This window comes from Lingula anatina, chromosome 1 (genome assembly GCF_051362555.1).
Source record: "Lingula anatina isolate TDL-2025a chromosome 1, LinAna3.0, whole genome shotgun sequence".
Taxonomy (NCBI): Eukaryota; Metazoa; Brachiopoda; class Lingulata; order Lingulida; family Lingulidae; genus Lingula; species Lingula anatina.
In genome coordinates this window covers 39,714,788-40,564,787 of record NC_141767.1, presented here as the reverse complement: position 1 = coordinate 40,564,787, position 850,000 = coordinate 39,714,788, and the positions used below count along the sequence as shown (strand labels likewise).

Below are 850,000 nucleotides of genomic sequence, written 5' to 3'. Positions count from 1 at the left end.
GGCTGATTTCGTTTTATCACTTTTTTGTTAAAGTTGATATATATGTGGTGTGCGTTTGACACACTAAAATTCGTAAACTATTCTATTACATATATATGTGCTTGCAGTGGCCGGTGTATGGGACACGTGGGGCAAGTGGGCATCGTGTAGTGTATCTTGTGGAGGTGGACAGCAAGGCCGGACCCGTGTGTGCTATGGTCCGTTCTATGGTGGAGAAGATTGTCCAGGTTCTCCAACCGACACCCGGGCTTGCAACGAACACAATTGTCCAAGTAAGTCCACACGTGCAATACGGCGTGATTTCTTAATATGGACAGAATGCGATCTAGCGCCCCGATGGTGGTCCAGGACGTTCACTTTAGGATAGGGTTGCATACCTGTTGCTACAGTGAATATCGTTTAAGTTCATAATTACATGTATTTTAACCGTATTTGGATAATAATTTGGATTATAAAGGAGCGACTTAGTCGTATCACATTTTACTCAAAGATAGAGTAAAAGAGAGAAACTCTTGATACTACATAAGCCTGCCAGTACTGATTGATACATGGTACGGTAATAACTGAGCAAGCGTACTCATTTCAGGCGTGAACTGTCCGCACACAATTCAACTTCAACTGAACGTGTTATCTCTTGATTGTTTTTGCTGCTATCAGGTTCATTTCGTGCGGCGATTTCAAGGTAAAATGCTTTTCTGTTTCAGTCGATGGCGTATGGCAAGCATGGAGCGAGTGGTTTGAGTGCACTGTGTCTTGCGGTAATGGTACCCAAATGCGTAACAGATCGTGTTACGGGCCTTTCTACAATGGCACTGACTGCATTGGTGACCCAACAGACGTTCAAGAATGCAATACTCATCAATGCCCCGGTAATTTCTGGATATTTTGTATTATTTATCTCCATTGCATTTATCACGTTGCAGCGAAAAAGAAGAAACAGACTGTAAAGATCAATAGTAAAAGACTTTATAAGATAAGTTTTTTTTGTGTGTATGCTCATAAATTAAGCTTGCCACTGAACGAAACGGCGTCAAGTGCTCGCGCTTAGTTCATGCTTTTCACTACTGATTTGTGCGTCGCCGGCGCGTTTTCACTGTTTCTGTGTTTCGAATTATAGATGTAATTTAGCATTGCTAAGCTTTTTCTGTTAATTTCTAAACTAAGACTATCTATGCTTTTCATTGTTGCGAACTGGTTATCAAAACATAACATCTTGCATCTCAAAACAGTGGTGGACTAATTTCCGAGTGGCCTTGGTCATAACCTTACTTGGCCTTCAAGGACAGAACCTTGAACAGTATCCCCCCCTTGTTTTGGATATTACCGTATGTTCCCCACCCCTGTAAGTCCACCACTGTGAAGTTAAGGGATGAAGTGACATGTGGGACACTCTTGGATCGTTTTTTATTACGGCCCTTACCATTAAGTAACTGGTCCATATTCTTAAATTACAATTTCCAGTGGACGGTGTCTGGAAGGCCTGGTCAGAGTGGGAGACGTGTTCTCTCTCGTGTGGCGGCGGCACCCAGGGCCGTTCTCGTGAATGCGATGGCCCATTCTATCACGGGCAAAATTGCTCCGGTCCCTTCACTGAGTCAAGAGCCTGCAATACACATAATTGTCCAAGTAAGTTGAATGGAATTCCTAGAAATCGTGATGATGAAATATTAATGAAATCGATCGAGGTTCGAAACGCTTAGGGCGGTACCAGATTGAAGGTTTATCTTATTTAAGCAATACATGTATATAAGACATTGAAAATGTGTATTTGGAAATAGATTTAACTTTAGTGACCCTGACACCTAAAGATGTATGACCTGTTTTCAAGATAGCGTAATTGACACACAGACACCTTGGAGACCAAGGGACATAATTGACCATCTCGTGTGGACGAAGTCCTCCAGTCTTGTTACTCTAGCTTAAGCTTTCATTTTAATTCATTTCTTATGCGCTTTGTATGGTATGTTTAAGTTGACGGCGTTTGGGTCACGTGGTCCGCATGGGGTACGTGCAATACGACCTGTGGCGGTGGAATTCAAAGCAGGTGGAGGGTCTGCGACGGACCGTTCTTCGGTGGTGCCAACTGCTCTGGTCCAACAGAGGATTTTCAGGCATGCAATACTCATCACTGTCCAGGTATTGCTAGGGTAGTGCTAAGTTGGTCTTGTGTTCTTTTGAATCATCTATATATCCTCACCGATGTGATTTATGTACAAATGAACTTTGCCGCTGCGCGTGGTTCCTATGTAAATGTTTGATTAACGTTATTTTAACTTCCCAGCGAACCAAATTGCGTTAAAGTGCATTCATGTTCCAGTGATAAGGTCTGTCCATTTATTACGCATTACTGTATAAATGTCGTACTCGCAGCTTTCTTATTAACTCAGATCACTTTTGATGCCATTCTTGATGTTTGTTCTCAGCTTTGTCACCAACTCAATCAATTCACTTTCAAAACTAGCCTTTCATATGGAATATATTTTGCTCTTACGTTTTTGCCAAAACTTAAAGCCGCTGTGTTCAGCTTACAGTTTGCTGCTAAACGTCATTGTGAATTCTTGTGCTCTTACTTTTTATGTGGCCTTTAAGATTACTCATTGAAGCAGTTTTAGTGTCCCTATTTATAAGACTGCTACGCTTTATGGTGCAGTAAAGGCGACATATGTAAAGTAAGTGGACTTTATTGAAGGCTTGGTGCATAAGTCACTTTGCTCATTTTCAGTTGACGGTGTCTGGACCAACTGGACCTCCTGGGACACCTGCAATGTCACCTGCGGGGGTGGTATGCAACACCGCTACAGAACTTGTACCGGGCCGTTTTATGGCGGTCTGAATTGCTCGGGACCAGATATCGATTCCAAGATATGCAATGACTTCTATTGTCCAGGTAACGGTGATGTGTGGAGTCGAAGATGGTGATATGTATTTAAAAAAACATTTTACTTTTGGCCATTGTCCCTATGAAAATGCGAAACTGAATTTTTGTTTTTGGAAACTGAGAAACAATTCATTTGATATGTTATCATCCGGCCGCTTTTAAGATTTGAGCTTTTCTTTCGTTTTTGAAGTTTCATTTAAAACACTTTCTCTGAGGTAAAATCATTTTTGTATTTTTTATGTGCTCACGCTGCTGCTTGCATATAATCTGATATCGGTGTTGGTTTTAAAGCTACGTGTATATGTTAATTTATTATTTATGAAAACCCATTTTAGCTTTTGGTGAAGGGGTCGGAGCTAAACTGTAAAAAGTTAAAATCCCTTAAAATCCCTTATTTTTTTCAATTCCTTGTAATTTTTCACGATTATTTTCTTTTTTAACAGTTGACGGAATCTGGGAAGCTTGGACCGAATGGAACAGCTGCAACGTTAGCTGTGGCGGTGGAATTCAGTCTCGGCAGCGTTCGTGTGACGGTCCGTTTTATGGCGGGGCTAACTGTTCAGGGCCCGCTGTCGAGTATCAAGATTGTCACACCCATCCGTGTCCAAGTAAGACACATCTGGGAGTAGAAATGTATAGGGCAGGAGATGTCTATAGAGTTTGTTTGACACGCGCGATTTGGAAATTTTTGCGTGGTTATAATACAAGATTGTGCCATCAGAACTGTAGTGTCCTGCTAGTATCTTATTATATGTTTTCGTCCCTTACGTTTAGTCTTTAGTGCTTCAGTGTTGCTTAGATGGACGTTGTTAATTTATGTCGCATAGATTGTACAGTGAAGTAGATGTTTATGTTAATTCTTTTGTGAAACAGTGCGCTCTCTTTTTGCTACAGGTGAAAATCAAATGGCAAGAAATTTCCAGATATTTTTTTCAGAGAATGTCTCAGATTGGGTCGTCCAATATGGGCGTTGGCAGATCCAATATAGCAGCAAGTTCCGCTTGGCTTCCACCGCATGCTCGCACTTTTTTGTTCTCCTAATTCTCTTGCGTAATTTTCTCTCACAAGTTCATGGCTACTGGGGCGTGTGGTCTGAGTGGTCAACCTGTAATGTCAGTTGTGGTGGTGGACAGCAGTCACGTGTCCGGGACTGCATAGCGGGTCTCCATGGCGGCAGCAACTGCACCGGGAGCAACATCGAGTACCAGGACTGCAACCCGCACCATTGTCCAAGTAAGTTACTGTGAAAGGAAAACAGTGTGGTTTCTTTGTGGTTTGCATGTGAACCCTTTTCAAAGCAGATGTATGCAAAACAACTTATTTTGAAAGCAATTAAACCAAGACCTACACTTGAGTAATTACATGTATAAATACTAAGTGCAACCTGACTGATTATTGCTAGATTAATACCAGTATTGTTATACATTCGATGAACATAAGTGGTTTTACAGAAGTGTCATCCACTTTATATATTTTTCATATTTTTCATCTTCAGTCGATGGGAAATGGCGAGCGTGGTCAGCATGGACCAACTGCAGTGGATCATGCGGAACTGGGCAACGGTCAAGGTTCCGGACATGTGCCGGACCTTATTACGGTGGTCGAAATTGTACTGGAGATGCCAGTCAAGTAGAGGCATGCAACGTGCACGAGTGTCCAGGTATTGCGTGGTATCCACTATTGCTTAGCTGCGCACATTGTATTGTAATATATTGGTGTGTATGTAGAGTATATATAGAATAACCTTGATGTCATAGCTCATTAGACAGCATTTTCTAGTTTATTTTTGGTAGAGCACAAGCTTGAATGCATGGGCAAGGCAAGTTAGTCAAGCGATAACGCCGGCGAGTGACAGTGAACGAGTTTTGAACATGATGGCATCGCGTTTTATAAATCACATAAATGGGTTCACTGCCCACTTATTTCCATGTAGTTGATGGGATCTGGAAAGCTTGGAGTAACTGGACTAATTGCGATGTGTCGTGTGGCGGAGGAACACAAAATAGGACCCGAGAGTGCGACGGTCCGTATTTCCTAGGTGAAGACTGTCACGGACCTACGGAGGAAGTTAGAAATTGCAACACTCACGAATGTGCAGGTACATATATTGGGTCTCCTCACGGAAAGAAAACGTGTCAAATTAATAAATGTTAAATGAATCAAGGCAAAAAGAAAGTCTGAAAGAAGCAATGTCAGTTAAGGCATTTTTAACATTTATCGTGGTGTGGATTATACATATATTCTTTTGCCATTTAAATTAATATGATACTTGCCCTATGTTACAGTGGGAAATCAATTTTAAAATCGTGGCAATGGTATTTTGAAATAATTGCCTTGGCCAATATCTATATGTTATGTTTAGTCAACAAAGAAACGTAGGTACCGCTAAACACAATAGCGGTCTGTCAGATGGCATGATAGGCTACCAGAATATAAATATTAGTTATAGAATCCTAATAAATGTGCCCCCTTACTTAATTAGAAACCATAATAGCAGATAAATTCACATCTGCTAGTCACTTCACCACAAATATTTGTATGCTCACTATAGATTAAATGTAACAGAACTGTCATGAAACGTTTTATATTGACAGTATGCAAGATACAAACATCAGCCCGAAAAATTAATGATTAAATTATGAGAAAAGACGAGCATATAGAACAATACTAAAAAGCCAGTCTTATGAATTCAAGAAATTAGTATGTTTCTGATGAGATTTCGATACCATATATGCATAATCTTATTGTTATGTCTTTAGTGGACGGAGTATGGGGTAACTGGACGGCCTGGGACACCTGTAGTACCAGCTGTGGGAACGGCACACAGTGGCGCTACAGGGGCTGTATTGGGCCGTTTTTCGGTGGAAAGGAATGCCAGGGAAACTGGAACGAATCTCAGGCCTGTAACACTCACCACTGCCCAGGTAATGGTTTACAGATATTTACAGATATTTATTTTCTTGTTATTGATGATTTATTTGAATTTGTGTAATATAAGGGTAAACATTGTTAAAATGGCATTTACTAGTATCTTGTCATTTGCACCCGTCTTCGTTTAACCACTGGTAGGTAACTGTCATCACGTGCATATTGGTTTAAACTAAAATATTTACTTAAATTTTGGTAACATAAATCATCATATCACATTTTCTATTGTCCTATAAATAAAGGCAATTTTGTACTGGTACCAGCCGGGTTGTTGTTACTGTTATTCGTTGTTAACTTAATTGATTATTTGAAGTAACCATGCATCTTGTGCTCTCCTCTGAGCTTAAAACATCCATCCCCGTACCTTGCCAGCTGTAGTTTTTCTGTTGTTCATTCCTACTTGTATATGTTCCTCCTTGCTTCTTTGTCAAGTGTTACCAGTCTGCGTCTATTCGCCCCTCCTTCTTCCGCACGCTTAATGGCGATATTAAAATAATAGTCTGGCTCTATTATTTCTTATTTCAGTAAATGGTTCTCTAATACATCAGATATGACTGAAATTAAGTGTTGGTATTTCAGTTGACGGCGTATTCACCAGCTGGAGCGAGTGGTCGAACTGCACAGTCCAGTGCGGGGGCGGGACCAGGTGGAAGGACAGAACGTGTGACGGCCCATATCACGGCGGAAAAAATTGCGAGGGAGCATGGAGCGAATCTGAGACTTGCAACACACATAAGTGTCCAAGTAGGTTAAAACTAGCTAATCGTAATTCACAGTCCACCAACTCAATGTACCAAAACAAGGTGCACTTTTCTTGGGTTTGATGGTCCAATCTTTGGAGAAGCTTCGCAGAGTTGGATCAGTCTAAGCGGAAAGACACGTTATTTGCTTTTCTGCGTGCTACACTTCATTCTTTGCATGTACTGATATATTTAGTGGTACATCTAGATACATATATATATAAATGCACCCTACTCTGGGAACTCCCCTATTTTGCGTTTAAATCCTCTTGGCATCACTTCCATTTTCATTTAAGTAGTAACTTAATGCTTATGGTAGCAGTAGTATCCATTTTACTTTTGCTATTTACGGTGTTCTAGCAGCTTCATTCCTACCCTCCTGCAAGAGGGGCAAGGCTTTCTTTGTCGTGTACAGCAAATTCTCCCTCTCGGTTCTCTAGTTGATGGTGTTTGGGGAAATTGGACAGAATGGACGGTTTGCACAGTGACGTGTGGCGGAGGTATACAGAATCGTTCACGTGACTGTGACGGGCCGTACTACGGTGGGGCAAACTGCTCGGGCGCAGCGCGTGAGCAACAGGAATGCAACACTCATCCGTGTCCCAGTAAGTTTCATTTTTTAATGTTGATTTTCGCGCCTAAGTAGTTTTTTCTTGCTAACATTTTAACATGTGCTTCTAAAACACTCATAACAACCACTGGCATAGGCTTATCATAGTAATTTGGTTACACACAGGCAAGCTAATATGTTTTACCTTGTTTTCCTTGATGTTTTATAAAGTCAATTACAGATGACCTAACAAGTTGTACGTGTTTGAAACTATAATAAATTGATATTTAGAAACCTTCTGAAAGATTCAGAACCGTCAAAAACTTTGCGCAATAAAAATTAGGTGTGCACAATTCTATCTAGGTGTAATTAAATACATAATCGTTCTACTCCAGTCGACGGTCAATGGAACGAGTGGTCAGAGTGGGGTCAGTGCTCTGTCTCTTGTGGAGGAGGGGAGCAGGACAGGACGCGCACGTGCTCCGAGGTGTTATATGGAGGTCAGAATTGCACTGGGAATACAACTGATGTCAGGCAGTGCAACACTCATGAATGCCCCGGTAAGTTCTTCAGCAAAGGCTTTAAAAGACTGAAGGTTGTTTACTGTCATAAATTTTTATTTGGAAATATTTTTATTGATGTTGTAAAAAAGAAAACAAGGCGAATATTTTGACGTAACATTTTGGTTCTCGAATTTACTCTTGTCATTAAGAAATTAGCAGTACCTTTTGATGGTATATATTACTCCCAAATGCAAATTATGAAAAATTTTCTCAAAATTTTTAAAATCAAATTTCAAAACCAAATCATGTAGTCATGAAGAAAATGTATGTATCTCACCGCTTTCATGTTTCAGTTGATGGCATTTGGAGCAATTGGACGGAATGGAGCGAGTGCTCACATCTATGTGGGGGAGGGGAACAGTGGCATTCCAGAGAATGTATCGGTCCCTTTTTCGGCGGTGCTGACTGTGACGGGCCGGCAAATGAAACCAGAGCTTGTAACGAGCACAACTGTCCTGGTAAACTGATCCGCTGCGACGGATTCGCTCTATTAGCACGCGTGGAGTGGAGATTGTCACCGTGTTGTTCCTTGTTCCATGGAGTGGTACTAACCTGTTGCATGCTTGGTGTGCAACCCTTGCTTTCTCTCTGTAACTCTTAACACTACGGCAGGATTCAGTTCGGTTCTTCACGAATTAATCTAAATACTAATGTTGAAACTCTGAATCTTTTCCTGGTACCAATGATATTTTCCTTCTCTCGCTGGACGCATTCCAGCGCTTTCCAAGCGTTTCTGCACGTGTGAAGAAGATATTGCCAGAACTCGAATTTTCAGCATTTTGCACTTGTGATTGATTCTGTCCAAAATAAGCAACTTTATCCAATCATTTTTCGGATATTCGATAGTTGTGGAAAAATTCAAAAAGTGAACAGCTTTCATAATACTTGGTTTTCTCATTTACAGTGTGACAAAAAAAAAAAACACTAATCAAAATTTGGCAAGCTTAAGTTTCTCATGGCACTTGTGCTGCTAACAAAAACGTCAACTTGACCATCTAAGTGTACATTTACAGTGGATGGACAATGGCTAAGTTGGTCAACCTGGGCAATTTGTACTGCCAGCTGCGGAGGGGGGACACAGCGGCGCTCGCGCATGTGCATGCTGCCACGCTACGGCGGCCAAATGTGCGAAGGAGAGTCGACCCAGACAGGCTTTTGCAACGACAACCCATGTCCAGGTAAAAGTTGTATATACAAATCGAAATTTGTTTTTATTAATTAGTTCTACTTAAGCTCTGTTTAAAACATTCTAATGTGTTAGTAAATGTATGACAGTTAATGTATGACATACCTGACGATTCTAACTAGCCTAGCTGGCAAAGTTTGGTCTGAACATTAGAGGATGCAATCCGAAAAATAACTATTCAATTACCCTTTTATCTTAAATACGAGCATTTTCACTTGAACACATTTTCGACCTTGGACAAAATATATACAGCCATTCAATCTTGCAGTATTTCTGTGTTAAATTTGAAAAAATCAAAATGATACGAAAACACCGTCACGGACCATTCTGAATCATAAATCTGAATCGTAAACCAATGTCCACTGCCTTACTTCCAGTGGATGGAGCATGGAGTTTGTGGACGAGGTGGTTCACATGTAATGTCACATGTGGCGGTGGTATTCAAAGGCGCTACAGGAGTTGCGCTGCCGCCCAACATGGCGGCAAAAGTTGTGAGGGCGACAGCGAGGAATTCATGCAATGCAATACCCATAATTGTCCCGGTACGTTGTAAAAGCGTTTTCAGTCAATTGACCTGACACCTTATTGTGAAATATATCGAACGATCGTAAACATTTATAAAAATTTCATTTAAGTGGTTAACATTTATCATTAATGTTTTTCTAATTTAACTGTGTTTCTCTTTTAAGGGCCAGTTTGGAGTTCGCCACCACAGCACTAAGAGTGAACACACCGCACGTGTGATTCAAAGAGACAGTGTTAATTTTGTTAAAGTATATAATAGATAAATAAAAGATAATCGCGCTATACACGTTATTTTTTGTGTGAATTAATATAAACACTTATACTGGCATCGTGTGAGTATTTGTCATCAGCAATACCAGATATAAAGGTATAGCGCTTATACCTTTCACTCACATTTGCATCGACAGTATTTGAGCATCGTGTGCAATCCGTGCAATCTTTGAATAAGGCATAACGATTGTCTTTCACTTTCGTTTGGCATTACACAGGCGTGTTTGTGCATCGTTTGGGGGCAATCTCAGATCAATCAAATTAGGGCGTAGCGTTACTACCCTTCACGCTCGCATACCAGTCTTCAGTAACAACTGTCACTCGGGCATACAAACGAATCTATAGCCTGAAACCTTGCCCTTTATGCACTCCACATGTTTCAACACGCATGTTGTTGTGACTGTAGTAATATCACAGGCCCTGTTAAAGAATAAATATGTATCTATATGGAAACTATCGTATCGGCACCTATTTATTTACTTATTATGTAAATCAGTGGATGGAGTATGGCAAGAATGGACAGCATGGGAAGCATGCTCTCGTGAATGTGGAGGTGGCATGCAGTCGCGAAATAGAGTATGCGATGGCCCTTACTACGGGGGCCTGGCTTGCCAGGGTCCTAAAAATGACTCACGCGCTTGCAATGAGCACGCATGCCCAGGTATGTCCAACTGCTAAATAGTATGAACACACACGTTGTTTCTTTGAATTAAAGTATTTGGAACTGGTGAAACGTGAACAAATTTAACTCGACTTTGCTTACTTTTAAGGTGCAAATAATGCTTTGCTAATAGGGACCATCCGAGATAGGCTAAAAAGAGGCTGTCGGCACTTTTTGGGAATATCGCTTCATTTTTCGCCAAGCCTCGAATCTTTGTTCTACCTTGGATGATCCCCACTTTCTGCTGCAATTTTAGTCAACACTTTTTTGCTAGACTTTTTTGACATCAAGTAGTGCAGCTTAAACTTGCTTAACTATATCTCATCTTTTACAACTCTTTTAATTACATCTATTGCTGCGAACGCTGCTTAATGCTACACAGGTGTCAACAGTACCACAACAGGCGCATTCTGTTTACACATGGTATAGCTTATCGCCTTTGCTGTTAAAATTTTAGTGGATGGCTCATTCAGTCTCTGGTCAGACTGGGGGCAGTGTTCGGTCAGCTGTAACGGCGGGATACAGTGGCGTAGCAGGGAGTGCTGGGGCGTGGCACACGGCGGGGCGGATTGTGTTGGAGCGAGGAATCAGTCTCAGGAGTGTAACGTTCACCCATGTCCCGGTATGTTTTGTAATACGTGTGTGTATCTGCTTGTGCATTTACTTGTGTATAAATACAAATAAATATACAGTGAATTGTTACTAGTGCAGGGCAAACGGCTGTAGCTGGAAAAATAGTATAGTATTGGTTGAGCAAGCTTGAGTCAGATTTAATTTTGGTTTATTAGAGTGATCTGAAATAATACCATATTTAATAGCTATGGCTTTACAATGTTCTTTGTAATTGATGGCATGTAAACGGTTGTGTAAACAAATATTAGATATTATTTAATGGCATGGAAACGCGTACTTTTTTGGCATGCAGTAGAGATAATATTTACGGCTTTCCCCTTAGTAATACCCTGGTAGTGTATTAGCCTTAGTATTACCCATAGTAAAATGTAGGAAACCATATTTTGTTATGTAATCTTTGTTAACACGCCCGAGTGGGAAAAGAGTTTTATTTTGGACATAGTCTTGATGCAATGTTTTGCAAGAATTTAGACTTTGAAATGCCTACTTCTTAGTCGACGGAGTTTTCACTCAATGGTCTGAATGGGAAACGTGCAACGTCACTTGCGGAGGGGGAACGCAGAACCGAGAGCGGACTTGTGACGGACCTTTCCACGGTGGTCAAGACTGTATCGGAGCTCTTGTGGACACCAGAGATTGCAATACTCACCACTGTCCCGGTATTTTGTATAGAAACTTAGATGTGGAGTGTTGTCAACTTTGTTTATTAGAGACTTGAACGTCGTTTTGAATATGCTCTCTAGTTCCTTTAACCGACTTAATACGGTCAATGGGCAAAATATTAGTGTAGTTGGATTAATATTTGATGCTGCATTGCAGTTGGTCACGATGAAACTGTTAAATAATTATGTATGTGTTGTCAGAAAATGTCTCACTCCGTATTGAAATTCGTCAGATACATAACATTATGTTACTCACAATGTCTCCAAATTATGCGCAATAGTATACTATGAACATACTCTGCATCATCTCAAAATGTATGTAGACATGGAATGGAAAAACGTTCAGAGATGGTCTCTCCATTAATGTTTAAACCTGTTTAATCAAGTTGACGGCGTCTTTGAGGAGTGGTCCGAATGGGACGCCTGCGATTTATCCTGTGGCGGAGGTATACAGTGGAGATACCGGCAGTGCACAGGCCCCTTTTACGGAGGAGAGGACTGCGTAGGAAGCTGGAACAGCTCACAACCGTGCAATACACATCCGTGCCCAGGTCTGAATTACGTGTCATTTGAATGTATCACGTGTCATCTGAATGTATCACGTGTGTGAGTCCACATTTATAACAATCATTATGAAATTACATCGTTTTACGTGTGGCCTCACGTTCAAAAACCTTGTCATCAGTGGTGCAACTGTGTGATTCATATGCATGTGATCTTTTGGACCCCTGTCCGAGGAACCTAGGATTGTACTCGGCTGAACAGAACTACAGCGCTTGTCAAGCAGAGCTATGAAATGCACTTCAGATCCGGCAGGGCGTTGAATCTGCAATTGGTGATCAAGAATTCAGGAGATAGAGTTGCTGAGATGCTGACTGAATGAGCCACTCGCGTCTGTCTACTTTTACTCGTAGATCTTTTCTGTGTTTCTACACCTGACTCCTCTTCATAGTGTACTTTCTCTTGGTGTTTAGGGGTGATAGTTTTTTATCTTGACACTTTTAACTATTTACTAGAACCATATGGATATCCATTGATTTCCACAAAGCATACATAAGGGGGGGGCTTGGTGAATTCAGTCCCTGTACCGTACCAATGCGAAAAACAAGTCTCGCATAATGCTCCAAAATTCACACTTTTACAGATCGCCTCAGCCAGGGACGGGCGAAGTGTTACGTCACCCTCTTAAAATTTTGGTTTCTCTGCTTCTTTGTATTGAGATGTTAACAGATTGGTACTTATGCGCAGTCTCAATGGATATCTATTTGGTCTTTGCGCTTTATGCATAGTTTACTGGATTTTAATGGTACATTTTGTTTTGTTGTTTAAATGGTGTCTACACATATCCAAATGAGATTATATATCAGTGAAGCTATATAGTTTTTAAAATCATATGTGTGATTTATAATATTTTTAATATGTTGGTTTATACATGCACATTTCTTGCTTAATTGTTAGATATATATTGGTGTTTCTTGTTTTATGTGGCAGTTGAAGAACAGTTGCTTTTCGTTCTCTTTTGAAAATAATAGAAGATAACACGTTTGTTACATATTTAATGTTTATAACATGTTGTGACATGCTTAGTGTCTTTATAAAGCAAACTATAAAAGTAAGATGGAAAAGTGCACGCAACAGCTGAATCAAAATTTAAACGTAAAATACAGTTACTCGTTCCACGTCCGTGATAAGTATTTTTGTCACCCTGTTCCTCGCATCAATTCAAACCCTCCTTCCCTATTCCAGTTGACGGTGTCTGGAGGCAATGGTCGAACTGGGATAACTGCAGCGTGTCTTGTGGCGGAGGGATACAGTGGAGATACCGTGACTGTGACGGGCCGTACCACAAGGGGAGGGACTGCGAGGGCAGCTGGAATGAGTCCCAGGCCTGCAATTCTCACCCTTGTCCAAGTAAGAATATACACTTCTGTTTCGAGTTTTATGAATGGTTAATGTTTGTTAGATGACAGTTTAAATTTAGTTTATGGATTTTGTTAACTAAATGCATTGACCGTGATTTTCAAATTATTATTAGTAGTATCCATATCCTCAGTTGTAAAAACAAAAAATGCGGTATGTTTAGTTCTGTTTTCTTCAGTTTTTTTAATTGATTCATATCCTGTGATATCAAAATTCTTTTTCAGATAACACTTCGTGGAAAGATATATTTCAAATAACTTGTATTAACTATTTCTTATGTACACCTCTAAAACATCCATTGCTTTTTTACAATTCCGCGTGTTTTGTATTTTTGGTCTCTCGTGGATTTCTTAAATCCGCCCGATATTTGTCGAGAAAATTAAGATGATGTGTCGTTCCAGTCGACGGCGAATTCTCGGATTGGTCGTCTTGGGGAGGCTGCAGTGTTTCTTGCGGTGGGGGAACCCAGGGCAGACACAGAGTCTGTGTGGGTCCTTTCTTCCACGGACGCGAATGTGAAGGCGATTTTAATGAAACTCAGGCGTGTAATGTTCACGAATGTCCGGGTATGAGGTTTTTGGGTGGTGATTGCTCTTGGTGTATAGTTTCTTTTCGTTTTTGCTTGTCTGTGGTATATTACTAGAGTGTATTGTGAAAAACGTGTCAATCTGTGGACTTCTGTCTTTGTACATATTTGAGCTTTGAGTGTGAAATACATATGACAATCTTTTAACTTTGTTTAGTTTTGCATCTCATGAATGTGGGTATTGTTAAATGAAATGTCTGCATTTTTGTGTTTGTTCAATTGATCTGATTTAGAGTGCATTACTTTTTTGTATCTTTGTCATGAGTCTTTTTTCGAAATAAAATTGGTTTTTGAATGAAAGGGTTTGGTCATTATTCTTGGTTATGTGTTTTTATTCTACTTGTATTTTAATGAGCAATAGTTTTCTGTGTTTGCATTCTGTGCGTTTGATTTGAAAGCGCGTATTGAAGACGTCTACTTTAAAATATGTATGCCACCAAATTTTAAGGGTCATGCCTGTGTAGTATTTTTATTTTTAATTCTTTCAGGAGACTATATTGACGTGTTGTTTTCCTGTTTGTGTGCAGTCTGGTGTTCTTGCCTCGTTAGTTGATGTTTGTTTAGTACATTGTTTGAGGTAAATTATAAATGAATCAGTTTACGTAGAACTCGATAAGTTAAGTTCATTGATTCCACCCGTGTTTCAAATCTTACAAACATTTTAAAAATTATTGTTTTCTAAGATATAAGATGGTTTTTAGAATACTTATTCTTGACAACGCTTTGGAGCAAGTATTCAGAGGCTCGAAAATGGACAGCAATAAACCAAATCAGAGCATTTTACGTAAAAACTAACAAAACAAGCACATGGCGTCTTTTTGTCAAATACATAAGCAAGATTTAACCACCCTTGTGCCTGATTTCCATGTTAAATTTTTCGACCTGTTACTGGTTATTTTACAAGTCGACGGAGTGTTCGTACAATGGTCAGAATGGTATTCATGCAGCCTGTCTTGCGGGGGAGGACAGCAGCATCGCAACAGGACGTGTACAGGGCCATTTTATGGCGGCAAAGATTGCGAAGGGCCCTGGAACCAAACCCAGCCATGTAATACGCATCACTGCCCAGGCAAGTTTCAGGAAATATGGTCTACTTAACATAAGTCAGGAAAAGAACATGTGAGAAATTGAAGGCATTTTTCTTCTTTTTGGTATGCTTGTTTTTGATTGGTTGGCTGTTTGGTTAGTTGGTGCAAAAAGAAAACCACGTACATGTAAATCTGAATCTCTTTTTCGTCCATGTGTTAGCCGATGTGTGTGTGTGTGTGTCTGCGAATTCTTTATTTCAAATACAAGTTGTGGTTTGCAGTGGACGGAGTCTTCGACCAATGGCTGGACTGGGGACCTTGCAGCGTCTCGTGTGGCGGTGGTAATCAAAACCGGAGCAGAGTCTGTATCGGTCCCTTTTACGGTGGAGCAGATTGCCAAGGACCAAGTGATGAATCCCGAGCTTGTAATGAGCACAACTGCCCAGGCATGTTCCCTTATACTTGTATTGGACGTTTCCATGATTCAAGAGGCAAAACAACTTTGGTACTAAGGCCACAGTCAATGTCGAGGCCACGTAAAATGTTTATTTGTACATATGGCATCGTTTTTCTTTTTATTTGTGAATATTGGAATGGTTTTCGTTAGAACGTTTGGCAGATATTTTACCAGAGCTCAGATATCAGTATTTGTGCGTTATTTGTCTAAGCAATACATGTCTTCCAGTCGATGGTGTGTTTGACCCATGGGCAGCTTGGGGAGAATGCACCGTTTCTTGTGGCGGAGGAACACAAATGCGAGAAAGGGTGTGCAACGGTCCGTTTTTCGGAGGCGCTGAATGTGACGGTCCATTACAGGATTCGCGCGACTGCAATACGCATCATTGTCCCGGTATAGTTTGCGAGTACTGCATTTCGTAGACGTGAAAATTACACTGGATATATAGAAGGACCACTTCAACTTTTTAATTTTACAATTTTTATTGCGTTTTTTTTTTTTTTTTTTGCGTTTGTTTCTTACTGCACCGTTTTGTACAGAAAATTTTTCTACCTGTGCCATGTGCTTTGGGCAGACATGTGCTTTCTCATTTTCATACTGTTCATCAACCAGAATTACTATTTTTCAGATCATCCAATTTTTGCACTTTTGATCTTTATTGACAATATCCAGTCCTACTGATGATAGTTTCATGATTTCATCCTGTAATTCACTTGTATAAGCTCGCACATCTCTTACTTTTGTTATATTTTTGCGCGTTTTTGAGTCCGCATTTTTTCTTTCGTTTAATACCTTTTCACGCCAGAATCTTTGAAAATGCAACGCACCTTGTCTATAATAAGTGATCTATGATACCTCTTTATTTTATGAGAGAGAGAGAGAGAGAGAGAGAGAGAGACCTATGCTTTTAAGCTTATACATTTGCAAAGACCCTTCTTTTATTGTGAAAAGCTTGCTTATTCATTTTTCTTGACAATTTGTCGACTTTCAGCTTTGCAAAAGACTACGTTAATGTGTCTTATCATACGTGTAGTATCTCATTTGATCTTTAATGATTGAATTCTGCACATTTTTCTTGCTTTTAATGGGCGTGCGTGCATGTGTGTGTGTGTGTGTGTGTGTGTGTGTGTGTGTGTGAGAGAGAGAGAGAGAGAGAGAGAGAGAGAGAGGGCAAAATCCTCAGATTTATATGCGTTTGCGTGCACCTCTGCAAAATGCTTTCTAATGCTGTAAAAGGTTTGCCTATTCACGCTTATAAGCTTTTTCTCCAGTCGACGGCATATGGAAAGCATGGGGCGAATGGGGCACTTGCACGCTTACTTGCGGAGGTGGGCAACGAAGTAGAACTCGTCAGTGTGATGGGCCGTATTATGGAGGGAAAGATTGCGTAGGGCCAGTGGGAGATACCGGTGTATGTAATCCCCAGGGTTGCCCAAGTGAGTAAACGCCTTGGGCCACACGCCTGCTTCAACACCTAGATATACTATCAACACGCTCCTAATGCTTTTCTCTCAATTTTTCCAATTGCTTACTGCCATAACTGAACCTTTCCAATTTTTTTCTTAAAAGGAATGCTTTCATGCATACTGCACGCACCCAGAACAGATACTGTGCGAACCTTGCGCCGATATCATATGGCTGCTGTGAAGCGCGCATACAGGATATTTTATAAACTTTGTCTTTTAGAAAGTGAACGGACATTTCAAACAGGATGGAGAAAAATTATTAGATTTTTAGAAACATTTCGTCGAATTTCCATATGTTCACTTTTCAATTTTTTTTTCATATTTCCAGTTTGCATTTCTAACCCAGCTTTGCATTCTAAACCATATTTCGCTCACATAACTAACCCTTACGCCAAACAGTTTCTTGGATTCTATTGTGATGTCATCCATTTTAGTCCCTGGCGATTGGATGGAGTGGTCCCCTTGGGGCGAATGCAGCGCCACCTGTGGAGGTGGTATTCGGTACAGCACGCGCGTCTGTGACATGGAATCTTATGGTAATCTCACCATAGACTGTATTGGGAACAACACGAAGACTGGCCCTTGTCACGTGTTCTCATGTGATCCAGGTAGTTTGGTCTTAAAATGTCTCGTTTACTCCTCAACCATTCGATAAATGTTACAACTTTATTGTTCCTTGTTTTTACCAATATGGTCCTTCTTTTCACTGTTGAGAAAATATAACCGTTGGGTTGCTTTCCGTTATTTATTTAATCATTTTTTAAGTGGGCGTTTTGTCGTAACTCTTCAATTTTGTGGCAGAAATATGTTTTCCTATATGCAGTTTTTATCATTGAATAAAATGTTTATTAGCTCATCTACCATGAGTATGCAATTTTCATTTTCTTTCGTCTCCTCAGCTCTGAACTGCGAGGACTGGGTGAGGCGTGGACTGACAGTTAGCACTTATGGCCCCATTGATCCTGACGGCCCAGACGGTTTTGTACAGCCGTTTACAGTCTTCTGTAACATTACTGAAGAGAGAGCCTACACTGTTGTCGGTAAGAGTAACAATTTCACAGTTCAGTTATGTGCTGCACCACGAGTTTCCAGCATTAGAGATAACTGAGAACAACCATGGTGTGAACACAACAGGTGTAAGGCCTATTAAACTAACCTGACAAGACATGTCAACCTGAAAAGATTTTTAGGTGAACTGGATGTCAATAATAAAAACAAAATTATGATATAATTTACAGTTAAGTAATACATGCTATTCTTATGTTTCTATAAGGACACAACAATGAAGAACCCGTTCAAGTTATTGGCTACGAAGGCGCTGGTGAATACCAGTTGGCGCTCATATACGGCTCTCCCGGTTTCCCTCCCGTCTCCGCTTTGCAGTTGGCATTTTTGGTAGACACCTCGACGGAATGCAAGCAGTTCATCTCCTGGAAATGTTATTCGGCTACTATCCACCATCCCACCAGCCGAGAAATCGTCACGACCTTCTGGGCGAACCGTGACGGAGAGTTCCGGTACTACTGGGGCGGGGCACCGCCCGGTAGCGACATGTGCGCATGCGGGGTGAACGGCACGTGCCATAAACCGGGCACTGTTTGCAATTGTGACGCCAATGACGCCACTTGGCGCGAAGATGCTGGTTGGATAACGTACAAACCAGATCTTCCTGTGACGGACTTTTACGCCGGTGACACAGGTAAGGCCAGGGTTGCCTCAGTACCACGCTAAATATATGAATTTACGTAAACACCCACCTGGTCGAATGAAGCAAATAATCATAATATCTCATAATAACCATTGATTAAAATGTTTTTCTTACGGTAACTCTATTTGAAACTAACAACGTATGGAGTTTTTTAATATGCTTAGAAAAATTATATTCATTTTAATCTTCAAAGTATAATTTCGAATTATATCTCATTTGAGAAACCCTTTTTAGATTTATACTTTAAAAACTGATTGATAACTTTTGATTGCACTTTGCATGCTCTGCTTAATATACAACCAGATCCCATGAATATCTGTGCATCTGCTTCTCTCCCTTACTCCATAATGTGGCTGACAAACGAGTTCAACAAAACCGATTTCACGAGCAAGACGGCCCGTTGGCATGACATTCATATTTTTACAGTAATAAGGTGTACATTTTCAACATTTGGATCTTGGAAATTAGAGAAAGTCATTCATAAATATATGGCATAACTAAAATGACGCATTAAAACGCCTTCATGCTAAAATATTTTTGTCTTTGGACACATGAATTATAGCTTTAAGGTTTATAAGAACTTGTAGTAATGCACAAACTACAGATTACTGTTTACGAAAAAAAGACCGCTTATACATGCCATATGAAAGAAATTTCGTCTTTTAGAAAAAAATTGAACAACATTTTTTTGTAAAAAGGAAAATAAAACTAATAAAAAGAATGTTTAGTATCTTCAAAAGACGTCATACGCACAAATTACTCTTGGTTGGTTTAAATATGATGTACACTGTATAAGAGAAGCATGATTGTTGGGGTCTGTATTTGAATCCGTGCACCTGCATAGTGTTAGTTTGCATGTGAAATGTTACGCCTTCTACAGCTCCCCGCTATCAGGGGACACCTGTGTTTGGCGTTTCTTTTCATTCTTGCTTATGCTATATTGAAATGATTTTCTCCCCATTTTATCTTATATACAGGATTAAATTTTTATCATCACTCATGTCACCTTTATTAACTTCATCTTAAACAAAAGTAAAACATTTTATAGATCCACCTGATTTTTTGTTCAAAATCAAAACAGGGCGCTCTATACAAATTAACATTGTCAAAGTAGACGGAAGCATTTTTTCAGTTAAGGTGAATTGAAAGTATCTCCACTCCAAGGTTTGGCACAGTGCCTGTGGAACTTTCATGTTTTGACCTGTGAATGCTTTGATCCACGTGTACTCATTTCTTCATAGAGAGATGTTAGCTCTGCATGAGAGCGCTCGTCCGTCCATTTGCATGGTACTTATCGAGGAACTTTGTCATCTCCACAGGCATTGTTCAAATGTAGCCACATCATGCATGTGAGCATGAGTCCATTATATAACCACAGAGTTAGATAGACAACGCATGTGAGCCTGGATCCACATCATGGTCTTGAAGGTATACTAGTAGATAACGCCATGTTCCAAAAAGTTCGTAGATTTATATTGCATGTAGAATAACATACCCCGAGAGAAGGTACTCGCATGTATTTGTGCAGTGTAGGGCATGGCATGTGTACTATGATATTCCCATCATCTACGGAAAATAAATGCTGCAATCAATTGGCATTTATTGAAACTCTCAACAAAGGCCAAGACGTATCTTCATAGTAAGACATTTTCAATGTTTTGTTAGGAGCGATTTGACTTCCTCAGATTATTACGATTGTTTTTAATCTAGTGATATGCATCACCGAACCCGCCAACGACTGAGTACCTTCCTCGGTTTGCAATCTTATAATTATTAGATTTGCTGAATTATAATGATAATGATAGGCATGGGAATGCAATTCCACAATTTGACTGACTTGCATGGAGGAGAGTAACGTTTGTTGTGATTGAAACTGAGAATGCTTTAACAAATTATCAAAACAAAAACAGCATGGAAAACGCATGAACTAAAATTTCATATTTTTTACCGACACGATCGTCAGAATAAAAAAAGATGTGTTGTTTCCATGCATCTCAGGTAACGATGGAGAGCAAGGTTACCACTACTTCGGACCGTTGGTATGCCACTTCGGACAAGAAACCGATTAAGAAAGGATGGATCCACTTAAGATTACCCGGCCATTGACTTAACTGATCAACCTCTAGATCAGTGTATCTTGCTAGGTTCTTAGTAAAGCGCCGTCATATACTTACCCCAAATAATGCAGCGAGCCTTTTCTTATTTTTTTTTAAGCACGCGCAAAATTATTTTCGGGCGTAGAAAATAAGCATAATGGTATTTCTTTTAACTACTTTTCTTTCAATATCTTAACTATCATTTTATAAGTTTTGGGTGGTGGTGGTATGCTATATACTTTAATTCTCGAAAACATTATTACATATGGGTTTAACAAACGCATGGCAGTCGCATGTAGATCGTTCGATTCTCTGCATGTAGAGCGTTTGATTCTTGTAAAAAAAATGCGCGCCAAAGCTACTACCGCTGCATGTCATTCTCGCGTCGAGCTGGAATTGTTTCCCCAAGGCTTTTTATTCCACTAATCTCACGGTTCCTTTCAACGTATCTCCTATTTACCTATATAGTCTTGTAGGCCCCGCCAACTGAGTGCATGATCCACTAGTGCATGAAATTTAGCTTGAATTGCTAAATACAAGTAGCTTTATTTCGGAATGACAAAGGATTGATCTTAACCTGAATTTTGTCCTGATTTAAGGTGTACAAGGCGTGGAGGAAGGGTACCACTATTTGGGACCATTGGTTTGTAGTGAAAAGGATTATGATACCGATAACTAAACGGCTAATTAGCTCAATACTAATTAGTTAAACTCTAACAGGCGTTAGATACAGTGCAGAACTAGCTAGCTTCTCTCAGACTTTATTTCAGCGTCACCCTTCATTCTCTTTCATTGAATCAGACTCTTATCGCATTCAGTATTTTTTCAATCCACTCACCGTAAAATTTTAGGTTGTGGCGTTGAGAGCACGATGGTGTATCCAGACGTCTTTTATACCCTTGGTAGTGGCAGTTCTTTTTCCGCTGATTACAGATATGTTTTTCCATTCGCTTGTTTTAATTTCATGCTCAGCTTAAGCTTATAGATGTTATTTGTTTTTGTTTCATCAGATAGACCCGATAGGCGTGGAATACGCACACTAGGACCAGTAATATGCAGCGGCACTGTTCCCTGGCTTCAATAGTTTCCTTATGGAGCAAAGCGACTATGGCTTGTAGACAGTATTATTTATTCATTCATCACTACTTATAATTTATATATCCAAAAGCAATTGTAGCATTTGCATATCTTCAGTTTTATCCCTGTTGGTGTGGTTTAAATGAACTGTGTAATATCGGTAAAATAACTGTCCCTCTTTGCGTTTTCAAAATTAGAGGACAATGTCATTGGCGATGACAGCGCAAGATTTAATTTACATTTCACATGGGCAGCTATTTTGCTGAACTTCGTCTACAACTGATATTAAATGTTCAGTAGCTTGGTTTACAAAACGCTTGCTCTGTCTTACATGTACACCGTAAAATACTTTGAATAATACTGCTTGTGATTCATAAATGTGGCTTTACCCCCTCTGCTTTTAGGCACGTAATGTTTGGGAATGAACTCATACTTACTGTATATTTTGTTCTTATTTTCGCTTGGCAGGACAAGACAAAATTGAAATAGGCGTATTTCAAGCTGGCGCGCTCTTTTGCTCCGGGACTGCTTCATAGACACGAAATGTCTCAGCGTTTTCCTGCATGTACTGAACTGCAGTTACTATGTAATGTTGTTCATTTGTTTAAAAGGAAGAAAAGATTTCTTGAAAGACCGTTACATCACGTAACTTACAAATCCCAATAGCATAAGTCTTTACTACAATTACATTTTGGCAAAATTTGGTAACGTTCTATCATACTGTCTTCAAATATCAGCGAAATTCCATCTAAATTTGACTGCTCTGAAGTGGTGTTCTTTTATTCCTTTTAAAACAACAGTTATAACCCAATGTAAAGCTTTGAAAAACTGTACCCTCGTTGTCTGACGTTTTGCGATTAAGAGACGTGGACAAGTGGAAAAAATCTGATTTAACTTGACTCTTGGAAATGACAGTTTGATTGACAGTCTAACAAAATATTTGTCCTCTCTCTTTAATGTGAAATGTAGAGCAAGTACAATATCTTCAGCTAGACTGGTACTGTTACTGAATAGATTCTAAAGGAACGCCTACATGGGTGTAGGCAGTTTCTATACACTGTTATGGCATTAGTATCTATGAGTTAAATCTTTTGCTTAATTCTCTTGTATGGCTTGACAGCATGTAACAAAGCGAAGACAACAGGACCGTCTGCTCACTTACGTTCAATAAACCACTATGCATATAGATGAAACGCATACACCGTGTTTGTTACTTTAATTAGAGTGAAATTAGTTCCAAGATCTAAATAAAATGCAGGAATTGTTATAATATAATTATTTTTTTACGGTGTAGCATACATACACGAACGCAGATGTTGGGATCGCGTTAAAAAGGATGTTTTCAAATTTAATGAATTGTGGTAATTCTATTTATTTTAGTTATGTGACAGCGAAATTTAGAAGGAAACTGTGCCATGGTAAAACAACTGGGTTATAGCTGCTGCATTGCTCCAATTCAGAATCGAAAGATGTGCATACTTATTAAAACAATGTCCAAACGGCGTGTTTTTAAAGACCCTTTATTATCCTATGACGATGTTGGACTGCGCACTGCACGATCTCGAAGCAACGTTGTAGGTTTTTGGTGAATTGTTTTCAAGGAATTCGCCCTTCGAGCAAAAGCTGTATCTAAATAATACAAAAGAAAAGGATCATGAATTTTATGCTTACAACAAAGTATTTTATCATTTCCTTGCAGTGAGTGTTTGGAAACATTTAGGCTACACCATGCATTGTAACTATTTTATGGTTTCATAGTATAGATTTTGAAGACAATGTAAGCAGAAAAAAAACAGTCAATGGAACATTTTCGTGATAATATCAATCAAATACCTCAGTCAAATTGCTTATGGATATATAACTTACTCACGCACATTACCGTTTAGAAAAACAGAGCTTTTTCAGCTTAAAAAACAAAAGTCATAGAATAAGGAATTACCTTTGATTCATAGCTGGAGCGAACACTTCAATTTGCCAGACAGATATCTTTGGATTTCGCATACCAAACAGATTCCACTCCCACGGTTTGAGTAGATTGGCACTGTGTACCCAGCTAACTGCAATACTTTGAAGTGTGCCGATATCTCGACTAGTGGAATACTTAGACACAAGAACGTCCCCGGGACTGATGTCGACATTTCTAGTTTAAAATGAAAAAAATATGCAGTAGTGAAGCCACGTAAATGTTAGCGCATTATAACCAAAAACCCATCCACCTTTGAAAAAGTACCCTGACAACCTTCATTACACGTTGTATTTTGATATAAATGGTGTTTAGAAATTCCGTGAAGTTTTTGTTACGTCTTATCCTTTATCACAGTACCCTCTTAAATTTACGGCACACGCACGCGCGCGTGCGTGCTCGATTATTCACTGAAATTATTCTGCTTAAACAATGCAGATAAACTGCATAAACGTACGATTCCGTTAAAGGTATTTTTTCCGACGTTCCCTTGGTGCCTTTCAGGACAAGTGAAATTGTTCCTCTCTCAGAAGCAGCTCCCATATTTTGACTCACTTGAACCTTAACCTCATAATGATAACCTGCATGTATATTAATAACGTTTGTTTTAATTGGCTAAATTGAATAAATGGTAATGATTGAAAAAATACAGATATTGTTAATTTGGTATACTATTAATAGTTAATATAACGAAAAATATAAATAAGTAAAAACACAAGATGAAAGTATGCTCCCATTGAAGATTTCAATCAAGTTTTAGAGAATTAACTGTTTCGAAAGTAATGACACCAAGTTACGAACGCAATTGATTTAAACTACAGCGAAACCAAAATCAACATATCGACTTGAGTTACATGTAATACCAGAATTGATTAATTTGATCTTATAATCGCTCTTACTACAGAATGGACTTGCTCCGTTCGTGTCTAAATAAAACCTATTATTCATTCCCGTTAACTGCGCCAGCGGGAATTTATCTGCATTGAGTCCCATTTGAGGACAGCCCCCTGCTCCGCAACTAGAGCATTTTCCATCCTGAAAACGGAAAAGGAATTTTAAAAAGACCTGTACATTGCATGTTGCACAACGGAAAATGTTTTTTTGTCTTAAAAAGTTATTTGGACAAATACAAGACTTGTTGAACATGATTATAACGATCTATGCAAAAAAGTAAAGATATTGCGCATGAGTTTTTCGTCTACTGTCATAGAATACCGAGTGGATACAAAAACAAGAAAAAAAAATTATAAAAGCATCGAACTTCACATTTCAAAATATTAATGTCTGCTGTTTATTTTTAATTAATAAATATTTAAACATGAAAATATCTTATTTTACTTGCCTTATAGTCATCGTAGCTATTACATTTGAAACCAATGAACGGACAGGTGGACGTAACTGAGTCTGTAAACAGCTCATGGGCGCGGGTGTGATCGCAGACAAAGAATTTCTTCCCTCCTAGAAATAAATGGAATAAGAAACATAACCTAAATCTTAGAGATATATTTACTTATATGTAGTAGGATATCTGTAGACTATGTTATTACAGTATATTTGTTATAACCCTAAACCTTATAACACAGAGGTTTTGTTAGCCGCCCACTGCTGTTTTATCTTTCGTTACCAGTCGTATGAGCATGAGTTTCCACTGGGGATATCCTATAATTACAGTTCCTACTACCAAGCATTTCAATAAAGGTCAACGGACAAAGAGTGGGCACAGATATTGTTCATGAGTGTACACCCCTATTGTGGGTTCTGATAAAAGGTGACAAGAACACGCACATTTCAAAATTGAACTGGAAGACACGCCAACTAGTTTACATGTTCATTCCAATTTAAAAGTCAAGATTGGAAACGTAAGCCATTTTTGTGATGAATTGAGCAGGAAGCAGATTCGAGGACCCCGGATGATATTTTCAGAACTTTTATTGAAAATTTCTGCCATATTTTGAATGCTTTTGTAGATTTGGTCTATCGGAAAACGCACTGAGCACTACGTCTAATTCTACTTTCGAAAATTGATTACTTATTTTAATACGTCAATGGATAAAACTAACAGTGAAAAGGTTATTGCTTCAAAACCAAACAATACATAGGCAACAAAAACTTATTTTACAGCAATAGTATGTAATCGTAACAGTTAAAATAATGATGCTAGATTATGGAATTCAGCATCTAGTTATAGCTTGTGAAAATGTCCTGATTTATAGTTCTTAACGTTAAAACTTACCATTATACAAACCGGCTGTGAACACTTCCGACATCATGCTCAGAGTATGCTCACAACCGGGCTGCTGGCTTCCGCCATTTGGATAAAAGTCCAAATGACCGACTGGCTGTTCAATCCCAAAACCTAAAAAATTTAAAACCATATAAAACTTCAATATTGCGCAAAATATTCTAATGTTTTTCAGACATTAGTAAGAGTTAAACCATTGAGAAACAAAATTTAATTTAAATGATTCATTCAGATAGTGGAAATGACCAGTGTTCCGCCACATTATATCGCTGAATATTGCGTACTAGCGAGTCCATACACATCTACAAAGCGTAATTCTGATGAATCGTTTTCTTTGAAAGTACATCCATCATGCGTTGTTATTATGAAGTAGTCATTTATAGTACTTCGACGCGACTTCTAGTAATAAACAGAAGGGCATTCAAAAGTAAAACGGCTGTCATATATTGAAATATGTTATCACCTCCACTGGCTTTCAGAGTGGATAAGATATGGTCAGCATCAGTGTGAATAACGTCCACCAACTTGGCATCCGTTGGGTCAAGACGAACTACCTTATCCGTGTAGGAGAAATACGGATCTGCCGGATCCATGCCTGAAACAGGTGGTGGTAATTTCAATAAAATTATTAAAATACACATCGAAACAACGTGTAATTCCTACATATTTGTTATTGCACTTTGCTTATAGGATATTGAGGGGGAATTTGCCTTTCAAAAATCGGTGTAAATGCAACCGTGGTTCACGTGTATATTGTATTGTGATATAACCTCACGTTATTACATACAATGCGATCAATGAAATGAAAGTAACATTATCTCTCCCAGCAAACTGGATGAATAATAACCTGTAATTCTCCCCAGAGACTTGAGTCTTTCTCCGGCATATCCCGCTAAATGGGCTCCAAGGCTATGTCCTATGATATGAAAAGATTCCTGGCGGGCGCCAGTTACATTCTGAAAATATAGATGGTCAAAAATGTTCGAAACTGAAAATGAAACATGGTGGCATGCTTTTGTGAAAACGATAATGCTTTACACCAAGATATAGCACCAAAAAAAGTGCTTTTTAATTAAAATCATGAGGTTGATGTCGTAAAATTAAAAAAATAATAACATGCTCTGTACTACCGGTAGTACAATGCACTGGAGATTCACAGAGGAGACAGACCATGGGCTGTGTTGGTTGGTATATGCTGTGGCACACTACCAGTGCTTAACACAACGACAACAATAAATTGGACGGAATCATCATCATCATTAACAAATAGGTTATAAAAACCACACATTTTTAAGAAGTTGTGGCAGTTTTCTTCAAGAAAGGCTGCTGCTTAATGAAATAAATGTCTCACACCGTGCCAGGTGCATTTCATTAACAGCTTATTAACAGCTCCTGATTAACAGCGCGCTGCGTTATTATAATTATCACGACGCTAAAAAGTGTATAACACAAAAACTTACGCATATTGTTTGAATCAACAAGGCGGTCTCGGCTCCAACTAAACGTGTGTTACCAGTGGCCTGTGTGTAAGGGAGGAAGGAACCGCCACCCCAGTCAATGATAATCACGTTATAATCGCCAGCCAGTAGCAGCTTGTCTTTCATATCCTGAAAGGGGCATGATTTGATAACTTTGAGACCCATTGCCCTTATATTGATCGCACTGGCCTGGTTATTTAGTGAAGCTAGTTAATTTTCATTAGATGGTAAATTTTCTGGTCTGAAATAACTAATAAAAGATGCTTTTTAAAAGTTGACAAATTAGTCTTCAAATCAGTGGTTAAAATCGGGTATCAAAAACTCCTAATCATCAAACAGTAATTAGTAGTAAATTCATTTTCGTCTAATACGTATACATTTAGATGCATACATGTAGCCATTTCTCTTTTCCCGTTTCAATGAAGCCATGGACAATCATTTTGGTTTCTTTAACAGCACTGAAGAGTGATTTTGAAACAGTAGAGGCATCGTCGGCCACGAGACTATCAGCGTGTATTTTACTTCGGCGCGTGAAAAGGGAAAATTTAGTTCCAATACTCTTGCGCGTGGCCGGAAGTAGGTTAAGCGGTCGATATGGAATATTTCGGAAAGGCCCTTCCGTGCTGAAGCATCCCAGAACGCCATAACATGCTACGCGGCGTTTCACGATAGCTGAAATAGAAGGATTCGTGTGTTAAGATATCTCGTTCAACATAAATGCTAACCAATGCCTAGTGATATCTTGGCAACTTTATTTTTGGTTTGTTCTCTGAATCCAATCTATTTGGTCTTGTTTAAAAATAGAATATACAATATGTTAAAAGAAGGATAAATGAAATAAAAAATATCATCTGACATTTTATTACGACTGCGTGTGTTGCGTTCGGTTGACATTTGGTTGTATCAGATTTTATCCGCCCATTTCCACTTATATTCAATACTGTACTGATGCGCACTCAGACAAAAAAAAACATTTGTTGATGTAATTTATAGTTCTTTCAGCTAAAGCCCAAGATGCAGATATTTGTATTAGATGTACATATTACGTGGTTTTGAAATGATTTTCACGCTAAAAAACAAACACTAACTTGTTGAATTGACCAGTCATCTCTTATTAAAAAACGCAAATCTAATTGCTTAATTCTTTTGGCGTCTTAGTTCAAATCTGATCGCTTACTCATACTCATGATCGTGTGATGTTTATACAGTGTAAAATGCGTTACTTACTGTGGCGTCGGACTTGATAGACCTTTGTATGAACGACGGATGGCTCATGGACCAAAGTCCAAAGGCCAAAAACAAACAGAAATGTCCATCGCATGGTTAAACGTGGCCTGATCGTCTCTTGAAAGCAAGCGCACACAAGTGACGATAACGTGATCTGCTGAGGGCTTGTTAAAAGGGAGGCACCCGATAAGTCTTAACATGGTGTTGTGACATTGCGACGTGTCTTAGCGTGTTGATCGATCGTTGATTTATGTTTCTGGTATAACTTTTTTTGTCTTAATCAGACAATGTCCTCCATAATGGATGTGTCCTCCTTATCTGTCTAAAACTGTCTAATGTTTTCTTTGAATAACAAAAAAAATCATTAGTTCTATTCCATCAGATTTACGGGACAAGAAGAGTTACCTGATAAGCAGGGTGTATGGGTGTAGGCACAGCATTTGATGCATGACCCGGCGTGATGCTAGGTCTGGCTTTACGCACGTTTCCTTGAGAAAATGACCAGATGGGTCCTTTAAGTAAGACGGCAGATCTAGTTATAAATACTGGGTGACCCAGTGCATGTATTGCTTGAAAATTCCCGTCGGCCCTATTAATCCAATGTTTCTACAAGTCAGTGTGTGATGGTATTAGTATACTAGTATGTGAACCTCACAAATAGTAAAGGCTCTATTGGACAGTTGTTGGTAAACATATTAAAAAAAATATCCCTGTGTTTAATCGGGAATTTCCCCTACTGGTTCCGAAGATTTTCAGTTCCCCATAGTCAACTACCCACGTGGTGGTGCACGTGTCTTGTACTACTGTGCACGTTGCTACATGTACAGTAGCAGAAATGTCAAGAGTATTACGTGCATTTGTGAAAATTGTGCAATTTCATTGTAAGACGCAGCATCGATTTTGCTATTGCGAATTATGGATCCTTGATAGTTTGGTTAAGAGTAAAGCTATACTGGTGCTTTAAAAAGACGTACTATAGTTCACACTTACTTATATAAGGATACATTAAAATATGACATGATATATTTTCTCCTCTCTTTATTTTTATTAGGACCAGTCCCAAGTATCTGTACCCAGTCTCAAGTATCTGTAGGTTATAATCTACCAGTATAGTATTTTAGTACGTTAGAGACTTGTTTTTACAATGATCGATATATTCATCTCCATTGCCTGCCCCTGATAAGGTTAATTCTCTTATGGTTATTGGCATAAAGCATAGAGAAGAAGGTTAATGTTGTAAGACTGAACACTTAACTCGAAGGTTTATCTAGTCTGCGTAATGAAGTATAGGGCGATACTATTCAATTTCGTTTATATTGATTTATCAAAAGAAAAAAAAACGAATGGAAAATATTTTCAGTGAACTGGAGAAAAATAAAATATATAGAAAGACAAATGAGTAAATGACATAACTCAAATTTCATATGAAGCTCATCCAACATCTTTCTCAGCGAGCTCTTCGAAATAATCATCGTCTTATGTTACACAATTTAACTGACTTTCCTTATAGCCAATTTTCTGCATTATAAACTTGATCTAGGTTACCGTTCACGAGATACCACAGGTCTTCAACTGTGTACTGATGCCCACGAAGTGGTGACAGTGAGAACACGTTATCTGGACTATTTCGACAGTCAGTTTTTTTTAAATTAGATGTTAGTTCGACAATTAAAGTTGGCAGCTTTATGCTTGGTTCACAATTTAATGCGTGAGTTTCAGTAAAAAGCAGGTTGGCAATTCCACTTCAAAATATGTATTAAATGTCTTGAACTGCCAGACACGACAGGTAATTTCTTGTTTTATCTTCGGCTATAATAATTAATTAGATAATTCATTATTTCGCTTTAACCTGGTGAGTTGTAAACATATGAGTGCTTGATTACTGGTTGTTATAACATAAATGGTGTATAAACCATAGAACAGAGGTCATGTTGAACATTATCATACTCATTTTATTAAATGCGATGTCTTTAATGCTATCTGACTTTTACAAGGGAATGATACCAAAAGGTCCGCCCAAAAGAAGAGGGTACATGTACTAGTTGGAGACTGGGGACTGGTCTATAGAGAAAGTTCTGGTATCTCCTAAAACTGACTTAAAATTAGTCGACCTCACCGGGTATTTTAGAGCGTACTTGTATGAGTATTTAAAAACCTGTATGCATTGGATCAATCATTCCTACCAATGCCTATCGACTGAGCGTGATCTACAGAGATATCATTAATGATGTGGTGTTTTTAGATCTGTCAAATCGTCTTGACTCTTAATAAACCTGCTGGGTGCCTATAACGCCTAAAATAAGACAGAGGGGCTGTTATGGGATAAAATTATAATTTTGTTTTTGGTGGGTGCCAGTCGTGAATATTCATGGCTGGACTGAGCACTGCTCGGGCTACTAGTACATTATGTCAAGCAGTCATGTGTAACACTTACATTCAATATACTCACTCTCAGTCTCAAGTGTCCAGACTTGTGGTGTGGCTTTACCAGAATATTGTAACCTATATGACCCAACACTTACGTAAGTGTATTTCTATTTCTACATTACCAGACAATTTTTTGTTTGTAAGATAGGGCTATATTTGCATTTTTATTGTACAACATTTTATTCATTTCTTTTTTTTTTTTTTTAGTTGACCAGTGTTTAATAATAAAATATACTGGTAAAACCTGAGTTCAAATTGAGTACTCTAAAGAACTGAGTTGATTCTCAAGTACAAGCAGTTGAATCCTGATACAGAGGCTACCATGTATGCAGACAAAGAAGAAAGTAATGAAGACTCAATGTAGGTGAGATACCTGTAAATGTTTATGACATTAATTTTCCTTGACAATTTCAGCAATTTTCGTCAACACTAAGGAAAGTTAAAGGTAAATGTAGAAATATCCATTAGCGAGTTACCTGTTTTATGATGTATTTGAAAATGTATGGCTACTTAGATTTGAAGATTGTCCTTGAATATACGGTGTTCAACATGCTGATGGCTTCAGCGCCCGCGGCAGTACATGCAAAACATACGTACCTAAGCAAGCACATTACTGTTGTATGAAAAAATTGTCCTTGTTCATGACAGAGCTACTGGTATTTGCGAAATGTCAAAGCGGGTTAAAATTGCCTTCTTGAGAAGCTTCATGTAGCTACAAAGGAAATGTGCTTAACAGCTTTTCCTGGCCACCACTTGTTTATCCCCAAAATGCAATATGATGCATTGTATCTAAATATAAAATAACATTTAAAGCTCCTTAATGCTTCTTTGTTTTTATTATAAGCCTGCACTGTTTCTGTAGGCATCCATCATCATTTAATTGAGATACATGCACGATATTTTATGCCTGAGTGTCATTTTCCCCGTTATAAACTAATCCAATCGAGGTCTTATTGCTAAGAAATAACGAAAGTTGACGAGCTTTACCCGTTCAATCTTAATCTGAAAGAATATGATGTAACTGTTTCTCGTCCTTACGATTTCAGATAAAGCTACACAGTGATAAAAAGAATGTTACACTGTGGGGTCGTCTAGGCGTCTTTTATCCACCTAAAAGGCGCATTTTACCTGTTTGATAAAAAAATATACGTGAAAAATCAAGCGCTCAGTGTATTCCAATAAATTTACTAGTAATAGAGAGCTATTGTTTTTATATTTGTTGATGTACAGTAGTCCAGTAGACTAATATACATGTATATTTAAAAAGAAGGCGATTTTGGCTACTAGGAAAGCCATCTTGATAATAACATATAGGATACCCTCAACCACAGCGCGTCGTAAGCTTTAGTTTCAAGCCGTTCTCATATATACTGCATATCCCTGGCGGCATGTTCGGCTGAACGCGATATTGGCATATTCTTCCATCTTTACATAGGCCATAACTAAGCAATAAAGCAAACCTCATTTAACAAAACATGATAACGCCTTGTCACTGCCTGTACGTGCCATAAGAAAAGAAGGGACCGTCTGTTTAATTTTCTGAATTTCATGGCATAAAGCAGATTTGAAGTCAGGTGTGTGGCTGCGATGTGATGAAAGGTTAACGTTTACTCTTAAAATGATACTGAGTCATCGAATAGTAAGGAGACGACGTTTTATGGACCATCTGCCTCATAAGTGTCTTCGTTGTAGTTAATTTTCCTTCTTTTCTTGAGGGCTTCTTTAATATGCCAGGCGGGTCTCACTACAGCGACCACTGTAGAATTGTTTATCGTCACATGCGTGTTTGTAATTGTGAGTGTGAGTGTGTAAAAACCGCAGATATACATGTATAGATCCGAAGGAAAAGAGCGTGTGGATTTTTTTTTTTTTTTTTTTTTTTTTTTTGGAGGTGGGGGGGGGAGAAGAAAGATTATTGATTATTTGTGGATATCGCATTTGGACATGACATGTATAATGGCTCGTGGTCAGACGATGCTTCAGTAAAGAACGTAAAACACATTCCAAGGGGAAGATATTAGTTCCATCGATCCCACAATTAGGTCGTAAGGTTGAATAATGCAAAACCTTAATTCCTAATTGCCAATAGAAAATGATCGTAAGAGCCATGGCAAGGCAGACAGCCTCTATATCTCTCCGCATTTCAGTACGGGTTAATAATATGGTATCATGAATAATTTGACGTCATTAAATTCCCTTTCCTGAGAATTGCTAACACGTGAGCTAAAACTGCGGGCAACCGTGTTTTTTTGTTCTCTGTGTTATGCATACAGGTAAGCGGAAATACAGAGGGCATTTTAACGGAGTCGCAACGCTTTGTGTCGCAGCTATTCATCATTTTGATCTCTGTGTGTGTGTGTTAGGTGCTACTAGAAGAACATGATGATGTCGGACAATAAATATGACACCGAAATCCCAATGGAGCCCTTAGAAGAAACGGGCGAAGCTGGAGAAGAAGCCGCGGCAGCAGAAGCCTTGCTCGTCGGCAGTGACAAACATCAGAACGATGTCACGGCAGAAAACGGCGCTGAGACCAGCACGGCCTCGCAGCAGAGACGAGCCAAGAAAAAGACCAAAGCTGACTCCTCTTATGCGGATTCCGATTCACAAGATATGTCTGAGTTGTTCACGAAAAAAGAAGTCCTGTTCTGTATTCTGGGCGGTATAACTTTAGTTGTGGGGCTTATCATGATCATTGTCAGCACGTGGCAATTACGAGCTGGATGCCACTGTACTTGTAATGTCGAGGTAAGTAGTATCTTATTACACGTAATTGCAGATTGATTCATAAATCTCATCATGCTTAAATATATTATGCATACCTCCAAGGTCATGTTAATATCCTTGCTTGATCACCAACTCTTATCATTATTCACTGCTTATTTTGTTTCATATTGTTTTGCAGAGAAACATTTTTATTGCCACATACTGTATGTCATATGCATGTTAAAATACATCATGTTAATCAACGAGTTCTTGCATCAACATTTATTAAACAATATCTTATATATATATATATATATATATATATATATATATATATATATATATATATATAGGCTTACATACACTAAAATGCAGAATAGCTAATATTCTAAAGCAGTAATCTGAATTTCATTTCACACCTGCTCTTACCCTTTTTTCTACTCTGCCATTGTCTTTATATACATGCGCTTATTAAAACATTACTAATAACATGACATCCTTGGTGGATGTAAAGCTGCCATATATATTATATGATGCCAATGGTTATTGTTTTCTCAATATCTAACGCTACGTACATATCTAACAGGGAATTTTTGCTTTGTTCTGACACCATCTTAGTTACATGATTCCTCTCAGTGCAAGTCTTTGATAGGGTTAATTTAGGTAGTATATAATTAACTTCATATGTTACTTGACACAGATAATCTTATATTTGAAGGGCTCATTCGATTACATGGATAGTCTTTCATTCAATTATCGCAACAGCAAGATGTTGAACAGCGAAAAGTTGATCATTCCCTCTTTGCATACAGTTGCACGACACATCAGGCTGGTCACTGCCTTATTATATCGAATCTTTCTTGACACCCCGGGGCACGCAGTTGCTGTACATGAAGCGCTATTTGACTAAGCATTCACACAATGCCTTAACATGGATAAGGATAGCATTTTTCATCATAAGCTCATTAACGGGTCTAGCAAAGGTAGCATCCTGACAAATCGATAAATGATAGAAAAAATGTAAAATACACTCGATTCCCCTTCCATCAAAACGCAATTTGATCATAAACTCCACTTTTAGTAGTCAGCTAACGGCTAGACTCGAAGTAAAAGACAACGCCAAATGGTAACAGATAAATGTTTAGACTTTGTACGATGCTGCGTGTAGATGAAATATACATCCATAATGTCGTCTGTCTATATCATACTGGTATTTTGGCAAATTGAGATCATTGCAATATGCGCCAGACTAGCAGTCACCTATAAAAATTAATCAAAAACTTCCCTAAAATCCTATTTTTTTAACCTGAAGGAAAGGATGTTCATAAGATTATGGTAACAGTACATTTGAAAGTGAACTTTTTATTTTTTGATTTTCAATCGTAGTATTTTTACAAAGATCTACTCTTAACGCACATTGCCTTTTTATGATCCCACAAAGTCATAAAAACACAGTGGTCTGTTTGAACAGCATTATATATATATATATATATATATATATATATATATATATATATATATATATATATATATCCCCTTCATAAGAAAACATAAAGACTTAAAAAAACTAATTTATCTATACCAATATTCGAAGAGACAGTATAATAAAACATAATGATATGCTGACTGCAAGCTAGGGTCATTTTCTTGCCAAGAAGACGTCAAATGAAAAAAATGTACAAGTACTTATACGGAGCCTTAAGGTCACAGCTGCCCGTAATAGATGACTTACATACAAATAACGCGCTAGCATATAATAAGAACAATATCACTAACAAAATATTTGACACGTTTTAACAAATGCAGTTGGTGCAGATTAAATTATGATTGATAATGCCATATAAAACAGTATAGCTTTGACCGTAAACATGTAACACAATATCATTGTACATGTTAACATATTCTTTATATATATATACATTCCTGAATATATTCAAAAACTGATGATATACGGTAAAATCGGTGAATTTTGTTAAGTCTTTGGAAAAATAGTTTAGTACAGCAAGAACTACAAAATCTCAAATAAAGCCCGTAAACACAATGAGTTCAAGAACGTTTGTTCTGTTGGATGTTGCATGTGTATTGAAGTCTTCCCTAATCTGATAATGAAACCCTTTAATGAAGAATAGGATCTTTTAACATCGCTTCACTTCTTAACAAAAAACGCACACATGAAAAATATATACTCATCTACCGCGTAAGTCTGTTTCAAGGCTTGTGTGTTCTGCCACAACACCAATAACTTTCACATATCTGGGGCGGATCCAGAATTTTTTGAAGGGGGGTCTGGTTTTTGAGGGATTGACAGGCCTCGGATTGCGAGTCCGGCCCTCACCCTCTTGGCGTCATGTTCGGGGCACGCTCTAGGGTCCCCCCAAAAATTTGTGTTTTGGAGGGGAAATGGCGCCTTTTGGTACGGTTTAGAACTATGATTCAGCTAGATGTTTTTTGGGTTTTTTTAATCAGAAATCGAAGGGGAGTCAGGACCCTCCCGACATCCCCACTAAATATCAACACTGCACTTTATACTATAATCATAATACATTGTCATCCGTACTTGCAGACTGAAATTAGAAATATACCCTGGCATAGATAACAAAACGACAAGATCAGCAACACATCAATGCCGACGCCTCTATCTGACCTTATGCCATGTGTGATTAAGACTTAGAAGCTTAAAAGCCAAAGTTGGTGAAGGCATTTGACCTTTACAGGCTTAAGCAATGATTTAATCATACCAGACTGCGTAAAACACAGGGATATTGATCTTCCAATTGGTATCAATAAGTAATACCTTCTAAATGTCTCTGCTCGCTGTGTCACGTAGGAAATCAACAAGTTGTGATTAATCGTCGGCAATCAGAACCGTGAAGGCTAACAGTTTTCCGGAAATGCGAAGATAGATCAGAAGTGTATCGAGTTAATTAATTGGCAAGAAGTAAGCTCTTCCATACACTAACACTTGAACCACTTATAGAGTCGTAATACTGACAAATCTTCACAAATTACTTCACAAATGATGGCATCGCCAAAATAAGCGCTACGCTTTGTATGCTATCAAAAGCCAACCAACCGATTTATTTGCCAACTTTCAGATAAATGAACAAAATTTCCAGAATATTGTGAAACAAGTGAAAGGAGAACTAAATTGTGGAGCATCAGATTCCCGTGTGAGAGCCTTAAGGAACATTTTTACGGCTTGTGGAATGTGTGATAGGAATACGAACAGCTACTAGTATTATGTCAAAGTCTTAACCCCACGGCAATTTGCAACCTTCGTAATCACGCTGTATTTAATAGTTCCCTGTTTTTATAATAAGTGAGTAGTTTGACACCAAAGTAAAGGACGATTTATACTAGCAGATGACTACCTGTTGCTGTATTTATCATTTCTTGCACCAGCATTCATCAAACAGAATATTGGCGCTTGTTAATGACTATAATTTTTAGATATTCAAGGTTTTAAGGACAGCGATGCTGTTCGTGCTGCCGTTTTGAACGACGATAATCCATATTATATGCTTTTATTGTGAAAAAAAGCACACACGGGCACTTACACATATTCACATACATTTTTGATGTTGACAAGCCATTCTTTTAAGCATCAGTTCTTGACGTTGACGTTTAGGCGTTGGCTTTCAGAACCGGTTTATGAGTGTGTTGTGCCTGTCGTCTGCTGCCTCTTTATTGCCAAACTTTGTTCCACGCCTATGACGAATTATTGAATAACGCACCCACCTTAGCTGTTTGGCAGCTGTCTCAGTTATAGGCATACTGTATGCAAAATTTCGTAAGGTAAATAGAGGTTGTAATAATACAGTACATGATCAAACTGAAAACGGTAAAATGCCAGTCTTTAATGAATTGACTCGATGCAAAGGTACGTACGTCAGCTACTGAATCTTTATTCAATATGTTTTATTTCGTCCAAATCTGTACAAAGTTATTGCGTCATCAACAGCTTCTGTGAAGAAGTGCCAAAACTGGTAACTCTTTACTAGTATATCACATAGAGGAACATGTAGGCCTTTTGCCAACAATTGTGCAGTCAGTCAAAGGCACTATTTCATTGCTTCCCACAATATTTCCAGATTGTTTGCTCTTGAAATTAATGATTCAAATCATCCTGTAATTAAATCTAAAAGCAGCATCGTTTGACAAAGTGATGGATGGGTTGTTACTGGCTATGGTACAGTGAATGGGAGAAGCGCCAAGTAAATTGTGCACCAAATATATAGCTTTACATTTACATAACATACCTTAAAGGTCACATTCCTATTTAAGTGCATCCTTCGAGTTTTGTTTTACAGCTGCATAAAAGGAAAGGGTTCAAAATGAGTAGGTTAGGTTGTATATTCTCATAGAACATCATGGTACGTCTTGAATTCAAACCATTGCTCATTTCACACGACGTGACATCCTGCTCCCTCCTTCTCTCTCTCTCTTTCTCTCTCTCTCTCTCTCTCCTTTTCTCTCTCAACTTTTTATTTCTTTTGACAATAAAGTATGATCCATATTTCAACTAACTGCACATATTTTGCTTTAGGATCCGTTCCAAGAAGAGCACGCTCTGCTACATGCCCAGAACACCAAACAATCGAATGCCAGTCAATCAAACACTGCGCCGTCGACGATCAAACCAAATTACAGCCGTTTAGCTGGAGATCAAATACAAACTACTAACCAACCAGTGACTAACGAATCAAAGACTACAACGATCATACCTATTGACAATAAAAACGAAAAGACCAAGACAGATGATATAGTGAGCACGACTACAACGCCACTCATCGTGACAAAAGCAAATCAAACAGATGTGGAAACGGAAGAAACATCAAGCGGGGATGAACAAGATCAGCCAGTCACCGAAATACCAAGTGAAAATACTACGAACCAAATACTAGATGAAAGCACATCATGAATAGATCATAAATTCATTCAGATCAGTGTATGCGTTTGCGGTATGAAGTAGGAGTTTAGGAAACACACCTTTCTACACGTACTATATACTTATACTTTTAGTGGCACTCCACTGTATCTTCAATTCAATAAGGTCTTTTCACAATGTATATTTATCAACCTCTGTAGCTCCTGAAAAGCTATGTTGAACGGCTAGAATGATTTCCTTCTTTCTTTTGTTTTTACTCTTTTAAATACATTATTACTGAGGAATGGCTCTGCAGTCTCAGTATATCAACTTTAGCGCCACCTAAAAAATGTGACTTTTATTTGCTACAGTATCTACCAACAATTTAAGCTCAATGGTAACGAATATGTTCCCATGAAATTAACAGGTACCAGTAATCGTATTTTGCCGGTGAGAGGTGGGGCATAGATGTGCATGTAATTTATTTATTTGTTTATTTATTTATGTTTTTTATCATTTTGCCTCGCTTGTTCGGCATTTGAACACATTTAGAGAAGCTAAGGGGTGGACGCATTCCTCTCTGCCAAGCCTCCTGCCTCCTTCATTACATGATAGTATACGTTGCTATTCCATTTACCCTTCAAGTGTATTATATAAACCAGGTATACAAACAATACCTGCCCCATTGAGTCGGTTGTTGCAATCAGCCAGTATTGACTTAATGATACAATATTTGCATATACAATATTCCTTTATGAATATCTGATGGATGCATCTGTTGTTCTTAATCTAATTGTATTCTTTTTACATTGTTGTCGCTTCATATACAAGTATATGTATTAATATTGTATTGTCTCCAAACAAATGTCGCAGAGGCGTTACTGTCTTGTCACCACTGTGCGAGCAAAATATTCAGTAGCCTGAATGTCGATTATTTCATGGTTCTATCGGCGTTTTGTATCATTTATAGTTGTATTAATATCATTAGCATGCTTTGCTATCATGAGTATTGATTTGCCCTGTGCAAACTCAAAAAATATAAGATGCTCAGAAAAAACCTGAGATTGTAAACCAATAAGTAAACGGTGTCGTGTGCGAGAGCATTTAAGTTCACTTCACATGGTAATTGTGAGACATACGTCTGATAAGTTTCATAAAAGATAGAAGAATATTGGAATACTCAATGTTACATGTGCTTCTCAGAGTGCTTCTTAGATTCATCTTGTATAAGGAGATTTAGGTGAAATACATATTTTGGGGGAACGTTCCGAGCTCGACATTCCTGGAAACGGCAAGTCTGCGCCAAGTACTTTGATAAAAATGGCATTACAAGAATTGAAAATGTTAGTGAATAATATAAGAACTATACGTTTTTTCTTAAGAATATGCTTATGTGATATGCATTAGTATTATATTTGTTACAATATTTGTAGGGGTTTTATGTATCTTTAAAATAACTTTTGATACAGCTTAATAAATTATCAAAATGTTAAACAACTTGACAGTGGGTTTTCGTACATGTATGCATACTTGCTTCTGTCATTAAGTTTTGTCCATATTTAACCGTATATCTAACACATTTCAGAAGTCACAGCTAACACAATCACAGTTCAGTACTCCTGGTGCATTCTACTATTGTGCATATTCCCTTGAAAGATATATTCCCTATAAACCTTGTGAGATCGCTTCGGAGAAAGTGAAGGATGATATGACATTTATATATAGCAAATATTTCCAGTTTCTATAGTATTTTGGAGATGATAAGCTATTGGATTTACATGGATGTTTAATTGCCATACAAAATTTATTTCTGCTTTTTAAGGGACAATTACTTATTTTCACCAGTGTTTAGGCCCTTTATGTAACTTAAACTAGAAAAAAATCAGCGACGAATTTTCAAGTTTTTTTTCTTCTTTTTTTGAGAAGTATAGCTCTCAGTTATATCAAGCTACTGTCTTGTCTTCCATTGTTTGCCCAGAGTGATAAACTTAATAAGAGATAACAAAACCATTAGTTTCGATTCATTTTCGTTTTCAACGGAAGTGCCATTTCGCTCTATCTGTAATAACTAGAGCTGCTAGGAAGACGCTAATCTTACCTTACTGGTGACCTGTACGGCAATGTTTCGAGATTCTAGTTGTTCTGGGACTGTGGGAATGCTTAGTCCTTAACAAAGCAGTCTCACAAGGAAACAGGAATAAGATAAAGCATCATTTGTATCTCTTCACAGTTTCTGGTGGTATGTCACTAATTGGGTGCAACACCCTTGACTTGGGGTAATTGATTGATTTCTCAGTATAAATACATACTCAATTTCCTACAGCGGAATTCACCTTTTCATTGAGTCATCTAATTCTAGAATCTTCATAGAGTTAAACTCAGTTTACTCTCACTTAAGGCGGAGCACAATTACATCGAGTTAGCATTATTCTTTTAAAGGTACCACTCTCAGAGAGGACGCAGAAACCATGTTATTTAACACAATGGGACAAAAGTCAAACCATATACTCACACCATTGTCTGTTATTCCATGCCATTGTAGGAATCTAAAAATCAATTTCTTTTTCAAATTGAACGGATTCTAGGTGGGGGTGATGGTGCCTTGTAGGTTTTTACTTCAAAAGTGCACTGTTATTGTTTAACTACAAGTTGTCAATTAAAACCAGTGCGTTGGAGTTCTCCCGCATTACAGGGGCAAGAGCGAAATCGATACCAGCACTTCGTGTTTGAGGACACGCACAGCGTCACACGACCGTTGGATAGTTATAGACGCGAATCCATTGTCTAGATCATCCTGTAGAAAAGATCTAGAGCAATGATTTACTGTCCTTAAATTCAATAGAGAATACTCGATTTTAAAACATTGTAATTCCGAGTAGGCGATCGGACTTTTCCCTCTAGAGCATTAACGTAGAGCCGTACCTGACGAAGACAATGACTAAATCTGCAGTGTTACCAGTACAGATACCCGTTTTTTTCTTGTTTGCTGACCAAGTAACGCCGGATACTCACCGAACAATGTTTTCAATGCGAGTGCATTTACTTTTCATATCTATTTGGACAACCCGACTTGTGACTGACTGAGTCCTGCAATTAATCTATTAAAATAAGTGGATGGAAAATAACAATAATAATAGTCTTGTCAATGTAATATTAGAAGAATACAGGCAATCCTATCAATTGCCGATGCAAGATTTGTTCTGTAAAGGCCACGCCCAAATTTTGGCGTTTGTTCATTGCGCTTTCACAGAAAGCGTGTACTTGCCGTTAAATGTCTTTAGCGTGGGTCAGGGAGATGATTTCGTGATGTTTTCTATCACTGTGTGGTTAAGTGCCACTTAAACGGCACTTAATCGCATGGCCTTCGACTTGGAATAGATTTTATTGAACCATGCATGTAACCACAGCGGTGTGAAGTACGCGTTTGGGGGTGTATTTCGTCAGAAGTTACTCATTCGATGTATATATATATATATATATAGTTAATAGTTAACCTTATACAACCAAGTTAATATTATACAACCTAGAAAACGTCAATGATGCAGCAATAGTGTGTCCTTGACTAATGGGTACCAAATATACGCTGAGTCTGAGTAATCGCTCAGCCGGGGTTTGAGTAATAAATAGTTTTGAAGCAATCTGGTTGTTGTGGGGTTCCGAAAGTAATGCCATGGTGTTTGCTGTCCACTGCCGGTTTAAAGAAGGACGGAGTGGCCAATGCATTTGGAATAACCGACATTTAGCAATTTTTGTACCCACGCTTGTATGAAAGTAGATACAAATTAAAACATCGGGACATTTGCCTTGTTTTATTGTAGACAAATACGCATGGAGTGTGTGTGTGGGGGGTTAATGAAAAGCATTTTAGTATATTATGGTAAGGTTGTACAGCCAAAAAAAGTTCCATGGCACATTGGGTGTTTGATCAAATTAGTTTCTTCAGAAACTATCCCAAATACAGTGTACAGTAAAAGTGCTACGAATGAGCATTATTCGACCTGAACATATTTATTCATGTGCACAGTATATATGAGAGATAATTGGTGTTTTCATCTCAGTAGGGCAATTTTCATTGATGCTAACAAATTATGCACTAATAATAGTTAATCAATCCTATCATGCAATATGCAGAAGGAATTATCGTTATAAATCATTCAATTCTAATCAGTTTCACAAAATTTGGGAATGGCTTATGTTTTGTACATGCATTTATCCACCGTACAGTTGGCCTTTTAAGGTTTTCTAGGACGAAATATGCATCTATCAAATCCCGCATGACCAGTGCGAAATTGGTGAAACCTTCAGTTGTTGATAATAATAATAATTACAAAAATGATGATAATAATAAAAATCACGTGAGTCAATTTGTAAATATTCTTAATATTTCTAATACATTTATCAAAATTTGAACATATAGTTTTTCTTTTAGAAAAGACTTGTCGACAGGTAGAAAAATACTGTAGTGTGGGGATACGGTTCCGTCTTCTTTTTTTTTTTTTACATTGAAAATGGTGCGAAACGATCTTTTAATAGTTTCCAGGCCGTTGAGTTACTGTGTTACATGTAAACAGGCGGTTACCGCGGTCTGGTTTCTTTAGACGCTCCCAGCGACATTGATGCAAAACACACTAACATAACACAATCTGATACAGCATATCCGCCCAAAGGACACGGCAATCCCGATGAGCAACCGTATCGAGCATTGAAAGTATTGATTTTGCCTTTCAGGACATCTGTGTCCCCTCAAACAGGACGCGAGACCAATTTCTTTGGTGTTAAACACTGCACTCAGATTCGCAAAATATGGTATAGAATGTGTCCAGATTTGAGAGACGGGCTTGTCATGCGGTTAGTTGAGAGAATCTAATAAACCTTAACTGCTTTCTAAAAATGAAATTGACTCAGCTGTGATTCACACCGGAAAAAAATACTTACATAAATGTTCCAAACCTAAATCAAATTGGTAAACAAATAAACCAACATAGCGAGCTAAAAACTCTTAAAGGAAAACTCGTCAATGTTTTTATGAGATCGTAAGATGGCAAGCATTACAAAAAAAACCTTTCTGTCAATCTCAGTAGACTCATTTCGTAATAAAATACCCTAGAATTTCTGTGCATGATTGGACTCCCTTTGGATTAACAAGCAAACGAATTTTTCGTCATGCATGATTGTCTCTGCCTCTTTGTGGGAGGCCCGGAAAAATGTTCTAATGGGATTTGTTAATTCGATAATCTGGTCCGTTTTGAGTGCTCCACCTACTTTTGCTAACCAAAAAAATGGACCGACTTGACAACTATTGTTATACTTTTATATATTCATGAATTCACACAAATGCGTTTCAAGACAAAGAAAAAATTAATAAATAACTGACCAATATCGACTTTATAAAACTTGACGTCATTGTTCAGTAGACAACGATTGTTTTTTAAGAGTATGATGGCCTTTTACACCTTTTGTATAAAATGCGTTGTAGGCCGCCTGCGTTGCGAGACGAAAATGCGCCTCAAAACGGTTGCTAGGCAACAGTCAACTTTATTGGGCAGTATTTAAAGTGATGCAGTTGATGCTCTCTAACAGGGAAAGCAGAAGAGAGCGCCCAGAGCACACAGTTTGAAAGGTTGCCAAAAGTCAAGAAACTGATATCTTTCCCAGAAAAACAAAAAATAGAAGATAAAAAAATAAAAAGGCTCTGAAAGGAACTACATGTGGAGATTACTACAGCAATTTCAAGTAAAACAACTTTCAAAGATTTGGATTGAATTATCAAATGATTGGCAGTAAAAGAACGAAACAGGTAAGTGAATCATCATACTAAATTTCAAATTGTTAAATAAACTTTAGTTTCAGTTATTTAGTTTGAAAAAATACACTGTAGGAGGAGACCAAAATAAAGCATTCCATGACAAAAGATGATCTAGAGATAGTCTAGAGTTAAGCGCCCAGTGCGATGAAAATAAGCAATGTGATCCATTTTGGATATACTGTACAGAAAATCGTGACAGTGCTAGGCGGGGCAGGACGCAATAACATTCTGCTGCATAGGGCCTACGTGTTTATAGAGTGACGGAGGAGGGGTGGAGAAAGGGAGGTTTAGACAGAGATAAATTCTTTACGGATATTTCATGTGTGTGTGTGTGTGTGTGTGTGTGTGTGTGTGAGAGAGAGAGAGAGAGAGAGAGAGATTATGTCAGTGGTTCTTCCCAAGTGGGGGCGCGATTCATTCGTCAATTCAAATTATAAACGAGATATCACAAACACGGGGAACCCACTGTGGGTCTTGATAAGCCATGACTAAATGCTATGTATCAGATTTTAAGTCAATCATTGCCCAATATCGGATATTTTAAGAAAAGATAAATCCTGATTTAATTGATAAATACAAGATACAAATTGAATCATTTCTTGATTGTGGGAGAAAGGGAGACAGATTGGTGGATGATAAGTGATAAAACTAAGATACGAGAAAATGAACTAGGCGGTAGACAGGAAACCGATTTGCCTGAAATGTAATCTGACAATTAAGGGATGACAACCAGCAGAAACATAATTGACTGGAAAACTTGCTGTGAACCCAACAAATTAGAAAGCAATCAACATCTCACCCCGAGTAAATCCTTTAAGTCATTCTAGACATTTTTCATAACTGGTCTAAATTATGCACTAGAATGTGGTCTAGAATAGAACGCATGTAACATACCCTACACCATTTGAATGCATAGACAGACGTGAACTTGCTTGAAACATTTTTAGATAATGAAGTAACTGAGCTAACTTACCTTGGGGTCGGCTGACAAGAGAGCAATTAACGCCCGACATCTCCAAAACGCATTATAGTCACTATTAACAGCTACAGAGCCGATCCAAATTAATTTGGTTAATTCACTTTAGGGTCGGCAAAAAGTATACAATCACTATTCCTCAGGCGTGTTAAACCGCCTCTAAAAGATTCAGAACCATTTTTATATGTCTCTAGTGCATGAATGTCGGGCTTGCAGAATCAAATATCAGGAAAATCAGACTTTGCATAAGTTTGGCGGTAATAGTTTCAGCAGAGCTTAAGAAATAAGACAGTTTTACCCCCTTACAATGTGTACTTTTACTGGCTGTTCTAGTACTTGGCAGAGTAGTCTAATTTTTATAACATGTCTGAGGTGAACCTTTCCGAATTGTTTAATGACAATGTGTTATTCCCCATACAAATTTACCACAAAACTCGATTATATTTCATTTTCAGGGAATAAGGCTGATGGATCTACCATTATCTGTGGTGCATGTTATAGTGATCACAGTTGCAACACTGATGTTCATTCAAGGTATGTACTTACGTGCAACATTATTAACATTATTCTAATAAAACCACAGTGGCTCAGGATTAGAGCAAGGGGCAATGCCATATCGCTTATTGGTACCTTCGTTAAAAATTACTCAGTCCAATTAAAATAACTCCTTTTATGGAGACGAGTACACACAACTGCATACTGAGAATCCTGTTATGATTTTAAGTCGTCTACCCTTTTGAGCTGAATCTAGGGCCAACAAAGAGCTAAAATCTTAGCCAATATAGAACATGTTTCACAAAGAATCTAACATACCCCTTACCCCTTTTTTTCTGTCTTACCTAAGCTCATAGAGCAAATTGTGATTGTGCTGACAATGATTTTTATTATCAGTTATGACAACAGCCCACTTAGATATATCCAACCCATCTATTTAAGGCTAATGATTCTTAAAAGCTCTTAGACCTAGCTTGGAAGCGTCGGCTCTACGATTGTGGCTGTCTGAGAATATCAAAAGTTCTTTAGACTTAGACCCCATTCAGAATAGGGGACTAACTAGTCCGAGGTTCAAATATGGCCGACCCACTTGAATACTTCCCCATGGGATATCTATTCAGTGTCTATTAGCGGTATTAGCGGATTACACGGCAAGCTTTGTAGTGGGTCGCCATATTTGACCCTCGGACTAGTTAGTCCCCTATTCTGAATGGAGCCTTAGTGGAAAAGGCTCCTTGGCTCGGGTATTTGCAGAAGAATGACACAGGACGTTACTCGTGGTCTGCAGGGGTGGCGATCCCGGCTAGACCAGTGTCAACACGAGGAGATAGTTGATTTGTATGGAACTGGCCGTGCGACACTTTAAGTAGTTCAGTTTGGCTCTTGAAAAGGCCCTGATTATTACTGTAACCTCAGAGGATCATGCAAAGTCTTTGAATAAAATATGTTTTAAATTGTATCAAAATAAACTAAAGACTAGACAATTAAAAATATTCCATCTGTCTCATAAAGTAGTTACAAAAAGTTCTTACTTAATTTGCCCCACAACAAGAAGAAAATACACCGTATAACAATTTTGTGTCGCTTGCGAAAATAACCGTGAAAGGTTGTTCTTTTCAAATTAAAAAAAAAGTTGTGATTAACCATGATTGATTTCTATGCCACAGAAACAAGTTCATTTGCCCATTCATCATCTTTTATAAATGTCTTTGTGCACATCTAACTGTTTTAACACCTGCAATTCTTGTTCTTATGTGGGGCTCAAGACGTGTTTTACCGGCGGCACATTTACACTACATCAATTGGATACGACCAAGCGCGCTTCCGACCCGTGCTTTGTTAACGTCGTGTTTCATGTTTAGAAATCAGTGAAACAGCTGAAATCTAATTCATTTAACCATTGATTTTTGCGCTTAAATAAAACACAATAACTGCAAATGCACAGGAATAAGGCGCCTACCATGAACAAAAATGTTTTATCACTAGAAAAGCTTCTTAAAAGCACACCAATTACCTACTCATAAGGAAGAAACATGAAGTTTACGTATGAAATTTGGCAAGGGAAAGGCTCCATTCCACTGCAAAATGTGTATTAAAATAGATCCATGACGTTATCTGATATAAAATGGAAGTATGTTTTGTTGGAATTTTGTTAAAATTGAGACTTGGCATATAACATAAACCATTAGTCTTAATATCAGAACGCTATGCTCGGATTTCCACGGTGAATATTAGACAAACGTATTTGCTCTTTTTCTTGAGTAATTTTGTGGATCACACGACGCGCATAAAACTCTTTGTCAATAACGCGGTCGCCAGTTAAATGGTGAGAGCATTGGTGATTGGGGATAAATTTATGCATCAACCGACTTATATATTTTTTGCAATTTTAAATGCTTTGGATAAAATGTGTTCGGTTGTTCTGAGCAACCATCTATGCGTATGTAGAAAACACATGGGTCTTAAAAAGGGGCGTGGGCTTCCTATGGGCGTGAGTGTACGATGCGGTGAACACGCTTTCTGTAAACTGGACCAACGATTTTAAAATACTTAAACCACAGCACTAGCCCAACCATTGTAAAATCCGTGCAACGATCGCCATGGCATGTATCGCAGCAAGTTCAAACCAAATATCTTCTGGCATCCGTCCTTGAATAATTTTCACAAACATTGCATTATTCTGATCTACCAGCAATCCAGCAACAAATTCAATACCTTTATGCACGAGTTAAAACGGAAAGATGGATACGAATAATGGTGATAGCACGATAGCTGATACATGCGCTCGCCAAACTGCTGCAATTTATGTAAAGACGTGAAACGTATTGTCGATAGGTGAATCCGAACATTTACGTGCAAATTTTAAAGATTACCCTATATTCACTGCATATTATGCTATATTTGCTAACATTCATATCATATTGTGTTTATCAAACATAAAAGTTTTATACTATGCTTTATTACAAGAAATGAAAACAATTACAATTAAAATATCAACACGACATTTAAAGACAATGATTTCTTTATTGTGCCTTATTTCAGCAGTCTGCTTGTGTAAGTGAATAGTTTGTATTAGGGCAATAGCGCTAATTGATATCAGAACGATCGATGGCCCATTAGACATGGTGTTTCTTCACTGATGTTGCTTTATTTAAAAACAGCATTTGTAAACAAATGTAAAATTGAACGCGATTTGATACATCTCACTTAATTGTACTTAATGATATTTGCGATGTTCGTTAGTAGGATTCTTTTAAACTGTATAACATACATCTCCAAGTGCTGACATTATGGGCAATATAATGGGATTTCAAAGCAAGAACCTTGCCACTGTTTCACGGTATTCAGTATTCCGCGTTCACAGACGGTGTTCGTGTATTGAGGTGATTAGCGACAACATGATACCTCGAGTGCCACATAATTGTGCCATCTTAATTCTTCTTTAACAATGAAACCGGTCATCGAATCTAAAACGCATCATTTTGCCTATCCGAACCTTAATGACGCGATCCCCTTGACACCAATAGTCAATTGAAAACACAATAAACAAAGGGGAATCCCTTTGTTCGGCGTGAAATTGAAAAGTTTCAGTTCGGAAAAACGGTGTATTTTATGCTACGTATTAGGCTACGCACCACTGCCGTCAATTTCTAAAAATTCTACTATAAAAATACGAGTAGGCAATAATTCTGCCCATGCAGTGTTGAAGATGTTACGGCTCACTTCATAGCTTAAGAGCAAATAGCATAATGCAATTTTAGACAATATATCTACTTTGGTTCCATTACATTTTAAAAGGGAACACTTGTAAGAAAATACATTAGGCTAGACAAAATTGATGAGTTGGTTAACAAGTGCGACCGATTTTTATTTTGAGGAAATCAAATTTTATTTTCGCGTCTATTTATCGAATGAAAAATGCATTTATTATGGGTTTGGTAAGAAATTTACAAGTGAGCCCTGGAAAACCTTACTGTTGTTGTTTTCATACTATAGAATGTCCGCATGGGATAAGGCATTTCCACAAAAAGCTGCTATGCTCGTTAGAATACAAAGATAGTAATGTTATTTGTCGCTCTACTCTGTTTTCTCGTTAATCAACTCATCAGTTTTGTCTTGCCTACTTTTTCATAAAAAATTCTCTTTTATTCAGGTGCATATGGAAAGGCGCTTCCTGGATATTTTGAATCATTACAAATATTATCCAATGACGAAGCTCCTCAGTCAGAAATCCAAATGAAATCTAAAAGATGGCCGTCAAACGAATATGCAAAAGGCAACGGTAAGTGCAAGAGAAACATTTTGCGTCACTGCGTCTTACTATATGTAATTTTATGACGCTTTTTATAAAACAATTTAACGCTTCACATTTTGCTGAATATATCATCAATGTAAAAGGCAACCTCATATCTGATAGCATATTTTTAAAAACGTAACGACAATATATATATATATATATATATAGAGAGAGAGAGAGAGAGAGAGAGAGCGATATAAGTTGAGATCATGGCGTGTATTCACTTAATTTGTATTTCCATTAAAGCTAGGTCGTCCTCACTTGGCACGATTCATCTCAGCGGTCGCTTTAATACTTAACAGACTTAACACTTCTTTTTCTAGCTTGGTGGACCAAAAAATCTGTCACGACACACCTACAGACTGAGGCAAATGAGGCGACCCTAGAGAATACCGGTATGGAAGGTACTGTATCCACGTTACACTGAATCATAAGAATCTTCATTAAACATGGTGCCAGGACATAGAAAACAACTGAATTTCAAATCGGCCCACGTACATGGTCGAAAAGTGCCTGTGCGTAATCGTAATTAGCCTGCAAAGTAAAATGAATGAAACAAAATCAATTGCCAACTTGTTTTTAACCTGGTTCTTATTTCTGATTGTCAGACGCATGGGTTTAACCTCTCCTCGAGAACTGATTAAGGAGGTTATGTATTCCTTTATTACCCACAATCCAGTTGTTTTAATAACACCCAGCACAGATGTACGAGTCTTTGCACTTGACTTTTCTGACTACGGATACTTGTTGTTTTTTTTTTTTTCTTTAATTAAATCTTCATAAACTGTACCACTTTTTTAACCTTAACGTAAAACAAGCATACGTTTCAACTTGATATTAAATTTGTTTACTTTTAAGTATTGTCTAAATGGTATTCTATTCTTATTGTTCAACCCCTGTGTCAAGGGCACACACTTTAACTTGTATCCTACTTTGAATAATTTAACAAAAATATTCGATGAGTATCTTTTCCATATCTTTCATTCAGAATGCCTGCAGAAAGTGTGCAACCCTCTCTTCGTCTACTGCGTCAAGAGTGCCAGCACCTATGTACGTGAATGTTTAGTGCTACACAAGACGTGTATCGACAGATGCACATATATTAAGGAAGCGCCTCTGGAACTGAATGCGACTTATTAGTGCCACCATTGGTTTTTTCATCACTAACCATCAGTATTGGATAACCGTTTTGGCTAACCGCCTACTTGGCTACTTGGGATTGGTGTCAACGACGAAAAGCTTTGGGTGTTTTGAAAGGAAAGACCTCACCTTTTTAAGTCATGGACTTGTATTCATTGGGATATCAAATTGCTATTTCGGATAAGCCGGAATTACTTCAAAAATTCTTTACCTAAATGCACTGTCATTTAAACGTGTACTGTATCGATGATCAAATTTATGAAGGAACTTTTTAACGTTCTATACTGGAGATGCGCTTTATAAGTAAAACGTCTCCTAAGTATCGGGGGCACCTGGTCTTTTTATCGCTTTCAAAGGAGATGATTATAACTTTGTCTCTTTTTCAAAATGTTTGTACAAGATTTTTTTAAAAAATAGGCGAAAACGATTTCTTTTTGGTTTTCCTCTTACAACTGTATGTTTGATGGCAACTCATTTAAATTGTGTTACTAGTGCGTCACTTTTTGCGTAATTTGTATTAAAAATACACATTTTATCTGTTAAAAGTTCCCAATGTCTATTAGTGCAACCATTTTGGGCACCTTTTCATCATACTAGCACAAAATCTTTTATAGGATCTGTGCCTAGCAGACATGGAATTCCAAAAATTCGATTTAAATGGAAAAGAATGAAGGTCAACTCCACCAAAATGTTAAATAAAAGAACGAAAAAAGCTGTCATTGTGATCTCATATCATGATATTCCACGTTGTACCGAAGTCCACGAACTAAAAAATGAATGTCTATGTTCTAATAGTATACATTCATAAAAAAGATTAAAAGCCTTATTTTCAAAATGCTTATTAAGTCATGTTTTATCTTGATTGTTTGGATTATATTTTTTATTTCATTTTGCGCGTTTTATTATTAAGACAAACAACAACAGATTCAAAATCAGTGATTGAATGGTGGATATTCTATGCGATGATTTTTTCACTCGATAATAGTCCATGTTTATCATATTTACCTAAATGTAATCTTAGACGGTTAGGTACAAATCTAATCCTTCCATAATTTTATACTGCTCAGGTCCGTACATGTAGCCCACTTCTTTCCTTTTTCCCTCCCCACATAACATTTTCGCGAGCTAGCCGTGGCAATACTAGGCCTAATTACTTTTTTCATCGTTAAATTGTCCTCGTCTACTTAGTAATATTATTTGTTTTTCATCCTTGTGCTTCATCTTGCAAAATCCTAATCTGCTACTGTCCTCATGTTATCTTTTTTTTTCTTTTTTGCTTCGTAATAGCATTTAGTTTTAGTTCCGTGTGGTCTCATCCGTATGTAATGTTTATCCCCACAATGATACAGAATGTTTATGGTGTTGGTAAATAAAATAAAAGAGCTAGCAAAATATAATTAAAAATTATGAAGCACAAAAAAGTAATATATCATCTTTGAAAATTGATCTTTTTGCTATCACATACAACTTGTATTTCCGCTGCAGTAACAGCGTGCGTCGGATATATGTCGTTTCCGAAATATTTTTCTAAACTGCGTATTAAAAGTAATTTTTTCTGACACTTCCATTTTGCACTGTTCAAACTCTATTCGTGCATTCCTCTGGTTGTGCACTTAATCTCTAACCTCGTCACCCATTAGCACACAAAATGTATTAGTGATAAATTCAATAGAGGTGAAGGGCTGCGCAAAGTTTTAGTTCGGTAAAAAGTAGGTGGGGCAACCAAGCGATGGGATAGTTAACCAAGCGTCCACTATCATCCTTGGATATCTTAAAGCTTTATACATCTGATCAAATACATAATTTAATCAAATCATCAGAGATTCAGTTAAAAAATTATGTTACTATGGCTAAATCTCTTTTATTTTGTACGCGATAAGGATTATTCAGATAAAATACCGATACACATTAGAATATATATTTTTTACTTTGTTAAAAAATATAGTTTTATAATGCAAATGAATATTGAATGTAACGATAACCCTCTAACCCATTACTTTCATTATTCATTCTAATCCCACACTTCAACCGGCGGATAGAAAACCTAAGTGCCAGCACCCCTGCATGAACGAATCATATTTGTCATAACTACAGTGTAATAAAACGATAATCTAGGAGACAAAACAGTCATGAGGCTAGGTTTGACAAGATTATCTCAGGAGATGAGGCTGATCTGTTGGTGAAGACCCGTTTTTTCAACAGCGGATATTCCTCACGTCTTATATCATTGATATAGGTGACACTTCATCAATCTAATAGACCTCTCTCGGCTGGTTGCCTTTTTGTATTATGCCACTACTTTATGGAGTGGTTTATTGGAATACCACAGGCGGATTCGCGATCAAAATGAGGGGGAGGTGCTTATTGCTTATCAGAATCAGGCATTTTTCTTCTGAAGAAAATAAAAATTCTCTTTGTCAGTAGAACCACGTTGTAAAGTTGAAGAGAATATACGTGTAATAGAATCTATCTATTGCAAACAACAACTACATGTATGACCCCCTCCCCCCCCCAAAAAAAAAAAATAAAAAAAAAATCGGAAGTCGTTTTTTTTATCAATATGGGACTGAAAGAACAAAACTGATAAATCAAGAGAAAACATATAACCTCTAGCTTTTGAGCCAGAACAATGTTTTTCCAGAACAAAACAAATAATACTGAATATTTCTAAAACTGCACTTTTCAATTTAGACTACATACATTAACCTGTGGATTCACGCACCTAGCTAAGTGTGAGCAAAGTTCCCACAAAACAATCAATGGCGGTGTCATTTCCATTGGAAATGGGTGTGAAAAATGTGAACACGTCACACAATCCGCTCTTAGAAAATGAAGCAACAAGAGAGTATAATCATGACAGTTTTAATTTTGCGACGAAGTTGCCAGTGTAACGCAAACATCACAGAGTAGCAATTAAAAGAATCGCTGTCACAAATTTTGTCCCTTACATTGTTCTGTCAATTCTTGGCAACACGCGTTTGAAGTTAGTGTACATGGATGTTAAACAGTTTTTAGCGAACCAAGAGTGGTGAAACTTGGAAAGTATATGCAAATCTCCCGTTTTTGATAATTGTACAATGCATCTCAAGGGGTATTTTTCGTCAGTTTTGTCCATCTGTGGATACAGTAGTAGTCGTCCTTCGTAATTATAGAGCTCATTTCCAGTGAAATTATCGTTCTACGTATATCGATTCTGATATGAGGCAATGGTACTGTACATATAGAACAAAACAAATTGCATGCGTTATGCACTTTTCTTTAACATTATTGTGTCATGCGATAGACATTGGGAAACTAGATAAAATTAGTTCCTTTGGCCATAATAAAATTCACCGGGAATTCGATAAAGAAATAGCTCCGTAGCGCATTTCATTTATGGGCTAATTTCGTTTATATTTTATTTCTCCAATCGATATATCTGTCACTTAAATCTTTTAAATAAATTGAAAAACACAAAAACTTTTTGCCAAATAACAATACATAAGAAAAAACAGAATGTGCCACATTATCCATCTGTTTCCACTAAAATTAAGATTTACAGAACTTATACAAAAATAATTCGCTCTCGCTCAGTCAAAATTAGTTACAATGTAAGGACTGAACATATTTGTTTTCATTATATTTATTTTCATAACGTCATTATAAACAAACTTGTGAAAACGATAGTACAAAGCCATAACTGAGCATTCAACAAATGAAGGCAATGCTCTATCAATCGTTATTTCAAGTACTTCTCGCCTAGTTCCGAAGCGTGTCTGCTTTGGGAAGGTTATATTTAATCACCCACGTTAAGTTCCATGTGACAGAGATGGTAAACATGTTATGTCAATTAGGCTAGCTGAAGTAATTTTCTTTGTCCAAAAGTCATTACAGCTCCTGAAAAGAGGATGTACATGTAACTTACATACTCTCACACACGCACGCACACGCACACACACACACACACACACACACACACACAGAGAGAGAGATTCCTTCTCAGACAACGATCTTTTCACAAACCAATTCTGGAGTTCAACCACTTTAAAGATTCAGCAGCGCTTCCTGCATTTTGTTCTACGTCCAATCACGTAAAAGGTTTGGCCGCCTTCCCAGTCAACATTTCTCTACGCTCAATCAAGTAAAAGGCTTGGCAGTTTTCCCAGTCAACATTTCTTGCACAGTCCTTCGCGTCCCATCTTCCATTTGTGCTTTAGTGAGATCGTAGCAGGTACGAGCCAGACGTTCCAATCTTTTTGAACCCGAAATGATGCATTCTCCATACAAGTACACTCCCATTGCCTGAAAACAAATACAACACTACAATACCAGCAACTGCCATTCAAGTTAAGCTCAGAATGATTAAATAGAAAATTAACCCAAAATAGAAGGTCTTAACTATTTTGGTTAGTTGTCTCTGAAAGGGGAAATGAAAGAATAGGCATCTAATTTTGTCTGTAAGTCATTGGTTATTAAGTGCATTTTAATTTTCACTTGAAGTTAAAGAGAAAATGTCTTCAAAGTGTGTACAGATGAAGTAAAAAATTGCATCTAAAGAGCAATCGCTTAGCAAATCAAGTTACTATAATTGTTCTTTTTCCACAGCCTACCTGATTAAAATGCATGTTACAAAACGTCTATAAACCCTAGGTTCCTTTTAAAAAGTAAATAAATCAAGTCCAACAAACGTAATAAAACACCCGATTTTACTTTCACAAACTTATCTAAAATGTGTCACCATAAAACTTGCATGTTCCTTATTGAAAAAAGCGCAATAATAACACTGAAACCAGTCATTATTTCTTCAAATTAATAAACATACTATAAGGATTCCACTGAAGAGACCAGTCTACTAGTTCAGCTTTTACAGTCCATACTTCCGTGCTTAGCGAGCGGTAAAGCCAATTACATGGAGTATAATGAACATATTACTTTGTCATTGCTATGCCATTAATGTTCAACATGCATATGCAGGAACAATGGTTGAAAACGTATAGCCTTTTGCCTTGACGAATCCCCATTTGTATTGGATGTAGCTTTACAAAGATCAAAGTCAATCAGATCAATATCTAAAGCAATGAATATGATTAATACTGGTTAAACTAGTCAACCTGAAAGTTAGAATCAGCCTTAGCAGGAGTTTACGCAGGGAAACAAATATAATGCTACATGAAAACAGTGGGCCGTCACACGCCATCCAGACTGTGGTTTTGACAGCCACTTTTAGGAACCGTTCAATTGTACAAAGTTGCAATTTGCAGATCTGGGATGGATTCCGGTTTAGATACCAGATAAGCTTAATTGGACAATTTTTTATATTTCCCCACTTACATTAGTCTATATGTTATCAGATACATGTGACTTCCTTATCACTGCATGCAAGTGGTGATAAACTAAGCAAGTAGTCTTTGTCATGAAAGAAGATATTGATTTAAGTAACAAGGGTCTACCCACTTGGAATGTATTTTTCTGGAAAAAAAGACCTGGTTTCTCAATCAGAATCATTGTTGTGGCATCCCTAGCTGAATGAGCAAACGTACATGTAATTAGTCACCATTCTAAAGCACTTAGGTATTTTCCAGTCTATACTTGAAGACTTCAGCAACCATCTGTTCTTAAATAAGTCATACGAATCATCAAAAAGCAACAACATTACAGTAATATTTAGTATTATGTGTTATTAACTATATCAATAAAAACTCTGCTTCCTGAATTGTTGACATTACTTATCGTTTCCCAATATATACATTCTTACAAACTACTTTTTAATTCAAGAACATGCTTGTTAAGCAGCAGGAAAATAATCTTCCATGTTATCGTCAAGAAACACAGTAAAAATGCACAATTATCATAAGATGGCTGTAGACACTGAGATAGAAGAAAATCCATAATGTTGCTCCTTGTTTTGCCATTAATCAGTTCTAGAGATGATAAATGACCTCATTACTTGTCAAAATCTCCATAGGCACCTTGGTTGTTGTTTTATATTTGCAATAACTTATGATTCAGCTGCAATAAAATGAACAAAATGAACATATTCTCTTCAATACCTGATGATTAGTTAAGAAGTCCTGAAGATGGCTATACCCAGCCACATGCTTGTGTTTCACTATTAGTTCACACCAGCGGTGTTTTACCTGAAAAATAAAGAAAGCATGAGCACAAAATTAAAACTGACACCTGTAATATCTTTAAACCATCAATTTTACTTTCTCATTATATAAAAGTGATTGCAACTGCCACTCTCTTAATCTAGTCACTTCTAACATGTAAGGGGAAGACAGAATAGAATTTTAAGTGTTAAGAAAAGTGAATATTAGCAAACTCGGGGTCTTCAAAAACCGCTTGACATTTTATGCAGTAATAATGCCTTGTAAATCATATGCATGAGCAATATTGATAACCACTGCTGATACCTATTGTTATTTTGATACCTTGTTATCATGGCATCAAAACAAAAATGTCACATGGTAAAACTACAAGTGATAAATGTGCCCCCAAGTTCTACTGTCATTTTTGTTAATTTTTCCAAATTTCAGCCAAGTCAACTGAGAAACAAACCTATAAGTCTCACACAGGTATTAGCCACTTTATTCCTTAAGTAAATTCCCCACTAGAAAGATGAATGTAATTAATATAAATGCACAATAGTACAAGCATAGTGTCTTGCTGTGTATTGATAGACAAAAGATTAGTTTTTAACATTCCGTTAAATGCCACTGTTTTCTTAATTACATCTGCATTTTGGCTTTGAAGACAATAGTGCTCCTGCAGTTTCTCCAAGGTTTCAGCTGGCATTTTATCCAATTCAAGCAGTAGTTCTAATATCAGTACAATCTGGTCTGCAATCAGCTGGAAAAAATGAGGCTTTTGAGAGCATTGACATTGTTATTAGCAAAACAAGATTTTTTTACTCTACACTATAATATTTTTATATGGAACAAAATGCTACAGCTTTCACTTAAAAAAAAAAGAAAAAAAAGCACCCACATGTGTTTCAAGTTTTTCTTCTTCTAATGTCACTTCTTCACATTTCCTTGACTTCTTGGCTTTTCTCTTTATCTTTGACCTCATGATCTTTGCAGTTAAATCTCTCCATTTCTCTACCTAAAATTAAATCATTAACAAACATACAGTATACTAAATTGGAATTGATATTCTATCTAAAGTAACACAATTAAACCTGTGCCGAGAAAAGTCTCTAATGTAAAAATTCAATTTTTAAGGAGGAAATACAATAGTTCAGAAGGTCTCCCAGTGATGCATACCTATTATGTGTATAATTAAGAACTATTATTACTGCACAACAATCTTCATTAAATTTCGTGTTTCTCTTAAATCTCTCTCTATTTTTTCTACCCTTGGGTATTGCAGAATTACCTCTTGAAGTAGTGTGAATAACCTAGGTGCACCAGACAACAACTGTTGCATTTGGGTAATTTTTCTATACATCTGAGTTGACCTTTTCAAATTCATAAAACCCCCTATGCATTATATATCTCAGGATTTTTAAAGTTAAACACATACTACCCACACTATGATTTACATATATATATATTAATTACATATTAACTTTTTTGTAATTATCACTAGGTTTTCTCAATAGTTACGTATAAATCTGAAGAAAATACTACCCCTTAAGTTTTGGTCCACTATGTGGTTAAACTTGACCAAAAAATGGCAATTAAATTATCATATAACTTATTAGGGAAGACATGAGAATATAATTAAAACCAAATAAAAATTATCACCTATCAACCTCCATTTTATTAATGACACTGCAGTCAAGAATAAATAATTATGTGGTGCGGAAATAAAAAAGTCAGTAATGTGAAATACAAAGCAGTCTGCAATGATTTTAATACATTTTATAAGGAAAAAAACAGACATCATGTTTATAACAATTTAAAGGTATCTGGAGACCCCCCTCCCTTGCTTCCTGTCTATGAACTTTCCCATCAATTCAACATGGCTAATCTGGTCAAAATTTGCTAAGATATCTTTAGAGACTTGTGCTAATGGAGATGTCCAATCATTAATGTAATAAATATTTGAACTGGATTCATTTCAACTTTACAGTGCATTACACAGTCCCACTAGAATGAGAATAATCTAGAGCCTATGACCAAAAAAAAAAAAAAAAAAAAAAAAAAAAAAAAAAAAAAAAAAAAAAAAAAACCTCTTAAAATCTTAAGCCCAAATGTCACAAAGTTATTAATAGATACTAAACTATTTTCAAATGTTTTTATAAACTGAAGCTGGTCAATTTTGTACCCCATTTTCATTTGGTTTTCACTGTATAATGAATATAGTGACTGCATGTTGTGAAATCCAAAAAATTTAATTTGAAAATAACAACTTCCTGTATCTACAAGGATCTCAATAAAGAAAAAATTGTAGTGACATATAACTTCAAATGCTGAATGACTGTGTGATACATTTATTAACCAAGAATTATGCTAGAAAAAAAGTGAAATACTTGAACAGTAAAATATTCTAAAAAGATCTACCTCAGCTAGTGATGTGGAGTACAGTGTGTTCAATTCTCTGGGCTGGTATCCTGTTAGCTGCTAAAGGTCAAAAAATTCCATAGTGAAGGTAATTCACACACGCACGCACGCACGCACGCACACACACACACACACACACACACAGTTGTATCAAAGTCAACATAAGAGTCAGGCCCATAGCTGGGGGGGGGGGGGGGTTCGGGGAAAGGAAAAGGTCCATTTTGGGTAAAGTTTCATCTAGATACACATAAGTTTCATTGTAAAAGGTCCACTTTTTCAGAAAAAAAAAAACCTTTTGGATTTGCTGGCTACAGGCCTGAGAGTGCTCTTTACAAGCTCAAACAGCATAGCATAAATAAATTAATAAATAAAATACATGTAGTCAAAGAGGGAGTAATGGCAAGATACTTATTACTGTCATTATTTGCCCTAGAAAAAATTACTTGAAATTAGTCAAGGATTGTGAATACAAAAACTGATACCTTTGGCATTCCTGGGTGATCCAGCCATTCCTTGTATATAGATTCAATAGTTAATCCCTTATTATTAAGTTCAGGGAAAGTTGTAAATACATACTCTAGAAAGTCCTGGGAAAAGAAACAGATCTCATTCAATAATCACCTTCCGTGATTTCCAAAATTGTGTAAAACTTGGATTAGTTCATTAACTAATCTTTCATGAACATTAAATTTCCCACAGTAGCCTACCCTAGTGGATGATTGATAAACAATAACAATAATTGAATTACACACCCCATTCCCATACCTAGATCAATCTAGCAGGATCGACCCATATATGAAGGGGTTTCTTGCTAAATTGCATTTCGCTTAAGTGTCTTAGAATCTGACAAGCCTACTTGAGCTGCTCAATGACAGTTAATTACCCCCTAACAGCTTCAGTAGGTGTGCCAGACATCAGACCTGCTTAAGCTGAATGTAACTTTGCGAGAAACCCCTCAGAGATGGGTCGATCCTGCTAGATTGATCAAGGTATGGGAACGGGGTCACAGACTCTCATAAAAACAAAACTTTGTGATTTTCTTGGAAAAGGTTTGATGCCTAGCCAACTTGAGACCATGAAAAATTTCAGTGGAACTGCAATTTCTCACCTGAGAGGAAACAAGCTGCCCATGAAACTTCATAACATACAACTTTAACATATTGTTGAATTTGGCAGTTCCAACTAGACTGGCCAAATGACGCAGAAGAAAATATCCCTGAAAAATAAGTTATTTTGTTTAGCTCAAGGTTACACAGAAAAATTGCATCATGCCATTCTTTTCTTCAAAGAATTAGGATTGAAATTAAGGAATAAATTGCTTAGTGAAAATTGTCTTCGGAAATGCCACCATTATTCTTGATTTTTTTTAAAGAAAACAATCACATGCATTTATTTGCATGCAATGTCTCATTTTCATTTTGGCTATCAAAGTGAAATCTGAGACAGCAGAACATAATAAATTTTAGATAAAAATGCATTACCTTCAAATAGTGCACCTGTGTAAAGCCCTTGTCAAAATTTAGCCCATTTTTCACAAAAGAAACATCTGTAACAGGATCCTTCACTTCAATTCCATGTGCTGGCCTGGAGAACAAAAAATACATTTAATACATCAGTGTGTACCACTAAATATGTAAAAAGTATCAGGCATTTTTGGGTTGACCATTAAAAATTACTGGTTACCAATTAGTGAAGGAAACCCCACAACAACCAAGATAAAAAGCCTTTGGTAGTAGTAGTTGTGGTGATATTGGTGCTGGAAGAGAGGGAGCTTGGGATATCTGTACTCACCTGTACTTAGTTTTCTACGTACTCAGTAATAACCCTTGCATATTATTTTATATGAGACTAGATTAAGCCTACTAAAATTGCCAGTTGATTCTTGCAATGGATAAGATTGTTTTCTAACAAAAAAGTATTAATTTTTAAAGGCACATGTAACTGCATATCCAACAAGTAGACCTATCCACAGTGAATCTTGGCCTGAACTTCTACAACATAATTAACAGTCTTGAGAACAATAAAACGGACAGAATTGATAAGTCACTTGGTTTTGCTATTGTCATATCTGGATAGGTTTATGCTTAACAAGGCTGTTTATACTAAAACAAAGAGAGAGTTTTTAGAGTTAAATATCATAGCTTTATTAACAAAGGCATTATTCTTGTATTATTCAACAGTGGCATAGCAGTAATCTTGACCACAATGATGGAAGAATATGTATGGATTTTATTTGACTGAAGAACAAAGCTGATGAAATGCCTGCATAACAGCATGTAAGTATTGGACTTTACCTCAGAGTTTGCAACTCATCTTCAGTGATTTCCATCTCTGCTGAAAGTGTTCTGTATCTTAACAATGCTCTCAGCTCTGAATAATCTCTCTGTAATTCTTCTGTCCACTGAAAATAAACATCATGGATAAGAAAAATCTTTAAGTCACAAAAAATCAACAAACTAAAATTAAATAAATAGAAAACAAGTTAACATATAATAGATTTCCAATCTAGCACTTTAAACTTTATGGTTTAAATGAGACAAGTTGGAATAGTGATAAGCACGTGAGACAAGTCATGGTCTGCCTTGTTAATGACATGAGCCCTGCATGGTTTCTCAGCCTTTAAAAATTTAGCACAAGTTAAAACAGAACTTAAAAACAGATCTCTGTCCTTTTATAACTGGAATGATGAAAGCTTCAAATTTATGTTTTAAATTATTTATTGTTATAAATTTTAAAATCATTTATAAAAATTAAATAAAGGCATAATTATCACATGAACTTTCAACTTCAAATTATTCATTCATTCCAGACACTGTACTCAAACTCCTTTTCCAGATAATCTCTTAAACTATGTTTGAGATGAACATAATTGATAACCATCTCTCTGAAACATGAGATCCATTATGAAATCTGAAATTTCTATGCATTTAAAATGAAACAGGTTTCAAGTGTTTTAAACTTGTTTAATTTGTCTCATTCAGTGCCCTTAACAGAAACTGATCATGAACTATCACTTATCACCGAGTTATATACTTGACACAATTAAGTAAATCATTAAGTCCTAAGATTTCATTCACAACTGAGAAACCCATATTTATATCCAGTATAAGTTAGGTTGTAAACACAATCTTAAACATGCACTGCACCTCTATTGCAAGTCCATGAATAAAATCCTCCATATAAGTTGCAAATCCTTCACTGAGCCATTCCTCAGTCCAGTCTTTGGCTCCTATCACCAGTCCAAACCAGGAGTGACTTACTTCATGGGCAAATCTGATGTTCATGCTTCCATCTGAAGACAACATAGACTGGGACAAGAACATCAGGTTTGGACTGAATATAAAATGACAAATGTTTTCTCATAATAATGTGGATATAGCAAATACAGAAAATAGTACATGATCTCTTTAAATATTTTATCTGATCCACAAAAGAATTACCTTGCCATCCCGAGACTAGCAAACCCTGGTGGTACAATCAGTATGTCCAGTTTCCTAAAAGGATGTGGCCCTAGCAATTCTGAAGCTGCCTCAAGACACTTAGGAATGTATTGTTTGAACTGAGCCTGAGCCTGGCTGAGAAGTGATGGTGGTGCATAGAGACTGCAGGGCAGGATAGGGCTGGGTGAGAAGTGAACTGTGCAAGACTCTCCATTATCATGGCTGCAGAAGTCAGGAACATATGTACTTCTGGAGAGAATAAAACAAGATAAATTAATGTGTTAATTTTTGCTTCATCTGATTATTGTATTTAGATAGATGTGGAAATTTTGAATAGCTTAAATATAAAATTTCTAGAGAAAGTGATTGCATAATTATTATATTTCTCAAGGTTGCCATTTTCTTCTTATTTGAGAAATGTGAATTGTAGCAGTGGATTTTCAGATGTTAAGAAAGGAATGTAATTCCAATGGTTTTTACAGGTACTACTAGCTGTTATTCATAGATACTGGTAAATCATTGGTTAAATGACTTGGGCCCTGTTTTATCAAGGCAGCTGGATAGCCCTATATATCCAGCACAGATGAAACCGGGCCCAGAAGGAGTGTCTAGACACTGGACCTCATGAACTTACTTGATATACAATGAGCAAAGGGACCCTGTACGTATAATGACCACTAGTGCCACTATTAGCATTACTTGCCTCACAGTGTCTTCCATAGCATTTGATATCAGTACACATTCCCAGTGTCCCACAGAAATGGCAAGTGTGGAGCTGGGAAGTACCATACTAGACTGGAAGTAGTACACCATCTGACCTATGGACAGAAAAAACACCAAGTATTATAAGCAAAGAAAAAATGAGAAAAGGCTGAAATAATTAGAATATTCTTTAATGTTAAACACAGAATTTCGTGGCTCAAATTCAAATGTGAACTCTCACAAAAATGGAAAACACCAATTACGATAATCTGACTAGATTAAAATGAGACACATCAAAAGTGTGAAATGCAACTGTGTACATAAACTTTAATTTGCATGTAAATTAATCCTAGCAAGTGCACATAATTATTTATTCATACATATGTGTATCAGTCTGTGCAAAAAAATCTTAAATTTTCTGGTCCTTTGACCCACCAGACTCTGAGAAACTAAACTAAACTATCTTGAGGCAGAACAACGGCCAGTAATTGAATAATTTAACATTATTTACTGGCATGGCTTCAATTTTGATGGCAATTAGCATGAGGCCACAGTTTACAATTGCACAATGCACAATGTATTTCTTCATACCATTTTGACCTTGTGTGACCACACCATCTTCCTCCCCAGTCATCAGGACCACCATGGGCTCAGACACATGGATCATTGCCTGCCATGTTGACATGGCACCAGGGACATCTTGGCATGGGAAGAATGATCTGAAATAAGCTGTTGCATTCTATGAATTGTCAAACATCCCCTTTCCTTGAAATCTGTAATAATGATTTGGAACATGGAGTCACCTTCTTACTTATAGATTAGATGTTAAAAATCTGCACTGAACACTGCAAATCAAAAATTATTTGAAACATGGAGTCAGTCTTATTTGTTATAATATGCCAAATCTGCATGCTTTCCAGTATATTACTTAATATGCGTGTATGTTGACTAATTTTATTATGGTCTGAAAAAATTTAATCTGTAAATTTAGGTTTATTTTCATTCATCAAATTCAATGGTACAAAGCTACTTCTTAATCATTTTTTACCTGTTGTTTACCCAAGTGCCAGGGGTAAATACACAAGGCAGTGGTTGGCATGCTGAACATGGTGTTTTCTTCCAACTAGAGTCAGCTGAGTGCTGGGAGCTGCTGGAAGGAAGTTCATTATATAATGATGTGAATGTAGTGAAGCAGTATACATGTACATATTTACATAATTTAAAATTTATAACATTTTTAATAATTTTTGAAATAAAATCATTGTTACATGTTTATGACCAATAGAGCACTACACACAACATATGTCATGAATTACATGAGCTTTAATTTACCGCTTATGATTAGTCTACATGTCTACTAAACGTAAAAAGAGTTATATCTAGTTAAACATTGTACTTACATGGATGAGCTCAAGTTTTTATAGGGGAAGATATCATAAGTCCATTTTAAAGACAAACCAGCTGGAGAAGTTGCGTAGTTAATCTTCACAACCCTAGGAAAATCACCACAAGACGTGACACCATCTTTCCAAATTCTAACACACCATTTTTCAACAGAGAAGTGAAGGGGGCTCGTAGTGTTATTCCCATGACAATGCCGACATAGTTCACTGTACTCTGTATAGTTCTTGTGTGTGTTCTCGGCATTACAGATCAGGTGGTGATACTGAGATCGAGTGAGGTGGATCTCAGAAACACTCACAATGCTGATGTCACAACAGTCCAGAACTAACTGGAAGGGCTGTATATTAGTAACATCTGTCTGGCTAAGCCTGTGTTGCATTTGTGGAGCTCTATGACACATATTTGCATAAGGATCTGTGGAAGTGTTGCCAAAACCCTGTGTGTCACCCAGTGCTCTGTCCTCTACAACTACCTGACTGGTTTTTCCCTGTAGAACTGTGTTCATAATATCGACCTGAGGTTCACAAGAGGTATATGTATGCCCTGAGTTATCATAATGGCTAACATCTTGTTTATTGGAATCAAAATCCTTTGTGCAGCATGGTAATATACCAGTACATGAAGAACACATACTGGGGGTGCTGGTAGACTCCTGAGTTGTAGTATCCACACTTGAAGTGCCAACTATATCTTCTTCTGCAGGCTTCAAGTGTGTAGATCCTAAAGCATTTACTCCATGACTCATGTATCTTTTACAGGAATCACCTTGTTTCAGTGGAGTCAAAAACAATGTGATTGAGCCCCTGAATGTCTTAGCAGGCATATCACATGTTAAATCCAAGATGTAGTGTTTAACATGGATGTCTTTGGCATTAGAAAATAGAGGTAGATCTTTCTCATGGTTGTCCTGCATGGTTATACAAGTACTCCTGAAATGTATTCTAAAAGTCAGAAACATGAACTGAATATGCAGAGTAACAGAGACAATATTTAAGCAATCATACCAGAATAAGAATATATATATATGGGTCAAAACACGGTATTTGAAATGTCTCTGACGGGACATTTTAGAGACAATTTTAAAAATTACAGTTGGTAAACGATCCACATGGTTACTTTTAAATACATTTTTATTTAGCTGGACCATAAAGGATTATGTAAAACAAGCAGCTAATTTGTATTGAAATTAATGTGGGAATGACAATCACTTAAAGGTCTGTCTCTGACGGGACATTTTTGACCCCTGTATTTTTTTACTAAAACTCCAATGCAAAATTCTCTTTGAAATTTCATTTAATCAAGACTTTTGTGATTCATATTGCAAGGTACAAGTCTTGGGAAGCAATTAATGCACAAACAGGCCAGTTTTGTTTACTTTCCTTGGCAGCATGGGCTGTTAAGTGTAAAAAGTCACTGTCTCTGACGGGACGTCTCTGACGGGACACTTTTGGGCACTATTGAAAAATCTTAGAAAAAAGGTTTAAAAAGTCACACATTTGTATCTAATGAATCTTACTTGATGGTTATTGCAAAATAGCATTTCTGTACATTAGAAAAATCACCAGATGCAATATGTTTAGAATATTAATTAATTATCATGACACAGCGATAAGGCACAGTATAATTTTCACATAATCCACTGTCCATTACTCCTATTTCTCAATATCAATCAATATTTTCCATGATAGTTCACATGATAAATCCTGTTTTTCAATTAGTCTTAGAACACATATCTTTTCTGCACTTTAGAGATTTTTTCAACCAGTCACATTAACAGGTGATGGAAACAAGTAAAGTCCACGAGTGTCTATGCTAGGCATGCTTTGTTTTCTGTGGCAGGGTACACAAAGTTTCTTTTGCCAGAACCTTCAGTACGTAAGAAACTGACTTCCACTTCGCCATCTTCAGTGTCATGGGTGACCTAACCTAAGAATTGTTTTACTCCTTTCCTGGCAGCAAACTCCGCAATGACAAAATCTCCCTGGTGAGACTGAGCTGTGCCTTGACCGACATTGTCATAGTGTGGATGTGCAGGCAAATCAAAGTCCCCAGTCATATGAATAAGTTTAGCATATTAAGAGGGTTGCTGGTACAAAGAATTGGTTGACACAAGAACATGTCCATGGGGCTAGGGCTGGGGCTGAAGCTGTTGGAAGTGTTGAATTCCTGGAACAGATGGACAGTTTTCCCAGCAACTGCTGATGGGTGCGGTAGCTGCTACAATATCTGCTGCAGACAGGTGCATTACGTTGACATTGGGGCATAATTCTTTGCCAGCCAAATAGAATTGATAAGGTGTATCTACAACCATTTTTCTCTGGAGTACTGCTTTCCAAACCTGATGTTTCATTTCCCCTACGATCCCATCCACTGGTTCTTTGTCATGGGCAGTGGTATAAAAAGAACCACTGCGCTTCCATACCAAAATCAGTTTCATGATAGTACCATGTATAGACAGTAAAAACCAACTTTTGAATTTACTGGGGGCTGGGCTCCATCTGACCAGTAATGGACTTTGCTGAATGATTGCTGGTGTTAGAGGTCTTCGAGAATGGCCTTATTACAAGTGAAGACAGACTGTTTGTTATGGTGCAGATCATCAGATACCACAACATATGGTTGGAGCTGGAGGTCTCCTTCAGACTCTGTTCTAAATCATGCACATGCAGTGAACAGAATGACCTGCTCACAGTTCTAGTGCTCTGACATGATCTCTGACGGCACATGTCAACACCTAATCATTGACAGTCAACCTAGCTAATAATCACTAATGGTTAATGAATAATGGTTAATGAATTAAATGAGTTAATCAGTTGCAAAGAAAAACAAGAAATGTAACACACCAGAACACTTGAAAATGATTCAATTGAAGATGTAAAACCTTGTGTTTCACATCTGTCAGAAAATGTCCCGTCAGAGACAGAAAATGTCCCTTCAGAGACAATGATAAAATGTGGCAATAAATTCACTGTAAATTGTTTTAATTTTATAATTTTTAGCTATAATCATTACTTATCATTATTTAAAAGAGGATTTTAAGTTTCATTTATGCAACCTACCAGATGTGGAAAATATGAAAACTTTTCGAAGTCAAATGTCTCTGACGGGACACACCACTCCTAGTGCTAAATAATTTTTTACTCAAAATAAGTGATATGTGGCAGTTTTCTATGTTAAACTATTACTTCTGATTAGTTTAACATATTTGGTTGATAAAAACTTGAAAAAACAACCTAATATCTGACTCAGGCCAATATGACCATGTGTCCCGTCAGAGACAATTTTTTTTTTCATTTTTGTTTCCCAGTGGCTCACAGAAAAAGTACTGGGAGTATATCAATGAAACTTACATTATCTGAAAATTTGATTTGTTTTCTACAAAAATGTAAAAATTTTAAATTTCAATGAAACAAAAAAAAATTTGACACCCATGGCACCGTTACCGTGTTTTGACCCATATACAGTATATATAAATACAGCTACCAGTACATACCAGCATTAGCATACGCAGCTGATGGACTGTTTATCTAATTTTCCTTAATATGTTAGGAAACATTTTTATCAAAAATTCAGATGGCATTAATGCCATATATTTACCTACATATCAGTGTTATTTTATGCCTTTTTAGTGGTTAATTTTGTCAATTTCATGTGCTAGTATGATAGTATCTTTAAATAGTAATTTTAAATATAAAAATTTTAAGCTAGCAAACAGTCCTTGCTGTCATAGTGTAAAGCAATTATGAAACTCTACCTTTTTTAGGATTTAAAAAGAAATAAGCCACATGTACATGTAGCAAACAAAGACTTCATTTCAGTCACGTTAAAGCTGAATGTGTGTACAAGATCAGTGTCTTGATTTCTCATTTTCAAACCAAGTCTGGTTATTTTTCTCTATGTAGGCTGTTTTATCAAGTGCATCTTGCAATAAATGTATCTTCATAAATGACAACTTCATTTGCATTGTTCTCAAGATCGAAAAATAAATAACTGCCCAGGATTCCCACCTCGCTTGAAGTCTTGTTTACACCGGAAATAATGCAACGCGCATGCCCAGTTTAAGTAGATCGTTTCCGCTTTGGCTTGACAACGAAGTACACAATCTTTGAAGAGAGCCACACGTGCCTTGTATACTCCCTTTTAAGTCCACGGTATTACTTTTATACAGAGTCATCATGGCGAGCGACGAAGTGTTCATGAAAGGAGACATCGCTGTCTTTGCTGCAGAGATGAAGAAGTTAATAAATAACAAGGAAACTGGGTACGTTTATCTAATCTATTGCACCACCATTAAAACAAGTGCTGGGCACATGTACCAGTAGTTGTACAGTGTACGGTACTTGTACCCTGAATATGTACTGTTAACTGAATTTGATTTTTAAACATCTCTCTCAAATGAGTGGTTATAATCTAGATTTGTTAATAAATTTAGGAACTTTTTAGCACCTCCCCAAAGAATAACTTAGAAGTGACCTTATGACTTTTGTGTCTAATGAAATCTCTTTGCCTGCATATACCGGTACATGTAAATTATGAGATACTGGACACAAATTTTAAAAGTGACCACATGTTAGTACCCATGTATAGGCAAGTACCATAACTGTTAGTGATGGACACACAGATAGAGATCATTGGCTAGTATACATGAAGCTTTGAAACATTAAGTATTCAAATGGATCTTGGGATAATTGATATTTCTGTCAGGTATTGCTGTTAAATTTTGAACCAAGATGAGTGTATCTTCTGTATTTATTTTAAAATGTTATTCATAATAAAGACATACATGCTAGTATCTTTACTTTCCAGTGATATTCGGTTTTTAATTGGCCCAAATCGCAAGCCGATATTTGCCCACAGATGTATCCTGGCAGCTCGCTGTGATGTGTTCAGAGCCATGTTTGCTGATCAGGCCCAGAAAAATACAACCCAGGATGCAGAGATACCATTTGTCTTATCAGACATCACACCAGACATATTCCTGGCACTTATGGAGTTTCTGTATACAAATTGTGTTACTCTCAATGGGAAAATTGTAAGTGTATCTTTACTTGAATAACTGTTCATTTTGTTTTAGCCATATACAATTAGATTCCAAAAAATAAATAAATAAGAATTTAATAATAAAAACAGAAAAAATACCAGGCCTTTCTCTCAACCCATGATCTCTTAATTTCCAACACAATTGGCATAAAGCATAATAAATTGAAAAAAAAAATACATTGAAATACAATGAGAATACATTTTATGAAGGCCTTGTCTTATAAGGCAGGACAGTGGTACTTGAAAAAAAAGAAGAGAAAAATTTATATTTGTGATAAACCAAATTAATAAAAAAAAATTGATAAAAAAGCATGTAGTAACAATTACTACTTTCTAGTAAAAAAAATAAATATGCATTTGTTATACAGAAAGGAACATCATACTGAGATGAAAAACCACTACACCTCTTCTTCCTGAATGTGCTCACTGCATTGTAATGTTATTACCATTTGGCATTGTTTAGTAATGGTGAAGTAAGAGAGGTGTAATCTTACTACATTGTTATGTTAATAGCATTTTCAATTACGCATATTTTTTGTTATCAAACAAATGAATCTTTATATCATTCTTTTCTGCTTATTCAATCTATGGATTTTTTCAATATCTGAGCAACCATGTCCTATGCATTTTGACTCTCCACTGCAGAGGCAATTTCAATGGATAGAGGATTGTAATATTAGAAGGTGCCTGACCTGCAAATCACCTGTTCTTTATATCTACCACAAATATATAAGCCTCATTAATGTGATAAATGATCCATTTATCTCCAATAATGCTGTGAACCTGTATTCTACTGGTACATGTATGCTATACATATCAGCTATTGTAATTGATAAACATGTTTGGATATTTTCAGGCAATTGATGTGTTGGGCAGTTCTATTGAGTATGGTCTGGAGGAGTTAAGGAAGGTGCGTTCATTAATTATTTTTATTTGTTTCTAATGAGTTATAGAATGGTACATGTATATTACAGGATATTTTTTTCACATACTCATGTTCATAAAATTATAATTGTCTGTTTACCTAAATTAATGTCATATTTCCAACTTTTCAATGCAAAAATTGGAAAGAACTGTATGTCATGTAAAGTGAATAGTTTAGTTGTATCAGTTGCTTTGGAGCATCCTGGCACAATCATGGTATCTTCTCTAATGCAATCACATTTTTTAACATCTTAAATTTTGCTTAGGAATGTTTTGTGTTAGATCATTTGTTTTTCTCTTGCTATGTCAGCTTTGGTCAGAAATTGGGTGTTAACATCCATTTGCCACTGTGCAACTATATCTAAATGTCTATGTTTTGTGACTAAAAAAACACCATAATTTCTGAATTGTACACAGTACATTTGCTTTCAACTATGTGTAGAGTGTTTGATAGACAACAATAGTGTTTTGTTATTTAACAAACAAGACAATTTCTGAATTGTATATGGTTCATTTGCTTTACAGCTATGTGTAGAGTATTTGATAGACAACCTTAGTGTCAATAATGCTGCAGAAACTATGCAAGCCTCGGTGACATATGGCCAGGATGAGCTGAGGGACAAAACCATGGACTACATTGAGCAGAACACAGAGGTATGACACAAAATTAACACTACAGGCCTGTGGCCAACAATTTCAAAAAAAATTTTTTTTTTTGAAAAAGTGGACCTTATTCGATGAAACCTTTGTGTACCTAGATTAAATTGTACCCAGAATGGACCTTTTCCCAGCAAAAAGGGCAGTTCTTTCGACCCCCCCCCCCCCATGAATCCCCACTGACTACGGGCCTACACTAATATATTAGAAGATCACAACATATTTGCCTGATCCAAGATAGAAATCAAATAAACTGCATTACATCATGCAGCTAGTTGGCATATAAACAAAGATTTAGAAATCCTTTTAAACAGTACTCATTTTCTCCTTTTTTTTCTCTTGTTCTTTACTAAAACTTTCTCCTTAAGGTTAACAGGCCATAAGATATTTTAGAACACTGGCTCAGCATATCAAACCCAATGGCATTCAACTTGAGTCTCTTTAACTGTAGCAGAACTGACCAGGCTGAAGGATAAGCATGGTCATTTTATAAGGAGACCACTGAGACTAAGTCTTTAACGTTTCCCCAGTTACACTTAACTGTCCCTAGCTTATTGATTCTGATAGCTTACAGATCACTGGGCAGCTAATTCTGTCTTGGACATATAATAACCTCAGGCTGAATATTAACTGTCTGAGTGGCTTTAAGTGTTGTTCAGCTGGTGAAAAGGGTGATTATATAAGACCTGAGGGAGATATAGAGGGAAAAGAGGGTGGTTTGCAACTTTTTTTCCACTACTGTTTTCTAACTGGTGAAATAAAGTGAAGATGTAACTCAGAAAATTAATTTGAAACATCTTTCTTTACCTGCTATCTTTTCACAAAAATTCATGTTTTACCACATGTTTTTTTTTCATGTTTTTTTCCACAACTGTTTTCTAACTGGTGAAATAGAGTGAAGATGTAACTCAGAAAATTAATTTGAAACATCTTTCTTTACCTGCTATCTTTTCACAAAAATTCATGTTTTACCACATGTTTTTTTTCATGTTTTTTTCCACAACTGTTTTCTAACTGGTGAAATAGAGTGAAGATGTAACTCAGAAAACTAATTTGAAACATCTTTCTTTACCTGCTATCTTTTCACAAAAATTCATGTTTTACCACTAAATGTTCAGTGGTTCGTGATAATACTGGTACATAAAATTTGCTGTAGTTTTCCTGGGGCATCTCGATAGTTCATTGGTCTGACGGTTCATTGGTCCGAAAAATGGTAACATTTTCATCGGTTTTCTAATCAAGGGATCATTGGTCCAAAGGTTCTGTAGTGAACATTAGGACCAAAGAACCTTTGGACTATTGCTACAGCCCCGTTTTCCTTTATTGGTGCATTTAATTCTAACATGGTGACCTCAAATGTTAATCCCACCAATTTACAGGAGGAGTTCCATTTTTTTAATGTCAAAACATTAAAGTAGATAACATTAAGTGAAGTGATTTTATCATACATTTCACATTTGTGATTCATGTTTTGTACTAGTATAAATGTACTTACTGTACGTTATGATGAACTTACACATAGAGAAGAATTGTTTGTATTTCTGTTTCAGAATATTTTCAAAACAAAAGGTTTCCATGAGATGTCTGAGGAGGCCATATCCTATGTTATGACCAGTGACAAGTTGGACATTGATGAAGTTGATGTCATATCTGCGGTCAGGGAGTGGGCAACTGTCAATTCCGTAAGTTCCCTATATGTAGCACGGGTGTAGACCATATACTCCCCTAATGTATGTAAACAATACAACATTCATAGTGACATATGATGTTGTCATTATTTAATGCAACCACATATTCACACCCTTGATAAATAGATTGATTTATCACACTGTCTCAAGCAGAAGAAAGCATGACTTGCCACCCTGGCACACCCAACACAATGTCTGATCTAAAACAGTATCTCACCTAACACAACCACACTTAACCACATGCATGATACAACATCTAGCAAACTAACAATGACACCACCACATAAATTTTTTACATTAGAGTTTGCAGTACTTGTATCCCTTTTAAAATTTAAAATTTCCACACTAAAAATTGCATTGAAATTTCTTGTTAAAAAGAAAATGCAGATGTTGAAAGCATTCTGTTCTACACAGGGCTGTATGCAGCAATTGCTAAGGGGGTTCTTTTTACCCCCTTGATCCATCTTGAGAAATAGGAGAACCTAGAATAAATTTTGTTTTACAGTGAAGCAGTTCTTTCAAACCCCCTCTTCCTATGGACCTGCCAGACAATATTAATTCTCTCTTTTGAAAAGCTGCCATATCCCCCATAATGCATCATGACTGGATCGGCAGATTCCATTAAAAGCCTTGGTATATAAATAAACAATGTGCATTTCAACTATCTCTGAAATTCCTCTCTTAATATATGGTCCAGAATTGTACAAACTTTATACATGTATTTAGTGCTCTTGTTGATATAATGATATACATGTAGAAGCATTTATTAAAACACAGAAAGAATTGTGTGTATTGAACAGATCTGTTATTATTGATCATCTCACTTCAGGCAGATAATTAATGGCTCACCATATTGCCAGCGACAATTAATTGGTTGCTATGGTATCCACATAAAATGAAGTTAGGAAGTGAGATACTTGATATGTACATATTGTTGTTCTCTCTTCTGAAACCTTTTCCCTTATACAATAACTTCTCTTTTTTTCTCCTTTGGAGAAACATAAAACTAATTACATCAGCAACAAAAATGATTTCATTGATTCAACTCTTACTGCAAAATCACAGTGTGGCTTTGCATTGCATATACATAGGGAAGAACCCCTCTCATAAGTTGAGGCAGAAATTAAAAGAGGTTCCATAGATTACCTAACTGCTACTTGTTTAACTCATTTAAAATGAAGACCATAAACTTAAACCAGAATCAACAATTGGGTTATTAAGTGGTCTGTTTTAGAAATCAATAATATGGTGGACAGGAGATGATGTGTTGGAGAATATGTGTATGGATAATTTGTGGGTCTCATTTCCTCCTGTTCCATGTCCTTCCTTCCTACTCTTAGTATCTCTTTACATATTTAATTCAAGAAAGGGAACTTCAAAGGTTAAGAAAGTATTCTTAAATTGTAATCTTTTTAATATTAAATTTTTTAAACTGTTGATAATAAAATATTTGAGAATGATGTTAAATTTCAAAATGATAAAAATTGCATGTCAAATCTGTATCACCTACTAATTGAGAGTTGCTATTGTTTAAAATTATAATTGAATTAAGATTATATATTAACATCACATACTCTGTACTTCTAAGAATTTGTTCTATAACCTTTCATCAGTCTCGCTGGAGAATTTGTTGACAGGACCACTTGAGCATATTTTACTCACTCAAACTCCAGTTTTTGTAGTAGGGAGATTCAGGTTATTTAATATTTTAATACACATATACCACTGGCAACCACAGACTGCCACAGCAATGCAAGTGCCAAGCAACAAATTCATTACAAGGGTATACATGACTCTTAGTGATCATGATTGAAGGGAAGACCCATCAAATGGTGGTCTAATTAGTTCACAAATCAATGGCTCTGGAAATCCCTTATTGTATACTGCTTACAGCTGATATCCATCAAAAACCTCAGAAGGAGAGAATCTTTAAGAACTCATTAAAAACATCCATGGAAGATCTGTGTGCATTGGGAAAGCATGAGAGAAAAGCAACCTGACGAGTGGCCTCTATATACATTTAATCTCCTAGCAGATAATCGGATCAGAAAATAGTATTAAAGATGCTACATGTATGTAGTTCACAATGGTTAGCATTGTTTGATTGCATTTATTATCTTAAGATGTGTTTAATTAAAGGATTGCCTATAAAAATGTTCCTATTGGTTTGATACTCTTTTCTCTTCCTTTTCAATCAATGTCAATTACAGCACAGTTAAGACCCCAATAAAAAGATTGGCCTCTGGTATAATTTGTATGACTTGCCTGGGAAATAAGCAGATCATTATGGATAAACTGGTGTTCTGCTACATTATTAGATAAATTCACAAAATTATATGGGTATTTCACAAATATATTAATCAATATAAGATGGTTGGTCAAGGAGAGGATGTAGTACCACTTTTCCACAGTTTTCCACAAAGCATATTCTTAAAATGTCCATGTAAGAGTAGATACAGTTGATGCAGCTTCATGTGTGCAAATATATATAGAAAAATATACAGTGGGGAAAGTACATGTACTGGTAGATGTATTAACAATTAAGATTTTGTAGATTAAACAAACAGTTTTTTTAGTATAAGCAGTAAATCAATAAAAATTGTATTCTAGTACAGTACAAATGGTGGAAACTTTGAATAGCATTTATATCATATATTTGCTAATGGTGAAAGTAATCAATAAGTAAGACAAATATATTGATATGTACACTGATTGTATTTTTTTTCTCCAGGTTGTCATAGGCAAGCCCATTACAGAGGTTTCTAAAAGCGTAGCCCAACACATCAGACTTCCTCTTCTGTCTCCTGATGAACTGACAGAAGTTGAGAAGGAAAACAAAAAAGATAATCTCATACCTGTAAGATATCTATATATCTTTTAATCTATGTCTCTTTGTCTACCTTTTTTTAGCTAGTACTTTTAAAAAATTGACCATTCTTGTTAGAAAGTATAAGCTGTAGGTTATAAGATTGCCATCTTTTTTGTGTTTATATGGCACTATATAATTGGATGTCTTCAAAATTAAATTGCATTTAATTAATGATGGAAACATGCATGTATCCTCTTTCTTTACTTGATTTTGTTTACCTTTTTAAAAATTCTTTAATCTAAATAAGTTTTCCTGGTACCCTTTAAAAGATGCATAAATGAAGTGGGAATCTGGTCACAATCTTATTATTTGAACAGTATAATGAAGTATTCAGCTCTCTCGTTCAGACATAGAAATTGAACTTTGTGAAATTGCCTTTTTTAGGTTGAATGTGTATCGTTTGCATGGAAATTCCATGTATTCAAGAAGGGGGAAAAGGGCAATGCACTGACTACAAAAAGAAAAGGAACAAAGCCCAGAGAATCACACAAAGGACTAGATGCACTTTAAGACACATAAACATTCAGTATATATGCTGGTTCCAATATAATTCCTGTTGTAACCACACACTAGAATTTGAGTAATAGTTTTTCAGCTCGTGCTGACATGAGCATTTCCTTTTGACAAATTTCATAGACAGAATATTTTTTTCTTTTTTAATGTTAAACAATCTGCCAATATACTACAAATTTATGAGTAGTGTTGAAATGATTTGGGGAATATATCTTTACTATTTGTTGAAAACCCACATTATGTTTGCATGACTCAGTATGGGCACATATTCCTGTTTTCTATTATACACACTTACCATTTGACCTAACAGTATTATTGCAGTGTTTCATCTAGGTGCCATTCAAATTTGTTGTAAAAATAGGACCATTTACACTTGCAACTTGGTTCAAATCTCAGCTGTGTCAGTTGGTGTTGGTAAAGTGGTACATGTAGCCAAACTAAAATTGACATTAAGGCAGAACTTTTTTGTAGTTTAGGATAACAGTTCATTGCAGATACAGATATATTCCACATGCATAAGGAGCATCATTACAATCACCTGTCATCCACTTGCACATTGTTACCTGTAGTTGTTAGTGCCTTACATTGTGTTATATAAAGAAATCATACCGTGACATAAGAATGCATATGCATATTTGATTATTTTCAACAGTATCTCTGCTACAATATTTCCAATTGGAGAAAAAATTGGCAGGAAGTCAAAGTCTGTCAGTTGACTGATAATTATTATTTATCATATTTTTATAAGACCTGAAGACTTAATAGTTTTTACATGTAGCTATCTTGTGCAATTCCTTGTTAATGTGTGTAAATTTGTGACCGTCTTTCATGTAGTTGTTTTATTTTACATGCTGTTTTGCATACTTGTAAATACACTTTTTGAAAATAAATGCACTTTTTGAAAATAAAGTACTTTCATTTAAAAGTGAATGATTGATGTAATCGCATGGTACATAAACCACCATGTACTTTTAATGCAAGTTCAAAATTAGCTTTCCCAATTAATACATTAAATGGGGAAAGTTAATTATTAAGTGGGCTAAAAAGCATGCACTAATCATATTATTATTATTATTATTATTATTATTATTGAGAAACCTCATTGATGCAATTAATCTTGGCAAACTGTTTTTCTACAAATGGCTATTAGCAGGACATTTCACTAGGTCTATGACCATGTACTTATACATCAGGAATGTTTAACCATTGAACAACACAAGGCAGCATTGTCAGGTTTTAATCAACATCCTTTCAAAAACTTGACAAGTTAGTGCAGCTTCTCAATGCAGCTATGGTACAGGTAAATGAAACTGTTTTAGAAAAAGGTTTCTATGATGGGAAGAGGAGGGGTGCATCCATGATGGCGGATAACGTGCAGAATGATATAGTCGGAATGTGATCATTACTTTTTTCTAAATACGTGGACAGGATACGAGGCAAAAGAATTTGATTCAAGATCACTTTTTGATCGGTTTCATTCTATTTAATAGAAGCAGTGCCCACCACTTTTCGATCCTGTCTGCCCGTTGGGTGATGAAAATGTTTAACCTGGATTAGCCTGCTTCAAAATGAATTATTCATTTATATACTGGAGTACAGTATATGTGATTTTATCTATTTATGTCCGTTCACAAAGTGAAAATAAACTTCACCGACCTTAATAATTTCCTAACATGAGCACAAGAAAACAATTCTTCACGATACTTATTTTAGCCTGAGGTATATGTGCAACGTGTATGTCAGTTTTTTTTCTGTAAGATGGACAGCCGTAATTCTCTCCGTAATTCATTTTCAATATAATCTTGCCATCAGATGCACTCACGCATCCCTCGAGCGTAATCCTGGGGATTAGGCGCTGAACATATCTAGACTTTGTCCTTGGTTTCGATTTACATTGCTACATCAGATGCAAAATGGACCATTTTTGAAAGCCAGGATAACGTTTTAAGTAGTTGATCAATTAAAATAACAAGGCAAGATAAAATGATAAATAGAAAGATGAATGGGAATGAAAAAAATGGGAAATAAAAGTAGGTGTACAATATATGTGTGGCTCAATCATGCTGAAAAGGAATTGTGTTTAATTGCGAACAATTACAATTGCGTTCTACCAATACCTCTCAGACAGAAGGCTAACGTATTCGAATCATTACCGGTATTTATCAATATGTTTATCTCCCGCTTGTTCTCGGAGCCTAGGGTGAAAGGTTGTGAAGACTTCGGCCCAGAAAATAATAGATTTCACTGCTTACAAGTAGCATATAGATTTTGAAGAGCACAGCGGAAAATCAATGAAGCATAACCGACCTTTGGTGGAATTATAGGCCGCCTTTGGAGGGTTGAAATCGGTTCGGGCCTCTGGGAACATGTGTTAGCCTGACAAATGTCGCATAATCTCTTCCTGATTACGGAGACCAGTTCAATACCGCTCGCCTTGCTTCTAATATGATCGCATCGAACCATAAGTGCTTCAATCACTTAGAGGTAGAGGCTGCCACTGATTGAATGGTGGACGTACTCTGGCAAGAACCATCAATTCTCCAACTATGACAGCTCATATCATGGTATCGGAATGCATCTTAATACTACAAGAGAAACCAGGATTTTGAACGATGGGACAGTCCCTTATTATATTCAAACGCTGTACAACTGATGGAAACGTTTCATTGATGTTTTGTTTCGATGCGTTTAATCAAGCTTATGTTCCTAATAGATTGCAAATGGTAGAGATAAGGGTAAATTGGGGTAAATTTATTCAATTTTTGGGATCATTTAACCTGTGGATTCTTAGAAAAGCACATTTCTATGACACTTTTAACAATGTTACACGCAAATGTCAGTGAAATGTGGTAGAAAGGTTCTTTGCTGTAGGAAATCATTTTGACGCAACTCCAAGAATCTCGGGGTTTCTTGGTATTATCACATTCCCTCAACAGTCACCACATATTAATTTTTTCTGTTATTGCAAAGTGAATGATACATAGCATTGTTGTTTTGATACCTAGGTATTATATCGATGCTCATTCAATTGCAGTCCTGGCTTTATGCAGTTGATTAGGTTGACACAGAGAGTGGAATCATGCTAATGTCATATCAGACGTAAAGTGAAACTCGATCCAAACACGTGCTTCATCTATCCTTTCAATAACAACCCATTACACTTATTCTTCAGGTGAGGAAATATTGACCCACTGGTTGTGTCTACGAGGCCGGTTTCACCGGTGGATGGAACATATTTCAAAAGAAATGTGCACGTGCGCAATGTTTATGTATTCAGATTGAAAAACATCTGTAATGCATCCTTTCAAGAGATAGGTCAATTCTAACTCTATTTTGAGAGATTCACGATCTTCCTGGGAACAAAATGTAAACGTGAAACCTCTGAAATTAGTTTACCATGGAAAATATTGAGCATCTCCTCTGGGAGAGATATGGGATTTCAGGTAAAGTGAAAAAGAGACATCTTAATAACTTCATTATCTGCTCGTGTTAATTGATATTTTGGTGGTTTATTTATACGTTATCAACATAAACTGTATTGAGCGAGGCGGCAGTGGTGGACTTGCAGTAGTGGCATACTGTATATGTATATATTATGTGCATTTAGTATTGAGACTGCTGGATTACAAGATCTGACAGATGCAGGCAGAGGATTTGCATCTTTGGAGTTTTGATTGGCATCTTGAAAGAATATATGCCACGGACAACAGGAGAACATAAGGATTGAACAAGTGTTAGTTGCCGCTGGATACCGGGTGGTTTACAAATTGGTTTCCGCCAAAGGTCGCAACGAGAGTACAATCCGTCTCTAAGAAGCCCCTCTCTCTCTCTTTTTCTCTGCTCATTTCCTTGGGGAAATACTATGACTTCTACCGCTAGTGATAAACAGTATCTACAGCGCAACAACCTTGGGTGCCAATTCCCAATGCCATAATATGCCACATTACCCAACGCCGGTAGGTCTACTAAAGCACCCCACGCACTTGGAAAACATCATGCTACTCTGCTGCGTCAAAAAGAACAAGAAAAATAAGGTAAGCTTCAGTTCTTTCTTTTTAAATTTCATTCGGTTTGGCTCATATGAAAAAAAAAGGGCTCGAATAACTAAAACTGTATATAGGGCCTACTCTCCACATAGAACGTTGAAAAGAAAGTAGAGTTATTCGATTTGCTTGCTCTGAAAAATTCCTTCGGGAACAATGCGTTGTTGCAGCCGAAGTAGTCACTAATTTCAGTCTAAAGAATTCTTGAGAAATTAACCCAAATAGTCGGCACCTTTGATCTTGTACGAAGCCATCACTCTAAAAAATCAACGGTACTTAATGGATAAAAGGATTATATGATAAAGAGCCAAAACATTTATACTTAATTACTTGTCAAAAGGGCAATGGGACATTGTGATAATAAAAGCGGATCAAACATTAAATGTTCCAAGGCATAAGCCGTGACTTAAAAAATAAAAGAGTAAAAACAACACTTCTGGTTGGTGCCGTCCGTTTGCAGAGAAATTGTGAGAGCCGATATTCATTAGATAATTGGATTACACAATACGTTGCACTCTGTGATTAATAATTGACCAAAAAAAAAGTAAGTGGTGGACGTTTTGGGAGACATAAGGGAATCGATACATGAAGCATCCTATAACAACTCTGAATTATTAACCACCTGTCTGGAAACACAGTATCTTATTTGTGAAAACATGGTTCAATAATGGACGGGGAATCCATACGCACGGCTGCACGCCTTCACATGAAGTGGGTGCCCTGCAAGACAGTACTAGCTGAGCATGTATTAACGTTCCATGTACCAATCATCGAAGCTGGCGTAAAACTCAGAGTGGGCACAAGCAACACAAGTTTCTTCGATCTCTTTTCTTAATTACTTTCATTTAATTTTTTTTTTTTTTGCATGCAGATATCACAAGTGATACGAGACAAAACAGTGTTGGGATACTCGTCAGTGACGCACACTAGTACATGTATATCGCTTTTTCATTACTTTTGATATTTCTTTCCATATTGAGGGGTTCTGTAATAAACAATAGTGCAAACAATGGGACAATTTAAAGTTATCCATATATTACACAAAATGCGTGCGTCTCTGACGTGATTGACAATACCTTTTCGGGGAGGGGGATGACCCGGTTTCTATCTCTGTGAATCTAATATGGCTATCATGTGTCTCTTGTATCATACCGCTTTGTTCCTTGGAGCAGAGGCGGATTTTGGGGGGTGTCTGTGGGGTCCTGACCCCCCCCCCTTTCGGTTTCTGAAAAAGATCACACCAATATTCCCCTCTTGATATTAGAGTTTTGAAGAGCTGAATCATAGTTCTAAACTGCTCCAAATGGCACCGTTTGCCCTCCAAAACACCCAACCCCACACAAGGGGGCAAGGGTCAGCTTCCCATCCGAGGCCTGTCATTCTTTGAAAAATTGGACCCCCCCTTCAAATAATCCTGGATCTGCTCCTTTTGGAGTATACCTTGGGGTGTGTCCCACATGGTCAAACCCTGGAAACTCCAATAGAAAATTAATGTTATGATTCCAAATTTCAAGTTTTACAGCAATAATTATTATTATGACAACATCGTATCCATACAACATTGTATGTGTATTATATACCGAGAATATTTAATAAAGGAGCAGAATTAAAAAAATAACTTTATACTAGAAATTTGAAGATGGGGAGAGTAATGAATACATTCTCCTCTAGCTCCAATAATAACAGTCGGTTACAGCATCTTATCACCATTGGAACAGCACGGTCGCTTTCGATATTTTAACGTAAGACCGATTTAAATCAATCGCACCTGATGACAGGCTGCAGCAGTGTCTGACCATCTGATAACCGTTTCGCCTGACCTGCGCCCAGTCTCAGTCGTGACCCGCTGACAAGATAAATGATGGTCTATTAGAATATTGATTGGCTCACTGATTCATTTCTTAAGGACGCCCTCTCATATTTCAGATTTCATATTTCTGCCCTAGCGATTTTGATTAAAATTGTAAGACAAAATCTTCTTACCATATGAGTAAAAAATATGAAAAAAAAATTGGGGGTCACCACGCTCGTTTTCGAGAGGTGGCGTCCCGAAAAACGCTACGTTTATTACATTGCGTTATATGGGGATTTTGCCAAAATGCCCTTAATTTTGCTGAAAAATGCAAAAATAAAAAATTCTGCCCTAGCGATTTTAATTTTATGTGGATATGTTATAGATCTTGGTAGACCTCAAAGAAATTTACAAAAAAATCTGTACCACACCACGCTTGTTTTTGAGCCAGGGCTGCTTGAACATCGATTATTTATTAATTTTACATAGGAATCAATGGAAATTTCCTAGCAAATTAAGATAAAGATATTTGTATCATTAGGTTTTTAACTCATACACTTATTATGCTTCCATGAAAATTGTATTTATACTTCTCTGCATCAGTTAACCAAATTTCATAAAATTTGCATATCCCATTCATAATAAATAGATAATCAAAAGTTGAAACTATCAGTTGGATTTCAGTATGCCTCATGGAATGCCGCCATATTGGGTTTTTTCATAGGCTAGGCAGATTGACCAAAAGCATATTATATCAATCTCATGTGACTTATTTTCATATTCTTTTTTATTTTTATTTCTTTTATTTTGTTTCTTTATTTTTGTTACTCAGCACTAAAATATGCACTTTATGGTGAAATAGCTGGATAAATTGTTTCCTTTGTATATTAACAATGTATCAATTTCTTACTATGGTAAGTTAGTCATATTTCTTCTCTATATATGGAAGATGGTGAAAAAAGTATTCATCTACAGACATCTTTGATTATCAGTTTATTTCTGTTTCATATTATGTTTACAACATGCAATCAAATACATATCAATAGCATATAAATATGCATATTAATTTCAAAATAAAAAAAATCATACAATTTTTTATTACTTTTATGCATTTTGTTACTCTTTTTTTTTTTTTTTTTTTTTTTTTTTTTGTGTTTGAATTGATTTCACTGAGAAGAAAATAAAGACCATCTAGACTTTCTCTTTGAAGAGCAATTACTAATTCTGATATGTTAACCCTGACAGCCTTATTTTTTTCCCCTACACATGGAGAAATTATTTTTTTACAAACAAGGTTTTCTACAGAATTTGGTAAAGGTTTCACACAGGATCTAGTCAATTGACTGGGATAAAATAAAAAATCAGGAAAAAAGGATTTTCTTCACATTCATCATTGCAAAAATTAACTAAATTTTGTAACTCAAGACTATCTTCTAATGCATTATGGGCTGAATAATTTCTGTGAAGTAATAAATTTACAAACTAAAGTCGATCTCTTGTTTATGATTAGGTAAATTAGGATAACGTTGGAATAAAGTACACTTTATCTTCTAAAATATACTGTTTATTTTCCTAGCACCAAAAAAGTACTACATGTATCTGCATAAAAACCCTTGGTCCTCTGTTGTGTGTTTTATGGTTTTGTCCATTTGCACTTTAACAAAACCATTACAAGAATGCATGACGTCGCAACACGCCAGGCGGGTGCACACCTGTTGCATCTTTCCTGGAGAGCTGAAAATCGCACTGTTTGCAGGTCAAATTGTTCAATAACATACTTAAATTAACAACAAAACGCCATGAGTCTAATTATTTTAACTTATTGTGAAAGAAGAGAATTGTTTTCAGCATACAAATCACGGTAACTTGGCCCTGGGTGATCGGAAACCAATGCTGAAGAAGACAATGTCTTGTTGCACACATCGTAACCATGTGACAAATCACCACAATACACTTTGTGGTCAAAATGCAAACCATTGTGATTACTTTCCGTGAGATAAGATCTTGTCACTGCTATACAAGCCTTACTAAAACGCTCTTTTCCATCCCGTCTTCACGTAATTTCTTACATTGCGGCATTTGTAAACAAAGTCGCAAGTGGGTACTTTACGTCGTAAAAGACCAAGCGTTCACAGATACACAACGCATTGTTGACATAGGGCCTATTCCCTAGTATTCGTAGCGCTTCGACCAAAATAACATGATCAAAGATTTCATACTGATTTCTTAAAAGGGTGAATTACGTATTTTATTGCATGTTATACTGTATGTTTATCATTAGCCGCTATCGCAAAAAACTACTCATGCGCGAAATCTGCGCAGATCGCAAAAAAAGCTAATATGAGAGGACGTCCTTAAATGATTAATACTACGTCTTGGCCTTGCACGGCAATAAAAACTGACAGACTATCCGTCTTCACGCTCGTCTGTCTATCGACCCCTGTCTTCTACTCTTTCGTCAAACATCTAACTGGATAACCTGACTGATAGGAATAATCAAATGGTAAAAAATGATGTCTTTGATGGTGTGACGGTTTGTAGTACTGAGAATGAAGTGGAAGTGAGAGAGACAGAGAGAGAGAGAGAGACAGAGAGAGAGGGAGAAAGAGAGAGAGAAAACGAAGGCAAGCGCACCTGGTTGTATTAATTCAAAGATCGGTAATAAAAATCACAGGTATTAACATAATAATTGCTATAAACTGTGATAGCTGGTAATTTCAATTGACTGAACAACAACATATGCATGTTTCCATATGCATGTTAGATTGTGATCTACAGGTGCACTGAGGCTGATGTCTGTCACTGCATGAAATCAGAAAGGAATTTCAGTACAAGAGAGCACGAAATTACTACGAAATAATTGTATAAATCCAAAGCTTGGTGGTGTAGAAGTGGGTATTATTTTAAAGAAAAGGGTGCACCGATGATTTATAGCAAAAATGAATTATCAATTTTGTCGATTTTTTGTCCGTTGCGGTTCAACATGAGGCAGCAGAGAAGCGGATAGATTTTCAAAAATGTCACAATCCTGACATCCTGAAAAGTAGACTGACTAATCTTCTCTCCTATTTTGTTGTCTGTTTCATGGTTTTCCATGAAGGTTGTTCAGAGTCTGTGGTACAGCGTTAACAAAAAAATATATGGTTACTAAATAACCATAGAGCTATTTTTCTGACAAAACCGCGTGATATGCGCATCTTGAAGTGAACGTCACGCACCACATCTTACCATCACCTGCTTTCCATAACCACCTTCAAATGAATAACTTCCGTGGAATTTGTGTTCGCAATCAATTTAACTATATTTCTGTTTGAAAAAATTTTAAATCGTTTAGAAAGAGACAGAATTAACGTGCTTTACTTATGAAGCATGAAGTTGCCATCTTTCATCAGAGTCTTGATCACGACTGACCATTTTCTGTGGTCTTATGTGGTCTTTTTGTTTCATGGTGGGAAGAGAAGATCAGTGCGCAGAAGGACAGTTATCCAAAACACATGCAGCTTTTTGTGTCTGGACTCGGAACTCTAAAATATATAACTGGGGCTACGTGCAATCTTTAACCAGTTTTGACAAACTGCCCTTGGCTATAACGTTTCTCAGCCAAAAGACGGCGAATCGTCAATCGACTCAGACAGACATGACTTCAAATAAAGTGATATATGAGAACTTGAAGTGACTCAATTCATTAAAATTGATATACATCCGGATACTTTACTGAACACGGAGACACTCCTTGAAACAAAGACCACATTGTATGGGATGGAATTTGTTAAATTGATTATTTTAACAATAGAAATTCAGCAGTAAAAATGCTTTGAGCACCTATCAATATCATATCTTATATCTCAGAAAATGTACTTCCTGTTGAGAACAAATATGAAGCCTTTCTATATTTGTCTAAAAACAACAATAATGTTACATGTATGATAATAATAATAATAGTAATAATAATAAAACAGAAATAGATCATTGCACAAAAGAGCCGATGATGATATTGGTGTATAAATAAAATCTTGATGGTCAGTTGCATAAACGCTGTTGTGTCAACGCAAATTCTTTAATTTTTTTCTCATTTGAGATGTCTGTCCTAACAGTTTCCGTCATCTGTCAATAGTTGAGATAAAAGTTGCAGATGACACTACAGCAGTAACCATTTTCTTGATGTAATATTGTTAGTAAATACAATTAAAAAGTGTGATTTTGTTTCTGCCTTTGTTCAAAGTGTTGTGATTGCAGATTCAGATTTTTATCCTTATCTTGCAATCCATAAATTAAGTGTTAGACCTGTAATCAGATTACCACTTTTATGATTTAAGGTTACCAATGGGCCAATAGATTTCTTAAAAACGACATTTAAACAATTATTTTTTACATAAAATTTTCCTTGAGTATTTATTGGCTACATGTAATTTCTTTTCCTGTCTTTTTTTAATGAGACAGGTGATATAATCTACACCTTTCGATCGATAAAACCACCTTGTGTAAACATGCAAATATGTCTATTTATAAAAGCGGAACACGAAACTTGCATTCGTGACAAACAACGAGTGTTTCTCTATAAGTGGCCAGTTCTTGTACACGAATAGTTGTCTAATCACAGTGAAACCAGGTTATCGACCTTTTTGATAAGACGACAGTGGATACTAGACATGTATATCAAGAAATATATATAACGGGAAAAGCGAGCATCATTTATGTAGTAGTTTATAATAACTGTCTAAACTGTCTAAACCTTGTGTATAGTAGGTCCAAGTCTAAACTACTGTATGTCTTAAAGGACTATGTTTAAAGCAGCATTATGATGTTGTTACTGTAACATGAACACGTTTTTACAAGGAAGTCAAGACACATCATATTGCATTATTGTTTCACAACAGATGACAAATAATGCTTGTGTTATGATTATTCAATTGTAACAAATTGAACGATATCAGTGTTTCTGTTGCTTGATCTTTGAAATTTTCGGCGTTCCTGTTTAAGTTTATTCACTGGTAAATACTGGTATTATGTTTTTTTAATAATTCACAATTAACACAAAACTCTAAGGTTGACTCTGAAACTTTTTAAAAGACAGTCCCACAAAATATTGACAAGTGTCAAAAAATTATCAAACAACCCTTAAGTCACTTAAAATCAGTCAAATAATAATAATAATAATGAAAACTAAGTCCTGGTACATGTACAGTTTTCGCAGTAACACTTTCCCGAAAATATTCCTAATATGCATAAACTGTCTTAATGTTTATTTATGATACCTTTACAGGCTTGCAGAAGGTAAAATTTAAAGTGATCATTTAAAAAAAAAATAGTGACGGGGCGAGGAGCCTTTTAGAAGAACCAAAGGGAAACCATAAGGAAACCCTTATAAGGAAACCCCCTTAACCCCTGCTTCCTCCGCTTACAACTGACGTGGTTATAACAGTAGGAAATCTACCCCCACCCACTCCGGTTTCTAAGCATATGCATTGGTACATGTATTTTATAACGAAAACGCATTAAGAGCCGTGCAGAAAGGAGAGAGGGTGCGCTTTATCCATATTGCTCGGACTATGCTGAGTCTCATGGGGCATTAATGATGAATATAATGGCTTCAGATGGACTACCAGACACTTATTCTGTTATATAGATGATGATATGCACCACCAGAAATTCTGATGATATGGAACATATAGTCTTTTGGTTATTCATCTTCTCCTGCACTAAACAGATTTAAATCCACTTAGTACCAGTAATATAAGTACCGTTTCCCATATGACTTCGAACTCGCTTTTATTTATTTCCTTTGTTAGTTTTTTATCCTCCCAATAGTTTAACATGGCCGAGCTGGGTTTTAAAATACGCCTTCAAGGACTGTTCAGGTTCAATCTATTTATCTATGAGCACAGTATAGACGGTAGTTGGTCCTTTAAGAATAGTAAACGGGCACAAGAGGATTGCGGTTGCGTTTTAAATGGTTTGTTATGAGGTATAAAATGCTTGTACTCAATTAAGATCTTGCTGTGGTATATATCTCTACATACATATAGTTTGATAGAAATGTGATTTGCAAAAAAAAAAAAAAAAAAAAAAAAAAGAAAACTAAATAAAAATGAAAAATAAATTAATAAATAAACGGTCCTATTGTTATATTTGTAATTACTCAACCAAAACTTCTGAACTTGTAAAAGAGGAAAAGGGAAACACAGTACATGTACCTTCAATATGATTAAGATATCAAATGCGAGTTGCCAAGTTGACGTGTTATACGTCCATATATTCGCTTTATGCAACACGTTGGTGAAAAACTTGAGAGTTAGAGTTTTCATTATCCGTTTTTTTCACCCTTAACAGTTTTCGTGATCCTAATCAGCAGACAGTCATCTCGTGAAAACGTGGGGCTTTTAGTATAACTCAATCATTTTAACAACATCACATTTTAACAATGTAAAACAGTGAAAGCCAATAAGATTGCACCAAGAGAATGACTATTTAGACAGAGCTTTGTTTTTACTTGTGCGACTGCAAAACTGCGATAAACACAATTGCCTCTTTACAATCAATAGTCCATAATAGGAACACAAAATGAAATGATAGTGCGTTTTTGTTCTTTGCATCTTCATTTCTGGTATTAATTTATCCCATTGTGTTTGGTTGTCTAGATTAAAAGATGTGACGAAGGAATGCAAATATCCACGGAAATTCGCTTTATTTATTACTGAGTGTTATGTTACTTGTATTTTTTATTCCCCCTCCCCCCTATTATCCGAGTAAAGGGGATATGTTTCTTCTCAGCAGCATTTCTTAAATGGCAGATTCTTATATTTTTGCATTTGTAAGTAAGGTCCCATAATACAGACAAGCCAATCTGTTGGAATTAAGCCACAAATAAGCATTGCGGTGTATAAAACAGTTTATACTCTGTTGTAGTTAATACAGTATGTAGCCATTTTTTACAACTTGTTCTTGAACTAACTAGAAATACAGATACATTGTCAATCAAAAAGGCTAAAGATAATGATAATAAAAAAACGCCCCCCCCCCCCCATAAATACACATGAAATTGCGCCTTGCTACACATTTAACCCCTTTAATTTAATTCTCAACTAGTCCGGTTCATATTAAAATATGAAGGATATTTGAGTTATGGGGTTATTGAATTTAATTCCCGACATCTGCGTTACACTTTTTCTTTTATTTCCGTCATCCAAATCGCTGGTTTATCTAGTAAATTCGGATATACGTGTAATGAAGTTGATGAAAGAGGTTAATACAGAAAGACTTGGCGTATAGTACACTGTACACAGTTGACTTGATAATGAAATAAATCAAATATCTTTCTATCTTGTTACTTTTCAGCCATTATGTTAATTGATTTGTCGCGTTAGAAGTCTTTTTTTTTTTTTTTGTTGTTGTTGTTGTCTTTAGGCTCCTGTATTTCTTCCAGATTTATTTTTTACAAGGGCTCTTGCAGTTCACTGCATCGTTCCAAATACAACAAAGTTTCCCTGACAAAAAGTATCGTCAGGATAATTCTATGGTTTCTCCTCGTCTCTTGGTGCGTTCTGACCTTGATGTTGTGCGCAGTCAAAACTTTTTTCTTTCATTTGTTTTATCACCTTTTTAAAAAAGATTATACATATGTATACTTATCAGATGTGCAAACAGTATGAAAATGCATATTTCTCTATAATTCGAAATCAAATACGTATGACATCCAGCTGACAGACAGAAACAAAGCGGTTGCGAAATAATCCAATGGTTGTATATTTCTACACGCAATATTCTGAATTTTCAGTTCGACAAAAATTGGTGAGGCATTTTTTGTCAGCACTGGTCATATATAAAAAAAATTCTGCATCAAGTTAAGAAAGTAAAACCCCAGACAGCGAGGTATCAATTTCAAGTTGAGCCTCGGGAAACATGCACGCGCCACTGGCACTCATCCTTGTGTGGTCGGTATGGTCTGAGCGCCAAAGTTTGTTTTTTGCCCAAATCTACCATCAGACGCTCGTTTTGCACAAGAGACACAGTAAATTTTTCCTAGAAATGGTAAGCAGATCTAGGGTTTCCATCTGGGGTAGGCATTATGAAATTGGCAGGGAAGTGAACCAAAAACGCCAGAATAAATTGCAACGTTTTCCCTCCAAAAGATGTCTATCTTTTCTTGAAGATATAAAGATCTACGCTATTTTGATATTTGAAGATCATGCATCTCAAGTGTGTTTTATGATTACTGTAATTATTATTTTTTGAAAGGCAGTGGGCGGCATATGAATTACATTAGGTTATTGACTAAACTAGGTCTGTGCAGTAATACAACCTGGTTTGAAACCCAAGCTTATTCTTCCACTGCCGCTAATCAATATTTCTTTGTATTCAAACTCTTTTATTGTATCAAAGAAAGCCATATCTACTATTATGGACTAAGGAAACATTTCTCCATCTATGAAGACAGACATGGCATGATCGAATGTTCAAGCAACATCACTCCATTCTTTGGTATCACGTACACAGAGTAAAATGACACTTATGTTGTATCGATAATAGACTACCACTTAGCACCCGGCGCTAAAAAAATCATTATCGATATTTATATGTAATTTTTTTATAAATATACACTTGTTTTTATTTTAAGTCTGTGAGTTTAATGTGTTCTAGGAGATGATCATGCCAAACAGGAGATTGGAGAGCCAGTTTTGTCAAAAAAAAAAAAAAAAAAAATCAAATTGATCGGCATTTTCAAAATTTGTCATGTTATTTATATAGAGTCAAACTTTTACCTGCGTTAAAAAAATTAAACATTTCTTAATTGCGGAATATGACAGTGAAAACTTATAGGGCTGAGTGACTGATCTAGAAGCATCTTTTTGATCAGTGTGTACGTCTTGAACGGATGGAAAGTGGATATGAAGGAGAAAGTGTCGAAAACACGTTCAAAATCCGTATTTGTGGACCATTCCCAGTCAACAATGTGCATTTGCCTACTTGATGATTCGAAAATTAGACCTACCTTTTGTTGCCTCTAGTATTTATTAGAAAGTTTTTGAGGAAAAAAAAGAATTGTGATACGTTTGCTAAAAACATACTACTATTTAAAAAAATGATATCTAGTCACTGGAAAAAATGCTCTATATAGGCATCCCTTTGAAATAGAGAGAGACAACATTCAAAAACCATATACTGGTAACAGATTCAACACACTCGCGTTTGTGCTCACACAGGCTGTCATTCCCACCGTACTCGTCATGAATATTTGAATGATTAACTATGATCCATTTTTCTTTATTTTCACTTTTCCCTCTTTTGAGTATCTTACCTGGGGGTTAAAGACATAGGCGTATTGCTAATTCTACCCTGGGCAGGTAAGGGTCGAGTAAATAGAAATAATTTTAAATTCGCTTCGATTGACAAGTTTGCATTGGACAAAACAGTTCAGGAATCTAAAGGGGGTGTGGCTGGCAAAATTTCACTTCTGTCTGAAATGCCTACTACCTCGATATAAAAGAATAGGCCTACCCAGTAGGCGTACTTTTGAACAAAATGGTTGTATTGCTGACCTAACCTTTCGATAACTGATAAACGTCCACAGAATTCTGATAAATATTTTTAAGAATGCATCCATTTTAATGGGATCAGTCAATTAATATGACCTTGAGCACTGTACCCTGAAAATTGAAAGGTCAGCCAATTTGTTTAAGCATGTCACCTCCAGTTTCAGCTGTTTTCTTACAAGCCTTTTCCTCGGGCTGGTATTGATAAAGGGCAGTGGACTTCCTATAGCATATGTTTATTGCATATTCTAAACAAAAATGTTAGAGGCAATAGTTCAGAACTGACAACTTGCCCAACGATTGCCACAGGCAAGATGAAAACTATTTCTATTTGTAGTAGGCTGGCTTATTTAATCCGTTTTGTCTAATTTTATTAAGGAAACAATTAGGTTACATGGTCAGTTTAGGCCCTGTGAGCATACAAGTTTATTTGAGGCTATATCTGTAAAGAAGATTAGTCACGTTGCATTTCAACGATGAATTCTGAAAATTAATAATACCAGTATAATAAATAACATAATGAGTTGAGTACAAAGAGGTAAATGAAAAAAAAACATTATTCTGATTTGAAAATAAATTATCCTTTTGTGCAATATTTTGTTTAACTCAAAAGTTTAAAAGTTGACGTCTAAAATGTATTTTCTTCGCTGTCGCAGCAGATAACCGCACTAGTGTCAGTTTGAGATAAAAGATGGCGCTACTTAGTGGTCACTAGAGGAAACAATATTTTTATCCCAAGTCTATCAAATAGCAAAGCAACAACAGTAAAAGATGTGTGGTTGTTTGGTAAATATGTATTATCAATAACCTGCCCATAATTATGTTTGCCTTCTCTGATCCAATACCTAAGCTTTCCTATCTTGGGACACCTGTAGCACTCTCGCTGGTTGAAAAACCTATTCCTTCGTTTCTCCGACCTTGACCTAAAACCTTCAAAGGCTGACCGCGATTTTATTATTGATTGGAAGCGCACCACTGAACTGAGAGACATGTGCCTGAAACTGCTGGCGCTTTTTCAGTTTTTACTGTACCATTAATTTTTCTCTTTTGAACAGGAAGGCTCTGGGAGGATGGCAGAGACCTCCGCAAAAGGAAAGAACAAGAAGGACAAACGGTCACGATCGAAGAGCAAAGAGAGACAGAGTAGCCGCGATCGCGAAAGTGACAGCCCTCGCCGGGAAACATGCGAAAAACCACTACTCCAGCAGAGCCCGAAAGCGTCGCCACTTTCTCCAAGACATAGAAAAGGCAAGAAACATGACTCGAGTGCATTAGATATGGGAATAAAAAACATGGAAATCACTGGAGACGACGTCGTTATTCAAACTGTGGAGATTTTAAAACGCCCAGGACAAAGTCTTGGGTTTTATATACGGGAAGGCAATGGCATAGACCGAACTGGGGGAGTTTTTATTTCTCGAATTGCACCTGGTAGCATAGTAGAAAAGAATGGGCTTTTACGCATGGGAGACGAAATTGTAACAGTGAACACAGTCAATGTAACGAGCATGAACCTAGATGACGTCGTCGTATTAATGTCAATACCAAAGAAATTAACTTTAACAATTAGGACTAGATCATATTCAAGGCAAGGGAATACTGGAACTACAATAGCAACAATAGAGCCTCAGAAACCTGTTGTGGTACTGAAACAAGGTTCAGTTTCTTTTGAATCCAGATCGGAACATGAGCAGGATGATTCTTGCCCAGATGAATTTATACTGGCAGGGAGGGAGGCAAGGGAGGCTTACTCAAGGCAGATGGCACAGGGGCTGGGGTTACCAGAGGGACTTCGTCACTCGCGGTCCAAGGCCCTCCAACATCAGATTGCTGCCATGGAACAAGTGGAGAAAGAAGACTCCAATGACAGTGGGCTATCCAGTGAAACTTCTGCATCTTATAAAGGTGCGGAGGGAGGACCAAAGGTAAATGGAATGGATGATGTTGACCCAAAATTTTGTGATACTACAGATGCCAAACTGAAGGAAGACTATGAAAGAATTAGAAAACAGTTGCAGAGTAAGTCTGACCACAGTACGTTAAGTCGAAAAGCCTCTGGCAAAGAACCAGTGTTGAGCAGTCCCCAAGCCTCGGCGGCTGCTTACTATCGTACACAGAAACAGCAAAGTTTAGAATACATGTCTCCTAGGAAATCCAATAAGGAGTCGCCAGATTATAACTCGGACTCAGAAATCTGGGGCTATCATCATGATTATCATGGGCTTGGTGATGACACTAGAAGCAACTCACTTCCTAAAATAAATGTGGAGAATGCGGAGGAGATGCAGGACTTGGTGCACAAGTTCAACACCCTGTCCCATGACTTGCAGGAGTATGATGATCAGCAGGCTGGCATGGCTGCAGGTATGTATACCTCAGATGTTACATTTTTAAAGGAAAAATTGGGGGAGAGGGCTATAGATGTTGAAAGAAAGCTGATATGGGTGATACGTATGTGCATTAGGGTGGGGGAAGGGAGGGGAGGGGCCCTTAGAAATATTTCCTTAATTTGTTTTTAATTTTGGATGTGTGGCTGTAATAAATATGTTCAGTATTGGTTCAGATCTGATGCGCATGCATATATCTACTAGTACCTACTTACGCTATACAGGAGCATCTAATATTCCCATTTTGTTCATGCTGTAAAAAACAAATACCCCCATAACAAGTCCGTGTGTATATGAGTAAATGGTGTTAAGGAACCCTGCTACATGTGAACATCTGCAAATTTGCATTGGGGAGCAAGGACAGCCACACGGGCAGAAAGAAAAGGTTAGGGGACAATTAGTCTAATCATTAGACCCTAGGAGTAAATTTAGACTATTAGACTTGTTGGTGGGTGGAATGCCAAATGAGAATGCATAATGGAAGTTGTTTTACCATCAATAAACATGCATATTCAACAAAAGTAGCTTCCTTCTACAGCTAGAATGCATTTAACTCTTTTCTGTTAAAAGCTTACATTTTCAGGAAAAATGCCCTCTTTTACTTTGATACCATATTGTGAAAGAGGAGAGAAAAAACTTTTTAAAGAAATGTTAAAACAGTATGCTCTCAGATATTCATGGCCTTGATCTTGATTCTTGATTTAACACAGCCATTCCAGAAATGCTTTTAATGTTGATTTTTGACCTCAAGCTCTCATTAGAGATGATTTAATTCGAGGTCCACAGTGAGCTTTTTTTAAGGCCTCTGCGTCAGACCTGCTGTTTAGCATTGTGCTATTGGACTTTGACTTGAAAACAATTTGAAAACCAGCACTTGAAATATTTGCCAAATTCTTTAATACTGTTAAAATCACTAAATTTATTATGGAATTATTCCTTTTTAAAGAGCTTTCTCACTGTTTAGGTCCCATATAATTTAAAATTGTCCTACATATTCAGGTGTATTTGGCCAAAAAAAAGGCATTCAACAAAGGACATTCCACAGGATTATACTGATAATACCAATAACATAAAAATTAGTCCCAAGGCACTCCACAAGCAAACATCTAAGTGATGGAGTAAATGGTCCACATTCTCTTACATTTTTTATTTGTTGAAAAGAGAAGAAAATGCACATAGATTTGGACTTAAGACCCCACAGTGGTAAATAGTGGTATAAGTAGATTTGAATGGTAAAATAAAAGCTGCTTAGGCACGGTCTACCAATCTCAATCTGTAGATGGCAGACGGCCATTAAACAACTGTTTACTGCAATGCATTGTAGGTCTATTACTTAAGTTGACTTCCTTTGATTTTGGATCAATATTATCCTTTATACCTGAGTGTGTATAGGCAGTCCTTGCCTTTACCTATACCAGGCCATCCCTACCACAGCTGAGAGAAACCGTTTAAGTCCATTTTTACTCGTAATCACATCCACAAGCACCTTTCATTTCAAAGGATGAAATCTTGTATTTGATGATGCAATGTTATATGTATTTGTGTGCAGATGTTTTATTGTACAACTGGTTTAGTGGGTTTAACCTCCTTGGCAGTGTGAGATTAGTATATAACATGTTGGATCATTATAGAATTGAATGTAGTTATTGATTTGGGCTTCTTATAGGGTAAGTACCAAGACAAGTAAAATATGGGAGATTCACAGCTAGGCTGTGCGTAATTGAATAGGGGTCAAGAGGTGCATTATGTAATCCATTGGACTTGGCAGGCTATGGAATATTGGGGTAGGTGTGAAATTGTGGTAGAGGTGACATACAGTAGACTGTATTTGGGCTGTATTTAAAGGGTCACCTGTTTAGACTTCAGGATATTTATGTTTTATGTTTTTTTCTCTTTGCTTTTTCTCCTGCTAGTTTAAAATTCCTCTGCTGTGACAGTATAATGACATTTATGCTTCTTATTATTTCAACTGTAATGCATTTTGATTATCTGTCATGAAAATCTATCATTTCTGGTTAATGATACTGAGCTCGAATGGAAAATACTTGTGAAGTCAGGTGTTTATCCCAATTGTTCTTTATTCCTGTTCAAGTTGGATAGTCCTGGGGGCATTTTTCTCTCTCATGTATCAAATTTCATTGAGGTTAGAGACACAAGTTGTCCCTGGAGCCTTCCTTATCAAAACAGTGTTTTATTATTTCAAGAAATCTCATTATTTTTCTTATTGGCAATTATCCAAAAAGCATTGTTTCAGCAGCTCCAACGAAAATCAATGGCAGACTAACACCTCAAGGTTGGCAAACATTTCGACCTGTGCACAAAGGTGGAAGGTGGATAGAGCTGTACTCCATCCAGGTCACTTCGGCTCTAACTTAGCATCATAAATTTTTGATAATGTTCAGTCAGCTTTTTTGCACCCTCATGACTAATAATAGCTTAACGTATTTGCCTGATTTCTCTCCCTCTCTCTCTCTCTCTCTCTCTCTCTCTCTTTTCCATGAGTCAGACATTACATTTAGATTGAAAAAGGATTTCTTGTCTTTGAGAATCTAAGAAATCATTGTTTAAGTTGACTTTGTGAATTAATTATCCGAGAGCGTGATGCTCCCCAGGGGATTGCTCAAATTAGCTGATAGAAGCACCCTCCCCATTTCCTACAGAGTGATATTACAGCTCTCGGAAAAACTAACCAATCCTAACTAAATTATTGCAACTGAGTTCTTCTGTGATCAATTGCTGTGACAAGATTCCAGAGGGTTTCTGTCTGTAATTTGTGTGTGAAGATGCTGCTGTCTCTACAGTCTGTGATGTGTTTGGTTGTTTTTGTGCCTCTGTGCTTGTCTTTGAAATAGAAGGACAACTTGTATACTCACGGATGTCCTGGTATTACTCCCTTGCTCTTGGATTAGTGACATAAGATATTAATTATATTTTCAATTACAGGGTATTTTTGTACACATTCAAGTGGAATCAGACAAGAAAAAGAAAAAAAAAAGACATTTGCAGAATACGTCTTATAAGTCCTTGTGGTTACTTAACATATACAGCACATGTATTGTTTCAAGATTTTATGCAGTATATCATCTCTGAGTATTATGTTAAGCTCTAACATATAAGTTTCATATTGGAAACTAAACTTTTGTTGCTTCAGTTACAACACAAAGCACTTTTTCTTTGGTAGTTTAAATTCCAGTTTTATAAATTCAGACAGGTGCTCATTTCTCAAAAGAAAGAAAAGAACATTTTTACCTGACCAGCAAAGGCAAAACATCACAGGCATGAAACCTGAGGCATACAGCAAAAAATTCATTATAGTTGAAAGAGAATCGATGTATTCTTTACAATGATGAAAATATATTTGTTTTATTAAAGGGTGGTGTTGACATTTATTGGATTAGGACAATTACACACAGAAGCATATGTATACAAAGCGGCCTGAGTTTTAGAGGACATTGGAAACTGCTTGTTTCTGTCATGATACTGGATATGTGGATAGTGGAGGAGTGAGTCTTCAATGTCCTTTAAAATTCAGTAAAAAATTCGCGTACATGGATGCACGTACATTTGCACACACGCACACACATGCTTTGTCAGGTGAAGTTAAAATAAGATGTTTTGTACTGTATAAAGTCAAAATCAAAATGTTCAATTAGGAAATTGTGGTTTGATTGAGTGAATATGTATTCTATGTCAGCTCTTTTCTCAGTCATTTATTGTGAAGTTGACCCTTCAGTTTGAAACCATTAATGTACTTAGGCAATGTTACATGCTGCAGTCATTTGTTGCACAGAAACGCAGCAGAAATCCATAACTCTTCAAGCACAGAATTCTGTATACTGGAGCTATCGTACAGGATTGCCTTTTGTCATTTTAATATAAATGACCCTCAGAATGATGTATTCTGAGTTCTCTATTGTGAAGTTGTAGGCTGGAGAAGCCATTGACTTATGAAGCATGAAAGCAATCCTAATATTTAGATTTGTTATAGCGTTTTTAAACAAATCCACTTGCCAAGACCAAAAGGCTTGATTAAACATGTATACATACAGTCAGTATGAATTTTTTTTATCTTTTTATCATTTTGTTGCACATTGAAGATTATTGTGTAGAAATTTAATTGTTTACTCTATACATCTTTTGACCAAAGTAAGTGGCATGAGCTTTCATAATTTATGAATTTGTTCTCAGGATTAATGGCAAATATAATATGTAGGCCTACCTACAGGTTTAGGCCCACATGACATTCCCCATCATCCTTAGCAGGTGACCAGTCATTTTTTTTTTTTTTTCATAATTTAGACTGCTTAAATGGGTTGGCAGACTTCATAAAGTGGACTTTGCAAAGTCTATTATAGGCATTTTTTATGAATTCCTGGTCCAAAATAGAGATAGTTGTCATATGTAATTGGGCTATTGTGTTGAGATAATCATTGTTTGCTCTAGTATGCAATGTAAGCCACAGATTCTAGATTAAAATTCTTAGACTGATCTGGATATGGATCCCAGGTCAGATGCTTACCAGGTTTTTTTTTTTTATTTTAAGTTTTTGGGCCAATTTTTTTAAAACAAGTTCTATTCAAGTTCTGAAAACATTTGAAGATGAAGGCATCACGTTTATTAGCTTTGGGTAAAAATTGTCTCCATTATTGTGGATTCATATTTTTGTAAACATAAAAACATGATAGTCTGAGACACATGAATATTTAAAAAAAACATGAAACTTTCATATTGGCAAAATTATAATAGAAAAAAGAGAGAAAAATATCTAGAATTCACCATGTAAATCAGGTATGTAAACTTTATTCAAACCAGCTCACTAAGGCAGGGATACAACTTGAATGCATTTATTTTATTTTCATTTTTTTATTATTGTTATTATTATTATTATTTTTTTTTTTTTGGGGGGGGGGGGGTTACTTTGGCAGATACATGTCCATAATAACAGAAGGTGTTCCTAATAATAGAATGCATTAAGAAGGCAAAACCTATGATTTTTGGCATGGATCAATTATTGAATGTTTTACTTATCATCGGTAATGATACATCCCTTGGCAGCTTTTATGGTAGCAAGAATCAAGGGAAACTGAATGACATGCTGACCTGCCTTTGACTGAGTATATACAGTATGTATTCAATTTCACATAAGAATGAACTTTTTAATCTTCTTGTGTACATATTATCTCAATACAAAATGATGTTTTGTTTTGCACCTTAACACCAAAGCTACAACCCTTCTTATGGTCAATTTAACACAGTGAATAGTTAATACAATTTTTTTTGTCATAAATCCTCTCCATTTAGAGTTTCATTGACTGCATGGAGTTCAGGTGTTTATCCAGTTTTATGGAGTATTTGGCTTCATGGTTTTATTGTCTCTGTGTTATTGTCAGAGTATTTTTACAAGGCTAATGTACCACTGTTTCTATCAAATAGTATGGTAGAGATCAATGAGGCTTTCTACAAACTACAAAGAAAGCCAATGTATTAGATGTTTAAGTCGGTGCAGTGATAAAAAACAGACCTATTGCTTTTAAGAGCTTATTGAATGATAGCTATTGTTGAATTTGTATTTGGGCTTTTTGATGATAACATTGGTTTACAAAGCTATGAAAAATTCTCTTTCATCCTAAAGGTTTCTTTCTGTTTGGTGCTATCTTTCAGTTGTTTACAGTGCTTGGTACTTATAATTAAAGAAAAAAAAACCTAATCACCTGAAAAAACATTACTCTTTTATTAACTCAGAGTAAGGTAACAAAGGGACTGACAGGGACCTTTCTATTCCCTTTCCTGATAAATGCGTCCTCCTGTGTACAATCAACTGGATTATTAGTTAATCTTTTAAATGAAGATTCAGTGTGAAATGAGAGCCAGGAAACGCAGAATTCATGTTTGCATATTTGGCTTTGAACTTGAAGCGAATATTTTAGTATATTTCTGGGGACATGCACACACTGTGGATTCTGTGGGGACAACAAGTAATAATATTGAGAAACATTTAGTTGTTGTTTGATGCACTGTGTGTAACTAACTGCCTAGCTGTCTCTGGCAGGCCTTTGATCATTCCAGGTCATTGTTCTTCAGAGAAAGTAATTACCGTTTACTGTGAAAGCTCTCTTTTTTTTAAACTTGACACGATTAATATTCTGTCTTGCGTATTCTTCACAGGTCACTGGGTACAATTAAGTTGAATTGTGGAAAGCAGGAAAGCGGCTGCGAGTAAAGGGAAATGGCTGCTTTATATTGACCACAATAATTGTATCAGTTTGGCAGTGGGTGTATACTGGCTCTGTTATACAGCATGCAGAAAGAACTCGTGGAAAATACACATGAAAATGCTCAGAAAATGCTCTCAGCAAAATCTATATCATGTCTTGAAAACTCTTACAATTCACACCCCGAGTGATGTTTTCAGCATACATTCTTGTTCCTGTTGGCACTTCTAATGTAATTAATATATTTACATATGTCTCTGCTGTTAGAAGAGTGATGTATTCGGTCAACAATGCCTTGGGTTTTTAGCAATGCCACATTAATACAGTTGTGATAGTTTGTCTGAGTTATTGATGACCAAGAGTAGTTATGAAAGACTTAGTATTGATACACCAAAGGCAGTTGCTATTTTTATTTTATATATTTAGAAAATTGCTAGGAAAAAGAATAAAAGGATGCACTATGGATGGGATATATGCATAAATTAGCATTTCTCATGGTCTGTCTACAATTTATAACAGTACACCAGTTTTTTTTGACAGGTCTATTGCTCAGATCTGTCAATTTAATTCAGAAATTGAATATGACACCTGGAAATGTGCTGATAATAATTATAAAAAAGAAAATCATCTAGAAAGCAAATCTTTTTGCAAATCTTAATTGGCATTTTATTTTGAAATCAAAAGTACTTAGCTTGCGTGGTTCTTTTGCAGACACAAGCCAATGAATATCATTTGTAAAAACCAAATAAAAAGTCATTACAGTTGTTTTTTTTTTAATGCTGTGATTTGCCATACATGGAATTTTTTGGGGGAATTAAACAGATATTCCTGTAACCACTATTAATGAGGATTTTGCTAAATCTTCGACATCCATTTTAGTGATTTGCATTACCATATCTTATTTCGTATCAAAAGCTTGGTAAAAAAAAAAAGAATCCCTAAAGCAAAGGTTTTGCAATTTAACTATTTAATCAACCCTTCCATCAACAGATAAAAGAGCTCTTGGCAGATCCAGAGGTCTGATTTTTATTACTTTGTTGTTCAATCTGGAATTCATATTTCAGCCAGCATTTCAGAATTTTAAGTGCACTTAATGAGTGTGGTACATTTGATAGTGTTAAAAGATAACTAAAGGCATTACTGGACTTCCAGGAATTGTGTAATGAACTATTCATATTTGATTGCCTCTGCAAGATTATTAAGAATCAGAGATGCATTGGAGTAAGGCATGGGGGGTTAGGAGGGGGGGGGGGGGAACGGGGGAAGAGGTAGCAAATGTCCATCTAAAATGTCCAGTACCATCCAAAATGTTAACTGCAGGTAAAGATAAAGCGTGAATGTCCGAATGTCTGTATATATATATATATATATATATAATGTATTTTGTAAATGGATGTTTTTTTTATTAAGATGTATTTTTATACTGTATATTATAGTGTACAAAGAAAAAAATGCTTAAGTCAAAAGGTATGGCACTTTAGGAGGAGAATCCTAATTGAATAAGAGCTGTGTATAAAAAGAAAGCAAAACTGTCCAGTAATAATCTAAAACAATTATTATGGACAATAGATGCACATGTATATGATAGTGACTAGTCTAGGACATGGAGCCATAATAATGGAGCAACCCACGTCTCTCAGACTATAGAAACCCCTGTTAGGATTCTCTCTCTGGCATTGATGTATGTTTTCAATAATACAGCAGATAAAAGGTCTCCTAAATGTCAATGCAATTTTATCAAGGTCAGAAGCCATTCTAATTTCTCAAACTTCCACTGTGAAGTATGCCCAGAGAATCTTTCATGATAATAATGCAGTTTTTTGTCACTGTAATTAGGCTATCAGTTTTAAGAACAAAAAATGGATCTGTCATTATTATTTATGCGCCATTGTTATCCAGATCTAAAAGAAGTTTCAGCTGAGAGGCCTGGGAGCTACAGCTGAGATTTATTAGTTATGCCTTTTATTCAACTTTATTGATTCAATTTTAATCTCAAAAGCTGTAGGATATAGGCTAAAATTGCCATTCTTCATTGTCTTGTAAAGGAGAACATCACTGTCATGTACAAGGAAACTCGGCAGGTTTAATTTGGAAGGATTTGGCAGTTGGAGAATAGTTGGAGAATGACAGGTGGAAGTCAGTGAAGCAGGGAGCATTAGAGGGGGTGGAACGTGCCAGGAACATGTCAGCTTGGAACGAAGTTGTTTGAATCAGCAAATGGTGCCAGAGCTCAGATGCACAAAATGAATTGTAATAGACAGTCACTGCGAAGACTTCTAATACTCTTAATTGAACAAGTTGCATTTTACATAGAATCTGAAAGGTTGCCTACTGTACCTCATTTTTATGGAATTGTTTTGATACCAAGTTTACTCAGTGTTTCCCATAACCACCTTTGATAAGTCAAAAACACTCAAGTTCTCTTATCTCCTATTAAAAGTTCTTTGAAAGCTTTTGCTAGTTGTAATCAGCTACTTCAGTTAAGCAGGCTTAACAAACCGTGCTGATTTTTTTTTATTTTGTGAAATTGGTGTTAGACATTACCCATTCCACCCAGTTGGACATGCATGGCATAGGTTGGTGAACCGTGTCATCTGTGAGTAAGTAGTGGATGCCAAGTTTGATAGGTTGGGCATGCCAGGTTTGAGTTAGTAAGGCATGCCTTGTGTTAGTCTGCAAAGCATGCCATGTTAGTATCAGTAGGACATGCGATGTATAAATTGGTTGACTCTAGTCAGTATATAATGCCAAAGTAGAAACATTTAAAAAGGGAATTACTAAATATAATAGCCAATAGCGATTGGGATTTTCATTGAATTTATGAATAGAACATGCCATTGCTCACTCCTGGTATTATTATATTCTATGAATGTATTGAAGGCTGGTGATGTGTTATATCTGATTGTTTTTTGAGTTGTTTCTAATGAGATAATTTATAGTAGAACCACCAGGGTTTATTAGTATTAGGAAAACATGACAAATAACTTAGGGACAATTAGGAGCCAAGTATGACTGCATCTTGAAAATGTCAAGATCTTTCAGCGAAAGGAAGGCGGACGGGTCTCTGGTATGAAATGATAGGCAGTCCCATAAGGGACAATGCAATTTTCCTGGAGCATGCTGTAAATAAATGAATTGAAAATTTTCCTATCACCAAAAGCAAGAAAACAGCTATTGATTGCTAGGAAAGCCAGGTTTTTGCTCCTGCAGTGTATTAATGCAGCAAATTGGTCGGTTTGGTCTATCTTGAAAATCCGCCCCAAGTGAGAAGCTGGGTTTTGCGATAGCACATAATTACACATAAAACAACACATAGATATTAATGGGATCAGACGAGGGGGATAATCTACCCCAGCTTTGTAGCCTGACTTTAATCTAAGCCTGGTAAAGAGCATTTCATTTGGGCTTTGATTACATGTATTGTTATTAAGATAGGGTGAACAGATCAATACGGTAGCATTGATACTGGTGAGGTTGAGAAAAACAATTAATGGAAAACCAGCTGTGTATGGTTATGTAAGACTCCTAACCCTCTTGAAACCATAAGCTCTTTGATTTATATTGAGTAAGAGATATATTTAAATGTGATTATTTCATCAGGCTGCAACATTATAAGATTATGAAGGGCAGAGTTGCTTCATTAAATTATTGTCACTTATCAGTATATTTATTTGATGTGGGTTGGGCACCACTTTGGGGGAAAGAGGGGAGGGGTGAGGACTGATATTGATAATCATTCATTATTTTTATTAAGCATAATAGTTAACCTAATGAGAATAACCTTGGCAGGTTGGCAAAGCATTTAACGCATGTGTTTTGTTTGACACCTTGGGCAGCAATTATTAGGGGTTTCAGGCCCGTAGCCTGGGGGGGGGGGGGGGGTTCGAAAGAACCACCCTTTTTCCTGGGAAAAGGTCCACTCTGGATAATATTTGATCTAGGTACATGAAGGTTTTATGGTAAAAGGTCCACTTTTTCAGAAAATGAACCCCCCATTTCAAATCGCTGGCTACAGGCCTGGCATTAGGATAAACCAAGTATTAATTGTTAAGCTGTTTTGCAAAACTTAAAGTACATGATTGTTTCTTTTGGACGTTAGATCCAAATTTTCATCATCATGCATACTGGCAACTAATCAATGCAGTTTTAATTGATTATGCAAGTTTTAATTGGTTTCATCAGTTTAGTGTTGACCAGTTGCCAAATAAGCTGAGTATTCAATATAATAAATGTAATCTGTTGTTAATAATCAATTATCAGATTGGAGAGAGGTAGTTATGGACTGCATTAATTTATATGTGAACTGATGTTTGACTTGATGTAGTCTTTTCTCTATAAATTACCTGCTTTATGTTGTAGAATACTGTATTTCGACTGTGATTTCCATCTAATAAGCATCCCTTAGTATTTTTATCTGATACCAAGTAATATGTACATGTTGTGTTTTCTTTCAGGTCCACCATACCCCACTGCCACAAGTGCCAAACACAAAGAGAGACACGACTCGTATTCGTCCAGTGAATACATGTCATGGACTGCCACACTGTCGCCCATGTTGTATCGTAAATTTACTCAACAACCTCACATCATCCTACGAAAACCGCCTGCCGATGTTCTGATTTCGCCTCACCAGATTCCAAATCTGGACAATTCCTTTGACCTCAAGCAGGAGCAGAAGTATTCCACAATATACCACACAGTGTCACAACATGGCGGTCCAAAAATGGCTGAACAAAATTTCAGCCCCGACTCTGTTGTAAGTGATACTATGGACAGAGCTAGAGCCATGCACTTATCTTCAAGACTACATGATTTACAGCTTTCTAGAAAGCCGTTAAGAATCAGGATTGAGGATTTTTTGATGTATAGACCAGAGGTTGAAAGAAAACAAATGAGACTTTCGCCACGGACTTGTGTGGGCTTGGATGGCTTATTAAGTATACACATATACTGCGGGCATGGTTTAAAGTCTTCAAAGGCCGCCCTAAGAGACTTGTACTGTGTTTTAGAAATCGACAGGATGAATAAAGCCCGCACAATGATTAGAACAGGTGCTATCAATTTTGACTGGGACGAGATGTTTGAAATTGACCTAGAAGATGCCTGGGAATTGTCGTGCCTTGTGTACAATTGGGATCCCATGTCCCGCCACAAATTGTGCTTCACCGGCACCATTAATCTAGTCAATCTTTTGCACAAAATACGAGCCCCAACTTGCAAACTTGCCCTGAAAATGGAACCCAAAGGTTTGATTTATTTAGAATTGTCGTACAAAGAAGCAGCGGTCACCCTGCAGCGCACGCCTTCCATACACAGAAATGCTTTATTTGGTGCTACATTAGAGTCTGTGATCCGTAGAGAGAAGTCGGGACTCAGGGTGCCCATTATTGTACATAAATGTATCGAGGAGATTGACCGCAGGGGCCTGGAGACTGTTGGGACCTACAGGGTGTGTGGGTCTGCTAGGCGGAAAGGAGAGCTTCGGGAGGAGTTTGAGAAAAATCCCTTTTTGGTAGATTTGTCACCTGATAATGTGATGGATGTTCATGTAGTTACAGGTACGTGTGTTGAATTTCTTTTAGATGGGGGTTAATGGTATCAGGCCCATAGCAGGGGCGGATCCAGAGATATTTTCTGACAGTCTTCCAAATTATCTTTGTTAGTCCATCCTCCATTTTTGACCGTCTTCCAACAGAAAAAATTATATACCTGTCAATGTAAACTTTAAAACCTGACCCTCTTCCGGAAGACCCAGAAGACGGCCTCAATCCGCCCCTGCATACCTAGGGAGATTCAAGGGTTTTTTACCAGTAAAAGGTCTGCTCTGGGCAAAATTTGATCTAAGCAGTTTCATGGTAAAAGGTCCTCTTTCAGAAAAAGACCCTCCCCCCCCCTCCCCCCCCCCCCTCCCCCCCCCTCCCCCCCCCCCCCCCCCTCTTTTTTTAAATCTCTGGCTATGGGTATGGGTATAGACATTAGATATATACTTTTTACAGCGGAATGTGATGTTTGAAAGGTCAGGCATACAAGACACAGAATTTGCCTTCTGTATTACACAACATAAGAGCCAATAAAGTAAATAATTTTTCATACTGAATGATACAGTCTAACACATGAAGTCTCTTGTGGCAGACAAATTTTGGAAAAACTAACGAAAAAGTGCAAAAGCTATTTATATGTGCCATTGTATTCCGTGTTACAACTGTCACACAGTGATAATATGCATTTTAACAAGTGCACATTTGTTCAAGATATCACATTGTACTAAAATAAAAAAAAAATGCTCATAGTTTCTTTGTATTCATTGTCACACCTTGTAAACAAGCCCTGTATTGTAGTGCAGGGAACAGAAAACGTAAAGCAAATGGTGTAGACAGTGACTCCTATAGGCAAATTCAAAAATATTCCAAATGACAGTTTTCAACTTTTACCTGGATCATGCTTATTTTAACCTACCCCAGTTAGTCACAATGAAAAGACCCAAATAAAAGTTGCCATAAATTCACCTGGACAAATTTATGAAAATGGCTAGCAACACTTGTTGGTCATTGGCGATGAATTGGAAACAGTGGTTACTGTGAAGAAATGTTGACCAGTACATGTATTATTTTTGGTATAACATATCATACAACTTGATTATCTGCCTGTTAAACCTGCAATGTTCTCATCTCCTGTCTGCCATCCAGTTTGCCATGGTCCATATGTAGCCATCCTACATGTAAAAAAGCCATTACAAGATTAATTGAAAGCCAAAAAGAGAAATCAGACAATTTGCAACCAGTCTCCAAGAAATTGTTTTCCAGAAAACCTGGCTGCACGGACCATGAATCAAATGCCCTCCATTTTGCTCCACCATCAGATGTATTTTTAGAGAGCAATAAGTGATTTCTAAATTTGATTTTCTGACGAGAGCATTTGGCTATAACCGTACATTGGTGTGAGAAACAAGGACTACAACATCATATGTCTTGCGGCTTAATTTCTAAGCCTAGTGAAATTACTTGTTTCCAATTTCTGTTCCAATAACCTTAATGTTAATGACAATGCTTAAGCACATTAGAAAAGCTGCTGTACAATGCATCTGTACTGCCTGTTTTACATGTTGGTGCAGCTAAATGTTGGTTATAAGTTACATATTAGAATTACATATACAGAAATTATAGAAATAAAGTAATTCTGATATTGATAAATGAACAAATACTGTCAAGTTTCAATAAAATATATTTCAAAAAGTGCAACAATAATGATAAGTTATTAAGCACAAGAATGTTTTTTTTACATTTTTAGGCTTTCTAACTACTCTAAGAAGAACAAACATAATGGTATACTACATATGTCATATAAAACATAGATAATTAAAAATTCTTAGATGTATATATTCTACAATTTGTTTTCTATAGGTCTTCTAAAGGACTACCTCCGAGAGCTCCCAGAGCCTTTGTTCACCAATGCTTTGTACAATATGCTGGTGGATGCCCTGTGTGTCCAGATGCCAGGAGATCCAGAGGGCAATGCCAAACTCATGCTCAGTATATTAGAATGTCTTCCAAAACCAAATCAGGTAATAGTAGTAACGATGGTGAATATTGTATGTACATTGGAGAACAGTTCTTGCCAATGATATAAAAGCATTAGGGTGATTTTTATGATTTAAGATCCTGCTCCTGTATTGTGCCAGCAAATAGCATTGTCTTCATAACTTATAATTGTGAGCATTAGTGAATGTGCTCAATCATCCCGTAACAAGAAATGAGGACTGTGGCCAGCTAATCAGGGTCAGTTTCTTGTGAAAGATTTCTTGTCAAGGTCACGGCGTTTGATCAATGTTAATTACAAAGCAAGTTCCAGTGTTTGGTGAATGCATATTTGTAATTTTGAATATCTGAGGGCATGTTCTCAGAAGTTAAGAGAACCAGGGTGTTTCAAACCATGCTAATGATCTGAACCATAAATTCATAATTTAAAGATGTCTTCCAAACATGATTAAGTAAAGCATGCAATAAACCTTAATATTTAAGCTGATCTGTATTTCCTGAAATGGCCAACATCTTTTTCATATATACCACACATTGTAATAATGCAGCCAGCCCGCTGCCAATATAACAATGTCAAGGACCAACCTTAGAGTATTGGAGCATCATTCATAATCAAATCAATTAGGTTGAATAATCTTTTATACATAGTGTTATAAACAAAGCCTTTTTGTTATTGTACACTGTATAAAACACTTGAGACCATTTTCCAGTATAAAAAAGCATGTGCCTTGATTCAGGATGGACTTTTTCCAAGATGAAGAAAAATATTTGCTGTGTGTCATTGTATTTTTGAACAGATTTCTTAGTGAACATGTTTCTATGTTATGTAGACTGGGATGCCTTTAAAATGTCTGTAGGTCTCTAAGGTCAAATTCTGTGACAGAGTTTGTCAAAGAAACTTTTAATGTAATATCTTCAGTGTCCTTAAGCTTGCTCATGTCCAAAAAGTACTATAAGCCTTAAAAATTGGAACAATGCAATCAACTCAAAAACTACTGGGAAAGATGTGAAATACAGATGGTTAAGCCCATTGCCATTGGGTTAAATGTAATGGCCATGTTTATCAGGCATAAGCTGCTGAGTTCAATTGAGTCTCTAGTGGTCAGAGCACAAACCCCAGGGGAAAATTCCACTTTGATTCATTTGCTTGTTCCTAAAATAATCATTTGGAAGAATGGCTGTTTTTGATGCTTTTTGTACCTTTGCCTGAATTTGCTTGTTTATTTTTGCACTATCACAATCTAACAGGTATGGTGGAGGTGTTTTTGAAATGAAAATTGCAATGAAACATTTAAGAAAAACTCTATGGAAATTAATTTACTAAAAGAAAACCTTGCCATGTAAATAAGTAGATATTCGTGCAGGGAAATATTGAAGATTGTAACAATTTTTTAAGAGGTCATTATCATGATAAGTGTGTGCACTTTTTTATTTTATTATTATTACAATATTTTGTTGAGTGGGGGATATTCCGTCAAAATTAATAGTTAAATAGTTAAATTAAATTACCCAATGATATGCACAAGTACTGAGCATACATTTTTCATTAGAAAAATTAACTCAGTTTAAAGGCTATATTATTAAAGTGCAAGCTGTCAGTACTTTTCTTTCAGGGCAGTAACCAATAAACTGTGCACTGATCTAGGCTGATGATTTTCAAGAAATTAATTTAGCTTGCAAGAAATGAAATCCACTATACCAGTGGGCTATTAGGCTAAAGCAAACCTGATCTTTTAGTTCAGTGATTTAAGATTGGGTGAAAAATCACAGAACCATGAACTTTTTACCATCACCCTGAGTTTCCATTGTTCAGTTGAATAAAGGATAACATGCAACCTGACCTTGATTACAAGTTGCCGCCATTCTCATTTACACTTGTTATATTTTTATCCAACAGTTCAATTGCTGAAAACTAATGATCATAAGATTTTTGAGCTGCAACAACATTAAGTGCTATTAACATGCTATTTGGATTGATTCATGATAAGAAGATAATGGTAACATTCTTTTTAGATGACATTGATTAGAATATAGTTTTTTCCTGAATGAATATTTTACCAACATTGCATTGTATTGAGAAAAAGCAGTAACATGTCACTCCAAGACCACACTTCTTATTGTTGATAAATAGACAATTCAATACAGCCTTCAATGATATTATATAAATCATAATTTTTTTATCAAACTCAGTCATGCTGATGGGTTTGATTTTTATGAGAATGAGATTTTATTCTCAGAATTTCAAATTCATTTTGCCAGGATACCATGGTGATGCTTCTTGACCATCTGAACAGAGTGGCCAAACGGAGTGACATCAACAAGATGACCACCCACAACCTTGCTGTGTGTTTTGGACCTGTCCTGCTTTGTCCATCTCCGGGCAGCATCCTCAACGTCAGTGCAGCAATGGACTTCAAGAAGCACATCCAGGTGGTCCAGTATTTACTGGACATTTGGCCACAGGAAAGAGGTAATTGGTTTACACAGGTTGGGGTGGTTTGAAGCAGGTTTGTACTATGGACGACCCTTTTAACAGTTTTCAACTTGCAATTGCAATTTTATTGCTAACTATCTATCATTGATTCGTTGCATGACGACTTAATCACAAGAAATGCATAAAAAGTTTGAAAATTAGAAAAGATTTGTGTGGTGTTAGGGCAGCAGAAATGAATCAATAAATCACCTGGAATACCTCTCGAAATGAAATCTCATTTCTTGAAATGATAAAAGTCAATATTGCGTGCTTTGCCGTGGACAGAGGTTTGATTTTATGAAAATGAGCACACCAGTGGGCAGATTACTGGTGGGTGTGCTCTGCATGTAATACTATATTACCTGTAGCTGCACCTGATCCCATAATAGTGTGTGGTCTCATAAACAAAAGGTCATCTCTGTCTTCACATCTTGTCTTAACTGTTCTTAGAAACTGTTCAGTTTATTTATCAATGCCTTTGAACACTTTTCAGTATATTTGGTTTTAAGATAATTTCAAATTGTCTCAAATTAAAACACATATCCTCACCATTCATGTAAGCTATATGAAATGAATGTAAGTAAAAATCCTTCATTCAAAACAAAAACAAAAATATTTAAATTTGATTTTGGAATAAGTCTTCTGTGGGTTGTATATTATTATTATTATTATTATTATTATTATTATTATTATTATTATTATTATTATTATATTTAATTGTACACTGGGTTTTTATCTGGTGTCTTGACACAGGAAGTAATGGATTCAATGCAATGCCACCAAAGTGAAGCCAGAACATGATAAGAAAATAGAATAATCTTAAATAACCTTGTCTCATTGATTTCTTCATAACTCCATCACTCAGGGCTGTTTTTATTCATTGATTGTCCATTATCTGACCTTCCTTTCTTTTTCCACATAGACATATTGCTTCTATATTGTCTTCTTCTTTGCTATAGGATAGTTGAATCAATGTGTATCTGCATGATATCACACTCTACGGAGGTGACCACATGAGACTTATTTTAGTTGGGTTAACGTTCTGGATCTTTGTAAGGCCAGATTAGTACATAAGCACTTTTATAGGAAATTTCACATATCAAGATTAAATACTTATGTTCTGATGATATGTACATGTTAAGCAATTTTCTTAACTTCTCAAACAAGCACTTTCACCAATTTTAATCATCTTTCTACATGCAACTAAAGTCAAAACTGACTACAGACTCTGAGCCTTGTAAATTACATTGAAAACAGTTAATACTTTTGGCCTATAGTTAATGGGCATAGCTAATAGGCAAAATAGGTGTGTTGATCATTTGTTTATCGTATAATTACCAACAGAATAACAACTGAAATGAAAATCCATCAAAAAAATGTCTACACGCATAAAGAGCTGGCAGCTTTGCAATTTCTAATACGACGACACGGAACCACTTCTTAATTGAATCAGAACTGATGTAAATAAGTCTTTTGTGAAAAACGTCCTAAGACTAATGGTGAGGCATTAAGCCAGTCCCTAGGGAGGTGTGGCCTGGTAGTGCTGGGAGAAGTGTCATCTGTCACTTTCCACCTGTCATCCTTAGAGTGCAGAACAAGGCATTGTCATAATCCTGAAAAAAGTTAGTGTTGACTCTCTTCCGTGATGGAAATTACAGATATGAATCATAGATGATGTTCAGATCTTTGCCTTGAACAAGTAATAGAAATAGATAAATGGATAAACCAGAAATAGAATAATCCATGAACAGTGCTGATATTTTTTGCATCTCTTTGTAAAAAAATTTGTGTATGAGTGCTTCCTGTAGTAACATTTAAAAATACATGTATTTCCAAGTGAGTGGATCCTCTTTCAAAAACTACTAATGAGGTACTTAATCATAAATTTATAGTTTATTGACTGAAAATCAAGTACCAGCTTTAAATGATGTAGACTGTTTGACATATAGTTTTTAACCATTTCTGTTTCAAAATTGTTGATGTACTTTCTTTTGCCAGTTGATGTAATAACACTAAGAATTTAATTATTCTCGCATTCAATTGTCTGCTTAAAAAGGAAGTACTTTAATATATGGCCAGTAGTTTGTTGGCTCAATTGCATGTTGTCTGCCCCTAACAGTGTTTGAAATTTGTGGTAGGTGCTATATGGCTTGCCAGCCTGCCATATGTATTAGTACTTTATGCTTCATCTGTTAGATTGTATTATTAATATTTGATGTCTTATCTGTCTGTGTATGTGTGTGTGTGTGGAAAATAGGGACTGTGTGGTGTGGATGGCAAAGTATCTAACTGGTACTAGCTTACATGTACAACTCAGGGCCTGATTACATAAAAACCATGGTGAACAAACAGCTACTGTAAGTTGCCTTTACAGTGCTGTGTATTTGGAATGGAGATTTAGCCGAAAAAAAGCCTGTAAATTTAAGGTTATGAAGTTGCCTTGAGACACATGTAGAATATGGAATCCTATGTTATGCAATCTGATGACTTGTTGAGAACATTTTGAATTATTCCAGTCGGTTTTTTTGGCTGTAAAAAAGGACACTTTACTTAGAATTCTATGCTGTGTGTGAAAGGTTAATTAATCATTTCTTCAGGATTTCATAGAAATCATTCATCAAAGAGAGTTGACACTTGAACACAGGTGAACTCTTTTTCACTCATATTGCCTACTTCTGGACTGACTGCCATCTTTGCTTTACAATCTTTGACCATTTTCTTTAGATAAGGAGCTTCAATCTTTTTCAGAGTTTTACTTTGCCTGAGTTAACACATCTCTTAAGAACTTAAAAGCCCAGCTAGTTAGGTGTTTGTATTCTGCTATGAATATTCCCATCCCCAGTTTTGATGTTACCCTGAATATGACATTACTGAAGGTCATAGTTAATTAATAGGGGAAGAGTGATTTCATGGGTATTGAATGGGAATATAAATAGGTTTGTCACTAGGTGTGGGGGGGGGTTGAAGAGATGTGACATAGTACGGAATAGGCACATAAACCCTTTATGGTTGAACAAGATTACATAATATTGATCGAGTATTTACCTGGATATAAGACTTTGTAATTTAAACAGGCCATTAATCCTTTGGTAATTAAGACAATGGATTAACATCCATGCAATTAACTTCAAGGTAGCAAGTGACTTATAAGCCCAAAGAATACTAAATAAGGGTAAAATAGAGCAAAAAAAATAAATAAACAAATAAAAATAAAATGCTCTAATTATTTTTATTTAGAGAAAAACCTGTGACTGATATAAATGGGTATTGTGTTTGATGGGTCAGGGTTTCCTTTCCCCATTACCTTATAGATTTTGTTACGAAGGTAACCATAATAAATGTTCTATGTTAAGATAATAAATACTTGTAAGTCAAAATATCCTTTGATGCCATCAATTATAGCTTCAATATTTTATGGCCGATAACTTCCATGCTACTGTACATGGACCAAAAAAACTTACGTATTAAAGGTACATACGAACCGAGCATCGGTGGAGTGTGGATTCCCAGTAACACATGTAAACCACTTCTACTAGATTCTTATATGACTCAAATAAATTCGACATGCCAAGGGATAAACTGAATAGATCACTCGATCGGCCATAAAAGACCTTCTGACTGCTCCTTTCTTTAAATTTATGGTTGTAAATTTAACCTACTTCCGTGACCTACTTTCCTGCCCCATTGACATACAGCTTAGAATGCCAGCAGAAAAATCTGTTCAAACAACACTTTGGGGTGAAATTAAACAATGCCTTTTGGTAATTCTCTTAGTTATATGACTTGAAACTATATGCTGGCATTTGGTTGGTTTTTGTGACAAAAAATAGACTTTGTATGCATCTTTAACTTTTAATGTGCACAGAAACCCTTCAAAGTAAAAAGACATGTTGACATTTATAAAAGGTGTAGCCTTGTCACATTTTTCTCCACTTCCTTTTACTTGTCAGTCATAATTACATGAAGTTGTTCCTAATCAATGTTTTGCCTTCACTTGATAAAATATAAACTGATGTTTGTTTGATTGCTCTAAGTATATCTTAAGGAGTATCCAATGTGGTATCCAATGTGTGGTGTTAGTCTACACTAATTCTGCACTCCCAAGTTTCACTTCCAATATTTACTGGACTTTATAAGCTAATGGCTTTTTGATGAAACTCTAGGGAAATAGACCTGGACAGATTAACCTTGAGTTGAATGATTTAGTTAAATATAGCTCAGAAGACAACCTCCAAACATATGGTGAACACTGGTGGGTAGATGTCATAGACCTTTTGCATTGCTGGCTTTGTTTGACAAATCATGGACAGTTAATTGTTAAGTTTTCTATATATACCAGCCAACAGCTAGAAAATAAATACTTTGTGTGCAAGTGCACGTGTTTGTGTGTGTTCGTGCACATGCATACATGCATGCAATAAGACCATTGTATTTAAATACTATTCATCAGAACAGATTTCAGCGTTAATTAAAAATTAGACCATCAAGGTTAATGCTTCCATTATATCTGATATAACTGTTGATAATGTGTCTCGTACAGTGTATGGATTTCTTGTTAGGTGTTATAATAGGATTTGTCTGCTGTTCTGTTATCTGTTTCATTGCATCGTCTTGACTGTATTTGATAGTTTGTTTCCTTTTTTTTACGGCATAAACTTGGTAACCTAATAATACATAAGTTTGAGGCACTTCTGTATTAAAAAAATATGTTCTGTAGGTATATAAAGGTTCATGTGCAAATGCCCATTTACTAAGTATATGTGCATCTGTCAGACCAGTAAACATGCACATATTGGAGACTTAAGATAGAAGAAGCTGGGAGACCCTAGATCTGAAGCCCAGGGTAATATGTTATATATATTTAATTGTCTGCGGTTATGTGTGAGATAATACTCTGTCACCCGAGCAAAATAGGCCAGAACACCTCGAGTGCCAGCTAAAGGTTTTCAAGGCATATATCTTGTGAGGGTCCCAGTGCATTATTTGAGTAATTTAACTTACACACTTCAAATAAGTATTGGCATTTCAACCCCTCCCCCCCCCCCCCCCCCCAAACAAAACAAAACAAAACAAAAAAAAAATTAGAAAAAATTAAGTAAGTAAATAAATAAATAAAAATAAAATAAATAAAGTGCATATTGCCAGGGTCAGATAACCTCTCTAGGTATGTATATATTTAAATGTTAAGGTAATGCACCCCCTTACTAAGGTAATGAAATGTCATTTATGAATTATTTGTACCCATGAGGCTAGGGAAATGTCATTGATTCTGTATTAGAGACTACTCATTATGGTGATAATTCTTCAAAAGTCAAAGATGATGTCAGTAACCTTTGTTTGGGCCTTAATTGCCATATTTTATTGACTTCCTTGTGGTATTACAGTGTATCAAGTTTTTTCACAATGTCTTGTTTTTTAAAACCGCAGACTCGAGCCCATACCTAATGATAATTATTGGGTGTGTCTTGCTGTGTAATTTGTAGGTTAATTAGGCTGAAGGTCCATTAGCACAGAATGTACTGGTTCATTGGTCTGAAGGCTCTTTGGTATTTAGATTTTCATGTCAGTTCAGAGTTTTTTGAGGTCAGAAAATTCAATAACAATTGCCAGCAGGAAAATAGAGGGTATAAGAACCGTTCTCACCCCCAAGATTGTTAAAACAAAACTTCTTTTAAAATTACTGTTGCACTAAAGGGCAGGCAGATCATAGTCAGGAAACTGAGCCTCAGACCATGGAATGTCAAATCAGTGAAGCTTCTGAACAATTTAATTTTTTTTTTTTTTAATTTCAAGTTTGAAAATTCAGAAAAAAAAAATTTTTTATCATTTTCTTATAATTAATGTTTGAACTACTGGACCTTCCTACCAAAATGGCACCCATGCTTATAAACAAAAATACTTTTAATGGTTACAACAAATTTATGCCAAAGAAAATGTTTTTTGATAATACATAAAATTTTCTGAAAATTTTATTTAGGATTTATTGGCAATTATCATTTTTCAGCTGACTTTTATCTTATTCAGCAATTAATGTTTTAAGCTTGTTTCTTCATAATTGGATTTTCTCCAAATGTTATTTTTGTCTGGTAATTAGTTGGCTCACCATTTGTCCCTTGAGAACAGTGTCTAGTCAGTTCAACCCAAAGATTAACTAATTGAACCTCTTGCAAAGTATTCTTTTACTTTTCCATAAACCACTCACCCTTTATTGATTACTTCATTTATTATTATTATTAATTGATAAATTATAATTATTATTATTATTATCGTATAAAATTGTCCCAGAGTAAGATTTGAACAACTTAATTGATTGAGATACAGAAAGGACTGTATGTAATTATCTTTTGATTACATATTAGTTTTATTAGCTATTGTACATTATTGCTCTGTATGTCAAAACAGAAGGTGCACTTTTCAGAATATTAATGTACATTGAACCGTATTAGATGAGATATTATAATCCAAACCCATTGTTTGAATTGTGATCCTGTGATTTTCATTATCTATCTCTGCCATATGAAACAACATTAACACATGCAGTTAATTTGTTTGGAAACAAGAATCAGTAAAATATATTAGATCTACTACGGCTGATAAGATGCTCCAGTAAGTGCCTCCATCATTACATATCTACATTGTCATGGAAGCTGCATATGAGTCAGGTGCATTATTGCATTCAATAACAGTGTGAAGTCCAATATCTGCACTCAGCACTGATTGTGTCTGAATCATCAGAAATGGCATTTTCGCAGAGAAAATTTCTTTCGATGTCATGGTGATTTCTGAGAATAAATGCCACTGAATGATGGGCATTTTTTCTTAGAGTTAATTCTGCTGAATCATTTGAAATGGCAATTTAAAGGATAATTTTTAAGAGTACCTTCACAAAACCACTTTTACCTGACACAAATGACTAAACAGTACAATGATGCATATTTCATAAATGCATTGTTACTGTAAGTCCTGTTTTTGCCAATCCTTAGATTATGTCATAGACATGTTTTGGGGATACAAAACTCATTTCCTGTTTCAAGGATTCCCTCATAGTCCGGTTGCTTAGGGCAAAAAAATTGCCAAATCGTGACACGGCGGATAAAAGCAACAAATTTTGCATGTGGGTACCTTTTGACAAACTAAATCAAATTAGAGCCGTAGCCCACGGAAAAAAATTACCGTTTGGCCAAAAAAGCCAAAATGGCCGCCAATTTGTGAAATTCTGTAGAAATATATACATACCTATGTTTATTTTTATCATATTAAGTATTTTCTCAATGATTTCCACATCCTTATTACCCATATTATGCATATGTGTCAGATAACAAACAAGTGTCCTTGGACTTTTTGAAAAATCCAAGATGGCCGCCATATGGCATAGGAATACTACTGTAGATCATGTACACGGGTTTTCAACTAACTAATGCCAACTAGGAAGATGCATTGCCCACTATCTAATTGTTTCTTATTACACAAATAATATATTTATGGTGAGTAACTAACCTTTATTCTCAGGCATTTCGAGAAAAATCCAAGATGGCCGCCATATCAAAGGAATACTAGTATACACATAGAGCTTCTTCTGCCATGGAGATATAATATTAATTGATAAGTTAGGTTTGTTTCTGAGTATTTTCCACATCTTTTTAATTCACATAAGATACATATATATGATGAGAATGTTATGTGTATCCTTTTTGAAAAGAAAATAAAGCAAAATGGCTGCCATATTAGCCATAGAAGGTGGGGTTCAGTTAATACCTGCGGTAGATAGGCTTACATATAAAATGAAGCGGAATTCAGTTGTCATTCTGTTTTTTTTAGTATTATTATCCCATGATACATATCTGTTAGGTTATTACTGTCCATATTTTATCATTTTGGGGAAGTCCAAGATGGCCTTCTTTTCCCCATAGGAAAACTGGTGCATTAGATTTTATACGTACTTCTAAGGCAAATGAGGGTAATCATGATATTTTGTCAAAATACTTAAGGGTACACACTTGTTACCCACCAGATAGATATCTCAAAGTCCAAAAAGAATGTGGGAAATACCGAGAAATAAAATTAATGTCACATTGAACCCAATGTCTCTCTGGCAATAGTTAAATGTACTATTCCTATTGTGAATTGCAGCAATCTTGAATTTTCTCAAATGCGCAAGACACACTTGCTACACACCAGATTTATATAGAGTAAGGTTAATAAGGATGTCAACATGTTTGAACATCAAACGGCTTTATTTCATGTTGGAATCAATGTCTGAACTGTTCCATTGATTGACACCTATTTGCATTTGAATGATATATTCCTATGATAACTTGCAGCTATCTTGGGTTTTCTCCGAATAATACTCATGGATACATACACTTTTTACACACACAGAGACCTTCTTAAGGATAAATAGGATATGAAAAACATTTAAAAACGATCTAAAGTTAACTGCATTTAAATTGTACTCAGTGTCTCTGGCACTATTCTCTGGCACTATTTGATTATATGTTCGAATATTCTAATGACAAAAGGCAGACATCTTGAATTTTTTCCAGAATACTCAAAGATACACACATGCTACAGACCAGGTATACATCAAAGGAATAATAATAATAAATGGAATGAAAAACATAAATTAGTTTTAAAACAAACCCATGGTAATGTAATTGTATAATAAACCATATGCCTCTCTAGCAGTAATTGAAACCCACCCATTTGTATTCCTATGTCAAATTGTAGCTATCATGGATTTTCTCAGAATATCCAAGGATGTACACTGTTTACCCACCAGATATATATCATAGGACTAATAAGGATGGACAAAACTTGATAAGCAAACACAATTTCACCCTGGTAGTAGATGAAAGGCCATGGATGTGCAGTTGTAATTACCGTGGTATTCCTATGGCCAATGACGGCCATCTTGGATTTTCTCAAAAAGATCAAATATGCACATTTATTACCTGCTAGATATGTATCACAGAGTAATAATTATGTGTAAAACACTAAAATAATAAACTAAATTTGATAGTGAATTAGCTGGCATTAGTTCCAACCCTTTGTAATACTAGAAGTATTCCTAAGACATATGGCGGCCATCTTGGATTTTCTCAAAATGCCCAGGAATACATGTTAGTTACTCACCACATGCATATTGTGTGGGTGGAAAGGATGTGGAAAACACCCAGAAACAAACTTAATTTGATAGTGGAAAATTAATCTTTCCAGTTGCCATTAGTTGAATCCCCCGCATACTAGAATTCCTGTGGCACATGGCAGCCATCTTGGATTTTCCAAAATGCCCAAGAACACTTAGTAGTTACTCACCACAAACATATTATGTGGGTAACAAAAATCTGAGAAACAGACTTAATTTGATAGTGGATAACGTATCTTTCTAGCTGATATTAGTTGTGCACTAGTATTCCTATGGCTGTTTCTAATGGCATATGACCGCCATCTTGGATTTTTTCAAAAATTCCAAGGGAACTTGTTTGCTATCTGCCATATATGAATAAAATGGGTAATAAGGGCGTGAGAAACTCTGAGAAAATAAACTATTTGATAAAAATCAACATAGGTAGGTACACATTTCTATAGAATTCCATAAATTGGCGGCCATTTTGGATTTTTTGGCCAAACGGTAATTCTTTTCCGTGGGCTACGGCTTTTATTTGATTTAGTATGGCAAAAGGTACCCACATGCAAAATTTAGTGCTTTTATCCGCCGTGTCACGATTTTTTCCTTAAGCCACCGGACTATCAGTCCCCAGAGGAGCTATACATGTACTATTACACTTCACGTGGCATAGTACAGCTATTGAAAAGGGCTACACAACTGAATTTTACTTTGAATGTGTCTTGGATATTCTATCTGCAAATTTTTAAAATTGACTCTTTCTTCCATGGTTTTCTGTTTTTGGAGGGTGGGAGGGGAGGGGGTCATTTCTCTGTAATAAAAGTCTTGATTCAAAAGGTAGACACTGTTTTTGTATACTCTAATTGTTCCTTCCCAATTTCCAGACTTTATCTAAGACGGCACCAAATTACGCTTGAAACCAATTGTTATCCCTTTCCAAATTTCAACCATTTGCAACAGATGTTATATTCTGCCATTAATCATCCATTGGATTATTTTATAAGTTGGATTAAAAATATTCTAAGTTGTATGGCGTTCCTTTTACAGATGTTAGACAAATATATAAGCTGAAAGAATTAGTAGAAAAAAAAAAGAGATCACAACCTTAAGTAAGAAAGGCTATCATCTTGGTGATTTATACAGTTGTCATTTTTTTCTACAGATGGTAAAGTCTATTCCATCATTTTAATAGCCCCTGAGTAATTTTGTTTGAATAATTTAAAATGTCTGATTTCTGCTACAGTGGGCGGCTGGATCATTTTGAATTATTTAGAAAATTTGAGTAAGTTCTATTGAATCATAGAAGTGTGCAGTCCTTGAAGTTCTGATGAATCATTTGAAAATGGGGTTTCTGTGCGACAGAAGAATATGGTTTGTTCAATGTGGTCTGGAACTCTGTGTGCGACTGGCATTAATTCTTCCACGGGTGGTTGATACAATGTAGATTGTACATAGAAAACTTCACAGGAAAATCCGGTGTGTGTGAGGTGAAAAGTTCATAATAAAGTGTGACTGTGTCTGTTGGATTATTTTGTAAAAAGATTTAATTCCTGTGATTTTTTCTTCACAAATATTACAGTTTTTGATAGAACCTGTTGTTTATTATTTCACCATTGGGGAATCAAAATAAATACTGTAATTAGAAAAAATATGATTAAAATGTTAAAAACTTGGTCAAAAAAATAGATTTTTGCCAGGTTTATTGGATATATGTTCTTGCAGGCAGTGCAGTCCTATGCGTGACACATCTGCTTACAGAGAAGTGGTACAAATATGTTGTGGACTATTACACATCACATTAATGATTTGAGGTTAACATGTAGTAGTGGATTTCATATGACATTTGCCATAAACCATGTTAAGGATCAATAGAAAAAAATTCACCTCCGCTGATTATCGTGATATATGCCCTCTAGACATCATTCATTTATCAGCCGCAGAAAACTACATGACATTGTGTAACTTAACACTGGTGATAGTGTATGCTATCAGTGTAATTTTCTGTATATCTGTGTGCGCCTGCATTATGTTTGACATGACATGATATTATGCCACGTATACCATGGCATTATTTGTACTCGTGTTATCACCAGTAGATTCTTCCTATACTAATATTAGGATAAAGCACAGAACAGTGCTCTATCTTTCTGTATGTTGTGTCCGATATAAGATATGTGTTAAAATCATTCTGTCTTTGTATTTAAGGACTTCCCATGGGTTTGTCTGAGAGTGATCACAGTACATCATCATCAGCTGAGCAAAAGAAATCTCCATCCACCCCGAGCAGAAGTGTCCAAGGCGATGAGAAATGAAACAAAGGCTCGATCATTCCTGTAGATGTGGCTTACATTATATCAAACTAATGTCTCCCTCTACTTAGAGTAAAACTTCCTCCAGGTTTGCTTCACAGCAGATTTTCAGAAAATTGAGATCAGTCTGTGTTGAGGTGGCTGTAAGCATTGCCAAGATGGTACTTACAGTGCATTTTGAATGAAAGTCATCTTTTTAAATGCATACTACAGTATGTCATACAGTGTAACAGCACCAACATCAGACTATCTGTGTGTGGGACATCATGACTGGAAGTCTTTAAGCTGAAGTCACAGGTTGCAAAGATGATATAATTGCCATCCAGTTTGCAAATACATTTAGGTTGAGTTTTATACCAGGTTATTGGATCGCAATCGAAGGATACTCTCTCTATATATAAATTGTATATACAGAAGCATTGTTTTTCATTGTTTTACCTGCAGTTGGGGCACAGTGGATGTCGATTCCAGATACTGGCATATTCATATTGACTGAAGATACTCCCTGAAAAACAGCTGAAATAACCATTTTGTACTCATTAGGCAGTTGAGGCCAATTTTGTTTGATGATATATTCAACCTCATATTGTCCGACAGACACATTGTAAGCATCTGTGGATATTATGAAAAAATACTAGAGACATAAATGATATGAAGAAAAAAATAGGCTATGTTTTTTTTTTATCTGCCCCCCCCTCCTCCTTCACCAACCTCCAAACTATACTCAGTACATGAGCCCCCTGCCCAGTTGTTGCTGATCTACTTGGATTAAAAAAGTATCAAAAGCTGACAAATTTGCCTTTGAACAATATTTTCAGTTGGCCTACCTCTAATCAATCTTTTTTAAGATAAGTAGCTGGGTAATGTGCAGTAAATAAGAAGCTCTTTTTTGTTTTATGCAAAATGATGAGTGCATGGTCCCCAGTCCAAGTGAGCAAACCAGTACTCAGTAGATGGGGTCGATGTACAAGAAAGGACACATTTGGAGATGACTGCACCATGATGACTCGTCCCACTATCTGATTATAAAAGCTAAACTGTTGCATTGATCCCACCACAGATTTCTTCATGTCATGTCTCTGTTTGTAGTATTTTTGAGAGATGTCCATCGTATAATTTTTCCAATATTTGGACCATTAGGGTAGAATGCCTTTGTTTGTAGCCTGCCAGTTCCTAAAAGTTTATACATGTACTTCTAGTTCAAATTTTGGTTATGACCCTTACATGTGGTATTATCTTATTTTTTTATACAAGCTAGGTTAAATTTTGACTTAAATGACACTAATTATCTACATAAACCATAGACAAGAAATCTGCCATTGGTGTTGAAAGTGGGTGCAATATAGTGATCATTATCAAGCCGTCTCTGAAAATTTTAAGTTACCTCACATATTTAGCTGAGCAAAAAGTAGTATGGACTTTGAAGATGTATGTTGAGTATAAGTTTGATCAGGATTCCAAAACAAATCAAAGAGATCTGTTTATCTTGTATATAGTATGTAATGTGCATGGTTCAGGAGGAGCATCTTTCTAGTCAACACTATTTTGTTATACACACATTTGTTAAAGTGGTCACAGTATATGACAGTCACATATGGTTCTGTAGCTTTATATGTAACTATTAAAATGATGATTCTTTTATTAAGTATTGAGTGACAGATTTGTTCATTCAAAAATGGAATGTTTGACAAATATAAGATGTGAGTACATAATACAACATTTGAAAATAATGTAACCCATGATGAGAAAAATTTTAACACAGGACACGTACACTTACAAAATAAAGAGTGCTTTTGCACATAATGTTTATGTTTGCCATTATCTAATAGCTATTTTTGTATTAGTTTTATTAGTTTTTGTTTTAGTACTCATTTGAATATAAAGAGAGCATTATTCATGACTGTGTGATCTTTGATTTATTTTCTGTATCACAAACATTCAAATACATTAGAAAATTCAGAAAATCTGCTTGTCATTTAGGCATTCATGAAAAAAACCTGGGTCACCAACTGAATACTTAAAGGTACATTCCTTTTCCATCTGTTCCATTTATTTTAAGATACAGTTCTATAAATATTGCTGATATCAGGCTCAGAAAAAGATCTACCCATTTTAGAACTACAGGAAACAAAATAATGGCTGATTTATGTATCTTTCTCTTTACAAAAATTTTGAAGTCAAGACAGTAGATGTAATAGATATATTTTTAAGTCAAGATCCAGAGGGATGTGATTTCATTATCAGCAATAATTTCAGATTTTAAATGGGTTACCATTAAAAGCACATTCTATATCTTAAGCTCGTTGTTGATGTCTGTGATGTAGTGCACGTCCTTCAATACTCTGTAAAAAACTTTCTGCCGAAATAATTCAACCGGGAGAATATAAGTGCCATTGTTTGTTCCTTATTCGTTTTTTAATTAATTCATCTGCAGGCAAAGCACCATTGTTACGGAGAGATTAATTTACTGTCCAAGGTTTGCCAGATAGAATGTTCATTTGGCATTGATGCATTGCCATGCTGTAAGCCATTGAGGCAGTAATCAAAGTGCTTTTGTGCTAACTCTTTATGTTGGGTTTGTAAAAAAAGCTCTAACCCAGTTGCCAAGTTCTAATTACCACATCTTAGAATGTCTGCAGCAGTGATGCACATATTCTGACTAGATGAATGTCTTGTAACCATCTCAAACACGCAGTTCAATCAGGTAAACCTGTGCTTGGTTGGTTAAATTTTATGAAAATTGGAATATAGAGCTTGCATTATTTTCAGAAAGACCGTCTTTTGTAGTTAATGGAGTTAAGTTTTATAGTTTCTGGGAAAAATTTGAAAGTAATTAAAAATGACATTTGCTAGAAGTAGTTTGATCAAATTTTGTAAAATCAGAAAAGTTGCTAAGTGGATGAGATTTAACTTGCATACTTCTTCAAAATTTGGTAAAAAATTCTCCTCTCAGCCTAAATATAGAAGAGAAAAGAGAATAATAATTTTAAAAAATGGACAATCCTTTGGGCGTCTCCTTTCAGATTCCATAAAAATTGTGGTTTTTAGAGAGAGTTTTAAGATCATATAAAAATTGCCAATTGCTTTTAAAATAACAGTAGCCAAATAATTGCCATCAAGTTATTAATGGTCCTAATCAACAATTTCCAACTTTTTGTTTTGATGAGTTGGTTAATATTGCAAACGCTTCAATATATAAGCACACAAACATGCATGCACTTGCTTCTAACGATTTCAAACATTCATGTCATTATTTAAAACTTGTACACTTACATTATGAAAATAAAGTCTGTCAAGGTTGGTTGAATTTATTGATGCCATTTTGCAAATTAAAAATATGCCTCAATAATCAACCAAGGACTACAAGTAGATAGTGTTTTGCTTTATGGACATGAACCCATATTATTCATTGCTATGGTAGCCATGGGGAAAATTTGGATAACGTATTAATGTTGCAGCCACTCGTATATGATGGGCAAAGCAAGAAGTCATAGATCACTGCCCCAGCTAGCTGATAAGGCAATAAAAGGTCGAGTTGTTTGGATATAAATTTTGTATTCATTTTCAACTAAACTGAAACTTATGGCAGTAAAACTCGAGCTGTTTTTTTTTTCTGTAAGTGAAATGCTTCTTTAACAGCAGCTTGCCAAAGTCTAGTAAAATTATTTCATGCCTTATTCATGCCACTTATCAACAAAGGTCAGCATGGAAATAATTTTCTTCTGCATTTATTACAAACCATAAGAATATTTGCTTCACAAAATAGCAATATTTATTTTAAAAATCATTTTGCTGAAAATATAATAGGGTTATAAAATAATCTCTCCCCTAACCCACCTTGATGGAAGCAGCTATGGACCACACCAGTATGTACCATGCTTAGTTTACATACAATGGCTTCAATACAGCAAAATACTACTACAGGTTATGATGGCAGATAGTTTATGATAGAATATTCTATGCAAAATCAATAACTATTATTTGTGGGTATATAAATAAAACTGCTTTTTGAAGCTATGTATGGTACTATGGCAACTGGAGAAGCCAACTTTCTTATCACAGCTAGTTATAAGATTCACAAGTTATTTTTCATTCACTTAAGGAAAAATTAACATTTTCTGATCAATATAAATCATTTAAATGTATTGCCTGACAGCATGTAAGATGAAACTTTTCTCACACAATGTGTGAACAACCCTTAAATGACTAAATGGCAACTGGTTGATTTTTAAATGTTGAAACAGTTAAAACAGGTCTACAAAATGTAGATCTCTTTCCAAGAATTTGCCACCAGACTAAAAAAATTGTTATAACAGATGGACACCTCCATTCCCAATTACAAAATTTAATTAAAAAAAAAAAACATTTTACAAATAATCACTTGAAGGTCATAATCTACAGCTAAAACTGGACGGATGGCCATTTTATAGAAAAATCTTTGCAATTATGATTTTTGCAAGAGCCCATGTTTACAAATGTGTAATGATATATATATAAATTTCAAGCAAGTGAAACGTAACCTAACAAATATATTTATATATACAGATATCCCGCATGAAGCCAATTAAGAAAAGTCTACTAAAACATTACTTCTTAGTTTGATCATTACAGACTGAAAATATGGAATAATAATTACATGACTTTAAAGAGAATATGAAAAAAAAAAAAACATTTTGATTTTTTCAAAGACTAAGTATCACAACCCTTCTATGAGAGCTTTACTTACAGGCACATTGGTAGAGGGGGGGGGGGGGGGGTCGGTGGGTTGAAAGAACTGCATGTCCTTTAGGCCAGAAGAGATCTGCTCTGAATCAAGAGTTTATCTTATTTTTATGCCAGTTTTTGAATTAGGTCAACTAAGGGGGTTAAAAGGTCCACTGAAAAGTTCACTTTTCCATAAAGTATAACCAAAAAAGAGTGGGGAAAAATAAGCCCCTCTCCCTCATACAATTAAATTGCCAATCAAAAGGATTATGTTCTGTGCTTAAGATGCACATCATGCATTGCTACAAAATAAATAAATAAATAAATAATTAATAAAAAAATAACAATAATAATAATATGCTTGCATATGAAACACATCAGTTTCATTCTGTCAGCTGATAAATAGTTGGTACAGTACATGTACCAGAAGTCAATCTTGCAAGATGGGTTAAAAAAGTGATCGTGTATACAAACATCACAGATGCTGATCTAACTGTCTAGGAATGATACCACTTGCTAGTATGAATACTAATTAATTAATAAATATAACAGAACAAACAGTTTTCATCACATGATTGTATGATATTGTTCTGAACACATCTCTCTTCTGTTTTGCAATTGACTAGGCCTTGGATGACCAGTAAATGTATTTACAGTGATTGTGGTCAAGATTGCGTGGAGTCCATCCTGTGAGGGTAAAGTCTGGACACCCTCTGACTGACCGTCTGGTTTGGGGACCACGTTTGTGTCCTTTTCTCTAGGCTTGATAAAGCTCTTGGGCTGAAATAGAAGGAATAGATGTAAAATGTTAACAAATGATTTCTGAGACACTTGAAACTATCATACAACTATCTTATATCTATAGGTCAAATTTCTTTTTCTGAACAATGAAAGAGAATGGAAAGTTTAGCCCAATACTGAATACGTCAATGTAATTTTTTTATGGAAATCAAGTTGATAATTTTAGAGTACTTTTTCAGTTTAAAAAAAGACTGAAGCACCGTTTGTATGGCATAAATAGACATACAGTAATTGACAGCCAAGAGCTGCAATGTTTGTGTTGATGCCACATGAGATTGCCCATGCTTAGCACTTTATTAGATTATATTAATAGAAATACACAAGACACCGTTTATTGGCAAATTTGATAGTGGAATATATTAGAAATGGCTGTTTATATGAGTTGCAAAAACAGCAGATTTCACGTGCAACTACATAAAACTGAAGTCAATCCAAGTCATATGTTGAAGCAGGGGAAAGGACTTGAGCATGTATAGATATGAACAATGAGGGAAATTTCTGAATTTATTGATTTTTTAAAATTCATGAAGTGATTATTTTTTCAAATCTATACAGCAGTCAATCCAAATCAGCCTCCGTATAGTGAATACTGTGGTGGTGGTGGTGGTGGTGTGTGTGTGTGTGAGGGGGGGGGGGGGGGGGGGTTACCACCATTAGAATTACCTTGCTTTGGTGCTCCCAGTTTCTTCATTCAATGAAGACGACTGCTGTGCCAAGTTCTTGGCATCGGATGCAAACTGGTACACGATGAGCAAACAGTCTCGGCATAGCTGTACAATTCTCCTGCAACAGTTCATCTCTGTGCTGCTGATGCTGTCACTGCTTTTGCTGAAGATTGTCTCCCAGGAATTCCTATTGGGACAAAATGAGGGTTCTTATTACAAGTTATGATAATTTACCAAAAAATTCCTGCTGAGTCTTTATCACCTGTACCTTTTGCAGATTGGTGTATTTTTTTGGTCCCTCACATTTTTGATCACAGTTAAAAATGTCTTATCTTTTAGTCCTAGAAATAAATTATCAAGTCCTACTGATCAGTTTTTCTAACATTTCCATCTTTTACAATGCTACAAACGCTAAATAAGAAATTGGTCCATCTACAATTCATCTACACTATCAGTTTACATAAAAAAAAATTACAAATAATTGTAATCCTACCCTGATTGTCCAAAACAGTTCCACAGCCCCTGCCCATGGCTCCATAATAATCTGTTGAATACTCTATTGAATATACGATATAGTCGTAGACTCTCTACATCAGGACACTTCCACGTCCTCTGTAGTACAGCTCTCACATTGGAACGCACAATGTCTATAACCTGGAGCAGAGGGTGACAGAATTTTAAACAGATGAACAGGTGTATTGGTTGAGTTCAGAACTTGTTTTAGTTAAAAATAAAACCCACCCCAAACTTAAATACATATTACCTTACCTTTTGCTTCGTCAGTTTATCAGAATTAACAAAAAATAATAATAATAATAAAACAAAATGGAAAAATGAAAATAAAAAAGGTCATGATAAACTTACCTTTCTTCTTTTAATTGAATCCAACTTTACCAGCCAATACGAAGCTATCCGGGGCTTGTGAAACTTCCAATTTTCTTGGATCTGCAAACAAAAGATAAACTAGTTATCACAATGAAGCTTAAATAATCATAGAGACAGTTTTCATAATGATCATGAAAGGTGGTTTTAGAACAAATGTTTTATTCTTAGTTATTGTGGTACACTATGAGTAACGAAAATAAAAGTGCATATGCATTCATATGAAACTACTGTGGAAACAAGAAAAAAGCTAGCAAAAAGTATATTAATTATGCATCAAACTCAACACACAAACCTTGTCAAGAATCCACTCTGCTTCTTCGTCAGTTTTTCCAGGAAATTTTATTTTCATGTCGTTGAGCAGTGACAAAGATTTTCTAGTGAGGTCCTCCTCCATGTCTCTAGCAGCTGTTGAATACACACTTTCTTCCTAGAATGTTGAAACAGACACAGAAATAGAGAATGTTTACTAATGACACTAGCTGACAAGCTTTTGTTCATTCCGGAAAAAAATGCAATCTTACAATATGAAAAGTACACCCCCAAAGATTTGATCTAATATGGAACAATCAAAGTTGTGTGACTTGTGCCATACTAATTGATTATGACTTCTTATATAATAGATTGAATGATTATTCTGTCTTGCGCAAGAGATCAATTGACTTAGATTTAAAATAATTAATCACAAGGGATTGGCCTAGATAAGTCGAATTACAAACCTTCTTTATCTGGTGCCTGTCTTGTGATTTTGTATGCAAAGTGATTTGTGTTGTGTGGAAGGATGGAGAAGACATAAAATTTATTCTCATAAAAAGAGAGTACAGTGCTGCACTGTACCTGCATCCAAAAACACTTTATATTAACACAATCTTTTCATTGTTGACCTCCTCATGTCAGATAAATAATTCTTTGTAGATACAACTGTACCTGGTCAGACTTCCCTAGCTGAGCTTCAAATACATTATGCCAATTTTTCCATTTCCAAATCTTAATCTTTGGAAATTTAAAAATGAACAAGCAAACTGACCAACTGTGGGGTTGAAACTTAGGCTAAGGGGTGAAAAAAAAAAAAAAAACGACAAACGTATAAAAATACACCTACCAAGACAGGTATCCCATTGGGTAGCCTATTGCTGGCGCTCTGTGGACGGGACAAGGAGCGTGCCCTGGTGGCAGTCCCAGGTGACTTCTGCTGTGTTGGAGGGCGGGACTGATGACCAGATGTTGGGCGGCCTGGAAAGTGCAGCTTGGTGTTACATTTGATGTGTTGTTGTATATTTAATTAAGATGTGAAATATGAAAAAAAGACCACGATTCACATTTGTACTGACAGTAAGATTTATGTTTTATCCTAAGTTCTACAGAGAGTTGTTGTTTATACAGAAATAGTTAATCATATTCTTTGTGTTTTTGTTAACTGATCCTTTTTTATGTGTCAAGTTCTTCATTAAACTTAATCAACATAATACATTCAAGTTAAACAATCCAACCCATAACATGCGCCACCAACATGAAAGCAAATCTATATTCCCCGCACTGCATGACAGAAGTCTCTCACCTGAGACAGGCCTACTGCCAGTTCTTCCATTCTGCAATGCCCCTGACACAGGCCTTGACCTTCCCTGGAGGTGTGTCCCAGAGTCTGTGTCCTCCCCCTCCTCATCTTCCTCAGACTCGTGTGTATCTGTGCCCTCTGTCTCCTCCACTGGCACTGAGTATGGCATACCCATCAAGGGCTGGAAAATGGAATTTTAAAGTAATGTCAGGAAAATTATACAAATAGGAGTTCTTTATATACAAGCAGAGAAAAAAATTATCTATTGTGAAACACAGCTTGTAGCCTTTACAGTTGATGACCCTCCCCAAACTGATGTTTAGATGACTGACCACCAGGTGATGTTTCTGTCCAGACCCTGTTTAAGAGCATGCATACGTATGGGTAATTCAACTCCTTCTGTTTACTCTGCTTTGTGCTTTCCCAATAAGGATGGCAGTCTTATCATTGTGTTTGGGAAGGTCACCAATTCAAGCAAATGTTGTAAACTTTTTTCACTGCTTGTGCTAAGAGAACTATTTCACACTTAATATTATGTATTAAATTAGCCACAAATCTAAGCTGAATTACTACACACTAGCTTAGCTAAATACATATTTTAAAAATCATTTTAAGGCAAAGAAATTAAGGTTATCATATTCACACTATGTAAAGAATAGTTGGTTTAATATGTGCATAAAAAACAAAAAACAATAGGAGTACTAATTAATCATTGCTCTATTCATGTAAATCCATCTAACATATCTAAAATATGAACAATAATAACAGTTAATAATAATAATAATAATAATACTCCATGCATTTTTTTTAAATAAGGCACGTCTGACAAAAATACAGTCATAAAGCAAATATGATTTCTGTGACACAAAGATTTACAAGCAATAACATGATAGCAGTGAATTGGTGACAAATTAAGCACCTCTCAAGGTGACAATTATGCTGTTATACTGTAAACAATGCATTCAATGTGATATTCTGAGATGATATTGAATGTCTCACAGAAGCAGATTGACTCTCAAGCTGCCCTACTGACCATAAACTGCCAAACTGACCACACCAGAGGACATGTATTCTTAACACTACCAGTAGGTTTAAAAAAGGGTGTAGCCACTATGAACTTTGGTAATCTGGTAAAATAAGTCATGCTTTTAAAATTTTAATAAGTTTAACTAAGTGAAGTCCTAATTGAGCCTCCTCCTCCCCCACTCATATTACAAATTTACTAATGCTCAAGTGAAGCACACGTGAAGACATTTCATGAGTGACTTCTAAAAATGGAAAATGAATGTGAATGTGCCTGGTGATTGATATTGTAGCTGCGCTTCCAAATAATTTAAAATAAAAGGTGAAATTTTGTTGATTTTTGGTTCTTAAATCAGAATGCTTATATATATTTCATATCCATGAGTATAAAAACACAGTAAAATTAGTGAATTTATTCCATGCAGACAAAACATATCAGGGGAATGTTAATATTTGTGAATTTGTGAAAAAGCTGGCATTTCAACGGCCACAGCAAATAAATATAAAATAAAATATGCTTGCCAAGCTTCCTGTGCGATAACACAATGTTCCAATTATCTATAATATATGAGTAATATAAAAGATTTAATCTACATATTTCACTAAAGGTTACCAATAATAAACCATATAAATACTGTTAAGTCATTACCAGTTACTTTTTAGACAAAATTATTGTAAGTCAACTTTGAGTTCTACTCTAAACTACGTCATCAATTATTGTTATTTGCGCTAGATCTATTCTACTAACACAGGATGTAATGTAATATCTAATAAAAAGACAAAACATTACTTTGTTCTGATATATTCATTACTATTGCCAAATGGTTTTGTAGTTGAAATAATATGTTGTACACATTTTTTCTTACACTAAAGCAATTTACTTGTTAAAAATTAAAAACATTTTGGACTGGACAACTTGTTTCCTAAACTTTGTATTTCTGAATTTTTTCAAAACCTTCACAAAAGCAGGTTTAAGATTTTGTACTAGTACAATATATTTCTCCACATATTCACAAAAAAAAGACATCAATTCTTATTAAAGAACTTAAGAGTCTGAATAATTACAAAGTGAAACAACTTACCGCCGGTCCCCTCTGTCTGCTTTGTGGCATTATTCTTCCTTCCTTCTCATCTGCCTCACACTGAGCCAACATGTCCAAAATATCTGCCTCCTGGAAATGTATGGATATGAAATGGTTCACACACGGTTGTAATAGTTATATTCATACTATTTCTCTATACATGAACCTCAATTCATCAACATAACACCTGAGCACTATTTGTCTGGACAACATTTATAATGACTGATATTGGTGGTAGGCCTATTATTTCTTTTTTTTATCTTTCTTTATTTCTTTCTCTTTCTGGCAGCATACAGATATTGATAAATTAATTTACACATCTATTTCTGTTAGAAAAACAAATAATAAGATTGAAAAGAATGCATGAATACACTATATGAAAAAAGTGTTACAAACATTTGAATAATGCTGAGAATAAGTTTTACTCATCAGTTATGTGCTGTGTAGCAGGTAAGCATATCTGCCATGTTAATACTGATAAGTTTTACATTTATATTCCAAATATTTTAGCTGATGTCTTTTACATGCAGGCTGTTCATATCATGCACTTACAAACAAACATTTGAACCTTGGTCATGACACAATGGGAAATATATATTCGCACAACATTACGAAATATAAATTCTAGAAGTGAAGACATTTGTATGCACCTATAAATTTCATGTGTAATACACTGTATGTAAATAGACACATGCACTTAAAGGTAGAGCAAATATATAAGTCAATTCTATATAAATTAAATTGCATGCATCCTCATAATCACACAAAAATAAATAAATAAATAAATCTGATACCAGCATGCTGGAATAAAAGAATAAGCAAATAAACAAGAAATTCAGTGTGCAAGCAACTAACCGTCAAGTCCGTACCGACTAATGATGGAATCTAAAATTTGCAAATAAAAAATCTACTACAACATCTGCAAAAGCTACTTAGTACAAATGAATCAAATGTGCAAAAATGAAAGATATAATTGGGAAAAAATTGTACTCTGGCTATGATTATTAACTTTATATTAATTTTTCTTTTTTTTTTTTTTTTTGGTTTACGCTGCCACTTACAACAGTGACAGCTACCTGGTATAATGTTATACTCAACATTACAGGCACAAAACTCCCAAAGAGAGTTATCTTTCACCTACCTATATTTATACACATACATATACAGATCAAACCAGCTTCACATGTACTTCTATATACCTTTAGCTTGTTGTTATATGTCCTCTCGATCTCCTTAGTCAGCGTAGTAGCTTTCCCTGACAGGAAGGTACTGAATGCACTGGTAAGGAGATTAGTGAACTTGTCAGCATGGAATTTGTCATCAGGAGGAAATATTCTTCGAAAACGTCCACAGTTTCTGTTCTCGAAATCTTCCCTTGTTGCATCCTTCCTGATTCTGCTGAGAAGTCCTTTCTGGAAGAGGCAAGGTTGTCGTTGTGAATGTGTATATCTATGTGATATTTAACTTCAGTTATGCCAGCTTTTAATTTTCTCAAAATTTGGCTTCTCTTCACTCAAGACTACAGCAAATATATTACTATCTCCCCTGTATGCTACGGCCTGAGAGTCTACCTTTAATGGTAAATTGTATTTTTACATAAATTCAAGGTACATTATGGTATGAAAAACATTTTTATATACAGTATTTGGAGGCTTATTCTCTATTATCTAATAGTGTCATTACTAACCAATTCTTCTTTTCTTCTCTCTGTTGATAATTTTTTCTTTTCCAGATCACTCAAATCCATGATATCAGACTTTCTGCTGGGCTGTTGGAAGAGTCTCTTCTGGGATTCTGCTTTCTGAGCTGCCAGGTTCTTACGTTTATCACTAGCCCTAAATGGAAGAATATAATTTTTCTTGCCTTTAAAAAGTTAATAGAAAATACCTAAAATAATGATTCAATAAAACTTTTTGGTTAAGTTTTGGAGCCTATGTGTGCTTAAAATACATTAAACATATATGTATGATCACATGTAATATGAGCATCAAAGTTATTTTCATAAAGGTCTCCTGTGAACTAATTTAATAGGAATATAATAATCAGATTGCAAAGATAAATAAAATAATATGTGAATTGATCAACGGGTTAAGTGAAATACATGCAGCACCCTCCCTTACTTGACATTGAGCAGTCTCAGTGTGTCCTCCAGTAGGCCAGACTTGATCCTGTAATCCAGAGCCTCATCTGTACCAAAGCTGGGAGAACGGTTGATCTGCAAAGTACAAAGACAGTGAAATGTAAATTGTGAAAATTCCTTTTTTATTGTTATTGTTGTTAATTTCACTTTTTACTGATGAATATTAAGTATGCACTAACAGTGTAGGAATAATTGTTCTTTAAATTACAAAAACAAGGTAAAAATGTTAACTCTGTCTTTTTTAATTAATGAATTATTTTATTTATTTATTTACTGAAAAAAAAAACAAACAGAAAGTTTTGATCATAGCCATATTTTACCAATTCCACCTAAACTGTAAACTGAACTTTTGCAAAAATTGCAGGGTATCAGTCTTGCCTTCTAATGCTAACCATTATAAAATACTGTATCATTGTTAAAAATAAAATCATCTTAATCTAATTTGACAAAAAATGTGACATGTAATCAAAACTATGATACAAAGATATTGTTTATTAATTAGTCCTGTTGAGCATTAATAATGACCCTAGCCAGTGCACTTACTTCTAAAAGCCAAGGCTTTAGTTTCCTGTCCAGGAAAATGTCAAACCCTAAAATCTCAAAGCACACACTGTCAGATCCTGCCTGTTGCCCGGGTCTACACATTCTATAGGCATGAAGAATATGAGGCTCTGCCACAATAAGTGTCTTTATAATCACATCAGAAATATTCTTCCATAGCCAGGCCACATCTTTGTCCTCTTTCCGTAGATATTCATTGAGATATCTAATTGTTCTCTTGCTTCCTGTATCCTCATTCTGATCTTTTTCGTAATTCTCACTGTGCTTGTTCAAAGAGTAGTTGGTCAAATGCATGAATAATGAATCCTGCAAAAAGAAAAAAAAAGTTTAGAACATTTTTCCCTGAACAAAAAATAGTTTGTAACAGATTTTCATCACAATTTATTGTAAATGACAATACATTAAAGATGCAATAAATCACCATGTTTAACCATTTTCACATTGAGTGTCAAAATTTACTTCTATAAATTACATATTATATATACAAATTGCTTTTCTTTATTATTATTTTTACATATTGATCATGCAGTTTGAGTGTGTAATATTCTTTGAAATCTCTAATGTGATAAAATCTAAGCTTTAATATTAAAATATCAATACTTACTATGTTTGAATCATGAGGAGGAATGTATTTCTCTGTGCTAAGCCTGACCAGACCATCATTAAACAAGAAGATTCTTAGTGGATCACAGGAGGTCATCAGCACATAAATCCGGAGATCAAATTTATACCCATCCAGGAGGTAGGGCTTGTCAAGATACTCTTGTACAATGAAATGTTCACTCTGAGGAATCTTCTCTGCATTTTTATACAGTGAAATCCTGGAAATAGTTATATCAAATTGATGATGTGATATGGTAACTGTTTACTGGGTCTCTCATTGAATTAATGAGCTCAAACTTAAAGTTATTATGCACTTGAATCAAATTACCAAGAATGTACAGGAAACATGCAGGGTAATATCTATTTCATTATCGTAGGAAAAAATGGTAGGTTCAAATAAAAGGTCTTTAATATTGGGAGTCTGCAAAACTGTAAAATGAAGGGGTAAACTCTGTGCTTTAGTTTATCAACCACTTACCCATGACCCTGGGCCCCAGTTGATGGCTTCACAATAAATGTCCGATGTTTTTTCTTGGCTTTAAGATCTTTGGCGTAATTTTGCAGAACTGAATAATCTGCCGGTAGGATCCATGTCTTTGGCACAAAATTATATTCATCAGGATGAAGCTTGCACATTCTGAAAACAAATTTACCCAAATTATGTTTTTTTTTTTATTTTTACTTTATCATTCACATAAAAGGAATGAAATTAAGAAAAAAATCATAACTTAAAAAAAAATCTCATTTAAAACCATTTGAATTCTTCAACTAAGTAAAACATTTTTGAAAAAGCTTATGAAAAGATCAAAAAGAAAAACTATCTCCCTTTCTACACAGTCCCACATTTATACTTGATATTGCTAAAAGATGAAATAACTTGCAATACCAAGGTAAAAAATTTCCACTTGCCAAATCTTATCAATTCATTAAAAAAAATTTACATTAACAATTAGTATATAATTGTTATTGTAGTTTAACAGCTGAATTTAAAAATATACTCGTCACAATATACCAAATTGTCTACTGCAAATTTCTTATTCCGTAATCCAGTAATTTTGATATCACTTTTGTTTTTCATCTTAATACATCTTATCTCAACCAACAACTTACTTTGCCATGTTCCTGGCCAAGCTGTCTTTCCTGGTAATTTCTCCCATTCCAGGGAAATGGTTTATCCTTTGGAAAACCTTCAATTCCGAAATTTTCTCTGTGGATACAAAACTATCAAACCATAAAAGAAAGCTGGAAATAAAAACAGAAAGGAATGTTTTACAGTAGCTGGCTAATTTTTATTTTAATCAATTATCATAATAGTATCACAAGAGTATGACAGAGAGCATTTACAAGTTGTTGTACACTGTTGATTTCAGTTAATATCACCACAGTGGAAATAATTATGTGTACCTGTTAGGGTCATCATCTCTGCTAACATGAAAACCATTCTTCTCAACCATTTCCCTCACTATAAACAAAAAAGAAAATAATTCATTGTTTTTCACATAATGATGGAAAAGGGAATAACACTGTTTTTATGACTTTGCATTTTTCGGTCCATTCAGTCAGTTGGTATTATATAGCATTTTTCCTTTTCTTTCTTTCCTATTTTTTTTCCTTTTCTATTTTTTTTATTTCATTTTGTCAGTATGTATTGCATTACGTTTTCTCTTCTTTCTTTCTTTCTTTCTTTCTTTCTCTACCTTTTTTCTCACAACTATCAATAACATTCTTTTATGGAAAAAAAGCGTGGCTATACTTCAAACAGTAGCCCATAAACTGACCGACTTCATATCTGGTTCCAGCTAAATTAGCTGTCACAGGGTTTCTCTTTTTCCTTCTCTTCTTGTTTTTTCCTGTATCTCCACTCCTGCCTGACATACGGCTTTCACTCAACTGGTGTGCATAGGGCACCATTGACATGTGCTTCATCAGGGTATGACTTCCAGAAGTGTCTATAATAATACAAATTCAAACACTAAGTCAGACATTCTTTTAAAAATATATTCTTCATGACTTTGTTTAAAGAATATAACCTTTGCAAGTTATACATGTAATACCTGTTAGCCTCTGCAAACACTGGCCAGTTATTTAGTCTTAGGTGCCAAGGATTGTAATACAAATGAATGGGGACATGTAAACTTTTGACAATTGATTTAAAGCAATAATAACTCTTCGTTTCGGCCAAAAAATGAATTTTCCTGGAGTAAACAACAATTTTCCCATACTTATCAATGGTTAATGAATCCATTTTTACATTCAAAGTTAGTCCCTGGTTTTTTTCTAAAAAGTTTGGTTTTTTGTTAAAATCTCTTAAGAGATTTTAACAGAGTATAGACATCAATGGAGGTCACGTGGTCTAAAGACAAGTTCAAATATCAGAATAAAAGCTATAACTGCTGTTTTTGTGGTAAAACAGAATATATTATATTTCTATGAGTTATTCACAAGGTTTTTATTGTGAAATATAGGTCTCATACAAAGAGTTATTATGCCTTTAACTTACAATAACACTGATGATGATGTTCAGAAAAGCAGATAGAAAAGTTATAACTGCTGTAGCTAAGACAGGTTGTGCTAGTTTAGCATTGTAAACACCTATGACAGCCTGACAGGGAATAAAACTAATAATTGTCATTTCTTTCACCCCTACTCATTTACAGTATTATTGAATAAATATTTGTAGAAAAAAAGGAAATTAGCTTATAATACATGTAAGAGGAAAAATGGCCACCCTGACATATAGTAGTCTGCCTACCTCCACTTCTATCAAGGAGTGAGCCAAGACTGGTCTGCAGTCTGGGGTTCCCACCTTGATCTGTTACAGGCATCTTGATCACTTCAGTTGAGTCCTAATTACCTGTGACTATCATGTCCCCTTGAAATTAAAATAATACATTCAATGGAATAATTATTTTTTATAAAATGGTTGTGCGTATCACTACTGTACAATATAAATATGCATTTTAAGTCCTTCCTCTGCTATTTAACATTTGTAAGTTCTGGTTGCAGAGTACATGTAACTTCAGCAAGATAAATATATGAAAAATGAATTAAACTTAAGTGTACTTTACATGTTTATGTTTTACTCTGTACGTACCAGTAAAATTAGTCATTTGGCTTATAAATATGATACACTCATTGTCAAAATAGCAGATAATTATTGTATTTGGTCACTGACACTGTCAGGTTGACTTTGTTTAAAATTAAAGTAATGGAATGACTTACAGCATTCAAGTGAAAAACCTCAATGAAACTTTAGTAAAAATCATTCGTTTTACCACATTTATTAAACTGGATGCATATCCATATGCTATATTTTGCACCCATGTCACAAGCTTAGTTTAGTAAATAATATAACAGGGTAATGTTACTAGTACGTGTATATTAGTATTAAACGATCACGAATATACAATCCGAGTCTGATTAGCTTCAAAATCGATGTAAAACGTGATCAAAACGTTCCTTTGTGATAGCATTTCTGCACCTCAAAGGATATAAAAGCCAATATTTAAAATACCTACTTACATCATATTTACTGAACTGTGCAGTAATACAGCACAACAGCTTTTAATTAAACATTTATAAGCCGAGTGTTTATGGATTATACAGCAACCGCCATGTTTAATTTATATCACGTGACTATACGTCATTCCTTGACAACGGTAACTCCACCGTTGTCAAGGTCAGGTCAAGGAAAGGAAGGCGCGCGGGTTATGAAATTTAACTCTGTGTAAAATCTAGGCCTAACCAAGATCTATCTTCCGTGTGATTATCATTACATGATTCTTTGCTTCTGGATATTAGACTAGTCCTTTGAATTCTTTCATTTACTTTTCATTTGTGTGTTTGAAATGTGCACCCAAATCTTAGGCCTACAAAAAAAAAAAAAAAAAAAAAAAAAAGCTTGCAAATCGCGCTTAGCTTCATAGACCTAGCTAGGCCTATATAGAGGACACTAACATCATACAAAAATAATATTTCTGGGTAGAATAGGCCTATCTCATACCAGAGAAAAGCTACATGTAGGTCTTATAGGTCTTATATAAGTAAGTCCCGTTTCATATTTTCAAAACATTTAAATAAGTAGGTCCAGGCCTACATGTAGGCCTACAAGAATCCTGTCTGGGATTTTCCCAACAAATCGAATTTTCCTCGAATAAAAACCAATTCTTCCTACTCAGGAATCATTGATAGTTATGTTCCTGGCCAGATATAAACCGACTGGAGATATCGTCGCTGTGAAGAGGTAGGCCTACTGGATTCGATGTTTTATAGGCCCTACCATTTCTAACAATTAATTTTACGATTTGACGTTTTATACCATTTCTTATTAAACGATTTCGTCTTAAATGCATGGCCAGTCATTTCACGGTATGCGGGTAGTCAAATGATGCCGCCATTTCTTCTTAGCTGTAAAGGCTACTTCACAAGAAAATGCGTATTGTAGGCCTAGGCCTACGTCATCGGGTAGGCCTACTTTTTTTTGAGAGGTTTTTATCGTTTTTCAAGGGAGAGTATCTTTGTGGAATATGTGGATATAGAAATTATGACTCTGGCATGGGATATTTTCAACGCGGATAATTAACTTTTAGGCCTAAATCTTCTGGGGAAAACATATCAACACTAGGCAAAATTCTAATTTGGATATTTTATAATATTCAACTTGGTCTCTCCCGTCATTTCCTACTTGCATGTCTTATCTTTACAGAGGTATTTTAGACAAGCAATTTAGCAAAGAAAAAAGTATATTTCATTAACTTGTACAAGATACCAATGATTTACAGATGAAACACTGGAAAAAACATTAAGTTTAGATTACTGAATATAATTTCGTAGGGGCCTATCTGTTGTCAAAACAAATTGAAAGTTGCTGTTGATTACAACCAAAAAGATTAAGTATGATTTTACCAGATAACAGTTATTTATAGTATATATACATTTTGTAAAATATCTATAGAAGTGTGGAGAGAGTTAAAATTTTTGAATCCAGCTGTAGTGAACCTCAGCCGGCCCTCTATATGTGAAGGCCTATGTCATTGTATTATTTGTTATGAAAAACAGTAAGTAGCTTTCTTGGAGTGTTTGCCTGGTTATTAATGCAAAATAATAATAATAATAATAATAATAATAATAATAATAATAAATAAAATAAAATTTACAATCATTGAACATCGGTCTCCTGCTCCATACACACACTGATTATGATGATGATGACGATAAAGATGGTAGGTCTAGTGTTCTTATCTTACGCAAAGCAAGGACGTATATTATTCAATATACGTCCTTCCGCAAAGGAAGGATCGCTGGTCGTACACCAGAGGGCGAGCTCCTTCCGGAACACCGGTTTGGCTCCACACACCTGTCTCTGATCGTGATGTTTTTATCTTAATGTCAAAGTTTAACCGCAAGCTCACCCAACTCTTTCACAATAACAGCCAACGTTGGACGCAGGGAAGGATCGCTAGTCGTACACCACAGGGCGAGCTCCGTCAAATCGCACATCATCTCTCGTTTTCCGAGATCTTCAAAGATACATCCAAGACTAAAAATGTCTATCTGTGCAGTAGGTTTACTGGATTTAAATAACTCAGGGGCCAGACTAGGTCGCTTTTTGTTGAAAATATTCAACTTCCTCTCTGTGAATGTCTGCGGTGGCACGATAGGGTTGTCGTCGTCCAATAACACGACGCCGCCAAGGTCTACCAGTCGTGGGTGAATGGCGCCCTCGCTGTCCCTTGACACCATTACATTTTCATCCTTCAGGTTTAGGATGCAAATGCCACGCTGAAAGGAAAAATTATCGAATTATCACCAACAACATAGTAGGTGAAATATTCGTTTTCGTATTAACTGCAAAATATCCCTTGGTGTAAAACATTTGATAAATGTATTTTTCAAACTCCACCTTACCTCGTGGACTTCCATGAGACCTTGCGCCAGCTCTATATTGAAGTTAAACCAGTCTTTGGTCGTCAAGCCACCACGAGCAAACTGGGTCTGCACGAAACTCTTCAAGTTAAAACACTGTTTTGTGTTTTCCTTGAGTCGCACCAGCTCCATAACAATAGATAGGTTGGCAAACTTGCTGGTGCTTTGACGCTTCTCTTCAAGTATGCCGTAGAACTTTGGGCACAATTTGGTTTCTTGTAGGATGTCGAGAAAGGCTGCTTCTCTGCGAATGTGTATCTCAGATGACTTGTTTCTTTTGAATCTCTTCACAGCGACATAATCTCCAGTCGGTTTATATCTAGCCAGAAACACAGTTCCATAACGACCACTGCCTATTTGAACCAACTCTCCACGCTTGTCTCTTTCTAGGACTATGTGGTCTGCTGGGCATATGTTCTCATATGCCTGGAATAATAATAATAATAATAATAATAATAATATCTGCTGTTTTTCAAGTTGATAAGAGATGTCAACGGTTTTTACAAAAAGAAAAGAAGATGACTTAGAAAAGGTGTCGTAATTTTTTCGCGCGCGCGTGCCTGTGAGAGAGAGGAGGTGAATGAGAGCGGGGAGAAGTATTTTTTGTGTTGTACTTACTGCTTGATAAAGGCGCTGCTTGTTATTCTGATATCTTTGGTTTTGCTCCAGCGGCAACCAGTCTGGATACATTTTAGGAACATAGACTTCATTAAGGTCAGTAAAATCTGGCTCAAGACGGTTGTTGTTTGCACCACAACAAAACAGATATCTCATACGTCGCCTAAACTCTTTCCAAAAACTTGGCTGCGCCTGAAAGAAAAGGGAGTAAGCACATTTCGATATTGGTCAAATCAAGGAGTTATATCTGTTATAACTCCTTGGTCAAATTTTATTGAATTTCATTCAAAATTTACATAACACTGTACGGTTCAGTTTTTATATTTTTGTATGATGACGTTTTGTGATGAAATTCCGCTATCGAATGCCGAACAGTTTAACATGAATGCTTTTATAAAGCATACATCCTCATACGCCAGGGCAACTTTAAAAATCGTAACATACACAGCGGTTAATTGATATTATGAAAAAGAAAACACTAACCGGGGCTGGCGTAGCTGCCCTGTCATCCAACTCAGTTTGAAGTCTAGATAAGGTAAGCATTGTAAACAATCTCTGAATTTTTTTCTCACTGCTGCACTGCAATACGCGTGAATATACTGCGGGTTTGAACAGTGTTATGGTAACGCAAGCCGCGGCTTAGTGACGCAACAGCTTTCTTGTGTCGTAGAAAGCGTTTAGTTTGACGTCACAAATAAAAAGAAATGTTGTTATTATTTTTTAAAGGGTACAAAAATAAAAATAAAAATGAAATTAAGTAAATGAAGAGCTAAATCATAATGATAAAAACTTTCTCTTTTATCCTCTAGTCAATAAGCCCATTAATATTAGAATTTCGACTGATAGTAGTATTTATCATCTCATTGAGACATTTTAGATTTCAAATGCTATTTTATTTACGGAGATAAAGAGTAAGGATTTAACCACGTGTTAACCACTATTGTCAACCTGGTCTGTGGACAAATAATATTATTTGAACATTTTAACAGATAGTATTCTTTGAATTTTAATTCATTATAATGTCATCAAAATTTTTAAATTCTAAAATCACCTCCTGACGAATGTCGCCACCTGTCACACAACCCGGACGTCAGTTTTCAAAGTTATTTCGGAATTTTTGAAAAAATGAAGGATCTAATTAGGTTACGTGGAAGAAAATCACTGATTGCCCCAGGAAAATACGTTAAGTATGAATTCTCTAGAGGGAAAACCACACTCCGTGCATCTTTAATTTCGAGTTTGGGTTTTATTTTATATCTAGATTATAAAACAACTGCGATTGAGTCTCACTTTTCTTTTATTTTGTACCATGTGCTTAGTGCTGTAAAATAGATAAATAGATAGATTAGAGACAGAGAGAACCGACTAAACTACACTCAATGTGCACTCAGACGCAAAATAATCCCGCTGAAATAATAATGTGAATATAAATTCTTTTAAAAAGACACGCAGCTAAGCCTCAGACTTTGGACTTCGTATAACATAGAACCAATATTTAATAAGATAGAGAGCAATAATGTCATTTCTTTTGTGCATAAACGGAATAGGAACATCCAAATTGGTCATTTCTGGTTAGCCTCATACCGAAGAAATGCGGACTGAGTGTTATTATTATTATGCAAAGCAGGTCGGACAGGTGACCATTACGTGAGCGGTACTCAGTAGGTACTAAAGCTGCACCCACTGCAGGCGGCGAAGAAGATTCTTGTTGGATAGCATGGCTTCCCCTTCCATATGGGCGCTTATTTTACCAAAGAGTGTTATTTGTACTACCGAAAGTATGTTGTAAGTAATACTGTCTGTTTCATACTTATGACATGAAAGTACAATAATCCTGGTAATGATAATGTTTGTATCTCGAGTAATAACATGTGATGTAGACCCAATTGTACATGTAAGACATTCATTCTTGCCTCAGTTTTAGGCCTTTCATGCTGTTCACTAGTTTTACTCTCCTTTTGTTCCATATAATAAGCTATTGTAACGAATAGAACACATATTCTGGGCATTATGTCAAAATAGTCTATTATCGTACATTTTTACACCAGTCGGAAATAAGACCAAGAGTAACGATCAGCAAAACGTTTCCAAACAATTTCTGGACATATTTCGTAAATAATTCGTGCAAAGGACAGATGACGCTTTCAGCCAAAACTTATTTTAAGATCAATTTTGAAACCTCGTTTTCCTCAATGCATCTCCCGCCATTGTAAAGCTCTTTGGCAGATTTTACATTACTGTTTCCTTTACAAATTTTAAATTTGAAAATATTTAAGTCTAAAGACTTAAATATTGACGTCGTGTCGTGCTTACCAATGGTAAAATTTATTTTCTTTTTACTGAAAAGTCGACACCTTTATCTTGTAGAATTTCTCTTCGAATTCAAATGTGTTCATGGTCAAAGCATATGATTACATCCATTTACTTGGTTAGAGCACATGGTTAATGTCTACTAAAGGACCTAATAAAATCTTGTTGGATCCAAGATGTCTTTTATTTTGTGTTTTAATCATAAAACAAGCTGAGCTTCACGGGCTTCAAGGGGATACTGCGCAAGGGCTATAATAACGAAGAAATAAAGACAAGTAGTTCACTGGATCTGTTTATTGCTGACATTTATGCCTTTTTCTTACAATTTGTGAAAGTGCAATATTCACGTGTGGACCACATAAAGGCCATATAATCCGCCAAAATATATAATTGAAAACCTCTGCTTTTCATAAACAGGTCTTTTTAATAAAAAGTCGATTAGTAGAGTGACCAAGTCAGGGGTGTAGTCCAGAATAATCCTTCAACGACTTATCAGACTTATTTTTTAATTTTTAATTTTTTAAAAATATTGCAGTAAATGTGTCACTTGTACATCTATCACAACTACTCATTTGAAACTTAAAGGATTATTTTAATCATTTTGGTAGTTTTTTTATTTTGTTTTTACTATTTCTTTTTTTTTCAGCCACTTTTTGATGCGTGGAGGAAAACTACAATGAGGACAGTCTGGACAGTGTTATTTGCATATGGAATCCTATGTATACAACCGGCATGAGCACCACTTGTGAGTACCCTAGTTTGTGTTTACACCGACGTTAACACGTAAAGTTAACAAAACTAGATTAAAAAGACATAAATGGACTTTAAAAGCCATTTTTAAATTTAATCATAATCATTAAAAAAACATTTTGGTAATTTCTTATTAGTTTAAGCAGGCAGATTTTTAAATTTTAATTCACTTCTTACCTTAACCATTGCTTTACATACCATTCGATTGCAACTTATGTACTTCTCTCTCTTTTTTTAACTGATTATTCCATGTTTCTTTGCAGATACTGAATATAAGTCACTCATTGAGGGATCCGTTTCCACTGAAGACATGTTTGGTCTCTTGGTCTTTTTCCTTGCTATTGATGAATCTCTCTATTTCCTGTGTCAACATTTTACATAGGGTATATTATTTGCGTTTGGTTTTAGATTATGTTCCAACACTTCTCTGAAATAGGAAAAGAAAATAAAATAAAATTTATCTGAATTTTATCGAATTTTGCAGGAAAAGTCAGAAATAGAAATGTACTTCAGCACAATCATATGAAATGGAAATGAGCCCCAGCATCACCTTGGCATTGCATAACCACTAATTATGACTTGCGTCGAACAGTGCTCTCTATATTTGTACAGGGCAAGGTGAAAGGCCTCGCTTAAGAAATCAAATAAATTTGAGCATCATTCACGGGTGATAAAATTACTGAAATGATGATTTATTATCTTTACCACGTTTTGTCACAAATTGAAGTATATTGAAAATTTGGTTAAGAAATGGCCTCTCTCTAACAATCAAAAATATTTGATGCTTCCCTATTGTCGGTAGAATTTTGGTCATTGCACTTCAGACGAACAATGTTAAATGAATTTAAAGTGAAATGCATAAAATTTGTACAAACAATGTAAGGCAAAGTGTAGAACCAGAGGAAGTGATTTTACCCATGACACTTAAATTGGTGGTATGTCGAATTAATTTTTCAAAGTGTAGGTAAACCTACTTCTCATTTATAATATGAAATATATTTATAACATTTTCCAACTAATTCCTTAGCCTTGTTGGGCAGTTCTTTATTTAACTTTGAAAAAATGACTAAGCTATGGACATGAGCTAATGTGATGCGTTTGTATTCTTGGAATTTTTATAGTATATTGTAATTTGACACTTGACATTGAATATAGTTTTCAAAGTTATTATTCTGTAAATAATAAAAAATAAATTTACATAGTACTTGAATTTTGAGCTTTCTTTTTAAATGTACTTCTTTGTGAAATTTCTTTAAATAAACTAAATACAAACATACTACTTTTGTTTTGACATATACCCACCAATGCAAATGAAACCCTTCTCAATCATTGAATATAATGTACTTCCCCCACCTGTCACCCCTCGTATTGAATGGAGCCTCCCCACCTGTCACCCCTCAAATGGAATGAATTCTTCCAACCTGACACCCCTCAAACTGAATGGACTCGTCCCACCTGACACCCCTCAAATGGAATGAACTCGCCCCACCTGTCACCCCTCAGATGGAATGGACTTGCCCCACCTGACACCCCTCAAATGGAATGAACTCGTCCCACCTGACACCCCTCAGATGGAATGGACTCTTCCCACCTGTCACCCCTTAAGTGGAATGAACTCGCCCCACCAGACACCCCTCAAATGGAATGAACTCGTCCCACCTGACACCCCTCAAATGGAATGGACTCGCCGCACCTGACACCCCTCAGAGGGAATGAACTCGCCCCACCTGACACCCCTCAAACGGAATGGACTCGTCCCACCTGACACCCCTCAAATGGAATGAACTTGCCCCACCTGTCACCCCTCAGATAGAATGGACGCGCCCCACCTGACACCCCTTGAATATTTTGGACTCGTCCCGATTATCAACCATAAAATGTAGTTAACTTGCAACAACTTTTACCCTCGAACTTAATGGAACCTCACCCCCAGTTATTTTCAAGATAATGCGATTACACTGCGCACATTTATAAATAAAACAAAGCTTTTTTAAAGTATAGTTTATTGAAGAACATATTACAACAGGAGGGAAAATCATTGTAAAAAAGCAATTTTTTCAGATGATTATGTGAAAATCATTCTTAAATGCACCTTTTTGAATGTTTATTAATTACTTGTACTGTGTGAACGAAAAATTGAATGCAACATCTATTTCCATTAATGATTTGAAAAGTATGCAGATATGTACACTTTTCAGTATAAAAAATCCAGCATTTATATTTCCAAAGACTCTGAACAGGTACATTTATAAATTTTACAAAACTACATTCATCTTGTATTGTGCAATAATAGCAAAGGTATTGCATTTCCATTTATCATCAATTTCGTTCTAAAGTACAACATCACTTTTCAAGTAATATTGGAGTAACATATTCATACGACGGTTTGTGGTCGAAATTTATAATAAAAGATCTTTATAACCTTATATTTGAGCACGTTTTTCAGGAAATGTGGCTTCTATCCTGAAGATTACTAGATGGACATCGAAATTCAAGATGCTTATAAAATCTTGCATACAAGCTGGTGATTGAAGAAAAATCGGTGCGTCATTCTTTGTGCATAAGGCAGTTGAATTTTCTGCTCCAAGGCAAATAATAAAGAAAGAAAAAAATTAGATAAATATTATTTTTCTTTCCGATTTGTTAAATTCAGTTTCGGGTAAATCTAAAATGTTGACTTATAAAGCCAAATTTCGTGTTGGAATCCGTCCACTTTCAATTTATATTTGAATTAAAGTATCTACCAGTACTGGGGTCAACTTTTTATTTGAAAGGGGAAAATGTCTAAAAAAATTTGTGCCGAACTTCAATCAAACTTGGTTAAAGAAAAATAGTCTTTTCTGGGATGTTTAGTAATATTATCTACCACGGATAAAGTAATCGAGGATCATTATGCACTTTTAGAGGTAAAATAATTTAAAGGAAATCGTATATAAAAATGAACAGTTCCACAATTCACTGAAGTTCACATTTCGTGGCATAATACCTTGGATAAGTTTCGATCTTTTAATTTATACAAGGCGTGTTTTTCAGCAAGCACTGAAAATGACCAAAGAATAAAAGTCACTTGCATATGAATATCATTTTTTTCTTCAGTACCTATACCTCGCGTAGATCAAATCAAAAACTTACATTTTATTCAGAGTAGGTGAAATTAAAGTCGCTTGACCTTTGCAAGTTTATATAACAATATTGAATTGCGATGGACGCATCTGAATTGAATTCCACAGTGTAAACGACAAGTAATCTAGCAGTTGCTCGACTTGAATAATTTTTCTCGAAATTTGACCAGCAATATGGTATAAATGCACTTTTACCTTTAAATTAAAAAAAACTTACGTAGCTACTGTTTGGAAAAGATCATGATCAATCTCATTGTACCACTTGCATATATGAAAATACTTAGGCCTAATGTGTACAGGCTTAATTTTTTCAAAACTCATAGACATACCACGCATCATGTTTACTATATTGCTGATCAATACTTAATAAGTGTATGCATAGTGCACGTTTGTAGATGTATATGCAGGTGCATGTCCGGTTCCTAAATACAGCATGAGGCTTGGCAAGCTTCTGTCAGGCGAATGCCCATTAAAATACAGTTGGCGAAGGAAACTGCAGTCCTGAAATATGAAAATATAACGTTAATAACGCAACCCACTATTTCATGTTGATTAAATATAAACTAAAACAAAATAAACTGTAATTGAAATGGTTCATTATTGTTGAAAGAATTTTTATTGACACTGGCTGAACAATAGTATTTAAATTAATCAAATTAAAAGGGCTTTGCAAAAGGGGGGTTATCTCTTACACTTTGAAAAGAACGGACAGGAAAAATACAATGAAGAACGCAAAATACCCCATAGATATCAAGTCATTTTTGTGTCATTATGACAGTTAATAAAAAGTAAGAACCCCACCCTCACTTCGCTAATTTAATTTTAAATTTCCAAATGTTAAGATTTTAAAATCCAGTTGATGTGCCCAAATGCTCACAGGCTCGCCGAAGCTTCGTTTTTGTTCGAAATTGTCATATATCGAAATGGCAAAATTTGATGTTATGATCATGAATGTAAACAAGATATGATGGGGTGGGGGGGGATACTAACTACAATATTGGGGAGCAAAAAGATGGCACTCAGTGAAAATAAAAGGCCATTTGACGCAGACCAGTTACTAAAGTGGATTACTGACAAGCTTCAAATAGAATCATGAGCAACATGATGAAATGTCTCTATATACAGGTGAAAGTTTCTGCGCACTACAATGCGACACCTATGAAAACAGATTCCTATGTGCGTCTAACAGCTCGTCATCAAGTAGGCCTATTTGAAGGACGGTCACCGTACAGCTTTTTCCAAATCTAAAGAACCACCCGGCGACATGATATTTAAAACACGCGGAAATGTAAGGATACCCCATGGTAACTTGAATTTCATAAACATGAACAAAAGTTGTAAAGGTGTTGATGTAAGAAACGTTCCACAAAAATGCGAATACAAAACAAGGTTTCCTAGCCATACAGGTTACACACCGAACTATCGAATTGAGCACCTTAGACGTAACTACGTTTCACTGACAAACGCTTTCAACATTTGGTTGCATAAGAAATGTATTACTTACGAGAGACATTTGCTTCAATGAAAGTTTGGCCTTGCGACTTCGCCACACGTATCCTGCGTCTTCTTCTTACAGGGTCCAGCTGTCAAAGTGGCAATCTAGGATGAGAACTCGCATTACGCTGAGCGTCTTATTGTTATGTAAATTGCATCAGGGTTGGTGCATTTGGATTGAATGGTTTCTGCCGTAATTATTTTCAAAAGAAAGGCGAGCCTAAATGATCTGATAGAAGAATTAATTAAATTGGATATTTTGGCTAGCGTCTGATTGACATATGTTTTTATTGATCACTCACAAGTGCTATAAAACCCCTAGTCAAAGAAAACGCCAAGACCTGATACTGTGTCCTCTCAGCGATGTCATTGGTTTAGACAGGTAGTTCGCTCACCTGTCTATTGTTATGTTAATGCAGAGGTTTGGCTCCTTTGGAGTAAGGGGGATATACGGAGGGATATACAGTTTCCTCCACTACATTTGCACAGACTAATTGGACATTACTTATTAGAGTATTAGAGTTTCTGCTTTTTGTCTAATTAAATATCGCATCCGATGTTTAAAGGTTCATCATTCCAATTTGTCCGAATAGTCATGTATTGGACAATTCTAAATGCAAAGGTCTGAGAGGAAAAGGTATACCAAAATAACTATTTGATCTAATAAAATATTAAATATAATATGTATTTTAAATAAAATAGATACAAAGGAAAGAATACATTTTACCTTAAAGATACATTTACCGTTTTTTTAAAAAGACCACTCTTAATCAGTTGGAATCTGGTAAGGATCTACCAGAGTTTAAGCTAAAATAAACAAAATTTTGATTGTGCTTTTATTGTCCCCAAACTTTATTAATTCATTCGTAACACTAACACTAACGAGTATTTTAGGCCATGCTTGTTCAGTGATTTTATATTACAAATGTACTTTTGTTTTTTTTAATATTTGTCAGACAATCGTTAAACTCATCTTATTTTGATACAGAGGTCTTGTCCATTTAACTTTCCCTGTAGGACTACTAAAAACTTTCAGTTTGCAGTTATTCGTATGTGTATATCTTTTACTCAACTAAGAATTCATTCAATTTGATGACAAATAAACACCTAAAACAAGTTTAATTTATTGGTGGATTATACAATCACAAAATACACAACAACATAACTGACATTTAACTTAATGCAAATTATGCTTCCAAATAATGTGTGTGAATCAAAATGGTTACATGGTACAATCTTGTTTTAGTAAATTATCTAACATCAAGAGCTTTGACCCTTTACGAACAACACATTTCTTTTGTAAGAAATTTTCTATTCGTCCTATTTCTGAACTGAATGCCATACTGTAAACTATAACAGTAAAACAACATGTAAACTCAGAATAATTGCCACTCAAATATTTCATTGACTACTAAGACAGCTTCATAATTTGTATCTTCATCAGAGATTGAGGCTACAGGACTTCAAGTAATCTTTACCTGGGAATTGAATACAGCAATGAAGAAATGCTGTTAATTATTCATGAATTGGCACACACCATACCGTCAATATCAAACATACCACAAGAAACAAAACTTGAGATACAATTTTAACAGTCTACATACCACAGGTTATCAGAGAAATCTTTTTCTTGAGACTTTCAGCTCTGAACCCACTTAAGATACAAACTACCATGCAAGGTCCTGAATCATTTTAGAGGAGAAAACAAACACACGACAAAGAGAGCATTTACAAAAAGGCCTATTCTTTGTATGGACTAACTGTTCATTTTAAATAAAGATACAGATTACGACACCCACCTAAAAGATTTTTTTTTTAATTCGTTTACAAGGTAGCACATGCTTGACACATTTAACAGGCTAAATAAAACATAAACAGAATTGGTTTCCTACATTTTGTTTTGATTACAACTGACAACTAGAGGATCAGAGAGGCGATACCGCCTCCGGATATTGTACCACCAGCTGGAGTAAGCGCATTCGTATGCACCCCCCCCTCCAAAAAGGGACACCATCACCAGTCTTGTGCTTGACAAGCTCTATAAAATGCAATCAACAGGAGTTCTCAAAATATACAAAAAAATATAATTAAAAATGGTCAGTATATGACTTTCTATTCAACTTCAATAGTAACTATGGACCTATCTCTGCCAGTTTTGGAGATATAAGGGACTAAATGTTATAATTTTGCAGTTACCATAATGTGCCATAAATTTCCTACAGAAAAAATTAATTAAAATAAAGAAAAGGTCATTTTGGTCAAAATTCTTGAAATGGGAGGTGCTCTGAAGTTCCAGATGTTCTAATTTGATGAAATGATGTCATTTTTGACCACAAGTTGCCTGCTTTGCCAAGCCTTATGTTTTGTTTTTCTGGAGTTCAAAATTAATTATCCATTACCGTACTGCACATTTTGCTTTCACCACCAATATGTACTTTTTGATACAGCGTAAATTTGGAGATAAAAGGGAAGCAAAATTTGCAAAGTTCAGTTCATGGTGAAAAGTAGGTCAAAGGTCAATTTCAAGGTCACATTCAGATTGCCAGTATGACTTCCTATTCAATACAACAGTAACTATGGACCTATCTCTGCCAGTTTTGGAGATAAAAGGGAAGCAAAATTTGCAAAGTTCAGTTCATGGTGAAAAGTAGGTCAAAGGTCAATTTCAAGGTCACAGTAAGATTGCCAGTATATGACTTCCTATTCAACCTCAATAGTAACTATGGACCTATCTCTGCCAGTTTTGGAGATAAAAGGGAAGCAAAATTTGCAAAGTTCATGTGATGAAAAGTAGGTCAAAGGTCAATTTCAAGGTCACAGTAAGATTGCCAGTATATGACTTCCCATTCAAGTTCAATAGTAATTATGGACCTATCTCTGCCAGTTTTGGAGATAAAAGGGAAGCAAAATTTGCAAAGTTCAGTTCATGGTGAAAAGTAGGTCAAAGGTCAATTTCAAGGTCACAGTAAGATTGCCAGTATATGACTTCCTATTCAACTTCAATAGTAACTATGGACCTATCTCTGCCAGTTTTGGAGATATAAGGGACTAAATGTTATAATTTTGGAGTTACCATAATGTGCCATAAATTTCCTACAGAAAAAATTAGTCAAAATAAAGAAAAGGTCATTTTGGTCAAAATTCTTGAAATGGGAGGTGCTCTGAGGTTCCAGATGTTCTAATTTGATGAAACAATGTCATTTTTGACCACAAGTTGCCTGCTTTGCCAAGCCTTATGTTTTGTTTTTCTGGAGTTCAAAATTAATTATCCATTACCGTACTGCACATTTTGCTTTCACCACCAATATGTACTTTTTGATACAGCGTAAATTTGGAGATAAAAAGGAAGCAAAATTTACAAAGTTCAGTTCATGGTGAAAAGTAGGTCAAAGGTCAATTTCAAGGTCACATTTAGATTGCCAGTATATGACTTCCTATTCAACTTCAATAGTAACTATGGACCTATCTCTGCCAGTTTTGGAGATAAAAGGGAAGAAAAATTTGCAAAGTTCAATTCATGGTGAAAAGTAGGTCAAAGGTCAATTTCAAGGTCACATTCAGATTGCCAGTATGACTTCCTATTCAATACAACAGTAACTATGGACCTATCTCTGCCAGTTTTGGAGATAAAAGGGAAGCAAAATTTGCAAAGTTCAGTTCATGGTGAAAAGTAGGTCAAAGGTCAATTTTAAGGTCACATTTAGATTGCCAGTATATGACTTCCTATTCAACTTCAATAGTAACTATGGACCTATCTCTGCCAGTTTTGGAGATAAAAGGGAAGCAAAATTTGCAAAGTTCAATTCATGGTGAAAAGTAGGTTAAAGGTCAATTTGAAGGTCACAGTAAGATTGCCGGTATATGACTTCCTATTCAACTTCAATAGTAACTATGGACCTATCTCTGCCAGTTTTGGAGATAAAAGGGAAGCAAAATTTGCAAAGTTCAGTTCATGGTGAAAAGTAGGTCAAAGGTCAATTTCAAGGTCACAGTAAGATTGCCAGTATATGACTTCCTATTCAACTTCAATAGTAACTATGGACCTATCTCTGCCAGTTTTGGAGATATAAGGGACTAAATGTTATAATTTTGGAATTACCTTAATGTGCCATAAATTTCCTACAGCAAAAATTAATTAAAATAAAGAAAAGGTCATTTTGGTCAAAATTCTTGAAATGGGAGGTGCTCTGAAGTTCCAGAAGTTCAAATTTGATGAAATAATGTCATTTTTGACCACAAGTTGTCTGCTTTGCCAAGCCTTGTGTTTTATTTTTCCAGAGTTCAAAATTTATTATCCATTACCGTACTGCACATTTTGCTTTCACCACCAATATGTACTTTCTGATACAGCATAACTTGAAAACCGTACGGAATACAAAAAAACGGAGACCACCTCCAGTGTTGGGCTTTACATGCTCTACAAAATGCAAAAAAGAATGGGTCTCTAGCATTAACGGTTCCCGAATTAGAGACAGTTTTCAGTTTCGCCATCTTATGGCCGCTACTCCAGTGAAAATGCACTGATTGACCCCAAATTCACGGAGATGAAGGATGACCTGAAGGGTAACACTTTCCAATAATATTATTGGTTAAGTCTGTGTGGTGTCTGAATAACAGGGCAAAAAAATTTTTTTTCGTAAAAAATTTAATTTTTTTGAAAATTTTGGCCCGTTTGACCTTGAAGTAAAGGTCAAAGGTCAAATCCAAGGGCATATTTGAAATCTACACATATGACTTTTGGAAAGCCGTCTGTAGAAATTTTTCCCATAACCCCTTCCGTAGGGTAGATAATTAGCATTTAATTTTGCCATTTTTGGACAAGGGTGCATTTCAATGAGTGCCACACCCAGACCCCAATACCGACAAAGCCCAAATTTTACGTGGAACGAGTTGAGATTATAGGTGACCTAAATCCAAGAGATGGGTACGGGGGGCCTTACCGCCTAGGAGGAGAAGCGGTAATGGTAGCCGTCCGGCGGAGCCGGCGGAGCCAACGGAGCCGGCGGAACGATCCGGACGGGACCGAAACCATGTGTACCGCCAGCGCTAACGCTGGTGGTACAATTACCCATGCTATTTGTTAAAATAAAATATTCATCCTGTTCTAACATCTTCTGTTCCCAGGCAGAAACTGTTGGTGTCAACTCGACTCTAAAATATATGGATGATCTTTCCAGAAAGTGTCCCTGATAATGTCAACATTCAAAGCTACTAGCTTTGGTCGTTTTTTTGTAAATGTCTTTTCTTCCGTTCCACTTCCATCTGTCTTTGGAATTTCTCTTTGTACTGATGTCACCTCCTGGAAAATAACAACACTGTTAATACTGAATTTTGAATTTTTTTTTACAAGTTGAGAAAAAATGGACTTAAGAACGCCATTTTATTTTTCAACAAATGACCCATATGAGCCTGACTAAATCTATTACAGTACTTATCTAACAACGGATTCAGTTGGCAAAAGATACAAATTATCAATTCTAATTAGTTTTTATTCCCAGTATGAAAGTCTGAAATGTAGTCAATAGAAAAAAAACCTCAAATTATGTCATGTCATGATGTTGGATCAATAAATGTCACATACAGATACTTTAAAACTACCTGTTCTTTTATAACAACTGTTCCCTTTTTGTACAGTTCAGGCAAGTTATTGTAGTTAATGTTGAATTCTGAGAATAATAACTCATTTTTATCTGAAGCAAGAGTTCCCTGGAAATAGAATAAAAAATCTTAAGTGACCATCTTTAAGAGTAAAATGAAAAACTGGTCAAGGTATAATATATAAGCCACAAATTGTCATTTGGCAGCCCTTGTAAACTTTCATAAAAACAGATTCAACTAAAATTAATGTATTTAGCAAACACATCAAATTTTGAATCAAAGGTGAGAGAGAGAGAGAGAGAGAGAGAGAGAGAGAGGGGGATGGGTGGGTTAGGCTATTGTTTTACAACTGCCAGATAAAAGCTTTACAGGCAATATTTCAGTTCATTGATTCTTTTTTTACCTTCAGTCTGCCATGAGCCTCAGCTGGACTCAGTGCTGAAACTTGAACCAAGTTCCAATAGCAGGTGTTGTACTGGTTATTAATATGACCTGAAACAGATACAATAATCACATGCAGAATTATTAATTTTCATAAACTTTCTCTTCTATTTTAAAACTAAAACTAGAGGATCAGAGAGGCGATACCGCCTCCGAATATTGTACCACCAGCTGGAGCAAGCGCATTCGTATAGACCCCCACATACACAAAATAAGGGACACAGCCACCAGTCTTATGCTTGAATCATTATGCAATCAACAAGAATTTTCAAAATACGCAAAAATATATATATAACTTAAAATGGTACAATCAAAGTTAAGTTCATCGTAAGGTAGGTCAAAGGTCAATTTCAAGGTCACAGTAAATTGCCAGTATATGACTTGCTATTCAACTTCAATAGTAACTATGGACCTATCTCTGCCAGGTTTGGAGTTAAAAGAGAAAGAAATTAGCAGAGTTCAGTTCATGATTATAAGTAGGTCAAAGGTCAATTTCAAGGTCACACTTAGATTGCCAGTATATGACTTCCTATTCAAGTTCAATAGTAACTATGGACCTATCTCGCTAGTTTTGGAAATAAAAGGGAACCAAAATTTGCAAAGTTCAATTCATGATAAAAAGTAGGTCAAAGGTCAATTTCAAGGTCACATTTAGATTACCAGTATATGACTTCCTATTCAAGTTCAAAAGTAACTATGGACCTATCTCTGCCAGTTTTGGAGATAAAAGGGAAGCAAAATTTCCAAAGTTCAGTTCATGGTGAAAGGTAGGTCAAAGGTCAATTTCAAGGTCACATTTAGATTGCCAGTATATGACTTCATATTCAAGTTCAATAAAAACTATGGACCTATCTCTGCCATTTTTGGAGATAAAAGGGAGGCAAAACTTGCAAAGTTCAGTTCATGGTGAAAAGTAGGTCAAAGGTCAATTTCAAGGTCTCAGTAAGATTGCCAGTACATGACTTCCTATTCAACTTCAATAGTAACTATGGACTTATCTCTGCCAGTTTTGGAGATATAAGGGACTAAATGTTATAAATTTGGAGTTACCATAATGTGCCATAAATTTCCTACGGAAAAAATTAATTAAAATAAAGAAAAGGTCATTTTGGTAAAAATTCTTGAAATGGGAGGTGCTCTGAAGTTCCAGATGTTCAAATTTGATGAAATAATGTCATTTTCGACCACAAGTTGCCTGCTTTGACAAGCCTTATGTTTTATTTTTCCGGAGTTCAAAATTTATTATCCATTACCGTACTGCACATTTTGCTTTAACCACCAAAATGTACTTTTTGATACAGCGTAACTTTGGAGATAAAAGGGAAGCAAAACTTGCAAAGTTCAGTTCATGATGAAAAGTAGGTCAAAGGTCAATTTCAAGGTCACAGTAAGATTGCCAGTATATGACTTCCTATTCAACTTCAATAGTAACTATGGACCTATCTCTGCCAGTTTTGGAGATATAAGGGACTAAATGTTATAATTTCGGAGTTACCTTAATGTGCCATAAATTTCCTACAGAAAAAATTAATTAAAATAAAGAAAAGGTCATTTTGGTCAAAATTCTTGAAATGGGAGGTGCTCTGAAGTTCCAGAAGTTCAAATTTGATGAAATAATGTCATTTTTGACCACAAGTTGTCTGCTTTGCCAAGCCTTATGTTTTATTTTTCCAGAGTTCAAAATTTATTATCCATTACCGTACTGCACATTTTGCTTTCACCACCAATATGTACTTTTTGATACAGCGTAACTCGAAAACCGTATGGAATACAAAAAAACGGAGACCACCTCCAGTGTTGGGCTTTACATGCTCTACAAAATGCAAAAAAGAATGGGTCTCTAGCATTAACGGTTCCCGAATTAGAGACAGTTTTCAGTTTCGGTATCTTATGGCCGCTTCACCCGTGAAAATGCACCGATTGACCCCAAATTCACACAGATGAAAGATGACCTGAAGGGTAACATTTTCCAATAATATTATTGGTTAAGTCTGTGTGGTGTCTGAATAACAGCGCAAATAAATTTTTTTTCGTAAAAAAATTCATTTTTTTGAAAATTTTTGCCCGTTTGACCTTGATTTAAAGGTCAAAGGTCAAATCCAAGGGCATATTTGAAATCTACACATATGACTTTTGGAAAGCCGTCTGTAGAAATTTTTCCCATAACTCCTTCTGTAGGGTAGATAATTAGCATTTAATTTTGCCATTTTTGGACAAGGGTGCATTGCAATGAGTGCCACACCTAGACCCCAATACCGACAAAGCCCAAATTTTACGTGGAACGAGTTGAGATTATAGGTGACCTAAATCCAAGAGATGGGTATGGGGGCCCTTACCGTCTAGGAGGAGAAGCGGTAACGGTAACATGGCGGCGGAGCCGGCGGAGCCGCAGGAGCCGGCGGAACGGACCAGACGGGACTAAAACCATGTGTACCGCCAGCGCTAACGCTGGTGGTACAATTATCCCAAAGTACCATACCTTTTTTGTCATTATTTTCAGCATATTCATAAAAATCAACATAATGAAAGAATATAATAAAATAATTTGATCTATGCAATTTTTAAACATTTGTCAACTAAAAGGTTAAAGAGGTCCATTTTGTTAAATAAAAAGAACCCCTTTTTGAAATTGTTGTCTATAGGCCAAACAATACTCACAATCTACCTGCCTCCAGCTAAGGTAGTCTCTGAGATTTTGATCACTAGGATAAAGTACCACCCTGGCATCAAATGAAGGTGGATACTGCAATTTAGTGTCTGGAAAGAAGTCTGCCCAGTAGAATACATAGGAGGCAGCAAACAGACTTGATATATTGGTCATCAGCTTACTGGAACAGAAAATGAAAGAAAGAAAGAGACGTCTAGTGTTCTTTTCACAGATGAAACAAAAGCACTGAAACCTACTTATTTAATATCTTAAAATCAAAATGCCTTTCTTTTACTTTTATCTAAAATAATTTTCAGAATTCTTGGGCATGAACAAGAGATATCAGTTGGGTCATTCCTGTGACATATCTCTCCAATATTGGGTCATAATCCTTAATAAATATTTTTAAATATCACCATAAATACACAAAACTGTGAAAACTGTGATTTAAAAAAAAAAGAAAAAAAAAAAAACCTGCTGCATTCTTCAACACCACAACTTATACAACGCCAGTTTTCTTGCCTTTACATAACTCAGAGAGTTTAAGCACTGCAATGTAACACATCTTAAATTAATAATATAACCTGATCACATCTCACCTTTGTCTCCTGTTGTATGTTTTTGTGTTTTTTTTAAAAACAAAACTGTATTCATCACTTTGTCCATAAGCCAGAACAATGTCATCAAATTCTTGTAAAATAGTCTCTGCTGCCTTTGTCATCAGATTCAAAGAGCGATCGTCATTAGGCTTGACAAACTTGTGAAGATCTGAAAACCTGAAAAAAAATAATAGAAATAAATGCACACAACCATGCCAAGATTATAAATACTTTTATGTTATTTCCTTGACAGGAGCACATCCAAAGATTTCTACAACTTTCACATACAACTTAATGATACACATGCATCTCATTCTCAAGAAATAAATGTAATATGTAACACACTACTCAAATAAAAGATATTACATAATTTTCAGTTTTACTCAATTTAATATTTCAATTTTAGTCTCCACTTATAACTGAAATCTTACTTATGAAAAGCTTTTCCATCCACTCTCACTATTATCCAGCAATTTGGCAAGCACCTGTCTTCTGTCTCAAACTTGCGGACATATTCAAACTTACTGTTGGCCATTTGCTGGATTTGCTCTACCTGAAGCAATAAAAATAGTAATAAAACATTACAAAGATCAAGTTCCATCATTATAGCCCCATTTTTCTAGTAAAAAGCCTGACAAAAAGGAATAAACAACTTTAATGAAAATGAAGCGAGCATGTGCAAACTGGTTGTCATTTCACACATTTGAGGATTTTGCTATCAGGTGTTTGCACCGAGTACTGCGCTAATATCAAAGTGCTTTCTCATGCCCTCAAATCAATTTTCGTTATCTCGGGTATTCCCACTAAAAACTGTTGACTTCCAAATTTAATTATTGTTCAGGTTACGTAAGTGTAAAGAATGTTTTTCCTCATAATCAGTGTTTGACCTTCGTTTGAAATAGCACAGGCCAATTTGGCCAGTGAGTTTTGAAAGTTACCGGCCAAACTGAAAATGTACAAGCCAGACTTTCGCCTGTTTTATTAAGAAGTTACCAGCCAAATATTCAAGTGCAGGTCATGTGGTAATGACTGAGGATTGAGATGTTATCAGGTACCAATGCTGCATAGTTAGTTATACGTCATATGCAAATAAAGATAAAATTAAAAACTGTTTTGATCAATCGTTTTACTCATTTTAGGCTCTAGAAGTACTTGTTTCAAGATAAATATTAAAATGAGCTTTAATTAAATATTATTAATATTACTGAACTCTGTAGGTCCCTCTGGCTGAGATGAAATCGGTGATTAGCTGTAAAGCTAACGAGATTGTTAAAATTTAAAGTGTATCCGAGGTGAAATAAAATTCGTTATATTGCTTTATTTGAATGGTATTGTATTGTATTGTATTAGCTCAAGGTAGGCAATTCAAGTTCTCTTACCCTAAACACATTGCTAATCTTCACGCTTTTGAAAAAACTTTTTTTTTTGCTCTGCTCAGAAAAAGATTTTTAGAGAACGTCAAAAACATGCTTTGGGTCAGAGAGCTCAGACAGTTAGCTTGCATCAGTTCATTTCTGCTTTGATTTTGTTTACTCATCACTTGATGCCGATTCTGAGACGTTCTCAGTCCCTTCTACAGGACGTTCGTAATCTTCAAATCTGCTCCATGATCCACTTGCACGCTTTCTCCCGGAAGTATCGACTGCGCATAATCCCAAGACGTACTTTGTCAAACTCCGTTGTGCAATCAAAGGCTAGGGTTTTCAAAAGAGACTGTGAATACGTCACTACAGAATTCCTCAACATCAACCAATCACGATTATTACTTATGAAAGTAAAAACGAGGTTAGCAGTTAGGGGAATTCCCTGAACATCCCCGTAAATATTGGCATGTCAATCGGACTTTTATTGAATCTAAATTTTGCCGATACACTTAATATAGAAAGTTGACATAAATATACTCGCCGAAATGGTGACTTGCATCATAAATTTCACACGCCAGATTTAATTTTTACTCGCATTGTGCTGGCATGCTGGCGAGTGCGAGTGTCAAACGCTGCATAATGTGACCCAATAATTAATATATATTACATTTACTTACAATCACAATGTGCAACAGGATTTAATATTCCCTTGACTGTCAACAAATAATGCTTCGAACGTTTTTTCACTCGAGTTCATTTTATGTAACAAAAACTTAAATTTTTTTCTCACCACGATAGGGTTATGCCTGAAGACTATTGATCTAGGCCTAATATAAGGACACAACCACTGGGTCTGAAGAACACTTTGCAGGGCCAAGCACCTTGCAAATATCTTGGTCATCACTTCATTGTCGAGTACTGTAATTCCTGCTCTAACGTAACACCTTGTTATCTTTAGTCTCAATAATGTCCGATATATCCCAGAAATCTCAATAAGAGCTGCAGTTGTGACCAACGAATCTGTGGCTATTCACGTCCTGGGCGAGAAGATAACCAAAGCATGCAACGAAGCATGTTTTTCTTCCACGCAACATGCGACCGGAAACTTGCTACGGTTTACTTGCCAGCAAGAATCCTACAGTTCTTGAAAAAATCTGAACAAAAGCATTTTATAAAATAATCAAGGATTCATGTCAAAACATTTTCATAATAAAGTATTCAAAGTTATTTTCCAAGAGGCAATTGTGTCAATTTTGATTTCATTTGCAAGGAAAGAACGCAACTTACGTTTCCCAATCCTTGACATTTATATAGCCAAGTGCCTCCCTTGCTTCCTCTTCCGGTCTGATAAATTTTGTCGACTGCAGAGTGGAGACAGTATGTAAACATCTGTTTTTGAAAGTCTAATTTATGCCCAGTTTAACATACAGGCAGTTATAAGCTCAATTTATCAAATAAGCAGTTATTTAATAACGTTTTCAGAGATAAGAGGATCACGCACCTTCTAAACTTTTAGAGATGGTTGTCGTGTTTTGAAATCAGCGTTAATGCACAAATAGGAGTTGGGTTTCTATTTTTGAGTCATCGCTCACAACATAAGTTGTGGTTATTGTGGAACAACACACATGTTTTTCTGACAAAAATTGTCTCAGATGCCTAGAGGTAACCAAATAAACAGAAATACAGCCAGATAACTGAGATGTGCGAACTTCGATCGGGCTGAACATCGCGCCTGGCAGAGGACCATAGCACGTCACTAGACTACAGTACCGGTACATTAAGTTTCCGATCTGCTCCCACTACGTACGTCATACACTTACACTGGACCTAAAGATAAGACGAGTGAAAAATATTGACAATGAGTGGAAGCCGAGTTGATATGAAAATAGTCCTCCTGGGCAAGGAGTTTGGAGGTAAAACCAGTCTGGTGGAGAGATTCCTACATGACCGTTTTCATGGAGAAGCCCCATACCAGGCTGTGAGTAAACCTAGCTAAAATCTGTAAAAATATTTATCAAAATCATTATGGTAAAATGTCTTCAGTGCAAATACCTATATTTAGACTATCCTGTTTTTCATTTTAAAGTGTCTTTGCCACAATCAGTAATCTTTAAACGTTAATGAGTCACATAGACGATATATTAATTGAGTGTTTGAATATTTTGATTTTTATTTTATATTGTCAAATAGCATAAAAGAAATTCGTGGTTTCATTCCAGACCATTGGGGCTGCTTTTGGTGCCAAAAGAATTGAAGTTGTAGGGAAAAGTTTAATATTGGGAATATGGGTGAGATGCCCTTAAATATTATTACATGTAGTTATTTCGAATAAAAATAGAATCATGCTAGAAATACAAGTGAAATTGTACATTGCAAATGCAAAATGTCATAATGTAGAAAGAGTACGTCATTAACTATTGATCACAATAAAAACTTTATTTTATATATGGGTAACAAGATAGATCTTGGTAGTAAAGTCTAACTGTATAAATTTTGAATTATGTACACACTTTCTATCAATATTGTTCAAATCAGTGATGCATATTTTCTATTTGTAGGACACTGCCGGTAGTGAGCGCTATGAAGCAATGAGTAGGATATATTATAGAGGGGCCAAAGCTGCCATAGTGTGCTATGACATGACAGACTCAGAAAGTTTTGCCAGAGTTTGTTTTTGGGTGAAGGAATTGAGAAATAATGAAGAGGTAACAAATTGCACTTTTTATGTACAGATATGAAAAGTGTCTGTAAGTTTTGTTTTTGCCTTTGTCTGGCCATGTTGATAGAGCAGAAATTGTGCACATTTCTTGTTATGTTTTAGTAATGATTATCAGATAAATACTTAAAGTATCTTAAATTTATTGTAATAGTTATGAATACATATGGACAGTTTTCAATCACAAACATTTCTTTTAATATTTAGGATTACAAAGTGAGGGCTAACATGAACATGCTGGATTGAGTATTTAAATAACTAGTATGTCACCAAAGATTTCAATAAATCGTTTACAGAACTGCAAGATTTACCTTTGTGGAACAAAGAAGGACCTTGTTGATGAAAATAAGAATAATAGAAAAGTAGATTATCACATGGTCACAGACTATGCTGATGGTGAGCTCTCCATTGAATCAATATTATATTTTGTTTGTATCTTTTTTTTAAATGTGAAAATTTTATGAGAATATTTTTCTATTTATTTTTGTTTTAAATGTTTGATTGGAGCATTGATGATAGTGATTGGTGCATTGATAATGGTGACCAAATAGAAAATATATAGTGGTAACTGATAATTGATACTTCTGTAAGAGAGGCCCCAAACATTTACTGTATAGATATATATGACCAGTTATGTGCATTCTTGACAAAATCTGTTTTGTGCTTTTCAGAAATACGAGCCAAAGTATTTGAAACATCTGCCAAAACAGGTGAAAACATAAGTAAGTGGAGCTAGTTTTTTTTTACTGACACAGTGCAGAATAAATGAAAAAGTGACATTGAAAGAATGTATTTTGCTGAGAATCCTGCTGTTTGGTATAGAAAAAATTAACTTTTTTTTACCATACTGATATAAAGGAAACATTCCAAGTGAATTGTTGCTCTAGAGTCAGATCTTCTGTACAGATAATTTGAAAAACAAATTATGATATATCTTTCCTTTTTTTCCCTTTCTTAGGAAACTTATTTTTAAAAATAGCTGAAGATTATATGATGGATCCAGTAAATAAGCAACAACAGGAAAGTGAGTAATGATTTATGCCATCAAGTATTACTGTGATGATAGAACATTTTTATAAACAACATGAAAAAAGGTTAGATATTGCCTCTTGAAGGCAAAAACATTTAGTCTTTTTATAAAACAATTAACTTTTTTACAATCTTAACATAAGAGAAAGAATAACCTGTTACACTGAGCAAGAAAAATTTTAATCTGTTTCGTGGCAGCAACATCATTTTCACATGGGAATTACAACTTCCCTTTTCATCGTTTCAGAGGACACACTTAACTTACAAGAGCCAACAAAGAAAAAGAGATGTTGTTAGTAGCCAGCTGGACCATTACAGTATATTAAATATACATATTAGTTTTCTTCCTATGCATTTATATTGAAGAATGGGGGTGATTTTAAGGACTGACACAAGTTTTTGTGACTTTGATTTATTGAAGAATTTTGGCAGTGGCTGCTACAAAGCAGAAATCAGAGTTGAATGAATGAAACCATCCATATGTCATTACCATCTAGTGTCCAGTTAAATTTTTAACTAAGACTCCTGACAGGGAGCAAGATAAGAAAATGGGTATGTAAATACACTAGCTTTACTCATTTTTGCACCATTTTTAAGCCTGCAGTTTATACTGCAGCTGTACCTGTACTTCTTAGTGATTCAAATTAATTATGTTAAATAATATTAAATGTGCCATGCAAATTTAGAGCTAGACATGGAAATGAATCAAAACAATATAAATGTAGACATTCTGCTACCTGCAACCTATACACTTGTGCAATTTTTGTATGATAAAATGTTTTTTTTTGAGGATGAAAATAGAAATTTAGTCCTCGACTAAGGAATGGGGGGGGGGGGGGGGCGGTGAGTATTGGCAAAACCTGTGATACAAGCTTTCATTGTCATTTAAAATCCAAGTTATTTTTTCAATATTTTACCAATCTGTTTATGGTCATATTTAGATAATTTTTCATAAATGTCTTGTTAAGGATTTATTCTTAATTTAAAATGAATGTTAATTCATGGTGCAGAATTAAAGCACAGTGCCCAAACTCCAGGCAAGTTCCAAGAAAAAGAATAGAGAGAAGTTAGGGCCCAAACTCCACATCTTTTAGGCATATTAAATCCTTTTTAATCAGGTATTCATTATTTAGTTTAGGCTATTATCTTTGATTACTGTAAATTTCTTAATAATTTGAATTTGGGTGCAGTCAGAGGACATGTCTGTTTTTCTAATAAAACAGGTGCTACATAGGGTATATTATTTATGTTAATAACATTTGTATAAATGTCACTCCTAGGGAATAAATAACATGCTTCACATTTGAGAAATAAAACAATATTGACAAACTACACCATATCCAGTTTTGCAGTTCAGTTGGAAGTGCTTTTAAAAATCCTCTACATTAAAACTTTCATCTATAAACAAGGCAGCAAAGCTGTCAAATGTACAGACAAAAAACAGAAAATAAAGATGCAAAAAAGGTCATTTTGTCAATTTTGATGCAATAATAAATAATGCTTATAATAGCACTGTCAGTCAACACTGAATTTTAATCTTGCACAACAGGTAACATGGTCAATAACAGGAGCGGACCCAGAGATATTTTCTGACAGTATTACAAAGTATCTATATTGATCCATCCTCCATTTTGATGGTCTTCCAACAGAAAAAAATAGATACCAGTCAATATAAACTTAATAACCTGACTGTCTTCAGGAAGACCCAGAAGATGGTCCACCCCTTCAATAAAATTAGTTTCAGGACCATGAGAGTTCAAATTCACATTATGAAACTCTCAATATTTGAAAAATGATGACAGTGCATAAAATAATATTACATAATGTTTAAAGACATAAAAAACAATACAACTGCTTATGTGGAAATACAGAAAATGTGCAGAGCCCCAGGCAGATGAGAGTTAAAAGTCACAAATGCAAGTGTTTGAGAAAAAATGATAAAGGAAAACATAACAAAGCTAGAAAAGCACTTTGAGAGTGCAGACCTCTGCCAAGGCAGCAATTGTTGATTATTATTGATAATTGATTGATTATTGTTCCAGACCACCACCAAAAATTAATCATTGTCCTCTTTGGCCCACTTCCGACAGTTCCTGAAAATTTCTGCAAAATCAGTCCATAACTTTTTGTGTTATGTGGATGACAGACAAACGGGGGTGAAAATATGACCTCCTTGGCAGAGCTTGAGGTAAATATAATTCCAATGAAGATGCTATTCAAACTTTTAATCTTCCAGTTTGATATATATATATATATATATATATATATATATATATATATATATATATATATATATATATTATTTAAAACTTATTTGCAATATTAAACAAAATTTACCTGCATAATTATCACTGCTTCCTTATTATTAATCTAGCAGAGAGCTTTACCTTTGGGAGTTTACAGGGAAATATCAACAAGTGTGTTTTATGTAATCTCATTTAATGGCCTATTAAGGCAAATGACTTTATAACTCTGAAATTAATCTAGTGATACCCAAGGGTAATTTACAGACTGACCCACTCAAAGGTCTTTAGGCCCATAAGTCGCACTTAAAGAAAAGCACAAAACCATAATGCCCAAAATAGGAGACTACCAATCCTGATGCAATAATACATTATGTTTAACTGCACAGTCAACATCAACTTATGCACAACAGGTAACACAGACGAAATTAAAAGCATAAGGCTTCAGGCCCATCGGAGTTCAAGTTTATACTTAGAAAGTGCCAGAATGAGAAAAATGAAAATTTCACAAAAAATGCATAAATTCAATAAAAATGATAATCCAATAGAGCTGGTTTTCTCATATGAGCTGAAGGCCAATCCTAAAAATCGTACTTGTAAGTTAAAAATGATAATAAGTAGCACAGTTTTCTTTTCATAATGTTTGCAGTAGCAGTGCAAAAAGATTGTTGTCAATTTTGATGTAACATTACATAATAAATTAGAGAATAATTATCACCAATTTTTGTTTATTGACTATAAATAGGATGGACATGTAGAAAATATGATTACCATTCGGCTTCATGTTCATGGGAGCTCTGAGTCCCACAATGAATATGCCAAAAAGATAATGAATATTACACTAAAATGTATAGCTTCCAGAAAAAGAAGCCAATTAGACTGCTTTTCCAACTCAGGCTGCATTTTAGTCCTGTGTTTCTTTTTTGAAAGTTTGACAGTCATAAGTAACACAGTTTTCCCATAATGGTCATCAAGGCAGCAGCACCCAAAATTGTGTTTTCTTCTATTTTGATGCAATATTACATAATGCTTAACAACATAATGACCATCGATTTTTAATAATAAAATATAAGTGTCATGAATTTTCAGAAAATGTGACTAGCATGGGTCTTCAAGCCCGTGGAGGTTCTAAGTCACACCTTGGAAATGCCAATATGTGAAAAATTACATTTTCACAAAAAACTGTTTAATTGCCAGAAAAATTTACCAAACAGACTGCATTGCCTACTGAAGCTGTATTTTAGACCCATGTTTCTTTCCTGTAAGTTTGAGAACAGTAATTGACACGATTTTCCTTAAATGGTCATCATGGGAGCAGTGCCCAAAACAGGGGTTTCTTCAAATTTTGATGCAACATTATATAATGTTTAACAGCATAATGACCATCAATTTTTAATTATAAAATATTAGTATAACGCATATTCAGAAAATGTGACAAGCAAAGGTCTTCAGGATCATGGAACTTCAAAGTCATACATTGAAAATGCCAATATGTGAAAAATTAAATTTTCACAAAAAAACTGCTTAACTACCAGAAAAATTTACCAAACAGACTGCATTGCCTACTGAAGCTGTATTTTAGTCCCATGTTTCTTTCCTGTAAGTTTGAGAACAGTAAGTGACATGACTTTCCTTAAATGGTCATCATGGGAGCAGTGTCCAAAATAGGGGTTTCTTCAAATTTTGATGCAATATTACATAATGTTTTACAGCATAATGACCATCAATTTTTAATCATAAAATATTAGTATCATGGATATTCAGAAAATGTGACTAGCAAAGATCTGCAGGCTCATGGAACTTCAAAGTCACATCTTAAAAATGCCAAACTGTAAAAAAGACAGCACTGTTCTGAAATGGGTTTATTTCCATTTTAACACTTTTTAAACAAAACAAAATAAACAGTATACTTCCATTTTTATATGACCAACTAAGAAAATTGATGAGATGGGAAAAATATCAATAGAACAGTGTTAAATGTCCAATTTCCTCCATTCTGAGATTCTGAACATAGTTGATGATTGAATCTAACAAACTGCAATATGATATGATATGAGTTTATTTCCATTTTTGACACTTTATTACACAATACACGATATCAAGTTTACCATCATTTTTACATAATCAACTAACAATGTTGTAAAGATGCAGGAAATATCAAACAAACACTTTTACGTATCTTATTAGTTAAATAATGAGACTGTTAACATGCTTAAGAATTGAATCTGAGGAAATGTGAAAAAACAGCATAACTTCTAAAATAATGGCCAGATTATGCTGATTTTCCAACTCAACCTGCATTTTAGTAAGATTGACCACTCCTGTAAGTATAATGACAATTGGCCTATCTGTTTTTCTTATATAGTGTTATCAGTGTTGCATATATGTTGAAAAAAGTGAAAAAATAGCATAACTCCCCTAAAAATGGCTTGATCATGCTGATTTTTGAACTTGATCTGCGGATTATGAATCTTCATCAGTTTTGTAAGTTTGAAGCCAAAAAGTAAAGCTGTTTTCCACTTATCGTGTTATCGGTGCTGCATATATGCTGAAAAAAGTAAAAAAAAAACAGCATAACTTCCCTACAAGTCACCCGATCATGCTGATTTTCGAACTTGACCTGCGTATTATAAATATTTATCAGTTCTCTAAGTTTCAAGCCAAAAGCCAAAACGGTTTTCCAGTTATCGTGTTATCGGTGCTGTATATATATGCTGAAAAAAGAGAAAATATAGCCTAAATTCACTAAAAAATGACCCAATCATGCCGATTTTCGAACTTGACCTGCGTATTATGAATATTTATCAGTTCTGTAAGTTTCAAGCCAAAAAGTAAAATGGTTTTCCACTTATCATGTTATCGGTGCTGCATTTATGCTGAAAAAAGAGAAAAAATAGCCTAAATTCATTAAAAATGACCCAATCACCCTGATTTTCGAACTTGACCTGCGTATTATGAATATTCATCAGTTCTGTAAGTTTCAAGCCAAAAAGTAAAACAGTTTTCCACTTATCGTGTTATCGGTGCTTCATTTATGCTGAAAAAAGTGAAAAAACAGCATAAATTCCCTATAAGTGACCCGATCATGCTGATTTTCGAACTTGACCTGCGTATTATGAATATTCATTAGTTCTGTAAGTTTCAAGCCAAAAGAAAAAACAGTTTTCCACTTATCGTGTTATCGGTAAAAGAGCATGGCGACGGCGACGACGGCGACGACAGACGCAGATGATGGCTATATGTACAGACACATCTGTGTCTGTACATAAAAATAATAACACAAGGAACCCACTGGATGGTTATCCACATTTTTATTGACACAGCATGATGAACTTAGAAGCTTTTTAGTCAACATTTACAATGTCAAACCAGGCAAGTCGGAAGCATTGTTACTGCATTGGAGCACAGAGCAGAATAGACTCCTTTTTTTTTTGTTTTATTAAAGTACATACAAAACTGCTATCATGAGTAGCAATAGAGTTACGAGGATATATTCTCTCCTGCTGTGTGCTTCATTGTAAAATTAAGCAATGTTTATTATTTCTCCACTGTAATGACCTTGTTGGTAATTTATCTTACACTTTTCTTGCTTTGCTGGCAGTGAACTAAAGGGTCTAAGTGTGAAAGGTGTCATTTCTGAGGGGACATCTTTACAACACTACATGTAGTAAAAAAATTGTAGGGGTAAAATATAAAATCTAAAATTGTTATTTCTTAAATGGTACGCTGCTTTAGATACAGCAGATTGATTCAGTAATAAAATTCATTTACATGTAATTATTCTAAAAACACTGATGTGATCTGTAATTTTTCCCTTTCATCAGCATTCAACATAAGCATTTGCTATTTAAGCAGTCATTAAAAATAACAGTGAAAAAGACCTAAAATCTACTAAAGCAAGCTTAAAGTATCTTAAACCCCATTATCTGTAATAAGATCTTGGATCTCCTACCATAAAAACATTTTCTTCTGGAAAGAAGTGCACTGAGAATTCAAGGAAAAACAAAGACAAAGCAGTAAGTTGGCACATTCCACAACCATGACATCAATGTTGCCACAGCTACAAACTCCTACATAAAAACACTTTTCCAAATACAAAATATTAACAATTAACCATAGTGGTAGTTCATCTTAAGGGAGCTAAGATCTACCATACTACACTAATATATATATATGCATCTCCACTAATCTGCAAAGCAGCCTATAAGTGTAAGAAGAGCAAAACTACTGTACACATTTACAATGCATGCACAATACAAACAATTATCAGAAATTTTCTATAATAAAAAACAGAAAAAAAAAAAAAAAATTATAGGCATTTTTTCCAATGCTTTGTGATTATCCAATATACAGTGGCTGATATTGTTCAGACCTGCAGTACACAAAAAACTGATATCATAGAATTATAACATTGTTGCCATCAATATGTAAAAATAAGCGCGCAGTTTCCTTGCAAACTTGTCAATCTTGCCAATGCACAGGGCCCTGCTGGAATTGCACACGCACACACACAGGGTAGATATGGAAAGAAAAAATGTACGAAACAAACCAGGGTGACTGTGGGTGACGGCTTTTCAGACAACAATAGCGAAACGATAATTCTTCCATCTTTCCTGATAGTGAATGAGCCCTCCTAACTGTAGTAATACACTGATGGAATCTGAGTTTTACTGTTAACAAAAGCAAGGTATTTTCACATACACAAATATATATATCCTCCCCTGGTTATAAAAGCTGCATATAGGAAATCTCTTGCTTTTTTTTCTTTCTTCGATCCCCTCAATTTGTATTCATGGTCATCACTAGAGAAAAGGGAAGAAAAACAAGCCACACTGCTCTAGCTTCATATATGTTGCAATATGTTCATCATCAAATATTAATGTAATCCGGGGAGGTTGGTTTTAAAATGCTTTGAGCAAAAATCCACTGGACAAAGCTTATTGGAAGTCCTTTATAATCCTGCGCTTGTGTATCTAAGAAAGTAGGCCCCGGAAATACATCAATATTTTAGGATCCATTTCTCCGTTCCCACAGAAAAAAACTGAACTGACCATACTGTCCCCACATTGAAGCTAGCCATAGCACTGACCATCTATATCAATCACCTTTTCTTTTCATCCGCTGCCAAAACTTTACATGTATATATATGTACTGGACATTGATCATAAATTGATATTAATAAGGCTTCAGCATAGTTTCAATGTACAACAATATTACACATGCGAGAAGTCAGTTGTAGAAATGTGCCCTATAAATGGCTGCTGAGGAGAAGCTCACACTGCCGACTGTGTTGCTGTTTGAGCAGTTGGTTTCTCTTTATCTGCCTTTTCGTGCTTTTCCTTCTCTTTCTTTTCCTTCTTCTTCTTGGAGAAGGATGGCAGTCGGAGCTTCTTTTTCTTCTTCTTCTCCTTGGTAGGAGATTCTGTTGGTTCCTTGGTTGGTGACCCCTACAATGAAAGATTTCAAGAGCCTTCAAGTTCAGGTCTACCACACAATAAGAAAATAAAAATATATCACCTTTAACCTGAGATACCAAAATAACAATTTTCAAACCAGAACTTTTTTCAAATAAAACTTTTTTTAACAGAATTGCTTCATGGATGTAAGGAATATAATACTGCAATTACCAGAACCATGGAAGATTGCAGTGAAGAAGAGAAGCACTTTAAAACTATGCACCTCTCAAAATCAATGCATTCAAATGTACAGCTGATTTTTTCTACATTAATCTACACTTGAAAAGAGATTAATTTGATCAATCATTGGGTCCTCACCTCTTTGCTGCTGCGTTCATCCAGTGTGTCTCCAGCACTATCTGTGGAGCGCATGGTGTCAGACTTGGCAGGGGAGCCAGCTTCCACTTCACCTACAATTAGCAATATTTTTTTTTTACTTTTTAAAATTGATTTTAATTTTTCCCCCTTTATCTTTGCACATCTGATTCTTTCCATATGCACCACAGCCCAAACATAGAACTACAATCCTTATGACAGCTTTCCACACCAAGAACTTGCACACACATGAATAAAGAATGTTTCGGGAAGCCGTACGTCTCTGCACAATTTCTTATCTTCCCATTAACATCAGCACATGTACTTCCCCAAACTGCAAACCTTATGAACCCAATAAGTCACTGCAACCAACAAATGGCACCACTACAAGTAAACACGTTGTTTTGCCAAACCCTATCCAAACACTTCATCATTCTCAGGTACTTATCACTTGCTTATACTAGGTATGGTAAACCCGCGATGTTAAGGGCATTTGAGAACTCACAGCCCACAAACCTGTGTGCTATTACAAGGTGTGTGTTTTAACAAACTGTTCTAACTCTATGATGCACAGTCATGGCAACCACATGTTCAGGTCACATGCTATACAATTCAAGGTAGAATACAAACTAAATGAAATATCAGACTAGTAAATGAAACTAAAACCAAAATGCAGAAACTCACTACTAGAAAGTGCTCTATTCATAAATAGTGCAGTTCTATAATACACTGTACTAAGTACTTGTGCAAGTTGCTCTTCTTTTCAAGTTTCAAATAATCTCTTACCTCTTCCTTTTTTCTTTGGCATGCGTTCAGACTTTGATCGCTCAAAGTTTTGCTTTAAATCTTCTACCACTATAGCACAATGCAAAAATCATGCAATCAGCAAAAAGATTTGAAAGTGGCAAGCACTTCTTTTCAAATAAACTGTCTATTACAAAAATAAATCACTGTGAACAATCCATTATCACTTTACATCAAGGCCCATTACCATGCATACAAAAGAAACAGACTAATTATTACCATTACACAACTTTAGGACTAATGCAATGTAAGGGGTAGATAAAACCTAAATTAAAAACAAAACTTTATAAAGTTAAGAGTATTTCAAAAGAAAACAAATCATTATTCTAAATTAGACCTAAATGTAATAAATATTAATGCCAAAGGAAAATCTGCCAAAATAATAATATAAAACCATAATAAGCTTTTCTTGTTAAATGTTGCCCTGTCAAGCCAAGAAAGCCTCAACTGCAAAACTAGGTTATATATATATATATATATATATATATATATATATATATATATATATATATATATATATATATATATATATATATATATATATATGCAAATGTACTATATTAACTGCTGAACACTGTGAGAAGTGAATCAAAGTGAGTAAGAAAACACCAGCATGCTTTGTCATCAATCCAGAATATGATCAAAAGCATTTTACCCTAGTGTGTAATATAGTTAATGTACATAGTCCCCAATCACCTTGTTATAGGGAGTATAATAGGCTATACAGTCAAATACTAGTACACAGCTAGCTGAAGGTACTATACCAGACTGCCTTAGCCTGTACCTATTGTGATACAGAAGAAATACTGCTGAAGCCCTAAGCCATCTTTATCACTGTACCACACTAATCATGGTTTTCTTAGTATAGCATACATTCATTTTTTATAACTAGTAGTAGCAACAGCATCTGATAATACTAAATTGCACTATGTAGGTCTATATAGGTGACTTGTTTTCAAATCAGAGGAAACATTAAAGGAAATACTGTTATATTATTAATGTTATACATCAGTTTTGCTTTTGGTGTGCTTTTAATATGTGAGAGTGATTAGTTGATCATTAATATGAACCCATGCAATCCATGAAAGTTAATAAAACTATGTAAACAAAAGAAAGACGGTGGGCTGCTACAACATTAATTATCTACTATCCATGTAAGCAGTAATGTTTCACGCACAACTGCCAACAAAAAAACACATCAGAGGGTTAGTAAGTCAAACAGGAATAGATCTAAGTTCAGTCTAGGTTAGAACAGGAAGCAACAGAAAGAAGTATATAGCACTGGTGATTTCTCTCTTCATTTTCTCTTTCTTTTCACTTATGTTAAACTAAAGTTATCTTTTTTCATCAGAGCCCCTGAAAACTGATATCATAGCATTAAATGAGTTCTCCCCCAAAACAGACAACAGTTTAATCCCACAATAACAGTTACTGTTGCAGAAAAGGAAGAGACCACCATATCAGTAACAGTGCTTTTAGTAAGTATTAGAAGGTTATTAGAGAAGGGAAAAACAGTGGTGGAGGTGAACACTTACACTCTGGACTTCTGGGTGGATATCTGGCAGAGCTAGTCCTCTGGAAGTCAGCTGGGGGTTCTGATACATGCAATACAACAACAAAAGTCACATGCCAATACATCTACATGCTATGGTGAAATTATATAGGTGATACTATGAGTTCAACATACAGGTGTATTATACATCAATTACTTAAAGAAAAGTTTACTGCTTATAATATGAAGAGATACTGCTTATAATATAAAAAGAGATACTACCAGTCAAATCATTACTGAAATCCAAGCAAAGGATCAACATACAGGCAAACACAATATCACAAGCACATTATATGTATAAATGATAATAATCAAAACAAATAAAATATGCCAACATAAAACATAATGCAAATGTAACACAATGCATGTTCAATGCAAACATAAAACAAATGTTCATAAAGAAGCTACACTGGATTATGTTTCTTAACATGTCAATAGCCTCTCCCTCATAATTATAACAGTAGTAGTAATTACCTATCACCATTCCAGAAATGACAAAAACAAACCCTTAAGTATTATTTTTCAATGCCATGTTACTTGAATTAATGTTAATTGTCTTATCAATATCTTGTTACTAATTAGTCAAGTTACTGTATTAAATATTTAATTTAATTTTTTATTATTAGATATCCTTTGTTAATATTTTGACAATTATTTTTTTTGTAGATCTAGGGCATAAGTTACTGACTAGTCAATTAACTTCTTATTTTAAAGCTAAATTAGACCTAACATAATTAATCACATTATCATTAAATACTGATTAAATGCATATTTCAAATACACATCTGAGTAATAGTTGATATATCACCAATCACAGAGAGGAAAACAAGTCCTGTAAATAAATGTGTTGGATTAAAACAAAGTAGATTATATACATAATATATTTCCCCCTAGCCGCCACCGCACATGCATTGCAATATTACCAGCAGCTCTCCGCGGAGTGCTGACAGCCTTAGGTTTTGGCGGAGAATCTAAAACATCATCAATGTTGGTTTCACGCGCGGACCTGGGAGTGGATGGGGCTCTTTCATCAAAGACGTCATCAATGTTCGTTTCAAACGAGTGCCCCCTGGGTCGGTGGTGACGATTCGGGGTGGTTGGTGTCCCCGTTGAAGGAGTCGACGGAGTGCGAACTATAGCAGCAGACACTTCACATCAGCAACAAATATTCACAACAGCACAACATAAAAGCAACTACTGTGCGCATACTGCAATCTAATCTATGAGATGGAAAAATGTGGTAAAACCCAATTAGGAAACCATGACCCTTCCCAGAAAACCAACTTTCTATCATCAATATCAACTAATTTCAATCATTCTTTGTTCTATCCATGATATCTCTTCTACTCCTTTTCTCTATCCCTATCACGTTCCTCCCCCATCCCCTGTTCTTAACAAAATATCTCTGCATGAATCAGCCATGCACTTTCATCACAAATACAGCTACCTTTTGGTGTTGATGCTGCCACAGGGGCAGATTCCTTCTTCTCTGGTGTGGGTGGTGGTGTTGGTTCTCTATGGCCTTTCAACAGAGAAGAACAGTTCTATATAGATGTGTCCTTCATTTGTTTTAAGTATTTACTTTGCAAGCAAGGGAGCCAAGATGCCAGGATATTGGTACAAGCACAGGAAAGCTTTGAATATGTACTGCAAAGCACAGCCCCAATACACCATGAGAATCACATCTCAACATTTTGGATTAGTGTCCCACTTGTCAAAATCTTTCGGCATAATGCTAATTTTGATTGCCAGGTTATAATAATATATAAAACTAACAGTCTTGCTGTTATATGCAAAACTGGAAAATTAATATTGAACCCATGCATATATCCCTTTCCCCTCTAAAAAACCCAATTATCAGAAGCAACACTTCCCTGTAACTTGGAGAAGGAAATTTGAGAATGCAATATAAAGCAGCACATATTAGTGCATGAAGTCTTGAATTATGCCGTGCAAATAGAAGACCACAAGATCCCATAGTAGCCATGTAGTCAGAAACTGCAGAACATCACTGCCCAGGGTATGTCAGAACCAGCTTCTTAGAATCTCTAGCACAACCACTACTTCAAATATCACTAAACGCAGCTTAGAAAGCGCTATCTTTATCATCATCATCATGCTCTCATACAATTCAATACAATTTATTATTTCCCTAAATTTTAACCATAAAAGCAAATGGCCCAGGTTAGTATGAATACACCATTTCTCCCCCATTGCAATTTTTTTCTGCCCTGCCACAATTTTTTCAAACTTGTAAAAAAAAAAAAAAAAAAAAAAAAAATCAGATTGAATCAAGGCATTAAATCACCCCACTTCTCATTCTCATTTAACAACATGCCTCAGTGGTGGGTAATATGGTTAGACTAACTGCACATGTAGAAACAGGGTTGCTAACTTGTCACATTGACAGTTACTCTCACTTTAGAGGATTGGTTTCTTTAATTAGCAGATATTTTTTCCTATTATCAATATATTATAGAAGTGCAAAGTCAGCAACCCTGGGATTATAGAATCGTTTACATTGATAGGAGTAAGCATGAGGAAATTAATATAATATATATGTATATCTGACCCAAGATCAATAATAATGAACCCTAAATATGCACAAATAAATGTATCTCATAAAAAGAAATTTGAAATGGAATACTGTTTGTATAAATAATGTGTAACACAATGGCACATGGCAATCAATCATGTCTTATCTGTGGAACCTTTAGAAAGTAATGACTCATAAATCTAGCTCGGGTTACATAATAAAATAGCTTTCAGCTGTTCAAATGTTTTTTTTTTTGTTTAGATCTTAGTATATGGAACAAATATTAATGAAAACCACATTGTGAACCATCTTAAAAACCCTGTACTTAACAGAATAATTTCTTTAAAACAGTCTCTCTGGAGACATTTATGATTCAAAACCATCCCATGATCAGAAAATTCCCACTGGAAAATCTTACTAAGAAAACTTGGGTAATCTATCACTCCAAAATATTTGTGCTGTGGAAGGGACAGCAGAGATTTTACCACAGAGTACTCTATCAATCCTTACCTTCGTCTGTGTCAACTGTATCAGCACCTGGTTCTCCATCTCCATCACCTTAAAGATAAAGAAATGTTTTTTTTTTCTTTAAAATTCTGTTTACTTTGTGAAAATGATTTCTGTCTACATCAATTGTATCACCAGTCATTTATTTATATTGAATATTTTGCCTTGGCATATTCTGTCAGTAGCAACTGGTATTCAGTCCTTTATAAATCCTGTTGTGTATCGCATGTTAGCTAATGAAAAGAAGAGAAACCTAAAATCGATTGGGGGCAAAAGCCAAATGCTTGGTATTTTATGAAATGTGGTGACTCACACATTAACAATGACAGTGATTCATTCAAGCCTTTTAACAAACAGCAGAAACCAATAAATTGGGAAATTAGTTGAAGAAAATCTCCAAAACCTACTGTTCTTCTACAATTATGATTGTCAAATAATTGGAATTTTTAATTTCTGTTTTCGAAAATATATATCCACATCTATAGTCTGTTGCATTTACAAATTTGGATAAATTTGACATTTTGGACTTGTACATTATAATACTAAAAAATAACTCAGTATGAACCTGAAAAAATCTTTTAATCTTGAATATATATTAATCTACTGTAAAAGAAAAAATGTCTCCTGGGTCAAACTGACACAAGAACATGTTAAATACTTAACAATACCTATTTTTGCTGGGCAAATTTTATTTGAGCTAAAGAAAAACATTTCATCAGTTCAAGCAAATATACTAACAAAATTTGGTGAAAATTATTAAGTTAATTGAGCAAATGCTTTTGGACAGACTGATCACCTAAAAAAAAAATCGATATCTAAATTCTCACCCTTCTGTTTCTTCTCCACCTCCTTCTTGTAGGCTTCAATTTCCTCTGGGCTCATGTTGTCAAAGGGGTTGGGTGTGTAGGGTGTCCTGTACACCACAGCGTTGTGCTGCTGATCCCTCTTGATGATACCCTTGGAGGCAGCCCCAACAATGATCACTTTGTCTTGAGTGCCACTCTGATCTGCATCCTAGCATGGGAAAATAACAGGGGATATAATATTGGGAGTTTCTGCTAGGGAAAATATGTCACTGTTGGATATTACATATTAGCTTTATAGAATCTGATAAAAAAACCCCCCGAAATTTGCTAATAACATATCAACTTAAAAATTGTACTAAACAGCAATACTTTTAACCCAAAACTTAAGAACTGTGAGCGGTGTGCTAAATATAATATGAGCTGTTTTTTAGCATTCCATACGTGACATAATTGCCAAAACATTTAGTGGCTAAAATAATTCAAGCAGACTTGGAAATGGTTTAAAAACACAATGATATTATTTGTAATTTGAAACAGCTGTTAAACTGTACAAGTAACTGGAAGGTTCTTCAAACAATATAATGTGTTTTACCTTCATCCTCTCTGCCTCTTCCCAGCTCACACCTTCAAGAATCCTGGACTGGGGGCCTGGGGTGATCTTCTCATCATAGTAACCTTTCCTTATCTAGAGAATGAAGATGCTATTATTAATAGATATAAAGTATACCAATATTCAAGTATAGGAAAATTTATTTTTTAAAACTTGTGCCAGAATTTGAACCAAGTGGTCTTGTATAGCAAGCTTGCTTGTTTTGTAGAATATAGATGCTTTCTGCAAATAAAATAGAAATTTCATTTCATTATTGGCGAAATATGTAGTAAAATTGATTAAGGCATTATATGTAAAAATTGATCTGAAACGTATCATTTCTCCAACAAATATACTGGATAGATTGGTTTTAAATCCATGAAATAATGAAATTCCACATACATTCTTTTGTTTTTGCTTAAACTCCTTGGGATCTTGTCCTTGAGGTGCAAACTGGTTTGGGTTTTCTACCTTGATGTAACTGCCCCTTTGTGGTGAACTGGAATCTTCTACCCACTAGATTGTCAAATAAAGATCCATATAGACTCGAATGTTTCAAGTAAATAACCAAATACTACGAATGCTAACTAATCAAAAATGACCCAAGCTAAAATGTCTAAAATAGATCATTACAAATTGTGAATTTCAGTCTCAAATAGCAAGTTTTCTGTACAAGCACGAAATATTTCTAAAATCTTTATGAGGGTGTTTTTTTTAACTGTTCAATCTAACAGACTGGAAAAGAGTCCTTGGTTGGTGATACTTCTTGATAAAAATATATACCTTGATAATTTTCTTTGGGTTTGGGGTGCCAATCTCCTCAATTTCTTGTTTGTGATATATATTGGGAGTGTTCAGCCATTCTGTCTTCTGAGCCTTCTTTTTTGATTCAATGATCTGCTTAATTGGTGTACTAAAAAAAAAAAAAAAAAAAAAGTAAATTTATTGAGAAGAATAATTTTAAATAGCAAAACTACAAATTTATTGGTGAAAGTTGATAAATAATTCAGAAAAAGACTCATAACCCTACAATCACTCTATTCTATGATATATCCAATTCAAAGTTTATTCTGGTAAGTGCTGATACAAGCTATCAAGAATACAGTACATCAGAATCTTGTTACCTTTATCATCAACACTTACCCATGTTCATCATAGATGTAGGAGATGTTAGTTGAAGAGGGTGGCTCCTCTACATCACTGTTGATACGGCCCTTCTTAGGTTGCCTAACAATGGGCTGCTTATACATGTAGCCAGTTCTAAATCCCTGAATATTATATAGAGATTAAAAATCAAACTTGATATATTTTTTTTCCCAGAATTAACTAACATTAACAAACAAGTGACATATGTCTGCACTCATCTCTATCAATTTCAATTTATTTCATGCTACAGACCAACAATTACCTGCCCATTTGTAATGTACCTTAAATAAAAACTAGCAATACTGGACTCTAATATGGACAAATATGTATTTTTTTTTCATTAAATTGTCACTCAACACATTTTAGACCTTAATTGTGGAAACAAAAAATACTAACAGCGCTATCTAAATGCCTCATTAAAGCCTCAAATTCCAGGTCTCCGGTCCTCCATTTGACTCCAGCATCCTTTGAGTTCACGCCACCCCCACCACGACTGGCCACCTCAAAGGTCCTCTGTTGTACATCTTCACTCAGCTGAATAAGGTTGTCAATGCCCAGGCTGGCAGCATTCACCTAAAACACAGAGGATATATACAGGCAAAAGCTCTAACAAATATATTTAATACATAAATTACTGCATTTCAAACAAATATTGTCAAGATTCAGTGATATTTTTAAACTAACATACTGGGCCTACAGTTCAAGAATCAGAACAGAAAAACTCAAAATTCCTGTTTATGCTGTACACTCCAACCAAAATGTGGAAATCTTTCAGAGATACAGCTCCATATATTTGCAAATGTTGAAGCAACAAATTACTTGTAATGAGAAGAACTATTTTCTAATTTTTTAATGACATTGCACCATTTAAGCTTCACCTTATCAATAAACTAGGCTCAAAAGAAACAGATGATGGAATATCACAATCTTTGGCTTCAGAAATTAAAGGTTTTTACCTGTACTTGACATGCATGTATCAGGTTCCATGCATAGTGGAAAGCCTCCTCAACTGTAGCACCACAAGCAACGGCACCATGGTTGCGCAAAAACAACACCTACAAATACACAATAAGTATGAAAATGTGAAAACAAGTACATACCATTAGAGGTGATGGTTTCACACATGAAACACTCACTGCTGAAAACATTTAGATTTACTGGGTTGATAGTATATGTAATGAAATGATATATTAAATGAATTTTTCTCATAGCCAACAACATGATTTTTTCTTACATTAAAAAATATATTAACACTTATTTTGTTGACTAAAAAGAATGTATGATACAATAGTTAAACCACTTATTTTTGTCTCAGTGGGATATATGATTTGTCATACTCTCATACTCTCTAATATTAAGAACTTTCAGAGGATGCACATTCTATGACTCAATTTCCATCACCCAGATGGAAATTTAAACCAGCCACTACTCATGGCCTAATATGTTGAATCTTCCCTACAAGCTCAAACAACCTCTGGTGCAAATCAATATAGGGATACAGTTAACAAATGTAATGAGATTAATTTTCAGATCCACTAAAGATTGGCAAAGCTTTGGATATCGACCCGCAGACTACTTTAACATGCTCTTGTCTTACTCTTTTTTTCCCCTAAAAGGTGCTAATGAATGGGTTACTTGAGAGAGTTGAGAAATGCCTGCATTGCATATATATTTGCCTCTGTCTGTCACTGGTAGGCATAACTCTAGTGTCTGACCTAGTGCTTCAAAAATCAATATTTTACATTTGTGCTATATATAATGCACAACTGGCCCCGGACAGTTGAATAAACTTATAATGTCTGGTGTATTTGTCATAATCATTATGCCATGTTTGAATTGTCATGTCTATGAAAACAGACATATCTCCCAAGTGCATTCCATTTACACTAGGAATCTCTCTTTGGCAACATTAAGATAACAAATGTATCACTGAAACTCTTTGAAATCATCTTCCAATGAACTGATATATGGAAAGATCCCAACTCTCAAACATGCTCTGTCAAAACAAATGTTTTATTTGTCAAATATTGGTGGTCCATTTTGTATAACATGGGTCAAAGGGTTCTAAAATGACATCTGTTTTGTCTTTGCAAAATGAAGTCAACAACTTTAAGAAACGATATATAGCTGCAAATAGGACAAAATTGACTTTCTTTTTTGAAAGCAACCTCACCTTGCTGTTGGGTCCCAGATTCCTAACAATCAACTCCTGAGCTTCATTATCAATTACGATGCCATTGTAATCGTGATAGGCAATCTCCCCACAGATCAGAGCCTCTTGGGAGATGGGAAGAAGACCCTGTTTCATCATGGATACCTGAAAAAATGTCAAGAAATCCTTTACTTATTCTATTTTCTTTTGGTTTATTTATCTTTGTTTGCCATCACAACCTTTAAATCTACTGAGGACTTGATATTTGTATTGGTAGATTTTCAATTCTGATAAAAAAACAAAAATTATTCAACTGACTTGTTTGCTTTCTATTCATTTGTTTTACAAAACATGCATTCTCAGAATCTGTTGTCAGAAATATTATACATGATTCAAAATACACAATTCAAAGACCTGGTTGAATATGGACACAAAAGATGCCTGATTACACCAAACGGAATCTTTTGTGGTTTCCAAGAAAGAAGAACCCTGTTTAACAAAAAAAAAAAAAAAAAAAAAAAAAAAAAAAAAAAAAAAAAAAAAAAAGATATATCCTTGACTTTACTTTCTTTTCTGAAAGAGAATTCACTGCAAAATTCTATGAACTTGGTGAACCACATTTACTTGTCAAAGAAATTTACAAGAAACCATCTTCAAGCAACTAAATGTCACATTTTTGTCAAAACCTAAAATCAAAGGTCACTTTCAAATTAGTTTTGTCTTGAAATTAATATATCGCCACTTACTGAACTACAGAGCTTTCAAACATATTTTAATATATCTGAACTCTAGTCTCAACTTTTAATTTGGCCAGCAGGTCAGACTAGCCTATAGAGGTCAGAGAGAGCCTATAGTTCACAGATGCTAAAACTATTTATACGGTTATATATAATTTGTTACAGTGGAACCTGGTGGGAGCACAGTTGGTGCTTACACTGACCTATTTTTATTTATTTTTTTGTTCCCATAGCAATACTACTAAAGGGCTGTAAAGTCATGATTCAACTGTATTTTATCCGAATGGCCCAGTATGACAAATTGTTTTAAATTGTATAGAATTGCTTTTTAACAAAGTCAACTGAAATCAGGCATGAAAAGACATCATCTCATGGCTATGCTAGGGGTTTGGGAAAATGGCTACTTGGCTGCCACACCTACAAGGTCAGAGGTCTGCAAACAATATATAGACTTGGCTCCTGGTGACAAGACCACCATACTTGCAACCTGATCTCACCAGGATATGAAGGCAGTGGTCAGTTTAGATTTCCTTTCAAGTGTCCCCAGTAGAAATCTCTTTGCGTAATGTGTTGGTGACCTTGGATATGACAGGCAAAATGCATGCGGGTTGCTTACAGTTTGATGTCAGGGGGCTATTACAAGCCTACATTTCTGACTGATAGATGGCAGTGCAGTCAGTCCTCTGTCACAGACAATAAAGATTTTCAGTCCAAGCCCACACCCTAACCATAGGTAAAATATTCAGCCTTCTTATTTGGTCAAATGGAGCTTGTATCAATAAGGTAATTCTACCATCATTATTACAAAATAAGGTAGGCCAGCAGTGACATTATTTATCTGTCTGCAAGCCATATGTTATCTTTAATGCTTGGTGTATGTGTAAATGACAATATCTTGTATTGATTGATGCATTCATAACCAGATTGCATGAGACTATTTAGACAGTCTGAAAGTTATCCAATACATCTATTCACTGTATCTTCCATGGAAAATGGTTCTTTGGCTGCAACTGATATAGTTTAATGGTCATCTACTTAACCTAGTCGATTCTCCTTTATGAAATTCCAAGCAACTTGACTTCCTTAGGCAAAAGTAAGACACTATCTTCCACATCAATATTTTTTTTCTATGCAACACAGTGAAGTTATCTATCTCCAATCTTTAAGTTCCAAAATAAATCTTGTCAATGTTGTCACACATGGCACAAGCATATGGATTAGACAAAAAAAAAAAAAAAAAAAAAAAACTGACTTACCGCTGCGACACATGGCACATGCAGATGGATGATGCACCTGATATCTGGGCGTGCAGCATGAATGGCAGAGTGGATAGTGAAACCAGCTTTGTTGACTCCCAGGGTGGTGTTCCCCTGGTCCATCACCTCCCCCTGGAGGTTCACCTTGACTAGACTTCCTGCTGTCACCTCACTGTACAGGAGGCCAAAAGGATTGATGAGGAAGTGCTCCTGTTCTTGGTTGATACGTGCCTGAGAATAAACCCAAGTAAAAGCATTATATTCTGAAATGGTGTCCTAGTTTTTACTTAAACATGTCAGGGAAACAAAAATCAACCCAAGTATATATTGGGAGGGGTGGGTGGGTGTAAATTTACAATATTGTTTTGTAAAAATATTAAAAAGTACCATGTATGGGATTACCATGTGGTGAACCATGATCATATCTATATACACGAAGAAAAATGAATGTCAACAGCATAGAAACAATTTTTTGTTAAACATGAGTAAATCAAAACTTATTCGTTCAGAATCCCTTTCCATTTCTAGTTCATATATAATGCTTTCAAACTAAAAGATAGCAGAAATTCCCACTTGTATCAACACTAAAACAGTGACCTGAAATGTATATGTGTTCTGCGCACACTGCCCTACATCAAATAGTTTGTCAGACCATATGGACCTTATCACAAAACACTGAGTAGAAACCTCAGTAGAAACTTTAAAGTACTAGTGCATTACAAACCAACATGTTAGATTAATACTGGTCAAGTACAAAGCATGCTGTGAATCGCTTACTTTCACAATGCAATGTACTAATGTTCCACCGAAAAATGTCAGAAATGTTAGAGTCATTTTGGCAATTAAAACAGGTGCAAAAAGAGGCAATTTGTCATGGAGTGATGAATTGCATATTCATGTATGCTGACCCCAGTCACTGTATTCATAATTTTGGTCATAAAAACAAGAGAGGTGCAAAACAGAAACAATTTGTCACTGGAGGCAAAGAATGGAAATTTCAAAAGACTCTGGTCTGTATTTTCAATTCAAAACGACACAAGCATGACAGCTATGTTGTGTTTTCTAAGGTTTAGTGGTTGTGATACAAACCAAATGTGGCTTTTGAATGGAATTTTTATGTGCTCCATCCTTGCCACCAGCAATTTAGCATTATGGAACATGACATGGAGATGGAAGTCAAGTTGGCAAAACCACAAAAAGAGAAAGAAAAAAAATTGTCGAAGGTAAAGCCATAGATGGAAAGCCAATGGGTTCCAAATGAATACAAAGCCCACTCCTTTTCCAAAACTGAAAACTGTTGTACGAGTTTCAATAACATAGTGTACCATCTTACAGTTAAATGAAATGAACAGTCGTTGACAAAGATCTCCATGCTTCGATGAACCCAGAACAGGCAATAACATATTATAGTGCCAGAATACTTGACTTTGTTCTAAATATATATAAATTACATCGCCTATGTTTACAGCTATCAACTGTCAACATAACCCAGTGGATTTTCAACTCTCCATAGGAGGCGCACTGTTCCTAGCCTTCTTCACCACCTTATATAAAATTGACAAGAATCTCAACTTTAAGGTGTGAAACACTTCCAAGTCAGCATGTATTACCTATGTATTACATCATCAATATTTACACCTTATCCAGGCAAGTGCTTCAAGTACCCTAACCTTTCTATAGGTTGCGATATTTTCCCAAGATCTAGTGTGATGTATGTGTGAGCATTATGTCTGCTGGCATGTCTGTTGGCTCAGTTCCACACCTGAGACCTCTTGTTATAATCACCTTCAGACCACCTGGGCTATTCTTCAACATGCTCGGCCATACTTGAGATATATATACATACATATATAAACGGAAAATACCAAGGACTAGACCTAGGATCTCTTAGCTTATATCATCTAGACATCCCCATGGTATAATGGGGACAGGCTTTTTGAAATACATGCTGATTTTGACAATTTAATTTAGCACTAAAATGTGTACAGTTACCATCATTCAACTTAGGGGGAAAAACTTACTGCTTGGCTAATAGAAGAAAAATGCCAGTGAAACCCTAGTGTATACAGAATTAGAGAGTGAGTGATGGTTGAGAAAAATCCAAATGACTGTAGTCTGCAAGGGAAACTATAACAAACCTTAGACCACCTAGTCTTAGTCATAATAAAACATAGCATGAGCCCCTATTTGTTGCAAACCAGAACAGTAACAAAATTTATGGCAAGTCCACTTCAATTGGTATTGATAGAATCTTGGGCTCTGCTTTCTCCACATTATGATAGAAAAGGTTAGTGCTAATGTTGCAAAGAAAAAAAACCCCTCATCATTATTCCTGGAAATGCGTCAGAGATTGATTCCTGGAATATCCATAATACCATCAACAATAACGCTGAAATGTGCCCAAAGTACTTCAAGTAACACAAGCAAATAAAGAAGTTTATTTTATCACAAAGTTGCCACATGCCTTCAAGTTCACAAGAAACTTAACTTGACATGAAAATTAAAAATAAGTTTTGCTTTCTGATTTTAAATAAAAGAGTCACTTTTTTTATGCTCTTTACAATTCTCCTTTACAATTCTTCTTTTACAAAATAAGGAAAGGTGTGGCTACGCTTTTCTGACCTTGAGCAGGAAATGCATTTTGCAGACACCTAACCTACCAGTGACCCAGCTATCTTGCAGGGCTCCATGTATATTTACAGTAGGAAACAGGCCATGAGTATAAATAGTATCTTTGATACTCTGATACAGCAACAGATTAATTTCAAATGTCTAATTCTGTTCTAGATTTAGGTGACAATGATCCCCAATCCAGCCAAAGGTGCAAGTTAAAATTTGCATCCACTTGACCCCATTTTAAGTCCCTGTGGCTGGTTCCTATTCAAATATACTGGAAAACTGCTTTTGACTTTTTTTCAAGTGTTCCAAGAGTACTTGAGCTTTTCTGAACCTGAAGGCATTCTAACGGGCTAACAATGGAAAAAAATTTTGACAAGAAGCTGACACTCCCACACAAATGACATTTGCTTAAAAAAATGTTGTTCTTTCTGCAGAAAACGGTTGGATCCAAACAAACCACAGTGGGTTGAAGTGCCTCATGGTGCAGTGATTACAACTTGGCACATCAAATCACTTGATTTTTCAATCAGTCTGATGAAAGAAATCCACAGTGCCTTTTTATGCTGTAATTCATTTTTCACATTTTGGTGGTAATGTAAGTTGCACAAAGTTATTTTTACCCACAAAGGACCTTGAGCATATTCAATAGCTTATATTACATTATACATAGACTATACCCTAAACACAAAGCTTTTTGTCCAATGTTTATAGTTTAGCCAAATTTGTAAGACACAGGGCTTGGAGTTTTCAAAAAATGAAAACATGTCAACTCTACAATAAAAGTTGCAAACCTTGAGTTGATTACAATTCATATAACACAGGTAAAATACCCATTCAAATTTTATGGGAAAGAAACTTCTTTCTTTCTGGTTAATCAGTTTAAATTCTTGGTAAAACTGGGCCAAGATATATGCTGCCCTTAACTCACCAAATGTGGTCAAGGAGGTCATGGGTCCAACGAAATAAATATTGGTAGAAATCAATTTACATCCCTTTGTTCATATGTAGCCCAAATTTTTTTACAAAAAACTCACCGAAATGTGGTTATAGATGCCATGGGTCCAACCAAATAAGTCAATCAGTCTGTAACAAGATGCCACTTTACACCGTAGTACCCTCTCCTGTTTGCTGTAGTTGGCTGCATCAACTCCTCTCAGGTCGTTTATCAAAATCAAGGGAGTTGCGACTGAAAAAACACAAGTTAAAATTATTGAAGACCTACACACAAACAATTTTGGGAACAACCAAGACTTGTATTGTTTTTGGATGGAGTTTTTGGCACTCAATTCAGAAAACATGTCATTGGTAATCATTCTGTAGGATTCAATGGGATGCACAAAGCCATTTGCCTTTTTCTCCCCCAATAACATTTTATGCATTGTGGTTTTATATGTGATGTCATAATGTCTGCCTTGTTGAATTAACTAACCAAACATGCATTTATTTCATTATGACAGAAAAAAAGATACCAGATGTAGATATATGTATAACACACTAATACAAATGTAAATACTTACGTCCACTTTTATTTATCCCAGACACAGGCTTATTCTGTTGTGGTATGAGAACATCTGCAATCTGCTGCAATGCTAAAAGACTGGAAGAACTTGGGACATTCTGTAGTGTGTCGTCGACTATCTCTTCCAACTCTTCTCTGAAGGCTTCACTGTTCAGGACAAGAGAAACACGCTGCCTTAGCTTCAGTCCCCTGACGTCTTCTTTGATATCTGGAGGCCTCTGCAACTCACGCCTGTATTCTGGATCTTCTGTGTCTGGACAGGAATAATGATGGTTTTTTAAGAATCACACATCTTAATTGATATTATTTAAAAGATAAGTGGTTGGATAACAATTATAAAAGCATTTAACATGAAGATGCGCTACAATAAATGAAAACAATTCACAGAAGGGTTCATTTAAACTCTCGCTCTCTCTCACACACACACACACATACACACGCACAAATATATATCTTTCACAAACTATGCTCGCAAAATATGCATCATTACAAATATTGTAATATTTTTGTGAATTCAATGACAATCCATCATAGAACCTCATACACAACTGGGATCAGGAAGGTACTTATAATTCACAAAGAAAACCATAAAATTAGCCAGAAAGTAAATCCAGCACTATGATATGTCCCCCTCTTTGATACCAAGCAGATCAGCTCCTCTCCATATCAGAGCAGAACAAATATTAAAAGGGATGACTTTATTAAACTAATCTGATCCCCTGGGTTATCAAAAGGAATTATGTAATTCAGAATAGGGGCACAGACTATTGTGATTCTATCTTTACTGCAATGCCCTCCACCAGGCCTTCGATTTCACTTCAAAGGAATGTCCTTCCCAAAATATCACCTATACCCCTACTTACCAGTAATGAATAATTTAATGAGGTATCATGTGTATCCTTTGGTACAGTGGTGACCTTCTGGTCATGATACAGGAGTATCTAGTATCCCCAGGAGCTAGCATACTTTTAGCTTAGAACAACATTCTATCTTGGCTAAGCATTCCAGCTTCCAGATAATGTTTATATCAGAGGCCTGGGAGGTCATATCAGAATGACAGAACAGTTGTTCAGACTTTTAATTCTTTTTAATGATGGGAAGTTTGTTGCAACTTGTTTGTGCTAAAATTTGAACATTTGTCTAAAAATACTCTTAGAAAACATCCCCAAAAATGTGTTTTCCACTATTCTAATACATAAACAACCACTGACCCCCTTCCTCAGCCACACACTAGATTTACAAAATCATTTGTAATAGTGAATCAACTGTCACAGTCCCAAGTAAGCTCTCCAGAGTTAATGAAAAATCCATACATTCCATTAACAGCATTGATGGTTTCTCTTTTCCATTACACAACTGCTGTGACAGGAGATAGCACTTTCAAGAATGAACCAATCAGTTCACCCTGAGGATCACAGCACTGGTTAGACAGTGTCTTTATCATTCAGAACATTGGTATATGGTTGGCATAACCAGATGAGAATCCCCAGGGTAATTGATGGAAAGAGTATGGGGATACCGAGACAACTCCAACTGTCCATACTCCATGATGTAGGTGAAAACAAATTTACACTGACAGCACAAAAAGGAATTGGCCTGAATATTTTTTTCTGACTATGTGATATGGGAAAATGAAAATCTTACATCAATTTGAAATAGAGTGTCAGTTGAGGTTAGTGTAATTGGCAGGCCTCAATGACTACCCACGTATATAATAGGCAAATGGCACTGAGGCTCACTTTTTAAAATTAATGTAACCAAAGGTAGAATTAGGGAGGCATGAAAAAAGTATATCAGGTTGTTGTAAAAATGTCCAGTTTGGTGTTCCAATGTCTTTTCTTACCTATGCTGTCTATGTATTTTCCAGATGGGCCATTCATCTGCGCTGTTTCAGTCTCCGCCTCCATGCTAGCTAAGCTGCTGCTGCAAGCCGCTTGGATGACTCAACCCAGACTGCAAATAAAAAACACATAACTGAGTGAGCCAATTACCCAAAATCTAGGTCATCAGAGAGCAAAAATACATTAAAGTTGAATCAAAGATGCCTACAGCTGATAGTCACTTTATATAACATTACTGGCCTGTTATCTTTTAAGATTGCTGTTGTCAGCACTGCAGGAAATGCCTGCTTGGCTCCTCCATCGCAATCTGGGCCATAATTCCTCTGCGGCTGTGCTCCACTGACTATAAATCATCCCACGCCCAGAGAGAGCTGTCATCCACTTCATATTTACTCAGGGAAACCCATACAGCAAGGCACAGACCGACTGACTCAATGTTTACCTATCAAAACAGGCGCGAACTAGTCCGTCAAGTTCTGAGGCTCAACATGCACTAACCTACACCTGAGGCATTAAATAAGAGTTGGTGGATTCACAAAGCCAACCAGAAAAAAAATCAATACAAACAGTCTGAGTATTCAATGTATACTCTTTGCATGAACTGGATTTAGTAATTTCATCATTACAATAAATTTACAAAGCCTTTTTACAGGCAAGCCTCCAACCATTAAGTGTGACTGCATGCAAGGCTAATGTGAAAATTTTGTACATTCCATGCTTGAGATGAAGACAAAAAACACGTGTGCATAAAGTAAATTACCAGGTGTTGACAGGGAAACAATTATATCATGTTAAAACTATGCTTGGGGATTAGACCAGATGGACAGCCATTGAATATCACACAAAGATCAGTAATGAAATTATAACTCCATATCTAACATGCTGTTTTTATTCCCCCCCCCTCCCCCCCAACATCTTTTGCCAATGACTTCTGGCATATTTTGGATAAGGTTAAATGAACCAAAAATTTAAATATTCAACTATTTTCAGACCAATTATCATATTTTTGGTTTCTATTTGATATTATTGCAACAATGCCATATATATCCCCAAAAGCTAAATTCATGAAATATCTAGTTAATATTCCCTTTTTCATTTCCTAACAATATGGAAGTCACAGATGGATACAACACAATGCATTATTAGTGTCTACTACTCAGATTATTGATTCTTCTCCTGAAAGCATATGGAGTATGATTTCCCATACCTGTATAAGTGTATTATAATGTGGTTGGATAATTGAGTCACAACTGGCAAGTGACAGCCAGGGTTGAATGCAAGTTTGTAGCACGCAACAATGATATATATATTACTTAAATCTATGTTCACAGTAGCTCTTACTAAAAAGACCTCCAGCTAAGATTTAAAAATGCTGGTATTCTAAGTTATAGTATACCTTTCATGAAGATGAAAATATAAAGAAATGTTACAAGGAACAAAAATGCTTCTTTCCATGTCTATTGCTTCAAGTTATGTTCTTTTCTCAAGTTTTTGTTGTTGGGAACTCAAGCAAGAACAAAATAAATTACAAAACAACTTTAGTATTTTATTTCATAACTTCAGCCAAGGTGCAAATACAAAAAGACACTATTTGAAAAGCATGGGAATTATATTTTGACTTCTCGGGCAATAAAAATATTTCAACTAAACAAATGACTCAAAATTTCAACATGCGACCTCAAATAACACTACTCAGCTGCTGAAGGCATTACTATTAAATGCAAATACAACTCATACAGATTATACAAAGATACCCATAAACTTTAAAGGCTCATAAACACGTTTACCTGGCATCCATGTCCTTGTTAGACCTACTTGTCTACCTGTATTAAGCACATAGCTCTCTAGGTATTTATATCCCTCCCAAGTGACTGTTATTAATTTCCCTGTTCAACTGTTTGTTAATTCTTGGCAGTGTTTGCACAGAGTGAACTGGATCAGAAATATTAAGGGAATTTTCTATAGTGAGGCAGCAGCATGAAGTAATGCACCCAGAAGATAGGACTGCTCAAAATAAGAGACTACCCATAATCAGCAAAACCATGTTTAGCTTTGTTTCCCATTTACCTCATTCAACAAACTTTTTAAAACATTAGTCTTATTTGATTCATACAATCTTCTGTCATTCTGTCAATTGTTCTGTCAACAGCAACCAACTCTTTCTGAGCAACCATATACCTAAACCTCTCCCTCACTGCCCATACCAGCCAACAATTTATTGACAAGACACAGCCCTGTGTAGTCTAACTTGCTATTGATCTAGCCCTCCTAGTCCAATATATTCTCAGGATCTGTAAACAGCAAATAGGCCTGTCACAGAATGCTTTCAGTATTTGAAGTCAAATATGTTGGGAATATGCAAATAAATAGGACTGCTGTACATTTTAACATCCATCTTTAGAGCTGACTAGTAATTAATTGGCCCTGATTTAATAATCCCATTGAATAGGTATTGTTCAACTCATTAAAGATGTTCACAACATTTCCTACATAGGGATTTATTTAGTGACTTCCTCCTGTTGATATGATCTGTGGATTGTTAAGAGTAGGTGAAAACACTAAACGAATATGACAAAAACCCATTGACAAGTCAACAGAAATGCTGTTTTCCTGTTTGGCAACATTATACCTGCATTGCCTGCTTTTTTCTCTTGGTTATATGCACAGGCTTGACTATTTAACCCCTTGTTGACTGCTGCAATAACACTGCAGCAGGATTATTGAACAAGCACCTGCTTTCAAACATTATAATCCCATATAATGTAGTCTGTGGAGGATTAACTTTGGTGAAAAGCATAAGAGGCACAGGTAATGAATTCTTACTATTCCCCCCTCCCCCTCAACAAACACACTTCCCTTTTTACTGGATGGTGATGGTTGTAGGAAACTCAAAAAGAAACCACAAGAGTTAATATTTTTCAATAGACTGATGCAGATATCTCACCTTAATTTGTCTATATGTGAATGATATCAGCAAAATCTATGCGTGAAGCTAAACCACCAAATAGCAAAATGCAAGGTATAAATTTTTCTATTGCTTTGTACTAAAATCAAATACTAGTACAGTGTTGCTTCTGGTGCAAGACAGCCTTCGCTGTTTCTCTGAAATATCTGTTGATTGATGACATAATCTGCATCACAGGTGTTAATTTTATAGTCAGTGTCCATCTACATCTTTCCACCTAAGAATATTGACCATCTTGACTAAGTTCTCATCCATTTCTTTTGAGAAAATTTTAGTTTCATTCCTCCATCTCCATATTGAAAATCTTCACAAGGAAGTGAAACTTTTTTCTGCAAAGAATTACCTCTGCAAACTTGAAAGACCTATGTGGGTATCCCTGCTAGGAAGGTTACAGTCTTGGTAATGGGTGCAATATGTGCTCAATCTTCCTCAGACCTACCTCCCACAACACTGTAAGTGACCAGCAGCCAGATTCAAACCTATTATTTGACTGTAGGTCTAGATACTGTTTCCCATCAATTCAGACATCAAGACTCCACTTTCTGCCTAAAATCCACTTCTGTGGTTCCAGATTTTATTTTCCAAAACTATAAAAATCATAGGTTAGACAATATTGATAACTTTATTGGTATTAAAGCGCCCTCTTAACCCACTGATACATTATTCAAGAAGCTTGCATTACAATAACTGATAAGAAGAATTTGTCGTATTGAGTAATTGCTAATACTACTGTCTACTGACCTAAGTGAAAGTAAAAGTTCAGACTTATCACTTGCAGCAAGGAGAGAACTTGGAGGCAGCTCATCTCACAACTATATTGAATAATCAATACAATCACCCTCTAGGTATATCATTTAACAGAATTTGCATCATCTGTCAGAGAGAGCTTTAACCTTTGCTGTCCTTTTAGACACAGTCTCAATCATAATGCAAGTCTTGAGAGGCAATATTAACATACCTGAACTTAGCTCTTTGCTAGCTGTGTCTAGATATCAAGCTTTGTCTTTCAAAATGTACATTTGACGTTTCAGTTGATTTAAGATCAGTCATGCAATTTGAATGGAAACAAGTTATCTGTAGAGTGAAAATACTAATGATAGGGAAAACACTTATCTAAAGATAGAGATAATGATACTCAGTCTATCAGAAAGCAGCTCAAGATACTAAACATTTAATCAATATATTATATACTCAATATTTGAAGAATTTATCTAAAACCGGGTTAGGCCTATAATTCAAAGGAGATAAAATCTAGTTTCCTTCATTCTATTGCATTATTTCAACTTGGCTTTTCACTTTCTCCACATTATATTTTAACAGTCTCTTCCATTCTACCAGAACACCATATTCAGCTTTTTCAAAGGAATATATATTCATAAAGCATAATAAGCTATTATTAAGCTGTAACTCAAAAAAACCTTTCCTTAGTGATGTCAGTGACAGTCATTAAGAATGTACCCCGACAAAATTACTATGTGACAAATATTCAAACATGTAGAATACCTGTAAATCAACATACCTGTCACGTACCACCTTGTTAACTGACGTGGTGTGGGTGTTAAATGCATAAAAAACTTAGCAAGTAAAAAATGAATGGAACAGCAAAGAAAGAAGTCTGCACTAGTGAAGTAAGTATGACCTGACCTTGAGAAAGAGACACAAGACTACAGAGAAAAAACCTCTATTCTTTCACAAATGGTTCCTAAAACATTTGCACAAGATCAGAAGAAAGAAAGAAAAGTTAGCAATTTGATGCCCTTATGCCTTAAACTAGCCATATACAGATCTTTTGTTACCTTGTTCCTGACAAAGAAGAGTGTTATGAATGGTAACACTTCACGTTTACACTTATTATAACAATCTACTCACTGTAGACGTAAACAGTTCTGAATTCACAATGCACGGTCTGTAACATTTCAATATTAATCATAACACATAAACAATGGTGACTCAACTTGCGATTCGGAACCGGTTCAGTTTGGAATGGGAGAACCTAATGCACTTATATTCTGCATATATGGCAGACTATAAGAGCACCCATATCATGTTCAACAAGTATAAGACAAATCTGATGTGAACCAACCTGAAGCTTAGTGGATATAGGCAGTGGATTTTACCTCTCATTAAAATGGTAATACTATACATTTACTAGTACACACAATGACAGTTCAGCCAGTGCCCTGTAACATGGAGAGAACTCTGACAGAAATAACACTTCAGTAGGCTGTAACACTTCTAGAAAAGCTATATGTTTATTGTAAGGCTTGACATACATGATTTTTTTAAATACTGATTGCCATTGCATATATTCAAGTCATAGGGACCATTCTCTATCGAACTAGCAGGGTCGATCTATCTCTGAGGGGATTCTCACTAAATTGCATTCAGTTTATGTATGCAATTTAGGGAGAATCCCCTTGGAGTTAGATCGATCCTGCCAGTATGATAGGTTTATGAGAACCCAGTCATATTTAACTATGAGAGGCCAATTTTTAGTAGTTCTATCAGTATTATTCTCATGTTCTACATCAATGGTGACATTCATGCAAAAGATCTATGACGAAGCTATAATCCGAAGTTGACTTCATCCAGGGCTAACCTGTCTCATGCCAAACTCGCATCCAAATTACAAGCTACGCAACTAAATCAACAATATCCAGACCACCTGTACAATCTGTGCAAGAAGTAATGAAGTCAACTCTGTGCTTTTTGACCACAGTGTTAGGAGTGCACTTATTTTAAGTGCGTGCAAGACACCACAAAAAAACAGAACCATTTGTGGCTCCTTTGAAGGTTAAGTGATGTAAGTTGTTAAGCTGAATGCAATGGGCCAATTTTCTCTGATATATTTCACATGTACACCTTGTGCCCTTTGATGTGTCTGCTGTAGTTGGCAGACAGTTTTAAAAAAGGGTAAAAAGACTGCTAGTCTTTTATATAGTAAATCTGAGAGAAATGCGTATAGGAAGAGATGACGGGAGAGAGAAAAATGAATGGGAGGAAAAAAGGGGGGAGAGAAAATGATCGGTTTAAGATTACTATATTGAGGGATTTTTTTCTTTACATTGGAGAACTTGAGGAAATAGTGTCCACTCATTTCTAGCATTCCTCAATCTGTCACCGTGTGTAGCTACTCCGTGTGTAGCTACTCCCTCGTTAATGTCTCCCTATCATTCATGTCTCTGACCATTTCATGCTTGAGCTCTTATCTTGCAACATGAAAGGTTTCATTGGGGCACTAGTCCTTTGAAGACGGTCATTGTGTGTTTAATCCACCCTTTACTTTTGAATTTTAGGGTATCCAGATAAATAACAAGACTGTTAAACCGTGACCTTGGGTGGAAAAGAGAAGGGAAAGACAGCACTCCACCCACCATTACTTCAGTAAACAAACCTCTTTTAAACAAGCTAGGTTGGTTAACTATTAGACAATCCAAACATCTTTGTTGTATAAGTGACAACAAAGCCTCCAGTGCAAATATAAGGTCACATCAGTTTATATATTATGACACCTTAAAGTAAATCATTGCAAAAGAGAAAAAAATTCTTGCTAGACATGAAAATCTGACCAACCTCAGGCCTACCCAACTACCAGACTCGGCACTGAATGATCCAGAATTCACCGGTAAATCGGACCACACTACCCGTTTTCAAGGTGTGTATCAGATCGCATAGCTGTAAGTCTGGTAGTCTGGTAGTCTGGTAGTTGGGTAGGCCTGAACCTGATCAATGATTTTTTTAAAATCAATTTTGCTGCTTGTAAATGGACCTTACCTAACACCATCCACCCTAACTTATCTTGGCAGTTTTATCATTAAAATATGTTATGAGAAAAAAAAAATGAATGAAATAAATTAATACTAGTATGATAATTTACGTATAACACATGGATTTTATTTTTGAAATTTGCTTGTAAATGAGTAAGCATTTATATCAAAACTGCTATCTTCTTTGAATAAAACAGGATAACAGTGCTAACTGCTCAGCATGAGATATAGAGGACTACACAGTGTTTGTGCACTGAGATAAAAGTGAAATATTAAGCAAAGATAAAGTTCAACAGAATGACAGTTAGGAATTCCGGGCTCCATTCAAAGACCACTGATAGTTAGGCTAAAAATAGGTAATATTTAAACCAAATGAAGTTTAATAAATTGATACTGAAGAAAAGGTACATTAAAAAGACATTTTTGGAAGTGAGGATCAAAAGTAAAAAAATAAAGTTGGCGTACAAAATGTTTTGTCAAACAAATGTTTTAGTAATCTTACAAGTTTATTGAACCACTGAACAGATCTGAAAAAAAAAAAAAATGCACAATAATGCATACATCAGTTGATTTATTCTTCTGCCAAAAAAGTTATCTAGACAATATCCTGGACTTCTTTTAAGTATATCCAGGCAATGGTGCAAACTGCCAATTTTAACCTGCTCTCTAACCAGTCAAAACCTCAGCAAAAAAAAGTCCCAAGCCCTTGAACAAATTCCTCATACAAAAGGAATTTTGCAGCTTTCCCATCACCAGCCAGCATGCACACAAATGACCTAGCACATGGTTTGGCTTGCTTATTTAGACACTGGCATTGACTAAACAACAAAACTATCATCCTTGACCATAAACTTTACCTGTATAACACACCAATGACCTAGTTCATCTTTTATGCACACACTTCGCAGACGCCTAAACACTAGAATGCGCGACTGTAATGAGACTGTAATAACACATCTTGTATGTTGTCATTTGATAACAGTTCTAAGGGGGGTAAATTTACTAGATGACTACATGACATTAAGCACTAATTCAATCTGAATATGACACCAGTAATATTTTTCACACCTGACTTAAGACCTTAGTGGTTTGGTATACACCTGGCCATCCTTACCTGGTAAATCACATGGTTTATTCTAACACATTCCAATTTTTATTTCAATTGTTTCAGAAAAGTCAACATATAGATCAAATCAATGATAAAAGAGGGAAAGCCATTTTTCCTACCTTCTTAGCTGATGTTTTATTTTCTAACTGTTCACTGGGGTGACTCGTCTAAACTGGCTTTTCTTCCATTCTTTATACATATGGATTCCCTTCAAGTATTTTCTATCATAAGTGTTATAGATCCATTACTGTTTACAAATACAATGCACCTATTTTTTGGAATCAATCAAATGACTCATGAAAATGCTTACACTGTACATAAATAGTCAGAAACATTGGTTATTTTCAAACCCTCGACTCTAATGCTCATTAAAACCAGACATATTGGTGGATGTAGTTAACTGTAAATAGCAGGTGTTAATACCCCATTTTCTCTCTCTTGAGCAGGATGCAGAAAATGTGATTATCAAGAAACACAATACCAACTTGTGCACACTACAACTTAACATTACCTTCAACATACAAGTAATCCAGCTGGCCATTTGAATAGATCATTATAATTAGTCAGGCAGAGGCTAAATCCAACTCTGCCCAGCAGCTTATAATATATAATTTCAAAAGTAACCTGACCAATACATATTGACCCTATAGACATATATATATATATATATATATATATATATATATATATATATATATATATATATATTAAAGAGTGTAAAGAATGTTTATCAAAATCTATTGTCATTTCTCTGCAAACAAACTGAATCTGAACATGCTTTAAAACCTAGCAGACATAAAATCCAACAAGACAGATGACATTTACAAGTTGTAATTATATAAATTGCTTATAGAAATTGCCTGTCACTATGACAGACAACAAAGGTGATTCTATAATTTCATTGCTGAAAGGGCAATTTTTCAGAAAAAGGTACTAAAAGAGACATTATTTAACACCCCATTCAAAAAAGTACCTTTTCATATTTCAGTACATAGACATTATTAAAAACCTTTCCTGTCTCCAACATATAAATCACCAGTATAATCCATGAGGTAATGACATAAACAGACAGACACAACAAGCTGGCGTGTGTAAAATGACCCTTAATAGTACCTCTAGTGTGACATGGGTGCATCATTGTCTGCAAATTACTGGCTGGTCAATTTGTCAGGCACAGTTACATGGTCAGTAGACCAATTCAAAGGGATGACCAGTGGCTAGTGGGTTATCTATATTTCCTACTATAAATAACAGTCTTGTAAACAAGTAACTAATTCAGTTAGCCGTGAGAAACTAAACAAAAATATGTTGTTGTTTTAGAAAGGGCAGATATCATCAACATGGTAAACAGTTATGGTATCTTCGCTGTGAATAACGCATCATGTTAAACTGGATGCTGGTCTACTAACTGTAATACTGATAACATTGTAGTTTAAAATCAGTTTTTCTAACAATGTATCTATACTTCTAACAGTATATACTGCATTGAGATTTCTTCCCAAGCACCCCACCCACTTTGCTAAAAATAAAATTAATGGGATTTTCACGCTGTTTTACGGACAATGTTGCCACTATAAAACTAAGGATTTATTAAGCTAACAAACGGACGCTGGTATATGTCAGTTATATCTGAATTTTGCAATAAACTTTCCTGAACAAACAGATATTTTAAATATGAACCAGACGCCGTTTCTAGACTGATAAAGAGGGTAATCTAAGGCCGAGCTTCCTCGTACATAGAATCCAAACTATTCAAGATGGCGGATGCAGGATCGGTGCGATTCACAGAGAATATTTAACTCTAATTTGGATAAATTTAGACGAATTTGATATTGAATCCACAACGAAAGTATCAGGCGATAGTTGTAGAACGCACAAACGCCAGGGGACAGCGTGACCCGTTTCACAGTCTCTCCAAGCCCCGATGACTCATTCATGCCGACATGCTGGGGGAATGAGCAGCGAGCAAGAAGCCGGCGCCTCGCCGATCGCGTTGTAATTTTTCAGCATTCTACGCATGCAATTAAAATATAAATGTAAACGATTGTAGTTATTGTTCTTACTCACCTTCACACTGTGTCAGTGATTTAGGTACTATCCCCCAAACCCGCCAATAGTCCACTCTACAAGGACCTCCAATCTATGCAAATCAGGCGGAGCACCGGCTGTTGGCTGTTCGATGATCAATAGACACGCCCTCTGCTGTTGGTGGAGAAAACGCAATTAGCGCAGCAACTGCATTTACCTGTTAAGACACAATCACGCCCACTTTGCCTTTGGGCGTGAGAAAATGCAATAAAAAAACTAAAGGGCTTAATTCCAATGAAACCATCCTTCTACCTAGATCGATCCAACTTCACTAGGGCTCTTGCAAAATGCAGTTAGTTTATCAGATTTTAAACACACCTCCTCTAGGCACTGAATAGCATACAGAAAAGTTGGTGACTTAAACAAGTATGAAAGTATGTTGGACATAAGAATAGGCAAACTTAACAGTTTGATTGGGAATGAGTCCTAACATGGCAGAAAAAATCCACTATGTCTGTTTTAGGAGCCTTTGTGTGTGATTCCAAATTTCAAATGTACATATGTACTTGGGCACTTGTAGAGCTTATGCTTTAGACAGAAAATAAAATTAATGTCAAAATACTTGCTCCCTACATTTGGACATGGCATGAAGAATGAATTATGTCAAAAACATTTTTTTTAAATTTTTAAACAAAATAAAGGGCCCATCAATAAAATGAGAATGACATATTTTGTTAACTAAGTATTTATTTCCTCTTCCTTCAGATAGTACATTTATAATTTTGACATGTCTGAACTGCTTCTAATAATAGCCAAGTAAATGCAATCAAATATTTAATATGTGGTGCTAATCAAATCACAGACATTGGTTTCAAATTATTATTAAATAATTTCTTAAAATGCTACCAGCGCATTACAAAATTGTACTTGTAAACAGTGCATAATTACTTTGTGATCCATATAAATCAGAATAATATACATGTAAGTACTTTTAATGGACGGATCCAGCTATGTACACAAATATATCTTATCAAACTGACTTAGTTAAAGCTAGCACTAGTAGAGATTGCAGTGTAAAGCTGAATATATAAAAATCTGGATTATATATATATATAAATATTGATAAATGCTTGAAATAAACATATGGACAGATTATGTTATGGACAGCATGGAAAATGAGGCATGTTTATGCTCTCAATTTGATTTCCATTTTCTCTTAAGCAATTTCTCAAAAAATATATTTTTTCATAATTTCATGGTATTTGTGAAACAATTTGCAGTTCTACTACAATGCTTGAAAAACATTTTTGGTCTTGGTCTCAAAATAACATCATTTGGACGGTATTCATAATATATACACGTAGGATATAGAACAGTTGACATTTGTGGACTAGTCTCTTTTCATAAATGTTCCCATAAATATTGGACGTCAAGAAACTCAGCTACAATGTGCTATGTAAATATCTGAGGTAACTCAAATGCTGAGCAGTTTCTCAGAACAATATTTTGTGTCAAAAAATAACCTAAGCTGGACGGCATGCGTAATATACATGTACAGCTAACTAAATAATAGAAAATTTAACATTTATAGACTGTAGTCTCTCTTCAAATGCTAAATATTTGACAGGTGTATGTTGCATGTCAGTAAAGCATTCCATAAGGCGCTTAATTTCTGCGTAGTCAAAAAATGTTTGTGAATGGAATGGCTTATTTCTTTTTCAATGCAGATTTAGGTGGTGGCTTGGCAGGAGCTCCGCCACTAGACCCAGCGTTATCTTGCTTAATTGTGCTGTCCAGTTTGGAGTTGAGACTAGCCTTCTTTTCTTGTAGCTCCTTCTTGCAAACATCCAGTTTCTCCGACACTGCCTTGTGCTGCATCTCCAATTTTGTAAGATGAGATCGAGCTGCAGACAACTGTGACCTCAAAGCATTCAGCGTCTGCATGCGCTGATCATGTTCTCGAGAGTCTGGATGTGTCTTACTGGCCAGGTCTGTCTCCTGGGTCATTTCGCCTTCCAGTTTGTTAATGACTTCTCTCTGGTGTACTACCTGGCTTGAGGCATCGGAGAAGTCTGCATACAGGCAGTCTACTTTCTCCTCCAGGCCCTTTACTTGTTCCTAGAAAAGTAACAAATTAAAATATTTTACAGTCAGTTTAATTTTGTCACAACATTCATGTTGAGACGACTGTGCTTGCTGCAGTAAAACTAGCTGCAATGACCACTTAAGACAAAGACAATCAGAATTATCATGCATTTATTATATATTTTCAGAACTATAGTTTACCATTTTGAAAATCAGGTAATTTGTGAATTTTAAAGAATCCTTACATAAAACATTTAGGTTTGAGTTGGCAATGGGGTAATTGTCTTTAAGTATTGAAATAATAATTAATAATTAATAATTGATTCTACTGCAATATCTATGAACCTCAATGAACCGTCTTTGTCAATAAAAGCTCAGAATTCCAATATGGTTGAACCTACCATGAGCTGTGAGGTTGAATCCATGGGTGACTGTCTGATTGCCATGTCAGGGGAGGGCTCTAATTTGTTGACAAATGTCCTGTAGAGGGCAGTACCAGTCATATTGGCTGTCATCACACTGGCCATTGAGGGTTTGTCCACAGACTTCAGACCATCACCTGAATACGATTTTGGGAAAATGTAATAAAGTTTAGGGCCCATAACCATCAATTATAAACACTAAAACAAATAACAAATAACAAATAACTGACAAAATCTGAAATATCATGGCAAGCTAAAATATAGTTTTCCCTTTGATATATATAAAAATGACATAAAAACAGATAACACCGATACATAAATAAATGAAAGTCACCTTAAACACAACATAAGAAAATGTCTGATTGTGAGAATATTTCATTGTTTTCTACATAAAAGCAAATGCCTTGCAGTAAAAAATGTAAACAGATAAAGTAAGACAAACAACACCCATAAGTCTGCATTACCTGTGCTTTCTCTGTGTTTAGCTGCCAGTTCCTCAGTCACTTGGGCAGCAGAGCCATGAATTTTAGCAGACTTTATCTTGTCTTCTACTGAACCCAACTGGGACTGCAGTTTGTTGCTCAAAGTAAACCGGGAATATTTGTTAAGCCTAGAATAAAAAATGAGAAAATTAAAGTTTGGTTAGTTACACATTTTTTTCACAAACTGAAGCATGTCAGCTATTAACGAGTACTGACAGATTATTTTGTATTTTGATTATACTAATATTAGACCTAAAACAAATGCAAATAAATAAATAAACTAGAAAATTTTATTTTAATAATACACCATTACATCAACAACTTAATTATTAAAATAAATGACTTCAAGAAACTACGTGCACATCCCCTTTCCTGACACTTTTAAAATCATGATAAACTCTACCTTTCTTGTAATCTCTCCTTGTTGAAATGAACTCCTTCGATGTTGGTAGCAGGCAGGAGAGCCACATCCAACAATTCCTCAACCATATGGTGTTTTTCTTCTTCATTATGATGATCTCCAAATACAGCTTCCAGTAGCTGACTGGCTTGTTCTTTGCTGCTGGGCACTTCTGCAATAGGTGTAGTAATGGCGGAAGAACGACGGAATCGAGCGAAGAAGAGATCGTTGCAGACAACTGCGAGTGCACGGTGGAATTCTTTGGTGAAGAATGGGCTAGTGTCGTCTCTGAGATCACCTGTGAAAGAATAATATGGTTTTCACATTTGTTTTACAATCACGTTGCATTTACCAATTTACTGTTTTGTGTTTTAAACTGTGCAAAACAAACACGATTTGAACTTTTAAGTCTAGAACTCATCAGAATGCATGAAATTCAATCTGAATATCTCTGATTTATTTTTCTAATATGAATCATTATTCACATAAGAAAAAAATCATGTTTTGAGATATTTCATATAAAAAACCCATCCAACCCAATACATTGACCAAATAAATTAATGGCAACTCACCTGCTTTGATATGTGACAAAGTATGCACCAGCACCAGCACAAACTCTCCAACATTATCCACGCGGGCTTTGCGGATGTACAAAATCCTGTTGTTAGCATCGTAATAGAAGGAATTCCTGTATGCATTATGGGCCAGTGGCTTATTTGGAGGGATCTTATCAGCCAGAAGCAGAGTCACTGGTAAATGTTGACAATGGGCTGCTACAAGGTCCACAATGAAGCAGGCAAACTTGTAAACAACAAATTTCCTTGCACCAATCTTGTTCAGGTCGACTGGTTCTAACTCTGTGTCCTCTGTCCATTCTGCATCCAGTGGATCAATGTAGCCTTCTCCTGAATGATAAAAATAATTTTAGAGTAACCTTGATTTTTTTTAACAGACTGATAAATTATTTAACAAAAGCAATAAGTTATAAAAATTAAATGAGAAAAAAAATTCAGTAAAAAGTAGGTTTATGCAATAAACCAATAATATTTTATTCAGATACAATTTGTATACACTACCAAAAATGGTTCCCTTCTACATATAAGCCCTATACAATAATGAAAGTATCCCATCAAAATGGATTTATTCCTATGAACTGCTCATTTTACCTGGAGCCATCTTATGGCCAGTCTTCACTCCACCATTGGCAAGTACTTTCTTCATCTGTTCCAGTTTCTGATACAGTGGAGATGCCATCAGCAAGGCTGTCACTTCATTTTCATTCAGTGGAGCTGCCATGGTGAATCCCGGGGGCATTGGTGGAGCCACCCCTGGGGCCCCAGTCAGAGGGTTGGTTTGGGGTGTGCCAGGCACCCCACTCACATATGTCTGGCTACCCATGGGGGTGATACCCTCCAGACCTTGTGGTTGAGGAACACCCAAGTCTTTGTTGAGTGTCTCTTTAAGTTTCATAGCCTGGACATTGAAAAAAATTGATCTGCTGAAGTATGTCTGTACAAGGTATATGTTCAAATTGAACAAAAGATAAATTAAAACACAGGGATTTATGAACCAACAAAAGCCTTTTTTTAAAAGATCATCTGGGGAATTATCTAAAGAATTACTCATTCCAAATATATTCATTTGTGAATTTGTCAAATTTTAACAAATTAAAACAGAAATGCTTGAAAGTATGCAATATGCTCCAACTTACCTCCTCTGCTCTGTGCCTGTCTTGCTCACTCTTTTGCTTCTCAGCAAACTCCATCATCTGGTCTTTCATATTCTCTTCTACATCTTCTTTCTTTGTCTTCATCTTTTCTTCACGACGCTTCTTAAGCCTGTCTTGCAAACTAGCCTGCATTCTCATCTTGTCTGCATCCATTTTGTTGACCAGACGCTGAACGTCCTTGTTATGTTCTTCCAGAAGTTTCTCCTGATCCTCTTTACTGCTGCCTTGTTTGGACATTCTTTCAATCTCCTCCTGTGAAAACAAATTATGGTTTGCATCTGAGAAACATATAAATGTATATATCGAACTTGTTATTAATCCTATTTTGCACTCCAGTATAATGTATGATATCAAAACAAATAATAAAGTAAAACTTTTAAGTAAAAGAAACTGCAAACATTTGAGTTAATCTGAATGGATGACATAATGCTATCTTAGGTTTTTTTCAAAGTAGATGAAATTCTGAACCTTTGGAAGCAAAAACATACCCTGACTTTCTTTTTCTTTGCCTCCAGCATTTCTTCTTTACGTCTGTTAAGGGCTTCAACATTCTTGTCAAACCTTTCCTTCTCATGTTGCATTTCTTCATCCAAATGCTGATTGAATGAATCCAACTCGTCACTCAGATTTTTCTTTCTCTCTGCTTCAAATTCTAGTGAAAAAAGCAGAACAACTCTGTCAAATGGAAATTTTCATGTCCCCCTTTTGTTTTCAACATACAAGGGATGTGGGACTGTCAAAAACAGTTCAGTTTGGACTATGTATATAGACTTTCACCGCAACTATGATATTCGTTTAAAAAAAAATGTGTGCGTGTGTGTGTGTGTGTGTGTGTGTGTGTGTGTGTGTGTGTGTGTGTGTGTGTGTGTGTGTGTGTGTGTCATGAAATATGTTGTATAGCATGTGTCACAAAGGTCATATCACAAACTGCTTACCTTTTCTTTCCTTCCTCAATCTTTCTTCCATTTCTTTCCGTTGTTGCTCCAGGTTTCTCTTCACCTCATTCAGTTCCTCTACAGCTAGTTCAGCCTGCTGGATACCCTCATTGTCTGGGTCAAATTCTCGTAGGGCCTCAGCAAATTCCTGACAAATATGATCAATACATTATAATATGGAAGTTCACAGACATCTTGGTCTGTAAATTAAATTTAATTTTTATTATATATTTGGTACGTCTTTCTCGAAATTATAATTTTTTTAATATAAAAAAAGTCACTCACAGCAGCTTATTATTATTGTTAAAAATGTGTTACAGTAAACAAGTCATTGTTTTTACAGTCAGTTTTCAAATGCTTTGTAACAGTTTTCACAAAATGCAGGCCTACAATCTAGCATTATTTTTCACCCTGGCTGTAAGCTGCAAACTCTGCACATACCTTGTAGTGCCTCTCCTTCAAATTCAGTTTAGCCTGGGCATAAGCAACCTCCCAGTTGGCTAAGGCACTCCTCTCAATTTCTTTCTGTTCTTCCAGGAGTTTCTTGTCCAGTGCTGCCAGCTCCAGCTGTTGCCTGTTCAACAATTCTGCTCTCTTTTGTTGGAGCTCTTCTGGGGTCAGATCTTCTTCCTGGAAAGAATGGCACATGTAATTACATATCAACTGTCTAGACATTTGAATACTTGTTGAAACTGTATCAAAAGCATCTGCCTGACTTGCATATATCATATACAGTGATCATAATAAAACATTCTTCAGCTTTTAGATCACATTTAAGATCAACATTTTTTTTTTTGCTATTATGGTTCTAACATGTCAAATGTGTATTTTTAAATAAATCAAAACATAATTTCATAACAGTAAACTAAAAACAAATGTTAATCAATTTATTTTATTTTACCAGTAATGCTTGTAGTTCAGAATCATGTCTCTTCATTATCTCCTCACGTTTCTTCTCATACTTGTCCTGAAGCTGACTGATGGCGGAATCCACCATCAGATGTTTCTTTGCAGCAAACTCTTTGTCCAAGTCTTGTACCTCCTGAAAAATTTTGAATGAGAAAGATTCATAGTATGGATGAACCACTACAGCATTAAGATGGTGGGAATAATTAAGGTTCTTTTTTTCATCCTTTGTTCTAGAAAAATTTAAAGCAGGAAGAGATTAAAGCTATTGACATTAAAAAATGAGCAGAGCAAACTGGATTTGAGTTGTTATTTGATACTAGTACAGACAAATAGATATAATGTGACAGGCTGAATGAATATCACTTAAACCAACCTGTTGATGTCTCTTAGCCAGTACAGCTCTCACAACTTTATCACTGTCATCTATTCCATTCTCCTGGACTCCTTCCATCATGGCCTGCTGTTCTATTTCCTTGGCCTGGAATTTCAAAGATATATCTAACTTAATGTTATCTTTAGTGAAAGTCAATTTACTACACTGTTATGGCTTACAAACATGATTATCAAATATTATGTCATATCTCAAGCTATTGTGAGCAAATTAATCATATGTATGGCACTTGAGCAAAGCAAAATTCATTAAATATTTCACATTGTGGACAGCAGGACACTTTAATCTGCATCAATGCAACAAATTTAACATGTAAACCTTGGAAGAACACACATTAAGGAATTTTTTTTGTAAAACTTTAACCTAGAATATGTATTACTGCACCACTGGAAACATTCAGTTGCAAACCTTTTGTGTTTTCACTTCGTCTAATTCCTTCTTCTGTTCCAGCATCTCTTTGGTCAGCTGCAGCTCCTGCTTCCTTCTCTGTTCTGCCAATTTACGAGCCTTTCTCTCAGCAAGTTTATCTCTCATGTTCAACTGCTGGCGTGCCCTGTCTGCATCCAGCTTCTCTGCCAGTTCTTCCAACTCATGTTCATGTGAGGCAATAAGCTGCAATAGAAAATGAAAAAATGGAACCATGAAACTTATGGTTATAAATGTGGATTCACCAATATGATAATCCAAAAAGGTGTGAATACCCCTTTATAATATGTGTTACATATTACATTTTAAAGAATTTGCATTTTTGTGCACCCAAAAGTTTACAGGTTGTCCAAGAAGAAAATGGAATATTCTTGTTCCAAGATTCACATGACTGTTCCCTTCATGTGTTTCTTAAGATTCTCCAAATTATTTGCTGGCTAATAAAGCATGTTATAAAGGGTACTCACAGCAGCTACTTGTTCTTCTGTGAGATCAGTTCTGGCAGCCAGTTCAGCAGCTTGTTTGTTCTTCTTCTCTTTCAATATCCTTTCTCTGTCTGCTTCAGCAGTCTTGTTCAGTTTTTTCTCTGCCTCCCTTGCTTCTTTGTCCAGTTCTTCTCGTAACTTTTCACGCTCATCTGCGTGTCTCTTCTTCATTTCTTCCTGGGCTCTTTGCTAAAATTGTTTATAAAATTTGTCAAAACCCTCATTTAAATTTTAATTTAATTAAACTTGGCTCAAGCCTTACAGTAAAAGTATTAAATATTTATTTGCTGGAATTTTGCTGCTAAAACTAATAGAAATATTTTTAAAAAATTGGACACAACTACAAAATAGGAAATATGATTAAAATGAAAAATTTCTTTTTAACATTAACTATACTTATCTCATTATTGAATGTTCAACTTTGATCCCAAGTGACTTAACAATATACAGTTAACATAAAACTCATAACTTTTTCTTCTAACCTGTTCTTTCTTCAATGCCTGCTCCTCCACAGATTCCTGGTAATTAACCTGAGGTGGTTTAAGAAGTCCAGCACCCTCTGTGGGCCTCACTACTTGCTTCATCTGGGCCTCCTGCTCCTCCAAGAACCTCTGGGCTGCCTTCTCTTCTGCCTGCCTCTTAGACTCCAGCAACTTACGAGCCTTACGGGAGGCTAACTTGGCCTAGAATACAACACATTTAACTTTGATTATTGTAATTTTGAAATTTTGTGAGTGTGGTGTTTTTACATGCAGGGTTAAATCATTGTCACGTGCTATATGTATCTATCTATTATGTTCTTGGTGGCTGTTTATATTCAATTCCAATAATAAAATAACTAGGAAAGAGAGAAAGAGAGGATAATGAAAAGAAATGGTCTTAAACTGTTGAAGCATGTGATAAAGAAGCCGTGATAAAAAATTCTAAGCCTTTAAACAACAAGATAAATGTTTCTGGATAACTATTGGATAGTTAGAGGACCATTTACCTGCAACTCCTGTGCTTGTCTGCCCTTCTGGTACTGCAGTTCTTGATCTAAGGTCTCGGAGTCTTTGCGGTACTGGTCAAGTATCTTCTGTTGCATTATGGCATCTATCTGAGGGTTGGATTCCGGCAACTAAAAGAGTCATTCAAACCTCATTCATTTAGTGACTGCTATGAAAATTTAGGGCGCCTGCTTATAAAATTAATTTTTCTGTGGCAAAACCAAAAAGAAAAATTAATTTATCATTATAAAAGGTTAACAAACAAGGTTAAAACAATGCAGTTGTGTAAGAAAATGTCCAATGATAATATCATCAGTGATTATCAAAGCAAAAAAGATTTCAGTATTTTTTTTAAATATAACTCTTAAGGAAATCCATTATATTTACCCTCTTAATCAGCTCTCTCTGAGCATCTTTCACAGTGTTCATGTACTCTTCATTGGTGGCTTCTGTGGCTCTCTTAATGTGTTCTGCTTCCTCAGACTCTAGCTGAGCCTCCAGTGCTTCCCTCTCATAGCTGTGCTGTGTTGACATGTCTTGTAGCACCTTTTCCAGCTCCTCGTGCTTGCCTTCCTGCATCATCTTGGTGGAAATCTGGGCATAGATATATTTATATAGATACATTTAAATGTTTATATTAATCTTTTGTATGTAGGTCTAGTTATTAAGATCTGCTTCTCTGTGAGCTGAATGTATAAAGTTATACACTGTATAAGGATATGCTGTGGTTGCCAGCACCCGAATGTTTGTTACTTTTGTAAGTGCCTAGTAACTTAATACAAATTGTTCATCCACCATTAACTTTGTCAATAAATGTCATGGTTCTTTCTACAAATTAACCATAAAAACACAATTTGCAAATTCATACCTCCATCCTTTCCTGTTCCTGTTTATCTTTCAGTTTGTTCATCTTTTTTCTTCTTCTGGCACCCATATTGCTACGAATCTGTGACACCTGCATGGCACGACGCTTCTCCATGTTGGCTTTAATGGCAGCCTCCACATCAAGTTGGTTTCTGACAATTGCTTGTTTTTCTTCTTCGCTCATGGAACCATTGTTGACCAAGTCCTCCTAAATAAGCAAATGGAGATATGTAGATATTGTCATTTTTTTCTTAAATATTTATAGTATGCATTGCAACATCTCAATATACCACAGTAAACAGTCAAATAACAACAACAGTAATACAGCTAAATTTTCATTTAGCGAATTATATTTTTTAATCAAATATGAACCGAAGGCAGTCTTTCTCTCAAGAAAATACTGGTTATCTACTAGACACTGAACTTGAATCGTAACATCTTTCTTTTACACAATACATCATTTCTTGCTTTAAGACTGAAAAAAAGGGACTTCTCAACTTTATCATTCCTCATTGGATAATTCAGAACCATACAAGTAATTTTCACTAATATATCAAAATTTTAAAAAAAGGTTATACCAGCTGCTCTTGTAGACTCTCAGACATCTTGTTGTTAAATTCATTGGTGGTCTTGTTGCTGATATCAGCCTGTGCCTTGGCTAACTCAGCACTCTCCTCGGCATTCTGGGCATCATGGAGGGCCTCATTGGCCAGGACCTTGCTGCCTATTGTGTCTACTGGGTCTGAAGGTGGCGGGAGGCCAGCAGCTGCAGCCTAAAAGGGGAGGGATAAAATATTATAAATAAAGAGAGATATCTACAGAATGATATTAATCCATCTATTTAGGCAGATTTATCTGTAAGTTTGTTAAACTTCTTAAACTCTGTAATAATTTACAAAGTTTCGCTTTTTAATTTAGAAAAATATTACATGAACATAAATGTATTAAATATGCCAAAGTACATATTTCCCACACCTCTTGTGCATGTTTCTCCCTGAGTGCGGCCTCTTTCTGGCGTCTCTTCTCAGCCAATCTGCTACGTATTTCTTTCAACTGTTTCTCCTTGGCTGAGTTGAACTGCTCCATAGCTGTCTGAAGCTCGCGCTCATGATTGGCGATGATGTCTCGCATTTCTTCCTCTGTCAGATCACCTGAATAATACAACATATAAATGAAGTAATTCGTGGAAATTACAAAAAGCAGTCTCCTCATTACACTAGTGATGTAACAGGTGAGTAATAAGTATTTCAGACTGAATATGACAAAAAAATTTTATGTAATGATGAATTCATTTGGGATATAATTTGTATTTGTTACCATAAAAACAGATTTGATTGTATTTTGACACCTCATGAAATAACAAAAACATTACATTCTATATCATAAAAAAGGTTCTTGATAAACTATAAAGGACACTGTGAAAGGAGATTGTTGTTCATATGGTCTGCATTGTAATTTACCTTGCAGTTTGAAAGCCAGTTTATCAGCCATTTTGTCCAGAAGCTGTTGGCGTTTCTTCTCCTGGTCATCTAGAGCATCAGTCAAGGTCTGGGCTTCTTCCTCTTGTAAGTCTCTCTCCAGTTGTACACGTTCTGCCAGCTGCCTCCTCAACAGATCATCCTGACCCTGAGGTTATAAAAAATGATTATTCATAATATTCACATCCGTTAATGGCTATTGTATTATTATTATTATGAACAGAAGAGATCATCTAGAGTAAAAATGCACATTTTGTATTTTGTTTATATATCACTTTTTTAAAGATTTGATATTTTTGAAAATATCATTGAAATTCCTGTCAATCCTTAAATACAATCCTTAATAAATAAAGTGAAAACTGCCTTATCAATACCAGATGTAAAATATACAAAGATACATATCAGTTAATTCTAACCCAAACTACAAAATATACTTATTACAAAATATACTCTTTCACATCAGTTTGTATCTATCATATACACATTTATTTTTCTTTAAATATTTCTTATTGAATTTCTGTAACTTACAGCCACAGGTGCTCCAGCACCACCTTGTGTGTTGATGTTCAGAACTCCACCTTTCTGTGCGTTCCTGATCATCTCCTCTGTGATGGGAATATTGCCAGAGTTCAGCCGTTCCACCAGGAGTTGTAATGCATGCATCAGTTCTGCTTCCTTGCTGCTACCTCCTGGTGTATTAAAAGAACACATATATATTTTAAGGAAAAAATGGCAGAGAAACAAGAAAACTTTACCTCGATAAAGTACACAAATAAAAATATATACTTTTAGTATTGCTTGCTAATTTCAGGGAAAAAAATCAAGAATCAATGGGTGAATCTATGATTCAACATTGAATATTCTATGATGTTGTCTGTCCTGTAAAGTAACAGTTCTTTATCCTTTTCATGCAGGAACCACACTACAATGTTCTGCAAAAGCCAGCATTCTCTTACTAACAGGCTGAGACCACGTCACTTTTGGGGAGAAAATATATATCACTAGCTCTCCAGGCCAGTGAAGTTTAAATTTTACCAATCAACTGAAAAAAATGCTGGTCCAGTCACAGCAAAGCAAACATATTTATAATGCAAATACCTGATGTACCTACAAGTGCCTTTTTTACTCACCTGCAAATTTATACTTAGACTGACCAGTGCCACCTAGTGTTATGTTGGTGTTCAACACATTGGGTCCCTCTGCAGCTGCACCCTGAAGTCCTTCATGGACAACTTGACCATCGCCCTCACGCTGTCTCTGTTTCTCTATTTCTGCAAGCTTGGACACATCCAGGTTATTGAGCAGTTTTTTGAGTTCCTCATTCTGCCCACTCATACGCTCATAGAAGTTCCGCAGGTCATCCTGATGTTTGGCCAGCTGGGATGCAAGATGGAGATTTTGGTCCTCAAGCTTGTCGTACAGGACACGGACATTGAAATCCTCAAGGACTGGTTCTCCAGAATCACCTAATGAATAATGATGTAAAATTAGTGATTCATCTTCTAAAAAGAGAAATTCATGAGGCAGTATCCTCGCCATTAACATATTAATCTTCCTAATTTTAGCAACACATATGAAAAGCACCCCTCACTCTGCCTGGGTCATAAAAATTCTAACAAGAAATATTGCCTACCAATCTCAAAGTCACACCCAAAGAAACAAAGAAGTTGTCAATTACCAATGGTAACATCAGCTTCTGCCCCATCTCCAAGATGTCTTACAGGGAATGCCCCATGTTTATGTAAATCATCCCAGTGATCACTGTCATACATCAGGTAATGGGGTACAGCAGGTGGCGCCCCCAAGCTGCGATATTTGGGCTTCCAGTGCTTCATGGGATATATGCCAGCATCACGTGGTCGCCAGATGATAACACCCACTACCATTAGGATAACACAGGCACCCAGGAATGCCAACATGCCTAAATAGTGAAAAACAGGTCATTGCTATAATAATAATAATAATAATAATAATAATAATAATAATAATAATAATAATAATAATAATAATAATAGTAACACATTTTTTAATATTTAAAAAAGTCAAAAGTATACAAACATTTTACCTAATCTTGGAGAAAAAAATAATGAACAAAATCAATGTATGTTATCTTACAAATTGAAATCATAACTGAAGGTAAAAGTAGTCACTAAACAAATATCCATAGAGGAGAAAATATTAGAATATAATTAACACATGCACACAAGCTACACCAATATAATCTACCTACCATATATGAGTCCCCAGTCAGGTGCTTCATTGGTCGACTGACTCTTCTGTACCCCAAGGTTCACCAAGTTCGCTGTAGAGGAAGGCTGGATACGACTCTTGTCAGTGCTACAGGCGCTTCCAGCTGGTTTGACTGTCACAATTAACTGCCTGTAAGATGGATATTTATGTTTCAGTAAGTCAAATGTGATGTCAGTTTTGAACTGAAGGTGACATGGTGCCTTTTTTGCTAATTTTTGCTAGACACAATTGATTCATCTGTTTATCTATCAATCAAAAATTTTGTTTACCTTGCATTTGACTGTGCATCCACAAACACATAGGTTCCCTCAGTGGTAAACACATGAGCAAATGAGTTGACAGTTACGTTGGTCTGTTCCACATAGTACGCCAACTCCGTGAAGGCCCCATAGTCAAACAACGGGTTGGAATTGTACAAATGATTCTTCAAGTATACTGGGTAGTGACTCAAGGTACGGTCAGTATCATTGACCCATATCCGGAAGACCATCATCTCGTCCAGTTCAAGACAGATGATAGGGTTGGGTACTGATAATCCAGAACTGTTGGTGATGGTGGTTGTGGTGTTCACCACTTGGAGCAGACGTCTGGCACCGGTGGTGACAACTGAGCCAGTTGTGGTGACTGTAAGATCTTTTAGTGATGCTGGAAAAATAATTGAGATCATTGAAGTAAACCTGATTGCAAAACCTACACAACTTTCTATATCTATATTACCTATAAGCTACACACAAAGTTTGAAGTTTTTTCCTTTCAGGGCATTTTAAGTACACATCTTTGAGCTATCATGATTATTTTTATGAACATAAGGACATTCATCAGGATCAATCACTATTTTAATTTGTTACTAACAGTAATGGTAGATTTTGACCACCCTTCTGTTCTTGTTGAAAGAAGTCCCTTTTTAAAACATGTTACTTTAAAACATGTTATAAGTGTCTTATTTGCTTTATCTTAAGCTGTCAAACAAAGTGTAAAAATGTCATCCAAACAGGATTGATCTAAGCCTTGAGTGATGAATTTCACACAAAGGCCAATTCACCCTTTAAAAGAAATATAAAAAACTCACTAAAAGCTGCATCCGTCTGGTCTGCATCATACAAAAAGTCCCCAGTCATTCTGTCTGGCCAGCAGCTGACAATATAAGTATTCTTGCTGCCAGATGTTTTACTGTTAGGCCCTATAACACCATCCAGTGTCTGAAATAGAAAGAATATTTGGATCTATGTAATAACAAATATTAACAGAAAAGTACTGCTTTCACTGTGACATGTTATTTGTTTGAACCCCAACCAAAAGGTTCTGGATGGACCAAACCATGATTTGGAGCAAATTATAATGCTTTAAAAAAATTTCCTTATATGGCATACTGTCTTTATCATTTGGCAGTTTGTGTGTCATCTTGGTTAAGTATGAATCATTTTAAAATTTATACAAAGTCATGTTTCATAAATGTATCCACAGACATCCTCAACAATAAATAATGGGTCTAGGAACGAAAAAAAAAGATATCTTTTTCTTTTTGTGACAAAAGATGAACAACCATTGCCCTGTGGGAGGCCACATCAAATGCTTAACACCTCTTATCTTACCTGACTTTGGTATATCCCAGTGACAGGATCATAAAAGGTGCTGACCACAGTTCCGTCAGCCTTCCTTTCTACAGTGATGGTTGGTGCAGTGCTGAGGCAGGCTGAGTTACAATACTCACTGGGTTCCACATAACTGTCACACTCACAGCTGTAATACGCAGAGTAAAGGTGAATACAGGTTTACAAAATGAAATATGAGTGAGGGTGCAAAAACTGAAGTATTTCAAATAATAATGAAATATTTCAAACATTTAGGAAAAAGCTGCAAATATATATGCACACCCTAAAAGATATAAATTACATAGATTGAAACCAGTAACATTTTGACATTAACATGGCAATACTCCCTTAAAAATAAGCACAGCAATGTATGATTAAATTTAATTAACCCTCAATGTCTGCATGAAGTTATCTACATTTTATCTTAAAGAAAAATATCCACATGTAAAAATCCTTACCTGCCAAGATCGCTATTCAGTTGTCCACTCTTTCCATCACACTTTTCTGTGCAATCGTAACTGTCAGGGTAGACGCATGTCCTTTCATCAGCCAGACGGACCTGCCCCAGGGAGCAGCGAGTATCCACAATCAACTGACAGTCTCCGTCTCCATTCCCAGTTTCCTCCTTCTGGTCAGCTTCATTGTAGTAGATATACCCTGATTCACACTCACAAGAACCTATGGAGCTCTGGAAAGCTCTGTTCTTCCCAGTACACGTACAGACGATACTTCCCAAAGTGGATGTTGAAGTGCTTCCACATCCTTTACAGGCTGTCTGTCCTGACAGATCATTGAACAAACCTGCAGCACACTGGGCACATTCACTAAATGACTTTGCCTTTTCTCTGTTTCCGTATCGTCCTGGCGGACATGGCTCAGGAATGTGTGACCCCTCTGGACAGTAGTATCCCCTTGGACACGGGAAGTCCATGTAATAACCTGCAGGAGCGTAGCAGTAGTAGCCAGCTGGGCAGATAGTGCAGTTATAGTAGTTTGTATTATTGCTGTATGTGCCGTTTGGACAGATAGTGCAGGACTCTGCCTCGCTGACCCTCAGCTGGTTGTGATCCACAGCAATGTACCCTAGAGGGCACTGGAGTGGCTTGTCACTTCCAGCAGGACAGTAAGTAGTGTAGTTACATATGTATGGCACCTCAGTAGCATTTGGGCAATAATATCCTGCTGGACACAGCAAGGGATCCCCAGTGACTGCTGGACAGTAGTATCCACCCATGCAGTCAGTTTCCAAAGCCGATCCCTCTGGACACTGGAATGTTGCTCTGCATGGTATTCCACCAGTGTTTTCCGTGTTGTTTGGACAGTAGTAGCCTGGCCTACACAGTGGACAGTCAGTCCAACTGGCTGCACCAGTGGTGTTTCTCAGACGTCCTGCTGGACACAGCTCTGGTTCTGAGGCCTCTAAGCAGAAGTGGGCAGCTGGACATGGGATGTTCGTGTAGCTGGCCATACCTGAGGATTGATAAATAAAAAAAAATGTTCAATATTATAAAACTCATGTAGAATGCAAAATATATCTTTTGACATCTTCATCATTTTTGTTACATAACATCTACTAAAAAAGACCTGAGTTATTGTTTTTAACTTCTTCTCAAAATATATCCAATCTAGAGTAATTAGTATGAGATCAAAAAATAATGTGTGGCAAATTAAAATTTCCGACTTATTTATTTTACTTAATTTCTAAATTATCATGCACATAAGACTTACCAGTGTAGTTACACCAGTAACCAGGTGTGCAGGGGTGGCAGTCAGTGATATTGGCAGCACCCACAGTATCCCTGTATGTAAGCCTAGGACACTCTGCCCGTCCCTGCCCTGCCAGACAGTAGTGACCTTCTGTACAGCTGTGCTTTATTGGGTCCCCTGATGAAGTAAAATGATAATGTTCTTCATTACATTCCAATGTTATTAATTTTAGCTAAAAACCACATCCAATATGTAGAAACTATATCTGATAACACAATAAATCCAAAACACAGACTACATGGAAATTTCTCTATACTACCAATTCCAGAAACAGGGTTTTTGGCTAACAACTGAACAATACTTGATGCAGTCCATCTGGTTAGTCACATTAACTTTTCATTCTCCATCCCAATATAAATTTTCCTGTTCATTCACCTTCCAAGCAGTAATAGCCAGCAGGGCACTCCATACAGTCAGACAACTGGCTGGCTCCCTTTACCTCCCTCAGTGTGTGTTCTGGACAGGGGATAGGGTCCTGTGCCCCCTCTGGACAGTAAAACCCTTCTGGACAAGGTCCAGCACACACAGTGCCTGCCTCACAGAAGTCCTGGTCAGGGTTATAGGTGTCATTGTACTTAAGAGTGTCCTCTGGAGTAGGGTCGTATGCTCCTGATAGACAGAAATACCCGGCAGAACAGTTGTACTGCAACTCTCCGCTCCTGAAGAAAGTAGAATTATAAATTATTAATAGAAAAGTATATAGAAAGGGTTCTCAAGCAGATGAGTTGTTATCAATTCTTTTTATGTATGATGAGCAGATAGTTTTCTATGATTTATTGGTGACATGATACTGCATGAATGGGAACATAACCAAACTATATGATAAAACTTTAGTAGCTTGTTTGGCATACCTGCAGAATAATCCTGTTGGACATGGCAGACACTCAGTGGAATCCCGCAGGCCTGTAGTGGTGTTATCTGTATATGTACCATTGGGGCAGATATAGGGGTTAAAGGTTCCTGAAAATAACAGTAACACTTTTATGAACATTTAGCATCTTGCTTTGGATTTTTCTTCACACATAAATCATTGCAATAAATTCCCAATATGCCAAATGTAACAAAAGTGTAGTAAACAACTAGACAGCACATATTTGTGAGATACCTGTTAAAATTTCAAAATACAAAGCCCCAAAAATCTAAGAATCAAATATTCAAGTGAAACAATAATATTGTTATGTAGTCATGCAGCTAACGATAAGTATATTTTCTCTTTTCTGATACTAATCCAATTATTCTTATATTTAAAAAGGATTTTAAAACATTTTTCAGAATACATACAGATACATTAAGAGTAACTGAGAGAAAAAAAAGGGTACAACAAAACAAAAATCTTACCTTCAGGACAATAATGGTGAGGTGGACAGATGAACTCATTGACACCCTGGCAGTAATACCCAGCTCGACATTTTTCACATGAAGCCTGGCGGACATTGGGCTGACTCTGGGCTCGAGGACATGGGATGGGGTCAGGAGACCCAATTGGGCAGTAGTTATTAATTGGGCACCCTGTTTCTGTGGGCGAGGCTGAGGTGGTGGTTTGATTTGGTGGGCAGTAGTACCCTGCAGCACACTGTCCTGTTGGAGAACTCAACCCTGGGTTTGCACAATAGTAGCCTGCGGTGCACGGGGCACAGTCAGCTTCTGATCTACCTCCTAATAAAAAAGAAAATGTTGAACAATGCCCCATATCAAAAGAAACTTATTTTGTTAATGGCTTACTTATGCTACAACACTAATTAAGTGGAATATTCATATAGCCAATACCAATATGATTTCCCGCAAAACACCATTGCCACATTGTTCATTATTTCATCAAGTGATCTAAGCCACTACATTGATTCCCTGTCATAGCATATCATTCAAAAGTCAGTAGTTTTACCTGTGACATTCCTGAGTGTTCCAGATGGACACTCCACTGGTGCTCCTGTTCCTTCAGGACAGTAATAGCCAGGTGGACACAGGTCATTCATGGGGAACAGGACAGATGGTGAGGGTGTGCTGGTACTGGCACCTCCCTGACAGTAGTAACCTTCTTGACATAGACCTGCAACAAATCAAATGAAGTCGTAACACTGTATTGAGTTCATTAAACCTACTTCACTTAATAAATCTGGTCAATAAATAAATAAAATAATAAATAAATAAATTTAGTAATAAAAGTGTATTACCTTCATTACACCTAATACAGTAACTGTGAACTCTGTTGAATAAATAAATAAATAAACAAACAAAATAAATAAATAAATAATCTACTTCACAGTGTCCCATACCTGTTGGGAAAGAGTTACCATATCCCATACAGTGCATGCCAGGTGGACAGTAGGGGCAGTCACTGGCACTGCTCAGGCCAGTGCCATTGTTGTAAGTCCCTGGTGGACATGGCTGGGAAGTATTGCCCTCTGGACAGTAGTGACCTGAACAGATAAAATATACTCTCCTGTGGAAAAAGTTTCATAACACACACTGAAGGCCTATATTATTGTGGTTGACTACAACCAGGGACAGAAATTTCCAATGGTTTAATACCAATTTTGTATAAGGAACTGAATTAACCTAAATATGAATCAAAACCCTTATTATATGCAAAAAATGGCACTACACATAGTGTTCTCATAACAATGACTACAAAATTGACAGTCAAGAATTTTAAGCATCCACACAAGCTGACTTTTATGAACACAACCAGTTAAATACTGAAAAACAATAATCACAATTATCTATTATCTCAATTGAATGTCTGATAATCCCCAAATACAAGATGCTATTCATCACACACAAGCTCACCAGACTTGCAGGGTTCGGGTGTGGTCATATTGTGTTTGTCACACATCCAGCCAGCAGGACATATGGTGCAGTTAGCCTGGCCAGAGTTAGGCTGGTATGTACCCACACCACAGCCCAGCTCTACACTAGAGCCCTCTGGACAGTAGAACCCTGGTGGACAGACGTAGCCGACTACACCATCTAGGGGAGTAGGGGTGGAACTGCCTCGTAAGCATACGTAGCTGGAAGTTGAATTATAATATATAACGTTATTTAGGTCATTTCCTTTTAGTCACTAACAGGTATTTTTCTTTGTTTTCTCTTTCTTTTTTTTTCTTTTGATCACAAGTCTTTGTTTTCTTTTACTGATCAAATTATATGTGTTTTATAATTTCTAAAATGTCTCTATCTGTGGCATGATCCTCAATGAATAGTCACTTATTTTCTGGTCTATAGAAAAGGAATTATCGTAAGGAATCAAAACTGAAAAATCAATAAAACAATACTAAAACAACAATGAAAAATATCTAAAAGCAAAGAAAGCGGTATCAAACTTTTCATAAAAAATGTGCTCTTTTTTTTACCCAGGATCACACATAGGAGCATTATTTCCAGCGGTGTAAGCCATCTCACTACAGTAGCGCCCTGCAGGACACAGCTCACATTCTGTTGCATTGGTCAACCCCTGCACTGTAGAGGAGGTTCCTAGAGGACAAGCCACAGGGTACACAGTGCCATTAGGGCAGTAGTAACCAGCTGGGCATATGTCATTGCCTGTAAAGTTGGCACTGCTGATATCCACCTGTTAAACAAATAGATTGAAAATTAGAATATTACGAAAATTCAAGATAAGAATTATGAAATCATTCACCTAAATTAGTAATGTCATAATTTATTATCTTGGGTATAAATTCAAGTTGATTATCATTAGACAGTTTAAGACTCTTAAGCCGTAACCATAAAAAGGATTAACTAATATAAATATTTCAAATTAAAAGGCAACAAATATTTTTTGACCCAAAATTGACCTCAGAAGTAAATTTTCAACTAAATTAATCACGATAGGTGGAAAAGTAAAAGTAAAATGTATTCCAAAGCAAGTGAAGCATTTCCTGAAAAAATTAATAATTAGCAAAACAAAATGAGAGTAATGAGTCCCCTCATGAGTCCTTGCCAACTGACCAAGTGATTGATGGGTGCTGCACTATCTGCTCCTCCAGTACAGTAATATCCTGCATGACAAAGTCCAGATGGCGCTGATAGTCCCTCAATCTCACAATACGAGCCAGCATCACAAGCTGTACAGTTCTCTACACCAATGGACTGGGTGACGGTCACATAGGTGCCAGCTGGACATGGGTTACTTCTGGCCAAAGTGGTGCCCAGTGGACAGTAATGACCAGTTGGACATTCTGTTGGGTTCACAACTGGGTGACCTGGAAAGAGTGAAATGTTGGATGAAAAAAATGTGGTAGTGCGACAAAAATTAAAGCAAATGGCTATCAAACTCAGAAATGATTTGACATGGTAACCATGCAATGGGCAGCAATGATTGCATGTAATCAAAGGTTTACTAGTTCTAATAAATAAAATTCATGCACTGGTAATGATTTCATTAATTGTTTGATCAATCTATGCAGGTGAAAATAGTTTTTTCTTAAAAATCAACCAGACAAGTGGTCATAGCATTCTGAAATCTGACTGACTATATATAAAATGGACTGGCATACACAATTTAACTAAAAAATGAGACATGCGTAAGGAAATGTGAATGTAGCAAAACTTTTCAGGTTTGTGCATGCTGAACTCAAGAATAAATTAAATATTAAGCAACCATTATATACTGTACACAGATTCGTCTTTATGCATGCAGTGAATGAAAAAAAAAGTAAAAAGAATGCAACTCTTGGATTATACACGGTGCAGAGAAACCATAGGATATTCACTCTAAGAAAATTGGTGCAAAAGGTTTTCACTATTCAAAAGTTGCACACAGAATTTGTTTGGTGCTGTGCAGTATTGGGGTGTGCAGTATTGGTAAAGAAGACAAAGTTTGCTTGGTGCAGTGCTGCAATGTACATCATAACCTAACAGTGGGGAGAAACAAGAAGTGGGAGGGAGACAGCAAAAATTATAAGCTAGATCTGGTTATAACTTAAATCCACATCATAAATCAGTCATAAATGCACTGTTGTATCCTGCCATTTTTTTGTATCGAAAATATATTTCCAATTACAATTATTAGACCAGGAACAATTTGTGTAGTTATGGCAGACTAACAGGATCAAAACAAACACACACACACACACACACACACACACACACACACACACACACACACACACACACACACACACACACACACACACACACACACACACACACACACACACACACACTAAACACTCAAGATATACTGTGGGTTTCAAGCAATTTAGGAGAAAAGAAGATCAAGCAATACATGCAGTGAAATTGCATGCAATATCAAGAAACAACAAATGGACCACTTAACAAATTGCATTCCAAGTGCCCTGTACACATAATCAATGTGTCCACTTGGGATGCAATAGTCAGTGTTCAATAAAGGTGCAAAAATAACCCATCAACTGTGGATAGAACACTTAAATTACCATCAATAACTGTGTTATTGCCTGAAATTTTTAACAGAATTATATGAGGATAATATATTAACAAGGACTGTACATCCTGCAGCTGTTACAATAAAAATGTCATCATGATGATTAAAATAAAATTTTATCACATTAAAAAGCATTAGGCAAGACTTGATCCATACCTTTTATTAAAAAATATACAGTAACATTTTAGCTCCTTTTAAGTCAGACTATACGTTAAAGGTAGTAGGTCATTATCAACATTGTGACTGTGACACAACTATGTAAAAATTCCTTTAAAAATACCATGGTTAAAGTAAAATATGAAAATGAATTACTTTTCAATAAAATAACTGTTTCAAAACTCATACTTATCCAAATCAAATCAAGTCAAAACCATTAATAAAAAAATCTTCCTCTCACCTCCATTTGGATCACAATAGTATCCCTCAGGACATACAATACAGTCATCTCTGCCCTCATTGTGCTGGTATGTGCCATTAGGACAGAGCACTGGCCATTGTGACCCCACTGGACAGTAGCTGCCCATCCAACAGAGCCGGTCAGTGGGACTGGATGTGTCTTGACCACCTGGACAGTAGTATCCTGGGTCACACTGGCCATCAGGGAAGGAGTTGCCATCACCTGGGAAAACCACATTTTTGTCATTTGAATTTTTTCTTCATTCAAGTTGCAAAGGTAAATGTTTTATTGTTGTTAAATACAAATGCCTTTACACAATTAATTTGAAATTATAATAAATGCATCCTTTGACATTACCATTTAAGATGAACAATTAAAAATCATTCAATATAGAAACCCAATTTGATCGATATCTATAAACCAGTCTGTTGTTACCTACATTGTTCACTGAGATTTAACTAAATTCAACATGCCTCACAAATCAAATTTTGCAGAATGAATACCACTCCAGCATTAAGGGCATATTTCCTATATCTAATCATGTTAAATGTTTATCAACATTAATCAACTAAATCCCACCTTGACAAAACATCCCAGCAGTACAGTTGGTGCAGTCGGTCAGTTCATCGCCATTGGTGGCATTATTGTACGTTCCAGATGGACAGGGCTCTGGGACAGCAGTGCCCACTGTGCAGTAGTGACCAGATGGACAGATATGCTGGTCAGGTACTGAACTAGTGTGGTTACAATACCAGCCAGCACTGCAGTTACCTGAACATGGGAACAGTATAGTGATATGAATTTTTTTTTCTTTTAAATTACATTAAAAGTTTACTGTTGACTTTCAAAATAAGAAAGCAAGAACTAGCAAGAAAATAATAATTATAAAGAATTATTTGAAGTTGAAACTAAATTTAATAACTTGTGTATTTCTTTACTCAAATATATGTAAGACTGTGTATTTATCTTACCTTGTCTATGCAGGTAGAACAATAAAGCAAGAAAAGTCTGCTTCATACACAGACAATAAGGTAGTCCATTAGGAAGTAGTTAAAATCTCACCTGTAGGTTCGGCTAGTCCTGGACTCTCACAGTATTTCCCGCCATCACAAGGCAGTGGGTTGGCTGAGCCCCGTGGACAGTAGTAGCCAATTGGACACACACCACCAGTGGTCATTAGGAAAGATGGACAGACACAGTCCCAGGTTGGTGTACAGGTGTCATTGGAGAAGAGACTCCTAAAATGAGACATTAATTACATTCAGGTCACAATAGTACTACTAATTGGCAACCAATCTTTCAATATTTTACATTTTCTTGCACTCTCTACTTTTGTATATAATCACAATATTCATTCAAAAAAAAAAAATAAAAATAAATAAAATAAAAATAATAATAATTAACCCGTCTAAAAGAAACAGTCAATGTATGTTAAGTTTTTCTACATTGTTATTGGTAATTGTTGTTGTTGTTAATTACCCTAACACTCTTTATAAAGGTATTGTACGTAGCACATCATATAATTTATAGGCATTTTACTAAATTAACCTAAACCTAATTCTGTTATTTTAACATTCCAACTTCTATTGATATAGGTTCCATTATTATTTCAATATAAAATTTCTGAAGATTTATCAATGACATATTATGTAACTAGCACTTACTGTAGAGATCCTGAAACATTGACCAGTACTCCAGAGTCGAATGGTCTTTGCTGGTATGACCCTCCTGGACAGTAAAAGCCAGCATCACACTGACCAGTGGGCACTACATTCCCTGTGCCATGACAGTACCACCCTGGGGAACACTGGACACAGTTGGTCAAGTTACTGGCCCCTAGAAGATAACAAGAATGTGAGTCATGGTGTTTGTTTTGGGCAGATGTTGAAAAGATGCCCAAATGCTTTACAGTAGACATAAACCTTGTCTTTGATAAATGAAGTGACAGTTATACTTCATGAAAGGGACTTGCACCAAACAACATCTTAATATTCTTCATTTATAAATATAACCCTACTTTCTCAGCAATACACCATTCATCGAAAAGTATTTAAAGAAATTCTTGCCTCCTTAGACCTGTATTTTTGTAAAAATCATATCACTCTATAATTGCTACTAATATTTCTCAAAATAAATTCAAATTCACTGACCTGTGTCATTGTTGAAAGTGCCAGCAGGACATGGGTACTGGACATCAAACTCTGTGCCTGCTGGACAGTAGTGACCAGCTGGACACATCTCTGGGTTGATAGTCTCATTCACACAGAAGAAACCTAGATAAATATAAATGAAAAAAGGTATCACTTTTGCCAGTTCTTAAATAGTAAAACAGGTGATTTATCCTACAAAATCCATAGTGTCTTGTTCTAAATATCCATATTTGGCATCTTCACACACAAACCACAGAGTGCACATTTACCCCTTGCAATGTGCAATCCATCACTCAAAATATATAATATATATATTTCAAATTACTTGAATTATTTTGAGAAGTGCTGTAGGAAACTTCAAGGCATAAATTGTCTCTGCCAAATTGATTCTATATAAAATTCCATTCTTATTCTTAGACTAATAAAACTATTTTACCTTCAGGACAGGTATCACAAGCAGCTGTCCCAGTCTGGTTGGTGTATGTCCCAGCCCTACAGATGGTGGGATAGGCAGAGCCACCGGGACAGTCAGATCCCATGGGACAGAGTCCACCCTGTCCCGTGTAAGGGACACCATCTTGAGGAGCAGAGATGTTCACTCCTGGGATGATAAAAAGAGGTGAGTCTTTAAGATGGTGCAATACAATATCCTGATTACAACTGTGTCATGGCAAAATATTAAGTGTAGTAATTGTATTACGGACTTGTTTTTTGTTACTGTTTATGTCAAAAGCATATGATCCAACAGCTTTTGTTTCATCAAATACAGTGCACTCTATAGGCATTTTAAATCATTTTCAGCTACCTGCAACAAACCCGTATAAATCTAAAAGGATGCTTTGATTGCTTCAAACTTTTTTAAATAATCGATTTGCATTATATCAAAAATATCTTCAATATTGATCTACCCTACCTGAAGTACAGTAAAACCCAGCATCACAGGCAGCAGTGGGTGCAGGGAGACCTGGAGTGGCACAGTAGAAACCACCAGTGCAAGGGTTGCAGTCTGTTTCATTTGCAAGCATGATGGTGGCACCGTATGTTCCTAATATAAGACAAGAATATGTTTATTTGCACTTCAGAATAAAAATATTTATAGATGTTCACAAGAACATCCCATACATAATTTTAGAATACACTTAAATACTACATACATTCTGACATAAACTTTTGTGATTTCTTCAAAAATCTACCTCAACTTCTTTCGAGGTTAATCAATGCATAACGTGTGAACATTTTTTCCTACACAGCAACAACTAACAGCTGCTTCAAGTTTTGAAAAGAATAACTAACACACAAACAAATCAGCAAAATTTCATTGGCTTCTTTAACAAGAATAAAACTCACCAACTGGACATGGCTGTATATCAGCACCAGTGCTGGGTGGACAGTAGAACCCTTGTGGACAGGGGTCAGCTCTGTCTCTATTAACACAGTAGTGACCAGCTGGACATGGGTAGCATTCTGATGCCCCAGTATGGTTCATGTAAGTGGCATTGGCACAGGGGGTTGGTGAGCCTGACCCTAGAGGGCAGTAGTGTCCTGCTGGACAGATGTCTCCAGTCACACCATCTGGTGGGGGAAGAAAAGAAACAAGGCCCTTGAAGATGCATATGTAATATCAAAGACCATTTAGTTTTATTATTTTTTTATGAATTGTAAGTCTCCTAATTTAATTTGCCAATGATGGTAACACTATCAGATTCTAATCTAATTATCTCAAAAGCTTGTAAATATTTGTAAGTAAATTTACCTGTGGGAGTGGAGACGCTGGCGCCGCCCTGGCAGTAATAACCTGGACTACACTGATTGGTGACATTTTCACTTCCAGACACTTGGCAGTAGTAACCTGCATCACAGGCTAGGCAGTCAGTCACATTGGCTTTACCTAAAATATATTAAATAGGATAGTCAAAATGATTATTTCATAATACACTTATAAAAATACATCATTTCTGGTGTGTGTTTGTCAGAATATTTAACATCCAGAAAGTCTAAATGAATTAATCGACAAATAAAATTTTATTCTAGAAGCATGATAATAATTCTAACATGATATAAAAAATACTGTAAGATCATCAATAATTCAAAAGTCAAAGTATAAAAATAAACTTTTTGTCAGCATAATTATATCCCAATAACTTCAAAAATGAATTTTAAATAGTTATGAGAAAAAAAGAAATGTGCAGTGAACAGTATTGTCCAAGCACAGCCCTTACCATCAGGAGAAGGTTGGTATGTCCCTTGTGGGCATGGGGTTGGTGTAGGTATACCCTGTGGACAGTAGTGACCCACAGGACACAGGTAGCCCCAGGTTGCATTCCTTGGGCTGGCTGCTGTGGCCCCCAGCTCACAATAGTGCCCTGCAGTACACTCTCCCCAGGAGGCAGTGAGGCCAGGTGTAGGACAGTACCAGCCCGGGTCACACAGGGTACATTCTGTAGATGTAGTTAGACCTGTCTGGTTGCCATAGCGACCTATTGGGCAGTTGACACCTGAGGAACAGATCATGACAGCTTTAGTAAATGTCAAGTTTAGGTTACAAACGAGGACTTTCATTTGGACAATAGGTATTTCAGTCTTCTTTTTTTAAATAAGTCACTTTAATTTAAGAATTTACCAGGAAACACCTAGTGACTGATCTTCAAACAGAGTGCTAGCAAATCAATACAATTTTTTTCATTTCTTTCTCTTATTCACTGAGCTAATACATTGAACAGTATAAATATGAGCCACTGTAGTCAACTCACCCACACTAGATCCCTGAGGACAATACAATCCCTGAGGACAGATGTCACCTGTGGCGCCATCTGTAGGTGTGGCAGTACTGGCCCGGCCACTACAGAAATAGCCAGCCTGGCACTGTGCAGTGGGCTCTGTGAGGCCTGCTGTACCACAGTACATCCCAGGTGTGCAGTCACTGCAGTCAGCTGTGGAGAGAAATAAATTATAAATTCCAGACAAATATTGCTATTTTTTAAGGAAATATTTATATCATAATAATTAAAGTTAATATAATTGTTGATAATGTTCATAATAATTAAAGGTTATATTGTTGTTCATCAGACCTACATATATTGAGAAATGTTCTGATGGCAATACACTTATCAGTATATTCAACAAAATAGTGTCACACTACAGATCAGGTTGTAGTCCATGTGGGGGCAGGGGGTAGGTTGTAAGTTTTATCAATACTTCAGCTGCAGTAAGAAAGCCTACAGCACTGAAAGTATTACTTTTCCAGGCTTTACAACAGTTACTATCCACTTTGTCATCTATCATCATTGTTATCACTCACCCTGTGCGGCCAGCCCAGTGTTGTTACTAAAAGATCCAGGGGCACAAGGATTCTGGGTGGCATACTGAGTGTTGTTGGGGCAGAAGTAGCCAGCTGGACACACAACAGGGGTCACCACGCCGGTCACATTGCCCAGTTCATGGGGGTCACAATACATGCCGGATGGACACACATCACAGGATGGTTGGGCTTCATTGCTTTGGAAGAATCCTGGGGAAATATGCTCATTAGATAAATTTGTTGCATATCTAAAACTATATTTCCACTATTTATTTATTTATTTATTTATTTACATATTTACACATTTGTTTATCTTATTTTTGATACAATGGATAAATTGAATGGAAAGACATTCTCCTAATAAAATACATAGAACATAGGACAGTTTTCCTTAAACACAAAGAAAACAACAGAAATTGTACTGATTGTGTATACAAGTTCAGTGTAATAAGACAAAATTTTACCTCTCTGACAAATAACTGGTGATGGGCTGCCAGATGGACATTCTGATCCTTGTGGACATCTGAACTCATCTGGTGTGGCTGTACTTTGGCCACCTGGACAGTAGAAACCATCGGCACAAGGTCCAGACACGCTGGTCAGTCCTACACCATTACAGTAGTATCCTGGGGAAAGAGGATAAATATGATGAAAATTATAAATATAATTTACATAACATTAGAAGCTAATTTTTTTGATGACAGAAACTCATTTTTTTTTAGATATCATTTCTAAAACATCCTGGTGAGATAATTATTAATTACAGGAGACTTTATAGGATGTCATGTGAAACCATTTAGCTTATGATATAGTGCCCTTTCACATTTTTTCATTCATTTTTATATTGTTGTATATCAATATTAAATATTCCCATGTACTGATACAATTACAATGTTAAAAAGGCATATAGTCTACATCAACCTTGTAATAAACTCTATCTCTATCACAATTTACCTGGAGTACAATTCAGACAATTGGCCAGTTCCACATTCCCAGTGGTGTTGGAGAAAGTCCCGTTTGGACAAGGTGTTGGCAGAGGTGATCCTTGTTCACAGTATGCGCCCTCGGTACACAAATATTGTGTTGGATTCTGTACCTTGTTACCACCAGGACAGTAGTAACCAGCTGAACAGAGACCTGAAATAAATAAATGATTTAACTGATTAATTAATGACTGATAAGGATTCTTACATCTATGACAGAGAAATTTGACTCTGATAATACATTTTTACTCCCAGTCGTGGCAATAACAAACTCAGGTGTTTCAACTGCATTTATGCGGACTACTTGCATTGCTGGGTATCCAGGTTTGGCCAGTCTAAGCCAAACCCAAAAACACGAGCCATTTTGTGAAGCAGGTCATTCTCTCATGGGATAATTATGAGTCTACTTACCTGTGGGAGTTGGCAGCTCATAGTTGTCACAGTAGGACCCGGAAGTACATTGTACAGGAGCTGAAGAACCACTGGGGCAGTATGTGCCTGGCTGACATCTTCCTCCTGTGTAGTTATACTCTGGGCAGGAACACACATTGATGTCTGTGAAATTACCTGGAAAAAATTATAATGTTTAACCAGTGGCTGCCACTGGTTTGCTGTGGGTATATTTAATAACCATTTAAAGTTCAGAAGGATTCTAACATATCATTTTAGCAGGACAGCTATGAATAATAGGTATTAATGAATACTTCACTAAAAAACATATACGTTGTACATCAATACATAAAGATCAAAGAAAGAAAGTGTGTGTTTGCTTGTGCATAAAACAGAACAAGTAAAATAATAAGCAGAATTCCAAATGCAATTATTTCTTTAATATCTTACCCAGAACTATAGGCTGTGATGCTATAGCTCCTCCAGTACAGAACCAGCCAGCACTACAGTTCCCAGTGGGGGCACTCTGTCCAGCACTCTGGCAGTACTGACCAGGTGGACACGAGTCACAGGACGAAGAATTGGTCTGCATGGTGTTTGGATTGTATGTCCCAGCTGGACAGGGATTCTCGGTGTCATAGGCTGTCCCAGCTGGACAGTAGTGACCAACTGGACATGGGCTGATGAAGGGATCACTGGTGTTGCTGAGGCAGAAGTAGCCAGCTGGACAGGTCAGGCAAGTGGCACGTCCTGTGAAGAACAGAAGGTAAAACCATTGTAAAGCAAATACCAATACATCGTATGAGTAAATAACTAATCATTCAGTTCAAAAATATGAGAGAGAATAAATGTTCAAAGGTAATAATTTTTGACCAGGTCAAAAAAGAAAGATAATACCTTTAGTGCACTGACAGTAATGATATAATTTGAGCACATACTTTGTTCAAACAAGCACATAAATAAAAATACAAACAATTCACCTTCATCAGAATTATATGTTCCTGGAGCACATGGTGTAGGTACAGCAGATCCTCTTGGACAATGATGACCAACTGGACAAAGGTCACCTGTGCCTGTATGTGTTCCATTAGTGGGCGTGGCAGTGTCCACACCTGACTCACAATAATACCCTGGGTCACACTGACCGTCTGGGTCAGGTGACCCTGGAGTTCCACAGTAGTACCCTCCGGTACACGGGGTACACTGATCCACACTTCCTAACCCTGTAGTGTTCCCAAAGGTCCCCAGGGGGCAGGGCTGTAGGTCAGCTCCAGTCCCCTCAGGACAGAAGTAGCCCTGTGTGCATGGGTCTGCCCTGTCCCTGTTCACACAGTAGTGGCCCTGTGGGCAGATGGCACACACAGAGGCCCCAGTGTGGTTCGTATAGGTACCGTTTGGACAGTGAGAGTAAATGGCAGACCCTAGCTCACAGTAAGCTCCAGCTGGGCAGATGTCACCTGGATAAAAGAAAACATTGTTATCAGTAAAACAAAATACGTCAATGTCAAAACAATGCAGAATTTTTTACAATCTTACTTTTTTCCAAATCTTTATCAATTATGGTCAATAAAGAATACTGAGTAATCAAACAGGTAACTTAAAGATCCTGGTTGCATTTCCTTAAATTTCCCTCCATCTATTACATAGCATTTTCCCCATATTTTATCACTTTGATAATATTTTCTGTTTTATAAATTTATATCCAGCCGGTTTATGCACCTGCTTATTTTCTTTTTGTGTCATATGAACACTTTGAAAATAGTTCAAATCTTTGGAGTTGTTACAAAGCTAGGTCAAAAAGAACAAAATGAGTCACAGATGAATCTATTTTCGAGGTACATCATTCTCAAGTCAATCAAGATATCTATCAGTTGGATTTTATAGTAAAAATATCAATTTATTTTACCAGTAGTTCCATCCATTGGGGCAGAGTTGTTAGCCCCACGCATGCAGTAGAAGCCAGCAGAGCACGGTGCTGTCACGTTTGTCATACCCCAACTCTCACAGTAGTAACCTGGGAGAAAAAAACATCTCAGTATAATTTATTTCAAATAACACATTGTTCCTTCTTTAGGTTGTGATATTCACACATCAACGATCATTTTTTTCTTAATGTTAAATATCATGTCATTTGTTCAGCTTTCTCAAAATATGCAAACACAATTTCACATATGCACTTGTGTATATTGATTTTAACACATACATTTTCACATGTATATAATATGCATACATATGACTATATTCCATTCACATACCTGCACTACAAGGCACACAGTCTGTGATGTCCTGCATATTGCCAATGTCCAGCATGGTTCCAGGTGGACACCTGTTGGGAGTGTATGTTCCATTAGGACAGTAGTTACCAGCAGGACATCCGTCTCCATAACTCTGTCCTACTGGGTCTGGTTCAATGGAGCCACCAGTGCAATAGAAACCTAGAATCACAGGTTTAACCAGTGTTAACCAATGTTAATCAAATGTGTCATGTCCTTTTATAATGCAGAATGTCATGTTTTACAAAATATTAGCAGAGAATAAATAGAAATGCATCACTTTTATTTTTGAAAATATAAAATACAAATTGGAATTAGCTTACATTTTATCTTGGTTTAATTCCCTTTTAAAGCATAAATCTATTTAAAAACTCATTCTTTGTATGTCTTTAAATACTTTTCAACGATTACCAAAATGATTCCTAAAAACCCAAAGTGACAACACAAAGCTTGCACACACCTGCCCAGCATGTCCCTGATTCCTCAGTCAGTCCTGTACGTCCGCAGTAATATCCGGGTGTGCATGCTTGGCACTCACTACTATTAGCCAAGCCAGTCACGTTACTGAAGGTCCCCACTGGACAACCATCACCTGTGATACTGCCTTCTAAGCAGTAGCGTCCTGCAGGGCATGTGTCACCAGTAACGCCATCTGTTGGTGTCGAGGTGGAAGCACCCAAGGTACAGTAGTGGCGTGGTGAACAAGGGCCTGTGGGAGCTGTGTTACCTAGAAAAAAAGTCAAACAAAAGACTGAGATTTGGTTCATTGGTCAAAGACTGGTTTACACAAACTTATACATCTATTTCATCATCTCATCATATAAATTGATACCAGGTTCTTGTGAGGCAAAGTGTTCCATATGTCAAAAAGCATTAATTCTTAAAATTTACAAAGTTTACATATCATCCTTATTTACAAATTTAAAATATTATCTTTTCTTACCAATTACACCAAGATTTGATAACCAATGATTTATCAGCAATTCATACACTTTTTAATTTTTCTAAAAATCACATCCATCATACCTTCTCCCAGGCAGAACATGCCAGCATCACAAGGTGTACACTGGGTGCTGTTGGACAGTCCAGTCTTGTTGCTATAGGTACCAGCTGGACACAGGTACTCTACGTCATGCTTAGTGCCCAGTGGGCAGTAGGATCCAGCTGGACAGATGGTGGGGACAGACACGCCCCTGTAGCTACGGTAACGGCTGCTGAAGTTGCCATATGAGGTACTGTTGTCTGTGTCTAGAACCTCATAGTCACCTAAAATGGTAACAACAATGACTACAATACACTGAATAATTATGCTATTAGGTTTCAAATTCAGCACTGTAAATTAACATTTTCTACAGAGAAATGGGTTTATGCTTAATATTTCTACAAGAACTGCAACTTTTCTATACATGCCTGTCAATTGAGTTTTAGCAAATTAGATGAATGAAATTCACTCAAAAGCAGTTTTCAGTACAGTAGAATCCTGTAAAATAATTAATGTAGCCCACACTTACCAATAGCCCTGCAGTAGTATCCCTTTGGACATATATCACAGTCAGAGCTCTGCCAGTTGGCCTGGTAGTAGCCAGATGGACAGCCAGTCTGGTTCCAGCTGCCTTGGAGACAGAAGTGACCGGGACTACAGACCAAGTCCATGGGTCGGATGGTGTCTTGACCACCTGGACAGTAGAAGCCTGGGTCACACAGTCCAGTGGGTAGGTCAGCCCCGTATGTTTCACAATAATAGCCTGGTGTGCACTGCTCACAGTCAGTGATGTTGATGCCACCCGTACGATCTGGAAGCAAACATGGAAAAATGTTAATTTTTCTGAATGGAGAAGACTGAACCAAATGCCTCAACTGAGGTGTTGGAACTTAACAAAAAGAGTAAAATACTTCTTCAATCTTCATACACTGTCGCAAATGAATGAATATGCATATTAGTGATGTGCAATATATGCAATAAGTAAAATGAATTTGTTTAACATTTCACGTTTTTAAGGTATATGGCACTACCAAAAATTGGTCGCAACAGATTGTTTACACATAAATATAACATAACAATATCAACAATGACATACTTGCAAATGTCCCAGCTGGACAGGCCCGCTGGATAGTGGTCCCAGTTGGACAGTAGTGACCTTTAGCACACTCCACTGGGTTCTCTACCACAGAGCTGCCATTACAGAAGTAGCCCTCTCTACAGTCTCCAGCTGGACTGGCCAGAGCATACACATCACAGTACTGGCCTGGAGGACATGGGATTGCTTGGGAAGACCCGTTGGGACAGTAATTGCCTGGAATTGGTGAATGAGATCAATAAATGCTTCTTATGATTAATCATCCAATGGCACATACATGGTTACACCTATACACTCTTCTTTCATACAAAAAAATTATTATTTGCACTTCTGGGCATATTATTTATAGTTGATCAAGTTTTTACATACAATTCTGAAATAGTTGTGGATTCCTTCATTATCCACTTTAGATCTATAGCAATGCCGTTTTATAATCCTGCAAGATTTTTATCTAGTACAAAGGTTGCTGCAAAAAACATCAACTCCATTTTATATGCTTGTCTCCAAATGCAAATATTTCATTCACATACACAATTCCATACATGTTACAAAATTCTAACCATTATAAAACAGCATGTCTGCTCAAAATTTTGTTCATTCAACAACAGTCAAAAACAATGAACCAAGCCCCACCTGGTGTACATATTCCTCCAGTCTCGTTGAGAGAGTAGATAGGGCAGGACCCATTCACACTGTAGTCATCAGTGGTGTTCACATATGGTGTAGGTTTGGAGGAGAAGGCACCACGACTGCAGAACCAGCCTGGGGCACATTCACCACTTGGTTCAGCCAGACCATCACCAGCACAATACAGACCAGCTAGAAAAGTTATTTAGATAATTATATCACATACCAACTGTAAAATAAAATTAGGGGTATTTTGTATACAAAATACATTGTAACAAGAGAAATGTGTCATATGAATGACTAATTGTCCAGGCATTATCATTATCCAAAATAGTGAATTTAAAACAATTCTTTCTTCTACCTCTTTTTTTTTTGGATGGGGGAAGGCAGATTGAAATAAAATTATGTACATCATATTCCCTTCTGATCCTTTTAAATAACTCTCGAGTTTTTTTCAGACAGTTTACCTGGACAAGGCAGACAGTCGAAGGCATCGTCTGCCATTGTTCTGTTGTTGTAGGTGCCTGCTGGACACTCATACTGATACGGAGACCCTGTGCCCTGTGGACAGTAGGCTCCTGAAAATAAAAAATTACAAAAACATAAATGATAGCCTAAAAAGCAGCAATCAGAGCAAGCTATATATTACAACAGTCTCAGGTATAATGTCCCAGCTTAATCATAGATATTAAAATCAATACACTTCATCCTATGCCAACTTCTTGGCATTTATCCAATTTTTGTAATTATTACATTTCAGCAGCAAAATTAGCTAGCATGTGTATTCCAGCTATTATATTTTCTTAGAATACATAGAATGATACAATGGCCCTCAGGTGTATTCTCCACCCAACAAACAGACATTTTCAATGCTGTTTTCCCCCAAATATCCCCTCTACAAACCTGTAGGACAAGGCAGATCCAGGTATGTGGTAGAGCTGGCAGTGCAGTAGTAGCCAGGTTCACATGGCAGACATGTTGCCTGGTGGGTCATGTTGGTATACGTCCCTGCTGCACAGCCAATAGCATCACTAGAGCCTTCTGGACAGTAGTGACCAGCTGGACAGCCATCTGGAATTGTAATTTCACAATGGGCATTGGCCAAGTCTAGTTAATGTCTAAGTCTGGCTCAATGAGCATAAAGCTGGGAAATAACTTTAATAACAACTCAAAGAATTCTGACTCCTAGTTTACCAATTTACAAGGCAATCAGTGGTGGGTATCATAAGTTTCTAAGAGAATTACACACACAAACAATCAAAGAGTATAAAATTATCTATACAGAGCTAGGTCACTGAAGGTACATAAAAAGATTCTAAAGTTCCAATTTACAATGTATATATATGGGGCATATGTACATAGTATATATAATTATGTGTTAAAATGCTCACCTCCATAGCCAGTGTTATTATTATTTGGTGCAGGCGTGTTCACACCATGCTGGCAGAAATAACCCGGATAACAGGGCCCAGTCACGTTGACAGCTCCAGTCTCACTACAGTAGTACCCTCCATCACACTGTGTACACTCTGTGGCATTCTCCAGCATCTCCACTGGACCGTAAGTTCCCTGTGGACACAGTCCCCAGTCAAAGCCAGTGTTGCCAGGACAGTACTTGCCCCTAGGACAGGGGTCAACTCTGTCCTTGTTGACGCAGTAGTAACGTGGTGGACATACGTCACAGAGAGCAGCTTGGGTGTGGTTCATGTAGGTGCCTGGATGAGAATGTTTTTGTGATTATTCTACAGCATTCTCAATATATTTGCAAACACAATGTGTTTGAACTTACTTAAATCTAATAAAAAGTATTGATGATATTCATTAATATCCAGTAAAGGTAAATACCCAAAATTACCCGTTAGATGTGTTACCCTTAATCAATGTATACACTTACAAAGCACGTTTATTTATCATAATGTAATGTGTAGAATGTTCTGACATATTTCATTTTTTAAAAGAGCTGTTTATACACAATGCCAGAAATTTCATGCTAAAAAATACAGTTTCCTTCCTAAATCTCCACAGAAAAACAGATCAATAATTTTAGTGAAAAAAATCTAAAATTAAAATTTCCTCAACATCAAACCTACCATCATCACAGGGTATGGGGGCAGGAGATCCAGTGGGGCAGTAATAACCAGCTGGACATTCTTGACCAGTGATACCATCAGTGGGTGTGGCACTGCTGGACTTGCTGCTGCAGTAGTAACCAGCAGTGCAGTCACCTGAAAGGGAAAACCCAATGTGAATGTGAAGTAATTCAACAGAGAAACATGTACACTGGTGAAAATAGCAATAACGTTTGAATAATTTTCATTGTATTTCATAGATTAATAATTTGCTACCATACATGATCTACATTATATTGCATGTCATTGATATATAATTCCCCTCCAAAATCAAATTATTCACATACTTGTTTTGAACTATATCACGGATGAATATACATATATGCAATTTAAAAAGTTCCAACAACAAGAAAAAATGAATGCAAAAAATTAGGGGTCAACAAAAATAGAAGACACTCTTCTGTCAGTATACTGACCAGTGACATTTGTCTGTCCAGTGGTGTCACAGTATTTCCCTCCAGTACAGTTCAGGCAGTTGTCCACTGCACTTCTTCCCTCGTCAGGTAGGAATGTCCCCTGTGGGCAGGGGATGGGGTCACCAGTGCCCTCTGGACAGTAGTGACCAGCCCAGCACATCCCTCCATATGTCTCGTTACTACCAGGGTTGGGCAGAATGGCTCCAGAAACACAGTAGTGTCCTGCTGTGCAGTTTCCAGTGGGAGAGGTCAGACCTATAATAAAATACATTATACCAATAATGTCTAATAGTGATATCTGATTAAAAAATCTGTACATTTCATTGAAGGATCAATGAAATTTAACATTTACTATTTCTTCATTTTAGACATTTTTTTTTTGGTAAATAGTGCATTCTATCCCATGAAAAATTTAATCAGTACTCAAGTTTGCAATTTTATTTGATCCAAAGTATTCTCTAGAAAATTAGCTTTAATATTTACTTTGGAAAACAATGGGCATTTTTGTAAAAAGAATTCAGCATATAGATACACATGTAACGTGTATGTCTTTACACATACATACCCTCTGTGGCACAATACATGCCAAGTGTACAAGACTGGCACCCTGTTACATTCTCCTGTCCAAACTGGTTACTGAAGGTCCCAAGTGGACACAGTATCCCCTGGTCTGACCCTCCTGGGCAGTAGTAGCCAGGCAGACACTCATATCCAGTGCTGCCATCTGTTGGGCGAGAGTTGTTGGCTCCAGAGACACAGACATAGCCTGCATCACAGGTGTCACGTGGGGCTGCTTGGCCTGCAAATTAAATTGTCACTATCAATCAACAGCAATATCCACTCAGAAAAAAATTATCCTTATACCAATGAACTTCACTGTCTTGTTTAAAGCATCACTTTAAAATTGCACATTGCATCAATTAATAGTTGTTCAGATGAAAAAAGAATCAAATTCAAATCAATTTAAGGAATAGGACAAAGTTGGTTCTCTTTACCCCCTTAGTTGACCCATTTTGAGAAATGGCATGAAACCTACAACAAATTTTGATTTAGAGTAGACTATTTTCAGTCAAATACCAAAGGCATTTTAAGCCCCCCCCTTAACTCCATGCCTATGGACCACTACAGTGTAGGGGTACAAGCTTACCCAGAGCATCACAATAGTATCCTCCACTGCAGGGCAGACACTGGGACTCAGAGTGCAAATTTGTTGTGTTGCCAAAGGTGCCCACTGGACATGGGTACTGGTTTTGTGCCTGGGTGTTGTTGGGGCAGTAGTGACCGACTGGACAGTCAACAGGAGTGACAACACCATGACTGGACACATTGTACAAGGCTGCTGCTTCCACTGGGTTGCAGTAACTAAATTAGCAAAGATGTACAGTTACTTAAAAAAATGTGCAAACATTCGAAAAGTAAAACACATTTAAAGTTAACATTTGTTATTAGGTAAACTTAGACCCCATTCCCAGAGATTAGATCGATCTACTTTAGATCGACCTAACTCCCTGGGGGGTTCACGCTAAATAGCTGTCAGCCGAGCGGGCACGAAAGTTAATTACCCCCTTACAGCTTGTAGTAGGCGGGACGGACATTTAAGCCGGATTATCTGACAGTAATCTAGTGAGACTCCCCACGGGGATAGATCGATCTAAAATCTCTGGTAATTCACCCTAAGCCTTATCACCACTATCTAAAGCAATCATAAACCAGGCATTCAACAAGCATCTCAATTTAAATAAATAACAAATCAAAGAAAGATTACATTAAGATGTACACACAATTCAAAAGAAACATGTTCAGACATACAATATATCTTACCTTCCAGCTGGGCAGTCCTTACAGCTACTCATTCCCTCTTCATCCTGATAGAATCCAGCTTGACATGCTAATGGCTGTCCATTAGCTCCAGGACAATAGTGACCAATGGTACAGTTATACTCAGCAGGCGATGCAGTGGACTGACCAGCAGGACAGTAGTAGCCAGCTGAACAAGGCCCAGTGATATTTGTATTGGCATTTCCAGAGCAGTAGTAGCCAGGGGTGCAAACCAAGCAGTCCGTGATGTTCACATTTCCCCATGTGTCCGACATGGTCCCAGCTGGACATGGAGTGGGTGTCCCTGACCCCTGTTCACAGTAATGTCCAGGCAGACACACGGCATAAGGTGGGTCAGGCTGAGAGGCATTGGCGTTACAGTAATACCCTGCGTTACACAGGCCTGCAGGCACAGCTAGGCCATAGTTATGACAGTAGTACCCAGCATCACAGGGCACAGGGTACCAGCTGCCACTGGGGCAGTATGTCCCTGGCCAGCAGCGTCCACCTGTGTAGTTGACCAGTGGGCAGGTACATTCAGACAGGCTAGTGGCATTGCCATATTCATTGGGTTCGGCCATGTAGGAGCCTCCGGAGCAGTAGTATCCCTCTGTACAGTTACCACTGGGAGCTGACATTCCATCAACTGCAAAAAAAATTGGATGTTCAATTATGCAATTTTTTAAACAAACTTTATGCAGACATCATTCTTTGTGATCCAGGGGTGATTTCCTTTTTTTTCAGTAAAGTGAACAGTATTTTCTTAAAGCTTGTTCATCAATCTTTTGTTTGAATCTGTACAAACTATTCTACTTTTTGAATCATGCAGTTTAGAATGTAAGTGAAAATATATATATTCTAAGTTCAGAGTCAATTCTTCATTATAAAAATGAATCGCAAAATTACTGATAACATTGTACAGAATCTATTTCAAATATTTTAAAAGCATTTTATGTCATTTCAAAGAATTCAAATAAACTTTCCCTTCACTCACATTGACAGTACTGTCCTGGAGGACAAGACAAGCAATCCTCTGGGCCATTGCTTCCATTCACAGGGTTATATGACCCCTTGGGGCAAGGGTAGTCATAGGGGGCACCTGTTCCTGCTGGACAGTAATAGCCAGATGGACACAGTTCTGTGTAGGTTGTGGAGTTCTCTAGGCAGTAGTAGCCACCTGGGCAGACGGTGCAGTTGGCCTGACCCTCACTGTCACTAGATATGGAATGAAATGTTATAATTATAAATAAGAAACTGGGGGAAACATGCAGCAATGCATTTAATTAGACAATTTATCACTTTTTACTATATTCTTTCAATTCTGAAAAGAATTTAAAAGACTTAATATAATAAAATAATAAATAAAAGTGATAAAGTTCTTTGCTTTTTTTCAAAAACACCATTTCGACTCTTATTTTTAGGCTTGCCAGCAATTATTCTTATTGAAAAAAAATATGTGGTTAAATACCTGTAGGATCCTGCCTCACATGGTATAGGGTCAGCAGTAGAAAGTGGACAGTAGTTACCAACTGGACATATACCTCCATCACCAGTATGGTTGCCAGATGGGGTGGCAGTGTCCACACCTAATAAAATTGACCACATAGTATTGATACATGCATCAATAAAAGTAGTTTTTTCTTTTAAAACTTTACCCAGGTCCTTATCACAAAAAGCACCAGGTGGTACATTATATCATTCCTGTAATCTTTTACTAGTATCAGATTTTAATGGACATCTACATCTTTATCAAGCCATTTGCTGATAGTTCATATTGTGAACCAGGTGACAGCTCATCACTCACCTGTCCTACAGTAATAACCCTCAGAGCAGTTCCCACTCACAGCTGCAGCAGCAGGGTGCTGACAATACTTCCCACCATCACACTGAGTACACTCATTCTCTGCTGTCAGTCCATACCCAGGGTTATATGTCCCAGCTGGACACAGCTGCAGGTTAGCCCCAGTGCCCACGGGGCAGTAGTAGCCTGGTGGACACTGGTCAGCTCGGTCACGATTAACACAGAGGAAGCCCTCGGGACAGATGGTGCACTCTGAGGCACCGGTGTAGTTGGTAAAGGTGCCGTTAAGACAGTGGAAGTGCTGAGGGGACCCCACTGGGCAGTAAGACCCAGCTGGGCAGATGTCTCCTGTGAGTCCATCTCTTGGGGCTGGGTTGCTTGCTCCGAGTGTACAGTAAAAGCCTGCATAGCAATCCCCTGTTACATTAGCTGCTCCCGAGTAGTTGCAGAACTTTCCTGGATCACACTGTAAACATGATGTGACATTGGTGCTCTGGACAACAGGATTGTATGTTCCAGCTGTGCATGGTGTTGGCATATAGCTGTGTGTTGGACAGTAGTGACCCACTGGACACTCATCTCCATATGCCTGACCCAAGGGGTTGGCCTCTGATGACCTGTTTGTACAGTAAAACCCAGCCAGGCAGGATCCATTTGGTGCTATCATGCCCGACACGGCACAGAACTCCCCTGGTGGACATATAGCACAATCGGCCTCGGATGGCAGTCTGTCTCTGTCACCATAAGTACCCTGGGGACATGGTGTTGGCCAGGAGCTGCCTTCTGTGCAGTAAGTACCCTGTGGGCAGGGGCCTCCTCGGTCTGTAACATTAGGTGGACTTGGTGTTATTTCACCCAGGACACAGTAGAAACCCGGGGTACAAAGGCCAGTGGGGCTGGTGATGTTCTCTGCCTCGCAATAGAATCCAACAGGACAGTCTCTACATTCTGTAACATTCTCCAGCTGTGTAGTGTTACTGTACGTTCCAACAGGACAAGGGAATTGCCGGGCAGTCTGGGTGCCATTAGGACAGTAGAAACCAGCTGGGCAGTCCTTCGGAGTAACCACTCCATGTGATGTTGCATTCTCTCCACTCTGCAGTTCTGCTATGGCTTCATTGCGGTCACAGTATTTGCCAGCTGGACACATCAGGCATTCTCCCTGGCCTACATTTGGTTGGTATGTGCCAGATGAACAAGCAGTCTGGTCAGGACTGCCCACTGGACAAGCATGTCCAGCTAAGCACTGTTGTCCTAGAGGTTGAGGAACAGTCATGCCTTCTGGACAATACCAACCAATGTCACAGTCACCATCTGGGAGGTCACGGCCATAACCTGTGCAGTACTGGCCTGCTGTACATGGCTGACAGTTAGTGATATTTTGATTGCCAAAGTTGTTGGAGAATTCTCCAGGCTGGCAGGCTATTGGGTAAGCACTGGCCTCTGGGCAGTAGTGACCCTTCGGACATATATCCCCAGTGGTTTCATTCACAGGTTGTTGAAGGATTGTACTGCCATTGCAATAGAACCCTGCAGCACAGGGTCCTGATACAGCTGGTAGTTCATCTGTGAGACAGTAGTACCCTGGGGTGCAGGGGGTCGGCTGAGATGACCCCTGGGGGCAGAAGGTCCCTGCTTTACACATGCCTCCAATACTCTGGGCTGGGCAGTTACAGTCTGAGCCTGTATCATTACCCAGGACACTAGGCTGGTTGGACCATGATCCCAGGGTGCAGTACCACCCCTGGTCACACTGGCCCTCTGGCTCTGGCATGGCTTCTCTGGGGCAGTAATACCCTGGGGTACACAGGGTGCAGGCATTTTGGTCTGTGGATCCAGTGTTGTTGTTGAAGGTGCCATTGTCACATGGGTACTGGTAGGCAAATTCTGTCAACTCCAGGCAGTAGTATCCTGAAAGATGTGGACTCAAATATAAATATCTTATAGCAAGGATAACCCAGTGTCTCTTATTGACTTGCATTTCTTCAGAATTAATATGGGGTTTATCTTAAACATTATTGAAAACAAACTTAGGTTGCCTTTGATAAAATACACAGGAACTTTTATCTCAGCAAAGCTATGGAAAAACTTTTTTTATAATTTTTCTAACAACAATTTATAACTCTCTTACCCTTTGGACAAATTGTGATGTTAAAGCTGCCAGTTTCACAGTAATACCCAGCTGGACAGTTAGTGCAGTTAGATGATATTTCAGTCGGACTGTATGTCCCTGCAGGACACTGGATGGGCAGAGGTGATCCAAGTGGACAGTAACTTCCAGCTGGACAGGGACCACCAGAGGCAGTGACCACAGGGGGACTGGAGCTGTTTGAGGCCAGGGTGCAGTAGTAGCCAGGTTCACATTGACCCACAGGGTACTCCAGCCCTGGGGTATCACAATACCACCCTGGGAGACAGTCTTGGCAATGACCCAAATCACTTCGACCAGTCTCGTTGTTAAAAGTCCCAGCTGGACATGCCACAGGGTCCTGGGTCTGCGCTGGACAGTAGTGACCAACTGGGCATATCCCAGCATCTCCTTTGCCTGATCCCGAAGGTGTCATATCGTCTGAGCCACTTCTGCAGAAGTACCCTGCAGAACAAGGTCCACTTTCAGCTGTGAGGTTTGTTGTGTCACAGTAGAAGCCTCCAGTACACTGGGTACATTGGGTCTCATTTGATAACCCAGTTGCACTACTGAATGTCCCCGATGGACAAGGCTGCCATACATAACCTGTCATTTCTGGACAATAAAACCCACTTGGACAAGCCTGAGGATGTGAGCCATTAATACAGTAGTGACCAGCTGGACATGACTGACACACCTCAGTAAGCACATTATCCGTATAGGTCCCAGGCTCACACAGGATTGGTGCCGAGGTTCCAGATGGACAGTAGTGACCAACTGGACACTGGTCACCAGTGGTGCCATCAGTTGGTTGGTCAGTTGAGGCATTACCAGTACAGTAGTATCGAGCAGAACAGTTGCCTGCAGTGTCAGTACGGCCATAACCAGGGCAGTGTTTGCCTGGGTCACATGGTGTACACTGACCAACTGCTTCCAGACCTAGAATACAAGATAAACCAATACTGAATATTTTTGATTCATTCTTAGATTAAATTTTGAATGCTGCATAAAATCAAAGAATGCTTCAAACATACTTTTGGGTTGTTTTAATGTGACATAATAAGTGTTAATGGGACTGATAAAAATGATGTACAACAAATGCTAATTATATAATTATAAGAACTAAATCTTGAACAATTTTTTAAGAATCAAAAGTGTTAAATGTCACTCAAAAGTATCTTCAGAAAGATAATAAATGCATGCTAGCTCTAAGGTGTTAATATGGCATGAAGAGAAAATCTTCCAAAATTTTTTTACTTTCAATTTGAGACAACATATGTCCATTTCAAAAAATCATTAGCTCATAGACCAAAACAGCACAACATGAGCCTGTGAGTCACAGGGTAGTTACCTTCAGTTGGATTGTACGTCCCCGGTGGACACAGGGTTGGAGATGGAGATCCCTGAGGACAATATGCTCCTGGTGGACAAATAGCCCCTGTGATGTTATCAGTGGGCTCAGGGTGGACAGCCTCCAGAGTGCAATAAAACCCAGCATGGCACTCTCCCTGGGGAGCAGACAACCCTTCCCTGTCACAGTAATACCCTGGGGTGCACGGGGTGCAGTCGCCAGCAGTCTGGAGGTTGGTGAGATTGCTGTATGTTCCATTAGGGCAGCCGTATTCTGTGGCATATCTGGTGTTGTTTGGACAGTAGTGACCGGTTGGACATGAGGTGGGGTTCTGGACACCGTGGCTACAGTGGGTATCATTCTGGATTGTTCCATCACAGTAGTAGCCAGATGGACAGCCTTTGCAGTCACTCTGAAAATGGGAGGCAGAGTATCAAAAACCATTGAAAACTTGTACTGCCCCTGGGAATTCAATAAAGAGATATGTAACTGGACACTAATATCTTAAAAAACAATACAAACTAATCAAAATGACATTTTTAAATACACAAGTATTATCTCATTAATGATCTCAAAAATCTTACATTACAATATGTCTGTTAAATATGTGGTAACATCAATTAACTATAGAAAACAAAGTGTTTAACCAAACAAACATGTTTAATGTGCACACAAAACCTTTTCTAAACTATAAATGCTATCTAAACCAAAAAATGTTAGAATCCATGGACATTTTCAATGAACAAATGACAATGACAGAACACAGAAAACCTATTATACTTATAACATGAAATTGACAAATAAGTCACTCAACATTAATAGAAGAATAAAACTACTAAAAAAGTTTACGAATTTGACAGAAATTCATAACATAGAGATTCAGTCTAATACTTTTGACTGAAAATGATATCAAAGTTGTATATCAAAAAAAGTTTTCCATAAAGACATACTATGAATTCTCTATAATTATTGGTAATGTACATGTAAATAATACAGCAATGTCACAGAAACATACACAATGAAATTATTTTAGAAACTATTTAAAACAATGGAGTTGATTATCCTAGAAAATAACAAGCTCTTCCACACCTACACAAAACCAGACAGGAGAGGGTAAAAAAAGTAAAACAAATGGCCATGGGACACAGTAAATTAACAGAATAGCTTGTGCCAACCCTGGAATTACTTACCACTGAACTCTGCAGCAAACAAAGCAAGCGTGAAGTTAGTATTATAGCATTCTAGTGCAAATACAGATTCTGGGTGTGCAAATGAGATTTTCAACTGTGCTTTTTATGCCTCTTTCTGTGATATACTATGGTACATATAATCTGCTTGCTAGTCATTCAAACTGTATAAGCCATCCAAACAAAGAAATCACATCTGTCCGATTTCAAACTACCTGATTAATCCAACACTTTTAAAGGAAATTTTAACAGTTGGTAGTCTTAGAAAAGTCTAATTTGGCATTTGTTAACATGATGGTTATATTTATGATATTTATGCAAGCAACCATTTTGAAAGCATTGTGAATGAGCCTATCTATTTGCATTACAAGCACAGATTCCTAATCATATCGATTTGATAAACAAAATGTTGCAGGGTTCTGGTATAAATCATCCAATATAAAAATTCATCACAATCATTGCATTATGTCAAATATGCTTAAGTATCCACGCAGCATCTTTCACACAGTGAGTTTCAAAACAGTAACCATTTAACTAGGGTGCTTTGTGCTTCAATGCCATGTAAATCAATCCAATTAATTTTCAAGTACAAAAGCAGACTTTTTCACTTACTCCTCCAAATTCATCTTGATATGTTCCTGAAGGACACGCCTGTGGCAGTGCACTGCCCACCACACAGAAGTGACCAGGTGTACATATGTAGTCAGAGGGCATGCTGTTGTTTTGACCTTCTGGACAATAGAAGCCAGCAGAACACTGGGCAGTGGGGGCTTGCATTCCACTGTCTTCACAATAGTAGCCTAAAAACAAGAAAATAAAACTCAATCAGTTAGTACTCAAAAAAATCATATCGCTTATCAATTTAATCAAGATATAAATCTCACTGTTTACCACATAGGAACTGACCATAAAAACTGCCACAGTCTGATTCCAAATAGGAAATTATTTTTAACATTCATTTTCATTAGGTTACAACAGTATTTTGTAAGAAGATAATACAAATTCACATCTCCAGTCATTACCTGCAGTACAAAGCCTACAGCCAGTGAAATCCTCATTCCCTGTACTGTTAGTATAGTATCCTGGTGGACAGGGCACAGGGGTTCCAGTGCCCTCTGGACAGTAGTGACCACCTGGACACTGACCACCTGTAGCATCATCCTGAGGGTCAGGGCGTGATGCCCCCAGGGTGCAGTAGAAGCCTGCAGCACAGGGACCGGTCACATTGGCCAGGCCAGAAACATTGCAGAAGTAACCTGTAAATAAGATTCAATTTTGAAGATCAGTCAATCACCACAAGGATTATCAGAGGAAATAATTTTTCACAGGAATAATTTTCCAGTGTGCAGAGATAAACCGATTCCTTTTTCCTTAAAAATATTTCATAAGTGTGAAAAAATTAAACAAAGATGTAAATGAATATGTAAAAGAATTATAGGTTTATAAAGTTCATTGTAGTCAGTAAATAATCTTATGTCACAAACACACTTTTAAAAAATCTAATTTTAAAATGTTAGGCCTTACCTGCAGAACAGGGTACTGGCTGGTTAGAACCAGTAGGACAGAACTCTCCAGGCTGACACTGGCCTCCAGTGGAGTTGGTCTCAAAGAAACAGTTACTAGTAATAGTAACATTCCCCTCATTGGTAGGCTGTGCATCCCAAGCTCCTCTCACACAATACCACCCCTCAGCACAGGCTCCAGTGGGCTCACTGTTCCCCTGTGCCTCACAGTACATGCCTGGGTCACACGGGGTACAGTCATCAATGCTACCTGAGCCTGTCTGGTTGTTATAGTAACCTCTTGGGCACGGGAACTGGTCTTGGTAAGCTGTGCCATTGGGGCAGTAGTGACCGACTATACAATCATTGCCCGTGTATATAGTGGAGTTCTCTGGACAGAAATAGCCAGCTGGGCAGGTGATACATTCAGTCAGACCAGTTGTTGGGTTATAAGTGCCTGCTGGACATCCAAGTGGATACGCAGTGCCATTGGGGCAGTAGTGACCTGCTGGACAGGGTCCACCCGTGGAATCAAGGACAGGATTGTTGGGGACCTGAGCTCCAAGGAGACAGTAAAATCCTCCCCAACAGTCCCCAGTTGGCTCTGCTAATCCTTCAGTACCACAGTACTTTCCATATGAACATAGCTGACAAGCCGAGTCATTAGTCAAATGGGTCTGGTTACTGTACCTTCCTATTGGGCAGCCTTGTGGAGTGACTGTCCTAGCTGGACAGTAGTGACCTCCTGGACATGGTCCAGCCACACCGGTGTTACCACCATTAGGTGTAGGTGTATCTGATCCTTCTGTGCAGTAGTATCCAGCATCACACTCTGCAGTGACTGTGGTGGCATTGGGCTCACTGCAGTAGTAGCCACCTGTACACTGGGTACACTGGGTGGTGTTGGCCAGGCCAGGAGCTGTGCTAAATGTACCTGTGGGGATAATGCAAAAAGAATTAATTTAATATGGAATGGAGAAAACCACAGACTCTTTTTTGTTTGATATATAATAAGTGTTTGAGAGAGACAGAGAGACAGACAGAGACATAGAGAGAGTTAGATAATAAATGAATTAGTATTCACATTAAAAATTATATCTTTTCTGTAATCAGAAAGAGGTTTCGCATACTTCCCATGAATATCTACCCTTTGCAAATTTGAAGGTTATTTTCTATGGTAAAGTTACCTGCAGGACAAGACTGCCACACATGTCCAGTGCCCTCAGGACAATAGAACCCTGGTGGACAGGTCTCTGGGGTCAGTCCAGTAATACAGTAATGACCAGCTGGACATGGGTCACAGGCTTCAGCTTGGGTCTGTGTCATATACGTCCCTGGACTACAAGGCACTGGCACAGCTGTCCCCTCTGGACAATAGTGCCCCAGAGTGCAGGGATCTCCCGTGGTACCACCATCGTTAGGAGTTGGTGTCGTAGAATTGGACGTGCAGTAAAACCCAGCAGCACATGGACCTGATGGTGTCATAAGACCAGTCTGGTTACAGTAATACCCTCCAGCACAGGGGAGACATTCCTCGGCCAAGGCAAGGCCAGTGTTGTTAGACCAAGTTCCCATGGGGCAGGGGACAGGACTGGGGGTTCCCCTGGGGCAGTAGTTCCCTTCAGGACAGGACTGACCACTAACGCCATCTGTTGGTGTTGGAGTGCTAGAGCCATTGATACACCAGTACCCAGCAGTACAGTCACCTAAAAAGGATCAACATTTATACTGATGTAAAGAGCATAACCTTTTTAATAAATCGCAAACAATGAACAATACATAATAAGCATGAAAGCAGGTTGCTGTCAAAATAATGAAAGCATTATACCAACAACCAAAGGCTGCATGTAGAAAAAGCCTCAAACTTGTCTAAATTCTAATCTCTCAAGGAAACAGTTTTAAATGAATATTCAAGATATAATAATGATGGTACACATCACATACCTTGAGTAACATTGCTCCCAACAGTACCACAGTACTTCCCAGCATCACAGGGAGTACACTGGTCTCCTCTCTCCAGCATGGTGTATGGGTTATAGGTGCCAGTAGGGCAGCCATACTGTGTGCTCCACTCTGTGCCATTGAGACAGTAGTGGCCCACAGGACACGGGTACACTGTGTAGTTTGTAATAGGAGCATTGGCGTTGTCACAGTAAAAACCTGAAAAACGATTGAGAAAGAATAATATTGAGTCTGGATTAAAATAGTCAGGAGTACAATGTATAGTAGATGCTTGAGCATCTGGGTTGTCAGTCAAATCTGACTAATTATCAAGAAAAAATGAAAATGAGTTTAGATTTAAATTGGGACAATGACAAAATGTATTGTATTTAACCACCCTTGAAAGGCCATCAAACATATCATGGGCTTGAGTTTGAAAAATACTCTTTATACTTTGCTTTGATAATATATGGTGAAATAGTCACCACCAAAAGAACTTCATGATATATCTCAACAGTGTCAAATTGACAGCCTTAACCATCCAGACACAGACAAGTCACTTAAACATTCACCAATCTCTGAATAATTCCCTATTGATTAAGACATTCTTTTATAACATTCCTGACCTGAGGAGCAGAACTTGCACCTCCCCTGTGCACTCTGGTCCTGGTACTGCCCTGATGGACATGCCACCTCCTGTGTACTGCCCTGGACACAGTAGTAGCCAGGACTGCAGGGGAAAGGATTGCTGGTGTTCTGGCCTGGTGGGCAGTAGTAACCTGAATAATAATAATAATAATAATAATAATAATAATAATAATAATAATAATAATAATAATAATAATAATCGTTATTAAAATTTAGTCTTTACAGTTGTACCCCAAAATTGACATTGGGATGAGGTATTACACTCCAAATAGTCAATTACTGTGTGTTGTCGACTTGTCATGTTAATTTTTTACTTAGTCAAAGAAAGAATATTCTTATAGCACATACTACTGTAAAGTTACTTAATAACCAGGTTGTTCTTACCCTCATCACAAGGTCCAGTAGGTTCAGTGAGGCCAGTATTATCACAGTAATACCCAGCCTTGCACTGGGTACACTCATCTACACGTCTAAGCCCTGTAGTATTGGAGAATGTCCCCTCAGGACACTTGGGCTGATTGGTGGTGGTTCCATTGGGACAGAACCTCCCAGCGGGACAGACATCTCCAGTGGTGCCATCTGTAGGATCCATTTGTGTGGCACCCACACTGCAGTAGTAGCCTTCCAGACAAGGGCCTGTGACATCTGGTAGAGCTGTAAGAAGAAAAGCAGTGTTTTTTTGATGAAATATTTTGTCTGATTTGTCTGTAAAAGCTAAAGATTAATTTATAACCTGATCCTCTGTGACATTTGCAAGCTTCTAATATGTCATAAACCTGAGGTTTTCTGTGGCACAAGCATGTAAAAGGACTCAAATAACAGACCATTAAAACAAAACAAAAATATTTACAGGACAGGTGCTTTGTATGATTTTTTACAAGATGATATAAAAATCAATCAAAACATAACTTTTTGACAAAGAAATGTTGAGAAAATTTTTTTTCTCAGCCATAGACAACAAGGCTACAGACATACCTGGTGTGGCACAGTAGCTCCCCTCCCTGCAAATAGTCGGCTCCTCTGATCCTGTAGGACAATAATATCCAGGCTGGCACTCCCCTCCAGTGGAGTTGGTAGGGCAGAGACAGTCCCCATCAGTGTAGTTATATTCATATGGCTGGGCAGACCAGGCAGCATTCACACAGAAGAAACCTGAAAATTTAAATTTGGTACTGAAACATGTACTCTTTGACTTTCGAATATATCTGCCACCTTTAATGTATAAGTGGCTCACCAAAAATACCCATGTACAAAATTGAATTTGATGTGAGATTATGTATGTTGAAAAAGTAATGTTCCAAAATTCTCTAGCCATCAACTTGCCAGATTTCTCCTTAAGTAAATGTGCATCTATTCATTGTACCACAGTATCTGGAATGTACAGATAGCCCTACCCCCTAAGCCCCCATCTCAAACAAATCCATGTATAAAACATGAAAATATTTTACGAAGGGCCAATGGCTACTTACCTGCATCACATTGACCAGTTGGCCAGTCAAGCCCTTCTCCACCACAGTAATAGCCACCAGGACAGGGGAAGCAATCTGCCAGCTCCTCACCCATGGTCAAGTTCCTGAAGTACCCTCTTGGACACTTATACTGGACAGCGTGTTGAGTACCATTTGGACAGTAATGGCCAACTGGACATGGGAATGGCTCATAACTTGTGATGTTTTCTGGACAAAAGAAGCCAGCTGGACAACTGAAACAGGTGGCTTGACCGGTGAGGTTGTTATATGTGCCTGCATTACAGCCTAGTGGGTAGGAGGTGCCAGTTGGACAGTAGTGACCAATGGGGCAGGGTCCGCCTTGGGCTGGGTTGTTGCCTAAAAAAATTACATAAAAATTACATAAATATAAATTTTTCATTGAAATAACTATGAAAATCAATGTGATAATGAATTCTGTTCAAAGTAAATTATCAATTTATTAAAATTTTTATTCATTAAAACACCCACAACTGAAAAAGAATTTTCGTAATTATTCTCAAATAATATTAAGATGACAACTTTTTAAGAGTACCTTTAATAATTCAGAAGCATAACCTCACCCACATATATCATGACATTGATCAAATATATCAAATATAAATTAAATAACGAAATATTTCCTAAGCTGTGGTTAAAAAATGTTTAATCCAGTTAATAACATTATCTTAGAACACATACCAGTAGGATTGGGTTCAGCATTTCCTCTCAGACAGTAAAACCCAGGGTCACAGGGCCCTTCTCCATCTGTCAAGTTGGTTGTGCCACAGTAATAGCCTAGTTTACAGTCTATACAGTCTCCTACAGTCATCCCCATAATAGTGTCTCTGTAGGTACCATTGGGACAAGGGTAGGGGTCTTCAGTGGTCTCCAGACAGTAGAAGCCAGCTGGACACGGTCCACCTATACCTGTCGTGGTGTCATTGGTTGGGGTGCTGGTATTGGTACCTAAGAAATAGTAAAAAAGTTACAATATTTATAAATAAAATAAGTAAAGAACTTCATACCAAATTAGCACAATTAGTACTTTTGAACAGCACAGGTAGGGACCAAGTTCTCTGATCTCTCCCTTTACAACATCCCTTAAAGGGGAACATTAATTTTTGGGGCAGAAAAATGAAGAAAATGATGATTCCTAGCCATTTGCAGTTATTTCCTGTGGATTTTGATCACTTTGCAGGTTAACGAGAGAAGTAGGCTAGGGCTTCTCAACCAAATATTGACATCTCCATGAGTTGACACTGTGAACAAGACTGCAGTTGCAGTAGGTAGCCTAAAATACTTTTTCTCCTTTAATCCATAATCTACAAAGCTTTACTCTGTTATCTGTGGTTTCTTACCTGACTTGCAGTAGTATCCAGGCTCACATTTGCCCACACCAGAACTGGTGACATTCACAGAGGGGTCATACCCTGTGGCTCCCCACAGACAGTAGTAGCCTCCCTCACATGGGGCACACTGGTCCTCACTTTGCAGACCTAAGATAATCAGGGCATCAGAAGCTTCCCATCAGTAAACTCAATGTACAACTTTAAAAAAACTTTCTTTGAAATTTACTTTGTTTTGATTTTCTTTAAAAAATTCCCTGTATAATATTCAGATTACAAAAAGCTTATTTTTGATAAAGTAATGAAGACAACAAAGTAAAAAAAGTTGAGGTGATTATAACAACTACAGTGTAAACAATAATTATAATAACAATATAACATTTTGTATAAAATATCCTATTTAGAATACATGTAAGACAAAGTTATACATTTTATGTGATATCATGTATAAAATATGTACTGTATAAATTCCTAGTCTCAATTTGTGACAGAAGTATAAATAATCAAATAATGACATAGTATGACAGTAATAGTAAGAACAGTTCTATTACAAAACACAGCCTTACCATACACATTGCTAAAAGTCCCAGGTGGACATTTTGGCATCGCAATGGAGGTATTTCCGGGGCAGTAACGTCCCTTCCAACAAGCACGAGGAACTACGTAAGCATCATTGTTAGTGTCCAGTTCACAGTAGTAGCCAGCTGGACAACTAAAACAGGTGGCCAGTCCAGTGACATTGGAGAAGGAGCCTGGTGGACACTGTTGATATATAGCTGAAAAATGCATATTAAAGATATGTAGAAATATGGTTATAAAAAGTATCAGACAAAGCACAGGTCTGGACAAAATCAGTAAGAAGATGTCATAATCATAATTGTTTTTGATTGGGCACTGAAATCTTCTATAAGGTCAAAGTTTTATACAATTCTAGAGTAGGGAAAATAAAATGGCATATACAGTACAATAATTCTCAAAAAAACATTTTTTTTTACCTGATCCTTGAGGGCAATGATATCCAGTGGGACATATATCTCCAGTGGCCCCTCCATCATTGGGTTTTGGACTCTTGGCTCCACCCACACAATAGTACCCTGGGTCACACAGTCCAGTAGGTTCAGTCAGTGCTTCCCCATTACACACCATGCCAGGCTCACATGCAGTACAATTCTCAACTGCCTGGTTGCCTGTGTAATTACTATAGGTCCCATTTTGACATGGGTTATGGGCATAGGATGCTGTTCCCTCTGGGCAGTAGTAACCAGCAGGACAGAGGTCACCCCCATCTGGTGCGTCATTGACCGGCGTAGTGGTGTTGGTCCCCTGAGGACAATAGTGACCTGCATGGCAGGGGAGGACTGGAGTAGGCAGGCCAGAGACTGTACAGGCAAAGCCTTCTGTGCATGGGTTACAGTTGCTCAGCTCAGCACTGCCTTCACCATCAAGGAAGTACCCCAAAGGACACTCTGTGGGTATGGTGCTTCCTTGTGGGCAGTAAGCACCTCTGGGACAAATGATCTTGTCTGCATCAGTGGCAGCAGTGCTGTTGCAATAATAACCTTGTGGACATAACAGACAGGATGCGGACCTGACGGCTGGCTGGTAAGATCCTCGGGGACATGGTTCTGGTTTGAAGGCACCTGCCTCTGTGTAGTACCCAGCAGGCGTTTCATGCTGTGTTGCTGTCCCAGCGCCACCTATGCAATAGTAACCAGCAGCACAGGGGGCAGTGGCAGCACTACTTTGGGAACCAGCGCAGAAATATCCAGGGTCACAAGGTATGCAGTCGTATAGTGTTTTTGCACCTGGTGATTTACTATATTTTCCAACTTCACAGGATGAAGCAATGGCCGACCCCTCGGGACAGTAGCCTCCTGCTGGGCAGACACCACCAGTGGGTCCATCAGGTGGCGCTGATGTATATGCCTTTTCTCTACAATAGAAACCAGGATCACACAAACCTGTAGGTTCTGTCCGACCTATTCCATCACAGTACTTGCCACCAGGGCAAGGAGTACACTCAGAGCTAGTTCTCAAAGTGGTGGAGTTTCCGTAGGTTCCCAGGGAGCATGGCTGTGGATAAGTACTGCCCGTCACACAGAAAAACCCCCGTGGACATTCCTTAGGTTCAGCCAACCCTTCTACATCACAGTAATACCCAGATATACACTCTGTGCAGTCTTGGAATGACTCCCTGGCTGATCCATTTCTGTAGAATCCAATGGGGCATGGGAATGTGAACCGGTCACCTGTGCCTAGTGGACAATAGTAGCCACCTGGACAGGTGTCATTTGGTGCCACAAGTCCTTCTGTGTCACAGTAATATCCTGCAGTACAATCCTGGCACTCTGACACCTGTTTCAGGCCATATAAAGCATTGAAGGTTCCGATGGGACAGGGGACGGGATATGGGTTGACATCACCTCGAGGACAATAATGTCCCTGGCGACATTTATTGGACACCAAATCGGGTGACCGGTACATTCCTGGTGGACACTCCAACCCAGCTGGACATACCCTGTCAGATAACATGAAACTGTAGCTAGTGGTATTGCTGTCACAGTAGTATCCAGCAGAACAAATAGAGCATGCCACGGCTCCACTGTCTGACATGTTGCCTTTACCACAGACTGGTGGGTCATATACGCCATCTTCTGGACAGTAGTAACCTGCCAGACAATCCAAACAAGCTGAAATGTTCTCCCCTTTGTAGTCTGGGTTGTAAAAGCCACTGAAATAGACAAAACATACATGCATAGAAATAAGGATAAAATATTAGAACTATATTTCTATGGGAAATTATTGTTTTCATATAATGAGAAATTACTGGTCAACTGAAATGTAATTCATCCTTATGCAACATCTTTCATTTACCACTTCTATTTTTTCCAATTTAGTTCAGAAAATTTAAAACAAAACAATGAGTTATCATACACTTCTTCTCATAAAATATCTAAAACACCAAACAAAGGTTCACAGAGAGAAAGAGAGTGGAAAATAGATGCAATGAGGAGGTGAAATACAGTAAAATGACCCAAAACTAGCACTCACGCGCTGCATGCTGTGGGCAGTATGGAGGCCTGGGGACAGTAGCTTCCAGGAGGACAATCTAGACAGGACTCCCACTTTGAAATACCAGTCAGGTTGTTATAAGAACCAGCATGACATGGGTTGCTGTTGCCAGCAGGGGTGCCTGGAGGTTAGATAAAAGAAATGTGCAATATGCCAGTTCATTTAATGCACCAGAATTTTACATCAATGCTTTTCATCTGTAGTTTCCACTTTGATTTGTCTTGTCCATGTGCAGCATATAACCAGGTATATGTTTTCAAGATGACATATTAACACAACAATAATATAATATTTCATGTATGCCTATTTCAAAGATGGAATATTTTACTCAATTTTTAATTTATTTTTCTGCATTGTAAAACATGCTCACATGCTCACATCACCTACGTTGAACTTAATCAGAAAACTTACCATCAGGACACCAATGCCCTTGGAAACAGAGCCCAGTTGGTGCAGGAGACCCTTCCAAACAGTAATATCTTCTAGGGCACACATAACATTCCTCAACCTGTTTCAGGTTTGTCTGATTGGTCCATGTTCCTGCTGGGCATGGGTGTTGAGTTGGGTAAGCAGTTCCATTAGGGCAGAAATGGCCCTTGGCACAAGCGACAGCAGGTTTCTGGACGCCACCCGTCCCTATGAGACAAGCCACTGTTTCTGGACATATATCACACTGGTCAATGGTGGTCAGGTTGTTGTAGTCTGTGTAGGTACCAGCTGGACAGGCATACTCTGTCTGGTTAGGCAAAAAGTTCCCTCCTGGGCAGTAGTACCCTGGGGAACACCTGTAGTTTGGTTCAGACAACCCAGACATGGTGCAGGCCCACCCTGAAGTACAAGGGGCACAGGATGTCACATTCTCTTGTTCTCTCAGGGGATTCATAGTCCCAGCAACGCAGGCTATTGGGGTGTCACAGCCACTTGGACAGTAGTGCCCTACTGGGCATGACTTGCAGAACTCCAGACCAGTGCTGCCCTCTTCTTCTGTGTATTTCCCGCCAGGACATGGGATGGGAACTCCAGTTCCCACGGGACAGTAGCTGCCTCTGGGACAAGCCAAGTTGTCAGAGTCTTGAGTAGGGGTTCCATCTGGGCAGTATATACCTTGAGTACATGGGATACAGTTTGACACATTGGCCATGCCTTGACGGTCATTAAAAGTTCCAGCTGGACACTGAGGTTTGGTGTTGCCTGTTCCCTCTGGACAATAGTGACCAACTGGACACCAGAGGCTTTTACTAGGGAAGCCAGCAGTGGCTGGTGGACAGTAGTAGCTAGATGGGCATGGTGGGCAGCCCTCTTCCTGTGAGGTGGCCCCTGTTCTGTTTCCATATGTGCCATCTGGACATTCAGTGGCTACCTGACCATCAAGGCAGAAATATCCTAAAAATTCAGAATATTATGAGTAAGGTAATACTTAATACAGTCAAGTTAAAAAACCTTTTGTTAGACGGTGAATATTGCTTAAATTTAAGAAATTATGCATTAATCATTATAGACTTATGACAATAATTTCTAATTACAAAATTATTCAAAAATTTCCATGAATCATTGATTGAGGTTGTTTTGCTAATATGATATCTCACTTAGGCCTTTGAGTTGAATTTCATATTATGTATATAAATGAGCTTCCATATGGCTCTAGTTACATCTGATACCAGATACCTACCCATTGGACAAGCATCCTGTGCTGGCATGTTACTTGTGCTACCTTCTCTACAAGTATACCCAGGCAGACAACTTTCACATGCCATAGAAGACTGATTACTGTATGTCCCAGCCTGACAAGGCAGAGGTGCAATGTTCTTCTGAGCACAGTAGTAGCCAGCTGGACATGGTGTACAAGCTGACTGACCACCCAGGCTGTAGTAGCCATCTGCACAAGCAACTCCAGTTTGGTTAGTAAGAGGACACTCTTCCCCAGCTGGACAAACTGTGCATTCCTCAGCAGCTGCATCGGAATATGTGCCAAATACGCAATAAAATTCAATGTCTATGTATTTACTGGGGCAGAATTTTCCTGCCGGGCACTCAACACATGCTGCTCTGTTGCCGCCGCTGTAGTGTCCAGCAGCACAATCCGCATTGCCAGAGTCTGAGCTTGTACTAGGGCATTCTTGTCCTGGTGGACATCCTGTGCAAGAGGTGGCTCCCCCTAGGGAGTAGTAGCCTGCTGGGCAGGTGTATGTCTGATTTGAACTTCTGCTTGGACAGGCATAACCTGCTGGGCATTCTGTGCACTGTGTTTGATTGCCTGCAATATAATTTCAGAAGTTACACAAGGATGCTTTACAATTTGCTTAAGTAAATAGTTTTCAAACCTGTTCTTTCTATAAAAATCAAGGTTCAAAGCACAAAATCTTAAATTTTAATATCCTATGTGGTTGCAGATATACCCCAATGAAACTGAATTCATTCTTTTATTTCAAAGCTCTAAGTGCATATGAAACATTTCTACCATTTCACAAAGAAGTTAAAGTAATTCATACCTAAAGAGAAGAATCCATTGATACACTGTGCATTCTGTGAGCCGTCCACAGCAGCACACTGCCAGCCAGCAGGACATGGTGTACATGAAGCCTGCTTCACCACAGCATAGCTGCCAGCTGTACAGTCCAGTTCTGTGTCCACTGTAGTAGAAGGACAATACTTCCCAGCTGGACATGATGTGCAAGAAGACTGGTTGCCAAGAGAGTAGGTACCTGAGGAACAAATCATTTTTAACAAAAGATATTACTAAAAGTTCCACACAAAGAGACACAGTTCCCATTCCCATAAGAATCAGTGTGAAAACATTTAAGGTATTTTTTATAACATGGTCCATATAATTTTCACTTCTGCTTTGTTTTGCTGATTGCACACCTATATTATCTCAATAAAATCTCTATCCTCTGTTTCAGTTTTCTGTGTGATTTTAAGACAGGCAACCTTAAAAGTACAAAGGAAGACATCAAAATTGAGAAGCACAAAATCTGAAATCTTCTTCAAATAATAATAATACACAACAAAAATAAACATGACTTACCACTTGGACAGGGATATTTATCAGTGTCTGTCCTAATTGAGGGACAAGCATAGCCGGCTGGACATTCAGTACAGCTGGTCTGACCCCCTGGGGAGAAGGTCCCTGGGGTACAGGTCACTGGCCAGGAGGCCACATCTGGACACGCTGCCCCAGATGGACAGGTCAAGCAGTTCACAGACTTGTTCAGGCTGTACTCTCCAGCATTACAGGTCACTGGGGACACACTGATCAATAATAATAATAATAATAATAATAATAATAATAATAATAATAATAATTCATTCAGCTACAATATAAAACATTAATCAGAAATTTATATGTCACAAGCTAGTTCAAGTGTTCAGTGTCCACATACTTTTGCACCAAAAACAGTATGAATGATTGACACAAAGACAAAAAATCAAAGAGGGCACAATATAAACTTTACAAAGACAGTTCCATGATATTGATTTTTAATGAATACATAACAATAATAAACAGATAAAAATGAAAAAATAACCTGATATAACATATATACATGTTAATACCGTGGGTACAATGAGTATAACTGATAAATTGGAAACCCAAGCTTGCCAAATCCCCAAAAAACTTACAGTGTGCTTGGGCAGCTGGTACCGGCAAGGCAATCAGTACAAGTGACCTGTCCACCCACTCCGTTTGTATGTTGACCATTCCGACATGCAATGGGTGCAAAGCTAGTGAATGGACACATGTAGCCAACTGGACATTCGGTGCAGTTAAGTTCCCCTTTTAAGCTATATTCCCCAGATACACATGCCACAACACCAGTATCATTACATGCTGAACCTGCTGGACACTGCTTGCATTTGCCTTCGCCCTGGGTAAATATGACATGCATGGGTTATATATATATACTATCACATACACACACACACACATACACACACACTTTGACCAAACATGCATCCAGGTTTGGATTTCTCATATGCATGCATATATTGTCATGATACAAATACAAAAAGGCAAAACAGGTTTCTGCATCTGCCTTCTTCCTCTATATACAACACAACATGCAATGTTTTATATCCAAAACTTGTCAGCAATAGTATTAAGCAGTATTCCCAATGCTGTTGGGGATAAAATAAGTACTAATAAAATAAGTACTAATAAAATAATTTTAGTACTTAAGCAGCTGGTATATGGAAATGCAAATAGATTATACTGTCTTAAATACATTTTATTATGTCACATGCACAATAACATCATTAATATAAAATGCCATGTGTGAACATGCAAGTTGAGCATCTTCCTAGAATACATACAGTGAGGTTACTTTATAAATAAGCTGCTTGCACAAACCCTCTTCATCCCTGTTTAAAAATTAATCTCACGGCTGTCTTGCTCCTGAAGTCATAAGCCATTAGATTGACTTCCTTATCATAATCAGACAATCTGCTAAAATGGGTTGTACTGAGTAATGTCAACCCACCTGAATGGAAACATGACTTTTTCCACACACACACACACACACACACACACACACACACACACACACACACACACACACACACACACACACACACACACACACACACACACACACACCTTACCTCCAAGCTGTAGTAGCCCTCTGCACAGGCCACAGGGGTACTCCCTGGATTAAGACAGGAGAACCCCATAGGACACATGCTACAGGATGTGGAGTTTACGGTGGAATAGTTGCCAAAGCCACAGGGCTGGGGGTTGTCTGTGGTCACACTGCACTCATAGCCAGCTGGACAGGCTGTACACTCCAGGATCTGAAGTAGATATATTGATGAAATGTGCAATAAAACTGATCTGACATTGCTTTTTAACTGATGAAAAAAATCCTACTAATAGGAAAGGTATCATGCTTTGCTAAAAGATTATATTGCATTTCAATTTTTGTCAAAGTTTTTGTTTTAAACTTAAAGCAACCATTCCAATTCAAAAACATTTACATGGTATCACGATAAGTTTGGAAATGCCTATAATTGGGGTTAGGTTTCTATTATTATTGAATCAACATAAATATTGTAAATATTAAATTTAGGGTCTCTTTATCTCTTTAACATTCAGTAAAACAGTAAACAAAATAATTCTTACAGTTCCTCCCACACTGTAGGTACCAGCTCCACATGGCTGAGGATTGGCCGGGTCAAGACAGGAGTAGCCAGCTGGACACAGGGAGCAGGCTGCTGCCCCACTGATACTGTATAGGCCTGAAATAATGGAATTATGTATAAATTATATTTCATGGAGGTGGGTCAAAACAACAAATAATAGTTAAAGAGTTATGTACGAATATATATATATATATATATATATATATATATATATATATATATATATATATATTAAATATATATATTAAATATAATGTAAGTGGATCAAAACATTGGACACAGGGAACATAATGCTATTATATCTAGCTGCTCAGACAAAATGCAGCATGACTTTACTGAACTAAATACAATGAATTCTGCTCTTTTGTTTTTTAAAAAAAATCATCATATGTACAATATTTCCTCCCCTCCATTACCTGCAGTACACGGTTCACAGACAGACTTCCCCTGGGGGCTGTAGGTACCATTCTGGCAGTCGACTGGGCTGGTGTAGTTGGCTCCATCATAACAGTACTGTCCCCCTGGGCACACCAGGCAACTGGAGGCTGCAGAATCACTGTAGAAACCGGACTCACAAGACTGGAAATAAAATATAGGCATACATATCGGTGCTTCTCTCTCTCTCTACACATATGTATGCGTTATAACACACCCATATATAACTTTTATTTACCCCTCTAGGCCATGAAATATCTACCAAAAGTAATTATATTAATTACACCTGTTTTTTTCAGGCTAATCATGATCATTTAAATATGACAATGAATTTGGGATTTTTCTAGGTAAACAAGTTAACAACAATCTACATTTTTCAAATTAAAGCTGAGAGACACAATCTAATGTTTCCAAGTATACCGTCCCCTTACCCTGCAAGCAGACTCCCCACTCTGGCTATAATAACCAGGATTACAGTCAACTGGGGTCCCAGCCACATCTGGACATGACTGACCAGCTGGACATGCCTTACAGGAAGATTGACCAGTCACGTCTTGGTATGTCCCTTCCTGGCAGCTCTGAGGTCCACTCAGTGGAGATGGACAGTAGTAGCCAACTGGACAGGGGATACAAGCGGTTCCATTGGAGTATTCTCCAGTCTGAAAGAAGTAATATGTTATGAATAGGACTGTTAGTCTATTCCTCTCAACAAACTAAATAATCAACCTTACAAATTTTTTTACATTCGTACACTCAAGTTCAAAATTGTATTTTTTATATTTTTTTTTTTAACAGTCAATATATCGTGATTTATAAACAAAGTCTTCTAAATGAATACATCCCACAATCAATTGCTAGCTTAATTAATACTTGTGAAACAGTTATTTTTGGAAAAAAGTCAATTTTCTTGCTACATGTTGAATAAACTGTAAATGAAAGAGGTTTAGAACTCACAGAGCATGTGGCAGGAGCAGATCCATCTCCCGTGCATGTGGTACCAGCAGGACACACCTGACACCCTGTGGCTCCTGCATCTGAGAACTGAAATATAAAACATAAGTTGTGAGAACACAGAATAGCAAAGTACTTGATATTAATTATTTGTATTATTCATGTACTTTTTATAATTACAATACCATTTGCTCACAGTAATATATACATGTATCTGTAAACTCCCTATTAATCACCAATGTGTAAAAAAAAATGCAAAATGTCAACTAAAAATATTTTTTCAAATGCCTTATATGTAGTACTCATTTAAACTTGGAATTTGAAGCCAAAAATGCCCAAGTATATGAACTCTATACTGATCAGCAACATTTTACTCATTTCCACTTATTGGTAAAAGAAATAGAGGGAAATGTATTGAAAAAGACTAAGGCTTAAGTTAACTAAACACTTACCTCTCCAGCAGAGCAAGCCACAGGTGAGGCAGCAGGGTCTGGACATTTACTGCCTGCTGGACACTGGGTACAGGTCACTGTGCCAGTCCCAGTAGTATAGTAGCCATCAGGACACTAAAATAGAACAACAGCATGCAATAACTGATTCTATGTTCTTCTTAATATGTTAAATTTAAGTCTGATTCAATAACACAGGCAACTTAAAGACATGTCATAAAATTACTTCCAAAAAATGTTGCATCTTATGAGTACATTCATTATCTCTTTGAAGATAACTATTTTTATTCATACTACAACTACTATTACTTCTATGCATGGTCTAGTTATACCCACCTGTTTACAACTGGTCATTCCATACTGGTCTTGATATTGTCCAGCCAAACAGGCCACAGCAGCAGAGTCAGGGCTGGCACACTGGTGACCTAGAACATTAATTTATGTTTCAAATTATAAAAAAATATTTTGTAGCATTATACAGTAGGCTAAATTCAGTTTCTGAAAGGGAAAAGTTATTTTGGTGTACACTTTTAAGTATAAATCCTTCAAAGAATAACAAAGGTTCCTCACATCAGTGTTTTAACCAAATATAAATCAAAACTAACAAATGATAATTTAAAAAATGTACACTAATCATTATTCAACATTTCAACATAAACCACTTACCAAACACCAGTAACACTGAAGCCAAGCCAAAAATATTTATAAATCTGTTTAATCACTGGTCCCTGTTTCTACTCTGGACAAGTAGATCCTTAGACCTAAGCATCCTGAAGTGCCAGCAGGTGAAAAATTTTTTGCATACACTGTCTTCATAACAAACAAAAAATCACACAGGGGACACCTACCCTGTGGGCACTGTGTACAATTAGATCCTCCGGTAGCAGTCTGGTAATACCCAGTTGGACAGTGCAGTGGCTCAATCATTCCATTATCTGGACAGTACTGACCAGCTGGACACGGGGTACATGAACCACTAGCGTTGGAAGCATAGTTCCCTGCTGTACATTCCACTGGGGCAACACTGGGGTCTGAACAGCTGTACCCCCCTGGACAGGGAACACAGGCACTAAGTCCACCAAGGGAGTAGTAGCCGCTGGAGCATGCTTGTTCTGAAATGGGGAAGATAGAATAAACTTTTAATTCATATCATGTTAAATTTAGCCTTGAAATAGCGCAAGATGTAAAGTACTTTCAGTTCAATGATTTTAGGGGATTCTTCAAATATAATGGTGAGACAGCATAATGAGATAATGTTACAGTCACAATATGGAATTAAAAACACATTATCTGTGAAATAATAATGTATATTTAGTAAATGAAAGAAAACAAATACTAAAATAGTAATTTAAATATGTATATTCATCTCATAACACATAAACAATATGAAAAATATAAAAAAAAAAGTACAATATGAAAGCTCACAAACACTTACTTGATGTAACACTAGGGCATTCATAGCCAGCAGGGCAGTCGGTACAGGTGCCAGGCCCTGAGGCCTCCTTCACCTGCCCTGGGACACAGTCAGTACAATATTTACTGCTCCCATTACTGTATGTTCCAGCAGCACATATCACAGGGGCAATAGTCTTGTCTTCACAGCTGTAACCCTCAGGACACAGGGTGCACGAGGCAGATCCTGTATCATTTGCATAGTCTCCGTCTTCACATGTCAGGCATATGGTCCAGCCTTCAGGGCTAAAGGTACCCTGAAGACACGGGACTGGAGTGCCAGTTGTGGAAGTGCATTTCCTGCCTGGAAATTGATTAAAGAGAATACAGAGTTCAACCTATGATTTATATCTACAACATCCAACATCAATTTGTCAAAATATGACTATTATGGCAAATATACTAAGAAAAAGAGTGTCTATAACACAAAGGGTTTTCATGCCATAAACATGATGCTCTTCTAAAAGACCACCCTGTGGAATATTTAATTTCAATCCAATACTTGTTCTTCATACAATATAAATTTAGTTTTTATCAGTCATTTCATAAAAGCCATAATAATTTAAGTTTCAGTTAACAGTGACTGTCATCATGAGCCATAGCCTGTGCTTTCCTAAAAAGCACTATCTCATCTTCGCCTATATTAATATTGTAAAAACTCCTACCTGCAGGACAAGCACTGCAAGATGTAGAACCTTGACTGTCAGCATAGGTCCCATTCTGACAAGGTGACGGAGATGTCATCCTAGTCACTGGACACTCATTCCCAACTGGGCATATTGTGCAGTTGGCAGCTGCAGCTGCAGAGAAGTACCCCGCGGAACACTCCTCAGGAAACTCCACAGTAGAGTTGGGACAGAAATAACCTGCAGTACAACTGCTGCAGACTGTTGCCCCTGCACTGCTGTATTTCCCTATGCCACAGGGTGTCTGTGTGGCTGCAGTGCAATAATAACCCGCTTCACATGGAGAGCAGCTTCCAGCTCCACCACTGCTGTATTCTCCTGAAAAATGATTAGACTGAGCAATGCTTAAAATGTGTTTTCATTTTAAAAGTCATATTAACTTAAGTTTTATTTCTTTTCATGTGTTGAAGGCAATGGTTTTTCTTTTTTTTTTTATCATTGTAAAGTGACATTTTGCTTGGACTGTTAATCATGTTCTAGATGATTTCGAATGAGTTTGTCAGTAGCTCATTCATGGCCAATACCAAGCTAACACAATTAACTTTGATTATATTTTTAATAAGAACTTAATAAATTGAAGCAATTATCTGCTGAAATATATACTGAGCATTTATAACAAGGCATGATTTGTAGTATCAATGCCAATATTATTAACACACAACGGCAGAACTTACAATCATATCTGGATATCCTCTAGGGAGAAAGACGGCACAGGTTTTAACAAAAAACATAGGTTAACAAACACTGACATTCCATCCAAAAGACTCCTTCCACACACAGAAACATTCCCTCTCAATACACATATGTTATTTATATATTTTCCACCAATGCTATTAAACAGGTCCAATATCATACCTGTACCACAAGGTAAACAATTAGTCTCCCCAGCAGGACTATAAAACCCAGCAAAACAATCAGATGGGGTAGCAGATGTATCATTACAGTCTTTCCCAGAAGGGCATTGCAAACATGTGCCCGCCCCTGGGGTGTCTTGATATGTACCCAGGGGGCAATTTGTACATCCAGTGCTCCCTTCTAGGCTGAAGGACCCTGCTGAGCAGTTAGGGGGTGGTGCCACCCCTGGGTTAATGCAGTTCTTTCCAGTGGGGCATATTGTACAGTTTTCAGCTCCAGATGCGCTATAGTAGCCTGGGCATGAGTTAGAGAGAATACACAGCAAATATTAAGCAACATAAAAAACATCAATAAATTATCAAGCAATGTTAAAACTTGTCAGTAATATTAAGCAAAATATTGAAAAATAATCTAAATTAATGTTAAGCAATATAATTCGACACACTGTACAAAGTTAATAAGCTATAAAAAAAAAAAAAAAAAAAAAAAAACAGTATGGCAAATGGTTAGAAATGTTACAATGTATCTATATTATGAATAAATAAATGGATGCGGTACCCAACCAAGTAATCACATTAATATATGCATCATGGCAGCTCCATTTATGTCTCATAGTAATTTCACTGCAGGCTAAAAATTTTATGAGTCAATATGAATTCTATCCAATAAATTAGTTCTCCAAGTATATGTCGCAGGGTTGGTGAATTTGAATTATATGATTATGCATGTCTAACCAAATCCCATAACACTGCAAATCAAAGCTTTTAATTTAATTAAAATTATTTTGTTGCCATGTCAACATATCAGACTTTTAAATCAGCATATAATAAATCTTTGCTGTAATAGACCTGGCATAGTAAATTACATCGTTATTCAATCAGATAATGGAAAGGCAACCTCCGTTTTTTTAGGAAACTGCATGAGGCAGTGGTGGTAAAAAGCATATCAAGCAATAGCAGGGGCAGATTGAGGCTATGTGTGTTTTTTTCATGCATTCTCTTAGTGCCTTCAGATTTTGTAAACGAAGAGCACATCAGACAACGGTCCAGAATAAAGCTCATGATGATAAGCCACATTCATATATTTCGTAGCAAACAGGTGAAATACTACCATACAAATTTATATAAAAATAGAACATAATGATTACAGCAATATCAGCCATAGGTGGTAGTTGCTTAAAATGCCTTTCATACCACAACCTCTAAAACAGTTTAATAAAGGGTGGCCATTGTGTATACCTGAAGCACATGTTCTGCACCCTGGTTCCCCCAGTGGGCTATATGTACCAGCTGTACAGTTAATAGGGCTAATGGAAGAATTAGTACACTCCTGACCAGCTGGACAGGGGTCACAACTACTGGCACCACCGAGGCTATAATATCCTGTAAGCAGGGAGTTAAAACTTAATTTGATGAATTTTCACAATTCTGCTGAAAATCTATCACTGATGGGTAAAACCAAAAGAACATTTTTTTGTTTTTTTTTTATTTTGAACAATGAAAGTGTGGGTTTCTACCATTATTGCTCTGGCAAACATGATTGTAACTTCATTGAGAGACAACCAAATTCCCATAATACTTAAAATATTGACAGCAAGGTCTTTATGATTTGAAACAGGGAAAATTCAATGGAAACCACCACCACCACATTTAATTTACCTGATGGACAACTGATGCACCCTGCCTCCCCAAGGCCACTGTATTGGCCTGCAGGACAGTCTGAGGGTGTGACTGAGGGGTAAGTGCAGCCCTTGCCTGCAGGACACAGGGCGCAAGACCCTGATCCTTCCATAACATAATACCCTGATACACCAAGGTGAAGAGAGAGATAAAAATAATTTTGTTAAGCAAAAAATAACCTTAAAGGAATGAATTAACCTGTTAAGTACAGAGCTTTCATATGTTAAGAACATTTTAAAAAAGCTTACTAATTGCCAAATCAAGTTAGTCAATTGAAACCAAAAAGGTTAGCAAAACAACATGATGAAGCATTATAAAATACAATACTGAAATTTGCAGAAAAAATTCAACAATTAAAGCCATTATTTAAACACACAAAATGTTAAGCAAGCCAAAACCAAGTGAACTAACAGTTAACTAAAATGCAAAATGTTATTAATTAAAACCAATAATTTCATCTGCCTTCACCCCATTTTTGGAGGGATCACTCTCACACTGAAACTGTTTTTTTCAAACTTCCAAAGTGAATTGCTTACCCACATTCATCTCCTCTATCCATCATTCTGCCATACAACATACCATCAAGCTCATTCAAACTCCAAAATATCTGCAATCAATGCACAAATATACACACACTTTCAAATTCACCTCATACACACTACCCTGTAAGATAAAACATATATTACAGTTATCCTGAAATGCTTCTTAGCTCTGGTCATTCTTCATTGACCACTTACCTGTACCACAACTAGAGCAGTTTGTTGACCCTGCTACAGCATACTGTCCAGCTAAGCAGGCAGTGGCCGCAGTAGGGTCCGAGCATTCATGACCAGCTGGACATATTTCACACGCAGATTGACCGGTCACATTCTGATAATACCCTGTTGGACATTCTATTGGAGCAGAGAGTCCCCCAGTAGGACACTTGTATCCTAAAATGAAAAAATGGCCATAAACAGATCAATTTTTTGATTTTTCAGTATTCCAACATGAAAATAAATGTAGTTGTATTTGTAATTGAAATAACAGACAAAAATTCATAAATTTCTGTTTCCAATAGGAAGAGGATGCATAAAAATATTTACAATTTGATAACTCAAACATACCAAAAGTTATTTAATATCTATGAATTAATATTTTCCAAATAAGTTTGAAAAATAAACTTGTCAAATTGTCCACTTTTTAGAGAATCAATTTTTTCACAAATGCGGTGTGCAAAAATATGCCAGAAAACAACTGTTAGTTAAAACCAATGACCACATGCATTACCTAGTAGGCAGTCTTGACATGCTGGGTCAGATGACCGTCTGTACTGACCAGCAGCACAGTTCTCACAGGCACTCTGGTTAGAGTTAGGCACCTGACCGGCAGGACACTCCTATAGGATAAACAACAAAGTGCTAGTAAGACACCATCCAGTAAAACATTCAAACTGATATCTGTACACATTTCACATAAATTGCCGAAAATAAATAGATAGGAAATATTTTTTTAAACATGAAGAGATTCATCAAATATTAGGGCCAGGAAAACTAAAAAGAAATGTACAAAATTTTCTTTACTATGTTGAGAAACAAGTCCTGAGAGACTCTAATACAGACAGTGATTGAATCCTTGGCCATTCACGATTGCCTGCATGTGCTTAAACATCAAACAGAAAGAGGTTTTTAAAAGAAAAATCTAACTGACAGTTTGCATGCTTCCTATTGGTCTCTTACCTGAGGTGCTCCAGTAGTTGTTGCACATATGCTGGTGTTGGGGCATGTATTACACACTGTCTCTCCTATTTGTGAATACTGAGGCAGAACACAGGCTGTGGTGCTAGTTGACCCTGTGCAGCTATACCCTGCTGGACACAGGTCACACACAGCTGCCCCTCCACTGCTCACTTCATTAGCTGCACATGCTATACAGGCACTGCTATCTGAGGAGCCTGTGGCATTGTTCATAGTACCTGCACTGCAGGGGATGCGGGATGAATTTGACCCTGGACAACTAGAGAGAAAAAAAAACTGCTATTATTTGATGTTCTCTCTTTTAAACTTTATTTTCATTCATTTGTCTTTATATTTTTATTTGTTTTTTTTTTTATCTATCTATTCCTTTGTTTGTTTTTTTTTCATTTCAATTCATTTTTCAATTTATTCATTTTTTTTGTTAAATCTATTTATCAAGATCTCTGTTTGTGTAATGTGAATCTGGCAATAATCTTTTTATTTAAAAAATATGTGAAATGTTTTGAACACCAAACATTACTTTCATTTTTTGACAGAAAAGGTGTTTGCTTGCAATAATTCTGTAACCTGTCTTGGGTAGGTTTTATTTTATTTTTCTGAAATTCTGAAATTCCTTCATTTTTTTAAGGTGAATAAGAAGCTTTTGTTAAAATTCAACTCTACTATAACCAAAAATCAAATTAAAAAAAAAGACAGAAATCTGATAACATAAATGAAAAAAAAAGAAGTAAAAATCTTTTAAGACTTTTTAAATCTAGGTTTATTTCTTATAGAAAACAACTTTATTTCAAGGGACCTTCTTCAAGTGGAAAAGAACACACAACAAGAGACTCATATTCAATTAATGGTAATTTAACTTTTAAGCACCCAAGAAGGTCAAACAGAAATATCAAACAAGGAGTCTTAGTCACTAATTCACTGGTACATAAAAGACCCAAGGTTGTGCCCTTTCTAAAATACATAGCACACTTTTTGGATTGTGTATTCATGCAACCTTTCAGCTCTCTAGTACCCCTCCCCAGAACCAAATAAAGCATGTCTCTTATTAAATCCAAAGTGTTTCACAGGTTTCAATAGGGCAATGTGTTTGCTTATTCTATTTGGGCAGCTCTATTCTGGCACAGTAATCTGGATTGTCTACAGTTATGACAACAATGAATGTGAAGCCAAAGCAAACCTTTACATCAGTACGACAAACAGAGCCTGCACCTATTCAAAAGGCTGCGACTAAAATGCATGGTTTAACATCCTTGTAGCGTTAATTTATCGTCTGGAGGAAGGAAAGGGCTGTTAATTTCTATTTATCACTTTCATCAATGTGTTTCAATTCGTCCTAATCAAAAACTGTTTCAACAGAATTTTGCTGCAGCACTAGGCTTAGCATGAGCTTACACAAACATGCACAATCGCACATATCCAAATGCAATTCAGGTTGTAATGGTTTTATGCCCATCAAGTGTTTGTTTTGCCTGTTTTCATGATATTGATGATGTTTGAATTTTGATAAGGGGTCTAACACAGGCACAAAACACACTCGAATGCTAAGATAAAGGCTGTAATTTAACATAGCATGACTTTGCTGCTAGATTCGCTGAAAATGTAGACTGTGATCTTTTTGTTGTTGTTTATTCAACACGGATTAACTGTAACTTTATTAGTGTAAATACATCCACTCAGAAAGTGAGCCAAAATTGTTAGTGCAGCAATAATCAACTTTTGCATGATAATCTTTTAAATAGTTCAACATCTAAACAGCACAAACCTTTAATTTATAAGGGTGATTCATATATGGAGCTGATCATAACTATATATGCAAGATAATCAACTTTCAACAATGATTATTTTCAAACCCTAGACTGCTTTCTATAATGTAAGCTACAAAGTAACTAGAAAGCTAGATACTAGAAAATGGATCCTTATTATCACTCTTAAAAATCTCTTTAACCCCAAAACTGTAAAGTTCTTTTGGAAAGCACCCTCCCACCCCAAGAATTAACATATTCAGTCGCATGTACATTGTATTAAAATTTCAACACAAAATAATGAAAAGTCAACAGTTATCTTCAAAAATATTTGCGTATATTAATACTCAATTAGATTAAGATTCTCTTTGATTTTCAAAAGCCTGATCTTTAAAAAATATATCAAATATTTAAAAAAAAATGTACAGGATCAAGAATTAGAAATAAATTAATACAATTCTTCTTCTTCAATATTCTATCTAACTTGATATATTTCTTGAACTGAAATATGTCAACAGGAGAGACAGATTTTTTTGAAAAGAAAAAGATGTTACTCTAGCAGTTTGCACCATAGCCACTAGTCTGATATCAGATGATATTTTATGAAAATCTGACTTATATTAAGTTTATGAAATTTGGTATTTTCTTGGCCCAGCTGCAAGAAGTTTTTTAAGGAAAATATACATACACTAATAACTGTGCTCAAAATTCATCATTTTCCCAGTGAACACTTTGCTGGGATTACAGAAAAAAAAAAAGATCTATGATAGATATTTCCTGAATCTATGCCCAATGTCTTTGGAGTCATAAATTTCTATGTTACACACTAATTCAGAAGGGAAGTCAATATTACATCAATTGATTTTCACTTACTAATATCCAGTGTCACATGTCTGACAGCTGCTGGAGGCAGCAGACCAGTATGTCCCCGCAGTGCAGTTACCCGCACAGTCTATATCACAGTCACATACTGCTGAAGTGGTATCTGAAATGTAAAAATGTGGGGAAAATTGTAACCAAAATATCATAAAATGTGAAATATATTTTCAAATTCAAAACTGAAAAGTTTTCATTTTTTTCTGCATGACAGCAGAATATTTAAGAAAATATTGGTTTCAACAAAATAGATGCTAGAGAAGACCTTATGAAAGATAATTACTAGTATCCCCCTAGCCAAAAAATATGATTGAATGATAAATTATATCAATCCATCAAAAAAGGGGTGTAATCATGGTCCTCAGTGGTCAATTTTTCTTGGCTGAAAAAAGTTAGCCTTATATTAAATTTATGTTTGCTTAAGTAAATTGCTAAATAGAAATATGCAACTGTTATCCAGCTGAAAAGCAGTGTCAAAAATGTGCAACAAATTCCATAATTAGACTTTTGAAGTTTCATGGCCATTTCAATAGCAGTTATTTTCACAACAGTTTGTGATAGCGAAATAAACCCATTCCCTGAGAAAGTCTGATTGCAAGCAGATAAAATACTGGCCAGTTCAGTAAGCAGTTAATTCTCAACTTATTTACATAAGTTTTAGATGCTTTATGATTATCAATTAATTAATAAACTTCATGGACACTGGGTAGATGATTACATATCAATTTGAAGTATGGAATTATTTGAAGAAACAACTTTATTTCCCAATTTGCTTATTTGAAAATCAAAACTCTCATAAATAACAATTTTCAATGCAAGGATATAAAACAAAACAATGACCAATTCCAATACTTGTAAACTGCAGGTATGCTAAAAGCTATAGTCTTGGTTGCATGGGGATCTACTACTGCTTCAGATTAACTTATTTGCAAATCAAAACTTTCATAAATAATTTTCAATGCAAGTTTACTTATTTGCAAATCAAAAACTGTCATAAATAATTTTCAAGGTAAGTTTACATATTTGCAAATCAAAACTTTCATAAATAATAATTTTCAAAGCAAGGGTTTAAAACAAAACACAGACCAATTTCAATATTTGTAAACTGCAGGTATGCTAAATACTAGCCTTGGTTGCATGGGGATCTACTACTGCTTCAGATTAACTTATTTGCAAAACAAAACTTTCATAAATAATCATTTTCAAGACGAGGGTATAATACAAAACACTGACGAATTCCAATGCTTATTTAAAAATTGCAGGTAGTCTAAAAGCTAGCCTTGGTTGCATTGGGATCTACTACTACTACTTCTGGTACAATTTGCATCTACAGTACTACTGTATATATACTAGTACATGTACGTATGTTGTTCTCTTCGTTACTCTGTGTGAAGTGAATCAACTTTTGTACTGAATATGGCTAACCATAAGTGCATTTTTTCTCAGGGTACTACCTGTACATATACTTTTTGAATGAAGCCATTCTGCTTGAGAGGCACAGCTAGCATGACGTAACCTTTGCAAGTTACAAGTTACGGTGGCTTTATTTCTGGACAACACATAACAGTTGACCAAAAGGTTATATAAAAACTAGCCCTGGTACTCAAAGGACATATAAATGACAGCAGACAATCATATAAAGTCGTTGAAGTTGAAACTCACCTATTTGTAAACAGATGAACAGTATCGCTGTCCAACAACACCATTTCCAAAATACCGCTACCATTCTACAATGTATCTTATGACAGGAGCATCTTTCATCTCTTCCTTGCGCCGTCTTGATTATATCCTGATCTTCGTGTATATAGCTCCTGTGTCAAATGTTTCAGTTTCTGTTTTACCGTAGTAGAAGCGAAGAATAACAGAGTATCGTGATAAAAATCTATAATTTTGCACCCATAGGGTGTTAAACAGGAACAAGATGGCGGCGCGCACCTGTAGATAAATAGGTCAAATCTGTGACGTGCGGTAAATATATTGCTTGGCAACGGTAAACTAAATATTTTGCACACAACAAAGAAAATGTAATGCTCTGTAAATATGAGGTACATAATGTGTTTGTTTAAGGTATAAAAGAAAGAGCTTCCAAAGTATCATATGTACATGTTTTTTAATCTTTAATTGCATGTTAATGCATCAGTGGAAATTCAATAAGGTTATTTTCAACGGGGATAGCTAATATGATATATAGCATTAATACTCTCATGCGGACATGGGTATTGATTTGATTGATTCTACAAAGCGATTCAGCCTAGCTGAATGCCAGTCTTTTTGAATTATTTAACACCATAGCAAGATGACATATGAGATACATTATGTATAGTTACAGTGTTTGATTATGGCACGGGGAAAGCAAATTAAACCTGTGCGATGCCCTAAATATTTTTCTTTCAATCGTTTTTTTTTTTTTTCATACTCATATAAAGGGATCTATTTCATTATATCAGTTTTTATGTTTATTTACATTTTTATTTTCATCACAATTTTTCACCGGCATTGGTTTTTCTAAAATCAAATTAAAAAAATCAAACATAAATTTTTTTTCGTACACTTGTCCAGATTTCAGCTTTGCCAACGTGGCATGCTGCAGTGATATTTCCAATTAAGCTTAATAAAATATTTTGGTTTTGGTCTCTTAATTAATCTACAGAATAATGATAATGATTTATAACAATAACTCAGGGTGAGTCACGCCCATTATAGGCCTCTGTCAAGTGAAGGCAAGAAACATATCAACAAACGTGGCCATACCGGTACTGACTGATTCTCAAGATATATATAGGTATATTTGATTTATTTTTTCATTTTTTAAAAATAAGCGAGCCAAAACTTGTTTGGCCAAGTGGAGCTTTAATAACATAAGTCTAGCAACTAAGTGTCGAATCCCTAGCATCACCATCTCACATTCTCCAGTCGATCTAGTTTATTTTTTACTAAAGTAGAAACTTCGCAACTTAATTGTCAGGGAGCGAATATATGTTGTCTAACATCTCAGAAAATAGTTAAAATATTAATTTAAAACAATGCAATATATATATATAGCTTGCTGCTATTTTTGCAGCGTCGCCAGCCTTTAAAAATTGAAAAAAAAAAAAAAAAAAAAAACTTCGTGACATCTTTTGCTTTTGCGGCGGGTCATTATTTTTAGTCATTATTATTATTATTATTATTATTATTATTATTATTATTATTATTATTTATTTATTTATTTATTTATTTATTTAAACTTTTAATTAATAAACATCCATGATAAGCTAGACAATATGGCGACAGGGCACAGTCAAAATGTTTTACACGAAACACAATAAAACTGCATTCTCTGTAAAAGGAATTTGAAAAACCTTCGTTACCAGTCATTGTGAAAAATATATCTTAGGTTGAGGACAAAATGTGTCTGTTGCAACTCCTTGGTAAAATAAACAGGCATTTCGAAATACGTATGTAGCGCAGTTTATTTTTTGTTAGTACTGTATTAATAAGGTGTGAACATTATTCCAAAGGGTTGTTATTTTCAAATAAAATAAAACCATGGAATTATGCTAAAACCTTCGTTACTGAATACGAATATTTCGGGTATTAACAAAGTATGCATTTTAAAATTTCCATGATTTACACATTTGCAAAAAGGTAAGAAACTTATTTCTTTCTTGGCTTATCATTCCTTAAAATAATTCAATACCATTTAGAAATATAACAGATAAAAGCGAAAAAAAAAAAGAAAAAGAAAAGAAAAGAAATAAATGTCTGTCATGTGGGAGATGCGTGGGTAGGCACGTCACGAAGACTTCTAAGGTAGGAATACATCCGCTGCTGACACCTGTACTGACACGACCTTCACCTTTCCCTGAGGTCGCCACACACAACATGGCGTCGAGCGGAACACCGAGAGGAGGAATGAGGCCTTCTGGAAGATCTCCGCCTTTTGTCATAATTGGACTGTTTGTAGTGATTGCAATTTTAGCATTCAACTACTGGAGTGTCTCTTCACGCAACAGTGAACTTTTGAGAGAAGTTTCTGATCTCTCTATGAAATTAAGACTAGCGACTCAGAACAAGTTGAGCATTGAAAAACGGGCGGAGGCCTTATTGAGCCGAATGAAAGAAAATGAAGACAATCTCAAAGTAGTTCAGAAAGAATCGAGCCAGAAACTTGTAGAGAACAACGATCTGAGTACGCAGATTAGTCATTTAAAGGATGAAATTGATAAACACAAGCAAGAAACGGGTACATGTAGAGATGAAGTGGTAAGTGCGCTGTTCTGTGTCCATGGCAATCCATTAAATTATAATGACATTTATCTTTCCTATCACAATAATTATTCAGTAGAATCAAGAAACTGCACCTTTGTTTTTATATGTTTTTTTATCAATAGGGCATCGAGCCATGCATTACCGGTTTATGTATTTAACAGAACCTCTTTATCGGTTGTAACTTTTTGAAAAAAATATTAAATTTATTATTTGTCACATTGATCATGTGAATTTGAACAGTTCACACAGTATGTGAACACAAAGTATGTGTCATTAATAATTCTTCCGGTTCATTATTTTTCAGTCAGTGTCAAAGATATGATGAAAATGTCATTTAAGATTTCAGTTGGAAAATCCTCTCTATAAAAAGCAGATAGCTTCTTTGAAATGGTTTTATACAGTGGTGCAATTGCAATTTATTTGATGACAATTAACATTCAATATCATACAGTGATGAATTATTTTCAGTGTTGCAATATTTATTGAAAAACTTTTTAACTTCGCAGTAAAATGTCTTCATGGATGATAGTGAATCATCATCAGACCTACATTACAGCTGAATTATTGATCATTTTTACATGTTCCAGATTAGTTGACTAAACATACTCTGTGCTGAAAAATATGAAAAGGCTGCAGCAGCTGTGCATGTGAAATAGCAGTCTTTAGTATTAATATATGAATATACAGGCATAGACTTCTGCGTAGATAATAGATTAAGTATTTATAACCTCATGCCTATCTTGAAATGGCAAGGTTTTATGCAGGTTATTGTCGAAATGCTTTCACTGTTCCATTAGATATTGTGAATGAATGATTCTTTTGTTTGTAAAAGTACTTGTTCTATAGATCTGTAATGCAACTTTAGCTGAACTTTAAAGTAGAATATCATAGAGTGCCCTACAACATACACCAAGAATGTGCAACCATCTACTATATATGACATCATATTCTTGCATTTACTTATATGGCAAATCATGCTAAAAGTTAACACATACAGCTGTATGACCTAAAGGTATGCTTAATTTGCTCATTTCCCAAGGCGTATCATGGGGAAAATATACACCTTGAAGTCATAAAGGGCTGCATACACATGATATATTGGAGGAAGTTGTAAAAGTCATCAGTCTTCTGAATTTACCAAGATATAAAATTATTGAGTCTGTTTGATGTGAACCCAGAATCCTAAACTTGTTAGCTGACAGGTTTTATCCAAGTGGATAGTCATATATATATATATATGTCATATATCATTGGATCTAGGCTTAAATCATAGTCACGCTGGATTCCATTCAGCTATGTTATAGCATATTATATAACTGACTTTCCTGTGGAGTTGAAATGAATGAAATCTGACCATACTAAGTGTTTGGCTTCAGGAAATATTTGGTTGCTTGTATTCCTTTCATACTAATGAGGCTTTCACAGAGTTACATAAACTTAGTTTAACTAGAGTCATTTAACTTTTTTTCTGTCCATACTAATAAAGCTTTCATAGAGGTACACAAACTGGAGTCATTTTGTGATTGGCTAAATTTTAATACAATTTTAAACAAACTTATTGTTTTAGAGGCATTAAAAAGCAACTCTGTGAGATTTTCCCACCAAAATGTATTTTCCCAGAATCCCAGGAAAATAAGCAATATTCTCATACTCATGAATCATTTATCTATCCCTCTCTGCACTTGGATTTGACCCTTAATTAAATTTTTAAAGGTTGATTTAGTTGAAAATGACTGGCCACTCATTATAACAAGCGACCATTTCCCTACAGTATATGTTCCTTTGTAAATATAACATCAAGTACGCTGCAGAAAAAAAAATATATAAGGAGTTAAAATGTATGTCAGGTGTATGTAAGGTTTTTATAAGAAGCTGTGGATGGCAAAAGTAAGCTTTTGGGGAAGTTTCAAACCCATGGAGAGTACCTTTAATATTTAACCAATTTGGTAAAATTTTTACAGAAGCAATGTTAAAATGAATGAGAGCTCACTGCTATGTGAACATGTTTTCCTCAAACTGTGCATAGAATTTATTGTCCCTTGGAGGCAACAGCTCATTCGAAAAATAATACCATTTGATCTATACCAAAATTATATTCTTGTCTTTGATTTAGCTTACCTGATTTTATGGTGAAGCCAAAAAGGATTTGACAATGCTGTAGTACACCTAAATCAGATATTTAAGGCAAAATTTTGAACAGTTTTAAAAAATGTTTTCAGACTGCAAAAAATAAGGACTAATATTAGTAAGCAGCAAAGGTGGGGTTTTTATGCCTTGTTAATCTTTCATATAATAGGAATGTGTTTTACCCCCCACCACCCAACCCTTCCACCTTTGTGTTTTGTGTGGTCATGCCATCTGAACACAGTCATTACAGGTAGCATGGTATTGTGCTGTAAGAACATTATTTACAACAGTGGAAATGAAAAGAAGCAGCACTTACTGAATATAAATGTGCTTTCATCTTATAACAAAAGATTTTTGATATATTATCCATGCTAAAAAGAAATATGGACCCCGTAACTAGAAAGCATCGCACTTTGCTTATAGCGATATCAGAAAGAGGCTACAATGTATTATTATATGTGACCAGTATGGGCGAGTTATGGAATCGAGACGTTTGTGCTCGGTCGCAACGTGTGATGCTTTCGAGTTACGGGGCCATGTTTTTTTTTTGTTGTGAGATTCATGTATATCAGGAGAAATAGAATAAATGGAATCATGGAAGCATGGAAGTACACAATTATAGAGTTAAAGAGAAGGGAAAGTGTTGTGGAACTAAAATAATTTTTTGACTAAGTTTTTTTGTTCTAGTAGTGTCATTTGAATACAGGGAGGGTGATGTATAAGCGATTTTTTCATTTCTTTTTTAGTCAGTATGCAGAAGCAATTTGACCACCGTTGCAAATGCTATGGAAAAACTACTTGGTGAGTATTCTTTTTTTTTTTTGGATGGTACACTATCTCACTTGTTACCTTTTATGCCATTATGTACAATGGTATTAAAACAGGCAAGCCATTTTATATTCCACTGAGACAGAAAAAATGACCTGGATATATGCTTTTTTTCAACTGAATACATTAAATGCTTTTATGTATATATACGTATGTGAAATTAATTTGAGAATATATAAGAATACTTAAATCCACAGCAGTTTCTTTCAGTCTTCATTACTTCCCAGCGATTTAAGATATTGATTCTATGCATGAAACATTCTGATACTGAATAGCTGATCTATCTATATTTAGCATAAGGCAAATAAGAAATCACAGATGAATACAATCAGTTTGATATCAAAATGTGTCCTAATTAAAATTCCAGGTGACTATAAGCAGACATTAGGTGAACTGGAGCAAGCAAAAGATAAGGCGAGAACAGCTGTATCACAAAGGTACTCTAAATTATTAATACTCTCTGTCTTTCTTTCTTTCTTTCTTTTTTTCTTTCTCTCTATCTGTCTCCCTCTCCACAAACACATTCTACTCTAGTTCTATCTCTTGGTCACTGTAACTCATGTGAAACTTTGAGTATAAACAGTGAAGTAAAGTAACCTGTGTGGCAATTCTGTATTATGATCTCTACCTCATAACCTGCTTCGTAGTTCTGATTGTGATAAACTGTGATGTGTATATGAAATCAGTTTATATTTAAAAAACATAAGAGCATGATGAAGTTTACTGGTCAAATGTAATGAGTAAAAACAGAAAATTGTTAAGAATATTATATAAATATGTCAACTACTATTTCTACAAATGCAATGATGATTTATAATGTACTGGATATTAGTCATCAACAGTTAGCTGATTAAACTTTGATTTGATAATACCAGCATGTTTTTGATCAAATTGATATGATAGCTTCTGTATGCACCATACATGAGCTCCCTCCACCAAAGTGCTGAACTCCGCATTTTTAAATTCAGTTCTGATGGTTCGGCTGGTTAGGTGTTGGGTCCCATGGTAAATGTTTAGAGATTTTTTTTTTAAACCTAGGCTCATCTCTAATACACAAAATTGCGTTTGGATGCTTAATTAATTCTTCATTCATGAAGGGCAAATTTGAAATTCACCATCAAACTTTTCATTATGTATGCAAACATAAAGTTTAATGTTTCAGTCATGAGCATGGATTGCTATGCCACTTAATGGTTGCATTGTCCATTCTCTTGAAAATAAATTATTCTAGGACACTCGATGTTACAGTGAAATTCTAGAATATTTCAGTCTTGAATAATGATTTCAAAGTAATATTATTTCAGTTTTCCTCTATTAAGGTCAGTGATCTGGATGAAGAAGTTTGACTGAAAGCTTGCATATCTTCTCTTCAGTTGTCTTGATTCTCATCTTTTTTTGTACATACCATACTTAAATCTCTTGGAACGTTTTCAGCACTAACTGTGAAGAGCCTCTACAGCGACAGAGGAAAAAGTTCCAGGATGTAATCACCAGGGACTATGGTTCCCCAATCTGGCAGAGAATTGAAAGTTTGCTCCAAGGACAGCAATTGCCTGATCCACAAAAGTAAGACCAAAGTATCCAGAGTGTGATATATTGTGTATTATAGTCGTTTCAGCATGGAAGAGGCACTATGACCTTTTTAAGACCTATAACAGATTGTTTAAGAAAGTTTCAAGAAGGTGGTTTATAACATATATGAGGATTAAAATCAATAGTTTGGATGCTGCATATTACAGACATGAGCCCTTTCCACAGAATTCTGCATTTTTAATTCAATTGTGATGGTCTCTAAGATTCGTCAAGGTCTGCAATAAAATGATAAATGTCCAGATTTTTTTTTTTTTGGAAACCTGGGTTCATGTCTGACATTAGGTGACATGTGACTTCATAACATTTCATCAAATTTAATATTCTTTATCATTTCTATCCTTGGGGCATGTAAGTATATGTTAGATAAAAATGTAAACTTTTTTATACCTATGTATAATTTTCATAAAACAATTTCGTTCAATGTCCAGTCTCCCCAATGCTCAGCAAGGCCAACCACAGCAGCAATCTGCTGGTCAGTTTGATAACCAGCAACAAGGGAACAATCCAGCAGCACAGCAGCAAGGTGGCCAGTTTCCACAGCAAGGTGGACAGGTTGGCCAGTTTCAGCCACTTGAACAACAGCAGGGGAATGGACAGCAGCCAGCTCAGGATCTGTCTGGTCAGAATGTGCAGGTGGAGTATACATCAGATTATCATAATTTATAATTATAGAATTGTACTAGCTATAGGCCTCTGATTGGCCAGTCACCATGGGCTTTTTCTAATAGTTCTTTTGTGTTTTGCACAAAGGTAGTATTTGTCAACACTGGTCAAACATGGTCATCTTTTAATAATTGTTTTATCTTTTTTACTGTTTCTCTTTTGATTATCATCTATTTTCAATGTATGTGGCAAATGTCACTTTTTTTCTGTGTACAAATGTTGTTCATCATTTGTAGTACTATTTTAGTACAATCATTATTAGATTTTCACTTAATAGCAAGTATTAGTTATAACACAAAACATTTTATATAAAATTCATCAGGGACAGTTCCAGCAAAACCAAGGCCAATTGACACAGCAACCTCAACAACAGCAACAACAACAACAACAACAGCAGCAAGGTTTTAATGGGAATTTACCATCTCAGCAAGGTACAGACCAATGAAAACACATTGTTGAAAGTTATAATTAAGTTGTGTAGTGTAATTAAGACATTTGGTATCAAATTTATTTTGTTTCTAACATGTTTAAATTGTCTTATCCACCATGTTTAGATTGGCTTTCACTGGATGCCATTTTCATTGCTAACTTTTACTTCCTCTTGTTTTGCTTATAAAGTATTGCTTAAAAGAGATACTGATCTGCTTAATGTGAGTTATTTGAAGCCATTTAGGAAAAACAGATTCATGTTTTACAATCAGTTATGAGACTTATGATCATCAAGTAAAGGACAAGGGAAGGGTTGTCTGCAATTTCAACTCTAAAATAACAAGTTCTGAATATATGTAAAAATACGTCCATGTTCTTTTCTTTTGGGGACCAAAGATTTGCAAGTGTATCTGTTACTTGGTTTGGATGGTCATTTACCAATTTGATCTTGCTTTGGGATATCAATCCATGTTTAAGATTTAGGAAAGTGAAAAAAGGATTTTGTCGAGGTTATACTGTTCTATTACTGTATTACTTCATCGCCTTTTACGTGGAGACTTCATTTGTGAATGGAAGAAAGTTTATGAAGTTTTAGCTTGTTCTTTGGATGGGCCTTCTTTTTAGATGTACATGAGAATTCATATAATATTGGTTTAAATCTAAGATCAGCTATGTGGAGAATGGGACTGCAGTCAGAGTTGTTGGTTCCAAGTGCTACGTTGGCTTTTTCTATTGCTCCAGTGAAAATGGTGGTTGAAATGAAGTTGCATGTTCAAGTCTGAAACCACAGAATATATTTTAGGCTATCAGGATGGTGAAACTGGTCTGGAATTACCTTGGGAAGTTAGTGGAACATATAACAGTAATAGTCAGGGAATTCGTCATGGTGGTAATAATCTTGGTGGTCAGGAGTCATCTGGGTCTTATTTGGCTGCTAATACTTCCCCTTTCAAACATTTTGTTGTACCTGGTCAGCATTCTCCACCTCAAAACCATCTCAATTCTCCACCAGGAGCAGGACAGCCCTATGTTTATCAGAATCCCCAAGGTGGTTATGAGTCACCAGGTGCAAATGCAAACTACGTCGTTAACCCAATGGGAAGACAGCAGCCAGGAACTGTGGGGCTTCCAGCAGAATTTGGCCAACCTGTTGAAACTGCTTATCAGGCTGTTCCCAGGACTGGTGACATTGACAGTGCCCAGGGTCTGGCCCCCATTTTACAGCAGCCTGTTGAATCTAATGCCATTCCTCCAAACACTGTCCACTCAGCACTAGAGTTCAATGCTGCCAATGGTAACATGGCGTCCCCTATAATTGAGAACAACCCACCTGGATCTGAAGGTGTTTTGCCATACCCTCAGAGTGGAGATGCCAACCCCCCTGGGAGTTCTTTCAGCAATGAAATCAACGCACCTTTGGAATCTGCCCTGAAACCTCCAGCTGTTGGTCAACCAGACGAAGAAAGCACTAGCAGTCACACAGACCAGCCTCAAGAATTTGATACATCTTCCGACGACAGTGGTATTCAAACAACAACAGGTACACAAGCTGTGGTTGAGAATGTGGTCTTAGACAGTGGGGCATTCACCTTGGCTGCTTCAACCATTTACCCCACGGGTAGTGGGAGCAATTTTTCAATTATCCCTGTGTCTACTACTACTGATACTAATAGCGACGGTGGGACAGAAGCCCCGTCATTTCTTAACTGGTTGCTGAATTTAGGTTCTAACTCAAGAGGTGAGTTTTTGTTGGTGATTTGCTTGTCTCTGACCTGGATTGGGAAGTAAATGTCTGTGGTGGATGGACTCTGGAAAATGGTATCTATATGTGTGTATATTTACATATTGGTTTGGTGGGTAAAGGCTAAGGAATGCCCTCTTCAGGGTTGGACTAGCTTAAAAAATAGCTGTCGAGTGAATGGACTAATGCAGGTCTTTCTTTTAAGTGTCTTATGGTGAGTTGAAGAAAATTCATGTACACTTGGTCAGTTGCTTGAGAGATCCATGTCTGCTGGAGAATGAGGTGTAGACTTTCAGTTACATATATTTTGATGATGCAGAAGATATGTTTTTCTTATAGCCTTGTTCTTTATAAGGAGTTGATTTATTTGGCTTTTCTGTAGTTGTTATGAGGTATATGCTCCTCATGTATTGATTTCAAATGCTTATTATCACTGTGGATCCATTGCTTGTGGTACCTTAACAGACTGGCATATCTTTCTTTACGAAAACTTCTTCAAATTGGCTTCTTAGGAATAAATAATAGGCTGGTAATGCATTATGTAATTTCAAGTATTTGATAACATGTGGCAATGATGTCACATATTTTATATCCTTTCCTTTAAAACTGAAATTGACAAATGTAAATTATGAAGTTCTTCTCAAGTATTCAGATTTTTAAAGCATTTTACAACAAATTATCTTTTTGAGACGATAAAACAGTACCTCAAATAGAACATCACTGTATGGTCTTTATAATCTTCCCCCCTCTTTCTCTCTCCCCATGCTATTCTCTGCTTTTCTTGTCATCCTGTCAACCTTGGTTTTAGGTAGTTCCATATCTGTGTCCCAAGGTGGTGGTCCTAAAGATATATCAAACGGCAACAGGACTGACAATAACAATAGGACTTCCAGTGTAGATAATCAGAATTCCCATGTGGGTGAAGGGAAAAATGATACATATACAGGCAACTCTCCACACTCTCAGAATGTGTCTGTACAGACAGGGGGAGCCAGAAATAAGACAAAAAGTGTAAACACTCCAGGTGAGACTAGGGTATAGTTCTTGGAAGTATTTGATTATTTTCTATTTGTGTTTTTCCATGGGTTTGTAAAAAATTGTTCTTGTCACTTTTTTTGTTAGAATTTTTTGTTTTTTTCCCACGTTTTGAAATATACAAATATTCAAGTATAAATAATTAGTGAATATGAGAAGTATACTATATGGTTTTGCAGCCCTATATCTGGTCAACTGCAACATGTAATGCAATACATATAATAAACCTGATCCGTGTTGTGACACTGCTTTTAGACTGCTTAGCAGAGTGTACACAAATCTGTGGTAATTACTCAGAATTTTCAAATACCTCACTTACTCTGTTATAATATTACTTTTTGAAGATTTACCATTTTAGTTACAAATGTGCTTTTCAAAATAGTTCCAACCTTCTATTAAAAACTTACAAATCAGTATTTTGAAGCATTACTAACAAAGCATTTTTAATGAAATTCATTGATTCTTTTTGTTGAAAATGTTGAGTAATCACCATAGAGGCTTTTTGTATTGAATATATAACCCATTTACCCTTATTTTGTCCTGCCTTCTTTAAATATTTTGTTTCATAGATAAAGTACAAGGCATGGAGCTTCATGTGGAATAGAGGATGCTCTATTATACTATTGAATTCTATATTGCATAAAGCTTTACGAGAAGTGGCTTAAACCACAGTTTGAGCAGAAAGCAAAAGGCTAGGTTATGCTCTATGCTGCATTTGTGCATGTTGTCACTTTCTTTGGAATATGACACCACATAGCCTTTTGTTTTCTGCTCAAACCATGTTTTAAGACATGATGTAGTATGTGATTTGTGTTTCTCCCTTTTTATTTCCTCATTTTTTATTTTGAATATATTAAGTATTTAAAGTGTGATTTTTACTGTGGTTCACTTTGCCAGGACTGTCACTAAAGGAACTTGATTTTTTTTAAATCATTTTTTTAATAAGTTTGTTACATAAATATGGTCTACATCAGTTTTTAGTAGCATTTTATTAGTTGAATTCAAAACAATTTTTCTGTGTAACATTTGAGGCTCATATTTATTTACCTTTGAACTATCAACTACTGAATCAAAGCATTTTATTTTTATTAAGGACCATTTATCGTTGTTCACCATAGTTCCATCATTTGTTGTAGAAATTTCATACTCAACAATGTCTAAATTAATGAAGTTTTCAAAAACATTTACAGAAGAGAGTAAAGCAGATGGTGAACAGGCACCAGGCGTAACAGAAAGTGTTGGTCAGGGACAAGCACCAGCTGGTTCCCAGGGACAGGTTGAAGCTGGCAATAGAATACAAACTTTAGATGGTACTATAGGGCAAGCTACAGCTGGCGGTATGGGACAGGCACCAGATGGCAGTAAGGAACAGGCACCAGATGGCAATATGGGACAGGCACCAGGAGGCAATATGGGACAGGCACCAGGTGGCAGTGTGGGACAGGCACCAGGAGGCAATGTGGGTCAGGCACCAGGGGGCAATGTGGGACCAGCACCAGGTGGCAGTGTGGGACAGGCTCAAGGTGGTAACATGAAACAAGCACCAGTTGGCAATGTGGGACAGCCACCAGCAGGTCATGAAAAGGATAAGTTTGAAGAAGAAATTGATAACCATTCAAAAGAAGATGAAAATCAAGATTTGAAATTCAAACAGGTAAGGTCCAGAGTAATAACACCAGTGAAATACATGTTACCTTTCTTTCTGTTTTGAAAAAGTAACCTAAATACGTCCTTATTTGTTGAATGCATAAGAAAATATTTCAGATTTAATTAACAACTTCCTAACAAATTACTCTTTCAGAACCCCAATGATATTCCACCAGGAGTAGATATTAAAGCTGCTGAGGACAGTATAGACGAGATGAAGAGAAACATGGAGGGAGGACCTGCACAGTAGAATTCAGAATGCATTCATCTCACATTTTTTTAAGGCTTTAGGGCAAAAATTTGACTGCTTTTTTTTATTCTCCAAAAATTAAACATGTGGCAGATACATTTGTCATAAACTCAATGGATGTTTATACAGTACCAAATTGGCAATCATATTTTTCCTAATGATTTAGCTAATTTAACTTCAGCTTGAGAATATAATGTTATATATATTGTTATATACATATATATTGCTCAAGCTCAAATTACGTTGGCATTCTTGAAAACCTAAGCCATATGGTTTCAGTCTTTGGTTGCGCATTTCAAATTTTCAGTGTAGCCATTTGAACTGATAATAGTGCAAATTTTTTTCTCTTGAAATTTAAGTATTGTAAATAAATTGGGGGGGTTTAAAGGAGTTTATTTTTGTATCACTGTCAGATACTTTTGTTATGCTTTAGTTGTATGAAATATGTTCGTACTTTATCTCGAGGCAATAGGTAGTTGATAGCAGCACATATTGTACTTAGCATATATGGGGATACTGAATTCTTTTTTGTTTTGACAGGGAAAAAATGCTGTATTGGGCCTTTTCATTTTACCTGTTATAGGTGGTAAAATGTGAATAGCGGTAATATGGTCTTTGCTTTAACATTCCATTATATTGTGGTGCAGTTGTGATAAATATCATGATCCAGACTACATAGTAATTTGGGATAACATGTTCTGTGATATTTGCACAATCATCAAAAATGATATTTTACATTAAATATTTACTATGATGAGGGAGTTAAAGGTATTCGGTAGTTGCAGCCAATGGCTCAAATATAAAGAGAATAGCTGTGTAAAAAGGTCCTTTTTGTTTATGGATGGAAATGTTGGGGTTTTAAGTGAATGGACACTTATTTGATTCATTTAAAGGTTGTTTCTTTTGCTTTTATTTTATTTTTGTCCTAGGTTATTGAAAAAAGACAAGGAGAAAGGTCATTATTTTCATTTAGTTTATTATGATCTTCTTGTCACTTTCTTCTCTCCCTTGCTCTCCACAAATCTTGCAGAAATATCTTTTCAAGTTGCCATAATGTATATTTTACTGTTTAATGCTAATCGGCTTAGTGTGTTTTTGTTTTTGTGCAGTTGCTTTGGAAGTCTTTGTCAGCTTTTTATGAGCATTTAGACGTCTCTGTCGTTAAAGTTGGAATAGTTTTAAAGAGCATTTATGTATGATTACACTGGTAGCATTCAACTCAGAGTTTTTAATTGCAAACCAATGCATTCCCTGGTGTTTGCATTTGTTTTCAGTGAACATTTTATAAATCAAAGCAAAGGAAATAGGCTCACATCTCTTCAAGCTAGTATTGGATATGTTCTTTTTGCAAATTTTCTTGTCTTTTAAATGAATATACTTGTATATTATAATTTTTTTTTGGTAGATCAGACAACCATAGCTTCAAAATGATTATTTTTGAAGAGGGAGTGGTATCTTTTTGTATAAAAACTGCCTTCAAATAAAAATATGGGAAGAATATGAGCGTTTTCTTTTCTTTTTTTGTTCAATTGTCCGTCTTCTGATTAGTAATAATATGAACTCTCATTTGATAAAATATTTCTCATTACACATCAGGAAATTATGCTAACTAGAAGATAACTGTATGGCACTTACACCACTGTTTTTGCAAAAAAGAAAAGAAAAAAAAATTCACATTTAAATGCACAAATAACTAAAATTATCAAATTGATAAAACAAAAAGACTATTTGCCAATACAAAAATCTCTGAATATTACATCTAAAATTGCCTCTGATGAAACTGCACCAGTAATCTTCCCAATTTGCCTAATGGCAGATCGTAGAGCCCTTGCTGCCAGGACAAGGTCTCTGTTCTGCAAGTCCTGATATTTTTCCAAGGCTTCAACACAATTCTTGAGGTGTGTACGATATCTTGCATGGGTTAAACTTGGGTTTCCTGCCAAGGGGTTGCCACATCTTGAAGAAAAGTAATTCATTATTTAAAACTACTCACAAGTTGACTATTTGTAAGTCCCGAGCCTGAATCTCCCCTCAAATTGGATATTTACATCATATAAAAAATTATCAAATTGATTCTGTGAAAAGATTAAAATGACAGCTTGACAAATATTTTCAATAATTGAATATTTTTAACTTATTAAAATATAACATTAAGTTGGACTCAAGTTTGTCTAATAACTACATATGAGGATAATTGAAATATTTGATTATTTAAAGTTTATTTTGGGACGGGGCAAACACAAGATCCCCCTAAAAACCGAACTCACATTTGTTTCATACTCGATGAAATCCTCTCTACTAGTTCCTCCATCCCTTCCCCTGTTGTACAAGACAAGGGACAAACTGTCAATCTTTCCAAGTCCAGTCTCCTTACATCAAGTGGTTGGGTGAGAAGGTCCATTTTATTCACAACAATTATTTTCTCAGCAAATGGTTCCTCTTCTTCATGTAGGTTGTGGCATGTCTCATGGGTGTCAGAAACAGCATTTAAACCAATACACTGATGATCCAAGTTTTGAAATGGTTGACCATCTTGGGTTAGACTAGTTGACTGATTCTGTGTATTCTGAGATTGTCTGGTAGTGTCATTTTCATTTGTCCCATAAATATCAGTTAACTGTTCCTTCAGTAAAGTTATCATTGAAAAGTCTTCACCTTCCATTTGTTTCCATAATGATGGAGCATCCAAGACAACAATGGTCAGATCTGCCTGTTTGGCCCTGTTTGAAATCAAACAAATAATATTTCTTAAATGAAGGGTAAGTTTTCAAAAAAAAAAAAAATAAATAAAACCTGATATTAGGAAAATGGTACAGTTAAAATCAGGACTGCCTATACAACAAATTCAATTAAAATTGGGCCAAATTCTAACTGCCTTAACATTTTATAGATATGTTAAACATGTCTGAGGTACAGTTTGCCACACCTGTTCAGTGCTCTTAAAATCCCCTCTCTCTCCACCACATCCTCAGTTTCCCTGAGTCCTGCAGTGTCACTCAGCAGCACAGGAAAGCCACCTATATTCAGAGCTGTTTCCACCACGTCTCTGGTGGTGCCTGCTGTAGGGGATATGATTGCTGCTGGGCGCTGACCTGAGCAAGTAAAACATGTCACACCTCAAATGAGACGAGCCACATATCATATTGTATTAAGTTTAAGCATGAATAAATTGCAGTAAATAATAATTAGAGATTGGTTTTGTTAATAATTATAATAAACTATGCAAGAAAATTGGATGGAGTGGTAATAACAATTCTTATTTAATATTTCAGGAAATGTTTTTTGAGATATTACTCCAAAGTTACCTAATTATTTTCTTTAACCGACCTTTGGTTCTTTGTCCAAGAATAATCTTATTTACAAAACAAGCTTCAAAACCAGCAGGCATTTATTGTTTAAATTATGTAACCAATGACAATGAATAAAATACCAGTGCGCTTACATAAATGATTTAGCAGACTACTCTTTCCAACATTGGGAGGTCCTACAATGACAACGTGCGCACCAGTACGTAACCGCTCCCCTCTGCGGTTATCTGACAGATGATTCACAATTTCTTTCTTAAGTTTTTGGACATTAACTTGTACTGCAAAAAGGTGTTCAATTAAATCAATAACTAAGTTGACATCTGCCTTAATTCCCTAAAAAAATGTCCCCAATGGAAAAAGTTCAGAAATTTCTATACAAAATAAGAGAGACATAAAAGCACACATTTAACATCATTAATTAGTGAGCAATATTTCAATTTGCCATAATTATTCATACACTGAATACAACAGTAACATAAATTGGTATGATTCTATAAAATATTCAAAAGACTTTTGCTGAAATTTTATTATACCAACCCTCATCCAAGACTCCTTCTTCTATGTTATCATCTTCACTGAAGTCAATATAGGCCTCAACATTTGCAACACACTAAAAGAATTAAAAAATATAAACCAAAAAAGTTCTTTTTAGCAGACACATTTTGATGTTAACCTTGATTGGCATAAACCTTTTCCAAAGCAATTATTCTCATATTTTAGTGTCAATTGACATGATAATGCAAAGCAGAAGAACAAAACTAAAGTCAGACAAGAGGGAGTTCACGTAATTCAAAAAAGTTGGTTCAAGGTGGTGGTGGTGGTGGTGGGGGGGGGGGGGATGATTTGAATTGACATTATTTTTAGCACTATGTTCTCCCCCGTATGGTGTACCAAACTTAAACTTTTAGCATGGCACCTTTAAAAGTCTTAGTCTCCAGTCATTGTAGAGCCTACTGAGATCCCCCTCCATCTGTCTGACTGCCTGTTGCCTCTGAGCTTCTGTTTCAGCATGAATTAATGCACCCAGTCCTTCCACCTCAGTGAGGTCCAACTTACCATTGTGGAATGATCTAAAATAAATTAAGGCTTATGCCAACTTCATATAGAAGTGATTACTGAGGTTTTTATTTTTGTTGTCTATTTTTGCACTGTCACACATGTAAGATTTTTTCAAAGTGCAAAGAGCTTTAGACTTTCTCCTACTAAAGAAAAAATGCACGAAAAAACAATGGATGGACAGAAAGAAAGAATGCCTATGTTATGCCTGAAGAATAGCAAGAATAGCAGACCTAGAAGTATAGCAATCCAAAATAAAACATCCTCACCTCCAGTAGATTTTGACCCTTAAGACATTATGAACGATAAAATTCAGGCATCTGAAACAAATCTGAATGAAGTTGTAGTACCTTTTGGTAAACTCCCCTGGTGCCGCTGGCTCCAGGCCCTGAATGTTTCCCAATGCATGTAACACAGCACTGATAACAGCACTTCCACCATGGACATGGAATTCACAGACATCTTCACCTGTGAAACTGTGAGGACCTGGATGTAATCAAAGAGAATTTAGTCGGCTACATATTTAGTCCATTGGACAAAACCAAATTAAGATAATCACAACTACTTTACTATTCTAAATTTTAAATGAACTGAGAATATTTCTTTTTCTCTTTGAAATTGATAATTTTTCTACCTCAAGATAAAAATAGAGCATTACAATACTAAAATAAAAACAGTAATAAAAATTATAATACTGAAGTGCCATTTAATATAACAGAGCAGCAAAGGCACAAAATGACAGCACTAGCAATTCTAAGCTGAGTAAGAGGAACTTACTTGGGAACCATAATACCAAGCCCCTGTCAATCAACTCTGAAGACTCGGGATCAAACAGTTTCTTCAATACAACTGTTCTTGGCTTTGGTATATCAGATTTACAAAGTGATTTTAATGCAGTTGAAGTCTGTGGGCCTGATACTCTAATGACAGCTACTCCAGCCTTGCCAAAACCAGAGGAGAGAGAATAAATTGTTCCATGGTGCCTGAACTGTTGAAGCAAGAGTAACACTGATGTCCTGGACGATTTTCTTCTGCATAGAGTATGCATTATCTAAAATAGGATTTTGGTTTGTGGGATGCAAAATTTTACAAAAAAATCATTACTTGTATATTAATCTTAAACATGTAATATCAAGTTATCAGACAGATACATGGATATGACATTTCAATACCTCAGCCAACCATGTGCTTCAGTTTACCATTATGAAATCAACAAAAACTATTCACCGATACTAAACCTTATCTAGATTCAAGAGAGGCGTATATGCTGGCCTACATGTTGAATCTGAGATTCCCCCCCCCCCCCCTTTCTGGAATTTAACCACTAAACTAAATTTTCCTTAAAAAAAAGAAAAAGCAATTTTCTCCTACTCACAAATCATTCTTCAACCTGTCTCTGCACTTGGACCCCATTCCCATAGATTTTAGATCAATCTATCTGTGTGGGGATTCTCACTAGATTACTGTCAGCTTAGACAGCTTAAGCATCTGCCCCACCTACTAAAAGCTGTAAGGGGGTAATTAACTATGGTGTGCGCTCGGCTGACTGCAATTTAGCTTGAACCCCCAAGGAGTTAGGTCGATCTTAATCTAAATCTCTGGATCGATCTAAATCTCTGGGAATGCACCCTTGGACTCCACATTTCATACTATTACTTATTATGCATATTAGTTTTAAATGACTGGCCTGTCACTAAGGCCCTATTCAGAATGGATGATCCGAGTACTTACTGATCCGCCGACTAAATATGGCCAACCCCTCATCAAAGGAAGCTGCTTAATCCCTTGATGCTCTCACCCCCTTCACTTGCGCCTTCAAATGGATTAAATCTCTACTCCTGGGTTTAATTGCTAGGCCCCTGCAGCAACGGTGCGCGTGGAGGCGAGACCATCAGGAATCAGCGGCATTGCTTTTTGGTCTGTGGTCGGACATATTTAGTCAACAGAGCAGTAAGTACTCCGAACATCCTTTCTGAATGGGGCCTAAGACTGGCATGTGTGTGTTTCAAAAGTTATAATTCTACATCAGGTACATTTGAGGGGTTTGATAGTTTTTAAGGTCTGAATTGGATAAGACCACCATCTTTGCAGGATACATACAAATGAAAATTATGACTTTGGGGCATTTTCAAACACGGATGGTATACCTTATTACACATAAAAGAATATTCTTTTTAATTAATTTTTGTTAAACATTATTAGCAAAAATAGCAATAAAATTATTATTATGAAATAAAGTCGGAGACCAAATCGCTTTGTTATCAACAAGAAATATATGCATCATTTTAACAATTTATTCGGCACAATATATCACAAAAATTTACACCACTGACAAAAGAGAAATGGAAAATTGAATAAACCACAAGATATCAACTATTCATCCACACATATCACATCCAGTTGAACAGAAAATTGATACTACAATTCAATTGTTGTATGAGAAAAATTGTGTTTGCAATGATACAGAATTTAGTCTCTATGTTCAAGTTGCAACTGAAGAGATTTACACACACCTGCATGCAGCTTGTAATGGCCAACTACACTAACTAAATGGAAATACACTGGTCTTCTCACACTAAACATACTAAAATGTTTGTTTCTTTTTAACATTAACCTTCCCAGAAAAAAATTCTTAAGAAAAATCCAAGTCAGATATGAACCATCTACATTACTATTGGTTGGGATTAAAAATGAAATTACGGTACTATTGTTACAATATCTAGCTAACAATAAATATAAAGAAAGCACTTTAAAAAGAAAAGTAACATAATGATGACTAAGCCAAGTGTTCTCTGAAATTGCAATCAAAACATATGAAAAAAAATTAATTCTGAATACCATGCATGAAATTGAAGCCACACAAACTACATCTGACTATAGCAAACTGCCACTCTTGTGTTTTTCTAAGAAGCTCCTACGCATCCTTATACCTGAGTGTATTCTATGCCTGTGACAGTATTTCAATCATTAACTTTCTATTACCCTCAGGTTCTGTATCACATATATTGTAATTATTGCTTAAAAGGCGGTAACAGCTAATCATCACAATTGTCTAGTGCAGCCCAGCCATGCAGCTGTATCTCCACAACACACACAGAGGGTGGAAAACAACACTTGGAATACAGTTTTTTTCGGGTTCAAAGTGGGATTATTCACAAGAAAATATACAACAATTAAATTTTTTTCTTTGAAGGAATATTCACCAACACAACAAATCTGAGGAGTTAAACGTGGAATTCTTTGTACATGTTATCACCTAGACTGAGGTATACCAGTGTTATATGCATATCTAGTTAAATAATTACTGCCCTTGACAACTTGGCTTTATAAATCTTTCAAGATCTCACTTGAATCACCCATTCAACCATACAATATTTACTGAAAAAAACTGTTCTTCAGTATATGTATACATATATATATATATATCTCATAATAAAATAACCTTTGAAAGTAATATATGACAAAAAGATTCCAGTTGAATCTTCTTTAGCAAACAATAGAATGTTATCATTGACTTCCTACTGGAAAAAATTTTTCTCCAGAAGTGAAGAACATGATAAATCAATTCTGTGCCACAAATATATTCATTCCCTGCTTGTTGTGCAATTCTTCTCGAAATTGGAACATTTCTGAGGAGAGTACATTGCATGGTGTCTCCTTACTTTCAATCAAAACACACCAATATATATTGCAACTTTTCAAAATAAGGGAAAATATGAATGGGAAATAAAATTTCTAATCCCTAGTAGTATCTTGTGCATCTGTTCTAACCAACAGTGCCATGGTGGTGTATTTACAAGATCCATTCATTTCTGTCTCCTGTCTCTATTCTGCTCCCACATTTACTTCATGCTTGGATATATTGAAATACCCATACACAAATTAAGTGCATTGTTCAAGCCAAACCTCTTGGTCTTGGGAGCAATGCAACTGATACTAGTATGTATAAATGTATATGGTCCCTTCCAATTCCACCATCCTTAAACTTATATGCTCAGAGAGCACCAATGCTTATCATTTCACTGAAACAACTAATCTGGAATCTTTACAAACCAATGTATAAATGTACAAGTGCCTACTGCATTCAATAATTGGAAAAGTAGAAGGAAATGAAAAAATGTGGATTTGATGCCACACAAACATACCTGTAAACATTCAAGAATTGAAATGAATTTCATTCATGAAGGCAGTCACTCTTATTTAAGCTGCACACTTACTGTTCAATAATTTATAAAGATATATGTATATAATTGATAAAGAGTGATGTTATGTACAATGTGGGGGAGTGGTATCAATTTCACAATAATTACAGCTGATGAGGTGTATCAGTAATATGCTTATATGCCACAGCACTAAGCTTGAAAAAGTCAAGGGATCTAATTCAGTCTTCTTCTTTCTTGTAGACATGATTGTCACTTTCTTCCTGCAGTGCTGATTTGATAGTCCTAAATAGCAAATGTGAACAGCAACAAAGGTAAAATTTTGACCCATTTACACATTTTTTTACTCTTTTTTGAATGCCTGTGGTTGTGGCATAAAAGCATATACATTCCTGAGATGTAACACAAATAGTAAAAGAAAGTGACATGTTAAGAAACCTGTATTATTTCTACACTACCATGCAGCGAGTTATGACTGCTGCTGGAGGAGATGCTACTATTTGATTGGTGGTGGGGGTCTGACGCCCCCCTGCACCTGCATTGCACATGCTCGAGTCCCATTGTCTGGGGAAATAGATCAGCAACCATTGCACTTTTAAGAAGAGAGCTTTTGCTCATTTTTTTCTTTATACAACCGCATGATGCGTGCTTCCTCTCATCCTCTGGCGAGCTGAGAATGTCATCCAAGCTGCGCGACTTGCGGCAGTGCTCAAAGAGCCTGCTTTTTCCCAACACTGTCTCCAGGGCCACATTAGATGCAAAAGTCTGCATTGTACTGGCACCATTAGTGTATTTCTTGCTTTCTAATAATAGTTTCTTTTTGCATGTTTCCATGTCCATATTACTACTTTTTGGTGCCTTCGTATCGGGGCTGTTTGAAGTTGAGGAATCGCTTCCATTACAGCCTAAATCAAAACTAGGGTATGTGGAGAAAGCAATGCTGTTAGGCCTGACTAGCTGTCTCTTTGCACGATTCTCAGGTGATCTCAGTTTCACCTGGGAGTCCCCTGTGTTTATTAAAGAAGGGGACATAGGAGTAGGAGCAGTGGGACTCTTGGTGCCACTGACATGTGTGCTTTCCAGAGGTTTCCCAAAATCTAGAGGTCGCTTGGTGCCTGTAGTTTTGAGGCCTGGACTTGTATTATTTGAATTTGATCTGGATGGATTAGCTGCTATTGTCGTTCTGTCTGTCCCTGAAGCATGTGACACTGACTCCTTTGGTGTAGTACTTTCTGTCATTCCCACACCCCAGGATCTTTTACCTGTTACACTTCCTGATTCAGACTTTGATTCTACGGTCTGTAATTGTGAGATCCCAGTATTTGTGCTATGAGGTCTCTTGATTCCTGAGGTCTTGGACTTGCTTTCATCCAGAGCAAAACAGGGAGTAAAGTTCAGTTGATCTAAAGATGTTGTGGGAAAAGAGGATATCATGTCTGAGCTAGGGACATGTCCAATCGACAGATCATCTGCAGTTTTAGAACCAAATGACGTTGAGGCAGGCGATGAGGACCTCTTCTGTACCCGCGTTAAGCTGAGACGCTCCCTGAGACTACATCCGATCGATGCAGGTAGAGTTGCACTTTTGAAAGCGGGTATCTTTGGACTTGGCAACTGAGTCCTTGTTGGAGGAAAAAATGGCGATACAGAGGTCTCCGATGATTTAGAAGGAGCAGCCTCTGGAGTAAGCGGCTGATCAAAGTTCAGTTTTGCCAAAGCAGTTGTTGGAGATTGGGCATTCAAAGAACTAGACTCTTGTATGGTGCTGAAGGGGGATGTCTTAGGGTTTGGCCAGCTGAGCGGACTATCCTGGTTGGTAGGGGTAGGCGTGGCAGTGGGTGGAAAGGGTAATGGTGTCACCAGAGGGGAACAGTATCTTTTCATCTGCTTCTCATATTCCAACAGCTGACCGAGAAAATTGAAATTTGGTGAGATGGTTGGTCTCTTGTCCTTCACATACCTGAAGATTTAAATAAATGAAATGTTTAAAAGAAGTTAACAAGAGGTATCCATATTTCTTTCTTTCTTTCTTTTAAATCAAGTTTACTACACTCCATTCACAGCCCATGCTTCACAATAAATCACTGGGATAAAATGATAAATATATCTCCACGTGCTTGTCCCCTCTACATATGGACTTCAAACTACTCAAACACTTTCTGATGAAAAAAACTGATAAAGAAAAGTACCATAATGTTTTTGCTGCATACATATTTGGTATGTAAAGTGCATTGCTAAAAATTAATACAAGTTGGCAAACATTTTTGGTAGTTAAAGTGCACTACAAAAAAATTAACAAATTTTAAAACAATCAAAAATTACGATAAACATTTTCTTTTTATTTCAAATTTTGTCCGTTTTTACTAATCAGACCAATAGAAAAACACAGGCAACGATAAACTGACCTGTAAGCTTCTTCTGATGTCATAGAATAGTGCTGCATAATGTAGGCTATTGCTAGAGTAGGTGATCGCGATATGCCAGCCAGACAGTGGACCAGAACACAGCCATTGGCCTCACGCACCTTATCTGAAATAAACCATTGGGATTTGAGCATCATTTCTCATCCTAATCTGCTTCATAAAATTCAACCCAATACCGAAGGTTTTGTTACTCATAATGGCAGACTTGCATGTTTAAATTTCTTTCTTCTTTACTTCTTGTTTAATCCTGTAGTCATGATACATAAACAATATTCTAGTACAGAAAATGCCAGAAGAGTTGGAAAGAAAGTGCAAGCATCTTGGAAGTGACTAATCACAGCCATCTGGTTTGTGAACAAAAAAAACCCCAGAGTGATAGGTGATAGGTTGACGGATGTGACAGATTTCATGAATGGATTTTTGATAACTTTCTCATCAAACACAAAAAAATCCATCCATCATTGGGTAATGATTCAAAATTACAGCATTCAACGCAATTAGCTGATATGACCCATGCCCAGGTATGTATTCAGCATTATTTCCTTGTCATTTCACTACATCCTGTGCTTTGACAAGAAATGACACAAACTGGAGCTCATCATCAATATGCTTTAGACTTCATTACAGCAACGGTTTCAAGTGACACAATGCAATATCCTAGAAAACACTTCAAGGAAAGCGTTTTGCCTATCATTTTATGAGACCACAAAAGGCTTTTCTTTATGAAAGATGTGCAGGAAATGACCAGAGCATGAGGCCCAGAAACTCATACCTTTAGCTTTACAGTCAATAAAACCCACTGTAATAGGATAAGTCGCAGCACCTAGGCTATCTTTTATTCAGGAAATCGAGTAAATACATGGTCATTGTGAAGATAGTACAAAGCCAAAGTCAACTTTGAAAATAATCCTGTTTTGTCCAAGGATTATCTTTATGGATAGCCTAGATAGTTGTTTCTTTCTTCCTTTATCCCTGAATAAAATTCCTCTATATGGAAAAAATCCATCGTCCACGTAGGAAATCATGACTCAATTTACTCCTGAACTTCATAACATTGAACACGAATGGCATACAATCTCGAAAAATACTTTTCAGACTTTCAATTTCTAAGCTAGTATTTGGTGGTCTAAAAGACATGAAATACCCTCCAATGGTACTACTATCACCCTCCAAGAAGAAGAAACACATTTGATTCAGCAATCAGAAGGTAAAACCTGGCAGTTACAAGTGACTTAAACATAATTTCTAAATGTTAAGAGTCAGGAAAATGTGCATACCTCTTAAATGAAGTGAAAGTAAAAATTGCATTAATCACTCTACAGACCAACTACTTGAAAAGCAGTTGTCTCTTTTCAAAATGTCCAGCTTCTAATGATTCTTTTCAAAGTGATCCAATAAGCTTTCCACTTAATTTCACAGAGTTGACTTCATTCAAATCAATTTTCCGTGAATAATTTTTCAGACGCCAGTCAATTCCGTGCTTAAACACCCATCAAAGCCAGATAAAAGTTTTAGCAAACAGAAATTCTAAAACACAGATTCCCTATTCTCTGAAGTCCATTTCACCAGAGTATTACCAAGAGACCGATTGTGTTTATCCCAGGACTCCAGCGAGAGAGAAATGCACGGATTTCACCATTTATCTAGAATTTCTTTGTAGCCACCCTTAATTGATACGACTTTCTGGCGTCATTACCTAAATTGAGATGTACATGAACTTGTTGTTAAAATGTTAGCATAGGCAGGCCTGGCTGGATTTTCTAAAGTCTGCAGAATATGACTGGCGTGTGAATGAGACTACGGAACTACATCTCATTACACAAGAAAAAGAGTAGAAACAAAAGCAAACAATGCTTGAAAGGGTTTCTAGTGGGGAAACGGACAATTAATCAATACAGTATTCAAAATATTTGAGTAACCAATCAATGTCACATTGATGCTGGAGTTTTTAAGCATGCAACTTCATTGATTGAGAGACTCTAATAGTAACTTAAGCAGCTCACTTAATGAGCAACAGTTTGCAAGGAAATAAGAATTAGTTTTGGATCTGCATTTTTCCTGAAGAGCCCCAGGATTTCTCAAAAATTAAAACATCCAATTTCGTTTTCTTCATAATTATAATAAAAATTCAGTTAGAATGATCACAGACACACCATAAGTGCCCCAACAAAACCACAAACATATTAACAAGCAACTCTAAAGATAATTGGTACCTTTGACAATATCCGCATGTTTTTTAAACTGTAAAAACTGTTTGCTTGTTTTTCTAAACTTACCTAGATATTGGAATGCTTTATGAAAATGTGGTAACAGCTTAGCACTGTAGTTATCATTGACTGGAATGCGTATGAAATGTCCCTCTTGGATGAAGGGTGGTTTTGGACAGTTCAAGCTAACGTTCAGGACATAGTTTATCCCATTTTTCTAAAAGGAAAAAAAGATAAAGTTAGACAAAATGACATTTTGTGATCTGAGGCTTTTTGCTTCATCATTAGTATCCAAATGTCAAGGATTAATGAACTATGCCAAAAGATAAAAAAATCAAGTACCTGAAAGTAATATTACAACATCAATATATTTTGCCTGATATTTTTCTTAAATATCCCATTTTTGTTTTCTACAAAGCATGTTGCACATCTATCACAGCAGCAATCCTTTAAGCACCATATCCCCATGTTAACCTTTCACATACCTCCCCCCCCATCCCCAAATATCAAACCCCCATTATCCACTTACCTGCATTGTTTCCTGGCTTAGTGCGTCATTCTGGGAGCCAAGGTAGAGGAAGGGCAGGATTCTGGTCGGTCCTACGTTGCTGACCGGTAAGCAGGGCTGCGACATGGAGGTCAGTGAGGCATGAATTCCCTTGTGGTCCACCGATTTGCTCTCACATAGTGCAGGGAACGTGGCCTGGAATTCCAGAAAGCCGCCTAAAAAAAGATAAAAATAAAAATAAAGAAAAAAATGTTTGATATATATTATATTGATGCATAATGGTTTCAAGACTCACAAATATTGATTTCTGTATCCTTGTCTCACTATTACCACCTCAGATGACCAGGCACCTGTGGCCGATGCTGCTTGAAGCATCTGATTCCACAGCCTAGCTGCCAGAGAGACAACATACCTTGTAAGATCTCTATTAGCACCTCCAATACAAGTTCTTATTATTCCCATTAATATAATCAATACTGACACCTTGAAGAAAAAGCATTGTTCATTAAATTTACGAAAGCTGCTGACAACAAATAAATAAATGAGTAAAGTGATGCAATGATATTCACAATGCACGTTTTTTTTTTATCGGCCAGTTTGTCCTATATCCCATCATCAGTGATCTGACCTTATGTAAGTGCCACTCAAAATAACTGATCTGACAGAATATTTCAAAACTGTGACATTTATTTGAGAGCAGTTCTCTAATTACATCAACAGGTCTACTGCAAGGCTGTTTGTCCGACAATCCCTAGTACGCACCCTGTAGTACTTCATACACAATCCCCTGTATCCGACTACTCTATTTCTCTTGGCAGGGGGCATTATGATTCATCTTTTCTAAGAGAAACTCTACACTTCTTTAAAGCTAATTTTTATAAAAGGTCATAAACAGGACATTATACCACTTCAAAGAGTATTATATATACATAAAGACTTCTTAAGCACTTTGTGAAAGTGCAATTCGAGCTATAGTCACTTTCTCTATTTTATTATTTTTTTTATCTAGCAATCGTCATGGAATTAAAAAACAAAGAAAATATTCTTATTTCAAGAGAAAGCAAATTGATGGTCATAAATCATCATGACAATATGAATTCAAAAATTTTCTTGAAATCATTTCTAAAACCGTTATAATTCTCCACTCTAACATTTTTGTTTCATGGCACACAAAGGGATGAAACAATAAATGTTATATAATAAGGGTGGAATAATCCCTTCTCCTCCCCTAAATTGCTCATTTTCAAACATTTCACATAAAAATTTAGCAACTGTCTTACCCCACTTTCACACACAAAAAGGAAAAAATATATCCAACCCTGTAAACAACATCCAATGTCTACACCTGTATTGTGAAAAGCAAAATTCCTATGTTCTGAATAATCCATCCCCAAGTCCGGGAGAGTACTATGTAACATCAACTATGGGTGATTTAGAGGATATGGTGAGAAAGGTTCTGGATACAAAGAATGGGGAAGGAAAAATGCCCATTATTCATCACTAATTTGGGCTATTCTAATCATCTTCGCCCATCAAATTCACAGCATAACCACAACTATTACTACGAATGCAGCAATGGGGGTACGCTCCAATCATGCCACATACGAGTACACCACATTTCGGATTCCCTATCATTTTCATATTGCAAATAAGTCACAACAGATGGACACAGTCATAAAGGCATACCACACATGTGATTCACTATCAAAATTCACAAGCAGTTATTGGTACAATAGCTATTTGATTCATCCTGTGGTTAAGCGTTCTAGGGAAACTAAGATGGTCAAGGGACTGACAAAGATCTCCTGATGTTCATATGACTCTCCTGTGGTCCGCCCCTAAACATCAGCAGGTACCTCCCATGACTTTTTTCAGTGATGATGGCCTGTAATCCTCTATGACCAATAATAACCCTGGGGCCATTTTTGCGTAAGTGTCAACCTCGCATGACACTGAAGACTTCATAAACTTCAGGTAAATACCTACAAGTCACGGCAAATGTCACAGAGAGCATGCTGCTTTGAAAGGTTGGCTTCCAATCTTTACTACAGCGAATAGTAGTGATAAGCCGGGAAGTAGGCATGCTCACCTTTACTGCTCTCAGTCAATGCTCTTAATGCCTGCAGAGTTTCTCACCTGGAAATCCCAACTCTTCCTTATCATGATCATTTTATGTTGACTTTCACCCACCTGCATTGAAACTAGTCAACTATGTCTGTTTGTCTCTGGTGTAGATTTCCATAGTGTCCAGTCCCCTGTTATCATCATGTGAACTTGAGTCACCCTCTCATGGAGTAGACAAACACAAAATATATATATATGTATCTGGACTTATGCCCGTGTCGCAAACACCACGTCTGAACAGAGACAAAGTACCTACAACAGCCTGCGTGGGCTTAAGACACACAGTGCAGTATTATAGGCTTTACAACAACCAGACCCCTATTCAGATTGGAATCTACACACAATATCTTTAAAGCTTTGAGCTATGTGAACGCTAGCTGGTGACTCACATGCTGTACTTACAAATGGCGTACACAAATCCCATTTATACACTGACCTTGCATCAGAGGTGACCCAAATACCACTTGGCAAAAGAAATTCCCCTATTAAGACAACACCAACACTACCCAAAGGAATTCTGAATTAATTTATCAAGGAAAAAAAAGTATGAAGTACTTTATAATCATTTCCAATGCAATTTTCATGTGGCAGATGTATTTGGTCTATAACTGAATTTTACATGACAGATGCACCAAAGGGATGTCCAAGTTTGGCCATGAAGTTCTGAAAGGACTTCGTTAACACAATGAAATTATTGTGACAGACCTAGGAACCTAGGATAACTACTTATATAAATGGCTTTTTTTTTCTTGATTGTTAAATGTATATATATATATGGGGGCATATCAACTACAAACAGAATTTTTCTTTCTCTTTATGAATTTTTTTACTCCCCAAAAAACATTTAATGCACTTTGAAAACTGTTTGAAAACTGCAAAGAGGAAGCATAGTAACTTTTGTTTGATTCAAATTTTATTTTACCATTGTGAATATTGGAACTTGTAAATATTTTTAAAGCCCTATCTAAATTTTATCAATTGCAGACAATTTTATCAACCTCGTATTTAAGGGCACATGCACTTAAATATAATCAGCTATCTTACCACCCATGGCTGTCCTCCTTTCCTAGAGTTTTTTCTTTCAGACTTGCTTCCTCAACAGTCACAAAATGTTACTTCCACAATGCTGCATTACTTTTATTATAAGTTATGATTCAACTGTCTTGCTGTTCTGCCAGCTGTCTCCTCCCCCTTTTAAAATCACTGGCTTCTGCTTTAACAAAATCTTTTCTCACTTTAACATAAACTATGATTCAACTTTGTCTTGAAACATTCCGACTTCAAATTTCGCTCCCCTTCGCATCACGCAAGTTGCAGCAAGGATTGTTGTCCTTTCCTAAAAATTCTTCATTAGATGTGTTTAAGTTATGATTCAACCGTCTCCGTAAGCAGGTAATCACTGTGTTGACTGTGTCCAATGGAAGGTTCTGCCCCAATATGAGTAACAGTGAGGTCATGCCTGTCATCTCACAAGATCATGTTACAGGACATCCCCCCTAGGCCTGTGTCAGGAAATTTAACAATTTAAACATCTCCAGCCTTGTTTACCATCTTTGTTCATGGTGTTTTTTCAGACCCATATGTGGCTGATGAAAATGATTTATTTTTCCTATTAAAATCTACAAAAAGAGAAAAAAAATATTTAGAGAGTGGAAAATTTTTCCACTTTTCCACTGGCTTGGGCCCAACCTTTTACTTCTTTCCTGTCAGTTACTCAGAATTAAAAATAACTGCTAATTAACTGGAGTGAAACAGTTTTAGAGCTAGCATTATGCCACTTAATGACAATATCAGCTTCCCATCAGGATAAGAGCTGACAATCATCAAGAACACCAAGTGCATGAAAACTTTTGGCTGGCTTCAGTCAGTACAGGTAGAGGATATCTTCTTTTCATTTCTGCACAATGCGAATGAATGAATGAGTTGGGGGGGGGGGGGGGGGAAGAGAGAGAGAGAAAATGAACTCCTCCAATCTAACTAGTGTTGCAGTCTATTCGAAGTTAAAACAATCATCACCTAATTAGATAGTACTTTTAATTATACCAATTTAATGCATAAACAATGCACTTTGATGACCCTTGACCCCAGGGCAGAATATTGATCAGGCACCCAATCAAGCGAGTTTCTTTACCCAACATCTAAAATAATTCCAGAGATTTACCAAATTCATCCATTCGTAATCACATCAGCTTTGGACTTCCTTTGACAATGAATGACAGGGGTAATCCAACTCGATAATGCAGCTATGCAGATCTTATTAAAAACTAAAGCTCTTGAGAAAACTATCCAAACTTAATCACCAGCTCGCTGGACTGACAAATTAATCTAATTGGTGGATTTCAATAACTGATACAGCCATAGATTTTTTTAAAGGGGCAGTGAAGGGGAGGGCTGTGTTGTCAGCTGATAATGTATTATAGTGAAGCCTGTCAAGTTGAATTGGTGGTATAGAATAGTTTTATTTATTTGCCAGTCAGCGGAGGATCATCTGAGGCTTAGTGTGGTTGGCAGGGGCTTTGGAAATGCTATCTCCAATGAAGCCATTGTTCTATGTTAAATAAACTTGTGAGTCATACCATATTACATACATTTGATAAGCTAAGGACAGTTAACCCTTGAATCCAACTAGTAGTAGAAGTAGGATTATCATTATCTTATACAATCTCAGAGAGAAAATGTGATGAAAAGACTTAAAATGCAAAGCTGCTTTTATTCATTTTCCAAAGGCTTGGAGGGAAAACGAATCATAAACTGCATTTCATTTATCAGACCTTTTTTATTGCAGAAAATGGTCAGTGGTGATAGTGATATAGTAAGTAAGCTTTTGAAGTTCCCGGGAGCAGATCACTAGAGGGCCATAATTTCCGTGGGAAAACTTTAATTCGTGCTGAGCATGCTTATTTCGCATTATTGAATTAGTCCATCGAATTCTGGGCCTATTTTGGTCTAATTTAGTGTAAATTAACCAGTAGTTTAGCAGATCACACTTACACACACACACTCATACACCAAAAACAGAACCAAAAGCTCTTTGCTTTCAATGAGAGTTTGACCAATGATTCATCGTCAGTCAGTCAATGAAGAGCCCGGATTACCTTCTATTATCTATGGCATAACGAGTCGAACTAATTGCATATGGCAAATCTCAAGTCCATGCTCATAAATCATTACAGTGATGGGCATAATTTTGCCTAATTCTTCATTACCTGGAGAGAACAGATCAATAGGGATCTAAAACTCTGGTCACTTCAAAAGGAAATCACTGTGAGCTGGAGAATTGATTGGAACAGCCCCGCACAGGTAGTGTAATGCAGAACCTGGCTACGACAGGATGGAAATCAAAGATATCAAAGAACACAGCAAGAAACTGGCTTTTCTCTGTCCCTCAACATCAGTGCTTTTTATTCTCGCTGACTCATACAAGATCAAAGCAAACAAAAGCTTGATTAGCAATAAACTTTACTAAACATCCTGAAAGCTTGAACTTTTGCGCATTTATTTCACTATCACTTTGATTAATCTGATTAATCGTTTCAGTCAAAAATAGTCAACTTTAATACTTTAATGTAGAAATTGTTACCTTTTTTTTCACTTTCACTTTGAGAGAATCATTTTGGAATAATGTAAACTATTTAATTACATCAGCAGCATATTATTTGTCAATGACGCTATAAACCATGTTGTAAAAAAAGAGTAATCAGTTAAATTTATCCCATTTTATACAGTGAACAACTTGCACCGAGTCACATTCTGATATATTCTGCATCAGCAATCTAAATAATAATCAAAGCTGTAAATGATATGACATCATATTCAAACTAGAGCCTAGACTTTGGACCTTCGAGTGTGGCTTCTTTGCTGAACTGTTTGTTGACACATTTACTCATTTATTTGTTTATTTCAAGTGTTCGACTCTGGGGCTTAAATTTCTGTGAAGTAACTGGCAGCCAGTGCACTTTATGATCCTGATCTAAGGAGTCTAATAGGGCGTTTATGACAAAAACATATTTTTAAAGTATTTTCAATATTTAGAAAACCATGACCAGGTTTGGCCAAAGAAACAACTCAGTTGCTATGTTTCTTTAATACCACTGTTTTATAATTTGAACTTAATTAGAAGGTAATAAGACCCAAAGTCAAATCAAGTGGCTTGAAAGTGTTCTAGAGCTGAAAAAAATCCAGTTTAGTGTATATTGACACTGAGAAAAATTACTTGCATAAAAATTTTCTATACTGTCAACTTTTTTTAATGCATTCTTCCAACAATATTTTATACTTAATAAACTTTTTGCACAGTTTAAGTTCTTGCATGTTGATGATTAATTCCACTTACATAAACCATTCCTCGAATTATACCAAAAATACAGTAAAATTCAACAACCAGGATAAACAACAGCCAAGCCCCTGAAACTGGTAACAATTTCCCATAAATTGCTTTTGACTGAGGTCAGTCTCAAAGTTGGGCAAGGATGAGTCAATATATAATGAGACAGGCATATGGTGGCAAAATTGCTTAAATCCTTTCATCTCTATTATCATTATGACCATAATAAAGGATTTAATCTCATATTCAGTATGTGCTGCAGAGGTTTTCATTGCGCTCATGATATAAATGTGCAAAGAAAAAATGCTACAATTAATTTTCCCAGATAGCAAATTTTTTTTAAATATACAGTGTTTCAGTGGTTCCATTTGAATATCAAAAATATCCATTATAATGTAAAATTGCAGATAACAGAAATATCATTACATTTCCTTTTATCATAAAAAATCTGTTGCTGCATCAAAATGAGAAAATCTTCCCTTCCATTACTGCATAATAATTATTAGAAACTAAACTTATGTTTCAATTAAGCACCTGAGAACAGACTGCAAAGTGCTTCATTATTGTTCAAATCTCTTTTCGTCACCTTATCAACCAGATAAGAAAATTACAGATTGCATACAACCACTTATTATACGTACATCTAAGCAGCTAAGTTCTGCGTCAGAGAGATAAAAACAGTCCCACTTACCTTTCAACATTTTTACGCTGTTAAATGCAGCGGACAATTTCTTGAGCAGCACCACCAGAAAGCAGTCCTCCGTGAGGGTCTCTGGGTTCTCCGTGCACTGGTCGTACACTATAATCTGGTAGTCTTGGTCCAAGTCGAACTCACATGCTTGTGACAGCAGCTCTCGCACAGTGACCTGCATGGAAAGCAAATAACAAGGTAGCTTGAAAGGATGACTCACCAATGCTGATGAATATTAATCATCCCCTGCAACAATTATTATTAAGATTACCCACCAGATGATGATATTATTTTGAAGTGATTTACACTCTAGTTGCGAGGCAGGCCATGTAGGGGCACCTGTCTGTGACAAAAACCCAACTAAATGTGCGGCCTCAATCAAGGGGAGGAAAAAACAAACTATTTTCTAGAAAGCAACATGTTTGCCGTAGGTAGGTTAATCAATACTGTTGACGCCGAGGTTGTTTTCTATAGAACAAGCTCACGAATAAGACCCCTGCAATTCACACCTAGGACAATAAGGGCTGGTGAAAGCAGATCGGTTGCATAAGTTACACTTGATTAGTCACAATGCATATAAAACCTAATTAATTGCAATGCAGTTCAGCTATACAGTTACCTTTCAATGAATTGAAAAACATAATTTCATTGCAAATTCTTTCACCTCATTTCCATGCATAATTACATCATGCAGTGAAATTTTAAAATTATATAATTAAACAAACTTGAAAATAATGCATCCTTACAAAACTTCTAAAAACTTTTATCTAATTTTTTTTCATTTCCTAATATTTTAAATATTTCCCTTTTTTCTTTTCTTTTTTTTTTTTAATTTTTTGTGCAACTTTTATTGTATGTCATTATTTTTTCTTTGTACCACATTGTGAACATTTCTTACATTTCTTTCTTCTTTATATTTATCTATTTATCCATTATATTTTATTTTTGGCCCAATCATTTTTACCAAGCAATTCAAAACCTAATCAAAAATTTTGGGAAATGAACACTGCACACAAAAGACGACTGTCCAGCCAGACACCCTTGTCCACAGACAACAAAGAGGTAAAAAAGTAAACCTTTCCAGCATCAAACTTCAATTTTCTTTACCACCAATGAATTTCCCACAATTACCACAACAGGTTTTGTTTCCTTCGCAATATACTTGCCTAAATGATAGATGAGTCACACACATACAGAGCTATATAGACACAACATGAAAAGGGAAATGTCACCGTTATCCTGGAAAATTTTCGCTTCACCAGTGTGTGTGTGTGTGTATATCTACCCCCAGTGAGTGAGTGCCTTCGGGGTGTGGACTAAAAAGACAGGGAGACGCCAGCACACCAGCAGGTCATTGGGATAATTGCAACACTGGGATAAGTAACAAAACTATGGCAAACATAATTCCTGGGTGATCGAAAGTGTAGGCAAACACTTTTTCTGTTTCAGTTGGTTTTGTGTTCCAGAGTGCAACTATCGGGGTTCACCTCAAGACATGCTTGTTTTAGTTCACACGCAATCTTTTTGCGCTTTCTGCGAGGCCCTGGTTATGTCTGTGCACACACAATCGGCAATGTCATTGAATTATTGATGTAAACTAAGAAAAACATCCCTGCACAACTGAAAGTAATACAAGGAGTTTCTTTTCAACAAAACAAATGTTCTTTAGTTACTCCTCTAATGGAAGTCCGTTTTGTTCCAAAAACATACACAGTGTTTGCAATATCGATATCTCAAACTATCAAAGAACACATATCCTGGAAGCAAGCCCTCTTGATGTAAAGAAGGCAGATAATGAAACATTACTGTAATAATAAGCATGCAGCGAGAGAGACTGCACATCTTTCAAATAACATTGCAACATGTGTGGATACGGAATCTTTTGTTTTCATTTCTCTGAGTACACTAGGTATCATATCTGTGGCGTTTGCTGGTGGTTGTGTGTGAGTGCACTAGAGGAATATCATGTTATTTAAGTGGCTTGTGGTCAGGCAAGTCAAAACATTACTCACACAAATAGACATACAGAAAGCAGCAGGGGAGATCTGCCGCACACATTCTTCTGCAGGGCCAACACACAAACAGCAAAAGCAATAAGGACACAATCAGTGTACAGGGAAGTGCACACGCAAGCATGAGTACACACATCCACGTGAATGGTCAAGACACACACAGAGAGTAACAGAGCAAAAAGAAATTCAAAAATCAAAGTATAAAGAATTGCAGTAAACCTCATCTATCCAACAAACACAACCACACACATAAGAAAAGAAACACAAGCACATGTAGAACCAAGGATAAGTTTGATAGTGACATGCGTGCGCGCGCACACACACACACACACACACACACACACACACACACACACACACACACACACACAAGATGCTATACTCCATTCTTTTCACCACATGTCTGACCAGAAGAGGGTGTGACTAATGAAGGGGTAAATGAATTGGGACACTCCAATGAAGTGCTGTGTGTGACAGGGCAGTTGTATGTTGATGGATGGCTGGGATGCTGTGAATTGCTGCCATGGTACTAGGTTTCTGGGTATCATGCGGTTAAATGACATGACAAGAGGGGTCAGGCACACACAATCACTCTCAGGTCAATTCCTATGTCATGAGTCAAGTAGAACCCAATCACTCTAAAACTTATGCATGAATTTTCAAGAAGTCAAATATCACTTTTAAAAATCTCTTTTTAGGCATATTTTTATGATTCATCATGTTAAATCTTATGTGGCTAACTTTTCCCCTCAGGGCACATGCACCCTTCTAAGTGAAATCAAAAAACAAAATGACTCAAAAACCCTGAAATCAGTCTAGGCCGAAGTGCTACTACTTCAAAAAGCTCCCTCTATCCAGGCTTCTAGGAATCTGCTGTATCTATATCTTATCTAAATCATGGAATTAGTGCCTGGGGCCACCTACAGAATTGGTTTTCCAGGTGTCCTGCAGCTGAGCTGACCAGCAGGGTTGGAGCCAGGTGGACAGTCCACCTGCCCTCCAGTTCATTTTTCACCAGTGACTCACTTCGCACTGCCCCTCAGAGACTAATTAGAATTTATGTATCCGGTATCTAGAAGTGCATCCCTACATCTCTTAATCTAATTTGATTAATCTCATTCATACTTATATTCTATACACGGGTTTTGCTGCTTCAGGTGAAAAAAATGCAAGTTATATCTCATCACTTACATTTTTAACTCCGGTTTAAGTTTTAAGCTGTTGAATATCATTTCCTTTAACATCATGTTACTGAATGATTTGAATTTTTCAGAACACATTCTATCTTTCATTTCATCTCAAAAAAATATCAAGGGATGATGGGATTATCTCTTCTGATAATCAAAACCACTAATAAACATTTCCATTTATGATGTAGGAAATAACTCTATCCCAAGTCAGATACACGATTTGCCTTTTAAACAGATATGCTTGAAGAGCAACAAAAAAAAAATGCATTAACATGTGCAAGATGCTTGTAATTTCAGCTAAAGCCTGGAGAACACACCATGTTTTATAACAAGATGGCCTGATGGTAGATGCGCCTTTGGTAACTTACCACAAAACACACCTTGAAGCTAACAAGATGTCATTTAATTGAGAAAGGCACAATTATCATGCAAGGAGTTCTAAGAAACTGACATGGAATCCTTTACAAAGTCAAATGTCATTTCTGAATCTTTCAAGGGAGTGTGATAGAAAAGTCAAACCAGCTGACAATGTAATACAGACTGAAAATGTCAGATACACAATCTGTAGATTTTAGTATGAAATGAATGAACAACAGCAATTCATGCGCCAAAATCACATTAAAGGCAGATAGCAAATCATTCAAGATAAACAGAGTGCAACTTCTTAAATGTTCAGTACAACTTTTGGAACCAACCATCCTGAGAACAGGGAATCCTGGGAATTTAAACAACAGAAATAATTTTATCAACATTCGTAGGTTTTCTCTGTAACAACTCCTTTCTCTTTTCTCTTAACAAAGTAAAAAAATTAATCTAACAACACCTCAGTAAAAAAAGGTTTCTTGACAGTTTTTTTTTAACTATGAAGTGTGATGTTTCAACCCTTCATCAAACTACCTTAATCACATATTCTTTAATCACATGTTCCACATATCAATTTTTCTACCATCATTACGCTAGAGACGATGAAAAAACCAATTTCTTCACACTAACACCTTGCTACACTCTCTCAGTGGGCAGGTATGACGTGTTGTGTTTATATTTGTAAGAATGATTATGAAGCAGAAGTTTTACGACTGCTTTGACATTGCTGTAGCACTGACTCACTGTACGAGGTAGTTTTCAACACCACTCACAATGAAGGAGGGTCCTTGTTGATCTTCACAACAGCAATGGGAAAGATAAGTTACTTGAAACAAGAGCGAGCAGCACACCAAATTGTAGTTGCTCCTCACTCAAGATAGTGAGAGGCCAAACAGACACAACTGCTTCCTATTGCAAAATCCAGACCTATCTTCATCCTTTTAATATTGCATTGTCTAATTTTTCTTCTTATCGATAAAGACAAGCAATTGGTATGGGGAGTCACTTAGAGTGCCACGTATGCCTCTATATGTCAGATGGAAATATCAAGATCAGAAACTATTATTGAAGGGCTTTACTGTTTTAAGGGCTGAATTGCGAAAGATAAATAGCTATGCAGGATATTTAGGCAAAGAAAATGCAACATTTTCAAAGGTGGAGAGTACAAATTTGACAGGTCTCCATCATTTTCGTGACATCAACCCCAGTTGATGTGTGTGGAAGGCTTCACATCTATGTCAATAATGTAATCGTTACTGACCTTATCTTGCTGTAGTCTTCTCTTCACCAACTTGGAGCAGCAGACATTCACTGCATTGATTATGTTACAAGTATTGTACTCCAGGAACGAGCGGCTATCAATGATCAGGAGCTGAAAGAAACAAAATTGAAAGGATATGACACTAGATAATTTTTTCTCCTTTTTCAATGGTCACTTAATTTGGTCACTACAGCTGTGCAATTGAATGGCAAACTTAATTGTGTGCAGAGGTCACTCGGTTCAAAACAAGGACATTTAGTTGCATAGATTTTTCCCCTGGATTCAAGTATTCTCAACCTTATAGGGCTGCACTTTCTTTCTCTTGCTCTCTGTGCATCAATGTTTCTTCTTTCTTCCCAGGCATTCTATTTCTATCCCGAGTGTTTGCTATGCTACACACTCCCCCTTCTCACGTATCAAGTGTTTGTCTACGGCATCCATACTTCACATCCTCAGCAACAATCACACTGTCTCTAAGAATTGATTTCAAATTCTGAGAGGGAGCACGCTTTGTTAAACCCACAATTCAATGTTGAAAGCATTTTTCCACTAGACTTAATCCAATATGATTGGCAAATTTCACTTCAATGTCAATTAGCACAGTATCCCAAGTACAATTAGCCCCTGTGTGTGGTGATAGTTATCTCTGCTTACAGACTTGCTGGGAGTGATGTAATATGCGGTTTCTTTCTGGCAGTTGGTGGTTTCTGAGGTGAAGAGTTCTCTATTGGAATCTCCCACTGTAACTGATGCTACGGTCAACAGGAAAGGGAGATTATTGCGCCAGAGGCCTGCTGAGGATTGAAGATTTTTTTCCTATCCATCGGTGTTATCTATATGATTGCACAGGGTTACAAAAACATCAGATTATCCGCTCCATCACCTACCAAATCTGCTGGTTTCCTGGCAAATAAGCTTTTTTTCTCAGCAATTCCAAGAATATTTCAGCATGCATCTCCTCCATTCCACGCATTTAATGTCTACCTGTAGACGCTAATTATAACCTTCTTGAACCTGTTGCTAGCGGGATGCATCACTTCAGCTTATTAACTGGGCTTTCCTGGGGTTGTTTCTACTGTGCACGGATTGGACAGTGTGATCCCAATATTTCTGAATGAGTCTTAGCAAGTTCACTTGTGATAAATGCAGAAGATATTAAAGTAAAAAGTTCAAGTCATACTATTTCGAACAGAAAGGCTTAAAGCTGGTAACATTTCCCTGCAAAAAGTGATTTTTCCATTTACAAAAAACTCATCAACACCAATTCACCAAATGAGACAAATAAACAAACAAAAAGACTAAGCACGGAAAAACATTTTGTTAAATGAAGGGCAACAATAACAGAAAGATGCCACTATCTGTCCAATCTTTTCACTCTGGGATCAAAACACAGTATCTAGAACTATTTCTACAATTACTGGTCAATAGCTGTTCTATTCTTTCCTACCACAATGGTCAGATAATGACCCTTGTGATATATGGCTGCCATGGATAGTTCTTCCATTAATTACTCACCCACCCTACCAAGATACCAACGATGATCATCATTTTCCCTGATACTTCATTTGTATTGATTACTGTAGGGCATTCTGTAATATTATTGGGGCAATTCTAAACCATAAATCATAATGAAATAATGATTGAGTGTTTTTTTATTCTTCCGCTTATAGAATAGTGCCCCCGAAAGGGAGAAAAGCCCTGCGTAAATGTATAGTATGTTCATAAATAACTGCACTATAACATCAATATTGAATTGGTTTTAGTTACAGGTTTTCCAATTGGGACTGTTTGTTTTACAAAGAGTGCAAGCATCTACAGATGCTCTGTTTATTTGGTTACTTATCACTTTTTCTGGAGTCTTCCACCAATGCAAATAAAGGTAGTTCAATAGAGAATAAAGAACTGGCCTTCTGGAAAAACCTAAAAGTGACGTTGTTATAGTATCTATGAAAACCTGGTCTTCAGAATTGCCAGGCCAACTCATAGGAAATCCATAAGATCTGTTTTCCCTAATACTTTCCCTAAGTTTTCTTTAACAACATTACATGAAATGTCTAGTAATATTCTAGAAATGACAGGTAATTTTTTATTCGTCTGGTGAATCCGAAAACTACGTACTGACAAAAAACCATTCAAACTGGGATATGTGAAATCCTGCTTAACTCTCAGCTCATATGGTAAATCGAAGAACAACATACATTTTGAATGAACAAGGTATTCAAAGCCAGGGTGAAATATTTCCCCGAATTTTTCAGATCCAGTCTTCTTGTAGGAATATTTAGTCCCTTGCTTAGACAGTACCTTGTTTTCAATTTACTTTTTGCCCAGTTATTTGTTCATATTCCGAATGTGGCTTTAGTTTCTGTGATATAATCCCCTCTGCCCTTGATTAAAAAGAGATTCCTAAAATTGATCAAACTGCGTGGCAAGTCTTTTTATATTACTGATCCTGCACTGCCATCTCTGTTTTGGCCAGTAGGAAACAATGTCATTTTTACTGCATATATACCTTTTTTCATCTTTCTATTTCTATTCCACTTATGCTTGTAGATAATAGTGGAAAATGTGTCTCAGTTAGTGATTATGACAACTGTGTTATGTGAAAACTAAACAATGGTTCATACCCCAAAAATTTACACTCTCTAAAACATTTCTACTATAATATCAGGCTGTCTATGTAAACTTGCATAGAAAAATGCAAATTTATACAAAGCTAATCACATTTTTCACTGCCCTAAGAATTTTACAGATTTGTAAAGACAGTTTGGAGGTTTTTCACAGGCCTGGTGTAAATTAAGACATTCTTTCCAACTGATCCTCCATTATCTATTGTCCTAGGCTTCGGCCATGTACAGTTCAATCTGAATGAGTAAAACTGTGAGAAAACCCAAATTCTGGTACTCCTTACCTTTTCCATGTCACTGTGTATAAGCTGCACCAGTTCCTGAACTGTAGCCATCTCCCATATGTGTTTTTTCTGTGGGACACTCATTATTATGTAGTGGTTTCTCTCTCTTTCTATCAGCCTGGAAGATGGAAGAACAGAAGGCTACTGTACTATTATTTCCTTACAAAATATATATATCAAATTTGAAAAAATTCGAGTGTTTGGCAGAATTTTATTCTTCCTTCCCCTCTTACAGTGATAAATTAGCTTGTCTGTAATTTCCAGTGTCACTGTAAGTGGTTCAAGAAATACATGTTATTCATTAAATTCATACTTATGTATCAAAGTGCAAAAATAAAACTGTCATTTATAAGCATTCCAACACTGTTCATGTCAATTGTTGACAGCTATAAATTTTGGTTCTAATACTTACTTTTGTAAAATAAGCTTCACATTTACAAATACATATTGGCAAGTGAAAAGAAAGTACACAATGCAATACAACAACAATTCACAACTTTTAAATGATATAGTACACAGACTTGGGAGGTGGGTGAACCACAGCCCTAGGGACAATTTCTAGCCAAGCGCAGTTTTCAACATGCACGTAAACGACACATTAATATCAGTAAAGGAGAAGAGAGATAATTTTGTGTTTTAATCAATAACGGTTTTACTTAGTCAATACATGTAAGGTCTAGGTGTGCAATCATTAAAGGTATTGATCCAAGTTTAATGATCACATGGAGTATAAGAAATGAAAGTTAGTACCAGAGACTAATTTAAGAGAGTAATGGAGTGAGCTGAAACTGAGCACTTTTACTTCTGCATTAAAAGATAACAGATATTGAAGCCAACATGATATGTCATTGGGTATAACAGTAAAACAAGAATACCATCACCAAGCAAAATATGCGTACTTTTTTGACAAAAAAAAAAATCTAAAAAAAAAAATAAGCATAAAACCACTATACACACAGATCTGCTATGGCAGGCACAAGTATACTTTGTCACTTTTTAAATAAAATGGCAATTATTATAAACCTTTGGTAAATGTTTTTCAGAGTAAACTACAAATACCACACTGAACAACCAGTGATTCAGACATTTGCTTAAGGTAGGCTTATTTACTCATTTACTTAGTATTAAAAAAACCAAGATAACACAGAATGACAGCAGTGGTAACCCAAACTTACTATTCAAAACCCAGTCTAATCCCTCACTCTTCCAGTCCCCATTGTGGTAGGTGGCATGCCCCATCTTGTGTCATTTCATTCGTTTCAGTAAGGTTGAAGGTGGCTGTTATTTCTCTCGGTGTCTTTCTATGGCACTGGGCTATTTCTGTTGCTGACTTGAACAACCTGTGTCTTTACAAGAAGTTGTGAAACCTAGTTCATCACTGGGATAGGTGGATGTGTTTCCTTTTCCTCAAAACATCATGGGAGACTTGGCTTCTGGGATCACTGCCACTATATTCAACCAAAAAATAAATGCTAATTAGTAAATACTGGTAATAATAATAATTATTATTATAACAATGAATTTTCATTAGATTAGTTACAAAATGGGAGAATCTTGTGCTTGTGTCACAGGACAATTTAAAGCTGGGGATACACTTTTTTCAACAAATTCCATCAATTACTAGCATAACCCTTTCAGCAAGCAGTTAGTTAACAACACTTCAAAAGAAGGACAGAGTTGAGTTTACCTTTTGGTTAACCTAAGGTCTAACAAAGTGCACAGATTGTAAATAGACAAATGGGGAGAGTTTGCATGTGTAGTTGGTTTGCTTTATTCTTAATTCCATTCATTCCAAAATACACACTGATTTCCCTTCTTTATTTTTCATTCTTTTAGAATAGAAGGGTCTAAATTTGCAAAACTTAAAAACTCAAATTTGTATAAATTTTCTAATGCACATCAGTATAAAAATGCAAAAATAATGACCAAAAAAAGAAACAAATATATCAAATAACATAAGAAAAAAGACAGATATATCTAACCATCACTTTGGCCATTTTGTTTTCATTTAACTTTAAGTCAAAATGCCATTGAAAAACTGTGGCACCGATTTGTGCAAAACCACTGCTAAAATGCTGTAATTCAGACATCTCCAGTTGAAACTGCTTTAATTCACAATTGCATTTTAAAACCATTTGCACATGTAAGTAACATTCGTTCGAATTTGACATTTTATTACAATACACCCACATAAATTAAATACAAATACTGGTCTCTTCTCCTAAAAAAGGCCCTTCCCTGTTGCAAGGAGAAAAAAAAACCAAGCTTTATGCAACCAACTGACATTAACTTTACCAGTGCTGACGCTGGTATACACACTAACTGCGAAGATGAGTCATCCAGGAAACCTCATGTCTATAATTTATTTAACATTCTTGGCAAATTATTGATATACAGAACATATCAAATATGCTACATTCATGGGGTAAAACAATATTATTTCAATTGGTTATGACATATGAAAAAAGCATTATCTTCATCACAAGTGTAGTAAGTTATGTAGAAAATGTTCCTCTTGACCCATGGGTAACTGAGACACTGTTCTTTTGCTGAGTGCTCCTTCAAATCTGAGGAACTTTCAGCACTGTGACCCAACTGCTGAATTATAATATTTGACCAAACTTGACTTAAACAAGAAATGCATCATTAGGGGTAAAGACAAATTAAACGCTTAAGACTAAAGGCAGAAAATAATAACATAACAGCAAATTTGGAACCATTTTTGTGATGGTGGTAACACTGTTACAGAATCGTTCCACTGGAACCTATTGATGGGTTCAGAAAATTTTTAATGAGGTATCTGAAGTATATGACAATTCTATGAGGCACCGTGGAGTAAATTAGTCTTTGAGAAGTAGTCTTTGTCATATCTGCAACATGATCAAATGGTATAATCAGAAGATGTCAGAAAAAATGTGATTTCTTAAAAAGGCAACAGTTATTGTAAACTGTCACAATTTATCAAAGGTTTGATGCTGACAAATAGCTGTCAAAATATGAATCCTCAAAGGGAATTCCATGAAAACGGGCTATTGATTTCCCAGAGGCTAAGCAAAATTTAATGAAACTAAGCTGCTGCATATTTCCTGGGCTTTCTCTTGCCTTGAACAATCTGCTTAAATCTATGGAAATGTCAATTTTGAAAAGGAAAAGCAACATTTGTGTTTAAAATATATTCTTTTGTTATGATATTTACAGAAAGCACCGTTGTATAATATACAATTTTAACTCCTTTCATCTAAAACAATTCAAAATTAAGCACAGTATGTTTCTGTTAACAATCCATATTTATAATCAAAACATTTTGCCATTATCATGATTTTAGACTTATCACATAACATTACATCATTATCAACGTTACATAAAATGATGATAATAATAATAATAAACATTTTAATCTGCCTCATCCAAATGGGAGCAGCATCATGCTGGTATGGAATTATCTCGATTTTCTTTTTTTTTTTCTGATTACAATTTGAAAATACATCAAATTTGTGAGGCTAATAAAAAAATAATAATAAAACAAAATAAATAAAAATAAATTTGTGTAAAAGAGTAATGATACAAAAAATTGCACAAAGTGTTTTAACGCATATTTGGGGATATATAAAATTTGAATTCAAAATTCACATAAAATTTACAGATGGCTCTGGTAAAACATTCTGTATAAATGTAATTATAGCTTTATAATAAAGCATGAAAGAACTAATTTATATATCTCATTTGTAAATTTACCTGAAGACATCAGTGCGAGTATTATTCCCCTAGAAAACTTAATTATCCCTCTTTTAACACCAAGTGCAGTACACTGGGTTCAACTCTTTAAATATAGAACACACACATGGGTCAACCGACTGAAGTATTTCTGCTTTCGAATATAACACACCTATTGCAAACATCCAATAGCAAACTGCCTGTATTCATACCATAAAGGTAAGATAAATGAATCATCAGGCTTTTTTGCCAAGCTGCCCAGTATCCATCTACTTCACTACATACACACATGCATGAATACATTAGGGGTCAAGCAGAAAAATAGTTTGGTCCACTTTGCTGTGTTGGTAAAGGTGTCATTTGTGATAAACTAATACTGTTTGACAATTTTGTCATTGCAACAAATTAAAAATCTTACTGGTAACTGAATTGTTTGTTCTAGATAACAAATTAAAGACAAACAAAAAACAATCTTTCAAAAAATGAAGATCCCAGGATTCCTAATAATTACATTGTCATATTATTTTTTTATATAAGGACATAATTTTTTAAGTTCAAAAATATGCAAACATGAGTTTTTCAATATCTTATATGCTGTAACTTTTATTGGAAAAAAAATTAAATTTCATGAAAATAATCTTTGCATCTTAGAGCATTCATCTACATTACCAAAATATAAAAACTGCTTGCCAAATTAAGAAAATGGCCAGAGCTCTGTCAGCCACAATGCCTCGCATATATATTGTTATAAAGCATCAGCATTGAATTTAAATCTAGCCTCATTTAACCAGTCTCCTTGACTAATATGGGTGCACCTTATCATCTTTATCAATCTGTGATTCTTTCCTAATAATTTGACACATTGCATTCCTTTCTGTTTAGGTGTTCATCCCTTTATGAAATCACTTCACTGAAGCTCTTAACACTGGCGTCCAGTGGACACTGTCTATGTACCAAGGATATATGACTAACTTGCAGCAAATAATGACAAGGCATTTAATAGCCACCTTCATCTTGTGCAATTGGGAGAGATAATTATATAAGCTAAAACAAACTAACTTGAGATTTAGGGTCTATTCCCACAACTTTAGATCGATCTATCACCGCGGGGAGTCTCACCAGACTACCGTCAGATAATCCCCCTTAAGTGTCCGTCCCCGCCCACTACAAGCCGTAAGGGGCAATTAACTTTCGTGTCCGCCCGGATGACAGCTATTCAGCGCGAACCCCCAGGGAGTTAGGTCGATCCAAAGTAGGTCGATCTAATCTATGGAAATGGGGTGTTAGGATTTAGAGAGCTTGTTTAATGGAAGTATTTTGGAGGTCTTGGGTTGAAGGTCAGATTTAAGTAAGTTTTTAGTCTAGTTTTTAGTTATTGCATAATTTTACAGCTTTTACAACTACGTTCACAGCTATTCTTTTGCTGATGATATGATTTTCTATATTTTAACCCTTGTTAAACGACACACAGTACCATGGCTTTATCTTCTGCCAATGTGCATGCAGTTTTAACAAACTAATCTGCACTGTACATATCAAAGTCTTCATTATCGTTGCTACCCTGGGATCTATACCACATGGCACAATAGCACAGTGAACACATAACAGATGACATCACATCTAAAAATATAAAAGTAACATAATCTTTTCATTGTTTAATTTTGCTGAAATTTTTGTACAACTTTCGGGAAGGTCTTATAATGAGCAAAACCTTCATTTTACCCATCATTTCTGCTGTTTAAAACCCAACATATAGGTGTTATCAGGTCTGTAAAATAAACGTTTGTCCATACAATGTATATCGGATAGAATTTAAACTAAATTTCATTTCAAAAACTTTGTTCACGCAAACGGCCCTGGTGTCAATTACTGCTAGGAAATAAACTTAAATGGACACAAAACACTGATCCTTCACAATAATGTTTCAAATCTGCTGCAACAGATGGACTGTACACGTATTAGATATTTTTCATGATATTATTACATACATGTACTCCGCCATTCAACTTGGCCTCAAGCTTGAGGAAGTGGGCAATCAGAAATTACCAAAGCGTGTGTAGAGCCATAAGATAACGTTGTTAATAAGTGAAGTATTACATTAGTAAACTTTAGTACAAATAAATATAATTTAATAGTACTATAATGGGGTGAAGAATTAATTCTCTTAGAAATTACGCAATATCCAGCCTCTGAATTTACTTCCAAAGTTGACTATGTAGACAGTTTCCCCGGTTGCAGTTCAACAAGTGATTTCAAACAGCTGGCATTCAATCGATAAAACCGCAGATATTCACCCTAATATATGAAAAATCCTACCTTATAGAACAGCGTAATTCTCTCTCCGTCGAACCTCTTTTTTGAAAATGTCTTCCACTCGGCCCCTGTAATCTGACACCAGTTGATAGGGGGTAAATTTAGCTAGGAAAAACCCTCTTGACACAAATCTGCTCAGATTAGGTCATTCACCATTCAAGGACGATGAGGTCATTCTCGACCAATGAATGGACGACAAATTGCAACGTCATTCACGACTGCCTCTGTCACAGCAAGCACAATCATGCGTCATAGCGGCACAACGTGTTTTTAGTAAGACGTACACACATACTAGCTGACCTCCTAGCTGTTAACTTGTATCTGGTTATATTTTACTTTTCTTTAGACTCTAGATTTAACCAACTTAGTTTCATAAAATCAGTTAAAATAAAAATCTGCAAAACCCTCAAGTTAGTGCTGACGAAAGATCTAACTTGGTGGCTTTGAAAATTTTCTCATGAAAAATACATTGACGCTGTGAATGGAACATTCAACTGGGTCATAGATGACATTTCTTCTTAAGTAATTCCTAAAGTATGCAGAATTAATGGAAGTATTCACAACTTTGTCATCTATACATCTTCATTAAAAAGATGCCCTCTAAATGAAAGTTTGAAACACTTAAACTTGTAACTTTTTGTAACTTTATTGTGCAATATCAACATAAATTACATTACCAATGGTAACTTTATCATGCAATTTGCAATGCTGTTTTACACTTGTCTCTTCTTTTGAAGTTTTTTCCTCCATATTTGGACTTTTTCATTACATTATGTACTTTATCATACATCTTGGTATTTACAGGAAATCTGATGTTTCCAAATTTAAAAGTCTCTGAAGTTTACCATAACTATTTTGATATTGATTTTACCCAGTTATATCCAAGCAAGAAAATGATAACCAATGGAGCAGTTAAATATATCCATAAAAATAAGGTATGAGTCTATCTATTGCATGTCCCAATTTTGCATCAGAAGGCTCCCTATATGCACACTAAAATAGGGCATTTAATAGCTCAGCACCTAGGACATATTTTATGGGCACGCTTAGGACAAGGAAACCAAGATATGTACTTCTTGTTTTTACATACAAAAAAAAAGATGTCAGGACTCACCAGTCCCCTGAACATACTTTAGGTTTGGGAGTCCACACCCCACCCCTTGAAAACTGACTTTATCTTTTACTATGTAATACATGTAAGTGGCCTAAAAACAACCAAGCCTACTGGTATCTTGATTTGAGATTGATTCATAACAATGAACAAATCAGAAATGAAAACAACAAAATGTAACAAAAAGATTTAACACAGAACCTGACATGAAATAATAATTTCCTCAGTCCTAACCTGTTGCCAATATAAGCAATCCTCTCTCCCTCTCTAAAAAAAACATCTTGACCCTAAACTTTTATTATCACCATGCTGCAACACATTGCATTTTGATAAGTTTCTTCCCATCTGTGACTTTGTCAACAGACTGAGTAATTGAGAATAAAATTCCACTCACTTGCACATGGCTATCTGGAATTCAGACTGAATATGTAGTCATCCAATTTCTAATCATCTACCTAAGAGATCAAATTGGAAAAATGGCTCTCAAATTGTTTTTAAATAATTCATGTACATTTAGCAAGCTTAAATGAGATTACAGTTAGGGTCATTTCATGACCATGCAGCTTCAATATACAAATATACTCAAAAGCATAACTGGCATACCTATATGTAACCAGAAGCATCACAAAAAAACAAATTGCCCATCTACAGATTATGCCACTTGTACGTTTTAAATGTATTGCATTTGGTAAATAAAAAGTCAATAATTAATTCAAACTAATATCACACATAATTTTTAGTGAATTTACACCAACTACATAAAATACAGAAGGAGTTGCACTCCTTTTGAATGAAACCATACAACTTGATCTTAATTTATACTACCATAAAATTCGTTTGATGCAATTGTGCAGTACACTGCACATGCGTGTAAAGCACAGCATTATAAAAAGGCATCTTGCAATGCTGAAATTTACAACAGTTAGTGTCTTTACAAACAACATGTAATTTTAAAATTGCCCTGAAAATCAAATTTTCAATGTTTTGTAAACATGATGAGATTTAGGTATTGCATGAAGCAAAAGCTGGCCCAGTTCTTAAAGCATGTCCTTTTCCACTTCCTCTCTTATAACATTGTCAGACTGCATCATCTTAGTTTCATTCAACTTTTTAAGCAGTTCCTGATCCATGACAAAGATCTGCTTTGCAGATTTGAATGGAGCAACTGCTATTTCAACTGCCTCACAAAAGTCTGAAATCGGAACAAGCTCACAGAAAGGTGGACGCAGTTTCTTCTGGACTGACAAGTCAACAAGTTCGTCGTACATCTGACGCTTTTGCTTGGAGTCTGCATAATGCTTCTGATTCCAATCCATCATCCAGATTCCATGAAAGTGGAGATCTTTGAAAATAAGCTTGCCAGAGGGTATGATAACTGGCTGAGTGGACATACCCCCATATGTGACAACATTTGAACCAGGTGCCAAGTAGCGTAACATCTCTGTAGCTGAGGGCCCTCCCACACCATTTAGAGCGAGTGAAGGTGTTGGCCTTCCAAGGCTGGTCATGAATTCCTTCATCTGACCAGATCGCAAGAACTCCTCAGTGAGGACGTGAGTTCCACCAATATCCTGGAGGTATTTTATCCTGCGATCATCAGCTGGCATATGCCTTACAATGTTAATCGTCCTAATACCACGAGAAGCAGCAATCTGTATCACTGCTTGGCCTACGGAGCTGTTAGCACCATTTTGAATGATGTAATCACCTTCTTTGAGGTCTGCAAAATCAGTAAGCATGCGGTAAGCCACACATGGGCTCATGGCAAGTGTAGCTGCACTAAGAAGTGGGATTTTCCTGGAAACCGACGTGAGATCCTCTGCCGCACATATACTGTGAGTACACCATGTCCCTAGCCCGCCTTTGGCAGGGATGACCCAATCCCCTTTCTTTAATGCTGATACACCTTCACCGACTTCAATCACTTCAGCCACACCCTCAATACCAGCAGTGTGTGGTAATTCTGTTTTAAGTGGATACGTACCGCGTATCATGTATATATCTATTGGGTTTATTGGAGCGGCTAACATTTTGATCATCACCTCTCCTTGTTCGGGTTTCCGCAATTGAACTTCAGACCAAAACAGCACTTTAACTGGGTCTCCATGCTGCCTGTATTGGATGGCAACGGCTTCTTTGGGAAAACTACTATATCTCCTGGGGGTCTGTTTCAGATATTTCCCCCTTATAATTGCCAAATTTGCGAAAATTCTCCCGGTGCTTTTCAAAGCTTTGTGCGTGATAGCTGCCATGTTGTTGTTGTGATGTTATTTAGGGTTAAGGTCATCTGCATGGTCTGTCACAGGCATTGCCAGCATGTGTATTATTTTATTAGTACACAAAACGAATAAATGACATTCAATACATCAAAAATGCGCACATCTTTTACTTTAAATTTGAAAATATATTGCTTTTTGTAAAATAAGCTGCTTAAAGCCAAACATTATGGACACAAATACCACACGCCGGTGTAACCAGTGGTGGGTTTTATCCTGCCATTGTGCTAGGTGGGAAATAGCAAGCAATTGCTAGATATTGTAGGTGTTCGTGCTTAAGCAAATCTCTAAATATAAATTTTGTTGTGACATTTTCATTGAAAGTTTACGGTTTTATTATTTTTTTTTCACAGTAATCAAAGGATTTTCAAGATTTTTCTTAAAAAAATTATTTATGGGGGGGGGGGGAGTGCTTACAGCCATCATCAGTATTTTTGCAAAATGGTGGGAAGGTCTTCTGCAAGTCCACATACAGAACGACATACATGTAGATTGCTTTTACTAGCATAGACTGATTTTACATCACAAAGTCAAAAACAAGAAGTCGCATTTTCAATAACAGCTCTGCAGTATTTAATTAAGTTTTAAAAGGTAATACACTTTCAAATACACAGCAAACAGTGCTATCTTATTAAAGACACTACTGGTAACAAAGGGAGTTTCTTTTAATAACAAGGTACAGTACCAATTACATTAAATTCTGAAATTTGTGGAAATAGTTTGTTGGTTTCTTCACTGGATGCAACTTAACACCAGATAACAAACTGAGAATTCAATTTTCATCAGACATGTCCAAAAGAGGTTACTTTTCACAACCATTATTTTCACACTCATTCAACACAAGTACATGCTGATGTATACACAACAGAGGCTTAAAATCTAACAATACAACAATTCTCTTCCTTGATTATAATGCAAATTGATCAGTACAAGGGTGCATCCAATATATTTATCCAATCCCTTCTATAAATAATAAACACTGTACATGATCTCATTGCATATACATGTTAAATAAAGATAATACTGATTTATTAAAATCTATCTTCACACCCACGGAAGTACCACAATATATAAGTGAACTTTTTCCACAGAAATTTACATACCACTTATTAATAAGTCCTTTTTTAATGCAAACCATGATATATTGGTTTCTTCTTTTTGACACAAAAAGAATACGATTAAGTATAATAATGGATTGGGCAGTAGAGTCTTATCCTTAGGTAGAACCAAACTCGTTCATCCAATCCTCGTACTTTTTAAGATCATCTTTAGAAACTGACTTGGAGACTTTTCTTAAGGCCTCTTCAAAGTCGGCCATGGTGCAAGGCTGGTTGAGTTGATCCTTAGGCAAGTTCCTGATCTGCTCTGGTGTCAGGCCGCGATTTCTCAAGCGCCTCATGGACATAAATGATGCATCCCTAAAAGGAAGGTAAAAAACGTGAATTGAGATATAAACAGAGCAAAAATACAATACCTTTTTTTTACCCTTTGCTCAGAAATAAAATTATTGTAGTATATCAGATTGCCCTTTTAAATTCTTAGCCCACTGGTTACTTTGAGCAACAGGACCTTGGAAAAGTTCGGATCAAAATTTATTAATCTGGGGAGGAGGTTTTACACAATTATGATAACTTAACCTTTAAATTTCCTAAAAACTGATCAGTTATTCTGAAAAATCTAACTTTTTTCACTATTTTGATACCAAATCTACAAACTGAAGACATCGCATTCAATTTCACACAGTCCTAAATCTTACCTGCAAACATTTGTTATATCAGCTCCTGAGTAGCCTTCTAACTTCTCTGTAATGACATCTAAGTCAACATCAGGAGCCAGATCCATTTCTTTGAGATTGATGTTCAACAGCTGTCTCCTACCTTCAGCTATACCAAGAAATACAATGAAAACCTTTAATATGGAAGAATGGTTTTGATCAAGAATAAATTGCTTAAAACAAAATAAAACAAAAAGGCAACACTTTAGGATAGTGTTTAGATTCATGTTTGGTACATTCCTTAACTTAAACATCCCCCCCCCTTATATGCCTAATCAGAACAAAAATTATTATTATTATTATCATTATACTTTCCACCACTTTTCTTCAAGTCATAACTTACTCTCTGGAAGAGGAATGTAAATTCTTTTCTCCAATCTTCTCCTCAAGGCTTCATCAATATCCCAAGGAAAGTTGGTGGCTCCAAGGACAATAACACTTTTGCCAGCTTCCTCTGAGCCAAGTGCTCCAGTCACACCTAGAAGTGGATATTTTATCAATATGTATGATGGCAGTGATGTATTATTAATATATTAATTAATATTAATATATGGCTGAGAATTGCTTTTCACACACTGAAGTTCATGAACACTAATATTATGAGTATTAAAAAAAGCCACAGTCTGGAAAACTTGTCAACTGTATAGAGCCCATGCTAAAATTTATCATTCTCCAACCCTTATGGCTGCATATCATAAATGACATATGTTTCACATAGTTTTCTCAATTTTCAAATTAAAAATTGGTATCAAAGCATTAAGATATTTCCTTCTCCCGAAGGTAATTTCCAATTCTGGATAAACATATCAACCTACCATCCATTTGGACTAGCAACTCTGACTTGACACGTCTACTGGCTTCATGTTCAGAATCACTACCACGCTTTGAGCAAAGTGAATCAATTTCATCAATGAAGACCGTGCTTGGTGCATAGAAACGAGCCTGAAAAAAAAGTAAAATGTGCATGCAAGGTATTAATACCGTTTTCATAATATTTTGAACCAAACTTATTATCCCAATTAGATGACAATAAAAAGTTTCTTTAAGATTAAATACCTCACAAAGGACCATTCATAATATTTAAATACATACCATCTCAAAGAGAAGACGAACCAGCTTTTCAGATTCCCCATGATATTTTGAGCCAAGAGTGGACGTTGATACATTGAAGAAAGTTGTCCCACATTCTGTGGCCACTGCTTTAGCCAACAGTGTTTTTCCCGTCCCTGGCGGCCCAACCATGCAAACACCCTAATAGTCCAAAATACAAGACTTTCGTATAAAACTACTGCACTTGCATAGAGTGTAAGGCACTCACCATTTCAAATAGTAGGCGAACAAGTTTCTCAGACTCTCCGCGGTATTTGGAACCTAGAGTTGAGGTGGACACATTGAAGAAAGTTGTGCCACACTCAGTAGCAACAGCCTTGGCCAGCAAGGTCTTGCCTGTGCCAGGAGGACCAACCATGAGGACGCCCTAAAATACAGAGCCCTGGCTTAGTCATTCAAGATGAGGCAAAACGATATCACATTATGCATTGCAACTGCCCTTAAATCTTTTCTATAGGCCTAAAGTAACTAATGCAATCAGTTCAATTGCAAAGGAATGGGTCTGGTAAAAATTTAAAAAAAAAAATCAATTACTAAGCAGTTAAGCAGAAGTTGGGAACACCAAGCTCTTGGTGGTTGCAGTCCCATTTAAAAGTTTAGAAAAAAAGATTTGGAAAGAAGTGTACTTGGCATTAAGTATGGATAAAAGTCAACAGCTAAAAGGGAAAAAAGGAAGACGGGTAATGAAGTATAGGAGTCCAAACTTAATGAAATCCAAATATTCCAAAAATACCAAAGGTATTAATTACAACACCCAAGAAAAAGGGGAAAAAAGAGAAAAAGCAAAAAAAAAAAAAAAAGTCACCTTCACCTTAGTTCCAATACCAGACTATAACAGCAAACATAAAACAACTTCTAATGTGCACAATAGAAATTTCAGAGGGGTATCAACCTTTATATCTTAAAAAAATTGAAAAGAAATTCAAATTTGGCTCATGGATACAAACGTTTACACAGACAGATTTTTTCTATAAATAAATAATTATTAACAACAAGAAGACCTTGCAACCCAATTGTGCAATTATCAGTAGAATCTTCAGAAGTTTCAGTAAAAATATCACTACATGCAATGTAAAATATGAATATATACTGTACTGATAAAGTTAGCAGAACACTAACATCCCAAATAAATTAAAACCATTTACTGTGCATGTAATAATCACCTTCCATGGCCTTCGTATGCCTTTAAAATAGTCTGGCATGTACAAAGGCAGTATCACAGCTTCTTCTAAAAGTGCCTTAGCCTCTGTCAATCCAGCTATGTCATCCCTGCAAAAATTAATTCAATTATGGACCAATTATTGCTTAGTTACAATCAAATATTGTTAAATAGAAATTCAAAAAGTTCTACTATGCACAATCTGTACTTAACACTGAAATACTGTCATTGGTATTAACTGAGATGAACAAAAATTATTCTCACCAGTGCACATTAGGACTTCTCTGCACCACATCTCTCTCCAACCCTTCCACCAGGTCTTTGTCAATACCTGCAGCATCAAACTTTTTCTCCTCTTCCTCTTCTCCTTCCTGAAATATACATTTTTTTCTTATCAAAACCCCTTGTCATTAAAATGATTCTGTAACACAGTTTGTCATCCTTATTTAAAGTTGATCTATTGACATCACTGAAATTGTAATAGATTAACAAAATGCATGTACACAAGTCAAACTAATATTAAGTGTACACAGATATATACGTAGAAACACATGCAATGTTTACATACATTCAACATTTCATAAAAAAATCAGTTTTTGAAACTTTGCATTCAACATGACAATAAAACCATAGTTAAATTTATCAAATTGATAAGAAAGATTAACAGTAAAGGGATAGGGACAAGGGGCGTAAGAATGTTCAGATCAGTATTAGAAATCCTGAAAATAAAATTAGGTAGGCACAAAGCAGCACGGGAAAAGTCACCTTTGTTAAACAGAAATTACAAATACATTGTAGCACCTTATCATGCTAAATATGATAATACACCCATCAAAATGCATTCTCCATAAAATTAGTAATATTCACGTTATAACAATTATCATTCCCATAGCCAACTGATAAATGTTCAATCAACCACCATGATAACAAACCACTTCTCATAAAAAAATTATTTTATGGGGAGGAAGGAGGGAAGAGGGAGGAGGGGGGGGGTATTAAGGGAAAAACAAGCAGAACATCCCAACATCCTTGAGACAGTGATTTCAATTGAGCTCCAATCATCCCATGCTTAATTGTGCTTCACAATACCTCAGTCCTGGATTGGTCATCAATTGGACTATCAGCTGCCCCTCTATTATTACTAACTCTCTTTTCAACTTTGGATCTTTCCTGCAAGCAGGTTTTCATAAAGAATAACCACAAAAGAATGTGCACTAGCAGTTTCAGTATCTAGCTTGTCCGATTCATCATTATTAATTTTTACATACTAACTTGCAATGCCACAACTTTAAAAAATGGTGTTTATTCTACTTTCTGGGAAATCCTGGGAAACTACAACATTGACTCACCTTTTTCTTGTCTTTTCCTCTCTCTCCACCTCTGCCACGACGATCAGCAGAGGCCCTGTCACCCCCAGCTGGTGGGCCCCTTCTTGGGGCAGGGCCTGGAGCAGGCCTGTTGCTGACACCTCGAGATGGAGCTGCCTTTGGAGCTTCTCTTCTAGGTGCTGGCCTATTTCCACGTATATTAGGGGAAGGTCTGCACAAAAGAAAAAAGTAAAATAAAGGCAAATATATATATATTAAATAAACATCAATCCCTCTGTTTTTAGTCTGCAACAATAAGGTTTTTAAACTCTGAATTCACCAAAATGATATCTCAACTGAGAAACAAAACTTGTAACCCAATAGCATTGCTTTTTCTATGTCACTTACCTATGCTCTACAGGTGTTGGTGGTGGCCACACATCAGGGTCTCTAGTTGGCTCCTCATTTTCATGAAAACCTCCAAGAGGAGACCTGTATTCACTGCGTGCATTATCTGCTTTGAAACTGGCAAGAGTGCTACTTATATCCTTCACATGTTCATATTCTGTTGCAATCTCCTGACGCACCTAAAAATGTACAAAAGTGCAACAAGATGATAAATCATAGGTTAATTATCAATAAATCCATCTTGTTTGTACTGGTGTAGGGAAAAGTTTATGCTAAAAAAGGGGCAATGACAGTTATCTTTTTAATATCAAAGGCCTGAATGAAGAAGTGTTCAATCATTACTGCTTCACAACTGCATAAATTATGTTAAAGACATGCATTATATCCTTATTTACCTGTTGCCACTTCTGCTTTCTTGTAGGATCTTTGATTGATGTTAGCAGCTTTTGTATTTGCTGTATTACACCTTGATAATAGACCAGGGAAGTGTCGTAATTTCCCAGAAGGGCATACTCCCTTCCCATCTTGGTGTTCTCACATATTTCTGCAACGTTTGCACTCATTTTGGGTTCTGTCACAAAGAGAAATTGTGGGTTAATTCTTACTACCAGGGTTTTATCAAAAATACATTTTCATCATGCATTTATTAGTAATCTTACTATAAAATTATCCAATGTTAAATTTCATTCCAAAGACAATGCAGAAGGAATATCAGATGTTTAACGTTGATTGCCTTGCAACTTATGCATGACCAAATAAACTAATTAATTCCCTTCACAATCGGCTTCCTCATTCAGTTCAATAATCTGACATCTTTGAAGAGAAGCAACGTTTAATGTAACTGAAATAAGTTTGTCTTATAAAATATAATTCAGTAGTGAAAATATTATTTCGTGACTCCAGCAGCACATCAAACCCAGTCGCTGAAAGCGAATATTGTTGGAATATTAATGTAGTTTTTACACATACCGATTTGTTTGCCCGACCCTCAGTTTGAATTTTCGTTATGTCAAGGGCTGCACTTAAAACCAACTGCCAGTACTTTTTGATATGAAAATAACTTTCGAACAATCACTTGTCTTTAATTGCAGAAAACATAATAAAATGCAATACAGACTGCTGTTTCAAAGGTTTTTAAAAGGCAAAAATACAATGTTAACTTTTGATTTTCAAATTGAAACGATCACGTGACTGTTTATGCGGAGTTCCAGTGTAACCGGAAATGGACCAGACGACGTTGTTGTTGAACAAAGTTAGTTCACTAATTTGTCAGCAAAACGTTCCATTTCATCGTGATACACACGTAATTGTGAAGTATCTTATGTTTTTACATATTCTTTATGACGATTTATATTTAGTCTAATGTATCTGTACTGTGTATTGATGAATTGTAATAGCACACTGGGGTCTCTTTTGGCCGGTTTCTTTTATTTTTATAGTTCAGTCAAGTTACACGTTTTGTAATTTGTAGGTGCTTCCTTGCAATTGAATTGCAATCTCCATCAGATATACACTTAACTGACCATTAAAGCACTGACAAGTCAACAGAATTTCGAAAAGAAATATCTGGTGGGTACAAGTGTGCATGTAAGTTGTAACATATGAAATAACTCCTGACTTACTTTCAAATATTTTGCTTTGAAATGTGCACCACAATATTATTTTGACTAATTATATCTCAGTATTAGTTAGCCAATCATCTTTGTATAGTAAACAGATTATTATTCAGATGAATAATTTAATATCTCTGTATTAGTTAGCCAATCATCTTTGAACTGGTATAGTAAACAGATTATTATTCAGATTAATCTTTTAACATCTAGTCATTAAAAGAACATACACATTGCACCTTAGATCTGTATAATAATATTTTTCTTTTTCTTTTAAGATTTGTATATATGTGCCAAATGCATAGATCAAAAATGGGTAGCCGTTCTTTCATATATGAGGGTATTCTCATCTGCCTCTGTCTACATGTACTTATAATGAGCCCTTGTGAATGTGAAGAGCAAATCCCATTGAGGATAAAGGTGAATAACATGCAACAAGAAACATTGTACATTAAACCATCTTTTTTTTCAAATGTTGTAGATTATTGAAAACATACATATGTTTATATATTTTCATTTTAATTCAGCATTGTTATTGAGAATCTGCAAGAATGGTAGTTCACTGATGAAAGTTAATGGTATATCCTAAAATAAGACAAAATTTGATTGCCAATTTTCAGAGTTGATTTAAATATATTTACTTAACAGCATACCTATTACCACGACTACACTGTACATGATTATGGCAGTAAACCAGTTGGTAAACATCTGGTACATAAATTCTAATGTAACAATTTTTGCTTTAGGATTCTGGGATTAAACCTTTTGGCAGAGAGGATACTGGCCTTATATTTTGTAAGTGCTTGTACTGTCATTTTACATCTTAAAATGTAATTATAAATTCCAAATTTTCTAAAAAAGAATAATTAAAAGAATAATTAAAAAAGAGAGATAAAAACATTTATCAGTTACCATTAAATTTTGAGTATTTGTAAAAGTATAGTCAGACTTGTTTTTCTTAGATGTAACAGCTCAGAATCAGGGAAAGGAACCACTGAATTTAAAAGCAGCGATGCACAAATGTTGCCTTCTAGAATCACCAGAGGATTGTGAGGTATGTGATTGTTTCACTTTTGTGAAACCAATTCAGGAACTGTAGCTAATGAGTGATGTATATGATAAAAACAGGTTTATTTAAATTTGGTACTTTAAAATTTAATACTAAAATGTTTTTAATTTGAATTTTCAGAAACATTTTATTTTTTTTTAGCATATCAAAACTGCAATATTTTCTTTCTAGTCCATGCATCTAATAGGTGGAAAGAAAGTCATTTTGTCCCCATATGATTCTTGCAATATAACCCTTATGTTTGTGAACCTGGTAAGTTTTGATTGAACAGTAGCATTAACAGTTTTCTGCTCATTTTTCTCATTTCTGTCATGAGCAATGTACCTTTTAATTTTTCTTGGCATTGGTATTCCATTGCTCATTTTTCTTAGCCACAAACTAAGGTTTGTCATTTTCAAACTTAAACAATTTTTTCTTGCTGTTTTTGTAATGAAAACATACTCTGCAATGTGGATTAAAAAGTTGTATTATAAAAGATTTTAAAAAAAATGTAAATTGATTATTTTTTATCTTTCACATTGTAATTTGCCTCTGTTTTTTTCTTTCATATAGTACTTAATAGATCGCATAGGATATTGTCAAGTTGATGCCATCTACAACAAAAGTCAAGCAATAAGGCATCAGATTAATTTTAATACAACTGCTTCATATAACAGTTGGTTTGCATCAGATTTACAAGGTAAAACAGGTTTGCATTATTTCCATGAATAACTGAGACAAACATGAATTGAAGAGAATATAAGCTGTTACGAATGAATATTTTACTTTAATAATTTAGACAAAATATTACCAGATTTTGTCATTATGTTTTAAGTTATTTGTCAAACAAAGATTGTAACTAAGTGGTAAAAAGAATTAATTTAAAGATAATTCCATGCAATGTTCAGCTATTATTTATTAGTATTATTATTCAATATTTACAACAAGATGTATGTATGGCCAAATATATTTTTTCTGCCTGGCTCATCTAGGGTATCCTGACTGTGGAAGTCCTGATGAAGATAGACTGAATCGTTGTACTCCTGTGGACTGTGTAGTCAAATACAATGGCTTTAGAAATGTCTTCAATGATAAAACTAGAAGGTGTGAAGAGGTGCCTCCGTGTATTTCTGGTGCAGCAGCAGGAAACACACCCACCAAGGTAAAGTTGGTAAAATACCCTACAGAACCACATCTAGTTTTGATACAGCAATAAATATATTGTGAATCTTTAACCCATGTAAGGTCAAGTTTTTTATATAATTTCATTTTTTTCTTTCTTTATTTTCACAAGTCGGTAGAATGTGAGGTGATGATAAACTTGTTGGCGATGAGAATGCCGGGAGGGGGGACAGGGAGGCTTATTTCAAATAAAAAAAAACTCTTTTCCTAAAAATTTGAAAAAATTATTATAAAATGCGTATTCTATTGTAAATACCTAGGTTTATTTGAAGGAGTTCAATCAGTGCAGAGATTTTGACCTAGCTTTGGAAGAAGAAGATTTGAATTACATGGCTGGTAGCAAAGCATCATCAGATCTAGAAATATTGGATGTAATGCAAATTGTAAGTTTTCTTTTGTCACGCAACGTTTCTTTGAAATGCATTAGATAATCTCATTTGAACAGTTTGATACATTCCAGTTACCATTTGTTTTTTAGTGCAAATAGTTTTATCTTTTCTTTTAATTCCAACTCATCACTCCCATTGGCATGATGAGTGCTGATAATTCACATTCATTTACCATATAATAAATGCATTCAGAATTAACTCTAATTTTTTTACTGTCATATGGTATCTAAGTTGAAAATTAAGAATACAAATGAAATATTTATATACATATAGAATGAAAAATGCAATGTTTCAGAAGCACTATAAGTGTCACCATGGCCACCAAAATGACAAAGGAAAAGGGTGCATATGTGACACAGGCTGGTCAAGTGAGGGGAGTGATGAGAGCCAATATGAACCACTCACAGGAACATATCATATGTGCAACTTGGAAATAGCATATCATGAACCACTTAAAACCATTGACATACACGTTTTGATTGTATCCCTTTAAAATGTGTGTGTGTGTGTGTGTGTGTGTGCGCGCGTGCACGCACAAATGTCCTTCTTGGATTGAATTTTCAATTTGATCTTAGGTGTTTTTGTAAAACACTTTTTCTTGATTTTGGTAGGAATTTAATAGTAAATTAGAATAATTTCATGATTGAACTTGACAATGCAAGTGAACCTGGTCACTTTACCAATGAAGTGACAATGCAGACTGACACTGTTATTTTGTAATAAAACATCCACTTTAAAATGACAGTGACCTTTCCTTAACTGACCTACAGGCAGTGATATGTCTTTTTATTGGTGGGTTTTCCCTAGTGATCCTCATAGTACTGATGTGCTACCTAATATGTACCAGGGACAACTTGCCTGACAAACCACCAGACTACTCAGAATCAGACCTGTCTCTCGGCTTGGTGAAGGAAAACAAGAGAAATGAGTCTTTGGTAAAAGTGCATGATCACATGAAGAATGCCATGAGAACAAGTCAACTCAGTAAGTATTTGTTTGTCACAAGAAAGGGTTCAGGAACTTTGGAAAGATACTGTATAAATGTTTTGACCAGTGAGTGTCAGTGGAATATGTAACTTGATGTTGCCTACTCATTGGCCCTGAAAATAAAGGCATGTTGATTGGCAGAGAATTATAGATATGTCACAGATAAGGAGTGATGTCTTTAATGTAATTGAAATAGTATACTTAATAATTTGAAACAATGTACAAGTACACTTATAGAGGCACACATTGTTTTACTCACAAAATCCAAATACATTTTAAATCATGAAAAGCTAATTAAATTTAGTAGGAAGAGACTGCTTGGTAACAAGTATCCACAGTTCCAGTATTTTCTTGATAATAATACTTGGCACCATTACCTGTATGAGCAATATTTGTATAAATTTATCTGTTAAACATCCATCCATTGATTTCTAGAGTAAATGGTCTCATTTTCACTCAGAAAAGAAGCATTTTTTATCTATATGACATTATCAATTTTAGTTATTATATATCTTTTATTTTGTTAGCTGCCATATATTTTTATCAATTCTTTAAGATCTGTGTTTATACAATGTTTTTCTCATGTAAGCAGTCTGTAAAATATTTACTTTTTTTCAATTTAAGTCAACTACTTTTGCTTTTACAGGAGATCATATCATGCCTAGACAAGTTTCTTTTAGTTTGCCTGTATGAAATGCTGTAATAATAAATGTATAGTAAGCTTCTGTTGAAAAAATGAATTTTCAGAGTTTTCTGGGAGTGAATTCCGATGTGCCAAAGTACTCAGCACTCATCATGCCAATGGGAGTGATGAGTTGGAATTAATCCCGGGGAATATCATAACAAATCTCAGAAGAACCAATGTCTCTGGCTTGTGGGAGGTAAAAACTATGATATTTCTGCTGTCATATATATTTTGAAATATACCTCCTAATAATGGTATAAGAATAAAAAAAGTTTGATTCATATTTGTATTTTGCAAATGTGAAATTATAAAGGATGGAATTTTGAGGTGTGTGTGCATGCTTGCATGCATATGTATAAATGTATATACCATATATTGCAATCACACAGGTAACTTATTTTAAATCAGCTATTGTTTTATGATCATATCCCAAAATGTGTAGATGGGATATAACCCTTTTTTTTTATTTTATATAGGGCCTATGCAACCACAGAAGAGGTTTGTTTCCAATGGGCTGTGTGCAATTTTATAGGTCAGAACATGAACTACAGAAAGAGTTGTCAAAGGCAAAGTCAGAAGGCAGACTTTCTTAAAGTGCTAAAGGTAAATCTTCTTTTGTTTGCATGAAGTTATCTTTTGCAAACAAGTTTTCTTTTTAGCTGTTTGTATCATATGTTAATTAATAATTAGTGGTTATTGAGACAAAATTATTGAAGCCCTGAGAAATCTATTTTTTATCATGCAACAGTGCATATAGGTCTGTGCTGGACAGATTTCCCTTCTGTACATCATCAATTCTTAAATGCCCTCAGTCCATTAAAAGAAGCCTTTTCATGTCAGTCATCCAGTGGTCAAGAACTTAATTGTCTGCTTCTAGGTTTACCAGCCCATTGCAAAAACTTATTCAATTAAATAGAGATTCCAGGCTCCCATATATGGATTCAAGCTAAACCGACCAATTGCAAAATAATTTGATAAAAAATTGTGTAAACAAAATTTTAAGATTCTTCCTTAAAGTTAAAATAATGAAGTTCAGATGTGAGAAAAATTGCATTTCAATGAATATTTTAAGCTTCCTTCAACCTGAAAGCAACATCATGTGATTGAATCATTCTGAGGATTGGTGTATTTCATGTTTGCAGGTTGTGCTGGAAGAAAAGAATAGCACAATTCAGCTGTAACATGAAGCCTGACGGATTTGTAAAGAATAAGATTATGTTTCCGTGAACTTAATTTGTAGTGGAATATTAGAGGTGGTTGAACAAACTTGCATTGGAGCATACATTGAAACTGGTATTGGGAGTGAAGCCCATATTTGTAATTTGATTAGTTTATTCTGTGATACATAATTAGTTTGTACAACATGCAGGTAATTTGTGTAGGCTTACACTTACTGACTTCAATAAGAGATCAATATGTTGCCTTTTTTTTTTTTTCGAGTTTAGTACAAAGCTGTTCCTTTGCCTTTGTAAACTCATATAAAAGAACTTAGTGACTCTCAATGCAACGGTTTTATGCATCACACTTTTTTAAAATGTGGCCATCTATGTACATATTTGAATTTGTAGTTTTTTCTTTGGGACTGTTTAAGACTTCAAATTGATATAATCAGACTTACCAACAAAAGTTAACTGGCTAGGCTTAATGATGGATGTCCGTAAATGAGATATCGGGATTACTGGGGTTAAACCTGTACTTCTAGTTTCTGAACTCCTTGTAGCAATTAACAGTTTGCACTGAAAGAAGAATGGTAAATATACTTTGAACATCATTGCTTTTCCTTTCTGTGTAATGTCTTCTTAATCTGTTTATTAATTTACACTCATGTACTGAAGAAAAATTTTTGATGTGCATTGCGTTCTTTAAGAAGTCAGATGTCATTTGAATAGAAATTCAGTGATCAGTTTTTAATATTTGTTACATTTGCAGGCAGTATGTTCAGTTTTCATACTCTCAGTATTTTTAAACTTTATTTGACCACACGAATACATTACGTCAGGATGTTTGTGTGTACGTAGTTAATGTTGCAACTCATGGAATTAATCATTGAACATTTAGTCATACAGTTTAGAAATAAATGTTTAAACAAATTGTTTTAATTCTTGAGCTTGATATGTATATGCAGATGGATGAAGATGCATTGTACATATAGGTAATTTTAATCTTGCCTCTCTTCAAAAAAAAAAAAAAGGGAAACCATGTCATTGTAAAATATGTCGACTACAATTTTCAACCTGGGCCCGCTCCCCTCCCCCCACCTTGAGTCTGCCATTGTATGTAAGGGCTTTGGATATGATTAAACTTTAATTTTGATTCCATTTTCTGTTCAACTCCTGTTAGTGGTTATGGATTTGTTTATTCCATGCTTAATTAGATCATGATATTACAATTTGATGGTCAATTATTAACAGAAAATGACATTGACCACCAGCCGCTGAAGCTATCATCTTTATTATAAGACTGATTGATTACTTTTAAATGATACTGTATTGTAAAAATGACACTATTTATTGTGAAAATAATACTTTTACTGTGGGAATGAATCACGTGTTGAGGACTGATACATCGGGGAATTCCCACTGTGCCATTGTGCAGAAGATTTCTAGGTTCTGGGTTATTGAAGGAGTAGGACAGGTTACATTACTTCATCTGGTTTTGACACTGATTTAATGAATGAAAGACAGTTCTTCTTACAACTTCATTATACCAGATTGATTTGTGCTGTCCCAAGAGATGCTGTCTTATCAAAAAAGTTCTACATAAATTTCAGATACTGCCAGAGGGATATCTGATATCACTTTATTGCAGTGTGGACTAAGTGTAGTGGTATCTCACAGTGTAACATACAATTTAGGGGTTTCTAGCTAAAATAAGGAGGGTACAGGGCAAAATAAGACTGAAATCCTTAAACCTGGCTTTGTGAAATGCTACTTATTTCATTGGTTGTGACACTGCATCTCAACTAACACATTACCTTGACAAAGAGACTCCTTTGATTTTTGGTGTTCATGGACCTAAGAATGATTATGTAACAGTTGTTTGTTCTTTAAAAAAATGCACTGTTGACAAGTTATATTATGTGATATTAAATATTTCCTTAGCAAATATATGTTTGTATGAATTACAACCCACACCAGCAATATTTGAAAAGGATGCGTCCAGAGACACATTTCACTCAATATATTCCTCTTGATAGTCTGTTATTGAGAGCCTATACATGTAGTACTGATGGGAAATATGAGACACAATCTTTGATGTTTGAGTTGAAAACCTAGAAATGATAGCATGCCAAACAATTAGCCCATGGTAAATTGCTTTTAGAGCCTTCCATGAAAATTACATAGTATACAGCACACAGAGCTCTTATAAGGAACAGAAATGAATGAGAGTTCAAACATAGGACTAGATTGAAGCATTTTGTCCCTTTGGCCCAGAGCAGGTAGCAGAATTGCGACAGTTAGTAATCTTGTGCTGCCATCTACAGAACATTTTTCTATCGGTCATTTATTAGGAAAAAATCCCAAGAGCACAACTCATTGTTTAAATGCCCTTTGATGTGAACAGTGCCACTTACATTGAGAATTTTTTTTAATCCATGAATTTTTAACCCAAAGAAGAAATAAACATATAATATTAATTATTGCTATGTAGAGGATTACATTATTAAAACCTCACCAGTCAGGCCTTTGACAGGTTTCAGAAGTCTCAAAACTGGAATTGGGGTGTTCAGCAATTCATAAATGGAACACTGACAGGTTATGTGAACTTAATTATAGGTGTGAAAATAATAAAGAAACAAATAATTCCCCTAGAGTGTTCTATACTCCGTATTGAAAAATTGGTTGTGAAAATATTTGTGGTTAGTCTGATTTTTCTCCTTCATGAAATCTGATGTGACTTTGACTTCACAAAAGACCATCAATTAAAGATATAAGGTAAGTCTGTAGTATGTTCAGGTCTGTAGTTGGAGGGATTTCTGTAGAGCGGGGGTTGAAAGACAGGCCTGTACCAGCAATTTCAAAAGAGGGGTTCTTTTTCCAAAAAAGTGGACCTTTTAAAATGAAAACCTTTGTGTACCTAGCTCAGATTTTACCCAGAATGGACATTTTCCTGACAAAAAGGGTGGTTCTTTCGAACACCCCCCCCCCCCCCCCCCCCCCTGGCTACAGGCCTGAAAGAACTGCCTTTTTGTTGGTGAAAGTCTAGGCTCCACTTTTTTTCTTAAAGAATAAATCAGAGTGAAATGACACTCATGTGCTGTGTTGGCAACATATATTGTTTCAATCCGCATGTTAAAATGCACTGAACTACCTTGTAAAATATTTTTTGATCTGAAAACTTTGTCATTATCTGACACCAGGCAGGTGTACAGTTATGACTTCGTCTCAAGCATAAAGGCATCAAGAATGCATATCATTGGTTGAGTTAAAATCCAATAAAATTTACTATCATTATATAAATTGGTTGAGTTAAAAACCAATAAAATTTACTTTCATTATATAAGTTCTAAATCAGATTTTCAGTATTTGGTCATTTTACCTTTGAATTATAAATGTGTTAATACTGAAAGAAGATACAGCCTTGATTTGAATTTGATTTTCTCGGGTTGGCTAAAAAATATGCATTTGAACAGTTAAGAAGATCCTTTAGATAAAATTTACAGGTATTTGTCATCACATTAGATCATTTGTTGTATGCATGGTCCAATTTATTAAATAATTTTGACTTATTAATAAATTTGATTTTTGCAATTTTTTGGAGAGGGGCTTTCTGTACACATCAACGCAAACAGACATTCAGTAGGAATCGATATATAATGTTCAAAATCATTACTTAGTACTAGTAATTTGTCTTTACAAAATTAAATTGGATTTAGTCTAATTATCATGATGGTTTTCAGTTCATTTACGTTATTCATAGTAAGGCTAGTACCAACAAACGAAATGCACTCAGGTGTCACAAGCTGTGCTGTCCTTGATTGACTGGTCATTAATTGCATTTTCCCACCAGCAGTTTTAAAATCCTAGGTCAATTAGGTACAAAATCCTAAAATTTTTATTTGAAAAATTTGGATTTTTTTTAAAATTAAGCTTTGTAGTCATGTGTAATTTCAAAGCAAAAAAAAAGTGACAGTTTGAACTCTGATGCAACAACTTGCTTTATTACGATAAAAAATCAAACATTTAACAATTTCAGATAGGAAGTAATTTTGCATATCAATAACAAATATTTAGACCATGATTTCCATCTTTTTATTTCATGTTTTATATTTATCTTTACAACCATTCCCCCAGTAAGCACAAGGAGCATGCTACATCACAATCATATTTCCAGCTGATCCAAAGCTGCCCATGTACTTATCTACCCCTATAAATATTCATAACTTGTGCCAACTGGTGGTTCTTTTTTAACTGTCTATATATATGTAACCCTTTTTTGCACTAGACAGATGGGCCTTGACTTTGGGTACTTTCACCTTACCAGGAAACCATTTTAATCAGGTTTATTAATAACATGGGCAGGGCAGACAGTGTGCATGGACAGTTTAGACACTGTAGCCCATGTGACAGAATGGCTTGCCCTTTTCATTACCCAGGTTGACAAAATAAAAACCCTTTTTGCCCTTCAAATTCACATATCTGAATAATTTGTAAAAATGCCCCCATAACATTTTTTGACAATGATGTTGCTTTGGCATCCTACATATACGTGTATTCAAACATCTTAAAGTGATGAATTTTTCTTGAGGAAAAGTCCCAATTACGGTATGTACAACATTTCCCTTGGAAAACATGCTTTTCTAGAGTTATTGTAAAGTTTTATAAAAATGAAGTTATCATGATTAAATTGTATTGATCAGGAGTGGTACAAAATATGCATTTGCTATAGTTTTGCATATCATTGGCTGAAGAATATTGAACTGCATAACTTGTACAATGATATGGAAAACAAGAGGGATATTGGAATTCGCACCAGGGCATTAAGAGTATTGGAGCAGTGAGTGCAGCTTAGTGCATATATATATATATGTATTTGATATTTGAAATGGTTGTATTAATCTCTGAAAATAGCACTGTCCTTATGTAAAGAGACCAATTTTTTGTCACTCTAGTCCCATTACCTGCTCTAAAAATTGACTTGAAGCGATAAGAACACAACAGAAAGAAAGTCAAAAGTCTCACAAGTGAAACGGTGTTGCGAGTTTACCTCCAGCTCCAGCTCTGGTATCGCACAGGTTTTTTGGTGTAAAGACATTTTGTATAGGTTGTCCAAAGCTTTGACAGTCACTACTGCCCCTGGGTGACCTAAGACTTTATAACAGTCAAGTGTATTTCCCATCCATCATAACACGACAGGGGAGGGGTGAAGCAGTACGGAGTCTACTAAAACCTAATGTTCAATTCTTAAGCGGTGTAAGTGCAAACTTTTCATATTGTATAATAGTTGAGTACATTGTTATTAGAGGTTGTATTTTAAATCATTTGAGAACTGGTTGGGAGTAGTGAGTGAGTGCAAGTCTGAAGACACCCATGCCAAGACGGGTAATCATGCATGAAGAATGTAGTTGTATTAGGGTACATAGTTCTGAAATGATGTACTAGTAGGTTCTCCAGATTTTTAACTTATTTGTGTTGAAATTTTTTATTGAAAAGTTCACTTGCTAATTAATTTAAGAAGCATATTTATTGAGCTTTCTTTTATTAGTTTCTTTTTTATTATCAAAAGTTTAATTTGGCAAACTTCTATTAAATTATCCCTGCAGATTTTAAAACATTTTATAGTGTTGTTCTACAAGACAGGAAATTCTAATAAACTTCAGTTTTCTGTGGGATATTTTAATATACTGCGAAAGAAACAAGGGCTGATGGTTTTTATATAAATGCACAGATTCAAAAAGTGGATGGAATACTTTCATGACATGTATTTACATTAGTTAAGTTGTTACTTGATTCTCAAGCTGATAAAAAATTATATTTCCATGCTCCAGTTTCTAAACTGTACTTATATTACTTTCTTTCAATTTTCACCTAAGTTTTGCAGTTAGTACTATCTTTTCAGTAGTATTCTTTACATTCACATCTGCAAATACAAAGAGTTGGATATTTTTCTTTTTTTATCTTTATTTATTTATTTATAATTATCATTTAGGTACTTTAACAATCATTTCAATTAAGAGTGGTGTCAAGGTTTGGCAATCACATGACAAGATCTGCCATGCTCCAATTGTCAAGGGTATGATTTTTTTTGGTCATGAAATCTGTGTTATTACTATTGTCTCCTCTGGTTTGAGTGCAAAGTGCTATTGTCTGGGTCCAAAGTGGCAGTAATGACTACCGGACATGCCAGGTGTAATAGGACCCTGGCTTCAATCGATTTCTATATATCCATTTTATATTTGATGAACTTTTTGTCAGTTTATTTGTAACAAGTTATGAAAATATTTGGCACTTATTTTGAAAAAAAAATTGGAATAAAGTTGTTGATTTAGGTTTAAGGGGTGATTGAAATTTCTCAAAATGATGAATAAACAAACTTTTTCATCTTTTACAGCAAGAAAGGAATAAGATTCAAGAAATTTTATTGAAGTTGAAATAGAAGAGATTTTAGAGGATAAGTTATCAGCTGGGGGAGATATATTTCATAACAGTGATAGCAATATACTTCACATTTTTAAAAGTAGTTTTAATTTAAAAAAATCAATTATCTTAAACAAATGTAGGATTACTGTTTTTATAAGCTGGAAATGAATGGAGAGGCAAATGTACTGGTGGCAGTTTTTTGAATATATTTAAATCAAATACTGATGAAAAGATGCTTGTTAGCTGATAGCTTCTGACTGCAAATTGATCCTGACTTCAGTGAAAAAAGATAGTGGACATACTAGTACACATGAATAGTTGATGAGTACCTAGATATAAGATTCAATGCAGTGTAGTTTGCTTGCAATGTAGAATTCCCAAGTGTTAAAAAGAATCTTACTGTTAAGAAAAAATGCAGTGAAATAGGTTTTTTATTTTTATTATTTTTATTTATTTTTTTTCTTTTGTGTACTGAATATCTTTAAAGGGGTTAATTGTTACTTAAACTTTACAAGTCAGTAACATAATTAAGGGGCCTTTAATAAGGAGTCCAAACTGTATGCCAGAATGATAGAACATGTATAGTTTCTTCAAAAACATGTTACTTTTTTATCAGAAAAAGTGATCTGCTGTAATATGAATTGCATTTTTTAAAGATGCTCTATGCACTTATATAACTTCCAGTATCTCTTTCGTACCGTTATGTATTTTTTAAATTTTATTACCTGTCATGTTTTCCATGATCTGCATCAAAAGTGTGGCATGCCAACACTCACTCATGTTTCTGTAAACTAACTCTGAATATGAAAACTTATGTCAGTTAGATACAATTTAATGTATTTATCATTTTGAGAGATTTTAATGTGAAACGTTCTCCATCATAATGGCATTTTTCAACTAAACCATTTCAGTTTTGTTTGCTTTGATGTTAGTTATATCAATAGTTTGATGAATGGCTAAGTTTAGACATCACTGATCACAGCCCAACTCATTAGTTTTAACTTTCCTTGGTATTTTTTTCCTCAAATACACAATAGTTTCTCTGAATTTCATTTTATCACAGAGTAATGTTGCATAAGTGGGGAAAACTTAAAACTATATGATGAATGACCTGATTTGTTATTGTAGTGCTGCAAAAAACTTAACAGGATGAATATAATATATATGGTAAATGGGTTGGTAATTTTCCTGGGATGAACATGATACTTTTAACCAAAGATATTAGTAAATTACATTAAACTGTGGTGAAGATTTTTCAGTTCTGCATATTTCAGTTTTGTAACCTTTCATTTAGTCAGAATGTTGTTTCCTTAATTTAAAGGCATAGAGGGGTATTGTGTATTAAAAAGCAAATTAAATTTCCCTAAATTTCAAGAAGGAAACGTAATTTTTAAAAATTCTTACTCAGCATCTTTTTATGTTTTTAGTGGTGACATTTGCAAATGCATACACTTGGCACAACTGACATTTTCTTCTTAAAAAGATATTTGTACATGTTCTTTAATCCTATTTAAATGATTAATATAAAAAGATTCTTAAAGAACTTCCATTGGTCAACATTTGCATAGTATTCTAGACACATTTTTCACTCTATTGCAAGAATTTGCATAAAAAAACAGAGAACACCAATGTGTAGATTTTTGTGTTCACAACTCCAGTACTTTAGAGTAGCATGCGAGTTGGTGTGGGTGAAGAATGGCATGTAATGGTTTGTGTCAGATCATAGTTAGTTACAGCCATAACTCACTTGACCAGGGTCAGTGTATCAGTGGCCAAAACCTGGACAGAGGTCGGCTCCCGATTGCAAGTTCTTCTGCAAGACTGGTTTTTTCTCACCCAGGGCTTTGAGTCCATTTCAAGGTAGACAGTTTTTTTTCTGTTTTAGATTTTTCATGGCGTCTATTTTTTTTTCCTTCAGTTGCATTGTTCAAAAATACCTGACTATAATTCTTGAGTTTGGTCATCAGGAATGAAATTGGAAAGGTACTTGATGATAAAAAAGTCACCCAAGATTAACTTTGAAGTGCAAGTTGACATTATACTTGGATATGGTGATTAGTGGCCTTTTGGAATTTTTAATTTTTCTTTACTGGGATGTTATGACCTGTCTGTTGTCCTTGTTTGGGACCTTTTCTTTTTTTTTTTACCCTAAACTAGACAAAAAAGTTTTTATTTATTTATTTGAAGTAAGACTATGCTATCAAGTCACTTATCTCAGAATTTGCTGCAAAACATCATACTATGTGCACATCTGGCATCTTGATTTCATAACTTTGTCTAAATTTTCAATATTTGCAATTTTATGATTACTAAGAATTGCTTGATAAAAAAACATATAGTTTTTTCTTTACATGAAATTTAATCGTTTATGGTAACTTAACTGTAGAAAATGTAATTGCTCTTTCACTTAGAGTCAGACACAGACATGTACCAGTAACTGAAGAACTTAACAGGGTGGTCAAAGTACAGTAGGAATATGAATACTATCTCCACATAAACCAGTTTGATTTTTTTCTGGTTTTCCCTAGCTGTTTTATTTCATACCGACATTCTGATCATTTGCCATAAGGTTATCAAGTTTCACAAAATCTTTACAATATGTAAAAATACCCGCGTGGTTTGTGTTTACTTTTAAGGGACCCAAAAATTGTTTGATACTAATACAGTCGAGCAATGTAGACCCTAGGAGCTTGTAGCATTTCATAAACAATACATTACAACATGTCCTTGTCTCATTTATATAAATTAAAAATGATAACTTCTGAAAGAGTTAGATTAATTTATATCTTGTTTCTAACCACAGCAGTAATCATGTTAAGTGTAATTGTCAACTGAGTGGTTGAAGTCAACCTGTTTGGCATGCAAAGAGTGCGTGGTATGATAAGGTGTGGTTTGATGCTTTAAGGTGTTCTTCGGTATTTATGTTATACATTTGCCAGAGTGATAGAGATGGCCAGATGCAATGTGTTTATATTTAATAGAGTAAGAGTTTTAGTTGCTAAATGTTACTGATTTTGAAATGGGTAATTTTTAAATGCTGCATTTTGTTAGGTGCAATGAGAAAAGTAAAATCTAGTTTTCAATAAAAGAAAGAAAAGAAAAAAAAGAAAGAAAGATTGAAGTACAGTTAATTTTTTCTGTTGACCTCAGCTATTTGAGTACATTTTGAGTTGGCATACAGGTACAATTTTGAGCAGATGTATCAATTTCATTATTTAAGGTATATCTATTACTTGCCCTTGAGATTTAAGCACAGGATCTTTCAGAAAGAATAAGTAAATTTAAGGAACAAAAACTGATAAATAGGACAAATTCTATTGATAGGGATTTAAATTCAGAAACATACGATAACTTAATGTTACACCATCTTAGCACCAAGATGCTTTATTGTATATATATATATTTATATGCTTGGATTGTTACCAGGATATTTGAAAAATCAAATATGCATCACCAGGTGACTGATGTTATTTATGATTATCAAAAAAAATTTAGTAACCCATTGAAAAGTTTAAAAATACATTTTTATCAATGAAAAGTTTTGGAACCAAGTAATTTTACATGAATGGTGAATGTGCCTAGTCAAGTGAATTATGAGCAACATAAGTTGTAAACAGCATACAAATATTAGAGCATGTGGCTTTAAATGAACATTCAGTGTGCGCCATATAAAATTCAATCATTTAATGCACTGGTTTGTACATTGTTTATTTAATGGTTGAAAATGTAAAATGCACATAAGTCTTCCAAAAACATCATCAATGGTTTTAATGGATTTTCCAACTAACATTTTACCTACTTTACCCTCACAAATGACAAAACTTTCACTCTATTTTCAACTGTTTAGACTTTTAATTTATGAAAAAACAACATTTTTATTTAATTAAGCCTGTTAATTTGTATTATCTGATAGCGAGTCTTTACAAATAGGTAAAAATGCAAATAACAATGAGCTTTCAAAGACAATGCAATAAATGTAGTCCGCTCCTGTTGTATGCTTGAAAATCAAGGTGTTAAAAAAAAAGGATGCACACTCAGAAGCAATTGCCAGCGGCATGCTGTCCTCTGTCATGTGAAATAATAGTGTGATAATTTTGCATGACTAAAACCTATGACAGTTAAGTCGACTCGGATCTAAACATGTCTACACATTGTGGTAAGTGCTGCATGCAGTGGTATTCATGAATTAGCCACAATTAACATGGCTTTAGTGTGACTGCCTCGCATGTCTGCAAATCTGAACTTTTTTACTGACTGTAACTTGTTTACTTGCTATATTTGTGTAAAAAATCTGTCTACTTTCTATGTTGAATAATTAACTAAAATGTACAGGAAAATGACTGAACTTTATTCATGAAACAGATGTGTTACTTTTATGCATGAATTTTTCAACACCCTTACAACCACTGCTTTGCAGCATCCAAGTCTTGCTGCATATATTCTACAGAAAAAAAGGTTGTTTTTCTCAGTTCACAAACTTCAGGTAACCTTTGATAATAAAATCTTCAACACTTGTGGGCTGCCAGTAAATAGATTTTGTCTCAGCGTCTGTCACATTTATTGTATCATTTTATTAAATGCATCAAATTTAGTGATTTCATCAACAGTGTGTAATTGCAAGAAAAAGACAGCAAACACAAGCCGTCTCATTGTACATGAAAAGCATTTAGAAGATATGCAATTATCCTGTCCTTAATTACTTTGGCTACACTGATCTAGATTTAGATTTGTGGGGAGACATAACTGATAGCCCTTGCACCTAACAAAGGTGCCTCTTTTTTAAGTCCACTGACAGATAACAGAGACCAGTCATTTATCTTGTCTTTGAGCATTTATAATTTTAGGCACCTGGGCAGTCGGTCTCAGATAAAGTATGTACGCTAGGTGGACCTCAGTGGCCATCTATTAATCTACTCATCACATTTAAAAACAATTTGCATGAAAAGTTGTTTTGTTAATTTAATTGACTTTATGTACTTATTGGTAATCTCCATCCCATTGGGAGAGGAGGGGCAGGATTTCAATGGAATTTTTTGATTTTTCAATTAGTTGTCAGGAAATTTTCAAATTTTATGCTAAAAAATCACATTTATAGACATAACAAAACTCAAGTAGAATGCTACATATTTTGCACTTTAAGGGTTACTATGTAAAGTGCAGAAGGACAAAACAGTGACCGAACATTTGGAAGTAGGAGGGGTTACAGCTCAGTGAAAGAAAAAGTTTTGTTACTGTATGTTATCAGTGAAAAGTTGAAATACTCAATTAGGTGACACTTTAATGCTCATTTATTGAATTTATGGTTTAAGATGGTCATTTTGCAGCCACTGCCCAAAATTTATTTGTACATGATGACCCTTGATAAATTGAAAAGACACTCACTTAGTCTATTTTATGTTCCGTGCCAAGCATCAATATAATTTTTTTGAAAATGAGTGGAGGTTTTTCCGAGTCCTGTATCCTCTGATTACTCATAACTCCCAATTTCTGAAGCTGGTATCTGCTCTCTGAAAAGACATTTGTGTCACTCACCAGCATTTCGTCCCTGTAAAATGCAATTTGAATTTATAATTAAAGAGCCGCGACCGGTTTGATTCAGTGATATGGTACCGAAGGTGAAGGGGTTAGCTGCTAAGTATGCACACTGGCAGGCTCTGTCTCTTTGTTTATACTGAGGAGGGCATAATTAGATGAACTGATAAAACCCAGGAGGACAATGACGGTCCTGAAACTGACTGATTTTTTATGACAAAGCTAACTCACTGTGAAGATGGAAAGATGACAAATTTCAATAATCATTTTTCTGCCTGTCAGTACACTCGGTGCAGTATGTTGGCCCTCCATGTCAAGTAGTTGTAAACTTCTTGAAGGCTTCAAACTTTTCCAAACTTATCCAAGTCTATGTAACTGAGAAAGTTGTGATATTATTTGTGTTAATTACATGCAGACTTTGATTATAAGTTAACGTGTGCCAAGGCAGTACACTGCAGTCCTGTGCAGAGCAAATTACATTTTACCTGCTCTTTTGCATGCTTTCCATCATCACGAACTAGTTTTCCTTAATAGTTCTAAATAAACAGCTTCAAATCATAAGTTGGCCTTCGGAACTTTAGTAAACCAATGGGTTACAAATCACCTAACCCTTCTTCACTCCAAGAACAAGAACCAATTTCTGCTAGACATGACAACTTCCCTGGTAAACCCCATTTTTGTCAGTCGCCCTCATCAGGTGACAGTATAATCGTTCTTAATAGAACACGTAGTTTGGTATTTTTAGATTAAAATATTTTTAGACACTTTCAGATACATTCTTGGTATTATCGGGTTAATTGTTTAATTATTTCTATATTATGATTGTGAAAAAAAATCTGCTTTGTTTATGTTATTATGAGTGAAAAGATAGATGAAGAAGCACGGAATTTATATGAGAGAAAGCAAAGCTTTTAAATAATTATTCAGTTGTAAACTTATTTTCTAGGGACAATAAAAAGAGTTATTGTGCCTCTTATTTTAAATATTTTGTAAACAGAAATGTGGCAGTTTTCATTTTCTTCTTTATCATATTATTATTATTATTATTATTTTAGTTTGAATATAACTTTGGACTAACTTTTAAAAATTAAGGTTAACCCATGGTGAAAGTTTTCCAGATTATGCTGGATTTCTGGATTTTTTTCTTCATTCTTTGCCCTGGAACTGACAAGGACCTTGTGCCCCCTGATCCCATTTAAATTTTCAGGATTATCAGTTTTTACAACTTTTGCCCATGTAAACCTCTTTTTACAATAAGATTTAATCAAAACATTTCTGGAAAGTGTGTTTGCTTTCTCTGTGCTCCCTAAAAGTATTCAAATGAAAAAAATTATTGGTTGATTACTGTATGTAGATTAGATTTTTTAAAACTAAGAGTGAATTGTTTGTTGTATAATAATGACTGAATTTTAGAAGATGAAAACTATTTTACATTTCAGTGATTAATTCATTGTCAGAAAGTAATCTATGTTGAATTAAAATTATTGTCAAAAATGGAAAAAAAAAACAGTGTTGAATTAAAAAAAATTGTTAAGTAAAAAACTCCTTTCGATTGTCCTCCCAGTTCCATCATATTCTTAAAAAGTCTCTTCATCCTTTACAGGATTTATAGCTTTAAAATTATCAAAATGGAAAATTCTAGGGGATAGTTTTTTTCCATTTTAATGATTTTCCCTATTCTCACCTATCAAAAAAAAAAATCCAGATTTGCCTTTAATTTAAGAATATTCCCTCAACCTTTACAAAATATGTATTATTACTATATTATTTAGATAGAAATTAGATTACTTAGAAATTCTGGCAGAAAGTTTTTCCTTTTGATAGTCTCCCCATTCTCATTATTTTGAAAACAGCTTTTTATTTAAACTTAAGAATGTTACATATTTTAACCTTCACAAAATATCTTAATGTTTGAACATAAAATGAAAATTCTGGAGGAAAGTTTTGCACCCAATTCCACTTCCTGTCTCTGGTTCTTGTGGGATTGCGTGATATCTTTATATTGATTGCAATCCCTTGAGGTAATTTTCAGGTATTAAAATTGAAGTCTGATTGAATTTGCACTGCAAATAAATTTCCACAATGCACTAAAAGAACTGGGGCAAATTTGCACAATCTTACATGGGTGTGTGTAAAACGAAGCGAAAAAAACTAGATGAGAATTATTTGTATATAAAGATACATTTATAATATATGTGTATTGTTACTGTAAAAACATGTATTATAAAAACAGCTTGTAAAGTTGTATTTTTCTGGTATTTTCTATTTAAAAGCAATAAACTGATCCATTAGGTTATGACTTATAAGCTAAAATTTCTTTAAATGTAAGTTCGATTAATGCCTTTATATGTTTAGTAACCTGAAGGTTGTTTACACATATATTTACATATCAATTTCAAATTAACTATCAAACATAAATTATGATTTGCCTTTTATTAAGATTAATCACACAGTGTTTGAGTTAAGGATTTTTGAACTTTTCTGTTTGAAAACCATTGTAATAAATTTTGCTGAAATAGAAATTTATTAAATCTATTTCTGGGATATTTAGTCTCTTAAATTTATTGAACATGTTCCAATTTGATTTTATTTTAATAAAAGTGCAGAATAACTACCGGTTGTTTTTTCTTTTAAAAAATTAAGGAGTATTAGATAAAGGAAATGAAACCACATTTTCTGACTAGTTTATGACAAAATGTCAGATTTCATTACACTTGGACATGGCAGTGAGCTCCAAGAGGCGTAAGTCAAATGCTAGCAAACTAGGTTAAAAATTAGTTTATACTGTTTAATGTACTTTATTCCAGTTATCTATTACTTGCATACATGTTTATTTATTTATAAATGTCTATATGATAACAGTGCAGATGATCATTATTGATAATATTACATGTTTTGTGAATGACTAATTGAACTGTGACTAAAGCTGGTCCCAAAACCTGAAAACAACTTGTGAGTAAAACATTTATGTCGCTGACAATGGTAACCTTTGATTCACATACTTTTTAAAAAAATAGGGGAATTACGATTAAAGTCATGTATTGAACAAATCGATGAACAAACACGAACGTTTCATAATTTATTACTAACATTGCTTATATGGAATTGTTGGATTTGTTTTATATTTTTTTCAAACCCATACTCATTGGTACCATGTTGAATAAATAGCAAAAGAGAACATCAGAGCAGAACACACAAGACCTTTGTTGCCCTGCTGAAACAATTTGTATTCCACTTAAGCAATGCAGAGTATGATCTGCTGTAACATACTGCACTATTGTTACATTCAGCTGTGCTTGATATGATGCAGTGTAGCTGTTCATATTTAATGCTAAAAATCTAGATTATATATTTATATGTGCAGTGTTTTGATTTCCAAAACAATGATGGTTCATTTTTTTTTTCTTTCTGTTTCTTTTTTTTTTTTTTTTTTATAAAGAATATTACTACATATGGGTCATGATAAAAATTAAGAGAGACAACTGTTTGATGATTGTACTTCGTAAAGCAATCCATTGAAGTTTATAAGTTCTCTCTCTCATTCTCTCTCTCTCTCTTTCTCTTTCTCAAAATCAAGAGAAACAACTGTTTGATGATTGTACTTCATAAAGCAATCCATTGAAGTTTATAAGATCTCTCTCTCTCTCTCTCTCTCTCTCTCTCTCTCTCTCTCTCTCAGTTTGTCAACTATGAACATGTGCTGCTGAAATATACTAAGTTACACATTTTACAAGTGATTTTAAATATTTTTCTATTATTAAGATACATTACATTTATAAGTTCCCTCCTTTTATTTATTCATTGATATATTGCCCAGAACTTTCTATATTCCTCAACAAGTGACCGTATGTTATCAGCACTAAATGAAGGTTTTGTTACCTGCTATGAAGATTTAATACTCCAGGAGCACCTGTCAGTAGAAACCCCAACCCCTTCTATTGATAGAATTGTTCCCTGTAGTAGTGACTTATAATTATGTCAGACCACCTACCAAACAAGAAGCCGAATGCGCCAGATGACCTTCTTTCAAAACTTGACACAATTAGATTCGGGCATATTAATTTGCCTCTCATTTTCAGAACCCATATTGTGAAGGAGATGATGCAAAAGTGAGAAATACTGCGATATCGCTTTAGTTGTGTAAGCGAAAGTGGGACTGCACATTACTAGTTCTTCCATGCCTTTGTTCATGTCTCCCTGATTGTGTTCTTCCCAAGCAACTATTGATTTGCATGCACTTTCTTTAACCAATCTTAGTTCCATTGTCCTCTTTTTTGCTCTAAAGGATGCTAATTTTTCCTACAAGGATCCTGGAGAACTCGCATTCATTTGCCATCTTCGTTGTTGTTAGTTTTAAAAAATCAATATTGAAATTTGAGACAAGAATAGCAGGGCCAGGAAGAAAATGTTTTGGGAGCATTGACAAAACTATGGTACTGTTATAAAAAAGATGGAAAAATAATTGCTATCAATGCAATTAATTCTTTTTTTCCCTTTCCAGAGAAAGGATCAGAGTTGAGAAATAATTGTCAGAGTATGAAAAAGAGAACAGATGCCTCGGTGAATTTACTGGCTTGTTGGGTTGTTTAATTACCAATGTGTAGTTTTGACTTGAGGGCTTAATCACCTTAGCAATCAGACTTACCTACAATTTCTGAACCTCTTGCTGAGTTAAAGCCTGTGTTTTCTCCTAATTAATAATTTCCTTTGAATCACCTGTAGAAGTGCAGTTGGCGACCTATTCTCCTTGATTGTTATGGTGGATTACCTCCAAAAAATGAACCTATTATAAACAGCATGGATGGCAGCATTTTCAAGATGCCTATCCTTATCTTAAGATAAATAAGTGGAGTTCTAGGTTGAATCCTTTGAATGGAGATAAAAGAAAAAAACATACAGCAACCTATGTGATGAAGCTGATATATTAGATTTCACTGCAATAGCACAAGAAAATTGGAAGCACATATGGAATAGATCATTATAGCATTAATTTGCAGAAAAATTCTATAATACTTAAAAGGAAAGAAATAAAAAGAGTCAGTGGTGTGTTTTGCAATAACGATGAAAATGATGACAGCATGGGCATTTTCAAAAATATAAGTTCCTCCATCAAAAATTTACAAAAATTATTTTCAGTGTAGACATCTTTTCTTTTCTGACCCATTTGCTAAAGTCTGTATGATAAAGTGATCCAGGACTCCATGCTTTGATATCTTCAGACAGATCTTGCATAAACATGTGCATTCACCGCATAATGCTCCCTCCACCTATTTCTAATGCTAATAGACTGCTATCAGGGACTAATAACACAGGGTTTGGTGTAGAAACAAGTAATTTTATATCACCTTATAATATTGGATTTTCTTTAATGAAATTATCCCACTCTTGTGCTTATCATGTTGTGATGTTGGCACTATTTTTCTCTGAAAGTGTACCCTTTTTTAGCCCTTTTTACCCACCCAGTCAGATCTACAAGGTTGTGATCTTAAACGAGGAAAGATGAGTACACTATGAGTATCTCTATCCAGTCAATTGGGGATTAAGTGTAAATCAAATAAATTCAAACACTCCAGTGTTTATTCAGTGCTCTAATAGCAGTTATGGGACATTAGCCATGTAAATAAAACAACAATGCTGGTGTAACAGATAGTGTAACCAGCAGATTGCAGACAATACATTATGTTTGCTTGTGATCAGAGGATAATCAGTAGATAATAATAGGACATGAAACACAGGTATAAAGCCAGTAGCCAGAGGCTAGCATAACACCACAATACTATCAAGAATCAAACATTATGGACCTGACATGTTAATATGCTGAGCTCTGCCCTGTGATTGGTTGAGAAAAAGAGGGGGAGGAGCTTAACTGTTCATACTGTCACTAGAGAAGTCAAAGCTGCTGTGTTGATGATTGTTAAAACTGGCCAGTGTTGTAGATGTGGTGTGAGAGAGTGCAGTCCAACAAGTGGACATCACTGTTGACCGGTTAAAACCGTGATAAGACTGTATCCGCATGGCTCACTAGTAGCATGAGACTTACTTGTTAAAGAGTTCCTTACTCAAAGACTCGCTGTACTTACTGTGACCTCTCCCACAGTCTTCAGCTGAGTTCTATAAGTATCTAGGGTAAACTCCCGTTCGTCGTCCTTGACGGGAGATTTTGCGCATTGATTTGCATACTTCTTTACAACTTAGGCCAAACCTGGAGTATTGAACTGGGCGCAGAACAGAGGACAAGCACTGCAACCATTTCGATTGCATGGTCGAGAACGGTTGGGTACATCAGACCATGTATGCTACCAAACGCAGGAGGCGAACGGTAAAGAGGTGAGTGTTGAGGCTGCTTTTAAGACCTCGAGGCAGCTTTAGGGGACCATAGGGACCATTTCAATTTTTCTGCAATATTAGAGTATTTTTGATTTTTTCAATATTCAGATCTGTGATAAACATTATATTCAAGGAATCCCTTGAATTTTTTATGCATCATTGTGATACAGGAATATGTGTATGCTATATATATATACAGTATATATAGTATATATAGTATGTATCAGCGGATCAGCATCGTACATGTGACAGATTACAATTTTACAATTTAGGAGCAAGATTTAAGGTTAGGCATGTGAGCATTGGCTAGGCACCTTGATTATTTGATCTACTAGTAGAAATGTATTTGTATGTGTAGCATGTTACATCATAGTTGCAGCATCTTTAGATTCCTATCTATGCAAAATTCCTGAATTATTTCAAGTCAGATATGATCAATATACAATGCATGATACAATCTCCTCAGTGAACAAATGCACTGATATCTTTTAAAGACCCTGATAGTAGTGAATTCTGACATTACATGAATAGATACACTTAAAATCCCCTTAACCAAGATAATAACAATTATGCAACAGGCTTCACTTTTAAGTGAGGTTATCATGAAAACAGTGGGTCTCCAGCAGAGAGACTGTCTGTGATAACTTTGACCCTCGAGATCAGAAGATACCTTTTCAGGATTCCCCCATCACAGATTCTGACTTTGCTAGGACTTCTGGTGATAGTATAACCTGAAGCAGAAAAGCCAGGGATCTCAAGATCAACTGCATAGTGATTATTTAATGTTTAAGTATTGAAGAGGGAAATGAATGGGAAGCCTGGCAGGTGCAATATTGAAAGAAAAAAAAAAGTGGAATATCTCAGAGAAATGACTTAGTTAGGCTTTGGGTTTGCTATTACTTCCTACCTCAGGAAAGGGTTCTTCTAATTTCCTTTTTTAACCCTGTTTTTTTTTCTATTTGTACACTTGGAATAGCTCGATGGGTCTTTATGAAGTGTACTAAATGAGGATGTATCTTTATAGTTGGAGTTGACCCTATATTTAAACAACCATACAAAATGTCATTGAAAAAACATTTTTTTTCTTCTCATGTTTGTAATAGGGTCAACTAAGTTGTTTTTAAATGGTCTCAACCATTTTTCTTCTTATGAATTTGGCATCAGACGTATATGTATTTTTTTTTTCATTTGTGGTAAAGCATTTTTTACAGATTGCATTGTAGCTGGATGTGTCATCTACTATGAAGGTAGTTGTACGAAAAGATAAAAAATACTACTCCTGTAAATGTAAGTTATGACAAATGATAGATTGGTTTGTAAGGTAAAAGGATTGACAAAATATTTCTAAAATTTATATTATTTTGCAGCTATTTTCAGCTTTTTGTGTTTGTATTTACAATATGTTCAATTTTGTTATGTATGGATATTTACTGTCAGTTGGCCTTTTGAAATACAACATAAATATGTCGCAAAGGGAGTGAATCAGAAAAGACAAGAAAATAAGTATGATTTCTAGAAAATGAGAGACCAAAATTGAAAATAGATTTGATTAAGTGAATCTCATTGTCATGCTGACAGATGTCATGCTTGTAGGCAACTCAGATTTCTCTCTCTTAGTCAGCTTTTTGCTTTATGAATTATTCAGCAGTTTTCCTTTCTAATGATACCAGGAGAAATTTGCATTGTGATTTTGAAATATAATTTTCTGAGATACAAGTTAAATATCAAGCAGGTAAACTAAAGAGAGAAATGATTATAAATATGTCACTTGGTAATACTCTGATTATATCAGGAAAACTGGAGATGTGAAATAGACAGCTAGCCTCCATGTTTGATGTCTGTCCAGACTTGTTTTGACACTAAGATATGCTCAGGTGTGTGCTAGAACACTAGCGTTTTGTACCTAGTAAACAAATTAATTTCACCCGAGCTTAAGAAAGAATGCTTTGTTGTTATTTTTTGAAAAAAAATTTTGAAAAATAATTTTTCCAGCTTTTGACTTAGAAGCTGGGTCATCTGCAATGATGGATTTACTCCATTCTCATCGTCACTTGTGATGAATTGCACTACAAAAGCTTTTGAATATACTTATATGCGGATCTCAACTCTCATTTAAAACCAGACACATTGCTCAAAATGCTAAAAGGTGACAGTCACAAGTAATTTGTGCAAGGTGTTTGGTGTTCCAAAGAAGTGGTGTACAAGGAGTGTTATGTTCCTGTGTACTGGAGGTAGGAAAGCTGGACTCACTGGAGTCGGGGAGATTATTAAATTTATTTACATAATGATAGGGTCCTGCTTCATTGCTATTCACATCTCATTACTAAAATATTTCACTAAGTGAAAACTTTTGCAAGTCATTACCCCTGAAAGATAAACTGTACCCCTTTTGTTCTTTGTTTCATTGCTCCATCTTTTATTGTATCACTGTTGCCGTTATTGTTTGAACTGTACGGAGTTTTAAAACTGAGCACTTTTTAAGTTCAGCAACATTTTCCCAGTTAACAATCAGCATTTAATAATTGATTATGTGTTCCTGGCAACAATATGTGTGGACCTTTTTCTGCATAAAGGCCGTTACCCTGTGGAATCCAGAGTGAAACCAATTTGGTCTTACTTATTAGCTTACTTATTGTTTTGGGAGAAAGAACAATGATTAACAGAGGGGATTTCATTAGTTTTCACCTGTTGAGAATTTTATACCTTTCTGCTAAGCTTATAATCCTGAGGAAATATGAATGGAAAAGTGTGAACAGCAGAATCGATGTTTGTTGCAACAATTTTACAATTACACTATTAAGTTTATGCTCTCCACTGTGCTGTTTTTGAAATAAGCCAACTTATCAGATTTTTGGTGCACATGTTTATTTACATAAGAGATATTAACATTTTAAATTACTTTTGAGAAATTGAAATTGAAGTTATGAGAATTGAGATATTTTTGTTCATTTGAAATATGACTACTTGGTTTATTGATTAATAGAAATGAATTTTTATTAAATTTTTTTTTCTTATCAAATGACAACCATATCATTATTGTGTCATTTGGTGATGGAAGCAAAAAAAAAAAGAAGCATTGGTTATTTAACAAGAATACCACAATATTTAAGGGTACATTTGTAAAACATAAGTGATTTTTATCAACTTATTTTTTAAAAAATCATTACTTCACTTAAATGATAACATAAAAATCAGCTTTAAACTGAATTTGAATTCACAGAGTTCATTCTAAATTTGCTGTTAAATGTATTTGTGGGTGTACATCTAAAATGAAATTCCCACCACCACACTGAGAAAGTTGAAACATTATTAATTATTTAAACAGCTCTATTGTGTGGAAGGCTCCAAAGATATTTTCAGTTTTGCAAACAGGTCTGGCCTATGTGGAAAAACACATTAAGGAGGTGTATTTTTATTCGAAGTCATGAAAAACAAGATTCCTTAGAGATGTTGTCTGAAAAACCTTTCCTAATGGTGAGCATTTTGCATAGGCTATTTATCAAGTAAGCTATTACAGGCAAGTATCCTCTCATCCTTTGGATTTCTTGCATAAGCAGATTGAATAATCAGACTTCTCTCTGCAGATTTGAAAAACTTATCTTCATTATACAAAAACAATAGAACTCTTTGTTTGTGGAGACTGAAGAAACACTTTAATTGTCATGATTTAGTTTTTATTGTTGTGAACTGCCAAAATTGGGCTTTTCTTTTCTAAATTGAGTTGCATTGGAATGTGATGAGTTTTTTTTCTTTTACCTTTCTTTTTCTTTTAATTACCTATAAACTAAGTTTTGTAGAAACGCATAAATAAACTAAATGGATTTTATGAAAACAATCGTCATTTAAAAGGTTTGTGTTAGTGGTATTTTACCGAACCAAAGATCTTGAATATTAATATCTTTGCACAGGGTGTTTATTCTAAATTGTTAATAACCAGCAACTGAGATTCTAGCAAAAATTATACCAGCAGATTTTTTTGCATGTACGTTGCTTGTTGCGCCTGGTTGTTTGATATTGTGAGCAAAATGAAGGTCAGTCAAAATGGAGACCAGTATATTACACTTGCAGAAATGTCTGTGCACAGTTAAGAATGTTGGCGACGGAAGGGTGAAAAGAAAACGTCTTTAAGATTTAGTATATGTAGTGATTTAATATATCAGATCTTTCCCCAATAGTTATGGCAACATGTTTACAAATCTACGATGTTTTTAATTAAAGTTTATGTCAAAAAGATCTGGACAAAAAATTGTTATAGAAAGATGATTTATTGTTCGAAATAGCTCGGTTATGCCAGGATCAGTTTATGTTAACCGTTACTGAATTGGAAGATAGGAGTCGTGAGCTGACCGTGCCTAAGCGTTTGTTTTTTGGTTTTAACATATACATCTGAAGTAACTGAATAAACTGATAATTAGCATGGCATAAGGTGGGTTCTGCCAAAAAAATTTATTATACAAGCATAATAATGATTTTTCAATACAATGAAATTTTATTTTTTATCGCTTTTCAAATGAACTGAAGATGATTTGCAAAGGATTTTAAATAATTCTGAATAACTTGCAATTTTGATGGTATCATTATGCAACTTCTCAGTTGAGAGGGTGCCTAGTTTTTCAACTCTTTCTGTGTTACTTGTAATCTACTGCCTTATTTCAGTTTTCACTATTTATTATGGATGAAATTGCTAGTTTACAGAGAGAGATTAGAATTATACATTCCTTGCTCATTGTTCCATAGATGCACAACCTGTGCTTTATGGAGATCTCTATTTAATCATGAAGATGTGAAAATGTAAAGAAAGAAAATAATGGGCTTGAAAGTATTTTAAAGTACTACAGTTTATTGAAGTTAACTTTTTGTTTTCATCTTGTTTATAATTTATTAATTTATATTTTAAGATTTTTCTTCTTGAAAGACATTTATTGCATGCTGTGTTGTGTAGACATAAAGGGAAGCTTGTAACTTACTGTGAACAGAAGTCGTCACCCGTTGTTGTTTATGTAATTGAAGTGTGTCATGGAAAGTCAAAGTTGCGTGCAAGGACCATAGCATCGACATGCAAAACTAAGTAGGACTTTTATATGGTGTCTAAGTTTTGCCTCGGGCTGTAAGTCATGCTGAGAAAAATTAAGAGAGGCACACGCTTATTTTGAATTTATCTGACCAATCTCAAGTCCAGACTGTCAGGACAGTGATGGGTCAAATTAAGATTATCCTCATCACAACATGTGGTTTGTTGGAAATATTTGGTTAGTGCAAAACCTTGGTAGGTTCAAATATTAATGTTATCCAGTAGGAGTTCACTGTTGTATCTTTGCTTTGAATTTAAGTAGGAGGAGTTTTGTTCATTTTTTTTTTTTTTTTCAAATCTGGCATAAGCAAAAATGAGACATTTAACAGCTTTAAATTCCCAGCACGGGTAGATTTTAGAAAATATTTCAAAAAGTGAAGCAAGCTTGAATTACTTCACCTTTAAAATGTTTTGTTTATTCTCAAAGGTTAAAAAATGTTTTATGTATTCTCAAAAGGCGCAAAAAATACTTAGAAATATGGTGATTGATTTTTTTCTTTGCTATAGCAAAACTAATGGAGCTAAGTATTTAGTTTTTTTTTCTTCTTTATATTGTTAAGACATTTGCAATGTTAAAATAATGAAGTTAAGGTTTTTAAGTAAGAAGTTAAAGAAGGTAACATTGTGGGAACAGTTTTCAAATATTTTTTAAAGATTTTGTCTTCCCTCAGCTGATGATGATTTCATTCTAAAATAATTTACAAGTGGTTGTGCACAATAGTTGACTGATTTTCCACCCCTAAAATGTACCTAAAATGAGGTAATTTTTGGCTTTGAATGACCTAGACAGGTAGTGTTTTAGTTTTTGTGACTCATTTGTATCCCTGAGTTAAAAAAGCACTGTGCAACATAATATTTTATGTAGTATTAGACAAATAACAACTGAGGGAAATCATTAAGTTTTGATGGCTAATGTATGCCACTTAAGAGAATTACACCAAATCTTTTCACAATCTTTTATCCTAAATTGAAAATAAGTCAGTTGGTCACAGATGAAAAGATAGGGTAACCAAGAATTTTTTATGTGACATCATAAGCAGACATTATAAAAAGGGAAGGCAAAATAAATCAGAAGAAGAAATTGTTAGTGTTTTTAATGCCCTTGGGAAATAAGGAAGCAAGATTAGCAACTTGGCATTATTTATCCAGTTGTAAAAATCAATAACTGGAGGAACTGAGGGTAAAGTTTCAGATGTTTATTCTTTTTATTTTAATGACATGAAATATGTATAAGGAATTTTAAAATATTAATATTTATTATCATTAATTGCTAATAAGTAAATATTTGTAAGTAAATGTCCAGAGGCTCATTACTTAGTGCAAACTTCCCAGTCATACAATTTAAATAAGCCCAGATTTTTAAATACTCCTTTTTTGAGATTCCATTTACTTAATTAGACATGATAATTGTCAGCTATTTTGTGAACATGCCATACATATTTTAGGGAAAAAAGCATGCACACTTCTCCATCTCTGTGTATTGTCTTTTCAATTCAGTGTATGTGACTGATCTGTCAAGAAAGTCTAACGTCATTATGAAACTGATTTTTACGTTTTATGTCAAAGTATTTTATCATCTGTATGTAATTGTGGTAATCCAGACCTAAAATGCATGATGTACTGAGAAGACTTGTTTCTTTGAGTGGTACTGTATGATTAACATGTAGGTTTTAGTAGCAGAAGTGTCTTTTCATCTTAGATGATTTTTTTTCTGTAGATAATTTTCATCTTGAAATACATCATGTAGAAGGTCAAAGGATTTTGTCCATAATAAATACTGTGAAAGGTAATTTAGTTATCTTGAACATAAAAGTTAGTCTTTTATTTGACATGTAAATGTTTTACCTAGTAATCTTCAAATGGATTCATAATTTTTGGGGGGAATAACTTTGTATGCATAAAAGCACTAATAGACAGCTCGTCTATAAGTAATACAAAGTAGCTCTCAAAAGCGTTGACTTTTCTTGAAGTTTTAAGTATTGAAGGAAATACTCCAATAAAATGGGAATGCAGTAACTTACCACTGTTGTACAAAAATTCACACAAAGAGTCAGAACATAAGCCATAGGTATACCTGTTTCAATGCAGGGTCTTGCTCTTAAAAAACATTCTTTAGCCCGCAATGACCTAGCCTAGTTACCATGGGAGACACATTCCCAGAACTTTATTAGATTTAAGGAAACAAAATAGAAAAGGTAAGCTATTGGGGTTTAAAGTAAATGAAACAGAATTACTCCTCTTGCTCTTTGGGCTGACCCTTTGATCTGTGCTGCGCTGCCAGGGCAGACCTATTTATTTGGTGACTTCCCTTGTGATTCTTGGAGAATGAGAATTGCGGCATCCTTTCTGATGAAGAACAAGTACATAGGCACCAAGCTAATCCCCGCTGATAGAAAAAGGTGCCACCCTGATCTGTTGCAATTGGAAAGTGGAATGACTTATTAACTTCAGAGCATCAAAGCAATCAGCTGCAGGAGAAAGTCTTCAGCAGAAATCGGTGTCATTTTGGCATGGCACATGTAAGGAAGGGCTCACCAATGCAGAATTTTTGCATTATTTAGCTAGTTTTGGCTTCCGTCTGGCCAGATAATGTAAGTTTGTTCAGCTTTTTTTGGTTAAAGGAGAAGCTATTTTCTGTCATTTAAGTGGACTTTGAAGTGAAAGACAAGGCAATTATTTTCTTTTAAAGAATGCAAGGACCAGACAGATAAGTTATTTTCATTGTACTCTGTTTGAGGAAACAAAAATTTCAAAACCCACAAAACAGGTCATGACATTTTTTTTCCTGCATGTCATGACATTTCTTTTTCTTCACATGTATATTTCCATTTTCCTCAAAAGAATGAGAGGCGAACATGGGGAAAACGGTACACAAACAGGTTTTTCTCTTCAGTGTTTGTTTCTTACTGGAACACTGTCATTTGACAGAAGTACGGAGACAGAATGACTGCTTGAAGTGTCCTTATTTGTTCTTGTCCTGGTAGAAGCAGTCTCTCAGTGCTATTCCATCCGTCATTGGATTTCATCTATGTTTGCTCTGAGAATGATCGCTCTCTATACATAACAGATTGTGCACCAGACAGGTAGAAGATCAGGTCGGACTTCTTGGTGCAGTTCCATTTTGTTATTGCTAAGATGTAGTATTATTAAATTTTCAATCTGACAGAGGCAAAAAGTGCAAGATGATGTGTATTATTTGAAGAACGGATATCACTGTTGATCACTATGGCAATCAGTTCAGAGTCATCTATCATTATAGGGATGCTTCTGTGTGAGGGGATCTTTATTTAATTTCTGAAGGTGCATATGAATAGAAAAATCATGGAATTTTCTTAAGATTTTAACAGATTACCTGCACCTCCAGATATAAATTATTCGGAACAAGACTTTGCTTTTTTTAGTTGCATTTATTATCAAAATGGGGAAATTTTTTAATTTCAGCAAGGGAAAATAATAGAATGTACAGGTATAAACATCTGTCGAAAAAATCTTTATGTATGAATATACTGTGAGAAACCAAGTGCTTTTTATAATATTGATAAGTATTTGTGAGCGCAACATTATGATTTTGAGTGCAATGCTAATATATGACTGGATGGCATAATGTTATTGAATTTTTTTCAAATTTCAGTGTTAAAGTTCCAATGAAAGACCCACCGAAGAGCAACCCTAGCAAGCGTCACCGAGAGCGTCTCAATGCAGAATTGGACCACCTGGCCAGCCTACTACCGTTTGAACAAAGTGTCATCTCCAAGTTAGATAAACTGTCCATCCTTCGACTCAGCGTCAGTTACCTGCGTACCAAGAGCTACTTTCAAGGTAAAAAACTTACTGGTGTTGATAACTGAGAAAAATGTGCTGAGGAGAAGTGATTTTGAAAGAAGACTGGTCTAACTTTGATTATCTTTGAATTTCTTGTCTAGTAACAAAACAAAACAAAACAAAAACACCAATCACTTTTAAAATATTCTAACTTAAAGGTAAAAGAAAGCTTCTCCTGAGTACATGTTAACCTTTCCCTATTTTTTCCTCCTTTCCCTCTTGCTATCTCAAGCAACCTCTCAAGTCGGGTCCATTTTACTTTCTAGTGCAATATTAATCAGCCATTCTACAGTTGGAAAATATTAAATCAATAGCAAGAGATGTAGTTTATATCAATAGTGAATTGCATTCCCATCAAGACTTGTTATTTGTTAATGATATAGTCATTATGGCCCTCCATTATGGGAAGTTGTATTCAGACCACCGCTGAACTGGGCACTTCCTCGGGCTTTGTTCTCAAGCCTCAATGTGATGTATGCCAAGGAAGTGTCACAGCATCTGACAAGTGCAAATGCTGAGCGCAGTCGCCCTCAATTGTTTGTGCCCAGAATTCTTCCACTGCAAATCTGCATTGTGCACAGGAAATTACACATTGTTTAACAAAATGCTGTATAGTGGGAATGAATGGAGTAATAATGTTACAATATGAATCAACGAGTCTTGGTCCATTTAACATTAAAGGCATTTTCCGTGCCCCTGCTGTTCCTTTGGTCATAATAGTGAGAACGTAAATGGTTGCTAGTTTATTGCAATAAAATGAGGTTAGGAGACTCCTAGTAAAGTACATCATACTCATTTAGCCAACAACACATCAGTTTTTACACCCTCACGCACTCGCTTCTCTTCAGAGAAATTGCGATGCATTATACAGTACAATGTAGCTTTGGAAGACTAACAATAATTGGACTTAGAATAGACAAGGTAGCATTCTCTTTCAGTAATTACTTTCAGGAAACTAATTTTGTTTCAAATAAGTCTAAATCATTGTTTTTAAAATGTAGAGTGAGTAACTGCAGTGTCAAGACGTAAACCAGCCCACAGTTGCTCCACTATCATTACTTGTCCACCTCCTATGGAGACAGGGAAGTTGTTACAGGTAGACAGCTGATGAGGAAACCATGACCAGACCAGTCTTATTTATTTCCTCAATGTTTATAAATTAAACGTGTGCATTGTTGCCATTTTAGTTTGGAAGTCATTAATAATGCTACCCACACTATCTTTGAGGTTAAATTGTAAAAGAAGTCCATTGTACACGTACCCAACTTGAATTAGTATATTAATCTTGTAAAAAGGTATAAAAGACTCTTGAGAATAAGTTTTCTTTGGGAAGGTAGCAAAAAATAGCCATGTTATTTCCTTTTCTTAAGACAGCACTGTCTGTTTGTCGTTAAGCACTGGAATGCCCAAGTGAAGTTTGTCACATTGCCCCCAAGTAGTGACAATGTACTGTCACCCAACTATTTGGCAACAATTTAAACCATTTTAGTGAGTGTGTTATTTGAACTGACAGTGTTAATGTATCTGGACTGAAGTTGTGAATTGAACTTTTAGCTTCCCAGTACAAAACTGTGCATTTGTATGCCATCAAGTGGAACGTCTCTCTTGGTCACTCAGGGCTTGGCCCTTACAGCGGTGCTGCACCTACTTGACTCCCGCCTCACGATTAGTAGCGTTCCATTACCAAAGGTGTTTTTCAAGGACTATCACTGTCTCCTAGTTTGCCGACACAATAGCTACGCATTCTTTGGAGTAATAAGCCCAGCTGTATGGTGGTGGTTGATGATGTAGTTGGACGATCTGTATGCATTGTTGTTGTTGACTTTATTTGCAATGACCCGCCCATGTTTGATAACCAAGCTGAAGTTTGACGGAGGAAAAATGCACTCAGTTGCCTGTGCAGCAGACTGCTCACTCCCTATGCCGCAGGCTGATGAATTGCTGCCCGATTTTTTATTCAAATTATAACTAGTCTAAAGAAAGTTAATTCTTTTTTTAATGGTAACTTAACTATTTTCATTGTCAATGGCATTTACAGCTTTTTAAAATCTTCAGGGTTTCCTCAAATTTGGCTTTATATTATAGCTTTTCCTTGCTCAGAGAGGTCATAACAAATTATTACTTTCTCCTGTAAAGCAGTGTTCATTTTTTCTGTCCTTTTTGTCCTTACTAGAGTATTGTATGAATGATCACAACTGATGTTAGATTTAAGTGATTAAAAGCATACAAATGCTGAAATTTCACACCAGGAAAATTGACACTGTATAAGTGCAATCAGTGGAAGTAATTTTCTTGGCAGTTTTACAATGGATAATGAAGCACCAGCAAAAAGGAACACATACATGTACATGTGTTGAAAATGAAAAATACAGAAATGAATAACATCTTGTGCATTAATAATAACACAATAAAAGTCACCTTAGTATTTTAATAACTACTTTTTACGTCATCCTATAGATTGCCGGTGATGAGTCTTCAGGATGTGAATGTTGGAAATAGATTTAAAAATCAAATTGAAATGAATGGTTCTTATGGAAACATGCCCTGTGTCATGTAGAACAAAGTTAATTAAATCTAGATTGATCGTTCTACCTTCACCTGCATCTTCCTTTCAACTTTGTTCAATAAATTTGTTATCCACCAAATTATTTGTTTAGCAACTTCATTCTTTACATACTTTTGGTGCATTTTCTTTTGTGGCAACATTTCACCTTTTAATATGATATTTCCACCTGCTTAATAATATAGCATATCTAAAATCCAATGATGGAATGAGTGTGTCTTCTTACAAGGTAAACAGGTGCTCTAGCTGTCATATATGTTGAGTATCATATTGATTTAAAGGGAGATATTCAAACTTATATTGTATAGATACAAAATAAGATGAAAAAACTGGATTAGTTGAGGAATTATCACATTTGGCCCCTTTGTGTATTTTTGAATAGTTTGGTTAACAAATTTTTGCAACAAAGTTTACAAAAATATACCAATATTCCCCACTGAATCTTATAGTGGTATCTGAATAATTTTTTATTCCATTAGATTTTGAATCTTGGTGGCTGTCAGCAAACATGATAGTTCTAGTGCATATGTATGTATGATTTTCTAGGCCCTATCTTTTCAATTTGAAATCTGTCAACTATATTTAGTACCTTTTCTGCAACAAAATTGCCAGTGGCATTTTTTTCTGTATTCCAAACTGAAATAAGTAATTTATCCCCCTCAATTTCATCATGAAATACTGACTTGTTTCATGTGAATAAATCCATTTAATAAAATCCCTTTTAAAACATATATACAGTTAAAGACTCAGACACATTAGTGAAAATTACCCTACAGTCTTATAGAAAAAAACATGTATTTCAAGTTGGAATATAAAGAAAAAAAAGGGATAATAGAAAAGCAATGGAGTCTTGATGAAGCTGTGATAAGGCACCTTAACCCACTTACAATATAATACTCACTTGTGCACATTATTAAGGCTCGGCAGAAAGTGATTCTGTAAACATTACACGAGCCCTGTGCCAAGGTAATCTTTTCTTCTGCATTGTGGCTTTGTCTAGAGTTTAGAATAGAAAGATTGTCTGGCATTAAAAAACAAGGGGTAATTTAGAATAATGTGAAAGCAAAAATAACATATTAAAGGCAAAAGAAGGAAGGAATGTGACCTTTTGTTGATGTTGTTTTTTAAAACTTGATATATATCCCAATGTGGTTATTAGCCTGTATGTGGGGCATTGTTTGTGGTAATCAGACTTTAATCTGAAACAATTACATCTTCCCATACCTACTTGTACCAGGGACAATGGCAGACCTTCAAACTAGCTTTGTCCATGACGTCACATAACTTAAACTATTGATTTGTGGCTTTTATTTTTGCTTGAATGTGGTACGACAACCCAAGTTAATTGTCTCTCCCCATATCTTTGGGTGCAGCATTATCTTTGAAATTAATTTAAACTGAATTTAAAAATTCGCTTTCTTCATACTATGCTGACATGAAAAGCATTTGGGTCAATTTAAGAACTATACCTATTGTTCATCACACAGCTCTGTTTGACTTGCATTTTACTAAATGCCCCCACTTTTATGTTTAAATATGGATGCTGTGATATTCTGTTCAGGGATGCCAATTATTAACTATGCACAGCCAATTTTTGGGTCATCAATATCTTATTACTGGCTGATTATTTAATATTTCCCAAGGTTGTTTCAATCCTCATGAAGGTTATTAACTTTTGTCTAATGTAATCTATAGTGCACATCAATTAATTATCAAATTCTTGGAACTTGATTAATTAAATACTAGTGCCAGTTAGATACTAAACCCTAGAGTCAGGCGTACTCATTAGAAAGTTTGCAATAAAATAATGAAAGATACTTTTCTGCCTTTATATTGGCATGTGGTGTAATTGTGTACTAGCTCCAAAGATGGTAGAAATCTGCCGAAATGTTTGATATATGCAGACAGAAATAATGACAGCATCACAAAAATATATTTTTGAATTAATGATTAAATTTTTTTTCGTAATGGTGGATATTAATTTTCCTAAAGTGGACCTTGTAAAACAAAGACTTTTCTTTTTTGGTCATTGTTAATACAGTCTGGATTGGTAATGTTCACTGGAAGACATATTAAATAATTCATCATTGTTTTGATTGTAATGATGTTCACCTTTAATTATGTGAACTGATGGACTGCTAGCAGGTAATTTTATGTTAAGTGTTTCTTAAACGCTTATCCATTGAATTCAAAGTACCCTATGTCTGAAGGTTCAAGGGATACCTATACATATTTCATGTATTTGATCTTTGATTTTGTCTCTCTTTAATTATTAGAGTTGACCTGATAAAAAATGTGGATAATAAAAGTTATAGCAGCATGGTTTGAGTGAGCTTTGTATGAAACTGCTTATTTTATGACTTAACAAAATAGCAAGATAGAATGAGGCAGAAAAAGCAGCATGGATAATATTTGAGAAATGGTGTCTGTATACTCCTCACCCCGCTCCCTCCATGCGTCTTTGATATTGTTATGGGATGCGCTCAGTTGTGCCAGGGTTGCTTCAATATGTTCATTAAATGAAGCTTAAAAGACATACTACCGTTTAAAGCCACATGAGCATGATATTGTATCATTTATAAGCCTTATATAGAGAGTACAACTGTTTATTTGCCCTAAGGCAATAATTGACAGCCAAAATTTACTTAAAGTGTGACTTTGATTTATTTTCAAATTTCATTTCCTATAGTGTTAGCTACCTGTGTAACACATAGCACGCACTGAGCAACGGATGAAAGCCCCATTTTCACTGCATGCAAGTGACAAAAACATGCAAAGGTCTTTTTGTTAAGTTGCTTAATTATCCTTTGAGTTCATGTTGAATCTAGGGGGAGATGCCATAGATTCGTGTGTTGGTTGTGTGTCTCAATACATCTTAGTCGTCAGGTATTTACAACTAGCTCGCATGTTGCATGCAACACAAAGCTTGATCAGAACAAGACTTATTTAAAGCTCGACATTTTTTCTCATATTTATTTTCACCCGCTTCAGCTCACTGCAGCATTGTTTTGTTGTCTATGGCTTGTTTGAAGTTCTGTTATAGCAGACGGAATGAAGATTCAGTTACATATCTATACACGGACAAGAAGCAGGGAGATGTACTCAAGGGAATAACTTTTTCTAAGAGTTTCGACCACTTTAGTATCTCATAGGACAGTTGGAACCATGTTCTATATGTTAAGACATGTGCGAGATGGCGAAATTTGCCACGTGGGGCAAAGGCTTCCAAGTTAAGTAGCGCGGCAGCCATTTTTTCCTTTGCCTAAATATGACAACCATGCTCAGTTACATCAAATGTTTGCTCCAGACTCACTACTAACTGCCTGGTTGAAAACAATGCAGCTCTTAGTACACTTTGCATGCATCTTGCCATTAAGAAGATAGCTTCCTGTGCGAACAGCTGAGTACAAACAGGGAACAAGTTCAAACTCTCCAGGTAAGATGTGCAGGAATATAAATCCGTAACTTCAAGGTCATGAGGTACATTTTTTAAATACTGCGTCGTCAGTAGACACCCTTTGATGGATGCCCGTTGACAAGAAAAAAAAGAGCGAGGATAGGATATGATATATTTATATGAATAAATGTAATGCCAACATTTATTATATTTTATAATCTTGTCACAAGTTACGTGTGCAAATTAGATTGGTTTTATTTCACACCTAAAAATTTTTTTTAACATTACAAACATTTGTTATCATTTTATTTCATGACTGAAATAAATTTTAAAAATGTAATTCTGGTGCCATGTGCAAAATATTTTCCATTTCCCTGTTTATGTAATTTAATTTCTCATTTCTTCGGAAATGTGATGCAGAATTTGTCAGTTGAATTTCATCATTTTGTAAAACCTCAAAATATCCTTTTTTCCTTGTGTTCATATTTTGAATAATGATAATAACTTCTATGCAATGTTAATGTACAGGGACAAACTGTCTGTACATACAAACTTTGACATGCTGGGAACCATCACTCCTGACTTGTATATTAAGTAGTTTACTGAAAATACCTGCCGAGATGAAATGTCCCTGATAAAGTCCACCTGATTGATACGTCTGGAAGAATATTTTTTTTGAATCAGAGAAAGTAGAAAGCCATTATCGGTCTTTTCTGCACTAATGGCTACACCCTTTTCATGTCATATGTTGAGTGGCTGAGAAATAGCTTATTCATGGTTGATAATTTAGTATTAGGTTCAGAATACGCCTGAGATTCCATTTGTTTCTCTCTGAAATGACAGGCCAAGAGAGTTATTTTATTGTTCAGAAAAGTATTTAAGGACTGAGCAAGAACAGTCAGCTGTTTTCCACTTGTTCTTACATGTAATTCAATGTGAAGTGAATTTTAAGTAGGATAATTTAGTGTTTTGGGCCAATTTAAGTAGTTAATTGTAAATTGCCAAATCCATTTTTTTTGCCCAATTTCTGTGTTGTGCATGTGAGCAATTTTCTTTTATATGCTGTTGTACAATATACACTGGTTTCAGTGAAAATAGTGGGTTTATGAGTTGTTGCACAGAATGCGGTGGTCTTTGATACAAATTGTTTTTCATGTTAAAGAACCATTTCGTATGTTGTCGTTTTCAAGCTTGAACCCTGTAGCCATGCAGAGATTTTGGTGAATTGAAATGTTTTTCTTAAAAAGGTGTTTATTAAAAAGTAAATAAAATTAATTTTGATTTTTGTGGATTAATTTTCTAGATTTTTTTTTCGTTACATATGTTTTTTTAAGATTTTGAATAAATTTGAAACTTTTTGCAGCATACCTTTACATTTTAAGATTTTAGAAGTTTAAAAGCCATTTTAGGTTATTAAAATGAACTTTCTATTTAAACATCATTCAGATAAGTTTTTTTCATTTATTTACGTATTTAAGAAAACTGTTACAGGGAATTTTATATTGAGACATTTACCAAAACATTACTTGGTTGAATGCTAAATTAAAGAGACCCCTCCAGGTATACTTATTTTACAATATAGCATTAATAAAAAAATAAAGATAAAGTAGTTGTGATGAAGAAAAAAAGAAACTTAGTGTTCCCTTAAGAGCATTTAATATTTTTTGTTTAAATAAAATAGGATTTAAGCATCCTTTTTGCAGTTATTGTTAATAACCAAATATTGGGAGAGACCATTTTAATGCAAAGACCATAGTATTTGTAACTTAACCAAGTTTGTAAATTTTCTTCAATAAATCTTCAAAATCTTTCAACTGTCTGTAATTTTTTTGTTTGTTTGTGACAAACTGAAAAATATATAGAGTGGCTGATTTACATATGGGACTTAAATAATTCAGTAAATTGTTATCAGTTGCAAATGATTGCTCAGCCAAATAATCTGTAATACAGGACTGGAGTCATATATTTTAAAACGGAGGTTCTTTTTCTGAAAAGTTGCTCTTTTCATCCCTTTAATTGACCCAACTTGTGAAGTGGCATGGAATCTAATCACATATTATTAAGAGTGTACTTTTATGGCCAAAAGGGAGGTTCTTTCTATTCCTCCCCCTCCTCTGCCTGTTGGCATGGTAATATACTGGGGTATATTAATCTTACAGAGCTACTTTGACAAATATTCATGATCAGCACTTTTTACTTTAACAATGTGTTACTTGTCTTGAATATATTCAGTAACACCTTTCATCCATAGATAACTGACAAAGGAATAGCTTCTTAAAAATTTTTTTTTCAGTTTTGTTGCTGAAATTTCATGATTAAAAAACATAAGAAAAAAGGCTTAATTATTTTCCCTTCAGATAGATTTCATTCCCATATTTCAGTCAAGCAGTGACTTGCTGTAATGTTTGAACATTGTTTTGCTCTATCAGATCTTAATGTGTTTTCAACAATTTGGAATTGTGTCACTTCAAAGGGATGTCATGTCTGAAAACTATCAGCAAAAGGTGCAAGTCACTAGACCAAGTCAAGTTGATTGATTTACTAATGCCAAATATGTTTTATGCCTTTTGGAAAGCCCATTTATATTAATTACATTCACATTGTCAGAGTTTGAAAAAATGTACATACTCCCATTCTTTATTAAACTAATTTGTAAAGAAGTTGAAATATCAAGATTGTGTCAATTTTTTTCCATTGATGTATCTACTTGTATGAAAAAATACAGATTTTTAAACTATGTCACATATTAGGAATATCTAGTTTTTGAACATAAATGTTGACAATCTAAAAAAAGTAAACCCAAATGTTTCAAATACATATTTAAACAAATGATTAAAGTTAAAACGTAAATTTTAAATAACCAAATAAAGCCTGAAAAAATGTCTGAAAGTAATATTTTTATTATTGGGATTGTTTTAGAGGGTTTTCTGGGCGGGCATTTAAATCATGACCCTACTCCATATTTGGTTACTTCTCTTTTTATCAACTTTTCTTATTTCTGAACATATACTGCCCTAAACTTGTAAACATGTACTGGTACATGCCATCAACTCCACTTACCTGTATTTTGGCCACAGCTGCCAATAGCCACCAGGAGCTACTTCCAGCTTTATTAGAGAGGCAGTGGCTCTGATAACATCAAGGCTAATAGGGGTTTGTTGGTAACTTGATTAACTGCTCAATTTCTGCTTCCCATTCAGAGGCATCAAGTGTCAGTTCCGATAAAGATAAAACTTCAAGTAGGTGGTACAGAAGTTCTGGATTGGCAAAAAGTCTTGTTGATTTGTTTAGAGAAGATGAACTGGATGGATTGTCTTTAAAATTTTTAATGCTCTCCATCACCCCCTCCTCCCTCTCTGTCTCCCCCAAAGGATAAATTGTTTTGTGAGGTACTTCAATTAGTTTTCCTGCCAGGAAATAATGCTCCTTATATAGGATTGCTCTTTTTTCTTTCTTTAATTAAACTTTTATTTGGATTCTTTTTATTTTTCATATTTTAATTGAATATTTTAAACATTATAGATTAAAGATACTGGGAGAGAAAAAAAACAGAAGTTTTATCTTGGCTGCTGCCTTTCTAAAAACCGCAAATTTGCTGGTTGCCTAGATACAAAGGAAGACTGCTTGATGAGGTTACACTGCAAGTTGTTGTCTTATGTCAAAGAACATCAGGAGTTCTCCCTTAAAGCTATTCTTTGTTATGAAATAGTCTCCTGTGTTTAATTAATTGCACAACATCTCAATCTTGTTTAATATTTGGGAATTATGTATTGCGTGTAAAACCTAGGTTGAGAGTTCAGGTTTGTATTATACATGTACAGGGTTAAAGCCGGCACTTCAAAAAATTGAGTCCAGTTCAACCAGTACAGCAATAACATGACATACACTGACACCGGTTGTGCAGATTTTTATTTGTGCCCCCTTCGGCAAACTAGCATTGTGCCATGTTACAGAGATGAATATGAAAAACTTTGGTGGCAGTCTTGTAATCCCTTTACACAGGATATTGATTTCTGGCTAAATTTTGATGCGTTGATATTTTTAATGTATCATTTTTTTTATTATTATTTAATTAAAAACATTGCCTTTGTCTTTGATCTGGCTGCAGACGGAGAGTGTGGGTACATGTATCTGAACAGCTTGTCTTGTCCCAAACATGACAGTTATGTCTATGGTGACCTGACCAATCAGTGCATCCTTTGAAATTACAAAATCTTAGTGCTGTACTTCATTGTTCTGAATTTTAAAACGTGGTGAACTCGATAACCCTATCTGGTATTTTTCGGTCACTGTAACAGCTGGTGCTAAACGACTGCGTGGCAGTTCTAAGCTTAGGTACAAGTTGCCTTACATTACAGAAAAGCATGTATTATCTCCCACTCACTTTGATTATTTTATTCAATTTATTTTTCGTGTTATTTCTTATGTTTTTTTTTTATATAACACATTGTCATCTGCTCTTGCAGATGTACAAAATATGAAAATAAAATCTGGAAAAAAATGTTATATCTTTTCTTATGCCAAACAGTCTGGCTTGTCTTGTCATATGTTTCCTGAAGGAAAAGGGGTTTTAGCTGAAGAGGTGTGAATTCAGCACTCGTATCCCTCATGCTTTTTATAGATGTGCATATATTTCTAAATAACAAGTTTTTTTTTCTTTTTTGTTGAATTGAGTATGGTCTTATTTGACAAATTAAATTTTTTTAATGGCAATTTAATTGTTTCCGGTATATAATGTGAGCTGTAGGAGCTGAATTATATGACTTTTAAAAATCAATTGATGCAACACATGAAAATCTCATTAAGGTTAATAAGCAAATAAATAGTAATCAGACTGGTATATTTTTGGTAATTACAGATTCTTTGAATTCAGTGCATTTCCACTAGTGGAAGGGAATTTAATTTTTTTACATCAAATGTCACTTGTTTTGGAAATATCTTAGATTAGATAAGTTAATTCAATGTCTCTTTCCTGCAAAAGAAAAACATGGTTCCCCCCTGTCTTACTCTCACACTCTTAACACATCTCTGTAAACTATTGTATTTCTGATTACAATTTTATTGTCATAATTATGTTCGAAGTCACCTCCTATATGTATGATTTATGTTCCCTGTGTGTATTAGTTTTTCCTTATCTGAGCAAAGTAGCCTGCATATAGTAGAGTATTGGCTCTGTTTAGATTCTTATGGGACAGTTCTAGTAGACAGGAAGCTTTGAGTATACCCCTACAGACTGTGGTGATTATTCCACTCAAACAGGGACTCATCAGGGGCTGGGTTTTTCAATGAAGCAGGCATATAGCACCTCTTCTAATGGCAATTTCTCTACTGTGTAATCAAGTTGTAATCACACCGTCATCAATAATTCAGGAATTGCCAGCCTGTGCAATACAAGCCAGGATGCCTGCTGCCAAAGCAATTAGGATTATTTTTTTTCTTCAGAAGGTGAATATGAGGCAAACTTTGGAAGATTGCCACAATGAAAGTTATATTTTTGAAGATAGGGGTTGTTCAGTTCACAGGGGGTTGGTGTGATCCATTATTTAAAACACTGATAAAAACAAACTTTCTTTTACTTGGTATTATTTTTGACCAAGTATCATTTCTTAAAGGCACTTTCTTATAATTTGCCCAAAAAGCTTCCAACTTGAGTATCTGTTTGGTCTTTTATATTTGAATAAATTATGTACAGTGGCTCTGACCCCTAAGTACTGTGGTGGTTATGCAAAGTTGACATACTATTGCCATCGCTATAGTAACCAGGTTGATGGATTACTGCACTGCTACATCTTGACCAATCAGATACTTACCTGCAAGGCAAAAGATTGGAAGAGTGAGGTTTTATCTGTCTTCAATACCTGTATAAGTATGAATTTTATTTTGAAACTTGCATTGCCTTTTCAGCAAATTCCCTAGCAGATTTTTTAAAAATTCTCAAAAACTCTCAAATTATAATTGTTCAAGGAGTATCTAATCAAGTGTAGTATTTTAGGGGGGCAAACAACTTTTCTCGGTTGAAGCATTTTTCATTTCCAATCACTCCTTGATCTTTCTTATTTCTTTTATTTCCATATAAACTCAGTAGCAAGTTCTTGAGAGCTCAGGGAGTTCTTTATCTGAGAAAACAGTTTTTCTCAATATAATATCGAAAGGCAATGAGCTGGAACATAAGTACCTTTGATACAGTGTGTGTTGGAGAGCAGCTCACTTGAGAGCAATTGAAGTGAAAGGGAAGGCATTGAGGAGAGGCAGGTGGTGGGACTGATCAATACTTGATGAAGCTTTACCATTTCCACTCTCCTCTTGTTCACTGGTAAATGAAGAATCCAAGAGAATAGCAGCTGGGAATGATGGATTAATGGGGCTTCAGTATTGCCTTAATTAGACCCCAGGTAGTAGTGACTGTGACTGCAGCAGTGGGGGGGCACTGTGGCAGGGCTGGCCATTACCTGGGCATACGCTAGCACAGTGCTATAGTAATTGTTTCAAAACAATGTCAAGATTGTATGATATTGAAATAAATACAATGGATGGTTTTGTTGGTGACAACACATCACAAGGGGCGGGTGGCTGGCACTGGGTCCACACACATATAAGGCAGATGGATATTTCACTGTTTTAAAATTTGAAAAAAAAAATTAAAAAAAGAAGGATATTCAGGTTGATTTATTGAAAAAAAAATGAAAGAAATGAAAAAAGTTTTTTTTTCTCTTTTTGCTTTCTGCTGCCAGCTAATGAGTTGCAGGTAGTCCTGTGTGTTCTTCTTATCATTATTTTTGTGCTTGTTACTTGTTACCTGGTGCTTGGCATGGAACCATGCCTTATTCGCTTTATGATGCCAACTGAGGCTTCAGGAAAAATTGCTGCTCCATCACTGGACACCAGCATATGTACGTTACACCTTCTAATAGCGTTAATTAAATAGAATTGAGAGTTATAATGGGAACTATATAAAATGTTATCACTGTTAAGTTTTTCAGAAATTCAGCAAATTACGCTGTGGTTATGCACTTCCATTAACCCTGATTAATTGAAATTGGAAGATGTTATGGAAATTATAATAACCATTAAAAGTTAATGTTTCAAATTATTCAGCCTTTATTTGGTCCATCATATTCTTTTAATTTTCACGCTTAAGGAAAAAAAGGGAAAATGTATGTACTAATTTCACCAATGAGGGATCATCTGTGCAAAGATGTACTTAAATTGGCAAACATGTCCTTCTGCTTCTAGGAATTTGTCTTGGCGCATCGCATCTGCGTTACAACAGACGCATGTGAGGTCAGATGAACTGCTTTTTATGTGTATGAATCATGTTCTACGATTGTAACTTGCTGTCTTTCGCAGCAGATATGTCTAAAACCAACCAACAGCCAGTTTGTAGTGATTAAAAAATATCAAACTTTATTATTTTCTCATCATCCATCATCACAAAATAGTTGGTGAAACACTCCAAATTAAAATCCTTTTAAGTTTTACACATTTGTTCTCTGCCTGGTTGCATTTTTAGAGGTTGAACATAGATAAAGTATGTCGTAAAACATTTATCGACTCCTGAAGGTTTCATCGGTACTGTTTTTGACATTTATGATAGTGTCTGGGTTCACTTTTCATGCGCATTGAATATCAAAAAGATTTGCACTGAAATGGCCTTTTCTTGTATGACAAAAGTACCATTACTTATTTGCCAATATTGTACATTCAAATGTGAAAAATAAATCCAACATCAGTCCATTTAGAATAATTCCACTTTTTACACATTTTCCGATCCAGCATTTAGACTATTTAGAGTTTTAATTTTTTTGAGTATGTGACATATTGGTGCATGCTCATGGAATTTAATGTGCATGGAGGAACCTGGATAAGAGCTCCATATCAATAATGACCAGTTGTGCCCCAATTCACAGGCTGTTGACTTAAACATTGTACCTAGTGACTTTGGGGTCAGCTCACCTTGCCAATAGTTCCAAGGGGACGCAAAGAAAAAAGAAGCGCATCTGTTTATGTGGGCGATTTGTTCACTTTTTACAATTTTCATGTGATAACTATTTTTTTTTTAATTTTGACTTTTTGATTAACAAAATTTAACTTCATTATTATTATTTCATATTTGTTTATTTACTTACCACCATGTTGGGTAGTTAGAATAATTGAAATTGACTGCAAAATCTCGGATGGCACAAAAGTGAAAGATTGTCATATTCCATGACGATTTCTGCATAAAATGGACGAAATCATCCAAATTTGTCATATCCGGATGAGAACAAAAACAAAGGAATTGTCACTGAAGAGCTAAAAGATTAACAGGAGTGTCATTCTCATTAAATTAATGACGCAGTCAGTGAAATGAATCTCTCATGCAGTGAGGCTAAGTGAAGCAGAAATGAGCAATGAACAGTGTGATTTGACTATGTGTGTTATGCCTCATTATACCAGAAAATTTGTGATTAGAAACAAAGCCTTAGCATCTGTGGCCTTGCACAATGCAGATAAAACAACTCTTCATTATAACTGACAGTGGGACTCTTGTCATCCAAAACTTTAAAATGTAGACAGGTTAAAGATATGGTACAAATTATCAGAAAAATGTTTTTAACATTTTATAACATTTAATAAAACTAAAAATTTAGATGAATTGTGATTTAATTTATTTTTAGAAAAGTGTACATAAAAGCTTTGATAATTTTACATTTTTAACATTTTTGAAAAATATTTTAAAAACTAATGCACAAGCATTTGAATGTTCTTAATTCAGACAAAAAATAATTCTCATTTTGCTCATTTAAAATTTGGCATTTTTGAAGTTTGAATAGGATACCTTTGTGAATCAGTTTTCTAAGGAAATTGGTGGAAATTGAAACCGGCTAAGTTCAGGTGTAATGGAGTCCCTCCATGTTCCCTGTCTACCCACTTTTCAAGTGTTGACGTTTTAATGAGGAGTAGTAAAATGCAGGTGTCCAATTTGATAAATGGTACAAATTGGCAGTCTGTAACCAAATTTATGTTCAGATAATGTGTACAAAATGGAATGTCATTACCAGAGAGGGACTTATATACTAATCAGGTAGATGCTGAATTTATTGATTATAAATAAATTTTAGGATAATGAAATCACTTTTTTAATTTCTTTTTAGAGTGGCAAATTCAATTCGTGAAAATTGAATATGAAAAAGACCATCACATTTTATTTAAGTAGAGTTACTGATTAAATTCACCTAACTGGCAAATTTTCACGATGCCTTTTGGAGTTGTGTTCTGGAGTACATATAATAAGAATGTCATCAAATGATATATGACTCTAGCAGTCTTTAGTATACTCAGATTAGAAAATTTGCACTTAGTTGTCTTCCCCTAGGCCCAGTTGTCATAAATATCTTTGGGTTCTGTCTGTAAAATTTGTCATTTGGAAAAGGGGGTCATTTTGGGCAAGTTTTTTTTAACAAAAATATTAAGAGAAATAGATCAAGCAGGAAGAAAATTATAAAATAATGTATTTGGTTAATGTATTTATCCAAACCAGATCATTTAAGAGAACAAGTGGTCTTCTGTTGGATAGTTTGGCAGCTGACAAGGATTTAATGAAATTGAGAACCATATCTAACCGACCACAGAAATGAGGAGTTTCATTAAGTTTAATTATTTGTCTGTTTTGTTGGTACCCTGTACAGGGAGGTAGTATTTCTCGCTGAATCCACCCCTGTTTTTCCCCTCCCTTTGTGCCTTTGTCTGGGCTGGGATTGTTCCGTGGGTACCCATGCAGAGGAGTCTGTCAAGTTTTGTGCTGATGTCATAGTAAAATCAATGTTGTCAACACAGATCAGCTCAGAGAGCACTGCGCTGTATCAATAGCACGGCAGCTTTGAACGCATTGACTTTGAATACAGCATAGAACCCTTCTTCATGATAGACTGACTGTCAACAAAACAGAGAGTAATCAAAGCTGTGCAGAGGCGCTAATATTATCTGACAGGGAAATTGTCCATGACGACTGGAGTTGATTTATGTGGATGTTCTTTTCCAGTAAAGCTTGTGGATTGAGTTGCGCTATTGACACATGTGGGGTTCTTAAGTGCTTGTTCCCGCCCCCTTTGAGTGTCCTTACACCATTTGGGAGTTATGGGGGAGATCTCTTTCTGCTTACAAGCTTCTTTTCTATTAAGGGACATAATCTAGTTTTAGGTTTTGAATAGTTTTACGGCTTATACAAAATGCATGTTTTAAGAGTGTCAAGCTATGTTTGCCTGTGATGAAACTAAAAAAATTTTTTTTACTTCTGTGAAAAGCATGGAAGCACCCTTGTTGCATTCCTTTTAAATTGGAATGAATAGATTACATGACGGCATTAAAGCAAATAAAATTAAGTTCTATGTGAGAATGATATTTCTCTCTTCTTAAATACTAGACCTAGTTGCACATTGTTAAGTATGTCAGGAAAGATTTAAAATCAACTTAAATTGGAAAATTACTTACAACTGTTAACCTAGTCGGTCATAATCATCTGGTAAAGCAATATGGTACATATACAGAACTAGCCATGCATCAGTGCTCATGCAAAACCAGGTTGTTTAGTGCTCTTAACTTCAGGGACACAATTGGAATCCTTGTCCAACTTATCTTGCAGCCTAAAACTGCCTGTCAGATGTTAGTCAGTATAGAAGTACATTTTTTTTCTTTTGAAAAGCCAAATAATAACTCATGAAAATCCCTTTAGAAAATTGTCAGAAAATAATTCTTTGAACAGTTTTTAAGGACTTTGTATGATAAAACACCTGTGATTTTTTTTTCATGTTTTGAGATCAATATTAACACCTTTATTTTCTTTGTAATCCCAAAGTCTTATTCTGTTTTTATTTCAAATTCCAGCTGTGTTACAAAATAAGCACTATGGTTTAGAGCACCACATAGGAAGCCATCATGGGCATCTCTTCACAGATCCTGATATCAACTCAGAGGGGGAATGCAATCTTCAGGTAAGACATTTTTCTGAATACATGGAATAGTTTCTTCAATTTGCAGCGTTGTTCTTCTAATCTTCATCTGCGATTCTAAGATGTGGATGATGATTTTATTTTGTTTTATTTAAAGGTTTGTATTTTCTTTTTTCTTTGATAGATACTAAAAAAAAAACAGATGGATTTTGTTTATTAAAGTCAATCATTAAGTTAGTGACTTACGGGTAACAAATGTATTTATTCTTTTTTATGGCAGACATAAAAGTTAAATTTGATTTAAAAAAACTTTATGAGAAAATGCTAACTTTTTTTAGCAATTCAAATTGATTGATTTACAAACTGTCTGATATTAACTTACACAGACAGGTGAAATAATCACCTGGGGACCTGCTGTTAGCAAGGCAAACGGAAACATTCAGCAAGCTCATCAGCATTGTGTCTGGAGATGTCTGCAAAACTGCTTTTTTTTGTCCTCAATATTTTCTCATGAACCCGCTTTTCCTTTCTGCCTTTCTGGGTGTGTATGCAGCCAGTCAGCTGGAACAAACCAATTATCAGTGAAAGATATGTGCTACAACCTACCCATTCCAGGCACTGACAATATTTTTACCCAAAAATGTCATTATTGATTTTTTTAAAATTGTTATGTAGTTACACTTAATTTGTAATTGAGTACCCTCTCTCAGTCGTTCTCCTTTTCCTTCCATTTTCCTCCTTCAGAAAAAAAATGTAGACATATTTGGGAATTTAAATACACAGTTTATTGGAGAGAAATAATTGACATTTTTGCCTAATTTGTAAGATGTGACTGCTATTTGAAAATCAGACATTGAAAGTCAAGGCTGCAGACAGAATTAGAAAATTCAATTTTGGAGCACTGACGATGACTTTTGGTACATATTCTTAAGATGATTTTTAAAAACTCTAAAGTGACTTGTAAACATGTTTGATTGATAAAATGTGTATACTTCTCTAAGTGTTTGTATATATTCTGATTACTTATCTCTGTTCATGTCATTGCCGTCATTGTCTTCTGTTGCTCAGATATGTGGGTGTAAATGCTGGTTAAATAATGTAAAATAGTCTAGGGTAGAATTGCTAAGGATGTTTTAACGCTTTCACCTCAGACAACAAGGTAAACTGCATATGATTCATCCACCATTTTGATATTTGGTGAGCAATCGTCATTTTCATGCACTGAATAAATCATGTTAGTTATCCCTGGCTACTGGAAATGCAAATTTGTTTCTTTTTTATCATGATAGGCCAATCCAGATATTAAGGGGACAATTGATGAATTTCATTTTAAGCGCTCTAACCATCCATCTTGCCTAGAGGACATTGAATTTATATTTTTTTTATTTCTTTGATCTCTGTATATGTATGCCATATTTGATGTCTAGTTTTTTAAAATTTTATTTCAGGCTCTAAATGGGTTTCTTATGGTGATATCATGTGATACAGAGGTTTTCTATGCCTCCAGAACAGTGGAACAGTACCTGGGATTCCATCAGGTAAGAAAAAGTATATCTTGAATAAATTTTGACTAAATATAATTTTCCAAACAAAATAAAAGAACAACAGATTAAAAAAAAATGATCCAATTTATTTAAAGATTTTAAAAGTGGATGGCATTGTGAAATATGATTTCGTTGATACCTTGTTTGTGTTCTTGGTACATTTAGCTGATCTGTTGGTGGAAGTGAGCATGTTAGCAACAAGTGTGGCATGAAACATTAAATCAAGACATCTTGGCATGTGTACATGCAATATACTCCTCCTCCGAGCAGGTATCCATCGCTTGTGATCCCCTTAATTTTCCAGATCAGTACATCATTTTTGTAATTGCTCCTAAATGTAATGGCTTTTTGGGTGCTGACCACTGGTGTTTGTGACACGATTGAGACTGTTATTCAGAGTCTAGCGGTAGCTGATTCGCATATGAAATATACGCTATTTTGGCAAACAGAGGTTTACCACACAACATCAGAGTTGCAGTCATGCACATAATGATGAATAATTGAATTTATAGGTTGAAATTTGTTACTACCGTGATTGTAGGCGTGTTGTACAACATTTCATTATTCTTCATGCAAGGCAACATTTTCAAGCAAGAAAACAATTCGGTCAGTGACAAAAACAAAAACCGATCTACTTTTAGTGCATCACAGAGCTATGTGCGAATAAACTGGTTGCCATGGTTACTGTAGATATTGTTTCAATTGAATGGCAGATCAATAGAGAATGTAGGTAAATCTGAAGCATTTAATTAGATGCTCAGCAGGATTACAAGAAGTTCTGAAAAAAATGATGGGAGTTTTGCATGCATCTTGCACACTATCTCTTTTGTTGCTGACCTTGTGCTTTCTGTCTTATCAATTAAAGTGCGTATTAACAGGAATTAAGGAAAAAATGAAACCTTAAAGACCTGAGTCAGAAGTCTTGAAATGTGTAGAAAAAAAAAGAACTTGAATGTTCATGAGGATATTTCACCTGTCATCATTAGCACCATTATTTCCAAATATGCTTGTTGAAAGTTATTTCAGTTGATTGGTAATATCCGAAAAGAATCTTTAGAGCATGAAGGTGAAAACAATACATCAAACTTACCTTACAGCATTCATGAAAGGTCCTGGAAAATATTTCCTTCTGTTACAGCCATTATTTGACAGCATGCAATCAATTAAGAAAAAAAAAAGAAGAATGGTGCTGATATTTGTTTTAAAAAACTGTTTTTGAATATTATTTTATAAAATTAACAAAAGTGATATGATTTTTTAATATCATAATTATATGTAATATTTTGAAGATGCAGTTGTGTTATTTTTTTTTTCTTTTGCCCTTGTTTGTCTGTGCATGTTGCACTTGCCGAGTAGTGAGCGTAGTGTGTAATTGTCCGCCACCCCTTCATTTAGAAGTGTGTCAGATAAGTAGGAACACTAGAAAGCATATATTTTCAACATTAAGATAAAAGAGAATTTTGTAAAAGTATCCATTAAGACGACTGATATGCATAAAACTTCCCTGCCTGGTACTTGAGCCAGATAGTGGCACTGATAAAGAGGAATTAAGGGGTGGCGGGTGCACCAAGGGTCATTCCTCAAAGCACCTGTTTGAATTAGCATGGAGAAATAGCACTTGGAGAGGAAATGGAACATATAATGGGAATTTTGTGACTTGTATACAAATTCTTTTTTGTAGTTTTTTTATGTTAAAAATGGATTTTGATATGCTCTCATGTAGGCGTGTACTTGTAAACCTGTGATTATTGAGAAATTTAAATTGATATGTATTCCTCCTCAGCTTTGTGCGGATTGGAGCTCTCTGTACCATTTTGTGTACATTTTAAAAGAGAAAATTTTGATATAAGCAAATATGAAAAAATTCTCCAAATGCAAGTGACTTTATATGAGACATTTCTTGTGTTTTAGCAGTGATAATCAAGTTATCGTATTATCTCTTTATGAAACTGAACCTTTGGGAGTTAACTTCATATTTTTTAAAATCAGCATTTTCAGTTTCTGTTTTTGGTTTAGTTTTTTTTTTTTTTTTTTTCTTGAGAAGCAAGTTGAAGCAAAGAATGTGATTATGGCGCAAAGAAACAACACCAATAAACAGCTTTTGTAAACGTGTTGACAATAAGTAGATGGACACTTTAGAAAATATTTCAGAATCCTTTCAAGACATGAAATTAAAGTTGAGCTAAATTGAATAACATGTTGGCAATATAGCTAGGGCTTTGTTGACACTAGAACCAGATGGAGATGGATTACTGGGATTGAAATAGAGGCAAAAGGCGAGGTCCATTTTAATTAAGTGAAAGACAGCAATGAAAAGTGTGATTAAACAGTGATAAGTGGTTGTAATTGAATTCTAATCACCCCTTGGGGAGGCCAGGTTACCAGTTTTCACCAGCGCTAAAATAGACTGCAGTTTTTACCCGTCATTGCGAAGGCATCAAGTCCGCCAAAGATGACCAGACTGAAGATCAATGTCAAAATATGAGAAATCATGGCAGTGTGCACAATCTGCTAATTTCCACACTGGAATTGTTCCACTGACATCATCAATCTAAACCAATTCCCCTGTGGGATGGTTAGAAACAAGTTTTCTCCCTGTCATGTTTCTAATTATTTCTCATGCAAACTCATTACTTTTTATACCAAACAAAAATGACAAAAAAAGTAATTTTGCAGCTTCTTTCATTGATTTTATTTTAAATGTTTTTCATTTTGATGATAATGTTGGAAACAATTATTATTTTTACTTGCTTCATGAGAAATCAACATTTTTGGCATTGACAGTGAATAGTTCTGAATGTTCATATGTGGAAAAAATATTGTAATTGAAATGTCACCAAAATAAATGTCTAGATTGTAATACTATAATTGAAATATCACCAAAATTAATGTGGCAACAAAAAAAAAACATGATACCTTGTAAGTTGATTTTGTCATAGAATTGTGAAGGGATAGGATTTCTGAAGTCAGTAATTCTGTTGTTCTTATCTGATGAAGGTCAACATTCAATATTTAGTATGAAAAGGTTATTAAAATTTCCAGAAGTAAGTTGAATTGCAAGATTTGTTGACCGGTTTGTAATTGAAGTGAAACTTTTTCACAATGAAAGTGCTATTTTTTAGAATGTTGATTGAGGTGAAAAAATTTAGCTAGAGTTGAATTGAAATATAGCAAGGAAGATAAAGTAGGGGCATTTTTGAAAATTCAATTTAGATAAGTATAGTGAAAAACGTGAGGTTAAGATGCTCTGTCTGATACAGTGGTGCCAAAAAATGAGAGTGTTTTACCTCACTCGGTGGCATTTTGGACAGTTATTATCACACACATTAAAAAAGAAAACTTAAAAACTCCCCATTTATTAAAGAAAGTGGTGCTAGGTATGTGTTGTCTCCAATGAGCCATCACCAGTAAGGCTGCTCCTCCATTAATAGGGATGTGTGGATGCATTTAGATGACTTCATTTCTGTGAAAATTGGCAGATTGAAACACAGGCAGTAATGTTGTCTTAATTTCTTTTTTAATTGAGCTAATAAGGTGCTGTTGACAGATCCTTTGTGCAGAGATCATAATGCCTTTTATAAATAATGAAGTGATTAAAGGAATTTGTCACCCAGACCATATTTTTGTGACAGGTTACAAGCATTCTGGCTGAAGATAGTCTATTTCTTTGTCAGCTAATATTCTCTTGGGTGAGAAAGGAGGACATTATATCATAGTGTTTAGAATATACTTTTCATCAACAAATGTCAGCATATTTTTCACGTACAGTAAAAGGTGATTTAGGAATCCATGAAAGGAGCAGATTGGATTAGGTATTAATTAGATTTCTTATGGCAATTGAATGTCCTATCTTATATCACTTAAAGGAAAAAAAGAGGGACAGAGAAAAAATTTACAACTTTTAATATTCACTTCTAATTCAGTCAGATATTTAAAGAAAAAAATGTTAGTGAACACAAGTTTTCAGAACACATGGACATAAAAAAAGGAAAAAGGGGGAAAACATAGCTGCAATCTCTAATCATGCCCGCCTTGTAAGGTTGCTACTGGAGGCAACTAATCAAGGTAATGAAAAGAGTTTAATTTCAGAAATAGGTCCCCAGTGGGGAAAACCTCCGGTCTCTGTGGATCACTTCCAGAGAAGGCACATGATGACCTAGAGTTGTTCTAAGAATTGAAAAATATCCCTTCATAAAAGAACCTCAATAGTCGCTTCATGCTTTCCTGAAAACTTAGAATATATATGGCTTGTAATTTGTTTCTTTAAAGTATTACACTTCTATTATGCTTAACATCACAATGCTGTTTTTATGTATATTCATATATTTTGTGTCTGTTTTGTATTCCAAACAGAGGTGGCATTGAGGGCATTTTGTCTTGCTTTCTTATTTCTAAAGTACTGTAAATAGATGCTGAGGAAATGGGACTTACCATTAATACATGTACCTTGTGGCGATGGTAATATTATAATTCCATCTTGTCTCTTATTTGTGATATGCATTCCTTTTGCTAGATTTAGTACTTTGGTTATTTGCCTGACTTAATGTGTTCCTTGCCTTTATTCTTTATCTGAATTCTTTTTTTTTTTTTTTTCCAGTCGGACATCATTCACCAGAGTGTGTTAGAACTGATTCACTCAGAAGATCGAGAAGAATTCAAGAGGCAGCTTTCATGGACGTCCATGTTACCACCAGAGAAGTCTAGTATGACATTGCAGGAACTTATGTTGGCAGGTAAAGCAAAAAAAGGCAATCAACCAAATAACTTGCCAATCAGGCTAGGGGGCATGTTGATCCTTGTTCATAATAATAGTAATAATAGTACGTAGTAGAAAGAGATTTAACTTGGTTTCAGGTGCCTTCAAAGCATTCTTGTCCAACATACCTTCCAGGACCTTCTTGGCAGTCTCTGAGTATTTTAAAATGGTATCAGTTGTCAGAACTTAAATGATCCATAGGAAATTCTTTGGATTACAAATTTTGAGGTGTGGTGTTTTTTATCCTGAGTGTTCTTTGAAATGATGAAAAGGAAGGAGGGATAAACTGACCTGTAGATAGAAGTAAGGACAGAAGAAAAAGAAAGAGAGAAACCTTATTCATCTAAACTTTTTGTGTTGGTAGAGATGTGCTAACTGCAACTGATCTAACATTGAAAAGAAAAACAATACATTCATATAGCAGAGACACAAGATACTTCCATTCTCTTGATTGTCTATTTGATACTGTCAGATTAGGTAGATCTAATTATAAAGCAGCTTGTATGGATTTTGTATACAATTATGCTAAGTAAAAACACCTTGTTAACATGGCCGTACATGAGATACACTCTTGCTTAGTGATAATGGCCTTTCTAACTGACAGGTAGATGCAATAAGGGAAACTGTGAGATTGTCACTTTATTGGCAACATTTCAGCTGGGTAATACACATAGATCTCAAATTATTGGTTGAACCAAAAAAAGGAAAGCAGAATATGGTGATTTGGAATCCATCACAATTAGAAATTAGGAGGGTACTTTAGCAGAATACCCAAGTGTGCCGTGGCATTGAGGATTAATTGACTTAATTTTTTTCTCATTTTGGAATTTCTTTTAAATGTTTTTTCAATTGAGTGTCTGTCTGTTAAACTGTAAAAATGTGGTTTCATAAATCAGCTTAATGGTTGCAAAGTGAGAAAGGTGAGAACTCAGGTATTTATAGGAAAAACCACTTGAAAAATAAGTGTACAGCAACCTCAGGCATGAGAAAGAAACCTCCATGATGTGTTTTTGTAAATGGAAAAATACACTTCAAAATATACAAAGAGTGTGGTGGTTTTGTATAAAATTATAAAATAAAAAAAAGAGTTACATATCTCTTTGTGTCTATTCTTTTACACAGAATGGGTTTCAACCTTTTCTTTCTGTTTCATACTTTTTAGAAATGAATCTAATAAAAACTGTAGTTGTTGTTTAAATTTGTCACACAAATATTTCTAAGTCACTGGGACAGTCTGTGATTGTGCGGACTTTCTAGCAAGTCTGACAATTATTTTGGCGTCAGACTATTTATCAGCAAGTCCCAGCTAACCTGTCTACTGAGACAATGTGGATATTGATTCTGTACAGAAAATTACACTGTTTCTCAAACCCTGTTATTGTTCTCCTCTGAACAATTATACTTCTCTACAAAGACTATTATCTTTAACTAATGAGTGAGATTAATGAGGTGCCTATTTACCCCTCTGTGGGTCAACTTAACCAACCTCTTGATCATAGACTGAATTATGCATTGTTACTGTTCTGCCATGTCATTCGAAAGATTGGCAAATCTATGCCATGATAATCAATTAAATGAAATGATATCTTATTTTTTCTCTTTATGACTTGTGGGAAATAAAAAACTGTCAATAGCATAGTTTTCAACATTTAATAAATTGAAAAAATCTTAAAATATGCAAACTTTTTAATTAATTTTGTTTTATTTTCATAGTTTAATTAAACTATGTATTTATATTTTTTCCAGAAAATGTTCATCTCCTGCACCGCTCTTTCACTGTACGGTTCCGTTGTTTGTTGGACAATACATCTGGTTTTATTGTAAGTAGATTTGTGTGTTCACAAATGGTATATTTTTGCACATATTGCTTTCAAAGATCATTACATTAACAAGATTTTCTACAGATATTAAATTGGTTAAGCATCTGTAATGGATTTCACTTGCTGCTTTCAATGTATCCGCAAGTTGTTTTTTGATACACTTTGTTAGCAATCCAATGTACTGACTTCTCTCTTTCTTTTTTCACTTTTGTTTGTTATTGAAAAACACCTGCCAGCTGATGCCAATTTGATATTTTTTCCTCCCTTTTATTCACAGACCCTGGAGATCACAGGCTGGCTGAAATACCTTCATGGACAGAATGTGAAGTCAGAGGAACCTCTGTTGGCTTTATTTGCCACTTGCTGTCCATTTGGTCCACTCCCAGTGCTGGACATGCAGCAAAGGGACTACACGTTTAAGAGCAAACACAAAATGGACTTGTCTCCGGTTTCCATTGACCACAGGTGGCTCATTGAATTACTTATCTTTATCGAATTATCACTTGTGATAATATGTTAATATATCACATTATCACTACAAGATACATGTACTAGTATATATTCTAATTCTCTATTCTTATCAGCAAGGTGTCACATGTGTACAAACTTATCAGTTGATGGTCGTGATACTATTTTCACAATTATGCAAACTTAGACAAGAAATGGTCTTAATGAGGCCACAAGATGACCAGATGACCACATGAGATTTGCAATTATAGATGGTGTCCCTATGTATCTGGTCACCTAGTGAAAGAAACTGTCCATTTTCCAGTCAAAGATTATTTCTATATTAATACAACTCAATTTCAACATTTAAATTGAAGAAGAGTATAGTTTTGGTCTTTGTTATTCTATCAATATTTTTTTTATGTATTAGGGGAAAAGTACTGTTTGGATACACAGACCCAGAGTTAGCAACGCGAGGCGGCTATGATCTCATACATCCAGATGATCTGAACTATTACTCTGCGGCACATCAGGAATGTGAGTACATATATTTATACATATGTATGTATAAGAACATGTGCACAGTTTTTGCCATTTCATGTAACACACTATTGCAACTAACACACTGAGTTACAAGATACATTGCTCTGGGAATAAGGTGTGTGAGCAGATGGTGAAACTAAATGTCCTTGAACAGGGTTTTTAAGCAGAACTACAGTATCACCTGACATTCTTTGTTTTCCTGAAAGGGAGTACTTGAAGCATTATACTTTTGTGTAGCATAACATGTATTCGATGAATAGAACGGCAGCAGCAGACTAATTAACGATATTCACAGTGGGAATGTGTGTGTGAAGCACCACATGTTTATCAACTGATTTCTTTCATCGCAGTTTCTGAAATATATAACGTTCTAGACAGCATGAACACCTTGACGGAGAGACAGAATGAAACCTGATAGAAATCATCTGTGTAGGCATCATTAGATAATTGTTTAAACACTATAAACAATAGATGTAAAGGTATATGGGTGTTTTGATTCTTTTAATAAAGCTCAAAAAACCAGTTAGTCAGGTTGATGTGCGTTTGAAAGTATATTGGTCTGAAATAACTGTAACATTATGCCAGTATTTATTTATTTATTTTATTTTTTTAGTAATGAAAACTGGTAACTCAGGTTTGATAGCCTACAGACTGATGACAAAAGACTGTAGGTGGCTGTGGTTGCAGAGTAGCTGTAAGATTATTTACAAGAACAGCAAGCCAGATTTTGTTCTTGTCACACACAGACACCTCACGTAAGTTTTTTAAAAAATTTATTTATCAATTACATTAATCCTTCCAACTCATGCTATTTTGGAAATTAAATTTCATCATACAAAAGTATATGCTGAATTTGCACATTCTTTAGAGAATTTGTACTTTTCAGTGTTCTATAAAGCTACAGCATTTATTCAGTTCTATGCAAGCAATTTTGCACAGGTATTTCATATCTCCAAGAAAGTTTTAACTTATCAACATTCAATTTACAGGGATGATGAGGGTAAGGATTTAGTTAGAAAACGTGGTACAGAGTTCAAGCTCCCATATCCCATAATAGACTGTGGTGACACTCTCAGTGAACTGGGCTCTCCAATAGAAGAATCTCCCTACAGTCCCAAGTTTAAGTCACAGAAGAAGCAGAAACCCAACAAGCCTCAGCTCAAGGACTACCTGCAGACAGGAAGGAAAAGAAAGCAACCATACAGGGAAGGAGTGAATGGACTGAATGGATACTCCCCATACAGTCCCATCAGTGGTTTCACAGCGGCCCAAAATGGTGACCTCAAGACGGCGGCACCCACAGAGTTGATGTACCCATATGCAAGCAATAACTTTGGTCTGGAGGCAGATTTGTATCGCTCTCATAGTTATCACACCGCGTTTGCCACAGCGGGCTTGTATCCTAGTGCAGCAGATAGTTACAGAATAGCAGAGGCAGACAAACACACATATCCCAATGGTTACTACTTGGAGCCAAGGCAGTACCAGCATACTCTACATTACAATAGCAATACCTATCCGGACTTGATGGCTACCACAAGTAAATATGGTTACGATGTAGCCAAATATGGCTATGATGTGAGTGCCTACGGGCACGATAAATATGGGTCTGATTATCGAAAATATGATTTCTCAAACGAGCGACTGAGCCATCAAATGAATGGTAGCTTCATGGACTCCATGTGTTTGAAATCCAGAATCTCATCCAGTTCCTCTCTTTTGAACACTGATGGTTTGGTCTCTACGAACATTTCTAGCAATCCATGTTCAGCATTTCGGTCAGATATAGCTACAGATCGCTATGACCAGCATGTTTCTGAACTATTACCAAGGGAGAATGGTAAAAAGAATTCCTCTACAGTGGAGGGCTCCACTAGCCCCAAGAATGTACTCCCAAACGGCCATGGCTCAGTGATCATCAACCCCAAACCCAAATCTGTAAGTCGTCAAAACAGCATTGAAGCCCTGGCGTCCACATCCACCTCGGTGATTCAGGCCACCAGCTCGTCCATGCCTCTGTCTCAGTCTTCTGTGTGGTCACCATGTAACCGCTTGACCAGCCCAGAGGATAAGGAACACCCCGACCTCTCCCGGTCATCCTCCCATGACCAGTCCAATGGGTCAAGTCCTATGGCCAGCAGGGACGACCTCAGTCCAGTTGCCCTAAATTCTACCAATCACAACAATTCTTCTAGTCCTGTATCTGCTACCATGGCAACCTCAGTGATCCAGCCAACAGACAGAAGGACCATGGCTCTGTAAGTTCTATTGTTAGTGCTTTTGCGTGGATTAAATTTTTAATTTGCAATTTGAGGATGTTGTTGTTGTTGTTGATTTTTATTTTTAGTCTTTCTCTTGTCACATTTTGAAGTAAATCTGTTTTTTCATTTTAGGCCAGTATCCCAACATAAGCAGCCTTCCTCTATCTCTGGTGGTATAGCTGTCCCGGTGGTGAAGTCCACTCCATGGATACATCACATGGGGCTCCCCCTTGAGCACAGGCCATGGACAGGTAGCGACACCTATGGTTGTCCTACCACACTAAGAGGGGGTGACACTTACCAATCTTCCTTCCACGACGCAAGGGTCAGTAGTTACAGGTGATGGGAATTTTTGTATTTTTACTTATAATGTATCTGCATTTGCATGTCATGATAACAGAAAATTATTTCATTTAGTTTAACATAACTTAATTACTAATTGTGGGTTAGAGTTAGGGTTTAACATTGTCATCCAAAGTTGTACTGATGAAATAAAAGGGATGGTTCAGGAAACAACGTGGTCAGGAGGCAAATGTTTACTTTAACTATTGCGTTGAATTTTTGAAGATACTCATCTTGTTCAGCTATTTTTGATTATACTAATTAGACTGAGGGTATAAGAATTCCCTCTTGAACAGTTAGAAGGGCCTCCTGTTGAGAGTAGTTAAGGGAATATGTACATGTACACAATTCTAACCAACTGAATTTGCCATTCCCTTTTCTTGTTCTTTTCTATAATTGTTATTATTGATTGTGCCATACCTGAGTCACAGTGCTGAGTAATCAATTTTAAGGCATGGTCAGATAACATGGATTTTGTTATTTATAGTGGAAATAAACTTATCTGTCACACAATGGTTGCCATTTGACATTTATGATGAGGTTTCTTTACCTTTTTTCCCACAAAATCTTCATGTCTTCTTTGGGCCTAGATCAAATTTTGGTTCAGAGAAGACCTTTTCCCAATGAAAAGTGTTGATCTTTCGAACCTTTCCAACACCCCCTCTGCCTACGTTGCTATTTTAAAAACATGAATGCATCTGAAAAATGCACTAAATAAGATTACATACAAGTCAGTGCTTAGAATGCTAACACACTTTTTTCTGTTTACTTCCAGTTGTCTTTGAAGATAGATGATAGAAGTGGAGGACCCAATCCCATAAGCCCTCTTCTCTCTTTCTCTGAAGTAACTCACACCCTGCTGAGCAGTGACCAGTGACCAAGAAATAGCACTGTTGACCATGAATCATTGAATGAACTATTGAGGGAAGGACTACTTAATGAATTGACCATCAGGGTGGCCATTCTTGACTACTGAATAATCAGGGGACTGCTTTCTTAGATGACAAGTAATCAAGAAGTAATGACTGAAAAATGCATTTAGTGGCAATTTTAAGAAAATGACAAATTTTATGGCAATGAAATTTGTTTGAGGAAGAACAGTCTGAGAAATAATGTTCACAAGATTGACACCATTAGAAGTAAATATCTTAAAGGATAGTTAAATGTAGAGTCATTTGAAACAATTCAAGTTGATAATAAAGTTCACATCATGGTGCTAACAGCTGTTTTTTTTTTTTTTTTTTTTTTTTTTTTTTTTTTTTTTTTTTAAATACAGCTTGCCAAAATATATGTACATTTGTTTATCTAAAGATGGTTAAAGGATGACTTAAATAGACATAGCATTTAATATCATGTACGTGTATGTACTGTAGTTGTAGATATCCTTTTAAAGAAAAAAATATTTCTTGAATACCCAACTCAATATGTTCCCAAGATCCACCATAATTTGTAACCACAAATTACATTTGAAGAAGGTTGTGGACATATTTTTTTAAGTGGAAGTACACTCAGAACAATCTATGCGAGTTAAATGCTACAATCAGGTAAAATAGATAAGAACAGTTTAAAAGAAAAGTTTATGTAATGTATTTTGAGTACATTGTTCATTCTTAATCTTTTTAATACAAAAAATACCATGAATTTTATTGTATGTGTGCACATATTGGCATCTTTTTTTTTTCAGTATAGACATTGATATTTCAGCTATTAGTACTCACAGATGAAAATTATAAAATTATCTGGTTTATTTGAGAAAAAACCGACATAGCTCCATATAAACCAGTTTTCTTTAGTTCTTAGAACTGCTTTTTTATGACATGCCCTATTCATCAGAAAATTCCGCTCACCATCATGCAGGTGTGTAAGTAATTTGTGTGATGTGTGCAACATCTCATAATGAATTTTAGAGGTCTTCGTGGCTGAAACAAAGCCAATTAAAACATAAGGTCCCAATACCTCTGAAAGCCTACTAAAAAAAATGAAGCAATTTTATGAACCACCAACCAGCCTCTTTTTAAAAGGAGTTACCATTGAATTTTGCTGCATCAATAGTGATTCCAATCCTGGTATTTCATTGTATTCAACTGCCAAACCCATTATACTCATTCTTAAAGAGGGATTAATTTTTTGAAATAAAAATGTGAAAACATAGACAAGTTCATTTTAGAATGACTTGCAGGAATATTTTGTGTTCGATTCGGGTAATTTTTATTGTTTGTAACATTAGTTCCAATATTGTCACCTCCATATGTGTAGGCGTCACATGTACTTGCACATGTATTTTTATGGTCATTTTGTTGAATGAAGTTTTAAGTCTTTATTTATTTACAGTGACTTGGAAACTTCAAAATTGAGCAGTTATGTTGTTAAATATTTTAACAAAATAAGAAAAAAAATATATCATATGCCAAACAAATGTAAGTTTACATTAGTTTTTCATGTTATTGACATCTAAGTCTACATGCAAATATAATTCAAATATTGTAAAAAAAAATGTGGGGTTATTGGTTCTGTAAAATGAATACAGGTTTTTAAATGTAGTATAGATTTATGTGTGTACACTCTTTTCATGGAACGTACTGTTTTGCTGATGTGGTTCCAGTCTGCTTTGACAAAGGGGTAAGCTTAATTTGACAAGAAAGGTGGGTGAAACACCTACAATTATGAGAGAGTGTATATATATATATATAATCATCACCTGGAGGCTGGTTTAAAAGACTTTCCACATCAAGCTGTATACTTTTGTGATTTGGTCTGTATTGGTGCAGTTTAAGAGATTGACAACTTAAGAGGCTGGCTGTTACAGTAGACATGGCCAATTAATAGCCCCCCCCCCCCTCCCCCAAACAGTAGGAAGCGAAATTATTAGAATGAGCAAAAACCCTGTTAGTACAATTGCATAAACCTCTTAATATAGTGTATTGGTCCAGACTGTAATGCCAAAATATACCGCTTGATTTGAAAAGAGCCTTGTTTTCAGCTATTTGATTGGCTGATCTAGCAGGACATATTTATGCATATCTCCCAAGGAAATATTGGTAATTATTGCAAACAAATTCTGCTCAAAATAGTTGTTGCCAAGAAACGCATCCCTTTAGTCTTGACACAATCTATTTAATACTCCAATCTATTATAGTGATATTATCATTGATTACAGCATCTTGTAACATCGATAAAGTTTCAGAACAAACAGCATCTTTGTTGAAATGCTTCAGCCATTCTCCTTCCTCATGAAAATGATCCTCATACCACACTTTCCAGTAGTTTATATTTGTATACAAAGCTCACTTGGATGTGGGTTAATAATGTACTCATATTGCAATGTAACAGTATCTTTTTAATGCTCTAAGCACTTATTTATGTTTATAAAAATTAATGCATAATATTAACAGGTATATACAGTAGTTGGAAGAAGCTGTACATGTATGACAGAAGTGATAAAGTGGTAAAATTGCAAGATTGCTCAACAGTGTACATATATTATATGCTGTATATATACTTATGTGATGTCTAAATGGAAGAAAATTATAATAAATGTTGTGTTCAGTGTTGAGGCAAAAATTGTTTATCGTTGCTGGTTTGCATTTCTGTAAGATGTAATGCAGTCAGCTTGCAGAGAAATTAAAATTGTTGGTGTCTTATACTGGATCAAATGTTTACAGACAGCCAATACACATGGTATGTTCATTCTTTATTTGGAGCACAATAATAGAATTTAGTTCTACCATTTCTATCAGCAAAATTGAAAATGTTCCCTCTTTTGAATAATATTACTGTTTGTTTTTCAAAAAGAATAATATACTGAAAATGTCTTCTATCTCTTCATTTTACTAATTTGAAATTATATCAGTTATTTCACCAAAAATTAGAAAAAAAGATTTTTATTATGTTTTGATGAAACATGAGGAACATAAAATTGAAACCATTTTTTACATTTATTGGCTAGTTATGTTACACATCATGCAAAGACATTCATAAAATGTTATTATATTGTATCCTGCATAAAAAATTTCCTGTGTTCACAATTCTATCACAGTTAAAGTTCACAGAGAATTATATACATATCAAAAAGTCAATTCAATACATACTCTGCCAAAATAATTAAAAGAACTTTTTTACCAAAAAAAATTAAATAGATATAAACAGATACATAAAAATATTAAATCAGCATGGACGGAGTGTTCAGTTGTTTCGAGAAAGTGCTTTCTCAATTTACAATTCTTTTTTTAATTTTAAATTTACAATGTCTTCTTCCCTAGTTTACAAAACCTATGTAAACTGTCCAGTGGTATTCTATATCCTCTCCTTTGCTTTTATCTTGGGCTTTCTACAAATAAAATTCAAAATGTCAGTATTGAAATATGGTCTTCCATATTTTTACCTACTGCAATATATACATTCAATTTAAATACTTGAGTGTCCTGTGTTCAATGCAAAATCTAACCAGATTTATTTTCTCTCATAATTATTTTTTATTCCAAATCTCTATATTTGTATTTTATTCCAAATCTCTATATTTGTATTTTTTTTTCATTTATATTTTATTTATGTATTTATTTTCATTCCTCCTCTGTGAGGCAAATGCAATGACAGTTAAAACCTACTGATTACTTAAATAATGAAGAAAATCTTCGCTAGAAAAAAAATCTAGGCAGAGAGATGTTGACCCACATGTTTACCTACCCACTATATGGTCCCTTCTAGGCCTGATAATGCCTTGCCCTGCAGGGGGGTGAGTAGCAACTAACAGCACACCAGGTCCAGTGGTTTTAGATAATCCTCTTTGGTCATAATCATAGCCAGTCATCACAGGTGAGATTGGTTAAGGAAAAATGTGGACAGTTTGACACAAATTCCTAATAAATCATGATTGAGCAATTATTTTTGCATTTATTTAATAGGGTTCAATACTATTACTAAGACCACATGCCATGCCCCCCCCCTCAAGAAAGCAACTGCCTCTTTACTTGTCAAAGTTAACAAAAAAAAAATTGTACTCATGCCTTTGTATATATAATGAAAATCAAAAGCACCACCAACCTGTGTTCATGCAAAGAAAATATATTTCACAAACTCTGAAACATAAACAAGTTGGCTTTTTTTTGACAAACATTACCATAATCCTGCTTATAAAAATTGCACTACAGACTTGCTAATCAAGTTTGAAGTGTCATTATTCATCGAGATCCCAAACAACTCGAATCTCACTTTCATCACCAATGACTGATCTCATGTTATATCACTGCCTTTCCGTAACCTGCTGAACTCCTGGCAGGAGCACAATGCTCCTCACGATCACTGCTACTTTAACCTGTCAAATCACGGTCACAATTCACTTACAACACATGGCTGTTACCAATTCATCAAAACAATGCATTAAAATGGCAGTGTAGACACCTGTTTTCATCTTGACTGTCTGTGTATGGGTAATTAAATAATCCGATAAACAGCCATTACTTGTGCTGGGAACACATCTCTTAATGCAACTAATGGACAAGCTGTGTCAGATAGCTCTTTCCATTAACTTGCTGCCTTTAAGTAATACAGTGGATTTCAAGTGATGCCTTGACGCTGCACTGCTCTGCCTGCAGTTATTTGATTAATTTGACATATCCTGGAAATGGACTTATTTTCCTCTTTTTCTTTCAAAAAGATAATGTGGAAAATGCACTTTTTATTCAAATTTGTGATCATAAATCAACTATGATATTTAAAAAAGAGAGAAATAAAAAAGAGAAGAGACAAAGAGAGAGAGAAATAGAGAGGGAACAGTTTAAATTTCCTTTTTATATTGATGCCATCACAAAATTGCCATTTTTAGAAAGGATATTTGCAGCAACTGGTAAGAAGAGCTGATCAGTTTCTGTAATTATTTCCAGGTTGTGTGCCACTGTTCCTATGCCACTCTCTCCTTCCACACCCACAGCAATGGCATACAGCTCCAACCGCAACTCTGCCTTCATTCCTGCAGCAATCTAAACATAAATCAAAGTATTACAAAATAATAAACTGATAAAAAATTAATAACAACAAAAATAATCAAAGTAATAATGATCAGAATTTTGTGATACAATGAAATATGCCTATTATTTCTATTTCCATTTTATTCATAAATATTTCAATTGAGAGCAAATTTTAAAAACCATAAGAACAATTGCAACAGCTACATAACTGAAATGTCTAATAAAATGTTTATGAATACATCTAACAAATTCTACAAAATTTAATACACCAATATGTTTATTCACCAGTAAGCATTTGTTGTCAATGTTTATTTTCACTTTTTTAAATACAGAAACGTTTGCTTGCATCAGATATTGATTTCTGTGCACTGCAGTCAGCACTTTCACACATACGCAAGTGCCTTTTACCCAGGGACTGCGATGATGTCTCATTATAATGTTTGTGATCACAGTCATCCACATACTTGGTAGTAAATTAGCACCTAATCAAGCACTATCTTTGGACATAAATATTGTTCACAAGGAAATGAGAGGAGAACTTGTTAAAACAACAGGAAAAAAATTAAGCACTTAAGACTTCTAATAGGTCTGATTATCACCCAATATCAAGTGTTAATACCAGTCAAAAACCTTGGCACAGAGAACCAATTATAGGTATTTTGCTGCTACCTTTGCACTATATCATGTGAGACAGCCCTGACAATGTACGTCTACTGGTTCAATAATGCCTGCACTCTTATAAAGGTTAAAAAGAACATGTAATATCACACTCAGATCAAACTCCTAGTAAAAAAACAATTAAGTTTCTCTGAAACCCCAAGCTCCGTGCACTCAATCTATTGGGTCAAGTCAATAAGAAACTCCAATCTGAACTTAAATTCGAGTGTCAGTAAGTATACCTTTACAGAGAAGCATGCTATCTACCAATCTTGCCCATATATATCATGACATTTTTTAGTGCAAAGAAAAAGTCACAAAACATTCAACAGATAATTGAAACATGAACCTTACCAATCCTGGCATATACAAGACCTTCAATCCAGTTGAAGGCGGAGGTTGGCGAACTTTGTACCTGCAGGAGTCCACGCCCGTGTTCTTGAGGAAGACGGTGAAGGAATAAGTGTAACCCTCCCTTAGCATACCAAAATCTACTTTATCTGGGAGGAGCTCAAATCCTCGTAGGCTTTCTAGTTGGGATTTCCCTTTCAGGGTGGCCCCCGCAACAGATGATGTGTGCACTCTCCTTCTTACAGGGTCTTCAATAGCACGGAACTAAAATAGAGAAATAAATAATTTACAAAACTAACAACTGATCCAAAGCAATGTCTGTTTCATTTACATTTTATTTTCATAAACAGGAGAAAACTGTTAATTTACAAATGAGAACAATGCAAATCATCCCAGGATATTTTACCAGCTTCATAAACAATAACATCTTTCAAACCAATTTATATTTTCTTCTCAAAACAAAACTGAAGTAAGGCAATTTTGAAGGCTGGTTTTACTTACATAAGCATTCACTAGTGGTAATTATTTTTTAAAAGTTGATATTCTGCTTAGGAAACTATTTCAAAAGCAGTGTGAAGAATTGGACAAAGATACTCTAAAAGATTTCAGGCCAAATACAGTATGTGTAATAGGATTTATAAAAATATATATATGGACACTTCCACACTCATACCCACCCAATCACCCAAATATGTAATTTGGAATGAAAAATTCCCAAGTCATACTTTCTGGGGAGACTATTCCCAGTCTGATCAATAGGTTTTGATTACAGCTGCCATGATCTCTCACCTTCTGGTTGCTTAATCCCCCTGGTCTCCCACCTCTGATGTAGGCAGGGACATGGACTGGCTCCTTCCTTGTCTCCCCTATCACGTCTACCTGCAGGCTGCGGGTCAACACAATCTGGCTCTCAGCCGATGGGGCACCAATTTCATCATATGCTGAAAATTTGGAACCATGACATCAAAGATGGGGGGACATCATCTAATTTGTTTGGTGTTAAAATCGTACTGAGACTTAAAAATGGATCACATAATTAAGCAAGTTTGCTATTACATGTACCAAGTGCAAAATGTGTCTAATTAGATCTTGAACAAGGAAACTGTTGAGTCCAAAATTGAAAAAAAAAAAACTCAGATAATCATTTTACTAACACAAAATTTTTGCATTTAGACCACATTCTTACTGAAAATGTCTAAATATATATTAGTATCACTTTCCATGTACTCTCCTCAGCCAATACATTAAACTAAAAAGATATGTAGTTTTTGTTTTAAAGATTCGATTTCAAGAAGCAGTCAGACAGACTTTATCAATTTTCTTAAAATATTACTCAAGAAGTGTAAGCATGCATATCTATTTGATATCTTAGACACATATTGATCACCCTTTTGGTAACTGGTGTGTTTTATCAATACACCCACATGATTCCTTGATGTTGTGACAAACGTGGCTAAAACACAATCATGAGCACAACCACAATCACATCCAAACACAATGACACATCAACTCATCATTTTCTCTATTCACAGTTAGATTTTAAACTTCCTGATGCCTGCATTATATTCAATACCACCAAAAACTGTTCTCCTAGAAACTGTTCAGAAAACAGCTCAGCAAGAAACAGTGAAAATACAGTCAGTAAATATCTACCTTCAACTGTTCCCTAAGGCCTTTTTTCTCTCGAAGCCTTAAGAATACACCCTGGGCTTCAGAGATAACTGAAACTTTACTTCATTCTGCAGAGGTAGGCTGATAATACCAGTGAGTTAGTACCAAACTCTGAAACTCAAGGTGTAAGGCCTCTACTATAAACCTGTACATACCTTCCTCCGGAATGGGCTGCTCTGGAATGCTGGGATGACAGGTGGGTGACCAGTAGCTGGACGGCGTCTCTGAGGGCATGGGCTGGGCATCACCAGTTTGTTTAGGAGTGGGGTTGCCTACATAATTTAAAGGGTCATGACTTAATGCTTATAACTGAATTAACTGCAAAAACCATGCTTTATTTTTCATTATTGATTATATGCTTTTTGAATAATATTTTATAATCTAACTTTCTATCTGTGAGGTGAATTGCAGTCTTAATCAACTGATCTTTTGAAATCATTATTATTTTAAAATATAAACCATATAAGGTTATATAAACAGTTCCACTTTATGTCAAAACTTTTCACAATATTTATGACATGTGGTAATGCAAGTTCACATGTACCTGGCTTGTCATAATAAGCCTACATGTACTACTGAAGCATACTTGTTAAATTCCACCTGTTCTTTTTGCATTCAGTTTGATTCCAAGACAGTATTTTCTCAACATTGCCAACATGTTTTGCTACAGGATGGCTTATTAGTTTGGACCCTTCTTTCACTGTCAGCTGTTAATATCTGCACTTTGAAATCTGACACTTTCACATTAGTTTCTTTGTCTACTTCCTGCTCAATTTTTGCTGATGTCAATCTCACGCTAGTCTATCAATTGCCATCACATAAGTACATCATTTGGTATATGAAAAAAAATGCACTTAATGCCTCGTGCCAAAATCGCGACAACATAATGAATCTTAATTTTCCAAATCAGCTGCTTGTCAGTGCACCATTTGGTCAAGTACACTGCATGTCAGTACCAGGTTTTGAAGTACAGAAGGAACTGTTACTCTGTCATTCTTAGTGCATGAGGCACAACAGCTGGCCAGTTTGTGCAAGATTCCATCAACTTAATCACAGCATTAACTCTGCTATTTCACCTCCGTCAGCCATAAAACTCTGACCTTTGCATCGATAAAATTCATATTTGACAATGAACTTATTTGCCTGTCTTGTCTTATTAAAAATAGAAAATGGTTTTGAGACAGTGAAAACTCTTACCTGGTCTGTCGGGGAAAGTTTGGGTGGAGTGCAACGGGGTGGGATTCTTGGGTCTCAGTGGTGAAGGTGACCCCTGACCTGTGGCGTGTGCTGGCGTAGGGTTGCCTGGGCGGAGATTGGACTGCATCGAGTCTGTTGCAATAAATGCTGGAATCGACAGCGAGTAAATGACTTTATGATCTTTGTACTGAATTTAAAAGGGGTAATATTTTCATATGGCATTAATTATTCATAATGGATGACACCCACTTAAAACCAAACAGCACAGTCAAATGTTTTAAATTAATGCATTTGTACTGCTTGACAGTGCAGCTTTCGGTAAGAGATGGAGACTTGAGTGGACTTATTTCAACAATTGAATTTTAGTGCAGAAAAACATGTTGCAACTTGCTGCTGCATTTATACTACTGCCAGGACGTTCTCAGTACATTATATAATATGTACTGTCATGGGAGTAATTTGAAATTTCTTCAATTGTCAACCTAAAAACACATTCCTTGCATATAAAGCCCTATCAAAGACAAATCATTACAGAACATACTGGGCTGTCAAGTTGTAAAGAAATATAGAAAACTGTACATTTTATCACTGATTTCAAACAACTAAGCAAACATGCATAAATATGAAAGAAATATTTTTTTAAAAATTAAAAACTCCAAAAAAATGTTTTAGGATAAGAGGATAATACATTTATTTACCAGTATTTAGAGGAGGAGAGGGGGAGAGGGTCACTGGGCACATACCTGGTCCAGCAGGTGAAGGAGAGTCATAAGCTGCAGCAGTTCTTTGCTGTGTGTTCTGCATACCTGGAGAAGAGGAGCTCTGAGAACCATCACTCTGCTTGTCTGAAATTACAAAAATTTGGATATTTTTGATAATTTTTATATCCAAATAAGGCAACCCACAAAGGGTTATCTAGGCTGGTTTTGCTTTTTCTGCCCACAACAATCCCTTCCTCTTACTGCACCCAACCCCTTGATAAAATACTATATTCTACTACAAAGTACCTCCCAGCATATACTAAGTGTTATGTTGATGCCTACTTACACAGCTGCGTAAGGAATGATTATGTGAACTGAATGCAAAATTAATACAGATTGCTTACAATATGTCTTCTCAAGTACAAGTGACCGTAAATCTGTTAAGAAAGTTGAATATTTACAAGGAGGTGGAGCACTGCTTCTTTCTTCCACAGCGGAAGTGCTGCTTGCACTGCGTACAGCCTGGTGGCCATCTTGTCTGGGGTCTTCAGACAGCTGTCTTGTCATGGCTTCCATGTCTGGAGCCTACAGGGAACAAAAGTATGGCACTATGTGACAGATAACACTTATTTAGTTAAATAAATCATTCTAATATACCAGTATCAAAACTGATATCAAAATTTACAACTTTGTCAATTTTGATTGATCAATAATTACTCATACTCATACCTGAGACAGTAAAAACGCCTTCCCAAATTCACTCTGGAAATATGGTGGGATGGACCTCTTTCTCAGTGCATTTCGTCCATCTATTTCTTCTGCCAGTTCTCTGCGGTCCCTCTCCCAGTCTGCAGCTGTTCTTTTAGGGCGTGGTGTAGGAGGGGGGCTGGGAACTGGGGGCGCTGTAGCATCTTGGTATAGCTTCTCTACATTGGCTGGAATGAAAGGTAGATAAAGTTAACATGTTTTTATACATAGTCTAGCAATACTAGAAGAGGCCTATATATGTATCGGGAAAAAATTATTCAAAAAAGACATTTTAAAAAAAGATAATACTTCAAAAGACATAAAGCATACAGAGAATATCCTTATTAAAAGTGAAAAATTCTTTAAAAAGTGATAAACAGAACACTTCAAAAAAAAATAATTCATGGAGGAAATAAACAAGGAGGTTATATAATGATACACTAAAAAATACACTTACCTTCAATTTCTTTAATCTGCATCTTTTGCAGTCTAGGAGAAACAATGGCAGACAGCTCTGCTGCCTGGTTTTGCTCTGTAGTTGTCCGGGGATCCTTGACCAACAGGTCTGCTGTGTGGAGGTTCCTCTCTCGAACAAACTCTGCATACTCTCTCAGGCCATCCCCAAGCCTGTAAGGTTGAAAGGGTAATATCATGTTTTTGCTTTAAATATCATGGCATAGTTGAGTGACATTATTAGATTAAAAGAAAATCAAAACTCTAACTGCTGAATCAATTATTTAAAATTCACTCTTACCTAATAGCAAATTCTTCATTCTGGAAGACACAGTGCAAAAATACTACCAGGAATAGTGTAAGATGGTCTTTTGTCATTGAAATGTTGACTAAGACATCTAAAGGCAGAGTATTTTGCCATATGTCAATCCTCTGCAGAAATAGAAACAGAGACCTATGAAAGCAGTCTAAAACCCTTGCTTTACATATACAAATCAAAAACAACAACATGCAAACTTACTTTTCTCTCAGTTGTGCACTGACAGGCTTATACTGTACAAACTGCCTCAGTTCCAAGACGGAGGGGCACTTGAGCAATTCATACTTGGGTTTGGGTGGCACTGCACTACCTATGGCCAAACCCTGTCCTACGTTGGTACCAAATTTGGGCCCAGGTTTCTTAAACTCCTTGGGTGGCAAGGTCTTCAAGTCTCTTGATCTCAACCCACTTGGAATGATGTTGTTTTCCTCATAGTTCTTAAACCACCTGTCAGACGGTCCCCCTTTGTAAGGTCTGAGGATGGTGATTCCTGTCACCCCAGGGTAGTCTGGTAGAGGTTCCTTGATGATTGCAGTGGATTTGTCAGTCTCAGCTCCTGCAATGTAATCAGCAATGTCCTGATATCGGAGGAGTTCAGTGCCACTGCCATTGCCATGAATGATGAAAAACCTGGGTGCATGCTGTTTGTAGAGTATGATTTCTTTTTTCTCCACGAATGCATTCTCCACCTCCTTGTCCTCCACCTCCAGTTCACTGCCAGAAGGGCTCATCACGATGGTGTCACCATTGTGCTTCACACTGAAGATATTTCCTTCATTGTCCACAGTCTCACAGATGACATCTGCATGGTGGCGCATTGCATACACCAGTTTCTGATTGGCAGAGGCAAACTCGATGTTATTGTTAGGCTTGGGGTTGTACACTGCACTTCCCTCCTCATCCACAACCAGGTTGCCACCATCTTGGTGTGAGATGGTATAGCAGCCATCAGGAGTGGTGTGGATAATGGAGCCAGTGCCAAACTCAGTCTTCCAGCAGCCAGTGGTAGTGTTGTAGTCCAGGGTGGCGTAGCCAGGACACTCCACCTTGAACATCTGAACAAGTGGAGTCTCCATCTTCACATCCTCGCCTATAATAAGACAATACATATGACTTGATGTGACATTTATGTCATCAAAAATTAATTTGAGTGTTAAAACATTATTGGATCTTAAGCAAAGATAGTTAGAGATTGTTATGATATACTGTGAACAGTCAAATTAATAAAAAAACATTTTTTAAAATGTTCTTGCCTGTAATGTAACAAAAATCAACATTTTAGATAATATCTAATATCTTGAAAATTGAAAACATAATTGAAGATGGTGAGAGAAAGGTATGAGTACCTTTGGGCAATGGAAATAAACTGAGATATTGAAACTGCAAAGAAGTAAAAGCACATTTTTAGTACAACACAACCTGTATCAGCACTGTAGGCAATTATATGTATTTTATTCAGTAGAATGAATAAATTAATGAAGGTGTACCTGTGTCAGCACTGTGTTGGTACATCTCTTCCTGTACATAGTAAGTGGTTATCCTGGTTCCATCACTATGCTGGACTATTCTCTTGCCATCTGGGTGCTGCACTATCATTACATGGTCTTCTCTGGTGGTCAGCATCTATACATTAAAATTTCATAATAAAAATGAGTGGAAGTGTTTAGTCATCCAGTAGAATTAGAACTAATTAGAATTTATATATTTAATACTAATGATTACAGTTGCATTTAAAGCTGCTATTTGTAGTACAAATGCAAAACTTGATATGATATTGCATGCATGCTGTTGTAAATACAAAGATTAAATTTATACAGAACTATACATGCAATCTTAAAGTTTCATTATATGGATACTAACTTACTGCATACTAATATCATATTCATATCATATTCATGGTATCATATTCAAATTTTGTAACCAATGTGTACAAACTGGAGTTTTCTTTAACTGTAGACATCTTGGTTTTCATATTGACCATGAAATGTCTTGTAATGAGTTTGCAACATTTTTATGTATCATTTTTATAATGCTTGAAATACATTTGCTGCATTTTGATTTTATTGTAAAAAAGTTGAAGAAGTATTAAAAAGCACCTGTTTGCTCTCTGGGTCTGTGGCATATGTAAACAGAGCAGCTGGCAGAGGAGTTGATTTTCCATCTGGTTTCACAGAAATTCTCTCACCAGATGGCATGGTAGTGATGCATTCACCTTTTGGCTCTGTTTCCTCGACAGCCAGATTATCTGGCTGCTTTTCTGCAAGCTGTGCACTCTTTCTTTGTTTGCCACCTAGAAATAAAAAGTAAAAATTTTAACACATTATACATGATTTTAAGTTTCATCACCTGATATGACCATACACGCTCACATCAATGAATTCCACTTATATCTTTTACAAAACTTTGTTGATGCATTTTTATTTTAATATTTCACTTTCATCCCTTTTTTTCAATCCAAACAACATTCAGGCATAGAAAGAGATAATATATCACTTGTATTTATCATAATTTTACCTTTCTTAGGTGAGCTTGGTTTCTCTTTCTCTTTCTCTTTTTCATCTTTGTCTGCCTGACTCTTAGCACTGTTGATTCTACTAGGAGAACTCATTCTGCTTGGAGGTAGTGGCACAAAATTCCCAGTGATGTTACTCACAGTGCCATCTGCATACAAAATCTATGAAAAAGAGAAAAATATTAGCATATTTTTATGGTGAAGTTACTTTTTGAAAAACAGGGATATCAAACAATTTCACACACAGGATCCTATTATTTGGGTTTTGAAATTAAAATATTAGCAAAGTGCAAGTACTGTATTTGTTTCTAAAAACAGAAATTACTATGCATAAACACTACATATAATATAGTTTAATAATTTTTACTTTTGCAAACTCTACATTTTTATCTTGATAATTTTCACTCAACTTTACTCAAAATCAATAAATCATTGGCCATTTATTTTTGCAACAAACCTACCTGTAGAGAATCATCTTGGAAAAACCTGATAATGTTTCCCTCACAGGTCACCAAACGAGAAGCTTCCTGCATGGCTGGCACTTTACGCTTGGCTTCACAGTCTTGTTTACCATTGGTCTTGAAGGGGTAGCTCTGCTTCACTATCACTTTCCTATCATTTTCATCTGCGGGTATCACACCTATATAAAACAATTAATAAATTGTTGTGAAATTGAAATTTAATTTTTACTTTTTAGTTAGTACCCCTGAATTGACATATTATTATATTTTTGAGTTTGACAAAATAAGAATAAGAAATGGACAAAATTTAATATCAGTAGTTACTTTATTTTTTGCAAATGGTTACAAATTCATCCTAAATAAAAGCAGGCCCTAAATCCTCTCTTCTCTTTAAATTTATACAGCTTTTCAGATTGAAGTGATTTTGTGAAACTGGCCTAGAGCACTGCACTCACCACAATGGCTCTCCAGCATATACTGAATGGTCAGACCATCAGGACAGGAGACAAACAGTTCCTGAAATGGTTGCTCAGGTACCAACTCTTCTTCTATCTTTATGTCATCTTTAGGTTCCTCATCCTTGTAAGAGAAATGTATTTTTATATGACAAGCATTTAGCCCATATTTTTATGGTGAAGTTACTTTTTTGAAAAACAGGGATACGTTCTTCAGATGCACCCACCCCTGCAACCCATATCTAGTAGGTCTGTATTTCATATTTATCAATGTTTTTATTACCTGGATTGTGGGCTCTGGGGTTGCTGCAGCTTTGTCCTGTGCTCCTTTGCCTTTATCTTTGCCCTTTCCTTTAGCAGGGCTGGCCTGGGCAGGACTGGGACTCCTGGGAGGGGGCGCCACATAGGGCTCTGGTTGTGGCTTCTGGCCTAGAAATCATAACATGTGTTGTGAGGTATGATCTGTATGTCTTTGGATTACTAGTATGTACATGTTGCTAGAGGAACCTCTGCTGTATATATGCTCTAAATTTAGTTGTTTTGGTACAAAGGCAAATAGCAGGTTGTTCTAAAACTATTTGTGCATTGAAATGATAAAAAAACTAACATATATGCTATTTTAAGATTTAATGACATAAAACATACAACATACTACTAAAATCCTGAAAAAAACAATAAACCTCAAATCCTACCCAGACAGCCTCAGTGATCTGGCCCATGTCTGGCCCAGATCTGGCAACGTCTGGCAATGTCTGGCAAAAGGTATGGCTTGCCACATGTGGGCCAGATGTGGCAATGTTTGGGCCAGATCTGGCCCAGACATTGCCACATCTGGCCCAGTCCACATTTGCTCATATGGCCAGATGTCGGCCCAGATCTGGCAATATCTGGCAAATGTATGGCATGCCAGATGTGGGCCAGATGTGGGCCAGATCATATTCAAATGGGCCAGATTAGGGCCAGACATGGACCACATATGGCCCAGAATGTTTTTTTTTTTTTAATTATTTTTAATTATTCAATAAGATTACTATAAAAAAGACATACAAGATTCAAGATTCAAGTATTTATTCTGTGCTAAAACCCTAAACAAAATTATTACACATTATATAACCTTGCTGGCAACTAACATGTAACAAATTAAGGGTCACTCCTTGTCTTTTTGTACAAAACAATGTATATTTGAAAAAAAAAAAAAACTACACTGCAAAAAGGTAAATATACAGACACTTAACAGGAGGAAATGTCACTTACATACATGTAAAGAAAACAGTTATAAGAACAATTTTTTTTTTCAACACAAAGCTGCTCATCGAATCTGAATTAACACAAATTACAAAAATTGTAATTAATTATGCATGTACATGGGGGAGGGGTTTGAGATATTTTTGCACACATTGTCATTTTTAAACTAATTCAAACATATCATTAATAATAATAATCACTAATGAATGTAGTTTTGTAATGAATAAATCTTGAATAATGAATGAAAAAACATTGTTTTTTTAGATGATGGTGAGTTATAACAAAATTATAAATAACCATGCAGTAACTGTAATTCAACTTGCATGCTGGCTACAGTACTGTACATACATGTAAATTCTGAAAAAAAAAATATGTATACTCCAGCACAGATATAGATGTACAATTCAAAGAGAATTACATGTGCACAAAAACAAACCCCAGTATCAATGCTTTTGAATTAAATCACATCATGAATCAAATCACTCAATGAATTGAACCAGTTTGCAATGTTTGCGCTTTTTTCAAATCCATAACACTAAGAAATGATACATCCGGCTCCTTGACAAGCTTATAATTATTAATGGAATCAACAATATGGAACAAGTAACTCTACCAAGTTAACAACAGTTCATTCAAATGTCAAGTCAAAACACAACATCCCTTCCTTTCTTGGACAGAAACGGTCCTTTCAAAACATGTTTATTGACAGTTCAGTCTTTAAAATGTCCTTTCAAACATTTGCAGAATAGCATATGAACTCCAACTTTTATTCCTTAAACCACACTGAAAATTCTCAAAACTTATCAACTCATATCAAATCCCATGTCCTTTCACTACTACTGGTCTCTTCCTTTATGTCACATTCAAATGTTCCCTTCACTTTTAAAGGTTTCTCAGACGTGTATGAATAATACTGTTTGTTTTCTAGTCCTCCACAAGAGCCACATTTATTTTTCTTGGATTTCAGCATTCTCCATGTATTTTCATCAATGATATTACAATATGCACCTGAATCTGGTAATACACAGATTAACACCGCCTCTATTTCCTCCATGTCTTCTGTGTATATTGCATTGGTTCCCACACCAAATGTATATGCACTCCTGGATTATCATGTTCAAAGCTGTCATTTACATGAATAATAGTTTCAGTTTTGCAGACTTTTGCAAAGTGATCCAACGTTCCATGTTTTCTCAGTCAGGGCGTTTCTACTTCGTTTTTCATGTCTAAACTCGTAATGTTTAGACTGGCTTGGTTTGTCAAATGACTTCGGTTTCATCATACTCACAGTTTCTGGTGTTCCAATTTCATTCAAAGCGTTAACTGTCTAATGTATATTCATGTTTCTAACCTGTGTTTGGGAGAGTCCTGAAAATATCTTGTACATCTGTTATGTTGAATGCAACATAAGCGCGCGTCTCCTCTGTCATGTATTTTTAATTTTCTATCTTTGTTCATTATTCATGCCGTCCGTTGGTTTTGAAAAGATCAATCTTTTCCGTCAGCGAAGAGGTTAAAACTGTCTAGCCATCGCGTCGAGCGTGACCCTAATGTCTCCGGACTTCTGTACGGTTCGAATTCCGTAATTTCACATTTTTCCTCCATTTTTTCAAAGAAAGTTGGCTCACAGTTTTGCACTAGTGTTAATCCTCGTCGCCAGTGTTGATGCCTTCGAAATAAATCGCATCACGAATCAAATCACTCAACGAATTGTATCAGTTTGATACGCTTGTGCTTTTTTCATATCCATAACTCTAAGAAACGCTACATCCGGGTCCTTGACCGGCTTAGCATAAAAAGCGGAATCTCACAACAGCGGAACGAGTAGTTCAAAAAAGTTTTAGAACAGTGAATTCATTCAAATGTCAAGTCAAATTAAACAAATAGCACACTTATGAGGGGACTTTGAAGAAAAGAGAGAGAGATAAATTAAATCAAAATTTATCAAATGACGTCAGTTCAATGCATTCAGCTCACTGGTCAATAAAAAATAAATAAATAGAAAATAAAAATTGAAAATGAAAGTACCATATCTGGCCCAAGTCTGGGCAGCATCTGGCAAAATGTGGCATAAATGCCAGACTTTGCCAGACTTGGCCCAGATCTGGCAAGTGTCTGGCAAAATGTGGCATAAATGCCAGACTTTGCCAGACTTGGCCCAGATCTGGCAAGTGTCTGGCAAAATCTGGCCCAGATATTGCCAGACGTTGCCAGATCTGGGCCAGACGTGGGCCAGATTACTGAGGCTGTCTGGGTAGGCTTTAAAAGAAAAAATGGAAAAAAAAAAACATGCTCACCATCTGGTCCAGCTGGCACACCATTGCCACCATATACACTAAAGGACAGGTACATCCCGTCCTGCATCTCAGCACTAAAAGAGCCAAAGTAGGCTACAGACGGTTTCTTGGGTGGTTCTTCTGCTCTGGGTGATGAAGCCTCCTCTTTTCCAACCTCATCTCCTGCCATTTCACCGGAATGAGACCCAGTTTCTGATTTCAAACAAATTCAACACAAATTATTAAACAAGGTTGAATGGCAAGGATAAATGGTGCCATTTACAGTTTTTAATTCTGGCTATAAAGTTCAATAATTTATCAAAGCAAGGGGCCATGTGTACATAGCAATAACACAAAAGACTTAATTGCTCCCATATGTTTAAAAAAATGAAAAGCACCTTCTTTCTCTGATTTTTCAAATTCTGCCTTTTCTCGACCATCCTTGCTCTCTTCCAAGTCATCTATCTCTGCCTCCTTCTCCTTGGGGTCCAGCAGATGGATAGTGAACAAATGTCCATCCTTCACCACACTGGTCTTCACACTTGTTTGACCTGGTCAAAAACAACATAAAGGTTATATATGGCATTTTGATAAGATTTTGTTCAATTTTTTTTTTACTTTTATAAGCACTCAATGACCAATAGTATCCTCAGTTATATCAATTCAGTTAGGATTCAAATTTAATTACAACTAACTTTTACAATTAGTAAGTAGGGATAGAAAAATAAAAAGTGTGGATTAGTATATATTTGTATCCCTCTCGTACCTTGCACATAATCGACTCTCTCTGTCCTGATGAGTCCTCCATCAGCAGGGAACAGGTTGGAAACAGTGCCAGTGGCATGGATCAAATCATTACACACATCATAGCCAGTAAACTGGAATAAAATCATCACAGGTTTTTGGGTACTGAGCTTGCTTGTATATTAGCATAACTCTTACAATAATAATAATAATAATGAAAGTAGTGGTGTTAGTCTTTCACTGGTTTTCAAATGTAGGGCATATGTTTTTGCAATTTCACACATTTGATGAAATAACAAAAATTCTAGAACTACCAGACATGATTCATCTAATTTCTCCCCGTCTGCACCTTCAGCTGAGGAATACATATTATTTGTAAAATTTTGAAGTATCCCTACATTGGTCCTTGTTTAAATATATGTCTTAAATGTGTCAGAACATCCATCACAAACAGTTTCCTGTTGGTCAGTTGTTAGCATGTCAAAGTCAAATATTGATCTAAAAACTACTCTAGCTATATATATCTAAAAATGGCAACTTGACAGACAGACTCACCGGCCAATGCTTCCCAGCATCTTTCAGTTCATCCTCAGGAGGTGCAGGAGACACAACGTCCTCCTTGGACTTCCTGGACCTGGCACTCCCCCTGGAGCCTGACCTCGGCCGCTTTTTCTTTTCTGCCTCCTTCTCTTTCTCCTTGGCTGCAGCAGCATCAGCCTGAAATAGTAATGATATGCAAATTATAATGACTTGTACTAGTAGAAATGTTTTGTTTGCTATGTTGTAAAAAGTGGTTATGGAGATCAAACCTGAAATGAACAAACAATATATTGTACAGTGTCATATATTTTGAAAAAATATATAATGACAAGTGAAAATAGCATGTGGATACTTGTTCATTCTCTCTCTCTCTCTCTCTCTCTCTCTCTCTCTCTCTCTCTCTCTCTCTCTCTCTCTCTCTCTCTCTCTCTCTCTCTCTCTCTCTCTCTCTCTCTCATACAAATACTATCACCACCACCACCAGCAATTGTCCTTGTTACATGTACTAATACATATTTTGGATTTTCATTTCAATGTGAAATACATGTATTTGCTTAAAAATCAAATACATTTCTTACTCAACAACACACTTGTTACAAACATTTATAGCAGTCAAACAAATGAAAATGACAAACAGAGATAATTTCTCTTTCCAAAAAAAAAGCACTCAAAGATTTCACAGAACATGCATAAGAGTGTTTACTGAAAAATAAATGAAGAAATGCATTTTCTATCAAGCTCTGACATTTTGCCTGTCCTAATTATATCCTATTAAAGCAGTCTAATAATATTTGTTCTTTTTTGTTCTGATTCTATTAATCAGTAACTGGCTATACTAGACGATATTTTTCATTTGGCAAATACACATTTGCATGAATCACAATGAAAATAGCTTGTCTGTAAAGATTCCCACCACCATCTTAACACACTAGCCATATCACATATCTTAATATGTGACAAAAATAAACACCCCATGCAAGTAAAAAGCCTTTAAAACACACATCTGGTACTGAAGCCTAAAGTTTGAAAAGAGCTGCAGCTCCACTAAAAAGAATATAACAGATGGCTGAAAATCAGAAAAACAAAAAATCTAAGTTATAAAATATCAAAATCAAATTTACCCATTCCACATGCTGGTTGCCAGGCTGTAAGCACAAAATTAGCCATTTCATCCATTATGCAATTCCATCCATAATAACTGTAGAAATCTATACAGTCTAATACACATCTATTTGAAAATTGTCATATATTATAACTGATACCAGATGTTAGTAAATCAATATAAAGAATGGAGTTATATAAACATCACTTTAAAATCCTTCAAGAACACCAAATATTTGATTTGTCATGCTGATGAATACAAAACAAATTTCTGAATACTTTAATTCCAACCTTTTTCTGTGCAGATTTGATCCTCTTCTCATTCTTCTGTCTTTCTAACTCCTCTGCCTCCTGCCTCAGTCTGTCCATCTCCTCCTTCTGTGCCTTCAGGGAGCCTGCTCTGATGAATGGATTGCTCTGTGCTGAGTCTGGTCTCTCAGTGCTGCTGCCACGAGATCCTTTGGGACTCTTTGATCTGGCCCCTAAAATTTAAATCGGCACACATGCCAACAGAATTGTTTGTTTGACAAGAAATTACGGATCAATAATCAATTATCAGTGTTATTTACAAACATCTACAGTCAAGTTCCGGGTTAAATTTTATCAGCACACTTATATTAGTTTATGTGCACATCCACACACACCCAGTGACATTAACAATAGCATATATGCACACACACAGATTTTTATTTAAAATTTGCTATGTTCTTACAACAAATCTAACTTTAATAAACAATTTCAATTGTGAAAACAAATGCGAATCCCAGTCTAATGACACACTTACTTGGCGATTTAGCTCGTGGTGATTTGGCTCTCCCTTTCTTTGTGCTGGAGGGTGTGGCTGCCGCAGCATCTTGCAGCCTCAACTTTTCCACCTCATTGGCCAGAAGATTGGCTTGGTATGCCGCCTCCTCCTCCTTCAGCCAGTCCTCTATGTCTGGTGCAACATGCTCCAAGTAATTTCTTTGTAAAGAATGAGAATAAATTAAGAATTATGTTTAAAAAGCTTTAGGTTATAACTATTAAAATAATAATAATTCATTTCTCAATGATATCATGAGAGAATATGACTAATTTCATAATAAAAGAAATTATTACACCTACATTGTATAATGCTATCATCCCTCCTGAAGTGAGGTCAAAAAGTCTTTTTTTTTGTCTGACCACTTAGAAAAAAGCTACAGAGAGACTAGTGATGGCATTATGACATGGATGGCATATTTACCTAAAGCCTACATTGGCATGAAGTTTAACAGACCAGGTGGTGTGGTTCTGCATCTCCCTGTTTTGTGGGTTGTGCAGCACCACCATCAGGGAGTGGTCCCTCTTGTGATAATAAGTGTCCACATAGGGCAGGCTGTAGGACGCCTCCTGCAGGACCTGGAGAAGAACGTGGGGCTCAAAGTGCTCTGCAAAACACCAGCTGTCCAACTGTCTCTTCTGTGCATCCACCACTTCATCCATGCTCTCTTCTGGGGTCTTTGTGGGTTCTTCCTTCGATATCTGCTCTTCTATTTCATCCTTTAGAGCTATGGGTCTGGAGGGGATGGGGTTCCCACTCTCATCTCTTTCAAAGTGGACAGAATGTGCTGAAAATATAAGTTGACCATATATATTAGTATTTAATGAATCATCAGTCCCTAACAGAGGTCAGCAAGGTGATGACATCATTTCCATGCAAACATTTCTGCTGAATGCTAACATCTGTGTTTATGAAATGTAAGACGAAAAGTGTACACCAACATTACAGTAGCAATGCTGCATTTTGTCTTAAAACACAATTTTCAACAAATTTCATTAACAGTACTACTTCTGTGCTGCAGGGCATTCGTTTAACAAACTGTAAACAAGAGTCTATTTTTGTCAATCACAACAGACCAAACAATCCAAGTCAGAACAATTAATTGTCTTGATTGCTATCAGAAAGAACATTAACAGACACAGCTTGGGTGGTTATGTAATACTGACCAACCCTTTATTATATTAATTACATGAAACAAGACAACAACTTACCACTCCTTGCAGAAGTAGCTGATCCTGGTTTATCAGACTTCTTCAGAATCCCCGGGGTGGTGGGTCTTGACCCCTGTCCACTGCCAGCCTGAGAGGAAGAGGCAGACTGGGGCCTTGAGTTAGTCTGGTTTACTTTCTGTTGACTGGTGACTCGAGCTTTCCAAAAGAATTGATTTGCCATAATTAACAATTGGTAAAAAAAATACAAATTTGATATATTTGATAAAATGTGTTCTTAATACAATCTATTACTGTTTCAAAATATGTTCCATGTTATTCAGAAGTCAGTAAAAAACAAATGATGAGTTTTAATAAAAAAAAACATTTTTAAGTTCCCATCAGAAGTCAAATGAAGAGAATTTACCCCCCCTGCCCCCAAAACATAACAAATAAAAATAAAAAAGAGAAATAAGCGAGTATTTTCATGTATGTCTCTATAAATAACTGCATTGCAGTGAAGAGTGAACAAAGCAGAATTCCATATCAGAAGGTGAGGGTGACTTACTAAAGTCTAAGTCAAGAGTGCTAGGTGTTGGTGAGAGAGGACGGGGATAGGGGCTGAGAATTCCATCCACATCATAAGAAGAAGGCAAAAGCTCTGGTTCTAACACATCTACATAGGAGAGAGGTAATGAGGAGAAAAGAATGCAATAAAGCAAAGTGCAGAACACACAAGACTCATTAAAACTGATGATGAAAGTTGTCCGTGCACCAAGAAAGAAAATGCAAGAAAAAATGTCAAATTCATTAAATTGTATCATTATAAGAAAACAACAGTTTAAGGATATATCAGCTGTTAAGCATTTAAGAAAAAAACTGCAGAAAACTCCCAGTGGTACAATAAAAAGCAGGCTAGAAGTGATACATATGCCAAAAGAGCTAGTATTATTCACAATCTAATACCACACTAGACATTTTCTACCTGCAGAAAGTGTGCAAACCTATCCCTAAGCCACTCGCACATAACAGCATGCCAACCACCTCTGTACCTGAGTTGATTTCATCCTCCAGAGAATTCTCAGACAAAGCTTCTTTCAGAGCTTCAATTTTTTCCTCCACTTTCTCCCCCATAGGAATCATTCCCTTAAAGAATGGGTAAGGGTCGTCCCATGGTACAGCAGTGTGGAACAGTGGGATAGCCCCTACCATCCCAGTCTCCTCTGTCTCTATCAAGTCCATACACTCAAACACGAACTGCTTGAAAGCACGGTCAATTTCTAAAAAAATGATATACATGTATGTTTTACTAAAGTAAGTCACAGTGTTACCATTGGAACTTAAAACAATTTTTAAATGGTGACACAAAGGATTGAAAATGTTTGATGGCATCAAAAAAAAAATTGGTAGTACAGAATAGTATTTATTGATTATAAAAAAGGTATGATATTTTGTTTTTGTTGCAGATTTAAAAAATATTTTTTCTTTTATTCAATATATACATTTGAGTTCTTGCTTAAAGTAATACTGTATTTTAAACGACTATCTGTATTTTTTATATGGAATACAGCTCTTTTTAAGCACTTTTTTCTATATACATTTTTGAGCTCCAGCAATAGTGCACTTGTAAGGCTAAACAGCAGACTTTTACCTGAAGGTGTCAGTCCTTCAGTTGCACAAAAATGGATCAACTCCTGAAGCCGCGCTGCTCTTTCCTTTGCTACTTTATTGGAGGGCTGTTCAAAATTTGCCAGCTTGGCAAATGGCAAATACTGCAGCATGTCGAGCTCAGCTTCCTTGGGGTTGAACCCATTGATGGAGCGCAGGTGGTGTGTGCGCTCAGACAGATGATCACTGTGGTTTAGGAGTAGGGGACCTTTAAAGACTTCGGGTTTCTTCTCAGGCTCATCAAACTCATCAGCCAAAAGCTTGAATTAAAATGAAACGAATATCTATGTTAAGTACTTAGTTTAAAAATAAATGGAAGGTTAGAGGAGAGATTTCCCCCAATTCCATGTAAAGTGCCAACAAAAATAGAATCCTTCAAAACTGATTTGTAGCGATGCACTGCAGTACACACAGTCAAATCACAGTTCTATTTTACCTCACCATGACAAACAAAATTAGACATCTTAAACTAAATAATATGAAACCATTACCTGTTGTTCCTCTTTAGACAAAGACAATTTAAAGGCAATTCCACTGATGTGAGCAGCCAGCTGGTTGTCCAGGCCATCAGGTCTTGTGGGGAGAGGGGTTTCACTGGGAGGTTCTTTCTCCGTCTCTGTGGCCTGGATCTGCTCCAGCATGCAGTGCATTATCAGTGGCACGCTGACACTTTCCTGGGGGACAGAATTCATCAGGTCATTGTAGTACCTCATGTCCACCTCTTGAGGAACTGGAGCTCCACTGGGTGCTCCCTCTGGTGGCTGGGCTGCAGGAGCTCCACCTTGGGGTGTAGGAGTTGGGGCCGCTGGGGGTGCACCACCCTCTATTATACAATTGAATAAATTAAAAATGTTTTTATGACTTGTTGTGAATTGTTAACTGATTTTACAAAAAGTCAATCTTTTGTCTTTTCTGTCTTTCTCTTATACATTTATCTATCTTGATTATTTATCTTCTTTTATTTATTTTTTTTTTTGAAAGTTGGCGTTACTTGAACAAAAATAAACACACTAAAAAACCATTTACAATCGAATCTGATTAATATTGCAATTTAACACAATCAAGAGTAAACATTCAATTGTACCATCTGAAAAGATATATGGCAAGTTATGACATCTAAGCAAGCTACCTATCAGAAGTTTTATAAAATATGTAACTCTGTTAAAGATATATATAGAACTATGCAATTTACCTGGCGGTGGCTGTGCAGGTGGAGCCTCACCATAGACAGGTATACGTAACAAGTTCATGTTGGTTAGGTATGTCTGATAAAGCCTTTTGGCATCAAGTAGGTCATAAGCCATGCAGGCAAGATCCTCAAATAAGAGTGTACCAAAATTGGTCTGAAACATAAAAATGAAGAACAGTTTGGAAATAGCATTGAATGATATATAACAAACTGTCTATCAAACTGTTTATCAAAAAAATTAACAAATTTAGATTATAATCACAGACTCAAGTAACATAAGTGAGCAATTGTTAAAAAAGAAAAGAAAAAACATTTTAACAGTAACAGTTATAATAATTTAAGGTAATAACTCTCCAACTGTTTAATGTATGTTATATATGGAATTTTTGTACTTAACGTTGAATGTGAGGAAATGTGATAAAATGGGCGTGTTACATTTTTATATGAATAAGAATTATAAAAGACCTAATCAGATCATTTCATACCTTTTTCTCATTATCCTCTAGGTTATCAGGTATAATGGCTTCTTTCACAGTGTATTCAAGTCTTGCTACATCATGGAGCTTGGAGTTGTGGGGTTGGTTTTGCATGATAGGAAGAATATCTCTCCAGAATTTTTTGAGCTCTTTCTGCTTTTTCAGTTTCTTTTGCAGAGCTTCTTCTTCAAGAGCTAAGACATGAAGACAAAACCTTCAATTTTTTTAAATTGGACCTAAATGTGTTAGATCTAAATTATCAATTTTTAAAGATCAGTTTTCATTACTTGTTTTCAGGCATAGCAAGCATTAGCCATGCGTGACCTATTCACTTAGTTGATTGCAATCAAATTGTATCTAGTGACTTTCACATCCAGGAACCACTAAAATGACTGCTGCTACTCATACATTTTTGAAAATCATTTACATTTTTTAAAAATTTCTACATACCAAGTGTTTTCTCATCTTTCTCTGGTGGTACCTCCCCCTCAGGAAGTGGTGCCGGAGGGGGCGTGGCATATCTGCTGTAGTCTTCTGATTGGATCTTAACAATGGCATCTATGTTAAGGCCCAGGTCAGACATAAAGACTGGCAGGTGAGGGTGGTTAAAACCATACACAAAGATGTAGTGTTGGGGACCATCATCAGGCTCATCGTCTGAAGTGAAAGAGTGTAATTGAAGGTCTGACACCAAGACAAACTACAGATGGGAGTTAACATGCAAGTAATTTTGTCTGGTAGAAGGTCGACATTCTGTAAAAAGCGTGCACATAATTAAAGTAAGCTTCATGGCATTTGATTGGCATTTGTGGTCAATAGTTATAATTAGGGTGTCGGGTGAGAAGGCCTGAACCAAAGATGGTCTTTAGACCTTCTTTGGTTGCACCCCATGAGAAACAGCTTTTTATATTTAAGTCTTTTACCCTTATAAGCAGAACAAATGTTGTACAAACTGGGCTCTTCTCAAACCACAACGAATGTCAAATTAACCAGAAAAATGGGACAGGTGAATAAGCTCTAATATCTGAACTCTTTGGTTGATTAAAATCTTAGAAGAGAAAACCTGCATGTATCTGATGACCCCATACGACATAAAATTATAGGTGGGAAACCCATTAAGAATTAGGAACTCAAGATCAGACCCGATAACAGAGGCATCTTAGCTTACATCTTGCCATTAAAGTGAATATAAAACATATTACCATGGTCAAGTGAATGGTGTCTACTTTGAGAGGGAGTTAGCAGCTATTTGCCCAAAGGAGATAAATTTATTCAGAGAGAGATCATATACAGTTACTGTAAATTTCACAACTAAAAAATACACAAGGAGCTGCTTTAAAGATTGCAATGGGGCAATTAACAGTATATCTAACCAATATATTTGCTATCCAGGTCTTCTTCTCCCCTCTTCCTCAATTTGCTCCCTACTTTGGCCGAGGGAGGCTCAGGGGTCTTCTTTCCACCTTTTCCTTTGGCAGGCGACTTGCTTCTCTCTTTACCACCACCCTTTGCAGCTTTTTCTCTGTCTGCAGCATTCTGAGAATAACAAAATAAACACATATACAACATGTATAATGATATTGTGATAATATATTCCTGTTTTTTTTAAAGTCAAATATCATGCCAGTGAACAGTATTCATTTATATGTAATTCATTAAATTAAAAGTCTTTAGATTTATGAGTCTGATTGATTTAAGAAAGTGATAATAAAAATATAAATAATAAAAATGCATTATTAACAGAGACATCTAGTGATCCCTATTATGTTCCATGTTTATATAGCACAATGTTTTCTTACTGCATAAAAGATCATATTTGGGTTAATCAGTGTTATGGCATTTAAGAGCAACTAGTCCATAGACAATTTATACACTTACAAATGCTATGGGTATTTATTTATTTATTCTTTTAATACCCCAGTCCTTGTTACCTCAATGATGGCAAATCAATTTCATTCAAAAATACATGCATATATGTTTGACAAACCAGTATCAATGAAATTCAATAAGACAAATAAATGTAAAGTCATATTAGAAATTGGATATAATGAACTTACTCTTTACTCAGTGTTAAATTGACTTGATACAGTATCTAGAGATCAGCAAATTATATCATAAAGCACAGCCATAGTAATATATAAAAGCATGCTTAGATACGTAAATACCAGTATGCACACTATAACCTAAAAATGTTTATTGCCAAAAACATATTTTCCATGCATTTTTTTTATCCAAGTAAGTGTTTTCTTCTTTTAAATTTATGTTAATTTTTTCTTATCTATAACAAAAGCATAATGAAACTAGAAATAAAAAATACTATAATGAAAATAAAACAATGGGAAATCACATACAGTATACATGTACTATCTAGAATAAAAAGAGACCCATGCACCTTAATCATAACTAACATCTAGCATCCTACCTACTGCACATATAACCTTACCCTTTTCCCTTTGCCTGGTTTTATTCCCTTAGAATCACAAAACAAGTGAGATGTAAGATGAATCAAACTACATACGGTATATACTAAAACTAGTGCAATTTAAAAATTTTGGAAAACCAATGTGCTTTACAAATAAAATACACAATCTACGTGAAAAGTGTTCTATTAACACATGTGCAATAAAAACATGTTGAAACTTACATTACGACAAATAAATTCTTTCACAATACCTTTTTTTCTGTTTCCCTTCTTTTTAAGTCATTACTTTTCACCCACAGCAGCTTAAATTTCATCAGTTTGGCCAACAGTGGAAGTGGAATTTCTTCATCATTGTCTATGTATGATTTCACACTTTCGCAGATCTCCATGTGAGCAGGAGTCTCCTTTGTTTTCTTTCCTCCTCCTTTTCCACCAAGATCTCTGACCTGTTTAAGCAAAAAAAATCTGCACTAATGCATGTATTGTGTAAGATGAGAAACTTAACAATGTGTGTTATATGGTAAATGAAAAAAATTACTGATGAATTACATATAAAGTACCATATAATTAGGATATATATACAATTTTTTATAAATAACTAAAATTGCTTTTAATCATACCTTTTTTTCAGAATTGTGCACATATAAAGATACAAGGACAAAGACACTGATAAGATAATAAAATCAGTTATTATACAATGCTTAAATTACTCACCTCTTCAAAAAGTTCATCTTTTGATATAACACTGAATAACCTTCTTATCCCACTCTGCACAACTCCAGCAAGAACATCAAGATGTGAATAATCATGAAGTTTGTCTCCAACTAAAAATATAATACTTGCATTCCATGTTTCCTAAAAAGAAAAAAGGTAAATAGTTTATTGTTGGGTACAAAGTGAATCATATTTTTTATTATTAACCTATATCTAATACAAGAAGCTTTTAATATAAATACTTACTCTTAGGAGTTCACTGAAAAAACTGACTCTTTTAAGAGAGATTTATTTCAAATAAGAGTAACAAAAACAACAAGCTGCTAGCAGGTCATCTGACGGATGTATCCAATCAACACACTGTATATAGCTGAGACTTTATTTGAAAAAGGCAGTATTACCACGGTGCTCACTGTCAAACCAAAACTTTTTAAATAATTATCTTATAATTATTTTAAATAACTAAAAACTTCATTGTAAGTGTTTATTACTGCAAAGTATAAATAATAATAATAATACTTAAATTATTTCATACATTCAATTTTTGCACATGACAGAAAGTACTGGAACATTTAAATATCCCTAATGTAAACAGGCAGTGTTGTGAAAAATAAGGGCTGTTTTTAAACATTTTAACCCGTTATCAATGAATAAAAACAAATCCGTATTAGCATTTTATCAGTGAGCACAAATTTGACTCTCAAATTCAAACATCATTTGTTCTTGTTATTTTTACTTAATAAACACAACGCAAACATAACGTCGATAATTTAAAATTTCAACTAACGTCAATTTTTGTTTTGATGTTGATCGCAATCAGGAATAGAAGTCTAAAAAGCATAGTTCTAACCTCAATAAACTGTGCTTGCATTAATGCCTGTTCCCATCTTGCCATACCCGCCGAACCGGCACCACTTTTAGCTCGTTTTTTAGACATCGTTATGTATTCTCCCCGTTAATCAGCCAGGATAAATATATATTTCAGATAATCGTGGAGGCCGCCATTTTGTTGTCAGATGTATCCAGGAAGTACAGGCACTAATACAAATAGGAATTTTACCGAACACTGGAAAATAAATTGTGGCAGAAAAGCCAAAATTCATGGTTTACATATATTTTACTTTTCCACTTTCTGATTCTGATTATTTGTTACTATTATAAATCTCTTTGAGCAATATTACTCAAGTTTTTATTCGATCTTTGTTTTCGTTTATAAATTGACCCAGTTTAACTGTAACCTTGACCTACAATGGCCATGCGAATTTCCTGGGTTGTAAGTTCTTTTAAAAACATTGGGGTTCCCACCGTGCGGCGTCTCAGTTCGGCACCAGGAATAGTTTCAAAAATAACATACAACGAGTATGGAGATCCTTCAAAAGTTTTACGCCTCAGTAAAGGTGATATCCTGCAAATTCAGAGGGGAGAAGTGCTTGTGAAAGTCCTTGCATCTCCTGTCAACCCTGCAGATATCAATACAATACAGGGTGTGTACCCGATCAGGCCACCGCTACCTGCCGTAGGAGGGAATGAAGGCGTGGGTGAAATAATTGAAGTAGGGGCTGAGGTACAAAACTTAAAGCCTGGAGACTGGGTTCTCCCGTCACGTGCCGGCTCCGTTGGTACTTGGTCTACCCACTATGTTTGTTCCCCACGTGACATCAGGACAGTTCCGAACGATATTCCTGTTTTACATGCAGCAACACTCGCAGTGAATCCATGCACAGCTTACCGCATGCTGAAGGATTTTGCAGACTTAAAAGAGGGTGATTACGTTATTCAGAATGGAAGTAATACTGCAGTGGGTCAAGCTGTTACTCAAATTGGCAAGGAATTAAAAATCAATCTGATCAACGTTGTGAGGAACCATGCCATGCCTGAATGTGTTCAACACCATGAATCACTCGGTGCAGCTAAAGTAGTCAGTGAGGACTTTTTGCGCTCCAGTAATATGAAGGATTACATCAACAGTTTGCCATCGAAGCCAAAGTTAGCATTGAATTGTGTGGGTGGTGACGTAGCCACAAACATGATAAGGCATCTAGCAAAGGGCTCAGTTATGGTCACTTATGGTGGGTTGTCAAGAAAACCAGTGACTATAGGCACAGGATCTCTAATATTCAGTGACATAAGAATACTTGGCTTTTGGATGTCAGAATGGAATGCCCACCATGTCAACTCAGCAGAGAGTGTTGAAATGATCAACTTTCTGTGTCAAATGATCAGACAAAAGAAATTCAAAGCCCCAAAGGCTTGTGCAGTACCTTTAGAGAACTTCAGAGATGCTGTGATTAATTCCATGTCATTTGGGAATAGAGCTAAGAATATTTTAGCCATGAATGAAAAGGTGCTGGCTGAAATAAATTCTGGAGAGGAAGCTTAACAACTTTTTTAAAATTGTTTTTTTTTTATATGTAAAAAAGGGGAATCCCAACATGTATGATAATCTCATTTATAAACATTGTAGTTTTAAAGGAGTGTCAATTAGTGATAATATTTATTCATCATGGTTGAGAAAAATAGTAATTTTTTGTTACATGCTTAAAAGATTTACTGTGAACAAAAAAGAATATAGTAATTTACTTTGGTATAAGCACTTCACTTTATAACTGTCAACTTTGAAATATATATTAGATTCTTTACTCGGTGTAAAACTCTGTTACTTGCAATATGTTGTTGATGCATTTATTCATGCAGTTAAAATGGTGTTTTCAAAAATGCATAATGTAGAGAGGTGACCAGTCTTTTACTATGAATTTGTCATGTAATCGTAAGTATCTGTAAGAATAAATTACCATCAGGTTTTTCAAACCTGTTTCTTAAACTTTAATTCAGATTTGCTTTGCCCATAACAAAAACTGTAGAAATATAGTGTGCGTTAGATTTTAAAACTAAAAAAAACTGGAATATTTAATTTTTTCTATATCACCAGTGTACCTGGCCAGAAACCATTTACTAGTTTAAAATACCTATTTTTGCTGTCATTGCAATTCAACTTTCTGTCTCTTCATAAAGAGTGACTCAATAAGAGTGGCTGAAGTGATTCAATAATTATAAAGATAAAACTCAAAATCGGTTTATACCCCTTGTAGGTTAATTTTGTTAACGGTTTTGGATGTTATATGCCTTGGCTATAAATGGAAAAGTATTAATATTTCCCAGGGTTTTTATAGGAATATCTAATGCCCATTGCGTGCCTTCAAAATAATGGTGTGGCAAAGAAATTCTGTTAATTTAGGTTTTTCTAAGTAAACTAGGCAACGGGTGCTTTTGTTGTCCTTTTTCTTCGTCGTATTTGAACAGATCAGATTAAAAAGCAGCAAGAAGAAACTTTATCAATTCGATATAAGACATTTTAATCAATTTAGAAAAATATGCAAATAATCAAAACTTGTGATAATGAATAATTATTATACTGTAATTGTGGCTTTCGCAAAAAGTGGGTTTGTCCACGTTTCCGTCATAAAGAAGGGTTGCATAAGTTTTTATCTCTTTTTTTCTTCCTTTAACGACATAATAATACGGTCTCAGCATTATTATAATAACATAAATTTTATTTGATAAGAGGTTTATAAAATTCCAGTCGCCAAATTTAATAGCATTTTTACATGTAATATTTCCTAGACTGAATTTCTAGTCAGATATATATATATATATATAAAATCATTATTCCCGTACACTGGGATGTGAAATCAAGTTCACAGTAATCTGGATCAAAGAATACGGGAGAAATGCAAAGCATGTGATTCCCATTTGAAACTATGCGTAGATGTTCGATGTGTTCTCAGATTGAATGAATGTTTTTAACGCAAATGTCATTTTCTTACGCTTGGTTATTTCAGTATGTATGGTGGAAATTCTATTCTTTCTCTCTCTCCCTCTTTTGTGTATCCCGTTTTAGCCCTTGTTTGGGACGCGGACGAGTCCAGTTTTAACGTTCGCATATCCTCCATGCTTTTTGGCTGGCGACTTACGTTCAACTGGTAGGAAGTGTGATTTTCCTGAAATTGGAAACAAACGTTGCAGCCTCTGCTTCTTAAATAAGTTATTGTTTAATTCATTTTTTCAGGTAAGTGAATTTTAGCGGTCAGATGATAAAGATGACACAAGAGAAAATGACATGGAACAGCGGTATGGTTTTCAAGATTTAAAAAAGTGACTCCTTTCACACCTCGCTGTTTACATTAACGATACGGTCTGTACCGGTGTGACAAGAATGGTAGTCCTAGGAATGGAAGTCCGGCGTTTCAATATGATTAGTACAGGTTGTGTTTTAGTAGATGGGACAAATGTGCAAAGAGATGGAGAACGGACTACGGTTCCTTGCGGACTTCCATTCCTGTTACACCGGCACATTTTCCGAGATTAAAACCCCGAAAGCGTTATTACTTTACCTGTGCCTGGGCTGATGCCAGTCTGAATTAATTCAATAGCTGCACCTTTTGCACATTTTCATTCTAACGTTATCACATATGATGAACCTTATACCTAGACTGATGTCAATCTGGTTTAACGCAGTGCCAACAATTTTTGCATTAGGCCCTATTTTATCTAACGAAGAAAATCATATAAAGTTTGTGTGGGGTTTTGAAAAAGAAATAGTGCAAGCATAGCAGGCAAACCTTAATTACAAACGTGAAGACGAACGCATGACATATTCACACAAACAAATACACAATTAAAATTGCTTAAACAGATAAAAAAATACGTTTTAAAACCTACGAGGAGCACAGGACTGAGGACATCCGCACACGTCAGTTTCTCCCTTTTCACACACTGTCGTCTCAACAGCATCGCCTTTACACTCGGGGGAGTTGACAGGAATGGGATTGGTGCAGGTACGGTGGCGGATCTTAACGCCGGAGCAGCATGGGGTAGCCACTGACCAAGCCGCCCAATGACCTTCGACTGAAATGAAAAGATAATTGAATATGTACAGAGGAAGTTTGTTTTATTGTTTTTCCGCCCAATTGAGACCGCAAACCACAATTGTGGCGATGATGGCGAATTTTTTGATGACAGTTTTTTCGAACAATCTAAATTTCCTTATTTCTGCTAAAAATGTTCATGCTTGACATAAGCGATAGGTTTAAGCGCTTCATGTTTTCCCCTAATAGTTTCAATTTAATGTAAGTGGCTGGCGTTGTCACCTTATCATAAATCTAAGGAGCAAAAAAATCTAAATAGTTTTATATGAAGTCGAATAATGTTATAGAGTCATGTATGATGATTAGCACTTTCCTTTTTTCGTTTCTTCTGTTACTTACTTTTGCATTGGTGTGTGTTACACAAGGCAATATCAACGGAGGAGCCAGCACAGACGGAAAGACCGGGAGCATAGGTCTTGCTGTACACCTGGCGAACCAGACATTCTCTCCTGCGCAACTTAATTCCACCGCCGCAAGAAGCGGTACAGATGGAGAACTCACTCCACAGACTCCAGTTTGCGACTTGTACCACTGTCTTTTTAACGACTGGCCTCACGGCTGGCGTCAGGAAACTGAAAGGACCTAGCCTCCCTGAAAGGTGGGATAAATTGCACTGAAAGGGTGTAAAGTGTTTTAAAGAAAACTCGCAGAACAAATTATTGACAGATAAAATGTTTTAAACAATCAATCAATACTAGTACTACTTCTAATTAATTTATACAGATAAATATTGTAAATCACAGAATAAAAAATCGAAAAAAAGAAAAAAAAAACATAGTGCACGTTAAAAAGTTTCGAGTCAAACGTCAAGTAAATTGGCGCTTTTTATAACTAGCTTTTTTCTAACTAGTAACTTGCGCTTGGGCAATGGTAGCGTTCGTAAATAGACATATAGATGAAAATATATTGTATTCTCTAGTTCATATTTGGGGGTTGAAATTCACATACCTGCAGTGAGAGCCACCACCAAAGTGAAAACGAGCGCACGTAAATACATGGTCGACGCGGTCGGTGAAACTGACACTCCTCTTTCGGTTTGGGCAGCCTTTTAAACTGGTCGATGATAGCGCGCCAATTATAATCAAATGGATTAAGCTGACCCATCGTGTACGTTTAAAGTGCAGCATTGTTTTGGAATACCATTAGGTGTATAATTAGGTTGGCTTTGACGATGTTTAGCATTTTATTAACCTCGTGCTTGAACCCATTAGTTCAAAAATGAAAAAAAAAAAAAGATGTATGTGCGAACGGACCAAATGCCATTTACCTGGGTTTGAAAGTATTTTGATTATGATTGACGAATAAACAAATATTGATTAAACGTAGATTAACTTTTTATCAAAGGAAACCTTAATATATTCATCTTTATAGTATAGAGCTATGCAATAAGAACATTAGAATGGCTCCCACTAATCAGAAACAAAATGCAATATTTTCATTACCGAGACAGATGTCCTGGATAGAAAAGACTCATGCCATCTGACACTTAAACGTTTTGAATTTCATTTATGAGACGCTATAAACTGATAATAACGGAGAACAAACAAACAATGACAGGTTTTGAGTTTGTAGCTAATCAAGATTTTAAAAAAGCAGTTATGCTACCAAATATGTGTTTGAGTGGGTAGCAGTGATCTTTCAATCTATTGTGAAATAAGATGAAATGTGAAACCGTGTTTCGTTTTTCAAGTTTGTAGAGCAACACCAAAGAGACAGAGGGACAGGATTGTGCTAGATGTGCAGTGCTTTTATTACCCAGTTGTGCTCTGTCTTTAAGGAATGGCTACATAGGGGTTGTGTTTTAGCAGATTTAAAATGTTCATTGCTTGCTGCAGCTGTGCCCAGTTTTTATAGAAAAATCGCATTAGTAATTGGCCAACGTGGAGTCGTTTGGCCTAGGATGGGATCTGTATAATGTTTGCTCTAGCACAAGATAGTGGGGTGTTGGTTCTATAAGTTATTCAATGATTGGTTTCAGAAGTGTATGTTTCGACATTGGTCTGCCTTTTTTTATACTGACAATTCAATGTTTCTCGGTTTTTACAACTGGCGGACATCATCATAAAGACTATCGTGTGTGTGCGTTTTGTGAAAAAGGACCGAATATGATATGTAGTGGAGATTAATTCCAAAAACTGAGAAGATGACCTTGTGGCAGCATAAGTGGGATGGTTTCCAAAATATGTGATGGAACTTTGGAACAATGTCTTACATGGAGAAGGATTGGAAACGCAAGCGGAAGTTTTTGTTTGAGCCGTATTCAGGCTCTTAGTACAGATTCACCGGTGAGGCAGAGAAAGTTATTGCACCAGGTACAGCCAGATGCGCTCAGTGTAAAGCACTAACAATTCAGAAAGTAATTCTTTAAGCTTTTTATTGCATGTCACAAAAAGAAAATTAGAAAAAATGTTTCAAGATTTCAAAAACACTGACATTTAATTAATTTCGTAGGTGAGATTCTTTCAACTTTCCCTAAAATATTTATTTTCCTTTTTATTAATACATAACTTACAATTTAATGTAATAAATCATAAGTATAAATACATTTTCACGAACTCAAATCCCAAACTAGAAAAGCATTCAGAGGGCGCAGATTTCCGCCAAGTCAAATTATTAACTGATAATTAATCATTAATTAATTAATGGATCATCACCAAAGTACAATGTATATTCACTTCTGAGTTAGCCCATTTGTGACCTATCATGAACATTTCATTAAAATACACCCATGATTTTATGAGTTAGGCTGGTGACAATGAGACAAACTAACACACAAACGGAGGTACATGTAATAATCACAATCTTCTTATTCCTCTTTTCTTGTCAACTGTCACTGTTATGATAAGGGCCTTGTCTTCAATTTGTCTTGATTCGCTTCTTGTCTTCATTCGCCCTTTTATTTAATGCTTCTGGTAGAAGGGCTTATACGCTGAAATTAAATAAAATCTCATTACACGCGGAAATTATCATCATTTGAATTTTGATAAAGTAAGTCATATGTAATTTGTTCAAACCTGTATTTAATATTATATATCTTTTAAGTGCAAGATGGGCATAATCTATATGCACTCAGTGACTGGTACTGGTACTCACTGGCATTCAATTCGGTCTATGACACGCCCACGCACAGACCGCCGAACTCGCATATTCTCAAAGATTTTCCGACATTAACACTGTTTCTAGGGAAGAAAACTTTATTTCAGAATTAAAATATGTTGCTTGTTTTCGTTTTGAGAATCTAAAAAATGACAATCGCAAAAAATTATGGGTTTGTTCAAGAAAAACTAAATGACGAAGTTGCAGGAATGGGAGCCATCCAAAATAACCCAAAGTCTCGCGACTGAGCATCAAATCATGCGAGATTTCCTTAATTTTGGGGGAGAAGGGGTAAGAAATAAAGGCTGGCTAGCGAATGCGATGTGAAAACTATTTAAAGATGACAGAATTTATTCACGTACATTTTTAGTAGTTTTCTGTCGAAATAGAGCCTATTGCACAACAGTACGAATTTTTCACGTTTTTGTGTCACTTTTGTATTGCTTTGAGTTTTACCCTTACTTACATTAAGAATTTAACCCTCCTCACCCGGATTATCGTACATTTTCTAGTCTTGCATGTCGTCATGCAATGCATTAGGTTTCGTTTTAGACTAGATTCACTTTGTCGTGGCAAAAAGGTTTATCGAAGAGCTTGCTCTCCAGTAAACAGAAGAATGCTGGAGTGCAAGCTGTCAAGCAAGCAAACGAAAAAGATTTTAACTTACGTTTGGGACATGCCGATGGGCAGCCGCCACAAGTTTCCTTTGCGCCTTTAGAACAAAGAGTCACCTCAACGGCGTCCCCTTTACACTCGGGAGCATTGACGGGGACCGGGGCGGAGCAGCTGCGGTGGCGGATTTGCGAACCATGACAGCATCCGCTGAAGATCGACCAGGGAGCCCATCCGCCGTAAACTGTAAAAGTATAATAAAAGAAATATATAAGGAGAAAAAGAGATAAATAAAAAGATAAAGAGAAAAATTATACCAAATAGTGATGCTTTTAATATAATGAATACAATTTGAAAATGTGTAACATAGGATGTTCAAGGCCAATTATGCTAGTCAACCACAGATTAACTTTGATACAGAAACAAAATCCTGATGGGATTCATGAAGAAATTGACAAAAACTCTCGGTGATCTACTTACTGACACACTTCTTGGTGTTACATGGAAGAACTTCGACAGAAACTCCAGGACAAGTGGTGCTGTCATATCCGTTGTCCTTAGCTGAAGTGTAGTAGACATCGCAAGACCTTGTCCTCACTTTAATTCCACCGCCACACGAGGCAGTGCACTGGGTAAAAACCGACCACGGACCCCACTGAGCAACCATCCTGTGTTTTGGGCTATAGCTGCCTGAAGTAATAATAGATATTTACTGGTAGACTTAAATGAGCTTTAGAAAAATTGCGTTTTCATGCCAAATGGCATCTTCAGCGTATTTCAATTAAAATGATGTATCCAGATAATTCTTTTTTCTTTAAAAGTGAAACAAAAAAAATTTAAACGAAATAAAAGACAGTTTTATGAAGTGAAATAAAATGATTTAGATGAATTTGTACGATATAGAATACAGTAAAAAAAATAATATAAAAAAAAAATAAATGACAGCTTGGTTTGCATAATAGGAAAACAAAACATCGTGCACAAAATTTATAGTACCTGCTCCATACACCACTAACAGGAGGACCAGCCCCAGTGAGAGCTCTACCATGCCCATTGTTTCGAAGCTTGCAGGACACGAAATGCCCAAAACCCAAAAATGGTCTGTTTTTAAAGAAAACTATTGATTTCATTTATGTATTCACTTAATATTTATTTTCTTATTAGTATTTCCAACCAAAGTCTAAAGTGACCCGAGGTCTCGATGTAGACGACGATGTTACACTAACAGCGGTAAGCGGGGCGGGGTAATGTTGCCAAAATATTTTCATTTGATATAAAATGCGTTTAATGTTTAGAAGAACTCCAGTTTAAGCAGTTACGGGCATATTTGTAGTTTGTTATTATTTCATATTAAAATATCTTGGTCGCCAATCTGGCTTGGTTTATGCAGCAAAACAAGTTATATCAATGTTATTACCTCGTTCTTATTGTAACTAAATGCGACACGAAAAGATTGAAGTCAATTATACAATAAAAAGTGTTGCCAGCATACAAATGTAGGTATAAAAATGCTGTCGGACTATTAATTTATACTTAAATGAAAAAATAAACTTTCTTTTTTTTTTCGAGAAAATGTAGCTTGCATGTTGCACAAAGTTCTTATCACCAACAATTATAAAAGTAGTTTATGTAAAAGCACGTTTGTGCTTCAAGTTTGTAATCATTCTTGAGTTGGGGCATATGAGGCATAATGCCAGTTGAATTTATGTGAAAGAAAGCGGGATCATTATATCAAAACATGCAGGTTAGGTCACTGATAAATACTTTTTAAATTTGCATTTTTTTCTTTTAATAAGTGTGTGGGGGGGGGGGGGTGAGGGGGGAGGAGGATTAGACGAAACAATATGATAAAACCTATATCACGCAGGTAGATTGGCATTCTCTTGAATTGCTAAGAATTTCGGATAAAAATCAAACTATACATGTAAAGTTCGTTTAATGGATAGATGTAGGTTGACATTAAACACCATAGGAACAGTATCGCAAAGGGCATTTAAATCGATTTTGATGGAATACCTTAAGAATTTCTCCTGTGACCTTATGGACCAAATCTCTTTAATAGCGTGTTTTACGTCGATGAAGAGTCACAAATACTTTAAATGATGCCAAGATTTGTGAAAATACAGTTTCACACGCATTCTAAGATAAAGCAAATGTTGAAAAAAGATAATACTTTCCCATTTGCCTTTTATGCCATAAGAAAAGTTTTCATCAATCTTCACACGCAACATTAGGCGGATGGTTATATCGTGCCAAAGACCACATGTGTGTGTCGATGTCTAGAATGTATTTTTTTCTCTACTTAAATTGTTTTTTTAGAAAAACGTTTGACAGATTCAGCTCTAAGAATATCCTGAGTTTTATTGACTTTATTTTATGGTTCATGAATTACGGGTGTGTAAGAGAGTCACGTTTATATTGAAACATCCTTTACTATCACCATTAAGACTGAAATAAAGATAAAGAATCGACCAGAAACCCGGATTACCTTGTCAACAGGACCTTTTTTTTAACTTGCGGAGACGTCAGTGCCTTTTTATTTTTTTAAAGAGTTTCTACAGAGTTTCAGGACTCTCACGTGATAGAGTAGTCACCTTTTATCCCCTGATAGCAAGGTGTCACACATGGGTGGCAGGTGTGTGTGCTGTGTTACCGGTTAACAGTTTGCTCTGAATATCAGAGGGTAACATTTTTTAAAAGTAGTTTGTGTGGGGTCCTACATGCCATGTAAACCCATTGGGTGTGCTTTGAAATTTCTATTGTCTATTTCATTGAAATAAGTGGTTATACTCAGAGTTGGGCTATTTAAGTTAAAGGGATAATAACTATTCGTATGAGATCTATATTTCACAATAAAAACATTGTGAATAATTCATAGAAATATAACATAATCTGTTTTTCCACAAAAACGGCAGTTATAGCTATTATTCTGATATCTGAGCTTGTCTTTAGACCACGTGACCTCCACTGACAGCTATATTTTTAGAAAAAAAACAGGGACTAACTTTGAATGTAAAAATGGATTCATTAACCATTTGTAAGTATGGAAAAATTGTTGTTTACTCCAGGAAAATTCATTTTTTGGCCAAAACGAAGAGTTATTATCCCTTTAATTTCATAACGTGCTGATTGGGTACAAATGTAATTCGTGTTGATCTTACGAACAAATTGACTCACGAATCCCTGAGGACGCACGTTGCTCAAGGCCCTGGTAGTACTGCTTAGTACAAAAAACGAATTGTAGAATTGCTTTGCGATAAAATATTTATTGAGTATATTAATAGGGGACATTTGGGCCATTTGAAAACAATAAATAGAGTTTGTAGAATTTTACTCCACCAGTTCTACAATGCACCTTGTTTCAGTTTTGGAAATCATCAACATGGAATTTTAAATCCAGAACTGAACTGAATGGTCGAAAAGTCTAATAGGAAATTTTGTTTCTGAAAGAAAATACAATAATGTTAGTGCCAGTTATCCATTTGAAAACAGACATTAAGACTGTTTGAGGTAAATTTTAAATGTGCACAAAAGAAACACTATATTCCAAACTAATTTTAAAAAAACTTTAAAAATTAAAGAAAATGTCGTGATTTTAACATTCACAAGGAAATAAGTACACACCCTATTGTTTAGCCTTATGGAAATAATAACAGGCAAAACAGCAGAAACCGGGGGCCTTGAATTCACTATGCGAGCACCAAGTGTCACCATCACGATTGATAACGTCTTGGCAGGTCTCGAAACCTGCACCAAGATTGACCATAGGGGTGTCAGATTCTGGGCAAACGTCACTCGGCCAGCCTAGAAATCAATCAATCAATCAAAATAAATTAACTACGCCTTTGGTTTTGAACTGCTTAATCCGGTAGGTGTTGGTAAGCTGAATGCCGTGCATTTGCCATGCATTGTCGTGTTAAGGGTATAACGATCAGACGATCGCCGTTTCCGTAGTTTCCAGCATACCCTCTTCAAAATGGCTAGTTGCGTCTACTGATCCTTTTTTATTATTAATGATGACATTATGTATAAAAACTGTTTTCTTTTAATGGGCGTTACGGGGTTTTGGGAACAAAAATCATTGGTGTCCCAGATTTTTGACCTCGCATCTGAAGTTTCCATTGTAACAACACAGTTTTTTTTTATCTATGTGCATGTAAATGGTAGTAAAACATGCGAAATTTCCCACTAAAAGATAAAATGTCAAGAGATACTTACAAGTAGGCCCCTATATGTTTTGATATGACATACAAAACTGCGCAAATCAAACATTGTTTTTGGACAACACACTGGTCTGAATGAGACATCAATTTGCGTAACCCTCATAAGTAAAGACGTACTGCGAGCTGAAAAAAATATACTGACCATAAGGGCACCAGGAAGTCTTAACTCCACTGTGCCCTTTTCCTGAAGGCGGAGTTTTCCCTTTTGTGACACATGCGCCCTCTATACACCATTTATTTTCGTCGCATTCAGTGCCATCTGCTGGTGGTTTGTATTTATGTATACACGCATTGCCAACGGTAGAGCACAACAGATACTTGCAGTACTCGCTATCTCCAAGTGGCTGAAATAAAACGTTAATTATATAATCTATGAAAATTCATTTAAAATCACTTGACCCATAAGTGAAATTTAATTACGTGCTGTTCAGTATTTTCAGTTTACCATAAGGTGTCCTTATATTAATCATCATACTACAAAATGCAAAAAAAAAAAAAGCTTCTAAAAAGTATCTTTAGCTAAACGGGAAAAAATAGCTATTAAACCAATAACGGTACATTTGGAGATATCACATACCCTGCACATTTTGGAATCAACTCCATACAACATCTGGCATTGCTCATCAGCGTTGTATAGCTGTCCTGGAAGATGTTTTGTGTGCGCCGCATATTGTTCAGGATCTTCGTATTGTCCTTTATTAGCAAGACAGCAAGCGTGTCTTAAAACAAACGATCGCCCATGTTAGATTTTATAGATCATTCACAATTCCGACTCATATTGATGTTACAAACGATAAAAAACGTGACAATTAAGGAATTTTATACAGACGGTTTCATTTACATGTCATGTTTGTACGTTTAAGTGAAGGAGAGAGAGAGAGAGAGAGCATTTTTTTAGATTTACGTACTGTAATCCTTTTTTGAATTCCTGCACTGAGCAGGAGGAGAAGTAATAACCACTCTTTGGGTTTGAACTTCCCGATTCCGCTGCCATCACGTTACCTGCATCGCCAGCACATGCCGCGTTATTGTACATTTCACTGCTTGCGCCATCATGGTGGGCTCCAAGACTGAAACACACTCAGTCAAAAAAATTATATATCCACTGCAGAAAAAAATGTGAAAAAGTCAAAAAGGCAGCCGGAACTGAAACACACGATACAATTAATGAACACCCGGCTATACCTTTATCTGAGGTCTTTGTATAGTTTAGTAATCAATGCCTAAAACGCTTCCTCTGAAAACCACATATGCATGTCTATATGAATTTATATTTACTTACTTGTGGCCAAGTTCATGTGTCGCAGCAATGAATGAACCAAATCCGCCGTGAGACTCTACAATAGAGCAGGCTTGCGACTTGGAGCATATACCCCCAACATATGCTGCGCCAGCAACACCAGTGCTTCCTCGCGATGAAGCCAGTTCACGACTGAAATTGTAATATACTTATGGAAGGAAATGAATGAAAATGCAAATACGTTAATAAAATAGGCAAATATACAATACAAGGTAATATTCATGACGTAAAAGTTATATATTTTAATTTTAACACATTACCATCAGTAAATGCAATTACATAATATTATAGATTTAGTTAATATAAATTATCAATTGCAACAAATTCTATAAATTGCATAATATGTTAAAAACCTTATCTTTCATTTTGCTTTTTTTTTAGTTATGAATAAAACCTTCGAATGACTGATAATATGACTGATTTGCAAATTATGAGATTGATGAGGACAAAAATGCCATTTATTAGCTTCGTGAGTTACACTTACGCAGTGAATACCATTCCGTGATCATGCTCGCTGAAATCATCGTAGTTCTTTTCACGGTACTCGCACCAGCCATAGAGGGCTTTCGTTTTATCCACCAGTTCTCTTCCGTCCTTCTCGCCTCCAAGCAGGCTGCTGCTGATCCATGGGGCTCCGCCAATTCCCTGAACCTTATATGAAATGTGTTATATCTAATAAAACGTAAAATCGTCCATAGTACGTTTTAATATTTCCCTGCACCTGCACCTCCCAATGCATTATCATAACATTTTATTGTTTATCTTATACAGTCTTGGGTAGATTTAAGATATACATACAAACAATTTACCTTGATAATAACGTATGATGCTAACACAACGTAGATGTTCAGATCTGGGTCCTTGATATTTTGGAATCGAAGGTCGATCTGATGATAAAAAAAAAACATACCACGCACATATAACATTGTTCAGTTTAGAAAAAAAAATACTTCTAGTAACTAGCCAGAAAGAAGTTGAACATAAGTATGTCTATAGCAAAACGTCAGTTCATTTATGGAGATAATGGACAGGGTTGAATGATAGAATTCAAGGTACACACTGTTTATCTTTTTAACTTTGAGTAGATAAATAATTTCTTTAAATGCACTTGATTCAATGTCAGTGTGTGTGTGTGTGTGTGCGCGCGCGCGCCTGTATGTGTCTGCGTGTGTGTGTGTGTACAACTTATAAAGTATTCTTCACATTAATAGAACTTCTTTATGCTACTCTACACCAGTGGACCAGATAAGTGGTGAAATTAATTCCATGCAGAGTTTCGCAGTAGACAAAATCGTCAAGAATTAGCCGGAGATATATCTGTGAAAATCTAGTGAAAAATCAATATTTTGCCCTGATAGAGAATAAATATATTAGGCCTGTAAACATACCCCATTTACTATCAGAGCGTAGTATCTTTTTAACTCCTTTTCCGCCGCAGCAGCCTTTTGGTTGTTGCGCTGCATAAAGGTGTCCCATATGGAATCGTCAGTGCAAATCATGAGCTCAACGCCAGCGTTAATGTGGGTTGCACTGAATCCCCTCTTCTTTTTCTTAAGTTCTATGGCTTTATCTGTTTTCTTCTTGCTAAGGGTGCCCAGCACATCCTGCATGGTACGGAGCAGAGTGGACTTTTCGGATAACCGGTTGATATGGCGACGTGTTGGGATCTCTGAAATAATAATAATAATAATAATAATAATAATAACGTTTCTGTATCCTGTATTTGTGCTCTAAGTAGAGGAAGCTGGCTATGTTTTGGCTTCTCAAGTAATTTGCAGTAAGTTTCGGTGAATCTAAATTGATTCACAAAGACTTATAATAGCCTACCAGATGATAAGATTAACCAGATTTCCGATGTGAAAGTATCTGATGGTTATACATATAAAAACCCAATCTCCTGTCTAAAACAAACCAAACATTACAGGCAATGGACGGGGGAAAACGCTTATTTAATTAAAACATATCAGTGCTATTTGTCTTATTTATTTTACCTTCCATGTCATCCTCTCCAGCAGACATATCACCAAGGTCTTGTTTTATCACGGCATACTTGTCATCTTCTACATGGCGGAGTTCATACATCATGTCGTGGTCCATAACAAAACCTTCCTGTGAAATGAATGGAATTTATTTTCTTTAGCTGAATGCCATTTTTCAAATTTCGTCAGGCATTATCTTAGTAACTTAAACTGATTTTCATAAACTGATTTTCACATACAAACAACACACTGAAACGTGGAGAGAGAGAGAGAGAGAGAGAGAGAGAGAGAGGGGAGATAGAGAGAGAGACTTAGCTCACCATCTTCTTCTGATATTTGCCGTCTCTTTTATCAGTGTACACTGCAACAGCAGCGTTGCGGATTAGGTCTTGATAAAGAGTAAAATCCTGAAATAAATGCTAGAGCATGAGAAATTAAACCCAGGATATTCCTGCAGTAATACGTCCAATGCTTAAATATTACCGACTTCGTTATGCTTAAATATTACCGACTTCGTTATATATATATATATATATATAAGTATATAGTGGGCAGAACAATGTCAACTTTGTCTTTTTACGGAAGGCGCAGGGGATGTGTCCTTGAACAAAACATGCAATTTCACACCTTTGAACCATTGTTCATACATACGTGCATTTTCGGTGAAGGAACTTATGAAGAGGGGCAATTATACCCAACTATTTTGGTTTATGATTTTAATTATGCTTTTGTTACTTCAAGATACTTAATATTGTTGGCCTTACATCATTCCTTCCTAACTCGATCGGTTTTTGAAAAAGACGTCCAGTCTCATCCGACTCGTAAACGGGGATATTGTTTACATTGATACGATCATTTCTCTTAAGTCGAAGATCAAATTCTCTTCCGTGAGCTTTGAATATGTACCGTGCGTCTGGTGTGTAGGCGCCCAGCTCTCGTGCCATCGGACCCGTCACCTCAGTGATGGTCACCAGTTCTATTTCTAGGTTGTTAAAGAAAATAAAAAAGTTTTGATAAAGTTCAATGAATCCCATTGTTCGACACTTCTTTTGGGCGGCATTTTGCAAATCGAATGCATTTTGCAACCAAAGAAAAAATACGTGAGATATTTATCTTTTAAAACCATTCACTACAAAGACATGCATTTTCTTAAATTTGAAAAATTTGGAGATGTACTTTAAACCAACAAAAGAGTTAGAAAATAAAATCATGACTTGAAGACGGATATGATCACCTCAGTTATCAAAATAATGACACACCTATTGTAAGCATCAATATTTAAAACATCATGTGTTTAGGACTGTACCTTCATTTTTAATGTGTGCTGCTTGCGAAAGCATGAACCACGTAGCCAAAAGTACAATCCGAGAGAAAATCCAACCCTTCATTTAGCTTTAGCTATGTAACTTTTCACAACTCTTGAAAATGACATTAACTTTGATATCTCATATTTATATAGTTGATCATGGTTTTGCTGATTGTCCGTAAGCTAGGTAATAACACAGATGAATCCAATTTTGGGGTTGTTGTAGAGATTTACGATCAGAAATTAAATAAGATTGCGGGTATCAACAGTAATTTCTTGTGTTACTTATTAAGGCGTTAAATGTCCAAACATGAAGATTTAACAGAATGTATTCCAAGACTTGTTGTCAATATTAGATACCAGTATACAGTGATTTTGCACCATATCTTGTCATAATGGTTACAATTGCTGTAATTAGTAAATACAAATCATGCCGAATTAGTTTTTCATGGGCATGGTGCAAGCAGTCCAATTTTACTGAACCTGACAATGTCAGTCAGTTGATAGAGACAAGGGTCTCGTCTTAGTACATGTAATCCGCTGTCACATCCATTTGGTTTTTCATTTGATCTGCTGTTTTCTTTAGTCTAGATCATTGAGTTTTTAAAGTAAAATATAGAAAATGGACGATATTTGATTTCCCGAAATACGTCCTTTTTGTTTCACCAAGGAGAAGACACTTCTTGCTTTAAATTTATCACAACACACATATTTCGGTTTTCAGCAAGTTAAGAAGCTGACAATAAAATGTTACTCTTCAGCAAATCTGCAGCTAGGAAATTTGATTATTATTTGTTTTTTTTTTTTTTTGTTTTTTTTTGGGGGGGGAGGGGGGAATAACATTAACCAACAGGAAAAGTTGTTCAGTTATAATGACAGCCCCTTCACAGCAGCCACCATAGTCACAAAATTTATTGTCATAATCGAGTTATTAGTTACAATAAAAATGGAATTATCCTGCAAACAGGTGACAATGATTATCTCTCATCATCTCCTTACCTAACATTTACCTTGTATTCCCCTGCAAAATCCAAGTACATGTATTCACACTTCCCTGTGAATTATGAAAATATTATCCCATTTACGTTGCTTTTTATTAAGAAACCATGTTACATTCTTAGAAATATATTTTTCTTCCTCATTTTCCAAAACAACACATGGGGTACATGCATCATCTAACGTTAAGAAAACATATTTGTAGAATTATTTTAATATAATCACGCGTGATTTATGTCAAAACGTGGCTCATCATCGATTAACATTTATTTCAACACCTAAAACACGCGGGATATACCGCAAGTTACTGCGTTAATCCATGTAACACTCTTGACCTTTTCCTGTCAAGGAAGGGGATTCCGAGCCTCGTTTTGAAAGTGACACATCACAACGAGACACCAGGGCACAAGGGAGGAAGATCAGACAGAGAGAAAAAAAACAAGGTAAGATGACAACGTGATAAGCCACTTACAAAATTGTTTTAAAATGAGCAAATAGCAACATAACTTTTGCTGATGCCTGATCACCACGCCCATCAAGAGCTATATCAATTATTCCCTCATCTGGGCCTTATGGTGATCGGCGTATGGGGACAGGTGAATTCAGGTTACATAAACGTCAGCACAAGATTTTTTACCTTTGATGACCGAACTCGGGTACCACTAGAACAGAAATGCATGCGTTACCCGTCCTATTAACGTATTTTATATGTACAATACTCATGAATATTAAACATATCATTTAAATGTATATCATACCGTATATGTACAGTATTGCAACAGTGCTAAGGAATTTTCGTGCTAAGACTTAGATTTCTTCAACACGCTATGCATATACTACCTATAGTCATAGTCTTCCATAACGAAACACACACACACACACACACACACACACACACACACACACGATCAAACCCCGTTTCAGTGCTGATCAAACCCCCGTTTCAGTGCTTTCAGGTATAACAGAATATGTGAATCCTATTTATGTCAGTGACACAGCTCATTATTCATTAAATGTTTGAGCCCTATAGTTATCAGCCTCTAGACTTACATTTAAGCATTTTATGTTCACTGGAGTGCTGTAATGAATTTAAAAGGAATGCAAAGGAGAGTGGTGAAGAATGATTATTTTGCAATGGTCCAAAACAGTGTTATTTTTGCACAGAACACACATGCACACTAAATGTAAATGTATATGATAAGATAAATATAAGTAAATAAGTAGATAGATTGTTTGGATAAATATTAATAAACTTTGGTAAGATAAAAGTTCTTTTTCCTTGATGATTGTATGGCTGTTTCTTGTCGCAATCACAGTCAACACACAAAAATAAATTTATTCAACTTGAGATTCTTCTTCTGATTTTAGTAGATAATATTATAACTTTTATTCCTCTTTTATAGTGCAAGTACAATCCAACTTTAACTTGCAAACATAAATATATAAAAATTATTATTATTATTATTATTATTATTATTATTATTATTATTATTATTATTAAAGGTTTTTCATTGAATATCGATTTATATCAATGTTTTTAAGTTGTGCTTAGTTGACCTTTAATACAGATGGTCTTGATTAGTTTTCAAGCATGCAGGGGTCATGTAAGGTTTAACAGGTAATGTGATGTTTATTTAAATATCACATACATCATTATGCCATACTAGGTGCATGAGCATGGCTCTAAACTGTGCTACACTATTATCTGCACCAGTAGATTTCAATTATAATGTGACAATAATTTTGAAGCACTATATCTGACAAACTTTGTACCTGTACTAAAGAATCCATAGATTATAATATTTTGTTTGTTTTAATGTCCAAAGTTTTCTTAACCTAGGCCTTGCCAGCCTGGTCTTCTAAGGTGTGGGTAGTTTACCATGAAGTATTTCACAGGTGGATGCAACGAGGGGGGCTTATTCCATTTTCCAAAATGTCTGTCCTACGAGGAGGAGACAAAATACTACGCAGAGGCATTCAGAAGAAAGACAAAGACCCTCTAAACTGTACTTTTTTTTACAGACTAGGATAATGTATTAAATGCCCTTTCAAGGTAAATTTTTGGGACTGGCATTGGTATAAGGAAAAAAAAGGAGACTGTAGACTATCTATTTTGGCATAAAGATATTTTTGGAATTGTGTGATGATATTTTGAGAATGCTTATGACAGAATACAAAGGTAGTTTTGGTAAAGATGTATAAAATTGTTGGCTTTTAATTACTAAGGGCACCTTTTATGTAGATCGATCCAATGCGGCAGGGATTCTCGCTGAATGCAACTAGATTAACTGAATGGCACTCCTCCTTGAGCAGCTAGGGATTGATTATCTCTTGTGTGCATTACACCCCATTTCCATAGATTTTTAGATCGATCTATCCCTGTGGGGAGTCTCACTAGATTACTGTCAGCTTGGCCGGCTTAAGCGTCTGTCCCGCCTACTTAAAGCTCTAAGGGGGTAATTAACTATGGTGTCCGCTCGGCTGACTGCAATTAAGCCTGAACCCCCAGGGATTTAGGTCGATCTAAAACTTAATCTTTAAATCAATCTAAATCTCTAGGAAAGCACCCTTAGATCACATTCAATATGAAGTGAAAAAACTTCCAGAAACTGAGCAATATTATTATTGGGAACATCCCCTAAGTGCCTCAGGCCTACCCAACTACCAGACTCGGCACCAAATGATCCTGAATTATTCACCGGTAGATTGTACCACACTACCTGTTTTCAAGGTGTGTATCAGTACACACTTCAAAGGAACAGACGCAACAACGCTCTTGCCTAGTGCACGATGTGATAGTGATGATTCTCAGTGGGGTTGGAAAGTAGTACATCTCATCTCAAAATTTGCTCCGGTGTATGATACTATGAAATGCGTACTGACGCACACCTTGAAAAAGGGTAGTTTGGTCTGATCTTCTGGTGAATTCGGTGCCGAGTCAGGTAGTTAGGTAGGCCTGTGCCTACTGGATGTATTATAGTGTAGTTAATTGAGTTCATATACAACTACTGACTGATGTTTGTCCATAGTACATATACTAACTTGCAATAGGCCCAAATAAGTCATCATTAATATACTCTGCTGGTATAACTAGTCTGTATTTAAATTATTTACTAGGTGGTGTTGCAGTAATTATACTTGGAAGTATGCAAATACCAGAACTGGAGCTGTGACTGCATGGATTAAGGGAAAGTTGGACAGCCAAAAGGCAGTGTTTAGACTTACATCAGACAAGACAAAATGGAGCTGCAACCTGTAGGATCCTCTTATAAACGCATGAAAGAAGGTACTGGAGGGTCTTTAAGGTCATCCTAATTGCAGACTTGAATTATAGACTCTCTCTAATTATTTGTATACATTATCAAATGTACCCTATCACTGCTACTTTCTCTCTCTCTCTCATGTGTTCAGTTGTTTGATGAATATTTGTCCATTTGTAAATAAAATAGGGGGTTGATAGATTACTGATCAGAGGTTCGATTAGGCCTTTGGGGAGAAGGTGCACCATTCATCTTTGAATAGAAGTACTGAGTACATTGTACTACAACATCAAAGTGTTTTGAATGGCACTTTATCTCATTTCATCCTTTTCAGTTCATTGTATTTTGTGTACTGTTTAGATTAACATTTTTTTCACTGTTTTTAAATCAGTTTCACTGACTATTTCAGATCATGGCACTTTCAGTGATGCTCCAGTTATCTCTACTACTGAGAGCTCAGTGGACCATGCTAACTTCACAGTGGAAGATGCAGTGGAGACCATTGGGTTTGGAAAGTTCCAGCTGAAACTATTTGTACTCTGTGGCATTTTTACAGTGAGTGCTGTACATAACAAGGCTCAACTGATACATGTATATTATGTTTACTCTTACATACTCTTAAGGCACTATGACGTGTTTGTTATTTCAGCTAAAATTTCACAAATGGATGATCAAATCAAGTTAAAAATTTGAATTTGAATTGACAATTCCATGTACTGAAGGAATGCTTTTAAGGTGTTATTAGCTTAGATGCTGGTAACACAAATATTCAAACATGATTATAATATATAAATGCAAATTTATATAAGACTTGATTATGCCCATGCCATTGCGTATGTTCATAGCTTGCATGCATATTTATACAGTTGTGTCACTTGAGGGTTTAATACTGAATGCAAAGATGACATAATTCAGGTGTTCTTTGAATAACATTTGCTGGATTATATATCTCGGAGCAAATAGCTCTAGACAATGTTGTGGTTTCCCTGTCTGTTTTATAAGCAGACAAGTATTTTAGACAAAAATCTTCATGCTTTATATTTGCTGACATGTCAAAATTTAGGTCGTCAATGATGAATAAGTTGCTATGACTAACAGCATGATGCAGTGCTTTGGTCAATTTTCATAATTATTGTTTGCCATATTCATTGTTTAAAATACAGGTACACTGTATCTCTAAAACTATGTTGCCTATAATGGGGTACCATCCATATAAATTTAGATATTTTACCACTGCTTGTCTAAAAGGTCTCTCTCTATTGCATGCATTAGAAAAAAGATATTTAATAATTGTCTAGACAGATGAGTTGTGATAGGGGCATTATATAGCATGGCATTAATTTTATATCCTGTTTTAGAGTTATTGTTGCTTCAGTACATTAACTTCCCCACTGTAAAACCACATTAAAATTTTCACCTTGAATCTACAGTTTACGAATCCTCTTTCCTGAGACAAGACAAGAATTTATGACCAACAGTTAGTGGCTATATGGTTAGAAAAAAAGATATTATCTGGTCTTAGATGTTTGTGGGGTTGTGGGTCACATTTTTGGTTGGGGGGGGTGGGTGGTGAGGGGTGGACTTCTGGCATGAACAACAGATATTTTGTCTACGTATGAGTTACAAAAATAACTTTATTAATACAAGAAAATTGTCCACACCAAACTTATAAACAATGCTCTGTTCTGCATACATTTTAATTTTTTTATATTATATTTCATTTAGGCTTCAGATGCCATGGAGATGTTACTACTGGCAGTGCTGGGTCCTGTGTTGAGATGTGAGTGGTTACTGGAGGAAGTACAAGTTGCCTTTATCACAACGGTAATTTAAGGGCTCGTTCCCAATAAAACTATCCTTCTACTTAGATCTATTTAACTCCCTGGGGACTCTTACCGAATGTAGTTAAGCAGATTAATAAGCCTCTTGATGTTGAGTAGAATACAGACAGAAAAGCTCAGGCCCGTAGCCAGGGGGGGTTCGGGGGGTTCGAAAGAACCGCCCCTTTTGCTGGGAAAAGGTCCACTCTGGGTAAAATTTGATCTATGTACATGAAGTTATTATGGGAAAAGGTCCACTTTTTCAGAAAAAGAACCCCCCTTTTGAAATTGCTGGCTACGGGCCTGAAGCTAGTGATTGTACTAGCAAGTGCGCTTGAACCAAGAAGAGGCTTGTTAAGCAACTAAACTGATTTCATTCAGCAAGGGTCCCTGTAGAGTTGTATTGATCTATGAAGACTGAAGAACAATAATTTCATTGGGAATGAGCCTTAGCAATCTATTATACATGTATGTATGCATTTGTGTCCATTGTATTTATTTTTTTTAGTTTAATAAGTTGCTTATTTTATATATTTAATGGGAGTATATCTTGATTACAAATTTTATATATGTTCATTATTGATGTGATTATGTTTTTGTTTAAATGTCTAGATGAATCATTTGCATTTTGAGCTGTTTCAAAATACTTATTATGTTTGATATTATGTCCAGGCTTTTACATTGTTTATATATTTTATGAATGGGGCAAATTATATGCTATAAACTTTTATGCTTAATCTTTCTAGGCAGTGTTTATTGGCATGTTTGTGGGTGCTCCAGGCTGGGGAAAATGTGGAGATACATATGGAAGATGGCCTGTGAGTATATTATGTAGATATTCATTATCCAATGTCCAGTTTAATACACCACTGCTTTGGTAACTGTGTACAAATGGACCATGCAATTGCTGGGGTATAATTACAAGCTCACTTTAATATATATTTGAAAAATACCATCATTTCTGTTCTGGTAAGATACAATTGTAATTCTTTGTCATTCTTTAAACAAAATGATAAAAATGTAATGAGACTGCATTGCTAACTCTTTTTTTCTCTGTATACATAAACACACATGAATGCACTCATAAAATCAACTCTCTATACTTTCCTTTTTTTCCAACCAATAACCAGTATATATATTCATTAAATTACCTGCAAGTTATGATGGTTCTAATTTGTGAAAAAAATCTCACATGCATTTATTTGCTGACGTTTTATTTAATGATGGTGGTGTAATGTGATACATTCTATAAATAGCTTGTGAGTTCACTGTCACATATATGCTTCACAAAAACAACCCTCATTCTCATATGAGCTTTGTTTTTATGCTTAGCTAGCTTCATCCAACTTTAGTTATATTGATCTATCAGTGATGTGTTATAAGATTTTCCAAAAATGTGAAAATTGAATTGATAAAAATTATATTTATGCTCATATTAGAAAATTCCCACATGTCACACATTCCAACTTTAACTTGCAACAGGACTGTTAGAGCAGAACTGTTAGGGAGCTATTTCGGACCTTTGGGGGCCACTGTTTGAGCCAGCCCTAGGTGGGATGCCCATACTGTACACAAATTTTGGTCTTGGCCCCATCTACTTGATAGCCCAACTACACCACATGTGGGTCACAAAAGTGGTGGCAGGTGGGCTGTAATAGGCCAACCTTAGTGTTTTTTGTTTTATCTTTTTCATTCCAAGTTAAAACCCTACAATATCAACATTAATTTCAGATCTGAACCAAAAGCAGTTAATAAAGCGATTATGTGATTGTGGTATTCAGAGCCAGGGGAATGCAGCAATAATGCCACATTCAGTTAAGGCCTTAACTCATATTGATAATGTCTGCAGGTAGTTTCTCAGCCAATCAAGTACATTTTATTGCCCAACTAAAGCTTCACATTTCAACATTTTGTGCTTAGATGCTGCTTCTTGTTGGCCTGTGGATCAGTTTCTTTGGCTTCCTGAGTTCCTTCAGCCCAGTGTATGGCTGGATATTGGTGCTGAGAGCGCTGGTGGGTTTTGGAATAGGAGGGGCATCCCAGGCGTAAGTAAAAAAAGTGCACTTAAGACAGTGGAGGTTCTTTTTTTATACACCCAACTTTCTAGCATAGTGTTCTTCCTTGCTGGACAGTGTAGTGACCATACAGTCATTTATGACCGAGTGCTAACTGGATTTTGCTAATTAATTTTGAAAGGTACCCTGTACTTCACTGCATGGTAAATTGTAGGGAAAAATACCCTGTACATGGCAAGTTTATATTTTGATATTACCATGTAAATAAGAAAGGAAACTATTCTATTTCTTTCTGAAATATCAAACATATGTTGCAGTACAAGAAAATGAAGTGCTCTTTTTACTGGTCACTCAATTTTTATCTTTTAAAAGACATATTTTAATAAACATTGTTGAGCTCAAAATTTGCATCAGAATGTCACATTTTTTATTCCAAATAGCTTAAAACTGATTTGATTTTTCTTAAAGATATTTTTTACTTTTATTCTTAAGGTTTACAATTCTGGCAGAATATCTCCCTAGAAAGCACAGAGCCAAGACACTTATTATATATCATGTGAGTATGAGTATATATAGTTCAGCAAAAAAGCAAAAAAGATCAAATCTTGTGTAAAAAGGTGCCAGGAACCTGTTTTTTTTATGTACAGACTCAGATGTGTCTGTACATATTGCCATCACCTGCGTCTGTCGTCGCCGTCGCCAATGCTGATGCCGATGCCGATGCCATCGCCGGCGCTGTGCACTTTCCTTGTAAACAGTGGAGGGCAGTTTTACTTTTTGGCTTTATATTTACAGAGCTGATGAATATTCATAAAACGCAGGTCAAGTTCGAAAATCAGCATGATCGGGCCATTATTGTAGAAGTTATGCTGTTTTTTCACTTTTCAGCATATGTGCAACCCTGTAAACACATTTTAAGGAAAACCATTAAGCCTGTTGTCATGAAACTCACAGGAGTAATCAATCTTATTAAAACGCAGGTCAAGTTCGAAAATCGGCATGATCGGGCCACTATTTTAGTAGTTATGCTGTTTTTTCATTTTTCAGCATATATGCAACACTGTAAACACAATATAAGAAAAATAGATAGGCCAATTGTCATTTAACTCACAGGAGTGATCAATCTTACTAAAACGCAGATTGAGTTCGAAAATCAGCATAATCGGGGCATTATTTTAGAAGTTATGCTGTTTTTTCACATTTCCTCAAATTCAACTCTTAGGCATGTTAACAGTCTCGTTATTGAACTAATAAAATATGTAAAAGTGTTTGTTTGACATATACTGCACCTTTACAACATTGTTAGTTGATTATGTAAAAATGATGGTAAACTTGTTATCGTGTATTGTGTAATAAAGTGTCAAAAATGGAAATAAACTCATATCATTGCAGTTTGTCGGATTCAATCATTCACTATGTTCAGAATCTCAGAATGGAGGAAATTGGACATTTAACACTGTTGTATTGATATTTTTCCCATCTCATCAATTTTCTTAGTTGATCATATAAAAATTGCAGTAAACTGTTTATTTTGTTTTATGTTAAAAAAAGTGTTAAAAATGGAAATAAACCCATGTCAGAACAGTGCTGTCTTGTTTCACATTTCCTCAGATTCAACTCTTAGGCATGTTAACAGTCTTGTTATTGAACTAATAAGATATGTAAAAGTGTTTGTTTGACATATACTGCATCTTTACAACATTGTTAGTTGATTATGTAAAAATGATGGTAAACTTGTTATCGTGTATTGTGTAATAAAGTTTCAAAAATGGAAATAAACTCATATCATTGCAGTTTGTCAGATTCAATCATTCACTATGTTCAGAATCTCAGAATGGAGGAAATTGGACATTTAACACTGTTGTATTGATAGTTTTCCCATCTCATCAATTTTCTTAGTTGATCGTATATAAATGGCAGTAACCGGTAAATTTTGTTTTATGTTAAAAAATTTGTTAAAAATGGAAAAAAAAACCATTTCAGAACAGTGCTGTCTTGTTTACATTCTGGCATTTTCAAGTTGTGACTTGGAAGTTCCATGGGCCTGAAGACCTTTGCTAGTCACATTTTCTGAATATCCATGATATTAATATTTTATTATTAAAAATTGATTGTCATTATGCTGTTAACCATTATGTAATATTGCATCAGAATAGAAGAAAACACAATTTAGGGTGCTGCTGCCATGATGACCATTATGGGAAAACCATGTTACTTATGATTGCCAAACTTTTAAAAAAGAAATACAGGACTAAAATGCAGCCCGAGTTGGAAAAGCAGTCTAATTGACTTCTTTTTCTGGAAGTTATACATTTTCAAAGTCTGAACTTGAACTCACATGGGCCTGAAGCCTTATGTTTGTTACACATTTTACTTACATTGGTATTACCTGTTGAACAAATTTGATGTTGAATTTGCAGTTTAACATAATGTACTTTTGCATCAGAATTGACAGTAGCCTTTTTTGTTATTTCCTGTTTTTTGTCTGTACATTTGACAGCTTTGCTGCCTTGTTTCTTTTTTCTTTTCAAATAGTACCAAAGCATGTATATATTGAACACTTTTATTTGCATTATCTTTTACTATGAAAAACCATATATAATTTAATATTTATGCAGATTTTCTGGGCCACGGGTAGCTGTTTTGAGATCATTCTTGCCATGGCTGTAGTTCCTACCAAAGGCTGGAGGTGGCTGGCTGCTCTGTCTGCCATACCACTGGGGGTCAGCTGCTTCTTCTTTTATGTGAGTTTTATTGAATAATTATAAGAATACTTATTATATTAATAATAATGATAATAATAATGTTAACCAAGCCAATTAAATATATTTAAAATACATCAATTTTGAAATTATTTTGCTGTCCCAAGAAAAGAATAAATAGAGGTATTTTACTAAGAGATATGTTACTTTCTAGGGCTAAAAATGAGTAACGGTATTAACTTCTAGTCATTTGCAGTCATTTTCTGAACACTTCAGGAGTTATTAAAGGGAAGCAGTGGTTATGAACCAGGTATTGGCATCACTGGTGCAAGTGTAGATAGCACCCCTTGGTAATAATGCCTGATAAAACAGAGGCATCATTGGTGTTTAGCACACTCTGCTGTGGTACCCTCTACCAAGGCGACTGATAGATTTTTACGGATATTCACAGATATGTCTCTAGTTAGATAGATTGTTATTTTCAACTGAAGTCACTCTGTACAGAAATCCCATGTGGGAGCAATTATCTTTGCCCGTGCGCAGAGGGCTTTATTCTCGCTCTGCATGAGCTTTGCTTCGCGACGATGTGCTAACTGCACGTTACCCAACCTGTCTAGGCTCTGCTGTCTGCAAAAACCAGTCACGTGGTTGGAAGGGGTTTCCCGAAGTAAGCCGTATCCCACAATTCCATACCGCAGCTTTAAAAAATTGGCTGTATGACTATCGGAGGCGGCTTAGGTGCGATATATCTGGGTCTTCGGACCCTGACGATTATTAAATTTAACTCCTGGCAAAATTTTTTATTTTTTGAAAATAAATTAGATATCCTGTTTTTAAGATAAATAAATTATAATACTGAGTGAATTTTACCTGGTGAAAGTTTTTTTTTAACACTGATAAATAGCTAGTTTTTTTTCTTTCTCTTCTTTATTTTTATTTATTTCATTTTTTTTTTGGGGGGGGGGGGAGGGGGAGTGGTGTGAAGGTTTTTTCCGGACAGTACTTTTATTCCATCCAGTACTTTTATTAAATTTCGAGATTTTTTTCCACCCAGTACTTTTATTCCATCAGTACTTTTATTAAATGTTGAGATTTTTTCCACCCAGTACCTTTTATACCATCAGTACTTTTATTAAATTTCGAGATTTTTTCCACCCAGTACCTTTTATTCCATCAGTACTTTTATTAAATTTTGAGATTTTTTCCACCCAGTACCTTTTATTCCATCAGTACTTTTATTCGATACTTCAGAGTATGCTCTTCCCACCTCCTGTAGGAATGCCAACATACACGTCCTTCCCACTGACTGCAGCACTCACCGCTTCAAATTGATGTTCTGTCAGCCCTTCGAAATTCCAAAATTTGCTTACTATCCGATCTGCTTCTTCACGCTCCATACCGTAATAACGCTTTCAGGCTGCTACTGCACCAGTATTTATACCTCTGCAAGTTGCAACTACTTCAGGGGATTCCACAGTTAGCCTCACTCTGAAGTAATAAGCTATTCACTGGGGGCTATTTTTATCTGTGTCAGAAGAGCAAGTGATTAAGGTCAGAGCAATTAACTGTCTTGATTGCTGTCACGCAGACTTAGACTGGACCTGCTAAGTGGCAGTGCCTGTGCAGTTATGCAAACAATTACCAGCCATGTAATCAACCTTGGGATTTCTGTACAGGGTGACTTCAGTTGAAAATGACAATCTATCTAGCTAGAGACATATCTGTGAATATCCGTAAAAATCTATCAGTCGCCCTGGTAGAGGGTACTGCTGTGGGAGGAAATCTTTACTTGCGCCAGTGACTTCAGAAAAACCCATTGTGCTTTTCCAAGTTCTCCTCTGATGTGTAAAAGTCATTTTCATTTTACTTTCCCAGTTCATCCCAGAATCGGCAAGATATTTGATGGCTGCTGGGGATCGCGAGAAAGCCATGAAGATTCTTAGGGAAGCAGCAAAGTTAAACAATGCAGAGCTGCCATCAGGAGAGTTACAGAAGTCACCAGTGGTAGGGCCACTTGCTTTTAGATTATAATAGGTTAAATACCACATGCTTTGAGTTTTGAAAACCGTACCTTTTCATCTTACGGTACTGGTTTTATTTTAAACTTGGAAAGACATCTCTATTATGTGCTCTGGTATTCAATTCATCAAAAAGACTTGCTAATGAAATTGTGCTATGACTTCATTAAATTTGAAATACATGTTATTTGGATCAATTGTCATGTTCCACCTAGGGAGGAATTGGATTTTTATATGATTATCATTTTTCTTTTTTGCTAGCTGGCCAGAGGCAAATTTGCAGATATATTTTCTGCTGAATATAGAAGAACAACATTTCAGATTTGGCCCATATGGTTTGGTATTGCTTTCAGTTATTATGGCATTATATTAGCAAGCTCTGAAATCTTAGAATTTCACAAGTCATGTACAGGTAAGAATTACAAATTTTATGGAAAGCATTACAAATATTATGGATCTGATTGAAGAGAGTATTCAGAACATTTAAACTACATCAGTGGGCAGAAACTTTCACATCCAAAGAGGGCAGAACTGAGTTAATCATAAAATTTTGTCTCAGCCTGATAGAATATTTAAATGATCTTGTAAACATGTTTTAAATATGGTATGAAAGTGGTATGAAAGTAGGAAATACATGGAAGTGCCAGAAAATAAAATTACTACAATTTTGTTCTGCTCAAAAATACCTGCTTCATGTTAAAGCTTAAAATGCTTTTTTATACACATTAGAAACCACTGCTTTCTGCTGACTTAGAACTATTATTGCTAAAGGATGTTTTTAATGCTACTTTAAACCATGTTTCACTGTTATCAAATTCTCATTATGTTAACTTCTCTCCTGTCAAGGGTCAGGTACAGAAGTGATTCAGACAGAGCAAGGTTGCCATTGTAATCCACTAGGTCATGCTGACTATATCACCATGATATGGTCATCTTTAGGGGAATTTTTAGGTAAGGGTCATTTGTTAGTGTATCAATCATTTGAACACAGTATAAAATTGTATGTGAAGGTTGGTAAATGGGTTTTTCATTGTCTCTTGTGTGATGATGGTAATCAAAAATAAATTGTTTCTATTAAGAGATTAGACACGTGATGCGAGTCAGTCAGGTAATCCAGACCTTTTGATGAAAGTCAAAGGTCATGCCACACAGTTAAAAAAATTATTGTTAAGAAACTATTTATTATTATTTTATTTATTTATTTATTTATTTATTTATTTATTTATTTATTTATTTATTTATTTATTTTCATCAACCTGAAGAATCAAAAAAAATAGTTTACCCTATCTCTTTCAAGAAAGATGAAATATGTATCATGCTATTTATAACTCACTGAGTAGATTTTAAGACACTTGAGTTTTTTTTCTGTGCCATATGCTCTAGATATTTGAAAATGGATAAGGTTTTTTTCAAGAAGTTACAGTATAAAGTTGTACTATAAATTATTTCCTTGAAAGTGAAATGTAAGTTTCCAGGGAAAAAATCCACACTTTGCGTATGAAGAAATTCTTGAAATAGTTGCTTTTCAACATGTTGCTCTTGCTTTTTTATAGGTTTGCCAATTAACTTATTTCTGATGGATCTCATCGGACGACAGAAAACCCTTGCAGTGAGTCTGGTCGGCACTGGAGTCTTCTTCCTCCTCATACAGCTGTGTGTCTCCCGTGGTGTTCTGACCTTCTTCTTGTTTGGTGCTAGAGCCTTGTCTTCTGCTGTGTTCAACACGGTTTATATCTATACAACAGAGGTAAGATTTTTTAATTTGATTGTTTATTTTAATTGTATACTAATTCAATCATTCTTTTATCCACTGGATTATATATTTATTATTTATTGTCAGTTCAGAATGACATAAAAGATATTGAAGATTTATATACTTAATTATTTCAGCTAGCATATTATTGCCAGAATAATGAATATGAATAATGATCAAGGGCAACTTTCCTAGAATCATTTTAGCATAGTGTTTATTATTAATTTTATTTTTAATTTTAATTTTTCCATGATATTTAGGTCTATCCCACAACTGTTCGAGCATTAGGATTGGGTTCCAGTAGTGCCATGGCCAGGTTAGGTGCCATGAGCACTCCTTTTATATCACAGGTAATGATTTATGTTTGCCTTGACTCGGGCGGATTTAAGCCGTCTTCTGGGTCTTCCCATTGAACATGGGTGTCCCAATTTTTAACCTCTTGAGGATCAGCCTGTCATCTGATTGTAACATCTCAAGTGTGAATTAAATGTTAGCTGAAGCTTTGATGACTTTTGCTTCCTTAATAAACAGATAATGATTTCTGTTAAGTATTGAGGTACTGAAAATGTTATCAGGATATGAGTGCATTGTGTTTAAATGTGATATGGTGTTTTTTTAGTGACTAAAGGAAAATTTTCATAAAAAGGAAATTAATAAAATTAATCCTCACATAACAAACATATATCCAGCAATATATATTTTTTTATGTTAACTTAATTGTTAAATTATGTTAACTAAACAACATATTGGTGTTGGAGTCTACTTAAATTTTGAATCTTGTTTTTTCTAGGTATTACTAAATGCCTCCCTAGTATCTGCCTTGTGGGTGTATGGTGCCATTGCTTTCCTATGTGCAATAGATGCCCTGCTACTTCCAATAGAGACCAGGGGAAGAGCAATGGCTGTAAGTAATGAGGGAGATTTTCATTTTTTATTTCAAGTTTTATTATAATTTTCCTAGCTAATTGTTTCATATTGTATAGTGTGCTAATTATTGATATTGCACTGTGAAAGAGAATTCCAGTGCTTGATGGAGAAACATCAAATATTTCTGTCATAAATTTAAGAGATATTGAAACATTGTGAGTGAATGATAATGAAGGTGGTGAAAATGATAACCATGCATGAACATTTATAGATATTAGTATATAATATTATGCCTTATGTATAATTGACTTAGTCTTAGACTTAAATCTTTAAAGGTGAAATGGCCCTAGAATCTACAGTTGCATGAACTTCAAACAAATTCTTTTAGTAGTACAATAAGTTTGAAACGTAAAATAGCCGTCCACATACTAGTAAATACGTCTTTACTGATGAACCATTTTAGTGTATTTTTTTATTCATCTGCTGCCAGGAAACTGTTCATTTTGCCAAATCTGGTGGTAATTATGAAAGTCAAATAGAAGTGCCCCTTCTTCTCTCTGATGAAAACTAAAATCTTTTTTTTGTCATTTTGTAGTAAATGTATCATTTTATATGTTGTAAATTGGAATTTTTCAATAAACTGCTGTGGACGCACTGTATTCTTGTTATGTGTAGCAAACATGTTAGATGAGTAGAAACCATGTGATTGTATTTCCTGTGTTTGATTGTCTCCCAACCTGGTGTTTATCAATAATATATATTAATAACTATTTAAATTATTTATTAGACTATCAAAAACTAAAATAACAGATTTTGTATCATAATTTTATTTAGTTTTGAATGTTTCTGGCTGTGTGTCATGCATGCACGTATTTGCATGAGAAATGAATCTGCACCGTCAACAGATGATTTCATGGCTTCTAAATGTGCACAACAAATTATTTCATATTTTCAAAATCTGAGCTGTTAATAATTCATTCATAGTTTCCCATTGCTGTTGAAATAAAACAGTGATGCAATCTGTGATGTCCTTATTGTTTTCTCTTCTAGCAATCAACATAAATACTCCATCCACCAGCCAAGAGATTACAAGTCGTTCCCCTAGCGTGTTCTCGGGTGAGCCCCAAGTGAATATTTCCTGGGTTTCTAAAGACCAAAGAGAACCTGTGGATTCTAGATTTTAAACATTAGATATCATGTCACTTATTATTTAGGTCACATGTTTGTAAAACTGTTCAGAACATAATACACACTGGTACCTTATGAAATATTTAAGCGTCAGGGTGGTAAAAGTCTATTCAGAGATCCCAATAATTACATTTTAGACATTGTTTTTCTGTTTTTCGTGTGTAAGATAAAGATTGATATATTTTTCACCTTATTCATACCTTTTTGCTTTTTAAGAAATGATGAGATAAACGTGTGGTACATTTTACAATCTTGGTTTTAAAGGAACAACAATTATAAGAATAAAAATGTGACAAAAGGCCTTAGACATTATACTCATATATTCTTTGTCTTTTCCTTCTCGTTCCATTGTTCTGTATAAATTCTCAGATTTCTTTGATAACTTACACCCCATTCCCATAGACACCATCCGTCTTCAAGGATCAACCCAAATCTGCAGGGACACTCACTAAGTGCAATCAGCTAACTGAATGACACACCTCCACTTGTTTCCAACATATTCTTATAATCACAAGCTTTTCTTTATTCTACTTAACACCAAGAGGGGGCGTGTTAATCTGTTAAGCTGATTGCACTTAGCGGTTGTCCCTTGGTTGTTCCACATAGACCAATGGTGTCTATTGGAAGTGGGTCTTAAAGTCAAACCCTGCCATAGGATATGTCACTAGTAGTAACATTACCTCAAACAAATATAGTTTTTAAAAATAATTCATGAATATATTATAGTGTTTTGATATGATAGGGGCTCTGATATTAAATTTAATGATATTTTTTAATGTGGTTGACATGGTAGCTAGCCTGGTTTATTCCTTAAATGACCAGTTCTATAAAGATACATACTGTGCTTTTAGGCTATGTGATTTTGTATGTTTTCAGTCACAGTTTATCACGTGTAACACATGCAGTGTGAGTAAAGGAGTTATCCTGTTTCAGATATGAGATGTGACATTGTCAGTTTGTGGTGGCCAGACAGTTCATTTACCAGCTCTCATATCATATATGAAATAATTCGGCATTTTATGCAACAAGTTCTGTGGTAAATGACAAGGTAAATGAACCTAAGGGACCATGTATCCTTATTTATTTCTCTCTGTTATGCATAATACCTGAGATAAGATATAGATGGATGTTATTTGTAGTCACTTATTTGTTAGTTCTGTATTCAGTGCAGTAGATCATTAAGTAAATTATTCACGAATTAGTGATTGTTTTCTCAGCCCCTTGATTTTGCCGTATTTGTGATTACAAAGTGCTTGCAATAGTTAAAAAATTGATTCTTACTGTGCATATGTATAGTCTCAGTAGGTTTATCGCTTGCTTTTGTCAACATACAAAATGGGAAAGAGACGAAACTGTATTTTTGCCTGAGTTACTGTAAATGTAAGCATAATATAAGTCCATTTTTAAAAAACGGTATGTAACCAGTAACTTTTAACACATATATTAATATAACATCTTTATTTACTCTGATTTTGTTTGTTCCCTAATCTAGTTTTTAGGGACTTCACTTTGCATTCCCTGTGAACTCAGTGAAAGACATATGAGTATAATTAAAAATATGTGATATTATTTCAATGTGCTGCTACATGTGTCTATGTTTATCTCTTCTAAACACCTTATATTTTGATGACAAATGTAATATTTCAGTTTATGGGACCAAGTATCTCATGTATGCAAGAATAAAGATTATTTCATTTTATTGCTCTGTTTTTTATATTTACTCAATAATAAAGTGAGTCTACAAATGTAATATAAGTAAAGGCTGTTGATATACTTGAAGCTCTTTTTTTTTGTAATAAATGGCGAGATTATCTTTGCTGTTTTGTGGAGAATTATAGTCTTTTCGCCAAGAAAAATGACTCAAGTCTACAAATGTAATATAAGTAAAGGCTATAAATATAATGCACTAAAGATTCTAAGCATATCTATAAAAGTGAAGTAAATATTCTGCATTGGGTTGTGAAGGAATATAAAAAAATAAGTTCAGGCATTCAGATTATAAGGCTGATTTCTCTAAAATGTAATGCAGAAATGGTACATGAGAGCATCTTGCTCCTTTTTTAAATACACAGAGAAAAGGGTTCACTCCTCTCCCCTAGTGCCATCATGGTGCTTAACATGAAGGCAAATATCACGCCACTTATCTCAGAATGCCTCTTTTTTTATTACTCTTAGTTTTATACATTTTGTTTTGAAATTGCTCCTAGGTCGTTGCTGTGTTCTTTCTTCACCTAGCAGCAGCCCTACTGAGGAAGGGTCTGCAGCGCTGAGTGCTTGATGGTACTGTGGAAAAAAAGTAAAAAGACTGCAACCAGCAACCTGGACAGTAGTACATGTGTAGTACTTGAAATGCGTTCCAGTAAATGTTTGAAGATATGGTGCAGTTTTGAAAATGCCCTTGTATATGGAACTTGGTGGTAAAAAAAGATTGAATTAAAATAGACTAAACACTGAAATTATGAAAAAAAAAGACGAATAAAAACTGCAATCTGGCAAGGGGTCAACTTGCTGCAGACCACTTATGACCACAGTAGATTTTTAACTACAATCTCTGCCCACTAAAGATGTTATGTTGGCAGTCATGTTTGAAATCAATATGGTTTTGCATTTTTGCTTAGATTAGGCCTACTGTATTTCTTAAAAATATGTGATATAAATGATTGCATAAGGTATTAATATAATATCAAGCCTGTAGACAGCAATTTCAAAGGGGAAAGGAGAACTGTAGGGAGGGAGGTATTTTTCTAAAACTGGACCTTCACTCCCCAGAGAAATAGCTAGCATATAGGACCCAATTTAAATTTGGACTCAGATTCATTTCAAACTAAAAGGGTGGTTCTTTTGAACCCTCCCATGTAAGACGTGCAATTATAACAATAAGAATAAACAATATCTGGAAACTATATAATCATAAAATATTTTGATCCCTTCTGCAATGGTCTAAAAAATCTATTTTATGAGGCTTAATATTACACTTGCACTTAGTTCCTCCACCTAGTTTATATCAGTCAAATGCAAGAAAATAAAAAAAAATCGAAAGAGTATTCTTGTTGTCAAGTAAATATAAATTTGTCTAAAGTAAAAGACACACCAACAAAACCCATTTTAACCTTCACATTTATCAGGTTCCAAATTTTGTGGTTCACATCCTCTGTTAACTGCTCCTAGCATCATTATGTCAACGTAATGGACATTGTGTTCCCACCACACCACATTGACCACAGTGGCAAAGTCCACCCTGGTCAGTTTCATTCCAGTCTCTTCTTGAACTTCTCTTCTGGCACATTCTTCTCTGAAGGAAATAGAATATTAGTAATTATAATGAAATAAGTAAAAAAAGAGACAAAAAAAAAAAAAAAAAAAAAGAAGAAGAAGAAGAAGAAGAACCTCCAATGCACAGAAAATGATCAAGTTAAGTATAGATAAATAAATACATAAAAAAAAAATAAAGAAAGTGAAATAATTATAAAATTAAATTGTGAGAATTTATTTAGGTCGATCATCGGATGTGGCATTGGAGAGTTCTAATCCTCCTTAAGTAGCAACTCAATCCTCCTTAACTAGCAACCAAACTGATACGCCTCTCCCTTATCTATAGAACAAAGGACTGCTTTAACAAATATCTGAAAAGTTCTGAGTAGTAAACTTTGATAAGTTTGCAGTATTGATAAATATTATGTAAGGGGTGGCAATTCGATATCAAACAAAATCAAATAAATATGTTTTCGAGTGGAGGTTAATCAAAACTAGCGAGCAGTTAAGTGAGGAGTGGAGCTGTTATAATCGTAGGTAACATATTTATCTGGCTTTGACCTGTTAATGTTTTTTCCCTATATTTGTGTGTGTGTGCGATACTGCTCCCCATGCCGTGTTATATAACTGATACATGTCCGTCATCTACGGCAGTCTTTGACACGCAACTCGTTGTCAAGAGGTTACACCTATACAAATACAACTGCTTTAAATGTTATTTTTGTGCTGTAATAAAGCTTAATAATGATCAATTATGATGGATTATATTAATCTATTGCAAATAAATTGAATGAATAATGAATTTCCAGAGACGAAACGCTTATTGCGACTGCCTGTTAACGTTTAAAGGTATACTATCCGCGTTTGAAAATGTCCCAAAGATATATTTTTCTATGTTTACATATCCTTCAAAGCTGCTTATCTCTCCCAATTCAAAACTTAAAAACTATATAACCCCTAGAATAAAACTTAAGTACCTGGTGCCAAATAATGCGAAACAGTGAGTAATCCCATTTACTCTTTTACCAGAAAGAAAAATAAGAAATGGCAAGTCTGGCGGTTCAATATATTTATTATTATATTTGAACTTGAAGTACAGTATGATCAAACGACATCTCACCCTCAGAACTAAACGCACACGTTTATGTACAAAACCCAAAACATGTAGAATTTATAGGCCCCTATACGAAAGCCCCCAATTTCTTTCTTTCTACACGAGGACATGGCGGAGTAAGTGACTTGCCAATCATTGCGAACTTGATTATCTAATAAAAATTGATGTAAACCATCGAATCCAAATGCTGGGACGGGTCGAGCAATGATTGGTGACCTGGAGAATTTCTTCGGGAAAATTTCGATATGACAGGAAAACCACGTATAGGATACTTAAAATATCGGACTAGTAGAATATGTTAACTTCCACACAGAACTGTTGGAGATGACGGTGTTTGGCGATTCTACCATTTCACTCTCTGTTGGTCAGCCTAAATAGAACCCTAGGGCCATATGCAGGTACTTGGCAGACAAAAATTATATGTGCGGATGGTTGATGTCTTTTTTCTGCAGTGTAGGGCGTGGTCTTAGTCTTATGGAGCGGTTATAGTGTGTGAATTTAATTTTTTCATGTATGTTAACTGGGGTAATGTTTCTTGACAGGAGTTTCTATGCAAGATGAATATTGAAATCCATTTTTGAGTGTATTATAAAACAATCTAAAGTATTCAAATTAATATTTAAGTTTAAATTGTGAGGACTGGTAGATATTCAGCAGAGACAATATATGAATTATTTTGATTATTTTTCTTGACCAACGTTATTTTGACTTCTCAAGGACTTCAGCTAGTCAGTGATGGAGCTCCAATTTAATCACATGAGCGATGACGTTACCAAACTCTCAAAATTGAGGCATTGATTTAAATATATATTTGACAAGTTTTAGTTCATGTCTTTCACAGTCACAAACACGTGCGATATACAAACATATATCACATCCCTTATGACTGCAGCTCTTTAAATAACTTTTAACAAAATCATATCTTTAAATCTCCGTCACTATACTGCAAGTCCTTACATGATAAATTAATCAAAACACGCGTATCTTTATTATAATATTAGCATAGCTTTCACATACGATTTGCTGTGAAGTGTATTGTGAAATTACTCAACGCGCGATTTGTCACTGCCAAAGTACTCGACAAGCTCCGACAAAAAGCTGCCAATTATTAGATCATACAGTGGGGACTGAATAATCATAATAGGCCGGAGGCTTCTGTCCATGTCTGTCTTGGCGTAGAAATCTAGTACTACACAGGACTTACTGGACGCGTGACGTATACAGGGCACCGCACAGGAAGGGTCTACTCGTTTATTCCTACTCAAATAGTGAGGGCTTTTAAGTCGCAGGTGTACACAACAGTGGACTACTTTGATAAGGTGCTGTCGTCGATGAAGGATATATAGACTCCGCGTGGTAAACACGATATTAACAGATTTGAACGCGTAGAAAGGCTCAAGTTGAAGTTCGCTGTTCGAGTATACATTTGAACGGGGAAATTTGAGGGAAAATATTGTTCCATTGATTTTTTTCATTTGGAAAAAGTGACATAAAAGAGGACTGTTTTACAAAGGGATTGGCTTTAATATTAATTGCTCACGTAAAGAAAGTGAACACTTAAACACAGAGAACAAAATGGCTAGTTCCAAAGCGAAGAAATGTTGGGCTGTCTTCCGTCCTCACTTGCTGGTGATCTTGCTCATTGCTGGAATGGGCATCGGCATAGGCATGGGAGCCGCCCTAAGGATGAAGCAACCTCCTTTCACCGCCAGAGAAGTTTTCTACCTTAATTTCCCCGGCGAGATCCTTCTTCGTATGCTGAAAATGCTCATCCTACCACTTGTGGTATCCAGCCTCATCTCCGGATTGGCAGCTTTACCGGCAAAAGCAGCAGGGAAGATGGGGCTGAGGGCGGTGGTCTACTACATGGTCACCACCCTCTTGGCAGTTATTCTTGGGATTGTCCTCGTGGTGTCCATTCAACCCGGGAATCGTGGGCAGACAAGCAAGGTGGCAGAACAAAGTGTTGAAGTGAATACGGCTGATGCTTTCCTTGATCTTGTAAGGTAAGACTACTCAATTGTTTTTTTTCAATACTAATTAAATGCTGTACATTATTGTAGAGCACGACGCATGTAAATGATATGCTGCGCGACAGCTGTTGTTTCTGATATTCTTCTTTAATATATCCATTGCCATTACTTATCTATTCGTATTTAAAAATAAAACAAAGTTAAATTAAGTTTTAAAAAGAAATGAAGATCTCAAAAATTTTCTGTTAGCTGGTGTACCTTTTACACCCCTTCCCCCAGTAAAAATTAATTGAGTAACAATTTTTATTTGGGGAAAATAATGTTGGGGGGGGGGGCACGATTTTCGCTTGGAATGCTTGCATGTAAACAAACCATTAACCTTTCGGGGGGTACGTGGCACAAAACCCTGTAGTGCCCCCCCCCCCCCCCCCCCACACACACACACACATACACACACGTCATCGAGTACGTTTTATTTATGCTGCACTGTCACAATTTGTGTGACTGCGCAAATTACTACTCTTAAATTATACAGTACTTGCATGCAGCAAACCTGCGTGAATGTAAACGACACACCTTTGCAAGGCTGGCGCGACACGTTCTGTAATGCTGTTTCGTTTATCTTGTGACTGTCTTTGATTACTGTTATTGTATTATATTAACAAAACAAGTGGACCATTCCCTGTCACCGACCCAGATTTATTATTCTTCCGGACCAGTCCCAAGTATATCAAGAACAAAAAAGTTTAATATCTCAGGAAATATGTTGAAGTGATTAATCTGTGTGGAATACTTTAAACTGGCTCTTCAAAAGACGCAAAATACTCTTTAAAGTGAAAAAATACACTTCTATGATAGCAAACAATTAAGTGTTAACACAGTTTCAACCGCACCGGGCGTCTTTAAAGTGTCAACCTTGTGATTGCCAAGGTCGATTAAAGGTGATATCGTTAACTTAACCCGTGGCTCTTCCTATATAGATTTAACGTCCCTGACTGATATTGTTGACGACAAACAGACAAGCACGGCGCTGCTAAATAAGATTACATTGTTTGCTCTCGATGTTTGTTATGAACAAATCTCAGGACACCCGCCATGCCACTCCCCGTTCACTCCGTGGCCCTTCTTATTGTGTATTGAGTTAACTTTTTGTTTCCTTCGATCATTTTATTGTCAAACTTGAAAAAGTAATTTATGATACTACAATTTTTCCTTCTTCAGAATTAAAAATGTAATATCTCCTCCGTCCCAATAAAACTCAATCATGGCTGAATATAACAGTACAGTGTTGTGGTTAATATTTAGACTGGAACAGTCCGCTTTATTGGTTAGTTTAGCTCTATTGATTACAGAGTTAAAAGCAAGCACTGTATGCACGTAAAAATTATATCACTCTACAATAACGTTTAAGTTATTAAAACAACCGTTAGACTCTATGGGGTTAAAAAAGTGATTTTTTATTTCCAAAAAAAAAAAAAAAAAAAAAAAAAATATCACGCCAAGGACGAAACTGGGTGGCACGCTTGACAAGTAGTCATCAACAGATAAGGGGAGATGTCACCTAGAGTAGTTTGAAATGGACTACCCATCTTTCCCTAAGCTCTTGCAGCCAGTACCGTCAGACGCTTTTTATTGTTTATTCAATTGATTAGCAATTAGTTTTGCATGCGAGAGATAATGCCTTTTTCAAATTGTTTAAAATGTGTCAATAATTTTTGATTGATGTTGAATCTTATGTAAGAATTTTACTACCGAGTATACCGTAATGAAACGAGAACGTTTTCAGGGGCTGATAAGCGACCCCGTATAGTGCCAATAAACACATTTTCACCGTAGTTTCCGCCATATCTGGTTTAGGTCAACACAAGATAAGACGAAAACAATACTATTGCCAGGCAACGCATTGGGTAGGAGGGGGGGGGGGGGGGCGGAGGAGAGGGGAGGTACAAAATTGATCCGGGCTTTTACTTCCTTCCATCCCGCCCATTCTAGATATTCGACATGAATTTATCGTCAGCCAAGTGTCCTCTCCTGCTTATTTCAATTCCTTTGTGTGCACATTTTTTCTAACACTCGGTGCTTGGCGTTCGAGTGGTACATGTTTTCATTGAAATGCGTCCCAGTATATGTTTGAAGATATGGTGCAGTTTTGAAAATATCCATGTGCTGTATATGGGACTTGTTGGTAATCATTATGTCAATTTCAGCCTTGGTGAAAAATAAACCCGTGTCTAAAGAAATATATATATAAAAAGACTGAAAACTATTTATTTATTTTACCATCCCAGGCAATGACAGTTAAATACCTATTTCACTGTATATGGCACTTCTTTTCTTTATCAGAGCCCATGTAGTTGAGCTATAGGAGCTTGTCGTTTTTATGAAGCAAGGGAGAGGGAGGATGTTTTAGTTGGAAAAAGATGGGGTAATTTTCCTTCGAAGTGATGGACCAACTTTAAGTATATGAATTTTGGAAAAAAAGTGGGTGTATCCTACGGGATATGTTTGATTTTTCGTTTTAGAAGAATACCCACCCCGTGTACACCACTGCTTTGTGTAAACATCAAGTTGATAAACCGAGATGCTTTATTTCACCATAAACTTTATGTTGTCTGCAAAAAACAATCAGTTATTTTGTTAAAAACTAAGTTATCAACTGGTATCAATGTTTGCAAGAGTCACAGTGTCTTCATGCAGCTTAGAAAAACATTTTTGTCCATATAATTTGATCGATTATCGCTTTAATTAAATCAAGAGTTTTCAATGCCAATCATTATTTTAATTTAAGTTTTATATATAATCACTGTGTATATAGTAGGCCTATTCAGACTTGACGGTGAATCACTTTTCAATTTCGCAGAACTTGTTGAAAAATTCAATATGTACCTTAATACATTTCAAAATACTGGATTATGTTGCGACCACTAAATAAACGTGGAGTTTACGTTGTTTTATATTCTCTGTGACGTGCCATTCTTTAAAATAAAACACTCTTCACACTTCATGAATGAAATACTTAACATCTACACCTTTGATCATTTCTCCATTCCAGAAACATGCTCCCGGATAATCTGGTGGAGTCTTGCTTTAGGCAGGTCAGTCAATTAATAATTTATTTTATCTAAAACAATTTAAATATTGTAGGAGAATATCTTTGGATAAGGCAAATATTTGTATAATCAAATTGTGAAAAAAAAAGTCAGCTTCATATTTTGTCTTTGGAGAAGACGAGAAAATTCAAAGGAAATTGCAACAAGGTTATTATTATTATTATTATTATTATTATTATTTAATAAAAAAAATGTTGTTAAAATGTACTCTACTAAAAAGCTGAATCACTGCCGTTTGATTTCAAGACGAAAACAGCGTCTGGCGTCGACAGCCTTACGTGGTCAGAAGTGACCATCAACATGACTACTGACCAGTCACAGTACACCTCACTGACCACTGCCATGGATAAGATGGACAAGGAATCCGCAGAGCTCGGTATGAACATCACCGGTGTCATGAACAGGACTGATCCAGCTGACGTCAACAATACAAGTAAGTACTATTTTTCCCAAAACACAAGATCGTTTACCTGCAGCAGAGTAGGTCGATTAATAGAGATTTCATCTTCTTCTGCTGACTTTTTTGCAAATGAGCAATTTCCGCAGCAGGATATTTGAGGTCCAGACCTCGTGCTTGCTCTGTCTGTGGACAGAGATCTTGTCCACAGACAGATCAAGTATGTCCAATAGCAAATACACTAAAGATATCTCTATTATCAGACTAAAGCAGAAGTGGAACCAAGGTTTACAGAAGTCCAAAGGAGGCATTTTGAAGGGGGGGGGGGGGGGTGCAGTCAAGTGAAACGGTTTTGGGTAGCCAAATTTTTAATTTTTTTGACGACCATTTAAAAGAAAAAGAGTGAGACATGCCGACCTGACTTTCTTTTAAACAAATCTTTTTTTCGAAGAGCAAAACACAGAGCTTACCGGTAGGTAATAACATTATGTTAATATCAAGGTAGCAATAGGTAAACAGACGTGTGAAGACTAATGGGTAACTCTATAGTCTGGTTTTAATGTCTTATGAATAATTGATGAGTTCGCATAAGTTTTCAACGTTTGAATAGTTTACCCCGTGGATTAAAACTAAAGTGGCCACTGGGCCCATGCAGCTGGGAAAAACGGAATTCTTTCGTATGTCCTAGCTGGGCCATACATACACTGAGTGTCGCATACAGTTACCTCCTTGCTTTGATGTTAGTCAAAGAGGAAGAGAAGATTAAATAGGCTGGCAATATGCAACCCAGCAGCCACTCAGCGGTGGTTAATTTTAGTATTTTAGTCGAAATTTGGTTTCAACGTTAATTAAAAGATATTCAATAGTGGTTGGTTAAACATGAACCTGAGTATATACATGTAAGTGCATCAAGTACTTCACAAATAAAAAAGGAACAGTAAAACAAGGTATAAGGTGACTGAGCAAAAATGTTCCTTTGCTTGGTGGTTGGATCATATATGAGAATTATCAAACGCAAGCCGAAATCCATTCAAACATTTAGCTTACGACCAAACTGATCATTATCATATATGATATAAGGTGATAATTTAACATTTAGGCTACAAGTATGAATTGTCACTTAATTAGTAATTTAAAAAAACATGCATGTAAATCATTGTGTAAAAACATACAACACGCGTTATTCACTCCTCATGTACATACACAAGTTTATAAAATTTTAATAATTGTATTTAAATTAATCTGCGTGTGTGATTTCTTTTCCAGTATTTTACGTCAGGGTGCCGACAGTGAAACCAAAACTGGTGAAAAACGACGGCATGAACGTATTGGGGTTGGTGGTGTTTTCCGTGGCTTTTGGCATCGTTATTAGCCGCTTGGGGCCACAGGGGAGGATACTGATGGAATTTTTCAATTCCGTGAATGATGCTGTCATGATGTTGATTACCGTTGTTATATGGTATGTGTTGTGTTGGTTTATGTAAGAGGCGAAGCTCGTATCGCCTGTTTATTTGTAATGGCGGCACTTCGTTCGTCAGTGATAACAGCCATGTTTTCTTTTTATCTGGAGAGTGGAAAGTTTGTCATGATTTGTTATGTAGGTGTCAAGGAAGCCGACTTCATGGGCAGAGTTTGATAAAGTCTCTCTCAACATTTTACTGTATAGTGCACTTTTAAAATATTTACGAATATTGATTGCTCCTCAGCAACTGTTTCATTTCTTTTATCTAAGTCATGAAAACTCTCACTGATGGAATTTTAGATATCTGAGACAAAAACACCAATTGCTTGGTTTTAATGGATATTAAGTGAAGTTATTACTATGTTATATGATGGTTAGGTTTTAAATTAACTTCTTGGAAACTTAACAGTATGGTAGACGAAACGGCTTCTCTGATCAGGATAACCAGATCATACATGTACTGTACACTGTACTGAACATTACATATTACATTTTAATAGGATGTTTTACAACGTTAAAAGTTGCGGTTTTAACTCTTAAAAGAGTACAAATCTGAAGCAAACCATTGATCATTAAAAAAAAACTTAATCTGTGAATTTTGAATAGTAGCATATTAAAATCAAAGTCTGATATGTCGGTGTCGACCAAGAGATCAAAAACACCCTCAGTAACATAAAATAGCACTTACCGGTGTAATATAGGATTTATGTTATCTCCTTGTGTGTTATCAGACTTACTCTGTATCACTTCACAGTGGCATTGCTAATTCGTATTATTGCAGTTATTATGTAATAGAGAATATAATTCAATGGCACGGATAACTGTGTTACTTTGGAATTTGCACCCGTACAAAGAAGTTTTTTAATATTACTGTTTTGCAATATCTTATAATAAAGATGTGATATCTAAGAATATACTATAGTCAGGCCCGTAGCCAGAAATTTCAGAGGGGGGGGGGGGGTTCGTTATCTGAAAAAGTGGACCTTTTACCATAAAATCCTCAAGTACATAGATCAATTTTTACCCAGAGTGGACCTTTTCCCAGCAAAAAGGGTGGTTCCTTCGAACCCCCCGAACCCCCCTGGCTACGGGCCTGATATTTTTATCTAGACATAAAACAATTGGTCATTTTACGCTGTCCTGGACAGGGTTGTGACCAAGTTGCACAAGCTTCACGTCTTGCTTAGGCCTCGTTTAACTTTGCTATTGATTATTTGTTTGAAACCGTTTTTATACCATTATCATGGTCTCTTTCGTTGTAATTATGTCATAAATCACCTCTATACAAAACGTGTTGTAATTGGCAAGTGTCGCAGTGTCAATTTCTATGCATTTAGTTTTCTTACTTGATTAATAAGGTAGGAAACTTATGTTCACCCAGAGAAATTGGGAGATATTCTGAAGTTGGCATAATCGGTATGCAACAATGGATACATGTAGAGGCCCGTTTTAAAAAATCTTTAAAAAATCTTTAAAAAATCTATCTATATATTTAAAAAATCTATTGAGCACCTCAAAAGTGTTAGAATTAATGAAAATATTAAGAAAGTGTTGAAACAAGTAGGAGTATAATACTGCTTTGTTTTTTTTTTTTGTTTTTTTTTTGTCATGCATTAGGTACTCTCCCATTGGTATTATGTTCTTGATCGCCTCAAAGGTGGTAGAAATGGAGGACATTGGCCAGGTTTTGGAACAAGTGGGGTTCTACACGATAACGGTTCTGTCCGGTTTAGCCATTCACGCCATTGTGGTTCTGCCGCTGATATACTTTATAATGACCAGGAAAAATCCTTTCAAGTTTATCTATGGCGTGATGCAGGCAATGGTAACTGCTCTTGGAACGTCATCAAGGTTTGTGGTGGTACTTCATGTTAATCCATTCATATAATCAGTCTGCCGATATCAGTGGTTGAGTTTCTATCACTGGAAGCCCTTAAACAAACACTGAACATGTGAACTTGTTTAAAAGGGGTTTTTATAGACAATTGCAAGGCATTAGACAATCTTTGATATCAAAATATTAAAAAGTGTCAGTTATTGAGTGCAAGTCTAAATTCAGAGTTTTTGTAAAACATGGACTTTATGCAGCATTGTAAAATTCCTTGTATTAATGTCAGAGATAATTTTATATATATAGTAAGCGTACATTTCATTTTCTTATTTTCTTTTAACCCAGCTCAGCTACAATGCCCGTCACCATGACTTGTCTGGAAGAAAACAACAAGGTCAACCCGCATGCAGTTGGTTTCGTCATCCCCGTAGGTGCAACAATTAACATGGACGGTACTGCTCTGTACGAAGCCGTAGCTGCTATATTTATCGCTCAAGTCAATAACATTCCGCTTAACATCGGACAGATTATTACAATAAGGTAAACAATGCCATTAAACTTAGATGTGGTAGTCGTGAAAACACATCTGGATCACATGCCGCAATGCATTGCACGTCAAATGTATAGAAGTGATTTGTCATAGGAATTACTGGATTACGAAGTTCCATGAAAATGATTTCAATTGCGATTTTATTTTTTCACATTTTTATCCATTCAAAAACTGTACAAACTCTGTTAAAATACTTCTGAATTTGGTTTTGGCTATCATTTCTCTATTTTCCCCAACTGATTTGTTTTAATTTTTTTTCACTTCGTATTTCTTAGTAAATTTTTTTATCAGGTATAACGCGTCGTGTGTTGCAATCTAATTCTTCAGCATCACAGCCACAGCAGCTTCCATTGGGGCAGCAGGAGTGCCGCAAGCCGGTCTGGTTACCATGGCAATCGTGCTTACTGCAGTGGGGCTACCGCTAGGAGACATTCAGTTGATTGTTGCCATAGACTGGTTCCTGTAAGTGCATTATGTATGTCGTTCTTGATGACATCTCAGATAGATTAAAATTTACAGTGGGGTTTTCATCAAAACCCTTTGTGTGTGTTCTCCCAATCGCGCATTTTCGGCATTACTTTTATGCATAGACTTGCTGACGTATCAAATGTAATTTTTTCGATCCAAAATAGTTGTACATGTATAGTACCAAGAATGCTTAATAGCACATATGAATATTTTCCCCATTGTATTTCCGGAGTGTTGAGGACAACTTCAGTACGTAATTAACGCGTATAACCCTCTTTTCATTGGTTTTAAAATAATATGTACTGTCGGTCACAAGTAATTTTCAATTATTTTATTTTTCAGAGATCGCTTCCGAACTATGGTGAACGTCATGGGAGACAGCATTGGTGCTGGCATCGTTGCTCACCTCTCGCGCAAGGAACTGGAAGAAGTCGCTCTGGAAGAGCAACAAAACGCTGATCGGGTGGCCGTTGAGATGAAACCAGCCATTGATATGGAAACAAGCAAACCTACCCAAAACGGTGTCACCAATATGGCCTATGTACCTGCTGATCCGACAGAAAATGGTCGAGTGGCATCAACTAATATGTAACTGATTGGATATGTTTACAAAACTGAACATCAGGATCTATTGATCCGAAAGCAATTAAATTAGGCACAATGTTAGTGCGTGTCATATTAAGTCTGTCCTCGTACCTGTATCAAAGGCTGTAAGCCAACGGAGCATATTCAGTCAAACCACCGTTATTTTGTGAACTTAATGTATTATCTCTTGCAAAAGTATTAATTTGTAATCGTTCCTGTCACTTCTATTAGACCTTGGTATCTTTCACTGCAATATAATAATCACTTCACCAAGTAAAACATCCTTCTGTAGCCCCCAGTCCAGTTAACCATATACATGTAATGTGGCCATAAAGACCAAGAAGTGTTACACCCCATTTCCATAGATTTTTAGATCGATCTATCCCTGTGGGGAGTCTCACTAGATTACTGTCAGCTTGGCCGGCTTAGGCGTCTGTCCCGCCTACTAAAAGCTGTAAGGGGGTAATTAACTGTGGTGCCCGCTCGGCTGACTGCAATTTAGCGTGAACCCCCAGGGAGTTAGGTCGTTCTAAAACTTAATCTTTAGATCGATCTAAATCTCTGGGAAAGCACCCTTAAATGAATGGAACGTCGCCGTGTCGTCTTCGAGACGTCTTCGAGATGTGCCCAACATCTGCATCTCAGACCTTTTTTCACTTCATCCGAACCTTACCTTTACTCTACCTGAAACAATAATGATGTCAGAAACGGGTTCAGAAATCGTGCCGAGACGTCTTGCATGCGTTTCCAAGAACTACAACAGCCAAAGGACTGAAATACAGTTTTAGATCGCACGGTTGTTATCTGCACCCACAATTATTAACTGCGACTAAGACAATGCTTTGCATATGTAAGTTCCAATGATACATTGGCATTTAAAAGCCGCGAGCACTATCCCCAAATAACTGTGTAAAACTTTCTTAATTGTTATGAGAACTGTGGGAAGTTCTTTCCAAAATAAGTAGATGCATCTAATCACACCTGTTGTCAACTGATCATACGGATGAAAAAATGGAAAATTGAAAAAAATGAAAAAAAAATTAATTAATTAAATGAAATAAAAACAGGTTAGGGTGTTTAAATGTTTTAACATTAAGGCGAAAACAAAATAATTCACTGGTAACTCAAAACGTATTTAGAATTTTTTTTATAGAGCTTGTTATAATACAATGTAGCTCTCTGTGCCACAAATACTGTATATAGAAATAAACCACACATATCCAATTTAATGACTTTTATTGATACTCTTATTCAATAACAGGTCTGCAGCCAGCAATTTCAGGGTAGGGGGTCTTTTTTCTGGAAAAGTGGACCTTTTTGCTGCGGAACTTACGTGTGCTTTAGTACCGCTTTTTTATAAAAGAAAAAAGGCAAGTACCGTGTACCAAATTCATAAGTTTTATTAGTCGTGTCAGCCATTTTGAGCAACAGTGTATTATTACTGCCTCTATTCAGTTGTTCATGAAAGTAATTTTTTGTCTGTTGCTTACATATGTAAGCTATCGCCGTGTGCCCTTTGGTAGAGTTATTTTCTTTATGTGATGTAATGTAAGGCATTTCCGTATCTGAAGACTCTTTGTTGGAATTCTTTAAGCATAGAATGATTTGTATGAAGGTTATTCATACAAGGCATCACCAGTTTTTTAAATAGAATATGGCGTAGTGGCATCAGATAAACTTTATATAATATCCCCTAGCATGATTTCTTTACACGTCCGTTACGGCTTGCTGCAACATTTAAGGTGGGATAGTTTTAGAAGAGAGCCATATGTCCTAAGGATCTAAAACTATAACATAAATATATTATATTTACATATCTGTGGAGGACATGATGAAGGATTTTACTGCCTTTAAATTGTATTTAATTGAATTAGTTGCAAAATAGCAATATATTTTTGTATAGTTGATAGAAACTTAGTGTTGTCTTAAGTGTAGCGCATGCCACATCGAATAGTCTTTTTTGTAGTAATGACCTCGTCTCTCTATGTTTTATACAATGGAAACATAAGAGTCTTCTGTACCCGCGAACCCAGGCAGATGAATAAAGACCGTTTTATTCCTCACACGGTGGAATCTTAGAATTCAAAAAGTTAACGAGGTGATTTGGGACATTTGAAACAGGAGAAAGAAGAAGAATTACGACAGGAAACAGGCAGTTCTTAAAGACGAAAATGAGTAAAAATCAGCTTGGCAAACACCGGTCGAAGGCGAGAAGATGTTGGGAAGCTTTTCGCCCACATCTGATGGTTATAAGTATCATCTTAGGCGTGACTTCAGGGATCGTCCTAGGGGCCGGGCTACGCACGCTGGACCCGCCCTTGACCGCGCAGCAGGCAAAGTACCTGAAACTTCCTGGGAATCTCTTACTGCGTATGCTGAAGATGTTGATCCTGCCATGGTCGTTTCGAGTCTTATCTCAGGAATAGCCTCCTCACTCTCGTCCTCCACGGGAAAAATGGGCGTTAGGGCGATCGCCTATTTTTTGTGGACCACCCTGTTTGATGTGGTCTTTGGCATAGTTCTGGTCGTGACCATACAGCCAGGAAATAGAGGGGAGGCTGAATGCCCCGAACCCCCTTGTGTTAACAGAGCTGACAAGGTCGTGAGAGATGTCGAGGCCTTGGATTCTCTACTGGATTTAGTGTTGTTAGTTTAGGACACACGGGAAGAAACTATGTAGGCCTATGATTTAAAAAATAATAATAACAATAATAATATTAAAATAAATAAATAAATAAATAAATAAATGAATAAATTATAAAAAGATTGTGCTCTTCCGTCAATTTTATATGTTCTTTAAATTTTCAAAAGCAAGATTTTGCGAAACAAGTTTTTGCATACATGTTCAATCTACTGGTAATCTTTAATTTACGCCATTTGGGAATGTCTTGCTTTTCTTATCTTAGGAATTGTTTTCCAAGTAACTTGATTGAAGCTGCATTCCGCCAAGTAAGTTATTTTTCAACTTTGGAAACTGATAAGCTAGATAAAACAACACACATTCGGGCTTAAGACACCTTTATTCCTACACCTCTAATACTACTGTAAACTACTGAACAAAGGCATAAGATGGTTGTGCCTTGTAATACATTTAAAAAGCCCAGTGTCTTTTGCACGATAACTTCAAAAACAAACAAAAAAATCAGTAGCCTACAGATAATACATTGCACTGTTCATGTACTATTAATCTGACGGTGAACTCTGCATGACTTGCTGCTGCCGCTGTGCAGTTTAAAGCTGTGAATGGCCGTTGGGTAGTTACATGTGACCAAATTGAAACGAGGCAGCTGGTTCTGATTGGACTGGCCGCTGGTCAGTTACACGTGACCAGCTGAATTGCTATAACAAAGAGGGTGCGGGGATAAAGTTCCCTAGGCAACCCTCCTGTGTGAGTTTAAAATACCATTTAGTTTAAATGGGCACATTTAATAAAATCTTGCGTTATTTCCACTACTGTTGGATGAAGCTAATTTTTCGCGCTATAGTTTTACATGTAGCAAAATAAACGGGTGAGATTTATTGTGAAATATCAGCAAACGAATTATGTTTTTAGGATAAAAGACAGCTGAAAAAGCATTCATGATAATGCAGTTGAACAAGTCACTCCGGAATTATTTCCTAATTTCAGAATAATGAAATTACACGTTTAAATACAAATAGTTCTGCATCAACTGCCGCATTCAGTATGTTATATTATTTCATCTGTGATTAGTAACTATATCAGAGGAATCATTTGAAAATGCTTTGAATGCATTTATTTTAGACGGCAACTGATATCAAGAAGTCGGTGGGTTATAATGAACATGCCGTTGACATGTCCCAACTCAACGACTCGTTGCACAATTTGATAGCATCAATAGATACCCAGAAGTGTACCATCAAAAAGCTAATATTTCCGAAGTGATGCAGAGAAATGTGACAAATACAGATAACGTTACCGGTGAGCTTGTTGTGTTTTTATGTCTTTTGAGCAAAGATCTGTAAAAGAAGGGTTACAATAATCAATAGAGATTAATTAATATATGTATACGTATATGTATACGTCCCTCGCACGTAGTCCGACTTGCAGTGCGCTCATCCACCCGCACATTACAAATAGTCTTCATATTGTTATTACTGATATACAAAAATTAACTCTTATACAGAGAGTGACTCTACACCTTTATAGATGCTCTGTGCTAGTGGAATGAATCCCATGAAGTCGCAGGGAATATCTTATTTGGAGATGAAATCGCATTTTATCCCATGAAGAAATTTGTAGTTGATGTACTATGAAATACCTTAACACCCGTGCGTTAACATATATGCGTGGATGTATGCAGTGCTATGTCTTCAATCTTTGGGACCGTAAATATGCGCATTGCTTAGAATCTCTCACATAAACATATACTGGGCTAGTCTTTTGTTTCCGGTAAAGCTCACTTAATTGGCATTATTTTATTTAGGCAGTGTGAGAGCCAACCACCTCTAAGCACCATTGTTCTTATTTCAGAAACACAGTTCTATGTAAATGTCTCATATATCGTGAAGTCCACTTCTACTGGTAGCAAAGACGGGATGAATGTGCTAGGGTTGATCGTCTTCTCTGTCGCACTCGGTATTGTGATCAGTAAATTGGGTGAACGCGGAGTTCCCCTCAAAAATTTCTTTACTTCGTTATGCGATGCTGTGCTTGTTTTAATTCATGCCGTTTTATGGTAAGTGGAATCATTTTATGTCATTTTATCTGTTTTTTCAACTATCATCTTTTCCTATCAGCTTTTTTCTCGTCAACAACTTTTACATTGTAAATTCTGAAATGTGGCAGTTGATTTTTTCTTTCATTTTTATGGTGTTGTATGAATGTAGCCCTGAATTGTTGATTCGTTTGTTTGCTGGATTTATTCCATATTAACCCGACTGTTTAAGAGATACATACGTTTCGAAAATGTTCATTTTTATGCCATTTATTATTAAAAAAAATAAACCAATGAACAATATATTGGCGCAGAAGTCGATGATTCCTATTAAAGAATAATTATAGCGCGTCATGCCTATATGCCCCACCGTAGCGTGCGCACAATAATACCTTGAATTTATGCGCCATTTTTCATTTCAGGTACGTCCCGATCGGCCTGTTCTTTCTGATTGCAGAAAGAGTGGTTTCCATGGACGACCCTGCTCGTGTGCTGCAGCAGCTTGGTTACTATATGCTGACGGTCATAATCGGTCTTGTTCTTCACGGTTATGTTCTCCTACCGATTACTTACCTGATCTTTGTTCGGAAGAACCCGTACAAGTACATTTACGGGGTTCTCAAGGCGATTTTCACGGCTCTAGGAACGGCCTCTAGGTCAGCTATATTCTTGGCATAAAGTGCAATTATTATATGGGGAAATATTTTAGGTCGATATCTCTCAACACAATAAGAAGAATTAATATTTGTATATGTATTTAAAATCTCTTATAGGGCCCTTTTTATATTGACTTTAATTATTATACTTTATGATCATATTACTTGTAATAAATAAATAAATACAACTGTATTTGCATTGGAATAATATGCTGATTTTAAGTACTCGTGGGCAATTTTGACATTATTCATTATATATACCTTAAAAGCATTGGTAAAGACAGGAATGTTGGCAAATGTACAGCCATTTGCAATGCACCTTTATAAAAACTCGAAATTGAAATTTATAAGTTTATGTTTTTAGTGCTGCGACTATGCCTGTCACAATGCAGTGCTGTGAAGAAAACAACGGTGTTCATGAAAAGGCTGTGGACTTCGTAATTCCGATCGGTACAACAATCAACATGGACGGTACCGCTCTGTATGAAGCTGTGACATCCATCTACATTGCCCAAGTCAATAATATCCCACTGAATTTTGGTCAGATCGTTACTGTCAGGTACAGTTATGGTTGTCGTTGTATTACTTTTCAGAAATTGGAAAAACTTACATGTACATGTACAATATTTAATCCGAGTATTTAATAATACAAGCATACATAACCATCGAAAGGGTAGACAAAAAATACCCCGCCCCTTAATTTGCCACTGATAATTCAGCTACTGGTATGACAGGCCAACGTTCATGTATCAGTAGGCCAAACATCTATAAAATCATATTTTCTTATATTCATTCGTCATAAATATTAATGTTATTCGAGTGTTCATTTTGGTTAACTCTCTTAGGTTGAGATAAATGTGGTTTCACGTTAAACACGTAAAATAGACTGCATTATTAAATTTTAGCATCACTTCAATTGCGGCGTCCGTAGGAACAAGCGCACCACAAGCTCCCCTTATCACCTTGGCAATTGTGCTCACTGCTGTAGGCTTGCCACTGAATGATATTCAGCTCGTCCTTACCGTGGATTGGTTCTTGTGAGTAAAGTTTAACTCTTTAATGAAAACAAAACTGATTAGTTAAGCAGATAATATAGTGCACAGTTAATTCATGTAGTTAACTTGCAAAATGAACAATGTATTGTTCTTTTCCAGGGATCGATTGCTAACAAGCGTGAATGTGTTGGGTAGTGTTGGGTAGCATCTATCCCGTCATGACTTGAACAAAATGGACGCAATTGAAGAGGCGGTGGCAGTTGAAGCTGGGAATGCATCCGATAGCAGAGTCGATTTGACCAGTGAAAATGGTTACATGGACGAGTGATATATACATGCTGTTATCATATTGGGATTTAATATAATAACAATTAATACATATAATTATATAATTACATAATTATTGATGCTTTGCAATAATTAGATTTTTTATAGCCTAGAATTGTATCAGTAAAATATAACTAAATGATATCAACTATAATTATATAATTCCCATTATTCTGAAGTAGCCATGATTGACAGCTCATTTGGTGAAGACACAATTCAGACAATTGAAGAATTAATTAACGAATTACTGTATTTATGGAATAGGAAGAAATACTGAAACTTAACACATGCTACCGCGGTATAAGACACCCGTAATTAAATATGTTATTTTCCATTTGCATATATGATGCCTTACTGGATTGTAGGGCCTACTACTGATGGAAACCATTTAATAAGGATAGTTCATAGAAAATCAAAAGAAACCAAAAAGCCTTTTATCTGCCCATACACATCATAGAAGTAGGGATCTTAGACATTTCTACATGTATAGAAAAACGCAAAATAAATTTCTAAATTATACTGATACTTTCTTCAAGAATTTTCTTACAAGACCCCTGGTAGTTATAGTGATCCCAGTTAACAAATGTGTTTCAGTTTTCTATTAGTTTGATAAACCCTTATCTGAAACGAGGTAGGTCAATATCGGACCTGAATCTATGGATATATAAATAATAATGATAATAATAAATTTTCCTGTGAGTGGTTATGCACGAATAATGTGTATGCTTTTGAAGACTCGAACCCCGTGCATTTTACCTGAACCGTGTCTTTTTTTTTAAATACTTATGGGTTGATATATCACATCTTTTAATAACCTTTCTCACTAAGTTAAATGTGGGCGCTATTTAACTGTGATTACATCGCGGAAGATCAAGAATGCCTTATCACGGCTCAGAACGTCTTGTCATGACTTGAAAATCGAGAGGGGCAGACATCAAAATATAGATCCTAAATTAAGTTATTGTGATTTTGCTGCAATGCTTATAAAGAAGCATACAAAGAGGACGAGTACCATTGCGTGCTTGTACCGGGGAGGGGGAGGGGGTGTCCACGGTACAGTATAAATCTAACGAAAAAGTCCTATAGAATCCTATAAGATCCTATAGGATCCTATAGGAAATTGGGTCAATTTCCTACAGAATCCTATAGGATCTTATAGGATCCTATAGGACTTTTTTGTAAGGGAATGGCTTCAGAGCCAAATATATCCCCGGCATTCAGGCAAACGTATTCAACTTAAATAAGCTCATGAAATCGGTAGATGCAACTCTCCTTATACACATGTCAGTGTATATTTATGAATGCTTCAAGGTTAGGAATATATAGAAGGCATGAATTTGACTCCTCATGCTCCTGTTCCTATAATGTACAGTGTAAAATACTTACGAAATAAACATTATGTGTGTAACCTTTCTCATAAATAGGTACATGTATTTGAGAAAACAGTTTCCTATAATCTGATATCAGGATCCTATAAAATAATATACAAAATCAACTTAAAGCATATGCAATACAATTATTTTGTAACTGACTACTAGCGCACCCTGTGGTCAGAGAGTAGCATTTGCCATCGTCCCTATCACTGCCATCGCGTTCACCACACTGCCAACAAATGCACTGTAGTCGACATCTACCCTCCACCAGGGCGACAGATTGATTTTCATAAGGTATTCACATTAATGTCTTCAGATACATAGACAGTCCTTTGATTCTCTGGCTTTTTAAGAACGTGCTTATAATAACTGCCTCCCTGGTAGACGGTGGTCCACATCCGTGAAGGAAAATGGTACCAGCTACCGGCATACCTGTACCTATATATATATGGGACATTTTTTTCCCCTGTAATTTTATCTTCGCCTGAAGATACGCGCAGTTTTACACCTGACAAAAAGAGTCAGCAACTTTATTAATTAACATTCCGTGGGATAATCGAGCAGTTGCATGCCGTAAGGCAATGACAGTTTACAGACAGATTCACACAATAGCGAACCACTCAAGATACATCTAACACAGTTACTGTACATGTTGTATAGGCAGACGCAAGTAAGAGAATAACAGTCCTTGCATTGATGGAACAACCAGGTATGTGGCCACTACCTATTAAGATGATTATACTGTTACAACCCCGAAACTAGCCGACTAGCGACAAAAGACACCAGTAAATACACAGGTATATATACCGGCGTATGTAATGTGACTTTCCCCCGGACCTACATTCATAATTATTACCCTGTTGTTCGACTGATGTTGTAATTTATAAGCTTGGTTTGGTTGTTGCAGCATGGTTGTTCTGACGGACATTGACCATCATGCGCGGATGCCATATGACCATCATCCGTAGTTTATATACATTATTTCATACTAAAGTTATTTGTACAATTAAGACACATATACATTTGGATATTGATAATGGTTTTCATGTCAGTTACGACAATCTCCAGGGATAATCACGCGGAATTGAGTAACAACAGTTTGGTATTTTAAAACATTTGCAAGTAATACTTACATGCATGGATTTGTATTCAATTCCCAAGCTATAGATATAGCCACGAATCTATCTTTAGGACGATTGTAATGATACCACAGCACACGGCCTGTGGTACGAAGTAAACACCCGGGAGTGTACAACTGATGTCATAAGGAAATCCTGGTCCAGGGAAAGTAGGGTTCCAAGTATTATAAATACAGGACACGGATTTTGTAGTATTCTTCTCGGACACATTCATGACTTTGTTGTTTAAACAGAAGGAGATTCTGCTGGCAGATTTTTAAACGTAAGTACCGTATAGCTAAAAAAAACAAGACTATTGGTACGCGTATGATCGATAACTGATTTAATTCTCGTAAGATTACCATCCGCCCCCTTCCTTATGAATAGGTATTACTTTATTAATACAATGCAACCGTCGTGTAGCCGCATGTTAGAAGACAATGTTTGATTACGCACAGCAGTAGGAGGCCGCTACCCCTTCCCAGCAAGGAGTCAACACAGCAGCGCGTAACCCGGGGTTAATTAGGGGTTATTAGCTGTCCACTTATGATCGGTATTGTTCGTCTTGATTGCAGCACACTTCCTACTCACTATTGGTTCGACCGCCTCTTCTTTAAATGCTCTCTCAAACCTTTCCTCAGTCAGCCGAGAATGGAAACACGTTTATCTGCCGATAAACTAGGTCGTTGATGTATTATTCGGCATCATTCTACAGTGGGTCATAAGGCTCTATCTATCATTTTTTTCGTCTCGCATTTTAACAGATTAAGCTGACGCTCGAAAACTAAATTTAATGAATAATTTTCTCACGTGCACCTTATCCAGCTAATTTTACGACAATAACTACCACGGCACCTCCGCCATTTGCAATTGTAGACGAACCACGTGTTTCCAACTGATAGGCCAATACAACTATACCAGACCCATTGTACGAGAAAAGACCGTTTATATTTAATGAATTAAAAAACATTTGAGGATTGCGATTTTCTATTGATATACTATCGATGGTATCCCTGTATTAAATCATCCACTGCTTCCCCCTCTTTTGTAGTGTAGCATGACTCGTATCACAAGATGGCCTTAGAAATGAAGTAAGACAGGCCTACACTCTGATAGTTTTTAGTCTGTTATTAACCCTAATGTCGTTGATTGTCATTCATTCTAGAACTCTCTGAGCCATCGCAAAATTATTTGCCAGGACATTTAAAGGCTACTTCTTAACGGATTTTTTTTTATTTGCACTGAGTCCAAAATGTTCGAGGACGTCTCTGTCGTTATCGCCGTTTCTCGGACGCAGTCCAAGACAAAGGATCGGAAAGTTTCTAAATAAAAGAACTTATAAATGCTGCCACTAGCCATCCTTATTGTTCCTAAGTAAAGAGAGGCGATAATGATCTTTTCTTTCTTCTAGCTTAGTCTGTCGACTAAAATGAACAAGGTTAGGCCTACAATGCAACCACCTATACGACCATTAATGAGGTTCTTTGCTACACTCCCTTTCTTCATGATCGCGAAACCAGTGGGGTGCTGTGTTTTAAATATATAAAAAAGGGTCTCGCGAGGTGAAGCTATAATATTGAAATAAAAAAATCCAATGAATAGGCCTATCTAATAAACCATGAAGCACGTAGTCTAGGCCTCATCTTTGACCGACATCACATTTTTACATTCTTTGTTTTAATAAGAGGACGAACGTGGTCTAATTTGTCTTTTGGTGGTGTGTGATTTTGCTCGAAGTAGCGGAGTCAAGTAAATCGGTGATTTACCGTTGGTAAGAGTAGCGATCATCGCTCCTGCGTCCTCATAGATTAGGCCTACTTTCTAATCACCCGTAATTAACGCAGTCAGGAATAAGCGCTCAAATAGGGGTCTTTGTATCAGGGAAAATTTTAGTATTAATCTTATGTTATTATGTATCTGTATTATGTAATCATGTAACTCATTTTCCCAAGGCAACCACCAATTATGACGACCATTAATGAAGTTCTCTGCTACACTCTCTCCTCATGATCACTTGCTCGATCGTGAAACCCTGGAGGTGTTGTATATATATTTGGGGTAGTTTACTATAGCATGCTACACTCTCCTCATGATCAGCTGCTCGATCGTGAAATCTGGAGTGAAACCCATGGTTTATCTAACAATGGTTTAAATAAATAAAAAGGGTGTCACGGAGGTGAAGCTGCTTAACTCATAAGAATAACGAACGAAAAAATACGATGAACATTTAATAAACCACGAAGCACGTATGTTTTGACCGTTATCGCCTTTTTTACATAAGATGTCTCAACAAGAAGGCAGATGTAGTCCAATTTGTCTTTTGTTGGTGATTCTGCTTCAGGTGGCTGAGATTAGTTGATCGGTGATGCACCGTTGGTAAGAGTAGCAATCATCACTCCTGCGTTCTAACGGATTACTTTCCAACCCCCCATAATTAACGCAGCCAGGAATAGGCGCTGAAATAGGGGGTATTAAATCAGGAATTAATTTTTGTAATTATGTATCCGTAAAATAAGAATCGTAACATTATCACGTATTTTTCCTGATGGAAAATATCATAATTTATGCACACTGATCGAATTATAAAGAAAATCTCCAGATGTAAACAAAGGTCAGTCAAGTATCACTCATCCCAGGCTGCAGGGCAGATATAGAGAATTGAATGAAGCGCCAGTGATCTGGCAACCCTACAAATTTGTCATAATGATTCATGGGCAAACAATAGAAGCATGAAATTAACACCTTTTACAGTGTGAATGACGACACCTTATGAGGCTTTTGTTTCTTCCCCTGGGTTGGTATTACAAAGTAAGTATGTTGACGTAAGTGTGTTGACTTTTGCATGTTCAAAGGAACAATGGAAATGTCATTTCAAAACAAAGAGCCACATTTCCCTACTTAGGTGGCCAAAATATTGTCAATGAAACGCAAAAAAGACAAAATCACCAGCTGTTACTGACTGAGTCTAACTCAAATGCAAAAAGGTACGCACAGCGACAAAGCGCTATTGTAAACAATGACCCGACGATGAGATCAATAAGATGTATAAAATGACTATTTGTACTATAAAACTGTACCCCTGCCCCTACTTGTATATTATTACACACACAAGGCCACCCTATACCAGAGTTACAGATTGATTTTTCATTACAGTCTCTTGCACTGAAGAAAAATACTCATAATTAATTTGCAGCCCTAGTAGAGGGTCTTCTCTCGCTTTCTCTCAAATCAAAATAAACATGAAAATTGGCAAAATGTATTAGAATGTAAAGTGTTGCGAACCCTTTAAACAAGGTGAATGGTAATTTGCACGTTTAGACAAATTTTAATTTTAATTTCAATTAAATTTAATTTTAATTAAAATTGATATTACCAAAATTAGTAAATGTCGTTTGCGTCATGTATCAATATTTTTGCGCATAATAGTACCTACGTTATAAACATTCAGCAAAGATATTTGGAAGGCCGCTCTTTTGTTGTTTATATCAAAGGAAAACTATTTGATACCCATCGTATCAATCATTATACCATGATAAGAGATTAGCATACTAATTTATGTCCCCAGTAAAAATAACTTTTAACAATAACAACCAACCTTCCTACTGTGCTTTCCGTTGCAAAAATAATTAGCCACGACTGTTTTATATATTAATAGATATTTATAATAATGACACTTTCAAAATCTTCAGAAGTACCGGCAGGGACACGAACTCCCGTCGGATAAGTTGCAGACGACTCAACGACGTTCACCGTTGTTCCACCAATTCTTTTGTACACGTTTACAGATATCGACAGCTCTGTATTGCCGCGCATGCCGAAGCTTTGCGGAAATTGCCGAAGGCTAGGAAAATTCTTCAAAATATACTTTTATTACATTTAATCAAATCCAGACTATCTCCCACTGCCCTGAGGTATGGCTAAAGGCTTTCAGTTGTCATCAGACTTTGTAATTTGGGAGAAAAAAGTGAAACAGTAACTTCTGGTGATGAATAATAGGTAATAGTGCTGCAAGGTGTTGTTTTTTATCCCTGATGTACGAGTAGCTTTTTCTACAGTTTCTATAATTCTCTTAACGTATGAAAATATGCAGGTTTTCTGATATAATAAGACTTTGATAAAATCAAAACCAATAATACTTTTAAAGTCGAGAGTCGGGATAAATATCGGCAAGGTGGAGATATGTCCCGCCGGCGCTTCCGCAACAGCAAGACTGAAGGACGCAAGTTACAAAGCAAAACATGTTTAGTCAAGTTAAAGACTTAATTACCGGTTTAACTTCGGCGGCAGTGCCTACTGCTGTGAGCAACATGCGCTGTCCATCGTAATCCCCCTATCATTAACACTGTCGGGGACGTGGGCATTAACGCGTCTGATGTAGACAGCGTGTGCTATTAAAGTGACCGGGGACTTATTAGCTATAGTGTATAAGTATATAATTTTCTTTTTAAAACCCACCTGTTTTCTGTATGCTGCTATAGGTACCTGTACATGTATAACGATGATCACTGCGCAGGTATGTACAATAGTTTTTTTCGCTGCTTAAGGAATACAATGACCCTCTCATCATTTATGTTTCTGCCATTTAAAGATAACGGGCAGCTTTGGACGGTTACTTAATCAACGTAGACTGAAGTTTTCTTACACCTGTACGGTATGTAGGCCTATGTGCCATATGTGCCCATGGATTTTTCTTTTGAAATATCATTGTGGCGCTATACCGGAAAAACTTAACATTTAATTTACGTTGACACATTACGACCACAATACGGCGTGCTGTAGGCCTATATTTTAAGACAAATTCTGTCACCTGAAAGGTACACAATTACCGGTAACTCACCTTTTACGTAAAGATGAGGCCTTGGATACAGTAGTACGTTATTCCTGCAGGCAAAAGATACACAGTGAAACAGTATGAATTTGCCTTCACTTCAACGCAATGGACCTACAGACGTAAAGATTTCATAACATATTAGCTAACAGTTTCATTGTTATCGAAGAGGCTGAAAATAGACAAGGTATTTCCTTTAAGGTAAGCACAGTATGTTTTATCTCCATGTGACACGAATGTTTAAAAAGCCAAATACAATTTGTAGTTCTTTAGACGAAGCAGAGATTGACGCTCTGTTAATACTGGTTTTCGATGAACAGATACATTGTTAAAATGATTAGGATAGTGGGGTTGTATAATAAAAGCGGCCCTGCTTGGCCAAATCTCGAACAACCAATATTCTTCGTTGCCTTCTTTCTCGTTGAGAATGGGACTATGAAAGTTTGTGGTACACTGGGATGAAGGAGACATGAATTCATGTTTCTTTATTGTTTGATGTCAGCTGCTTCACTTAAATTTCAAACAACATAGACGTCTTCTCCGGGACGCCAAATAAATGCACTGGTGTTATTTAACTATTCAACTATTCGTCTAGCATAGCCAGTGCAGTGGTGATATTGTAACGATAAAACACACGCGAGAGGACAAATAACCTGTCAAACCTCATGGGGCGGGCTTGTTGACAACTTTTTTGCCTTAAGCCAGTAGCTGAAAACAAGATAAATAAAATAACTGCATAGCAATTTATATTGCAAGCATTTACACAAAGTAGCAGCTTATGGCGACCCTGATACGCACCAATTTTAGAACAAAGCATAATGATAGTCATTAATTGTAATAATAACAATTACGTCTCTATAACTTTCTTTTTTGTCAAATTAACAACTTCTTGCTTAAGGAAGTGAAGTCAGACCGTCCCTTTCCTGTCAAAATACACCGCACCGATTATGGTTCGAAAACGGATTTCACCAGTTAGATCAATGTAAACAGACCGCAAACACCTTGCATGCTTACATGAAAAATAACCTTGCCCTATTTGTGCTCTGTGACAACACTACAGTATCGGGAGCCACTTTTGAAAACAATATCCTATGATGGACGTTCTCTACATTTCCACACCGGGTCAACAAAGTAATAATAATAATAATAATAATAATAATAATAATAATAACGCTAATAATAATGATAATAATAACACACGGACTATATCAGTTACATAAATCTGCCAATTATACTTCTGCGACTTACTAATGCTTATAACTACAGCTCATCAATCATACATGTACATATACATTCCTATGTGGAAGGGACATCAAATGAGAGGCTGATGCTTTTAGCTACTACATACTGGTAGTATTGTCACTGCCTCACTTCGGTTATTTATAATACACGTGAAGTTAGGCCTAACGCTGACACTTACCTATTTAAAATGCGAGTTTCCACATTTGGAATACGGTGTAGAATGGGCATGTAGAGTGGAATGACACACGTCTGTAGAATTTTTGATAAAATTATTTAAGGTTTCTTTGTGTGCAGGCTTCCATACCAAACACGGCCTATTCACCTTTTTTTCTCCTTTTTGTGATAGAATATTGACATAACAGCTTCAGTTATTCTTTGCATATGACCCCTGCATGATTTCTTTACAGATCATATTTCTTATGGCAACATCCAAAGTTTGAAAACTTTAAAAGAAATTGAAAGGTACATCTAAAGCCGAAGAAGAATTAAAAAATTGTATGATTGATATTTTAATCGCTTTTAGATTTTATCACAATAATCATAAATTAAATCAAATTAGCAATATATTCATACAGTTAACACAAAAAGAGTGTTGTTCTCAGATGGAGACGCCATTTGCGGCCCATTTGACATCGGATAGACTTGTTTGTATATTTGACATTGTCACTGGGTGTAGGCCTATAATATACTGAAAACATACGGGTATCTACTTTACCTTTGGGTACTCCCCGTGAACTCAGGTAGATAAATAAAAGTGCTTTTCTTCCTCAGACTGTTGAGCCCAAGAATTCAACAGAGTAAACACGGTCATTTGGGGCATTTACCAACCAAGGCGAAGAAGATTACGAATAGGCCTACGACAAGAAACGGGCAGTTCTTTTCAAAGAATATTGAAGAAAATGGGTAAATATCAAACTGGCAGATCAAGGTCAAAGGCGAGAAGATGTTGGGAAGCTTTTCGCCCACATCTGATGGTTATAAGTATCATCTTAGGCGTGGCTTTAGGGATCGCCCTAGGGGCCGGGCTACGCACGCTGGACCCGCCCTTGACCGCGCAGCAGGCAAAGTACCTGAAATTTCCTGGGGAAATCTTACTACGTATGCTGAAGATGTTGATTCTTCCATTGGTCGTTTCAAGCCTTATCTCTGGAATAGCCTCCTTACCCTCGTCCTCCACTGGAAAACTTGGGGCCAGGGCTATCGCCTATTACATGTGCACCACCCTGGTCGCTGTGATCTTAGGCATAGTTCTGGTCGTGACCATACAGCCAGGAAATAGAGGGGAGGCTGAATGCCCCGAACCCCCTTGCGTTGACAGAGCTGACAAGGTCGTGAGAGATGTCGAGGCCCTGGATTCTCTACTGGATTTAGTGTTGTAAGTATGAAAGAAAAAAGAGTATTAATGGAGAAAAAGGTGAATTGTTTTCAATAACTGTTGTGCTTTTCCTCCAAATTGCCCTGGATTTTTTTTCAAATAAAACATTTACGAAAAAGTTTTGCTCAGGATGATTGTGTATTATTTACAATATACTCATCAATGAAATCGTTCTGATATCTTATGTTCAATCTGCTAGTAATATTTGATTCATTTAGAAATGTGATATTTAAGTTTTGCTTATCTCTGTTTAGAAATTGCTTTCCAAGTAACCTGATTGAAGCTGCATTTCGCCAGGTAAGTTTTTTTTTTGTTCAATACAGATAATAAGTCATGATAAGACAGGATTATAAGTCATTTTCAGTAAGTTTGAATGGGGCTGGATTTTAGCGTGACAGATTAAGCAAGATTAAGCCAAGCTTTACAATGTATGTTTTCTTTTTTAAGTAAATGGATTTTGATGATAACTAGTCTGCCGGGTATGAAAAGAAAATAAATTTTAAGTCATGAATACTTTAACATTTCTTTAACAATGCGGTAATACACCAGCATACACTGTCTGGCCTTTGGTGTCAGCTAGCGAGTCAGTTCAGGTCCCGTACACCTGACACTCGTGTGTTTTTCTTATTTAGAGTGTTCACGGGGCAACATTCTTACCATAGAATTTTCTTCACTTTAGACTACAGTTAAGGTGTTTTTGTATATGTTTGTATATTTTTGTATATGTCTGACTTGTTTGCAAAGAAAAGAGCGACCTCACCTCTATGTATGCATTTGAGTTACTTAGAGTCAAAAATACCGCTGAACCACATGTACATGTAGAAAATTAAAAATCCCCTTTATTGTAAGAAGGTTGTTATTGGTTATTCAACGTGTAAGACATATATTAACAGGCAGGTTTCACCAAGGAACAACGCCCTGAACTCGAGAAAAAGATCACGACGTTGTCAAATAACCGCGCACATACACATTACATGCATTTGACTTTCGGATTATTTTTAACTTTCAATATTGCCAATCAAGCCGTATTTCAGGATCGCATTTAATGATTTACTTCTTCAGTGTAGAATCAGATACCATTTACGATTGCCAAGCATTCGATTTCATTGCATAATTTTTGAAGGATGATATTGTATTGGAATAATTGTAAGTTTTTATTAGAGTGCTCTTTTTAGCGCGTATGCAATAAATCTGCTGTGCTTCTCTGGTAATTTTATGCGCTATTAGAGCAAAAGCGTCACCCAACCTACTCCTCACTCCACATAATATCCAAACCTCAACTGTAAATCAAATGGTTCATTTTTATATAGTTTCCGTAATTACATTTTATCATGCTACCTGTGTACCTCTGTAATGGTTTCAAATATCCCTATTTTTTTTTTTTTGCGAAATTTTATATTCAGTCAAACATTTAATATATTAAACCATTAAACCTATACCATACGTATATTTATACCGTATGGTATTTTTGAAGGCGAGCTCACGATAACTATGATGGAGTACTTTGATCGTACTATAATTATAACTACATTTTTTAGACATCGACTGATATCAAGAAGACGGTGGAGTACAATGCACATACCGTTGACATGAGTCGACTCAACGACTCTCTGTACAACTTAATAGCGTCGATGGACCCAGAAGTTTACAAACAAAACGCTAACATTTCCGAAGTGATGCAGAGAAACGTGACAAACAAGGATAATGTTACAGGTGAGTTTGTTATGTCTTTAAAATATATGTATTTTTAAAATATTTTATACAATACTTTTAAAAAAAATTGTTCAAAGCACCAAATTCCTATGCAAGACAGAGGAGAGGTATAGAGTTGATTTCTTGTTAAAATGGCCACACAGGCGCGCTGTGTATTTAGTTTAACTGTTTAAATACGTATACACCTGCCAAATGGAAGAAACCTGATTTGTTCACTTATGCAATGTTTACGTTCCGTTGATATTGTGCAAATTTAAGCCTACCAAATTCCACTTGCCCCATTACTTCATACATTCGAATCTTCTCGAAAACACGTTCGGATCACTTGAATACGATTTTTTCTAAAAGAATAAGTCAATTTGCAAAGAGATTTTAGAAATAAGGAGTTGGATACACAAATAGCTGTGGAAAGGCTTAAAGCCTGATTTATATATAGACATGTGTACAACAAACTTTCATAAAAATATGTGTACAGTATGGTATTACGAGGTACATGCATGTTACGCAGAGTGTGAGAGTTACTTACCTCGTAATATCACCTTAAAAGATAGGTTAGGTTTATTCACTGACCACAGGGCGCGCTAGTAGCCTGTTACGAACTGTGGTATCGCTCATACTTGAATTCTGTATATTATTTTAGAAATCCTAATATCAGAGGGTAGGTTAGGTTAGGTCAGGCTTGGGCGAATAATATTATTCGTCGTATGGTTATGTGATTTTGGACCATGACAACAAGATACAAGCAGTGATGCGTGTACTGTTAGTCGTAATGGGAGTGTTAATTTTTTTCGGAAAAGACACTAAAATCAACAGCACAGCATACAGACTAAGGATGCTCTGGACTTGATCAACTCGGGTCAATCCCAAATGCATTTTGGTGTCACAGCTGAGTGACCGGGATGTCTTCACGAACTGAACACAGTCAGCGGCAAAAATTTGCACGGCCCGCAGTTTCAAAAAGGGGGGGGAGTATTTTTCTGAAAAAGTGGACCTTTTACCATGGAACTTTTGTGTACCTAGATAAAATTTTACCCAGTGGGGACCTTTTCCTAGCAAAAAGGTGGTTCTTTCGAACCCCTCGACCCCCATCTTTGGCTATGGACCTACCAGCTACTGTACTTTTAATTTAGGAGGTTTACCGTTAATAAGGCCTTAACTGGAAAAGATGAAAAGCTCCGCAGGGTATAAACTATATGACTTTGAGGCATTTAGCTGTACAAACGCAGACACCTTTAATTTCGACAGACCGTCAGCCTTAACGGCTGACCTTTAACATAGGGGAGACCGGGGCTAGTTGGACCCCGGGGTAAGTTGCCCCCCCCCCCCATCAATTTATGACAAAGTTACTATGGGGTAAAGTATTGATCACATCATTTTGTAAAGTGACCGTATCCAATATTGCTAAGAAAGTGTCGGCAGTGAGTCCAAATGAAATAATTTAGCATCTTAAAGTAACTTTATTAAAGAGACTTGATGGGGGGGGGGGGGGGGGGGGGGCAACTTACCCCGGGGTCCAACTAGCCCCGGTCTCCCCTAACGAGCTGCGTATCTCCTAAGTAACCTGTCAATTTAAGTTTAATCCCATCGCTTTTATTTCAGAAACTCAGTACTATGTAAATGTCCCATATATTGTGAAGTCCACTTCTACTGGTACCAAAGACGGGATGAATGTGCTAGGGCTGATCGTCTTCTCTGTCGCACTCGGTATTGTGATCAGTAAATTGGGTGCACGTGGAGTACCTCTCAAGAATTTCTTCGCTTCGTTGTGCGATGCTGTACTTGTTTTAATTCATGCCGTTTTATGGTAAGTGGAACACATTTTATTCCTATTGCTTTCTTTGTTTTTCAACAGTCGAATTTTTCTTTGATTTCTCCTCATCAACGATTTTTCACGTCCTTAACAGGCCTGTGTTCTAGTTGCAACTCTTTACATTTTTGTGATGTGCTTTGTATAAAAATGTAGCCCCGTAGTTGTTGGTGCATATGTTTGATGGGTTTATTTCATATCAATCTAAATATTTAAACGGTACAAACTTTTCAAAATCCCATTGTATTATCACTGCACTCGTTGAAGTTAATGCAAAAGCAAAGCTCAACAAACAAACAAACAAACATTTTAAGCAAGTCGACGTGCGTCACGCGACGTATTGGGTATCGGTCCCTCGTAATGTGTTGTAATGCCTTAAAGGGTTTGCTTCATGTCGTCAGAATGGCCTGAACGGAACATATTCTTCAGAAAACATGCCCAACTAACGATATCTTTATCCAAATACACAAATTAAAAGCTCATTTTGTAAATTTTTGGCTTTAAAAAACGTCCTATTTGCTCGGCCTGAAAGCCCACCAAGACGAGTTTCATACCTGTTATTACCTGGCTTGGGAATTGCAGCGGTGCATAATTAACAGGTTTGTTGTAAACGAGCTTTTGGTCAACTACAATGCATTTAAAATGCATCAGCAATCAGTAAGTTTGCCAACTGATGACAGTTAATCTGAAAGACTACCAGCTCTTGATATGATCTAAACCACCTGAGGTGACCATGATCTAGAGCATCGCAACTATTGTCACCAAAGTTAATAAGTAAGTCACAGAAGACCGTCAACGAGAGCTGCAATTTTGGTGAATCCCACGGCAACACACCGAGGCATAACGCAAATTCCTCAACTCCGTTCAACACAACTTTCCTTAACTTCTCCGTCTGTAAGCACCATGCAGCTCAGTTGGGTCTCATAGACCTTTATCGTGATTGTCGTCACAGTACCACGTGACCCAGATCTGTTGCTTCATTTTTGCATATTGAGGTGAGGTTTACTAAAACACTTTTTTTTCTACTAATAGATTGTTTTTATAATTTTTAAATGGCGGGGATCGATTAAAACATACCTCTAGTGTATAGATTGAGTGCTGTATCTTCAAAATTCGAGAAATGGATTTTTACATGAACATTGTCCTTTAAATGTATGCTTCAATTTTATTTCAGGTACGTCCCGATCGGCCTGTTCTTTCTGGTAGCAGAGAGAGTGGTTTCTATGGACGATCCTGCTCGTGTGCTGGAGCAGCTCGGTTACTATATGCTGACGGTCATAATCGGTCTTGTTGTCCATGGCTATATTCTGCTACCAATTATCTACCTGATCTTTGTTCGGAGGAACCCGTACAAGTACATTTACGGGGTTCTCAAGGCGATTTTCACGGCTCTAGGAACGGCTTCGAGGTCAGCTTTTTTCCTTGACGTAAAGTGAAATAATTATGTGAAAACTAAATGTTCAACACAATGAGATGAGTTTGATTTATATAAAAACCACTAAGAAGGTCCGTTTTACATGAATTTAAATACTTCTTAATGTTTTTCCTCATTTTACTAGTCATAATTTTATTAGCAAAAGTGTATTTACAGTAGTAAATATATACTGGTATTGTCTGTATTTTCGACATTATTCATATCACGTTAAAGGCTGCTAGGCCTATATTGTAAAATTGTTAGCATAGACAGGAATGCTGGTAAACGTGCAGTCACCTACAAAAACGCTTTCATACTGACGGTAGATCAAGAATGAAATTCAATATCCTTTTTAGTTCTGCGACTATGCCTGTCACAATGCAATGCTGTAAAGAAAACAATGGCGTCCACGAGAAGGCTGTGGATTTCGTAATTCCGATCGGTGCAACAATTAACATGGACGGCACCGCTCTGTATGAAGCCGTGGCATCCATCTTTATTGCCCAAGTCAATAATATCCCACTGAATTTTGGTCAGATCGTTACTGTCAGGTACAGTAATCGTTTACTTTTACAATTCACAACATTATCTTACAATATTTTACCCCAAAGGTTTTGTCATACAAACAAATTGAGCCTGAGAAGACTTATTGCTTTGCAGATTCGGAGATAAAAAATACTCCCGCTCCTAAATCAGCTATTGATACTTCATCTATGATAGGCCCACCATGTACGTCATTCGTCAAAAACTGTCCATTTTGAACGATATTTTTATTAAGTTTGATTTATATTGGTTGAACAATATTTGGTCTCATATAAATTTACTAGTACTCTATTTTATATGTTAGTATCACTTCAACTGCGGCGTCCATAGGAGCAGCAGGCGTGCCGGAAGCTGGTCTCATCACCATGGCAATTGTGCTCACTGCTGTAGGCTTGCCATTGGATGACATACAGCTCATATTTGCCGTGGATTGGTTCCTGTGAGTATAGTTTAATACATTATTGGGTCATGCCACAGAAAAGTAAACAACTTAGACACGTGAGTGACGCAGACATTTTGTCTAATATTTGCACAGTCTTGCCTTGTCCCATTCTTTTTCCCATTTTATGCTGCAATGTCCTTCAAAATGGAAAAAAAATTAAAAAGTGATTGAAATAGTTAAATGTTCCACTGACGGCACGCGCCCAAAAAGTCCACATATATACTGACAGTCAATGAAAACACATCAGAAAACTTTCTTGTACTTTTGTACTCTTGTACTTTTACCGAGAATCGATTCCAACCATATAAACGAGTACAAATGCACTTTTTTGGTCATAAGAGAGTGGGCTGACCACTCGGATGTTTTTTAATAATTTCCGCTTCAGTGATTTTGTGATCAGCTGATTTTATGATCAGCTGTGACAAAAGTATGTGTTTTTCCTGATTGGTGTGAATTAATCGGGTTCAATATATGGTGATTAATTAAGCCTATTTATGGTAGTCACCAAATCCAGTATGACACATGAGAAAAAAGGTTCTGTGATGCCACGTCTGACACTGGAAGAACCACTGCGGGTCCTGGGGATGCTGGCGGCTGGGCAAAACCAAAGAGATTTGATCACGTGACCTTGCATTTTAATGATCTTTTTTTAATTATCTTTTCTGACCTTTATTTCACCTTGTGTGACTGAATAATGGGTCATATTTCATAAGAAAACTGTTATTTTCTTAATGTGCCAAAGGAACTTAAAATATTATTTGATAAATAAATGATGCGTTTTCATTGACTGTCAGTATATGTGGAATATGACAACCTGCAGCACATTATAGGCTGTAATTCTTTCATACCGCCTATAAATAGCTGACTTGCCAAACGAAAATGCACTGGCAATGCTTTTTCCAAGCAGTGTTTTTACAGAGACTTTGTCAAATGTCGACTCCCATGAAATGTGCAGGGCATTCGCCTAGAATTGTATGCAGAAGATAAATTACACAGATTAGACACGGCACTTCATGTAGCAATAAATCATGCGCAGAAGGCTTTCCACTGTCTAGACGGCAGTTTGTCTTTCTAATGTATAGGCTTTGTTTTTAATGTAAGGATAAAATAAATGTGGTATATACACTGTACTAGTACGTAATTAACAGATGCATGAACAGTACCATTTTCGTTATCCGTTCTATGCTTGGAATTGCCCTCCGATACTTGAACAAATAGAAGCAGATATACCTGTAAATACAGATACGACTTGATTAAAAAATTTTAACAATAAGTTTTGAAGTTTTAAAAACATATATTTTCTTTTGGAAGGGGAAGGGGGCAATTGCAATCCTAAGAAATGGCCATTAAAACACTTTAAGCTTTATGTCCCGTTGAAAGTGTACGAGACATTGAAATATCGGAGAAGTGCCGTGATTATTCTGATTTTCAGCTGTTATTTGATGTACCCGCTAGTATAATTGAAACTTTGAGTGCATAACACAACCGATGAAATACATGTACTTAGCTGGAGGATATGATTTTTTCTCTGTAAACCTGTGTTGTGTACTACGTTTTTCCTAATGTTTTCTCTTATTAAGCTTTAATTTGGTAATTGTTTTCAAGGGATCGACTGCGAACAAGCGTTAATGTGTTGGGAGACGCCTTTGGCGCTGGAATAGTAGGACATCTATCCCGTCATGACTTGAACAAAATGGACGCAATTGAAGAGGCGGAGGCTGCTGAAGCGGGGAATGCGACTGATACCGGATTTGGGTTGCCCACTAAAAATGGTTACATTAACGATTCATATGAACCCGACGGTTCGACAGTAGACACACGCATGTGATAAGATAGACACCCGCAAGCAAATATGGTCTTTTCTGTTTCAAAACTATATTACACGTAGACCCCCCCCCCCCCCCCCCACACACACACACACACACAAAACATCAAAGTGTTAGAGGGATATCCAAAATTCTGAGAATACACATGTTCATTTGTAAGGAATCGAGATGTTAAAAAAAATATAAACGTCTTATACACTTATCTCCCCCACCCCAATTCCCCCGCATAGGCCTACATCAGAGAATGGAGGATTACCAGACACATCCTGAGGATCAAATCATTCTTTTAAGAATTATTTGTAATTACTTAAAAGTCCCATGGGCGAGGCAGGAGGTTATCGGGAATTACATGTACATATTTCATAACTAAGTACGTGTACATATAAGCATTTTGGCCACTGAGTGTAAAAACATTAAGGGAACTGTAATATAACGTCCCATACATGTATAATCAAGAGTCTCATCTATATTCGGAGAAGATACAAGTATCAGCTCGTATGCCTACAACACGCAAGATAAAACAGGAAGAACGTTCACATCCCTGATGAAAACTTATTTTTACTACGTTCTTTCGGTGATGCTATACAATTCAACTCACAAACACATATGTCAGAAAAAGTTTATTTTCTGTACTTTAAATACACATGCATTTAACACGTGCGCGCACGCGCGCAGAGAGATTGCAGATGGTTTCAGATTGCTACCACATCTATATGCAGTCTCTAATGTCTGTATTTATGCGTGTTTACCTCTAGATCCAAAGATCATCGACATCAGGTATATGACTAATATCCAATTGTGTGCCTCTCAAATGTACTATACTTGTATATAGCTTACACAAGTTAAATGTCTGAAGGCAGTTGACGCACATACTGTTTATCTATAGACGACATTAAATGGTAACCAATGGGAAAAAAGTGGGAATTCATTCGTTGGTTGCAAAACTGCCAGTGACAAGGTGATACCGATAAGAGTAAAATCGCCACAATCTTATTTTGAACACATTCAGACTGCCAAGAAAGCACTGCGAGGCTTAAAAAGACGAATGCTCGCCCCGTACATTCAAATGCCATAGACTGTGATACTTACACTGTATTGGAATAGTATCCAGAAATATGTATGAGAAAAAGAGACGGAGTATATTTTTTTGTGATTATTTTGTACTATATACATCTACCCAGTATCTATATATGCATATATGTGTGCTTGTGTATCGACTTAGCTAAGACTAATAATGATGCATATAATAGTTTTACTAATAAATTAATTATATACATATGCACTTGTTTTTAACATAACAACCCACCTCCGTGATTAATGCATCCTTGACAAGGAATACTCAATAAAACTGGGTAATTGTCATGAAGTGTTAAAGACATGAAAAAACTGAAAGACATTCTACATAGGGTACTGGCCATGGGAAAAAACAAAAACAAAAAGCCGCCATTAAACACAATAGGAGCGCTATAGATTTTAATACAAGCGAAACTTAAAAATCACTTTAAGAGAGACATAGACTGAAACATTACTTAAACAGAAATATGTTGGTAGAAACGAATGTGCTCTGGTGTGATAGTGCCTCTCTGTGGTTTCTTAACAACGGACTTTATCAATTAAGTATTCCACTTAAACTATTTGACAAATACCGACACCCAACTGCGGAATGTTAGTTTAGTTGAGAGGAAATTGTTGGTATCATAGAAATATTTTATTCATGGCAGATATTAAGTTTCAGTGGGTTAAATCATCTGATTTCTGTGTCCAGGGTATAGGTTCTATATCTCAAATGACTTTGTCAAATCTGACGTATTGCCTAGCTTATATTAGAAAAGTAGCCTAACTAACAAACCTGAGCGCCATTACTAGCATGCTGTTGATGAGTCACTAATTCCTAGTAAGAACGGGTGATTTTTGCAGTATAGACCAGAACTCAGAGATTGCTATGGATTAAGACTTATAATGTCATTTGCCAGGGTATCAGGCTTATATCTTGTCCCTAGATGTCAAATATGAAAGATTGGCTGCTTTATTATATATGAGCGACTGACAAATTGGACGTCTGTATAAAGGTATTGGATTTCTGCGATGAGCCACAGATTACGAGTTACAGCGAGTGTAACAGTGTCATATAAGCCAGGTCCACTGCATCGAGAGAAGCCACCTCGCCTGTGATAAAGTCGCCCCCGATAGACATATATGCAGGTATTCTTTAAGACATGTTACATTGGTTTCATTTCTGATCGCATGAAATTAAAAAAAAAAGGCTCCTTTTCAATTCGATATTGCGTTGTAAGTTTATGCATATTTTAAAAATAAGCCAAACGGCGCCACTTTTAAGTGCCTTCTTTAGTCGGTTGTAACGTCCAGGGCGATTTAAACTTAATTGAGATTTTAAATTTATTTAGCTTCAGAAAATATTCAACTCCCTGTTACGTAATTGCCTAAGTTAATTAAGTGAAAAAACAGTGGTCTGCTAAATATGAAAGATTGCACAGACTACCAAGCATGGTTGATAGCCGTTTCACTGCCTATAGGTCCTCAATCAAAATGTAAGTAGTAGTAAGTGGTAAAACACATGTCTGAAGGCAGCAATTTCATAGGGTGATCTTTGCTGAAAAATAGACCTTTTTACTATGAAACCTACGTGCTTATTTTATTTGCTTATTTAAAAAGGCATGGAACCTACCGGTAAATCAATTTTCTTTGTATTCAGGGTGGACCTTTCCCATCCAAAAGAGCGGTTCTTTCGAAGCCCCTGTCGAAGGGACTGAAGTAGCATTTGATAGCATATCGTCTTACGATTGACCTCAAAATGATATATACACGATATTTACGACGGACATGACGTAATCTATCCTTGTTACTGATGTAAGATGGCGGAGAAGTGATAAGTTTCAGGTTTGTTCCTCCACACGGATAAAATGTAACTTTTAGCATGTCTAGGCTTTATCGAAGTTTAATGATCTGTGTGTACACCACTGTATATAGTATAGCACCCCCTCGCAGCTACATGTAGTTCGATGTATTTCAAAATCCGTTGTCGCCATCTAGAAAGGTCGTTTGTAAACAGCTTCCCAGACAGCCTCAGTAATCTGGCCCACGTCTGGCCCAGATCTGGCAACGTCTGGCAATATCTGGGCCAGATTTTGCCAGACACTTGCCAGATCTGGGCCAAGTCTGGCAAAGTCTGGCATTTATGCCACATTTTGCCAGACACTTGCCAGATCTGGGCCAAGTCTGGCAAAGTCTGGCATTTATGCCACATTTTGCCAGATGCTGCCCAGACTTGGGCCAGATATGGTACTTTCATTTTCAATTTTTATTTTCTATTTATTTATTTTTTATTGACCAGTGAGCTGAATGCATTGAACTGACGTCATTTGATAAATTTTGATTTAATTTATCTCTCTCTCTTTTCTTCAAAGTCCCCTCATAAGTGTGCTATTTGTTTAATTTGACTTGACATTTGAATGAATTCACTGTTCTAAAACTTTTTTGAACTACTCGTTCCGCTGTTGTGAGATTCCGCTTTTTATGCTAAGCCGGTCAAGGACCCGGATGTAGCGTTTCTTAGAGTTATGGATATGAAAAAAGCACAAGCGTATCAAACTGATACAATTCGTTGAGTGATTTGATTCGTGATGCGATTTATTTCGAAGGCATCAACACTGGCGACGAGGATTAACACTAGTGCAAAACTGTGAGCCAACTTTCTTTGAAAAAATGGAGGAAAAATGTGAAATTACGGAATTCGAACCGTACAGAAGTCCGGAGACATTAGGGTCACGCTCGACGCGATGGCTAGACAGTTTTAACCTCTTCGCTGACGGAAAAGATTGATCTTTTCAAAACCAACGGACGGCATGAATAATGAACAAAGATAGAAAATTAAAAATACATGACAGAGGAGACGCGCGCTTATGTTGCATTCAACATAACAGATGTACAAGATATTTTCAGGACTCTCCCAAACACAGGTTAGAAACATGAATATACATTAGACAGTTAACGCTTTGAATGAAATTGGAACACCAGAAACTGTGAGTATGATGAAACCGAAGTCATTTGACAAACCAAGCCAGTCTAAACATTACGAGTTTAGACATGAAAAACGAAGTAGAAACGCCCTGACTGAGAAAACATGGAACGTTGGATCACTTTGCAAAAGTCTGCAAAACTGAAACTATTATTCATGTAAATGACAGCTTTGAACATGATAATCCAGGAGTGCATATACATTTGGTGTGGGAACCAATGCAATATACACAGAAGACATGGAGGAAATAGAGGCGGTGTTAATCTGTGTATTACCAGATTCAGGTGCATATTGTAATATCATTGATGAAAATACATGGAGAATGCTGAAATCCAAGAAAAATAAATGTGGCTCTTGTGGAGGACTAGAAAACAAACAGTATTATTCATACACGTCTGAGAAACCTTTAAAAGTGAAGGGAACATTTGAATGTGACATAAAGGAAGAGACCAGTAGTAGTGAAAGGACATGGGATTTGATATGAGTTGATAAGTTTTGAGAATTTTCAGTGTGGTTTAAGGAATAAAAGTTGGAGTTCATATGCTATTCTGCAAATGTTTGAAAGGACATTTTAAAGACTGAACTGTCAATAAACATGTTTTGAAAGGACCGTTTCTGTCCAAGAAAGGAAGGGATGTTGTGTTTTGACTTGACATTTGAATGAACTGTTGTTAACTTGGTAGAGTTACTTGTTCCATATTGTTGATTCCATTAATAATTATAAGCTTGTCAAGGAGCCGGATGTATCATTTCTTAGTGTTATGGATTTGAAAAAAGCGCAAACATTGCAAACTGGTTCAATTCATTGAGTGATTTGATTCATGATGTGATTTAATTCAAAAGCATTGATACTGGGGTTTGTTTTTGTGCACATGTAATTCTCTTTGAATTGTACATCTATATCTGTGCTGGAGTATACATATTTTTTTTTTCAGAATTTACATGTATGTACAGTACTGTAGCCAGCATGCAAGTTGAATTACAGTTACTGCATGGTTATTTATAATTTTGTTATAACTCACCATCATCTAAAAAAACAATGTTTTTTCATTCATTATTCAAGATTTATTCATTACAAAACTACATTCATTAGTGATTATTATTATTAATGATATGTTTGAATTAGTTTAAAAATGACAATGTGTGCAAAAATATCTCAAACCCCTCCCCCATGTACATGCATAATTAATTACAATTTTTGTAATTTGTGTTAATTCAGATTCGATGAGCAGCTTTGTGTTGAAAAAAAAAATTGTTCTTATAACTGTTTTCTTTACATGTATGTAAGTGACATTTCCTCCTGTTAAGTGTCTGTATATTTACCTTTTTGCAGTGTAGTTTTTTTTTTTTTTCAAATATACATTGTTTTGTACAAAAAGACAAGGAGTGACCCTTAATTTGTTACATGTTAGTTGCCAGCAAGGTTATATAATGTGTAATAATTTTGTTTAGGGTTTTAGCACAGAATAAATACTTGAATCTTGAATCTTGTATGTCTTTTTTATAGTAATCTTATTGAATAATTAAAAATAATTAAAAAAAAAAAAACATTCTGGGCCATATGTGGTCCATGTCTGGCCCTAATCTGGCCCATTTGAATATGATCTGGCCCACATCTGGCCCACATCTGGCATGCCATACATTTGCCAGATATTGCCAGATCTGGGCCGACATCTGGCCATATGAGCAAATGTGGACTGGGCCAGATGTGGCAATGTCTGGGCCAGATCTGGCCCAAACATTGCCACATCTGGCCCACATGTGGCAAGCCATACCTTTTGCCAGACATTGCCAGACGTTGCCAGATCTGGGCCAGACATGGGCCAGATCACTGAGGCTGTCTGGGTTGCTATTTTGTTCTGGGACACAGTGCTAATGCATATAGCTTAAGGTTTATATCACGCACAATTATATCATGAGAACAAAACAGAGTTCATTATCTCAACCACATATAACGAGCGCGTGGGAAAGTAATTCAGATTTAATTTCCAACGGATGCGGTCGTCGACCTATTAGCTGGGTATTCATGTAATGTTTTCCACGTGAACAACCAGTCCGAAGTCAACATTTGTGCATAAAGACTATACACTGATCGACAACAAAAACATGTGTAACTTTTATTTATTGAAACTCAAATCTTCTTTAAGAATAATTTTTAAAATAATGTTCAAAAGAAATCAACATGATATACACGAAAACGACTGAAACAAAACAGATATTGGTGGAATGTTCTTGTGGGAAAATGTGATTTTTCTCAAGATATTTTCATCAATATCCATTTTGCAGTGCCTGGAAAGGTTGATATCTGCTTGATTCTTTAGACTATATGCCTAATACAGATCTCCGCATATTACTGAAGGTCAACCATTTTAAATTAAAGTTTGTCGGACGATGTTCAATTGTAATTTACTTTTGGTTGAACCTTGCAGCAACTCCGACTAGACGTGCTTAATGAATCTAAAAAAGTTAAATCTAGATAATACTGCCACTTGACATTTTATTAATATTTTAAATAAAGATAAATGTAACTTTATATGCAAATATACTTCTTACATAGTTCGTCTACCGATTCCTTTTATTAAAAGTTTCGAGGTACAAACTGTATAGGCCTTCCAAAATTGCTGCACTCAGTACCGATACAATGATGATACGAAAGTAAGGTTCCAAGTCATTAATTTGGCGATCGAAACATCGATATAAGGTTATGACACCTGAGACAGAAGGCTGGAATTTTTACCAGAAAGGAGCGCTCACAATCTAGATTGCGTATCTCACAACGTAGGTCGATCTCTCTGCAGTTGGAGTTAAATTAATATACCCAGTACATGTAAATGGTGAATGTCAGAAAGCATAGTTTTATCGACGTTCAGGCCAGTTTTCAGGATATTGAAAGCAAATAACAACATATTTACATTTTTATTGCAATATATTTGACAAAATGTATGTGTACTAGTAGGCTGTGAACATTATTGATAGGTTTATTTTTGTTATGTACTATGAAGTGTGCTGTTATGCATCCTATTCTTTGCACAAGAACATTGGCTACTTAGATAACATATACAGCGAAGCGCATTGATATTAAACAGACACACTCAACGTTCTTGACCCATTATCACTTCTTACGTCACTGTCTATTGACAGCGATAATTATTTTCTCGCGTGAGATGACGAGAGTTCCAAATGCATGTATACTACATGTATATTGACGATACTTTCACTAATTTCGATTGTTTCCATAACCTCGGCTAGACACCAAGTGTTTTATTCCCCACACTTGTCAATTCCTAGAAACGTTCGCACGTATCCCCAACGTAATATTTTGAGGAGTTGCATCCGAATTCCTTCCCTACATGTAGGTACATGTATATGCAAGTACTCAATCGCACCGGCTCCACATTATTTTGAAGCAATCAAGTATTGTACTTTTGATTCCAATTAATTTTCAAACACATACTGCATACCCACTGCTTATTCATTATCTTCATGATAAGAATGAATAAAATGTTTTTCGGGATATATGTCAATGTCTACGATTCATTGCCGCGATCAGAAAAGTTGAGCGTCCAGAAAACAGTATGGTCATTTCTACATGCAGCTCTAGTACACAGAAAGTGGACCTTTGAATGATATAGTGACGCACGCATAAACTTTAATTAATTCCATTATTTTTATGCCTTATACTAAAGAAACCTTCCAATATAGGACTGAATCAGCACTTATTGAAAAGTTATATAAAAGGCTTGTGGAAATATTACACATAATGTGTGCGAAACTAAAAATGTGTGCGTGACTATAATATTCACTTTTTGTGGTATGGTCCAATGCTAGGTTGGTATGGAATATATACGCTGATGTTTTTATTGTTGTAATGTTTTATCAAGGGACCGAGCACATTACTGCATGATATACCGGTATATTACTGCTTGTTAAAGCCGATAATGGAGCGTCGATCTATACAAAACCATCCGGTAGGCATATCGATGGTTTACATGCGATTGGCACATGGTACCTAAAAGAAAGAGAAGCGAAATGAACGTAAAGTGTGTCTGTATACATACTCGTTGGCATGTGTGCGCGCGTGTTTATGTTTTTCTTGATTCACGAATAACGTCCCATCAGAGTGACATTTGAAAGATCGGTTTGGCGGGGATAGTTGGTTTAGGTTTTGACGTATGTTATACATGGTATGAATAGCTATCGAAGTAACGGAATATCTGCGGAATTTAACCTAAAGGTAAGGTATATTCTTGGTTGCTAATAAGGTTCTCATTGTGATGGCCTTTGCTTATTGTGTTTGTCCCAGTTCTGGTTTTACTTATGATGAAGAAAATAACATATGATATGGCAATTCCGTCATCCTCATACGGCATTTAGAAGCCAGATTTCAACATGGGTTATTTTGCAGCTATGCAATAGGTGTTGGAAGTCATGCCAGTACGTCAAGGTAAAATGTGGCGAGCATCGAGACCAGATATTTCAAAATCATAATGACGAAAAATTTAACCTCTAGATAACTTGTCAACTTCAAAAAAAAAAAAAAAAAAAAAAAAAAAAAAAAAAAAAAAAAAAAAAAAAAAAAAAAACGCGTATATGCGCGGCGGTTAATGTCACAAAAAGTACACAATACAACTAATACAACGTAATAAGGCAGTATAATTTGATACCTAATCTGAGTTTATTACTGCAGTGGGAAACATTAGGCTAACAGATTGACAGTCGGCGTCGAGATTAGAATATGCAACACGTGTAACAATGGCATACGTTATATCAAACCATAAATTGCTGCAATAACTTATAGTTAAACACGCTCTTCTACACACTCAAATATCAAACATTCTCAATGTACTGTGTTTTTCTGAACCAAAAGTACACAACTCAACCGTAGCAGTCTACACTGGTCTCAACCTTAGGTTTACAGGGCCAATTGCATCGAATTCATTCATTAATCAATCAGTCCTATCCAAGAAGTCTTCCATAACTCCTGATGGCTTAACTGCCAATGGCTTTTAAGCGTGCCAATAATTCCGAGCAGATGTCCAACGAAATTTGTACTTTCTGAAAGATGGGTTGTAACGGTAATATAGCAATGGGCATGAGTACAAAATGTGGATTGCCATGGTTAGCGTGAATTTAAGATGCAGCATATATTTCTACTTGGTACTGTTATGAAACTTTTAATTCTGATATAAACATTTTTGTTTCTTTTTCGGATGAGAAAACGCGACGACCGAAGATTTTACTTTATTTTCTCTTAATAGGCATTTAGTTTTGTGCCTATATTAAATTATTGCTTTGAGAAGATCGTCAGTCTTTTTCGCTAGAAGTATTCGTGAAAACAATGAAAGAAAAACTTTAGTTGAGAGGGTATTTATTCATTTTAGGCTTTAAGCTTGTATAATATTCAAAATCAAATACCAAGTCAACAGAAATACACTTGCACAAGTAAATGAAGAATAGCCCTAAAATTAAAGCTACTGGTATATAAACACACACAGAGAAACAGACTGGCAAATCTTTGAATGTTATCAGATAGACATTGGTGATCTTGAAAATCAAGTAAAAGGTGCCTGGACAACTTTTTGCCTACATAACTCCTTCTTAGGCGGAGCTAACCCGATTAAATCTATGGCAATACCTTTCCACGCATGAAACGACCAAAGTTAATTCTAACACCTGCTGTCCATATCACATTTGGGAAAATGCACTCGAAGATTAAGTATTAACATTCTCTGGGTGCACGCAAACTTCAATGTACGGCATGCAAGGTTGATTACTAAAGCACTGAAACTCTTGGGACATACGACTGGCTTTTAAAATGGCAGTTATTACATGCATTTCGCGATTCGTCTCGCCGCCACTATCTAATCACGTTACGAAAAGACCATGGCAAGATGAGCCAAAATTAGAATTAGAAATGATACCGAACCAGGGCCGGAAACAAATAGAACATATAGACTATTTGATAGACACGGGACATAGTGCTTGATTGTAATTTGGACTGAAAATCGCAATATAATGATTTCCCAAGCGCATCTCCGAAAGCAAAATCGACACCTCCAGGACACCAACAAACGACCTATTTGGCAACGGAATGCTTCATGGCAACAATACTATTAGAATAAAGAAATTTAGTCTATCATGGTAATGGCATGAAAATTGTATTTTCCCTTTGTACATTCACTGTAGCGGTTACTTGATTACTGATACGTCTGAAAATATAAAGTGAAAGTTAGTTATTATATTGATTAGACCGGGCGACAGTGTTCATTACGGTGCATCACGTCGTGTCCTGGCCGTATTTTTTCCTAAATGTTATTTGCAAAAGAAGTTAATGTTAGACTGCTTACTTATTGTAAATTCAATCAAATCAGCAAGAAATTCAAATCAACTTTCTTAAATGAGAAACGCAGTCTGTTTGAATAAGCAAAAGCACATACATAATTCACGTAAACAACTGAAATACAATAGGGAGAGAAAAAACAATTAGATACGAAACTGCAGGACTGACTTTGAAGGTGCATGTACCCCCTGCAGAGTATCTGTAATAACTGATGAACTATATCCAGGGTTCTTAATATCTGTTAGTAATCCAACAGATTGTGCAGTCCAGAGTTATAGGCTGAGAAAAATGCTTGGAGAGGGCTATTGAAGGCCTTCAATTCATGCCATTTGCATTTTTGTACCAATGTGGAACTCCTCTCCACGCTGACTGGGGGTAAAGGAAGGGATTTCTACATGATGGAAAAAAGAAAAAGTCTGACTGTCAATAACAATCCCACCCCTAATCCCACCCCACAAATAAAAGGTAGGTTCCGGTAATTCATTCTAATAACGTATTCAAAATGAATGCTACCACCGGGCGTTCATACAGTTCCCATGTGAAAATAGAAGTTATAGTTTAAGAGATGAAAGTCAAGTGTTTAAGAAGAAGGTGAGTAAATGTCGTCTCGCAAAATAACCTGCTGTTCATTTTATTTCTATAAAATCACAAAATAATTCACTTATTTATGGTATTCTATCCGGGATTTGCATCTGAAGAAAAAAGCAAATTCTTCCTATTCACGAACCATTAGTCGATGCAATTGGATTCGATGGCTTATACCATTTCTAAAATTGAACAATTTAGTTCTACATGTAAATGACTGGTTAGGCACTTGGACAGCCATGTCTTCCTATACATTTCAGAAAGAAATATCGACATCAGGTACTTTCATTTGAGGGGGTTTATTGTATTTAAAGGTCTGAACTGAGGAAGATAAGTAGCTCTGGAGGATTTGTAGAAATAGGAAATAGACTTTGGCGCATTTTCAAACACGGATAGCTTACCTTGAAATTGATGGTTCATTTGTTAGTCGACTCGTTCTTTTAATCATGCACTCACCTTGTGATAATTAATTCATTATTTATTTATTCATACTTTGATTTATCTGTTTAATGTCAATAGCCATTCATCTAGCTGAAAACCTTGAATATATTTCCCTGACGTTCACTCCAAGCTTATTTATACCATCGGTCAAGCAACATCCGTCCAATTGCTAAGCCTATACATACACGCAAAAATCCGATCAATGTTAGTTTTGAGAAAGAGCGTCATGTAAATATATATTTTTAAGTGTTTGTTTTACACCCGGTGATGAAAAACGATTTTGAATCAATGTTTCTTTTTTAGACGCTTAGTTACGGCACGTAAAGTAAAGGCACCAAGGGACTTTGTTGCTACCAACCTAATTAGTAGCCATATTGACGAATTGCTCATCTTTCCCTTACTTCTGTTTGCTTATTAGAATATTTTCAAGTTCTATTGATTTGAGGCCAACAAACACGGCAAGTTTGCATTGGAAGAACTGATCGACAAAATTTCTTTTTGCTCATTTAGATTCCGATCAATTTATTTCGTAAATATTTAGCTGACACATCTTAACCTTTTAACAGCGCGTTTTATTAACACTTGTTAAGTTACATGCACATATACACAGGTTATAGCAAAATGTTATATCTGTTTAAGTTTTTCGTCAAACATTACCTTAACGGCTTTTGGAAATGAAATATACCCAAGAAAATGGACTGCTATACAAGTATAACCGATGTCTCCATGGTGTAGCTATTATTATGGACTACTTGCGTTAGAGTTGTACAGGCACACATGAGCCCAGGTATATGTATAACTCTAATAATATATGGCCTTAGATCACACACACACACACACACACACACACACACACACAAAGAGAGAGAGAGAGAGAGAGAGAGAGAGAGGGAGAGAGAGAGCGAAAGAGAGAGAGAGAGAAATCATCAAAAAATGATGTATGTTTTATGTTCAGTTCAAATATGCTTAAATTTAATGACGAACTGACTAACGTGGAATCATCCTCAGATATCCGTGTATGTTAAATAAATTGCAATCTTTCCCAGACTTCCCAAGACTTGAATGGAAGAATTTCGGAAGTACATTTTGACTCTTTTACTTGTGTAGTTTTTTGTGTAGGTACTAAAGGCGTACTATACAGGCATATAGTCCAAGAAATTGGTGCAGAAAAAAGGGTGAATTGTGCGTTTTTTACCTACAAGCATGAAATTTGCCGCAGTTGTAGATAATGGAATTCTAAGCTTTTTTGGATATATGGGCATGTCTGAAAATTCCAGTATGGCCGCCAAATCCAATATGGCCGCCACAAATACTCTTTTAAATTAAAACATCTAATATATAGTCCTAAAATGGTTAAGAATATCATTTTATAGCTGGAAAATATAATGCTATGAATGAATTATCAATATCCGCTTCTACAGGTGTATAGAATTCCAAAATGGCCTCCAAAAGTAAAATAAGCAGTTTACTTACACAAAATATGCAGCAATTTTGTAAAATCATCAAGCACTTACAATTACAAGCATAAAAATTGGCACAGTTATGTAGAACATGATTCTAAGCAACATTGGATATAGGGGCATGTCTGAAAATTCCAATATGGCAGCCAATTTCAATATTGCCCCCAAAATACCCTATCAAGGTGAAAGTTATTTGTATAGTCTTTTATAAAAATATCATTTAATGGTTAGAAAATACCATTGTATGTATGAAGTATCAATATCTGCCACTTAAGGTTTTAAAATTCCAAAATGGCCTCCAAAAGTCAGCAGACCACAACTATTGAATTGTAATCACTCGGGAATAGGCATGTGGGCTTTGCAAACTACCTGTATAATCAGCATATTCCTACCTGTGCAGGAGCTATTCTACAGAGTTTTTAAAAAACCAACAAGCATGATTCATTTATTATGTACTGAAAAAAGTCCTTCTTTTGATAAACCAACATAAGTAGTTTGACTTTTTGCTCTGGATTCTCATTAAGATCAATTCCCAGTTAGCAATCTTCTTATATGGCACTCATGAGTGACTCCCCCTTTCTAAGAAAAAAAGTATCGTGCAAAATCCATAAAATGTGAAAGAAACACCAGAATAACTTAGCCTTTAAGAGGCAAATATAAAAAACTTGGGGTGTACCAATTTTGTCTGTTGGTTATGATTCTTCAGTTAGATCAGTGCATGGCGCTTCATCAAATGCTCATAAATATAACAAAAATGACAGCTAATCAAACATACAGGTCTCAACAATTTGGTGTTTTTCATTGGTAAAGTACTAAAAGTGGGGCACATTTGCACTCGATAATGTTATGATGTTATCTTGTGCTTCAAAAGTAAATTAGAAAAGCTTCTTATTTTAAAAATTGGCTTTAGTACATTCGCAGTAATGGCTACCGAGAATTTAGTGAAAATTTATGAGCAAAGAAATACCTGTACCCCAAACAGAGGGCAGGTGTTGATACGTGCTGTATCCAAGAGTTGCATTGCAGACTTCACACTTCGTGCACTAAAAAAGAAGCACTGATCTATAGGCGCCAAACGTTGGTTTTCATTTGATCATTTGGCAACTTGTTTAGTTACAAACTTATACTTTCAAAAAACTGAACATGAAAATAAAAGAATTAAAATCCTCCAGACAGTTAATACATACAAAACTTCAAAAAACGATGTATTCTGAGGATTTTACAAGAAATTAGTGCAATATGGACTTTGAAAGGTAAAAATTCATGAGATTTCCGGCATCATTGTCTCTGTGGGACAATCCAGAATGAAGCCATGAGGAGTATTCACTTACCCAGCTTACAAAATCTACCAGGTAGCTCCTACCACATCTGTTTGTAGTTATGTGTGCAGTTGCTAACTGTGGTGAGGGGAGTCAGAAGCATTGGAAGACTGGTGCTATAAGGGTTCACACTAGTAACCTACATCTACTAATATGCCCTTCCACACTTTCATGTTCCTATGGACCGTCATGCATGTAAACTGAGTCAGAAGCATTGGAAGACTGGTCCTATAAGGGTTCACACTAGTAACCTACATCTACTACTATGCCCTACCACACTTTCATATTCCTATTGACCCTCATGCATGTAAACTGATGCTTTCTGGTGTTAAAAACGACCAATGCCTCTTGGTATTTTTGTTGGAAAGTGGATTACATGTAGAAGCTTTAGCTTTAAGGAAATACTGGGAAAGCTGAGGGAAACACAACTACTAGTAAAGCTAGGCACACATTAATGAATGAAAATTATTTAACCAAATAAGTAGAAATTTCGGTGTAGCTAGCTGTTATCCTCTGTTGAGATATTGTCCATTTACTAAAGTAAAAGGTTGACCGCCCATAAAATGTGCAACACTTACTTGATAAAATAACTTTCGTTAATTTGAAACTTATTTGTGAAAATACCTTGACATTTTCATATCCTTCACATTTATAGAATTGCGGCATGTGGTGTCACAACTAGACCAAAAGGAGTCCTGTTCCATTTTTTATGGTCATTTGGGTCTAAATGTAACTAAAGGAGCGAAAAACCAAAAAAGAGTAAAGACTGTTGTCAGTCAGATTATATAGTAGTCCTTTTTTTACTTTAAAAGGGTTTTAGTGGCCATATTAGAATATTCAGACATGTCCCTATATAACAAATTGCTTAGAATCCTGTTCTGTACAATTGACCCAATTTTCATGCTTGCAGTTTTAAGTGCATGATAAATTCACCATACTGCTGCTGTGAGTGGCCTGTTTTTCTTATTTTTGGAGGCTATTTTGGATTTCTATACACTTAAAGAATCAAATATTGATACTTCATGTATACCATAGTCTTGTCTAACCATAAAATGTTATCTTAAGTTATGATAGGATTATATATACTTGAAGTTTTAATTTGAACGGGTATTTGTGTCGGCTATATTGGATTTGGGGGCCATATATTGAAATTTTTAGACATGCTCATACATCTAAAAGTGCTTGGAATACTGTTTTACAACTGTACCAAATGCCATGCTTGTAGTTTTTGATGAATTAACCACTCTGCTGGATATCTTGGATTAGTAGAGTGCTTTTTACTATTGGCGGCCATTTTGGATTTAATACACCTAAAAAAGCAAATATTGATTCTGAATTCATACCGTGGTGTTTTTTAACCTTTATATGATATTTACGCCCTTAAAAGACTATATACTTGAAGTTTTAATTAGAAGCCGTATTTTTGGAGACCATCTTGGATTTGAAGGCCATTTTTAAATTTTCGGATATGCCCATACATCCAAACTTGCTCAGAATTTCATTTTCCACAAACCTGCCAAATTTTATGCTTGTAGTTTTAAGTGCTTGATGAATTCCCCATTCAAATGGATATCTTGAATAAATGGTCTGCTTTTTTTACTTTTGGCGGCCATTTTGGATTTAATACACCTGAAGGATTCATACCATGGTGTTTTCTAACCTTTATATGATATTTTAAGTCATTAGAAGACTATGTACTTGAAGTTTTAATTTGAAAAGGTATTTTGGTGGCCATATTGGATTTGACGGCCATTTTGGAATTTTCAGACATGCCCATATATCCAAATTTGCTTAGAATTTTATTGTCCATAAGTGTGCCAAATTTCATGCTTGTAGGTAAAAAATGCACAATTTTTCACCAATTTCCTGGACATTACCTAAAACGTCCAGCAGTGTGTTCTGTGTGCCTGCTAATTGATTCCATCTACAGTTAGAAAATGCTGATGCAAAAATGTAATAAATATTTAATTTATTTGAATATTATCTATTGATTATCTTTGCATAAAAACTAGACTTATAGCATTAAGATTCTCATACCAAACATAAAAACCTCCTCATGTTGCAAGGCGATAGACATGTACGTTTTTAATTTAAAGTACCTTCAAGGCAAGTTGTGTAGGCGTTGCTTCCTGGCCATTTGACCACGGTCAAGGCGAGTGCAGATGTTTTTTATCAACTTGATAATGATGCTCACGTATCCTGCAGGGACGTGGTTCCCAATCTGATTAAACATGCAACCTCATCCCTGCTTTAGATCTGGTGACATCAAGGGACCCTTTATCTGAAGGTGCATGCAAACACAGAACCTTAGGGTGAAGGCTGTGTTGTGTAAATCACGACAGTATTGTTGATAATAAATATACATGAATAAGTACACCGTTACAGTGTTACTTAGGAATTAAACGTTTCTGTACAATGTGTATTACACACATCTTTCTAGTAACAAGCCTGTAGTACTCCAAATGTGACAGTTGTGTAGAAAGAGACACCGTTGGTTTCATGGAAACTATCCTTGGAAGCTTAACTGGTGGTCTCAAGGGCTTATGGTCTGACAATGCATTAATAAGAAAAAAATTAAAAGCAGGTTTCCCACGAACAATCTGTTCCGCCCACCATGTTATTATGGTTTGCAGCTGAGTCCCGATTCCTCTAACATTTGTGTCAATGGCAGAGCTAGACAGTGTATGTGACTGAGGTAAGGCTTGTATTTTGACTTACAAGATATGCAACCAGGGTGGCACCAAGAAACAATCATTAGTTATTCAATGCAAACCGGCTTTCGTCATCTTCAAATATAGCTGTTATGAGGTTGAAACTTCAGAGGGAACGTTTCTTTCGCATTTTTTAGTCTGATGACGAAACTGTGAGGCAGTTCTAGCCTAATTTTCACATAGAAAAATGTCAATCCGATTTCGTACGTCCCTTTGATTATATTATTCTGATATGTTGGTCTTCATAAGTGCAGATGTAATTTGAACCGACTTAATTGCTTCAAAACAGACCGTTTATTCACAACATGGCTACTTAATCGTTGTTTCACATGCTTTTCATTTTAACCATGGTATGATATGCAGAGAATTCTCGTCTGTATTTCTTAAAGGTATTTTCTATTACTATCCTAATTTAAAAAAATAGCCTTCATGTAGAAATGACGCACCATCAACAGACAGAGTACATGTACCAGGGTGTTCGATAGCTTAGAATTCAGTATCAAACAAACAAACAAACAAACAAACACTATAAGAATGATTATTCCATAAACAAATACAAAGTGGAATCCCGTTCATTTTACAACCGGCTTAAGAGGCATTCTTGCCAATGCCAAAAATCATTGCTCTGTTATTGCCTCTTTATTGCTCAATTGGATCTGTTGCAATTTGTAAGCATTAGATAAATTGACCATTGTTATGTGAAAGCAACCATCATGTGTGACGATGAGAGCTGTAAATGCATATCGTGATTATAAATGGATCATTCGAATGCCGGATATGATGCCATTAGAAAATGTCAAGTAGTATAGTTGTTGATCGTTTTGTATATTGTCTTTGGGCTTTTTATTGGAACAAAGTTTCCTGGTAATCCAGTAAGCATGTCTCTATAGGTGGCTGAGCGTTCGTCATTTTCAATGTACATTGGTCTCGCCATATTTGCTCTTGGAATGTTTCCCTTTTTATTGGACCAAAGGCTTTCTAATTAGCCCTCGTCGAATCGCTTTTGCACGTTGAGGTTTTATTGGCAATATGTAATCTGGTGATCCACTAGGCCTATGACCCCCTGGCGTCGTCCATAGCCATTGGCTTGTTGAAAACGAACCATTAGATTTCCCAGAAAAGCAATCACAACAAAATTTGTTTTGTTGCAAATCCTCAGCACGTACACAGGTTTGATGGTTTAAACTGACACAGAGATCCGTCGAGGCACGTAGTGTCTAAATGTTAAACTTTGCATGTTTGTTGTTGTTGTTGTTGCCCCTGAATTACGTGCTTATATGCTCTCCCAAGTTAAAATTGAATGTCATCGAAATTTGAATTTGGAGAGTTGTGTAATTTCACTTACCACAAATACCGTACATGTCAAAGCATTGATTTTTAGCCGATATATTGTTAAGCAGCACCTACGGGCGGCCCACGGTTTTAATCGTATTTCAAAAACTGAAGGTCAAAGTAAAAACAAGTTATTTCACTATCAGCATATACAGGTAGAACGTTTTCAAATTACTTCTGAATCAAACAACAATCTTGTGCGTTTTGTTGTACAGCTTTGCAAGATGTTTGGTAACGCCAGGAAAAAATGAAACCCTAACGTGGATTCATCAACTTATACATGTGCATGAAACACAAACGTTTGAATTATGTTTTAAATGAAGGAATGTGTCAGATATTGTATTGCCAATTTTAACAAGGAAAAATTGGGACCCTATCGATTTTGATCCCTTTCACCGCTATTTACTCTCAACAACTGTGTTTTTACATCAGTTCAACATTTGAAGGTACACCGTTCATTCCATTGTCCTTTTATCACAGGTATATTCCAATCAATAATTTCCATCTTTGCCTTACGATTTCTTTAGGCAATCCACCCCCTTTCACAATGCAACGACACAACGTCAAGTTAGTTAACCTTTGACCCGACAATCTTATTAAAACTTCAAACATTCGTTTCAGAGATCTGGCAGCGTGAGAACTCTTCTGAGACTCAATATCGGTTGACGTGAGACAGCGCAGCTGAGTGATTTTACTCCGCACATAAATGAGCCATTCTCCATGAGGTGGATATTGAAATACAGCCATCGAGTTATTTCACAAGCGATTGGCTACTTAAAGAGATTGATGCATGGGCAAATAACCAGATGGTAGATTCGATCTTTCTCTCTCTTTCTCTGTCTCTCTGTGGTATCCTATTGGAGCACGTTACCGCGCTGCGCGCGGTGCATTGACATGTAGAAATATACAGAAACGTAGGAAGCCCTAGCAAGGAGTGGATCATTTAGAAGTTTTTTCCCATAATACGCTCTGTATGCATGCCAATAACATGGGTACCACAGAGGAAAATTACATTTCCTGCATTGCACATTAAGATTTCATAGGAATTGCATCACGACGGACGCCAGTGGATACCTTAATTAAGTGCATACTAATTTGCAGTCAAGAAAACAATACACGACTGGACTAGAAATAGACAGCGATCAGTTGGTTTAAGCAGTAATCATCCCTATTGTGACTGTGGTATACTTTACGCCATCATTGTTCTTCGTTGCCATAGAAAGAAACACTCGCTCATTATGGCAGCGTCTGGACGAGCAGGACGTTCACATTCGAAGGCTACTCCTAATTTTGCTTCCCCCGGAGTGCAGGGGGACGTCTGGCAACACAAAGATAAGGTAGGTACTTTTGTGTTCTGTAGAAATAGAGGTATATATATATATATATATATATATATATATATATATATATATATATATATATATATATATATATATATATATATGTATGTATGTACGCTTCGTGATACTACTTAAAATGTGCACCACAGGGAATGCAATTATTTTCACATTTTCTGTAAACGGCGATTCTATTCTGTAGACACGGCACCATGGATCGGGACGTGTAGTGTAGTGTTGTTAGAAGCCATGGTAACCGGAGGTGTTTTGATGTCTTAACTATTAGAAGATGCTACCTGGCAAATTAACATTGCTAAATTGCTTCAATAATGGGCATACAGTATGACACTAAGTTTTGTTCGTTATTTCACGTCCGCTTTAATAGCCATGTATGTGTATTGTCACTGCCAGATCGCGGATCAATAATGCCTATTAGAGCAGTCAGAAATGTGACCTATTTGAGTGAAACCAACAACTTTATCATAATGCGTTTCTTAATCCGGGGTTCTCTCATACTTGAGGACAAATCATTCCATTTCCCTATTGACAATGACAGGATAAATTCTTAGATCCTTTCTCTTTCTTACTTTTAATACATGCATATTGGTACATACCGCTGGTAAACTGAAGATAAGTTGGGCTAAACATGGCGTTATACGATATGATATTACTATCCCCGACCCAATATCTCCATGGCTGATTCCTCATCTCTCCATTATCCTATTGAAAATTAAATAAATCTCAAAATCTCTCTTCCCCTTACCTCCAGTAGTGTGCAGCCGTTGAGTGGTTTATGCATGTGTATAAATTATTAGTAATGGATGGATAGTTTAACGATGAGAAATCGATGACAAATCCCGAGGTGAAGTATCTATCGGCGGTGCTTTGAAGTAGGTTTATTGTAAACATTTGAAAAGCCAATAGGGTCTATCGTATTAGCATCAAGAGAAAAGTCCAATGGACGATAACTGGATGGAGTGCCCGTTAATTGGGAAAATAAACTCGAGACCAACTCCCCAATACCGACGGTAATACATGAGTAGGTGCCCAAAACAGTGCTAAATTATCCATTTTGCCATAGGAGTCTTACTTAACTTTGTAGTGTAGGTGTAATTTGCAATGGATTAAGACAGATCGCTTTGATTATCCACAGCGGGATTTACATCAAACATTTACTCGGGTATATAAGCTACATCTGAGTAATAATTCTGAGGGGAAAAAAAGCTTTGTCTTGAGAATAATTAGGGTGGTGAATTTGTGTTGTGGGCGAAAAATCTCGTAGGTTGCACTTACGTGATGTTTTAGGAGTATCATATCAAAGTTAACATATAAATGTTTTCTGAATAATGTGATTTTTATTCAAGCCATGTTTTGTGTACGTTTCTTATCATTGCTGTGTGTACAGAGAGATATTAAGACAAATGGAATGACCAACAGCATAAACATTGACAAAATACCCTCTTTTAGAATTTATCTGCAAAGCAGTTGTGAAAAACTGTAATAGGGGTACACGTAACATTTGTTTTGTAACTACTGTTACGGCGTAAATAACAAATTAATTATGGATGTTAAAATGAGATCGAAAGGATCATTTTTAGAGTATTTTTTTTAAACACGTGTTTTTTGGGTGGCTGATTTAATTTTGAGCGTCAATGAATGTCCAATAAGTTCCATACACTGCAAAAAACAGTGTTTAGCTCCTAAACACATTCTTAAGCGCCTGATTTGTCTCATTTTTTCAACTGTTTTAGCTGCTAAACAAGATTAGCTCCTAATCGTAAAACATGCGTTAAACCTTTATGTGTTTGGCAATATAACCCGTTTCGGGTAGATATGAAATTTATTGAGTCAGGCCAATACATATCATTAATACACATCATTAATACAGTATAATAAATAAAAAGGGAGAGTTCACTTCTTATATACCGCACTACTGATGCGTCTCCGCGCAGTTTACGGACGCCTGGTCAGTTTTGGCCCTGGTACAATCTGGATGTTGACGCCACCGCCTCCCTGGGGAGGTTATAGCCCAGCATGCCGTACGAAGCGCTGAAAGCTAGCAAACGAAAATTTATTTCTCTGCCAGACCAGGAACTTTATCCCTGCTTCAACCCCTAAGTGCTGGGTGCCAAGCACAGCAGGTATCGTTTATGATAACAAAAATGATAATCTTTATAAGCTCTAGCACATTTTAACAAAAGTTTATGACCAAACAAATACATAAGTAGCGTAATATGTAAAGTGGATATACTTTAATATTAATTATAATATACATGCAGTAATACGTGATAACTTTACACAGGTTAAAACTGAGCTACATGTACATGACACATTGGCTTTGGTATAATATTGATACCTGAATTATTACACATTACTGTCATTTAGAAGGTAATTATGTCGTTATTATTTGGCCAAACCGCCAGAAATTGTATTATTGTGTCATACTGTGTTATTTTGTCGTGTTCTTGAAAGACTGGTATAGATACACAGACGGAGTCGAACTCATGTTCTCCAGCTTCGTATGCGGGAACTCTAACCACTAAGCCATCCGATACAGTTACAGATAGATGCTGACGGTCACAACTTCAGAAATGAATGGCTTCTCGAGTTTATCCAACTCCATCGAGTATCCGTGCTGGCTGCGTTTAGCAGTTCCACACGTTTGGCAGCTCCGCACATTTAGCAGATGTACGCGCTTAGCTGGGGAAGTACTTAGCCAATCTATTTAGCCTTGCGATAAACTTAGTACAGATTCATATACCGGTGAAGCTAAACACAGCTAAGCCTGTAACAGTGCTAAGCACGTCTGGCATTGTCCTCTGTGAGAAGCTTGACATGTTTAGCTTTTACAAATTTTCTAAATGCGTTCAGGTGCTAAACGTGTGTTATAGGCCTATGAGTTTAAAAACTAAACACTGTTTTGACAGTGTGCATTAGTGGCATAACTTTCCCCTTTCTAATGATTCAATTTTCAAAGTGTGGGTTTCAAATGTAATTTAGGGCGTAAAAGAATGACCAAAAGATCAATTTGTTAACTACAAGAAGTAGCCCCTTAAAAAGATTTCTTTTATACTCGTGGGAAGCCGATCTGATTTAGGGCGTCAAAAATGGGCTAAAAATCCATCACTTAGCAGCAAAAAACCACCCTTTGTAGGGAATTACTTTTTGTAAGTGTGGGAAATTTGATTTTTGATGCCAAAGAATGACCACTGGATATATCTCTTGACAGCAAAAACTAACCCCGATCAATTTGTGGGTAGGTTTCCGAAAAACAAAGTTATCCATAAGTGCTCGAAAACCTATTAATAACACTAAGACCTTTCCAATTTTGATATATCGTGCCATCAATTTCACACGTTATTCAAGGTGTAGATAGACAATTAGAATAACCCTATCGAATTATCGCTAATCTTTATCCTCAATCGATAATATTTATTATATTGTATTGCGCCCACCTAATAAATAATAGGATTAACTTTATCTTATCCATAGAACATAAATCCAAAACACCCAGCATGGTTTTGTAAACCTTCCTAGAAATATGATAAGAGACATAAGCTTTATCGAGAATCGAAGCAGATTTTTTTTTCAATAGAACACCCTCAAAGGTACTTTACCAAAGATATTTCCCCGTGGAAACAGAACGAAGGGCTACATTATGCGTCTTTATTTGTGCAATCCCACCCCCTGCCCCCTATTTCATGAATGGTGTCTCGAGCATTTCTCCCTTTGTCGCTCTCCCTGTTATTCCCCTTCCGACATCTCATCTCTGTCCATCCCCGAAGTATCTATCTATTTAACTATTGTAGAGCTGGGGGGGTGGGGGGGGGGGGGGTGGGGGGGGGGTGGGGGGGGGTCGCCAGGATCGTACTGTATCTGATCAATTAATTTGTTTATTGACTGATAATAATATCAAAATGAACATATAACAGTTGGAAGATCCTTTTACATTTCAAATCGCAGGTTTATATTCAGGGATTTATTTTGGCCATTTTCTAAATCTGTCAGTATTTGCAGCCTAAATGCCTTGGTAATGTCTCAGAATATCTTACACTCATGTATTGAAAAAGCGTGGTGGTCATATCTGACTGTGCCTGATGTAATATTTACACCAAAACCATAAAGGCTTAATGTAAAAAATACAAAATGCACAAAACCGTAATTAAACTGAATTGTGAAAATACACGCACAGCCTAAAATGAGTGGCTGCAAGACTTCATAAGATGAAATACATTTCATGCCATCGATGTCGTAGAAAGAAAGTACTATGCGTGAATACAGAGAATTGACAAATACACATTTTACTTAACAGCTGATTTATTACTATCTAAGATGCCAATATTTGGCAGACTGTGGTACAATTAAGCAAATGTTTAAGTGTGGTACTACTGTCATAGAAAGGAAATTTGATGACTCTTAAATATATTTAGTATTATGTATAAAAGACAGTGGATTTGCCTGGGAAGTTTCCACTGCGTGCACCGTATGATCGATTCGGTTTAGCTGATACAGCGTCTGTCACCGCAAAAATGCCATTACTGTGTGTGTGTGTGTGTGTGTGTGTGCGTGTGTGTGTGTGTGTGTGTGAATATACTAGTGGTAAAAACCGTAAAAATGGTAATGGTAAAAACAATGATTAAAATAAGTATGTGTATGGAGAGAGAGAGAGAGAGAGAGAGAAAAGGAGAGCCAGTGTCTTCTTCAGTTAGCCTTTCACAAGTCAATCCTAACAAATATCCATTAGGTAGTGATCTATCAAAACAGTTTTGGTCATCCTGGTTTGAAGTGAAAGAGCTATTGGTATCATACTATCAGTAATTTTCTTCACCAAGTTGCATCTTCTCTTTCAATAGCGATAAATTGCCTTCCATCGTGATGTTATTAGGGTTAGTATAACGTCTTTTAGATGTTATTGGTACCAACTTTTCCAGTAAACGATTGCCTTCCCTCGAACTGTGGCAACCACAAACCTAATCTTAACGGGTTTGAAAGCCAAGTACAGAATGCTGCCAAGGATGTTGTTGAAAGGACGGCAATTGTTGCCTTTATGCCCGCCTGGAAATTGATTCATTATCACATTCACATTGTATGAAAAACCATCTATAATGCGTGTATATAAGTGCCGGTGATCCGTTAAGAACTTAACTAACGAGTGGAAGTGGTTTAAGAATGTGGTAATCAGCTGGAGAATATACGTTATAATGACCAGAATGGATGAAACCTTCTCCAACACTATGTGTCATACCGTACGTACATTGTAGCAGTATTGACTTTAGTTGTAGGCCACTGAATAGATTCGCCGCCAATCACATTCTCTGTAAGGCCGCCTTCTCTCCCCCAAGCCCGCGATATACGTATTTAAGTGCAGCTGCGTTTCAGTTTCATTCTGAAACTGAATGATAACGGACAAACTGGGGAAAAATATGACATCACAGTGTCCCTTTTCTGCGGCTACCAACACACTAAGATATGTAGAGATATCCTGGATAGTGCTTCTGTCATATAGTGCAAATAAACTCGGCGCCCTCAAAACAATCAGTGTGTGTGTGCGTGTGTGTGTGTGTGTGTGTTACAATTACTGCCCACGTTTGGTAATTACAACCAATGTCAGACCTGTTGACATTAGATATTGGCACAAAACGGAATCAGGAAGTATTTTGTGTATATTGTCACATTAAACCTATTTGAAAGAGAATAGGCAAAACCAGGTGGTACAATCCTATGATGTGGGTGGATTCAGCAAGGCTTTTACAAAACGCGTGTAAGCATTCACTTCTTGCAAATCCTTAAAACGCAGCATTGATGGTTATCTTGTGTCGAATCCTCCTCTTGATTTTCTATTTATTTTAAAATATGTAATATACTTTACAACACAATATCAAATTAGTGTTAGGCTCAAAAATAGTTTAGATATTACACTTAGGATTATGAGTTTGCCAAACTTGCGTGAAAAGTCGAGTATTGAAGGTCATTTTTCGTGTATTTTTTCATTTATTTATTTTCGTGTATTGATTTACTATTTCCCAAAGTTACAATAACAACTGAAACCTAAATGCTGCAGGTGAAAATGATAGCATAAGTGCTATACCTATCAGTAAGTGCATACGCCGCCTACACGGAGTCATGATTTTGCGTGCTTGCTTCTATTTCTGTGAGGCTCACGTTACTTTTGACGTTGTCTGGGATATTTCACTGACTGATGAGAGCTAAATCTAACATGAAAATAAACCTTCAGTGACCTTTTTGATTATATTCATTTATGAAATTAATTTCCTGACACCTTGCTTATAATTACATACTTGGGGAGAAGCGTTGTAAAACATGTCCCGCCATGGCTAACAAAGTTGGCGTTGTAAACAAATACTTATCAGATGGGAAGGCCAAGGGATTGAAATATTTTAAAAGGTAACAAGTTTGGTATGGGCAGGCCTATAATCATATTTACATTTCATATTTTCTAGAAAATCACCCAGTGAGCGTAGACCTCCAGCAAGACAAATAATTAACTAATAATCAGTCATTAATTAATGAATGGATTGTCACCAAAATCTAATCACTTTTAAGTTAGGCAATTTTTGGCCTATCCAAATATTTCATCAAAATCCACCCTTAACCTTTTGCATAATGTTGCTAACAGAGAGACAAGCTAACAAACTAACGGAATCAAAGACCTTGGCGGAGGCTAAAATGTTAAGAGACATATACGGGAGACACTCAAGCCTTATATGCTGGAAGCCAGTCCAATAATGCTAGATTTTTATTCTGTCAATCAAAAAATCTACGAAACTGCTGACCTAAAGTTCAAGATTTTTTGCTTGTTGCCTTTGAAAGATATTTTTACATAAGATTGTGCTGGCCAAATACAGCGAAGGATAGTGATGTCCAGCAGTTTTCCAAGTGTGGTAGTAGAGACAGGCGACCAGCTGTAGCAGTCGCCATTTCTTGCGTCAAAGGTGTCGAGTTTGCTTTCTGAAAGAAAGTGATTTTGTTTGTTAAGCTTTTCACTCGCAGCGAGTTCACTGAACAAAAGCGGTGCTTCGTTTACAAACTCATGTAGCCATCTTAGTGACTTTGGCAAAAAATAAAAATGACATCATATCCCTTCAGGTACAAATTGATCATGTTTGAATTAATTTTGTAGGCCTACTTGAGTTTTTTCAATTTGATATTTGAGAGCTCGTAAAAGCAATAATATCGTATAGTGATAAAAGAGGACCATTCCCATTGTGTTAACAACAAGGCTATACGACAGAAGATATACGTTGTTCTAGTGTAAATGTACTTAAAAAACATCGCATGCATCAAAGTAAGAGTTATTTCAATTACGTCAGCAGAATCAAGAAAAGCTCAAGTCACAAGTCTATTGTTTACAGTTACTTTTCCATATTTTGTCCCCTTCTCATGTACCAATAGAATACTTACAATGATCAAAACAACTTTCCAAAGACAACGTGTGCCTGCATGTTAAGAAATTGTTGTCGTTGTTTTGATGTCATAGATGGCAAGGAAAACCACATGTTCATATGATACGTGATTCGACAGAAAAAAATTGTGACAATAATAATTAAGTGTGGCCGAAAGGTGATAGTTACACCCACGTTTGAACCACCGACACAGCACTGTGTGTGATGAAGCAAAGGCGATTTCACAGACGACAGAGTTCCGAGGATCCTATTTCCGCCTATTCTATTCGAACAAACACAATATACCATGCAATGTTTATTTGGGCTATTTTCACATACATGTATCTTGCTTTATACTTATCTGCATTGCAAAGTTTTGACTGGCCCTAGCATATGATTGTGCTACAGGTGAGGGGAGTGCGCTTCCTTTGCACAAGTTCACTCCAAACTGTTTTGCCTAATCAAAAGTCATCCGGTTTACGGAGTTTCCCTTACTATCTCTTAGAAAGGGCGATTTATCGATCTTCTATGCATTTGCATTCTCTCTCTTTTTTTTTTCCTTTTTTGATACATGCCTCAACTTTTCTGGAGATATAGCTTTCCAATTTTCCGAAATACTGTTCGTTCACTCACCATCATTGCAGTCTGATCACTACACACTTTCTATGCTTTGCAGGGCGCAATGCGATACACTGGATTTCAGTCCGGGCATTATGATTTCGGTCCTTAATAGATTCATTTTTTAATAAAACACCCGTGCAGTCAAGTGTCAAAGACAGCTGAAATGTCACAATACAGTATCATTGCAGTCACTGGTGCTGCCTTAAACATAAAGACGTCAATGATGTCAAGAAAAAGTTCACTCCGGAGAAGAGTGTCACCTGGGAAGAAACAGACGACAAAACCTTTTCGTGTTTTGTGCTTAGTCTCATTACCCACGTATGGGGAAATGCGTAAGTAAGCGAAGATCGTTTTCGCACCGGTAAATACTCTCAGAAAGTCAAATAAAACATTTACATAGCCTTGACATAAAACTTCTGTGATTCTTTTGTCGCGACTGTATGGTTAAAACTCATTAATTCCGTGGAAAAAAATGAAGCAAAAAAAAGTTGAGTTGATAACGATAAAAAACTGATCAATACGCTGCAGCTATAAGCACTCAAAGAGCTCAAAGAGCATACTGCGCTACTTTCCGTTACAATGGGAAAAAACCAGGACTTGATATTTGACTTCACTTTGATTGAATATTCCATCCATATCAAATTAACGTATTTACATGTCATTTGCTTTCACTTCCTGAAATTACCAGTGCTTCTTTATCAAATGTAAATGAACCACGTTTTTGATTCAAAACGTACATTTACTTTGTAATGAAATATGAAAGTACATGTAGACCCAGAAATGATTTTTATATAAAAACGCCAAGACCACAAAAAGATCGTTTTTTCCTCTCGCGGCTGCATTTCAAAGTATATAAACCTAACACCAGACAGCTGCTTGTGTCATTTTGTTGGTTTTATACTGGTATTTCGGATTGGAAAGGGTGGTTATAATGTGGAAAACCATAGACGACGTTGCTTTTTAAGGTACGTGGACGCTTAAGTATTCTTCCAATAGATTTTTTCAGATAGAAATCGGTGCAGTTCTTTCCATCAAATTAAAGTAATGGCAGTTTAGGGTAAGATGCTTCTGCATGACTACTTGGTTTAAATCCTTTATTATAGCACCTATACTAAAACATGATAAATGATCATTATCCTATACTGTAAATAGATATATAATATACCAAAGTATATATGCCACGAAAATGCCCCTTGTATACATGCAAATCACTCTATTGCAAAATGCCAATGAAGGCTTGTCTAAAACTGTTCTTTTTACATACCATAAACGGCAAACGATGTCCCATTGTGTAACGTTAGAGGAGTATTTATTTCTATTTAAACTTCAACCTAGAAAAAAAAGAATAAAAACGCCTAGACGTTTGTCTGAATCCAGATTTTCACATAGAATTGCCAGTAAGACGCACTTACCCTCGCTGTTACGTCATCACGAAACCGTCTGCACACTCGGATCAGTGAACAATAAGACTGTTGAGGAACAAATGCCCTGATGAATTAAGTTGTTTTTGTCGGTACTTGTACACTTTAAATGATTAAGACTTATCAAATATATAATTTAATCCTTTCTTTTCTTTTCTTTTAAATAATTTTAAGATGAGCCTTATGTACCCTTGCACCATGTAATTCAAGAAAACCTGTTCAGATATAAAATCAGTTTTACAAATAGCCGCTCCTCTGCACGGTAAAAAAACGTTTCAACAGTGCTTTGAATTTATACTGGAACCAAGTATCTCACAAAAGCTAGCTGAATCGTGTCCAAAAACTTCATAACAACTGAAGTAGTTTAGGATGAGATTTAGATGAAACAGCCAATAGGATTCTAAAAAGGGCGGATTTAATATTCAGGAGTATTTTTAAAATAACTCTTTACACATCCAGCTAAACTTTTTTCAGATATAATGGCACTGACCCAAAGAGAACACCATAACTTCTTTTAACACAACTGTTGCGGTGTGTGTTGATACAAACACAAACAGCCTTCTATACTTGCCATCTTAACGTCATCGGTCTTTAAACGAACTGAGTGAAAACGTAATTGAAGATTTTTGAAACATTGGTGAATTTGCTTTATAAAAGAAACCAAGGACACAAAGAGATTCGACAACACCGCGGCAAGACACCCAGAAAGAGTAATCTGCTGAACGAAAATGCACTGTTAAGTCAGTAATATCTAATATTGATGTTTGTTTGTGGCTAACTGGTCATATTAAGAGGGGAAAAGCGTACAGGAAGAGGTTATATGGGCTAGTTTGACATTTATCAAATTGCAATCAATAGGATTCCATTCTGTGACGTCTATGGACAATAAGTCTATATTGATCACATCTAGCTTCAACGAAAGCCAAATAAATTATGGAAATGCCAGATATTTTGCTACGGTCGCTCGCAAACAGATAGGCCGAAAAATATTTTTGTAAAATTGTTACTGAAGTACCAAAAAATGTAACAGTTTGTAAACGTGAACGCAGTGCGAAATAACTCTTTTTTTCTTCAAAGATCTGACATCCAGTGCGTTCCAAACACAGTGCCCAACTTTTTCAATCCAGCCCGATTGATGGGTTAGATCCATATTTGCATAGCACGATGTGACGTCATCCGTAATCGGTCGGAAAATTCTAGGAAAGGCACACTTCATACATGCCGCGGCTTGCAATGGTTCCAGAGTGTCATGCGAGTCGTTAGGGACCTATATGAGATTTGCTAATAAGTTCGTGACATTTACACAGTAAATACCAAGTGTGCTCGGGTGTGCATATACTTGAGACACACCATGGGTATGAACAGCGAGAGCACTGCTTGATCAAGAGGCTGGAAACACTAATAAGGTCTGTATATAGAAATGTAATGATTAAAAGTTGAATGGCAAAATTTGGTAAAGAATATTAGGTCGAATATATCCAGTTTTAAGAAAGTAAGAGTTGGCACCGTGCCAAATCTAAGCTTGGAAAAGTGCTAATTCTCTTGTTAGTCAAGGGTATCCTTTGATAAATTAAGAATTACTGTCAATTGTTATATCACTAATGAAAAAAAATTACATTTTTATGAATTCGCTAGTTGTAAGTTAAGAGATACAGTAGGCCTATATGAAAGGTAGCCTTGGACGGGAAATCAGTTCAGTATTCATTTGGGTATCCCTCTTCCCAAGTGACTCATCCAATAACTAGGTTCACATTGCTCACAAGTAATTACATATTGATTGTAACATCTTGTATTTTTAATGCACCTGCGCTGTATTTGGACTAGGGTTGTCAGTGCAAATTTATTGAACAGGATACAGAAACCTGATTGATAAAGAAGAAATATCGATAATTTTCCGAGAACAGATGCAGAGGGACAATCTGTTATGCAAGATCAAAAGTTGAATTCCGATGATTTTTGTTTGAGTTTCTTGCTAGTATGGCTATCAACTAACATGTAGCACAATGGTCATTGGACGACATACTTATTCAAAAGTTCTCATTAGTCGAATCTTACTGTAGCCGGGCCAAATTTAGCAAGTTCTGGGGCTGTAAAACAAACTTCAAAGGCGCCACTGCAACACGTGCTCTGAGGAGCTAAGGCTATCGCAGAGCCAATACCAAATGCAGTTTTTCTTGCTTAAACACTTTTACTTTTTATGTACAATTTCATCTTTTTACGAAACAAGAAGATATCCTTCTTTTCAGAAAGGTTTTAGTTTTAACCAAAGCATCCAGTAACCTCTTCAAATCCCTACTGCCTTTTACTTGAATCTTTACAGAACGTTCATTCATCCAGGAGTAGGGAAATGGGTGAGATATTAAAGTCTATATGGCTTAAATTCGTTTTAGATATTGGGAAGGATCTATATTTTGCAATAACTGTTGTCAGATTGATGCTTACGTGTATAAAGGAGGGCAATGGTTCCCAGACAAAGTTCTAGGCAGATGTTCTTAAAACTTAAATCAAATATTTCTCAATCTCTCCTTTGAATGCCAGTTTCATTGTGCTTATTGATAAATCAGAGTCTACAAAGGGAGTGGAGGTATATCTGTTTTTATTTGCTCAAGTCGATTTTTCCTATCAAACGTTCTCGTAATGTCAAACCAAATGCGGTGATGCCAGACATCAGCGCACAGTTATTGCTATATGACATGACAGATTCATCAGGATTCTTAGTCAAACATAGTAATTACTTTGGCCTCAGCCGATGACTACAGTGTTCTTATAATTAATTGTAGTCTGTCTGTTAAGGTTTGCTTTGCATGCTTTCTCGCCGTAAAATGAAGACACAATAGATAACATAACGTCTCGTTAAACAGTTTGGGTTTCGAAGATAAGTAGGCCTAAGTCATTTTAACAACTTTGACATTATTACAATATAAAGTTTCTGAAATGTAATTTGGCCTTGAAATCACCGCTACGATACATCCCTGGTCACCTTCAAATATTTCCTCATATTAACTATGAAATCACCACCATGATATAGAGATGTAAAGACGGAAACATTATTATTAGTTATTATATCCTAGATTCATGAGAAAGACTGAAAACCGCATACTACATGTATGACAGTTGGTTACGTAGGACGCCTTATTATCACCCGTGAATTGGACGTGCGTTTGCTAAACTTATCTGAAGTGTACTTGATGACCGATTTGCGTCACTTCATCATGGCTATTTTCCGCAGCAATTACTCTTGAATTTCTCGATAGATTTCGGGTCACGGAAACAACCGATTTTTCCATTGACTAAACAAGGAAAAAACCTGTAAAGAAATGATATCTTTGGCTTAGAGACTGAATAAAAACAGTCATACACTACGTTCACCATCAATGAATCTTGATCACGTGAATTGGCGATTCCGTTGCTGAATGTGACACCTAGAAAATGTGGACTTAGATGGTGGCTCGAAACGTAGTGTAGGGCCTATGACTCTCGTTATTTAGTCTCTAGCAGGGGCGGATTTAGGCCGTCTTCTGGGTCTTCCAGAAGACGGTCAGATTTTCAAGTTTATATTGACGGGTATCTATCTTTTTCTGTCGGAAGACGGTCAAAAATGGAGGATGGATCCACAAAGATAATTTGGAAGACTGTCAGAAAATATCTCTGGATCCGCCCCTGTCTAGGTCAATCATATCTAGAGACAGCGGAAAACCTTTTTCATAATTAAGTAATTCGGTTTTTTTAAAGAGACCTACGTGTAATACCATAACTAGACCTCGCATCAGTTTATACGTCAAGGGTGACATTAATCCATATGCTGGTAGTCACCATTGCTCATGGAGAGACTAAAAAACCAACAGTAGCTACTGGAAGATGATCTGTAAAAATTGTATAAAAATAATAATATAATAATAAAAACAATGATCTGCTTTAAAAATCTTGATTTATACATTTTTACTTTGGTGCACATTTGCAAATAAAAAAAATAGAATCAAAGCACAATGGCACAATGGCTGTGGTACCATTTTGCATGTTAACATTAATGCGGTGGCATACAGTACATACATACATACTTAACACACCATTCAAAGTTACAGGAATAGAATTATTAGTGCCCAGAACTCCACGAAAAAGATTTTGAAATCAACTTTATTATTTCTCAATGCCATATAATTTATTCAATCATGCAAAACATCGCGTTTTCCAGTTCGTTTCTTTCTTTTTTCTGTAATTTCCGAGGTCCCGCAATAATTTACTATCATCTACCGCCACCAAAGGCCTCCAAGTGTAATTTCGATTTCACAATAAATGAATTGAATTTGGTTCAGTTGAAGTTAACCTTGAAACCGTGGGAGACGGTAGAGATATGAATGAAGTTCCGTGTTTTAACGTAGGCCTACCTTAAAACACGGAACTTCATCCATAAAGTGGTTAGCGATAAAATACGTGATTTATTTGTCTTAATAAAGATTGCCCCCCAACCCAAACCCTACCTTCTAATGAATTATAACATAGCTCTTGCAAAGAAAGGTTTGGCTGCTTGGATTAAGACTTAATTTCAGCATTTCTTTTTTCATCTTCCTGCAGTTTATATTGACACAAATACTTTAGTGATTGACATCGCAAAGACAAAATCTGTGACATGGTACATGTAGGTATAAATTACGAAACGAGTCTGTGTCTGTAAAGAAATGGGCGTGATACATGAAAGACCCATAAATCTTTGTAAATAAACACATGGTATCTTTCATCGCAAAGATGAAATGTAGGATATACGTCTATATAACCCAGAGTAACGGTGTAACGGTGTATCGTCTGCTGAGATGGTAATAGAGAACAAAAATTCGACTGTGACACAGTTGGTCCGATGCAGCAGCTGTAGGAAGGGTCGAAGATACATGCCTACATGCAGTAGACGCTGTTATATATACGGGGGTGCGTACATGTATGTATATGTGTGTGTGTGTGTGTGTGTGTGTGTGTTAGAAAATTTAAGTTTTTCTGTCATTATAATTATAACGTATTAGCATATCAACGTAATATCAAACAGAAAATACACCAACACGAACACTTTCTAACCAAATTACTTACTTACTTACTGATATTGAATTCTATGAAACTATTCCAAAAGTATAGTCTACCTCAAACGAGAAAAATAAGAGTGTATTGAATCAAAGACATTGAAATCAGGTAACACGATTAAGTTGGTCATAGCATGGGAAAAGCAGAAATAAGTAGAAATGATGGCACAAATTGAACACGTTTTCATGCCTTGGCATTAAAGAGAGTAAGTTTGATAAAACAATGTGACAAATAGATCGATGAAGAAGAAAAATTGATGTCTCGTACTTGTACACGTACAATGTACTCTATAAATGGAGCATCATTGTAAGAACGTTAACAAGGTTCATTATAGGCAAGGAGATATTTGATACCAATTCCTTGGTATGGGCAACAGTTTTTTTATTTATTCAAAGACATATCACGCGCAATCTTCCTCCCACGCACACCCACATACGTGTCAGAGGGAGCAAAGACATCTCTCTGTCACGAAACCTTGTACGCTCAGCCGTACTGACAGGTAAACGGCACATTGTGATCATTTTCTCTTATTAACGAGAAGAAGCATCAATGGAGTATTTACGTAGAAAACAAATATATTACCTTAGAAATCCCTGTGGACCTGTGACATTAATAGCTCCTTTTTATTATTTTGGGTAGCTTATCAACTAGACGTCTACGCCAATATATATTTATATGCAAAAGAGTCATTTTTTGCGCTGATACATAATCTACTACATGAAAAAATTTACCCAGGTCTCTAACTACCCCCACTTATTTGAACTAGTACCAGCAATCGTATTGGCTTATAATGAGCTTGGACCTTAGGATCATGATATTTTATTTATTAAATTTTCGTCTTCTAGACATGCATGTTTACATCTGTTTTCCCATTAAACAAGGTGAAACGGGCTGTAAAACTGTACATAAAATGCAAAGTATCTGGCATAATGTATAGGACGACATGCTTGGCTATAAGGTGATACATGTAAGGCTGGGTTCACATATATCATCGGCTTGAAGTCGATCTTGATGAGTCCTTAAACCAAATGGTGTGAACCAAGCTTCCCCCAGGCCCATGCTAGTGTAACGGTGGAGGTAATTAAAAAAACACGTCCAAGTATTTTACGGTAAAGTTATTTATTTGCAAGATCTTCACAAATGGCGCTGTCAAGTAACATGACACAGTAAGTAGTAATCTGTAAAGCAGCGAACATTTTACATGAGTGTCGAACGGCAGAATGCGCTCGATTTATGTGATATTCCTATTTATATGTAAGAAAAAAACTGTAAAAATGGGAAACGAGGGCAGGCAGTGATGCATAAAGTATTTGACGGAGTAGCAATTAGAGTTCCTGAAGAATTAAGTCCCTATGGAAAGAAATTTGATTTATTTTATCTTAATCATAAATACAAGCTTAAATGTGAAAAACGATATACAGTGTGTTTGTACGTCCGATGTGTTCTAGCTCATACTATCTGTACTACGGCCTGTGTTCACTGTGTTCACGTTAATAGTGTGCAGAATCAGAGGCACGTCGCCTATAAACAATTAGCTGTAAATTGATTGTGGGGCTAGGGAGAGCTGCCCGTCATTGCAATCACCACTGTCAAGCCAAGCCCTCCATATCTGAACTCAAGCATTCAAGTTTACATGGTTATAGTCCCAAACGTAAACCGGGCTTTAACGCGGTTCTACGTCGAATCAGATCCAATAGGTGTAGAGTAATGTGAACATGGCTTAATAACAGTTATTTAGAACCATCTGCTTACCATTGTCGCTGTCATAAATGATGTTACTTCATCTACTCACAGCATCCTCCCACTCTCGTCAGTTTCCCTGATGGAAATTGGTCCTTCGATATTTGAGATATTCACAATCAAATTGACGTAAGTGAAAGAGACTTCAAATCTAAAATATGTTAGTATATGCGTATAGGCAAGCAGATGACGTTAGTGTGTAATTTTGAGACAATGGGTATACACGTACTCTTGAATTGAAGGACATGAGTATTTTGTTGCTGATATTTAATGTGCTAACAAGGTTTAGGGTATAAGAGCGTGAGTTGACCGAGACGGCAGGTAAGTCTTATTAATACTGGAGATAGGCCTGGCATACAAAGTAGGTCAAAACGGGGGTGGGGGTGAGCGGGTAGAAATGTAAAGGTAGACTCACTATCTCCCTCCCTCCATCTCTCTTTCTCAAACACACACACACACACACACAGCACGCGCGCAGACAAACACTCACGCGCAAGCTTACACTGTATATGTCAACATGGTAACTGCTAAGAAGAGAGAGAGAGAGAGAGAGAGAGAGAGAGAGAGAGACTATTCCCACAGATAATTGGATCGATCTATCCCCCTGGGGAGTCTCACTAAATTGCTATCAACTTACCCGGCTTTAATGTATGTCACGCCTAGAAAAACTGTTAGTAATTATATCTTTACCCTAGCTGATTTGGTACGCGTGACAGACATTTAAGCCGGTTAAGTTGATAATAATTTAGTGAGACTCCCCAGGGAGTTAGATCTAGAGTTAGATCCAGCTAGGCATGGGAACCCAGTCAGAGAGAGAGAGAGAGAGAGAGAGAGTGGAGAGAGAGAGAGAGAGAGAGAGAGTGGAGAGAGAGAGGTACTCCCACGAATTTAATATTTACCTTACTTTATCACCACGCTCGAGGAGACACCATGGTCGTAGAGATCACGAAATACGGCCACACTATTGTCACAATAATATGAGTGGGAGACGAGGAAGGTATGGATGTGTGGGATATGGGTATCACTGAATCTAATTTGATAATCTTACAACAAAAATCAAGAGGTATTCAAGTATATAGTAAATGAAACTAATACCAGACGCTGAAAGAAAATTAATTAGTGCGTGCGTGCTTGTTTTCCTGTTTCCGTACGTCCGTGCGTGTGGGCTAAAGAGCACGACTATGTTAGAATTGCACGCTATATTTTTGAGCATGGAAATTCATCTGACGTTGGTTATTAATACGGGAGGTACATAAATACAAACCACAAATGAAAAGAACGAAGAAACAGCAAAATAAGAAAGGCAATACAACTCGAGGTGCAGTAAGTGTCTCTCATGCTGTGTGACAGTGCTTTCCATTCACTGCATCTTTTTTTCCGATGATACAGAGCGAAATGCAGTTTGAAAGATATGTGTAAATGACTCAAATAGACGTAAGTAGCTACATGCAATATAGCAAAATAGCCCTGCCATGAGTATCCCATTCTTCAAGGTAAACTTGAACAAATCAGGGGTCTAGCTAGTAACCATTATCGCTGTAGAGATGAAAAGTGTAAGCTTATACTAAGAGAAAAGATACGTCGCGCCACAATCGGTGAATGTGTAGATCTTAAGCAGTCCATGGGTCGGAGCTATTAGTGAAAGCTTTTAGCTTTGCGCATCCGTAACTATTGTCAGGCACAGGGCTCTGTTAAAATATTCATGGAAATTCGATTTTTGACTTTTGCGGTGTGTCAGCAAGAGCAGCTCAAGTGAAACAAAACAAACAGAGCGTTCGATATGTTTCATCTGGAAACGCATGATCATCGGCGAAGCCCATAGGTCCAGTAAATGGGACGCGAAATGGGGTCATTCATTGAAACTGCAAGAAATTGATTTTTGCTAAAGTTAACACACAATCAATCCGCCTTCCGGCAGCGAGTATGACTCCTGGTTGATTTGTAGCTCTAGTCTTTTTTACAGCAAGTCTTCCTCCCACTGTGCACTGTACTGCATTGTACCAGTCTTCGTTTAAAAAGCACGGATATGGGCAACAGATCTTAGTCCTCAACATGAGTGTTCGTAAGGTAAGTAAATCAGTTTACTTGATATATCAAGTTCAGCCAATTGACTGGACCCAGAGCTCTTATATTCTAGTGGGAATGTACGTAGGCAAGGTAAGTGCCATTATTTAAACATTGTTCCGTAAGTTTGTCTCATATTGCGATTTTACAAAGATATTCTGACACCGCTGCGTAAATGACTATAGATTTCATTGCATCTGCCAAGGCTTTACCAAGTATAGAACCTAAGTGTGGGTTTACTAGTTATTTTCACCCCTAAAAGCACCAAATGAAGGCCATCAGATCCGACCAGTTTGCTCCTTTTATCCCAGGCTTTGCGACTTCAAACGGGAAATATTTAGCACAGGTACTAGTACATGTACGAGAACATGAAGGGATGTTCTTTAATCTACCTCAGTTTTACACTAAAATTGCCTTGGTCTTGTTCACAACACTTAACAGTAAAACATTATGAACTGCCCCATTGTACGACAAAATAGTTGGTTTTGAGAGCTCTGTAAGTGAAAGATTGCATTGCTGACATGAAATGTCGAGATTTACGACCCTCTTAAACCATGTGAAAAGCTGCGTAACTATCGGTAATTGCTGGAGGACGTGTTCCGAATGCATATTTCTTTTCATGTGTATGTAAATTGGAGATTCCATGACCTAGGTCGGATCTTTAAGTTGTGTGATATTTTTCACGTAATAGTACGTTTTATTCTGCTGTCAACTTCATGACAGCTCTAGCGGGAAGCCAAATCGAATTGTGTTTAAAGCTATTGGTATACCGGTATAACTATGTGCAACGATATGTATTCAGGGCCGTAGCCTGAGCAAAATCCCAGGGGGGGGGGGGGGGGCAGTAAGTGGACACGAGGGGGCGAAGCCCCCAAGGGGGGAGGGTGTTGGAGGGGGTTTCCCCCTCCCATGGTGTGGAAAAATTTTTAAAAACTGTATGTATAATACTGCATTCTGGTGCATTTTAACTGTTATTTATTGCTCAATCAGAAGTAAAAAATTGTGGGTTCATTTTGCCATAAGTACAGTCATTTTTTCAACACAACACGCCCATTGGACTTCATTTCGTAGATTGTCTCAGGATCAGGAATAACGTTTCTTCCTCTGTGGACAAGCAAGAGAGCCAATCCGCTAAGGCGTTCCTCTGCCATGCTACAAGTACGTGTCCACAGTTTCAAACGACGGAGGGCTGAAAATGATCTCTCGCATGCAACACTGCCAACTGGTGTTGCAAGGAAGATTGTAAAGATCCTACAAAGTGCAGGGAAATAAACAATAACCTGATAACAGCTTGGGGGATAGCTCCCTAAGGGAGGGTGAGCTTTCTGGCATGAACTGAGTTGGCTAAAAACAGTACACCTTTGTAAACAGATTGTTGAATGATTGTCTAGTGGCCATGAGTGCATTTTCTAACAGAATTGATACCAACTTTTTTTTTTACCTTTGCGATTGTTTTTTTTTTTTTTTTTTTTTTTTTTTTTTGGACCTCAAATCCCAGGGGGGGGGGGGGGGGGGGGCAGCTGCCCCCCGGAGGCTACGGCCCTGGTATTAATGTTTTATCTTCTCAATATGTCATGTTGGGAAATAATGATTATTAACCACACATTTCAATAACAAAATCGACATCCCTTGCATCTTTGTTCCCCGAATTGATTGAAACACGGAATAACATGTAATGTTGTGTGGATACATTTATTTGCAATTTTGTGCATACAGATCGGACAACGGGTCCTAACTGAATTAATTGTCCTTACTAAAAATAACCAAATGCAGGAAATAAATCGTCAGAGCGACCAATTTCCTCGTCCAGTTCAAGGTTTAATAACGTCAATGGGAACTTGAAATGTTTACTCTTCGGTCTAACACGGCAAAAAGTATTCCTGGTGTGTTGTAAGTTTTCAGGTGATTTTGTGCTTATATCTCTTTGCCCCCCCCCTCCCCCATAATTTTTAGCAATGCAACCTTCTATTAATCAGTTCTCAACACATGTTTACATTAAAGCAAATTTTTCTTGAAAATAACCAAATCAAGGAAATCAATCAGCGAATGCACCGCTTTGCACGTTCAATCGTTTAGAAGAGGATGTCCGATTGCGTTATTATACCAGTCTTTCGTGCTTAGCACCTCAGTCTCTTAATAGAGTATCATTGTTTTCGTTCGATCTGGTGTAAATTAATTCTTTTCACTTGTTTGAATTAAAGTAACTATACTAAGGGAAAAAAGCCAAATCAAGGCAATATCAATGCCAATCAGTGGATCTATCAATTAACCTTCAAACAGCCGTTAATCTCTAACGACGTGTAAATTATTTTTTTACACTTGTTTGAAATAAAGTAAGCTTTCTTAGGAAAAAAGCTATATTAAGGAAATCAATCAGTGGCTGTAGTAATTTATCTTCACACTTTCGCTAACCACTCGTGGCGCTTTTTAACGGCATTGTGCTATGTTATGCGGCCTGACTTTATAAAAACCTATAAATGCTTACGTTATGCCTAACTCATCCCAACTTCACATCAGGGTGGAATTGGAGAGAAATATTCATTTGCAAGGTGAAGTCTTTCCTGACTTGAAGCGAGACAGTGCTACCTTGATTCCCAGAGCACTTTTTGGGACTTTCACCCATCTGCTATTCGCTATCTGCCCCCGTTTCATTGTTGATAAAGGTGAGTTACTTATGGACTCTGAAAACTCAGGCTGGGAGGTTTATTAATCCTACGCTTTACATGTTTCATTTTCATTTTTTTGTCGGAGTTTTAAGTTGAATTTTTGATAGAATGCGCAGTCGTGTTGGACAAGACTCACAAATATCTGATTTGAAGCTTGGTCATTGCCTCGTTGACCAAGATTTTGGTCTATTTCAAATCAAGATGAATCGCCAGAAGTCTGAAGCAGTATAGCATTTTATTTTTGTTTATAAAGAGGTTCGCTATGTTATTGAACTGTACATGTACCATTACTTATTCAGCTGAGGCCCAAGTAGACTAAAATTTTGGTCTTAGAATTAAGACAGGCTTTTGATCTCTTGTGTCTTTGTGAAACCAGACCCAGGCTTGTCAAGCTGTCCCAGTTGGTAGATAGCACCGCTTACGTTATTTTTCCCTAAAATAGTGATACTTTATATGGTCTTCACTGTAAAGTAACCATAACTGTTTGGTGACTGTCAACGAGTATATTCAACACATAAAGATAATGGCATACCTTCCACGCTCTGCGACACACGGTGTTCTCCCATTAGCACGCTGCGCTTTAAAGAGCATGCGATTGTCAACATACTTTGTCAACAAAATTTGCCTCTTTCTAATTTACTCCGCTTGTTCATTTTTCAGAGGGTTGTTGTTTCGCCTCTCTTAACTGTCTCTTTTGTTAAGAGCACGATGGTGTAGAAAAACCCTGCATTTACTTAGAATGTATTTACTAGAAAGCGAACCTTTATTCAAATTAATTAATGCAGCTTGGCATTTTTGTTTCTTTCTATAGATATTAGTGACGTAGGGTTATTAATACTGTTTTAGTGACTATCAGCTCGTAGGTAGAAAACAATCCTACAACACCATGGGATGAATGTTAATTTCGTTTGGTTGATGGTACAAACTGAGATCATTATCTTTTATCCTTTTAATCCATGCCTGTTCTTAATTGGCACAAAATGTAAATGTCGTAGTGCCGTGCTTCCGCGAAAAATATTAATTTTGATACACAAAGAGACAAAAAATACGTCACTTATTATAAATGACGTTTGTAGAGCAGCACTGGGTATCAGCCCTTTTCTTTTGAGACTTAAGCTTTGCCGATGCGTCTTGTGATAAATGCAAAGAGATCTTAAACTGACTGGCAGCTGTGTAGTTAGAAACAAAGGCTTAGCTCACGTGCTTGTAAGGTAAGTAAAACAGTTTACCCTGTACATTTACATTAAATCTAGCCAATTGACCAAACTCATAGCACTTAAGCTCCAGTAGGAATTCACGTACGCAAGGTAAGTGCCCTTTCTTACGCAATGTTACATTGGGATTTTACAAAGATCTTGAGGCACCGCTGTGCGTAACTGGGCTATTGATATCACTACATCTGCCAATGCTGATTCCAAGTAAACTTGTTGTGGAACTTAAGTGTGGGCTTACGGGGTCTGCATTGCCCTTCTCCTAATCACGTGAATGGGCTGATTTGTGGGTGAAAATATAGTGAGGTTTATGATTGATGGGAAATATGTATTATTACACATTGTTTCTGTGTGTGCATACCAAGTGCGCAGATGACAGTGATCTTCGTTTAAAAAAAGTTTCGAAAGGTATCGAAAATATCAACGGACACTGTTTTGGTGAATTCATTTGTGCCAACACTTCCCCGAGACACACTTTGTGCCAACACTTTATCTGGAAGTGTTTCCGTTTGCCCAACACACTTGTATTACACCCTTGTATTCAGCAGGAGATTTTAAACGAAGATTAAGTCCTCGTGCCATTTTGAACATACGCTTGACAACGGTCGTCTTCCCCAGTAAGTTTCGTCATATACACATATAAATGTAGATGATATGTTGTCTGGCACAGTGAAATGTTTCAGTTGATTTTTAAAGTCGGTGGATTCAATAATATTTTGTATTTGGGTGTAATTTTAATGGAGCTAGGTCCTTGCGTGTAAATATGCACTGCATACATCGTGTAAAGCCGCAAAGACCTAGGACATTTCCAGGTAATTGTGAAGTATTGCCAGAGAAAGAGAAGGGGGTGTAAGCATGTAGCCATTTTATATGAATAATCGATCGAAACCCTCGCATTTTTGCAATATTTTCCGTGTGAAAGAATTTATATCCTTTATTTCGTGCAGCGTTTTAGGTAATGTGCTTCGACTCGGCACCACATTAGTAATGGCATATTCTCGTCGCTTTTTTTAATTGGAATTTGTGGTTTTTTACTTAGCCTAACAAGAGCTCATTTTAGGTCACGCGTGTTCTGACGTGAAAATCGTCAAGGTGTTTCTTTCTCCTTGTCTTCATCCAGTTTGTGTTCATTTAACTGATACCGGGTTGTTAGTGCAAGAGCACGAAGCATTAATTTGAACTATATAGTTCTATCAATATATCATTTCACTGGTAACAATGCTAATGCTATTGAACCCGCCGCGTGCCGAAGCATATAGTTAGTAAAAAGACAAAATTAATTGGCCATAGCGTTACGGATGTGGAATGAAATTGATGCAGTTTGCTTTTATCTGTGAAAATAGGACTCTAGTTCATGGACTATAAAGTGAATTATTCATTTGCTGTTGAACAATTATTGTTCTTCAAACCTGTCCAATTGGATCACCGTAGCATTAGTGCGCAGTCCTCGAGTTTTTTTTTTTTTTATGAAGAAAGTTCCTATTCAGCAAGCATTATCAGTTAGATTTGTTCAAGATCTAGTGCAGCGTAGAATTATTTTGAAATATCGAATAAATTTCATGGAGTAAAGCATCAATGCAACAAACCAGATTGCTTTGATCATCACATGAGAATGATAGGTATTCCATAAAGTATGTAAAACCTTTTGTTCTCATAAAAATCCAAGCTCCTTAAGCGCATTGGATCTGTTGTTATTCTAGTCACACGTGTTATTTCCTGAAGTCGATGGACAGGACTTAAATTGTGACAATTTCTCAAGCACATAAAAGTGCCTACGTGGTACTGTTGATAAGAAATATGTGATACATCCAACAAACAATGGCACCAGTGTAAGCAATCGCTTAACTCCCGCGGCTGAACATACTTTCCTTTTAAGAGAACGATTGAAACAATAAAGAATAATGCAAAACGCCATAGGATGCCTTTGATTCTCTTTCCCACTTCTAGGTCAAATCTATCATTCAAAACTCACGCTTTTTTTTCAAAGGCAATGTTCCAAGAAACTTCCCAGTAAAGAGAATCATTATTTTGTACACGAAAACAAACGCTTAATAAATACAACTGTTAATGTCATGAAAACCCCAGTTTTAATACACGAAGAATGGCAGCTGCCTTTCCCCTTGGGAGGGCAGGGCATTGATTAAATAACACCTTGATACTGAATGCCCAGTATGATATCGTCACCTTATAAATCATATACAGTTCTATAGCACGGTAAGGCGACCAGTATACGGGTATTTTCCAACCTCTTGATTGGCTTCATGCGTGGGCAACTTAACTCGACAAGGGCGGAGGACGATTTCTATTATTCTGCTATAGATGCTCGGAGTCCGTTGGCTTGCATTTCTGCGTTGAAAAAATTCTTGCAAACATGGTAAGTTATGGCTTGCTTGAGAAGAGGCATTGGTTTAAGATAAATTTAGGATAATGAGTTGCATCATAATAGTGTGAAGATACGGCAGTGCTTGGTATCATTTGGCCTTTTTATGTTTTTGCAGCATTTCATTTAAAATGTCACGGGTTTGACAGGCATACTCCGTCCAGAAGGAGTTGCATGTAACTATTTTGATAACACTCGGAGACGGTAGTCCTGCGGAATTTGAGGGTTCGATTTGGGGGGTTCGATTGAAACGCCTTTTTGGTCGGAAAAAGGTTCACTCTGAATAAAAATTGGATTCATAATCTCTGCTATTTTCAGTGATAATTGAGTCATTTATGAGGATAAAGGGATCCACTTTTTTTAGGAAAAGAACCCCCTTTGGAATTGCGGTCTAAAGGCCAGTACACGTATGATTAATTCACAACCTCAAACTAGTTCTAGAGTCTAAAAAGCTATTTTCAGTAGTAATCTTCACTATGCTGTGCTGATTAACCCAGTGGCAATATTCTAAATGTTACAATCAATTTATTGCAAGTTAATCTTATAAATTCTAAAATTATTAGATTAGACGAAGTAGTAGAATGATGGACCAGGTGGGTGCATTCATGCAGTCGAACATTCCAGCAAGCAAATTGATCAACCGAATACGTAAGCGCAAAGGTTTTTTTGGACTGTTTAGATGAAAAAAATATTTGTTTAGGGCATCTGTATCTATTAGATAATTATTTGACATATATTTCGATGGGGGGCCAACACTTAGAGTAATGAGTACTCCAGTTTCGACTATTCTGAATCTGTGTAGTAGTACATGTAATAGGCAATTGCAAGAGCACCGTGTATAGTTTTCGTAGAGCAGCCACACACACACACACACACACACACACACACACAGAGAGAGAGAGAGAGAGAGAGAGAGAGATGAGTTTTTGGCCTGTTTTTTTTCTTGTGTGAATAATAAGTGAACTTAATTGTCCCTGGATTCTGCCAAATATACAGTATGTCACCAAGTCTGCTTAGTAACAAAACTTCCGTGTATGATGATTAACCCTGGTTACTTCCAGGTGCTAATTACCTTCCTACTGGTAAATTAATTTCAGCCCATAGGAATACAGCTAACTTCGTCAATATGCTGCACCCTTAATAAACGAATTTAAGTCGATAATGGAGGAAGGAATTTTAATTTATCTGTTGACAATTGCTCACCGTTACCTATAAATATGCTCGCTGGTGCATGCTTAAGGCAAAGATATTTCAACGCAGTTTCCACTTGCAGACAGTTAAGACTGTAAAATAACGGTTAAAAGGATAGGAAAAAAAGATCAACTTAAATTAAGTTAAAAAGAAATCAGCTGTGCAGTACCGCTAGCTCAGGCATTGGAAAATATATTCATACCAGGTGAGCGTTTCCTCATGTATTTGTTCTATATGCTGCCAAAATATGTCTGTAAAATATATATATATTGTGATTACTAATGTTTGCCAAGACGCCAGAGTCAAAGATTGACTGTTAGTCGGTTTTCAACGGACGTTTTGCAATAAAGACGCTGCGTGCGTACTTCAATCATTTCGATTCTGCACGATGTTCGAGGTGATTTATTGCGCAGCTATTTATGGCATACAACGGCACAAGTAAGCGTAGAACTACTAAAATGTTTTAATTTTGTTTTCCTGTCTAGACATTGTAGTCTATAGTGATGAAAAATCAATGGGAGTCTCACTGGAATTGTTCAGGCAGAGTAATTTTGCACTTCACGTCAATTGTTTTTTTATATTTTCCTGATCAAAATATTCCAAGTTTGGTTATGGGCTGCAGAGACGTATTTTAGAGCCATCCATTCCTTGGAGCCTGCTGGTTCCTGTGCTTTGACAAATAACCTTCTACTTGTCAGTTACGCCATCATAGAATAGTTGATAACAGATAACGAAAAAATAAGTAGCCTAGACCCTTCAAGTTGTTGGTGTTCCTTGTGAGATACTGATATTTGCATTTGTATCTGGGGTCTCTTTCTCTTTAGGCTAACCTAATATACACTTACACATACACAAAAGAGGAAGGGGCTAACACGTAAAAATTGTTGTTTAAACAATTACATGTAACAGGTAATTCTAAGTTTATGAAGTCAGTGGTCTTTCACATTCGTAGTGAAACATAGCTGTAACTGTAACTACAACTTAAACCAATTTTTGTCGGCGGAACGGACTAGACAGCCAAGAGGAGCACGCACACGTGCTTTATGACGCACAGTGGTAAATGTCTATGAAGTAGAACAATCGTGTGAGGAACACGTCAGTGGTTACAGTCACGATGTTTGGATATATGCTGTGAAGAGGAAAATGTCACACTGTACATTGCTCACAAACGTCTCAGTGGGTCGGTAATTCCCTTACAACGTCACGAATCGTTGGCATTAGAAACTCCCCGAAACGTATTTTGCTTTTCATTAATGTCCAATGCAATCTTAATTTTATTCATGATAAGATGCTCTTTCCAAACGGATTTTCCTGTTATTTGTCTTCATCCATGCCCATCTCTTACAATGTATCATTATAAACCTACGTGCTTGATGGAGAGTTTTGGTTAATTTCTAATATAACATGATGGTTATTTGAAAAGCCCAAACTCGCTTAACGGTTGACTGAGTATAGTTAAAGGGCAAAACCGGTCATCTTGTGGCTGGTATATGATTTATATTGGTTTTTAAATTATAGTGGTACATGTATATGGGTTTATACTGTATATAACACAGAATCATGCAATTCTTGGTCATTGTGTGTAATCAATCAAATGGAGTAGGCTGAGTCGACTTAGTAACCTAGTTAGACGCGTCGAGGGTATTGATTGTCCAAAGTACATGTACGATGTATTCTCAGATTTTGTGAACTGTGGTAAAAACTACTGAATAACCATACCTAAATCGAACTAGCAGGGTCGACCCACCTCCAAGGGGATTCTTGCTAAATTGCATTTAGCTTAAGGGGCTTAGATGTCTGGCACACCTACTGAAGCTGTTAAATATCTGCGATAATTACCCCCTAACAGCTTCAGTGGGCGTACCAGACATCAGAGCCGCTTAAATTGAATGCAATTTAGCGAGACACCCCTCGGAGATGGGTCAGCCCTGCTTGATCAATATAGGTATGAGAACGGGGTCTAATAAATGATAGGCAATTTTTGTTATTCGTAATCTTACTTTTCCTAAACCGGCGGAGAGTCACATGTACAGTGCTCTGCATAAAAAATGGGAACAAGATTTTAGTCTGTTAACTTAAATTTCCTAAGAATCACGTGTGCATCAAGTAATATGAAGATACCCATTTTTGTAAATTTCGAATAGGAGAAATGATTTACACTTACAGTTTCACAAATCGAATCCAAAAATGGGTGGAACCTGCTAGAAAAGGTTTTGGATACTTCTGATACATTGTATTGCCGCGGTTTCTCAGAGTGTTGTACAAATTTCTTAAATATATGTTCTGATAACGAAGCTGTTAAATTGCCGTTGGTTTTTAGCCTGTATGTGTTGCGTATATATGTGTTTGCGTGTGTGAAAAAGGTAGAATGATGACAATGGCGCTTTCACACAGAAACGCAGAATAAACCGAAAACGGGGATTGCTTTGAAAATTCCATTAAACTGAGCGCGAATTGTCATGGTCTTTTGATTCAGACACTATCCGTATTAGTCCATATTATCTACAAGTCATTAATCTTCTATCGTCTATAAAGCGCCCGTTCTGCGTGATATGATACAAAACTGGATCCAAAATCAATAAACACAACTGCATTATTTTACCAAAAATGCCGTCATTGTTTTGTGCTGTTTGAAAAACCCACTCATGTCTTTTGTGTATAAGTCCCTGTGAAATATCGTTTCTCCCAAAACAATTGACAATTGATATATACTACATGTATGCAATATTGGCCACAACCATTTCACTTATTTGTCGAAATACAATATTTGAGGAAAAAATATGAATTGTATAAACTAGTGGTATTCCATTTGGGGACATATACTGATACGGCATTTTGGTGTGATGTATGCCACATCACAGAAGTTTTGGCTCTCGAAATAATAAAGACTCTACCAAGCCAGAAAGTCATCCTGTGCGTTGAAAATGTCTTTTTGTTTTTAATTTTTTACGATGTCGCCAATTGCATTGTTTTTCGTTTTCTCTTTTTAGAGTGACCCGGATACATCCCTCCGTCTTCGAGTAATGCCGGAACAAAGCAATGACTACCGTGTGGCCGTCTTCGGCGCAGGCGGCGTGGGCAAGAGCTCCTTAGTCTTACGATTCGTACGGGGTACATTCCGGGAGAGTTACATTCCAACTATTGAGGACACATACCGCGAAGTGATCAGTTGCAATAAGCAAGTCTGTACATTACAGATTACAGATACAACGGGCAGCCATCAATTCCCGGCCATGCAGAGACTTAATATTAACAAGGGACACGCTTTTATATTGGTCTTCTCAATAACGAGTAGGCAAAGCCTGGAAGAACTTAAACCGATTTACAACGAAATCAGGGAAATTAAAGGAGATCTTGAAAACGTCCCAATAATGCTAGTTGGCAACAAATGTGATGAGTCTTACAGAGAGCTACCTCAGGCAGAGGGGCAGACTCTCGCTAGGGCCTGGAATTGCCATTACATGGAGACATCTGCCAAAACGAACCACAACGTGAAAGAACTGTTCCAGGAGTTGCTTCAAATGGAGACCAGGCGAGCAATGAGCCTCACGCCGCTCGACACAAAGAAAACAAAATCACAGAAACGAAAGGAAAAACTGAAGGGGAAATGTACGATAATGTGATAAGCGGTTGTGTGATAGCTGTGACTTAGATAATGCAGATTCGAACTGTTTTTGTGAGCTGTGGAGCCATGAAGCGGACAGAGTGCCGTTTCGAACGACCAAACGAAAATGGTGTGAATTTGCATCAATATTTGGTGCTGATAGAAAATGGAACATGTCCCGATTGTCATCAATGATTTTCAGATCGGTCTTTACAAAGAAATCCATCCATTTTTAGGCACCACAGACTCTGAGCACCCTTTTTTCCTTTTTGTATTATGGTCAGCAACCATCGATCATCGCCGTATAATTTGTAGCATTCCCAGGCTTAGGGTTTTCCTATAACCGAAGGCCTCTTGGCAATAAGTACGTCAGGCTCAGTCCTATTTTGTAGCACTCCAATTCAGTTATCGATCGCCGGTTACCCAAAGCTGGTTGGTTTTGTTAACGTTCCCAAGGTCGCTCTTCAAAACCGTGGGCTGCATGCACATGTGCGTTAAGCTGCATACCATCCAACGCTCGTGGGAAAAATTTTAGAGGGAATGAAACACTTATACAATTAGAAGTATAAAATACAGGTTTTTATGTAGTTTTTTTACAACTGTGCACATTTCATACAGCGATCTTTAAATTATTTCCAGTTAGGTTTCCTTTGTAAATCCGTTTCCATATTATTCACAAACCAACGTCGAATTTGTTTTTCATGGTAGGCATATACTCAACTTCATCGTGCCTATTACCAAAGTTGAATATACATAATATGTAGCTTATAATGTAGATACACGTAACATCACTAAGGCAGTTACAGAAAAACATAAAACATGTCTATTTCGAACACACATCTTTTAAATGCAAAGGGCAGAAGTCTAAAACAGCGGTAAAACAAGCTCCTTGAAAATCCCTATAAAAGAGAGGCTAGTATCATTTGTACATATCAATGATTTATAAAAAACTGTTGCTCGTCATATACCGAATCAACGAGATCAAATTTCTCTCTGAATTTAATTGACATTGATGTGACTCGAAGTCTATACATCAAACTCCTACGTGAATCTCTTTATTCGGGGAAAGCCTCGGATTACGAGGGTATCGCAAGCAACGAGCGAGCAAAAACCTCAAATCAATGCGACAGCTTGTCTTACCACGGGCAATGTGAACAAGCTGCAATATGCTTGATTGTAGTATTTGCTTTGAACATACTCCTTTTGCTTATGGCTATGATAAAACAAAGGAATTTTTGTGTTATTAATGATAAAACAGGTATTTGCGTGTCTGTGTGTGCAGAAAAGGAGGTATATTTACAAGTCGACATTGCTTGAGAAAGCCAATAGATAACTATATCCGGTCTATTTTTAAATATTGAAATACGATGTTTTGTTATCTAGACAGTTATAACTAAATGTTGTTCACAGTGTAGACACTGGATTATTAAAAGCGGTTCTTGTTAAATAATTTCACATGTAATCCACTACAAATGTTGGAGGTAGGACATTTAATCACAATATCTTGACGTTATTGCTATGGTTTCAACATTAACATTGGATTGCAAAAAGTGCAATTAATCAAGATATTTAATTTGTCGCCAAGTGCAGGTCGCTTGGGCCTTAAAATACAAATAAGCATAATGTTATTGTAAGGAGTAAATGTTAATACATATTATGTGCTGTGTATGTATGTATGTATGTGGAAGTCACAGTCGTCTTTGTAATCTGTCCCACATGATTTAACTCCAAACGTATTACAGCAGAGATAATTGCTACAAAAACTGAAAATGCCATCTAAGAGATGGATGGGTTTAAAGCCGTTTTAAGCTAGGCCAGATTATCTATGCACCGATTCTACTATTATCATATGACTATATTCTAATAGTAACATATTTGATGTATCATTCAATAGCGATTGAGTTATATGCTTGTCTTATATAAAGAAACTGAAATCGCGTGTAACAAAGTTTTTTCCCCGAAAACCCTTAGTTCAAGTGTTACTGTCAGCCTTATTGTCGTGTAAAGATTGTTTTGAAAACTACCAGAAATCAATTAAGTAAAAAAAGAACGATATTATTATTGTCATGTCTTAAATGCCAAACCATTTCCTATTTTCATTGTAGTATGTTTTTAAGCACGAATCTGAAATGCCGTGCATTTTTTCTTTGTTTTGCGTTATCCATGTTGTATTTTTTGTCAAAAATTATCGTACATGGCGAATTTTGTATGTTAAGTACAGAAATAAATTGATATTCGATTTACAAAGCGTCAAGTTTTAGTCATTGTTTAAGTTGTTTTGACTATCACAATTAGCAATATATCATTCTCTTGGAAGTAGCACTTCATTAAAGGGCTCTAATGAGAGATTTGATCTATTATTTCTGACGCAAAATGAAAACAAATTCTGGTGAGGTAATACAATATCTTTAGCCACCATTATTGCATTAACATGTTGTTTCATGAACAAATCGTTACCAGAGATTGATCGGAACGGCCCATTGCGTTGGCTCTCAATAGTTTATCGCCTCTACTGCAATCGTGTCAACCTACCTCGCAAGTTTTTTAAGACGCGCAAATAATGTAAACAAACAGTAGCAAAATCCATTTTTCCTGGAAATTTCAACTCTTCCCATTAATCACCATGGCACATCTTATCCAAAACAGTTCACAGAATTGCGATCAACAACCGGTTCCTTAATTATAGGTTTATAGTTTTTTGAGCCACTTTCGTAGTGAGGATTAAAGACTGATTAATTTTAATCTTGACGGTAAAATTCAGAACATGAGAACTTAAAAAAAATGTCTGTGGAAATTTTATCGGAAAATACCATTATATGTCAATGACAGAAGACGTGGCGGCTGTCTTATCTATCAAGACGTGGAAAAGGAAACTATGGCGATGATGACGACTTCGACGATGGGAGATCATGACAAAAAGGCAGACCTTGTTAAATCTTATTCTTACCACTTTTATTACTGTATATTTCTCATACAAAAATAGTTGGTTTGTGCGTGGGCACGATAAGCATGATTCGCGATACCAATGAGAAATAATCAGAGGAAAATTGGTACCGATGACGTACATAGAATATCCTTTTTGAAGAGCTTGTTTACCTCCAATTAAACACAATTTCCTTTTCGTACAATAATGCTGAAATAATGATGTCTCCACATCTCCATTATGTCACACGAAAGCGTCCTGTTTTGATCTGTTCTCGAGATCATAACAGGATATATCAAGATATTAAAAGCTTTGCGGAACTCTTGACTTTCATCAAGATCATAACAGGAAATAAAACATTAAATTAAACATAACAAGGGCCTAAACGTTAAAAATCAAAATGAACAGAGTATAGAGCAAGCAATGCCAGACATACATGTAGCATACAAAAATACAGACCGGTGTGACAGGAATGGTAGACGGCTAGGATTTGTAGTCTCTTCCCCATTACTTTGTACAGGTGACATTCGTCCAACATACTAACCCCAATATTCCAACGTACCTTTACCTGTACTAATCATATGGGACCCTGGACTTACATTCCTACATGTAGGACTACCATTCCTGTGAAACTGGTACATTACAATCAGGTTAAGTTACACCAGTAAATCAAAAAATATTAAAAATAAACAACAACATATAAACAACAAGTGACTAAGCTACACTCACTACAGATGACAACACTTCAGGAAAAAAAAACAAAGCTGGGATATGAATACAGCATTACAATTACTGCAATAACTCATTTGAATAGAAAAAGACATTGTACAAGACTCATATATGTACTGGTTAGTGTTAATTTCAATTTCTGTCAGGTCACTTCAACAACGATGGGCTAGACAGTAAATATATCACAATTTATTCAATGGATAATACTGCCACTGATATTAGGAATCTCAGACACATAAAACCATTAAAAAAAAGTCACTGGAATCAGTCTCACAAAATAAGTTTGGACTGCGCTATTGTCTTAACTTTTAGACCAAAAATTTGGCTAAGTAATCTAAATACTCCAGTTAGACTGCTCATGGTTTAAGTTTGCATAGTTCTGAACTCCACTTTTGAGACAAGTCTGATACAAAAATAATATGGTCTACTCTTTAAAAAGCAGTTTGTTATTTGTTATCAACTCTAGCTAGATATAAAATGGCATAGTTACATTACAATAAACACATATAAAATAAAACTTTTTTATCAATGCTAAAGTACATTGACTGTTACAGGTATAGTCTAATTGTAGAGTATCAATAAAGCTAAAGTATAAAAAGGGATTGGTGTTGCTGTAGCTTGCATTCTACCCATTCGATATATATATATATATATATATATATATATATATATATATTTCCATTATACTAAACAGATGTACTGGTTCATGTATCACATTTTATCTTAAATCAAAATTGCATAGAAATGCTGGCTAAGGAAAAAAAATGAAATACCATATATAACATATGCATATCACTTCTCATGCTTTAGATATAAATCTTGTATATCTCTCTGTGCATCTTGCTGTACCACCTGCAAGTCACTTTTAATTTGCTCCCTCAGTGATTTCAACTCTTCAGCAGGGGGCACAGGCTCTGGGGGGACTGGCTTTGTTGCCTTGGCAATAATCTCTGTCACTTCAGGTGGGTTTTCTATGGGATCTCTGGTAACTTCTTTTATAAGTTCTTTGGTTTTTAGAGACACTGCTGTCACTTTTGGCATTTCTTCTTCTGTTAATGAGACAGAGTCCTCTTCGTCTGATTGCATATTGCTTCCATTTTCAAGATGGCTAGAACTGTCGTCTGCTCTATCATTTGCAGCAGGTGACTCCAATCCAGCATCATCCAACATGGAGGCAGCACTATCCATTTCGGGATCCAGGGTAACTTCATCATGAAAATGTTTATGAAAACTATCATCAATGTCACTTTGCATTCCATCATCAAAATCCCTTTCAGTATTTTGCCCACTACCTTCTTCAGATATAGGCTCCTGTATTGTAACATGTAGACCCCTATCACCGAAGTCATCAGAAATTGAGTTAATGTCGGACATCGATCCGCTGTCGCCAGAGGGGATGTTGACATCATATTTATGGTGACTACCCATATCAGATGAGGCAGGAGTGTTGACAGGGGAGAACCCTTCATTCAATAGTCTATAATTCCTGATATGTGCATACTCATCATACTGACTTGTGTGTTCCTTAACAGGGGTGACCCCAGTTTGCAGGCTGCGGAGGGTGGTAGGGTCTGATGGCTTACTACCAGACACATTAATCTGTTGTGTAATTTGAATATATTCTGGGTCACCTCTCTGACCATGGGAACTGATACTCGCTCCGGCTGCTGCTCCTGATTTGTGCAAGGGCTGCCCAGGGCGAGGTCTGATGGACTGAGGTGTCCTTACCCGGCTGTTACTTGCAGGAGTGGACAGTCGAGATTTAGCCCTAGTTTCAGCTCTCTTCTCAGCAGCTGGGGTGAATATCCTGAGATTTGGATCTGGCGGTCCACTGAATGCAGACATGGCTGTGCTGGGTCGTATTGCACGTGCATCACTCCACGATGAATCTGCCATGCTAAGTTTGCTTGGGCTTCGGAAATCTCGCCCATAGGGGCTTGGGCTTCTATTTCCATGAGTAGGACTAGGGCTTCTCCCTGCAGTTCTGTAATTAGGGGGACTTGGACTCCTGCCTGCACCTCTACGACTCTGTGGACTTCCATTTCTAGCTCCATGTGATTTTGGAGAGTGCTCTCCATCGTCCTGCCTTTCTCCATCCTCTTCTCCACCTTCATCTGATTCTGCACCATTATTTCTTGACTCCAAATGAATTTGAAAAGGCAAGTTCCTAGGTGTTCTAGGTGATCTTTGAGTTTTAATCTTTATGATGTCATCTAACACAAGACCCTTGATCCGTTCCTCCTCCTCCTTCTTTCTACTGTCTATTGCAATGTCTGTGATGTTCTCTCTCTCTGCACCATCCATGCCTGTTCTGCTCTTGCTGCGACGCTGCACTTGGAATCCATGTTTTCTTACAACTGGTGGTTTCCGCAGTGGTTCATCAGACAGCAACTTTTGGAACACGACTGGATGGTTTTCACACAGGCTCTGAAATAGTCAGTAAAAAAATTTTTTTTGAATCTATCTGTGATCCAGCATAATTTTGGGTGTATTTTTGTTTCTTTTTTGAGCATATCATCTTATGTCACGATTAACAATGAAAAACCTACTAATTATAAGATGAGTACTGAATCAAACATTTTAAAAAATCCTATTTATAAATGCTAAACATATTCACAGGTACAATTTTTCTGACATTCACAACATGTTTTAACCTCTAGAAAAATAATAAGTAAGACACATATTACACCTAATATCAAAATATGTGACCATTTACAATAAAACAGTACTCACAGGTTTTGGTCCCTCATTCTTAGGTTTCCTGGGCTCAATGACCTTGGTCCCTGGGTACTGTATCTGACCATCCCAGGACAGAGGGGGTGGACCAAGCTGCTGTGTGGTGACCAGGGCATCTTGAGCTTCAGCCATAAGATTTCTAAATGATTCAAATGTGTTTCTCATTAGGGCAGGACACCTTACAGTATAGTGATGTTATATAACCATTCAATTTGTCTAAGAGATACTGCTGCAAGGAATACATTTTAAACTTAAACTTTACTTATAATTATTTTCTTAAATTCACCATTATTTCATCATGAAATCTATTCTTAATATAGTATCGATATCTTTTTGTTTAAATCACCAAACAATGGAAAAAAACAGAATTTAAAATAATAATAATAATAATAAATGCACAATTACTTTTTCTCATCCATTTGTACTTTATTTTTGGAAATCTTTAAGTTGTAGGAGAGTATTTCTCCATTCCTTCCAACTCTTATTTTCTCCCCTTTCTTGAGCTGCATTGCCACCCTGTTGCCTGTGTCTCCCTCTATATTGTAGTAATCGTCTTTTTTCTTCATAGCTAAAAAGAAATAAAAGACACAATAATCCATTTCTTATACAACTCCATGTACTAAGAATATGTACTACTAGTATAAAGTTTACATAATGCATATTTGTGTGCATTTTCAAAAACATATTTAATAAACATAAATTAATCATAGTGATGATTGTTTAACCCCACCCACCCAAGCTTCTAAACTCAAAATTTTTTAATAAAGGTAAATGAAGATTTTTAAAATGACTGTCACCTAAAATATAAATGACTTTTAATTCAAAAGTTTAATACAAAAATTTCATCTTCAAATTTCATTTCTAGTGGTAGGTAATCATGGCTGTGTAGGGGGTGGGGGGGGGGGGGAGGGGAGAGTGTTGCTTGTATATAGCCGCATATCAAAATATGCCTGTCTCACCTGTAAATGCGTCTACCACACCAGAGGACGTGACATCATCTGTAGCTCCTCCCCCAAATGTCAGCCACTGGGATGGTGGTTCTAAACGTGCACTAGCATCACCACGTGCGTATACCCCACCTGCCAAACTATGCTTCTCAGGTAAAAACTGTTCATGAATCTGGCTGGTTTTCTTCTTGTAGCTTTTTGTTTTTTCTAAAAGTTCTGGGTCAACTTTTATTGTCATATAAGGCTCAGATAAACTTTTTTGTTTGTGGGAATGCAACCCTGAAATAATGATTAATTTTTTCCTTAAATTTTCATTCAGTGAAAATAGGTCAAGGTTTCAAAAAGTTAATTCAGTAATAATATCAAAATGTATTACTAAGAAATCTATCAAATAAAAAATGTTTTTACTAGTATTATTACTGATTAGTTTTTAGTTAGAATTAGAACATCTAATCAACTGGGTTCAAATTTGCTTATTCACATTCCTTTGATATTATACTTCATCTCTTATCTTATTTCCTTTGATATACCCTTTTTATAAAACAGATGCGTGATTATCACTACTGGCAATTGAGTAAACATTTGAGGGCCCTTAATAATGGTAAATAAATGTTAGATTTGTTGGATGTACAATACTATTCCTGATTTAGAAGTGGAACTACAAAATACTAGCACTCTTCTCAATTGCAATCAACATATAATATAAATATCACGTGTGAAAGCTCCACCTCTTTACATGACCAAACAATACAGGTATTTCAGCTGTAAGTAATAAGGTGCTTAGGGACAATAAGGTTCTGAAATGGTTTTCAATAACAAACCATCAAAAAACACTGTTGTTCTCAAATCAGATATACATGTACATTTGATTATGTAAAGTAGCAAGCAATTCATGATGGACACTTGGGGTGTGATTGAGAGTATAAACATTTCTTTATGTAATAATATTCTTGCATAAATTTCACAATCGTCTACTCTTATCTAAAATTAACCATAAGATATAAGATAGTCAAGTCCAGTGCTTTTTAACTTCCAACCATGCAAACTAAGAAACTTGACTGATTTCACTCTATGACACATGATTCTTTCTGCACAAAATCATGTGTACATTTATGGATAGTTTTTAAAAAAATCCTTTTGAAGTTTTCTAGAAAAATCAAATATTGACACATACATGTACTAGCATTTCAAGTTTAATAACAAATTTTTATTTGAATTACAACTGTCACACTGGTATCTACATATATCTCTCTGAGTTACACCTAACTTCATTTTTTATTTGGAATCTCATTAATCAAAATGTCAGTTTTTGAAGACCTTTTTTAATAAATAAAAGATTAAAATCTTGAAACTCACAACCAACCCTTTCTCTTCCTAAGTTCCAAGATTTTAATTGCCAAAATATTGTAGTCCCTGCTAATCTGACATGAAAAAGATGCCCTTGTCTTTTCTCAACATGACTATGAAAAAGCACTGGGGAAATAAAATTATTTCTTGATACTAGTATGTTCTTCTTACCTGTGGTGTGCGGCCTCTTTGCTCCTAACCCAGATTTCAGCTTCTGCGATTTATCTGGCGATGAAGCAGGGCGGAGTGCAGGGCCTGTAAACAACAGGTTCAAAGCCATCTATACTGAATAACAATCAGTTCAAACTTAATTAACACTTGTTATCCAGAGTTTCACAACATCTGGTCTGTCATATATACTGTGGCGGTTCTAGTTGCACAGGTTATATACAACAAACTTACTTATTGAAAGTAAACCACAGAACTATTGTATGGAAGAAAAGAAGTGTTGGGGAAACCGTGAAAAGAGTTCAGATGTTATGAGAGTCCGAACAATGGGATTTATTGTGGAGGTTTGCTACTGTTCTGATGAATGCACACAAAAGTTTCAAACAAACTGTAGCGGTTTTGTAATGCCTGTCCCCACAAGAAAACCAGAAATTATCCGAATTCTTTGAAGCAAATAATGCAAAGTAGAATTAAAATCTTTATCATCAAAACAAATATCATACAAAGGTACAATAGATAAACACATGTATACAAAAACAATTCTACTAATCCAACCTTTTCTTTTCTTGAGTTTAAGGGGTCAAACTTTACAACTATCAAAACATAATAATTAAAAAAATTACAATCATATATGCTATCAGGATAAATCACTCCTGAAGCAATCCCTTGTAAAATTGTAATTTTCTCTATTTACCAAATTCAAAATAAAGATATATTCTATCTGAACTTAGGTGCAGATGAAAATCAAATATATTCAAGTAAGTGAAAGCCGCTGCGCTTTTCTCTCAACTTTGGAACAAATTGACTAATAAATGATGAGCAATAATATTTCACAAGCTATGCATTTCATTTACTAAATAAAACGTTTTAAAAAGCCATTAGAAATGTTGGCAGAATTTGGGGGTGGACTCCAGATGAAAATTTCAACTATATTTGTTAAGAGCCTTAAACCAGCAAACAAATTAATGTTCTCCAGTAAACATTTACCAGGTGTGCAAAATGTTACTTACTATAAGAAACCGATTAAATTCATCTGTTTTTAACAAGCTTCTGAACCATGGAAAACATGTTAAGAACTGATTTCTTATTAATACTTAAGGAATCGAGTTACTTGCCGACACAGCAAAAACAAATACTTCACCAACATAAAAACAACACATTCCAAGTGAAATGTCACTTTTTGTGCTGATTTAAAAAAAAAAGAAAGAAATAGTTAGACCAGCAACTAGAAACAGCAAACCTCTAAAAATGCTTCTCAGTTTCAAAAAAGAAGCTTCTAAGCTACTTGCATAATTCTCCTTACCTTTGTTAATAAACAATCATTCAAATTCACCAACGAAACTGGCAGTATTTCACACAACATCTACAACAGTTTTACTGTGGTCTCCTTCCGAAAATGATTTAAGAGCACATGAGAAACAAATCATACTGTACTTCTGCTGGACATATGCATATATACAAGAAATGTAAGTAATTTGAAATACTTAAACACGACCGTTGTCATAACCTTCCTTTATTACATACATGACATACTGCTTATGGACCTTTATTCATAAACACACTATCTGAACAGTTGACTTATATTAAAAACAAATAATCAAACATAGCAAGCGTGCGGTTTTGACCATCCATTATAACCCAAAGTTACTGGCAGCGTTTTCGGACACTGAGTTTCTTTTCATTAAAACAAATCTTCAGAGGAAATATCATATTTCTCAATCATATAAAGAATCATGCTTGGATAATATTCTATTTAAAGTAAACATAACATTAAGCAACTGAATAGAGAAGGTCAAAAGAGGTAGCAACAATGGTGGATAGGACCAAGCATCACTTAAATTGTTCAATTTTCACGTAGCTAAACAGCTGTTTTAAAACAGAAAAGAAACCAAGAAATATCAATTACTGCACTGATAATTACGACCATATCAATTTGTGACAAAGTTCTGAAAAGAGAAAATTCATTTTAACATCAAAGTATTGGTCGTATTCTTATGTGGTCATTCTATATTCAACTACATGTACAGGTCAAATATGCCCTCCAGCAATATTTATGTTGCCCAAAGCAATGACCACCACTTGTAAATTAAACAAGCATGATTTTCAATCATTAGAAAAACAACATAACTGTAGACTTGAAGAGCACATCAAAACTATGAATAAAATGTAAATAAGACTGAATTTATATCTTACAGTAAGTACTATTCAAAATATCATTTTCAGTGCACCTTTATACTGTATATTGAAAGTTTATACCTGTAGAAGATCCTAGCAACTTCAGTCTACTGTTATTATGTTAAGTCTTTAAGATCACAGCAGCAAATCTTCACAGTTACAGAAAAGTTATTTTATTTATCTTTAAAAAGTTATATAAATTGCTGTAAATGATCATGGCTCATGGTGTAAAAATCTTTTTAGTCTCTTTAAAAATGATTTACTTATTTGTCACCACTATATCTCTTCACTACTTACCTAATTTTAACTTTCACCCTGACCAAACCAAAAATTCAATTAAGTTGTAAAACTCTTTTCATTCCCTTAATTTTTTATTTTACTTTTTGGATCATTTATAAAAAAAGGAGTTTACCTGTTCCAGATATATGTAAATTTGCACTGCCCCCTTCTTCTTCATGAAATTCTCCCTGCCTCGAATTTCGATGTTTTCCTGGTGGAGCAGAAGCTGCAGATCTGCATCAAAAAAAAAAAAAAAAAAGGAAAACCATAAGTCTTACATAAAAAAGTCTTTCATTATTTTCCTATTAAAGTACAACATAAAACAAAGTTAACAACTAGTTTTTTTGCTTAAACAATTAAAATAAGTCTCTTCATCCCAATTAAAACTTTACACCAACACACTGCCAAAAAATACTTAATATTTCTACAATTTCTGCAAATGGTCGTACCACAACACAAACAGTAACCCCAGTAACTTACTTCTCCACAAAAACCTTCAGCCAAAGGCCAACAAAGGTGTAATGTCAAAAATATAAAACTCATTCTAATATAAACTTACAAATCAAGCAAACATTTTTAACACTTCCCAAAATATGCAAATAATCCATATAAATCAACGCTTTTGTGAACATGTAAGGACAAAGCAAAGTGCACAAAATGAAGAGGTAAACATTATTTTTAAAGCCATTGTTCAGAAATGTTTGCTTAACAAACTGATATTATAATGGTTCAAGCAACAGTTTTACAATCAATTTCAAAACCAGAGCATGCACCATGCAAACATAAAATGTATTGGCAAACATTTGAACTCTATGATATTTTCAAATTCACCACCTGACTCTGTATTGACGGTCCAGAAGCCGACTGATAAAACAATGGAATTGTTAAAAAACCTAAAAATTTTGGTTCAAGTTTTGGGTTTTTAAGACAAAGATAAATAGGGAGTGGGAGGTGTAAGGCACTGTTTTTACTAAGAATCTTCACAGTTGCTTTGAAATTCTTAAAACAGCCAAACTTTACTGAAACCCGACCCTCAAATGGTGAGAGACTCTAAACCACTTTATCATCTGTAAAAACTTTCTTTTTAAATGACAGGTGTATACAACATCTCTGCTAAAATTTATCTCTTTGGGTGCATTCAGATTCACATATCACACCAGCTGGATTGGGCCAACTCTACAGGGGATTCTTCATAAAGTGCAATCAGTGGAATCAGCTTAATCAGCACACAGTAGTTATTTACCTCCAGCTGCTCGAAGACTGTTAGACAATTAAGCAGATTCCACTGATTGCACTTTAGCAAAAATACCCTGCAAAGTTGGGACAACCAAGCTAGTACACTGAATGTGGCCTTTGTTTCTGAAACTTAAGGATTAGTACTGTAAAACAAAGGGTTTGCTTTTGATTGTACTGGATGTTCCCCAGTGCTGGCATTTCTTGTGCATGTACAGAAACAGTAAATGCATTAGTTGTGATTGAACACAATGCACTGTGCCAAGGTGTTCTTTGTAACATGGAAATGTGTTGTATTTTATAAAAGTATACAATCAGGGCGTCTGTGATAAAAATTATATGAAGGACTGTGCATTTTGAAATTTTGGCATACGTACAATACTGGTATATCTTTTCAGCATGATGTTTCAAAAACAAAGACTATTTCAGTGATATTATTCTGACAATTGTTTCTAACAAAACTACATGCATTTATTAAAACACAGGAATATCTAGTATTTTATCAATTTCAATTCTAATAAATTTAAAACAACACTTCACAGCTTCATAGAAATATGTTGTATTTTCAGGTAAATATTTCAATTATCTGAATTTTCAACTTTCTTATGTTATTATACAATAGCTGCTGTAATAATTGTTGTTGAAATATGTTGATTTCAAGATATTTGTATACTATGATAATTTCTTTAATGGGAAATCTTTTTACCTTTTGTATGCATTATGTATCAGTTTTTCTTGTTCATCCAGTATCTCCAGTGTAGACCTAGGCCTGTAGGTATCGTAAGTACGTGAACCAGCCACATCCAGTTCTACAGTATCATATGACAGCACAGGCTGAAGGGGACTTATCTTGTATTTGCTCTCCAAATCACCCAAAGGTCTTTTCTGAAACCGAATATTACACTGATACAAAGCACTTAATGTAACACTTTGTCAAAACAACTTACCAGTATTATAATGATTATTTTAAAAACTCAGCTATTCTTAACTTCAAAGCACAAAAATATATCATTTTTTTAAACTTTAAATTATGAAAAAATTACAGAAAACATTCTCATTTATAAGAAGTTGAGTAACATTTTCCTCAGGGACTGTTGGTTCTATATTTCTAAAATTCATATTATCCATGTTTAATTCCTCAGTTCCCTTCTCCATTAATCAGTGATCCAACTTTGACTAGTAAATACATCATAATACAGTTCAAATGAGAAGCACACTTACTTTGTGATATTTTCTGAAGACTCTCCTGGCATGGTCATCAGACCCCTCTATCATGGCAATATGTCTCTGGGCCATGTCTGGTTAGTTATTGGTTAAAAGACCTAAAATATATACATAACAAAAAACAACTCCTGATAAAATTTCCCATGAAATTTTCACATTAAAAAAATTTTTTTATCACAGCTGAAAAAAATTATATGTGTGACTATGTTGTTTACTTAAATTATATGCAAAGTACACGGATCATTTATGCTTTCACAAAATTTTTGTTTTCTACAAAATACAAATGTAAACTTTGACTTACCTTTGATATGGTAAAAACATTAACAGTTGGAAAGAATTTCTCTTTAGGATGCATGTTTAGACATCCTAGAAAGTTGCTTTGGCTTGCATACCCTGTAGGAGAAATGGAAAAAAGTGTCACTTTTTTCTACTAAATAAATAACCAAAAGATACATGTATGATGTATGTATAGTCAGTCGGGGTATCACTGCTTTTAGCTTATTTTTTCTTATGAATGTTAACATATATCTCATTTTCTTATATGCACTAGACAATTGCATTCTAATTGGATAAATATATTAAAAGAAAAATTCTACAGTAAAAAATTACGACTTCTTCAGACCAGCAAGTAGGAAGTGAAATTTCACTCAAGACTTGCTATATGTGACTGAAATGTCTCACAGTCCTGAGATTTAATTATCCCAAAAACTAGACCAGTCCTTTTGTTGTATTTATGTTTGTTGTTTTGACACTGTTTACACGGAAAACAAGTATTGCCTTGTTGTATTTACAAAGGTAGTGCCTGTTTACATAGTCTACCTTTTATACTATACTTTATCATTGGTTTATATTCGCTTATGATCAGAACTGCTTCTCTCCCATGCCTTTGTACTACAGTTATCAATATTAAGCCCATTCCACAATATTTCTCCTCCTTAACATTTTCTTGTTTCCAGAGCAAACCTATCGGGTATTTCACCCATTCACATCCTAAGAAAGGGAAAAATGACATTGCCCTTTTTATCAAAAAGTCTATTAAACAACAATGTTGGTGAGAAAAGATATGCCTGGGCAGAATTATTTGGGAAGGATACTTGAGGAGAATGGAGAAAATGCTCTAAATGCACTAAACACCCTTCTCCTGAGGAATTATGAATTTGCTGAAGCTAAACCCATATATTATATGAATAAAGGAAATGTTCTTTAATACTCATCAATTCTGTTGCATACATGTAATTCAGCACACAGTCAGATAATAATATATTTCTAAGAACATTCTTATTTCATAATTCAAACTTTAAACACCACAAGCTTGGATTTCAAACTCTGCAGGCCCGTAGCCAGAAATTTCAAAAGGGGGGTTATTTTTCTGAAAAAGTGGACCTTTTAACATGAAACTTTCATGTACCTTAATTAAATTTCACCCAGAGGGGACCTTTTCCCTGCATAAAGGGGGGTTCTTTTGAACCCCCCGAATCCCCCCCTGGCTACGGGCCTGCTCTGCCAGTAATTCTTGAAAAGTAATGTTTAATACACTTTTCCAAATATGAAGGTACTGCCCAGTTGACTATGTGCTCACTGTGGTGTCCTTAATTTTTTTGCTGTTTTTATGCATGTATAAAAAATTGAAATTAAATTATGATAATCTGACAAAAGTCCATTTAAATATGCATTTTAAGTTGAATTTTTGTGACAAAACCCGTCTTAATGCCACCACATAGTTTGAAATAATACAACTTATAATACAAATACCAAAGGACATCATTTCATATTTGCAGAAAAATGGAAATCCACATTTGCTTCACATGTAACTTTAAAATATACTGTTTCTATTGCCAAGGCTAAGTACTATTGGCCTTCTGTAATTATGTATTTAAAGTTACATGTAACTGTTCAGCTTACTAATGCCAAATAATTATTCTTTACATTATTGATTGAAAAGTGACATCCTGTACTCACATCCATTTACACATGAAACTCATCATTGAATCCAATCAAAATATTTGTGCTTTAGGCAAACTCTCAAGAGATCCAAATGTGTTCAGCTTTTGTGTGTGGCCACACAGACCTGAAGCATGTAAACCCACCATATTTCCTGTCACCATGCTTGAGAAACATAAACATTGTGAAAACATGGCAAAAATTGATTTTTTTTAAATTACGGATCAATAAATTATATGTTACAAAAAGTGCACAAAGAGATAAAAGCCAATACCATATAAGTAAACAAGCCACTGTTTATTCAAAAAAGTTTTTAGTCATTATTCTAGTAATCATCTGTAATGGTGAAGAGTTAACTGTCATTCATCATTGCTACATTTTGCCACTACCCTACTGCTCATATAGGTACTGTACTGTACGATGACAACTAACACTCTGTGGCACATCACTAAGTATGCCATCAACTTCTGTTAATGCGTATCCTTCTTTGTACTTTCACTTGAGAATTATTAATAACGTAATATGTAGGCACGTTACGCACTACACGTGGTAATCAGTTTTACTGTACTGCTAGTGCTAGCCGAGTGCTAGCTAGTAATATCATTAAGAGTGAGGAAGATACTGACACAGTGCGTATTATGTTTCTGCGTGAACTATACATTATCTTCTCACAAGTAAAGTACCGATCTATTATTCAGTAATGGGTATTCACACATTACTCCACTCTATATGTCAGTTCAAGCTTTAGAACCCATTTATCATAACATTATTTTGATAGATTACTCGAGTTTAAGTCAGCGCACGTACGTTGCTTTCATTTAGTAACACTTCATAGAGTACATTAAATTTAAAACCTGGGACTTTTCACATTTCAAAATTTCACTTACTTTCAATTAGGACTGGTGTTTTACTCCGTTGACATATTTATCGTAAAGAAACTAGATAATTAAAAGACAGCAGCAGTGCTCCATTTAATGCGGTTGGTAACAACAACCTCGTTTTGAAAATTGAACGACATCCAGTACCCACCAACGAGCAAGCCAAAAATAGAATTTTGACACATATTTGTAAGTTGTAGATGGAGGAAGAGTTTTCCCGGGGGAAACGAGCAATTTTAAGGTCAAAGGTAACTTAATGTGCTAGTGAAACAGTTTGCTATTAAGCCTGCAGTGGCGGAAGTATCTTCCTTGCCAAGTCGCTTCCCGTCAACGGCAGAAATATGGCATCGAACATCATGTGCTTTGTGTTTTGTTTTCAGAGAAGGCTTGGAAGATGGCCACCCCTGGGCCAGAGGGGGCCGATGTAGGTGATCCATCTTCAACAGACAGCGTTGTTACCAGCGCAGAAAACGGCCACGCACAGAGCAAAGAAAATCTGCAAGGTCCATACTGGAAAGTGAGGTTAAAACCAGTGAAACATACAAAGATCAAAGTAGAGGGTGATAGCTGTGGTAACGTGGTTTCGACAGGAAGCAGTAAGGAAGATACACTGGACATGGAAGGCAGCCAGAGACCCCGGCGTTATTCTGACGGAGATCGTGCTGGTGCTCGTGATCAAACGCACACAGAAGGAGACGGGGAGCACCAGGAGCATATGGAGAGGTGCGTATCTATATGACCTAAATAAACCATGTTTTGGCGGGAATGATATTATTAGAATGCTGATGTCACCTTGTAGATAAAGTTTCTGTATCACCAGTATCAGTCAGTGTTTGAGCTACAATCCATATCAGATTATATTGAAAATGTAAGTATGTAAATAAGCAAACCTTATGCATTTCATCAGTGGCAAGTACAACAAACCTGTTTATTAATAAATTTATATATTTTATTATACTTTTAAATCAGAATTGTTTCAACTTAGTTAAGACTTTTATAAACTAAGAATGCATTCTAATTAAATTTTATTAAATTTAAAATTTAAAATCTGTTTAAGATGTGTGAATACAATAAAAATGTCTGCCCCTCACCTGTAATTCTGAAGCGTTTACTTACGAATAAGGATTTTATTGCCCTCTGGCAATTGCCAGTAAAACTCCTCACCCTGGATGATCAGATAAAGCAGCAGCATTGTTTTCTAAGCCTTATTAATGCAGTCTCATGTTCTGGTATTGTTCATTCTGTACCTTTTGCCTCCCTCTGGCATGTAATTTTAAAACTTTTTTACATGTAATTTTGTTCCAAGTTCTGGTGCCAAAACTGACAGTTATTTGATTGATTGATCTTTTCTGTAATACTGTTGTTGATTCAAGCAAGCAACAGAGTGACATATTCATATCTAGTCTTATAGATTGTCATTTACCCAATGCAATTTCCCCAATCTTGGCGATAGTTAGGTTCAGACAAATGTGATAATCAATATTTATGCAATTTCATAGATCTGCAGGATTTACTGTCAGTTAGCTACTCAGTTTTGGTGAAAGTTAAGAAGTATAAAACAAGTTAATCTTTGCAAACAACGGTACAGGAGGTTGCATTTTAATAATTGACCCTTGTGTCACATTTTGGTATCCATTATGTCTTTCTGAGATTGAGAATTGATGTTGTGATACTGGTAACACTTTGTCTCGTATGTGTCATGTGTAAAGTGAGTCCAATGAAGAGGTAGTATGGGTGAAGAGATTGGATTAAATTTGTCAAATTGTCAAGTATTTTTATATTTGAACAGTTAAAAAACTATGAGTTTAAATGTGCTTGGACAATTGAAGAAATATTGCCTATAAAGAGCACTATACATAGCTATAGGGCACTCAAAAATGAAATGTTACTCATCTTCTCTCCTTCCAAAATGATGGTGACTGTGTTGCATTGACTTGTTGAGATATAACAGTTAACATTCATCAAATTATTGAGACGTTGACACAATTTTACTTCATACTTTTGGCAGTGTATTTTTCCATCTCTTTCTTCAGTTAGTAAGAGTGCATCTGAGCCAGCAAACAACACATGTTACCAACTTCGTGCATTAACAAAATATAAACTTGCCCGTCAAAAATTGATGGCCACATTTCTCAAAGGATTGAACTAATTGCATTCCAGTATTGATGGACTGTGGGTTAGATCTGATTTTAAAGCTCTCGGGCTTAAAGGCAACGATGTCCATGATATCTCAGAGGACAGAAAGATCCACCACAAAAAAATGACCCTTAAAGCAGTGAATTTAACTGCATACATGTGAGTGGCCCATCTTAATTTGGTGTTGTGCCCAGGATTGTGTATACCGAGTTATACTGTAATGTCTGTATATTCTAAGCAAAAGCACAGTGAAATAGGGAGAGGTGATAGACTTAAGTTGATGCTGTTTTTACTTGTGGGATTTGGCTTTGGTGCCTTAAAAAAGATCAATGCCATTTTCTAGCTGTAGATTTGGATTATATTTATCTTGAAGAACGCATCTGCAGGATTAGAAATTCAAGCTTTCTTTCATTAACTTTATCTGACCAGGCATCTATAAAGTTCTATATGGACATGGTGACAAGCTACTAGAATTTGATAGGTTTCCAGGCAGGGTATTTGTATGCCCCTTACTACTACTGTAGGATAAAATTATGCCCTTGCAGTAATATGTACAAGTACCCTTGGAGTTAAAGATATTAATGTAACACCAGTGCCATGGGAAAGAAACCAACACTAAAAAACACACATCCTGTTCCTGATAGGAAAAATTCACTTTATTTCTAACCATAGAAAATAAAACCTTGATTATGACCCATATGTTTACACAGTGGGCTGTTTAAAATTCTGTCCACTGTTTAAGTACATGTGTATTGTGTCCATGGTGCAATACAAGTGATCATTTCCTGACTTTAGGCCTTTATATAATTTTAAGGAAATTAACCTCAGATACCCTGATGTAGTTTTCAATGTAGTTCTGACTACTAGTAATGTAAGCTAGGTTGATTCTTAATCTGTTAAATATTAAAGTGTTGGAGTGCTGTGCACTGGGCATGTGACTTGTTTTTCTCATGTAAATTTAAACATGTTTGAACAAAAGCTTTAGTATGCTGAAATGAAGTGTTAATATCCTAAGGGTCAAGAGTAACATATAGAGTGATTTCTTTATGAACAGTCATGTATTGTCCTAAATTCCAACTGCAGGTAAATGGATTTAACTGAACTCCCCTCTTTTTGCTGTTTCTAGTTATATGAGGAATGTCTGTTGATTATTATACTTAAAAATATTTTTCCTATTTATTTTACACCTTACTTGTATAGATGCTACAGACAGTAAGAGCACACGTGAATTCAAAACATTTTGCAAATGATTCAAATTTTAGAATTAAATTGAATGAACAAACTATCATTGCTTATCTGTCACACTTTCATTTTCTACTTCCATTTTGGCCATGTTTCTCTGAATGAAGAATTCTTATATCATACAATACTTTACTTAATGTCTCAATTAACTTAAATCTTTTATCATAGGCCAGCATTTGATGGTAAACGCTTCCAGAGAGATGACCGGCTGGAAGAACAAAAGATTCGTGAGCGCCTCAAGGCCATGCCCATGTGGAAGAAGGAGTTGGTGGACAGGAAGAAAACTGGACCACTGGTGAGGAGACACCTTCACTAGCCTCTCAAATCTCTCAGTGTTTATTTTTTAGTTTTCTCCTATCATTGACTTTGGCTTCTTTTAAATTATCTGTATTATCAGAAATGAGATTTTTCTAATTTTTTGGCAGCCAAAAATATCATTTTTGAGATTGATGCATGATATGCACACCATATTTTCAGCCTTTCATTTTTCATCCCTGATTATCTCTGTATTAGGAATAAGAATTACTATTGATAGCTAATTGCATTGTAATTCTCTCATTTATTTTTTGTTAGGTTGCCAAAGCAAGTGTCATGGCGTCCAACAATTCAGCCTTTACTACAACGGCAGCAACAGTAGGTGTATTTATGAAAAAGATTTTAATATTTCAAGAAAATATCGTAGGTTAAAAATTATTAAATAAATATAAATGAAGCCTAGGTTAAATCATTTGTGAGAAAAGTAGCATGATGGTCAGAGTTAAAGAGAAATGAATTTAATATTTAAAGCCATCATTCACACATTTCATGGAAAATAAGGCACAAAAGATACACATAGGAATCTGGGTGGTTCTGAACTGTTAGATCAGAAATATGTCGGAAGCATTCCCAGATTTTTTTAGACATCTTAATTTGCCTTGAAAGGGTCACAGAAGTTCATCTCAGAAACTAGATTAACCTGGTAAAGTTAAATTAGTGTGCTGTGGGAGAAGGTTGAAGGGCAGAGTGTGAATGCTTCTTGTTTGGTCTGCAACCCTAGATGATATTATCATGGTAGCTATAGGTCAGAAAAGGTGGTTTCTTCTCAGGTGGGGCTATTGGCTTCAGATGCAGGTTTTTTTCTTTTCTTTTTTTCTCTTCCTTTTACACCAGGAAATTGTTTGGAGATTGGAAAGAGCAGAAGCACTGTATCAAATTGGATTTAGTTTTATCAAAACAGAGCTGGTGTCAAGTGCTCTCCTCTTTTCGATTTTTTAAAAATCTAAAACATTTACCGTTGATTGAATTCTGGCTTACATTGTGGATTTGCTTATATCCTCATTAGTCAACACATTAAACTGTTCATATTTCCCCAGGCAGTACATTACTGTGCTTTCATCTGAAATTATCTGGCAGTTGCTGCTGCATGCAGTAGCATTTAGAGTGAATGTGGACTGCAAGAGCCTCCTATTGATTTTAGCATCCTTTCTCTAAATATTGCATTTAATGAAAGAGGTTGAAGAAAGATGAACTTATTTCAGCATAAAAAACACCCATTTAATCGTTAAATTGTCCATATTTACCATGGAAATTATCAGAAGAGTGAACTGTCAAATTGAAAAAAAAAACAAAAACAAAAAACAATTAGTTTTAAACAAATGAGTAGGTGACTGTGAGGTCTTTGAAACGTAATATATAAATTACCGTGACTACAGTCCAAAACTAACTATTTCACTAGACTAAAATGGCATCATGGTCATAAAGTTCCAAGCCAACCTGTTGAATATAGAAGGACATCTGGGAAATGCAAGCTTATTGCTTAATTATAATTAGTTATTATAAGTTGGATTTTTGGCAGTTTTGCATTTGAACTTTAGGGTCCGTTCATGAAGGTTGTTATTATAAGTAAGTGAACAAATGCAACTTTATAAAAATTACAGTACTTATAAGTGATACAGATGCAACTTTATTTATTTTTTTACAACCTTGTAAGTCCAGTATAAGAATAAACAAAAATACCATGTTATATGTGTATGCACACCCACGCACTCACTGATGATCTTTGGAAACTTCTTGTTAAGCTAAATTGCACCAACCTCTTCTTTGCAATTACTGACTATTGATTTCAGCATTTTTCTCTGCTTTCTAGAATAGTACGAAAGATGCTCCTGCTAATTCCAAAGGCAGCAGCATCCCCTTGCCTGCCCAGTCTGAGTCTGCCTTCACCAGGCAAGTGGTCAACAGCAAACAAGGCTCACCTGGCGTCCCCAGGAAACGGGTGTCACCTAGTAATTCGGTATGTTTGTTTATTGATCAACACTTGGAATTTTTTAATCAAGTTAATTGAGATGTATCAATCAAAAAATTTTGACTTGTGTAAGATTTTTAATTGTGGTGTGTGCATATTTGAAACTTATTCTGTTTGTTATATGACATTTTTAGAAAGTATATTTATCCTTTGTTTGGCATTTGTAAGCTTTATTGAATAAATTACTTTGTGAGCTATTTGTTTTATTTCCATGTCAGAAGAAGGTGGTTAATTAAAATGCTTACTGAGTTTTTTAGTCTCAAATCCTTATTTTAATAAGTTAAAACAGTTTTCTCTCTCTTTATGTATTCAGTTTAAGTCCAGTGGAGGGAGACGTACCCCCTCCCCCCATAGTGTGATAGAGGGTCTGAGTCAAGAGGGTATGCGTAAGAGGGTAGAGAGGGTGAGAAAAGCCAGGTTGTACCTTCTGCAACAGACGGGTCCAAACTCATTCCTCATTGGTGGAGACTCTCCAGAACATAAATTCAGGGTTATTATTGGGACACAGGTAATCAATTGTCTTTCTTTTAGACACTATTTTGAAATGATCAAATTTTTATTAACTTTAGCCCAAACAAAATTGGTCAGATGGATTATCAGCATACTGAACTATTGTTTAACAAAGGGAGTTTCAAATTTTGATGGCCACTTGTAAGATGTTGACAAAATATCTGTTCAAATTTGATTGGTCAAATATTGCTGAGTTAAACTATGTCTATATTTGGTAAAGAAAAATGGTTGAGATTTTAAATTTTGATGTCAGATTGTCGTTTCAGAGCTGAAGTGCTCTTATCATTTTTATGTACTATTTCTAAGGTCTGTGCCTCTAGTTATTTTTGTTATGTTTTTATTTCATATTAAAGACTTGCAGTTGTGGCAAGGGCCCACATTGCCTTCATTTGCTGTTTGTAATGCTGAGAGTATTCCAAGTGGGTGAGAATGACCCCTGTCTCTGGAGGCGGGAACTGAAGAATTATGAGGTTGGTTTGAAATACAAGCTGTTTTATTAAGTGAATGGAATACTGCTGTAGTTTATTGAAGATGAAGAAATTGTAACAAGGAAACTGCTGTGTCAAAACTTACTTGATTAGTAAGATCAGTTGACTGTTGTGAATGTAGCAACAAGTTAGATAAGTACGTTATTATTTTCCACATTGAAAGTTGTCTATTTTGTAAATTATCTTTAAAAAAAACAGTGAAGAAAAAAATGGAATTCATTAATTTTCAGTCAAAACACCTTGTATAATACAGAAGAATTTGCTCCACTGTTTTTATATGTCTGCATGTTTTCTCTTAAGCTATACATCATTTTTATGTTCAAAGGTGGAGACACTGTTCAGGGCCTATCTTGACAGAAGAAATCAGCGCATGAAGCAGACAACTCCTAAAAATGAAGAAAAGAAGGGACAGGAAGCTGGTGGAGACTCTACTTCCCCTGATACATCCTCCACTGACAGTGAATCAAGGTATGCTTGTGACAAATGATATATAACACTTTCCTGAATATCATAAGTTCTTGTTTGAAATGGACTGCTGTGTTTTATGAAAAATTACAATGGGAGGAGGGCGAGAGATTTTGCAAATCGTAATGACATATTGTTGGGTTAAAACCAAGAGTTTGTATGTATTTGATTAAATGTTTAAGAATTTTTTACAAGAACATTGAAAGTGCATGTTATTTGCTCAAAAAGAATTTAATGCACAAGTAGAAAAATTTTGTGAGTTTGAAATGGCAAAATGAAAATATAACCTTCCAAAATATTTTCATGCTCTGTGAAATAGTTTCCATACTACATGGTTAACCAAGATCTTCATTAAGGAATTAGCAATAATACCATCATTACACAATATACAATGAAAAGCCAATTTATATGTTGTATTAGCACCAAGGACATTGAAGAAACCTGTCCAATCTGTCTGCTGGAGATGTGTGAGGGGGAGAGTATTGTGGAGTGTGAGAAGGGATGCCACAACAAATTACATCACCACTGCATTTCTATCTGTGAGCATTTTCATATGAGTAATTCAGTGAGGTTAAGCTTTACTTTTAAAAGGATTATTGAGCTGAGATTATTATTTGGCTTGACATCTGAAATACTGATTTGGTGGAAAGTGTTTTCTTTAGGTGTAAGAAATAATATTTTGAACAAAGGTTTTGGTTAATTAATATGAATTTTCATATGACATTGCATGGGGTATAAAGGACATTAAATACATCTAAGCAGTTTAGTATTATTGAGAAATTATCAAAATATAATTTCCTCCAGGGTTTAACTTGTGTCAAAAACAAAAGGAACCCCTGATGTGTCCACTGTGTAGAGCCAAATGGAAAGTGTCCCCAGAGGAGGGTGTCACAGTGCCATCTGGTAGCCCTGCCGTCAGCCTGCCCCACCCACCCCCACCTGCTCAACCCCATGAAGAGGTTGTATTACCCCATGCAGATCCTTTGCCTCAGGAACACAGGGACATGGCAGCTCCTTGGATAGAGGTAGTGATGTCAAAACTCATAAACTTATGCAATATAATAAGCATAAAAGAGTACTATAAAAAGGAATTGCCATTTTCATCATCAAATATCAGTACCAATTTATAGCATGATGTATGGTCTTTAAATGAGAAACAAGGTTTTGTATGTCTTGTGCTTTTTGGCAATGGGTAAGAAAAGAAATGCTTCCAAATACAGTAGTTTGATTAGGTCTATATGTATTTTCAAACTATATGAAATATCAGAACTTGTAACCAAACATATCAAATGTTGCTGTTGCTTTTTCAGATTTTAGGTGAGGACCTCATCTCTTGCCTCTTCTCAAAGAACTGGACAGTGCGGGAGACAGGTCTGAGAAGGGTTTCTCAGGAAGCGGTGGCCGTATTCCTGCCAGCGTCTGGGGAGGGCCGCACTGGGGCCAGGGTGTCCTCAGACAGACACGAGGCCAAAACACAGATGCTATCTACCTGCTTCAGCATCCTGGCACTAATGTGTGGAGACCCTGTGTATAGAGTGTTTGTGGCTGCATTGGTAGGTGTATTTGGCAGTAGGTAAAGTCAGCTAAGAGATTGAAGATTTTTTGTTTGGGTCTGAGGGGGGCCAAAGTTTAAGTATGCTTGACTTGACTTCGTCCCTCATGTCTTTATTGAAATATTTATTGATAAGAAACTGAAGGGGGGAGGTGTCTGCTCTGCCAAATGTCACAGATTTGTCTTAAAGACCTCTTTTTTAGTTTTTGAGAATTTACATGGGGTTGAACTGATATATTTTTGAAAAGTTTCATAAGCTTATGGCCAACAAGAAAAATAAGATTTAAACAGGAAAATATTTGAAAGCTTCAGTTCTGATTGATAAAACCTTTTCAGTGTGAAAGAATACAGAAGGTGTTAAATAATGTTTTTTTTTTATACCTACACCTTTGCCTCTTACAAAATACCTTGTTTATTACAGAAAACTTTGAGAACAGTGCTGGCATATGTACCCTGCCGAGATGACACTCAGAGGAAAGAGCTGCAGGATTTGTTGGTCCCTGTGCTGAATACAATACTGATTAAATGTGCAGATGGGAACAGGTGACTTTATTATGACAAATCTTTTAATTTTGCATTAATTTTTGCCTCTGAATTAAATTTTCTTAGAAACTTACTGAAAGTTTAATTAAGGGGGGCATAAAATAATAAAGGTTTTTATGATGGAGCATAGGATTTGCCTATTTTCAGGAAACTGACAGAAAGGTTTTAAAAGTTTAAACTGTCTGTCACAATTTTCTTTCTATTTTTCGTTTTTTCAGACGCACAAGCTTGCTGTCCATCTCTACCATAGTAGAACTGGGCAAAGGGCAATCTGGGGAGCTTGCCATTGGAAGAGAGATATTCAATTCAGGTAGTAGATCAGGTCCAATCTTAGTGTATGTCTTAACAGTCATATCTTGAATGTCTTTAAAATGCAGTTGTTTTGTCCTTGATTCATGTACTTGGAGTAGGGATGGAGGCAATCCTGATTACAGTTACACAGAAAGAAGGTGTTATAACTCTATCTAAATACCTTCATCCAAAACTTTTGTTTATCACACATTTTCTATCATTTTCTATCATATATATATTCAATTCCAGGTCAGGGTGGTATTGGAGGCGTGTCATTCATTCTGACATGTATGTTGGAGGAGTATACACTGGAGGAGGTACAGTGGCAGTGGTTGTTGGGACGCCTGTGTGCCTTGGACCGTCTCATGGAGGAATTCCCCCTAGAGTTCACAGTGGAGGCTGCCAGAGGAGAGCACATCTCCGACCACCCGAGACTCCATGCTGTTCTGAACTTCGTCTTCAAAGCCTTGAAACACAGTCACCAGAGGATAGCCAAGCTTGCCAGGAGGACGTTCATATTTGCAGTCAGACCCACGGCCCACATTCCAGGAATTTTCTCCGAAGTCAAGGAAATGTTGAACCATTTAGACTCCAGCTTGCACATTCGGATGCTGCGGCATCTGGCTCATATTTTCACAGAACCTGCATTGCTAGTGCCTTACCATAATATCACATATCAGAATGGCCCAGTGGTTGATTTTGAGATCCCTGGGGATATGGGAGAAGGCTCTGATACCCCAAGGTCTCTCTCCCCTGATATGCCTCTCCCATCAAGTCAGGGTTCCAGTCCAATGCCCCAGACTCCTACAGAGGATGGAGACTGTAATGATGGCATTGGTGAGGATAACAGAAGACTTGATAACATGACTCCCAATAATAATGAGTTGGGTTCTGATTTACAGAATAACAATGTGCCAAATGACAATGATGTTGAGGAGCAAACTCACCAAGATGAATTCTTAGGGGAAAACGGACTTGAGGCTTCAGTACAACCAGATGAAGCAGCTGCAGGTTCAAAGAGTGCAATTGCACAGGACAATCATGTTGATGGTGATACAAAGAAGTTGGAAGAAACCACAGACAAAAGTAATGTGAATGGAGAATTGCCTGGTAATGCAGAGAACCATGTTTCTGGTACAAAAACTGCCAAAGATGCCAACAGGAATCTTAAGCAAACAAATCCAGTCCTATTGACTCCACCCAACACTCCATTGCAGCAATCACTGGACAAGGAGGAGGTATCTCTTTCTGCAAAGAAGGTTCCACAATCAGAGTCTACCTCGTCACCTTTGGCTGGGGCTCAGCCAAAAGATTGGGGAGATATTACAACAAAGCAACTGGAATGTGACTGTATAGAGCCCCCACAGCCACATGGGGTCCACATGCATCATAAATCACAGGGTAATATGGACCAAGAGGAGATACAGCCTTCACTGCCATCTTGTGGTGAAAATGCACATCACAAAGCACAGGGATATGGAAACTGTGATGACAGACAGGACGAGGCACAGGCAGCACCACTGAACTGTAACTGTCTTATAAAACCTTGTCCCTGTGAGGATAAATTTCGGTTGCCACAGGAGCCATGTTCACCCAAGAAAACTTACTTGTGTTCTGCTTGCAGAAGGTATTCCATTTTATCAACAGAGGACTCCACTGAGTTGACACTGTCTCCAGCAGGACTGGATGAGAAGCCGGTGTCTTTCAAGACTGAAGTGGCGTCCTCGCCCAGGGTGTCGCCGGACGCAAGCCAGGATGATGGTTTGTGATGTTCACATTGTTACTCTTATTGTTTTCCCTTAGAAATTTTGACGGATGTGGAATGAAATTTTAGCAATTATTTATTGTTTTATAAATTCTTTTTAATTTAATGCATTTGTTGTACATTCATTCCTTCATTCCTTCATTCATGATTTGTTCTATCAGTCTAGACCTGAGGGTACCCAGGTATTAGCATAGCACTACTGCATATTATGCATACTTTTGTATTACAAGTATTACTCCTCTTGTTAAATCTTGCTAATTATTACTGTCCAGGTGCCTCGTCTGATCCCTGTTACTGTAAGGAGGAGGTGGAGATCGAGGAGGCCCAGGCCCTGGCAGCTGCCATGGAGGCTTCCACTAAACAGGAAGATTTACCTATCATTCCACAGCTGGGCAGCAGGGAGAAAGACGAGATTACCATCCATATTCAGGATGAGGTGAGAGCAAATTAATGAAAGTTGTATGTATGTATTTATTTGGTGGTTTTGGTAGAAGAGAATATAGTGTGTTGGAGGAAAGAGTCCTTGAGTTTGATGATGGAACATCATATATTTTGTGTAAATAGACTAATAGGTAAAATATTTATATTATAACAATTGTTTTGCCTATCTAACTTATTCCAGAGAATTTTAAGGGTCCCAATGCATCAAACCAATATTTCAAATATTACAAAACTTTAATTTAAAGCATCGTGGTTTCAACATTTTGGAAACAGAGATGATAAAACAGACAACACACATTTCCATATTACAGGGAGGTGGAGAAAATGATGAGCCACAGCCCAAGGCCTACTTGGATGGCATACACTGGCAGCGTGGCCCTCTGATTGGCACTGGTGCCTACAGTACCTGCTATCAGGCCAGGGACGTCAAGACTGGGACCATTATGGCAGTAAAACAGGTCAGCCATTTGTGAATAACTTGAAATTGGGTCTTTTGGTAGATTTTGTGCGTTTTTGGTATTTCTGAGGGCATGAATTAGTCAAACTAATTACAAGCCCCATAAATATATGCAGTTCAGTATGACAAGTTAGAAATAGAAATCAGTCGTGATGATCCTTTCATATTTATCTATTTTTTTCAGTGAAAGGTGTTGCCCCATTCAAGTTTTTTTTGTTTTATGCAATTCTGAATTATTTTAATGCTCAGAAAAGGGCAATCTCTGGTTACTGGAAGGACTAGAATCTAACCATTTACTTCTTGATGTAAAAATGGAAAGTTATTGCAAGGTAAATGTTTTCTATTTATTTCCATTCCAGATCTCGTTCTGTAGAAACACAGCTGTAGAGCAAGCTCAGGTGGTGGAGGCAATAGAAGATGAGATTCGTATGATGGCCAAGCTGAACCATGTCAATGTAGTCAGAATACTTGGAGCCACCAGACAGGGTTGCCATTTTAACATGTTTGTGGAGTGGATGCCAGGTGAGCTATTAGCAAAGACGAGAACTTCTCTCCTTTTGGCAGGTTGATGGCCATAGAAAATCTCTGTATTTTGGGTGAAATTATTGAAAAAGTTTTGTCCCATCTCTAAATTATTTTATGCTTTATGCTAAATTATTCTGAATGTATGTGTTTTTAAAAATATGCTGAAAAATTTGAATAAACCAGAAATTGTGGTTCTGATGATTTTCCATTTTCTTCTTTTTGCATGGTTCTCCTTCAGAGGTGTTTTTTATGAATCTTTTTGTGCAGTGAGATGGATTTTATGAGATGTGAGAAGTCCAAAGCAGCAATGTGGCTATTTTTTCACAGTTTCCACTTCAACTATAAATTTTAAATGTATGTTTACTCACCAGGTGGTGCTGTGGCCTGTCTCCTGGCCACTTATGGACCATTCAGTGAGGTAGTGATCACCAGTTACACTCAGCAAGTGCTCAGGGGGCTGGCATACCTGCATGATAACCAGATATTACACAGGGACATGAAAGGTAGGGCAGCCAGCAGTATTTATAAGACCTGTTCGTACCTTTAATCATTGGCAGATTTTTTTTTTTTTTTTTTGGGGGGGGGGGGGGGGGATGTTTAAAGTTATTTTATTAAAACAACAATTTTCTTTGCAGATAGTCTTTCAATTTTTAAAATCTTACAAGTTATGTACCAAACAACTTGCTCTGGTTACCATTTTGGCTGTGGTTCCAGCACTGTCAACAGACAGTGATGGTAATATGACTGTGCATATGCATCATAAGTTGTTAAACACTTCAGGAGCCAACATCCTTGTGGACAGTACGGGAAAGCGTGTGAGGATAGCAGACTTTGGTGCCAGTGCCAGGCTGGCTACAAGGTCCACAGGAGCAGGAGAGTTCCAGGGACAGCTACTGGGCACCATTGCTTTCATGGCCCCAGAGGTAGGGTGTGAAACAAAAGTTGTGTTTGTACAGCCAGTAAAATTGATGTTGTGTGGATAATATTTTGTAAATTCATTAAGTTTCTGGGCACTGTTTTTGCCTTGGCCCAGTAGATTCCTAGTCTCTGATTGGCCAGAAGTCTTTTAGAAGTAGATTGGCCAGAAGTCTTTTAGAAGTAGGCCAGAAGTAGCATTAGAAGTGAAAAGGCTTGTGTTTACAGTTATAGTAAAGATGACGATGATTTTGGTAGTGGTATTTAGGACAGAAGTCTAACGTGGCTGATCCTCACCACCCTGGCATCAAAGAGGAGAAATATGGCAGTAAATGTGAGATAAACCAATTCTAATATATACACGTTACTCACCCTATGTATATAAATATTTCAGGTGTTACGTGGTGAAAGCTATGGCCGGAGCTGTGATGTCTGGAGTGTGGGCTGCTGCATGGTAGAAATGTGCACTGGCCAGCCACCCTGGGGATCCAAGGCTGTGTCCAATCACCTGGCTCTCATATTTAAGGTCAGTGATGTTGAATAGAATACTCCAACTTTACAATCCCATTAACAATTTCTGCAGTGAAACATTAAGTAATAAGAGTACTTTTATGCCAGTTATGTGCATGTATCCTGCAGTAACTGGGGAGAAACATTCAGCATTTCCATTATAGATTGAGGTTTATCCAAATCCAAATTCTTGACAAACCTCATTCTAACTGTGCCAGTCTTACTTTACTGCCACATGCAGAAGTCCTTTGGCATTGCATGTTTTATTCAACTTTGTATAATTAAAGTGCATTTATTCCTAGCTCCAAACCAAAGTTGGTATTTTGTATTGAATCTAGACTGGATAAAATTACCCAGCTGCTCTGGAGTAGGTTTGTCAATTAAACAAACATACAAACAATAAAATAACTGAAATTCAAATTAATGTTGTAAAAGGAGATAATTCAACCGTACCAAAATAGGTTTTTTGTTAAACTGTTATAATGACCTAAGCTGTTGATTTTATTTCAGATTGCAACATCGACAGAACCCCCACCCATTCCAGAAAACCTTTCGCCAGGAGTGCGAGATCTCATGCTACGCTGTCTTGAACAAAAATCAGAGGACAGACCATCGGCCAAAGAACTTTTGCAACATCCCCTTTTCATCCACTATCACAACTTCAAAAGTTCCGTTCCAAGGATGTAAAGCTTTCCAATTCAAATATGTAAACAGTCGGCTACATCATTCCATGAAACTAATTGCCTTTAATCAAATTTATGAGTATTTGTAGTCTGACAGATGAAGAAAATGAAATATTTTCATGACATGATTTTTTAAATTGTTCCTTTTTAATGGAACAGGTCACAAGAAAATATTTATAATTGTAATGATCATCTTGATGATGATAGAGTGAAAGTAATTTTTAAAACTTGTTGCACAAGGTATCTTATGGTATAATATGACTGCTGTGGTCAATTTTTGTTCCTTTTTTAAACATTTTTCCAAAAATTTAGAAGATTTTAGTAGTGATTAAGAAGTTTTAGTGATGTTATTACTATATATCCCATCAAAAAGAAATTTTTAATGTTAGAACTTACAAGTCACAAGAACATTGTTTTTTTCTTTTGGTTTTATTGACTATCATTTTGTATTGTATACTTTCTCTGTTGGAGACGGTTATATTGAACCAGTGGCATCAGGTAATATTATTACCTATTACTTAAATGTTTGATTGGCATCAGTCATTTTAACAGACATTTTGTTTGTACATTTAAGGATTATTGTCTGTTACCTTTTTCTTTTTTATTGAAGTCACAAAATAACATGAACTCTCTCCTCTTAAATTATTCAGATATTCTGCAGAAATATTGTTTTTAGTTGTACAGGTGTTGTTATAATAATTATAATGCTGGCGAGCTGTATGGATACATAACTTTTTCAAAAAAAGTGCCTTGTTTATTATTTGATATCTTTTAAATTTATTCAAGAGTTAAAGTGAAATCTGGTGCCAAAATTTACTGTCATTTACAAACTGTGTTCATCTGCATTCTTAATACAGAAAACAGAAAATACTTTGTAAGTAATGAGCTTTGAACATAAACCACAGTCTTGAGTTAAAGGAATTAAAATACATATTTAAGTTCTCTCATGTACAGGGTAGATGTGCCAGTAAGTCTATCGATAATTGTATACTGAACTATTCAACTTCATTTAGCATAATAAGCAAAATGAGCGAGAAACATACAGTATAAATTGCATTTAATTAAAATGATATTCAACCAGTCTGTATTATCAGAATATTTTTCTATGGTAGCTAGTTCAACTGAACCCTTATGTATGAAGTAAGATGTATAGTATGGCAATAAAAATAGGCCAAAGTTGGAACACAGGTCAAACACAATAAAATTATTAATTGTACCACCAGCGTAGGCGCTGGCGGTACACATGGTTTTAGTCCCGACCCGTATGTTCCGCCGGCTCCTGCGGCTCTGCCGGCTCCGCCGGCTCCTGCGGCTCCGCCGCCAAGTCACCGTTACCGCTTCTCCTCCTAGACGGTAAGGGCCTCCATACCCATCTCTTGGATTTAGGTCACCTATAATCTCAACTCGTTCCACGTAAAATTTGGGCTTTGTCGGTATTGGGGTCTAGGTGTGGCACTCATTGCAATGCACCCTTGTCCAAAAATGGCAAAATTAAATGCTAATTATCTCCCCTACAGAAGGAATTATGGGAAAAATTTCTACAGACAGCTTTCCAAAAGTCATATGTGTAGATTTCAAATATGCCCTTGGATTTGACCTTTGACCTTTATTTTAAGGTCAAACGGGCCAAAATTTTCAAAAAAACAAAATTTTTGCCGAAAAAAAAATTATTTGCGGTCTTATTCAGACACCACACAGACTTAACTAATAATATTAATGGAAAGTGTTACCCTTCAGGTCATCTTTCATCTCCGTGAATTTGGGGTCAATCGGTGCATTTTCACGGGAGTAGAGGCCATAAGATATCGAAACTGAAAACTGTCTCTAATTCGGGAACCGTTAATGCTAGACACCCATTCTTTTTTGCATTTTGTAGAGCATGTAAAGCCCAACACTGGAGGTGGTCTCCGTTTTTTTGTATTCCATACGGTTTTCGAGTTACACTGTATCAAAAAGTACATATTGGTGGTGAAAGCAAAATGTGCAGTACGGTAATGGATAATAAATTTTGAACTCCGGAAAAATAAAACATAAGGCTTGGCAAAGCAGACAACTTGTGGTCAAAAATGACATTATTTCATCAAATTTGAACATCTGGAACTTCAGAGCACCTCCCATTTCAAGAATTTTGACCAAAATGACCTTTTCTTTATTTTAATTAATTTTTTTTGTAGGAAATTTATGGCACATTATGGTAACTCCAAAATTATAACATTTAGTCCCTTATATCTCCAAAACTGGCAGAGATAGGTCCATAGTTACTATTGAACTTGAATAGGAAGTCATACACTGGCAATCTAAATGTGACCTTAAAATTGACCTTTGACCTACTTTTCACCATGAACTGAACTTTGCAAATTTTGCTTCCTTTTTATCTCCAAAACTGGCAGAGATAGGTCCATAGTTTCTATTGAACTTGAATAGGAAGTCATATACTGGCAATCTAAATGTGACCTTAAAATTGACCTTTGACCTACTTTTCACCATGAACTGAACTTTGCAAATTTTGCTTCCCTTTTATCTCCAAAACTGGCAGAGATAGGTCCATAGTTACTATTGAAGTTGAATAGGAAGTCATATACTGGCAATCTAAATGTGACCTTAAAATTGACCTTTGACCTACTTTTCACCATGAACTGAACTTTGCAAATTTTGCTTCCTTTTATCTCCAAAACTGGCAGAGATAGGTCCATAGTTTCTATTGAACTTGAATAGGAAGTCATATACTGGCAATCTAAATGTGAACTTAAAATTGACCTTTGACCTACTTTTCACCATGAACTGAACTTTGCAAATTTTGCTTCCCTTTTATCTCCAAAACTGGCAGAGATAGGTCCATAGTTACTATTGAAGTTGAATAGGAAGTCATATACTGGCAATCTAAATGTGACCTTAAAATTGACCTTTGACCTACTTTTCACCATGAACTGAACTTTGCATATTTTGCTTCCCCTTTATCTCTAAAACTGGCAGAGATAGGTCCATAGTTACTATTGAACGTGAATAGGAAGTCATATACTGGCAATCTAAGTGTGACCTTGAAATTGACCTTTGACCTACTTATTATCATGAACTGAACTCTGCTAATTTCTTTCTCTTTTAACTCCAAACCTGGCAGAGATCGGCCCATAGTTACTATTGAAGTTGAATAGGAAGTCATATACTGGCAATTTACTGTGACCTTGGAATTGACCTTTGACCTACCTTGCGATGAACTTAACTTTGATTGTACCATTTTTAGTAATATATATATTTTTTGCATATTTTGAAAATTCTTGTTGATTGCATTTTTACAGCTTGTCAAGCACAAGACTGGTGGCTGTGTTCCTTATTTTGTATATGTGGGGGTCTATATGAATGCGCTTGCTCCAGCTGGTGGTACAATATTCGGAGGCGGTATCGCCTCTCTGATCCTCTAGTTGAAAGTGATGTGTTCACTTATTAACGATCGTTTTGAATTTATAATTACATTCACAAAATAAATAAATAAACAAACACTTGCAGTCAATTGAAATATTGTTTATTTATGGAACCTACATGTATATATATATAGGACATTGTACACATTGTGTAATGATAAAAAGTAAAATAAGAACCTTCTAATTTATTTACCAGGGGCTATTAATTAAGCTAGATGTTTTACACCAACATGGTATTTAAATATGTAGTAAAAACAAGAGTTACAAACAACAGGCTTTAATATTTAAACATAAATACTAAAACATCTTAAACGGAGGTAAACTTCACTGACCAAGAGGATAACATAGCAAAGATGTTAATGGGTCTGGTTCTCTACAACTAAGACATACTAAGATCATGTTAAAAACTAATCTAAAACACTACAACAAGTCACAAACACATTGCTTAGCAAAAAATGGGGGCATTTTTTTCTCAGATGCAAAGTAATGAATTATACATCAAATGGAAAACCCAATCCCTCTCACTTAGACCAATTTCCAACATTATCAAGAGTTCATTGTTCGATACGAAGGGGTGCCAAATTTTACCTTCCAAAGAATGTCCTACAGTTAACAAGAATTGTTCAAGTGTAAATATGAAATGCCAGCAGAGGATCACTTGTTGGTCTTTTCAAAGTAAGTCTGGCTTCCTTTAGGATCTGGCTTCATGGTGTCTGCACCTGGTCTCCAACCAGCAGGGCACACTGAAATGAATTACAACAGGTTAAAATTGCATTTAAATATTGTGTAAAAATAAAATACATATAAATTTTAAAAACTTCGAAATAATAATAATATAAGGCTTTTTTCTTTTTGTAATCTTATGAAGTTTCAGATATTATACAAATAAGGGGCATTTTGGGAAATTATGAACTGAGGTCTGGCTGACACAATCTGATACCAATTAATAAGTGTCACCTTCATAAGGGGCTATTTTATACTATAAATTTAACAGCCGAAAGTAATTTTACTTGAAAAGAAACTGTTGAACATGAAAAGTAGAAAGCATGAAGTTGCTACATGAAAAATAAATATTGAAATATTACCTTCTCCATGCTTGTCTGTGAACTGGAAAGCCTGAACAAGCCTGAGTGTCTCATCCACTGAACGTCCAACAGGGAGGTCATTGACTGTGACTTGACGCAATATTCCTTGACCATCGATTATAAATAGACCCCTAGATTCAGAAACAAAAAAGTGTAAGGAATGCACATCACTGCTTTCAGGTCTTTCAATACGTGTACAATATATACACCCATGCATTCTCTTCTTAAGCACACATTTTTATACATGCTTGCTTTTGGCCTCTGAACACTAGCAGCACACAACTTATTGAAACAAACAGAACCAATCATGTGTGCTATTTCACATGAAATTTTATGTAACCATAAAATTAGGCAGATTGGAAGCCTGTTTGTGATTGGTACAATAAACTTCAATAATTCTAGTCTAGCTGTAGAGGGTATACTACACTCATCTTATAATCCCTCCCACTATATTATTTTCTCAGAAAAAACTGTTAAACACCGAATCTTTAACTGCATGGCTGGGTTGAGCAATGATTCTTGAATAATATGAAATTGCTTTTCTCTCCATGAAAATTAAGACTTGCCACCAAAATCCCAATCAGGATACCTTTTACTGTTGCAGTCCAATAAATGTGCACATATGAAGATAACAAAAATGAAAAAGCTGGCACAAAACTGATCAGAAACTCAGTATAATGTTCTCCCAGAGCACAAACAACATAGCCACAGGTGAAAGTGTATGACTGCTTCATTAATTGATGGGAAAGTTCACACTTTAATGATAAAATCACTTCAAGAAATTGCTAGTTCATACCTAAAGGTTACACCATCCTCTTCTTTAAGAACACCATAAGCTTTGGCAATTTCCATGGTCTTGTCTGCAAGCAGTGGGATTTTCATCTGACCAAGTCCACCCTTTTTCCTGGGGGTGTTGACCCTGTTAATTAGAAGATGTTATTATGCTTATAATTATCATGATTAAAAAATTGTGGTAATACTTTATATAGGCTGTACAATTCTAAGTGGGGATTTACTCATATATAAATAGTAGGATTTTCTAGATCTTACTACAAAATTAAACTAACCTTTTCAAAGTAAAACATTGTCTCCAATATAAAATCTCTTATCAAAAGATCAGGTCATGTGGTCACGATATGATAAATAATCAAAAGTTAAGTCATGTTGCATTTTATAAAATAATATATAAGTAATTACAATAATGACATTATTGTTTTCATGCTGTATTTTTTGGATTTTTTGAAAATGTTTCCCTTTAAAATATTTGTAAAACAGAACTTAATTTTTCAAAGTGTATACTTGCCACATGCCAGAGTATTGTTGACACAATTTTAAAAAAGTAATGTAAGGCTCCCATTATATCCGTGTTGAGTGGAATGATATCTAAGTTCAACAGTGTTGGGGCATGGGGCATAGAATATCTGTATGTTAAATACCAGGTAACCTGTAACATTAGCTATTTTGTTGACATTCAATTTTTTTCAATTTGTTCCCAGCATAAATGTCACTGAGCTGGGGAGGGGATTTTGAAAGAAATTATTGACATCAGAACAGTTTACACAACAATCTGTGACTTCTAATACATCACTGCTTGAATACCAACACCTGAGGCTTCAAATCCTGTTTTGTCAGATTTCTTGTCTAAATGTCAATCACATAAAAAAAGTAATGGATGGACAACATCTTAGAAATGTCCTATTTCTTAAAAACATGCACTTTGTAATGTGATTTATTGAATGTTTAATATATATTTTTAACTTTTACATTATATCATTTTTTTTTTTGCTGGAAATCACTTCTAATTCCAACTTATCACACTGTCCATGTAGTCCTACTCAGAATCCTATCAGCTCAAGTGAACATCTTGGGTTTGCAGAGAAGGTTAATACCAGAGTTCTTCCCAAACTACTGATCCATTTTAGCTAGATGAAGAAGGGGGCAGCCCCCTCCAAACCTTTTACTGTTAATTGATCAAACCTGTATATAATTTGCATCGCTTTGCCCTTTTATATAATATGTGTGGGAATAAAACCACCAAGCCACTAGGCAGCATAGACACAACCCCTGACATAAACTTTTGTGACCTGATTGTTGGAGCCCTGACCTTGTCCAATGTCAAACACCTTGTGGAAATGCTAACCACCAAAGAGGTACCTGCTATTTTCCCAAATTGTTTTATGCCTAAAGAGAAAATGCTTAGTAAAACAAAAAAGATCTATCCTATTCAAGTCGAAGGTGACCCTGAACATACCAAATGGGGGAAAAATGCTTTAAAAAATCCATTCAATGGTTGAAGATCAAGACAGGACATGCCATTGCATAAACAAGTACATAAAAACAATTATCTTGAACAACCCAAAGAGTCGTCTCCTTAAAGTACTTACCAGGCAAGATGACTAAAATGGCTATCTGTAGAGCAAGCGACCACCTCACAGCCAATTGATCGAAACTCTTCTGAACGATCGCTGAAGGCAATGATTTCTGTTGGACACACAAATGTGCTAAAAAAAAATGAAAGAATCACAATTAAAAGAATCACAATTACACTTTGAAATCTAGATCCACATTCAGTGTAAATGCTGTTTTCTTTTTATTTCATCTTTGATAATTTTGTCACATAAAATCAAATGGGTAATTTTCCTCCACAAATGACACATCTGCTTTTTTTATTATCCTACACTGATGTGATTTACCTGCATTATGGAAAAAATATACAGGCAGACAAATAAAAGAGCCATCTCATCAAGGCATGGAAGGCTGCTCAGTTTCATAAGGTAATCTTCAACAGGAGGATGTTACATACACCAAGCAAACAATTTATTCTCACATCTCCTCAGATATATATTCAATATTATTAATTAATAATATCACTTCTAAGTCATGACATCCTGTCCAGTTTGTATCATATGAAGAAACATTATGAAGATAATGTCCATACGGGGGCATTGAGAACTGAATGATAATCAGATTGGTAAACCTTCTTCTAGGTTATCAAACTGCCTGTCATGATTAGACTCAATTCCTGGAAGATCCATTATTAGACCAAAAGGACAGGAAATGAATGGACCACTTAATTCTGTAGATCTCAATACAAAGAGAAAGAATCTGTATGGACAAAGAATCTGTAGAATCTGAACAAATTAAAGAAAACACTTTTTCTAGCCAAATGGTAACATTACAGAGGTTGAACTGGTAATGTTACAGAGGTTGAACAAAAGTCTGGAAAATGTATCTATTTAATCACTCATTGGTTCCTATCTAAAATCAATTTCTAATGAATACAGAAAATATCTAAGACTTGTTCTACTTTTTATCATACTCTAATCACAACAATTCACACATAAATTCACAGACTTACAAATCCAGGGGATAGAAAAAGAAGACTAGGTATTTTCCTCTGTAGTCATCCAGCTTCACGGTCTTGAAGTCTCCATCGATCACAGCCGTACCAGAGAAGTTTGGTGCTGGCTTGCCGATCCTCAGTCCTTCTTTGGTTGACGTCATATTGGCACTTTGGCTGGAACTTGGTGTCCTCTAAAAGATAGAAATCAATTATGACAATTACAAATCGTGTCAAATATATAGATAAAGTGGTCTCAAATGCTTGCATGACAAATTTCACCAATGATGTACTCATGTTGGATAAGACTAACAGTGAAAAATAAACCCGTTTCTTTAAGAAAAACAGGACTTGTTTGGAAAAAAAAAATTATCATAACACAAAAAACACAAAATGCCAGAACAAAATCCCAAAACATTATTCCTTAGCTTACCCTGCTCAAATGGCACGACTATATTATATAGCACAGTTCATTTAGAAGACACAACACACACTATAATTGTAGTAATTACAATAGCATACAACAGGTGTTACCATAAAGCATAACTACCAGTATAGATCTAAATAATACAAAAACAATTAAGAGCTCACACAAAGTCATTTGGATACTGATCATCAATTTGTGAGAAATACACAACCTTGACCCAACTGTTATCTTGCCGTTCCCATGCCATTTTGCTGCCCTTGTATATCACCAGGAAAAATTTTTAAAAAATTCTTTCACGAGATGACTGTCAAACAAATTGTCCCGTGTGCCATGAATATTTAAAGACAGACCGGCTTTATAAGCTCTAGTTGATAATCAACCCATCATGACAGTTTTATAGATATATCGGATATAGAGACATGTCTGCAAATATTGACATTTCAAAACGTCCACCTGGTATTACAACGTAAAGCAATGTATTTCAAATACCAACCTTATCTTGAAGACATACGTAGCTGTAATGTCTTCTTTATTTGCACCTATATAATGCATAACACAACACAATCTGCCCAGTACAATACAGAATCATAGCTGCATGCAAGGCTATTCTGAGATATTGCCTACGTGAACACCACTTAGCTGAGCTATCTTATTAAACAATACAACATCTAGCAAAACCATTGTATAGAGCACCAAGACATCTTTTCAATAACTGTATACCTCCAATGATAAATGACCCAAGAGCTCGGTCATTTTGACTGCCAACTCCGAGGCACAATTACATGTACAAGGAGCAGCAGGCGTGGCAGGGGAATGATTTTCATGCCTGCTGCCGACACTACCGCTCTTCTCAGCAGCTTTCTTGGTGTTCATTGTCTCGTTCTTCCTGCCGCGACTTTTGCTGCTTGCCGATGCCGATGAAGATGCTGATGACACCTGTGCACTCTTGTTCGTTCGTAGTTTCAATCCTGCCTTTTGCATCTGGACTGACATAAAATGTCACTGGACTATATAACAAATTTATGCACTGCTGTTGCCCAGTGTTGTCTACAACTCCCCAATTTCTTGTCAACAGATTGTGATAATTGCTGTTTCCCACCTTATTTAGCAAAGACTCGGCAAACCTTACCTATGACACTGCTGCCTACAGATCAACTAATTAAGCTAGCAGCAATGGCAGAGGCTTAACTGAGAAAAGTCAGTCACATGGCACGCTCTCCACCTGCTATTGCTTTCTGCTGTTTTCCCATCAATGGAATTGTCAATAATTGGGAAAGGGTAGTCTTACCTAGGGTTTTCTCAAGTAGTTATCTTGTGATTTGATGTGCTTCAATTAGGCAGTATGGTACAAGTGAATGACTTGATTACAATAAAGTGGCTTGCCTGTAGTGAATTGGCAGCTGATACAAAAAAATCTTTCGGACAAAATTTCTTATTCCAATGACATAAATTTTTCCATTCTGTTCACTATCATGGATATGCCAAGAAAACCAATTGATCAAATTACCGCTAAAAGAGAAGTAGTGTATTTTACTTCCACCATGATTGTGCCTATCAAATTCTAATATTTTTCAAGGAAATGAGTCAATAAAAGAGTGAAATGTCACAGAATATCAGGTGTTTTGTGCATACCACCTACAGTTTTTTCATCTTGTTTCTTGTACAAGAGTGGGGTAGAGTGGGGATTATCTTAAAACTACACAGTAAAGCTGGAAAATATACAGACACTGAACAAAATTAAAAAGAAATGTAAAAAAGAATCCCATCATGCTGATATTCAAAGGAACCTGCAGTTTTACCAAACAAAGCCACTCAGCAAATAAAAAGTAAATCAAAAATAGAATCGCTGTCCACATTTAAATCTAGGGCTTTGCTCTCTCAGCTACTCAATAAGACTGAAACAAAGATCTTGAATAAATTGCCACTGGATGCGTAAATGGCACAACAGTGCCCAACAGTGCACTGTCAGAATGATAGTGGACAAGGTGTAAGTATGCCATCACAGTAAAGGTAGTCCTTTCTCTTTTGAAATATGAATATCATTCCTTATATTCAATCTTTTGTCATCAAACAAACAAACAAAAGAAAGAACTCAAGCTTCGGTTCATTTTAGGAATTTCCAATTGCTTCTTTAGAATATTTTACAATTCTTTCAGCCACCTTACAAAGAAAAGCACCAGACCAAGACAAATAATTCGAGAATGCACATTAGCCGTACCATGACAATTTAGAATTTGATGCAGTGTAAGCCCAAGCACAAACCACTGGAGTGGAAAATAAGTGAACATACCTGATAAGGGCAATCATCGATACAGATAAGATATACTCATGATAAAATATAGATATTTCACCAAATGCTGATTGCTACTGGACATATCATATATGCATAATCAAATATTTGAATTCTATTTATTTATTTAATTAAATTTAAGTATTGAATCCATAAGTTATTTTATTTGAAATTAAGTTATATCACAAAAAATAAATAAATAAATAAATAAATAAATAAATAAATAAATAAATAAACATGCTGCAGCCATCATGAGAGCAGATCTGAAATATGAATACACTAAAGCAGCTTTGAAAGTCAATCATAGCTATAACACACAGACAGGCATTAGTGTTTCATTACGTGCATCCAATACCAATATCCTACTAGTATACAGCTGATACAAACTACTATAGATTGTTCAAGAAGTAAAATACCAGGTGTGCCTATCCAATATCAAGCCAGTTGAAATCCCATGTTAAGAAATACATTATTTGTAATTCAGATTTTGAAAGTTTCTAAAATTGTAAGTAATTTATCATTAATTGGTATCAACTTTTTCACCTGACAGATATCTAATGGAAACTGGCATTTCTAAGCACGAAATTCAATCCAGTAGGGCTCCCATAAAAATGTTAAAACAGTTATCCAACAAATCATCAAAATGATCGATTGCAAAAATCCAGCTTATCCCAACTCACTTCTACAACCTCATGAGTTACAGCAACCTTAGGCTCTGGTTCCTTCCCATCCAGAGTTTTCCCCACGGTCATGTATCCTCCCCTTCTAACCTCCACAAAGATTGCCTCCGACATCCTCTCTAACCTAGACTAAAGACTGTGCGACTCTTCAACCTCTGAATCCCATAACCTTCAACGTTACAGAGTCTTGAGGGAAAGTATCATAATTCTTTTTCTTAAATAATTTACATTGCTTCATTACTTTTTTATTTAGAAATATTCAATGCTCACTTTGTGAAGATAGCAGATTGTGTAACTTATGAAATATATATAAGTTCAAATTTGTTCACTGTTCACCCAAATTTCACTACTTGATTATAATAAATCATTGAAATTTTATCAAGGCCCCCTATACCTTTATAAATCCAACATCGAGATTCTGTTTTCCTCATAAGAAATGATTACATCCATGTGACCAACTAAGCTGGCGAAACCAACAGACATCTGACCATGAAAATCAGCCATCAACACTGCTGTGTGCATGTGGAAAGAAGTTGTATAAAACAATACTGAGTGCCACATGATTACTAGTACAGAAAAAAAACTTATGATGCAAATTTCAACAGTGTCACATCCAAGGGAAGTCTAAACAAAGACAGAAGGCAAATAATAATGGCCTTTCCTAAGGAGGATGGAAAGTTATGCAAGGCAAAGGTCCATTCAGCCATGATTCATCCACCTTGACAAGATGCTGGACCTGCATGAACATATACTGGTACTGAGACAATAAATTACTACACTTCAGTGCTCTCTTTTCAAATTTGTGAATTGTGGCACTTAAGGATGTGTGGGATGCATGGGTACATGAGTAAACTAGTATGTAGTATAAATTCTCTACGTGGACACTATGTGGACAAATAACTATAATGATCATTAAGGTTGCAACACCTTCACTATTTCAAACAGGCTGTCAAGTGAAAAGAGAGAGAGAGAGAGAGAGAGAGAGTGTGTGTGTTTAAAAGCGCAGACATGCTGAAAACTTTTCAGAATGGTTGGACATTTGGACCGGCAGTAATGAAAAATTTGCCGGACCGAATGGATTTTTGTCGGACCAAAAATCACCAGTACGATTAGGGTAGCTAACTTTGTTTGTGAATGTGATAGGTTTGAAATGGAGGGGAAAAAACGCTTTGGGTTTTATATCATTTTATTCGTGAAGTATGTCGAATGATGACTGTAAATTCAAAATTGAGACTCTTAAAACTCTTGTCGGTCCTTTGGACCGACCAAGTCCAATTTTTCACTGGTCCAGACAAATTTTGCCGGTCATTACCGATCGGACCGACAGTTTCAGCATGTCTGAAAGCGAGAAATTAAAGAGGAAAAAATTATCTGGATTGATCCAAAGGGCAAATCCATCATACAAGGATTTCTGTATGACTGATTACTATTTGCTCACCACATGGAGTCAATCCAATCCTTCCAAACTCACGTCTCGCATAATAATGGAGATTTCTTTTATTTGAAAAAAAAAAATGCAATCATGCCATTTGATGAGAAAACATGACACTTAGAAAATCAAAACATAATAATCTGAATTATTTATTTCTAAAATTTCTTTTATCTTACACTTTCCACTGTAAAATGACCAGTTTGGCATAGAGTAAAAACCACCAGACAGATTCTTGTGAATTTCTTCACCTGCATGTCATATGGCAAATATGTCTGAGAGATTGAATTTGCCTTTATTTCATCAAACCTTTTGTCCACAAAAATCTAACTAGTAAATAATCATTCCAATACATACACCTTCCAAATAATCAGTCACAGTTTCTATTGCAATAAGAATTACAAAGGTTGATTTATCTACAACCTAACTCAAAGGCTGTCCCATTAGCTGGGTAAATAAAGCACACATCATTAAGTTATAGTCACATGCTTTAACATCCGTGCTTGAACATCCGCCTGAAGATTTTAATCACTTTCGTTTGTCTGAGTTAGTATACCCTGTAATACCCTGTATGGTAAATCAATCAAGTTTTATTTATTAATAGGGTGTGTACTGTTTATTCATACACCTTTAGTTTAAAGATCTATGGAAACATCAGTCAAGTTCCTCTATGACCAGGTACTTACTGGGTTCACAAACTGCACTGAGAAATCTCAGGCTTCGAAGTGATGAAAGATCTACATTTTTTTCATAATAACAAAAATATCTGATCGAGTACAAAACTTATATGCTTATATGATTGCTTTTTGTTAAGTATATACTTTGCCAAAGTTAAAGTGTTCTCATGCTAGCCAATATAGAAAACATTTGTCAAAAATGAAATTTAAGCACACATCTTTATTATAAGGAATGTGGCTTTAAAATCCAAGTAAGCATTTCAAACATTTTTTAGCTGTAAAATGGAATTTTTCTTGATATACTTGTACTACGTAGCATGATATGGTAATTTTGAATATTTTAAATCATTACAATTTTATTTTTGAATATTACACACAAGTCAACAAGGCACATAAATAAAAGATAACTGATGCCTTTTCCTGACAATTCAAATTCCCCACCCATAGATGATTAGAGCTTCAGAGGGCTCTATACTTTCACCTTGAGATGTTTGAAGTTTGTAAAAATAAATACCAGCAGTTCATCACTACCACGCAACCTATTGGTAATTATAAAAGTTTTGTAAGGGCAAAAGAAAGATAAAATCTTAATACTACTTTGAACGTGGGAAGGGCAGCAAAATACACATTGTGTTGTGTAAGCCGTAACCTTACAAGAACACGTGAAATCTGTCATGTACTCACGCAATGAGCACTGCAAAGGGTCAGATAAAGACACTAACAAATGAATGGACAATAAAACAAAATTTACTGTAATGCAACACTGACTCTATAAGGTAATAACATTGAGATAAGAAATCCAACACTATAAACTTACCTTTGTTTGCCCTTATCGCAACAGCAGCACTATGCAACTACCCAAAAGCCGGCTGATCACGTGACAAATCTGTGGTTTGGAATATAGAGGGCAGGAGTGCACAGGTGCTTTGAGTAGTTTAACAAGACAGCCCTATTGTTGTTGAATCTACAAGCGAGGTGAGCAATCACTCTGCAGTTTTCTCGAGTTTTTGGTGCTTGTACCAGCTCCTCGAAGTATTATTCATCATAAGCGAATAATAAGGTGGGTAATACACTAGAATTGATAAAGTATCACACATAATGATTTTGTGAAAACTTTTTATCTTGGTTTTGCTACGCGTTAAGCGTGCACTTGACCAAGCACTGTCGCGGTCCTGTAAACCAACATAGAAATTATAATGGAGTGAGTCATTTTGCAGTTCAGCGTTACCGAGATTAATAAAACTGACGTTATAATGTGAAAGTACTTAAACAAAATTCCAATTCTTACCATTTTATGATTTTTTGCTGTAGTGTAGTTTAGTCGATGGTGTGTGGTCAGCTACTCCAAATATTTGGAACTCTCTTCAGCACAGGGTAACGTTACTCGTAGCTAAACCTTGTGCTAAAAGTTTTTAAGTAACGGTTAGTAACATTGCATTAATACATAAGTCTCTATGAAAAAGATACTCATTAAAGATTGATGAGCTAGCTTTTATTTATGTGATTTTTTTTTCATAATCTGGCCTTGTAAAATATGTTCAAATATCAAAATGTGATACGATACGGCTTTTAAGTCTTACAGAGGAAGGGAGCAGAAGTGGTATCTTAACGAAACAGATGGGATAAGTTTGAAAATAAAACCGGCAACAGTCAATGATTTGTGAAATCGTTTTATTATGGCCAACAGTTTGTGGTCAAATTTTGTTAGATATAAAAAGGGAAATGCTGTATTTGCCATAGCCCCTCCCCCTACACACACACACACACACACACACACACACACACACACACACACACACTTTAACATTTGTCTGGTTATGAGGGAGCATTTTTTGCCAGGAAATTTTTGAGGTACAAACCTGCTGAAAAGGAATTCAACAATTTATCGTTGCACTGGATCAGACTTGAATATCCCTTTCATCAGCAGGTGTTCTGATTAAATTTGATTTGGCCACTCCCAGTAATTATAGATTAACTTAGCTGACCTCAGATCAAATAGCCACAGAATGTGTAATCAGGAATTTGTACAACAAGATATGGGAACTTCACAGAGTTGTACTTTTATCTGAGTACAAACTTAATTTACACTTAAAATAGCAAGGGGTTATAAGGTTTTTCAGATTGTGTAATCTTAAAAATGTTTTGATACTTATAAGCTCTCTTGGTAAAGTGGAATATTTCATCATTCCTAACTATTACAAATAGATTTTCTAATTTAAACACCTGTTTCTATTTAGTCCAATACATATTAATTTTTGTCTACAGTATACTAGTATTAGTACTGATTGTCTTTTTAAAGGCCATGTAACAGAGTTAATTAGTCCCCCACCCCTTTTGGTTTGTTTTATGTCTGACTGTCTGTGTGGGTAGATCAACATATGTGTGGTTTTTATGTGAAGAGGCTTGTTTAAACACATAAACCACACTTAAGATTCATACACATTTGTTTTATGCTGTTACAGGACCATTTGACTAGTATATAGCTTAAAAGGTTTTAGATATTCTAGAGGGAAAGCTCTAAGTTGATGAATGTCCTCTATCAAAGCACATGTAAGAGCTGAAGTGGCTAGTTGATGTTTGCTTTATCTGTACTCTGTGTTTTCTTGATATGTCCAAGAAGACAACACAACTATTGTTTTATTAACCTGAAGTGGCTTTGCCTATTGCATTACATCTGATTTTATAAAGTTAGCAAAAATGTCTCCATAAAGCCACATCCTAAACTGGGGAGATGTTTTCTGTAATATAATAAATCAGTGGTAGAACGAATGTCATGGACAGCTGGTCCTTGATTTCTTCAGATTTATGTTTAAATTTGACTATTAAAAACTTTTATTTATTGATCTGTTTGAAACTGTTTGGTAGTCACCTCTAATCTTCAGTATAATCATCATGTCAGTATAGAATATTGGGAACTGCAGATGTCCAATGCATGCTGATACTAGTGGGTCATTTCTAGTGACCTCTGAAAATCAGGTTGATGATGGTGAATGTGATGTGGCATCTAGAATTGCAGACACTATGTAAAGGAAACCACTGTGGTATGCCTCAGCTATCAGCCTGGTACACCTACTTATAGACCAGACCATACCTGCCACATGGCTTATTTGTAAATAATTGGTTTTGACAACAACACGTGATTTTCATTCAGAAAAAGTTTATAAATAAGTTATTTGGTATAAATAAATACCTAGGATGGAGGGAGGAGAATATTGACTTTTCTTGTCTGTCCAGTTCCCAAACTACAGAATTAATTTACATTGGCTATTCTTGATGCTCAATATTTGATGCTTTGTAACTGTTATAGCAGGAAAATAAGGCATTTAGCTATTTGTGAAAAAGTTATGCTAGAATGACTCCGATCTTTGTATTTGCAGAATAAGGGGAAAAAAAGAAAAAAAAAATCTCTTTCAGTATATTGCAGAACTTACCAAAAAATAATAAACATTTTATTTTTTTTTTGTCACAAAAATCATCTAATGAATTTGCATTTATTTATTTATGCTTAAAAATTGTCTCTACAAATAGAAAAAAGTTGAAAAAATAATCAGTACTTTTAAGATCGTTTGTTCAGCATCTTTACTGCAATTAAGTCACAATCAGCTGGTGACTTTCATTTTTGTGCCCTTAGACATATAATGGGGTATTGATAAAGATTCAATTAATTCTGAGCATGCCTCTGCCTCAATATGGTTTTATGTGAGTTCACTTCATCTTGGAAAAATGTGAACCACTCCTTTTGAATTAGGTCTTTTTGTCATTATATCTTATGAATTCCAAAGCTTTTAATGAATTAAAAATAAGTATTTCGTCATTTTGCAAAGCTATCTTGATACAGTTGATGTGTGTTTTGTTGTTTGTAGCATTATTTGATTGGTTGGTTGGCTGCATTTGAATACACTATAGGAAAAGTTTAATTTTTATTTTTTAAAAGAAAAGCTTAAACTCACCAATGTACAAGTAGGAAGTATTCTACATAAGTGTTCTTAGTGTGATTTTGCATATTTCATCCTGCTTGCCATGAATTATCCATTATTTTGTGTGTTTTACCAGTAAACTTTTTGAGGTTTGCTGATGGACGGATGCCAATCAGAGTAATCTGGATGTCCATCTACCACACACACTGTCTTAAGTTACATCCACTTTTCTATCTGAACATTATACATGCAGACACTTTCATACACTCACTTTCGACCCTCTTATCTCTGGCCCTTCTCCACTTCAGAAATGAGGAATGAGACTAGGTACTCCTACTGTTTTTTTAAACTCTATTTTGCATGCAGATTTTCCACCAAGAGACCTCAATTTGTTTGATTTACTGCCAGCAGTTTTTGTCATCTCTTCTTGATCTTCAGGCTGTCATCTATTTCTTTGTGAGTAGTTCTATTTTTGTAAGTTCATAGTAGTACTTTGATATATGATAAACTTCATTTTCTTTGTATACAATTTTCTAATATTTATTTTTGTCCAGTTGATGTATTTAGAGATTTTAAGAAATTTCTCCTCCTTCAAAGCAGATGATGTGTTAATTAATTGTTTAATAAATTTATTAATTTATGTATTTATTCCTCAATTCATTTAAATGAGAAATTATTCAGTTTTTTAATTAGATTTATTGTTAGTTGGCTTTCACTGGACAATATGAAAATGAGTATGAAAATCTAAACAAATTATCAGAAAGCTAGTAATTGTTTATGAGCAATGAAATCAAACGAGGACAGATTGAACATTATTTTATTATGAACTAATGTGACCATTGAGACCATGCAGATAAACACTAATCTGTTTTGATGCACTTAACCAGAAAGAGCTTTGCTGGGAGTGTCTGTTTGTAAAAAAACAGTTCTTCAGTCCCAATGCAAGGCAATTCAGGAAGAAACTCTTGATTTCCGTTGGCATGAGTCAATTCAAGAAGAGGTGATCAGCTTGTCAAGAAGTTTTTTTTTCAATCTGGTTTTTGAAAATGAAACTTAGACCCTAGCATTTGTTAATTGGGCAAAAAAAGAGTGTTATATCACTTATGGTAGCAAATAAGAAATAAGTGATTTCACTGGGTGCATCTCAGTCAGTTTTCTGGAATATAAGCCACTTTTCATAACTGTATCAGTTTACTTCCCAATATGTGACATAAACTACCAAGAACTGCAGAAAAAAATCTGGAGTCTAGAATAATTCTACGCAAAAACAAATCAATATTTCAATGTATTCTATTGCTGAAATTTTATTAGCACTGGAATTATGTAACATAAGGTAGGTTTTCGTCTCACACCCTTCTCCCCTCAGAGAGAGTAGCCCCAACTTGCCTACTCCAGCAGAGGTCAGGTCAGTTGATATTATTCGCGCAATAGTAGGCTGGAACAGTCAGAGGCAAGGAACTCTTACGCCACTCCACAATACTCCGCAGGACGGATAGGTCTATTACTCCACAGTTGAAATCCCATTCAGGTTTCAAGAAGGTGTATCATCAAACTGAACTTTGCATTTGGGATCTTAGGTAAGTTGAAGAGAATTGAAATTGTAGATGATGGCACTTGTGCTAGGAATGCTGGATAGATATAGGGTGACAGGGGGTTTCTTAACCTGGGAGAATGCTACAATCCTGATATTGTAACATTCAGTCTTGTGAAACATTTTCTCTCTGAAAATGGAGGATCATATTCGTGTCAGATATAAATCACAGGCTCATGGCCAGTAATTACAAAGGGAGATGCATTTTCTGAAAAAGTGGATCCTTTTGCCATGAAATTTGTTCATAACATTGAACCCAGATCAAATTTTGATCAACAGTGGGACTATTCTTGTCGAAAAGGGCATTTTGTTCAAACCCCAAACTCCACCCCCACCCCACTGCCTACGGACCCCACTGTAACAGGACAGATGAAAGTTGAAATTATGTGCACGTTTGAAGTCCAAGAGCAGAGTTCGAGTAAGAAACAGTATCCCATAATATGTCTTTGTCAGTAAATGATGCAGTGGCTTTTAAGTAGCGAAGTTGGATCTTGAAATTGGTGTAAAAACTTGTACCACGTGCTGCTGACATGCAATTGTCTGTCATGTGCTTTTAAAGAAGAAACACAGAGGATATATAATTGAGAGAAAATAAAAACAGAAGACCTGGCAATTCAGTAGTTTGCTTTGCAAAGAGAGCCTTGTGAATAGGTGCATCAAGTTTGGCTTGTGTAAGTACTTCCCAGTATAGGTTGACTATTGTGTTGTAGGGATAATATTTGTGTAGGTGTTTTCTTGCACTGATTTCGACTGTCAGCAATCTTTTATATGTGAAACTTGATCAGTCAGTAGGTACTGTCTCCATCAAATACAGCAGTATGTGAGGTCATGTAAATTTGTTTGTAAATATAAATAGTGTGTATGCAGTAGTCGTTAGATCTGTGTCTGTGTAAAACGGTATTCAGTCTTTTGCACAGAGATCAAATATAGTTGACAGTTTGACAGTTTAAGAATATCCCATGCAATATGACTGCCAGAACACATAAAGACTTTTCTGATAATTTTAACAAAGCATTTAGAATTACATTGTTATTTTTATGTATTTTTTATAAATATTTTCTTATCATATGAATCAAATTTGCCATGCTGATTAAAAAAAAAAAAAGCTGGCACAAGAAAATTGGACTCTTGTAAAGCATATTGAATACCACTTCAGTGAACAACTGAGAATAGGGATATACACGATTCCCAGCTCAAATTTCATGGTCTGTAACAAAAAAGTAATTTTATGAAGAGACTGGAGTCTGCTGGCAGATCTGTGGACTAGACAGGAGCACAAAGATTGTGAAATGGTGATCTTACGGTTCTTTGTGGACACCATACTGTGCCCAGTCACAGTATGTTTAGCAGTAATGATGGATGTCACATGGGCCTCTAAGTTCAAGTTGTTTGGCCACTTTGATTAGTATGCAGAGCTGGTATATTTTTCTCTTTGTCATAAAAGGGGGAAAAATTGGTGATAAGATAAACCTTTTTAATCTGGTATTTTTGTCAAAAAAGCTGAAGGATAAGTGATAACAGACTTTTAATGTGGGCTTTAGAAAAGAACAAATTAGTCAACATGTTGTTATATGGTAGATGCAAAATTATTCCCAATGAATATATTGGCAAATCCTTTTCTTTACTCATTCATATTTTGGACTTGGCTTTTTTAATCTCAGGTTAGGTGTTCCAAAGAAAACACTAAAAGCATTGCTTCTGCATTCCTACTTGATGGAAGTTCATTCAAAATTGTGAAACAGATATCAACAGTGAACAAGTGGAATGCCCACTGGTGGTTTCAAGAATGAACAGGGTGGACATTACTCTTACTAGTAGTCTTAGGATTGTCCTCCAGGGAGTCCATGCCAGCAAATCACAAGCCGTGGCAACTCCCCTTAATTCAATGCAGTTAGTAACTCTTACCTCATTATTTGATTAAGCATATTATCCAGGTTAATCTCTTGGGATTAAGCTTGATTGTTTTGGAAGGTGTGAATGACCAATGTAGATTTTCTCTAAGCATTATGCCCAACCCTAATTGGCTCATCTGGGTGACATAGGGATTGTTTTTCACCACCCAGCTTGCCAGGAATTCACTTACGGCTTTCCGTGCAATTTTTGAATTTTTTTGTCAGAAGAAAAACAACTAATTAAAGTCTAGTGTGTTTTGGCAATTGAATCTCATGCAAAAACCAAAGGCAGTTTTTTTAACCTAGATCATCTTGGGTCATTTGTCCATAAGAAAATGGCTAATTGTTAAAAGTGTTTTTTTCATTTTTTGCTATGGTATTGTGATACACAAAATGAGAAAACATATCAGCAGCATTCTTTTATTCTACCAGGCAAAAAAAAAAAAGGTAATAGAGGCAAGTGTGTCCTGAATTATCAGAAATGGAAATATTTTGCTGAGGAACTAATGACAAAAGGAAAGAAATGAAAATGGCAAATGTGAATTTTTTGGAAAACGCATATTTCAAGACTTTGACCCTTAAAAGACTCCAGCTCTACACCATCCCATTATATGTCACCTGAACCTCATCCATACTGACCACCTAATAGATTTATGTCCATGCTATATATGCTGCCAAGAGCTCTTATCCTTAGTTTCCATAACAACAACAGCTAAGTGGTGTTGACAGTGTGGAGTACAAATATGAAGTTGAGATGGAAAGTTTGCTGGCAGCGTCAGGGAAAAAAGGAGTATGATTTCAATAACTGTGTATTGAGGGAGACAGATGGGGTGAATTTTGGTCCCTCTTGTCTATCTTTTGTTAACAATTCTTATTACTTTTCCACTGTATGCAGTTTTAAATAAAAAGATATCTGAATTTTTTTGAAATGGGAAAGTTACTTTAAGTTACTATAAGAGTTTTCCTCTTGTATGTATTTTAAATAGTTAGCCATATTCAGACCTTTGGACGTTGCATTTGTAGTCCACTTGTTACAGGTTAACCTGGTACCAGATACCATCTCAGCAGACAGTTTAATTTCTAACCACAAGGAGGCAATCCAGTCCCACTGTTCAGTGTTGTCCCCTCTATTGCTGCGAACATGTGTATTTATCTTAAACTGAAACACCATATTTTTGGGTCTTAAATTATAAAACAATTTTTTGACATAATCGAGCTCTTGTGAAAACAACCCCCACAGTCTGGTACTAGTATATTAATAAGCAACGCATCATTATACCTGCTCTTCACTAGTTCAGAATAGATTTAAAATTGGCCAGGACTGAATATGGCCATGAATGATATATATATTTTATACAGTTGTAAAATCCGCAGAGTACAGCAGGGAAATGACTCACTGCATCATCAAATGGCACTGATAAAGGACTACAAAGACTTTAAACAGAAGAGCTGCTCTTTAATGTGCATGGAAATACAAATTTGATGCTAGTAGGCCAAGGTTAAAATAATCTCACATGAAGATAATGACAGTCATATTTTAGGAGTTTGAAGTAAAATGCAAATTTCCTGGAAATTGTATCTGTTGCCCATGTGAAATTGTGATCTGGTCAAATCCTATTTGTAGTGTCATGCTAAGCTGGCTTGCTGCCTGTCAGAAGTCTAAATTGACCAGCGTTCCTGATAAAGCGTGGAGTGAAAATAGTGCACAGTGTGGATTGTATGCCAAGCTGTCATAAACATTTGGACTAATGGGACATTTGATATAACCAGACAATATATCTGCATTTTTGCTATTTGTTTCAATTTTTTTAAAGGGACATATCTCCACAATGAATCATAGCAACACTGCAAAGTTAGTGGCCCAGGGAATGACGTGTTTGTTTCAATTAGGTTTTATAACTAAGTAGTTCATTGAACATACAGAGTCATTTCAGATAACTAGTATATCAGAGTGCATATAATGATGCGAAATGATCATGTAGTATGAAATGCCCATTTGTCAGTAAAACCGCACATTATCAGTTAGCTATACAGTAGACCCAGGGTAATAGATGTGTGTGTTGTGACATGTAATAGATTTCCACCATCGGGAAATCAATAATAGTGTATTTGTATTAACTTGGTGATTCACAGTTTGATAAGAGGAGGAGGCAAGTTATGAAGTACATTGGATGAGGTTATTGTAGCATGCGTTAGTCTGGTGTTCTCTAGGCTATTTCACAAAAGAACTTAAGCCCAAAATTTTGTCTGAACATTAAGACCACAGTTATGGTCCATTTTTACCTAAGATAATTTACTAGTAGTCCAATTAGATGATGTATTGTGTCTGTTTTGTGACCAGAAAGACATTCCTAATGATTCATGCTATGAATTTATCTTGAACTGAGTTAGACTAAATTTTTAAGCTAAAAGTTCAGACCAATTTTCAGGCCTCAGATTTTTTGTGAAACTCCCCCGTTTGCATCTGTTGTGTACTCCCCCCCCCCCCCCCCCCCCCCAACCCACCCTCAACTTTTTCAGTGCATGTCAGGGAAACAAATCTTCAGAGAGTAAAAGATTGTGAATCTGCAGTGTTAGAAACCCCAGGATTTAAGTAGCCCTGTTTCCCTTATTGTTTGGTTAAAAAGCAGACTTAAAATATGATATAGGTTGTTGGAAATTCTTAATTTTCTTATTGCATGGTTGAGTCCTCTCCAAGACAGTGACAATATTGTACTCTATGATTGATAGATATGGCACAGTTACTGGGACAGCAGGACTGTTTTGATGACTTGATTTTGTAAGGGGTGAAGGAAGCATGCAATATTGTACCAGAGATTTTGACAGATTGTTTTTTGTTTAATTTTATTTGCATTATGAAGTTGATTTGATAATTTTTAAAGGTTTTTTTAAAGGAGAATCATCAATTATCAATTTTTTGTTCTTATTATGTGTATTTATTTTTCTTGTCCATCCTTTTATGTCTGTGCTTCAAATATTTTTCCATGAATGATGCTAAAGAAAAGCTGTTTTACAAGTGCAGATTTTATTTATGCCTTCATCTTATTTTTCTTTTTTACAAACTACTGTTCATAAAAATTATTTTGATGCAGCGGTTATTTAAGTGCACATTATACACACACAACTATGTAATAAACATTTTATTGTGTTTTTGCAGGGAGACATGGAATGCAGCTGCATGAGGTAGCAGAGCAAAAAGAATAAATAAAAAGCCACATACCAGGAGCATTATACTATTATATCATCAGGGTGAGAGAGAAAGAGAGAAGATGGAGAGGTTGGCGCAGGCAGGAGTCATCTTCCTCATTCTCCAGAGCCTGCTCATTAAAGGTGGGAGGAGGTAAGTGATGGGGGATGTATGCTGAATTCATTCTATGGTGAACTCATTTCAGACATTGAAGAATAAGCAACTTGACAGGCTACTAATTGGTTCAATTTTTTTTTTTCGCGTTTGAGCAGGATGCTAAGATTTTATGCTGTACTTGTTGGGGGGGGGGGGGGGGAGGAAAGCGAGACTGGTTATGGTTTGATAAATTAAAATTCGAAAACATTTGATTTGGAAACAGAAAGAGTGTATGTAGCTAGCCCTTTTCATTTCCATATTAAATGGGGTAGCTTAACAAAATTTATGTATTTTACTGACCAGAATGTTTCCAGAGTATGTTTTTCTCTTATGTCTTAATGGGCAGATTCCTAGGAATCCAGCTCGGTCCTTCCTGTCAAATAGACATCTCCCACTCCAGTTTTTTTTCTTCTACTCAAAACTCCAGCATCAGCATGACTGTGGCCCCAACAAGGCAAATTTACTTGAAAATTTCAAGTGTTCAGAAGCAGAATTAGAACTTGAAAGTCAAACAAGCTGGCATGATTAATGGGTATGAAATACCAAACATCCAAGATCAGCCTTGCCTCTTCTGCAGACTTGAGAACTGCAGTTTTGATGCATGTTTTAAAATCTTTTTCGAGTCTTCCAAAAAGGTAACTGGTTTATGTTCTTACTTATGTGCCCATGGCAAAGTAAGCGGGGTATAAACTTAGTTGTTTAATGCCACTGTTTTAACAACATTAAAATGTTTCAGAACTAGGATAATAACAGCTTAAAATTTTTCTTCATCAATTTTATCTTTGCAAGAATTATATACTAGTAAATCATATTATCCAACAGAAAGACTTTGTACAGCATTCCTTCATGTATTTGCACATTTGCTGTTGCTAAGTAAAAACCAGCTGATGGATGTTTTATGTTGGATCTACACATCTTTCATGGTATTTACCCATTATTTCTGACACTCTGCCACCCATTTTGAAGCATTTCACACAACTGAAAGAAGAATGCTACTGCATCTTTAGAGATTTCACTTTAGTCATGCAGCAACATGTCAAGTTGCAGATGTTATAGTTGATGGTGTGGTTTTAGAACCACTTGTATCTTCAACTATTCCATATATTTCCTTTGTCAAAAAAACTTAGATTATGTATCCTGCTGTTGATGTTACTTCACATGTTATCTTGAATATCAGACTACTTTTTATGAAATCCAGGCAGAATATATTGAGGCACACCCAAGTTTTACAGTGATAAAAGTGGTTCCAATATTTGAAATTAGAGATAGAAGCACACAATGATAAATGATAAATCTGTAGTATTTGCAGGAAAAAATGAATTGAAACTTACCAGAATCATATGTTTGAATCAGTCATTGGTTTAAATAAATTCCTCAGACTATACTGCTGTAACTCAACCGTTTATTTTAATGTTGTATGTGACTCTCATCTAATGGGTAGGTTAGAAAAAAGTAACATAGTAGATTCATGATGTGGCTATCCTGTATTAAAAGGACAGTGTCCAGGTCTCTTTATATGTACATGCTTTGGCCCTGTTGTCCTTTACTTGTCTAAAAGGCACTTTTATCTTTGAGCACCAACCATAAGTGCAGATGTCTGCAAGCTAGCCAGTCTGTATCTGTCTAAACTCCGTCATTCTGTTAACCCCCAAACCCAGTTATCAGCTCCTGGTTTTATTTTCTCTAAGACTATTTTAGCAAAATGGTGACATCTGTGACATGTTTTTTTTTCCTCTAAAAAATCATTGCATGTGATTATAAAGAAAGGCAGTCTTTAATATAATTTTTTGTTCATTTTTACTCTATTTTATGAGCCATTATGTATACACGTAAATTTCAAATTAAATTTCATTGCTGTGATCTACAACTAGGTTTCTATTTTTGATTGAGTTATTCAATCACTGTTGCTCTTTGTGGTCATTTTCGCATTTCACAGTGGCCGATTTAAATCATCCTCTTGGATGTTGTAAAAAAAGAAAAATAATTTGTTAAAAAAACAATGAAGTAGAAGCAGAGCATTTTTTTATCGGACAGGAAATCTATTTGTGATGGGCACATGTTGTGCTGGGGTGTATTTATTCAAGTTTCAGGTGTGGTGTTTCATGGGTCATTCATCTTGGCTAAACACTTGCCCTAATAACCTAAGAAGCTACAGTACACACATACATATAGATGTAAACTACAAGCTCTTGTCTACCTTATGGTTTGTGTCCATGTGGTGTGTTCACACTTGTGCTGGTCCCATACTACACCCTTCATGTGGTGTGTTCACACTTGTGCTGGTCCCATACTACACCCATCATGTGGTGTGTTCACACTTGTGCTGGTCCCATACTACACCCATCATGTGGTGTGTTCACACTTGTGCTGGTCCCATATAACACCCATCATGTAGTGTGTTCACACTTGTGTTGGTTATCACTACACTGACCATCATCTAAAAATCATTTAAATTGGGACAGTCTGAAGAAAATGGAAACTGCTTGCTCAGTTTGAATTTTATTTCATTGTGCTAGAACCCAACCTTCTGCCCTTAACATCACACTGCCATTTTGATATTCCCAGTGCAGAACAGGGACAGCCTTGGGCTAGTAAGGACCCTGTGAAAGAAAGTTTGACAAATGCGTGTGGTCCAATATTGTGATTCTTTACCTGTGGGTTCAGTTCAGTAGTCATGTCAGTTGCGGTTTTGTATGCATCTGTAATTTGTTTAACATTACAAAATATATCTGTTCTTCATCTTCTTCCCTTATTTTTGATCTCAGCTTGGACTTTGGAAAAGCAGTTTACTTAACTAGTAGTTGTTTTTATCCCTGTGAAAACTAATCATATGATGGCTCCCACTTCAAGCAAGAGCATGAAAATGTTTTCTTTAATTTTATCTTATTTTCAGTTGTGGTGTTTCTACGACATATGTGAATGACTATGAATACTAATGAATAGTAAATATGTTAATGCACTTATACCTCTGACAATCACAAAGACCAGACTTTTTTCCCTCAATTGCAAAGACGAGACTAATTTTTCCCTCATGTTAAATAAACATTGATATAACTTTTTTTTTTGCTGTTAATGATGTATAATTTTCCAATTTCAGTGAAATGCCCTACATCACAGCCCACGCCTGCGAGGGTTCCTACTTGGACCTGAAGTGTTCGAATGAGACCCTGGTGCTGCACATTATACGGGCCAACTATGGCCGCTTGTCCAACTCAGTGTGTAACGAGGAAGGCAAGGCCTACAGTACTGACTGTTTGTCTCCAAGAGCAGTGAGAATAGTGCGGCAAAGGTACATGATATTTTTTTGGAAGAACTTCTTAAAGCAGAATTGTTACACTTCCTTTTTTTACCATGCCTACCAAGTACTTTGCTTATGATTATTAAGGTTTGTGTGAAGTTCAAACATTATCATATTCTACAGAATTTGGCTGTTCACCATTTCATCATTCGTATAGGTAAAAAAAAAAGGATAAAAAAGAGAAAAAACAGTTGTAAAGCAATTTAAACCTATTCTCTTCATAGTTAGTATAAATTAAAAATAAACACCCAAAAATACATAAAGAATAAGCTGTAGTTATAAAATAGCCATTCAGTTCACTCTTATACATGTTAGAAACCTTTTCCCCTAGAAGTAAAGACATTTATCACTATTTCCAACATATCCCTTAAAGGTTGCATGGTCTTGATATAAGCATTTCACTGTCTTTAATGGCTTTTGCGTCATGCAAAAAACTCAAATAGCAAGCCAAAAAAAAAAAGCACAGATAGTACTGTAAGTGGTATAATTCTCTTGTAGAAGATGTTCATTTTTCTGACAGCTGCTTGATGCATCATTTTCTTTTACTTCTCATTATAAAGAAAGACAGTAAACCCAAATAATGTAACAGCTTTAAATGAAGTATTACATTTACCATTAAATTGGCTGAGATTGAAAACAGGTTTGAAATAGAACATTTAACAAGGGGAACAAAAAAGTTATAACCATATATCAGTCTAATGGTTTCTCCATGTTGAAAAGGCATTGAAAGTGAACCAGGAGACTAAATACATGATGGCAGGGCTAATGGCATAAAGCCAGTCAACAAAGATGGCAATTTGCCATTTTTTTTTCAACCGGAGCCTAAATGACTTCCTATGCTCATTCAAAATGATCCTACTTCACTTCCTCTGAGTAATTGGCTTAAAGATGTTTGACTTCACACAGTACTTTATTGCTGAATGACACTGTAATATATATTGTCACCTAAAACCGTTTCTGATAAAATAGAAACTGGGGGCTGCAGTGTGAATTTTATGGCCTGTTTCTCTGGAATGAGCAAGTTAGATAGGTGTATTATACATACCACTTGGGTTTCTGTAACTCCAGTTTTTGTTTTGAAATTTTTAACTGTCTTTTTAATTCTTAGAGCTATAATTCTGTTATAATGTTCTTTTATAATAGCTTATATTGAATAGATTTTCTTAATTTTTTCCTGAAACTTAAGTTCCATTGTGTTGATATTAAAACTGCTAAAATCTGTTATCAAAATTTCTTTTTCTGTTTTTCATGTACTTTATTTGTAAACATTATCAAGAAATGATAACTTGACTTATATATATACTGTGCATTAATTTTGGTGGTGGTAGCATTTTATTTAACGGCATAGGAGTGAGGAAAGTGAGACCCATTACTGATAGCCAATACAAGACTGAAGTTTTTCATGCTTAAAACATTCAGTTTTTTATGTATTGGAAAAGAAATTCAAGAACACAAACAGCAAAGAGATGGTGAATTTCAGTGGGGATCAAGGGGGAAAATTATCTGTAATATCTTCCAGTATTTTCCAAGAATGAGACATTGAAAGGTGACTGAAATCAATTCAAGTAGCATTTGGCACCAATATTTCACTCCTATGCCTTTCAGAACTTTTAATGAATTGTATGTTGGTGGTGGTGCTGCTGCTGTTGATTACTTGCTTTTTTCCTAGTGCCATTTTTAAACTTTATATACCTAGGTGTAACCGGAACAATTGCAGTGTTCCAGCTTCTAATGTCATTTTTAGTGACCCTTGTTCTGATACACTTAAATATTTGGAGGTTGAATACCAGTGTATCTTAGGTAAGGTGGAGGTGAATATCATATGTATAACAACTTACGGGGCACCTGTGCATGGAGCATATATATATACATATATGTGTACATATGTATATGCATCGACTAGATTAGGTATATTATACTGTTTTTTGCCCATCCTGCCTGTGGAGGCCAGTTTCACAAAAGTGCTATAGCCCCTAAATTGGTCTTAATTTTTAAGACCAAAACTGAGCTCTACTTCAGAACAAGGAAAATCCATAGTAGGTCACGTAAATTAACCATGCCTCCCCTGTTATAAAACACCATTTCATTTAATTGGACTGCTTTTTTATTTTGTGTCAAAATGGACAAAAAGTTTTCAGGCTATAGCACTGTTGTGAAAAAGACTCCAAATGATACAAATAGCCTGCTATGTCACGGTATCTGCTGCCAACTCTTATCAGGGCAAATTAAACACAAAAATTAAAAAACTTTTTTCTCTTTGTTAGTCTATGGTAAAGAATCTATTCGTATTTCTTAAAAAGGAAAAAAAAAGCTGCTCAGAAATTTGAATTATTTTCCATTAAATTTGACTTTTTGTTAATAGACTAAAAAATGCCTTTTGTACCTAATTATATATCCCAGTTTGTTGTGAAAAAGTTCCCTTACATGCTCAGCATTGACTTGCACAGAAAAATTGAAAAGATCACAAGAAAACGGTAATTAATTTCCTCCTGTTTGACAGAAATGGTCGTGTCAGGAATTCCTATGCCATGAAAAATCAAAGTGCAAGTCCAACAAATTGAGAGTCAAAAGACATGAGTTTGTGCAGGTCTGCTGAGTTTGACATTTGGTGTGGGGAGTAGCAGCAGGCCTAGAGACATCAAGGCCTGTTCAGAAAGGATAATTTCTGGCTAAGAACTGGCCCAATTTGTGTTGAAAGACTGCCTTTGCACAAGTAGAACCCGCTGTCAATTAAATCCATTGTTTTACAACACAATTTAGACCTATACCCAGCCTGAAATGGACCTTGTATGAATGCGGCTTTGGAACACCCTGAGTATTTGAGAGCTAAAGATGACTGCCCCTGTCAGAATATGGTGGGAAATTTCAGTTTGGGTCTCAAACACTCAGGGTGTTATGGGCAGACTGGTATATCAGAGCATGGTGCATGGAAAAGATAAATGGCATGACTGAACTTGAGGTGATTGTGATTCTCTGGGAATGATGTGATACAAAACCTCAAAAAAGACATGACAAAAAGAAATTTTCACATTAGATATATGACTCTAAAGAAAGGCAGTGTTTTCCTGGCTGTTAGGCTGGCTGGGAAACCTGGTTATGGTTAAACAGAAAGATAATATGCAAGGTTGATCACAGGGAATGATGTTTCTTTTGAACTTTTTTCTTTAATAAGAGAAACAAAACACAAGAAATAAGTTTTAACTGTGGCCCAGATGTAGTATTCTGTGGGCGATTGTTGGTGTTCTGAGAAGTGTGTTTAAACAAATTTGTCAAAGAAAAGAATTTGGTCATTATTAGACTTTGAAAGTAATTCATGCATCACTTGTACTGGAGGTGATGCCATCACGGTATCAGGAACCAAAACAGTCTACTAGGCTGATATATGCCTGGTTTTTACCAGTTTGGAACAACACTGATGTCAGTGACAGCTGGTTCGTCTGATACATCACTGTTTTTTTTCCTACTAATTTCAAGTGTGTTGAAGATAATGAGAAACAGTCTCTTACTTTACAATTGCAGCAGGAAATATCCTGTTTCTTGCAGCACTGTAGTGGCTTCTAATGGGATGCAAAATCACAAACTTTGGAGACAGATTTCCTAACTTTGTATCCTTTTTTCTTGACACATTTAATCAGTTCCATACTGTAAATTTGAGCCAATCTTTGCCATTGTTGAGTCAGACTTACATATTTTACATCAATCAAAAATGTCATCTAGACACAAATCCCATTTTTTTTCACAACTGTAGCACAAGTATATTCATGCCAGAATTGAGAAACACATTGCTAAAGGAAATTGTCAATAAGTTTGACATGAAAACGTATATCCATAGATATGCTTATTATATGATACTCTCTATGGGGAAGTAAAAACGAGTGGAAACTGTGTGTGGGAGAAATGAGTGGAAAGTTTTACATTATTAATTCTGTGGCACTAGTGACACCATATGTCACACTAGACATGGGAATGCTGCCAAGTTGTTGTGGAGCCATGGTGGTCTGGTGGTCACAGAAAAAAAAAATGTCATCCCGTTGTCCCACAGACCAGTCACGGGCATGGTCAGTGGCCACCAATGGTCAAAAAAGCACCGCAAGACCAGTCTGTTAGAGTAGCCATTGATAGTGTTGTGTCTGTCACGTCAGAGTGAGTGTAAATCTTTCTCAAGTGGCAGTCTGTGGACTGCCTGTCAATATTGTGAACCAAATGATCCCTTTGACCAACTGACTTACTCTAGTGGTCATTTACATAAGTCCCATTGGTCAGTACAGTGCCAGATTCTGATGGGGATGACCACCTGTATTTAATGCTACCTTTATGGCTGGTGCTTACAACACTGGCTGTCAGGTCAGAATTCAAAACCTAATGGTCAGTTGGTTTTTCTTAACTAGCTGACCACACACTGACCACCTGTAATAAAGGCCATTTTAGTCTCAGGTGGTCTGATTTTGATTGCCCTGTGCTCAAAACAAACGTAATGGAAGGGAATATGTACACAATGCCCTCCGATAATATAACAGTTTAGTATGTTTTGACCAATATTGGTTTGCAGCACCTTTTGCACTACTTAACTTCACCCAGCCAGACTTCTACGAATAATAATAATCACAAGCCACAGGCATTGGCAGGTTGCTGTTATCTTAGAAGGAATAAATCAGAGACAAAATAAATGTACTCCATATGAGGTGGGTCAGCTGAAAGTGTTTGTGTGGGGATATTATTTCTCACTTACAGGATGTTATGCTGTGAGGGTAAATTATGGTGGAAATGATACAACATTAAGGTTCCTATTATATACTGGGGGAGCTCTGTGTCTGTCTGTCTGGCTGTATATTTGGTGTCAAATTTTTCGATGCAATAATTATTAGACGAGTAACAATTAGCAGACTCGAACTCAGTGCTGGTTTGAAGGGTTGGTTAGACTTTGCCAAGTTAAGTGTCCAAGTAGATTAATTATTTAAGTTCGTGTGTGTGTGTGTTTGGGGGATGGGGGGGGGGAGGAGCTTCAGTCCTGTTTCCTTTGATTGTTACAAACAATAGAATTGATATTTCACATTAAAAATGTAAGCTTACCCAATGAGATAAGTGTATGAAGTTGTTTTACAATGTAGCATCATCATTCAGACTTAAAAAAAAAAAAAGAAACAGCAAGAAATGGCAGTCTGCTAAAGAGGGTAGGATATATCTGTCAAACGAACAGCCGCACCAGGAATTATTGCTTATCTTCTATTACAAAATGTGTCTGCATAACTGTGCATGACTCACCCCATATACTCTGTATAGAAAATAATATTTCCGGTGTTTCACCTGAGTGTTAGTGATCACCCACACATTGTTTGCCTTTTGGATCAACTTGTGTGTTTTCAACATGGGGACTTCTGTCACAGATCAATATGCAATGATAACCTGAGGGAATATCCACCTGAGGCTTATGATTATCATAATGATACTGTTCTGAATTTTTCTTAGTTAGAACAGCTTTGACTCAACAATGTGGTTTTCAATTAACCTAGATATGTCAAGAACACTCTTACTTTACACACACACTCATACATATGCGCATGCACGCACACACACGGTGATAACCTCTGCCCACCAGTTCTTAGAATCGTCATAGCCTACACAAAAATAAAAATGCCTCGTGACTACCATCTAGGATGGTTTGTTGTTGATTGTTTGTTTGTATGGGTTTTTTTTGTTTGCAGGAAGTATATCTATCATAACAATCAATATGCATGATGATGTATCGTTATACATAGTACTAATTGCCCTGAAAATAATGAAGTATTGACATTGTCACAAACATTGTAGGCGATTCAATAAACCTATGTTTTACAAGGACTTTTTTGTATTCTGCTATCACAGTATTTTGATGTCTTGTTTACAGATCTAGAGCTACAGCAAAACAACTTGGCATGAAAATTATATTGGAAAGTGGTCAAACACATACAGAAAAGATAATTATTTTTAGATCCATATTGTTTTGCATTTGGAAATTTTCAACCATTAAGAAACAGGATTTAAGCTTTCATTTAATTCTGATAAAACACGTTGACATGATTTTTTGCCCAAATTGCTTGATTTGCATTTTAAAAAGCAAAAGGAACAAAAAAAAAGTTGAATCACTTACAGATTTTGTAACAGTGCCATTTGGCCCTTCTTATAAAAAAGAAGAGAAAAAAATCAAACCAGTAGTCCTACTAACAATGTATACAAATGAGTTAATATTGCAGATATTGGCACCACTTTACTAATTACAAATAGATAATCAGTAGTAATCCATGCATGTCCTTTTCCCATATTATCACAGGTGCCAAGGCCAATTTGCATGCTCTTTGCCTATAAATAACGGATATTTTGGAGACCCCTGTCGAAAGGTGTACAAGTACATTGAAATACAGTACAGATGTGTTCCAGGTAGGCTAGATGTTGATGTGGTAATTGCTCTCTAATTTTAAACACATATTTCCCAATGCAGTGTTTTGTAAGAGAAGTTCTTGTGAAAAAAAATTTTGAATAATATTTAAGTTAAAAATGATGAGTTGTAATCATTGGGAAAGTGGAATATGTAAGGTGTTTGAAATTTGTGTGTAATTACCATAGTTTGATTTCTGTTATGTTCAAGGCTGAATTAATTTGTAGATTTGCTATCTTGATTCTGCATGTTGATTTATTTATGAACAATGAGAGGCACAGTAACTGTGAGAAACCTGGTTCATGTATTCTCTGAATGCCAAATTCAACGAAAATACTATTTGTTCGTCAAGCATTGAAAATTCATCAAATTATGTCACTGTCACCAGTCCTTAGTTGGAAACATAATAGTGATACATATATAAATATTCTTTATTTTGATAGATATCTATAAGCAGTATTAATTATACTGCATTGTATTGCAGTTTTCTTTTCTCAAACTTATTGTGAGTATATAGCACAGAACCAGGTTTAAAACATGCTTTGTGTTGATTATAGTTCATGGATCATTACTTTGATTGTTATTTTTGGCATGTTGAGATTGTCCCCGAGGCTTGAATTCGATATCACTTATGTTTGCAGTTTTTGTTTTCCTTGGGTTTTTGTATTTATATATTTTTATAATTTGTACATACTTAATATTATAAATTTATTGTGGTCAAATAATACAATTTTTAGGATGATGATAAATGTCTTATTTTTTTTTTGTTAATTTTTTATTTGATATAAGCTACTGCTAGACATACATCTGAGCTGGGAGAGAAACTGTGTTTATGTTTGAAGTAAGCTTAGAGATCCCCCACACGAAAGTTTACACAAAATTGATGCAACATTTGGAACAAGACAAGCGTTGGCCCAGCTTGTTTTGAAAAGAAAAGTTAGTATTGTTGGAGTAATTCTATCAATGTCAAAGATAATTTTTATAAACCAGTGCTTTATTTATTTTGGCAATGGTGACATTTCAAACTTGGGCTGGGAGGCACAGACAGATTTACTAGATGAAAAAGATATGTCTTGCCTAGATGTTTGCTTTTGGCACCAGTTACACTACAAGATAAAGGGGAGAATGTTTTTCCCAGACTCAGATGTTATTCTAACACACTTGTTTTAACCCTTTTAATGTGAATAAGGTGTTTCCCAGTGAAAGTGAATTGAAAAGTTATGGCACATATCTATAAAGCTGACAAAAAAACCTAAAAAGGGCCTTGTTTTATGGTTGTCCAATATTTTTTGCAGCAGCTGCTAGTTTATTTTCGAAATGCAATTTTTTGCTTCATTTGCATATAAGACTCACTCTAACATGTATCCATCTAAAAATGCCTCATTTTGGTTGTTACATGCCTTGTAAAGAGCAGAGAAACTTAAATTGAGTGCAATTAATCAGGGCTGACAAAAGTTTTTAAAAAGTCAATCCAGTAGCACATAGTTGAACATAACCCAATGTTAGAGTCAGTCCAGCTTTGAATCAGTGTTGTATTTCAGTTTTTCCTTCCGATATTTTTGCTGCTTCTGTTTCTCAATTGGCTGCAGAAGTCTTGCATGACGTCCATTCCAATTCGTTGTTTCAGAGGGCTACCTTCCTTCTGAGGCCCCAGTTGAAACTTTGTTTCATTTAAGCACTACTACCCAGCCCGCTTTATTTCATAGTAAGTAGGAGGGCGTGATGTTGAGGATTTGAGGATGCAGTGCCCTTGGAGATGCAGCATGGCTACAGTAGCGACCTAGACATTTCACCTTTTTTTTTTTCATTAGTGCGCCTGTGCCTGAGCATGTTTGTGGCTTGATTATCTATGTGTGCCCTTTATCTTGTATGCAGCTCAAGCTAAATATAGAACATTTTTTTATTTTCTTCTTTGCACCACGGTTTTCTCTTGAATTTACTAGCTGAAGATAAAAGATGGACATCTAAGTCATGCCTTTAACTTGTGTTTTGTCTTTTGACATGTCTTTCTGAAGTTTATGGACCAAAAATTGGCAGTTTCTCCACTTACTGCCTGTATTTCATTTATACACAGTGTTTCATTCCTGATTCTTTTACTCACCGCAGACAGAACAGTAACTTCCTATCCTTAAGATTTGAGGTTTCTTTTCAAACATTTTAGGTCAAATTTAATGTGTATCTGATTTGTTAAAAAGCATACCTAACATTAAACTTGTGGAATAATACAGTTGTGCTCCTTCTTTATAACAATTTTGGTTTCAAAGCATTATCTCATCTAACTGTAACATGTGGACCTTTCGATATGAAAATTTAAACTAAACTTGTGGAATAATACAATTGTGCTCCTTTTTATAACAATTTTGGTTTCAAAACATTATCTCATCTAACTGTAACATGTGGACCTTTTGATATGAAAATTTAAACATTTTCTGTCCTCTTTTTTTATACAATGACCACTTTTAACTGCGCACATTTAATGCTTGCTATTTCTGCATGGATTGCAGTGTTGTAATGCAGTGCTGCTTTCACTGATGGTGTTCACAGAATTAAACCAAGACCAGTAATAATCCAGCTGACCTCACCGAATGACCAAATTACATCATGCCTCTTTTGGTCCCAAGTGAAGTAATCTGGTTGTCAAGTGATGTCATTTGGACTATTTCTGGTCCTGCTTAGTCCAGATCTTAACACGTCCCTGATGGGTGACTACACTGCTTTGATAACCATTAAAAAATAATAATGACTAATAAGCCAATGCATTCAGTTTTGTTTCCAGACCATTTGTCCACAGTGGAACATAGCTGACATAGCTTCCATTAAGTGAATAACAAATATCATACTTTAATGGCACGTTGCTATGTGATTGCGCTAACTTGACTAACTGCACTCAGAGATGATTACTTTATTTCAGAAGTACTAACTGCCTTGGATGACATAATATATGCTTATTAAGCATGCAATAAGCAATTGTTGATAAAGTAATTGATTCATTGAGTCATAAAGTGTTAACCTGCTAAACCCTCAAAGAGCATGATGATTTGAAAAACGGAAATTAATTTAATGGATTGCCTAACTGCATAGAACAATTCGACGACTGCCACATTAATAATACTAAAGATACTGGATATTAATTTTTCAATTAAAAACTGTTTAGACAGTGACTTATTGTGTTTATATTGCAGTATGAAATGCATTCATTGTTCTTATTTCCTTGTCTTCTGAATGGTTACAGACAACCAGTTCATTACATTTGATTTCAGCAACTACAACTTCTTCTACAACAACTACAACAACAACAACCAGGATAACAACACCCAGGCAACCTTCTCCAACGAGAGCAAGGACCGAGCCAACAACAGTTACATCATCATCATCTTCAACAGCAGCAACATCAGTGACAACAACCAGTACCACTGTCCCCCCGTCAAGGAGGCACACTCCCCCAGCCAGTCCCCCGGGGAGGGACACCCTGTCTTCCACTGAGATCACCCCGAGTGTCACAGAGTCTGGCAGGCCTCGCCCCTTCTGCAGAAGGGAGTTCCGGAGGAATATTACTTGGCCAAGAACAGAGCCCAATGTGGTCGTAAACAGAGATTGCCCTCACAAGATGAAAGGTAAATGTGTTTTATCACTATAGTATATAGTTTTGATTAATAAAAGGACAAAAATTGAAAAAAAAAATATTTTCAGTTTGTTTGAAAATATAACTTTCAAATGGTGCTTGGGAGTAAATTTAAAATATCTCTTATGAATTTGATTGATGTAGCAGAATGTCCAACTCGGTGTATGAATGATAGTAAAAAGTTATCCTTCCAATCCTATGACTTTTTTATGGCATGATCAATCACATTAGCAGCAGTTTATCTTTAAAACAGATAATTATATTTTGAGCCTCTATTTATCTTTTTTTTTTTTCAATTTATCAGTCATCAAGTGTTAGCAATGTGTATGCAATAAGGTTACGAGGGGATGGCATTGAATTTCATTTGGCTCAAAGGGAATTCATAATTGATCTAGAAAATATATTTAAATATAGTGATATGAATGGATAGAAAAAATGAGGTAGGCATTTCGCAAAAGGAAAAACTCTGAAGGGTGATCAAAATTTAATATTAATGGAGTCATTCATCATTTTAGGTCAGGCCTTTTGGAAATGCAGTGAGATGGGGGAGTGGATAGATCTCCCTGACCTCAGTGACTGTATATCTGATGCTTTGACGAGGATTAAGAATGACGTAAGTTCTGCTTCTGTCAGTACTCTAAATTGAAAAAGTGAAAAGTAAGAATGACGAAAAAAAGATTAAGAATAAGTTTTAAAGAACAAATGTACATTTTTTAATGAATTATATCATTTGGTATAAAGTTGTTGAATCAAAAATTAGTATTGAATTCAGTTTCAGACATTTCAACATAAGGAATAAGAAAATGTCAGAAAAATTTCTTTCACTGTCTGTAAATTTTTATGCAGTAAACTGACTGAAATAACACTGTAAGGATTTTGTCACAGCAGTAAACATTTTTCCTGTTCCATCCAGGTTGAATCAGGCCAGGCTTCCATAGAAGATATTTCCAGTGACCTGGCCACAGCCACAGCCAGTCAGGACCTGTATGGTGGGGACGTCATCAGCTCTGCCTTAGTCATGATGCAGATGGCAGAAGGACTCAAGACTGAGCTGAAAAACACCAAGGAAAAGAACAGGGTGATGAAGGCGACCAATGTTACTAAGGTAAATCAAGTCATGTTGTTTTATATTTCTGAGTATTCAAATTGATACTCATGGCTGCAAATTGTGAAAGCTTGGTACAAAAGTTTTTGGCTTTTTTTTTTTTTTTTTGCCTTGGTCACTCTGGTGTGTTATGTTGATGACATCTTTCAAGTTGTTTTTAAATATTATGATTTTTCTGTCAAAAATCAGCAGGTAGCGCAATCCTCCATGACTTGACCAGTGCATATTCGGATTTCCTGTTTGTGATTTCATTTTTTTTTCTATTTTATTTTTCAGAATTTTGTGAGGTCAAGCAGTAACTTGCTGTCCCCCAAGCAGAGAAATGGCTGGAAGGATTTGAAGAGAGAAAGGCAGGTAGAGACTGCCACTACACTGTTGAAGCTGTTGGAGAGGTCAGCATTTGAGGTGGCAGAAACCCTGAATGTAGAAACTCCAGCAGTTAGGAGTACTGATGAAAATGTTGGTGAGTGTTGTTTTCCATCTATTACACTTGATAATGGTTGAAGTTAAAAGGCAAGTCTTTTTTTCAAAATGGAACAGACCCTAGTTTTTACCAAGTGCAATGTATTATAGGGGATATAAGGCTGAATGGGCATTTAAAAATGTAGATTTTTTATGTCAAGACAGTAATTGGCATGTACATAAAAAGTTGCCTTATTAGTTGAGCATTAATCTCAATCAGAGCTTTCATCTTTTAGATTAACTGTTTAACTTCTGTTCTCTGTTTAGCCATAGAAATAGAAGTGGTTAATCCTTTCTCAGACCAGAGACTTCAGCGGGTTTACCCCACTCCTGAACAACAAGCTATGCTTAATTCCAGCGATTCCATTACTCTGCCGGAGTCAGCCATTGTGGATAATGCTGATAAAGATGGTAAGACTTTTAATTATGTAACTGATTTTAATAATCTTAAGAATCAGTAAGACCACTTTCTTTTTCTGATTTAATTTTTTGGGACTTAAATTATCTTGAGGGTTTTGAAATATTTTTTTTTTTGTTTCATGCATTAATTAATAGTTCTTTAATAAGTACATGGGAACAGGCAGGTAAAACTACCCACTGCTGCTAATATCTGCTTTTGCAAATAGAAAATTGCACTTGTCTCTAAATAACTGTTTGAATTTGTATTTTATCCTCATGATATCAAATCATTTAATTTCCAGGTGTTGTGAAAATTGTATTCATCTCATATAGCAACCTAAACCAGTGGCTGAAGCCAGACAGCGCCAAGAATAAGACAGACGTGAGCATAGTGAACAGCAAGATCTTGTCACTGTCCTTGAACAACAAGGATGGGGACATTCAGCTGGCACAGCCCATACACATGAGCTTCCGCCATGTGAATGTGAGTCAATAGGCTTTTAAAATGATAATTTCTTGTCCAAAAAGTAGATTCTAGTTCAGCAAAATTTTACATAAGATTTATGAAATTATGATCAGATAGTACATTTTAACTCATTTTCCATCTGTTCGGCAGATTAAAAGATATATGTAATTTTTTTTTTATTCAGAAGTAAATTTAAGATTTAAACAAAATTTAAAAGATATAAAGAGAAAGAGCATGGTATGAGTATGATACTAATTTCAAGAGAAGCATGTTATCAACAAGGACAGTCAACATGAAGCATGGTGTTCATGTTGAGACATATGACCCTACATTGAAATTATTTCAACCAATTACTTCTTCCTCGGTGGTTACTATTTAAAGACACTCCTTCATTTTAGGTGACTAATGTGGAAAAACCAAAATGCTCCTTCTGGAACTTTTCAAGGTACAATTAAAACTATTTTATTTTGATAATTGAGTCTCCATCTCCATCATGAAAATGACTCAAATACTAAAAAACTTAAAATCCAAAAAAGTGTTTATGCATTGTAAATTTGTGAGTGGGGATAAAGGGAAAGTGCTGATGTTACCAGAAAAATTAATATAAAAGTTAAATGCTCGGTGTGTGTCTTTAAGAAAATCTCATCTGTCCATTTTTCAGTGATGAGAATGGTGCCTGGTCTGGCAGGGGATGTAGTGTGGTGACTTCCAATGATACACATACACAGTGTGAGTGTAACCACCTCACCAACTTTGCTGTACTCATGGATGTTGTAGGGACAGAGGTAGATATGTTGTTTGATATTATGGAGAAATTTAATCCAAAGAATAATTGTTGAACACAAATTTTTGTGTAATGTATAGGAGTAAACATGAATTTAACAAAAAAAAAAAAGGCAAAAACAAGAAAATGAAATGTGCAAGTTAAGATTTTTGTAGTGAATAGGAAAAGCAATTTAACAATAAAAAGAAAGTTTGATCAAAATAGATTTTGAAAAGAAATCAACATTGTTCAATTATTACATCTTAATTACTATTTTTGAAAAAGTAAAAAGATTCTAAACATTGATAATTTCACCTCCCTTCATTTCACATCTACATGAAAAGTTGTATTTATTGTTATTCTCGGGTCTAATTTTCAGCTTCCAGAACACCATGAAGTGGCATTACAAGTTATCACATATTTTGGGTGCATCATTTCCATCGTCTGCCTGTTTCTAACGTGGTTGACCTTCATGGTCTTCAGGTAAGAAATGCCAAACTTACTTATACCACAGCAGAATGAAATATCCAGATGTGTTGTGTCTAGTATACATGTACATCATGCATGCATGTGAGCTACACCAAATCTGGATCTATAGTTTTCAGTATTAGTTCTTGTGTTGGTCTGCCCTACTCACCAGCAAGGTATTTTTATAACATTATCAGAAATAATAAGTAATGAATGTGATTTGATCTTTGTTTTGGTGTTGGTCAAGTGGGTGAGGCAAAAATATTTTGTCGTGTTTGATACTTGTATATAAGATGTGGCAATGGAATTTGTCTGATTCTTGGATATTTCCACATATATTAACTAATGTGATTTTGTAATAGCATACAGGCAGTGAAGAAAAATCGTTCATTACATGATTAAAGAATACTAGGTTTATTGTTGTTTGATCTTTTATATTTTCAGAAATCTTAAGAGTGAACGCACATCCATCCACAAGAACTTGGTGTTTTCATTGTTCTTTGCTGAAATCATTTTTCTTTGCGGAATACAACAGACTGATCATCCAGTAAGTGAACCATATTTGATTAGATAGGAAGAAGTGATAAAAATATCAGCTAATAAAATAGTGTTACTGATGTGGCTGATGCTGGTCATTATAATTGTACATTCTTAATAACCAAATTCTCAATCTCTTGGACACACTGTCATTTGATAGATTCTGGAACTCTTTTCAACGGTGCTCTCTCCTTGCAACCTGAAAAATGAAGGTCTTATCATTCATTAACAGAAAAAGTATTCAAACACCCAGTCAGAACTTTTCAGTGGAATTTCTGCACCAGGTATTCACCCTCTATGCCTTAAAGGTGAAAAACGGTTCTCATTTTAATTAACTGCCTTCCAGGTTGTGTGTTCGGTTATAGCAGGCTTCCTCCATTTCTTCTTCCTGGCAGCATTTGGTTGGATGTGTCTGGAAGGAATCCAGCTCTACTCTATGCTCATTCAAGTGTTTGAAGGCAAGAAGTCAAGACTGGTCTGGTTTTATCTGGCAGGATATGGTGAGTGGTTTTTGAGTTTCACTGCAGGCATTGATTCTTAGTTGGGTTAAATCTTTGTAGGGATATTATTGAAGAAATGCAGTTAAAAGTGAAAATATTTTTGATTTTTTATTTATGTTAAATTTTGAGATTATTCATTATTTATGAAACAGCATATTTCCGGTTTATTCCATGATAGTGTATTCTCATGATAATATTTTCAAATTTTTTAAAGCTAAACTATTAATGTTATAAAACTTGGTTATGAGATTCAGCTTTAAGATATTGATTTAATTACATATTCTAAGAATTTAACTGGACAATTCAATTGCCTGTTATTTGATCAAATATTTAAAAAATATTTTTAGGTATTCCTGCAGTTATAGTAGGCATCTCAGCTGCTGTTGACTACAAAGGCTACGGCACAGATTACTAGTGAGTAGAACTGAACAAATTTTTACGATTAATAATATTAGTAGTAGTTGAAGTAGTATGAAATGTTTAATGTACCAGAAGAATACATGTTAATCTTTTAAATTGATGGCATTCAGTGAGAGTCCCTGCAGAGTTGGATCAATCTACATGGACTGATGGTGTCTATGAGAATGGGTTTAAGACAGTAAAATCAAGTGGTAAACTTAACATATCCAGCCTGTGCTGGTAAACTTTAAAAGACTAGTAAAGTATACTGCTGAATGTGAAAATGTATCTTGGTTTTTTTTTTTTTTTTTAATTGTTCAGCTATATTTATATTATTTCAGCTGCTGGCTTAGAGCAGACAACTACTTTGTTTGGAGTTTTGTGGCTCCAGTGTGTTTAGTTATCACTGTAAGTATTGCTCCAACATATTAATTTATTTTTATTGTTATTTCTGACATTTGGTAGGTGAGTTTGGGATTGCTCGTTGCTTGATAAGGGTAATGTTTTTACTTTCAATTCTGAAACTAGATCATTTATGATACAGGACAGTTTGAGCTTGAAACATTATTAACAAATGAAATATTTATTTATTTTCATTTCTTACATAAATCTTAGTTGTTGGCATTATTGGAATTGTATAGTGCAAGATAGGGGCATTTTTGGACATCTTTTTATGTACAGACACAGATGTGTCTGTACATATTGCCATCACCTGCGTCTGTCGTCGCCGATGGCGATGCCGATGCCGATGCCGATGCCGATGCCGTGCACTTTCCTTGTAAACACGATAAGTGGAGGGCCGTTTTACTTTTTGGCTTTATATTTACAGAGCTGGTGAATATTCATAAAACCCAGGTCAAGTTCGAAAATCAGCATGATCGGGCCATTATTGTAGAAGTTATGCTGTTTTTTCACTTTTCAGCATATTTTTCACATTTCCTCAGATTCAATTCTTAGGCATGTTAACAGTCTCATTATTAAACTAATAAGATACGTAAAAGTTTTTGTTTGACATTTCCTGCATCTTTACAACATTGTTAGTTGATTTTGTAAAAATGATGGTAAACTTGTTATTGTGTATTGTGTAATAAAGTTTCAAAAATGGAAATAAACTCATATCATTGCAGTTTGTCAGATTCAATCATTCACTATGTTCAGAATCTCAGAATGGAAGAAATTGGACATTTAACACTGCTTTATTGATATTTTTCCCATCTCATCAATTTTCTTAGTTGATCATATAAAAATGGCAGTAAGCTGTTAATTTTGTTTTATGTTAAAAATTGTTAAAAATGGGAAAAAAAACATTTCAGAACAGTGCTGTCTTATTTACATTTTGGCATTTTCAAGTTGTGACTTTGAAGTTCCATGGGCCTGAAGACCTTTGCTAGTCACATTTTCTGAATATCCATGATACTAATATTTTATTATTAAAAATTGATGGTCATTATGCTGTTAAACATTATGTAATATTGCATCAAAATTAAAAAAAAAACCTGTTTTGGGCACTGCTCCCATGATGACCATTTAAGAAAAACCATGTCACTTACTGTTCTCAAACAGTACAGTGAATATATATATATAGATGTGTCTGTACATATTGCCATCACCTGCGTCTGTCGTCGCCGTCATCGCCGGGGCCGGCGCCGTGCACTTTCATTGTAAACACGATAAGTCGAAGGCAGTTTTACTTTTTGGCTTTATATTTACAGAGCTGATGAATATTCATAAAACGCAGGTCAAGTTCGAAAATCAGCATGATCGGGCCATTATTGTAGAAGTTATGCTTTTTTTTTCACTTTTCAGCATATATGCAACACTGTAAACACAATATACGAAAAATAGATAGGCCAATTGTCATTAAACTCACAGGAGTGGTCAATCCTGCTAAAACGCAGGTTGAGTTAAAAAATCAGCATAATCGGGCCATTATTTTAGAAGTTATGTTGTTTTTACACATTTCCTCAGATTCAATTCTTAGGCATGTTAACAGTTTCATTATTTAATTAATAAGATATTAAAAGTGTTTGTTTGACATTTCCTGCATCTTTATAACATTGTTAGTTGATTATGTAAAAATGATGGTTAATTTGTTATCGTGTATTGTGTAATAAAGTTTCAAAAGTGGAAATAAACTCATTTCATTGCAGTTTGTCAGATTCAATCATTCACTATGTTCAGAATCTCAGAATAGAAGAAATTGGACATTTAACACTGCTTTATTGATATTTTTCCCATCTCATCAATTTTCTTAGTTGATCATATAAAAATGGCAGTAAGCTGTTAATTTTGTTTTATGTTAAAAATTGTTAAAAATGGGAAAAAAAACATTTCAGAACAGTGCTGTCTTGTTTACATTTTGGCATTTTCAAGTTGTGACTTTGAAGTTCAATGGGCCTGAAGACCTTTGCTAGTCACATTTTCTGAATATCCATGATACTAATATTTTATTATTAAAAATTGATGGTCATTATGCTGTTAAACATTATGTAATATTGCATCAAAATTTGAAAAAACCTACTTTGGGTACTGCTCCCATGTGACCATTTAAGAAAAACCATGTCACTTACTGTTCTCAAACAGTACAGTAAATATGTACAGATGTGTCAAAAATGTGTCTGTACATATTGCCATCACCTGCATCTGTCTTCGCCGTCAGCGCCGTCACCGCCGTCACCGGCACTTGCACTTTCATTGTAAACACGATAAGTGGAAGGCAGTTTTACTTTTGGGCTTTATATTTACAGAGCTGATGAATATTCTTAAAATGCAGGTCAAGTTCGAAAATCAGCATGATCGGGCCATTATTGTAGAAGTTATGCTTTTTTTTCACTTTTCAGCATATTTCACATATTGGCATTTTCAAGGTGTGACTTTGAAGTTCTACATGCTTGAAGACCCATGCTAGTCACATTTTCTGAAAATCCATGATACGTATATTTTATTATTAAAAATTGACGGTCATTATGCTGTTAACCAATATGTAATATTGCATCAGAATAGAAGAAAACAATTATGGGTGCTGCTGCCATGATGACCATTATGGGAAAACCATGTTACTTATGATTGCCAAATGTTCAAAAAAGAAATGCAGGACTAAAATGCAGCCTGGGTTGGAAAAGTAGTCTAATTGGCTTCTTTTTCCGGAAGTTATACATTTTCAAAGTGTGATCTTGAACTCCCATGGGCCTGAAGCCTTATGCTTTTTACACGTTTTACTTACATTGGTATTACCTGTTGAGCATAATTAAAATTTGATGTTGAATTTGCAGTTTAACATAATGTACTTTTGCATCAGAATTGACAGTAGCCTATTTTGTGCATAGTTATTTCCTGCTTTTTGTCTGTACATTTGACAGCTTTGCTGCCTTGTTCTTTCTAAATCCTGATGCTTAATTGCGTGGGATTAACTTTTCATTGAGTTATTATCATTAGATACTGTTTATTTTTTAGGTGAATATAGTAATGCTGAGTATAGCAGTGTACATGATGTGTCGCCATGCTACTACAGCCACCTCCATCAAACACAAGGAGAAGACCAGGATGGAGAATATCAGGTAATTAGAGAACACAAATAGAAGGATGGGTATAGTAGCTCAAGAGAAACCTAACAGTCAGAATGGTCTTTCTAGTAACCAAGGGCTTTGTGGTCTAGCCATCTTGAGGTTCATCAAGCCAATTTTTTTAAAGAAAAAAATTGCCAAATATTCAAGCACTGCATTTCTAAAATTTGGCGTACACATTGGGGGGAGATTTGATTTTAATGAGAATAAATGTTACACCAGCATGGAATGTAAAAGATCACAATGGAAAAAAAAAATGACATAATGATGTCATTTTCTCCCCAAGTACAGCCAATTCAATGTTTTACTTACTAGGGATTGGATAAAAGGCTCCATAGTCCTTGTTGTGCTGTTAGGGCTGACCTGGGCCTTTGGGATGCTGTACATCAATGAGGAGTCTGTGGTCATGGCTTATGTGTTCACCATCCTCAACAGTCTGCAGGGACTCTTCATCTTCATCTTCCACTGCTTGATGAACGAGAAGGTAAATTGTATTAAAATGATATTGTTAATTATAATAATATTGATAATAGTATCTTCTATGACAGATACCATAAATATCTCCATGTGCCTTTAAATAAACACTACTTTGGCATCAAATTCGTTTTAAAAAGTTTTGAAAATGGATTTAAAATCTAATACCTGCTTCAAAAAACATTCACCATGATTTTTATGACCAATATATAGATTTGAAAATGCGCTTTGAGAGCAGATCTAGAATTGTCCAGATCTGCAGCAGTCTGTGAAATCTGGTAAAAATTTGTCATTGTATTGCATTAATTCATTGATACAATCCATTTTGTAATGGTTAGAAACACTTACAGAACAACTGACTAACTTACAGTGATATTTATGTGTGGTTGGTGAAGACAGGTCTGCACTTGGAGCTGTGAAAAAGTAGATTGTGGTTGTTGAGACTGGTAACACTGTGGTTGTTACAATTGATGAAAATTGTATCAATATCTCAACAGAAACTACTACATTTTGAATTGCTCAATTTTATTAATGTCAGGTTCAAAAGGAATACAAGAAGTGTGCACGACGTACAAGATGGCTACCAAACTGTGTAAGGGTGGGATATGGTGGACAGCAGAAACTTTACAATATCTCCACTTCTCCTTCACCATCCAGCTCTTCCACTGGGCCTGGAAATGTAAGTCGAATTTTTAAAAAATCTCTTGCATTAAAAAGTGTATTGAGAAGGTCAGTTATAGATACAAAATAATGCTGTTCTTGGTAAATTTATTTCCAAGTATCACACTTGCTGTCCTGCAGCATATAATAAAAAAGTTTTTAAACATTTTTGAGTCAGACAGGTGATAATTACTGTCAAAATTTGAAAGAAAATTGTTTGAATATATTTCCCAAAACAATCAGAAAAAGACGATTGTTAAGTTCAGAACAGTAAGCTATATATAAGAAAATGTGCATATCTTTTAGAGAAACTAAAATTGCCAAAACTTGAAGAAAAAATATTGGTGTAGGTGAGATATTTGAACTTTGTGTAAAATAATCATAATATATTTTGTTTTTTCCACTGTCCTCTGCTAATGAATATATCATTGACTGTGTATTTGCAGTACTGGCAGAAGCTGTGGCCAGGCAAGAAAAGACGTCGCTCCAGTGGTTCCTCTGCCACAGGGAAGTCTAACACTAATAAGAGTAAGTCTTAGTAGGGTAAAATAGTGTATGTAGGTTGTTCAGACAGATATCCCATGTTCCCCTCTCCCTGTATTGCTCACATATACAAAAGGCTAGGAGAAATTTGTAAAAGTGAATAAGTTTTCATCTTTTGGTATCTCTTGGCTGCTCTACCACTAACCGTGGATTGTGCTGTGTTGCATTTTTTTGTGTGTGTACATGTTAATTTTTTTTTAATAATATTTTTTAGAACTATCATTATTGAAACACTTGTACCAAAAAGATAAATATAAATCCTCTTTAACAAGGGACCTTTATTATTTGAAAATGTTTTAAAAAGAGTGTAAATGAGTCTTTATTTTGATATATTAATATGTAACTTATATGCTTATTTCAGATCTCGTGGGACAACTCCACATTGTGAATGGCATCACGCCTATTCCTGAGGTGCTCATAGAGGACAGCTATGGAGGAATTAATGGAGATCTCTCCATGGTTGATGCATCAGTGGTGGACTCTGAACAGGTCACAGATTATTGTCACAATCACATGAGAGAAGATAGAAATGGCCATTATACAGAGAACCCATACATGCAGCCCACGTGTCTACATTACCCTAGGTGTCAGGAGCGTAGCCAAGTGGATCCAAATGGTCACAGAGTAGATCAAGACAGGCTTTCTAATGCTTCAACAGACAAAGGTGACTATCCGGACTCGGACTCAAGTGATGATGAAGATCTCAAACACAGATTAAGAGAGGAAAGACCTTTCAGTGAATATGAGGGCAAACCCTTGATTCCTAATGAGGAAGAGGCACAAGGGAGACACTTAATTATTAACAATAATAATAATTCACAAAGCTCCCCACGTCCACAACCAAAGAAACTCCTGGGGAAGAGTCTGAGTGATGCCCCGAGGTCACTCAATGACCTCATGGACAGAGACTTAACAGGGAGTGGAGAATCTGAATCCTTTAAGCGTTCCACTCCTAACTTAAAGTATGTGCCACTGGGGGAGTCCCCCAACAAAGAGCCAAGTGCCTCTGCACCATCTTCAACGCAAGGGCAGCATAAACACAGCCTGCCGAACTTAGCTAAAACAGAGACTGATTGCCCTCCTCCGCCATATTGTAGTGAGGAAGGACTGACGTATACTGACAGTTCAACAAGGAGGAAAAGACGTCTGGATTCTGATCCGCAAGTTGCATTCAATAACTCCAGACATGAGGGGAATTCACAGTGTTAGTCCTTCTTTGTCCCTAAAAGTGGCCTTAAGAGACTTATAAATTCAAATATATGGATTTATTCATGCGCTAATTTTTTTATGAAGAGAAAAAAAACTTGCTGGTCAAGCTGTCTTTTCCATATTGTATATCAATTAAGATGATATATAGCCATAGTACATTTTAACCAATTATGGTATACCTGACGTGTATGTTGATAAATTCTGAAGATTTTTCCTGCTTTATTAATTTTGTTTCAGTACAAAAAGTTTTTATCATAGTCATAGGTATATTTTAAGTGCCAAATTATCATCATTCAAAGATTTCAGGTGAGGTTTCAAGACAATCAAAATTTGCTAGACAAGTAAAAGTATGTTTTTTAAGGATAAGTAATCAAACTGCATTCAGTAGGTAGAGTTTACTTTATGTACTTCATTATACTCTGCTGAATTCATAAATATGTTTATTGTATTTTTAAGAAAAAATGCATATTAATACATAAACCTATGTGTGGAAAATAGTTTCTGAATACTTACAGCATGCAAAAGCTGTAAAGTTTGAAAGTATGATGAATACATACAACTTATTCTGAGAAGAGCTTTAAGAAAACTTCTTACAAAAATGTCCTTCATAAATCAGATTTAACATGAGTTTATTCTTGGAAAATCTGACTCGGGGTGAAATGGCAAAGATTAGCTTCTCAGAGCCACTTTAAGGCTGACATTTGTTTGAAGATGAGTTTATATGCATTAGCTGCTATATGTAAGGAGTGATGCTGTATTTGATCATGTTTGATCCATTCATGTTATAAGTGATGTATGTTGACGTGGTATGGTTGGTATTCCAGGAAATGGTATACTAAACATGCTGCCTACCTTGCTGGAATCCTGGAATTATGCATATGTCATGTTTACACTGGGACAATTGGGCAACTCTGGTACGATCTAGGAGCGGACATGTTTGTGTTTGCATTTGAAAGATGTTTCACTGGTTGATGAATTTAGATACACTGTAAGAACAGTTTAATTTTAGACAAAGCAGTGTAAAATAATATGAAATGTTATAACTGTTTTTTTTTATTTTTAACACATATAGTGCTAAAATTCTGTCCATAGATTGATATATGCTAGTTAATTTACCTCAACATCAGGTGCAAATTACGAAGTGCTAAAGGCATTCAAATGGATCATTTCTCAGCTGGCCAATTCTTGACCCATCAATTGAGACTGGTATAGAAGGCTTATAGGAAAATAGGAAGTACTTAGTACAACTGGATGGCTGATTTTGAATTTTAATGTCCGTCATCTGTCATGTTAATCCAAGAAGTGTCCTAGGGCAGGGTTTTTTGACAGTCATGGCTGTGTCTGGATCAAGGGCAACGACATCTTTTGATATACAGCCTTCCAGTCGTTTTGGCGATTTTGTCTCAGGCCTATAGGTCACAATTAGGAAAAGTAACTCACAGATATAACCTCGAGTTGCCTTGTAAACTGTCCTGTCCCTGGAGGGGGTCTTAAATGTCAGTGTTTGCAGTAAGTCTGGTGTCTAATGACCTACACTGGAAGGCGACGGGATTGTCTTGTTCACCTGAGGCTTGTTGCACAGAACTTGTATGAAAGATGAAAATTGGCTGTCACCATATTTTTAAAAAAAATGAATGTGTGAGTTCTATATTTGAGGGAGTGGAGGCAACTGTTGCTCCTTAAGTTAAATCTTTCAGATTTAGTTTCTTTTGAAGAATTATTTGTCTAACAAAGAACTTGTCCAGCTTTACTACTTCGTGAAGCAAATTTTGCTGGTTACAATAGCTTTCTCCCATGAGACCGCTTCATTTATTTAGAGCTTGCAGTAATGGGCCTTCAGTAAAATATTTTGTCGTTTCTCCATTTTCTAGAAAACCACTTAATGATGCTGGGGTGATCTCTTGAGGTAGATTAATTTATATATATATCAAAGCATTCAATAGAAAAAGGTTTGAGCTTAATTTCCTGTTACAAACATTGTTGTCCCATTGGAATACTTATTGGTTGTTTCAAAAATGAGTCTTTTGTGCGTAATGTCATCACAGTATTTGGGCAGGTTAGTAATACGGCAGAAAGAGGTAAAATTACCCTGAGATTCGGGACCTATCTCATACCGTTAGTTCAGGGCCCTCCCGTACCCTGTGCTTCGGGGCCTATTTTGTACGCTGTATATTTTGTTGCCGGTGGTGACAGTTTGTATAGGGAAGTGCTGAGACTGGGATGAGCAGACTGGGCACAATGGCAAAGAATAAAAAAACTTGTCTGGGCAGCAAGCCAAACCACTTTACTAATTTCCAGATCTTTTGTTAATCACACCTGGTCGCACCTCACCGATCACACATTCCGCATCCATGATTGACCAGGTGTGTTGCCGTTTCGTTCCGTTTGTGATTCTTTCTTCCAAGTTTTCTGAATGCCTCTGAGCGATTTTCATGCACTGTCTTGTCAGACACTAGAGGAGCTTCTCCCACACCTAGATGAGTTCATCTGGTGGTATTACTACTATGCAGGATAGGGCACTTTTGTTCTTGTGTAATGTTGTTTGAGCTTCCTTCTTCAAAATGCCATTTATATAAACATACCATAATTTTTGCCTGTATGTCGGTATTGAGCCCAAGTAATCATGTTGAATTAAGATCTATACGTATTGCTAGTAGTGGTGAACATTGTTTTGAACGAACGTGCTTAAATGTAATACACTGACGTTTTTCTGACATTGTGAATTCTTTTCAGAGTATTTTCAGTACCAGTTTTGTAACGTGACGATAATACGTCACAGACGACCGAGTGTGCACTGCCTTCATGGCACCGTGTACTATTATGTAATATTTTGAACAAAAAAGGTCAACTTTTCTCAGACCTATTGAATCTCAAAGCTAATCTAGTCAGTTCAATGCCCACTTATCGTGCAGCTCTGTCGTTTGAATTCCCATCGCTTTTTACATAGAAAAAAAGTGCTGATAACACACTATAGGTCACAGCAAAAGGTTGAAATTTTAATTTTTGTGTCTGCGTTTTATGTTATTTTACAACAAGCTTTGAAGTTACATGTTTGTATTTGTTAAGCAAACCATAGCTTAGTGGTTATAGCTGTTATAATGTTTGGGTATGTGTTTCAGCCTCACGATTACAAAATGTACACTTTTGAATAAGAAGAATACAATTTTGTACATTTTAGGCTATTCTGACTTTTTATTTTGAGTATAATTTTTATTTTTATTTTCTATTTTTCGTTGACTATTTGTCCCATACCTCGCCTGTCAAACTCAACAGATATCTTTTTAATAACTGGTGACGCATATATTGTATACATATACGATGGTGTGGGAGGTCGGAAGTTCCATAGCTAATTACACTGCAAATCCGGACACCAGTTTCTTTCGAAGCTCGTGGGTGTGTGTTCAAAACAAACGTTTCCGACTGTCAATCCCTTCTATCTGAGGACAACGGGCATACATTTCAAAAACATTTTCATCAGTTACATCATGTCTTTTAATACGCCCGATGTTTACACTCTTCCCGATATGGCCAAAATATTTGAAGCGTCGCGAAAAGAACGACGTACCTACAAAGGTATGCAAGGTATCCTGCATGTAGACGGGATGGATCAGCCCCTTGAACTGACGCGCGTCAACAAGGGTCTGAGTTACATGTAAGTTAGTAACCCCGTGTGATATAAAAAGAAGCTGGCATTTATTTCATCGGTGCAATTTTGTTTATGTAGCTGCAGTTTGTACCCTACCTCACTCGCCAAACAAATTGTCTTGCTACACGAACTGTTAAAACCTTTGTTCGTGTTTACATTTTACGATGCATGGCCAATTAAAACCTTTGTTATAGTTAATATTTTCCAAAGGCGAATACGTAATGAACAGCGTTTGCCTTTTGCGGAAAACTCCACCTGTGACGTAAAATTTACCACCGAAAGTATTTCGGCAAGTTTCATTGTATTTTCTCACCAAAGATAAAGCGGCGAACTGGAGTTGAACGCGTTTCTCCCTTCCGGTGCCCAATACATGTTCTATTTCAGTCGCGTGATTCATCGTGCATGTCAGGTCGCAACCGCAGCGCGAGGGTCACAGCGAGAGCCCCTACCTGTCGACTTGCTAGCTGAATTAACACAAGAGACAAATATAAATCATTAATCACAGCACCTACACTGGGAGGTGAGAGAACTAAACCGAGGTCTAGAACTTTCCGTTCTTGGAGCACAAATCGGGTATTTAACCATCACAGCTGGTGAAGTGCATACCAGACCGGAGTGTATTTTTAGCTGAGGCGAATTTAGCCAGCTGATTCTTTAACGTCAAAGGCACTTTTACAGACGGATTCGGTGAAAAACTAGCCAGGCTGAATATAGAAAAGAAGTGTTTCTTATTGTAACACACAGCTTTTTGGATTTATCACGTAAAAAGGTAAGCGCCCGAGAACGCGTCTAAGGTGGTGTTAAACGCATGAAACTTTTTGAAAGATATTTGAAAGGTAATATTTCTCAGTCTTTAAACTTTGCCACGCGTCGAATTAGAGCATGCATCTTTTAGCTGTAACTTTTCGTCCATGGAAACAGGATATGGAGGGTTAATTCTAGATCATTTAGCTATTACTACATATATCATCTGTTATCGTACCACTTATTATGAATACAGGCTTTAGGTGAAAGCTATTTGGTGAATACCAAAGTCTCACTAGCATAGTTTTCATTGCCTTATGAAAACCGGTAAATTGCATCCATGATTATAGTGTAAATTGGCAAACTAGCTCGTAGCACGATAGTTTCTCTAAGGTGAGGAGAAAGCAGGTGTCATACCGAATTATTTTTGAAGGTACTTATGATGGTGCGTTGTGAGAATGTTGCAAAAAAGACAAAAGGTTAAGCAATAACATGGGCTAATTACTTGGTTGATTAAGTGGTGCAGCAGTTGTGTGAGAAAGAGAATGTTGTGTTGGTGGTTGCGTGCACGCGCGCGTGTGTAAGAAAGAGAGAGAGAGAGAGAGAGAGAGAGAGAGGAGACTGTTTTATATGCCATAGCTTGCCCCATATCTTTTATTGCTTGAAACAAGTGCTATTTAATTACTGCCTGTCTGTACTTCATGTAGATAGTATAGATCTCTTTACACTAATTCAGTGGTGCATCAATGTTATATTACACCAATCGCCGACTTATTCAGACCTTGGTTATTAAATCTTGGCCTGGTGGAAGAAGTTATTTTTTAAAAACTTTTATCAGATGTTTCACGAAAATAGAATACCCCGAGCTGTTTGTTCAAACTGTGTCGCTTTACTGAAATTCATTGTTTGAAACGGACTACGATATATAACTTTTGCAAACTAAAAAGATCGATTTCGGTTTAACCTGACATTTTTATTTCGACAAAATTTACTAAATGAACTACTCTATCCATTAACTCAACAGACTCAATTCAAAAGAAAACGTTAACAAATAACTGGCAGCTTCTATTGCAAACAAAATCCATTTGTTTTGAAAATCGAAAGTGGTTTGTCAACAACTTCAGGATAATGGTACACATTGACATCAGCTTATTCTAATAAAACTCTCTATTAAATAAAACACTTGGGTTTAAAGGTTTGAATGACAATAAAATTGCCAATCCTCACCGATGACATCGCATAAAAAAGACATGCTAAAGGACCTAGAGGCACATCTATATGTATTTTAATTAAATGACCAGCCAATGGTACATAGTAGATAGCTTAGTGGTCTGAAGTACATTAGTTTTGATGAAGATTTCAGACATGGGCCCTTGTTAATACGCGTGTTCTTGATAAAACCTGATTGATATAAGTTTTCCTACACCAAGGCACTGAATGTGTCTGCGTGTAGAACAGAATACAGACGGAGTTCCGAAACCTCCGTGTATTTATATACCATCGTAGCGATATACCCCACATACGAGTCCAAATATTGAAAATTGACCTTTAAAGTCTGTCGACATTTCTTAAGCATATTCCACAGGAGGTAATTATTTGGCATTGCTTTCGATTTACATTTGATACCGGTAATTGCTTGCATCACCTACTAAGTTATAGTGTTTGTTAAGGTACTGGCATTTCTAGCGTTCGTTTCACGTGGAGCATTTTTTTCTTCATTTTCTTTTTACCTTTCTTTTGTTTCACAGTTAACCATTACTTCACTGACAGTAAATCCTCTGTAATGGTATTTTTTGAGACGACAAAACCCCTATTGAATGATACGACCTCAGATTGTGCGTGGGGAATGATATACTTTCTGCTGGGGCGGAGAGAAGTAACCCAAGTCAAATGCTGTGTGGGCAAAAGACTATTTTTGCGGCTACCCAGTAAATATCTTAATTTTAAATGAAGAACCACAAGAATGTTGCATCAACATTAGTCCTCTACTCACATAACTTTTTTTTCATTAAAGCCCAGAGATAATAAAGTCCAAGGGGGTGGGGGTGGGGTGGTTACCGTCACTGTCATTCGCCGTACCTGTATTTGTCCACATTCCAATAATTATATGAATAATACTGTGCTAGTTTGTTCCAACTGTTCTTGGTACCCCCCCCCCCCCCCCCAAACAATCCCTATCCTGACCCCGGAGAAAAATGCACTCACGGGGCTCCATTATGAAATGCAGTATAGCAGGCAGAGAGAAATGAAGAGAACAGTCTCTGCATTGCGACAGTGGTCCCAGACCTTTATTACAATAGATGTTCAACCTCACGTTGTTCCTTATAGTATTAATGCAGCCAGGTTTGAAGAATGTCCGGTCATGAACGGTAGGGCAGATAGAAAATTCTAACATTTATAGATAATTTTCTCTATCAAAAAGGTGGAGCGTTGCGATTCGTGCATTGAGGATATGTGCAAAAAATCAACTAATAAAAATTAAAGGTGCACACATCGTGGGAAAACCGAACACTCTAACGAGTAAATGCTGCCTTAACGAGCTGCTATGATTTGGGTCATTTACTTGCCAAAAAGAGAAAAGGCGTGTTTCTAAAAACGGGTTTACGTCACAATAGTTGTCTTCTTTTATGACGCATTTGACATGATCATTTTCTCGGATTTTTTTCTTTAAAGTTGTGATCTTTTTTGTTTGAGAGTTAAGGCCCCGAGCGTATATACGGATCATTTAGTAACAACTGTAATACATTTGTGATGTATCTCAACAATAAAATGTCATTCATGTGTTACAAAACAGAAGCACCTCTTCCACTTTCCCGGATACTGCTGATGTCGAGACGTTCAATAAAATAACTGTTCCTAGTTTTTTCCCACTAGAATAAATATACTGTAAATGTATATATACGTGCAATATACCTGAGAAATACTCAATGCCAATGTCAAGTGATACTCGTCTTCTTAATTCAACGCAGGAATTTAACTTTACAATAACATAACAAGGCGATTGTCAACATGATCAACCCCTGAGATAAATTACACCAAAAAGGTGTTCACATGTCCCCGCCTGATGTTTATCTGAAGAAAGTCTGATACCAGTAGGCAGAAAAAGTGGGAAAATAAATATATCATAACTGGGCGCATTCCCACCAATGTTAAAGCAATGGAACTGGTTTACATATGCTCCAGATTGAAAATTATAATAAAAAAACCAATATTCGATAATATAAAACGCCCCTTGACCCCCCTTGACCCCGTAATAATGTACTGAAAGTATTCGAAAAAATAAGGGTCACCGTCTTGATTACTTGAACTGCGGCATTCAGATCGGCCGATCTGAGCACAGTGTGAACGCGGCATTCGACCTTGCTTTTTATATGACGATTAATGTTAGGAATACTTGCATTCTGTGACCATCCCAAAATAATGGTTTTCTGTATAGAATGTATTTAGGTCACACTAAGTAGAGATTTCTCTTATCTCACTTGTAAAACAGGTGTTCTAACGAGCCCCACATAACAAACAAAAACCCTCAAACATTTTTATATTCCGTGAAAGCATTCATATAGCTATTACAATGACATGAAATCTAAATTTACGTGAGCAACTTTAAATACACATTTTATCTTGAAACATGATGACAAGGGTGCTTGAAAAGACCATTTGGGTAGATTATACAGGTGAATTTTTCATGTAAAACTACACATGCACATTTACATCGCTCAACTCCGTTGTGAAATGAAAGCCCTGTAATTTCAACATACATGTAAGTTTCTTCATCCTTAGTCTGTTAGGTCAGGTCTTTCCCCGGCATTTCCCAGACCAGTAGTTCTGAAGATAATAACAACAATGTTTATTTGCAACTAAGTTGTGCAATGATATAAAATGTTACATTCACTAAATGAGAATGAGACAAATAAATTTGTTAATTGAAAGTGTTAAGATGAAATAAAACATTTGGCACGCTGAAGAAATTAAAAATACATTAAGATTAAGATTTATTAAAAATAGACTGTGTTTCCAGAGCTTTTGCTTAAGCTTTACAATGCTGCACCACGTTTTCTATTTACACTAAAAAATATCAAGAACAAAATGTACGCCCCGTGCAGTTCCAACCGTGGCAAGTAAGAAGCACGCATTACCTGTCTAACTACAGGAAGGTAATATAGCTCCGGCGCACGATTGAGTAACTAAACTAATTTGTTAGCTTTAACTTTGCTGCATGTGTTCGTAGTGCATTACTATACACGCTGTGCAATATTCCCCAAATCTTATATATTACTAGTAGTATATATATAGTATATCATGCCTGGCACCATACCGTTTACAGATTACTCAAGTATTACCATAGTGTTGTACTAGACTTATTTTAATCACATTGTGTGTTTTTGTGCGTTTTTAGATTAAAATAAATCAAATTTTAGGAAGACATAACATAGGCCTAATTCGTTGACCAAAATGTCTTATTTCCTCGTGGTACCGCACATTTTTGTCACGCAGCCAGTGGACGGGATCCATATTCAGTGCACGGTCAGTGAAGTCAAGATTATTAACTGTCCATGTTGTACCTGAGGTAAAGGTCAATGGGTCATTCTCAACAGGCACCATAGATTTCTATTTTGCCAATAACCTAGTCACTACGGAGGAGTAGAACCACCCTTGAGAACTGGGGCCGTTTTTATCCTTCACTAAGGGGAGGGCAGGCTGGAGCTTGAGTGCTTGTGAATTGCCTTGCCAATTTCCCCTGAGGATGTTTAAAACTTTTTTTAATAATTGGTTGAAATGGCATGACATCGGCCATACCTTCGGTGGTGTACAGGAATTTAATTGTTGGCAGTAAACCAAGGAAATTGCAAAGTAGTAGTGGCCATGGCACTCCAGTTGAGGTTCGAAAACGTATAACAAAATGTTTCTGTCCATTCTTTCATTCTTTTTTCACAGCAAAATCGTTTTGTTATAAAGCTGGTAAGATCAATATAGAGATTCTCAGTCGGAAAATACGACTGCTTTTTGTTATCAGCGAAAGAAACATGCCTGGAAAATATGGTTTCTAAGAAAAATAAATGTTATCATTCGGTGTACGTGGAATTTGCGCCAATCGAGGCATTTCCTTAGAGAAAACCCCTTTTGTCAACCTTCTTCTTAGAAAGCGCTTGTGGAATATGGATCAATCTACCGCTCGTGTGACAGCCGAAAGGGTTTTTTTTGACAGACGACAAGAATTTGACTAAATAAAAGATAGATGAACCCCATAATGATCACAGTGAAGACGATATATCACACTGATGTTTCAGTGGTTTACCCAAATAATCCAAAGAAAAAAATGCAACTGCGCACGAAATCATATCATAAGTCCCCCTAGGCAATAATAGAAAAATGTCATGAAGAATTTATAACTTTTACGGCTATTTTTAAACAATTATAACATTATGCATTTTTCAAGCTTTCAGATGTCCATATTTACAAGCATGCCTCAATGTACATTATGTACAAGTATATCTTAGGACAGCTTCCTCATACCGTTGACATCAAACGTGCCAGTAAACGGTGTTCTATGTTAGTGCCCATGGGCATTAATTTTAAGTAGGGGCGTATCAAAAGACGCGGACAGAAAAAAAGGGCTCAATCTTGGACTTTTGGAACCAGAGAACGCCCATGGCCTGGAGTGTTGACAGCCAAGACGTTCAGATGGCGTCTTTTTTTAATTAATAAGTAGTTTGGTTTTGAAGTGAAAGTGAAAAAGGAGCAAAGTGTATGAGTAGTAATAGTTTTTCTTTACAGGAATCTTTAGCTTATTTGATGAATGGTAGTTCAAAGCAATTCATTTTCAAGATTAAGACTTAAGATGATAAAGGTTGTCTACCCACCACAAGAAACAGATAAAGGACGGGCTAGTTGCTTATGGACGCCCTTTTATCGTTTATTTCCCAAACCATTAGATCATGAATGTATTTACACAATGGGTGGATAAATGAAAATCTTCTTGCTTTTCAAGAATTGCGATATTTAAATTACTTGCTTTTTAAACCATCTTTATTTATTTTTTTGTAGAATCGGTCACGCTCGTATATTAGATTTAATCACTGCAACATCCTTAGACCCTTTTTAAAGCCATATTACCGGCGAACGTATTTTCGGATGTTTAGCCTTAATTCGTCTCACGTCGTGATTCAGGGGCACATAAAAGAGATGCCTGTTCAAAAGGCCTATTACCTTTTATGTCCTGGCCATGATTTCGAAATAAACATAAATTTCCATTCTAGTTATAAGACGAAGGAAGAAATACAAATCATAATTATGAAAATGGGTTAATTGCATTCCAGCACGCCTTGACTCCATAATGCTTACTGTAAGATAAATAGTCCATTTGAACACCCAGTTTTCAATTTTAATTAGGAATTGGATTATTTATGACGGGAACTAAAAGTGCTTTACTTTGATGGTTAACTTCAGCGAATCTAAATAAGGTTTGCTGTCTTGTCCACCCCTGTGACACTTGATGCGGTAAAAGGCTGTTAATTTAGTGCGTTTTTGGCCCATTTACAGCGTAATTTGGGCACTGTTCCCACTAATGTACATTTGAACAGGTACGATGCTGTGTGTGTGCTGTGAAGAATTAGGAGTGTTGAAATAAGATTGTGCATCACGTACAATAGCTCATACTGCTTCCTCCTCTGCACTTGTAAAGGTGAGCTTTGATTCTCTGTCTCTCTCTCTTTCTTTCTTCTCTTTCTCTCTCTTTTACACACACACACACACACACACACACACACAACGGCATATATAAACATACACAGGCAAGCTCTAACGAAAACAGGCACGCGCACGCGCGAGCGCACGCACGCACACACACACACCAGCACACATGCAGTCACGCATACATGCGGAGCGCACCATACGTGCAATATTAAATAATATGGTTGTCAAGCAGCTAATTGATATATCCCTCAGATAACAGCTGTGCAGTCAGCCTATAAGTTTTAAGAAACATCCAGGCGAAAAAAGCATCCAGAATACGTAAAACGAAACGTTGCTGATTAGACAGTCTTTCACCTTCTGGCAGATGCTCTGCATAGATACCTAGTTCAGAAACATGTTTTAACGCTTAAGAGGTTATTTAATGTTGAGGCTACATACCAAAGTAAATTAAGTGTCTTAGGCACATCCTAAGCCAATCCTTACGTGAAAGTTTTTACCATTACCAAACCTATACAAAACGTGCTGGCGTGTTTTTTATAAACCTGATTTGGTTTCATTTCCGTGGAAGAGATAAACAACCCTTCAAGTCACCCTGAGTTTATGGACAGTCTTGGAGTCTCCACCCTCCCCATCCCCACCCTCGCTATCTCCTGCCACCTTAAAGAAACAGCTGAAATCCTAGAGAGAGAATTCCCGTAGCTTCAAGGTTGATTTGTTAGACGGATTACATTCTCCGCATGCATGAGGCAAACCAGATACACGGGAGAAAAGAAAATTAATGGGATTCACCTGAAAAATATCACAGAACTTAATTTTATTTCATCACGCATTCAGGCCATGAGTGTTCAGTTAACAATGTTCCGTTTTAAAATTTGATTGGTGCATTTATTTCTGACTGTCACTATTTAAACGGGCGTAGCTCTATCTAGACTCGCATTTTGACTAGTTGGATTGCACCCCATAAACGCGTTTGATGAATAGGCAATTCAGCATGATGGTTAGTACGTGCAAGTCTTGCTGATGGTTTTTATCTTACTCACAGAAAAAAAAAAGAACACAGCGTTAGGTCTGGATACGAATTAATGTTTTTTCTTAACCATCAGCTTTGGGGGGATTTTGCCGGCGACTCACAATATACATTCTTTGGTATATAAAGTCGCACAGATATATTTAAGATATTTTAATAAAAGAATGACGTGTTTTCTCTTGCATTGCAGGTGACTACGTTCAACAAGAAACAGATTTCCTGGAAAGGGAAAGCACTAGCTAACAGCCGTTGCCATGTCAACAAGAATTAACGTGGAACAAGATTATCGAGGCACTCCAACTTTGGAACGTCTTAGGAAATCGGCAACTATTGATGATCCAACTTCTCCGGGTAAGAAACGCGTCACTATCCAAACTGATACAGATTCAGGATATGATGAACCAACGAGAGGTCGCCCCATAAACATTCACCGTGAGGGAATTAGCCCAAGACATTCACCTCGCTTGGCCCACCGTATGATGACAGAGCCTGGATTTCAAGTCCCAGCCGATCCTTTCTTCGATTTTCCTCACAAATCGGGACGAATATTTGACGACTTTCATCGCCGCGCCTCACCAAACCCAATGGCGTCAGATTGGGAGCGAGAAATGGAGCGCATGCAACGTGAGTTTTTCAGAGACAGAGACAGAGATTTCAATCACATGCACAGTCCGCCGGGACCGGACAGAGTAGTAGAGCGTACCATCAATATGCCTCCGACGAGGCATGCCGCAGATATTCACGGAGATTATTTCAGGAACATGGAGTCCAATTCCCCTAAAGACGATGTCAAAGTGGCGTTCGTGGCCGATAAAGATGGCAACCCAAAATATACAGTTAAAATGTTCATGGGATCCAACATCAAACCGGAAGAACTTTATCTCTCCACCAATGGTCAAAATGTAACCGTTGAGGTGAAGCAAAATATCCAAGAAGGAAATTCTACAGTTACCAGAAAGTACAGCCGGAGCGTGGTGTTACCAGATTCCGTACAGGCGCAAAAGGTTGAGGCGTCTCTCGGGCCAGACGGGACGCTCGTTCTGGAGGCTCCAGCAACACCCCCAGACTACAACCACCACCGTGAAGCTTCTTTCACAAGCAACTGGCCCATCGTCAGCGATCCCGATTCCCATGTTCGTAAAATACGTCAAGAACTTTACCTCCCAGACTACCCTCCGGAAAACATAAAAGTGAAAACAATTAATCGTAAAGTCGTCGTGAATGCAGAGCGAGAGGAGAATATTAGCGGTGGCACAGAAAAGAGGGTCTTCAATAAGGAGTTTGAGTTGCCAGAGAATGTCGATCCCTTTAGTGTCAATGCACATGTCACCAAAGACGGCAAACTGATCATTGAGGCGCCCCTAAAGTTGTCGAATTAATAAAAACCTAAGGTCATGATTCACCATAAGTATTAACTTGTACGTATCCCAGAGTGTACATAAAAAGCCTTGATAATATATGATAACGGGTTTTTGTAATTAGCAAGGTTGCTATTTCCGCGTTCTTGCTGTAATAAGCACTTAAATACAGGCGGACAGTGTTCGTAATCGTACCACTGGCATTTAAATGTCATCAATCGACTAGGGAATCAAAATCATTGTAATTTTAAGGGTAATACTGCGTACATGTGACTGGGTTTAAGTTCTTCCGTATTGGTAATCGTTCTATTGTATACCCAAACACAGTTCTGTGTGTTTATGTTAAATAGGGTTATATATTGTATAGATACATGCACTACTAAAGAAGCGCAAGCGATAACTATATTGGGAAGAGTGATTATGCTGTATGCCTTAATAGGATCTCTACAGTTAAATGAATGAAGCAAAGTCTTTCTGTTTCTACTATTCAGATAAGTGTCTTTTGCGGTTTCTTAATGTTATTTAAATTATTGAGATCCTGTCTGTTTGTCAATGTAAGATATTCTTTTAGGACAACCGGCTTAAACCAGTTTCATAAGTTATGAGTAATGGTGAGACGCCATGTGCTGTGCAAAACGCATACTGATGCAAGGACATACATTGACAAAACTGCTATGTTCACGCAAATATACATGTGAGGAAGTAATGACACTGCAAAACCTCTCAGGCGGGGGTCTAGTAGCATTGCAAGGTTTATATATCATTTTGACGTAGAGAAAAGAAAGGTAAAGATGCGTGGGCTCTTTGAGATATATATTTTGTGCAGTCTGAACACATTCATCTGATGACGCCAGTTTGGCTGATGTTCGGTCAAAAGTAGGTCTGTGTGAACGCAACCTAATTTCACTTTATGTTATACGTAGCCTTTTTAGAGAAAAGATGAGCACCGGAAATCTTCGTGCTTTCTGGAATCATCATGAGTCACAGGTAGAAAGGAGGAGTCAATTTGAAAACGAAGAAATTTCAAGACTACTTTAATTGACTCTAGCCCAACACAACTATATATTGAAATAATTTAAGGTAAATTTTAGTTTGAATGTATTCACCGCGGATAAACTGGAAGGGGACAATCCATGTTCACTGTAAAATCAAACTTTATTTGACCTATTTACTTGGCTTTGTGAAAAAAAATACGGTTATTTTATTTAATTAATCGTCATTTGCCTCATTTCTCACTGTTCAAATATTCCCGCCTTGCTACATGTATACTTATTATGAATATAGCCGTTATTTTTCATATGTTCCATAAACAAGCAATAAGTGTCAACTAACGCAAATATCAGGTAAGCTTGGATGTTTTATGGCCTGCATTATGCATTGCGGAGAACATTAACATCCAGTGTTATGGATGTAGCCAGATATTCAAAACGAATCAGATATTTCCACAATATACAGCAGTAAGACTTGGTCTTCCCTCTCTCTATATATTTGTGCCTCGGGCTTTTGGGTGTTTTTTGCATAAAGACGGTGGACGCACTACACCCTGTAATCACATACAGCGAATCAAATGTTTAACCCTTGCACTGACAATTACTGAGTAACTACATGTATGGTAAAGCATTTCCGTATTCTTACCTTCCATGCTGATTTGATCAAAATGAATTGAAGTGAATGTGTACACGTTTTCATCACTTCCCTTTGTTGTTTTAATTAAAATTACTGTACATACAATATTATTCGAAATTGTTATCAACTTAAGTTGCAAAATAAATATAGATATTTAATGTCTGTTATGTTATTTTTTAAAAGGTCCATTTGACAAAAAGTGAACATTTTGCTCACGCCAGTAACGCAAACATTTTGTGTAAAATTTCATTATGCGTTACATATTAATTATGTTATCAGTATCCCTTTTGGGCAATGTAATTTGGGACATAAGTTGGAACTACATGTACATAAATAATAAAAAATACTGAGAAAACTGATTTCAAAAACTATTCATAGTGTCTGTAGAAGGGCTCAAAATTCTTGATCCTACAGAAAGGACAAATTAATAGTTTTTAAGTCAGCAATAAATCAAATATAATAACGATGTATGTATGTGGCACACTACAAACATTCAGTTATATATTTAGAATGGTACATTTGGCGCAAATCCTCACTAAGTACATTGTAGGCCTACACATCAGACCTTCCCAGTGAATATGCCGTTTGCTTGGCAGATGTAGGGTATGTAAATTTTTTTCACTTTTATTTGATTTGGTGATTTTAGTCCAGATATACAATGGCTGTAAGGTTTATTTTTATTGACACGTCATATTTAGGGGACACTTACTAATAAGTCTGTTGAGAAATATAACTAATCTGAACTTATAGTAGGAGTTTTTGCACCGAGTGCGGTAGAGAAGACAATCAGTCGCAATCTATGCCTTGAAAGAATTTGACCTGAGCTGATGACCCTTTTACACTGTTTTATAGAAGCCGTAGCGGTAAACAAGAAGTTATTCACCTGTTTACCCACTTAGTGTGGGTGGGGCCAGGCACTTCATGAATGTACATATTGCTCATACATGTGCAAACAACGCCTTCACACAATAAAAAATGAACTGCGCAATTTTATGACAAGTATGAATGAGATTCATCAGGAAACCTTAAATGGAAATTTTGAATTAGTATTAGTTATGAAATTTTAGAATTATAAACATTTTCTAAAGGCACAATTGGGATTTTTATCTGGAAAGAAATTCGTTAAAATGATTTGAAAAATCTTGCTTGGATACAGTGTTTTCAATGAATGAATGGTACATGTGACGTTTATCATTTAGGAAAAAGCTCACAAAACGCACCCGAAAAATCCATCAAACTACTGAAAAGGAATACAATAGGCCAAATAATGGAAGATGTTCAGATTTAATCTATTAGCACCCAGAAACCAGCTCACCTAAATGTAAAATAGAATATTCCCGACCACAATGTTACCCATCCGCTATATTAACATGAGGGCACATAAATTAAGAATATTAATTTATCAATCTGTGATATATTCCTGAACAGCTTTTTTGAGTTAAAATCAACTATTCCTAACCGTGTCGGTATTAAAGATGATTTCTCAACGTCAAAGGTGATTTTTGAATAATCATAACTATTTTAGCCCTGTATTTATTTGGTGGTCTAGAAAGAGAGAAAACAAAAAGTAAAAATTTTTACTCCGTTGTAAAATGCATATTTAACATATCTTCTTTTGGTAGCGGAAGTGACGTACCTACAAAAATTCCACCCGAAAAATACCTGCATGATAAATCAACATATTACCATGAATTCGTGTGGACTCGGGCTGCGATCTATTTTTAGCCCGCTACATCATCGGATTCTGGAAATATCAGAACACTTGGCAGCCGTATAAATATTGCTCGGCTCCAGCTCAAAGTGCATTGCAGTCTCAAAAGAGATTCGGCAAACAGCCGCAGCGATTTCCTAGCTGAACCCGAACCAAAAGCTAGCATTCCCCAGGCATCCAGGGTGAAAAGGTAAGAGCCGGTCGAGGCATTACTGAAGTTAAGGCCCTGTGCTATTCTTGCAAAAATATGCAATAAGAGTATCATAACATGCGGATTTATATAGTCGTTCTCGTCTTGGCATCATCATCATTTTTGCTGTTGTGCTACGAAATATCGGCCACTTGTTAATGAGCTATTAATAGATTAATTTTGGCACAATGAGAAAAGTTGGTTGCTTGATCACTCTCTGGTGTAGCGGCGTTAAAGTTGGTTGTGGCGAAGTCCCGCGATGCCGATACGGATTCGCTTCATAAGCAGAAGGTGAAGTATGGTGTTGAAGAGAAAGGCCGATGTTATTGATCCAGTGACTCACGATCTCTACTAGATTTATGTGTTTACTTCCAGACAATACATCGCATTAGGGGTTGATGTTTTATCTTATAGCTTTTTACGCACTTCTTTGAATCATTACAATTTCATTCCGTTTTTTATTACCTACCTGTTTGACCTTCTAACATTCCTTTGAGGGACTAAAAAGAAACACCGTAACTGGCCTTTTTTATTCCATAAGCCAATATGGGCGGGTTTGATCTTTGTATTTAAAGGTCAGATCCTAATATTTCCTTTACATGTGCTTGCAGTCCTGGTCAAATACGGTATTAGGCATGATGACTAGTATTATGCATGATGCATGATGCACGATGCACGATTCAGCTTTGCCCCTATTAGGTTTCACTCAGTGAACGATAACGATTAAATGCAAAAACTAATTTTCTGCATAATCTTAATGGAACATATAATCGAATTCTGTGGAAGTCTTGGGGATTGATTTGATTTTTTTGTCATTAAATGACTAATGCTTGTTTCAATATTAGACGCTGTGAAGGAATGTACATAAAGAAATATATATTTGGCAATGACGGCAATTAGATAGAATAAATACTGTCCATCAAAATTGCAATTTTTGTTGAATAGTGGGCAATAAGATGAGGGTTTCATTGGATTCTTGACCACATTATCCATTCTCAGTTCCCCTGAAACATGAACAGATGGGCTCTCTTGGCGCCTACAGACACCGACAATCACTGTAATCACAAGAGCGTTTAACGATTCCTAAATCAATTTCCATAATTTCAGAAATTCTGGTGAACCTACTGTCCAACAGCAGACTGTATACTCAACCATGGCCCAACCACAGCAGAATCAGCAGTCGGCCCAGAGAACGTATAGGTCTGAGATCTACATCCCAATTAAGAAAGACACAGTAACATTTGCCGACCGTCAGAAAAGCATTTGGGAGCAAATGGAAGAGAGAATGTCTCATCGTAGATCAGAATGGGAGCAAGACATCGAGCGGATGCGTCGCAATTTTTTCACGCTGGCGCCCATGGATAAAATGCTTGGTCCTGTGAAATATGAGGAGGAACGCCACGTCGTACCTAGTCCGTCGGGCGCTCCGCTCTTTAAAGTGGAGTTTGACGTTAAAGACTTCGCTGCTGAGGAAATTAAAGTGATCACGAAAGAGCAGAAGGTAATCGTCCAAGCAAAACACGTCGAAAAACGTGGAAATTCTACCGTCACGAAAGAATTCAGCAAGGAGATCGAAGTTCCGCCAAATGTGGACCCACACGATCTCAAAGGTACCATCACCTCAGACGGAGTTCTGATCATCGAGGCTCAAGTCAGCGCTCCCTCTTACCAGGCCATCACATCACAGTCCCAGGGAGCCCTTCAGGCCTCTCACTCACGTCCTCTCGAATCGAGCGCCGTCCAGACCACGTCGGGAAGCCAGAGAGGACCAATCATCACCGCCGCCGACGGTAGCCGAAAGCTGCACCTCCAGTTCCCGGTGGGCGACTATAAACCCGACGAAGTTGTTGTAAAAACTCACGATAGGAAACTAATTATACATGCCCTACACGACGAGAAGACCGCCGGTCGATCAGTCCATAGAGAATTTAATAAGGAGTACGAGTTGCCCCAGAATGTGGACCCGTTAACCGTTAGTGCATACATGACAGAGGATGGTAATCTCACCATCGAGGCGCCGCTGAAAGCCCCAAAGAGAGACACCCCCATTACGTATGCTTCTACGCCTAAATACATTCTCAATGTCACCCATTCCGGACAGTAAACGGACCCTCTAACTGCTGGCGATAAAGAAGCAGAATTTAAATTGGAATGACCTTAATTTGTTTTAAATACGTGGTAAATATATTTTCATGGTGGACACAACTTTCATATAAAATCAAAAAGGAATTTCTCAAGATTCAATGTATACCCTAGAAACACCAAAAAGGATTTTTACGCGCCAAGTACTCATGGCTTGATTATATAACAGAAGCAGACGATATTTCTTAGTCGAGGAATTATTGATCAAACAGACGACGCCGTGACTTGAAAAAAAAAGACGAAAAAAATGACAAAGTTCTATTCAAAGATAATCATGATTCTTTAGGGAAAATATAACTGCAGGCATAGCTGTTTTATGTGCTGCTGTGCTTCGTTGTTTTTGGAAAAATGCTTCGAGTAAACACGTGAAATAATTATTCTACCGTTATGCAACCAAGCAGGTACCCCAGATGTCAGAGCCTCTTTTAAGTAAATGGAATGGACATAATGCATTCAGAATGATCGAATCAACGTTCTGAAACTCAGGGTACCAGATGGGTAGCATTACTACCTTTCGAAGCTACCAAAAATAGACAAATCGGTTGCGCTTTTCCTCCTGCCCACGTAGACTACGACTGCCGGAGGAAACTAAGTTGTGTGGTGTAATATACATCATGTTAAAGGGGGAAAAATCACCAATTCTCTACCCAGACGCGGCCCCTAGATGCTGACATTTTAAAGGTTATAGTGTGAAATTTCTGTGGCATGCGTACTCTCCCACCTTCACTTCCAAGCTAAACTTGACTGGCGCATCGAAGAGAGAATTTCGCCACTTTAGATTGATAGTATTTTCTTGTTTATTTTCATTATATCATAAACGACATTTTGCCGTTTACTTCAAAGTTTTCATTGAAAATAACAGATACCAGAGAAGTAGTATTATTGATGTCGAAGATATGTAGCTTGAGTAACCTAACGGTGCAGTGATATCTTGGTACATCTGCGGTAGAAACTATAGATTTCGTTAAACGCCGTTCAGTTTATTCGGTGCCGTTTGATTTGACATTGGGCAATTGAACCGTGCTATAGTGTAACCGTGTAAGGAAACAGATTTATATCAGTGTTTATCAGCTTTGATGTCGATGGAAAACTTAACACCAAGACTATAGGTCTCCATTTTAGCGCACCTGGCCAGTAATTTATCAAAGAGAGCCATCAAAAACCACCGCATGGTGTTTTGATTTCAGTACAAACTCCATGCATATCGAGCTGGTGTAGTTAATTTTTTCCATGGAACTCGTGTTGGTTAAATTAATCAGTTTTTGGCATCTCGATTTTTGCGCCAAAGAAGACCAGTCTATCTGCACAGCTTGCAGATCGATATTATAGTAATGCAAATTACAGCTGAGACTGCTGGTGCGCTTTGCCTGGATGCCTTGTATCTGATTTTAGTGTTCGTCGGCGGAAAAAGTGGTGATCAATCAAAACACTATAAATGTTCTCATATCGTTTATATGAATGACATGGAAACAGTAAACTTACTGTTTGTCTAGACTTTTGTAGCTTTTATTGGAGTACAATTTTTTTAAAAAATATAATTGTTAACAATGTTTTACAAACATTATATTGAAGTGTATATTACTTTCTCGTTTGATTTAATTGACCAGGTGCCGGTTCTTACATTGAAGAGTATAACTGGCGTATCTAAGGACATTAAACACTGATTTAAAACCACGCACTCATCACCTGGAGACTGTGGGAGGCATGCATTTTAACACCTGGCCTAGGTTAGCCAGAGTATAATCAAGAATGTATTACGTTCTTGGTACATGTATAATCTATATCCTCTTAAAATTATTTCTCAGACCGTGATGAATGAAACTCAGCTACAGTCAGTAGGGTCTAAATTGTGGGGAATCTTTGATATGCAATTACCAATTAGTCGGGGAGGCTTTGATTTTTGTACGCACTGGGTTAGGGTGTTATGAAGTTGGGATGAATGAATGAAATGGGGTGGGGGTGGGAAACGTTTAGTTGTATTAGTCATCTATGCGTCGTTTTCTCCAAAGCCGTTGTGCGTGGTAAATCACGATGTTTCTCTATGGCTCTCTTAAAATTAGCTGTTTGCTGTCGACAGGCATTATTTTGAGAGGAAGTATGAGCATAATGAAAAAAATTGAAGCTGGAATACGATAAAAGCACAGGCGCTTAAAAAGTTAACAACCTTATGCTGATAGTCACTTTGTAATATGTACCACATTAATTCAGACATGACATGTGAATGTATGATTTAAACGATTCAGACGACATTAATGTGAAAGCGGGGGTAAATAACATTAGTGTTACCTCCACCAAATATAGCAATGTTGCGGCGGCTCTATTGCTCAGGTTACTCGCTTACTGCCAAGAGCAATCAGAGCACCTTCTGAAGAAGTGCTTGTCTAGTAGATAATTCAAGGTGTTGTTCATTCGTGAAGGAATTTCCCTCACAACTTACATGTACCTATATTTCCGTTCAAATGTGTTACTTCAATTTTGTTCGTCGTTGTAATTTCAAGGTAGAAGACGAAATAAGACGCTGTAATACTATCTAAAAAAATGTTGTGAAATCAGTGTCTGATACAGCAGTCCGTACTCTGCCTTCTGCCTAGTCCGCTGTATTTATGATTTTAAACCCCACGCTTATAAATGTCACGTGGGAGAATGTTTTCTGTATTATTTTAAAACGTCACGACATGTCTTTATATCGGGCTAAGGCGGGAGAAATATTTCTTTTTTGTCAGAAAAAAACTACATGCACCCACGCACGCACAAACGCACATGCACGCACACAATGTGTATTTGAGACTCAGTTTGTCTAGACCGAGCTGTTAAGCAGCCGGTCAATACCTTGGCGCAAGCCTTTGGCCGAGCTTTTTGTCTCATTTTATTTTTAACTTGTATCTGCTCCAACTGGACAATCTCCTATACCTAGACCTTACATTCTTAGGTATATAATATTAAAATATTATGTTATATTAATAAATTGAATATCAGTAGAAAATCTGAAACAGCTCTCCCACTTGCAATCTCTAGGTATGACCCGGCTTACGATCCGAATGGCTTCGATCAGTTCGAGCAATTCTCAAAAGCGCCAGGGAAGAGGCGGAATCGGAGTTCAGTCATCGCATTTAAAATAAAGTACATCAAACGCATTCTACCCATAAGTCGTCCTATGTTGAACATGTCGCCAATTATCTCTCGCAACTAACGCAATTATTTCTCAGTGTCTTTATCATTAATTGTATGCTTCAAGAAAACGTCATCAACGTGCTTTATATAGATTGAAAGATATAACTTAACATAGTCGTAATTTGCCTTGTCTACCTTGTTACCCAAGTTGATTTTAATTTGAAACACACACACACACTCGTTCATATAGGAGTATACGTTGATTTTTCTTGTATTTCGAATACAAACACATATGGTGCACAGAAAAAATGCACATAAGTTTTATTTTTATATTTCAAAAAAGAATTTAACAAAATTTCATAAATATTGCTATTTTGTCTGCCAGAGAATAGCTTTCATGACGACCGTGTGATGTACTCTTGCTTATTTATAGAACAACATGCACTATTCAACCGGTTTATTATTATTTTTCTTATAATTGCATATTCTAACATCAAATGGCACTATATGTCGGAAATTTTTCTTCCCGTGCGGGATTCTTCTGGCGGTCAATTGTACAACTGGAAAACGACCAATTCTCGATGAGTGTAAATACCCTGTCCATGGAAGAGTGAACTGATGCAAAATGCCAAGATCATCAAAAGTTATTGTTATTGTAAGCGTGGTTGGTTACCAAGTTTTGAAGAGAACGGTGTCTTGATTAAAAACAGCAGCCAGTATGGAGTTTCTAGTACTCTTTATTCCTCATATACGGGCTACTCGTCACGATCTCCCGGGGTCTCTCTTTCTACCTGAGAAGCCCAGTTTTTACAAAGAATCGTACTGTACGTTTCCTGCGTGCCCTTTATCTATTAGTAAGCTTGCAGTGTACATGTATCTTTCCAACTTAAAAGAAAGTTCAACAAAACTAACTACAAGGACTACGTCACTTGTTAAGGTTGCCGGGTCTCCGGGTGGGAAGGTTTCAAAACGCTTGGACCTGGGACAGGCAAAACTAAATTATCTCAGGTGTGGTGACCGTTTTGTTGGAAGAGATCAAAAGAGCCAAATGAAAATAATGAGGTCAAAGTATTTCTACAATTTTAGAATTATCACTGGGTCTCCCTTTTCTGTCATCTCAAAAGCTGTGGACATTCATTATTTCAATTTATTACTTTGAAGAGACTATTGTTTCTTATATTGGCTTCTCTTCCGTGATTGTGATTTGAATTTAAAGGCTGGGATGAAATATATTCAGTTTGTTGAAGTGCATATAACTGTGGCTAAGATAAACCAGGAAAAATTAGCACATCACTCCAGTTGCTCAACCTTTTGCAGAATTTTGAAGAAATGCTGTGTTGTGCGGAGGCGTTGAGATGGGGCATTGACCAGCATTACCATGTGGAACTTCTAGTTATGGCCTAAATTGGCACTAGCATATGGCACCATATCTGTCACCATTAGGCTTTTCCTTCAGGATTGCCAGAATGGTTCGAACCCATAGTGAATGCCAGTCCTAACAACCCAAGCTATGCACCGACGAAAGCACGAACACTTATTTTGAAACGACTAAAACAAGCATTCTGTTTTTTTTTTAAATTTATCTTTCATTGACACAGAACATCCAATAAATCACATATCTAGTAACCCGAAAAGCGCGGCAGTAAATTTAACGATATACTTCTTTAGAATTCGTCACGGACTGTTTCTCTTCCAGAAACATTTAAAGATACTGTACATATAAAGCGAGCGTGGGTTTCCAGTACTGCATACTTTAAGCTTAAAAGCACTACTAAATTTGAATACGACTAAAACATAGTCGACATGCCAAGTCATAAACCAAATTAATCTCTCGTTCAGCCAAAAATAACTTAAAAAGTGCAACTTCTTCAAATTTTTGGTCGTAAATTGGCCTATTAATGAGACCCTCCAGTTAAAAATTAAAGGTCCGCTAAATGTAGTACTGTGCGCGCATTGCATAATCTTCACTCTCACCTAGAACTATGTGTGAATATATATAGCTGCACAGAAAAATCCATTTAAGGAAGTTTAGCTGTACAGAAAAATCCGTTAATATATCATTTTCGGGAAATGTTACATTCAGAGATTGCGCTTGTGCTGTAGTTACACCTGAGTCGTATATACCACTTCTATGACTGGAACTTAATAAGATACTCAGGATAAGCCTGCGCGTCAAAAAATATCACAAAAATGGTCGGAGTCTGGTCATTGTCTACCACAGAGTTGTAAGTCACCAGTGGTCTCTGGGGATCTTTCGGGGGAGGGGTCAGCATCTTGGGGTCTCCCTTTGTGTAAGATCCAACAAGTACCTTGGCCACGAACATAAACTGCTCCCCAGCTGTATTAGGAGTGCAGTACTTGGGATCGGCAGAATAGGTGGCGTTTTTGGCAAAGTATACTCCTTTTCCATAGATAGCGCCTGGAAACGCGAAACAAGAGTGTTACCATAAAATGTTCTCTAGCACGTTTAAGAATAACTGTGCATTACATTTTCAAGAGATAAGCGATTATGGAAACACCAATGCAACAGATGTTCTCGATGGCTGATGGCGCCTTTGAGTAAAATAATTGTGTTGTCAACGATTTCCCTTTTTTAAAACCAACATGTTAAAAGTTGCTTCAAGCTATATTTTAAAAATAACTAAACAAGCACTTGATTAAATGAGTTGAACAATGGACTAAATGAATTGGCTTACCAACGTTTAGGCCACTAAAGCTTCTGTTGAACCCTTGGTGGTTTATGTAATCGCACTTATCTTCTGACGTTCCGTGAAAAAGTGACATCTCATTATTCCTACAAAACACAAAGTTTATGTGAATTGCTAACTGAGGTTCATTGAGATTTCATAAACCATGACCACAGTCTACAGCCATAGATCTGACAAACGGTGATAAAGAATTACCTTCTTAGATAACAATGATGCAAAATTTTTCGCAATCAGTTGATTTCTGTATATAATGTGAATATGTATTGGAATAAATCTAAAAATGACTCCAATATTAAGATTTAAGATGGATTCAATGTGCACTTACACCCCCTGGTTCTCACGCTTCAGTTTATCACTGTACGTCTTATACTGTTTGTATAAATCTGGATTCTGGATTCTTATCAGTTGAATGATTTTCTTTCGTGGCACGGTATCAGCGTCAAAGGCGGCGTTGAACTGCCCGGCAACTTTGTCGAACTCCTGGTCCCCAGCTTTTATATAAACTAGATGTACAACACGTGGGATATTATTGTCACGTGGTTGAGGTGACCAATGAGCAGGTACGGAATGGTCTGCAAAAAGGGGAAAGCATGCATAATTTGCCATATGTACTGCGAAAAACGAAAACACAAACATGGAATTTTACTTTTTCACATGTACTACTAACATATCAAAACAGTGAAAACGAAGAAAAGCCATAGGAAAAAATTCCTTATGGTGTTATTAATCCTAAACAGAATTCGTTAATATAGAGACCCTACCTTTGACCTCTCGTATAACCTGGGTAATTACACCATCACTGCAATCTGTCTCCGTCATGGTGTTGAAATCCAATCTACATTTACTGCCCTCTATCTCGTATACCACTGACCCTTTCTTCCCTCTGTGAGCCATTTCCACACGATAGTTCGTCATTTTATCAAAAGGCTCTCTACTCTGATCTTCAGCAGCTATCCAACACCTACAAAAATCAAATAAATACAATCGCGTTTCACGTTGTCAGTTGTTGTTTACGCCTCTGTTCATCTCTCTCAAAAGTTGCAACTTAACTAGAAAACCAGACGTGAATTTTGTTTTTTTGTAGCATGTTTAACAACAGAACTTCAGATGGTTATTCTACTTCACTTTGGTCCAAGACAAATCAGCAGGTCGTCCAATCAAGTGGAATATTGCGCCTGCTTTGTAACAAGAATGAAACAGTTACTGTCTAAAACCAATTGATGTTTTATTCAATGGACTGTAGCATATTTATCTTGAAGAGAAAAAATTGATCCCGAAATAAAGCCTTTTTTTGTGAAACAGCCAATGAGGGATCATGCCCGAAAAGCTCAGAGTGCTAAAAGTAGAAAACATGGAAAGGCTTACCACTGAACGTTCCGCTGGAGTGTTGTAGCTTTTTCTTCCTCTGCTCTGTCCTCTATCTTCTTATGAATTATTTTGTAGATAGTGTTGACAGTCGGAGAAACATCCATTGAACAACCCACAATCACTATGGTTGAGGCATTTGTATCTAGCGTTTAAAATTATTTAAGAATTAACATTTGGTTAAGATATTTGCTTAGGTTGTGTAACAATGTTTTGCTCTCGGGTCTTAAATTACTACATGTACCGTATTCTATAGTGTATACATGAACGAATAAATAATGTAGCCTCATAATTACCACACTCGAGCACATTTTAATGAGAATCTTTTTAAATACTGTTTAAAAAGACTCGTGAGACTTGGAATAAACAACCAGATTACCTATGGTAATTGTTACTCCTCGTTCCACCTCAAGGTCTCGAATTTCAGAAATGTCAGCTTGTGTTAATTTCTGTCCCTTCAACTGGATAGTTTCCTGAATTACAATAAACAATCGTACATCTATATCTTCTTGATATTATAAGACCAATTTTCATGACGCGGCATATCATTCAGTGACTATAACAAGTACACTGTTCTGGAAGAACCCCGAGTGAATACAATTCTGAAACCAAAGTCACACAAAATACTAAAACCTGCATACCTTTTGGGTGTTCTGTTGGATAAAAACTGCAATGTCCTTGTCCGTTTTGGCAACTTTTTCGCTGGCTCCATATATATCAAGTATCACTCTTTGTAAAGCTGTAAGGTTTTGGCGTTGGCGCATGGTTTGGCGACGACCTAAAATTGATCAATGGAAGACAAAAACAGATGCAGTTTTAGTGTGTCAAGTTTTAATAATGCCAACTATTAAACAGTGGAAAAATGACAATCATTTACACACATAACACATATAATAACGTGTTCATAAATGAAGCTTCCGAAAAACCATTTACTGTTCAGATCATCTATATGTCCTACCTGATTTTATAGACGAGAAAGAACTGTTGAATCCCTACTGTGAATGGAAAGCTGACAATATACATACATGTTTAAACGTTTGGTAATCAAGTAAAAGCACCGGTTTGAGCCACAGGTCTTACTGGGATTTTGAGTCACCGGATCTACCAATCAACTGAACCAAATCACAGTATGGTATTTTCAGACCCCAAAGAAAACATACCTATCCGAGTTCCCCTTGTAACTACACCAGTATCACTACTCTGCGCTCTTGCTTCGTCTATAAACATCGGGATTTGACCTCGGTCGAAAACCGTGACACAAATCGCCTTCAAATTTTGCATACGGTTTTCTTGGAGTGTCTGAAAGATACCGCCCAACATCTCCTTGGCACACTCTGCTGGATCCACGTGAGCTTTACCTGGAAGACATACCATAGATCGCTCATTAAAAGCGATCTTAAATGTTTTTTTAAATCATAACTCGGTAGTATATACATGTACTAATGCATGTATATATGCTACTTTTAAATGATTGTGGTGATAAGATTTATTTATTCACTTGGTGTATGTCTATAATTTGATCATGAGAAAATCTTTAAAAACAGGCAACGTGTTTGAACATACCTGTTCCTATGGCAGGAAAAGCAATTGAAGAACATTTGAATTTCTCAGCCAAAGTTAAGCACTGTTGAATGCTTCGATGGATCTGATTGGCTGGTGGAATAACCACGTGGTAAATTCTCTTGAAAGGAAGTGTGCCAGGTGCTGAAATTAAAGGCAAAATTTCGTTTTTCACTTCAATAGTTTGGAAAGAAAAAGTAGCAGTAGGTGGTGGAAATTACCCATCCGCTATTGTTTTAAAGATAAATTAAAAGTATAAAGTGCTATAGAATCGAGATCATGTGGGCATTAAAAATAGAAAATCAGTTTACTTGTATCTAAAACTGCGCCCTTCTGTGCATGTCTCTTTTTAGTTTGTAGTTCTTTATTGATATCGTCACCTCCGGCTTTTACCAAATGAGCGCCAAGTACTCCCATGTCTGAATGCAAAGAAAATTATAAAACTCATAAAGTTATGACAATATAACTAAATCATTGCAATAGCCAATGGTAATGGCTCCATGATAAAACTACGTCAGACCCTCGTTTATGAAGCGTAATTCCGTGAACGTTATTGGTTTTATGGTATAGCATAACGGTTGAAATTTCCAGGAAAATAAAGAAACTGAAAATTCAAAATGTTCTATAAAAAGGTCAATTGCTCATTGTGTGGCTTAAATGTCATGTTGTCTTTACTGAGAACTCTGGAAAACGAGTGTTACTTACTAAGTTGGGAGTCAACAGTATTCACAATAATATCAACAGTGTCGTCCATAACATTGCCCTGCTTGACTTGAACAGTAACTGCATTACAAGACAGCTCCATAAAGTTAGGCTTCTCCGACTTAATTGAAATGCCTACAATTAGATAGAATTCAAGAGATCACATCGGGGAAATACCCAAATTTTATGAAAAGAATTATCTTGACATAGCCACTAAGCTGAAATTGTTTTGTGTCTTTTACATACCTAATTATAAAAGAAATAATTGATATAAACAGAAAAAACACACCACTGATCCTTTACCACCAATATATCTGTGACTTTTACACTATGCAAAGCATTACATCCATACATGAATAGGCCTATCACTTAGATAATATGAAATCCACTTCTTTCATTGATAATTTATTTGTTATAATATACATAATATACATAATCGCTAAAACCCATTATACCTGCGGCCGCCCCAGTCACCGGCGCCGTTCCCCTACACCTGAGTTCACTGTGGAACTGTCCCACCTGTCTTTGGTCAAATATAGTGAGACGTATGCGCCGAAGATGATGCGGTTTTGTCTTTTCAACAAAGCCAAGAATGCCGTCAATCGTCTCTTTGGCTGACTCGGCCACAGGCACGTTCGCATTTCCTTCAAAGGATATGTGATTGTTTAGAATTGATGTAGTTAATAATTATTTGGTGTTGTAAATATATGTACATAAGGACATGTTTATTCTATTATTACTTATCTTTAATTTTTCTTTCTTATAATTATCAATTTTTTGGGGTGGGGGGGGGGGGGGAAAGTAGACTTTTTAAAACTGTCACACACCTGTCCCAATGGCAGGGAAGCTTATGGAAGAACATCGGAATTTCTCCGCCAGTTCGCAGCACTTTTCCACGGATTGGTGAATCAAATTTTTGTGTGTCAAAATCATGTGGTATACCTTTTTGAACGGCAATTTTCCAGCACCTATAAAACAACGGTACCATTCATTATAAAATGTTCATAAAATGTATCATCTTTAAAGGCGAATTTCTTTCGTTGCAGTCAAAGCAATCCTAGATAGAACAGATTGATGGCTCACTTTGCTGTGAACTATATCAATGGAAATCTTCTGAATGCTTAAACATAACAACAGCATGTGCACATTTTTGTTTGATAAAAACGAAAAACAAATCTTACCTGTTACAATTATCTGTCCTTTCTGTACATTGCCGGCATGTTGGTCACATTCGTCCTTTATGCTCTGACCACCTTCCTGCACAATGTGGTCACCCAGCTTTCCAAAGTCTTAATGAACAAAAACAGAGAACTAAATAGCACGTGCAGTAGACGAAACAGTAATATGCTAATAAACATCTGCTTATCTATAGCCATATAATAAAGATATCAAGCTTAATCACCATTTACAATTTTGCAAATACATAGTAACTAAATTAAAATGGATTTATAATCACCATTTTCATACAACAACAATAACAAATAATAATAATAATAGTTAACTAACTCAATTTGTCATCTGACGTATTTACTATGACATCAACTTTATCTTTTGTGAGGTCACCCTGTTGGACTTGAATGGTAACGCCATGATAATCGGTCTCAGTGCATGTCGCTGATATTGACTTTAAAGTAAGCCCAGGTGTATTTGGTTTTGCAACTGAAAGTTATTTAAAACTACATTTGTAAAATGCATCTTTACAACACTGGCATTTATTTATTTGTACAACTTCCGGAACCATGCTATAACCTGATGCGCATGTTTCCTAAAAACACAATGCGCTCTTGGTAATATTTTCAGATTATTGATATTAAGTAATGACAGGTACCGATAAACTGCATTTGAAAAGAAAACGTGAAACATAATTTAAAGAAAGAAACTTAAAATATACCTACCTCTTCGACGCATACGCACGGTTTTTGGCCGCCCCTGTACTTCTAACAATTTCATCTTAAAAGAAGTGATACTTTGCGCATCTTGGGGATAGAGAACAAATCGAATATCCTATGAGGCAAAAACGAAATAAAACGCATTCAATAAGATTAAAACGACCTTTCATAACATAAATGGCTTCAAATATTTGTCTCTCTTTATTTGCCATATAAAGTGCATACTGCGCTGCTAAAATGAAATGAAATAATAGTTAAATTCACTGATTGAGAGATAAATGCTTTTCGCTTGCCTTGACTTTGGTCTGCGAGTTGTTTGCACTAAATTGCACGGTCTCCTTAAACATAACGTCAGCGACAACTTCTTTCGGAAACTTCAGGTTTCCAGTTCCAATAGTTGGAAATGCTATGGATGACACTCCATCCTGGTGTGCTTGTGCTAAACACTGGGACATAAGACTGGATAGCGTCTGGAATTAAATAAAATACTGCAAATGGCAAAAGATGAAAGGGAGTTTTAACAGTTCCAATTTCAACAAGAAAAAACTACGATTTCAAAAAACCTTGAAAAGACTTGCATATATGTCGTATCGAGGCAGTTTTATCTTAAGTTCTAAGATTTCACAGAAGTGTGCCAAAGTTACAGACATGGGCATAAAAGAAGAAGCCAGTTAAATTATGTACGATTATATACAGTTTTTGATAAACCAGTGACCAAAAATACTAGAAATAATGAGGGAAATAAGACCAGGCAAACCTGTTCTTTTCCTGGTTCCCAATCCGGACAGACGACATGGTAGATTTCCTTGCACTTGAGATTGAAGCCACCCGTCTTCTTCATTTCTCCAGCTGACATTTTCCCTATCTTTGTGCATTCCTTGCAGGGTATTGAAGATGATTATTATTACTTATGAAAATCATTGTGATTCATCAGAATAATATATATAATACATATAAAAATTAAAATTGCCCAAGCTTTCTAATTGAGGCCTACGTCACTTAACATTGGTGGCATCACGAGATACAAACAGTAACTATTGGCTAAATAAAGGAAGTCAGAACTTATGCGACTTTACAACTAAAGCAAGTAAATAGTTCAAATGAAACAAAAGTATTTTCACAAATCCTGTTTCATAACGTAACCTACCTGCTGTAACTGGGGGCCAGCAACCTGAGCAATGGCAGCAGAAACATTCCCGGCACTAAGATCCATGTCGAACTTGATGCTGTTCACTATAACATCGGCCTAAAGAGAAACAGCATATAGAGAAACAGCATAAAGAGACCAGAAATATAAATCTTCCTTGACATGGAAAATAATACACTTTCTAAGAATTTATCATTTTCTACAGTTTTCTGATTTAATATATCTCATTCAAATATTTGTCGCTCACTCATTGGGTGATGCAAGATATTCGATACATAAGTTAAAAAGTAGGATTAGTTCGTCAGACTTGCCACGTCTGAAGTTCTCTTACCGTTTCTTGTTCGATATTTCCTTCGACCAAAGTTATATTTATGCCTTCAGGTGTGGTAAAGCTGCCAGTTGGCGTTGGACTCGCCGTTGTTGACTGTAAAATATCACAACAAATATGACAAGTAGAAGTGCTAAATAAATATTTAAAGAGGAACTTTTTTGGAACCTCACTTCAAAAAGCGTCTAACCCCTACAAAGTTTTATGGTCAGAATTCTTTAGAAGATCGTCAGATCTTTGCTCTTCGCAACGCTGACAACTGTAAAAAAAACACATCACTTTTTATAATTTCTGTAAATTCTATGCAAACGTTTACCGTTGTCTGATAATTACTTATAACCTTAATACTGGAACGTACGTCAGCAACTGACCTACCTTGTGGTTTCAGTCTGAGACTCTTCGCAAGGATAGACTGGTCACTTGGTCTGTTGTCATGAGACTATTCTTAACGCATGTTCCAGTAACAGAGTTTTACATAGTTATCATTCTAATTCTACTGGATGAGTCAAAACATTCACTCATTACCGTTGTCGTGGTGGAAGCTGCCGTTTTGATAGCTATATAAACACTGTTCTTCTTCTCAAGGTTTTCCAGCAAAATGCGTCCGGAACCACTCTGCATGCTAGTGACCATTCCTGGAAATTTTGAAAAAAACTATTTCATGAAACTCAAATCACCCAAATAGTTTAATAGCCAATAAAATTAAATAATATAAAACGACAAGTTCAAACAATCTTGTTCACCGTTTCTCCTACGGGTAGTTAATCTTATTCTAAAGCAATGTGATAGCTATATTTTTTCTTTCTATATCTAACCTACCTGGCTGTTTGATGGCAACCTGTTTGTTTTTAATTTTGTCAACAATTGCCGTCAGTGATGATTCAACTTCCCGGATCTACAACAAAAGACCAGATAAAGACGATTTCTAAAGTGCATTTGTTAAATATATTCATTTCAAATATATCCAACGTCAACTTCAATTTCTTCTATGGTAATTAAGGAGCAGAGTCAGTTTGAATCAAACATACAGTGGTACATGGAGAGTAATCGATTTAATACAAGGACCATGAAACCCTTTTTTGTCAAAAATATTAGTATTAAGTTAATCTTGTTCAGTAATTTCCTCTCGTGTGTACTTACTTTATCCGTTGGGCCCTGGATGATTAACTCCCCGATTTTCTTAATCATAATTTGCACTCCTTTCTTCTTCTCCAAATCCTTAATCTCGGGTACTATTAAATATAAAATATTTTAGCGGTGAGATATAACCAAAAATTGAAACGCTTTGTATATAAGGCGTATATGCTACATAAATCAATTGGAAATACTTCACCTTTAAATTTGATAATATATTCTGCTTGACCAGGGAGAATCGACATAGTTTCGCTTGCGACTGTTTTTTGTCCCAAATGAACGGTTATCTGCTTCGAAGCCTCTTTAACATCATCGCTAAAACCATATACCGCAACGGTTTTCGTATCTCGTAAGTCTGTAACCTCCATCAAAACCTTAAATGGAATGGTAATATTAAGATTCTTTTAGAGATAATGTGAACGTCAATTTGTGATTTTCATTCTCTGTTTTATGACAGTTGATTAACTTTACCTTTGGTAAGTTCTCCTTTAGTTAATGTGAAGCACCATACTTTCGGTATATCTTTACCGACAAACTTCGTTCAATATACGCATATAGCTAGATGAACCAATAAAGATGATTATCATTTCTCTATCATTCTTCGAAACACTGTTATAACTACCCTAAATTTTCTATATATTTAAGCATCTTGTTTCAAAACCAATTACTATTGAATACTTACGCACAAATCTTTGGCCAGGTTTTCCTGCAGGGTCTCCCAAGGATCGGTGTGCAAGTATGAAAGCTTAGATTTTTGCACGGGGATACTTTGAGTAGTAAGACTGGCTTGGATGACCTCTGCAGCTTTTTCCGTTGCCTCAGGGTGAAATGAATAAAAACGCATCATACATTCAGATGCCTTTCCCGTGACTTCATGAACGACGTCTAAACCAGCTTTTTTGAGTATACATCGGACCTTCTCCCCGCCTCCTTTTGACGCCAAAATCCTGGCAAAATGCTTCTCAGTGACATGGATGCTGTTTTCTTTAATTGAAGTAAGAACGTCCAAGAATTTAGTAACAGCTCTCTCCACCAGAGTGGCCTTTCCTTTGAATTCAATTTCCCCTTCATTTGCTCGAATCATGACGACAACCCCAGCTGGAACACCAGCAACACCTACACTTTCAATGAGGGCTAATTTGGTTTTGTTCTTATCAGTCAAAACTTTGGTTATTTCTTTTTCTTCTTTTTTGGATTTTTTCTTCTCCTCCCTCTGAATTCGAGCAAAATCTTTGAAGATCTTTTGGCATTCGTCTTCAACACCAGTTACTCGGACGTCGTGAGACGCAGGGGCGGCCTGTACATCTATTAACTCTTGGTAATAAATGGTATGCACTTCGCACTCCTCTTCAATCCTAGACCAAACGTAATCAGGAAAATGGACTGATTTTGTAGTAAATCTATCAAGAAACTCTTGAACCACTTCGGCGCATTTCTTTTCCCACTTCTCTTTCCTGTCCATCCGTTTACTTTCGTCGGCCACGACGCGTATTTGGTTGCTGGTGACATCTATCCAGGATTGAGGGAGTGACCCATGAATCGGCTTAAGATTATCAGCCAAACGGCGCTTTTGAGCAGGACGTTCACTTAAGAAGGATACAATGTGTGGGTCGCAAGGGAACTCTAACGTCCAGGAATCTCCGGTATCTTCTTCGTCGTCATCTTCTTCATATCCAATTTCACGGTAATAGACACTGACATGCAACTGGAGACCTTCGAGGGTGTGTGAATTCTCAGAAACTCTCTTTGCAACTACAATAAAGGAATAGATCGACGTGTGAACATTTTGAAAAACTCACATTTCAATTAAATCTAGCTGATTTACATTTTGTACAAATGCTTAATTTCAAAGTAAAGAGAGATCGAGAAATGTACTTCTGTTCCGCCGTAAAATTACGTTATCAACACCATAGACCAGAGGATATGGGTAAAAGCCAAAAGCTCTCGGGAGAAAATAAAAACTACCATAATGTTCTTTTATTCCCTTAAATATGTCTTTTATTCCCTTAAATATAAAATATTTAGCTGTTTTGAGAATCAAGCTGATCACGAATTATGTATCATATGTAGGATGCTATTCAGTATATTAGTATCAAATGTATTCAGCAGTTACATCTACTGGTCTTTTTATGGGTCATAGAAATAAGTTTTTTCGAGTAAGACCAGATGTGCAAATGTGTCTACGAGTGTATCTTTGTAAAATGGTTGTGCTCTTACCGTCTGCTTCTTGAAACGTAACAACAGCAGCTTTCCTATTTCTTAGTATGACAACGTCCTTGACCGATCCACCCCTGCTCTTTTTGCTTTCGAAATAATATTCCAATTTTTGCTTGAAATACTGTTCGTCTTTGATCCCTGTGAGCAGAATGACAATGTAATTAATTGACATACTGTATTGCACATTTAGTATTTTGTTGGGCAAAAAGTGCAATTATTTTACAACGAATAACCACAATATGTAAAACAGAGTTAACGGCGATAGACCTACACTGTAAACATATACCTTTGACAAGAACAGCATTAGGTTTCTGTACTTGCTCCACTGTGAGAAAAGTTCCGAGAAAACTTTCTTTCGAGACGTTCTGTGACATAGTTGTGAATACTCTATCTGAAGTAATAAAGAATGAAAAATACTTATATTTGACCTTATTAACTAGATGACGAATTGTGATTCCATGTTCACAGTCAAAAAATATAATTTTTCAAGAAGTCAAAATTAAAGAATATATTATATACATACATCGCTCCAGAAGTAAATGGAAATACATAAAAATTGAAAAGAGATACTACCGCTTATTTCTCCATCAAAAGTAAGCACTGAGGAGGTGGGATCAATGCCAGTGTGAGCCCCAACAACGGCCAAATCAGGACCAGCCAACTTCTCCAGGAAATGTGACACCGTTTCTCGGCTGGTGCCAGGTGGAATACCCTAAATGATATATATATATATATATATATATATATATATATATATATATATATTCCCTGTCTGAAGAATTTTATTTGGGACATATATACTCTCTTTTGTAAATGCTGTTTACTATTAGTTTCTACTTTCACAATTTTACCCCTTGACCTAAATTCAATAAGAAGAAAACATGTCTATGTATATAAAGAGGCATTATTGGTTTCACTCTTTTCCTTCCTTTTAAGACTTTGTTCTATTAAAATTATGAAGTATACAAAAACGGGATTGCATTTCTTCACTACCTTCACAAGAACGCTCCTGTCGTCTACAGAATCCACACTGTCCTCTGGAACGCAGCTTACTGGCCTCACAGAGACAAGGGTGCCGCGAATGGTGTGACGTTTTTCCCGCAAAACTTTTGCCCTTTCTGCATTAAATAAACAATCTTTTTCATTTTAAAAATTATTTGTTTTCTCATTGAAGCCCTTCTTGGAAAAAGATTCTCCATATATGCAAATTACTTATACTGACCACTTGTATACGTACAGCGTCGGAAATTCGTTTATCGGTAACCCTAAGACGGTAGGGAAAATTAAGCGATACGTCTCAGTAAACATAGAAGTATGATAAAATAAATAAATATCAAATATATTGCTATAATGTACCTGACTCATTTGCGAATGTCACATATATAGCGCTGCGCTTTTTAGAGATAGTGATTGCCGTTATATCTGGGGCACCAAATTCATTGCGGCTGAAATAAAGGTCGATCGTCTCTTCGTCTGTCGTGGGTGGGTATTCCGTAACTTCTAAAACACTTCCAGTTGTACCGGAGCTAGATGGCGGGCAGTTAAGGTTATTAAGTTGTGACATCACTGAAATTAAACCAGTAGAAAATGCATGTGTTTGGACTGCTATGTCACACCTGTTCATTGCTATTCTAAGGACAACTAGGCATGGAAGTGTAGGCCTTTTTACTCAAGGACTGGATTGAAATATTGACCCAATGAATTGAAAATAACGGTATTGATCATTTTCTCTGTTTACCTTTAGCATGCACATTTTTGAAAGCCGTCATACATGTAACCTTTGCTGAGAATGCATAGTTATTGTGTTGGGGAGAGTACCACCCTGTAAACTACTTCAACGGTTTTAAGTGTTGGAACGTAGTATGGACACCAGTATATGTATAACTAGTCTAGTATCTAATTGCAAGTAACAGTTCTACAATTTCTTTTATGTTTTGTGGAGCCTTTACCTTGTTTGATACAAAATCTGTATATACTTTCAGACATTTGACAAAGGGCTTGCAATATATACATAAAGCTTCTTATAGCTCTTATATATCAATCAATCACATACCTCGTGACCTAACACAGCTAACGGGAGTTATTCTTCAGGCTTTACCCGGGCAAGGTGAATTCACAAGCTTCAAAATGCATTGTTATACTTACAATATAGACTCTAAATTTCAACTACTCACTTCTTACCTGTTGCCTTCTGTAAAAATCAGAAGAAAAAATGGAGTCAAACAACTACAAACAGGACACCATGATCTTTTACAGATAATGGCGCCGCACTTTCGGTTTGAAAGAGACCAACGCGTTGTTTGTGAAGTGACCCAGTTCTTTTTGTCATGCGCTGGGACATTTACGGTGAACCTTTTTTCATAAACAGATTAGTTTATTGATTGCAGAATAAACAAGCCCTGTGTTCGAGTGGTTATATCAAGGTTATATCAGCCACATATAGACAGGTAGGTTTGTGAGCCAATGTATGGTTGCTTTTAGTTTAAAATCTTTGAGATAGTACTGAGGTTTTTGTCAGTTAATATTAGACACCAATAAGAACAATACATGGAAAAAACATTGCAGGGGGAGAGTAGAGCAAGAGAGAGACAGACTGCTGACCAAAATGTCTTTTGAGCAGGGGGATATGATATTGTTGCTCACGACTTTCGACGAAAAAAAAAACGGCTGTTAAACTTGTTAGAGACACGGGACGAATAGAAGAAGACATTTACTGGTAGTCACGTTTTGCTAAACAAATATATTTAGGTTTCTTTACAGGGGTGGGGTGGTGGTGCATAGTTACAGGTAAATTCTCATATCACCGTTATGAGCTCAGTTTGAAATTACATGTAAGACCTGTCTAGATTAATATTTGTTTTGTTGATTTTTAGATACGTGACAGAGCGTTATATGTGAATATAACATGTAATAGGAAAAAAAGATCTCATTTATTGCCTTATTTCAGGCTGTCAACAATTTTGATCGTAAGTCGTCTTACTGAAATCAGATGTTTCAAAATGTTGAGGCCAGGAAAACCTAGTGGTTCCAAAGGCAAATCACATACTACACCTGCTGGGGGCATCAAGGCTACTCATGTCAGTGCAAGAGATCCGACAGTTACACGTACATCGAACAATGACCCTCAGAGTAAGAATAAAGGGAATAAAAGACCAGCGAGCTTTTCCAATAACCGAGACGTGGGACACGTGCACATCGGCCCGAATTGGTCTCGTCATAATGTCAATGTTGTTTCCCAATTAGCAGACAAACCAAACAAGCAAAAACAACTACCATCCTCTCCAAGTGCCAGTGCTCCTTATGAAACTCCATCTGCTGCAACTGGTAGTGGCTACAGTAAACATGAGCCTATTGGTACTTGCAGTAGCGTCGTAACAGTGGATCCTATCCTGTTCGAATACATTCGACGTTTTCATAAAGACGAGTTAACAGATATTAAAACAAGATTCGGCGCAAAGCTGTGTCTAGAGGGAAATCAACTGAGGATAGAATCAGGTGCATCGAATCCAGATGTTGCAGAAAAAGCCTTCCAAAAATTTAGCGACTTTTACCGGAAACTTTTCTTTTCAGGGGGTTTAAAGTACGAGGTGGTTGACGTGAAATATGTAACTTTACCTGATATGCCAAACGTCTTCACAAAAACCATTCAGAAAGACGGTCGATCTCAAATGTGCATCATTGGGCCCGAAGCGGAGGTTGAAGACATGCTAAGGATATATGGAGTTCAAAATCATCCATTTCCTGAATCAAATATGGCATCTCTGCCTTGTCCAACTCACAGTTTTTCCACACAGATATTCACCGCTTCTTTGAATCCCGACGTTGAGCTTACTATACGCACCGGTGATATTACTGAAGAGCAAGTCGATGTTATTGTAAACACAACTGACTGTGACTTGACACACAAAGAAGGCGTGTCGAAGGCTATCGCAACAGCTGCTGGTCCAAAACTTATCCAAGAATCACAAAAAAATTTTTTAAAACACGGCAGGCTTGAAGAAGGCAAGGTTGTCAAAACAAGCGGAGGAAAGTTGCTGTGCAGTTATGTTCTTCATGCCATTGGTCCATCAAAGCGCACAGTTTCAACACATCGGCATATTCCTATCCTTGAAAAAACATTGATAAAAGTATTTAAAAAATGTGACGAAGTTGGGGCTCGCAGCGTTGCTTTGCCAGCGGTCGGTAGCGGGCGAAAGGGCATCCACGCACACGACTGCGCAGAGGCAATGCTATATGCTATTGAGGAAACGACACAGAAAGGGAAGACCTCGCTCAAAGACGTTAGGATTGTAGATGTTAAAAAAGAAACTGTACACGAATTCATAAAAGTTTTCAAGAAAAGGTATGCTGAGCATAACCCTCAAGACATGACTTTTGAAAAAAGGGACAAGATGGGTCTTTGGGATCAAAAGCATGCAGAAGGATCTGATAGCGACGAAGATGACTTAAGCGTGGGGCTTTCTTATCAAATGCACGCGACCAACATTGGTAGTGAAGCAAGTGGTAGACACGAATTTTCACAAAATGTATCATCCACCACGCACCTGCTGCAGCCTGATGTCTCCAATCCAGATCGTAAACCGCTTCATGACACCGATGAAACATGTCCGATCTGTATGGATTCTTTTCAGAACAAGACGACTCTTGACCGTTGCAAGCATAGTTTCTGTAAGGTATGTTTTACTGGCCAAATTCTAAAGTGGACAATTAAATATCGTTCTTTGTTTCTCTAATGACTTAAAACTTAGTACAGAAGAACCAAGTTGAGGATGACCTCTTCTTAAATGTTATTATAAAATACCAATCTTTGCTGGGAAAATCTTACACAATTAACTTTAAGGAAACTTGGTCATGTAATTAATTTTTGTGTTTAATTTTCAGGACTGTTTAGAAAGATCTTTACAACTCAAGAACAAATGTCCCATATGCGGTGACATTCTTGGTGAACAAACAGGTGACCAGCCAGATGACGGTACCATGACTGTATCGTACGTGCATCGGCCGCTTGAAGGTTACGAGGGGGTTGGCACCATTGTCATTGATTATTATTTCCCCTCGGGTGTGCAAAAGGTAAAAGTCGATGCAGCTCTGAATCACATGCATGTATTTTATGGGGTCTACTTACTTAATCGTCTTCGAGAATGGGTTCACCAAAGGCACTTAATATAAATATCAAATTAGACATCCTGTCAGTATAGTGCAAAGTGTTTTCAGGAAAAGCGAAACAGGTAGATAATATTATTGCTTTATACCGTGGTGCTGCGGATATTTTGTATTTGGCTATATTATTTCACGCTCGGTTGTCAATTTGATTGGTTTACGAACCTGAAAGCCACAGAAAACCATTTTACAATACCACACTAGGATACCATAATGTACGGTAGTCTTTGTTTTCTGTCTCTTGTTTTCTGTGACTTTTAACTTGGTTAACTTGGCTCACTAACCAATATATATATATATATATATATATATATATATATATATATATATATATATATATATATATATATATAATTAATTTTATTTCCTTTCAGTCCGAGCACCCAGACCCAGGGTCACGGTACCAAGGGACTTCCAGGACGGCGTACTTGCCTGACAGCAAAGAAGGACGAGAGGTGCTGAGGTTGCTGCAGAGGGCATTCGAAGCCCGTCTTCTGTTCACAGTCGGGAGATCGGTGACCACGGGGAGAGAGGGGGTGGTTGTGTGGAACGACATCCATCAAAAGACCAGCCCCATCGGAGGCCCTCAGAGGTGAATAATTTTGAATTTATTTTACTTCTTCTCTTAATGCAGGAAGGTAAATCATTTGCGATTGGGTGTTATTGTCCGTGCCCCACATACTGTCAGAAAGAATTATCTATTTTGCAATGATAAAATCCGCTGTGTTCAGACCGTAAATAATTTTTGTTTACTTTCATTGTTTACCTTTAGATATGGTTATCCTGATCCGACATACCTGTCCCGCGTGAAGGAGGAGTTGGCTGCCAAGGGAATCAAATGAAGAGAGAGAGAGAGAGAGAGAGAGAGAGAGAGAGAGAGATGCATTAGACTATGAATTTATTATGAAAGCATATACTAGGTATAACATGCATGATTATAATAAACAAGGTCGGTAGAATAACCTACAATTATCAATACGTTGATAATTTAAAAAAACTTTGCCAGCTGAGTTCCATTAAGCAAATATTTTCGAACATGTATCGATTGCTGTGCCGTGCCTTGTAGATTTCCGTAGGCGAAGCTGTCAACTGTCTACAAATTCTTGTACAGTTACCCTCTACCAGGGCTGCAGATAAATTATGTGCATTTTTCTACAGCAGATAATTGTGCCATGAACTAGATCGAGACATAGTATCTTAACATACGTATGTAAATATCTAGTTAAAAATCAATATGTGATAGAAAAGGGTATGTCATACAGGCTACAGCCCCTTGTTCAAAAACAAAAGGCAATGCTACAGGTTTGTTGTCCCTCCTAACACAATGGAGGGCTCCGTGTTTGTGGTTAACACATTTCCACATGGTAATGCGCCTTTTCTGCAATTACGTGCGTTTTCTGAAGCATATTTAGCCATGTGCAACGTTGAATGTGTACAAGATGCGTAGTTTCAGCAGCTTTATTTAGATATGCGTGTATTTTAAGAGAACATTAAGCAAACATCTTTAATTACCTCCACTTAGGAGATCGCTTTTGGTACCGTTTATGCCAGTCTGTTATCAACATTATTCAAAAGGTTGTGGGCGGATTCTGATAAACAATTCTGAAACTTCACATATGAATAGATTTTGGTGGTGGTCCATTAATTAATTAACTAATTAATTAATTAGTCAACCAATTATAATGAGAATTAAAGTATGCGCTCTACGAGGACCTGAAATTCTAGTTATTTTCCGTTTTGGCAGTCCTTCCTACAGAAAGCAGTTTACAGCAGATGGCAAGACATACAGAGAATAAACAATTTATCACAACCATATTTACTATTTATTTTCTTTCACTGTTTTAGATAGCCTGTAGTAACAGCATTATACAGATTAAACAAAAGAAATAAATGAACATGCTCAGAAGTAAATTACTTAAATAACAATCTGACACGTCATAAGGGTAAAAAAGAAAGAATTCTGATTGTGTCAGATAGGAAAATTGAACAAAAACCAATTAGTATAGTCTTAATACTTCCAATCTATAAATCTGCACCATGGTGTTAAGTTCCTCTACCACATCCCTTTTCTGATACATGTACACTGTACCTCAACTCTCAATATTGTAATAACATAACTTCAGTCCCCCTCAGCAACTCTGACCATCATTACAACCAACTTGATAGTCATGGATTATTTAATAGATTACATTTTCCTAACCATAATGAAGGGTAAAAAAATCAATATTGTAGTAAGTAAAGTTAGTGCTCCATATGCATTTGGTATCTAAGCAACGTTATTTATACACAATTAAGTTTTGTCCTTAATGTAAACAACCCATATATTGTAATGATAAAAACAACTTGTTTTGGCTTCAGTGACACACATCCAATTGTTTGGCAAAGGGGCAAATCTATACTACTGCAACAAATCTGCACTGCAGATATAATTTATGAATGCTATAGCAATACTGAACTAATTAATGTCCTTAACAGTTTCGGTACTTGTCAACAATTCAGTAAATTTACTGGCATTACGATGGAATTCAAACCCCACAAAAATTATTGCACCAGAACATTCTTCTTTTAGAAGACATGCTTTTTGAACATTCACAGATTCAAATCAATAGTTCATTTTTTTTCTTTTCTTATAAGCAGACTTTTCCAAAGTTATCTTCTTTTGACAAATGCAGGGGAAAAAATATGGCAGCACATTCCCCTTTGTTTTTTTTTTTTAATGAAACGGGATTGCATAAGAATACTTGCTTTCTTCCAACAGGAAAAAAAAAATCACACTGATGAAAACTTTTCTCTCATACATGTCTAGGATAAAAGACCCAAAGACCAAACAAACAACCACGGTTTTTACCCCACAGGAAACACCTGACTGCAGTAATCAGATAGGGGTCTTTTTATCAACAGGTTACAGTCTTATTGACTGCACAGGTGACATTCGGCATAGTGTACTCAAATAAATAAGACATTTTACAGCAAACACAAGGCAAGCCCTTTGCCAAGTATAATACTTAAATGGCTAAAACTGAGAAAGGATATGCAGGGAATGGTTGCCAAGTAAAGAAATGCCAGTCTTCCATAACACACAGAAAAAAAGAGAAAATTAAAAAGCAAAATCCTTTTGGCAAATAGTGAACTAGTTTCTCTCTTAGTGTTAACAACATATAGGCAATCATAATACATAATATCTTGCATTAGTCAATATGCAAAAACCATAGCAGGCCAATGAAATAACCAGCAGCAAGGGACAAAGCTGATCAATAACATAGACAAACTCCAAGCTTTTAATATATTTCTGCTGGTATATTAATGTGACGTCCTATAGAATAGTCTAGCTTAACTCCACTGTTTGTCCAACACAGCTGAAAGATTCTTTCAGTCATCAAAGATAACCTGATAATCGACTTGTAAGCTCCCATATTTGTACAGATATATCATTTTGTCAGTACCAGAAGCTACAAAGGAGATGCATTTATATGTATGCCTTCATCATGCAAGGTGCATACATAGAGATGCATTTATGGCTGCTATTATGCCTCTACTGTGGTAACAATCTACAGGAAAATCACTATGAACTGCACACTTCAGTTGTAACTGTAAACCCAATGACCAAGAGCATGCATACAGATGTCCAAGTATGGCTGTTCTACTGGTAACAGCAGGTGTAAAGAGCAGAAGTTCTGCTAATACCAGAACATGACATCTGAAACGTATAAGTCACCCTCTTTAAGAGCCCACACACAAAACAATGGCAACAGCATGCACCATATACATTAAAATAGTCTTCAGATTCAACCACCATTCACTATCTCCATGACTGCTTACTCTAAAAAAGTTTGGTTGCAACCACATGATTTCCAATTTCTTTTTTCTTTTCTACCCTCTTTCTTTATGGGTGTTTCTTCCAGACCCAAACCAAACCAATACATTAAGCTTACTGTGGAGCCGTCACTTTTGCTTGAACCCTCTTCTCTGTCACTTACAATGCTTGATGATATTAAAGAAAAAAAAAAAAACATGATGGATCTCAAAGGAAAATTGGCCTTTGCTTTTCCATTCAACATCAACAGCTGACTGAACTCCAGACTAGCTGCTTTTTCAATAATAATAGGATCTCAGTAAGCATTTATTAGAAGCATGCTGAGTACACATGAAAATGTAGAAGAGGAAAGGGTCTAACCTGGATCTACAGTCACAACACCCTGCTTACACAAATGGGAATCTAAAAGAGAAGAAAAAAATTGATCGAAATACAACATTTGCAAGATAAATTAAGCAACACTGAACAATCACTTTCCATCAGACTATCAATGCTCTACAGCTGACTTTGCCATTAAAATAACTCTTATCAACTGCACTATTGTGGAAGATCCAGCACCATTCACTGCCCTTCTTTAAGTCCTTCCTACTTTGGGAATGGCCATTTTATCTTAGAAGAATGCAATTTCCTTTTAAAGCCCAGGGCATTTTAAACTTTTTTGTGTTGTTTTGATGGTAAGAACTCAATGGCTCTTTCTTCCTGATGTTCTGGCCGGAATTCATGAACAGCAGTATGAACTGGGGTCCGCCAACTGTTAAAAGTAATACAGAAGATAACTGTCACTGTCAGTCTACTCCTTCAGAGATTGTCATTGTCCATTTTTCTTCTCTTCTTCTTCTTCGTCCTCTTCCTCCTCATCCTCCTCCTCCATTAACTGCTTCGCTAGTTTAACAGCATAAAATTCATTGTAGTGTAATTTTCTCTTCTGTTCAAATTGTTTTCTTTTTTCTGGAGCAAAAGAAATATATTACTTTTTAAAAGAAGTGTATTTGGAGAAAAATGCTGTCATGATTGGTTTATGCAAAGGAGATGGACAGTAGTGTCTAACGATTATGCATCAAGATTTCCAGTGCAAGTAACACAGGGAGAATTGAATTCGGATATTGGACTATTATATTTCAAAGCACATTAACTTAAAAATGGCCTACTTTTCAAAAGTATGAAACCTTAAATTAAACATACCTAAGGCAATACTATCACACAATTTTGATGAAGATTGAAATTGAAGAAATGTATCTTTAAAGGTAAAAATTATTTTTAATCTACCCTAGGTTTATTTTATCTTTAGTTACCTTTCCCTGATTCTGATAGATCATCTAGATCATCTTCATCATCATCTTCTTCTGCTGCTTTCTTCATAAATTTTGGTTTTGAATTATGCTCTAATCTGAAATAGACAACAACTGTCAGTATAGATCTAACTGGCAAGAGTTGAGCATAACACAGTTTTTGCTGAGGACAATTTATGAGCAACTAAAAGAGTGAAGTTCACTTTTTATGTACTGAAGATTAAACCAACTTTCTTGTGGCTACAGAAGCATGAAAAATTCATAAATAGGATTCACCCAATAACTTTAAATTTATATGATACAATCCATCAAGAACAAATTAAATATCAGAGTGCCCCCCCCCCCCCTTTAACATACATACACACAAAACACAGTCAACACTTCAATGTCTTGATGTACTTCATTTATTGAACACCCCCCCCAGACAATTTGTAATAATGCAACAGTCAAAAGTCATTAACATTATTGTTCCTTAAGTAAACACTCAAGTGATGCACATTCATGCAGTATTCAGTTCATTGATTAGTCTCCCAATTAGCACCATTGTTATCAGGCGTCATTGGCGGGATCACTTTTCGTCCCACTCCCCTGTTTTCCAATTGACCTTTCACACAATTTCAAAAAAGAATAGTCTTCAGTCTAATTATGTGGTACAATAGCTGATTTTTTTTCCATAGGAGGATTGCCATTCTAGACAGACAGATCAAATTTGCAAGAAATGCGTTGGTCTTTGTGTTTTTCAATACCCAAAGCAAACAGACCTACAATGATTGATCCCTAATGAACACAGCTCTAATGCATGTATGTATGAGTAAAAGCATTTTAAATAATAATTTGTAAAGGTACAAAGGAAACAATCACATACTAGTTTTTTTCTCAAACATTCAAGTAACAATCACACTCCTGTTGAAGTGTTACAAATCAGTAGACCACTGTACATTTTATTAAGGGGACCTCTTCAAAGTTAAAATCATTTCCCTTTGTGCATACTATAAAATATTGGACCTTTTATCCAGGACATTCAAACAATTTTTGAAAAAGTTAAAAACATTACAGAACCCTTTTCAACATCAAGTATCAAGTCACTGAAAAGTAACCACACAAATTTCTACACTAAATTCTATAACAAGAGTTTCTACAAAATACAAATAAATAAAAGTGTTATCTACGTGGCATTGCATATATTTTATGATTTTCCTTGAACTTGATTTCAGATGAGCATCCAATCCAAGTCAGTGCCAAAACTATTCAAACGACAGTTACCATCACTCATTTCCATTAGACTGTCTATTTAACCTCTTCCTGCACCGTGCAAAGAACTGGAAACAATCAATACTCAGAATTGAAGTAACCAAAGCTAAAATGGCATGCTGCTACAAAAACTACCCCTAACAGCAAACTACATTAAATATTAATGTATTCTGCCCTTTGTTATCTAGTCTACTTTTTATTCTTTAGAGTTCATCCAGCATTTAATTCAAGTCCAATATATTGGCGAAATGTTTATCAGACCTTATAATGGTACTGGTACCAATGATGGACAAAATGCAAGAGATAAACTATTCCATGATGAAAGCAACTTAAAGATAAATTGTTGCAGCAAGCAAGCCTAAGTGCTAGATACTGAAGCACTGGGTTTTGAATAAGGTTACATGAAACCTAAAAACATCCAAAATATTTGTGGCTTGGTTTGAATAGTTTTACATTATAATACAGAGAAAGTATGCTTTGCTGTGGCAATTACCACTTTGAAAGAAATGAACAATATCTAGACTAGTATAAGGTCGCGCGACAAGGTTATTTTCAGTTGCACCCTGGATTACGCACGCTTGCTCCGCAAGGTGTCGCCTGTGGTGGGGGGGCATCACAGCCCATATGGTTACTGTGGCGAAGGTGACAGGTACTTCCAAACATTTTTTCATAACTGTAATTTTTCCTCATTCTATTCATGAATTTGATATTTACGGCAATTGAAAATGTGGCACCGGCAAAAGTGAATCTAGGTGCGTTGACAGGCCGCACAGGTGTCCCCAATTAACCGCCGCCAAAGAAGAGAACCCAAGCATTAAACAACACAACCTGTAGATACTGGAAATTTGGCGAAAGTTTTACAAGCAACTGAGGCTTTATTAGATTTGGACAGAGATCGAGGGGAATGTCCAGTGACATGCCAAACCCCTAAGTTCAAGTCTTGGCCCTTGACACCAGTAACGCACCCCTTAGTCAAGAATCTGAACAAATCAATGTTGGGCAGGTATGCTCTGTTTTCTACAGCCGTTTTGTGATTTTATCAACTTGATTGTCAAGTGCCAGACCTTTTGTTCCCAGGTATTAGTAGCAAACTTTATCAGATAACAATCTGACACTAGCCAAGCTGCACTATAAAAGCGCTGTAAACTCAGTTATCAATGCTGTCATCTTTACCTGTATCTTTACCGGTATTATGCCAGTGGTACGTTTGATACATTTGAGTAAGGCAACATGCTTTAATGCTTATGTTCATTTGTAATACGCGTACGTTAGCATCAACCTGTTAATAAAAACTTGGAAACTTTCAATGTTATTACACAATAACAGTATAATGATGGGAGATGTTATGATTAAATGCTTAGAAGAATAATAAAAACAAATTATGTGAAATATAAAATGAATTGATTTTATTTGGGTTATTTATTTATTTCAAACCAAATAATTATCAAACATGAAGCATATTTTTAGAAACATTCGCAGATATATGAAATATAACCCTGCTGGTACACAGACCTACAGTTCTAAAATGCAAATACCAAGTACCTTTCACACACCACTGATAAGATGTGAATAATCATATGTATAAAGTAGTAAAAATATCACAAAATGTGTGTAAGCAAGATATTTCTGCAAGTAACCTCATTAATCAGTCAGGAAACTTCATAATGCACCCAATAAATGTAGAAATTTGAGCCAGAGAAATTCTACATACAGGCATGACAGATTTACCATATATTGCCACCAACCCTTAACTGAATGGGCATAGAAAGAACAAAGTGAGTCTTCCTCCCATTAAAAATGAAAAATGAAAATAAATAAATAAAAAACAGATACTGTCAGTCTTAATACTGAAAAACAATGGCACCTTGCAGCCTTCACTGCCTCACTATTTGCAGACAATGTTCTAGTCACTGTAACTGTGTACTTTTGATGAGGCATAGATGCAAGAATAACTTCTTTGAAGTACATGTATATTGTGAAGGTCTCTTTTGTCATAAATCTGCCATGTATAACCTGAATGTACAACGATTCACACCGCAGCAGCTTGTCTTAGTAAGGACTCAACCAGTTTGAGAACTTGTGGCATAGCTTCAGGGACAAGATCACACCATCTATCCTTGCTGTGATGATGGATCTACTAGTACATTATCTATGTCTTGTCCTCCTAGTTTCTCTAATACCATTTCCCCTGATCTATGCTCACATCAATCTCTATAGCTTTACTAACTGCTACACAGTTTTTACATCTGAAAGTATAAAGCAAAAATTGTAATAAAGCACTATCAATTTACTTGTTAGATATTGATTTGAGGGCAAGAGAAAAATGCAGAAACCTCATATCATAATCAAGATAATTGAAAATCAAATATGCATAATCAAATTAATAGCTTTAATTGTACATACTACTGATAATTTAATCTTTTAAACAGCATAAATTTCTCTTGTTAAAGCATAGCCACTTTATCAAAATGTGCTTGAAAAAATAATAATGATAATAATAATAAACAACCTGCACACAGGATGGAACATGTAGGTCAATTGCCACAAAATAAGTTGATTTGTACTGTACTTGGTAGCCTGAGAAATAGTATCAGGTATTAATTTGAGCAATAAATTGAGTAATAATACCACAGAGTTAACAATGACACAAGCATATGGTGTTGTGTAACAAAATTCATGCATTACTTGCGGTGGCAGTGTCCTCCTCAACCTATCGTGCACCGCAGGTTTTGATTTTCAATGTCATCAAAATTTTTTATTGTTGTTAGTTTGATTTATGTATCTGCTATTCAAATAATATCCTTAGGAAAATAACTTACTGATTTAATTATGCTTTTGCAACATGAAATTATCATTAACTTTGCCGGTTCACGTGTATACAGTACCTTGCAATCAGTGCTGCTCTATTCTCCCCAACTCGCCACTGACAGGCTTACCACATCGTTTCAAAACAACGTTGGTATGCTCCTTTACTTTTGGTGTTGGCAGTTTCGCCCTGGGGACATCGTTTTTGGTTAAAAACAACGTATCGTTTTCACCCATCTATGCACTGCTCCTGTACAAAATGGCCGCTTGCTGCCCCCCCAAGGGAAAAATCGTAGCACGTGGGTAGTTACGCAAGACCTGTGACGTATAACGCGCGCAAGGTTATTGATTCTCTTTTCATCTTGATGGTTAAAATCTAGGGTAATGACTTTTCAATGGGAAGAATTGTGAATTTCACAGGATCTGCATTTCTTAATTTCATAAATTCTTAAAATAAGAACATTTAATTTCCACTGTTTGAGTGGTAGAAGAAAAGCAGGCTACCTTAAACACAGACAATAGCACCACAAATGGTACACAGAAATATATGTACTTGTAAATGATAAAATGCAACTGAAAAATTGATCATTTTTCCCACTGAAACATTGATTCATTATCATACGTAGTACACATCAATCCATATCCTAAAACTATAAATAATGCCTTCAATCAACAAACTGAGATGTAAGCTGTCATAAAAACTGCCACTTATAAGAAATGACATGCACGAAATCACCCTAGTACCAAGTACAATTGCACACACTGAAGATAACCTTTATGAAGCAATTTTCTAGAATATTGTATCAATATACTGTCACTGTGCTTCATGAAACTAGTCATTCATGCACTGCATGCACTAGCCTTTATAATATGAGCAGAAGATGATAGTGTAGACATCAGGAATGTTGTTTTTGCCCCCCCCCCCCCCCCTCACTCCCCTGGTGTGCTGTAACGGTTGACTTCTTTACATATCAATTCGATCTTTGATATCATTACCTCTCACTTCAGTATTGTAGAGCAATGATTCAGTTTGAAAGGATAAACACAAAATAAAAATGGAAATGGCTGGTGTTACTTACAAGCTGTGCAACATGAATGAAAAAGACCCTCCTTTTTAGATTCCTTTACCTTATAACTATCCCCTAAAAAGAGTTTCATATCAACTGTGGCTCATGATCTCAATGACCTTCCTATAATTTTACAAGATGTCTTTTGCAGATTAAATGATTCAATTTCAAAGCATTCAACAACCTTTACTGCCTTTATCCTTACCCCATGCAAATAAATCATGAAAAACTCCCAAGTTCACTGATTCAACTACTAGTATATACATTAAACAGAGAGAGAATTTGCTCAAAATTAAAAATGATCCATAAAAAGGATTCTTCACACGAGTGAAATGTTCCAAAACTCAGCCTGATTGTTTATCTTTCCAGAAGACTATCCTTGGTACTATCTACAGGTAGAGACTTACAGGTAAATCAAAACACTGCACACAGCAACTTGTCCCAAATACCTGTACATACACTTGTTTACAGGTCAAACGAGGTCGCAGAATTATGACAAGCATGTTATTTCAGACATACTGATTCCAATGGCTTGTGTCCAATATCAGATTTACAGTACTTGTTATTGGACGTCTAATATCTGCATGTAGGAACATATGTACAATCTGTTGGTCCTGATTAGGTACACAAGTTTGTTCTATAAGTTGATGCCTCAGCATCTCTGTCTGTTCTCACAAAAGACTAACTTTGATTGGAAAACGATTAAAATAATCATCCGTTGTCCCCCTCAATCCCTATTATTTATCATGGGTATTAAGCCTGGGGTATGTATGTTATATATAACATGACTGTCAATGAATTTAGATTGCTCCCTCAATACTTTAAAACCTTATGACAATGTGACCTTTTCTAATTATTTAAAACACTGCCCAAAAGCACTTGGATTGATTTTTAAGTTGTGTTTGGTCTGTACAAAATTCATTGTCCTCTTTAGCCAAAAGCCTAAAGAAAGTACTCAAAACATTATTTCATTTTATAGAACCAAGTTTATTTTGCAAACAAGCCACATAAGTAATACAGCATTTATCTTTCCCAAAATTGCTAGATATTTAGCTTCCTGTCTTTGAAGGTACCTGACATTCATATTTCACATTTCTAGATATATACATTTTTCTTTCTGCAGATGATGGTTATGATACTTCCATCTTTTTTGGCCAAGTGTCAAGGTCTTTGTATACTACATATGTTGAGATCAATGGAAAATACTGCTAGTAAAAAATTCTGTTGAGTGCAACCTTCATCTTTGTTTTGGAGACAAGTGTTTCACAAAACATAGAATATCAATTGATAATCTGTCTGAAAGCTCCCTTTCCACTTATGTTTGGTATTTATACATACCTAGTGATGTTATGTGACCATGGCGATATACGCTTTATTCTGTTTCAGGGGCTTTTTCTCTCAGTGAAATGCGAGTCCTTTTTCTTGGCATGTATGGAAAATAATACACTGCTACCCTTTGTGATCATGAAGCTCACGGTGTTCTGGCATATATATCTCTTGGGTGACATAGTATTATTTCACACTTACATGTGGGGCTGATATCACTGATATCAAAGTATTCCATTCATAATTAATGGGTTTGGGTGGAAAAAATAAGATTTCTCTTTGTATGTTTGACAAATAATGCACTAGCTGCTACAAGTACCTTCTAGCTTGATATACACTGTGGCTATTATGTATCAGGCTCATGAGCAGTGCATTATTTAATATGTAAAGCTGCATACATCTTGGAAGGTAAATGGAATAGATGCATTCTCAAGTTATGGTCATAGAGAGTTCACTCACCTTTTTGCTAATTTATTTGCATCTAATGCATCCGTTTCATCCTCACTTATAGGATCCACACTGTCTTGGTGTTCTAATAGCTCGTCATCCTCTGGTTCTTCATATTTGCTATAAGGCGTTGGAGGATCAGTAATTTTCATGTGTCCATAGTCTTTATCAGCAGGATGATGGGTGGCCACTATATTCATTTCATCCCATGTCATTTCTTTTTTTCTGAAATCAAGAGAAATTTGAATAATGTAACAAAGTTTTCAAAACATTAAATATGAGACGCAGCAGGATGTGTTAGACAAACACTGAAGTAAGAAGTTCAAAGTTTCATGGTAGTGGTGCAATAAATCATGAAACTGGATATTCTAAAAAATGAAGCCTGGAGTATAAGACAAAAAGAAATCCAATTTTTTTATTTTACTAAAAACCTGATATTATCAGGTTAAAAGAAAAATATATCTAACCAGCTGGAGACAAGTAGAAGTCAATAAAATGTCAGGATTGACACACGTGCACAGCAATTCTAGTGAACTTTACATTTATCTATCACAAACTCAATATGCTATAAATATTCAACAACTTCAATTAACCTAAACATTGAAAGAAATTGATAAACAATTAAATTTATCTAACTGAATTATTCTGATATAATTAATGAAGTTTATAGCTTTGATCCTTCTGACTCAGTTATTCTGCTGGAAGCTGATGGCTAACACTGGGAATGGCAATTATTAGAATTGTTTCGCTAGGGCTAAGGAGCATGTGTAATTGTTCTCATATTTCAAGACATGTAACATTTGTAAGATTGCACTTGGATAAAAGTAAAATATATAATCTGACAAACACCATACTGTCTTCTTCTGTGTTGACAGTTATTCCTAATCATAAGAAAACTTGAACCCAGCTAGCTGACATGTGGCAGTCATAATAACCCATGTGGGTTACTAGCCAACTTACAAACAGTTGGGGCGAAATTGTCAATAATGAAAAACAAAACTATGCATCTAATCAAAATAAAACTAATGAAAATCTTTAGCCATCTTACACTTTACCTTATATTTTACCTCGCTCCCTGAGCGCAAAGACAAAGGATTCACAAGTACCAAACTGAAACAGTGCTCAACAGCTGTTATATATCATTTATGTGTCTTTTTCATTATTTTCTTTAGTTGTTGCCAAATGTTTGTAAATTTGCAGATTTTCATGGCAAATCTACAATCTATTTAAATTATGGAAATATATCGCAAACATTTCTTTTTATTTTAATTCTTGAAACAAAATGCATGCAGAGAAAGGAAAAGCCAATCTGCATGTTTGATTGGTTTGCAGAGGATAACAAAAAAAAAAAAAAAATTGCAAGCCAACTGAATTGTGCTCAGCAATCAGCTCTACAAACATCACTTCCATTAACAATCTACATTTAGTGTTCTGGGAAAGCTAACATTTCATCATAGAAATGATCCACTTTCAATTGATGGTTCAATGAAATTGCTTTTAGTTATCTAGCTGAGTTTATAATCATGTATATTCCAAATATCAGACTAGGCATACACATCATCTCAGTAACCCATAAAAACTCATGAGGTGCATGTCACTTAACCTAGGAAACTACCCTTATGTGAAAAAAAAACTTATACAGGTCCAGTACCAGCCTGATAAAAGATAGCCATTAAGAAAGATCATTACTGGAAACATATCTAGTTTCCAAAGACTTTTTATTCTTATTTACATCAATTCACGGAGTTCCTTGGTCAATTTACACAAATGACTTAAAGCGATACATCATGCATTGCATAAAAACAGAGAACAGAAAACATATTTGCTTGAGACCAATAAAAACCTTTTCTCCATCAGTGAAGTCAAAAAAATATAATCATAAAAATCAAATGTAGAATTGAAACTCTCCAATGTAATTGCAGGCAGTGCATTAAGCAGTGAATTATAGGGTGCAAAGTCGATCACAATAACTGTAACAGTGAAATCTGAACAATTCAAATTTCCAAATGGACTGATTATATAAGCATAACAAGTGTTTCACTTAACAATGAAGGCTGCCTTAAAGAGAGTAAAGTCACATTTCCAATAATTTGAAAGGCCATATAATTGATTATTTTGATTAAGTATAAACTCTTTTTTCTTAACAAAAGGGTCTTACTAAACTGAAGGGTGGGTTTCAGAGACTGCAGCAGTAAACACAGAGTCAAATACACCATACAAATATTGATAGCATTTCAGAAGTCACCACCATAAAGAAAAGCACAAAATCAATACCATCCTGAATGATGTCTGAACCACGAACAAATATCTACGTTAAATTCTGATTTCACCGACACAATGTTAGTCTTAACCTTTCGATATTATCTTGGATTCAACAAATCATGCATTTGGGATAGATTTTCTGATAAGCTGGAAAAAATCCATTCATCTTTTTATAAAAAAAGAATAAAAGGCCTTTTCTAAACTTATATTATGTGCATAACATCATATCCTTATTTGTCAACAATGAGCAAAGTGATAAAAAAAGGTCTAGTCTTTCAGTTTTTCATTCTTTTGTTTACACAGGGAGTATAACAGGTAAATCCCAAGGTAACCTTTAGGAAGACCAAGAAAAAGGAATTTCTCACGCTGGGTTTCAAAATGAATTGAATACAAAACTCAGATTAATAATAATCCCAAGCGTATTTCTCAAATATGCATGCAGCCAGGTAAACAAAGCGTGGGGAGCAAAATTATCGCATATATTCAACAACAGTGACCCCACCATAAAAAAGTAAATAACATTTATTTTTAATGGAGAGTGAAGGCAAACTGGCTTCAAAGAGGCTGGTAACCCCATGGTGACATGCAATATGCTAACCAAAATGTTCTATTTGCTTTGAAGTGAAATCTCTCCTCTAAAGCTTATAAAGACTTCTGGTAGAGAGTGTAGGCATAAAGAATTTGGGGAAAAGGAGCTGAAGTTACTCGCTGACCCAGACAGAATGGGAACAAAAGACCAACACTTTTAAACAAAACCAATACTAGCCAATAAAACCCCTATCGCATTGCGGTAATGAAAAAAGAAATCAATTATATCAGGTAGAGAAAGACAGGTGTATAACAAATGACCCACGTAATGTGCAATGAAAAACGGATGGTTGATTTCACTGATAGAATACATCTTAACCAATGACGTAAGAGTTATACTCACCGCAGACAGATACAACATGTGTTACTTTCTATTGTACCCACTGACATGTTATGTTTGTACATACATTATCACCCTACATTTTACATTTTGTAAAATTGAAAATCTGTCTGTGATAAAATGTCATAAAGAATCAATCCACTATAATAGTTTAATTTCAACATTTTTCAATGATCAGGTTGGTCTCAGGAAATAGTAAGCAGCCAAGTTTGGCAATTACCTACATATGGACTGACTGACGCATTAAAAAACTCCGGTACGTAGCCAGCAATTTCAAAAGGGGGGTTCTTTTTCTAAAAAATGTGGACCCTACATGTATCTAATGACAGCTTGGAAAACAGAAAGCTAGTCACCAAACCAATATTATTGGATTGATGAACAAGTAAGTGGGTTACGTGGTCCATCGGTATGGCAAGTCATATATCCATGTAAAACATCAATGTGATCTCATTTTGCAGAGAAATCTAATTGTGATAAAAATATTGTAAGGATCTACAGATGTAGAGCTAGCCTAGATTATCAAGAAGGAATTGACTTACTAGCTAATATTCTTAATGTTATGGTACTGTTGTGAATCTCTAATGCCTGGAATAAAGTGCTGGCTTCATGTGTGAATCACAAGCTGTCAAACTATAATCACTTGTATATGTAATATGGGGCCACTTTTTTTAGGTGAGTTAAAGAATGCTTGAGTGATCTTGATGCTTTTTCTACCTTATCATTAAAAAAAATATTGGTTTTTATTATCTTTTAATGGCATTTATTAAATTCAACCTACAAATCAAAGTGACAGGTGAGCAAAGTAGCAGAAGCAACTTTGTTCATACACTGTAACACAAACCACAACATATACAGAAACAGCTGACAGATCAATGTGATTACTTGCACAGACTGCCAATAATCCTAGACTAATGCAGTTACTAGTAATGCTTTTGCTACCCTAACAGTACATATGCAATAACAGACTTGAAAGGCCCTCGCCCTCTCTAAAAGACTATATAAACGTAGTATGCAAAACAACAGAAAACGTATTTGGTAGACTGAAAAACCAAACTTTGAAGTTATCGTCGTCTGCAACTTCGTCTTCGGTAACACTGCAAAGTTATCATAAACTTTACCATCTAGATTATGGTTTCTTTGCCGAAAATCGGACGAAGAACACCCTGCATCCAAAATCAAGAACCTTCCAAAGTGTAAGTAAGTAGAAAATCAACCCAGGCTGCTTTAAAAGACTAAGTGGTTTCAAGGTCAAGTATTTAGTGAACAATTTAGTGTCCCACTTCTATGTTCAATCTTGTCACTAAACAGAACCAAGTGGGGCGCAATTTGAAGTGCGTTTTTACTCAGCTCTGTGTCATGTCGCACAAAATAATGGTTTGCAAGATACAACAATTATTACAAATGTCGCGTACAAACATTTTGAACTCACCCACTGTGTTCAGTTTTGTCAAAACTCGTGGAATTCTTTAGAATTCCTCTTATCGGCTTGTGTTCGGAAGTCGCCATCGCTCGACTTTGATGATTGCGCTTGCGCGAAGACTAGCATGCTGGGAAGGCAAAATGGAAACAAAACTGCGGAGCGAAAGTGTACTTTAGGATTTTTTTTGCCTATATTAACAAAACCTGTAAGTATACTAAATAAATATAATTGCACTTCATTATGTGTTATACACACAGCAAGCGATAGAATAAAAATTGTTATGAAGTTCATGTTTGAATTAGAATATCGACCATGAGAACAGGAAATTGCCCTGTGATTGTCGAAAATTCCCAGAAAAAAATTATCTCAAAATATTTGAAACTTTTCTGGAATGAATAGGCCAGCTACTCTGAATGACTGTGCAATTTACTTTATAGATAAATTACTCGCTGCCTGCTGAGGTGTAGCATAGCAAGACTAATTTTACTTATACTAGTGTCATATAAGACGATTTTACTCCGAAGTGTTAGTCTGTTTCATTTTTCAAAATCAAGTTGAAAACTATTTAGATCTGTTGTCTTTTAAAGGATGGCAGCAAAGGGCAACAAAGAACCCTACCGGGTCCTCTCTGGTTACTGTCCAGATGAAGGATGTCAGACAAGGCTGTTCTTTCCTGCCTATGAGACCAGCATAGAGTGCACAGGCTGTGGACAGAGGCATGAAAGGAACACCATCAAGAATCCCGAGGTTGTCACTGACCCAGAGGTTGCCTTACATAACATGCTGAAAAATGTCCTGGTAGAGAATACCACCCCAAAGAAGGGTACTGACTCAGTGAAGGTGTTAGGGCTGTCCAATTATCACTGTAAGCTTGTCTCGCCTTTGTTGACCACATACGGCATGGACAAGGCCACTGGGGAAGCCAGGCTATTAAAAGATATGGGTCAAAAAGAAGTGTTTGACTGTAGCATTCTCGGAGATAGAGCTTTCCTGATAGAGCAGGAGCACATTGAAGTATATGGCTATGGAAGAGATAGGACTGGCAGCACCAAGTACCTGGCTGACACTCTGGAAATGATACGCAAGATGAACAATGATGTCGAAAACCTTCTACCTGTCCATGCTGATGGAGATGGACACTGCCTAGTACATGCTGTATCCAGAGCACTGATTGGCCGGGAACTCTTTTGGCATGCCCTGCGCCAAAATCTCAAGACACATTTTACTGCAAAGCTTGATAATTACAAGGCTCTGTTTCAAGACTTCATTGACCAGTCAGAATGGAACTTGATTATCGAAGAGTGTGATCCGGATTTCCTACCCCCTGATGGAGAGGCACATGGATTGAGAAATATCCACATCTTTGGCCTGGCAAATGTTCTTAAGAGACCTATTATACTTTTAGATTCCATGACTGGAATGCAGAGCTCTGGTGACTATTCAGGTACAGTGGGCATCATTTGATTGCAGATATATATGTATGCAGTCTAAGCACTATTACAACTTGTAACTACTTAGTCTTTTAAACTGATACTCAATAGTCCAATGGATGCATCATTATTAGTAAATCTGCATTAGTTTCACTTTTGAAGCAACATATTTTTATGTGTACTCATTCTGTTTTCATGATCTTTCTGAAAATAGGAAAGAGGTCACTGCTTTGCCTTGTACTTATCATGGACTACATTTTTAGACAATAGGTCACTGCTTTGCCTTGTACTTATGAATTACATTTTTAGACATAAATATAAGTACATAGCTACATATCTATGCTACAATGACCCCGGATCGTAACTGATAACAATGCTTACTCAATGAATGTCAAGATATTAACTGTTCCTGAAGAGGACATTAAAATCAGATAACATTCTAAACTGTAAAATGTAGTCAGTTGTACTAATCTATTACTCAATACAAAATTGCACATGTATATTGTCCTTCAAAATTTGTATTGTTTTATATTTCAGGGGTGTTTCTTCCTGCCTTTAACCCTCCAGAGAAATGTAGAGGAAAAGATGGCCAACTGAATAAACCCCTATGTTTAGCCTGGAGCAGTTCAGGGAGAAATCATTACATTCCATTGGTTGGGATAAAAGGTACTATGATAACCATAACTAGTATAAATTCATTGCTTGTTCTATTACTTTGAAAATTTCCATGTCTTGTTAATCAAATAGGTCTGTTAATTCCTATGAAGTTTGAAGTAGAGCGTAGTATCAGTGGCATTGACAAGAGGATATTTTATACTTAAGATTAGCAGTTTTGTTGACCTGATTATATTGATAACCTCTTTCCATTTGCATCTCTCTGTAAAAATCAAAGCTAAGCTTTTTTGTCAAGGACTAATTTTAATTCTGTGGCTTATAAAATTTTCGTGTGTCTAGCAAATTAAAGTGTATCACTTGAATCGATAACAGTTATGTAGACATAATTTCATCTGTTTGAAAGTCAAACTTTAATAGTAGAAAGAATAATAATATCAAAAACAATTATTTATGTGTAAGTGCATGATTATTATTCTTTAAATTAAGACATGACTTTGAATAAATAATGTATTCTCTTATATTGACATCTAATTGCCCTATTCCTCTACTTCCTGTCAGGTAAACCCCTGCCTCGGCTAGCAAGATGGATTATCCCAAAAGTCTGGGGAATGCCTAACCAGCTGTTAGATACCTATATCCAGTTTGACAGTGAGGACAAATGTGTCCTGGGTGGGGAGAAGTGTCTGCCTGTGAGTGGTTAGGAATGATTGCTCCTCTCTTTTTTTTTTTCTTTTTTTTTTTTGGGGGGGGGGGTTGCTGTGTTCATTAATAAAAATTGGGTAGCTTTATTATGTGCATTAGAAAGATTGAACACATAATCAGCAAGTGAAAAATAAATTGGGCATAGATTCAGTTACATTTCGTGACAGAAATTCGTAAACAAGATTTATGAGGAAATTCATTTTAATTTTTCTGTACTTGTTCCAGGACAGGTACATTCATCGCCTGGTATCTGCCATGGATGCAGTTTTCATAAACAAGTATGAAGTACACCCAGGACTGGTAACTGACATGCACCAATATTGTTACAAGGCAACAGGTAATTTAGCCACATGTGCAGGACCAGATGATTTATTTGTGGTTACAAAATGAATTGTATTATGTTGATTATGATATGTGATGTGGTCATCATGATATAATTGTGGTCTAAGTTTGTTGAAGGAGAGAACTTTTAGCTAAAGAAATTCAAACAAACAAATAAAAGTCAACATTGGCTGAAATTCCATTTGAATGCCTTTTTCATATGAGAATGTTTGCATTAGACAGATATATGTATTTTCAGTGAATTACATCAGCCCATTAGGTTGAAGTTGTGGACTTCTTTAAACCATAAATGTCTGATAGGTATTCTATGCAGATCTGTAATTTGAATATGTATTGACAATGCTTTTTCAATGATGAATTTCTAGGAATTGTTGGGATTCACCCCGAGGTTGTTATTGAGAATACCCAGAAAGCAGTGGCAGAGAAGAGACTCTTTCGCTGTTTGACATGTGACGCCATTTGTGAATTCCGCCTGCTTTCTGAGTGGTTTGTAAAGGGAGGCAGTCTGTATGAGGTGGCAGCTTCAGCACCTGGGTCCCTGGTGCCAGGGAAAAAGTACAGCTTTCCTATGAAAGGTATGAAAAATTCATAGTACTGGGAGTTCATTCTCTAGACTTAGGGTTGAGTGAAAAAAACATTTGTGAATGAATAATTTTGGCTGTAAATTGATTTTCTTAAATTTTCAGTGCTTCTTGTTCGTAATCAGACATTTCATAAAACTTGCTTTGGTTAAAAATGTATTGGAGTTTGTCTTAAATAATTTTGTAAATTACAGTCAGTCTTGGTCACATTTAAGATTAAACAATAGACCAGAGAGACATTTTAACCTTTTAATTTTCCTCTCCGTGACATATAACGTGTTTGTGTGCAGGTGCTTGAAAATGGATTCATTCTTAAAGCCATTACACCCTGAAGTGTGACAGTTTTTTAAACCACCAGAACATACTCATTTGAAATTCTTGTCGGTGCTTTTCACCTGAATTATGAATTGACAAATGATGAAGAGAAAGACAGTAATTGCCTGAGTCATGCTACTTTTTTCCACAAACATCAGTTCAGGATGACTGGAATTAATCTCATGCAAACAGATTGTAGATATTCACATATCTGGCTAATGTAATTGTGAAAACAAAAACAAAAACCTTTTTCCGGTTAATAGAACACTGTCTGTCTGTGTATTGTATTTCACTAAATATATTATCTTTTATTTATGACATCCTGCATTTCAAAGCTGAATTCTTATGACTTGACAAATTGTGCCAATATTTTTTTTTTCATCATGGGCCTATATATATATTTATGAGAAATAAAGATACGTACATTTTGTTTATCTTGCTTCAGGTTTGATGTGTGTCTATGATGGGGAGAAAGATATCCTAGTACCTGATATGGAACAAAGTGGCTTGTCTCAATGTGGCTGGTGTAGGGGGTAAGGAATTGTAGGAAACAAACTTTGTTATTATTATCATTATATGGAACTAACTGCGTTGTGCTTCGTTATTAAAAAAAAAAAATTTTTGTTTATGATTTAAAAAAAAAGGAAAGGAGCTTGTTACATAGGGTAGTTATGGTATCAGTTAAAATAGAATACAATAGAATAGAATAGTGCAGTCCAAAGCAGTGCGATAGAGAACAATAAAGGATATAATATCTATATAAGTTAAGATCAGCTGTACAGTATGACCTGTAAGCAGATATGATCAGTTTGTGTTGTTCAGGACTACACTTCGCACATTAAATGGTGATGGCTCAGTGGCGTATCAGAATGGTGACCGTACCACAACCCAGGCGGGGGCCTCCAGTAGATGTCAATGTGGATTCAAGCATTTTTGGGATGGGAAAGAGTACAACAACTTGCCAGAAGTGTAAGTGCTTTCTTACAAAGAACTCTTGTGATTGTAATTCTAAACAGACCGATACTTGAAATTAACTTCTATAAAGGCCTTACTACATATTTTCTTTATTTTTTGTGTGTATGAAAAACTCATTTTGCTAACTTAGGTTCCATTGATTGATTGCTATGAAGCACTTGTACTATGTTTCTGCCTATCATTTCTTGTGCCTTTTTGTTGTTAAGGGACTTTAACAGGCCTACTTTAAAATGTGGTAGCTGAGTCTTGTGATAGGTGAAAGAGATATACACATCTACAAGAACCAAAATCACACTTCTTTTAATAACCAGTGTTTGCAAGCTTGTTGCAGCTTAACAGATTCTGAGTGCCAAGAAAATTTTATTGATTGATTCATAGACTGATGGTTTGATCCATCAGTTGTTTGATATTGTTCACATTAACTTGTTAAATAAATGTAGGTATTGACACTCTTGAAGCATATTTATATGGGGAACTTTTGCTTTCCTTATCATGACAGTTTTCCATTTTTTTTTATCAGCCTAGTGAATGATAAAAAACAATATAATGTCATTTGGTGTAGTTATACTAGTGGTATTCACTGTTTTTAGTGAAATCAAAATATATTATATGGGAACTCTCAGCTGACTGATTCTTTAGGACTATTCTTATTATTAATATCATGTTGTTTTGTACATGTAGCATGCAATCTCTTTTACATTTTTTTTTATTAAAACCACGATGTTTGATATTTGGTGTAGACTAAAAGAGGAGACCCTCTTAAACAGGGAACATCAGTTCATAGGTAGTTTGGTTAATTGATACAGACTCTTGAAGAATTCTGTAGTCCTCTAGGGTCTTTTAATGTGCTTTGTTTACTGAGTGAGGTGTCTTTTATTCAATTCATGTAAGCATGATTATCAGTCTGTTAACGTTTGGGGACTAGGAATGATCAACTATCTCTGTTCATGAATTGCTGAAGTAAATTTAAGAGTTTTTTTAAACGATTCTTTCGGTGTGCAACATGTGTACATGACTGGGCTGTTTGATAGATTTGGATAATTGGTTCTGGCTTACAAATGTGTCAGTTCTCTCTTTAAAAACATTTTGGGAAGTTTACAGTGTTGATGGTGATTTAGGCTGTGAATTTTATCAAAATGTACCCCAAGACTTCAGTTTTAAATAGGGGAATATTGCATGTAAGAATGCTAATGTTTTTTTTTTTCAAGGGACACACTTGCCTATCTCACATTGTGACATTTGGAAACCATAATTATCTGTTTGAATTGACCTAAATCTGTAAAGTTTGCTGGCTAAAATTGCCATCAAATCATTGCAGAAATAAGATTTTCACTATTGATTCTGGGGTGTTCATTGGTATTTACTGAAGTGCCACTGATATTTGGTGTTGTCATTATTGATCAAGTGAATATATTGCCTCTTCTACTGACCCATTGAAATAAATATGTTAAGAAGCTTAAACAATTTTTATTAATTGATTATTTATTGGATCCTCTTGATGGTAGTTGCTGTTTTCTGATGCCTTGGGTTTTAGACATATTGTCAACCAGATGATATCAAAGATCATTGACCTATTTTGAAATCAGATATACCATGAACTTCATTTTGAATGGATTTTTTCATGAGTTCTGTCTTCAAGTTGCATATCTCCATGTGGAAGATGTTGACAACAGACATTATGATATCGGGTATAAAATATTTTATATGAAACAATTATATAATTATATGTCTATTGATATTCAGTATCAATGGGCAATCTTAAGCTATTACATAAATTCCTTTTTTTTTTTTTTTTGATGAAAACCTTGATTTTTTATGAACATTCTTTGCAGCACAAAATCAGTTGAGTTAATTTAAATACGTGTACGTGATTAAGTTGTTTGACCAGTAACCATGAATATTAGTTGCATTTGGAAAGAAAATCTAGCTTAAAGCAATAAAATGATAATGATGATAATAATAAGAATAATGATAATAATAGTAATTATGATGAGTGATAATGATAAAAATAATGATGATGATGATGATGATGATGATACCTCTGTTAATGGAAAATTGTTTGATCCAGGTCTTTTGCATGAAAGCTGGATACGTTTCACATGTATGCTTATAATTACCTCAACCATAATTGACACATTAGGATCCATTTCTTTATCTCAGCATTCATGCTGAATTGACACTTTATATCCTGGGGTAAGAAATTTGTCATATAGTACAGGTTAAAATATGGCCACTCTAGAAAAAATGATTAATTGCAGCAAAGGTTGTGTACTTCTCTAGGATTTGAAATTCAAGGAATAGGCAAATACACAGAATACAGTGTAAAGTGCACCGAAGGTTGCAATTTAGGAAATAAAGATGTAAGAATATGATATACCTAATATTTTAGTGTATCATACACCTGGAAATGTCCTTCCTCTCGAGGTATTGATTGAAAGTTATGCCATCAATTCATGGTATTTTTTCTAGAAAGTAGAATAGAGTTGCACAGTATGATGATAAGGAAATTGTTGTTTTACGAGCTTGTTAGATCTGTGCATTGATTGTTATTTTTTTTTTTGCATCATTGCTCTTTTGCAAATTTCCTGCTCAGTATGTGAATTGTTTTTTATGGTTAGATCTATTGTTGCATTTGTTAATGTTGTCTTTGTTTATTTTTTCACCCACTGTCATGCCATTTCACTCTATTCTGCTAACTCTTTCTGTATATCTTACAATTTATTTTGAAAAAGGCAAAATTACCATAATTGACTACAGACAGAACATTTATTTTATATTATTTGTAAGCTTATATGTCATATTATAGACATTAGCCTCTTCTTGACAATTTTGTCTAGTCTTTCTTCTTTTTTTTTCTTTTTTTTTTTAGCTTTAATTATTGCAATCAGTGCTTTCCCCCCTCCTCCTATGTACTTCTAAGCTGATACTTCTGCTTATCATCTTTTTTTTCACTTAAACTATTAATGTCATTTGAATATCTTGGGTAGGAAATACAAAAGGCACATATATAATAATTATAGTATCATCATTTTTATTATCATGTATCGTGACTGCATTTGCTTTGCTGGTTTATGTTAGCCGTCCTCATTTATGATACACATGACAGTTGTATACAGAGCCTGCCTAGTAGTGAACTGCCTACCAATCTATAATAGACTACAACCATTGGAACTGATGGCTTCCCAAGATCTTAATATCTTACAGTAAATGCATTATCTAAAAAGGATGGTGGACTTGCTGTGGTTTTAATCAATGATTCTAACCCCACTGTGAGCTTTGCCTTCAGGTCTTTGGAAAGCATATCATATAAGTATATAAAAAGCAGTGAGTGGCAGGCTGATATTGGGAAAATTTGATAATGCCAACAGTAATTTCCACAAAGACTGACATTTTCTCTTTCAAACAATCAGTCGCTTGTTAGGAGTTTATTGGTTATCCAAGCAAACATTTTATGTACATATAAGTAAGTATAATATTCAAGTTTTATGGTTCTACAGTTCTCTTTGAGAAAGAAGTATTTTTCTAATTCTGCTCTATAAAATGGTCACAAATAACCAGTTTTGTCATTAGATTTTAACACTGGGAATTATGTGAAAAATCAATCTGAACGCTTCTTCAGCAGCATTACTGGAAGCAGTTTTATTGTAGATATCTTTTTAGTCGATAATTGGCAGATAGTTTTTCCCTATTTTTCAACCCTGGAGTTAAACTGGTTTTTTGACTTCTGAAGTTGTTAAATTTATTGGCTCTGCTTAAATCTCACAATATGAATGGCCTTTCTGTTGATTGCTCATTGAGAGTGGGAGTAATTTGTATCAATTGTTTGTCTCCAGCATTGGCAATCTGCTGGCGCGTCAGCTGTCTATTACCACATGTTAAAAGAGCTCACTTAGGAAGACCGAAGCTTTTATCCATCATAGAAATGTCTTCAGGTTTCTCATTAAAAAAAGGAGAGAAACACTGCAAATTACTGCCACCCCGATAGTATTACAGCCATAACATCTCTTTAGGTTTGCCACATAATTATAACGCATGCATTTTCTGCCAATGGCACAAGTATTGTATGGTTTGTTATTTATCTTCCAGGCTGCCACTGGTTCTGGAGTGGAATGGCAAAGTGATCCCAGAGAAGGTGTACTGGTTCCAGCATGAGGAAGACAGTAGTCTGAACAGCAATGTGTTTGATGTAGCTCAGAGGGTGGTGCAGAAACATTTCCCAGGTAAGACTCTGTTGGTTTATTTAACAAAATTGGTGGATAGATGGTCTTTTTAGGTTGATGTGATGGATATGATAATTGGTATTTGTAAAAAAATGTTGCAGGGAAATATTTGGTTGCTATTCACATCATTTTGTGTGAAATGTGTAGAATTGCATAGAGTCTTTCATAAAAAAAGTTCTTTGTGGCTTACTCTTTATACGTCTCATTAACTTCAAAATCACGATCTCATCCAGATAATTTGAAACTCAGTGTGGCTCTACAGTTGCTAAGAGAAGATTTTAAAAACGTCAAATGTGAAATATTTTAACATTTAACATTAATGTATAATTTGAAGATGGCACAAATGTCAGAATTGGTAATGGATTTCAGTTCTGTATTTGAGATATTGGTTTTGATGCACAGCCAATACTGAGACTTGTTTGCAGGTATCACCTCCCTAGTTCCATTAGTTTTTGGCTTCTTTCAAAACAACAGTGTCTATTGCGAAATTGATGATAGATTTTTGCTTCCTAGGAGATTTTATTTTCAAGGCGTGAACAAATAAGATTGATTTGTGTGTTTTTTAGCGAAATTCAGACTTGCAGTTTTTCATTTGCAGTCCTCTGTCTGGCTTCTCTGCAGGAAGTTGAGGGTTGACTTTGAAAATAAGTTTTAGGTCTGTACCTGAGAATGCTGTATTATAAAGTGCTGTCATTGGATGTAAGAATTTCAAATGATGGTCTTAAGTTTTAAGAAGATTTATTGAAAGATGTGTGTTTTTATTGTTTTCTAATAGGTACAAAATATCTAAAAGGAATGTGTGATTGTAGGAGGTGAAGTAATCAAGGCTGTTTGCTTGAATTATTGTTAAAATCTGATGCCATCTGCTTATTTCGTCTTCAGCAGGGTAATTCTCCAGTCCAGACAGGGTTAGGTATTTCTGCATTTGTAAAATGTTATAATATGGATATGAATAGAAACAAAATGCCATTATCATCATCATTGAGACAGATAAACTGTTGTGAAAACAGGAGCAGTGTTATCACATTTCTGAGGCTGAATCTACAGAGTAAGGCTAAAGTAAGGCTGTCATTAAAATTAGGCTTGATATGTTTTCCTCTATGAACAGGTTGAATGTATGAAGACATAATTATATGATTATTCCCTGCTACAGCTTCAAAAATTGTGAAGTAAAAATTAAATAATTTGAGAGTATGCTTGAAGGGATACAATGAAGAGAAATAAGATTTTTAATTTGAATGGATGAAATTAAAAAAAGCAAAAAGAAGAAAATTTTGATACAGTGTTTCACTGAGTGAATAAGTGATTCACTGAGTGAAAGTTAACACTGGTCATTAAAAAAAGATCAAAATTTTGCTCAAAATCAATTTGAAAGTCATCAGCCTTTTGCTTTTATTTTAACACATTTTCTTCAACTCTTCCTTTTTGTTCAGATATCAACCACATGCATATATATTTTTTATTATGAAGATTTTTTGCTATTGCTTAATTTAATACCAAATCCCAGGTTTTAGGTAGTCAAGGAAAAACAGATTCCAATGCTATGCATGTAATTGATTGACTTGTTTTGCTGAAAGATGAAGATCTATGAAGGCAATTTGTACTCTGTAGATTAGGTCACTCTGCTCTACTACTCTTAGTGCAGATGGCTTTCAATCTTTCGGTTTATTTAAAACATTTATCTATCAATTAATCAAGATTACTGATAGCAGAAGAAAATCAAAGACTTAAAGCAATGAGAGACACATTTTTTAAAAGCAATGTAGAAGGTTATTGGGCAGACCAGCTCCCTGTTCTTATAGTACTTGTATTCATTCTACCTTCTTCGTGTGTATTTTGTCTTAATTCAAAAATTCTCTAAGAATTAATATCAAACTGTAAGTGTTTAAGTTATCCAGGAGACCAAACTGTTTGTTTGGTCCTAGAGGTATTACTTGGAATTCAGTTATAGATTGAAGTGCTAATCAATTGTAGTGTAATGGAAGCAGCTTGCTTTAGTGGTTGTTTAAAACAGATGTAGGCTTACCAGTATCAAATCTACAACAAGGTTATTCCTTCAGCACAGGCAGATGTAAAAAAAAGTGCAGGTAGTGCATTATAACAATTACGCTGCAATTTTGTATTTATAAAACATTCATGTAAATTTTATAGGATTGTGGTTCTGGGAAATCAAATGCAGTGCATATATAGTCCTGGATATTGCCTAGAATTGTATTTAGAATACTTTGTTATGTCCATAAATGCAGATAAATCAATTCCAAACCTTACAAGTGAAGTCCCCAGAAAGGGGTAAAGGATCACATAAAATGTTGTTCTTTTGATTTGTTTGCTGAACATGGAACATTCCCAACCACACTGACACACAAAGCAATCAGGTCATCTAATATATACACTGCCTAGGCCACTGACAGTTTTTATCACTACTGCCTTAAAACAATTCTACTGGCTTCCCATTCAGGCTTCAATTCAATACTATGCATATACTGTATATCACTCTCTTTGTCCACTCCGCTGATCTGAACATTATATTCTACTGCTTTTTAAATCGTGTTTCTACAGTGTTGCTATATTTTGAATTAATGGCTATTGTCTTTATTTTTTGTTTTATTTTGATTTATAGGTTTTGAATAATATTATTATCATTTATAAATGCACAAAAGGTATTTATTTGGCACAATATTTGTTTGCAGCCATTTTTGAGATAAGCCATTTGTGTAATTTAATATATTTTCAGGGCCTGCAGTTTTTCTACTCCTCCTTAAACACTTCAAATAAAAGAGACTTGTTTCTGTAGATCATTTGATTTGAAAATAAATACCAACAGATAACTGATAATTGGTCATTGTAGCTGCTGTGACCCCAGATGACTGCCCAGTTGATAGAATCGTGCTTCTGTGTAGTGTGTGTTTGTTTAAGTGACCATCGCATGTCTGGAGATAAGACAGTTTATATTTCTGCAGTCAACAGATTTGGTTGTTATATGTATATTTATATGCACAGTTTAAGTATTTGTAACCTATTTAATGTCTTCTTAGAAAATTTGTAAGAAAATAACTTGAGTTGATGATGTTTTGATTTTTAGTTCATGACAGTAATTTCATATCATAAATCGGTTTGTGTGGACTTTATTGATCGGTTGACATGTCGGTATTGGGTTTGTAACTTCATGTAGCAGGAGAGCAAACATTAGGATGATATTTTTTGTGCTCATGCCATTCTCGTGCGGAGGGTACCTAGGGAAATGGCTTCTATTGTCCGTCCTTCTTAACACCTAAACTACTTTGATGCAGTAACTGGAGAAGGGAGTGGAAGTGGATCACTGGATTTCCAATACCTGCACAGAAGCCTCTGTTGAAGCCCTGGAATAAGTTTCTGAGCCAGTCACCTTGATTTATTTTTGAAGCTCATCTTTGTCAACACCTGGCAGGAACTTTGCATACCCCCAGCAGTCATTTTGTTTTTTTTTTATTATTATTATATTGGCCTGATTGACAGTGTATCTTCTAAGCAGTGGGTTCATTCGAGTTGTTCTGTTTCGACAGGATTTCTATTTTTCTTGAGGTTTTTTTTTTACTGATTGCAGTTGATGCAGGTTCAGGTATGTACACTTGACAGCCTTTGATGCCTAGTTTTTTAAATGTGGTACATGTATCTTTTTGGAAAAACAATGTTGATTTGACTGTCATGTCAGTAAATGTGACCAGACGATCTTTGTAACCTTGGGTTAAAAATTACTGAACAACTAGGTGTAACCACATCATAGGAGGCTGAAGGTTATACCAGGTACTGAAGTACCAATGCTTTCTACCTAAGGTGGAGCAGTTTCATGTGATGTTGTAATGTGTAACATCAAGTTTTAATGGTTATTGGATTATTGTTCAAATTGCCCGAGGTAAAAAAGGTAAGTGAAGCAAGTTTAAGGAGGATTGGCAGGAAAATGTATCAGTCTATTGAAAAGCAGAAGAGAGAGAGAGATGATTATTTGTTTGCGTGTGTGTGTGTGTGTGTGTGTGTGTGTGTGCGTGCGTGAGAGAGAGTGAGATAGAGAGATGCATACTTATCTTTGTGTGTTTGTAAATGCATGTGATTCTCAACATGGCTGTTATAGTCAATGTTTGTGGCTTGTGATAAAAACATAATGAATTGCACCTCTTTCTCAGCTTATTGCCACAGGAAGGAAATCATTTAAATTGAATAGCATAACTGTTTTTCCATTTAAAACACTTCAGTGTCCTGGAATATGTACCAGATACATTAGAATTTCTATGAAAAGGATAGGGTGCAATATGTTCCAAGAAGACATAATATAAGCATTCGTTTTGAATCTGACGTCAATCATTGAAATGTATACAGAAGAATGGCATCAATTATTAAAGCATTGGCTATTAATGAGGTGTTTTAACAAAAAGCATGGAAAGAGTATGAGGGATAGGCTTATAGTGAATAAATGATATTGCTAGTGATTTAGCATAAGAAATGATAAGGATTATACCATATATTTTTCAACTTTAAATGGTATTGAATGAGGTGAAAGGAATTTTGAATATCAGGATAACAGTGTAGTAATGCACCATAGCTGCTACTTCAGAGATAAGAAAAGATATAAAAGGATTTTGTAAAAAGTTAGCCGGAAATGCAACTTGGTATCAGCCAAATTAACTTGAAGAAAATCAATGAAGATTATGACAGATGTGCTAAGTTTTTTATCCTTTGAGAGATTGAAATTATATTATAGCAGTATGTGCCAATGTTATTTTAGTGTTTTGGAGTTGGCGTGGAGGAAATGACATACAGCATTAGCAAAATTGCTATTAGATTTATCAGGTTTTCGTATTAATTTTAATTAATTACTTGACAATAACTTGGATAGAATTGTTTCTTTGATATTTATGATTATATGTATAGATTTGAAAGCCAAAGGCCAGTGTTTTTTAGTGTAAAATTATTTCATTTTAAAAATATTATAGTGGTAATATATTATATAGAGTGAAAACATTTCTGTTAATATGGTGTGATCATGTGTTATTGCAGTGGCTGGCAGAAAAACTTGATAATTTTCCACTTGCTGCAGCAAGCAAATACAATTATCCCTATAATTCATAAATATACAAGCACAACTTAACTGCAGGTAGAGTTTATCTGCAAAAGTGGTAAGAGTACGTGTCTATGTTTTATCTGTTAAGCTGCTATTCAGCATATGTAGGTAATTGGGTGGTAGAAGAAAATGTAGGAAGTTAGGTAAGGCTCATGTACTAAGTGATTTGTTTGTTTGATACCCTTGTTATCTTTCAGTCACTCTCTCTCTCTCTCTTTTACAGAATTTTTTTTCATATATCTATAGGTCTAGAATACTGGATAATAACATTGGGACATAGGCATCAAAATTTTAACATGATACAAGCACGCTTTCTGCTTACAACATGCAATGTATTTTACTTTATATTCATAATGTTTGGAAAATGTAACGTTAAACACATATAAAAATTATCAGGAAAGAGTGCACTTAAATTCACAGAGTTGGGAAAGCATGATGGCACAAGATAGTTTTTCATGCATTACACACCAAAAAGTGGGAATCACATACAGCTAATTTAATTAGTCTCATTTAATATTCTTGTAACTGGGTCATTACGTCATCAATGGAAATTTCCACTTTTATGCTAATCTGAATGTGGAATCTGAATCTGAATGTGGAAACAAAACTACATGCTATCTGTGGTTTCGCTGTCGGGCGTGTCTGAAGGAAAAGAAACAGGATTGGGTCATAACATCAGTGATTACAAGCTTAGATGGCAGGATTTACTTATACACTGTTGTTTTATGAAAAGCAGAGTGTATTTCAGGTATTTATATCCCGAAATTGAACGATTTGTATAGTTCACATGTGTGAAAACAGAAACGATGGTAACACACAACAACACGTTTTCTTCACCCATCAAAATTTGCAACGAAGAGCAATTTTTGTTTTTCTCTAGTGTGTATGCGCCATAAATGATCCCTGAGAAGACCAAAATACAAAATATATGACAAAACTATTCTGACAGCTTTCTTTTCTATGATATACCATTGCAAAACAGACTGGTATATCTGTATCCCAGATTTAAGCAGTATTTTATTATCATTTTCGGATAAAAATTGAAAAGTTTAAAATATGCAGCTATGTTTGGAAACGCAAAATTGTTTGTTAAAATAAGACAAATCCATCCCCTTCACATGAAAGCATCCCCATTATAATCCAACATATAGGAATATTTTGACAGTCTTTGAAGTTGAACTCATTGTTGTTACCCAGTATCGTGGATGTGCAGATATATATGAATTATTTTATTTTTTACTTCCGTATCTTGTTATCTTGAAATATTAATGTTGACATGGAAACTTCTATTGTAGCTAATACACCACTTAAATGTTGATTTGATACATTTGATACACCTATGCTATGTGTTAAGGCTTTTCACAGTAAAGAAGTGGGTGGTTTTCAGTGTTTTTGTTTGAAGGAAAATCATTGTTGATTAAATTACATTATATGTTGCCAGCCATTATAATTATAATTATTGCACTTTGACAAAAATTGACTTTTATCAAATCAATGGAAGGAAAGAAATCAGTTCTTGTAAATGTTATTATGTTTAGAATTTAAATAATACATGCAAAAATGATCTGTTTTTGTATTGTATTATCAGTGGAGCTTGATACTCTGTATTGTCGGTATAATAGTTCATTTTTGGTAAGCAAACTGACTTGTAAGAAAAATAGTAAGAACAGTAAATTGGTGCTGAAGATATTATTTTGGAAAAGAAATACCAGATAGATTATGGTAACCTGTTAATATTTGTTGATATTTTATTCCTACTCAGAGGCAAATTTGGATTATCTACTGGATCTTCAGGTAGAGGGTATAGATTTTTTATGATACTCTAACAATTCACTCTATATTTGGAACACTTTGCAATTGATTCCTCTTTTTAGCTACTATTTGGTGATAGGCCTGGATGAAATAACAAAAAAAGCCTGTATAAACTTTAAATTATTTATCCTATTGATACCCCTTTTATGGATCACATAGTATTAGCTTAACAAAAATAAGGTATAATTGTGTTTCTACTGGTGACTTGATTACAGTCAAGAATGAACTTCAAAGTTCTTGTGACAAATCAATATGAGAAACCTCATGATGGAAAACTGAACACAGGGCTCTATTTTTTGCTGAAATGATATTTTGTCTGATTTCTGTGATTATTGTTTCACTGACAAAGCTGTTTACCGTAGGAGAGAGGATAAAGGTCAACAGTGCAATGGGTTTAGAAATGAACAAAGAATATCTGATTTGTGTGTTCTGGTTTTTAATGTGAGTTATATGGAATTGTTTTAGCCCTTTTTTCTGGACAAAGAATTTTTTGTTTGAAACTATTGTCGGGTGGATGAAAATAGATTGCTTTTAAGATGTGCAAACAGTGATTGCCTGGGCAAAACTATTTGCACATCTTTGAAAATTATCTGAATTATTACCTAAAACAAGTTTCTATCACTTGCTCTCCTCATAGATGAACATTTGACCATTAAAAATAGAGCTTGATTCTGGGCTTCATGAATCTTATTAAACAGGTCATACTTTCTCTTATTGCAAATATGCAGCAATGTTTGGAATGATAAAGCAGTTGTCATATAATCATTTAGAAAGGTGTGGCGCTTGGATGTGTTGGATGAATTTCTGATGTCCCATGTGTTACCTCCACCTGTGACCCTGGCAAATTTATATGTGAATGTAGTTTTGAATACAACAGATTTCTATTTATTATGTATTCTTAGTGTCACAAGAGTTCTAGACTTTGCATTAATGCATTAAGTTTATTATATACTGTACTTTACAGAATGAAGAAAAACTGTGTTTAACTTGTACACTAGATAATTTTTTAACTTTTCAAACAGTATTTGTAAGTCCAAGACAAAAATAACTTCAATCATTACCATGATTTTGTCACATGCATGCCACATCTATAAAGGTCTTCCTCACGTTACAACAGCTAATGGTTAACTTCTTTATCAGCAAAAATTCAGAAACTTTTGTGCTTAGCTGATAATAGCCTAATAGTCTATTATTTTATGGATCACTTGTTTAAGCCAGAAACTTTTATGTTGTTCAGTTATATGAAGATAGCTCAAATGCAGCTCAGAATAGTACTATCTTCTGTTATGGTCAAATACTCCTGTAGCTTGGATACTTATGAATGTCACACATTGGTGGGAAATATTTCATTGTTCATAAGAATGAGTATTTGATGCTTGGTGGGATATGTATCATGTGTGTCTAAAATTAGCCAGCAAAGCTGAGTTTTCATCCCCATGAAAAGTTGAAAAATAAGATATTCAGGAAATTGAAATTCCGCCACAGTGACAGTAAGTGTCCTGCTTTGAGTAGCCTGAACTCTGGTAACTGAGGAAGTGGGACTAAGTGGTTCTAGATTTTAAAACAATCTGAATGTGCCCAGACAGGCGTTTTCCATTCAAGGCAAGGGTATTTGCTTACCTGCAAGATATTCATTAACTACAGCTGTAAACAAGTACACATGTATCTGTGTAATTCCACCACGCATTGGGTCCTTTACTAACTTTTTATATAAATATTTGATTCGTTTGCCTCTCACTGTTTACATGGTGTGTCCAAAATTGAAAATGGTGCATATCTTCACTTCACGGATGAGTTTTACCAGTAGGAAATGTGGAATGTAACATTTGGATTGATTTAACCCTGATGTCAACAATTTGTTTTTAGAAATATCAACAGGACAAAAACGATATGTGTTGCTTTTAAAATATCTCTCGATTTTGAACTAAAGTGTTGTTGTTGTCCAGTAGAAGTGCTCGGCCTGTAGGTATTAAGTCATTACCTTAACAATATACAGGTGTGCATAAATCAAGGTGTAAATAATCCCTACCTTCAAGCTTAGTTTTGGTAAGGTATGTTCACTTGTGACATTAATGACAGTAAACACACACACACATTCACGATCAATCTTCCATGCAACATTTGAAGTGGCCATGGCCATTCATGCTGTAAATCAGGAGCCCAGGTCCACACGGATTTAACCAATGAATGTTCTTATCTCAAAACAAGCAGAGGGCATGACCTTTATCTCTCTTTACAGGTGAGTTTGGCAGCGAGCGGTTGGTTCAGAAAGTGGTGAACCAGATCCTGTACTTGACCAAAGAGAATAATACTATGGCAGCGGAGTCCAGCTCTACTACAGGGGACACCAGTACTACAGAACACATGGAGACTGATGCATCGTGGAGGCAGAATACAATACCAACTAAGATTGTCCTCACAGGACAGAAGGTAAGATAGAGAAAGGTGAAAAGCATATGTGGTAGGTAATCCACCATGTGAAGCACCCCTGTGTCAATTTTGACTATAATTGAGTTGATGGGGGTCATTTCCTAGATCATGTGGTAGATTGTGTGGTCATTTTTCTTTAAAGTTCCGGAGCCCCTCCTCTAAAAAATGTGGTTAACTATAAACCCTTATTAAAACCAAGATGTTCAAAGCAAGCTTACACTTTAAGCCTTGTGACATTTTGAAAATTGAATTTTTTTAATTTACATTGCTGGTATGTCCAGTGCAATTTTAAAGTCTTGGAATTCAGTTGGAAATTTATACACATGTCCTAGTACATTGTATTTTTGAACATAAAGAAAGTTCATAGCATATTGATTTTTTCTTCTGTACAAGTGCTCCCAACTCTGCAAAAGAGTTATAAAAACAAGTTTGTTTATTAAGCACATTAGACTAATCAGTTATTGTGTACAAACAAGTTGTTTATCACCACATTAGACCAGTAAGTCCTTGAATGTAAAAACAAACTTGTTTATTAGACTTTTAGACTAGTAGGTGTTGTATGTAAAGTCAAGCTTGTTTATTAGTCTATTCAAGAAGGTTAGATCAACTTCTTGGACTGTTAGACTACCAAGGCTGATATAATAAAGGGCAAAATGGAGGAGGGTTGAGGTGTAACCTTCTCTGTGTCATTTCTGGTCATGCTCCAGAGCATCTTTATATTTGAGTGTTGTAAACAAGTTCCACTTCATAAACATGGATAGGGACAGAGAATTAGATGTCAATGAAGAACGTTATAGTTGCCAAGAAATGAATTTATTTTACCCAATTCATAGACTAAGCTTTTTGTGGCATAATGGTAATTAATTTTCTTATCTTTGTGTTTTGTTACAAAAAAAAAAAAAAAAAAAAAAGTGGGAGTCCATCTATCATGATGGTTTTCACATGTCATTTGAAAACATACAGTCCACATGCAGAAGGTTATGTGCCCTTTTTGTATTCTATACTGGAACATGGCTACGCATGTTAAGCCCGGCTTCATAAAGCCTCTCAGTAACTCAGTTTGACAGGAGAGGACTTAAAGGGTGTTGTTATAGGTTGTTAGCGTGGTAACTTTAGGTAAGGTAGGGTGTGCTGCCTTGTCGGAAGGCACTCCGTAAATGTCAGAGTGGTATTTTTTCGGAAAATTAAGTGGATATTTATTGAAACATTTGGCAGAAAAATTTTGATTGATCATCTGTTTACTCAATGGTTTTAAATTGAGCTGATATGTTCTAGTGATTTTAAGTGGCAGGATGGAAGCTAACATGGTTTGATAGAGAAGGAGGCGAAACTTTCCTAGTAATTCTTTTATCGACAGGTGATAAACTCTGAAAGTAATTGAAGCTCATTGGACATAGAAATAATTCTTTGTGTGATGTTAACACCTTTAGTAAATAAATTTTCTGTGATTGGTCAATATATATATATATTTGTAGTGGTTAGGCAAACAAGGACCATAGGTATATTGTCTATTTTTAGTAACACCTCTAGTTAATGTTGTTGCACTAGGGGTCAACATTGCACTGCACAATGGAGAGGGCAGATGCACACTGTTAACAGTGGCAAAGACAGCATATTGGCATAGAAAGTTTATTGCAGCAGCAGTTTTATCAATTATAAATATGAAAGTCTCAACTCAAAGTTTAATAAACAGTAATATGTGTAAACTATACAATATACAGGGATTTAGTATAACAGACAGACTTTTCTGTATACCCCTGATTACCTTCATGTGTCCTCACCAGTCAAAAAACAACTTGATTGTTACAGTAGATCTCATGCTAGTATATTTCCTTAACTTGCAACATCTCAAAGAAAGGTTTAGTGTGTCTAATTGGGCCTGTGGAATATGGTATAGGAAATAGTGCTGATAAACTTATTTAAGTACACTGATGTGAGAGAGAAAGAGGAAAATATTTAGCTTTCTAAAAGTGGGGTATTTTCCTAGTAATTAGATCTGGTTTAATGAAGCAATATGCTGGGGATATAAGTGATTCTAACACCTATGATATGAATATTATCCATGTTATTCATGAGCAAAATATAATGCCTGTGGCTAATTGTGCACATGGCAAATTGTGTGAAAGATTTACCACGGCTTTTTTTAATTTGCTAAAGGATTGAATATAAAAGGATTCCTTTCTAAAAGAGTCTCCCTTTTCCCCCTGAGCATCATGATAATTACACACACATATTTGGCTTTGAAAAAGTAAAAGCTTTAAGCCCTAGTGCATACACAAGGTGTTCTTTTACTTTGACCTTAAAACCATAAACAATTTACTGACCTATTTGATTCGGAGTTATTGTATTTGCACTAGAGGTGTTTCTTTGGACGTGAAATAAACACAAGTCCCAGTTGTTTATTGAAGATTCAAAACGTATTTGAAGGACGTGGAGGTGAAGTGGAGAGGAATATACTAAAGGTGTGTATATGCTACTTACTGGGGTTGATTTTTGGTCTATTGACTGCAAAGCAAAGAAATTCCTGAACATCGTTCTGCAAATCTGATAAGTTAAAAAAGAATTATGATGCATTGGCAATTGACCACACCATAAGACATTCATGAGGCATAATATTATAAGAATCCTTCAGTATTGTATGATTAATCGTGCATTTGTTATGTTTGTGTTTATAATGCTTTCTGTTATAAGGCACTTACTTGATAGAGAGAGTTGAAATAAAGGGGGTGAATGTCTGTAAAGAGGAAAATATATTTAGATGCTAAATCGATTGGAGTTTTATTGATATGAGTATGTCATTGAATAGGCCAGTGCAGGGTGAAAACTTGTATACAGAAATGTGTGCAGTATTTAACTAACAGCTGTTGCCTGCAAGTAAAAAAAAAAACAAGAGACAAATTATTATTCTAATTCTTCCTGACTTCTTAATAGGCTGTTAGTTGTATCCAAGTGTTGAATTAAAGCCATAAAAGCTTGTACATATAGCTTTACCAGCTTTATGTAATGATTGAAAGTTCATGTTCGCATGTTGCTTGGCTAGCTGTGTACAGGGCAGGATGTTTGTACTGGGCGTGGGGCTTGTGACATGTGTAGGTGAAAACTGCTGATAGCAGGTATGTGCTGTGTTTTCTTTTAGCTGGCAGCATTTCTTTTAACTTCACTAGTGCTTTTATGTTTTGCAGTGTCCTTTGGATATTTTTTTTCGAACCTTCTCAAACAGGAAACAGTCTAAATGGTATTACCTGACAACCAGATTACAAAGGGGGTAAAAGCAAGCCTCTCAGGGGGGGAGGGGGGATAAGTGGGAAAAGATTCACCTTGGCCTAAATGTCAAGGCCATGAAGGGCATCTAGAGAAAAAATATTAATGTAATAGTTAACTTGATAAATGTTTGGGTCTGAACATTCATGCACTTCATCACCTGAGTTGAGATATGCATTAATATTTTATGTCCATTGAAATGATGTCATGGAAACTTTTTCTTATAGCAAAAATTAACTTGGTTAAGTTTGTCTGGTTCAGAACTTGTCTTGGACTATATTGTTTTATGTGCAGTATGTATAGTCATTTAATTGATGTTAACACACACGCATGCACGCATACACACACACACACACACATGCACACACACTATGTGTTGACAGGATTTTCAAGAGAAATGTTTTTTGAAATATACAACTGTGTGCCAATAAAGCAACTCTAAACATTAAAAAAATTTACTTTGTTCTTTGCAAGGGGAATGTGAAGTGATACAGTTTTAATGCCCAGTTAGTACAGGTTGAATGCCCAGTGTGGACTGAGAAACAGTGGGTTAATTCATATCTTGGTAATGGCATTGTTATGTTGCTGCACAGAAATGGTTTCTGAAAGATGACAAGTTGCAATTATTCCAGCAGAGTGCTTGATACTGTTTGGGAAGGAGCACAGGACTGCTGCCATTGCAGTTGTCTATATCAGTTGCAGAAGATGCGTATTAATATATTTGAGTAGATTGAATAAAAGTTACAGGTTGCTAAAAACAGATTCTGAATGATCATTAATCAAACTTACATGCTTCAAGTCAGAAAAAGTGGTTGATAAGGAAATTGTCATCTTGTCCTTCAGGATGTTGTTTTTCCTTGAAGTGTTTGTCTGATTTGTCTAATCAGGTGTGTTGAAATTGCACACAAAGATAAATCCATTTCAGTTTACCACACATTCTAGAGAACATGTTGGTCTTACAATGGGGAATAAATTAATGGTAATGCTAGATTTATGATTTTTTATTTTTAAAATTCTGTCAGCCTTAAACAATCTGAGAAAAGTGAAATCTTAAAGATGCCCGTCATGCTGTTTGAACAATTCATAGTGAACTGGAATATTGTATTACTGACAGTAAGGACAAAAAAAAAAAAAAAAAAAAAGAAGAAGGCAATCAATCTTACAGACACTAATGTTTCCATCATTAAGATAACTCCACTGATGACGTGACTAGGAATAAGTAACATTCATGTCTTTGAATTGTGTGACAAGCTGTGAACAGTGAAAGATGGGATAATAATATGACCTGGGGTGTGATAGAGGATGAGACACATTGTGTATGTGTAACTGTAGAAGATGGATATTTCATAAAGAAATATTTTTAACTTTTCCTTACAGCTGAGTGATGTAGCCCTGTGGCTACTAATATAACCTAAAGTTCAGTGACCAGAACAAATACAGTGCACTATTCTAACAGCTAACTTTAAATTCACACATGATTTAAGGGGCGGTATGTTGCTTTTATTTTTGCAATTATCTAATTTTTTCGCAGATATATCCTTAGGTATTATTTGTTCTGATTCTTATTGTAATTCATGACTGCTGTAGTGGTATATTTGGTCACAGTAAGTATTCTGATATAGAAAACAAAGTGTAACTATATTGGCACCAAGCCAGCAATGTCATTTTGTATGCTTCTGCAGAACTGGCAAATTTATTTGAGCTTCACATTTTTCCTTGTTTATTTCCCACCAAATTTATGTAGAAGACATTAATTGTCTTGTATGATTATACTTCATCTGTTTCATGGAAATTAAAAGGCTTTTCTATTTCTGCTCAAAATCTAAAGCGATTGATATTGAACTGGAGTGCTTCCATATTGTAGAATGATGATTATTCAAACTTGTTGGATGCCATACTGAGTGGTTGATCGATACAAGGTTTGATCTGTACATGATTGGGGATAGACTGGGATTAGGCTGGCCTCTCCACATGAATTATGAATAGCCCTTCAATAATTATTGGTCAATATGAGTGTTGATTTTCTCATTTAAGTGGGCTAAAAACTTGTTATTGATGCCCTGGGAGTGGGAATGTGCACTGAAGAAAATTACTCAGGTAGGGCTCGTTTCAGTGGATTATAACCAAATATGAAAATAAATTATGTAAAGAGGATGCATTTGTCAGTGGTGCTTTCTGGGCACTATCTAAGTTCAGCTTGTTTGTTTGTAAATTATTCCTATGCCAAGAGCAGGCTGATCCATAAATATCAATGTTTTTTATTGACACTCCCCAGCTCAGTAGGGTTTGCCAAAAATACCCGTCACAGCCACACCAGTGTTTGGATGCGTCACTTGAGAGAAATATGGAATTTCTAGATATGGGGGACTTGTTAGCTCTCTCTCAGAATATTCTACGCAGGATCTAGGGTAGAAAACCAGAAAAGATTACATCTGATTAATTAAAGGAACCAGTGGCTAATAGGCAGAATAGGGAAATCTAGTTGCTCTACAGAGAATAGAAAACTTTATAGACCAAAGACGAGGAAGACATTAACGTAATCAAGTAGGCCATTATCTCTCCTGATGAAGAAGCTTCCACGGGTTAGCTCTGACAAAGTTGTTTCTGCTTGGATGATAGTAAACGTGCCTGGAAAATAGCTTGAGACAGTAACATGATACAATCATAGTTCTTCTGTTAAAGAGACTTATCAGCAATAAGCTTACTCTTCACATCAAATATCAATATTTTTAACATGGTGCATGCTGGCTAACTGTATTATTGTAATGACCAAGCGCAATTGATTTGATGCATTTATGTGTCAGAGAGGTGGATTCGGTCTTCATTGCAGGATGTGGATCGTTTGAATTCTTAGAATGGAGAACAGAACAGCTATTGTTGTGGCGGTTGCTTTTATCTAGGAAAATAATCTTGTATAATTCCTCTGAGGATTGGAGCCAAGTCGCAGAATAGATGTAGCACACTGCTGGGATTATTTAATGACACTGCAATACAGCATGGAAGAAGCTATTAGAAGTGCAGAGGAACTCCTTGAGAAGCTCGGGCATAGTCTCATGTCCCCCTTTTCTGTCTTGTTGCAGCATAAGACTTTACACAAGGAGGAGCTGAATATGAGTGAGAAGGAGAAACAGGTACGACAGCGAGTGGTGGAGAATGCCCCTGTGCAGCAGAAGAGGAGAAGCACAGAGCTGGCAAGACAGGCCGAGTCTGAAAAACACAAAGGAGATAGCCCAAAGAAGGTGAGTAATTAATTATAGATGTAGTCTGATCACATGCATTTTTTAATCCTAAGTTATATGCTTTTATTTCTTATTTTCAGTTTTATATCATGTATTTAATTATCAGTGGTATTCATAACAAAAAAAATGAAGAATATATTTGTTAAAGATACTTTTATAGCATATGCTGTAGCTTGATCCTTTGTGTAAAATTGAATTCAAAAGAATTGAATCTTAGAGTGAAGTGGAAGTCTAGTGTCTTGTACTCTTATGGCATGCCTAAGACCCCATTCCCACAGATTTTAGATCGATCTATCCCTATATGGAGTCTCACTAGATTACTGTCAGCTTAGCTGGCTTAAATGTCTGTCCCGCCTACTAAAAGCTGTAAAGGGGTAATTAACTACCATGCGTGCTCAGCTGACAGCAATTAAGCGTGAACCCCCAGGGAGTTAGGGCGATCTAGATGGATCGATCTAAATCTATGGGTATGCACTCTAAGAACAGCATTTATTACCTGTATGAGTTTGTTAAAAGTGACCTGTGTTTAAAAAAAAGTTATACCAGCTTGGTTTTAGTCTCAGCTAAAGATCATTATATGTTCACAAGACAAGCATTATAAAATGTTATACATGTTAGATTATGGCCGACCAGGACAGTGGCGTTCATATTGTAATTGACCATTACTATGGTCCTAACAAGTAAGCTTGACAGATTTTTTGCTTGTGATCAAAATAATAATGATCTTTGAACTAGTGTGTGTGTGTGTGTGTGTGTGTGTGTGTGTGTGTGTTTATTGCTTTAGATAAACAATACTAACATCAGTAAAAATAAATTCAGGGACATAAATCAAGCAATTTTGATAGTATGTATATTTATCTCTGGCAGTGTGCTTTCTTGAGATTTTACGACTTTTTTTCAACCAGGTGATTTACATTCCTAATAGTGTTCTCTGTGCCGTCCCTGTGAGTCTCTGCCATACATTCTATGTTAATGCTCTTTTACTCTAGAAATAGTGTGCTTGCCTGACATATTGTAGTGGAGAAATGAATACTCATTAGAAGACACTATTCTCTTAGGAATCCTCCAGTTATTTACCTAAGTACTGGAATCAGTATTTCCCCTGAACTAGATTAATAATTTTTTTTTTGTGGAATGTAATGTGGGCACATAGGGATTGTATGGAAATAACTGGCACTTGTACTTATGGGGATAACTAAATATGGGAATTGCATGATACTTCAGTTGGCCAGTGGCATGTCTGTTTTGTCTTATAGGGCATAGAGATTGATGGAATTGAGGATGATCCATTACCCCTGGGACTTTGCTTTGGTCAGAGGTCTTTTACTTTGTTATAAATTTCAGAAAACTGCTTTGATGTTGAGCTTTTTTTTCTGTGAAAAGGAACTCTCCTCCCAAAAAAAGAAAAATGAATAGTTGTAATGAATATTGGTTACTGTTTAAATACCCATTTGTGAAATCCCAAGCTTCTCTCATTCGAATTTACTCTTATTGACATTTTATTGGGATATGATCTATCCCAGCAGTAAAATTATCCTTCCTATAGTGAATCCATTTCCCAACAGATGGAAAATGTATGGAGAAAGTTTTTTCTGGTAAAATGGTGTTACAGGGAACTCTTGTAAGGGACCTATGTAAGCACTGCAAAAATGTCCAAATCATGACATATTTTTCAGAAATAACTGAGAGGGGGTTGGGTGGGGATCTTGTGTTATCCTATATCCAGCAGTGAAACACTTGAATATTTGATGATTGTAGTTAAAAATAGACATATTACAATCATTATATCATTTCAATCAAACTGTATCACTCAATTTAACAACCATGTTAACTACAGCGTTCCCAGGTATCATGGTGGGACTTTGCATGTTGAGTTTTTTTTTAAGTGGAAAAGCTTTCATGAAAACCTGCAAATGCAGGGAAAACATAGTTTTTTTGACAAAGTAGATAAGCCTTCTTGATGGATGATTTTATAGCATGCACAAATTGATAAGGAGGGAATTAAAGGGAAATTGTTTCAATGAGTTTGTTTACAGTTGGTTTTAATAAAGACATTGATTTTTTTCATTGCCCGTTAAGTCACTTTTACTTACACCCTCACATTGGTGCCAGACATTTAAAGAAATTGCCCAGTAAATAAAATGTTTGAAAACCAGACATTTGTATTTAAGATATTTTTCCAGTTTTTTTCCCTTACTGACAAGTGTTTCAGATTTTATATATGGATTATTGAATGAAGATGTTATTTATTCTTCCAGACACTAGGTCATGGTCATGATTCTGGAGCACCATCCGCGTCACCCCCAGGTGGTGGAGGAGCCCAGTCTGAAGCTCAAAGAGTGGAAAAGAAGATCAGGCTTACGACATCAGATGGGAGGCAGGTAAGGGTATTAGGCAACATTCCACAGGTACACTTAAAAAGGGTGTTAAGGAGACTTCCACGGGCACTCTTAGGTATTAGGTTGGCGGCCACAAGTACACTTTAAAAAAAGGGTACTAGGTAGGTCTCCACAGGTACGCTTAAAAAGGGTATTAGGCTTTCACAGGCAATACTAAAAATGGGTATTAGGTAGGTTTCCACATTTAATAAAAGGGTATTAGGTAGGCTTCCCCAGGTAACACTTAAAAAAGGGTGTTAGGTAAGACTCCACAGGTAATACTTAAAAAGGTATTAGGTAGGCTTCCACAGGTACACTCAGAAAAAAGGGCATTAGGCACATTTATATAAGGCATTCTCTCTGAGAAACATTTAGTAGAGAATTTGATGCATCCTCAAACATGTGCATTTAATAAGAGTACTAGGCAGGTTTTCGCAGTAACAAATACTAAAGTGCACTACAAGTCAGGTTGGCTGGAGTCAACTTGTTACAACCCATTCTGGCAAGTTGATTACCAGATGATAGTTTATACCAGGGCAGAGGCTTGAAAATGATCAATAAGGGAAAAATTTGAAAGCAGGGGTGATTTATGAGATGTTTTCTCCTAGATTATGGAAATAATGGGTTAATCCCCTGCATGTGTTAATAGCTTACAGTAACAGCAATTACCCACTAATGCTGAAACCTTAGAATAATTACACTGAACAAAAGTGGCTAGAAGTAAGTGATAAATAGATCTAAAAAAGTTTTAAAATTAATACACATGGTTTATGACCACAGTCTCACATCAAATGACTTGCTAATTTCCAAATGTTACGATGAAAGAAATTAAAAATCATTTTGTGTTTTTTTTCCCATAAGATGATGCTCAGTTTACCAGGCAGTATTACATATGCAGCACTGCAGGAGAAGATATCCACTGAACTCCACATTCCACCCACCTCACAGAGGATCCGCTATGGTTTCCCACCCAGGGAGCTGCACCCACCTGAAGAGGGCAAAGAGGAGGAGCCTCTCCCTCTCCAGCATGGGGACAGAGTCACTGTGGAGATTTTGAAAGATGATAACGAGAAAGGTGTGCATATTGGTTGTATGAGCTTAAAGCAAGGTAGATTGATATTTAGGACCATGGGTTTATCCCTTTGAAACATATTCAGATTTTTTATTGCAGTTAATGGTCTATGGACTATTTTTTTCAGTCAAGTTTTGATTAATGATAGCAGTGCACATAACAAGTGAAAATAACCTCAGCCAAGTGTTGACTAGTTTGTTTTTTATTTTTTCTTCAGTCGTGATTAATGGCAGTGGCTCACACTGCTGGCAATGATTTCTGCAAGTAGAAATAACCCTTTGCCTGCTCTTCTAGGTGATTACATATTGGATGCTTAGCAATATTATAAACCCTTACTCTTCCAAACATTTAATCCATATATAAATCAATAGGCAATATTTGGTTTCCTGATCGGCTGACAATGCTGCATTCCAGATAAAGGAGATGAGATCAAGGTCTGGCAGCAACCTACTGTACCAAAACAGGCGTGGGCAGGGTTTGATCCCAATGCACATGACCATTCTGCTGAGGACCTTTTGAGGGGGCTGAACCAGCTTCAAGGAAGTTAGTGAACAGTCTTTCATCAATTTGTTTACTCAGTGATGAATGCACTTGGATAGTTTTTCTGTTGGCATTACCTTATTTTATTGACATGTATGTAGTGAACGTATCAACATAATTCCTGTCACTTGTTATTGATTCTCTTTTTTTTCCCTCTTCTTTACATGTTTGTAATTGTGGTAGATGTGCTACTTGAAAAGCTAAAAACGCAATTGGCTATGAGTTGAGATTGATGGAGTAATATTCCAATAATTTGGTTGCTAAATCTGTTCCATCAGTGGTTTTCAGGTTGATTAACTTTGGTACTTTTGTCATTAACAATGATCTTATTGCAGCTGGTGTTCCAGTTACAACTTGATGGAATGAAGTATGTTGTAATGGTCTCTTTGCATGTTGGCCAGCAATGTAATTGTGTTAGTTGTGCTGTGTGTCATCTGCAGCACAATCTTCAGCTTGTGCCCTTTCCTTGTCCTTTATATATTTAAAATTATCTGATTTTGATAGCAGTTTAAAGTTGTAGTGTTATTCTTTCTAATAATATGATTACAATAGAGAAATATCTGCTTCATGTGAAAATCAATTTTTCACTTCTTATACAGCTGGGGACAGCTTGGACATGTCCATAGCTTCTCTGACCCTGATGGCCACACTGACCGGTAAGGACCTGTGGACATATGTCCAGGGACTGCCACACCTCTTCTCAGTGGGGGGATTGTTTTATCAGCAAGTGGAGAGAGATCTGGGCCTGGTGGAGGGCAAGCATTGTACTCTGCCTGTGTTACCAGGAAAGGTAGGCTGTTATATTGATGGTTTTGTGCAGTGATTTGTGTAATGACCTAGTGAAGATAAGGTAGATTGTAAATTAAGGTGGCTTTTTGTTTCCTTTTTCCAGTAGTGGATTTTGTATCAACCACAAGTTAGATATGAGACAGTTGTCATGTCATAGCTTTATTATGAAGAATGCAACAGGCTGTTTTTTTATGACCACATTTAAGTACAAATGTGTAGATTCATTCTTTGTGAAGTAAAGGCTTTTTTATTTATCTTGTAGGTATTCAGATATAATGCTCAAGACGGCCGCTTGGAACTTTGTTTGGAGCCTCATGGACACTTTCCTGTGGAGCCAGGCTTAGAGGACAAGATATTACGTGGTGGCATCCCGCAAGCTGTCCGCCATCCCATCCCCGCCAGCACCAGTACCCACGCAGCCACACTGGCCTCTGGAGGGGCTGGTGTGGTGGTGAACAAACCTATGCAGTTTCCCAGCCAACATGTGGCCTTCTCTGGACAGGGACACTCTTTACGTTCAAATAAAGAAAATATACGAATGCCAACAGATTTGTTGCCAGCAACTCACCACCACCATCACCATCATGCTGGCACGAAAAATAAAGCATCAAGTTTCCAGGGCCTCTCCCCAATGTTTGCCCACCCAGACTCTATAGAAGAGGAATCAGAGAGTATGGACACTGGGGAGGGTGCTTCAGGGGGAGAGGAGGGGGAAACAGATGCACAAGGAGACTCTTTATTTAAAAGAATAGGACCAGGTTATAGTGTAGTAAACCATGAAAGGACTAATTCTAGTAACTCACAGAGTGAAATGTTACGGTCATTGGCAGCCAGTATACAGGCAGCAGTGCAGGAGGAGGCAGAAGAGGTGAGGTTTTTCTGAGGCCCCTCCTGGCTTTCATGGGAACTTTAATTGAAGCTGGTCCTCAGTAAAGCTGGTCCTCAGCTGCTTTCATTGGCATCATTTTTATGTCAGTTGTGTACTTCGTAACTTAGTTTTTATTATCTGGTGCATAAGAAGATCATGTTGGTTAATTAAATCAAATTATGCTAATGAACCATTGGTTTTTTGTTGCCAGTGGGACCTGTTAATTTAATATTATTATCTAGAGTTTGTTTTATTTTAGGACCTGGACTCAGACGAAAATAGTGATCAAGAAAAGCCAGTAGATACAAAAATACAAGATGAGATGGATTCTACATAGTAACTTAAATACACAAGATCCATTTGCTCATTCTTAAGCAGGTTCAAGGGTCAGTGATCAGACATTGCCCACCACGTCATCTGACAGTGACCAGAGGGTATCTGTGGATAACAGCATCTATGGCAAGCACCAAAATTGCACCCCCGTCTAAACTTTTTTCTTATTTAAATAATTTTACAATAAAATCAAACCAAAATACTATTCATTTCTTTTTTTTTTTTTTTTTTTTCGTTTTGTAGTCAACAAATAATGCTACATAAAAATTTCTTTTTGCTAAAAAACCCTTCTCAGTGGTGCTTCATTCAAGTGGTGCCCAGGCCACAGTACCATACCCTAGATACACCTCAGCATTGGACTGGCCACAGAAACCTGGCACTGCATATCAGGAAGGTCATACAGAGAAAGCATTATGTTGAAAGGGAAAACAATTATGACAGTATTAGTGGCAAAAGAAAGGATTAGCTATCATAGACCCCATTTCCAGAGATTAGATCGATCTACTTTAGATGGACCTAACTCCCTGGGGGTTCACGCTAAATAGCTGTCAGCCGGGCGGACACGAAAGTTAATTACCACCTTACAGCTTGTAGTAGGCGGGATGGACATTTAAGCCGGATTATCTGACAGTAATCTAGTGAGACTTCCCGCGGGGATAGATCGATCTAAAAGCTCTGGGAATACAGCCATAATTTCTGTATGTAGAATCTTCTTACTCTGGCTATAAAAAACTATATAGCTATTGTTAATTCAACAAATTTCATATGAAAAAGCTGCATGCCTTCAAATATATTTGATCTTACATTGAGTAACCTGATACAGCCCATTTGTTATAAAAGTGGACTAGGATGTGGGGGTTGTTAAAACAGCTGACACTGGTTTATAAACTCTTGGTAGCAAGTTCAACCTAGCCTGAAGATTTGTGAAGTAACTTGTCACATCGACTTGATGGCAGGTTTGATTTTAAAAACCAGTCACTTTTGAGTTCAGGTTTGATTTTAAAAACCAGTCACATTTGAGTTCTGGAAACCAATATTTATACCAACTGTATGCCATATATAAGATTGTGATATTGTTGTTAAAATCAGGCTTGAAGTAAGCTTAACCTTGAAGGTCAATATTTGTGATTTTAATGTTTTTCCCAGTTCACATTTTGAAAACTGTCTTAAAAGATGCTATTAAACTTGGGATTTTTTGACATTCTTAATTTGTGAGCAGACAGGCTGATTTAAACCTTCTCCACTTACCAAAGATGCTTGGCAGTCATTTGAATTTTGGTTTCATTCTCAGGCTGGCTGTTCTGTACCGAAATATTCTCATTCCTTTTCTCTTTGTTGTTATTGTGATGACCATTTCTGATTGAATACAGCATTTGAACTAATTTCAGCTTATAATAATTAGTGTAAAAATTAAATTTACCAGCCAGTGGATAAATATTTAAGTCAATGGTGAGGATTTAAGATCTGAAGGCATTTTTTATGTACGGACACCTTTGTCAATGTGCATTTTATCATCAACAGTGTCTGTATTCATTGCTATCAAGTAAGATATTGTATCTTTTGTAATGGTATCCACTTTGAGCTGGCATATTTCAATGATTTTCCAAATATTAATTGAATATTTTCAATCATTTTGGACTTAAATATTGGACCAATTTTAGGTTCTGCATCTCTCTTAGGCCAACAATTTTTACAAATTGAAAGTGACAGTTGATGTGAAAGATATTTGATGCCAAGCTCATATTTGAGCTCTACCATCAACTAGCATACTACATGAAGATTAACCAATAATTTTCCATAGATTTTGAACGTTATGAGCTAAGAACCATAAACACCTTCGTAGCCCAATGAAAGACTTGGGAATATAACATATCTTAGACAAATTAGTGTATTTAACAGTTTGTCATCAGTGATGGTGTTTTACAAAGAAAGTGCTTGTTTTTCAGGTTCCCAGTCTGCTTGGATACTGTTGTATATGAATAATATTCAGAAAATAAACATGTCTGATAAAAAACCTGGGTATTGTGGTTTTTAAATGTACTGGAGACATAAGGTTAGAAATGCAGATCAGCATAAAAAATTTGCCCTTTTTGATAAAAAATTTAAATACTTTGCTTATATTCCTCATGCTTTTATTTGTTGAACAAAGCCCCACGTTAACATTTGACCAAGATGATTTAGGCGCTTTTACAAAAAATGTATTTTATTCGTGCAATTAAAAAACTTAACCCAACATTTTATACTCCAAACTGTCTTTTGTGTTCAAATTAATGTGTTCTTTATTTTTTCTTTAAAATTTTTCTAACAAGAATGATTCATAGGACTTAGTAAAATTGGTCCAATTGGACTAGATTTTTTGGGTTATGAATTTTTGGTAAATTTCTCAATTTTTTCAAACAAATATTTTCTAGGTGCTACTTCAAACTGCTATGGATCTGAAGCCCTGAGCTTATAATTTCTGAAAGGTTACAGTTTTATAAATCAAATTAAAGACAACAAGGACTAGTTAAAATACCACATCCCTAAAAAGAAGGTAGTTTATTCAACAAGAAATCAAACAAGCCACTAAATAAATAACAAGCAATATTTTGGCATGGCACAAATGTACATACGAGTATATGATGGGAAACAATTGACCATAAATTAAACTATATTAAATCAAAGTAAGGGATGTATATGTATCATTTAAATTTAAACATTTTTTATTTAGAATAACAAAACCAGTTTTTTCTGACCTGTCCAAAAGTGTTTTCCCCAATTCAATGTATGGTTAGAAGGATTTCCATAATAAATGAACAAAAGAGTCCATCTTAATATTTTCTAAGGTGTAAAGTGAATGTAAAATACGGTTTCAGGATACAGAACTCTTCTTTTAACATCTAGCTGATAAGCTTATTTGCTTTCAAGTCTGCAGTACCCTAGCATGAGTACCTTAGTGGACACTGAATAAAACATACCATCATGTCATTAAACTCTTACTGCTTGTGACCAAATAACTCTTCCACTACCTAATATCATGACTACAATAATCCTCACATGGACATGATAATAGTGTTATTCATTCATTAACTTAAATTTTCAAGTAATAAGGTAATATTCATATTATCAAATTAGTTCAAAAGTCTCTGTTAAATATCTAGTACTCTTCTAGTAAATAGTATGTGCAGCATTATGGCACCAAAAAAACATTACTGATATTTTTCTTTAAATACTATATTTAAAAGCAAGCATATTCTATTAATTAAAAGTAGCTCTGCTACCCGATTTTTTTTTATATTTCCTACTAATATATTTATTTAGGAGCTGAACTGACTTCTTTCTCTAAGCACATAATAATGTGTGCGATGGTCCAATTAATGTAGTTTCTGGATAAATACTCTTTCATGCATCAAGTCTCTGTTTTAAAACCTAGGTATTCCATTACCAAAAATATAAACATTAATTAGAATCACTATATAGTACACTGTTGCATAAATATAGAATACAGCATTTGCCTCAAAGTTGCACAGTTCTCTCTAAGGGAATGGTTTAAAAATAATATTTACAACAAACAAAGTGCTCTAGCAAAAAAAGCTGTGATGCCATAGCAGATTTCCTTTTCCACAATCATGAAAAAATTATAACTAATTATTTAATAAGAAGCAATTATTTCTTATACCAGTATCTTAGCTATCCCATCTACCTAACCCTGCAGCAAAAAATACTTAGTTGTACACATGAATAGTTATCTAAAATCTAAACAGAATTCCTACAGGAAATAAAATTATTCATAATATACATACGTATAGTCAATCAAGTACGATATGTTGTCCGTATATGCACAATAATTATTTAATGAAATATAAATAACAAGTAAGATCACAGCCTGGTTTTGTCTTATTCTGTTGGTGTCTTAACTAAAAAAAAAACTTAACTCAAATGATGAATGCATAATTAAAGACATTGCTGAATGGCTTTGTCTGGATAATATTATGTCCAATATGAATCTGTAAACAATTCTACTCAACACAACAGCATCAATGAGGAGCACATGCAACTGGACATAATGTACCGTAACATATACCTGATTCAATATATAAATAAAAAAAACAGCATCCAAAAACACTCATTTGGAAGTTATGTTTATATCATTCTATGTGTAGATGCTCTACACAATCATAGTATGTGGCATGTATGTTAATATGATACAAGTCCATAAATGATTAGATTGAAATAAACACTCTTGTACTGCGTGTTAGATTTTTATGCTTGGTAATACTGAGACATCCATGGTTGTTGTGCAAGCTTAAAATACACCCTGCTGAATATCTAGTAAATTTGTCTGCAACAAAAAAAAAAAAAAAATGTCATGTACACACCAACCTCATTTTGGATGTAACAAACTCAAAAATCTCCACTACAATACATATAGGTCAAGTACAACATGTACAATCATGTTGCAAGTGTAAGTTATTAAGGCCTTACATTCTCCTCTTCTTCTTCATTTTAGTACGGTTACTTCCACTAATTTTAGTTTTTCACGCATAACATTTTGATTAAATAACAAGTGATTGAACTTAAACTAACATTAATCAACAAAACAGATCTAGAGTACAGAATGCACACGAACTTCACAACAATTCCACACAACAGTCATAGACATTTTTCTATTTACACTAAGTCTTTTACGTACAAGGTGCATCCGTTCTTCCTTTCTGAAAATAATCCAATTGTTTATCAAGCATAAGTACCCAAAATTAACTTCTAGATTACACACCAAAGGCTTAAATAATTCAGCAGTTACAATCGGTTCCAGTCTCGGAATACAATAAACTGCCTGAGTTTTCAGTCCTGAAGAAAAATACTCTTAGAAATAATAATAATATTTCCAATTGTTCAACACCACTTAATTCGATGTCAGCACTCATCTACCATGAGGGTACCTGTATTTTCACACTGATCGATAAACATATGAACCATTTTCATTGACACCACTAACAAATAACAGCTGGTTTCCTTAACACTTGTACAGCATACACTGCAGATTCCTACATCTAACTGGCCGCTGGAAAAATGGAAGTCCTTCTACATGTCCATATTATGTTACGTTACTTGATGAGCGCGCACACAATTTCCTGGTCCTTTTCTCCAGGTGCATAGATGCTTAGTGGGGGTACAAAACTCTTCCCGGCAACCAACTTCTCGAGACCCTGGAAATGATGTGGGTAAATTAAAAGACCTGGTTGAAAAGATCTTTTATCTTAGGACAGTTTACTCACGTTTCCTTAGGTTGCTTCATGGTTTACGCCTTGAAATTACATGTACACCCACATTCATTTCATTGATAGCATTATTTTTCTTTAATTGAATAGCAAAAAAAAACAAAAAAAAAAACATATATACTTCAGAAATAGAAGAATACCTTTTGTTAATCTTTTAATTTTCTTAACTTTCATGCAGAGTCACTAAAAATACATACCTCTCCTGCATATGAGACCAGTGGAGAAACCTCAACAACCATAGCTTCATTGTCATGATCTCCACTACCACTGAAAACAAACAGTACACAACATGTATTCCCACTGGCAAGAGGGCAAAAGAAAAAGGAGAATTTGTTTTTACATGACATAAAAATTGAAATTTCACATACTTCTAACCAAGAGAAAAAAGATCCTGTCACATTGTCACTAAACAAATATAATACTGTATACTCAAGGAAAAGAAATTTCATAAAAATCTCTAAACATTTAACTATTGTGTGCAATACTTACTCATTCTGGACGCCATTAGTGCCATTTGTGATGCTGGAATAGAGAATTGCAGGACTGTTGACATGAACACAAATAAATTGACACATATCCCACATAAATTTTTTCTTAATTTTACAGCAATCTAACAAAATGGTTAACTGTAATGCATTTACTTTGTGTACAATATACTGACCAATTAATTCCATATGATGTTTATTTATTAGTATATAATACATTGAAAATTATAAAAGCCTAGATTAGTCATGTATACTAAAACCTTTAAAATATATAAAATAAATTAATATGTTAAATAAAATATTAAATAAATATTGTGATTTCAAAATCTAGCAATTCAAGTGTAAATCTTTTCATTAAACATAAATTCAATTCGATTCACTCATCACTAATTAACTCCTATAATTATACCTTGGAATGTTGGAGATGAGAGTGCCATCTTTCTTGCAGAACTTTCCCCCGGCTGCCTGGATATTTCTGGTGTGCAGGTTGTACAGGTGTTCCCGACAGGTGGTGGGTGTGTCTTTGGGCTGTCCATCAGCATTCTTCAGTGGGGAGAAGTCATCTTCTCTTGGCACCTCCCACACAGCAAAGTTGCTGTCACATTTAGACAAAGCAAAACAAGGGACAAAACACGCAGGCAAACATTCCAAACAGCAGGTATTAATCAGAGGGATAAGAGTGTGAAGAATGTTTTATTCAAAGAAAACAAAATTTTTGTTATCATCATGTTATCATGAAAGGGGATTCAAAATTGCAAAACAAAAAAAGGAAATGCAAACAAATGTGAAAAAGTACACAGGTCATTGAAAATCAGGCATAAAGAATCAAATATGCAAAGAAAAGTAGATTGAACCAATTAAGAATTGCAGATGTGAAGTATTTGCGCAGATTCAGTAAGAAAATGAACAATTTTTGGATGAAGTAAAAAACATAAAATCATAAAACATAAAACCATGCAATAACACAAAATTAATAAACGCATGCAGTTAGTGTTTATAGTTTATAGGAAACAAACACCAAGGAGAGACCCAACATGTAGAGAATATGAAATACCAAAATGCACCAGAGAAAAAGAACAGTGTTAAGCACACCATCACATACCACACACAGACATCACAAACAAGTGGGTGAAGAGAGAGAAAAAAAAGAAAAGAAAATCCTATTAGTTAGCTGAATTGAACATTGTCAATCCACAGACAATATTCCCAAGTCTATCCCATATTCCTCTATATTTACCAACCCCTTCAATACCAAGAATACCATTATTTAGCATACTGATTAAAAGTATCCTTACTGCCATCACCTATAAGCTTACAAAACTTATTTAGTCTCTTTGACCCATAGCAACCCTTATATTCAAGTAAAATGAATAATGAGAAAAGCTCCAGGCCTTACAGCATAAACAGACTTTTAATGATTTAAAACCATGTTCATTAGCAAGCATGAGATACAGACACCATACCTATTATGTTTATATTATCCAAGATATAATGTCATATAAGCCAAGTTAGCCCTCTCCAAAATTAAAAAAAATACAAACAAGGGTCACTGTTATTTAATATTACTCCTAATAGAATTTCCCAATTTTTGAGTTGGTTGTAATACAGTTATTCTACCTCACCTTAGTATGCTTAGTATGCTTATACAGGGTGACCAAACATCCATAATTACTTACGAGGCAAACTTGAAGACATCGAAGACAAACTTCTCCATCTTGATTCCATTGGGCTCGGTGGGTTTCACAGGATTCCCAGAGGCATCAATTGTAGGGATTTTTTTCTTTGCCACATGATGCTCCAGTTCATCCTGGTGGTCTCTAAGAAAATAAACATCATCTAGATCTGTTACCATGAATAAATATGGTATATCAATTATATCTTTTATTATAATAGTAAACCTTTTCTATTATTACTGACCCAGTTCTATAAATAACCACATATGTATATGATTTAAAATAGGAATTTATAATCATAATGTAAGACACATAAAGCAGAAAAATAAAACAGAGTGGCTTCAGCTTCAAACTGACAACCTTGTATTTGATGTCTGCCATAGCAAAGATAGCTTTGAAACACTTTCCTGATTTTGAATAAACATTCGAAGTGGAAACGTGATTGGCTGTTTTCTTAGGACAAGGTAACAAAACAGCCAATCACCACCAACATATCACAATATATGTCACCTACTTGACAACATATTGTAAGAAATCCACTGTGAAGAAATGATTACAGATGTTGCCAGCATTGAACATGAGGGTTCCATTGGGGTTCTTCTTCTCGGCTGTGCTGGGTGTGATCTCACTGTACTCCACCACCTGGTACTGCCCATCCACCTTACACACCACCCCCACAGCCTCCTTAGGGAACGCCTTCTTTACAACCTACAATATAAAGGGGGAAATATAATAATATAATAAAACTGTGTTCCACTTATCGTGTTTACAGTGAAAGTGCACGGCGACGGCATCGCCATCGCCATCGGCATCGGCATTAGTGACGACGGCGACGACAGACGCATGTGATGGCAATATGTACAGACACATCTGTGTCTGTACATAATAATAATTCTTTATTGAGCACTAAAATATGCACAGGTTACATTTTACAGGCTCTCTACTCTGCTATGTGTTTTATAACATATTTGAAATACAAAATACATATGGCATACATAAGGCAAAATACATACTAATAAATTGCTAGTGATGAGTGTATCATTTCTTCAAACTTCCAGTTATATATATATATATATATATATATATATATATATATATATATATATAACTTAGTATCTTAATACGGTTGACTGGTTACAGAAGACTTTGCATAACTGGGGCACTTTGAGATAAGATTTGTTTCAGTAATGCAAAGATTTGAGCTAGTATAGGCATTGTTCATAAAGTTTGAGCTGATATTAAGACAAAATCAATTCCAAAAGATTTGTTCAAGATAAATGATTATTTAAATTACTAATATTGTCATTTTACAATAGTTTATTGGGAATATAAATAATAAGAGCAGACATTTAGTCTTTGCAGTCATTTGGTTTAACTTTTTTTAGCAGGCCATGGTATGAACTACAACAAAATATTCCCAAGCATATTTTAAAGATAAACTTTAAATGTGAACATGCTTAGGATGATTTAAAGGCATTTAATGCAAACATTAATGGCAATTTTCACACATACAGTAATGTTTTCATCTTTTCCATAGGGAAAATTATGAATATTTCGGACACTATATTCTTTCAGCCATATATTCTTAAAGTAAGAACATTCTTATTGAGTGGTAGCAACAAAATTGGAAAACAAGCTCTCCCATAGTTCTATTCCATTCACTTAAAGCCCACAAATGCTACACAAAAATATACTTTCAGTCATTCCAAAAAAAATGGCATCTCAAAGACTGATAAATTTTCCCCATTGAAAAGATAGAGTCATTATCATATATCCCAACTGATAACATAATTATGTACCCAGTATGCATACTACCACTGCTTACAGACCTACCTTGGCACCACAGATAGCACCTTTGCTGATACAGAAACCAATAAATATGGGGTCAGCCATCTTGACAAGGATGTTGTCTACACAGTAGACATGGACATATTTGATTCCTCTCTTCACCAAGTCATCCATCACTCCTCTGCTACCAAGAGCCTTGTACAAACCTCCATTGCCATCTGAAATATAAAGAATGGGTGTATAAACAATCACCATGGGTAAGATTATCATGTTTTAATGGATGCCTCATAGTTTTTATAGAGGTCTCAGTTTTAATAATTTATGTCTCATATGCCCCATTACAATCCTGAGAATGCTAGAATCCAGTATATTTTTTTTGATAACCTTGGCAATTAGATGAATTAAAAATGTAAAATTTCATTTGAGGTTGGCATAAAAAACAATGTATCAATCAGCATAATTTATTATAACTATATTAACATGCTTTTCATTAAAAATTATCTCTTTTATATACGCAGTATCTTGAATTACACAACATGGAGGACATGTGTAAAAGAAAGCCATCTTTTTACCAGGAGCTCTGGCCACCTTGTGCGGCTTTTCCAGGATAACTTTGCCATCAAAAGACATACAGGGTAGTGTGTACTGCTCAAAGAACACCACATTCTCTTCCTTCAGCCCAAAGTAGTTGTGCTTTTCAAAGAAGGCTTTTGTTGGTTCCTTTGTGCTCTCACTTGTCATGATGTACCTGTAAAAAGAACACTTTTTTAACACGTGTAGCACTGTAAGGTAAATTAACATTATTATGATATAACTGAAGTAGCAATCAAACCATTAGTTATATACATATATACAAGTAGCTTTATAAACAGTGTGGACATGCAGTGTCTGTTAACTTTTTCTTGTGCTTTAACTTTTCATAGTGTAAGGATATTTGTGTGCATTATTTTTTCAAGGCACACAGTCATGTTTGCACAAGGAAAATATCACAAAACATGTAGAGTGTGACAACTTCACTATACACCTGATAAAGCAACAAACACCTGTAAGTTGTAGGTCATAAAATGTAGTGAAGTACCCCAGTACATCTGTGTATAGGACGGGAGGTCACAAGGATACAATAAACCTTTTTTTTTTTTTGGCTTTGCATGTTTGAATGTGAAAAAAAAGTTTATATGTGGTTAAGAAAAAAAAGGCAGTTAATTCTCGTGCACAAAAAAAAAAAAAAAAAACTCAAAGTGATGGCTGGGCCCAACTGCCACTATGCACATACAAACAGAAAAAAAAACTGTTCCATACCAAGGTACAATTCCTTCCTTCCCAGTCACTTCTTTCCCCAGCTGTTGTAACTTCAGTATCCTCTCAGCCTGGAGTTGGTAGAGTGTTTTCCCAGAGGGTAGGCCCACATTGTACATGCCCTTGGGGTAGTTCACCCCCAGCCTGGTCCCCTGTCCCCCAGCCAGCAGGAGCACTGCTATCTTATTGTCTGACACCAGTCTCAGACCTGAGGAGATAGAAACATTTGATTCATTAATGTATTGCTATAATTCTAAAAATTCAAGTTGTTGTGAATTGTAATATGTTTACTCATACTCACTGATCATATCAAATTAGATTAATTAATCATAGTCTTAAAAATATGGGTTATAGTGTGGAAAAAATTCAATATTTTAGACACGGAAGTGTAATACCCAGCTGATAACCCCCACTTCTCTCGTTGACCCCTGAATGATCCAATTATGCAAAAAATGATCGGAAATGACTAGAAATTATCACTGTATTTATCTCTAGGACATAGAAAGGGCCAAATATTTATAATTCCATCAAAACTAATTACAATGCAATAGAAAAGATCGACAATGCAATATCCTAGGAAAAGGTGGGGCAGACGAGAGTAAACAAGCCCTGGGAGATTTCTTCTTCTTTATTATATTTGGACTGATAATTCACGGAGTATACAACAGCTGGCTGGTCTTGACCTCTATTTACCTCCTACACCCTAATTTCACAAAGAGCCCTTGGTCTATAAATAAGTCAACTTATCTACCGATAAAGGTTCAAACCTCAATCATCAATCAGTTATCAATATTTATGATCAGCAAGCTGATACAGGCCATCATGAATGATGTGCAAAATAATTTGATCAAACATTCTTATGTACAGTGTTCTTCCAGGCCTGGCAGTCAACCTTTTTTTACATACAAAAAATTACACACTAGTATGCATTTTTTTTTCAAATGTAGCAGTAATGATATATCACAAAGGGAATGAAGCCGCTGGAATGTTATTGATATCATCAATTATCAATGGCAGAGTACACGAATACCGAGTACACCAAATAAATAATGTACATGTACCAACTTTAGTACAAGATGTATTTGCCACACTTGCCACAACACCCTTCTCAAATTCATTGCATGAGTTTATGAGAAGGGTAACAGAAAATAGTTTAATTTTCAAAAAGTAATATATCTTATAAAAAGTTATTTAAACTGAGAACCATTTACATCTCACAGTAAAGAGGGAGACTGTTCTGACACCACTATCATTCTTTCCATATATATCTAGTGCCTTGTAACATATATCATTTTCTGACAGACAAAAAATATTCAGACAAATTCACACCTGGTCCTTTTAATATCTTACTTTCATTCAGTTTCATGGGTTTCACCATGGATTATTTTGCATGTTAGTGTAAAAAACATGTTTGATAGAGGTAGTGGCTCTAATAAAGTAGTATACAGAATCAAGAATAAAAAAACAGATGACTTTGTTTAAGTAGTTGACAAGTGGCCTTGATACCCATTCCCAATGATAACCCAATGTTTTAGGCAGTCAGGACATGACAGACAGGTATGCCGTGTGAGCTTTTGATCCAAGTTGACCTGTATAAGTAGGTTCTAAAGATCCAAGGTAAAATGCATTTGAAGTGAGATCATACAATTGGACACAACTCAAACAATGGCCTAGCATCTTATCTTTTTTTATACTTAATATTATCGTCATGATTTAAATTAGCATTTCTGAAGTAGCTTTGAAGGAACTCTTAAAACTGTATGTTAGTTAGTGTTGAACAGTGAACACAGTGTCATACCAGGGTACATCGTAACCTCAACATAAAGATTATGCTTAGTTCAAGTGCCAGTGACTTATTTTGCAACTGAAATTGTACCATAGTGAATCAATTCTTCAGGTATGGAGGAAATTAAACCTTTTTTGTGTGTACTAAATTAATACATGTAATGAAGTAAAATGTTTCTTTCACACAGATTACATGGAATCGCAATTGAAACTCCAAATATATATTTTTTGTTAAACACAAATACAAATGTAAAGTCTGCATGTGTATATGTACAAAATGTAAACAGAAAGAAAAAATAATTTAGCCTACTTTAGACAGACTTGTAATCAGCAATTTCAAAGAGGGTTTCATTCAAGCGAAAAAATAAGCCTTTTGGACATGTAATCAAACAAAATGTTTACTCAGAGCAAACATTTTCTAAGACAAAAGTGTGGTTCATTAGAATCTCCTAAAACTCCCCTCGTCTGTGGGCCTGCACGGATGAGTGCTATTTACCATCTAATATACATATTTATGGCACTTAATAAAGTCATAAACCATTCTGTCAGTACTTAAATAAGGTGTGACACAATCAAGTGTACAGTGTGTATCAAATGTCTGAACATCTTAACACAGTTACTGCTGTGCAAGCTAGCATGAAGGTGAACAGCGACTCTTATGCTAACAATTACCATATTCCTTTCCTATAACAAACTTTGCAAACCCAGAAGTGTTGTTGGCCTTAATTGCACATTGTGTATATTTGTCTGAACACAGCTGAAGATCCTGCACAAGTTTTCAACTTACCAAAATAAATAAATAATCTAAAATAATTAGAAATTAAGTCCAGATCTCTGATCACTATAAAGTAAATAGGGATAGCATGGAAATTGCATGCCACTTGTAATTTCATCCTCATGGTAGTATAGATCAGGCTTCTGTAGTTCATTTTTTAAACATATAAATACAATCCACTGAATAACACACATATTTGGTCAGTAAGTCTACCAGTAGAAAGATAGCATCTCTGTGTCAAAGAGTACATTGAGTTAATCAGATTGTCTAAGGCCAAACAATATTGGTCTTTGAGAACATGCAGATACATCCACACTGTATATACCCCAAAACAGCATAAATGAGTCTGTCTGTGTAATATTGGTTGACTTGTATGGAAGGACTTCTTTGTTTTAAAGACAGGCAAGATTGAGGGTTTTGCCTGATTCCCTTACATCAGTGTATATGTAACAAAGACATTACAGTCTCATACTTCCTGTACCATCTTCATCTTCTGTGTCTAGTCTTCAACAATGTGATCATGGTGTGTCTGATGATTAAAATGATATTCAGATAATTAGAAAAGGAGGCAGTGTGTGCAGTCTGGGAGTATGTGTGCTATACATTGTCAGAGCTATATGTAATTTGCACACAATTACGGAATACTTAATGACATCATCATTCTACAATGATGAACACCACTGATAACTGAATTTTTTGAGTAATTCCAACTCCCAAAACTACTATCCATTTATAGCATAATTCTTCCAATTTATTAAGAGTAGAGTAGATTACTTGAGATAGAAGATTTCAAAAAGGGGGAGGAGGAGGAGGGAAATTTATGGTGTTTACCAAAAGCATATCTTTAACAAAATAGAACTAATGACAATCACTGTACCTATAATATCTGCCCTTGCAATCAGATTATGAAGACAAGGCTCAGGAGACCAACTAATCTCAGTTAAATTTCTTTATAAATTTAACAATTTCCACAAAATTGCTTTCTATTTCTATTTGTATTTAAAACAATAGGAGTTAATGACTTTCAGTTTTGGATTCAATGGACCAGGAAACCATGTGCTATCATAATTATCTTAATCTCATGACAGGATGACAAAACTCCCACAAATCACATGATTCAATAAAATAAAAATACTTGTTGGCTACATAATATTAGTACATAGAACTGTTCTACTCTATTTATTTCTAACTGCACAACTGTAGTCTGTATTTTAGGAGTATGGTTCAAAGCCCAAAGGACTGCATGTAACATGAGTTAAGCATTTGCACATGTTTAAGATATATTAGTCATGTCAATTTAGCCCGCATCATACTAAAACCTCAATCACTTAAAAATGCACCAGCCCTGTCATTTCTTTATTACAACACATATAAATGAACATTTTGCTGGTATCAGACAATTAAGTCAATGGAACATTGCATCAAAGCACCATTACACCCCATTGCTTCAAAGAAAAAAAATGGATAAAAAGTTGACTAGTAAATTTTATTAAATAACAACAAAATGAAATATTTCAATCAATCTGGATGAACTACTGAAAGTTTTAAATTAAGAAAAATAATACAAAGGTTTAAAACTAAATTCACACAAATAATTTTAACTAAAAAGAATTTTAACTAAAAAGAATTTTGACCAAAATCAATTAAACTAATTCGATGAATCAGTGGCAGTCCAATTTTATCATTTGCAGCAAAACAATGTATACTGTTTTAGACCAACTGTTGTTCTATTTTAGTGGACTACAGCACATTTTTTTCTGGACTTAAGTTGTTCAATATTTGAGTCTAAGATCTAAAACCATCATTTGGTCTTTGGTTCTTTTCTAAAATTTAAAACCACCATTGCTAACAATTAGGCTGCGTTCACGTGGAAAATCTATTTTCTAAAAATCTAAAAATCTATTTTCGGTATCTTGTGATCACGGTCTGTGCCCTGGATACCCCACGGCGTAATTACTGGCAGCGCCGAGAATTAATTACAGCTTTGGAAGTAACTGGCTAGCGCTGCCAGTAATTACGCCGTGGGGTATTCAGGGTACAGACCGTGATCACAAGATACCGCAAACAGATTTTTAGATTTTTAGAAAATAAATTTTCCATGTGAACGGTCCCTTAATCTCTCTCTAAGGGCCCCTTCAGAACACGATGATCCATCTGCAGATCAAATGTTCCCAACCCACTTGAAAGCTTGCTGCATGATTCCTTAATAGACAATGAATAGATTCCCTGCAAGGATTGCGCAGTAAGCTTTGAAGTGGGTTAGCCATATTGATGCATGGATCTGTTAGTCTACGGATCAACTTGTTCTGAATGAGGCCTAAATTAATAATACACCATCATGATATCAGTTGTCCCCTTGTGTCCTTTGCAATTGCCATCTGATATCCTATCTGTCCTTATAACCTGGCTTTGGCACCTAGTGCTGGGATTCATGGATCAACTTTTTGTCCCACTACCCGTGAGCACGCCTAACACCTGTTGAAAAAGAAATTTATCCTTTCTTGTCAACACAAGGTACCCATGGCGACAATCTCAAACAGCACAAGAGACAACAGTTTGCCAGACATTAGACCTGTAGTATGTGCCAGTCAGGTCAACCCCCCTATGTGATGGAGATATATTAAAGGCTATGTCCCGCTGTAAAAAAACTATCCAACATGTAGAACCACTAGTGCCCTGGGTGCATGAGACATGCATTACGTCAAACAACTACATATATGACAGTGGAATGGGTCAAGGGCGTGGAAATAAAAGAGGAGGCAGTTTTTCGATTGTACATATAGTAGGCCCCATAACTCATTGCCTTTAAAAAAACTCAAATCATTAGACATCATGCCAAACAGTTTTTTTTCCTCTGGATCTATGGAGAGCATGAGTTGAAACTTTAAAATACAAACAAATTGTATTACTCGGATTTTGGTGTACCTTGAACAAATCTTGCAGCCATTTTGATCTACATTCAAAATCCAGACATGGAAGATAATGAACAAATGCCACAGAAATCAGGATATATATATATCTAACTGTGACCTCAGCTTCTGGTCAATCTCTGAGGAGGGTAGTGGTCAGCAGATGGAGAGGACTATGTGTGTAACATGTGCTGCATCAGCATATGTCATTTCCTGCAAATGACCCTAAACAACCACTGATTTCAACAGCTGGTAATTCACTGCCTCAAATGTTTGAAAAAAATAAAAATTGCTATAAACACATGCATATACATTCTAAACCTCCCCTACTCCCCCCCCCCCCCCCCCCTTCCACATACATACATACATGCATATTTTCACCATCAATCTTATTTCATCATCTTTGTCTTGAATAATTTGATGTAAAGGAGATGTCGCTCTATGGCACAAAAACAGTTGCATGTTGTTCATGAATTCCACACACTAGTGGAAGGGCTACACAAGGACATTATGTTTTTATCTTTTAATCTACTCTTAATCTACTTCTAATGATGTCTAAGTACATACCTGAGCATTTCAAAGTCTAAAGATGACAATGTTCTGGGACAATCATTAGAACCATAAGTACCTTCTTATTATAAAGCTATTGTAAAACTGTATAAATATGGTCAGCTTCAACTGTTTCCTTCCCAGAAGAAAGGATAAGATAACACAGATCCCATGAAAATTTTGATATTAATTAAACATATGGTGACATTTATGCAAATTAAATTATGTACTTTGATAATTGGACACACTGAGCAGTGTCAAAGTACAATGATAGCTTTTAATTAATATTATCATCATCATCCCACCTTCAGATGCTGCAGTTAAATGTGTGTAAAACATTTATAATATACTTTAATTAGTTAGAAGGCATGCAGGCATTTAATTACTTATTCATTTTATTTTTTAGTTAACAGGCATTTTTTTTATACTTTAGCCTCTGACAATAAAGACAGCTTTTTTCATTTCTATTTTCAAAAATAATGCAGCAAGATTATTCATCAGGATGAAAACTTTACTTTTATAAATGAAAATTTTTCTATACCTATAAATGTACTATACCTGGTATATAATATATACATTTAAGGTAAAGAAAGGGAAGCATTTTTCTCCCAGACTTCAAACTATTTCCTAGAGGAGGCAAGTATACGTAAACCCTGATAAACTAAATCCACACTCAAAAGATGCATAATGTGTATTTAAAAACTTGATGGGGAACATATAATTATAGTATGCAACTCCAACTTCTAAAATGGGATTTTTATTGTCAGATCTTTCACCTCAACCTCATGAAAGAGAAGGTCCACACAACCCTGTGCCAATGACCTTTAAAAACAAGTATGGATACTGGGTTTATTCTTGATGTTAACAACATGAGAGGAAAATATTTTTTTAAAAAAGGCATAAATGAGAAAGTTATGCAACTTACCATCTTCTTCATATTTTTTCAATGTTTCTTTGTCAGTGTCTAAAAAACTTCCACACACTTCTGGTGGCGGTGGCTGCAGGTGGTCATCTAACTTCTCTCCGGCCAACTTCAGGGATTCCATGCAGCGCTTAAAGTAGATATTATTTTTGGCATAGTCTAAATTTTTCAGGTCAGAGTATAGGGACTGTTTTTTCTCTTCATCTAAAGTGTCCCAGAACTGCAATAGATGTTCTTGTCTATTCTCTGACAGTTCTTTTCTCAGTGATTCCAGATCCATGATTGATGTCTACTGAAATAAAAGAGGCATCGCATTAAAAATATATCACTTGTAGAAATTCTAAGTTCAGTCTGGATACACAGACAGAAAAATATTTTACAAGAATAAAATATGACAACTATTCTACACTAATTTTTGTAATACTGTGTAAGTTATCCGAACTTTTAATGTCAAATTATTAATCTCAACATTGTCCAAACACATAAGGTAACAGACACTGATATCACTAAACCAAATGTTACTGAATCAGCATAAAACTTTGAATGCACAAATGCAACACTTAACATACACCTTCCCATTGTACACAATTGTTGTTGCGCCTTAAAGTTCAAACCAAACTCTTTAAGACAGATAAATACACCTGGGTGATACAATGCAGTACCTCAGAGAATCCTGTGTGAAATGACGAGCTGAGCTATTTGGTAGCCGCTACACACTCAATGCTTCTGCACTGTAAACCGTCACGCAAATGGTAAAACAACTGGGTACTGACTACTTGTTATATACTGTACATAGGCCTCCTTGTCTGTGTCCCTTCCCATATATAGCAAATGGCATGTGACAAACCACCATTTGTTGTCTATAGTAACAGATGCAACAGTCGACTTGCCAGTACTCATGAGACTCCACTTGCCCAAACCATGTATAAGAATAATGCCTTGCTTTATCTTTTATACATAATAGGGCCAATTAAATGAGAAAGGCACTGGTGGCTGAGCAAGATTATAATGTTAAATATTAGCAGTATGACCTGCAATAAAGATATAAGTGGTACTACTACAAGGGTATGACGTGATAGGTAAGTAATTGGAGGACATCATACATCAAATATAAAATCCATAAATACTGTGTGTAAATATGTGGTGTAAAACAAGTACACGTTGAGATGACACGTTTGGCAGGGAAACACCCCTTCCGCCCAAATAAAAGAGACTTTAAAATATGACCCGCATTGGACAGTGGGCAGTTCCAGATGAGTGAGTGGACATCATGCCCACGTCGACAATTTTTTCCTGGGTCACTACCCACAAATGTAAACAAACCTCGTCTCAGCGGGCCGCTGCACCAGAGACTAAGATACGGTGTTGACAAACATAAGCCGAGGCACCTGTATTTATTTTAACATATTTAGAGATAATTGAAGATTTTACACAATTCAAATGTCACGTACAACTGCTATGATAACATAACATGACCTGCAATTGATCTTACATATATAGTGAACTACTGTCTCTCAACACTCACGATTGATATGCACATTGCAGCGTAGCTGGGAGGGGAGACAGTTATCGAGGCTAGAAATAATGTACATTTTCTAAGAATACCTCCATAGTTCAATAATAAAGCACTTACCAAAATACTCTGATATGACTTGTGTGTCTAATTATATGCAATGAATAACTTCTTTGGGTTAACACATAGTCACAATTTGCAAATATAATGAAACCGAGCAGCGGACACCCCAAGCCGGAAGTAATGCGTGTCACCGCCGTTCAAATGCGCACTGTATTTTACGCGAAAGAAATAAGTGCCATTGATGATCTTACTCCGCTTCCCATGGTGCTATCACCGTTTTATCTGTATTTCAAGTTTATCTGTAGCTTATAATGCAAGTGCTGTCCAAATGCGTATTTTCTTAAATTTTTCTTCAAATAGTGCTCAAAGCGGTGAAGCAAGATGATGCTTTTTTTCTGTTCTTACGTCGTGTGTTAGTGACCCCCATCCCCCGCATTTTGTTTTAAGCTACAGGGCATGTCCCAAAACACGCGCACCGTACATATATATATGAATATAGCCTTATATAGGCCTACCCGGTATGCGACAAAAACACAACAAATTTTACTAGCGTCCTCAAAAATATCTGTAGTTCTCCCCAACCTTCACGTTACAGCGACTCTATCCAGTGTCAAATCAAAATATTAAAAAAATCTTCTCGTCTTTTTTTTTTATCAAAATGAACCCGTGTTTAATGACTGAATAAAATTTAATTAGCCTAATTTGCCATCTTTAAAATGTTTAGACTTTTAACCGTTGTAGGCCTATCGAAAAAATGTTAAAAGCTGTGTGACCGTCCGACTGCTCGACCTACTGGTCCCTGCATGTGGGCCTACTCGTCGGACTTGTAGCCTACAGGTAGGCCCCTACATCTCGGTGTCATGTAGGCCTACATGTACTAGTGATGTAAGATAGTTGTACCGTAGTTGTGGTTGTACTACATGTAAGTAGTCACGAGTAGTAGTAGTAGGCGACATGTAGTTTTATTTTTTCATTGAAAAAGTTTTATTTCAGAAACATGTTGACTGATTCTTAATGTCCGAAAAAGATAAAAGCTATTAGGTAGGCCTATGCTAAATCCCAGTCAAGAACTTTATGTCACAGGCTGTATCTCTGACGAGTCTGTCGGTTTAACTATCAGGGTGATGTGGGGACGCGTTCCGATGTTTTGGCAAAAAATAGAGGGTGCTTAGTATATGGCGCCAGTAGGGCCTACTTAATTCGAGCAAAAACAAATCGATTCGATTTTAATTAAATTATACGAGAATACCCGTTTATCGATGCGTAGTTGTGCAAGTATTAAACTCTTCCTGATCGATATCACGACATTTTGTTCAAGGTTATTTCTAATGATAGCCTTCGTTCCATATATCATCTATCACATGAATAAATTTTGTTCGTCATTTAAAATTAATTTGAATTGCCAAACCAAACATACATGTATGTAGGCATTTACTTCAAGTTCGTCTGGGGTGGTCGGCCTAATAGTAAAATCCAATTTATTCAAGGTTGAGCCACTGGGGAAGAATGTTTTGATAGCGCCCCTTGCTGCAGCGCACAAAATGGATACATTATGTAGACAGTAGATATTAGGCTTCTCCAGTCGGCTTCTCGCCCATACCATGCTATGGTGTGTAAATACGTGTAATGACTAAGAAAAAAATCCGGTTGAGGTGCTATCTCGCTTCATGATCGTGGGCCGAAAAAAAAAGATACTCATTTAAAAGAGGGGAAGGAAGAGGTAGACTGTTTGTAGTGTTATGTGAATTCATGTGGTCGCAGCTCATGTCGTAGTTTAAATTCACATCATCACATTATCAAAGTAACACGAATCAGGATCTGGAATAAATTGTAAACTAACTTCGTAAAACTAAAGGGGGAGGTCACAACCTCGTCTGATGACACGTCACTTCGTGATGTTTTTCATATACATGCACAGTAGTGGTATGTAGGCCTACGTTAAGTTGCCTTGATACATGTATACGAGAGAATACGCACAGATATATATATATATATAACCCAGGGCAAGATTTGTTAGTCTGAGGTAAGAGAACTAACAACAGGGATGAGGTTTGCTAATAGGTAAGTTTATTCTATACAGCGTAGGGTATTATATATCCTTTTTAAATGGCCGATTATGATGAGATTTAAAGCGGTCTAGATAAAGCATCCTTGTTGTCGACTGTCTATAATTTTGTTACAATATTCAGGGAAAAAAAACAAGTGAGTTAAGCATATTTTAGTGCGATTGTGAAAGAGTCTAAATTGGAGCAGTTTTTCTCTTCAGACATCAACAACAACAAAAAGACTTATCATTATTAGCAATTGAATGATAGATGTCATTCTTTCGTCGGTAGAGATACAGTACTTCGAGACCCCATTAATATTGAAATAACCACGATCTACTGCAGCATGTCTGTGCGTTAGTCTATAGTAATAGTACATATGTATGTCGAGTGTAATGCATATACTGAGGCACGTGGCATTTCAGGGACGGATCCAGGATTATTTGAAGAGGGAGTCTGCGGATGCGAAGCAAGCCGACCCCCCTCCCCCCCCCCCCCCCAACCGCCCCAACCACACACACACACACACTTGGCGAGAGCGAACGGTGCAATTTTGTACGGTTAAGAACTATGATTTAGCTAGTCGAAATTCTAATTTCAAGAGGGGACCCCCCTGACTCCCCCCTCTATATCTGCCACTGCATTTTCAGTTTCAGATTTTCAGAGACCCATGTGCAGTGACAGAAAGCCTGCATGTGCGTAGACAAGGAACATTCTGAGGCGACAAGATTGGCATAACCACGCCACAAAAATCCAAAATGTTATGCATCATATTGCTCATTTTTATTTACAGGACTTATTTATTGGTTTTGCTAACTATAGGCTTGGCTGCAACCGTGGTTTTGTTAAATATGTTCCTTAATGTCCCGTCACTGTGCGCGCGCTACAGGTTTAAAGAGACCGAAATGGAGACTTCTCCACACTATGAGATACCAAAAATTATTCACCAGATCTGGCACGACTACAGAGTTCCCAAAATAAGCGTAAACTGGATGAAAAGCTGGATGCAGAACCACCCTTCGCCTGAATGGGAATACTGGTTCTGGACCAAAGCCGACTGGGAATATTTGATAAAAACACGATTTCCTAATTTCTACGAACAATATCATGGTTTTCAGCGAGAAATATTTCGTGCTGATATCATACGGCATTTTATTATGTACGAAATAGGCGGCATTTATGCCGATCTTGATATTATTAATTTGCGCACAATTGACGACTTTATTCTGAATAAGTCATGTGTTCTTTCCCTAGAGCCTTTTGAACATAGCTTCTTTCTCTATGAAAAACCCGATGGATTGGTCAGCACAGCAATCTTGGCCAGCAGACCTCGTCACCCTTTTTTCAAAAAAATAGTTCACGAATACCAGAGAGTTTCCCCTAAGGATGAGAAGACCCAGACAGACCCCGTGGGCGTTACTGGACCTGTGAAATTTGATAGGTTATATCGTGAATATCTCAAGTCCAACATGACACGATATGAAGACCAAATATATTTGGCGGATCCAAAATATCTTATGCCAAGTTACGACAAAGTGCGCAAAGGTGAAATTAAAACTGCATGTAACAATTTAAGACGAAGAATAACAGATAAAAGCCAGCATCAACAAACTCGAAAACTTTGTGCATATTTGGTAAAGCACTGGTTTACGCCCCCTCCACCTTCAACTGCTTATTGCGACCATCTATGGATCCATACGTATCTAAATAGTAACCATCTGGTTTATTCTAACGTCTATGACATCGCATCCAATATATCGATACAGGAAAGACTAGGGAAGCTTTTTAACATTGAAGTTGTTTAAACAATTAAAATTTTGAATTATATTTTGTTGTCGTTGTTGTTGTTCCTATCGCATATATTGAATAAATATTTCAATGTGTAAAATGTTTTCTGATGTGTAATAAGTTGTTTGCTGTGAGCGTTTTCCAAAAACTCCTTATTTACTGCCTTACATACATTCTTTTGGGTAACAGATAAATCTTCAGTATTTAATGACAAAATTTATTAACATTTACACACATGCCAGTATACGGGTGATGTCAAAATTGGGATTTTTGAGTAAAAATAGAAAAAACAGTTAATAAAATTTCTCCTTTATCTGAGCACCCATGAACACCATTTCACGCCAATTTAAAGACAACATTTAGTACTCCAAAACCCTGCCAGCGATTTTTCTTAAAAGCCTTAGTTCAGATAAAGCAAAATAATGCCTTTGTATAATAAAAATCTGAAAAAAAAAATTAAACCCAATGACGGCACAGGATCGAAGTCTCTACGGTTGTGGTCAACTATGCCAGTTTTTGTAATATAATCTTGTTCAGGGACAAAGTTACGCTCCGTATCGAATGCTATGTCACCTCTAAATAGAAAGGTGTTTAATTGACGATTAAAGCTTAGAGTTTCCTATGCTACATGTACATAGCAATCGAAAATATAAACGACGATATTTTATATTTTCGAGGGGTTTTCTATGGTTTTTTAATCAGCATAAAGATTGATGCATTATTGAATATTTAAATGCAGGTAAAACCACATCTTAGGTATTTGGATGGTAATAAATCCTTAAATGTCTTACAGCATTGTAGTAGTGTGTGTTAGCTAAATGCAGAAATGGTATTTCAGTCTGAACAGTATGCAGCCTTATGCTTCATGGCCAAGTATTCTTTCATGGTGACTGGCTGATACTTGTCAGATCCATCTAAACACCGAATCACTGTGTCCGTATCCGGGTTCATGAATAACGCTAAGGACTGCCGAGGGACGCTTTTTTCGTCTTTCCCACCGAATGTGACTCGATGTCTCTATTATAGAAAAAAATGAAATACGGATATCTTAGTGTGTTCTATTAATTTGACGAGGTAAAACAATTTCATTTCATCTCACATACTATGGGACACCGGGCTTCATATATTATACATGTAACATCAGCGCTAGGCGATGTTATTCTTTTGTAATGATGGCAATTGTATAATAACACTCAATACGGGAAGGTTATGATCACTCAGATTAAACAAACGCTTTCAAAATACAGGATATTTCTCCTTTATGTAAGCGAATTTGCTATTCCGGCTTGTGAAAAACACATACAGGATATGGCATGAACTTAAATACTCACGGTCGATGGCAATCTGTCTGAGCTCCATCTCTGAAGCATGTCACCAATGTTGATTACTACAGTTCCGGCCACGGGGGGAACAGGGATCCATTTGCCAGCTTCGGTCATAATCTGTCATAAATGAGTTTAATGATAACTGGCACAATTTCTAAATAAATGGATAACGGGAACCGATAGTGCTTCAAAAATAACTCCCTTGAATCCCCCCCCCCCCCAGTTTTGAATCATTTCAAACAAAGATTCCAAAAAAGAAAATGTTTCAGTTCCTGTCTTGCTTTCAGAATACGAGTGTACATCATCTGCGTATGCATGAGAGAAAATTTATCAAATAAATAAATAAATAAAAAGACGAAAAAAATTTGGATTTACGACTTGATCCTTGAATGTGTCACTTAAGATTTGATACTGCAATTATCACCCGTTGGATAAAATTTTCCCCACCGTCCCTCACCTCAAGTCCCGGGGAGTCTTGGAACAACAGTGTGAGGCTCCCGTAGTCTGCGTGTTCTCCACAATGTAGTTGACCTGGTTGAAACACTGCAAAAAAAGAGAATGGTTTTCAAAAATCTCATTTATTTCTTAATCATTGAAATTTTACTTCTGAAAACAAAGGAAAGTGATCAACAGACACACTTTAGACTACTTGTACGGCACTTAAAGAGGTAAGCCTTGCGTTAATCTTTTGATCCTAATGAATGCCTTTCACTTATCTGTTTAATTCTCTTATTATTCTGACATCCAGTCCATTTCATTGGGTTTTAAGAAATTATGATCGGAACGCCTTGTTACAAGCTTAAAGAGATCAAGGGAGGTTTTATGGTGAAGTTTTGGTCACCAATTTACCGCGATTCTGTCCTGCAGGCGGGTAGTGTAAAGTTCGAAGCGCGGTTTGGTTTTTTGTGAAATCCATGTAGCTGTGGCACTCCCTCAGGTAGTTTTTACACTAACATAAAAAGAAAATTGACGCTGATATAAATAGTAAGTGATAAATACTGTTTTGGGCAGTATGTGTGTATGGTCTTCGATAATTAGTTAAACTTTCTAAAAATTACCTAATGCTGATTAAAAATCATTGCGAATATAAAAAATACATGTATGCAGTTTTGTAATACTATATCTATACCTGCAGCACAAGCCCTTCACCAATTAACGATAGTATCTGGCATCCAAGCTCTGCTGTGTTTTGAAGCATCGTCATCATATCGATGGCAAAGTTTGGCACATATCTGTCGGGCCATTCTAAAGCCTAGATGAAAAAGTCAATATGTCACTAAATATCATTCTTATAATCACACAAGTAATCAATTTTCCAATTAAATCACACAAGTTACTACATTTTGTCATAGACTTGTTTAGAAAATAATGCTGTGCAAAAAAGTCATTAAACTCCATATGAGCTATAAACAAACATCCACTGTCGTACTTCGATATATTGTTCTGTGCTCAATACTGAAACACTGGATGTGACAAGTAATGTACACCTAACACAATCTGACTTTAGTGTCTTCTCTTAACAATTTTCCATCAGAATTGCACCATATCTTAATCAACATTTCACGCCAAGAAGCCACGATTTGATACAATGGGGCAGTACGTTTTGGCGAAATTTTCTCAGGCCGAGAGTGACGACCGGAAACGTGCCACGATAATAACGGCACCCTGAGCTTCAGATACTTGTATCACATCCTGAATACGAAAGAGGCAGTTGAGGCTCCAGTGAGATCCCTGAAAATCAAGCGGTCAGTAGCTTGTTTTTGACAGATAAGATTCGGACACAGCGTCGGATATCCGAAAAGTGACCTTTTACCTGTGAACTTGGTATGAAACTGAATGATTCTTTCAAATCAGCTGGTTTCAGAGGATCTAAACTGTAAAACAAATAAAAAACCATGTTCAAAATACACAGTAAGAGCGAACTAATAAGGTAAAATAAAAGCTTCATAAATTTTAAAATTAAGTAACAATTATTGCACCGGGTTTCATATTACTTTCACGGAAATAAGGAATACGGATTCAATGCTATACAAATTTCATCAATAGAATAAATCAAGAATGTTCCTATAGCACGACATAGGGGTGAGCATTTTACAAGATAGGGAATTCCTTTACCAACAATACCTTTCAAGCTCTAAGCCTGCATAGCCTCTGTAGGGGCCGTCTATTTTCCCCAATGCATAAGCGTTTTTTACGTCTGTCGGTAGATTGAAGAAACTCTTTGATGATTGAAAGGCTCTGTTTATCTGCAGACAAAATATTAAGAAACCAGTTCTATAACATATAGTGTTAAATCTACTGCACACAGTTTTCATACTTGTTACCAGATGAAATCTTTTGTCTTCGCTGGAATTTTTGGAATATTTCGTTATAGATTATTTTAAAAGGATTAAAAGGATTTTTCCTTTTGGTACACCTATGGTGTGTGAAGGTTAAAATGTCGAATTTGATAACAGTTGTCACATATCTCCGGTAGTCAAAACTAGTAGGATAACTCTAGTGATAAGTCCAAATTAGTTTGCTGATATGTAAGAAATAGTGTAAATACTGTAATGTAAGATGTAGTGGTACATTCAACAGGATAAAGTTCAGAGACGTGCAGTAATTTTCTTTTTCTTGGTTGTATGCCTTTTCATTGGCATAATGTGCAAGACGCTTTCAAGCCACAATAATCATAATATGCAGAACAGCCACAATAATCACATACCATGCAGTAACCATATTTCGTATTCATGTTTCTGATGATCATCTTCCTGTGTAATGCCTAAGCAATCATAATATTACTATAATCTGACCAATTTCAGTCCACTTATTTCCAAGTAAGCAGGGAATTATATCGTAGTCTACGATATAATTCCCTGAAGTAAGTAAGCATACGAGATCTTAGTGGGGGATATCACTTACGATGTCTTCATTCAAACCGTGGTCGCTGACGCACATAAAGCCGAAGGTTTGCAGGGCATTCATGACTTCTGGAACCAGCGTAGACTGTTCCTGGTTCAGGCTGACGATCGGGACCTTAGCCATGATTCCCTCGAACAGCAATATACTAGTATACTTGCATGTAATTGGATCTAGTATAAACAGCACGCAGATTAATTACTGTTCTACCAGAGAGTCCCAATGATAGAGTGTCCAGTCCCCATTGGTCTATACAGGCCAGCCCTAACCTGTACCTAAGATCTAATATACCGTTTATATATCCGTTTATTAGATCTTAGCCTGTACTAATCTAGCTAATGGAGGACGGAATCACTGTCAGTTTCACAAGGACCCTCGGCTATTCAGCAAGGGTTTAAATACTCAGTTAAAATTTCAGAATGCACCAGTCTCTCGCGATCTCCGGTACTTCGTACAGCGTACTTATCTGTATGGCTGTGGCAGGGAACTGGATTGAAGATGGCGACCTAGAGCGACCTAAAACTCGGCACTGTTGATCTATGGTGAATACAGAGATTAAAACAAGTGTTACTTACTGTTAGCTGCATTGCGCATTGGAGGTTCTTGAATGCGGTTTTGGCATAAAAAGCAATCAGAAGAAGAATTTAGTAACGTCTTCGAAAAATGCGGACTTTTCAATGAGAGGGTTTTAATTTTTAGCAACCTGATGCAACTTGAGCTCTTTTTTTTTCTTCAAAACTTTTCGAAGGCGATTGTACAGAGGGCCCTTTAATCTTCTAATCGCAGTTCGTTTTAGCATAAGGCTGCTGTAACTTAAGATGTGAATATAAAGAGGTCACAAGATAAGTTTTTTCGGAAATGTTTGGATTAACTTTGTCTCTGTATCCTGTATAGCGGCTTTTGGGGAGCACGAGAAATGCAGCGAGGTATGCTCACGAGACCGCTCAGGCTATATATATATATATATATATATATATATATATATATATATATATATATATATATATATATATATATAAACACTCTTCCACAAATAGACGTTATTATTTCAAAATTGGCATTTTTTGTCTTAAAGTGTATATAGAGTATGTTTATTACAGCTGTCTAGTATAAATAGTATAAAGCCATATTGCAGCACACTACGCTGGAAATGATTTTGCTCTGCTCATATTATACACGTATATTTTGCATATCATATCTTCACTGAAATAAATACTACTACTACTACTATATATATATGTGTGTGTGTGTATCTGTACAGTTTTTGAAAAAAAATTCTACACTAATTGATTTGTTCAATTAACTCAGCAGATTGAGAAATACCAACTGACATTAAAGGATCCTTCCATTCATCGTCTTCCACTGAAAAAAATACATTTAAACTTTGTCATCACTATATGTTCTCCCTGCCTCTTATTTTAATATTAATTTATACATGTACTCATTTACAGTCATGAAGACAAAAACTTAAACGAAATTATCAGTATGCAAATACCATCAGTCTCCGTCGAAAATCGGCAATCCAGACATTAGCCAAGTTAATATAATATACATTGCGTCAGATGTCAAATTGACCAAGCTGCTGTTTGCTATTTGGCTGTTGCTTTTCTAGTTTAAGGTAATGATCACAGATATTCAAAGTAATAAACACGAAAAAAAGAGCCGGCTTCTTATTATGACAAGAAAAAAACAAGCATATTCACCAATAATTGTGCAACTTCCTTTTTTCTTTGTTTCTGTTTCTGTCAATGGTCCTTTTCTTATTAAAGATATAATTAAGTGGGAAATAGGCAAAAACCTCTTTCTACAAAACTGAATGTGTCTCTAATGGGTTATGCTATACATGTTTGATTTTTGAAAATTTATGGAACAAAAAGACATCGGGTGTTTAAAGATCAATTCAATATTGTCTATCCTTATGGTTAATTTTAAACTTTTTAAAGTAAATCCCTTAATCTTTCTCGCACAGAGACATTAGATGCGATATTGTGGACATCAGAGTACCCCGAATGGTACCCAGCTAAATACGTATGGATCCAAAGATGGTCACAATATGCCGTTGAAGGTAAAGGGGGCCTAAAGGAATGCTTTTTCAGATATTTACAAAGTTCCTGAGTTTGTACAACTTCACTGGTACTTGTCACTTTTCGATTAGAAATTTCACATGCAACTTGAATTTCCGATATACGCCCTTTATCGATACTTGGCATAAGATATTTGGGATCCGCCAAATATATTCGGTCTTCATTTCGTGTCGTGTTGGACTTGAGATATTCGCGATATAATCTATCAAACTTCACAGGTCCAGTTACGCCCATGGGGTCTGGCTCAGTCCTCTCATCCTGAGGGGAAAGTCTCTGGTATTCGTGAACTATTGTCTTGAAAAAAGGGTGACGAGGTCTGCTGGCCAAGATTGCTGTGCTGACCAATCCATCGGGTTTTTCATAGAGAAAGAAGCTATGTTCAAAAGGCTCTAGGGAAAGAACACATGACTTATTCAAAATAAAATTGTCAATTGTGCGCAAATTAATAATATCGAGATCGGCGTAAATACCGCCTATTTCGTACATAATAAAGTGCCTTATGATATCAGCACGAAATATTTCTCGCTGAAATCCATGATAGTGTTCGTAGAAATTAGGAAATCGTGTTTTTATCAAATATTCCCAGTCGGCTTTGGTCCAGAACCAGTATTCCCATTCAGGCGAAGGGTGGTTCTGCATCCAGCTTTTCATCCATTCAACGCAATTTTGGGGAACTCTGTAGTCGTGCCAGATCTGGTGAATGATTTTTGGTATACCAAGCCGTTGGGAATTTCCCTGGTTGGTTTTTTCGGTGGTGTAGATAATGCTCTTCGAAGGGACTGTGAGGAATGTGCCAGTGTGTAACAAAAGCAAGCCTGCGGCAACGACGAATACCAACAAGACCACTGAATATGCCCTGTAAATAAAGATAAACTACTTGTAGCATAAAGTTTTGATCTTTTTTCTTTTGTCTTGTCAACTTTATGTTTTTCACTTCCTCGTAGTCCTACTGCCATTGCATTTTGGCTCCTGAAAACGTGATACTGAAAATGACACGTGTATCAAAGGTATTTAGCTATATGTTTTTTGGGTGGATTATTTCGGCTTCCTTGATACATGTAAGCAAATGAATTGATGTAGTTCCACGTTTTGAACCTAAAAACTATACAAGGAACTCAAAGCGTGTATCTATATTCAATCATATGAAGGTTTTTGATGAGATTAAACAACCTACTTGTTCAAATATTAAAGGGGTACATTTCTTTTCGCAGCACTGGCCGCTTCATATTTTGAACATTACTGTAGTATACGTAAAACCTACCTAATCCGCATCCTTCTTGGTAGGGCCCTTATCTCCTAGTCACATATGTAGGGCTGGGGTGCATTAATATATGAAAGCAACTTAGTGTGTCTGTTAAAAACATCACGATCTGATGCGTCATTAAAAGCGGTAGTGCAGTGTCAAGTCTCAGTTGTTAGTTGAACAGACAGACAAGTATTATTATGTTCATCCTGTGTACTTGTGCTCTGTCACTGTTTTTTCTTAAGTTCTTGCACGCCCCCAAATAAATAAATAAATAAATAAACACATGAATGAATGAATAAAAAAATTAATAAATAAATGTCTAGAGTGCTTATTTTAAACAACACAATAGATATATCGCGGCTACTTTATCTATATCGCCATGCTTTTAAAAATTGATAAAAAGGGCCTTCGTGACGTCTTTTGATGCAGGTCACTATTAAGTTGTTTGATGTTTTTGCAATATTTATATCATTAAATTAGGTTACATCCATGATTAGCTTAAAGATATGGTGACAGGGCACAGTCAAGTGTTTACACGTAACGCGGCAAAACTGCATTTTCTTAGAAAGCAAATTGCTTGAAGTTGAGGACAAACTGTATCAGTAAAATAAACGGGTCATTATACCCCTTTAGCGCAATCTAATTTTTGTTAGTATTGAAAACGTACAGATATTACCCAAAATGGTTATTTTTTAATGTTTATTTTTAAAACTTTCATTACACAAAACTAACTGAATACAACAACTGCGTACTAGCTAAGCATGAATCGGAAAATGTTTGCACGGTTACATAAAAAGCTAGCTTAATCACTTTCACTCGCCAGAGTTTTAGAAAAAGTAGAATTCGCGAATATATCTTTATTTTGTTTTCTTCAAATGGACCTATATACAGAAAATCAGTGTTAGTTTATGAGTGGACATGAAAACAACCACAGTCTCTCAGGATGCCTCCAAAATGCAGTCACCCTCCATTATCCACATATTGGATCAGTGTTTGACAATACGCGCACAATAGTGGCTTGCAGTGCTGTAACAACTACAGTTGTACCAGTTTCACGGCCATCGCATATATCCATACAGTTCTAAATGTGACTGACAATGATCTGATTAGCAAATATAAAAATATTGGTCCTTAAAATTGCTATGACAGTAAAGAAACTAATTAATTAGTGAATAAAACTAAAGAACAGCTGACATTCTTATACTGCTTCAGAAGAATTTGTTATCATACTAGCATGAACAGTTTAAAAAATATGGCCTGCTCGTTTTATAAATTATTTATAGTTGACATGGCTCATGATCAATGTCTCGGTCTGCTATTGCGGCTGTCACAATGAAGGCACAGTTGCCATAAAGTCTTTAGGGTGTGTTTAAAAGGAGCCTTTCAAGCTCGTTGCATTTTTAAGATCCTATAGTATGTACAATGTGGACTTATTCGCATACAGAGTTAAATTAATGGGGCCAGTTTCTTATTAAAATCTTAAAAGCTGGAAATAAAACTTTATTAGCGAAGAGGTGATAGAAAGTGAATGATTGGTGTAATGTGCTTCTATTGGTTAGCATAATAACATGCTTTTTGCACGAACTGGAGTTGTTGTTGTTTTTTTTTTTTTTTTTTTTTTTTTTTTGACATGGCACTCTGAAATACAGAAAAAAACTTACAGTGGTCAGACGAGAGCTTCACAAAGATGGTCTAAAGATGTTCTGAATAACATTTAAATTTGCACGTATCAATGTCAACTAGACAGCAAAACTGCCACACATACAAACTAAAAGACACAAAGAAACAAATGCGAGAATATTTTGAAAATGTACGAAACATGCCCCAACCAGAATTTGACAAACATTTCAACACAATAGGCATCCCAGCACATTTTAACCAAATGTTATTTTACACAAAGTTGTCCGTAAATGATAAAATCTGATTATGCTGACCCTCAGTCTTGACCTGCACTTTTCCCAAACATTGCAGTTAATTTTAAGTAAAAAGCAGTTTTATTTTAAACTTAAAAATAAGATCAATCATCAGAAAGTATCACCACAACTTAACATTTTCTTTATTCAAATACTGGTTATTAAAGGGATAATAATTCTTCATTTTGGCCAAAAAATGAATTTTCCTGGAGTAAACAACAATTTTCCCATATTAACCAATGGTTAATAAATCCATTTCTACATTCAAAGTTAGTCCCTGGTTTTTTTTCTAAAAAGTTTGGTTTTTTGTTAAAATCTCTTAAGAGATTATAACAGAGTACAGCCATCAATGGAGGTCACGTGATCTGAAGACAAGCTCAGATATCAGAATAATAGCTATAACTGCCATTTTTGTGGTAAAACAGAATATATTATATTTCTATGAGTTGTGTACAATGTTTTTAATGTGAATATATAGATATCATATGAAGAGTTACTATCCCTTTAAGTATTCACCAACACTTTACACCTGAAAAATAGCCTTATTTAATGTGTAATAAAAATGTGAGATTTATCGCCATGGGAACAATTCATTATTCAAGAAAAGATAACATGCATCAAATAATGACATATTTCACACATAATATCAAAAACTAGCTGCTCACACTATAGGGCATAAGCTCAAGTATAACACAAGCAATTTGAATTCATGTCCTTGGTCAGAAACTAAAACCTTTTACAGTTGCAGTACTTCAAAAGCAGAGTCCTTCGGCCACACCAAATATAGCTATACACGTTACAGGCCTACTGCATCTCACTGGGTGGCATGGCAAGCCAATACCCACACAGCTACACTTCTTACTACCAATAGAGCCACACTGCCAGATCACAAGCAAACAAAATTAAGATACCACATTGCAGCTCACAACCAAAAGAAAAGAATTTTGATGGGTCACGAGCTAATTCCCAATAAAGTTTCAGTGCCAAATCTCGCTTGAACCAATTCAAACATGTACACAATGGCATGTTCATCACTCCTAATTCAAACAGATCTATCTGACTACTCCGATTAATTCATTCATTCAAATTCAAAATTCATAATAAAGATACCTGTCTTTTGGAATTAATATATTTTCAGAGAAAAATATCAGCACATCCAGCACATTCTGATATGTTTGTTTTAACCACTGGCTTATCAAGTAGACAGATCTTGTAAGATGAAAAACACTGTTTTCCAGCAAAGATTCACTTGAACATGCTTTAAAAACATAATGCCAATGTGTCATCTGTACCATATCTTTTCAAAACAAAATACACATACATTTGATATCATCCTTTATGGCCAAACTATAAAACCTCCCAGCAGTCTTTTATACACCTTTTACTTGGGCAGCCTCTTCAGTTCCTGCATGAGCCAGATCCCAATACTTAGTAGTACCAGAGAGCCAGACTGGTGTGTGGCTGCCAGGTGTGTGGGGACATAGGTCAGCAGAGTGGTGATGCCTAGAGATACCTGGAATGTAGAGAATATAGTGATACATGTAGTAAGTATATGTGACATAGGTCAGCAGAGTGGTGATGCCTAGAGATACCTGGAATGTAGAGAATATAGTGATACATGTAGTAAGTATATGTGACATAGGTCAGCAGAGTGGTGATGCCTAGAGATACCTGGAATGTAGAGAATATAGCAATACATGTAGTAAGTATATGTGACATAGGTCAGCAGAGTGGTGATACCTAGAGATACCTGGAATGTAGAGGATATATACACTGGTACATGTAGTAGGTATACTTGGCATAGGTCAGAATAGTGGTAAATCTGTAATATACAGAATATAGTGACACATGTAGTCAACACACAGGACATAGATCGGCAGTGTGGTGATACCTAGAGATACCTGTATGAATAGAATATAGGAATGCATGTAGTAAGTATAGGTGACATAAATCAGCAGAAAGGTAACAACTATAGACATCTGTAATAAACAGAATAGTGTGATAAATATAGTACATAAGTACCAGTACATTAACAGGCAAGCACAGTGGTTATAACTACAAGATGACCTTCATATTTGATAAATGTAAGTACCAAACCCATCTATTAACTACAATTTTGAGATAGCTACTGAACATGTTGAAAAAAACTCCATTAAAATTAACACCATAGCTTACCTGTATCATGGCCATTCCAAACAATGCATTCATTGCCAGTCTTGCTCTGGGTGGAAGGGGGACTTTTCTGCTCATCAACCAAAACAACGTGATGCTAGTGGCAGTGAGCTCTCCCTGTCAGACAGACAGAAATGGTATAAGACATTGCTTGACACATATCTCATCCTTAAATCTAGTAATATGTCTGTCTTCCTCAATGTTTTTCAATGCTTCATAGCAACGGCCAACTCCTAATTATCATGTGCACTACATATAAATATACTGGGCATTGTTATGAAAGTTAGATGGCATTCTCATGAAATATAACATATGAATTAATGTACATGCATATGTGGATCTGATTCCCAAAATGACAGAGGTAAGTAGAAAAATGACCATACCTTTTCTCAAATGGAGCCCAAACACACATAATTATAAAATTACTTTGACTTACCAACTGGGTCCCAGGTACTGGTGTGTGTAGAATGATAAAAAATGCTTAAAATATCATATTTCACAAAAGACAATAATTATTATTTTCAGGGGTTATAGGACCTCTGCCATGCTGAAAAGATTTGTGAATCCAAATCTGTCGACAACTTTTATGTGATGTGAACTTACCAAGTGCCTGTGATTGAACTGAACTGTGGTTGCATTTTCAAAAATGTTCTTCCATTTTGGACTTTGAGCCAAAATATCATCTGGTATCCATTTGTCAGCCATCTTTGGCCAAGAATTGTACACAAGTCCTGCATCCAAACCTGCCACAAAAGCCCCTGTATGAAGAAATGGAAACTTAATTATAACTTTTTGAGAGAAACATGCACATTTGATCTTTTTCTGCAAATTAATAAATAACAATGAAAACGCTTTGTGCATTGAAATCACAAAATTGTTAAGACAACAAAGAGGATAAAATTCCACTAACCTGACATTGCTGTGAGAAAAATTAAAGCTAAATTTGCATGGGCCAGTCCTTGCAGCTTTCTAAGACCTGGAATAGCACCCGACACCTGTCCATGAAAAAAAGAATTTTTCATTAAACACATTCATAAATGTCTTCTTCTGAAATAAGCAAAATATGCCTCCTTATATGCGAAATATGCTTCCTTACACACAGACAGAAAGTGACATCTAATATGTTAAAATATGTTGTAATTACAATTCTTTCACATAATATTATAGAAGTTACTTTGGTAACAGATTGTGAAGAAAACAGCTACTTTTCAGTATTTTGTTGAACACTGACACCCATTACAGACCAATTCCCTGCTGGAGTTTGGCCAAAAGCAGTCAAAGTATTGGCTACTGGCAAAATTCATTTCAACAACTGTACTGAAAGTATGTAGTACATAGCTGATGAAATTCTTCAACAAATTTATTCCCAGAATTCAACTACAACTCCAGTATAATATGAGCAATCCCTTATGCGAATCTTCTTCTTACCATCTGAGGAGTAAGTAGATGAGACAGGGATCCCCACAGAAACAGTGAATACAGGATGAAGGCTGACCCCAGATGTGAAGCAAGTCTGTACTGGCTAACTCTTGGGATCCAGTTTGGATCTTTCTTTTCCTTCAGTCCACTCTTCACCATATACCAACCCAGCAGACCCTAGAAACATACCAAGTTCTTAGAATCTTATATAATGTAACATTTTATTCAATTTTTCAATGCATACGGTGCCATAAATGTTCTGTTTCAGAATTAATAAGATTGTTACTACCAAGTTCACGTTTACTTCACTCATCGATAAATTTTGATGTATTCTATAAGTATTGGCTTGACCTACATAATCAAATGTTTTCAAAATAATATTAAAATTGACACACATATCTGTATTTTTCCTAAAACTATTCTGATTTATAATTTGGGCAATATGACTGGAAATGATCAAAATTCCAATAAGCAGGAAAATTCCGACGAGCTTCACAATCATTACCTGGAACAGCAGCAGTCCACCATATATCCCTATCCTGGGTTTCATGGGTTTTGTGATCCAGCCTTTGCTCCAGAAGAAGATTGCAGGCAATAAGAACACCACACCTATGGTTCGCCCCCACATACGGTGTGTGTACTCCATCAACCAGATAAATTTGAACTCACCAAGAGACATTTCCCCTTTCTCTGCAACGTGGCTGAATTTGAATTGAATTGAATAAAACTTAAATACTTTTTGAACAAAAATTTGGTTAAATCTTACAGGGGAAATTGTTGGGGTATTTTACTAGAACAGAAATACTGTCACTGCAATAAAAAATATCAAAATTTAATTTCTACACAATATACCACTCATATAAATATAGGACAAAAGCACAACTGTCACATACTACTGATACTCTGGAAATGCCTTGTATTTGTTGAACTCTTCTTCCCACTCAGCAGAGGACCGTGGTGGTGGCCGTCCAAACAACTTCCAGTCAACCATGGACAGACCAGATTCTGTGAGCCTGAAAAAACCATTACTCTTAATCACTCGATTCACAAAATGTCTTAAATAATTTAGAAATCAAAAAGCATATGGCTTGATCTTCAAAGTATCTATACTTTCTCATCAAACTTTGCTAAAGATATTTTACTTTGAGGCTGTGTTTAGAAATAATATTATATTACTAGCATGATTGACCTATCTGAGCAGGGATTCTCCCTAAGGCACAGTCAATGTAAACAGCTAAATTGTCTGGCAACACCCCCCTCACAAAGCAACATGAACAACATCATGGACCACAAAGTTTTTCGGACTTCACCCAAGTCTTTATATTGCGAGACAGACAGACAATTTAACTGATTATTGACTGTGCCTTGGTGAGAATCATTCTGATATAGATTGATCCTGCTAGTATGATAACTTCTATTCTTCAGCCTTAAATACAGTTATAATACTGCCTACAATATAAGATCATATACCTGGTGACCCCTCCCAGTGCCACCGCTCCAAAACACATGCCAGCACACCCAAACAACCACCATCCCACTGCCTTCCTTGCCCTGTCTGACAGTCCGTCAGCCAGACCCTGCTTTACTGTACTGTTCACAGAGGATGTTCCAGTTCTCCTTAGAAACTGAAGAGTGCTTAACTGCAATAGGTGAATAAATAATGTTTAATTTATTTAAACACTAACTTACAGTATTTAATCTAAAACTAACTTAATCTAAAATTAATTTAAAATTCACAGTTGAAGTACATACTCTTGTAGTTAATATAAGTGACTGGAAATCAATCTCAAGTAAACATTAAAATGTGTTTGAAAAAAGAAACATCAATATATTTTTATTAATATATCAGCAAAGATTACATACAAAACTGAGAAGTTGCACTGGTCAGTGATGTAATTAATGAATATCTACTAGCTATAAGTATATACACCAGCAGTACTTGCATACTCTGCATATATATATTTTGACATGCACACATTGTCATTACCTGTGTACTCTGTCTTAAAGATCTGCATTGTTTTGACATCAGGGTAGAAAACCTGCAAGTTCCATAGCTAGGCTGTTTATGGGAAAACAACATTATAAAATTAATCAATTAATAAATCAAGCCATTTAGGTCAATGATGACGTTTTGGTGCACATTTCATGGTGTACCAACTGTATGACAGAGAATCTGCTTCCCATTCATTTGTGCAGTTCTCGCCCTACATTTTGGGCCAGGCTAACCCTAATCCTAACCATAATAACTACAGTAAATGGAGGGCGGACTTTCTGTTACACAGACCCTCAGTTTCGTTAGGTCCCTATTTCACACAGACCACGAATCCCACGAATCACCAGGAATTGACGAATTTCAGGATTCGTGAGGATTCGTGAGATTTTGCCAATTTTCTGGTCTAATTCGACACGCTCAGGATTCAGTTACGATACAGGTACGATAGTGTTACGAATATTCGTGGGATTCGGCTGGAATCCCACGAATATTGTCCAGAAATTCACTACGATTTTTTGGAATCGGGAATTGGTGGCCAAAACTTTGAACAGCTCAAAATTTTTGCCACAAATTCCTGATTGATCAAGAATTGCAAGAACTGACTACAATTATATACGAATCTGTTAAGAACTTCACAAACTGATTACGATTCAACCACAAATCCTGAAAATTTCAATTTCTGGCGATTCGTGGGATTCGTGGTCTGTGTGAAATAGGGGCATCAAAGTTTTTGCCACCAATTCCTGTTGGTCCAGAAGTGCAAGAACTGACTACGAATATATACGAATCTGTTAAGAACTTCACTAACTGATTACGATTCAACCACAAATCGTGAAATTTGTCAATTCATGGCCATTCTTGGGATTCGTGGTCTGTGTGAAATACGGGCATTACACCGGTACCGTATCTGCAATACTCCCCCCCCCCCCCCCCCCCCCCCCCCCCCCCCCCCCCCCCCCTCCTCGTGCTATAGTAGTACTGTACAGTGCGCCGATTTGTATAAATTACTAGTAAGTCCAGTTAACAGCCATGGGCAAATAAACATTCACAAGTCTGACTTTTTGTGCTAAATAACAATCCGTATATTTCACTCATTTTCAGTCAGAAAGCGTATGGAACAAGTAATCCTGAAAAACAAAATTACAAATTCCAACAAACCCAAATCATAAATAACCTTCTCCGTACCAATTGCATCCGAATTGTCTAAATTGTTACCTGTTTTATTGCAATTCGAAGCTGTGGTGCAACTAAGAACGGCGTGTTTGAAGAACGTGTTACAGCCGGAACACGCAATATGCAGCAACGAAACATTTTCAGTGTTCAAGGACTAAGTATTTTAAGACCATGTTTTATAATCACGTTCTCCAACAGGAAGTTTATTGCCGATGTTAACAATGCGCAAGCGTAATTGCGTATTTAAGTCATATCGAGGCTGGGAATTCCCTTGTATGTACATCAGATTCATCAGACTGAAATAATGGAAGTGTGTGTGGATTCCGTGGAGTCCGCATATAGAGCGGAATTAGGCGGTAAGTTTGATAAGGGGAAAGGTTTTAACAATCAAGCTGATAAAGCAAGCATATAGGAGGAAATTTATTTTACGAATTTACATTGTACACGGCCATTGCATGCCATTTCACTCTTTTCAGGTGCCTCTAGGGTTGAACTGTGTGCAAATCTTATGGAAGGAGGTACAACACCTAGCCTAGGTATGGAAAGCATCATATTTGTTATCATTTTGCAAGAAAAGATAGAAAGATAATAGTTTTGCAACAGTAACACAGTGCACTCGGTAGGATTTTTCTAAGGGAGTACCGTACCCCTTGCCCAAAGAAAGAAGGGGTAATTTTCAAAATGAAGGGGTAAAATTAAAAAATGCTCATCAACGTGTAATTACTATGTCACCTTATAGTGTTGTTTCTTTGGCTTTTTCTCCAAAAATCAGGGGGGGGGGGGTGAAAATATAACATGTAATTTATTAGAGATTTTACATTGCTTTTAAATTACCACAGAAACAATCAAAATACAACAAGTACGACTGCACTTCATAGCCAAAAATTTACAATCTATTCTTGACTGAGATTTAAAAATGCTCCTGGCCTAACTGCTTCCTTAGTAAAGTCTTTAAAAAAAAACTAGGTCAAACAAGCGCTCTGTAATAGTTGGGAGAGGGAGAGATAGAGAACAGCGCCAAAATGTCTGGACACTGACAAGTAGTCACCCAGTATCCGTCTCTGTCAAACAAGCATTTTTTAGTATACTATTTGAGAAGGGACACAAAATTTACATATTTAGCCATTTTAATCAATCAAAATGTTCATACTTCTTACTCTTCCTAGTGTTTCTCCCTAAAATTGATGCCGACAAAAAGTAGGTCAAGTCGGGAACATTAGGCACCCGTCGTTTTTAAGTTTTACTAAATTGTTTATAAAAATTAAACCTTTGCTTTTAATTTGTAAATAATTACTAGAAATATTATTTCACAGTTTGTTGAAAGATAATTTTTATTTATGTTTGTTAGCGCAGCACTTCAAGTTCAACTGTTTTCTAAGCTGGCCAAATCTGGAGCTAGCCGGTTGTTGCAAACCACTTTGTTTCCAACCGGCAAATGACTGCCAATAATAAACGATCTATTTTGTCTGTGATAATAAATTTTACACTTCAAATTTTCCGGGCAAGTGAACAGCCGAAAGTCACTTGCGCTTCCGGGCAACTACCAGCTAAATTTTAGTTGCCCGGCTGATAAAACTAGTTGCGAAACGCAACCATCGCAAGTAGGTATGTCGGACTCTGAAATCTATAGTAAATAACTTCGCCTACCTTGCATGACAAAACCTTTTAATTGACTGTTGTTTTTTTTTTCCTTTGCTTTTCCTTTTTCTCGTCATTTTGTCATCACTGGTAATCAGCAGAGCTGGAAATTCCCGGTCGCCCGCTTGTCAAATGCCACTAAAATTTTATTCTGACGACTAAAACTACAAAAGTCACAAGGGTTACTGGCCTAAAGTATTTGGTCTGGGCGAGTGATTTAAATTGGTCCTAAACGTATGGTTGCTCAATTAAAATGTTGAACAATTATGTGAACGAAAAAACGATCATTTCATCGTTGTTCATACCTTGTTTATACTAAAGAGAGGCACACGTGCTTTGACCTAAAACTTGCATATTATGACCAATCAGAGAAGATTACGTCATCCTCTGCGGGTCAGTGAAAGAAGAAGCATGTTTTAGTCGGGTAATTCAAATATCTTAAGAAAAAAATGAGACACTTGGGAATCAATTATGACATTTTCAACATGAGTCTGACCGTCAACAGTCAACGGACTGGTCAACTTTGCCGATCTTCAAAGCCAAAGGTGTGCGTATTCGTACGCGATGGGGCTCCAGCCAATGCGTAAAAACAGCAAAACAACGCGTAATTACGCACTCTCATACGCTAACGAGTTTACTGGTAACATTTACAGTACCGAGATACATGTACTTACACCACAAACTGTATACAGTACAAGATGTATTGACTTTAAAAAAATGTACATACATATGAGTATTTTACAATTAACAACTTTGATGATCGTCAGGCTTTAATATGATTTGAAAATGGATGAAGTTGAGCAAGCTACTACATATGATACCTTTCAAGGCACACAATGAGTGTTAGACTTCAACATAACAAAAGTTTCATTTTTATTAAAATTTCAACACCTTCTTCCCCTCAATCATCAAATCATACTAATCCATTCATAAAATTACATGTATCTTCATTAACCCCTTTTTGATTTCTTCTTTTGTTTTTGTGTCACTCTTAATTTATTTGAAATAATTAATGACAAAGTATTTATTTCATATTTTGAAGGAATGTTGAAGGTGATAAAGGAGCATGTAAAGATTCCAGTGTTTTGTATGTTACGACCAAGAGGAGGAGATTTTTTGTATACAGAAGAAGAAATGAAAGTGATGATTTGGGATTTGAATGTTCTGAAAGAACATGGAGCTGATGGATTTGTGATTGGAGCTCTTACAAGGTGGTTTTAAATCCTTAAAGTACTCTACATTATATAAAACTCATATTGATAAGTTTTTATAGCATTAGGACTTTTGTTTTCAGTGTTTTTTAGTTTTTATAAATTTGTATATGAATTTATGTATTTTATTTTAACAGTGCTTACTGGTATATAATGGTGTCAGATAATGCATATGTCAATAATTTAAGAAAAAAGACAAGATGGCCAAATGTGCCAAACTAAAAGTAGTGTTCTTTCATATGACTGTATGATGTGGTAAAACATTAATCTGTGTTGTTTCTTTGCAGTGGTGGTTCAGTTGACAAAGAAGCATGTAAAAAACTAATTGGTAAGCTTTGTTAGCACAGATTTAAAAAAGCATATGAGAAATAGGCTGTTTTTTTATATATAAACAAATTGCCTCCTTGCCCTCTAGTCATGCAAGTTACTTTGCCACCCCTAATTGCTTGCTTAGCCAAAACAAAGTTAACCATTTAAAGATACCTGGTATGTGGAACAGACTGGTTATTTTTTGTAAAAAGTAAAATCTAAAATATTGGTATGTGGGCTTTTAGTTTGGAGATCTAATATACTAGTATTAAAAGTGTTGACTAATTTTCAAACATTGTAAATCAGTTAATATGTGAAAACACTACTAGTAGCTACACCAGCACCATTATTCTGATAGATACATATAGAAGTACATAAATATCATTAGGTTTATGTACAAGTTATTGTACATCTAAGTGAGATATTTTAAAAACTGTTGTTATGATTTCAGATTTAGCTGGTCAGTTGCCAATAACATTCCATAGAGGTAGGTTTGAAATAAGTCAGACATAGCAGTAACACAGAAGTATAAAAACTGTAAATGTGTTAGGTGTACTTAGGTAACTGCCTTGGTGTCAGCAAGTTTTGGATGAAAAGTGTCAAATCAGATGTATTATATTAGGTGTGCAATTGGCATGTGAGATAATGTGAACATTGTCAGCAGTAGAGCTGTTGGACTGTAAAGGATTTTTTTTTTTAAACAACGTTTATTCAAAAGAATGAAGTGGAGGCAAGGCGCTGGAAGCATTATATGCTCTCCACAAAATTAAATTAAATAAGTAAATAAATAAATAAAACAAATGGATAGGTATATACATATATACAACAGAGTAAATGTAAAACTTCATATATATCAGGAGCACAAGTTAAGTACAGAAAGAAAGAAGAGGAAAAGAGATAATACCTATTAAGTGATAACAAAGTTTACGAGAAGAAAATTTGCAACAGTGTCGAAGATAATTTCATTTTGGGTGGGTGATAAGGATTTATGACCGTAGAGAAATAACGACAGCTTTTCTTTTTGTGTTTTGAAAGAGGTCTTGCTTGCATGTAGAGTTTCATTTATTTTTTGGTAAAGGGGAGGGTACTTTGAATTGAGTAAAGGGCATCTGAAGAAAAAGTGAAGAGGGGTTTCAAGGGCACCACAGGTGCAGTGTGGTGTATCAATAGTAGTCCAGTTATGCCTAAACAATTCTGCTCTAAATAAACAACCGACCCTCGCTCTGTTAAGAATTTTTTCATGATTTCTGTTCAAGTTTAGTGTTGTTGTTGAAAGCGACCCAGCAGTGAGGTGTTTTTTTATCGAGTTTTTTTATCGAGACTGTAAAGGATAAAGGTTTGTATTAAAAAAAAACCCTTAGTTTAAATGAAAAAGATTAACACAATTAATTTAAGAGGTCAGTTATGGATAATTTAAAAAATTATAAAGGAAACCGAATCTGGCCTTCACACCAGCAATCTGTATCATAAGGTTCATAATAGTAAGCATATATCTATTTCAGCCATTGACATGTGTTGTGACTGGCGCCAGGCTCTGGAAGACATCATCAGTCTGGGCTGTCACAGGGTACTGACCAGTGGTCAAGATTCCTCAGCACTGGAAGGACTGCCCACTATCAAACAGATGATTCAACAGGTATTTGTTGGATATTTGTAGTAGTTGTTGTAAAAAGGTAATATAATATATAGGTCAAAATATTTCTGTCCTGTGACATTATCAAAAGTTTTGACAGTGACTTAGTAACTCTACGTTTTCATTGAGAGAGAACTGAGTAAAGTAGTTACAGTCAACTCAGTAGGGCTCTCTACTTCTAACAGAAAAAACCTTTTTTAGAGAATCTGCTTGTAAGATATAAACAAAAAATCATGTGGTATATTTGAACAGATTCAGCAAATTTTTGCTTGCTCTCAGAATGTGCTAAATGGTTTGAATTTAGTGATTTTTAATTTCATTTTTTAATTTTTATATGTGCATTTATTTATGATTTGCTATCTGGATATGAAAAGTTTTTAATTCAAAATTAACTTGCAGTAGTGTTATCTCTGAAGGACCAATATAAATGGACATTGTCTTGTCTGTTTGAAAGTCGTTGGTTTTAATTTTTTTGTTTTTCAAATTTTAAAGAGCAGAGGTAGAATAACAGTCATGCCAGCTGGTGGAATAAATGAGAGAAATGTGAAGAGGATTTTAGAAGGATGTGGTGCTAAAGAGTTCCATGCTTCTGCCAGAAGCTTGTGTCAGTCATCCATGTTGTATAAAAACTCTTCTGTTGCTATGGGAGCAAGCTTATCACCCGATGAATTCAGTCACAAAGTTACAGATGATAAAAAAGTAATGAATTTGGTTACCATAGCAATGCAGGTTTCTAGTAGTTGATGTACTGTATGCTGGTAAATATTGTACATAATAGGATGGATTTAATGAATGCAGGACATTGTGACATCATCGATCAATTTTTTTTTTCATGTAAAAGTGCAACTAACACAATGGATAATTCCCAAAGCTATTGGATGTGATCTTCCGATAAAGTATATTCTAACACACTGTCAAGTATTTTACTGGAATGCCAACTGCTCTGCTCTTTACTTAAACTTACAATTTATCTGTTTCCAAGTCACCTTACAGACAAAAAAGCAAATCTAAAAGCCCTATACTTTTAAACATTTTATTGCCCTGCATTTTTTAAATACAATATGTTTCGCATAACTCCAATATGAAGGGACTGGAAAATACAGTTGTGTAAAGATTCGAGGCAGACAATTTCATCTATTACCACAGAAAAAAATTTTCCCTCAAGATTTCTTTGGGGTCAACCATATACTTATATAAATACATGTAGTTACGTGGTATTGATTGTATTTACACCAAGGAGGAATAAAGACCTCTGTAACATTGTTCTATTTGTGACTATCAGCAATTCTCTGTTGTTCTGTTGTTATTGAGGGTGAGTCTGATGCTAACAAATGACAACGCAAACAACTTTGACGGTTGGGTACGTGTTGATTAAACAGGTTTAGATGTGTGGAAATAGAAGCAATCACCAGTATTAATAATCGGGTTAACATCTCAAGGAATCCAATGTGATGTACATTTATAAGGCGACTGAAGTATTCTATGAAATATTTGATTTGAGAATTATGATCCCTATTAACTTTGGTACCCAATACTTGACCATTTTGTCTGTTTTGCAACCTGCAGTAATTGAAAAAAGTGATTCTCTTTTCTTTTAAGCCACATTGCCACATTGACGAAAAAATGTACACATGCAATACCGTGCGATACATGTACCACATAGAATACACACACACAAAAAAAGGATGACAACAAGTCATTTTGGTGGGAAAAGTGCCGAAAAGCGGATTAATAAACGGTAATGTTCCAATACGTAACAAAGGTACCGACATTCAAAGTTAGTCGATTTTTTAGTGTGGTTTTTGTAATAATCTCTTAAAAGATTATTGCTGAGGGTAGCTATCTTTCAGATTTATTGCGATAACTGCCGTTTTGGTGGTGAAATGGAATTTATTATATTTCGGTGTGATGTTTACAATGTATATATTGTAGAATTTGAATCTCATATGAAGAGTTTTTATCTGTTTAAGAATTGAAAAGAAAACCACAACCAAGCAGAGACTCCGTAAAATAGTCACAGGAAATGAATTCTTTAATACTTTGACATTAAATATTACTTACACCTCCCCCACCGCGTTCATCAGTAAATAAGAGTTAGAGAAATACAGAATCGGCTGCCTCACGCTAGCTACAGTTTTATACATTTGTTCAAACGTACTGAACAGATTTTACAACTGCTCAACCGAGTTGTGTTGTTCATAAACTGTCAAGATATCGTTAAATGAATGAATTAAACGGAGTCAGTTATCATAGGGAAGTAAAAATCAATGTAAGCGTTCAAGTCGTGTCCCAGTTAAGTGTCCGTGAGAGAAGCGCAGCTGGCTCGCGTGGTCGTCTTCCGTCGAGCAAGAGATGGGCCAAGCGTTCCATGACGTAGAGGGCCCTCCATCAAGCCACGGTGCGATTTTACCCATTATGTTCACTTTCTTGTTTCTCGAGAAAAGAAAGCTAATTTTTTATCAGTACGTCAGATGCATTTATGAATTATTTCTTCTGTTCTATGGTAGGTTTATTTTTGTCAATTTTTCAAAACGAATAAAAAACATAGATTAGCCTGCCACAACCGTGGAAGTTGTAACTAATAAGAGTGCACCTCAAAACCCGCTCGTAAGTAATCTGTGGTGATATTTCTGAAATGAAATCGGAGGTATTTGCAGAGTTATTAAAGTGTTCAATAGAAGCTTGTATATACAGCTTGCAACCGGGAAATTGAACTGATGATTAACTGAGATTGATAATACAGCAAACTGAGTGCGCATTTAAGTGCACTTTGTGACTGCTAGATAAAGAGCGTGGTCTTGACTGGGCTGTGGATACTACAGGCAGGAATATGGGCATCAAACGTTTCGATCGTGAATTTTGACGAACTCGCGACGAACCAAAACGCGCTGTTATGCCTTCCAATCCCGTATTTTTTACTAACGTGAATCCACAGGTGAATCGATAAAAGTTTTCCTTCAATATTTACGCGCGACAGCTGCCTCAATTATCCTCTGCCGATTGTTTGCAGTGCCATTAAGAAATCTGATTCTTCATTACTCTGACTTCACTTCGGGTTTGATTATGTCGGGTTATAATGAAGCTACCGTTAACGTGTGACGGCCTCGCCACTAGGATGAGAACAATCGGAGACGTAGGAGAAACGCTCCTTCCGGCTTGATATTTAATCATGTTATAAGACCTGACGTCAAAATCGTCCTCCAATTATGCTGCGTATGTCTGATTGAAGTTAACTTGCGATGGGTAGATGACAAATTTTGAAGACTGTTTGAAAATGTTTATTTAAATATAGAATGTGGAACACCTGTTAAGCTTTCAAATGCATTCTTAATTGGACGAATTAAACAAATTATTCGTTCAAATCTTAATTCGCCGCGTTCATACCTTTAATATATCATATGAAATAACCATAAAAAATATCGGCCAGGAAGTGTAAGTGAAACTTGGTGGGATATTCCTAAGTTGCGTTATCAATTATCTTAATGAGAGAAAACTAATAGCTCGGGACTGTTTATAAAAATAAAGGAAATAATTTCTGTTCATTTTGCTGCTGACCTGATCCTATTATCTCAGTTGTAACTGCGACACATCGATGACCTAGAATTTGTCTCATTAATCCTTCATGATCCTTACATTTTAAGGATATTACTGTAATTGTCTCCGTAATCAACCAAAATCGTTTCTAGTCTTAGGGTTGCCGCTTCATAACTCATGCACTGGAAAACCGTGCGCCTCTTGTCCACTAAACGAAGGTTGGCTTGATCGAACATTCTGTGATAAACGGCGAGTGATTGTTGTGATGACGTCCTGAAATGCGTGGTAGCAGACCATCATGCACACGCTCAGTTGAATGATGGGTAACCTACCCGCATCCGATTTGGTATATACTTCATATCCAAGTCTGTGATGGTATAGAGCTAAAGAACAGCTGTTTAACGTTTCTTGATTCTCATTGCGATAAGCCGTTCAATGCATAATCATGTATTTAACTTAACACGACTCGAACGATAAACCCCTTTGGGTTGGAGAACTCTACGAAGACACGAGCTGTCAGGGAAAACCGGAAAATCATCACGGTTGAAAAAAAAAGAACTACAACAAAGGCAGCGATTGAAGGAAGGAAGGAGAGTCCGTCTTGACCTCACTAATTCGCAGGAACCTATCTGTTTATTATTTCTATTAGAATATTATGTTTTATTCTGGTTTTCTTTTCCTCTCCGCTCTTTGTGTTTTCCAAGCGTCTGGAGATGGTCAGTATAGCAATGAGTTTGCAGTGAAAGTACTAGGAGGACCGGAGAACGCCGACAAGGTGGCTAGGGATCTGGGCTACGAGAACTTGGGACAGGTAAGGAATCGTTGTTACCAATACGCATCATCAATATGTAATCTGTGCGTGTGTGGGTTTGTGCGTACATGTGTATGCAGTGGCTGTGTGTGAAAACCCATCGTAGTAAGTAAGAGGTGATGCGACTGCATGTAGTTGTATATGTGATTTTGTTCGTAGCTTAATGAAATATTCAACGTTATTTTACGGATTCTGTTTAATCACTTTTTACATTTCGAAGAAAAACGCCGCCATCATCATCATCACCAGGCTGAATCAAACAAATGCAACGAAACATGAAAGTATCATTTTATTATTGTAGGGGTAAATAAAAAATATCTAAACGATTAAGAGAAACAAAAAGAACGCAAATTATAATCTACGTAAGTAGGCCTATTACGTAGTCGTCAGAATTTGTCCAGCTTCGGTGGAGTAGGAGTGAGGTCCAACGTCTCAACCTATATTTGCTTATCAGCAATCTTAATTTTAATCTCTTGAAAATTCTTTTATTTTTGCTTATTTCCTATCCCTCATAAAAATATATACTCAGGTATAGGAAGGGTTAGTAATGAGTCAAAAGCTATACGAAAATTATACTGCTGACAAGTCATTATCTGGTATAAATCTCCACGCGTTTCGAGCGACACTCATCAAGTAAATGATTAGCCGTTTTTACTGCACATAGAGTTTATGTTTGGTAAACACAAAGTAAATACATACAAATATAGCAATAAATATGCCTTTACAACCACACAATGTGATTGAGCAATTTTGTCTACGGCGGATAAAAGCGAAATCTTTATTGTGCGATAATTAATGTCAATCCGATGAAAGAACACTTCTTAATAGAAAAAAGTCATGTGTCATCATCGCAGATAATGTGATTGCTGCGTCCCTTTTTTAAAGTTTGATACTTAATTCTGATCAGACATTGGGATAAGTTATATGGCCTATTAAATACTTCTGTGCTTTGATATGATTAGTATTTTTAACATCTATTTTCACTAAGTCATTTTTTGTAAATCTTATGAAAGGAGAATGCACTACGGTCAGAAAGTGATTTCGTTTCTTACTTGAACCTCATTTGAACAGCTTACTAGTACACGACGTCGTAAAGCTTAGCTGGCGAATGTGACACTTGTTATAATACTGTCTTTCCTCCCTATGGCACTACATCAGCTTTAAAAAAAGAATTTATTTTTTCTTCTCGCGGTTTTCATGTGATTGATGATTGGGATTCGAAACATGCACTTGCTATGCGCACGAACAGACTAAACAGGAAAAGTCTATATGTATATGAAGCTAGAGACAGTGGACTTATTCCGGTTACATAATGGTTGTATTCTAAGGAATATTGACCACTATCCCTTTTCTGTTACTTTGTCATAAGAATTATATGATGTTTTATTGTCTGCTTTTCCTTCTTGCTGAAGAATATTATCTCGCTGGTTACATATTACTTCTATTATCAGACAATGAAACCGTCGTTTGTAAATAATGTGGAGATTGCTTTCTGCACAGAAAATGAGAGAATATAAGCTTAATGATATGACACCTCTTGACTCAGCGACTGATAACAACATCGAGAAATATTCGCACGAAGAGCGTTTTCGTGTCTTGGCTGCCTATTTTATTTTGGCGTTAAAACTAGTACTTGGCGTTTAGAATAATAGTCTAGTCTTGATGGATTGGATACAAGGGCTATGATCACAAAATGATCGGGTTATTTTACCACATACATGTATAGAGCATTATCTAAGACAAAAAAAAGAAAAAAAAACAGGCTGCAAAACCATGTTGTAGAAAAACATTTTTATCCTCATTTGGACTATTGTTTAAGAGTGACTTCCATTTTTGCAATTTAAGCAATCACTACCAACATTACTTAAATTGAGTTTTCAAGCAACGCACGGCAACAAGTTAATTTTCATGTTCCTTTGAAAATCAACAGCGTTATAAATATCTTTAGGCAAAGACATTTATCTGCGTCGTAAATTACACATATAAAATAATGGACCAAAATGCAACCTTATTCATCCAAGTTCTACGTCATATTTTATAAGCGTAATTAAAGTTACCACGCAAATTTTATTTTTATATACTTTGTTTTCAATATACCGGCATATCTAATATATTATTTAATACTCTATTAAAGCTCTAATTATAACATTCACTGTCTTTGCCTTTCTGAGACTTTTGTTTTTTACCCATGATTTACTAAATTCCTTTCAAAAGATACATTGAGACTTCACCAAATTTACTGTTTTTCTGTTTAACTTTAAGCCCCTTTGCTTTAACTCTCTGTACAATGAACCAATTTACATCACCTGAATTACATTTGAAGGTATGCATTTATACTCAATTTATATGACTTCATCGCTTCATCATCAAGAGTCTTTTCAGACATGTACAGCGGGTTTTAACAGTATTCTCAAGAGCTCTTTTTCTTGCTTAACGCCGGATTTCACGTACCAAGAGCTTATATTGATTTACGGATAAATATTGATACCTGGATGGACAACATGTACACAGCACGAAGCATATAACAAGATATTTAAATGTTGTTGTTACATGTATGTTGCTGGTCAACTGTTTATCCTTAGTTATGTTAGTCTACATATATTATAACTGCATTAGTGAATATGATGATGGAATACTGGTTGCATTTGCGTGTTTGTTCAAACCTCTCGACAACATTATGAGCATGTGTCTCACCCGTTGATAAGATGAAAAATAAATAAATGAATATATAAATCAAGCTGAAAATACATCAAACAGAAAAGTTTGTTATCATGAACCCTGACAAGTATTAAGGTAAATTTCCATCTCATGTTCACATCGACACGGGTTTTGTGCAAAATTTTTACAAAACTCAAATCTATAATGTATTGGTAAGTTGTCTGTGCTGCAAGCTTATAGAGACAATTGTTGGTAGTTCAGCCGCAAAATTGTAAATAATTCACAACCCACGTCATAATATTTAACGTGGCAACAAATTATTTGAATGCTGGTGATGTCGGGGTAGGGGTGCCTGTTGTCAGGTAGATTCAGTTAATACAGCTTGCGGACTGACGAATCAAGGCGTGTCATTTCTCTGTATTGATTGGTGGATTTGTTCTGGAGTCGTTGATGGCGACTATCCTTTGGTTATCCTGAACATACATACATACGTACTGTAAGAATTGAAAACCGTCGTGATTGCTGACGTAAAAGTGTAGTTATACCTATAGGTCACCATAGGAAAGCCGTAACGGCCAAGAAAATATGAAAAAGCACCAACAGTTGCACATTGCGGTTGGAACTACAGTTTTGGAGACCCTCCCCAACGGCGCTTTTTGGTCAAGTCTTACACTTGTACTCAAAAACATTCCTTTCTCTCTTTTTCACAATTTGAGCCCGAACGTATTATTGCACGACAACGTCACATGTCAACGTCACATAGAATCTACAACTTTGTGCTGCTCTCAAACTTAACATGGCTATCTTTTTCCAAATGTTTTGTAAGAAATGGCATGCAATAGTTTTGACTTAAGCCTATCTTGGCCTACAGTAAGCCTACATGTGTTGACCTAACTAATATGAAAGAATCTAATTATTTATTCATTCTTATAGATGTCACTTAAATTATAAGGGTTAAAAACGAAACGAGCTTTTATCAGTGTGTGAATAAGGCAAATGGTACCAATCCCATACTTTTACAAAGCCAACCTCTCCACTTCTGGCTGACACCGATTATTCTATTTAGAAGTTAGAAATATACGGAAAAACGGCCAGTGTGGTAAACATTCATATTTAACAAACCAACCTTAGCGATATTAAATAATCATCTAATCAAACCTAAGGAATACGGGCTTCAATATGTTTTGATAGCAAGCCTAAGCTAATAATGAGTAATACCTAGTTACTTGATACAAAGCTGTACGTTTCCTAGTCTTGAAGAAGGTGGAATCTCTTTTATAACATAAGAAAGCTGATTCTGTAATAACATATTTCAATTTGGCAGAAAGAAACAGCGTGTCCCCAAGAACAAGTTGATCGTTGGCGAACTAGCACATACTGCTATGAATAAAATAAGCAACTGGTCTCTGATGGAAGGAATTACTTGATGGCCAGAATGAATGTGTTTAGTTAATGTAATTGTGTAGTGCAACTCGAGGTCGAAAGTCTATGTGTTATAAGTAAATCTGTACTGTGAACCAAAACCAATGACAAAAAGATTTTAAAAAATGACGAAGTTTTAACTGAAAAGTTATAACCAAAAGCTCTGACGGACATGCATTGCTTTACTTGATTTCCTTCCAACAATCTGTTGAACAACTTAGGAAAGATGGACACAGGATGTATTGCATAATAAAAGAGTAGCGATTACATGTTCCTATGACAACGCACTAACCCCTATTGTGAATAGTTCTGATTAAGATTATATCGCTAGAGCTTTGCGAATTAATGAAAGTGCACCAACACTCCTTGCAGTCGAATGCTTGTCTCCTTTACATTGTTAAATTGCCGTATGTATTGCAACCAGCTATCATAAAGAGATACCCGATTCCCTCTTGGATGTGCTAAATTTTATTTTTGAAGAAGAGAAAAAAGAGACTGTTGTTGAGTGATAGAGTTTAAGTCGGTATAATTTGGTCCTGGTATTGCTCTTTTTTAGAATTGCCATATTCTTTTATATGGTCTAAATCTGAAATATGCTTGTTGGTTTGCAGTACAAAAAGAAGCAATGTTGCGTGGTACAGCACAGCACACCGGAGAAAGGAAGCAACGTTGCCGGAATATAATAATACCTTTTAATTAGGACTACTAATATTTTAGATAAACTGCACTACGTTTTAATCGATAGAATAATCTTCAAAGTCAGCACTAATGAGATACGCTTTATCAGGGGCAGAAAGCCTTTATTATTAGAGTACACACAACGTGCTTGAATACGAGTAGGTAGATTGGTACTAGTAGTATCAGCACGTGCTACCGCGTGCAGCAGTCGACGTACAATTGAATGTTTTAATTAATGAGGAACGCGAACTCTGTAAATGGTCGAGGAAATAAAAACATATATTCATTTTATGGACTTTTTTGTGACAGTGGGCTTTTTTTTATTATGAAACAAAAACAGTTGCTGGTTGTCAGTTTATATAGCATATTTGTTGAGTTGCTAAATGAAACTGCGTTAGATCACACATCAAACAAAAGTACAGTGTGTCGCATTAGGAAGCAGTGCGTGAATTTAGTAGACTATTGATCGTTGGGTATTGGTGTCAAACTTTTGGGAAAAACTTTCATAAATCAGGTCTCACTTTCTCATTACTATGCTGTCTTTCACACAAACACGTACACCGAAACACTCGCAAACCCACGCAACAAACTCGAAACATTCGCACCTCACCACATGGTATCAATATCATTTTCAGATTGAGAATTATCGCTATTCTTAAAACTATTGACGTCTTTTGGTGTAATTGTCATCGTCTGAACTACTTGTCCGAGATTAATCATTTGTTTGGGAAAATTTGACATTTGTTCATATTAAATGTGAAGGCACCTCCTTTCAAGGTAGGCTGAATAAACCTTCAACGCAGCAAGAGTTGACACATGGAACCAAGATTGATAAGACTAAGAAGGAAATTGCGACCTCTAGAACTCAGGTTCGACATGAGATAACAAGAAATTGATTGGAATCCCTGTAAAACGTGTTGAGAGGACATAATTGATGCGTGTTTTAATAATTTGTATGAAGACATTGGGTTGGTGTCAGCTAGAGAATTAGCCCGGGTTTGACAGACGCTTAGGGCCAAGGTACTTCATAAATTCATCTTCCGCGTGCAGCAAGGCATCCTGATCGGAGCAACGCTTGTGCACCGACAAACTGTTGTTGGCTGTTGATTCGGACAAGTGTCTAACATGAACAACTGTCAGAGTAAAACTCGTCTACCAGAATATGATTTTAATATAATACTCACATGAAGGAAATGGAAATACAGTTCTATTTAATGATTATGGTTACGTAAAATCTAAATGAAATATACCCTTTTTAACGATTCTTACTGCAAATGGTAACTCTAGGTAAAGGCAGAACGACTGACGCAGTGAAGCGACACCGGGATAAGGTCGTCATACAAAACCTCTATACATCACAATTTAATAATTACATAGCTGGCTTAATACAGTCTTTAGGAGTAATCCAAGACCCCTTTTAGTTTCCAAGAATAGTTATTACTCGGTGATTTGGTCACGAGGAGAACCAGCGTGAGCTGAGAAAACATAATAAACCGAGGATGGAAGGCTGGGTTCCTCTGAATATCCGCTTTGCTACAGCATACGAGAGAACAAAATGAACCTAGAAATAACGGTTTATTTCAAACATCGGAAGCGCATTTTCTAAAATCATTCTTCTATGATGCATTATTGAAACAAACGAGAAACTGCCTACATAAAAATGTTAGGTACATTTATTTCATAACGGAAATTTGACTCTTCAATTTAGTTTTTTTTGTTCGTGATTGAAAAATCGGTGTAATGGGGAAATGCACGATGCTCTTCATTTTAAAGGATAAGTCAATTTCATAATTCTCAGATTTCATTAAAATGACCATTCTGATATTTGAAAAGCTATTTCGATTTTGATACATCGTTTTGTTTGGTCCCATTTTTAGTAAGCAATTTCCTTGGATCAGTATGTACTTCTTTCATTATCATTATGACAGACTACCCCTTGGGTTTGCAATTAATGCAGCAAAGTGATTGAAAAAACACGAGTGAAGTTTCATCTTCGAGGATTATACATCAAGACGGCCGACTGCTCGAATTAAAGGGTGGTGAAAACTTGTCCTTCGGCCTATTTTGTGACTTCGTGACACAGGAAGGAGAGACTTAAAATTGTGATTTTAAACACTTTGATGGTGCAGAAAGGCCCAAGACTGTGGAAGTCAACAAGCGCAGCTTGGTTTTTATCAAAGAATGGCATTTAGATTGACTTAAATGTAATCCATCCTTAACGCCTGTCACATGTATGCAGTTCTTTAAGATAGGTGATGACGGAATTCTTCTAGCGTCATTTACGTTTGTTGTCTTCGTTGATTTAAAAAAAAAAACGTGCGCGCGCTTCTAAAAGATTCGTTGTATTACAACAAACCACCAGGCTGCACGAGTTAGCATGAAAGTCTGCAATTGTTAGAGGTAGACCATCTACACAACATTAAAGGCAAATAGTCCATTATATAGCCACAATTTACCTTTATAGCGTTTCGCCGTGAGATAAAAGGGACGTTATATGTATGAGCTACAAGCAATGATACGCAATTAGCGACCAAGAAAAGTGGAAATGCCTTCTAATATCTGCTAAATATAGTGTTCCTTAACAGACAGGTTTATAAAACTGCTGTTATAGCCAGATTGCTGCCGTTGACAGCTCTCAGAGACAGACAGAAAAAGAGTTTTCAGAGGCATCTTAATTGACACTGCTGTCTACATGTATATTCTGCCCTATGTAGGATGACGTTAAATGGTAATTTTATATAAAATGTGTATATCGACAGAGGCTCTTGTATATACGTATTCAGAAACAATTTAAATCATTCCTGTAACGAAATTTAAAAAAGGTGGAATCTGTTAATGTGGTTTCATTTTCTCTCTCTTTCTCAGCGATACACAATACACTAAGCTAATACACAAAAATCAGAAATGATCATCTCGTATGAAGTTATTTGTGTGTGTGTATGAACACGCGCTTGTGTGCGTGAGTGTAGTAATGGGGAACTTTCTTGCCCCCCGTCTCGAAGTTCATCATCTTTATAACGGCCAATAACATGAGGTCTAAATGACTTTTGAATTTCCTGCTTCAAGATCTTCTCCGGTATCTTCAGACTGACTTGCCCTCTGAAATCTTTTCTTTCAGATTGGAGCACTCGATGACTATTATCTCCTTGCCCACAAAGATGTCCCTGCGCGCTCTCGGCGAAGTGCCCACACTCACGTAAAGAGACTGGTTGATCATCCACAAGTACGTGTATAACGTGCAATCTCCAGGTCGTTCACCCCTCTTGATATTTCACAGAGTGGCAATTAAATTGGTTTCAGTAAAGCACGTAAACTTTACTTATGAGTTATCTCCAGTAAAACGTTTGAAGTTTTATTTTGCATCAAGACACGCAATAATGAATTAAAGTCAACGTCCTCTTCAGACACACGACATTTTAATTTTTCTTCATTTTCGTTTTAGGTTCACTGGGCAGAACAACAGCAGAGCAAGAGCAGGGTGAAGAGAGGCTACATTCCACGCAATATAAAAGAAGACGATCCACCTCACATTAAGCCATTTCATGACCCAATTTGGCCACATGAATGGTATTTGGTATGTGACTTTTTACATATAATTTACATTTAACCATTCGTCTGTTGATACTGGGTAATTAACATGTGTTCAAAAGATACCTGATTTTTAAATTCTAAATTGAAATTTAACTGATTCGTTTTATTTTATTTTATTGGTTCGTTTTGCCTAAAAGGCCATTATGAAGTAATTTCTACACCTTTTTTATATCACCCTGTTTAAGCTATTGAAGGCGTTTATACCCAAAGTTACAATTAAAGTGTTTTTCACACGACAGCTAAACTTATAGAGTTACTTATAACATGACATAACATAACATTTTTCAAGTCTTTAAACAAGATACCTTTCCCATCATCATCAGCTGTAAAGTACCGCTTCATGTTCCACGATTTTTTTAAAAAACAGAAATGTTGCCTCGTTTTAAAAGCCTCTCTTAAGACAAAAAAAGACAACGACAACAACATGAAGCTGGCGAGCACTTTATTTTGTCTTACTTTTCGGGAGACAACTTCTTCTCAGAATTTTTATATTACTCTAGAATGTAACTTTCACTGCAGTAATTTTTTACCTCTGTCTGTTCCAGACACATCAGGACTCAGACAAGAGGAGAAACCCCACTTCACACGCCGACCTCAGAGTGGTGGAGGCCTGGGATAAGTACAAAGTGACTGGGAAAGGCGTAGTCATATCCATTCCTGATGATGGTAAGGGGTTGCGGATAGGGGTGGGGAGGGGTTTCGTGAGGTTCCTTGGGTAAATAGTGGGCATTCGGAATGAATATCACAACAACAACAGCAGCAGCAACAACGACAACGACGACGACAACATCAACAACAACAACAATAATAATAATAATAATAATTTTCCAGTACTTAATGCTCGTTCACTAACACATGCAGTCTCTATTCTACATGGATTTCAAAATAATTTAGGTACTTAATACGTGCGATATGATAGATCTATCTAAATTCTCTCCTACTCTAGGTTCAGCTACTGACGATCGGAAAGAGAGGTTGTTATACCAATACTGCATTTAGATTGATATTCAGCAATGCTTTTCAACAGTGATTTTTTAATGTTTTACACGGGAGAATTTTGTGGCGCCCACCGATTTATTTAAGATAACCTTTACGAAAAATGATCATATGAGCCTAATGGAGAAAGCTTGTCGCGCGTCATTGAGACAATCGTAAACTATCGCTAATCACTGATACTAAATGATTTATGATAACTCTAACGGCACGGAAATACAATTAACTGGAAGGGGTTGTCTCCTTTAAGACATTCCACGTTGCGTCAAATTCATCGCTGTGGATTAAAGATGAGTTTTTGCGTGTAGGTTTGTTTTGTCAGTTTCGACTCTTTTATCGTGAAATATTAAGTGTTTATCTCATTTTTGTTTGTAAATTTTGATGACGGAGAAAAAGTCTTTGAAACCGTTGATGCCCATGTCACTTCTCTCTTTCCAGGGCTTGAATGGACACATCCTGATCTCAGAGCCAGCTATGTAAGTTTGGTTTAAATCAATCACTTATGTACAGTCTACTTCAAACAAAATTATTTCTGGCCATGCACCTATAGCCATTTAGTATATACAAGTCGTTTAAAATTAGGCTCGAATACTACATGCTACATGCTACTTTGCATGAAAAAAGACGAGTGCAAAGCAGAGAACTGCACTTGTCACACAAGCATCGCTGTCCATGGAAACCGGAAGTCATGTTTTTCCTTTTCTTATAGCAGTCTCACTTGGAGTTTTCTGTCTTTTGTAGGATCCATATGCAAGTACTGATTTAAACGGAGGTGACAGCGACCCTTCCCCTAGATATGATGCTTTGGATCAGAACAGGTATATATTATTTTTCTTCTTCTTTCCTATTTGATGCCATTTGTTTGCCGTAATATTCTCAAATATTCAAGTTGCATTAGGCATTTTTGTAGAAACGAGACTTCCCTATTAAAGCAATAAATGTGAATAGAAAAATGCCCATGGTATAAATATTCTTAACCTATATACATGTAATAGGGGGCGAACGGCTGTACTACAATACGGTGTAGACACACGTTCACGCGTCCACTTGTTGATTTTTCAATTCCAAATTTGTACGTCTACGCGAAAAAACTTGACACGTTGTCGTTGTGCCTCTCTACATGACGAAACGAAAATGGTTAAATGAGTTCCATCTATACTTGAAATGTAAAAATAATAATTAGACTTGGTCAATGTTTATCTATCTATAACAAGATTAACAGTTTGAAAAAATTAGAAAAACTAGAACAAGTTTAAAACATAAAAAGCATAAAAACATAAAAAGCACTAATGTACTTTCAGACACGGGACTCGCTGTGCAGGAGAGATTGCCATGCAACCAAATGACAACCTGTGTGGAGTAGGCGTGGCATACGGCGCTAAAGTTGGGGGTAAGTACACACTTGGCTCACTGGATATGACATCTAGCACAATGGCACTCCTTGCACAATTAGCCAATAATTCTAATTCTAATTCTAAGGTCAAATTAGCCTTATCACCGGCAATAAAGACCTTCCTATTGGTTAGAAGGTATAAATTGGACGAAGGGTTATGCTTTGTGCAGACTTACGAAAGAATTGGCACATTTAGTGACCTTCAATAATTATTATTTTAGAATGTTGTTAACAAAATCTATAAACAGCAATTAGACTTGCGATTATGGAAATTGTTCGAAACAATATCGAAGGACACCTTAGAGACTAGATATAACCAAAGACGTGAATTAATTATATACAAATTAATAACTACGGTGCAGTCTGTACAGCCGTCTGTATGATATCTGGCAGCAGGCTGTTTCTGACTGCGTCTGGCGACGCCAAGGTATTCATTACCACATCTTTCATAACACGTTTTTAAAAAAACGTCAAATAAATTAAATTTGCAATTGATAATCGCTGCTTATACACTTTCACTTAACATTCAAAATGTAATTTTTTTTCGGACAAACCAAGTGGATACCGTGAATTATGCAACATTGTAAATAATGGACTTATTCATTATTAAAACAACTAACCATGTGTGAATTGTGAAGACAAGTACTCGGAGAATCATTATATTTTTGGCTAGGGAAATAAGATAAAGAAAGAAAATAATCATTAAATTACATATCTGTCTATAACTTTCTACAATCGGAAACGTAATATTTTTCTGTGAAAAAAAAAAGTAAATCGCAACTGCTTAACTCACAAGGTAGACTTAACACGAGGCTAACACATCCTCCAAGTAAAGCTCATTCACAAAGCACATTTGTAGCGTGACTTTTGTTCCAGTGACTGCAACACGCCCCCATTCATCATCTGCTAACTAATGTTAACCTTCTGTTTCATTGAGCATCTATCTAAATTAACCGGTTGGGTCCACAACAGGCGATTAATTAGCCACACGACCAACTCTGAACTGTATAATCGATTTTAAAGGCAGGCTTTGGAAAAAATTGCAGACTATTGTCAGTTATTTTAGTTTATGATGCCTTTGCAAAAAATATCGAGTTTAATTGATCAATTAAGGAATGGATTTGCAGACTAGACTACGCACTAAACTAAGGAAACAGCACGAGCATCTATTCTTCCTTGTTATTAATTATGAGGTAAAGCATGGATTTGGGTTTTCTGTCCTCCGTGTTCAATTTGTCACCAAACATTGAAAACATTGTAGACTTTCAGGTTGAACAATGGGTTAGTCAGCCATCGATTTGCAGTTAAGTTTATATACACGCACGCCGTAAAAGTAACGAATCTACATGAAAGAAAAACATTTATTCCTCACTACCAGTGACAGGCAGTAAGCTCGTCCTAAACTGTCAAATATAAGTAGAGCATTCTGATATCTTTTTCTGGTACGCTGTAAGCGCGTTTAATTACTTTAACTCTAAGACAACAAATTTGGTCTATTTCAAGATTCAAGATAAATCCATAGTGGTAGACTTAAATAAAACATTAGTTATGAAACAGGCACAATATTGCATTTACTTCAGATACTATTGATTTATCTTGGGACAAATTAGAAAACAATTTTGGTCTTAAAGTTAGACTAATGTTTGGGCTAAAGTGCTTTTGTCAAATGGGTCCCTAAAGTCACGCAACTTTGCGTTTTTGGGCTATCCAATCCATCTCTGAAATTAAAAGAGATGGCCGTCATTTTCTCACACAACACACTTTGGGTTTAAGATAAAATCAAGGATTTTTTGGTAATTATAAAAAATTCCGTTTCCAACCATCTGATAACAGATTTTTGATAAAAAAGCATTAAAAGATTTATCACAGAGTTTGTGGAAAATTCAGCCTGTTATTCCAAAGAATAGAATTATAATTAGTCTACATGTACATGTATTAGCCTATATGCAGTGCAGGAGAACGTGCTAAATAGGCTAGGTTGACAAGAACAGCTCTTCCTTGCAAGCAATTAACATTCAGACGCACTCGCACGGACGAATAGACATTCGTGATCCTCGACTTCTAGATTAAGGGACCGTTCACATGCAAAATCTATTTTCTTAAAATCTATTTTCTATTCGCGGTATCTTGTGATCACGGTCTGTGCCCTGAATATCCCACGGCGTAATTACTGGCAGCGGGAGCCAGTTACTTCCAAAGCTGTAATTAATTCTTGGCTGCGCTCGGAGTGATCACATGATACTGCGAATAGAAAATAGATTTTTAGAAAATAGATTTTTCATGTGAACGGAGTCTAAGCATTCTGCTTGCTCACTAATTCGAAATCTTTTTCAGGCATTCGTATGTTAGATGGACGTGTTACAGACTCGGTAGAGGCCAAAGCTCTCAGTTTTAACCACACTCATGTCGACATCGTTAGTGCCAGCTGGGGACCAAATGACGACGGCAAGACGTTGGAAGGGCCGGGCAGGCTATGCAAGGAGGCTTTCATAAAGGGAATAACTGAGGTAAGCAGGGGATATCGCGGAGTTAACGTTTCGTACGAGACGTATTGTTTTCGTCGTTTTTCCGGTGCAAAGATAATTAGTACATGAGATATATATATGACTGACTTTTACCCAGCAATAGAAGAAAATAGAAAAAACGGTTTCCTAGAACGTTTTATAGAATGGATATAACCTGTGCGAGTCAGCGAGGTGTATGTGACATATTTTAGTACAAAACAGGAAACCACCGTGAATGACGAGATTAAAATTTTTTGCATATTCCCCACTGACTGGTGGTGTATCTATTACCTATGTTCCTGATATTGTACAGGGCAGAGGTGGTAAGGGCATTATATACATGTGGGCGTCTGGGAACGGTGGCAGAAGTGAAGACAACTGCAACTGTGACGGCTACACCGGCTCCATCTATACTTTGTCCATCAGTAGTGCTACAGAACACAATAAAGAACCTTGGTATGCCGAGAGGTGCGCTTCTACCATGGCAACTGCGTACTCTAGTGGGAACTTTGGAGAGAAAAAAATTGTAAGTGGTCCAATATACCCTAAAATGTTACTCCTTTATGTTTATATCTACATTTTTTTTTCTTTTTGTTTAACAGTTTTAACGAGTTCTTTCGAGAAATAAAAAGGCACTATTTGATTTTGGTCATCTCACCCACAATACTTATACTTAAAAGTATCATTATGCTGTCAATGGGCCTCGTAGCCAGTAAACATGTATTGCTGATCTGATTTACAAATATTACACCTGGCCTTTGGAAATCAGATAGAGTTGACTAATGTCAAAACTCGCTATGTGTTTCGCCTACTTTACCTTTGACAAGTTTAATTTCAAAAGAACTTGCATGTGACTCGTAAGTAACTAAGATAGTGTTTAGATCGTGTTTTCAATCAAAACACTAATATAAGTTACAACTGTCTTTTTATAACATAGGTGAGTACCGACCTCCATAATAAATGCACAGAAGCTCATACGGGAACTTCGGCCTCAGCCCCCTTGGCCGCCGGTGTCATGGCACTTGTCTTGGAACGCAAGTGAGTCCTTATTTCAAAAGACATTCACATCTATAAATTAACAAATAAACAGATAAACAAAAATGCATCCATCTTCAAAATCTGATTTAAGCAGATAAACTTATTGTATTTCAATTGTATTTATTGTATTTCGAGAACTTAAAAGGTTCTAAAGTCTTGTGTCGCTGTATGAAAGAAAGAGAGAAAACGCATTATTATTCGTACATGTACATGTAGATCTGGAATTAAAACTTTCACCTCTCAAAAAAGTAGACTAGTCGACCCTGCACATAAATGTGTAGGCCACTATTTGTGCATACTGTCTCAGTCTTTTTCCCGTTACAATGAACATGACCACTGTGAGATCATGAGTACTTTGATCTGATTGCAATCACTCACGTCCTACCAGCTTTTCCTCTACATGTGTGTAATATCCTAATTAGTATATATGATGTATATGTATATATTTTTTCATAATTCTTCGCTCCCCAGCCCCAACCTGACTTGGCGTGACGTTCAGCATCTGGTCGCGTGGACCTCTCAGAAATCGCCGTTAGGAGAAAACCCTGGCTGGAAAACCAATGGCGCAGGCTTCGAAGTTAGCAGCAGCTTCGGGTTCGGCATTCTAGACGCCCTGGCCCTGGTGGAGACGGCAGACCCTGCCACCTGGAAGACGGTGCCAGAGAAATCTATATGTGAAGTCGATGTAACAGATGGCTTGCCAAAGTATGTGCTAGAATAGAAGGATAATCGTCCGGTTTCATATTTGCAAATCGTCTGTAAACCATTTTGTCCAAATATGTGTGAACTTAGTGTCCTTTGCTTTCGTTTGGAAACCATAATTAGATTTACAATTAAAAATAATTACTAAAACCCACTTACACCTGTCATAAGTATAATTGTAATTGCATTGAGGATGTACATGTATGCCACAGCCAACATGCCAAATGGTTTACATTTAAAAAGACATCAATAAATGATACAAACGTTTATAAGAGATCTGTTCAACTACTGCTGCTTAAGTGTGTTGTAACATACCAAACTTGTATACAGTGGATATTAAACTAAGCGTCCTTTTTGTAATGCCTACACTGTTCCCTCTGCCAGTCTTTACCACCACTAGTTCTTCTGCTTCAGCAATCATTGTACTTTTAGGGCACTGTCCTCTGGTAACCAAGTCGTGATCAAGATAAAGACAACAGGATGTGAGGGTCAAGATAATGAAATCCGGTCTCTGGAACACGTCCAGTTGGTCGTGGACGTGACTTACAGTAGAAGAGGATCGCTGGAAATCTGGCTCAAAGCTCCCAGTGGTAAGTTAGTCTGTTTAAAGGCGTCCTCGGACACACGTGTCACAAGTCAGGTAATTTTTTTCAGCTGATACGATCGCGTGAACATGTAAGGAAAATGGTGCGGCTCAGTTCTCCTTTTGTTTGGTATGTATATATATACACATCATTTTAAAGAGATATGTGAGCAGTCATAGAAAAGAAGCCTTTGTTCAAACATTTTGCCAAGTCACATAAATTGATACAGCTTAACAATTGTTGATTTTGAAGCGGGCTAGCCATAAAACTTCGATTAAAAGAAACAAAGTCGACTATGCATTTGCGTTGCACATGTAGCATATTTGGCATATAGTGGTCTGTCGACATAGCAGATTTGTTTTTGTAGGAATGACGACGAAATTGCTCAGCACGCGCAAATACGACACATCCAGGGATGGTTTGAAAAACTGGAGCTTCTTGTCTGTGCACAACTGGGGAGAAAACCCAAAAGGAACATGGGAAGTGACTATTGCTGACCAGGTGAGTATTTCTTAGACTTTTGTATCCCATCTAACAATATTGTGTCAAAGTAATCTTAGGGTAACGCCTGACACACTGTAACACCAATCTCAATATCACACCTAACACACTATGTTATACCGATCTCAATGTCAACATCACACCATGTCGTACCAATCTGTGTCTCACCTAACACACTGATATACCATACACAATATGCTATACGACACAGTGCTAACTTTGGCTCACTAGGTCGTAGCCAATCTGTGTGCCACACATGAAGTAATTATACTTATATGCCTACATACGAATATTTGGGGAAGAATATGGTGGAATCATTTCCATCTTTTGTTCGCTTATATAATAAGTAAGTATAGGTCAGTAGGAAAAAGCCATATAATTTGTTTTATCTTGCTTGTTTGTCTTGTTTTTAATCCCTCTACATGTGTATTAACTGACCTTGATAGCAAGCCGTTCTTCCAACAAGTACTCATTTTTCCTTAAAAACACCATGACGATTTATAATGTTTGCGTTGTGTGTTTGTGTAGACTACTGGTGGCCAGCGCGGCTCAGTGAAAAGCGTGAAACTTGTGTTGCACGGGACCAAAGAAATACCGGACCACATACAAAAGGCTGGTGGAAAGAAAGCACCTCAAGACCCAAAAAACAAAGACGAGCAGGTACGTGAAAGAAAAATCTTACATATTTTCATATCGTTTTATTTAGAATTAATTTGAAATCTCGAGGCATACAAAATGTCCGCATTTGTCTTTTGGCGTATCACCTAAAGGCAAAGAAAATCCTACACTTCTCATTTCAGACAACCCCTATACCACCCATTCCAAGCGAGGTGAAGCAGAATAACAAAGTAACGGGGGAATGGGAGGCGCAGACCACAAGGTCGTCCTTGCTTAACGACCTCTTGTCCAATCTATTTGGCGACGACGGTGACGACGACGCCTCGGAGACATGGTGGTGGAAGAAAGATGAAACCGACAGCAGCTCTTACTAAGTTGCCTACTGCCGACGTGATTGAGAGCACAGACAAACGTGTTATGGAAACTGGTTTTGTTTGTGTCTTCAATCACATGTGCAAGCGGGGACTGGATCAAGCCTTATCTGATTACGGTATCAAAATTCAGATTTCTGTCAATCTTCAAATCAAATTTTACGGAGAGAAAAGGAAACTATTTTTGTACGCACTGCACGGAAACATAAATATCAGTATATTTTGTGGCCTGAAGCAGTATTATTGTGGTCACTAAGATCTGGCATCATGTTACGGGAAAATCACGTATTTTGTTGTGTTGGTTGTTATTCAATTTTTGTAACATCTAACACATTTCAATAAAGTTTCGATCCCTATGTCCACTGTCTATTCCGTTTAACATTCGAGAGCAATCGGTAAATAGATTTTTGAATTACTACATCATTTTTTAACATTATTAACACACAAAGTGTTGGCATTTCTCAATGCCAATATGTTATCTGTTTTATTTGTTGCACAGAAAAATTGGTATTAGTAGCATATGAAATATATCCTCGTTACAAAAATATAGTCAGCGTTTATTTCTCGTGTGACATTTTTATGGTGCTGGAAACTAATTGGAGAGTTTGTGAAATGTCAACGATCCTATGGTTGTTGTGTAAGACATTATATTTTCAATCTATCTATATCACAAGTTTGTTGGTACATTATATTAACGCACGAGTGGGACTGTTCAATTATATTCTATTACAGCATCAAATAACTAATGGAGTTTTTTTAAAGCTCAAACCAGCTTTGAAGAGTTCATATAATAACTGACGAAAACTAGATCTAATATCCGACAAACACTTAAAATAAGTCACAGAAAAAACTCTGATGTGTACAGCGACCTATTTAAAAGAAGGAAATCGAAGGAAATTGTCTTTTGAAATATAATACATCTGGGTTTATTTTTTTCTGGCTTGTGATCATCAAAGGCGTCTCTTTGCATGAGTTATTGTGAACAAGTGCGGGCGACCTGCACAGGTAAAGGGATATCTGCCTGGTTGAATAAATTCATTCAGTGTCATATCAGCACCGTAATATGACCAAAAAACTTACAGCACGACTTCTCGTACTAGATATATGTTTATTTGGTTAGTTTTATGCCGTTTTTTTTTTTTTCACAAATCTTCGCTAGATTATGAAGGATGTCCACTGGTTTATAATTTATGCACATGCATGTACCCCCCCCCCCCCTTTGACTGTAATAGACAAGCCCTGTATTCTCTGCAAAATCACAAAATCTTTGGAAACAATCTAACTTATTTTTGTGCACCTAATGTACTACGTGAGACTGAATCATCTGTAATCTGCAGACATTAGGAACCTGACGGTCCGACAGGTCATGAAATGCCAGAGGACCTGCAAGATTATTGATATCGCGGGTCTTTTGGACTGGCAAGGTTTATGTGAAAACACAACGCATAATAAAGATTTACTTGTAAACATAGACTAAAGGAAATGCATGAATATTTAGTTCGGGCTAGCACAAAATATTGGGAGGTACTGCAGATTTCCTGCAGCGCAGGTCCTCCGGACCTTCAGAGTTTCAAAGTTTTCCCCATGTCTGAATCTGTAATCACGAAGTAAAGAAAATAAGTAAGGGATAGCCTTCGAAACATAATGGCTTTATGAACAATTCGAATATACGATAAGATAAGCAGTATAATGGGGCCAGGACCCATGCAGTTTCAAAAAGAAAAAAAACTTTAGCCAGTTCCTTACCTGGCTTAGTTGACTAGGATTTCCATGAAAGTGTTGTAACACTGTTCCTGATAGGGTAAGATGTGAGCATGTGACCATGAAACGTTTAAATTGAGTTATTAGCAAGGAACCTGACTTAAGTAGGGGAGACCGGGGCTAGTTGGACCCCGGGGTAAGTTGCCCCCCCCCCCCCCCCCCCATCAATTTATGACAACGTAACTATGGGGTAAAAGAATTGATCACATCATTTTGTAAAGTGACCGTATCCAATAGTGCTAAGAAAGCGTTGGCAGTGAGTCCAAATGAAATAATTTAGCATCTTAAAGTAACTTTATTTAAGAAACTTGATGAGGGGCCTACTTACCCCGGGGTCCATCTAGCCCCGGTCTCCCCTATTTGTGTAAAACCAGGTCCAGGTGACCAGGCACAGTTTGTTAAATGGTATGCACATATATCTTCCTGCATCTTAAGAACCTTGAAAAATAAAGACAATGACATTTGATCACAAAAACCACTGTTACCAGGTGCAAATGATAAATAAAATATGATTACATGTTATGCGATTTTACTTTTCTAAACCCTCGTCCACTAAATGAAAAAACTATAACGCCTTATTTCAAAAACCTGATTAATAGATATGGTTGAGATTTTATCTGTGTCCTTTTTAATCTACTCTCGTACCTGTCATCCGCAGTTAACGGCCATCACTCCAGTTTCTCACGATAAGGAAGCCTCGGGTGATCCGACAACTATAATTGTACATGACCCTAAGATGATTGTCTAGGACAGTGTAATGTGCATGTAAATTGATCTCCGTTTAAATTTGACAAGTTAATTGTCTTCGTTTATGAAAAGCGTCTGAATGTTTGATATGTTTGGGGCAGGAATTAGGTTGGATATGAGAATAATTATCCTCATAGCATTTCATGGATATATATTAACCATGATTGTATCTGCAGGTCTATTAAGTTATTTCGCTGTTTGAAACTTTAAGGATATAATCACTACTTCATAAACTGAAAAGATTAACGACAAAAAATTCATCATTGCATGCAAAATTGACGTCTTCAGACAACTGCGTAATCACAAAAACAGCCAATCTCATTTGGCAAATTCTTAATACAGCAGTTTTTATTTCTTGTTTAGGACACTGCCACTTTCATAATCAAACATTCAATTTCTATTTTGGACCAGATAAAATGAACCAAACACGAGTATGTCGTATACAGTAATCACGTCTAAACAGAGCGGGGAATGTCCTTCTCTCTGACCACATGGTGTGCTAGTAGTCGGTAATAAAATTATTGTACCTCTAATACTTTAATTCCTTATGCTATTTCAGAGGCCCCTTGTTTCATAGGGTCGTAATGTCCGGAGTGAGTCGAGAGATGCTTTGTATACCTATATTGTCTATACATGTATATTGTCTAAGACATTGATGCCAGATTTGTCAATTTTGTCTTCACCGTGACCCAGTTTCTGTGCTACAGAATATTCATCATTATTCATGGTACTTATCTGCCAATCTTGGCAGTGGTGCTTTGGCGGATAAATGGCATCATTAGACTGGTATTTGTCCCGATGAATCTAAACTGATTTTGTAATTTTTTAAAAAGCTTTTGTCGTGGCGCCTGTTTCATGACCGGTTGAATACGGTTAAGGTGCCATGCATGGTTAGCCAAAAACGTCTAAATTACTGTCAGGTATATGTTTTTGATAACGACAAATCCACATCCATAATGAACAACTCAAATGAGACAATGATAAATAGCTTTGACTAAATAAAATATTAGCCACTCTTTTGAAAAAAGCATAGAAAGTTGGGCAATTTTTAGATTTCTTCTTATTTTTCTTTTTCTTCTTCTTCTTCTTATTATTTTCACCTGTAAGTCTGGTATAAAAGTAAGTATAAAATAACGCAGGAAAGGACATTAAAATACTCGCTTAATACATAAGCAAGAACAGCATTTAAACAGAAATTTATAAATGTAGCTTACTAAAAGTCTTCTTTCCCGCTTTGGAAAGGCAATCCAGTCACCACTATTATCATCACTTATCAAGCGCAACATGAATCAAAGGTTATTTTAGAAATATGAAGTATGGCTTGAGGAATTAAATATTGACAGGTTTTTAATATTCTATAACCCATATACAAAAACAAAACGTGTTCTCTCAAAGGACTTAACAAATCCATACGTAAAATTCTCATTGCACTAATACTCTTGGACTTGAGTTCGTTGATCTGGTTGTCTTTATCTAACGTGCAATTGCCTGTTTTAGGGGATATGACATGTCTAACTCAACTTTTTGTAGAGAATCATAATACCAAAATACATTCAAATAATTAGCATGAGAGCGAACATAAATAGCTGATAAAACAGAGCGATAAAACATAAGCACTCTGCCTCCACAAATACCATGACAAGACACCGTGACCGATGTCATTTTGACATACTTCTAAGTATGACCGCATAGCCATCATTTAGCGCTGTCCCCCATGATTAAAGGATGACAAAACATACTAAGCAGTCGCAGTCGTTCACGCGGTAAATGTTTCATTGGTGAAACGTTTGCCCATCTCCATCAATTATCTTGGTCAACCGTGTCGTGCAGATATAGGCAAGCGTCATACCAAGTCGTCGCAGTGCTGTCGTCACGGTATAGCTGGTAGGACGAAAACTTAGTCCATCCACATTGAACAAAAGGGTCTCTCAACCAGCGGCCTTTAAGTCTATACACGCGTCAGTCATTGTAATTGAAATACCTGGTGCACATTGCGATTCCACAATGTAGATTCAGCGGGACAAATGCGTACTGGCTGGTATTGATTTAGCTACAAAGGGACGTGAATGGCAGGCGGATAGGAGGTATGGCTTCCCATTGTTCCGTACAGCACACACTCTTTTGAAGTATATATTTCACGAGGAAGTCTAAGGTGTTGATTCGACTTTCGTGCGGTAGTGGGACATACAGCTACAACTTAGACAGTGTTAAGGTGCAGCAACATTTAGGTCAAAAATACAGACCGCGTCAGCATGCGGTATTATTGGATCGTACTAAATAATGTTGCCTGGTAATAATATCGGCAATCTAACCCTTTGACTTCAGTTCTAGTGGGACTTCTGTTGCATATCCAGTTTAATCAATCAAACTAGCAGTAGCACGCAGCACGCAGCAATGTTTAGTCGCGTTTCAAATATTCTACCGGACGCACTGAGCCCGACTAGCACAGATGTGGACTCCGGTCTGGGTTCCCAAAGAACATCCTCACCGGCCGATGGCCCCAGTGTACGCTCCCTAGGAAGTATGGAACCGAAACTGGACATGTCTGCTTCCAGGGTTAAGAAGCTACCCCCAGATGACGTTGGAATGGTGACAGTTTTACAAGTCACCGACAGTAAGTACAGAACATTATGTGTAAGCTTATTTTAAGTTAATAGATATTGACGTACTTGTAGATAATGGTGCTATGTTAATGGGGCATTTTGTTAAAGGGGAATTCGACCCAAAGTTTTTGTAACCAAATGCACTATTGATCAGACTGATACTGCTCTATTGACTACACACATTAAGAAGAATGATAGGACATCCACTGTGTAATTACTTGCCACATAAAACTTATAAAAGACCAGCCCATCTCTGAAACCTTGTGTGCAAAATTAGCACTCGGACTAAGAGCCTATTCCAAATAAAACTGTCGTTCCATGTAGATCGATCCAACTCCGCGGAGACTCTCGCTAGGGACTGTCGGTGAATGCAGTCAGTTTAACTTGTTTATATGCCTCGCCCTGGTGTTGAGCAGAATAAAGAAAAGCTGGTGATTATACGAGTAGGCCTACGTCGGAAACAAGAGGAGACGTGTTTATTTGTTAGTCTGATTGCATTAAGCTAGAGTACCCGAGCAGTTGGATCGATCGAGGCAAAACGATAGTTTCATTGGGAATGGGCCCTAAGTGACATTATTATTTAACTAGCTGGCATGAGAATATGATTCGGAATTTGATTTGGTCATTGAGACTATGAAAACGAGGGGTCCGTGTCCTAGCTGTAAGAATAAACTGTGACCTCTCTGGTACATATTTTACACTTGAGTGTGTTTCGTCGCCTTGTATATCACATAAAAAACACAGACGTTTGTTTGATATTGTATTTGGTATATTTGCTGCTGCTCTCTCTCTCTCTCTCTCTCTCTCTCTCTCTCTCTCGGTGTTGAGGATTAACTGAGTAGGCGTTTATTCGTAGCCTGGCTAGAATGCTGTCAACTCCCATAGGAATTTGGCCGTTGTTTTGTTCAATGCACGCCCTCATGTGAAACCTCAACCGCCTGTAAGTGCATACCTTATATATAATTGTAAATAAAACTTGTATTAGAAGTGTGTGTGCACAAGCCCAGCGACCCAAAACCTGCAGCCACATGTAAACCACTGCAGTTTTCAAAGTAAGGCTTTGTCACGCCACATTCACAAGGTCGCTGGGGTGTGACACTTTCCTTGATCCGATCTTCCCAGTTTGACATATGTATTCACATATGTATAGACATAGGTATTCACATTTTATCACTAGTGCCACTGGCTCGTATTCATTTAAATGAGGGGTTGTTATGATAGTCATTTGTTAGGCTGTGTATGTAATTAGTAACGGGATATCTACATTTACATATCATAATTATCGTAATCGTATAGAATTAGGTGAATTAGGTGAATATTTTGAGTGGATATGACCAGGTTTATGTTAAAACAGTGCGACTGTGAAGAATTTACCAGCGTTTTTTTGTGTTTTAGACACATCTTCTTGTATTTGACCTACTGTTAAGAAGCATTCATACCAGTTTATTACGCTATTATTACTTTGTAATACATATAATATTTGAAGCAAATGTTATACTTCCATTTATTAAGGTGTTTTTCGCCGCTGTGATGAATAAGCATAATACGAGCTATGATGCTCTATGATAGATAAGTTTTTTTTTTGTTTTTTTTTTGCACAAGTGCTTTCCAGACAATAATTTCCCTAAACATCAGCCTCGACCCAACCTTTAATTGAAAGCGTTGCTGAATTATTAATCAATAGTTGTATGCCTTGTGGATTGGAATAGACATTATTTTACCCTCGATGGAACACAATTGAAGTAAAACGGAGAAGGTTGCTGCTCGTGGACTGTCAAGGGGCACGCGCATATCTTCTAAATTCTTATCCCGCATAGATCTATCCAAATGAATCCGATTAGTCAGTATTAAGCCAGTTAAATGTCTATTTTTGCCTTGCAGATATTCAGATTTGGGAGTGATGCAGGAAAGGTTCTCTTTTATTTTTTTCAATTAAATGTCGATAATGTTACCAATGAAGAGGTAAATGACAAGCCATGATTAGTGACTAACAAACACTTACTTTGTACATTCTGACGGGTTACAAAATGTTTGTGATTACACCCAACCCCACCATTTTCATCCCCTGTTGCTGAGCCATTATAGGGGCGGGGTAGTTAAGTAAGAGCAGACGAGTTTACCGGTGTTTTACCACAGAGGACTATACTTTAGTTTTGGATACTATGTTAGGGGCCAACTATGCATGTAAACAGTCCAGTCTCTATTACAATAGTTGTACAGGAGTTAGAGACACACGGTGCCACATTGTTTACTTAATGCAAGCAACATATATCATAAATAATTCAAGACTCCCTATAGCCGCAGAGACACGAATTTATGTTATGTTCCATACCTCTTTTTCAAACACTCCATAGCTGACAGGAACTTTTTTTACGTTAAATTAAGGTCTGTGGTGGATAAATTCTCGTTTAAGTACTAGGTAACGTAAATGTTTTCCTTAGATACACATTATCCTGTATTTCGCAATTTTGTTTTCCTACCAACCTCCTTTAAACTTCTAAAAAAAGCTGACGGTCAAGCAAGAAAGTGATAGATAGAAGATAGTCACATCATTGGGCTCGTCTACCCTCTACCAGGACCACAGATTAATTTTCACTAGATATTCAAAGAAAATGTCTTTGACTAAATATGGTCAATCTTCTAACTGGCTGGTGGAAAATGTGTCTATAATGTCTGCCGCTCTGGAAGAGGCTAGATCGTCTGGGAAAGTAATTAAAGGGTTTGATTGGCAATGATCTTCATGTAAGTTATCTATGTATGTCATCTTCATTTTCAAAAAGGCACATTTACTAAAAAAAAGTTTAGTCCCCTAACGACAGTTTGACATTTAGTAAAGATTCGCGTTTTTGTAGCTTTTAAAAAGTTTCACATATCACAAGAGTAACCCGCGCTTCTTATATATTGTTTTCATTTCCACGTTTACTACACGTGAGGCACGTGGAGAACAATGTGGTCCGTGGGTTATCATGAAGGAAGTACTTATAGATAACGTGTTGTTTACACTACTTACCGCACTTTATTTTTTTCTTATGGCGCATCAAACTCTGCAAAAAATGACTTCACGCACGCAATGTTCTTATAGTGTGGCATTAATGGAACATGCTATGCATAGATGAGTTTACACATAAAAAAGGCAATGGATCTGATAGTTGCCAGGTCAACAGTAAGCCACCTCTACACAGCTTCACCACAGTCATGTGGTGGGTTCTAAAGTGTTCCAAACAATACCCTTACAAAACTGCAAAAGTTAATAATTTCCGCATGATAAAATAAAATCAGCATTAACCTTTGACCCTCTACATTTTCTACATTGCAAATGATACGTCTACTTGACGAAAACTTTACATATAAAACGCATCTTTTGTGAAAATTACTGAACACAAGGTTTTTTTTTTTTGCTTGTGTTGTATTGTGGCTAACACGCCCAGTAAACAAAACTTGACCAGGGTGAACTATGTTGCTTGTGGTAATGTTACATGTTGTGTATCATGTTAGTTTGTCTTCTTGCGGTTACACACGCATGTTGTTTGCATTAATGGCTTCCTTTTTACGCCATGCGCCAGGCCCGTTACTAAGAATTACTTTATGGGAATTTTCCAAAATAGAAAATTTGGAATTTTCAATAAAATATCTTAAGAGCAATGCGGGAACCGCAGGCTGCTATCAGTTGAAGGATTAATATAGGATGCAGTGTGCTGTAGACTAACTATACTTTTAATTCAAAACAAAATATTTTACAATAAAAGTAAAGGTGACGGCTTTTGAACGTTGGTGCCCGATAATCCCTCCCTCCACGCCCTGCGCGCCGTGCAGAACAGTCTCAGAAACTGTACTGTGGGGAGTAAAGTCAGAGCTCAGGCACTGAACATCTGATTTTATGGTGGTGCTGTTGCGAAGCCTGTCTCAATACAAGCTCAACTATACAAATATACTTTGCTGGAAAGCCTGGTTCTCTGTACAATGTATGTTGCAGAGTGGTATTGGAAACAACGATGCTGCATGCTTTGTCAGCGGAATGGGGGATTTTTGACAACCAACTAACCTCCTCTGTCCTTCAGCAATAAATATTTGAAACGTAAAGAATATAAATGAACCACAAAATTATGAAGAAACCAGTAAAATAACAGAAAGCATCTTTTCCTGACACCCACCTCTGTTGCAACTTGCAATTCAAGATCAACAAATGCATCAATGGTGCATTAAGTGTAAGATACGTCTGCGACAGGCCAAGGTGACCATATTTTTGAATGCATGAAAGCGTTAGAACATTTTCCCGTAATATCAGGATAAGAAAATATCGGTTTTATTTCATTGCAAGTATTTTATCAGATCTACAATTATTTCACTTCCTGCGGCGCTTCCTTTGAAATCGAATGATTATTGGGTACCATGTATTGTAATAAATCTTGTTTGCCCATGCGTTAATTCTATTACATGACTTGCGAGTTACATCTATTCCATTTTGCTATTGTATTTGCAGCAGATGATGTGATAATTTATTGATAGATAAGCTAATCCTCTGAAAAATTTACGACATGTATGTACAAGGTTGGCTTAAGCAGAATGGTTGGATACCAGAACTGTTCTACCCGGAAGAAACATACAAAAGGTGCAAAGAAGTGCGCGCTTTTAACAATGGCGTCACTTACTACCATGTTGCACCAGCCATAGGCCATTTAAAGTTCGAAGAATATTCATAAATATTTATGTATCGTTTCTTTTTTAGAAGAATGAATGAAACATATAATAATGTATTTATTACATAAAATAACATGTGGAGACTGCTAAACTTGCAGATTTCACTCCCTCTTTATTTCTCTCCCTCTTTCTCTACCATCAACAAATTGCTAAAGAGTACTTAGGGACATGGAATAAAATTTTCACATTAATTGATTGTCTCTGAGAAACTGTGACTGCATAAACATAGAACTTTCATCAACATGTATTACAGTATTGGCAACGTCGTCGCGGTTGTTTGTTGCGGTTGGTAACATTACTTCATTTCGCTCTAGAGTTCTCCGAGAGCCTCTTGCACTCATTATGGATGACATTGTATCTTATATTCAGGCATATATGGCATGTTTAGTGATATATATTGTATAGCATTATTAACACTATTTCTGTGCGAAATAAACGTTTAAAAACAAATAGTCATAAAATACCTCGCAGCAGCCTAGTCTCACAAGCACATATGGTCTATATGTTAGAGTTTAGATTAAAAGCCGAAGGTCTGCTCCCTGGAGAATCAGATATAATCAGATACAATATAGATGTAGATTAATGCTCAGGTTATTTCGCAGCACTCGGCGAGATATAAGATATGGCCTTTTATGTTATCAGAATATAGCTTTTAAGCTGTTAGTGAGCTTTTCAAAAAAAGCTATGAAGGTACGTTTGGCGCTTATATCATCCATCTCCAGAGATACGTATCACTTGTCACATGACCTGCGCTATTTGAATCGGCCTGTTGATGTGTGCAACGAAAAATAGAATAATCTGAGCATACGGCAATGAAGCCACCACGCAATGCACAATGCTATCACAGCGGAGAATCGAAGCTGATCGGAAGCACGATGGATAGTGTTCGAATTAAAAGCACGGAGAGCACTGGAGAAATTACATTGACGCGTTAAAGGACGGACCATGCTACGACAAGTGCTGGAGGCACTGGCCAGCCAGACTGCTGGAGCCTTAGAGACTGGTATGTCTAATAATGGTGTGCTCAGATTAAGGTTCTGTCCGTTCCGTGTGCTCATGGCCAAGTTTCAACTTGACTGGATAATGTTTTCTTGATAAATTAGATGGGGGCATCTTAACCATGCCATGAAATGTGTTTTTAGCTTCAGCTGATGGATGAAACAAGATAAAGAACGATTTTATCTCCAGTCAGTCGATAGGTATGATTTTATCGTCAGGCAGTCTCACTGGTTCTGTTATAATTGCATATACGCTATCCAATGCTTTGGTCCTTTGGTGGATTTCCTACCACTGGGACAAAAATAAACACCATCTGTGAAGAAATACAATAGATGATTTTAGATACATGAATCCATACTGAAGATCTGGCACTGTTGTTTTATACATGTACATACACACAACACGCAAATATTTGCGTACACTTAGTGTGTGTGTGTGTGTGTGTGTGTGTGTGTGTGTGTGATTGTTTGTGTGTGTGTGTGTGTGTGTGTGTGTGTGTGTGTGTGTTTACAGATGTATCTTTTTAATCAGTATGTTTGCTTACAGTTACATTTAACAGGGTGATATGTCTCTGTGAAGTCATTATTGCACAACATGACAATAACTCATTAGGAAATGATAGTACAGATGCCACTAGCTCGGCTATTAAGACTAGACTGTGGATTATATCGAGTATAATTGTCTATATTTTTGCTGGGTGTCTATTGCCATAGTGATATGTATATATTGGACATATAATACACAAAGCCAGAGCCACGACATCATAGCTCTATATTGCTGATAGGCTATAGCAGCTCTGTTAGCAGGCTAGGCCCGCATATGGAACTAAGCCACATGCTGGTGCTTTGGGCGCATCTGTCGTTTCAAAAGATGTGATGCATTGTACGTTACATGCATTTATCAAAATATCACTTTCACCATAGGTCAGGATAATGAAAACTAATGGATTTGCCTTGTTTGTCTATTTTGTACATTTCATTCAACCAGAAAACATTTTAGAAATTATTATGGTATTATGAGAAATATTTCTCTGACAGGAGAATTTGTGTGCGTGCGTGCGTGCTTGTGCGTGCAATTGTAATAATGATATACTGGTATAATATTCTTTCATTATCAAGAACGGGACCCGGAACATGCGCAGATTTATCAGCCAAATGACAAAAAATAGTTCTTAGATTATCTAAATGCACTTTTTTTTACTATTAAGACAAAGAGGGGGGATCCAATAATATAATCCATGTATTAGAAGCTCTTAATTCGCCACAAATTCGTTTTGAAATACGTCATTTCCACCCCATTATATGCAATGATTTTCAGACCACAATGTCTCTATGGATGTTTTTTATATATTGATGTCGTAAGTAATATAATGGAACAAGGCTACAGTGTAGTTACCGCGTAAAAGGAAGTCCAATGTTCAAACTAGAATGGATTTTGGGTTTGGTGTGGGATAAATTAGCTATTTTGAAATGTCAACGCCGTGTTCAGAACTAGATCTTGTTCGCCTCACGCCCACCAATTCTACCAAATATATAATGTCATGACGTCATGTTTCACACTTTTCTTTTTCAGTGCTTGAAAACGAAAGGATTCTGCACGAAGCAGCAAGAATCAATAACGTGGAAAAGGTCAAGGCATTGCTTCAGGAACAAACCAGCGTAAACGCAAGGAATAACGTGAGTAAAGACATTCTCAAAACACCTCTGCTCCATTGTCACGCCCAGCCTGTGTGCGCACTTCACACACTGAAATATCACACCCAAGACACTTCACACCTCAAAGCCAATACATGTATCTCGAAGAGGCACCCAGTTAATTCCATGATACAACCAATAATGGTGAAAAGCATACAGTCTACTAATTTATGTCCGCCATGGCTTTAAAACCCGTTAATCGTCACGATTCCAAACCATTTATATATACATGTATATATTTGAAATATTTTTAGGTATATATATATATATATATATATATATATATATATATATATATATATATATATAAGTATATCGAGACTTGTGAAAACTGTGAGATTTTTATACAAGTGTGCACTTGTCACAATGTCCTTTACAGTGAAGCGATGGAACTGTTATTCATTGCATCACTCTAACCCTGGTTAACGACCCAATAAATAAAACTAATATCGTTCACGAGCTTGCGCTTGTAATCCCTTATGAGGTCAACGAAGTGTAATATTAGAGCTATGACCATTAGGGCAACCTCAGAAATGGCTGTTTTATGGAAACAGCATGTAGATTGAACATGTCAGAACTGCACATTTTGTGGATGTTTCCATGCCTTAAAGACGTTCCTTCTCCAAATCACGGTCAATTTTTCACATTCGAAAAGCCCTGCTTCATTCGATTGTGAAAGTGAATGATGTTATCATTATCTCAGAATCAGTGGGAGACTATATTTAGGACGTTAATGTGTTATCTGCTATTTATTATTGAATTCGTCGGCACGATTTTGTTCTTTTTTTTTATCTGTTGACGGTAATGGCTATGGCTGTCAGACAACCGTTCGATTATTAAAGATAGCTCAGCCCCGCTGAGAAATGGTTCCTTTTCACAAAGAACGTGTTTATCTTTATCGCATATATCTAAACAATGCATAATTCTGGGTAGACTTTAAGTAACTTGTATATACTGTATACTGAGGGCCATGTATAAACCTTACTAGTATTTGATTTTTACTCGGAGAAACCTTCAGATCCAACTCTTAATGTGCCATATTGGATAAATGTTATATCATATGCATATATATTGGGCGGAAATAAAAAATCTTCTCAGGTAAATATAGTGAAACAATTTAACACGTAGTGCCATTTAACTATTTGGTACTTCTGACGTGATACAAAGGTGGTGGTGGTGGTAGTCTGGAGGTGAAAGTATTTTGCAGTGATTAATGCCAGTTGACAGATATGTTGACGTGAGTTAATTACGTTGCACTTACAAGAGTTCAGCTGTTGACAAATTGCAACGGAAACAGCGTTGTGTTGTCAGAACAGAAGCCAGTGCACCACCCATTTCAACCGACTTCTCCTCTGACAATTTCTTGACAACAAACAAAAACATCAGCAATGTGAAATAGAAATTATCCGCGATTGCCTAAATGGAGGCTGTTGGCACTGTGTGATGCCATACGAGACTAGAAAATTGCGCGAGAATATGCGTAAGGTGGGATTAACATTTGCTGGTATGACAGGAGCGGTAGTCTGCTAGAAACCGTAAACCGTTCCCCATTACTTTGTACAGGTGCCATTCATCCCATCTACTAACCCTAATACTCCGACCTAACCTGTACCAATAATATGGCACCCCGGACTTCCACTCCTAGTACTATCAGTCCTGTCACACCGGTCATGTCGTCTTAGAAAGCAATACGAAAATAACGATCAAACATCATGGTAAACTAGTATTATTGAGCAATCGACTGTAATATGAAAGAAATCTTGCTTAACTTATGCTAGGTTTTGAGACTTTGGGTTATATCGAATGATTCTCATATAATACCGATGCCACGTGCGCTAGAAACTCGTGTTGTAGTTTTCGGTTCCACTCTCTACCAAAGGCCCTTTTAGTTATAGCAAAATCGGTTAAAATACCTCTGTGGGGAATGGAATGATTTAACGGAATCTAGACACACCATTCCAAAGAGCAGGGTGAATATAAATAAGCATTTGCTTGTTTTTTCTCAGTCTTCTGCCTAAATTATGGAATAAAGCGGTGCATTTTTAAAATTTGTACTGCTTCAGTGTGTCTTGCAGCCTTTTACGCTATTACAGCATTAACTTCTTTCAGTAATTTAACGTTCATTCATTTTTAACTTTGTTATAGTTATGATCAGTTTAGCAAAAAATCATATGGAGCACATAGTTGAACTCTAAAAAACCCACACAACAAAAATAAGCAAATGACAGTATATGTCATTTGGAACGCAATTATCATCCTGAATCTGAACAGAGCCATGAGTTATTTTAACGACAGCTCTATAAGGAAACTGGGACCATCAGCATCGATAATTTACTGCAGCAAACAGAAATCAATTTTCTGGCTATAAAAATCTGTTGCATATTAAGGATTACTTGTATAGGTGGGGAATGATTGAGGTTGCCATCCAACTTCCGTTGTAGCAAGGTTAGACAGGAGCCTATTTTCAATTATGGGTTCAATTTTACAAAACCTTCCTTCTTTCAATCAGACAACATGGGCTCTCTTAATTTCGTTTCGATCTTAAAGTTGGTACAATGAAGATGTTTCACAAAGCCCTTGTTTTCTCGTTACCGTCTTACCTCCTCTTGTTATGGTGATTTTTTTAAAATTAAAACACTGCTGTACGGTTATGATGCATATAATAATTAAATTGTATCCTCACTTCCCCATTTCCTACATCTTTTTGCCATCTCTTGGTGCAAAGGAACTCGACATTAATTTTCCAATATTTTTTGCGAACGAAAAGCCTTGAGCATGCCGTTGATGCTGCTAAGAAAAATTGTTGGTGTTGATTTTGATCTATAGATAAACAAGAGCAATGAATATAGTCGGACATTTCACGTTGTCTTCACCCTTGATGTGCGTCCTTGAGATGTACGAAATATAGTTTCTGCAGTGAAATCCTGCAGTGAAACTGATTCACAGATAATTTTTTCACGTACTATCTCAGTATTCAAATTTGTATCAAAAGGTAAAAAATTAAAAAATCTAAAAAAATCAAATAGTGGTTTAACACTGATTTTCAAATGAAAGATTAACTGGTGTCAGAATAACTCACCTTTTGTGTTTGAGCCATACACAGCTTTTTAATATGCCAAGTCTATAACGATTTGCCCTCAAAACAGTTTATCTTAAATTAATCTTAAAATACGCACTGATACTGGATGTTGTGAAGATTACGAATGTAGAAGAATCTCTGCATTAAGCATTTCTTCGCCTGACCTTCTAAATTTAATGGAATCTAAAACCATTAACGTGAAATATAAAATACACCTTTCAGTTGGACAGGACACCTCTGCACGTGGCAGCGTCATCTGGTCACCAGGAAGTCGCCGAAGTACTCATCTGCGCAGGGGCAGACGTAGAGGCAAAGGACAAGGTATACTTTTAAAGATACCCTTTAGAATTTAGAATTACATGCGAACCTAATGTATGGATAGCTATTTTCTCTTGGGTTTATATAACTTCATTGGTGTCAACAAGCAATACATGTCAATGAAAGTGATAATGCTACTCCCACAGTCGGTTTAGGTGTAATTTTAGTATGCTTGGTGAATACATTCTTAATGTTAATGGATATTGCGTACTTAAAAGGTGGAAGCCATCCAAAAATTATAAGCTTATACCATAGTATGCTCTAAATGTGCATGTGCAGCTATATATTTATCATTATGTATCCTAAAACAATTGTCGTTGCAGAGTGAAATATGTTGATAGGTATAATTAATGCGTTTATTTATTTCAGTATGGTATGCGTGCCATACTGTGGGCAGCCTGGTTTGGTCACAGCACCGTCATGCGTTTGCTTGTGAACGCCGGCGCTAACACGCGCTGCGCTAGTAAGGTGAGAACATGTGTTAACATGAATGTTGTGAAATGCTGTTTCCATTCCCGTTAACATGTTACACGGGCTAAAGGACACGTTTCACAAGATAGATACATATATATATAATCCTAAAAGGTGTCTTAAACTTTTAGACCAACATTGTTCCCCACTTTAACACAAGATACATTGGTAGTAGTCCAATAAATGAAATACCGCGCCTGATATATGACAGGAGAGACATGACTAATGTTATAGACCGATACTTAGTTTAATTGGGCTACTATGGATTGATCTTGGACTGACGTGGACCAAATTTAGGATAGAAACTTTGGACCATTATTTGGGCTATAGCTGTTCTGTAAAATCTGCCCCAATCTTATATATATATATATATATATATATATATAAGCATGTAATGCCAGCATGATATATGTTCCACACATTTGTTTTCTGACTCCGTCTAAAAACGCATTCCTTGTATTGATTTTATTTCGTATACTTGATCATGCAACTCATTTGTCTGCGAGTTGTGAAGATGACATATACGGTAATAACTGTTACGATGTCTTCAGCATAATATAGTGATTTGAAAAAATGAAAACGACAACGAGAAAGAAAAATAGGGAACTACCGAACGAACTTTTGTAGAACTTGTATTATTATTACATAATTGAACGTTGGAAGGATCAAAGTGAGAGGACCACTTTTTTATTGTGTTTTAGCAAGGACTGACCGTGCTTCACTGTGCAGCTCAAAACAACAAGGCAGATATTGTCAAATTCATTGTGGAATCTTTGGAGAACTTTAACGTGAATGAAGTAGAAAAAGTAAGTGAATTTATTGTGAATAAAGATCTTAAATTGTAAACCTACATGCTTTCACAGTCGATATACACGCATTATAGTATATAAACATAGCTTACAAATAATTTTATATGAAGATGCTAATATTTAGAGTATTTAAAAGAAAACATAAACACGGTTTCACCTTTATACATGTATATAGCCGTCAGTATCATGTATTCTACTCAGGACGGACGGTCGGCGCTGCATCTTGCTGCAGAGAAAGGACACCTGACGGTGGTCGACAAACTCATTGAATCCAAAGGAGATGTTCACATAAAAGACAAGGTAATGTGGCAAGATGATATTGGAGAATTTTTTTATTATATTTAGTTGAAGAAATCAACAAAGCGTATTTGTAAAAAGACAGACAACTAAAAAAAGAGACCTCTGCCAAGACAGTTCAATATTCTAATCATTACTGTTAAATAAATGAATAGTTTACTACCAATAACTTATCGCTTCAACTATTTCTGGAATATTCTGCAAATTTTATAACTTCCATAACCGGTGTCATGTACCATGCAGAGAGTCCGCTTCCCATTACTTTGCACAGGTGAGACTCGCCCTAGATTTTGACCCACTTAGGTAAGACTAACCTTAACCATTATAACTATACTGTACGGAGGGTGGACTTTCTGTCACAAGGACCCTCAGTTTCGTGACACCTGGGTTGTAATGGGCTGTTAACAAACAAATCAAGAAAGGCAGATACATGACCACCTTGGCGGAGGTAATAAACCACTGCAGCGGTATACACAGAAGCGGGAACCTGACGAAGTAAAAAAGACATGCTAGACATTAATATTTAAAATTATACATAGATGCATTAGGTTCTTCAATGATTCAGTGTAAAACACGCTTGAATGGTATTGCTTTTAGAATGGTCAGACGGCTCTCCACTTAGCAGCACTGGGCGGTCATCTGGAAGTGGTGAAGAAGATATTACTTGTAGGCGCTGACATTAACGACAGAGACTATGTAAGCATGAACGACCTGTGTCAATATCATTACTATTAAGCTTGATTCAATTTTACACTGTAATGTAAACGAGTAAGTTCCATAAAACGATGTTGTAATTCTAAACGCGCTTTTTTTTGTAATTATTATTGTAATGTTTTAAGATTGAAATTCACGATTTTTCAACTTTGAACTTAATATTGAGTGAATTTTAACTAAAATTTTAGCCTGTCTGATTGTTTATTATCTAAGGACGGATTAATGCCTCTCCATTGTGCAGCGAGCAATGGTCACAGCGATGTCGTGGAACATTTACTCAAATCGGACGCGCTCGTTAATGCAGAGACGAACGTGAGTTCAACATTTACCGTGATAGGCTTTTACTCACTTGTCAATACTATATTTGCTTTATATTTTGCTGAATTCGTTAATGGTTGCAACCAGATTAAACCATACCAAAATATATTGATTATTCATACAAGTTTTGGGTAAAAACAGCGTTATTTGCTGAAAGGGGACGGGTTAAAGAGACAACCGCAGACGTATCAAAAACTCACTTGGTAATATAGATCAAATAGAAAACGTATCAACTTGACAAGTTCACATTTATTTCAAAATTCACAGCGATGAACAAGTGAAAGTTTGCCACCGTTGCATCCGTGCATGTTTCATTATTTTGTCTTACAGAAACAGATGACAGCGTTGCACCTGGCCACTGTGGGGGGACATGAGAAAGCAGTGGCGATGATCCTCCAGTCTCACTGCAATGTGGACACCCAAAACCAGGTGGGCTATATAATGTATTATATATCATCATCATCAATGCCGACGAAATCGTCTGAAAGGTGCTTTACTATTAGACCAATTTATGCCCCAAGATAAGTCAGTAGCGGTCTGATTGAATAAAATTGAAACTGTTTTATAACAACAAAGGCATGACTAATTAATTGGATCAATATTTATTTCATTTTACTGGACAGCTTTTAATTTGTCTTGAATTTAAGCAGACCAAATTTAATTTAAATGGGTTTTTCTTAAAATGAAGTAGACCTAAAGGTGAATCTTAAGGTTAAGGCCAATTTTAGGGCAAAAGTTCCTTTAAAAGGCTGTACTCGATCTATTATAATCGTGTTTAAACAGTCTCATGAAGCAGACTACGTGAAATCACTATTAGTGGTTTAGTTGAACGTTTCCCACCTCTTATTTAGCAAGGTAACACCGCCCTACATCTCGCGTGCTTGGGAAACCACAGTGGAATAGCCAACTTACTGATCGACGCTGAGAGTGAGCTCAACCTGCCAAACGCAGTAGGTATCACAGCCTCTTGAAGAACGGGTTGTGTAAACTCTAACTCCCGGCAATGTTTTCTCAAAGTTCAATGCATTTCACAGACGTAATTCTTGAAATTCGGCTGTACAACTTGAGATGAATTTCCTTGAAGAAGTAAGCTTAAGTTACCCGTGATACTGGTTCAAATTGCATGTATTTAAAAATAAGCTATAATTTCGCTATAAGTGATGATGGGGTCCCTTTAAAGAGACCGTGCCTTTCTAGTGATGCTACATGTATATGGTTTCTGATTTCAGCGTCTTCAGACACCCCTTCACGTGGCCGTAGAGAACGGACTAGCAGACGTAGCAGAGGTGCTACTGGCAGCCGGAGCAGATTTAAACCCAAAAGAAAAAGTTTGTATTCTTTTCTTTTCACAAATTACAATCCAAGTACACTGTTTGATTTAATGTTTCTATACAATTTAAACTAGTCATTATCATTTGTTAGCCAGGTTTAAAGACGATAGAATAGTATCAAATACCATTATGCGCACGTTTTCGCCATATTAATTCCACAAAAGTCAACTGAAAAGTAGGTCTCACAGTTACAAATACGATGCATGTTGATGTGTTTTCCTCATACTGTGATCCCTCTTTGATCTCACCTGCCGTTTGACCAGTTACACACTATTTCAGGTGGGGAAAACGGCTTTATACTTGGCAGCAGCAGGCAGTTTTGTGACCATCGTTGATATGCTGATCAAGGCAGATAGATACGATGAGAAGGTATAACCATTTGTAATTGCTTTCTTATTGGATATCCTTGTAACTTTTTGACAACAGTACCTGGTAGACTTTTATTTGGGACAAGATTGGTAGTCACCGCGAACACATGTTATTTTTGCAGCTGTGTGAAAGATAAAAAAATCTATTCACTCAAATGACTTTTGCAGGTTGGGAAAAGAAAGAAAGCTTCCAAGCATACGACGTTGGTTCCAAACGGAGACGCAACTAATCATAAAAAGAACTCAATTGTATCCACAGCCACGAAGGACAGCACAACGTCTACGTTACCCTCAAGGACCAGTCCCTGCACCCCGGCCAAGGACAGCCTGTCTGTTGTGGATAGTGGGAACGTCATGGATGATAAAACTGTGAGCACGCCTGTGACGTCAAGGAGCAACGTGCCTTCCATCGCTGACGTCACTCAGAATAATAACGAAGAAACGGACTTTTTACTGAAGAAAAATAAAGATATGACCAAATTGCAGTTCAAAGTGCCTTGTCATGTACTTGCTGAAAAAATGAAGCCAATTTTATGGAAACTTGCCAGTAAACAGCTAAAACCTGGAGAGTGGAAAAGACTGGCGCTTTACTGGAACTTTTCTGAGATGCATATTAAGTCAATAGAGCACCAGTACACAGGTATCAGTTGTATTCATCTCAGAGTATTCTAAACAGTTTGGAATTCAAAACTTCTTCTCGGCGGACCTTGCGTCCTCCTGATTGTTATTACACTATCCAAAGGTTCAATAACACTGGCATTGATTCTTTACATCATATCAAGAATATCTCACCAAAATGTACAACCAAAATAAGCCAAACCTAGCTTGAATACAAGCCCCCATGCCTCCAAATTCATATGATATTTCCTTTCCTTTTCTAAATACGGATATGTTAGTTTAACCATTCCATCACATAGCTGCAGAAAATAATTGAAAACTGCCCCGAAGACCATTTAAGTCGGGTTATGTAGTCTTGGTCAATTGAAATCTAATTGTATAATGTAGAACCGCTTTCTGGCCACTCCCACACAACGAAGGCATGGTCTTGGAAGTTTTTTTTCTTTAATTTTACATTTAGAATTAAGGAACTTTAAAAACGCCGAAAAACAAACCCCTGACCCCCGCTCTAAATCCGCCACTGCAATAGCTTTATGCCACACTTCGCCATATTCCAAGTTCACACTGATTCCAAAAAAAATTATTTTACTTTTTATCTCTAGGTCAATCCAGTTATAAAACGCACGGTTACCGTATGTTGTTAATCTGGTTGCACGGTGTCCCTGCCGGAGATCACCCCATAAGGTTATTGTATGAAGCCTTGGCTGCCGTAGGGAAGAAGGACTTAGCAGGTACTGGATATTTTTAATACCGTGATGCACACTGATCGTAATGCTTGACAAAATGACAAACGATGTATACATACGGCGCCATGTACTTGTGTAATCTACCTACATTAATATTAATTTTATCGTGTTGTGTTCAACACTTTTATAATGGATAATCAAAGTGATACGATTAACAAAGTGATATTATTTTGTGAAAAACAAACCTTACATGTTTATCATATCATTGGCTGTTCATTTTCAGAGACCATACGCAAAACCAGTTTGCAAGACGACCGCGAAAAAACCTGCAGACAGTGTTCAATCTCTTGACCTTGACCTTTCCCGTGCGTGACTGGCGTGACTGTGTCAGAATATTGGTGCCATTTGTACAGTTATTTGATACACGATTTAATTCATTACTGAGCTTTTGATACAAATCCCAAGGTATCAAACGCCATTATTTTCTCAACCTAGTATCGTGTATAGTGTCACGTTGATTTAAGATCTGCTTTCAAATTCGCCTCTCTATTTAACGATGGCTGTTTTAGCAAATGTCAAAACAGTAATCCCTAATGAAAGTGCATAATATGCCGTTCATTAACGTTTTTTATAACTAGCAAAGACGCAGTTCATGCCATGGAAATGATGACGCATGATGTAATAATACTCTTTATTTTAATAATATCAACAACAATACCACAACCTCTGCGTAATTGATTGGGATGCCTCAAATGCGCTGTAACACAGATTTGCTTTATTAAGACATCGTGTACACATTTTAATGGAACTTTTTAAAAAGCGGTTTGTTTCCAAAATATCTTTTTTTTAAATTGTTATTTTTCTATTGTCTCCTCTTGTATCATTTTGTTGGGCGTAATAAAGAGAAATCTTTGTAATGTTATATTTTCTGTTCATTGTGACCGGACTGGTGTGACAGGAATGGTAATCCGCTAGGAACTGTAGTCCGTCCCCAATTACTTTGCACGGGTAACATTCGGCCCATATACTAACCCCAATACTCCGACTTATCCTAACCTGTATTTATCACATGGGACCCCGTACTTCCATTCCATGGAGTTGTGTATTCGTGATTGTGTTAGCCGTACTCAACCTGAATGGATAACTTCTCTAACACAATGAACATCTGATTCGGATTTTATGGACGTTATAATCAAATAACTGCATTGAAAAGAAAGTTTAAACGGGAGAAATATTGAACTATCATATAGAACACTGTATGCATGTATGGTATTTCTAAAAGAAACTTTCTAAAAACGAATATGGCAGAAGTTGAAAATTAGGAACATGGTTTTGTCTGTATTCAGACAGCAATACAGTGAAAAATAATGCCATGTTCAATTTTTTGTATGGTGATGTTCCCACTTTTTTTAACAACCTACAAATTAGTTCAATATAAATGATTTTATGTGTTACTCTGTAAAGTGTGCGTTACTAATTAAGGTACAGCTTTAATTTAGTGTAGAAAAGGAAAAGTTAAATCTTATTACATGATCAACAGACTACGCAGATAAATTTTCATTAGGAATTTATTTTATGTTTTCTTAGATTTTTCATTCCTTACATAATAAAAATAAATAAATAAATAAATAATATCATGTCAAATAATACATGCATGCATATGCATTACATTGCAGATGACGGTGCATGCTTTCTCACCATGTTGTTTGAGCGGTTTCACAATTACGTGGGTTTCGGTATATTTTCACAAAATCAGATGTCAAGTGTATTTTTAAACGGCAACGCTTAAAGTATTTCACATATCTAAGAATCAAGTCAGGTAAATAAAGACTTAAGCCACGAAATTGAAAGTGCGGCTGGTACATGCACATTTACGTAGGAGAGTAAATAAGCTTTCCGTATGGAGGAATACACACTGCAGACACATTGTAGACTATACCACAGCACAATTGAAGGTACAGCTGATCAAAAAGTATGTAAACTTGATTTATAGACTGAGCTAAAATTAATAATATATCGTGTTTATTATTTATATATGCGTACATTGTAAAGTATGGTGTAATGAAAAGTTCAGTGTAATAGAAATTGAGAGAATATTCATAATGTAAAATTGTGCGTTTTAAAGTAAAAAGAATTAAAGAAATATTTATCTGATATAAAAATGCGTTTAAAGCAAGAGGGAAGTAAAGTAATATTTATTTGGTGTAAAATGTGTTTAAAGTAAGAGGAAAGTGAGGGAATATTCAAGACCACTGAATTTATGTCTGAAGTCTTGCAAGCATTCGGAATAGAAAGTGAAATCGCTCATTTTATTCTGCACTGTAGACGCGATCTCTGTAGAAATATTTTCCGCGGTTAATAAAGAACTTTTTAATTGAAAATTTAAGTTAATGGAAATTAATGTAACTGAGGTGGATAAAATCTCTCGATAGTCAAATCTAAGTTCTGTATAATGACTCAGTTTTTTTAATCAATTTTTTACCTTTTATACCAAAAAGAAAATGCAGAAACAACTGAATGTTATTCTTACCCTTATTCTGGTCGTGGCTGCCATTTTTGCTTGTTGAAACAACGATTAGAAAAATTAGAAATAACAATACCGTTAAAAACATTTATTTCATTTCTAATATCGGTTGAGATTTCCATTGATGCAGAAATCATCCAAATAGTCACATTTGAGATGAAGGCGAAAATATGATATATCGTTTATAACATAACCTATCAAATATACCTAAATATAATCCTCTTATTTTTTTTACTCCTGTTTAAAAAGTCACATTTTTTTTTTTTGCGAATTTGACCACAAGTTTCTTATTGTTTGTACTCTACTGTGGTATCTGTAGCTTTTAAAGTTTTAAACCTTATCACAAATTACCCAGATTCTTCAACTGATCATAGCATTCAAGAAAGAGAGAGAGAGAGAGAGAGAGAGATACACTCATTTTTTTTTATTGAACAGGAAAAAAATTTTGTGAAGTCACTCCATTGTTCAGAATGTGCCCCTTATTATGAGATACTAACTTTGTTTTTAATGAAAACATTATAAGCAAACACAAAAAAAATCAAGCACAATAGCCACACATTTTCATAAACATGTATATTGTATATATAACATACCCTCTACCAGGGCAACAGATTGATTTTCCACAGATATTCACAGATATGTCTATAGATAAATGGACAGTCATTTTAGCAAAAAATGTCCACAATAATAACTGCGGCCCTGGTAGAGGGTATATATAACGGAAGTTTTTTAAAAGTAATTTCGGCAACGTGAACTTTAAATTCATCGTCTTCAAAATCTACATTAAAGAAAGATTTTTTTTAAATTATGAAAACTTGCACAAAAATGAAAGACGCCGACTAACAAATAAAATTTGTCAAATTAATTGATATGATAGTCATTTTGAATTTGTCAACAAAATAATGACGATAAAAATTGATATTTTTTATAAAGCGACATTTTACAGCAATGAAAACATTGAGTTTTTTCAAAATAAAAAGGTCATATTCCCAAAATGTTATGCTGACCGGTCAGATATTTACCCCAGGAATTTAAGGTAACTGTTTTAACTACAACGCAGAGTCATAGGAAATACATGTATTTGATTTCCCGTCTGACTGCAGGAACTTTTTTTAAATCGCTGCGGGATTGCTGTTCAATTTTCTTGATCCAACCCAAATTACCCTTCTGCAATTTGCTGCAACCTAAGCAAAAAATTTCACGGCGTTTATCTCCTCAGCTTAATCTCATCCTTAGGCATGCAGATAAGAAAACGAAACATTTTAATGATTTTTCAACAAAACTGTCACTTTAAAGCCACAAACCAAACCAGGCATTTGGAAGTATTCCCAATGAAGGTACATTATCAAAGTGATGAAAAGTTCCTTCCAAACGTGTAACTCGGGTGTCGCTTTAGCTATAAATACGGAGCAGATGAGTTCGCACTCAGCTTGTGCCTCCAATCCTGACCACCCTATGTCTAATAAACTGACGCTGAATTCTTTACAACCGCCCCTCCTCTAGGGGAAGACACTACATTCACTAAATGAGAAACTATTAAGAGAATTATTAAGTTTACGATGAGCGCTCCCATGCTGATTCATTGATGCCCTCAGTGAACACATGTGCACGTGTTAGCAACTGAAACGTTGTACTTTATCTTCTTCTTCCCTTGCGTCTTCCCCCGGCCAGGTGGTTGGGGACTGACTTGAATAGAAAAAGCTCTAAAATTAAACGCAATATTTGCTTCACCATAGATGCACATTAATTCAGTCAACTGCGTAGATGCAATAACTCGTAGAACATTTATCTTGGGGCACAAGTCGCGATGAATGCGCTGAGAAGAAAAGCGACAGGGAAAAGAGAACTTTCACACATCCAGTTGAGTTTTTTTTGCACCTGAGAGAAGAATAATTTGATTTATAAAACGGAAAAGAGGAAAATGGGTTTTGTGTTTAACATAAGAATACAAAGATAGTATAATATAAACCTGTATATTACAAAAGGCTGTATTTTTAATTGTAGGGTTTATGAAAAAGAAAAAAATACATAATTCAAACAAAATAAAAATAAACCCAAACAAAATCTGCCTGGCAAGTTTGACAGTGTTTTTTTTTTTTTTTATTTTTCATAGCACATCTTTTATCAACCTTTATTAATACCGTAATGCATTGTCTTTTATAATGAAAGCAATGTGAATGCAATTTTTTAGATCAACACAAATCTTATGTGTACGTATAGCAAAGGCTTTGCAGCATTATCCGCATTTTAAATTTGCAATCCATTTTTCATTTATCTTAAATGATTCCATCCTCCACGTTTGTCAAGCTTTGTGTTATTGTCGCAGTGTGGCCGCGTTCATGACACCTCTTTACCAAAACTACAGCGTCTGTATTCATGATCCGTACCGCGGGAGAATTAATGGTCATTTTTATGCGCATTAAAGACAATCCGAAGACTTTCTTTAGCGCAAGAATAATAATCTTTCCCTACGTTGGCTAGTGTTTATGTTGACGATTTTAAACCATCGTTTTTGTTGAAGGATTTTAACCTTTAGAGAATGTGGCTTAACCCTTTATATCTATCTATCTACCTAGCTATCTATCTAATCAACAACAAAGATTTTTTTCTTTTTTTCTTGTTATTTTTTCTTAACCGTTTAAACGAGCCTTCATAATTGACGGACGCAGCCATCGTGAAAAAAGTGGGACCTATTGTGTCGTCTGATATGGCGAATTAGCGCAGGTGTGAGGTTCTTTTCAGTAGCTATTCATGTGACGCTAAGTGATAACTTAAGATAGTACAAAAATGTCTTTTAAGTGGCATTTAATACTTTTAATGTCTTTATGAACAATTAAAGTCCAAAATATTATTACCAAGTCATTGACAACATGGACTTTATTGAAAGCTCTTAACAAGAGGACCGTCGAGTGCAGGGCTTCAGGAGATGGGTGTATTTTTGTCAAAGTGTTTTAATTTTAGAAAAGATTTTATTAGTTTTAGAGTCATAGATCTTACCAACGTAGCTATATAAAGGGGTATATGTTTATTGCCATGTTGCGAAAACGGACGCAATGGAGAAGTAAGAAATATCGACGTTTCTTTGTCCCCCTGTTATGAAAAATGTTGAATTTAAACTATTGGCATGGAAAAAAAGTTTATTTTTTTACTCAGAACATTTATATTGTATTGTTACATGCATGTGCGTATGAGGCTGTTTCAGTAATTTAAATTCTAATTTCAATGTTGATTTTCATAACTAAGGATAGCAGTGAACAACAACGTTTGAAATATTGAGAATTTAGTCACACGCGTGTGTGTGTGTGTGTGTGTGTGTGTGTGTGTGTGTGTGTGTGTTTGCGTGTGCGATCCAAAAGCAAATGGCATGTTGGTAAGATTCCATGTCAAGGGGGCGAGACAGGCGGTGAAATATCGTCATCGCATATTCATACACTGTGATACATGTATCATTCTTCAGCGACAATATTGAGATTAATAGCATAATTTCTATTAAGATCAAATTCAACGTGATGGGTTAAAAATGAATTGGAAACTTAAGTGCCAATCTCTTGTATGTCACTCTAACTTCATAGACTTCCACGGATCCGAGCTTTTCTTTGTAATGTATATAACTGCACAAGCTGTCGGAGGGTTATATATATATATATATTTTAAAACGCCTTTTAAGATACGGTTTTGAGGTAGAATTAAAATGACAAAATGTTTTGTGATAGCTTATGAAAAAAATCAGATCTAGAGAGCTCTTAAATTTTTTGTCAGCACTTGGTAAGTCCATTGGCTCCTTCTTTTTTCACCATTCATTCAAGGTTTTTTTTTTTTTTTTTTTTTTTTTTTTTTTTTTTTTTTTTGTACGCCGTTAAGATGTTTTCCATTATTCAATAACCTTCCGTACGCTTAGGGGTACAGTAGTGTGAACAAAGATAAACATTACTACGTATTGTTATAATGAGATTTGATGACGTTTTTATTCACGCCTTACAACACATGCTGCGATGATTATTGATAAATTACTCCAAACAATATTCGCACTTCTTATTGCTCGGATCATCAACTGTTCTTATGCCGTTACAACTGTTTTATTCTATATCGAGTGTCAAGCAGGCGACGTCGGTCCCCCGAGAGAATGTTTAAATCTTCATTTGCGCCTTGTTTGTGCGAAAGAATAGAAGGATTAAGTATCTCTTCCATGAGTTTTAATATAGTGCAGGCCCAAGGGTGTCAGCATGATCGGCCGCCGAGAAAGACTTGGGATAGTACCATTCATCAGCTTTTATCTTACTTTGTCTCTCTTTTGTCCAGGTATCTTTTATAATGTACGAACAGATGCAGCATTCACATAACCTTCTCTAAAAACTTGCAGGGAAGGTCGGTGCCGTCATAAGGTTATATAACACTTAAATAAATGTGCAATATAAAATAAAAGTAGAAACAGATACAAAAAGTTGTGAATGTATTTGTTTTGGAATTCGGTTTTGTTATTAATTTTTGTAAAGTTTTTCCTGTGGTTACCAGATTATATCCATGGTAGCACAGTGTAAACTTTGATAAACAGGATAAAACTATACTCACAAGATACACGTTAAATAAAACACCGAAATTACTCAAGTCGTAGCCTGTACTAAATGTACTAAACAAACTACGCTGGCCTTGGCTTTTCCATTACACCGAAGCCACAAAACTAGGGGAGACAAATCGAAATGACTACAGTTGTTCAAATTTCCAAATAATCATTTTTATCTCTAGAAGTCAGCTCTTGGCCTACTGATTATTTCCATTTTAAGCGGTCCATTTGTAACCTTGCTGAAAAAATTTGGCTAGATACCACAAAATTTAAACGTATATTTTATAACTGAATGAATATAGGCCTACCTCTGTTATTTTAGAAAAAAAAAAACAAATTCAATGTTAAATCAATTCCAAGCTTTCTTATCAACATTTATCATTATATTTGCAAGTTTTCTTTCTAAAATCGCAAGAATGTGTCATTACGCCAGGCATTCATGCAAAATCCTTATACAGTAAATAAATTTACTCATTGCGTGATACCGCGAATTTTTGTTCCTCTTCGAACATGTGCATATTCATTACTGGGAAAATAGGTCCATGCCAAGATAAATTGCCTTATTCAAATAAGTAAGGATTAATGCGTGTGTTAATTTATTTATATACCAGTTTTATTTTATACGATTATTCAAAGCAATAAGAGAAAAAGTTTTTAAATAGAATATTGCAGGATTTTCTAAAATCGGACCAACCTCAGTGTATTCTTTTCTTTGTTTTTTTTTTTAATGAATACTGCAATTTTTACTTTAATGCAAAACTATTGTTTTACCATATTTTAAAAAAGTATTTAAATGACACAAATATTTTATCTATCGCCCGATTTACAATAATGCTTTTCAGTCTCAGTATTTATATCTGCGAACAGCTTTTTTAAAATTGGTATTATGAAAAAATCATGCTTTCAAAAATGTCCTGTTAATATGCACACAGAGCGATTTCACCTATAACAATCATTGCAGGTCGAATAATTAAACTTTTCCTATGCGGTTTATGACGATTAAATGGATATTTTATTCAAAATTACACTTCATCTCAAGTGTTAATTGCGACATAAAAGCACCCAATAATCCTTAAGTAGTTCGTAATGGATGTAATGTGGAATTCATGATGTATTCGGCCACCTTTAGCTGTTGTCCTACCCAGTTTGGTTGCCATGGTTTCCATCGCACCTGTAAATAAACTCCCTAACAATATGTGACCTACTGCTCGATTTACTTTGTTCATCTGGCTAACTGTGTAATTAAACACAACAATTGCTATTAATTTTACAAATGGTCCTTTTAATACTATCCCATCGATCTGGCTTACATATGGCGGGACAACAAAACTGCCACCAATGAAGTGTCCAACACTTATATCAGCACCTTTTAAAGAAAAATATTTTGGCTTTGCCAATTTCCATCCGTTCTGAATGTGGTAGAGGAAATATATGATTATCTTTTTTAGTTAACGTCTGTTATTACAATTTCTCAGAAAAATAAACGCCAAAATGTGTGGTTTCTTTCGAACTATTAATCTAAATTCACAGAAACTGTAAATTTTCGAAAATCCTCTGAATAATTTGCTCCAGTTTGAAAGAAAAAAACACAGCCATATTTCCATATTTCTTAAAACAGAATACAACAAAATTGCACATACATGATTGCAAAAAAAAAAGAACTATAATGAATTTCACTGACGTTATCAGAAGTTCGTCATTTAAAATTACAGATAAACCTAATGAATTGCAGATAAATCTAATACAAGTTTTCACAAACTATATGAGCGAATTCTCTCTCCGGTAATATTTTATGTTCCAGATTCCCTCATATCATTTTTCGTGACAGCTATTAACACTTAAGTACATGTTAACAAAGTGTTTCTTTACAATTTATCTGTCAATCTTAATTCGTGTAAAAATGGTTATGTAAGGAGAAGATATTGGTTAATTCGGAGTTTCTGTCCTTAAACTATGCCCGTTAATCGGTGGGTAAAGGTAGAGAAGATGTCGACTTTCACGGCTACGAAAAGAACGCTCTTCTCCCACTTCCGTCCGTAGCCGCTACTTAGTACCCCCTTGCCGCACAGCAGCGAACTTATCGATCGATCTCAACAACTTCATTAAGACAATTAATCTTCATTGAAGGATAATTTATTGCTCAAATTAATAAAATCAATCATATTTGCTGTTGTGTAAAAATAAATTGTCAATAATCTCTTTTGATAACGCATGTCTCGGTGCGGGTTAGCTGGTTAGCCGGGCAATGTGGGCCGGGGATTGTGTTAATCAGAAACTATCAAGGATATGTTAGTATGCAACGTTCCTTGCTAAATTACACAATTCATTTTTATTTCAATTATTGAGCATCAAATCCAATAAAACTCGGCCGCGCTATCATTTATGCCATGGCAGCAACACTCAGGTTGACTATAGATTGAGGCTTGGCAAATATCTATGGCTATTAATTTTTCTTAAATGGGCTCAATGCGCTCCAAAACCTCCTAATTCATCAGCCTAATCAAATTGAACCGCGTGTTATAGCCTATTGTGGGGAATTGATCTTAAGGCAAAGACGTTGCTCGTAAGTTCTCTTCAATAACCAAAGTTCCTTAGATAGACAGACGCGCGGAGTAATTCCATGGACTACACTTTTGTGAAACTAAGGAAACAATTCCACTCACATGCCGACTGTACTTCACGGCGAAGTGGTATTTTGTTTATAGACGGATACATTGGAGTATGTAAAACAATAACAATTTTTGCTGCATAGCAGGCCCGTCAAATACTTTGAATACGTCGCACAGGGTTGGCCAACTATGGAGCTGTGCGATGTTATTAAGTGAGATAAATTGGCCAAGTTACAACATACCACAAAAAATACAAAATCAGTCATACGTGTTTATTTTATGTTCTTAGCAGCCACCACATCACAATGATTTTGTTCGCTTTTTCATACACATACAAAGGGTTTCTTACCACTTCTGACAACAGTTGAGGAGTTTTGCGATTTGCCTAAAAGCACATGTGAGGTAGTTAGTCACAGATGCAGATTGAGAACCTGACGGAGAGATAATAATAATTATAATAATTATAATTTTAAGAAACAAAAATTTTAAAGCGTCACAGTGGATGATAAACCTAACTTATACAGAGAATGACGTTGCGGTTGAAGTCAACCATGTCGCTGTCAGAATTTCTCGTCCTATACCTGACAAAATGTTTATGACAAAATTCCTTCCTCAGAGAATATGTAACTGTTACGTTGTCACCTACAGCACTTACATGTATAACGGGGGGTTTCCATTAAAATGTTCAAAGCACAAAGGCATTTGCAATTGTTTGTCAAAATTTTACCCTGAAGAGAAAAATAACAAAGACAAGCTCTTTACCCTATTGAATAAAGATACAAAATTTATGCTGAGAGACAGCTCTCTGTCAAGACATTTCACGAAAAAAGCATAATATTATATCAATGTTTATAAAACAACAAGCCTTGAACAGAAGCAAAACTCGTGCTACGTTGTACGGAAAGCTACAATGAAACTACCAGCAAATGTGTGTCACTTAGTTTATAAACTGCTAACGCGAATCAACTATTAGACACCAAGTAAATAAATTGGTAAAAATAATAAATAATTAACAGCCTTAATGGATAATAAAACTTCGTTGAAGTTCCTTCCATATTATTTGGCCTAGGAATAGAGATTCTACGGCTACTCAACAACGATAACAATGCATAAGAAAAGACAACTTCTCTTACATATGAGCAACAACTGTTGGATCTGCCATCAATTCTGTGTTACCAGGAAATTGCCAAGAACTTTCCTACTTCCCAATTTACAATTTTACACATCAAAGTGAAGGCAAATCAAGAACTATGGGCGGCTCGGGACACATCAAGACATTGGCGTGGAGAATTTATCATGGCTAACGATACCATTTCATCTTTGTCTTGATGGGCCTTGATTAAACCTGCCCGGCTATACAAATGGCAATGTGGACAAAAACAAATCTGACAGCCTTTTTGCTGTCTGAAAATAACATTAAAGAAGTAGCAAAAAACTTTACACAATGCTCACAGTGCTAGCACATACAAGTATACTAGAGGGAAGCATGCCTTCCCTTTGCATTTACTTAACACATTTTCTTTTGAATATGATTTCCATTCTGAGAAAATTAAACCACGAAAAATAAGTAAAGTAGGAAAAATCCTTTGTGACAACTGATATATATTTAAATATAATAGATAATCAACCAAGGCACAGCGCATGAGAGCACGGCCAGTCGTACGATAAAGAACACGATAACATAGGTTTTTAAGGGGTGAGGCATGTGGAATGTTGTGGCTAAGTAACGCAGCACCAGCTGACTTCGCCGTACACTATTTGTACACGGAACATATGAGTATAGTCAGTGCGCACAACACTGGTACATGTACATCACTGGAAGTCTATCCAATGGCAAACTCTGGAGATTGGCATACAAGATGGCTCTGATTCAGACCGTTTGTAGACGAGATTGGCATATCTGAGTACCAGGCCTGGCCTGCTGAGATTTTGTCTCTGCTCCTTGCACCCCACCCCCGCCCCCGCCCCCGCCCCATCCTCAGGTATCTTTGCTGTATAATACTGTACCGGTGAAGGAAGCACCAAATTTGGCAAGGGCCCACGCTTGTGTGGGTAGTGCCACGTTACACAAGGCCTAACTGTGAGGGATTAAACGTAAAATCAGGGGGCGGGGAGCTTCCAGTAAGGTTTGGCGTCGTCGATGTGGCTTTTCTGTAGTTTTCAGAGTCCTCGGTGTCGGAGCTGTCCATCTGTTGTGCGCGCTCTTCTTGTCGCTTCTTGGCCGTCGCCATTTCTGCCGCGTGTTTCTTCCGCCATTTCGTCCGTCTGTTCTGGAACCAGACCTGTGAAGAAAGGACCCGTACGTTTACAACTTGTCAAATATTACTGCTGATAAGCAAGGGAACAAATAAACTAATAATGTGTCAATGTGCCTTTGACCGAAGCACGTGTGATTGCAATTAATAAAAGAAAACATCAAAGTTTGTCTTTTCAAAGTTTTATTGGGTTACGTTGGAGAGGCAACACCGTGGAGTTTTCACGGGGCTAACGCTAAATCAGTCCGTGAAAATGCTGTTTGCGCTATTGGCAAACAAAACTGCCTATTGCAAGTTATAGATTTTCAAAGATAAAATCAGAATCATATTCGGCTATTCTTTCCACATAATCCCGTATCTACATGCCATTAAGATGGGTTGATAAAACAAAGCTCTGAAGCCAGGCGGTCATTTTGTGTCAAAAACTGATCCCTCTTGCCACTGGCAAGATAACAACCGTCATTTGTGCTACTTTACAAAGTGTCAATTCGTGCAACAATAGAAACGTATGTTCGAGGTTTACTACTACCTTATGGAGTCACAGATCAAGTGTGGATGTTAAAAATCCATTTGTCAAGCGACTTCTCTCCTGATTTATTCCCGTGACAGGGAGAGCTACCAGTGGCAGCCATTCGTTACAACTCGTGCTTAGCTTAATACCCCAAATATACCATTTGTAATTTCACATCGACCTAAAAGTCATTACGACTGATGCGATGTTGGATTTTTTAACGTTCTTTAAGTCAAAGTAAAGGCAATTACTATTGATATAAGCGAAGAAATCGAAAAATGTAGTAATTTACTTTAATGATACGGATTTATTGGGGGTTACAGAAAATTGCATGGCAGTCGATTCATAAAGAAGTATTACCGGGATAAGAGAACCATTCCGCAGATTGATCCCCTATTTCCCTAATAACTGTATTAAACTTGGACGATCCTATCACACGGCATTAGACCATAATCCGCACTCAGTCGTTCGATTAGCGAGGTTGCAGATATACTTTAGAAAATCACCGTTATTAAAATGGAAATGCACACCGCACATTTACACATAGTTAAAAACACTGTCACGGCCTATTTAATTCAAGTTCAATTTGTTCCCTTTTTGAAATCCAATTTGACTTCGCTTTAATTTCAGTCATAAATTATTGTGAATGCCCTTATCACTTTTCTTTTTAATTTTTAAAGTAGCTGCTACTGTGGCGTTGATGATACTTTTTTCTTTCATCATCCTTTACAGGAGTGGACAATCAATTTATTGTTTATGTCTTGGTTCGGCGAGTGTTTTACTCATTCAGCGAAAATAGCTTCAAATTGGCATTATATAGAGAAACGCATCTCGATTTGTCATTCGGATGAGATCATTACCACCCAGCTCGGTATTATTGGATAGCCATGGTGTGTCCCTACCCCGCACGGCAAGCCGGGGCCATTCATGTTTAATGACACGTGTACAGGACTTGCCATTTGGTTGAAAAATCACACTTTAAAATTAAATTAAATTGCATATGATAAAGCTATCTCATCACGCATCGAAATTGAGATTAAAAGAAATCGGGCTATCAATTTCAATCTTTACAACAAAATGAACCCGCAAATAGAGTCGCACCACCCACCGATGGGTGGCTCGGGACATTTCAAAGTTTGGGAAATGTGATCTTCACTAAAAGTTGTAGATACATAATCATCTATACACAATACAAGCTGAATAGAGACCCCCTTACAGGAGTTTGCGTCACGCTTCATTATGAGGCCCGTAAATGCGGGATCAGGTTCCGGGCAGCAGGTACTGATGGCGGAAAGCTTTTTCATTGGTGCAAAATAAAAGACAGCACAATCTGGACGCAGGGTGGAGAGAAAGAGGTGACATTTAGGAGGTACAAGATAATGAAATGCGGGTGGTTTACAACCTTTTGATGTGCCTTGAAGAAAAGGTATTATTACTAAAGAATTAATTTCAACTGCATAAAGCAGACGTGATGATGCCACTGCCGAGCTTGCAGGTGTGGGGACTGGGAACACGATGAGAAAACTTCACACCAACGTCTTTTTCTACAGCTGCATGCGGGATTTAATTAAACAGTAGGAGAAAAAATGTGAAAGATAAATAACAACATGAAAAACGTATCCTTCAAAAAATAAATGCAGTTCTTACGAGGATTCTGAAAAAGTGCAACTCTTTCTTCCTGTCATAAACATGTTAATAATAATAGTTACTGTAGAGATATTTTGATTTTATATGTTATAAATAAACGTATGTATGTGCACCCGCAAGTGTGGTTACCCATCAGGCCGTGATTCTTTCTCCATGTTATCCCTGCAGCACAACATGCCATTCAAGAGGTCGTATTTAGAGTTAACTCCCAGTACAGTTTACGCATTCCCTTATCAGGGCCATATAGAACCGACCTAAGTAGCAACCTCACAATGTAGGACTTCCCCCTAATCACCACTTTTGTGCAAAGTGACACGGGTTCATGATATTCTGAATTATTAATGACATCAGTATCAACGCCTCTCCGAATTAGACTGCATGGTCCGACATTTTGGAAATGTTTTTTTTTTTTTTTTTTCGAGGCCTCACGTTGCCATCGTGTAAACCTTATTTATTACAACAGTTATATTCATAAATCAAAACGCAGATTAGAGTTTCTTTATTAAAGCAAATAAGTTAAGAAATATATTTTGATTGCGCATTTTTTCTCTGGGCATTTTCTTCTGTGCATTTTTTGTGCAATATTATTCCTTTTTTCGATTTTCCCTACCGGTGTCTGTTATTCGCAGGGTTCCATCTAAAGTTGGTTTACTCCAACGTAATGTCGCCTTAGGGTCACTCAGGACTGAATTTCAGACCTAAATGCAGTTCATTCTTACTAACATCATTTTCGACAAATACGACAGAACAAATTGAAAAGGAAATTTAATCGATTCAAGTGAATAGGAAAATGGCGGTTTAATTTTCCACCTCACGCTGCGAGCGGTAGTGGAAATGGGGATAGGTGAATAGAACGACATTGCTTCAATTTTCTCATTTGAAAGTTAAGGTAAGTTTGCCATGTTAGAGCCCTAGATTTCCCCACAATTTGGTTACAGTAGTCTTTTAATTTGCTACAAATCATCTTAAATTTCCATACAAATCATTTTAAAAGCGATTAACTTTTCTATACAGCAGTAAGGGGTACAGGATTGTTGATACCCATGTTGGATTCAGAGTTACCCCTCTCTCTTAAATTTAAACGACAGTTTTCGCTTTAAATTTAGATTTTTCGTTGATTTTAGCCTTCAAATGACGTAGGCCGGGCTAAGTTTTCATCATGGCTTTCTGATTTACCTGTTCAAGTTAAACGTTTCCACATTACCTTTATTTGTCGTTTATACTTAACAAGCGATTTAGAAAAGATTAATAAATTTTAATTGAGTCGTGAATATCCCAGCACTAAGTCCGTATCAATTCAATGGTGCCGACTTAACAGGCAGATAGGAAGCTATGTGCTCTGAACACCTCGCACATCAAACGGTGCCGACAAGTGCTTCGGTAATTCTTCTGACAACTACACACATCGGCAATTAGACATCTTCAAATGGGTTTGAATTGTAATCTATTTGTTTTAACTAAGCAGCTACTTAGTCGAGATTATGCAAATACGAGCTTGTATGATACTGAGCCGCTGGACGGCGTATTCGAAGTGATAGCTTGGAACGGGCGCGTCCTGTAGACAAGAGTATCAGCAGAATTCAATATTGTTGCTACACCTGACAACAAGCAGACGACAAGAGCATACGACCTGACAACTTGTAGGCGCATAAACAATGCGACCACATATCAGAGACGACAATACGATGAAAATAATATAGAAAACTGTGACATAAGTAATTAAAAAGTATAGGTCATAATATGGGAGATAAATGGCTTCTGTAATTCAGAAAACAATGCACAAAAATTGTTAAAATCTAGAAATTTAGTATGAAAATTAATTTGTTTACAAAATTAATATTGGAAAATAAAAATATCGAATGGTGAAAAATTATTTTCAGACATCCAAAGTTTCGATGTTAAGTCGTTGTTTGGGCGCTTCATTTGATGTTCATAATCGCCCGTCTATTTATTCACAAAACATGCTTCCCTAAAATGGCCGAATGCAAATAAAAGCAGATAGTCAATGGGAAGTCATTCAATACCCTTTGAGTTTAGCTTTTTAAGGCAAAGATTATGGCCCAATAAACCATAATTTCACAATATATCGATGTTCATATTGCGCTTAATGCACACACGTACACTTAAATGTGCACATATATTCATTTGACCAGAAGAAAGTGCCGAAACATCTGTTTTATCGCCCTCTCATCACTCTTTTCACACGTTTTCTTTTTCTGGAGTGATTGTCAAGAAAAACCGCTGTTAAAAGATGGACTATTTCTCCTCAATACATGGCACTTAAGCGTTGCCATTTCCTTTCTTGGAAAACAGTTCGCTGTCTCTGACTGGAAAATTTAGATGAATATTTGTCACATGACAACATGCATAATATTTAACGGCTGACTCAAGGGTTGTCTGGTCTTATTGAAAAGTGGATAGGGTGAGCGTCGTAGCTTCGACTGTCGTATGCGTGAGCTTGCTAAGAGGAGAACACTAATGTGACACAAAATGGGGAAGTACAAAAATTTTATACACTAAGAGAAAATACTGTGAGATAAAGTTGGGATTGGGCACATTATTTTAATAAATGTGTTGTCCACAACCATCCCTCGGCGGATCCAACGAAATATATAGAGCCTATCCCCTTTCCATTTTACTTTGCATTAAAATGTTTTGACCCGGACTGAGAGACTCTGCTACCTGTAAACACACTGTTATAACATACTCCGCACTTATTCCTTGGTGTCTGAAACAAACCATTTCCCACACCTGCAGTCGCACTCGGTATGTGTCACCATAGCAACACACGAATCTGCCTCAAAATATGGCCTTTAATGATTCCAAAAGTTGACATAATTGTCAATGTCCGAATTTAACATAAATTGAAGGTCGTTGTGCTTCTGAATCATGAACTCCAAGGAGCATGGGCCTAAAGTGCTGGTCGCTGTGCTCTAATAATTTTGAAATTTCTGCGGCGCGTAAAATTTTAGGGGGCGGGCCATGAGCAAGTCAGTGCTTCATTCTTACCTTAACTTGGCTCTCTGTCATGCCCAGTGCGTACGCTAGCCGCGCTCTCTCTGGACCAGCCAGGTACTTGGTCTGTTCAAATGTCTTCTCCAGGGCGAATATCTGCTGACCTGAGAAAGTGGGTCGGGTGTGTTTCTTTTTACCGTCCTTGTCCACCGACATGTTGCCTTGGACTGAAATTAAATGCAAGGCCATTTCAATAAAACGCTCACATTAAGTGTCGCATGAGAGATGCTGCAAACTATCTGACTAAGCTAAAGGGAAAATAAGAAAAACAATATATAAATTTAGTGTATAGAAATTTACTAAAAGTAAAACCTCACCACTTCCATTTTTAAAAATATTGTGATATTTCTTTTCTTTCACCTTCACTACATAAAGTCTTGGGTGGTTCGATTTTAATAAGATCTTTTGAAACGCCAGTATAGGTCAATCACAAAAGTTGGATTTATTTCTCCTTTAAAAAATATCCTTTTGAAATACTTTTCAGTTCAGATTTTTGTATATGTATATAAGATTAAACCTGATATCTTCAGTAGAAAATTCACGCTTAGTCCAAATGCTAAAAGTTAATTAATTAAAGCTATTCCGTTTGTCTTTGATACCGGTTTGCAAATTCATAAGTTACATGCTCAATTACAGGCAACGGGCCCCCAAAGACCACTTAATCTGAAAAAGACATTAGATTGACACTTGGTCCGCGTTCATTATAGAAAGTATTATTGGACTGATCCCTCAAACAATCGGTACTTTGGGAATTTTTGATTAATCATAGCGGTTAAGGGTAATGATCATTGAACAAATAACCTTAAGAGAAAAACTCATAAAATCAACTTCTTTGACAGACAAAGAAGTCTTTACTTGGGGTAATATTTTCAGGAAAATTGAGCAAATTTCTAAACCATGTATTAAAAAAAATACTAGACATAAAAATATTCCATGATGTATTTAAATGAAATTAAAATAATAAAATCAACGGGGCAATTTGCGAGGGAAAAATCTTACAACAATTAATGAATCAAATCCACTTATATATTAGATATGTGTGTGAGTAATAAAATTATCAATCCACTAAGCGTACTGCACCTCCGGGTGATGAACCACACTTAACCCGATCACGTGCCAAGGCGCTCCGAGCGTTTGCAAAAAGAAAAAAAATACGGAAATGGCTCCATTTAATCTCTCTCTTCCTCTGTCTCTCTCTCTTTCTCTGTCATTGAAATATATTTGTTTCGTTTAAATGATCTTGAAAGTAAAAGATAAAATCGCGGCCGGCCATAATTTTATAAATGTCTGCTTACCATATCCGCCATAATTAATCTGCCATCTTGCGTAACTCATGTAAAAGAAATGGCATTTTATGGCGAGTAAAAGCAATACTTGGGTAATTTTTCAGAATTAAAAATCGCAATTCTGAAAAAAAGATTATCATTACCTTTCTAAAACAAATTTTGTTTTGCTTTTAAACGACATTTGTGAAACGAAATTTATGACGAAAAAAAAAGACGGACATAAAATAACTCTTTCTTAGAGGAATAGCAATTTAGCAACCCTGGACTCATTTCAAAAGAAATTCACTAAATAGAAAGATATGATTTAGTCATGCAAACAATTTTATCTGTTAGGACCACAGCTGATAATAAACCCTCGACCCGGGCTCCTATGTGACGTAATCGGTCGTTTATGCCGCACTCTATAAAATTGTCGTTCTATAAAGTGAAAGATTAGCCACCAAAGATTCGGACGAAAGGAGTTTGAGCGACAGAATAAATCTTCCGTGTTGGGCCGCTCGTCTTTTTCGCCCGATTTGTCATTTCCAGACCGCATTCCGCAGCTGCTGGCTGTGACTCACATTTGATGAACTAATTATCGATAGATTAGAAAAATCATCAAGTTGTCGAACTGACGACGGACTTCACGGTCCATGTGCAGTGCGTATTCTGTCCTGTTTACGTTCACGTAACAATTTGTTTCTTTCGAAGGAAGTTCTACGCAATATGGGGAACGATCGGCTTTGATCTGGGAGTTTATACCCCGCACTCATACACGGATTTATCTCGTTAAAAAGTCATCTTCATTACTATAACAGAGGGTACAGAAAAAAAAGAGAGAGATCATTACTTTGAAGGCAGTCCGCGCCGATTGTGAATACTCATGTGTACATAATAAAACAAGAAGAACACAGGGCCTCTTTATATCGCTATATTAAACACGCCGACATGATGATCGGAAGTCCCGTTTTATAGTTGCCACCAGCAGATTTGCCTCGACTCAGAATGGGTTTCCAATGAGCATATTAATTAGAAAGGTACGCGAATAGTCCGCCAGTTTATCTGTCCTACTGTCGTTTATGACCTTTCACTGCGAAGTGATTACGCTGAAAAAATTCAAATTAGTGTCGCCCTCGGAAATGTAACTGTGTTTGCAGAGAAGTGTACATATCCAGTAATTGGTGACTTGACCCTGGCCGCATGACACGCCATTCTGAAGCAGTGAAAGTTTTTATGACCAAGGTTTTCATGTTAACATGCATAGCTAGTCTTTCGGTCGTCGTAAACCACTGCGATGATTCTTGTTAACTTCATTCAGCAAGGAGAAGGGTACATTATTCAGAAGGAACGTGTTAACGCGTACAACTATTTTGTAGACGTGATTTTAAGGGTTTTAACATTTATACTAAATGATATCCTTATATCAAATGAGGTATTTTTTATCTGTTTTTCTTTATACTGTTTCCGATTCGTAGGTGCGTTTTAAAAGTTTTTACCGCGTAATTTTTTTCCGATAAACACGATCAAATCCTGTATTAAATTTATAAATATTTCCTACCAAATAAAAAATTAAACACTTCTCTCTGCTACTTCGGGTTGCATGAGAGGCTGCAATGGGACTTCCTACAATTGTTTTTATTTTATGCGTTAACGTGACTAGGAGTCCCCTCTGCAATTTATAGTCTAGTTGGTATTTACATCCGCGCGCTTGTTGCCGGAGGACAGTCTCCGTGTTGTTTTTCTGCACACCTATAAACTCGCCCGAATGTATTAAATAGCGAAAATTAACAATAAAATTCAGATTAGCGGTTGTTCATATAGATATACTCTGCAAAATGTGTTCAGTTATGAAAGGTTCTGCTTTTGGGTATCTTTTATTTTTTAACTCACAATTACCTGTGTTGAAAACAGATTATTCTTAATTTTTAATTTGTTTGTATTTATTAATTTTTCTGTTGGAAGACTACAGATTTATATGGAAAATTGTTCTTCATAATGCAATTATATCTTTTTAAAAAGTATGATATAAAAATAATCAAAGACGACAAAAAATGTTTACAAACACTGCAGTTCCATCAGCTCAGTAGATGCACCACGATCCAATTTTGAACACAATATTTGGTATAACACGGGGTAAAAGAAAGTGAAATAAGTTATAATTATAAATAAAAAAAAGGTTATTAAAAATCAGTTGGTTTCACTCACCCAGATAGCTGTCCCCTTGCTGTGCCCTCCACTGGGGTCCCATGGCCGCGACCCCGGGCCAATAGATGGGTGTTCTCCCCGGCAAATCAGCCAGGGGTTTACAACTGGGAAACCGGCTCTGAGGGTAGTACATCCCCGTGCTGTTGAGCCGCGGAATACTGAGGTTGGCTGTGGTGCCGTACGGCAGAGGCCGACTGAGTATATCTGTGATGCCGTGTGGGGTCGAGTTGGGACCAAAGCCAAAATGTTTGAGAGAGGTCTGTGAGTAGTGAGAAGTCTGTGAGAGGAGGCTGGCGGCGGGGGGAACTTTGGTTTCCGTCATATTATGGAGCGCCGCTAGAGGAGGATTGCTCAGTACGAACGCGCTCTGCCGTGATGTTAAGGGAGACGAACCGGCACACACAGAGTCTACGTAACTAGAGTTGACATTAAATAACGACTGCATACTGACAGGACTAGCGTTCTGGCAGTGCCCTGCGTACCCCCCAGCCGTCGTCGCTGATGGATCCGGAGCGGCACAGAAATCCAACATATCCAGTGTTGGATCCGTCTTGAAGCCTAAGTAGACAAACAGTAACAAACTAAGTTAACCAAAAAATATCTACGCACTAAAGTCGCCGTGTTCCTCTCAGCTGTACATGTAGCTGTTGTGGGTCCTGTACTTGTTCAAGTAAGTGGTGGAGATTACTGCTAGCACTGCACCTAGTAGCGGCGCTGTGTCGTTAACATGGATGAGCAAAGGTGAAAGTGATTTCTGTGCGCCACAACTTGTCCCTATATCAACTCGGCCTTCTCCCGACTTCTTGCTTTAATGTTATCTCTTCATAAGTTTGAAGGTATTGTGAGGAGCCCATTAATCACTAGCTAGCTACTTAGATTAATGACTCTTTGATGCGCTGCTAAAGTCGACCTGTTGAATTAAAACGCTCTCTGATTGGTCAAATGCCTGCAAGGTTTGGAGTAGCTAGGATGTGTTTAGAACAACCCGATTGGTCGTTGCACATTACAGTGGTGATAAGACTGTTAATAATCAGATTCGCTGTGTCTTTCTGAAAGTCAATCAAGTATTCGGCAGATGGCTACTTCCAAGGCAAGCGAATATGATCATCAGATTGGAATATCATTCACGTAAGCACGCACCAACAATACGCGCACGCACGCACATTTTTTGTTTTTCATATTTCTTTTGGTGGGAAAATGGAAAATCCGCCAATTACTTAACATCATGGATTTTATTTCAAATATGTTTTCCCATACTAAGATTCAAAACAGACTGTTCGACAAATAATGAGGACAAAAGCAAGTAGATGTGTGTCATTCTAATGTTGCTCAGTTTAAGGATGGTCTAGCGCCTGGGCAATAAAGCTGTCAGTCAATGTTATAACACAGTGTGTGTCAACAAATCTTCGTCAGAATTGTCATATTTTTATCATTTTACGGTTGTCACTATGAACACAGTGTGATAACCTGAATTGGAGTTTATCTTGGTTGTAGCTTGCATAGAAAAACCCGGGCCTCTCTTGTCTTGTAAATCAAGCTTTTCACTTAATCTGGTACTTTGAAGAGTTGCGGTGGTAACGGTACAGGGGTGATATCTTTTTGAACCCAATCCTCTCAGATAAGTTTGTTTAAAAATCACATTAATTAACTGATAACGATTTGTTTCAATGTAACGGATGTTAATACCCATTCCCTCGTTTAGCCGTGTCTGTGCCAGCCGAGTTGCATGGTTTCGTAGCCAGCGGGTATAAAACAGATTCCTGGTCATTTACCTTTGTCATTTGTCGCGTCCCATATTTTTGACTTAAGTACATGGGTACATAGGCGTTTTCATTGCTGTTTAAAAATCTCTATCATGGTACATTCTGCAAAAATAGCGGAAGACAAGCTGGCGATACATATTATCGGCGTTTCCAAACCCGTTAAATGTTATGAAGTTAATTACCGAAGCTCCGATTTAATAAGTCTCTGATAACTATTAATAGCGAATTAAATTGTTTGTCAAATTTTCATTAAAGCAGACCGCATCCCACACACGCGAACAAAGACTTACGGCATAAATCCTGCATGGGTTTTAGACCTGGGATGCTTGAGGTGAATAACATAATATGGCAAGGTCGCGGTCACTGAGTACATTTATCTGTGCTGAACTTTATATTGTGCTGAAAATTGAACATTTGGAAAATATTTATATCTATAAAAATAAATCCATGCTCGCTCATTTAACGAGAAAACTGTTATTATGAATTTTAATTTTCAAAATCTTATGGTGCCATTTTTAGTTTTTGAATTACAGGTTTTAACTATCGGCCAAACTTACTCGGTCGTATAAAGTTAATAAATAGTGGTTGCCATTCAAGTGATGCGAACCAGCGCCAAATTTGTAAACAAAACCCCCGCGTGGTTTCGTGTCAGGGAGATGGATGACGGGCCGGTGTCACACCTGTGAGGCAAAAATTGAAATGAAATCCCCCGGTCTCCGGGATAGAACACAGAACTGAACAACAGCTCCGCAGTGGCTCATTGCCGAATTGTGAGAAGCCTCATTGGATGTGCTGAAAAACACAATTAATTTACATTCCCCGATTGGTAAATCGGCAGCAATTCTCACAGCACGATGATGGTTTTTACCGACTTTGCAAGCAGCAGGAACGCACATATTCCCAGCCCAGCAGTGGGTAGCGATACTTCGGTGGTCCACGAGATATGAGATCATTGCTTGGTCTAAGATCTTTCTGTTCCTGTGAACAATGGTTAAAATAGGAGGTGACTAAATCTGATTTTTTGAAACCTTCATTTATTCATTTTTTTTCCTAATAAAATTTACAAAATATGTTCCGTAACGTTCAAATTCAATAAATCATGTGACATTTTTAGATTCTGTAATATTAAAAAAGAATAGTTCTGTATTATTGAATTATTTGTATTTTTCTGTAAACCGAACTTTTTCAAACACGAAATATACGCACTTGCCGTAATAAACTCGCCTATATTATATCCCTGACATTTTACAAATTAATTCAAGAATTTAACTTTAAGTGGAAAAAAGGAGAAAAAAAAACCAGGAGTGAAAAAATAAAGATAAAACATGAAACGAAATGACCATGTATGGGCACAACATGATTGTGTGTTTGTAGTGTGACGTATTGAAAGACATAATAATAATAATAATAATAATAATAATAATAATAATAATAATAATTTTATTCAAATCTAGAGTAAAATGAATACGGTCATTAAATTAATGTTTCCTCTCTATCTTACACCTTTAGTTATTTACTCGTTTATTACATGGATAAAATCACACAAAAAATCAGCATTTCTCAAAGCAGATTATATTAATGTGTTACGTTTTTTCTATCAAATTTTAAGGGCAAAAACGGCGGAGTTACATGCCTATGATAAATACTCCATAGTATCATATTATTATCTGCATTGTGTTGCGACCACCAACTGTGGCATAACATTGGTTATCAATTCCCTGGTTAACTAAAGTCGGTCTATTAGATCTCTATTTACCTTTCCTCTCACCTGGGAAATGTACATTTGAACTCACAGGTGGGCTATCACCGGGAGCTAGGTGAGGGGTGATTTTTACACAAAAATGTTGCGTAACTTAAGGAAATCTTTTGGGCTTTTTACGCAATGACTGTCCACAATCGTGGGACTGAATTGAAATGTCCCCATAAAAGTGTCCATCTTGAAGTTTAAAAGCCGCCCACCGTTACACCAAAAATCAACCCTGCAACGTTCGTGTGCCAGCAAGAAACATATTGCTATGAAATGCCATTAAATTTTCATCATGTCGTATCATCGAATGATTTAATTTGTTTAACCACTCAGGATGAGGGCAAAAAGATAAGTGACACGAGACCTGTACATAATTATTAATGTTTATGCAGCTCTGAATTCATAATCTGCGTCCTACTATAAAAGAGAATTAATTATTTCATAGTGTGGTGAATTGTAATAAAGGCATACATCATAAGTCGTGTACAAGGAAATCATAACGGCCTTTTCATTACTTTCAATCTCTACGAAATGGCGACAAACGACCAATAATTCATGTCTTAAATTAGACCCTAATTGTTCAGGCGAAGCCCTTAACAATCGCCCAATGAATATTTACATTAATTGGAGAAGTATGCGTCTTATAATCAAATGTCTTCATAAAGGCTTTCCCTCTTCTCGGTGCGCCCCTATGCTTGACCCCAACAGAAAAATAATGACACTGAAGGGTTATCAGTGTAATTATTCTGTAAAATGTGTCACCGATACAGACTTGAGAGGGTGACTCACACTTCAAATACTCAATGACGAAAGGGCCGTGTATGTTGATTCGTCCCTTTCTTTAAAAAAAGCTTGGATTTCTTTTGTTCCAAAGGTTTACGCCCAGTTTTTTGGCGCGTCACTGGTGTCTTAAAATTTGGTACAGAGAACATTTTTCGATATGAAAGAGAGGTAGCTTTTTTTCTTTTTGCATTTTCAAACGAAATGTTCACCAATTACATTACCTTCACAAACCATGCAAAACGTTATTTTCTTTTCCTGACGTAAATAAGTTCACTTAAAAAAGTACTTTCTGATATTTTCTGTGTACCTATTCTGTAAAGCTACTGTTACCCAATTCAGACAATAAAAACGATAAAGCACTCAAATAAAAGTGCGATATTTCGATATTTCCCACTTAAATGTACAGAAAGACATGGCGGTTTAAGATTTAATTAAAAATGGTCTAAAACATCAACTCTAAGTGCAGGTATGTAGGTCGCACAGTAATTGGTATATCCAAGAAGTTACAACTTCTTGGTATATCAAAGTACTATTTGCCGAGGAAAATCTGATTTCAATTTTGGCTAGATAATCCCGGTTAGTATACCTATAACCACTCCCTATAAAGTTCCAATGGTCTTTTATTCTCGTAAAATGTGTTTGTGTTTGATAACTGTTTTATTTGAAGTAAAAAACAAATTAAAAAACCTAACTATCAATCTACGATAAAGACTTTTGGAAACTCGGCATCATATGGTACATACAATAATTGTTCGCCTTTTTGGACTATCAAAACGTTCTGCAATATAATGAATCCTTGCTGGCATAAAATGACAATGAAAATGTAATGTTGATGTATTACATGAAAATATACAGATGTAAAATATATTGAAATAATTAAAAATCTGCTTATTTTGCAAAAGTAAATTTTGGCATGAAAATAAAAAAAGAAGATATTTAATATAATAATTCATCCATCGTCAACAGCATCAACACAGTATTCTGGCGGATATTTATTTGAATCAAGGACCAAACAAATAGATGGGCCTTAGTTTGAATACAGTGAATGCAGTGGGATTAACCCGAAGTCACGTATATATTGGTGCAGCATCCCTTGCAGTTTGTACGTCTATCCACCACCGTCGTTCCGCATTTCGGGTTGTAAGCACGTGCGTAATAAAGTGTACTCGGACCTAAGTGAGCCTCATATTTCTAGTGTTAGATCAGGGATTGCGCATATCTGATAAATCACTTCACAATTAAATTGGGATGTATTTCCCCGTGCACTTGATTGGCATTTTTATGACTTTTCATTGTTGACAGAAGCAGAACTCACCCCTATTAATCACTTGTCGATTATCACTCGTTTTTCTTAAGCACAATAAAACCTGATATGGCAGCTATTGTAGCTGGGCAATCCTCGAGTTGATCACTAAGCTGCGAATCACTTCTATTGCATGCAATTAACTATATCATAAAGCAGGGATAAAATTGTGCGCGGCTACTTTCTCGGCAGCCCGTGCAACGTCCGCCATGCAAGGCTCGGTGTCATCTCGCGCCCCCGATGTCAGTAACGAGCTCCTCGCAAAAACAAATCCAATTTATCACAGGGTCCCTCTCGGGGTGCAAAAATATGCTGCTGGGTAAAATGACGCCCTCTGGCATACGTTCAGCTGTGAACTAGGTTTAGGCGGTCTGTCCCCGTCGGTAAACTCGCATAGCCCCGTCTCCATAGCGCGCTATTCTTGTGTAGATTCAAGCCACTATCAGAAGTTACTTGGTAACTCAAGACTGGAAAGCAGTGTTTTGAACGAATTCAATGTGGATTTTCTGATAGCGAACTGGAAAAACTGAACCTTTCATCCACAGCACGAACCTAAACAATACACTGAAAACGAACTCCGGCCAGACATCATTATCCCTATCAAAAAACTCCCTTTCAATGTGGATAGATTTGACGTACGGGAAAAAAAGGGCACATTTTAATTCATGTGAAATAATTCCTGTACCTGCTTCTATATTATGGCCCTCTTGGTCATTCATCCAGGAGCTCTTAGAGCAATTGACTCCGTTAATTTTTTACTAACAATTTGCGTCTTTTTTCGCGAAATACTTTTATGGGCGTATCACTCAAAGACAACCAAACTTAGCAAACATAGACAAGGCCGCGGATTTTTTTTTTCGCAAAATAATAACAGAGAAATGCATATTAGTTTCGTCCATCGATAAGACCTGAAAACCGCAAGGTGATAGTGACTAAACACCAAGGGCAAACATGTTCTCAAATAGCGTTGTTGGAATTTAGAGTTCAATATTAACTAATTCTACAACCATAGATTTTCCCACAGGAACGTACACATGTTTGTCCCACCAGCGATTCCATTCAGAAAACAGTCAAACAGCCGTGCTCTGTACCGAGGAACACGTCAAATGGATCGACAAATTCGCCTGGCGTATGTTTGTATTGACACTCGTGACTAAATTCTAATTGCCCAACAAGTGATAAGAGGGGTTTATCGCGAGAGGACTCCGCGTGTTTGACACGACCGTGTGGCCGCGTTCAAGTGAACATGGGATTAACGCGACAAACAATTCAGATTATCAAACAAAATTTAGTTGTTACTTCTCAAACGGACGGATGAAATACTGTTTTGTTAACCAAGCTAATGCTTGAGCGATAGAGTAAACCCCAGCCTCTCCAACTTGTCAGTACTTGAGGAACCATACGTGCGCTCCCGGCGCGGTGATAGCTTTTTTACGTTCACGGTGAAGGAATTCTAGGGGGCCTTGTGTCCGCACTCCAAAACGTACAAGGCCGATAAGACGGTTGTATACGGCGACGTGTCAAGCGTGGCCATTTATTATAAAATGTGTCAACTCGCGGCTAGGGAAACATCCTGCTAACGCATTTGTAGCAAATGAAAATGTTTATTAAAAGGCTTGTTTCGGCAGTTGGAAAAAACTGACATACATTACATAAGGCTAATGAGTGAATATTTTTAAGCGAGATTCGTAACGCGTCGAGAGTCAGTGAGGAGTAACGCATTCAGTTTGCGCCAGCGCGCGTAACGTCTTCGCTAACACATTGGACCTACACCAGAAGCAAACAATTCTATCAGCCATTCCATTCCCGGTATGACATGAAGAACTGTAGTCCGCTAGGACGTACGAACCCCATTACTTTGTACTAGTGACCCTCGTCCCATATTCTAATCCCAATACTCTGACTAACCCTAACCTGTACTAATCGTATGGGACCCAGGACTTCCATTCCTAGGACTACCATTCCTGTCACACCGTTAAACAATAGGCTTCTATTTTAATTTAATAAGATATAGTTTGAAATTAAACAATGGCAAAACAACTCTTCAAATAAAAACTACCTATAATCTCAGCATTTTATTTTACTTAATTTTTTTGATAAAAATCAATAATAAATATTGAGATTACCTCTCATCTCAATTTGATATAAGTAACAATATTGCACAAACACACCAAGATACTAACATTATTTGTAGTTTTTGCTGAAATAATTCATGAGCGCCATGAACAAGCCAGCTGAAGCTGACAAATATACAGCTCATTATCTGTATCAAGATTAAATAGGCAACAACCAATATTAATAAAAATACTACTTCTGAACTTATAACATGATTGAGTTCATTTTCAATTTAAACCTGTATTTTAGCAGAAAAAAATAGCAAGTGTGAAGTAAAATGGTATTTCCATTTTCAAGATATCCCAATAGGAATGTTATTATATGGGAAAACACATACTCAAACACACAAAACAGGGATGCATTTTGAAAAAAAATACTAATGAGGTCCATTCTCTGCACTGATCTTTTAAATCTAATGTGTGACCCCAGTCAGTATGAAGCAAAAGAGAATAATTTTCATTTTCAGATATTACTGAAGTAAAATTGGTTTACACATCAGCCAAACAGGTACTTGTTGTGCCTCCTGAGAGCACAGCACAGAGGCCATCTTAATTGCCATCAATTGCAAGAAATGTACACAAGTTTACCTACAACTGAAGTCACTACATACTGTCACTTAAATTAAGAGACTGAACATACTACATGATTGTATACTTCAGCCAAACTGTATAAAAAAAAATCAATGGAAATAATGACACTTCTTTCATCACCTAGTCCCAAATATACGACTTGAATAATGCAAATGCAACAGTTCTGTTCAATCTCACTTTTTCCCCAACAACCTCAGAATGATATACCAATCACGAGGTCATAAAGAAAATGAAAAAAAAAACCTCTTCTGCTTAGGTTAAACAAAAGAAAATGGTTACTTTGATACCACACTTCTTTCGTAAAAACATTATATCATTTCACCAAGTTGAATTTAAATAAATAACCCTTCACCCTTTTGTATAATCTCAAAATATTTACAAGGGTTTTGTAACATGAGGCATTTAAATAAGTGAGATATATTTCAATTACATACTGTATTCCCCGAACTACATTTGTGGTTTTGTGCAATGCTATATATGTTGTTGTGCAATATATGGTTAGAAAAATATTGATTAACTTTCATTTAATAATGACAGTGACTGTATTTTTATTAAATGCTGTACATAAACTTTAATTATATATATATATATTAATTTAGTTTACTGCAAAAAAAAAGAGTATCTCAAAGAAAGTTGTTCAACTTTATCAATTTCATCTAATTTAAAACAAACAATCATCCTGGAAAATATGATTCTAAATCTACAACTATTTCTTTAAAGCTAAGATCTAATAAACGGTATATTAGATCTTAGTTTAAAGCATGAGCAACAAATCCTACTCTGTTAAGAATCTCCTTAATTACTAGTAGTGGACATGTTATTCCGTTAAAAAGAACAATCGGTCTTAGGACATATCTGAATTATATATATATATATATTAATTTAGTTTACTGCAAAAAAAAAAGAGTATCTCAAAGAAAGTTGTTCAACTTTATCAATTTCATCTAATTTAAAACAAACAATCATCCTGGAAAATATGATTCTAAATCTACAACTATTTCTTTAAAGCTAAGATCTAATAAACGGTATATTAGATCTTAGTTTAAAGCATGAGCAACAAATCCTACTCTGTTAAGAATCTCCTTAATTACTAGTAGTGGACATGTTATTCCGTTAAAAAGAACAATCGGTCTTAGGACATATCTGAAGGTACCACTATTTAAATATTTTACACATTTCGTGAAAACAAACTGATATTGAGCTGCCAATTTCTGGGACATTTTCATAATAAATTCAAGATATATTAGCATGATTAATGAGAGCCTCTTCTTCATCTGTTTGGTCACTCGACCTCCCAGCTGTTGACCGGAAAGAGGTGTGGATCTGCTCTAGTGTGTGACCTCTAGTCTCGGGAACAAAGATAAAAACAAACACCACACCGAGGAGGTTCAGCCCTGTAAACAGCCACCAGGCCCCATAGCTAGTCAGTGAATGGTCCAGTGTAGTATAGAAGAAAGTCACTAGAAAGACTCCCAGCCAGTTAGTAAAGATAGATATCCCGCTGGCAGTGCCTGTGGCCCTGGCTGGGAACACCTCTGACATTATAATCCATGGAATGGGACCCCAGCCTATCCCAAATGCAGAGACGAATACAACCAAACATACCACAGACAGCCAGCCAGTAATATCAATACCTAAATGCTTGGTGAGAAAAAAGTATAAACCAAACAACCCACTGCTCAATGTCATCAATATCCCTGCCAGAATTAGCAGGACTCTCCTTCCGGCTTTCTCCATGAGCAGACTCCCCAGGAATGTCACCACCACTTGCACTGCACCCACAATAACTGCTGCAGTCTTTGGTTCACAAAAACCTGCCTTTTCAAGGATAGGAGCATCATAGAACATGATGGCATTGACGCCACTGAACTGCTGGAACACCATGAGACCCACACTGATCAACAAGGGGTGGTAAAGGTCTGGCTGTCGGAATTGGCCAAGCGAAAATGGCTGATCATCATCTGTCATGTGCTGTAACATTTCATCATACTCTTCATCAGCATCACTTGACTTTACTCTTAGTCTCTTCAGGCTCGTGCGTGAGTCAATCATTCGTTTTTGCCTTAGCAACCATCTTGGTGAATCTGGCATCACAACCATCAGGACAGCCATTAAGGTGGGAATCACTGCCCCGGATACTGCCAACCAGGACCAGGAAAGAGGGATCCCAAGTCCATAAGCAAGAAGGATGCCGATAGTCACAGACAACTGGTTAAAAGCCCCGAGGGTACCGCGGAGATGTTTAGAAGCGACCTCAGCTATGTAGAGTGGAACACACAGAGATGTCCAGCCAGTGGCGAAACCATTCAGGAAACGTCCAACAAGTAACATCCATAGTCTTTTCTGATAGGCAATAAGCATCCAGCCAACTACGAAAGGTATAGCTCCAAGCATGATGGTCAGTTTACGTCCACACCAGCCGACCATCTGGCCAGCAACCGGCCCTCCTACGATTGCCCCTATTGCTACGAGGGCACTGAACCATGACGCTTCGTTGTCTGTGAGGATTTTCTCGTCTTTCATTTGCTGATGTGTAGGAGAGGTGTACCCTAGAACGAAGCCAAAAGACATGGGTCCTAAGCATGCTACGAGCACTGCAATTATCTGGAGTTTAGAGGCTGCATCGTGTCTATGTCTATTGCGAACAAGGATGTCGCTTCCGCCTTCCATGTTTACAGGAAACGGAAAGTAAATACCTAGCCCAATGGGGGATTTCGTTTTGCCTACATCGAAACGGCGAGGCAAAGATCCCTGTTTGAGAAAATGGTGATGATCAAGCCATAACCACCAAATATAATACAAATATACCGGTACTCTGAATTTTCTTCTCTACGAATGTTTATTGATCCGACAGCAAAAACTTTATTAGTGAGAAGGTCCATACATGTGCTATACCGTACCTAGCTGTACTGTAGTCCATGTACATGTAACAGTCCGAAGGTTCAAAAGTCCGAAGGTTCATTGGTCCGAATGTTCACTATAGAACCTTCGGACCAATGAACCCTTGATTAAAAAATCGATGAAAATGTTACCACTTTTCGGACCAATGAACCTTCGGACCAATGAACCTTCGGATTATCGAGACGCCCCCCATGTTTAAGATGCATTTCATACTATTACCCTTCAAGGGATAAGGATTACTGCATGAAGGCGGCTTCATTGGTTAAAAAATAAGGATCCTCAGGCGAATTTGCGATATTAACCACTTCATGCAACATTGATATCAAAACATATGATAGTAACACGTACATTATCTTTCAGAATTTAGGGCTTACAATAAGAACTTTTAATTCTTACCATTATTCTACGAAGATACAGACAATACATGTATCTTATTTGGGAATGAAGTTGCATTGTATCTTGTATCCTATGAAGTAGATCTGTCAGTAAAATCAGGGCATTTATGATGAAGTGCTAATATACGGTGAAGCATCCTAACATTTGTAACTATGATAATTAATAAATATAATTAAGATAGATTACATGAAAAATATGTAAAAATTATTTAAGTTGGGATACTTTCCGCCGCCGGCAACCAAACAATTAAATGAATGGGAAAATAAAAGAATAAACAGATAATAAGTACATAAATAAATAAACAAATAAATAAATAAATATAAATAAATCTATAAATAAATGAATAAATAAATAAACAACATAGACTTAAAACTATTTATTATTATTATTCTTTGCGAAACTCATTGTAAATTGATACAAAAATAATGCATCCGAAGGTAGTAAATATTTTAAAAACAATCTGTCGAATGTGGTCCTTCATTTATTTACAGCAAGTGATTGAAAAAAATATATCGTCACTATAACATCTGGCTTTGGGTTTATGATAGTTATAAATTGACCAATGGGTTGGCTCAGTATATCACATGATGCAAATGATCCAATCACATGACAGCTTATTTCCGTTGTTCGTGTGAAAAAGACAAGATGGCGAAGGAGGAAAAAGTTTTGCGGTATTATGCCCATTTCGTATGTCGTGTTAATACAAATAACATGAAGCATTTTTACTGGAAGAGTTAAAAAGGGCAAGCATCGTTACAAGCACAAATATATAAGATTTGGTGCTCCGCACAGGCTATATACTGGTAACTATTTCGCCATTTTGAATTCCGCGTTTTTTGTCGTCTGGTAGTGGTACTGACTATTGACTGTTAGCAAGTACACTATGAGCAAGTGCACTTGCTTGTCAATGTAGATTTGCAGATTTTTCCAACATTACTTAATTTTTTTTGAAAAATGATAGTTTATTTACATTGCCATCAATTTATGAGTTAGTCATACTTGACAGTTTTAGACCAAGATACAAGATCAATTCTCACTCACCTAAAACATTAAGTGCATTAAAAATATGAGAAAAATATTAATGTCCGTGAAAGTTATGCACTTGTGAACTACTTAGATGACTGTGTGATATTAACTGGATCAATGTTTTGTTTGGATGAATGTTTAATTTAATTATTACTCTTTAGCATAAGGCATTGATCTGTAGTGTGAGTAGATGTTTTTATTTTGAATTAACGGTCCTCTTATTTGTTTCAGCACACTAAGCTGCCAAAAATGTCATTCAGTAATCCAGAGAAAGTCAAGGCCCTTTTTGGGGACCTTGGAAAGCCAACTATGCGTGGCATTCGCAAATGTCCGAAGTGTGGTACATTTAATGGCACCAGAGGCATCAGCTGTAAAAACAAGTCCTGTGATGTGATCTTCAGAGATGTGCAGAAAAAGAAAGGAAAGCATAGTGTGGATGCTGTGAAGATCATAACTGGTTCAAATGTTCAGGTGTTTTCAGTGCGTCTACGAGACAAGGGTCCGGACTATAGAGCCTTTGTTCAGCTGCCTCTGGTGCAGGACATTGATGGCAACCCAGCAGAGGCTGTGGACCCTGAAATTATAGCATCAGCATCTAGGTGTTATGTTGAAAACTGTAGCAAAAACTCTCAGCTGAATCTTACAGGGGACACTTGCCCCCACATCCAGGCAGCTATAGGCTGCGCTGAGGAGGCCCAGCCTCTCTCCCTGAAGAATTCAATATTGAATTCTTTGAACATTTCCAATGAAACAAAACAGTCAATTTGGTTGCTGGCAACAGAGACTACAGGTCCATTAGTACAGAGAGTTACCAAAAATGTGATGGTTGTCAAATGCAAACCCAATCAAAAGCATCCATTGGGATTTTTGCATTTTGCCTTCTTTGAGACAAAATTAAATCGTAATAGACCTCAACCAGAGTTTAAGTTTCAGTGCAGCTGTAAAGCTTTTAAGGTACATATACTTTAACATCATTATTATTCTTTGCTTAAATGATTTACCACAGGTCAGTAAAAGATGTTTGATGTTAAGTTTAACATCTTAGAAAAGTACCTAGTCATGATATGGACTTGTTAACCCTATGAGCAGAGTCAACTGCAAAAGAAAAACATAGACATAATTTTGTGATAAAAATTTCAATACGTATCTGTTGACAATTTATATACTTTATATCTCAGATGTAAACCTACAAGTGTAGGCAACTGTATAATTGATGTAATATTGTGTCTGCAGGCTCAGAAGGAAGGTAGTTCTAAACATGACCCACAGAAAAGATGTGTTCATTTCTATGCATGCATCACTGCATTTGGCAGTGATGACAAACTAGCAGAAGAGTTTGCATACTACATAGCTCTGGACAGAGTGGCCAATGAAGGTAAGGCAGAGTCGTGTTTCTTTACAGTTAACAATACTCTTTATGTATAAAAATTATTTTTAGCACATAATCAACATAAAAAGAAATTGGATTTATACAACTGCTGTGTTGTTGTTATAACAGAGTGATATGAATGTCTTGGGGTAGAATGTGTTTATAAAGCTTTATTAATTAAGCAATCTGTGATGCTAACAATGAAAATGGGCCAGTTAATTTGTGAATTTGTTAAATAATGAGCTACTGTTCCTGTTTTGGACCCTGGTGGCCCAAAGGACCAGTAGGATAGAAATATTTGGCACAGGCTGATAAAGTAACTTTGACAGCAAATCAAGGGAACAAATGTTAGAGTTAATATGCTCATAATTTTCAGATGTTTCAGCGGAACGCCAGCTGGTGTCTCTGATCAACCCTCCTGACGGACAGGACCACCCTGCTGTCACGGACCCCACACAGGTAGAGGTAGTTCTACAGGAAGAAACAGATGACTTCCTGAGACCACCAACAGCTAAGAAGAAGAAGGATGATACCTTGGGTAAGTTTAGGCAATGATTATTTCAGCAATATGTGGTTTTAGTTACACACTGCTCTTACCTTAGTGTTAGCATGATGCCTGCACATAGAATTGTTTTAATTTCAATGTTTAGAATTGTATTTTTTTTTTCAGACAACCAACAGCTCTTAACTGAAATTGAAAATAAAAATTAAACAGTTGTACCATAGCCTTTATAGATATGAAATTGATGTGATCTTTTTATAGCTCAAGCCAGTAGTGCACTGCTAACCCTACAAGAAAGTGTCAATACCACAACACCAAAGAAGCCCAGCCCAGCAAAACCACAGGCTGTCAGCCAGAAAACGCCAAGTGTCACGCCAAAGAAAACAGGTATGGGATATATTGTGAATAGTCTCGAGTGAAACAGGAGGGCTTTTATGAAATGGTTTAGATAAATTAAAGACTCACAATTACTTATAATATTGTGAGGGTCAAAATATATTTGTTAAGATGGATGGGTTATTTCTCAAAACCTGTGATGCTAAAGTTTCTTCTGTTACAGTGTTAAACAACCTACCTGTGGAGGAAAGCCAGGTGTTTATAAGCTTTCATCAGTGGTTGGCAAGTGTTACAGAGAGAATAAACCAGACAATGCACTACCAGTTTGATGGTAAGAAAATCAAATTGTAAAATTGGTTCCATAATTTTAAGTATTGCTGATGTCCCTCATATATTATGATTGTATTTCATGCAGAATTAATTAGTTTTTAAGATTGCCAAGGAAACTATTGTATTATTTGATTATTAACACTGCATTTTTAGCAATATTTTTATTGATTTTACTATGACTTGTTGCAGGGAATCCCGACCCTTTAGTTTTCCATGCTCCCCAATGTTTCTTTGACTGTCTCCAGCAGAGGATCGCAACAGGAAACAAGAAAAAGAGGCTGCCAAATAGTACCACTGCTTTTGTCCGGAGAGATGCTCTTCCTCTTGGAACATTTACCAAGTACACCTGGCATATCACCAATGTTCTGCATGTTAAGCAGATATTTGATACACCAGAGGTAAAGGAAAGCTGATTAGATGCATTTTTTTTTTTTTTTTGTCTGTTATACTGAATGGAGGATGACTGTTACTTATACGATGAAGTTTGTGAAGGTTGGCATACTATGTGTGAAGCATTTTTGCTGTGAAATAGAATTTATGTTTTCCCTTGTGCTATGTATTATTTTAATTATGTATACTTTAAAAATGAAGTTTGATTTAGAAGGTTTCCAAGTTATTTATCTGAAATGGAATAATTGTTGCAGATGTCCCTTGAAATTACCAGGAATTTTGTTGAAAATCGAGATGGCACTTATGACTTGTATGAGGTTCCAAAGGTTCAGGTGGAAAACCTTGATGAACCTTTTAAGCAGAACAAGAACCAGACTCCAATCAGGCCATTTGAACTGAAAACGTACTTAAAAGTTGGTATGTAGCTGGCTGTATTATTTGCAACATATCTTCTGGTAGACAACAAAGTGAAAATATTGGAAATGTAACAGAGTTACTTTTTTAATAAATGATTTTTTTAGTACAAAGAGATATATTTGGCCTTAAGCTTTAAAATCATGAAATGGAACTGTCTGAAATATGATATGCTAACAAATATTGTCCACAGTTACATAAAATAAAAAGACGACCTCAAAAGAAATTACATGGCTGTAGACTACCTACTTTTTAATGTTCAGAACATGATCCAATTTCAGGCAACATGGCTCAAGAGCAGAGGGAGCCGACACCATTTATAATAGAATGGATACCAGATATCTTACCTCAATCTAGGATAGGAGAACTGAGAATCAAATTTGAATATGGTCATCAGAGGAATGGAATAATTGAGTACAGACAGTCTGTGCCAGTGCAGCATTCCCAGGTTATTGAACTGCAGCAGATTCAGGTGTAACATCAGTGTGTTGTTCTGTGCATGAGGAATATTCAGACAGCAGGTACAAGCAGGATAAAGAATGGTGTTGTAAAACCAGGAAGTTAGGACTTAACTAATGTATAAGGCTGAAGTCTATATGGTCCTTCCAATAAAAATTGGGTGGTGTGAAGTGTTGGTATACGGAGTGTTGCATACAAGGAATTTGGTTTGTAGATAGTGGTTAAAGTGATGCAAGTATAAGGAACAATGGGCACAATGTGTCTAGCTACTGGTGGAAAGAGCTGTACTCAGAATTTTAACACTAAAAGAGCAAGGATCTGCTAATTAAGACAAGGAGGATGGATATTTCAATTTAGCTGTTCTTTTCCTTCCATTTCAGATGTTAAAGGTGTGAATATGGCATTATATTTCTGCAGTTCAGTTTCATTCAAGTTTTCTTCGTTGGAAATGAATGGTGTTATTCCTACTGTGCCCATAAGTTGTCCAGATACGTTTGGGCACAAATGGTATTTTTATCAGTATTTGGATGAACTGCTAAAAGTGATAGATCTGTGTTATACGAGTTGTGTGTGTGACGCTGGCTTCACACAGTCTAGTTTTGGACATATTACTGCAGAGAACCCCAGAGTTCCTCATATAATATTATGACAGGGGTCAATGTACATCCTGAAGTCATGATTCAACTCAAATACATCAGTTTTAATGACATTTATATTATCTTGTCTTTTTAGCATTAATTTTTAAAATACCAGTTGACCAAAGTCTTGTATTTATCATCTGCATCAGTTGTTAGGAGAGCAGTTGTTTGCATTGACATGCAACGGGAATTGAATATGTAGAAGAACATTGGGAAATTTGTAATTATTCACACCCTGGTGTTTAAATTGCTTCAAATAAAGACAGTTGTGTTCCCATCAAATAGCCGTTTTAGTTATCTTTCTCTTAAGAACTATTTATTAGGCAGGTACTCACAAGATTGACTTCACTTACACCATTGTCATCAATTTAAATATTGAACATGATATTTTCTTTTAAATAGTTGGATACTTCAATTTTTTTCAACTGATCAAGTGGCAACATCCCAAAAGGTTTTGAATTGATTCAAGTGACTGCACTTTACCTCAGTAAAGGTTAGAATTTATTATTGCACATAATTAAAGGTGCTTTTTTTCCAAATTGTAAATATGATTCAACTTGGTTTGGGCATTTAAATCACAAACTTTTTTTGTCAAAATTACCCGAACAAAATAAGCTTGTGAAGCTACTGGCACTTTCCCATTTTGAGACAGTTAAAAGAAGAAAAGAGCTGACAGAGTTTAATATAATGACAGCAATTTTATTGCTTTTTTTGCGCCTAGGAGGAAAAATTCTTTTGAAGTTCATAATATACAGCAGTAACACATATCTTATCATTAAGATTTTAAAAAGTTCTCCCACATAAATAACTGTTGGCAAGGAAGACTTCACAAAGTCGGAACTGATTAGCTTTGCTTGATCTGCAACTTCAACTTAGTCTCAACTACGAATCAACAATGTCCAAATTAAAATGAGTGATAGCAAAACATGATACAATCATGGTGACAAATATCGCAGGTGTCTGTTTTACAGGTACTGCTAAAATGGTGTAAACTGTTAAAAGATTGTCAAGTTATCAACACAATGTTTTAACATCTGTGTTCTTCCAGTTGAAAAAAAAAAAGAAGGAAAAAATAAAACATTTGGTAAGAGATCAAGCTTGGGAAATAGAGATCTAAGTGGGAAGGAATACTGGTAAAAGCCCCAACTGGAGGAGTTAAAATCACCTTTGCGTTAAATTCCATACAGGCTGTCAGATGCACTCTGAAAATATCTACAAACTAAACTATTACTATGAACTCACTTAAAACTTCCTTAGTCAATCGTTTTGGTAGCCCTTCGTGGGAAGAGATGGAATAAACATTTAAAAAATATTCAAAACTGATGATATTATTGTGTTAAATATGCTGAAGACATTACTGAGACTTACTTAATTCTTATATACAATTAATGATAAACACATTTCAATGCAATTGATATGGAGGTGCATATATATATATGTAGTACCCTGTTTCAGTGGAATATGACAATAAACATCAATGTGACTAGCTCTGAACAGTTTAGAGAAACCATCAGACTCTACACACCTTGGCATCTTCCAGCTATACTAGCATATGAAGTTATAGAAGATACAGTATGTACATTTTTTACATATTTACACATCACTAAGATATATACTAGTATATATATATATATACATACACAGTTACATATATCTTACCCCCTAGTAAATGAAATAAATATCCCAACAGTTACATGGGTAGTATTTTTAACAATAAAAATTGAATGACAGGTGTACACAACTTTGTTAAAACTGCCTCCATTTACAGCATAATAAAAGCCTAGGTCAAATATTGGCATTTTATTCCAGTACACAGCATCTACAGCTAGAAAGACAGTAGCAGTATAAATTTTGTAGCCTCTGCATAACTCTGATATGTTCTGAGAGAAAAAAGTTTGTTCAAGTTACATGACACTTCAGCTAATACGAAAATAAAAATGAATTTCAAAAATTATTTCATTACACAAAATCTTTTCAAGACAAAACAATAATCTGAGTTAAGGTGACAAGTTATGCAGAGTCCACCATATATAAATTTTCTCCAAATCAAACAAAAGTAATTTTGACATCAGATCTCTGCTGGCCCTGGTCATACGGCCCAGAGCTGACCCCAGTCTTCCTAACAGCTGCTGTGCGCAGTTCTGGGCGGGCCATACTTTTACTGTAGCTGGGAGGAGGAACATATGGGGCTGGTTGCCTGTTCTGCACAGCACTGACACCTACAGGTGATCTCTGTAATGCTGGATAGGTGGAGCCACCAGTGGTGCTGTGATAACTTGGCGCTGGCTGAACGGAAGGCTGTCTGCCCTGTCCGGAATATGCCGAATGATGATTATATTTGATTGCATGAGAAGCAGCAGCAGGATTAGGGTTATAAGCATTGGATGTGAAGTCTAGCCTAGTCCTGGCTTTGGGGCTAGGGCTGTCTAGAGGTAAGAGGTCATGGGTCGTGGGAGATGGTGTGGAAGCTGGTGGCGACAGACGACTAGTGTTACTGGTTGTCTCTGCACTGCAGTTAGCAGGCTCTGTGTCTGTCCCAATGTCTCCTTCATCTGAGAAGCTGCTGTGGTGGTGGTAGGAAGAACTGCGCCCCCTAGTGTTCTGCAGGACATGAGTCTCCTTGCCCCCTTTCTGTGTTTCACAGCTTTGTGATCGTGGGAAGCGCCTGGAGTACGGAGATCTGAACTGTTCCTCTCCACCAGAGTCATGTTGGATGATACTGATCTCCCAGGGTTTGCCTGTGTTGCCAGTCACAGGGGGAGGAGGAGGGAAATCTGCTTCCTGGAACTCTGTCAGACTGCCATCCATTACTGAGGGTGGCGGAGGAGGAACAGAGTCGGGACGAGGAGACTGCTGGGCTGCTATGAGAGTAGCATCTAAGTCAGCTTCAGTGATTTCTGTATAGTTCTCTATCACAGTTCTATTAAGTCCAGGAGTGACAGGTGAGCTAATCTCCTCAAAAACTCTAGAGTAAGCTTTAGGCGTCTGTGGACTAGAATCCTGCTGAGACAGGGAGCGCTGTGGTTTGGGTGGAGGAGGAGGGGGCTTAGTCTTTACTACATTCTTATCCTCCATTGAAAACCTGTTATCTGCCAGCTTATAATTTCCAGGATCTTCAGAGTATGAACGTGTGGTTGTAGTTCTTTTCGAGTTTCCCACACTCCCCCGTGAACTAGAAGAGCTTCTGCAGTCAGAGCCATATGAGAACCTATCACCTCCAGGGTGACCCATGGGAAAAGAATCCCGACTGTCTCCATGAAAGGGAAAGGAATCTCTAATCTGTGAGTTTGTAAACAGGCTGCTGTGAGCTGAAGAATCTAAGTCATAGTCACTGAGGCCTCTCTCATTGAGCTCAGAGGGATACCTATAGGCCTGGTCAAAGTACTCCTCTGCCTCTAAGTGGGAGGGTAAAATTCCCTCCCCACTGAAACTTGTGTCCAGATGGGCAGGGAAATCACCAGGGGAGAGGTGACCAAACGTATGGAAAGTCTTCAAAGATCTCCTGTCTCCAGTGCTACTGCTGCTTCCTCGGCTACCAGCACTTCTACTACTGTGGTCAGAGGCCAGTGACGGCTGAGAAGTCGATTTCATCAAGTGAGAGTCAATGGAATCCTGACTGCTAGGTCCACCTCCATATATGTAAGAGGGTTCCGATTCCTGTCTCTGAGGAAAGATTTCCGAGTGTCTATTACCTGCATTAGGTGAATTTTCTTTGTCGGAGGAAGAGTGAGCAGGTTTCTTTAAGAAGTCTGGGAGTTCAGGCTGGGAGAGCAGTAATCCTCTCTGGTCATCTAGTCGCGATGTTTGCATGGCCTTGACACCAGAGACAAGCTGCTTGAAGCTGGCATCTGGAAAAGACAAAAGGAAGAAATGAAGTACACTATGTATAATACACTTGCTGAGGTGATGTATTAAAAACATATATAAACATTACTTCAACAAAATCCCAAGTTTATGTATAAGTAAAATTAGTGTAGTTATATAATGGTAAGAGTTATTATATGCAAATCTCAAACATTGTAGACAAAAAAAAAAATTACAAATGGATTTATGGTAACTGACTGATCTTTCAGGTCTGGAGTTTTCTGATAAAGGAAAAAGACAAACATTTTATGCCTTTTAATAGCAGACCAATTAGATTCTGATTAGTTTTTCATTGCAAGTTCCAGAAACTCATTGCAAAACACAATATTAATTTTCAAGCAAGTTCAATATGACTGATTAGTTTTACTCATATTTTTTGTGGTCTCCATTGAAGTCAGATTGTTAAAATATCACACAGGTTTAAGGTACATGATTAGTATATACAGATTTTATTTCAAGGAATAATCACTGGCTTTGGGTCTGATAATTCTATTCTTCATGCGGGTTCAAGGTAAATGGTTAGTGATTAGATATGCTTTTTTCTTTTTTTTATTTTTGTCAAGATAAACATCTTCATGAAGAAAAAAAGAAAATTTGAACAGGTAAATACGAACAAAATCAAGCACTTCAAAAAGAACTTTCTCAACTATTACATGTATTTCAATGTGCACTGTATCAAACAACACCATTTCCTTACACATAATTTAATGTTTAAACTTGTGTTTGCAGGATGTATTATGTGTGACTACATGTGAGACTTAGAACAATGATGCAAGGCACCAGTCAAGAGTCTCAAAACTTTAATATTCAATACCAACATTCTAAATCCACAACCCTCTGTATTTTTTCACATTTTTTTTTCATATCACCCCTCAAATATTGAGGGGACCCTCTTTTCATCTGATACATGAATAATGAAACAGAGAAGGATCCTTGTGTCATGTGAAGATCTCAGTTAGCAGACAGAGATTTCAAACCCAACTTCAGTATCAAAAGAGATACACCTGTTATGAATGACAGTTCCCATCCGTCTCTTTCTCTTTAAGTATCAATAATGTGGCTAAGAATTATTGGAATAATCTGCTTTGTTTTGAGACTCTCCTTGGCTAGGGCTTGCAAACATGCAATTTGGACCCAGTGGCTGAACTGTACCACAATACAATAGCTAACAACAACATCTAACAACCAAAGGTATCCACAAGGTAACACAGACCATTGCAAATGAACAAAATGTATTATGTATGAATGCGCTTCTGGGTAGTTACTTCCACTGTAAACTGGGGAGGGGGGAGGGGGGGGGGAGGTAGAAAGAAAATAACAGACAAAGGCACAGAACTATACATTACAGTTACTACACATACAAGCAATTGTCCCCAATCCTTTCCTGCACAATTTTGCATTCTAACTAAATATATAGTATATATACTGGCATGCAAACAAAAGGAGACCATCAAGTCATGCTAATTAATAACCATGCCCCACCCTAAAAAAAATAATAACAGCTGAAAGAAATCTGTTAGTGATAACCTTAAGAACACAGAAGAGCCAGAAGACCAAGACATGGGAGTGTGGTAGTTGAGACAGTGGTTGAGAATAAACACAATCCACCTGATTCACACCACGTCCCACCAGCTGCTGTGTTAGTGACCCCAAGCATACCAGACAACACTCAACCAAGATGACTTTGATATATAAAAATATTTGTGTGTGTATACATTTATATATATGTATATAAATATGAGAGATAGCATGCCAGGCCTGCTTATAACTTACTGGTCCACCTCCTGCTTCTAGTTGCTCATATATACATGATCAAACCTTCACAAGGAAGAAATAAGGTTATATATAAATATGAGGGTTCAACAACAATGCAAGGACAAATCAAATGTAGAATCTACCAGTCTTCTTATCACATAAAACTATCAAGGTCTACTCATTCTCATTTACCTCGAATGATAAATCAGTTACTGAAGTAATGGTAGATACTGGTTTTGTACACATCATTCTTTAACATACAAAATACAGATAAAATGGGAGGCAATACATATAAACATATAGATACTGTATTTATATGAAGTCAACTGTTCACCCTATAAATTTCTTCTCCAGTCACCCATGCAGTTAATAACACATAAATACCTTACGGCCATATATAAAATACAGAGATTCAATGACAAGAGATGCCATGAAAAAATGCACAACATGTATCGTAGCTGTGTGTTAGGGGTGACAATATTGAGGCATTGTGTTGGGTGTGACATACAGTTCAGCCCTGGATGTTGCAAATATTTGAAACACTGAGTCCACACATGTCTAAAGCTGCCAAATGTACAGACAACCTTTTTGTACAAGAAACTTTATATAGATAAATATCAAAAATAGCCCTATCACCGTGCCTGTAATTAAGCCTTTCTTGTGATACCAAGCCCAGAATCACCAGAAAAAAGGTACTCAAAATAAATAAATAAATAAATATATAAATGTATAAGGAATAATTTTGACGTGCCCACTTAGTAACTCCACCTGAACGTAAGGGCAATGAGTCATCACCACAAGTTTAACCCAACACTGCTTCCTACTTATTGCAGTAATAAGAAATGAGTCTCGTTCCATCAACAAGGGCAGCCGCAAGTGATAGGAATATGTGCAGATACTGTTGATATCTAGAATCTAATCTTAGCTGTAGTTATGTACAGCTTTGATAAAACCATGGCAGCTTGTTCATGACCACACCATTTTTAAAGAAAATACAACAAAAAATTCACAATGCTTGATATGTCATTTTGAGCACTTTCAAACAAATCCAGATCAGGATTGTTTTAGTACAATTTTAGTCAGAAAGAAGAAGCATGTCATGAGTTTAAAAAGTGTGGAGAATTTTATTTTTCTAATTGCTGCAACAAATTTGATGGACTATGTGTCATAATATAAATATTCCCCCAACCACTGTACCAATCCCCTTTCCTTCTCAACCATCTTTCCTGGGTGTCCCAGTTTCCATATCTCATTAACTTAAAAAGGTGGCAAAAATAAAAAAATACCAATTTACACCAGTGCTAACCAAACACAAAAATCCAAAACACAAACATCTACGTATCCCAGCAGAGAGAGAACAATTATGAAAATTACTACTAAGTACCATTTCCCTACTATAAAGTCCAGGACAAATAAAAGCAACATTATGAAAGAAAATGCAGAAAACCTCTAACAAGCCTAAGGTAGAGAATAGCACTGGGGTCACTCTTAAAAGAGACACTCCTAAGCATATTCTAAGACAAAAAAAACCCTCAGAATGGTACAAGAACATACCTTCAGCGTTTGACCTCTTCTTCTTCACAGCCGTGCCATTTGCACCGTCTTTCTTTATCATGGAGTTCCGCTGAGTTGCAATGCCACTGTTAGCACTGGATGATGTGGGAATTCCCACTTTCTCTTTGCTCTTTTTGCTCTGGATTTTGTCTCCCACAGAGTTCCTTCTGATAAGACTAAATATTCCAGAGGATCGGTTACTGCTAGATCTGTCATCGGTCTAAAAGAAATTAATATACAATGCCAATACATTATTTAGCACACTTATTAAACCTAGTGCCACTTAACATACAAAATTTAGACAAATTTAAGCTGCATATAAGACCCAAAGAAGTAGATGGCCTTGTTGCAATAAAAAGAACCAAGTTATACTATAAAATTACTATATAAAATGAAAATAATTTATTATTCTTCCCACTATTATATTGATTACATTTGTCCAGAAGAAAAAAAGGATATCCAAGTGAAATTTAGTTCTACTACCTTGGCATTTCTGTCCAGGTCTAATATCCCTAGTTCATCAAAGCCATTCAAGCAGTCCCCCTTTCCTTCTATCATCTCCTGGAAGGCATTACCAGAGGCATCCTCCTTAGATGCTAGAGGTGGAGCAGGAACGCTGTGCCGCTGGCGGGGCAATGGCGGCTTGCCTATACTTGTCCTGTGTAACTCATATCCTCCGCCCCATTCTGAAGGAAATAGAAGTGTAAAATTAGTTGGCACTCCAGGAAGAAATGAATTTTCTAAAAATGTCTTATAAGGTAATAGGCCAAATCTAATCCACAGAATAATCCATCATTAACTTCAATGCTTTTAAATTAATAATTTTTCAGAAAGTTGAGCTTAGGCAAAGTTTCAGAAATGTGGCTTCAAAATGTCCCGAAAATGTCAAAATAGCAAAATATCCCACAAAATTAAGTGTTTAGACCTTCTGACTAATATGGACTTAAAAAAATAACAAGCACAAGGCAAGTAGCATTGGCTTGTCAGGTGTGTTCACTAGGGGATGCACAGTCAGGGAGGTCTGGATTACAACTAGACTCAGTATATAGTCTAAACTGGAAGGAACCTGCCTTAATAACAAAGCCAAATGACAGTGACAAAGCAGTCACTAATCACAAACATGCTGATGGAACAAAATTAATATCTGCTGTAACATGCAACAATAATTACAAAAATACAGCAGAGGTAAGACTATTTCCAATACTATACTACAGTGATGTTTGTGTTAGTTCCAGGTAATTCCAAGTAATTATGACCAAACAGGAAATACATGTCACTGAGGAAAAGGGAATGAAGTAAGGAGAACTGCATGCTACATAATTTAAGGCTACATTTTAAGTATTTCCTCTATCAACCTGTGTGGGTAATTTGGAAAGAAGTGGGAAAGGGAAATATAGATCAGAGTTGAGATATGACCTGATATAAACGCCGAAGAGCACATGCTGCACCTCAGGTACAAGGCACACCTGTAATTGCACCTGCCTATATGTATAATAACTTACCACTCACTCATTACCAATCAATATTTACTAGCAAAACTGTCAAATGCAGCAGACAAGATTAAATCCCATGTCTGAGTTTCTGGTTTCTCATCCTGCTCTCCCCTCTAAACTCGTCTTCAGTATTGCTAGTGCTATTATTATATCCACATTAAAAGCAAGTACAATGTAGCCATGCATATCCGCGGAGCCATTCACCAAGCAAAAGCAGCCAAGCACAGCAGACTGGGGATTGGAGAAAATACTGTTACTAATCAAATTTGTTCTCAAGAGAACTCTCAGCTTTGGACACAATCAATTTAGTGGTTTTCTACACAATCAAAATTCTGCGATTAAAATGTCTGGCCTTTCATCAGTTTTGCTAGACATTTCCATTCGAGTGATTGGCAGAAAACTGACTGCTTCACTCTTAAGCAACTTGTATTCTTGCACTGTTTTCCTCAAACAGCATAAAGATATGTGGATATAAACAACCTTAATAGCACTTTTTTCACTATTTCCGAAATTCAAGAGAATCAGGTATAACTGTCTTCCCTCATAAATGGAGAGGTGCAGTTTTTCCAATGTGTAAACATTAAAACATAAATAATCCGTGCCCGCTGCACTCCAACTGCAGACATGCAATGACAAACACGCACACACATGCCTGCATCACACACACGTGCTTACATACTCCTCCAAACCAAGCAAAACCACTCCCGACAATCACCATGTGTATGCAACCATGTGCTATATATACGTATACATATTAGTATCATCACCAACACCTACATTAAGGACTCACCTCTCTGTGATCTAGACCCTAGATATGTGAAGTTAGAAATGAATGCTCAGGTTAGTTGATTTGGCCATTTCCATTGGGAAGCTATAGTAAAGGGTTCACTCCCACCCACCCCACTGTGTGCAAATCACACTTCCTATATACCATCTACTAGTGCCAATTAACCCCATCTCAATGCTAAGAACATTTAATAAAGTTAAGGCAATTTCACATTTATATGAGATATACTGACACATGAAAAAGCTGATGCTTAATACTGCTATGGATACATAATTATCAATAACAATATTCCCAGATTAAACATCTCGTCCATTTAATATTATACAACCAAGCAATTAATATTGTACATGCTGAGATGAGCACAAGTGGTAAGTCAACACTGCAGTAAGCATGCTCTGAGCACACCATCACCAACCTGCAAAGTCCTCAGCTGGCTGAACTATAACTCTTTGGTTCTCTACCACTGATACCAACATGTTGGGATCCAGAGGATGACCAAGTCCTGCCTGTAACATAGGAACATGTCTTTCTCCATCAACAAACTACATATTATTCAAAACTAACCTGATCATTCTAAAATACTGTTCACGGCCAAAAGACTATTAGCTACAATTCATTTTTGAAAATGTGATAAAAAATAGAATCTCAAATGTGTATCATTTCAACTGAGGAAAATATCTTGCTCATTTAAACAGATTTGCAACAATAAATGTTCCTTGTACTAAACCAGATTGGTTCAACTTACCACAAACATGGCCATGTTCTCAATCTTATAGCCATATTTATTCAGTATAGGTTTGAACACCTCCTTCACAGTGCGTGTTGGCTTAGCTTTCACACCAATAGACTTGTTATTTGGCATATCAAGACGGAACAGCACCCGAGACTCCAGCTTGATCTCCTTGGAGCCTAGACTAGAGATGTCTTTGCGTAGGTCTAGAGCCTAGAAAATAATAATAATTTAAACACAATTAAAATGGAGAATGGGGAGATTAAGTAACTACATAGATAAAAATAAAATCAAAATTAAAATACTGGATCTAAAAAACTATATTTGTAAACCTATGATAATTTTTCAAAAATGCCAATGACCAAAGCATTTGCTATACTGACCTTTTCTGAGCCCACTATGAGTACATCTAAAGTAGCTAGTATCAACCCTCTCTTCTCACACAGTGACAATACTGCATCTTTGACAGTTTGGCCTGGCTTGGCATAGATCACAGTGGTGGCTCCATCTGGCAGGATAACTCGACACAACTTGTAATTCTCTTTGTTATCTCCTTGTGAGCTGGTGTCATCCTTGTTCAGGGACTAAAGTAAAACACGTAAGATCAGCAATGCACATTCAAGAGTCTTAGCAAAATTGTCATTGTTTTAGGAACTATATGCTAAGAATATAATTACAGCATGCGCTTAATTACAACAAACCACTAGCACCAATGTCCATGCTGTACAAAATTCTCAACATCATTGTATGCCTTGCTTTGTTTTTTTTTTTTTTTTTTAAATTTATTCTGCAACTTTGGCAAACTTAAGAGAACAGATGTTTTTACTTGATAAAACAGAATTCGCCCTGATCTAATACCTCTTGTGATCCTGTAATTTCCTTGCTCATCATGCTGAGATCTGCCGAGGCCAGAGAACTCTTCATGGTTCCTTTCCTCTCAGAGTCACTGGTACTACCACTGCTACCTTTTCCACTGGGTCTCTTACTGCCTTTACCTATCAATATAATATGCCCCACTGCCTAAACTATCCAGAACTAAGATCCCAAACACAATTTATAATTTATATGTTAATTAAATATAAGATCCCTTTTGCCAGAGGGAATAACTGTGGATGTAAAGTAAGTGGGATATATCAGCTAGTTGATTACACAGATGCCATATATATGATATGAATTTAACAGAAAGTTAATCATCTTAATTTCATTAAAAAAGTACACATTTCTCTATTTTCCACTGACAAGAATAACATATTATTTATACCTTTCCATGGTAGCAAAGATTTCCTCCTTTTGCCATCTTCTTCACCATCTGTGCTCGCCTTCTTTCTTAGCTACAAAACAAACAACAACAGCAAAATAAGTAGAATAGAATGTAAATCAAACCAATAATAAATTGAAGCATTTCTACATTGTAAACACTTCAGATAAAAACCAATAAAAATTTCATAAGTCTCAATTATGCAGGCATATGAGTAGTCAATCAGAAACACTATAAATATATGAATTCAATTTATAAACTCATATCTCCTGAAAAACATCTTTGCTTATGTCTTCCATGCAGAGCTCACAGGCTCTCTCACCCAAGGATATGTGCTAGACTTTCATTAAAGAA

At 36.1% G+C, this 850,000-nt stretch overlaps 51 protein-coding genes and 4 long non-coding RNA genes across 126 annotated transcripts in view; 27 read left to right on the top strand and 28 right to left on the bottom strand.

The window, feature by feature from the left end:
- LOC106179378 (SCO-spondin) overlaps nucleotides 1–23,131 on the top strand; it is a 23,572-nt gene extending 441 nt beyond the window's left edge. The window contains exons 2-21 of the mRNA XM_087000079.1: nucleotides 108–272; nucleotides 705–869; nucleotides 1,462–1,626; nucleotides 1,972–2,136; nucleotides 2,723–2,887; nucleotides 3,322–3,486; nucleotides 3,947–4,111; nucleotides 4,374–4,538; nucleotides 4,812–4,976; nucleotides 5,638–5,802; nucleotides 6,386–6,550; nucleotides 6,987–7,151; nucleotides 7,492–7,656; nucleotides 7,953–8,117; nucleotides 13,343–13,507; nucleotides 16,859–17,023; nucleotides 17,488–17,661; nucleotides 17,953–18,093; nucleotides 18,327–18,752; nucleotides 21,457–23,131. Coding sequence (XP_086856205.1) covers nucleotides 108–272; nucleotides 705–869; nucleotides 1,462–1,626; nucleotides 1,972–2,136; nucleotides 2,723–2,887; nucleotides 3,322–3,486; nucleotides 3,947–4,111; nucleotides 4,374–4,538; nucleotides 4,812–4,976; nucleotides 5,638–5,802; nucleotides 6,386–6,550; nucleotides 6,987–7,151; nucleotides 7,492–7,656; nucleotides 7,953–8,117; nucleotides 13,343–13,507; nucleotides 16,859–17,023; nucleotides 17,488–17,661; nucleotides 17,953–18,093; nucleotides 18,327–18,752; nucleotides 21,457–21,536 — 3,461 coding nt within the window. The 3' untranslated portion in view covers nucleotides 21,537–23,131. The remainder of the gene's footprint in view (nucleotides 1–107; nucleotides 273–704; nucleotides 870–1,461; nucleotides 1,627–1,971; nucleotides 2,137–2,722; nucleotides 2,888–3,321; nucleotides 3,487–3,946; nucleotides 4,112–4,373; nucleotides 4,539–4,811; nucleotides 4,977–5,637; nucleotides 5,803–6,385; nucleotides 6,551–6,986; nucleotides 7,152–7,491; nucleotides 7,657–7,952; nucleotides 8,118–13,342; nucleotides 13,508–16,858; nucleotides 17,024–17,487; nucleotides 17,662–17,952; nucleotides 18,094–18,326; nucleotides 18,753–21,456) is intronic.
- LOC147764350 (thrombospondin-2-like) lies at nucleotides 8,265–11,562 on the top strand. Its single transcript, XM_087000082.1, has 4 exons — nucleotides 8,265–8,837; nucleotides 9,223–9,387; nucleotides 9,535–10,923; nucleotides 11,429–11,562. The coding sequence occupies exons 1-3, from the start codon at nucleotides 8,753–8,755 to the stop codon at nucleotides 9,564–9,566; spliced, it is 282 nt and encodes a 93-aa protein (XP_086856208.1). The 5' UTR covers nucleotides 8,265–8,752; the 3' UTR covers nucleotides 9,567–10,923; nucleotides 11,429–11,562.
- A 245-nt stretch (nucleotides 23,132–23,376) lies between the features above and the next one.
- On the bottom strand, nucleotides 23,377–29,010 carry LOC106164429 (pancreatic lipase-related protein 2). Its single transcript, XM_013542324.2, has 11 exons — nucleotides 28,845–29,010; nucleotides 28,009–28,289; nucleotides 27,600–27,746; nucleotides 26,987–27,095; nucleotides 26,603–26,734; nucleotides 26,131–26,253; nucleotides 25,240–25,355; nucleotides 24,797–24,932; nucleotides 24,355–24,478; nucleotides 23,874–24,074; nucleotides 23,377–23,563 (listed from the first exon to the last, which is right to left on the bottom strand). The coding sequence occupies exons 1-11, from the start codon at nucleotides 28,936–28,938 to the stop codon at nucleotides 23,458–23,460; spliced, it is 1,569 nt and encodes a 522-aa protein (XP_013397778.2). The 5' UTR covers nucleotides 28,939–29,010; the 3' UTR covers nucleotides 23,377–23,457.
- A 2,287-nt stretch (nucleotides 29,011–31,297) lies between these two features.
- LOC106164456 (BTB/POZ domain-containing protein 19) lies at nucleotides 31,298–77,692 on the top strand. Its single transcript, XM_013542372.2, has 10 exons — nucleotides 31,298–31,366; nucleotides 31,479–31,635; nucleotides 61,727–61,822; nucleotides 69,261–69,353; nucleotides 69,899–70,124; nucleotides 70,989–71,042; nucleotides 71,582–71,710; nucleotides 73,264–73,395; nucleotides 76,133–76,258; nucleotides 76,655–77,692. The coding sequence occupies exons 3-10, from the start codon at nucleotides 61,800–61,802 to the stop codon at nucleotides 76,778–76,780; spliced, it is 909 nt and encodes a 302-aa protein (XP_013397826.2). The 5' UTR covers nucleotides 31,298–31,366; nucleotides 31,479–31,635; nucleotides 61,727–61,799; the 3' UTR covers nucleotides 76,781–77,692.
- Nucleotides 33,223–40,346, top strand: LOC106164457 (uncharacterized). The gene is made up of 2 exons (XM_013542373.2): nucleotides 33,223–34,019; nucleotides 38,524–40,346. The coding sequence occupies exons 1-2, from the start codon at nucleotides 33,651–33,653 to the stop codon at nucleotides 38,896–38,898; spliced, it is 744 nt and encodes a 247-aa protein (XP_013397827.1). The 5' UTR covers nucleotides 33,223–33,650; the 3' UTR covers nucleotides 38,899–40,346.
- On the bottom strand, nucleotides 54,664–69,300 carry LOC106164409 (aminopeptidase O-like). Of its 6 annotated transcripts, none has more exons than XM_086999131.1 (16): nucleotides 69,100–69,300; nucleotides 65,089–66,021; nucleotides 64,737–64,838; nucleotides 64,280–64,407; nucleotides 63,690–63,804; nucleotides 62,987–63,235; nucleotides 62,693–62,879; nucleotides 61,841–61,947; nucleotides 61,028–61,130; nucleotides 60,655–60,762; nucleotides 60,029–60,133; nucleotides 59,547–59,606; nucleotides 58,027–58,143; nucleotides 57,772–57,888; nucleotides 57,087–57,173; nucleotides 54,664–55,338 (listed from the first exon to the last, which is right to left on the bottom strand). In XM_086999131.1, the coding sequence occupies exons 2-16, from the start codon at nucleotides 66,003–66,005 to the stop codon at nucleotides 55,174–55,176; spliced, it is 2,667 nt and encodes an 888-aa protein (XP_086855257.1). In that variant the 5' UTR covers nucleotides 66,006–66,021; nucleotides 69,100–69,300; the 3' UTR covers nucleotides 54,664–55,173. The 6 variants fall into 6 exon arrangements, with proteins under 6 accessions (XP_086855257.1, XP_086855256.1, XP_086855259.1 ...); XM_086999130.1 differs by having other exon boundaries at nucleotides 68,847–69,143; XM_086999133.1 differs by having other exon boundaries at nucleotides 59,547–59,603; nucleotides 68,847–69,143.
- Nucleotides 77,693–93,056: 15,364 nt separating the features above from the next.
- On the top strand, nucleotides 93,057–124,578 carry LOC106164466 (rho GTPase-activating protein 100F). The gene is made up of 5 exons (XM_013542392.2): nucleotides 93,057–94,512; nucleotides 105,202–106,305; nucleotides 108,148–108,308; nucleotides 110,542–110,752; nucleotides 122,088–124,578. Exons 1-5 carry the CDS (start codon nucleotides 93,219–93,221, stop codon nucleotides 122,192–122,194), a joined length of 2,877 nt encoding a protein of 958 aa, XP_013397846.2. The 5' UTR covers nucleotides 93,057–93,218; the 3' UTR covers nucleotides 122,195–124,578.
- Nucleotides 124,579–125,899: 1,321 nt separating this feature from the next.
- Nucleotides 125,900–139,859, bottom strand: LOC106164467 (tubulin polyglutamylase TTLL7). Of its 4 annotated transcripts, XM_013542393.2 has the most exons (21): nucleotides 139,730–139,859; nucleotides 138,960–139,079; nucleotides 137,986–138,156; nucleotides 137,612–137,669; nucleotides 137,318–137,449; nucleotides 136,686–136,844; nucleotides 136,209–136,425; nucleotides 135,587–135,910; nucleotides 135,024–135,118; nucleotides 134,591–134,738; nucleotides 134,103–134,315; nucleotides 133,759–133,788; nucleotides 132,904–132,993; nucleotides 132,344–132,379; nucleotides 130,802–130,979; nucleotides 130,346–130,476; nucleotides 129,539–129,673; nucleotides 129,226–129,306; nucleotides 128,855–129,015; nucleotides 128,360–128,548; nucleotides 125,900–127,675 (listed from the first exon to the last, which is right to left on the bottom strand). In XM_013542393.2, exons 2-21 carry the CDS (start codon nucleotides 139,030–139,032, stop codon nucleotides 127,561–127,563), a joined length of 2,736 nt encoding a protein of 911 aa, XP_013397847.1. In that variant the 5' UTR covers nucleotides 139,033–139,079; nucleotides 139,730–139,859; the 3' UTR covers nucleotides 125,900–127,560. The 4 variants fall into 4 exon arrangements, with proteins under 4 accessions (XP_013397847.1, XP_013397849.1, XP_013397848.1 ...); XM_013542395.2 differs by lacking the exon at nucleotides 132,344–132,379 and having other exon boundaries at nucleotides 139,730–139,858; XM_013542394.2 differs by lacking the exon at nucleotides 133,759–133,788 and having other exon boundaries at nucleotides 139,730–139,858.
- A 4,502-nt stretch (nucleotides 139,860–144,361) lies between these two features.
- On the top strand, nucleotides 144,362–146,276 carry LOC106164402 (uncharacterized). Its single transcript, XR_001238570.2, has 3 exons — nucleotides 144,362–144,535; nucleotides 145,707–145,805; nucleotides 146,074–146,276. It is a non-coding gene; the product is annotated as an uncharacterized LOC106164402 (long non-coding RNA).
- A 5,252-nt stretch (nucleotides 146,277–151,528) lies between these two features.
- LOC106164463 (putative tRNA(His) guanylyltransferase) lies at nucleotides 151,529–162,215 on the bottom strand. 5 transcript variants are annotated; one of them, XM_013542389.2, is made up of 9 exons: nucleotides 161,866–162,210; nucleotides 161,091–161,424; nucleotides 160,143–160,264; nucleotides 159,712–159,888; nucleotides 159,124–159,293; nucleotides 156,428–156,516; nucleotides 156,025–156,132; nucleotides 155,491–155,725; nucleotides 151,529–152,343 (listed from the first exon to the last, which is right to left on the bottom strand). In XM_013542389.2, exons 3-8 carry the CDS (start codon nucleotides 160,244–160,246, stop codon nucleotides 155,567–155,569), a joined length of 807 nt encoding a protein of 268 aa, XP_013397843.2. In that variant the 5' UTR covers nucleotides 160,247–160,264; nucleotides 161,091–161,424; nucleotides 161,866–162,210; the 3' UTR covers nucleotides 151,529–152,343; nucleotides 155,491–155,566. The 5 variants fall into 5 exon arrangements, with proteins under 5 accessions (XP_013397843.2, XP_013397842.2, XP_013397840.2 ...); XM_013542388.2 differs by having other exon boundaries at nucleotides 161,091–161,405; XM_013542386.2 differs by lacking the exon at nucleotides 161,091–161,424 and having other exon boundaries at nucleotides 161,866–162,209.
- Nucleotides 162,216–162,401: 186 nt separating this feature from the next.
- LOC106164465 (ras-related protein Rab-24) lies at nucleotides 162,402–165,306 on the top strand. Its single transcript, XM_013542390.2, has 7 exons — nucleotides 162,402–163,053; nucleotides 163,295–163,363; nucleotides 163,634–163,780; nucleotides 164,088–164,187; nucleotides 164,463–164,513; nucleotides 164,750–164,815; nucleotides 165,068–165,306. The coding sequence occupies exons 1-7, from the start codon at nucleotides 162,934–162,936 to the stop codon at nucleotides 165,115–165,117; spliced, it is 603 nt and encodes a 200-aa protein (XP_013397844.2). The 5' UTR covers nucleotides 162,402–162,933; the 3' UTR covers nucleotides 165,118–165,306.
- Nucleotides 165,307–170,359: 5,053 nt separating this feature from the next.
- Nucleotides 170,360–200,996, bottom strand: LOC106164440 (protein hu-li tai shao). Of its 8 annotated transcripts, XM_013542336.2 has the most exons (20): nucleotides 200,806–200,996; nucleotides 190,901–191,010; nucleotides 189,056–189,310; nucleotides 188,573–188,724; nucleotides 184,920–185,150; nucleotides 182,948–183,091; nucleotides 181,731–181,829; nucleotides 181,171–181,347; nucleotides 180,772–180,896; nucleotides 180,412–180,541; nucleotides 180,031–180,144; nucleotides 179,632–179,724; nucleotides 179,061–179,247; nucleotides 178,237–178,284; nucleotides 176,638–176,712; nucleotides 176,114–176,323; nucleotides 175,174–175,233; nucleotides 173,621–173,689; nucleotides 172,838–172,929; nucleotides 170,360–172,510 (listed from the first exon to the last, which is right to left on the bottom strand). In XM_013542336.2, exons 2-20 carry the CDS (start codon nucleotides 190,962–190,964, stop codon nucleotides 172,337–172,339), a joined length of 2,499 nt encoding a protein of 832 aa, XP_013397790.1. In that variant the 5' UTR covers nucleotides 190,965–191,010; nucleotides 200,806–200,996; the 3' UTR covers nucleotides 170,360–172,336. The 8 variants fall into 8 exon arrangements, with proteins under 8 accessions (XP_013397790.1, XP_013397793.1, XP_013397794.1 ...); XM_013542339.2 differs by lacking the exon at nucleotides 173,621–173,689; XM_013542340.2 differs by lacking the exon at nucleotides 176,114–176,323.
- Nucleotides 200,997–201,493: 497 nt separating this feature from the next.
- Nucleotides 201,494–274,321, bottom strand: LOC106164407 (uncharacterized). 3 transcript variants are annotated; one of them, XM_086994481.1, is made up of 113 exons: nucleotides 274,032–274,321; nucleotides 272,367–272,478; nucleotides 269,734–270,010; nucleotides 269,285–269,393; nucleotides 268,753–268,947; nucleotides 267,995–268,138; nucleotides 267,575–267,718; nucleotides 266,337–266,630; nucleotides 265,461–265,799; nucleotides 264,779–265,099; nucleotides 264,192–264,455; nucleotides 263,680–263,768; nucleotides 263,347–263,460; nucleotides 262,898–262,984; nucleotides 262,375–262,602; nucleotides 261,925–262,087; nucleotides 261,489–261,604; nucleotides 260,972–261,160; nucleotides 259,994–260,238; nucleotides 259,401–259,624; nucleotides 258,865–259,077; nucleotides 258,045–258,629; nucleotides 256,787–257,758; nucleotides 256,355–256,496; nucleotides 254,299–256,034; nucleotides 253,870–254,079; nucleotides 253,316–253,453; nucleotides 252,657–252,923; nucleotides 251,958–252,314; nucleotides 251,464–251,640; nucleotides 250,873–251,142; nucleotides 250,467–250,619; nucleotides 249,844–250,059; nucleotides 249,087–249,605; nucleotides 247,922–248,833; nucleotides 247,420–247,653; nucleotides 247,010–247,197; nucleotides 245,211–245,622; nucleotides 243,863–244,798; nucleotides 241,735–243,642; nucleotides 241,399–241,516; nucleotides 240,925–241,145; nucleotides 239,934–240,576; nucleotides 239,260–239,474; nucleotides 238,678–238,911; nucleotides 238,113–238,367; nucleotides 237,658–237,792; nucleotides 236,959–237,282; nucleotides 236,471–236,638; nucleotides 236,035–236,145; nucleotides 235,574–235,759; nucleotides 234,941–235,156; nucleotides 234,374–234,655; nucleotides 233,889–234,128; nucleotides 233,323–233,589; nucleotides 232,845–233,024; nucleotides 232,496–232,603; nucleotides 231,570–232,046; nucleotides 231,040–231,339; nucleotides 230,611–230,766; nucleotides 230,171–230,353; nucleotides 229,681–229,842; nucleotides 229,217–229,426; nucleotides 228,669–228,848; nucleotides 228,138–228,413; nucleotides 227,672–227,806; nucleotides 227,266–227,490; nucleotides 226,832–226,963; nucleotides 226,355–226,519; nucleotides 225,919–226,041; nucleotides 225,433–225,604; nucleotides 224,831–225,006; nucleotides 224,348–224,539; nucleotides 223,769–223,990; nucleotides 223,364–223,384; nucleotides 221,916–222,169; nucleotides 221,318–221,535; nucleotides 220,755–220,975; nucleotides 220,241–220,384; nucleotides 219,850–220,014; nucleotides 219,306–219,623; nucleotides 218,819–218,927; nucleotides 218,343–218,626; nucleotides 217,929–218,084; nucleotides 216,659–217,670; nucleotides 216,201–216,348; nucleotides 215,678–215,807; nucleotides 214,878–215,253; nucleotides 214,589–214,737; nucleotides 214,037–214,279; nucleotides 213,489–213,824; nucleotides 212,887–213,047; nucleotides 212,341–212,506; nucleotides 211,856–212,031; nucleotides 211,459–211,653; nucleotides 210,885–211,088; nucleotides 210,404–210,610; nucleotides 210,019–210,147; nucleotides 209,513–209,713; nucleotides 209,013–209,219; nucleotides 208,528–208,731; nucleotides 208,102–208,206; nucleotides 207,721–207,861; nucleotides 207,261–207,449; nucleotides 206,820–206,967; nucleotides 206,373–206,536; nucleotides 205,867–206,136; nucleotides 205,322–205,628; nucleotides 204,728–205,060; nucleotides 204,159–204,453; nucleotides 203,738–203,883; nucleotides 203,253–203,410; nucleotides 201,494–202,884 (listed from the first exon to the last, which is right to left on the bottom strand). In XM_086994481.1, the coding sequence occupies exons 1-113, from the start codon at nucleotides 274,093–274,095 to the stop codon at nucleotides 202,474–202,476; spliced, it is 30,453 nt and encodes a 10,150-aa protein (XP_086850607.1). In that variant the 5' UTR covers nucleotides 274,096–274,321; the 3' UTR covers nucleotides 201,494–202,473. The 3 variants fall into 3 exon arrangements, with proteins under 3 accessions (XP_086850607.1, XP_086850612.1, XP_086850618.1); XM_086994486.1 differs by lacking the exon at nucleotides 223,364–223,384; XM_086994492.1 differs by lacking the exons at nucleotides 266,337–266,630; nucleotides 267,575–267,718; nucleotides 267,995–268,138.
- Nucleotides 274,322–276,206: 1,885 nt separating this feature from the next.
- On the top strand, nucleotides 276,207–288,433 carry LOC106153900 (uncharacterized). Of its 3 annotated transcripts, none has more exons than XM_086999047.1 (9): nucleotides 276,207–276,614; nucleotides 279,494–279,548; nucleotides 279,943–280,012; nucleotides 281,010–281,141; nucleotides 281,597–281,801; nucleotides 282,154–282,262; nucleotides 283,273–283,800; nucleotides 286,227–286,690; nucleotides 286,838–288,433. In XM_086999047.1, the coding sequence occupies exons 1-9, from the start codon at nucleotides 276,234–276,236 to the stop codon at nucleotides 286,931–286,933; spliced, it is 2,040 nt and encodes a 679-aa protein (XP_086855173.1). In that variant the 5' UTR covers nucleotides 276,207–276,233; the 3' UTR covers nucleotides 286,934–288,433. The 3 variants fall into 3 exon arrangements, with proteins under 3 accessions (XP_086855173.1, XP_086855174.1, XP_013383500.2); XM_013528046.2 differs by lacking the exon at nucleotides 283,273–283,800 and adding an exon at nucleotides 284,810–285,025 and having other exon boundaries at nucleotides 276,210–276,614; XM_086999048.1 differs by lacking the exon at nucleotides 283,273–283,800 and having other exon boundaries at nucleotides 276,209–276,614.
- On the bottom strand, nucleotides 287,893–292,517 carry LOC106153902 (5-taurinomethyluridine-[tRNA] synthase subunit GTPB3, mitochondrial). Its single transcript, XM_013528047.2, has 9 exons — nucleotides 292,470–292,517; nucleotides 292,075–292,348; nucleotides 291,648–291,783; nucleotides 291,158–291,311; nucleotides 290,779–290,851; nucleotides 290,376–290,519; nucleotides 289,860–290,025; nucleotides 289,201–289,653; nucleotides 287,893–288,889 (listed from the first exon to the last, which is right to left on the bottom strand). The coding sequence occupies exons 2-9, from the start codon at nucleotides 292,343–292,345 to the stop codon at nucleotides 288,658–288,660; spliced, it is 1,629 nt and encodes a 542-aa protein (XP_013383501.2). The 5' UTR covers nucleotides 292,346–292,348; nucleotides 292,470–292,517; the 3' UTR covers nucleotides 287,893–288,657.
- Nucleotides 292,518–293,577: 1,060 nt separating this feature from the next.
- Nucleotides 293,578–321,685, bottom strand: LOC106153898 (uncharacterized). 4 transcript variants are annotated; one of them, XM_086998384.1, is made up of 10 exons: nucleotides 321,499–321,664; nucleotides 320,657–320,802; nucleotides 316,644–316,916; nucleotides 315,469–315,586; nucleotides 312,561–312,671; nucleotides 307,735–307,909; nucleotides 300,617–300,810; nucleotides 300,157–300,304; nucleotides 297,863–297,986; nucleotides 293,578–297,417 (listed from the first exon to the last, which is right to left on the bottom strand). In XM_086998384.1, the coding sequence occupies exons 4-10, from the start codon at nucleotides 315,550–315,552 to the stop codon at nucleotides 295,887–295,889; spliced, it is 2,367 nt and encodes a 788-aa protein (XP_086854510.1). In that variant the 5' UTR covers nucleotides 315,553–315,586; nucleotides 316,644–316,916; nucleotides 320,657–320,802; nucleotides 321,499–321,664; the 3' UTR covers nucleotides 293,578–295,886. The 4 variants fall into 4 exon arrangements, with proteins under 4 accessions (XP_086854510.1, XP_013383482.2, XP_013383484.2 ...); XM_013528028.2 differs by lacking the exon at nucleotides 320,657–320,802 and having other exon boundaries at nucleotides 321,499–321,685; XM_013528030.2 differs by lacking the exons at nucleotides 307,735–307,909; nucleotides 312,561–312,671; nucleotides 315,469–315,586; ... (1 more) ...; nucleotides 320,657–320,802; nucleotides 321,499–321,664 and adding an exon at nucleotides 303,764–304,313.
- Nucleotides 321,686–322,122: 437 nt separating this feature from the next.
- LOC106153891 (enoyl-[acyl-carrier-protein] reductase, mitochondrial-like) lies at nucleotides 322,123–324,886 on the bottom strand. Its single transcript, XM_013528022.3, has one exon. The coding sequence runs from the start codon at nucleotides 324,856–324,858 to the stop codon at nucleotides 323,644–323,646; it is 1,215 nt and encodes a 404-aa protein (XP_013383476.3). The 5' UTR covers nucleotides 324,859–324,886; the 3' UTR covers nucleotides 322,123–323,643.
- A 540-nt stretch (nucleotides 324,887–325,426) lies between these two features.
- On the bottom strand, nucleotides 325,427–331,762 carry LOC106163835 (katanin p60 ATPase-containing subunit A1-like). 4 transcript variants are annotated; one of them, XM_086998436.1, is made up of 12 exons: nucleotides 331,610–331,762; nucleotides 331,036–331,211; nucleotides 330,641–330,819; nucleotides 330,275–330,464; nucleotides 330,015–330,095; nucleotides 329,190–329,296; nucleotides 328,930–329,035; nucleotides 327,975–328,133; nucleotides 327,472–327,598; nucleotides 327,000–327,134; nucleotides 326,639–326,765; nucleotides 325,427–326,300 (listed from the first exon to the last, which is right to left on the bottom strand). In XM_086998436.1, exons 2-12 carry the CDS (start codon nucleotides 331,201–331,203, stop codon nucleotides 326,099–326,101), a joined length of 1,581 nt encoding a protein of 526 aa, XP_086854562.1. In that variant the 5' UTR covers nucleotides 331,204–331,211; nucleotides 331,610–331,762; the 3' UTR covers nucleotides 325,427–326,098. The 4 variants fall into 4 exon arrangements, with proteins under 4 accessions (XP_086854562.1, XP_086854539.1, XP_086854552.1 ...); XM_086998413.1 differs by lacking the exons at nucleotides 327,975–328,133; nucleotides 331,610–331,762 and adding an exon at nucleotides 327,749–327,907; XM_086998426.1 differs by lacking the exons at nucleotides 327,975–328,133; nucleotides 331,610–331,762.
- Nucleotides 331,763–331,821: 59 nt separating this feature from the next.
- Nucleotides 331,822–339,084, top strand: LOC106153895 (uncharacterized). Of its 7 annotated transcripts, none has more exons than XM_086998444.1 (14): nucleotides 331,822–331,892; nucleotides 332,112–332,209; nucleotides 332,529–332,670; nucleotides 332,997–333,045; nucleotides 333,213–333,304; nucleotides 333,491–333,571; nucleotides 333,872–333,998; nucleotides 334,291–334,460; nucleotides 334,741–334,863; nucleotides 335,165–335,350; nucleotides 335,640–335,853; nucleotides 336,604–336,737; nucleotides 337,018–337,144; nucleotides 337,684–339,084. In XM_086998444.1, exons 3-13 carry the CDS (start codon nucleotides 332,539–332,541, stop codon nucleotides 337,132–337,134), a joined length of 1,425 nt encoding a protein of 474 aa, XP_086854570.1. In that variant the 5' UTR covers nucleotides 331,822–331,892; nucleotides 332,112–332,209; nucleotides 332,529–332,538; the 3' UTR covers nucleotides 337,135–337,144; nucleotides 337,684–339,084. The 7 variants fall into 7 exon arrangements, with proteins under 7 accessions (XP_086854570.1, XP_086854613.1, XP_086854587.1 ...); XM_086998487.1 differs by having other exon boundaries at nucleotides 332,112–332,227; XM_086998461.1 differs by having other exon boundaries at nucleotides 331,883–331,943.
- Nucleotides 339,085–347,126: 8,042 nt separating this feature from the next.
- Nucleotides 347,127–354,748, bottom strand: LOC147764349 (uncharacterized). The gene is made up of 2 exons (XR_015331622.1): nucleotides 354,299–354,748; nucleotides 347,127–353,989 (listed from the first exon to the last, which is right to left on the bottom strand). It is a non-coding gene; the product is annotated as an uncharacterized LOC147764349 (long non-coding RNA).
- A 704-nt stretch (nucleotides 354,749–355,452) lies between these two features.
- LOC106153899 (uncharacterized) lies at nucleotides 355,453–397,025 on the top strand. Of its 3 annotated transcripts, none has more exons than XM_013528034.2 (12): nucleotides 355,453–355,980; nucleotides 364,683–364,870; nucleotides 381,697–381,803; nucleotides 383,210–383,299; nucleotides 387,903–388,038; nucleotides 389,808–389,881; nucleotides 390,159–390,346; nucleotides 390,759–390,865; nucleotides 391,485–391,626; nucleotides 391,861–393,129; nucleotides 393,265–393,457; nucleotides 394,250–397,025. In XM_013528034.2, the coding sequence occupies exons 1-12, from the start codon at nucleotides 355,913–355,915 to the stop codon at nucleotides 394,349–394,351; spliced, it is 2,664 nt and encodes an 887-aa protein (XP_013383488.1). In that variant the 5' UTR covers nucleotides 355,453–355,912; the 3' UTR covers nucleotides 394,352–397,025. The 3 variants fall into 3 exon arrangements, with proteins under 3 accessions (XP_013383488.1, XP_013383490.1, XP_086854491.1); XM_013528036.2 differs by having other exon boundaries at nucleotides 393,265–393,471; XM_086998365.1 differs by lacking the exon at nucleotides 355,453–355,980 and adding an exon at nucleotides 357,248–357,267.
- Nucleotides 364,877–369,756, top strand: LOC147764348 (uncharacterized). Its single transcript, XR_015331628.1, has 2 exons — nucleotides 364,877–365,969; nucleotides 366,428–369,756. It is a non-coding gene; the product is annotated as an uncharacterized LOC147764348 (long non-coding RNA).
- A 371-nt stretch (nucleotides 397,026–397,396) lies between the features above and the next one.
- On the bottom strand, nucleotides 397,397–424,336 carry LOC106153892 (sperm-associated antigen 17). Of its 3 annotated transcripts, XM_086998330.1 has the most exons (38): nucleotides 424,137–424,336; nucleotides 423,287–423,427; nucleotides 422,824–423,018; nucleotides 422,594–422,620; nucleotides 421,524–421,686; nucleotides 420,601–420,807; nucleotides 420,160–420,344; nucleotides 419,678–419,828; nucleotides 418,977–419,308; nucleotides 418,469–418,745; nucleotides 417,870–418,097; nucleotides 416,881–417,036; nucleotides 416,093–416,456; nucleotides 415,652–415,830; nucleotides 415,159–415,349; nucleotides 414,888–414,911; nucleotides 413,782–413,943; nucleotides 413,249–413,360; nucleotides 412,881–413,033; nucleotides 412,504–412,695; nucleotides 409,245–409,390; nucleotides 408,962–409,085; nucleotides 408,507–408,685; nucleotides 408,048–408,207; nucleotides 407,630–407,823; nucleotides 407,021–407,156; nucleotides 405,735–406,623; nucleotides 405,219–405,388; nucleotides 404,744–404,949; nucleotides 404,476–404,599; nucleotides 404,057–404,158; nucleotides 403,314–403,460; nucleotides 402,272–402,388; nucleotides 401,235–401,386; nucleotides 400,449–400,709; nucleotides 399,305–399,449; nucleotides 398,158–398,286; nucleotides 397,397–397,801 (listed from the first exon to the last, which is right to left on the bottom strand). In XM_086998330.1, the coding sequence occupies exons 1-38, from the start codon at nucleotides 424,221–424,223 to the stop codon at nucleotides 397,788–397,790; spliced, it is 6,921 nt and encodes a 2,306-aa protein (XP_086854456.1). In that variant the 5' UTR covers nucleotides 424,224–424,336; the 3' UTR covers nucleotides 397,397–397,787. The 3 variants fall into 3 exon arrangements, with proteins under 3 accessions (XP_086854456.1, XP_086854469.1, XP_086854463.1); XM_086998343.1 differs by lacking the exon at nucleotides 422,594–422,620; XM_086998337.1 differs by lacking the exon at nucleotides 414,888–414,911 and having other exon boundaries at nucleotides 424,137–424,335.
- A 168-nt stretch (nucleotides 424,337–424,504) lies between these two features.
- LOC106177876 (enoyl-[acyl-carrier-protein] reductase, mitochondrial) lies at nucleotides 424,505–426,094 on the top strand. The gene has a single exon (XM_013560786.2). It carries the CDS (start codon nucleotides 424,536–424,538, stop codon nucleotides 425,664–425,666), a length of 1,131 nt encoding a protein of 376 aa, XP_013416240.1. The 5' UTR covers nucleotides 424,505–424,535; the 3' UTR covers nucleotides 425,667–426,094.
- Nucleotides 426,095–426,626: 532 nt separating this feature from the next.
- On the bottom strand, nucleotides 426,627–429,290 carry LOC147764347 (ectin-like). Its single transcript, XM_086998521.1, has 4 exons — nucleotides 429,160–429,290; nucleotides 428,551–428,802; nucleotides 428,006–428,191; nucleotides 426,627–427,284 (listed from the first exon to the last, which is right to left on the bottom strand). Exons 1-4 carry the CDS (start codon nucleotides 429,206–429,208, stop codon nucleotides 427,181–427,183), a joined length of 591 nt encoding a protein of 196 aa, XP_086854647.1. The 5' UTR covers nucleotides 429,209–429,290; the 3' UTR covers nucleotides 426,627–427,180.
- A 1,278-nt stretch (nucleotides 429,291–430,568) lies between these two features.
- On the bottom strand, nucleotides 430,569–433,432 carry LOC106177887 (ectin). The gene is made up of 4 exons (XM_013560810.2): nucleotides 432,916–433,432; nucleotides 432,400–432,609; nucleotides 431,975–432,163; nucleotides 430,569–431,140 (listed from the first exon to the last, which is right to left on the bottom strand). The coding sequence occupies exons 1-4, from the start codon at nucleotides 432,971–432,973 to the stop codon at nucleotides 431,112–431,114; spliced, it is 486 nt and encodes a 161-aa protein (XP_013416264.2). The 5' UTR covers nucleotides 432,974–433,432; the 3' UTR covers nucleotides 430,569–431,111.
- Nucleotides 433,433–435,543: 2,111 nt separating this feature from the next.
- LOC106177878 (A disintegrin and metalloproteinase with thrombospondin motifs adt-1-like) lies at nucleotides 435,544–440,871 on the bottom strand. Its single transcript, XM_086999863.1, has 12 exons — nucleotides 440,728–440,871; nucleotides 440,186–440,403; nucleotides 439,742–439,828; nucleotides 439,434–439,551; nucleotides 438,831–439,111; nucleotides 438,252–438,329; nucleotides 437,927–438,087; nucleotides 437,425–437,574; nucleotides 437,051–437,212; nucleotides 436,720–436,861; nucleotides 436,285–436,486; nucleotides 435,544–435,723 (listed from the first exon to the last, which is right to left on the bottom strand). The coding sequence occupies exons 1-12, from the start codon at nucleotides 440,807–440,809 to the stop codon at nucleotides 435,545–435,547; spliced, it is 1,860 nt and encodes a 619-aa protein (XP_086855989.1). The 5' UTR covers nucleotides 440,810–440,871; the 3' UTR covers nucleotide 435,544.
- Nucleotides 440,872–442,042: 1,171 nt separating this feature from the next.
- On the top strand, nucleotides 442,043–459,045 carry LOC106175325 (putative transporter SVOPL). Its single transcript, XM_013557265.2, has 15 exons — nucleotides 442,043–442,166; nucleotides 444,841–445,009; nucleotides 445,393–445,538; nucleotides 446,709–446,807; nucleotides 447,550–447,621; nucleotides 448,724–448,848; nucleotides 449,311–449,374; nucleotides 451,437–451,562; nucleotides 453,396–453,524; nucleotides 453,800–453,950; nucleotides 454,385–454,489; nucleotides 455,092–455,285; nucleotides 455,552–455,641; nucleotides 456,082–456,195; nucleotides 457,209–459,045. Exons 2-15 carry the CDS (start codon nucleotides 444,964–444,966, stop codon nucleotides 457,218–457,220), a joined length of 1,473 nt encoding a protein of 490 aa, XP_013412719.2. The 5' UTR covers nucleotides 442,043–442,166; nucleotides 444,841–444,963; the 3' UTR covers nucleotides 457,221–459,045.
- Nucleotides 457,705–486,160, bottom strand: LOC147764346 (uncharacterized). Its single transcript, XR_015332990.1, has 2 exons — nucleotides 486,071–486,160; nucleotides 457,705–460,638 (listed from the first exon to the last, which is right to left on the bottom strand). It is a non-coding gene; the product is annotated as an uncharacterized LOC147764346 (long non-coding RNA).
- On the top strand, nucleotides 462,778–473,312 carry LOC106177873 (excitatory amino acid transporter 1). The gene is made up of 8 exons (XM_013560783.2): nucleotides 462,778–463,718; nucleotides 466,738–466,780; nucleotides 467,042–467,228; nucleotides 468,459–468,651; nucleotides 470,272–470,505; nucleotides 470,831–471,025; nucleotides 471,363–471,497; nucleotides 471,846–473,312. The coding sequence occupies exons 1-8, from the start codon at nucleotides 463,288–463,290 to the stop codon at nucleotides 472,093–472,095; spliced, it is 1,668 nt and encodes a 555-aa protein (XP_013416237.1). The 5' UTR covers nucleotides 462,778–463,287; the 3' UTR covers nucleotides 472,096–473,312.
- On the top strand, nucleotides 473,438–479,448 carry LOC106177879 (excitatory amino acid transporter 1-like). The gene is made up of 6 exons (XM_013560789.2): nucleotides 473,438–476,028; nucleotides 476,581–476,785; nucleotides 477,187–477,420; nucleotides 477,785–477,979; nucleotides 478,326–478,457; nucleotides 478,575–479,448. The coding sequence occupies exons 1-6, from the start codon at nucleotides 475,992–475,994 to the stop codon at nucleotides 478,618–478,620; spliced, it is 849 nt and encodes a 282-aa protein (XP_013416243.2). The 5' UTR covers nucleotides 473,438–475,991; the 3' UTR covers nucleotides 478,621–479,448.
- Nucleotides 480,640–501,945, top strand: LOC106177888 (excitatory amino acid transporter 1). Of its 7 annotated transcripts, none has more exons than XM_013560817.2 (10): nucleotides 480,808–480,824; nucleotides 487,711–487,765; nucleotides 488,075–488,678; nucleotides 488,933–488,975; nucleotides 490,217–490,391; nucleotides 491,991–492,195; nucleotides 493,373–493,606; nucleotides 493,969–494,163; nucleotides 494,460–494,594; nucleotides 496,203–501,945. In XM_013560817.2, the coding sequence occupies exons 3-10, from the start codon at nucleotides 488,203–488,205 to the stop codon at nucleotides 496,423–496,425; spliced, it is 1,686 nt and encodes a 561-aa protein (XP_013416271.2). In that variant the 5' UTR covers nucleotides 480,808–480,824; nucleotides 487,711–487,765; nucleotides 488,075–488,202; the 3' UTR covers nucleotides 496,426–501,945. The 7 variants fall into 7 exon arrangements, 6 of the variants coding, with proteins under 6 accessions (XP_013416270.2, XP_013416271.2, XP_013416269.2 ...); XR_015332971.1 differs by lacking the exons at nucleotides 480,808–480,824; nucleotides 487,711–487,765 and adding an exon at nucleotides 481,027–481,516 and having other exon boundaries at nucleotides 496,203–498,625; nucleotides 499,137–501,945; XM_013560815.2 differs by lacking the exon at nucleotides 480,808–480,824 and adding an exon at nucleotides 481,027–481,516.
- Nucleotides 501,946–515,269: 13,324 nt separating this feature from the next.
- LOC106177890 (GTP-binding protein Di-Ras2) lies at nucleotides 515,270–547,593 on the top strand. Of its 8 annotated transcripts, none has more exons than XM_087000741.1 (2): nucleotides 515,270–515,984; nucleotides 544,739–547,593. In XM_087000741.1, the coding sequence occupies exons 1-2, from the start codon at nucleotides 515,886–515,888 to the stop codon at nucleotides 545,369–545,371; spliced, it is 732 nt and encodes a 243-aa protein (XP_086856867.1). In that variant the 5' UTR covers nucleotides 515,270–515,885; the 3' UTR covers nucleotides 545,372–547,593. The 8 variants fall into 8 exon arrangements, with proteins under 8 accessions (XP_086856867.1, XP_013416282.1, XP_013416281.1 ...); XM_013560828.2 differs by lacking the exon at nucleotides 515,270–515,984 and adding an exon at nucleotides 524,876–524,973; XM_013560827.2 differs by lacking the exon at nucleotides 515,270–515,984 and adding an exon at nucleotides 526,645–526,835.
- A 688-nt stretch (nucleotides 547,594–548,281) lies between these two features.
- Nucleotides 548,282–562,053, bottom strand: LOC106177871 (uncharacterized). Of its 3 annotated transcripts, XM_087006777.1 has the most exons (11): nucleotides 561,942–562,053; nucleotides 561,073–561,219; nucleotides 559,415–559,506; nucleotides 559,111–559,211; nucleotides 558,596–558,774; nucleotides 556,790–556,890; nucleotides 554,206–554,289; nucleotides 552,700–552,966; nucleotides 552,146–552,308; nucleotides 551,738–551,879; nucleotides 548,282–551,431 (listed from the first exon to the last, which is right to left on the bottom strand). In XM_087006777.1, exons 4-11 carry the CDS (start codon nucleotides 559,183–559,185, stop codon nucleotides 549,797–549,799), a joined length of 2,646 nt encoding a protein of 881 aa, XP_086862903.1. In that variant the 5' UTR covers nucleotides 559,186–559,211; nucleotides 559,415–559,506; nucleotides 561,073–561,219; nucleotides 561,942–562,053; the 3' UTR covers nucleotides 548,282–549,796. The 3 variants fall into 3 exon arrangements, with proteins under 3 accessions (XP_086862903.1, XP_013416235.1, XP_086862906.1); XM_013560781.2 differs by lacking the exon at nucleotides 561,073–561,219; XM_087006780.1 differs by lacking the exons at nucleotides 558,596–558,774; nucleotides 559,111–559,211; nucleotides 559,415–559,506; nucleotides 561,073–561,219; nucleotides 561,942–562,053 and adding an exon at nucleotides 557,137–557,207.
- On the top strand, nucleotides 562,042–577,953 carry LOC106177880 (mitogen-activated protein kinase kinase kinase 1). 2 transcript variants are annotated; one of them, XM_087006736.1, is made up of 21 exons: nucleotides 562,042–562,180; nucleotides 562,313–562,655; nucleotides 565,479–565,605; nucleotides 565,884–565,943; nucleotides 567,436–567,582; nucleotides 567,908–568,102; nucleotides 568,458–568,574; nucleotides 568,918–569,060; nucleotides 569,478–569,596; nucleotides 569,862–570,082; nucleotides 570,368–570,610; nucleotides 571,031–571,152; nucleotides 571,371–571,462; nucleotides 571,693–573,204; nucleotides 573,481–573,644; nucleotides 573,961–574,107; nucleotides 574,466–574,628; nucleotides 575,003–575,134; nucleotides 575,412–575,554; nucleotides 575,941–576,072; nucleotides 576,567–577,953. In XM_087006736.1, the coding sequence occupies exons 2-21, from the start codon at nucleotides 562,327–562,329 to the stop codon at nucleotides 576,741–576,743; spliced, it is 4,485 nt and encodes a 1,494-aa protein (XP_086862862.1). In that variant the 5' UTR covers nucleotides 562,042–562,180; nucleotides 562,313–562,326; the 3' UTR covers nucleotides 576,744–577,953. The 2 variants fall into 2 exon arrangements, with proteins under 2 accessions (XP_086862862.1, XP_086862867.1); XM_087006741.1 differs by having other exon boundaries at nucleotides 562,068–562,121.
- Nucleotides 577,954–580,242: 2,289 nt separating this feature from the next.
- LOC106177883 (peroxiredoxin) lies at nucleotides 580,243–591,071 on the bottom strand. Of its 2 annotated transcripts, none has more exons than XM_013560801.2 (6): nucleotides 590,904–591,071; nucleotides 584,602–584,777; nucleotides 583,628–583,744; nucleotides 582,040–582,162; nucleotides 581,244–581,374; nucleotides 580,243–580,901 (listed from the first exon to the last, which is right to left on the bottom strand). In XM_013560801.2, the coding sequence occupies exons 2-6, from the start codon at nucleotides 584,745–584,747 to the stop codon at nucleotides 580,813–580,815; spliced, it is 606 nt and encodes a 201-aa protein (XP_013416255.1). In that variant the 5' UTR covers nucleotides 584,748–584,777; nucleotides 590,904–591,071; the 3' UTR covers nucleotides 580,243–580,812. The 2 variants fall into 2 exon arrangements, with proteins under 2 accessions (XP_013416255.1, XP_013416254.2); XM_013560800.2 differs by lacking the exon at nucleotides 590,904–591,071 and adding an exon at nucleotides 587,981–588,002.
- On the top strand, nucleotides 590,993–628,886 carry LOC106177882 (adhesion G protein-coupled receptor L1). Of its 6 annotated transcripts, none has more exons than XM_087006756.1 (23): nucleotides 590,993–591,146; nucleotides 600,644–600,826; nucleotides 603,927–604,118; nucleotides 610,435–610,541; nucleotides 612,167–612,244; nucleotides 613,800–614,153; nucleotides 614,677–614,774; nucleotides 615,075–615,266; nucleotides 615,543–615,729; nucleotides 615,996–616,139; nucleotides 616,430–616,611; nucleotides 616,992–617,038; nucleotides 617,255–617,378; nucleotides 617,736–617,839; nucleotides 618,269–618,371; nucleotides 618,708–618,861; nucleotides 619,209–619,275; nucleotides 619,602–619,668; nucleotides 622,714–622,817; nucleotides 623,139–623,307; nucleotides 623,836–623,976; nucleotides 624,404–624,485; nucleotides 624,862–628,886. In XM_087006756.1, exons 2-23 carry the CDS (start codon nucleotides 600,756–600,758, stop codon nucleotides 625,707–625,709), a joined length of 3,615 nt encoding a protein of 1,204 aa, XP_086862882.1. In that variant the 5' UTR covers nucleotides 590,993–591,146; nucleotides 600,644–600,755; the 3' UTR covers nucleotides 625,710–628,886. The 6 variants fall into 6 exon arrangements, with proteins under 6 accessions (XP_086862882.1, XP_086862884.1, XP_086862878.1 ...); XM_087006758.1 differs by having other exon boundaries at nucleotides 591,041–591,061; XM_087006752.1 differs by lacking the exon at nucleotides 590,993–591,146 and adding an exon at nucleotides 595,390–595,580.
- Nucleotides 628,887–638,009: 9,123 nt separating this feature from the next.
- LOC106177886 (uncharacterized) lies at nucleotides 638,010–644,838 on the top strand. The gene is made up of 3 exons (XM_013560809.2): nucleotides 638,010–639,192; nucleotides 642,529–642,704; nucleotides 643,812–644,838. Exons 1-3 carry the CDS (start codon nucleotides 638,074–638,076, stop codon nucleotides 644,806–644,808), a joined length of 2,292 nt encoding a protein of 763 aa, XP_013416263.2. The 5' UTR covers nucleotides 638,010–638,073; the 3' UTR covers nucleotides 644,809–644,838.
- A 3,591-nt stretch (nucleotides 644,839–648,429) lies between these two features.
- Nucleotides 648,430–657,054, bottom strand: LOC106177874 (protein mono-ADP-ribosyltransferase PARP14). The gene is made up of 18 exons (XM_013560784.3): nucleotides 656,939–657,054; nucleotides 656,475–656,651; nucleotides 656,188–656,296; nucleotides 655,799–655,951; nucleotides 655,474–655,581; nucleotides 655,120–655,260; nucleotides 654,748–654,936; nucleotides 654,296–654,427; nucleotides 653,902–654,009; nucleotides 653,594–653,734; nucleotides 653,191–653,388; nucleotides 652,672–652,808; nucleotides 652,410–652,503; nucleotides 652,031–652,175; nucleotides 651,427–651,626; nucleotides 650,991–651,237; nucleotides 650,654–650,751; nucleotides 648,430–650,376 (listed from the first exon to the last, which is right to left on the bottom strand). The coding sequence occupies exons 1-18, from the start codon at nucleotides 657,035–657,037 to the stop codon at nucleotides 650,087–650,089; spliced, it is 2,766 nt and encodes a 921-aa protein (XP_013416238.3). The 5' UTR covers nucleotides 657,038–657,054; the 3' UTR covers nucleotides 648,430–650,086.
- Nucleotides 657,055–657,298: 244 nt separating this feature from the next.
- On the bottom strand, nucleotides 657,299–663,318 carry LOC106173081 (uncharacterized). The gene is made up of 13 exons (XM_087010764.1): nucleotides 663,189–663,318; nucleotides 662,364–662,573; nucleotides 662,001–662,125; nucleotides 661,581–661,719; nucleotides 661,294–661,398; nucleotides 661,008–661,145; nucleotides 659,473–660,542; nucleotides 658,990–659,164; nucleotides 658,797–658,888; nucleotides 658,476–658,551; nucleotides 658,182–658,291; nucleotides 657,660–657,752; nucleotides 657,299–657,427 (listed from the first exon to the last, which is right to left on the bottom strand). The coding sequence occupies exons 2-13, from the start codon at nucleotides 662,569–662,571 to the stop codon at nucleotides 657,299–657,301; spliced, it is 2,460 nt and encodes an 819-aa protein (XP_086866890.1). The 5' UTR covers nucleotides 662,572–662,573; nucleotides 663,189–663,318.
- Nucleotides 663,319–663,398: 80 nt separating this feature from the next.
- Nucleotides 663,399–668,494, top strand: LOC106173088 (uncharacterized). Its single transcript, XM_087006725.1, has 5 exons — nucleotides 663,399–663,454; nucleotides 663,955–665,680; nucleotides 665,889–666,077; nucleotides 666,542–666,759; nucleotides 666,940–668,494. The coding sequence occupies exons 2-5, from the start codon at nucleotides 664,007–664,009 to the stop codon at nucleotides 667,007–667,009; spliced, it is 2,151 nt and encodes a 716-aa protein (XP_086862851.1). The 5' UTR covers nucleotides 663,399–663,454; nucleotides 663,955–664,006; the 3' UTR covers nucleotides 667,010–668,494.
- LOC106173090 (protein phosphatase inhibitor 2) lies at nucleotides 667,968–682,923 on the bottom strand. The gene is made up of 4 exons (XM_013554078.2): nucleotides 682,786–682,923; nucleotides 678,179–678,391; nucleotides 671,274–671,368; nucleotides 667,968–670,929 (listed from the first exon to the last, which is right to left on the bottom strand). The coding sequence occupies exons 1-4, from the start codon at nucleotides 682,860–682,862 to the stop codon at nucleotides 670,790–670,792; spliced, it is 525 nt and encodes a 174-aa protein (XP_013409532.2). The 5' UTR covers nucleotides 682,863–682,923; the 3' UTR covers nucleotides 667,968–670,789.
- Nucleotides 682,847–715,017, top strand: LOC106173087 (deubiquitinating protein VCPIP1). 3 transcript variants are annotated; one of them, XR_015333231.1, is made up of 18 exons: nucleotides 682,847–682,981; nucleotides 683,364–684,220; nucleotides 684,744–684,872; nucleotides 685,380–685,510; nucleotides 685,749–685,860; nucleotides 686,231–686,440; nucleotides 687,207–687,294; nucleotides 687,584–687,730; nucleotides 691,823–691,956; nucleotides 701,103–701,293; nucleotides 707,635–707,793; nucleotides 710,052–710,174; nucleotides 711,033–711,246; nucleotides 711,658–711,786; nucleotides 712,383–712,573; nucleotides 712,835–713,440; nucleotides 713,700–714,729; nucleotides 714,765–715,017. XR_015333231.1 is itself a non-coding variant. In XM_013554076.2 (17 exons), exons 2-17 carry the CDS (start codon nucleotides 683,365–683,367, stop codon nucleotides 713,775–713,777), a joined length of 3,498 nt encoding a protein of 1,165 aa, XP_013409530.2. In that variant the 5' UTR covers nucleotides 682,847–682,981; nucleotide 683,364; the 3' UTR covers nucleotides 713,778–715,017. The 3 variants fall into 3 exon arrangements, 1 of the variants encoding a protein (XP_013409530.2); XR_015333234.1 differs by lacking the exon at nucleotides 707,635–707,793; XM_013554076.2 differs by having other exon boundaries at nucleotides 713,700–715,017.
- Nucleotides 715,018–716,279: 1,262 nt separating this feature from the next.
- On the bottom strand, nucleotides 716,280–733,011 carry LOC106173092 (UDP-N-acetylhexosamine pyrophosphorylase). Of its 5 annotated transcripts, none has more exons than XM_013554081.2 (11): nucleotides 732,850–733,011; nucleotides 731,220–731,508; nucleotides 724,280–724,484; nucleotides 723,553–723,728; nucleotides 723,026–723,198; nucleotides 721,707–721,900; nucleotides 721,196–721,336; nucleotides 719,929–720,120; nucleotides 719,524–719,556; nucleotides 719,232–719,301; nucleotides 716,280–718,962 (listed from the first exon to the last, which is right to left on the bottom strand). In XM_013554081.2, the coding sequence occupies exons 2-11, from the start codon at nucleotides 731,494–731,496 to the stop codon at nucleotides 718,861–718,863; spliced, it is 1,563 nt and encodes a 520-aa protein (XP_013409535.2). In that variant the 5' UTR covers nucleotides 731,497–731,508; nucleotides 732,850–733,011; the 3' UTR covers nucleotides 716,280–718,860. The 5 variants fall into 5 exon arrangements, with proteins under 5 accessions (XP_013409535.2, XP_013409541.2, XP_013409538.2 ...); XM_013554087.2 differs by having other exon boundaries at nucleotides 719,929–720,114; XM_013554084.2 differs by having other exon boundaries at nucleotides 731,220–731,505; nucleotides 732,850–733,005.
- A 1,353-nt stretch (nucleotides 733,012–734,364) lies between these two features.
- On the top strand, nucleotides 734,365–736,802 carry LOC106173093 (uncharacterized). The gene is made up of 2 exons (XM_087001651.1): nucleotides 734,365–734,853; nucleotides 735,631–736,802. The coding sequence occupies exons 1-2, from the start codon at nucleotides 734,837–734,839 to the stop codon at nucleotides 736,640–736,642; spliced, it is 1,029 nt and encodes a 342-aa protein (XP_086857777.1). The 5' UTR covers nucleotides 734,365–734,836; the 3' UTR covers nucleotides 736,643–736,802.
- A 26-nt stretch (nucleotides 736,803–736,828) lies between these two features.
- On the bottom strand, nucleotides 736,829–741,679 carry LOC106173094 (uncharacterized). Its single transcript, XM_087001652.1, has 8 exons — nucleotides 740,855–741,679; nucleotides 740,075–740,196; nucleotides 739,764–739,824; nucleotides 739,080–739,202; nucleotides 738,800–738,899; nucleotides 738,408–738,493; nucleotides 737,957–738,067; nucleotides 736,829–737,642 (listed from the first exon to the last, which is right to left on the bottom strand). Exons 1-8 carry the CDS (start codon nucleotides 740,975–740,977, stop codon nucleotides 737,460–737,462), a joined length of 909 nt encoding a protein of 302 aa, XP_086857778.1. The 5' UTR covers nucleotides 740,978–741,679; the 3' UTR covers nucleotides 736,829–737,459.
- A 224-nt stretch (nucleotides 741,680–741,903) lies between these two features.
- On the bottom strand, nucleotides 741,904–744,749 carry LOC106173083 (uncharacterized). The gene is made up of 2 exons (XM_013554069.2): nucleotides 744,197–744,749; nucleotides 741,904–743,791 (listed from the first exon to the last, which is right to left on the bottom strand). Exons 1-2 carry the CDS (start codon nucleotides 744,205–744,207, stop codon nucleotides 742,789–742,791), a joined length of 1,014 nt encoding a protein of 337 aa, XP_013409523.2. The 5' UTR covers nucleotides 744,208–744,749; the 3' UTR covers nucleotides 741,904–742,788.
- Nucleotides 744,750–745,023: 274 nt separating this feature from the next.
- Nucleotides 745,024–753,080, bottom strand: LOC106173078 (heme A synthase COX15). The gene is made up of 10 exons (XM_087008541.1): nucleotides 752,894–753,080; nucleotides 751,673–751,744; nucleotides 751,156–751,325; nucleotides 750,579–750,698; nucleotides 750,191–750,386; nucleotides 749,695–749,862; nucleotides 749,177–749,261; nucleotides 748,870–749,024; nucleotides 748,270–748,383; nucleotides 745,024–747,607 (listed from the first exon to the last, which is right to left on the bottom strand). Exons 1-10 carry the CDS (start codon nucleotides 752,987–752,989, stop codon nucleotides 747,476–747,478), a joined length of 1,308 nt encoding a protein of 435 aa, XP_086864667.1. The 5' UTR covers nucleotides 752,990–753,080; the 3' UTR covers nucleotides 745,024–747,475.
- A 6-nt stretch (nucleotides 753,081–753,086) lies between these two features.
- Nucleotides 753,087–758,927, top strand: LOC106171361 (copper homeostasis protein cutC homolog). The gene is made up of 7 exons (XM_087008557.1): nucleotides 753,087–753,207; nucleotides 753,328–753,387; nucleotides 755,532–755,700; nucleotides 755,988–756,028; nucleotides 756,461–756,496; nucleotides 757,512–757,645; nucleotides 758,135–758,927. The coding sequence occupies exons 1-7, from the start codon at nucleotides 753,156–753,158 to the stop codon at nucleotides 758,384–758,386; spliced, it is 744 nt and encodes a 247-aa protein (XP_086864683.1). The 5' UTR covers nucleotides 753,087–753,155; the 3' UTR covers nucleotides 758,387–758,927.
- Nucleotides 758,928–761,524: 2,597 nt separating this feature from the next.
- LOC106173102 (neuroendocrine convertase 1) lies at nucleotides 761,525–779,396 on the top strand. The gene is made up of 15 exons (XM_013554103.3): nucleotides 761,525–761,987; nucleotides 769,864–769,968; nucleotides 770,188–770,319; nucleotides 770,882–771,002; nucleotides 771,768–771,805; nucleotides 772,071–772,147; nucleotides 772,631–772,719; nucleotides 775,057–775,229; nucleotides 775,540–775,752; nucleotides 776,164–776,264; nucleotides 776,736–776,969; nucleotides 777,399–777,556; nucleotides 777,918–778,051; nucleotides 778,580–778,711; nucleotides 778,852–779,396. Exons 1-15 carry the CDS (start codon nucleotides 761,832–761,834, stop codon nucleotides 779,041–779,043), a joined length of 2,055 nt encoding a protein of 684 aa, XP_013409557.2. The 5' UTR covers nucleotides 761,525–761,831; the 3' UTR covers nucleotides 779,044–779,396.
- A 3,844-nt stretch (nucleotides 779,397–783,240) lies between these two features.
- LOC106173100 (uncharacterized) lies at nucleotides 783,241–801,468 on the top strand. 2 transcript variants are annotated; one of them, XM_087008525.1, is made up of 15 exons: nucleotides 783,241–784,162; nucleotides 791,421–791,524; nucleotides 794,844–794,942; nucleotides 795,309–795,407; nucleotides 796,112–796,216; nucleotides 796,421–796,519; nucleotides 797,114–797,212; nucleotides 797,444–797,542; nucleotides 797,879–797,977; nucleotides 798,400–798,498; nucleotides 798,778–798,876; nucleotides 799,159–799,248; nucleotides 799,416–799,887; nucleotides 800,468–800,596; nucleotides 800,835–801,468. In XM_087008525.1, exons 1-15 carry the CDS (start codon nucleotides 783,943–783,945, stop codon nucleotides 800,900–800,902), a joined length of 1,980 nt encoding a protein of 659 aa, XP_086864651.1. In that variant the 5' UTR covers nucleotides 783,241–783,942; the 3' UTR covers nucleotides 800,903–801,468. The 2 variants fall into 2 exon arrangements, with proteins under 2 accessions (XP_086864651.1, XP_086864658.1); XM_087008532.1 differs by lacking the exon at nucleotides 783,241–784,162 and adding an exon at nucleotides 789,685–789,852.
- Nucleotides 801,469–810,502: 9,034 nt separating this feature from the next.
- LOC106173106 (homeobox protein Nkx-6.2) lies at nucleotides 810,503–822,044 on the bottom strand. The gene is made up of 3 exons (XM_013554105.2): nucleotides 821,144–822,044; nucleotides 817,668–817,840; nucleotides 810,503–812,527 (listed from the first exon to the last, which is right to left on the bottom strand). Exons 1-3 carry the CDS (start codon nucleotides 821,673–821,675, stop codon nucleotides 812,309–812,311), a joined length of 924 nt encoding a protein of 307 aa, XP_013409559.1. The 5' UTR covers nucleotides 821,676–822,044; the 3' UTR covers nucleotides 810,503–812,308.
- A 6,279-nt stretch (nucleotides 822,045–828,323) lies between these two features.
- LOC106173105 (solute carrier family 2, facilitated glucose transporter member 8) lies at nucleotides 828,324–832,155 on the bottom strand. Its single transcript, XM_013554104.2, has one exon. The coding sequence runs from the start codon at nucleotides 832,112–832,114 to the stop codon at nucleotides 830,678–830,680; it is 1,437 nt and encodes a 478-aa protein (XP_013409558.2). The 5' UTR covers nucleotides 832,115–832,155; the 3' UTR covers nucleotides 828,324–830,677.
- Nucleotides 832,156–833,352: 1,197 nt separating this feature from the next.
- Nucleotides 833,353–838,487, top strand: LOC106173098 (uncharacterized protein C2orf42). Its single transcript, XM_013554094.2, has 9 exons — nucleotides 833,353–833,544; nucleotides 833,999–834,721; nucleotides 835,001–835,142; nucleotides 835,513–835,674; nucleotides 835,900–836,025; nucleotides 836,198–836,305; nucleotides 836,494–836,702; nucleotides 836,949–837,111; nucleotides 837,390–838,487. Exons 2-9 carry the CDS (start codon nucleotides 834,017–834,019, stop codon nucleotides 837,584–837,586), a joined length of 1,812 nt encoding a protein of 603 aa, XP_013409548.1. The 5' UTR covers nucleotides 833,353–833,544; nucleotides 833,999–834,016; the 3' UTR covers nucleotides 837,587–838,487.
- Nucleotides 838,488–838,883: 396 nt separating this feature from the next.
- The window catches only part of LOC106173091 (regulator of G protein signaling 12), a 40,835-nt gene continuing 29,718 nt past the window's right edge, over nucleotides 838,884–850,000 (bottom strand). For 2 of the 4 annotated variants that reach the window (XM_013554079.2, XM_086999995.1), the window contains 9 exons: nucleotides 849,650–849,719; nucleotides 849,247–849,383; nucleotides 848,772–848,972; nucleotides 848,404–848,601; nucleotides 848,074–848,164; nucleotides 847,662–847,679; nucleotides 845,862–846,064; nucleotides 845,379–845,598; nucleotides 838,884–842,053 (listed from right to left, as the gene is read on the bottom strand). In XM_013554079.2, the coding sequence (XP_013409533.2) occupies nucleotides 840,252–842,053; nucleotides 845,379–845,598; nucleotides 845,862–846,064; nucleotides 847,662–847,679; nucleotides 848,074–848,164; nucleotides 848,404–848,601; nucleotides 848,772–848,972; nucleotides 849,247–849,383; nucleotides 849,650–849,719 (2,940 nt within the window). In that variant the 3' untranslated portion in view covers nucleotides 838,884–840,251. Of the gene's footprint in view, nucleotides 842,054–843,842; nucleotides 843,888–845,378; nucleotides 845,599–845,861; nucleotides 846,065–847,661; nucleotides 847,680–848,073; nucleotides 848,165–848,403; nucleotides 848,602–848,771; nucleotides 848,973–849,246; nucleotides 849,384–849,649; nucleotides 849,720–850,000 lie in introns of all 4 variants that reach the window. The other 2 variants (XM_086999999.1, XM_013554080.2) reach the window with 2 other exon arrangements.

What these genes read in the sequence shown, in the direction of transcription:
- LOC106164409 (XM_086999131.1), bottom strand. Translation starts at nt 66,005, where the DNA reads ATGCAGGACAACCATGAGAAAGATCTACCTCTATTTTCTAATGCCAAA. An exon ending in TTCATGGACTTGCAATAGAG is followed by an intron (nt 61,948 to 62,692) that starts GTGCAGTGCATG and finishes GTTTATTTTCAG; the next exon opens with TGGACAGAAGAATTACAGAG. An exon ending in GATGAGTTGCAAACTCTGAG is followed by an intron (nt 61,131 to 61,840) that starts GTAAAGTCCAAT and finishes TTTGTTCTCCAG; the next exon opens with GCCAGCACATGGAATTGAAG.
- LOC106153895 (XM_086998444.1), top strand. Translation starts at nt 332,539, where the DNA reads ATGTGCCAAATGCATAGATCAAAAATGGGTAGCCGTTCTTTCATATAT. An exon ending in AATCACCAGAGGATTGTGAG is followed by an intron (nt 333,305 to 333,490) that starts GTATGTGATTGT and finishes TTTTCTTTCTAG; the next exon opens with TCCATGCATCTAATAGGTGG. An exon ending in TTGACATACACGTTTTGATT is followed by an intron (nt 335,351 to 335,639) that starts GTATCCCTTTAA and finishes ACTGACCTACAG; the next exon opens with GCAGTGATATGTCTTTTTAT.
- LOC106173081 (XM_087010764.1), bottom strand. Translation starts at nt 662,571, where the DNA reads ATGTCACAACTTAATAACCTTAACTGCCCGCCATCTAGCTCCGGTACA. An exon ending in TAATGCTGTTCTTGTCAAAG is followed by an intron (nt 661,146 to 661,293) that starts GTATATGTTTAC and finishes TTCTGCTCACAG; the next exon opens with GGATCAAAGACGAACAGTAT. An exon ending in GGTTGCCATCAAACAGCCAG is followed by an intron (nt 658,292 to 658,475) that starts GTAGGTTAGATA and finishes CAAAATTTCCAG; the next exon opens with GAATGGTCACTAGCATGCAG.
- LOC106177882 (XM_087006756.1), top strand. Translation starts at nt 600,756, where the DNA reads ATGGAGAGGTTGGCGCAGGCAGGAGTCATCTTCCTCATTCTCCAGAGC. An exon ending in GTTTTATCTGGCAGGATATG is followed by an intron (nt 618,862 to 619,208) that starts GTGAGTGGTTTT and finishes AAATATTTTTAG; the next exon opens with GTATTCCTGCAGTTATAGTA. An exon ending in GAAGTCTAACACTAATAAGA is followed by an intron (nt 624,486 to 624,861) that starts GTAAGTCTTAGT and finishes TGCTTATTTCAG; the next exon opens with ATCTCGTGGGACAACTCCAC.
- LOC106177890 (XM_087000741.1), top strand. Translation starts at nt 515,886, where the DNA reads ATGGCAGCGTCTGGACGAGCAGGACGTTCACATTCGAAGGCTACTCCT. An exon ending in TCTGGCAACACAAAGATAAG is followed by an intron (nt 515,985 to 544,738) that starts GTAGGTACTTTT and finishes TTCTCTTTTTAG; the next exon opens with AGTGACCCGGATACATCCCT.
- LOC106173088 (XM_087006725.1), top strand. Translation starts at nt 664,007, where the DNA reads ATGTTGAGGCCAGGAAAACCTAGTGGTTCCAAAGGCAAATCACATACT. An exon ending in GCAAGCATAGTTTCTGTAAG is followed by an intron (nt 665,681 to 665,888) that starts GTATGTTTTACT and finishes TTTAATTTTCAG; the next exon opens with GACTGTTTAGAAAGATCTTT. An exon ending in CCCATCGGAGGCCCTCAGAG is followed by an intron (nt 666,760 to 666,939) that starts GTGAATAATTTT and finishes GTTTACCTTTAG; the next exon opens with ATATGGTTATCCTGATCCGA.
- LOC106175325 (XM_013557265.2), top strand. Translation starts at nt 444,964, where the DNA reads ATGGAGCTGCAACCTGTAGGATCCTCTTATAAACGCATGAAAGAAG. An exon ending in AAGTTGCCTTTATCACAACG is followed by an intron (nt 446,808 to 447,549) that starts GTAATTTAAGGG and finishes TAATCTTTCTAG; the next exon opens with GCAGTGTTTATTGGCATGTT. An exon ending in ATAGGAGGGGCATCCCAGGC is followed by an intron (nt 448,849 to 449,310) that starts GTAAGTAAAAAA and finishes TTTATTCTTAAG; the next exon opens with GTTTACAATTCTGGCAGAAT.
- LOC106177871 (XM_087006777.1), bottom strand. Translation starts at nt 559,185, where the DNA reads ATGGCCCAGAGACATATTGCCATGATAGAGGGGTCTGATGACCATGCC. An exon ending in GTACAAATGGATGAGAAAAA is followed by an intron (nt 551,880 to 552,145) that starts GTAATTGTGCAT and finishes TGAATCATTTAG; the next exon opens with AAATCTTATGGCTGAAGCTC. An exon ending in AGAATGAGGGACCAAAACCT is followed by an intron (nt 551,432 to 551,737) that starts GTGAGTACTGTT and finishes TGACTATTTCAG; the next exon opens with AGCCTGTGTGAAAACCATCC.
- LOC106177874 (XM_013560784.3), bottom strand. Translation starts at nt 657,037, where the DNA reads ATGTCAGCTGGAGAAATGAAGAAGACGGGTGGCTTCAATCTCAAGTGC. An exon ending in GGGAACCAGGAAAAGAACAG is followed by an intron (nt 656,652 to 656,938) that starts GTTTGCCTGGTC and finishes ATTTAATTCCAG; the next exon opens with ACGCTATCCAGTCTTATGTC. An exon ending in GGTTATACGAGAGGTCAAAG is followed by an intron (nt 651,238 to 651,426) that starts GTAGGGTCTCTA and finishes CCCTTTTTGCAG; the next exon opens with ACCATTCCGTACCTGCTCAT.
- LOC106164466 (XM_013542392.2), top strand. Translation starts at nt 93,219, where the DNA reads ATGGCAGAGACCTCCGCAAAAGGAAAGAACAAGAAGGACAAACGGTCA. An exon ending in GTCTTCCAAAACCAAATCAG is followed by an intron (nt 108,309 to 110,541) that starts GTAATAGTAGTA and finishes TCATTTTGCCAG; the next exon opens with GATACCATGGTGATGCTTCT. An exon ending in CATTTGGCCACAGGAAAGAG is followed by an intron (nt 110,753 to 122,087) that starts GTAATTGGTTTA and finishes TTTGTATTTAAG; the next exon opens with GACTTCCCATGGGTTTGTCT.
- LOC106177880 (XM_087006736.1), top strand. Translation starts at nt 562,327, where the DNA reads ATGGCCACCCCTGGGCCAGAGGGGGCCGATGTAGGTGATCCATCTTCA. An exon ending in CACCAGGAGCATATGGAGAG is followed by an intron (nt 562,656 to 565,478) that starts GTGCGTATCTAT and finishes CTTTTATCATAG; the next exon opens with GCCAGCATTTGATGGTAAAC. An exon ending in GGGAACTGAAGAATTATGAG is followed by an intron (nt 568,575 to 568,917) that starts GTTGGTTTGAAA and finishes TTATGTTCAAAG; the next exon opens with GTGGAGACACTGTTCAGGGC.
- LOC106173102 (XM_013554103.3), top strand. Translation starts at nt 761,832, where the DNA reads ATGTTTTATTCTGGTTTTCTTTTCCTCTCCGCTCTTTGTGTTTTCCAA. An exon ending in CTGATCTCAGAGCCAGCTAT is followed by an intron (nt 771,806 to 772,070) that starts GTAAGTTTGGTT and finishes TGTCTTTTGTAG; the next exon opens with GATCCATATGCAAGTACTGA. An exon ending in GCACTTGTCTTGGAACGCAA is followed by an intron (nt 776,265 to 776,735) that starts GTGAGTCCTTAT and finishes TTCGCTCCCCAG; the next exon opens with CCCCAACCTGACTTGGCGTG.
- LOC106153900 (XM_086999047.1), top strand. Translation starts at nt 276,234, where the DNA reads ATGGCGTCGAGCGGAACACCGAGAGGAGGAATGAGGCCTTCTGGAAGA. An exon ending in TGGTATTCAAACAACAACAG is followed by an intron (nt 283,801 to 286,226) that starts GTACACAAGCTG and finishes AAACATTTACAG; the next exon opens with AAGAGAGTAAAGCAGATGGT. An exon ending in AAGATTTGAAATTCAAACAG is followed by an intron (nt 286,691 to 286,837) that starts GTAAGGTCCAGA and finishes TTACTCTTTCAG; the next exon opens with AACCCCAATGATATTCCACC.
- LOC106177873 (XM_013560783.2), top strand. Translation starts at nt 463,288, where the DNA reads ATGGCTAGTTCCAAAGCGAAGAAATGTTGGGCTGTCTTCCGTCCTCAC. An exon ending in TGGAGTCTTGCTTTAGGCAG is followed by an intron (nt 466,781 to 467,041) that starts GTCAGTCAATTA and finishes TTTGATTTCAAG; the next exon opens with ACGAAAACAGCGTCTGGCGT. An exon ending in GCTCTTGGAACGTCATCAAG is followed by an intron (nt 470,506 to 470,830) that starts GTTTGTGGTGGT and finishes CTTTTAACCCAG; the next exon opens with CTCAGCTACAATGCCCGTCA.
- LOC106164440 (XM_013542336.2), bottom strand. Translation starts at nt 190,964, where the DNA reads ATGGAGGCGGAGACTGAAACAGCGCAGATGAATGGCCCATCTGGAAAA. An exon ending in AAGAGGCAGAGAGGATGAAG is followed by an intron (nt 179,248 to 179,631) that starts GTAAAACACATT and finishes TTCCCATGCTAG; the next exon opens with GATGCAGATCAGAGTGGCAC. An exon ending in TCCACCCAGAAGTCCAGAGT is followed by an intron (nt 173,690 to 175,173) that starts GTAAGTGTTCAC and finishes ATTGTGCTATAG; the next exon opens with TGGTAGAAGATTTAAAGCAA.
- LOC106153891 (XM_013528022.3), bottom strand. Translation starts at nt 324,858, where the DNA reads ATGGCAGCTATCACGCACAAAGCTTTGAAAAGCACCGGGAGAATTTTC.
- LOC106173098 (XM_013554094.2), top strand. Translation starts at nt 834,017, where the DNA reads ATGTCATTCAGTAATCCAGAGAAAGTCAAGGCCCTTTTTGGGGACCTT. An exon ending in GCAGCTGTAAAGCTTTTAAG is followed by an intron (nt 834,722 to 835,000) that starts GTACATATACTT and finishes TTGTGTCTGCAG; the next exon opens with GCTCAGAAGGAAGGTAGTTC. An exon ending in GAAGAAGGATGATACCTTGG is followed by an intron (nt 835,675 to 835,899) that starts GTAAGTTTAGGC and finishes ATCTTTTTATAG; the next exon opens with CTCAAGCCAGTAGTGCACTG.
- LOC106177887 (XM_013560810.2), bottom strand. Translation starts at nt 432,973, where the DNA reads ATGGGCATGGTAGAGCTCTCACTGGGGCTGGTCCTCCTGTTAGTGGTG. An exon ending in TAACACCAAGAAGTGTGTCA is followed by an intron (nt 432,164 to 432,399) that starts GTAAGTAGATCA and finishes ATACTTTTACAG; the next exon opens with TTTACGGCGGATGGGCTCCC. An exon ending in CCCATCGGCATGTCCCAAAC is followed by an intron (nt 431,141 to 431,974) that starts GTAAGTTAAAAT and finishes ATTTAATTTCAG; the next exon opens with CGTATAAGCCCTTCTACCAG.
- LOC106164467 (XM_013542393.2), bottom strand. Translation starts at nt 139,032, where the DNA reads ATGCCTGTAACAGATCAAGGTGGGAACCCCAGACTGCAGACCAGTCTT. An exon ending in CATATAACAACAAGCTAAAG is followed by an intron (nt 133,789 to 134,102) that starts GTATATAGAAGT and finishes TGCAAATTTTAG; the next exon opens with ATTCCATCATTAGTCGGTAC. An exon ending in GCAGACAGAGGGGACCGGCG is followed by an intron (nt 132,380 to 132,903) that starts GTAAGTTGTTTC and finishes CATATATTATAG; the next exon opens with ATAATTGGAACATTGTGTTA.
- LOC106173100 (XM_087008525.1), top strand. Translation starts at nt 783,943, where the DNA reads ATGTTTAGTCGCGTTTCAAATATTCTACCGGACGCACTGAGCCCGACT. An exon ending in GCGTAAACGCAAGGAATAAC is followed by an intron (nt 791,525 to 794,843) that starts GTGAGTAAAGAC and finishes TACACCTTTCAG; the next exon opens with TTGGACAGGACACCTCTGCA. An exon ending in ATGTGGACACCCAAAACCAG is followed by an intron (nt 797,978 to 798,399) that starts GTGGGCTATATA and finishes CCTCTTATTTAG; the next exon opens with CAAGGTAACACCGCCCTACA.
- LOC106177876 (XM_013560786.2), top strand. Translation starts at nt 424,536, where the DNA reads ATGGCCATGCGAATTTCCTGGGTTGTAAGTTCTTTTAAAAACATTGGG.
- LOC106177883 (XM_013560801.2), bottom strand. Translation starts at nt 584,747, where the DNA reads ATGACGTCAACCAAAGAAGGACTGAGGATCGGCAAGCCAGCACCAAAC. An exon ending in TTTTTCTATCCCCTGGATTT is followed by an intron (nt 583,745 to 584,601) that starts GTAAGTCTGTGA and finishes ATTTTTTTTTAG; the next exon opens with CACATTTGTGTGTCCAACAG. An exon ending in CACAGACAAGCATGGAGAAG is followed by an intron (nt 580,902 to 581,243) that starts GTAATATTTCAA and finishes AATTCATTTCAG; the next exon opens with TGTGCCCTGCTGGTTGGAGA.
- LOC106173092 (XM_013554081.2), bottom strand. Translation starts at nt 731,496, where the DNA reads ATGGATCTGGAATCACTGAGAAAAGAACTGTCAGAGAATAGACAAGAA. An exon ending in CTCATCTCCAACATTCCAAG is followed by an intron (nt 719,557 to 719,928) that starts GTATAATTATAG and finishes TCTCTATTCCAG; the next exon opens with CATCACAAATGGCACTAATG. An exon ending in TGGTCTCATATGCAGGAGAG is followed by an intron (nt 718,963 to 719,231) that starts GTATGTATTTTT and finishes CATCATTTCCAG; the next exon opens with GGTCTCGAGAAGTTGGTTGC.
- LOC106173094 (XM_087001652.1), bottom strand. Translation starts at nt 740,977, where the DNA reads ATGGCTAAGGTCCCGATCGTCAGCCTGAACCAGGAACAGTCTACGCTG. An exon ending in GTGAAGGGCTTGTGCTGCAG is followed by an intron (nt 738,900 to 739,079) that starts GTATAGATATAG and finishes TTTTTATGTTAG; the next exon opens with TGTAAAAACTACCTGAGGGA. An exon ending in GCCTGCAGGACAGAATCGCG is followed by an intron (nt 738,494 to 738,799) that starts GTAAATTGGTGA and finishes CTTTTTTTGCAG; the next exon opens with TGTTTCAACCAGGTCAACTA.
- LOC106173087 (XM_013554076.2), top strand. Translation starts at nt 683,365, where the DNA reads ATGGCAGCAAAGGGCAACAAAGAACCCTACCGGGTCCTCTCTGGTTAC. An exon ending in ATATTGTTACAAGGCAACAG is followed by an intron (nt 685,861 to 686,230) that starts GTAATTTAGCCA and finishes ATGAATTTCTAG; the next exon opens with GAATTGTTGGGATTCACCCC. An exon ending in GGTGCAGAAACATTTCCCAG is followed by an intron (nt 691,957 to 701,102) that starts GTAAGACTCTGT and finishes CTCTCTTTACAG; the next exon opens with GTGAGTTTGGCAGCGAGCGG.
- LOC106164456 (XM_013542372.2), top strand. Translation starts at nt 61,800, where the DNA reads ATGAAATGCCTGCATAACAGCAT. An exon ending in ACATTGAGCAGAACACAGAG is followed by an intron (nt 71,711 to 73,263) that starts GTATGACACAAA and finishes TTTCTGTTTCAG; the next exon opens with AATATTTTCAAAACAAAAGG. An exon ending in AGTGGGCAACTGTCAATTCC is followed by an intron (nt 73,396 to 76,132) that starts GTAAGTTCCCTA and finishes TTTTTTCTCCAG; the next exon opens with GTTGTCATAGGCAAGCCCAT.
- LOC106153899 (XM_013528034.2), top strand. Translation starts at nt 355,913, where the DNA reads ATGGTCGAGAACGGTTGGGTACATCAGACCATGTATGCTACCAAACGC. An exon ending in CCGGTTTCCATTGACCACAG is followed by an intron (nt 390,347 to 390,758) that starts GTGGCTCATTGA and finishes TTTATGTATTAG; the next exon opens with GGGAAAAGTACTGTTTGGAT. An exon ending in GACAGAAGGACCATGGCTCT is followed by an intron (nt 393,130 to 393,264) that starts GTAAGTTCTATT and finishes TTTTCATTTTAG; the next exon opens with GCCAGTATCCCAACATAAGC.
- LOC106164457 (XM_013542373.2), top strand. Translation starts at nt 33,651, where the DNA reads ATGATGATGTCGGACAATAAATATGACACCGAAATCCCAATGGAGCCC. An exon ending in ACTGTACTTGTAATGTCGAG is followed by an intron (nt 34,020 to 38,523) that starts GTAAGTAGTATC and finishes ATTTTGCTTTAG; the next exon opens with GATCCGTTCCAAGAAGAGCA.
- LOC106164407 (XM_086994481.1), bottom strand. Translation starts at nt 274,095, where the DNA reads ATGGTAGCGGTATTTTGGAAATGGTGTTGTTGGACAGCGATACTGTTC. An exon ending in CATGTATTGTGCCACAGAGG is followed by an intron (nt 238,368 to 238,677) that starts GTATGTATGTGT and finishes ATTTTATTATAG; the next exon opens with GTCTGACCTCTCCCACTGGA. An exon ending in TCACCATTATTGTCCTGAAG is followed by an intron (nt 218,928 to 219,305) that starts GTAAGATTTTTG and finishes TGTTATTTTCAG; the next exon opens with GAACCTTTAACCCCTATATC.
- LOC106164429 (XM_013542324.2), bottom strand. Translation starts at nt 28,938, where the DNA reads ATGCGATGGACATTTCTGTTTGTTTTTGGCCTTTGGACTTTGGTCCAT. An exon ending in CACTCTGAAAGCCAGTGGAG is followed by an intron (nt 26,254 to 26,602) that starts GTGATAACATAT and finishes TAAATTTTTTAG; the next exon opens with GTTTTGGGATTGAACAGCCA. An exon ending in ATAGCTACGATGACTATAAG is followed by an intron (nt 24,933 to 25,239) that starts GCAAGTAAAATA and finishes TTCCGTTTTCAG; the next exon opens with GATGGAAAATGCTCTAGTTG.
- LOC106177886 (XM_013560809.2), top strand. Translation starts at nt 638,074, where the DNA reads ATGTCAACAAGAATTAACGTGGAACAAGATTATCGAGGCACTCCAACT. An exon ending in AGGCGCCCCTAAAGTTGTCG is followed by an intron (nt 639,193 to 642,528) that starts AATTAATAAAAA and finishes ATCTATTTTTAG; the next exon opens with CCCGCTACATCATCGGATTC. An exon ending in CAGGCATCCAGGGTGAAAAG is followed by an intron (nt 642,705 to 643,811) that starts GTAAGAGCCGGT and finishes CCATAATTTCAG; the next exon opens with AAATTCTGGTGAACCTACTG.
- LOC106177879 (XM_013560789.2), top strand. Translation starts at nt 475,992, where the DNA reads ATGCAGAGAAATGTGACAAATACAGATAACGTTACCG. An exon ending in TTAATTCATGCCGTTTTATG is followed by an intron (nt 476,786 to 477,186) that starts GTAAGTGGAATC and finishes TTTTCATTTCAG; the next exon opens with GTACGTCCCGATCGGCCTGT. An exon ending in GCTCTAGGAACGGCCTCTAG is followed by an intron (nt 477,421 to 477,784) that starts GTCAGCTATATT and finishes TTATGTTTTTAG; the next exon opens with TGCTGCGACTATGCCTGTCA.
- LOC147764350 (XM_087000082.1), top strand. Translation starts at nt 8,753, where the DNA reads ATGTGCATGCTGCCACGCTACGGCGGCCAAATGTGCGAAGGAGAGTCG. An exon ending in CAACGACAACCCATGTCCAG is followed by an intron (nt 8,838 to 9,222) that starts GTAAAAGTTGTA and finishes CCTTACTTCCAG; the next exon opens with TGGATGGAGCATGGAGTTTG. An exon ending in CAATACCCATAATTGTCCCG is followed by an intron (nt 9,388 to 9,534) that starts GTACGTTGTAAA and finishes TTCTCTTTTAAG; the next exon opens with GGCCAGTTTGGAGTTCGCCA.
- LOC106164463 (XM_013542386.2), bottom strand. Translation starts at nt 161,976, where the DNA reads ATGACCAAGATATTTGCAAGGTGCTTGGCCCTGCAAAGTGTTCTTCAG. An exon ending in ACATACAACAGGAGACAAAG is followed by an intron (nt 159,294 to 159,711) that starts GTGAGATGTGAT and finishes TTTCTGTTCCAG; the next exon opens with TAAGCTGATGACCAATATAT. An exon ending in CAGTTGTTATAAAAGAACAG is followed by an intron (nt 155,726 to 156,024) that starts GTAGTTTTAAAG and finishes GTTATTTTCCAG; the next exon opens with GAGGTGACATCAGTACAAAG.
- LOC106171361 (XM_087008557.1), top strand. Translation starts at nt 753,156, where the DNA reads ATGGAAGTGTGTGTGGATTCCGTGGAGTCCGCATATAGAGCGGAATTA. An exon ending in GTGATTGGAGCTCTTACAAG is followed by an intron (nt 755,701 to 755,987) that starts GTGGTTTTAAAT and finishes GTTTCTTTGCAG; the next exon opens with TGGTGGTTCAGTTGACAAAG. An exon ending in TCAAACAGATGATTCAACAG is followed by an intron (nt 757,646 to 758,134) that starts GTATTTGTTGGA and finishes CAAATTTTAAAG; the next exon opens with AGCAGAGGTAGAATAACAGT.
- LOC106164465 (XM_013542390.2), top strand. Translation starts at nt 162,934, where the DNA reads ATGAGTGGAAGCCGAGTTGATATGAAAATAGTCCTCCTGGGCAAGGAG. An exon ending in AATTGAGAAATAATGAAGAG is followed by an intron (nt 163,781 to 164,087) that starts GTAACAAATTGC and finishes AATCGTTTACAG; the next exon opens with AACTGCAAGATTTACCTTTG. An exon ending in CAAAACAGGTGAAAACATAA is followed by an intron (nt 164,514 to 164,749) that starts GTAAGTGGAGCT and finishes TCCCTTTCTTAG; the next exon opens with GAAACTTATTTTTAAAAATA.
- LOC106177888 (XM_013560816.2), top strand. Translation starts at nt 488,203, where the DNA reads ATGGGTAAATATCAAACTGGCAGATCAAGGTCAAAGGCGAGAAGATGT. An exon ending in TCTCTACTGGATTTAGTGTT is followed by an intron (nt 488,679 to 488,932) that starts GTAAGTATGAAA and finishes ATCTCTGTTTAG; the next exon opens with AAATTGCTTTCCAAGTAACC. An exon ending in TTTGCCGTGGATTGGTTCCT is followed by an intron (nt 494,595 to 496,202) that starts GTGAGTATAGTT and finishes ATTGTTTTCAAG; the next exon opens with GGATCGACTGCGAACAAGCG.
- LOC106173090 (XM_013554078.2), bottom strand. Translation starts at nt 682,862, where the DNA reads ATGGCGACTTCCGAACACAAGCCGATAAGAGGAATTCTAAAGAATTCC. An exon ending in GCAAATAAATTAGCAAAAAG is followed by an intron (nt 671,369 to 678,178) that starts GTGAGTGAACTC and finishes TGTCTATTTCAG; the next exon opens with ATTAGAGCATAATTCAAAAC. An exon ending in TCTATCAGAATCAGGGAAAG is followed by an intron (nt 670,930 to 671,273) that starts GTAACTAAAGAT and finishes CTTTTGCTCCAG; the next exon opens with AAAAAAGAAAACAATTTGAA.
- LOC106177878 (XM_086999863.1), bottom strand. Translation starts at nt 440,809, where the DNA reads ATGAAGGGTTGGATTTTCTCTCGGATTGTACTTTTGGCTACGTGGTTC. An exon ending in TCGAGTTAGGAAGGAATGAT is followed by an intron (nt 439,829 to 440,185) that starts GTAAGGCCAACA and finishes CATTTATTTCAG; the next exon opens with GATTTTACTCTTTATCAAGA. An exon ending in GCAAATATCAGAAGAAGATG is followed by an intron (nt 439,552 to 439,741) that starts GTGAGCTAAGTC and finishes TTCATTTCACAG; the next exon opens with GAAGGTTTTGTTATGGACCA.
- LOC106173078 (XM_087008541.1), bottom strand. Translation starts at nt 752,989, where the DNA reads ATGTTTCGTTGCTGCATATTGCGTGTTCCGGCTGTAACACGTTCTTCA. An exon ending in GCACTGGGAGGGGTCACCAG is followed by an intron (nt 750,699 to 751,155) that starts GTATATGATCTT and finishes TGGTTTTTTCAG; the next exon opens with GCTCACAGAATCTGGTCTGT. An exon ending in GTGGACTGCTGCTGTTCCAG is followed by an intron (nt 749,863 to 750,190) that starts GTAATGATTGTG and finishes GTATGTTTCTAG; the next exon opens with GGTCTGCTGGGTTGGTATAT.
- LOC106163835 (XM_086998436.1), bottom strand. Translation starts at nt 331,203, where the DNA reads ATGAGTGCAAACGTTGCAGAAATATGTGAGAACACCAAGATGGGAAGG. An exon ending in CCAACACCTGTAGAGCATAG is followed by an intron (nt 330,465 to 330,640) that starts GTAAGTGACATA and finishes TCTTTTGTGCAG; the next exon opens with ACCTTCCCCTAATATACGTG. An exon ending in TTACATTCCTCTTCCAGAGA is followed by an intron (nt 326,766 to 326,999) that starts GTAAGTTATGAC and finishes TTCTTGGTATAG; the next exon opens with CTGAAGGTAGGAGACAGCTG.
- LOC106153902 (XM_013528047.2), bottom strand. Translation starts at nt 292,345, where the DNA reads ATGCATACTCTATGCAGAAGAAAATCGTCCAGGACATCAGTGTTACTC. An exon ending in CCAGGGGAGTTTACCAAAAG is followed by an intron (nt 291,312 to 291,647) that starts GTACTACAACTT and finishes AATTTATTTTAG; the next exon opens with ATCATTCCACAATGGTAAGT. An exon ending in TAGTCTGCTAAATCATTTAT is followed by an intron (nt 290,026 to 290,375) that starts GTAAGCGCACTG and finishes TTACTTGCTCAG; the next exon opens with GTCAGCGCCCAGCAGCAATC.
- LOC106153898 (XM_013528028.2), bottom strand. Translation starts at nt 315,552, where the DNA reads ATGAGTGTCCCACAGAAAAAACACATATGGGAGATGGCTACAGTTCAG. An exon ending in GAAGACTACAGCAAGATAAG is followed by an intron (nt 307,910 to 312,560) that starts GTCAGTAACGAT and finishes CTTTCCATGCAG; the next exon opens with GTCACTGTGCGAGAGCTGCT. An exon ending in CAGCGTAAAAATGTTGAAAG is followed by an intron (nt 300,811 to 307,734) that starts GTAAGTGGGACT and finishes ATCTTTTTTTAG; the next exon opens with GCGGCTTTCTGGAATTCCAG.
- LOC106173106 (XM_013554105.2), bottom strand. Translation starts at nt 821,675, where the DNA reads ATGTTGGATTTCTGTGCCGCTCCGGATCCATCAGCGACGACGGCTGGG. An exon ending in GCAAGGGGACAGCTATCTGG is followed by an intron (nt 817,841 to 821,143) that starts GTGAGTGAAACC and finishes ATTTAATTTCAG; the next exon opens with TCCAAGGCAACATGTCGGTG. An exon ending in TGACAGAGAGCCAAGTTAAG is followed by an intron (nt 812,528 to 817,667) that starts GTAAGAATGAAG and finishes CTTTCTTCACAG; the next exon opens with GTCTGGTTCCAGAACAGACG.
- LOC106153892 (XM_086998330.1), bottom strand. Translation starts at nt 424,223, where the DNA reads ATGTCTAAAAAACGAGCTAAAAGTGGTGCCGGTTCGGCGGGTATGGCA. An exon ending in AGCTACTTCTGCAAGGAGTG is followed by an intron (nt 416,457 to 416,880) that starts GTAAGTTGTTGT and finishes TTATATTTTCAG; the next exon opens with CACATTCTGTCCACTTTGAA. An exon ending in TGTGCCAGCTGGACCAGATG is followed by an intron (nt 409,391 to 412,503) that starts GTGAGCATGTTT and finishes TATGATTTCTAG; the next exon opens with GCCAGAAGCCACAACCAGAG.
- LOC147764347 (XM_086998521.1), bottom strand. Translation starts at nt 429,208, where the DNA reads ATGTATTTACGTGCGCTCGTTTTCACTTTGGTGGTGGCTCTCACTGCA. An exon ending in GGTGGTGGCTCTCACTGCAG is followed by an intron (nt 428,803 to 429,159) that starts GTATGTGAATTT and finishes CCCACCTTTCAG; the next exon opens with GGAGGCTAGGTCCTTTCAGT. An exon ending in TAACACACACCAATGCAAAA is followed by an intron (nt 428,192 to 428,550) that starts GTAAGTAACAGA and finishes TTTTCATTTCAG; the next exon opens with TCGAAGGTCATTGGGCGGCT.
- LOC106173105 (XM_013554104.2), bottom strand. Translation starts at nt 832,114, where the DNA reads ATGGAAGGCGGAAGCGACATCCTTGTTCGCAATAGACATAGACACGAT.